This window comes from Urocitellus parryii, chromosome 1, assembly GCF_045843805.1.
Source record: "Urocitellus parryii isolate mUroPar1 chromosome 1, mUroPar1.hap1, whole genome shotgun sequence".
NCBI lineage: Eukaryota > Metazoa > Chordata > Mammalia > Rodentia > Sciuridae > Urocitellus > Urocitellus parryii.
The window spans coordinates 277,332,723-278,448,640 of NC_135531.1; the positions used below are offsets into that span (position 1 = coordinate 277,332,723).

The 1,115,918-nt window shown below is 45.9% G+C and overlaps 18 protein-coding genes, 2 non-coding genes and 7 pseudogenes across 34 annotated transcripts; 21 read left to right on the forward strand and 6 right to left on the reverse strand.

The window, feature by feature from the left end:
• Positions 1-3,387: 3,387 nt before the first annotated feature.
• Gigyf2 (GRB10 interacting GYF protein 2) lies at positions 3,388-132,978 on the forward strand. Of its 5 annotated transcripts, none has more exons than XM_077791134.1 (30): positions 3,388-3,464; positions 7,153-7,215; positions 8,739-8,802; positions 31,089-31,190; positions 40,167-40,296; positions 41,279-41,374; positions 48,916-49,027; positions 55,455-55,566; positions 56,333-56,373; positions 80,976-81,155; positions 85,493-85,710; positions 85,794-85,956; positions 86,042-86,233; positions 89,149-89,345; positions 90,306-90,465; positions 97,189-97,355; positions 98,378-98,469; positions 99,536-99,643; positions 100,611-100,711; positions 102,349-102,449; positions 104,475-104,636; positions 107,179-107,337; positions 115,240-115,476; positions 119,702-119,824; positions 122,774-122,992; positions 123,113-123,318; positions 124,431-124,585; positions 126,027-126,274; positions 128,084-128,231; positions 132,109-132,978. In XM_077791134.1, exons 4-30 carry the CDS (start codon positions 31,150-31,152, stop codon positions 132,174-132,176), a joined length of 3,936 nt encoding a protein of 1,311 aa, XP_077647260.1. In that variant the 5' UTR covers positions 3,388-3,464; positions 7,153-7,215; positions 8,739-8,802; positions 31,089-31,149; the 3' UTR covers positions 132,177-132,978. The 5 variants fall into 5 exon arrangements, with proteins under 5 accessions (XP_077647260.1, XP_077647257.1, XP_077647267.1 ...); XM_077791131.1 differs by having other exon boundaries at positions 31,108-31,190; XM_077791141.1 differs by having other exon boundaries at positions 31,108-31,190; positions 85,511-85,710.
• Positions 62,134-65,366, reverse strand: Kcnj13 (potassium inwardly rectifying channel subfamily J member 13). Of its 2 annotated transcripts, none has more exons than XM_026412748.2 (2): positions 64,907-65,366; positions 62,134-62,756 (listed from the first exon to the last, which is right to left on the reverse strand). In XM_026412748.2, exons 1-2 carry the CDS (start codon positions 65,364-65,366, stop codon positions 62,134-62,136), a joined length of 1,083 nt encoding a protein of 360 aa, XP_026268533.1. The 2 variants fall into 2 exon arrangements, with proteins under 2 accessions (XP_026268533.1, XP_026268534.1); XM_026412749.2 differs by having other exon boundaries at positions 62,659-62,756; positions 65,143-65,366.
• Positions 132,979-143,468: 10,490 nt separating the features above from the next.
• On the forward strand, positions 143,469-144,972 carry LOC113199700 (large ribosomal subunit protein uL3 pseudogene; annotated as a pseudogene).
• A 1,305-nt stretch (positions 144,973-146,277) lies between these two features.
• Positions 146,278-152,537, forward strand: Snorc (secondary ossification center associated regulator of chondrocyte maturation). Its single transcript, XM_026412732.1, has 3 exons — positions 146,278-146,350; positions 152,147-152,329; positions 152,428-152,537. Exons 1-3 carry the CDS (start codon positions 146,278-146,280, stop codon positions 152,535-152,537), a joined length of 366 nt encoding a protein of 121 aa, XP_026268517.1.
• Positions 152,538-154,871: 2,334 nt separating this feature from the next.
• On the reverse strand, positions 154,872-188,197 carry Ngef (neuronal guanine nucleotide exchange factor). Its single transcript, XM_026412761.2, has 13 exons — positions 188,094-188,197; positions 187,245-187,387; positions 181,010-181,302; positions 167,437-167,597; positions 166,052-166,204; positions 164,367-164,496; positions 162,219-162,293; positions 160,204-160,293; positions 158,979-159,142; positions 158,500-158,655; positions 157,714-157,793; positions 157,002-157,106; positions 154,872-155,752 (listed from the first exon to the last, which is right to left on the reverse strand). Exons 1-13 carry the CDS (start codon positions 188,195-188,197, stop codon positions 155,562-155,564), a joined length of 1,845 nt encoding a protein of 614 aa, XP_026268546.1. The 3' UTR covers positions 154,872-155,561.
• Positions 188,198-258,286: 70,089 nt separating this feature from the next.
• Positions 258,287-260,917, forward strand: Neu2 (neuraminidase 2). Its single transcript, XM_026412735.2, has 3 exons — positions 258,287-258,321; positions 258,488-258,692; positions 259,991-260,917. Exons 1-3 carry the CDS (start codon positions 258,287-258,289, stop codon positions 260,915-260,917), a joined length of 1,167 nt encoding a protein of 388 aa, XP_026268520.2.
• Positions 260,918-283,069: 22,152 nt separating this feature from the next.
• Positions 283,070-392,512, forward strand: Inpp5d (inositol polyphosphate-5-phosphatase D). The gene is made up of 27 exons (XM_026412750.2): positions 283,070-283,328; positions 299,551-299,614; positions 332,157-332,307; positions 334,742-334,910; positions 339,434-339,574; positions 345,720-345,807; positions 351,138-351,218; positions 351,352-351,423; positions 352,334-352,457; positions 359,855-359,961; positions 361,671-361,773; positions 363,801-363,997; positions 364,422-364,539; positions 367,308-367,404; positions 367,921-368,059; positions 369,553-369,661; positions 369,811-369,899; positions 372,711-372,792; positions 374,797-374,886; positions 376,682-376,795; positions 378,237-378,319; positions 380,778-380,865; positions 381,935-382,084; positions 384,367-384,463; positions 386,225-386,497; positions 389,903-390,521; positions 391,376-392,512. The coding sequence occupies exons 1-27, from the start codon at positions 283,195-283,197 to the stop codon at positions 391,376-391,378; spliced, it is 3,582 nt and encodes a 1,193-aa protein (XP_026268535.2). The 5' UTR covers positions 283,070-283,194; the 3' UTR covers positions 391,379-392,512.
• Positions 392,513-429,196: 36,684 nt separating this feature from the next.
• Positions 429,197-466,080, forward strand: Atg16l1 (autophagy related 16 like 1). 2 transcript variants are annotated; one of them, XM_026412756.2, is made up of 19 exons: positions 429,197-429,464; positions 432,875-432,968; positions 437,989-438,094; positions 438,808-438,881; positions 439,565-439,816; positions 443,968-444,033; positions 445,887-445,973; positions 446,593-446,649; positions 446,866-446,916; positions 447,539-447,641; positions 450,296-450,401; positions 452,980-453,050; positions 455,005-455,076; positions 459,150-459,270; positions 459,530-459,635; positions 461,567-461,716; positions 461,813-461,860; positions 462,601-462,702; positions 463,660-466,080. In XM_026412756.2, exons 1-19 carry the CDS (start codon positions 429,350-429,352, stop codon positions 463,751-463,753), a joined length of 1,875 nt encoding a protein of 624 aa, XP_026268541.1. In that variant the 5' UTR covers positions 429,197-429,349; the 3' UTR covers positions 463,754-466,080. The 2 variants fall into 2 exon arrangements, with proteins under 2 accessions (XP_026268541.1, XP_026268542.1); XM_026412757.2 differs by lacking the exon at positions 446,866-446,916.
• On the forward strand, positions 448,538-448,809 carry LOC113199723 (small Cajal body-specific RNA 6). Its single transcript, XR_003302982.2, has one exon.
• Positions 457,646-457,915, forward strand: LOC113199722 (small Cajal body-specific RNA 6). The gene has a single exon (XR_003302981.1).
• Positions 466,081-473,827: 7,747 nt separating the features above from the next.
• Sag (S-antigen visual arrestin) lies at positions 473,828-506,765 on the forward strand. Its single transcript, XM_026412758.2, has 15 exons — positions 473,828-473,893; positions 478,147-478,207; positions 481,890-481,934; positions 483,384-483,577; positions 485,619-485,678; positions 488,851-488,927; positions 490,527-490,662; positions 491,447-491,531; positions 492,518-492,590; positions 495,266-495,403; positions 498,410-498,487; positions 500,737-500,760; positions 502,830-502,885; positions 506,085-506,094; positions 506,663-506,765. Exons 1-15 carry the CDS (start codon positions 473,828-473,830, stop codon positions 506,763-506,765), a joined length of 1,206 nt encoding a protein of 401 aa, XP_026268543.1.
• Positions 506,766-513,965: 7,200 nt separating this feature from the next.
• Dgkd (diacylglycerol kinase delta) lies at positions 513,966-613,905 on the forward strand. 2 transcript variants are annotated; one of them, XM_026412754.2, is made up of 30 exons: positions 513,966-514,123; positions 542,874-542,984; positions 544,756-544,836; positions 580,028-580,132; positions 580,423-580,555; positions 581,407-581,513; positions 581,876-582,001; positions 582,861-582,963; positions 583,607-583,769; positions 586,745-586,853; positions 591,588-591,727; positions 592,620-592,704; positions 594,021-594,115; positions 594,208-594,307; positions 594,385-594,658; positions 595,225-595,386; positions 596,131-596,259; positions 596,793-596,889; positions 599,395-599,505; positions 600,418-600,514; positions 600,703-600,810; positions 601,685-601,798; positions 602,970-603,104; positions 603,405-603,556; positions 605,100-605,211; positions 605,294-605,386; positions 606,129-606,248; positions 609,620-609,737; positions 610,749-610,879; positions 611,697-613,905. In XM_026412754.2, the coding sequence occupies exons 1-30, from the start codon at positions 513,968-513,970 to the stop codon at positions 611,784-611,786; spliced, it is 3,657 nt and encodes a 1,218-aa protein (XP_026268539.1). In that variant the 5' UTR covers positions 513,966-513,967; the 3' UTR covers positions 611,787-613,905. The 2 variants fall into 2 exon arrangements, with proteins under 2 accessions (XP_026268539.1, XP_026268540.1); XM_026412755.2 differs by lacking the exons at positions 513,966-514,123; positions 542,874-542,984; positions 544,756-544,836 and adding an exon at positions 558,693-558,762.
• Positions 613,906-616,153: 2,248 nt separating this feature from the next.
• Usp40 (ubiquitin specific peptidase 40) lies at positions 616,154-679,544 on the reverse strand. The gene is made up of 32 exons (XM_077791153.1): positions 679,100-679,544; positions 678,132-678,349; positions 675,527-675,594; positions 674,244-674,357; positions 672,094-672,258; positions 670,201-670,347; positions 666,720-666,863; positions 664,443-664,571; positions 659,106-659,201; positions 658,089-658,196; positions 656,080-656,374; positions 653,241-653,322; positions 651,568-651,739; positions 648,539-648,623; positions 647,331-647,401; positions 646,342-646,664; positions 643,943-644,066; positions 642,527-642,584; positions 639,785-639,838; positions 638,721-638,809; positions 637,723-637,809; positions 632,669-632,705; positions 630,810-630,874; positions 629,046-629,120; positions 626,468-626,588; positions 624,310-624,404; positions 622,816-622,934; positions 622,068-622,133; positions 620,855-621,065; positions 620,615-620,710; positions 619,246-619,340; positions 616,154-616,349 (listed from the first exon to the last, which is right to left on the reverse strand). Exons 2-32 carry the CDS (start codon positions 678,328-678,330, stop codon positions 616,241-616,243), a joined length of 3,699 nt encoding a protein of 1,232 aa, XP_077647279.1. The 5' UTR covers positions 678,331-678,349; positions 679,100-679,544; the 3' UTR covers positions 616,154-616,240.
• A 5,400-nt stretch (positions 679,545-684,944) lies between these two features.
• LOC113199703 (beta-1,4-galactosyltransferase 1-like) lies at positions 684,945-686,657 on the reverse strand. The gene is given in 3 exon segments (XM_077791163.1): positions 684,945-685,427; positions 685,916-686,438; positions 686,441-686,657. Coding segments are annotated over 3 exon segments (1,191 nt in total). The 3' UTR covers positions 684,945-684,976.
• A 7,095-nt stretch (positions 686,658-693,752) lies between these two features.
• LOC113199704 (UDP-glucuronosyltransferase 1A8 pseudogene) lies at positions 693,753-694,675 on the forward strand (annotated as a pseudogene).
• Positions 694,676-708,000: 13,325 nt separating this feature from the next.
• On the forward strand, positions 708,001-708,924 carry LOC113199705 (UDP-glucuronosyltransferase 1A7 pseudogene; annotated as a pseudogene).
• A 6,973-nt stretch (positions 708,925-715,897) lies between these two features.
• LOC113199706 (UDP-glucuronosyltransferase 1A8 pseudogene) lies at positions 715,898-717,895 on the forward strand (annotated as a pseudogene).
• Positions 717,896-723,886: 5,991 nt separating this feature from the next.
• On the forward strand, positions 723,887-836,509 carry LOC113187913 (UDP-glucuronosyltransferase 1A6). Of its 6 annotated transcripts, none has more exons than XM_077791171.1 (5): positions 723,887-724,741; positions 831,567-831,698; positions 832,285-832,372; positions 832,548-832,767; positions 835,557-836,509. In XM_077791171.1, the coding sequence occupies exons 1-5, from the start codon at positions 723,887-723,889 to the stop codon at positions 835,852-835,854; spliced, it is 1,593 nt and encodes a 530-aa protein (XP_077647297.1). In that variant the 3' UTR covers positions 835,855-836,509. The 6 variants fall into 6 exon arrangements, with proteins under 6 accessions (XP_077647297.1, XP_077647296.1, XP_077647293.1 ...); XM_077791170.1 differs by lacking the exon at positions 723,887-724,741 and adding an exon at positions 741,137-742,075; XM_077791167.1 differs by lacking the exon at positions 723,887-724,741 and adding an exon at positions 764,642-765,589.
• Positions 733,152-734,057, forward strand: LOC144255321 (UDP-glucuronosyltransferase 1A8 pseudogene; annotated as a pseudogene).
• Positions 749,032-758,687, forward strand: LOC144256845 (UDP-glucuronosyltransferase 1A8 pseudogene; annotated as a pseudogene).
• LOC144256863 (UDP-glucuronosyltransferase 1A8 pseudogene) lies at positions 772,608-781,711 on the forward strand (annotated as a pseudogene).
• Positions 811,127-815,713, forward strand: LOC144256875 (UDP-glucuronosyltransferase 1-2-like). The gene is made up of 2 exons (XM_077802622.1): positions 811,127-811,997; positions 815,684-815,713. Exons 1-2 carry the CDS (start codon positions 811,137-811,139, stop codon positions 815,711-815,713), a joined length of 891 nt encoding a protein of 296 aa, XP_077658748.1. The 5' UTR covers positions 811,127-811,136.
• On the reverse strand, positions 820,706-821,430 carry LOC113187914 (dnaJ homolog subfamily B member 3). The gene has a single exon (XM_026396023.1). The coding sequence runs from the start codon at positions 821,428-821,430 to the stop codon at positions 820,714-820,716; it is 717 nt and encodes a 238-aa protein (XP_026251808.1). The 3' UTR covers positions 820,706-820,713.
• A 10,087-nt stretch (positions 836,510-846,596) lies between the features above and the next one.
• Mroh2a (maestro heat like repeat family member 2A) lies at positions 846,597-906,225 on the forward strand. The gene is given in 42 exon segments (XM_026396006.2): positions 846,597-846,816; positions 846,876-847,057; positions 857,707-857,838; positions 858,050-858,212; positions 860,377-860,475; positions 861,145-861,296; positions 861,831-861,974; positions 862,752-862,844; positions 863,030-863,108; positions 863,218-863,331; positions 865,375-865,451; positions 866,278-866,397; positions 866,685-866,795; positions 867,571-867,718; positions 868,780-868,820; positions 869,335-869,476; positions 869,714-869,766; positions 870,626-870,733; positions 882,003-882,122; positions 882,279-882,401; positions 883,626-883,778; positions 884,754-884,876; positions 885,747-885,826; positions 887,273-887,381; positions 887,915-888,010; positions 891,263-891,367; positions 892,342-892,465; positions 892,951-893,069; positions 893,785-893,851; positions 893,854-893,936; positions 896,342-896,496; positions 898,960-899,119; positions 899,202-899,395; positions 899,738-899,875; positions 900,263-900,377; positions 902,020-902,169; positions 902,277-902,459; positions 903,236-903,391; positions 904,356-904,487; positions 905,213-905,315; positions 905,586-905,651; positions 906,110-906,225. Coding segments are annotated over 42 exon segments (5,148 nt in total).
• Positions 906,226-911,559: 5,334 nt separating this feature from the next.
• On the reverse strand, positions 911,560-924,334 carry Hjurp (Holliday junction recognition protein). Its single transcript, XM_026396032.2, has 8 exons — positions 924,239-924,334; positions 924,056-924,122; positions 921,574-921,629; positions 919,113-919,212; positions 916,966-917,030; positions 915,924-916,016; positions 914,787-914,865; positions 911,560-913,127 (listed from the first exon to the last, which is right to left on the reverse strand). Exons 1-8 carry the CDS (start codon positions 924,332-924,334, stop codon positions 911,560-911,562), a joined length of 2,124 nt encoding a protein of 707 aa, XP_026251817.2.
• A 44,490-nt stretch (positions 924,335-968,824) lies between these two features.
• Positions 968,825-1,042,465, forward strand: Trpm8 (transient receptor potential cation channel subfamily M member 8). The gene is made up of 25 exons (XM_077799707.1): positions 968,825-968,941; positions 971,806-971,879; positions 977,039-977,195; positions 977,975-978,152; positions 980,478-980,650; positions 985,122-985,296; positions 986,237-986,304; positions 988,290-988,487; positions 992,879-992,981; positions 994,361-994,479; positions 998,232-998,522; positions 1,000,066-1,000,161; positions 1,001,802-1,001,931; positions 1,003,266-1,003,411; positions 1,005,913-1,006,025; positions 1,006,325-1,006,541; positions 1,011,042-1,011,133; positions 1,012,263-1,012,404; positions 1,013,364-1,013,535; positions 1,015,215-1,015,392; positions 1,024,033-1,024,223; positions 1,031,564-1,031,663; positions 1,032,630-1,032,663; positions 1,040,103-1,040,195; positions 1,042,431-1,042,465. The coding sequence occupies exons 1-24, from the start codon at positions 968,825-968,827 to the stop codon at positions 1,040,151-1,040,153; spliced, it is 3,315 nt and encodes a 1,104-aa protein (XP_077655833.1). The 3' UTR covers positions 1,040,154-1,040,195; positions 1,042,431-1,042,465.
• A 21,772-nt stretch (positions 1,042,466-1,064,237) lies between these two features.
• On the forward strand, positions 1,064,238-1,083,446 carry Spp2 (secreted phosphoprotein 2). 3 transcript variants are annotated; one of them, XM_026396052.2, is made up of 8 exons: positions 1,064,238-1,064,388; positions 1,064,469-1,064,593; positions 1,070,565-1,070,687; positions 1,072,472-1,072,579; positions 1,077,906-1,077,960; positions 1,078,688-1,078,738; positions 1,080,582-1,080,674; positions 1,083,286-1,083,446. In XM_026396052.2, the coding sequence occupies exons 1-7, from the start codon at positions 1,064,325-1,064,327 to the stop codon at positions 1,080,662-1,080,664; spliced, it is 609 nt and encodes a 202-aa protein (XP_026251837.2). In that variant the 5' UTR covers positions 1,064,238-1,064,324; the 3' UTR covers positions 1,080,665-1,080,674; positions 1,083,286-1,083,446. The 3 variants fall into 3 exon arrangements, with proteins under 3 accessions (XP_026251837.2, XP_026251838.2, XP_026251839.2); XM_026396053.2 differs by having other exon boundaries at positions 1,083,289-1,083,446; XM_026396054.2 differs by lacking the exon at positions 1,083,286-1,083,446 and adding an exon at positions 1,081,495-1,081,563.
• Positions 1,083,447-1,115,918: the final 32,472 nt, after the last annotated feature.

Genomic DNA, 1,115,918 nt, shown 5'->3' on the forward strand with positions numbered 1-1,115,918 from the left:
TTTCTGAGAAAGTTAAAGAAGCATCACCACCAATCCCATTCCTAGATGTTTCCAGGTGAAGCAGAAACCTATGTCCACACAAATGCCTGCTTGTAAGTATTTATTAAAGTTTTATTAATAATCTTCCTGGGGCTGGGGATGTGGCTCAAGCGGTAGCGGGCTCGCCTGACATGCATGCGGCCCAGGTTCGATCCTCAGCACCACATACAAACAAAGATGTTGTGTCTGCCAAAAACTAAATAATAAATATTAAAAATTCTCTCTCTCTCTCTCTCTCTCTCTCTCTCTCTCTCTCTTTAAAAAAAAAAATCTTCCTGAACTGGAAACAACCCTAATGTCCCACAGATAAGGAATGGATAAACAAATAGTGGTGCATACACCCAGGGAAATACTATTCAGCAGCAAGAAGGAGGAAGTACTGACATATGCAACACTGGTTGATCATGCATGTGCTAAGTGAAAGAAGTCAGTCTCAACATATATGACATTATAAGATGAAACCCTAAGGTCATAAAACTGATCAGTGGTTGCAGGGGCTGGGTGTGGAGTAAGAGCTCATTTCCAATGGTCATTGGGGGAAATTTTGTGGATGACAAGACCATTCTGTATCTTGATTTGTATGGCTGCACACACCTGTGGACATTTGTCAAAAGTTGCAGAAATATACAATAAAAATGATAAATTTTACTATGTGTTTTACCTTGATTAAAAAAAAAAAACAAAACAGGGCTGGGGATGTGGCTAAAGCGGTAGCGCGCTCGCCTGGCATGCGTGCGGCCTGGGTTCGATCCTCAGCACCACATACAAACAAAGATGTTGTGTCCACCAAAAACTAAAAAATAAATATTAAAAAAAAAAAAACACCCCACAGGCAACGCATAGGTGGCAAAGCATCAGAAAGGTGTTATGCCAAAATAGTTAAGGACATGGGTTCTGCAATTAACCAGGTTGAGCTTGGAAGTGCTGGCCGATATTTGGGGATGGTTAGAACTTCTCCTAATGCCTGTTTGGCCTTCTCAGAGTTCCATAGCACTGTCACCAGGATTTACAAGAGAAAATGCAAGTAAAGCACTTAGTGAGGTGGTCAGCACAAAACAAATGTTATTTATTATTTTTATTAAAAATGATAGTTCAAGCTGGGCATGGTGGCACAGGCCTGTAATCCCAGCAATTCAGAAGGCTGAGGTAAGAGGATTGCAAGTTCAAGGCCAGCCTCAAAAATTTAGTGAGGCCTTAACTAATATAGTAAGAACATGTCTCTAAATAAAAAATAAAAAGGGGTGGGAATGTGGCTCAGTAGTTAAGTACTCCTGGATTCAATTCCTACCGCCCCATCTTCCAAAAACAAATAAACAAACAAACAAACAAAAAACCCCCCAAAAGAAACAAACAAAAAACCCCACAAAGGATTAAAGAAATCTTAAAAACCAAAAACCAAAACCAAAACCAAAACCATGTATTAGTAAGCCAAGGCTAGGTGTGACACAACTGTAATCTCAGCTACTAAGGAGACTGAGGCAGGAGGATCAAACTTAGCAGAATGGGACTGTAAGGGGTCCATTTGAAATTCTGCATTTCTAACAGCTTCAGCAACTTTGCAAGACTCTGTCTCAAAATAAAATAAAAAGGAGTGGGGCTGTCTCTTAGAGTTTGCCTCGCATGTTCGAAGTCCTTGATTTAATCCCTAGTATCAGAAAGAAAATCTTCAGAGATAATAACATATGGTTTAGGCTTTTATTTATTTATTTGGTACCCAAAGGCACATAATCACTGAGCCATATCCAGCACGCCCCCCATTTTTTCTTTTTTAAATTTTGAGACAGGGTCTTGTTAAATTGCTTAGGGCCTTAAGTTGCTGAGGCTGACCTCAAACTTGTGATCCTCCTGCCTCAGCCTACTGAGTTGCTGGGATTACAGGTGTGTGCCATTTTGCCTGGACGGTTTAGGCTTTTAAAGATGAGCAGGAATTATGTAGGTTGGAGAAAAGCAGGACACGTGTTGGGAATGGCATTGTTACCAAGAGGGAACAGCTTGTGCAAAGGCTCAAATAGAATGGCATGTTGGTGGATCCTCAAACAACAGCACATCTGGAGCCTTATGTTCTTGGGGGAAGAACAGGAAAGGGTGGCAGCATGGATGTTAGAGGGTAGAATTTAGCAGAATGGGACTGTAAGGAGTCTGCATTTCTAACATTTTTCCAGGTGATGATGATGATCCTGTTGGGCCATTCTGAACAGCAAGGATATAAGAGTCAAGGGAAGAAAGTATTTCAGAAAGAAGGAAGTAGTCAATCACTTTGAAGACAGGAGCACTAAGTCGAGAACCGAAAATCTCCAGTAATCTATCTGTAAATTGTGGTGTTCTTATGGAAAGCTATAGGTGTATAATAGATAAGGACAGAAATTGCACTGGAAGTGCATATAAACAACTCTTTCATGCTTGTTTGTCTATGAAAGGGATCAGAGGCCCAAAGAGGTAGCTGGAAGGGAAATTTTAAGATGGGAGATAAATTTGAGGATTTTTTTTTTTTTAAGTTGTTGGGAAAGATCTTGTAGAAGGGGAGAGACAGATGGCACAGGAAAGAATTATGACATGGGAAGGGTAAAGTTACCAGATTTAACGAATCAAAACATGGGATGCCCAGGCTTGGGGATATAGCTCAGTGGTAACATATATAAGGCCCTGGGCGCAGTCCTCAGCTCTGCCAACAACAACAACAACAACAACAACACACACACACAACCAGGGATGCTAGTTAAACTTGAATTTTTGGGAAAAAAAACCTCTTAGTTTATGTTCCAAATACTGCTGGGGGTCCCGTGTTTTACCCCAAAACGGAGCACTGAAGCAAAGGGCTGTAGGCCCAGTGATACTGGGCGGGAGTCTGAGCTCTAAAATCCTTCCCAGCTGTCGTTTTCCAACACTTCAGAATGAACTCCCAGTTCCCTCAAAGATAAAATTGCTTTGAATCTCAGCTTTTGTCACTGCCCCATCGCCTATGATAAACTGGCAGGAAAGTGCTGGATGAAGCTGCGGAAAAGTTCTAGCTTGAAAGATCAGTCCCTCAGTTATTCGGAGACTTTTGAATTGCAAACTGGCCATGGATTGGGTGTATAGGATAGTGAGTCACAGGGTCCCTGGCCAGGATCCAACTCTGGACTCAACTCAAGGACAGGAAGTGGCCCAGCAAGCGCCTGCGCACTGTGCTGCCCCGCCCTCTGTCAGCGTTTCATCCGGGTCTCGCGCAGGGGCGTGTTCGGGCAGAGGGGCGGGCCGCTTCGGAAAGGAAGGCTGTCGTGGGAGGCTGGAAAGAGGGGCGGGAGTGAGGCGGGCCGGGGGCGGGTCAGGGGGCGTGACCGAGAGCGCGCTGTCACGTGACGTGCGTGGCGACGTGTCGGCCATCTTGTGTTGTTGAGGCTGAGGACTGACTTGGGTTCTGAGAGACTCCCTGTCCGGGACCGCAGGTAACCAGCGACTCCGTCTACCTCCACAGCCCGGCTGCCCTCCGCTCCCTGGCCCCGCCGCCGCGGCCCGGGCCGCCTAGGCCTTCCGCTCGCGCTCGCGTCCCCGCCGCTTTTGCCCGACCCGGCCGGGCCGCATGGACACCCACAGGCCGCCCCGGCTGCGGCCGCGGTCGGCTCTGGGCGTCAGGCGATGGGACAGGTCTGGTGCGGGGCAGGAGGGAGCCTCCTTCCGGGCGAGGGGCCCCGCGGCCCCGGGCGCGTCTCAGCAGCGGGCAGCCCCTCCGCCGGGGCCCCCGTGGCATGGCGGGGGGAGCCGAGGAAGGGAGGAGGCGAGGGGTGGGCAGCGCCAGGCCGGCTCGCCCAGGCCAGCGGGCTCGCCCTCGCTCGCCGCTCCCCGGGGCCGGACGCCCGCCCAGCTTCGGCGTGCCCGGGTAACAGCTGCTGCGGCCGGACAGCTGCTCCCGCCGGCCCTGCAGCCCGCACCTGCCCCCGGGAGGTGCGCCCTGGCCTTCCCCGCGGAGCATCTGGACGGGGAGACTGCTTCCCTGGCGAGAGGACTGGGTCCGGACCAGGCCCGAGGCAAGGTGGAGCCATGATCGGAACCCGGCACCGAGGCTGGGCGTGTAGAGCCGGTGGCAGCTTTGGGGACCCGAACGTTCACCTCAGGTTGAAATGGGCATTAGTCTTAACTGTAAGCAGTTTCCCACGAACCACTCTGGACACTTAAGTTTTGAGACTGGAAAAATCAAATGGGCAGGGAAGGAGGGTATGAAGAAGCAGGTTTGTATGACCGTGTTTGGCGATAAATAACGTGGCTTTGCATTTCCCCGGTCCTCTCCCCAGCTTTCCTAAACACACCTAGTTTCTCTGAGAGAAGGGTAAGTATGCTAATTTAACTGGAGGATTAGGTAAGGGACTAGAACCTGTGAAAAGCTTCCTGTCCCGTGCTGTGAACCTTGGATTATGGGAGTTTTGGTCCTCAGTGTCGTACTGAGGGGAGATTCTCTCTTTATGTAGTATTTCCCTCTTAGATTCACTCCAGTGACTCCCTAGATTAGGGGGAAAAAAAACAACCCCAATTTTGTTTTTGGATATCTTTTCTGTACATTAGCTTTCATCCTATAATTTTTGCAGCTCTGGTCTTGAAGAGTTTGACCGATTTGGTTAGAATGTAAATGTTTTCTCTCATTGATGTTTTTACGTGATTTTCCAGTTAATGTAGCAGCTTTTGGATTGCTTTAAGCTGGATATGTACATTTCTTTTACATCAGATATTAACATCAGAAGAGCACATTAGAAAAAAAATTTAGAAGTGACATGTATCGGGAAAATGTCATATGATCCTTTGACATTTAACACCGATGATGGCAGTGATTCACTAGAAAGGAAAAGCCTTCACACCCTTTTGTTACTTGACAAAGCACTTTTAGAGTTTTGAGGTTGGTGAGGGAGAAGGCACTATGTGTTTCATATTCATTCATTCATTTGACAAATATTGAGTACTTAATACACTCTTGGGTGCTGGGAGCAAAAAACTGACCCAACATTCGTGGAGCTCATTTCTAGACAGATAATTGTGAACTTAGGTAAAATATACATATGCTCCTTGACTTAAGGATGAAGTTACATACCCATAAACCTGCCAAGTTGAAGATACTTGGAGTCAAAAATGCATTTAACAGACTTATCAGTGCACATCACAACTTAGCAACATAGACTACTGTAGAGTCTCAGTTGTTGACACTGGTTGATCACTCTCATAATTGCATGCTGCTAGTTGTGGCTCACTGTCAAGGTTCAGCATTGCCAGAGATTATACCACATACCATTAGCTCTTGAAAAGATCAAAATTCAAAGAATGGTTTCTATTGAATGGGTATTGCCTTTTGTACCATAGTGAAGTTGAAAAGACATAAGATGACCCTATTCTAAGTTGGGGACCATCTGTATAGTGGTAAGTGATGTGGGAGAAAAATGAGAAAGGGAAATAGGATAATAGGGAGTTGGGAGGGGTTAATTTTAAGTTGAGTCCCCTGGGGCTTTATGGATAAGCTAACTTTTGTGGAAAGACCTGAATAAGTAAAGGGGCAAGGGCAAGGGTTGGGGATGTGGCTTAAGTGGTAGCTTGCTCTTCTGGCATGCGTGTGTCCCGGGTTCGATCCTCAGCACCACATACAAACAAAGATGTTGTGTCCGCTGAAAACTAAAAAATAAAATATTAAAAAAAAAAAAAAAAGGGATAAGGGCAAGAATGCTTCAGGCTTAGAGACAGCAAAGACAAAGACCCTGAGATAAAAACCAAGTTGGGCAAAGAACTGAGGCTCACCTAGAGGTGGGAGGGAGACTGGAAGGCTGGAGGCAGTGTGTGTACCCATCTCTTGTATAAAGATGAGATGTGGCATTCGCTGTCCTGGAATTTTTCCTTTTTTCTATGACTCTTAGGAAAATCAGATTTGGAGATTTAGACCAGCATTTCCAAATGTGATTGGGAAATCACATTTGAAAAAATTCAGGATGTTCACATATTTTAGAAAATTGTTAATGAATTTATTTTCTCAAAAATAAGACTTAAGGGCTGGGGTTGTGGCTCAATGGTACGGCACTTGCCTAGCATGCGTGAGGTACTGGGTTCGGTCCCTGGAACCATGTAAAAATAAAAAATAAAGATATTATGTCCATCTACAACTAAAAAATAAAAAAAATTAAAAAAGAAGACTTAAAATGAGATTGATGCTAGACTGCCTTGAAACAGTTTTGAAAGGAATGATTTGTAGGAATGGATCTTTGGAAATTGAAGAATATTTGAAAATATAGGGTAATGAGGATTTCCTTTGAAGTTTAGACATAGGTGATTAAGGAATATAATGAGGTAGAATCAGTGTATTAATGCAGGTTATTTTTAACTGATCGTAAAGAATTTCTTTTAATTCTGTACTGTTTTGTCTAGTTGTAAATACCACAGGGACTCTCCCACTAATGTGTATTTATTTACTTTATAGTGTTTCACGTGTGTAAAACTTGTTTTTGCTGATTTTTTTATTCCTTTTACCTTTAAGACTAGTTCTCAAATTAATATTTAATAGACTGGGGAAAATTTTTTTACTGATTTTCTTCCAGTTTATCTCCATATTCTTATTCCTGAGTGTTGATAAATGTCCTTTCATTTTAGTTTACTGGAAGAATTAAATACTTCAGGGTTGAAGTGTTTTTGCTGATTTTTTTTGCCTATATGAAAAATAATTTGTAATGGGTTTGCCTCAAAATCATGTGAAGACAGAATTAACAAGGTCAGTGTGTGAATGGAGCTCCTTGATAAAAGGGGACACAGTCAATGATGGTAGTGATGAGGTAGTTTTAGCTAATTGCCTTTCTCCCTCTTGTTCCTTTTTTGAATTTTCAAAATGACATTTCCAAATTTTAATTACTTTGATGTCATAATCAGTTCATTTGTTCTCATGACTCTGCATTTTAATACTCCAAATGTCTATTCTCTTTTTATTGACCTTCACACTGGAAGATGATACTATTGATAGTGATTGCTGTCTAAGAGGACCTTTTTGGGTGAAAAGATTCCTATTGTCCCTTCTAAAAAAGATATTTGATGTCATTTTCAAAAATTGAGTTTGTTTGCAGATCTCTATTTGTCCCTGCTGATTAAATTTTACGTACTTTCTGTTTTATTCTATAGTGGGACCAGTCTCATTAGGTTGAATCTACAGCCTATGTTGGTGTTAATCCAGGTGTCATAGAGGCAAGTTAAATGTCCATTTTCCTTTTAACACTTTGAATTGCCTTAACATTCTTTGATCATTGCTGTAAAAGACTGAACCCAAGGTTTTCTTCCTCCCCTCCTCTTGACTCTTACTAGTATTTTATGCTGATAAAGTTTTGGAGTTTCCATTCATTTTTAATGCCCTGAAGAATTACTCTCTTTAAAAATAAAAGGAATTTTTTTATTTCAAGAATAAGCTTATTTATTTAATTTATGGTTCTGGGGATTGAACCCAGATCCTCATGCATGCTAGGGAAGTGTTCAGTATTCTTGATCAGATTATTGTTTTTTCTATTTTGTCATACTCTCAGATGAATGAGAAATATACTAGATTAATTATGTAGGAATGGAAAATTATATTTTTTATGAATTGCCCATAATTTAGTGTGAGGTTGGGAAAAGGAGTAGCAATAGAAAAATGAAGAGACTAATCCTTTGAGTGATGAAACTTTATTTTATGAACATATTTATAAAATATAAGGTATTACATATTTCCTTAAAGTAATTAAATAAAGAACACAGTTTTGTATTTTCTTGTTAGTTACAGGGTTTATTAACTTGAACTTAATTTGTACTTACAATAGGAGATAACCTGGAACAACTTGTTCTCTTGAGCTAGGCCTGTAGAAGTTTTTTTTTTTTTTTTTTTTTTTTTTTATTTAGTTCTCCCCCCTTTTCCTTTTGATCTTAAAGAAAGGTAGGATGCAAGGGCTATAGTTGAACATTATAATATGGCTACTTTGCAAAATTCAATCAAAAGTGGAAATGGCTTTCTCAAGTTGCTTTCTTGCTGCTAATAAAATTAACAACTTTTAAAATTATTCTTTGATAGTATTCAAAGAATCTTGATTTTAGCTAAGATACCACTTGAGGCTGTTGTGGTTCAGTCTATTCCTTGTCACTTGAAATATCACCATCTTGTGGATTTTTAAGATTCTGCCTCAAAACAGTATTAAAAGCATGTTGTAATTTTGGAGCTGGAAGTGCACCTGGAGCGTTCCTTGGACATTTTGTTGGCGCTAGTCAGATTTCTGGGGGCTCAGTAATTATATTATAATGTGGTTTTGAATGAAACTCCCAATAATAATAATAATTTTCTTGAAGCCCTGTAGTGGTAGTCATTTGTCTGCTTCATTAGAATCATTTAGGAATTTTGTTTAAAATATTTACTTCTCATTTCTACTTAAGTGTTACCCAGGTCTCCAGATATGAGGGAATCTAGTTTTTTGTTTTGTTTTGTCTTTTTCTTGGGGATGAGACTCTCACTGTATTGATCAGATTGATTTCTTGAGCTTAAGTAATCCTCCTGCCTCAACCTTCTAGTAGCTGGGACTATAGGCTTTCCAGACCCAGCAGGAAATCAAGTTTATAATAAACATACCAGTTGATTGTAATATTTTAACCAAGTTTGAAAACCATTTCCTGTGATATATATTCATGACAAAAAGCTATACTTTTAAACTTTGCTAGATGATTTACATTAATACTTTTATTGTTTACAGTGTTTAAAGGGCCGGAAAAATCTGCTCAAACCTCCTGCTGTGAACCAGCAGAACTTTTGAACAGGTAAGCTGGAAGGGGAGCTGAAAGTTGAGGGCTTAATAGGTGATATATGTGTGTGTGTGTGTGTGTGTGTGTGTGTGTGTGTGTGGTGCTGGAGATAGAACCCAGGGCATTGTGCATACTAGGCAAGTACTCTGACAGGTGCTCTACCACAGAGTTAAATCCTTGTGCTCAAAAGTTGATTTTTGCTATATTAGGTTTCCTTATTTTTCCTGAGGTTATGATTAGTGATTAGAAATTTCTTTTGTGGTACCTCTTAGATCCTTTATGAACTGTAAGAATAACATACTGTTTCTACATTGATCCTGGTGTGAATTTGCATTTTAAACTGTTAATGATTTTTTTGATAGCTGGAAACGGGAAGAGGCATGCTTTTGGGTCAGGAGTGCTGAGGGGCCGAGTTATCATGAAAGAACCCAAGAATAGTTGGCTTCATGAGGGATGTGAACCAGAAATTGGGATGTATTCAGGAACCAAGGTAGTTTAGATAGCATTTTACTCCCAGTTGTTCAGAAGTATCCTCTGTCTCTTTGTCTTGCCTTAGTTGTCTTTCTGTAGTCTGGCCTTTTATGCTTTAACAAATAAGTGGAAGAAAATAGCTGCTTCATTCCTGGAGCCACAGATGAACCCAAGGTCTAGTGCCACTAGCCAGTTGATTGTTAGCTCAGTGTCTAAATTTTAAATTCCTGGGAAGGAAGATTTGATTGGTTGTACTTGGTTCAGTTTTCTGCTGGTTCTTAGAGAAGGTAGAGCAATGGCTATTCTAGGCAGATTCACCTAGAAGCTTCTAGACTTTTTTTTTTTTTTCTCACAGGATTGAACCCAGGGGTGCCTTACCACTGAGCCACATCCCCATCTCTTTTTATATTTTATTTAGAGACAGCGTCTTGCTAAGTTGCTTAGAGCCTCACTAAGTTGTTGAGGCTGGCTTTGAACTCACCATCCTCCTGCCTCAGCCTCCTGAGCTACTGTGATTACAGGCATGCGCCACCATGTCCGGCTCCTGGATTCATTTTTTTTTTTTTAAACAGATGTTATGGTTTTTTGCAGTACTGGGGATTGAACCCAAGGGCACTCTACCACTTGTTAAATCTCCAGCCCTTTTTATTTTTTGAAGTAGGGTCCTGCTAAATTGCCAGGCTGGCCTAAAACTTGTGGTCCTCTTGTGTCATCCTCTGAGTCACTGGGATAACAGGTGTGTGCCATTGTGCCCAGCTGTAAATTTTTTTTATTGGAATTATTTGAAGTCTTTTTTGTGTTTGTAGCTTTTATATACTGGTAATATCTTTCTTAAGAAATAAGTAAAATAATAAGTAAGATTATTTAACTTTAGTTAATATTCAGATATCTAGATTTTTCGATGCAAAGCCTAGCTAGGACTATGCAAAGCCCGTATCACTGTAAAAGTGATTTTGAGTGATATGTCTAATGTCAGGCCATGTGTGTGACTTCCTCTGATACCTTTTTTTTATAAGTGTATAGTTCTTAGTTGTAGGTGGACACAGTGCCTTGATTTTTATTTATATGTTGCTGAGGATTAAACCTAGTAAGTACCTCACTCACACTAGGTGAGCCCTCTACCTTGAGCCAGCCCTGATACTTTTTTTTTCCTCATTAAGGATGCTTTTTTTTAAAATAAATTGCAGCTAGCTATTTTTTTTTTTAAAGATTCTTTTCTCAAATTGTGCATTTTTCTTAAATCTAGACATTGAGTTACTTTATTTCAACATACTCTGTGTAAAACTTTTATAAACTGAGTATTCCTCTCTGGAAAACATTGGCTTGTGGTGAGATTCTCAGATTTCATTGCATTGTAATTTTTCCTAGAATAGTTCACTTTTGCTAATTTTACTCTTTATCTTTTCACTAAGGGGGGGGGAAGAGAAATGCTTACATATTGTTCGGAAACCATAGGGACAGTGATAGTAATGGTAACAGGGTGATCTTTAGTAGCCAGGACGTTCTTTGGAGACAAAGCTCTGTTTATTCAAGTTCTCCTGGACCTGGAGGAAGTCTTGGGAGCTCTGTTTTCTTTAGCATAGGTCCTTTGGTTGTAGAGACTGACAAGGAATTGACAGCCATACATATCATCTTAGTACTTTCTTTTTTTCTTTTTTTTAAAAAATTTTATTTATTTATTTGTATGAGGTGCTGAGAATCGAACCTAGTGCTTCACACATGCTAGGCAAACACTCTTCCCCTGAGCCACAATCCCAGCCCCAGTTCTTCCTCCCTCCTTCCCTCCCTCCCTCTTTGGGATTAAACCCAGGGGTTCTTAACCACTGAGCCACATCCCCAGCCTGTTTTTTAAGAATTTGAGACAGGGTCTCGCTAAGTTGTTGAAGGTTTAGTGCTTTCTAATTAGAGAATCATGGCTCAGATCTTGATGAGATGGAGATTTCCAGGGACTCTCATGATCAGTTCCTTGGGAAAGGATTCCCAAACCATGGCCATGTGTACTCTGTGTAACTGGATGTGAAGCCATCTTGCAAGACCAGTGGGTCAGAGAGCTTTAATTTGTGTTCTGGAAACTGATACTTTTCCTTAGACTTTTACAGAGTTTTCACCTTTTTTTTTTTTTGGTGCTGGGGATTGAGCTTAGAGCCTTGTGCATGCTAGGCAAGCACTCTACCAACTGAGCTACATCCTCAGCTCTCACCATTCTTAATGAGGTTTCTGATAGTATTTTATAAGAACATACATTTATCTCCAGTTGTAGGCTTAATATATTGCTTAATTAAATGATGTAAAGGGGTGGGAATTTGGGGACAGGGAACAGAGTAGAAGACTGGGAAAAGGAGGAAAAAGTGACTTTTCACAAAACAGGTTCTAGTAAAAATTGCCAAGAAGTAGAAAGAAAGGTAACCAAGCAGTATTAAGCCCCATATCAATAGGTGGTAAAAGGCGTGAATGTTTTTGAGCAAAGATATAGTTTTAATTTTCTGTTACTTATTTCACATAATTTTAGATAAGTTAACCTCTTACAGCCTTACCTTTCTACCTGTAAAGTATACCCCATGGTTGTCATGGGAATTAAAAAATCTAAAGTGCCCAGTACAATGCCTGGCATGTAATAAATAGGCTCTCAGAGCATGGTAGTTTCTATGATTGTTATTACTATGTGGATAGGTAAATTTTTATTGTAAAATTTTATATTTAGAAGTTATGAATAGTTAAGTCAGTGGATTCTGTTTGTAGATTTTTTTTTTTTTTTAGTTGAAGATGGACATGATAACTTTATTTCTATTAGGTGCTGAGGATTGAACCCAGTGCCTCACATGTGCTAGGCAAATGCTCTACCACTGAACTACACCCCTGGCCCTTTTTGCAGATCTTTTTAAACATTTTTTTAATACAACAAATATTTGAGTGTTTGCTTTGTGCTGGGTGCTGGGCTAGCCCTAATGGTGGGGAAAACATTCTATCAGGCTTTATGAGGCTTACAGTTTAGTGGGAGAGTCACATAATCAAATTCAAAGTGTGAAGTCCTTCTGTTCTTGGAAAAAATGCAATTTAAAACCCTTCATATTTCTTAAGGAAGTGTCATGTTTGGGTCTTGGTGTCCTTGTGTGATATTTTATGCTCCTTGATATGCTGTGTTTGTTTTAATTTATTAATTTATTTTTCTTGCTGTTTTTTCCCTCTTCCTCTGAGGCAGATGTAACTTTTTTCTTTTCTTTTTTTCTTTTTTTTTGTGTGTGTGGTGCTGGAGATTGAACTTGGAGTCATGCATGGTAGGCAGGTACTCTACCACTGAGCTTCATCTCCAACTCTTTAACTTTTTGATCTTAGGACCTGCTTTACTCCATTCTCTGTTGCTATGATAGAATATCTGAAACTGTATAATTTATAATGAACAGTGAATTTATTTAGCTCGTGGTTCTAGAGTCTGGGAAGTCTGATGCTAGCATCTGGTGTAGGCTTGCAGTCTGCATCATCCATGATGCAATGAAAGAGGGAAAGAGTGAGCAAGTAATAAGGGGCTAAACTAACAACAATAACTGACCAACTTCCAGCCTAACAACATTAATCCAATCATGACAGCAGCACCCTTGTAACCTAATCACCTGTAATAGGTCCCACCTCTCAATACTTTTGGACTGGGATTATTTCAAAACTTTGGGAGACACATTCAAATCACAGGAGGATCCCTTAATGCTCTAAAAAGTTATCAAAGAACCCCAAAGAATTTTTGTTTTTTTAGTTACATCTGTCTGTATTTATCTTGATAAATTTAAAACAACTGATTCATTTAAAAATAATAAACTCGTAGGTTAACAAAGGCATTTTTAAATGAACAATATCTATTTTCTGAAACCTTTCTAAAAAATCAGGTGAGAAGAATGTCATTGTTTTGCCTTTGTAAATTGTTTTTATGTCTGGTTTTATACAAGGCAGCTTGTTCACATATCTGCCTGTTATTTAGTCTGTTCATTTAATTGAGCTCTATGAAGACAGATCATCCTTATAAGTTTGGTATGTAGTTGAAAAAGGATTATCTTAGCAGCTTTTTCAGATAATTGTGTATCCTTTGATATTAGGATAAAATTGGATAAGCAGTAGGTTTTTTTTTTGGGGGGGGATATCAGGAAGTGAAACCAGGGGCACTTAAACACTGAGCCACATCCCCAGCCCTTTTTAGGTTTTATTTAAAGACAGAGTCTTGCTGAGATGCTGGGATTACAGGCATGTGCCATCGTGCTCACCTGTAGCAGTTTTTTAAAGGTTTGTTGGACTGTGAAATCTGAAGTATATCAGTGAATTTTTTTTTTGTGCTCTAATCTTAAAATTCATTAGTCTTGTATATTGAGTGCCTATTTTATATATTGTCAAAATACTTTAATATCAATACTCATCAAAAAAGCTTTTAAATTATTAAGAATCTAAGTACTGGAAAACTGTGAATCTCCTGGTGGTAAATAAAAGTTTTCCAGAATTCCAATTTTTTAATGTATTTTTTGCAATACTGGGAATGGAACCCAGGACCTCAAATCCAGGACCTGGAGCATGCTAGCCAAGTGCACAGAGCTATATCCTCAGTCTTTTTAAAATTTTTAGACAGCGTCTCACTAAATTGCCTAGGCTGGTCTCCAACTTAACATCCTTCTCCTTCAGCCTCCTGAGTTGTTGGGATTATTGGTGTGTGTCACTGCTCTTGATGTGAATATGATTTTTGACATTGAAAATGATCTGAAACAGAGTCTGTAGGTCCACTGGCTATACTTTGTGAACGGGTGCTTTGAGTCGTTCTCAGTGTTATATTTACACGTTACATTGCGTTCTTAAGAATGATTTAAAAATTGTTTCAAATAGGAGTAAACATCTCATTGAGTGTTTAAAATATTTTTAAATCAGTTTTTTTTTTTTTTTTGGGGTGCTGGGAGTTGATCAGGGCCTAGCATATACTTAGCATGCACTCTACCACTGCTGCATCTGTAGCCGTCATGGAGGGTTTTTTAGTGCTGGCAGATTGTGATTTGTGGAAGTGGTGATCAGTTATAATGCTTTTAAAAATAACTTAATACCAGCAGTGTTTACCAGAATTACAGTTATGATGGAACTGTCCTATTAATCTCCACTGTTGAGTACTGTAGCTATGCCATGTGTGTCTGTTGGCACTGGAGATAGGACAAATATTACCAAGGAATTGTATTTTTTTTAAATGTAAAAGAACTTTTTATTACAGCTTAGGTTTCTTTGTATTTTTTTTTTAAAGAATTTATTTATTTATTTTAGTTCTCGGCGGACACAACATCTTTGTTGGTATGTGGTGCTGAGGATCGAACCCGGGCCGCACGCATGCCAAGCGAGCGCTCTACCGCTTGAGCCACATCCCCAGCCCCGGTTTCTTTGTTTTTATAATAGGCTTTATTTTTTAAAACTATTTTATATATATAGAAAATTGAGGAGATAGTACAAAGAATTTTCTGAAATTAATATGTTACTGTGGTACATTGTTATAGTTACTAAACCAGTACTGATACATTGTTATTAACCAGGGTTCATCATTTATTCACATTTCCTTGGTTATACCTAGTGTACTTTTCTGTTTCAGGACCCTGTTCAGGAATACCATATTATGTCTAGTCCTGTCTCTTCAGGCACTATTTAGCTCTGATGATTTCTCTTATTTTTGATTATCTTGACAAGTTAAAGAATTACCAGTCAAGTATTTTTGTAGAATGCTTCTCGAAGAGTGATTTTTTTTTTTTTCAGGGTTAGACTGGAATTGTGGGTTTTAGAAGATAAATCACAGAGGAAGTAAAGAGCCATTTATATCACCTCATATCAAGAGCACATACTGTCAACATGACTGTCACCATCCATGTTGACTTTGATGCATCATTAACATTGATACTCTATCATATTTTGTCCACTGTATTCCACCTGTGCTCTTGCAGAACTGAATTTTAAACTTTGTTTTATTTTGAGGGGGAGTCTATTCATTTTCAATAAGCTTAGCCTTTTTCCACCTATTTATTTATTTATTTGGGTGGTACTGGGGGATCAACCCACAGCCTTGCATATGCTAGGCCATCACTCTACCTTTGAGCAGTATTCCCAACCCAGCATAGTCTTTATAAAAATTAACTTTTTTGAGGTATAATTTATATATGATGAAAGGCCTTCATTTTAAGTATATATGCTAAGTGTACATTTTGATAAGTTTTGACAAATATACATAGTTGTGTAACCGTCACTTCAATTAAAATAACCTCTCATCCCCCCAGGAATTTTCTCCGATTTTTTGTGGTCCTTTCCCCTGCTAATAATCTATTTTCTGGAACTATATTAGTTTTGTCTCTTCTAGAATTTTATGTAAACAGAATCATTCCGAGTCATCCAGTATGTATCTTTTCTGTGTCTGGGTTCTTTTGCCTAGTGTAATGTCTGTGAGTCATCCATGTTGCTTATATTGATAGTTTGCTTTTTTTTTAAATGCCAAGAGTACTCCAAGTTAAGACTATTACAGTATTTGTTTATCCATATATTTGTGGGTGAATGTTTACATTGATCTTGATTTTTGGAATATTAGGCATAAAGTTGACTTTGGTTTTATAGTATGGGTAATGGTTCTGAGTTGTACTAGGTTGCAGTATTTGCCACAATCTTACAAATTAGGAATTTCCATTCCTTTTAGGATAAGGAGAAGTTATCCGTACATCTGTAATTTTTAAAAGATAATCCTATAAGAATAATTTCAGATACAATGTGTGGGCCTGATATGTAGATTCTTCCTTGGATTTTTGGGGACTTTCTGGGAAAAAAATTCTTTGTTTTTAGTTCCTTGGATTAAGTGTTTAATAATAAAGTGAATAATTCAAGCCTAATTTTACTTCATAGAATTTTTTAATTAGTAAAATGTGTTAACATATTTGTTATTAAAATGTTTACATATTAATGATATGTTAATAATATTTGCTATAATAGAAGAACTCATTTATTTATTTACTTAATAGTTCTGGGGATTGAACCCAGTTGTGTTCTACCACTGGGTATCTTGCCAACCTTTTTTATATTATTATTTTGAGTGTCTCCTTAAATTGCTGAGGCTGACCTTACTTGTGATTGATGCTCTCACCTCCTGCCTTAGCATCCCAAGTTGCTTGGACACCTCTCCTGAGTCTTATTTTTTCATTAAAAATTTGTTTTATTTAATTAATTTTTTTTTTTTTAAGCTGGATACAGTAGCACATGCCTTGTAATCCCAGCAACTTGGGAGGTTGAGGCAGTAGGATGGCAAGTTTAAGGTCAGCCTCAGCAACTTAGGAAAGTCCTTAGGAGCGTAGCAAGACCCTGTCTCAAAATAAAAAAAGTCCTGGGGATGTGGCTTAGTGGTAAAGCATTTTGGGTTCTATTCCCAGTACCACCCATTTTTTTTTTAACTGAATTAATATTGAAAAGAATATTTAATTTTCTCTAACTTTCTATGATGCTTATTTTGGGGCTGTATAAGTATTTCATAATAGACCAGGCATATGCTTTTTATGGTAATTAAAAACATTTTGTTATAAAGTAATTCAAGAATATTATTGTGGGTTATGAAAGTGGACAAAAAATATCATTACTCTCACTAATATTTCTCTCTCTTTTTTTCTTTTTTCTTTTTCTGATACCAGGAATTGAACCCGGGGAACGTAACCACTGAACCACATCCCCAGCCCCAGCCCTTTTTATTTTTTATTTTGAAACAGGGTCTCCCTAAGTTGGTTAGGACCTTGATAAGTTTCTGAGGCTGGCTTTGACCTTTATGATCCTCCTGCCTCAGCCTCCTGAGCTACTGGGATTATAGGCATGTGCCATTACACCTGGCTCACTAATATATCTTGATCTTGTGTTCTCTTTGTCTTTTTTTGGCATACAAATTACACTCTGTGTATAAACATTATTGTATCTGTATTCTGTTGAGTGAATGTTCTACTTTTTCTAGTGATGTGGTGTATGTGATTCTTCTTCATGTTTGGACCTTTTCTTTTCATCTTTTTACTTAGTTCTTTTCTGAAGTTTGAGAAAATGTGTTCTGAGTCCTTGTTAATGGTCTTAAAGAACTGGCAAATTGGGCTGGGGTTGTGGCTCAGTGGTATAACACTTGCCTAGGACTTGTGAGGCACTGGATTTGATCCACAGCACCACATAAAATTAAGTAAATATATAAACAGAATAAAGGTATTAAAAAATGACACCATGTTTAAAAATAAAAACAGATTTGAAGGTTATTTTCTCAAAGTGGTGGTATTAATTTTATGGGAAAATTTAAGTAGGGAATGAAATTATTTTGTTATCAGAAAATTTGCATTTAAAATAGTGTAGTTTCATGATCACTGAATATATTTAATTGTACTATTCTAGATAATTTAACCTTTTTAAAAAATAATTGAGCTGAGTGCAGTGGCACATGTCTTCAGTCTTAGTGACTCAGAAGGCTGATAGGAGGATTGCAAATTAGAGACCAGCCTCAGCAATTTAGAAGACCCTGTCTCAAAATCAAAAGCCTGGAGATATGTCTCAGTGGGTAAGCACCCTTGGGTTCAATCTCTGACACCAAAAAAAGAAAATTGAGGATTAAAATATAGTAAATGTGCATAAATCTGAAGTATATAGTTTGATAAATTTTGGCTTTTGTGTATACCTCTGTTATCACCATTTTTAGATAGTGAAAATTTCTAGCACCCCAAAAGGTTTCCTATTCTTTGTCAGTAGTCCCTACTTCCATGGAGAGCACTTTTCAGACATCTGTTACCAATTCTTGAACATCACATATGGAATCATACCTGAAGTATTCCTTTATGCCTAGTTTCCTTTGCTGAACAAAAGATGCTAGGGAGTACCTGGAAGATTCATACAATATTTTAACACTAGTTTTTTTTTTTTTTAAATTGCCTAGTAATATTTTACTGTATGAATATACTTCAGTTTATTTATTAACTCATTCACTTGCTTATGCCATTGAAAATCTTCTGTCTTTTGGGTAAAACTTTGAGTTCATTTCACTTGGGTATATGCCTAGCAGTGGATTATGGGGATATGGGGTGGGCATATATTTAGATTTAATAGATAATGCGTGAACTCTTTTGAAGTAGGTTAAACTAAGTTGCACTGGTGAAGTTAATAATGGAGTGTTATCTTTGTCTAGATCTGGTCAAGGTAAAAATAGTACACTGCTGAAGTGGGGACAGAACTATTCATTTATTTGGCATGTGAAAGGTGCTAGGGGAATAGAAAAGGTAGAGAATAGGGGCAGATTCAGGTTTTTTGGTGTTCATTCTGTTATTCTTGTTGGCAGACTGCATAATATTGGCTGGTCTCCAACTGAGGTTTTTTCTTTTTTTTTTTCTGGGTTTTATGTGCCTAGAAAATAGAGATTTGCAATAGCGGATTATTTTTGTAAGATTTGGGAGATATTCAAAGGAGTGTATGTTCTGAATTGTTAGTGAAACACTGGTGGTAGCTAATCAGTCTATCAAGACTTCCGGGAGTCAGTATTAGGGAATACTTTCGAAGTTGAACCATTAGACACTGCCATATTTTGATTCTGCATCTGTTTTGTCTTCTCCTTGCTGTGTGTTCGTTAAGCTGAAACTTAACACATAGATCTGCAGCTCCTTCATGTTGATAGTGATTACCTGAACCCACACGTCATCTAGCTCCTCTGTTCTCTTCTTAAGGTAGATGAGAGACCAGAATCTGTCTTCTCTTTGTTGTAAACCCAGCAATAAGATTGATTTCTTCTCTTTCTCCTTCTTTGAAAATGTACTTATAAGTACAGAGTGATAGTTGAAGTTCCAAAGAAGAGCTTAACAAAGATGAGGAAGCTAGGAAAACAATAGAAAAACAGAGAAAAGTAAAAATAATTATGCTAATAATCAGAGATAAAGTAACCAATAGTAAGGGGTAAATTTAGCTCACAGTCTTTTCAAAGTTGACAAAAGGATCAGACTACATAACATTATCAAGTACAAGGATGCAGTTTATTGAAGAAGACAGATTTCCTGATAATTGTATAAGGATTAGATTACTTGAATTCACTTACAAGGAATTTTGAGTAATGGCCAAGGTCAGAAATAGTTGTCACATAGAAATATTCTCTCAGGTCTTTTTTTCCTTCAGTACTGGGTATTGAACTCAGGTGTACTTTACCACTGGGTCACATTCCTAGCCCTTTTAGTTTTTGAGACAGGGTGTCACTAAGTTCCTTAGGTCCTTGCTAAATTGCTGGGGCTGGCCTTGAACTTGTCATACTCCTGCCTCAGCCTTGCAGGGATTAAAGGTGTATGCCTTTGCCCCCAGCTGTTTCTGGTCTCTTTAAGCCAATTCTTTGAAATTTGTTGAGAGGCCTCTGTTTGAAGCCCTTATCTTTAAAACTAGGATATCTACAGGTGAGAGAAGACCACAGGAGGGAGATGAGAGCCTTGTCTTCTACTCTGTCATAGTTGGTTTCAGCATGAGAAAGATATGCTAAGATATCTTAAGGATAAGCTATCTAAGATAGTCTCAGAACTATGAGAATATTTTGCCTAGTTTCTCTCAGGAGCATTTTCCGTCCTTTTCTGACTCTCTCTTCCTCAAAGGTGTGAGTGATTTTTGTCTTTCAAAGGTACTAGGACAAGTTCTCCCAGAATCCTTGGGGCCTGCTAATTCCTATATGCCTTGTGTTCCTGTCTCTGCCTGTCATTGTCTGGAATGATAGTCTTTCTGGTTATTCATCTTTTGTTGTTGTCTTACCCTCATACCACAGTTTCTTCTCTTCATCTAGCCTTTTTTAAGACTTTACATTGACTTCTCTGAAATGTCATTTTTTGTTGAACGGCTACATTGTAGTAAGCTATTCATAAGACATTTTCAGGCCTTCTTAAGCTCATCTTCCCCTGGCAATTTTGCCTTTTGCCCTCTGAGATTTTCTGTGGATTTTCCTATGGACAGGTGCTTCATTTTTATTCCTAGTATACCTTTTTGACATTATCAGAATCTCACATACGTCAACTTCTGTTTTTACTTTCTTCCCCTTGATTCCTAAGTCACAATTTTGCTATCCTCTTTGCTTTGCTTTTTTTTTTCCTTTTTGGTTCCAGGAATTGAACTCAGGAGCACTCAGCCACTGAGCCATATCTCCAGCCCTATTTTTTATTCTATTTAGGGACAGGGTCTCACTGAGTTGCTTAGCTCCTCGCTGTTGCTGAGCCTGGCTTTGAACTCATGATCCTCCTGCCTCAGCCTCTCAAGCTTCTGCTTTGCTCTTTTATTCTTCTTACTGTGCTGACAAAACCTTAACCCATGTTTAGTTTTGTTAGCCCTCTCTGTCCTATACCTAGGCTGCTAAGTTGGAGAGAGAAGCCTACCACCTTGCAAGTAGGTGCTCTATCTTGACTGGGATCTCCTTGAGGATCCTAGATTGGATTCTGATACAGAGCAAGAACATGGTTGGGAAAACTGGTGAAATCTTAATAAACAAAACAAAACAAAACAAACCTCTGGAGTTTATAGTGATGTACCAATGTTGGTCTCTTTAGTTTTGATGAACGGGTGGTGTCCCCCCATCTGTCTGTGTCCCCCTGCCCCCCTTTGGGATAATGGGATTGACCCAGGGTGCTTTACCACTGAACTACATCCTCTGTTCTTTTTGTTTTTTGAGACAGGGCCTAATTGCTTAGGGCTTCACTAGGTTGCTGAAACTTATTTCGAACTTACAGTTCTCCTGCCTCAGCCTCTTGAGTTGCTGGGATTACAGACAAGGGTCTGGCTTGTACTATGGTTCTTTAAGTATGAACATTAGGGGAAATTGAGGGAACTCTGTGTTGTTTTTGTTATTTTTATTTTTTAAAATAAACTAAGCATTCTTAAATTCAACAACAACAACAACAACAACAACAACAACAAAAAACCCCACACTCTTGTAGGGAAACAGTTATCTTCTTCATTCACACCCTATTATGCTGTCATCTTCTCTGTCATTCACTTCTCTAGAAAAATTCAGGCCATCAAATGTGATTCCCTTCCCACCAAAAACCACCCATGAAAATAACTCTGGAGGCAATCGTGTCATTTAGATCTACTTTCTTTTATCACAATTGGATAGGAGTAAAGGTTTTTTGTTTTTGTTGTTGTTTTTCCCTATTTATTCTCTGAAATCTTCATCTTTTGTGCCTTCTCAAAGATATATATAATTTGTTTTGCTAAGTTATTTCTTTATGTTTTGATTCTACTAGTTCTTTTTTGAAGTATGGAAAATTTTCTTTCTACTCTTTCTCTTCACTCTTTTACAGCTAAGATTCCTCCTCCCACTGCCTCTCTGTACTGGAGATTGAACCTAGGGGTGCTGTATCACTGAGCCACATCCTTTTGCCCTTTTTATTTTTTATTCTGAGTTGCCAAGGCCTGCTTTGAATTTCTTGCCTCATTTTCCCAAATTGCTGGAATTGTGTATGGCACTGTGTCCAGCTTACAGCTAAAATGTTTGAAAGAGTTGACTACATTTGTGATCTTCCTTTCTCATCCAGCCTACTCACCCCACTACAGTCTGACTTTACCCCCTTACCCCCCACTCTTACAACTATTTTTAAAAGTCACAAGTGTCCCCTTTTGAAGAATGAAGACTTTTCAGTCTTTTTTGATTTAGAAATTTTAAAATTTGAATGTTTCTGTGTTCACTGCTAGGCAAGTGCTCTGCCACTCATCCCAACAGTTCCTCTCACAGAGGTACTTATGTTTTTTTTAATGCATTCTTCCACAAAAATTTTTGTTGTGTATTTAGGAACATGAACATACATGCTTTTCAGAAAAAAATCTCTATTTTAATATGTTTTCAGGTTAAAAATGATCTGTTAGATTAGTCTTCTATTTAGGAAGTTCCTAGTTGTAAAATGATAAATTGGTCCTTATTTAACTGTCTTAAAATGCCAAACATATAAGAGTTAAAGCTCATTGTTCATATGGTGACACAATACATACAGTTAAGTAAACATCAATATAAATTGTCAGCCTAGACGTGCTCAAGAAAAGTTCCAGGCCTGGCTCCCCATTGTTGCAGACCTCTGCAGTCCTAGATCCTGTAATTTGTTGTTTTAGGTAAGCTGTTATAGAAGTGAATTACTTGTATTGCTTGGACTCAGTCTCTGCTCTTCTGGTTCTTAAACTTCATTTCCTGTTCCTTCTGTCACTTTCACTAAAGCCTTTCCTGGCCCTTTTCCCTTGGCCTTGAGTTGGTTTTCCTCTGGAGAGCTCTTGTTCCTTGAGTGCAATGCCCCTGTGTCCTCAGGCCTCAGCAGATACTGGCACTTGGTAGGTATTTAATGAATTTTGTATACCAGTGTCATTTTGCAATATAAATTTCTTTCTTGTTTTAGCTTTTTGAAGTTTTATTCTTTAAGATGTATTAGTCCATTCAAAGGAACAGTGACCAGTTGGGCATATTTTCATACTCAAGGAAGGAAGTTAAGAAGCACCAGACTTCTTATTTTTGAAAACTGACTTGTTTGCATGTAGTTTGTTCACATGTGTTTTTTCAGCAAACTTTTGAACACTAAAGTTGTCTTAATAGTCCATCTACCTTGCCTTTTTTTTTTGGGTGGCATTGAGAATTAAGCTTGGATCTCACACAGATGGGGCACTAAGCTTTACATCTCCATCCCCAATTCCCTTTAAACCTTTAGTATAGAGTATATTCATGTAATCTGGGTCTGAACTTTAACTTTTTTTTTTTTTTTTTTTTTTAAGTGACACCGGGTTAAATGCAGAGGCATTCTACCACTGAGCTACATCTCCAACGCTTTTGATCTTCAGACAGGGTCTTGCTAAGTTGAGGGTGGCGTCAAATTTGGGATCTTCCTTCCTCAGTCTCTGGAGTAGCTGGGTTTACAGCTTGCTCCGCTATGTTCTATTTAGCATATATTTTAATGGTTACTGTATGTAACTACTGTTATCATTCTGAATGAATCAAAACACTAGTATAGTATGGAGTTCCTATCTTTAAAAAAAATCTTAAAACCTAGCAGTTTGTTAAATGAAAAGTTAAATAAAAATAGCATTATGAGGCTGAGAAGTATAGCTCAGGATTGCCTTATATGTGTGAAGCCCTGGGTTTCATCTCCAGTACTGCCCATCCCCCAAAAAAATTCCACCATGAGAATAACAATATGAAACTTAAAGTAATGTGTTAAATGAACAGTGTACATTATGTTGAATTCACTGTTGTGACCTTTGAATGAGTTTCTCCAAAGAAATCATAACTTGTGTATTATTTTGAGTAAACCATGAGTTTTGGAAATCTTTCCAATAGTGAAAGCATAAGTATAAAAGATTGTTTATTATAGCATTGTTAGTAAAGGCAAGAAATTGGAAATTATCAATTTCTGTGGAACTTCATATAGCTTTCAAAATACATGGCTTAATTCTGTATCTGTTTACTGAGAGAAATGCATGCTTCTGAAAAAAGTAGGTGGTATGATTCTAGTTTTGTATAAGCAGATAGCTAATTGCCCTACCACATATATGTGAATGCATGTTTGAATGTGAATAGAAACATGGAGGGACACTTTCTAGGCTGTTAACATAGTGATCATTAGCTTTTTGGAGGTTAATATGTGTTGTGTTGTAGGTATAGTGTTAAAGGTACAGTCAGAGCAGTATATCTGGGGTACCTTCAGTAGAAATCTGGAGTCAGTGAAGTTGAGTTTAAGTTAGAAGTTTAAGTCAAAAGTTTGAACTGGTGGCACATGCCTGTAATCCCAGTGCCTTGGGAGGCTGAGACAGGAGAATCGTGAGTTCAAAGCCAGCCTCAGCAATGGTGAGGTGCTAAGCAACTCAGACCCTATCTCTAAATAAAATACAAAATAGGGCTGGGGATATGGCTCAGTGGTTGAGTGCCCCTGAGTTCAATTCCTGGTATCAAAAAAAAAAAAAAAAAAAAAAAAAGAAAGAAAAAAAGAAAAGAAAAAAAATTGAACTGGGTATCTAACCATATGCCTTTCTCTTTCTTGTATTCTTTTGTGCATTTTGTACGTGATGTTTGGATCTTGTCCCTTGTGTTAGTCCCATCTTGATTCTGCTTTGGGGTAACCTCATTGAATTTTTTATTGTAACTTTCTGGATTCATTTCCAAATATGTGTGTCTCCTTATCCTAACTCCAGAGTTCAAGGTCTTTTGGACGTCTTGTCAGGCACTTCACATTTATTTTTTCCAAAACCATACTCAAAGTCCTTCCCCTCCAAATTAGTTTCTATTTTCTGCTGCTGCTTAGGCTTTTTAATATAGATATGAAAAGTTCCTCACCCCAAGTATTAAATCTTACATATTCTGTTCTGTTTCTGAATCCTGTTTTAGGCTTTTCTTTTCCAGAGGGAGCAGTACTTTTTTTACTTTGGGAAATATTTTATGGAGTAGGTAGTTTGAATGGATTCTTGATTTTGCAACTATTCTGAGGGAGGGTGGGTCGATTTCTGTGGGAAGGGAATGGCATGAGTACAACTAAACAACAAGTTAAATGCAGCGGATAATAGGAAGTTCTTTTCTGACTTTTAGATGAGTGGTTAAGTAGTAATGGATTGAGTTGGGTGGGCTAGAGTCAGATAATAGGAACCTGAAATACTAGGAGTTTTGATCATATGTTGTATGTATGTGTATATTTTTTGGTATTGGGTATTGAACCCAGGAGGCTTTACAACTGGCCACATCCCCAGCCCTTTTAATTTTTAATTTTTTATTTTGAGACAGAATCTCACCACATCCAGCCCTACCTTAGGTCTTTAAAAACACACTGTGAAGCCAGGTGTGGTAGCACACACCTGTAATCTCAGCAGCTGAGAGGCTGAGGTGGGAAGATTCCAAGTTCAAAGCCAGCCTCAGTAACTTAGAGAGACCCTGTCTCAAAACATAAAAAGGGCTGACGATGTGACTTGGTGGTTAAGCACCCTTGGGTTCAGTCCCTGGTTTTCCCCCACCCCACCTCAATAAATAAATAAAAAATAAAGGGAAGTTGGGCTGGGGTTGTGGCCCAGTGGTAGAGCTCTCATCTAGCACATTGCGAGCTGCTGGGTTCTGTCCTCAGCACAACATAAAAATAAATAAATAAAATAAAGGTATTGTCCAACTACAACTAGGAAAAAAGAAGTATTAAAAAAATAAATAAAGGGAAATGTATGTTGTGACCATGGTGGTGTTTTAGGGAAATTGACCTTGAGGCTTAGTCTAAGAAGCAAATTGGAAATTTTATTGTAATAATTCAGACATGAGTTAAAAGGGTTTGGACTATAACAAAATAAGAATGCAAGAAAAATCAATGAGGGGCTGGGGATGTGGCTCAAGCGGTAGCGTGCTCACCTGGCATGCGTGCGGCCCGGGTTCGATTCTCAGCACCACATACAAAGATGTTGTGTCCACCAATAACTAAAAAATAAATATTAAAAAATAAAAATAAAATCTTAAAAAAAAAAGAAAAATCTATGAGTTAGCCAAATTTGTGGCAGAATGACTGGATATGAGGGCTAGAAGAAAGGAGGGATTTTCATTTGAAGCCTGACTGACAAATAAACTGAAAACAGTGGTGTCACTGGAGGAATTTTCAGAAAAGGGGATCCTACCTCAGGACCAGGGGATATGATGGAAAAGAATTTCAGCATGTGCTAGTCAGACACAGATTTATTTAGCTAGACACATATTCATGAGAGAATGGGTGCTATCTCAAGGGAGAGGTGTCTTTTGGAGTAAAGTAAGAAATATCATTCAAGGGAGAATGCTGGCCATCTTGAGAATGAGAAGCTTTGGGATAAAGCAAAGACTATACATTCAAAGAATATTGTGGGCCATCTTCAGAGGCAGAGACAGCAGTGCCTTGGTGTAGAGTATTAATATTTATAGAGGAGCAGTTGCTAGGGGTGGGACTAGAGGTGAAGTTAGGGCAGAGTTATACAATTTTGCATAAGTTTCCCTGGTTTTGCTCTCATGTTACTTTTTACAGGCAATGGCATGAGTCAAGCAACCTCTCAAGCTAAGGACATGGGCCGGGTTGCTCACATGCATGTTTTTCTTCTTTATTTTTTGCGGGAGTTGGTATTGAACTTAGGAATGCCACTGAGATATATACCTTAGTCTTTTTTATTTTGAAATCTAATTTTATTCAGAGCATTTTTAAATTTTTATTTTTATTTTTTAGTTGTTGATGGACCTTTATTTTATTCATTTATTTATATGTGGTACTGAGAATCCTAGGCAAATGGTCTACCTCTGAGCCACAACACCAGCCTTCCTTTTTATTTTGAAAGAAGGTCTTGCTAAATTGCCCAAGCTGGGCTCCAACTTGAGATCTTCCTGGCTCAGCCTCCTGAGTAGCTGGGATTACATGCTTGTTTTGCATTCAAAAGTTTATGGGCGTTTCCTGCATTCCAAGGGTTTTGGGGTACTTCTTTTGAGATTCCATATGACTTTTTTTGTACCCCCAAATACCCATCACCACCTTTATCAGTTGGTGATGTCATAGAACAAAATAAAAATTTGAAATTTAGGACAGGGGTGGGGATCCTCCACCTTTATCAGTTGGTGATGTCATAGAACAAAATAAAAATTTGAAATTTAGGACAGGGGTGGGGATCCTCCCCTGTCAATGGGCCATTTTGAAATTCATGGGAGAATTTTCATTGCTTTTGTTATAATGACCTTTCCACTCCCTATGCCCTCTTTACCACTCCACAATTTTGTGGGCAGAGTTCTATCCACAAGGTTAATAGGGAGCACCGCTATAGATCAGAAAAGTTCAAGGTAGAATCTGAACAGAGTTTATAGTTAAAATAACCATGAGTACTCCGAGGAACATGAAGAAAAGAGGAAAAGAGGAAATTTGGGAATGATGATGTAATAGAAAGGAAATTAAGGCTAATGCTAGTCATGAAAGAAAAAGGAGGAAGTAATTTCTTGAGATTGCAGTTTGAAGAAGTAGAATAATGTGGTGGAGCACCAGAATTCTGGCTCACAATCCTAAATAGTTTCGTAAATCCAGAGCTGAAAACCACAAGGCTTTTAGGAGTTTGAACTGAAAACATTCGGAGAGGTGGTGAAGTCTTTTCTAACATCCCTAAAAAGACTATTTATGTTTCCTTTTTTTTTTTTTTTTTTTTTTTACTTTAGAAGAGTATTTAGAAATAAGGTGCAGTTTCCATTCCAACCTAATTAATAATTGAGAGGCATTGTGTGAGATTTAAATCCATTAAATCTGGGTTTATTTAAATTATTTGGGAAGGAACAATTCTGGATGGGGAGCTCAGAGTATGGTACTAAGTGCTTAAGTTAAATGTCTTCAATAGTCATACCTCTTAGGTTTTCTGCTTTAATTTATAAAGGAAAATGAACAGAGCACTATTCAGGGCAGTGTTGGTCTTTGATAATTAAATCACTTGGCTTATTATTAAGTTTTTAAGAGTTTTCTTAGGAAAATGTTGTAAATGGTAGTTGGCTTCCTAGCTTAAGGCATTTAAAAAAACTTCTGAGCTTTTTAATGTGTATTGTGGTAGTTTTACAGTACCTAAAGATTTGATTTATAGGCTGGATAGTAAAGTGAACTGGAACAGGATTTCCTTGCTCATTGTTTCTTACCTGCTGCCTGAATTCAGGGCTTTTTTTGTAGTCCAAGACTGTTACCTGCAGTTGGGCAGGTGTGCACTACACAATTCTAGGGGCTCATTTGTATTGTTTGTGTTAATGGCACACCCAGAGTTTTATACTTATGCAAAATGTGACCATATGTGGTGGCCTTGTAGTGAGTTAAAAAGGAAAAAAATCATAAAGCATTATTGTAATATTTTCACAAATAACATTGACTTTTTAAAAAATATTTGTTGTTGTAGATGGACATGATATCTTAATTTTTTTTATGTAGTGCTGAGAATTGATCCCAGTGCCTCACATGTGCTAGGCAAGCACTCTACTATTGAGCCACAACCCCACAACCCCAACCCCCCATATTGACTTTTTATCAGAATCTAATCACTTCACAAATTTCAGTCTGGTACATACCTTGACTTGGTTTTTAAATTCAGAACCATTTTCCAGTGATCAGAAGTCTCTTAGGTATTTGAGTTTAAAACCTTTGGCTAGGTTTAAAATGGTGGGGAAAAAATGGTTTTTCAAGGTATTTTGCATTATAAAAAAATTTTAAAGTTGATACAATCTCTACAGCACTATTTAGTGGCTAAGGAGGTTTATATAAAAATCATACTGAGCTGATTTATGGTTAAGTAGGTCGTTAGTTTGGTAAGCAGGATACTTTAATTTTTTTTTTTAAGATATTGATGTATCTTCATTTTATTCATTTATTTGTATGTGGTGCTGAGGATTGAAAACAGTGCCTTACATATGCTAGGCAAGCACTCTGCTACTGAGCCACAACATCAGCCCCAGGATACTTGTTTGAACAGTGGATATTTTACTGCATTATTTCAGTTGAGGTGTACCATAATTTCAGTTGAAACAGTTTTGAAGCTGTTGGTTTTATGCATTACTTAGAAATTATACTGTCAAGTAAACTCTTAACAGACCTTTCTTAATTGCTAAATTTTTTCATTTTTTGATTTGTTTTGCATTTTTGAAGAGTTGTTAGATTTATTTAGAAAATGAATGTAGGTTTTTATTATATATCACTTGTACCTTTTTATTATATATCACTAATAATAGCAAAGTGAAATAAATTGGTTAAATGGTCCTAAGGTTTTCATAAAGTCTGACTCTTACAAATCACTTTTCAGCTAGTCATTATGGAAGTCTCCCTCCTTTCTTTTCCTTTCCCCACCAGTGTAGTAACATGTAGTAACGTATCTTTCAAAGTATTGACAACGCAGCAGTTCTTAAGGGAGTGCTCAGTATTTTCTTATCAATTTTAAATTTAGTGGTTTGATGTTTGTGATCTCTTAAAAGCATTTTAAGTGCTTTAGGTGTTTTTTTTTTTTTTTTGTGTGTGTGTGTGTGTGTGTGTGTGTTTGTGTTTGATGGGGATTGAACCCATGGCCTTGTACATGTGAGGCAAACGCTCAGCAAACTGAGCTATATCTCCAGCCCAGTGATTTCAATCTTATTTGTTTGTTTTGTTTTGTTTTTAAGAGATTGATATCTCATTATATTGCCCAGGCTGGCCCCTAATTCCTAGGGTCAGGCTATCCTCCTGGTTCATCCTCCTAAGAGGTGGGACAACAGGTGCTTATCACTGTGCATGGTAAATTTTTAACCCTTTAAAATACTTCAGGGCTTTTGCACGTGACCATGTGGTTTGCACAGTGTTGTCTATGAGCAGCTGTGTTTTCTTTTTAATGTCCTATAGAGCACTTTGAATTATTCATCTAATTATGAATAGTTACTTCACTGTATCCCATTGCTGTTTTATTGCCTTTGTAATAGACAACAAGTTTTATTTCATTTCAGAATCATCTTGTAAACATTTTGAAGACTTTAAGCAGCAGTTGAAACTAAAAATAAGCCTGTGTGCAGACAACTGGCACAACTGCCATACAACTAATGGCAGTTATAACATAACTTCTCGTTAAAATGCATTCTAACTTCAGTGAAGTTAAAATGTAAAAGAAAATGTGTAATTTTTTTTACTGCATTTTCTATTTTTGATGTTATTTTAAGACTATTTTATGGTCTATTTACTTTTTTTTTGTACCCAGGGATTGAATCCAGGGGTGCTTAACCATTGAGCCACATCCCCAGCCCTGTTTATATATTTATTTTTATTTGAGACAGAGTCTTGCTAAGTTTCTTAGGGCTTCACTAAATTGCTGAGGCTGGCTTTGAACTTGTTATCCTCCTGCTTCAGCCTCCTGAGTTACTAAGATTATAGGAATGTGCCACTGTGCATAATATATTTACAGTTTTTTATACCATTTTCCATTTTCTAAGATCTAATCTCTTAAAATTGTGGGATCCCCTCTTGCCTGGACAGGGTCTTGCTAAATTGCTAACTTCAAGGCCTTGAAATCCTGATCTCCTTGCCTCAGTCTCCTGAGAAGCTGGAAATACAAATGCATGCTACCATGCCTGGTTTACAGTTGCTTTTGAATTGTTACTCATGAAATTCATTAGCATATTTTAACTTGATGAACCAAGGTGATTTAAAAAAAAAATTTTTTTTTGTAGTTGTAGATGGACAACATGCTTTTATTTTATGTGCTTATTTTTGTATACGCTAAAGATCAAACCCAGTGCCTCACATGTGCTAGGCAAATGCTCTGCCACTGAATCACAGCCCCTGCCCCCCAACATGATTTTAAAAAAATTTTTTTTAGTTGTAGATGGAAACAGCATTTTATTTTATTTATTTTTATGTGGTGCCAAGGATCGAACTCAGTGACTCATTCATGTGAGGCAAGCACTCAACCACTGAGCTACAATCCCAGCCCCCACAAGGTGATTTTTTTAAAGCATCACTGGGGCATAAAGTGCTGAGTAGATAGTGGGGAAAAGGTATGGCAGATGGCTGTGGGATAGGTGAGGAGGCTTCTTAGTTAGTTTAGTAATCTCTAGTGTCCCTTATGGCGATGGGGGGCCCTTCTCAAGGAACTAATAGAAACTAAAGGAGAGTATCCTTTAATTTGTCCCAAGTTCCCTGCATAGTCTGCTTCTACCTGTCTTGGAAGTTTAGTCTTATGCTGTGGGTGGATTTATTCATTTCATTTTGCCTGCTTTACTGTTATAAATAGGAATTAAAAAATGTAATTCTTATTATTCTGTTTTGAGAGGAACATAAGCAAAGCACTCGTAGCTGTGCTTTCTGACCTGGAATTCTGCATTTAATCTTGACTAATTTGTGCAGCTATTCTTCTCTTTAACAGGTTTCTCCCCATATAAAACTCTTTGTAAAAATACGGAGAAGAATGGCAGCGGAGACGCAGACACTGAACTTTGGGCCTGAATGGTGAGTTTTCAAAGTCTCATCCTGTTTGATATTGGATGACTAGAAAGGTATTTGATCAGGTACTGGGTGGTGTGTACATGTACACGTTTTTGAGACTTTGCTTCATGTGCCTAGTTGAAAACTAGTAATAAATTATATTTGGTAAATGACTCCTTTTTATACTTCATTGGAATGTTTTTCTTGGTCTGGCTATGTAATGGGAATGAAATTCAAACTGTACAGCTCCATCACCTTAGAAAATTGTTTATTTTGTTCGAGCCCTTGACTAGGTACATTTTTTTTTGGTACATATTAAATTTTATATAATTGTAATATTTTAATGTGTATGTTTTCTGCTATAGTATTGTGATTGCTATTCATAGATGCATTTGAAAAATTGTTTTTTATGGAAATATTGTTTGAATTTTATTTTATCGATGGGCTAGGCAGGTGGTCCAGAATTATACTGGTTGTTAGCAGTAGCCCATCTAGGATTGAGTTAGCATTTTCCACAATAACAATTAATTGACCTTTGAGTCTCTTACAGATGTGTTTGGACTCCGAATATGGAATTCTCATGGAATTTTGAGATCCATCACATTGTAGTGTGACTTTTCCCCCCCTCTTCCTTTTCCCCAAAAGTTGGTGCTTGAAGATCCTCTCTTCAGTGGCGTGAATAATGATAGTTACTTTTTTCATTTATACCTCGAACAACCCTTTTGGTAATGTCAGAGGCAGTGTCTAAAGTATGGATAAATTGGAGTAGTGTCTTAAACATCCTTTATTGTTCAGGTGCTGGTGGTTTGATAAGTAACGCAGACATCTTGTAGTAGCTCTTTATTGGAGGACTTGCCCTATTATATGCATTTCTTTTTATATGTGATTCCTAGATTTTCTTAACCTTTATAGCTAGCATTTGGAGACTGAGGAGAAATCACTATTTGAAGTCCTAAGAACTGATGAAACTCCTATACTTTGAGAGTTTATTTTGAATATGTTGACTTAATACTGTACCTGTTTTCAGTTATCATTTTATATTTTAAAACTAATTTTCTTATTACTAGGTCATGTTTCTAGAAAAATTAGAAATTATAAGTAATTCAGAAGAAGGTGTAATCACCATAATTTCACCATACATGGTAACCACTGTAAAATATCTTGGTGTATTTTTCCAGGTGGTTTTATGTATCTTATTTGTATATGTGTACATTTATTTTTACAAAAATGGGATCATGCTGTGCATTAAATTTTGTAACCTTTTAAAAAATCAGTAATTCCAAAGCATCTTTTTTATCAATAAATATTTTCTATTCTATTAAATAGTTGCATTGTATGGATGTACTATTATTTATTTAACTAGTCCTCCATATGTAGCATATAAAAGCTATTCTCAGTTTTTCAATATTCTAAAAGTATTTTTAATGAACATTCTTATAGCTAAATCTTTATTGATAATTCATTAACTTCTTTTACCAACTGAATTTAAATTTATATAGTTCAGTTTGTAAACCATTTTGTGTGTAGCTCTTCTGTCATTATTTAGAATTTGTTATTGCTTCTTTTGTATTTATATACCCTCATATCTTTTTCTTTGTAAAAACATGATTAAAATCATTAGGTAGTTTAAGAAAGTTTAAAAAAATCACTGTTAATAGGTAACAAGAGAGTAACACTAGAAATTTAACTGAAATAAAGGAGGAACAAAACTGGTGATGATGTAGAATTACTTCATATTTAGCTTAGTGTCTTAAAATGAGGGTTGGCAAATTGTGACCTGTGGGACTGTAAATAAAGTTTTGTAAATAAAAGTTTATTGGAGGACAGCTGTACCCATTTGTTTCCATATTATCTGACTACTGTTATGCTACTTGGGCAGGGTTGAATAGTTATATCAGAAGTCAACTGATTTGTAGAGCTTAATTTTCTTTCTGGCCTGTTATAGAAAAAAATTCGGGGTTGGGGGGCAAAAAAAAAAAAAAAGAAAAAAAATTTGCTCGCTTACACCCTTCGCCATATGTTCCCAAATAGTCATTTTAGTGTGTCATTGACCAAGTCTGTCAGTAGCATCTTACACATCTTCCTTTTCATTAGTATTTTGAATTTTGTTTGTATTTTAAACAAAATTTTGAATTGAGTGAGCTTTAGCAGAGGGCATTTGCCAGTTCCTTAAATCCTTAAGCAGTAGCTTTATCTAATTGTTACCTCTGTTACCTGATAAGCATTAGAATTTAGGACCCTTCACTGAGTCACCTAAATGCCCAGGAACTGAGGAATGGAGGTCTGAGTAGGTATTCTTTATTTGTACCATCTATCAAGATTACTTTTGGCAAGGGAAATAAATGAATCCCTTAAATAACTCAAGTAACCGTGAGCTAGAAAGCTGCAGTGTAACTAGTGACTGCTGCCATATTTTTCTGCAAGTAACATGTTCATTATGAAACATGAGGTAAGAAACTGTTTTCAAAGTACTCAAGAATAAAGGGTTAGTTATTACATTGATTCAGTGTAACTGAACCATACAGAACCATTTAGTGATGATCTCATTACTAAAGTCATCATCTTTATTGAATAATGTAAAATATAATGTTTAATAATACATGCACAAAATGAAGAGATTTATTCATACTTGGGGGGCAGTTGTGAAGATGAGAGAACATCTGTGGACATCTGTGGTGGGGATGGATCACACTCTGAAGACTTAGAGAGACTTGGACCAAGACAGTATTCGTTAGGTCTTAGATTATATTTGAAGTAAAGAGATGTATCAGAATCAATCAGTTTAAAAGGGTGTGATAAATTTAATGGAGAAGTTGCTCATTTCTAGGTATAAAACAGGAGTCACTTTTTCAAAGCCTTTCAACAAATGCTGCTGCCTTAGACCTTTCCTGACCCATCTCTACAACTCACCACCCCACTCCCTTCCTCCCTGGCTTCTTCATGGTCTGTATCAAAGTGTAACATGCCAAATGTTTTATGCACTTATTTTCAACCCTCACTAGACTGTGAGCTCCATTGAGGGCAAGTACTTGGTCTGGATTTTTGTATAGCTTGTTCTTTGCTGTATCTCCAGTGCCTGGCACATAGTTGGGCACTAAATAAACTTTTGTTAAATGAATGCGTAAATTATTGGAAAGTAAAGTTGTTTTAAATGTTTTCCTATTGTAAATGATATATATGTGCATACATTTTTTCTTGAATGGTTTTGTTTGTATTGCTAATCATTTTTTGGATTAATTCCTTGAAAGTGGCATTATTAAATCAACAAGTTTCATTTTTAAGGTTTTTGAATGATATATGGGCAGGTTGATTAATTTAATTCCCATTTTCTGTGTTTACTTCACCCTTGACAAAACACTTTGTACTATCTTGATAACTTTTTGATGCTAAATCCCTTTGATTTAGGTCTTTGGGAATTTTTTGTTGGTCCCTCTAACAAAACAAAAAGACCCATTTCAGAAAACCTGGAGGAAACAATACTACAGAAAGAAAAGGAAAAGATTTAAGTTGCTCTTCATCCTACCACCCAAAGAGCCTTTGCTAACATATTGATTTGAATCCTATTAATTTTTTCTTTGCAAAAGTATACTTTTGAGATATTTATAAAACAAATTCAACTTTACTTGATTTATTTGGGTTTTACAGAATTTTGTGAAGAACAAAAAATCTACCTAGATAAATTTAGATAATAATTTTATTGTAGGGAATGAAACTATAGACCTGGTTTAATGGGGGAGGAGCCAAGGGAATTTCTTTTTTTGTCTCATCTCTCCATTGGTCTTAAGGATGTCTTCCCAGGTCTTGACCTTGCAAAAGAGGGAGGTACTTTTCTGCTCCAGAATACTTTGTTTAGATTAAAAAAAAAAAAATAGTTAACCATTTTGTGGCTGATCTCTTTCTATACGTTTTTGCTTCAGAAAGAAGTAATTTTATTAGGAGAGACCTGTGTTTCTGAATTTTGCTAAGCCCATTATTTAGCTTAGTGTACCAGATGTAGGCAGAGTTTGTTGAATGAAAGTATTTAGGTTTTATTTATTTTTATTTTTTGGGGGGAGAATGCAAACCTGAGATGGCTAGCTAGCTTACTATTCAGAATCTTTGTGTAATTGTGAAAAATTGGGAGAAGTTCTAGAGGATGGAATGTGTTAATATTCCCAGGTTTCAGAAGGGTATAAGAAGTAGTAAACTAGGGTAGTAAATTAGATATTATCTAAAGGTATACTTTAGAAGAGAATACTAGAATTTATATAGAAAACACTTTATCAAGTACCTGCTGTATTCTGTGTCTGTGTCTAGATCTCAGCTTCTTGCCTTTTTCTCCTACTACTCTCAACTCCCTCTCTTTATTCTGCCTCTCTTTATCCTGCCTTTCTTTACTTCCCTGTTCTTCCCACGTAGCTTGTCTTCTCCCTAGAATCCTTCTCTCCTCTATTGGTGAAAAAGTTCAGGAAAAATATTCTTGACAGCAGAAAGGGCATGTTTAAAGACAACGTGGCAAGAAAGTGTAGATTTAAAAGGAACTCCATGATATTTGCTTTTACTGTAACATGAAATGTGAGTGAAATGAGCTTGGAGGTGACCCTTCTAAGAATCTCAGTGTTTTGTTTGATTATTGTGTGCCAATAAAGAATTGGAGAGTTTTATTTAGATTTGCCTTTTTAAAAAAAATAGTTTTAGTTGTAGATGGACACAATACCTTTATTTTGCTTATCTAGCTTTTTTTTTTTTTTTTTTAAATGTGGTGCTGGGGATCAAACCCAGTGCTTCATACGTGCTATGCAGGCACTCTTACCACTGAGCTAAGATCCCAGCCCCATATTTGCTTTTGAAATAAAATTCCCTTGTAATGTGGAGGATGGAATAAGACTAATTATATAATTTAGGATGGTGTTACAAAAATAAAAATATGAATTAGAATGAAGTTTATTGGATCAAGAAGCCAGATGCTGTGGTGCGCACCTGTTATACAGGAGACTGAAGCAGGGGCATTGCAAGTTCGAGGCCAGCTTCAGCAACTTAGTGTAGATTAACTTAGCTAGACCTTGTCTCCAAATAAAATAACAAAATGGGCTGGGGATATGGTTCAGTGTTTTAGCATCCCTGGATTCAATTCTCAATTTAGAAAACAACAAAAAATTATGACTTAAGAGATTTAGGATTTGTTAAGACGTATAAGGAGGTATAAGAGATGGTAGATTGTGAGGGGAGAGTAAAGGGTGAATTCTAGACTCTTATTTAGTGCTGATTGGGTGGTGGAATTCTTAACTGCCTCTGGGAATGGAGGTTGGGATGAATGAACTGATGAGTAAGGTTTGGGCATTGTTGACCCTGATGGCCTCTCTATGGTTCAACATGAAACCTGCCTCTGCAGGGGAGGTCAGAGCTGGACTTAAAAGAATCATGAACTTATGCAGGAGAGCCTTTTGACTCCAAACCTTCACACATCTATATTGACATTCCACATTGCTTTTTAAAACTGAAGTTTGGAGTTTGAATAGCACTAGCAAGTGTAGATGGGGGCAAATATGGGGGTATTGGGGGTATTAGGAGTCCTGCCACTGCTACCTATCAGTTACTGCCTATGGTAGGGCAGGGCTTCCTGTGTTAAAACCTCTCAGACAAGGAGGTGAAGTTCTTGAGGGCAGGCGGTTTTCTTCACTTTTGGCAATGTTCATGTATTTTGCAGACCAGTGGAGTGGGGAGAGAAGCCAGCTGTCAGTGGGTTTTGAAGGAAGTAAGGAAGTAGGGATACTTCTGGAATTAAGAGGCGAGATGAAGAGTGTATGGCTAGAAGTGGGATGCTGCATTAAATACCACTATTAGCTGAGTTTAGAAATGGGAAACATGTAGGGAGGTCTTGGATTTCTAGATGAGGGGGTTGTTTGGAGGAGACGAAGACTGCTGATGGGTTTTTAGGGAAGGATGTAACCCAGATATATTTCGGCTTTTCTATGAATTTGTATATGAATGAGGACTTGGAATAGAACTTGATGATGACTGAGTCAGAACACAGTCATTATTCTAACACAGGGGACCCTCTTAATTTGACTCATTGTCACCTTTCTCAATATTTCTACAGCAGCTGGAGGATTTATCAATCACGTTACTCTCAGTAGATCTGGTACTTACAAGAATTGTTCAGTCCTGGACATTGGAAGGGCATCCAGGATCCATTGACAGGACAGGGTGGTAAATGGAATTGAAACCTTTCTGTGAAGAGCATTTGAAGAAATTAGAGATGATAAGCCACTAGGGGGAGTCTCTAGTGAGACATGGCGACTTTGCCAGGACTGGAATGATTTTCACTTGAAAGAGGGCTTAGATGTGCCCTCAGTGGTAGAAGTTGTGGGGAAGCATGTTAGCCTGGTATAAGGAAAATAGTTTAAAATAATTTCTAGTAAAAAATATATGTATATTTTAAAATTTGTAAATAAACTGTGGCTATTTTAAACACTTTTAGAGACCTCATGATTAGAAAGATCATGCCCTGTTTGCCATAAAAACCTAGGCTTGATCTTTGTTCTGCTGACTGTGACTATGTGTTAGAAGTTTAACCCCTCAGGTTCATTTTCCTTATCTGTTATTTTGAGGTTATGAAACTTAAAAATAAGATCAAATGAGCTAATTATGTATAAAATTCCCAGCTTCAGTTTTCAGGGGATGTTACTTTTACTTTTTTAGGGTATAGCCCAACTTTATGGAGCTGTGTTAAGAGGTGTTTCCTGGAAGGTTCTTCAGCAGTAGTTGGATGGCTCTTTTGGGTCATGTTGTTTTCTTACTGGTTGTTTAACCTGTCTTATGGGGGTTGTACTAAATAATCTCTAAGCCCAAAAATAATTTCAGAGGAAACAAAGACCAATCAGGTAGTAATGAGCATTCCTAGTAGCCAGATAGTGGCCTTTTTATTAATTTGAGATAGTCCTGGCTCCTTGAAGAAATGGATGATCCCAGTTCTAAGGCAAGATAATACAAGATAAGTTAGAAGATTTTTGACATATCAGAGCAAACACTGTTACAGATTAATAAAATTATGTCAGAAGGACCCAGGAATAAGATTAGAGTTGCCTACTGGTCAAAGATGAGACAATTTGGACATTTTTAAGAGTAATTGCAGCTTAATAAAAAGTATTTTGTTAGTGTTGAAGGATACTAGTAAACCAAGCCATTATTTTGAAAACTAAAAGTTTAAAGGAAACAGTCAAGGTGGATTTTCCTTCCTTCCCTGTATTAACTGCCATTGGGTAACTAGGCCAAATAGTATAAGAGGGAAGTTTCTCTTTGCAAAAATAGTCCAGCAAATAAAGAAGGAATTATAGAATAGAATCACTTTGCAACAACCTTGGTGAAGTTAGGAATCCATGCATTGATTCTGAATGACAGCATTCACAAAAACAACCAGGCACTGGATGTCTCCTAATGTAATCATAAACCCCACTACATATGAAATATTGCCAAAAAAAAGTAGAACCCACATTTTAAGTCTTTATACCCAGCTGCCAATTTACATGAAATGCAGAGGACATCATGGGTCAAATCAGGAAAACCAGACTTCTAAAAGAAGTCCCTATTTTTAAGAGATTCTAAAATATGCGAAGAAGAAGTGATAATCCAAAGGTTTACTTCAAAGTGGTATCAAGGTTTTTAAAAAAGGTAGAATGAGAAAATAGAAACATTGGAAAAAACTCCTATAGTCTCACTCTTTTTTTGTACTACTTTCTATGTGGAAATACATTTTTATGTTTAGTACGCATATGTTTTTTCTTGCCACTTTTAAATACTATGCAAATATTTACTGTGTTTTTACCTGGCCTTCATACGGGCTTCTAATATGTTATAATTTAGTAGATCGCTCCCTTCTTTAGCTTTTGTGAAAAGAGCTTAACAATTTGGGGTATGACTTTTATTGCTTTTATTGGATTTCTTCTTTAACAAACCCACTTAAAGTACTTTGGTTCTTTTTCCCCTTGGCATCTACCAGGTTTATAGAACTTTGCTTCTAATATTAGTTTTCCCACATGCTCTTTGACACAGTGCTGCAGTAGGATCTGACTTCTGCCATTTTTTTTGCTGAGGTTTTTCTTTCATAAAAATATTATTAAAAATCAAAATGGTTCTTTCTTCCCCATTTCTGTTCCTTAGAGGCAGTGTCAGCTTGGAGCACATTTTTATTTTTTATTTTTAGCAATAAATACACTAATTGCCTTTATTAAAATATATTATGAAATATCACAGGTATATACAATTATAACAAGCTTCCATGTACTTGTCACCAAGCTGATAAAATAGGCTATTAAAGGTACAGTTAGAGCTTCTTTTATACTTTCCATCCCTTTGCAGATATAACCTTATCCTGAATGTTGTTTTTGTCAATTTCATGTTTGTTTCTGTGCTTTTACCATATTTTGTATGTCTATAAATAGTATAATCCTATATGTGATATATACATTTTATACAAGTTATCTTTATTGTAAGTCTTTCTATTTTGCTGTTATGTCATATTCTTTATTAAACATTTTAACTATTAACAATTAGCTGTTATTAACAGCTTTTAAATAATTAGTGATTATGAATGATTGCTTGTTTCAGTGATCTCCTTCAGCACTGCTTGAGACTTTTCATTGTTTTACATCCCTACCAATACCTGGTATTGCTAGACTTATTTTATGAATCTAGTGGGAAAGTGGCACCTCACTTTTTTATAATTTGGTAAAATATCCCCTTCTTAACTCCCAGGCTTTTAGGAACATATTGTGACACCTTTTAAGTTAGGGAATTGCCATAGGTTTGCCTAGTTAGTTACCTCTTATTGAATTGCTCTCTCTCTGCTGTGATAGCAAGTTGTAGTCAAGGTCAAATCTTTGGTACCTCGCGAGATAATAAGGTTTATTTTTATTCTCAGGAACTAAAATGAATTTCCTTGCAGTGTATTATATAGAATACAAACTCCACAGTGCCAGAATATTTGCCACTTCATTTTGTATTTTGTTTTTCCTATTCTAGGCTCCGAGCTCTATCCAGTGGTGGGAGTATTACATCCCCTCCTCTTTCTCCAGCATTGCCGAAGTATAAATTAGCAGATTATCGCTATGGCAGAGAAGAAATGTTAGCACTTTTTCTTAAAGACAACAAGGTAAGAAAGTAGGAAGAATTTAAAATTGTGAATGAGACTTGTGTAGTGATATGTTGATATATGAAAAATATTTATTCTGTCCATGTATTGACCTGTATTTTTTTCCTCCACCTTATCTTTTCCTGCATTGAAACGGACAGTGTTAACAGACGCTATTCTCTTCTTTTTAGAGAAGATCATGTTTCAGTGTCCTTATAGGAGCATACAGCAAGAGATAGCAGTAGCACCATGCCTTCTCTAGCTAATTTCTTCTTAACTTTTTTCTCTATTTTTGTCCCAGTTTGATGGCTGAGAAATGAAGAATTTCTCCCTTATCTGTATTACACCTCTTATCCTTTCCAGTTAGAAGCCAGGAACAAGAGGAGGGGTAGCTTTTCTATCCTTTCCCTGTCTGAGTTAAATATAGTTTTTAGTGGAGAAAAATCTTAAGATGTAATACTATATTTCTGTCACTTGTAAATGATTAAACTGAAACAGTGTAACAATACTGAGAGAAATACTATTCTGTTTTTCCAGTATGCTTTATTTTTCCTGCATTAATGGATGGAGATTCTTTAATTTTAATGTTGCTAAGGACAGATAAAGTTGCTTATGAAACTGTCCTTACCATCTGCTTTGAGTTAAATGTGGAGATTTTTACTCCTCCACTGTGTGCTCTGGAATATGAGAGTTAATGCCAAATCTAAAAGTTGTCCTCTCATGAGAGGAGAGGGATTGTGACTGGATTTTTAATTTATATAGATAAGGATTGGGGGGATTGAACCCCAAAGTCCTGTGCATTCTAGGCGAGCACTCTACTCCTCAGCTAAACCTGTGTATTAATATTTGACTCTTTCAAGTACCACATACTTGACAGAAGTTTATTGTGGCTGAATAAATTTTAAGTTTATTAAATAATAGATGAAGAGTGTTTTTTTCTTGATTTATCTTCTTTCAGTTGGAGGAATAGCATTAATCTCATGGTCATGTGTTTGTCATATAGATACCTTCAGACCTTCTGGATAAAGAATTTCTGCCTATCCTACAGGAAGACCCCCTGCCACCATTGGCTCTGGTACCCTTTACAGAAGAAGAACAGGTTTGTGCCTAACTCTGAGTCACATGTCAAATGCTTGTTCCTTTCTGTTAAGTCATGAAACTGGGAAGCTAGTACTTTGGCCCCAAGGATTATCCCGAGTCTTCTCGGGTCTGTTTCCTTCTTACTAGTTCTTGGTATGTGGATGCCTTTGAATTGCCTGAGTTTTGCATTTGAAGCTGTGGACTATCATATAGAGATGAGAAATGTTTCTTGTGCCTTAAGAATAATGAGAACTATCTCTTATAATGTATTATAAGTAGAGAAGAATTGATGCTTTTTGAAGGGTAAGGAGAAGTTCAGCTTTGTAGAAAAGCGTAGTTTTCCATAAGTCATTGCCAATCTGTATTCTCACTATTGCATTCTTTTTACCACTGAAGAAAAATGATCTTCATCTCAGAGTGCAGCTAAAACTCTTCTGTCATATTTTTTTCGTAATATTGTGAAAGAGAAAAACTTCTGGGCTGGAAAGAAACAAATTTTGTATTTTCCCTATTCATAGTGCACTGTATCCTATGCAAAGATAAATGAGTGATTTCAAGAAGCTTATGATGATTGTATTACAATGGAGAAACGAATTTTTTGGAATGCTGGAGTGCTAATTTAAATAAAGAATCATTATGATTTTAAAAAAATAGCTTTAATGGGATATAATTCATACTCCATACAATTTATGCTTTTAAAAGTATATAAACCAGTTACTTTTATGTATCTCTGAGTTATACAGCTGTCACTGTCACTGCTATCTTAATTGCAGAACATTCTCATCATTATGTTTTGTGATAATCCTGGGTATATTTTCTGTAACTCATGTTTTTCATGGATGAAGCCATTGTATCAAGAGGGAGCAGCTTATTAAAACAGCTCTCTATTAGAATTGTGTTAAGATCTAAGAAAGATATAGTAGTCATCTTTGGTGATTCTTTTTTTCTTAGCACCTAAATACTACAACTTCTTTTATATCCTTATATAAATTGAGAAAGAATATAGAGGAAAGAAATTTTAATGTACCTCATTTTTATAAAATGAGTTTTATAAAAGACATATTTGTCTCACAAAACAAAGGGCATTTTTTAAGTGTAAATAGCTATAAATGCTTCCTGCAGTAAGGTAGAATAAATACCCAGATCAACCTTCCAAAAAAACCAAAAAAACTTATTTATTTATTTATTTATTTAGTTAGTTAGTTGTAGTTGGACACACTACCTTTATTTATTTATATGCAGTGCTTAGGATGAACCCAGGGCCCCACACATGCTAGGCGAGCACTCTACCATTGAGCCATAACCCCAGCCCTTAGCACCTAAATTTCATAAACATGTTTTGTTCTCTTTATAGCTTCTAAGTCAGGCTAGTTCCATCTTCATTCATAAAACCCATTATCTTCTAGGATCATAATGGATATTTTCATTGACAAAACAGTAGTTTATGCTGTAAAGAACACTGGAAAGAAAGAACCCTGTCTCTTGTGATTGCTGAAATTTCTTGCCACTGCACCCAATCTCTTTTTATTGATTTTTTTATTTTGAGATAGGGTCTTGCTAAGTTTCTGAGGCTGGCGTTGAACTCATCATCCTCCTGCCTTAACCTCTTGAGTTGCTGGAATTACTGGAGTGAGCCACCATGTCCAGCTCTATCCTTTTTTTTTGGTTTTAAAAAATAAGATTTTCCATATAGTTGAAACTTCTTAGGGTTATATGTCTCTGTTTCTTCCCAGAGATTACCATGAATTGGTTTTTCTTATTCATGTTTTCCTATTTTTGTTACATATTTATCCAAGTGCCATAAAAATATTTTCATTTTATAGGATTATACATTTTACATTGAAGTTAGCATACTTTATGTTTATTCTGTAGCTTTTTTTCTCTCAACATTTTGATCTTTAGATTTAACAATGTGGATACATGTAGCTGTCAATTGGTCATCTATGCTTTATAGTACATTCTGTGGTATGAGAAATGTCCACAGTTTTTCCCATCCCCTATCTTTGGATATTTAGGTTATTTTAAGTTGCTGTTGCTACTATAGCTTATGATACAGTGAATATTCTTCTCCACCTGCACCCCCCCACCTTTTTTTTTTGTACTGGGGATTGAACCCTGTTGTGCTTTACCACTGAAATACATTTTTAGCCCTTTTTCTTTCTTATTTTGAGACAAGGTCTTGCTAAGTTGCTGAGGCTGGCCTTGTATGTAGGATCCTCCTGCTTCAGCCTCCCAGTTTGCTAGGATTACAGGTGTGTACCACCATATCTGGTGCTCCGTATCTTCCCACCAGGTTCTGGGAATCAAACCCAGGGCCATCTGCTTTCTAAGCAAGTTCTCTGTCAGATATAGGCCCAGCCTCTGCAGTGATCATTCTTATAGTGTGTTGTAATCACTGGGTTTTGGTTCTTTGCACCCAGTTCTTCTAGACTTTTGCAAGCAAATATATATATGTATTTTCCTCCTTTAATTTCAAGTGGCAGTACAGACTGAACATTGTTCTGTTGTTACAAGAATTGAGTTTAAAAAAATTTTTTTTTCTTTTAGTTGTCAATGAACCTTTCCTTTATTTATGTATATGTGGTGCCGAGAATCGAACCCAGTGCCTCACACATGCAAGGCAAGCACTCTACCATTGAGCCACAACCCCAGCCCAAGATTGAATATTTTTATTAAATGTATTTCCTGCAAATTTGGAAAAAATTTCTTCCATTTTTGTATCTTTCATTTCTTTGTTCATAACAGTGAAGAATTTTATCAAATATTTATTTATTGATGATATTTTTGTTAATCTTTTTCTTTTTGTCTGCCAGTTTTTCTTTTTGGATCTTATTTTGTTGTTGTTGTTGATTTATAGTATATATGTGAGCTCCTTATATTTCTATTGGCATAGCTGTGCCCCATAGGTTTTCTGAATTTTTAAATTATATTTATTATTAAAAGACAGAAGCTAAGTTTTTTTTGCACTGCTGTATACCAAACACAGGGCCTTGTGCGTTCTATGCAGATGCTTTCCCAGTAAAATCTACATCCCTAATTTTTAAGTAGTTCAGTATACTAGTTCTATTCTATTTTTTAGTTGTTTTTTTTTTGTGTGTGTGTGTAATTTTTAAAAATTTTTTTCATTTTTTTCTTAAATGATTCTCTAGATTTCTTAGAGACTATCTGGGCCAGAAAAGCTACATAATAAATAGGGAAGATGACTTGCTACTAGTTACCAAAACCTGGTGGACTTTTAGGCAACAGAATAAGTAATTGAATCATCCAGAAATATCCCTTAACGTTCCTAAGAAATTAGAATGTAGTAAGTGTCTATATAAGTCATTTGGGAAAATCAAAGATTAATAAACTAATGTTGTTTGGGAGTTGTTGGTTAACAAAAGTTAACCAATAACAGTTTTGTTAGAAATTTATTAGAAACGAATAAATTAGATATGAATTCCACCTACACACCAAAATTAGTTCTAGAATAACTTAAGGAACAGGTCTTAATTTTTTTTTTTTATTATAGAATTGTTTGTGTTAAGGGCTACATTTTACGATCATCTAGCTTTAATATGAGGATTGGGAGATTTTCACTGCAGCCACAGAAGATCATTAGGGTCTGTCTTTGGAGGCATTTAAATGGCATTATTTAGGATTTCCTGGTATTTACTTGGTAGCCTTTGTTATTTATAAAATAGTTTGGAATCATTGCTTATGCCTGACTAAAGATTTACCAAAAATTTGATATTTGTTCTTTGGATGATCAGGTTACCCCTCCAGGGATTGTGTAGATCTTCATTGTTCAGAGTTTTATATACTTTTTATTTCAGTACTCCTATAGGGAGATAAATATTTATAATCTAAAGTGAGCTTTTGGCTGTGTGCTTACTGACAGAGGTAATTTTGTCTTTAAAGTGTTCTTTCCCCAGACATGGTGGCACATGCCCAAGGATCTTAAGGTCCTAAGCAACTTAATGGGACTCTGTTTCAAAGAAAAAAATTCAGAGAGAATTGGAAATTGTAGCTCAGTGGTAGGGCATCCCTAGGTTCAATCCCCAGTACAAAAAAAAAAAAAAGTGGTTTATTTCTCTCCCCACTCCTCCCTTTTCTCTGTCTCTCTCTCTGTATGTATGTGTATGTATATTTATATATATGTATCAAATATAACCAGGGAGAAAAATGTTTTCTTAGATCCAAATTATTGTTCAAAGATCTTCTAGTTCTTTTGGTTTGGTATTTCTTTTGACTAGCACACTTTGAGAAGGATGGTTCTCTTTACTACACTTGTAAGTAACTAATATGAGATTGGTAAATTCTCTGGGCACAGTGGTGCGTATCTGTAATTCCAGCTACCTGGGAGGCTGTGGCAGAGGATTGCAAATTTGAGGCCAGTCTCAGCAACTTGGTGAGACCCTGTCTCAAAATAAAAGGACTGGGATGTAGCTCAATAGGAGGGCAATCCTGGGTTCAATTTCTAGTACTGCCAAAAACGGGGGCAAGAAACCTTAGAGGAGATTGATGAATTTTATTTATTTGACATCAAAGAAAATTTGCATTTTTTAATATTTATTTTTTAGGTGAAGATGGACAAAACACAATATGTTTATTTTTATGTGGTGCTGAGGATCGAACCCAGGCCCTCCCTAGGAGTGATCTACCGCTGAGCCACAATCCCAGCCCCGAAAATTTGCATTCTTAAATAGATAACACACACACACACACACACGAAAATTAAAGAAGCAAAAATAATGGAGAAGTAAACTTTGTTTACTGTTACTTTCCTCAGGGATAACCATTTTTTTTTCTTTCTTTTTCCCCTGCTTGTGTTTCTTTTCAGGGGTGTTTAAGACATTTACAACCATCTGTATATTCCTTTAAACCCCTCCACACTATGAATGGCAGCATGCTGTGCATGAAGTTTTACACTTTATGGTTTTAACCTGAGCATCTGTCTAAAAGATAATGGCAGATACTTACATTGAGTTGTAATATGTTTCAGACGCTGTTCTGAATACTTGGCATTTAATGTGTAGAGTACTTGCAACAACCCCTAAGGTAGATAAAAATACTCTGTATCCCTGTATGTTAGGCTCTCCATAGGAAATTGTAGTGTTGGTAGATGAGAAATGGATGAATATTAAGTTTCATATGGTTCAACTTAAGAAATAGAATTTCCTCGTTTTTGTAAACAAGTGTGGAATTCTAAGCCTACAGTTTTTCATTTAGCCCCTATTGATTAATATATAGATGGTCTCCATTTTTTTTTTTGCTTTGCTTTGTAATGTAGTTAAAATCTTCCTGCTTATGTTATTTTTTGCATATGTAACAGGTGGAATTTTTGTGTCACAGGGTATGAGCATTTAAATATACTTTGAGAAGTTACCTTTCAAAACGATCTTATCAGTTTGCATTTTTAGCAGTAATGTTAAAGTGTATATGAAAAAACATGAGTTTCCCCCATTTCTAGATGACACCATCTAGATTTGGATTTAATGCATGTGATAATTTGGTAGTAAGGTGATCATTAGCATGGGATACTGGCATATAAATTGCAGTTACCTCTGACCTATTTATTTTAGTATTACAGTATGTTAATCAGCTTTTGGAGACGTCATAGTCTTGCTTACTATAGTAATAGCTAGAGGTATTGTTCAGTACTCTGGCAATAGGTAAGTTATATATGTTTCAACCAATTTAGTTTTATTTAAGTATAATTTGAAATGAGATATTTTTGGTTAGGTGCTTTCTCGTTCTTCAATTACATCTTAAGTCTGTTGTATGATCATATATGTATAAAACTGGAAAAAAAACTTGATAAGGTTTCTAAAATTTACTTGAACACATTATTTTGAATAAAATTTTGAAAAAGACAAACAGTGAGAAAATGGCCTAGAACTAGAAGAAAGTTCAATAAAGAAAGTAGTTTTTTAAAATCCATATATAGTCTTCCAAAGAGAGAGGTATGGATATCATTTTAATTGGTTTGAAGTCATAATTTAAAAAAATCACTGGATGGAAACCACTTAGAATTAAAGCATGAATTGAGTTGAAGGTTTCTTATTCACTCCAACTCTGAAACTCACTCCTTTCCCATGAGGGCTCTTGGCTTCAGCCACACAAGGTTCATTTTTTCCCCAGTATACCACTTTGTACTTTTGTGCAAATGTCTGTTAGGTTCCAAGGGTACAGAAAGAGTGAAGGACCTATTACAACATTTTCTTTTTTCCCCACCTTTTTTTAAAAAAAGAAATATTTGTTTTTTAATTGTAGTTGGTAGGACACATACATTTATTTTATTTATTTTTATGTGGTGCTGAGGATCAAACCCAGGGCCTGGCAAGTGCTAGGCGAGTGCTCTACTGTTGAGCCACAATCCCAGCCCCTTTCCCCACATTTTTTGTTAGGGCATTATAGTTGTACATATTGTGGAATTTATTGTTAAATATTTGTACAAGCACACAATATAACAATATAATTTGGCCAATATCACTCTCCAGCATTCCCCTCTTCTTCCCTGCCTCCCACCGATTCAGCATGTTCTTAGTTTAAAACCCTCTTACAAAATTCTCCATCAAATGCCAAGTATTTTTTTAATTTATAGATTATTTTTCAATATTTTTATGATTATTTATTGTTTACCTTTTCATAAGCCCCCATTTATTCCACTTATCCCAAAGGGTTATTTCTTGGCCTCTCCTCTTGTGGTGTGGATACCTACCTCCCCACCATTATCACATTGTACTTGACCCTATTCCAGATTTACTGTGGGTGTAAGTGCATGTTAATGACTGATTGGATTTTTTTAAAAAAAGCATTTCCTTTCCTTCCCATTCATGTATTTTTCATGTAGTAGATCTTATATATAGATTCTTAGTTGGCCTTTGCCCATTCACTTCTGATTCCTGTCACTCTGTCAAATACACCTTTGAGTTGTTAATTCACAGTGCTGGAAAGAATGAGGCAGAAAGATAATTTTCCTCTCTATCATTCTCTCTTTCATCAGATTCTTAGGCCCTCCTCCCTCATACTGGGGATTGAATCCAGCAGTGCTCTACCAGTTACATCTCTAGTTATTTTTTATTTTGACACAAAGTCTTGCTAAGTTGCTGAGGGTCTCACTGAAGTGCTGAGGTTGACATCAAACTTGTGATCCTCCTGCCTCAGCCTCACGTGTTGGTGGGTTTACAGGTGCATTGGACTTTATGACTCTTTTATTTTTTCATTAGTTGAAAGGACCCTTCAAAATGAGATCTCTCTTACCAAGTTTCCTCTGTTGCCTGTTTACCTTGTTTGCTTCTAGTTATATACACCATTTAGTTTGTTTACTTGTGTATTTCCTCAATGTACCTAGCATCGTGTAAGGTATTAGTTTTCATTGTATTGATCTGAAATGTTAATTTGAAATTGTCAGGTAAAACCAGGTTTTGGATTATCTGTGCATCTTGTGTAGTTATGATTTCACATTGCTAGTAGTATTTAGATGCCATTTTATACTTGCAGTGGGAGGTGGGGAGAAGCAACATGTAGTTTTATCTGTTTTATCCATTTTTCTTTCTTTTTTTATTTTTTTGGCAGAGAAACTTTTCCATGTCTGTAAATAGTGCCGCTGTCCTGCGATTGACAGGACGAGGAGGAGGAGGAACAGTGGTGGGGGCTCCTAGAGGTCGAAGTTCTTCAAGAGGGAGAGGTGAGCGAGTTTTCACATGAAAAATAATGATGAAGGAAGAGGAGGATAGGGAAATCACTTACTAAATATTTTAATGCTTATTTTAAAAACAACAATTGGGGGCTGGGGATGTGGCTCAAGTGGTAGCGCGCTTGCCTGGCATGCGTGCGACCCGGGTTCAATCCTCAGCACCACATACAAACAAAGATGTTGTGTCCGCCAAAATCTAAAGAATAAATACTAAAAAAATTCTTAAAAAAAAAACAAAATTAAAAAAAAAAAAAACAACAATTGCTCTTTGACATTAACTGCATACTCAATGCCCTGCACATATCTTCCCTAAATAAAATTTCAAGGCATCTTCTCTGCAGTTCCTGGTTTTGAGCAGAGGAAAGTAATTCCAGTGGTAGAGATTTGAACATGAGGGAGCCTGGACTGTCCCAGTTAATATGTGAAAATTTTAGTCATCCATGTTTCTCTTCCATGGAGGGCTCTGTATTTTGGGAATCAGAGTGTCCTAAAGGATCTTGGCTGCTGAAGCAGTACTGAGGCCCCTGTGGTCTCCATGCATAGACTTTCTATATGAGAGCTGTGTGCTAGGAATGACCTCTTCATCAAAAATTGTCTCATCGATGCTAGGAACTTTTTAGGGAATAGAACAAAAAACAATTAGGCGGTATTTACTTATATAACATACTTTTATAGATTTATGTCTTAGAAAAGTAATTTGTGTTTTACTATTACTTGCTTTTTTGATATCTGCTTCTTATTTTGGGCCCAGTGATTTTCTGCTAAATAAAGACATTCATGATATTATAATATAAAAATTTATTTGAGTATTAACCCTGTGTTGGTTAAATTATGTAGTAGCCTGAATGTATCTCATTTTCTCTAAGAGAAGCTTTAGAAGTAGAAGAATGTAGTGTCTGCTTTGACAGACCATTGTCCCCATTTCTTATACCTCCACATTGGCTTGATCATGATATGGGGTACCTGAATTCCTTTTGCAACTTTAAGATTGTGCCTTTCCTGGGGATATAGCTCAATTGGTAGAGTGCTCGCCTCACATGCATTAGGGCCCTGGATTCAATCCCCAGCACCACCCAAAAAAAAAAAAAAAAAAAAAAAGTGTGCTTTCTGAATAGGGTAATTTATATACAATTAGTTTTTTTTTTTTTTTAAAGAGAGAGTGAGAGAGGAGGGAGAGAGAGAGAGAGAGAGAATTTTTAATATTTATTTCTTAGTTCTCGGCGGACACAACATCTTTGTTGGTATGTGGTGCTGAGGATCGAACCCGGGCCGCACGCATGCCAGGCGAGCGCGCTACCGCTTGAGCCACATCCCCAGCCCTACAATTAGTTTTTTTAAAAATATTTTTTCTTTGTAGATGGACATAATACTCTTATTTTATTTATTTATTTCTATGTGAACCCAATGCCTCACACGTTGAGGCAAGTGTTCTACCACTGCACTACAACCTCACCTCGGCCCCAGGTTTCTTTTAATTTGTATCCGGGGCGCTCTACCACTGATCTGCATCCCCAGTGCTTTTTATTTTTTATTTTCAGATAGGGTCTTGCTAAGTTGCTGAGGGTCTTGGTAAATTGTCAGGGGCCATCCTCAAAGTTATGATCCTCCTCCCTCAGCCTCCTGAGTCATAAGGATTATAGATGTGCACCATCACGCTTAGCTAATTATGTTTCTTTTAGTAGTTTATGTACAAAGTAGGAATGCAGGTGTTATAAGTAGTGAAGAGGTTAACTAAAACTCTTCACTTGTTTTTGTAGGTACTGTTACCTACTCATGTTTTTTTCTTCTGAATTTACTTATTTATCTTTAGAACAGTGGTTGTTAACATGAGGAGTTGTTAGACTCATCTATAGGACTTTCAGGAAATGCCTCTGCCACAGTATCTGTGCTGCAGTACCTCCATAGGCAGCTCAAGTTTGCACACCTGGCTAGGTTCCTGTTGTTCAGAATTTGCCTGAGATCTCTGCGTCTTGGTGATGTGTTGGTGTTTGGGGATGTGACTGACCCCTCATGGCTCTGCCTCTAGTTGTGCATTTTCTGTGTGTTCCTATTTAATGTGACAGGAGAGGTTTCACCCAGGCAACTTTGCCTCCAGTGCCTTTCAGGTTGTCAAAGAGAGATCTTCTTAATCAAGAAGTATGAATCACACTGATTCTCTGTGCTGCAAATATGAACTAGTCTCTGTGTTGCAAATATGAACTAGTCCCTTATAAAAAACCCTACGTATTGACAAATAATTGGATTCTCTTGCTTTCTGGTTTTATTTAAATGAGGATTATAACAGAACTCTTTTTAAGAATTTAAATAGAGTATGTATAAAATACGTGCTGTGACATAGAAGAACTAGTGATTAAATCAGTGTATAATGTGAAAAATCATAAAACTAGTCAAATGAATGCACTTAACTTTGTGAAAAATACTTTTAACTCCATTGTCACAACCACCTGTAGTTCTGTTTAGTAATCTCTGCAGCTCATTTTACAAAAGAAGGTTGTAATTATTAAATCTGTGGTTTCGTATTTTTCAATTACTTAGTTTTAATTTGGTGGTTAAATAATGATTATTGCAGCTTTTCTTTGCATGGGCAGAGCTAACATTAGATGATTATTTTGTCTCTTTCCAACTCTAGGAAATGTTGATGTGAAAATTGAGTTGTAGATTTCTAAATAATCATTAAACAATTGGTTGGAGGAAACAATATAATGTTGTCTTTCTTTTTTATCTGATCTGGATGTTTAAAAAGAAGACAGATCTGTACAATTGTCAATCACTGTTCTCAGCATTATTAAAAGGAAGAATATTTAAATTCCCCAAAGAATGATATGAAATTTCAGACAACAGGACAGTCCTTTTGTTTTTGGTGGTGCTGGGATTGAACCTAGGGCCTCAGGCATGCCATTTAAGCTTTTTACTACTGAGCTGTGTCTGCAGCCCTGTTTACTTTATTTGGCCTCAAACTTGTGATCCTCCTACTCAGAGTAGCTATGATTATAGGAGTGCACCATTGCGCTTGGTTAAATTTAGCTTTTTGAAAGGTTCATCACATATTTTCTTATTCTATCATGGGAACCATATTTGTAAATGATTTAAATTTGATAAACTGGAAAGCTATAAAAATCTGACTCTTTTTTATGTGTACATTAATCAAGCTTCAATCTCATAAGCAGGACCAGGACCAGGACCAGTGCTAGTACTGGCAGAAAATATTTTATATGTGTTTTCCTGGTAACCTGAAAGCTATTTTTTATATTAATGTGTTTGTAGAAAAAAAATCTTCTGGGCTGGGGATGTGGCTCAAGCGGTAGCGCGCTCGCCTGGCATGCGTGCGGCCCGGATTTGATCCTCAGCACCACATACCAACAAAGATGTTGTGTCTGCCGAGAACTAAAAAATAAATATTAAAAATTCTCTCTCCTCTCTCACTCTCTCTTCAAAAAAAAAAAAAAAAGAAAGAAAGAAAATCTTCTTTAAGATGATACATTTGTAATGGCTTCCCTGAAAAAATTGTTCTCTAAAAGGAGAGGGAACTTTTTTTTTTTTTTAATCCCCAGATCATTGTGGAATACCCTGCTCTTACATTATAGTTTGTATTGCACTGTTATAAAATGTATACATTTCATGAAGGGGAAAGGTTCTTAAATTGTGAGTTGATTTTAAGTTGACTTAAAGTGAATTTTATAGAACTGAAAGGTGACTTTAATATTGTTACAGTTCAACTGTGGTTCTTACTTCCATTTTACAGATGAAGAGGTGGAGACTTAAGACTAGTCACCAAAGTTCCTAAGATTACCCACATACAATTCTGTGCATTATTTTAATATATCATAATGTGGTCATACAAAAGTACAGATATATTCTGTTAGTTCTTGGTAGATAGTAAGGAAGAAGTGAATAACTGAAATAATTTTAACTCAGTTTTATTTGGCTTTGGAATACATTCATGTTTTATTTAGTATCCATCATTTTGGAGATAGAGTCCTGTAATAGAGTGCTTGCCTAACATATGGGGTCTTTGATTCCATCCCTAGCACCACAAAATAAATAAATAAAAAGATTAGTTATTTTTCTATTGAGTCATTTTGTACTGTGGGAGTAATTGAGTTCGGGATGATGGCTAAGATTTCTTCTAGTTGTAAGTACACATTCCCCAACCCCCATCCCTCCTCCATTTTTTTCACCAGTGTATCAGATACAAATGTGTACATTAGTTAGGAATATAGTACATGAAGTATAAAGCTGAGAGTGTATACTTTACTTTCTGCCTCCAGATCCAGCAACTGGATAGTCATTCTTCCTGAGCCTAACTGTGCAGCAATATTGGAATAATTTTTATATGCATTTCTCTATGGTATGCTTTTGTTATTCAGTAGCATAATATAGATTTCAGTTAGTATCAGTGCTTTGTCTTCTGTGGCTTAATAATGTTATACCATATTGATTTATCAGAATTTTTATAGCCAATCCTTTATTGATTTGGTTGTTTACTATTTTTAAAAATTGCAATGAGCACTTTCATATACATGTCTAATTATGTATCACTTAAGGGGTACATTCTGAGAAATGCATCATTAGATGATTTTGATTTCATTGTTGTGTGCACATTATAGTATACTTACACAAACCTAGATAGTATTTCTCAATTACTTGACTTGGCCCCTTGTTGCACTTGAGAGAGACAAAGTGTATGAGGCTGCTGCCAGTGTAACATGGCATACTGTTTTACAGTAAACCTTTTTTTTTTTTTTTGGTACCAGGAATTTAATGCAGGAGTGCTTAACCACTAAGCAGCATCCGCAGCCCTTTTTATGTTATGTTTTGTTTTCTTCTTGAGATAGGGTTTCATTAATTGCTTAGGGTCTCCCTAAGTTGCTAGGGCTTGTTTTGAACTACCTATCCTTCTGCCTCAGCCTCCCAAGCTGCTGGGATTACAGACATGTGCCACCACCTCCAGTCCAGTAAACTTTTTTTTTAAAATAAGTTGAAGGAGTATGTTTTATAATAGTGATAAAAGTATAATATAATAAACACATACACCACTGACATAGTCATTTATTATTGTTACCAAGTGCTATGGGTTGTACATTGTTGTATGTGCCACATTTTTATGACTGGCAGTGTAGCAGCAACATTATCCAAACATGTGAGTAATGGATTTCTCTCTTAAAACATTATGTTGGTAGGATGTCTCCACAGGTAGATAGATAGTTTTCAGCTCCATTGTAATCTGATTAATTACTGTTGGAAAAGCAGTCCAAAATTGACCAAATTTGTGCAAGTATTTCTGTTGGGATAGATTTTGAGAAGAATTGTTTAGTCAAATGTTGGTAGAATTAGCCAAATTACCTTTAGTAACGGCCAGTTTATATTTGAACCACTAGATCATCTAAATCCCTGTATCTATACAGTAATCAGCTCTGTGGCTGGAATTTAGTCCTGATACTTTTCCTTATCTCAAGATTTGAGTAGAAGGTAGAGGGTGCTTTTTTTGTCCTCTAAGGAGTTCTTTTATGAAATTGACAATTTTAGAATTGACCCTATTAAGTTATCCTTTTTCTGAGATTAGATAAATTTAACATTTTGCTTGACTCTTTTACTGTAGTTTCTCTTTTCACACTCTTCAGATTTCTCTCATTTTGATTGAAAACAATCCAATAAAAGGCTTAATTTGCAGTAACTGTTTATGGATCTACTTAGAATTTCACTATTGAAGTTTTATTAAAGAGCTTATGTTGCCAGGTGCAGTGGCAAATTTAAAACAATGATAACAAGGGCTCTCAGCTTGAATTTCTTCTTACTGCATTATTTTGTATTCTCCTTTCCTTTATTCACTTTCTATATTTAAGTTTCCTTATGTATCATGGGGGATTGCTTCTCTAAATTGATGTCTCTCAGATGACTTTTCTTGATGATAATGGTTTATATACCCAAGTAAGGCATAGCTATATCTTGGTTTGTAATCCCAGCAGCTTGGGAGGCTGAGGCAAGAGGATTGAGACATCAGAGCCACCCTCAGCAAAAGCAAGGTGCTAAGCAACTCAGTGAGACCCTGTCTCTAAATAAAATACAAAAATAGGGGTGGGGATGTAGCTCAGTGGTCAAGTGCCTCTGAGTTCAATCCCTGGTAACCCCCACTGCTACCAACAACAACAACAACAATAACAAGAGTTTATGTTAATTTTCATTATTGCTCAGGACTGGGTGGGACTCTTCATTTAGTTTTTTATTTTTTTAGCCTTGGGTGGGTAGTTACTTTGGTGCTATCATTGGTCCCACAGGTTAAGATCCATCAGGCCTTGTAAAATATTTAAATGTATATATCTTATTTGTAGAGACAGAACTTTAGAGGATAATCTGTCTTGTCAAACATGCTGGATGCTGACTTCTTACTTTCCATTTTTTCCTGTTTTCTTATTTTCAGGCAGAGGTAGAGGTGAATGTGGTTTCTACCAAAGAAGTTTTGATGAAGTAGAGGGTGTGTTCGGTCGAGGAGGTGGCAGGGAAATGCATAGATCACAGAGCTGGGAGGAAAGGTAATGAAGGATTTAGATCTTGGTGTAAAGATTTCTTGGTATATAAAACGTACTTATTTTTTGCTTTCTGCAGAGAAGCCTCTGTGTAGTTACAAGGTTTTATTTATTTTTTAAATGCTGTTAATTATTGAATATTAATTTGTGAAAAAACATTTAAATGATCTTTATTTAAAAGAAGATGCATATTGGCACTAAGTAATGTTAGTGCCAGTATGGATGACAGTTTGCTTTTTGATTAGTGTTCAGTGGGAAGCGTTGCCGTTTTGAAAGAGTAATTAAGAATTAACCTGCATTGTAAAAGCATCTTCCTTTTATTGTTTAACTTTATATGAAGTCTGTGCAGATGAGTGAGAACAGTTGCACAAAGGTGAATGTACAAAGATGTTCACTCTGATAACATTTATACTATAAAATATTTGAAAACAAGTGAAACAGACTGACGTTGCCCTGATAATAATAATGGTATAAAATAAAATGCTATAAATGAAATACTATATAACAAAGATAAGGATGATTTTGAACATGTTTAATGATTATGGGGAAGCACATTCAGGTTCCATGTGTTTAATTAAAAGAAATAATATTCTAGGTTAATAGAAGCTGTATCTTGGTTTGAGGTGTAGTACTTTCCTTCCTGTATTTTCTAAAATTTAGGCAATACCACACATTTGAAGAAAGAAAAATCTACTAGGAAAGTAGATGCCATGGATGGAAAGTCTATATATTATTTGCAAACCTTGTTTGAAACTTGTTTTATCTTTTCTAGGGGTGACAGACGTTTTGAAAAACCAGGGCGAAAAGATGTAGGTAAGTAAGGTTCTTGAAGTATTTTGTGGCCCTCCAAGGCTCACAGGAAAGGATAAATTTATTAAAAATTGATTCATTACCTACACCTCTCCAGTAGATGGGGTTGTAGCATTGTTTGCACTTAGAATTTTATGATTATTTCAGGTCTCCATTGGATGAAACCAGAGGTGATGAGTGAACCATTTAGGATCTACTTGTTAGGTTTGTGTGTTCTCTACAAGGCCTTTATTGTTCCTAAGCCTCCTGTCCCCATTTTTTTCTGCAGTGCTGGGTATTAAACCTGGGGACACCCCTAACCCTTTTTAGTTTGAGACAAGGACTTGCTAACTTTCCAAGTCTGACCTTGGGCTTGTGATCCTTCTGTCTCAGCTTCCCAAGTAGATGGGATTTCAGGTGTGTGCTACTGTTCCCTGGCATTAGGACCCTGTTTTGAACTGAAATTTCAGGATAGGAATCCTAATTCCTAGGATATATAGCATCTCATATGTGAGAAGAAATAGGGAAAATGCTAGTATCTTTGCTTTAGTAGTAAAAGCTGAATCTACAATTTTTTTTTTTGTATGTGGTATATACTTTCTGTTTTCTCGTTTTAAGAGCAATTAAATTATATAGTTAAGATACTCACTGTAGAGGAAGAGGATAAGGGGAATAGGAATTCAGTGTTGCTGAATTAATCATGGTTTATATAAAATAATTTATAATGTTAAGATGGTTTTCAGACTAATTAAAAGCACTGCATTATATACTGCCTGTAGATATTAGTATCTGAGAGAAAAAAAGCCTATTCATACTACTGTTGGGGTTATGAAAATTACCACACAATTTCTAAATTCCTCCAAGTGCCAAAAAAATTCTTCAGTGTTATTGTATGACAGTGACAAGCATTTCTCATCAAATGTGTTAAATATGTAAATACCTTTCATAGACTGATTTGCAGACTGTTTTGAGAACAAAGTAGTTATTAAACAATTTTTGCTTTATTGTTTTCATATAAAATTTATTTAAACGCATCAGTGATTTCAATTTATTATTCATTTACATGGCTTTGGAAATACTTGCTTTATATTAATGAAAAAACAGTGCATGAGTGAGGCATGAAGAAATTTGAATCAGTCTGTGTGGATAATTTGTTGTCAGCTTTACCCATATTGTAGACTATTGGATGAATGTTATCTTGGAGGACTTGTTAGGACCTCTGCTCTCAACCTTGTCTAATTCAGTACTTTTACCAGTTAGTAGGGAGAGGCATCGAGATTTAAATAATACATGATTTAGAAACAAAAGATTGGGTATTCTTGTTTATTAATCTGATAATGAAAAAGGTGGTAATGACTGAAGAAATTTTTAGGATTAAATGAGACTGCATGAAATTTCTTCATTCAACAAATATTGGAATTCCTAATTGTGTGCCTGCCCTTGTTCTAGGTGCTAAATACATATTCCTTTTCTTTGGAAGATGTTGGTGTGATGATTAGATTTGCAAATCATTCAATGTTAAGAGGGCTAGCTATAGAGTGGTACAGTTTGGACTTGGGATCAGAATTAAGGTGGAACAAAAACCCCGAGTCTAATTAAATGGAAATTGAACAGCAGAAAAAGCTCTCTTATAAGTTACTGAATTTAAAATGTAGAGTAACTGTGTATAACAGCCTACTTGGGAAAGGCTCAGCTCTGTCAGCTGATAGTATGCTTCATGTTAATCAGCAGCTTGATGGTGTCCTCAAACCTGAGTGCAGTATTTGTTAGACCTAAAGTCTCCTCAGGTGCAGAGGCCCATTGTCATTTATGTTGTCACAGGACAACCTAAACATTCTGTTTATTTCTGGGGCCACACCTTGAAAGGTCCATATATTGGAGTAGGTGGTCCAGGCATTTAAAGCCTTGTGATGAGGACTGCATAAAGAAAATGGGGCTGTTTATATAGAAGGCAAGGCTGTGGATTGGGCAGAGTGGGCAGCAGGGTTTACAGGGTCACGGTCTGCAAATATTTGCTAAATGATCATGTGAAAGAGGAATTAAGAATTAACCTGCATGAGTCTCAAGGACAGAAAGAGGCTGAACGATGGAAGGTTCAAGGAGGAAGGTATTTGATACATTCTCTGATAATTAGAGTTGTCTGAAAATGACTAAATATCTGAAGTTTATTTTGTTGATTCATATTTACACTTTGTGATAGGAATAGATGAGTGAAAGTTCTTTTTCATCATTATTTTTAGTTCTTTTGTTAATCCAACGAATTTTCCTAGCCTCCCTCTATTAAAAATAAAGGTGGTTTTCTTTGTACTCCATAGGAATAACTTTGAAGAGGTGAATTTCACAAAACCAAATTGACATGAAGTTTTCAAGAACATTAAGGAGGTTGATATGCTAGCTACTAATACAACAAAACATGGCAATTTCCACACACATAGTATATAGGTGCATGTTCTTTTTTGGGTATGGAGGGCTGGAAATTGAATTCAGGTGCACTCTACTTCTGAACCACATCTCCAGCCCAATTTTGTATTTTATTTAGAGATAGGGTCTCAGTGAGTTGCTTAGCACCTCGCATTTGCAGAGGCTGGCTTTGAATTTATGATCTTCCTGCCTCAGTTTTGTAAGTTGATGGGATTACAGGCGTGTGCCACCATGCCTAACTGCACATGTTCTTTTTTTTTCATAGTGGCTTTTATTGAATGCTTTTTGATAAGATGCTCCTTCAGGTTAACTGTGCTAAGGATCCTGATCTTGTTTCATCACATAATCTTTTTGTTGAAAGTAATATGTATGGATTAATCTAGTTGGTGCAACACTTTGATATGTGAGTCACTTGTGAGATGATCTGTGACATTGAACTAAGATAATTCAAGCTTTGAAGATTCCAGAATGATTTGTTCCTTATAAAATTTTGAGATTTTCATATCATGTATTTGCCTTTTTTTTTTTTGCTGCTCAGGGCCTCATACCTCTGGGCAAACACTATCATTGAAATGTATCCCGCCCTCAATCCCAACCCCCTGTATTTGCTTTATATAAGAAGGGAAATGGTGGAATTACTGATAATTTGGGGTAAGAGTCATGTATAACCTTGTGAATACCCATGGACAATGTGGAGGTAGAAAAAGTCCTGTGTTGTTGGGATTGTAATTAGTAGTAATTGATTACTGCACAGGGGGAGATCAGTTCTTGTAATAATCTTGTAGTATGATTCTGTGGGGATAATATTGTAAAATGAATAATCCACACAATACCAGTAAATGAGCTTAGCCAAGTGTCATACTGACTAGTGCATTTTGGTTTGAAATACTTGGGAACAGATAGAAAATTTTGGTTGTAGACTATTTATGGCAGTAAATAATATGGGTTTTTACATACATAAATCTAGAACCTTACAATTTTTAGAAACCACATGTCTGACCACTTGTTAAGAGTTTTCAGACCCCACCTGTGTTGGTTTCTAAGACTTACTTTATATTAGTTCCAGAGTTGTCTATCTAATCATGTATGAGCTCCCTGGTGACCCAGGTTAGTGAACTGCACAGCCCTGGAAGGTAGAGCTGCCTTTCGTACTTCCAAGTGGTTTTCTCCTCCTCTCTATTTTTCTGGGAGACCAGTGGTCTCTGCAGAAAATCAGCTGGAGACTGTGATTTTTGTTTTGAAAAATGATGAATAGTGCTCCCAAAAGCTTTCTATTCCCTGCATTGAAGTTTATGATCACATTTTTTAGTTGTAAAATATTTTTTAAATAGCATTAGTTTAACCAACAGCATTAATTTTTTGGGGGGGGGTGGGGGTAATGTGTGGGGGAAGTCACATTTAGTTTTTCAGATGTCAAGTTTATGTAAAGTTTATGCATGAATTGTGTGATATGAGACTGACTTAAATGGGAACATCAAGCACCTAGAGGGAGACTCAGAGCTCAGGCCTCACACTTTGGCATGTTGTGTCACCTTGAACAGCTTCACTCAACTGTTTAAATAGTTGTCTGTGTAGGTGACTTAGTGCTCTTAGGAAAAAAAACATACCACGTGAGTCTTTGATACTGCGTTTATTTTCATAGGTTAGGCAAATCTTGTTAATTTATTATAAATGAAATAAGAATTCCTGCTGTTGTGTTACAATAGTTTTGGGTTGGGGAAAAAAAATCTGTTGGTCTGACTCCTACTTAATGAATGCCTAAGATTCTTAACTAGCAAAGTCCGTGATAATTAGGTTTCTGTGTCCTTGATATTCTTCTGCTATTATCAGTCTTAGACCACTCCAAAGTTCTTCATTATTTTCTTTTCCTTTTGGTCAAAGAGTAGAAAAATGTGACTTGCTGCTGTGCCCTGCTCTTTACAACTGCTTGCCTTTTCTCAGCTAGTATTTATTTCAAGAGATGATTCCCGCCTGGGTCATCACCAGTGGGGAAGGTTAATCTTTCGCTTTTCCACATGAGCCTGAATAAGGGAAATTTCAGAAAAGAAGAGCAGCTACAAATCTGTTTGAAATCTGATAGGGCATTGCTTTTGGTTCTTGTTTTGCTTGAGGACAGCTTCATTTTTTAACTGAAATGAAAATAATTCAAAGAAATGTCTTAAGCTGGATATAGAGAAAGTATTCATCTTAGTATATATAAATGAAAACCAAGGCAGAGAAAGCATAATTTTCATGGCGCATTAGACTTGGAAAGAAATAATAGAGATCATCTAGTCCAACCTCCTACTGGTGAATAAACACTCATTTTGTGTTTATAGAAAAAACTATTTGATGTTGGAAACAGGAATTTGGGTTTGAAAATACTTTGTTGCCCAATTATTTTTTGCTTTATCTATTGGAGATTTTTTCCTAGTTGACTTATATCTAACTAAACCTTTATATATCTATAAAAACTTAAACATATGCATATTTATGAACTATTTAGAGCCATCATGGTTTTTCATGTCATTGAATGAGTCATAGGGAGGAAGATAATTTTTTGCTTAGGTTAGAAGCCATTCAGATGAATAGGTGATTATAGGTTCTAAACCATTATTTGATTATTATGCAAGTGAGTGTTAAAGCACAAATAATTTGTATCTCCTTTCCACAAATATCACCTTGAAGGTTTGGGTTAGAGCTTCTCTTACTTGCTCTGATCACTTTCTGCCACAAATACATGTATATATACATGTGTTTGGGAGTCATGTTCAAATGCTTTTATGGGTTATGTATGAATCTGTGCTGTTGTTATTTTGAATTTCCATTCTAAGCCATTAAAAATTTAGGATGTGATGTGAATAAGAACCAAAGGAATAATCTTTGCTGTCTTGAAAAAATAACAGTTATAAAAGGATGTTCACTAACTATTGTGAAATCATTTTTCCACCCAGGGAGCTAGGTTTGAAATCATACTGCTCCAATTTACAGATGAAAATAAGAGATTTATGGTTGATTTTCTTACAGTTCAGTTGTGTTAAACTTCGGCCCATTTTCCATTCATTACTGGTAGCATACCACATCCTTATAAATTCATCAGCAACATTTCTGTATAAGTATCCTGTCAAGTTGAATCACATTGATTTCAGCAGATAACCACAGATACAAACTTTGAAAGGTAGAATGTTGTTTTCAGGATCTGTATTGTTAGCTCAGCCTTTGTGTGTGTGTGTGTATGGGGGGGTATTGGCATGATTATCATGATATAATCGAGATGTAATCAGCATTGAAAAAAAGAAAACATGAGATACAGTGAAGGAGAAATAGCTGCATACTGGCTGGGTATATTTAATACATTAGACAATAGGATGACATGGATAAATGTTACTCTGTCAGTCCTGTTTCAGAGATCTGAAAATTGTCAATGCTTTGTCCATTGATATGGATATCCATGTCAGTCCTATGTGGGCTCTTGGAGACTAGAGTAGTTGGTAGTTCAGGAACAGTCTTGTCAAAATTCTCCATCTTGACTTGATATTCACCTTTGGAACCTCTGGTCAACAGAGATGCAAAACAGTGACGTAACATGATCTCAGAGGGTAGATAGGACGTCCTCCTTTGGCAGATTTCTCCAGTGCCTTCCTGCATTGCTGAAAGGAACACAACTAGTTCAAAGTGGGGAGGATTTTCGTGCTGGAGCAGAGTAGCCAGAGGACTCGATGGGGTAATGGAGTGGTAGTAGGTTAATGGAAAGATGAAGAATGGACATTCCTCAGAACTGATGCCATCAAGGTGGAAATCTACACTGGTCTGGTAGAGTTCTCCATTTTCTCTTTCCTGGTAGAGTACAGCTGACACCCGGACACTGGTTAAAGGGCTGGGTCGTGTGTTGGCCACTTGGAAAATAAGATTAGGCTTGCCATCTATGTGAGCTACCACTGCTAAGTCAGTAAAGCGAATTGAGAAAGCTCGATTTTTTGGCCGGGCAATCTTCGCCACAAAGGCACCTAAATTAGAAATCATTGAATATTTTTTTAGAATGAAGATGTTAAATATCAATGACTATTTCTTTCTTTTTTTTTTAATCTTTTTTTTTTTTTTAAAGAGAGAGTGAGAGAGGGGAGAGAGAGAATTTTTAATATTTATTTTTTAGTTCTCGGTGGACACAACATCTTTGTTGGTATGTGGTGCTGAGGATCGAACCCGGGCCGCACGCATGCCAGGCGAGCGTGCTACTGCTTGAGCCACATCCCCAGCCCTCAATGACTATTTCTGAATGAGAGGAGTATAACAAATAATTATACATTTCTTGGTGTTATGCTTCCCAGTGAGTCAGGAATTTAACTATTATTATTATTATTATTATTTTGGATGGTCCCAATTGCCTGAAGAATTTTTCAGAGTATACATACATTTCTTTTAAAAAGCCATGATTTCAAAATGGGTAGACAGAATTGATTTTGTAACATAAAATGTAAAACTTTACACTTAGTTTCTTAGAGTCAAAGAATTGATCCTTACCTATATTCATACCCTTACTTTAAAAAAAAATTATAGAAAATAAATGCAATTTGGTTGCAACCAGATGGTTTCAAGTTGGAATGGAGCTAGAATGATTCAAAGTAGAATGATTTGAGGTAGGAGGGGATCAGTACAAAGAGTGATATACACTAAAGAATTTTTAAACCTTGAAACTTATAACTCTCTTTGTTTGCTGAAGACTCTGGCTATAAGGGGATTTTAGCACACCACTCAGGTACATCTTCCTGTGACCCTAGCTATAGATGAGGGTTTCTTAACCACTTTTGTGCCAATAGATCTCATTGGCAGGCTGGTAAGACCCGTGCAACCCTTCCAGCCTCAGTAATATAGAGAGACCCTAAGCAATGTAGTGAGACCCTGTCTCAAAATAAAAAAGGACTGAGGATGTAGCTCAGTGGTCAAGTGCCCCTAGGTTCAATTCCCAGCAACTCCCCCACCCCCGCCAAAAAAAAAAAAATGTAAAGTGAATACAGAAGAAACAAAGTATACTGAATTCAGTTAAATGTTTTAAAAAACAATGTAATACTAAATGTTCTTTAATAATGCATTAAATAACAAAATCTAGCAGTGGATTTAACACTGTGAGTTTGAAGTATTATTGGTTGATATTTTCAATAATCTGTAATTTCTGTTTGTATCACAGTTACTGGTAGCAGTGGACACTATTGTTTTTTATTGCCTACATTCACAATTGAAGGAAATGCCAAGTTTAGTTAAGGGTTAGTGCAAAAATTTATAAGTTTTTCCCATCTAAATTCACAGATTCCTTATTTTATCCAAGAACTGACCTGGTGTAAGAACTTTTTTGGAAATTAAGTGATTTGTTTCAGGTGTAGAGCCTATTGCTAACACACTGGGACTTCATTCTAGATCACCCCGTGGAAGGCCAGTGCTTACCTTCTCAGATTATTTTTGGATAGAATGTTAAAGCCAGTTTTTCTGTTCTTTCTTTTTTAATTGTATATGTCACATAAAAAGGACACAAGCTCTACTTTATTAAAGAGTCTTGCATGTTAAGCGGTTTATAAGCAAGATTTCATGATCTTTATGGCCATATTTTCAGTGAATTTTGTTTAAGATGTACATATATAACTTGTTTTCTAACATATAATGCTACCTGTGGTGCTGTGCGCTCACTAATGTTGAGTAAATGTTGAATAGATGATCTCAGAGGAAAAAATTCTAGCACAGTGAAAAAGAAAAAAAAATCAAATTCCTGTTAGGTAACATGACTGTCAAAATATTCATTGAATGTATATATTCACTTATTTAACAAAATGATTAGCTTATGAAAAAAAATACTACTTGTGGACCTTTCTGTTAATACTTTTTGCTCATAGGATATTCCTATAAATTAGTGTCAGAATGATCCCCATTCCCTCCCCACATTTTTCCCTTAAGTAGTTTCAGTAGGTAAAATATAAGCATTGCATCAAACTCCTTTTACAGTCTATTGTTTGATCCTAGACTACTTTTTTTTTTTCTTTCTTAGGCATTACCTGCTAATTATATGAATAAAATACTCTATATCAGAATCACTTATAACTGACTATGCCCTTTCCAAAATGCTTGCGCTTTTTTTTTTTTTTTTTTTTTTAAGAATAAAGACAATTACCTGTGATAAAAGCCTCTAGCATGAGGCCTAGGAGCATTTGTATGGCAAGTAAGGCGATTGCACTTGGACAGTCACCACTGGGGAACATGGTACCATAACCAATTGTGAGTTGTGTCTCCAGAGAGAAGGAGAATGCAGCTGTGAAACTGGTGATGTACTTGACACAGATAGTGTGGTTTTCAGGTGGGGCATCATGATCTAGTTCCAGATCACCATTCATCTCAGCTAGAACATACCAGAGCACTGCAAAGACAAGCCAGTGGACAACAAAAGAAGCAGAAAAGACCAGCATCACCCAGCGCCAGCGCATGTCCATTAGGATTCCCCATGCATCTCGGAGATACGCAAGACCTCTTTGAGCACCATCCATCTGAAGTGTGCTGTGGCCATCTTTGGTGACCATCCTTCGGTATCTCTGACTTAAGAGGGGAGCAATGACTTTGCAATTACTGCTTTCCATTTCAGGCTGTAATTCTCTGAAATCAAGAGTAAATTAGTCAGCCCTTAACTCTTTCATAGTTAATATTCATAAGTTTGAAACCTTCTTCATTTTCTGCTTTCTTGAGAATGCCTCTCTTGATTATAACTTGGGCAGACTTTCCCATTCCATAAGGGAGCATTTACTGACTGAGTCATTAATTTAGTAGTTAATCATATTTTACCCAAGGGTATTCTTACCATTTCCCTGAATGGCTGTTAAAATATTGTTCGATATTTTAACATTTTCTAAGTATATTGTGGAATTCCTGAAGTGACTAAGGATTGTTTGTGCCTATTTAACACTCTTATACCTTCTTTGCACAAGTCCAAGCATCAAGTATTTAATGCTTTGAGCAAATAGTATGTGTAAATTAACATCTTTTCTTAAGTGTGAATAATTCATAATTAAAAGGAATATGTTTAAGCATATAAATATTCTTCTTTGTGAATAAATAGAAATCATTTGGAAATACTATTAAACTGTGTGCAAAACTTCTGAAGCCAATCTAGTACTAGGATAAGACATGTTTGTGATAAGCTTTTAGAGGTCCACAGTTCTAATGTCCTTATTGCCTGCTGTAATTAGCCTGTTTCATAATGGGTTTGTTTTGTCACTCTGTAGAGATATTCATGGATTCTGTCTGCCCTGGCTGACAGATTGTTGTCTTTTTGAATATTCTAGGTTCTGACTAGATTGTTGGGTGGAGAGAGAATTGTTTTCTTTGCAAAATAAAAAAGTTCAAGGTAGGACATTTCTAGGTAGCATTTATTTTGCTTTTTTTTTTTTTTTTTTTGTAATTCTGGGAATTGAACCCAGGACCTTGCACATGCTAGGGAGATGTTCTACTATTGAATTGTAAGCCCAGACTCAGTAACATTACCTTCGAAATAAGTAATCCAGAGGAAAAGGTTTCTAGAGTTAATGAATCAGAGTAATCATTAAGGGGTCAAGTGGCATTCTTAAATAGGTAATAAGATAATGAGTTTTCTGCTGAACAGTTTTCATCAGTGGTTATGCTTTTGTCTGTGTTGTGAATAGAAATATAATATGTGCCTTCCTTGTGACTATCCTTGCATCTATGACAAGCGTCATACATGCAAGGATAGTCACAAGGGGACTCCCTGGAACACACCAGAAAATGTATAGCCTGTTGCTTGAGTCCTCCTTTTGTTTCCTGCAGGCAGGTAGCATTAGGAGTTTCTGTTTGACTCTTCTTTCAGAAGTAGATACTTTTGGGAATATTGCATACCCTTTCTTGCCTATTGAATGATGCTTAGGAAGGGCCTTTGAACACTTGTGGAGCAAGGCTATCATATGGGTTTACTAGATCTTTTTGGGTCTTGGGACTTTGGGGCTGTGGAGGTGGCCTCTCTCTGTTGTTGGAATTAGACAGCTTTCTCTTTTGTGCAGCTTTCTCTTTTGTCCAGAGGTTAATTTAATATTTTTTCAGGGACACTAGAGACAGTCTTTTGTATTTTCCTTAGGTTTGAACTACTGGTTGAACACTAGGATGATTGTTCATTTTATTTAGATTTGTCATTTTAGTTTTATATTACAGATTTTTAAAAAGTCTTTTTTTATTTGTTGGTTGGTTTGTGAGTGTTGCACATTGAACCCGCATGTGCTAGACAAGTGCTTTATCACTGAACTAGGTTCCCCAGTCCTAGTGTTAATGTTTTGTAACTTATTACCCTGGCAAGTTATCATAATTATTTTATCTAGTATATTTTTTACTTGGCTTTTTTTTTTTTTTTTTTTTTTTTGGCACTGGGTATTGAACAATGGCTAGGTCCACACTACCACCAAGTCACACTCCTAAGCTATATCCTTATTTTGTTAGGCTCTTTTTTGTTGTAGTTTTGTGGTGCTGTGAATCTAACTCGGAGCCTCACACATGCTAAGCAGATTAGCTCTATCATTGTACTACATCCCCAGCCCCGTTGGGGTTGCAACTGCCTTGAGTTCGCTTGATGATGGAATGATGCAGAGGATGCAGGGATGCCAGAGAAGTATAGTACCCAGAGGTCTGGTGTGGGTAGCAGATGAGCGGGGACCTAAGGATGCTCTCAGTGGCAGCTCTTGAATTAGGAAAGAGAGTGTTGGGAGAGTGGGGGCACATGGAACAGAATGGGTAGGCTGTTGGCCAGAACTGCGGGCCAGCCACACGCAGATCTTTGAGGGCTTAGATAGATATATTTTCCTTTGTGCAAAAGTCTAGGAGGTCCTGGATGACCAGGCCCAGGCCAAGACCTTTGCCCAGAAGCTGACAGCTTGAGCAGTGGGCAACTGCAGGTGATCTCAAGCTGGCCTGGTCCCAGCCTCCAGCCAGCCTGGTGGCCCTAGGCACAAAAGGAAACTTCCATTTTTTGAGTATGGCATCTTGTGAGTTGTGTGAGGCTGCCTTATTTGTCATCCCAGGTGGCTTCTCCTTGTTCCCTCCTGTAGTTCCCATTTAGGGATAGGCAGGAGAGGTACCTGATCCCAGGGCCGGGGACATCCAGCCTGATGCTCACCACACCCAGCCCGACCCTGCTGGATTTGGAGGACAAGAGTCCTTGAGTATCAGGTTTCCAGCTCCCCAGTCCAGCCACACCCTGAAGGACTCAGGGTCAGGTGTTTTGTCTGAACCTGGTGGGAGGGGGCAACAGTGCCTCTGGTATTACCTGCAGGTCTCCTCCAGAAGGGCGGACTACCCCAGGATTTAGCTGGGTTGTCTGTCCTCCCTGAGATCCCTTCCCTCAGACTGCCACAGAGGTAGAAATAAGGCTGAGGGGTCAAAGGCTGGAGAGGAAAGCAAAAGGAAAGGGCAGAACTAGGAACCACAGCCCTCCCTAACCCTCACCAGGCCCAGAGCTTGGAATCTGGTCTCAACCTCCTGACCTCAAGAGCCCCTACACTTGGTGGCCAAGGCCAAGGTCGTAGCTTTCCATTCTGTTTGTGTGTGCTGAAGCTTTGGCCATTTTGGGGGGATTTTCCCTGGAGGGCTTGGGGTAGGGAGCATGACTCAGCAAGCACTTTTGTGGTTCCTTCCACAGCAGCCCAGAGACCCCAGCCACATACCCAACTTGGGCCCAGGCTGATGGTGGTGGTGGGGCGGTTGTTAACTGAGAGATAGCTGGAAAGGTGTGGGGGCTGGTTGAGGGACTTTTAGGTGCAGATATTGGGGGTTGGTCCCACTTATGTCCTGATAGTACTCATGTACTTCTATTCCAGGAGTTCCAGCTTAAGGGCAACACCCAGAGAGAGGGTCACAGAAGGGAATGCCTGGAGCCCTTAGGAGAACAGGGTGGGTAGCCTGCCCCACAATTCCAAGTGTGGTAGCTGGCTAGGGGAAGCCCAGGCTGCCAACTCAGGGGAAGGGGCCGACCCCTCACCCCTCAACAGGCAATGGCTCAGCTCCTTGTCAGGAAGGACCTGCTACTGGAATGGTAAACTCAGGCACCCTAGCATCTAATCACAGAGTCCTATAAGAAGTACCTGAGAGAGGTCTTAGGGCTGGGGCCAGGCAGGTAGCCCAAACCAGCCCTGGCTTCTGCAGCCCACATCTAGCCCAGACCCATCTCCACATAGCACAGAGCACTCTGGGGTCTGAGCCTGGTGTTCCTAGCCCAGCTCACCCTTGATAAGGGTGTTGTTGCCCATGACAATGGTGATAGCAGTTGTGGCCCAGCCTGCTCATCTCAGGCAAGAGCACTCTGGATCTAAATGTTTTAAAAGACCTGGTCTCTGTCCTTTTAGCAATAAGAACAGCAATAATAACAACAAAATCTTCATAGGCACTATGCTAGGTGTTTTTAACCTTGCATTATCTCTGAATCTTTATTTCAGGAAGATAGACATTAACCATCCCTATTTTTCAGATAAGGCCACCTGGACTTAGAAATTTATGCAAGATAAATGAGTGCTTTGTATTATTTGAATTATTATCTCAAGTCTGCCCAAGTGCAAAGCCAGTTTAAAAAAATTTTTTTTTAAACTATAAGAAGCTGTCTATTCATAGTTTGGTCAAATAAAAATTCTTCCTAAGATGATTGGTATGATATTGTAAAGCTAGTCTTCAGTAGCCAGAATTTTAGCACTTTTAGTTGATGCTCCTTTTGACCCTCAAACTCAAATAACTAACCTAACCATTGTTACCTTTATACATGATTCTTATGACAGTAATGGTTAATAATAGAAGTTAGTATTTGTTATTTGACAGAAATCATAGCAAGTACTTCACAGGTATTTTGCTTATGTGAAGGCAATAGGCATAGAAGAAGCTCTCAGTAATTGTAAATTGCCTTATTGTTATTAATGTTTCCTTACTCTCATAGTAAAAAATTCCATTATTATTCCCATTTACAGGTAATGAAACTGAAGCACAGTGAATTTCCCTAAGATCACAAAGGTAGTAAGTGGTGGGTGTTAATCTAGAGCCGCTGCTACATTGCCTCAGAAACAGACGTTTGACCCTGGTTAGCCTTTGTGAAAAACAGTGTTCTATTTGATTAGTTTTGTTCAAGAGCCTCTACAGAATTATTTATTCTTCAGGAATGCTTATTAGGTTCAGACCTTTGATTTGAAGGTAAGAACTGAGTTTTCACTTAAGGAAGACTTCTTTGAAGACTTAGAGGTTAATCAGAATTATTAGTTTAGTTGTATTTTGCAGACCAGTAAAATTAAACAATGAGATGAGGAGAATTATTATGTAGCATTGCTAGGTTTATATTTTCCCAGGTGAGTAGATAATTTTAAAAACAATGCTATTAGCATACTTTTATCAAAGAAACTATTTTGACACTCTAAGAGGAAGGACATAACAATGAAAGACTAGTTCGCTGTTTTTACAGAGAGTACCATCACTCTGTTGTCCTTCATGCCTTGCTTCCTCCCATGTGGAAGCCCTGCTGGTGCTTGGTCTGCTTTTGGAACAAACGACTCTCCTGTGAATACTACTAAATGCTCAGTGTTTGAAAAAATCTTAAGAAGATCTCCACAATTATTCTTGATTTCAGCCTATTTTGTTCTTGAACGTTCTAAGATTTAGAGAGCCTTTCTGTATACTCTGTACTTTACAAAGTTAATTATTCTCATTCAAGTTTCTTCAGGACCATTACTTATTATCTACAGTTTTTATAGCAGTCTTAATCTAGATTCTTTAAAATTTCATTTTTTTCTGTAGCAACTAAATAACATGGAAAAAGACATGACCAGGAAAATCCGAAGGCCATTATCAAAATAGTGAAGCAGTATCTTTTTTTTTCCCCCCACATAAAACTTTGCTGTATCTTGTTTGGATTGTGTTGAGAGAAGTAAGATTTCTATTCTCACCTAACAGTTTACCCTGGATAACTATTCATTGGACTCATGTGGTGTCCTATAAAGAACACAAAACAAGGGTTATGGCTATCAGGTTCTGTTTCTGTTGATTACGAAGGTGTGTCATCTTGGGCAAGCCACCTGGTCCTCTTGGCCAGGTGTCTATAGGTTTAAACAAAGAAAGGGGGCGGGAGGGGGAATTAAACACTATTCTTTAAAGCCTCGTAAGTTTGTAAACTTATTCCTAATTCCTTCAGCTGATTCAGAGATTTCATTCATTTTTTTTCTATGATTTTTCCATCTACTTACAGTTTTAAAAATTATATTATTGTTGCCTGATATATATATAGGATTTCCCATCAATTTTAAAAGTGTCTAATGAATATACAATATGTGTATACTATTATAATTCTAAGTTAAATTTACCCCCCCCCCCACACCCAAGTGCTTTTTAATGTATTTATTTTGGTTTGTATTTATATGATACTGATCAACTAATCTCAATAGAAAATAGAATGGAATATTGGGAAAGTTTGCTTGCAGTTCTATGTGTGGGCTGTAAAATATTTGCCCATTTTTAAATTGTTTGGTAGAAAAAAAAAGTACTTATTTTAAAAGTGATAGTTGAAAAAGCTTCATTAGTCATCAAAATAATGTTTTCATTCTACTCATTTGATTGTAGCCCTTAAAATTATGTATTTTCTATTGCCGTAACTTAAAGTAGTTCTGCAGTTCTTATGAAGCAATTAAGATCCAGGACATACTTAACAAATGTTAAATGAATATGATATTTGTTCACATCTGATGTTAACACTTTAAGACTATATTGAGAGTCTTATAATCATCTCTCCTGCCGTAATTAGGGCAAACAATGTGAATTCTAACCCTATTATATAAGCTCATTCTTCCTTTCATATTTTTATTTTTCAAAAGCATCCACAAATTTTAGTGAAAATCCCTTTCTTTAAAAGAACTTTAAAATTAGAATATTCATCACTTTTTCATGGATTGAAAAAGCTAAAACAAAGTGATTTATTCTTTAGGCATTTTGGTGTGTTCCTATAATCCCTTCCAAAAGACATTTATTATTATTTTTTAAGCCACTGAATTTAATCTAGGGTCTTTCTCTTTGAATTTATATATTTTAAAAGAGAACTAGTGTACATACAATAAGATAAATAAGAGAACTGTCAGTAGTGCTTTCAGTAGGGCTGTTATTCCAAATTTAAAATTTAAGGAAAAAGAAAATAAAGAACCTTAATGTATGAACCTACAGGTAATTATTTTAAAAATCTATTGGAATTAGTCTAGCTCTGTCTCTGTTTGATGGTAATTGTTTTTAAAAATCTATTGGAATTAGTCTAGCTCTGTCTCTGTTTGGTGGTCAATTTCTTTCCCTGTTCCACTTAAGGAAAGAAATAATATTATTTCATGTACTCACCAGTTCTTTTGTGGGTCAGTCTGTATACCAAGGTAGGTCCTAAGGAGGCTTGCACAATCTTTCTTTTGGTTAGGTAGTTTAAATCTACAAGTCTAGTTTGTAGGTTCTCTTCTTGGACTGGCTTTACAGCTTACATTCCTGTGTTTATAATGTTGTGGGGGCTGGTTTCAGCTGAAGCTGATGTGATTGGTCACTTAGTCTGCAGGGGGGCCAATTAGCTCTGATCATGTGGAAAAGAATGCTGGTTTGTTAGGAGGTCTTTCTTTACCCAACACAAACCTTAACAACTCTGGAGAAAGCCTCCAGAACTGACTTGGAGAAGGGGTGCATTTTTTCCCTCTAATCAGGACCGGTTTTTAGTAAGTTTGCATAATCTTACTTAAGAGTTTATTTGAAAGTTCAAAGGGATAAAATTCCCTGCAAGATTTCCTTTCAGCCGTCTTTCCTTATATAGCATGTTAAAGTGTGAGATATCTCCTTCACTAATCTTTTTGTTTCCATCATTTCTTTGGGGTAGATATGTTTATATAAGGCAGGGTATTTAGTCATAAATTAATAATAATTTTTCTTTTTCTGTCCCATCTCATCAGAATTGCTTCTATTAATTCCAGAACTAGCAATATAGGTGGTTGAGTTAACTGAAACCTTTTTCCCCTTCCTTTTTTAATTCAAGGAAACAGACTTTTTAAGAAGACTGCATAAAAAGACCTTGACTTGGGAATAAAAACAATTGTTTATTGCTTTGTACTTATCTTTAAACAGCACACCATGGAGTATTACGCAGCACTAAAAAAATGACAAAATCATGGCATTTGCAGGGAAATGGATGGCATTAGAGCAGATTATGCTAAGTGAATCTAGCCAATCGATAAAAAACAAATGCCAAATGTCTTCTTTGATATAAGGAGAGCAACTAAGAACAGAGCAGGGAGGAAGAGCATGAGGAAAAGATTAACATTAAACAGAGAGGAGAGGTGGGAGGGAAAGGGAGAGAGAAGGGAAATTGCATGGTAATGGAAGGAGACCCTCATTGTTATACAAAAGTACATATAAGAGGATGTGAGGGGAAAGGGAAAAAAAACAAGGGACAGAATTGAATTACAGCAGATGGGGTAGGGAGAGAAGATGGGAGGGGAGGGGAGGGGGGATAGTAGAGGATAGGAAAGGTAGCAGAATACAACAGTCACTAGTATGGCATTATGTAAAAACGTGGACGTTGTGATTCTGCAATCTGTATACGGGGTAAAAATGGGAGTTCATAACCCACTTGAATCAAATGTATGAAATATGATATGTCAAGAGCTTTGTAATGTTTTGAACAACCAATTAAAAAAAAGAAAAGCACACCTGTTTCAAGGAACTGAAGAACTTTCTTAAAGCTTGTTTTAGTAATATTTAGAGGATGTTTCCATGAAGTGAGATGAAGTAGAGTAAAATATAGTGTTCAAGGTATATAAAATTTTACTCAACACTTAGATAATGTTTAGCTGGAAATGTCTGTGATCCAGCTTGTAGCAGCCTCAAAGTGAACTGAGTATGGCTTTGTGTAATGCCTTAGTGAGCAGTACTTTTCTCCTCCTCTGTTAGCTGCTGATTTTAAAACTTTGATCAAATGTCACATGTAAGAGGATCTGAGAAACAAAGACTGTGATTGTTCAAAGTAAAATCAAGGAAGGCCTGCTGGGAAAATTATTAATGTAGACTAATATAATGCTACTTAAGGAAATCCGCCTTTGTAGATTCCTCTCCTTTCCCCCACAATTTAAAAAATATATTAATTCTTTCTTTGTTTTATTAATGCCAAACATTTCAGTACAAGTTCAGACACAGCATTGGAAACTTTGACCTTCAGAACTAGGGAAGGCAAATGCTTCAGGGAGGGACTTGTAGTGTGAGGTGCATTCCCTGCATGTGTTAGTAGGAATTATATTTTATGTCACTTCCCAGCTGTCTGATTGGGAAAAAAACATACTGAAGCAACTATAGTGTAACACTACCTTCCAGAAAGTAGAAACACTTGCATTTATATGTGTCTTACACAGACATTAGAGTAGACAAGATAGTAAAAGATTTTACTCAACTTTAGGGGCTTGATTTTATTTTATTTTTGATGGTAGGGATTGAACTCGGGGGCACTTTACCACTGAGCCACATCTCTAGTCCTTTTTATTTTTTATTTTGAGATAGGATCCTGCTAACTTGCCAGGGTGGTCCTTGAACTTGTGATCCTCCTGCCTCCACTCCTGAGTTGCTGGGATTACAGGTGCACCTAGTTAGGGGCCTCCATTTTAGAATATATTGAGACAAAAATGATACGATAAAAATGATCCTCTATTAAGAAAGAAATGTCTTAGGTGAAGATGGTTTCTGATTCCAGTATTTTTCCAATTTGATCTTCTATAAACAATGACTTAATATTGCTAACTGTGTGGATATTATACACTAATGCTAGAGTGCTCACAGAGGAGCAGAGCACTCCCATGACAGTACCCAGGATGTTTAAATTCATTTCTGCTTGAGGTTGTTAGGTTAGCTGGGATGAACTTGATATTGACACAGTGATAATGCCAACTTTACTCTAAAACACACAGACCGTCTCATCTGAACAAACTTGGTGATTTCTCTTTGGGGTATTTGGCAGTAAGGTGATTGGAGATGGCTCTGAAACATCTTTTCTATGAATGAAGATCAATGTTGTATATCTTTTCATTCACCAATTTTTAAATTCAGAACTATAATGATTAAGCCTGGTGCCAAGATCAGATAAATTGTTCTTTATTAAATCCAACTCTATGTCCCTAAAGGTATTTGATTTTCTGACTGAAGTAGTCTAGTATGTAATCTACATATATGCCACATTGTTCTTGAAAACAGCAAAGCATTTGTTGTAGAGCAATATCCTGCTTCTGTTTATAGGTATCTGGTCCTGGCTTGCTTTCTTAGGCAGTATATTTTATCTTGCTTTTGATACGCCTCATCTCTTCCCATTTTCTGCATGTTCAAGCCCCTCTTCTTCCCAGTGGTAGGTAGCTTCTGGGTGTGAACTAGTAGATGGTGAGCGTGAGAGCTGTAGGGGCATGGGAAGACTCCGCCTGCACAGGTGCCTTTTCAAAGAGATTCTTATGTGCTACAACCTCTCTAGTCCCTCTCTAGCTAGAATCTGCTGTGTTTTCAGGACCGAATTAACTAGCAGAACTTTTGTTATCCCCTCAGGGGTTTGGCTCAGAGAAAAGTTGTAGATCTCTGGAATTAGAATTTAAATTTTGCTATCTTTGAGTTATATTTACAAGTGTGTTATGGGAGATGAGGAGTAAATATCAACATTTGAGTGGGATTCCCTTTCACTGTTTTTTTTTTTTTTAAGTGTTAGCTATTTTAGTGTTGATCAGAGAATATATATCAGAATAGAGGAATACAAAATCACTTGTTAAAAAATTTGCACATAAACAAGCTTCAAAGTCTGTCCCATAATTCCCCTTTTGCTTTTGGAGATTGGGCACTTGTAAGCTCCAAGTCTCACAGCTGTAGATTTTGTTGGCTGAGTGCCTCCCTGCTCCATCTGAAGTTTTCCATAAACACCATTTTTGGCTATGAGTCAAACATGCACGCAGGTGCCCTTTTACTGCTCTTTCTCCTCAGGAGGTCCACTCAGTCAGACCTGGCAAAAACTAACACTGCATTTTCATTTAACTTAATTTTATTTTTAGAAGAATCTTATTGAGATTTAATTCATTAAGGCAGAAACAAGTATTTACTATCACTGAAGACATTATTTATGTGTTGTACTACATAAATATATTAGTACCTTTTATACATATTAAATTACTGTGATGTGAGAACATAAAATATATTATATAGGTAGTGTAATTTCCTTATGAAATGGTCATATTTGCTGTATCAAATGATAATAATGTGAGTTATTCAATTAGATAGATTCACTTTTTTTTTTTTTTTGGTGGTGCTCGAGATTGAACCCAGGGCCTTGTGTATGTGAGGCAAACACTCTACCAACTGAGCTATATCCCCAACCCTAGATTTACTTTTTAAGAATTTTTTTTTTAATATTTATTTTTTTTTTAAGTTCTCGGCGGACACAACATCTTTGTTGGTATGTGGTGCTGAGGATCGAACCTGGGCTGCACGCATGCCAGGCGAGCGCGCTATTGCTTGAGCCACATCCCCAGCCCCTAGATTTACTTTTAAATTGGCTTGTTTTTATTATAAATTAACCTGTTAAGATTTTTTAAAGAAGTGAGGTAAAATATTTTGTTATTCCATGTTATCATGGGGCTGATATATTATAGAAAGAAAGGTTTGATTTTTTTTGAATGCTGAAAAGGGCCATGTGGGTGTCCCTCACTCATTTTACCCCTGATTACTATAGAATGCTGGCATTTTTAGATACGAAAGGAGCTTGAGATACTTTTAAATTGCCTGTGAATTATTTGAATATTTATCATTTATTTTATATTATATCAGGAATATACCAATAGGTGTATTTAAAAACAAATTATAGCAAATTATATGAAATTTTCCTTGACTCCCCAAATTAACACAAACATAAATCTGCTGTAATCAATGAGGTTAGAAAGAATTTATTTTCATATTATAGAGCAATGCGTCATACTATGATGATTTTTAGTCAGTACCAATAGTAATTGGAAATATGTATTTTATGGTGGTGTATGAAGCCACCATAAAATTTCTATGTTGAAAATTTGTTGGTCTTACCTTTTTTTTCCTGAGATAGACATTTTGAAATCATTTCTGCATGAAGATGAAGATTGAAACAAACAGTCCAATGTTCTCCCTTTTAAAGATGTCAACAAGTTACAGAACACATAGCATGTCTACTACCCTTTCAGAGCTTAAGACTTAGATCTTCTTCCTCTTATTTCAGATTTTTTAAGAGCTTCTGGCTATTGCCAGTGGGCCTAATTTGTGATTAAGAATAATGTAGTAGAAATGAACCCTAAATTATGAGGTTAAACACCTAGATTCTGTTTCTGATTGCATTTTGGCTCAGCTGTATGATCTTGGGAATCACCGTTCAGCAGGTATTCCTTTCCTCACAGCAACAATAGAGGTGGTGGTGGTTGACTTAATGTCTTGGGTTTATTATGAAGATCAACAAGATCTGGCAGTGTATTCTGTCAACTGTAATGTATCAGGTCATTTGTTTACTTATATGTCTCTAGACAATGGGTCTTGAGGGCAGGTGTTGTGTCTTAAGTCTTTCTTTGTTTTTAATCCTATGTGTCTAATTGTATTTGTTCACAGAGGAGGCAGTCTTGTTCATGTTTGCTAGAGGTTTGAGTAAAACCATCAATCAAATGGCAAAGTAGTACCATTTCCTTGGGAAAATATTCTGTAGTATTTACAGAAGTTGAACATTCTATGATCCAGTAGTTTCATATCTAGATGTATTATATATCCAACAGAAATGCAAGCATATTTTACCAAAACTGGAAGCTAAGAAAGTTCATAGAAGCACAATTCGTAATAACAAAAAGCTAAAAACAACTTAAATGAGCAAGAGAATAAACTCTTTTGTAATGATCTGAATGACTTGCATGATGTTCAGCTAAAGAAGCCAGATATAAACAAATAGTCCATTTACATGAAAAGTACAAAAGGGGCAAAAAGAAGGGGATAGAAGTCAGAACAGTGCCTGTTTTGGGAAGGGCTGATTGGAAAGTTACGAGCTCCTGAGGATGGTCACACACACACACACACACACACACACACACACACACACACGTATTTATTTTTAAATCTCAGGTGGTGTTTATATGCATATATTTGCTTTCAGAAAACTCATTTGAATTGTATATTAGTTATTTGTGTGCTTTTTTGTAAGAATGTTGTGTTCAAATTAAAAGGGTTCTTAAAGGGGAGCAGGAGGAGATGAGTGAAGTCCATTTCCAAGCTCTTGAATCCTTTCCAGCCTTTTCTTATGAAAATGACTGTGACCCCTAAAGGCAGAACTCTGCTTATCTGCTCTTACATGTGGAACATAAGAACTGTATTATTTTGGTTTTCCTTGGTTTACCAGATTTCATCACTTAAATGTATCAATTTTACTATATTATGAATATTTGATATATGAAGAAGTATGTTGTATTTTTTTTAGAAATTATTTTGTGGAAACAATATGTAGTAACAAAATTTGAACTTCTTTGATACAGATTTTTGAACATGTTCATGTTAATTCAGGTTGCTTTTACCTCAAATTATCCCATCTTCCCCAGTGAAACTGGGTCTTCAGTAGTCAAAGGATATTGATCATAATTGGAGCTAGAATTTAAAACAGGTTCTAATGATTCCAAGATCATCATCATTTTTTTTGGTGCTATGCTCCTCTTTATAAAGTGCAAAATTTTTGTATCAAATCCTTTTTGGAATAAGAAATGGCATAAATGGTCATTCATACTTTATGAGGTATAAGTTTTCAACAATTTGAGTATCACAAGCTAGTTTTTGGCAAATAGAAAAGCCAGATTATTTTTCTTCCTAGAGTTTCTCTAACTTACCCTATCCTTTCCTTTATACTTTTCTTTTTTCTTGGTATTAATATCAAAAGTACTTGTAGAACTTGACAGTTACAAAGATAAACTCTTAGGTTAGGAAAAAATATTCAAATAACATTTAAGATAAAGGGAAATTAAGATAGAAAACAACATGAAAAATCTTATTGACAATTCAGATTTGAGCCATATTAGTGTACCATTATTTTACAATTATTATGGTAACGGAATTTTTGAAAGGATAGCAGCACTTAGAGTTGATAATGCAAATAGTCTGGTGGTTTGAGTTGATAATGCAAATAGTCTGGTGGTTTGACTTTTATTTTTCCCCCTTCATGGAGTGTGGTGTGTTGATACATTGTCTGTCATTGGAGCTAGTAGTTTCACTTTTTAAAGCTTTTTTTTTTTTTTAAATAATAGTTTAAGAAAGCAAAATGTGCCTATTTGCATTATTAGGAAGAATTATAATCATAGGGAATTAGTTGCTATTACAGGTGAAAATAGATTACATAATAGTAGGTGTACAGACTGCAACTTCATAAAATAAAAAAGTTATATTGGGTGCAATGTCATGCGTATATAGTTGCCGCTAAAGGATCACTTGAGCCCAGGAATTTGAGGTCTGCCTGGACAACATGGTGAAACTGTCTTTCAGTCAAAAAAGTTATATAAAAACTAATTACAGATAGATTTCTATTTTTTAAGATTATGGGATTACTAGTATTTGAATAACTTGATTTTTATTTAATAAAACAATCTATGACTATAACAGATACCCCACACTTAATGGCTGAAGAACAAATGTTTATTATCAAGGAATAGTATGGCTTATTAGCTAGGTGGTTCTGGCTCAGATCTCTAAGAAGGTTGTAGTCATCTCAGTGCCCTTCTGGAATTAGATCCCCTTACAAACTCACATACATTTCTGGTGGAAATCCTCAGTTCTGCCCTTTGAAATTCCCCACAGGGCTGCCACACCATATAACATCTGGCATCCTTCAGAGAAGGGCCTCCAAGATAGAAGCCACGGTCTTTAAAAACTTAGTATAAACGGTGGGCATTTCATCCCTTTAGCAGTATTCTGTTAAGAGGGAAACAGTAAGTCAGCCCATACTTAAGGGAAGACCAGCAGACAGGAATTGTTGGAATACCTTTAGAGGCTGCTGATCACAATAAGAAAGCAGGTAGTATTTTTCCTAGGAGATAATGCCTCCTCTAATCCTTATGGTATTTTTATTCTTTCATAAAACAATACCTGGTAACAGCCTAACAACCGTATGGGTAATTACAGGATGCTGAATCTTATTATTTGTAAAATGGAATATAAGATGATGACCAGAAGTTAGAATTTCCTTATTATCACAAGCCATTGTTCAACTTTTTTTTCCCTGCTTTTAGTGTGGTTTAATAAAGAGAATTTGTCACTGAGAGAATGTTATAGGCAGAGAATGTATAAGTGAGTATCATTCTGGATTTTTCAGCTGCTTAAATGTGAGATTTTATGATGCTATGAAATATAGATGTTGGTGCATGGTGGGGAGTGATTGAAGATTTTGTTTGCATTATTTAGAATTATCTTGTCCTAAAAAGTACCAATTCAGTTGATTTGGTATATCAGGCACTCTCCTACTATTAATGTAACTCCAGGGCAGTTAAGTTAAACATGGCTCAAGTTTGAATTCCACCCAAAAGCAATTTGTTGTATGCCTGTGTTGCACTAGATGCTCAAATAAATGGGAAATTAGAACCCACACAGTCTCTGCTTTTGAATTTGCAGTCTGTTTTGGGTTAAAAGAGGTTGAAATACACAAATTTCGTGTTTAGGCCACAATCATCAGTACAGGTTGGTTTTATATAAATTAAAGTAACTCATGTAATAAAAAACATTGTGTTAAAAATATATGCTGGTAAGGAAGATGGGCAAGGTACACTTAAGTGAAAATAGCAAGGATACCAATGACATGTACAACATCCCCCATTCATTTCTGTGTGTGGATGAGGGAGTTGAGCATACCCATGGACTGTTTCTGAAAGGCTTTATAAGAAACTATTGATGGCAGTTGCTTCTGGGGAGTAAGACTGAGGGAACATTGGTTCTCATTTCATTGCATGCTTTTTAAAAAATAATTGCCCAGTATTTGATTATTTGGCTTTAAGAAAAGTGACTAAAATATATGCATATATTCACAGTTATTTTATTGATACTTCCAAACATTGAAATGGACACATCTTGGGGAAACTTTGACTCAAGGCGTTTTTCAAAATCTATACTGATAGGGGCTCATGTTTAGTCACTGTGTTTTTTTATTTTGCTTATAGGGAGACCAAATTTTGAGGAAAGTGGACCAGCATCAGTAGGGAGAAAGCATGAATTTATACGATCAGAAAGTGAAAATTGGCGTATCTTTAGAGAGGAACAAAATGGAGAAGATGAAGATGGAGGTTGGCGACTAGCTGGACCCAGAAGGGATGGAGAGAGGTGGCGTCCTCACAGTCCTGGTAAGAATTTTATTATGTAAAACCACAAAGAAACTGAAATGTAAGAGCTTGATGAAAATGTTAGCGATTAAGTGGAAAAAATAAACTGGTTTTTAAAAATGGAAAAAAAAAGAGGGGTCATTTATGCTATCATACTCTGTCTTACTACTACTAAAAAATTTCAGCATAAAAGTTCCCTCATCTATTCTGTTGACTGAAATCACTTTATTTTCCTGGGACAAAAGGTATAGTTTAATGGGAAACACCTGCCTGCAACTACAAAAGTGAGAGAATTTCATTCAATTTTCTTTAACTCTTATTAATCTATCTTTAGCATTCTTTAAAACTTAAAATGGGGGGGGGGTGTATGGAAAATAAAAACTTTTTATTCCAAATGCATAATTATACACTTGGAATGTGTGTCCTCCCCATAAGTGGGTATTTTTGCTGAATAAGAAAGGATTTATTCTTTCAATTTTTATTTCCTTTGGAAATGTGATTTGTACTTATTTGAAGAACAAATCTAAAACCCAGGTCAGAGACATAGTCACAAGTTAATTCTTTTGTCCTTCTAGCTTTAGAAAAAGGAGAGAGAATAGTAGTGATAAGTAGTTTTTTAAGTTCTTCTTGTGGACTCTTTAAGAATGCTTCAAACTGTTCTTCTTGGACATTAGATATGCTGGTAATTGAAGACACTGGTGCTTTGTGTTAAAGTTCATTCCCTACCAAAGTGCTGATTCCATGCCTCATGATAATCAAATGCAACTGTTGCTTGAATTATGGGGTCATCCAGAAATCAAACATACAAAGAATGTGTACATGCTCTATGAATTTCATGTTTATAATAATGATTTATCAACCATATGCCAAAGATGCTTACCTACAATAGAGGAAATTTAAAAATGTAAATTTTTTTTATTTTAAAAAATCAGTTCATTAGTAAAACCACTAGCCTAGGTCTGAGTAAACATAACAGGCACTTGGAATATTTTATGGGGTTGTAGGTAGGTAGAAACATAGGAAGGTTAGTCTTTGGATAGAGTCATGATGCGTTTATGCCAACTCCTTATGGCTGCCTCTTGGGCAAGCTTTCTGTCATTAGTGGGCATTGTTTACATCACAGGATCTAGGCAGTTCTCATCAGCCTATTCTTGGACAATATAGTTCTTTTTCAAGACATTGTGGCATTTTATGCTGAGCTTGCTGGTAAACAGGTTTGTAGACTATGTTCCCAATAAGCATTCAGTGAAGAATGGATAGGATCTGGGCTGAGCGAGAAGAGAAATTCCAGCTGGTCAAAAACAAATAAGGTGAATGTTTTGGAAGATGAACAGTGTTTCTGAGCCCAAATGTCAGATGTTGATTCTATTTAAGGTAATTGAACAAGTAAAATTTTAGTGTTATTTTCTACTGTTGACCCCTTCCCCAACTTAGAACTTGAGTATATGTTTTTTCTTACCTTTTCTAAATGTTTTTTTGTTTTTCATAATTTAACTTTCATAACATTTTACTCATTGGCATCACAATCTTCCCAAAATCTTTATACACCTTCCCTCTTATATATTACATCATATATATATATATATATATATATATATATATATATATATGCGCACGCATGCTGGGGATTGAACCTAGAGGAGCTCTACCACTGAGGTACATCCCATCTCTTTTATATTTTGAGATGGGGTTTTGCTAAGTTGCTGAGGCTAGCCTCAAACTTGTAATATTCGTGCCTCAGTCTCCTAAGTCACTGGGATTATAGGCTTATACCATCATGCCTGGCTCCCCATATAAATATATATTTTTTCCTCCAAGATATTTGTGTGTGGAGAGTATAAAGATAGAGGTCTGGGGGCTGGGGTTGTGGCTCAGTGATAGAGAGCTCTCCTGCCACGTGTGAGGCACTGGGTTTGATCCTCAGCACTGCATATAAAAAAAATAAAGGTCCACTGTCAGCTTAAAAAAAAAAAGCTGAAAAAAATAATATTAATCATCTTTTTTTTTTTTTTGCTTAGGATATAGAATACTCTGTCTGATTAAAGCTTAACTCTTAACACTTCTTAGATTTTAGTAAATCTTTTAAAATTTGAGTAAAACTTAAAATATCATTTTGAATGGTTTTGTGAAAATAGTGTTTAAGGTTAGCTCACATGCCTATAAAGCAGTGGTCAACCTTATTAAGTCTTAGCTGTTGTATTTAGTTTCATTAGTAAATTTTTATAAATTATTGATAACAAAATTATGAGCTGTAGGTTTTTAAAAAACTATTATTATTTTACTTTTTAAATTTTGAGACAGGGTCTCACTAAGTTGCTGAAGCTAGCGTTGAACTTGTAGTCTTCCTGCCTCAGCCTTCTTCATCACTGAGATTATAGGCTTGCACCACTGTGCCTCTCTGGGGTTTAGTTTTATGACAGTAGAACTCGCAGCTGGATGTGGGTAGAGTTGGGAGTGTGGGAGTCAGTGAAGCATCTATTCAGCCAGCAGAACTTAGGAAACTTAGTAAGAGGGAAACATGAGCCAGGTGCCTGGAAGGATAGATTCCTATCTTGGTGCATACTTAGACTGTTTAGAAACCATAGTAGTAGACAAAGGACTCTGGAATTCAACATTTGATCATGAAGACTCCTTTTGAGTAATGGCTCCGTGTTTACATTTTAAGCAATCTAGGCATAAGATTCCTTTGCTGTCATGGAAGGAGTATTTTGTTTTTATAATTAGGGTATATGGAAATACCTTTTGGAGAGTGTTTTATAAGATGCTACCTGTATTAGGAATCTTAACATTTTACCTTTTTTTTTTTTTCTATGTGATTTTTATATTGTTAGCTCTAGCAATTTGGGCTTCAATAGTAAGAACATTTCACTTTGGCCTCTTTTCTTTAGTGTATCTTCCACAGAGTAAACAATCAATAATAGAAAATTCTTATGAGTTAAAGCCTGCCTTTTTAAAAAATACTCTTTCAGATTTAGGTTTGACAGATTTTGAACAAGAATTTGCTTTTCTTTTTTAGGGGGAAAAAAAAACACAAAACCTTAAGTTGGATCTTTTATTCTTAGGCATTATTTTTCTGTTGGAAAGTAGATGCAATAAATAGTGTGCTAGGGTGGATTTAGGAATGCGCCTGGGGGTGTTACACAGAAATTAAAAACTCTCTAGGGAGAATTAAGAGATGAGAAAAGGGGAAACGAGTTAATGTGCTATTGTGAAAACAGCAGCAGAGGATACAGAGTTGGTTTCTACTTCTGTTTGCTATTTAGCTGATTACTTTTGTCAGAATTTTAATTTCTTTTTAACCTGTGTAGTTAGGATAGTGGACCACATAAGATCTCTAACATTATTGGTCAGTACTGTAATTCCATGACTTTTTGTTGGGAATCAAAATTAGAAGTGGCATTAATAAGTAGGCATGGTGAATTTGATGTGAATTAATACAGAGAACTCTTATGCAATAAAGAGTGACATTTTCAAGGAAGAAAAAATGCTTTAAAATTCCTGCATGGAAAAATATCCAATGCTGTAAAAAAAACATCCAATGCTATTTGTGGTCTCACAAATAGACCACATAAATAGCTAATCAGATACCTAAAGCTTATTAAAAGTCCTTCCTTTTTTTTTTTTTTTTAAAGGGGCAGGTATCAGGGATTGAACTCGGGGGTGGGGGGGGGGCACTCCACCACTGAGCCATATCCCCAGCCTTTTTTTGTATTTTATTTAAAGACAGGGTCTCGCCAAGTTGCTTAGTGCCTTGCTATTGCTGAGGCCAGCTTTGAACTTGAGATCCTCTTGTCTCAGCCTCCCAAGCCACTGGGATTATGGGCATGTGCCACCACACCTGGAAAAAGTGCTTACTTTTGAATATAGTGTCTTTTAAATGTGCTCATTAAAATGTATATTCTAAGCTTTTAGTGTATGTTACATGGTTCAGTATTTTTTTTTTTGGCACCAAGGGTTGAACTCAGGGGTACTCAATCACTGAGCTATATCCCCAGCCCTATTTTGTAGTTTAATTGAGACAGGGTCCCAGTGAATTGCTTAGTGCCTTGCAGTTGCTGAGGCTGGCTTTGAACTCACAGTTCTTCTGTCTTAGCCCCCCAAGCTGCTGGGATTACAGGTGTGTGCTACTGCACCCAGCTGTGGCTCAGTATTTAATGAAGGTCAGTGCTGTTGTCACTTAGTGATGACATATATCTACTTGGAGCTCTGAACATCAGTTTGCTAAATTTTCTCTTTAGACTGATCCCTTTGGATTTGCTGTCAATTGTAGTTTTCTCCTTTATTCCCTGGCCATGATTTTCTTTTTCAAATACTGTCATAAAACTTTTCTAAGGTTTGTGTCCTCCTCCTCATCTCAGATGGCCCTCGTTCTGCAGGCTGGCGGGAACACATGGAACGCCGTCGGAGGTTTGAGTTTGATTTTCGAGATCGGGATGATGAACGAGGTTATCGAAGAGTGCGCTCTGGCAGTGGGAGCATAGATGATGACAGGGATAGTTTGCCTGAATGGTGCTTAGAAGATGCTGAAGAAGAAATGGGCACGTTTGACTCATCTGGAGCATTCCTCTCTTTAAAAGTAAGAAATTTGTTTTAAATGATGGCAGACCTTGACCAAAGCCAAATATGCTGTTGACCTTTGGTTTTATTTTCTTACTATAGAAAGTACAGAAAGAGCCTATTCCTGAAGAGCAGGAGATGGACTTCCGACCTGTGGAGGAAGGGGAGGAGTGTTCTGACTCTGAGGGTAGCCATAATGAAGAGGCCAAAGAACCTGATAAGACCAATAAGAAAGAGGGAGAGAAAGTAGATAGAGTAGGAGTTGGTAAGGCTTATTTTTGTGTTTCACCTTTTTTTATCCATCAAACCAAAAATTTCCTAAATTCATTTAAAATTCCTTTATGTTCCAGAAACTAGTGAGGAAATACCCCAAACTTCGCCATCATCTGCTCGACCAGGTACTCCTTCAGAACATCAACCTCAGGAAGCAGCATCACAGTTTGAGAGGAAAGATGAGTCTAAAACTGAGCAAATGGAAAAAGCTGAAGAGGAGATTCGGACAGAAAACAGTCTGCCAGCCAAGGTGCCCAGCAGAGGGGATGGTATGTATTTGTGAGAGTAGACAAACTAGGATTCTGTTGAGGCCAGTGATCACTGATATGACAGGCTTTGACTTATGTCTCCTAGAATTCCTTGTGGTGGGTGAATTATTAGAATAGTTTTTTTTTTTCTAATCAGTAAATGCAATTAAACAAAGTTCCCCACATAAGTATTCGTATCAGAATTCACCAAAATAAAATCTGTAAAGTTGGAGCTCAGAGATTTCACGTTGTGGATGTTATCACATAGCTGTCCTTGCATCATTTGCAAGTTGGGTTTGGAATTCTCTGCATTAGTTCAATTCCCATATCATACAATTAACCTTTCCTTCTTGTAATGGTATTTGTGCACAACTTTACACCAAAACACCATTGTTCCAAAGAAGCCAAAAAGAGTGCATGGGTGATTCTGGAGGTCCCATCATCTTTGCTAGAATATATGCTTTTTCCTTATCTTCTCCAGTGTTGCTGTATTGGTTTGAACTGCTCATTGCCATTTTTAGGCAATTATTATTGTTTATTTCCATGATTATTCTTAACACACATTTTTAAAACAACATTGTGATGCTTGATGTTAAAGGGTTGTTTGATTCATTCTTCAGCAAAACTCACAGCCTTTCATATAGCCTGGGAAAGTTCACCTGATACAGCATCTGCCTCAAAGCATGCTGCTGTTGTGCTGTTCTCCATCTCCTTCACACGACTCACCACCCTGAAAGGTCCTGATTTATACCCTGTTTTCGTGTTCATACTATGTCTGAAACGTTCTTCCTGCCAAGCCCCCAGGCTAAAGTGTCATCATTTCTCTTGTTTCTTAAAAACAACTGGGACTGTTTCTAACATGTGTGCGCGTACACACACACACACACACACACACACACGCACGCGCGTGTGCACACACAATTCTAACGATCTGTTTTTTTTTCTCAGTAGACTTAATACTTTGAGAATTTATTTGAACCAATAATTTCTTTTCAGTTTTTTAATGTAGAGCATAAAGATGAATGAATGAATGAATGAATGAACGAACCGATTCAACAAATATTTGATGTCTATGTGTCAGAAACTGGAACTTAATGCTGCTTGAGACCTGTTTGAATCAAAGTATTTGTTTTTCAGTTATGATATACCCCAGAATTATTTGCAGTGTGCTTTCTTAAAAGGACATACCCTGAAGGTCTTACTCTAGATGTTAGCATCGAGAGCATACATGCATATTCTGAGAGATCTTCATAGATGTGCACTAAAAGTTAATATTCCAGATTTGTAGTCTATAGGGAATTCAATCATGCAATAACCAACAACCCAGAGCAAAAAATAACAGTAGAAGTTCACTATTGTTAGACTCCTGGAATGCATCAGGAGGCCTTTAGTTTTGAACTCATCTTGGAATGATAAGTAGCATTTGGAGGTGTAGGTGTGACTGGGTAAGTTGGGAGAGACCATTCTAGTACAAGGAAGCAGTGAGATAAAGTGAGGAAGTAGGACTGACTGAGGCAGTGGTAAGAATCTGCCTCTTTTTTTTTTTTCTGGATATGGTAGGAGGTGTGAGAGAAAAGGAGATTGGTAAAGAACATCATTGGAACTTAGATTTGGCAACTATGTATGGGGTATCTTATGAAAAGACAGATGGGTTGTACTCTGACAGTTGAGGTTAGGCAATCACAATGAGGTAGATAGTGCACCTGTAAAAGAGTGGTTGCAGGTGAGATTTAAGAACCAAAATTGACAGGACTTAGTCACTGACTGACTGTCAGGGCAGAGAAGAGAGCAAAGATGACTGAGGTGCTTGAGAAGATTATGGTGCATTTCACAGGAAAAGAGTGAAAGTTGGGCATATTTGAGAAAGGAAAAAATAGATTCAGTTTGGGACATTAGTTCTGAAGTGTTAATAAAATAAAAGTTAGAGATGCCAGAAAGTGTCCTTGGGTTCAGTCTCCCATCTTCTCCCCCAAGAGTGGATGATGAAGATGAGGAAGAGTCATTAAATTAGCAGCAAGTGCTTGGCTTTCAGAGAAGAGCTTTTCTGAGGTGAGAGAGCATAGAAGTCTAAGGGTGGGTGGTGGTAAAGAGGAGACAGCATATATGGACTATCCTTTAAAAAGCTTCAGTAGAGTAAGGAGATCAGGAATTTGGTTGGAGAAGCCCTCTGTAATTGAAGAAACAGGTTTCAAAGGAGAAACTAAAATTGTATTTGATTATTTCCATGCACCCCCACCCCTTTAACCTACCTTTGTGCGTGTGTGTGTGTTTGTGTTTGTTTTCTGGGGATCGAACTCTAGGCCTAACACTTGCTAGGTAAGCGCTCAACCACTGAGCTACATTCCCCAACTTTCCTCTTCCTTCTTAAGAGCCTGCATGCTGAGAGATAGAACTAGTAGCCAAGACAGAATTGCTTTTATATTTTCTACTCTTTATTGAAAAGAATATCCTGCACTATTCACATACCACTCCTAAATAAAACATGTAATGTATTGAATTATGACTTGATAATAAGCACTTAAAAATGATTGCTGATATTTTCAGTGGAGGATTAGATGAGGTTTGACACATTTTTGAGAAAATTCTGGTGGTTTGATAATTGTCTTTACTACTTGGGTACATAAAGAAGGGATTAGACAGTTGCCATGAGGTCCAGCTGTAGCTGTTGGATATATGTGCAAGTGACACAAGTAGACACTGTAGAAAGATCTTTTAGGGACCTCTTAACACATATCTTCTGTCATCCTGTAGAAATAATACTGTCATTCTAGGAACAGTACTACATTTTTCCACAGGAAGTAGCTTAAGTGTTCATGACAGGGGTCACATTTCTGTTGGACCCATTCAGCAGGCTGCCCAAGTTAATGATGTTGAGTTAACCTAACAAGAGTCTCTGTATTTCTACAGATTTTTACTAGTCTAAATTCTTCCTCCAGAAATGGTTCCTGACATCCAGCAGCCCCTGACACAGCTCCCTCCAGACCCAGCCTCTCCTCTTCTCATACTTCCACCTCCTGTTACTGCTCCCAGTCCTGCCTCGAGGCCAGTGGAGATGCCAGTTGTTGGTGCTCCTGGTATGGGCGGTGTTTCCACAGAGCCAGATGATGAAGAGGGTCTCAAACACTTGGAGCAGGTAAAAATCATGTTATTCTTTCTCATCTCCTTTCAAGCTGCCATAAAAATTAGAAACCCTTAAATGAATATTCAAATATAGAACTTTTGTGCACTAAATTTTAAGTGGAATGGAAAAGTTGTTGGTTACTTTGTATTTATTTGTATGAGTAATTGTCTTTCAAATCATTTCATGGTTTTAAGTTTCTGCTATGTAGTAGTCATTATGTCAGATTATTTTTTGCTCTTCTGAGTTTGCCCTTAGCTGTTTACTTTTCTTTTGTCTTTTTTGGACATTAATCAAATGCCAGAAATGGCGAATATAAGCAGCTGTGGATGGGCACCATGTTGTCTGTGTTTTTTGCCTCAAGTATAACAGGGATGTTAGTTAAGTCTCAGGATGTTAGCATCATATTCCTGTCTCTTGATTTCCCAAAGATTGCATATACCATTAATATATTGCTTTTGTACAAAATAATTTGTCTTTCCTTCAGACTGGGATTGTTAGAGACAGGAAATGCTAAAAGAAGGGAGTGTGGGCCTTAGCAAACCTGTTAAAATTTTATTTGTAATTGTAGAAATTGAGCCTTTTGTTCTAATAAATTCTGTTTTTAGTTTATGCAATTTAGAATTAACCAGCAGCTACTAAATCCTTGAAAGATTTGTATGGTGTATAAGATAGATTGTGAGAGAAAAAGAAAAACTTTATTAGTGTATTGATTAGGAACCTGGATTTTGTTCTTTACCAGTTTGAAACCTTGAGCAAGACTTGACATCTTTGAGTCTTAGTTTCTCCCTCTGTAAAATGGGGACAGTACCTATTTTATGGCATTTTTGGAAAAATTGCTGCCTGCTTTGTTCCTTTCAGTGTCTTTCACAGATCAAGTAGACCAATAAAAGATGGGCATTATAGCATGTGTAAGTATTGATTTAGGATCATTTGTTTCCTTGGTCTCTTTTTGTTTTTCTTATTTTTTATTAGCAAGCTGAGAAGATGGTGGCTTATCTCCAGGACAGTGCACTAGATGATGAGAGACTAGCATCAAAACTGCAGGAGCACAGAGCTAAAGGAGTGTCAATTCCATTGATGCATGAAGCAATGCAGAAGTGGTATTACAAAGATCCTCAGGGAGAAATTCAAGGTTAGTTGTTCCCCCCTACTTGAAATACCGAAGTGCCTGCTATTACCTCCAAAATCTTTTAAGAAGAGGATTTATTTAATGTTAACTTGCATAATAGTCTGGAAAGTCATCAGCAGGCTTTGTTTATATATGTGAAAATATATGTGTGTGTGAAAATAATTTGAACACAAGGCAGAATGTGATGATTAATATGGTAGTGGCATAAGTAAAGTGACATAAGTAAAGCTGGTGAAGTAGTCAGGTAAGTTATGCATTTCTCTTGTGCTTCAGTCTCCTTGACCATCAAAAGGTGATGGCAGTGGTGTTGGGAGACCTTGAATGTTTTGCTGAAATAAAGGGTAGAGAACTACTAAAAATGTCTGAGAAAAGATAGAGCTATACTATAAATGAATTTCTTAAAAGATTTGTGTGGTGCAAAATTTAGATTGGGAGAGAAAGCTATACAGAATATTTGTGGATTCTTTATTTCTGCTTTTGAAATCTTTTCTTCTAACATGAAATTGATTGTTGACTATATTAATGTCACTTTCAGGATAGTGTTTTACTGAATTCACCCTGTAAGTTCTTTCCAATGTATTAACTCCCATTCTACTCTCTGTCTTTATTGACTGTTTTATTCTCCTTAATATTATTTATTGCTACCTGGCATTATGTATACTTATTTATTGTTTACATCCTACTACACTATGAGATAACCTGAGAAGCAGGGCTTTGTGTATATGTGTGTTTTATCAGTTTTCATCATTTATTGTAATGTTTGTTACGAGTTTTTCACATATGGCATTAATTGTGTTAAAGTAGTTTCCTTTTATTTCCACTACTTTATTGACTTTTTTTATTATGAAAGGTTTTTGAATTCTGTCAAACACTTCTGCATTAATTGAAATATTTGATCCCCACTTTTATTCTGTAATGTACTATATCACATTGATGAGTTTTTATATATTGAGCCATCTTTGCATTTGAGGAGTAACTTGCACATGACTAGGTGTATAATCCTTTTAAAGTGCTGCTGAATATGCTTTGCTGTAGTGTTTTTTTCATGATTTTTGTATCAGTATTCACAAAGGATTTTGGTATGTAGTTTTCTTACGGTGTTTTTTTTTTTTTCTTTCAAATATTTATTTATTTATTTATTTTTTAGTTTTCGGTGGACACAACATCTTTGTTTGTATGTGGTGCTGAGGATTGAACCCGGGCCGCACGCATGCCAGGCGAGCGCGCTACCGCTTGAGCCAAATCCCCAGCCCTCTTACGGTGTTTTTGTTAGGCTTTGAACTACAGAATGAGTTAGGAAGCATTCCCTCCTTTTTATTTTTAGTATTTATTTATTATTTATTTTTGTTTTCGGCGGACACAACATCTTTGTTTGTATGTGGTGCTGAGGATCGAACCCTGGCCGCGTGCATGCCAGGCGAGCGCGCTACCGCCTGAGCCACATCCCCAGCCCACATTCCCTCCTCTTTGATTTTTTTTTTTTTTTTTTGGATTGATGTTAAAGCCAGCAGGTCTAGAACTTTTCTTTGTCAAGAGATTTTTGATTACTGAGTCAAGGTAACTGTCCTTCGACAGATATGTAGTTTTCATATATTTTCTCCCAATCATCCTTTCCTCTCTTTGTCCTCTTAACAGTTTTTCACAGAGCAAAACTTTTTAATTTTGAATGAAGCCAGTAGATCTTTTATGGATTATTCTTTTTAGTATTAAGGCTAAGAATTTTTTGCTTAGTTTTAGATCCCAAATATTTTATATTTATTTTTTAAAGTCTTAAATTTTACATTTGAATTTATGATCCATTTGAGTTGATTTTTATGTAAGGTATGAAACATATTATCAAGTTATGTTTCATTTGGTTCTATTTGGTTTGATTTGCTTTTGCTGATGGATGTCTATTTGCTTTAGGACCAAGACACACTGTGCTCCCTTAAATTATTTTCTTTCAACTTTTGTCAAAATTCAGTTGAACAGGGCCTAGGGTTGTGTCTCAGTGGTAGAGTGCTTGCCTAACATGTGGGGCACTGGGTTTGATTCTCAGCACCACATATAAATAAAATAAAGGTCTATTGAAAACTAAAAAAAAAATTTTTTTTTAAATTTAAAAGTTGAACACCCGTGTGGGTCTGTTTCTGGTTCTCTACTGTCTTCTATTGATCATTGTGTCTATTTCTTCAGAATGCCACACAGTCTTGATTATTTGTACCTATATAATAATCTTGAAATCAGGTAGAGTGGTTGTTCTCAGTTTATTACCCTTTTTCAAAATTGCTTTTATTGCTTCAGTTCCTTTGCCTTTCCATATAGATTTTAGAATAATATTGCCCTTCCAAATATCTTGCTGAGATTTTGGTAGGAATTATTGTAAATCTCCACATATAGTTGAGAATTGACTTCTTTACCACACTGAGCCATCCAATCCACAAGCAATAGTCTATCGTCAATTTAGATATCTTTGATTTCTTTTATCAATATTGTGTAGTTTTCATTATAGACTCTTTACATGTTTTGTTAGATTTACACTTGAGTGTTTGATTTCTTTGAGTGATTGTAAATGTTATAGTTTTAATTGCAGTGTATTTGTATTCATGACTAGTGTATAGAAATTCAATTGTAGCCGTGTGTGTGCCTATAATTCCAGTGACTCTGGAAGATTACACATTCAAGACCTGTCTCAGCATATTGCAAGACACTGTCTCACAAAAAAGAAAAAGAAAAAAAAAAAAAAGAAATGCAGTTGAACTTTGGGTATTTATCTTATACCCTTTGATTGTGCTTGATTTGTTTCCAGGTAGACAGTCATGTCATCTGCAGATGGTGGCAGTTTTTATTTCTTTGTTCTCAGCCTGTATGCTTTTTATTTCCTTTATTGCCTCATTTTGTGTTTCATCACTACAATGATCAAGAGTGGCAAACTCCCTCCACCCTTTTTATTCTGTAACGTGGTGTGGTCCTGTGTTCTTCTCTTAGAGGGAACACATTCAGTCTTTAATCATTAAGCATAATATTAATCATAGAGATTTTGTAGATGCTCTTTATTAAGTTGAGAAAGTACTCTTTCATTCTGTTTTCTAAGTTTTTATCGTATGTAAGATATTATCAAGTATTTTTTTCTCATCTGTTTCTAAGATCATGTGGTTTTTCTTCTTTACCCATTTCATATAGTAGATTACATTGCTTGGTGTTGGAATATCAAACAGGCTTGCATTCTTGGAATAAAACTCCAGTTGTTCATGGTGTACAATACAATCCTTTGTGTATATTATTGAATCTTACTTGCTAATATTTTGTTAAAATTTTGTATCTATATTTATGAAGGATCTTATTTTGTATTTTTTGTACTTTCTGTTATCTGGTTTTAGCATCAGGATACTATGAATTGGGAATATCCCCTCTGCTTTTATTTTCTGGAAGAGATTATTTAGAATTGGTATTAATTCTTCTTTAAATGTTCGGTGGAATTCTTTAGTGAAATCATCTAGAGATTTCTTTTTTGGGAATTGTAAAATTACAAATAAGTCTGAGTGCAGTGGCATACACCTGTAGTTCCAGGAACTCAGTAGGCTGAAGCAGGAGAATCACAAGTTCCAGGCTAGCCTGGGCAATTTAGCAAGACCCTGTCTCTGAATAAAAAGGGTTGGGAATATAGAGTGCCTCTGGGTTCAATCTCCAGTACTACAAACATAAAACAAAACACAAATTCAATTTCCTTAATTATGAAAGAGCTATTTAATGTGGTAGTGTTAGTTTGCACTTCTTGACAAATTGGTCTGATTTATCTAAGATGCGAAATTTACGTGTGTAGAGCTATTGTTGGCAGTATTCTCTTATTGTGTGTTTTGGTTTTGATTTTGCCATGCAAGAAATCTTTACTATTGGAAAAAAATTGTAAGGCTTAAGCAAAGAGCATTCTCAAGAGAGAGAAAGTGCTTTCTTCAAGCAGAGAAAAACCTCTTACTATATATTTAGATCTTCAATTTTATAGTATCTATCCTGCTTCATTCCCAATATTGGTAATTTATGTATTTTTCTTTTTTGCCATTTGTACCAAATGTTTTTTTTTTTTTTTTTTTGTACTGGGGATTGAACCCAGGGTTGCTTAACCACTGAGCCTACATCCTCAGCCCTTTTTACTTTTTTATTTTGAGACAGGACCTCAATAAATTGCTGAGGTTGGCGTTGAATTGAGAGGCTGCCTCAGCCTCTCAAGTTGCTGGCATTATACGCATGCATCATCATGCCCAGCTTTGTACCGGAGTTTTTTGTGAGTTTTACAGATGTTTTCAAAGAATCAGCTTCTTGTTTTATTGATTGTTTTCTGTATTATTTTTGTTTTTAATTTTGTTAATTTCTGCTTTTTATTTTTTTCCCTTCAGGTTGCTTGGGGTTTCCTTTTTCTTTATCTAGGTTCTTGAAGTAGAAGCTAAGATATTGATTTGGGATTTTTCCTCTTTGATAATGTGAACCTTTGACTATATTTTTTTTCTCTCAGCACTTCTTTAGCTCTCTCACACAAAATTTGATATGTATATTTTCATTTCCATTCTATTCTGTGTATTTGTTTTTTAATTTCCCTTGAGACTTCCTCTTCTATCCATGGATTATTTTCAGCTGTGTTTTTGGTTTCCAAGTGTTTAGAGATTTCCCTTTTTTCTTTCTTTTGTTGGTATCTAGCTTGATTCTGTTTTAATCAAAGAGAATACTGCGAATGATTTCAATTTTTAAAAGTTTTTGAGATTTGTTTTATGGTCTAGAAGATGGTCTATCAGTGTTATATGTAATGTGGGTACTTGAGAAGAATGTATATTTTGCTATCTTTGGGGTGTTCTAAAAAAATTCAACTCACTTCTAATGTTTGATTTATGTTTTTCTGTAATTTTGCTGATTTTTCTGCCTAGTTTTTCCATCAAAAGTTGAGTGAAGGGCAGGGGTTGTGGCTCATTGGGCTTCATTCAAATTTAAAAAGCATGTGTGAGGCTCTGGGTTTGATTCCCAGCACCGCATAATAAATAAATTAATAAACAAAATAAAGATTTATCGACAATTAAAAAAAAGTTGAGTGAAAGATTGTTGTCTTCAGCTTGTTGATTTGTCTCTTTCTTTTTCAGTTCTCTCACATCTTGCTAAATATATTTTGCAGCTATGTTGTTTGAGCCCTACACATTTATAATTGCTGGGTGAATTAACCCTTTATTGTTATATGTCTGTCTCTGATAATTTTCTTTGTTTACCTTATCAAATACTAATACAACTACTAACATAACTTTTTGTTAATCTTTGCATGATGAATTTTTTCCTATTGTTTTACTTTTAGCCTACCTTAATGGTAGTATATACAAGTGCTCTTCAGTTTATCGTGGGATCATGTCCTAATAAACTGATTATAAGTTGAAAATATTGTAAGTGGAACAATATTTAATATACCTAACCTACTGAACATTGTAACTTAGCAACAAAGTATGCTGTAGAGTCTTCATTTTTTTACTCTCATGATCTGATGGCTGACTGGGAGCTGTGAGTTAGTTAGTGTAGTTAGGATAGTATTGTTGAAGTATGATTTCTACTGAATGTATAGCACATTCACATCACTACAAAGGGGAAATATTGGAAGTCAAACCATTAAGTTGGAGACTCTTCTGTGGTTGGGTCATATTTCTGGTTGCCTTCTTCTTCGATTCTAGAAGAATTCCAGAGTTTTCAGTTGAAGTAAGGAAAAATATATCTTAGCATATCTTAGTATATCTTAGTATATCTTAGCAGGAGAAGTAAGGAAAAGTATATCTACTCTATCTGAAGTGGAAGTCCCAAAGGCATTGTTTTATTGTTACATATCAATTGCCTAGTTTATATAGCCTGAGTTTAGTAAATATTTGTTGAATGAATTCATTATATTTTACTGATCACATGCTTTGTTAGTTTTTAATGTATAAAATACTCGATGATTTCTTATTGTAAAATCTAGAGAACATTAGTTTATCTTTTCCCAGGGCCAGATTTAATCTTACCTAGGTAAATTGTAATTTGTCTCAGTTTAGTTGATTTTTGTTTATATTTTGCCCTACCTCCTAGAAGAATATAAAAACTAGAGAATGTGTTTAGCCCTGAAAGTTTATTTTTTTCTATGTTCAAATGATAAAAAGTCCACCAAGTACTTATTAACTCTTTTCAATTGTTTCTTATTTTTTTTGACGAATGAATTGTTATAGAGATTAACTGAGATAAAGGTAATAACTAAAGCACTACTGTGACTGTGGGATATATAAAAACAGAGTTTGGGCTGCAGATGTAGTTCAGTGGTAGAGCACTTGCCTAGCATATGCAAGGCCCCTGGGGTTTGATCTATAGCACCATTAAAAAAGGAGGGGGTTTATTTAAAAATTGTTTCTGTTATATTTTATTAGTTAGAAGCCTATATGGCACCTTTAGAGGTAAATTATAATACTATAAAAAAAATATTTTGCCAGTGGTTTGGGAGGATAAGGCAGGAGGCTCTGAAGTTCAAAGCCAGCCCTAGCAACTTAGTGAGTCCCTAAGCAACTTAGCAAGGGCCTGTCTCAGAAAAAAGGGGTGGGGTGCTGGGGTGTGGCCCAGGGGTTAAACAGCCCTTGGCTCAATCCCCAGTACAAAAAAAAAAAAAAACTTTTGAGGATCAGATTTAGGGAATATTTCTTTTGTTTGATTCAGAAAGGAATTCTTACTGCTTTTTTTGTTTAATTGGTACTCTTACAGGTCCCTTTAATAATCAAGAGATGGCGGAATGGTTTCAGGCTGGATACTTTACTATGTCTTTGTTGGTGAAGAGAGCATGTGATGAAAGCTTCCAACCTCTCGGTGATATCATGAAGATGTGGGGAAGAGTTCCCTTCTCCCCAGGCCCAGCTCCCCCTCCTCATATGGTGAGTACTTTCCAGCTCAGTTGGAGTACATGTTAGAAACAGGAGTACTTGATTCTCTTTGAAACACAACCCCATGTTTCTTTTAATTAGAAAGAAATGGTAGTTCTGGGGCTGGGGATGTTGCTCAAGCGGTAGCGCGCTCGCCTAGCATGCGTGCGGCCCGGGTTCGATCCTCAGCACCACATACAAACAAAGATGTTGTGTCCGCCAAAAACTGAAAAATAAATATTAAAAAATTCTCTCTTTCTGTCTCTCTCACCTCTCTCTTAAAAAAAAAATGGTAGTTCTTTGAAAGTGATTGAAATGATAATGGGAGACTGAATACTGAGCTATAATGGCCTTTTCAAATCTCTCCATCCCTCTTTGTCCCCTGTGTACTTGTGAAACAGGATTCTTCAGTACCTTTCCAGCAGATGTAGCATGAAGGAAAACCACCAATTTACCCTGACCTACCTGTGGTCTGCCTCCTTACCACTCTAAGCTCATGTTAGAACTTTTACCTTCATTCATCTGCTGTGCTTCAACATAAATATCCTCTTTGAGTTCCTTAGATGGAATGCACATTCTCCTCCTCGTATCTCCATTTGCCTCTTGTTTTCTGGCTCACAGAATTCTTAAATTTGAGTCTTTCCCTGAAACAAATATCATCAGTGCTTCAGGATATTTCGGGGACTTAAATCTTTGGCTGGGGAATCCTTCTTGAAGTTTCTCCAGGCCTCTCCCCAAAAAGTTCCTTTTGAAAGTTTCTTAATAGTATCTCCCTCTCCATCTCTTTGTTGTACCTCCTGACTCTTCCTCACCTTAAGGAATCTCTTATAATTAAGATACCATCTTATTCCACTAGATGGCATTGTTTAGTTTTTAAAAGATACTAGAGTTTTTAGTTAAGGGTTTGGGTAAAAGAATAGTGTTTGAGGGGAAGGTCTTGGATTCATTTTGCTTTCAAATATATATACAAAGTGGCTTTTAGGTTCTTTGCAATTTATTTAATAGTGTTTCTTCCTCCATCCCTTTACTCCCAGGGGGAGTTGGACCAGGAACGATTGACCAGGCAGCAGGAACTCACAGCCTTGTACCAGATGCAGCACCTCCAGTACCAGCAGTTCTTGATACAGTAAGCAAAAATGCAGCATGATATACTGCAGCACCAAAGGGGCTTTAGACAGGATCTGCTCCCCAGTCTCTCATCTTTACAACAGAGAGCTGCAGGCTCACGTGATACTTTAGTAGCCTACTAGTGGCATGTTGACCACTGTACATTCTAATTGTAGTCTTATCTTACCTCTTAAATGCCAGACTTTTGCAGAAGATGACACATAGTTATAATTTTCAAGGTCTGTATTTATTAAAGGAAGAGGCAAAAATGTTTGAAGAACTTAATGCCTTCTGAGGCTGTCAGTGAGACAACATATAGGTGACTGGCAGGAAGAAGTTAAAGTTTATACTGTTTAAGAGTAGGCCGAAATGATGACAAAGTCACTCAGGTTGCATAATCCTTATAGAAGAAGTAGGTTTGCTCTGGTGTGCAGGTTGGCAAAATCTGTCCTTGGTGGCCTATTACTTTTTTTTTTTAAATAAGCAAAGTATTACTGGATCACAGGTCCATCCATTTGTTTACAGATTGTCTGTGGCTGCTTTTGCTTCACAAAGGCAGAGTTGAGACTGTGTCGCTTGCAAAGCTGAAAATATTTACTCTTTGCCCCTTCTCAGATCTAGGGGGAAAATTACCTATAAATTTCCAAGTGGAATTATTCAAATTTAAAAAAATTTTATAGACATGATTTTATTTTTTGCAGAGGGTATTTCATTTGGAAATAGCTGTTAAATCTGTTTTATTTTTCACTTTTAATCTGGTAAGGGACTGTTTTCATATTGAAGGCATTTGGTACTTTTCTACATTTTGTGGGATTTTTGTTGTTGCTTGCTTTTTGCTAGAAATACATCATCTATATATTCACCAGAAACATGTTGTCTATGAGTTTAGTTATCTGTGAAACAAGTTACAAATTTTCTGTGTGACTGTTATTATTATGAAGGATCATAAAATATATTTGGTTGATATTTCTAATGATTTTGGGGGTGATGATGAACTCAACTTTGTCTTTCGATGTCTTATTCAAGTGAACTATAAATGTAGGGTCACTCTTTTTTTTTTTTTTTTTTCCTTTACCTTTTTGAAGACAACAATACGCACAGGTTTTGAATCAGCAACAGAAAACAACCTTGCCAACCCAGCAACAGCAACAGTTGGCTCTTCTCCTCCAACAGTTCCAGGCTCTAAAGATGAGGTTGGTGGTCATTTCTATTATGTATCACATTTGTGTGTGTGTATGTGCATGCCTGTGTGTACATTCACACATGTGAAAGAATTAAAGGAAATTTGGTATAATGAATGAATTTGTCAGAATATTGACAGATAACCCATATCTACATGTTGTATATAAAAACAATATAGTTTTAAAAAGTAATTTAGATGGTCATAGCATTAAAAAAAACCTTTTTTTTAAAAATAATAACCAAAGAATAATGAGAACATTATTTCTTGAAAAGCAGCATGATCTTATGGAATTGTAAGAACAACAAAAAATCATAGTCTAGGATTTTAATTTTACTTTCATCCATAATATCTGTAAAAATATATTAACAATGCTATATAGAGTTAAGATTTTCTGGAACCCAAAAACCATTAAAGTAGGTGCAAGGACAGGGAAATTATGCAGAAAGCATTTAGGTTTCTGCTCTTTCAGATTATGATTCAGGATATTTGTCTTCGCTCCTGAAGATGTGCCAGTTACTGCTATCAAAACCTTACTGTCTGATTTAATCAAAAGGATTCATATTTCTCCTTTGAACCTTATTCTATCCTATGAAGCAGGCAGGTTGGTAGTAGGACCTCTGTTTTAATGATAGGCAAACTGGGGCTCTGTGAGGCTATAGGACTTGGCTAAGCTAACATGGAAAACTTCAGAGACAAAAGTGCAGACTTTTTGGGTTTTTTATCATAACCTGCCACCACTGTGACTTTTGTTGACACGATCAGGGTTTTTAAAAGATAGTAGGTACAGCAGTCATTTAGAAACCAGTATTTGCTAATACTGTAGAAGATTCCTGTGATCACTGTGCCTCTATTTTTGTTCCTTGTCTAACTGCTTTGGTAGTTTGGTGATCAATAACCCGGAAAACCCATAATAATCTAGAAGTTCCTCGTATTTTTGCAAGTGACAAGAATATGTTAATTTTTCCCCCCTCTTGCAGAGTATCTGATCAGAACATCATTCCCTCAGTAACTAGGTCTGTGTCAGTGCCAGATACTGGCTCTATCTGGGAACTTCAGCCAACAGCCTCACAGCCTACAGGTAAACACTTAAGAGTGTAATAGTAATTTATAATTCAGTTTTTAAAAAATGTGTCAAATTTTTATCCATTCTGTATTGAATATTAACAAAAAGTTCCATTATTAATAGATCATAGAAGAAGACTGAAGGTATTAAAAATACACTTTAAAGGATTTTCTAATGGAAAAGTCTTAATTGCTTTTGGTTTCTTAAGTGAAAACATGCATAAGTAAAAATAGATCTCTCTTTGAGTTAAGGATTGATAACATGCATTAATATTGTAGATGCCCAGAAATATAGGGAAGGGAAAAGCATGCTTTGAAATGAGTACCTTCCTTCATCCTCTGATCTTTTTGCATCAAATTAGAAAATTTGTGGTTAGGATTCTTTTTTTTAAAAAAGTCGGGATGCTGGTGAAGTAAGTACTTCTTTTTCTTAAGGTCTGATGTCTGCAGAGGTGTGGCAAGTTTGAATAATGAGTAGTTCTTATAAGAGATATGAGTTTGGGGGCTGGGGTTGTGGCTCAGCGGTAGAATGCTAACCTTGCACGTGCGAAGCCCTGGGTTTGACCCTCAGCACCACGTAAACATAAATAAATAAAGTAAAGATATTATGTTTAAAAAAAAGAGAGCTGTATGTTGTTTGAAAATTCTTAGGAACTGTAAACATTGGTGAAGAGCTGTTGAGCCATAAAGCAGTGTTCTAACACTGATCCTGCAGATTATGACAGTGAAAGGATGTATTGTCTTCCTTCAGAAACTTTCTATGCTATGTGTATCTTATTATTTTTTTTTTAGAAGTCATTTATAGTTAAGATATTAAAATATTCTCCAGTGTTTTGGAAACTCTTAAGTACATTATTAAACAATTTCTTTCTTTGGATTTGTGTGGGGTCATAGTCCTTTTAAAGTCCATTGGCTTTATATAGTAGTTAGTAGTTCATAAATTGAGTGTCATAGGAAATAGATTTGCGATGTTGGCAAACCTTGTTGGCAGTAACAAAACAGACTCAGAAGCATTTATCTGTCATTTCCATGTATGATCCTGTACTGCCTTTTAGATCACCCTGTCCAAATATTACTTGTAACACCTCTCCAACCTTGCCAGACTCCTCCCCAGCTCCAGCTGTAACACACAGGCTCTCTTTCCAGATGAAATTCATTCTGTAACCATTTTTAAATGAATAGTTCAGTGGCATTTAATATCTCCACAGTGTGTACCCACCTAGCTCTCTCTAGTTGAGTATAGCAAGAGGCTGTATGGCTACTGGAAGTCTGTGGAGTTGGATCCAGCACACTGGGATTGAAGTCTTGGCATGGCCACATACTTGCCATATGCCCTTGGGAGTTTTAAAAACTAGTTTATTACCTGTAAAGTTGGGGAGATTTGAACAGATGCCTTTATAGAGCTTTTGCATTTTGACATCAGTTCCCCAATAAATGCCCTATACTTCTTTCTTTCTAGATGTATTGAAGGACAGTGATAGAAACGAGAATCTGCTGGTAGTTCAGTCTACTTAAAAGCAAAACAGATGTGTATAATAGGGCTCATTCAGGCCTAGGAAAAAAGCAGCTTTTTTTTTTTTTTAAATTATGTCTATGATTATATGATCGTGAGTGCAAGCTCTGACTTCCCTCATTTTTTCCTTTTTCTTACAGTTTGGGAAGGTGGAAGTGTATGGGATCTTCCCCTAGAAACCACAGCACCAGGCCCTGCCCTGGAACAGCTTCAGCAGCTGGAGAAAGCCAAAGCTGCAAAGGTCTGGAACTCATGCCACCATGGCTGTGCATGCCTCCCATCTTCAGGACATAAGCCTTTCTCTTTATTCACTTCTTTCTCTCTTGCTAGCCAGACCTTTTCTTTTTAGTTTACTTCTGCTTACCTGGTATAAGTACATTCATATTCTATCCTTTTTGTGTCTCTTCTCCCCAAAACAGCCTCACAATATAATTAAAATTAAAGAGGGAGCAGTAGTTGACATGAATGATCATGGTCATGTGTGTATTTTAGTTACATTATTCTTATTATGAGCGTTTGTTAGAAATACTAAGGCTGTGACAAATATCCACTACATTATTTGTTGAACTCCTGATCTATGGCTTGAGTTCTCACATTGAATCTTTATAGTCATTTCCTCATATCCCCAGACATGACTGAAAAGCTGGAAATTATCGCTTGTCCTGTGTTCCATCCACATTTCCTAGAGGAGCTAGAATCTTGGAATTTTGGAGTTAAAGAGGATGGATATCTGTGCCAACTCCTGTTGTCATTATATAATGTTTTCTGGGATCTCATGCCTCCAAGCAAGTCTCATTACTATTTTACCCTTAATGCATTCCTGTTGCTTGAGGTAGTAACAGTCTATATTTAGAGTGCCCAAGATTCATGGTTCAGGTCTTTTCCCGTAAATGAGTGAGACACCATAGTTCATAGAATTCTTGAGCATCTTTTGGTTCCTTGATGCTTTGTGTTGGGAACATATAGCTGATGAAAGTAGAGTCCCTTGGGGAGTTTGCAATCTTGTGGGGGTCGGGAAGGGAGGCACAGGTTATTAGCACTCAAAATAGCACAGTGTGGTCAAGAGTATAGGAGTCATCTACCTACAATTAGACAGGTGGGGATCAGGAATTGGGTTACACTTCGGATAGTAATACCAGAGTAAATTTTCACTTTAAGGGTAGTAGGACTTAGCCCAGGTGAAGGGTTTAGGGATGACAAAGTGGAAGGAGGTGAATATTAGATTGCATTGGAAGGACTGCAACACCAGTAAAGTGAGGGAGAACATGATGGACTCTGAAGACAGTTGAGTAATTTGCTGTGGCCCAGAGACAAGGTGTATCTGAGCAGTAAAAGATGAGAGACTAAGGAGATGAGGATGGTCATCATGAGGGTACTTTTTCATGTCACATTAAGGAGTTAGATTTATTTTTAGAGTGGAGTGTGCTATTACATCTAGTTTATGAGTGTTTCTTTGTTTTATTTTGGTGGGAATTGGTATTGAGCTAGGGAACATGGGCAGAGCTAGATGAGGGAAAACTTGATAAGAGACTCTTAGGAACATGGATGAGGAAAGTGAAGGCCTGAACTATAGCTGTGGCAATGGGACTGGAGATAAGGTGCTGGATTTGAGTAGTATTGGGGAAATATATGTGATATAATTTGGTAAGGTCTTCAAACTTTAAAGAATTGTATCATTTTCCACACTAGCAGCTTTACACAGTAGCAGTTGAACCTTGTAGCTACACTGTTAGATCTTAAGTCAGAAAATTCTTTGTAGGGAGATTAAATAACAGACATGCCATCCCAGGAGAGTTCTGATGATACTCTCATACTGGCCACTTTCTGTCTGCAGTGCAGTGCAGTATGGAGAGGAGAGAGATGGCCAGAATGGAGGAGAATGCATTCAGTTTAATTTTTTGGTACTGGGGATTGAACCCAGGGATGCTTTACCACCACGCTACATCTCCAGTTCTTTTTATTTTTTTTATTTTGAGACAGGGTTTCATTGAGTTGCCCAGGCTGGCCTCAAACTTTCGATCCTCCTGCCTCAGCCTCCTGAGTCGCTGGGATTACAAGCGTGCGCCACCACACCCCTGCTTCTTGTGGTTATTGTGGCTCGTCAGAGCTTAGAGTCCATGCAGGGTTTCATCACCCAGTTGCAGCACCAGCAACTGAGTGAATGGCAGTGTCTGCACCCCCCAGCTTCTGCCAGTACTGCTCAGTGCTTTTGGGGTGCTCCTGTGCTTGATTTCAAGTTTCTGAGAATACTCTCATGTAATCCCAGCTAGAGCAGGAGAGAAGAGAGGCAGAAATGAGGGCAAAACGGGAAGAGGAGGAGCGAAAGAGGCAAGAAGAGCTCCGGAGACAACAGGAGGAAATTCTTCGGAGGCAGCAGGAGGAAGAGAGGAAAAGGCGGGAGGAAGAAGAGCTTGCCCGAAGGAAACAGGTACATCTCTGGGAACTGTCTTTGTCAGAGTAGGGCTTCTGTGATATGTTCACCAAAGCGGGGTGGGGGGGGGAGTGTTAGCATAATTAAGATCAGAACTTTAGAAGTCTCACTCACCTTTATAGAGAACCTTTGTTTTCCACCAGTGCCCATAGTCTTAGTAAATAATTCTTCGAATTGATTTCTTTTTCATAATTTTCTGCATTTTATAAACCAGTTAGATTTCAGAAGTTCTAGCCTTTCTGCTAAAAACATGAAGGAGTAATTTTGGTGAGCAGCAAAAATATATATTTTTTTTTAAAGTCAAGTGTGTTTTCAGAAAATAAAATCTGCAGTAACATAAAGTGGTTAGTCTTTAAACGTTGGTTCAGTGGCATTATATACACTCATGGTGTTGTGTGACTTCACTACTATCTGTCTACTGAGCTACTTCGTCTTCACACACTGAAACACCTTACCCATTAAACAGAGAGTTCCATTTCCTGTTTCCCTCTGTCCCCTGTAACCACAGTTCTTTCTCTGTGAATTTGTTCCTGATACCTATAATTGGAAGTATGCAATGTTTGTCTTTTTTGTGACTGGCTTATTTCATTTAAGGTTCATCCATGTTGCAGCATATGTCAGAATTTCCTTCCTTTTTAAGGTGGTGTATATTCCAGTATACATTTTATTTTTCCATCTCTTGATGGACATTTGGATGACTTCTGTTATTGGCTATTGTGAATATTGTTGCTGTGAACATTGATGTATAGATGTATTGAGTTTTACTTACAACTTTTGAGTATATACCCAGGAGTGGAGTTGCTGGGTCATATGCTAATTCTATTTTGAATTTTTTGAGGGACCACCATGCTGTTTTTCACAGCTGTTTTACCATTTTTTGTTCTACAACACATAAGGGTTCCAGTATCTCTACATCCTTGTCACACTTTCTGGTTTTGTTTTCTTTCTGAGGGCCTTCCCTGTTGGGTAGGAAGCCATATCTCGTGGTTTTGATTGATATTGAGCATCTTTTCATATGTTCACTCATGCAAGTATCTTTATGATATTGTAGTTCTCATTGACTTAGACCTTTGCCCTCTATTCTTTCCCTTAATGAATCTTTTCTGAGGGATTAGGGAGGAGGAAATAAAAATCAAAACTCCGTACATGTAACTATATATAGCTCTCCCTTGATATCTGCAGAGGATTGGTTCCAGGACCTCTACAGGTCCTAAAATTCCAAAATCTCAAGATGCTCAGGTCCCTAATCGTATCTTCCTATATAGTTTAAATCATCTCTAGATAACTGACAATACCTAACATAATGTAAATATTATGTAAGTAGTTGTTATACTATATTTTTAAGGTAATAATGACCAGGTAAAAAGTTTGTATAGCTTAATATAGATACAGTTTTTGTTTTCCGAATATTTTTATTTTGTGGTTTGGTCAAATCCATAGATAAAAAGGGCCAGCTGTATTTTTTATAACTTACATTTTTATAACTACATTAATGAGTATGTCAAATATACCTCAACAGAACTACATTGTCATATTTGCTAGCTATATGAAAATTTTTTACGTTCTAAATTATAATGATTTAGCCAGTTCCCTATTGTGAGAGATGAGGCTTGTTCCTATGTTTTAACTATTTTATATATAAGAGTGTTTAAAAATCCTTATAGCTAAGTCTTTTCTAAGTATTGATAAATAGTGAGGCTTAACATTTTTCATGTATTTTTCACTGTATGTCTGTTCATGTGCTTGGTCCATTTTTCTTTGGGGCTTTTATATATAGACTCCCATAGAAAGAATCTGCTCTTCACTGACCCAGAAGTCTAGCCTCGCTGCACGTATATATCCCACTTATAGGCCCTAAGAAGTGCTCTGTGAACAGAAGGATTCATGCTGAGATGAGAACTATTTACATTTCTGAGTTGTACTATGCAGCAGTATTAAAAGGCTCTGAGAAGTACCACAGTGACAAAATCCATTTAATTCTGTAGTGCTCGGTGTTTGCTAAATGACTTTGACAGCAGGATCCCTTTTTGTGTTGTATTTGATGATATTGGTGGGATTTTTGTTTTTTAGAACATGTTCTGGGACACATGGCTTTCTCAGTACTTCTGACTAGAAGAACTTAAATTCTTACCTCTTCAGGAATTTTTGGTGGCTATAATGATTAACTATGCCTTAAGTTTCCAGCTGATTAAAGAATAGGGGTTAAAGGTACCAATGGAGAAAGCGAAGCCTAAATTCTAATGTAGTTCCTCTAGGGTTAATCAGTAAATGATGTAGCTAATAGAAAAGCCAGAATAGACGTCACAGTGTACTGCAATTTTAACTACTATTATTTTAAATACAACTTTATTTATTCTTAGGTGCCACTTCTCCAATTTATATAATACTTTTTACTCTAGATCCTCATTATATACTTTTTTATATTTACTGTTCACAGAGACTCAGCACATCATCTATTCCTTTCTAAATTATAACTAATTGATATGATACCAATAGATAATCGAGTTTAACCTTGCTCCCCTACCCTTTATTTCTTCAGGAAGAGGCTCTGCGACGCCAGAGGGAGCAAGAAATTGCATTAAGACGACAGCGAGAAGAGGAAGAAAGACAACAGCAAGAAGAAGCTCTCAGACGACTGGAGGAAAGGAGAAGAGAAGAGGAAGAAAGGCGGAAGCAGGAAGAATTGTTACGCAAGCAGGTGGCCAAGTGTTTCCTTCTAATTGCTTCTCTGAAACTAAGAATTAGGACATTAACATAGCCTATCTAAACCCTTTTCAGTTTGTTGAAAATTAACCAAATAAGCCTAATTGGCTCTTTTTTGTTATTGTTTGCCGAAGTCCCGCTGCAGCAAACTGCGGGGTGGGGGTGGGGTGACGGTGATGAGCAACTTATGTACATTGATACAGCAGGAGTGGAAGCCGTTTATTGTAGGACAGGGAGTGGTGTATATACATTCCACACAGCTTATCTTAATTAACACTAGGTACAGCAGTCAACCAATAAGGAATCTCCACACTTAATGGCTCCCTGGCGTTACTTCACAAACCACTCCCTCTGGCATTTTGCCAGGCGCCATCCAGACTTGTTTACAGACTCTAACAATTGTTGTTTTGTTTTCAATACTGGGAATCCAGGGCTGCTCTTTCTTTGAACTACACTTTGCACTTTTTATTTTATTTTTGAAATACAGTCTCATTAAGTTACTGCACTAGTAATTCTCCTGCCTCCATCTTCCTGGTTGCTGGGATTATAGGTGTGCAACATCATGTCCAGCACCCTAAATGGCTATTGTTACTTCTGTCTAAATTCTTTTTATCATCAAATGAAACCCTGTTTCCTGGGATAAAAATAAAACCAGTCTCTCTATAATGATGAAAAATGTAAATTATTTTTTAGCAAGTTTCAACTTTATACAAAATAAACAGAATAGTACATCAAATTCCCATAAACCACCCAGCTTCTGTAGTTACTAATGGAATGATTTTTGTATATGGTGTGAGATAAGGATCTGATTTCATTTGGCATGTGAATATCTAGTGTTTTTTTAGAACCATTTATTGAAGAGACAGTCCTATTCTTAAGTCTTAACATCTTTATCAAAACCAATCAACTCTGAATTTATGGATTTATATCTATGTTATTCTCTCTCTTTCTTGGTTGCATGCTTTGAAACACTTAAGTTTTAAATTTTGATAATGTCCAATTTATCTGTTTTTTTTCCTAAATTTTATAGTTTTAGTTGGTATTTTAGATGTAGATTTTTATATTCTGAAGGCATTTTTTTAAAGATAAGTTTTTGTAACATAATTTCTCACAAGCTATGTCTTCTCTATTCTTTGATAAACAGAGAGATCATATTTTCTTAACCACCCCTTCCCCTTCTTGGGGAGTAGTGCTGAGGATTGAGCCCAGGGCCTTGCATATACTCCACCACCGAACTACTTCCCTAGCGTAGTTGGATTTTGTTTGTTTGGTTGGAGTTTTTTATTTTTTCTCATTGTCTTTCTCTAAAAAAATATTCACCTACATGAAAATATCCCCTGCTTTTCACCCCCACCAAACCAAAAAAAAAACCCTTTATATTTAATTTTATAAGTAAGTAATTGCTTTTTGTGTATGATATGAAGAATGGGTATTTCCTTTCTCCATTGAAATTCTTTGGTACTTTTGTCAAAATCAAGCATATAAATGATTCTTTTTCTGGACTCCTGTTCCACAGATCAACCTCTGTGTGTGTGTGTGTGTGTGTGTGTGTGTGTGTATCTATTTTTATTTAATGTTTATTTTTTTATTTGTAGTTGGACACAATATCTTTATTTATTTTTATGTGGTGCTGAGGATTGCACTCAGGGCCTCAAACTTGCTAGGTGAACTCTCTACTACTGAGGCACAGCCCTAGCCATTCACCTTTATTTTTAAATAAGTAATGCACTGATTTATTTTTTATTTTTTTATTTTTTTTGGTACTGGGCATTGAACCCAGGGACGCTTAACCACTGAGCCACCTTCCTAACCTCCCCCTCCCCACCCCTTTTTTAAAATTTTGAGATAGGGTTTCCCTAAGTTGCTTAGATCCTTGATAAGTTATTGAGGCTAGCCTCAAACTTGTGATCCTCCTGCCTTAGCCTCCAAAGCTGCTGGGATAAGGGCTGTGCACCAGCTTGCAGTGATTTGATTACTGTAGCTTTCTCTTGAGTCTTGAAGTAATCCAGTGTGACTTCTAGATTTGTTCTTTTATGCAAAACTGTTTAACTTAGATCTTTTGCCTTTTATTAAAATTTAAAACCATCTTTTTTTTTTTCTGAACAAATAAAAGCCTGCTGTGATTGTAAATAGGATTGCATTGAGTCATTGAAAATTGGGGAGAATTGGCGTTTTAATATGTATTGAGTCTTCTAGTCAGTGAATGTGGTATATCTTTTTATTTATGTTTTCCTTTCTCAGTAATATTCTAGAGGTTATGAACAGCTTTTGTTAAATTAATTGAGTATTTTAATTTTTATGCTGCTATTGATGGAATTTAAAAAGTTGTTTACCAGTTAGTTGTTGCTCCTGTATAGAATTGCAGTTGTTTTGCTTGTATTGATCTTGTATCCTGAGACTTTTAAAACTCATTTATTGCTTACAATATTTTAAGTGATGCCTTAGAATTTTCAATGTGAACCTTTATCTCTGATCCAATAGAAGCAGTTTTAATTCTTCCCTATTCAGTCTTGGATAGAAGTAAAGTTGACAATGGATGGCCTTGTTTCTAATTTTAGTGAAAAGATATTCAGTGTTTCATCATTAAATATATTGAAAGTTTTGGGTTTTAGTGATTATAGCTCAGTGATAGAACATACAAAAGGCCCTGGATCCCATCCCCAGCAACCCCCTTATCCAAAATGTTGAAAGTGTTTTGTAGATGCAAATTATATGACTGGAATTTTCTGTCTATCCCTAGTTTGCTGGAAATTTTTTTCATAAATAGTGGAATTTGTAAATTACTTTATCTGTATTTATTGATAATAGTTGTTACCTCATTTCTGCTCATATTCTATTGTCTTGGCTGAGTGGTAAACCAACTTGGTATTCCCTGTTTATTATGTTAACCTAATTTGTTACTGTTTTGTTAAGGATATTTGCAACTATGTTCAAATGAAGGTCTATAATTTTCTTAAAATGTATTTGTCACATTTTGGTGTTAGATTATGTTACTCTCTTAAGTCAGAAAATAATACTTTTCACTAGCTTTTGAAGTCTTATTAAGATTGGCATTAGTTCTTCATTGAATATTTGATAGAATTCACCATTGAAACCATCAGGTCTTAGAATTTTCTTTGTGGAAAGGATTTTGATAAGTGATTTTTTTTTTTAAAGCTATAAGATGAATCAGGGTTTTGACCGTATTTTTTTCTCAGTCTTGCCCATTTATCAGGTTATATCCCCGTCTTTTGAAAGAACTGATTTTGGCTGTGTTTTTTGCTCTTCTGTCTTTGTATTGATATGTACTATCATCACTATTATTTTCTTCCTTCTACTGTTAGTTTAATTTGCTTTTCCTTATTCTAGTTTCTTAAAATGAAGATTTAGATAATTTTATATTTTATGTATTTTTTTTTCTGATAAGCACAAAAAAAGCAGTAATTTCCCTCTAAGCACTGCTTTGGCTACATCTCATAATTTTTGATGTGTTATATTTTTGTTATAATTTAGTTTAAAATATTTTCTAGTGATTTCTGCTTTAGCCTGTGGATTATTTGGAAATGGGCTACTTATCTTCCAAGTATATGAGAGTCTTTCCAGATAATCTTATTAATTTCTAATTTACATTGTATTCAGAAAACAATCTGTAAGATCTCTGTGTTTTTAAACTTATTGACTCTTTTTGTATTGACTGTGCCTTGTGCCTTTCCAAAGGCATTCCTTGGTGGTTCAGTATAATGTTCTATGGATGACAGGTCAAGGTGGTTGATAGAATTCAACTATTTTATATCCTTAATTTTTATCTACTTGTTATATCAATTGCCAAGAGAGGGATGCTGAGATTTTTTTTTTTATTTGCCCATTTGTCCCTATCATTGTTAGTGTTTGCTCTGATGAGCTCTCTTTTTAGTTGCATACAAACCTATTGGTGTTGTCTTCTTAATGAACTTTCCAAGGTTGTGAGATGTTCCTATTTACCTCCTCATATTCCTTATTAAATTCTATTAAGGTGATATTATATAGTTGGTATATATTTTTCTCATTATTTCACTTTCTTTGTGTATCTAATGATTTTTAAAATTGTAGGGGCTGGGGTGGTGGCTCAGTGGTAGAGTGCTTGCCTAGCACATATGAGGCACTGGGTTCGATTCTCAACACCACATATAAACAAATAAATGAATCAAGGTCCATCAATAACTAATAAAAATGTTTTTAAAAAGGTGTTAAAAATTGTATAGTGGGGGCTGGGGATGTGGCTAAAGCGGTAGCGCGCTTGCCTGGCATGCGTGGGGCTCTGGATTCGGTCCTCAGCAACACATAAAAATTAAATAAAGATGTTGTGCCCGCGAAAACTAAACAAATAAATATTTTAAAATTCTCTCTCTTAAAAAAAATTTGTATAGTGAGCATTGGGAATTATATGGATTCTTTTTCATTCCTTATTTTAAAGGGTTTGTTCTGGCTTTCATTGAACTCAGTCTTGATCCTCTTCCTGACCACTCCTCTGGTGGGAGGCAGTTGGAATCTTCTCTCATTTCTTGTAGTTTCCAGCTGCTCCCTTTAGACTCCATCCCTGAGGTCTGCCCCGAGCCTGTAGCTAGAGTTGTCCGCAGGTCTGAGGCCTCATCTCTTGTATAGCTCCCTTCCTTCTTCCAGCCCCATTTGCAGATGTTCCCCCTGAATATGGCCACTCTTCTATCCCAGAACCTTCCCTTTAGCATCTCAAGCTAATTGAGCCCTTTGTGAATTGGGGAGGGCCCTCAGGCAAACTGTCACAAACTTGGAAACCTTACACATTTGGTTATGTATAGTATGTATGTGTTATTTATTTTGAGGTGCTGGGGATCAACCCAGGGCCTCACACAAGTGCTCTACCACTGAGCTACATCCCCAGCCCACTTTTTTTTTTTTTAAGAATAGAGTCTTCCTTTATTTCCCTCTGGTGGTGTTTTATGTTTTGTTTTGTTTTGTTTTTTACCTTTTGGTTTTGATTCTTTGAAATCTGTTCAGCTTTTATAATTACATGTGAGATAGTTGGTCCAATTATGGTGTTTTGCCACTACAGAAAACCAGAACCCCAGAGCATGTCATTCTGTTTAAGAATATAAGTAGATTTATTTATTGTTAAATAAATAACTTTATTTTCAAAATAGTTTTAGATTTTCAGATGATTTTAGAAAATAGTATAAAAAGCTCTCATATATCCCCTATAGTTTCGCCTGTTATTAATAGATTAGTATGGCACATTTGTTACAGCTGATAAGCCAGTTAATTATTGTTAACTCAAGTCCTTTATTATTTCCTAAGACTTTTCCCTAACATCTTTCTTCTGTTCTAGGATTCCATTTCAAATACCACATTATATTTAGTTGGGTCCCCTTAGGTCTTTCTTGACGGTGACAGTTTTGCAGACTTGACTTAACCTTCCATCGCTTTGGGGTGCCAGGGTTTAAACTAAGGGTTTAAACTGCATCACTGAGCTACATGTTTCCCCAGCCATTTCTTTGTTTTCGATGAGCTTAGGAGTTTTGAGAATTACTGGTCATTTTATTGGTAGGGTATCTTACATTGGAATTTGAAGTTTTCTCATGAATAGCTGGGGTTACAGGTGTTTGGGAGGAAGATTACAGAAGCAAAGTGAATTTTCATTACGTCATATTAAGGGTACATATTGTTCATGATTTATGACTGCTGATGTACACTTTGATTACGTAATTGGCTTCAGTTAGGTTTGTCAGGTTTATCACTCTGAAATTATCCCTTCTTGCTGTGTTCTTTGGAAGTCACTATGTAAGTCCACACTTCAGGATGTGGGTTTTTTTTTTTTTAATGTAAATTGTCACAAAGCTGGAGATGACTGACTTGTGCCTGGGTTGTAGATTAAAACTCTCTCAGAAACTGAAACTCACTTTTTCATGGGTAGATAGCTTCCCAGTTAGCTTGTGTAGTGATCATTTTTTAACAGTTAAGTTGCTTAGTCAATGTGGTCTATACCAGTTATCATGCTTGTTTTATGGTGGTCTATGAGACCACTAGGAAATAGTTTCTGTCTTCAAGAAGCTTGCAGCCTATAGGTGATGAAGTTGCAATCAATCAATCAATCAATCAATCAATAAATAAATAAATAAATAAATAAATGCCACAGTTAGGATACTTTCAGCTGTGAAATGGAACAGCACACCTGAAGGTGACTCAAACAACAGGTGACATTGTTTGTTGCCTTGCTTACCAAGGAGGTCTAACCATAAGTGTTACCCACTTGCTTCAGGTGACCAGGATGCCATTAGGATTTAGTTCCATCACATACTTCTGCCCTTTTCTTTTTTTGGGGGGGTACTGGTGGTCAAATACTGGGAGTGGGGTACTGGGGGTGATCTACCACTGAGCTATATCCCCAGCTGTTTTTATTTTGAGATGGGGTCTCTCTTATACTTGCTCATGCTGGCCATGAACTTGTAATCTTCCTGCCTTGGCCTCCTAAGTTCCTGGGATTACAAGTGTGGCAGTCTTAACTTCTGAATTTATATTTTTTATCTCATGTTTAGGAATTTGGGGTATCTTGCCCTTGTATAACCTGTGTCCAAAAGGGAGTGATTCTTGTCTCGTCCTTTGTTCCTTTTGTCTGGAAAGAATGTCTTTCTTAGAAATTTCCTAGTAGATGACACTTTGGTCTAAATTAGATCTGCATCACTGATTCCAGGAGACTTTGTAAGGAAGAAGACTAAAAGAAATGGTCACTGGCAATGTAGAAACAAGCTGCCCCAATTGTACTAGAAGCAAATAGTAGAGTCAGATGAGGGGTAGTTTTGCATAATGAAAAGATAGAGGTGAAATTCATCTCCAGAATCCCCTTAGAGTGGCTGACATCTGACCTAAATTTTGTAGAACATGTTACCATGAGTGAGACAGAACATTGTAGGCACAGCAAACAGACTGCAAAAAAGGCAAGGAGTCTTTTTTTTTAAACAGTTCTGGAGGGAATAGTGGTTTTTGAGGAAAGGAACCAGAAGGAAAATGAGCCTAGGTAAGAGAAAAGTTAGTAAAAGGTGAAGAATGGGTCAAGGACAGATGTTTTTAAAGAACTTTGTGGCTGTGGGTGAGATGAGATCTAGTGGTGGAATTAAGTGGTCTTAAGAAGTTCCTGTAGGGCTGGGGCTGTAGCTCAGTGGCAAAGAACTTGCATAGTACAGGTAAGACAGTGAGTTCGATCCTTAGCACTGCATTATAAATAAATAAATAAATAAATAAATAAATAAATAAATAAATAAATGCAGGCTGTCTCCAAGTATAAAAAGAAAAGAGATAAAAAAGAAGTTGTTCTTGTTCCAGAATTGGCTGAAGTTTTTACGGTAATCAAGATTCTTGCTGGATCTTGGTACTTCTTGCACTGAACACCCTGGAACCTCAAACGGAGCACTCTTTTTAGGAGACTTTTCTGCAGCTAGTGACAGCCACTTTGAGATCAGGGCTTTCATCAATATACTTTCAAAGTGACAGTTGTATAATTCATTAAAGTTGCCTCCTTTTGAGTGTGCCAGGCCTTTGTGGGTACTGTAAATTGTTTCAAAAGAAAACTCATTTCTGAGCCAAGGATTGTGGCATGTGCCTATAATTTCAGAGGCCGAGGCGTGAATATTATAGGTTCAAGGCCAGCCTGGGCAACTTAGTGAGACCCTGTCTCAAAAAATAAGAAGGGCTAGGTGTGTAGCTTAGTGGTAGAGCACGCCTGGTTCAGTCCCTAGTACTGCAAAGCAAAACAAAAAAAACATTTCTGCCTTGGGTCATGTTAAACAGGGTTTCTGCTGTCATTTTTATAAGCTATTCGATAGAAGCTTTCAAAAGTGATTCAGACCTTTTCCCCTACAATTAATACTTTTTTTTCCCCCCCTTTTCTTTAATTTTTCCTTCTGGAAAGGAAGAGGAGGCTGCCAAATGGGCCCGGGAAGAAGAAGAAGCCCAGCGTCGATTAGAGGAGAACCGGCTGCGAATGGAAGAGGAGGCAGCCAGACTCCGGCATGAAGAGGAAGAGCGGAAGAGAAAAGAGCTTGAGCTGCAGCGGCAAAAGGAGCTTATGCGCCAGAGGCAACAGCAGCAAGAGGCCCTTCGCAGGCTACAGCAGCAGCAGCAGCAGCAGCAGCTGGCACAGATGAAGGTAAAGGCCAAGACAGTAATGAGAGGGGCCACTTGCTAACTGGTTTTAGTTACATAGGTACTGGTTTTCTTTACCATTGATTGTTACTATCGAATGTTTTCATCCTCGATAAAATAGAATACAGTGTGTTTACTTTGAGTGGTAAGAATATAAATGAGAGGAATGAACAGAAGGGGCTAGGATGTAAGCAGCTATACAAGTGTGGACAATTTGTTTGATCCATAAATTTAATGGGGGCTCTATGGTTGTTGAAATGCCCATTCCATTACCATTTAGCAAAACTGAGACAAAGATAAAAGGGGGAAGGCTGTCACTCTCAGAATTCTCATGGACTTAAGGAGTAGTCAGCATCTCAGCATCTGGATATGTATATGGGAACCAGAGCACAGGGCTTGAATACAGTTGGCTATGGGGATTTATTGAAAGTCTGATTAAGAGCTCATGTGTACAAAGGATTATTTTAGGAGAACTCAGAGCATCATTTGAATTAAGAAGAAAGTGAAGCCTGGGAGCCCAGTAAAGAGGGGTGATGGTGGTGGCGAGGCTGTGAATAGTAGGGGCCAGTGATAGAGGACTGGCCTGAGGCATGCAAACAGCAGGTCTGTCCCTCTGATTCTGAAGGACAAAGGCAAAAGCTGAGTGGCTACTGGAGAGCAAGCCTTCAGCTACTGGGAAAGTAGTGGAACTATTAATGAAACTGGAAAAACTGGGAAAGGAGGAACAGATTTTTGGAGGTTCTAAATAACTTCATGCTGGGTCTGCAGTTAGCAATAAAGTTAGTCTCCCTGTCTTAAAAGAGCTCACAGGATAAAAGCTTTTATAAAGAGGAATTTAGAATATTGTGTGATGAGTATAGTGGGAGAGGTGGCATTATGATGGTAGTTCTCATTGTGTGGTCACCTGCTAACTCATTGGACATGCAGTCTCTGATCATTATACCTCAGACCTACTGAGTGCACTCCTCTAGGGTAGGGGTGGAGTCCAATGAGCTTGTGTTTGTACAAACTCTCAGAATGATTCTGATGCTTGCTAAAATGTGAGAAGCACTGCCCTGTCGCAGTCTGGCTGGGCACAAAATCACGAGCCACTAAAGCAGGAACAAACTTTATTTCAAAAACTCCCGAGAACTCCACGCACTCGGCCTTCTCCCGGGACACACCACACCAACCGGAAATCCCTCCTACCGCATTTCCCCAACCAATGGGAACTCTCCGGGAATCCCCGCTAGAGCTCCAAAGTAGCAGGCCCAGGCAGACAGCAGGGGTCTAATATCCAATTGAATGCACATCTTAACATAATCATTATCATCTCAATGGCTTGCTGACGTCACCTTTCAACCAAAAATGCCCTGTGTCATTCCTACTGGGCTATGGCTCTCAGCACTACCCATCTGGGATATTTGGAAAGGCTTCCTGCAAATGATTGCTTCCCAACAGTTTTCAGGGATGGAAAATTTTTCTAAGTTAAACAGGCAGTATGTGGCGGGTAGCTTATGAGAGAGGTCAGAGGGTGAGCAGAGGCATGGAGTTTAGAAACACTATGGAACATTTGGGGAAATTTAAAAAGCAGATTACTATCACTAGAGTATGTACGAAGTGTGAGTTAAATATGGGCAAGGTCCCTCATGCTCTTCCAACCCTGTTAAAGATTTAGTATTTAAAGGTGTGGAGAACACTGGAAACACCACCATTTGTAGGAAAGCTTAATGGGAGTTAGACATAAGGGAGGAAAGGTAGATCAAGGCCCAGTGGTGGGTGTGAGTTTGGAAAGGAGGGACCTCGTCACTGATTATTAAGTGCTTGTTTTGCGTCAGGCACAGTAGTGGCAACTTTCCATATGTTATATAATTTAATATTCACAAAGTTTTCTTAACAAAGTTTAGATACTGATCCCTGTATTTACCAAATAGGACAAATGCTTAGAGGCTGAGTCCCTTGCTGTGGGTTCCCATGAGAGATGGTAGCAGATGTCTTTGGCTCCAGGAGCCATGAACAGGATGACGGAGTCACATGCATCACATGACATGGTGACTGATCAGAATTTGGGGTGTCAGGGACAAAATCATGGGTAATTTCCAGATCTTGTGTGTCTGGGTTTTGCCTCTCCACTGAAAGAAGATAAAGAACTTAAGAATCGGCTTTATTGAGATTATTCACATATCATCAATTTAAGTTAGGGTGTATGATTCGGTGGTTTTTAATCTATTCACAGATATGTGCAACTGTTAAACAATTGAGTTCAAAATGTTTTCATCACTTCCCTTCCTCCCAACAGAAACCCTGTGTCTTTTGATGTCCTGACTGCCTCAACACCAAATTACCTCTAATTTACTTTCTGCCACTAGAGATTTGCCTATTCTGGATATTTTTGTGTCTGGCTTCTTCCATTCCACATAGTATTTTAAAGGTTCACCCATATTGTGGCATGTAGAAACCTTCATTCCTTTTTATGGCTGACACATATTTTCTCATATGGGTAATGCCACATTCTGTGCATCTGTCTATTCATTTATTTGGACATTTGAGCTCTTTCTATCTTTTGGTTATCATGGATAATGCTGCTATAAATATTCATGTACAAGCTTTTGTGTGGCTGTTTTCATTTCTCTTGGGTATAAAACCTAGGAATGCAATTGTTGATTCAGTACTCTGTGTTTAACACTTGAGGGAACTGCTGGCTATTTTCCAGAGAGGTTTCACCTTTTTACATTTCCACCAGCGGTGCACAAAGTTTTTGTTCTTCTTTACCCTGGAGAGCAGATCTGTGAAATAGAGAGTATATGTAGTGTATGCATATGTATGTGTGCATATAGATGGGAGTTGGGAGAGAGAGAATGAATATACACTGGGATCTTAAGACTATATCTGTGGTTACTGGGAGATTGGCTGCATCAGATCTTAAAGATATACAGATTTTCAGGTTGCATTTGCATATTCTTGCTTGATATCTGGGCATGGTAGAGCTAGTACATCTCTGTTTTTATAGGTTCCCTCAGGTGGCAGTGCCAGGTTTCAGATCTGTCACCTTACATGTTTTTTGAGTAGTGCTTTCCAAGTATGTCATTTCCTATGGAGAAAACATTTCTGCTCAATTTTGCCTACATTGTTCCCACCTGTCTTTTCTCTGATAGCTTCTCTCTGGTAGCTTCCCCTCTCTTGCCCCACACAGGTACATATTGAGAGAAATGCCCTACTGCCTGTCCTGTTGGGTAAAAAATATTAAGGGTTGATTATGTTCAGTAATGTTGAAGGCATTCATTTGTTCTTTGGCAATATGGAAGATGATTTAAACTATTATACCTAAGTCTAATTAGAATTATTTGTTGTTATGTTTAAGACCCATAAGATGCCCCAAATTAAGGTGTATCATTTTCTGGCCAAGAGGAACAAGGGATTCTCTTAGAATAACCAGGATTTGAGAACTCAGGATTTCAGGACTCATGTGCTTAAATTACATTCTAGTCAGTAACTTTAAAGAATAGAGGAAAGTAGAATTATTGATCAAAAACAGTTCAGTATTCATGACCAAATTTACAGCCTGGGTAGCAGTGACTTTTTCATTCATAAAAGAGTGAGAACTAGCTGGGTGCAGTGGTGCATGCCTATAATCCTAGCAGCTCAGGAGGCTGAGGCAGAAGGATCGAGAATTCAAAGCCAGCCTCAGCAAAAGTAAAGCACTAAGCAATTCAGACCCTGACTCTAAATAAAATTCAGAATAGGGTTGGAGATGGGGCTCGAAAAAAAGGGAGACCTATACCTGCATCTTTCATTAGCTGTCTCCTCAGATCCCCTTCAGAAATCTTGTTCCTAACCTGTTCACTGGATGGTAGCACACCATGTTCTTCATTACCTTCTTGGATTAAAAATTCTTAAGCCAATTTAGTTATTCTTTGATAACTCCTTTCTCTTTGTGACTACATATTGCTGTATATGTCAGTGCCAGATGTAAAAAAAAAAATTGCCACCCAAAATGACAGAACAACTATAAGTGTATATGTGTGTTTTAGTTAAAATAAACTTAGTTTGGGGAAATGACAAAACTGAAGCAAAAAGAAGCGAACTGAAAGAATAGTATGAGAAAGAAATGAATAAGGAATTTTGAAATTAATGTTGTGAGTGGAATTGAGGGAATCCTGGATATTCCAGCTGTACGTAATGCATTGCTGCTTCTTATTTTTCCTGTCCACATTTCTTCACAAACTCTCCTGCCTTCCTTTATTTGTTAGCTTCCCTCTTCTTCAACGTGGGGCCAACAGTCTAATACAACAGCTTGTCAGTCCCAGGCCACACTGTCATTGGCTGAAATCCAAAAACTTGAAGAAGAACGAGAACGGCAGCTTCGAGAAGAGGTAAAATTTTTTTTAAGATTTTTTTTTTTTAGTTGTAGTTGGACACAATGCTTTATTTTATTAATGTTTTGTGGTGCTGAGGATCGTCGAACCCAGCGACTCACACATGCTAGGCGAACCCTCTACCGCTGAGCCACAACCCAGCCCGAGAAGAGGTAAATTTTTTTTAATGTAAGAGTAGTCTGGCTAAGTGATATTCCAGAGGATCTAGAGTGTATTATGGGTTAGTAGTTTCTGAAGACAATGGTTACTGTCAGAATTGCTATATGTCTAAATTGTATATTCATTATTAAAACTTCAGCCTATAATGTCACCTTGGCAGATATTAAGGATCTAAAAACACTATGATCAGGTAGTATAGTTTTTGTAAGTATTTTTCTATAGCTCAAATAAAAGTATGGGTTGTTCAGAATCATGGGTGAGTTTTTGTAAATATCCTTTTGTAAATTTGATGTTTAGAATGCAAAAAATTTTCTCTAAAGGTTGAACTCTCCAACTAGCATAGAAAAACTTAAGTTGAAAATAATGTATTTCTACTTTTAATTCGGTATCCTGAAGTTCATTAGGATATGAAGGATACCAAAGAGTAGAAAATAGGGAGAGTAACAGTTCTTGACAGAGAGGGCAACATGAGCAATTCAGGAGGCCTCGCTGTCAGGTGCCTCATTCAGTGATTCACTCAACATGTACTTCTTGGGTATTCACTCTCTCGTAGTCTAGCATGTCACTGAGTTCAAAAGAGACAAAATTGTCTGCTTTCATGAATATACCCTCTGGTTGAGGAGAGGTAGATGATAGAAATTATCTAAAGGAAACATAAAACCTGCTGGAGGGTCAAAGGTGCCAGAGACAAAAATAACTCTGGAAAGAGAATGGGTGAGTGAGGGAGTCATGGGTAGCATTGGGGGTGGTGTGATAGATCATCTGCTTTTAGGTAGTGTGGTCTGGGAAGGTGACATGAAGTAGCAGAGTACTGAAGAACATGCTCTATGTGGGTGTGATTTAAGGCAGAACAGTCAGCTTGTTGGAGAGTACAAGTTATCATTTTTTTAATTTGGGTTGTGTGATTCACTGAAATACAGGGTCATGGAGAGAGAGAGAGAAGTTGTTTATGTGTGTTAACCATGTAGTATGCTTGATATTATCCAGTGAGTTAAAATATTTCTTTACCTTGAAAATTATCTTCCACCTTCATTTAAAAAGAAAAGAGGATTGAACTCTTTTTTCTGGAATCATCTTTCTCTAAAAGGCTAAAACTTGTGCAGGTAACTTTGGTTTCTGCTAAATGAAAAATAAATAATAAATAATAGTTGGAATGAGTAAGAATCATAGAACAAACACTTTCTTCCCCTACCTCTGTCCCTCAGCCCATCTCCCCCTACTCTTTCCTTTTTTCCTCCTCTCTGTTCATTTTTTTGCCTCCCTGAAATTAATAACTACTTCATCTGTATTTTCATTTCATTAATTTTCTTTGAACTTTAATTCTTCCTACACCCTACAAAATTCGTAAAATGCCACTCTGTTCATATATATCACATGGAGAAACATTAGGATGAGGCTTTTTCATTATTTTCCCATGGAGGTATCCTCTTTGGGACCCCAGTTGCATAACTCTCAGTGCTATGCAACTGTCCATCTGCCCCCCTCATCCTCACCCCCAGACTGATTTTGAATTTCTCCTATGTTCAGTCTCTTTCTTTGTATTTTCTCAATTTTGTCTTTCCTTCTATTGAACTTTTGATGTATGATATCTATTTTAAATTTCTCTTTAGTACCATTTTTTTTCTGTAAGTATTTGTTTTTATAGGTTCTTTTTGTTTTATGGAATATACCACCTTATCTTTCTAGGATGTTATTGATATCTTTTTAAAAGCCAGTTTCTATTTTGCTTGTCTTATTTGCTTCCATCGAATTTTGTATATTTTGTTTGGTCTTTGGCATTTGCCTTACAAGCATATGACTGGTAGTTTTTTAAAAGCCAGCTCCTCTTTTCCCTTGTTTGTTTCCATTAAATTTTGTATGTTTGTTTTGGTCTTTTTTTTTTTTTTTTTTTGCCTTAGATGCTTATGTAAATGTTTAGTAATCCTGGGCTTATTATTCATATTTACAAATTAAATACTAAAAAATTGATTGGAATTTCTGGTGTATACAACACTGTGGTAGGCTTCCCTATAATGGTTTGTATCTGGGCTGTTCTGCTGGGGGAGTTGGGGAGTGCCTCTACTATTGGTATCTGTAGATATATTCTCTTGTATGGGTCCGCTTCTATATAGAATTATCTGCCAATCTGGTTTGGCTTTTTCAAACAGAAAATTGAAAATTTTTAGTTTTATGCTGGGGTGTGAGAGAGACAGTTGCCCAATTGTATAAGGCTGGGGAGGCAGTTTGGGGTCCTTCTGCTTGTGTTTACAGACTTCAGCCAGACTTCTGGTTAAAATGCTGAGCACCTCCTGTTCCTGAGCTTGATACATGAATCTGCCCATTTCTGAGCTTCTTTTTACTTAGGTTTCAGTTTATTGGGTCTGTTGCACTGATTATTGCTGTCTACTTTCTAGCATTTAAAATTTGTTCTGTTCTGTCTCTATCCTTAGTAGCTTATGCAAAAGCAAATACATGTATGTATAAATATATATAAAGATTTATATATATACATAAGGGCACAAATACATGCTGTCATTTTGGTGTGGCTTTGGGAAGTAAACACATGTATTTCATTTCTATGCTTAATCAAAATGCCTACCTAATTTTTAAGAAGTAATTTGCTCTTGATCCTTTTCTTCTCCTCTTAGTACCTCTAGCAGTTTATGCCTTTATTTGCAGCAAAAGAATTAACCCCTTCAAGTTGGTGTTCTTTAGCCACTGTATATTACCATTTTGTTTCATGTGCTGGGTGTTTGTAACTTAGCTGAGAGCAGGAATCCTGAGCCATCTTCTGTTCTTATGCAATAGCAAAGGCGCCAGCAGAGGGAATTGATGAAAGCTCTCCAGCAGCAGCAACAGCAGCAGCAGCAGAAACTCTCGGGTTGGGGGAATGTCAGCAAACCCGCAGGCACCACGAAGTCTCTTCTGGAGATCCAGCAGGAAGAGGCCAGGCAGATGCAGAAGCAGCAGCAGCAGCAACAACAGCAACAACAGCACCAGCAACCAAACAGAGCCCGGAATAACACAGTGGGTTCATTTTCCTAAGCTCTTCTTACAGGGACTGGTGATAGTTTATCTTTTCTGACTCTCATGGACTACCTTTTAAATATTATTAATCATAATCCTTTTTCTTTCTTTCTTTAATAGCATTCCAACCTGCACACCAGCATTGGGAATTCTGTTTGGGGCTCTATAAATACTGGTCCTCCTAACCAGTGGGCATCTGACCTAGTCAGTAGTATCTGGAGTAATGCTGACACTAAAAACTCCAACATGGGATTCTGGGATGATGCAGTGAAAGAGGTGGGACCTAGGAATTCAACAAATAAAAATAAAAACAACGCCAGTCTCAGGTAGGGCTCAAAATGATGACATCTATGCACCTTGGGAGGTGAAGGCAGTGGAAATATGGGGTATTTGGGAGACAGGGAAAAGTAGTTAGTTTGAAAGTTTTTATTTCTAAGCACATGAATTATAATTCATATACTATATCATATATATTCATAATATGAGTTATAATTATAATGAGCCATAATTATGGTGATTGCTTTCTTCTTCATAAAAGCACATTTATTTTTTGAAGCTCGTTCTACTGCTAAGCACTTAATCCATTGTCTGTCAGTGGTAACCACTTAATAAATAATAGGAATAGTATAATATTTTTTTCATTTTTGAACATTTATCCAAGGTATTCTTAGCACTTTTGACATCTTAGCATTTTTTCTAAATTTATATATTTAAGTTATTGAGACTGTAAATGAGTATTACAGATACCTCTGCAGTGACCTTAAACCTGTTTATTTTTAAGGGAAATGAGTTACATTTCCTTTTCATCTTTCTTTCCTCGGTAGACAGTGTTATTTAGTGTTTACATGAACTCAAATCCCAGCACTACCACTTATTAGCTGTGTGACCTTGGGCAAGAGGGAACCTCTTTGGGCCTCAGTTCCCTCATCGGTAAAATGAAGATAATAAAAACAACTTCATGTGTATAGTTGTAAAGATCTAATGAATACATGCAAAGTAGTTAGTAAAGTGCCTGGCACATAGTAACTACTTAATAATGGTAGTGTTGTCAGATTGTTTTTGACTGAGGGCCTACTGTGTTATTGAAAGGACAATAAGTATATGTTAGTTTACTGAGCATCTTTGCCAGGCACTGTGCTATAGCACCATTTTACAGATGAGGAAACTGAGGCTTAGTAAAATTAAATAACTTACTTAAGGACACAAAGGAAGAATTTTATCATTTTCTCTAAATAGAAGCCTTATATTTAAAAACTAGGATACATTAGCTGAGGCTAGATTTTAAGAGGGTATCCAATCCAAATAGTTTTTGAAGCCAAGAATTGGATTACTGGACAGCCATCCCATATTGCCAAGACAATATATTTATGATAATTGTAGTATAATTATATAGTAACAGTTTCTGGGAATATAATATCGCCCTATTGTTTTGCTTTAGTAAATCTGTAGGTGTGTCTAACCGGCAGAATAAGAAAGTAGAAGAAGAAGAAAAGTTGCTGAAGCTCTTTCAGGGAGTAAATAAAGCCCAAGATGGATTTACCCAGTGGTGTGAACAGATGCTTCATGCCCTTAATACGGCAAATAACTTGGATGGTAAGAATTGGGGAGGGAATCCCAGCATGTGGAATGACAGAGCAGGACCCACAAACAGGTTGGCAGATTGGAACAGAGGGCCAGAATTTAGGAGATGAAATCTGAGGAAGTCAGTTTTTACCTGCCATAAAATATTAACTCTTTGATAGTTATCATTTATTGCTTATTCAAAGAGTCCTGAAATACTAAGCTCAGATAGGTTATGGGTGATTATCAAAAAATAGCTGCCATCCGAGGCTCTCTTATTGATGTACAAGACAGAGGTCATAATCATTTCAAGAGGAAATTTGCCAGCTGTATCAATCCAAGAGAAGGTAACTCACGTGGTGACCAAGGTCAGCCTGGGCAACAGGAGTGAGGTGATGTGACATCATTCCCTTCCAACCTTTGGGGAGGGGGTGGGGATGGTGATAGAGCAAGGAGACTTATTTTGTGTGGTATACAACTATGTATGGAAGTGAAAAGTTTTCAGCACCATTGAAGAAAAATTTGTTGATAGTCAGCTGTTTCGAGAACTCTGTCTTAGATAGGTTTAAGTCCCTCCTCTAAGTGTTGAAAGTAGATGGATGAGTGTGTGGAAGGAGGGATTCCCATAATGATAGAACAGGTTAAACTAACTAGTCCACTCTGATAGCTGATCTGAAGCCAAGATAGCAGTGAAGAAATTGAAGGATTCCTCTGCAACATTATAGCAATATCTGATTGTCTGGAAGTCCACAGAGAAAACAGTCTTAAATAATAATGGCTACCATCCATTAAGCACCTACCATGTGCTAGGCACTATCTACATATAAAATGTTTTCTCAGTCTTTCAATTTTTGTTGTAATTTTTAAAGATACCTCTACAAGGTAGGTGGTATTTTCCCCATTTTATAAATTAGGAAACAGAGGCTCAGAATGGTTAAGTAACTCATCAAGGTCACACAGCCAGCAGATTTCAGAGTCAGGTTTTAAACTCATATCTGTTTAACACTGGTACTTGTGCTTTTTCTCCAGTACCATACTATTTGCAGTTTCCATTTGATTTCTCTCTAAACATATCTAATTTCCAGGAGAATATAGGTTATCTTTAGTATTTGTTGTAGTGCCTGGCACACATCTTAGCTTTTAATAATATTGATTGAAAAAATCCCCAAATACTTGAGTACTGGACAAGTAACTATCGCAACCATAGCACTTAGTGAAAATGAGTACATACAACATGTCTTCGAGGCTGTGCTATTTCATATAATTTTTTTAATAGTGATGATAGTGTGTTTTTCATTTCAAAAAACAAATTTAAAGGTTAAAGAATATTTAACCCAATAGCTGCATACCTTTAAAGTTTCTATCTTTAACATCTGTTTTAGATGTGGCGATATATTAAAATCTGAAACTGTTTTTTTCCTATGTGATATATAATTATTTCATTGTTACTCTCTTCTCCCTTCCCATATTGCAGTTCCCACATTTGTTTCTTTCCTGAAAGAAGTAGAATCTCCCTATGAGGTCCATGATTATATCAGGGCCTACTTAGGAGATACTTCTGAGGCCAAGGAGTTTGCCAAGCAGTTCCTTGAGCGCCGTGCCAAACAAAAAGTCAACCAGCAGCGTCAGCAACAACAGCAGCAGCAGCAGCAACAACAACAACAGCAGCAGCAGCAGCAGCAACAGCAACAGCAGCAGCAGCCACCGCCGCCGCCACCACAGGTATAACATCTAGTGTATCAAGTATTGAAGCCTTTGAATGTTGAGTAAACAGAGAAATGAAAATAAAGACAAAGATTCCGTTTTTGTACATCTAGTAATTTTAAAGTATGTAGATTTCGTGTTTTCAAATTACATGTCTAGAAACTTTTGCAAATTTCCCTGCTTGCAAATACAGCCATTATTCTATACTAGGCATCCCAGCCCCATTTTTTTTCTTGATTCTTATACGTGTCTTAACCTGCAAATTTCAACATGTCACAGACCCATAAATTTGTGTTTTTGTCTTGTTTTACTTTATGTGAGCCCTGTGGCCCAGAATTGGCAACACTGTGACATGCCAGGTATGACCTATATTGTTGATGGGGTTGTAAATGGCACGAAGAATCCTTCCTCACAGTAGTTTTGTTGCATAAAGTTCCCATGAATGCTGAATCATTGCTCCTGAAGAATATACAGGGTTAAGTTCCTATGAGCCTCTGGTCACATTATTTTCATCAGCTAATCAATATATACTCTGGTTTAATATGTGTTTCTCTTTAAAGATGCCTTATTTAATATATGTTGACTTGTTAACATTGAACTCTGCCAGTAACACTGTAAGTCATTCCTGTAGCAAAGGTTATCTAGCACATGTTTTTCCAAGAAGGTGTAGCATAGCCAGGAACACTAAATACCACTTAAGCATTATACTTGGGACATTTTAAACAATGAAATTGCTAACAAAAGGTGCAAAAAATGTGAATAACATAGTATTAAATAAAGATACCTACTTATAGGAAATGAGGAAAGCAGATGTTTCCCTGTCTCACTTCAACTGGGAATGCTTGCATTGAGGGTCCCAAATGTGCTCTGCACATGTGCTTGTCCTGAGTAACCATAATACTTCAAGTATTGATTTTAAAATTACAAACAAATTTTAGCAAGCGAGTGGATTCATAAATAGGAAATCTTTGAGGATCAATTGTACATTTTCTGAAAGACAAATTTGTAAGGCTCACAGAGAGGCTTAAAAATATTAATATTCTTAAATCCCATAGTTGTTTTACTAAAGATGATAGATACTTGTTATAGGTCACATCTGGAAGTGTAGAAGATACAGTGATAGGCAAGGCATTTAGAGTTCAAGCTGCATAGGTAGATAGTGGGTGAATGAAGAAGTGTAAGTTGTCAGTCCTGGACCAACCCTAGAAAAGGTATTTTATAGCTTCTGGAGAGAAGGCATCAGGATGCAGTGCAGAAGATACCTGGGTCTGTAAAGTGACTACCAGGGTTTAGACCAGAATGTGGAAGCCCAGCAAGTGCAAAGGGCTAATAGATTATCAGTCTAACCAGTTGATATGGAGCCGGATCCCTCCAGGGATTGCTGATAGGATTGATGTACAAGACTTTTAACCTTTTTTGGTAATGTGCTGCCATTTGGTTTTTGGCCTGTCCTCTGACCTGGGAAAATCTGCTTTGGGTAGGTGAAGGGTATAGTTGCCACAGTGCATTCCTGTTAATGATTATTTGTTGTGTATTTGATTTCCTATGGATGGTACAGACCATGTATGCTGGAGAACTTGTGACAGCCATGCTAGCACAGCAGGGGGAAGACCTGGTGTTTGCAGGAAATGCTTTGTGGAGTATCAGAATGCAAATGAGGGAACTGTTGGCTCAGTGGCCTGCTCTTAGTCTCAGTAGTGCCAGAACCTTGATATGCCTTTTGTTTTGAAACTCACACTTGATAAGGTAAAGGCATACCAGTTTTCTGTTAGGGCAGCCACTTCTACATCTACTGTGTAATCTCAGTTATGCTGTCTCATTTCACAGGACTCTGTATGGGGAATGAACCACAGTACACTCCATTCAGTATTTCAGACCAATCAAAGCAACAATCAACAATCCAATTTTGAGGCTGTGCAAAGTGGCAAGAAGAAGAAAAAACAGAAGATGGTCCGAGCAGATCCCAGTTTATTAGGTGAGCACAGGCCCAGAGTCCTAGCTGAGCTGTGAGGAGTCTAGACGATAACAGTGATCAAGTGGGAGTCTTTGTGTTGTTTTTTGGTAAAGATTTTTATTTATATATATATATATTATATTATACACACACACACACATTTGGTGGGGGTACTGGGGATTAAACTCAGGAGTGCTGAACCACTGAGCTATAACCCCAGCTCTTATTTTATATTATTTAGAGATAGTCTAGGTTGCTGAGGCTGACCTTGAACTTGTGATCTCCTGCTGGAGCCTCCAAAGTCACTGGGATTATAGGCGTGTGCCACTGTGCCCAGCAAGATTAATTTTTTAACTAATTCAAAATAGGTAGCCAGTATTTAGTATAAGGAGCTGTGATACATGTGCTGTTGGAGTAAGAAAATTAAATGGTACTTTTAACTTCAAAGCCTTGTTTCATGTTTGGTATAAGGATTTCACTGGAGGGCCTTTCAGGTTAGTTGGAAAATAATAATGGAAAACAGCAAAAATAATTAGAAACTTTAATTCTGATTTATGTTTATTTTGTTGGAAGCAGACCATAAGTCTGATCAGGTGTTCAAAGAACAAATATTTCTTACCTGTATCTTAAAACTCTCAGAATGATTCTTCATTGTAAGATGATATCTCAGTTCTACTGGGCAGACCAAGACCCAGAAAATTTAGGACGTTTCCCAGTGTCACAGCTCTCAGTGGTGGTGCTGTGGTTGCAGTGCAGGCCTGTTTGCTTTCTACTTTTCTTTGTTACATGCAGCTATTCTTGTCCAACATTAAGGACTAGTGTGGCTGTCCTCATTTGAGGCAACTTCCTGAAAAAGATGACTTCTGAATTGGGACTTTGGAAGACCAGCAGGAAAGATGAGAATGATGTTTCAGGAAAAGCAGGCATTCTAAGCTGCCTATGTTTTGTAAATTAGCCAAACAACTATGAAACTAAAATTATTTTCTTTTCATTATTTATTTGTCAGTGTAAATAGGCTGTTAGAAAACCATGTTGTCTGTGATGGAGCGAGTCTGTTGGCAGAGATGGCAGTCTGCAATGTTGGCCCTGTCCGAAGACCAACTAGTTAACAGGCTGCAGCATAGATTGTTAAAGATAATGATGACCTGGAGTAGGGTCTTGGTAGTGGAGTTGGGAAGAGTTAGTTGGATTTCAGAAATTAAGAGCATTGAATCAGTTGGACAGAGAGAGTGGGCAAGTACTCTGGCTTTTGGGAGCAAGATGGGTGGTGTTGCCAGTTGTTGAAATGTGTTGAGCACTGGGAACGGAGCAGGCACATGAGAAGGGTGAAGTATTAGGGGCTTAGTGGGAAATGCCTGTATCTGGCAAAGAGGCAGGTGTGATCTTCCTCTGCCCTGGGGAAGATCCTCACTTGCCTCTAGAGGATGCCTGCCTTGAGGGAAACAACATGCCAGTGAGAGACTCCTGACTTATGGATTGCCTTTTGGGATTAGTGACTCAAAGCTGGGTTTGAGAACTTTGAGATCTGGTGAAACTCTGTTTTCTTCTGCCTGTCATACCTTTCTTGAAAGTTAATGGTAGGGCTGGGGATGTGGCTCAAGCGGTAGCGCGCTCGCCTGGCATGCGTGCGACCCGGGTTCGATCCTCAGCACCACATACCAACAAAGATGTTGTGTCCGCCGAGAACTAAAAAATAAATATTAAAAATTCTCTCTCTTAAAAAAAAAAAAAAAGAAGAAAGAAAGAAAGTTAATGGTAAAGATGTTGCAATATTTGATTTAGTTTGGACAGGTTTCTAACTGTGGGTTCTAAGGACCTTGCAATTTAGTTTTGGGACTTGAGAGAAGCTGTCAGAGATCAAAAGGTTCCTCTGCAAGTGAGGTCTGGCTCTTTGGATTAAGTATTCCATTGTATTCCATCCTCTGCTGCAGACTTGGGAAAGGAAGAGTTAAAGATTCACCTACAAGTGAGTGGGAGATGGATAGGTCCCCTAGAGTGAAGTTTAAGAACTTTGTAAATCTCAAAGGGAAAGAAAAGCAGACAAATGATAAATAAGATTTGAACAGTCTTTTGTTTAATTCTTTTTTAGTTGCAGATGGACACAATACCTTTATTTTATTTATGTGGTTCTGAGGATCAAACCCAGTGTCCCACACATGCAAGGCAAGCCCAAGTTGAACAGTTTTGAGAAAACTCACTTGGATGACCTTTCACGTAGACAATTCCATAAAATTCACTGTTCAGCTAAGCTCCTTTTGGAAATTTCTCTGATAATTGCTAATCTCTGCCCCATGCCTCTCATTTCCATTTGTTACTTCTTAATTTATATATTCCTTATAGATTTACTTTTTGAGAAAACATAGTAACTACTCTTCACAACTTTCTCACACACAAAATGGGGAAAAGTGTTCTAATTTGATCTGTAAGTACCCATTGAAGGAGCAGCCAGCAGAGGGAGCCCTACCTTGTTTTAATCCTCTGTGTCCTCTGTTGTACTCCAGCCACACACTAGTTCTTAGAGTTCTCAGCAGCTTGCACTTGGATTTTAATACACACATCGGGCTTTCCTATGAGAATAGCCTCACAAGCCTTAAAGAAATCATGTGAGTGAGTCTGAGCTGAACCTAACAAGGTAGAGCCAGGTCTGTTGAGGTAAGCCTCATTTGTGTTGCCTTGCCTCTGGTGTTCCCCGAGCTTTTCCTTCTGTCATGTGGAGGGTGAGTACACCTTACCCGTTGTATTTTTTATTGTTTTGGTTTTTGACAATTAAACAAGATCATGTCTGCTAATCCTAGCTTAGTAATCAACACATAGCATCAGATAATCAGCTTTTTATATTTTGCAATAGACTTTTCCCTTCCTGTCTGTGTAATTAAAATAAATTTGGTTTATTTTTTATAATTACATTTCTCCTGTATTGATGTAACGTATTATTGTCTTCTATCACATTTCATGTATTCTTGAGATAAATTTGAAATTGAAGAAGAGCCTGCCTCAAAATCATAGAATAACAGCTCATGTTGAACATTGTTTGGTCTTTACGTTCTTGTAAAAATGTGAACACTGACCTTTGACTACTTTCAAGGGAAAGAAGATCTTGCAGGTCACACACAGGTCCACAGTAGATGGGGACTCTCAGGGTAGGTTTGGAGTTCTAGCCTCTCCCTGTGTCAAGCCTTGTCAGCAGCTTGGGACCATAGCTTCCTTGGTTAGTAGACAGGCAAGCTTATATTTTCAAATGATAATTTAGTCAGTTAACTAAGCTGTTTTATTATGTAAGGTATTTTTGTTTGTTATTGGAACATTTCAAATGTGTGAACATTGAAGAACAAAAAAGAGGACGTGAAAAACCTACCTAATACCAGCACACACCTGCCAAACAGAACATAGACCAAACAGTTTATGAAATGAGCTGTTACTTTGATTCTGGGGCAGATTTTTCTTTTGGAATGGAGGGCATCGCCTGTTTGCTTTTGGTTTTCAAACAGCAACTGAGACATTTATGGGATTTATGCAGGGCAGAGGACTGGAAAGCTTGCTAGGACTTGCTAACTCCAAAGAAGCCCTGTTCATGATCATCTTTATCAACCTTTGGCTGTAGATTTTGTAAAAATTACATGCAACTTCTGGCGTTAGATTTTCAAGTCAGTGGTGTTGATGAGCACTGCTTATAGCCTGCGTGCATATGAGTGCTGCTTTTTTCCTAAGTCAGATTTCGTTTAGGTTTATCAGATGTGGTTAACTGAAATCCTTTCCTTTGTAAGTCTACTTATGTTTCCCTTTTCTACCCATGTAGGTAGTATGTTCAGAAACAAACTTATATTCCAGCCCATTGCGTAGAGTTTGAGCCACTTGGTTGTCTAGGTGTGGTCACTCATAGCCAATATTTTTTCCTCAGGATTTTCAGTCAATGCATCATCAGAACGACTCAACATGGGTGAAATTGAGACTCTGGATGACTACTGAGCACCTGCCAGGCACTCACTTCCCTCTCCTCTCTGCCGACCATGGATTCTCCACTTTTGGACACAACACGTACTCATCATTTACTCTATATCACTCTGCAACAAATCACAGAACCGATCATCTCAGGCTTTTTCTTCTAGCCCCTTGTGTCCAAGATTCCTTAAACCGTTTTTGTTGGTGAGCATCTCAGACTGTACACAAGTGGACCAGACCCTGTGTCGGGGTTGACAGGTGGGATTGCTCCCCAGCAAGGCTGATCTTGGCAGCACATTTTCACTGTGCCGTGATTTCATCTACTGCCTCCCAGAGAGTATAGTATGTTGGGATCTGCCAAGGGCAGCTTACTTCTCTTGTCACTTTTTCCCTTCTGTTTTGTTTTTTCTTCTTTCCCCCCATAAGGGCAAAAGGTCTAACTGGTGCAATCATGAAGAGAGTTAATGGTTAACAGACATTGGCCAGCAACAAAACACCCCATGAACTGTGACTCAAGTGTCTGCAGAGACAGCCAGAGCTCTCCCAGTCTGGAGGTTGCATTGCCACTGCTAACTTCGGATTGCATCACAGAGGCCCAGAGTGGGTGGAGTTTGGGTTGATTGGTTTGATGTTGCACACCCCTTGCCCGTTCTTTCTGAACATCCTTTCGGAGAAAGGATTCATGTTTTTCTTCATTAGATAGTGACTTCTGAGCAAGCTGACTTCTCCCCTGGCATACTCCACCCAGATTGGACAAAGGAAATCCTGTGGCCTGGGAGAGGGACTTATTCTTAATTTTTCTTTCTTAAAAAAAAAAAAAAAAAAACAACTGATTTTTTCCCCCCATAAATATTTTTACTTCAGAGGACTAGGACCAGTTTGTTTTGGGCCCTTCTGCTGAAAATTTGTCTCGTTTAAGAGGCAGCTAGGATCTATACCATATGTATGAATTTGTATAATTTCATTTTGGGTAGGGATAAACTTTTGCTTCCGATAAAAGCCCGGAATTTCATCTGGTTCCTCAGAGCATTGCGTGTGTGTCTTGCTGTGGCCCTGAACAGGTTTTGTTTAAAGATTCTGGGATGGCAAGTTGCTTGCCTTTTCTGCAAAGAGAACATACAAAACCTGACCATCTGTAAGACCTTCATCCATGGAAACCACTACACAGGAGGAAGCAGTGGGATGGAGGGGTGGGCGAGAATGGGGTGGAGAAGCCTGCTCTGGCTTCTGGTGCTGGCCTCCTCGCACCCTGTCACTTCAAGTAGAACTGTACTCAGCGCTGTTTATAAACAAGCCCTCTTCCTGCTGCCACCACACCCCACAGAACATCACCCAGAATGGCCAGTCACACCTTGGAGGGAGCCATGTGCCGGCTGTGCCTGTGTGAGAGGTGCTGTGGTGGGTCGGCTGCCAGGTGGAGGACCTTTCCTTTCTGTCATCTGCGCCTGGAGAAAGCTGGAGTTGCTCTGAGAGCAGTTTGGTTTTGGAGGATTATATTTGGTTTCTATTTTTATTATTTTGGATTACCATTCTCCCTATCCTCTCTTGCCTCCCTCCCTCCTAAACATGTATAATAACTATACAGAGACTGCTACAAACTTGTATATAGTTTTTGGATCAAATAGCATGAGGAGATGGGGATCCGTTAAAATTGGAACTCCTACTCTCCTTTGCTTTGTAAATTCAAAAGTGGGGGGTGGGGAAGAGGGATAGTTAAAATGTTTACAAAACTTTAAGCTCCCTCGGAACTTTTGCCAGTGTGGAGGAAAATAAAAAAGAACTTAAATAAAACGTGGTTGGTTCTCTCTGAGTGCACCTCTCGTGCCCCTCCTTGTGGAGGCTGAGTTTTGCACTGGATCATTCCCCTTGGCAGCATGGAACAGCTCCAGGCCACGGTGACCTCCTAAGACTTGGAGGTGGTTCTCCCTGCCAGGCTATGGGGCACTGGCCGGGTCTGTATTGGAGAAGGTAGAGGTCAAGGTAAACATGGGAGAGTTTGATCAGTGGCTTTCCTCCTCTGACTCTCCCTTTCTGCCTCCCTGCGGATCTGCTCCGCCCTGAAACCACAGACACACACCCTCTGAATGTGCCTCAGAGTCAGCCACATTTTCTAAAGCAGACTCTGCTGCTTATTTGGGGAAAATAAAAATAAGCTTTTAAAAAATTGGAAGTGGAGTGGGCAGATGAGCAGAACAAAAGTCAATTTTAGTCATGGAACATTCCATTTGCCTAATCAGGAGATTTGCTTCTGTCTGAGGACTTTCCTACTCAGTGGAAAGAAACCAGTCTTCTCAAGCATGTTTCTGTCTCAGCTCTACCCTTCATATTCTCCTTTGCTTGCAGCCACCACTCTTCAGGGGTTTTCCCTTCACTCTTCAGCTTTTGTTGTTGTTGTTTGTTGTTGTTTTTGCTAGGAGAGGGAGGTATTCTGGGGATGGAACCCAGGACCTAGTGTGAGTTACGCATGCACTCTGCCACTGCACTACACCCCTAGTCCCTTCCCAAGTTTTAAAGTAAAATTGTCCCTTGGTATCCTCAGGGAATTGATGGGTTCCAGGACTCTACAGACAGAACCTTGCCTTCCTAAAGTATGCACATCCTTATGGTTACTTTGTATTCTCTCTAGATTGCTGGTAAGGCCTAACACAGAGTAAATGCACTGTAAGTTGTTACACCATATGCAGTTTAGAGACTAATGATCTGAGAAAGGTGTGCACGTACTCAGTACAGAGACAGTCCCTACATTTCCAGTCAATGGTGGCTGGCTCCAAGAGTACAGAACCTGCAGATACTGAGGACCAGCTGCGTTTGTTTGTACACTATCGTTTTTTAAACTCTTGAGATTTAAAAAATGTCCCGTTTGATTACAGAGACTTACCTCAAAGATAGTTGGTGTTCTAGTCACCATTGCTGCATAGCAAATGGCCTCCAAATTGGCTGACAACAACCTCATTTTGTTGGTGATTTTGTGGTGAGGAATTAGGGAAGGACTCGTCTGGGTGGTTCCTTGCAGGGTCTCCTGTGATTGTGGTCAGATGTCAGCTGGGACTGTTTTTATAAAAAAGGCTTGATTAATGAGGTGGGCTCTCCAAGGCAGCCCACCTGTGGGTCTGGAAGTCTATCCGTCTTCTTTAGGTGGCACCAACTTGTGGACATCCCCCAAAGAACCAGGTGGAAGCAGTAGTACAATACCTTTTTCTAACTTATGCTCTAGAGCAACGTAATTGCTGCTGTGATGCTGTATTCAGATTCTCAGGGTGGGAGGGTGGAGCACAGCACTCTTATATCATCCTTGGTGGAAGTGGTGGGGGTGGGAGAGATTATTGCAGCCCTTCAGGGAAGGTGATTGAGTAAAATGAGCTCAGCCATCTGCATCAAGCACTTTATTTCATTGATTTAAAGTGGTTTGGTTTTGTTTATTTCAGGATGGATCTGATAATTCTGGTCTCAATTTAAATAATCTTTAGGGCATCCATTTTATTTACATATATATATATATATATATATATATATATATATATATATATATATATATATATACACACATACATGCTCTATTTTATATATAGGATGTATATTACACCCTGTTTTAAAATTGGCCTGGTGACAGAATTGGCCACTTTATAGAAAATGCCTCTGTCTGCATTTTAATAAAGATAATAATGTGATCAATGAAACAGAAGTGATCTTTGGGGAAAAAAAAAAAAACATTTCTACATGATACTTCCAGGGTGTGAGATAGAGCTTTGGCAGAAGAGCGGCTGACCTGCAAGTTAAACCAGGTACAACAGAGCACATCCCACCTGGGTAATTAGACTGACAACAAGGCCCATCTCTGAAGATGCCTTTGGTCCTGCTTGAGTTTAGGCTGTTCCTGGAGAGGAAGCTGTGGTGCTTGCTGGGACCTTAGGGTATCTGGGAACCCTGGAGTAGCCAGATATGCAATGCTCATTTTACAGATGTTAGATTCCCTGAGAATGATGGCCGTGTACGGCTTCTGCTTTTGCTAGTTCTGGACTGGGAGCCCAAAGCCTCCAAGAGGAAAATTTCAGCCAGAAGTGGGAGTGTTTTACAACTGAAGTATCAACCATAACTATGCTTCACCCAGTGGAAAAAACAGTGCATGGGTGCTGGGAAGGAAGAGAGGGGAGCTCCTCAGTACTGCTCTGGCCAGTAAGCTGTCGTAGTCTCCTCCCTCACCATTGCTATAAAGTGGTGACGGCATGGGAACAGAATTAATAATGGCTTTGACACTTGACTCAATGCACCTGAACTTAGGAAGCAGAGACATGATTTTTTTTTCTTTTTTAAAAAATATTAACTTTTTAGTTGTAGTTGGAACCCAGTACCTTTATTTTCTTTATTTTTACGTGGTGCTGAGGATCGAACCCAGGGCCTCACGTGTGCTAGACGAGCGTTTCTATCGCTGATCCACAACCCCAGCCCGAGACAGGTTTCTTAAGGAAGATTTTTTTCCTTTGTTTTTCCTCCCAATGCAGGAGTGGTCAGTGGTCAACAGATGCTTTATGCTCTATATGAGCACCATAAGTGGTCCTGAAAATGTTCAGTGGGCCAATATTGGCTTGGTTGTGTATAACAGAAGACATCAGGTTGCAGTGACTTGAGTTGGTTTATTTCTCAAGTGGAATCAGAGGTTATTGGTCCAAGGCTCATATGATGGTTCAGGGACCTGAGTTCTTTCTGTTTCACCATCCTATAAAGTCACTCGTGGTGTAAGGTGACTGCTAGAGTACCAACATTCATGACTATATTCCAGGCAGGAAAAGGAGATTGCTTTTTGATGCTTAGCATTGCTTTTGTCTGCTTAGCATCTTTAAAGGAGCTTGTTTGGGAGCTCTTCTCAATGTTGGAAGTCTTAAACCAGTCAGAATGTAAATACATAACTATAATTAGTTGCAAAAAAGACTGGAAATTGGGGAGTTTGAGTGCTTAGCTGTCCGAAACACCATAGGATTCTGTCACTAAGAATTGGAGAATAGATGTGTTGGTAGTTGGCAGTCTCTACCACAGTCATCTCTTCCATTCTCTATTTTAAAACGGGAAACATGGAGTAGTGAGTTTATGTATGTTGATCAAGGAAAAGAATCCAGGTGCTACCCCAAGTCAGCCTGTGGACCGAGGACTTTAGCCTTTCTGGCAGAAGGATTCAGAATCAGCTCTGGTTTCTGTTTTGTGCAGAGCCAGGGAGTCAGAACATATTCCAAGTAATAGCTGGGCTGTGTAGTTTCCAATTCTACATAGAATCTGGAATTTGGTGGGTAAGTACTCTGTAGCGTTAACCTGGGAGTGGTTTGGGAATGGGGGCCTTGCAATCCAAGGTCAGATTTGAATGTTGGTCCCATCACCTACTTTTGAGCAGCTTTCTTTCAGTATTTGTTTCCTTGTCTGTGAAATGAGAACTATCAGGGAATTGTGATCAGTAACTTATATGAGTATAATATAGTACAGTTCCCAGCACCTAAATGCTTGATAAACACCACTTGTAGGCCATTTTGCCCATACATGGGTGTAGTTGAGCATGTTAAACAGGAGTTACTACCTCCTTGGATGGCTTCAACTTAGCATGAAGAAGTGTCACTCTTATGGAGGCACTGTGGCATGAATCCCACAAGACTGCACAGCAGTCCTCCATCTGTACTGTTCTGGCTGCTGGTTTCCTTGCCTGTGGAATGAAGGGCATTTGAGGAAATTAAAACAGAAGTCAATCCCTGAACTCTGTGTCCCAGAGTTGAGCACCACACTGGAAATTACCTATCAACACCCAAGTGATTCTATAGCCTGAGGTGGATCACACACCCTGACCTGTCTGGTCTGGGAGGTTCCCGTCAGCTCCAACTTGCTAGTAAGTGAGTCTGGGGGCTGCCAACACATGTTTTCTTGATAGTTTGTGGCTAGTAGTCAACCCTTTGCAGTTTCACTGCAGGAGACGTGTTGAAATGCAAGCATTGTGGGCTTGTGCGGGGTTAGAGACCCCCACCTGGATTTTCTGACAATAGTCACATCAAATGGGGCCTGAAGCAGGTCAAGGTCCCAACATGGAACGCACCATCCTAGGTAATCAAAAGAAATGTTTAAAAAGAAAAACTGGTGTTGAATGGGTTGGGAGCAAAGTGGGAGAAGGCAGTTACTACAAGATGAATTACTGGGGAACTAAAGCTGTGCCTGCTGGTCATGCACACCAATCACTACACCCCTGTCTAGGCGATGCCCACTTCTAGTTCACTTTCAGCCCCGCTTGGGCATTTGGTATCCCAGAGACTGGATTGTGTAATATATAAAAGAGGAAAGGAGAAGAGAAAATTGGTTGGTTCATATATATAGCTGGACATGTGTACATGTAAGAAGGAATAAAACTCAAGATGACTGCTGAAGTTCCATTTCTAGCTGGTCCTGAGGCTGGGGGAGGGGACTTGAGCACTCATTGCTCATCCCAGGCTCCATGAGCACTCGACTGCTGGGTTTACAGGTGTGCAGCACCATAGCAACCTCCGATGTTTTAAATGAACTAGTTCTAAAGTAAGTTTTATACCTTCTGTTTCTTATCCCTACACTCAGGGGTATATTTCCTCAAAACAAGGCCATTCTGTTATATAACCACAATACAGTTATCAAAACGAGGAAATTAGTGACGCAATGCTGTTAATGCCAGGCTGCATTCAGATTTCACCAGTTGTTCCACTAGTGTCGGATAAGGAAAAGTTTACAATCGCTTTTCATACTGAACTGTCATTTTTCTTGAGAGTCTTTACTTTTAATCTGGAGCAGTATCTCAGTCTCTTTATCTTTCATACCTTGACGTTTGTGAAGAGTACAGGACAATTATTTGTTAGAACACCCTCAAAACAGATTTGTTTGGTACTTCCTCTCAAGTTGATTCTGGAGGAATACCACAAGTGAATGCATCATAGGAGGTACATGAGGTTGGTGATAGTACTTTTGTAAAGTAACAATCTTTCTCTTTGTGGTAAACACTGAGACTATGTGAATGTCCATCTCTTCATCAAAATGTGTCTACTAGGGCTGGGGTTATGGCTGAGTGGTAGATCACTTACCTACCCTGTGTGAGGCGCTGGGTTTGATCCTCAGCACCACATTAAAAATAAAAAGTATGGTGTCCATCTACAACTAAAAATACACACATATATAATGTATCCACGAGTTTCCCATCTATTGATACTTCTTGCTTGACCAGTTATTACTCAGATGCTGCCAACACTTTTTTTTTCTTTTTGGTACCAGGGATTGAACCCCGTGGAGTTCAACCACTGAGCCACATCCCCAGACGTTTTTTGTTGTTGTTATTATTGTTTTTAAGAGAGTCTCGATAAATTGCTGAGGCTAGTGTTGAACTTAAATTCTCTTGCCTCAGCCTCCTGATCCACTGGAATTATAGGCATGTGCCCCTTTACCCAGCTTGCCAACATTTCTTTTGCACTTATTAGTTAACATTGTGCTGTAAGGAAGAGTTTTTCATACAAACATGTATACACTCTTATAATCTGATACCGTTTTTCATGCACAAATGGAACTGCTTCTGTGTCTTCTTACCACATCTTCATCATTCTGTTTTGTTTTGTTCTGTATTTTGACATAAGATATTTAGGCCCATCATCTACTTTTCCCAGATATGGACTTAGCTATTTCTCCAGGGAGCTCTGGTTCTTTTCAGTAAGAAGAGTATCCAAAAACTAAAATCTGGGCACTGGGCATGCTCACGGCTACTGGGGTATCACTGATTCAGGAATATCCCTGCAAACAGGGAGTTTATTATGAGTAAGTTCAGATTTGTCCATATATGTGCATATATCTCTATAACATCTATACCTACCATGAGTTGTTGATACCTCCAATTTCAATTTCAGTGCAACACCACCGGATACGTTCTGACCTTCTCTCATATTTCCTTTCCCAACAGTGAGAAACCTGGCTCTTATTATCTTCAGGGATCAGTTGACTCTGGGATGACATAGTTTTGAACTTTGTGGGCCATGGATTCATCTTTGGGAGATTTGTGACAATTTGAAAAAATTTGCAAGCTGTAGCATAGAAAAATTAAAAGGCATATCACGAATGCATAAAATATATGTAGATAATACTTTACTTTAAAATTATTTACTACCATAAACATACATCTTTTGTAAAAAGTTGAAAATTTATCAAAACTTCAGCACTTAACATACAGGGTGTCAAGGAAAATGTAAACAAATTGAATACACTGTTAAACCATTACAGTATAAAATTAACTAGTACGTATTATACTACTGTAATACTTCCGTAGCCACTGTGTATAGCTATTGGGGTGAATTTTGTTGCAAGTATCTGCTTAAAATGCTGTGCAGCAAGTTCAAAGCCATCCTTAGCAACTTAGTGAGGCCCTAAGCAACTCAGTGGGACCCTGTCTCAAAAAATAAAAAGGGCTGGGGATGTGACTCAGTGGTTAAGCAATTCTTGGTACCAAAATAAAAACAACTGTGCAGCTCTGGTCACCTCCATGTGAGAAATTGGTCTCTCCAGTAAAGTCCATATCCAGTAAAAACACCTCACAGTTCTTGCATGTTTTTTTACTGTGTGTAATACATGTAACGTAAAATGTGTTAACCCTTTCTCTAAATAAAATGTAAAAAAGGGCTGGGGCTGGGATTCTGTGGTTAAGAACCCCTGGATTCAATCCCCTGTACCAAAAAACAAAAAAGTAAAATATGTTAACCAACTTTATATTATCAGTTAGGCTCCCAGTCAACTCTAGTGTTAAGTTTTAGGAGTGTCAAAAGGGTTGGTACCCCTGATCTCCCGTGTTGTGCAGGAGTCAGCTCTGTTTCCATATTTGCTCAGGCCTAGAATATCCCCCAAGTAGTTTTATGGTTGCTAACCCACTGTGAGAGACAAGCTTTCTAGTGTGATATAGTCACAAGATGCTCTGTCAAACCTCATACTTAAGTGGTCCCATAGGTTATTACTGCCTAGGGATGTCACTGCTGTCCTAGTTTGTGTAAGGATGCTCTATGATGTCTTCACAATGACAGTATTGCCTAACAATGTGTTTCTCAGAGGGTGTCCCTGTTGTGCCTCATGACTGTATTTGTTTAAAGAAAAACATTACAAAAATACTTATGTACAAGGTTATTTGTTGTAACAATCTGTAATTTAGATTTTTGTCTTAGGCTGAGAGTTACTTCCATTTAGTATGGCTATGATAATCACTTGAAATACTGAATACTGAACTCACTGTCTGGAAATTTTTTTTAATACTGAGGGTTGAACCCAGGTTCTTGGCACATGCTATGTACCATGAGTTATGCTTTAACTTCTTGAAATTCTAAATTTATGTTTGTAGTTTGTGCTTAATAGGTGAAGTCTGATGCACTAATGGAGCATGAACCAGGAGCTTGGAGACTGGCTCATGCCTGGTCCTGCCACCAGGACCAGGATGGGTTCTCTGCTGCCCACTCTTGCCCCTGGACAACCTCCTCTCCTTACCTCTTATGCAATGGGATGGGTTCAAGGGGGGGAAACTACCTATGAGCTTGCACTTTGGTGAACACAGTGGCATTCAGACTATCCAGGGCAGAGTGTCTGCACAGAGCCTGTGTCTAATGACCCCTGAAAGGTGAGTATATTCTCTTCCTGCAGGGCATAGCTGTCTTAGCCTCTGGCTGCCAACACTTTCAGGGGATGTTTGGAGGAGACTTGCTGTTTACACTGTGGCCATCTAAACGATATGCTGCTTCCCTTTCTGTCAAGAGAGTCCTGGCCTATGAATTGGAGGAGAGGCTCTGTACTTGTGTCCATTTTTGTTTATCAAGTAGTAGTGCATTAGTAGGCTCTCATTTTATTCCTGAGGGTCAAACATCCTCATCCAACTGTGCAGTGTTGCATCCATCTCGCTTCTGGAAGGTCAGTGTTGCTGCTTGGCCTCTGCTGCGATAGGATCACTGATCCAATCATCTCCTGGCCTTGGAGGATTTTGATCTCCTTCTCAATGCATCTCCCAGTGCCTCTGTGAAGAGTGTACTTTGGTGAATGTGGGCATCACCTCCTAAGAGAAATACACCCCAGCATTCCTTTCTTCCTACGCTTTTGGCTTCTCACCTCTTAACTTAGGCTTCTCTGTCTCATGGCACCTAGGCTACTAATGAGTCAGCCAAACTGTCAGAGCTCCTGAGGACACTGGATTCAGGATCTCCAGAAAGCAAACTGTCAACATGCGTAGCCCAACTAGGGTCATATTCACACCCTGCGCGTTTAGTCTAACACCTCAGAACTCATTCTCACACATTTTCCAGGTTTCTAATAATACAAACTAGAAAAATCTTACTAATTTGGTACTCCATGATTAATTTATTGCTAGCCACCTGACATTTGTCACCAAAGGTCAGAAACCTGAGTAGAAAGAGTCTTCCTTCCATCTCCTGCCAGTGTCTCCCGCTGGCAGATCCTAACAGGAAGTCAGAAAGGCAGCAGAGTACTGGGGTCATGGGGTCATGAGGTCCTGCTGTGGTGTGGATAGATGAGAATGGGGCCAGATGGACAGGTGTTATGTCCACCCCAGAAGCCCAGGCTGATTGGATTCAAGTACTAAGTTCCTGCTGCAGGCAGTGCTAGGTCCTGGGAGGCACTGGGGAACAAAACAGCCTCCACTGTCCCGAAGCACAGTCACATGGCAGAGGCGGACAAAAAACATGCTATTAAACACTTCACCTTAAAGTATCATTAGGTGTGTCAGACCAAGTGTTTTTATTTGGAATATACAAAAATCCCCCAGAAATAAAATGTAAAGGATCACTCTAATAAATACTCCCCCCACACACACACAGCAGACCCCTCACAAAAGAGGCTATTCCTATAAATGGGGAGCTGTCCTTGAGTACTACAAAGGCAAATTAAAAGCACAGTGAGGCACCAGCATGTAACTACCTACTAACAAAGACTGGTGGTGCTGAGCTTGGAGCAACCAGCCCGCTCCTGCTGGGAGAATATAAGCCAGGATACTTGGGGAAGCTACTCAGCACTGTCCACAGAAGCAAGGATGTCCCTGCCCTGGGACCCAGGGGTTCTCACTCCAGATATGTAACCAAGAGATCTAATGGCCCAGGACCACAAAAGACACTACAAGAAAAAAATTCCCAATGAATTTCTGGAGAACATAAAAACAAAACAGAGAATTGGCAAATTAATAGCTGATAAGTGGTAGAACATTTTTACTTGGATAAAATGTTCATGGAAGCCATATTCATAAAACCTTCAATCTGGAGACAACCCAACAAAATGTGGATGAAGGGGTAAGAGGATGGGTAAACCATGGCACAATCGTACAACTGGATAGTGTTCAACGATAATGAGTCTTGCAGGTAATGTTGAGCCAAAGAAGTCACACAGCAGTTCACACCATGTGACCGGTCCACACACAGGACTTGTCCAGTTCATCCAGAGGATAGCAGGCGGACCAGAGCTACGGGAGTTAATGACTGGGGAGGACCCCGTCTGGTGTACGAGGAGTGCACTCTCTGGCATGGAGCTTGCTCAGGTGTGTACATAGGACAGTTCATCTATAAACAGGATCTGTAGACTTCCCAGTACGTATGTTGCACCTTCAAAAATTAATCAAGAGCTCTACTGGCGGGACTTGGTAGTGTGCTGTCTCACAAGTAGTTCTCCACTCCCAGACCTGGATCCCTGGGCTTCTAGCTAGGAAGCACAGCAGCAGGCATCATGGGAAGATGAAGAGCTTCCCTGAAGATGACCCATCTCACAGCCTTTCTGGGATACAAGGCTGGCATGACCTATATCAAGTGGGAAGTTGATAAGCCAGGATCCAAGGTGAACAAGAAGGAGGTTGTGGAGGTTGTAATCATAGTGGAGACACCACCCAGGGTGGTTATAGGCATCGTGAGCTACGTGGAAACCCTACCAGGCCTCCAGTCCTTCAAGACCATCTTTGCTGAGCATATCAGTGATGAGTGCAAAGGTGCTTCTATAAGAACTGGCATAAATCTAAGAAGAAGGCCTTTGCCAAATACTGCAAGAAGCGGCAGGATGTAATGGGCCAGAAGCAATTGGAGAAGGACTTCAGCATGAAGAAATACTGCCAGGACATCCAGACTATCGTCTACACCCAGATGAGGCTGCTTCCCTTGCACCAGAAGAAAGCCCGCCTGATGGAGCTCCAGGTGAATGGAGGCACCGAGGCTGACAAACTGAACTGGGCCAGGAGAGGCTGGAGCAGCAGGTCCCGGTGAACCAGGTGTTTGGGCAGGATGACATGATGGATATCATCAGTGTGACCAAGGGCAAAGGCTACAAAGGAGTCACCAGTCACTGGCATACCAAGAAGCTGCCCGGCAAGACCCACCAAGGGCTGTGCAAGGTTGCCTGTATTGGAGCTTGGCATCCTGCCTATGTGGTCTTCTCTGTGACCCGGGCTACCATCACCACACTGAGATCAACAAGAAGATCTACAAGATTGGTCATGGCTACCTCATGAAGGATGACAAACTAATCAAAAATAATGCTTCAACTGATTAACCTGTCTGACAGGAGCATCAGCCCTTTGGGTGGCTTTGTCCACTATGGTGAAGTGACCAGTGACTTCGTCATGCTGAAAGGTTGGTGGGTCCAAGAAGCCAGTGCTCACCTTCCACATGTTCTTGCTGGTACAGACTGAACAGCGCTCTGGAGAAGGTTGGCCAGGGTTCACGACACCACAACCAAGTTTGGCAATGGCTGCCTCCAGACTATGGAGGAGAAGAAAGCACTCATTGGATCACTTCAGAAAGACTGGATCACCAAGGAAGAAGGTGCTTGAGTCTGGAGCATGGGCAGATGGCTGCACCCAATAAAAACTTTTCAGTGAAAAAAAAATTAAAGAAGAAACAGGATAATTTTATAAAAATATGAGAGCCAAGAAGAAATTAAGGCATGGGGAGGCTGCTGGGACTGAGACTCAGATGGAAAGGAGGTAGCCCTTAATGAGAGGGACAGCAGAGCAAAAGTCCTGGGCCGGATCAAGTTGGGTATGTCGGAGGAACCCGCACAAGAAGGAACAGAGAGAGCTGAGGCGGAGGAGGATGGCAGGGCCAGGGAAGCTCTTTGTGGGAAGCCATGAAAAGTGCAGAGAGGGGTGTGGGCAAGTCTCTCGAGGGCTTGGGCGGAGGGCGTGAGGGGAAGAGAGAGCTTTGGCGACTTAGTTGTGTGCTGAGGCCCTCTGGGAGGTGGGGAGCGGGGAGCCCATTGATGGGCAGGGGAGGAGGACATGGAGGCCCACACACTGGAGGCCAGGAACTGAGCAGTTTGTTAGGTGCCCCACTGTGGGTGAGTGTGGGTGAGGCAGTGGGCAGCGGGGCTGCAGCGAGGGTTACGGCATGAATGCCCAGGTGGGAGTTCAGGTCTCCGGACCAGAGAGGAGTGCCTGTGAAAACCCCAAAGCAGGAGCAAGGCCACACACTTTTCTGTAAGAGACTAGGGCAGCTGGGGCCTTGGATAGACAGTGCTTTAAATGAACGCACCTCTTCGCCAGTTCTGCGACCTGAGCAGAGTGCCTGCCCCGACCTCCCAGGCCTGCCACAACATGAACAAGCACGTTCACCCGAGCCCCTGGCATGGAGGCTGGGGCATATGTGCTTCTAAGGTCCTTGGGTGATTCTTCTGCACCAGGAAGTATGGAAACCTCTCACTTCCAGTGGCTGAGAAATATGTGTGGGAGGTGTGTATCCTTGTTTCCTCACTTGGGTGAGAGAGAGAGAGAGAGAGAGTGTGTGTGTGTGTGTGTGTGTGTGTGTGTGTGAGAGAGAGAGAGAGAGAGAGAGAGAGAGAGAGAGAGAGAGAGAGAGAGATGGGGGGGGGGAGAGGGAGAGAGCAATTTCCTCCTTCCCTCTCCAAGGGTGGGGCTGCTCCTGGGTTTGGGAGACCAGGTCTGTTCTGTGAGCTTTCGCTGTGTGTGTGTGTGTGTGTGTGTGAGAGAGTGTGTGTGGGGGGCGGGCACGGTGTCCCAGGAGGACAGAGTTTGCATTGATGAAAACCCTTCCCAGCCCTTTGATGCCTCTTTCCCGTTGCTAAAGTGCAGCGGCTCAGTCCTCTCGCCCGGCACGCACTACGCTCACTCTCCACCAGGATGGCATCCTTCCTGGCCCTGCGCGTGGCTCTTCTGCTCATCTCTGGGGTCCTGGCCCCTGCGGTGCTCACAGGTAAGGGGTGTAGGCCTTTGGTTCAGCTGCCATCAGCCTCCAGGGGTCAAGAACCCCCTTGGGGCCAGATTCTTCAGTGTCCCCTGGGTTGAGGGCATTTGGGTGACTGTTGGAAGCTGTCCAGAGTCCAGCTAGGAGCATCTGCACAGGATAGGTGTCTCAACCACAAGAACAATGACTGAGGTAAGAGGGTAACCTGCGGAGCAGGATCAGGACATGTATCTGTACGGGGACATGAGGGTTACTCCAGCACTCAAACATCTGAAGGTTTTCAGGTATGGGAGGCAGGAGAGGGCACCGGGCACAGAGCAAGTGGCTGAGGGGTCACAGACCCAGTCACCAAGCCGAAGTCCACAAAGTCCTGTTAGTTACCTTTCAAGACCCACAAACCCTTCCCTGCTGGTCTTCTGCAGTGCTCAGAGAGTGAAGGTCCAGGTCATGTCTCCATCTTGGGAAAATTTTCAGAGAGGGCAAAAGACCTGAGATCTCACTGAGGATGCTGGACTTAGGCTCTGAACTGAGGCCAAAATGACCCCATCTGGGGCAAGCAAGAAAAAAGCCCCAGCCGACTCTCTGGGGCCTGCACTGGGAGGGGCTGGTCCAGGCTGGCTTCAGAGTTTGAGGAAAAAGGTGCAGATGGGCAGAGGCTGGCTTTGCTCTGGGAAGAAATATTCTCCCTCCACTGCTAAAGGGCACCTGCCTCTATACCCAGAGTGTCTCAAGGCCCTGAAGCCTGGGCTTTGGAGATGTCGTGGATCTTTGAGGGAGGAAAGTGACCTCCCTTGTGAAAGCGTGGCCTGGGGAGAGCTGATGTGACCCCCACCCCACCCTGGGAAGCCTGCACGATGGTGGCCTGCTGGCATCACCTCTGGCTCTGTCCCTACCCTCTCCACACATGCCCTCTCCTTGTCCACAGGGGGCGAGACAACCACCACTCGCCTCCCTCAGGGACCAGGGAGCTTCACAGTCAGACACAGGAGCTCTCAGGATGGACCTAGCGTCCTGTCGACACTCAGCAGATGCTGAGGGAATGTACCTCCAACCTCTAGGCCCTCCTTGGAACCCTGGGTCTCGGCCAGAGCGACTTTCTTCACAGGCTGGGCAGTGCCCTGCCAACTGGTGGTAGGAGAGATGCCTACTGAGCGAGCCCATGTGATGGTCTTGGAATTGGGGGAAGTAACCTTAAGTGTAGGAGTGTCTCCTACTGCTTGGACCTTAGCGTTGAGATCCCTGCAGCCCCCACCCTAGGGAAACTACTGAGCCCACCTCCCTGTGGCCTGGGGCTGCTGGCTCTCCCAGTCCAGGCCTCCTCCAGTCTAGGTCAGACTGTGCACACACAGGGGTTGGTGGGCTTTGGGCACAGCCAGGACCTGACCTGGCCTCACTTCCCTCTTCCTTTTATATGTGCTACCAACAGGCAGGCCCCACGGGCAAGGGGCCAGAGCATACCAAACTGCCCAGGGTTTGGGGTTCTGGCTATTCTTCTGACCCTTCTGGGAAGGAGGGTGTTTGGAGGCTCTGGGATCTGGCTCTGGGCTAGATAGAAACTGAGCAGATGTGTTCAAGGCCCAGCAGGCCCCCTGACTTTCCTGGGCTGGGGTCCCGTGGCAAGAAGGAGGGGAAAGAGCGCTAGTCTGCTGTCCTCTCTGCCAGGAGCCAGTGGCTGCAGCCACTGGGGTGGGGGAGTGAGCCAGGTTGAGCCGGCAGGAGGCCAGGCCAGGGATGAAAAGGCCCTTCATGGCCCCGCACAAAGGACGCCTGTGAACATAGTGCCTGGCCTCGGGGCCCTGTGGTCAGACAGAGTGTTAAACAAACTTATTTACTGAAAGGCAGGGTAACTGGGGGAGCCTGAGGTGCCCAGGCCTGTGGCAGCACCATCAGGCCCCCACCGTCCCTGTTGGCTTCGGCCCAGCATGGAGGCCCAGGCCATCACTCACTCCGTCCTTGAAGTTCTGGGTCCCACCACTGCTAAGGCGACAGTCCTTCGCATATCCCCTTCCCCACCCTCACACGCTGTCACTTAGCCTGCTGGGCAGTCCTCTGAACTGGGGGACTGCAGGCTGTGCTCTGTGCTCCTGTTGGTCCCTGTGGCTCTTCTTTGCCCATCTTCACCCTCTCTGACAGGGCATCCTAGGGGCAAACTGGCTGACAGCTTCCCAGCACCAAGTTGGGGGAGGACAGGCAATTGCCTGTAACAGAGCAATGCAGGTGGAGATGGGCACACGGGGCTCCCACAGCCGCACTTCCTTTGCTGGTGGGTTGGGGTGAGTTTAGCCTCTGGCCCAGGCCAGCAGGCACCACCCAGGTCGGCTGGGCCTGGTACCCAGAAGCCTTTGGGCGGCCTCTCTGGTCAGATGCCCAGCATCAGAGGTGAGCCTTGGCCGCAGTGGTGGGACAGGGAGGTGCCTGCCTGCCAGTCTGTCTTGGGCATGTGGTGAACAAGCAGGGGGCCAGCGGTTTGTCCATTTCTCAGGACAGACAGGCAGTCTGTGAACCCCAGACCTCAGGGCTTGCCAAGCAATGGGCACACTCTGGCCTTTTCTTGCCTAGCCCCTGGAGCCTGGGGCCCTCATGCCTAGGGTCTGAGACCTTTCATGGGAGCTTTGAGGCTACAGACCCTGCCCTTCCTGGCTGCAACATGGGAAGCCTAGCTGGGTCACCTCCCCCTCCTCAAAGGATGATCTTCAAGGTTGGGCCAGAGTGGCAGCCAGACACCAGTGTGGCAGTTCAGCCCTGGGTCTTCTGGGAGGTAGACCACCAAGTGGGTGCTGCCAGGCTCCAGGGGCCTCCTTGTCAGGGAATTTTTTTGTTTGTTTGTTTTATACTGGGGAATGAACCCACGGTTGCTTAACCACTGAGCCACATTCACAGCCCTATTTATTTATTTACTGGGTACTGGAAATTGAACTCAGGGGCACTTGACCACTGAGCCACATCCCCAGCCCTATTTTGTATTTTATTTAGAGACAGGGTCTCACTGAGTTGCTCAAGGCCTTGCTTTTTGCTGAGGTTGACTTTGAACTTGCGATCTTCCTATCTCAGCCTCCCAAGTCGCTGAGATTACAGGCATATGCCACCACGCCCAGCACAGCCATTTTTATTTTTAATTTTTTTTTTTAGAGAGAGAGAATTTTAATATTTATTTTTTAGTTTTTGGCGGACACAACATCTTTGTTTGTATGTGGTGCTGAGGATCGAACCCGGGCCGCACGCATGCCAGTGGAGCGTGCTACCGCTTGAGCCACATCCCCAACCCCAGCCATTTTTATATTTATTTTTTTTTAATTTTTTTTTATATTTATTTTTTAGTTATAGGTGGACACAATGTCTTTATTTTACTTTATGTGGTGCTGAGGATGGAACTCAGGGCCTCACACATGCTAGGCGAGCACTCTACCTCTGAGCCACAACCCTAGCCCCCATTTTTATTTTTAAAAAAATATTTTTAGTTGTAGAGGAACACGATATCTTTTATTTATTTATTTATTTATTTATTTATTTATTATGTGGTGCTGAGAATTGAACCCATTGCTTCACACATGCTAGGGAAGCACTCTACCACTGAGCCACAACCCCAGGCCTTTATTTATTTATTTATTTTTTTGAGAAAAAGTCTCACTAAATTGCTTAGGACCTTGCTAAATTTCTGAGTCTGGCCTTGAATTCGTGATCCTCCTGCCTCAGCCTCCTGAGCCACTGAGATTGCCAACATGAGCCACCACACCTGACTGCCATTGATCTTTTCTGAAAAGGGTTCTGATTTGATGAAGCCCTAAGGAAGGTGACAGTGGTCCCTGCCAGCAAGCTGAGCCTCACAACTGACCCAGACCTGGCTTTTTGAGGAGGTGGCAAGGACAGAGTCTGGGGAGCCAGGTTACATTTTATGGTGAAAAGATTTTAAGTTCACAGAAAAGTTGCAAAAAAAAATAATCCAGTGAACTCCAGTAGATGCTTCACCTAAATCTACCAAATACCAACATTCTGCTGCCTCGCCCCTGCTTCCTGGATGTCGAATGGTTTGAAAGGAAGTTGCTGAAGATGATGCCTCTTTGCTCCCAAATGTTTCCTAAGAACGTGCACCTTGTCTTACACCAGCAGAGTCCGCAATTAAAACCAGAGGGACACTGACAGAGCCTGAGCTACAGCCCGATTCAGATTCCACACACAGATTCCAAATATCTTCTACCTCAGGCCTGCCCCCCCTGCCCCCCCCCCCCAATCAGGAACACACCTTTGTTTACCTGTCTCCTCTCTAATCTGTGACAAGTCCTCCACCTTCCTTTGCCTTTCCTGACCCTGACATTTTTGAAGGGCCCAGTTATTTTAAGACTGACCCTAAGTGTGGGTTTGGCTGACATTTCCTCTTGGTTTGTCCCAGATGGGCAGGAAGCTCCAGAGGTCCCTGTGTCTTCTCTGAGCACCCTCTCCTGGAGTTGGTGCGCTCACCCCAGTGAGGCCTTCAGGGGCTGGGGAGTGCCCAGGGATAGAGCTCCTGGGCATGAAAGGGCCCAGGAACCTACAGGCTGCTGTCAGGGCTGTTAAAAGAACTGCAGCTTCCGGCAGCCTCACAGGAAGTGTGGCCTTCAGCACACTGTCCAGGGCTGCAGACCATTTACCACGTGACCCCACAGCTCAACCTGAGCCTTGGCTTTCTTGCTCCTGAAAAGGAATAAGAATGGTCCCCATGCCACAAACAGTTGCAGTCAATGCGATGGCGTGTAGTGACACAACATCCAATAAGCTCACTCTAGGGATCTGCTTGGGGGTTGTCTCTGGGTCACAGTTCCGTCCCAGTTATCAGGAGGGCATGGCAGCCCTGACTCTGCTGAAGCCTTGCTGTGGGATGAAGGCTGGGAGGAGAGGCCTGGAGCCCGCCTGCCATCCTGGCCTTAAACTGAACTGGGTTCCGGAGGCCTCCCTCCTGGGCAAGGTGGGTGGGCCCTTGGTGTGTGTTGCTCTGGAGCTCCACCGGGGTCCTGAGGGTTGGGTGGTGAGGCTGGTTGGGGCCCAAGGAGAAGATCATTACCAGGCCTCTCATCCTGTGTCCCTATGGGATTAAGGCTGTCTCCCTCCTGCTCTCTGGGGTCCCTGCATTCCCCCAACCCTGCTGACTCCAACCTCATAAGCAGAGAAGGGCTCTTGCAGAAAGCTGCCCAGGGACTGATGTGCAGGAGCCTGGCTTGATGGTGGGCCTCCCTTGCTGGCCGCCCCTCCCCTCTTCCACCTCCGTGTTCAGGAGACAGCAGTCTTGGTTGTGGAGGGTAGCCCTCTGCCTTGTGGTGGCGGGACTGCCCCAGTCAGGCTCAGGAGGAGCAGGGTCACCTGTATCAGGCAGGGTCTGGATGGGCCTCTCCTTGTGGCAGTGGAACCCTTGAGGGTCTCGGGGTATGTAGGGACCCTGGTTCCCAGTCTTTTCCTCAGGTGAAGGAGGTCTTGGGGTTTGGGTCCATGAACCCCACCTCCACTGCCCCGAAGTTACCCTGCTTCCTGCCAGCCCCAGGCTCAGTCTCTTTCTGAGGGCCCATAGGTCTCCCCACCCCACCCCCATCAACCTGTCCTCACATTCTGGAGGCAGCCTGGTTCCCGGCCCCTGGCAGGCATCTGGACCAATGTACCCTGGCCTCCCAGTCTTGGGGGTGAGTTTTGCAGTTTGCTTGCCTGTGAAATGGGAAGGCCAGTGTAGTGTTGAACTCAGGGCTTTACACACGGCACCTTGAGTTGACCGACCAGGGAGGGGAACTCCAAAGCGCAGTGGGCCCAGCCACCTGGCTCCACCGCCTGTCTTTGACCTTGCAGCCGAGGGTCCGCAGGAGCCTGATCCCACACTGTGGAACGAACCCGCCGAGCTGCCGTCGGGAGAAGGCCCCATTGAGAGTACCAGCCCCGGCCAGGAGCCTGCAGCCACCGCTGCACCGCCTCCCACCTCTGTGCCCGGCCCAGAGGACAGCACGGCGCGGGAGCGGCTGGACCACGGCGGCGGTACAAGCTTGGGGAAGAGGGCGGGGAGGGGAAGGGGAGCGGAGGGAAGGGCGGCCGCGGCTGGGGCCAGGGACTGATGCCGTCTCCGTCCTCCGCAGGCTCGCTGGGGCCCGGTGCCATCGCAGCCATCGTGATCGCCGCCTTGCTGGCCACCTGCGTGGTGCTGGCGCTAGTGGTCGTCGCGCTGAGAAAGTTTTCCACCTCCTGAAGCAAATAAATGAGCCGCGACCGCTTGCGGGGCGACTCGGCTGCACTCCCCATGCGCCCTGTGTCTGCGCGTGCGCCCGCGCGTGAGTGTGAGCGCGTGGAGGTGTGCCAGAGTGCGCGCGAGAGCCGGGGAGAGCACGCAGGTCCGCGCCGCGTGTGCTGCGCCGTGGGTGGAGGGCTGGAGGTGTGCAACACGTGCGCGGGTGGCCACGTGCGCCAGTGCATGCGCGCGCGTGCGCGGCGATTCCGAGCCCGCGTGCATGTGACGTGCGGGAGAGCGCGTGCAGAACAGGGAGCTGTGTGCGGGTGGTGGGTGCTGGAATGCAAGCGCGCTTAGCAAGCTAAGGAGCCGGGGAGCTCTCCTGCTCTTGGGCCCTGGACCCAGCTCCGGTCTCCGTAGCACCTGGGGCAGATCCCCACATCCGCCCCCTTGCTGGGCCCGGAGAGACCTAGGCGAAGGGAAGCTGGAGGCCGACAGGTAGAACTGGCTACAGAGCTTGTCCAGCCCAGCCCTGCTTCTAGAGATCCTGGGGATGGTGGAGGGCTTTCAGGCTCCCAAAGGCCAGGTTGTTTGGGGTGATGATGCCATCATTTGACTTAGGTACAGACATGAGGGATCTCATCTCTACTCACAGCCCCAGGCCCTCAGGGTGCTGGGAATCCCCCTCCTCCAGGTAGCCCCAGGAGTAGGATGGGTCCAGGAGTGAAGCTGGGTGCTATCACCCCTGTTGCCACTCCCTAGCCTCATCCCCAGGCCTGGGTGAGGTTTTACTGCATTTAACAGGGACTTGAAGAGTCCCTTGGGCTGGCCTTTCCAAGCTCAGCTGTCCTTGTGGGAACCTCAGAGTGTGGATAAGGCTGTCTGTCCAACCAATCGCCTTTCCCCCCAACTCCTGGAACTTTGTCCTTTGTCTTGCCTTCTGTCTTCCACTCTTAACAGGAAACAGCTTTGATCATTTGGAGAGGTTTCACAGTGGCCTGCTCTGGGCACACAGGTCTGAAGCACAGCTCTAGCCCACCCTGGGGCTGTGGGAGCTGGGCATGGAAGTGGCAGGTAGAAGCCATCCCTTGGTGGTGGTTTATGCAGCTGGAGGAGGCTGTCTCCCCTACCCCCCTGACCCCCCTTTTGAAAACCATTTTCTCTCAAAACTGTTTGGCCTCTTTGGCTTCCCTGAGCCCCCAAGGGCACCTTTTCCTGCCAAGACCCGTTTCTCCTGGGTACTCTGGAGCCAGAGCTGCACCATCACCACACTCACACACTTGGGGCAGACCCCATAGAAGCCTGTGGAACAACTTCCACTCCTGGCAGTCTCCCCAGAGCACATCATGTGCTAATAGAGTCTACTTATAAATTTTCATGAAACTGTTGAAATTATTTCATTCCACATGACCTTGAACAGCCAAAATCCTCAATGGAGAAGATAATCCAACTCAATATGCTGTTCCTAGATTCAGAAAGCCTGGGTGATCACCCACTCCAGGCCCTAGCTTGTCCCCTCCCCCACCCCGGGGCTCAGAAAGAGGCCCCCTCCCTTGCCCACTCCTGGGGGACCCTGGTGCAGGTGCTCCCAGTGGGGGTGCATCAAGAGGCCCCAAGAGCTAGATCTCTTTACTGTGCCCAAGGCCCTCTGCCCCGCAGCTGGCCCACATTGCTGCAGGTGACACATGCTCCCAGGGATGCTCAAAGGGTCTGAGGTCTCAGAAAGGCCAAAGACCCCCACTGTGGCCTGTGGGAAGATGCTAGGAAGTCCCACTGGCTCTAACTCCAAGGCCTGTTCTAGTGTTCTTCGTCCTGGCAGAGTGTTCCTGGTCCCAGCATACACCCTGGACACTCAGGGGACAGAATCAGGGGTGGGGATGACGTAGCTCTGCTGGCCAGCCAGGCCAGGGGCGAGGTTGCAGCCCCTGGTAACTGGCTGCGACTGAAGGCTTGAAGAAGTGTCTAAAACCAGTGTTTGGGTCAGGTGGGGAGTTCCCCCCAACTGGGGACCACCTCACTCCCCTTGTGATCTTGCAAAGCTCTTCTCAATTCCATGCAGTAAAGATGTCCCCCACAGCTGCTTCCCTCCTTCCACAAGTGGAGGCTCAAATCCCCATCCATTTGGAGACCTGACCCTGGCTGCTCTCCCCTGCCCTGGAAGCCTCCTCAGGGACTTGAAGACTTGATCCTTTGGAACATGCCTCCCCCTGCTGGCCTTGAAAGGTGCTCCCATCAACCGGGCCAGAACCAAACGCCTCCTTCCTGTGTGCACCCGGATAATAAAGGATAGACCTTCGCCTCTTATATTTTATACATGATGCTTCTTTTAATGCAGCCAAAAAAATGATATTTGCTTTTCTCAGAACCATAACCATACACGATGCAGTGACCAATTCATTCCATAAAACACCTAGGCTCCTTAAGAGGCCAGAAGACACAAGTTACATCCAGCCCATCAAGGAGCCAGAGGCGACATGGGCCCCCAGCCAAGCTTGGGCAGGCCTGCCACGGAGCAGGGCCTGGCCATGCAGCCGGGAGCGGCAGAGGCAGGGGAAGGAGGACAGAGGCGGCTGGTCTCAGTCCCGTGAGTCAGAGACTAAGGGCCGCTCATCAAGCTCCATCAGGCAAAGGCAGCCCCTGGGTGTGCCTGGTAGATTCTAACAGCTTTCAAGGTAGGGAAGGGCACGTGCAGTGCAGGGGACCCTGACAGTTGTCACCCTCTGCCTGGCCTGCCAGGGACACTAGTGATCCCTGGGCATGCCTGTCCCCAACCCCGCTAAGAGGTAAGAGAGGGAGGTGGTGTATGTACTGCTCACAACGTGACTCCTTCACCAAGACCCAGGGGAGGCAGCTGCTGCTAGTCTGTGAGTGAACGAGGACAGGGACACTGGCGCACTCACCGCATGGGCAGGGACCAGCGTGCGCACCTCCTGTCGCACCCCTGGGGAGGTGCCAGTCTGTCCTTTCCCAGGCCTCCTTGTCTGCAGGGTCCCAGCCAGGCCTGCTCCCCCGCCCTCCTTGTGCAGGTTAGCGCCTGGGCAGGGGTCATTGCCGATTCCGGCTGCCCAGCTTCCTGCGGTCCTTGTTCTGGCTGCGCTGGGGGTCATCCATCTTGTGGACACGGATACATTCCTTGAGGTTCTGGGAGCGGATCTTGGGGTTCAGAATCTCCTCAGTCATGGAGCTGGGGAACCAGCCTCTCTCCTGGTCATGCAGGCGCTCCCCAAAGATCCACCCTGAGGAGGAGGGGCAGCAGGGTCAGGCACTCCACAGGGGCAGGGGCAGGAGCCGGGGCCTGGGTGGAGCTCCCCCAGCTAAGGCTCCTGTCTGTGTGGGGAGCAAAGCTGAGGGACTGAGTCCAGCTGGCCTTTCCCAGAGGGCAGCAGCTTGGCACACCCTGCTCAGGCCAGGTTCATCCCCATGAGCTGGGAAGGCAGGTGGCAAATGCAGAGGACCAGGCTGCAGGCTCTGACACCAGCTCCACACTGACGCGGGAGCCCATTCTGGACCCCTCCGTGCGCCCACATTAGGCCAGGAGCCCCCAGAGTGAGAGGCATCCAAGGGGCCCACTGGAGTCCATGCCCCAAGCCTGGACCCGGAGGTCACCTTCTTATTGGTCAGTTTCTCTCAGAGCCTCAGCCTCCCAAAGGCCACTATAGCCAGCTGAGAGTGGCCTCTGAGCTGGTAACACTCGAGTCACAGTGCTCTGGCCCTCTCCCCCACTGCTGGCTAGGCCCCCTTCTCCCCACCCCCAACCTGGGCCTGGGGGCATATTCCCACCAGCTCTGGGGGGCCTGGGGCATGCTCTCTGCAGGTCACCTTTGGGCAGGTGTGTATTCAGTTGAAGAAGGAATCTGGAATGGGGCCCAGAGGGGGCCTGAGTGGAGGAGGCCTCCCGGGATGGGCTGGTCGCCTGGCCTGGGCAGAGAAACAGGGAAAGGGGAGCCAGGCACAGTGGCGACGCCTGTGATCCCAGCGACTGAGAGCCTGAGCCAGGAGGAATGCAAGTTCAAAGCCAGCCTCTGCAACTTAGGGAGATTCTCAGCGCCTTAGAGAGACCCTGTCTCAAAATAAAAGTTTTAAAAGGGCTGGGGATGTGGCTCAGTACTGTAAATAATTAAATTAATTCAATAAAATTAAATTCTGCAGGGTCTGGGAAGGAACTTCATTTGGTGTTGATGTCACCTGTGTGTGTGTGTGTGTGTGTGTGTGTGTGTGTGTGTGGGTCCTGGTCCCCAGGGAGCCCCGAGGCTAGTGGTCACAGGCTTCCCTGGAGGCCTGGCTTGGGGCATGGCGTTCTGCTCACCTCCCTTCCACTGTGATGGGAGGATTGAAGCCAGACTCCGAGGGCAGGGGGCCGCAGAATGCCTGCGGGCTGGGCTTGCTGGGAGGGGCGAAGTGGGACCTCACTTTGGGGAGGAAAGTAGACACTGAAAAAACCCCTTGGGCTGGGAGAGGAGCAGGGCTGGGGTCCCCGGGCCTCACCATCTTCCGTCTTCTCCAGGATGTTCAGGATGTCAGCCAGTTCCAGTGTCAGCTCATCAGGCTGCTGGGCCACATACGGGTGCACGCACTGGACCTGTGGGCAGTCTGATGGGAGGAGAGGGGGGATGGTGTGTCCCCATCTCGGCCCCACACCTGCACCCCGGCAAGCAGTGGCTGGCAGGGACAGCCCTGCAGCCGGTGGGTGGCTGAGCCCCACCTGATACAGGACTTGAACTCCCCAGCCACGGACAGGGCTCACCTGAGGGGGAGGGGGGCTTGCTTCCAAGGGCAACACCCCCGACTAGCCAGGAGTTCTGTGCGAGAACACCGGAGGAAGGGACCCTCCGAATGTGAGGCGGTGCTCAGCTGAAGCTTCAGAAGGCACCCCAGGGTGTGGCTCAGGACAAGAGGTCACAGCCAGGAGCCGTGGCTAGTCTGTGAGGCGCTGGGCTCGTGCACCTTTGGGTCTTAGATGCTTTCCAAATAACCGGCAACCCCCAAAGAGCCTTGGAGTTGGGGCCCAGGTGTCCCCGTGGTTCCTGTCACCTATGACCCCGTGACTGCTATCTTTATGTTGACCGTCCAGCACTGGCGAAGCTGGGGTCGGCATCCTGGGTGGTGCTAAGCTCCTGCCCTGTGCGAGGCCTGAAGCTGCGGCCCAGGGAGCAAGTACAAAGCCCCCGCAGTGGCCCCTTGCCAGGCCGGCACTCACCCAGAAGCCGGGAAGTGAAGGAAACAAACTTGGTCCTCCTGTTGGGGGCCAGCGAGGTCATCCACCGCTTCATCTCACTCCTGGCACAGGGAAGAGGATGGTGCCCCAACCGCAGAGCAGAGCAGAGCAGACCCACCCAGCGTGCGGCCCCGGCCTTCCCAGCAGGCCAATGCCCTGCGACAGGAGGAGCTCCCAGGAGACCCTCCTCACGGGGTGCATTTAAAAAGCCAGGCAGAACGGGGGAGTCACTCCTAGAGTGCATCTGAGGTGCTCAGGGAAGCCGTGGTTTGTTAGCGGCAGCAGGGTGGGGAGGGTTAATGTGACCCCCAGCCCTGGGGACCCTGGTGGGAGTGGCTGCAGAGGGAGCAGGCTGGCCGGGTGGCCAGGAAGGAGCGCTGGGCCCACGGCTCAGGGAGCGTCCCTCCCACGTTGGTCTCGCGGGTCCTGTGAGAGCTCTGGGCTGCAAGGCAGCTGTGCAGGCACTCAGAGGGGAGAGGTGAGGGGCGAGGGAGGAGGAGGGTGGGCCCCTGGTCAGCCACCCAGTTCTCAGGCTGGCCTGAGAGTGAAGCCCCGAGGGAGCGCACCTGCACACTGAGCTGCCCCGCACTGGCCCACACCCGAAGCTGTGGCCCTGGGGCAGAACCCCCAGAGGGCTGGCCTCCCACAGGTGTGGAGTCTGCTTCCACCTGGGAGCAGGCCTGTGGCAGAGGAGGCCAGGCCTCCTAGCAGGGTGGCTGGGAGGGGCCGCAGGGGTGTCACAGGGTGGGGCCTGCGCAGGGCACTCACTGAGAAGATGCCTTCAGCATGTAGGTGGCCTCGCGGTCATCTGCGTTCTCCAGCAGTCGCAGGATGAACACATTGGCCAGCGTCTGGCCCTGGTCCTCCAGCTCCTCCACGCGCAGCAGGCCGCGGGAGGCCGAGTCGAATACCTGGTACTTGTCTCTGGAGACCAAGGCAGCAGGTGGGCGTGTCAGTCCGGCAGGACAGGCAGCACAGCCCAGCCCAGCCTCCTCAGCCCCCTGCCAGCCCTTGCACGCCTGTCCCCCAGGAGCCTCCTGGCCAGGGTGTGGGGCGGGCAGTGGCTGAGCGCTCCCGGGTGCCAGACACTCACGGAAGCAGAACCCACCTCACGGCAGGGGAAACCGAGGCTCCTGGACAACAGCAGGGGACCTCCAAACCTGATCCCAAGCCCAAGCTCTGTCCTCCACCTGCCCAGCTCCTGCGGCCATGGTCAGACCTGGGCTCATGCCATCCCATCGGCTCACCCAGGAATCTGGCGGCAGATCACCAGCAGGTCATTGAAGAGGAAGAGGTAAATCTCTCGGAAGAGCTTCTTGGTCCGCAGGGTGCGGGAGGTCTTGGGGCCTGACATCTGCTGCAGCTCGCCCTGCTTCAGCAGCCAGCGGGAGTGCGAGATGATGGGCACCGACTAGGAGGGGCAGCAGGGTCAGGGCCTGGACCCTCCTGCCCACCCCAGCCCCCAGCAAACTGACCGAGTGACACTGGTGTGATGGTGGAGGGCGGCTGGGCCTGGCCAGGCACAGGGAAACAGCAGCGGTGTGAGTGTGTGTGAATGCGCGCCCCTTGTGCAAGTGTGCTTCACCTGTGTGTGTGTGTGCTTCAACCCGTGTGTGGCTTCTGTGTGTGCACGTGTGTTCTGTGCCGTGTACGTACCCACACATGGGCTTTAGGGCATGTGTTTGTGCCTGTGTTGATGTGTGTGCGTGTGTTTCTTAAATGTGTGTGTACTACTGTGTGTGTATCACACATGCATTTGCACTGCCATCTGTATACTGCATGTGTGAGCATGTGTGTGTTGCCATGTGTATACTGTGTGTGAGCATGTGTATGCTGCCATGTGTATACTGTGTGTGAACAAGTGTGTGCACCCTGTGTGTGATCAGCATCTCACTAGGCTCAGCCTGTTTGGTGCAGAGTCGGGGTGGCCATGTTCACAGGAAGAGCAAAGAGAGCTACCAAAGAGCAGGAGCCCGGCCTGCAGGGGCTGGTGCTGGCCCTGGCTGTGCGGAAAGGGTGGGAGTGGGGCACCGGCCGTCAGCCCAGAAAACACCTGGCCTCCCCCAGCAGGCCCATCTCTGGGGCCCTTGGTGGGCGCTGTGTGCTGGGTGCCTGTCACCAGAAACGCAGGCCCCAGGGGCCCTCAGGGCTTTAGTAACAGCCAAAGTTTTATGTAAAGTTTGGGGAGAAGGTTGATAACCTGAAAGTTCTCAGACATGAGAATCCTAGAGTAGTCCCTGTCACCATGAACTGACCGCTCAAAGTCTCATGGTGAGTAGTTAAGAGTGGGCCTCGGGCCGGCAGGCAGCGCTGGGGCCAGGCACTCGCTCTCAGAAGGCAAGTTTGGAGGACGGGCTTGGGCATGAGCACTGGATTCAGCAGGGCCGGGGAGGTGGCCCAGGCTGGGGCAAGTCTGGGCACACAGATGGGGTGCACAGGTGCGGTGCAGGCTGACTCCCACCCCAGGCTCACCTTGATCTTGAACTCCATCTTCTTCTGGATGCTGATCATCTGCTCTGTGCGGCTCATTTTCCTGACGCCCTCGTTGCACGCCTTCACCACCTGGGACAGGAGACGCTGCCTCAGGCCAGCCCACCCAACGTACCAGCCATACTCCTTTCTCTAGGTGAAAACCTGAGAGTCTGGTGGCCTTCAGTGCCTTGTCCCCAGAGGGTACTTCCCGACGAGGCACAGTGTCAGCCAGGCTGGAAGATGTACTGCGAGGTACCGGGTTGGCCTCTTGCCCACGGAGGGTGCGCATGTGACTCCTTGGCTCCCCGGTAAGAGGCCACCTGGACCTCAGGGCCTCGTTCTGAAGGAACTAAGCTCTGTGCTGGCTCCCAGGCCAGGGCAGCGGCAGGCGATGTCTGTGCCTGTGGGGGGTCCCTGAGCATGAGACCCGTCCATCACGTGGGACTGACTGGGATGATGCCAGAACACCCACGTGACAGTCCCATGGAACCGCAAACAAGGCCGTGAACTCTGCACGTACCACATTGGATGGGAGTTTAGGAACTAACCCCCTTTGGCAAAGAAAGCGTGTGTGCGCCTGCGTGCGCAGGGCTGTTTGGAGGCCTGGCAGCCTGCTGGAAGTTGGGTACAAGATGGCCAGGCACCTTTGCTCTCTGCTTTTTGCTTATGAGCATCTTCGAATTTTCTTGTGTCGAGCATCGATTACTTTTATAAATTAGAAAAAAACACTTTATTTTAAAAAAGTGAGCGGTGAGAAACAGTATACCCTTCATTAAAAGCAAAAGGGAAATGAAAGTAGAAAGGAATCTATTTGAAAGCATCCCCTGGCCCCCGGATGACCACAGGGAGACCCTCTGGGGCATGTGGCCTTTGGCAGGACTTGTCTCCTGCAGCCCAGCGTGGCTGCTCCGGTGGGGCTGGCACGGGGGCCCAGGAGGCTCTGCCTTGGGCGGGCAGGGGCTCTGACAGGTGCTGCCCAGCTGGCAGGTTGCTGAGCCCCCTGGCCGGCCCCGTGGTGGCTACAGCTTTGCCCTGTGAGGATCAGGAGGAGAACCGTCCTTGCCAATGATAAAGGGGACAGCTGCCAGCGAATTTCTGTGACCCCTGCCTGGGTGAAGGACATGGCAGCAGCCCAACAGGGAAACCACTGCCTTGAGCTAAGAAGCGCTGGCCTCCCGACTCGCACAGAACAGGCCACTCGTCCATGGAAGGTGGACTCCTTTCACGAGGTTCTGCCCCTCGGTAACAGAGTGGAAAGGACTTCCTGTCCCCCACTGTCCACCATCATGGCAGTCAAGAGCCCAGCAGGGACATCCCACACAGCAGCCCCAACTGGCTCTCAGCTGCAGTGATACCAGCCGCTCGGCGCACAGGGCAGAGCCCCGAGCACTCGCGGATGCAGACGGAGCTGCTGGCCCTCCCGAGTTCTGCCTGCCGGACACTTCTAGGAGTCCTCTGCCTGTCTGAGGATCGGGAGAGGACCCTCCACTCCGCCACAGGGAAAGCCCAGCGCTCTCGGGCAGGGCCAGTGCGTCCTCCCAGGAGACACGTGCGGGGGTGAGTCTTGAGGGATGGGGAAGTGGGGTGGAGGGACAGGGTTGGGACAAAGAGCTTGCCAGTGGACAGGAAGAACAGGAACAGCCTCCACACAGCCAGAGGAGGGAGGGAGATCATTTGTGACTTGAGGAGAGAGGCCAAGACAAGCTGAGGGCCTGTATGGGCCCCAGACACTTGCCAGGAGCAACGCCAGGCAGCTGATGGAGGCCTGGGCCTGTGACGGTGGCAGAGTTCCAGGATGGGGAAGAGTGTCCCCGAGTGCCCTGTGGCTGCCCCACATCCACCATGAACAAATTAGTGGAGGAGGGTGCGGAGGGGGTCTCCAAGCACCGTGGGGCACGTTTTTAGCTCCGGTGACTTTTCTTGATGGTAAAAGTAAAAATTAAATGAAGGGCCTGGTCTAAAGAGGCGAGGGGGCAAGTGGCCGGCTGGCCCACGTGCAAGCAGGAGGGACTCACCATTTCCAGCTCCCTGTGGGCCTCCAGGGCAGTCCCTTCACGCTCCGAGCTCTCTTCCACCCTCTTCAGAATGTTCTGCCAGTGGGGACAGGCTGCGTTACCCTTCCTGCCAAGCCAGCCCAGGAGCTGTGACCGTGACACACACACACAGCCCTCCATCTGACGCACCAAGGGCGGAGGCTCCCCGTCCTAAGGCTTGCCAGGGTGGGATGAGCACAGCCCAGTCCAGCCCCTGTCCTGGACGGGCGCCAAGGGCCTTGGGGGGCCTGCGGTTCCCCTCCCTCCTTCCCTCAGCTGCTGCTGGGAGCCTGGTCCTGAGGCTTCCTGAACTTTGGCCCCATCAATGAACAACTGTCTTTTCTCCAATTGTTCCGTTTTCTTCAGTTAACAAAACTTCCCTTCCCAGGGTGCTTTCCCCGAGGTTGGGGCCGGGCGTGGTTTCTCCTGGCCATCCTCCCGTTCCCGTGGTGTGGGTGCCTGGTGAGGTCTGCTTTTGCCCCCTGAGGTCTGGGTGTCTGGGCTCCATCTCCCGGTCCTCCTGGCTGTCATGCACCATGGCTGTACCCATGTCTCCAGCTGCCCCGGCGTTGGCCCCAGCTCTCTCCTCCACCCCTGCCTGCCCTCCTCTCCCAGCAGCCAAGCCGGAGACCTGCGAGCTTCCCCAGGTACCTTCCGCTCCTTCCTCACCATGCGAGGCCACTCACAGACCCTGTCATTAACTGTCCCTCCTGGCCAGTGCTGCTCCGCTGTCTCATTAGAGCAAAAGTCCCTTCCAACCAGGTCACATTGGTGGCCTCAAATGGAGGACAGTGTCAGCCCCGTGGCCTGCTGCGTGCTCATCTGAGCATGTCCCAGGTGGACCTCATCCCCAAACACACTTCCTCCGAGTCCTTGCCTAGGGCCCCCCAGGTACCCCTGCTCCCCCCAGCAGCACGCAGGTGGGTCTCCATCTCACACTGGTTTCCATCCCACCTGAATCAAGGCCTTTACAGACCCGTGCGTGTTCGTCTCTACGACATGTCAGAGCCGTTTACTCTGCTCCCTGGAGACGGTTTCAGTTTTTCTCCTTTATTCCACAGCCTCGTGGGTTCCCTCAGCCGCTGCCTCTTTGATGCTGCTTCCTGTGCTTCTGAGACCTCCTCCTGGCCTCCTCCCGGCCTCCTCCCCTCTCTTCTGAGCCAGCTGCCCCTTGGTGTCCGCCTGCCTGGCCCTGCCTTCCACAGCTGTGGCTCCAGGACATCATCTGGGGCCCCAGTGGGACTCACACGGCCCTTCACTGCCCACGGCCAGTGGCTTCCTGAGGCTCAGGACCTGACTGGACACACCGGCCAGCTGCTGTCCTGTCCCCGCAGGGTCTGTGGCTGCGCCTCTCTTGGTTCCTCCCTCTCTCCTGGTTGCTCCCTCTCAGGCGGGTGGGGCTCTGTCCCAGGGCCTGCCTGCCCCTTCTCCCCCTCCTGGGTGGCCTCTTCTCCCTCTAACTGGAAGTGGCTCCTCAGCTGCTCAAGGTCACCACCAACCCCAGGGCTCCAGCCCAGCCCTGGCTGCCCCCTCCTGACGTCCCTGAGGGCACCAGGCTGCTCAGGCTAAAAGCCGCGGAGTCTCTGCTGTCTGTCCTCCTTCCTTTGACACTGATTTCAGCGCACTGAGTCACTGTCCCTCCGGCCCTTCCTCTGCAGCTGCCACAGTGAGCCGGAAAAGCACCCTCAGATCAGGTGAAGACCACACAGGATGGAGCCCCAGGCCCCAAGTCTGCCTCTGACCAAGTCACTCCCACCTTGTTCCTGTGAACCCTGCTGCCCCAGGGCCTTTGTGCATCCAGTCCCTTCTACATAGAATGCCCCTTCCTCCAGATGGCCACCTGGCTGGCTCCTCCCGAGCCAGGACTCAGTGTGAATGTCGCTTATCTTTCTTTGCCCCCTGCCCCACTGGCAGTGGCGAGGGAGTCACCTTAATTCGGTGACCTCGTTAATTGTCCTCATGGTCAAAACCATTTCCTGGTTGTTTTCTCTGGCTGGGCCCTCACAGCTCAGGGAGATGCTTGGCACACAGTAGGAGCTTAATTAGTACTTGTGGAACAAATGGACTCCCTAGGAAGCCAACAGAGCTCTGGGGAGACAGAAGGGAGCCCTGGGAGCGCGGCGGCAGCACCTGCACCAGCAGCTTGAGGCGCGTGATCCTCTGGAAGGGCAGGATGAGGAAGGAGGAGAAGGGCAGGCCTCTGCACTTGGGGTCGAGCTCCAGCTGCGCGATCAGCTCCCGGAACGCTGCCTTCTCCTGGCTGGGGACACAGACACAGCAGTGGGTCTCTCCTGCAGGTGCGCACGGAGACGCTTCCTCCCCACTGACCGCTCCTAGGGACCCGGAGACCCACGGTCAGGGGAAATGTCCTTTCTTTCTCTCTCTCTGTCTCTTTTCTAATGGGAAATCAACTGTTCATGCACAAGTCAAATAACAATAGTGACTTCGCAGGCCCAGCCCGTGAAGTCTGCAAAATAGGTGGCGTGTGGGAGGGCGAGGATTCTTTGTGTGGCCAAGTCTGTGAATCAGACACACAATTAGATGATTTCACTCAGGAGGACGCCATGGCGAGGTAACCCACGTAGTGACGGGAACAGGCAGCAGGCGCCAGTCACCTGCCAGGAGGGCCTGAGCTATTTCTGACAGGTGGGCTGGGCACAGCGCTGACAAGGACCTGGGAGGCTGTGGGAGATGAGAGTCAGCCCTGGCTGCACGTGCCGAGTGGTGGCGCCCTGCCTGCTGCTGCTCACGTGGCACAGGGAGGGGCCCCAGGGCCTCCTGGGCACAGCGGTGCGTGGGCACCTATCTGCTGGATGCGCGTCTTCTCAATGCCTGACCTCAAGTTCCAATTCCCAAACCCTGGAGCACCTGGATGCGCAAATTCATCCATGAGTAACCCTGGGGTCCCACAGAAAGGCCAGCCAAGGGTAGGCTTCAGACCCATAGGGACAGCAGGCCTACGGACGAAGCATCCTTGTCAGACCATCTACATGGAGCCGACAGGCCACGAGGGCAACTCTCCGGTCACCAGCTCTTGTCTCGGGAGCTGCCCTGTGAGGCCAGTGAGCCACTCTATCTCAAGGCTGCGTTCTCAGCAACTGTCCTGGGAACTATGACCACAAGACCAGGGTGGCACGGCAGCTGCTGCCAATCAAGCTTGCCAGCTCCCCCAACGGGAGAGGACCTCTCTGTCCTCATAAAACCCCTGGCCTTGCCTTCGTTCCCAGGACAAACGAGAGGCCACCTCAGCCTGTCGTGTATCCTGGCCTGCCATCCTGTTCCTCCTTCCCAAATGCAGATGGCTCAGAAGTTCTGCTTTTCTCTGATGTGGAAGGTCACCTTCGGAAAGGCCTTCGAAATTTCTGAGTGGAACTGAGTGCCCTCCTGGATGTCCCCAGCACCTTAAGAGTGACCAGTGCAAAAACTCAACAGAGGCAAGGTGACCGGAAAATTATCTTGTCAACTGAAACCTCCGAGGGAGTTGCTGACATGGTGGATTGGTAATCGAGCCAAGGGCATGGCTGGGTAGCCACAGAGTCAGCTCCTGCTTGCCCCTCCCTTCTGCTAGTTCATCCCCCTTTCAGTCTCTCGGCCTCCTCCTCTTCCCCAAGTGCACAGGGCCTGCTCAGCGGTCAGGGACGGGTCTGGGGGACGATAACTCACTCACTTTGGGTCCAGTGGGGTAAGGCTCTGGGAACATGCTGGGTCTGGGCACTGTCACTGGCCCGGAAGGTGGCAGGTCTGGATGCGGTCACCAGTCTGGCCAACCTCGGGGCCCCTGGGACCAGGGAGGGCAGGGACGGGGGGACACTCACAGCAGCTGCTTGTAGGTCCTCTCCTGGTAGGTCTGGTTGCTCACATAGGTGATGTAGACAGAGAAGTGGCTGGCGGCGTAGTGGTACACGATGTCACACACGTCGGAGATGACGATGTTCTCCTCCATCCTGTGCTCCAGCTCCAGGAGAAACCTGCAAGGGGCAGCGGCTGGGCTGAGGACGTGGGGCAGGCAGGCTCAGGACACACCCTGGCTGGGACAAAGCAGCGCGCAGGTCCAGGAGACTGGCCAGGAGTCTGCACGCTGGCGGGACACGTGGGCACATCTGGTTTGGATGGACGACAGCATTGGGGTAGACAGACGCCTCATCTCGGTCTCGGGACAGACTGTGTGTTTGCGGAGGGAGTAAAATGACCATGAGGCCTTGCTTCAGGATGGTCCCATGGGGGTGGCCGGGGTGGGGGAACCTGGACTGCCCCTGTGCTGCCCGTCACTGCTGAAGCAGGGCCTCGGCCCAGGGCTCACTGTGTGGTGTCTTTACTTCTGCACCTCGGGATTTCCCACAGTGAAACAGGAATCAGCACATAGATAAGAGGTGCGGAGGCCAAGGCCGAGGGTCTCTCCGGCTGCTCAGGCCTCGGTGACCATTGTGTCCAGAGCCATCCAGACGGGCCTGCCACAGGGAGGTGGAGGGACTAACGCACAGGTGGGTGTCAGTGCAGGGGGCCACATGTGATGTGGCATGCCCGGGCTCACAGCTGAGTGCAGACATTGGTCAGCTTCTCCCCAGGTGGCCTTTAGCAGCCCAGCTGCCCAGGCCACAGTGAGGTGGTGGTGGGCCTCTGACCCCGATAATATGCCCGAGTTCATTCCTTCTTTGAGAGAACCAATGGATATCTCTTCTTCCCCCTTTGACTCACCCTTGACTTCAACCAGGCCCAGCCATAAGCTCAAAACCACTTCCCCCAACTACGGCTCACACCATCCAAGAGGATCGGGAGCCTGAGGCCAGGCTACGCTCAGAGGTCTTAGCCCAGGGGCCCGAGCCAGGGCTCTGTAACCGCAGGAGGGTGAACTGCTCAGGGGGACACACCTACAGGTCATGGACTGGCCGAGGACCCGCCTGAGAGACGGACTGCAGTGGACAACTGCGGGTTCCGTGCGTAAGAGAGACCACTCAACATGGCTCCAGTTCAGGGTGGGGGTCCTCCCGGCCACGGCTCCCTGGAGACCCACAGGGTATGGTTGATGGGGACGAACCTGGGACTTGCCACTGGCCACCCCGCTGCGTGGGGAGGTGGATCTTGGATTTATGTCATTATTGGTCATATTAATTATGGAAAATTCCCAACAATCAAGAGCAGAGCAGCCCTGAGACAAGCACCACGGCCAGCTTCGGCCGCCTGGACAGGAAGCGGCTCTCACCGCTCGCTCACAGCCAGGACGTCCTGGACGTTGGAGAAGAGGATGTGTGCCTCGGACGGGTGCAGGATCTTCTTCATCCGCTCGTTCTCCATGAAGTGGGACACCAGCAGGTTCAGGCTCTTGTAGTAGGAGGCCTCGGAGGTGACCAGCTCGAACATGGCCTGTGTCAGGGGGGGCGGGGACACAACACAGGACACCCGTGGTCACTGCCTTGATTCCGGGGAAGCCCAACTGCGTCCTCCCGCTCAGAGGCCCCGGGAAGCCCAGCCGGCTGTGAGGGAGGCACCGAGGTGTGTGGACGGCTGCTCCCCGACGCTGCCACCCATCCCCAGGGGACAAGCAGCCCCGTGAAAGAGGGCACAGTGTCCTGCCCTTTGAGAGCACGCTCTCAACACCCTTCCTGTGCCATGGACATCGGGGACAAGCTGAGGTCCAGGACATGGGGAAGGGAGGAGCACGTGAGGTGGCCACACGGTGGGGGTCCTCCAGGCCACGGGTCCTGCCCGGGTTACCAGCAGAGTCAGGAGGGAAAGGCGGCGAGCAGAGGCCCCCGACTCCACACGCCCAGAGAAACATGTCGAAGGAAACGGGTCACCTCCGGCTCCAGCAGGGAGGAATCTGGGGAGGGCTGTTTCCTTTTTACTTTTTGAATTGTCTGAAAATTAGAAAATGAGCCTGTGTCATCGCTCCTAAGGTTGGCTTTTATAATGTAATAAACAATCTTCATTTTGAAAAAGAAATCCTTAACCTAATAAGCTCTTCTGAGGCACCTCTTTTCCATCTGTGTGTGTGTGCGAGCACATGTGTGTTCATGTGTGGAGTGTGTACGTGTGCATCTGTATGCACGTGTGCACGTGTGTGCGTGTGTGCAGGCGTGTGTTTTTTTGTTCTTTATCCACTGAAGCTGTGAACACCACAAAACTAACCGAAGCTCTGCCCTCGCAAGTGTGGCTCCGTGAAGCTCACGCAGCAGCCTGGCCTGCCTGACCTCCATCTGTAAGGTCAGCTGGCACCTTCCACCTTCCTCTCCCCATCCTCCTCCACTTTTTATTGGCCTAGGATGGCTCAGGTCCCCAGAGGGACAATATAATGGGTTGAATTGTGCCCACACCCAGAGGCTACGCCCACGTTCTAGTCCCCAGAGCCTGTGAGTGTGACCTTGTGTGGAAAAGGGTCTTTGCAGATGTAAGTGAGTTAAGGATGTCAAGGTGAGGTCGTCCTGGATTTCGGGTGGGCGTGCCCATGGTGGAGAGACAGGATGGAGAAAAGGCGGGGAGGTGTGGCCACAGCAAGGGACACTTGGAGCTGCCAGAACTGGAAGAGGCAAGGACTCTCCCCGAGAAGGAGGGAGCGCAGCTCTGCAGAGACCCCACTTCAGGCCTCTGGCGTCCACACCTGTGGGTGAGTGCGCTCAGGTTTCTGTGCCCCCAGGCTGTGGGCAGTCCTGGGAACCAACACGGCCGGGCAGAGGAGGATGGACGGACACAGCCCTGGTGAAGGCAGGGCTCTGGCCTCCCCAGGTCCAGCAGGCTCCAGCTCCAGGGGTCAGGAAGGAGGGAGGGAGATCACACAGGCTCTGGGGACAGGGTCTTTGTACAGCTGTCCCTTCAATCCCCAAAGTCCCCCAGGAAGGAGGCATAGAAGCTCCCGTGTCACCAGAAGGAAGCGGGAGCAGAGCTGAGGCCACGTGCCTGAGGTCGCCCACCTCTGTGGTGGGAGGGCTGAGACGACTGTGGGTTCCCCGTTCTGGCTCTGCACAGCCCCTGCCATGAAGCCTGATGTCCCATGCTCTGGCCAGGCTGGCACTGGCCAGCTGCGTCCCAGTAGGGTGGCCGCTTTGAGCCCTCAACCAGCCTAGGATTCCCATCCTCCGGGAATACTCATTAGACTGACCCCAAATTTATGAATCACAGCGTGGTCCCCGAATGGCGCTCTTAGTTCTGGCTATTGCACTTGGTATCTGCAACAGCCGCGTTCCACTCTGAGGGCCTGTCCACCCGCCACTGCGAAGCCAGCTCTGCCCTGGATTCCCTGTGACCCGTAAGATCCCGTCAAGGCGGGGCGTTTCTCCAGGGTTTTGAGGACTGCAGCAGGCAGGGGTGGGCTGGGCGTCTGCTGTCACTGGCAGCCCTGCCCACAGCCCACCCAGCCAGGCACTTTAAGATGAGGAACAGATTTGTAAGTCGGGGATGTCCTGCAGGGCAGACCTGCCTAGCAACCAAGTTGACAGTGACATCCTCCAGGGCTGAGCCGCCAATCACAGGCCCTGGGCCACCAGGTTGCCCCTGATTGAGACAATGACAGCGAGAACCAAGACGCTGACCCAAGCAGTGGCCTCTCCATAACGTCCTTGCACCACAACTGCCTTGTCCACCTGAAAATAAGCACCCACACGAAACGCACGGCCCTGGACTCCTGGTGGTCGACCTACAGCCCCAGCACTGACGCCCCAGCTAGCCATGGGCTGCTCCATCTACCTACACCCAGCCTGGCACAGGGAGGCCCCTCAGGAGAAGGTTCCTGGAAGCTTTCTTGGCTACAGATGCTGTCAGGAACTCACTTTCCTGCTGCTAAATTTAATTTTCTCGAGACAATGTCAAGCCTTCAAGGCTCCCAAGCTAACTAACAAAGGTGATCCAGATGGGCGTCACAGGTACAGGGTGCCACAGGTATGGGGCAGCGGGCACTGAGCCCAAATCACAGCAGCACATGGAGAGGGGGTCTGTCGACTACATCACCAGGAAGGATGCCTACCAGAGCACCCCGATTATGCATGCAAGGGCCTCCCTAGCCCGGGTCCACCCGGGTTCCCTGGCTGGTGGCATTGTCATCCTGACGCCAGGAGGACGAGGTGGTCGGGAACAACCAGGCCTGGCCTTTCAGAGGCTGACTTTGGCTTGAACCACCGCTCACTGAGGCTGGCGGAGTCCATTCACCCAGCACTCACCCCCTCTTTATCCATTTACAGGCAACTAGTCATCTGCGAATTCTCCTTTGGCAGGGTGTCTGTCTTGTGGCATATGTCCTGGTATTTGTGACATCAATATGGTCGCCTTTTCCTTATCTGTGTAACTTTACTATCAGAGGCTGAAGCCTTTGTAGGTGGAACAGGGCTAACGAGGGACCTGGCCAGCCTGCTCACTCCTTCACTCCTGCATCTGTTGGTGCCACAGAGTTCACGGGACATCTGCTGTGTCCAGGGTCTAGGCCTGAGCTCCCAGGTGACCAGGCACAGTCCCTGCTGTCACCACGGGCTCACAGCCCAGGGGATCAGAGACAGCAGGTGTGAGAGAAGCCTGCAGTGGAGCCAGCTGAGGCACATCGAGGAGCAGGCAGGGCCAGGTGTGTGTGAGAGGGAGTGTGAATGAGTGTGAGTGTGCGTCCCAACTTCTGCTGAAGCCTGATGTCCCATGCTCTGGCCAGGCTGGCATCGGCCGGCTGCGTCCCCACCAGGGCAGCTGCTTTGAGCCCTCAGCCAGCCTAGGATTCCCATCCTCAGGGAATACTCATTAGATTGACCAAATTTGTGAATCACAGCGCGGTCCCCGAATGGCGCTCTTAGCCCTGGCTATTGCACTTGGTATCTGCAACAGTCATGTCCACTCCGAGGGCTTGTCCACCCGCCACTGCGAAGCCAGCTCTGCCCTGGATTCCCTGTGACCCGTAAGATCCTGTCAAGGCAGAGCATTTCTCCAGGGTTTCGAGGACTGTGACGTAACTGGTGGGCATGTCCCTCTGTGGGCAGCTGAGCTGCAGACTGGCTTAAGGCCCTGGAGTGGGGACTTGGCCAGAACCTCTGCCACAGTGACAGTTGCTCAGCCTCCCACTGAGCCTCAGTTTCCTCATGTACAAATGGCCGCCTGACTCGTCGTGTGGCTATCAGGAAACGACTGCGAAATGCTCGGCCTGGAGCCTGGCCCGCCATAGAGCCCGACTTGGGCATTTCCTGTCCAACCGCTGTCGTGGCCTCCACAAGTGGTGGGAAGGCGCTCTGGCCAGACGGGCAGAGGGCTGTCCTAGGAGGACACTGGGATTGTTCCCCAGAGGATGGCAAGGCAGCCCATTCCCAGGAGTGCCAAAGATGGGTTCTCGGGGGCAGGAGATAGGATGGTGGTGAGGGAGGGGGCAGGACATGGGGGGCCCTCTGTGCAGGTACCAGGGCCAACAGCACCCCCTGACACCAGCAGTCCCCGCCCAGCCCCAGCAAGTCCCCATCACAATGCTGATTATCAAATTTCCTCAAGACAACCCGGTAACAAAGCAATTTGAAAAAATTGATATATTAAAACAGGTATAAAAGTACACCACGTTCAGGCTTCCTCACAGAGGGATACGGACAAACCAGACTCCATTTTTCATCCAGCATAAGAGTCAAGGTAAAATCGCTAGATAATGTGCTACATCCGTGGTGGGGAGTGAGCACACCCACCCACAGACAGAGCATGGGGACAACTGGGCGGTGTCTTCCCAGTTTAAACACATGTGTCCTGTAGACCAGCAGTTCCACTCCGCGGTCCCCACCGGACCCACGGAGGGCATTCTGTCTTTGCATGATTTTAAATAATGCTGCAGGGAACATCCCTGAGACACGACCTTTTCAACTGCAAACTTGCATTAACAGGGGCTGGTTAAATATGGACCGGGTAATCAACAGAGCCCTCAAAAGCTGCAAAAACATGGATTGCTACCAGGCGCAGGGGCACATGCCTGTAATTCCAGCAGCCCAGGAGGCTCCCACGTTCAAAGCCAGCCTCTCACACACAGAGGCCCCCCTGCAACTTAGGCAACTTGTGAGACCCTGTGTCAAAAGAAAAACATTAAAAGGGCTAGAGATGTGGCTCAAGGGTAAGTGTCCCTGGGTTCAATTCCTGGTACAAAAAAAGACTGCTCTAGAGAGACATAATAAGTATTTTGCTGAGTGTCAGGGAAGCCAGGCTCACAGCGATGCCCAGAGCAGCTTGTTACTGATACAACAGCGCAAGCATACACCTTCTACCGCAAACAGGCGGCTGAGGAGGGACCCGGGCAGCTCAGGATAGGTATGGGGTCGGGGAGACTCTTCCTCTGCAAATACTTCTGCTCTTTTTAAATTTTATATCAGATGCATAAACTATTTATCCAAATGATTCATTTCAAAAATGATATGTGCTAATTTTACTATCTGGTTAAAACAGTTATCGGTGTTTATTTTCTACATCAAGTAGAACATCAGATCAAAGAAATACCTGATGTTTTGGGTGATGGCTATTGCCACCTTAAGAGCTGGCCCCCTCCCAATTTAGGACTCTCTTGCCGAATTGTTAGGGTTAACCCTATAGATGGAGATTTGGTGAAGGCTGGTTAATAACGTAACAATCACAATTTAAGTTTTTGATAGGCCCATCATATAAAAAACCCTAAGCCTGGGCTGGGGTTGTGGCTTAGTGGCAGAGCGTTGCCTAGCCTATATGAGGCACAGGGTTCGATCCTTAGCACCACATAAAAATAAACAGATAAAATAAAGGCACGCTGCCCATACATAACTACAGAAGAAGAAAAAACAAAAAGCAAAAACCCAAGCAATTTCCTTTTTCCTTCTGCAGGCGCAAAGCAGGCAACACATGTCAGTCCTGAGCAGTGAAAGCAGCTGCCAAACAAGACCCAAGAGAGGCCGAGCGGACTCAGACTGTGTTGGGGACCACTGGGCCCCTCCCTTCCGCTCTCTGGGCATGCTGGGGACTTGCCTACGCCCCTGAGTGTACCTGTGTGTGTCCCTGTCCCCTGGAGATTCTCAGAACATGACTCCCTGCTCACGTCTCCAGCCCTGCACACCCAGCCATGGAGACCAAGTGGCAGAGACAGGTCCTGCATGTGCTGGGGACACCGCCCACCAGGCTGTGTCGGTCCCACAGTGCCAGGTGTCAGGTGGGAGAATCAAGTGCCATCTGCGTGGCCCTGCCCTCCCCTCCACAGTCACATTCCCTTTCTTTCTCTTTATTCTTTCAGGACAATCCTGTGTCCCACCCCTTCCTGCAGGTCCTGGAAGAGCCCCTGCTGCCCACCGGGAAGCCCTGCCCTTCCTAACTTGCCTCCTTCCTGTTCTTTTAATCTGAATATATTCCAATTACTTTCTCCAAGTGTCGTGTTCTCAGTGACTCAAAAACCATCGCTCAGAGGCCGGTGGGAACCCAGATCTGTGAAGGTGGAGAGGGATCCGGCAGCAGACGGAGCTGGGCAGCAGGGGTCGCCCCCGGGTTTTGGCACGGGACCCCAAAGATTGGGAGCATAGAGTCTGACGAGCTCAGCTTTGTGTTCATTACAAGACAGAAAGCTTACTTTGACCCCTTTAAATATGAAAAGCCAATCCCCAAAACTCGGAGCAAGTCACACCAAAGCCTGCGTGTCCCTGTTCCCACCACTGAACGCAACTACATTGCTTCTCCATCCGCCTTGGTATCTTCAAATGTCTTCATCTGATCCACAGGAAACAGCCAAAAATGTATAAAGTTTTAATTTTCTTTGCACACTCTATTATAGATGAGTGTTCTATTCTGCTTTTTAAAAATGTTATTTATCATGAATATTTGCTATTTTATTCTTTGAAAACATGTTTTTTAATGCTGTGTCTTTGGATAGCTATATACTGTCTTACTAAATAATTCCTCTACTGTTGGGTATTTAGACTTCTTCTCATTCTTTGAAATTTTTGCTGGGATGCACATCCTAATAAATAAATACTTGTGCACACATCTTATTATTTTGCAAGACAAATTTCTAGACAGAAATATTAGAAATGGTACAAATATATTCTTATTGGGATTTTGGTACAATGATTGCTATGCTTTGCTTATCACTGATATAACAGAATGCTCATTTATATAACAAATTAGAATAAAAAAATTAAAAAAATAAAATCCCCCCAGCACTAGGCTTTTAACGTAGATTTGAGTTAAAAGTCTCTGTCTTTTTGAAATGCAGAAGACAATACCTCAATGCTGGGATTTCTTTGATTATTAGTGAGTTTGATTTCTTTTTCATTTACTCACTACCCACTTGTTCTCCTTCTATGTGAATTGTTTTATCCATTTTTCCTTGGGGTGCTTTCGTATTCTTATTGAAAAGAGTTTTCTAGTTGATTGAAATCTGGGTTTTTCCAACATATGTTAAAACAGAAAATTTTACTTAACACCAAAAAAACAAATAACCCAATCAATAAATGGGCTAAGGAGCTGAACAGACACTTCTCAGAAGAAGATATACATTTGATCAACAAATATATGAAAAAATATTCAACATCTCTAGTAATTAGAAAAATGCAAATCAAAACTACTCTAAGATTTCATTTCGTGCCAGTCAGAATGGCAGCTATCAAGAATACAGACAACAATAAATGTTGGTGAGGATGTGGGGAAAAAGTTCACTCATACATTGTTGGTGGGACTGCAAATTGGTGCAACCACTCTGGAGATTCCTTAGAAAACTTGGAATGGAACCACCTTTTGACCCAGCTATCCCTCTCCTCTGTCTATACCCAAAGGACTTAAAATCAGCATATTATAGTAACGCAGCCACATCAATGTTTACAGGAGCTCATTTCACAATAGCTAAACTGTGAAACCAACCTCGGCTCCCTTCAATAGATGAATGGATAAAGAAACTGTGGTACATATACACAATGGAATATTACAGAGTATTAAAAGAGAATAAAATTATGGCATTTCCAGGTAAATGGATGGAGTTGGAGAATATCATGCTAAGAAGTGAAGTAAGCCAATCCCCCAAAACCAAAGGCTGAATGTTCTCTCTGGTAAGTGGATGCTGAAAATGGGAAAAATGAAGGAACTTCAATGGGACAAAGGGGTGAGGGGTGGGGAGGGGGCATGGGGGCAGGAAAGATGGTGGAATGAGTTGGACATCATCACCCTAGGTACATGGATGACTGCACATATGGTGCGATGCTACATCGTATATAACCAGGGAAGTGAAAAGTTGTGCTGCAATTTTGTACAATGAATTAAAATGCATTCTGCTCTCATATACACCTAATTAAAATTAATTAATTAATTAATTAATAAAAAAGCAAATAAAAAAGACAAAGCAGACTGGTACAAATCATTTGAGTCCCCCAAAAAACAAAACAAAACAAAAAAAACAAATAGCAATTTTTTGTGTGTTTATCTTCCTTTTGGGCCCAGGGATTATTTATAAGTGTGTTGTCTATTTTCCAAGTGTTTGGATATTTTCCTGTTATCTTTTTCCCCCTGTAGTGCTGGGGATGGGTCTCAGGGCCTGGTGCATGCAGGGTAAGTATGTGCCACAGAGCTACACCCCCAGCCATTTTCTAGTTATTTCACATTACTGATTTCTATTTTAATTCTCTAGGGTCAGATAACACTGTTTGTATGATTTCACTTCTTATGCACTTGTCAGGTGTGCTGTGGTCTGTCTTGGTAACTATTCTATGTGTATTTGAAAAAATTTTGTATTCTGCTGTGGTTGGGTGGAGTCGTCTGTAAAAGTTAACCAGCTCCAGCTGGCTGATGGTGGTCAGTTCTTCCACATCCCTGCTGACTTAAAAAAAAATGTATATATATATATATATATGGTTGTTGATGGACCTTTATTTTTATTTTATTTATATGTGGTGCTGAGGATCGAAGCCAGGGCCTCACACATGCTAGGCAAGCGCTCCACCATGAGGCCCAGCCCCAGCCCCATCCCTGCTGATTTGACGTGTCTCTCGGTTCCACTGGTTCCTGAGAGAGGAGCCTCTCGGCATGTCTTCACCTACAATTGTGGGTTTAGGTGTTTTTGCACGTGCATGTCAATAAGGGCAGCTTTGATTGTCAATGTCACCCTACTTTCGAATAATTTGGGCATTTTCTTCTTTTGAATGCCATAGCCCAGGTCGGGCAGACGGCAGCCTGTGGGTGGTCAATCTGGTTTTCCTGAGCCTCCTCCTGCCTGTGTGCGTAGCTCTGTCACGCCAGGGCAGCAGGCCGAGCGGGCTGGACCGAGACTGCAGCAGCCATTATCTAGCCCTTGAAGAAGCCCGCTGACCTCTGCCCAGCGCCACGCGGCTGCAGTGACGTCGGAGAGGGCGGCAGGTCCAGCCCTCAGCTCCTCAGTCGCGGGAGCCAGGATCCACTCCTCCCACCGTGGAGTGTCCTGCCGGGCAGCCCTGCTGTGACGGTGGCCCCCCTGCACTGGCCACGGCATCTCTTCTGCCAGTGAGGTTTTGGTCACTGGTGTATTTTTGTGTTTTTAGCATTTTTATTTTAAAACTTTGATTGATTCTTAAGAGATGGGGTCTCGATCTGTTGACCTTGAACTCTTGGGCTCGAGAGATCCTCCTGCCTCAGCCTCCGGAGCAGCTGGGACTACAGATGGCTGTCACTGTGCCTGGCTGATATTTTTGGATTTGAGTCAGTTTTTGGTGGCTCGTATTTTCCTAGAAAATTGCTCTCTCAGACTCACAGAGCCTCCCCCCCGCTCGGCCAGCTGCTCTCCTCAGAGGCGAGTCTGGAGGGCGTCTTCGGCTGGGCTGGCCGGGGAGAAGTTCATCTGATCCGGATTTCTCCCTTATTTAGTAATGGAAGCCCAGCAGGGTGAGCATTTTTATCCAGATGCAGCCTCGCCGACCCCCTCCATCCCACAGCATCTTGAACTCAGCGCTCCCCTCCTCTCTGACACAGTCTGACATGTGAAGCAGCATCCTCCGTGTCCTCGGTTAGAAGCGGTGGCCACGTCGCTGATGGGAAGTTGTGACGGCGTTCATCTCTCGTTCCACAGCGTCGTAGTGAGACCCGTGGCCTGGACCACTCCAGTCATCATTTAAGGAGCTGTCCATCTCGGTTAATTAATCCATGACCAACTTTTGGTGACGTGTCCAGTGGTCAGCCTCCACGAGGGCGGGTGGCACAGCTTGAAGAGACAGAGCCCAGGGACAACGTTGTCAGTCAGCCGCTGTCTCAGGCCCCCGGGGCCTGGCGGGCCCCACCGCTACAGCATGTGGATGTGGGGCCACTCGGGCTCGGTCGCGGGTTACAAGAGCAGGGCGGTCCCTGGGCTCCATGTGCTGGACCCCACACTCCAGTTCACACGGCCCCCGATCCCGCGTGACCTCCACTGTGCAGTGTGCTCTGGGGACCAGCCTCCCCGATCCTGGGAACCTCAGGTGAAAACAGTGATAGATTTTCACGAAGAAAGACACCCTCAGCAAAGCGAGCAGGTCAGCTCCCCCAGTGCACAGGCCCCGGGGGCAGCACCAGGAACCCCGACGACGGTGGGAATGCCGTCAGTCCCCACAAAAACGCACCTGGAGACCCCGTCCCCGCTGCAGTAGTTCAGGGGGCCTGTGGGTCGCCCTCCTTAGTGGATGCATGCTCTCCTCTCAAGGGGATTGGCTCTTGGGGGAGCTCAGTGCCCCCTGCTCTCCCCTATGCCTGCTGGTCCTTCAACTTCCAGCCGTGAGTTGAAGAGCGCAGGACCCTCCCCAGCACAGCCACCTTGAACTTCCCAGCCTCCAGAACCATGAACTCTCTTTACCTATCACCCGGACTCAGGTTAGCCACAGAAAATGAACCACAACATCTTCATTTTACAGATAAGGCAACTGAGGAACAGAGAAGTTACCTGTATTTCCCAGGTCACACAGCTAAGAAGTAGAGTGGGACTGAGAATGAAAATCACTACCTTCTGTTGCTCCCCACACTCCACCGTGAAAAAGCATCCGAGAACATTAAAAAAGAATCAACATCCAGAATGTACAAAAAGCTGCTAAAAAACCAATCAGAACACCAATATAAACAAACCAATTTTTAAAAAGGACGAAAAATAAAACAGCCAGCTGACAAAGGAAGGAAAAAGATAATTTCGTGAAAGGCTGTTCAAGCAAGTCCTGGGGACAGGCAGGGGAACAAGATGGGAGTTTTATCTGACAGATCACAGAAAACCAGGATGTTCGACAGAGCCAGGAGGGCGGTGGGAATGGCCCGCACACGGAGGGTGGCAGGGTGGATCTGAGTCGTCCTTATCCAAAATGCTGGGACCAGAGGTACGCCAGACCTGGGGGTGGTTGGAATGTTTGCAGATACATAATGAGATATTTTGGGGAGGGGACCCAGGTCTAAACACGGAGTTCATTTATGTTTCAAAAAGGCTTAGACACATAGCCCGGAGGTAATTTCACTTAAAATATCTTAAATATTAAAGCTTCATGGTATCAATTTTTCACTTGTGGTATGTCAGGGCCTCAAAAGTCTGATTTTGGAGCATTTCACATGTCAAACGTTCATCTTAGGGACACTCAGCCTGTTCTGCCTTTTGAACGACGGTGTGGTGGGGTCCACTACCAGTCAAAATGCACTTCACTTTTGACCAGCAGCTTCGGGTGAGGTCCCTCCCTGCAGCCACCTCTCACGTTCTCCCCAGCCACCTGTGCTCCCGCCTCGCTGAGGTCCCCTGGTGCCCTGTGGGACCCACGGAGCGCTCTGGGCAGACTCCACACACCTCGCTCCTTGCACTCCAAGCCACCTGTGTCCCTCCCTCAACTTCTTCAAGCCAGTTGTACCTGTGATGCCCTCTATCACTTAATGCTGAGAATCAGCGGTGGCCAGTGCCAGGGGAGCGTTTTATAAAAACGAAGCTGAAAGCTCTGAGTTCATGGAAGGCAAGTTGCTAACACCCCCAACCAAACCCAACCGCCGCTAGGGTGAAGCCAAAACTTCGAGCGCAGCCCTGGGGACAGCGTCACAACAACCCAGAAGGCTTCTGACGGAGTGGTCCTACGTGTCTGAACTCCAAAAGCAGACGGTGCCTTAAGGCTGTGCTTTATCAGAAGAGGTGAATTAGATGAAGCTCGTCCTCCAACGGGAACCTAGGGTCAAAGAAAAGGCCTAGGTGGACACTTTAGTGTTGTTTGCCTTTTTTTTTTTTTTAAAAAAAAAAGTAATGCAAGTGTAGCAATGAGTTATATATGCAACGTTAAAATACTTAAAAATAAAGTGGTACCTTTATCCACGTAAAGGACACCTTTAACAGCATGAGGCGACTCCTGCTCACTTTGCTAATTTGCTGGCCCTGTGATTCTACCATCCCATAATAATGAAGTCATTTACTTTGGTGGTACAAGGGAGACTTCCGTCTTTAATGGAGGAGCTTCAGCAATTTGCATTTATTGTTGTAACTGACAGGTTTGTTACTAACTCTGCCACCTTTTTCAACGCTGTTTGTTTCCTGTGCTTCTTTGCAGTTTGCTGTGCTTTTCTATGTGATACAAAAGGCCCCTCCTCGGCTTCTAGCTACGTTTATGTTGTGAAAGGCTCATGCTTTCTTTTAAGTTCTACATATTATGATTGATCTCTAAGTTTCATATCAGAAGTCTCCTAAAACAGACAAACTCTTGATGTAGCCACTTACAAATCCCTGTTCAAGAGCCAGGAGGGATGCCAGCATTTAAACTCTTTTTTTTCCTGATTCTACAGGGCAGGAGGTTAGCAGGTGAATCCCTGGTGGTCCTTCAAAATCCAATTTTATCAAACCTTCTCTACTGCAAACCTGCTTGGAAGCCCAAGTCTGAGTTGGAGGATGCAGGTCGGGAGCTGTTCTCAGTCTTGATCATTCACAATGGATGCTACAGTCTACCTGTTTGCTTTTAATTTGTATTTAATTTTTTTTTAAGAGAGGGGTCTCACTCTGCTGGGTGAGCCGGCCTGGAACTCCTGGGCTGAAGAGATCCTCCTGCCTCAGCCTCCCAAGTAGCTGGGCTGTTTTGCTTTTTAAATAACAACAAGAGGGCTGGGATGTAGCTCAGTGGAAAGCACATTCCCAGCACGCCCAGGCCCGGCTTCCCTCGCCAGCACCACACAAACACACACACACGATACAATCAGCACACACACGTCCACAGGTCCTCTCTCCTCACTGTTGACCAGACGCTTGTCTCTCTAAATCACACAACTTTCCTTGATACCCGAATAATCTTTGTTCCATTAAAGCAAGCCCCGAGGTTCCCAGATACTTGTTTCTGTCTCTGATCCACTGTTTCTCCCTGCAGCTGCAGACCAGGCAACCTCACGACTGCCCAAGGTCAGCCGAAGGGTCCTGCCCACAGATCCGGGCAAGAGACTCACGGCCCTGATTTCTGCCCAGTTGGGGGTGGGGGTGGCCACGCCGGGAGATTTCTTTCAGCACCCCGCTCCTCCAAAGTTAAAATGGCCCCCAAATAAAGTTGGGGGATAAGATGACAAGGGAAAGGAAGTACAGCAGATTTCTGTCACCCAGCTTAGGTGGCTGGGGTGATCTCACAGTCACCACAGGCTTAGCATCACCTGGTGCTTTACCAGGGCAGTCACGAAGGGTGCGCAAATGCCATCTTCCCACCCGAGGGCACGCGCCTGTCGGGGCCTCAGCCCTGGGGAGGGGCTGACCGAGAGGCTGCAGGTGCCTTCAGGTGCCCACGAGATCATGTCTGCTTTCCCGCGTGGTCTCATGGGCGCGCCCTGCCAGTCATCCTCCTGATGAACCACAACAGAACCTCAGCCCCCAGAGGAAGGCCCCCATCAGCTGGGACCAAGTGAAGCCCTGCGCTTACCTCCTGCAGTTTGACCTCCTCGGGCTGCAGGATCTCCAGCACCCCGCTGCTCTGGATCTCTGGAAGGTCCTGCCAGAGGTTGAACCTCGAGTGGGGGTTACTGAGCAGGCAGATCTGGGGCACAGCCCTCCTCTGGGGTGGGCTCGCCGGCTCTTCCTCTTCCTCCTCTTCCTCTGGAGTGTCCTCGCCGGTGGGGGACCCATCCTCATCGCCCTGGATCTCTGCGTCCTGTTGCCTCCTGGTCTCGATTTCTTGGAGGGTTGATTTATCTCGGTATTCCTGATATAGGAGCCCTGGAATAAAAGAGCGTTGTATTTTTAAAAAGCACAAGATTTTTGATGGCAGTCATTTCAAATCACTATAACGTCACACTCTTACGGCGAGGGGACGCTCTACTGAGGAGCACACGGAGAAAGAGGGACTCTCTCGATTCCCAGTAATAGGCTCCTGACCACAGAGCAAACTGCCTCCTCTCCCTGGTGGGAAAGACCAGAACGTGCAAGTTTCCTCCACCACTAAGAAAAGTCTCTGATTCAAAATCCAGTCCCACAAATGCGAGCTTTCTTCAGCAAAACGAGAAGGCAGACCTTGATGTGTCAGTAACCGGGAGGGCACTGTTGAACGGAAACGTCCCGGTTAGGTCTCAACATCCAGCAGGGACCTTCCCACAGCCCTAATGCCCCAATAGTAGCCCTCAAGCACTCTCATCCATGGCGTGGGAGTAGCTGTCAATTTGCATATGGAGGAAAAATCCCTGTCTCAGCAACCTGAGGAGTCCAAGGGACCCATCTCTTGTGCACAGTCTCCGATGGCTTCCCCAGCCGGTTCTGAAACAAATGCACCTGTCTCAAGGGAGACTCGGGTACGAGAAGCTGGAACGGACGTAGCAGCTCCATGAGAAAAACCCCCTTCAGGGCAACTGGCTGTGGGCAGAGGGACTGTCCCTCCACACCACCCTGCCTTCCACAAGGATGCGGGGACAGGTCAGCCCCAAGGGTCTTGTCAGCCACGCACAGAAACAGGACTCTGCCCATTGGCCAGGGAGGCCCCAGGAGCTCTCAGGCCAGCATGCCTGGGTTGCATTCAGCAGAACCAGGCTGGTGGGAGAGGGCCGCAGCTCCAAGGACAGCAGATGAAGTGGTGGTAGTAACAGAGCCCAGGGCCCGACTCAGGGGACAGTCCAACGTAGAGCAATGTCTGGTGCTGGGTAAAACCCAGGTCACCAGCTTGGCAAGAGGGTCTCGTGGCACCATTCAAGAGGACAAGGAACACGAGTGGAGGCTCTGACTGGGGGTGGGGTAGTGCAGAGATGAAAATGTCCTGGGGTCCCTAGTGGAGAAACTCAGCTGGGTAGCTGGACTTACTGGTCTAGAGCTCGGGACAGTGGCTGGGACCCCTAGGTTTGTCCACTTGGAAAGCACCCTCTCCTTCAGTGCAGCCCAGACATGTTAAGCGTGTCTAAACAGTGGGAAGGGGTGAGAGAGGAAAGACCACCTCGGAGACCCTGGATACGTGAGCTGGGTCAGTCACATCCACGGGCGGGAACCTCATCAGTCTATCCGTGGGTCACACCGTTGGCTTCCAATGCTCCATGACTCTAAATCATAAAGCCTTTAACTGAGCCCCTGTGCTTTGCAATGTCACCATCCAGCAGAAGTCAATGTGGAGTTCATGTGACAAAGGAACGAAAGTCCATCTATGCTAAATACAACTCAGGTTGGGGACCTATAAGGACAATTGAGTGTCACCACATAAATGGGCTCAATTGTGACACGTGACTGTTGCCATCTAGCTCGTTATTTTCCTGGGCTTCTGACAGACAGGATGCTTACGGAGGCTTCCACTTGGGTTCACCTTCCAGTGTTTAACCCGCACCCACGAGGCCCTCAAGCACGTGCTGAACACCTTTTTAAGTGCAGTTTCCAAGCTTCCTCGGAGTGTCTGACCTAGCGTACTTCTGACATTTCAGAAAGCACATCTTACGCGTGCTGCAGGTAGCTAATCCGGGGCAGAACTACCTCCAACTTTTCACAGGTGCATGAGACTTCAGCACTGGGGGGGTCACATGGTGGCAGACGCTCTCAGGGGCTCCCCTCCGTCCCTCACACCCTGGCTTCCCAGGTAGCAGGGCAGGGGTTTGGTTTGGGTGCTGCCCATCTGTGCTCCAGGACGTGGGGGATGTTGACTGAGGGACACCTTCCCTGACCGCTCCCTTCCCCTTGCCAGCGGTGGGTTGGGGCGTGGGCATGTGACACCTGCAAGTTCATATGCTGGAACCTAATGCCCAGGGTGACCGTCTAAGAGGCGGGGCATCTGGGGAAGTGATTTCCATGAACGGAGCACTGTCCTTATGAAAGAGGTTGAGGGGAGCCACATTGTCTCTCCTGCCACATGAGGACTCCAGGCAAGCGCCATCCGAGCCCTCACCATCGGGAATCAGCTCTGGTGCTGGGCCTCAGCCTCCAGAACCATAATAAGTCACCCAGTGTTTGAGTGTGGATGTGGCTTGTCCCCGAGGTGAGGCTTGGTCCCAGTGTGATGTTATCTAGGCCATGGGCCACTTCCTTTTAAGGACTCCACAAGAACCTCAGTTTAAGAATGGGTTGCTGGGCTGGGGCTACAGCTCAGTTGGTAGAGAGCTTGCCTCGCATGCACAGGGCCCTGGTTTCAATCCCCAGCACCACACACATAAAAAATAGGTTGTTCTTGGGGCTGGGTTGTGGCAGAGTGGTAGAGCGCTTGCCTAGCACACGTGAGGCACTGGGTTCAATCCTCAGCACCACATAAAAATTAATAAATAAGATAAAGGTACTGTGTCCATCTACAACGAAAGAAAGAAAGAAAGAAAGAAAGAAAAGAAAGAAAGAAAGGGTTCTAAAAACAGTGAGCCTGGCCCCGGAATCTTTTGCATGTAATTTCTCCTGCTCATTCCCATTATGCTGCCACCCACCATGTTGTAATAGTACCAGGGAACCTTTACCAGAGCCCATCAGAGACTGGTGCCATGTTCTCAGACCTCTGAACTGTGAGTTTAATAAATCTCTTTTCTGTATGAATTCCCTGTCTCAGTTATTTTGTTATAGTCTCAAAAAGGTATTTTGTTATAGCAGCAGGTACAGATTAAGACACTGGCCAAGGAGAGAAAGAGAAAGGCGACATATTCTAAGGGCTTCTCAAAAAGATGTCTCTCCCCAAGAAACACTAAAAGACAGCACCCTTCCTGCTGCTACAGACCACTGCTGGAGGGTGTGATGCCTGGAGCCATTACAGCCGATTGAGGAGGAGAAGCACTGTGGTGCCTGTCTGGGTGATGAACCTATTCGGGACCTTCTCGCCCCTGGACTCATTGACTGACATGGGCTGCCTTCATCATTTAAGATCAGTTTTTGCTAGATATTCTGTTCATTGCAGCCAAAATAATTTTAGAATTAAAAAAAATGCAGACTTTTTTTTCTGAGGTATATATTTAGAACATAAATTGGAACTCCAATTTTTTTTCTGGAGTTACTATGATTACAGAATTATTTGACATGCTATTATAACTACTTTTCATGATCTTTTGTTTTTTGTTTGCATTAAATTCAGATTACTGTATAATCTAATTCAGACCACCAAATACAGTAGATTTATATGAGGAACTACATGTTATCTGAGAACTCGATGTACTCAGAGTATTGCATTTAATTTTTTTTTTTTTTGCAGTGTGGGGATCAAACCAGGGCCTCACATGTGCTAGACAAATGCTCTACCACTCAGCTGTGCCTCAGCTCAACGTGTTGTGAATATAGCATGTATTCCTATTTTATATTTGTATGTTCAGTAAGCACAACTTTATATGGAAGTTAGTTTTCCCTTTTGTAAATCTTTTTTAATTTACAAAAGCTTGCACTTGGTATCACATGCATGTGGAATAGGAAGGCTCAGTCCAACTCTTACTAAAAGATGTAAACCAGGTTGGCTGGAGAAGGAGGGTGAGTCCCCAGCTCCTTTGGCCAAAGCCTCCTGAGTCATTTCAAATCCCTCCTCCTGAAGAGGATTCCTTTTTATTTCATTCTTCAAATACAATTTGAAGGGTAGGGAATCAATTATGATTTAGTGAGCCATTCTATGTGCCGAGCATAGACAATCTCTCTCTCTCTCTTGCACACACACACACACACACACCACTCCAGGGGCTCGGGCTGTGTGATCTGTGGGGCCACAGCCACTGTGACGACAGCTGTGTACTCTAGTGTGCAGTCACTGAACATTCTGTGTAACCTGAGTGGTGGCCACTGCAAAATCCAAAACACAGTCTACAAAATGCAAACAAACTCATTCCACTTTCTGTCCCCTGGATTTTACTCTGCCCTTAGGACCCTGCGATCTTTCCTGACACCTGGTGAAGAATCCTCTCACTCACATGGCCCAGGGCAGCTGGGCTGGGGAGAGGACCTGCGAGCCATAGCCACTGAGTCTCCAATGAAGACTGAGATGACATGGGACAGCTCTGTGCTGTCCCTCGCCCCATCCATGGAGACCTACGGGAAACAGGGAAAGATGCTCCCCTGACACCAGCAGATATGGAGAAGGGGCTGTGGGGGAAAGGCTCAGAACTTCAGCGTCTCTGCTGTCTGTCAGGTGAGGAAACTTGGGCCCATGATGGGCAGACAGAAGACTCAGGGGCCCGGACTCCAGCTTGGAGCTTCTGCAGCTCCGGGGGAAGTGCTCGGCCTCCTGGGAGCAGATGGGGGCTTTGGCCCCTCCCCACCCTAATTCCTTCCTGGTCATGGCCCTGATCCTAGCCACAGAAGAGCCCCTCCAAGAGGGTAGAAGCCAAAGGTTCCATCATATGCGGAGGCAGAGGTGGCTCTCCTCATACAAAGGACAATGTGGCAGAGCATTGGGAAAATCTTTGTTGCAAAATCAGGATTTCTGCCAGACGCAGTGGTGCACACCTATAATCCCAGTGGCTCAGGAAGCCGAGTCAGGAGGATCACAAGTTTGAGGCCAGCCTCACAATTTAGTGAGGCCCTAGGCAACCCAGTGAGACCCTGTCTCTAAATAAAATACAAAAAAAAAAAAAAAAAAGAGCTGGGGATGTGGCTCAGTGGTTAAGAGCCCCTGTGTTTGAAATCAGGCATCAGTTTCAGATTAGCCCCTCTCCACTTCCTCAGCCAACAAAATGAAAAGCCCCCATCGTGCCCCCACCCCAACCTGACGTACAGGGTACCACAGGAGACAAACTTCTGGGAGTCGGAGCAGCCTAACAGCACGCAGTGCACACTCCACCCCCTCAGCTTCACAGGGGCTCGCTCCTCTCAGGGTTGGGTGAGACAGCTCCCCACCAGCCAGGAGGGCAGCTGCCTGAAAAGCCTCCCAAATGCCAGGTCTCCTATAGGGACAGAAGCTCCATTTCCACTCTGAGGGCACATTGTGTCTGTTCAGTGATTGGGACTAAAGGACAATAATGATATATTATTTAGACAAGAAAATTTCCAAATTCAGAATTTTTATTTTAACAAGTAGTCTGCTCTAATAACATCGAAGAATATTTTCTAAGCAGCCAGTACCACTTTCAGATGAACGGAAACTACAGATCCATTCACTGGTGCCCCTGGTGATGATATGAGAAGTAGCCTGATGTCACCAGCAATTTCTTAGTGCAAGGCATGGAGTTCTTTGGACACTGTCTCAGCCCCCTTTGTGAATTCTTGGTGGCCTATGGGAGCTGGACATACATGCTGCTCCTTGGGTGTCTCCCCAGAGCCATATTCCAGGAGAGGTTTCCCTTCCTTATTCAAGGGCTTCTGGGGCTCCCTCTTTCTCTACTTTCCCTTTCCTGGCTTGCAAAGTCCCTGGCCATCAGCCTGGCTCTGCCCAGGCGGGCCCTTCACACACCTCCCTCTCTGTTCCCACTCTGGGCCCACGCCCTGTTCTTCCCAGGCCCCTCCCTGCCTGGAGCGCAAGGAAGGCTCACTCTGCAGGGTCCAGCAGTACTGGTTCACCTCTTCTCTTTCTGGCAGAAATGACTGAAGAGAGCCCTTGCTCAGGAGAGTTGGGCCAAGCAGAGTCAGCAGGATAGAAATCCATTTGCTAAATTAGCTCAATGGTACAGCACTAATAAGATGAGGCAGTTGTGCCTCTGGACCATTCAGAACCACAGATTTCAAAAACCTCATCCCACGGGCCAAGAATCTCAGAGTCCACCTGGCACCCACTTTCTTAAAACTCTGTCTCAACCAAGGACACCCACCTATTTGTTCGATGAGGTTTCTCCAGGAGTCGGCAGGAATGGGATGGATCATCTGCAGGGCCTCGGTGAGGGTGGTGGGGCTGTCCGCCAGGGCTGGGCACTCCTCGGGTGTGGTCCCATTTCCCGGGGTGGAGGATGACTCGCTGCCAGAGAGGGAGGACCACAAGGCTGGTTATTTTTAAGCAACGACACACCTTGGCCGGCTTGCCAGAGGCGTCTTCACAATCGGCTGCAGGCCAGTGGCACCCTGCCTCAGGCCGTCCAGGCCGAGGGACCACAGCAGCCACTGCCCGTCCCAGCAGGGCGGACCCAAAGGCCCTTTTTGTCCTGCACCAGGGCGCGACGGGGTGATTCATTCCCACACTAGACCGCCCAAACCTTCATGTTTTTCGAGCTCGCGGGCAGGCGTCGGAAACTTGGCGCGCCCTGCTCGCGCGCTCGGTGGCGCCGATGGTGGCCCCGACGGGTCCCGCGGCCAGGAGGCCACCTTGCGCCCCTCGCGGTCAGGCAGCCCCCAGTCCCTTTCGTCCCCGATCCTTCAGTCCCAGGGCCACTCAGGGCGGAGAGGGAATCCATGCGGCACGCGCACGCCCAGGGCGTCCGGGGCGAAGGCACTGGAGGCGATCTTGGGGAGCAACTGGGGTGCCAGCGGCAGGGAGACGGAAGCTGCCCTACTGCGGCCAGATGCCCGCCCGACGAGGGCCCGGGTAGGAGTGGGGGGCGGCGGGAGCCCGTGGGCCGGGGTTTGGGGATAGGCCTTGCCAGTCGGTGTCCGTCGCTGGGGGAGCAAGCAGGGAAGGAAGCAGACGGGGCCAGCGCGCGGGAACCGGGATGGCCACCGGTCCTCACCTGCCGGGCAGGTGTCCCGCCGAATCGCGCGCGTCGCTCTCCGAGGTGGAGCTGTCGTGGTCCACAGCGCAGGCGGCGCTGAAGGCTGCAGCCAGCAGCTCCATGGGGGCCGGCGGCGGGGAGGGAGCCGGGGCCGGTGGGGGGCCGCGCTGGGGGCCCGGGCTGGGCCGGGGGCGACGCGCGGGCTCTGGAGTGAGGTCGCAGCGCGCGCGGCTGGAGCCGGAGCTGCCGCCGCCGCCACCGCCGCTGTCGAGCGCTCCCGCGGGCGCGCGCGCGCCTGGAGGCTCCGGGGGTTGCCACGGCAACGGGGGGAGGCGGGAGGGGCGCGCGCGGCGGGGGCGAGGCCCGGTGGCTGAGGGGCGGGGGCGCTCAGGCCGGGAGCGACTCGGGCCCAGCGGCACCAACTGCGGCGGGGACCTCGCACCCCTCCGCGCCTACCTCCAGCCGGCGACCGCTTCCAGCCCGGAGAGAGCGAGGGTAGACTGGGGGTCCGCGAGCGTGCCTCCGCCGGCCCGCCCCTCGCTTGCGGTGGTCGCAGCTCGGCCCGGCGTTCCTGGAAGGTGCGGGCGAGGTGACCCTCTGCCCCGAGTACTCTCGAACCGCCGCCTTGGCCACGCCGGGCACCCTGGGCAGGCTAGCGGCTGGTCGACCTGCCTCTGCCGCCCGGAGCCCGGCCTCGGGGAATGTGTCCTCGCTGGAAGTGCCTCCCTCTGTTCCCTGTTGGAGGCACACACTCGGGGCTCACAGGACCCCGGCTCGATGGCTCCTGACACTTAGAGTGGGAAGGGAGCTAGCGCGGAGACCTCTCCCATGCGGGTCTCGCTGCAGGACCATCTGCTCTTAGTGACCCGGAGACCCTGGCGGGACAGGGTTGGGTTTGGGAGAAAAGAAGTGCACCAAGACTCTGCCCAGTTTCCCTGTCTAGTCACTTTGACTCTTGGAACCCGCTCCTCCCTTAGCTAGTTCAGTCCGCTCATGGATTCAGAAAGCGAGCAAAACTAGGTGACTGAAAGGAGGAGGAAGCTGATGTTCCCCTCGGCGAGGTCCTGAAGGTCGGCATGAGACCAGGCAAGCCGCCCCTGCTGCCTGCTCAGAGGTGACTTGGGAATCTAGAGGGATTCCGTCCTGCACTGACACTGGCACATGGCCAGTATCTTTTCCTGGGACCAGCCTGTTCCCCTTGTTGTACATCCAGGTAAAGTGGCCTTGATTTGCAGCCAGGACAATTCCAATGCTAATTGTCTGGAGAGGGTAGGGATGGGGTACAGAGAAAAGTAAGGAGAGTCGTCCTTCGCACCTTCCTCTCCACATTGGTTAAAATTAACACAATCCTTTTTTTTTTTTTTTTTTTGGCAGACAGTGCTGGTGGGAGGGGTTCAGATCCTGTCAGTTGGTTGGCTTTCACATATTCCAGCCTGGAATAAGGCAGGTGTTCTGCAGGGAGGGTTGGGCAGGCGCAGGAAAGCAGGAAGCTTAGGCTGAAAGGCCTTTTGCCAGGAAGGGAACTGCCCTTTCCACCCATCGGCTGATCACCCATCGTCCTTGCCTCTTTCATCTTGCCCTGATCCTCCTGTGGGAAGGTATGCTGCAGCTGGCTGAAACCCAGCTCCCAAAGCTGCCACTCAGCTCTCTGTTTTGGGAGGAGCCAGAACCGACAGTTTCCATGCCTTTTGCTCTCAAGGGCTCAGGATATTTGAGAGACACCCATCGGGTCTCTTTCCAAGTCAAGCACCTGCCTTCTGCAATGGTTTTCAGGGAGGCAGGTACCCCCAGCTGATCTCCCTCTCCCTCACAATTTGTCTACTCACTAGCGGGTCCACCTGGATACCCTCTGTTCAGACTCCCATAACAAAATACCATCGATTAGGTGCCTTGTAAACAACAGGGATTGGTTTCTACAGCTCTGGAGGCTGGAGGTCTGAGATTAGCATGATAACCTGGGCAGGTGCTGGTGAGGACCTCTAGATTTGGAGATGGCTGGCTTCCATGTATTCCATGCAGAGGAATACAGCAGCATTCTTAGGGGTCTCTGTGAAACTGCACCTGTCCTGTTTATGAGAGCAAACCTTCATGACCTAAAACTTCTCAAAGGTCCCACCTCCTAATACCATCATATTGGAAGTAAGAATTTCAACATATGAATTTTTGGGGACATAAACATTCGGTCCACATTATTCTGTCTGTGCCCTACCATTCATGTCCTTGCATTTATTATACATTCATTCCATTCAAATAAGCCAATAATCTTTTTTTTTACTTTAAAAAACATATATATATATATATATATATATATATTAAATACATATAATATATAATATAAAGTTTGAGACTAAAAATATAGTACATAATATTTAAAAAAAAAGGCAGGATAAGAAAAGGTGTGAGGGACACACAGACACACATTGCTAAAAATCTATGGTGGTTTGTCCTAACAAAAATAATATTTCTTTTTCTCTTCTCTTAATTATCATCATAGATCCATTGATTGGGATTTGGGTGGAGAAAATTCAACTGGAGCCAGAAATAGAAGTTACAATCCCAAGAAAGGCTGGGGTAGAAAATGTGACCACAGGGAGGCTTGGCAAATAAGCCGAAAATCTTGACTTGTTCCGACATCAACTCTGAAGTTCAGAGTCTCATCTAAATATCGTCTACATCAAATATGGGTGAAACTCAAGTCTGATTTGTCCTGCGCAATGGTCCTCGCGAGCTATGAAGCTCTGAAACCAAACAAGTTATGAAAGCACAGAATGGAGGCAAAGGAGAAACCGAGCGTGAGTCCCAGGCAAGCAAAAGAACTTGGTAAGGCGAACTCCACATCTTGAAACTAGGCACCTGCTCTCTGCTCGACAGCCTGCATTCCAGATCCAATGGAGAGATGGTCCCACCTTCAGGGGCCACTTGGGTGGCAGTGTTGCCCCCACTGCTTGAGGAGGTGCTGCCCATGCTGTGGTTGTCCCACCCTTGCCACGCCAAGGTGCTGTGTGTGGTCCACACTGAAGTTCTTTGTTGGGGTGGGGCAAGCCCTTCAAAAGAGAGGTGGAGGCTGCTCTTCCCAGCAGCCAGGAGGCCAGGGAGAACCTGAGAGGTGGTCTCAGCTCTGGTATCTCCTGTCACTCCATGTGCCAATGGCTAACCATGCTCCCTTTGTCCCTAGAGTTCCTCGGAGCAGCCCACCTCTCTTTTGAGTCTGGACCGTTGGAGTCTCTTCTCTCCTGGGTCCTTCTTTCTCTCCTTCCTTTTTCTAAACTGTGGGTCCAATTTTGTTCTCTGCCTTTACTTTAGCACTTCTGTTGGAGCCCTATCACCTGAGGGCAAAGCCGGTCAGCCACTGCACACACCTGTCAGCTTGCAGATGGGCCCTGCCCTGCCTGCTTTTCTGAGGTTTTGGCTTCTCCCTACTTTCCCAGGCTCTGTGGGTTTTCTAAGTGCTGTGCCCTCCCCTAGGACTCTGCACCCCCCCCCACCCTGCCAGTGACGACTTCCACCTGAAAAGCTGTCCCCACAGGGCCCTCCCTCTCCTTCATCACAGCCCTCACTGCCTGGCACTGTGAGGAGCACTTTATGGGCCCTGAGTAGGGTCTGCTGGTTTGCAAAGCTGTGTCAGCCCTGAAGTTCCTGGTGACACTAAATGGAAGCTGTCCCTTCCCCCTTTGCTGCACAAAATATAAAGGATTCAACTTAAAAAAAATCTGAAAATATCAAACTGAAATTATATATATTAAGGTGAGCATGATAAAATCTTCCAATTGAAAAATAAGCTAAAAATATCCCTTAATTATAAAATTGGTTTAGAAAGTCACTGAGTTCTCAGGCATGTAACCTTAAGCTTAATTCCCATGTTCTATTTTCTATCATATTTAGTGCTTATTAGGCAGCCTATTATTAAAATCTCCACTTAACTGACATTTTGCTCTGAATCATTCACAAAGTAAAGTACTGAGAAATATTCAAATATTTGTACCTGGCTAGCACATAGTAGGTGCTCTCTAAGTATTTGTGAATGGATTAATGGTCTGCCTTTAAAAAGACATATCTAGCTATCTTAGGTATTCGATCTGAGGGTTATCTACTTCTTGTTTTGGGTTATAAATATTGGCAGCAAAGTGGATTTTTTTATTTATGTAGCAACCTCAGCTTTCAGGAATCTTTGTTTATAAACTTTTTCTTGATGCTGAGGGAGAATTTCTAGAAGAGGAAGGAAGCTTAGGGATGATCTAGTCCAACACTTTGATTTTATAGAAGCAGGATTGAGGGTTAAATGACAAGTCCAAGATCTGACAGTTGGATAGTAGCTGATTTGGGAACATATGATAGTGAATGAAGACTGCATTGTGTGGAATAGGAACTGCACATATGTGTGTGTGTGTATATATATACATAAATATATACATATACATATATATACACACACACACACATATGGGCACATATATAAATATCTATGTGTATATATTTATATATACATATACACATTTATGAATTATATATAGAAAATCATACATAAAAGAATGCTGGGAAGAAAACCCAGGGTGTTGCCTATGCTAGAAAAATGCTTTCCACTGAGCTGTGCCCCCAGCCCAAGGAACTGCAGATTTCTATCACCCTGTTTTCAGGGTCACATGGTTTGCTAGCAGACTACCAAACGTTAAGATCATTTGTATTCTTAATCTCATAGGATAATATCTTGGATTTTTTTTTTGGAATTAGAATACATTCCTCAAATATATATTGTAAACTTATAGAAACAGTCATTTGATAGCTTTTAATTAACTGTGTCTTTTAAATATGCAAGCAATAGTTTCTGTCACTCTCAAAAGACTTCTAATTGGTTTGGAAATGAACAAAACTAATCCCTGTGGATATAGTAATCTATGGAGGGCCACAGCCTCCAGAGTTGCTTGGACCCCAAAAGCTAGAGGGACAGTGAAGAAAATGACAAGCTGTATCTGGAGGGGAGGACCCTCTCACTGCAGCTCCAAGAAATCGGGAACTCACACTTGACGGGTGAAAAGATTTCACCCCAAGATTGCAACCAAGGTTGACAGTGCTCTGTGCATACTGTCACCCACTGCTGCTGGGAAGGCAGCATGGCCCCCGACTTCCGAAGACCTCCAGATGCTGTATGTGTTGCACTCTCTGGACTGTCCCCTGCCTCTTCTCTCAGCTGAATCTAATTTGGACGCTTCCCTGTAGCCTGCCGTATCTGGAGGATAGTAGCCGTCAGGGGGTTCTGTAAGTCCCAGCAAAAGATGACAACTGAGGGTGACATGCAGGCCCCCAAACTCTGCAGCTGTGTCAGTAGTGAGGTGTCTTGGGGCGGTGCCTCCCTTCACAAGCCTCTAGCCTGACCTAGAGTGCAGCGTCACTTTCCTCCCCCGGCCTTCTTTCCCATCTCCCCTCCACCCTCTGTCTGTCCTAAACATGGCTGCCAGGTAGATTTTCCTCCAGCATCACTGATCCCAGCATCTGCTACCTTCAGTGACTCCCTAGTGCCTTGTTGGTAACTTATGCTCAATGGAGTTAATGTCCAGTCCACGCTGGCCCTGCCCAGATGAGAGCGGGTCCCTCCTGTGAGCTCCCATGGCTCTGCTGTCCCCACTCTGAGATCTTTGGGAGCAGCTATGAAAATGTCATTCATCTCCCATCCCCAGCAGGTCTGGGAAAGAGATGGTGCCTCTGCTGACACGGGAGGCCATGGTGGGCCTTGCTGTGCACTAGCCCTCCCTGCTCTTGGCCTCTTTGATTGATGATGGTGTCTCTTCAGCCGACCTCTTTGGGAACTGGCAGGGAGTGGCTCGGGCCTGGTGCTGCAGGCTGGAGGGAGGCAGCTGTTCTTGTGGTGGTGAGTCTCCAAACCCTTTAGACCTGGATGTAGGAGTGCAAGGAGTGGTTTGTTCTGTTTTTGTCCTTCTTTGACATGGTTGCCATGTGGACAGTTGCACTCTTGGTTAAATGGGGAAAAGGCCAGAGGGTGACGAGATGCAGACGAAGCCCTGTGTGGTCTGAGGAGCAATGCGGGCACTGGATGGGTTCAGTGACTCCGAGAAGCAGGCCCGTAATCTTAGGGCTTAACTGCCAAAAATCTGACATTGCTAGGGTGAGTACATTTTCTGAATAAAAAATAGGTGACCAGGGATTTTTACTCCACTTCCAACATGAGAGGCAGCTTGGAAGATAGGGCTTGGATAATGGAAATTAGAATTTCCGAAAGCATTTTCATGGTTCATGTGTCTTAGTAGTGTCCTTAAAAGGCTGGGACAAATGGTGGACATGATCTTAAACTATGAGATGCACACGATTCGCACACTTATGGAACAAATAGAAATGTGTTTCCCAAAACAGCCTCCCCCAAACCCTCACAGATAAGAGGCTGTGATTCCTGTGCCGATCTGAGTCTGGAAAGGGAGGGAGGGAGGGCTTAAATACGGATTCTGGAGTATTCCAACCAAGGAGGCTGGAGCACGCGGGGCCTGGGGTTGGGGCAGTGGCCAGTGTCATGGGTTTTGACCTACAGGAGCATCTGAGGCAGGGCGTACTTAAGGGCTGACAGTTCCCAAAGATGTGGGGGGTGGGATTTAGAGTAAGTAAGATCAAGAGTTGCCTGGGTGCACAGAGTTTATGCTTTAGGCTGTGGCCACGGGGGTTAGAGATTGTTCATCAGAACTCAAAATGTAAACAAAAGACTAGGCGCCCCCTCCATCTAATTTATAAACCATCGTTAGATCTAATTTAGTCCCGTTTTAGAAGAGCATTTTGCAAACTATCATGTGCTACACATAGAAAAGATATTATTATTATTATTATTATTATTATTATTATTATTATTTCTCTAGGTAGCCTACATTTAGTACTGCAATACATTCATTGTGGTAAGGAGAATGCATTTCCTTGGCCATTTGCCAAATGTAGCAAAGCTGCTTAGAGTGTAAAACCAGAAAGAAAAGGCTGTCTGTTCACAAGAAGTTTTGAAGGAGCAGCAGGTAGTCAAGAATATTTGTAATTAGAAATTGTTCAGACTTTATTCCTGGAAATTTCCAAATAACTGGATTTTAGAGAAATCTTTTCCATCACAAGAAGTCCTGTGATAACTTTCCATTTCCTATTGAAACAACCACCTTGCCCTAACATGCTGAAGAAGGAGAGCTCTTTGATGAGTTACCCGTTCTATCTGTTGAAGGATTTGGGGTCTCCTAGAAAAAACAGTATGCATTTGATGGCAATGGTCGCATTCTGAGATGTTGGAGCTCAGTGCCAGCCCTTGCCTGCCCCTGGAATGTCGAAAAAAATGCATTTCTCCCTTGAACTTCACAGCTTTGGGCCACTACTGATATTTGCATTTCCAAGAGTCCGTGAAGGAACCATGACAGCAGTGTTCAAATGGGCATGAAATATACGGATGTTACAGAGAGAAAGCACGGCATTCCAAAACATACCAGCAACACAGCAGTCAAAGAGGTTTGAAAATGAACAGCTGGTGGTCACCAATGCACAGAAATTGTCACTGGCTTCTGAGAGTGGAAGTGTGACTTGATGCCATCTTTCTCAGGGGTGACCGGGCAACACATACATTAAATCTGTGAACGTTCACACTCTTTGGCAAAGAGAGTCTACCTCTAGGACTATATCCTAACAAACTATTAAGTCTGTGAAAAAAATTAAAAAACCTCTGTAAGGACGTCTATTACCATGGTGTTGTGAATATTAGCACTGTTACTTGTAACTGTGCAACATTTAAAGCCATCCTATGTCCAATGACAGAAGATTGATGATTTAAATCATGGGATACTGTACCATTAAGAAGATTTTAAAAGAGCTGGGTGCAGTGGCACATGCCTGTAATTCCAGTCACTTAGGAGGCTGAGGCAGAAGGGTCACAAGTTCAAGGCCAGTCTCAGCAACTTGGCGAAACTCTCTCTCAAAAAAAAGGACTGGGATGTAGCTCAGTGGTGAAGTGCATCTGGGTTCAATCGCTAGTACTAAAACAATTAAAAAATCGACATTTTAGAAGAATATTTAATAATATGGAATAATATGAAAAAATGTTCAGATTTAAATAAAGCGGATTTCTAAACTGGAGGGTAGTATGGTCTTATTTGGTTTATAAGTAGACTTTTAGGTATGGAATTTTAAGCATGTACACAGTCTTTTAAAAGGACTGGTAGAACAATCACCAAAAATATTTTGCATGACTTGTAGCTGGTTGGCTGGATTCTGAGGGAATTTTCCTCTTTTTACTCATATGTGTTTGAAATTTTTCTACAATAAATGTGTCACTTATGTAACAAGGGAGGAAAGTTACTTTAAAAACAACATCAATCGCTTAATGTGCATAAATTTAGAGCATGAGTTCAAAGTGTCTGCGTCACCGTGGGGCATTCTGATGAACTTGGAAAGGGGCGGGGTGTTTACATTCTCTCCAGGTACCTGGGGATGAGTTGGGGGGAGGCATCTCAATTTTTGTTACGTAAATCTGTCTCTGAGAAAGCTCTTCAGTTTCCAAAGAATCACGAATTCAAATTTTACAGTAAATTGCTTCCTGGCATCATTAACATGAAGGCCCTTATCAGATATTCCAATCTGCCTGGTTATGAAAATAGTCCCTTTTCCAGAAATTCCTTCTCCTTCCATAAATCCATGTGTACAGTCCTAACCAGAATGTGGCTCACATTTCTACTGAAGCCATGGTCTTACCAGAGCACTCCTAGGAAGTCACCTTTCCAGCCAGAGGCACCACCAGGGCTCTCTCCCTGCAGAGTGCAGAGGCCTCCTCCACATCCCACCACGCAGCTGGCTGCGCCCCCTCAAGTCTCTGATCACTGTATTAGAAAGTGAGTTCTCGGGCCTGCTGGGCTGTGCGTGGAGACTGGGCGTGGCCCCTGGCTTCTGTCCCTCCCTCTGCTGGACAGGGCCCCAGGCTCACCCTGTAGGTTCTGAATGTATCTGCTCAGTGAGGCCCATCTGGGACCCTCCCAGAGCCTCTCAGTAAATCACAGCCACAGAAACGTCTCACAAACCCTTTTCCTTTCACTCATTAATATAATCTTCTCTCCTTTCTGCTCCCTTAAAAGGTGATTGTGTCTATAGTTAAAGGACCATTATTTTCCGGGGACAAAGTCAGTTTACCAGCCAAACAGTGAATTTCATTTTTGTTTTTCACCTACCCCCTGTTTGTCCCTCCCCTGGACTGACCAGTGGCTGCTGGCTTTCCTAATTTTAAGGCCATGTCTCACTTTTTCCATGCAGTGAAGATTGCATGTTAAGTTATGGCTATTTCTAAAATGCTGCTCAGCTCTTAGAGTGGCTTTTACTTATCACAGCCCGTGGGATCTCTAGGCCAGTCTCTCTGCTTAGCTTGGGCTACAAAGACAGTCTTTAATAGGTCTTTCCTTCCTTCCTCCCTTGTGGGGTCTTCAAGGAAAGTCTTTGGCTTGCCAAAAATACAGGCTTCTACTGTGAAATTGGCATTTATGCCTTAAAAAAGAAGGCGAGTCCAACCTGTCAGGAGCTGAGTGTTTTCTGTTAAGAAGTGAAGGATTCTTAGCAAGAGAGGGGAGAACTTCCTCCACAGCATGAATCAGAGACATGACAGCTGAACAGAAGAACTCCTCTCCCTGGAGAACACCTGAGCAGCACCCTGCCCCTTCCTGACACCACGCCCGAGTCCCAGCACGGCACGCTCAGTAGCTCCATCCACCCTGCCATCCTTATAAAGACAGGGAGCTCTGAGCTTCCTGGACTGAAATCCATCATGATCACTGAGCTAAGAGTCAGGAAACAGGCACTGGCGTGCACTGACGTGGAGAGGACAACCATCCAGCCCCTTGTGGGACAGAACTGGACAATAACTCCTGGAATCACGCCTCGGCTGCCCCTGCCCAGCAACTCCACGTCTAGGAGTTTGCCCTGCAGAGGCAGGCCCTGGGCGCTAAACAAGACATGCACAAGGTCAGGTGCTGCAGCATCGTTTTTGAGAGCTGTGTTTTGGAAACAGCCTTGGTCTCCATGGGAAGAATATTGGTGGGATAACTATCATAGAGTCACCAGGCTGAAGTGTGCAATGTGTGCATGGCGTGCAGGAGGCCTGGTCCATCCCCAGCACCCAAATAAACAAATGCAATCAATTTGAGTGATTGTTTTTAAACAATACCTTTATTTTATTTATTTATTTTTATGTGGTACTGAGGATCAAACCCAGGGCCTCGAATGTGCTAGACGCGCGCTCTACCACTGAGCCACAATCCCAGCACCAAGTTGAGTAATTTTTAAACACAGTACTCTATAACCTTTTTGAAATCTATTCTAGGACTGAAAAAGGAGGAGAGGAGGAGGAGGAGGAGGAGGAGGAAGAGGAGGGGAAATCTTCAACTTCTCTTGGTAGATATGGTGAGTTGAATTTGTCCCCTGAAAAGATATGTTCCAGTCCTCACCCTGGTACCTCTGAGTGTGATTGATTTGGAAGTAGGGTCTTTGCCAATGTGATCAAGTTAAGATGAGGTCATACTGATTCCAGCGGGCCCTTGTCCACTGATGGTATTCTCATAAGAAGAGGGGAATTGGGACAGAGTTCCAAGAAGACCTTGTCAGGGATTAGAATGATGCATCTGGCAAAGCCAAGGAGTGCGTCACAGGGGCCATTGGAAGCCAGGAGAGAGGTAGGGAGCAGATCTCCCCATGGCCTTCCCAGAGAGCATGGCCTGCCAATGCCTTTCTTGAACTCCTGGTCTCCAGAACCATGAGATCTTTGTTACAGAAGCCCTAAGAGACTAATACAATAGATTTGCTATTGCTTATGGAACAGGTAATTTTGAAATTCTTCTGTAGTTGTAAAATAGAGCAATATTCTATGATAATTGATGTTGAGAATCAGAGTCCTTACTATTAGAAAGGCAAGATGTAAATATGAAACAGGTAGAATTAAGAAGGAAGGAATACTGTGCACTGTACATGGACACACACACACACACACACATCAGTTCCTAGGTCTGTGCACTACAGTGTCCCAGAAGAATTGACCTACCAGTGGTAATGAGCACACCCAGAACTCAGATCTTGGTTTCTAAATACCATTCTCTACCAAAAAGAATGAGAGGTCCTTGGGATAATGTCTGATTCTACATTTGGGATTCAGAAAGTGGAAGAAAGTATATGATGTACCTTGCTCCATCAGAAAGGAAGTGCTCAATCAAAGTCAGGAGGAGTTACATCAAAGAGATGTCATAGTCAGCTTGTAGGGACTCCCCTGGCCACATTTGTGGCCATGCGTTAGAAGGAATATAACAGTGATGAATTAAAATGCATTGAATTCTAAAAACCCAGCAACCACGAGTCCATACTGATGGACTCAAATAACAACAACAACAACAACAACAAAAACAGGTAACAGAGGAGTTTTTTTCCCCCTCAAAAGAAAATTAACTAAAGTAATTAGAAAGAATGCACAACATCACCGTGTACAGTTCCCAATATAATTGTTGATGCAGGAAGGATCACTATCTGATGTTAAAAGTCATTGCATAAAAGTTCAACAGGGAAGAGGATATTTATATAGTATAGATAACTCATTTGCTGCAAGAGGAAAAACTGTACCTTTACTGCAGAGCAATCTAGCCACTTCCAAATTAACCAAATTATCAAATTTAAAAAAAGGGAATTGTGGGCCAAGCTGACATCAGTGTCCTGTCCGGAATGCAGTTTGGAGTGTATGACACTGGGATGTATTTTTGTTAAAAATGTTCGACTTGAATCTAATCAAGCAATAAGAACTCTCAGTTTAAAGGCTGCACAGTGAGTAAAGGAACAAGTTGAACAGTCCACGAGAAAGTACCGAGACCAATCCATCACGGGGCCATTGCACAAGGCCATAAACCTAGATTTCCCAAAAATCAGGCCTGGAAAAAAATGGGGGGCCCCCTTTCAATGTCAGGAATCTAAAGACATCAAACTATCAAATGCAGTGACTGAGGCCTGATTGGACCTTGATTACAAAGCCCAGCTCTAAAGACGTTTTGAGGAACATTGGGAGCTTTTGAATGTAGGTATCAGATCTTTTGTGGATCTATCATGGATGACTGTTGATTTTCTTAGGTGTGAGGTGGCACTGTGATTGTGTTGAGGGACATTCTTCTTTTTTTAAAAATGGTCCTGTCACCACTGTCTGTCCCTTTTTTTTTTTTTTTTTTTGGTACCAGCTATTGAACCCAGGGGCACTTAGCCACTAAGCCACATCCCCAGTCCTTTATTATATTTAGAGACAGGGTCTCAATAAATTGCTTAAGGCCTCTCTCAGTTACAGGTGGCTTTGAACTCACAATCCCCTTGCCTCAGCCTCCCAAGCTGCTGGATTATAGGTGTGCACCACCATGCCCGGCCAGGGACATTCTTATTCTCAGCCGCGTGCTAAGTATTTGGGAGTGAATTATCTGGTCTGTGATTTACTTTCATACAATTTAGGTAAAATGGAGGAAGGAGAAAGAGAAAAGGGAATCCAAATATGCAAAGGATTAATAAATCTTTCGAATCTAGATTGAGGGTATATGGGAGTTCATTGCACTAGTCTTTCAATTACTCTCTATGCTTGATTTTTTTCCTAAAACATTGGTGAAAAGCTGGGTACATAGCTCAGTGGCAGGGCACTTGCCCGTCATGTGCGGGGCCATGGGTTCCATCCCCCCCCCAGCAAAACATAAACACACGCATATACACACTTGCACACACGAGTTACAGAGGAGGCGAATAAAATAGAGAAGTAGCACATTTGACTTAAAAGAAGTATTAAAAATCAAGTTGAAGTGCAGTGGGCTGTAAAATACTGAGGATGGATGGCACAGAGGCCGAGGGAAGGAAGAAGCTTGCCAGTCCCGTTGCCAAGCTGGGGCTTTGGGTGCTGGGACCTGCTGGTGTGGAGCCCCACAGAGGCATGGCTTTCCTCCCTTTTCTTCACTACTCAATCCCCAGGACCAGAACAAAAGAACCAGGATCACAGTAGGTGCTCAGTAAGCATTTCTCAGCCTTGGGAAAACGGAGAAGAGCTCGGTGACAAACCTCATTGTCTGGTTTCTATTTCTCAGAGTAGATTTTTGATGAAGAACAGCAACTCTCTGATTGCTCTTCACCCACATCATGAGGTTACAGAAGGTCAAGCCTCTGTACCCATCGGGGTCTTCCCCTGCAGCCTTTCCGGGACTCGGTATTAAAATTTCTTTTTAAAGTGCCAATTTGATAGCTGAAAAATGATGTCTTCTTTTACTTTGCATTTTTCTTTACAAGTGAAGTTGATTTTTTCTATACACTTGTGAATAATCTATTCACGTTTCTTACTGGTTTCAGTTGTAGGATGTTTGTTTTCCCAACTGACTTGTAAATTCGGTGAGCTGTGCTGTTTGTGAGAATGTTTTCTACGTGTGCAGATACACATTGAACATGGCCCACTTCCTAGGGAAGGAAATGATTTCTGAGGGATGTATGAGTCTAAGAATCTATGAAGGCTGATGGTCAGCTCTTCAGTAGCCACCGGCTCTCCAGAATCCCAGCCCAGTCTCCCCTGAGTCTGGAGCAAGGTGCCGGTAACTCTCCAATTTGATCTAAGACTGTCACCGTCAAAACCAGACTCACCTGGTCTGTCAGTTCAGACTGCTTCTGGCTAACATGAGAGGCCAGGCCCCAGCCGTGTGGCTGGCCCTGTGCACCCCGGGACTGCCATACAGAAAGGCAGAGCCGCAGACAGCAGGTGCCGGTCATCTGACACTGGCACGTTCTCAGAAGACTGTTCTCTTGGGGGGCACATCATCTTACCTTCATATTCTCTTAAAAAATTGTCTTATAGTCTTTCACATCATAGAGGCCTAGTAAATAATTTTTGAAAAATGAATGGAAAGATGACATATGTAAAGTTGTAAATTTCTATTTTCTTTGTTTAAAAACGATCATCACTAATTTGGGGAATAGAAGTCTTTCTTTAAGAATCTGGAAATCTTCAAGGGAAATTTTGGTAAGACACACCTTTTCTTGTTTCTGGGAGCCCGGATTTTAACCCTGGGTCAGGTGCCCTTGAGAGGCAGCGCAGTGATTCTTGAAGGAAGAGCTGGAAGGAGAACTAGGGAGGGATCTGGGAAGCAGGGCACGGGGAGGAGAAAGCCCAGCCGCACCCCACTGTTTCAGCCAGGAAGCTGGGATTTGCTACTGTGGCAATAGCCCATCGCTGCCTCAGACCATGAAGAGTGCAGGGAGCGGAGGGCAGGTCACCTCCCTGCCATGGGGACAGGGGAAATGTAGAAGTCAGGGGGACTTGGCGCCAGCATGCTGCCTAGCATGGGATGTGTGAAGGTGGAATTACCTTCTATTCCTAGTTTCTAGACTCTTCCCAATGAATTGGTTATCTATGGCTGTTGGCTGTGTAATAAGCATCCCCAAGACTGAGGCTTACAGTGACATTGATTCTGCCCCCTAGCTCCTAGGGGTCAGGGAGCCTGTGGTTCTCACTCCTCCATGAGACTGTGGTCAAGCTGCCGGCCCCTCTTCCAAGCTTATGCATCTGCTCGGAACCTTGGCTCTTCCCCATGTGGGCCTTTCCCTGGGCTCCCGAGGGTCCCCATGACATGGAAAGATACAGAAGCTGCCAGAGCTGGTGATCGGACACAAGTTGATGCTACATCTGAAGGAAGGTGTGAATCCTGGGCTGAGGGGCCGTCAGGGGCCAACTTGGAGGTGAGCCAGGGAAGTGACAAAGACAACCATTGCCACTGTCCCATTTTATGTTGGCACTCACCAAGTGGATCCCAAAGTGGACAGATATTGAGACTTTTCTGACAAAGCCACTGTCCCTTTAGACCTCTCCAGGAGGCCTTGCGCTGCTTGCAGAATACAGGCTTCAACCTAGGTGCGTCCTGTGGTCCTTTTTAGACATAATAGACTCATCTGCTGTCTGACAGCCAGCCTGGAGCCCCATCTCATTTATTCTGCTCACACACAATTCGTAGCTGCCTGCAGTTCAAGGCGGCACCGCCTTCTTGGCACACACGTGACTTTGCAACCAGGGAAGACCTGGATCCTGGCATCGTAATTAAACTTGGTCAAATAGAGCTGCTATTCTTCTACTCCGCAAGTCAGGATCTTAATTCAGAGGTTTTAGAGCTGCATGACTGGCATGTCAGGTTCAGGGCAAACAGCGCCAATTAAGCATGTCAGAGAGAGGAGGAAGTGGGGAGGCTCACGCGCCCTTTCAGGGTAGCACGTGCTGGCTGCTCTTGGAGCCACCAGGGTGCTGAGGGCCACATCTTCCCTCCAGCACACACCCCCTCTCCATTCCCCAGTTCCTTGTTTAGGGGTGAAACAAGTCATTTCCCACGGGTTGTTCTGCATGCAGAATGACCTGCTCAGCAGTGCTGCTGTGGTCACTGTGGCAGGGCATCTGGAGTGGCCGTGTTTTGTGGCATGGCTTCACCCAGGCCAGGGTGTGATATTAAGGTGCAGCTCAGTGGAGACGTTCTTCCAGGGCTCAAGAGTAGAGAGAAGACACGGATGCGAAGTCCCAGCACCCAGCCCTCGGACAGCGTGGCGCAGTGCAGGGGGAAGCCAGATTCTCCAAAGGACAGATGGGCTGCGGGGCCTTCAAGTGGCCTTAGCAGGGCTCTGTTGGAGGCAGAGTGCTGGGGTTGGAGCCTCAGGCAGAGCCAGCACTCTGCCTGGTGGTTAAGGCGGATCTTCAGAAATAAAGCCAGACTGTGGCCACTGAGATTGGGACATGTATGCATGAACTCCCAGGACAGGACCTCAGAACCATGTTCTGGTGAGGGAGTGAAGGAGAGCAGGCTGTCCAGCTCCAGTGGACACTACTTACTGAGCCCCTGTCTGTGTTAGGACTCCTCAGCCTGCTGTCCATACACTCTTCCCTGGCTCCTTGTGGCAATCTGGTAGAATGTAATTTCCATTTTTTTTTTAATTGAACCCAGGGGTGTTCCCCCACCAAGTCACATCCCCAGCCTTTTTAATATTTTATTTAGAGACAGGATCTCACTGAGTTGCTTAGGGCCTCACTGAGGCTTTGAACTAAAAATCCTCCTGTCTCAGCCTCCCAAACTGCTGGGATTACAGATGTGCGCCACCGCGCTCAGCCTAAGAACACCTTGGACCAACCACATTCGCTTTATTTTCTTGAACTCTGCTCTTCCCAACCCCTGAGGACATAAGCCCCAGGATTCCCATAGCTGATCTCCAGGAGCAGCGCATCCCCTTGGATAGAGATACTGATTCCTCTCTTGGTGACAGCTACACTTTCTAATCTTCCTTTGATTTGTCTCACGTCACTCTCTACTTGGAAATGCTGTTATTCACCACACAAAATTTGGGGGTCCCTATTCCTGACTCTGCCATCTTATTGTTGCCGGAAAGTCTTGGGAATGTGATCAATTGTTTCGGTCAATATACACTTAAAAAGTGATTGGTGTGCTGCCTCTTTCTTCCTTCCTTCCTTTCTTTTTTTTCTTTCTTTCTTTTTGGCACTAGGGATTGAACTCAGGGGCACTTGACCACTGAGCCACATCCCAGCCCTATTTTGTATTTTATTTAGAGATGGGGTCTCACTGAGGTGCTCAGTGCCTTGCTTTTGCTGAGGCTGGCTTTGAACTCTCGATCCTCCTGCCTCAGCCTCCAGAGCCTCTGGGATTATAGGCATGCGCCACTGCACCCGGCAGTGTACTGCCTCTTGATGTTGTCCAGATAGCTTTGAAACAGCTATTCCTACACAACCAACTTGCTAGATCAACCCAGAGGATAATTGACATGCATTCTTTTAAAAAAAGGTGTGAAATACATTATTGCTGACATTGACACCTGCACCTTCATAGAGCTTAGGAAGTGGGACTACAGTCCTCAGTGTCCCCATTGCCTGCCCAGGGCATCTGTCCTGGGCCAGGATCTCCTCCTGAAATCATCCCAGGCTCCAGGACACATGCAGATCCCTCCGTGGGGCATGATGAATGTGGTTGGGGCCTGAAATTCTCCAAGCAGGTGTGCATCAGAGCTGCACCACTAAGCCCAACTGTGGCTCCTGGAACTTGGCTTTGTGGCCTGGGGGCTTCCTGGGAGGTTACCTGGGAAATGGCGGCCGTCACCCTCAGTCACCAAATAAGGACTCTTCCAATAGGAGCCAGCAGTCAGAACAGTGGAGGTGCTCAGTAAATATTTGTCATTTGAGTGAACACACCAACAGATAGATGCCTCAAGTCAGAGGAGTGAAGCATCTGCCCCCCAAAATGCTCTTCATTCCAGCAGCCGACTGCAAGGCTACCCTCCTTCCTTTGTGGGATGCATAAAGCACAGACCGTCCCAGAAGCACGTTCACCTGTGGTCAGGGCTGTGCCAGGCAGCTCAGGCTGTGCACTGGCCACTGTGGGAACACCTGCTGCACCGAGTAGTGTCGATGGAACCCTCAGGAGCTGGGCCCTGGCATCCCAACCTCAACCTCAAGGTGAGGGCTTTCTTCTGTAACCTGGACTGGGAGGTGGCAGCAGCTCATTCATTTGTTCATTCATTCATCAGCGGCTGTGGGCTAGGACCTCTGGGGGAGGTTCATGAGGATTAGAGGAGGTCATGAGATCATGAAGGTGGGGTCTAGTGACTTCACAAGAAGAGGAAGAGAGGCCTGAGCTGGCAGCCTTGGTCTACGTCACCACGTCTCACGTCTCATGTCCTGCTCTATGTCACGAAGCAGCAAAAAGGCCTTCACCAGATGTGGTGCCACAACTCCAGGCTTCCAAGCCTCTAGAACTTTGAGAGATAAATTCCTTTTCTTTTTAAATTACCCACTCTAGGCATTTTGTTATAGCAACAGCAAGTAGACCAAGACACCGTATGAATAGGACCTCAGCCCAGTCCACTGAACCACACTGTTCTCTTGCCTATACCAGGACCTGCCACCAAGACCTGGCTGAGGCTCCTAAGGGCAGGGCAGGGCAGGTGGGGTTTCGAAGCTGAGAGAAGCAGGCCCACAGTGCACAACCTCCACTCTCCATGCCCTCCCCAGAGCCAGCCCGTTAAGGAAAAATTTCAGATTAAGACTTCAAAAAAATTAGAAAAAGATAAGACCAATATGATACAGGCTGTGACTAATAGAAGGCACTTAGTATAATTAACATTATGCATAAAGTATTAGTTTAAGAAAAATAGTTAAATTGGTTTAAGTGAACCAAAATTAGGTTACTGAAAAGTTAGTTATCATCAGTCAAGTAAGCAAAATAAAAGAGCATATAAGGCTTGTAGTTAAAAAGAAATAAGAAATCAAATAAGTAACCCCCTCCAAAAAAACCCCAAAACCTTAGGAATTTAAATAATAAGGTAACAGCAAAGTAAGAGGGGAGGATTTGGCATTGAAGGAAAGGGTCTGAACTTTGATAAGGTAACTCTAAGCTAAAACCCAAAGGGGACATAGAAAGGCGATTAGATGGGGGAAAATGAAGGAGGACTTCAGGGTGAAGTGAGGAGGCTGAAGATCAAAGAGTGACAGGTAAAGTGGGCGCGAGGACAGGAGAGGCAAAGTGATCCTGGACGGGCGACGTGGCGAGAGGGGAGAGGCCCGTGGCCCAGAGCACTAAAGATGTCACGGCCAGTGGACAAATCTGCCGGCCTAGTCTGGCACCGCCCCCTGTGCCGTCATCGTCACTACTGTTGTCACTATTATTATTGTAAATGACAAGGGATGAGCACGTCCACGAGGCTGTCCCCTGGACCCCTTCCGTCCCATGCCTCGCAAGCTTCCTGAGCCTCTCTCTGGTCCCCTGTGGGCTTGGGCCTGTCGCCAGCAGGGCAGTGCCTGGGTGAGGGCAGGTGTCACTCAAGGGCCACTCCTGAGAGGGCCCCTCCCCTGCATCCCACATCCGTGAGGCCTTGTGGGGAGGTGGGGAAGGCACCCCTTCAGTTTCCAGAAGGGAAAAAAGCTCAGAACTGCTGAAAATAAGATACAGCTGTCAAAAGTATATGAAATTAGCTGCATAAACTGTGAAACATAAGTCACAGTTATATTTGTTCTGAGTCAGGGTAAAAATAGGAACAAATTCAGAGATGGAAGATCCCAGCCTCCTTCAGTCACTGTGTGCTAGGGGCCTGAGATTCCTCCAACCGGCCAGTGCCTTTGCTTACGGTCCACAAGCTTGGTGGTGGGGGGACCGTGTGGGGACCTCAGGTAGCACCTGGGTGGAGGCAGGCCAGGAGAAAGTCACTTCCTGAGGCTCCCTTAGTGCCTTCTCTGGGAGGCACTTGGTCTCCTAACTGCACAGAGGAGGTAAAAGGAAAGTTTTTCTCTAACAGGCAGCAAGGCAGGTGAGCCCTGAGTCAGGGGAGCTACATTCCTGCAGGAGCAGTCACCTGTCTTGGTGACACTGTGACCTGGCTTTGTAAGAGCCTTGTTCCCCACAGTCCTGGGTCATTTCTGGACCAGTCTGCATAGCTGTGTCTTCAGAGATCAAAGGTCACAATCTGCTCAGGAGTCTGCATGGGTGCATGTGTCAATCATTTGTAAGGGCGGAGCTCCTCTAGTGTGTCTCAGACGTGTGCCAGGTGCCCAGGAGGGAGCAAAACCTGGTGTGGGCCTGCCCTTGAGGAGCCTGGAATCAATGCCCCTGGGGCTGCCATGGTCAACAGTAAGAGCTGATGATTTTGCCACTTAAGCCCCTGATATATATATATATATATATATCATATATATATAAGCTTTAGTGGGTAGGAGTGGAGCTCAGTGGTAGAGCACTTGTGCAAGGCTCAGCCTCAATTCCCAGCACCTCAAAAAAAAAAAGTAAAATAATTAATCTTTTAAAAATAAACTCGATAAAAATTAAACTTTTTATTGTGGAAAATTTTAAAAACATATACCCAAGTAGACAGAAAAGTATAATGATTTCCCCCAAAGACTCACCACCCAGCTCCAACACTTCTCAACTCCTGGCCTTCACTTCCACTTCCACCCACTCCTTCCCTGGCTTGGATTATTTTGGAGCAAATGCCAGACATCATATCATTTCATCCAAAACATTCAAGATGTATCTCTAAGAGACAGGAAGAGTTACACGTAGCTAAAACCCCACTATGACACCACCAGGATGCCCAAGGAAATGAAGAATTTCCTAACATCACCAAATGTCTAGTCTGAGTTCAAACTTCCCCGATTGTCTTTTAACTTCCCCCCGCAGGTCGCAGGTCGTTTATTTGTAAAAGGGTTCAAGTAAGATTTCCACCCTGTAATGACTCCATCTTTCTTTAGTGTCTTCTAACGGCTTCCTCCCACTCTTGGGTTTTTTTTTTTTTTGCAGTTTGATGAGAAATTGGGGCGCACCCCGCCCTATTTGGATTGCATTGTGTGGAGTCTTGATCCATTGCTCTCTCTCCTGTAAACTGGCAGCTAGAGCTACAGACTGGCCAGTGTCAGGCTGCGGTTCCTCAGCTCCTCTCTTGCCCTGAAGGCTTGTAAATGAACTAACCCCCGAAACAGCAGCCCCCCAACTACTTCAGTCTTGGTCTGCGATATTTACAGATTCTCACAGCAGGACTCTCAGAATGAACAACCCAAACAAACGCTGACGAATCTATGGCCAGCTGCCCCAGGGTAACTGCATGTGCCACCTACATGTTTTCATGAAACACATGCCATGGCCAGCATGGTCGCTGGTCCGTTCCCAACACCAGCAAAGACTCACAGTACCATGCATGAGTCTTTGGTGACATTAAAGGAGCTTATGGCATTTTTTGAGATGGATTCAGGGAGAGTAGTCACAGTTTTTGATAACCAGGGAGTATGGCTCAACCATTTAGAGCAGAGCTGTGGCAACCGAGGGCTGCCCCGGCTGCCCCACAGAGTGCAGCCCTGGTGCGACACTGATGTTCAGTGCTGAGGATCCTCGGAGCGATGGACAGCTCCTGCAGCTCCCCCGGGTGCTGCCGGGGAAAGGAAGGCTGATGCTCACTCAGCTGATGGAGGAAAATTGCCCAATGAAGTTTTCTGATGCAACTTAGTTGTATATACTAAATATCAGGTTATGAAAGCACATGCTATTTTACTGTGTATGTGATATATATAAATACATATATAGTGAGCATTATATATATTCAAATAAATTTGGTGTCTTCACGGCATGCATGATTTTGGGGGTTAGACCCTGATTCATGACATTGCACTTACGTAAATAAAGATCCAACTTATGACGTCTTGACTTGGCTGAGGGTCTCTGAGGAACCAGGCCAGCGCTGGGCTGGGGGTGAGGGAACCCTATGCCTCTGGCCTTTGCCCTCTGCAGCCAGGTTAACAGGGACAGCCTCCTTCTCACAGCCAAGATCACCTGGCCATGTCCCCATGGGCAGCCTGGGCATGGGAGACCCCAGGGAGTGGAGTCAGGAGCCTCTGTTCATGGTCTAGCTGTCTCATTAGCCATACAACCTCTGGCCAGGCGCTGAAGTTTCTTTTCTGTGAACTGGAAATAATGAGAGTGCGTATAACAGGGCTCAACAAATGTCAGTCCCCATCTCCCCAGCACTTCTCTTCCCCTATCATCCTCTGTATTCAGCATCTTTCTACCGCCACTGTGCCTCTCTCCTGCCACCCTGTCCTGTGGCACCATGACTCTCACTGCTTGATGGTGTGTGGAAGAGGACTTGCAGAATGCCCCTGGGTGAGCTGTGGACAATTGCAGAACCTCTGAAAAGAGGCACTGACTACCCGCCTTATATCAGCACCACCCAAGCTCCTAACCCTCTAGGGGACAGGTTTCTATATCCACCTTGGTCTCGAAGACCCCAATCCTTCTCTACAGCCCCACTCCCCACTCATTATCTCTGCTGCTGCTTCTCCCCTTGCCCAGGTACCCTTGGCATTGTCACGTGTGAGACCAGACTCTACATAATGCCCTGTCTCCTTGATTCTCCCACAGCTCCCTCTGAGGAAGGGGGACTGGCCCTTAAATCCTGCCCTTATTGTTCTAGAGATATACATCTGACTCAAGGATGGCCAATCAACTCTGTTGCTTAGAAATTCTTTTTCTCTAAGACAAATGAAAAGAAACTCCCAGACTCTGGGGAGAGGACTTGAAGGGTCCTACTGGCAAAGGCTGCCATTTAGGTCATGCGCAGGCTGACAGGCAGGAGAAAATGGTCTGAGAAAGAAGTAGGAGAACAGAATAGGACACGGAGAAGCAAGGAGCCGTGGGCCTGAGACCCTGGAGAACAGGATAACGTGGCCCTGGCTTCAACGCCTTTTCCACTCCTGTGAAGAGGGGCTTTCTCTTGTACTTGGACTCTCTGAGAGTTCAGCACTCTTACAATTACCTCTTTCACTTGAAAAAGTATGAGTAGGCTTCAGATGTTCCCAATCAAAGTGACCTTGACCAGGGAGTAAGACCAGGATGTCTGCTGTCACACTTCTATTCAGCACTGTAATGGAAGTCCTTATTTGTGCAATATGGCAGGAAAAACAAATAGAAGGTATAAAGACTGGAAAGAAAGAGTGAAATTGTATTCCCAGATGGCATGACTGTGTGCACAGAAAATCCAAAGGGATGTACCAGGAGAAGTAATAACCAAGTTCATCATGACCACAGGTTACCAGGTGAATGTGGAAAAATTGATGGTATTTTTACATACTACCAATGTATTTTGCTCAAAAACAATTTACAAATGAAATCACAAACACTGGCTTTTCAAATAAGATCAAAAAGCATAAACTACCTGGGAACAAATTTAATTAGAATATACATAAAGCTTTTAAGCTATGAATCATTGCTGGATTAATTTTTAAAATAAGCAAATAAATGGAAAGCTAAGATGTGTTTGTAGATTAAATGATTTTAAATGCCAGTATTTAAGTGTAAAGGATCCTCAAATTTATCTATGAGAACAATGCAATTTCAACTGAAAATTTAGCAGATATTTTTTTGGGGGGGGTAGAATTGACACACCAATTCTAAAATGTATATGGAAATATGAAAGACTTAAAATAGTCAAAACTATCTTTAAAAAGAACAAAGTAGGAGGACTTACACTACCAGACTTCAAGACTTTGCAAAAAGCTTCAGAATTTAAGACACTCTGGTATTTGCATAAGGATAGATAATTAGATCAATGAAACAGAATTCAAGTCCAGAAATAGACCCACATATATACAGGGAACTTTTTAAAAAGGCATCAGTGTGATTCGTTGAGGGGGACAGAGATCCTTTTACTAGGTGGTTCTGGAGCCACAGGATCTCCCCATGGACCACAGGGACATAAAATCCTGTGCGGAAACACAGAATAGCTTCGTGTCTTTGATGTGGTCAATATTCTCTAGGTAACATAGAAAATGATAAACAATAAAAAGGGTTGCAAAGTTAGTCTTTCTCAAAATCAAAGTTTTCTGCTCATTACAAAAGAAGCTATAGACTGGTAGGAAATATATTTGGACTATCTGACCAAGGACTTTTATTTGATAAATAAAAAACTGTAAATTAAAGGTAAGGAATGAATAATCAGCAAATAAATAGGCACTACACAAAAGAAGACCCATGGAAGGCCAATGAAGAGGTGCTCAACATGGTGGTCACCAGGGAAACGCACATCGGAACAACAGGGAGAAACCACAATGTACTAGAAAGGTACAATTACAAAGACTGGCAGTTCCAAGTGTGGCAGAGGATACAAAGTAACCGGATCTTAGATGATTCCTTGCTGGTGAATGGGTAACAGAGTACAAGCACGTAGCACATTTGGAAATTATTTGGCTATTTCTCATAAAGTTAAGTATACACCTACCCTAAGACCCAGCCATTGGTCTCCTGGATATGTATTCCAGAAAAATAAAGGTGTATGTCCACAAAAAGACTCTTCTAGGGATGTTACAGCAATTTGGGAGGCTGAAGCGGGAGGCTCACGAGTTCAAAGCCAGCCTTAGCAACTTAGTGAGGCCCTAGGTAACTTAGTGAGACCCTGTCTCAAAACATAAAAAGGGTTGGGGATGTGGCTCAGTGGTCAAGCACCCCTGAGTTCAGTCCCCAGCATCAAAAACAAAACAAAAACAAAAAAAGGATAGGTGGATAAATAAATCGTGGTCTTACTTCTTAGCAATAAATGAGAAAATCTCATCCACATGGATCTAAAAAATATTATGTTGAGCAAAATAAATTGGGCACCACGGGTATACACTGTGTGATCTCATTTGCGTGAAGTTTAAGAACCAATGAAACTAACGTCATGGTGTTGGGAGGCAGAAGATGGTCACATCTGAGAGCCTGCAGGGCCTCCCTGGGCAATGGGCATGTGCTGTACTTGGTCTGGTTGATGGTCCAGGGGTGTATATGTGTGTTTTATTTTCAACAAGGAGTATCCATGCAAGCTGTAGACTCAAGATCTCCACATTTAGAGTAACATAAAACGACTTTGATGAGTAGTTAAAATGGGCTTTATGAAGACACTGACTATAGTGACGACCACAACAAGACAGAGAGGTAACACGTTGGGGCTCTGCTGGAGATGGGGGCTCTGGCGCCCTTCACGCTCACTGGTGTTGCGCCAGGTGGGGTTTTGCTGGTGGTGCTGATGGTATTTTTTGGTCTGTTAAATTTAGATCATGAGACCTCCGTTTAGAAGCACAAATCAAGCAGAGAGACTGCCATGGTTTGGGGAGGTGTCCCCCGAAAGCCCATGAATTCAAGGCTTGGTCCCCAGCCAGTGGCACCTTTGGGAGACGATGGAACATTCAAGGAAAGGGGCTAGTGGAAGTCTCCTGATCATATGGGGGTGTGCCCTGGAAGGAGGTACAGGGCCCTGGCCTCTCCCCTTCCTTTATCTTTCTGGCCATTTTTTTCTTCCATTTCTCAATCTGCATAATATCTAAAATTTCTCAATTTTGTGATGGAAGAGAAAAAGTCGTGTGTGTGTGTGTGTGTGTGTGTGTGTGTGTGTATTTTCTCATACTGGGGATTGAACCAAGGTCCTCAGACATGCAAAGCAAAAATTTTCTTTTTCCTAGTACTCAGGGTTGGACCCAGGGGTGCTCTACCAGTGAGCTACACTCCCAACCCTTTTTATTTTGTATTTTGGGAGAGGGTCTTGCTAAGTTGCACAGGCTGGCCTTGAACTTTTGAACCTCCTTCGTCAGCTTCCCGAGGAGCTGGGATTATAGGTGGGCAGCATTGCTCCTGGTCCTTTTTATTTTTAAATAAGGAAATAGTGGAGGTGTGTGTGTGTGTGTGTGTGTGTGTGTGTGTGTGTGTGTGTGTTTAACATAAGCAATTGTGCTGTGAAAACACGACCCCTCCCACGCCCGCCAGGCTCCGCACACTGATGCCTGACACATCTTTGCATGAGCAGGTCCTGCCAGCTCTTACCTTGTTTTCTGGGCTCCTGGCCCCATCTGCGTTGGTATTCTCCAGAGAGGCTTTCTGCTCTGAGGAAGATTCAAGGTCAGAGGCTCATTTATAGATTTCCCATTTTCCTGTGAATCTGTGGTATTTAAGAAATAGAGCAAGTTAGAAAATATCCATCTCCCCCTTTTCAGGCAATTCTAAGACTAGGGCAGCAGTGACCGTCGCCCTGGAAGGGGAGGGAAGGGCAGCGAGGAGGGTGGTTTCTCCTCTCACCCCCTGAAGGAAACCTGGAAATGTCTCAGAGGACAAAAAAATCCAGAACCCCTGGGACTTTCATTTCCCCTGGACAAAGATCCTCTACAATTGTCATCTTTTCTCAACTGATTTTATGATGTCTGGTTCCTTTCAACATTAAATAGTAAGTCCATCTGGGCCCATTAGGCAATGCTGGAGCATGTTCCTGAAGGGCACCCGTTTAGCAGGGGGGTGTCCTGCATCTCCCAGACCCGAGTCCCACACGGTGGACCCAGAGCACGAGCCTTCTGGTTACAAAGTGGACCAGAGCAGCCTCGGCTCATTTTGTCTGCTCCTAACAGTTCCTCGTCCTGTGTCCTTTCTCATCAGAGAGATGTAAAAGGATGTTTTCTCCTTGGATTTGGGGTCAGGCGATGCTGGGCCATCTTGTGGAGTTAACTCTAGGGAGGAGAAATGAGGGATTCATTTTGACCATAAAGCCGTGTGTCTTGTACCTCTGGGCTGGGCATCAGTGGCACCTGTGGAGGTGACAGGAGGTGAGGTATCCCCTGTCATGGTCAGCATTCCTGGATGGTCTTGAAGAGGCTGCAGATCTAAGGCTCTTCCCCAGGGACCCTGTCTCCACCATCGTCTCAGACACAGCCCCACACCCACCTTTTCTCCCACTGCAGAAATCACCCGGCCCCCCGACTCGCCAGATGCACAGGCATTTCTGTCTGCTCGCTGGGCTGCATGCCCACTCTGCCCCAGAGGATAGCCCCTAGCCATCAGTGGTCATCGCATGCCTGAAACACAGCTGGTGTGGCTGAAGCAGCGCACGCTCCATTTTCTTCAACTTAGTTCAAATAAAAATGTAAAAACTGATACTTGATTCAGCGATTAGGAAACTTCTAAGGATATTTGGAACCATTTATAGATCTACTCTTCCAACTGTACATTTTATGAAATCTAAATCCAGATCAAGTATTTCCAATGAAAAGTTGGCATATAAATTGAGAGGACTGGGATATAAAATACCCAACAGATTTCAAAGATAATGTAAAAAAAAATGGGTGTAAAGTATCTCATTAGTTAACTCTACAATATGATGATAATATTTGGAATATATTAGGTTAAATTAAATGCATTGGTAAAATTAATTTTGCCTGCTTCTTCATAATTTTTTAATGTGGCCACTGGAAAAATTCAAGCAAGCCATGTGGCTTGCATTGGATTTCTGCTGGACAGTGTCCTTCTAGCCTGCTCCTCTGTCTGCACAGGTCTGGGGATTCGAAGCATCTGGACGGCATTGTGAGCTGAACCACTCACTAGCTGTGACTTGGGGCTGTTGCTGTTTTAATCTGTAAAGTGGGCCTGGTGAGCTTGCCCTTGGAATGTCTGTCTACACAGCCCTGGGAACCTACAAGTGCTTGACCCAGTTAGCTTCCACTGCCGTCTGGCCAGGTCCTTACTCATCCCTCAAGACTCTCCAAAACACCCTCCTCTTGGGGAAACCTTTCCAGACCCCACCAGAAAAGTCTCATTGTTCACCTTTTCCACCTTGGCATGTGGCTCGCAGGAAAGTGACATCATTATATCATGGGGTCCTGAAGGCAGAGACTCCAACTTTCTCTGTGAGTGAAGTATGTTTTAAACTTTTCATTTATATAAATTTTCAAGCACACAAAGTTGAGAGGGTGTGGAGAGGGTGTGTTCAGTCCCTGTCACCAGCCTCCGTGACTAGAGTTCTTCCGTAGTTGTGTAGCTCTCACTTCACTTAGTCCTGGACACAGGATTTTGTGAATGTTTCTGGGAGGTTCCAGCAAACACAAGTTCTACCGTCATTGAGTGTTAGGGCCGTCTACCCCATCTGTCTTTACCTGGGCTGGCCCTGGGAGCTGCTTTAGCGAACAGAACATACTGTAAGTGACCACGATGCTCTGACGAAAGCGCGAGGAGCCCTGCAGCTTCCTTGGCCTCTGAGGCTCCTCTGCCGTGGGAAGAAGCCCGAGCCCCCGAGCTGGAGGAAGGGCTGGAGGAAGAGACGCCAGGGTGGAGCTGAGGCCCTCCTTGGGCCACTTGCTAACCAGAGAGCTGAGGCTCCTTCCAGCCTTCCAGCCCCCAAAGAGCCACTGGCTGACAACAGAGGTCAGAAAAACAGGCCAGACAGGGCCTGACCAACCCCAGAATCGAGAGAAATCACAGACATTTTTTGTTTATGTCTCTGTCTGTGAGTAGTTTAACTCAAGGCAAAAGCTACCTGATGTTCACTGAAGAATAGCTTTTATGGATGAGGTTAGGAGTCCCTGGACCTGAGCAGGGTTACTACTCCAAAGCACCATCTGGCAGCATCCGCCATGCCCCAGGGGCCAGGAGACCATCCGCACGTGCAATCCTGCCCTGCCCACTCAGCCCTGGTGGCAGGTCACAAGGGAAGGGGTCTGCAGCTCTCACACACCCATGGGCAAAGGCTTCTGGGCTTTATTCTGCTCAACAAATAGGTTTTGGGCAGACAAAATGAGCCAGGAACTGGTTTAAGAGACTAAGGGGTCCTGGTGCTAAGATAGCCCAAAGGTTGAATCTCATTCGTTTTCAGGACAGCAGAAACTCTGATCCTCAGGGAAGGGAGAAGACAGGATAGAATGTGACCACTGAGGAAATTCCCCAGTGGGCTCAGAGTCCCCTCCTGGAAGGTACGTGCAGCTAGGAGAATTTGTTGAGTCTTTTAAGTAAAAGTCAGCCTCACTGTATCATTGGGGTCAAGACTCTCATGACCAGCACACACCTTTATATGGGGGAATTCACATTGTGTAGATAATGGCTTCAAAATGGTCCACCTTATTAGACCTGCCCCTGGTGCCTTTTATTCTCTTTTCATTTCGTGAGAATCTTCCACACTAATCACTCTCCCGGGATGTGAAGGCGCAGCTGGGACCTCTGACCCTGGCACTGACCTGCCAGGTGGCTGGAGTTCTGTTCAGAGGTGCCTCTGGCCTTGGCTTGGCTTCTGCGTCTCATGGTGCGGTTGAAGATAGAGTTTCTCTGCAGGGGAATGTGGCGGCGGGGTTCTGTATCCTGGCTCTCCTGCTCGGTACAGGGCATTTCCTCTTTTTCTGGAAGCAGCTCAGGTCTCACCTTGGCTGATTCCTTGTCAGTCTTCCATGAATCACTCACTGATTTCCTCCAGGGTTTTTCCAAATCTTCTATTTCCTCAGTCTCCATGGTAATAGAGCTAATGGCTTCTCAGCAGAACGACTGGAGGTCACCAACCTCCCTAGACTTTGCAGGTTTTGAGGGCTTTAAAATAGAAAGAAAACAATTTTCAGTTAGTCATTGGGCTAAATATTCCATTCAGAGGATGGAATTACACTCCCATCTGATTTGATGAAATTTGGAATAATCTGCACATCCTGCCAACCACGTCTTTGTCAATGAAAATTACAGCTTAACCACTGTAATTTGGATACATTCATGTATCATTTTATAATTGAGGTTTGTTTATACTATTTGTAGGATGCACTTTGGAGAAAATGCTTTAAGTGGTTTGTATAACTAACTTTCAAGTAAACATTTCCTGAATAATTCTAGAGAAAAAGAGCAGCAAAAAAATGGGAGAGAACTTCAGGATAGCATCACAAAGAGACTTGCACACAGAGAGCCACGGCCAGATGGGAGAGAGACGTTGGCCAGGGTCAGGGGTCACGACAGAGCCTTTAGAGATGAGCCCATGAGGACAAACCTCTTGTGATCAGCTGGTAGCCAAGTCCACGATAGAACCATGTATGACAGCTGGGGGGCACTGAGGATCCCCACCCCGTGGCTGCCCCATGGGCTGAGTTACACAATGTCTACCTCCCTCTGGGGTGACCATCTCCTTCCCACCCAACCCCTTTTCCCATCCCAGCCCAGTGTCGTCTTGCACCCTGATCAGGGCAGAGGATCAATTAGAAGCTTCAGAGTCCCACCCAAGGCTCAGGATGTCTTTGTTTATTTGGGGTGGGGATCAGGGCTCTCTGGGTAGGGAGATTTGAGGACTCAGTGGGATTCAAGCCCGCTCTGGTTTCCAGAACCAACTACCTGTGATGCAGGTGCAGAAGGCTCACCTGGGGATAGCACGTGCTTCCCACATTCCTGTAGCCCTGGCCGTACTCCGTGGCCCACACATAATCAGCCAAGCAGAGGTGAGCGTTGAGGCACTGGGAGGTACAGTGTGCCGGGAAGGGAGCCACTTCAGAGCAGCATGGCCTGGCACAGGGGCACTGCCTGGGCTCATGGGCCTGGGGAGTGCCACTCTGCCCCCAGCTTCTCTTTCCATGAAAGCCGAGACATGCACTCTGGGATCAGTAGGTCCTGTCCAGCCAGAGAGTCATGCTGCTATCTCAGGTGACAGAGAGGGTTGTGTAGTTAGTGGCTGAGAGGTCTCAGTTGGTTGGACAATGGCTCCCAGAAGTGCCCAGAGGATGATGCTTATTACAAACATGACAAGGAACCCCCAAACCACGGGGAAGTTTCATTCACAACAAGTTCAACTTGAGTCAACAGAGGATGTAAAAAACTGAATTGTTTTTGAGCCACATGAAAGAGACAGAGTAAAGAGGCTTCTACCCTGGCCAGATGAGTGGGAGACACTTGGCCCGGCTCTGATGGGCCCTGGCTGAGAGGTCCTGAGGAAAGAGATCCCCATTGTCACCTCCAGGTCCTCCAGGGTCCTGCGGGAGGGAGAGCTGGAGTGAATACCACAAGCAAAGACAATATAAGGCGAGCTGTAGGGGCTGCTGCGGGGCTGAGTTCCCTGTCACTGGAGGTATTCAGATGGAGGCTCTGAGGCTTCAGGTTTCAGGGACACACACCTACCCCTGACGTCTCCTTCTCTCCTTTCCCTTTCACCTCCTGCCTCTTGTCTTGGTCCAGCTCTTAGCTACCGTCGGCTTGGAGCTGGGTCTGGGGCAGTAAGATGGCAGGGGTCCTTGGGTAATGTAGGAACTCTTGTGTGTTGGGCCAGTCTGTGGAGGTCTCTGAATCCTGTTGGTGGCAGGAGGCCCTTGAAGACTCTGACTGAGCATGCAGTGTGGTCCCAGGAAGCCCTGGACAGGCTGATCTGGGGTGCAGTGACCCTTCCAAGGGCAGATGTCACATAGGTGTGGCAGATAAGCACCTGGACCAAGATGGGATAGGGGTGAGGAATCTGAGGAGTCAGCATCATGATTCATGTGGTTTTGGGTAGAGTGGGCAAGGAATCTGGCTGGCAGTGACCAGGTGACCAGGCAGTGATGGCAGTGGTAGGTGGGGAGGTGCAATGAGCCTGTCTGGGTTGGAGCAGGCTGGTCCAGGATGCTGGGCCAAGGAACCACTGGGAAGGGGCATCCATAGTCAGAGACCTCGCACTGGAGCAGATGGACAGCCTCCCCATGCTTCAGGGTCCTGAAGGCCTGGGTGTTGTGGCCCTAATGTGGACTGTGTGGGCACCCAAGGTTATTGTTATTGTTAGGATTGTCACCATTATCATTTTAGGCTGCATTTGTAAAAGTTGAGGTATGGTTTATGCAGAGTAGAACAAGCCCTGTGTAGAGTGTGTGTGGCTCCATGAGTTTTAACAAGAGTGGAGCTCATGGGCCCCCAGCCCATCAGGGTACAGAGTAGTCCCCACCCCGAGGATCTCTTCTGGGGTGGGCTGCAGTAGTTGACTGCCCTGCAGCCCAGCTCCCGGGGACCACTGACCTGTGTAGGCTCCCCACTGATTGTCCTCTCCCGACCGTCACGGATGGAGGTGGAACAAGGCAGCACGGGCCTTTTCAGCAGGGTGGGCTGCATTTTCCCCTCAGCCCATTATTGGCGTCCTCTGCAGGACCCTGGATGTGTGGATTGCTGCAGGGCCCTGAGCTGGAGGTCAGGAGACCAGGGCTCCAATCTCTGTCTCCAGCTGCCTGGAATCACCTGTAGCATTGGGCAAGTCAGGCCTCGGTTTCCTGTCCAGGCCGGCAGGTGGGGTCTTGGCAGCTCCTCTGACTCTCAAGTGCAATGATCTAGGGAGGCTCAGAGTGCCCTAGAGGAGGCTAGTGGCATGTCAAGAGCCAGGGGATTGATCTTTTTTTTTTTTTTTAGATTCAAACAGCAACTCTTTATTCCCGAACTCACACCGGCCCTCTACAAACACGTTCTGGGAAATTCACCCAGGGGATTGATCTTAAGCTGTCCAACCACTTTCTTTAAATAAGAAGGCTCTGACTCTGAGAAAATGTACCCCCAAAGCTTACCATCCTTAAGACCTTTACACACACACACACACACACACACACACACACACACACACGAAGAACTTGTAAAACTACCTGAAGAACGACTCTAATCCTGCCTCAATTATTGGTTATTTCAGGCCAATGTGCTCCAAGTCTGGATTTTTTTTTTTTAACCAGGGATTGAACCCAGGGACACTCAACCACTGAGCCACATCCCCAGCTTTTCTTAATATTTTATCTTAGAGACAGGGTCTTACTGCTTAAGGCCTCGCTAAGTTGCTAAGACTGGCTTTGAACTCGTGATCCTTCTGCCTCAGCCTCCGGAGCCGCTGGGATCACAGGTGTGCGCCACTGCACTGGGCCCTGGAATCTTTTTACACTCTCTCTGGTTCTTCTGTGTCCATTAAACCCAGTGGCCCCTCACACTGAAACAGTCTTCTAATGTTTCCCTTGACCTCCTGAGTGGCTGTGTCTTTTTGACCCAGAACTGACTTCAGGGTGGAGGTGCATGGGGGCAGCCTTCTGTCTGGAAGCGACCAAGGGGCATGGGGCCGGGTCACACTTGCAGAGCACCCATCCATCCATCCATCCACTCAGCAGACCCTCAGTGGCCACAGGCCCACATGTGAGCACACGTGGGTTTTAGTCCCTCCCTGCTCCCTGGTCCATTTGGTTCACTGGTGCTGGGCACTCTGTAAACCTTTGCTCTTTCCAACAAAGACTGGATGGATGGATGACCTTAGGTGAGCCCCATGACCTCCGGGTGAGGTCAACACCATGCTTAGCTTCGCTTGACAGACAGGGAGCTGCAGCCCAAGAGCTTTAGCTGCATGCCCAGGGCCACTCCGCTGGTACTGGTGCGGCAGGGGTCACACCCCTTCTGCCTGACTCATTCGCTGCAGAATGTGATCCAAAGAATCTCTTCTATATCCTGGCTGCAGATGGGCCTGGGTGAATCAGAGGCAGCAGCAGCCATCTCTTCCGTCCCTTAGAGCTCAGGCCCATGAGCCAACGCTGCTGAGCGCTGGGCTGAGGGCCAGTGCCTTCTGTGTGAGTCAGTGGCCTGGAGGTCAGGGCCCTTGGGGGAAGCTGGTGGAGGGGAACAGGCCCTTCTGTGGCAACTGAAGCCAGCCCCTGGGGTGGGGGTGGGGGCTCCTGGGCCCGGAAGTGAGGCTCCAGAACTGTGCTCCTCAGACATTCACTGCAGAAATCACCTGCCATCTGGCTGAAACTGAGATTCTGACTCAGGAAGGCTGGGTGGGGCTGAGGCTGCATTTGTGATGAGCTCTTGGGGAACGCCCACATTGCCAGCCCCTGGATCACCCTCATGCAAGGTGGAGAGGGGCAGAACCCCAGTCTCCAGCCCCCTGGGCTAGCTCCTCTCACTGCTGCCCCTTGCTCTGGCTGGGTCTGGGGAGCATCTTCTCCAAGCCAGAGGCAAAAAGAAATCCCAGGTTTGAGGCAGGAGGAAGGAGGTCCAGGAGAAGAGACAGGGAGCTGGAGCAGTGCTGCCCCTGCTGGCCCCTTCTGCTGCTTCTCACAGGAATGAAGAAAGAGGTGGGAGAGACTCCCACCCAGGGCCTTCAGCAAGTCTGCAGGAGAGGTCTGCACCCCTGCTGTGAAGCAGGCCCTCGGGACTGGACAGCCCAGTAAGAGGAGGCTCAGCCTTCTGGAAGCTCTCAGGGGTCAGGGAGGGACAGTGGCTACAAGGCAGAGGGCAGGGGGAAGAAGGGTCCTTTGCAGAGAAGGTTCCAGTGAGGAGCAGCTCCAGGGGGAACTGAGGTGGAAGGCTCCACCTGGGCTCAATAGCAGGAAGGAATTATCCAAGAGGAGGCCAGATGGCTCCAGCCAGGAGTCCCTAGGGCAACTGTTCAGCAAGTGACATGGAGGCCTCTCCCACCCTCAGGGAGGGGACCCAGGACTCTGTGGTGATGGGGAGGCACGTAGCCAGCCAGGTGGGGCCTGTGGCAAGGAAGGGTGGCCTGAGAGATGCAGGACAGGGAGAGGGCCTCAGGGTAACAGGAAGGGCTAGCAGAACCCTCACTGTCCTTGAGGATGGGACTCCTGGAGGCCACCCTCACCTCCCAGCTGCCCTACGAGAGAGGCAGGCTGCAGATCCCAAGCCACCTGCGTCGTTTCACAGCATCCTGGACCTGAGTGGAACGTGGCCTCTCCAGGTTAGACAGGGCCCGCCTGGCTGTCAACGAGGCTCTCTTTCCCTCCCAGGACAAAGGATTCCAGGCAGCAGAGGGAGAGCAGGCAAGAAGGCACTGGGGAGCGGATGTCTGCAGATCCACCCGGCCCCGTGGTGGAAAGGCCGAAGCTGCAGCCAGCTCACAGGGAGTGTGAGGGTTCTGAGTTTGCACAAAGGACAGGACGGGAATGAAATGCCCGAAGAGAGGAAGAGAAGGACTTTGGGAAATTGAAAGTGGGAATTCAGAAACTGGGAGCAAGGGTTGGGAGGGGAGAAACAGAAAGGGGGCAAAAGAAAGGTGGGTGGGGTGTTGGAGCAAGGGCCTGACGCCCAGCTGGCTCTGCCTGCCCTAGGGGGACAGCAGCGGAGGCTTCAGGAGGTAGCAGGGAGGGTCCTCCAGCCGTGAGTGAGTAGGTGGGGACCTTTTAGAACCAAGGTCAGTGGTGGTTTAGTGACTAGGGATGGACGGAGGCAGGAGCCTCCCATCTAGAGCAACACCTGAGGTGGTGGCGGCAGGGGTGTGGGTGGGGTGTGGGGTGGGGTGCGGGTGCTGGGCCAGTGGTGGCCGGGAAGCCTCTGTGCTACTGTTGAGCAAGGCCTGAAGAAGGAAGCCAGGGGGCCAGGCAGGGCACGAGGGAAGGCAAGGCTTTCTGAACGGGATTTGTTGGCTTGCTCTTGGCTAATGAGGGAGGAAAGTAACCATGAACCCGGTTTTCCTGTAAGGCTGTTGAACTACTGCTCTGGGAAACTGAACTGGAATTGGAGGGAGACCGCCAAGATGGGAGAAAGGTGGCCCGTGGGCTGGGAACCTGGAATCGAAAATTGTCCACTGGGGCAGGATCCAGCCTAGGGCTGCAGCTAACCAGAAAGTGGCCTGACGTTAAATGTGAACTGCAGTAACAACCCACTGAGCACCAACTTAGCCTGTTTGTCTGTTTTTGCGGTGCTGGAGTGGGACCCGGGCTGCGCACATGCTAGGCAAGGGCTCCACCACTGAGCTCAGCCCAGCCCAGTCATTGTCTCTAATCCAAACAACATCTGCTAGCCAGGCCACCAGAACAGTGGGACTCGAACATCCTCAGGTCCACACGGCTGCTGAGTCCCACACCCTACTGCTGTCACCACTCACCTAGCAACCTGTGACATCCACACGCAAAACAGGAAGTGGATTAGAAATGGGCAGAATCCACGTGCAGAGAAATGATGGCCAAGTGCACACAGCATCCCCTCCTGATGGTGCCACAGGAATCCCGAGCCTGAGAATTGGACCGTGGCTCAGAGAAGCTGAGAGAACTTCTCTTTTACAGGACGGAAGAGAGATGCCAGAGAGGAACAGGACACATGTCTATATATAACCCTCATCACAAAGAGAGCCTTTGACAGAGTGGCAAAGCCAGAGGCGAAGGGACCAGCTCGATGCCCCTGTTGGCAGAAGTGGCCAGGGAGGAGTGTAAAGGGGAAGGGGGCTGTGAGCAGAGATGGAGGAGGGATGGGGGAGGGAGCCTGCAGGCCTGGCCGGCCTAGGGCAGGGTGGGGAGAGTTCACATAATGGAACTTTTCAAAGAATAAAGTTCTATGTTTATTTTTCCAGAAAAGGCGTGGATGAGAGAACTTTAAAATAAGCTCATGGAGCAGGAGATTCGGAAAGTAATGCTTTGTAAGGCTGCATGTTTGCACACAGTGGGTGCTCAGTGTAAGAGGCAGACTGAATGAAGAAACAGGCAACGAGGAATTGGGAAATGAATTGGAAAAGAGAGTGGGTGGGAGAATTGGGAAAGCCCCCAGCCACCCCAGGCATCTCTCTGTTTCATGGAGGGTGACAGAGATAAAATGGCCAGGACCAGAGCTCTGATAGCTTTCTGTTGCTATAACAAACACCTGAGATACAAACTACAAAAATAAAACATTTCTTTCAGCTCAGAGTTTTTGAGGTCTCAGTCTGTGACTGAATGAACTGGTTGCTTTTAGGCTTCAGGTGGTGGTGTGGGCGGCCCATCATGGCGGAAGTGCCTGGCTCAGCAAAACCTCTCACCTCATTGCTGGGAAGCAAGAAAGAGAAAGAAGAGGTCCAGGTCCCCTGAGGACAGGCCCTAGGGGCTCTGAAACCTCCCACCAGGTCCTACATCCTGGAGGTTCCACTGAGTCTCAACAACACCCAGTTGGGGAACCAGCCTTCAGCACATGCCTATGGGGGACATTCAAGATAGCGAGAACCTTCCGGTGCCTGATGTCTGGCCCACCGGCTCTCTCTCCTCTCTCTGCCATGTGTGAGGGAATTTCAGAATTTGCCTCTCATTGTCAGAAGACCAGAGTGAACCTTGGGAGAGACTGTAGCTTGAGCTCCCAGCTTCGCACTAACATCCCATCTCGATCAGACAGCAGGAAGGCAGCTACCTCGCCGTGGAGGCCCAAATCAAGACTCCAGGTTACAGCGGGACAGCAGGCTCTTCCAGTGAGATTAAGCAGCATTGCTGGCAGCCGACTTGTGCTTTAAAGTTCTTAAGAAATGTAGACGGGCAAATGGGCCAAGGGGTGTGAAAGCGTGCTCTCCAATCACCAGGGGAGTGCACGTCAGAACCACAGGGAGGTATCCTTCCCACCCCAGGACAGCTGCAGTCAGGACCAGAGGTGAGCATTGGCGAGGGTGCAGAGAAAAGCCAAAACCCCTGTGTCTGGCTGGTGGGAGTGCAGGCTGGTGCAGCCATTGTGGAAAGCAGGATGGAGGCTCCTCAGAAAAGTAAATAGAACCCTCCAGTCACCCCAGGATCCAGTGACCCCTCACGTGGAAAGGTATCCAAAGGAAATCAATATATATATTTTTACTTTGTAAGTTCGTTTATTTCCAAGTCTTTCTGATGCTAAAACTGGGGTTGGTAATACTATTAGCATAATTTCTATAATTAATTTGTAACACTCTAACTCATGTGAGCTCAAATAACTTGACAGACTTAGTAAAATACTTCCTTTCCCATCCACTTATTAATGTAAAAAAGATTCCTAGCAGCTTCAGCTATACCGTTAGAAAGCAGAAATAGAACTGATGCTGAACCCATATCTTTCTAGCAACAGAAATATCTTTCTATAGATATACAAGCTAATTGAGAAAAAAAGCCCTCAAATATATTTCTTCAAAATATATTTCTAATAAACATTTTTGGATGATTTTTTTTTGGTCCTTTTTAGTTATAATGAAAGTGGACCCCATTTTTATATAATTATACAAGTATGGGATATATATTATTCTAATAGGACCCCATTCTTGTTGACATTTATTCTCAAGAGCATGATGGTACATTCCTGTAATCCTTACAATCTGGGAAGCGGAGGCAGGAGGATCTCAAGTTTGAGGCCAGCCTCAGCAACTTAGCAAAATCCTCAGAATAAAATAAATAAATAAAAGAGCCAGCGTTTTAGTCAGTTTCTTGGCCATTTGAAATCAAGATCTAGAAGAAATATCTGCAACACCACGATCATTACAGGATTATTCACAATAGACAAGATATGGAATCAACCTAAGTGTTCATTGGTGGATGAATAGATACGCAAGATGTAGTACAGATGTGCAATGGAATATTATTCACCCATAAAAAGAAGTAAAACTTACCATTTGCACCAACATGGATGAGGACAGAGGACACTATGCTAAGTGAAATTAACTATACAGAGAAAGACAAATGCTCTCACTTTCATGTGGAAGCTAAAACAGTAGCACTCATAGAAGAAGGGAGAAGAACAGTGGTTGTCCGGGGCTGAGGATGGGAGAATGGGTGGCCAAAAGATAAAAATTTTGTTACAAGATCAGTGAGTTCTAGGACCCAACGTCTAGCATGGGGGTGAGGGCTGTGTTAATTACCTTGATTATGGTGTTCAGCTTTATGGGGATGTTACCTCCTATGCAGGAGCCCCTGCAAGAAGGGGAGGCTCTCGCTGGGAGCTCACAGGGCTCTGGGAGTCTAGGGAGGCTGTGTCTTGTCCTATTGGTCACCTCCGCTGTCTTCTCCAAGGTTGGGGATATGCTGACATACCCCCTATGACACCAGAGCAGGTGTGGGCCAGAGGATTTCTGAAGGCAGGGTCTGCTGAAGGCATGTACCATGTGGCCAAAGGGACCGGGGCCTGGGGTGTCCTAGTAGGAAATGAGGTGCCCCACTTATCTTTGTTCCCATGGTCTTTGGTGCAGTTCTTGCCAAACAGAACTTACCGAGGTTCCTTGGATCCCAGAAGGTAGCAAGTGCTAGGGGCTAGGGGCTGCCCAGGGGGTCTCTAGGCTGAGCGATGGGGTCCCCCAGCCTAGAAGGTGTAGAAGCATGAACTGCGGGGCCAGAGGGGACAAGGCAGGCTCCCGGGAGAGTCGGCTCCAGGGAGTTTGGAGGTTCAGATAAACACTGGCCCAGGACACCTGGGCCATCAGTGGAGGTGCCAGAGCGTCTGGGCAGAGGGGTGACTGCTGTCACAGGGGCACTGCCAGTCACAGGGGCAGACCTCAGCCTGCTGATGCTCACTCCCCATACCCGAGAGCAGAGGGGTGGAGGTCCCTGGGTCGGCCATCTCGGATCCCTAAACAGCTTGGCTGTCTAGAGGGAGGGAAAAATTAAGTTGAGCAGCACAAGATCAAACTAAGGAAAATCTGAATGTGACTGAGATGGTGGAGGATACAAAACGACAGCTCACCGCTAAGAACCACAAACACCCTTAAAGACTGGTGAGGAGACTGTCAGCCTCCGGTCTCATAAGAGAAAGATCATCCCAACCAGAAGGAAAAAAAATTTTTTCCACTTACTAATTGGCCAGAATTCAAAAGTTTGAAAAGCTACCTGTGAAGCTGAGGGACAACGGCACCCGACCCTTGCTGAGGGGTTTTCCGTTGACTTCACTCCAATGGGCCAGTTTGGCAGAGTTATGAATGTGAAAAGCACATGGCTTTGACCCTGCAATCCCATCTGTAGGAATCTGGCCTGTGGATCTGCTGGCTCATACAGGGAGTGGCCTGCGGCAGGTGACGCATGGCAGCCTCGTCCAGGAACAGGCAATTGGAAGCAACCTGAATGTCTCCCAATCAGGAACTGGTCACACCAATCAGAAAATTCTAAACATCCAATATAATGGAACATAATGTAGTTGCAAAAGAAGAAGAGACTCTATACGCTGCTCAAGAAAGGACTCCAGAATCTCTCATAACACAAAAACAAGAACAGGCTGGGCACGGTGGCCATGACTGTGATCCCAGCAGTTTGAGAAGCTGAGGCAGGAGGATCATGAGTTCAAAGCCAGCCTCAGCAAAAGTGAGGTACTAAGCAACTCAGAGTTACCCAATCTCTAAATAAAATACAAAATCAGGCTGGGGTGTGGCTCAGTGGTTGAGTGCCCCTGAGTTCAATCCCCAGCTATCCTCCCTCCAAAAAATAAATTAAAAAAAAAAAAAAAACAACAAGGACAAAAGTATAGGTATTATATTTTTTCATCAGTGTAAAAGAGGAAAATACATTCAGATTTACTTGAATGTACCTAAAAGCTTCAGGAAGAAGTTATGAGAAGTTAGTATCAATAGTTGCATATATTTGTATTTTGTATAAAACATTTTATATAAAATTATATTTTATATTAACAATACTTTTAACAGAGGAGGGATGGGCAAGATTCCCAGGGCATATGGGGAATAAGGTTGGGAGGAAAGAGATTTTAAAGCACAAACTTTTTAATATTTTTTAAAATGTTAAAGCTATGTCAATGTATTAATTTATTAAAAATAAATTTTTTGAAAAAAAGAAGTGAAAAGCATATCATCTTAAATACAGAAGACAAGCAGGTCTCAACGCTGAGGAAGGTGAGGAAACCTGGTATATGGCCAAGAACTGAAAAGGAGCCCAGCCGTCTGACAGAACCATGCAAGAGGAAAAACAAGTAACAATGAAGGGACACAATAAAACTTTTATATGTATACCTTTAAAATTGAGTTTTCCAGGGACTGTGGCTGTGGCTCAGTGGTAGAGTGCTCACCTAACTCACCTGAGGCACTGGGTTCAAGCCTCAGCACCACATAAAAATGAAATAAAGATATTGTGTCCACCTACAACTAAAAAATAAATATTTTTTTAAAAATTGAGTTTTCAAAGTAAATCAGATTCAGAATAAGGATGAGCTTTTAAATGAAACGCTTTAATTCCTTTGTTGAAATGTTCTCAGAGTAATTTAAATAAAGTTGAGGCAATTTTGCAATCATCTGAAAGTCTTAGTACCACATAGCATATCAGTAGGTCAATGGGCAAAACTAAATACCAATCCCCAGTAAAAATCCTTTGAAAATGGGACAAGAAAGAGAACTCATGATAGTTTATCACAGGAGCTGGGGCCTAGCAGGTGTGAGGCATGGGGTTCTATCCTCAGCACCGCATAAAAATAAATAAATAAAATAAAGGTATTGTGTCCATCTATAACTAAAAAAAAAAAAAAAAATTAAAAAGAGTTCATCACAAACCCTGGGGTGCGTTCTCACCATGAGCAGGGCTCCTGTGAGCACCACAGTTAACATGTATCTTGAGGTTTGGGCCAACACAGTGAGACATAAAGCAAATAAGGTATCAGAAAGAAGGTGCAATAATCATAATTTATAAGTGATGATTTACATGTCTAAAAACCCCAAAGAACCAAACAAAACTATTGGAATTACAAAGAATTCAGCCCAGGCCCAGAGTTACCCAAGATGATATTTTTCTTTCTTTTATTTTCCTTTCCTTTCTTTCTTCCTTCCTTCCTCCCTCCTTCCCTGCCCCTCCCCCTTCCTTCCTTCCTCCCTTTCTCTTTCTAGTCCATCCTTCCTTCCTTCCTTCCTTCCTTCCTTCCTTCCTTCCTTCCTTCCTTCCTTCCTTCCTTCCTTCCTTCCTTTGTCTCTCTCTCTCTCTCTTCCATCCCTCCTCCCTCACTTTCTCCCTCCCTCCCTCCCTCTCTCTTTCTCTCTCTCTTCCTTCCTTCCTTCCCATCCTGGACATCAAACCAGGACCTTGTGCATGCCAGGCAAGTATCTACCACTGAGCTACATTCCAAGTCTCATCTTCTGTTTTTTAATCAACAGACAGCACTGTATGGTTTCACCATATGCAACATGATATTTCAGGTATAGACACATGGTGGAATGGTTAAATCCAGCTGATTAACAAATGTGTTACCTCCCGTAGTATCATTTTTTGTGATGAGAGCACATAATGTCCACTCTTCACATTTTCAAGGATACAATATATTACCATTAAATTGTCCTTGTTTGCAGATGTCATAATCTCAAAACCCTAAAGACTCCACCCAAAACCTGCTAGAAGTAATATAAATTTATTTCAATAAAATTTCAGAAATCAAAATCAACATACAAAAGTCAGTTGCAGGGCTGGAGACATAGCTCAGTTGGTAGAGTGCTTGCCTTGCATGCATAAGGCCCTAGGTTCAATCCCCAACACCACCACCACCACCAAAAAAAAGTTAACTATGTGAAAAAGAAATCATGAAAACAATCCCATTTATAACAGCTACAAATGAAAAAAAAAAAAACTAGGAATAAGTGAAACCACTGAGCAGAAGGATCTCCACAATGAAATCTATAAAACATTGATTAAAGAAACAGAAGACATAAATAAATGGAAAGATAACCCATGTTCATGGATTGAAATAATTAATATTTTTTAAATGACAATATTATCCAAAGAGATCAGAGGAGTCAATAATCCCTATCAAAATACCAATGACATCCTTCATAGAATTAGAAAGAATAATCTTAAAATTTACATGGAACCACAAAAGATCCCACATATTCAAAGCAAGCTTGAGCAAAAAGAACAAAACTGGAGGGGTTGGGGGTACAGTTCAGCAGTAAAGCATTTGCCTACCGTGCACGAGATCCTGGGTTCTATCCCTAGCAAATAAAATAAAATAAAATAAAAATGGAGACATCACACTATTTGACTTCAGACTTTACTACCAAACTACAGTAACCTAAACAGCATAGCAATGGCATAAAAACAGTCACATAAACCAATAATGGAACAGAATAAAGGTCCCAGAATTAATACAGCATTCACACCAACTGATTTGTGACAAAGGTGACAAGGACATAAAGGAAAAGACTGTCTCTTTAATAAACAATGTTGGGGAAACTGAGAGCCACAAGTGAGATCAGGCCATGTCTCTGAACACATGCTGCAAAAATATGGACTGAAAATGGACTAGAGACTGAAGTGTAAGACCCGAAACAATGAAAATACTAGGAGAGAGCATAGGAGAGGTGTTTCATGATATTGATCCAGGCAATAAGACCTCAGAATCACAGGCAACAAAAGCAAAACCAGACAGACTGTACACAACTAAAACCCTTCTGCACAACAAAAGGAGCCATCAACAGAGGGAGAGAGACATCCTACAGAAGGAGAGAAAGTGTTTGTAAAGCATGCATCTGACAAGCGGCCCATACCCAAAACGTACAAGTAATTCAGATGGCTGTATAGCAAAAACCAAATAACCCAGTGAAAAAATGGGAAAAAGACCTGAATAGGCATTTCTCAAAAGAAGATATATAAGTGACTAACAGATTAGTCTACCTATGGTCAGCATTATAATCATCGGGGAAACGAAACTTACGATCACAATGAGACATCACCTCACCCCAATTAGAATGGCTATTACCAAGAGACAAAGACAACCAGTGTCAGTGGGAATGTAGAGAAAGGGAAACTTCACACGCCCTTGTGTAGATACACTGTCAAATGCAAACTGTACAGCCATGTGGAAAACAGCATGGGATTCTCAAAAAAATTAAAAATAGAACTTCCATATGATAACCATCTTGATAAATGTAAGCATCATATATAAAAGGAAAAATCTGATAGATGAATGAAGGCTTTCATGTTTTCTTGAAGAGAAAAAAGGAATATTTAAGCCAGGGTAGTGGTGCACTCCTGTAATTCCAGTGGCTCTGGAGGTGGAGACAGAAGGATCACAAGTTCAAAGCCAGCCTCAGCAATGCTGAGGTGCTAAGCAACTCAGTGAGACCCTTTCTCTAATTAAAATACAAAATAGGGCTGCGGGTGTGGCTCAGTGGCAGAGTGCCCCTGAGTTCAAAAAAATGGTACCAAAAAAAAAAAGGAATATTTAAGATGTCAATTTTTCACCAAGGAAATATATGAAATTTTAACTTAATAAACTTTATTTTTCACAGCAAATTTTATGTTCATGATAATAAATAGTTTCCCCAAAACATAAAACTCATCAGAATGTTTTGATAAAAATTTTTATTAAGCTCATCTACAGGATAGACAAGAAAGATTAGTTTAAACATTTTGAAAATATAGGTAATAAAGACAGCCTACTTCTTAAATGCCATAAAGCATTATAATAATAAAAGGAATGCGATGTTGGTAGAGAATGGCCATCTCAGAAATGAATTCTTATTAGAAGAAGCATCGCAAATACAAAAAAAAGTTTATAAACCAGACAAAAATGTCACAAGACCAATATTTCTTTTTAGTATAGAAGAAAAAATCCTCGAGAAAATACTAGTAACCTGAACCCAGAGATAAAGGATTGTACAACATGACCAAATAGAATTTATCCCAAGAATGCAGGAATGGTCTAACCTGCAAGATCAGTTAATGTAAAATCATTTGAATGGAATAAATGTCAAAAAAAACACCCGATGGACTCGATGACACATGGACTCCTGTAGAGTTGGACAAAATTCAACACCCTTTCATGGTAAAACACGCAACAAACCAGGTACGAAAGAAAACTTTCTCAACTTGATAAGGGGCATGTATCAACTTCACAGAAACATCCAACTTAGTTGTTCAGGAGTGGGAGATGAGGACGTCCACTCTCAACAGCACCACTCCACACAGTGGGGGAGCTTCTAGCCAGGGCTAGCCAAGGGGAAAGGAAGAATTGAACTCTCTCTCTTCACAGAAAAACTGAAATCATGGATTTTTTAAAAAAAGAATACCCAAAGGAGATCTGACCTATGAACACTTAAAAACTCGCTCAACATGGTTAGCCGTCAGGGAAAAGCAAAGCCAAACCACAGTGAGATACCACTTTATACCCACCAAGGTGAGCATACTGAAGACAGACCATAACAGGCTTCGGTGAGAATGTGAACCTGGAACCCTGAGATGTTACACTCTGGAGAACAGTCTAGAAGTTCCTCAAAAGATTAAACAAAGTTACCAGACGACCCGGGGATTTTATTCCTAAGCATATTCCCAAGAGAAATAAAACATACGTTCAGACAAAAAGTTGTACACAAATATTTACAGGAGCATGAGTTCGTAACTGGAAAAAAAATAGTGGAAATACCCCTAATGTCTGTCCAATGATGAATGGCAAGTGGGATGGATGCCCATTGTATGGGCATAAAAGTAAGCCATAAAAAGTGAGTATTGCTATGCTCCAAACCCACGAATGAACCTTGACAACATTTTGCTTAGTGAAAGAAGCCATTCACTAAGGACCACACATGGCAATTGCATTTTGAGACACAGGAAGCTCCATAAAGCCAAAGAGTAGATTCTTATGTGCGGGACCCTTAGAGGTTGTGAAAAAATGGGAAGTTAGTGGCTACTAATGGGAACAGGATTCCTTTCGGGAAGATAAGAGAATGTTCCCAAATTGATGTGGTGACGGAGTCATGTCTTTGTGAATGTACTAAAAACCCTTGAATTGTACATTCAAAATGGATGGGACTGTATGAGATACAAATTACACCTCAATGAAGTAGTTATTGCCTTTGGAAGGATGCCAAAAAAGTTTGGAACGTTGATTAACAGTAGGGGAATCTACTTGTTTAGATTCTCAAAATAAATTCCTCATGTAAACTCCAAAGGAATCAAAGCACTACATATTTTCTTCAAGCAACAGGACATTTTGAGAAAGAATTCATGGTTCCCATGCCTTGTGGTGGGGCGCTAGGGAATGTGGTGTGTGTGGGCAGCAGGGCTGGTCCTCTGGGCTTGGCCCCCATGGTTCATGAGTCATGCATGCTGCTTTCTCTTGGGCCTCCTGTTCTTTGGCTAAGTGGCCAGATCCCAAATTCTAGGGTCAATTAAGAGCATGCAGAAGGGCTTCTGCCTGACCCAGGGGAGACTTTAGATCCTTCTAGAAGAAGTGGACCATCCCTCTCCCCTGTGGTGGAGCACTTGATCAACACTTGGGGCAATTATCCTGGGGTTGAGCCTCTAGTTAGGCATAGAGGGGGCTCATGTGTCTACACACCCTGAGTAGACAGCCGGTCAATGTGGGGACAATGGTCTTCAGCAGGGCCAGCTGGGAAGACCTGAATCTCTGCTAATCTCAGGCAGAGGGCCACGGAGCCACAGAGCCACATCCCACATGGTCAAGGCCTGGAAAGTTCCCTGGTAGAAAGCACCGGGCTCTTCTCTTGGCCCCCAATACAACCCTCAACAGAGTCAAACGGGCACCCATGTCTCCCCTCCTGCAACCTGGCTTTCTGGGTCAGCCCAAAGATGAACCCCTGGTGAAATGCCCAGCCAGGTGATTGAATGAGACCACTTGCTTCCTGGAAACCCTGTCTACAGACCAGGAAACATGGGGGAGCAGCATCCTTTACCAAAAATGGCAGCTCTCGTTTCAGCTGTGTTGGTCCACGGCTGCTTCTCTCTGGTTCTGATTAGCTAGCTTGGCCTGGTCTCTGTTGAGGCTGCTTTTAGGTGGGATTCGAGAAATCTTTTCCATGGAGGGTAAAAGTCTTTTCCAGACTTGTAGCTCTCTGGAGTGGGGGCCGAGGTCCCCCCATGTGATGCTACCCACTTACCAGGTTCACACCCATGTACAATGAAGGGGGTGGTGGCTTTTCTAGTTTAGCCCTTCGCATGGTTAAATAATTTTTAAAAATTCAGTAGGACACAGAAAGCGCCCCTATTAAGTGGACAGATTGCTGAATGTTCACAAACTGAACACGCTTTGTAACCAGAACCAGAATCCGAAGGAGAGCCTGGCTGTTGCTCCAGAGCTTCCTGGATCCCCCTCGCTGTCCTCCCTGCCCGCGGGGAACTGGCAGCTGACAGCCTCTCCTCCTTTTGCCCGGTGGGTGGTTTGTGTGATGGGGTCGTTCAGAATGCTCTCCTTGGTGTCTGGCTCCTTTCTGTGACATTAAACTTGTGAGATTCGTCCACGTTGTCTCAAGTCGTTCTAACTGATCCTTGTCCTCCACAGCAGGGGCTCTCACCTGGGCCAGATGCAGAGTCCCCTGGAGAACTGACGGAGCGGTGGATTCAGGGAAGAATGTGAACTTTAAAAAGTCTGTAGTAGCGGGGCTGCACCTGGAGAATCCCCTTTCTCTGGAGAAGGAGCCTGACCCTGCACTGTTGCTGCTTCTGGACTTCTTCAAGGGGCAGTAGGTACTGGAGGGATGGTGTGGAGACCCTGGTGTCCCCAGGGCCAAGTGCAGGACCAGCTCAGAGTCCTGAGGGGACATGGCTTTTGGAGTTAGCCAGAAGAGAGGGTTTAATTCTCTCTGGTCCTGAGCCTGCAGGACCCTGTGCCTTGGGTCCTCCTGGCTCAAGCCCTGGACACCCAGCAGGGTCTTCTGGCCCCTTGGGCATAGGCACTGTCCTTGGGCCTATGGTGGAGATTTCTGGAACATAATGGGTCAGACCCTGGGAAAAAGGGCCCCAGTGTCACACTGCCCACAGCATCGGTGACTCCCTCCCTCCCCACCAACATGTCACCAACATGGAGAAGGTGGACACACAGCTGCAGAGTGTGCTTCCTGCTCTCCCAGAGGACTCGGGCTGTTTGGTTTCTGGTGCTTTCCTGACCTCCTTTGTTCCTTACAACACCCCTGGGACAGGGAGACCAGCTGGCTATTGTTTGTCCCCCGTTAAGAAGTCTGAAGTTCGGGGACACTCAGGAACTTGCCTGAGACCACACAGCTCCTCAGTGGCTGAGGTGGGATTCCAACCTGGGGCCGTCAGGTCCCTGAGGAAAGATGGCCACACAGCTGTCCTCAGCAAAGAGCAAAGATCAAGGGCAGGGAGCCCAGTAGGGGCTGCCAGGGGCCCGGACAAGACTAGCCGGAGCCGCTCAAGGAAGGAGTGCCAGCTGCCAACTGCCACCTGCTCAGCCAGTCCCTCCCTCAACCCGCATGCGACCTGCCAGTGAGGTGCCTGGGCTGGTGAGGGGCTCAAGCAGCCCCAAAGTGGCTGTGCATGGCCTGTCCCTCGCTTCTTGGTGCAGGAGGGCAGGCGGGGCGGTGGACTCCTCCAGCTCACCCTGGGGCAGCGCTGTAGCTGTGGGGTGGGTCTGCCCCCTTCCGCTGAGGTGTTGCCAGGCCACAGCTGAATGGACCCCTGAGAGGAGATGTCAGGGAGAAGGTGTGCCCCCCGCATGTCTGGGACGGGACTGGCCTCCTTGGGTGTTCCACGTGCCCCCGGAGCCTTGGAGTCTGTCTATGGGGTAGTTCACCCATGGAGTTCAGCCTGGGTCCTCAGTGGGTGTTCCCTGTCCCCCACGTTGAGCACAGCTGGGTCCCACAGTGAGACCCATGTGGCCCTTCCCCAGCAGAGCAGGCAGAAGAGAATGTCCTAACATCCCCATCAGCCCAAACAAGAGTGTGCACCTCTGTCCCCTCTGCCACCTGCCTGTGCAGGACGTGCCCGAGAGCCTGGTGCCGGGCCTCGCACAGACGAGCACAGACAGTCCTCCCAGGCTGCTCCTCTCCCTTTGAGGACTGAACGAAATGTTCTAGTTGTTTCAATTGCTTGTTTTGTTTTGTTTTTGTGAATAAAGCCTGAAAGGTGGTAAAATATATTAGTTCAGTGTAAAAAGCAGGTGTGGAGTTTGAGAATCTAAACTGAAGTTCCATCAGATCCCCCCACCCCACGCCCAGCTCTATCCCAAGAGCAAAATCTAGGCCTTGTCTCAGGGGCCTGGCTGGTGGAGCTGCTGAGAGCCTTCCCCTTGGGGCATGAGGCATGGGGCACGTTGGTGACAGCAGCCACTCAGAGGGGAGGACAGGGGGAGGGGACACAGCAACCTACTTTCTTAAAGCAGTCGCCTGCCAGCCACAGTGACTGCTGTCCTCTTGCCTGCCTCAGACTGGGTGTGAGCCACAGGAGGGAGTGGGTCTGGGACCAGGACCACTCCTAGGCTGAGCGGCCTCAGGCCACCGCCCTTGGCAAGCTCCCTGCTGCCTGTGGGCAAGGTCAGCTTGTTCCAGAGGAAGGAGGGCCAGGCCCGCCAGGTGCCGAGTCTCAGGGAAAACAGACTCCGTGAAAGTGGGCAAGGTCATTTCCACAGCCAAATAGGGATGTTTCTGTGCCGGGGCTGCCTGCCCTACACTGGGTCTTTGTTGGTTCTGGTACAGGGGCTGTTTGCAGATTGCAGTGGTTGTGAACTCCCCAGCCCACATTCAAGGGGGTTTATAAAAAGCCTGATAAAAATGACAGGGCTAATATTGGTGTCTCAGCCTCACCTAACCCTGGAGAGGGGGCAGCCTGGATGCCACTGCCCAGACCCCAGGTGCTGACTGACCAAGTGGAGTGGACCTTTGGCCTCAGAGGTGGGGCTGAGCCCATCAGATTCCCTCTTTCAGAAGTGAAGATCGGGATGATCTTGAGGCCCCGGTGTGGGGCAGACCCCTTCCTGGGGCTCTGCAGAGCAGCCAGGAGGCAATATCTACCAGTTCTCCTCATCCCTTCCTCTGCAGAGCCTTCTCCCCTGCGCAGTGCTGGACGCATTCAAAGTGCCTTCACGTCGGGTCCCAGAGTCTCCCCAGAGGCCTGAGGGAGGAGGGGACTGCTCAGCCCCAGTCAGGTCAGGAAAGCTGAGGTTATGCCCCGTGTTGTGGCCAGCGGAATCAAGACCATGGAGGGGCCTGGGCCTCGATGGTGGGCAGAGGAGGGGAGAGACAGACGCCACGGAGGGAAACCGGGGCAGAAAGGCCAGAATTTCTGCTTTGATTTCATTTTTAAAGAAGCAGACTATCATGACAGGGTGTTGAAGGGCTGTGGTTTCTCTCAACTATCTCTCATCTAAAGAAGTGACAAGATTTGAGCAAACTCTAGGTGGTCCCCGTCCTCCTTTCAGCAGCACAGAGTTGAACCTGTGGCTGTGAGGTGACTTTAAGAGGTACATCAGTCAGATGTTCAAAAATATAACAGTTACATATTTTCTAAAAAAAAAAAAGAATCCAATTTGCACTTCACACCTGTGCCTTCACAGACACCCGTCCTCAGGATGAAAATAAAGTAAGGAATTTCATTTAAAGCCAATCTGTGCAAAGTCTTAACGGTACAAGTGGTAGATGGGTGTGTCGAAAATTGTAAACATGGAAAGTAAATGATTGACATTGGGAATGTGAAAATAAAAGGAAAACTACAACGAAAGCAACTCGGAAAGCGTTTTTCAAAGTGGAGGCAGGAGTCTGCAGGGAGCAACTCCGCACGGTCCCAGCCGTTGCTGCCTGAATGTGAACCTTGGTCACCTTCACCCTTTTATCCAGGCCTCTGAAACCACCTAAACCAGACAAACGCACCATGCCCAGAGGCTCAAGGTGCATACCCAGAGGTTACAGGACTCTTGCTTTATGGACAACTTCTGAGTTTGAGTGACAGGAATCAGTGGATTGAGCCAAACTAGATGAGCCAACACTGCCACCAGCTCCCCCTGTCCTGAGCCAGGCCCTCTTCCCCCTGCCTGCCTACATGGTTAGCTCTGAGCAGCAGCAGCAGCAGCAGCAGCAGCAGCAGCAGTGGCCAGGAACTTGACAGAAGTGCAGATCCTTGGGCCCTCCCTGGGAGCCCTGCAGTGGGGCTCAGACCAGCTGTAACAAGGAGGAGGTGCCTTCTCATGACCCTCTGTGGCCTCCACCTTCTTAGACTGCCTCGGTGAGGCAGACCCTCTCTGGAGAATGTGTGCAGAGAGTGGGTCTGCACATTTTCAGGGCAGGGGCACAGCCTTCCTCAAGCCCCAGTTCTCCTCGGATGCGCCATTCTGCGTATCTGACACAAGTTGCCTGCATCCCTGAGCCTATGTGCTTTAGTCACCAATGGCCCACACCCTCCTGGGAGGTTGGCAGGACATGCCTGCTGCGTACCAGTGGCTCTGGCAGGTGTTGGGGCCTCCCTGCACTAAGGAGATTCCTGGGAATCTCCCCGGGATGCTCCACCTCAAGGTCACTGCTCCTGAAACAGCAGAGCACTGGGTGCTTCCTCCCTGTGAGATCCGGGATCCGTCCTGGCCTGCATCTGAGCCACCCGCATCCTCTCCCCCTCTCTCCACCCGTCTCCTGAAGGTTCTGGTGATGGCTTCCAGCCTTGGTTGAGCTGGGCTTCATGCTGCAGAGCCACCTGTAGCCAGCCTGCCCCTCCTCTCCCCCACTCCCCCTCAGTAGCCTCCTCTAGGGCTCCCTGAAGCCTCCCTGCCCACCCCCACTGAAGCCTACCCACACGCTGCTCCTCCACTGGCTCCACCCCTTTCCCAGGCCAGGCCCTGGGCAGACGAAGATAAAGGCTCAGCCTAGTGGGGGAACTGGAAGGCAGGCCAGATGGTCATAACACGACCAGCAAGTGCCAAGCAGAGGTGGCAGCAGGCCACCCAGAAGCCCCCAGCCTGAGCCCTGGCTGTGGGGATCTCTGGTGACCTTGAAGGTCACACACCATAGGTGCTCAAGTCACATTGACCAAATGCCAGAGGTTGTGCCCTAGGCCCGGGTCAGTTGCTCCCACTTGGCCACCACCGTGACCCCTAATAGATCAAGACCTAACGTATCCTGGCATTTCTGGCCTCCTGGCCTGGGCGAGCGCAGACGGATGTCTCAGTTGATTTACAGTCACTGTGCGAGGCAGGCCAGCAGGTCAACTTGATTTCAACGGCATGTGCCTTTTGCTCTCTGTAGCGGTCATGTCGTGCCTGCTCTGGGATCTCCAGCCCTGCTGACCTTGTCTCAAATGTCCCTGAGAAGGCTGGAGACATCGGGGAGGAAACCAGCCCAGCTGCACCTGCAGTCCTCTTGCTCCTTCCCCTCCTCCCAGCCACCCCCTGCCTGTCTTCCTTCCCACCTGCCCCTTCTCCCTGACACTTGCACACCTGCACGTCCCCTCTGGTCATCCTGCACCCTCTGGGGAGCCTGCAGCCTCCAGCTGGGCCACCACCCACCTCACAGCAGAGCTTCTCCATCTTGACTCAGGGCCACTCTGGGCAGGAACGTGCCCTCCAGGACCCAGGGCGGTGCAGCCTTTCAGAGACCAGGACCCCTTTCCCCTTCTAGTGTGTGGGAGGTGCTCATCAGGACCACGAGGCAGAAAGAGGGGGTAATTGCTGGAAATACCCAAATCTAGTTTTTTAAAATAAAGCACCACTGTGTCATATGGTGCTCCTGCTTATGACTTTAAATGCTCAGAATGGAACCCAAATTCCTCCCCAGGCCTCTCCTCCCTGACCAGCTATGCCATCTCCTGGACTGGGTTTTGCCTTGGTTTCCCTGGCCCAGTTCTGCCTCTTTCTTGAGGGCTGCATGGACATTTGGGTGGGCAGAGACCTTCTCAGGAGCCTGGAGTTGTTTGTTAAGGAAGTCTTACTGAGCACCTACTGCGTGCTGGGTGCTGAGATGTCAGATCCCACCTGACTGTGCTCAGAGTACTGCTAACGGCAGCCTCCTGCCCCAGAGCCTGGACCCCATCTGTGCCCCTGGCTCTGCCTCACCCACCCCTACCACCTGTCCCAGCATGGGGCCCCTACTGCTGTGCCCTTAGCATGGCGTCCTTCCACCTGTCACTTTCTTCAAGCCTTTGCCCTCCCCCTGCTCATACAAGCTGATGTGGCTCCAGGCAGATGGAGGCCTGTGGGGTCTTCGCAGACTCAGACCTGCACCAGGCCAGAGAATTCCCAAGACGCTCCCCACAACAGGGCCACTGACCCAGGGGTCAGGGTACTCAGACACTGCGCCATGGATGCAGGCTTGGGCAGTTTGCGACAGGTGACACCCTTTTCTATCCATGACCCCCTGGCCTCTCAGGGATCCAGAAAAGGCTTCGCCATTCTCTGCCAGCCCACCTGCTCAAGGTCGCACAGATACAGCGTGGTGGCTTTTTTCCTGGGTTACCAAGCATCTATCTGCATGTAGACCTCCAAGCCCCTTCCGCCTGTTGGCAGAGGAGGTGCACGCATCTCCTGCTCCTTGCCATGACAGACATTGCTAATCAATGGAGGCATTCCTTCCCGTAAGCCTTGAGTGGGCCTTGTTGCCCTCAAAAACCCTCTGGGCAGCCTTTAGTGTGGACCAGAGCCAGCTCAAGGCTGGATCCTATTCTCCATTCTGGGAAACTAACCAGTAAGCTAGTTGGTTTGGGGGCTGCCAGGGTCGCACACTCAACTTCCTCACCCTTCCCCCAAACTGACTCCCACTCCCCCGTGCACAAGGCTGGTGGGACGCTGACCATCCCATGGGAACAGGAAGGGCTGGAGCTGGCAGAGAACTCCTCATGTGTCCCCACATGAGGAGTGAGGGAGCAGTGCCCCCAAGGCACTCGGCCTCTGTCCAGGTTCTCAGCTGGGAGATAAGTGTTCCCTGACCCTCAGGATCACTCCCTCCCTGTTACAACACTCACATGCTCACATCACACTCCTGCAGAAGACTAAACCCTGGAGGAGCCACGGAGCAAGCCTCAGGACCTGGAGAGCCTGGAACTGGGTGAGAAAGCAGAGACAGGTCAAGGGAACAAGATGCATGCATTAGTGCCAGGGACACCCAGCAAGGGAGAAGGACATTCACAAAGACCTGACCCTAAACTGTGCTCCCATTAACAGATTCTGGTTAACCTCCCATGCCACTTCTTTTTGGCAATTTCTGAGCTATTCCTCCAATGAACACAGAGCAGCTACAATGATGTTTTCCCAAAAGCAGCCTGGGTGGGTCTGTTTCTCTGTGAGCCTCAACATGGTTTCATTTTGACCCTGAGCTAGAAACTCCGTTCCTTACCTTCAACTTGGAACCCAAGATAGCCAATTGTAAGGGACATGGCTTTTGACTTGGAACCAGCTCCAAAGAGATTAAAAACCCACAGAAAACTACAGGCACTGCTGATGAAGACTCGTTTCTGTGCCAGATGTCCTTTTAAATCCAACAAGGAACCTGAGAGTCATTTTAAGGTTCAAAGCTAACTTCCTAAAAAGGAACTCGGCAGAAAGAAGGCTTCCCTCCAGCCCCCAAGAATCTACCCGGAATGTTTTTATCACTCAGACGAGAGCAAAACATGTCTTTATAGCTGTTCGCACTTTCCCAGTGGGCTTGAAACCAGAGAGCGCCATGAAAAAATAGAGCCCACGTTCCAAAAGCTGGAAATTTTTTGCCCATGGTGGGATTGCACGGGAACCTATTTGGGTGCAAGAATGCTGATTGGATTAGCTCTGAGTAGAAACGTGGGCTTTTCTACTTTGGGATGACAGTAACCAGGAGGAAGCAGCTGGGGATTGAAAGGAAGGTGGGAACTTGGGAGAGAGGAAGGGCATTTATGCCCTTTGAGCCCTTCTGGACCTCCCCTCCCTGGGCCCAGAGCCCCGCAGCATGTACCTACTTGCCGATTAGATGAAGGGAGTGCTTTCCAGCACTCCTGGTCGTGGTGGACTGAACTATGCACATGGCAGGCTGGATTAACATGTGCACAGAATTGAGCAATGCTCCCCGAGACACACACTGGGAATGGCTCTGCCACTTCAGGATGGGACCTGGGGTCAAGGCCCTTGGGCCATGTTCATCTTCCTTTCTTAGCCCCCGGGCCCCTGACCCTTTTAATAAGGGCACTGTCCAAATTGCTCATCCTTCCAGCATACCTGGGTATTAAAGTTTGTCTTTAATAGAAAACTCATCAGTAATAAATTAGTGGCCCTGTTTCGAAGTTCATCCCAAATCTGGGTAATTGATGATCAGAGCTTCTAGCCTTGGAAGACCCCAAGGCTGGTGCACAAAACTCCAGCCTAAACTGAAGGTCGCTGAGGCAGAGCCATGGAGCTGGATAGGCAAGTGGGGGCAAGATTCCCACGAGACACCTTGGCCACACATCCCCCACGCTGACCCCACACATCCCCCACACTGACCCCACACATCCCCATGGGGGTGGGGATGGGGGGCTTGGAAAAGCGACACTCAGGATCAGCTCAACCCAAACCCCTCTCAGCCCCATGATCCAATAACTGTCCTTGGTGTCAGGGCGCGACCTGTGCTCCCCGCTAGGCACAGCCCTACCTTATCCCCTCTCCTGTCAGGACCACCATCACCTCACCAATCCTTAGAGACAGGCACTCAGCCATCAGTGGATGAAGCAATAAAGTGAGGCAGTGCTGGGGGTGACTTTGGAGTGTCAGGGCCAGTCCTTACCCAGGGAGGGAGGCTAGAGGAGGCCACCAGGGGTGGCGTGTTTGACTTAGGGCTAGCAACCTCGCTGGCTTCTTGGAATAGGCCCTGGCCTCTGTGACTCTTGGAGCCAGTAGGGATGGGTGGCTAGATCTGGCCCCCTTGGGGTCTCTGGGTGGCCACGCAAAGTCTGGGCTGGCTTGCTCTGTGGCATGGGCTTTCTGGACGGAGGCGAAATGGAACTGGCAAGCGCCTGTCCTCCTCGGGCTGCGCTGCCACTTCTGCTTCAGTGGTGTGGCCTGTGGCCTTCTGCAGAGACCCCCGGGCGGATTCCAAGACAATCTGGGGTCAGGAAGGGGTGGAGTGGGGAGTGGGGTTGAGAGAGATGGTCACTGTCCACCTTCAAGGACCAGAAAGCTCAAGACTCCCCAGAGACACTGCCAAGTGGCCCCTGAGGCAGCCCAAGGTGTGGGCAGGGGGAAGGAGGGAAAATTAAGTGGGAAAACCGGCAGACAGAGGGGCGGGGAGGACAAAGAAACAGGACAAAGGACACAGCGGGAGCACGCCCACCAGCAGTCCCACTGCTTCAAGACCCTCATTTCTCCAAAGGCAAAACCACGTGGGTGACCAGCAGAAGCCGCAGAACAGTCCAAAGTGTGTGAGTCGCCAGTCCCTGCTCTACGCAGCCAGTGGCCCTGGGAACAGCCCCAATATCGACCAAGATGGAAATAAGAACCTTTCACCTCCCATCCAAGGAAACCGCGTCCCCAGCTGCGTCACGCCATACTCCGGCTTTGATTCTGAGGGGTGGGGTCTTTGGTCCTACTGAAATGGCCCTGGAGCAGTGGGCTGTCACTTCAGATGACTTCTGCTCCCAAATACACGTCTTACCCTGAGATTGGAGCACACAGGAATCGCAGCACTTCACAGTTGACATACACATTTATTACCAGGGCAGGAAGCAGGGCATGCAACCTGTGTGGCGCTGGGCCCCGTCCTCAGCCCCCTGGTTGGCTTGGCACTGCGCTGCTGTCATCGTGGAAGCCTTGTCTTTTTAGCCAGGGGCCCTGCAGGCTCACCAGGCTCGGGGCCCTGCAAGTTAGCAGCCACTCCTGTTTATTGTCCCATGTTCCCCGCAACCAGATGGGAGAGGAGCTGGAAGGAATTGCTGCTCCAAGTCACAGATGGTGAGACTGAGACCCTGGAGGGGTGAGGCACCGGCAAGATGGGCTTTCTCAAGCCCAGCTTGAGAGCCAGGGCTTCCTCAGTGAATGGGTATGTGGCGCTCCACGCTCCTGCCCATCCCGGCAGGGACTTCTATTTAATTTCTACTTTCATCTCATTTCGTTAAAAAAAGTCAAAGCCATTTGCTCACCTGCCAGTGAGGAGCCCCTGGAGGCTGGGCCGCCAACAGCTCTTCCTCTCCTGTGCACTGTCCTGCCGGGAGCCGCAGAGCAGACCTGTGTGCCCAGGGAAATCCACAGGCTCTCAGTCAGTCCCAGAGGGCCACAGGCAAAGGCTCCGTCCTCTCTGGGAAAAGCCTCCCGGGAAGCCCTCCTGACCTTCAGACCCGCCTCGGCCCACGGCTGGCCCCGTGCCCGTGACAGTCACTTCCTGTATTTACCTTGCAGGGCGCCAGGGGCCCAGCCAGGGTGGTGGCCGCACACCTGACCCAGAAGCCATGCAGGAGGGAAGGTGCCACCGGAGGTGAAGGCTGGGAATAGCTGGAAGGGCCCCTTGGTGCAAGGTAATACTGATCGTCCCACCAAAAAGGGCCGCGGGCACGCCGGCTCCCTGCCCTGGCGTGGACCAGGAACTTGAATCTGAGATACAGGAAGACTTTGGATCCTCTCTGACATTCTGTTCTCTTTCTTGACTGGCCTCAGCCTGACTACTTCCAGGCAGGAGAACTGCTGCTTTTCAAGGAATTCTGCCCAGTCATAGTCATTATTAATGATCCCTGCTGACAGTTTCCTTCTGTTCAATGCTCACTGCATGACAGGCTCTGGGTCAAGTGTGTAGTGTCATCTCTGCGTAATCCTTGTGTTGTCACAGTGAGCAGAGAATTATGCCCATTTTATTTTTATTTTTATTTTTTAATTTTTTTAAAGGGGGGGGGAATTTTAATGTTTATTTTTTAGTTTTCGGCAGACACAACATCTTTGTTTGTATGTGGTGCTGAGGATCGAACCCGGGCCGCACGCATGCCAGGTGAGCGCGCCACCGCTTGAGCCACATCCCCAGCCCAAATGATGCCCATTTTAAAGAAGCACAGGCTCAGAGAAGTTAATCATTTTGCCCAAAATCACACAGCTAGTATGTTGGGTGTCCAGGATTCAAACTGAGGACCTTTGGTACCAAAACCTGGGCTCTTTAACCAATACCAACATTTGCCAAGTTTAATTGCTACAATGCCCATCTTTATACAAACCTCAAATGAGCCATTGTTTTAGCTATCTATTGCTGGTAATAAATTAACCCAAAGGGTAACGGCATGAAATCACACATACTTGTAATCTGGTTTCTGTGGGTCAGGAATCTGGGCACAGATTCTCTGCTCAGGATTTCTCACAGTCTGCAATCAAAGGGGATGGTGGGGCTGAGGTCTCATCTCCAGGCCCCACTGGGAAGGATTCACTTCGAAGCCCCTGGGGTTATGAGCAGGACTGAGTTCCCCGAGGGCTTCCGCTTCCCCTGGCTGTTGGCTGGAGGCCTTGGCTGGAGGCCTTGCCTGGTGTTTGGCCACGTGGGCCTCTCCACAATGGCAGCTGGCTTCTTGAGTGTGCAGAGTCCAGAAAGATGACAGTCACAGTCTCTTGTGATCCGCTCACAGAAGTGATGATCCATCACCATGGCTGCATTCTGCTTGTTAGGAGGAATTCATCAGGCACAGCCCACGTTCACAGGTAGAGATCACGCAATGGCATGGAGACCAGGAGGCGGATCCCTGAGGCCATCTTAGAAAGCTGTCTACCACAGTCACCTGATCGTCACAAAATGTTGGTTTCAGTTTTGTCTCTGCAAGCCAGATCTAGGTAGTATCTCATCCATCCATCCAACTGTCCATCAGTCCATCCCTTCATTTCATCCATCTCAGGGTCTGTCCATCTGTCAGTCCATCCATCCATCCATCCCTTCATTTCATCCATCCATGGGTCCATCTGTCCATCCATCTATCCATCCATCCATCCATCCATCCATCCCTTCATTTCATCCATCCTTGGGTCCATCCATCCATCCATCCATCCATCCCTTCATTTCATCCATCCATGGGTCCATCCATCTATGCCTTCATTTCATCCATCCATGGGTCCATGGGTCCATCGGTCCATCCATCCATCCCTCCATCTATCCATCCATCCATCCATCCATCCATCCATCCATCCATCCATCCCTTCCTTCATTCAACAAACTTTTCAGAACATACATTAGGCTCATAAGATATCAGAATAACTGAATTATTCCCTCTTCCACTTGACTGTATTCCGCCACCAAAGGCTCCCAGTAGCGGTCTCACCTATGTGGGGCTTGGGGAAGCGTCGCTGTCTTGCAGGAGCCTCCTTCTCCTTCCTCCAGCTGCCCTCAGATTCCACCTTTCTGAGACCCTAGTCCTGCTCACTCCCTTTGCTGGGCACAGCTCGGAGCTCCGTCTGCCATCGTGCACTATTTGGCTTTCCTGATGGAGTCAGGGGCAACAGGGTGGAGTAGGAACTGATTTCACACTCCTGGGTGGGCAGGGCAGAGAGAGGCGCAGGAGTGGCTTGAGGCCTGGTCTCACCTGCCTGTGAACCCATCTTCCCACCCAGCTCCCCCACACCTAGAGCCGAGGAAGTGAGCTCTGAGTAGAGGGTGGCATGTCAGTGGGTTGGTGAGGGGTTGGTGAGGGTCAGTTGGTTGGCTGGGGTCTTGAGGTGCCCAGCAGGATGTCTGCAGAAACTAAAATTGCATACTGGACACCATCTGTTTCAAACATTTACTGGGCACCTAGTACATGTGGGTACTGTGCCAGGCCCTGGGGCTGCAACAGGGAGCACTGCAGACTGCACCTGGCTTCCCTTCTCCTCCTCCACTCCCTCACCACCCCACTGCTCCTGCAGGATGATGGCGACCTCATTTAAACGGGTGTCCTGCTTCGGTCTCCCTGGTTCACTTCTGCCCTCCCCACCCACCCACGCAGTGCTCAAGTGGACCGGCCGACACAGACCTGCTCATGTCACTTTCTTGCTCAGAAACATTTTACATGAGCTCTGTTAACGGTTTCCCAAGCGCCCCGCGAAATGTCTGTGTGCGCACATCTCCCCTCCCTCCCGCCCGTCCCTCATGCACACACATGTGGGGTCGCAACCAGCACGTGCTCTCCTGCAGTACTGTCTTGGTAGTTTTCCAGTTCAGCACTCTTTGAAGTTTTTCCCTGTGCTTAATGGCTGGCTGCTGTAGGAATATTCTGGGACGCTACTGAGAAATCCTTTTAAGGCCAGGGTGCACTTGACTGAACGCTTTTAGGATGCTTTTCTGGGTGATCATTTCTCACAGACCATTAATGGACTTAATAATCACAACCCCCCCAAAAAATTAAAGGGATTATGAAAATTATGCTACAGCTGGAGCCGAATATTCAAGTGTAATGAATTCAATTCATTATAAGAGAATTTTTTTTTTTAAGATTGATAACTTCTCAGGTTGAGTTTGCTTTTAGGAGTGGGAAGAAGAGAAGAATCTAAGTGTTTGAAGTTTTCATTGTTGTGGTTATTTAAAAAAAATAAAACATCTATATAAAAGTAATGGGCCAGACCTGCTCAAGAAAAACAACTGATTAGAAGCAGAAATACATGTCAAAACATCGACTCACTCCCTGTGAGCTTTGTTCTAAGCACTTTCCTGGATTAACTTGTTTAATCATATCTATAGAATTATGACAAGAAGGCCAGACACACAGAGGTTAAATAGCTTGTCCAAGGTCACACAAACTTTCCGGAGCAGACAGAAATGCTGGACATAATTTTGTGATATAAATGCATATTTCAGTTCAAAAGCAAGAAAGAGTAAATCTCCAAGTGTCACAAATAAATAGGTAATTCTGTATTGGTCCTGGTGAGCTGAGGACTTTGTCCCTATCTTGCTTATTTGTTTTAAATGAATCTTTATGGGGACAATAATCAAAGTCTCTGGATCTGGACACAGCAGGAAGCCTGAGGAGGAGTTATAGCTCAGCAGTAAAAAAAAAAAAAAAAAAAAAAAAAAGCTCCCAGCCCAGGAGAAATGGCATCACCAAGAAAGTGAAGGACAAGCAGGGTCCACACATGAGGTCTGACTCTTAGCCCCTCGTGACGTCCCGAAATCACGAGATGGAAACTGAGATAGAAATATGAGATCCTGTGAACCCTGAAGACAGGTAGAGGCAACCATGGGGAGGTCTTCACAATCCAGGGCACCAGTGGGGACGACTCCCTCACCACACAGGAAAGATAACTCCTATTGAGGATAAGCTCACACACGAAAATTGTAAAACAATTATAAAACCCTCGAGGAGCCCAACCTGAAGAAGGAATCCCACAGAAATGGAAGGTTGAAAAGCGAAGAAATAGAAATACTAGAAAAATGAAAAACATACGTGTCATATTATTACTTTCATGAGATTCCAAAGGATGGCAATTCAATTTCTTTTGTTCACAGTTAGGCAATAATGAGACTGAGCAAGCCAGGCATCCACAAATAGCTGAGTTGTCTGCAGGAAAAGGTTGGAAACATTTGTGTGTGGAGAAGGCAGGTGATTGCTGGGCTGTAACACAACGCCACAGGCTGGAAGGGCTTAAGCAACAGAAACACTTTTGTCTCACCGTCCTGGAGGTTAGAAGTCCAAGATCAAGGTGCCAGCAGATTTGGTTCTTCTGAGGTGGCTCTCCTTGGCACACAGGTGGCTGCCTTCTCTCTGTCTTCACGTGGTTTTTCTTCTCTGTGTGTATGTTTGTGTCTAATCTTGTCCTTTCATAAGGACACTGGTCGTATTGATTGGGGCCCCTCCCTGTAACCTCCTTTGATCTTAAAGACCCATCTCCAAGTACACTCACATTCTGAAGTACAAGGAATTAGGCCTTCAACATGGGAATTGGGGGATTACACAATTCAGCACATAACAGAACGCACACCTTTGTCTTCACTTTCCATTCCAACTCTACCAATTACTAACTGTGTGACTTTGGACTAGTTACATAACCAGTCTTTGCCTCATTTTCTCTTGATAACCAGTTCCTTTTGCACAGGGTTGCTGTTGGAATTAAATAAATTCATGTATGTAAAGCTCCTAAAAACGAGGACAAAGTGCTTAAAGAGAAAAAGAAGTAAAATGGAAAAATTTAAAAATATATGGCATTAGAAATTCTTACCGGGGAATAACTTTAAATTCCATGATTTGCAAGATAAATCTCAGAAAATCACCCAGAATGGAACACCAGGGGGTAAAGAGATGGAAAATATGAAAGAAGTCTAAAAATGCCCACAGAATAAATCAAGAAAACCCCGTAGGTGTTTAACAGGTTGTTGAGGAGGAGAGGTGAGAGTCAGAGAAATATCTGGGGACTTTTCAGTCTTGAAGGACCTGAGCTCCACATTTTCAAAAGCATGCCGAGTCCTAGGCAAGGAAAGAAGACAGTTCACCCCTGGGCAGTCCAGAACCGAGCTGCAGAGTCTCCAAGATCAAGACACAAACACACCCTAGAAACCTTCAAAGAGAAAACAGATGACCTTAAAGTCACAGTGATCCCCGCAAGCCCGGCCCCTTCCCCAGGCTCCAGGCCCACTGTGAGCTGGGCCCGAGCTCTCGGCTGAATGCCCGGTCTCTGCTCCTAGACATTAGATTTTTCTTCCTAGCTTTGTCCAGGTCTTGTGCCCCCTCCAGAAAGTCTTCCTACCCCTGACCCACCTCCCCTTAATCTGCACCATTACCCTCTGCCCCACAGTGCTTGGTCCCTGGCTTCGCTTCTTCCTTGTGGGTTAGTTTCTTCCCCACCTAAATCATAATCACCTGGAGCTCTGGGACTCTGCTGCTCCCTAGTTCGCAAGGTGCCGGTTCACAGAATGTGTTTGATGGTTGTTTTTTGGTAGATGTTGCGCAGGGGGATACAAGCTGGGGCCTCAGACATCAACATTTTTGTACATTTAACCAACTTTTCCCTAGGGGTCAAACATAACTTAAATTTGCAAGAGGACCCAGGCCCATGGGTACCAGCTCTCCGGGCCCCTTTCCCCACTTGGTGATCTGGCTAAGATGGAGCCTTGGGCACCCCTGAGCTGGATTTCAAAGTCTGTCGTTATATTACTTACAATTGTTTTTTAAAATAATGCCTTTTTAAACTGTAATAAAATCTGTGTGTGCTTGGAAGAGTACAAGGACAATAGACATCATTTGTAATCCTACTAATTAAAATTAATTATGATGATTATTCATTCTATATTCAACAGATATTTACTAACTGCTTTGTTTGAGACACTGTGCTAAGTTTGGGGGATGTAACAATACTTATTTCGTTTGTTTTTATTTTTAACATAGACTTTTGAGTATATAATAAATTGACAAAACCCATATTTTTAGCTAATATAGCATCTTGTGTCCTACTTTTTATAATTCGCATCATCTCAGCATTTTTTTTCTAGCATTATCTAGCATTTAAAACATGATTTCAATTACTCACCTGTCTAATGACCCATTTTGTATGTACATCACAATTTCTTTAGTCCTCTACACTAAAAACACTTTTAAACAACTCATCCTTGCCCTGTCCATTAGCTGGCAGAAAAATAAGGATAAGGATGTAAAGAGCACAGCTTCAGAGGATCCCCTGGCCCCCTGTGGGGGAGGGTCTGAGGGGGTGGTTCACTGGGGCCTTCATGGGAACTGACCTCTGAATGGGGCTTTCAAAGATAAATTCCAGACTGACTTGACCCTCCTCTCAGAACTGGCGAGAGGGCAGGGCCTGCAGCAGGAACAAGATGACCCCACAGCAGTCCTAGCCTGGGGGCAGTCAGGGGACCTCCCAGGAAAAAAGGGGTGAGGCCAGGGTGCACTTGGCCATGAGCCAGGGAACCCTCCAGAGCTGAACGGCCAACTGACGATACTGTGGAAGGACTTTGTCCAGCTGTAGGAAGGAAAGGCCTCCCGTATCTTCTGGTTTAAGACTAAGACAGAAAGTGTGCTTTGAACTGAACTTGACCACCTTTTGATGTTTCCAGCTTCTGTAGCCTCACATGCATTGAGTACAATGGTCTGGGGGAGGTGTCCCCAGAGCCTTGGACATGGCTCCGGTGGATACAGAAGACAGGAGTTTGTCAGTGGGGGTTAACCTCTAATGGGTCTCTACCCTGTGTGGCTGACAGACGCAGATGGTCATCTCGTGTGATCCTCACGTTGGCCCCACCTGGGAGGGTGACATTCATCTACTCACTAATGAGCATTTATCAGCCACCCATGATGAATCAGAAACTTCTAGATACAGCTTGCAGAGCAAACAAGGCCACCAAGTTCTCTGATCTCTACAGCTGTCAAACTTTAAATAACAGAGAAAGACTCTCTGAAGAATAATGAGGTGTATCTGGGATTGGCATTGCAAATGGGAATCTGTGTGGGCATATTCAGAGGGGCAGGGGTAAAGGGAGACTTCAAAGGCAAAATGAGGAGAATTATGTAAATCACACTGAAACATGATCCTCGGCCACAGGATCAATGACAAGGGTGGCATCTGTCCAGTCTGGACAGGAGGTTTTTTCCGTGTAAGGTACAGTAGCCTCTGTGCAAGGCTGGCTTCTGGTGGTCTGGGGCAGATGCCCTATGCACTTCTTTAATCCTGCACTTTTGCAGCCTGAGGAAGCCCACTCCCACGGTGCCCATGTGTTGCTCAATGCATCCATTTTTAGGAGGTGAACTTGACTCAGACTGCCCGGCTCACCCTCTGATTCAGGCATGACAGAATTGTGATTCAGGCAGACTTCTTCCCAGCTCAGGAGAGGCAGCATCCTGATTGGGCCAGGGCTGGGCCTGCAGGGCTGACCTGGTCCCTGGCGCGTGCTTGGTCAAATGAGTGGGAGGCCGACGTGAGGACTCCCTAGGTGTATATAAGCATGGACCCACAGAGGGGCCTGAGACTGAGGCCGGGGGAATGCAGGAGCCGTGAGCGCCTTCTAGCCCCTGCCTCTGCTCACACATCCTGACTTGACGACCAGCCCCGGATCTGCTGGGACACCCTCCCTGAGGTAGGCTTATCTCTAAATCGACCCACATGTTCCTTTGTTGACATAAACTAAGCTTTTCCTATGAGGTAATTTCGACCTGGGGGTGTGACATTTGGGAAACACTGATGATGGCAGTGTCAAAGAGCATGCCAGCGTGGGGCACCTCAACAGGCCACCGGTGGAGTTCCCCACTGTTCTGGCATGTTCCGAGGATACGAAGAGTGGGGAACGTCTGGGGAGGACTCAGTCAGAACCTCAGGAAAACCTCCAGTTCTGCTCTCGAGCGAGTGCTGGTCCCGTCTTCCAAAGGCTGCCTGTGGGAACCCGCTGAGGTGTGAACTCCCTGGGAAGCGGGTTTTTCTTGGGGACCGAAGCTCACTGTTGGGGGCTGGTGGCCCAGCAGGGCAGGTCTGCTGGTGCTGTTAGGGGCCTGACATAGCAGCTGTTCCCCTGAGGGACAGCACTGTTCCAGGCCGGGAGCCAGCAGGCATGTCCCACCTGGAACTAGAACCAAGGCTGTCCCTCTGGGAAAGGCAGCAAAGTGCACCTTCGCGGTTCCCCATAATTAGTGGCTTTTCTCTGCTCCTGCGGGAGCCCTGAGGGCAGGGACAGGGCTTGGCTGTTGTCTGTTTCCCTGCACACAGAAGGTGCTCATTACTGATTTGTGAGTTGTCCAGCATTCCCTGAAGTTGGCAAGTGCATGCTGGCAACGAGGCCTCTGGTTTCCAAGGTGCCTGCCAAGCTGGGCTCCCACCAGGGGAAGAAGAGGAGTCACGCAGGGACCCTCCACTGTGGGTCTTCTGGGAGGAACTTCACAGAACATTCAGGCCTTAAAGTCCCAGCAGCTGCGGGTCTTGAGGCAGGAGGGCCCAGCGGTTGGGAGCGTGGGTTGTGGAATCTGGCAGATCCAGGCTCAGATCCACGTCTCCACCACCCCAGGGTGTGAGCTTCCGGAGAAGCCATCTCCCGCCTCCCTGACCCAGTTCTGGGTTTCCCCACATCTGTGTCGGGAGGGCTGATGCCTGCCTTTCGGACATGTGGGAGAAGTGAACTTTCTGGGGTAGGATGTGGGGCTCTGGGGGTGGCACCTACAGGAGCAGCTTCTGGTGGCCTTAGTGAGACCTTATGAAATTGCTGTTATGCCACAATTTTTGACCCACGAAATGGCAATTTATCGGAACTCCACCTGATAGTGTCATCTCCCTAATTGCCTGGCTATGACAGTGAGCCTGGCTTGGACTCCAAGAGGCATCTGGTTCGGGCTCCTCCCCAGCCCCATCCAGGCTCAGCCTGTGCAGGTGTAAGATGGCTCTGCAGCCGCCCTGCCCAATTCCCGGGAGCCAGTGTCAGTGTTCCAAGCTTTGATACTGACTCAGTTCTGTTCCTACTGCATCAACCTCAGTGTCTGCCACGGTTGGGAGGCACGGCAGGCTCGAAGCACTGCAGCTATCTGCAAGGGGTGCTGGAGCCTCCTGGAAACTCCCCCATGGCAGGAAACGGCAGTTCTCTGGGAGGAAATGCCACACAAGGTCAGCAGTGTCTTTGGGCTTCACTTGGCCACTCAAGGGCTGATAAAGCTTGGGTTCCTCATCCATAAAATGGGCTTATAAAGACATCTACTTCACAGGGGTGTCACGAGGATTAAATGAATAAATATTTGTCAATCATGAGTAACAAAAATTCGTAAATACTGTTTGCAAGCATTTTGAGAAAATATTGGGAGTACCAAAGGAGCACCCAACACTTTGGAAGACCATCTGAGTGTTTGGCATTAGTACTTGATTTGAGGTGGGTATTGTCAGGGAGGTGGGAGTTTGGGCCAGCCACAGAGTGGCTGCAGGGATAGGAATGATGAGCCCTCCTACTGACTCTGAGGTCCCTCTCCCCTGCCTTCCTTGGGCTTTCCCTTTTCTCTAATACATAAGGGACAAACGCTTAGAGAAAGTGGTGGCCTGTGTAGGGGCTGGAGCCTGCAGGTGTCCACAGCCCTCCATGCGAAGCCTTGCTCAGAGCCTCACGGGCTGCACAGGTCAAGTGAAGCAATCCCTGTTGAGTGCTCAGGTGGGTCCCGCTCTCCAGGCACCATCTAGGTATTTGGCAACAATAGGAAACTTCCCAGCCCCACAGAATGCAAATTCCACCAGGCTGAGTTATTCACGCCCAGATTCCCAGAAGAGATGCTGTGCACAGGTGGGAACACAATGAATACTTGCCACAAGAATGAGTCAAACTGTAGCCTCTGAGGAGGTTGGAGACAAAAGGAGGAATCTGGAAAAATCACACTGTGAAAACCAATTCTCAGCTCCTAAATGACCCTCCAGATCCTATTGATTCTGCTGTCCCCATCTCTAGGAGAGGGACTCCCCTGAATCACCACTGTTTCTGCTTCCCCCAGGAGTTTATTGCTCTCACCTGGAAAATTGCAGCAGGTGCTCACTTCCCACATCCTTCCCCTTGAAAACAAGAGAGACTTCCTACAAACTAACCACATTGGATCCCTCCCTTGCCAAAAAAGCTTCCCATTTCCTCCAGGCTAAAAGCAAATCCTATGGCCCGTGAGCCCAAGCAAAAATGCCCAGAATCCTTACTCACCAGGGAAGCAAATCAAAATCACAGCAAGATACGTGGGCACATCCACTAGGACAGCTGGAATCAGAATGACAGAGTGACCGAGTGCTGTTGGGAATGTGGAGAAATCCAAGCCCCTTGTCTGCCAGGGATTTTAAATGGGACAGCTGCTGTGGAAGATTCTGGTGGTTCTCAAAAAGTCAAACACAGAACTACCATGTGACCACACAATTCCACTCCTAGGCACACACTCAAGAGAATGGAGAACATGTGTCCACATCAGACCTTGGGCACAAAAAATGTCCTTTGGGCATGAATGTCCGTAGCAGCATTGGTCACAATAGCCCCAAACTGGAAACAACCCAAATGTCCATCAAATGATGAATATAAATTTCGGTTGTTTTAGTCCATTTGTGCTACTATATCAAATATCACGGACTTAGTAATTTATGAACAATAGGTTTTTTTTTTTCCTCATAGTTCTGGAGGCTGGGAAGTCCAAGAACAAGGTGCTGGCAGGTTCAGTGTCTGGTGAGGGCTGCTTGCTGCCTCCAAGATGGTGCCCTGTTGCTGCCTACTCCAGGGGAGACAAATACTGGCAGAGGGAAGGCAAGAGCCATAATCATCAGAGCCATAATCCCATCAATGGGTGCTAGCCCATCTCCTGAAGCCCCACCTCCTAATATAGTTGCCTGGGGGTTCAGTTCCAACATGAATTTTTGGAAAGACACAAACATTTAAAGCAGAGCAGTGGTCTATTCACATAATGGGATAGTGTCCAGCCATAAAAAGAAATAAAGTATATGCTTTGTGCTACAACATGAATGAACCTCGGAAACATCACCATAAGAAGCCACACTCAAAGACCACATATGATTGCATTTATATAAATTGTCCTGGATAGGCAAATAGAGAGAGAGAGAGAGAGAGAGAGAGAGAGAGAGAGAGAGAGAGAGAAATTAGATTACTGGGTAATAGAGAGTGCTCATGGGGTGATGAAAATATTCTGGAATTAGACAGTGTTTCCTTGGGTTCTTGTGTCCAGAGTTGTAGAAAGGGAGAGTGGGCCTGGAAAGAATAGGGGTGCAGGCAAAGCTTTATGAAGGACTTCTGCTTGGCCATAGGGAGCCAGCACTTGGGGACAAAGACCCCAGGTTGGCTTGTTGTAAGGACAGACAAGGCAAGGCACCGAAGATAGCAGGAAAAGTTTTATTTGGCTGCAGCCAGGTTCAGAGGACACAGCTTTTGCTGTAATCCAGGGAGTTTCAGAGTTTTATACCCAGCATGTAAGGGGAGGGGCTCAGAAGTCCACAGTCTGCAGAAGTTCACATAAAAGCAGCTTTTTCTTTCACTGTTCTGGGCAAGTTAACTCTTCAAGGACAGCGCCTGAGAAGGGGAGAGCTTCTTCTCCTCTTTCTTTCCTCCCCCTCCAGCTGTTACCATGGAGCCCAGTTGGTAACTTCTCTTAGCTTAGAAATGTAGACATCTCTGTGAAGCCCAGCTCAAGGCCAGAGCCTTGTTTGCACATTTCTACAAACTACTATACTGGATACGTGTTTGTGAAAAACTAGGGGGTGTCCAGCACCTGGAGTGCTGGTATCTTCCCGGTCAGTGGCCAAGTAAAACAGGGCAACACGAAAATAGGAAGTTTATCTACACTGGACTCTTTTGTAGAGTCTCTTTTGCTGACAGTCTTAAAAATCAGCCATGGTGGAGATTTCTGGAGAAGCCCAGTTAAGACTTTTCTGTGGAGAAAGAGGGTGCCATTATGGGCTCAGGTGAAGGATAAGGGGAACAGCTTTTCTGGCTCCTGCAGGGTAGGCAGCAGCTTGGTCTCTTGACATGGTCAGATGTGGAGTGGACTCCAGTCATGCCACGTGCTTCAGCCTGTGACATGTGTCCATCACTGTCTTAGGTGGGGGCTGAGGGTTTTACTATGTTAACAAGGTGAACGTAACTGTGGGTCACTTTGGTGACCACTCTAGGCCGGAACTTGCCCCTCGCTGCCTGGAGTTGCCCTTATCATCTGGAAAGTCTCTGATATTATTTTCACAATTGCAGATCCCATGGCCTGGCTGGAGCTGGCATTTCTGCTGACCACAGTCTCCGGAGGCTGAGCTGACCTCCAGCCTCCATCCTGGCGTGTTGCCTCACTCTCACAGCCTTGAAGACGGGGCACTTTTGCTCCTGATCTCCTTGCACTGCTGTTCTCTCCACAAGACCCAGAGGTGGCCTGGCAGCCCTTTGTCCTAGGGGCCTGTTTCTCAAGGGGGCCCCTAACTGCCAGTGGCACAGTGTTATGAAAATTCTGACACACCACTGAACCATGCTCTTAAAAGCTGAATTATATGTGATACGAAATTATGCATCAACTGTAAAAATTGGGAACGGTCCACGCGGCTAGTGGAGCAGCCAGAGGCCCCCTGCCTCTCCCCGCCCTCTCTTTTCTCTAAGCCCTGGCCCACCCGCTCTTGTCACACTCACCTTGCAGAGCGCCCCCTCCCCTCGCCTTAGTGCAGCCCTGCTCCTGCCCGGCAGTCACCTCTGCCCTCTCGGATCTGCTCCCGGCTCCTCCGCCTTGCTCGCCCCTGAGCAGCTCCTTGGTGAATGTCCTCAGCTAACCTCCCAGGTTGCCGCTCACGTAGAGAAAGTCTGGGCCCTGGGGATATTTCTAATATAAACATTTTCATCAGATTATACCAACACTGTTGAATTTTCATCAGGGACGTGCTTGCCAGAGCGAACGGCTTGTTGCTGAAATAAGCCCTTGATCAATTTTCTAAGAGAGCACAGCGGAGCTGCTTCTGCCTCCTGCATGTTTTTTAAACTTTTAATCATATTCGATCCTTTCCTGTCTATAGTTTATAATGGTTATAACCGGTCCTGTCTTCTTGGATCAGAGTCTGCAGGTCTGGTCTTGTCACGAAGGCGCAGTCCCTGCAGCCCTGTCGGGCAGCAGGCCTTTCTTTTCTGGTGTAGCTTGGGTGCCTTTGAGTTTCAGATCATCACATTGTCTAAATAATAACGTTCACTGTGACTTGGATAATAGACTGATAGACACTTATTTATCAAAAAAATTAAATTTTAAGTAAATAATACATGTACAGGATGGAAAAAAGGAATAAAGAGGAAAGCCTGTTGCCCCTCCTGCTGACCCCACTCTCTCATGTCTGCCCCCAGCGGCCATGTCGTGGACAGGGCTCCCCAGGAGGCCGATGGCTCTGCGTGGGCTTCTGTCAGGAGGTCTCTCAGGAAGGGCCCTGGGCGGAGGGAGAAGCTGGGCTGAGACACAGTCTCCAGGAAAGCTCAGCTGACCCCAAGGGGCTCAGTTGGGACAGGGTCCACCTGGTCCTTCTGTTTTGGGTCTGTTGGTGACCGCACACAGCCCTTCCTGGAGATGACTTTTGGAGTAGCCCAGCTGGGAATTAGTGTCCCTGAAGGAGAGACCAATGTCACCAAGTTATCTCCTAGCCCCCGCTAGCCTTTTAAGCTGAATACTTATTATTATAGTGGTTGTCGTACCTCTGGGGGCTCCTCCAAGCCAGTTAGCGTCAGGACCCCTTTTCTCTGTCATGGCCCCCATGGCTCTGCCTGCCTGGGGGCGGGGCCCACACCGGGGGTGGGATGGTGGGTGTGCGGGGCCTTAGCCCCAGGCAGCTGAGGAGCAGAGCCTGAGAATTCAGGCTTTTTCTTCTTTCTTTTTTCTAAAGCAACTTTCTAGGGCTCTGGAGTTATAAAAAGCTCCCATGTGTCATTTCCTGGCAGTTGGACAGCTGTAGAATGCCACTCTGCGAGTGCCAACTGCCCCTACCCCATCCAAGGTTTTACATCTGATTAATGTGTTGGTTCTGACAAAAGCTGCTGAAGGTTATCATAAATAATAAATAATTTTGTAAGGCAATTGCTTCATTTAAAATTTTTTTTAAAAAAACCTTTATTTTATTTATTTTTATGTGGTGCTGAGGATGGAACCCAGTGCCTCACACATGTGAGAAGAGCACTCTACCGCTGAGCCACAACCCCAGCCCCATTTTAGAGCAAACACCTAGTACAAAGTACATTTCCAAATGTTGCCCACGATGTCTCTGGAGGGCGCGCGACCAGCTCCAGGGAGGTAAGTGCAGAAGTGCAGAAGGAACCCCCTGGGGAGAGGATGGGCCACCTGGACAGGGGCCTGCTCACCTGTAGGTGGAGTGCCCCCTGTTTTGGTGGATGGCTTTGGCCCCTGACACAGATGTGACTGCAGGAGACACATCTTCCCTTTCTGCCTGTCCTCCTAGCCCCAAGGAGACCTGTCCTGTCCTGCAGAGGGAGAGATTGTTCCAGTCGGGAGATCATGCCTACAGGATCCCCGCCCTGCTCTACCTGCCCCGGCAGAAGACACTGCTGGCCTTTGCAGAAAAGCGAATGAGCAAGAAGGATGAGCACGCGGAGCTGATCGCTTTGCGCAGAGGAGACTATGACGCATCCGCCCACCAGGTCCAGGTAAGGCAGCCATGGCTACAGACACTCCCCTGGGATGGTTCCCCACACACCCCTTTGATGGTGAGTCCAGAGGGACCCAGGCCTGGATCTCATACAACGAGGGTCATTCCATCCTTCCATGGCTAAGGGAAGGGCACAGGGAGAGCAGACACCTTGAAGCCCAGGAGGGAGCAAGGAAACCATTCAGTGGTGGGGCGCCCCAAGCAATCCCAGTGGTCACATTGGCCTGGGTTCACCAGGACAGCAGGTCCTGCTGGCCTGGCCGTCCGCTTTAGTGCATGAGTTTCCCAACACCCTTGAGACCCCAGGGAGGAGCAGTTCATTACCATGTAACTGGCATCTTTGAGTGCAATTAACTTGAGGAGCTAGGGGTGAGGTGATTGCTGCGTCCTAAAGTTCCAAATTGTAATCTTGATAAAGATACCCAAGGCTGGCTTCCTTTATTTGAAGGATTTAATATTATTATCATTACTTTGTGGTCATTACTACCTAGTAGCTATTCAAAGCATGATTTTTTTAAAATTTTGATTTTGATTGACACATAATGATGGTACATGTTCATGGGACTCAAAGCAGATAGACCTGGGTTCAAGTCCTGGTTCCATTTCTTACCAGAGGGATGGCCTTGGGCAACTCGACCTTATATGAGCCTCTCATTCTCCAGGTGTGAGATGGAACTACTAATACTTGTCCCCTAGGATTAGGAGATAGATGAGGCAGTGCATATTAGACCTTTGGCACAGCATCTGGGATTAGAATCCCTTATTGGGGGTTACTGCTAATGAGTGGGGATGAACGGCAGGGCTGGGGGGTGTATGGCGGACGTGGGCATCCAGGAAGGTCAGTGTTTAGTCCTCAATATCTTGAGGCAATGCCCTCTTAGGATGAATTAATAGAGTATCATGCATAGAAGATAGGAGGAGGGCAACAGATTCTATCTGGCACTGGTCCGATTATTGAGGCCCCCATTAAGTCTGACGTTCAAGCTAGACTGGGCTGGTAAACAGGAGCAACCAGGGAGAAGGCGTCACGGCTCCTCCGGAGTCATCTTTGTATCTTGGCGTCTGGCACATCCTGGGTGCTCTGTATGCTGATGGGAATGGAAGTGACAGAGCTGCTCAGTGAAAAGTGGGCACCAGAAGGGATCGGAGAGCCCCAGCCCACCGTGCTCTGAGGAGGGTCTCAACAGTGGTCCTGTCCCCATGAGACACACCGCCCCACCCACCCCTGAGAGTGTGGCTCCTGATGCGGTCACCTGCTTCAGTACTGTGCTTCCCTTCCCCCCCCCCCACGTCCAGTGGCACGCTCAGGAGGTGGTGACCCAGGCCCAGCTGGAGGGCCACCGGTCCATGAACCCGTGCCCGCTCTACGACGAGCAGACCGGGACGCTCTTCCTCTTCTTCATCGCCGTCCCAGGGCAGGTCTCCGAGCACCACCAGCTGCAGTCCGGGGTCAACGTGGTGCGGCTGTGCCATGTCACCAGTGCTGACCATGGCCGGACCTGGAGCCCCGCCAGTGACATCACCAGCTCGGCCATCGGCCCCGCCCACAAGGAATGGGCCACCTTTGCAGTGGGCCCGGGGCACTGTCTGCAGCTGCACAACCACGTGCAGAGCCTGGTGGTGCCCGCCTATGCCTACCGGAAGCTTCCCCACCGCCCCTCGCCCTCCCCAGCCTCCTTCTGCTTCCTCAGCCACGACCACGGCCGCACGTGGCAGAGAGGGAACTTCGTGGCCCAGGACTCCGTGGAGTGCCAGGTGGCGGAGGTGAGGTCCCGGGGGCAGAGCGTGGTCTACCTCAACGCCAGGAGCTCGCTCGGGGCCCGGGTGCAGGCCCAGAGCACCAACGCGGGGCTGGACTTCCAGGGGGCCCTGGTGACCCGAAAGCTGCCCGAGCCGCCCCATGGCTGCCACGGGAGCACCGTGGCCTTCCCCAGCCCCAGCTCCCCAGACCAGTGGCTGCTCTACGTTCACCCCACTGACCCCCGGAAGAGGCGCAACCTGGGCGCGTACCTCAACACCAGGCCCCCCGAGCCTGCCGCCTGGTCGCAGCCCACCCTGCTGGCCACAGGCAGCTGCGCCTACTCCGACCTGCAGAGCATGGGGCGCGGCCCCGACGGCTCGGCCCAGTTTGGGTGTCTGTATGAGGCAGGTGACTACGAGGAAGTTGTTTTCCTCCTGTTCACCCTGAAACAGGCCTTCCCAGCCCAGGTCCCAGCCCCATGAGCCAGCCACCTGCTGGCACGCTCCCCGGCCCACACTAGGCACCCACAGCAGCGCTGATTATTTCCCATTCCTTTCAGTGTCCCCGGAGGTCACCTCTGGGTCCCTTCATTAAGTGGCAGAGAGGTCTGCTTCTTGGCGTCTTTGCCTCCTTCGCTTTCCAGTCTTCCCAGAAGGTTCTGTTTACATCCAGAAATCAAAGGGGCCTGGCTTTCCCCAGCCCCTTGGCAGCAAGGCCAGACAGGCTGCACGGTGCTGTCACTCTGCACGGTGGCTGCCAAGCTGCAGAGCTCAGCCTGCCTGCCCCCCCCCCCATTATTGTGATGTGCTTGATCAATGACCTACTCCAGCCCCCTTCTTCTTGGGGATGCTCATGGTGTTCCTGGGGAAAGGCTAACCCGAGGATGTGGATTAGCAGAGGTGTGTGTGTGTGCGCGTGCGTGCGCGCGTGTGCGCGTGTGTGTTTTCTTGTTGATGCTTCAGAGCAGACAGACTGGGAAACAGCTTTGCAGAAAGGTTAGGCAGGGTCGAGAATAATTAAGCTCACTTAAGTCACCGTGTTCCCTTCTAAGGCTGCCACAACAAATTATCTCCAACTTGGTGGCATTAAACAACAGAAACGTGTCCTCGCCGCACCTCGGGCGAGAAGCCTGAAATCGAGCTGTTTTCAGGGCCACAGTCTCTCCAGAGACTGTCCCTTCCAGCTTCTGGTAGATCCTGGTAACTCTCGGTATCCCTCCGCTCGGGGCTGTATGGCTCCCATCTTGGCCCGGGTCTTCACATGACCTTCTCTTGCATGTCCTCCCTAGTCACTCATGAAGACGTTTGTCACTGGATAAACCAGGATCAGCTCACCTCCAAGATCCTTAATGACATCTGCAGAGACGCTTTTCCCCAGTCAGGTCATGGTCACAGATGCTGGGGGTAGGAGGTGGATGTAAGTTTTGGGGGCCACCACTCAACCCACTATGGTCATAAGCACCTGGTTTTGCACAGAGGACGTGGCTGAAGGCAGGACTGAGGTTCAGATGGATCAGATAGTTTGGAAGAATCGGGGTGGGGCGGGGGCTGTTAGCTGTGATCCCTGGGGCAGGGCTGCTATAGGGCCCTCACTTTTCAAGGTGACCGGAGGGCCATGTGACACTGAAGAGACAGCAAGGGTGCTGGGCTTGTGGTTCTTGCCCTAAAGCAAGAGTAGGGAGAAGGCTGCCCCTGCTTGTCTCAGGAGCGGCCACCTGAGAGGGAGCCAGCCTGGGTACAGGAGCGACACTTTTCTGACTCCCTGGAATTTTTAAGGACTTAGTCCTATGTCTTGGGAAAACTTGTCCCCTGCTCCTCCAGAGCCCCTCTAGTGGGCGCAGTGACAACAGTCATAGGTTCTTGCAGCTGAGTGGCATCTTTGCCTGGCCCATTGTGGGGGTTGGTCCTAGGCACTGGCCACATTCAGGATGCTGCTTCTCCTGGTGGGGTTCTGAGAAAGCCGGCGGGAAGGATGAGGAATTGGGGCCTGGAATGGGAGGTTAGGCCCCTCCGTTCTGGAGATGGCCACCCAGTGTCTTCCAAACCACTCAGAAGAGGCGGGGGTGGAGGCTGAGGCTGAGCCTGGGGGAGAGGCTAAGGTGGGCAACCCTATGGTGTATTACCCAGCAGGGACGCTCGTGAGAGTCCGGTTACACTTGTTAACAGGCACTAACCAGGACTGTCCCTGGTAAGTGGGGGGTTCAAGTTGAAGACCCCCCCTCCCCGAGGACTGTGCCAGAGGCGGCACCACTTACTTCCCTGGCAAAGCTCCTCATCTGTTTAGGCAGATGAGGCAGGAACAGGAGGGGTGCCTGGCCACTGTCAGGCCCACTGTCCCTCTCCTGAACTCCAGGCTCTCCCTGGGTCAGCGGCTCCCTGCTCCAGGCTGGTTAGAATCCCCTGAGAGCTCTTCAGCAGTGCTGCTGCCCGTGCCCCACCCTGAGCCACCAGTTCAGAATCTCTGTAGTGTCCCAGGCAGGCGAAGGTACCTAAGTTATTCTAAAGAACAGAAGGATCAAAACCTATGTGGGCTGGGGATGTGGCTCAAGCGGTAGCGCGCTCGCCTGGCATGCGTGCGGCCCGGGTTCGATCCTCAGCACCACATACCAACAAAGATGTTGTGTCCGCCGAGAACTAGAAAATAAATATTTTAAAAAAATTCTCTCTCTCTCCTCTCTCACTCTCTTTAAAAAAAAAAAAAAAAAAAACAACAACAACAAACCTACGGGCACTGGAGATCTCTAGAACTCCTTCTGGTTCTGAGTATATACGAATGGCAAATTCTTCTTAGCCAAATTAAAAAGAGAGAGGAAAAAAAAAAGCAATGGCTGATTTGATTAAAGCTGAATTAATCAGCCTCCCAAAAAACTCCATTAAGAGTGTGCAAAGAGTGCAGCAAACCTGGAAAGCAGTGTAGAGATTCCTCAGAAAACTGGGAACGGAACCACCATTTGACCCAGCTCTCCCACTCCTCTGTCTATACCCAAAGGACTTAAAATCAGCATATTACAGGGACACAGCCACATCAATGTTTACAGCAACACAGTTCACAATAGCTAAACTTGGAAGCAACCTAGATACCAGTCAATAGATGAATGGATAAAGAAACTGTGGTACATATACACACAATGGAATATCACTCAGCAATAAAACAGAATAAAATTATGGCATTTTCAGGTAAATGGATGGAGATGGAGAATATCATGCTAAGCAAAGTAAGCCAATCCCCAAAACACAAAGGTTGAATGTTTTCTCTGATAAGTGGATGCTGATCCATATGGGGGTGGGCATGGGATGAGTGGAGGAGCTTTGGATTGGGCAAAGGGGAGGGAGGGAAGGGGAGGGGGCATGGGGGTATGCCATGAGATGGACATCATCACCCTAGGTATATGTATGATTGCGCGAATGGTGTGACTCTATTTCATGTACAACCAGAGAAGTGAAGAATTGTGCTCCATTTGTATTCGATGAATTGGTGAGCATTCTACTATTATGTATAACTGACTAGAACAAATAAAAAAATTTAAACTAAAAAAAATTTAAAAACATTACAAAGAGCTGGGCGTGGTAGGACACCACTGTAATCCCAGTGACTCAGGAGACTGAGGCAGGAGACCACAAGTTGGAGGCCAGCCTCAGCAATTTAGCAAGGCCCTCAGCAATTTAGTGAGACCCTGTCTCAAAATAAAAAATAAAAAGGGCTGGAGTAGGGTTGGGGATACAGCTTAGTTGGTAGAGAGTTTGTCTTGCATGCACAAGGCCCTGGGTTCAATCCCCAGCACTACAAAAAAGAAACAGGTCTGGAGTAAAGCTACTATTTTATTAGGTATTATTATTAGAAAGCCATTATATGTATCACACATATCTGACAAAAGGCTTGTATCCAGAGTATATAAAGAGACCCCACAAATCAATAAGAAAACCAATCCAATAGCAATGGGCAAAAGATGTGAATAGGCACCACAAAAAAGAGGATATTCTAAAGGCTGCTAACACGCGGGAATGTGCTCAACACTCTTAGTCATCAGGGAGATGCAGACCCAAACCGTGAGACTCGTATCCCCTGGGATGATAGAATTTAAAGGAGTGGCAATAGTGAGTATGGGCAAGGATATGGTGCCATTGGAACCCCACACATTTCCAGAGTAAGATTTGCTGGTACAATCACTCTGGACAGCTATATTTGGTAGGATTCCCCTATGACATGGCAATTCCACTCTGAAGCACGTATCTAGGAGAAATGAGTGCATACAGCTGCCAAAGACATGGAGATGTGGCTCTGTAGCCACCTCGTTTACAAGGAAACATTCACCCTGGAAACAACCTAAATGTCAGTGAAAAATAGGATGGGAACGTAGCTTAAGAGGTGTTTGTACAATTGGAATATTATACAATCAAGAACGAACTACTGCTACACTCAATTGCATGAATGATTATAAGTCATCATGTTGAGAGAAAGAAGCTGGCATAGCACACATTTCACAACAGAGTATGTACTTAGCCAAGTGTGGTGCGCATGCCTGTAATCCCAGCATCTTGGGAAGCTGAGGAAGGAAGATTGCAAGTTCAAAGCCAGCCTCAGCAACTTAGCAAGGCCCTAAGCAACTTGGCGAGACCCTGTCTCTAAATAAAATATAAAAAAGGGCTGGGGATGTGGCTCAGTGGCTAAGTGCCCCTGGGTTCAATTTCCAGTACCAAAAAAAAAAAAAGAGTATATACTTTATGAAAGAGTACATACTAGACTTTCTATTTATATGAAGTTCAAAAACAGGTAAAACTATGGTATGTAAATCAGAATAGTGTCCACTTCTGGTGGGAGGAGCCATTGACTGGGAGAGTGCGAGGGGGAGACTTTCAGGTTCTGGAAAAGTCCTTTTGTTGGATCTGGGGCTGGTTATGGGGGCAACTCCAAACACAAAATCCCATGAGCTGTACACTTGAGATCCACGTACCTTACTATATGCATGTTATGCCTCATTAGAAAATAAAAGTAGGACTGAATCTTTCACTTACTAGTTTAAGTTCGACAGCAATGTATCAGGTTTTAAAACTTTGGAGTGAAATTTTTGAATAAACTTTTTATTTTGGAAGACTTTTAGATTTTATAGAAAAGTTGCAAATCCAGAACAGAGTGTTCTCAAGATACCCAGTTTCCCCTGTGTTAGCATCTTACATAACTGTGGTACATTTGTCAAAACTGAGAGATTAATGTTGATATGTGACTAGTGACTAAATTCTAGTCTATTCAGACTTCACCAGGTTTTCCACGAACATTCTTTATCTGTTCTAGGATCTAGTTTTGTGATACCCTTAGTGCATTTAAGGTATGACTTTTACTGTAAGAACTTAGTGTTCTTAGAGACACATTCACCCAGGTTGATGCACAGGTCCAACAGGCCTTCCCTCCCCTACCTTTCCCACTTTCTAAGCTAATAAATGAATAAGCAAATGCAAAAACTGTGTGCTTCAAGCATGCATTGCTGGTGTGCAAATGTCAGAAGTAATTCTGGAGCTCAAGACGGTGCCCCCCAAATCAATTACCCCAGAGCTCCAGGCTTTTAACATGTTGTGGGGTGGGATGCAGGACTGGCCAATTTTGAGTCCAGCCACTTCTTGGGACATGCATGAGCCAGCATGGGTCAGACCCCACTGGAGACTGGGGAACCAGCCCTGGTCAACATCCCAGCTGCTGGATGGTCAAGCAGAACAGAACACAGCAGGTTCAGGGAAGCCAACCCACTCCCTCTGCTCAGGCCAGTGAGAGCTGAGCTCCAGGTGTGGAGCCCTGTGGTCCCGATTCTCGCAGACATTTGGCTGAGGGCTCCTGCAGCCGGCCTCCCCTCTACGCAGCTACCCCTGTGCAGGCTGGGGTGCAGCCACTGAGGAAGGGATCCAGAAGCTGGGGAGGGACCTGGCAGCTAGCACATCTGCCCCTGGAGAGGAGGGCCAAAGCCCTGAGGAGGCCCACGTGGTCAGCTGAATAATAGCCTTCCTAAGGATGTCCCCTCCTGATCCCTGGAAGCTGTGAAGGTTGCCTCACATGGCAAACATTGTAGAGGAGGCGACATTCACCTTGGGATGGACGATTATCCTGGATGTGATCATGAGGATCAAGTGTCCTTATGAGAAGGAGAAGAGACTAGAGGAAGAGGTCATGTGACCCCAAAGCCACATGCTGAGTTGTGCAGCTGAGCTGGGGGAGAGGCCAAGGGTTCTGCTCCAGCCTGGGCGGGAAGTCGGCGGCTCACACCACTGCAGCCCAGGAACCGACTGTGGATTCTGCCCTTCAGAACTCTAAGAGAAGAGCTGTGTATTGTGTTAAGCTGCCCAGGTCATCAGGCACGTGAAGACGGTGGTACACAAGCCAACGAGAAGTCCGCCTGACAGGGGAAACAGCCTGACATTTGTCAAGGCAGAAAATGAAAAGTCTATCAGAGTCATCTTTTGGCGGGGCCCACCGCAGCCGCGACAGAGTCTGCGTCCTCCCCTGAGAATTCTGACCAGGCCAAAGCCAGGCATACGTGAGTGCACGTGTGCAGACACACATGCACACACATGCATGCCAACACACATACCCATACCCCTTAATGCACATGGATGTGTAGAGTCTCTGCTCCGGGCCTCTCCTCTCGGGGACCAGCTCTTCATGTTGATTCTTCTTAAAGGAACCTCCTGGCTGGGGACACGCCTACCAGCCCCCTCCCCCAGATGGCCTGTAGTTCCATCTAGTGCCAACTCCCCAGGGTCCTGGAAGCCCAGTGGTGCTGATAAGGAGGCTCTGACCCTCTCACAGCAGCTGAGACTAACCCATCAGCATGCTGCCACGAAGACTAATCTAAGCCTGTGGGTCCTTAGATTAAGGTAAGAAATCTTAGCCCTTTAGAGATGAACGTGAGCTTAAAGTGAAGAAAGTCTGACCTATTTGATTGGCAGGTGGGTGAAAGGGGGTCCCATTGGGTCCAGTGACTCCCTTCAGCTCACAAAGGTAGCGAGTCTGGGCCAGGAGACCAACTGCGTTTTCTGATCCCAGATCCACGCTCCCACATCTGTTCCGGAAGACTCCATCATCCCTGTCTGAACATCCATGAAGTCCAAGGGGTCTCGGGTCTGGCATGTGGAGTCCTGCTTGGCCTGTCTCGATAGCTGTGCCCAGAGTCACTGGACACCATATCACTGTCCCCATCCTACCCTCATGTCCTCACCAGAGGAGTGGAGAGACAGGCTGACAGCCCTGGTTTGCAGAATTGCCAGAGTATGCAGAGCTGAGAAGCAGATTCACCCTCCCTGTCGTCAGCCTGAGAAGGCAGCGACTCCCAGGAGCCAAGCAGAGCTGGCGGGCGAGCTCAGAGGCCCATGCTGCATCGTGAGGACTCAGCGCCGGGACCATACCGCCATCCACGTCTCATCCCTAGCAAGAGGAGAGGAAAGGAAGGCGTCCAGGATTTAAATGTGCAGCTCAAGGAGAGGTGAGAAAGCTGACTGTACTTTTGGCAAGGTACTACTTCTTCAAATTCCGTTTTTGTTCTGCTTTTAGAAAATGTTTCAAAGTAATAGATGCCAAACATTTAGAGATGCAAAGAACCAGGGAAAAAAAATCACCCAGAATCCCACTAACCACATTTTCTTCTGGTGTAGGGAATTTTCCTTTTTCTCCTGAACTAAGACCATGCTCCAAACTTGAGGCCCCCCACATCTGACCTTTCATGGTGAGCACTTCCTCCCAGTTACTTGCCACCGAAAGGTAATATGTCAGAGACACGCCCTGAGTTACTTCCTGCTCCTTTGGTATTGGGGGCCGAAGTCACCACCACTTGTTTTCTGTTATAAATAACACTGAGATGAACATCTTTGTGAGTAATTCTTGGTCCGTATTTGGGATTATTTCTGTAAATCAAAATCTTTTAAGAGGTACTATGGAGTCAAAGACAAGACATTTGAAATCTCTCAAAAGGTGTTGTTTGCAAATACAGAGCACAGCCTCACTTCTGAGTTAAAGTACCTGGAAGTGGCTTTCCTCTTTTATACTTTTAAACACCTGAGTTCCTGGAGATACGAAGTCATGCATTTGCTCTTTAATTCATAAATCATGGCTCCTGATGTCTCCCAGATGTAGTTTTATAATCTAGAGAAAAGACCAGAAGTGAACAAGTACAGAGAGTTCTAGAATCATGGTCAGAAGGGCCCTGGGTGTCACCTCGCCTAACTTTGTTCATCAGAACACAAAGGCCTGAGGAGGCGGGGTCACCCTTGCTCAAAGTCACTTTTGTCCTGGCCTGGGCTGTGTTAGGCCCTTCAGACCCCTCCCCAAATCCACCCTGGACCTCACCTGACGGACAGGCCATCAGGCCCTCCCCAGTGCCCAAGAAGCCTGGGGTCAGGAGGGGCCAGGAAGATGTTGTCATCTGAGCCATGTTACACCCATGTGGAGCATTTCCCTTCTTTCTTGAACTTTTAGGGACATTTCAAGTGTGGTTATAAGACCAGGGCCCCTGGGTTTTCTGTGAGGACCTAAACTCCAATGTGTTAAGGACCTGGGATTTTTTTCTCCTTCAGTCCAGCTGAGGATGTCCTGCACCGTGCTGAGGGGAAGAAGCCAAGCGGCTGCCCAGGCACCAGGCCTGATTCTAGGGCCTCTACCATGCTCCCACTTGATCCTCTTGACAGCTGAATGAGACCGATTACTATGGTCACCCCCATTTCACGGAGCAGGGCACTGAGGCAGAGAAAGATCAAGCCTGTTGCCCACCATGGCACAAGGAAGAGAGCTCTGGGAGGTCAGGCTTGGGAGTCCACTCTTTCCTTACTTGGCCAGGGAGGAGAGTGACAAGTGGTGACTGGGGGAGGAATTAGACCCTGGGCAGCTGTCAGGATGCAGGGTGGAAAGTCCACCAAGGAGTCCCAGGAGGGCAGGGTTACCTGCCCAATGCACCTCTGGAGAAGGCTCTTGGTCCATGTCTGTGGCCCATATGGATGGGAAGACACACACAGGGTGCTGGTGAGAGGTACTGAGCACAAATCGAGGGGGGGGTAGGCCAGGAAGGTCCCCGAGGTGCATGCTGAAGGAGCCTGGTGTGACCTGTCTGGGGCTGGCATCTCATCCTTGGACTGAGCAAAGCTGTCAGGATTGAGCCCTGCCACCAGACACTCAGGTTTGCATTTTAGAAAGAACCTCCGGTGGGTGTGTAGGACTGTCCCCTGCAGGTGGGGTTAGAGTCTGGGGAGGACAAGCTAGGGAAGGCTTCTCAAAATAGCCCAGGGACAAGTGATGCAAGGGCTGTAGCCAAGGAAGAGGATTCCAAGGCCTTCTAGAACTGCATGATCCATCCGGTGTGGGTGGTGAGAGAGGGGGTGGGGATGAGGATGTCACCTCTTTCTGGCTAGGAGAAGCCAGTTTGGTGGCAGTAATCTGGATACATGTGGAGGAACAGGTTTTTGATATAAAGATGGGAAAATCAGATGAGAAGGGTGTAAGTTCCCAGAGGATTATCTACACAGGCAGCAGGAAGTGTGGACGGGAGCCCAGGAACGAGGTTAGGGCTGGAAACACAGATTTGGAAGCCCCTGGAGGGCAAGGTGCCCTGGGAGGGTTTGGAATAGACACAGGAGAAGGTTAAGGACCAGAGCCAGGAGGTTCCATGTATGAGAGGGTGGGGGAGAGATGGCCAGGGAGCAGGCGGGGGACAGGGGAGGGAGGGGGAAGCCTGCAGGGTGACCTGGTGTGCTGAGGTCCGGTGGGTGGAGAAGGTCTCAGGAGGGCCACCCAAGGGAGTCTGTCACAGGAGATGATGACACTGTGACACTGGGTGAGGACATTTTGTTTCAAAGGTCATTAGTTAAGGGGAGAGCCAGGGCCACACCCAGGCCAGAAGGGAGCAGGCAAAGCCATGGCTCTCCATCTTGGTCCCTTGGACCCCCTGGGGGGCCGGCTCCACCTGGGGCGAGGCCTCTCATTACAGCCGACTGTGGATCTCTGGCAGGAAGAGTTTTTAATTTTGTTTTTTGTAAGATGGAAAAATCTCAGGCTCACTTCTAGGGTGAGGACAAGGAGTGGGTGGGGAGGAGAGGAAGAAAATCCAGGATGAGGGGCAGCTCAGGAAGCTGGCGCCAGCAGGTGACAGCAGAGCCCTGGAGGACAGAGAACTCTGGGGAGGAGGCAGTCATGGTGCAGGGGAAGGTGGCCTGGGGCCCATCCACCGTGGGCAGGAAAGGCAGAGCTTCCTTCTTTCTTTCTTTCTTTCTTTCTTTCTTTCTTTCTTTCTTTCTTTCTTTCTTTCTTTCTTTCTTTCCTTCTTTCCTTCCTTCTTTCCTTCTTTCTTCTTTTTGGTACTGAGGATCGAACCCATGGACACTCCACCACTGAGCAACATCCCCAGTCCTTTTTATTTTTTAACTTTGAGACGGGATCCCACTGAGTTGCCCAGGTTGGCCTTGAACTTGCAATCCTCCTGCCTCAGCCTGGAATTACAGGTGTGCACCACTTACCTGGCTTAGAGGTTCGAAGGTTTTATGGCTTCTGGAGGTGAGCTGAACTTAGGAGCGTGGCGAGATGAGGCAAGGAAGCAAGCGGAGAAACGCAGGCTTTCACGTGGCAGCCTTTGGAGACTCAGAGGAAGACTGTGTCCGGTGACTGGAAGCTGGCATTGTCCTGGGGCTGAACTTGGGAGGGGTGTTTCTCAGGAACAGTGCACAGTCCCTTCAGGAAGAGTCTGGCTGGAGTTTCTCAGGGCAGGTGTGATGGGAGAGAAGGGCTGTGGGGCCTGGGGGCATGGTGGCAGTGTGGCCACTGAGCCTGTAGAATTAGACCAGGGAGAAGGAGACGGAGGGGCAGATGCTGGGCTGGCAGAGGTGGAGGACTGTGGTCACAGAGGTTGGTAAGACTCAGAGGCTGAGATTTGGGTTGCAAACCAAGGGGACAGCTACCATGGGCAGAGTTGACAGAAGCTGCCAGAACCAGGCATGGAGTAGGAAGGGCTCCCACCTGTGCCCAGGAGGGGGATGGAACAAGGACAGAGGCAGGTAGGGGTTGGTGGACCTCTGAGGTGCGCGCCTGCCACCCTTGCCCCACAGACAGAAGGGAGCTGGGGAAGGCACTTTGGTCAGCTTTTCATCACTGTGACCAAAATACCTGACAAGAGCAGCTTGTTTGTGACTTGTTTGGGACTCAGTTTGTTTGGGACTCATGATCGCAGAGGTCTCAGTCGATAGGTGGCCAACTCCATTGCTCTGAGCCCAAGGGGAAGAGAACATCATGGCAGAAGGGTCCAGTGGAGTAAAAGCTGCTCAGTTATGGTCAGGGAGCAGAGAGAGAGAAAGCAGATGCACTCTCCAGGGCACGCCCCCAGTGACCATCTCCTCCAGCCACATTCCTGTCCATTCGGATGGATGGACTATGTTACACTCTCACAATCCAGTCATTTGATCTCCTGCATTAATACAGGAGCTCTGGGGGGACATCTCATATCTAAACCCTAACAGATGGTGCTCATCAGGGAGTGACGTGACCAAGACACGGTTTGGGGGAGGCGAAGCTGGAAGTTCTTTGCAGTCTAGATTTTGTAAAATCTGACCCTGGCAAAAGCCAGGAGAGGGTTGGATGCTGTGGTGACCAGGTCACCACACCGGATAGGTAACAGGGCATATCATTGGGGGGGTTCTTCCTCTTGCCAAGGAAGGTATCAGGCACCCGAACACTTGAAGTCTCAAACAACGAGTGAAGAACAAAACACAAATAGTCAGAAATACATTTACAAAAGGCAGAGCCCCTGACAGACCTAGCCCTCGTGGGAGCTGGAACTAGACACAGGAAAGATGGCTCTGGTGGGTTGTTTGAGGGGGTACATCAAAGGCAGAGATAAGGTTTCAAGGGCCGAGTCCTGCTTCCTGGTGTCTTGCAGTCAGCAGGTTGATTGGCATCTTGGCAGGTCACACCCATCTCAGGTGCTGTGTGGGACATGGCAGAGCAGGATAGAAATTCACAATGTCACTGGGCAATTGACCAGAGAAAATGTCCACTGTTTCTATCCACTAGGCTTCAATGCATGGTGACCTGCACATGACCCATGGATGGCTCGTGACAGGTAGTAGAACATGACAGGCCTGTCTGACTTCACATGCCATGTGTAAATTTGGCACAATGAAGATACAGACCACAGAGAGGCCAGCAGTTTAGCCCCTTCACACTCAGAGCAAGAAGCAGACCCAGGCAGCATCTAGAAAATGAATATATACATTTTCTTTAAAATTCAAATCATATCATAAATCTGAGGGGAGAGCTCATTCTTGAAAGAATACTGTGATGAAAGGCAATCCTATTGAAACACGAGTCACCATTTTTTTTAAAAAAACAACAGTTTCATCAGTAGTCAGCTTTCCCTTACTGTGACAAAATGCCAGAGATAACCAACTTACAAGAAGGCAAGGTTTATTTGGGCTCATGGTCATTTGGCCCTGTAACTCTAGGGCTGTGGTGGCACAGTGCATCATGGTGGGAGGGTATGGCAGTGGAGCTGCTCACCTCATGGTGGAAGGAGGAAGCCAGGGTCTCAGTATCTCCTTCAAGGGCACACCTAATGACTACTTCCATTAGGCCCCACTTGGCCCCACCTCGTCAATGTTCCACCACCTCCCAACAGCACCAGGGCTGAAGACCCAGCCCCCAGCACACGGGCCTCTAGGGACATTCAACACCCCAGCTGTAACAGGAGGGGTTTCCAGCCATGTCACTTTCCAAAAGTGGGACATTCCACAAATGACCCTCTGGGTCTAAGGAAATGGGAAGCCCCAACTCTCTCCCACAGTGGGCTTGTCAACTGGCACAACTACCTTCGGAGACAGTAGAGCAGCATCAAGCAGAACCAAAACACCTTTGCTCCCTGTGGGGTTTATCCGGTGAGTACCCTGGATGAAAACTGCAAGCGTTGAGCATCATGGATAGAACATTGTGTGTTATGCCATGGATAGTGTGTGTCTTTAAAAGAATGTGTCAGACAGTAAAAGAGATTAGAAATCCTATGAAGAGAAAAAAAAAAAGGTACACAAGATGCTGAGAGAGAGAGAGAGAGAGAGAGAGAGGTCTCAGTCGATAGGTGGCCAACTCCATTGCTCTGAGCCCAAGGGAAGCAGAACATCATGGCAGGAGGGTCCAGTGGAGAAAAGCTGAGAGAAGAGAAAGAAAGAGAGACCTTGCAAAAATAGGGTGGTGTGTATGTCGAGAGTTTTGAGAGACCACAAGGCACTGGCCCTAGAGAAAGAGGAGTGAGTTCTAGGCCTGCAGAAAGCCCTTCGGTGTTGGTTGGATTACTACATTGAGCCTGTATTGTTTTTCAGCTAGAAAAACAAAGGATAAAAGAAAAAAGTGCTGGTCTCTTTCTTAGGGATGTTGAGAGACGTCTGATGGGGTGGGAAGGGCACAGTCCTGGGGACAGTTAGGCACCCTAGAACCAAGCTCTTCCCACAGGATCTTACATAGGCCATTCTCAACCCAACTGCCTTTTCTCTATTTAATTGTTATAAAAGCAGTTTGTGGTCAGTAAAGGAGATCTTGGAAAGCAGAGGAAGAAACCTTGGCTCACAGGTGTGCCGCCCAGTTCTGCGTCCGCATGGCACTTTTCTGGGATAGTTGTTACATAGTTGGAATCGTAATGTATCCCTATCGGTTTCCTGATCCTTTTTCACTTTACATTATATTACAAATATTTTCCTGTGTCTTTTACAATCTTAACAAAAGACAATTGCTCTCTCTTATCTGAAGGGGACCCTAATTCTTGTCAGCGCTCACGCTTGTTGGATTTTCCATCATCATCAGGCAAAGGGCGGAGCCCCTCATGGCCAGGCTTTAGGAATTCACAGATGCCGTTGAGCGCAATTTTGGACTCCATGGGCCCTTGGCGCCCTTGGGAAATCGCCTGGGTTTCTGTTGGAACTTTCTTTGGAAAGTGACCCACTGGTCTGGAATGACGGGAGAATTCATTCATGAATGGAGGCCAGAGTTCAAGGCGCCCCCTAGTGGCCTGGAGCCTCGGGCTCAGAGCCTGGCCTAGGGCACCTTTAGAGAAGGCAGTCCTCCTTCACACCAGGGCTGGGACGTCTGATGCTGGCTGCCTGCTGGAGCCCGCCAAGGCTCTGCCCTCCAGCTGCTGGTCAAGTGGACCGCCTCCCTCATCCTAAGCACCCACCCCCCAGAGCAAGGCATGACCTCACGTCCTTCAACAGAGCCGTCATCAGCCATTCTCAGACATACAAACTGAAATCGAGAGATGTCAAATCTTATTAGTGGCAAAGCTGGGATTCAGATCCTGGTCTTGCTCCTGTGAGGGTGATTCAGGGTCTGATTTGTAGCTCTGGAATACAGTTCTCAGAGCTTACAGAGGCAGAAAAGGTCGATGGTACTGTGAATGGAGACCTCACCTCCCCGTCCTCCCCAAGCCCCAGGAAGCCAGGGAGCCAAGGACCTGTGGGAAAACTAGCCCAATGTTCCAAGGACTATTAGAACCAGCTCTGCAAGTCTGGCTGGAATCTGAGCATGCAGGAGCCTCGGTGGATCCAGAAAGGCCCACTCTGGAGGTGTCAGTAGCAGAAATGGAAGTGGAATGGGAAGGCAGGCAGGGCCAGGAGCCCTGACGGAACTCAGGGAGCAACTGGGAGGGAACACTGGGGAGAGGGATGCTGGATGGGGGACAGAAACAGGGCTGGGTAGAGGAGAGACAGATGGGGAAAGCTGGGTCGGGGAGGCCAGGGAGCGAGAGGGAGCTGGAGAGGGGATCCTTCCTTCCTGACCAACAATCAGGAGCGCGATCGCCCTTGGTTTGGAGGTGCCCCGGCTCTGCAGGACTCCTCCAGGAGGGCAGTCAGCTTCACCCAGGCAGGGGCTGGGACACTCCCACTCCTCGTAAGTGTCCCTGGCCTTTGACTTGGGAGAGGCTGACAGGGCAGGGGAGAGCTGGGCATCTGCTCCTGTCTCTGGCTGGTTTTCCCTGACAGTCTTCTGGATGGAAGGAAGTGGGGGCCTGGGTGCTGCCCTCCTGCCCCAGCTGGGCTCCCAGCATTGGGAACAGGATACCTGATTAGAGCAGGCTCCCTGCGAGTGTCCACCTTCCTCTTCTCCAATGCAACAGAACTTTTTATCAGGTCCAGGGCGAGGGAAGTTCACTCCTGTTTCCCCAGCCAGTGAGCAGCTGCTCAACATCACAGTCTAGTACTGGCTCCTCTGTTCTCCAGAACAAAAAGCCACATGTGGCTTGCAGAAGGGGTGTGTTCTGAGCACTGTGGCGTCAGGCAGCCTTGTCATTGTGCAAATGTGGCAGGATGAACTTACGCAGACGTGGACAGGTTAGCCTCTTGTACACCTAGGCTGTGTGGTCTAGCTTGTGGTTCTTACGGCCATGAGGGACCTAACCACAGGAGACTGAATCAAGCATAAGAGAAAACAATGCTGTGAAAATAACATACTGCATATGAGGCTGCAGCTGGCGCAACACAAAAAATCGCCCGACAGTAAATAATGATAAAATGCACAACATAGATACCTAAGCCATTTACAGTTGTTTTTAATCATCGTCCAGTATTCTTTCCTGTACATAATTGTATCGCTACACTTTTATATGATGGGCAGTGCAGGAGATTTGGTGGCCCCAGCATTCCCATAAACATATTTGTAGTGCATGCACTGTGACCAAAGGAGAGCTACAATGTCATCAGGCAGTAGGAACTGGCAGCTCCAATATACTCTGAGAGTCTGCTATTGTACGTGTGGCCCATTCTCATTGAAGCCCAGAGACTTCAAATACTTCAAGCACACACTGCTGGTGTCCTACAGGAGCAGAAAGAAGTCCTGGCCTCCCAGCTCCTCTCCCAAGATGCCCTCTGAATTGCCGTGCCAGGGTAATGGAGAAGCACTGCTGGGAGATTCAGATGCCTTTCAAGAGTTTGCTCCTTGTCAATAATGCTCCTCACAGCCTCCTCTTGGTGATGATCCTCATCCCCAAATCAAAATTCCCCTCCAGACACCATCCCTTTGATCCAACCAATGGATCGAGGAGTCATAGCAGCTTTTAAGGCCTGCTACCTGGGGAGGTAGCAAGGGTCCAGGTCGTTGCTGCAACTGAGGAGAACTTAGACTCTGAGGCAGTTCTTGAAGGATTACATCCATGGCTTCACCAAGAGCCTTGCTGGGCTTCCTGTGATGTCACCAGGGAGGGGACAGATGGCACCTGGAAGAAGACACTCAAGAGGTTCTTCTATGACTCCAAAGGATTTGCCAAGCTGAAAGGTGCAGAACTCAGCCATAGGGCTGGGGCCGAGACGAAGCACCGTCACCCTGGGTGTGACAAGGACGGCATTAGGAGCTCCGAGAGATGGCTTCTAAGGAATGGACCAATGAGAAGTTGGAACTGGAGCAGGAACACACAGCTGGAGAAGAGCGAGGGGTCAGAAAACCGTAGGCGCCACAGAAGCCTCCAAGAGGATTCGCGGTGAAGGGTTAGCAGAAGCTTTGGCAGTCCCCAGCAAGCTCCTTAAAAGGCTTTAAGTCGTGAGGAGCGTTCACAGTCCATTATCCGCCTACAAGCAAATCCACCACGAAAAAATAAAAACTACTAAGGACTTATTTCTGAAAAGAGTCGCCTTCTCAGGAAGAACCTCAAATGAGTCCCTCAGGAGGGATTGCAGGAGAGACCTTGTTATCACAGGAGAAGATGGCTCTGTGTGTGTCACTGCCTGGAAGACCTCCCAGTGGGACAGGACACAGGGGTGGAGGGCGGTAATGTTGAGGATCCTAGTCTGTGTGGGCCTAGGCCAATGGGTGTGTTGGTGTCTTCATTTTTAACAGCAGCAAAAATAAAGCTTAAAAAGAAAAAAAATAATAATTTAAAAACTTAGCCGGGCATGATGGCTCATACCTGTAATCCCAGTGGCTCAGAAGGCTGAGGCAGAAGGATTGCAAGTTCAAAGCCAACAACTTAGTGAGGCCCTAAGCCACTTAGCAAGACCCTATCTCAAAATAAAACATAAAACAGGCTGCGGATGTGGCTCAGTGGTTAAGCACCCCTCGATTCATTCCCCAGTGCCCCCCCCTAAAAATTAAAAACAAAAAATATTATTGAATAAGAATATAGGGCTGGGGATATGGCTCAAGCAGCAGCATGCTCGCCTGGCATGTGTGGGGCGCTGGGTTCGATCCTCAGCACCACATAAAAGTAAAATAAAGATTTTGTGTCCACTGAAAACTAAAAAATAAATATTAAAAAAATTCTCTCTCTCTTTAAAAAAAGAATATAAAGAAAGAAGATGTTTTGTATAGTGTGTTTTAAGTGTTATTACAGAAAAGTGAAAAGTTTATGAAAATTAAAAAGTTTATAAAGTAAAAGTTATATAAACCAAAGCTCATCTATTTTCTTTTATTATTAAAGAAAGAAAAATTGTTGAATGGATATAGTGTTGCTTATGCCACAGGGTCTTAGAGTCTGCCACGGTGCCAGTCACGCCTGGGCCTCACGTTCACGCTCTGACCAGCTGCCAGGGCTGCAGCTCCATCATGCTAAGTGCTCGGCAGAGGTGTGTGCCAATTTTCTTTTCTTTTCTTTTCTTTTTTTTTTTTTTATCAAACATAAGCTACACCTGTCCTGTGTTTAGGAATGTTTGGATATACAAATATCATTGGGTCGCATTTGCCTACTGTATTCAGTATAGAGCATGCTGCTCAGGCTTGCTGCCGCGGAGCTGAAGGCTCTTCCATACAGCACAGGTGTGTGGCAGGCTGCACCCTCTGGTCAGCATAAGTCCACCCTATGGTGTTCACACAATGGCAAAATAGCCTAACCCACTTCTTAGAGCAGTTCCCTATACTAAGCAATGCATGCCTGAATCTACATATAGCAATAGATGTGGCTCTAGATCTCTATCTCTATTATATCTATTAGACAGATAGTGTGTTAGTCAGATCTGAGCTGCTGAGAACAAAATACCGGATGAGAACAAATTAGAAAGCCAGCCCCAGCAAAAGCGAGGTGCTAAGCAACTCAGTAAGACCCCAGCTCTAAATAAAATACAAAATAGGACTGGGGATGTGGCTCAGTGGTTGAGTGCCCCTGAGTTCAATCCCGGGTACCTCTACTCAAAAGAAAAGAACAAATTAGAGGAGGAAAGTTCATTTGGGCTCCAATGTTTCAGAGGTTCAGTCCGTGGTAGACTGTCTCCATGGCCCTGGGCCCAAGGTGAGGCAGAACATCATGGCAGAAGGGTCTGGTGGAGGTCACTGCTCAGCTCATGGAAGGCACGAAGCAGAGAGAGAGTGGGACGTGTCAAGGACAAAGTATATAATTCCCAAGGCACACCCACAGTGACCCACTTCCTCCAGCCACACTCCGCTGCCTATAGGTACTATCTCGTAATCCACTCAAATTATTAATCCACCAAATGGATTAGTCCCTGGATTAGGTTACAGCTCTCACAATCTCATCATTTCACCTCCTGTGTAGACACAGGAGCTTTGAGGTGACACCTCATGTCTAAACCATAACAGATAGTCAGCTAGAGAGTGTAAGTTTATTTTAAGGAATTAGTTCATGTGATTGTGGAGACTGGCAAGTCCCAAATCAGCAGGGCAGGCAGGCTGGACACCCAGGCAAGGAGGGACACTATGGGTGAGTCTGGGGGCAAACCAGCAAGTTCCCTCTTCGGAAGTCAGTCTTTTTCTGTTACGTCCTTCAACTGATTGGATAAGGCCAACCTGCAATATGGAGGAAGGCATTCACTTTATTCAAAGTCTGCTGATTTGAATGTTAATCTTACCTTTGAAGAAAATGCCTTCATAGACATCTAGAAGAACATCTGACGGAACAATATCTGGGTACCATGGCCAGGCAAGTCGACACAGTCACCTGCATAGCCCTTTGCTGCTGGTGGCGGAGTGAGCAGTGGGAGACACCTGTCAATGTGGCTCAGGCTGGAGGGGAGTGGGAAGCCCTGGGCACCCCAGGGGCCTCTATGAACACAAGAGGAGAAGGGAAGCTTGAAGTTTACCACCTAGATATGTTGTCCACTCACAGGTGGAGCGACCTCTGCCTCCTTGCTCTCCCCTCAGTCCTGTCCCTACAGATGGGACTTTATGGTCCCTCTCCTGGCTTGAGCCCTTCTCATACCCTGAATCCTATTCTGTTTCTTGTCCATGGTAGAAGGACCCCGGGGCAAGTAGCTTGACGGTGTCCCCATAGTACCCCTCTCCTAGCTGGTGTTGGCCTGTGCTGGGCTCAAGGGCAGTCTAGAGCCTGTTCCAGGACCTGCCCACGGGAGGCTTCACATGCAGAATCTGGGAAAGCTTGGTGCCTTCCGGGAGGCTCCCCTTCAACTCAGCCCTGACAGTTCTTCCCAGAGCTTCCAGAGCTGGCCGAGTGCCCCTGACCAGGGGCCTGCCAGACCACCCTGGTGCCAGGCACTGACCTGACTTTCCAGAAAATGTCCAAGCCTTCCTCCTGTGCCAGGGACCGACCAGGGCTAGTGGTGCCATTGGGTGGGCTGCCCTAGCCTGGCGATGGGCCCACATGTGTCCTGACCTCACTTATCTCCCTCCGCGGCTGTCCTCTGTCCCACATGTGGGGTTGACTAGATGCCCAAGGAGCACAGAGTCTCACACCCATGAAGTCATTCTGGGGCCTACAGCTGGATGTAGCTCCCAGGAACTGCTGAGCAACCCCAAGCATGGAGGGCAGCAGAAAAGGTAGCAAGGGTTCTTTACCCTCTACACCCTGCCATCAGCATGCAGGCTGCCACTCTACTGCTCTGGAGGCCCCTGTCCAGGTGTTAGTCATCTCCTCCAGCAGTTTTTGGAAACACTGCTGCACAACCCCTGCAGGCTCTCCCAATCAGCATCACCTCCCACCTCCCATCCACACCAGGTGCAGGTAAACATTTCTGGAGAATGGGGCTGCTGTCATCATAGAAATACAGGAATGTGGCAACTGTGACATTCATGCTCCCCTGACTTTTAAGGCCCAGTCTGTCTGTGCTCCTCCATGTTGATGCTATAAAATTCAGAACTGATAAATTCAACACCATAAGAAAATGAGCTACAACTTACATTTCCTCACCCACTCTGGGTAAGACATGAACTGGGGTCATTGACGAAGGAAAGGAATGACCTGAGAGGGGACTACCGGAAGTGGTATTCGTGGGTGGCCCAACACAAGGAGTGGTGATATGAGTAATGACGTGACCAGCAGTGAGTCCGTGGTGCTGGGGAAGCACAGAGGCCAGAAGAGCTCTGTGGGCTCGGTGTGAACAGGCTCTGCAGAGCCACACAGAGCTGCAGATTGCAGAGCTGCTGCCCTGAGCCCCGGCCAGGCGCGAAACCAGAGGAGGGTGCTCTGGACAATAAAACCCAGAGGAGCTGACTTCTGGATCCAAATGGGAACAGAAAGCAGGGCCCTCCTTGTGCACCAGCTGGATATCAAGTACAGGCCTGTATGCTCCTCTCTGGCCATTCATCTAAATCTTGATTGACAAATATTTATGGTTCCAGAAATTTTAGAACACTTTCTCATCAAATTCTTTATATAGACACGAACGCTGCAAAAACTATTTCCCCAGGCTCCGCCCACCTTAAGGGCCACTCTGGTCTAGATGCTGGGGTTGTCTGAACTGGGGGCTGAAGGCAGGGGGGTGAGGAAGTTGACCGTGTTAGATGGCTCAGGCAATTGGGTGGGAGAGGAAGTGAAGAGGGATGGACCTTAAAAAGTAGGAAAGTGTGAATGTCACCTGTGTGTCGTGTGTGTCATGCTTGCATCTGGTGAGCTTGCTGAGTTGAAAGGCAAAGATATGGGATGAAAGTGTGAGGGGCAGGGCAGGAAGCTGGGCGTGGAGGGGAGGCATCTACGTGTGGCACTGCCTTGCGGGTGGGGGATCTCTAGAGGTGAGCCGGGCAAGCCACAAAGGGGCCAAGGCTGCAGGTGGAGCCTCCCACTGGACCCCGGAGGTTGTGGGAGTCATTGGGGAAGTGAGGGGACGTGTGCAAGGACACATGAGGGGCACTTGGAATAAGCAGAAATTTCCTAGGAGAGAGCGATGAGGTGTTGGGTAGAAATGCCGTGGGGGGGCTGGGATTGTGGCTCAGCGGTAGAGCGCTCGCCTAGCACGGGCGGGACCCGGGTTCGATTCTCAGCACCACATAAAAATAAAGGCATTGTGCTGTGTCCATCTACAGCTAAAAAATAAATATTAAAAAAAAAAAAAGAAAGAAATGCCGTAGGGGAACAGAGGGCCTCCCCAGGGCCGCTGCAGAGCCAGAGGCCGCAGGGCCAAGTTGGTGAGGGAAGGCCAGAGTCGAGGCCAGCTCTGACCTCTCCCATGTCCCTGTGCCTGGCCCAGGGCCTGGCTCTCCGACTCTGTTGTGAGTGGGCTGTAGGTGGGAGACTCGGGGCTCCTAGTCGTGAACAACCACAACACAGCCGGCTGCAGGCCCTGGCTCAGGAGCTCCTTTCAGAGCTGAGCCCTCAAGTCAGAGGAGAGGAAAACGAGGCCGAGAGTGACAAGAAGCTCCATCAGCCTCTTCCAGCTTGAATATTGGGGGCTGCCAGGCTCAGGTCCCAGGAGGGGGTCTGGGGTGGGAGTGAGGCCACCATTTGTGTAATAGGTCAGCATGTGCCCCTGCACCCTTGGTTAGCCTGACCCAAGGACTGAAGGCACTCAGCTCTGGGCCCTAGGGAAAGTGTCCACCTCAGAGCCCTCAGAAACCTACTGGTACTGAATGGTGACCCACAGAGGCAGCTCCCCTGTGGCTATGCCCACTGCGGAGTATGCGCCATCTGATGGACCACCCTGGACTCGACAGTGATGCCAGAGTCAGAAGGAGTATTGTCCCTGCCCAGTGGCCAGCTAGCCCCATGAGAAGCCCAGAGGGGAAACCCTGCCTGCACTGGACCTGTGGACAGTCCATGCCCTGAGCCCTCCAGGCTCCCTGTGGGTCTTCACGCCAGGTGCAGTCACCAGGGCAGCACAGCCCATGGAGAATGGGTCACCTCCAGGGACCGAGGGCAACAGAGTCACAGGACTATCCCTGGGCCCTCAGAGTCCTCGGCACTGGGAGCCAACATTCTCCCAACACCCAGGTGTAGGTGTCCCGATGCTTGTGAGTCTCCAGTGGGCAGGGACCAAGTTTGACTCTATGTCTCCATTTTGCTCGTTTTAGGGACAGGCCTCAGTCCAAGTCCAGAAACTCTGCCCTTTGTGTATGTTGGAGGGTGGGCAGGGAGGTGAAAAGCCCAAGGGTAACCGGGAGGTTCAGGGGTCTGACCAGGGCACGACCATCCCACGTGGGCAGCAGCACAGGCCTCGGTATGGCTGCCGCGTTGGCCCGTCCACAACCACTAGGCCACACTCCTTTAGAAGCAGCCAGGGATGCGCTGAGCTGAAGGAACTGCTACTTCCCCCGCGCAGGACTGTCGCTAATTCTGGGTGTGTCTCGAAGCTGAGTCCCATGACAGGGAAAGACCAGGGCCAGAGAGGGAGAAGGAGGGGCTGCAGACGGTGGCTGGACGGGTGTGAAGGTGGACGCCGGGGGCCTCTCTCTCTCTGTGTCGGTTTCTGTAATGAGGAAGTTCTCTGCAGCTCAGTTTCCTTTCCCTCGCTGAGTGCTTGAAACAGGAAGTTAGTCAGTTAAGCTGGTGGCAGCAGCAGAGGCGACTGAGAGGGGACAGTGGCAGGTCTGAGCACAGGGCCCTCGGTCGCCCTCGGTGGTGTGCTGGTCCTGGGGGTGGAGGCCCACACCCGCCATGGTCCCCGCCTGGAACCACGGCAACATCACCCGCTCCAAGGCGGAGGAGCTGCTCTCCAGGGCGGGCAAGGACGGGAGCTTCCTCGTGCGTGCCAGCGAGTCCATCCCCCGGGCCTTCGCACTCTGCGTGCTGTGAGTATGCCACCCTCTTCCCGGGTCCTCGGCGGGCACGGAGACCCGAGGGGTGGCTTTGGAAGCCGAAGCTAGCCGGGGGCTGGCCCTGGATGGATTGTTCTCCCATCGCAGGACGGAGTGGCCTGCCTGGCACGCTGCCGTCCAGTTTGTGGGGTGGTCCGGCTGAGGCCCACCTGGGCTTGGCCTTGGAGTTCAGGGAGCCCGTCTTGCGGCAAGGTTGGCAGGGCTGGAACTCTCGGAGCCACTCTGCGCCGGGTCCCACGACTCAGCTGCCCATGAACTGTGGTGCTGGGGACGTCCTCGGGCTCCAGAGGCAGGAGAAGGGGGTCTGGGTTCTTGGAGCCAAGAGCTCGGGGCTCCGTGGTGGTGGGTGTTAGGCAGCGGCTCACCAGCTAGGTGTGGGTCCAAGATGCCCAGCTCAGAAGCCCTCCTGCTCCCAAGCAGTGGGTCTGAAGGGAGCTGCCATCTGGGGAGCCGAGAGCCTGGGGGTGGGTTTCAGTTCACCCAGCAGTGACGTTTTGTCCCCAAGAGAAGAGGAGGTCACCCTCATCCCAGCGAATCGCTCCACTCACGTGAACCCTCTCTTCTCCCCTGGCACTCAGCTGTGTCCCCACCCATTTGGTCAGCACCCCCATCAGCTCACCGCCCCCCACCCTTCCCCCCGTCTGGCTTGTGCTGTGGCCGAAAGTGCCAGTTGTCCTGACAAGAGAGCAACCACTTGCTGAAAGTTCCTTTTTAACCATCCCTTCTTGCCCGATGGCCAAGGGAGGCCCTCGCCCCTGCAGCCCTGTGGTCTAACCACGTCCCCCTCTTGGGCCTCCGGCAGTGCCAGGGTGCAGTCAGGAAGGGTGTGTCCACCCAGACACTTCAGGTAGCATCCGTGGGCCAGCAGGAAGGCCCCCTCAAGCAGCTAGAGCCTGCCTGCCTCCAGGCAGGGGGAAGTGGGTGACTGACCACAGCCCTGTTCTGAGCCCTGCTCACGCGGGGACCTGCTGTGCTCAGCGTTTACTGGCTGGTGTCATCCTCAAGGCGACTCAAGTGCAGGCCCTCCGCCCTGCAGATGGGGAAACTGAGGCCCCGGCAGGTTAAGTGAGAGGTGACAGTCATCCAAGATCATCTATGCCCAGAGACTGCAGCTAGACCACCAGACTGTGCTGCCACCCTTCCCGCCTCCAGCTGGACATGAGACCAGCCCAGGCTCACAGCCACCCTGCCCTGTGGAGTCGGCCGTCAGCAGCTGCCCCTCTGAAGGCTGACTGCCCGCCCCCCACCCCCACACTTCAGAAGGTCGCAGCAGCCAGGACCTCCAGATGGCACTGCCCTAGAGGGACTCACCCATGAAGGGGCCTTAGAAATGACTGAGCTTGGCCTGACTCCGTGGGCCCATGTGACACCAGTGGGCCCTTGGCCAAAAGTGACTGTTGGGTGTTGGCTATGTCCCCAGCCTCCAGGCCATCTCATTATGCTTCACATTAGTCCTGTGACCCCCCCCAGGAGTATGCTCAGGTTGCAGGGGGGGACCTCAGTCTCTCTGACTCTAAGCCATGGCATCTTCAAGTCTAGGTGGCGGCAAGTGGACCCAGAGCCCGAGAGGCCTCCAAGAACCCCTAGGCCGGGGGTCCCTGACTCGAAGGGGACAGACTGCTCAGAGAGGTTGAGCCAGAGGTTGGCCGTGCTGGCAGCGAGGAGCCAGGCCTAGGTCCTGGGGTGCTACCCCCGCTCTCCTCCCTCAGAGTCAAGGCCCTGAGCAGAGGCACCTTAAGGAGGTGCCCCTGGTGCCACCTAACGATGCCACCACCTATTAACCCCAGCCTGGACAGCTCCTCAGTCTCCCGGGCCCTCATCCCAAGCTCAGGGCTCCCCTCTGCTCTGCTCGGTCAGGGAAGCCACTGTGGGCTGTGGGTAGACATAGGCCAGCAAGCCTTCCAACCCTGAGAAACCCTGTAGACGCTCACCCTTGATTTTGCCAATGAAGGCAACTTGAAAGTCGGGCACAGTGGCACATGCCTGTAATCCCAGTGGTTTGGGAGGCTGAGACAGGAGGATCACCTCCGCCACTCATCAAGGCACTAAGGACTTAACAAGACTCTGTCTCAAAATAAAACATAAAGGAGGAGGGGGGCTGGGAGTGATATTGTCAAATTATATGGTTATATTGGTGCATGTATGAATCTGTAACAACCAATTCCATCAAATATGCACAACTATAAAGCCACCAGTTAAAAATTGTGGAGGGAAAAGGAGGAGGTGCTGGGGATGTGGCTCAGTGGTTAAGCAACCCTGAGTTCAATCCCTAGTGCCAAAAATAAAAAATAAACAAACAGACTTGAAAACCAAAACTAAATGAATAAGTAAATGACAACTGTCATCTTCCACCACCTCAGTCTATGACATGAAGCAACTTGAAACATCAAAAAGGCAGGAAGGACATACTCTTTTAATTTTTTTTTTCTTTTTTAATTTTAAGCCAGTCCTTTTAAAGCAGAGACTTAACTTCCTGAAAAACAAACTACATCCTTACTTTTCCCTGTTCCCTGGGGACTGGTGGAAGCCTGGCCCCTCACTATCCTGGTCCCTAACCAATGACAGGGACCTCCACTGAGGCCCAGGCAGGAGCCACAGGGCAGAGATGGAGGACAGGGCAGCTGGGCTTTCCTTGGTTCCAGAAGTAATGGTCTGTGCACCCAGCTGTCGTCCTGGCTTCCAGCCAGGCTGTGGGGACCAGGTCATGGTCAGGGCCCTCTAACAACCCTACTTTCAAAGTGAACCACAGCCAAGCACAGTGGCACACGCCTGTAATCCCAGTGACTCAGGAGATGGAGGCAGGAGGATCCCATGTTCGAGGCCAGCCTCACAACTTATTGGGACACTGTATTGAGATTTAAATTTTTTTTAAAAAAGTGAGCCAGAACTGCAGAAGAGAGCCACAGATACTCACTTTTTTGCTCTGAAAATGTCTATGTCGAGAAGGACCACATGTCCCACCACCAGGGCACCCAGGCCTCTTCCTGCCTGGGCCCCAGCAAGCTTCTCCCTGGTCCCCTCTGGTGGGTGAGAGGACAGCTGTAGGACCTCCACCTGCTGGGTTCGGTGTATTCGGGCTCCAGGCCCGAGGGCAGCCTTGCCGGAAGAGAGGGTGGGATGCTCAGGAGAGGGTGGGATTTGACCAAGATGGAACTCAGGGATGCGGGGAGACACCGAAAGACAAGATGGCAGTTCAGGGCCACGCCTGTGGCTTAGGAGCCCACATTCACCTGGTGCCCTTTATTTCCTTAAAGGGTCAGCCCTGTCACCTACCCAGGAGGAAAAACTTTGGCCTCCCCTCTGCTGCTCTAGTGGGAGCCTGCGTGGCTCCGTGGGTCACAGAGGACTGGCACGGGGTCACCTGGCAGAGGTCCAACCCTGCAGGCTTGTGAAAGGGGCTTGGAGCGTGAGGGGTGGCAGGCTCTTCTGGTGGGGCCGGTGTCACCCTCACTGGTCCCACCCACGGTCAGCCCTACTCCAGGGAGCCTGGGAGCCCTGGAGAGGAGGGGCCATAGTCCCTCGTGGACGGAGGACTTTCAGAGGCCATCCCTTTTGTGAGCTTCTTTACGATGTCGGGGCCAGCACCCCTGTCAAGCACCTTCAGGGATGGGGCTCCACCCATGCAGGGCCCATGGGCAGCAGGGTGACCTCCTCTTGCCCAGGCTGCTCAGGTGGAGCTGGAACAGTGGCCCAGTATTGTCACAGTGCCATCTGCCCTCCCTGAAAAAGCAACCAGGGCCCAGAGTGAGCCCACGTTCAACCAGGTCAGTTGGCTACTGTCCATTTGGAGCTGCCCATTTGGGCGGTACGAAGAACCACTCAGGAAAGAGTCGTCCTCCCTCTCGGGGAAGGAAAGCCACGTGGCTGGCTTTGGCTCTGAATCCAGCGCCTGCTCCAGCCAGCTGAGGCGGGGAAGCCCTGGGGTTTCCCTCAGCACATGGCCTTCCACAGGCCACTCAGGCAGGACAACAGGGTGAGCTTCCTCCTGGGGACAAACTACCAGAGAGCCTTGGACTTGGTGGCTTTGTCAGCACAGCAGGAAAGACAGAAAAGCACAGAAGGACCTTCATCGCCAGAATGCTATTTGGGGAAGCGTTCTCCTTGTTTGGAATAGTGTGGAAAGGCCCCGGAGCCAGCAGACCCCAAACCTGCCCTGCTAACGCATGGCGAGGCCCGCTCTGTGTGCCACAGAAGACTGATGGGGCTTACCTTGTGCCAGGGACCGTGGCAGGCTCTTCACGTGCACTAGCTCATTTAACACCCTCAGGACTTCAGAGGAAGCAGTGCAATGCCCACCCGAGAGATGGGAAAGCGCTGCACCGAGAGGTCCTGGGACGAGGTGGGTGACAGGACTCATAAATGGCAGGACCAGGACTTGCATCCCGCTGTTCTGGGGAGAAAGACAGAGGAGCCTGGCAGGTGGAGAGACGGCCTGGAGAACCATAGAGTGGGGACTTGAGGGGACAGAAGTGTCCAGCAGAGGTCTGAGCCATGACCCGTGGTGTGAGTGGGTGTGCGGCTATCTCCCTTCCTCCAGCCTCCTCCAAGCCTTTCATAAAATTGACATGGCTCATTAATTACTTTTGTGCAGATGCAACAAGGTGCTGCTCCACCTGGGGTATGTGCAGCAAGTGAGAAGAAAGGCTGGCACAGAAGGAATGGGGCTGGAGACCCCGGGGCTCCTGAAATCTGATTACATAAGAAAACAGGCCAAAAGGCTTTGTCTGCAAATGGCTCTTCTGAGTTTTATTTCTGCGTGCCTGACCAGGAGGGAGCTATATGCCAATGAAGGCTTGTGTACTCCACTCAATTGTATCATCCCTGTGAAGTGACTCAGAACAACCCTGTTACGATCGAGTGGCTCCAGGTGCTCTGTGCCCATGCCCAGCAGCACCCCAGAGCGATTCTTCTAGGTGGGAGTAGGCGCTGGCGTGTTTTACACATTTGCCTGCCTGGTGGGTCAAATCACCTGTGCACAGACACCAGTAGTTCATTTTGCTTGAATGATTCCATTTCCCTGGGACTTGAAGCCCTGCATCATAATGAAACGTGGTCCTCCTAGCCAGACCTCCCTGTCCCCGAGACAGAGTGACAGAGGCTCTGTATTCCTTCTAGTTCATGCCAAGCCATGCAGTCCTGAGGAGCAAAGGCTCTGGAGCTGCCTAAATCTGATGAGACAGTATTTCCATAATTCTTCCCCGCTTTGTTTTGTACCGGGAATTGAACCCAGGGGTCTCTCAACCACTGAGCCACATCCCCAGCTTTTTTTTTATAATTTATTTGGGGACAGGTCTCATTAAGTTGCTTAGGGCCTCACTAAATTGCGGAGACTGGCTTTGAACTTGCGATCCTCATGCCTCAGGCTCACTTGTTGCTGGGATTACAGGCATGAGCCACCGCACCCAGCAGTATTTGCACAACTCTGAGCTTCCTGACAAGCTAGTATCCTCACAGTGAACTCATTGGGTTAGATTCTTAAATGAAGATATAATTCACATACCGGAAAACGACCCTTCCCACACTAGCATGCAATGCAGTGCTTTTTAGTACAATCACAATGTTGTGCCACCAACACAATCATCCAACTTCAGAACATTCTTAATACTCAAAAAGAATCCCCGCGCCCATTAGCAGTCATTCCCCGCCCCCTCCCCCAACCCCTGGAAACAGCTAATCTACTTTCTGCCTGTACAGATTTGCCTATTCTGGGCACTTTATACATATTGAATTATATAATGTGTGGCTTTTGGTCTCTGGACCTGCTCACTTGGCGTAATGCTTTGAAGTTCCTCTTGTAGCACAAATCAGTCCTGTGGCTAACAATCCATGGTGCAGATGTACCATGTTTTATCTCTCCATTCATCAGTCTAAAGATGTCTGGTTTGTTCGCACTTTTGGGCTACGGTGAATCATGCTGCTATGAACATTCATGGGGACAGGTTTCTGTGTGGATGTGCATTTGCGTCAGCCTTGGGCCAGTGCCCAGGAGTGGAGTTGCTGGGTCGGGTGGTGGTTTGGGGTTTGACGTTTTGAGGAGCTGCTGGACTGTTTTCCACAACTGCTCCACTTGACATTCTCACCAGCCACAGGTGAGGCTGTTTCTCCACATCCTCCCCAGCACTTGTTTTTATCTCTCCTTTTGGTTATTGCCATCGTAGTGGGCATGAGGTGGCAAGTTATTGTGGTTTTAATTTGCATTTCCGTAATTAATGATGTTGAGCATCTTTTTATGTGTATTGGCCACGTGTATCTTATTTGGAGAACTGTCGATTCATATTCTTTGCACCTTGAGAAATGGAGGTGTTTGTCTTTCTGCTGTCATTTTGTTAGGCTCTCGAGAGGACAGGATGGGATGATGTGGGCAACACCATGGCTGGGTACATGGCAGGCACCCACTGAATACTTTGCATCTATAAAAATACTGTTGGGCATTATTTTTTATGAACTAAAAATTGAGGAATGTCATCTCGGAATCAGAGAAGTAGAGGATCCACTTGTGAAGAACGTGCCACAGCAGGAGAGAGGAGAAGTGGCCAAGCGTCACTTCTGGGACTTCCTGGAGGCCTCCGGGAGACTCTGAGCTGTCATGTGGGGCCTCCTCAGAGGAAGCGCTCAAAGAGATGGAGGCAGGAAGAGGACTTGAATGACGCACGCGCTAGCTGCTGGGCCAGGGTGGAGGGCCTGGGAGCCTGAGGGAGGGAGGACTCTGGGCAGGGGCCTGAGAAAGAGCACCCAGTGGACCAGGAGAACCAAGGCAAAATCAAGGAGAAGGTCGAGTCCTCTTGACACCGTGGGGTTCCCAGTTGAGGAGGAAGTGCGGGGTGCTGAACGCCTCCGGCCCTGAGGAAGCCAGACAGAGCACAGAGTGTTCTGTGGGAGTTCCACTCTCACAGAACAGCAGCAGCAGAGCTGTGCCCCTTGGGAAAAGAGGGTTTAGCAGGTGGGGAGGTGGCGGAGCTTGTGACAGGCGTGGGCCAGATTCTCTGTGCTCTGAGACCTGCCTGCCATCTTGAGTGTCTCCTGTGCTTGATACGTGCTGGGTCTCCACTAATTAAAAAAAAACATCATATTACCCAGGACCAGGGACTCCATCCATTTGGGTGCAAAGACCAACTGTATACACCCAAAAGACCAGTTGGGCCAGCCAGCTAGGAGTGTGCTCTGCAGAGAAGAGCCCCTTCTGCCTGGGCCCTGCCGCCGTCAGTGGCCACGTAGGAGTAGATGGATCTCTGATCAACAGTGCAGCCTTCTTTTGGGCAAATTTAAAACAGAAAAATCATCACCCCATCACCAAGCAACTAACATGAACCTTGTTAATTTGTTAGCGTGTCTTCTCATTCTCTCCCTCTCTCCATACATGTGTATTAGCTCCATTTTACATACACATGTTATGCACATGCAGTATTTAGACATGTCATTGGATCTGAGGTTTTGGGCAGCATCAGCATTTTCCTGCTGAGTTGGGATTTCTTTCTAACTATCACATTTGATGGCTGTATAGAGTTCCGCTACACAATGCGGCATACTTCATGAAATGATTCGTCTGTTGTCAGACATTGAAGTTATCCTCAATGTCTCACTGTTATAAATATGACAACGATGAAGGTCTTTGTGCAAAAATGCTATATACATTTCTGGTTATAGATTCCCAGGGTTGGAATTACTGCGTCAAAGGACAGAAGCATTTTAAGACATGTGTGTGTGCAAATACACCCGCGTGAGTCTTGTACTAGGGTTCAAACCCAGGGGTGTTCCACCACTGAGCTACACCCCCGGCCTTTTAAATTTTTATTTTAAGACAGGGACTTACAAAGTTGCCCTGGCTGAACTCAAACTTGCAATCCTCCTGCCTCAGCCTGGGTCTACAAGGGTGTGTCGCTGCCTCTTAAATGGCTTTCTAGAGATGTGTCCCAATTTATGCTCCAGCAAACAATACAAGAGTGCCCACCTCATTCCAACGTCTGTGTTCTGCATATTTTCACTTTGAAAAACATTGCTAAGCTGTAGGGTGACAGGTAGTTGATGTTCATGTTGACTCGCACTTGACTACAGTCGTGTTGAGCCTATTTGATAGGTTACTGAACTTCCTAATTCCTCTTTGGTGCCTGATCTGTTCAATTCTCTTTGCCATTTTTGTTTCTAGTCAAGTTGTGCACTTTCCATTAGCTGCTTACATGAGTTGTTTGTATCACCTTTGTTGCAAATATTTTCACTATGGTTTGCTTTTCTATTTCAGATTTTTTGACATTCAGAGATGGTAAAATTTTGTAAAGTCTGTAGATATTTTCTTTCATGATTTCTCTCTTTGCCTTTTCAATGCAGAGAATTCCTCTGCACACAGAAATTCACTTGTTTTTTCCTGGGGGAGACAGGAGGGTAAAGACAGGCCCCTTGGGTTAACAGACTCGGCTAAAAGATGGTTCTCCAGCAGTTTGCTGAACCCCTGTTTCCTCATCTGAAAAGCAGGGCTAAGAATACCTATGTCCTAGGTCTGGGTGGACTGAATGAAATGAATATTGTGTGCTTGCTTAGCACAGGGCTTGCAAACACACATGGAGTGACTAGGAGCTGTTGTCTCTCTCTCTCTCTCTCTCTCTCTCTCTCTCTCTCTCTCTCTGTTTACATTGAACCTCTTAATCTCTCTGGAATTAGTTAAATGAATGGTATAAGATAAAGACCCACGTGTGTTTTTTCTCAAGTAACTACTTTCCCCCAAACCTCTGACTGAATAATTTATTCCTTTCCCTTGGAGACTCCTTTAAAAAAAAAAAAAAAAAAAAAAAAAAAATATATATATATATATATATATATATATATATAGCCTTTTGTGTCTCTTTCTTTCCTGTTTATCCTATTGCATGTAACATATCTAATGTATTACTACAATTTTACAAAATAGTTTAAGATTTTCAAATGTACACTTTTCAGGTATTCTTCTGGGTGAACCAGGTAATAATTGTGTCAAGCTGGGGGTGGGGGGAAGGAATTAGCATAACTACTTTAGACTAGTTTTAGACTGGCATGAAATCCAAATGCAATTTGTAAAAAGTGACATTTTAGTAATATTCTCTCTTCTTAATGATAAATATGATTATCTCTAGGATTTATATTTTGTGATTTTTTTCCTCTAGGTCCTGCATATTTCTTGTTATGGTTACTTCTGGTTACTTTGTATTTTTGTCACTATGGTGAATGACACTTTTTCCCCTGTAGATATTGGTTAATGGTAACTTACAACCTATAGAAAAGATTTTATAAATTTGTCTTTTATAATATCAATTCACCCATGCATTGTTATTTCAAACTGCTTTTCAGTTCCTTCTTTCTTTTCTTTTTTTTCTTCAAATATTTTTAGTTGTAGATGGACACAATACCTTCACTTTATTTATTTGTTTTTAACGTGGTGCTGAGGATCAAACCCAGTGCCTTGCAAACACTTGACCACTTAGCTAAAACCACAGCCCCTCTTCTATCCTTTCTTGATAAACTCTTATATCATCTATAAACTATGATCATTTTTTAGTCTCATCAAATATTTACAACTGTAATTCAGATTTCATAATTTATTACATTGGTGTGTATTTATAAGATAATACCATGGATAATGTTGAAAAGTTCTGTGACAATCACACGTGGCATTGCCTAGGAGGGACTGATACAGTGCCTGGACCATAGAGGGGACTGCATTAAAGTCAGTTGGTATTTGTTGTGTTAAAGAGGGAGCTGTCTTTTCTAAGTTTCACAGAGTTCTGAAAAACTGAGCATTGAATTTCACCAAATGTCTATTGTGATGACATTAAATAGACAAATGCCCTTTTTCATTTATAGGCATAATAACTTCATTTGTGAACTTTCTGATATTAAACTATTTTTGCATTTTTAAAATAAATTCTTCATGATGATAATATTTTTTTTTTTTGCATTCTGAATTTTATTTAGGGTTTGTACATATGTATTCATCCGTGAGATTGGTTTATATGCTTTGGGGCATGTCATGGTGGGATAGTCATGTAAAGTTTATAAAATATCCTGGAGCCATTTGTAGAATATCATCATTATCTGACTTTTGAAAATTAAAAAAAAAATGCTGACAAAACCACTTCTTCTAACAATCATTTAGAGAGATAATTCTTCAGTATTTTCTTCCATTTCTTTTTGGGTGTTGATAAGCCTTGCCTATTCCTTTGCATGTCACCTTTGATCAGTTACATTGTAATGTGCAGAGGACAATCCATTGGTTAAGGTTTCCAGGTTTTCTTATGCACAGTTTTCTATTATGGTGATTTCTCTTTTATTGCTACTGTCATCTTCCTTTCTGCATTTCTAATTGTGGGTGCGGTGGCCAGGATCCTAGCAGGAAGTGGTGGCATATTCAAAAGAGATGGAATGGTGAGCAGCCGGCTGTCGACCTGGGAAGGCTTTCTGCCCCCTTGACCTGAGGTCTCAGGGGAGGGAGGTGTGTCACCAAGTCCAGCATGACTGCAGCTGTGACACAGGCCACCTGGCTTAGCTGTGGTCTCCCGAGAAGGAATTTGGCTGCTGCTGATCTGCAGCAGGCAGGATGGGCTCAGGGGAACAAATACCCCACCTGTCCCTCCCATTGGCTGAACCAGGGTGAAGCAGCCCCTGGGATGGAGATGGTGTGCGCAGGGCAGGTGGAAACGACTTAGAGTGGGCGTTTCTTTCCTTTGTTCTGTTTGTCAGAAGTTTACCCACTTAGTTTTCAAGTCACATGCTCTTCAGTTCATTTACCTATTCATTTTTGTTTTTTGCTTACATCTGTGTTGTTGTTTGGGGGCTGGGGATTGGATAAGGGTGAGGGCACCCCCACCCAGCTACATTCCCAGCCTGGTTTTGCATTTAAAAAATGGCCTCTGTCCTCTCAGGAAGCCCTCTTGCATGCTGGAGGAACGTGGTCTGGCTTGTATTTCTCACCTCCCTCTTATTGTAAAGCTGCTCTGTCTTTTCCGAGGGCTTTCTCAAACTCTTTCCTCCTCCTTCACTTTCTCTGGACCTGTGCTGCCGCGTCCTGCCTCCCTGGTATTTGTTCTGCGCTCCATCTCAGTTCTCACCTGGAGTCTTCTGCCTTTGGACATGGAGTCCTCTCTTAAATCTGACATTTTGCAAATTGAACCTTTTTTTAAAGGTTGATTTAAAGGATGATTTTTTTAAGAACAATGGTTCCGGTGAAGATGGAGACAGCTCCTTGGAACTCTTAGAACGATGGGGCCCTTTCTTTTGAGCGACGATATGTTTTCATAGTCTGATGATTTTTCTTTTCTGAAAAGAACTGTCAAGAAAAAAATAGGTTCTTTTAGAGATGGAAGTAGATTTCTGCCCAAATTTTCTTACCAAACATAAAAAGAAGGACAGGAGACTCCAACCCAAGATGCAGCTTCTGGGGAGGCAACTGAGGGGGTGGTGGGACACACAGAAGGTGGGCTCCCTCTGGGAGTCTCATTCCTTGGTCTTTGCTTTGTGCAACTTTAGGACAAAGGGTCACCCAGGGAGAGGGTGCTCCAGCAGCACATGCCCACTCACCCCCCTCTCACCCTCGGTCCTCCTCTTGCTCTTTCTCCTGGGGGGGGGGCAGGGGGGCAAATCAGCAACTAATGGTCTTTCTTTTCTTTTTCTTTTGGTACCACCGATTGAACCCAGAGGTGCTTCACCACTGAGCCACAGCTCCAGCCCTTTTTAAATATTTTATTTAGAGACAGGGTCTCACTGAGTTGCTGAGGGCCTCGCTAAGTTGCTGCGGATGGGTTTGAACTCTCAATCCTCCTGCCTCAGCCTCCCAAGCTGCTGGGACTATAGGCATGCGCCACCATGCCCAGCTAATAATGGCCTGTTCTAACTCATCAATTTCAGCACCCTGGCTTCCCAGGACTAAAAGACATTTTCTCTTATGTCTCCATTGGTTAAATGGCTTTTTGAATGCAGACTTTCCAGCCCACCCCATCTTTCCCAGAAATGTGCACCACTCAGCCAAGAAAAAGAGAAAATACACGCAAAAAGCGCTAGAAATTAGAAATGATGCTAGTAAGAGTCACAGAGGGATTGAAAAGCAATTATAGGAGTACAGTGAGCAGACGGGCAGACGAGACCAAACACCACCAAAGCTCTTGAATCTTAGTTTGCTTTCTGTGTCTCTGTGGGGCTCGCCGTGTGAAGGGTGTTTCTGGACGTGGCTGGCAATGTTCACCTAGGGATAATCCTACAGAAACGGGTGCTCATCTGAAAGAATAAATCAAACCCTGGTTGTTTCTTCCCACTCCCCTGTGCCTGTCCACTTGTACTGCACTAAAACTCTCAGTGGCTCCTCGGGGTGGAAGGGGCACCTTCCCACCTCTTCAGATCGGCACCGGGCAAGCACCTGCTCCTCAGCACTCAGAGGGAGCCGCACAGGACACCTGCTCTGAGTCCTCCTTCAGTTAGGAAAGGGACAATGCCACTAGGAGCAGAAGGGAGAGCAGAAGGGAGATCCCAGTGGGATCCCCATATTCTTGAAAAGTGACCCAGTCACTCAGAGAAGTTGTGACCAAAAGCATTAGTTCAACCATCACCAAACCACCAGAGGAGCTGGGAGAGGGCTGGGCAGACCTGTGGCCTCTAAAGAGAATGATCGTGTTGTTCAGATGGCGGCCCAGGGCTGTGGTGGTCAAACACTATTTAGTTGTGGAATCTTTGCTTTAAATATTTTGCCTGTAAGATTGTGTGTGTGTGTGTGTGTGTGTGTGTGTGTGTGTTCCATGCAGGTGGGCACAGGTGTGTGTTACCACTTGAGTATGCATGCACTGTGCTGTACATATTTAGGCCTAGGATATGTGTGAGTAAGTGTCTGCATATGGGCACGTGTGTTGTGTGTGTGCCCATGTGTGGATATCTGAGTGCAGATAAGGATCCAGGGTGAAATGCAGCTGCTGGTGGGGGAGGGAGGCCAGGTTCCCTGGGGAGGCTCCAGCACCCCGTGGAATGCAGTTGGGACCTACTGCTCTCCTGAGGGGTGGTGGTTGTGTGGTGCTGCATGTTTTCCCTGAAGATCTAAACTGACTCCCCCAAGCACAGAGTGAAAGACCTGCATTAACCAGGCAGGTCATCGGCATCTGCTGAGATGACCCCTCCGAGGGGAGAGCATCTTCTCTTCCCTGTGGTACCAGCTTTTGGTTCTGACCTGCCTCAGGGATATGGGCTGTTTCCTTGTCTCGGTGTTTCAAGAACATCTTTGAAAAGGCCAGAAGGCCTGGTCTGCTGCTCTTGCGTGCACTGGAGGGGCTTTCCTGTTCTGAGTGGCTGCTTCTGGGTCCCCGTGACTCCCTGCTCTCTCTTCCTGTCTGCCAGCTGGTGCTTTGTGCTGGCCGGAGCTCTTCCCTAGTTAGCTGCCCTCTGCCCAGTGACAGTCCTCACCCTCCCTCATTTGTTTATCTGCAGGAGGAAGCTCAGAGCCCTGAAAGATAAGGCACTGGCTGGGTGGAGCTGGCCTCCGGCTTGGTCTGAGAGGCTCTGTGTGCAAGGGGGGATGAGTCCTGGTTCATGGGGATGGGGCGAGGCGCCAGAGTGGGGGAGTTCTCTGTGTCCAGGGATGTCTCTGGAGGTGAGGGACATCAGACCAGAGATTCTTCCTTGCTGTCTCTGATACAGTGTGGCTCTGAAGACAGGATGGGGCAGAAAGATGGGCACTAAAGGGGTGGGAGAGAGAGAGACAGACAGAAGAAATTTTCCTGGGCAGAATTTAAATAAGAGTGTGGAAGTGAAATTTTCCAAAACATTGCTCAGATTTTTCCTTAAGCATTCACTGGTTCAAAGTCATAAAATTAAATATTATAAAATTTGCCACATAACATTGTAAAACTTCCACACAGCTAAAAAGCAAACAAACAAACAAACAGTAAATACTGTCAAAATAACTCCATCCAGGCACTGTGGTGCACATGGTAATCCCAGCGGCTCAGAAGGCTGAGGCAGGAGGATCTCAAGTCAAAAGCCTGCCTCAGCCACTTAGCAAAGCCCTAAGCAACTCAGCCAGACCCTGTCTCAAAATAAAATAAAATAAAAGGGTTAGGGATGTGACTGAGTGGTTAAGCACACCTGGGTTCAATCATGGATAACAACAACAACAACAACAAACTTCAAAATATACTCTAGCATAGATCAAAAATCAAAGTCATATAAATGAAAGATGATACATAAAAGTGAGAAAAAACATGAAAAGGAATTCACAGAAAAAGAAATAGAAACAACCACGGAGAAGAACATGCTGAACCTTTCTCATAAAGACAAGCAAATTAAAGCAAGCTGTCATTTTCTTTCACCTCTTAGACTTGCAAAGATTTAGAAGTCTGATAACAGTCAGTTGGCAGGGTGTGGGGACACAGACACTTTCAAATCCGGTTAGTAAGATCAAAAAATAACACCAAGTGCATTGGAAGATAGTTGGTAGCCTCTGTCAAAACATAAAGTGCCCATGTTCTTTAGCCCAGGAGTCTCCTCCTAGTGATTTAGCAACAAGCACTAATAAGCATCCATCATGCTGTGCTCGGCCTGGCCAGGTACTATTCCGAGTGCTCTCCACACATGAGCTTGTCCAATCTACACAGCAACAGGTACATGTTGTGTTATTGTCATCTCCATCTAACTGAGGAAGAAACTAAAATGATGAGTTCGCCCAGGTACACAAAGATGGAGGGGTAGAGATGTTCACTGCAGTTTTATTTACAACAGCAAAAATCTAGAAATAACTACCTATCTATCACCAGGGTCTGGCCAAACACATAGCCACATATCCACATGGTGGAACATGATAAGAAGGATAAAAACCCATTTCTCTCTCTCTCTCTCAGCTCACATGAGAAGACCTCTAAGATATTTTTTTCTTTGGGTAAAAAAGCAAATTTCAGAAGAACATATATAGTATGATTTTACATGCATCTTTTAAAGATATGTACATATAAGCTTGTGTGCATGTTTCAGAGTTCTGGAACCTTTTGCAAACAGGAGTAGTAAATCCAAGAAATGGATCTCATGGGATTGGGGAGGAAACGTATTTTTCATTCCGTTTCTTTCTGTATGCTTTTTTTTTCAACTAAGGTACAATCAAGTTAAATAATAATATATGTAAATGATTGGTGGAGTGTGTGGCCCACAGGAGGGACTAAGTGAAACTTCTACAAGGAAGCATTGCCTTCATGGCAGAGACTGGCCCCTGCTTAAGGGATCTGCACGCATAGCAAATTTTCAAAGTTCCAAGAGCCCCAGTGGGAGAAATGGGGAGAGATTTTGTTGGGAGAGGGAATAGACCAGCGGCTTCAAGGAAGAGTCCAGACAGCCATGGCATTCCCCCAACCTCCAGTAGACTGCCGGGCTCGGCCAAGGGTCAATGGACTCCTGTGGCCATCATGGCTGCCAGGCTCCTTTAGGTTAGGGACCACCCACCATGTGCCCCTCTATCAGGGCACTTGAGCTAGAACTAACTCCCCTTCTACTCAAAGTTTCCAGGAAAGTAAAAAGTACCTTCTCTTCCCCCTCCCCCTGAGCCAAAGAAGGTGGACTTTCTAGAAAGAGAAGGGAATCTGGGGTGTTCAGTACTCAGAAACAACCTTAAGTTTCATCCCCCAGCTGCGGGGGCAAATCTGGGTCTCTTAAGGGACGGTGACCAACCTCTAGGAAAAGAAAACCACGGGGCAGAGTGTCCAGGGGAGGGGGAGAGGGTTAGTCGGGGAGAGGTTGACACTGAGAGAGCATGGCTTTGTCCCTCGTGGTCCCCTGCTGCCTGCCTGAGACCCATTCACTATGACCCCACCTGGCTCCGCCCCCTGGGAGTCTTGGTTCTTCTTCACACACCCCTCTCGCTCCATTCTCATGGTCAGCATGGCAGCTAAGAGGTGGGGGCGGCCCTTCCAGACAGTGGACACCTTCAGATGGACCCCCTAGCTGTCAGCATGGAAGTTAACCATGTGTCGGTGCCCAAACGACCCCCTGGCCTTTCCCAGATGCTCCTTGTATGCTGTGGGGGTGAGCAAGCCTCCATTCATGACTGCTCCGTGTCAGGGTCTGCCACCAGCTCAGAGGACTCTCGGCCCTAAAGTTTGGAGACTCTGTGGGCAGGCTCTTCAGCCGCCATCAGGGAGCCTGTCCTTTCAGTGACTAGGAAACTGGATTTTCCTGCTTGGGTTCTAACGTAGTCTTTGATCTATTTCAGGTATCGGAACTGTGTTTACACTTACAGAATTCTGCCCAATGAAGATGACAAATTCACCGTTCAGGTAAGTCCCTTGTGAATCTGGAAATCTAGACCTGACCTGAGCCTATACTGGCAGAGAAAGAGAGAAGGGGAAGAGGAAGAAGAAAGCCCATGTCCCTAGTAGGTAAGGGCCTGGCTGAGCCTGTCCTCCTCCAAAGCACCTGGGTGGCTTAGCCGTCGAGGTGACCCTGCTCTGAGATGCGACAGAGCAGGCATGCCAGGGGTTAGTGGTGTGCAAGAGGGTGAGAAGTACCTGAGGGGAAGGGGACGCCCAGAGACACAGGAGAAGTGTTCCTGGTTTTCTTTAGTTCTCTCAAAGGAATGTGTGTCGATGGTCTGGGAAGGGGGGACTGGGGTGCATGCAGGAAGCCCGCGAGAGTCACACGTCGCAGCCCTGGAGGAGTGCTGTTTCGAGTGCTCTGCTGCTCAACACCGACGCTCGTGGCACCTGCTCTGGCCACGGGAAGCCCGGTGCTCCAGACTTTCAGCTGAATTTCACAAAGAAAAATCAACTGCACCCACCCACCCGGGAAGTGTGGGGAGACCCCCCTAAGCACAGTTTGTGGGGTAACAGTGGAGGCTTTGCTCGACCGCAGTGTGTGATAACCGAGTGCTGTGGGAGTCGGGGAAGTCATGTTTATCTGGCTGCATCAGGAGAACATGGGGGTGAGAGAAAGGAGGAGGCAACAGTCTCAGGGACCTCCGTGGGGGTGGGGTGGGGGTGTGCAAGTCCTCAGGGACCATGGTAAGAGGCCCAGCAACCAGCGGCACACAGCCATGCCAGAGCGGAGCCGCAGGCCCAGACGAGGGTCTGGAGGAGGTTCCTTGAAAAGAAAGTGGAAGCAGAAGTGGGAGGGGGCGAGGGGGAGGGGGAGAGGTGGGGCACAACTGCTGGTTCTAGACTCCAGGGCATGATTCCCCTTCCAGGGCGCAGGGTAGACACAGAGCTGCACTCAGGGGCCAGAGAAGAGCAGGTCCCTGGGGCAAAGAGACCCAGAGATGTGTCAAGAGGGAGGGGGAGATTCGTGGAGCAGGCCTCTCAGGGTGACTGATCGTGGGGACCAAAGGAATCACTTCAACCAGCCGCTTAGTCCAGAGTGCGGGACCCTCAGGGGTTGGAACCAGCCCTGGGGGACACAGAGCGGCCTTCTGGGAGGCAGGGTCTGCTCGCTGCCGGGCCTCACAGACGGGCAGGGGTGGCTCAAGCAGAAGCGCTCTCCCCGTTGGAAGTCAGGCTGAGCACTGCGCCTCTTGGTCATTGCCGCATGTGTGTCCCCACCTGCCAGGGTGCCCGGGGTGTGGCTGGCCCGGGGGAGCCTGCTTGGGGCAGGCGGTGGGCCTCCTGGTCTACCACACTGCTTGAGTCGGGGACCCGTGAACTTGGCCAGCAGGTTGGCATCCTTCCTGGGTGGTTTCCTGAGAGGACTCAGCTCTCGCAAGTTAAAAGTCGGTCGGCGCCTTTGATCTTTTTCCCCTTGTGGTTTACTCTATTCCTTCAAAGTGAAGAAAACTTTAAGTATGACTGGGAAGGACGTGACTCTGTGGCTTCTCAAGCAGGGTCTGTATGGGGCCTCTGAACACAGACTCCGTCTGGAGGCTGTCCCCGAGTCCTCACGTTCCTGCCCTGGTGCTTCCTGTGACGCTGTGAATCCTCAGCTTTGAAACCCGGAGCCTCACCAGGCCTTGGGGTTGTAAGAAACAGACTCACTTTGGCTCAGGCGTGCGCCGGGCTGGGGCCTGGGTGGAGACGTGCACAGCAAGAAGGCCACTCAGAAGGCCCTCAGCCCCGGGCCAGGGGACACGGCCCGGTCCAGGTTCCACCTCTGACTCAGCTCATCTCTGTGGGTTTGCTCCTCCCCTCAGGCTGGCTCCCTTTCAGTTCCTGGTCCCCTGGGAGTCTGATTGGCTCAGCCCCCAGGATCCCCTTCCTGGGCCATGAGCCTAGGAAGGACTTGGCTGTCTGGGAGCAGGTGTCTGCCTACCGTTGGAAAATGGGGACAGAATCTTGGGGACAGGGCCTGGCTCCCTAAGGCCACCTCATCAGGGCAAGGGGCAGGCAGTTTTCACAGAAGGCCCGTGGGCCTGCTGGACAAATCCACTCCTTGCCTGTGACCTCTTAGGTAGCCAGCACCAAGTAACTAAGGGACCCGGGTCCTAGGTAGTCTGAAGAAGTTTCCACCTTAAAGACTGCACCTTCCTATAAAAACACACCTCCTGAAATAAATGACAGCTGTCCTCTGCGGAGTGACACTGCCCCCGTAAGCCAAGCCTGAGACGCCCTGGGCCGTCCTTGAGCACTGCAGGTTTTAACTCAAGTTCCTCTTTCCATATTGAGGTAAACCCTCGCACTCCTTCCTGAGCTTAGCCACAGTTTCTAAATAACTCATTCCTTACACCTCAGTCTGTTAGGTGCCACCAGAATGTGAGGCTGCCCAAAGAAGCAGCCACTGACCTGAAACCCTTCCTAGGGGGACCGAAGCCTGCGCTTCTTTGCAGAGCTACAGCTGAAGGCAGGCTACCCCTCATGGCCCACGGTGGCCCCACATCAGGGCAGGGTGTGACCCCAGCTCTCTGGGACCCTTCCTTCCCTCCAGCTCTCACAGACTCACAAAAGTCAGAGACGGGAAGGACACAAGCCAGAACCTCACCCAACCCTCTTGTGTCAATGTGAATGTCTCAGGATTGGGGCTCACACCAGGTCTGCATATCCCCCCTCCAAAAGAAAAGCATTCTCTATGCAGCTCAGGATGTGCTCCCAAGCCTGGCTGAGGGCTGGAATCCCCTGGGCAAGGGCAAGGGCAGGCCAGGACTCCACCCAGAGGGCGAGGAGGCAGGGCCTGTGGCCTGTCAACGCTGGGTCCTTTTCCTCCCCGGGTGGGAGTGATTCTAGGCAGTGCCACTGGGGGAAGGGGCGGGTTCCCTGAAGCCCTCCCTGGCTCTGCTCTCTGGGCTGTGGACCCCCAGGCTTCAGTGGCCGTGGAACTGTGAAGCAGCTCTTCTACCCCTGCGGGGGCCCTCAGACCTGGAGAACCTTCTGGACGGGGGCCTGTGCCACATCCCCAGGCCTGGGCAGCTCTCTGGCACGAGGCCAGGGCCAGGCAGGACGGCTCAGGCCCTCAGGCCCCCGTTTCCCACACCCGAGAGCCCCAACTCCTCTCGGGCTGGGAAGGGAAGTGACTCTCCCCTTGGGGAAGTGGCACGGGGTGGGTTCCTGACTCCAGAGCGGCTGCTAGGCTGCCACTGCCTTCAAAGGGACGCTGCTCCCCGTGAGTCTGCGGCAGGAGGGCCAGTCCCAAGCTGCAGCATGGCTGAGAGAGCCCACAGGCTCAGGGCGGCCTTCAAAAGTGTTACAGGCACAGCCGTCCAAGCTGCTCCGCAACGGAAGCCCTGCACCCTGCCAGCCCTGGCTCCCAGTCCAGCTCCTTCCTGCCAAGAAGAACACGGCAGAAGATAAAGCCTGCCCGTGACCCCCATCACGTGCAAGATCTCTGTGAACTTCTGCTTTTGAGGCTGAGATGGCATCCAGGGTCCTGAGGGGAGGTTGAACTCCAGGCAGGAGCACCTGCGGGTTTCATGCACCTGTAGAAGAAAATGGGCATTTGAGATGATCAAGCTCACAGACGATTGTCCGTCCACAGGACTCTTTCCCTATTTAGAAGAAAACCCAGGGGCTGCAGCAGTCCGAGCTGTAAAGAGGAGACTCTTGATTCCAGTTCCTGGTGGTGGTGGTGGTCAAGCCTGGCTTTGGGAGAGGGAAACAGAACAGCAAGCCGCTCCCCCGGGGTCCTGAGGTGCTCTTGAGCCATTGTTATTATGCTCAGGAAGCGGGTGGCAGCAGTTATTGTTCTGAGTGGTCACCCCATGAAGTAAAGATTCCGCCTGAGCCGCCAGGCAAAGGATGTGGCTCGTCCACACACTTCCTGAGGTTGCACAAGGAGGTGAGCTGAGAGGCTCAGAGAAGGCCCACAGGTCACAGGCAGAGGGTCCCTCTACGTCACGACTGCCACTTTCTAGGTGCCTACTTTATATATTTTTTCCTACAACAGAAAACAGACAGGTCTGTTTTGTACGCCTCTGAGTATCCTAAAGCCTCTTGCAGCTGCCTTCATGCTCCAAAGGGGACTTGATGGACGTGAGACTCTCTGGGCCAGCATCGCTCCACGTTCTATAGAGGCCTCCTGCTGCGGCCTTTGGGAGCTCAGTAGGACCGAGTCCCACGGCCAACCGAGGCCTTGAACTGGCTCCACTAGAGGGAAGCAGTTTTGTCTTTTTCTGCTTTGAAGCTGGTGGGAACTCTTTTCTTTTCCATCCCGTCATTTTCCTCCCATTGCTAAGGCCGGGACTGGGCTCCGTGACTCACTGGGCAAACTCAGAGCTTTCTGTGACTCAAAAGGCTTTTCTTCTGTTTGGTCTCTGAGTGAGCCTGTGTCCCACCTGGTCCCGTCTGCTCTCGTTTTCTGACCTTCTGAGCACACATGCCTTTATGACACGCAGACTCCGCCGTTCCCTCGTGTGGCGGCAGGATACGTGGTCCTTTCCTGAGTGTTTTAGAGAAGTCTGGAGAGTTTTGTCCCCTCTACCTCCCAGTGACCATCTCCTTTTTTCTCCCCATCCCTCTGCCAATCTTGTTCCTGCTTCTCCCTGTTCCAGAGCCTTCTGAGCCACCTTGCCCTAAAGGGGAGTGGTCGATGGGGCTTCTGATAAAGGTCTACTTGTCTGTCTGCTTGTCCATAAGGATGAAATGGTCTCTATCTACCTTTGGAAGTTGTCACAGGATATGACAGTTGGAGCTGCTGCTGCCGTCTTGCAACCACGAGGAGAGGCTACTGGAAAGTGAGGCCAGGGTGCAGATGGCAGAGCAGAAAGATGAAGTGAACCTGGGTCCTCAGTGATGCCACTGAATCAGTTGAACAGAATCAACCAGCCTGGGAGCTGCCTGCCTCTAGACCTCCTGTTTAGTGAGACTATTCATTCCTGTCTGTTCAGGTAGTTGAATTAGGGTTTTCTGTTACCTGCAGCTGAAGGCACCCTAACACAGCAAAGGTCTGGGCGACCCTGGGGGAATTTCAAAACAGAAGGTGTCAATTTTAAGTTGATGTCAGGTTTCTCTGACACAAGTAGCCCCTGCTCTTCTTCATCCTGGATGGTACCGTGTTGCCAGGATCTGCTCCTCCCGGCCCCAGACATTCTTAAACTCTATCTTTGTGTCAAATATCCTTGGGCTCAATATCCTTTTCTCCAACTCTAACCAGAAATGGAACAAAAACCCACCAAAATTTCAGCAATCTCTGTGCCCTGGGGAGGCATCTGGATTTCCTGCTGGTGGCAGAATGATTTGGCTTCTCGCCCCAGCTTTGCCCTTGAGATCAAGTTCTAGGTCTAACCTTCCCAAGCGCAAGCTTGCACCCCACCGAAGGGCCTTCCCTCTAAGGAAACACCCGCCCTCTGAGCAGCCTTGCTCCACCCCTGCATGGGAATCGCCTGCACCTGCTGCTCCGTAACCCTTTCCTCCTTCATCTTCCTTGGGGCACTGGCAACTCTCTGCCTTAGTATCTTCATCACTTGGTTTATTCACTGTCTGTCCTGCAGCTGTTTTGGCCCACGGCCAGTGCGCCATGGATCTCTACCCTGGGGACCCATCCCGCGGGCCCCTGGGGAAGACGGAGGAGCAGCAGGGCTCCCCACTTCACAGGCTTTGCCCTGCTCTCGTCAGCATTCTCACACGGGCTCCCGCAGTGTCCACTGCTCCCACCACGTTTTCCAGGCCTTGGTCAATTTCCTCTGGGAAAACAGCGGACCGGGCTGGCCCCCTGCTCAACTGGCCCCGTCCTCTCTCCCCGCTTCTCCCGCTCTTCTTGGGTTTCACTCCTGGGTCCTCACAGCCTGGGCTTGGGACACCCAGAGAGGTTGCCGGATGCTTCCTGAAGCTGCGTTTTGGGAGAAGGCCCTTGTTCTTTGGGAGAAGTCATTGTTCTAGTTCCCTTGGGGGCGCTGTTGACTCTCCTGGCCTCTGCTTTTGTCAGAAATAGAGGGACAGCTGCAGCTCTTCTCTCCCAGGGAGGTTTTGAGGACTGAAAGACAGTTCCCGTAAAGCACTGTCACTGCCTGACGGGGCACTCGGCGAGAACCCCCTCGGCCAGTCCAATCCACGCCGAGGTGGAGCTCCTCACACCCCCCCTCCCTGCCTTGGACCAGGTGAGGACACCAGGCTGGGACTCCTGGGATGGGCAGCAAAGCTGTCCACAGAGGCCAAGTGTCCAGGGTCCCGCCTGGCCCTGGCCCTGGCCCAGGAGCCAAGAGGGGTCCCTGACTCCGGCCTGTGCCACTCCCTGAGCCCGCGCCATCTCTGCTCTGAAGGCTGGGAAGACAGGCAGGGGCAGGCAGGCTGGGCCACTGACCACAGCGAGAGCCGTGGACACAGAGGACGGGCCACACCCTGCCTCCCATCCCCTTCTCCACAGCTACCACTTGTGGAACCCTTACCAGGAGCTGGCTCTTGGGCACACTCTGCCTCCAGGGAGGGGATCATTACTAGTCCCCTGGGCTGCCGCTGCTGCAGACCTGCTAGGCACCTTTCTTCCTTCACCCGGCCTTCAGCCAAGGAGGCACCTGGCAGTGCGCAGACCCAGGCTGGAAGGCAAGCGTCTCCCTGAGTCTCTCTGGCTACTGGCCTTTGTTTCAGAGCCACCACGGTGGCCCCAGTTAGAGACCCTGCTGAGACTTTCAGGAGTCTAAGCCATTGACCTTCTCAGGCCCAAGACGAGCCTACTGTTAAGCCAGTGAGTGTTAAGGCTCAGTGTGTAGAGGCCAGGCCCGGCTTAGAGACTCCTGCAGCCCATTCATTCAGTCATTCAGTCAGTCAGTAAGTAGTGTGAATGGGAACCAGGAACACAAGCTCCACCTCAGAGGCACAGTCCCCTCCTCGTGGAAACCTGTGTCAAGCAATTTTCAAGATGATCAGTGGCCCCGCCGCCTGGCAGGCGCGCTCCCCAAGCCCTTCTTCACCTCCTGATCCCATACCTTGGCTTGAGGGTGGTAGTCGGCCCTGTCTGTCTCTCTCTCTGAGAACGTGGTGAGGGTCCCCTCTGCCTCTGTGTCTGGCTGGGAGCCTGGCTCAGCCTCCGCGCTGCCGTGGTGGGCTACAGCGGGTGCTGCCCGCGCTGGGATGAAGCAGGGCAGCCGGGGCAGGGGGCTGAGCAGCAGCACTAACAGAGCTGCCCCAGGCCTGCAGCCTCTCCTCTCAGGGGTCCCCCAGGCTGATCCCTCCTGGGTCACCTCCAGCTGTCACTTCTGTGTCTTCCAGAAGGGTACCTCAGGTGTTGGACAAAAAGAAAAGAAGCAAGAAGAGCGTCCCAGGGATGTGTAATTAAGGATAAAAGTAGGCCCCCTCGGCGCCCAGCAGTGGGGAGGTGGAGGGTGCTGGCTTTCCCGGAGCACTGGAACCAGGCTTCCGAAACACAGCAGTTAGCGCAGCTGTTAGTACGCTGCCACGAAGATCCAAAGAGGGCAAAAGATTCGGCTAAATTCTTGAAGGGGGAGAGTTTAAACTGAGCAGGGTCCGGTTTTCTTTTTTTTTTTTTTCCATGGTAACAGTAGGACTGGAACCTGTGGCTGCCGCACGCAAGGCAAGTGCTGTGACCACAGAGTGACACCCGCAACCCCACCCCCTGCCCAGCTGTCTCAACACAGGACCTTGGCTTGGAGTGAGAGGGAAAGGGGAAATGGAAACAGTTAAAGGAGATGAACTTCCCTGATTGCGTGGGGCAGAGGGAAATGGCCGTTTTAAAGGCAAATGTTGAATTCTGAGGTGGAGGAGAGCCAAAGGCTGCGGCCTCCCTTTCTCCCCCACTGCCCACCCACTCTTCCATCTTGAGACGGACCGGCCTGACCTCGGAGCCCCGCCCCACCCTCTCTGCTCCAGGGGCCCAGAGGTACCTCCCAGCTGCGACCCCCAGCCGTCTCCCCCTGTCAGCTTCGGCCCTTGTCTGGAGCCTAACAGGTCCAGCATACTCCTGCTGGGTGACGGGGACATGGGTGAAATCATCTTGACCCCAGAAGGGACGTGGAGCAGTGGAGAAACAGGTGGACTTCCCCTCCAAGCCCTGCTTCCCACAGCCCTGCGACCGCTGACTTGCCCTCCCTCTCCTCCCCTCGGGGACCCAGCCTCACCACCTCTCTCCTGCTCCTGGCAGGGGCTTTGGGCCACCATCCCTGGGCAGAAGGTCATGTTCACTATGTGTCATCTCCCTTTCTCTCAGGAAAGGAGCAAGCAGAGATGAGGCAATTCAAATCGAAAACCCGACACAGAAGTAAAATCCCCAGACAGGGAGATGAGCTTCCCTTCTTGGGAAACCATCCATGTAAATACGTTTCTCTAAAATTTGACTTTAGAATCCGTTACCCATTTGGCCTCTTAAAAATAGGGCTAAAGACCTTGAGCACGCTGAGCGCTCACTGAGGCGTTCTTTAAAGGTTGATGGTTCTCTGACATTTGGGGGAGGAAAGAGTTGTGAAAATTGGGCACTAATAGCGGGAGGCCTGGTCAGCTAGGACGATCTGTCCAGTTTCAGCTTGCTATGAGTCTCTTTGATGGCCTTGGAAATGTTGCCTGGGAACAGATGAGTACAGGTTGAATATCCCTGATCCAAAATGCTTGGGACCAGAGTGGTGGGGACTCAGGATTCCCCCCCCCCTTTCTGGAATGCCTGCATGCACACAGAGGGATATCTTGGGGACAGGACCCAAGTCTAAACAGAATTCATTTGGGTTTCACATACACTTAAACACGTGGCCTGTAGGTAATTCTGTCTACTACTTTGTGAGCGTCTGTGTTTTGACTGGGACCCATCACATGAGGTCAGGGGTGGAATTTCCCACTTGTGGCATCTTGTTGGCACCGAAAACATTTTGGATTTTGAAGCGTTTGGGGTTTTTAGATTAATCTATAATTTGAATTATTATATCGTTATTATTATAACAATGTAATCATAGCAGCCACTGCGTGAGTCTTCAGAACACCCAGAATTGGGCTCAAGCTCTAACTTTCTCCTGCAGGACACTCACCCTTTGCAGAAGAAGGTGCTGTTGTTAGTGCCTCCTGAGCACCCCTCCCCTCCTATCCCAACAGCCCCGGGCTGCTCCCTTCAGTCTGAGGAAGGCAGGTTCCCAAATCCCCTCCCTGGTTAGACCACAGGCTTCTCCAGAGCTGGTCATCCATGTGGCTGCTGAGCACTGGTAATGTGGCTAGTATCAAATCCACACTGGACTTCAAAGAACTGCACCAACAGGGGGTGGGTAAGGAGAGAGAAGAGACGCAAACCATCTCATAATTTTTATGACATATTGAAATTCTAATATTTTGGATATGTGGCGTTTAACTTTTTTGGTTTTTTTTTCTTTTCCTACTGGGGATTGAACCCAGAAGAACTTTACCACTGAGTCACATCTCCAGCTATTTTTATTTTTCACTTTGAGACAGGGTCTTGCTAAGTTGCTTAGGGCCTCGCTAAGTTGTTGAGGCTGGCCTCGGACTTGTGATCCTCCTGCCAGAGCCTCCCAAGTCGCTAGGATTACAGGTGTGTGCCACTGCACCCTGCTGAGTTCAGGGTTTGAAACACTTTTACTGAATGTGGCTTCTAGAACTACATTTTAAATCAAATACAAGGCTCACATTATATTTCTGCTGGACGGCACTGCTCTAGAGCTTTGTTACTTGCAGTGTGGTCCAGAGCCTCAGTGTCACATAGAGGCTTGTGAGAAAGGCAGCCAACCAGGGCCCAGCCTGCGGATCAGCTGGCCTTTGAAGATGACCGGGGTCTTTGGGAACGCGGAAGCCTGAAGACGGTGTGGGGTGAGCACAGTGGCAGCCAGTCCCACAAGACAGGAGGTGTGCAGATCTGAGCAAAGTCTCTGGAGGGCAGGGTGCGCCGTCCCCCAACCTTCACAGGGCCTGACCTGGGCGAGGGAGGCGTCCCTCCAGGAATCTGTCCATCCCATCGCAGGGGCAAAGAAACGTCCAAGGACACCCAGTTGCAGCTTGACTTCGCATAGGCACAGAGAAGGACCCTAGCCAACCACCTCGCCTCGCGGAGGCTGGCAAGCAGCCTGACGCGTGAGACACCGGTGTGGTCTGCCAGGGGAAAACCAGGCCACTGCTTTAAAAGCGAAAGCAGAGCCGGGTGTGAGCGGGACAGATTAGACGCTGCAGGGCGGGGTCGTGGGAGAGCTTTGGTTCTGTTTAGGGACCCATTATCTGCCCAGAATTGCACACATGTAAGAGTAGGAAGCCCTACAACACCCAGGAACCATTGTCCCTGGGGCTAGGATAGGGTTTGCCGGCTGCTGGGGGTTACCAATAAGAAAAGGGCTTTTCCTTCCTAATGTCTACATATTGGTACTGTTTTATTTATTTTTTTAAGCTATGGCCAAGATATAACCTTCAAAATAATTTTTTTTTCATTTCACTTCATGTTATTATTAGAAAATTAATAGTACAGGAAATGGGATTATCTCCAACAACATAGGGTTAAGGTCACCAAACTCTCAAAGTTCCAAAAGGGAATCCCAGCAGAGCTCAGGGGAAAAGAGAAAGTCCGCTCAGCTGGAAGGGCTGGCCCTGGGCCGGGGAGTCTGGACCCTCCTCCGAAAGCGGCGGGCAGCCAAGGAGTTTTTCTCCATGGTTGTTTTGTTTCAATCCAGGTGAGATTCACATAATCAACCATTTGCTAAGTGCCACAAAATCCAGAAAGTAGCCAGGCATGTTGGCGTACACCTGTAATCTCTGTGGCTCCGGAGGCTGAGGCAGGAGGATCGCAAGTTCAAAACCAGCCTCAGCAATTTAGCGAGACCCTAAGCAACTTAGCAAAACCCTGTCTCAGAGTAAAAAATAAAATGGCTGGAGTGATCAAGCTCAGTGGTCCAGCGCCCCTGGGCTTAATTCCTGATACCAAAAAGCAAAAACAATCAGACAAAAAAAAAAAAAAAAAGCACACAGAATGTTAACAGTTCTAAGGCGGTTGGTACATTCACCACATCCGCACCCATACCTCATCTAGTTCCCAAACATTTCTATCACTCCAAAACAAAACCCCATACCCATATAATTTTAAAACTGTTTTTAAAAATTATCTTTTAACCGGGTGTGATGGTGCAGGCCTCTAATCCCAGTGGCTCAGAAGGCTGAGGCAGGAGGATCTCAAGTTCAAAGCCAGCCTCAGCAATGGCAAGGCACTTAGCAACTCAGTGAGACCCTGTCTCTAAATAAAATACAAAACAGGGCTGCGGGTATGGCTCAGTGATCGAGTTCCCCTGAGTTCAATCCCCAGTATCTATCTATCTATATCTGTTATTGACTACACCTTTTATTCCCCTTACCTTCTACCCCCGAAAAGTGTGTGTGTGTTGAATTCAGACCCTCCAAGGCAAAAATTGGGTGGTGGGGTGATTTTGTTTTTAAGGTTCAATGGGCCTTTATTCTATTTACGCAATGCAGTGCTGAGGATCCAACCCAGGGCCTCACATCTGCTAGGCAGTGCTTTACTACTAAGCCCCAGCTCCAGCCCCAACCTGTGATTTTTTTTTTTTTTTTTTATCTGCTGTTTACAGCCTCACAGGTACCTTTCCAGTCCAGGCTCAGGGCTGAGGGCCCCTGGGCATCAAGGGGCAGTGAGTCTTGCTTACAGTTGTTCTTATTTTTTTTTCCTTAGTGTTTTTCTGTATTTTTAACTTAATTCAATTTTTGCTTGTTTTTCCACCTAAGTGAAATATGAATATACTCTTAAAAAGCATTTCAACAAAACAGAAGCACAGAGACCACAGAACATAACCCTGTCCTCGGCCTCCCCACACCCTCTTTTCCTAAACTGCTGACCTTGGACATTTTCCATTTTCTATGCACTTACTGAAGACAGGAGCCTGTGCGAAGGTGCAGTCTGTTTCATTTTGGATTTAGAAATGGGATTGTACTGTACATTTTGCTTTGCAATTTGCTTTCTCCCCTTAGCAATCTGTCTTTGAGATCTACCGAAGTCACTTTGCACACCTTTGTGCTCTTTGATTGAGGTATAGCAATGATGGACAGACCTGTAGATCTTTCCTTTTTGTTGTTATTATTGCTACAAAAGACAAATGCTACCATAAGCAAGGTTTGCATGTGCTTCTGTGCACAAGTATATTTTCTCCAAGAGGAAATAAATCAAGGTTGAAGGAATGTATATTTTTATTGTGGATTCGGATCAATCACCTTGCCCAAGTGACCATCTCACCTGAAGTTTCTTGGCACACACCAAGCCCCCTGCCCAGTGTTATCAGTGTCTATGTTTCATCAAACAATGGGTGAAATATGCAATCTCAATATTTGGTTTGCATTTCCCTCATTAGAAATTACAATAAGCCAGGCATGGTATCGCACGCCTATGATCCTAGCAACTTAGGAGACTGAGACAGGAGGATCATGAGTTCAAAGCCAGCTTCAGCAACTTAGCGAGACTCTGTCTCAAAATAAAAAATAAAAAGGACCAGGGATGTGGCTCAGTGGTTAAGCACCTTGTGTTCAATCTCCAGAACAACAACAAAAAAAAAAATGACAATAAACCTATGTTCATTCTTGAATTCACCACTGATATTTCTTTTCTTGTGAATTACCCATTTATACTTTTGTCAATATTTTTCCTTCTTAAAAATCTTTCTGATAAAAAGAACTCTTTATGTGTTCAGTAAATTAGTTTTTCTTTGACTAACAATTTTGTAAATTGGCCATTCTAGTTTTTGTTTGTTTGTTTGTTTTTGGAGTGGTCCATTTTGACATGAACATTTAGAAACTTAGGGTAGGCAGATATTTTCATTTATGAATTCTGGGATCTGTGAGCCAACTCAAATTATTTATTCAGGGAAAATATTGTTTTTATTTTCTAGCACTCTTATAACATGTTTTTAGGTTTATTTCTACATTTGTTATACAGTAGGGAGTGTAACTCCATCCTCCAAACGAAGAGCAAACAACATATTAGAGTCTCTCCTTTCCCACTGATTGACAATGCCTTCATGTCATATGCTAATTGCCCACAGTGTCCCACACTGATTTTGAACACCTCCTTCTGTCCCATAGCTTGAAGTCTATCCTTGCGTCATGTTCAATTACGTGTCTTCATTTATTTTCCTACCTGGCACTAAGTTACCATTTATTGTTCTCTTTATTCCTTGTTTCCAAGTATTTTCTTTTCAAGGTGGATTTTACAATCAGCTTGTCAATTTTCCTGAAAATTCCAGCTGGAATTTTATGTAATTTTATGAATTTATAGATTTATTTGAAGATAACCTATATCCTAGGAACTCTGGGGGCTGAGGGTGGAGTTCAGTGGTACAGCACGTCCTTAGCATGTGCAAAGCCCTGGGTTCCATCCACAGCACCAAAACAAACATGAAAACACACGGAGTCCTTGTATGTGAGACCGTGGCCTCTCTTTCCATTTGTTCAGATTTTCTCATTTCTGATTTATGCTTTATCTTATGCTTTCTCCATTCAGTTCTCCTACTGGCTCTAATATTTGCTGTGATATAGTTTTAGTTACTTTTACAAATTATCTATCTTTTCCATAACCTTTTTTGATTAGGTTTTGCAGGGCTGTAGGAAAATTATGGTTTCCATGGGATCTTAACTATCTTTCTGAATTCTCTCACCAGTATTAAGAGTTTTTTAATTTGGCCAGGTGCAATGGTGCACACCTATTATCCCAGTAACTTGGGATGCTGAGGCAAGAAGATTGTAAATTCAAGGCCAGTCTCAGCAACTTAGCAAGACCTTGTCTTAAGATAAAAAATAGATAGGGCTGGAGATGCAGCTCAGTGGAAGAGCACCTTGGGTTCAATTTCCAGTTCAAAACAACAACAACAAAAAAGTTTTCTAATTCACTCTTTGGGTCCTCCGGGCCCCTGGTCTTTCGTGCACACTGCAGCGGGCTTATTTATTACTTTCCACATAACTTTTTTTGGGGAAGGAGTTGTTCTGATTTTCTTTGCACTGCCTGGGCCCACTTGAGAAGGTCTCTACTCCAGAGGAAGATGCACGTCAGAGGAATGGAGGAAGACAGCGGTGCCGAGGGATGGGCGTAGGCCAGATGGTGCCCAGCCAGGAAGAGCAGAGGGGAGGGGAAGCGGGCAGGTGCGAGCCACACTCCAGGCTTCCACGTGGGTGAGGCAAAACGCTGGGCGAGTGGTCAGGGCCAGAAACCCAGAACTCCTGCATGGTGACCTGGGCAAATCCAAACGTTTCCTCCAATAGGGCAGAAATCTCCCTCCTGGTAATGCCCGGTTCTCCCCCTGGGGGGACACATGGAATCCTGGGCTATTGGAAGAGCGGGCAGGTGGCCCCGAGGTTCCTTCTGGCCACAGCTCTCCTTTACTGCAGGAATTCCTCAAGCCCCTCCCACCCTACCCTCCTCACCTTGCCCTCTACCTGGCCCCTCTCCCTGCTGGAGGGCTTCCAGCTGCCCCTCTCTGCAGGCATCCTCACTGGGTGAGCAAGGAGGGGCCAGGCCCTGCTCTTGCCTCTCACTAGAGCTCTGCTGTCCTCGCAGCCTGTGCTCCTCTCTAGTCCATCCTGCTTCTGTCACCAGCATGTCCCAGAGCCTCCCAGCTGGGTGGTAGCCAGACGTGGCTAAACCCGCTTCCTGGGTCCTAGTCTGAATAGAAGGGGTAAGTGAGGGATAGATCTGCTGCATGAGGGCCACATGTAGCTGGCCATGGTGGCGCACGCCTGTAATCCCAGCAGCTTGGGAGGCTGAGACAGGAGGATCGCGAGTTCAAAGCCAGCCTCAGCAATTTAGGCGCTAAGCAGCTCAGTGAGTCCCTGTCTCTCAATGAAATACAAAATAGGTCTGGGGATGTGGCTCAGTGGTCGAGTGCCCCTGAGCTCAATCCCCTCCTACCCCACCCCGCAAAAAGCTGCATGTATTAGAATAATGATCACAAACTGGTAGCATCTATGTTGATTCAGTGATTCTTAAAAATTTTGAATCTGTTAAAAGGGTTTCTTCTTTTTTTCTTTGTTTCTTTCCTTTTTTTTTTTTTTTTTTGCGTCAGGGATCGAACCCAGGTGCTTACTCACTGAGCCACATCCCCAGCCTTTTTTAATAAGTTATTTAGAGACAGGGTCTCACTAAGTTACTTAGAGCCTTGCTAAGTTGCTGAGGCCGGCTTTGAACTCGTGATCCTCCTGCCTCAGCCTCCTGAGTTGCTGGGATTATAGGCATATGCTACAGTGCCCAGTAAAAGGTTTTCTTAAAATAGAGAAGTTTTACATGATAATCTAGATTTTTCAGCATCCCTTGAAAATATAAAGGTGTGCTCACCTTAGGCTGCTTTACCCCATGTGATGACTGGAGCTGAGTGGAACCTCTTCTCTGTTAACGGGGCTTTTCTCTGATGTGCCACAGTCCCCACCTTTCCCTACCGCCTCACTCCAGCTTGTTCCACATCACCCGAGTGCAACAGGCAACTAAGCCATGATCTCCATCAGATGGAAAAAATGATCTATCTGTGGGGTCAGCAAACGCACATTGGCCTCCTACTACGTACATAAACACGAAAACCCACTTACCCGCCTCGGTTTGTTCTAGAGAACTCTGCCGCGCCTGGAGCTCCACTTGCTCTCTCTGTCTCACGGCCTCCCTTCTAGTGATCGGATCTAGAGTCCTGGCCGGGAGGGACCTGAAGCTCCCTGCACTGTGCCCTGCAGGAAGACGCTTCCTTGCTCTGCCCTCAGTTTCTCAGTCCCTCCTCCTTGCTCTTCCCCAGGACCCTCAGCGCCACGGCTGAGCTCTGGTGCAGGACGCTCTTCCTCCCTGGATGAGGCGTGGACTGCGTCGAGGCAGGTGTGACTGCAGCCCCTTTCCTGTCCTGGCCTGGGTCCCCAGTGGCCGGGCGCCTTAGCAGTTCCCTGAGGGCGCCAGCCTCCCCGGGTTCTCCTGAGGGCCTGAGGTTCACCGGGAGCTCCTGTCTGGGCTGTTAGCTCACTGAGCGGCTCCCCTGCCTGCATCGTACCTAGTTGTTCTCCAGAATCACTGCGCTGTCCATACTCCTGGGCATCTTTTTTGTTTTAGGTACCAGGAATTGAACCCAGGGGTGCTTAACCACTGAGCCCCAACCCCAGCCCATTTTATGTTTTATTTAGAGACAGGGTCTCCCTGAGTTGCTTAGGGCCTTGCTAAGTTGCTGAGGCTGGCTTTGAACTTGTGATCCTCCTGCCCCAGCCTCCCAAACCACTGGGAGTGCAGGCGTGCACCACTGCGCCCAGCTCCTGGGATTATTTATACAGCACAGATGTTGAAGGAAGGAAGGCTTTTCAACATATCCATCAGGAAATAAGGTCCTATGGATGGGGTTCAAGATGGCCCTGCCTTGTACCTAAGGCGACGGAACCCACAGGAAGTGAATGGAGAACCACAGCCTTTTACAGTCCCGGAGCATGGAGTAGGGGACCAGCAACCTGGGCTCAAGTCCTGGCTCTGCCATTTGCCCTTCTGAGCCTCCGTTGCCCATCTGTAAAATGCGAGGACTAACAGAAGCATAAATAAGGCTTGGTACTCAAAATATCCATTCTCGACACTGAGGAAAGAAAACACGTGGTCATTTTGTCACCTGACTAACAAAATCTCCAGGTGTGCCCAGCTTCTCATAGGGCGCCCGGAATCCCGCTCACGGGGTAAGGTCAGCTAAGGAGTAGGATTTTGACCTGACCTGAGCAAACACACGGCAAAGATGGGGAGTGCTGAGGGTGCTGGGAGCCCAGGGGGTGGGTGCCCAGGGCAGGCCAGGGAGGGGGGGTGTGGTCCTCAGGGACAGTCGGCGTGGGGGAGGGAGAAGGAGGAGGAAGCGAAGGCTCATGTGTCATCAGCTCCCCCCAACGTGAGAGAGAGAGTGCAGAATCTTTTCTGGTGGATGGAGAACATGGGGGTGAATCCCTGGGAGAGCTGCCGAGGGAGAGCTCAAGGTAGACAGCTTCAAGGACTGATTCGGAGGGTCGACCACCATAGGTCAAGTTCCCTTAGAAGCAGACCCAGAGCTTGGCTACCAGCCGTTCACTGCAGGACTCTCAGTAGAAGCCAGTGAGGAGTGGGAGGCACATGATGGGGAAGGGGAGAAGCCGCTGAGGGCCCAGTGCAGCTGAGGCCCTACCCCAGCCGGATCCCATAGGAAGCTCTGGAGTGTCCTCTGCACTTGAGGTCTCGGCCGGTGGGCAGGCCTGGAGGGGGCTTCTGCACACACTTAGGCACCTGACTGTTTTGGTCAACTTTTTCGTCACTTGTTCTTGACAAAAAACCCAACAAGAACAATTTTAAAGGAGGAAGAGCTTACTAGGCACTTACAGTTTTGGAGGTCTCTGTCCATAGAGGGCCTACTCCATTGGTCTGGGCCTGAGGTAAATCAGAACATGATGGCAGAAGGGTGTGGAGGAGGAAAGCGGCTCAGGAAGCAGAGAGAACCCCTCTGCTCACCAGGGACAAAATATAGACTCCAAAGACACGCCCCCGTGACCTCCCTCCTCCAGACACACCACCTGCTTACCTACCCAGGTGCTTACCACCTGGTTGATCCATATCAGGGATTCGTCCACTGAGTAGGTCATGCCTCTCGTAACCTAATCATTTCACCTCTGAAACCTCACAGTGAGCTTCAGGGAACATCTCATATCTACACCATAACAGCTACCATGGTTGGGAACAAGGAACACAGAACTTCCCGGGCTTTCCTGGATCCCCAGAGGAGCGAGGTGGTTTCACTGACCAAGGACAGCCCCAGAAGTGGGGAAGGGGAGCACAGAGCTGGCAAAGGGATCCTAAAACCACTGCCTTCTCGGTAAGGATCCTCTTGTGATTAGAAACCACAGATCCAGTGGCTGGGGGCCCTGCTCAGTGGTGGAGCAGTTGCATATCACGCCCAAGGCCCCGGGGTGGATCCTCAGCATCACAAAGGAAGGAAGGAAAGAAAGAAGGAAGGAAGGAAAGAAGGAAAATGGAGGCAGAGAGGAAGGGAGGAAGCAGGAATCATATGAACATCAGTACTTTGCTGACGCTCCTCTGCCTCACTACACTCCTCTCTCTGCCCACTAACTCCTACCTGGGCTTCGCTTCTCAGCTGAAGTGTTGCTTCTTTGGTGAGTGCCTCCTGAGCCCAGGGTTCACCCCTGCCACACCCTCCCGAGGCAGGCAGGCTTCCCTCACGATCCTCTGCCTTGCCTGTATTGACTTAATTGTTCATGGTACTGTGTCTCCCTTCTTCACTAGACTGAGGGCAAAGCCCGGGTCTGCGCTGGCCCTGCTGATGCCCTGGGCCAAGCCCCGGCTGGGTGCCTGGAAGAGGCCAGTTAATGCCTGCGGGCTGCCTGCTGGCCCGCTGAGCAGCCAGCTCTGCTTTACTGTAGCACTCGCCAGGCACAGCGGGTGGGTTGTGGGGCTGACCCTGGAGAGTGGGCAGGGACTGCGGACGTGAGGACTGCTTGGGGTGGACAGCGTCATGGAGAGAGCAGTTCTGGAGCCGCAGTGGGGTTCAGGCTTATAGAAGCACGGGGGCGCCCAGAGGGCCCTGGAGGCCTGCATGGAGGACGAGTTGAAGGGTGATGGCCTCTGGAGACTGGAAAGGACCTGTGCAACTGCCTCGTGCCAGGTCCTGATGATAAAACAAGTTGAGTCACATCGGACCAGTTGCCCAGTTTCTCACGGCCTCAGCTTCCTCATGGTGAAGCAGGTCATTGTATCAAGAGGCTCACCAAGAGGAAGGACCTTGGGAAGAGCTCATACTTCCCGTTGCACTTACGCTGGTCAGTGCGTGCTGCACAGCAGACGGCCTCAAGAGTCTGTATTTACGACAATGAACATTGATGTTCTGCTCCCAAATCTGCCATCGGCCACAGCTGGCTGCTCTCCTGGACTCTGCTGGTCCAGGTTCCATCTCCAGAGGTAATGGAACTGATGACCTCACTGGAGTGCTGGGTAAGAGGCATGCGTCTGGCTGTCAGCCGTGACTCTAGTGACAAAAGACCCATCCTATCCCAGGGTGTTCGTTGTGGGTCCAAGGTCCCCACATGAGGCGTCCACTGTCCAAGCACCTAGGCCTCGTGCTGACAGAGAGCACTGCCCTCCCCGTGTCTCTGCTCCCACTACCAACACACCATGAGAGGCCTCCTGCGAAGCGTCTAGAGCTGGGATTTGAGGACCAGCCACGGTCCATTTCCCCGTTGTCCGGCCGGCAGCTCCTCTGGTGTAAGGAGCTCAAGGCACATAAGCTGCTCAGTCTTCAGGGAGCTCTTGGAACCTACTCCCAGGACACAGATGTGGCACAGTGAGTGGCAGAGGTGGGGGTCTGATGGTCAGCATCCCAGTGGGGGTCCCAGTCCCTGGGCAAAGAAGCTGAACAAGCCCTGGTGAATGCCTGCATCTGAGGCGACCCGGCGCCAGGCTTCTCTGCGGAGGCTGCGGCTGGCAGGGTTCTGAGCTCTGGAGGTGGGGGGAGGGCTCAGCCTGGGAGGTGGGGAGCTGCCGGGCACGTCTGAGAGATGGGGGCTTTCACTGCGAACCCAGGCTGGGGGTGGACTGAGAGGCAGTGCAGAAGCTTTCTGGGTGGGAGCAGCGCTCGTGCCAAGTTGTTCCAGAAAGTCTTTCCAAAAGTAGGCAGGAGAAAAGCTGAAGGACCTAGCTCCAGCAACAGGGCGGCTGGAGTCCAGTAGAGAAAGCCAGCTGCTGGCTGGGTGCAGGAGAGAGCCCACCGTGCCAGCTTTGGGGGCCACAGGCCTGGGCAGAAGTCACCTATGGGCATCCTGGTGCCTGCGAGGGGGCAGAGGGAGAGCAGGGTGTCTGAGGTAGGAGCAGTGACGTCCTGCTGGCTCGGCCAGTGGGTGCAACTGGGGTAGCGCTGGCATCAGACTCAGTCTCCTTCCGTCAGACTTTGTGCCTCCTCCCCAGAGCAGCTGTCCCTTCTGCACATATGCTACTCTGAATCATCCTGACATTGGTTTCCAAGCCCCAGACCTGTGGTTTGGGGACCCTGCCATGGATGAGGTGGGCCAGCAGAGACAGGACTATGCCCAGAGAAGCAAGTGCCAACCTCCCTGCCCCCTCCATCACCCACCATTGTGTTGGGTTTAGACCTGCCAGCCCCCCAAATATGGCATTCCCCCAGATTCCAGGGTCTACACCACCAACCCACCCACGAAGCGTGAGAAGCTTGAATCTGCCAGAGGTATATCTGGCCACCGTATCCCTTCCCAGCGGGCAGCTCCCCGTGCATCTGGTACCCTCCTCCTCTGAGAGCTCTCTCCATCCAGCCAGAAAGGCCGAGACCCACCCCATCCCACCCACCTTCCTCCTCATCTCAAAGCATCCCTCTGAGAGGGGTTCTTCTGACAATGTTGCTGGCCATGCAGGCGAGTTGCCGGGCCCTCTGAGACCTCTGTAAGGAGAAGCTGGCATGCCCAGGTGCAGCCTCAGAGTCACTGGGATAGTGTGGGTCCTCCTGCTGGTCCTGTCCACACTGTGGGTAATCGACGCCCACGTTCCTCCTCCTCCTTCCTCACTGGACGCTCCTTCTCTACTTGGGGAGTGAGATCCTCAGCTTGGAAGAGCAAAGGAGGTTCCAGGAGACCGCTCAGAGGAACTCCCCAGCCCACCACTGGCACAGGACACACAGCAGGGAACTGTTGTGGAGTCTTTGCCACCATGAATCTAACTTCTGTCCCAAGTGTCTGACAGGGGACCGTCACTGCTCCAAAGCAAAAACTGAGGAAAGGTGAGAAGAGCCCCTCCCAGATCCAGAGAACCCTCGGCCCCCACCTGCCTCCGTCCCCTCCCTCCACAAGCCAGTCACGGCCCACACCCTCCAGCCTCCACAGACCCACAAACCAGGCCACCTGAGTGACGTACGGAGGCTCAAATTCCCTGCAGCCTGACTGCCAGAAATTGGCCTTCTGCAATTCCCCTGGAATAGTTCTGAGATCCTGAAAGGCCCCCACACACCCCCTGGGCAGGGCACAGGACACAGCCCTCCCTGGTCAGCTCCCCCTGTGCAGGTGTCCCACAGGCAAGACCAGCTGAAGATGTTTACCTTTCCCCAGGGCACACCAAGGCCCCTGTCCCAGCCCAGGCTGCCGACACCACCTGTCCACCAGCCAGCCAGGTTCAGCATGGCACAGAGGGGATGGCCTCCCAACCAGCCCTGGGCTTCTGCTAGTGCCCAGAGGCCCACAGTCCTTCCCCAGAGGTCCCTCTCGTCAGTCCTCAGCGGTCACTCATTCATCCCAGAAGCTAAATCAAGTTCAAAGATTCTGGGAGAGAAGAGAAGCTCTCCTTCCTCTGCCCATCCTCCCGCAGCCAGACCTCCCTCAGACCTGCCTCAGGGACCCATGGAATGTGAGGGAGCCGCGCTCTGCCAGGCCCAGCGCACCTCCAGTCTCCGCAGCCCGACACCTGCGCTGGTGAGGAGGCCATCCATCCCCACCTCGCTCGGCCTAGAGGAGGGGCCACGTGTCCCACTCCAAGCTCTCTGGGATTATCTCTTACATTCTTGGAACATTAGCGTTATATGGTTATCTGAGCATTGTGTTTCCAAGATATCTGCAGATTGTGTCCAGGAACTTCTAAAGTATACAGACCTAGAATGGTTTTGTATGATTAAATATATATATATAAAAAAACACTTTTAGACAAGATCTCTTTTAAGCCCCTTCCCACCACCCCATGGTGTGCAGTGTGCGTAGGTGTGTGCGTAGGGGTATGTGTGTGTGTGTGTGTGTGTGCGTGCCCATGCACGTGCATGCTAATTAGCTAAGTTAGGTTACATAAACTGGTTCTAAGAAACCTTTCTATTATGGTATCTAGTTCAAAAAAAGTGCTTACATGAAGCCACCATTTGGATTAAGACACAGACCATATTCAGCCCGATCATCTTTTTTTTTTTTTTTGACTTCTTGAAAATAATTTGACTTAGACTTTTTCAGGAATGATACAAAGAATTACCAATTATCCTTCACTCACTTTCCTCAATGAATATATTTAACATACAATGAATTTATCTCTCATATTATCATTATTATTTTTCTGAATTATAGAGAATAAATTCCTGACAATACTCATTATTCCTAAATGATAAGGACTCTCTGCTACATAACCATTTTCAGCCATCAAAACTAGGAATTCAGCCGGGCATGGTGGTGCACGCCTTTTAATCCCAATGGCTCAGGAGGCTGAGGCAGGAGGATTGTGAGTTCAAAGCCAGCCCCAGCAAAAGCAAGGTGCTAAACAACTCAATGAGACCCTGTCCCTAAATAAAATACAAAATAGAGCTGAGGGTGTGGCTCAGTGACCAAGTGCCCCTGAGTTCAACCCCCAGTGCCCTCCACAAAAAATAGGAAATTAACATTGATAAAATACATCATTTAAAAAAATAAATATATCATCTAATCCTTAGGCTCTGCTCAAATTTCTCTAAGTAAGTCTTAACAGCACTATATAAATATATCATTTACCTATTTATGTAAATTATATATGGATCTCCCTTCTTCTGGACCAATGTCCAATCCAGAAGCATATGTTTCGTGAAGCTGTTACATCACTTGAGCTGGGCACAGTTCCTTGTCTTTCCTTCTTTCCTGACCTTGGCATTTTAGAGAGAACAGGCTATGATCATGTAACTTCCTCTGGATTTGGGCGTTTCAGGAGTTTCCACGGCTGGTCCAGGTCTTGTATTTCTGGCAGGACCCCAGGTGTGATGCTGTGACCCATGCGGCCAGCTCAGGAGGTGCATGATGTCACTCTGTCCTCTTATGATGAAATTAACATGGAGTGATTACAGTGGTGACTGCAGGTTTCCTCTCTGTAAAGTCACAACAGGCATTTTTCTCCTTAAAATTCATAACTGGACTGGGCAGTGTGGCTTAGCAGTAGAGCACTTGCCTGGCATGCACAGGGCCTGGTCCAATCCCCAGCACCACATACGAAAATTTTTTTAATGAAAACATAAAATTTCTAACTTTCATGGGAAGATACTCTGAGGCTCTCTGCGTATCTCTTTCCTCCTCAAATTCTCCCCCCGCTAGTGTTAGCATCTCCTGATGACTCTTGCTTGAATCAATGATTACTACGAGGGTTGCCAAATGGTGACTTTCTGTTTCTGTCATTCCCTTGACAGTCATTAATTGGCATTGCTCTGCCGGGAAGAGCTCTCCCTTCGCATTTAGTTCTGTCAAAATAGACTCAGGAAGCCTTATTTCATTCAATGGGTTGTAACCATTTTTGTTATTCATTTGGATGTTCAAGTTGTGCTAGCTGCTCCTTTCGCCTCTCCTTTCAGCTGGCTCCCGGCTCCTGTCTCCTTTTGACAAATCATCGTCGGTTTGGGGGCATTTCCTTATTTTCTGAACAACAGGTGTTCCAAGCTCCCGTTCTAGGATTCTCTATGGGTCCTGGATTCTAGGGCTGCTTGGATCATCCATTTCTCCAAGGAGCTCTGGTTCCTTTTTCATGGGGAATTGGTGTTTAGCAATCAAGACCTGGGCCCTGGGTGTGCTGCATGTTACCGGAGTGACATTGCTTCTAGGCCCTTTCAGCAAACAGAGCCAGGAAACGCGTGCGTGCCTGCACACACACTCACACCCACACCTGTTCACCTACATATTAAAGACTCCAGTTCATTCGGCCTTCCTCCTTCCCATATTTTTAGCTCCATGCTCTGCCAGAGAGAAAACTGCCTCTCATTCTTCTCCACGTAGTGGACTGTCGTCTCATTTCCTGGCAGGCATGTAACCAGTCTGTGCTGGCCCCCTGGCCCGACCACTCCAAGGGCCACTTCCTGATCCCGGCTACACCCTCAGTCCTGCTAGTTCTGCGTCTTTCTGTGGCCCGAGCGCCTCCTGGGCCCAGCCACTCCAAAGGAAAGAATCAGTTAAAATGTTCGAAAGAAAGAGGAGAAGGCGGTGGGGGCGGGGAGGAGAAGAGCTGTCTTTTGAGGGGGTTCCTTCAGGGGTCCCTTCTAGGCCACGTGACTGAAGAGGGATTTCTGGGTCTGAAGCGGCCTCCCTAACCTGGTGCCCCGTCTCCCACCTGCCCATCTTTCCCATCTCCTTGGCGTTGATACCAACCAAGTTACTGAAGCCAGAGATGTGGGCATGCCCCTTGCTGCCTCCCTCTGGTGACTGTCCCCTCCTGGGTGGGTTAGTAAGGGGTCCAGCGCCACCCCACCCTTCTTTCCTTCCCGCCCCCTGCAGCTCCCTCATTCAAGCACCAGAGTGAGGCCGCAGGATCACAGCCTCCACCCTGCCCCCCCCTGCCCCCCCCCAGCCAAAGCGCCACTTTTAAAATGTCAACCTGATGGTGTCACAACACACATCAGCTCTGAAACACCTCCAGTGGCCTGCCAAATCGCCCTCAGAACAGCATGCAAACTCTGCCAGGCCCCAAAGATCCATTCATATTCATTCTCTCTCTCTCTCTCTCTCTCTCTCTCTCTCTCTCTCTCTCTCCTTCCCCTTTCTTCAACCGCCTTGGCTTCTGCAAATCTTAGGAAAAGATTTGGACGAAGAGGCATCTGAGAAGGGTCCTGAGGGCAGAGGGAAATAAGGGATGACATTTTGGGCACTGGCAGAGACGGCGGAGGCCCAGGCAGGACCTGGGGAGGGGTGGTCCCCTCACAGTGAGATCCAGCACAAGGTGGCAACAGGACAGCTGGTGTCCGGCCCTGCCGGTGCTGCACGGGTTCAGAGTGAAGAAGGAAGGCTGGGCCTCAGCAGCCTCGGAGCCGCTGCAGACAGTTCTTTGGCCAGAACCCAGAGACTTGGCCGGGACGGGCAAATTCCCCCCTGCCCTCCCCTTCACCCAGTCCAGGTGCCCTCTCACCTGTGTGGGCTGCAGTGGTGGACCCCAGGGCCTGTCCTCAATCCAGGGCCTCTCCCGTCACCTTCAACTCCCAACCTCCACAGGAGGGGACTCTCCTCACCAGGAAATAGGAATAGCGACAGCAGCCACCTCACAACCCTCTTTACAGCAGCCAAATGGTGTTTTCATGACCCCGCTTAAGACCTGTGTACTGCCAGGCAGGTGGCACACGGCTGTGATTCCAGCGACTCTGGAGGCTGACACAGGAGGATCACAAGTTTGAGGCCAGCCTCAGCAACTTGGTGAGATCCTGTCTCAAAAAATAAAAAAGGGCTGAGGAGGTAGCTCAGTAGTAGAGTGCTTCTGGGTACAAAAACAAAACCTGTCTCCTGGCTTTCTTTCTCATTGAGCCTGAAACAAGTGCTTTTGCTTTGTGCAGCAGGTTAATAGCTGGGGTTTTGTTTTGATTTTCCGGTTCCTAATACTCTCCCATCATTTGTAAGATCTCCAGTGATTGGCCATGCTTTTTAATTTAAAATGAAGCCTGGCATAAGGCCTCCGGCAGGGGCTTCCCGGAGCCCCACAGTTCCTGCTCTGGGTGCAGGCTTCCTCCCTGGGCCTGTCCTATTTCAGTTCTGCATTTAGAGAGAGACAGCAGACAGTGCTGAAGTTAAAATTACCCCCGAGAACCTGGTCTGCCCAGCGCTTGGCCTTCCTGACCGTCCCCCTCCTGCTGGAGGGTGTTGGAGAGTCCGCTCCAGAATCCAACCTGGTAATGCTCTCGCCTGAGTGCACAGCCCTGGGTCTCCAGCCTGTATACAGCTGTCCTTTGTTTTAAAGACCCGATGCCCTTCTCTTCAGGTAGACAGCTCCTCTTTCCTGGCTTTGTACTTTCCCTGGGGGTGTTGCTCCCCAGGGGAGTTGAGGTGTCAAGTGGAGGGGGGAAGGGACCTCTCGGATAAGGCCCAGCTCACAATCCACCTCTTTTCAACTGTGGTCCATTTCATGAAATACGTGAGTGTCTCGAAATCGTGGCGGGCCTGTCATTTCCAACCAGCCTCTTCAAGGAGCCTTGGGTCTGCAAGGCTGAGCCAAACAGGGTCCCTTTCCTTTAAGGACTTGCAAGCTTGTGGGGGAGGCAGACATGGAAACCTCACCCCAGGCAGAAGGAGCTGTGGACGCTAAGCTGGGCTCCTTGGGTTGCAGACTGCAGAAGCCTTGTAGAAAAGATCTTTCTGGAAATTGCCAGGAACTTTCCCTAGTCTTGGAGATTTTAGTGGGAGGCAGAAGAGATCAGCATCTTATTTCACAGTCAGCGCTCACCCCTACCTCATTTGTGTCTGTGTAAGTTTTGACTCTGAATAGAAACTCATCCATTCTGTTGACTGAGTAAGGCCGGAAGGGAAGTCTGCTTGGCTGGGATGATCTAGTTAACGAGCTGATTTAAAATAGGAAATGCTGCTCTTTGTTTTTTCAAAATCAAACTGTCTGTTAAATGCTCTAGTTATCCGCTACACAGAGGCGAAATTTGTCCCTAATAAGTGGGAGAGTCACTGGAGAGCAGAAATTCTACTGTCTGTGGGCATCACCCTGGGGAGCAGCTGCACAAGTTTGGGAATCACGTTAGCAGCACACAGCTGCCACAGACTTCTGGGGTTCCTTCTCTGTTTCAAAATGACTTGATACGTCTTTTCGGGAAGGCTGTCACTGCAAAATGAGGAACAAAGTCTGGCAACCTGGACCGTTGAGAGTCCGGGGCCACCCTCCCTGTGGGGAAGTATGCCTCCTGGTCTGAGCCCCCTGTTCCTTGCCCACACACAGGTGTGGTTTTCCCCACTGTTCCTTGGGTGCCTTGTGACCTTGAACTTGGTGTACTGAGCATCTTGAATTTGCCTCCAGGCTCGTTGGCTCCTCTGCTCTCTGTTCCCTGGCTTCCCATTGAGTTTGGCCAGTGGAAGTCCCAACCAGGTGACTGGCTGGGAGGGGAGGAGGACCTACTGCCTGGCTCCCAACCTGTGAGGTCCTGTGGTTCCCTCCCGCAGAGGGCCCAGATTCTGCATCCTCCTCCTGTCCTTTCCCTGGGTCTCCCTAGGGGGAAAGGCCCCCTTCTGCCACCAGCTCTGGGTGGTACACGTCCTCTTACAGTGTTCCTCCACCCTTATTGGTATTCCTGACATTCCCAATTTAAGGAGACACTTGCTTCCTGCCAGGACTCTAATACACATGACAACCTTCTTGTTCACATTTTACATTTTAAAATAGTTGGAAAGTACCGCTTTGGGCTGATGTGGGGCGGCGGGGTGGAGGGTGCTCTCCGGCTCCTCTGTCCCTTCTGTTTTTCTGCATCCCCAGTCCCAGACCCACTGAAGATCCCCCTGACCTCTGTCCTCATCCTGCCCCTGCCCCTGGTGTGATAAATCAGTGAAACCGCCAGTCACCGAGCACCTCTGATGGCCAGGCCCGGTGGCAGGATCTGAGGATTGTAAGCAGACCTGGCCCTGCCGGGCGGGGTGGGGTGGGGGGTGCTCACAGGCAGGTGGACACGGATGTGACCTGCCATGGGTGGGAATCCCCAGGCCCATCTCTGCAAGATGCCACTGTTCCTGCTGACTCATGGCCAAGATACTGCCATCTGGAAGCCCCTCTCCCAATTCCTGGTTCTGGACTCATGAGGTTGTCAGGCTGCACCTGGGATGCCTGCCCTCCCCACAGACCCAGCTCCTCACTGGCCACACTGCCCTGTCCTGTTGGCTGCTCTGCCTTGGGCTGGGTATGTGGCTCAAGTGGTAGTGTGCTCGCCTGGCATGCGCGCGGCGCTGGGTTCGATCCTCAGCACCACATACAAATAAAGATGTTGTGTCCGCCGAAAACTAAAAAAAATAAATATTAAAAAATTCTCTCTCTCTCTCTCTCTTTTAAAAAAAAAAGAAAGAAAAAGAAAGAAAGGCATGCCTTGGGTGGACTGCTCCTTCCTTCCTGCCCTGGACGCATGCAGGCTCCCACCATCTAGATCACACTCCACCCTGCCCTGTCTCAGCCAGCTCAGCCTTCTGTGATTCCTACCTTGACTCTGGGCTGCTCTTTTCCTGTTCCTAAAATGTGCTTCAAACATAGATTTTGCAAGGAGTCTCTGCTAGCTCAAATCTTTGTGCCTGGCAAAGACTTGGTTCTGAATAGATCTCCAAGGAGCCCCTCCCTCTGGCCTGGATGGAGCCCCTGCCTTCATTATTTCTTTGGCACCCATCTGCTGCTGGAGGGGACAGGCTGCTTCCTGCTGGCCCACTTTTGCATGGAAAGCAAGTCTTCCCTCAGGTGGGATTTGCCACTTGAGAATCTGCTCCCTGTAGAAAGACCACATGTTCTTCCTAGCACTTTCCTCTTGCCTTAATCTGTTTTCTGTTGCTATAACTGAATACCACAGACTGGGTAACTTATAAAATACAGAGGTTGATTTGCTGAACGGTTCTGCAGACCCGGAACCCAAGCACAGATTCTGACATCAGGTGAGGGTTTTATTTACTGCATGATAATATGGCACAGGGTTAGAGCAAGCATCTCCCTCAGGTCTCTCTTCCTCTCCTTATAAAGCCATCAATGCCAGCATGGAAGCCTCATTTCGTGACTGCTTTGAATTCTAACTATCTCCCATCTTCAAATACCATTAACATATGAGTGTGATATTAGGTTCCAACACAGGAATGGGGTGACACACCCCTGGGGAGCAATGGGAGGTGGGGGAGGCCTCCCTCCCCAGCAGCCCCAGCAGCCCACCCAGAGGCTGCTCAGCCCAGCATTCTCTCCCTTCCGGCTGCTCCCTGGCCTCCAGGGCCCAGCCGTAAGCAGTCAACATCACTCAGCACTCTGTGCTGGCTGCCAGCTCCTCCCCAGCTCTCAGGGCCCCTCTGCTGTGTTAGTACACAACGCACTCATCGATTTTAAGTTGTTTATTTCTTTTCACATTTCCCGTCTCTGAAATCGAACGTGTCGACGATCAGTAGTGTAGCATAGTTTAAGTTATGGTTTTTAGTGGCGCGTATACTATCGCCTTAGTTGGTGCCTCTTAAATTCCTAAACCCCACATGCTCTCAGGCGCGTGCTCCTGGTGCCTCTCCAGCTCAGCATCTGTTCCCAGACTCACAGGGGCCTTCCTCTCGGGCTCTCTCTGGCATCATCACATCCCTTTTCCGTACACCTAATGGCGTGTCACCCTAGATCTGGCATCGCGTCCAATTACGGTTGTTTTTCGGCTCATGGTTTGGTTTTGAAGTTACTTTACAGAAAGGCAGCCGTGGCTCCAATGTCCCCAGTTTAACAGTGACTGAAAGTGATTACTCAGAGTAGTGCTCTGTGAAACCGAGCGGGTTTACTGAAAGAATAAATAGGCCCTTTTGTTAAACTCTATAAATCATGAATAGCCATGTAAAGCAAACACACACACCCACACACCCACACACACCCACACACACCCACACACACCCACACACACCCACACACACCCATACACATCCACATACACATTCACACACACCCACACACACCCACACACACCCACACACATCCACACACCCACACACACCCACACACACCCACACACACCCACACACATCCACGCACACCCACACACACCCACACACACCCACACACACCCATACACATTCACACACACCCACACACACCCACACACACCCACACACACCCACAAACACATCCACACACACCCACACACACCCACACACACCCACACACACCCACACACACCCACACACACCCATACACATCCACATACACATTCACACACACCCACACACCCACACACACCCACAAACACATCCACGCACATCCACACACACCCACACACACCCACAAACACATCCACGCACATCCACACACACCCACACACATCCACATACACATTCACACACACCCACACACACCCACACACATCCACACACACCCACACACACCAAACACATCCACGCACATCCACACACACCCACACACACCCACAAACACATCCACGCACATCCACACACACCCACACACATCCACATACACATTCACACACACCCACACACACCCACACACATCCACACACACCCACACACACCCACAAACACATCCACGCACATTTCCACACACCCACACACATCCACAAACACCCACACACACCCACAAACACATCCACACACACCCACACACACCCACACACACCCACAAACACATCCACACACATCCACACACACCCACACACACCCACACACATCCACACACATCCACAAACACATCCACACACACCCACACACACCCACAAACACATCCACGCACACCCACACACACCCACACACACCCACACACACCCACACACACACCCACACACACCCACACACTCCCACAAACACATCCACGCACATCCACACACACCCACACACACCCACACACCCACACACACCCACAAACACATCCACGCACATCCACACACACCCACAAACACAACCACACACATCCACACACACCCACAAACACCCACAAACACATCCACACACACCCACACACACCCACACACACCCACAAACACATCCACACACATCCACACACACACACACATCCACACACACCCACACACACCCACACACACCCACACACACCCACAAACACATCCACGCACATCCACACACACACACACACACACACACCCACAAACATATCCACACACACCCACAAACACATCCACGCACATCCACACACACCCACACACATCCACATACACCCACACACATCCACACACACCCACACACACATCCACACACCCACACACACCCACAAACATATCCACACACACCCACACACACCCACACACACCCACACACACCCACACACACACCCACAAACACCCACAAACACCCACACACACATCCACACACACCCACACACATCCACACACACATACTCATACACATCCACACACATACACACACACACACACATACACACACACACATACCCACACACACACACACACACATCCACACACATCCACACACTACACCGGGGTGCAGTGCATACGTGCATGCAGGCACACTTTGAGAGAGACAGACAGACAACCAGAGAGCAGAGACAAGCAGAGGTGGAGAGGCAAGACTGCTAGATGGATGACCAGGTCCCGGGCGAATGACAGCAGCATCCTCCCATGGAAGGAAAATGCATCCTCATACAACTAGGACTGGACCACGCGGGAGTCTCAGGGAGGTGTCTGAGTGCTTCCCAGACACCTGTTGTGGTGCTGGATGTCTGAGTCTATCCCGCTCACCTGTGATCCGAAGACCTTCAGGCCAGCCCACTGCCCCTGCCTCCAAGTCAGCCTCTCCACGCTGGCAGCAACAGGGATCTGACCTGGAGGTGGGTGGGTCGAGATCCAGCCTGCTCACCCACCAGGTGGACTTTCCCACCCAGATCTATTTTCCCAGTGGCTCGTTTTCTACAAGTGGTGGGTCTCATCCCCCTCAGCAAGAAGGTAGCCGACGGCCCCCACGGGAGCAGTGGGCCCCTGACCTCCAAATCCAAAATCCAAAGTGGACATGAAAGTCATTGTAAAAGCCAGGCACAGTGGTACAAGCCTGTAATCCCAGCAACTCAGGAGGCTGAGGCAGAAGGTGCAAGTTCAAGGCCAGCCTAGGAACTTTGTGAGATCCTATCTGAAAATAAAACAAAAAATCGAGGGGACGGAGCTGGAGCTCAGTGGTGAAGTGCCTCTGGGTTCAATCTCCAATATCAAAATAAATAAATATAAATAAAAAGAGCTGGAGATGTAACTCAGTGGTAGAGCACCGGCCCAGCACGCAGGAGACCCTGGCTTTGATCCTTGGTATGAAAAAATAAATAAACAAACACACACACACATACACAGCTGTGGCTGAGGATGTAACTCAGTGGTAGAGCACTAGTGTAGCATGTGCAAGGCCCTGGGTTTGATCCCCAGCACCACAAAAACATTAAAAACTAAATTTTAAAAAAATGACCTTTCGGGGGGCTGGGGTTGTGCTCCGTGGTACAGTGCTTGCCTGGCAGGTGTGAGGCACTGGGTTTAATTCTCAGCACCACATAAAAACAAGTAAATAAAATAAAGTCCATCAACAACTAATAAAATTTTTTTTTTAAATGACCTTTGGTGCTGGGGGTGTAGCTCAGTGGTAAAGCATGAATTTTGTACATACAACTCAACACCAAAAAGAAACGGAAATTTAAAAAAAAAATTAATTAAAAAAAATCTTTAAATGATCTCTGTGGGGGAATGAACACACACAAACACGCACACATACACACACATGCTCTAGAAAAATACATTCTGAACTATTGAAAGTAAATCTCTTAGGCTTGTGGGATTATAGGCACTTTCTTTTGTTTAAGAAAGCCTGTGTTTTCTAATTTTGCCAGAGTGAAAATGTACTACTTGGATAGCAAAATACTTTTAAAAATAAAAGCTTGAGACTGAAAGAAAAAAAGCCCTTTAAGAGGACCCTCGGTGGCCCTTGCAAGGGCCCTTGAGAGCGGCAGGTCACAGGATGTGAGGGTGTGGGCGTAGGAGTCTGAGGCTTTTTCTGGATCGCAGTCACTCCCTTGGCCTCACGGGTCTCCGCTGCAGGTGGCCTTTGTGGTTGGGTGACATTCTGGTCCCTGAGCATGTGCCTCTCTTTGGGGGTTCTGGCTCAGGCATCGGAAGGCGTCCCCATGAGACTCTTCACTAAGCTGGACCAGCTCATCGAGTTCTACAGGAAGGAGAACATGGGCCTGGTGACGCACCTGCAGTACCCAGTGCCCCTGGAGGAGGAGGACGCCGTCGACGACCCGGAGGAGGACACAGGTAGGAAGGGGTGGACAGGACGGCCAGAGGCTGGGAGGTGCCCTCGGGATGCTGCCCTCCAGGCCCCACAAGGGCTGTAGATGAAAGTGTCCCATATGAGAAGGAGAGAGTGTGGCCTGATGGTTAAGGTCAGGTAGGCACACAGGCTCTGGAGTCAGGCAGACGTGGAGTGGAATTCCTCCCCAGCTCATCAGCTCTATGGCCCTAGGTAAGTTACTTAACCTCTCTGAACCTCCAAAGACTGGGCATGGTACCACACACCCGTGACCACAGTGACTCAGGGGCTGAGGCAGGAGGATAATAACAACTTTAAGGCAGCCTCAGCAACTCAGAGAGACCTGCCTCAAATTTAAAAAACTAAGAAAAGGCTTGGAGTGTAGGTCAGGGATGGAGGGCCCTTAAGTTGAATCTCTAGCACCAGAAAAAAACAAAAGAACAACAACAACAAAAAGGAGAGTCAGTTAAAAACAGTGCTGTATATACCTCTCAGAGCGTCACAGGGACCAAATGAGTCGATGAATGTAGTGTTCAGAGCCCGGTACACAGCAAGCACTCAGTAAATGCAGCTACCACCATTTTCATCATCATAATTTCACCACGAGGAAGGGCGATCCTGGCACCAAACTGGAAGGAAAATAAAGATATTTATTTACATCATCAAAAGTGTGTGGAGGGCGGGAGGACAGCACTTAAAACCTGTAGGAAAACAAAAAAACAAAAGACAGGTCCCTAAAAGCAGGTGAGCCTCAGGACTGCCCCCTGCATGGTGTGGGGACAAAGCCAACAGGGCAAGTCCCATGGAGACCAAGTCTGTCAGGAAGTCCGCTCACTGTGGGGCAGGCTTTTCCTCTTCCCTAACGTGCATTTTCTAAAAAGAAACCAGGAGTCACCCACCTGAGCCCTTTAGCTAGTTAGCTTTTCCCTAAGGGAGGGTTTAGACCAGAATCGCTGACGTCCCTGGCCTGACCCCCGCCTGTCCCCACATGACCCCTGCCTGTCCCTGTGGGCTGCCGTCAGCTCAAGCTGGCCGCCCTTTCTGTCCCTCTCCTATGGGCTGGCTCGTGGGTCTCCATGCCTGCTTTTCTTCCCACCACCTGGAGACCCCCTCTTAGTGGGGGCACACTCATCGGCTGCAGAGCCACCTTGCTGGCCTTGGTAGGGACAGCAGGGGCCAGGCAAGGCCTTTCCTAAAGGACCACAACTCCACGGAGGCTGAAGGGGACCCAGGCAGGCCATGTCCCTCTCCCCCACCCTGGTCCAAGGAAGAGGTGCCTTTGGGGATAAGCAAGGTCCATCTTAGGCATAGTCAGAGTCCATGGCCACCAGGGTCCCAAGGCCAGAGCACGGCCTTGACCTCTGGGAAGCTGTCCTGCAGCAGTGCCCTCTATATGCACCATCTCACTTCCCACGGGCCACCCACCCCCACTGTGGCCCTCTAGGATGCTGTCTGGACAAAGACCTGATACGCTTCCTGTGAGGGCTGGAAAGAGAAGCCCAGTCCCATGACCCTGGCTTCACTTCCCCAGTCGAGGCCACCCACTGGCGGATGGGACGAGGCAGTGTGCACCCCAGCCCACGGGGTCCCACTTGGCTCAGGGCAGTCCCCAGTGCTCAAAACAGACTCACAGCCACCTTCAGAACTCCAGAGGGGGACAGGAAATGAAGTGCCACTCATTAAGGAGAGTGTCCCTCTGCAGTGCTGCGGCTGGAGGGTGGAGGTGGCCATTAGGAGTAGGACGGTGCTTGACCAGGCTCCTGGGCCCGGGGGGCTCAATGACCTTTGTGTGTTTGTGGTCCGTGAAGAAAGGGGATGCTACAGAAGGTGGGCAAGAGTCTCTGCTCTCCGGCCAACTCCAAGCGATTGCTTCAGCTTTTCAGGTCTTAGAGCGAGGGGACCCTGTCACTTTCTCAATGCATCTCCAAGGGTCCGGGAAAGAGAGGAGGGAGGGCAGAAAGGAAAGTGCAGAGAGAGGGGTCAGGGGAGAGAGAAGAGCGGTTGGTGGGGCCTGACTGCCTCCCCATCCTGGGTCCATCTTGTGCTCTGGCCTCATTCTGGGGACTGTCCTCTGCCTGGCCCAAGGCACTTGCCCCAGCCCCTGTAAGGAGGTTCTGTGCTGCTAACCTGCCTGGCTTAGTGTGTCCCAGCCAGCAGTCCTGCAGGCCACCTGCCCCCTGCACCTGGCAGGTGCTGGCTGAGTTCACAGTGGGACAGACAATTGCACGAGGCCTGGCCCAAAGATCATGAAAGCCAAGTCTGCTGCAGGAAGCTCTGTCTGGTGAGGGAGTCTGAGGAAGTGAGGAGGCGGAAGAGCCATGGGGCACAGGCGGGGACCTGGTACTTGATGGCCCAGACCTCACAGGGCTGTGGTGAGGTATGGGGGCGGGTCTGCGTGCACAGCGTCCTCACCAATGACACTGCTGTTCTCTTGGGTAGAAAGCGTCATGTCTCCACCCGAATTGCCACCAAGAAACATCCCTCTGTCTGGGCCCTGTGAGGCCAAGGAGCTTCCTCCAGCAGCTGAGAATCCCAGAGCAGCCGAGGTCAGCCGGCCCAGCCTCTCCGAGACGCTGTTCCAGCGGCTGCAGAGCATGGACACCAGCGGGTGAGTGTCCACCTGGCAGGGCCCTTCGGAGGCCAGTTGTGGTGCATCCAGCACTCAGCTGGGACTCTGGGGAGCATGCCAGTCCCAGAATGATGACCTCTCTCCGGCCATCCACGTCTGTGTGCATATGATTCATTAATAGCAAGGTCAAAAAACAATTTTTGGGGGGGAGGGTGGAGTACCAGGGATTGAACTCAGGGGCATTCAACCACTGAGCCACCTCCCCAACCCTATTTTGCATTTTATTTAGAGACAGGGTCTCACTGAGTTGCTTAGTGCCTTGCTTTTGCTGAGGCTGGCTTTGAACTCATGATCCTCCCACCTCAGCCTCCTGAGCCGCTGGGATTACAGACGTGCACGGCCATGCCTGGCCCAAAACCAATTTTTATGTTTTTAGACAAGATTATTTCTCCCTCAAGACTCTTGTTCTTTGCCTGCTTTTCTATCAAGATCTTACTGTTTTTGTCATCAAGTTTTAGGACCGCCTTATATAATAGCCCTTTCTCCATCATCCTGAGGGGGGTAAAATGTCTATCTTCTAGCTCGTTGCTTACTTTAAAAGTTTTGGAATGTTTTTATGTTGTTCAATGTTGGATCCTCTAAGGAGCCCGAGTCATTCCCTTGGTGAACGCAAAGTCACTTGTATCATTAGGAGGTCATTGCTATTCTCCGGGCAGACAGCAGCTCACCACCCACAACTGCCAGCGTTCTTAAAGCCATCCCAAGTGCCAGTCACCCCAGGAGGCACACCTGCTTATTCCACGGATTCTCACAAAAATCAGACGCAGAGGGACGGTTCCCTTCCACAGAGTACACCTGAGTCTCAGAAAGGTTTGCTCCAGGGCCCAGAGTGACTGTCCCTGCTCTCATGCCACATAGGGATAACCCTTCAGGCCCCAGGAGGGCACCACAGAATTATTGCCCCATTAGGGGGCACAGGACAAAGTGGTGACATTCATAAAAGAGCCTGGAGAGGGAATGGGCACCCAGAGCTAGAAACAGGGGATGCCATGATCCTGGGTGTGTGAGTCGGGGGTATGTGAGTCTGCCCCGGGGTTGGAAACACATGCAGACACAGAGACCGCAGCTCCCTGCCTTGGGCGCTTGCTGCTCTTGAGGCTGTCGACTTGAGCCTCGGGTCCGGCTGAGGTAGTTGGTCATCTCCAGGGGCTGAGTGGATGCTCGGGGCCACACCTGGGAGGAGCTGGCCACTCAGGGCTGAGGGAGCCCTGACCCCGCCCTGCATTCCCATGCAGTCTGCTGAGGATCCCTGCTCTCCCTGAGGCTCACATTCTACCTGTGACCACCCTGTCCCTGAGTTCCAGGATGGGGTCCTCTGCACCTAAAAGGACTCAGCAGGCTCCCGAGCTCATTTAAACTGGGAGCTCCCAGGAGGGCTTACACAGAGATCTGCAGGAATCAACAGGGAGAGCCGGGTGTTGTCCTGTGATCCCAAATGCCAGGGCCTCAGCAGCCAGACCTGGCACCTGCCTCATCCCTCTTGCCCTCTCTCCCTCCTACCGGTGCTTCCCAGGCCCACCCAGCATGGACCAGGGCCAAGAGAGCCCTGGACTGGTCCAGCCATCCCTGCTCCCCTGAGCACAGGAGGATGGAGGTCGGGGAGAGGAAGGGAAGGGAAACGGAAGGGGCTCCTCATTCGTCGCCGGCCAAACTCAACCCCACCGCAGGGGGTTCAGGGCGCTGTTCTCTCTGCCTGGAAAACCTCCCCTCAGCTCTCAGACCTCCAGCTCCTGGGCGTTGTCCCCTCGTCTGAGGCCTTGTTTGCTGGGCATGAAGGACTGTCCTGAGCTCACAGCATAAGATGACCTCGTAAGCAGGACTCTGGTGCAGCAGACGTGGACCTGCTGAGGGTCTGGGTTGCCTGCCTCCCTGAGGTCCCACTGCCATCTTAGAACAGGTCACTGTTGAGCTTACCCTCCCAACAGTGGACCTGAGGGTGCCAGCGGATGTGGGCAGCTCTGGCGGTGTGGTATCCATGGCCAGAGGCCTGACTCTGCAGGCTCTGGTGTGGAAGGAGTGGGTTCTCTACTGCAGACACACCCCAGAACTCTGGAGGCCTGTGCTCTGAGTCCCCCATGAGACTTCCAGAAACCACCATGGCATCTTCTCCTACCATAAACACCTCTACCACCCTGGGGTGTCTGGGTTCCCCAGCAGGGGAACTGCCCATACCCAGCCTGGACCTGCTAGACAGCTGTCTCCTGCTGTGGGGCGCATGGAGCGGCCGCCTTCCACGGCACCGTGAACAGTCAGAGCGCTAGACAGGTGTGGTGCGGGCAGTGCAGGCGGTCCCAGCACTCCTTCCTCTGTGGTGGAGAAATGAAGTGCTGTGTCTATGACATTGCTCCGTGGTATGGTCCAGAGTGGGAATGGCATCTGGTCCCAAGGGGCTGCCCCAGCTCCTGCTGGCTGGTTCCCTCAGCCTCTCGACGGTGAGGCCCGCACCTCCCCTCCCGGCTGGATAATGGTGGTTCTCCAGCCTCCTTACAGGCCTGGGGCGGGGAAGGAGATGAAGGTACCTCCTGAAAGGAGTCATGACTTACACATCAGGGGCTCTGCCTCTTCACGCAGGCCTGGGGAGGGCTGTAACAGGAAGGAAGCTACACAAAGGGCCCCTTATGACCCCAGGGCCTAGCCTGTGGTCTAGCCTGTGGCCGATATGTTGGATAAATTAATAAGTCAGTGTACCCTGTCTCCTGTGAATTAGTTACTCAAAAGCGTTTTGTTGTTGTTGTTGTTCTCCCAAACGAAGCTGCCAGGGCTGCACCCCTGCCCTCTGATTTGGCAAAACACAAAGGAAGCACCTGGGGGTACAATACCAGCCACTGGCCGCTAAGATGCCTGTTGTCCTTCCTCCCTCCTGGACACACCTGTGGGCTCTTGTCTAGGCCCACACGATGGCATCTGGTGCATGATCCTTGAGTTCCTGTGCTATTTACCAAAGAGATGAATAGTCAGAGTTTTAACGGTTGATAACTGGTCATGATTTTCCCAATACACACGTCTAAATGACTGTTCAAAGTTCCATGGAGACCCTCTTGTCTTGTTCCTGGGGTTTCTATTTTCCCGTGTCAAGATGCTAAATGCAGTGAACTCCTTGGAGTTCAGGGACGCCCCCCAGGTGCCCTCCACACTCCCCACTCCTGTTGACTCCTACTGATGGGAGCGGGTGCAGGTGCAGGGGTTCTGTCCAGCTGAGCAGGGCGTGAGGCCCAGCCGTCAGGAAGGCCTTGAGGGGGAGTGGGCTGAGTGCACCTGCTGGGCCATGGTCCTTCAGGACACTTACACACGTGTGCCCAGGTCGCCCCCTTGGTCTCCCTGCAGGAGCAGAGGAGCAGGGCAGGGCAGGGGAGGGGTCTCTGCCTGGGTTTGCTTCTCAGCCAACTCAGGTGTGGAGATGGGACAGAGCAAAGGAATCATGGGAGGGACTGAGGGACGGGGAGAGGCAGCAGGGTGCCCTCCGTCAGCCCTCACTTTAAGCCTTAGAACTCAGATGCTGCGTCTGCTTTAGAACTCATCTACTTTGGTGGCCAAGTTCCTTTTTACACGGAGGACCGCCTTTAGATGACTCTCAATTACAGGACTATCTGGGCTCTTTTGTGCAAATCAATCAGATCTCATCAGTTAGGTCATAGGTAACAGGTTAATTACTACAACATCTCCAAGCAAAATTAACCTTTTTGGATAAACATAATCTATATCTTTATGCCATGTCTTCTTTTTCTTACATCTCCAGTCCTTTATATTTTTTTATTTTGAGACAGGGTCTCACTAAATTGCTGAGGCTGGCCTCAAATTTGCAATTCTCCTGACTCAGCTTCCCTAGTCTCTGGGATTATTGGCATGTGCCACTGTGCCCAGCCCATTCACTTTTTTTGTGGGAGGCAGGTACTAAAGATTGAATCCACTGAACCCCATCCCCAGCCCTTTTTATTGTTAATTGCTGAGGCTGGCTTTGAATTTGTGATCCTCCTGCCTCAGCTTCCCAAATTGCTGGGATTACAGGAATACACCACTGTGCCCAGTCCCCGTGCACTTTTTAAACTGAAGAAACTGGGACCCTACAAGGGAGAGCAAAGCCAGGACACCTGGACAGCCTTTCTGCCACCTATATGCCCAGCCCTGTCTCACTCAGACTTCTCCAGGAGCCTGGGGTAACTCCAAGCTCTCCAGTGTGCATGCCAGACCCGGCCCCTCGCCATGTCCGACTTCCAGCCCTCTGATTCTTGCCCTGTGAGTAGAGAGGCGGGGAGATTGCAGGATATACCCCGCCTGTCTTCTTTTTAAAGGACAGCTACTTCCCAAGCCTCAAGACAGATACCTGCTCTTGCTGGACCCCTTTGCCTCCTCTTACCTGGGCCTCCCCTGCAGTGAGGCCAAGGGGCCTTTGCACAGGTTTGCACACATTCTCCGCCAGGGCCACGTCTCAGCCTGGGACCAAGGAACCTCAGCTCATCGTGGTCCTTGCTGTGACTGCTTCTATTTTGCTTTTTCCTCTCCAGGCTTCCCGAAGAGCATTTGAAAGCCATCCAAGATTATCTGAGCACTCAGCTCACCCTGGACTCTGACTTCGTGAAGACGGGCTCCAGCAGCCTCCCCCACCTGAAGAAACTGACCTCGCTACTCTGCAAGGAACTCTACGGGTAAGGGCAGCCCCTGAGGCGGGAGGGGTGGAGAGAGGATGCCCTGGGGGAAGCCTGCAGGGTGGGGCTGTCCCAGTGTGAGCAGCAGATAGAGCTTTGTGGTTGTTTTCATAGAATCTGAGCTGTAGTGTGTGTGTGTGTGTGTGTGTGTGTGTGTGTGTGTGTGTGTGTGTGTTTCCTGGTGCTGGGATGGAACCTGAGCAAATGCTCCACCACTGAGGAGCAGCCTCAGCCTGTCTTGTTTTTAAACTAGAGTTTATTTGAGACGGGTGTGGTGGGGCACACCTATGATCCCAGCAACTCAGGAGGCTGAGGCAGGAGGATCTCAAGTTTGAGGCCAGCCTCAGCAATTTAGCAAGCCACTAAGCAACTTAGTGGATCCCTGTCTCAAATGAAAAAATTAAAAGGGCTGGGGATGTGGCTCAGGGGTTAAGCACCCTTCAGTTCAATCCCCAGGGCCAAAAACAAAAACAAAAACAAAACCACGTTCATTTGAAGTCAGTAGCTCTGGAAGTGGGGAGATTCAGAGGTGACTTGGTCAGAATCCAGCCTTTAGCTTTTGGCTCCCATTCCTCCTACGGAAGCCAGCACATTGACAGGTACCTAAGGGTACCAGCTTATCTTCTGGGTTGGTGGTGACAGCCCAAAATTTCCAGTGATGGCTGTTTTTCAAAGTGAACTGATTGACTAAAAAGTTCAATTTTCCAATATTAAATTCATTAAACAACCAATGGTAAAAATTCTGATTTTGTAAAGATTCTCTTGATTTTACGCTTTTTATTTTATTAACCTTAAACTGAACCTCAAGTTCAATCACATTTTAATTGCTAGAAGTGCAAAAGTAAGGCCGCTATGTCATCAGATGAATTAGCAAAGAAGAGTTTAAAAGGCTAAAGCTTGGGGTGATCTGTAGGAAGTGTCCAGGAGGATGGGAGTGGTGGTGCAGGCCAGCCACCCTAACAACCCGGGGGCTGAGCAGGAGGATGAAAAGCTCAAGGCTAGCCTCAGCGATGTAGGCAAACCCTGACCCTAATATAAAAAGGGCAGGGGATGTGGCTGAGTGGTAAAGTGCCCCTGGATTCAATCCCTGGTACACACACCCAGTCACAAGGAGCCCAAACAAATCTGTCACAAACGAAAGGTCAGCATTTCGGTTGGGGAAAATTGTCATTTCTGTGGATGAGCGATCCTGGATCGTGCTCTTTTGTTTTATTACACCTACAGCAGTGTCAAGCTTCTCTCGTTCGTTCCTCGCCGCCGTGTCTATTTTAGCTTAGTTGATGTACAGAAAAGACTTCTTTCGTCATCCGTAACCAAGTTTGGCTCCTAAAAGCACAATCAGTATATTTGGTGCATGTGACAAATCATTTCTTTGACAAATCGAGCCGCCATCAAATGGGCCAGTCAAGCTTCATTGCAACAGACTGGCCTTCCACAAATGTCATTCCATAGCCAAACGGAAACATCATTTTTCCACGTTTCCATGGCAGATTGTGTTCCACGCGATGGTGTGTTTATAAATCATCCTCACTTGTGTAAATGCTTCTGAATGGCACTTTCTTTTTTAAAAAACAGGCTTCCTAATGGCTGATAACAAGCTTTTATTTCTGCTTTGGCAGAGCTCCCGACCTTGGCTGTGTCGGTGTGGAGGAGTAAATACAGTTCAAAATGTCTATCAGGCCTCCCCCAGATCCTTGGGGGCATGGGCACCTCTCCCCATCAGTGCATTGCTACGTGCTGCACTTCCCCAGGGAGCGCTGTGGGGACGGCAGCTTCCCCTCCCCGCCCATTCTCTGGTACCTTGTGGCAGGACGAAGAGCTTCCTTCAGCATGGCCAGCTTCTCATCTCCATGCTGGACACTTCGCCTCAAGTTAGGATTAGTGGCGCTGCGACCCCTTCTTCCCTTTGGTAGGTCAAGCAACAGCCTGGCCTGGAGACAAGGTTAGCCGAGGGGCAGAACGTCAGAAATCTTAGGTATTGCTGGGTGTATTGGTAGCCCGCCTGTAATGCCAGCAGCTCAGGAGGCTGAGGCAGGAGGGTCACAAGTTCAAAGCCAGCTGCAGCAATTTAGCAAGGCCCTAAGCAACTCAGCAAGACCCCACCGCTAAATTAAAATAAGAAAAAGGGCGGAGGGTGTGGCTCAGAGATAAAGTGCCCCGACCAGGGTTCAAACATTGGTCAAAAAAGAAAAGAAAAGAAAAAAAAAAAAAAACCTTAAGTGACAACAAAATTGTGCTTCCCCTCCCCACTGCCATCCCTGCAGATGTAATTCCATGACATTCTAAGCCCAGAAAGTCCAGACACAGGCACGTTCAGACCTTTGTTCAACACACAGGAGTCTGAGCCGCAAGACCGGGGGACACGCAGAAAACACTGGGACTTAGACTAAAACCTGAAGGAATCATGTGCATAGATGTCCCAATAACTAATATTTTAAATTCATTCCTCGTTTTAAAATTCAAAAAAGGGAGTAGAAGGATACTTTGCTTTAAGAAAGCAACATGTGTCAACGCAAAATCGATTACACTTGACAGGGAGCCATTAAGTGATTCCATTAAACACCTGAACAAAAGACAGGAGATGCTGTTTCCGCTGTTTCTCCCCTGATTATTTAATACTGCATGACAGATTTTTGCTAAAGCAAGATAAAAAAAAAAAAGGAACAAAAAAAATTCAAAGAAGGAAAAACAAAGGGGATATGAAGCATCCATACATCCTTTGGGGTCTGGAGTTCTGGGGTCATCATTGAAATTGAATGGGAATCTGGGGGAAATTAACCAACTCACAGAGACAAGGGGGCAGCCAGCCGTCCCTCTGCAGGGGGCTGAGGTCCTGCCCAGAGGCCCTGGCAAGCTTTCTGGGGACCAGCTAACAGTCACTTCCCTGGACAAATCCTTCACAGGATAAGGTCAGTTCTTAAGTCTTCCTGAGACACCCAGGGGCCACCACAGGGACCATAGAGTGGATAAGCTCTGGGGACAGAACCCACAGCTGTTCCTAGAAGCCTTTTCTGTCCTCCACCTGGTGGCACCCTCCTGTTCAGAATCAAATTGACCCTGGAGACCCAGATCCTGGAGTAGGATCACAGAAGTCCCCAGGGTCTTCCCCCACCTCCGCTATGAGGTGAAAAGCTGGCCTCGCCCTGTGCTGGGGGAAGGGGCAGACTGACCACCCCTCCCCGTTGCCCTCTCCCTTCTCCCCAAGGTCAGACTGCCCAGTTAAAGCCTTACTCTCCTGTGTTTGCTTTTCTTGGCCTGATTGCATTTCTATCACCATCGGGTCCAAAGTTCCATCTCTGTGCCATTCCTGTTAAAGTCCCTGAGTGTCATTGATCATTCTGACCCCAAATAATACTGCCAAATGGGTCTGGGAGCCATTCAGATTTCTCCAAACTTTAAAGCAGTTAGAAATACAAGGAAAACAGCACTATTCTTAGAACATTCCAAAGATTCAGTTTGTATTATTTGTGCTTTTTGGATAGTGTTTTGAAAAAGGAGAAAAAGATCTAGATAATGTTAAAACTTGTTCTGAAGTAGTGCTTTAAAAAAATGTTTTAGCCCAGAATTCTTTGATGAAATGGTCACTTAAAACAGTACCACTGCGCTGCGCTGGGTTGTGGCTCAACAGTAGAGTACATGCGAGGCCCTGGGTTTGGTCCTCAGCACCATATAAAAATAAATAAAATAAAGGTGTTGTGTCCAACTACAACTAAAAAATAAATATTAAAAAAAACAAAAAACAACAACAAACAGTACCACTGTGTCTGAGCAGGGATAGAGCCCCCGGGGAAGGGGAAGGGGTGATGGTAACCAGACCCCTGCTGCAGGGCTTCTCCCTGGCACACCTTCCCTCCATCCTGAGTCCCTAAAGGAATCCTGACCATCATTTTCTTCTTCCTCTTTTTCTTTTTTCTACTTTGTTGGTGCTGGGGATGGAACCCAGGGCCTGTGCAGGTAGGATGGTAGCAAAGTGCTGTATTACTGAGCTGCACCCAGCCCTTGGATGACCATTTCAAAGTCAGTAAAGTAGGCTGGGCTTGGTGTGCACACCAGTAATCCCAGCAACTCAGGAAGCTGAGATAGAAGGGTCTCAAGTTCAAGGCCAGCCTCTACAACTTAGTGAGACCCTGTTTCAAAAGAAAAAATTAAAAGGTCTCAGCGGTTAGGCACCCCTGGGTTCAATCCCGGGTGCCAAACAAACAAAGGCAAAACCCATCAAAGTCAGTAAAATAGAGCACCATCCTTGAAACTGTAAAATGTCAGGAACACTCAAATGCTACGTTCCCCAGCACACAGGGAGCTCTGGGTCTATTTGAAGGGATTATGGGGACTGCAAGCAAATCCTACCACATTTCAGAAGAGCTCATGCAATCGACTGACCCAAAAGAACTATGGGAATAAAATGGCACTTTGAGTCAAAATGAATAGTGACGTGGTGGGACTGCTTCCCTGCATACCAGATAATAAAATTCTAGATGAGGTAAGGAATTAAACCTACCACACACACGAAACTCATAGAACAATCTTTTTTTTTTTTTTTTTTTTGAGGGGGGAGGTACCAAGATTGAACTCAGGGGCACTTAACCACTTTGGGCAACAAAATTACCAAGGAAAAGATGCAAATTAGAATAAAAAATTACAAATAACTTTACAATGAAATCCATACCATCTAGGATGAAAATAACATAACAACAGGGATAAATACAACACAGATTAAATTAAGAAGCAAAGCAAAATGTAAATTTTATAGCAATATATAAAAATACTGACAAAATTCTCAACAGAAAATTGCCAAAGGGGATAAACAAGGTTTTTTGTTTGTTTTTGTTTTTTTAAAAAATTTTTGGTAGTTGTGTATGAAAAGCATGCCTTTAATATTTTATTTGTTTATTTTTATGCAATGCTAAAGACCCAGTTCCCACACATGCAGGCAAGTACTCTGCCACTGAGTTACAGCCCCATCCCTAAACAGTTGATGTAAAGAGAAATGTAGTAGAAGTCAACCCGAAAAATACAGCAGAAGCATTAGAAATAGAAGGCACGCAAGTCCATTGTTTTGGTAATGCTGGGGATCCACCCCAGGGCATCGGCATGCTATATTCATTAATATTAAAGTACAATGTCAGGCAGGTTAAAAAGGAGAAAGAGAAAAAAGTAGTAAAAAAGAATGCAGAGGCGATATTGGCCAAGCAGGCCTGTACAGAGCTGGAGACCCTCACTCAAGGACTTAGCAAAACTGACCAGGAGCCAGGATCCCTGTTCCTTCTAATTCTGTAACTGGAAATAAGAACAGAAAAGCTATATGAACAAAGCTGTTCAGAGCAGCCTTTATTTATCATAGCAAAGATCTCAGAGTAACCCAAATATCTAACAACTGATTTTGGCACATTTACTTGATAGACTATTTTGAAACCATTAGGATGTTAAACATGTACAAACATGAACAGTTTTTGATGAAATAAGTGAAAAATCAAACTCAAAATTGTCTGCTCACCATGCTTAAAATGTGAAAACAATAGGAAGAGATGGGAAGGGAACAAAGAAACGATAAAGTCCTAGTATTAGGTTTGTCTCTGGATCTGACAATGGGAAAATCCCTCTGGGCTCCCTCCAAGCTGCTAGAAAAGGGATTTGCATCAGAATCCACCAGTCCCCAGCGCCAGGAAGCCCTTGTGTTTAAAATGCAGATTCCGGACCAAATCAGCTTGGAGCCCAGAAATTTGCATTTTTAACCGGGGTTTTGTGTGTGTGTGTGTGTGTGTGTGTGTGTGTGTGTGTGTGTGTGTGTGTGACTCCTGTGAGTTAGACCGGGAACCCAGGATTCCTACGTGATTTTAAAGTAGTTGGGGTCTGGACTGGAGTTCCCTACAGGCTGCGTGCTCTCACGCGGCTGAGACGAAACCCAGGTAAACTCGGTTCTGCACACAGTGGGGCTCCAGTTTGACGCGGAGGGGGAAGGGAGGGGGTCGGGGCCGACGGGCCGGCCCTGGCTGGCGGATTGGTCTTTGCCTGGGCTTGTCCTGGGGAAGGATCACCGGCCTTTCCAGGCCGAGGGGGACCGTGTCTCCAGCGGAGCCTGAGCCGTCTGGGACGCACCTTCTCGGTGCCCACTCACCCTGTTCTCCACCCCTCCCCTGGCCTCCAGCGAAGTGGTCCGGACGCTCCCGTCCCTGGAGTCTCTGCAGAAGTTGTTCGACCAGCAGCTCTCCCCTGGCCTCCGTTCTCGTCCTCAGGTACAGGGTCTTGGGGTGGAAGAGGAAATTAATAAGCCGGAGGAGGGGGATGAGCTAGCCAAGGTCGCAAGGGCGCAGAAGGAGAGGAGAGCAGACTGGTACACTGAGGTGGAGGGGGAACCCACCCCCCCCATCCTGCCCCTCCCCAAAGGCGTTTCCCAGGCCGAATTTCGATTTGAAGAATAAAGATTTCAGATGATGTGCCCATCAGCTGAACTGCTGATTTAGCACTGAATCAGGAGGCCAGCAGGACCTGTTCCCACCATGGCTCATCCGAAACTGGAAAGAAAGATAAGAGGTGACCAATTCTTGATCCTTGCTCCCGAGAGGCAGAATGAAGACCCCTTTCCTCAGGCAGGGGTGGAGGCCACGGTCCAGTTGACCATTAGGCATGAATCTGTAAAAAGGAAAAAGAAAAAAAAAAAAAGAAGAAGAAGAAGAAAAGAAAAAGGTGCCCTCATCGAAGTTATAAAAACAAGCAGAAACAGTATCTTGAGGAAAATATTTGCTACAAGGATTAGCAGGATTGAGAGAGAGAGAGAGAGAGAGAGACTCCAAAAAATAAGTAGAAAAATCCAGTTATTTAGATGGGAAAAGCCATAAACAAGGCTTCATGGAAGATGGAGGGAGGCAGGCAGTGTATCCATAGAAAGATTTCCAACCTCCTGGGCAAGTAACCCTGAAACTCAAGTGTGATCCCCATTTATCAGGCAGAAAGTTGATGGCTAAAGGCGATTGCAGAGTCAGGGCCCCTAGTACTGGGGAGCCCGACGCTCTTGGATGCTCCCCGGGACTCATCCCTCTTCTGGCCGGATGGAAATGGGTTTTCTGAAAGCCATTCATGTGCAAATTTTCACTCCCCTCTTCAGCAGAGCCTTGTGTAGGCAGCCATCTTAAGGATTGCACGCCACGTGGTACTGACAGAGGTGTGCACTGGAGCTTGGTCTCTAAAAGCAAAACTATGGAAGCCCCATCAATGTAGAGAGAAGGTGAATGTAGAGAGATGGGCACCGCTGTGGGCAGATCTCCAGCCATACCTGTTGGGTGGGATATGCAAATGGCGGAAAAACTGTGCACTGTGGCTTCAGCCCAGGGAAAGCAAACCAGAAGGATTTAAACCTACCAGGCCACTCTGCTCACCAGGAGGTCCGGTGGGATGGGAGAGAAGGGGGTGGGCCCAGGGCGCCTTTGTCCACATTGCTTGCTTGAGTTGTAGGGCAGATGGAACTTTCCTCCTTTCTGCTTCCTGAAGTTTCCATTGTTGAGTCTCTGGGGCAAACTGAGAGTGGACAGATTGACTGGACCAATAGGACATTTATACATGTGGGAGCTTCACAAAGTGTGACACTCAGAGAAGACACAGATGATTGACGTTTTTATACCACTGTGAGGCTATGGAAAGCAGCAGGGGCTTGGAGTGGGGCAGGTGGTGGTGGGTCATATACTGGGGGGGGGGGGGGTCTCAAGGGGAAGCCTCTGGTCCTGAACAGGTGAACTGGGTGTGCTGGAGGCTGCGGTGGCAGGATCCCTTGAGCCCAGGAGTTGGGGGTTAGCCTGACCCACAAAGTGAGACCCCATCTCAAAAAGAAAAGAAAACAAAGAAAGAACAGGTGAGGTTCTTGGTGAGGTGTTCACGGGTCTTTCCTAGATCTAGACAGCAGATGGCGAGACCACGGAGAGCCTCCCTTTGACTACCGGTGGAGAGGGTTGCAGATTTCTTTTACAAAAAGACAGCTTTTCAGAGCTATTCCTGTGTCTGCAGTTTCTGTGAATAGCCATCTTGAAACATGCCAAAGAAGAATATTTTGAGGTGGCTTATTTTGGTCTTCCACAGAATTTTTTTTTACAGAGAAAATATATTTGTGTTCTATTTATACAACTGAAAAAATTCACCAGGAAAAAAAATGTATTTAAATGTATTTCTTTGAAGTGAATGATGGGTTAATTTCTAAGAAAGCAAAAACAAATCTAGATGAGACGGGACCAGCTAAACATCAGAAATTAGTTTGAGAGGAAGAATGTGCACCCAAGTCCTTGATCAGGAGACAGGCCTCCAGAGATGGGCCAGCCGCCATCAGGGTGGGGGTCTGCCCCCCAGAGGACAGCGTGTTTGCATTTGGAGGTAGGACAGAGCAGTGACAGGAGTGGGGTGGTCTCCTGGGAGACCCTGGATTTCAATCCATTTCCTTCATGGCCCCAGACGGGGAACACCTAGAGAAACTTAAATAGAGCAACAAATATACCACTTATGGTAACTTTGAAGCAGCATGTTTTTAGAGGTCTTTTCTGTTGAGAAAACAGGTGGCTGATTACAGCATTTGAAAAAACATATATGAAAAAATATACAAGGCTCTATGAGCTCTGGATTATGATGTCCAGCCTACTTTAATGCAACGTATCAATTTTGTAGAAGTGTTTGCAGAATCCATCACTCGGGACTTACTGGGTTAAAGGAAGGCGGAGAATGTCACCTTTGGTATACCTTCAGAAATCTCAGTCAGGAGGGTGTTCAGAGAGGCTGCCTGGCATAGAGAAGGATAAGACTAGCCCCTTGGGCCCTTTGAGCCCCGCCTGTGAACTGGGGGTGGTGGTGTCCTAGGTGCAGGGCTGGATAAGGGGGGAGGATGCCCGTGAGTCTGGCATCTGAGCAGTCGGATCCTTGCTACACAAGCCCTTAGCCTTAGGAAGGCAGACACTCCCCAGACCCTGGTGGGACCCTAACCCCTGCAGGGGATCTTTCAAGGGCTGTTGAAAGGCTCCTAAAACTATGCCGTCAAAATGGTGAGGAACCTCAGGGCAGCCAAGAGCCCTGGCTCTACCCTGCACAGAACCCAGAAGGGGGGTTTGTTAACGTGTAGGCATCCCCTTTGAAAAGTGCTGCTCAGGTGGGTGTGGCCTGCCTGGGACTCCGGGGCTGAGGCAGGAGGATTGCACGTTTGAGGCCAACCTCAGCAACTTAGCAAGGCCTTAAGCCACTTGGTGAGACCCTGTCTCAAAATAAAAAAATAAAATAAATAAAAAGGACTGGAGAGGTAATGCAGTGGCAAAGCACCCTGGGCGTCAGTCCCCAATGAGAGAGAAAAGAAAGAAAAGTGCCACCAAGGGGCAGAGTGGGATAACTGGGTGGACTGTGTGGCCCGCAGGCGACACCCGTGCCAACCCACCCGCGGGCAGGCTGCACTGCGAGTCGCACCCTCAGCCTGAACATTAGTGACATTTCGACCTGGGTAGCTCTTTGTGGTAGGGACTGTCCTGTGTGCTGGCCTCTACCCACGAGTGCCATTAACCTCCCCAGCTGTGCTGCCTGGAAATGTTTCCAGATGTTGCCAAATGTCCCTTGAGGGGTAAAATGCCCCTGAGAGCCACAGTACTCAACCCGAATTCAAATCCCGCTGTGTGCTAGCTCTAGCACACCCTGTCTCTGCTCCCCCAGGGCTTAAAATCGTGCTGGTTATAGGAATTCATCAAATGATCCTCGCTATTAGGCAGAAGTATTAGAAAAGCTACAGCTCTTATCCGAAACCTTTGTCCCAGGAACTAGCTCCCTGGGCTTAACATCCTTGTGCTCTGTAAGGTTCTGCCAGACCTCCCCCAAAGTCACAGATCCAAAGAGGGGAGACACCAGCCTAAAGCTGCACAGCAACTGTCCAGGATAGAAAGCAGGAAACAAGGAGGTTTGAATCCATGCCGTCTTAGTTAATTATGAGAAAAACAACCCCAAATGAGGGGTGGCAGAACTGCCCCACCTACTGACCAGCATTTCTTAGCCAACAGGTAGCCTTTCTGTTCTGCCCTTGCCTGCATCTAGATCCACTCTTCTCAGCCTTTCCCTCATTGATATCTAGACAGATTGTGAGCTTTCTTAAAAAGTCGTCAGAGAAAGCACTGACACGTTAATAGCCATGATAATGGTGGTGAGGTGATTGGGGGAGTTAATGATGCTGATGGGACTGGTGGAGGTGGTGGAGGTGTGTCTTGGTCCATTTTCTGTTGTTATAACAAACTACCTGAGGGCAAGTGATTTATAAAGAATTGAGGTCTGTTCTGGCTCATGGTTGTGGAGATTGGGAAGTCAAGAGCAGGTACCTGCATCTGCGCACTATCTGGTGACAGCCTTCTTGTTGCATTATCAACAGAGGGTAACACAGGGCAAGACCAAGAGCAGGCTTGCCAGAGAGAACACATTGTCATAACAAAACCACTTCCTTGGTGGGGTAGAGGCTGCAGTGACGATGGCGATGGCAGGAGTGGTGTAAGGAGATGGGTAGAAAACTGAGGTCAAAAGCAAACATAGCCAGGCTGATACGTTGAGCAAGGAGGGAGGTGAAGGGACAGCACTCTTTCCATTCTGCTTGGTGATCAAGTTAGGCATGTGTCCGATTTCCTCATCCTCCTGCAAGACTAACAATGCATCTCCAGCTCCTGGCAGCCTGTCTACCTTAGAACGGAGACTTTACAGTGCTTGTTCTCCGTGGCATGGACTTGGTGCCAAGCAGAGTACAGGTCCTGCTCTGTGTTTTATTAGCTGTGTGACTACAGATAGTAACTTGAGCTCTCTGGGCCCTTCTGTTCACAAACAACCCTATTGAGCCTCTCCCATGGTCAGAGGGTGTTCCTCGTACCCAGGCTGCAGCACTGGTCACAATTCTCGTGGCGCCTGTGTTCTAGCAGGGGAAGCACACAGGGAGGTCATACATGGAGGAGATAACTTGACTGATAGCAATGACCAGGCGGCTAGCCCAGCTGGAGGGGACAGGGACGATTTCCCAGTGCTATGAGACCTGAATGACAAGGAAGTGCCCTTCTCAAGTGAAATCCAAGTCCCTGGAGAGCCTTAGAAAGTGTCACTCTCGGCAGATCAGCAGTGGGGATCCGAGCGGCCCTGGGGGGCGGTGCTGGAGCCCAGCGCCTTCGAGGGCAGGGTAAGGAGTGGACAGTGCTGTCCCCGCAGGGGGAGCAGCTGGCCTCGGGTTTTCAGTGGTGGGGTGGGTGTGTTGGGGAGCAGAGCAGGCTCCGTAGTGCAGGAGATTGGGAGGGAGGAGGGTTAAGATCAAAGAGGCCTGGAGCTTGGGGCGACTGAGCTGGAGGGTGACGGCTCCCAAGAGGCAGATGAGAGCAGAGACGTGAAGATCTGGTTTGGGGCCGTGCGGATTCTGAGGATTCTGCCTGTCCCGGGTCCCCGTCTGCAGAGGGGATGAAGACAGTGGTCCGCGAGGTTGTCGGGAGCTGGAACCGGGTGGAGCGAGGGGGCGAGGGCGGTGCTCAGTGTGAGCCGCCTTCCCGATGATCACGCAGTCAGGGCCACCCTCGTTCTCGTCCTCCTGTCCCAGGTGCCTGGGGAGGCCAATCCCATCAACATGGTGGCCAAGCTCAGCCAACTGACAAGTCTGCTGTCCTCCATTGAAGACAAGGTACTGCAGGGGGTCCTGCAGGGGGTCCTGCAGCTCTTGTGGTTTCTTGGGGGGGGGTCTCCTGTTTAGACAGAGGATGGCCAGGTTGCATCCTGTGTCCCTTCTGACTCTGCCCCACTGCTGCTGCCCACAGGTCAAGGCCCTGCTGCACGAGGGTCCCGAGTACACCCACCGGCGTTCCCTCATCCCTCCAGTCACCTTTGAGGTAAGTGGCCATGACAGTGGAGGCTGGCCTTGAAATTCATGCTTTGGGGATCGTTCTGGTCCCTGGGGAAAGCGTGCCTTTGGCCTGGGCTATGGAAGGGCAAAGAACCCAATTGTGGAAAACGGCGGTACCTGGAACTGCCTGGCCGGGGAGATGGTTCACCGTGAGAACCGGGGCCTGCAAACGTCAGTGAAGTCCCCTCCGTCAGGAGGCTGCCAGGGACAAGCTCCTCATTGGCTGCAGTGCTAGAAACTTTGTCCTCAAAATGAGAGGGATGAGCTACATGCAAAATAGTGTCCCCAGCGGCTCGTGGGGAAAAACCAAACCAAAACAATTGCTGTGATCTCCCTGAGAGGGGCTGAATTCAAACCTCCAGCCTCGATCCAGAGGCGTGTTTTTCTTAAGTGATCCCCAGTGTTTCTGGCGTGTCCAGCCCGCCTGATCCCCGCATTCAGAAATACAGTGAGAGACACCCCTGCTACCCACCCCAAAGTCCTCTCTCATCCTGAAAATTCCTGTAAAAGACAGATTTCCATTTTCTGGGCTGTCCTAGGCCACAGTGCTCAGCTGTCCTTGTAACAAGGCCCTGGGGTGTCTCACGGATGTCCTTTCTGGAAGTCAGGGCAAAGCAGGTTGACATAATGAGCCGCTTTGCAATAGTTCATCCATTTTCCTCCACTGAGCCTGTTGGAGAAGAGCTGGGGTGCACAGTGGACGAGCTGGGCCGGCCCCCGAGTGTGGGCGACTCTCAGGGGAGGCAGTAGGGTGTGCACATGTGGACTGAGGCGAGGGAGATGGTGTCAGCAGCCCGATGGCCCCCCGGGGGACGCTGACCCATGGCCCAGCCATGGATTGGCATCACCAAAGCTCATTCAGAAAATCAACAAACCACATCTCTTCCTCCGCGAAGGTGAAGTCGGAGTCTCTGGGGATTTCTCAGAAAATGCAGCTCAAAGTGGACGTCGAGTCTGGGAAACTGATCATTAAGAAGTCCAAGGATGGCTCTGAGGACAAGTTCTACAGCCACAAGAAAAGTAAGACCCCCATGCCTCTTGCCCTAGGTCCGTGGAGGCTTTTACTAGGGACCTGCAGTAGGTGACCCATCAGTAGCAGCCCCAGAGAGTAAGCCCTTTGCAGAGTGGTCGCTGCCCAGCGTGCCACAGCGCCTCACCCTGCCCCTGGAATCCCTCCCCTGGCCTCATGTCCCCTCCCCTCATGCTCTGGCCTCTCCTTCTGAACTCTGGGGAAGGAGCTCACACCTCATGTGGTGTGCCCTGCCTAGCGACAGTCTTGTGGCTGCGGCTGTGGTGACCACGCATCTATGTGTGTGACTCTGTCTTCTCTTCCCTGCAAACAGGCCAGTCTGACCCACCCTGTCACCTCACTGTGCCGACTGCAGGCCCTGCATAGCCACTTAGCAGCTGTGTGACCATGGGCATGTCACCTCCAAGCTGTCTTAGCAGCTTTGGGACCTTGGCCCACCACTCTGGGTCTCAGTTTCCTCGTCTGTAAAATAGGCATGAGAAAGATGACCTAAGTAACACGGGACAGAGCCCAGCACCTAGGTGTCCCTCTGAGCCGGCTACTGTCTTGGCCCCGGAGCTGTTTGGGCGGGGAACTTCTGGTGCATTGAGTGGCCAATAAATAAACAAATCAACACACTGTCAGCTGCTGATGAGTGCTGCCAAGAAAACAAGAGCCTAACGGGTTAGGAATCAGCGAGGGAGATGGAATAGCCAGCAGAGGGGGACAGGGCGGGCGCCTCTCAGCGAGGAGCGCAGGAGCTGAGAGGTTAGACAGGGGCCCGAGGGGAGGGTCCCAGATGGGAACAGCCTGTGTGGACTCTGGCAGCACAAGCAGGCCTTGGGGAAGGGCAGAAAGGGCTGGGGAGCCTCACCCGTGATCTGCTGGGAGGCTGAGGCAGGAGGAACACGAGTTTGAGGCCAGCCTGGGGTGCTCAGAGGCAGAGAACTGGGGATGACAGCCTTGGGGCCAGGGAAACAAGTTTAGATGCTGTCGCAAATGTACAGGAAGTCTCTGGAAAACTTGGATCCAGAACAGGAGGACTAGACCTCAGTGCCATTGCCTTAGTGCCACGGCAGGGGAAGGACGCTCCGGGGACAACAGTGGATAGCCGGCCCTCCCTGGGGTCACCGTTTCCACCCAGCACTGGGACCTCGGTGTATTTAGGAGGTGGAGTGTGGAAGAATGGGATGGAACAAACCCGTGGGAGCCAAGGAGAGGCCTTGGGAGGAGCTGAGCCGGGCCTGTGCCTTCAGATTCCCCTGTGTGTCCTGGTATGAGAAGGGCACCTGTCACATGAGGGCCTTATGACCTGCTTCAGGGAAGGTCAGAGAGCACTTTCTGCCTCTGCTGTGTTTTGGGTTCCTTTCCTTGATACCCCTCATGTCAAGGTGTCTGTTGGAGGTAGTGGGTCCTGAGCCGCATCAACTGCACACGGGGTGTGCGAAGCCCAGGGCTAGAGTCCTCCCTGGGCCTCAGTTTACTCCTCTGTCAAATGCGATGGTGGTTTTATTCTGGAGGGCTGCCGCCAGGCATGAGGGGCCAACACTGAAGCACATGGGGCCTGGCGTCTGGGGCTGCTCAATGCAATTGGTCACTGTCACCACTGTCACCATTCCACTAATCCTTCCAACACAGCTGTGAGGCAGGCAGAACGGAGCAGTGTGTGTGCATACGTGTATGGGGTGGGGGTAAATCAGGAAGAAAGTCCCTGCGCACTGGGTGACAAGCTGTCATACCTGCAGAACTAAGCCCCTGGCATCAGGGCAGGCCCCTCCGTGCGGTGCCAAGTCGGACGTGAGAAGCCGCGAGTTACTGGCGTTTGAGCACGAGGGCTGTGTGGAAAGCCGTCAGCTTAGAACGGTGCTTCCCTCTTTCCTAGGAGGAGTAAGTTCAGGAGGTCGGTTGTACAGCAGGTGACTCCAGCTAATGACAGTAGGTTGAATTCTTGGAAACTGCTGAGGGACGAGATGTTAAGTGTTCTTGTAGCTGTGGGCAATTGCAATCCAGTGACTTGGAGGCTGAGGCAGGGGGATTGCAAGTTCAAGACCAGCCTCAGCAACTTACTGAGGCCGTTTCCAAAAGTGATAAAGCTGGGGATGTGGCTCAGTGGTAAAGTACCTCGGAGTTCAATTCGCAGTACCCCCCCCAAAAAAAAAGTGTCCTCACAATAATGGCAAGTATGAGTGGTGACGAATGTGTCGATGCACTACGTTTGCCCGTTCCACCCTGTGTATGCACTCAGAACACCATGTGGTACCTGATACTTTGCGTATCATTTTACTTAAGCAGAGCTGGGCATGTAGCTCAGTGGTAGAAGGCTTGCCTGGCATGCCTGAGGCCCTGGGGTTCAATTCCCCAGACTGGGGCAGGGGACTAAGTAACGGGGAGGGGGTGGGAAGGAGAAAACAGCACTGATACCCAGCGCCTGCCAGCCCTCACTCTGGGGCACACACCCAGCTCTTGTCGCCCCCCACCAGGTTGACGGAGCTGTAGTAGCTCTGTCATGACACCCGTCACATCAGAAGACACCCACCTGTTCACAGTCTGTCCGCCCACCCATCCCCCGCCAAGGACAGCGAGGTCTTTACCTTATGCCCCGGCCTGGCTGCATGCTCAGGGACATTCCCCATAAGTCCCAGCTCCCCTCACATGTGGGCTCCACCAAGCTGGGGTGTGGGTCTCTTGTTCACCTCTAAAACCCAGAACTGTGCAGAGCCCAGAGTAGTGGTCAGTGCAGGAATGAATTTCCCAGCAGATGCGTATTGGTGAATACACGACGAGCAGCTGAGGTCATGCAGCGCCCTCGGTCCTGCGTTTAGGCAGCCTCTTCATAGCTGAGAGGCAGTGTGCCTCACGGCCGAGGCCTTTGGTAAACTGGGTGCTCATCCCAGAGCCAGGACTTGGTCATACTGTGATCTTGGGAAAGCAGCTTGACTCTGGAATCTCCATGTCCCTCTCTGCAAAACAGGGCTTCCTGCCAGTGGCTGTGAGATGAGTGGGTGAGGCCTGTCTTTAGCCCAGAGCCTGGCTCACAGTTTCCAAGTTTGGCTGTTAGCATGAAGTGTCGCCTGCCTGCAGGAGCTCTGTGGCTGCAGGCTTTGGTCACCATGTACCATAATATCTTTGGCATTATGGTCTTTAAACATAGGAAAAGACTGTCGCTCTATGACAAAATTGTAATGCATTCACTTTCTGAGCACCTGCTCCATGCCAGGTGTGGGTATCAGGTGGGGTCCTAGCTGTCAGGGAGGTTGCATTCAGCAGGAGGAGTAAAGGAGAAATCAACAAACACAGACCTGCGCTCGTGAACCAGGAACCTGCCTCGGAGCAATAGCTCCAGGCTGGGGATTAAACAGGAAGACAGGACAGTCAGGAGCCAAAACCTCCCTCAGTGTGTCACGGAATGAGACCTGAGCATGGGCATGTTGACAGTCATGCCCAGAAGGAGGCCAGGCGGGGTGACTAGGTGAGAACAAGGCTGGCAGGGAAGGCTGGCTGCCCGAGCATGGAGGAGGCAGAGGCTGGGTGGGTTCAGCTGGTGCGGCTCGCTGAGCGCTGAGCTGCCACGAGGTTTTAAGCGGGGGACGCCATGATCCCACTGTAACAGGTCACTGGCTGCTGTGCTGAGCATCAGTTGTGAGGGGGAAGGAAGAGTGGGGACAGAAAGACCAATTTAAGAGGTCATGACAGTAGTCAGGCAGGAGATAATGGCTTGAAATGAGGAGAGGTAAACAGTCTGGTTTGAAGGAAGAAGGAAGAATGGCGGCCCGAGGAGCGCAGAAGAGCTGGCTTTACTAACCCCATGTGAGAAAAGAGAGCCACTTACTGGCCCTGGTCAAATAAGAATCCCATCAAGGAGGTTGTCACGCCCTGGCAGCAGCCGCAGAGTCCTGGAAACAGATGTTCAAGAAAACCAGCAGTTCAGAGGGAAGGAGATGCCTGAGAGTAGCTGAACTGCAAAACTGCAGGGCATCCGGGTCGCAGGGGAGGGAATCGTACCGTGGGACACTTCCTGCTGCCACTGGCAAGGCCCATGGGATTCCCGAGCACAGAGCACACACACGTCACCCACAGTTTCCGTCTGGTGACACTCCTAGCTTCTGGAGCATACGTCCACTATGATCATTTCCCTTCCAGAAGCCAATACTCAGAGGCACAAAGGGAAGGGGAAGAGGTGAGAACAAGGAAATCTTTGTAAGTGGGAAGTAGAGGTAACGGCAGCCAACTTAGAGAACCGAGCAGCTAAGCATGAAGCACGAGGGGAGGAGAATGGAGGCGCCATGGCTCATCCAGGGGCCACCATGGGTTGGGAACTGAGAGCACCGGGGGCCCTGGAAGTGGGGTGAAGGGCCCGATGGAAACCCGTCAGAGAGCCGCAGCCCCCAGCTGGCTCCACTGCACACAGCCAGAGGTGCCCTGGCTCGTTGGTCAGGAGATGGGTGTTTCCTCTCCAGGGGAGGTAGAGGCCTGGGGGCCGCTGGACCTGGTAAGGGTAGAGACCCTACTGAAAGCAAAGAACCAGTGATGATGGTGACAGTGGCTTTCCAAGTGCTGAGAGCTCGGCCTTCTTTCCTGAAGGATGCCAGCAGGCCCAGGCAGGAGGGCGGAAGCATCTTTTCTGGATGATGTGACCACCCCTGAGGCAAAGATGAAAGTGCTGCCATCAAGTGACCACCCAGCGGAGAAGCCCTGCTCAAAGGAGCCCACACCACTGATACCACCCAGCCTGTCAAGGGTCACCAGAGCAACCTTCATGCCCCATGGTGGGGCCTTCTTGAATAGTTGTATTTTGGATCATCTATAAGCCAAAATACCATAAAAGTTTTAAAACTGTGCTGCAGAAGTATTTTACTAGTAAGCAGAGATACACAACATGTAGTTCAAGTATGGAAAGCTCTTGAAATACTGGAAAGGTCTAGTCCAAGGTCAGCCAGTGGTATAGGGATGTTTTTGCTTTAAACTTCAGCTTGTTGGTGTTTGCTGCTTTTTCACCAATGAGAATAGATTGTTTATGTAATGAAAGAAAATAATTAAAAAGAAAAGAGCACAGGAGGGCTGTCAATTCTTCCCACTTATTTTTCCTGGGTCCACTGTGAGCACAAGGCAGACCCACCCTCCCTTAGGTTGCAATCAGTAGAGCGGCTGACTTTAAATGAGAGTATACACAATTTCCAGTTGTCCCACATGACATGACGGATGTTTACCTGCTTCAGTTCTACAAAGCCAGCAATTTTATGTGATTCAACTTCAAAATTGCAAATCTTGGTGAGTCCCCTCTGAAGGCAGCAGCTCACAAAGATGTAATGGTGGCTGTCTTTATTGAGACCTGCCTTTAGCTGGTTTAGATGGCTCAAGATTCTGTGTCTCCATTTATCACTGTCTTTTTGTGGGGGGAAGGGAGGGGGATACTGGGGATTGAACTCAGGGACACTCGACCACTGAGCCACATCCCCAGCCCTATTTTGTATTTTATTAGAGACAGGGTCTCACTGAGTTGCTTAGCGCCCTGCTTTTGCTGAGACTGGCTTTGAACTTGCGATTCTCCTGTCTCAGACTCCCAGGCCACTGGGATTACAGACATGCACCACCACGCCTGGCCATTTATCACTGTCTTAATCCTTCTGATCTTGCAATCTTTAAGGGAAACCTCAAATAAAAGACAGTGGGACACGAAGACAGAAATAAAGGGAAAAACAAAAACTGTTGGAGGGAATAGATTATACAGATTTAAAAGAATTTAGAGTGCTGTCTAAAAAAGGGAACAGGAGGAAAACAATATAAAAATGAAAGGAGGAGAAGAGAGAGTGGAAGAAGGACGACTCTGGGAAAGGAAAAACTACAAAAATGTAGAAAATAAATGGAAGGGTGGGAGGTAAAATGAAGGAAACTGCCTGAAAGCAGAACAGTGCGGCAGAGCACTGGAAGACAGCAGAGGTGAACTGCTTACGAGGCCCAAGGCCACACGAGGAAACCCTGGAGGAAGAGCTCTGGGAAAGATCAAGTGCAAACCAGACTGTGGGAGTCCTCAGATCACTCCCAGGTTCAGTGATGCATGAGGAGAAACCAGGAGGCCACTGGGCGTGGGAGCGCATTCATAGCTGGGCCTTAGTGCATGGAAAGGGCTCTGCAGAATCAGCAGAAGAGGCACCGGGCAAGAGCTGAAGGGAACCAGGACACGGTTCCTGCCCACCAGCCGAGAGAACACGCGTGAAATGTCCACCAGGATGGTCTTTAGATCCTCAGCACCAGGGTTTTTAACTGGGGCTGGTCGTGGAGGTACCCTCTCCTGGCGAGATCCCTCTTGACATCTAAGGTCCAGGACTCCAACAAAAGGCCACCCTCACTAGCAAGCTCCAGGACAGCATTCACAGGCCCACTGCGCCGATTCTTTTCTGCACAAAGGTGAATCAGAACAGCTTTTTCTCCTTGGTAATGCTGCAAACTGGAGGTGTCGGAGCAAGTCTGCAGAGTCAAGAACGGTTTCAAATTTGGAATCAGTTAAGTGGGAGGGTAGAGTTTTCAGATATAGGAGACTCCAAAAATGTATTAGTTGCCCATTCTTCCTATCTTGGAAAGGTACTAGGGACATTACTGTAACAAAATGAAGGAGTAAGCCAAGACTTGGGGTCCAAGAAACAAGATCCAGTGAGACAGAGCTGGGTATGTTGTTGGATGACACAGGTGTTGGCCCCGAGCTCCACCATCAGACCTAGAAGTGGCGTCCAGAGAGGCTCTGGGAAAGTTTCCCAAGGACAAAGGATGATGAAAAAGCTTGGTCACAGGAAGGAGTTACAGACTTGGGGGGAGTTAGGACCAGTGAGAACCCAAGGCAGGGGGCTGGGGAGTGGCTCAGTGATGAAGTGCCTGCCTAGGCCCTAGCTTGATCCTCAGCACCACATAAAAAAATAAATAAAACAGAGATATTGTGTCCATCTACAACTAAAGGGTTTAAAAAAAGAAGGAAAGAGCCGTGCACGGTGGCACACATCTGTAACCCTAGTGACTTGGGTTGCTGAGGCAGGAGGATGGAGATTTCAAGATCAACCTCAATAACTTAGGGAGGCCTTACGCAACTTAGCAAGGCCCTGTCTCAAAATAAAATATAAAAAGGCCTGGGAACAATGTTGAGTGGTAAAGCATCCCTGGGTTTGCTCCCCAGTCCAAAGAAAAAAAGTAAATTAAATTTATAGGTAAATTAAAAGCAAAAGAAGGAAGGGGAAGGGGAAGCAGAAAGGCAGAACATCTAGGAGCAGCAGGATCTGGAGACCAGACAGAGACTTAGGGCTCAGCCTGTGGACAGGAGGGTCAGAGGAGTTGATGGTCCGGAGTCTGGACCTGGTGGAGACTGGGACGTATTGGCTGGATGTGTGGATGAACAAGGAAGTTAACTTCCATTTTTCTTAAGTCCTGCAGCTCATCAAGTCACAGAAATTCCTGAACAAGTTGGTGATTTTGGTGGAAACAGAGAAGGAGAAGATCCTGCGGAAGGAATATGTTTTTGCTGACTCCAAAGTAAGTGACAGCAAACCTCCAAGAGGGACCGAGAGGAGGGTGAGGGGACCCCTGTCTATTGAAGATGGTAATGGGCCGGGGAGTGTGCACCGGTAGCTCACTTCTCAGCAACCCACTTCACGCCTGGGGAAGGCAAGGCCTGTTCTGCGTCAGCCAGAGTGTGTGCTGTCACGCTCTGGCTGCCCCAGGAGCTCCTGTGCCACCTTGCCTGGCTGCATCCCTTCAGGCACATCCTTCATCACCTGCTCCTTGCCCAGCCCTGGGCCTGGCTGGGAGGCTTTGAGCTTCTCTGGGCTGGACTTGAGAGCGCTTTGGGGACCTGGATTTAATTCTATCTAGTGCCCCCTCTAGGAAACTTGTTTCTGCACTTTGCCCCACTCAGAGGAAGTACGGTGCTCCTGCCAGGACTGGCTCCTAGAGGAAACAGTGCTGTGGGGCCAGTGGGAAGCCAAGGGCAGGCCCCTCTGCAGCCAGAGGTGGGCTTCTCTGCCACCTGAGCACTTACCTTAGAAGTCTCAATCAGGAACTGAGACCCATCAAGCCCCACTGTTCAGTCCCCTCTGTCCAGTTCAGAGGAGGCCATTGGGCCACAGAGCAGTAAGGACATCTATCACAGAGGTGCTGGCTGACCCACATGCCACAGAAGGTCATGTAAGGTCAGTCAGCACCTACATTAAAAAATAGGATGCATGAGCCAGTAGTGGGAGGTGGAAAGACTACTGGAAGGACAGTATTCTGGGCACAGGGATATAGGTCCAAAACCAGTTCATTCTGCCCCAGTTTTGCAAACTCAGAAGGATTGAGACATGGAATCTTGAGCCATCTAAACCAGCTACAGGCAGGTCTCAATAAAGACAGCCATCATTACATCTTTGTGAGCTGCTGTCTTCAGAGGGGACTCACCAAGATTTGCAATTTTGAAGTTGAATCACATAAAATTGCTGGCTTTGCAGAACTGAAGCAGGTAAACATCCGTCATGTCATGTGGGACAACTGGAAATTGTGTATACTCTCATTTAAAGTCAGCCGCTCTACTGATTGCAACCTAAGGGAGGGTGGGTCTGCCTTGTGCTCACAGTGGACCCAGGAAAAATAAGTGGGAAGAATTGACAGCCCTCCTGTGCTCTTTTCTTTCATTACATAAATAATCTATTCTCATTGGTGAAAAATTAGCAAACACCAACAAGCTGAAGTTTAAAGCAAAAATACCCCTATACCACTAGCTGACCTTGGATGTTTGATTCAACCCATACATTTATATTTTTTAAAAAAACAAAATACAGGAATGCAATCTATACTGGTTTGCATCAAGTAGCTTTCCTTACTAGCTACAGATTATGGCATCTCTCCTTGTTGGTTAAGTACTTCTGCACCATAATTACTTGACCAGATTCTAGTTTATGGATGAACAGATCCCCCATGATAGGACGTGAAGGTTGTTTCTGAGCTTGTCTGGTTTGCAACATGTGCTGCAGAGCCACGGAGGGCTGGATCTTTGGATGGTTCCAGGATTTCTCTAGAGTCAGGTCCTCCGGTGGAATGGCTGGGTCAGAGAACACTTGCTGACTCGGGATGCGATTCCCAGGTTGCGGTTCGGTCAGTGCAGAATGACTTACACTCCCCCCGGTTTTCTTGGCTGAGTCCTTTGCAAAGTGTGATGTGCAGGGAGGCAGAGGCCTTGCTCAGTCTGTCCGCCCTTTCATCCCCAGAAGAGAGAAGGCTTCTGCCAGCTCCTGCAGCAGATGAAGAACAAGCACTCGGAGCAACCGGAGCCCGACATGATCACCATCTTCATCGGCACCTGGAACATGGGTGGGTCCCTGTGCCCCTCCCTCCTGTCCCATCTCCTTTGGTTTTGCTTTTCCTGCGGTTGAGGGACACCCCCAACTCTCCTGCCTTCTTGCCCCTGCCCAGTCTCCTTTCTGAGGAATTCTACTCCTTCCCCGGGGCATGAGCAAGAAAAAGGAGCTCTGGGTAATTGTACCCCGGAGCAGCAGGGTGGGCTTTGGAAGAAAGAATCTGAGTATCTAGGTGGAGGGGCCCACTGGAGCACCCTGCCAGCATTGGTAGCTTGCCTAGGGGACCCAGGCCTGGGAGAAAGAAGTCCATTCCTGATTTATCCAGAGAGAGATCAATAGGTCTGGAGGTAGGTAAGTGGATAGACAGGTAGGTAGGTAGGTAGGTAGATAGGTGGATGAATAGAGTGACAGAGAGATGCCCAGTTAAATTTGAATTTCATAGGAACAACAAATAAATTTTTAGTATAAGTGTTTGGCCAGAAATAAATATATAAATACCAAATATATACTACATATATTTATATACTTATATAGAAGTTAAATAGATACTAAGGAATATAAATTTTCTAAAGAATGTTGACATAAGTACTCAGCTAGAAATCAATTAGTAAGTAGGAGATGTCCATTTAAATCTGAATCTCAGATCAATAGCTGTTGCTTATTCTAAAAACCTCCCAGGGCTGGGGATGTGGCTCAAGCGGTAGCGCGCTCGCCTGGCATGCGTGCGGCCTGGGTTCGATCCTCAGCACCACATACCAACAAAGATGTTGTGTCCGCCGAGAACTAAAAATAAAAACCTCCCATTTTTCTGCCTTTGTCCTGGGTGGAGTCAGGCCACCCCAGTACCTGGACCAGTATGTAGTCACCTGGCAGAATCCTGGAGGAAGGCTTGAGCACCCTTTAGAGAGGCGGGGGCTGCTTGGAACTGAGAGGGTAGTGGGGAGGGGCCAGGATTCCAGAAGATAGGTGGGAGATTCTGGGTCTCCGCGTCCACTATGGCTCCTGACCCCGGGTCTGCAGAGCATTAGCCTTCCCTGTGACTTTTGACCCCTGAGCTTGCCAGGTCAAGCCCACATGATTTGGGGGTCACAGCAGTGCTAAAGGAGAGACCTGGCCAGGGCCTTGGGGCCCCACATCTTCCGTTTCAGTATCTTATTGTCCGCCTGGCTCTCCCGCACTCGCCCAGGGCTTCATGCATGTGGCCTGGGGCACTTTCCATTTTTCCCTTCATCAGCAGAGGTTTCTTTGGGTTGGACACAGTCAGTGTCCCGTTGCACACTGGAAGGGTGGCAGGGTCCCCACAGGGTGACCCACCAGCCCAGCATTCATGCACCAGCTGGGAGCCCCCAGGAAGCAGAATTCAGCCAATACTGTCATTCCGCTTCTTGGGTTTCTCGGCCCTTGTGAGCCAAGAAGCCACCTCTGTGAAAAAGGAAAATGTTCTCTCATCCTCCTGGGGCATCCTTGTTCTTGCTGTTTCATCTCATTTTTCTTTTCTTTTGTTTTTAAATTTTTTTTTTTTTTATTGTGAGAACAGGTTCTAAGTTGCTTAGGGCTTTGCTAAATTGAGGCTGACTTTGAACTTGCAGTTGTCCTGCCTCAACCTCCCAAGTCACTGGGATGACAGGCATGTGGCACCATGTTGGACTTTCCTCTCCTTTTTGGAAATGGAAATGGAGGGGGCCTGCTAGCTCTCCCTGTTCTCCGGTGAACACCTGCTCATCTCAGCTCTTGACTGAGACCTCCTTTGGTGGAGGAGCCTCCAACCCAAACACGTCAGCTCCCTTGGCAGATTCACCAGTAGAATATAGATTCCTGAGGGACAGGACAAGTCCTAATGCATGAAGAGCTCTGACCCCTGACTGACTCTGGGGTGATGTTGGTGCTTGGTTTCTCATCAAAAGCATTTGCTGGAATGGTTTTGCCTGATGATGTGACCTGCCCTTATGTCCCCCATGATCCTTCTGCTGTTTTGATCCCCTTGCTGCTGTTGATCTGGTGTGCCTTCAACTCACTTGGTGTTGGGTTTTGCTGTTGAAGGTAACGCCCCCCCTCCCAAGAAGATCACGTCCTGGTTTCTCTCCAAGGGGCAGGGAAAGACGCGGGATGACTCAGCTGACTACATCCCTCATGACATCTACGTGATCGGCACCCAGGAGGACCCCCTGGGAGAGAAGGAGTGGCTGGAGATACTCAGACACTCCCTGCAAGAGGTCACCAGCATGACTTTTAAAACGGTGAGCAGCTGGCCACACCCCGTGGTGCCCGAGGACAGTGGGCTTTGCTTCCATGGAGCATCTCCAGCACTGTAGGCTTGAGCTACCACCTCTGCCCCTCCACTGAGCCCCCACTTCCTTAGCCACAGAGACGGACCTGGAGGCTGTACTCAGATTGATGGGGTCAGTGGGCTATTGCTGAAAATCATGAGCCCTCCTCCTTCCCAGCCCCTGCTTGTAGGAGATAATCTTGGAAATGTTGTCAGCCCCAGGTGTCACCTTAAGATGCTTTCTCTCCTGGTGGGGCATCGGGAGGAGTGCCCTGAAGGCTAGGGGGTACAGACAGGGCACGCCATTCCCTGTGCTCTGGGGCCAGGGCTGGGCCATTCCTTGTGCTCTGGGTTCAAATACTATACCAAGTGTTGCAACGCTGTCCTCCCACCAGGTCGCTATCCACACGCTCTGGAACATCCGCATTGTGGTGTTGGCCAAGCCAGAGCACGAGAACCGGATCAGCCACATCTGCACTGACAACGTGAAGACTGGCATCGCGAACACCCTAGGTAAGCAGGGCAGGCACCAGTCCTCCCAGCACACTCTGCTTTGTCCTTCTCACAAAACAGGAACGAGGTGGCTGATGGGTGGCGCCTTCTTCATAAATGAGGCTGGGGTTGACCACAGGCTGGTGCCTGACCTGGATCCCAGCTCTGAGCCTGTGAGCCCCAGTCACAGCACTGCAGAGAGCTGAGAGAGAGACCAAGCGTGGGAGCGTGTGTGTGCGTGCTCATGTGCATGTGCTTCTGTGTGTACGTGTGACTAGGGGTGTGTGAGCCTATGGGGGCGTGGCTCAGGATGTGTGCTTGTGCTGTAAGTCTGTGAGTGTGCCACCCTGTGTCTGTTAGTCTGTGCTTGTGAGTGTTGATCTATCGTGTGAGTGTGGGGGGGTGGGTAGGTGCATACAGGCCAGGGTGGAGTCGGAGGTTAGGCCATTGGGTTTTGGTGGCTGGAGTCGGGGACAGAACAGAGTCCCAGAGGAGACAGGAAATGGAAGGATTGTTGCAATCCCATGTGAAAAACTCGGCGTTTTGCTGGCAAACCTCAAACCGCCCTGCCACACCCACTCATCTGTCCTTCCTTCCTGCCTCAGTGGTGGTGGGGACAGCACCGGCTGTGCCCTGGTCGGAGCCCAGCCCTTCAGCTGCCCGGGAACTTCCCCTTGTCTGGAGTCCGTCCTGCCCTGGCTACGTGCCTTCCTTGCCACGCCCACCCACACAGCAAAGTTCACTGAAACCTCACATTGCAAAACATACCCTGCCTCAGCCAAGCCCAGCTCTGGTCACCCATCAGTCCTCAGGGCAGCGAAGGCCTCCTGAGAGTGGACCCCACACAAGGCCACGGGCCAGAAGCTTTACCCGCATGATCTGACTGAACAGCAGTGCCCTGTGGGGAGGCCCTGTTAGCGTCCCAGAGGAAGAGACGGGCCACATGGCTGTGTCCTAATTTGGCCAAGGCCCAGGGACAAAAAGTGGTGGGTGGGGTTCAAACCCAGATGTGGGTCTTTAGACCCAACTGCCAGAAGGGGAGGGAGCTGGAGAGGAGGCCTGGGAGAGGAGGGGAAGCGCAGGCCCAGCAGCATTCGGCACAGGGCAGAGCAGGATGCCAGAGCTGGCCCGGGCCTGGGCACACTGATGACACCCCCCCCCCCAGCTGCAGGTTCCTCCTCTGGAACCCGGGAAGCTGAGCCAGGTCTAGGTTCTAAATGTCCTAGTAGCCGCATTAAAAATAAAAAGGAGGTCTGGGCTTGTGCCTCGGTGGTAGAGCGCTTGCCTCGCACGTGCGAGACCCTGGGTTCCATCCACATAAAAATAAATAAGTGAAATAAAGGTATTGTGTCCAACTACAACTAAAAAGTAAATATTAAAAAAAAATAAAAAGGAAATAGGTGGAATTAGTTTTAAGAACAGATTTCAGTGAACCTCACACATCCAAAAAGTTATCATTTCAGTAGGTGTTCATTACATATCTAGCTGTTTTTCTTACCTTGGGCACAGGAGGGTTTTACACTTAGAGCCCCTGTCATTTGGGATCCAGTGTGTTCCAAGTGCTCAGGCATGTGTGGCTATGGCTCTCGGGTTGATCAGAGCAGGTTCCCCAGCTCCAGCCTGGCTCAGGCTGGAAGACGGGCTGTGAAGGCCAGCTGTGATATGAGGGGAGCCTCTGTCACAGCCACTCAGCACCGGGAACCCTGAAGGCAGCTGTACGCAGATGATACCTGGATGAAGGGGCAGAGCTGCGTGTTGATAGAACATTATTTGTAAATGCTAAAATCAGAATTTCATCTCTTAGCCGGGTGCAGTAGCTCAAACCTGTATTCCCAGTGGCTCAGGAAGCTGAGGCAGGAGGATCTCGAGTTCAAACCCAGCCTCAGAAACTTAGCGGGCCTTAAGTAACTCAGTGAGACCCTGTCTCTAAATAAAATATTTTTAAAAGGGCTGAGGATGTGTCTCAATGTTTAAGTGCCTCTGGGTTTAATCCTCCGTATCAATATATATCTTAATGTGTTATGAAAGATTATTTTTCTTTTGAAAATTTTTTCCCCTGAACCATTTAAAAAAGTAAACACTGACTTAGAGGGCTTGTCAGGCACACATCTCTGGACCCCAGAACTTCAGCGTTGGTAGCAATTTGGTGTTTCCCCTTCTAGCAAGTTTCCAGGTGCTGCTGCCACTGGTGCAGGGAGCATCCCTTGAGAACCGCTTGTCTAGAACAGATCTGCCAGGGAGGCCTGTGGTCTCCCTGCAGCCCTGAGTTAGCCAGGGTGGGGGTCAGTCCACCCAGCCGGGCCACTTCCTCCCAAATCCTCTTCCAAGTCCTCTGCCTGCCCTTTTTTTTTGGTATTCCGGGGCATCTACCACTGAGCCCCATCCCAGCCCTAGTTTTGTATTTTATTTAGACACAGGGCTCACTGAGTTGCTTAGGGCCTCACTTTTTGTTTTGCTGAGGCTGGCTTTGAACTCACAATCCTGCCTCAGCCTCCCGAGAAGCTGGGATTACAAGCGTGCCACCACCCTCAGCCTCTGCCTGCTTTTGATGGTCCCTGCCTGCCTGGCACAGTGGCCACTGACGTGCCTGCCAGCCTCCTTCCTCTGCCCTGCTGAGGAGCCCAGGGCTGTTGGTCCTCACTGTCACCATGACATGACGTCTCCCAGCCCGTGGGACCTGCTTGCTCTTTCTTCCCTGCTTCTCTAGCTCTTTCTCAGTGCCATCTCCTTACCCCTTGATGAGTTTCCTATTTGACTTCTCTGACTCTCCTGCTCTTCCCTCCCTTTAGGGAACAAGGGAGCTGTGGGGGTGTCATTCATGTTCAATGGAACTTCACTTGGCTTCGTTAATAGCCACTTGACTTCTGGAAGTGAAAAGAAACTCAGGTAATGGGGCGCGTCCCCCAGAAGCCTGTGTCTGGGTTACTTGTCCAGGCAGCCCTCACCCCTGAACCCCTGACGACCTCTTCAGTGCCTGCCCAGGACCATCTGGGCATCTACCAGCCTTTAAGGGCCTCCTATGGTCTCAGTAGAGGCAACTGCAGTCCAGTAGGGCCCTCGGGTGTGGGATGACTTGTCTGGAGGACAAAAGTGACATTAGTGTCATTAAGCTCGTAGATACCTAGCCAACACTCCCATGTCCACGGGGAGACCTTGTGGATCAAGGCCTGGTTTGCCTACTGGTGGCCAGTCACGGATGGCCGTCTAGAACACCCCTCTGCTGAGCACATTCCACTGCTGTGGCTCTGGTCCTCTGTTCCCAGCTTGGTCTCAAAAGCCCTGCTGCCCGCGTGGGAAGGTGGTCACTGCCCCAAGGCTGGACACATGCCTACGCTGACCTCGGCCATGGTGGAGTGGGGAGCTGTGACCTCATGCCAGGTGGCCTCTTTTTCCTTGCATTAGGCGCAACCAAAACTACATGAACATTCTCCGGTTCCTGGCCCTGGGGGACAAGAAACTGAGTCCCTTTAACATCACTCACCGCTTCACCCATCTCTTCTGGCTCGGGGACCTCAACTACCGCGTGGAGCTACCCACCTGGGTAAGGAGCACTGGTTGGGCTGGGGCTGCGGCCGCCAGGCACAGAGGCTCCTAGGGTTGGCTCAGGACAGAGTCCTGGAGCCAGGACACACAGAGCAGGTCAGGCAGCAGCAGCTGTCAGGGCCCCACGCTGTGCCATCGCAGAGTTTCCACCATTGTGTGGAGCTCTTCTCACGCCAGCTTCTCACCTGACTGTCCTGTCCACCCCTCCTCCCTGTCACTGCCTCTCAGTTATCCAGGAAGGGCAGGACCAGTGCATTCATCTCACCACATCGTGGTCCCAGCCAGTCTGAGGAAGACATTTTTTGAGTTCAGTGCCCACCCATGGTCGGGAGAAAGGTGGGCCGACTTGTGGTTGAACATGTCTCGGAAGCGGGGACAGGGAAGAGGCGAGAGGAAGAACATGAGTGCCCTTTGCTTGGAGACTGGGGTTCACCTGCAGGCTGTAGGTAGATGCTCTGACCCCGCAGTCCTGTGAGAGGAAGGGAACGGAACAGGGCCTGACGTGGTGTGCGGACAGGGACACTGAGGCCCGGGAGGACTAGAATGCAGCTGAGGGCCGCAGTGCAGGGGTGCACACCTGGAATCCCAGCGACTTGGAAGGCTGAGGCAGGAGGGTTGCAGCTGTTGGGCTAGCCACAGCAATTTAGGGAGGACTTAAATAACTTAGTGAGACCACGTCTGAAAATAAAGAATTAAAAGGAACTGGAGAGGTAGCTCAGTGATGCAGTGCCCCTGATTCAATCCCCAGAACCAAGAAGAAAGAAACCTGCTGAGGGTTGATTGTGTTCTCTGAGAGGGGTCTGTCCATTTCCCAAGCATCTTTCCACATGATCCCATGTCCCTCGGTCACCTCTGGGTCTCTGACCACCTGAGCAGCTCTGTAGAGACCAAACAGGGGCATCCATCTGTATGGTGCCCAGCCACGCACGTCCTTCCTCACAAGATGCCCTGGGCAGCTTTCCTCTTCTCCCTTGTCATCCAGCTGGCACATGGGAGGCTACTGGCAGGGCCCCCACTTCCTGCCCCTTCCCTGCAAAGGGGCTGTCACAGCTGCTCACCAAAGCAGAGACTCAGCACCTGGTTCAAGGTCACAGAAGGGGTGGGAGGGAGGACTCCTATCCAAGGCCAGCACATCCCACGAATGTCACACTGACTCGTGGGGTCAGACCAGCCAGGATCAGGGAGGCTGAGGCCCAGAGAATAAGCAAGAAGCATGCCTCCCCGTCTCCTCAGGGTTAGGAAAGACGACACTCAAGTCAGGATACATGCGAGTGTGGACTAGCCTGGAGCTAATGCTACTGGGATGATTCCGGGCTCTCTCTAGAGTTTTCCTTGTTAATTAGTCGAGTACCAGGAAGCAGCCGCCCAGCTGCCAGGCCTGGGCCTGGGGAGTGCAGGCACCCCAGGCCCTGGTGTGGCTGAAGGCAGCGGGAGGCGCCTTCTTGATGCACTGGTGAAGGAGGCTTCTCACCTGGGCGTGTCTGGCTCCAGGAGGCAGAAACCATCATCCAGAAAATCAAGCAGCAGCAGTACGCAGATCTGCTGTCCCACGACCAGCTGCTCACGGAGAGGAGGGAGCAGAAGGTCTTCCTGCACTTCGGTGAGGACACAGTCTGTCCTGCGCCCTTTCCAGCTGTCCTTCTGTCTCCCCAGACATCCTTACCAGGGGACGGATGGCCTCGGGGAGGAGGGAAACGGGGCGGGGTGGCGGCTGGGGAACTACAACTGAAACCCTCGTGTCTGTTTCAGAGGAGGAGGAGATCACGTTCGCGCCCACCTACCGCTTTGAAAGACTGACTCGGGACAAATACGCGTACACCAAGCAGAAAGCGACAGGGGTGAGTCCCCCCAGAGTCCTCTCCTGTCCTCTCGCCCATCTCGTTCCCCCCACACCTCTGTTCCCAGAAAGGCAAACAGGAAGTGGAAAGCAACAACAATGACAAAAGGAAATAAATAAATCAGAAGTCACGTGCCACTGGTGTCACCCTGCAGAAGCTGGTGATCTACCTGTGCACGGCGAAGACTCGAACTCACACTTAGATTTTACCTTCTGTTGGGATTTTTTTTTTCATGGTGTTGGGATTGAACCCAGGGGTGCTCCACCACGGAGCCACCTCCCCAGCCCTTTCATTTTTTATTTTGAGGCAGGGTCTCACTAAGTTGCTGAGGCTGGCTTCAAACCTCAGCCTTCCAAGTAGCTGGGATTATTGGCATGTGCCACCACACCCAGCTATCCAGATATTCTAAAGGGATATTCTGAAAGGATTTCAAATCATTATTTCTTTAACTGGGTTCTGAAGCTTATTTAAAAAAAAAAAAAAAAAAACAACCAACCAAACAAAACAACACCAAGACCTGTGATTGAGTATGTTTGCTAAACTGACAAGCGGATCCACATGCAACAGTTTCTCATTGCAGGACTTATCAGAGCCCTTTATGGGCTTCAGAGCATGCAGTCCTCCATGAAGAAATCTGTGCCAAGCTCAGTTAGTCACAGAACATCAATCCGTATCTCAGTGAAGCCACTTGGGTTCCAAAGAATTGTGTTTGGAGAAAGAGGCAATGGAAGATTTATTTGTTGAAAGATATTCTGATGGCCTGGGGGGTGGGGTGGGGCTAGGCGCTCTCCTAGGTGCTAAGAGGTCAAAGGTGAATGAGACGCCTGCCCCAGGGAGTCTATAGTAGGAAAGACCAGGCAAATGTGCAGTGACTGCAACTGGGACAGACATGGTTCTGCCAAGTCAAAAAGGAGCAGTCCAGGGAGGAGGTGGCCACTGGGGCAGGGAAGGAGCCAGAGGCTTCTTAGAGATGACCTTGGAGGTGCTTGAAGGGCAGCTTGAGTTTCGACAGATAGCCATGACCAGGGGGGCAGGGGAATAAGCACTTGGGGCTGGAGGAGAAGCGAGCACGAGGAGCTGGTGGAGGTTTGGCTGGACTTTGGAGAGACACTTTGAATAGAATCTGTGAGGTGAAATGAGACGGCGAGAGGCCAAGGGTGGTTCTTCTTCCCGCTGATGAGCAGATGAATCCCTGGTGAAGGTTTTCAGAAATGCCGATGCCTGAGCCTCATCCCCAGAGGTTCTGATGCAACAGGTCAGGGGCCTGACCTCTGTGTGATTATGGAGGTCCACAGGAGACGGCAATGTTAAGTGTTTGGTAGCATCCACAAAAGCCAAACGTTCCCTTTTTTATGATTCAGGAATCTACTTCGGTGTATACTTAAAATTTAAAAATACTAGTGCATTTGTTCATCAAAAGATAAATGCAAGAGGCGGGGCATGGTGGCATGTGCCTGTAATCCCACCAGCTCCTGAGGCTGAGGCAGGAGGATCGAAGGTTCAAAGGCAGCCTCAGCAACTTGGCAAGGCCCTAAGCAACTTAGTGAGAATACTATTTCAACATTTCTTAAAATGAAGGAACTTTTTACAAGCAACAATAGGGATGAAAGGGCCAGACCCCAAAACAGATGCTGAGCAAATCCATTTATGGGAGTTGAAGACCGGGCAGAATCAACTGAGGGAGACCTTAGTCCCCATGGTGTCCTCCCGAGGCGGGGGGTCTTCACAAGGAAGGCGCATAGGAACCTCCCGGGGTGACGTGAACCATTCCTGATGTGGACAGTGGCTTAGCAGGTATACCCAAGGCAAAAATTCATCCAGCTGTACACTTGCTGCATGTGAGCTGATCTCAAGTTAGGGGCAGACGATAATGTGCTAATCCAGAAAGTGAAGGCTGCGAACCAGAACATTCTTGAAAGAAATTTGGTTCGAAAAAAAAGAAAAAAGCAAGGGTAGGCTCTTTTAGGATAAGTACCTTGAGCTAGCTTCCTTCCTTCCTTCCTTCCTTCCTTCCTTCCTTCCTTCCAGCAGGGATTGAACTCAGGGGCAGTCAACCACTGAGCCACATCCCCAGCCCTCTTTTGTATTTTATTTAAAGACAGGGTCTCATTGAGTTGCTCATTGCCTTGCCGTTGCTGAGGCTGGCTTTGAACTTGTGATCCTTCTGTCTCAGCCTCCCGAGCCACTTGGATTACAGTTGTGCACCACCGTGCCTGGCATGCCTTGAGATATAGAGACAAAAAAAGAAAGAGCCAAACCTGGGGAATAAGAATATTGGTTAAGGAGGGTTCTTGGCATTGCCCCCTTGCCTGTCCTTCACACCTGATGGGTGTCTTGCTCGGCACCATAGCCTGAGACCCAGGAGGGGCTCCTCCTCTGTTAGATTCTGTTTGAATGATTCTGTGGGTGTTGGGGACCATGGCTGGGGTATATTTTTAAAGCAAGCAGCAGGAGAAGATGATGGGGACTGGATTAAATAGAAGTAGATGGTTTCTTTGAAACAGGAGGTGAGGATGCAGAAATGCCAAGGTGGTGAGGAGAGCAGGTGCAGAGAGCAGGGAGGTGAACGGGTCTTACTCAGAAACAGGGATCAGGACCTCCCGATATGTGGGACACAGCAGTGCCATTGGGAATTGAGGCAGGTGAAACATTTACCACCACCAGTGGGGAAAGTCTATGAAGAACCAACAGCAGCTGAATTTGAGGATTGCAGAAGCCACCAGTTGACCTTTTCTTTTTTCTTTTTTCTTTTTTAACTGATTTAAAATAAAAAAGTAGCAGGACTTTTCAACACGTGACTTTGATTTACAGATGAAGTACAACTTGCCCTCCTGGTGTGACCGAGTCCTCTGGAAGTCTTACCCACTGGTACACGTGGTGTGTCAGTCTTACGGTGAGTGGAAACGGGGTCGGAAGGTCTGGTCTGACAGTAGCCACACGCTGGGAAGGCCTTGGTCAGCTCATCTGCAAGACGGACGGACTCCTGTGCCCCTGAGGGGGTGGCCCGAAGGAGTTGACATACCCCATCCATGTTGGGGCTGTAGCACAGTAAATGGTCCCTGCTTTTTGTGACAGCTGAATTTTGAGCCCCCTCCCTGCTTTAAATTTTTTTTAGCTACAGATGGACACAGTACCTTTATTTTATTCAGAGAGAGAGAATTTTTAATATTTATTGTTTTCGGCAGATACAACATCTTTATTTTTAATGTGGAGCTGAGGATTGAACCCAGCACCACATGCATGCCAGGCAAGTGTGCTACCCCTTGAGCCACATCCCCAGCCCCTTATTCATTTATTTTCATGTGGTGGCAAAGATTGAAACTAGTGCCTCACACATGCTGGGCAAGTGCTCTACCACTGAGCCCTAGCCCCAGCCCCAAGATCTTTGGAACAAAAAAAGAAATTCAGTTTTACTTCTTTTGAAAGGGACTATATTAAATTTGAGTATATGAAATTGGTGTTTTGTAGTTCAGAAATGGTCAAATACTGGGCATTCATATGGTTCAACTTGATACATGTCATAAAGTACTCACACACATTTGTACAGATAAACCGAGTTAAATCAGTGAAAAAGACATAATACCCAGGGGTGGGGTGCACACCTGTAATCCCACCACCAGAAGGCTGAGGCAGGAGGACTGCAAGGTCAAGGCCAGCCTTGGCAACTTAGTAAGACCTTATCTTGAAATAAGGGACTATCTCAAAATAAGGGCTAGAGATGTAACTCAGTGGTTGACCATCCCTGGATTCAATCTCCAGGACAAGGGGAGGGGGGGTATAATAAACAATACTAAAATAAAGTAAATAATTTATAGAATACATTCCCCAAACGATTAAGAAATAATTGTTGAACCTTGAAGTTTAAGGGATGTCGGGTGATCTTAATCACCCAGCATGTTTATTCTTAAACCTACAGATTAGTTTCCATTACTTGCAGAGAGAGAGCTTAAAAATTTATAGAGCAGAGTCATTTTGAATACTGACTGAGAATCATGTGCTAATTAAGACATTGCAAATTCCCAGACAGTGGCGTCCCTGGCACTGCCCATGAGCAGTCCCAGGCCAGAGGCCCCTCCCTGATGGGCCTCGTGATCCCGGCCCCTCCAGTTGGGGGCCCCTCATGGTGAGGAGAGGAATAGTGGCTGCCCTTGTGATCGCCTCTCTGGAGGCCAGCAGACCCCGGCATTGAGCTCTGGGCCCATAGGCTGAGCTGATACCTATTCTTTTTGTCTGTGTGTGTCACCTGCTCCCCAGAAGGGCCCAGAGCAACTGCCCCAGGATAGTTTAACCCGTGGACCCTGCTTATTTGGCTCTGTCTCCCAGAAGTGGCCTCACTAGACGAACTTCACGCAAGGCCACCTCCCCTCCCTCATCCACAGCCAGGGCCCGCTCTAGCCTCCTCCCTCTATTCCCTCCGTGTCCCCCTCCACCCCTGAGCTCACCTGAGGGCCTGTGACTCCTTCCCAGCCCCACCCGGGGCCAATTGCATCAGCATTTCTCCTTCTCACCTCTGCAGATCCCAGGGCAGTTCTTACTTCTAGGAAGATCCGGCCCTCTGCCTCCATTAGCCACCTGTGCAGAGCCAGGCGACAGTGGAGGTCTTCGAGTTTCCACTTCCTAATTCAGTGTCTTAAAACAACAAAAATGTATCTTTGCTCCCTGTTCCCTGGGCTGGACTGGATTGGGCTGCTGGTGTCTGCTCTCTCTGGTGTTGGCTGCGCACGCTCAGGCAGGAGCCCTGGGGTTGGCCGGCATCGGCAGGGGTCTTGGTCTCAGCGCTGCTGTCCACCCTCCGGCTTCTCAGCTTCAGGTCTCAGCCTGTCCCTGCCGTGGGTTCGCCATCTGCAGCTTGACCAGATGGCGAACCTCGCTTAGAAATGCCCTCCCCTCCCTGCAGGCAGTACCAGCGACATCATGACCAGTGATCACAGCCCTGTCTTTGCCACCTTCGAGGCAGGGGTCACCTCCCAGTTTGTCTCCAAGAATGGTAAGCAGGGAGGAGTGTTGCTTTCTGTTTTCCTCAAAGATAAAGGGTCTTGGGGACTTGCCTTCTGGTTGCAGCCATCCGTTGTCCTTTGGAAGAAGGCTGGGCTTCAGGACAGATCCTGTCTGTCATGTCCAGGCCACATCACAATTTCAAATACTCTATTTGGCAAATGCCACAGCCTTTGAAACTTTGAAATGTAGTCTGAAAAACAGGAAATCAGTGTCTACTGAGGTGTAGCCTGTTTACCACCAACGATGATTCTGGGCGTGCAGGATAGGAATGAACGTTCATCAGTGACGTGTTCTAATACGTTTTAAAATTTGTCTCTTGTAAGTGAGTCCGTTGGTTTTCCATTCAGTATGGCGGTGTATCCTTCCTTACGCTCGCGTTTTTAAACTGAGTCTCTCTTAGGTAAATATGGATATGATTATAAAGTAGGTCTGATGGTAAAAATATTTGAAGGTGGACGTAGATGGCTGAGTCGTGGGAAATACTGGAGTAAGGGATACTTAGATTTGCAGGTAGTTTCTCAGATCTTCCCCGGCTGCCAGGCTACCCTCGTCCCGGTAGGTATGTGTCCATCCAGCCTGCTGCCTGGGTATCCAGGGGCTTGGGTTGCCATCTCTGCACCTCCCTATTCTGTGCAGCATACGATTCAGGCTCCTTTACAGAGGCTGAGTGTGGGAGACCTAGGTACAGGCAGGGGGAGGCTGTCTGGCTCTGTGCCCTTTGTCAGGAGGGATGGAGGCTGGGACACCCCCTGGAATGCTTTTCCCATGGTACGGGCCTGACACGTGGGGCCCCAGCAGTGTGACCTTCCCTCTCTACCAGTCTTGGCCTCCCTCTGGCCTCCTTCCCAGCTCTGCCTCTGTGCTCCACAGAACCTTCTAGCCTTTAAGTTCCCCTCCCCCTTGCTCCCACCCATCTGCACTTCCCCTGAGCTCCTGCAGCCCTCGTGGGCTGGCGGTGTCTCCTCCCCGTCTCTTGCTGGCTGGAGCGTCCTCACTGTTGGGACCAGTCAGTACGTGGAGATGCTCAAAAATACTGGTTACCTGGGTTGAGCTTTGATGGCTTATCTACCAGGGCAGCCTAGGTGCTGTGGGGCTTCGAAGGAGAAAGAAGAGAAGGAAGAATGTGAGGAAGAGAGAAAGGAGACATTTGTTCTTGTTCTCAGGTGGCTCAGAATTTACATGGATAGTCCGAACCCTTGTTTAAAACCCGCTTCAGGATCCTTACAAAAGCACCACCGAATTAATAATGCAGTCTTAATTAGCACCAGGGAGCTTGCGGAGCTCAGAAGGAGGACTGGGGATAAGCACACACCTGAGGAAGAAAGAGCAGCTGTCCCTCACTTACCTGAATCCAAAACCGAACAAATTTAGATTCTGAGCTTCCGGGCTTTTCTACAAACTCTTCGTTTGAACTAGTGGGGAGATTGGGGAGATTAAGGGGGTTCCCAGGGCTACACAGCTTCAGTAGCAAAACCAAGAGTAGATCTTGGCTCGTTGAACTCTTTTTTTTCTTTCCATTCTGCTCCCCACATGGCCAGCCCATGATTGATCAGAGAGGTTGTTACTGTCATCTGGAACACTCAGCAGGGGCGGTGGATTTTGTTGTAGCCTCACCTCAAGGAAAACTTTGCCTTCCTCCTCCTCTTCCCTTCCTGGAACTGTAAGCGGGAGCTCAGCCTGGGGAAAGAGCACCCAGAGGAAAGAAACCTTGGTGAACAGCCGACAGGACATGCTGCACCTCCAGGCACACTGCGCCCCTCAATCCCTGTCTTCACCTGTTCCAGGTCCTGGGACTGTTGACAGCCAGGGGCAGATCGAGTTCCTCGAGTGCTATGCCACGTTGAAGACCAAGTCCCAAACTAAATTCTACCTGGAATTCCACTCGAGCTGTTTAGAGAGTAAGTGGTCTTCTGGGTGGGACAGGCCACCACTCTTTTTTGGAGGGGTGGGAGGTGCTGGGGATTGAACTCAGGGGCACTCCACCACTGAGCCACATCCCCAGCCCTTTTATGTATTTTATTTAGAGAGGGTCTTGCTGAGTTGCTCAGTGCCTCACTTAGTTGCCAAGGCTGGCTTTGAACTCACCATCTTCCTGCCTCAGCCTCCTGAGCCCCTGAGATTACAGGCGTGCGCCACAGCGCCCAGCCAGGCCACCTCTCTCATAATCCTCTTCATAAGTGGTATCCCACTCCATTTCTCCTTTCGCTGGAGAGGACTCTCTGATGGACCTCGTGGGGTCAGAGAAATGGGGCTGCTGTGGGAGGGCCCAGGGGACAACCTGCAGCCATTGGTGTTCGGACCTCTCAGCCCCTAGGAACCTGGGGCTCCTCTCCTGGCCCCTCAGCGCACTATAACTCCGTTAGTTTGCCCCAGGCTGGGCTCTGACTCAGCCAGAGAGTTTGGGGCCAAGTTCTGGAGCTTATAAAGGCCAGCACAGGGCCTGAAGAGCTGCTGCCACCCACCTACCATCGCCCTGGCCCCTGTTGCTCTGTAGAGACCACCAGCATCCTTCCCCAGTGGCCCGTAGCATCCCAAAGCCAGCCAGAGCTGCACAGCCTCCTCAGCCAGCAGCATTTAACACCAACTGTGTTTAGGAAACACCCTTTCTGGGTGACATTTCTAGACAGATCGTCTCCAGCTCTTCCAAGGCAGGAGATGTGCATGATTCCTAGTTCTCACTGGGTTGGTCTGGATAGTGGCGCGGAAGAGGGAGGGAGTTAACTGCACAATGGAGGCGTAGCTGTGCTGCTTCCAGAAATCGGGAATGCTGCCAGGTATACTTCTGCCCCCTGTGTCCCTTCCTCCTTGGTCTCAGTAAGACCCAGTCCTGGTGATAGAACAGCCTTGGCCGCTAAGTCCCCAGGACCAAGTTCACCAAGCAGGGTCAGAGCAGTTCCAGAAAGGTTGAGGATTTTTGCATGGGTGTCTTTAATAAACTCTCGAGACATTTGCATACATTTCTATGGAAACAGCATGTTAGGAAGCTTAAATTAGAATTTCAAAAGGCTGCTATCCTGAGTGGCGTGGGACGAGCTGTCATGTTTCCTAATCTTCTTGCCTGTGATGTGATGATTTCTCTGTTGCCCAGTTTGTTGCAGAGAGCCGAAAAGGAGGGGGGATCTCCTTGATTTTCCTAAAAATACTTAGACCGTGTTGGCAAATGACCATTCCCTGCACAGAAACAGAATCCCCAACAAGCCTGATTTCTTAATGCAGCTGAGGCCCCCAAAGATTTAAGAGGAGGGGGACCATCTTCCTTGGCTGGGGGACACCCCAGGGTACCGTCTGGGTCTCGTCCTGGCCTTGTCTTCCCCACACAGTCCTCTTGTCCTCCAACAGGTTTTGTCAAGAGCCAGGAAGGAGAAAATGAAGAGGGGAGTGAAGGGGAGCTGCTGGTGAGGTTTGGCGACACCCTTCCCAAGGTAATCCAAGAAGAGGAAGTTCCGGGGGATTTCGTAGACCCAGGGCCAGCTATCCCGGCCCAGGGCAGAGCTGTGACCTGGCGGCCCATGGATCATAGAAGGGATCTTAAGGAAGATTTGTCTTACCACGTGGCTTTGCCGAGAAGGAAACTGAGGTGCAGGGTCAGAGGCACATTCGTGAGTGGCAGACCCAGGACTGGATGGCCCAGGTGCCTTTCTGTGCTCCTTCCCTTGTTCAGGGCTGGCTCACGGGTCAAGTAAAAGCTAGAGAGCAGCGGGTGGCTCCTAGCTGTACACTGTGCACGCAGTAAGTGCGTGGGGTGGCCGCGGCCCAGGTGAGCCAGGGGGCATTGCAAACCCGAAGGCCAGCCTCAATGGGAGCATGGGCCTTATGTATAAAGAGGTTTTCCACAAAACGGCTTTTGTGCTGCAAAATTGACAGTGGAGGTGTTGGCTGTCATTAAACACGAGCTCCTTGGGTGTTGCAGATGTTTGTGCTGGGAATACAGTGGAGTAGAACACCGTTTCCCTCTCACATCATGGGAAGGGTACGAGAAGTCGAGTCTGGGGCCGGGTGGATCTCACAGGAGGTGGGTTCTCCTGGACTCCCTGGAAGGTTCCCCCAGAGGGGTAACACCTGAAGTGGCTTCAAGTAGGTGGAGGGACCTGGTTTCTCCTGAGGCTGGGATGGGTCAAAGGCAGGTTTGGGGAGGCTGAGCTACCCATGCTGGCGTTGACCGTGGTTGGAACCAACTCTTGGCCAATAAGGAGGCTATATCCTCTCAGGAACAGAAGCAGTGCCTAAACTCCAGATTCTCCTGATTCAGGTACAATTCCAGTCATTTCAGGGCCTCCACTGTTTCATATCGCTGTGATTGGAGGTCTATACTGAGTCCCTGGACAGCTGTCAAGAGTCCCCATTTGGGGCCATCTCAGGGCTTCAAGTAAACATTTATGTCCCATCAGCTGGACCCCATCCTCCTGGCTGGACCTCTTTTCCCGATTGCTCCCACAAGGGACCTGAATTATTTTCTCCTTTGGTGATGCCAGCATCCCAGTTCCCATGGTGTGTCCACTCCCTGGTCCAGCTTGGGACCTCTGGATACCCTATCTCCTTCTAGATCCTATATCCTAACTCTGGCCAAGTCCTGCTGCTCTAGTCTATGTCCCCTCTCCTCTGTCCTGCTGCCACCTCCCAAGAGTCTCTACTTCTGTCTCCTGCTAATGGATCTTTCTGGAGTGCCTGTCCGCCCTTGGTATCCACCTGTTTATCAGGCTGACATCAAGGTGCCAGGTTGGGTGGCCTCCCAAGCCTCATCTGCTGCTCCCACAGCACCTCAGGGCCTTCACCCAACTCTGCTCCAGACCTTCCACCTTGACTTCTGCCTCTGCTTCTTCTCTCCCTCTAAATCCCCGCAGCCCAGAGAGGATGGGGTCCAGTGTCGGCAAACCTGGCCCTGGCCCTAGGTCTAACTTGGAGCCAGACATCACTACCTGTCAGTGAGCAGAGTGGTGGGTGCAGTGCTTGAACCCCAGGATGCCTCAGCCTACTGCGATTTCCAGTTATTTTTCTGGAACCTTCTGAATAGAAAAATAGCAAGTCCATCCTGATACGATGCCAGGAGCACTGCACCAGGGGACAGCCTGGAGCAGCATGTGACCTTGTTACTAGGCCCCTCTGTGTTGGAGTCATAAATTGCAGCTCGTATGAAGGAGCCATGGGCACACAGAGCTCCTCCCTGTACTGGCTGCACACCACCCTCCACCGGTGAGGTTTACAGTTCACCCAGCAGATCATAAAGCCTGGCACGGACCTGCCCCCAAGCTGGACCAGCAGGGTCCAGGAGCCCACAGTCCCTGGCCCTTCTTATAGCAGGAAGTTGGGGACAGCTAGAATGAGGAGTCTGTATCTGTCAATCACTAAGCCCCTCCTCCAGCAACCTGAAGGACACTCCTGGCCCAACAAGGTGGGAGTCTGCTTCAGGGAGACACAGGCCTCCTCCTCCCCAGGTTGGGTCAGGCCTCTGGTGTCAGCAATGATGTACCCACAGGCCTATGAGAGATTGAGGGGCAGGGAGTGGCCTGCCAGGGGGAGTGTGGGCTGAGTGGACTCAGGAGTCATTTCAGTCATTCCTGGCCCCTGGCCCATCTCCCAAGGCCCTGAAATATGCAAAGGAGGGGGATAGAGGAAGGGAGGCGATATGGACCTAGGAGGCCTGAGTGCAGGTGGCAGGGTACAGGGAAGAGGCCCTGACCAGGAAGGGTGGGCCTCCCAGTTCCCACCTGTGCTCTCCACACAGAGAGCTGAGGGTTGAATCTGCCTGATAAAGAACAGCTTGTGTCCTCTTTCCCCATGTGCCCCCCCCATTGATGGTGGAGACTCTAGTCCACCTGTCCACCCACGTGTTTCCTCACCTGCCCCCACCTGTTGACTGGAATCCTTGCCTCCCCTCTGCAGCTGAAGCCCATTATCTCTGACCCTGAGTACCTGCTGGACCAGCACATCCTCATCAGCATTAAGTCCTCTGATAGTGACGAGTCCTACGGTAAGCATCCGAGACAGGGACAGGCCACCTGGGAGCCTGCAGCCTCCAGCAAGGAGGCGGTGCCATCTCCTCCAAGGGAGGGTGCCCTGCCACTCCCGTCTGTCCTCCTACTGCACCTGTCCTGTCCTGGGGCTGCTCTGAAAGGGGCCTCTACTAGAGGTTCACCGCTCCTGTCCCGTGAAGCCTCTGCAACAGCAGCTGGAACTTCTCCCACCCACACCTTCCCCTGGGTCAAGCCTGTGGCAGGGGCTTTGCGGGTGTGACTTGATTTAATCCTGATGAGGGCTACAAAGTAGAAACTATTGATTCCCCAGTGAATAGGTACAAACTCAGGCTCACGTCAAGTCACTTGAGAAGTTGCACAGGTACTGACTGACTGGGTCCTGATTAGAAGCCAGATCTGCAAGCATTGCTGTGCTTCTCATGTGTCCCCAGCCAGTCCCTCCCTCCTGGACAAGCCAGTTTCCCACGTCATTTCTTTTTAAATTTATTTTAGAGGTTATTTATTTATTTTTTTTTACAGTACTGGGGATTGAACTCAGGGGTGCCCTACCACTGAGCTACACCCCCAGCCCTTTTTTTGTTAGGGTCTCAGTAGGTTGCTGAGGCTGGTCTCGAATTTGTGATCCTCCTGCCTCAGCCTCCAAAACCCCTGGGATTACAGGCTTGCCCCACTCTGCCTGACTATTTCAGGTTTTTTCTTTGTGCAGAAGTTTTAAACTTGTCTATCTGCCCGTCTTATCATTTCTTACATTGCTTGGAACCTTGGGAAGTTAGCTTCCCCTAGAGCAAACAGGTTAGCATTTAATTCTGGTTTATTGCTGGCTTTTCTAGGATTTAATTCTTCTTTTCACATTGACTAATCCATGGAGATTTCATTTTGCTGTGAGATTTGAGTCATTTGTCCCAAATTGCTGTGGTTGTTCTAAAGGTTTAGTAACAGGGTCTCTGCCTGTCCACGGGGTCCGAGGATTGACTACAGTGGTCAAGCCGTGTCCGGCTCATGCTCGGTGCTTCTCCTGTGAAATGGTCTGGTCTTGACAGGGCTGTTCTCTCCCTTTCCCCCCAGGGGAGGGCTGCATTGCTCTTCGGTTGGAGGCCACAGAAACCCAGCTGCCTGTCCATACCCCTCTCACCCACCATGGAGAGATGACAGGCCATTTCCAGGGGCAGATTAAGCTGCAGACCTCCCAGGGCAAGAAGAGGGAGAAGCTCTACGGTAAGTGAGCCCCAGCCCTGGTCACCTCCTGGGCTAGGGACAGCCTTGTGCCTTCTCTCAGCAAAGCTTTCCGCTGCAACCTTGAACAGAACTCACCTTGGAAAGCTTCTAAGTCCAGTGACCCACTTCTACCTTCTTCAAGAGTTTCTCTGGAACCCCAATGCCCGGCAGCCCAGGTCACACTGGCCAAACTTGGTCAGTTTCCATTTTCAAGGGCACAAAGCTTGTGAAGTTTACAGAGCTCCTGCTCTCACCTCTTCTTGGCCTTTAGGCCTTGCCACCTCCTGATAGGGCCTCCACCAAGACTGCAAAACAAACCTACCTGGTGTGAAACCTACCTCTCCAGGCCACCAGGCAAAGGAGACCAAAGCTCTGCCGCGGTTGAGATTTGGAATCTTCCTGCTCTTCCCGTGGCCATATAATGCCCACTCACATGAGCAACATACCCTCATACCTACCGACACCTCTCCTCGGGTTGCCCGCCCAGGGTGCTGGACCTCCCCATCTGCTTTCATCCACCACATGCACCTAGAAGACCCCGCCCCACCCCCTGTCCTCACCACATGTCCTTGGCTTTTCCCTGGCCCAGCTGCCTCCAGAATGGCATCCTCCAGTCTTCTGTGTGCTCACACCCTTTTTAACTTGAGCTCAAATCCTTCTGTCTTGTTAAATGCCACTTACTTTGACTGGCTGTTGGGAGGGTTCATTTATTGTGGCTCTCAAAAATGACACCACATGCCAGGCATTACACCTGAAATCCCAATGGCTCAAGTGGCTGGGACAGGAGGATCATAAATTCAGAGCCAGACTGAGGCCCCAAGCAACCAGTGAGATCCTGTCTCAGAATAAAAAATAAAGGGCTGGGGATGTGGCTCAGTGGTTAAGTAAGTGCCCTGGGTTCAATCCCTGGTACCAAAAAAGAAAAAGACTCCAGGATTGGGGGCATAGCTCAGTGAGCAGGTGTGCAGAAGGCCCTGGGTTGGATCCCCAGCACTGCAGATGATGGTGGTGATGAAGATGATAACTGGCACCAACACAGCCACATTCTGTGACCAATACTCATTGCAGGCATTAACACCAGCCTGAGAAGCCATTCCCTTTTAGAACCCAGTGAAGACCCTGTTGATCATCTCTTAACTAAAAATTGTCACCACCCTATTGTAAGGACACAGAACGAGGCCAAGAGGCTGGGTGCAGTGATTCAAACGTTTAATCACCAACTCAGGAGGCTGATATAGAAGGATCCCAAGTTCAAGATCAGCCTCAGCAACTTATTGAGGCCCTCTTTCGAAAAGGGCTGGGGATGTAATTCAGTGGTAAAGCACCCTGGGTTCAATCCCCCCAGTACCAAAGAAAAATAGTATAGTGAGAACACAGAGTGTATCTAGATTCGAATTTGTAATTTTTCTCTTATTCTGCCAAAAATTCATCAAGTATCTCTTCCTTTTTACACAGGGAACAAATGATCTCCCCCCGACCCCACATTTTCTCTTTAATTTTTGCTTTAGAGAATCCAAGTGACAATACCTAAATGAATTAGGCTTGCACTAAATTCTTGATAATAAGCAGAATGACCCTCTCATAAACATTATCTCATTTATCTCTCGCAATAGCCCTGGGAGCCCAGTGTGGTTATCCGTGATTGGCAGGTGGGGAAACAGGCAGGGGCTACCCGCCTGACTGAAGCTCAGAGCCCCGGTGAGTGGCTGAGCCAGGTTCCCTCCAGGGCCAGGCGTGGACTGCTCAGTATGATGGTTTTCCTGCCTCTCCTTCATTGTGTGTGGAAGGTGTGATGTCCCCACACCAGGAGGTGCCCTGGACCCATCTCGGGGTGCTGCCTCTGGGCCGTGGTTCCCCCTTTGCCCTGGGGAAGCTCTTTCTCTTGCAGGGTTGGGCTGCAAGCCAGAGTCAGCAATGAAGGTGGGATCCCGGCTCCCCATTAGCCCAGGGACAGGTTGGCTATAAGTACCAGATGCTCTTGTGAAGCCACCTGTTATGTTCACTTTGTCCTAATCTGACAAGAATTATTGGCCTGTTTTGTCCTTTGCGGAGGTCAAGTTGAAAATGTCACATGAAAGGACAACTCTGGGTCACGGGTGCCGGTTCTCCCTCTGGAGGCATGGCAGACATAATTAATCGATCGCTGAACTCTTGGGAGGCCTCAGAATCTTGCTGAGGGCACCTTCCCAGGGAGCCGCTCTTCATCTCCAGCTTCCACCGGTGAGTGGACGCCACTTTGCTCCCCTGGCCCTCATGTGCTCTTTCTGACCCTTGCCTTCCAGACTTCGTGAAGACAGAGCGAGATGAATCCAGTGGGCCCAAGGGCTCCAAGAGCCTCACCAGCCATGAGCTCGTGAAGCAGTGGGAGCCTGCCAGCAGGTAGGGAGGGCAGGGGTCCCAGGGCTCAGCGCACACCAGCTCAGCTGTGCGGACCAGGGCCGAGGAGAGAGTGAGCTGGCGCCCACAGACTCCAGGGTGGAGGGGGGAGGAGGCTCAGGACCAAGAAGACCACTCTCCCGCCCTTGACTCCTCTGTCTTCTGACCACAAGCCCCCCGCAGGGAGGTCAGCGTGTCAGCAGTGAAGCCTGGACCCTGCTGTCTGGAAGTTCAGTTCAGCTCAACCAGTGTTCGCTGAGCACCTACTGTGTGTCAGATTCTAGAGACATCAAGGCCAAGTGTGTGCAGTCCCCAGCTTGGGAACCCCCTGCCTATCTGGCTGACAGAAGGGTGTGTGGTCCCGGAAGAAGCATTGGCCACTGAGTGACTCCAAGGCAACATATGCCTGCCGTGTCTCCCCTGAGACCAGAGACATGGGCAGTTGTGGGGTCCTTGGCCAACAAACCCGTTCGGCTACTAACCGGAGCAGGCACTGGGGAACGTGCACACGGGTTGCTCTTGATGGGCTGAGCCGGGAACAATCTGCACGTTGAAGTCTATAGTACTGGAGGCAGCAGGGTCACCTCAATTTGCTGACGGGGTCTAGAGTCTCCCCGCCAGCCCACCTGTCCTCCTGCCTCTAGTCCCCACCCTGCCTGTCCTTCCTGCCCTTGCTCCCTTGTACACAGCAGCTCCCTCTCCAGCACATACCCTGTCCCCTTCCCTGGCTGATGTCATGCCGTGGGCACTGAAGTTCCCCTTTCACTCTTCCCTCATCACCCTTCAAAGAACACATCCTAGCTCTAAAGTGTCGGCCCGGTTCCAGAATCAGGAGGCCCACAGGGGAAAGAGTCCTTCCCATTTTGACCAGCACTGGACCAGCCTTGCCTCTCCTCGTGGGCAGGTGGGGGTAAGGAAAGACAGATGGGGCTGCAGGGGCTCCTCACAACCAGTCAGTTCTCTGGAGATGCTTCCGAGCACAGAGGCAGCGTGCAGCGTGTGTGGCTGTTGGGGTTACCTCACCCAAACCTGGGCCAGCCCCTCGACGGTTTTAATCCACCTGCCCATGAGCAGCTCCAACCTTGACCTCTGTGACCTTGCACTTGCTTCCCATTCTGATGCTGTGCGCCTTATCCCAGAGGACTCTGCCAGAGTCTGCTCTGAAATTACCCTCCTTCCCACCCCACCCACCCTGTCCACCTCCCACAGATCCCAGGCTTGGCCTGCCAGCTTCTCATTCCATTCTCCTATCTGCTCACTGGTCTTTAGAACATCTTGGGACAGGCCGAGCCCCTCTGGCCTCAAGGCCTTTGCACTGTTACCTCTACCCAGCACCTCCTCACCTACTTTCTCTTGTATCTGTGTCTTTTCTTAACTGAGCTAAAAGAGCAACTCCTCCATTAGGCCCTGTCTGGCTCCACTGCCCCTGGGTCCCAACCCTCTGATTCTTGTTACTTCAGCACAATATAAATATCCTGTCTGACTGCCACTGAGCTTGTTCAGTGTGGGTCTCTCCCAACAGATGGGAGTTTTGTGAGAACAGAATCAGGGCTGCCTTTTTCCCATCACAGCCCTGCTCCTGGTTCCAGGCCTGGTGCTCACTCAGCACCTGCCACGCGGCAAGAGTCAGTGAAAGATCTGGTGCCCCAGAAACAAAGCAGTTGAGGACCTGACGAGCCAGGGGACATCAGAGGGCACCGTCCTCAGACTGGTGCTGACCTTGAGAAGGGCAAAGCCCCCAGACACACCTCGTCTTTCCCACAGGACCCCTCCGTGCAGTTCCTCCGGTGCCACTGAGCTCATCAACCCCAACTACATGGTGGGGCCCTTCGGGCAGTCCCTGCACATGAAGCAGACCCTGTCCCCAGACCAGCAGCTGACTGCATGGAGCTATGACCAGCCACCCAAGGACTCCTCCCTGGGGTCTGGGAGGGGAGAAAGTCCCCCAACCCCTCCCTCCCAGCCACCTTTATCACCAAAGAAGTTTTCACCCTCCATAGCTACCCGGGGGCCCTGCCTTAGGGCTCAGGAGTCCAGGTGAGTGTCCTCTTCATCTTGTCTTTCCTGCTCTGGATTTCATGCTAGGGCAGCAGCCTGGGAGGGTGGGGCTTGGGTCTGCTCTGTTCACCGCTTACCCTCCAGCCTATTGGTGGAAGCTCCAAGTCCCAGCCCATTGGTGCAGCTTGATTTTAAAAGTTGGGGAATAGCTGGGTGCTGTGGCACACACCTGTAATCCCAGGGTTGGGATTACAGGCTGAGGCAGGACAACCACAAGTTCAAAGCCAGCCTCAGCAACTTAGCGAGACCCTGTCTCAAAATTAAAAGGAGAAGGGGGGTGTGGCTCAGTGGTTAAGCACCTGTGGGTTCAATCCTTGGTACCAAAAAGAAGAAAAAAATATTGGGGGATAGAGATTATTAAAGACACTATTAAGAAAAACAAGCTCCTGTCAGGTGCAGAGATGCATAAGAAATAAAAAGAATTGGGGTGTAGCTCAGTGGTAGTCTCCTGGGTTCAATCCCCAGTGCTAAGAAAAAAAAGAAAAGAAAAGTAAATTTTTCCACGGGCATCTTTGGCTCCCTGGAGGGAACCTAGAACAGGAGTGGGGATCTCTCTGTAGAAGCCCTTCTCAACCCCAAGATCCCCTCTCTTTTTCTCCACCTGGAGGGCCCCTGTTCCTGTGTGCAGTCTCTCCTGCTGCATGCTATTAGAAAACTGGGACAGAGGTACGTAAGGGAGGTAGAGCAGCCAGCCGTGGGCTTTGAGGAAGTCACTCAGACTAGAAGTGGGCCAAGCAGGGTGGAGCTGCAGAGGAGACTGGCAGGGCCGCCAAGGAACCTGAGTTTGCAATTTGAGGTCCAAAACAAAGCAGGGGCAGCCCCTGAGCTCTCGTAGGAATTCAGGACCGAGAGGCCTGTAAGTCTCCAGTCCTACAGGGTGACCTTTGGACATGAAAAGTGCAGACCCCGTTAACAATGATTGAAGCTGTGCAAAACATGGCGAGTCTCCTGTCCCTTCTGGGGCTGTTAGTACTGTCTTATCATGACCCCAAGCCTTGTTCTCGGCCTCATTCCCTGGCAGGGTTTGGCTTTTCCTTTTATCCATGAGGACGTCAGTTCCACAGTGGTCGGGAGCCGATGCAGGGAGTGTAGTTCACAATGCTGCTCTCCTGCAGCCCCCTCTGGCCTGGCAGGGTTTCCTCTGGATGGGGGGCCAGGGGCAGTTGAAGATTTTCCCCTAGTGTCCATTTGGCAAAGGCCATTTCCTTGGCCCCAGAAATGGAAATGGAAGCAACTACAAAGAATAAGGAGCTAATGTTTAAGTGGTTTATAAATTCCCAAAGAAGGGGCTGGGGATGTGGCTCAAGCGGTAGCGCGCTCGCCTGGCATGCGTGCGGCCCGGGTTCGATCCTCAGCACCACATACCAACGAAGATGTTGTGTCCGCCGAGAACTAAAAAATAAATATTAAAAATTCTCTCTCTCTCTCTCATTCTCTCTCCTCTCTCACTCTCTCTTTAAAAAAAAAAAAAAAAAAATTCCCAAAGAAAATGTATCTTTGGGATCCTCCCCACTTTGCAGTACTAGGAATTGAACCCAGGGGTGCTCTATTACTGAGCTACATCCCCAGCCCCATTCATTCATTCATTTTTGTACTGGGGATTAATCCCAGGGGCATTTAACCACTGAGCCATATCGCTACCTAGGCCTTTTTATTTTTTTATTTTGAGACAGGGTCTCACTAAGTCACTCAGAGCCTCGCCAAGTTGCTCAGGCTAGCTTGAACTTGACAATACTCCTGTATCACCATCTCCAGCTGCTGGGATTAGAGGCATGTTTGTGCCTCCAAGTCCAGCTCATTTTTATTTTTAATTTTTTTAGTACCAAAATTGAACCCAGGGATTCTTAACCACTGAACCACATCCCCGGCCCCTTTTTAGTTTTTATTTGGAGACCGGGTCTCACTAACTTGCTTAGAGTCTTGCAAAGTTGCTGAAGCTGGCTTTGAACTTGTGACTCTCTGCCTCAGCCTTCCAAGCTGCTGGGGTTACAGGCATAAGCCACAGCCCCCAACTCCTTTTATTTTTTGTGTGAGACAAGTTCTCAATGAGTTGCCCAGATTGTTCTTGAACTTGCAATCCTCAGTCTCCCCAAGTCATGGGCATTACAGGTGTGCCCCACCACACCTAATATAAACATATCTGTGTTTAAGGGTCTGAACACAGACCCTTAAGGTAGGCAGCAGTTTTCTTCCGGCCCCACAGGTGAGAGCAGAATAGGGCATCTATAGGCAAGAGTCCCCCAGGTGGGGTTCTAAGTTCACTTCTCACCAAGGAGGTGATTCAAGGCAAGAACCTGGAAGATCCTGCCCTGCCTGTAGGTCCTAAGCCTCCAGGTCCCAGGCTCAGCCTGAATAATTACTGTGCACTGTCACCAGCACCTCAAGGTCCCCACCATTTCCCCAGGCCTGGGGTGGGGTGCCCACCTATCTGGGTTGCCCAGGACTGTTCCAGCTGTAGCACTAGAAGCTCCACCTCTTAGGAAACCCTTTAGTCCATTCTTCAGTCCTGGCGAACGAGGACAATTGGTCACATCTGTCCAGGTTCCCTCCAGACCCCACCTGCCATTGGTTCCTTCCACTGTGAGTTATGAGAGGAAGGAAACCGAACTCCTAGGAGCCCTCCAGGGCAAGGACTTTGTCCCCTGGGAAGATCTGTGTTAATCTGGATGATGACCACCTGAGACATCGGATTTCTTTCTTTGCTTCACTGAAGCTCCGCTGTGCCTGGGGAAGCTTGTCACGCTTTCTACGTGTTTTGTAGATGGAGCTTCTTGAGACCCTCAAGTAGCACAAGTGGTTACCTAGGAGGGTCAGATGGTTCATCTGGTCCCCTGCAAGGCTTCCATTTCCCTGAGCATCCAAGGTCCCACAGGATTGCTGGAGATGGCAGAGAAGCTGTGACAGTTCTCAGGAAGAACTGAGACAGGGTCTGCCGGCAATGAGGGGCATGGCTGGCTTTCCTGCCGAGGCTGGGGGTGGTTATTGGAGGTGCCATTTCAGTTCACCCTTCCCTTTCTACAAAAACCCCACTGAAGTCCCCCTTGTTCGCAGATGCTCTGGGGTGATCAACTTTTGCTAGTGGATAATGTCCCAGGTCAGAACTGAAGTTGCTTGGGGGAACATAGAAAAATACAGTACCATCTATCTCCTCGTCTTTATTTCTTTAATTTTTTTATTGACGTGAAATTCACATAGCATAAAATTATCCATTTTAAAATGAACAGTTTGGTATTCAATACCAAAAATATGCAACCACCACCTCTAATTTCAAAACGTCTTTATCACCCCCAAACGAAAGCTTGCACCCACGAAGCAGCCCCTCCCCGCTGTCCTCTCTGTTGAAGAGCACGCTTCTCCCCGGCTCCCCTCCCCTCTCTCCCCCAGCTGCCGGCCCAGCGACCTGGGGAAGATCCCGCCTGAAGCTCCTCCACTCGACGACTCACAGCTGACCAAGCCCGAGATGTTCGAGAACCCTCTGTACGGGTCCGTGAGCTCCTTCCCCAAGCTGGTTCCCAGGAAGGAGCAGGAGTCCCCCAAGATGCTGCGCAAGGAGCCCGCAGCCTGCCTGGACCCTGGGGTCTCATCGCCCAGCATCTTGCTCACCAAAGCCCAGGAGGCCGAGGGCGGCAAAGGGACAGGCAAGCAGGGCCCCCAGTCCTTCCTCAGCCCCGCGCCCCGGCTCCGCTCCTTTACCTATTCATCCTCCGCCGAGGGCAGGGCGGAGGGCAGGGCGGCCGGCGGGGACAAGAGTCAAGGGAAGCCCAAGGCCCCTGCCAGCTCCCAAGCTCCGGTGCCAGCCAAGAGGCCCATCAAGCCTTCCAGGTCAGAAATGAGCCAGCAGACGGCGCCCACCCCGGCCCCACGGCCACCCCTGCCCGTCAAGAGCCCTGCAGTGCTACAGCTGCAGCAGTCCAGGGGCCGAGACTATCGTGACAACTCGGAGCTCCCCCACCACGGCAAGCACCGGCCCGAGGAGGGGCTCATCAGCAGGACCGCCATGCAGGTATGTTCATGGACATGCCTGTGTGTATGTGTGCACGCGTGTGCGTCCGCTTGTGTGCATGATCATTCTAGGAGCTGCTCCATGAGGAAGAGCTAGAGCTAGGATTTGAACTTGAACCTGACTGTCCCCATGCCCTGACCTTCCACTGCCTCTGAATGATTGCTAAAAGGGACAGAGGAGGGGCCGTGTGTGGATGAACTCCTAGCCCTGTGGAGCTTAGAGCATTTGTATTTCATTTGTGCATCCTTAGTGCATGCATTCATAATGTTCCCTGTTGTTCAGAGACTCCAAACATAATTTCCCCTTCCTATAAATAATCTCCCTTCCAATAAAATAGTGTGGTTTTTGTTAGTTTTTTATTTTTCTTAAGCAACACTAACAGTGGTTAGGAACACCCTGGGGACTGGAGTATAGCTCAGTGGTGAAAACAGTGTTGAATCTGAATTTCAGCTCTCCTACTTCCTGGCTCTGTGCCTTGAGCCTCAGTTTACTTATTTATAAAAGGGAGCTATTAGTGGCATGATTCCTATAGATTTCTGGGGAGAGCTGTTATATACTCTTATGTATTACTATATATTATTATCTTTTTGTGTTGTACATACATATGACTTCATGGTAATAATATACAAATAACAAAGTTAATGATCTATATGACTCTTATTACATATAACATTGCATAATCATACAGGTATATGTCATAGGTTATATGTAAAGTACTTAGAATAGTGTGGCTGGCTGTTTTCATGCCACAGGAAGGCTGACCTTGCCCACAGCACACAGTGTTGCTGGGCCACTTAGTCACACATGGCCTGGTGAGAGTGAGCCCCTGACAACCCTCTGTTCTTGCCCCGCAGTGAAGCCTGTGGATGCTGCTGGCAACGGGAACCCAAAGGAGCAGCATGATGCCGGAAGCCACTCACAGCTCTGGAAGCCTCTCCCAGGACTGTCTGCTGCTCCCACCTAGCTTCCTGGGCAGGGTTTTATTGGGGGCGGGGGAGGGGCCTCACTCCCGTGTGGTGGAGGAGCGAGCCGGCTGCCCCCTGGGAACTGTGCTGAGGTTTAAAGGAAAACTCATACCAGACTTGGTTCCCATCTTGGTCTTGGTACTTGGAACCCCTGGACCTTGTTCTCGTCGCCCTTTCAAAGAAGGAAACTGAAGTGCCGACTCAAGGGTGGAATTATAAATAATAATAATATTAATAATAATAATAATGGACACATGGGTGGAGTCCTCACCACGTGCTGTGCTAAGTGCTTTACGAACACAGTGTCAGGATGACTCCAGGGCGGAGGCTCCAGCCAACTGGAACAGCTGCCCAGACCCTCCAGTTCAGAATGGTGTGTCCTAAACGGTTTGGACAAAGCATTAAGAAGGCCAGTATCCCCCAGAGCAGAAAGGGGCTTGGCTGTGGGACCTGAATGGCTAGTTTGGGTACAAGGAGCCAGATCCTTTCCAGCTTCAGTGATGTGAGCTGCTTCTGCGAACCAGGGGTCCAGCACAGTCCCCTGGGAGAGCAGGGCCTGGACAGTCAGCTCCAACTCTCCCAGTTGGAGAGATCACGCCTCCTCCTTGGCTGGAGATGTCAAGGCGCCTGCCGAGTGCAGTGCCAGATCCCTGCGCACTGCCTGAGGTGGACAGCCACTGCCAGGCCTGGGTGAGGCTGAGCACCCCAACGCTTCTGTCTTGCTAAGGGACGAGTCTCCATTATTGCTCCAGAGGCCAAGCTCTCCAGCCCAGCTGCCGGAGAGGGTGGGCCTCTTGGTCCCAGGCTCTCAAACTAGTGCATCCTCTTCCCAAGCTCTGTGGCTTTTAGTCCTGTGTCCTTGGTTACTAGGAGAATAGATTGTTAATGCCTTCTCTTGTGGCTTTTTGACATAACAGAATTAATGTAGAAAACCAAATCCAGAGTGTGTGCAAGAATCCCTATGTGCCCCCAGGCGCCCACAGGTACCAGTCTGTGTGACCAATAAATTGTGCCTTTCTCTTCTTCCATCGGTGTGGCATTTTTCTCTGACACTCAGAGCCACACACACACATTTCTGGAATGTGGGGGCACCGGAGGAGGAGCAGTCAGGGAGGCTGGAATCTGTTGAGGATTCGTGTTGGTGACAAGAAAACATCACCCTCACCAGACGGACACTGGGGCAGTCTTCTGTGGAGCCAGTTTGAGGTTGGGCATGGACAGGGACAAGGGTAGGTGTCACTCCCTCCACACAGGTCTCTGGGGGACTCCAGGTTCCCTGCCACCACCCAACTTCCACAACCACCCTTGGGTGCCTGCTATCCTACAGCACACAGTGCCCCCCTCCCAGCTTTTGTGACCAGAGCTAAAGCTCCAGAGACATAAACGCATGCAAACAACCCCTAGGTCATGGGCTCCCACGTCAGAGGCCTTGCAAAGTGCCACGGCCTGCACTGCCACTCTGGCCACCATGGGCTTCTCAGCATCTGTCCACCTGCAGACTCCAGGTGTGGACTGCAGGGATTAGAATCCTTGGCATTCTCAGAGCAACCATCCATTCATTCACTGCCTGCCACTGTGGCACACGCTGTGACAGAGCTCAGACCCAGCTGGAACCTGTCCTCTCACCCCTACTCAGGTGGGAGCCCCTTACTCTGCAGGGAACCTGACCCACATCCCCCATCCGCTGCATGCTGACCCTGTAGACGAAGGGCCAGGGCATAGAGAAAGCTGGAGACACCCCGATGTTCTTCAGCCTGCCCCCAGCCACCTCCTCACTGCTGAGGACCAGGAAACTGATGCCTGTGGCCCTTGGGAACCCACCTGCTGCCAGGGCAGGCTGGCCTGCTGCATGAGGTCTAGGAGCAGCTCCACACAGGGACAGCAGAGAGCCCACAGGGTGGACATCAAGCCTCCCCACCATTTATTGGGTTCCCAGGAGAAGCGAGCGGAAGGGCACCAGCATGGAACACTCCTCATGCTCCCTGTCATCTTGACCGAGCCCTAGTCACCTAGTCATCCCTTTCCCTCCACAGTCCAATATGTGCTGTCATGAGGACCTGGCTTTGCGCATGGACAGCCAACCAGGCTCATGGATACCCAGAACTGGGATCAAGGCAATTAAAGAAGTGCCATCCTGTCCTTCCAGGCTCTCAGCCCTGCGTGCGCGCGCGAGACACACACACACACACACACACACACACACACACACACACACACACGAGATCCCTGACAGCCCTTCTCTGGGCTGCGTCTCCTTTCCTGACAGTTCTGCTCCAGGCCTCCCAAACACCCAGCTTCCTACCAGGGCAGGAGAAGCAGGGACCAGACCCAGCCACCTCTTGACCACCAATTGATCTGACCTCATATTCTTCACCAAGCTCTGTAACCAAAAAGGCAAATTCAATTAGGTTTTCCTTACAAAGCTGCCCCTTCTCTTGGATGACCCCATTGCCCCCATCAGAGAGTGCAACTTACAATCTTTTTTTTGTTTTTTTAAGAAACAAAAGTTTGGGGCTGGGGCTTTAGCTCAGTGATAGAGTGCTTGCCTCCCGTGTGTGAGGCACTGGGTTCGATTCTCAGCATCACATAAAAATAAATAAAAATATTGTGTCCATCTATAACTAAAAAAAAAAAAAAAAAGTTTTCTTTGCATGATTAGATGAAAACTGTTGGAAAGCTCCAGAACTCCTGCTGACAGGAAGGTGCTGCTGGTTTCCTGCAGCCTGCACCAGTTTCCAGGATGTGCCACATAGCCTGGAGGGCAGCCACTCTGCCCACGCCACCTGTGGGACTGGTAGCCTCTGCTCTCCAGGGCTTTGGTTGCTTTTCCGTGCCATTTTTTCCACCCACTGGGAGGGAAATTAGTGAGTCATTCAGAAAAGCTCTCTCCCACAGCTACCTTCCCTAACCCCAGCCTACCAGGTTCTGTCTTCCCAAGTTCTTAAAATAGCTCCTTTCTCTGCAAACTAATTTCCATGGAGACCCAGCTTCAGGAAGGCCCCGAAGCTTTCTGTAAGACAGCAAGCTCAGTTCCAGTCCTCACTCCAGCATAGGCCCTTTCTAATGCAAATGCATGGCCTCACCCCCACAACCACCCCCCAAGCTCCCATTTTGGGAACTCTGTACTGTGCAGGAACCACACTGGCATGTGGGGTCCAGGTATGGACAATCTATGTTCTGATCTGTTCTCTCGCAGCTCCCAGCTGACCCAACCACTGGGCCTAATGTGTACACACACACTCATGTCCTCCATCACCCATTCAAAATGCGTGCTGGGCCTATGGAGGCCATGGGGTGGGGACCTCCGTGGCCTTGGGTCAGACAGAAAGGTTTTTGGTTGGTTTGAGGCACCAGGGATTAACCCAGGAAAACTGTACCAGGGAGATACATCCCCAGCCTTTTTTTTTTTTTTTTTTAATTTTGAGACAGTGTCTCACTAAATTGCTCAGGTTGGCCATGAACCTGCAGTCTTCCTGCCTCAGCCTCCCAAGTAGCTGGAATTATAGGCTTGTACCACTTTGTCCAGAATGGAATTAAAATACCTTGTCTTTTATTTCCTGAAAGTACAGTCTTGTGCCAGTCACCCAGCCTTCCTGAGCCTCAATTTCCAGTCTTTGAAGGGCAGTAGGTGACCTGCCTGGGTGATCCTGAGGGTTGAAGAGCTCATCTGCCTGGCACTGGCCCAGGGCCTGGTGAGCAGTAGTATTCTTTGAAGGTTGCCCCTTCCCCTCCCAGGGGAATAAGGCAGCATGAGAGCGCACTGAAGACATCACCTGAGAGGAAGCAAGAAGGCTCTCTCCAGGGCCGTGGGGGAGGTACCTAGGCAGCCTGTGGGACTGAAGGAATGTCCTGGAAGGAGGAAATGCCTCTCAGATACTGGCAGGAGCCTGAAGCAATCAGTGAGGCAGGAAGTCCATGGGTCAAGTTGAAGCTGTGGAAAACCTTGAAGACCAGGGGACCAGATGAAGTCAGCAGGACTAGTGGAGGCAGAGGGGCAGTGGTAACCAAAGAGGGGCTAACTGAGGCTGGTGGGCTGGTTCAGGACAAAAGGACTAGGTGAGGCTAATTGAGGTCAAGTGCTAATTGAAGCCAAGTAGACTGTCAAGAGGGGAGGTCAAGGTGGGGGTCAAGAGAGCTGGAGCACTAGTGCAGGCCAGGAGGACTTCTTGAGGCAAGGGGAGTTAGTTGGGTCTCTCCAGCTGCAGAGGGCCCAGCACCTCAGATTCCCTGAGTCAGCCCGAGCAGACCTGAGGACTTGCAGAAGTCCCTGATCCTCGCCTGGTCATACATCATAGGGTGGTCACAGGCCACTCTCACATGGCGGCAGACCTGTCACCACATAGAAGCTTGGGTCCTCCATGGTCCAGAACACACCCATCCCACGTGAGACTTGGCTCCTGCTTCTCCCTCTTCCCCTCGATCAGTGACTTAGGCCTGATTCTTTCTGCAGTGAATGGGGAGCCACAGGGGCTCGGCAGCAGGCAGCCACTCCATCGTGCCTGTGTCTAGGAAGTCACGAATAGCAGGAGGCAAGCGAGGCGCTTGAACAGGCAACACCCATAGATGCCACACTACACTTGCACCACCTCACATTTGAAGGCGTCCCACCCCAGAATGCCCTGGCTTATCTGTAGTCTTGGTCCTGCTCAGAGGCAGAGAAGTGGGGCCAGAGGCCAGGAAGGGCCAACTGACGCTGAGGAAGTTGATACCCTGGCACCTGCAGCCCTGCCAGGAGAAGAAAGAGGAGGAGGTGCTGGCAGGAGAGGCTGTCCTCTGCAGCGAGCAGAAGCGTGTCTCATGCATGGGACGTAAACGGCATTCACCTGCCTTACTCAGAGTGCCTCTGCCTGCTTGGTGTGTCTTGCTTCTGTTATTTTTAGAAAACACTCAGCCCAGTGGGTGGTTTGGAGCACACACTCTGGAGCTGGACTTCCTAAATGTGCCAAGCACCTTGCCGTCTATGAGGACATGTGAGGAATAAATCAGTAACTCTGGCTTCCAGAGGAGGCATATACTGGGCCGACAGGTACACTGCCATACGGAGAGGACTATGGACAAAAGACGTGCCCTGAATTCCCATCAGGATTAGCTGCACAAACGTTTTATGCTCTAGCGTTCAGAGTTTGGGACATTCACCAGGACAGTGAGTCACTTGAGTTCAGCCCCCAGCAACACTACCTCCTGGCTGTATGACAGTGGCTAAGAGCTAGTTCACATTGCCTCAGTTTCCTTGTTCTAAAAGTAGACGATAATGACACCATGAAGTACAAATTATAGAAGGCCATTGCTTTGGACCGGAATCCTTCATTAAGCCTTCCAAAATTAAACTAAAAATCAAAATGGAGTCACTTAGGCCAGGGATCCATGTCATCAAACTGTAGCTAAGCATCTAAGCCCTAAAAAATCAGGAGAGAGACAGAAGTCACTAAAGAGGTCGGTTCCAGATGGCATGACGTGAAGTTCCCTCTGCCCCTGTGCTTACAAAAAAAGCAACGTGGGGCTGGAGATGTGGCTCAAGCGGTAATGCTCGCCTGGCATGCGCAGGACACTGGGTTCAATCCTTAGCACCACATAAAAATAAAATAAAGATGTTGTGTGCCGCAGTCTGACTGGGCACAATTCATGAGCCACTTATCAAGCAGAAAAGAAGCGGGGTTCCCACGAGCCTCTCAACCCCCCACTCCTCCTGCTCTTGAGGCTGATTGGCTGGGTTGCATGGGCGGAGCCAAAAGAGTCCCCCAATGAGCAGCTCCATGGTCTGAAAGAGCGGGGAAACAGCCCAATGAGCATCACCGCAGAGGAGCCAATCAGCTGGCAGCTGGAAGTTTGCTGGGGCTGCTGTGAGCCAATCAGCTGGAAGTTTGCTGGGGCCCCTTTGGCTGTGGCTCTCAACAGTTGTGTCCACCCAAAACTAAAAAATAAATATTAAAAAGAATTCTCTCTCCCCTCTTCTCTTTTTTTTTTTTTAAAGAGAGAGTGAGAGAGGAGAGAGAGAGAGAGAGAGAGAGAGAGAGAGAGAGAGAGAGAGAATTTTTAATATTTATTTTTAGTTCTCGGCGGACACAACATCTTTGTTGGTATGTGGTGCTGAGGATCGAACCCGGGCCGCACGCATGCCAGGCCAGCGCGCTACCGCTTGAGCCACATCCCCAGCCCTCTCCCTCTCTCTTTAAAAAAAAAAAAAAAAAAAAAAGCAACGTGATGCTAACTGTTGGGAAAACATATAACGGCGGCAGCACCCCAGAGAAAAACCCCAACATGGCGCCTAACGACCTTCTTTCTCCTTTTTTTTTCTTTCAATGGTGTGAAACGTTCCCGCCGGCGCCAATGTTCAAACCCTGATGATGGGAAGCCTTAGCCCCAATAAGAATTAACTTCTTGGGCTCCAGAACTGACATATGGAAGAGCTTGCCAATAAACGGCGCCCTGTTATCTACCTCAGCCCTGCGACCTCTCCTTAGACCTATATAAACACACAGCCTTTGGTAATAAAGCGGAACCTCTTCCTGATCTGTGTCATGTGGTGCGGCGTCTTCCAGTCTTACACTAACCAGTCAGTTATGTTTTCTATTGCTCTGCCTCCCTGTCCCCAGCTTACAAGTAACTTTGAAATGACTGATATTATGGCTTCTTGGCCTTTTAGCTAACATCAAGTAAAATGACCAATTCCCTTTTCTTTTTTTTTTTAGGGGGGTATCAGGGATTGAATTCAGCCACTGAGCCCCATCCCCAGCCCTATTTTGTTTTTTATTTGGAGACAGGGTCTCACTGAGTTGCTTAGTGTCCTGCGGTTGCTGAGGCTGGCTTTGAATTCGATCCTCCTGTGTCAGCCTCCCGAGCTGCTGGTATTACAGGCGAGCGCCACCGCACCTGACTTCCTTTTTCGTTCTTTGCTTCTGCTTTTTTTTTTTGACTCTTCTTGCCAACCTTCTCTGATCAGCCCTTTAAAACACGGTTCTTTCCAGGAGGTAGCATTGCAGGATTCTAGGCTCCCAAAACGAAGCCAGCTACTTCTTCCAACTAAACTATTGGAATTTTGCTTTGTGACAAACCTCAGCCTCCTGGGGTCCTTATGAGGATTGAAAGGCCTACTACTGACCCATGACCCTCAGCGCACGACCCCTCAGAAGCCCTCAGAAAGCATCCACCATTGTCAACGTGAAGCTCCCACAGAAATCTTCGCAACCTTAGCAGTTCAAAGGCCACAATGTTTGTGCTGCTTGTGAGCCCTCAGGGGACTCCTCCGCAGTGACACCTGTGGCACGAGAGCTTGGGCCTGGTGCCTTCCAGGAGTGGCACCACGCAGGTGCCCAGGACAGCTCCCACCCCAGCTCTGGGCCAGCCAGCCACCGGCAATGCCTCTCTCTCCCCCAGCGCCCGTGCTTGTTCCAGTCGGCCATGGCGGCACCAACTCACTAGGGACGAGGGACAGCAGGCTGCTCTCTGCAGCAGGCCTCCATCCTCTGCGCTGCTGCCATTGGAGCCGAGCCATTCTTTGCTGTGGGCTGCCCAGTGCCTCTGCCCACTGGGGGCCAGTAGCAACTCCTCAACACTTTGGGGTCAGGTGGGGAGTGTGGCAGAATCACCCCTGGAAGCCAACCACTACCAGAGGGAGGGGCCTCCAGACTGGACAGCATCACCAGGCCAGGCAGGCTCCTCGTGTTTCAAGGGGCAAAGGTGTGTGGGGGGGGTGCCTCAGGGGCTGGGTCGGTCATCAGGGGGCACAGATGAGGAAACCTCAGCAATCAGAGCACAGAAGCCCCTTCCCCCTGCCCACACTCCAGTGAGCCCAGCTTCTGCGATCCCCCCAAGCCACCCGACTGGCTCCACTGCATCAGCCCCTCTTCTGCTCTTGTCTCTGCTTTGGCCTCAGTCCAGGGCCTCTCCAGGGTAGGCCTGCTCTTGGCAGATCCCACAGTGAAAGCAGCCGGCGGGGAGGCCAGCTGGAGGTCAAGAAGTCTGTGTGGAGTTGGAGCCCCCCAGAAACAGAATGTGGAGCACAGTGTTCAGTGTGAGGAAAGCCCTGAGGGTGACCCAGGGAACACCTGGAAGAGAGCCTGAGAAAGGGAAGGAGGGAAAGTCAATAGAGATCACCCCTGTAGCCGAGAGCAGTGACACACATCTACAACCCCAACCACTCAGGAGGCCGAAACAGGAGGATTGCAAGTTTGAGACCAGCCTTGGCAACTTATTGGGATCCTGTCTCAGAATAAAATAAAAAGGACTAGGGGTGTAACTCAGTAGTAGAGCAGCCCTGGGTTCAATCCCCAGTGTTGCGAGGAGTTGTGGGGAGAGAGCTGGGTGTGATGGTGCACACCTGTAATCCCAGTGACTCAGGAGGCTGAGGTGGAGGAATTGAAGGTTCAAAGCCAGCCTCAGAAATTCATTGAACCCGTAAACAGCTTAGCAGGACCCTGTCTCAAAAAAAAAGGGCTGGGATGTGGCTCAGTGGTTCAATCCCCAGTTCAAAACAGAAAGAAAGAAACCCCCTCGGATGCCCTCCTGAGCATTGTGAGCAGGTCACCCTCAGGGTCACCCGGGCTTCCCCAGTGGGCACTGGTGAGGTGCACAAGCCTGCTCAATCCCCAGTTCAAAACAGAAAGAAAGAAACCCCCTCGGATGCCCTCCTGAGCATTGTGAGCAGGTCACCCTCAGGGTCACCCGGGCTTCCCCAGTGGGCACTGGTGAGGTGCACAAGCCTGCATTACCCCTGGCACAGGGGAGTGTGCTGGGAGCTTGTGAACCCCTGCCCAGAGCCACAGTAAAAGGCCCCCGGGGGAGGGTCTCCACCCCTCAGCTTTTCTGGCCCAAGCAGCAAGCCAAGCCTGAGGGCCAGAGACAGCCCTCAGGGCTGAGGGCAGAGGGTGGAGACCCCTGTGGTTCGGGCTTGTCCTGTTGCACCTGTCAATGGCACTGTGGGGAACAGCTCTGGTGCAGGACCAGCCCGCAGACCGCTGACCTGCTTGTGTCTGCTCCAGGCCTACGGGTTGACATAGGTGCTCAGAAACACATCTCTGAAAAGGGTCACTGCCTTAGGCTAAGTCCTGTCACTTGGGCAGGTCCAGCATCCAGGAAAGAACATTCTGGACAGAAGGAAGCACCAGGCCTGAGGAGAGAAATAGTCCTCAGCATGCATTAGAGCCTTCACTCCGTCCCTGGGCGCCTGACCCAGAACGAGAGGCTGGGAGCTCATGGGATGAGGGGCTTCATGGAGAATTCTGGGAGGAATTTTAAAAGAAAAGGGCTGGGGATGTAGTTCAGTGGTAGAGCACTCGCCTACCATGTGTGAAGCCTGTGTTCAAACCTCAGCACTACAAAAGGAAGTTTTTTTTCTTGAATTTCAGATAAACAACAAATAATATTTTTTTAGTGTAAGTGTGTCCCAAAAAATATGTTTCAAATATACTTAAAGAAAATGTGTTTTCCTTAATCTGAAGTTTGAATTTGACTGGCTGTCCTGTACTTTTTTCTGGCAAACATTGCCCTGTTCTGTGTATCTGAGGTTCCATCCCCTGGGGTGGGAGAACTCTTGTGCTTCCACAGCTGGGAATAGGCACTGGCACCTTGAAGAACAGTGGCGGTAAGAAGCACCCACTGCAGCCTGAGCGCCATGTTCTGGCTTCGCATCAAAGAGAGCCATTTGGTACCTGAGCATGAAGTTTAGGGTAGAATTTTTTTTTTTTTTTTTTTTTTTTTGGTACCAGGATTTAATCCAGGGGCAGTTTACTACTGAGCTACATCCCCAACCTTTTTATTTATTTTTTGGAGACAGGGTCTCGCTAAATTGCTCAGGGCCTCACTAAATTACTGAGGCTGGCCTTGAGTTTGTGATCCTCCTGCCTCAGCCCCCAGAATCTCTGGGATTACAGGTCTGTGCGACTGCACTAGCTAGGGTATAACTTTTCAACCTAGAAAAACATTTAGGGAAATAAATAATCCCTGTCAGAGTTTAGTTTAACTTGTAAGTCACGTCAAGTTAGTTGCCCATTAGCTGTATGACTTTGGACAAGTTTTTTAACATCTCGGGGGGGGGGGGGGGGGGACAGAATTTGTTTGTTTGAATTCAGCCAAACTAACTGCCCTTTTTAAAATGAAGTCAAAATTCTTCTGAGGAAGGTAATAGAACTCAGAAGGTCTGTAATCTTTCATAATGTCCAGGATATAATCCAAAATTGCTATATAAAAAAAAGAAGCCATAAAACCTGACCCTACTCAAGAGAAAAGATAAATGACAGTGATCAGCTCCATTCCAAACCCCAGAATGCGCAAAGATGTCAAGGCAGCTCTGATGACTACACTCCAAGGCGGCTTAGTCACTTCATGGGTTATAACAGATTTATAAAGAACAGGGGTTGGCTTGGCTCATGGTCCTGACGCTGGAAAGTCCAAGATTGAGGGACTACATCTGGTGAGGGCCATCTCCTTGTGTCATACGAGGGGAGGACATCACATGGTGAGAAAGTGCAGCATGAGAGGGAATGCAACCTCTTACCAAAAACCCACTCCCACGATAACTAACCCACCCCCTTGATAATGGCATTAACCTATTCGTGAGGGCTCTGCCTGTTAAAGGTTCCACCTCTCAACACTGCTGCACGGGAGAGGCGGTTTCCGGCACGTGAACTTTGGAGCGCACGTTGAAACCCCCACAGCAAGGGCATAAAAGAAAATACTCTTGAAATAAAACTTTTTCAAAGCAAATCTCATCAGAAAAATAGATATATGTAAAAGCCAATGCAGAATTCTAGTACCAGAAATGACATCCTTCAAAAATGAAGGTGAAGTAAAGACGTTTCCAGATAAAAAGAAAACAGAGACTTTGTTGCTAACAGATTTCCTATCAAAAATGCTCAGATCCAGGCAAAACAGCACACACCTGTAATCCCAAGCCACTTGGGAGGCTGAGGCAGGAGTATCTCAAATTCAAGGTCAGTCTGGGCAATTTAGCAAGATCTTGTCTCAAAAGATTTACAGAGGATGAAGCCAAGGGTGATGGCCCACTCCTATAATCCCAACGGCTGAGGAGACTGACACAGGAGGATTGAGAGTTCAAAGCCAGCTTCAGCAAAAGTGAGGTACTAAGCAACTCAGTGATCAAGTGCCCCTGAGTTTAGTCCCCGGTAGCCCCCCTGAAGGGAAAGTGAGAAATGAGAGGTGGGTAAGCAAAAAATGAAAGACGGAGACCAGGCAGAGATGCATAGAGAGTTTATTTGTCAGAGATGACAAATAAAGGCCATCTCTCTTTAAGAGAGAGAGGCAAAACAGGCTTGATTCAGTTCTGGGACTTTTATCGGGGAGGCTGAGGAATCGGAGCCGGGCAGGTCCTAATGCATGTGGTCAAGGGTGGGGTTGGTAGTAGGGAGTGGTGAGCCTTTCTCAGAAAGGCCCTTGGGCAGGAAAGCATTTTTCCCTAAAATGGCAGCTGTCACTTAAGATGGCCATCCAAATGCAATGCAAGGAACTTATACCCCCCAAAACTAAGATTTAGAAAGGATATATATCATTGGTAGAGCAGTTGCCTAGCATCCACAGGCTCTAGCTTCTGTCCCCAGTACAAAAAAAAAAAAAAAGACTCAAGGAATTTGGGGGATCTAATGAGATATGATAATAGAAAAAAATCTCAAATCTTTAGAAAGGAATGAAAAGTGAGTAAAGCAATAATTGTAACCTGTTATTGTGGAGTGTACAATGTACATAGATTTAGTGCTATGCCACTTGTAAAGGATGCAGGAGGGCGGTAACCGGAGCTATGTGGTTGCAAGGTTTATACATTTTACATGAAGTGGATAACTCTAAAGAGGCTGTACTGTGTACATGAATCTCTAGAGCAACCACCAAAAGGGGGATTCCAGAGAGTAAGCCTGCTTCCTGTGGTTACTGGCCCCACACCCACATTTCCTCCTTGTTCTGGTCTTCTGACCCTTTCCATTCTGTGCCAGATACTGCCCCATTTTCTTAACTTCCCAAACCACCACCAAAGAAGAGCCATGTGTAAGGCACACTTCACTGAGAATTGGGGGCCTATGGATGGGTGCTACATCACAGAACTCATAGCCAGCAACTTACAAATAACTGTTAGATGTGTTTGTTCCCAAAATTCTTCAGTCACCTGACCATCAGAAACTTCTCTTTGATCTGCCTTCTGTAAGTCCCCAGCCCACCAGCTGTACCTGCCCTCTGAGTGGTGAGGTTCTCTGTCCAAAGTCCACCCTGGCCATGCTTTGGGGGTCATTGCTATAAGGTCCTTGCTTAGCTTCTGGATGGCCATCTTAAGTGACAGCTGCCATTTTAGGGGAAAAGTTTCCTTTTCCTGCAAAAGGGCCTTTCTGAGAAAGGCTCACGACTCCCTCCTTCCAACCCCACCCTTAACCGCCTGCATTAGGACCCACCCAGCTCTGTTCCTGAGCCCCCCCCCCCATAAAAGTCCCAGAACTCAAGCCTGTTTTCCCTGGTCTCCTTCTTTCATTTCTCATTTACCCATCTCTCATTCCTCACTTTCCCTTCAGTTGCATCACAAGAGCCATGGCTCTTACGATGTTCTTCTACAAAAAAAAAAAAAAAAAAAAGGAAAGAAAAAACAGTTTTCTCTGTGAAAATTTCCACCAACAGCGTTTAAACCCATTTTCCTCCTTCCTACACATAGATGATCATTGAGCTATCTCCTGGCTCCTTTCTTCTCTATTAAACAGAGCAAATGAGCTCAGATCCAAACTTGCAATACCCCCTTCCCCATGCTCAGAGCTAAATCAGAGCCCTCAAGGCATCCAAACCCACCCCCAGTAACTTTTATTACTAAAGTATGTCCCTGGGTCCCATTGCCACCATAAGTGGCTGATTTATTCACTCAAAATAGATATTTATCACACACTTCTAGGTGCTAAATATGCAGTTTGGTCATAATATTATGTGCATAACTGTCCCTGAGGAGGACTTTTCTGAGGCTGCTAAGTGGATAAAAACATTGACTGTGTGCCACTTCCTTGTTAATATGCACTGGGCCACCTTCAGGCCTGATTGTACAAGCTTTGTGCTAGTCATCTAGTGCTGCATAACAAATTGCCCCAACATGTAGCAGTTTAAAACAACAACATGTATTTGTTCATGAATCTGCAACCTGGGCAGAGCCTGTGAGGAACAGCTTGCCTTGGCTCTACTCAGCTTTGCCAGGTGTGTGTGAAGGCTGGGGTGTCACTCAAGGGTCCTTTGTTCACAAGTTTGGCTGGTGAGGCTGGTGGTCATTTGGGACTTCAATGGGTGGGGCTATGGCTGGACCACCTGGGTATGATTTTCTCTTGTGATTTGCTGGCCTCCCCTCAACTTAGTGCCTGGGATCCTGGGGACAGGAGAGAGAAGGGGTGGAGACACTAAGTGTTAGATATTTGGCCTTTTCTGAACTAGCTCTTAAAGGAAATCAAGAAGCCAGGAGACCGGCAAGTAAGAAATGAAAGACAGAGACCAGGCGGAGATGCACAGGGAGTTTATTTGTCAGAGCTGACAAATAAAGGCCATCTCTCCATAGATGGAGAGAGGCAAAACAGGCTTGGGATTCAGGACTTTTATGGGGCAGGCTCAGGGATCAGAGCTGGGCGGGTCGTAATGCAGGGGTTAAGGGTGGGGTTGGGGTTGGTATGAGGGAGTGATGAGCCTTTCTCAGGAATGCCCTTGGTCAAGAGAGTGAAATTTTTCTTAAAATGGCAGCTGTCACTTACGATGGCTGTCCAGATGCTAAGCAAGGATTTTACAGCTCTAAAGTCACAAAATCATTTCTGCTGCTTTTATTGGAAGCAGGTCCACATTTAACGGGAAAGAAATCAGCCTCATCTTTTTTTTTTTTTTTTTTTAAGAGAGAGTGAGAGAGGAGAGAGAGAGAGAGAGAATATTTAATGTTTATTTTTTAGTTCTCGGCGGACACAACATCTTTGTTTGTATGTGGTGCTGAGGATCGAACCCGGGCCGCACACATGCCAGGCGAGCGTGCTACCGCTTGAGCCATATTCCCAGCCCATCAGCCTCATCTTTTGACAGGAAAAATGTCAAAGAACTTGTCATCATGTTTCAAAACTCCATAACTTTGAAAGAAATGTGGATCATAACTGAAAGCTTTCTTTTATTTCTTCCTCTTCTTCTTTTTTTTTGCATTGCTGAGGATTTAAGTCGGGGCCTTAGCACATGCTAGACAAGCAAGTTACCACTGAGCTACATGTCCAGCCCTTTTAATTTACATATTCATTTATTTGAGACAGGGTCTTGCTAAATTTCTCAGGTTGGCCTTGAATTTGAGATCCCCCTGCCTCAGCCTCCCAAGTAGCTGGGATCATGAGAGTACACCACTGAAGTTTTTCTTCAGGGACAGTAATGAAAGGAAGATCATACAAAAAAACCGACAGAAATTTTCTTTAAAATCCCTGTTGCCCAGTTTTTATGCCAAAGAACAGGTCCACACTTGATAGCAGCATGGTTGCTCCTGTCCTCCTCCCTCCTCTCCACCAGCCCTCCCTCACTTTCCTCTTTTTGCCAAAAGCTGGGTCCTTGTCCCTGATGCCGATCCAACAATGAGGACACAGTTTTGAGAAAAAGGGAAGAGAAGGTTTATTGCTCTGCCAGCAAAGGAGAAAAACAGGGGACTCCTGTCCCTAAGGCAGTGATTCTCACCATCCGCAGGAACAAGGGGCTTCTATAGAGGTGATTCAGAGAAAATGAGATCAGGGAGGAGAGATCAGGATGGGAAGGTCAGGGAAAAGAAGATCAGGGAAAAGAAAATTGGGAAAAAGAAAAAAAATGTAAGTTTCAAAGCCACAAGGGATATAGTCAAAGCATCAAGTGAACCCCTGTTATGTCTCTGCTCTAGTCTTGCAATCCCTGTTTTATAAAATTAAATCCAGACTCTCCCTTTTCCCCTTTTTTCAGCATCCATCTCTACCAATTCCCTCAATGGAATCTATAAAGTCTCTCCCCATTAGGAAGGTGGGAGGGGCCGGTTATCACTCTTTGACGTTTTCACGTATGTGTGTACATATACATGTATGAATTCGTGTATTTTAAAAACATTATATTTTTTAAGAATTAGATTTTTTTCTATTTTTTTAGTTGTAGATGGACACAATACCTTTATTTTATTTTTTTATTTTTATGTGGTGCTGAGGATGGAACCCAGTGCCTCATACATGCAAGGCAAGCACTCTGCCACTGAGCCACAATCCCAACTCGAAAAACACTATCATTTTTAACTTAGTAATTATATTTGTAAATTAATGCCATAATTTGGGTAGACTAGACATTCTTGTATATAACACATGAATATAAAGGGGATGTGACGGGCCTGGTGGTGCATGCCTGTGATCCCAGCCACTTGGGAGGCTAAGGCAAGAGGATCACAAGTTCGAGGGTAGGCTAAGCAACTTAGCAAGACTCTGTCTCAAAAATTAAAAAAAAATATATTAAAAGGCTCTGTGTTGTAGCTCGGTCATAAAATCCCTGGAGTTCAATCCCCAGTACAAAAAAAGAAAAAAAAAAAAAGATGCATCTGAACGTGTGGGAAACAAAGTAGGTAAGAAGAGACCTTAATGAAGAGATGAGTTCCAGAGCTCAGGGACCCAGCCAGGGGTGTTGAGGCATCTGGGGACTAGCAACAGTAAGAAGTCATGGCATCCCTTAGATCTGACATGTGTGCTGTTATCCAAGAGAGAGAGGGCTGAGAGCCCAGGAAGATCTGCAGCCATAACAGAAATCAAGAACCCCTGGAAGGCCAGGCTCTTGTGGGCTTCTCTCTTTTCCTGCCCTTCTCTCCTTTGCTGGTTCTTTCCACTGTTCAGACTCAATCAGAATCCAGAGGGCAGAAGGAGCCCAGGTGGTCAGCCTGCAACCCATAGCACATTGAGAAGGGCAGAGAATGGATGGAGAGGAAGGGGCGAAATGCAGAAAAACCAGCCCAACCTGTCCCAAAAATGAGTGAGATCATGGCAACGCTTTCAAACTATACATAGGCTGGGAGTATGCAGGGAGGATGTGGGGGGCAAGTGTCCAAACAATTAAGAAAAATAGATAGTGACAGCAATTGGAATGACAGTCACTCTTAATTACATCAGCTAACACAGTGGAATTCCTGGCGTGCTTTAACCCAAAAGCAATTTATATTTGGCTCAGAAAGCAGAATGGTTTTTATAACAGATTTTTCTAATTATGTTTTGCTTATGTTAATATGAAGATTTTATTCCCCAAGTAAATACCACCTGATCACAAGACAGGATGGCACCAAAGGACGCTGAGCACCAGGTGGAAGCCAGGCTGGGATTTCATAATTCGCTACCAAAGATGCAAAATAATTTTTTTTTTGCATTTGTTTTGTGGGGGCTGCTCTCTCCAACTCATTCGTAAAAGTATGAAGGGCAGCTACTCTATCTTCTGTGGATCTGTGTTCCTTCTGGATTCCTTTTAAATGGTGATACTTAAACTTGGGCGTGAGTAAAAATCACCTGGAGAACTTGTCAATTGCAGATTTCTGGTCCTGGCCAGGCTGATGGACTCTGTTGGTCTGGGTGTGCTGGAATCAGGAAGCATTCCAGATCCTTCTGATGCCTGTGATCGGGCATCACACTGGGAGAAAAGCCACCCTGGGGAGGTAAAGTGATGTAACAGAGAAAGTCAGAGAATGAGTAAGAGGCAGAGCTGGGTTCAAACCCAGATCTTGATTGTAAATAGCCAAGGCAAGTTGCATTTGATTCCCCAAGGCTAAAATCGAGGCACCCCAGAATTGTTGGGAAGATTGGAGGCAACAAATGGAAAGTCAGAAAGAGGGTTAACATATAATAAGTCTCTCTGCCTGTGCCCAGACGGTTCTTGATGGAGCCTTTCTCGGGGTGCTGGAACTCTAGATGTCCTGCCATGGGGCTAGCAGCTAGAAAGGGAGCGGGCCAGACAGCCAGCGTTAGTTTTGTCCCCTTTAATCACTGAGCCATCCAGAGACACTGTATTTCATAGATTTCATATCTTTTAGGCTTACTCTTTCCTTGTTTCCACTCATGAAATTATTATTCATCCTGTAGCATATGGACAACAGGTTTTTTCACCCATTCTGGCTTGCCGTTGGCATTATACCATTCAACAATATGGTGTTAACAAAAAATATTAAAACTAGCTGTCTTAAATTTTTGGTTCTTGTTCATAATGTTGCATAATGAAAAGGAAAATCTTTCCCACAGTCCCAGTGGTGCAGAAACATTTAGAAATGACTCTATATATAGACTCCCAGATGACAAAGAGGTTGTTTTATGTCATTCTGTGATTTCTTTTTCACAGCATGTTCTATGTGCTGGAATAAAAAATTTTAATGGAATCAGAATGCTAAATTTAAAGGAACCTTTGCTCTTTGTTCATTGCAAAATACATTTTGTGGCCATTTAATTTGCTCTGCATCTTGGCTTCAGATTTTGAGCAGCAAAACAAAAATCAGAATTTATGATGTGATAGTCTTAGCAGGGCGTGGTCAAGCACACCTGTAATCCCAATGACTCCGTAGGCTGGGGCAGGAGGATCCCAAGTTTGAGACCAGCCTCATCAACTTAGCGAGACCCTGTTTCAAAATGAAACTTAAAATGGGGTGGGGACGAGGCTCAGTGGTTAAGCACCCCTGAGTTCATTCTCCAGAACAACAACAATAGAAAGCAATAGTCTTAATTATGCCCAGATTCCAACTACCACTGTGTGTCTTTCCTAATCTTTTACTTACTTGACTTTCCATGAATGCATGTAAAATGAGTTTCCAATTGCTCCTCTTAAATCACCCTAATTGGATGTAAGAGTATGTGACTGGAGGAATACAGTATTTTACATAATGCAATTACTAATCCTAGATGACATGTAATAAGCTTCCAAATAGCATGAGATACTGATTATTGTGGAGGACACTTTTTAAATACAGCCTATTCCAAGCAGAATATTCAAAACATTTACAACTTAGGCACAAAATCTATAGTAACCTGAAGTGTCTATAAAATCTAATCCAGTTACTTTGCCTCTCAAATTTAGGTGTGTCCAAGAATCAACTGAGGAGTCCATTCTAAAAATGCAGGTCTGGCTTGGTGTGGTGGTGCACATCTGTACCCCAGAGGCTTGGGAGGTTGAAACAGGAAGATCATGAGTTCAAGACCAGCCTCAGCAATTTAGCAAGGCCCCAAGCAACTCAGTGAGACCCTATCCCCAAATGAAAAAAAAAAAAAAGACTGGAATGTGGCTCAGTGGTTAAGTACCTCTGGGTTCAATTAGTTAAGTACCTCTGGGTTCAATTAGTTAAGTACCTCTGGGTTCAATTAGTTAAGTACCTCTGGGTTCAATTACCAAAAAAAAAAAAAGAATTAAAATGCAGGTTCTGGGGCTGGGCTGTACACAGAAAATCAGTCATTTGCTGGGGGCAAGGCAGTGGCACATTTTAAATGACTTCCCAGGTAGAGTCAGCTGAGGACTGGCTTGGCCATTTATCCTGTGGATGCTCTCTTCCTCATTTGTCCCTGCTCACCTGTGAGCAGACACAGATGTGCCCAAGTTTAAGAAACATTCTTCCAGTTCCTGAACTTCTCTTGGGCTGGGTCACATGACAATATAATAAAAAATAAGATAACTTCACTCAAATTCACAGGTTCCATTCTCAGGGTTCACTCTCCACTCTCAGGGTTCACTCGGAGCGTCTAATGGTAGTTGATCTGGGAACTTTGGGCCAAATGAAAATGCACTCTCATGTGATCTATGCTTGATCCTCCCTGCTCTGTAGAGTGAGTCCTATGTGTATTTTATAGAGGAAGAAACTGAGGCTCAGGGAGGTCTGGGAACTTGGCAAAGGTCATACAAGAAAAGTAGAGAACCAAGTGGCTGTGTCTCCGATCTCCAAACGGATTCTTTTCCACTCCTTGTCAAGAGCTTGGCTGTATTGCCAGGATAGGCAGAGGTGGACTAAGCATTTTACATTAAAAAAAAATTAACTCTTGGAATCATTTTAGATACAAGAGGAGATTACCTCTGTATTCATGAGACAGCAGTGACAAGGGAAATGATTGAAATTGTAAGAAAAGCCTCCCTCAGTCTATCTTCAGCCTTTGATGGTCTTCCATTTCATGGCTAGGTTTGAAAGGAGAAGGAATGTGGGTCCAGGCTCACCCTTGGTTCTAACACCCAGACTTCCTAGTGGCCAGGTGGTAGCCCTACAGGAACTGGATCCTGACAGGATCAAAAAAATGATCTGAAAACCTAACTAGAATTTTCAGGAGGGGAGGGGGGATAGTAGAGGATAGGAAAGGCAGCAGAATACAACAGACATGAGTATATCAATATGTAAAGCAATGAAGTGTAACTGATGTGATTCTGCAAGCTGTATACGGGGTAAAATGGGAGTTCATAACCCGCTTGAATCAAAATGTGAAATATGATATATCAAGAACTATGTAATGTTTTGAACAACCAACATTAAAAAAAAAAAAAGAATTTTCAAAACCGACTTTTGTATTTTGGGTGGTGTCTTAATCTGCTCAGCCTGCCAAAGCAAAATACCAAAGGCTGGGTGGTTTACACAACAGAAACTTATTTTTCACAGTCCTGGAGGCTGAGAAGTCCAAGATCCAGGTGACAGTCAATTGGGGTGGTGGTGAAGGCTGTCTTCCCGGCTTGCAGATGGCTGCCTTCTGGCTGTGGCCTCACATGGCAGAAAGTGGAGGAAGAAAGGCCTTCCTACGTCTCTGCCTCCTCCTCTTCTTATGAGTCCACAATCCTTTTGTATTGGGGTCCTACCCCTTAGGATCCCACTTAAAACTGCCTCCTAAAAATTCTATCTCCCAACAGTTATAATAGGGGTTAGGACTTCAACATACAGATTTGGGAGGGACATAATTCAACCCATAGCACATGGATTCTCTAATTTCCCAGGAAAGCAGCTTTGAAAAGATGTAAATAGACAGCTCTTCTTAATTAAAGAAAGAAAATTCTGAGAAGGAAACCTCCCAATCCTCTTCTCTTTATGGAGAAATGGATTGTTCATTAGGAAGTCAGCATGTGGGTTACCAGCCCTTGGGTGGAGGCCCAGGAGATGTTGTGGCTGCTAAATCCAGTGACTTGGGCAGAATTGTATACAAATTGCATGTGCATGTTTCCTGGGAAGACTCATTGTAGCCACAAAGACTTGCCTGATGTATATTCATATAGTAGGCAAGCTCTGGTGGCCCTATTGATTGATATGGTTTGAATGTATCCTCCAAAAGCTCATGTACCAAAAAAAAAGCTCGATTCCCAGTGTGGCAGAGTGGAGATGGCACAACCTTTAAGAGGTGGTAGGTCAATGGGGATGGGCACCTGGAAGGAATGAAAAAGAGCAAGCCTGGTCCCTGCACATTCTCTGACACTCATCTCCACGGGCCCTCTCCCTTTCACACCACACCCACCACTGTGATGCCATCCACGTGAGGTCCTCACCAGAGGCCGGATTAATGGGGTTGCCCAATATCGGACCCTCAGCCTCCAAAACTAAACAAACCTCTCTTCTTTATCAAGAAAAGGTATTTTGTTATGTACAAACTAGAAGCAGAGCCTGAGACTGAGTTTTGTTCGAGAATTCTTTAGGAAAAGCTCTAGATTTAGCCTGATCCCACACAGCTCTCTGGAATGTGCACCACATCACAGAGATTGTCCCGCTCAGAGGCAAGTGGAGTGGGCACCTGTGCCCTGCACTCACTGGGGCAGGCATCAGCCCCTCCCAGGCACACCCAGGCAGGGAGCTAGTTTGGTCAGTCATAGGCTGTCTTCCTGGGAAGGGGACAGGTCACACCTACACCAGAAGGAATGAATAGAGCTCCATCAGCTCCTGATACGAAGCCAGGCCTCTAGCAGCTTTCTCTGCCCAGATGCTCTTCCCTCACATCACCTCACGACCAATTCCCTCACCTTCTTCCAACCTTGGCCAAAATCTCATTTCTTAGTGAGGCTCCACCAGGTCACCCTGTTACTGTGCAGATGGCACCCTGCCACTGCCCACCTCTCCCCCTGCTCCACTTTGGCTTTTCCATAGCACTCCTCATACGTGTGTGTGTCTCTCTCTATGTATGTATCCCAAAGATTAAACCCAGGGATCTAAACCACTGAGCCACATCCCCAGCCCTTTTTATTTTTTTATTTTGAGAGTGGGTCTCACCATGTTGCTGAGGCTGACTTTGAACTCGCAGGCTCTACCTCATCCTCCTGAGCCACCGGTATTACAGGTATGTACCACCGCACCTGGCTAATTTACTCATTTTTATTTATTTACTTATTTAACAGTACTGGGGATTGAAATCAGGGGCACTTTACTCTGAGCTACATCCCCAGCTCTTTATTTTTTTATTTTGAGACATGGTCTCTCTAAGTTGCTAGGGCTGGCCTTGAACTTGGGATTCTCCTACTTCCTCCTGAGCGGCTGGATTGATATGTCTTTTGTACCGTCTGTCTCAGTCACTGGAAGGGAAGCTCTTTAAGGACAGAAATACTGATGTAGTCCTAACACATAGACTAGTACCTGACGTGTAACAGGCACTTCATAAGACTCAGAAAAGGGAGGAGGTTCAAGAGCCAATAGGAACATACAGTATAAAAGGCCTCTAGCCAGTCCACTGGGCATGTGTGGGGCCTACAGGAGGGGTCCACTACCTCCAGGTTTCCCCACACTCAAGATCCTGGGAGAAAATTTGGGCCCAACTTAGGTCAGATATTCATTAGTATTCCAAAGATATTTGGCCAGAAAATTCTAGCCATGTGCTAGAGATACAGCCTATGATGTTATCGAAGGAAAAAGGAGTGGACTTGGGGAGGGCAGACCCCCAAAATGTCTACAGCAAAGTCGACAGCACCCCTTTTTTCCCCTTCCTCCTCCTGTTACTTGGATGTCATCATGGCCACTTCTGGTTCTCTGAGAGTCATGAGCCAAGCAGGATCACATGTGTGAGATTTGTTGAGAGTGATGGCCGTGAGGGAAGAGGTGCAGGCTGCAGCCCGAGGTGCAGGTAGCAAGGGAGAGAGGGACGCCAGGGAGGCTAGGCAGGAGGACTCAAGCCTGCAGCACATGCTAAGTTGGGATATCTGTCGTTTCAGTTCAGGCTGCTAAACAAAATACCCTGAAACAAGGACTTATAAACAACAGAAATGCATTTCTCACAGGTTGGAAGCTGAAAATCCAAGACCAAGTGCCTGCAGGTTCAGGGTCTGGTGGGGACTCTCTTCCTGGTTTGCAGACAGCTACATTCTCCCTGAATCCCTAATGTGGAAAGGACAAGGCAGGTCTCTGGGGCCAATCTCATGGGGGCACTAATACCATCCATGAGGGCCCCACCCACAAACATCATCACATTAGGAGTTAGGGCCCCAAGATATGAACTTGAGGGGCAGAGTCCATGGCAATGCCCTTGAGGCACAGTCCAGCAGAGCCCTGCCTGTCTCAGGAGCCATCCTGCCTTAGCACCCCTGCTGCAGATTTACTGTTTGGGACAAGCTTTGTGCAGTGTGGACTCAGCTCGACTGTGGGACTGGATTTAGAGTGTAGCATCTGGGGCTATCATTGATTGTGCTTTCCCTAGACAGAGATCTGAGAGGCATCAGTTCAAAGCCAACAAACATGACTTTTTTAATTCAGCAGATTCTCAGCCTTCTTCCACGAAGAACAAAAGCACGGCTTGTCAAGCCTGGAGGTTGTGGAGCCCGCAGGTTAGGGTGAAAGCTAGCCAGCTTCTTACTCTTTGTGTAAACGTGGACAGGTTATCTGCCTCCCTTTGCCTTGGTTTACTTCTCTGAAATAATACTAATGGTCAACACATATGTAGCTCTTACTTGTGCAAGATACTGTTCTCAGTATGGATTCACTTAATCCCAGGAGCTCAAGCAACTTACCTAGAGAAATGTGAGAATTTGAACCCAGAACCCTTGGGGCCACATGGCAGCTCTTCATCCTACAAAGCAGAGCCAGCAACAGCACCTACAAGGCTATGCTGTCATGAGGGCAAAAGAAGCTAATATATGCAGGGTCTGGCCTCCCACACCAGATGTATTCCATCTGTGTTAGATTCTCCCCCTCTTTCTTATCCTCCTCCTTTTCTTTCTTTTCTTCCTCCTCCTCTTCTAATCATCATCATGGTCATTATCATAATCATCATCATCACTGTTAGGTGCAGGACAGGCTGAGTAAGCTGTCTGCAGGGCATGCCAAACAAAGTTAGCTGCAGGATGACCTGGCCTCTCAAACCTTCTGTCTGGTTCTTTATCAACTATTTGCTTCAAGCCCAAACGCCCCAGCCCCTGCTCAAGGCTGAACACTCAACCCCCTGCTCAAGGCCGAGCACTTAACCCCCTTGTGTGCCAACAAGGCAGCTTGCAGACCCAGAGACCTCATTAGATTTGGGCTATAAAAACTCCCTCCTGCCGGGCTCCTCTCTCTCTTGCTATCTCTCTTGCTTTCTCTGTCTCTCTCTTGCTCTCCTTCTTGCTCTCTCTTCTCTCTTGCTCTCTCTATCTCCTTTGCACCATGCTCTCCCCACCCCCCTTCTCTCTCTCTTTTCTCCTCTGTTGCACTGCTGTAATAAAGATCTCTTGGTTGCTCGAGTGTTGTGGTCACTTCCCTTTCAATGACACAAGGTACAGACTGAGTTTTTCTTTAGTGATTTCAAAGATATACTGTCTTCACCCCAGAGATCTCTTCTTGGAATAAAAGTTTCATTCTTATGGTGAAATTATGGAGTGTGTGTATCACACTCAATAATAGCAAGTTTTGTACCTTAAGGCCCCTGCATTGCTCTAGCTGGCACTCAGATGGTCATCAGATAGCACCATGCTGTTCTGTGTACACTCCCAGCAGGGTTCAGGGGACATCTTTTGTAGTCTACCCACCTACCAGACACAGTCATTTTCTGCTCCCTCCTCCCTGGGAGAGCCCTAATTTTGTTCAGTTATTATTCGGGTAGTGTATTGTTTTATTGCAAACCAGCACCAAACATAAAACAACCATTTATTATACTCTCACAGTTCTGTGGCTGACTGAGCTCAGCTGGCTGTTTTGCCTGAGGTCTCATAGGTTGCAGTTAGATGGCAGCTGGGGCTGGGGTCATCTGAAACCTGCCTTGAGGCCTCTTTTTTTTCTTGGGGGGGGTACCAGGAATTGAACTTAGGGGCACTTGACCCCTGAGCCACATCCCCAGCCCTATTTTGTATTTTACTTAAAGACAGGGTCTCACTGAGTTGCTTAGCACCTCGATTTTGCTGAGGCTGTCTTTGAACTCATGATCCTCCTGTCTCAGCCTCCAAAGTTGCTATGATTACAGGTGTGTGCCACCACACCCGGCCCCCTGAGGCCTCTTGGTTCACAAACCTGGTGCCCGAGCAGGATGCTGCAAAAGCTGGCAGCTGGCCGGGTCTCTCTCCTATTCTGACTTCCCCTCTTCACACAGCCTTGTGTAAAGATGCATGGGCATCTTCACAGCATGGCGGTCTCCAGTAGTCAGGCTCTGTAGGTGGTGGCTAGCTTTCCAATAGAGCAAGCCCCCTAGGAGGCCAAGGCAGAGGCTGCAAGGCTTATCCCTGACCTTGAAAGAAAGCAGCCATTCTTCCACCATATTTCATTTTATTACATAGCAGTGGCCTAGACTCAAACTACACAGGAACAGCAGGGGTGAGGGGGAGCTTTGGAGACTAGCTACACTGGTACCGGCTCCTCCCACTCAGCCAGTCTCACACCTCCAGTCCAAGAGGAGCCAGGTGGCCTAAAGGTGATGCTTTTCCATTGCAGGGAACGAGCATGTGACTCCATTCTGGCCAGTGAGATGTAAGAAGATGTCCACTAGGGGGCTGGGATTGTGGCTCAGTGGCAGAGCACTTGCCTAGCATGTGTGAAGCACTGGGTTCAATACTCAACACCACATTAAAAAATAAATAAACAAAATAAAGGCATTGTGTCTATAAAAAAAAAAAAAAAGAAGAAGATGTCCACTAGGAACCTTTCTGGAATAAGTTTTCACATTCCTAAGAGATTCCTAGAAGAGAAACCACTTCCTCAGGTCATTTTCCTTTTTTTTTTTTTTTAAAGGTCGCCTAAACACTGAGCCACAATCCCATCCCTTTTTTGCATTTAATTTAGAGACAGGGTTTCACTGAGTTGCTTAGTGCCTCACTTTTGCTGAGGCTGGTTTTGAGTTTGCAATCCTGTTGCCTCAGCCTCCTGAGCTGCTGGGATTACAGGCTTGCACCACTGCTTCTGTCCCTCAGATCATTTTCTGACTTGCATGTATTGCAGTCATTTGCTCTCAGCCCAAACACAATGCCTTCATTAAGAAGCTCACTTGAATCAAATGTATGAAATATGATATGTCAAGAGCTTTGTAATGTTTTGAACAACCAATAAAAAAAAAAAAGAAGAAGAAGGGCATAGCAGCTGGGAAAGGTGACACACGACTGTAATCCCAGTGGCTTGGGAGGCTGAGGCAGGAGGATCATGAGTTCAAAGTCAGCCTCAGTAGGGGCTGGGGTTGTGGCTCAGTGGTAGAGTGCTTGCCTAGCATGTGTGAGGCCCTTGGTTCAATTCTCAGTACCACATATAAATAAATAAAATAAAGATCTATTGACAACTAAAAAATATATACTAAAAGAAAAAAATTTAAAAAAAAAAGTCAGCCTCAGCAACTTAGCAGGGTCCTAAGGAATTCAGTGAGACCCTCTCTCTAAATAAAATACAAAATAGGCAGGGATGTGGCTCAGTGGTTGAGTGCCCCTGAGTTCAGTCCCCAAAGGGCATAGTAGAAAGATGAGAAGAGCTGGGATCCACGGGGCAGTTTGCCCACCATACTCCACAACCACCTGAAGCCCACCCCCACATGGGCCTTTCTGTTTTCTGAAATAATAAACATCTATAAGGATTAGCCCAGAAAATATTTTAGAATTTGCAAGCTAAAAGGCAAAATGAGCAACACTACTCCCTTGAAGGCTAATATGATAGTCTTTTGTACATTTTACATTTTAAAATATAAACACTCTCAGGGATAGATGCAGGGGCCCGTGATCCCAGCGACTTGGGATGCTGAGGCAGGAGGATTGCAAAGTCAGTCTAAGCAATTAGTGAGACTCTGTCTCAAGATAAAAAATAAAAACAAGGGGGCTAGGGTTGTGGCTCAGTGGTAGAGCATGTAAAGCACAGGGTTCCATTCTCAGCACCACATTAAAAAAAAAACAGAAAAAAAAGGGGGTCGGGATGTTGCTCAGTGGTTAAACATCCCTGGGTTTAATCCCTGTTACCAAAATAATAGATAGATAGATAGATAGATAGATAGATAGATAATTCTCCTTAGCTTGAGGGTTGTATAAAAACAACCACTGTCTGGATTCAGCCTATAGACATGTTTTGCTGAATCCTGGTTTATTTATCTCATAAGATTTCTGCTGCTTGCAGCTCAGGTCACCCTAACTTCACAAGGAGGAAACCTGCTGACAGAATGCTGACCTGAGGCTGCTTGTCATTGATTTCCCCTATAAAGTCCACCAAAGCTCAGGTTCACAGATCTGTAGACTAATTCTTACTATAATTCTTGCTCATGGGAAAGAATGAGTATTTTCCTTCTCTTCCCCACCCCCATTATCTTCTCCTGAAGCCAGTAACTTTTAAGGTTAAAATAATGGGTGTGGGGTGGAGGCTGGGCTTCTGTAATAGAAGCTAAGACTTGCAAGAAGAAAGATATTCTTACAATTAACAAGGCACAGAGCAGTCAGTTGCAAGAATCAAAGAGCCCGTTGTCTTTCAGATATTTCCTTACTATCTACCTCTGCACCATAAAGGTCACTTCTTCTCACCCCCAATACACACACCCCTAACTGAGAAATTGGAGCAGGGAGTAGTAGATAACCTTAACCTTCATATAGTGAGATCATCTTGGACACCAAGAAGATAGGGCTTTGAGGGAAGAGAAGAAAAGATAACTGAAGAAAATGAGAGGGAGGAGAAAGAGATAGTGTAGGGAGAAGATGTGGGCCACTGTACCCGCTATGGTAATGATCAAGGGTTCATCCCCAAGGTCTAGGGCAGAGGCCCACAGCAGATCTCAGAGAAGGTTGAAAAGACCAGAGAAGCCCATCTGAATCTGCACCTCAATGTGGCCTTCCTAAGGACAGGACTAGATCATCTCAACCTGAAGGAAGATCAGTTGAACATTTCCTAAGATCCTTTGCAGTTCCTATGGTTTGAACATGTGCCCCCAAATTTAGATATTAGAAACTTAATCCTCAGGGCTGGGGATATAGCTCAGTTGGTAAAGTACTTGCCTAGCATGCACAAGACCCTGGGTTCAATCCCCAGCACCACAAGAAAAAAGGAAGAAAGTATAAAGAATCCTCAGTGTAATAGTGTTGAGAGGTGGGGTCTTTAAGAGATGATGGGTCAAGAAGGTTCTGCCTTCACAAAAGGACATTTATTGAAGGAGGGATTACTCATTATGGGAGAGGATTCCCAATGAAAGGATGAATCCGGTCCTCTTCCCCCTCTTGCACTATAGTGCTGAGAGCCACAGCCTAGTCGGAATGTCGCATGGCATTTTTGCCAGAAGGGAGTGGTCGAGAGGTGACGCCAGCTAGCCATTGAGATGATGATGGTTATGTTAAGCTGTGTATTCAATTGTATATTAGACCCCTGCTGTCCGCCTGCCCCCCCCCCCCACTTTGGAGTTCTTGCGTTGGTTGGGGAAGTTCTGGAGGAGGGATTTCCGGTTGGAGGGGTTCCTGGGAGGGCGGGTGGGTGGTGTTCCCGGGAGTTCGGGAAATAAAGGAGTTCCTGTTTTGAACCTTCAAGTGCCTCGTGGAGGCTCCGTTATTTTGTGCCCACCCAGACTGCGGCACTATAGTGTCACCATGTGATGTCTGCCATGGCATGACCTAGCAAGAAGGTCCTCACCAGATGCAGTCCTCAACCAGGGATTTCCCAGACTCAGTATGATGAGCCAAAAACACTACTGTTCATTATAAATTACCCCATCTCAGGCCATCTGTTCTAGCAACACAGAGTGGACTGAGAAAACACACTAGACTGTTCTGCCCTGCTATGTACTGCCCCACACTTCCCAGGCAACAAGGGCTGTACTAGGCTTACTTTGGTAAATGGAGTAGCCATTTCTCCGTGCATATTCCTTGACAAAACTAGGGAAGGTATGAAGGATTTCCAAGGAAACTTGAGCTGTGGGGAAGCTTAATAAAATACCAAAGTTGGGGCCTGGGGATGTGGCTCAAGTGGTAGCGTGCTCACCTGGCATGCGTGCGGCCCGGGTTCGATCCTCAGCACCACATACAAAACAAAGATGTTGTGTCCACCGATAACTAAAAAATAAATATTAAAATTCTCTCTCTCTCTCTCCCCCTCTCTCACTCTCTCTTTAAAAAAAAAATACCAAAGTTGGGGCCAGGGTTATGGCTCAGTGGTAGAGTGCTTGCCTAGCATGCATGAGGCACTGGGTTCAATCTCCAGCACCACATACAAAATAAATAAATAAAATAAAGGTATTGTGTCCATCTATAACTAAAAAATATATATATATTTTTAAAAAAGTCCAAAGTCTAGTGGGTACTTAAGAAAATTTTCCTTTTTGGAAAAAGAGTGTCAGGAAGAAAAGCTGGAATGCAGAAGTCATATCTTAGGCAAAGTGGCAGGTCCTGGAGCCCCATGTCTGTAGGACCTGTGTCCCTGACTGGCTCCTTCTTATTTGGGGACCAACCTCCCCAAGGAACAGTGCCCCAGCATTCAGATTTGCAGAGCAAGTTCAACAAACTGCTGTTTCAATTTTAAGTCATTTTAAGGACAAAATGTCTTTTATACCTAAGCGAAGAGCTTTATCTCATGACAACAATATTTAAACATTTGTTTGCTGAATCAAAATCCTATTCCAAGCTGGGCACAGTGGCACACACCTATAATCCCAGTGGCTCAGGAGGCTGAGACAGGAGGATCGTGGGTTCAAAGCCAGCCTCAGTAACAGGGAGGTGCTAAGCAACTCAGTGAGACCCTGTCTTTAAAAAAATACAAAGTAGGGATGGGGATGTGGCTCAGTAGTTGGCTGCCCCTAAACTCAATCCCTGGTATCAAAAAAAAAAAAAAAACTCCTCTTCTACTGCTGTACACTTTCTGGTTCTACCACGTGGGAGCGCGGGCTGGACAGGCACCCTGCAGAGTTATAAATATCTCATGAGTCATTCCAATGGTGCTTTTTGAAATGGTGTCCCTTCACTTTCTGTTTAGGGGGAGAAGAGAAAATAGTTTCAACATATGGCAACAACAGTATTTTCTAATGTTCTAGGTCTATTCTCATATTTCTGATTGTACCTTTTGGGTTACAGGTTTTTTTTTTTTTAATTCAAAATTTCTCTCACTATCAAATACTGCCATTAAGAACTGAATCCAGGTGTGTTGGTATAAGGGAGTATGAGGCAGGAAGATGGTAAGTTGCCCAAGGCAAGCCTGGACAACTTTGAGAGACCTAATCTCAAAATAAATTTTTGAAAGAGTGTGGGGTGTGGTTCAGTGGTAGAGACCCTCTAGGTTCAATTCCCAGTGATGCAAAAATAATGAATAAATAGGTAAGGACTGGGGATGTAGCTCAGTAGTAGAGTGCTTTGCTAGCATGTAGAAGGACCCCAGTTCTATCCCCAGTACTGAAAAACAAATACAAAAACTAAAAAAACAAAACTCCAGCTTAAGTGAAATGTGGGAATGCACTGGTTCAAGCCCTAGGCCAGGCTCAGGAGTAGCTGGAGCCAAGACTTGATCAGGACCCTGGGTTTCTCACCTCTGTTTCTCCCTGTGGGGTTGCTCCATTTTCTTCAGATGGGCTTTTGCATGAGACTCAGACCTGGCCTCTAGCAGAGCCAGACATGTATTCTCAAGTTACCAAGCACCAGCCATGCTGCTGAGCTGAGGCAGCCTCGCTCACCCTGACTCTTGCCAGCAGGCTAGAAAGATTTCAAGCAATGGGCTTGAGTTTACCAGAAGTGATAGGAAACAGGGAAAGGGAAACTCTCAAGGGAAAGAGTGGGTCCTCTCAGAGGAGAAGGATAGCACACCTCTTTTCCCTCCAGCTTTATTGGGGCATCCCAAAGAAGTTTCCAGAGTCTCACCCTGGTTTACCTCTTGACTTTTGACTGAAAGAAGGATGACACCAGACTTTCAAGGCCTCATTGCACAAGACAACTCTTGGTTATTTTGGCCCATAATGAACAGTTCTAATTGAAACCTGTTCTTACATATTTTATGGTTAGGGGGAATTACCCTTATCTCCCTGAGTTTTGGGATCCAGTCTGTATAAGGGTCACAAAAGTCCCCCCACTTCAGGATAACCTGTTCTTCTTATTGGTATTTCAGGCCTGCATTTGTCCTGAAGAAAATGGGTGGTTTGCTGAGGAACACAACATATCCAATCCATTTAATCCAAGCAGGGCCGCATGTAAATTGCTTTAAAAAAAAAAAAAAAGAAGAAGAAGAAAAAGAAAGCGTGTGGGGGTCAGCGTACTCAGTCAGTTTATAGAACCATTCCTTTAACTCCATGTTCCCACTGCGAACTTCTATCCGATCCCTATCACTCATATCTCATGACCAAGAAAAAAGAGGATTTCTCTCTCAGATTCAGTTTCAAATTTCTGCAGAGGATGAGGAAGGGTTCCTACTCCTGGGACCATTTTTTTTTTCCAAGAAAGAGCATGGAAATAGAATGAGTGTAGCCAGGAGGGCAGAATCTCTTACCAAAAGAATGGGGGAAGGGGTTCTGGGCTATCCAAGCTGAAGTCCAAACATGTGTGTTCTAAATATCCCTACTGGGGACTGCCCTTCCCACTCTATGCAAAGGAGCTCTTCTGGAAGAACGGTCTACCCCTTGCCACACTGGCTTTTAGGCATGGGCACCTGGTGGTCTGTCAGAGTCCTTTCCTGGGAACTAAGATTGGAGCTGAGAAGGGCCAACTCTGTTCAACTGCTTGCCTGCACTGAGGAGCTGTTGAGGAGCCGTTTTTTTCACCATGATTATGGAAGAACTGGGTAAGAAAAAAGCCAGGCCTCAAAGTGAGAGGAAATTGAAGCAGCCATATCCAGAGGGGAGCAGATGCCAAGGGCTGAACATTCTGACAGCTCTGAGTCGTGGCTGAAGGGATTCCTGGAGTCCAGCCATATACAAATCTATGCAGAATTTAGGCAATAGCCTCCCTTTCCCTTAAGGCAGTGTACCACTTGTCATCTGAAGCCGTCTAACATGCCACACCATCCCAGCCTTACAAAGGCAGCCTGACACCCAGTCATGGCATGGGTAAACGGGTGATTTCTGGCAGCAGGCACTTTAACTACATCCCAGCTGTGTCCTCACCAACTTTGTGGCGTCAAATGTCACTTGACCTCTGTACCTGTTTCCTCATCTGAAAAAAGAAAAGGTTAATAGCACCTAGATCACAGTGTTGTGAGAATTAAATAAATTGATCCATGAGAACAAAGTACCTGGCATGAAAAAAAATTACTCAATAAATGTTAACTATTCATAGTGGCAAAGGCACGTGCCTGTGAAAAATGTTATCATTTCCTCAAAGATTAAAGAAACAAACCAAAGGAGTCAGCTCCACACACAGAGTGTAGGATGTTCCCATGTGGACCCCTCAGGCCCAGTGTTCCAGATACTGGGCTGCCAATACACCGAGGAAATAATAGCCTAGTGCTTCAGCTCTCCCAAGGCAGCTGCATTTTTCTGCAATGCTTGGAATATAAAAATAATACCACCATGTCAGCCACTCATTTTCAAAATATGAAATCTGGAGGTCAAAATGTATACAGGGTGGATAAAATGAACTGCATTGGTTTAATCTATGTGCACAAAAGTGTTGTTGTTGTTGTTGTTGTGTGGTGATGGGGATCAAATCAAGGGCTATGTTAGGCAAGTGCCATACCATCGAGCTACACCCAAGCCAGCACAGAGATTTTTTATAATGAAAATTTCCTGGGGTATGCATGTATATGAAAAGCAGTAACACTAAACAAAGAAAAAACAAGGGGTAAAAAAGTAAAATGACATATGCCTATAAGGGAGCATCCTTACTGTCATATAAAACACCACAGTTGGAGGGCTGGGATAGCTGGGGATAGCTCAGGTAGAGTGCTCTCCTCACATGCACAAAGCCCAGGGTTCAATCCCTAGCACTACAAAAAAAAAAAAAATCCACAATTGGAGAGATCATCCATGTGTCTAAAAACCTGTGTAGGTTGCTTTCTTGACTATCCTTCAGTTTACTCTAGTAGCTACTGGGTTTACACAGAAGACAGCTAACAGTTAACAGGCTAATTTAGTTTATTTTCACTTTTAGTGATATGAGCTTGGGAAGACCTAAAGAGGAGTGGAAATAAAGATTACAGAGAATTACAAAAACAGGAAATGATATTTTAAAAACATAAGAGCAAGCAAAAAAAAAAAAAAAGAGGAACACAAAGAGAACTGAAGCGCCGTGGTACCTTTTGCCTTCTGGCCAGCCTTTGTGCTCTATGTTTTCACCTCCATAAATAACACCTTAAGATCTCCTTCCTCCAGAGGGAGTTCCTGAGGCCAGGGTCCAAGCCTGGGGTGTTTTTGCCTCAAGATGTCCAGGCCTATGAGGATCCGTACTGGGATTGGACTGGTTTTTACTTGCTAATGGAAAGACAAAAGAAAATAGGGAAGACCAAAGGGCAAGGAAAGAGTAAACAGGACAATCCTCTAAAGATTGGACCTGGGAGTCCTCCAAACTGGAGCATAGCTAGAAGGTCTCACAGATGAGATGTAGGGTATTGATGTGTAAAGCAAGAATCTACTGGAGGGTTTCAGCAGTGAAAATGCCATTATGATGCTGGGAGTGGTGGCACACACCTGTAATCCAGTGGCTCAGGAGGCTGAGGCAGGAGGATCATGAGTTCAAAGCCAGCCTCAGCAACTTAGCAAGGGCCCAGCAACTCAGCGAGGGCCCAGCAACTCAGCAAGAGCCTGTCTCTAAATATAAATAAAGGGCTGGGGATGTGGCTCAGTGGTTAAGCACCCCTAGGTTTAATCTTCAGTAGCAAAAAAAAAAAAAAAAAAAAAAGAAAGAAAGAAAAGAAAACGCCATTATGCTGATGCTGGGGGAGCTTTGTTTCAGTGAAACTAGACTTTTTTTGTAAAGAAAATTCTTCAATAAGTGATGCCTCTTCCGCTCTTCCTGTAAGCAAATTTGTGCTAAATAACATTTTGTGGGTTGGGGTTGTAGCTCAGTGGTAGAGCACTTGCCTAGCATGTGTGAGGCACCAGGTTTGATCCTCAGCACCACATAAAAATAAATAAAAATAAAGTCATTGTGTCCATCTACAACTAAGAAATTTTTTTTATATTTTTTTTTTAGTTTTTGACGGACACAACATCTTTGTTTGTATGTAGTGCTGAGGATCGAACCCAGGCCGCACGCATGCCAGGCGAGCGCGCTACCGCTTGAGCCACATCCCCAGCCCCTAAGAAAAATTTTTTAAAAATAACATTTTGTTGCAAGAATCTTGGGATATTTCACATTTATGTTATATACATTATAGGCAGTCATAATCTATTTCACAGAGGCTGCTTCCCAGTAAAGCATGCTAAATCCTGTAGACACTTACTAACCAGACCACATAAAAGCTCTTGAGATACATGATCTGTCACCAGAATATTCAGACAACCGTATTGCTTTGTCTTCCCATTACTCATTCCCAGTACAGCCATTCCCTTGGGGTCTGTGGACACACTGAGTCCTTCTCATCACCGCCTTCACTCTTCACCAGAATGCTCTCACTCCAGGCTCACTCAGGAATGACTTGGTATTATTTGAAATTATTCTGTTTGGGGCTGGTGGATGTAGTTCAGTGGTAGCACTTGCTTATCATGACTGAAACCCTGGGTTTTAGCCCCAGCAAAACACACACACACACACACACACACACAATTCTGTTTTATGGATTGTAGCTGAACCAAACCACAATGTTGACTGGAACAGAGACTGGATGATGGAGTACTTCAGGTCAGAGATGCTAGAATCAAAATGCCTGCATGTGAATCCAGGTCACACCACTTACTAGTCAAGAACCCTCAGGCAAATTACTTAAACACTCTGTGTCTCAGATTCTTCATCTGTATGTGAGGAGGAAGATGCCAACAGTGGCTTACAATAACTTTATTTAGTACTTACTGGGTTATTGTGAGGAGTAAATGAGTTATAAAACATGAAATAGAAGAATACATGGCTCATAGTACTGCAGAGCCCTTCCTGCTTATTAGTTATCTCACACAGAGTCCAGCACCTTGTCAAGTAAATGATTTTATCAATAAATATGTTCATTACTATAACTTTTTCTTAAATACCTAATAATAATATAATGTCCACCAATTAGAAAATGTATATAACATACACATACAAGCTGGGCACAGTGGCACATGCCTGTAATGCCAGCAGCTCTGGAGGCTGAGGCAGAGGATCAAGTTCAAAGCCAGCCTTAGTGAAGTATTTAGCAACTCAGGGGAACCCTGTCTTTATAAAATATTAAAAAGGGCTGGGGATGTGGCTCAGTGGTTAAGGACCCTTGGGTTCAATCCTCAGTACCAAAAAGAAAAAAAAAAAAGATACACATACAAACAAAAACCCAGCAATTCTACTGCCCAGAGATAATACTATTACCATTTTTACATATTCCATTAATTAGTGAAACAATATTTACTGAGCACATGATACTTTAAAAGTGTCATGCCTTTGCAGGAGAAATAATGGTGAGCAAAAATACAAACAGTTTTTGTCTCATGGAGTTTACAGTCTAGTGATATGAGACAAACCTTAATCAAGTATCACATGATACAATAAATGTGAAACTGCAAATATGATAAATGCTATAAAGAGGGGTAAGGAGGTGTGGTGGCATATGCTTATAATCCCAGCTATTTGGGAGGCTGAGGGAGGAGGATCTCAGATTCAAGGCCAATGTGGGCAACTTATTGAGATCCTATCTCAAAATAAAAAGGGCTGGGTATGTAGCTTGGGAGTCGAGTGCTTGCCTAGCATGCCCAACGCTCTGGGTTCAATCCCTGAAGTAACAAAAGAAGAAAGGAGAAGAAGAGGTGTAAATGTAAGCTAACCTGGTTGAGAAGGTCTGTTATCTGCAGGCTGTGAGAAAGTAACTACTGAGGTGGGAACTCAGTCATAGGAATTAATTTAGAGAACACAGAAAGGAAGTGTGTGCTCAACGCACACTGTAAATCCAAAGGCCAGGCAGGGAGAGGCAGCACGCAAGTAGAAGGAAGGAAGAGGGCTCAGCGTGCAGCAGCTGGGTGCTAGATAGAGCAGAAGAGAGCAGATCTAGCAGACTTAATATCCCACTTTAAAAATTATCCATTTAGTTAACAAATATTTATTGTTTATGAAGAGCTATGAACATTTTCACAAATCAAATTTATATTATATATTGCTGTATATATTGCTTTTACTATGAACAATTTCTGACAACACACAGCAATCTCTCAATATCCACTATTAATAAGAATGCTGTAATGACCTTTTTTTTTTTTTTTTTTTTTTTTTGGTGGTGTTGATGGAACTCAGGGCTAAGCAAGTGCTCTACCACTGAGTCCCATTCCCAGCCCCATAATGAACATTTTTGTATATGGACATGTATCCAAATATTTCTTGGCATAACTTCCAAGGAAATTGCTATTTGAGCAAATTTGTTAATTTTGTTGTTGTTGTTGTTGTTACTGAGGACTTAAGCTAGAGGCACTTTACCACTAAGCCACATCCTAGGCCCTTTTTAAAATTTTGAGACAGGTTCTAAGTTGCCTAGAGCCTCACTAAATGCTGAAGCTTGCCTTGAACTTGAGATCCTTCCAAGCTGCTTGGATTATAGTGCCTGGCAAATTTATAAATATTTTAAGCATAATCATGTCAGGAAAAGTGACATGCTTCACTGTCAATTTTTTTTTTTTTTTTTTGGTACCAGGGATTGAATCCAGAGGCTCTTAACCATTGATCCACATCCCCAGCCCTTATTTATTTGTTTATTTTTTGAAACAGGGTCTCACTAAGTTGAGTAGAGCTTCACTAAGTTGCTGAGTCTGGCTTTGAACTTGCAATCCTTCTGCCTCAGCCTCCCGAGCCACTGGGAGTACAGGTGAGTGCCACTGTGCCTGACTTCACTGTTAAAATCTTATGCTATGTGACACTATGCTCTTTTGAGACTGGTGCCACTGTTTCGTTTGGGGGCATTCGTAGTGACTTCCAAAACTTGCTTCTTCATTTTCTGCAGGGTAAGAGAAAGTCATTTCTTTTTCTGATTTCCAGGGGTCCTTCCAATGACTTCAGATCATGCCACAGTGACTGCTGATGAAATGTCTTTAATGATATAGCTCAAGACAGTCTTCCTCATCTGCTACATGGGAGAGGGGAGGTTTTCTTATCTGTAAAGGATCTTCCTAAAGATTGGAGCCACACTGGAAGACAGTTTCTGACATTCCTTTTCTCTCCTCTGGCCTCCTACTTTGTCCAATTCCAATTTCATGCACTAAATTTACTAACCTATTGAAAGGCAGATGGAAGTTCAGGCAATCACATCATAGACTCAATTTTCATTTACTGAGTTTGCTGACCAATGTCATCTTCTCAAAAGCCTGTGCATTTTCCATCTCCCTCTTTCAACAAATACATGCATTATTAGATTACCTTCAAAGGACTCATTTACTATGAGGTTCTCATTCTAGGATTTTAATGATTAACACAAACTCTGATACACTGTTCAAACCCTTTTTCGGTTCCTGTTTGCATTCCACTTCTCTACTGCAAAATAAAGCCTGTTTTTAAGATCAGTGGGATGCCCTGTAATGCAGCCAAAGCTTCTAAGGATAGTCCTCAGAATGAACCTGATGTCTAAGATTGATCTAGCCAGGTGCGGTGGGCCCGCCTGTAATCCCAGCGGCATGGGAGGCAGAGGCAGGAGAATCGTGAGTTCAAAGCCAGCCTCAGCAACTGCGAGGCGCTAAGCAACTCAGTGAGACCCTGTCTCTAAATAAAATACAAAATAGGGCTGGGGATGTGGCTCAGTGGTCGAACGCCCCTGAGTTCAATCCCCAGTACTCCCTCCCCACTCCACTCCCTCCCCCCCCCCCCCGCAAAAAAAAAAGTAAAGGTAGGCTTGCCTTGTACCAGGCACAGCGCTAATTGAATGAGATAGGTTTTCCCTTTTGTTTTTTTTTTAGATTTTCCCTTGTAATGTGCACTAAAACTCTATGAGATCGTATCATTACTGTCCCTGTTCAACAGATGGGAAAACGAGGTTTAGGGAGGTTGTTATTCATGTATAACTACTAAGATCCTTCATGGGGAACGGCCCCTACTTCTGTTTGTAAGCTGAGAAAATTAAAAAAAAGGGGGGCAGACCAAGTAGGAATATACTAAACACGTAAAAGTCATAAAGGAAACAACCAGCGGGCAGAAACGACCCCTTCGGCCTTCTTCCCGCCAGAGCTGAGTCTCCAGCGTGGCCAGGACGCCTCCCAGCGACCATCTCTAAGCCTCGACGCTTCCGGTTTCAGGCTGGCGTCACTAGCTAGCGCCCAGACGGCCCGGGCCGTTGGCCTGCGTGTAGCGTGCGACGCAGAGGAGGAGGCGGGTCTTCCGGCCCCACTAAACCATTTCCGGCGGGAACCGGAAGACCGTCCCAGATGGCCTCGGGGCGGCCTGTGCGTGGAGCTGATCTCTGGGGCTGCTAGCCTTCCGGCGCTCTCTGGTCGCCTTATGCTGCGGGCTGCGGCCGCCTGCCTCCGCTGGGATCGGCGGCGCTGAAGCGCCGGGGCAGCGTGCGACATGTCTTCGGGCCTCCGCGCTGCCGACTTCCCCCTCTGGAAGCGTCACATTGCGGAGGAGCTGAGGCGCCGGGACCGGCTGCAGAGGCAGTCGTTCGAGGAGATCATCCTGCAATGTGAGCAGTGCCGGCGCAGGCCGAGAGAGGGGCGGGCGGGCGAATCCGCCGGGGGCCCGCGAGAACCCAAGGCCGAGCCCCAAGCCACCCGCGCGCATGGCTGCCACCCCGGGAGCCTCGCGCCTCGGACGCTGCCAATCTCCCTGAAGCCTTTTTCTTCCTTCGTTTCACCCTTGGGGGTCGTTGTGGAGGGTCCCCTACCGAGTCTTGTGTGCACTGTAGGCAGGTGCCTTGAGTCTGCACGCCTTCCTGGCGCACTTCTGCAGGTGGGCTCCAGAAGCATCGCGTCGGGCCATCTCGCTGATGAGGCAGGCATTGGTTGACATCAGGCGCCAACGTGAGGGGTCAGCATCGTTGCCTAGTGTCCTAGAGCGTGTGGCCATTGGCTTCTGAGGGTCCTTTGCCCTTATTCCAACTCGGTGTTCTTTCCTTAGTAGGGAGGAAGGTACCCTCTGCTGTTGATGCAAAACCACCAGCGGGAAAGTGGATTTCTTCACCACCACCTCTTGCCTTTTAAGGGTACAGAAGTGTTTCTCGCTCTCAGATACGTCCTAACGAATAGATCCTTGCCCACCTCCCCAAGTTACAACTTACTTGCACATTTGGGGGAAGCAGCCGCTACTCCTCTTGCCTGAGGATTGATGAGAGGATTCAAAGTACAAATAGTTGCCTGTTATTGAATTCTGATTGTGTTAAGTCAATGGTGTTCAAATGCAGCTGCATTAGAATCACCTGGGGATTTTTAAAAAGCATCCCCATTTGATAGATACAGCAAATCAGAGGGGCTGGGGCTATAGCTCCATGGCAGAGCAAGTCCTGAGGCACTGGGTTCTATCCCTAGCACCTCATAAAAATAAACAAAGGCATGCTGCCCATCTACAACTACAAAAAAAAAAAAAATAGTGCAGAGCCCAAGCCACACCCCCAGATCAACTAAACCAGAGTAAATGGAAGTAGAAAGAACACAGTGTATCTGGAGGTTTTTTGGTGGTATTGAGGACTGAACTCAGTGCTTCACCTATGCTAGGCAAGTGCCCTATTGCTATGCTAGAATATGTATTTTGAGATTGGGTCTTCTTACTAAGTTGCCCAGGCTGTGTTCTTGAATTTGCAATTCTCCTACCTTAGCCTCACCAATTGCTGGGATTACAGGCCGCTACACCCAGCTGGTATTGGCATTTTAGGATGCTTCCCAAATTATTCTGGTATGCAGACAAGTTTGAGTACTGTGGTGAATAATTGGCATCTTTGAAATTTGGTGGAGCAAGTTTTACTGTTGCCATTTTTTATATCTGAGAAAATTAAGGCCAATAGTAAAACAATTATTTGGGGTTGCACAGCAGATTAATGGTGGGGATGGGTTCACATTTAGGCTCATAATCCTTATCTTTTGCATTTGTTTTTCTTGCTGGAACTCCCAAGAAATGACCCTTTATTGCCTTCACTGCTTCTGTCCTCTTTAAAAAGGGGAGCCCTTTAGGAAAAGGAAATGCTGTGCAACTGTCATGGTCAATTCTTTATACTCTTAGAGAACCTGGGAGACCAGAACTATTTCAGAAGCATAGGAAGAAGCTCCTCTTATTCAGTGTGATTCTCTCATAGGTTATGTAACTTCAGTTCTTAGGTCTTGGCTGAGTGCTCATTCTTTAAAAGGTAATACATTTAGTTGGGTCAGAGTCCCCACTTGTCCCTTTACTTTTTCAATTAACTTTTTTGAATCTGATTTGCTGTAGCTATAAAGTGGGGATGAAGCTTGCCTTACACTTCATAAAAGCAGTGCTGTGTTTAAGTGCTTTGAAAGCCATCTTTATAATAATTTATAAATGTAAGGTGCTCATAACCCCATAGACATCAATTGAATGTTTTTCTGCACTTCAAAAATGGATATGGTGGGCTGGAGTTTTGGCTCAGTTGTGGAGTGCTCGCCTAGCATGCATGAGGCACCGAGTTCAATTCTTAGCACCTCATATTAAATAAATAAAAGGTCCATCAACAGCTTAAAAAAGAAGAATTAAAAAATTTTTTAAATTCATGACAAGTCGGGGATGTAGAGCAGTCAGAACAAGAGATTGGAGATGGAAAGAGTGCTTTTTTTTTTTTTTTTTTTTGGCACTGGGGATTGAATTCAGGGGCACTCAACCCTGAGCCACATCCCAGCCCTATTTTGTATTTTGTTTTTTTAATATTTAGTTTTTAGTTTTAGGTGGACACGATATCTTTATGTTATGTTGAGGATCGAACCCAGAGCCCCGCACATTGCCAGGCGAGTGTGCTACTTCTTGAGCCACATCCCCAGCCCTATTTTGTATTTTCTTAAGAGACAGGGTCTCACTGAGTTGCTTAGCACCTCACTTTTGCTGAGGCTGGCTTTGAACTCGCTATCCTCCTGAGAGCATCCTGAGCAGCTGGGATTACAGGTGTGCGCCACTAAACTAATGGGTAGTGCCTGCTTGCAGGGCTTAGAGAAGAGATGGGGATGAGAAATTAGGAGGAGGCACGAGAGTGAGACACTTTGACTATTCAGACATTCTGTTTAAGCTGGAGGGTTGACATTTGGGGAGAACAGTTCCAGATGGATTGTACAAAACCAGTATTCCTCAAATCCCAGCCTTCCCAAGCCAGTTAAGTTTTCACCTTCCATCAGCCTGGAGTTCCCTGTTTAATCCTTGCCAGAACTTGAAGAGAAAGATGAAGAAGCTTTGTGGGGAGGCTTCCCTGATTTCTGGCCTTGTTTGTAGTAAAGGGAACCTTTGGAAAGAAGCCCTTTTGAATACCTTGTGTCTTGGTGATCTCCAAGGGTGGAATTGCTTTCCTTCCTGAATTTCCTTCCTGTTTGAATTTGCCAAATTCAAGTGCTTCTGTATTACTTAAAGGTGCATAGCGTTTTGTTTTGTTTTTGTACCTAGGATTGAACCCAGAGCACTTAAACCACTGAGCCACATCCTCAGTCCTTTTTTATTTTTTATTTTGTTTGAGTCAGTGCCTCGTTAAGTTGCTGACGCTGGCTTTGAACTCACAATCCTCTCAAGTTGCTGGAGTCACAGGTGTGCATCACTAAGCCCAACTGGTACATAGCATTTCACTTTGCCATTGGTGTTTTAATTCCCAAGGTAAAAACAGTTAATTTTGGAAGTAGAAGAACATTTTGACTCCCTCAGAGGGGTGACATTCCTTCAGGTATTACTGTAGCTGGGCTGCCCAAGTTAGGTCAAGAAGTATCTAGGAATGTATGTTCCTAGATTTTATACGATTGTTACAGTATGCAATAATGAGGACCTCACACTTTGATACCTAATAATGATGCCAAAGCAGGCCTGTCTTTTCTTTTTTTTTGGTCCCAAGTTTTGTAAGATGTAAAGTATAAATACAGTATAATAACTTAATTTCTGAACTATTTCTTGTGTATATAGATAACAAGTTGCTGGAAAAGTCGGATCTTCATTCAGTGTTGGCCCAGAAACTACAAGCTGAAAAGCATGATATACCAAACAGGCATGAAATAAGGTATTTTGAAACTAATCTTTATTATTTATGTCATTGTCTTTAGCATTTGTCTCAGTTCAGTTGTCACTTTTCTAAAAGCAAACCAAGTACTGTTTTCTTCTATGCTCCATTCCAGTTTTTGTCATCTCCTTTCAAATAAGAACTGCTAAAACCAAATAACTAAAAGCATTGTTTAAAAGATCTGTACATACCTAGAAGACTTACCAGAACAATGCTCTCAGCTTGAGAAATTTCTCAAGCAGTTCACGTGGTAACCCTAGGTCAGGTTATCTCCTAACCCAGGAATACTTAGAGACAAGTAAATATTCCTGAATAGATTTACAGAACTTTTGTTAAAACAGAATTGACTGGCAAATAAGCACAAATTGCCTTTTATACAGTAAGGTCTGTTTGATTCTTATTTAATGTTTTCAACCTTAGCTTGTGAAATCAAATTAGCAGGTTGCAACAAGCTTTTGTTTCTTCATTGTATTTTAAGAGAAAGTGTTTGCCCTGCTGTTACATACACGTTTATAGGGTGTTTGAAATATTTACTCATGTATGTATTACTGTATGAAAGTGTTTGCCCTGCTGTGTTACATACACATGTTTATAGGGTGTTTGAAATATTTACTCATGTATGTATTACTGTATGTATACATTACTTAGGGTCATGTTTATAAAATCAAAGTCATGCTTCATCAAAGCAGCTTAAATGGGCTTATTCAAGAGTCTTACTGGCCTCTTTCCATGATGTTTGCACATTTGTTGGTCTGGAAACAGTGCCCATTATATTTATCTATTGCTTTATTCTTTTTGCACATCGATTAACACTTGGCAATTGTGGGTATGGCCTCATTGGGAATCTTCTGAGTAGTTGCCTGCCATCTGTGTCTCCTAATCTGGCAAGATGGTCTCCTGGGAGGTGAGAGTGGGAAAGATCCCAAAGCATAGATAGTTTCCCCCGTCTGGGTTCCGTTTTTTGCTTAATAACAGTTCAGGAGATCCTGTTACTTTCGCTCCTGGGGTTTCTTTCATAGTACTTAAGATATTAGTTACGATGTAAATAAATATCTGACAATTCTTTTGGCTAAATTTCACTGGGATAGTCAATTTATTGAAAGTCTTTTCCCACAAACATTATCTGTAATTTGTCTTATTCTCCTGATTATCTTGTTTCTATTAATGTGTCCTTGTTTCCCATGAGTCATCTATGGTTCCTTTCTCCCTCAATATCTTTCCCCTCCATGTATCCACTTAGTGCCCCAGGTTCTTAGCCCCACAGTCTCTCAATCTGTCTCTTAGTTTACATTTATTTTGCCATTAGCCCCTTTCTCTCATACCTGGACTTTGAAGAGTCTGCTCACTTCAGGCTTTTGTGACTGCAGTATGAACCGGGCACAAAGGGGTGTTTGCTATGGGTGTGTTAAAGATATTCAGAGAAGATAAGTGCCTGGTTGATTTCCTTCCCTATGCCTCCTCTATCTCTCCTTGGGTCCTGCTCATTTCATTGTAATTAACCAGGAATTTCTATACCTGTACATCAGTTATTAAATTTTCCTTGTGTTTTCATCACTTTGCCTAGAGGCAAAATTCTGACTCTTCAGCCTGAGAGTAGTTTTCTAAGTATGGTCCCGAATGAGTATCATCATCTGGGAAGTTGTTAAGAAGGGGGGGGGGGGGTCCTTTGTTTTCTTGGGCACTGGGGATTGAACCCAGGGGTGCTTTACCTCTGAGCTACATCCCTAGCCCTTTTTAGTTTTTGAGACAGGATCTTGCTAACTTGCTGAGACTGTCCTCAAACTTGCGATCTTCCTCCTGCCTCAGCCTCCAGAGTTGCTGAGATTACAGGCGGATGCTGCGGTGCCTGGCTAGAAATAGATTCTTTGCCCCACCCCCAAGACATACAGAAATTTTAGTGATGGGTCCAGTAGTCTCTTTATGTCCCAAGTTTTTAACTCTGAATATTTCAAGAAAACTGTCACGGGAGCATTAAAATAGGTTGAAAATCATAATCTAGACTTCACACATAGTATTATATTCATGTCAATGGTGTTATAATTACTTTTGGGGGGGGGTGTGTGCTGAGGATTGAACCCAGGGCCTTGTGCATGTGAGGCAAGCACTCTACCAACTGAGCTATATCCCCAGCCCTTACATTGTTATTTTTAAATTATATGATTACATGTTGCATGTTGTATTTAAGTTTTACAGGTGTTCCACATCTGGGATGATGGGACCAAAATTGGTTAAAAAAAAAAAAAAACCTGTAGGTGATTCTGATAACCTTTAAAGTCTGAGTGCCACTGCTTTCCTAGCCACTCTGAGGCCCTGTGAATGAGCAGATTCCCAGCACCTTTGAGCTTTTTTTTTTTTTTTTGAGTAAAATAGGAAGTCTTTGACCAAAAACTTGTTTTTTTAATTTTTTTTTTTATTGGTTGTTCACAACATTACAAAGCTCTTGACATATCATATTTCATACATTAGATTGAAGTGGGTTATGAACTCCCAATTTTACCCCAATTGTTTTTTTAATTTTTTTATTTTTCATTTTGCAAATCTTTTTTTCTAGAATGCCAGTTCCTGGAGAGGAGGGGCCACATGTTTTGCTTCACATAGTCCATATTGCTTTGCATTTAAATGAAAGGATGTAGTACAGTACCTTCTAATTGGTCTTCCTAATTTTAGATGGTTTCATGTAAGGCACGTTCCAGTGTCTAATCTCATGGTACTTCATGGGCTAATGTAGTAAAGTGCCAGGTCACCTCAAAGGTGAGTCATCTTGCTTAGATATGCAGCAGGTATTCATGTGGAGTTGGAGGGTGAAGTTAGGAGGATTATTATTATACTGCCTCCATCCCTCTTTTTTTTATTATTTTTACTTTTATTTTTTATTGTTGATAGACCTTTATTTTATTTATTTATATGTGGTGCTGAGAGTTGAACCCACTGCCTCACACATGCCAGGCAAGTGCACTGCCTCTGAGCCCCAACCCCTCCTTTCCTCCTTTTTATTATGTTACAGGTCATATGTAATGGGCTGCTCTCCCCTCTCCCTTCAGAATGGGTATCTTGGCCGGCCTTCTATGAGCTTTCGTTGAGCATTAGATTTACCTGCTTACTCAGTATGGTCTGGTAATGCTCCTCTGTAGTTTCAGCCCAGACCCTCCTCCTGAGCTTAATTTCAAAATTCTAGTGTTTTGTTAAACCAAAACTCTTGAGGCTAGGGAATTCCTGAAATAAAAAGACTTCAGTTTTGAGGAGGGTAAAAGCCCTGCACCCTGCATGTATGCATCCCTTAGAGAGCTTTGGGATAGGAAGGTAGCCCATAAGGAGAACTCGTTGCTTTTGGACAGGTTGGGGTTCACAGTCCAGAAATTGTATTTGTAAACAGGGGATGGTGGCCCTGAGGGTTTGCTGTGATGAGATTTTAAGTCAGTTTTTCAAGGCCTCTCCCCAGGAGCTGGCATTCTAGAGAAAAGATTTATAAAATGAAAGCTGCTATAAGAAAGCCAAACTCTTGACCAAGGATTTTCTAGTTTACTTTAACAATAAAATAAGGCTTCTGGTGTTTTGTTTGCAGCTAACTGTAGTTAACTGATTAGTTCCCTTATCTCTTTACCCTTTGACCTTTGGAAGGTAGGACATCTTAGAATTTTTCTTTGATCAGAGTGTACTGCTATTTTTGATATAATACAAATGATTTGCAATTTGTGTATTGGGGGGGTTGCTGGGGATTGAACCCAGGGCCTTGTGCATGCAAGGCAAGCACTCTACCAACTGAGCTATACATCACCAGCCTGCAAAGTTTTCAAAACTGAATTCACTCTTTTTTCGGGGAGTGATACCAGGGATTGAACTCAGGGGCACTTGACCACTGAGCTACATCCCCACCCATATTTCGTATTTTATTTAGAGACAGGGTCTCACTGAGTTACTTAGTGCCTCACTTTTGCTGAGGCTTGGCTTTGATCCTCCAGCCTCTGCCTCCTGAGCCGTTGGGATTACAGGCGTGTACCATCACACCTGGTGAATTCACTTCTGATCTAAACTCATTTTCTGAGGCTTCAGGAACATGCACGTGTAAGCCTTTAGCTTGGAGCTCTCCAGAGGTTCAGCTTCTGGAACCCTTCCACTTGACATGCACATGGATGTCCACAGTTGATCTTTTTAGGCCTTCCCCAGACCTGCCGCACCCACCGTCTTGCCATTTCAGTAGACAGGCACCTGCCCTTTAACAATTGCTCAGATCAAAGGTCTTGATCATACTTGACCCCTGTCTTTCAGACCCTACTTCCAGTTCCAAGGCAGGTCTCTTCAAAATGAATTTGACACATCTCTCCACCTCCCTGCTGCCACCATAGTGTGAGCCTCAGAGCCTGCTAATGGGTCTCCCTGTTTCTGCCCCTGCCTTTTTGCAATCTGCTCAAATCCATCCAGTGGTCTTTGAACACCACCGTCCTCAGGGGGCTAAGGAAGTTTGGCATGATCTCTGCACCTCTCCCTTAGCTCCTCTGTCCCTCGGCATCTGAGCTATCACCCCCCCACACACACACACCCTGTGCTTCCTCTCAGGCTTGCTCCATCCTCAGAGGGTCCTTCTCTTGAGTCCACCTGGCTTGTTCCTCATGGCTTTACTATATTGTCCATCTGCTTGATTGGTTGTCGGCTGCATGAGCAGAGCTCCATAGTCCCTGTCTTCCTGGCACTAGCAGTACCTGATACATGGTTGCCACTCAGGCACTTAGCAGTGAGTGGGCTGGTTGGCTGCTTTGTATTTACCTGCGCTTTGTTCAGGAACCCAGCATTTATTCCTGCCCTGACTGGTTGTGGCATGGGGTGTTTGGTTTGCTATACCATGTGTCTCACAACTTCTACTTTTCCACGTATTACTGGGAACACTAAATGGTTTCTTAGCTAGGCTGATATGTACATGTTTGAAATTCTGGGGTTATTGTTCCATTGTCTAATTGGAGAGGTTTGAAGTTTGATTCCCCCCACCCTTTTTGCATTTTTTCTTGATTTGGCTGGTGGTGATTAGTCCTGGACATGATGGCACATGGAATGACAGTCAACTACAAGAAATGGCTCAGCTGAGGATTAAACACCAGGAAGAACTGACTGAATTGCACAAGAAACGTGGGGAGGTAAAGACAACTCCTTTCCCATTCTGTCTTCTCTTTCAAGGGTTCTGTAGGGGAGATGGGAGATCAGCCACTTCCCTGGGAATTAGCAGCAGTCTAACTAAATTAGGCATTAAAAGCTCTCTTTGTGGGATTGAAACAGTGGGGAAACACGAGGAAATGCAAGGTCCTTCGTGGAGAGATGAGCCATGGTCAAACCACCCAGTTACCATGCTTCAACAATGGTGTGAGAGACACAAGTGAGGAAGCTTTTGAGAACAAAAAGGGGCTTAGAGTTTGATTCACTAAAGATCTTTCTAATACTTATGAAACTTTTTGAGTGTGAACTCCAAAATTTCAGTTATTAGAAGGAGTCCTGGTTGTGTTTACCCTGGATGGTCATCAATGCAAAGCTCCAAATGAGAGAAGACAGTTAACTAGCAGTTCAGCCAAGTTGATGTGAGATCTGGAGGTAGACAGGTATTCTCAGCAAGAACCTGGTAGTCACCTAGAACACTTCCAGTTCATCCACATCTCCCTTTGCAAGGGAACAGCAGACAGTTCCTAGGCACATTACGCATGCCTCCTCTGCCATTCACTACCTTTCTTGATACCTTTGCCCAACCCTCAAACACACACCTTTCTTTATTAAAAATTAAGTGGACAGTCACCCACTATTGGTTTTCAAGTGAGGTTCTTTTTTCGAGTGACTTAGGAGAGTGTTCTCTGTCTCCCAGTTAGCTCAGTTGGTGATTGACCTGAACAACCAAATGCAGCAGAAGGACAGGGAGATGCAGATGAATGAAGCAAAGTGAGTAGAAACTTTTCCTCCTCAGGGTTTGGTGATTGGTTCACATGTTGTGTTTTGCTGTACCCTTTGAATGGGCCTGTAACCAGTGGTAGCCACGCTGCAGCCAGCAAGTGTCTTATTCCAGTCAATGCAATCTGGGCCCTTTTTCTGTGCCAAGGAAAGGCAAGCTCAATGCCCTTAGGCCCCTAGGGTCCCAACATTCTCTAGGGAAATAACTGGCCCTTGCAAGGGTTCCAGAGCATTTGTAGTTCTCTCATGGTGGCCTTGTGTGGATGTTGGTGTCTTCCTGTGGTGGAGCTGAGGCTATACCGAGAGCTTGGGACTCATGGGTGGTGTGTAAGTGAGCAGGATCATTTTTGATCAGGAACAAGAAAACGGGGATTTGGAGTCTTAGCACCATAGAGCTGCAGAACCTCACAAAAATACCATGCGGGCACCTAAAGTTTCCCTTCCTTCAAATCCTGTTTTTCTCAAAACTCTTGTTACTAGTCATTTGTGGGCAGGAGGAACCTTGCACTGGGTGTTTCCTAATAGGATTGTCCTGCACACCGTTGGTCCAGGTCTGGTGTGTGGCTCATGTTATGCTACTGGGCTAAGTTCACATAGTTGGCTTGCCCCCGTCCTCTGGCTGTAATGCAGGACTCTGGCCAAGGACACTTCCTCTTCTGATGGCATGCTTTCAGAATTGCAGAATGTTTGCAGACTATCTCTGACTTGGAGACAGAGTGCTTGGACCTACGCAGCAAGCTTCAAGACCTTGAGGTAGCCAACCAGACCCTGAAGGACGAATACGATGCCCTGCAGATCACTTTTACTGCGTTGGAGGAGAAACTGAGAAAAACTACTGAAGAAAACCAGGAGCTGGTCACCAGATGGATGGCCGAGAAAGCCCAGGAAGCCAACCGCCTCAATGCAGAGAACGAAAAGGACTCCAGGTGGGCATAGTCAGTGGTCTCCATTTTCAGCAAAGCAGAAGCTAGTTCTTTAAAAAGAAAACAACATACAGGTGGGGGGTGAGAGTGTACCTTGCCTGTGCAGAACAGAAAACACTAACAGAATCACCAATAGTGATAGTGAAAATAAAAGAAATTTGCGTTTATAAGGATACTTAATATTGAGCCATGGAATACCTCCCAGAAGGGCAGGGCAGAGGCCTTCTGACCAACAGCCAGGAAGCACTCCCATCCTGTACACTAGGAGTTTGCATCTGTGTGGTAGAAATGAAGCTATTTAGAAACCTGACCCCTATCCCCAATCTATGACATCCATGCTCAATGTCCACTGCCTTACATATGCTCCCATTCAAACGAGCAATATGGCTCTTAGAGCAATTTTATCCAGATGTGTTCTGACCAACCAATTGAAAAGCTTTTGGCACCAAACCCATGATACAACATGGGAAAGCTGGGAGAAGGGTATGATTCACCTAGAAAAGCAAAGAAAACTAGCTGATGCACTATTCACAGAAGCCCAGCAGAATTGAACCCTTTTCTAAAATCCCCATACCAGTAGTTCAGTATTTCATTTAGAAGACAGATTATAGGAAGAATCCTAAGGAGTAACTGAGCTTATGCCCTACCACATAATAAATCCACTTAGATGGGAAAGGCAGTGTAAAATCAAAGCCTTGGTCAAGTTAGAAAATTTGAGGGACTGTCTGTTTATTTTATGAAGAGTTCCTAAAAAGGAGTCTTGGAGGACTTTCCAAACATAAAAGTAATGAATGATATTAAAGGGTGGCAGTTCAAAATTTTTTAGGTTTCTCAACATCACTGACACTAAAACAGTGAACCAGGAAATGCTCTCTTAAATATCCATAATGGAGTCAATAAGGAAAGATGAGCACAAAGCATAGGTGGTTCATAAGAGCAGACTTGGTTGTGGTGAGTAAATACCACAGAAACGGGTGCTAGGGGGCAGGAGTACTGATAGTGTGGGGCTGCTGACTGCTTGAGGGCTGTTTGGAATAAGGAGGATCCTACCATTCTGGACTTGAGAGCCCCCTCTTGTTGGACTTTGTCCTAAGGAAGTAAGGGGACTTTTTGACAAACATTCATGATGGCCTTTTTTTTCGTCAGTAGTAAAAAAAGATAGTGCATACCTTGGTGAACAATTAAACTGTGATATGTTCATGCAATGGAATTTTATAAAGCCATTTAAGATTATGTATTTTTTAAAATATTTTATTTTTTAATTGTAGTGGGACACAATACCTTTATTTATTTATTTATTTATTTTTAATATGGTGCTGAGGATCAAACCCAGGGCCTCGCACAAGCTAGGTGGTGTTCTGCCGCTGAGCCACAACCCCAGCACTAAGATGATGTATTTTAAGAATACTTGATACTGGGGCTGGGGATGTGGCTCAAGCGGTGGCGCGCTTGCCTGGCATGCGTGCGGCCCAGGTTCGATCCTCAGCACGACATAAAAACAAAGATGTGTCCACCGAAAACTAAAAAATAAATATTAAAAAATTCTCTCTCTCTCTCTCTCTCTCTCTCTCTCTCTCTCTCTCTCTCAAAAAAAAAAAAAAAAAAGAATTCTTGATACTGAGGCTGGGGTTGTGGCTCAGTGGTAGAGCACTTACCTAGCATGTATGAGGCACTGGGTTCAATTCTCAACACTGCTTATAAATAAATGAATAAAATAAAGGTCCACCAACAAAGAATACTTGATACCTAAAATACAGTGATATAACTGGAAATATGAAATATGTTGAGTGAAACGAACTATATTCATAACACCCCAGTTTTGTATGAAAGACTGGAGGGAATTATACTATTAATGATGTTTGGTTTTGGGGGTAAGATGTTTTTTTTCTCATTTTATACTTCTATTTTTTCTAACTTGCTGAAGTTTCTACTGTGAAAAAATGAGTTTCTTCTATCATTTCTACCTCACATTAACTGTAAGATAGTTGGGCTTATGGCATGGTGTTCTCAGGCGGTGTGAGGGTTGTGAGGGTCGCAGGGTTGACAGGATGCTTCCAGGTGCCATGATCATCATCACTGAAGAGCCATTGGAAGGAGAAGCCTCTGAGCGTCACAGGGAAAATGATGCTAACCTAACAAGACCGTTATATATCTGCCCCTGTCCTTTCTTCCTCCCTTTGAAATGACTTCCAAGGATTGTGTCCTTAGACTATTGAAGGTGTGGGGCACCTGCAATAGTCAGAATCCCTGGAAGCCTACCCTCTGTGTTGCCTGCTTTCTGCTAAATCCCTCTGTCCTTGTCCCTACTTCTAGCAGCTTTTGTTGAGCTGGGCTGTGATGGAGCACACCGGAGAACTTTTCATGTTCTGCCTCCTGCAAAAGACCATGTCCCCACAATTGGGCTCAATAGCTGCTAATGCTTTAAGATGCACCCGAGGGCTATCTGAACTATCAGGGAAATACCTGTCCTATCAGCTCCACTGATGAAGGCCTGGCTCAGGTGCTATTCTCTTTTTTTCCTTATCAGTTTTTCACCCCTTGCCAGAATGGGGACATGAAGGTAGAGAAAGGAGTAGGTTTCAGATGGTCTATCAACAAGTGCCATAACTTGGAGCAGCATAACTCCCTCCACATTCAGGTTCTGGTTTTCTATCAAAGGTAGTTTGTGGCTCTCCCAACTAAGAAAGTTTTTGTAAATTGTATATTTTATAATTTTTCCTTTGAGACTTAATTTTCATCCTAATGGAAGAAGCTTTTTCAAGCTATACCTTCATCTTGTCCCAGGATTTTTTGGTAGGCCACTTAACAGGACTTTTCCCAGTTGGAGAAATTGGTACTGTGGGAGAGGCCGAATAGAAGTTCTAGTGAGTTATTGATTGGAGCTCAAAAGCAGGGCTGGAGTTCCAGGTTGGGGGTATTCACAGATGAGTAAAATTGCCAAGGAAGGGAGAACAAGGTTGCCAAGGTGAGCTCCTGAAGTTAGGACACTAACTGAAGTTAAGGAGGGGTGGATGAGGCTATTTTACATTCCCAGTTAGCTGTGGATCCCAGTTAGCCATGGTTAGCTTCTGTCAGTTAAAAGTTATATACACTTTGACAGTTGAATTTCATTAGACCTCACTTGCCTTATCTGTACAGGGGAAGTAACAGTGCAGTTAGCCCTCAGAATCAACAGGCTCAACATCTGTGGACTGCTTAGGGAAAAATTGTGGGTTTGTACTGAGGATGTAAAGACCCTCTATTCCTGTCTCTATCCTAACCCATAGAGTGTACCAATTATTTTCATAGCATTTATATTGTAGTAGGTATTATAAATCATCTAGAGATGATTTATAGTATATGGGACGATGTGCCTAAGTTCTCTGCACATACTGTACCATTTGGCATAAGAGACTTGAGCATCTCTGGATTGTTTTATCTGTGTGTGTGTGTGGGTGGGGGGTTGTCCTAAAACCAATCCCACACAGATACTAGGGGACAACTCTACTTACCTCAAAGGGTATTAGAAGAATTTAATTAATTGATCCATAAGATGATTAAACCATGCCAAGTACAAGTAAGTCCTAAGTCAATCTTTACTATTCTTGATCATGCTGTGGGTGCTTAATATAGTACTTTCTAAGACTGCTGCAAAAAGCTGTTGTGGCCCTGATCAGCCTTCAATAAACCTGAAGTGCCTTCTGTCCTAAGAGGCCCTGGCCCCAGCAGGTGACCTCCTTCCTTGCTAGTTCACCTACTTCCTCTTATAACGTGATCTCTCCTGTAGGCATTCCTTTGAAACCCTTTATAATGGGGAGTATGTTGAGTTTGAGACTTTGGGTGTCTTGGCCAGGGTAGCTGCTGTTTTGTATGATGCACTGAATGTTTAAATGTGCTATCAAAACTAGCAGTTTATTGCAAGTGAAGCCTCCATGTTTTCCTTACACAAACATAAATGATGGGGGCTGGAGATGTGGCTCAGCAGTAGCGCGCTTGCCTGGCATGCGTGCGGCCCGGGTTCGATCCTCAGCACCACATACCAACAAAGATGTTGTGTCCGCCGAGAACTAAAAAATAAATATTAAAAATTCTCTCTCTCTCTCTCCTCTCTCACTCTCTCTTTAAAAAAAAAAAAAAAACATAAATGATGAGCTTTTTTTTATTTTTATAAATAGGAGACGGCAAGCCCGGCTGCAGAAAGAGCTTGCTGAAGCAGCAAAGGAACCACTGCCAGTTGAACAGTAAGTAAAGACCAATCTAAACTGTGTTCTTAACCATTTGTCTCTTAAAATTGTTGTTTTATTCCTATATAGTCACTTTAAAGATATTAGAAAAGAAAACTGAAGCCTGGCATGGTGGCACACACCTGTAATCCCAGCAGCTAGAGAGGCTGAGGGAGAAGGATCACAAATCCTTTTTTGAAGCTGGCTTTGAATTCATGATCCCCCTGCCTCAGCCTCCCAAGCCATTGGTATTACAGGCGTGTGCTACCACCCCTTGCAAGGATTGTAATTCAAAGTCAGCCTCAGCAATTTAGCAAGACCCTGCCTCAAAATAAAATATAAAAGGCCCAGGGATGTGGCTCAATGGTTAAGCACTGCTGGGTTCAATCCCCAGTTGGGGGGTGGCGGGGGACAAAAGTCAAAAAGTCAAAACATAATTCTGCCACCCAGAAAGTAACACCCACTCGACCATTTTAATTTTATTTTGGTGGGTTTTGATTCCTCAATTAAAAATGAGGTAGAGTCAAAACTGTTTTAGAAAATATGACTTTTTTTCCAAAAAGTTGTTTCTGTTTACACTCCTCAGCTGAGTGTGGATCCAGCTTTCTGTGCCTGGGAGGCCTCATCATGTATCTGTCTGCTGTTTTCAAGTGTAGCCTAGTGACTAGGTGAGGCATGATTTAGAGGGCTACAGTATCCTACCCCAGGTCACTCAGGAAGGGCCTGCACAGGGTGCAAACCTGAGAACTTTGGCTAGAGGTTCTTTTCATCTTTGCTTCCTTAAGAGTCAAACCCTCTTTTTAAAGGCTACTTGGCAAGTCCTAGTATTTTCTCATGGTCCTGGGCCTGTGCAAAGATCCAGGAAATTTAGGAACCCAAGATTCTCTTTGAAACTGCATCATTGTAGGCTCAGTTCATGTTTGGCCCTCTTGCCCTCTGTATAATTCTGTTGTCCTCTTAGCCTAGGTGACTCTCACAAATCTACATCTGTGAAAGCCAGCCAAGAAGGAAATCAGGCACAGCCTTGTTCTCATTATTCGTCTCTACATCCTGGCCAAGAATGTGGAGCAATTATACATAATGCTAGAATAAATAAAAGAAGACAAATTTACTTTGACATGGTTTAACTTGCTTGGTAACAAGTTCTTAAGTATATATTCATATAATCCAGATAATTAATCAAAGAAAAGGAAAAATCTTGCTTTCAAGTTCTTGAGTCCCAATAGTAAGTGATGAAATCTTGGCCTGTTACACTTTATTATTTTACTTCTCCATGAAGATTGTGGCTCAGTAGGAGGTCATTAAAACCAAAATAATTATTGCCTTCCCCCAGTCAGGAAAGACATAGCCTGTAAAAATATGGAAGAAGGGGAATTCCAGAGGTGCTTTGCATCCAGTGGAATAAACAGCGTGTTCCTTTAACAGGTGCTCTCCCTTGGAATGTGATGGATTCCCCAAATGTCAGAAACACTGAGAACTTAAACAAAACCTGTGTTATCCAGAGTCAAATATGAATGGTGATTATAGAGTTTGCTCTTGAAAACTATTCTCAGTTGGCATTTTGGATCTGTTTTAACGGGTTTTTGTTTGTTTGGGTGCTGGGGATTGAACCCAGGGCCTCACATGTGCTAGGCAGGCACTCTACCAGTAAGCTACATTTCCAGCCCCAGTGTTCTGGATCTGAACAGGTCAAATGTTTCTTTTCACATTTATCTGTAGTGGGAGAGCTTCCCTTTTCTCTAGAGACCCTTTTACTATATCTCTTATAGCCAAGTGTCATAGGTTGTGATTAGAAATGTAATGGCCTTTGCAGAACTGATTCTCTACAAAGCCCCTGATTATCAGAATAAACCTCTTGCTCTTCGTTCCAGGGATGATGACATTGAAGTCATTGTGGATGAGACCTCAGAGCACACAGAGGAGACCTCGCCTGTGCGAGCTATCAGCAGAGCAGCCACGTGAGTAGATGGGTGAACAGGGGACAAGTGGAAGTTTGATAGCATATTTATGGGCATAGCGAGAACATAAATATGCCCACACCTCCAACCCTCTTGGTGGAATAGCTAGCATCTTATATACCACCATGGAGAACACCCAGTTTGTCTGGTTCACCTCCACCTAATGGGAATGGGAGGGAAGCAGAACACAGGTGGGTGTCTTCCTAAAAGATTGCCAGTTAAACCTTATTAAGCAGAATGACCAGATCTCGGGGCTCAAGGATTTTTATTTATTTATTTTTTTTCCTGTTTGCTAAAGCAAGACTAAAAGAGTGGGGATTGGTTATTAACACTCTGAAATTGTTAGGTCAGTTAGATTAAATTCCTTGTCTAAGGTTTTGTTTCCAGGCAAATTAGTTCAATATTAGGGAACCTTGTTTCTTTTAAAACTGCTAGGCTGGGTTTTCCCTTCTACTTTCCCATTATTTCCTGGTGGTTCAAATACTGTGAGTTTTTCTTGGCTGAATTTTGGGTACTAAGTGGGAAAAATACTCCTAGGTACTTGTTTTATGGGCTGTTTTAATTGATAATTTGGGCGAAATGTTTCTAAGGTTTAAACCTATCCTCCCCTCCTCTTTAGTAAGCGACTCTCGCAGCCTGCTGGAGGCCTTCTGGATTCTATCACTAATATCTTTGGGTAGGTTAGAAGACCTTCACCTTTCCTTTTTTAAATGTGTGTAAATATACCTAAGCATATGTACATGATTTATTATTTTTTAATTGTACACCAGAATTTCAGTGGTGCAGCAAATACAGATACCTTAATTTTGGCCATTCATGTAGCTTCTTCCTTTTTTCCCCAACTTCTTTCTCTTAATCTCGCTTTGTGCTGATCTCTGGCCTTTCCCTTTAGTCTGTCCGAGTCTCCCCTTTTGGGGCACCATTCTTCTTCTGATGCTGCCAGGTGAAAGTATTACCCTCTTAGCCAAGCATGTGAGTGTGGGTCATTGATAGTCACGCTGATCACGCTGCACTGCCCGCAGTCATCAGATGTCCACGTGCTAACCAGAGTGCTTTGCATGCTCCCAGGAATGAATGCTGGAAGCCCCCCAATCTGGGCAGTAAAGTGGAGCTCCTTGTATAGTCATCATGCTCTTGGCCTCTTTCTTTTGGCATGCATTCGACTCCACCTTGACCACAGTGTATGCTGGGGGTGATTGTAACTAGGCATAGAAATCATCTTAAAATAGTGTTATAGAAACACCAAAGAGATACCTCTGAGCTAGCTGTTAATTTAGTTGGAAAAAGTTCCTAGCAATTAGCAAGGTGAGTGATCTTACAGGGCAGCTTTTTAGTGCTGTTTGGGAGCCCATGAGTTAGAATGCAGCAGAGTGAGGAATGCGTTGACACATTCCTGTTGCCCTCTGCATGAGGGTGCTTCTTATGATTTGAAGGGTCTGGAAGGAAAAAGCTATTGACAAAGATAGCCTGCTTAAGCAAGATCATCTTTAAGGCCTTTCTGACGGCTTGAAGAGTAGTGATCCTGTGCAGTCTTGTCTAATATTTACCTTTGTGTTATTCTTTAGGAGACGCTCTGTCTCTTCCTTTCCAGTCCCCCAGGATAATGTGGATACTCATCCTGCTTCTGGTAAAGATGTGAGGGTACCAACTACTGCCTTATATGTCTTTGTAAGTATGCGCCCCACCGAGCTTGGTATGGTAACAGGGCCTGATCACTAAAGGGTTATTTTCATAGTTCAACTGAGCTTTCTGTCATTCACTTTTATCAAGTTCTTATACCTGCTTGCTCTGTCCTCTGTGAGGGATTAGTATATTTTGCTTAGCTTTAGAGCACAGAATTTACTACAGCCCTTCTGGGTAATGTTACACAGGCTGTAAGAGAGGATTTGGTAGCAGGAGGGATGGGGTAAGGGAAAACTAATTAGGGATGGTGAGAAATCAAAGTAATTCATGTAATTGTAGTCACCAGATAGCTGCAATTTAGAGTGAGATTCTAGCTAGTGGTCTGTTTTGGAAATCTAAAAGGGAAGCTCTTGGTTTCATAAATTAAACCCTTGTTTGTATGACTTCCTACCACTAAGAGCTTATGATTGGAAGCAGGATACAGCCCTGGGCAGAAGCCACTGTGACACCAGGACTGTCATCTGGAGTTCAGAGCTCGGTCCTGGTACTAATAGATAATCCTTATCCCAGCCAATGTAAATGAACCAACCTGGCAAATGTCAGGTATCTGCTGGGCCCGTGAGAGCACTGGAGAGGGAAAGAAGGGGCAGCATGAAAGCAGAGCCAGAGTTGGGTTGACACTGGTGTGGGCCAGGTATGGCCAAAAGAGGTTGCTTTCAGAAGAGGGAAGGATTTGCTAGAAATATAGAATGGCATTTAGGTTGTGGGAGCTTTTAGTTCAGGCACCCAGAGGAACTTCCTTAGGTAATTCCTCACAGTGGGCTGCCTAGTGACTTCATTGTCAACTAGCCTGTATTGGAGGAGGAGTTAGATTGGGGAAGGGCTTCTTCCCATTCCGATCTCGCTCCTATGATTCCCAACAGGCCTGAGCACTTCACAGTGGTCAATGATGATTGGTAAAAGGTCTGATTGCACTGAATGTCACAGTCCCTTCCTTGCCCTCAACTCCCAGCAGCCCATTTTTCCCCCCAGCACATTAAGTCATGTGTATGGGATGGTGGAGCAGCTGACAATCAGGGATTTTGTCAGTGTGTGTTTTAGAGAGTGAAATATTCACAGCTGACTAGTATCCAACAAAACACATTACTCAGGAGCTTGATGAGTGGCAGGCAGGGTGTGACAGTGCATGATCTCAAGTTTTCAATCTGAGACCTCAGGAAAAGAAAATTTATTTTGAAAAAGGAAATGTCAAGTTCCCTGTCATGAAGATTTTCAGCAGTGGGATATGAGGGAAAGTGGGAAACCAAATCATCAAAGTGCTGCTCAATTCCGAGTCAATTAATGGAGATGCCAGTAGCAGTAGCTCTCTGCCCACACTTTGCTGGGCTTGAAGCAAATCACAAATGACATACTTCACCCAGAAGAATTTCTGTATTCACTGTCCTATTAAGAGAGTAAATTATAGTGATGCCTATTATTCCCTCTGCCCCTTTTGGGGTGGGATGCTTTGTTGCCTGGATTGTGTTCTTATCCTGAACCATGTGTGCCATCTTTTGAGCTTATATTTCTCTGTTTATGCCAGTCTCACATTTCCCAAAGGAACTTTTTTGCAGATGAACAAAAGTAGGTTTCAAAAAGTTAAGAAAGCTTGGCAGAGATCATACTGGTGATAAGGCTAGATTTGTTTCAGAAGAAATTACATAGAAATCTGCCAGGCTTGGTAGTGCATGCCTATAATCCTAGCAGCTCAGGAAAATGAGGCAGGAGGATCACAAGTTCAAGACCAACCTCAGCAACCTAGGGAGGCCCTAAGCAACTTAGTGAGACTCTGTCTCTAAATAAAATACCAAAAAGGACTGGGGATATGGCTCAGTGATTGAGTGCCTCAAAGTTCAATCCTTAGTGTCTTGTCCCCACTCAAAATAATAATAATAATAACTATTAAATAGAATCCCCATTGTAACATTAATGCACATCTAGGAATAGGACCAGTGTCTGCTTAGAGTAGGACTTATCAGGAAAGCTTTCTTAGCCAAGTGCAGTAATGCAGATCTATAATCCAAGCTGCTGAGGAGGCTGAGGCAGAATGATCACAAGTTCAAGGCCAGCCTTGGTGACATAGTGAGACCCTGTCTCAAAATAAAATTTGGCTGAGGGTTTGGTGGTAGAGTCATAGCCCAGTTGTAGAACACTTGGCTAGCATGCATGGGGTCCTGGGTTCAAGCCTTACTACCAAAAAATAATAATAAAAAGAAAGCTTTATTTATTATGAGAGGCAGTATACTACACATTATTCAGATACATAGTGTTTAGCATTAGTAAATTAGTAATAGGAGTAGATGTAATATCTGGCCCAAAAGAACCATTTGGTTCTAGGCTTGCTTTTTAAGCTAGTAGGGTATATACAATTCAAAGTGCCATTATTCTTAGAAGAAATAAGATTAATGCAAAGACCAACTTAAGGCAAATTATCTACTAATTTTGCTTTTTAAGGTTGTAGTGCAACTAAATAAATGAAGCTGTAACTCTTAAGAATAAAATGCTACTAGAACCTTAGAAGACCTTGGGCCAGCAGTCCACTTTATAGTTGGCTCCCCCTCTGTTTAAGGATGTGTTTTGCCTCGAGTTAGGTGTTGAGTGTGTATGTGTGTTTTGGATTCGGGAATAATACTGATGGAACTTGAAATATGGTGTTGTAGGATGCACATGATGGAGAAGTTAATGCTGTACAATTCAGTCCAGGTTCCCGGTTACTGGCCACAGGAGGCATGGACCGCAGGGTTAAGTTATGGGAAGCATTTGGAGGTAAGAGCTATTGGTGGAATGTGGTTGCCCTTGCTCTCAGGCACTCTGAGTTGTTTATCATCTTAAAGCATACAACTTTTTTTATGTAAGAATCATCTGACCAAAGCATTTTTACCATTTCAATTTCTCTTTATATCTGAATGCATGTTTGTTCTTATTTCTCAAGCAATGACTAGAAAATACTGTTATTATGAATGTTTATCTCATACAGTAATCAGAACATCAGAACAAAATAGTACCAGTTTTAGAAGGAAAATAAATCTTTATAATTAAACTGTACATCAAGCTGTGGTTTATACGTTTGTTTCCTCCTCCCTCCTCCTCCCCCCTCCTCCTCCCCTCCTCCTCCTCTTCCTCTTTCTCCTTCTCTTTCTCCCCGTCCCCAATCATAATGCCAATGACCATGACCTAGATAAAAAGAAGCCATATCTAAGCTTGAGTAAAGGAAAAAGAGGATTATTACCTGGAAAAGACGTGTTGAGCCAAGTGGTATTCATGAAAACATCTTTTAGAATTCTGAAGGTGGATATAGTCCAGTTTTGACATTTTTGAGATTCAGTTTCATGTACATATATTGTCACTGAACTAAATGTAAGTAATAAGATTTTTATTGGAACTGGAACCACTTTGTCAGGTTTCTATAGTTGTAGCACATACATTTTCACTGTCCCCAGTAAATAGCTCCAAAGTGCCTTTGTCTGTATTAATTCCTGTGATCCTTAACAATAGCCTCATGTGGTTAGAAAGGTAGTTCTTACCCTTTTTTGATAGATGAAGACAGGAAAACTCAGAGATGCAACATAATTTGTGTATTTGATATACACAGTTAGCAAATTACATGGCAAGTGAGTAGTGGAGCCAGAACTAATCAGAATCATATAACTTGAAATCACTTCTCCCCACCCACTCCCCAACTGGAGATCGAAGCCAGGGGTGTTTTACTGCTGGCTCATACCCAACACTTTTTGAAGCAGGGTCTCACCAAGTTGCTAAAGTTGGCCTCAAACTTAACGCTAGTCTTTTCTGTGCTCTAGAGGATTACCACTTTTGATGTTTGTTTAAATAGATTTTAGTTTAAATAGATTTATTTAAATAGTTTAGTTAAAATAGATTTATTGGTGAGCACTGTACCTGTCTCGCCTTTGATTTGCCAGAAAGTGACTCAGTTTAAAAAACAAAAACAAAACAAAAAACCTTGGCTGTGACAGCCTGTTGAAGCCCATGGAAATTTTTGTTTTGTCCAGAATCCCCCTGGTAGAGTGGATGCTAATGGCCAAAATTGTTATAAATAATAATGAAGCCCTATTAAGAAAATAAATTTTAGGGGGTTTGATTTATAAAATTTTAAGCAGAGCTGGGGGTGTGGCTCAGTAGTAGAGTCTTGCCCATGGCCCACACAGGTGGTGGAAATGGGGTTCCCCTCCATGAAATGAGCTGGATGAGAAATAAAGCTAGAACAACAAAGAAACCCATCTTCGGAGCTACTATGAGGGATCTTCTTGGCAGAGCAGAGATAAAGGTCATATGCATTGGGCGGGCGATGTGTTGTCCCTGGAGAGCCACAGATAGTTTGCAGTGCTAAACCTAAATTTCCTGGCTTCCATACTGAGAGAAGATCCTCGTGTATGTAATTCATGGAGGGCTTCCTGCAGTAGAGCATTTGCCTAGTGTGCATCAAGTCCAGGTTTGATCCCCAGCACCACAAAAAGAAAGTTGAACAACTAGTCTATTTTGATTATGCTTTTGCAGTTAATTCAGAGTAGTACGAGACATTTTGTTTCACTGCCCAGTCAGTAAAAAACACCTCTGAGAAGATTAGAGGGGTGCGGGCAGGGCTGCAGGAAAAGTGCCATCAGCCCTGTTGGGCAAGGCAGGAATCATTGGCTCTTGGTTGTCTTGCCAGTATCCCAGTATATGCAAAGCAACTTTAAGGACAAATCCCTAAAGCTCCAAACTGAGCCTTTTTGGCTTTCTACCAAAATTTGAAAAATTTCTTTTCAGACCTTAATGAAAATTATCACACCATAGATTCAGAATTTTGATGATCAGGATTTCTACAAAATTAGTTGGCACGAGTACTGATCAAACCCAAAGATTAATGTATGTGAATTATAAAATTTTACTGAGAAGTAATGGACCTAGGGGCTGGGGATGTGACTCAAGCGGTAGCGTGCTCCCCTGGCATGGGTGCGGCCCGGGTTCGATCCTCAGCACCACATACCAACAAAGATGTTGTGTCTGCCCAAAACTAAAATGTAAATAAAATATTTTAAAAAAAGAAGTAATGGACCTATATAAATTCTGTCTTTAGTTTAATTTGACATTTTATAAAATACAGTTCTTTGTAAAGGGGATTAATAATTCAAAATGTCTTAGAATATTTAATAATATGCTAGAATCTGCACCCATTTATATGTGCTAACAATATATTTTGTTTCTTACATTCTATTTGTCCTGTTGTTTTATTCTGTAAGGGTGCAGGAAAGTTTCTATTTGACAATGTAAATTGACTATCATTGTGCCCCATCAAACTCATTATCAACTTCCCGTCTTTTCTAAATCTTATCTTTTTATACAGACAAATGTGAGTTCAAGGGCTCCCTGTCTGGTAGTAATGCTGGAATTACAAGCATTGAATTTGATAGTGCTGTAAGTATCTAGTTTCTGTGATTTTGGAGATTTCTGAAAAGTTAGACATCTAATTATTAAGAAGTAACTTGTTTCTCTGCCATTCTTCACATCTTAAGTCAAATCCATGTTAGAGAAAGGTAGAAGTAGATTATAGAGCTAACTGGTCTATCAACTCTGATATTATAATTCTGTTACTTAGTACCTCCTGCCTTTGGTACTGGGGATTGAGTCTGGAGTGCTGCTCCACCAAGTTACATATCCCCAGCCACTTTTTCATTTTTTTGTTTTGAGTCAGCGTCTTACTAAGTTGCCCAAGCTGGTCTTGAACTTAGGGATACAGGCATGTGCCATTGTACTTAGCCTACTCAGTATTTTTAATTCTATTTTATTGTTATATTTTGTATGTTTAGATCCTGTGCTATAGGGGCACCATATGGTCCTACCCTTCAGTAAATTGCCATTTAAATGAGAGTGGTTTAAAAGCATCAAACTGTGAGTCATTGTACTAAAGTAATGTGTAAAATAGGAATGAACTGCTCACTTATCAGCATTTCAGAGTGGGGATTAGGAAACAAAATAAGCCAACTGGGCACAACTCCAGGTAATCAAAGGTTAGATGCAAAAAGCCCAGTGCTGAAATTGCAGAGAGAGGAAGCAAAGAGAAGATTAGAGGTAGGACTAGTGTGCAGTAGCCAGGTGAGGTGACAGTAGTCTGCTCAAGAGTCCTTCTGTCTCTGTTATCTCAGGTGTCCTTTTCATATCCCTACTTGGGTAAGGGTCCTCTGGGACCTGGAATGTCTTGTGCAAAAACCCATTCTGGGGAGGGAGGGAGGGAGGGAGGGAGGGAGGGAGAGAGAGAGAGAGAGAGAGAGAGAGAGAGAGAGAGAGAGAGAGAGAGAAGAGAGAAGAGAGAAGAGAGAAGAGAGAGGAGAGAGGAGAGAGGAGAGAGAGAGGAGAGAGAGACAGATGTCTACATCTGCTGCTTTTATCAAGCTAAGAACTCACTCCCAGGGCATGGCACTGGTGGTTAGTTGTCTTTGTGCCCCTAACACAAACTGTTAGCTTCTTAACCCAGTAAGTCCCTAGTTATTATGAATATGTCAAGAGAATTGACATGGATGCATTTTTAGGTGAGCTCATATATATTATTAATGTATATTAGAGAACATTGTCATTATACTATTATTCCTCTTATGTAATTATCCCATTATGTAAGTTTTTATAGGTGCTTCACATCTTGGACAGTGGGACAAAAATGGGTTAATAACCACTCCTTGAGTTAATTGGGTAATGATAAGGAAGTTTGACTGGAAAGTTAGATGTAGGTCAGAGTATATCTTGACTCAGTGAAACCATGTGGAGGGTTTTGCATATGTCTGGCAAATGCTCTACCACTGAGATCTATCCCCAGCCTTGAGAGGTTTTCAGAAACAGATATAGCATTAAATTCTTCAATAATTGACATTGAAGACTGAATTGGGAGGGGCAGATCTGCAGTGGCCAGCATCCAGTGCTTCTGCAGACTTGATTCAGGTTGGGGCTGAGGTGCAGGCAAGAGAGGAAAGGGTCTAGCTGAATGCATGAAAAGTAGGTGGTCTTGGAGGATGGGTAGTTGGGAGTTGAGCCCAGGGAAGAGTAGGTGCTTCTGGGCTTTCTGCTTGGATTGTATGTGGAGAATTTGTATTTGCTGCGTAGGGTAGGTGATGAGGGAAAAGGTGAGCGTGGGAGACTGAGTTCCATTGAGCTTTAGAAATCTCAACATTCCAGTGAAATTGAGTGATTTCAGGAGGGAAGCTTAACTTGAAGGGGATCTGTAGGCTGATAACACACTGGTGGTGATGGTGTTCAGATCTGGTGTGTAGTTTTAGGCATCTAACCCTTCTTGGACTTGATTATTAGGAAACTTGTTTCTTGTGAACTGAATTCCTCTACTTTAGCTAAAAGTTGTTTTTTCTTTCATTTATTCCTCTAGGGGGCTTACCTCTTAGCAGCTTCAAATGATTTTGCAAGCCGAATCTGGACTGTGGATGATTATCGATTACGGGTAAGGCTGGGTTAAGACAAGTATAATGTACAAGCCATGTGGTTGTCAAGGCACACAATACAGGAAAATGGCAAATGAATAACTAGGGGACTTGTGTGTGCTTCCCTGAAAATCATACTTGATTGACACTTTTCTCCTTGGGAAAATTTGTTTCTACTTACTCCCATATTTTGTCTGATTCAATTTCAGCATGTTTGCAATAGACCCTCCCATGTCCATGGAAGACTTGGGGATACTCCTCCTGTCCCATAAGGACTAGGTACTTTTTATATAGATATCAATTTTAGCTTAGCTTTACAGATTTTAGCATCAGCATGTGAATTGTGATTCACCTCATAGAGTAAGCTGGAAAGTAGAAAAAGTACAAATGGGTATACTTATGATAGATGTGAATGACTCCTGATGCTGGAAAACAGGAAACAGGTGTAGAAGTAGGCTCAGATGTTGAGGCAGTTTGCATTTGAGCCTAACTTTGCATCCAAGACAAAGATCTGAACTTGATGGTTATAAGTTTGACACAGCTATTTTTGTGTCAACTACATAAAAAATGGCACAATGTTAAAAGGAACTTCTTGAATCCACTGGGAGGTGGGGAGCTCTATTAGAACGGTCTATTAGGTAGATTCCTGGTGTTCTGATTGGAGGGTGCCTGGCTGAAGCTAGGTGAATCTTTAGAAACAGAGTTAACACTTTAGGCTTTCTGTCTTCCTTAAAGCTGTGTGGAAGGTGAGCAGTATTAGGTGTAGCTAGTATCTGAAAAGTTGAAATTCTTGTTTTTCACCTGACAAGATTCTCAGAAATGCAGAGCAGAGCAGGCTGGGGTTGTGGCTCAGTGGTAGAGCACTTGCCTAGCACGTGTGAGGCACTGGGTTCAATTCTCAGCACTGCATATAAATAAATAAGTAAATAAATAAAAGTCCATTGACAACTAAGAAAATATTTTTTAAGAAAAGCAGAGCAGAGCCCTAAAGGTGATAAAGGATGAATGTGTTGTGTTCTTGTTCTGGATGGAGGTAGAGGAGGAATTTTAGTCTTAAATAACCTACAAAGGGGAAGGAGTCTAAAGTCATGCAAGTTAGTAAATAATAAGGTTGGCGTTTTAATTGAGGCCTGTGCTCTTTCCTACATTCAGCTGGTCTATATTATTCAACACTGAGAATAGAGCAAGGCCGACTAATCATTGAAGAGGTACCAATAACCTTCCTTGATCTTAGGCCCTGGAAGAGGAGGGAACCTTTTGAGAGTAAACCATTTGTGCAGGATGGTATTTTTCATTCCTAAGAGAAGTTGCATACAGATGGCCTTCAAGCTTTGGCCCTGAAATATCAAGAAGGAGGCCCAGGAAGGTAGACCTAAAAGACAAAGGCCAGAGTATTGGGCGACTTTGTCCAAGTGAGCAAGGTGGAAAGATGGACCCATTCCTCCTTGGAGAGAGTGCCCACAGGATGCTGGTGGGCAACCCCTACCTTCACAGGCTGCTGTTGATGGTGCCATGTCAGAACTGTACCCTCCTTTCATTACCAGTTGGTGCTGAGGGCCTTGACCTGTTTTCAATGGAGTCCCATCCCGAAGTAAGCATTTGAAGATCTGGAGGCCTTTTACAGTGGATTCTCTACCCAGAGAATACTCATGAAACTCTCAATGGGTTCAGGAAACAAAATAGGGTCCCTGTTTTCTAAAGTTACATGGGACTCGGTGGTGTAGGACTTCAATCCATCAACTTAGTGAGACCCTGTCTCAAAATTCAAAGTGCTTGGGCTGTGGCTTAGTGGTAAAGCACCCCTGTGTTCAATCCCTAGTACCAAAAAAAAATCTAAAAGTTACTGCACAACTACCTGGATGCTTATTTGTCTTGAGGAACTAACTGAGTTGAATACCCAGCTGCTCACTTCTGTAACCAATGTGGAAAAGTGCCCGTTGTAAGGATCGGCTCCTAGGTAAGATGTAGTTTTTACTTCAGAAACCTCAGCCAGTTTGTGCTGAGCAGAGTCCTTTTTGTGCTGGAGTTTTTTTGATCTTACCAGAAGTTTACAGATATTATCAAATAGTTTGAAAAAAAAATACAGTAGAATATAGAGAATAGAAGGTGCAGACAAGAGGTAGTGCATATTCATAGGTATTTTTCAATATTTATTCTTCCCATCCCCATTTTAAAAGTTGAAACCCTTAGCTTGGTGTGGCTGTGTCACTGAGACCTGGCAGTAGGAATTGTCAGTGCATTGATGAGCTGGATGGGTGGGGTGGGCTGCTCCGTCCTTTGTCCTTTCATTTCTGCTTGCGGGATGTGGGTGTAATGGCTTGAGTTCCTGGACTCGAGGAGTTTTTTTTTTTTTTTTTTTTTTTTTACTTTGAAAGAAAGCATCAGTGATCAGTGAATACCTTTTAAGTTTTTGTTATTTGCTGCCATTTTGGGGTTTGTTTTCCCCTTGGCAGTTCTGGGGATCAAACCCAGGGCCTTACACATGCCAGGCAAACCCTTTACCACTGAGGCACGTCCCCGGCCGGTTGAATACTTTTTGAACCTTTGGAATTTTTTATGTATAAAAATGCCAGTCCCATTGTGAAAAGAGGTCGATGATGAGTAGTAAAAGGTCTGACTGCCCAGGTCCCCTCCCAGCATCCTGAATGTCCCCAGCTGCCTCAATCCCATCAGGCTCCAGTGGTGCCACGATGGGCCAGAGAGCAGCTGACAGGCAGGGATGGCTTGAGTCTGTGTTCCCTGGTGAGCCAAGGGAAGACACGGTGGTTGCATCCAACAGCTTAGCCACAAAGGGCAAGGGACTTTTGGTTGGGAGAGCTGGTATCTGTGGCTGTGATCTGACGTTTTCAAGCTGAGACCTCTGACAGAAAACGCCCCAGAGCTTTTAAGTATGTAAAGTTCTGATGCTTCCTTTAATAAATAATGTCTGCAGATAACCTGTCTAACCTCACTGCAGTGGTACTGGACAAAATCCAGGCTTTTTAAATCTTTTATTTTGATATAATGGAGATTGATTTTTTTAAAAAAATCAAGAACAGAATAAGCAGGTGTCTGTAGTAGAGCTAGGGGTGTGGCTCAGTGGGAGAGCACTTACCTAGCAAGGGCAGGCCCCAGATATGGTCCCCCATGCCCACTCACCTGCCCCTTTCTTTTCTCACCACCCCCACCTCTTCCAAGGTCAGGGAAGGACAGGGGAGTTTGGTGCTGGTGATGCTAGGGTTTTATTTAATGCTATTGGGAGATTTATCCTCTTGGTCTTGAAACCTACGTTAGCTTTCTGTTGCTGCAGGAAAATACCTTGAAGTAAGCAGCTTAAAAGGAGGAAAGATTTACTTTGGCTTGTGGTTTCAGAGGTTTCAATCTCTGGTTGCTTGGCCCTGTCACCTTTGGCCTGTGGTGGCACAGCACATGATGATGATAGTGCATGGTAGAGCCCCACCCATTCACCTTTTGGCCAAGAAGCAAAAAGTGAGATGGGAAAAGACTAGGACCCCAGTATCCCCTTCAAGGGAACGACCTTGACTTTCCCCCTCTATGACCACCTCCTGAAGCATCTGCACTTGCAGTAGTGCCATAGGCTGCAGACCAAGCCTTTTAAACATGAGCTTTTGAGAGGCATTCAAGATCCAAGCTGGGGCTGGGGCTCAGTGGTAGAGTTCTTGCCTAGCATGGGCAAGGCCCTGGGTTCCATCCTCAGCACCACATAAAAATAAATTAATTAATTAAAGATATTGTGTCCAACTACAACTAAAAAAAAAGAAAAAAAGATTCAAGCCGTAGAAAGATCTCACCTCTTGACAACACCCAAAGACAGAGACTTCCTGGAATTTTCTGTAAGCTACTCAGACCAGAAATGTTGCTGCCTCACTGAAATTGCTTCATAGGAGATATGTAGCCTCCTTTGTTGAGACTAAGTGAATGAACATGCCTCCTGTCCTATGTTTCTTGCTCTTTACCTTCCCATTGTCTTGGAGTTCCTGGTCGGATCTCAGGGTGTTTTGAGATTGGCTCTGGAGGATTGAGTGCCTCCTGCTCCTCCAGCATGGCCAGCTGGTTGCACCCCAAGGCTCACTGTGGCTATTTTCTTTCCTAGCACACACTCACAGGACATAGTGGGAAAGTGCTCTCTGCTAAGTTCCTGCTGGACAATGCACGGATCGTCTCAGGAAGTCATGACCGGACGCTCAAACTCTGGGACCTTCGCAGCAAAGTCTGTGAGGAAATTCAGTCTCTCTGTGTATTCATGTAGACAGTAGTCTTGGAGGTGGTGTTTCTGAGCTTGCATTTCATGTGGTACACTGTGAACTTCGGGTTCGGTTTCATATTAAGAGGGGCACTGAGATAGTGGCAGTTGCTATTTGAGGTTTCATTTAAATTGGTAATTGTGATAGTTGAGTGGGTAGAGTGTAGCAGTGTTATATACATAGCCTTTTGGTGGCTGTGCTTGATGAATGGTGTTTGATTTTCTTTCAGGCATAAAGACAGTGTTTGCAGGATCCAGTTGCAATGATATTGTTTGCACAGAGCAGTGCGTAATGAGTGGACATTTTGACAAGAAAATTCGTTTCTGGGATATCCGGTATGTCACCCAAAAACTTGGTGGGGGAGCAGACAAAAGTCTGTATGTGGTAGAGTTGTGGGAATGTGTCGTAGGTGGGTTATATTTTTTAAATCTCAGGAAATGGCAGAAATGAGCTCTAGGACACCAATATCTTAACAGTATGCTCTCTCTCTCCCTCACCGCAGTGTCAGCTGCTGGGGTTAGCCTTCAGTTGTTGCACATACACCATGGGCAGGCCCCTTGTTGCAGAGATGACAAGATACCAGCCTGTCTTGGGCCAATTGAAATAAAATCCAAGGGACAGATACACAAGTCAGTGAGCAGTGTACCAAAGTAGACATGGCTGCCTCTGTCCAAGGATGTTATGATTAGTCTGGAGAATTGAGAGAATAGCTGAGGCAGGAGGATCACGAGTTCAAAGCCGGCCTCAACAACTTAGTGAGACCCTGTCTCTAAATAAAATGTAAAAAGTGGGTGGGGTAGGGATGTGGCTCAGTGGTAGAGTGCCCTGGTTTCAATCCCCTATACCAAAAAAAAAAAAAAAAGTAAGTGGGCAGGAAGTGGAGGGCGTGGGCCACTGGGATTGATAGGGATAAATTTCCATAGGCTGTATGAGTTGTTTCCAGACCTCTCAATCCTTTTTTTCTCCCCCTATCCTTTTTCATTTTATTTTGAGACAGGGTCTCTCTTTGTTGCCCAGGCTGGCATCTAACTTGCAATCCTCCTGCTTCAGCCTCCCCAGTAGTTAGGATTGTGGGTATGAGACACCACACATGGCTGTGTCTTTGTCCTGGAGTCATTAAGTGTTAAGAAAGGACATGATTACTTCACAAGACTTTAGTAGATTACTTTGGTGTCATTTGTAGAGGTCATGTTGGAATGCAGGGATATCAAAGAGTTGATGAGGACCTGAATCCAAGGCAGTAGAGGGCAAGATATAAAAGGGCATCTGAAGAGAAATTTGACATTGAAACATGGAATTTTTAGAGTTAAATTGGATAGATGTTGCGAGTCTCCTAGTTCACTCCCTAATTCAACTGTTAAATATTCCAAAGCAGTAGTGCGGTATGCCTCAAGTTACAGATTTAGCAACAATAAGAAAAACTTCCTAGTTACAGTAGAAAATAATTCATTAGAAGCTTACAAAAATATCACTGTGGAGCTGGGCTTTGTGTGGCACTTGCCTGTAATCCCAGTGACTTGGGAGGCTAAGGTAGAATTGCAAGTTCAAGGCCAGCCTCTTAGACCCTGTCTCAAAAAGTACTGGGATATGGCTCAGTGGTAAAGCACCCCTGGGTTCAGTCCCCACTACAAACAAATCAATCACTGTGGAGGGGTCAGGACTTCCCTTGGCTGTGGCCCTGTCTACCCAGGGGGCTGTTACTGACCTGTGTAGACTAGGGCATAAAGGGCAGGGGAAACAGCAACAGAGTGCCTAGGGCAGCTGCCCTGGAGTTGAAGGCCAAGCCAAACGGAATATGGTAAGATGCCAGTAGGAGACTTCCCAGCCCACTAAAGCAAGGTCTGTTCCACACTTATCTAAAAGCAGAAGTTGTCATTAAAATGGTACTGATTGGAGCCTGAGGTGCGCTTACTGGTAGAGCATGGATTCAGCATACACGTGAGGCCTTAGGTTTGATCCCAAACACCAAAAAGAAAAGAAAAAGTAATACAAATTGGATACTGGCTGATCAGAAATTCTGATTGCCATGAAAATTCTTCCCAGATTCAGAGTTTTAATACTCAAAACTACTAGATAAAATCAACAGAGGAGGCCCAATTGATGGGAAAATAACAAAGTTGTCACTCTGAGCCTGAGAACATGTTGATTGCTGTTGGAGCCTGTTGACTTGCAGCACCTTCTCTTCTGTGTGACACAGCATCCTAGTTAAAGTGGAGACGTTCTGACCTTTCTATGTTAGGTTTCTCAGATTTTTCATCTCCCTTAGGTCAGAGAGTGTGGTTCGAGAAATGGAGCTGTTGGGGAAGATCACTGCCTTGGATCTAAACCCAGAAAGGACTGAACTTCTGAGCTGTTCCCGTGATGACCTGCTGAAAGTCATTGATCTGCGGACAAATGCCATCAAGCAGACATTCAGGTAACAGAGTTGAGGGGTGTCTCAGGACCCTGGCCCTGTCTGCTTCTGTCCCACTAGCTGAGCTTTTGGGGTGACAGTGCCTATTGTTTGTTTCAGTGCACCTGGATTCAAGTGTGGCTCTGACTGGACTAGAGTTGTCTTCAGGTTAGTAGCACTGTCCCAACCCAGCTTGGTTAATCTCAGGTTAGCACATGGGGTTTTCCTGCTGGGGAAGTAAATAGAGCTGGATTTGTCTAGTGTGTGAACTACAGCATGCAGGAGTGAGCCTGAAGATCATTCTGGGGTCACCGTCAGTGTCTCTTCCCTTCCTAATGTTCCTTTTGCAGTTGCGCAAACTTAAGTGGATTGTGCCCCAAAATAATTGTTGCTTGGTTCTGGGTGGGCCATCAGATTCCCCTTCCATTACCCACCCATTTATTCCAGCCTGTTGGAGAGCTTTTGGGGAATGGCAGGAAAGCCCTGGGAACTTGGTGGAACTGAGCTGGCACTTGAGAGATGGCAACTCAAGGTGGTTTCTAGTTGCCCTTTCCTCCTATCTTCTCCCATATACCATGCTACTCCCAATTGTGTGTCCAGGATCATCACCTGTACTCTGGAGAAGCATCTCTACATTTGATGTTTCCTATTCCTTTTCTACTCAACTGAACCATTCAGCAAGCAAATTGGGAACTGTCAGCTGTTTGGAGGTTGGCTTTTCGCCTCCCTATGTGTTTCCTGCGTCTGATAGATGGCTAGGGACTTGAACCCCCAAGAAGTGGTGAGGGTGTCCAGAGAAGTAGTTGCATGCTTGCCTCCTGTGAGGAAGCGTTACCTCTTGGGAAGAGGGTCATGGGGATGCTGAGTTGGGATGGGGAGCTAATAACTTTTGTTCTCTGTCTCCTCAGCCCTGATGGCAGTTATGTGGCAGCAGGCTCAGCTGAGGGCTCTCTCTATGTCTGGAGTGTGCTTACAGGGAAAGTGGAGAAGGTTCTTTCAAAACAGCACAGGTATGGCAAACCTGGTCAGCACATACACGCACCTTCCCAAGGTTTGAAAGCAGGATCTGTGACTTCATTCTAAGGTTCATGTCCTCTTTGAGCTTCAGACTCAGTGGGCCCCTCAAAGGCTGTGGTTGTTGACCATAGCCGTCAGTACAGCAGACAGAGGAAGTTACTCGAGATGCTCCAAGTAGAGCCATTAAATGGTGGCCATTAGGAAAAGTCGGGGAAACACACCTTCCCTGTCCCCTTTCCACTTCTCTCTTCTCCTTACTCTGTTCGTCTCTCTCCCTTTCTTCCTTGAATCGCCCTGTTCCTAAACACTGATTCCCTTCTACCTTATAGGCAGTGCCCAGCTCCCTTTTTTCTTAGCTTTTTCCCATCCACCCAAGCCCACTTGCTAGTTACAACAGAGACCCCCTGCCAGGTATGATGGCCCCTTTTCCTCTTGCTTTTCCTCATTTTTCTATTAAACTTTCAAAAACAGGCTTATAATCCCAGCAATTCCAGAGGCTGAGGCAAGAGGTCACAAATTTGAAGCCAGTCTCAGCTGGCTTAGCTAGAAAATGTCTCAAAAAATAAAAAGGCCTGGGGATGTAGCTCAGCAGTGAGGTGTCTGAGTTCATGAGTTCAGTCCCTGATATAAAAAAAAAAAAAAAAAAAAAAAACCAGCTTTCTCCAGAATGCCTGTCCTCTGGCTGTCCAGGTCTGCTTGCCTCTCAGAGTCTTACTTTGTCTTCCTGGTTCACTCACAGCTGCTCCCTTAAGCTGAGGCCCAACTGCTAAGGGAGCCAGACTCCGTTTATTCCAGTGCTGCTGTGTACAGTGCAGGAAGACTGTCTCCAGCATTCTTTTGCTGTTAATGAGTCACTGCTTGGGTGGGCACACCTAGACTCTGAATGCACGGGGTCTGGTTTTTGGCTGACTGTGGCCCTAATCCCAGTGCTCTCTGGTCTCTCCATGAAGCTCCTCCATCAACGCGGTGGCATGGTCTCCCTCTGGTGTTCATGTTGTCAGTGTGGACAAAAGCAGTAAAGCTGTGCTGTGGGCACAACCTTGATGGCCTTTAGGAGAGGCGCAGAGACTCGCACAGCCCTGTCCTGTGGGCACAAGTCCTTCCCAAGAAGAGCTCAAGCCATGTGGCACGGTGGCCTTCCTTGGATGGGAATACTGAAAATATTGACTCTGCTCTCTAATGGCCTGGAAGAACCAACACTGAAACAGCCTGACCCTGCAAGTCACCTGGCCGAGGTTTGGGCTCTTGTCCTGTTGGGGTGGGAAACACTACTAGCTCTGATCTTCCATACCTCATTGGGGAGCACAGGGTCCCCACTGGGTCTCCTCACTGGATGACAGTGCCAATGACACCCCACATGTCTGGGTTGGTTCCCAGCTGTGCTTCTCCCATCCTTCCAGCATCGGTTCTACCTGATGCATACCCCTCGCCTGGAGGTCCTTTGCCCAGTGGACTTGCTCTAAGCATTGGCTTAGAGGAAACCCCAAACATGGGGTCTGGGGTTGTCACGGGGCTCTCGTGATCTCGTCTTATTACTGCTGAAACTTGAGGTCTCTTGACTGGTCTTCAGAACCTTGACTCCCTTCCCCTCAGTTCTTCTACGTATCTACTTTTTGGTCAAGGAATGAATATAAATTTGGTTAAAAATCTTTTTGAGATAGGCAAGGACATGTGCCAACCTTTTCCAGTGAGGCGGGTTTATGGCAGAGTTGAAGAATGTGCTCCCGTATCACTCTGCAGATGCCCAGAAGGTGGGTGCTTGCCACGTTCACACTGATAACAAAGAATTTAAGACCTCTGATGTATTTGCTCCGAAGCTGGTGGTGGTGACTCCAGCCACTGCCCTCTGCCAGACCTGCCTGCGCTGACTTCAGAGTTCAGTGCATGAAGCCCAGTCTGGGGAGCATGGCAGTGTTGTGTTCCCTGTTGGGCCATGATGAAGGCTGGGACATTCGTCCTTACCATTTTACCTGTGTAAGATTTTAGTTCTGGTCTGGGTGTCCAGAACACCATGTTTTTATCACATTTTAATTTGCACTTTATTTTATTATTATTTTTTTTTTCCTTCTACACTTGTTCTCTGTACAGTTAGGGACACGAGTGCCAGAGCAGGAGAAAGGAGTGAGGCATCTTTGCTCTGACAGGGACATCGTCTCCATTCTTCGTCCTTTCCCTGCTTGTGTCTTCCTTTTCGGTTTGCCATTCAGAGAACTTGCATTGAGGGGAGTGGAAATTCACAGCCGGGCACATCTTTTATTTATTTATGTATGTTGCCCAACAGAACTTGATTGTAAATTTAAAAAAAAAAAAACTGTTATCTTTTCAAATTGACTGGTTTTTCTGGTATTTATTCTTTGTAAATAATGGATAGTACTTTGCTGCTGTGTTTTCTTGTTCATCACATCACCTCATCCCACAGATCATCACTCCATATAAAGCATCCATATTCCTGTTTCACATCCTGTGCAAATCTTAACTGACCTGGGTGAGTTTCTTCAGAACTTCATCATTTCTGGTATAGGAGCCGAACATCCTGATCCTCCTACAGGACACCTTTGTCCACAGGGTGTGTGACCTGATGTGTCTCCTTTGGGCCTTGAGCTGAAGAGGCATGAATTGGGGCTCTAGAGTGACTTATCTGTGGCACCTCAGATACCTAACATGCAGGAAGAGCCAACATGTGATGTCACCACTCTGAAGGGACACTCAGACAACGTGCATAGGCTTAGCCCCAAAACCTAATCTGGTTCCCACAATCCGGGCTGAAACAGCCAGCCTTGCAAAGTTGAATGAGCCCTTGCATTTATTTTCAGAGAGAAAAGTGATTCTGAAAATAGGCCTCTAATAAGCATCGCAGTTTCCTCAGATGACCTTGTTTTTGAGAACTTTGAGGGAAGCAGGCAGGGCTGCATTCTGTTTTTCTGTTTGAGCTCCATCCCACTCTGAAAGTTCTTCAGTCCTTTAACTGCCACAGCTGACATAAAAGTGTGGGGTCACACAGCACTGGGGAAAGCAGCTTCTGTTCACCCCGCAGCCTCTGCCTCAGTGCCTGAGGTCTCCTGGTGCCCTCCCACTGCTGCTGCTTCCTCTAGTCCAGGGACCATGCAGACATTCCCAGATAATTCCCACGTGCCACCAGCATTCACAGCTGGTTGACTGCTTCCTGGATGTTTGAGCCAGAGTGCCCCTTGTTTGTAAGTGGCTCCTGCTACAAGACTTGTTTTGGTCCAGACATTAACATGTTTTAAAAGCTGAGGATTAAAGTTTTCTATGGGGCTGGGGATGTGGCTCAAGCGGTAGAGCACTCGCCTGGCATGCGTGCGGCCCGGGTTCGATCCTCAGCACCACATACAAACAACGATGTTGTGTCCGCCGAGAAATGGAAAATAAATATTAAAAAATTCTCTCTCTCTCTCTCTCTCTCTAAAATAAATAAATAAATAAATAAATAAATAGTTTTCTATGGCCTTGCACATACAAGGCTCTGCCACTGAGCTGCATCCCCATTCCCTGACAATCTTAAACACATACTGTGTTTGTGCTGCTCCTTGTCATGTATGCTGCAAAGCCCCTTTTGCATCTCCCCCATTGGGGCACATGGAATTTTGTATGGACACTGGAATAAATAAATGGTTGGAGACCCATCAGCTGGGAGAGGCAAGGGCAGGTCACCTGGAAACCTCAGATTGCAGTGCACCAGGACATGCAGAACTATTCTCCTGTCTTGTCATATGTCCTCTGTCACAAATGTAAAGTGCATGGCCAAGCAAGAGATCCTCATCCTAGATGGGTGTGTGTGTATATGTTGTGTTGTTTGGGGTGGGGTGGGAGGAGTGCTGGGTTTTTGTGTTGTTTTGGTACCAGGAATTTAACCCAGAGGTAGGTAGTCACTGAGCCACATCCCCAGTCCCCCCTCCCCGCCCCTTTTTTTTTTTTGTGACAGGACCTTACTCTTTTTCTGAGGCTGGCTTTGGATTTAGCAATCCTGCCTCAGCCTCCCACTGAGATTGCTGGGATTACAGGTGTGTACCACCATGCCCAGCATACTCTGACCAGACTTCTGACTCTCAGGTGGGCATGCTGGTGCTGGTCTGCCACCAAGGCCCCAGGGGATGCAGAAGTGAGTCTTTTGGAGGGATAGACTGAGCTGGCTGTGCCCTTCTACATTGACTTCAGTGTCCCACTTCAGTGTGCCCCATGTATACTAAGAAGTATTTTCATCTAATAAACCTCAGAAATCCCGGGTAAAGTGAAGCATACCTGTATTTACATTGTTACCTGGGGCTGGTGCTACGTGCCCGTAAGGTGGGCAGCTGCCTCACTGCAGCGAAGTGTGATTCTCTGGCCTCGGGGAGCCATGACTTGTTACCCTTCTGCTGATTTCTGTTCGTGTCTCTGAATCCTCCGTGGCCTATTCATTGTAGATACAGTCCTCTACTTGGCTGTAACTCTACCTGTGTCCCTCAAGCCCTCCCCCACTTCAGTGACTCTTCCCCTGGGCCATACTGCTCTCATTCTAATAACCCTAGATTGGCGAGTGTGTTCAGTGAGAATCAGGACAGATCCAGAACCTCGGGAGGCATGTGGTTTTGTGAGGAGCTGAGCCTCCTGTACCCATCAGTCGTCTTTTATTGGGTTGGTGGTACTGGGGATTGAACTCAAGGGCATTCAACCACCAAGCTATATCCCCACCATGGCATTTTACCCCCAAGTCTGCCCACATCCCACACTTAAGGACATGAGCTGACCTTGAACTTCTGATCCTTCTTAGTCTCCCAAGTCTTGATTACAGGTGTATGCCACCACACCTAGCTAAAACAACCATTGTTCTGGGAGTCAGCTGGCCTATTGGGGATAAATGGTTTGGAAGGCATCCACACCCACCAGGCTGTCGATGTGAAGGGTAGCTGTGGGACCGATATGACACAGCAAAAAAGCATCAGTGTGTCAGCATTTGTCTTGGGTGTCACTGGCACCAAACCCAGTGTGGGGTACCAAGAGGAATCATGGCACCATCTCAGCAGTCAGCCACAGTGATCTACATTCTGCTTTCCAATCACTTGTCTTTTTGTTGTTGTTAATGTCCCACCCCAGGTTTGGTTGATTTTCCTCCGTAAACATAATTTTCTATCTTGAGTGGGAAACATTAACCCTACACATTCCTATATGTTGAACTTTTGGCAGATTTGCTTTGACCCTGGGACACAAGGAGAGCTGTGCATTTGTCCTTAAGCTTCCTTTTATCACAAAACTGGATGAGGAGAAGACAGAGGGTATGCTGTGGAGTTTTAAACAACAGTGGGTCAGAAGTCCTGTGGCCCCCAGGGCTACACACTCCTAGGAGACAGGGACCACCATATTCTTAACACTTGAGAGAGTATGTGGCACATAGTTTCTTTAAAGTTTTTATTTAGTAATAGAATTGAATCAGTGAATAACAACAGACCCACCATAGCTGAAAGGAAAATAGGAGGTTAACCCCAAGAGTAGCGGCGGGCTGTATCTCAGTGGTAGAGCATTCCCCTAGTGTGTGCAAGCCCAGGGTTGGATTCCCAGCACCACAAAATCTAAGCAAGAAAAGGAAGAATGGTTTTGTAGAAATTTTGCTCTATTCATACATGTGTATGTACTGGGTCATAATGTTGAAAGTGTAATTTTTATTTTTATGTATATATTGAGTTGAGAGTCACATACCAAACCATATGAAAGTGAACAATGTATTCATGATGTTCTGTGACCACCATCTCTAATTCCAACCAATAATGGGTATCTGTATTTTTCAATCTTTGTTTTCATTTATAAGCAGTGATATAAAGAAAAGTGGGGATCTGCATCCAGAAAAGGCCTTTCTGCCTAATTTGGGACACCTTCTCAGGGAGTGTACAATCCTGAAGCCTGTCCGCAGATTCTGTTGAGATGGCCTTGTCATCTCAGAACCCATTCATGTTGGGGCCCCTTGGACAACACTGCAGCACCTGGCAGAGGTCAGCCTCCCGCTGGGGGGACAGGGGAAGTCCTGGTCAGGATCTCTGCTCCACACCACAGAGGGCTTCTCTGCCTTAAGGGACTCACCTATACCTTCCATGAATCTTCCCAAGACAGAGCAGGCCATGGGGTACTGGGTTACAGATGAAGGAAAGGAAGTAGCAGTGGACCCAGCTGCCCTGCAGGTCACAGGGGCTCATCGGTGGCCATGCAGCCCAGGATTCCAGGCTAAGGCTACCTATACAACCTGCCATTATTACATGGAAAGTGGAGAGTTAAATACCATTCCCAGCATGACGCCTAGAGAGTGATGGTCGTGATTTCCCAATACTGAGGAGCATTCACCTTGCTGGGGGGTTACAGAGGAGATCCAGGTAAGGGCTGGAAAACAAAGTGAAGGTCCCACTACCTTGACGGCCCCTGGGATTGCATTTATGATTTTAGATATTATTAGCCCAGCCCCAAACAGCCCCCTGTTCTTTAGATGGATGGATCAAAAGATACGTCTTGGAATCAACATGGTGGCCTTTACAAGCTCCAATTCCCTGGCACGCTTCACCAATACCAGGTGTTCTCTGCTCAGAAAAACTAAGGCATTGAGGACATGATTTTCATTTGGGGGTTGATGTTTAGCAGAGTGTGCCCATTTTCCTTGAGCATGTATCCTAATAAGCCCTTAAGATGACAAGCTAACTCCAAAGCCCATAAGCTGCTTAGCTGAGTGTCCCCACTACCTGCCTCCCCTGCCCTGTGAGCTGCAGCTGTGGGAGATGAAGCCCAAGCTTGAAGATTCATGTCACCATAGAACACTCCATAGAAATGAGTATTGCTGCGGGCAGTGCTTCTCCAGCTTTGGGAATTCATAGCCCAGTGAACTTCAAAAAGAAATCTAGGGGAAGGTTGCCAGCTTTGTATTTTTGCCAAGTAAGGACTTTTTTCTAAATGACTGTGTTCTCCCGCTATTTTCTAAAAAGAAAGGACTTTTTGTCCTTCCACTTAGGACCTGCATTTTGAAATATTATGGCTAAAGTATCATGATGTTGCATTTACTTTCAAGTAGTTAAAAAGGAAAAAGAGTAGAGCTGGACATAGACACATAGAAAGTTGTTAGTTGTCAAGTCTCAGTGTTGACGGTGCAAGTGTTTATTGTATCTTTTTCTTTGAGTTCTAAAATTTCATAATAAAATACTAGAATGCAGAATCAATAACAGGAGGCAGATCTGTTTGCCAGGGGCTGCAGGGTCAGTGGAAGGGTTGACGGAAGTGAGTATCAGGTCCCTTTGGGAGTGATGGGCTAATGACCTCATGATCTTAAGGGGCAGTCTTTTACATTGAATATGTTAGCTCTTCAAAAAAAAACTCACAAGAGCCAGAACAGTGGCTCATACCTGTAATCTCAGTCACTAGGGAGGCTGAGGCAGGAGGGTGGCAAATTCAAGACTAACCTCAGCAAACTAGCAAAGCCCTATCTCAAAAAATAAAAAAAAGAGGGCTGGGGATGTGGCTCGGTAGTAAAGTGCCCCTGAGTTCAATCTTCAGTACCAAAAACAGAAACAAAAAAAAATTCCATGAGTGCCCTCATTTTTCTCATTTCTCCCCCAAGAAAATAAAAATTCATCACAGACCAGGGGTTGGGAATAACATTTCCAAAAAAGAGTAAGAGTAGAGTGCTTACCAAGCCTGTGTGAGGCTTGGGGTTCCTTCCCCAGTAGCACACACACACGAGATTTCTTCACAAGGAACCCAACTACTATGTATAACTATGTAATAAAAGATTATTTATTTTTGTGTGTTCCTGGGGATTGAACTCAGGGCCTCATGCATGTTAGGCAGATACTCTACCACTGAGCCACATCCCCAACCCTTAATTAGTTAATTAAAAAGGCAGGACTAGTTGGGTTAGGTGGCACGTGCCTGAAATCCTAGTGGCTCAGGAGGCTGAGGCAGGAGGATCACGAGTTGAAAGCCAGCCTCAGCAAAAGCAAGGACTAAGACTCTGTCTGTAAATAAAATACAAAGTAGGGCTGGGGATGTGGGTCGGTGGTTGAGTTCAACCCCCGGCACTCCCCTACAGTATGCAGCACTAATACAATCAGTTTCTCAGATGGCACTTTTCTTGTATTATTCCTTTTTATGTGTGTGCTTTTTTTTTGTTTTCCTTAAAAAAATTTTTTACGTGTTCTTTTTAGTTATATATGACAGTAGAATGTATTTTGACATATTATACTACATGGAATATAAATTTCCATTCTTGTGGTTGTACATGATGTGGAGTTTCACTGGTTGTATATTCATATTCATATATGAATATAGGAAAGTTATGTCTGATTCATTCCACTGTCTTTCCTATTTTTAATATGTATTTATATGTGTATATATATACATATACACACATATATAAATATATATAAATAAATATATATATAAATATTTTTTTTATTTTTATTTTTTTACTGGGGATTGAACTCAGGGGTACTTGACCATTGAACCACATACCCAGCCCTGTTTATTATATTTTATTTAGAGACAATGTCTCACTGAGTTGCTTAGCACCTCACTTTTGCTGAAGCTGGCTTTGAACTCACCATCCTCCTGCCTTAGCCTCCTTGAGCTTCTGGGATTACAGCTGTGCACCACTGCGCCCAGCTGTTCAAAGTATATTGAAGTCCCTATTCTACATGCAGGAGACAGAATGGGTACAAAATAGTCAGAAATCTCTCTGCATTCCTGGAACTTACATTCCAGTAAGGAGGGGCAATGAACAATAAGCCAGGTAAACCAGAAAACCACCTTGTATATTGGATGACAATAAATGCTATCCAGTAGCATAATAAAGTGTAGTAAAAGAGAAATTTGGGGTGAATTGAGTTAGTTTGCAATGGGATATATAATAAACAGGGCAAAGTGCAAGTAAAGACAAAGGAATGAAGGGAGTAAGTCATTTGCCTGTCTGTGGAAAGAGGAAACTGCAAGTGCAAAGGCCCTGCAGGTTTAAACTTCAGGTTTAAAGAAAAGCAGAGAGGCCAGCGTACTAGAACAAGGAGGATGGGGAGAGTGGTGAGGAATGAGATCAGAGGTACTGGAGTGGGGTGGGGAATTCATGTAGGATTTAGATGGCATTTAGATTTAAATGGGAAGCCACCAGAGTGTTTGGGTGGATGCTAATACTCCAAAGTCACAATAGGCCTCTGATTATACTTGCTTCATTCCTGGACACCAGGTCAAGTCTACTACGTAAGTATGTGTTTTGGTTTGGATGTGAGGTGTCCCCCAGACCTTCTGTATTAATGCAGGAATGTTTAGAGGTGAATGATTGGACTTTGAGAACTGGAACCTAATCACTCCATCCTAGTTTGGATGATCTGGGCAGTAACTATTGGGGGGGGGGTGTCATGCCCCAGAAGAGGACATCTTCCCTGTGGCCTCTAGCCAAGTCCTGGAGGTCGGGAGGGCTTCCCTGAGTAAGTGATTCCTGGTCAAAATCTGAAGGGTAAGAAAAGAATAAAGTGCAGAGAAGAGAGAATTGTCTTGGGAAAAAAGGGCAGTTGCCTGGAGCAGTGGGGGACAACTCTGTTGGACCAGGCGGAGGCTGGAGCTGCTCTAAGAACTTTGCCTGAGAGCAGTGGGACATCCTCAGTGGCAGGTGACAGGTCAGGGCTGGGAAGGCCCCTTGCTCGGTGTGGAGAAGGCCTGAATGGTAGGAATGGATGTCATCAGATGGCACAGTTATTAAGGTCCCTGGAAGCCAAAGTGGCAGTGTGGACCCCCTGTAGGTGCTGGGCTGGGAAGATGTGGGCAGAGATGCGGGGGAAGACAAACAGGACCCCTGGTGTAATCAGCAGGACCCCCGCTGGAGGAGAGGGCCCTAGTCAGTGTGGCCAGCACAACACCAGGTTCACCTTGACCTTTCCCCTTGACCTTTCCGTTTACATAATGCCTGCTGAGTTAATCATATTTGTCATTGCGCTTGAAAATCTTGTCTTGATGATGCTGAGGAGCAAAGGGATAAGCAGTCTATTTTCAGAACCCAAAGAGGTTTAGGATAAAAAGTAGCTTTCAGTTTGCTGCTGTTCTTCCCCCTGTGAGCTGGACAGCGATACAGCCTTAGGACCCGTGTGAGGAGATGGGGCCTCAGCTAATGCTTAGAATTGCTGATGCTGCGGTTTGCCATCTCAACCTAATCCAATTTCCACTCTGCTCCTTAAATGGGATTTGGCTTTTAGACACTGAGACCTGGGTGCTGGGCATCCTCACCAGATCCCCTACAAATTCCCCACTCACATCAGCCAGGGGCTGGCCTGTGACTCGCAGGGTCATCTGGTAGGACAGCACCAGCTGGCTCAAGCAGGATCTGGCTGCCCATCGTGCCAGGACATAGGGACCCTCTCCTGACTCCTTCCGGCATCCCATCTTGTTGGTGATAAATCGCAAGGTATGTGACCACCACAACCCAAGCCTTCTCAGAACTCCTGGGCAGGCACAGGGAGAAGCAAGGAAGGGCATTTTTACCTAGATTGTCCCAGTGTGGTTTCCATAGGCTTTTGCTTGTGAAGGAGACTTGGAGAGCATTGAACTCCAGACCACTATGATGGCCTCTGGAACAGGTGGCAGACTGTGGGACAAGGCAACCACTGGGTGGGACTTTGGGGATTTTTTCATATGTCCTTGAAAACTGCTTTTATGAAGTGGTTCTGTGGTGGATTTCAAGAACCTTTTCTATTTATTTGCTATAAGACACAGTCATGATAGAATTTTAGATTCAACCTGGCTAAGTGTAACGACACCAAAGATCAATCGGAAAAGCAAAACTTTCTCACTGGAATCTAGCTGCACTTCCTAGTGAGCTACCAAGAAATGTTTAAGGCTTACCAAGAAAAGTAAAACCCACTTAAAACACACACACACACACACACACACACACACACACACACACACACACATGCACCCTACAATGAAATATAAACTAAGCAAAGACCTCGGTGAGGGAGCAGGTAGAGGAAATGTCCAGTGGATATGAGCATCTCATGAGTAGGTTGTCCAATCAGGATGTTCCTGAGTGTCTGGTCAGGAGTGTTTTACCTTTTCCCAGCCCTCTAGCACCTGACGTGGAAGGAGTTGCCAACAATACACAACATGGCAGCCAGTGCTAAGACCAGTAAGTCCCATGTCATCTTCAAGAAGGTCTCCCGGGACAAATCGGTAAGTGGCTCAAAAGTGAGTGACTTCATGGAAATTACTGTAAAGTAATAATAAATGGAGATTTTCTGAGTGTAGATACGATCAACAGCAAAACTCTGTGTGGTGCGGGAAAGCTCCATGGCTATTTTCCATCTCTGTCCAGGATGGTCAGTCGAGGGGACTCACAGGAGGGAGTGAAGTGCAGAAACACAGCTTCTCTCCAGCCTCACTGGGACTTCAGGCCTGCCACCTCCATGTTCTAATCTCACTCTCCACAGCATCACCCCAACTTCACTGCTTTTCCTGGCCATCCTTGAACCCATGACTTACCATCTCAAACACTGTTTAGTCGATACCTGTGACTCCCATGGCCCTTGATCAGTCATGTCACCTGCCTGGGAGAGTCCAGACTGTGGATGAATGTGAAGTGTTCCTTATTTGCATCTGTTCCACAACCACGAATCACATCCCAGCTGGATCTTAAGAGCCACTGGATGTGAAAAAGGCCCCTTTTGCTCCCATTCCACCATTCTCCATTGTGGCTGACAGCCACCAATAACCTGGCCTACTTAGCAGAGATGATGCCCTTCAGGGGCCCAGTGGATGGTCTAAGTGTTCCCATGAACTTCCTGTCATGGGGACCTGATGGAGGGCCCCAACCCAGCCTCTGAATGGGCTCCTTCTGGGTCAGCAACCTAACTCAGCAATGTTCAATGCAAGTAATATATGTAATTATAATACTCTAGTAGCCACATTAAAAAATTAAGAGGAACTGGGTGTGGTGGTGCATGCCTGTAATCCCAGCAGCTTGAAAGGCTGAGGCAGGAGGATTGTGACCCTGTGTCAAAATAAAAAATAAAATAAAAAGGACTGGGGATGTGGCTCAGTGGTTAAGCACCCATGGGTTCAATCTGTGGTACCAAAAAAAAAAAAAAAAAAAGGAAGGAAAAGAAAAAAGAAAACCCTAAGAGAAATTGAAAATTTATTACTTTTTTTGCAGGAGCAGGGGTGGTACCAGGGATTGAGCTCAGGAACATTCAATCACTGAACCACATCCGCAGCCCTATTTTGTATTTTATTTAGAAACAGGATTTCACTGAGTTGCTTAGTGCCTCATTTTGCTCAAGCTAGCTTTGAACTCGTGATTCTCCTGCCTCAGCCTCCTGGGCTGCTGGGATTACAGGCTTGTACCGCTACGCCCGGCTGAATTTTAAATACTTTTAATACTCTTCATTTCACCCAATAAATCCAAAGAACTATCATTTCAACACATAAACAATATAAAATTACCAACAATGTATTTTATATTCTTTGCTAAGATGTTGAAATGTGTCATGTGTCTTACATTTGCAGCAAAGGTCAATTGCAATGGCTGTATCACCGATGATAGGAAGCCACCTGGATCTACTGGCTGCTGAACTGGACACTGTGAATCTAGCTCCTTCTATCTGATTTCTGCCACCCACACTGGGCTTGACAGAAACTCCTCAGTGCTTATTGTGCCCACAGCCTTGTCCTGCCTTCTCCTCTCCCAGTTCATTGCCTTCATTAAGTACTCCAATTCTTAGGGGTGATCACTTGGGTGCCCTTCAAATTTTGATCCACCAAACTCTTTCCCTATTTGTGTCCGTCTCTGATCTCAGCTTCTGGCAGGACAGGAAAGAAACCACGTCTCTAGTTTTCCTTGTCATTTTCCCACTTTCCCCTCCTCATACTTACGTAAAATCCTTTGGATGGGGGAAATTTAGTTTTCTTTATTGGTAGCCACAGGGGGAAAAAAGAGAATTGTTAAATTAATATTGCACGTGTTAGGATCATTTCATTGAGACCCAGGGGGCAAGTTGCAGTGACCTCAAAAGGAAGCACTGAAGGGAAGGGGAGGGATGAGAGCAGGTAGAGGAGTGGGGTGACATGATGTGAGACTGTAGCAATCTGCTGGGTGCCCACACCATGGCCATGCGCCCCTTCTTCCTGGGTAAAAATTGCCAATGGTCTTCAGGGCTAGAGGCAGTCCCAGGGGATGAATCTTTTTTTTTTTAATATTTATTTTTTATGGCGGACACAACATCTTTGTTTGTATGTGGTGCTGAGGATCGAACCCGGGCATGAGCGTGCGACCACTTGAGCCACATCCCCAGCCCCAGGGGATGAATCTTGATTGTTCTGATCTAATTCTAACCATCTCATTCCATTGGCTCCTTGTTGGTTTAGAGTAGTCAGGTGACTGAGTTTCAACCAATGAAGATGAGAGGGGAGTCTGCTGAAGAGACCCTGGGAAAGATTTCCTGGCTCTTTTTAAGAGACTCTAAGAAGGGCTGGGGACCCAGCTCCCTCCCCTGTGCTCTCCAATCCTCCCTCCTCCCAGCCATGAACAGGCTTCCTCCCTGGCTGCCCTTGATCAATCACTCACTGTCCTGCCAATATGATCTCGGTCTAGGACGCCCCCTGTAAGACAGGCTCATTCTCACAGAGCTGCGAGAATGAAACCAAAGAGCACCTTCAGGGTGGACACCTGATTTTTTTTGGGGGGTGGGTACTGGGAATTGAACCCATAGGGCTTCACCACCGAGTCACATCCCCAGCCCTTTTTATTTATTTGTTTGTTTGTTTCTTTTGAGAAAGGGTCTCACTAGGTTGTTTAGGGTGTGGCTGAGTTGCTGAGGCTGGCTTTGAACTTGTCCTCTTGCCTCAGCCTTCCCAGTTGTTGGGGTTACAGGCATGCACTACTGGGCTAGACTCTTTATAGAGTCTTTAGGCTCAGATCTTTTTTTTTTAGTTGTAGTTGGACACAATACCTTTATTCAGCTTATTTATTTATTTATTTTTTATGTGGTGCTGAGGATCAAACCCAGGGCCTCGCAGGTGCTGGGTGAGCTCTCTACCGCTGAGCCTCAGCCCCAGCCCAAGGCTCAGATCTCAAGAGCCTTTTCTGGCATTACCCCCATTTGGTGGCCATTTACCCCAGAGGAAGGCCTGGCAGTTCCAGAAGCAACCTCTCCTCTGGGCCTTGCAATGTTGGTCTATTTTGCCGAGATAGCCACACTCACCATCACTATCACTGGGCTGTGCTGTCTGTCCTTCAGCGTCCAGCAGGTAGAGCCTCCTCTGAAAGGAAGAGCATCACTCTCTTCTTCCCTCCTCTCCCCTCCCCCTACCTCTGCCCTGGCACTTGGCCCAAACAGAAGGACAGGGACCTGGAGGGTCTTTATTCCCAGTGCCAGCAGCGCAGGTAGGGCTTCCATAACCAAGCATGTGGGAGGAGTGAAAGAAGAGCTCACCTCATTCATGGAGCTTAAAGTGCTTCACACTGGAGCTGGGGGTTCCTACTGAATCTTCTCTGCAAACAATAGTGCTTTCAACATCAGTCATGCTAGTAACCTCAAAGGCATAGGGACCCACTTCTGATACACTGCAGAGGAAAAGTACAGCACAAGACTTAATGCCAAGGAAAATGATTTAGATGTTCTTGGAAGTGAAAATTTGCATTGGAGAGGCTCAGGGAGGGGGACGCGCACTCACTCCCTGATGCGCTGGCATCGCTCCCCAGCCCTCTGTGCATCAGAGGCTGAAGTAGGTCCTGAAGGATGAAGATACACACAAGAGTCTGGATTCTTACTGCCAAGGCCCTTGCAGTCTTGAGGTTGAGGGGACACAGCCCCTGCTCTCACACAGATCTGTCAAAGAGACCTTGGCTGTCAGGGGCATGCGACGGGCAGGACCAGGGAAGAGACCATGGCTGTCCTCTCCCACCCAGCTCCACCCCTTCCTTCCTCAGAGTGTGGGTTTAGGTTGCCCTGTCCAGAAGTTTTCCTAGTAGGATTTCAGGGACTCCTCTGGAGCTCCTACCTCTCTGCACAGTCCATACATTCTTTGAACACGGAAGTGAGACGTTTCAGTCCACGGCTAGAAATAGAAGCCTTCCCATGCACACAGGTGGCAGGAGACCCACTGACAAGGTATAACCTTCTACTAAAGTATGAATTGACAAGTTACCTGGTTGATATCAGACCTGGTTTTGATGGGGAAAAGGAGGTGAGGAAAGGAGTGGGAAGAATTCCCACCATCCCAAAGGGCAAGAAAAATGCTTGGAGCTGGTTCAGGAGACTGGATGGAGCACACCTTGCCTGAAACCCTGTTTTTGCCCACAGCCCAGCCAGTGGTGAAGAAGGCCATTGAGGAGCTGCAGAGCCAAGTGGCTCATCTTTTCAAAACTAATGAAAAGATTTGATGGTTGTCAATTTGCCATTTAGAATGTACACTTGTTCTTCTTGCAGGTGACCATCTACCTGGGAAAGAGAGACTATATAGACCATGTCAGTCAAGTAGAGCCCGTAGGTAAGTGGAAATATATTCTTGTGTGTGTGTGTGTGTGTGTGTGTTGCTGGGGATTGGAACCCAGGGCCTTGTGTATGCAAGATAAGCACTCTACCAACTGAGCTATAACCCCAGCAAGTTGGAATAAAATTTAATGTTTGTTTTCCTTTATGTCATCAGATAACTTCCTGTTTTGTATTTTTAATAATCTAAGTAAAGAATTGCTAATTAAAATATCGGGGAAGTGCCACTGGCTGACTGGAAACAATGTTTCCAGTGTGCAAGGAGATGAAGGGACTCATTTCTACGATATACAAGGAATGCTCAGAACTCAACAGTAAACAAAAAGCATCCAATTAAAAAATGAGCAGGAGGGGCTGGGGATGTGGCTCAAGCAGTAGCTCGCTCGTCTGGCATGCGTGTGGTCTGGGTTCGATCCTCAGCACCACATACCAACAAAGATGTTGTGTCCGCCGAAAACTAAAAAATAAATATTAAAAAATTCTCTCTCTCTCTCTCTCTCTCTCTCTCTTTCTCTCCCTCTCTCTCTCTCTCTCCCTCTCCCTCTCTCTCTCCCTCCCTCCCTCCCTCCCTCCCTCTCTCAATCTCTCTTTAAAAGAAATGAGCAGGAGACAGACATTTAAAAAACAAAGATATTGATAGTAAGCATTTGAAAACTCAGCATCATTAGTCATGGGGGAAATACAAATTAAAGCCACACTGAGGTGTCATTACATGCCTATCAAAATGGCTAAGATGGTAACCCATACCTGAAATACCAGCAACTCAGGAGACTGAGGCAGAAAGATCCAAGTTTGAGGCCAGCCTGGACAACTTAGTGAGATCCTGTCTCAAAAATAAAATAAAAAGGGCTGAGGATGTAGCTCAGAGGTAGAATGCAGAATGCTCTTCGGTTTTATCCCCAGTACCATAAAGGGGGGGGGGGGGTGGATACCAAATGCTAATGAGGGCACAGAGAAACCTGATCACTTCCAGAGGTTGGTGGTGGGAATGTAAAGTAGTCCAGCCTTGGGAACAAATTTTTACTCCTCACACTTCAGATAGAGCCCTAATATCCAGAGTATACAAAGAACTCAAAAAATTAGACAATAAGATAACAAATAACCCAATCAACAAATGGGCCAAGGACCTGAACAGACACTTCTCAGAGGAGGACATACAATCAATCAACAAGTACATGAAAAAATGCTCACCATCTCTAGCAGTCAGAGAAATGAAAATCAAAACCACCCTAAGATACCATCTCACTCCAGTAAGATTGGCAGCCATTCTGAAGTCAAACAACAATAAGTGCTGGCGAGGATGTGGGGAAAAGGGTACTCTTGTACATTGCTGGTGGGACTGCAAATTGGTGCAGCCAATTTGGAAAGCAGTATGGAGATTCCTGGGAAAGCTGGGAATGGAACCACCATTTGACCCAGCTATTGCCCTTCTCGGACTATTCTCTGAAGACCTTAAAAGAGCGTACTACAGGGATACTGCCACATCGATGTTCATAGCAGCACAATTCACAATAGCTAGACTGTGGAACCAACCCAGATTCCCTTCAATAGATGAATGGATAAAAAAAAAAAATGTGGCATTTATACACCATGGAGTATTATGCAGCACTAAAAAAATGACAAATTCATGGAATTTGCAGGGAAATGGATGGCACTAGAGCAGATTATGCTAAGTGAAGCTAGCCAATCCCTAAAAAACAAATGCCAAATGTCTTCTTTGATATAATGAGAGCAACTAAGAACAGAGCAAGGAGGAAGAGCAGGAGGAAATGATTAACATTAAACAGAGACATGAGGTGGGAAGGAAAGGAAGAGAAAAGGGAAATTGCATGGAAATGGAAGGAGACCCTCATTGTTATACAAAATTACATACAAGAGGTTGTGAGGGGAATGGGAAAATAAACAAGGAGAGAAATGAATTACAGTAGATGGGGTAGAGAGAGAAGATGGGAGGGGTGGGGAGGGGGGATAGTAGAGGATAGGAAAGGTAGCAGAATACAACAGTTACTAATAGGGCATTATGTTAAAATGTGGATGTGTAACCGATGTGATTCTGCAATCTGTATTTGGGGTAAAAATGGGAGTTCATAACCCACTTGAATCTAATGTATGAAATATGATATGTCAAGAGCTTTGTAATGTTGTGAACAACCAATAAAAAAAAAAGTAGTCCAGCCTCTCTGGCAGAAGTTGGATAGTTTCTTTAAAAACCAAACATAAAGCTGAGCACGGTGGTACACACCTATAATCCCAGTAGCTCAGGAGGCTGAGGCAAGAGGGTCTTGAGTTCAAAAGCCGGCCTCAGCAACTTAGCAAGGCCCTAAGCAACTTAGTGGGAACCTCTCTCTAAATGAAAAAAAATTAAAAGGGCTGGTGATGTGGCTCAGTGGTTAAGCACGTCTGGGTTCCATCTCCAGTACCAAAAATAAAACCAAAATATAAAAAACTAAACATATACTTCCCATCTGACCCAACGGTTGCATTCCTAGGCATTTATCCCACAGAAATGAAAACTTAGGGTCCTGGGGTTGTGGCTCAGTGGTAGAGCACTCACCTAGCACGTACGAGGCTCTGGGTTCGATCCTTAGCACCACATAACAATAAATAAAATAAAGACATTGTGTCCAACTATAACTAAAAAAAGTATTTAAAAAAAAAGAAATGAAAACTTTAGTTCACATAAAAATTTTTAGGGCATGATTGTTCCTAGCAGATTTTAAATCTCCAAACTGAAAGAACCAAAATCTCTCAGTAAATGAGGTTCAGTAAAGTGAGATCCATTTGTGCCACGGAGTACTCCACAGTAAAAAGAATGAGCTACTGAATAATGGTGGAATGAATTAGATATCATTACCCTAAGTACATGTATAAGGCACAAATGGTATGAAAATACTTTGTGTACAATCAGTGTTTTGAAAAATTGTGCTCTATATGTGTAATATGAAATGAATTGCATTCTGCCATCATGTATAAAAAATCAGAATTTTTTAAAAAATGAGCTATTGATACCCTTGAAACTCAGAAGCCTGAGGATGATTCGGTGAGTGGAAGAAGCCAGTCCCAAAGGACCACATACTGTAGATTCCATTTTTACAATGTTCTCAAGATGATAAAATTACAGTGAAGGTAGCTGCCAGGGGCTGAGGATGGTGGGGGTAGGGGATGGTGGGACCACAAGGGTAGCCAAGGGGGTCTTTACGGTGATGGGACAGTTCTCCATTTGGACTCTGTGGTGGTTAGACAAAGCTCTGAAAGTGTTAACATAACATAGATCTATGTACACACCTGGTATCCTGGTGGGCTTCCAGCTTTTGCTACTGTGCTGTAATCATGTAAGGTTTAACACCATTGGGGGATGTAGGATAAAGGATACTGGGCATCTCTCTGTGAATCTGTAATTATTTCAACATAAAAAGTTGGAAGAGAATCCAGGCACAGTAGTCATGCCTGTAATCCAGCAACTCGCAAGGCTGAGACAGGAGGATTATAAGTCCAGGCCAGCCCGGGCAATTTAATGAGACCCTACCTCAAAAAATAAAAAGGACTTGGGATGTAGCTCAGTGGTAGAGAACCCTGGGTTCAATCCCCAGTACCAAAAAAAAAAAAAAAAGAAAGAAAGAAAAAAGAAAGTATCTCCTGCTCTCTTGATCTAACCCTTGCTGTTCTCTCTCTTGGTCTAGATGGTGTGATATTGGTAGATCCCGAGCTTGTGAAGGGAAAGAAAGGTGAGCAGAGACCTTGTCCTCTGGGCTGTAAAGGTCAAGGCTCCCAGCTGGCTCTGGGAAAGAGGCATTTGTGTGGGGAAACACGCCTGCTAGAGGCAGGAATAAAACCCAAAATTTATTTTTATGCATTCTTGCAGTGATTCTGAACCACAGTGTCATGGTGCCCTTGAGATTTCTGTAGTTGAGATGTGTGTGGCAAGCCATTTATTACTAATGACTGTTGTATAAACTGAATCAGAACAGATTCAGCTTATGCTGTGAGAAAGTCGCTGACTCAGTTCCATTCTAAATATGTGGTTGCTACTGGCAAACACAAGGCCTTATTGTAAACCCGGGATGTGCCCACAAGCATCACAGGTATGGGCCATTAGCAGCGAGGGGGATATGGCAAGAATGGAGCAGAAAACTGTCCTGCTCTGCCATCTCTACCTTCCTGCCGGGTGGAGCCTTGCCAGCCCATGCCCTTGGCCACAGAAGGTTGCTTTATGTCAAGGAAAGCCACTGCCTGGCGACAGCAGGCATAAAACCAGGTCCTCTGGGCATTTTGCTTGATTACTAACTTTGAAGGTAGAGTGGGCAGGTGGTCAGTAGATTCTCTGAGCCAGCAACTAGGGCAATTGCCCTTATTGCTGACACAGACGAATCCTTAAGCAACAGCTTCTGAGGGCCTGGAGGGGCCACTTCTGTTATGCCTTATGCTCAACAACTGTGGGCTTTGTGTCTTTTTCAAAAAATGCCTCCTGAACTTCCACATGATTCTTTTGGTCCACTGGGATCACAACTTAAGTCTTTAATCAAATGGAATTTTCTAAAGGGGTGATTTAGAGAATGCTTTATAAGTTTCAGAGCGATGTGCAAAGAAGGCTCTAACTGGAGACTTTTGAGGTTGGTTTCATCTTCCTGCTTGGCCAAAGGCCCCTCCGGCCCCTCCGGTCCCTCCTTCAGCCCTGTCTGGTGGCAGCTCACATCCTTTCACTTTCCCTCTGCCTTTTACCTTCACCCTTAACTCTGCCCAGCATCCTGAACCTCCAGGCCCAAGCAAATAGCACTGTCTTAAAGCTCCCCAAGTAGCCTGAGCTGGCGGGCACAGTGGCGAGGGGAAGGATGGAGAGACAGTGGGCTCAGGTGGACAGCGCCAGGTCCTTGGTCCACAGATATCTATCATCCTGGCAAAATAATGGGGTTACCAGAGAGATGTTTCCCAATCCTCTGACATTCCCCTTAGGGTCATGAAATCTAACCCCCAGGAAGGTACTGATTCTCTCCAAATATGTGCACCAGCTGGGAAGTACATTTTTCTCAGATCCTTTCCTTTCCAGACATGAAAGTCTGGGGCCAATGGTGTGGTGTGGTCACCCTGCTGCCCACTTATCCCAGTGAGGGTGGCATCAGGCTGTTGGGGGCATGTCCAATGAACCAAGCTCATCCCTATCTGTCTCTTCTTCCCAGTGTTTGTCTCTCTGACCTGCGCCTTCCGCTATGGCCAGGATGACATCGATGTGATAGGCCTGACCTTCCGCAGGGACCTGTACTTCTCTCGGGTCCAGGTGTACCCTCCAGTGGGGGCTGCAAGTGCCCCTACGCAGCTGCAGGAGAGCCTGCTCAAGAAGCTGGGGGGCAACACTTACCCCTTCCTGCTCACGGTGAGTGCTCCTGACCCCTGGCTGGCCGCCTTTACCTACTGCTCCTCATAATGGGAATGGGCAACAGCAAGGGAACAAAAGAAGAGCTTTGTGTCTTCAGGCCTGTAAATTGCACCCTTGAAAGAAATTCTAGATTGCATGGTCTGTGATAGTCTTTTTTTTTTTTTTTTTTCCCAAATCCTTGAAAATAGCCTCCTGCCTTTGAAGGCACCATTTCAACCTGCCCTTTAGATATTTCCTTTGTCTGACTGCCCAATTAGATGAGTTCATGCTCTTGCTCTGCTTATTCGGCTATAACAACAAATCTGCAGAAGTTTCCCTGGGCTGGCCTGGGGTGTTCTTTGCAGGAAAGTTTCCCAAAGGACAGGTGAGCCTAGTGGAATAAGAAACCATCTTTAGCCTTGCCCATAGCTTGGTGGCTTATGTAACTTTAACCTGTCACCTCTCTTGAGGCCCATGTCTCACCAGTGACCCTGCCTCTCAGGGTGCCAGTGCCCAGCAATGCAGGCAGTGTGGATGGGAGCTCTGTGAGGGAAAGCTTCTGCCAACCTTCTTCCTTGATGCTTGTCTGTTGTGATCATAATCTCCTCCAGAGCGATATGGCTCAGCCTGATATGGCCCTGCCTCAAGCTCCAGTGTGGACAGCCTCGAGCCACTCTCAGAAAGAAGCCAGACACGGAAGCTTCTTTCATGTTATCATGTGGTTCCATTTACGTGAGGCAACAGGAATAGTCATTTAGACAGAAAATAGGAGAATGGCTCTGGAGGTGGAGGGGGGGAACAGGGGAGGGGAGAAATGGGCAATTATTGTCCAGTGAATAAGGAGCTTCTGGTTGAGATGATGAGAAAGTTCTAGAGAAGGATGGTGGTTGTTATGTGAATGTGTTTAATGCCAGTGAACTGTTATTTTTTTATTTATTTTTAGTTGTAGTTGGAAACAATACCTTTATTTATTTATCATGTGGTGCTGAGGATCGAACCCAGGGCCTTGCACATGCTAGGCGAGTGCTCTACTGCTGAGCCACAACCCCAGCCCAAACTGTTCATTTAAAATTGTTAAAATGGTAACTTTTATATTCTTCTATTTAACCACAATTGTTTTACAAAATCTCTATTAAGCCACTGTAATCCCAGTGGCTTCAGAGGCTGAAACAGGAGGATCCTGAGTTCAAAGCCAGCCTTAGCAAAGGCGAGGTGCTAAGCAACTCGGAGAGACCCTGTCTCTAAATAAAATACAAAATAGGGCTGAGGATGTGGCTCAGTGGTCAAGTGCTTCTGAGTTCAATCCTTAGTACCAAAAAAAAAAAAAAAAAGTGATTTCAGATTGATACTTCCCTTTCTTACAATGCAACATATGGAATTAATTGGCTCAAATGGTGTTGAAATGTACAAAGAAGAATATTTATCGCAGCATTGTTTATAATGGCAAAAAAGTAAACACCATTTTCCAGGCGCAGTGGTGCATGCCTATAACCCCAGCAGCTCAGGAGGCTGAGGCAGAAGGATCTGGAGTTCAAAGCCAGCCTCAGCAACAGGGAAGCACTAAGCAACTCAATGAGACCTAGTCTCTAAATAAAATACAAAATAGTGATCAGGATGTGGCTCAGTGGTCAGTGTCCCTGAGTTCAATCCCTGGTACCCCCAAACAAAACAGTAGAGACCATTTAGGTGTCCAGTGAAGTGGGTTGGCTGCATTAAGTGCACATTATAGAAACTCTAAAATGGTGGTGCCAGGCAGGGTTTCACCACACGGGAATGGTCTGAAAGCTTTCTGATTCCGGGGGTGGTAACGAAGCAAGGGAGCAGAAGCGTGTTCAACATTGTGCCATTTCCACGAACACTTACACCTGAGCACACACTCGTGCATGTGTCTGCCCCAGAGCTTCTGGATCGACACTAACCTGGATGCCAGGTGTGTGGTGGAACAGGCTCTCTTAGTTCTTGCTCATCTTCTTCCTTTTCCCACTTCATGTGATGATTCTGTGTCACACCTTAAATACCCCCTCGGAAAGAAGTGATTTTTTTGTTTGTTTCTTTCCAGTTTCCTGACTCCTTGCCCTGCTCAGTGATGTTGCAGCCAGCTCCACAAGATGCAGGGAAGGTGAGTTAACCAAAACACGCCGTGGGTCCTTCTTTCCCTCAATGCACTCTGTGTGTGTGTGTGTGTGTGTGTGTGCGCACGCGTGCATGCCCACCTGCGCTTGGATATTTAAACAGTGGAAGTTTGTGTGCTGGACATCCAGAATCAAGGGGTCCTCAGGGCCATGCTCCCTCTGAAGCCTGTTGAGGAACCCTTCCCTGTCTCCTCCCGGCTCTGTGGCTAGCTGGCCTTCCCTGGCTGCTGATCATCACTACAGTCCTTGCCTCCATGTGACATTCTCTCTTTGTGTCCTTTTCTCTCTGAGTCCCTTCAATAGGCTTTTAAATGTAGCTTTTTATCATGGAAAATTTCAAACATACTCGAAAGAATAGAGGCCAGGATAAGACCCCTGTGAACCTGTCACTCTCCTCAGCAACTGTTAGCCAGGGACATCCTGGTGAACAGGAGACCTGGCCCTCCTGGGAGCACTGTGGGAGCCCCATGCTGGTGAGAGGCGAGGGAGGATGCCATGGGAGGTTTGTTCAGCAGGCTTAGGGAGGTCCTCTGGTAAGGTAAGGAGCAAGCCACACTCCCAGGCAGAGGGGCACCAATGCTCAGTGAGAAGTGCTGGAAGAAAGCCAAGATCAGAATGGAAAAAAAAAAGTGTGGCCAGATCTCCTCAAAGGGCCTGGTGGATGATCTAGGGACTTGGGTGTGATTGGAATCACTGGCAGGCTCTGGACGGCAGGTCTGGCTTAGGTTTCCAAAGTGTCACTGTGGCTACTACGTTGAGAATGAGGCTGGGCTTGGCATGTATCATGAAGAGAAAGAGAAGCAAAGCCGGGGGGTGATCGGGGTGACCAGGGATTACAGGCACAGAGGAGGGGCAAGGACCCTGGGTGCTGAGTTCTCGGTGTCCTAAGATGTGACGGTGACTGCAGGTCTGTACCTGCACAGTGGAGGAGGACACGCTGGACAGTGTTTATCAGTATGGGATCCTTATGGTTGATGGTTCCAAAATGGAATCCAGTTTTAAAGAATGGATGGAACAGAACAGAGGAGAATGGAGGGAGGGGAAATCCCAGCATCACACAGCAAGACTGAATTATCACATACTAAGAGTTACAAGTCTTGCTTCTGAAACATCTGTATGCCATGGCCCAGGAAAATGAGGAGTGAGGATGGCTGAGATTGGGGATGACAAGCCCACTCAGGAAGAGGGGCCCAAGAACTGAAGTCCAGTCTAGTCAGATCTTACGGTGCTCTTTTGGGAGACCTAAAATTCAGATTATTAGGCAACCTTTCTGGATCTCTGTACAGGCTACATCAGGCCCTGCCTATTTTCTCTGTTCTATGAGATGAAAGAGTGTCAGTGGGTCGGGAGAGCTGCAGGCAAGATGCTGCATTGTACAGAGCCTGGAGATCTGCCTGCAGGCGCCAGGGAGGTCTGTGACACGTAGGAGATTGTCAAATGAAGAAATAAATAGATGTAATATATATATATATGCATTGCATGAACGATAAATTACATGTTATGACCTTAAAATATTATGCAATATAGAGCTGGGGATATCAGTTGGTAGAGTGCTTGCCTTGCATGCACAAGGCCCTGGGTTCAATCCCCAGCACCACCCACACACACAAAAAAATTATGCAATATATTATATAATATTCTATTATGCTATATAATATTAACATATAACATGTAACATTAATTATATTGATAATATAATATAATATTAATATATGGTACATTATTATATTAAATGATATATTAATAATCATTAATATAAAGACTGTAATATATAAATTATATAATTTTTATGTTATTATTCAAATATATATATATATATATATATATAGAGAGAGAGAGAGAGAGAGAGAGAGAGAGAGAGAGGGAGAGAGAGAAAGAGAGAGAGTGAGTTTTTGGTGGAAGAAGCATGCAGATGGGAGAGGCTGTAGAGGTGCATGGTCTGTTTGTGCAGTAGCAGAGTGGGGCTGTGGGGCAGGGACAGGGTGGCTTCACGATGCCTGGTGTGGCTTGCAGTGATATGTATGTATTTTCAACCTGGAGTTTACAGTGGCCCTGAATGCACCCTGACAGGACCTGTAAGTCTGAGGCTTGACACAGCAGGTGTCAAGTGCCTTTGCTGACACCCACCCTCTCCCCTGGCAGCTGGGGAAGCCTGCAGAGCCAGCTGTGGGTGGAAGCCCAGTGCAGAAGGAGGGTTGGAGCAGGGGCTGGAGGAATTATGCCTGGGGCTGAGCACTGAAGGTCACTGGCAGATGCATTTGTCTGACCCACAAATTCTTAAAAGTTTTTTGTATTTAAAAATGAGGTTTTACACCAAATTCCATTTCTAGTTTCTGTTTAAAATTTTGAGGTATAGGAAAAGGGTCCTGGGCACAGTGGCACACACCTGTAATCCCAGTGACTGGGAGGGCTGAGGCAGGAGGAATGCAAGTTCAAAGCCAGCCTCAGCAACTTCATGAGAACCTTTCTTAAAAAGTGGGGGGCAGGGCTGGGAATGTGGCTCGGTGGTTAAGTGCCCCTGGGTTCAATCCCTGGTGCCAAAGGAAAAAAAAACATTTTAGTTGTAGATGGATGCAAAACGTTTATTCTATTTATTTATTTTCATGTGGTGCTGAGGATCAAACCCAGTACCTCACACATGCTAGGCAAGTGCCCCACCACTGAGCCACAACCCAGCCCCAAGAAGAAAATTTTGATGAGCTGTTGACATCAAGGGCCATTGCTGGCTGGCCAACTGGGGTCAGGGTGTTCTCACCTCAGCAGGGCATTCACAGACCCCACCCCCAGCCCCTGTGATCACCTACATCTGTCCCCTGCTATAAGCATCAGGAAGTCATAACACAACACAGGGTCACATGGAAAAGGACAGCTACGAGTGCAGGGACCTGCCAGGCCTTGTGCGATAGTCTCCACACCACCAGAGGGCCTCATCGGGCGGCCCACTTCTCGTCCACTGGGGGCTCAGTCCTCATGCTAATGTCAGGGTTTTCTTATAAGTACACCTCTAAATTGAATCTTCATAGGGCAACGCTAAAAGGGATGTGGCCAAGACAAACAGTTATGGCCACAACCTGTACCTGTGGGAGGTGGGACCTGCATCCCAGCTCTTAGGAGGGAGGGTGCTGGCAGCTGCCCTGTCTGTCCTCTTGTCTCCAACAGAGCTGTGGGGTGGACTTTGAGGTCAAAGCATTTGCCACAGAGAGCCCAGATGGTGAAGAGGACAAAGTCTCAAAGAAGTAAGAGCCTATTTGGAATAGGTGAGGAGTGGGGGGGTGGCCACAGTACAGCACCCATTTTTATCTCTGTGTGACAGAACTGTTCCCCTGGGGCTGTGTGGCAGGGGTGATGGCGCCTCCCCAGCTCTGGGCAGCTGAGGATAGAACTATCTACCATCTACCTGTGGGCATTGGTGGGTGGTCATCTCGGGGACAAAGGGAAGAAAGTGACAGTAGCACACAACATCAAGTGCCACAGAAGCACCTACGAGCTCTCAGATCCTTCTTTTGTTTTCTTCTCCACCAGAGTCCCCCACCTGGATATTGAACCTGGGTCCCTGACTTATATCCCTAGTCCTTTCCATTTTTTTTACTTTGAGACATATCTCCTTAAGTTGCCCAAGATGGCCTCAAATTTGAGATCCTCCTGCCTTAGCCTCTCAAGTCTCTGGGATTACAGGCATGCACCACTGTACCCAGCTCTCCTTCTTTTAAATTTCTATTTATTTATTTATTTACTTATTTTGGTACTGGGAAATGAATCCAGGGGCACATTACCACTATGCTAGATCTCCATCCCTTTTATTTTTGAGACAGGGTTTTGTTAAGTTGCTTAGGGCCTCACTAAGTTGTCTTAAACTTGTAATCCTCCTCAGCCTCCCAGTTGCTGGGAATGCCCAACATTCTTCCTCCTTAAAAAAATTTTTTATGGTGTTAAAATACACATAATATGACATTTGTCATTTAACTGCTTCTCAGTATACAACTCAGTAGCATTAACTCCATTCCCAGTGTTGTGTAATCATCACCAACATCTATACCCAGAAGTAAAAATTTCATCCCTTCAACCCAAACAGAGCTCTATAACCAATAAGCAGTAACCTCTATTCCTCCCACCCTCCAAAACTCAAGATCATTTTTCTTTTCTTTTTTTTTTTTTGAAAGAATTTCTTTTTTAGTTGTAGATGGACTAATACCTTTATTTGTTTATTTTTTTATGTGATGCTAAGGATCAAACCCAGCACCTGACACACACTAGGCGAGCATTGAGCTACAACCCCAGCACCCCCATGCTCATTTTTCTAAGGAGTTGAACCCAAGGATGCTTAACCACTGAGCTATATCCCTATCCCTTTTTAGTTTTTGAGACAGGATTTCACTAAGTTGCTGGAGCTAGCCTCGAACTTGTGGTTCTCTTGCCTCAGCCTCCTGGGCTATTGGGATTATAAGCATGCACCATTTCACCCAGCTGGCTCATTTTTCTTATCATACCCAGCCAGACTTCTCACTGAGCCCTTCCCATTTCCCCACATATTCATGGTACACATCTCTTGGTGCTTACAACAGTTACTAGCTGCAATTCGTTACTGCTCTGGGGCCTGGCCACACGAGGCACCTGACACCATCACACAGCCTCACCTAACCAGAGCCTGACAGGATGAAAGAGACCTACAGAGACATTTCTGGCCCTGACACCCAGCCTGTGGAGTGGGAAAGTCCCCAGGGCTGTCCCAGGCACAGGCCTGTCCCATCCCACCTCTGTCAGGACTCTGGGGAGAGGAGAGGCCGAGCTGAAGTGGCTGATCTAATCCCAGGGATCCTCCGGCCTTTTCGCCACAGGAGCTCTGTGCGATTGCTCATCCGCAAAGTCCAGCACGCGCCATCTGAGATGGGGCCACAGCCCCAGGCCGAGGCCTCCTGGCAGTTCTTCATGTCTGACAAGCCATTGCACCTTGCAGTCTCCCTCAGCAAAGAGGTAACCCGCGTCCCTCTAGGGTAGTGTCCTGGGGCCCCAGCTGTGTGGGTGCCTTGCAAGCCGTTCTGCCTCGGGAGTTGTGGAAGGCCAGGGACTGTAAATGGCTCTTTCCATAACTGAGCCTCAGAACAGGGCTAACCAGCGGCACTGCCCTCGCTGGGCCCCACAGACGGGGGAGCCCTTTTTCTCACTGGCCTCTCTCTGCTCAACTCTAATGTCATGTCATAGGTGTGCCACCCTAAATTATTTACTCCCAGGAATGTTAGCCACACAGGGCGGCTGTGTGCGATGCCATCCATCAGGTGTGTCATGGTGGAAAAGGTGAAGCCCTGCTGGCTAGGGCTCGCTCTGATCCTTCTGGGAGACGAGGCAGTTTCACTCATGTGTTGGCAAGAGCCCATGCAGAGTGTGCACATGCGTGAGTGTACGTGTGCACATGTGCCCACTGGGGCTGGGTTCCACGTGATTGCTGGGGGAAGAGCTTCATCACCCAGTGTCCCCGTGGCTTCCTTTCACCTCACTCTTCCTGCTCCCAGAACCTCACAGTCCTACTCAGGACCTCCAGCTTCCTCTTATGTGACTCTCAGAGCCCCATTACCCTCCTCAGCCTCCTGTAGACAGGGCAGAACATGTTCCAGACCCTTCTCTGGAGGAAAGCATCATCTTCCTTAAAAGTAGGAAGTTCACCAAGCTTGTTCCAGTTAAAGGAATTGAACCTAGAAAGACCTAATAAAGATGTCCCCACACTCAGTTCTCCTTTCTGACTTCTCTCTAACTTTTTCAGATATATTTCCATGGGGAACCCATCCCTGTGACTGTGACAGTGACCAATAACACGGAGAAGACAGTGAAGAAGATTAAAGTCTTAGGTAGGACCTTCTTAAAATTAGAAGGCAAAACCTTTGAGAATTTCTCAGCCTTATCCTGTTTCACCAGGATCACTCTCTGGTCCAAGTAAAACCCTCTGGGTCTTGGGAACTACCTGCTTATCTTTGTTGGGCCATAGGCAGTGGGTCTTTGGAGGGACAGCAACCTTACAGGTCATCTCATTAGCCCGTATGCCCACTAGGGCTGTCTTTTGTCTTGGTGACATCCCTGACAGATGCTGTTTCCAACCTCCCATGCTGTCCCTTCCCACAGGGCCTCACTGTGCCTGAGCTCAGGGAAGCCAAGGGAGGAGTGTTCCTTTTTGGTCAGTGACAATTTTTTGTTGATCAGTATAGCAAGTATAGTGGGAAGGGCTCTGGATAGAAGACATAGGGTTAAATTGTGGGTTCATGCTAAGTCTCCTGAAGCCCTACCGGCATCCACAGCAGCAGCTCTTTGTTCATCTTCCCAGGCTGGGTTAGGTTGTCAGGAGAGGTCCCCTTGAGAGTGTTCTGTAAAGTGTGAGGTGTGGCTATCTCAGCTTGAGTGGCCACCTTGTGATGGCCAACTCTGGATGCGTACTGCAGGGAGGTGAGACCTTTGGGAGATGATCAGGGCTAGATGAGGTCATGGGGGCAGGACCCCATGATGACATCAGTGGCTTTATAAGAGGAAGAGGAACTTGAACCAGCAATTCATGCTCAGCCTCAGTGTGCAACACCCTCCACCATGTTGTGATGCAGAAGAAAGCCCTCACCAGATGCTAGTGTCATCTTAATGGGCGGGAGTTGACATAAAACAGGTTATCGGTGAAGAGAAATGACTCGAAGACAGAATTGGGAATCACAAGAGTTTTCTGAGAAAGCCAGAAATGGACTAACATGACCCTCAGAGAGAAAAGCCCTGCTGTGTCTCCAGGAAGGCCAGGAGTCATGCACATACATGAGGGGCCCAGCGTTGATCAGTGCCTCTTATCCTCCCTCTGCAGTGGAGCAAGTGGCCAATGTGGTTCTCTACTCGAGTGATTATTACGTCAAGCCTGTGGCCATGGAGGAAACACAGTAAGTAACAGCTGCATTTCCACTTCCGGGGTGGCCAACCTTCTCTGTCAAGTTCCTTTTTCTTTCATGCTGAGAACTAGAATGCCCAGCCAGCCCCCCAGCTTTTTGCTTCCTTCCTCTTTTCTCACTTCAGGGGATGCCAAGAAAGTTAGCATCTTAGTTCTGTTTACCTCGCCCCATGCGCCATCCATGTCCCAGGAGGTTGGAGAGAACAATGCAATGACTTCAAACAAACAAGGGGAGAAATCAAGGTGGATGTGTCACCCACCGGGGAACAGCTGGGCCTGCCTATTTATCCTTGACATGAGTCCTTGGTAATGTGGACTCTTTCTGCTAACCCCACCCTGCCCCAGCAGATGGCCAAATGAGCAGTCAGACCAGGCTAGGACTTTCTTTTGCTCCTTTATTTAGTTTGAAAATTCCACACCAATGATAACTTGATTAGGAAGATGCATTCATTTTTAGCCTGTCATTGTGAATGACTTTTCTCCCTTTGATAGAATCAAAAATAAATGAGAATCCTGCAGTGGCTCCTTCATTCATGAGAGATAAAGCAGGCTGCACTTTGTGCTAAGAAGTCAGATACATTTTTTTAATGTGTGTGTGTGTGTGTGTGTGTGTGTGTGGTGGGGGATTATACTCAAGAGCTCACATGTGCTAGGCAAGGGCTCTACCACTGAGTTACATCTCTAGACCTTTTTATTTTTCATTTTGAGACAGGGTCTCACTAAGTTACCCATGCTGACCTCAAATTTGCAATCCTCCTATTTCAGCCTCCCTAGTGGCTAGGATTATAGGTATGCACCATTGAGCCCAGAAACATTTAATACACCCCAGAAGGCCTTTTCCACTTTATCTAGTTGGCATGTTCTAAACATCACTGAATGTAGACAACATTACCAGGGTCAAAGGAAGGTTGGGGTGGAGAGGAGGGGTTGTTGGTGAGGAAAGATAAACTGATTCACTAAGATAATATTGCACAATATTTAAAAGGCAACTTTAGGATAAACTATTACTCAAAACAAATTCATCCTTAAGTTTAAATATAGGCCTTCAGTGGAGGGAAGCAGGAAAGAACCACAACTCCTTAGCTGACTTCTTAATGCCAGGCCTAGGGTCTGTCCCACATTTTGGGCACATCCTTGCCATCCTTAGGGTCTGGGGAGTCTTAGCCCCAGCTGGCCTTTTGGCAGATGCTCAGAAACAACCAGGCAAATAGTCCTGACTGAGTTTTTAACTATATACCCTGTTATCTAGCCTACTTTTAAGTCTTTGGGTCAAATGAGTCTCAGGAGACTGAAAACCATTCTAAGATCCTCCCAAGGGTAGGGGAGGGAGATTGGAAGCTGGGTCAGATGGTGTTAGTGGGTCTTAGGCTAGAGGCCACTCAGAAGGCTGTAGAGCATGAGCCACTGTGCCAGACCCTGGGACTCCAGTGGGAAGGCTTCCTCCAGCCAGGTCGTACCTGATTTTCAACCTGTTACCTGCCATTGAGTACCAGGTCCTGAAGGCCCTGGAAGTTGCCTTAAGGCCTTGCCACAGTCCTTTGGCAAGCTCTGATTCAGGAAAGGCCATCATGCAGCCCAGTCCCAGGGCCCCCTTTCTATTTCTGTCACTTTTACAATAATGCAAAGTCCATTTTTGTCAATGCCACTGCCCAAATCTAATTCATTTGATAGATTGCCCCAAGACCTAGGTGGGAGGACGTGGGCCATCCTGGGCTCATACAAAATTCTATGAAGAGCTTCCTATATCCACCAGAGGCAGGATCCACCATAGTTGCTTTAAACTCCCCAGTGAGCTCAAATAGGGGAACCCTTCTGCAGGAGGCATTTCGGGCTCCAGCTGTCTTGGAACACTCTCGGGAAGTAGTCCTGATGCCAGCTCCCGGGCAGTGTTTTCAGGCCACACCCTGCCTTCCTCTGGCTGGTACAAGGATGCAGGGCGTGTTGCTGGCACACAGGGCTCTGCAGCCTAAGGCTGCGACTGTGTGGCTGTTGAGTACAGGGTTGGCAGAACACAAGATGAGAGGTGTACAGACAGCCCTCACCAAGGCCTGGTGCCCGGCACGTGAACAGCAGAGTTGGTTCTGCAGCCTCAGATGCTGCTTTGTGATCTTGGTGATGCTGTGTCCCAAGCACAACTCCAGATCGGCCTCTTGGCACAGGGTTCCTGCCATCTGTCAGATGCTGGGGAACTCAGAGCTCAGTTGATGACCCAGAAGACCAAGTAGAGGAAAAAGTGTGTGCTGCTTTGGACCTGAATCAGCCTGGTCTGTGTGGCCACAGATGGAGGCCCCTTCCTAACCCTGCTCACCAGCCCACCATCAGTCTCCTGGTGACAGATTTTGGCAACAAGGACCTTTCCCACCTGGACTTATTGACACTGCCCTGATGGCTCTGCTGCATACTGTGGGGTTCATAGAGCCTTAGGAGACTGACTGGGGTCTCTGACCTGGGACCCGTTTGTCTTATTTAGAAATTCAGCAATTCAGAGCAGGTTAGGAGGTCTGAGGCAATGTCCGGATATTGCTGCCAACCCACTCTGCAATTTCACTAACAATATGCTCCTCTTCCCAGTAAGTGGATAGGGAATTTGGATCCTGGAAATGCTGGATGACAAATAGGGTCTGGTCGGGTTGATGGTGACTCTCCTCTCTGTTGTTCTTCTTCCAGAGAAAAGGTGTTACCTAATAACACTTTTACCAAGACCCTGACATTGGTGCCCTTGTTGGCTAACAATCGAGAAAGAAGAGGCATTGCTCTGGATGGGAAGATCAAGCATGAGGACACAAACCTCGCCTCCAGCACCATGTGAGTCCTTGCTACTGCATGAAAGTCCTGTTGGTGCCAGCTGGTGCAGGTCTGTCCCCTGAGCTCAAGGTGTGCATGACAGGCCAGCTGGCATTAATGGTAGAGAGTGCAGGTCCCATAGGCCCAAATGAGGCTCCTTCTTCTATCTGGAACAAGGTGGTGATCACACTGGTGGACCCTGGACACAGCCTTGGGTACCCCCAGCTCCACTGCATACTCTGGGTGGCTCTGGGCAAATGACTTGAGCTCTCTGAGAACCTGTTTTCTTGTCTCTCAGTGGAGGGGTGAGGGTGATAAGAGTCCCAGTCTCACAGAGTGGCGATAAGGACTGACACAAGCTGCATGCAGCATGGAGCCCAGCACTCGGAAGGCGCCTGAGCAATGTCAGCTGCTAGTTTCCTAAAGCGTCATTAGCTGGTGCACTGTCCTAAGCATACAACTGAGCCATGCAGCTGGCTGTGCTCATCCACTTATTTCCTCTGGGAAAGGTGAAAAGTGGGATCCCGAGGGCTGCAGAAGTCAATGAGCTTTATAGGAAAATAAGCACTGTTTACAGGCATGGTGGCGCCTGCCCGTAATCCCAGCTGCTCTGAGCCTGAGGCAGGAAGGTCTAAATTTGGGCCAGCCTGGGCAACTTAGCAAGACCTTGTCTCAAAATAAAAAATAAAAAAAAGGACTGGGATGTAACTCAATGGTAGGGTGCCCCTGAGTTCATTTCTAGCACTGAAAGAAAGCGGGGAGGGAAGGGAGGAAGGAAGATCCACTTGCTGGATTTAGGCAACAGATCTAGAAAAAACTGTACAGTGAAGGCTCAGAAGTCAACACTGCTGCTCTCCTAGCCACTCTTTTGGGCTTCTCTTTCTGCGAGTCTCTCTGTTGGAGGGCTCTGAGGGCTTGTGGTCAGAGCCATGCACCAGCTCAAGACCCACTTGCTGCCCTCTCCCTGGGTGATGTGCTGGAGGGTCCCTCCATGGCCCCAGTAGGCCACTGACTGGAGAGTTGGTAAGGAGTGGACTTTGCTCTCCAGTTAACTGAGCTGCTGACCCTGGACAGGTCTCTCATTCTGGCTCATCTTATGGATAATTTCCTTATCCATAAAATGAGAATAAATACACCTTGCTCACAAGGCGTGGAGAAATGTACATGTTTTAAATGACTCTGCAAACTATAAAACATGTTTGTGATATGGCGTGCCATTGTCCATAACATGACTGTCGTGCCCTTGAGGAAGCAGATCTGTGGTGTCAGTTTCTCTGTTATTCTTGCCTTGTGAACATGCTCCAGAATCTAATTCAGTAACTTGGCAACCCACTCACAGAAAATCCTTTGACAGTGAAAATACTCACTGACCCCACTGTTAGCCTTACAGAATGTGAGTCTACCAAGCTGTGGGCTCATGCGAGTCAGATAGGTCAACTTCTGGTCTGTTGGCATCACCTTGGAGGCGGCAGGGCGAGAGCTTGCAGGGTATTCTCTGGCCTGTGACAAAGTACGTTCTCTTCCTTGGGTGTTTGGCCTTATTTAACATGAGGTCAAGAGCCAATCCCAGCAGAAGTGTGGAGTTTCAAGCTTACACCCTCTTTTATTCCCTTTGGTGGCAACCCCTCTCTGCTGAGTAGGTGACCCTCTCCACAATTCCAGGTAAAAAGGCTTCTCTGGGGATCAGTGTGGTCCTGGGTGCACATGTTCCTGGGCCAGATTTTGGTTTCTGGGCTAGAACTTTCAGGGCCATATCCCAGATCCCAGGGCTGTCAACGCAATCTCCCCTGCCCTCAATCCCCTGCCTTCAGGTCCTCCATCATGATCTCTATCATTATTCACATTATTTTAGTTAGTATTTCGTGATACATTTTTTTATACTGGAAATTTAACCCAAGGGCACATAACCTCTTAGCCACATCCTCTCTCCTTTTAAAATATTTTATTTTGAGACAGGTTCTCACTAAATTGCTTAGGGACTTGCTAAATTGCTGAGGCTGGCTTTGAACTCGAGACTTCTGCTTCAGCCTCCTGAGCTGCTGGGATCACAGGTCTGCACCACTGCGTCCAGCTCATGATAATTTGCATGCCTTAATTCCTGTTATTGGACATCCTGAAATACTTAAGTCTTCTTCATTGGGTCATGTGAGATAAAAACCTGTGATAAAATGTCCACTTTGGTGTGTATCAGATAACAGGAATTCCACGCATGTTAGGATATTTGGAGTGAAGTTTCTGTCAAGGAAAGTCACACCTCACCCTCTTTGGGGCACATCTCATTCACCTCATTCTCTCACTTAACATTCACTGCCAGGCACGTACTGGGTGCCGGTGGGGCAGGGTCCAGAGCAGTCACAATTCCTGTGATCGGGGCTACAATAGAGTATCCACGTGTCTTTCCCATGAGCAGAGCACAGAGGAGCGAGTCTCAGTGCTCCCTGGCAGTGTCTGGGAAGGCTTCCCAAAGGAGGGGAACTATAACTTGGGGTCTTAGGGGACAAGAGAGGAGAAGGAGGGCATTCTGGGGCAGGCTTATAGTTGGCAAGGCTGGCGCAAGGCAGGATCAGACAGTGGGGCAGTGGGTAGGAGATGGCAGAGGCATCTCCCTGAAAAACTGAACCTGAAAGATTTCTCAGGCTACAGAGAGGCTGGAAAGCTCAGTTAAGGAGCCTGGCACGTGGGAGACCATTACAGAGACAGATACCCAGGAAGGGAAAGCCCTGGGAGGACTCTGCCTGCCCTGCTGGGATGGTGGAGCAGGCTCGGGAGAGGCTGGATGACCAGGGTACAGAGGAGGGGAGGAAGTATGCTCCTCCCTCTGTGGACTGCAGGAGTAGGAGACGCAGGCATCCCTGCACCCCTTCACGTGTATGTGCAGTCCTTGGCCTCAGGCTGGCCTGGTCCAGTTCACCAGTTCCTGAGAAGCAGCCTCCAGATGAGTGGCCCTGGTTGGAGCAGCAAGAATCCCCTCACAGGCTGTGCCTCCTGCTGCCTCCTCACCCTCCGCTCTTCCTTTCTATTGGGCAGCCTTAAAGAGGGCATGGACCGCACCATCATGGGCATCCTGGTGTCTTACCAGATCAAGGTGAAGCTCACCGTGTCAGGGTAAGTGTCCGGTGCCGGCACTTGGCCTGCTCCCTCTTGGCCTGGGACTGCTCTTTCCTGAAGGACTAACAGGCAAACAGCAGCGGAGGCAGAGCCTACTGGCTCCTGTGCTGGCCTAGGTTGGATTCTATTTGTCCCTGGAAAAGAAGGTTGTGAAATACTGCACTGTTCGTACCCTGGGCCAAAACAGCTTGCACCTGCACACCACTGAGGTAGAGCGCTGTAGAGCGATAGAGAGCAGAATGAGAATCAGTTTCATGTTACATTGTACCTCAGAAAGAACAATGGCTGCCCAGTGGACTCTCAGTGACCTTCATCTGTTTGCATCTTGGGAGGCATCTGGCCACCAAGGAGGGACTGCATCTTCCCTCCCCTAACATGGAATCACAGAATCGGGAGGCTCCTTTTCATACAAGAGTGCTGACATCTCTAAAGAAACAATTTTCTATTTTAATGAAACAGATTTTTCATTCTCTTTAATCTCACCAAAAGGGAAACAAAAACAAAAACACCTTGGCTTCTCATTTTCCTTTCAAATTCCACAGCCAAAGTCTCTATTCTGATCAAAGGCAGATCCTGCATATGTCCCAGGGTCCTGGGTAGGTAAAAAGTTCTCCAAATTTTGCTTGGGGCCACAAAGAACACACGTCTATTTTAGGTATTTTGTTAGCACAAAGTTTTCATTTGTTGTGGTTTTTTTTTAAGTTTTTTTAATATTTATTTTTTAGTTTTCAGGGGACACAACATCTTTGTTTATATGTGGTGCTGAGGGTCGAACCTGGGCTGCATGCCAGGCGAGCCGGCTACCACTTGAGCCACATCCCAGCCCTGTTGTGTTTTTTTGAAGTGGATAGTGCTTTCTTTTCTTTTTCTTTAATATTTTTTAAGTTATTGATAGACCTTTATTTATTTATATGTGGTGCTGAGAATTGAACCCAATGCCTCACACATGCCAGGCAAGTGCGCCACCGCTGAGCCCCAGCCCCTGCCCTGGATAGTGCTTTCTTTTCTTTCCTTTGTGAGGATCTAGAACCAGATGGAGTTTCCCTTAGCAGTTCAGAAAAGCAAATTCAGGTAGTCCTCCTATCCTCAAGTTTCACTGGTGACTTCAACCATCTGCAGATTTTTTTTTTTAAATGGCATACTTTTCTCCCTCCCAAAGTTTTTTTTTTAATATTTATTTTTTAGTTCTCTGCGGACACAACATCTTTGTTGGTATGTGGTGCTGAGGATCGAACCCGGGACGCACGCATGCCAGGCGAGCACGCTACCGCTTGAGCCACATCCCCAGCCCCAACCATCTGCAGATTGAAAATATTTTTTAAAAACTGCATATGTGGGGGCTAGAGCTTTGGCTCAGCAATGGAGTGCTTGCCTTGCACATGCAAGGCCCTGGGTTCGATCCTCAGCACCACGTAAAAATAAATAAACAAAATAAAGGTATTGTGTCCATCTACAACTAAAAAAGGTACCAAAAAAAAAAAAAAAGAACTGCACATGTGGGGCTGGGATTGTGGCTTAGAAGTAGAGTGCTTGAATTGTAATGCAAAATAAAAATATATATATGTAAATGAAAAAAAAAGAAGTAGAGTGCTTGCCTGGCACGTGCAAGGCCCTGGGTTCCATCCTCAGCACCACATAAAAATAAATAAATAAAATAAAGGTATTGTGTCCAACTACAACTAAAAAATAATTATTAAAAAAATAAAAGTTCTTAAAAAAAACTTGCATATGTGCTGACTGTACAGATGTTCCCCTTGTTATCCCCTAAATGATAAAGTCTAATAACATTTACATTGTATTGGTGGTTTAAGTCATCTCTAGCTGATTTTGAATGTATGGGCGAATGGGTGAAGGTGCTATGCAAACAGCACGTCATTTTAAATAAGAGACTTGAAAATTGAAGTTTCAGTATCCCCAGGGGGTCCTGAAACCAGTCATGCCCACTATCCCACCTTGCAGATATAAAAGGGTAGAGCAACTTTAAGGGGTTCTCACAGAGACCTCTATGATTCTGTGGCTTATTCTTGACCCTAAGTTATTCTTCTTGACCCTAAATGATCCTCTTGAGAAAAAAGAGTTACAGTAGGGAGGAGGATGCTGAATATTAAGGAATGAAAGACCCTGGAAGTGGGGAATGTGGGCAAGGAACCTGAGAACCGAGTCAGGTCTTGCCTCTGAATAATGGGATGTGATGTCATATTGCCACTGGGGACAGTCACCACAGCCATTTGTTTTGTGTTTCCTAGCTTTCTGGGAGAACTCACCTCCAGGTAAGTCTCTTCTCCTCCCTTTCCACTTGATTCGCAGGACGCCAAGGACAATAAGCCTTTTTTTTTTTTTTTTTTTTTTTTTTGGTACCAGAGATTGAACCCAGGGGTACTTAACCACTGAACTGCATCCTCAGCTCTTTTTCTATTTTGAGACAGGGTCTCACTGAGTTGCTTAGGGCATCACTAAGTTACTGAGGCTGGCTTTGAACTCGTGATCCTCTTGCCTCAGTCTCCCAAACTGCTGGGATTACAGGATACACCACTGTGTCCAGTAAGCCCTTCCTCTTAAGAGGAACTAAAGAAGCTGGTCTCTGGGCAGCTCTACTCATATGTTAGAAGTGATGCTGCTGCCTCTGGAGCATCATGCAGTGCTTAGCTCACTAGTGTGTGTCTGGGGTGACAAGTAGGTCTATGCCTCACAGAGAGACTCCTCCAGAAAGTCCACACACTCCCATAGCTGTCTAGCTGTCTTCTGCACCTGTATGCAGTGCAAGACATGAATTATACCATTTTAACCACTTTAAAGTGCACAATTTAGCAGCATTAAGTAGTTTTACAATGTTATAAAACCACCACCACTATCTAGGTCCAGAATATTTTTGCTATCTGAAAGGGAAACCTAGTACAAATTAAGTAATCACTCCGGTTTCCCCTCCCACAGCCTCTGGCAGCCACTAATCTGCTTGCCAGTGGTAACTATCCTGGATATTGCCTATAAATGGCATTGTATAATAAGGAGCCTTTTTGATTGACTGTTATCATTGGCTTAATGTTTTCAAGGATCATCTGTGTTGTAGCATGAACTAATACAGTACTTTATTCCTTTTTATGGCTGAGTAATATTCCACTGTATGGATATACCACATTATGCATATTTTGGGGGGGATTGTTTCTACCTTTTGATAATTGTGAATGGTGACAGCTTCCTTTTAAGTCATGCACAAAGAAGGAACAAATTTGAATCAGGTGTGGTGGTGCACTCCTGTAATCCCAGTGATTTCCTCCCCCTGAGTCAGGAGGTTTGCAGGTTCAAGATCAGCCTCAGCAACTTAGACCCTGTCTTTAAAAAGGCAGTGGGGGTGGGGGGATGGGGAGATGGGGATCTAGCTCATTGGTAAAGCATTCCTGAGTTCAATTCCCAGTACCAAAAAAGAAAAAAGAAAAAAAATTAGAAATATTTGAGTCAGCATTGACTTGACTTGGTCATCTCTTATCTAGAACCCAGGTCACACCCGTTTCTTTTAGATCCTATCTGTACCTGTGTTATTTAAACAAATGTGCTTGGCCCAGAGGTCAGCCCTGGGCAGGAAGCAGGGGGCCCTAGACTGCAAGGAGGAGCCTGTTTTCTCACCTCTCTCCTCATCTTTCTGTTCTCCCTTTCTGTGAATCTCTCTTTTGTCCTCCTTCCTGACTCCTTTCCTTCCTTCTTTTTTGTATAAATTCCAAGTCGCCCCAAAGTCCTCTAACTTTTGGAGTTCAGCAGACTGTTGTGCTCTCTGTGCCCACCCTTGACACATCAGCCTTACACAGGTTTTAACACATTCAGGATGTTGCACCTTGTTGCAAAGACTATTTAAAAATCCATCCTCCCTCAGAATTGCAAGTTCAAGGCCAGCCTCAACAATTTAGCAAGGCCTGAGCAACTTAGTGAGACCTTGTCTCAAAATAAAAATTATAAAGGATTGGGATGTGGCTCAGTGGTTAAGCACCCCTGGGTTCAGTCCCGACTACCAAAACCCCAAAACAACAACAACAAAATCTACTCTGTCCTTCCTGTCGGATTTTGCCTCTTCTCCTCCCATAACATATGTCACTACATCTAGTAAGCCACACAGGGAACTTCAAACACTGGTTGCCCAGCCATGCCTGAGTGAAGTTCCTGGACCACATTCCAGGGAATGCATTGCGAAATCTTACTTGACTATTTTCTGATTTCTGTTTTGCTTTGAGTTCAGCTAAATTATCTTTCAGCTTGGGCCTGGGGATATTTTATAAAGCCATTAACCTTGTGTGTGTGTGTGTGTGTGTGTGTGTGTATCTACTAACCAGCCTACATTCTTTTTTTCTAGTGAAGTAGCCACTGAGGTACCATTCCGTCTCATGCACCCCCAGCCTGAGGACCCAGGTTAGTTGCACCATTGTCCAGGCTGTCTCGAGCTCTTCTCCCCTGGCAGACTTATTGGTACTCATTCCTCATCTTGGGGTTACCAGGTGACATCCACAAGGTGACTGGGCTAGCCCAGAAGAGAGCACTCACCTGTTCACCCCCTAGAGCCTGTGTGGAGGATGTAATGGAAAACCCCAGAACCTCTGCTGTCAACAGACCTAGATTTAGATTTTAGGATGATTTAGTTTGAGAGCCCAAGGCTTTTGCATTTCATTTGGAAACAAAAGGCCTAATGTATCATTTGGAAGCATTCACAGGCATCATGATGAGAATACAGAAAAGACTAGAAAAGAGGGTCAGGCTGGGATCCTCACATCTTAGCTCATTTGACTTATAAATCCATTGGCTCTTTTTTTTTTTTTTTTTTAAATAAGTCTTTTTTTTTGAGAGAGAGAGAGAGAGAGAGAGAGAGAGAGAGAGAGAGAGAGAGAATGAGAATTTTTTAATATTTATTTTTTAGTTTTCAGCGGACACAACATCTTTGTATGTGGTGCTGAGGATTGAACCTGGGCCGCATGCATGCCAGGAGAGCGCGCTACCGCTTGAGCCACATCCCCAGCCCTCCATTGGCTCTTGATGGATGTCAAGTGAAGGATAGTGTACAACTCTGTGTTTAACATCAGCCTTGTTGAACTGTCACTGTAAAGAGAACTGGATGATATGGAGTTAGATCTCAAGGAAGTTCTTTTAAGAAAAGCTCAATGAGATGGGCGCAGTGGCACATTCCTGTAATCCCAGTGGCTTGGGAGGCTGAGGCAGGGAGATGGTGAGTTCAAAGCCAGCCTCAGCAACTTTGCAAGATCCTAAGCAAGTCAGCAAGACCCTGTCTCTAAAAAAATACAAAAAAGGGCAGGTGATGTGGTTCAGTGGTTAAGTACCCCTGGGTTCAATTCCTGGTACCAAAAAAAAAAAAAAGCTCAATGAGGGGTCAGTGATAGAGCATGTACTTAGCAAGCATGGGCCCAGGGTTTTGTTCCAAGTGTTGGAAACAAACAAACAAAAAAAAAAGTAAATGAGGCAGCAGAATTAATCCAGGTGCATCTTAGAAACTCCAAGGAAAAATTCTCCCCTATATAATTAGGCAGGTTGATAGAAAAATCAACCTGTTTGAGAATTCTCCATAGTTATAATAATAAAGACTTTTAAGTAAAAGTGGTATAAACCAGCAGGGTTTCTTTTCCTCGTATTTGACAAATAGTTTTTCTATGTTGAAAATGAGATGGTATTTACCCATTAAAATGAGTCCTCATATTCATTTTAGGTTTTGACTCAAAATATTTTGTCTCAATATATCTTTTCCAAATATTTTAGATTCAAACTCTCTATGCACATTGGCAAAAGCTTCTGGTTAAATAGTTAATCTTACATTTTTAATTCACTTATGCTTGTATCATAAAAATGGTCTTTATCTTTTACATTTATTTGGGAGTAATTAGGACTTTAAGCCGGGAAAACACAGATTCAGTCTTGAAAATGTGGTCCAATCTTCCATTGTTCTTTTAAGGACATTCAAATGATAACCACCCAAAGAGCTTTAGGCAGACTTTGTGAGTTAATTTTTTGTTAAAGAAATTTTAAGCAGGGGGCTGGGGATGTGGCTCAGGCGGTAGCGCGCTCACCTGGCATGCGCATGGCCCGGGTTCAATCCTCAGCACCACATACCAACAAAGATGTTGTGTCCGCCAAAAACTAAAAAATAAATATTAAAAATCTCTCTCTCTCTCTCTCTCTCTCTTTCTCTCTCTCTTAAAAAAAAAAAAGAACTTTTAAGCAAAGAAAAACAGGAGCAAACGGCATGGGCCCCTGTTCCATCTTGGGGAAAGCCTTGATCGGGTCCTTTGCTGCCGAAGAGTTACTCTTCCTTCCCATGTATCATTTTGATGTTTCTGTTGCTATGGCCCTTACATTGGACATCTCACGGTGTCAGGACAAAACAATAAAATCTTTTGTCCTCTGAGATTTTGGAGGCAAGAATTAGGACAAATCATCCTGTGGTTACAAAAGTCTGATTTCTTGAGACCTAAGAGTGACCAAATTTCATGGCTCTCATTTTCTGCCTAGTTCCTGACTCCCTGAGTAGAGGTGGTAGATTCTAAGCAAAGAAAGCATGATTTATAGTTAGGCCTTGCCAGAGCCAGGGGCCAAACAATTTGTACCTAGTGAGTGCTGAGGAAGTAAAAGTGTTTTTATTGTCTGCTGCCAAGAGCATCCACCAAACCCCAGAGTGTTGATTGGATCCGTCCTGTTGACTGCCTTTTCAGGGATGAGGGTCCCAGTGAGTGGGTTTTACTGCTCAGCACTGTAGGGCTCCAGGGTATTCTTGTCAGGGAAAAGTTTGATGAGTTAGGCTCTCTTTGGGTCTCTGTGCTCAGTGGTCCTCACAGATAGTCCCTCCTGTACTGGCTTCTAGGTAGGCCTGAGACACAAAAGCAGAAGCTCCCCAGTTTCTGAAGCTCTTTAACTGCATCAGAACTTTATTAGGTGACCAGAAAACTAAAAAAGAACAAAGCATACTCAAATGGTTAGCAACTCATCTGGGGATATGAACCACATGAAAACCTAACCTGACCCCAGAAGATCAAACTGAGGCGTGAGGGGGTGGTCCTCAGGTGTTAGTGCACACCCTTACCCAAGGTGCAGGTATACATCAGGCCCTACGAATCATCCCCGAGAGCCCGATGGGCTGGTGCTGGAGCTGCATGGTCAGTCTCCATGTGACTCTGACCTCAATGGGATCCAAAGGACACTTAAGGAGAAATACTTTGAAAAGAGGAGTGACATACAAAGGGTGGGGACAATCAGGGAAGAGGTCCTAGAGGTGAGATTATGGCAGTTTCAGGCACCCTGTAAAAAAAGTGATGGTGGGCTAGGGTGTGGCTTAGAGGAAGAGCTCTTGTCTAGCTTGTATGAGGCCCTGGGTTCCATCAGTGCCCTCAAAAATCAAAGGCAAAACCAAAAGAGAGTGATGGCTAAAGATGCAGAGAGAAAGGCTAAGAACAGAAGTCACACCCAGCCACCAAGAAAGACGCCTTCAGAACTTACTCCCCCTCAAACTGCTCAGCTGAAGGGAGAGGCAGGCCAGGCGCTTGGTGTGGAATTGATTTCAACCTCTCCTTCTCTCTGCTCTCTCCCTCTCTCCTTCCTTCTGGGCTCACAGCAAAGGAAAGGTAAGCCACCAATCTCTGCTCTGTTTCTCTGACCTGTGACTCCTCCTCCTGTACAGACCCCTCTTGGGGGCTCTGTGCCTTTCCCTTGTGTCCCCTAGCTCCCAAGGGCTATGCTGGGTGTATCTCTCACTTGTGGGCTCTCTTCTTTTCTCCTTTTTGTTAAAGAACTTTTAAACAGGCTGGGTGCGCTGGCACACGCCTGTAATCCCAGCAGCTCAGGAGGTGGAAGCAGGAAGGTCCAGAGTTCAAAGCCAGCCTCAGCAATTTAGCAAGGCGCTAAGTAACTCAGTGAGACCCTGTTACTAATAAAATACAAAATAGGGCTGGGGATGGGACTCAGTGGTCAAGTGCCCCTGAGTTCAATCCCTGGTACCCCCCACCAAAAAAAAAACCCTTTTAAACAAAAGAAAAAAACATGAGGAAAATGGCATGGGCCCCTGTTCCATCCTGGGGAAAGCCTTGATTCATTCCTTTGCTGCCAAAAGAAGATCAAGGGTCTGGGTTCTCTTGAGATTTCATCCTCAGCTCTGAGAGGGCACTGAAAAAGGTGTCTTTGTTTTCTTTTTAGTTTTCAGGATGCAAATTTGGTTTTTGAAGAGTTTGCTCGCCAAAATCTGAAAGATGGGGGAGACACTGCTGAAGGGAAGAAGGAGGCTGTCAATGATGAGTGAAAATATCGGCTCAGACTCCCGCAAGCGGCCGTAGCTCCTGGTGCCACGAGCAAAGCCCCACAGTCAGCCCTTCAGTTGTGCTAGATATGAAAGTCCGAGTTTCCTCCTGGAAATAAAGTGTGTCATGTGATCCCTGGTTGCAAGTGGGGTTGATTGACTGGGACTTTGGGCTTCTGACGCTGATGCAGAAGTTGCCGCCTTAGCGCCCTGGCTCCTGGGGGGAAAGGGGCATCATCTAGAAGAAAGGCCAGCCACCACAGAATGGCTCAGCAGTGGCCACTGAGGGGAGAAGGTGTCTGGAAGTCAATGTGCCACCCAGTGGGACCTGGGGTGTCCAAGAGGTTTTGGGTCCTGGTCTCTCTAACTTGTTTCTCTGGAAGCATATGGTGAGAGATTTCTAATTGACCAATCCTAGCCCCAGGCTTCTTCTTAAAGAGGTTCCTGATATTAATGGGGCAGAGAACAAGTTGGGCAAAAATACCCTTTGTTGCTGATTCCACTTTGGGGGTCAAGTCCCTGATCGAGCCCTGGATAGTTGGTTAAGTTTCTATTGAGTGTGAGCAACAAAATTAGATTTGTTTAGCTTTAGGGGCAAATGGAATGTAGTAGAAGGACCCTGGAGTGGCCAGGGAACTCAACTGAAGGAAAATCCTGAGCTCCCATTGCTAGGGTGGGCAAAGACCTGCCAAGCTCTGGGGATTCATCCCAGGAGCTTGGGGACTTGCCATTTGCACAACAATTTATGTGACTCAGCACCACGAATTGAGCTCTGTGGTCCAGGTCCTGCTTTGTAGTTCCTGGGAAGGAGAATCTGATTGGCTCAAGGAGGCTGATCAAATCCCAATGCCAGTGACAGCAGAGCTTGGCCATGAGGATAGCTTTCTCCAGACAAATGGGTCCACTGTGAGCCACGTGGGCTTCCTGGGTGGAGTGTGCTTCATTGAGGTGGGGCATACAGAAGGAGGGGATGCTCTGATTCAGGGAGGCAGATGGCCCTAAGGAGAGGAACATAATGGGGGTGCTTCTAGGGCACTTTCTTTGAAGGTCTGGCCCTTGGCACCTACCAGCCTAGAGCCTAATGTGATGCCAGGGGGGATGAGCACCTCTCCTGGCAGCCATGGGAAGACTTGGGGATGTGTAGCTCTGGGCCATGCTTCTAGGGAGCAGGTAAAAGGGTTCTGGAGACTTCTCCACTGCTCAGCCTACTTGCTGACGGCAAGGGTTGAGGGGAGAGTGTTATGTGTGAGGTGTACCGTTAGATTGGGTTTGGGGACCTAGTGCCACAGCAGAGGGTTGGATAGGGCCTGGGCTCCTGAGTGTGAAGACTTCCAATGCCTGAGGCTGTCCAATGGATTCCTGGCTGCTCTGTGTCTTGGGGCTTGGGATGGAGACATGGAGGGCCTCTGGGGAACCTTTCATGGGTTCAAAGACAAAGCAAGGTTTGGACCTGCGTGTGACTTTGAGGCACCCTGGTATTGGCAGAGATGAGGATTCTTTTCTGGAACTATGCTACTATTGCTGTAGAAGACGAATCCTGTGGGTCAAGGGATCAGACAGTTTTCTCGTTTTTTTCTCCCCAAACGAGGGAACAGTGCATCATCAGTCCAGCCCGTCCTGCTCTCTCAGGTACCCAAGCAAAGGAGCAATTAGGATGGCATGCTCCTGTTCACACCCCCCCCCCCCCACCAAGTCCTCCCTTGCCTTTTGCCACAAGCACACAGGTCTGTGTGGTTAGCTCCTGCTGGAGTTCTGGGCCAGCCAAGGGCTTTGGACTCCGCCCTGCACTGCCTGGTGAGGACCAGCCTGTTGGTTCCTGCATTGCTTGACCCCAGGACATCCTAAGTCAGGGTGGACGTTAATAGTCCTGACCTTTGGAACTATGTGGGTGGGAAAGCCAGAGGGAGGGTTGGATGGCCAATCCCTGGATACCAGAGGTCAGAACAGCCCTTGCCCTCTGAGTTGTTTTGGTGCCAAGATGTCCTGATATAGCCCTCCAGGTGCTGGTTTGCTATGACTCGCAGCTGGCCACCCTGGGGGAGTGGGGCAGGAAGTGAGCAGCTGGCTGACCTAGTAAGCCAGCACTCGGGATGTGGAACATTGGCTCGGCTCAGCCTCCACATTTGTTTGTGGAGTTGTCTCCACTGGCATGTAGGTTCCCCTGACCCCACCCCCAGGAGACAGGAAGTCTGTAGGCAGGTTGAGTATGTGGCCCAGGGACTGCAGGGAGGTGCAGTGCCAGAAACATATTCTGAAGGAGTTGAGGGTACTGCACAGAGAAAAGTGGGGGCTGAGAAATTGAGACAAAAGACTGGAGAGCAGGCATTCCTGAATTTATTGAGTGCCTGGCTCGTGCCAGGCACTTTATGTAGGACATCTGATTGTAAAGCAGAAAAGGGTCACGAGGCCAGGAACCACAGAACAAGAATAAGGCACCAAAAGGAGTTTTATTGAGAAGGGTGGGGGGCAGTGGCGCTCCAGGCGGGCAAAGTTCACTGATCCAGAAAGGGTAAGCAAGGCGAAACAATACCTATACAGGTCACTAGAGGTAGGAGGACCCTATATAGGTCACTAGAGGTAGGAGGCTCTGCGGAGTTTAGGGGCCGGTTTAAGGGCAAGTCTCTTTAGCGAGGTGATGAAAAGTCCTGGCCCTTGGCGGCCATGGGATGGGGAGGAGAAAGGGGAAGGGAGGGGAAAGGGAAGGGAAAGCTGCCTGCCAGACACTGATCATTCCAACATGCAGTTGGTCCTGCCACTGCCCCTTGTCAGATGAGGGGAAACTGAATTCAGGAGGTAAGTACTTTACTCAAGGTTCCACAGTTAGAGAATCCGAGCTAGGACTTGAATTCTATTTCCCTGAGTCTATACCAGACCTTTGCCCACTGGGTGGTGCTGAATAGGAGTAGGAGAGTTCAGAGGGTCAGAGAGAGAGAATCAGCATTTATGATTAAGCAATGACTGCCCTTGAATTCTTTGTTATCAACTGAAATTTTTATGTGTGATAACAATTGTACTTTAGCCAGGTAGTGGTGGGGTGTGCCTATAATCCCAGCTACTTGGGAGGCCGAGGCAGGAACATCTCAAGTTGAGGTCAGGCTTGGCAAGTTCAAAGCCAACCTGGGCAACTTAGCAAAAACCATCTCAAAAAAAAAAAAAAAAAAAAGGCTGGGGAAGTAGCTCAATGGTAAAGCACCCCTGGGTTCAACCTCTAGTACTGAAAAAAAATTGTACATTCATGTAGTTAGGAATAATACAGAGAACTCTCACGAACCCCTATCCAATAGTGACATTTTGTAAAACTGTAGTAGTACAATATCACAACCACGGTCCTGACATTGGTACAACCCCCCTATCTGTTCAGATTGCCCCACATTTTTTTTTTTAATGTGTACTGGGGATTGAACCCAGGGCACTTATGCCCCTTAAGCCACGTCCATAGCCCTTTTATTTTTTGAGATAGGGATTCAGAGTTGCTTAGGCCCTTGTTCAGTTGCTAAGGGTGGCTTTGAACCTGCAATCCTTTTGCCTCAGCCTCCAAGCCACTGGGATTATAGGCACGTGCCACCCATTTGGTTCAGATCTCCCTAATCTTATACTCCCGAGTGTTTCAAGTTTTCTATGGTTTTATCACGTGTAGTTAACTTCTTTTTAGTATGTTTGTTTTCCTATTCCTTTAACATTTTTGGTTGTTTTCATCTCAGTTTAATTTCATAGTTTACTGATCTTAGGAGGCAGAATAGGTGGGAGATAGGTTTGGGCATGTTTGGAAATGGGTGGTGTGGTTTTAGGTTGTCACAATGTCTGGGGGCCCAGAGAAGTTATATGTCACATGCAGTGAAAAAATATCCCGCTGCAAGCGTCAACCAGAACACTAACTAGTTCAGGGCAACAAGTTAACTCTTGCCAGGGAAGCATCGGACCTGAGCAGGGTTTGGGACGTTATCCCCATGTTTGCAGGTAGATGTGGGAACATTTTAACGTGAAGTGGTTCTTTCTGACAGGGTTGTACCTCTCTGCCAACATGTCACAAAGAAGGATTAGGCTGGATGTGAAGTGTGTTATTATTGCCACCTTGACATGCCCTCAAGGAGGGGTGAACCCAGGGCGCAGCATAACATTAGACATGATTCACAGCCTGACTCATTCAGTAAAGAGGCACCCAGGGGGGATGTGCTCTTCGCCACTGGGGGAGGCAATGCAAAGCCCTTCCTGAGATCCCCAAGGGAACTGAACTGTGCATCCACCAGGGGAACAAAAGGATTCTTCATGTGTCAAAGAAAATTCTCACCTTAGTTGGGTTTCTCAGCTTTTAGAACACAACATACTTCTTACCAAGACCAATACTCTAAAATACACTTTTTATTTCAAATAGTTTTGGATACAGAGAAAAGACAGTACAGAGATGCCACGTCCAGCTTTCCATATCATAACATCTTATCTACTTTTGCCATACTGAATGATTCAACATTGATACACTATTAAACTAAAGCCCATACTTTGTTTAGATTTCTTAAGTTTTTACCTAATTTCCTTTTCCTGTTTCAGGATCCTGTCTAGGACCCTGCTTGACATTTAGTTGTTACATATTCTTGATCTCCTCTCGGCTGTGCCAATCTCCAACACTTCTTAGTTGCAGATAACCTCCTCCCTCCCTGGTAACTCACACTCACGCCCATGGCTTTTGCCTCTAAAAACGGTGAATTATGGAACCCAGATGTCCCGAGCTTATTCTTCCTCATCCTAGGCTACTCTCTTCTAGTGACATTATATCCCCCAGAAAGCCCCACAGGGGAGGCACCCCAACTCCTCCCGCTCCCCCTTTTGACTGGATCAGTTGGTCCCTCCTCTTCTTCTGCTGTGTTTCTCCTGTCAGTTCAATCTCCATGACCACCACCTTGGTCCTGGCCACTCATCACTGACCTTTTAAATGCCCTTCCTGTTTCTAGACTTTTCTCCTTTGCATCATTTTCTGCCCAGACATCTGTTTTCCAAAGTCCTTTGGTGGCTCCTGGCTCTGGTGCCCATGGGATGACATCCTAGTTACGGAGCCTGGCAGAAGATGCAGGGGACCTTGCTGCCTTCGCCTGTCCCTCACCCTGTATCCAAGGTGCAACCCTGCTCAGGTCCGATGCTCCCCTGGCAAGAGTTAACTCTTTTTGTGTACATGTTGCACTTAATCTATATATACTTTATGGTGCTGGGGATGGAAACCAGGGCTGGGAGAAAGCTCCATCCTTGAGACCCAGCCCTCTCACGATATTGTAGTCAGCTAACACAAAAGACCCAATCTGTGGGGAGGCCGAATTAGATCCAAGGCTACCTTAATATCACAGCCAATGTGGCTTCAGCAGCAGGAATCTGGAAGCTGTGAGGCTGCGCAGTCTAGGGCCTCGGGCCTCTTCCTTGGAGGCCTCTCCCCATGTTTTTGCATGGTTGTCCTGGTCTGTGTCAAAATTTCCTTTCCTTTTTTTTAATTTTTGGAATTGGAAGTCACATTCTGAAGGCCTGGGAGTTAGGACTTTCCCACATAAATTATAGAAGTATAAGACTCAGCCCATACTGTACCCCCTCTCCACTTTCTATCTATGAGATCCTGTAGGCTTCAGCTTCCTGAGGGAGCTACCATGCAGCTCTGTGGGTCTGGGAATCACTTGTTCTGGGTTCAAATCCTGCCTCTCTAGTACACCCTGGGAGGGAGATCTGAGCCTTCCACATCTGGGTCGTCATCCCCAGAATGAGGTTGTCCCACTGGCTCTGTGGGGAACAGGGGAGGACAAGCAGCACTAGTCATGTCCTGTGTGTACCCAGGACTCAGGACTTGAGTGGTCACTATCTTTGTGAGCGCAGAACTTTCTGGTGATAGAAGTGTTTTATATTTGTGCTGTCCTTTGTGATAGATGTCACGTCACACATGGCTACTGAGCACTTAAAATGTGGCTAACGAGACTGAAGAACCAAAAATTTAATTTTAATGAATTCTGACTACACACATGAGGCTGTAGTACAGGGTAGTGCAGCCTGGTACAGCCTGGAACACCCAGGGTTCCTAGGCCTGTTCAGAGAATTTCTGTATCAAGCCCTGTCATCGTTTTCTGGCTATGAGATCAACCTTGGCCTCCTCCCTGTGCCAGATGCTACCCTATGGCCTCTGGGATGCTAGGCTTGCTTGCCTCTGGAAGGCACTATCCAGTGACCCTTTGAAATGGTTAAGGGAACTCTTGGCAGACCCCTCTCCAAGTGTCCTCTAGCAAGACACATAAATAGAGAGCATTTCCTCCCGGGTGGTACCAAATCCTTTCCACCTGGAAGTCCCAATAGGCACCCAACTGCACTTCCTCCTCTTCCTCCCCACTGAAGGGCAGTCCCAGAGGGCTCTTTCAGGGCTCCTCTGTTCCCTCCAGAGTCTGAGTCCACTTCTCTATTACACAGTCCCTCCCAATAGTCCAGGAGGCCACTTTACCCCCCATCACTACAAAGCCTGGATCTGAGGCCCCAGCTTTGTGATCCAGCCCCGCCCAGGTTTAAATCCCTCAGCGGCTTTCGGCTGCCCTCAGGCCTCAGCAAAAAGGCCAACCCCATTATTTGGTTCATAAAGACTTGTTTGACCTGCCCGCCCAGGGGCTCTTAATGCCATTTTGTACCTCTAAGCTCAATTCTTTTTCTTTTTCAGGAAGATTGTTCTTTCTGGCCTCTGGGCTTTTGCATAGATATGTTCTCTCTTTCTAGAATACGGTTACCTGTTTGGGATTCCTGCTCATTTTCTGTCTCTATCTCCTTAAACTTCTTTTTAACCAGAAAGCCTTCCAGATGGTAGTGAGCGTCCAGGAAGCGCCCTGTGGCGGCATCGCGGAGCCCGTCCGCACCTCTCCTCGGTGCAGGCAGGCGAGCATCCTCTCTCGGAACGTCTAGCCGACACGGTGCGGGAGATCACTTAGAATTAAGGTGAAAGACGGGAAAGATTAAAAAGGAAGCGAACACAGAAGCAAAGACACACAAATTGTGTCCCTAGAAGAAAACCGACAGCAGCCGGGATGACAGGGGGTCCCGGCAGGGCCACCCAGCCAGGGCTGGCAGGGGCCCGGGCAGGCCGCCGTCTGCGGCTGCGCGCGACAGGGCGGGGCGGGGCTGACGGCCGCCGGCCCCGCCCCTGCAGACCCCGCCCCGCCCCGCCCCGCCCCCCGCGGCGCGCGCGCTGGCCCGGCAGCATGGCGGCGGCGGCGGGTGCCCCTCCGCCGGGTCCGCCGCAGCCGCCTCCGCCGCCGGCGCCCGAGGAATCGTCGGACAGTGAGCCCGAGGCAGAGCCCGGCTCCCCACAGAAGCTCATCCGCAAGGTGTCCACGTCGGGTCAGATCCGTCAGAAGGTGAGCCCGCGGTGCGGTGACCGGGCGCGCGCCCCTCACGCCGCGGCTCCCCGCCGAGGCCCGGGGCCCTGCGGAGCGGCCGCCCAGGCCCCGCCGGCCCGGGGTCCCGCGGGCGCCGCTGCTGGACCGAGCGGGGTCCGCTGCGGTAACGGGTCGGCGTCGCGGCCGAGCGCCCCGTCTCTGGCGGGCTGGGGGTCGGGGGACGCAGTGGGCGCCGCGCTGGGGGGCGCGTGCCGCGGAGGGCCGGGAGCGAGCCCGGTGCGGCGCTGCGAGACCCGAGGAAACTGAGGCCCAGAGGCGGGGGTTGCGCTGGTCTAGCCGCGCGGGCCGGGAGTGGGGGCGCCTGGCTGCGCCCCGCAGGCACGCACGCTCCGCGAGGCCCGGGGCCGCAAGACTCTGGGCGCTGGGCAGGCTCTCTCCCTCTGGGCGTTGTGCACAGTATCTTATGGTACCCCCAGAAGTCCCCTGGGACCCGGTCCTGGGGTCTAACCTTCACCCCTTCCTCTCAAAAAGGGAGGGATGCGCGTCCAGCGACCTGCTCTCCCCACTCGGGAAAGCCGGGACTGCGCACCCGCTGGGCACCGAACTCTCCGTGGAGAAGTCCACACGCTGCGTATGAGGTGTGTAGAAGACGCATGTCCCTTTGCAAGAGCAAAGTTGCACCCTTTGTTTACCCGTTGTGGTTCCTGTTGGAAACAGGGAGGGCTACGATGAGCCCTCCCTGTTGGAGCAGGGTTTTCTCTGGCAGGTGGCTGGACAGGTGGCTGAGAGAGGTTGAATCCGTGAGGCAGCCCTGGCAGTTCCGGCTGGCACAGGCTTTCTCATCCTGCTGCAGTGCGCTTTCCCTCCAGGGCCAGTTAGTCCCTTTACCGTGGGAGCCATTTCTTGCCTTATCTTTGTCAGCCTCCAATGCCTGGAATTGGGGAACCTTGGGTTCCAACATGTTGAAAACAGGTTTGTTGTGAAGTGCTCCAGTTATTTAACAAGTGGGTTTCAAAGACCTATGCTTCCAGGTATAGCTATAATAGTTGTAATGATAACAGCGGGAACAATAGCAGATAACAATTTTCCGATCCCAGGCACTCTTCTTGGGTTAGCTTTAGGCACTTTACATGGATTAATTCATTTAGTGATAACCCACTGAGTTGGGTGGTATCCATATCATTCTGGTCTTATGCAGTTGGAAATTGCAAAGATTAAATGACTTTTCCAGGATATCACCGGTAATAAAGGTGGATCTGCATTTGAACCATGGTCAGGATCCCCAAGATGAAAGGCATTTTCTCCATTTGAGGGCACCCAGTGTAACAGGAGGATGGACACCTCCACACACAACCTAGTAAGTGCTATGGAATCTCAGAGGACAGACTCCAACTTCCCTGAGAGGTAGGGATAAAGGTGTCCTTCTCAAAGTGGGGTGTTTGAGGAATAGAGTTTGCCAGACTGGGCAGGGAGGGATGAGGTTCCTCACATTAGAATATTGTGTGTAAAAGTTTAAGCACACCTGGGAACAGTCAGAAGTTGAATCAGCAGCTGGAACAGGTCAAGTGGAATTTGGAAGATCAGGGCCTAATTTGAAGGGTTGAATTTTTGGCCTTGGGCAAGAGGGAATCACAGAGTTATTCCAGGCATGGGAGTGGTTATCAGATGTGCTTTCAGGAAGATCTCCAAGAAGTTCTGGTTGGTACTGATAGGAGTTGCTGTCTCTTGTTGCCTGCTTCTTGAAGCGAGGTGCTGTCCAGTACATGGTAGATCCTGTGACTTTGAAGTATGATTCAGATCAAGATCATGGAGAGGTTTGATTCCTCTGAGATTCCAGTGTGAGTCCCCAATTTTTGTTCATCAGGAAGTGTTTTTTTCCTTCTTTCTTTTTTTCCCCCTTAAAACAATAGTTGCTATACCAGCTGTTCTGGTTGAGGGGGAGTGATGGGTACAGTGTTAAAAATACACCCGAGGACTTGCCTTTTGGAATTCAGTCACATCTGCTGTACAGACAGATAGCTTAGGGCTGATTTTTCTTCTGGGTTGTTAGAGATTGTCAGAATGTGGGAAATGTGAAGTTTACTGGATGTGCAGTAGCTCTCTTCTGTAGTAGAGAAACCATTCACAAAATTCCTCTGCTATGTGTGATACATTATAGAATTCTCCAGATGATATGGAGTGTCATTCATTCTGGGTCCAAAAAAGGAACAAAACCACTTTAAGTATTTAAACCAGAGGGAATTTAATGCAGGGAATGGTTGCAAAGATGCTAAAGAAATGAGAATGCAATCTGTAGGTAGTGAAGCAACCCAAAGATGAAGCAACCAACAGGAAACCATTGCCACCCATAAGATGAAAGAAGATGAGGGACAAAGAGAGGGGCGCCAGTCAGACTGCAGGGGCAACTGGCTCTGCCAGACGGGGACCACAGAGGTCCTCTGGCAGAGCCTTGGGAAGGCACAGTGGCTGCAGCAAACTTCCCTACCCTTCCTGCTTGGGAACCCTGACCTGCAGAGACCATCCCCCTCTGCAGTGGGATAGAGAGGAGAGCAAGGAATGGCTCTGAGGCCAAGCTGGGCCAGCACCAGAACTGTATGTATGTCAGGTTTTCAGAGTATTAGTCAAATGAAAACTCAAGTTGTCTTACTTTGGTGGGGGGAAATCTTCTGATAGCGTTCCTCCAATTTTAATGTGGATCCTGAGGATTTTTTTTTTTTTTTGAAAGACTCTTTTTTTAATATTTATTTTTTAGTTCTCGGCGGACACAACATCTTTGTTGGTATGTGGTGCTGAGGATCGAACCCGGGCCGCACGCATGCCAGGCGAGCGCGCTACCGCTTGAGCCACATCCCCAGCCCGATCCTGAGGATCTTGTTAAAATGCTAATGCTGGGTGGGGTTGAGGAAGTCTGGAATGTACATTTCTAACAATTTTGGAAGAGCTGCCCATGGTCCATGGAACATACTTTGAGAAACACACTTGAGGCATTTTTGTAAAGAGAAGCTTTACCAACCTTCAAATAAATCTTTGCATTATAAAGGCATCTAAAAAAACTTTCCTCCAGGTCTTGAGTGAAAATTCATGTGTATTGGTTTGGGGTGGCCATTCACTGGTTTAGTATTTCATGCATGTCTGATGTTTTCGTGTTTGAATCTTTAGAGTTGAAGTTGTCCCTGCAAGCACATGGCATTATTTGTATTTTTTTTTTAAATTTTTTTTAGTTGTAAATGGACACAATACCTTTATTTTATTTATTTATTTTTATTTGGTGCTGAGGGATCAAACCCAGTGCCTCATAGGTATGAGGCAAACGCTCCGCCAACTGAGCCACAACCTCAGCCCCTTTATTTGTATTTCTTGACCATAATACACAGTAATGATTCTAGGACCACATAGCTGGAATGGAAAAAAGAAAATGGAGCTAATACACTGACTGGTAAATACATCAGCACATTATATAGTATTTTAAAATTTGAGTAAAGAACAGTGTAATTCTGTGAAGCTATCAGTTGAGTTTTTTAAAAAAGTTTCTAAAACTTTGTTTTTGAATATATGTGGAAGTGCTTGTATTCCTGATTTCAAATTTAAACAAGCATTTTTTTCCTGTTAAATGAATACTAGTAGCAAATAGGTAAAAGTTTAAGTTTTAAAAGACTTGAAAACCCCAGCTTTATGAGATACAATTCGCATACCATATAATTCACTTATTTAAACCATACAGTTCAGTGGTTTTTAGTATACTCACAGTTGTGCAACTGTCACCACAAACAATTTTAGAACACTTTTATTTCCATTTCCTCCCGGCTCCCTTAACCCTAATCTATTTTCTGTTTCTATGTATTTGCCTATTCTGGTCATTATACAAATACAGTCATATAGTGTCAGTTCTTTTGTTTGATTTCTTTCAGCATATTTTCAAGGTTCCTTCATGTTTAGCAAGTATTGGTACTTTCTTCTGTTTTTGGTACTGAGGATTGAACTCAGGTGCACTTAATCACTGAAGCAAATCCCCAGCCTTTTTTCGTTTTGTTTGTTTGTATTGGTGGTGCCGGAGATTGAACTCAGAGCCTTATGCATGCTAGATAAACACTCTGCCAACTGATCTATATCCCCAGTCCCGTCTTTTTCTATTTTATTTAGAGACAGAGTCTCACTGAGTTTCTTAGGGCCTCAATAAGTTGCTGAGGTTGGCTTTGAACTCTGGATCCTCCTGCCTCAGCCTCCCAAGCTGCTGGGATTACAGGTGTGTGCAACCGCACCTGGCACTTTATTCCTTTTTATTACATTATTCTATTGTAAGATATACTGCATTTTATTCATTCATCAGTTGATGGATTTTTTTTTTTGCATATGGCTATTTAGATAATGCTTCTATGAGTGTTCATGTACAAGTTTTCATGTGGACATGTTTTTATTTCTCTTGAGTACACCTAGGAGTAGAAAAACTTTTGAAGAACTGTTGGTCTATTTTATGAACTTGCAGTACCATTTTACTTTCCCACCAGCAGTATATAGAAGGGCTGCAGTTTCTCCATATCCTTGATACTTTTTGATTATAGCCATACTAGTAGGGATAAAGTGATGTTTAAAAAAAAATTTTTTTTTTTCCCCCTGTGCTGGGGATTGAACCCAGGGCCTTGTGCATGCTAGGCAAGCATTTTACCACTGAGCTATACCCCAGTCCTATAAAATGTCTTAAATGCTTGTTTATTTTAGGATTTCAAAGCCTAAACTTTGTATCAGATGAAGCTTATTTAGACTTGCTCTCCAATTTATGAAGCTTGTGATTGATCATGGACAAATTTCTGAACCTCACTTGAAACTAGGTTTCTTCATCTGTAAATAGAGAAAATATTAGTTCTTTGGTCAGTTATAATGACAGTGTTAGATGTATGTTCTTGAGCATCAGTTTCTATACTGTAGAAAAGAAATAATAATCCCAATTCTTACATCCACAGAATAGAAATGGTAATGGAAACTCATAGGCTCAAGTGGGACAATCTGTTAAAAATAAACACTTAGGGGCTGGAGATGTGGCTCAGCGGTAGCGCGCTCACCTGGCGTGCGTGCGGCCCGGGTTCGATCCTCAGCACCACATACCAACAAAGATGTTGTGTCCGCCAAGAACTAAAAAATAAATATTAAAGATTCTCTCTCTCTCTCTCCTCTCTCACTCTCTCTTAAAAAAAAAAAAATAAATAAACACTTAGCACCTTACTGTTATATAGTAAGTAATCATCTGGTGGTTGTTTTGATTATTGCTGTTTTTCTGATTGTTCACTTTTTAAAAAAATATTTATTTTTTAGTTATAGGTGGACACAATGTCTTTATTTTACTTTATGTGGTGCAGAGTATCTAACCCAGTGCCTCAAGTATGCTAGGCGTGCACCCTACCTCTGAGCCACAACTCCAGCCCTGATTATTCACTTTTTAATTTACTTTTTAATTTCTGCATAAGTAGTTGTCTTGCCTGACCACCTCCTCCTTCTGCTCAAGTGGGTTCTGGTGAGTCTCCATCTCTGGTAGTCAGAACAGTTAATAGGAGCAAATCTGAAAACTAGCATTGAACATCATCTTCTTTTTTTTTTTGTACCAGGGATTGAACCCCTGGGCACTTAACCTTTGAGCCACATCCCCAGTCCTTTTTATTTTTTATTTTGAGATAGGGTCTCACTAAGAGGGCCTTGCTAAGTAGCTGAGGCTAATCTCAGATTTGCAATCCTCCTGCCTCAGACTTCCAAGTTGCTGGGATTACTGGCATGTACCATCATGCTTGGTCATTGAACATCTTTAAACTGAGTACCAGTGGAAATACCAAGGATGAGGTGTTACTTTCCTTATTTCACGGATTCAGTTGGTTTCAGCAAGCACTTGAGATCTTGACATGATTCAGTGCTATGTCGGCACTGTGATATCAAATTGAACAGTAGTGACTCCTAGGGCTACAAGCAGGCAGACTTTAATAAGCCAGCTACACAGGGAATGTGAGTGTTGGTGGTGCAGAGTGTTTAGAGAGGATATGGGGTGAATGAGACCTGATCCTTGGGCAGCGGGCGGGGGGGGGGGGTGCTTCCAAGGATTTCTTGAGGAATTGACTGTTAGGCCCAGAGCTTATTATTTTTTTAATTTTATTTTGAGACAGGCTTGCTTGGAAAGAACAGTGGTGGGGCTGTGCTATGGCGCATGCATGCCTGTAATCCCAGAGACTTTGGAGGCTGAGGCAGGAGGATTGCAAGTTTGAGGCCAGCCTCAGCCCCTTAGTGAGATTCTGTCTCAGTAAAAACTAAAAAGGACTAAGGATGATGGTGGAGTGATGGACAGGGCTATGGGGGGTGGGCAAGGTGTGGGGGGGCAGTGGTCTGTGACAGAAGTGAGCCTGGCATGTGGGGCTGCATTTGACCTTGGAATCAAGAGTGGGGTCTTTACTGGTATCGTGTCTCCCTACTATCCAGTCTACCCAGGTCCTCAAATGTGACCATATACTCTTCTCAGATATAACCAGTGAAGCTTCTTGAGATGAAATCATTCTGAATTCAGGGGAAACTCTGAATGTCTTGGTGTCCTTATAAGAGAGAAAGGGAGGAGATGTGGACACAGAGAAACAGATCATATGGGCTGGGGATGTGGCTCAAGCGGTAGCATGCTCGCCTGGCATGCGTGCGGCCTAGGTTCGATCCTCAGCACCACATACAAACAACGATGTTGTGTCTGCTGAAAACTAAAAAATAAATATTAAAATTCTCTCTCTCCTCTCTCTAAAAAAAAAAAAAAAAAGTGTTCCTTCCTTTCTCTCCTCTACTTTCTTCCTTTCTCATTAAAAAAAAAAAAAAAAGAAAGAAAGAGATCATATGAAAGGAGTGCAAGGAAATTCAGCTGTGCTGCCAGAAACCAAGAAATCCGGAGGACACCAGTGCTGCAGAGGCCGTGGGCTTAGTCTCCCCTTGAGCCCTTAGAGGGAGTATGGTCCTCTTGATCATGTTTTTTCCTTTTATACAATATTGGGGATTGACCCTAGGGCTTCCCATACACTGGGCAAGTGCCCTATCAATGAGCTCCACTCCAGCTCATTTTTTTTTTTTTTTTTAATTTTGAGACAGGCTTGCTTTGAGTTTGCAATCCTTGCTCAGTCTCCCGTGTAGCTGGGATTTCAGGTGTGTTCCACTGTGTCTGGCCCTGCTGTCTGCTTGATTTCAGACTTCAAGCCTCCAGAACTGTGAAACAATCAGTTTCCCTTGTTTTATTTTTAAATATTTTTTAGCTGTAGATGGACACAATATCTTTATTTATATTTGTGTGGTGCTGAGGATCGAACCCAGTGTCTCACACGTGTGAGGCAGGCATTCTACCACTGAGCTGCAGCTCCAGCCCCAGTTTCCCTTATTTTAAACCCCCCAATTTGTGGTACCTGTTCTAGGCAGCCCAAGGAAACTAACAGTGCTCACCTGGCCCTGTGCTGATGCTGGAGGAGGAAGCTGCAAGGATGAGCTCGGTGGGACTGTGGGATACCTCTGAGGGCCGAGGGCTCAGGTTCTGAAAAAGAAAAGCAGTTCTGCGTGTGGGGACCCCCCATTTGGGGTGAAATCCTTAAAAACCGCAACCAAGGATGGTGATGAACCAGAGGTAGAACTTCGGGAACACTACTGTCCTGTTTCAGATCATTTAAGCTCCCTGAAATAAAAGTCATCCCAGAGTGCTAATAAAGCAAACTTCAGTTCTCCTTAGAGGGAGAGGAGTTATCTTCATTTACAATTCACTGTTTTGCACACAATGAAAAATAGTCTCCTGAGTTAAGATGAGGAGAAACAATCTCCTATAAAACCCAGATGGACAAGGGTTGCCAACTTCAGACACAGGCTTTAAAACAGCTGTACTCAACTTGTTCAAGGAGATGATAGACCAGATTGAGAATTTTGGTAGAGAACTAGAAACTATCAAAAAGAACTAACTGAAGATTCTAAAACAGAAAATGTAATAATCAAAATTAAATAATCAACGAAGGTCAGATTAGACACAGCTGAAAACACTTAGTGATCCAGGGGGGGTAGCTCAAAAGAAAATACCACAAGGAAGCCCAGAGATAAAAAATGGAAAAAATTGAAGAGTGGGTGTTTGTCACAAGAGGAGAGGTGAGAGAAAATTGAGCAGAAGCAGTACTTGAAAAGAAAATGCCTGAGGATTTCCCACAGATGATAAAAGGCTCCGTCCACAGATGCACTCACACTGTAAACACAAGAAAACCACACGTTGGTCATGTTGTAATGAACTGGGAAAACCAGCAATGAACAGAAGGAGATGCAGGGCAGCCAGAGGCCGGTTCCCCTCCCAGGAACAAGAGTTGGGTTGACAGTTGTGTTCTTAACAGAAACCATGAAAACCAGAAGTCAGTTGAAGTTGTAAGTGCTCAAAGAAACTGACAGAACCCAGGGTTCTTTCTGCAGTAAAAAGACCTTTGGAGTTGAAGTTAAAGACATTTTCAAATACACAAACACAATGTTTCTGCCAGTAGACCGTACTAGGGGAGACATTAAAGTTTTTTTTTTTGTTTGTTTTGGCTTAAGAGAATGACCTTAGGTGAAAGGTTAAGTTGTTGAAAGGAAGAAGAGCAACTGAAAGGTGATCTACAAGGAGAAGACCAAGTGATTTTTAAAGAATATTTATTTTTTAGTTGTAGATAGACACAGTATCTTTATGTCATTTTTATGTGGTGCTGAGGATCGAACCCAGTGCCTCACATATGCTAGGCAAGCGCTCTACCACTGAGCCCCAGCCCCAGCCCCCAAACCAAGTGATTTCTGTGTTTGGATTTAATCTATGTGTAGAGTTAAAATATATCTGTAACAGCAACATTATATGAGTCAGAAAGGAGGAGATGGGGTAAACAGTTCTAGGGTCCTTGCATTTCCGGGAGGAAGAAAATAGAACCAGTTACTGTGAGACAAATGGGGGATGTGTGCTATGATCTCTGTGGTGGCCACTAAAGTGATAGACTATTCGATAACTAAGCCAAACTGGGAAAATCAGACTAGCAGTACTGAATCTGAAAGAAGGCAGGAGAGGAACACTGAACAAGAGGGCCAAATAGAGAGGAAACAGTAAGTCAGTAGACTCGAATCCCAGCGTGTTAGAAATCATGTTTCGTGTAAGTGGACTTTTTTTATTAATTTATTTTGGTTCTGGGGATTGAACCCAGGGGTGCCTTACCACTGAGTTTATCCCCAGTCCTTTTTTTTGTTTTTGAGACAGGATCTTGCTAAGTTGCCTAGGCTGACCCTGATTTTATAATCCTCCTGTCTCATTCTCCCAGCATATCTGGGATTACAGGTATGCTGCAGTTAAAAAACAGATTATGAGAAGCAACATGAAAATGAAACCTGATTGGACTATTTATTTATTTATTTATTGCTCTTTTCAATGCTTTATTCACTCAAATCACTCAATACAATTTTACTCTATAGGTTCTTTTTTTTTTTTTTAAGAGAGAGTGAGAGAGGAGAGAGAGAGAATTTTTAATATTTATTTTTTAGTTCTCGGCGGACACAACATCTTTGTTGGTATGTGGTGCTGAGGATCGAACCCGGGCCGCACGCATGCCAGGCGAGCGCGCTACCGCTTGAGCCACATCTCCATCCCCTCTATAGGTTCTTAATCAAGAAAATGACAATCCTTAATGCTAGGCACTGCAATAGACAAAATCAATTCACAGCAAACAATTCTAGTTTAATTCTGAGCACTGCAAACACACTTAATCGTGACAGGCTCATGACAGACATTCCCTCTGCAGGCTAAGTTCAGGTGTCAGATCAAAAGTTTCAAGCCCTAGGCTCTGAGTCCAGCAGATGCCCACTCACTCAGACATGGTGATCAGATCAGGAACCAAGGCAGGCTTCTCCTGGGGTGGAGCTGATGGCTGGCTGAGGAGAGTGTTGTAGGGACACACCAGGGTCAAGATGTGGCTGTAGAGTTTGAGAGAGGTGAGGAGGATGCAGAGGATCAGGCAAATGATAAGAAGAGTTGGGATGTCAGTCCAGGTCCTCATCAGGCTTTCCAGCGTGAGGACTCAGTGTCGGCTGGCTCTGATGGGACTATTTAAAAGAGACACATTGCTGAGTGAGGTGGCACATGCCTGTAACCCCAGTGATAGGGGTGGGGTAAGGGTGGGACTAAGTCAGGAGAGTTGCAAGTTTGAGGCCAGCCTGGGAAATTTAGTGAGACCTTGCCTCAAAATAAAAAATAAAAAAGAGTTGGGGTATAATTCGGTGCTAGAGGGCTCCTGGATTCAATTCCAGAACTGGGGAAAAAAAAATGTAGAAGAATATAACAACATTAGGTACTGAATTTTACCTGATGGACATACTTAGAACACTGTCCCTGATGAGTGTAGAATTTAATTCTTTTCTGATGCAGAAGTATATTTATTGAAATTCATTATGTGCTAGCCACAAGGCAAGTCTCAGCAACTTTCACAGGATTGAAATAGCATATGTTCTCTGATAACAGTTGAATAAGCCAGGAATTAAAAAAAAAATCCCAATGCATTTGCAAATTTAGACAACTATTTCTAAATAACTTATGAGTCAGAGAAAAAAGATAAGGTTAGAAAATATTTTGAGTTGAATAATAGCAAAAAGATATGACTGATGGGATATAGATGAAGTCATGTCTAGAGAGAAATTTAAATGCATATAGTAGAAAAGATGTGCAGAAAATGAAGTGGTTAGAAGAAAAGCAACACATTAAAAAAGATAGAATGGGGGAAATATTTAAATTGTTTTTTAGATGAACACATACCTTTTATTTTATTTATTTTATGCAGTGCTAAGGATAGAACCCAGTGTCTCACATGTGCTAGGCAAGTGCTCTACCACTGAGCTACAACCCCAGCTCTCCCCTTTTAAAAAATTTTTGTTTTTATGGTACTGGGGATTGAACCCAGGGCCTTTACCCAGAGCTGCATCCCCATCCCTTTTTGTCTTTTATTTTGAGACAGGGTCTTGCTAAGTTGCCCAGATTGTCTTCCAACTTGTGATCCTCCTGCTTCAGCTTCCCAAGTTGTTGGCATTAGAGGCATGTGCCACTGTACCCAGTGGGAAATATCTTTTTTTAAATGTTAGTAAAAGAACTGAGGAGGAGCAGCAGGAGGAGTGGGTAGCTGATCAAAGGGGTTATGCAGAGGCCCTGTGGCAGGAGAAAGCCTGGGGGAATGAAGGGGCTGAAAGGAAGCCGGTGTGATTAGAGCTGGGAGGGTCAAGGAGCCCCCTCATGGTGACACATGTCTGGAGAGCTGGATTGGAGGCTATGCTAATGGAATACTGTTGCTTTAAGATTTCAGGAAAGAGCCTGATGATAGGATATGGGTTGAAAAGATGACTCTGGCTGTGTCTGGGTTGCCTGAGTGGATGCTGCTGACCCTGGCTGGCTAGGAGAGATGGTGGCAAGGTTGTGACAGGAATTCTGGCAGAATTAGTTGGACTTGAGGGAGAACTAGAGGGGACATTGTGTGAACTCTGTCATGGTTTGGTGTGGGCACTGGGGAAGAGAAGCTTTGTGGTCAGGGCTGGTCAGATGGGCTGTGGGCTTTGGGAAGATGGGCTGTGGGCTTTGGGAAGTGGATACAGGAGGAAGGACTGGGAGGTGAGGAAAGGGTGGAGGGGAAGAAGGCCAGTTCCCAGAGAGAGCGATCAGCAGCATATTTACCCCTGATTACCTCAGCATGTAACTCATAATTTTCCTATATAGCAGTACCATTATTATACCTAAAAAATAATTGTAATTTCCAAGCCCCTAATATCTAAAAACATTTTCAAATTTCCCCAGTTGAACCAAAGTGTCTTTTATGGGCTTCCTTTTGGGAACCAGGTACTTGTCAAATTTGTGCATTGAATTTGGTTGTCCTAGCTCTTTACTTTCTTTCTTCACTGAGCCACATCCCCAGCCCTTTTTATGTTTTATTTTGAGACTGGGTCTTGCTGAGTTGCTTAGGGCCCTGCTAAGTTGCTGAGGCTGGCTTTGAACTTGTGATCCTCCTGCCTCAGCCTCCTGAGCCTCCGGGATTACAGATGAGCACCACTGTGCCCTAGTACTCTTTACTTTCTTAACTGAGAATGGCTTCCTCAGCAGTCTTCTCCCCCATGACATCAACTTTGTAAAGAGAGGAGGGCAATTGTCTTGTAAAATCTCTAGATTTGCCTGATGGTTTCCTCTGGTTCCTTTTACATTGTTCTTTTATCTTTCATATTTCCTATAAACTGGATGTGAGAGGTCTCAGAGACTCTTAGTCACGCCAACCTTCTGGGCAGTCTGAATATGGGGTACTCTGTGCTCTGTCCTGCATCCTGCAGGAAGTGTGTCCTGTCGGCTTGTCCCTCTGCACATCTGCACATCATCTCCTGACTTATGTGAGATGATTGATCTTTTCATGCAGATGAGGATTCTTCCTTTGCAGTTAGGAAGTAATATGTGAGGTGATTCTTTAAAACAAACAAACAAACAACAACAACAACTATATATATATATACACACACACACGTTGTAGATGGACACATACCTTTATTTTATTATTTTTATGTGGTGCTGAGGATTGAACCTAGTTCCTCACACATGCTAGACAAGTGCCGTACCACTGAGCCACAGCCCCAGCCCCATGAGGTGATTCTTTGACACTGTGCAAATACCATACATATATATATATATATATATATAAAGTTGTTGATATTTATTTATTTATTTATTTATTTATTTATTTATTGTGCTAAGGATCGAACCCAGGGCCTCACACGTGTGAGGCGAGTGTTCTACCACAACCCAGTTCCACAAATACCATTTTTGTATGTATTTTTAAAATTTTTTTTTTTTTGAGAGAGAGAGAGAATTTTAATATTTATTTTTAGTTTTCGGTGGACACATCTTTGTTGGTATGTGGTGCTGAGGATCGAACCCGGGCCGCACCCATGCCAGGCGAGCGCGCTACCGCTTGAGCCACATCCCCAGCCCACACAAATACCATTTTTTACCTTTTTTTTTTTTTAGCTTTTCTACATAATATTTGCCTGAATCAATTTTTTTTCCTCTCTCTCTCTCTTTTTTTTTTTTCAGTACTTGGGATTGAACCCAAGGTCTTGTGCATGCCAGGTAAGCATTGTACCACTGAGCTACATTTCCAGGCCTTTTTTACTTTTATTTCTTTGAGATACAGTCTCTCTCAGTTGCTGAGGTTGGCCTCAATCTTGTTCTTCTCCTGCCTTAGCCTCTTTATAGCTAAGATTACAGGTATGCTCCATTGCACCTGGACTGAATCAGTTTTATTATAAGTGTTTGCAAAATAGAGATCCCTCCCCTTTTCTATAATTTATTCCATATTTATTTGTTGGTTTTTTTTCTTTCTTTTTTTTTTTTTTAATAGTGCTGTGATCAAATCCCAGGCCTTTTGCTTGCTAGTTGATGATCTGCTGCAGAGCTGTACCTCCAGCCCTCTGTTAGTATTTTTTTTTTTTTTAAAGAGAGAGTGAGAGAGAGGGGGGAGAGAGAGAGAGAGAGAGAGAGAGAGAGAGAGAGAGAGAGAGAGAATTTTTAATATTTATTTTTTAGTTCTTGGCGGACACAACATCTTTGTTGGTATGTGGTGCTGAGGATCGAACCCGCGCCGCGCGCATGCCAGGCCAGCGCGCTACCGCTTGAGCCACATCCCCCAGCCCCAGAATTTTTTTTTTTTAAGAAGAAAGTGGTTGATACATTTTTTTTAAGAGAGAGAGAGAGAATTTTTTAATATTTATTTTTTAGTTTTCGGCAGACATAGCATCTTTGTTGGTATGTGATGCTGAGGATCGAACCCTGGCCGCACGCGTGCCAGGTGAGTGCGTTACCGCATCCCTAGCCTGGTTAGTATTTTTCTGTAAAGATGTTTTCCCACTTGGTCTGGGGAAGGGCTACAGTTCCTCCTAAAAAAGGCAGGATGATTGTGGGATTCTCTCTTTAATTGTCTTTCATCAGAGTAAGGATTTGGCTCAGGGATGTTACCTCCAAAGGAGGTGAATGTTTCCTCCTTTTCTTTATTTTGAGTATTATTGTGGACTCGTGACTTCTTTCCTTCAGTGTTTTACAGTCAGGGGCAGTCATTCTTTCTGATGCTCACATTATCCCTATTTTCCCAGAAGAGCCCCTTTGTCCTGGCTTTCTGGTATTTGAGGACTTGTTTGCTGTGTTGCCATCTGTCTTCGCCTTTGAGCTGGGGCTGTGGGGCAGATGGGCAGGTGCATCCTGTGGCTGAAGTGGCCACTCCCTCCTACGTCTCCTGTGTTGCTCTCCCTCCTGTGCCTGGCACAGGAGTGCCCAGTGGTTTCAGTGCATCAGGCTGGCAGGTCTTTGCTTTCACTCTTTAGACTGGATTAGGTTTAGGGTGGTACCAGCCCCTTAAATGAGTTGGTAGCATTCTGTGTATTGGGAAAGCTTGGGTCTCCTCTGCCTCTCATTTTCATCTGATAATTTTGTTTTGGGAAGTTCTTGCTGTTTGCAGGTTGGAAGGTCTGTCCTCTCACCACTTTGCCCATGAGCTTTCTCTTGGTCATTTCTCTTCTTCCATTTCATCCTATGGTATTCTGGAACCTTTCTGTTTTTTTCTTTTTCTTTTTTGCTTCCAATGATGTTTTCTGTATTCTAGATTTCCCCCATTAGTTCTTTGTAGTTGGCTTTTAATTTGGCTGTTGGATGATGACTTTTGTTTCTTTTTCTAATCTTGGTCTGAATTTTAGTTGTCATCTTCTAATTTCATCCTGTTCTCATTTGGTGCTCCATGTCCTTTAAAAAATGTTTAAATTTTTAAATTTAAAAGAAAGTGTCTTCCTGGATTTTATTAATGACAGGAAGTATACATTTTCTAAAATGGTCTTCCATTTTCTGTAGTCCATTTTGAATGTATGCACATGTTTTATGGATAGTTTGTCTTTAGTCTCCCACCATCTCTTTTATGTTTTGATTTATTGGTCCTTGAGTGGTTTTTGCAAGTCAGTGAGTCTGAACGGCTGTCACTCTGTTAATGGCTGCTGGAAAAAGCACCCAGTTCCCTTGGGATGGGCCACTGTGTTTGGCTACAGGCCTGTGGCCTCTCACCTGTTCCCCTCCTGTGCATTGGGGATGGGGGGTGGTGCAATGGTCTTATTTTCTTGTGTCCTTCCATGTAGGCTGTGTCCTTGAGTAGTGGGCATTTCGAGGTCATGTGCTACACACTTTTGTCTGGCTCTGCTCCTCTGCTCCTGAGAGTTAAGGGTATCTGGGATGTCATGATGGTGAGTTGTCTTCTTCCCCTAGTTTTGGCTTGACTCTTGTTCCCTGATAAACAGTGCTTTGTACTTATGGAGAGAAGGAAGAAAGCTACTCTTTCTTTTTTTGGTACTAGGGGTTTGAACCCAGGGGTGCTCTACCACTAAGCTATATTCCTAGCCCTTTTTAAAGTTTTTTATTTTGAGACAGGGTCTGCTAAGTTGCTTACAGCCTTGCTAAATTGCTGAGACTGGCTTTGAATTTGTAATCCTTCTGCCTCAGCCTCCTGAGCTGCTGGGATTACAGGTGTGGGTCACCTCGTCCAGCTGGTGACTGACTGACTTCTTAGTATTATAAATGTTTGCAAGGTTCATCCATGTTGTACTTTTTTTAGGATTTTGTTCTTTTTTTAATGGCTGAATAATATCCACCACACACACACACACACACACACACACACACACCACATTTTGTTTATTAGTTCAACTGTGGATGGACATTTGATTCGCTTCTACCTTTTGATTATCATGAGTAGAGCTGCTTTAAGTGTGCATGTACAAATAATTGAATACCTCTTTTCAGTTCTTTGGGGTATAGACCATGAGTGGAATTGCTGAGTACTTCTGTGTTTGCCAGAGTGAGGAACTGCCAGATTATTTCCCACGATGGGTGCCTTATTTTATATTCCCACTGGCAGTTAGGCGGGTTACAGTTATTCCACATTTGCCAATACTTGTTACTTTCCATTTGTTTTGATTATGGCCATCTTGTGGAAATGTGCATTTCCTTAATGACTAGTGATGTTGAGCATCTTTTCATGGACTCGACCATTTGTATATTTTATGTAGACAAATGTCTATTCAGTTCTATCACCCATTGTAAGATGGATTGTCTTTTTGTTGTTGAATTGTAAGAATTCTTCATATATTCCAGATATTAGACCTTTATCAGATACATGATTTGCAAACATTTTCCCTGGGTTGTCTTTTCACTCTCTTGATAATGTTCCTTGAGGTACAAAAGTTTTTAATTTTAACGAAGTTCAGCTTACCTGTTTTTTTTTTTTTTTTTTTTTGATTGCTTGTGATTTGGGTGCCATATTTAAGAAATCATTGCCAAGGGCTGGGGATGTGGCTCAAGCGGTAGCGCGCTCGCCTGGCATGCGTGCGGCCCGGGTTCGATCCTCAGCACCACATACCAACAAAGATGTTGTGTCCGCCGAGAACTAAAAAATAAATATTAAAAAATTCTCTCTCTCTCTCTCTCTCCTCTCTCACTCTCTCTTTAAAAAAAAAAAAAAGAAAAGAAATCATTGCCAAATCTAACCCAAGGTTGGAAAGATTACTCTTATGTTCTTGTAAGAATTTTGTATTTTTAGCTCTGTTATGTAGTCTCATCTGTTTTGGGTCATTTTTGTATGTGGTGCAAGGTAAAGGGCCAACTTAATTCTCCCATATGTGTTAGTGGTGTCGCAGCAGTGTGTGGAGGGCCATCTTTTCAGGTGGAGTTGCCTCTCCAGGATAAGATGGCACTGCAGTATGTAGAGCCAGAAATGTCTCTCAGGAGTAGCTGCTCATTTGACCATTTTGGATGGGTTTCAGAGGAGAGTTTTGGTTTTTTTTTTTTTTGTACTAGGGATTGAACGCAGGGGCACTCAACCCCTAAGCCACTTCCCCAGCCCTATTTTGTGTTCTATTTAGAGACAGGGTCTCTCTACATCTTGCCATTGCTGAGACTGGCTTTGAACTCTCAATCCTCCTGTCAGCCTCCAAAGCCACTAGGATTATAGGTGTGCACCATTGTGCCCTGCTCAGTGGAGTTTTCTCAGTAGAAGACATTTATGCATTTAAATCATTTAGAAGGAAATCTACACTTCAGAGCCCCCCCCCCCCCCCGCACTGAGCTGCATCCCCAACCCTTTTATTTTATTTTTTAAAATATTGAGGCAGGGTCTTGCTAAGTTGTTCTGTCTGGCCTTAAACTTGGAATCTTCCCTCCTGAGTCATTGGGATTACAGGTGTGTACCACCACTCACCACTGCATTTTAGAATTTTTGTCATAAAACTGTTCTACATTTCATGTTTAAGCACGGAAACTTGCTTCAGTTCTTTTTACAGTTTGGTAAAATTTGAAATAACACAGATCTCATTAGGTACAGTCCTATTTGCTTGGGTCTCTGAGCATTTTGATAAAGGTGGACTCCAGTGCTGAGAGTCTGGTTGATGGAAGTCTGGGAAGTGTCTTCTGTCTCCTTTTTCTCTGTATGGCTGAAAGTTGGTTTTTTGTTTTTTTGGTACCAGGGATTGAACTCAGAGTATCTCGACCACTGAGCCATATCCCCAGCCCCATTTTGTAGTTTATTTATATAGAGACGGGGTCTCACTGAGTTGCTTACTGCCTTGCGGTTGCTGAGGCTGGCTTTGACCTCTGTCCATTCTCCTGTCTCAGCTTCCTAAACTGCTGGGATTACAGGCATGCGCCATGTCGCCCAGCTAGATTTAAAAAAAAACAACAAAACCTAAAACCATGCGCGTGCGCTCGTGTGTGTGTGTGTGTGTGTGTGTGTGTGTATTTAGTTGTAGTTGGACACAATACCTTTATTGTATTTATTTATTTGTATGTGGTGCTGAGGATTAAACCCAGGGCCTTGCACGTGCTAGGCAGGTGCTGTACTGCTGAGCCACAATCCCAGCCTGGCTGAAAGTGTTTGTGTGCTTCCTTAGGGCAAGTAAAACGCAGGGTTGTCAGGACTGTGAGGTGTGTGTGTGTCTGATTGAGTGTATATTTTTATGTTTAATAGCCAAAATTGCCTAAGTGTATTTTTTTTCCTAACTAGTATTTTGTATGAACTAGATTTATTTATTTATTTTTTGGTACTGGGGATTGAACCCAGTGGTGCTTTACCAGTGAGCTACATTTCCACCCCTTTTTATTTTTGAGGCAAAGTCTTGCTAAGTTATTAAAGCTGGCTTTTTATTTTATTTTATTTTATTTTTTAAAGAGAGAGAGGTAGAGAGAGAGAGAGAATTTTAATATTTATTATTTAGTTATCGGCGGGTACAGCATCTTTGTTTGTATGTGGTGCTGAGGATCGAACCCGGGCTGCACGCATGCCAGGCGAGCATGCTACCGCTTGAGCCACATCCCCAACCCATTAAAGCTGGCTTTGAACATGTGATCATACTGCCTCAGCCTCCTGAGTCTCTGCACCCGGCTGTTCAGCCACTGCATCTGACTGTTGTGTATAGAAACTCCATAGTGTGTGAATAACTACAAGAATAACTCCCTCTGGTAGGACCCTGTCCTCAGAAATAGTCCTAAAGACATCATGCACAACATGTATATTGTACTATTACATATGAAATGTTGCAAATGGGGGTTGGGGTGTAGTTCAGTGATAGAGCTTAGTGTGGTTCTAGCCCCAGGACCAGAAAACAAAACAAGATAAAAGTTACCAACAACTTCCTTGTCCAAGCCCAGGTGAAGAAACTGCACCAGACCTCTCCATGAACTGAGTCGGGGGTCTTATGGTAACAACAGTTGGTTGGTGCCAGGTGCTGGCCTGTGCTGTACACTTGCATGGGTTATCACATTTCACCTTCACAACTGTCTGAAGGTTGCTGTGAGGAGTCCACAGTCCCTGGGCCTCAGGTCACACAGCTGGAAAGTGGTAGGGTGTGCTGACAGGGAGCACAAGTCACCTGGTGCAGCCGCTCACCCTGATGGTTGAGGAAGGCAGCCTGTGGACAGTGCCGACAGTGCTTCATGCTGTTGGGGAAACAAAGAGGCAAAACTGTTTACAGGAGTCATTCAGCTGTGGGCAAATACCACATGGAGGAAAGATGAAGTTTCCAAAATGATACTAGGAATCATGTTGGGTGGTAGGTTTGGATTATTATTTTGCATTTACTTTCCTACATTTTCTAAATAAGCTTGTATTGTTTTATATTAAAGATGACAGAAGCACAAGCATAACACTGTCCCCATCAGTGACGATTCCATAGAGAGAGTGCTGTGTCTGTACATGGATGCCTAGGATGCTGTGCTCCAGTGTGAAAGGTGAAGTCTGTGCTTAGCCTCTTCTCTGGAACATTGTGAAGCACAGCTGGAGCTGTCAGGACTGTTGGATCAAACAGATTGAATTTAAGTAGGCAAATATATACAAGAACATGATTTATTAAAACATAGGGTTTAAATTTCCCAGTAAATATGTACATTGTATGGGGCAACTTATTTATGTTGCCCTTTGTTTAAACTTTTAACTTCTGTGTTGAAAATAAATTTAAACTTATCTAAGCAGAGAGTTGAAAGTCTTGATATAAATAGGACATATTTTAACCAGCTATTCAAACCATTTGATGTGTGAGCACTTCAGTTTTCTCTTGGGTAAGTTCATAGTTTATGTGACACCTTTGGCATCTGAGTGAGTGCTGTAGCATCTGTGATAGAAGAGTGAAGCACAAGGAAAAGTAGGTTATTAAATAATTTGTATATTATATATGCTCACTTTCCTGTCTTATGTACACACTTGAAGACAGACTGGAAGGATGTTACTTTTGAATGAGATTAGTAGGTGTCAGCAGTGGTTGGACCTGGGTGTTGGTGAGGAAATGAGAAGCAATGTCCCTGACAGGCCCGTGGTAAGAATTGAGCACAGGACTTCTTTCCAGATACAGCCTACACGGGCTGGGAAGCTGGCAACTTGTGAAGACCTCTCTCTCTCTCTCTTTTTTTTTTTTTTTTAGGTGTAGATGGACACAACACAATGCCTTTATTTTTATGTAGTGCTGAGGATCGAACCCGGGTCCTGCCCATGTTAGGCGAGCGCTCTACTCCTGAGCCACAATCCCAGCCCAAGACCTCTTTCTTGATGCTTTTGTAGTTGTGCACTACCTCATCTTAGGAATGCACCATGGTTTTTTCAACCCCTACCTGTTGGTGGACCTATGGGTTATTTTCAGTGTTTTGCTGTAGTAATTTGCAGCAGATAGTCTTGTGCAAATCTTGTTTTGTATTTTGCCAGGACATCTTTGAGGGTAGCTTGCTGGATGGAAGGGTAGGCATGTTTGTGGCATTTCCAGGTGCTCTGCTCAGGGCAAGTTGTGTTGTAGTCCTGGCAGCATGTGGAGAACCACTTTGCTCACATCTTATCAACACCTAATCAACAGAGTGCTGCCTTCTCAAAGGACTGGGTGAGTAGCTCAGTGGTAGACCTTCACTGGGTTCACCTCCCAGTATTCAAACAAAACAAAACAACAAAAACAAAGAAAGCCAGGGCAGGTCTGTGAGTGGGTGGTGTGGGTTCTTGGGCCTGATGTTCATTTGGAACTACAGGGGAGGGTTAAACATTATATTATGACTCCTTGTCTGCTTCTCCCCCATCAGTGCCCACTTCACTGGTGGTGTGGGGCCTGGAGTCAGTGTTTCCCAGAGACGGCCAGGTGATTTAGTTGGAGGCAGTTGGAGTTTAGAGCCACCAATTGGAAGGAAGAGAACTGTTGTAGAAGGATGGTAGGAGGATGGGTAGGGCACATAAGAACAGGATCCTTAAATGTCAAGTGCAAAGGAACCACCTGGGTACTTGTCAGAATTGCGTATTCCCAGGATTTTGGCTGTTGGGAAGTGGAGTAGTGATGTGCATTTTTAACATGTGCTCTTGGGTTCTGATACAGGTGGTCTGGGTCACACCCGGGCACAGAGACAAGACAGTGGTTTAAGCCTAAAGTGGGAATTTGAAGTCAGGAAGAGAATCTTGAATATTTTAACAAGGAATATCTATAATCCTGGGTAGCCAGTTAAAATGGGGAATGAAGGAGAAAAGAGAGTGCCTGATGGTTCTTTTAAATTTGATGATGCTGTTAGTATTAACTAAAGAGGAAATGCTAGGTGACGAAAGCTGGATTGTGGGATCAGTAAGAGAGGTTTGAGATGAGGAACATTATGGGTCTGGAAACTTGGACTCTGGAGACACAAGCTTTCAGTACTAGATGACAGTGACCTATCAGACAGGAATGCGCTGTGCTGCTCCTCGATGTCATCAGGATCCAGGTTTCTTTCTCCTGGCCCCAGCATGGCTGTTGCAGAACGAGGTGTAACTTGTTCTAGGTAGAAAGGAAAAAAGGGGAGTTGAAGCTGTCAGTATTACCTTACATTAGTAAAGCAACTTGCCCACCTCCCCACCCCCAGCAGGACTTCTGCTTTGGTCTTTTTGACTAGGACTGAGAAAGTGGTGGTCAGGACTGCCATGAAGGGTCTCTGTAGACTCCACTGCCTTGTTCAGAGCAGAGGTCCTGTTAGTGTGGGGAAGGAGTTCTTTTTGTGTGGCAGCTGTGGCTGTTGCAATGTCTGGCCCTACCACTGGAGAAGTGCCCCTGAATTTAGGGAATGTGGCTGTGATCTCCAGATGAAGGCAGATCTAGGATCTCTTCTTGGGGATTTGGACATTATGTTTTGGAGCCACTCTTTGCCTTTTCTAGTTCAGACTTTCCTGAAGCACTTCCCCTCCTCTTAGTGGAATCTTGAATGGTATAGAGGCTTTTAATTTTGGTGGCATTGGAGGAGAAAAATGCATAGTGGTAAAGGGGAAATTGGGTTCTACTGGCTGGTAAGAATGGCTGTCCTGCCAGCTGTGGTGGAACACTCCTGTAGCTGGGAGTAAGGCAGGAAGATGACTTGAGCTCCGGAATTCGAGACCAGCCTGAGCAACAAAGTGAGATCCCATCTCAAAGTGGAGAGAGCGGGGAGAATGGCCATCTTTCCTTGGACTTTTGGGGGTCTTTAGAAAAAAGCACATATAGAGTTCCTCTCTGATTGGCAGTGCCAAATGTGGGGCCTGGCTCTGCAGAGTTGAGAAGAGTTCTCCAGCATAGCAGTTGCCTGGGTGTGCCCTCCACAGAGATGCTCATGTGTAGAATGTTTCATGTGGCTTACTTGTATACGCTTGCTCAGCTTGTATAAATGGAGGAATGCTTGTATCCACTACACATGGGAGTCTTTCATTCTGCAGGTCTCACACCAGCTTTGGAAGCAGGTACATGTTCAAAATCACTAACCTAAAAACCCAAGATCTGAGATGCTCCCAAGTCCCCAATTTTTTGCACATTGACATGATGCCCCAAAAGTTTTGAATTTTGGAGCATGTTGGATTTCATATTTTCAGATTAAGTATGCTCAACTAGGGAAGTCTAGGCAAATGTTCCAAAATCTGAAAAACTTGAAAACCTGAAACATTTCTGGTCCCATTTATTTTGGAAAAGGGATACACAACCTTTAGCAATACTCCATTTTACAGATTAGGAAACTGAAGGGCAGAAAGATTAAGTAACTCACTCAAAGCCATGTGGCTACTAGTAAATGGCAGAACTAAGATGCCAACCTGGCCCTAAATTCAGGCCAAAAATATTCGTAGGCAAAAATTAAACTTCAGCACACATCTATTGACAACTCTCGATTTAGATCAAACAGACAAAGATAAATTCCTTCATTTATACAAGCTGAGCATCTTAGAATAATGCCTTTTTAAATGAACATGTTATTTTGTTTCCTGTTCATGAATTAGTGTATCCATGAATTATGAACCCTAGAAGTTTTGAGGTAGGAATAAGAAGGTTTCCTTTGTGAACTGTTAATAGCTGTTTAACCTTGACCCGTTGTTCAGTCTCTCTATTGACCAGTTTTGCTAATTAATTAATTAAGTTAATTAATTAAGTTAATTGGATATAGTGTTAGTGTCAGACTCACAGACCATATGTATTTGTCATAAAAAATGCTCATGAAATTTTAAGGTGATGTGCTTGTTTATAGCACTAGGTTTTACTGCCTTGTTTTCACTGAAGCATTGCTGTAGTACTTTTATGTATTAATTTCTTATGCTAATATTCTTACTCTTTCTGGACTTTGTGAATTCGGATGCTGTTGCCTAACACAGTTAGGTTTATGTAATTTTTTTGTTGAAGGGCAACAAAAGTTTTGGGACAAATTGATAGTTAAAATGAATATTTGCGGGGCTTTGGTGTTATCTCAGTGCTAGAAGACTTGCCTGGCACGTGTGAAGCACAGGGTTTGATTCTCAACACCACATAAAAGTAAATAAATAAAGGTATTGTGCCCATATACAACTAAAAAAAAAAAAAAAGAATATTTGTCTTTTTTTTTTCATTCCTTTCTCCCCTCATCCCCATTTCCTGGCTTTTAAGGGTAAACCTTGGAAGAATAACTTGATTCTCTTACTAGTTGACTACTTTGCAGCTGTTTTTTCTCTTTCCTTTACCAGGTAAAATGGAATTTTAAACATACCCATGAGACAGGGTTAGCCTGAGATTATACTTCTAGCCCTTTTTTGATTAGTGCTGTTTCTCCCTTTCCATTTTCACACAGAACACTGCCTGCACACCTGTGAGTGGCCCCACCCCACCAGAGCCCCAGTGCGAAGGCTGCTTGCTTCTTGTGTGGTTGAGTTCCAGCCTGGGCTTGGCCCCCATCACATGCAGTCAGCAGTGCACTTACTCTTGTGGGGAATGCCTGTTTGTGCTGTCTACCGATTTTCTTTTTGTTTTTTTGTTGTTTTGTGGGAGTTCCTTGTGTATTCTGATTTTTGGCAGGTTTTCTTTCTTTTTGAGGTGTCTTTGGTGAACAGAAGTTTTCAGTTGCAATTTAATTGAGTTGAGCAACCTATCTTTGGTTTAGGATGTTCGTATTTGAGAATCTTTTCCTAGTTTCACACTTGTACAGAAATGCTCCTATATTGTCTGTTGAAAGTTTAAAAATTTTGCCTTTTATATCACATCTAGAATCTGCCTGTGACTCACTGTGACTGCGGGGGCAAGGGGAGGAGCCTGTTGTCTTATCCCCCGTTTCTGACTAGTGTGTCTTCCCTGTCTGTAGTGCCACCTCTGTTCCAAAGCTGGCTTTAGTCTTCAAAGGCCTGTTTCTGGGGGATCTTTGATCCCCAAACCCCACCTCTAGCAATTTGCTATAAGGAGTAGTTGAGGACATATGTAGCTATTTAGCAATGGAAATCTGCACTGAAACCTTTTGTTGTTGTCTTGTGGTGCTGGGGTGGAACTCAGGGCTTTGGTCTTGACAAACAAGAGCTCTACCATAGCCAGGTGCTTTGATGCATGCCTATAATTCCAGTGATTTGGGAGGCTGAGGCAGAAGGATTGTGAGTTTGAGGCCAGCTGTGGCAATTTAGCAAGAATCGGTAGATTAGATTAGATAGATAGATAGATAGATAGATAGATAGATAGATAGATAGATAGATAGATAGGGCTGGGGATATAGCTCAGTGGTAGAACACCCCTGGGTTCAATCCCCAGTATTGGGGAGAGGTGGGGAAAGAGCTCTACCACTGACTCTGCTCCATTGAAGCTTTGTTGATAGTACTGAGTGAGCGGGAACATTCTGAGTGTTGTAGCTATGGGAATTAGTTATGGCTTAGAGCATGTTGGCACAGGGAAACCCTCTGTGACCAATAGAAATGTATCCTAACACAAGAATAGTGAGTCAGAGTAAAAAGTCAAGAAACAAGCAAGTTTAAAAAAACCCGTCCTCCTGGCTTCTTTTGCTTTCAGGTACCTTTTGGAGTAGCTTTGCCCTCTGGCTGGCCACCAGTCTGCTTTGCCTGGTGACTTTCCCCCAGGCCTTTACCACTGTGCTGTTGGGCTCGCATCACTGATGCTGACTTCTCAATGAACTCACCTCCTGATTTCTGACCACTTTATCACTGTCCTTTTGACCTCCCCTCCTCCTTTCTGCCCCTGAACCAGAATCATTGGGCCCCCTGATCCTGTTTCCCTGGGCCTCCTGAAATCTCATACCCTCTCCCTGGGGAACCTCATAGACTGTGAGAGCTGGCTGCCAGCTTCATACCAAACTCCCTGGCTGTTTTGGGGCCATATATTCCACATGACCAAAATGAAACCTGCACCCTTCCCTACAGCTGGATGCTTTGGAGTCATCTGAGATTTCTGTCTTGTCTCCTCATCTTTTTTAAAGTGGGCTTCTGAGCCACCACTCTGTCATTCAGGGCTTGGTGACCTATAAAAAAGTCAGGCAGTGATCTGGGGGCTGTCTAGCCTTCCTGCCCTTTTGGTCTTTGTCTCTAACCTGAGGAGCAGCATGGTGGCCTCAGAGGCCCCAGGCCCTGCTCTCCCACCTATTCAGGTACATGCTAAGGTGTGTGGTGTGTAGCCTTTCCTTGGAGGGCATTATATATGTCCCCTGTCCCTGAGCACCCACCTTATGCAGCTGTCTGTCCTCCTCTGGTCTGAACTTCTGTTCACAACACTGCTCTGTGTTTGAGAAAGGGAGGCAGGAAAGGAGATATCCTCACCCTGTGATGGAACCCTCATGGTGCCTTTCAGAGGATACCTGGCAGTGTGTATTTGACCAGGGCTTGTGGAGCCTACTGTGGACCTTCTCTGCTCACTGTTTTGACTCTCTTTTCAGAGTTATTTCCAGAGCTGTCTTTGGGAGGAGAAACCACTAGAGACTTCTGCTCCCCTGTCCCCCACAGAAGGGCCTTGTGGTCTTGGACCTGGGGATGGATGTGTCTGTGTGGTCTGTGGGTGGCTGTGGCTCTCAGGGCCACACTTAGGCTCAGGCTTCCTACTCTGTTGGCTTTATCACTCTGGTTCTGCCTTGAGGTCCCACCAGCTTACTCTTGGTTGGAGGTGGATGAAGTACTGGCTTGTCCACTTGCCATTCTTTATCTGACTGGTGACTGAACATTTTCTTGGTATGTGTTGGATATTTGTCTCTGATTGTGATAAGGCTACCCTGGGATGACAGAGCTGTCCCTTCTGTTTGTGCACTGATTGAGAACTGAGCGAGCATGTAGGTCTGACGCTGACTTCTGCTTCTCTCTGGGGTAGGGAGGGTTGCCAGCACAGCAGTGTTTCCTGTGGGAGCCTCTCATAGGCTGCCCACTGCAAAGCACATTTCTGGGGTGTGATTTTCTCGACTGCTTTTAGTTCATTGCTTTTGACTGAGTGTTTAAAAATATTCTGCAGCATATCTATAGTATTCAGGAGCAGCGAATCAGGAGAAGAAATGCAGTTTCTGAGAAAGCTTCAAAGAAATACTGGTCTTTATCTTTTCCCCAGCCTTTTCCGCTGAAACCCACCAGAGTCTTTTTCTGAGCATGCTTGTTCTATAAATAGAATGGCAGGTCTCCTTGGGCTGCCCGAGATCGCAGGCTCTCATCCGCTTTCTGAAAGACGTGTGTGTGTGTGTGTGTGTATACGTGTTGGATTTTAATTTTGCTTTTCTTTTCTGTATGAGATGGGTGGTGAAAGATGTAAGAAAAATGACTTGAGCATCTGTCTTTTAAAGATAATTTATTCATTTTTTGGGTTTTGGCTTGTTGGTTTTGTTAACTTTTTCTTTTTTAAAAAACTGCATTTATGAAAGAGATGGAAGTGATTTCTTCTTCCCCTGCAGAGGTAAGGAAGATGAATGAGGGGTGAGAAGGCATCTTCAGAGTGAGTCCTTTGAAGTCCACAAAGAGAGGATCTCACGGAGTATGCCCCATGGTCTGAGGACTGGTGTTGTGTACAGTTGTATTTAACATGAACTTTACGATCTGTAAAGGATGCTGGGAAGGAAACTCCAGCTACCAGTCCTTCCATACTGTAGAATGGTTTATGTCCTGGCTTCTGGGTGGTTCTGTTTTGGCACATGATCTTCATGATAGTGACTGTAACTGATGTGTCTTTTCTGGCTCATGGGGTAATGTTGGGCTCCTCTTTTCTTTCTTCTTGGCAATCGATAGTTAACTGAAAGGAGGTGAAGGTAGAAACCGCTGTATAAGTAAATTTGTCAGCACTTCTCCCCCTGGGCACTGGAGCACAGACTCCATCTATGGGGTTCATGGGGGTGAATGGGGAGCGTGGTGGAAGTGGTGGTGAATGCTGATATGTGTGGCCCACCCTGCCCAAAAGTGGCCCAGGGAGGATGTCCTGCAGTCAATGAGGAGAGGAGACCCCAGGTGCTGTGCACTGGTTCTTGAGTGCTCAGCCAAGGGCCTGGGGCCTGGCCCTATGTGTTTGGTTGGTGGGGTTGGGCTCCATGTCCTGCTCCCTCTCCTGTGATGAGCAGGCTGATAGACTCTTGCCATTCTTTTGCCTTTGTGTAACTCAGACTTCTTTGGAAGTTTGTTGTTGTTGTTGTTGTTACTAGGGGTTCAGGGTTTGAACACTTAACCAGTGAGCCATATCTCCAGCACCCCCACTTTTTTTCTTTGGATTTTAGTGAGAGACAGGGTCTCATTGAGTTGCTTAGGGCCTCACTGAATTGCTGAGGCTGGCTTTGAACTTGAGAGCTTCCTGACCTCAGCCTCCCGAGCCGAGCCGCTGGGATTACAAGCATGCGTCACCATGCCCAGCTTGTTATAGGAAGTTTTAAGTGGGCTTAGATGCCTAGATATTTCCTACATACATTGCTTTTAAAAGTTACTTTAAGTATTCATGTCCTTAACAGAATTTTTGTAGATTCTGTCACTGTTTGCAGGTTAGACTCATTGTGGAATGGAGATTTCTGTTAAGTGTGGTATAAGAAAGTATCAAATGCTGAGAGCCTGGTTCTTATTTTCCTGTGTGGTATGTTTATTAGTTTTTTCCCCCCTGTGGTGCTGGGGATTGAACTCAGAGTTCTGCATATGTGAGGCTAGCACCCTGCCACTGAGTTTCACCTCTAGCTCTTGTTCATTGGTGTTGACTGTGTTGAGCTGAGTGGCTTGAGACATCTTTCAACTGGGTAGGTCCTTGAACATTTAATTCTCAAGTGGGGTGCAGGGTCAGTCCATTAGGAGTCTAACACATGGAATGCATAGGGGAAGACAACTCCAGAGAAGCTGTATCCCTCTATTCTTGCTTTTCCTGAGCCAGGGTATATTACAGATTCTCTGAGACATGAACTCTGTTTGTGTGGTAGGCTCCTCAGGGCCCTGGGATGGGATGGGTGCAGGGCCTGTAGTTGTGGCACTTATCTCTTATTGTGCACGAATGCCTGTGCTGAGGGGTGAGTAGAGCACAGGCCTGGAGCTATGCTGAACCCCAGAGAAATGGACATAAGCAGAATTGGCAGCAGGATCCTGAGAAATGGCAGGAGGCCAGAGAACACAGAGATAGGGCCAAGAATAGCTGAAATGTACCAAATGCTAAAGCTAGAGAATGTGCTGGCCTTGTGTTCCATTTGCCTCCCAGCTGTTGCTTAATGCAGTCTGCAAGCCTCAGTTTCCCCTCTGCTAGTCTGCTGGGCATATCTAGGGCACACCTGGGCCTCTGACACTCTGCCTGACACAGGCATGCCATTGCCCCTTAGAGAATGGACGTGCCAGGGCCTCCCCAGCAGCACACTGCTGTGTTCAGGGCATGTTCTGAGAGTGTGAGGAGCACTTCTTTGGTAGGCTGCTTGGCCCCACAGAGACACAAATGCACATCAGCCACCATGGGGTGTGTGTCAGCTGGATGCGCCTTAGAAATGCAAGTTCATGAATATGTTTTTGTCTTTCAGACTGTCATCAAGGAGGGGATGCTGACGAAGCAGAACAATTCATTCCAGCGATCAAAAAGGAGATACTTTAAGCTTCGTGGGCGAACACTGTACTATGCCAAAACTGCAAAGGTGAGGCGCAGTGACAGAAACACTCAGGGAGCTCAGCTTGGGGGGGACTGAGTTCTTGTGGGATGACGGGGAGCTCCAATTCGCAGACCTGTTCTTTTCCAGCTAGTTTCTTACTCCCTAGAGGCATACACAGAGGTTTACTTAGGAAAGTAGATATGTATTCAAGGGAGAATGAGAGCCATCTCAAGAAACCCCTGTGGGGTAAAACAAGGAGCATGCACTCAGGGCAGAGTGCAGGCCCTTTTTAGAGGGAGAGACGGGCTGGGGATGTGGCTCAAGCGGTAGCGCGCTCGCCTGGCATGCGTGTGGCCCGGGTTCGATCCTCAGCACCACATACCAATAAAGATGTTGAGTCCGCCGAGATCTAAAAAAAAATAAATATTGGGCTGGGGATGTGGCTCAGCGGCAGCGCGCTCGCCTGGCCTGCATGCGGCCGGGGTTCGATCCTCAGCACCACATACCAACAAAAATATTGTGTCCACCGAGAACTAAAAAATAAATATTAAAAGAAAAAAATAAATAAATAAATAGAGGGAGAGACACACTCCAGCTGGCTTTGCAGCAATCTGGTGTGTCAGGTTTTGTTTGTCTCAAGGCATATTTTATTTCTTACAAAATTTATTCATTTTTCTTCTTCTTTGATGTCACTCATCACTAATGGGAAAAGCAGAAGAGGGTCACAGGGTTACCACAGTGGAACATTGTCTCTTCAGGAAGATGGGGACCACAGGCTTACCCATTTCTTATTATGAGCTAAGAGTGGTTTTGAAGCATACTGGGCTTCTTGGGGTGTGACCAGAAATGTGAAATTCTTTATTTGTATGCTTTCCAGCAATTAGCTTTATTTGTTTGTGCTCCTTAGAGTTGAGGGAACAGTAAACAGGAGGTAGAGTCTATGGTGGATGGCTTAGGAGAGAGAAGAAAAAAGGGAATCTTCAGGCCTCATCCCTAGCCCTTGCTTAGAGACTGACTGTTGCTCTCCAGGACTCAATTCCTTTTTGCTTGGCTCCCTGGTTTTCTTTATAGTCAGATCCCTGCTATTAGGGTCTGTTTCTTTCCCTGGATTAGTTTATTGCAACTAGGACCTTTCTCCTAAATGTGCTGGATGGAAAAACAAACCAGAAGGATGGAGGATGTTCAGTACAACACAGGCTTTCTGACAGGTGGACCATTGCGTGAGGGCATACTTCACATTTCAAAGTGAAACCCTGGCTGGGCGTGGTGGTGCATACATGTAATCCCAGCGACTTAGAAGGCTGAGGCAGGAGGATTGCGAGTTCAAAGCCAGCCTCAGCAATTTAGCAAGACCCTTCTCTAAATAAAATATAAAAAAAAAGGCTGGGGATGTGGCTCAATGGTAAAGCACCCCTGGGTTCAGTTCCTGGTTCCCTCCCTCCCCTAAAAATGTGAAACCTTCCTATTAATAGTAGTGTTTGATTTAAAAAATAAATATAGAAGTATTGGTATTATTTTTGTAATTAAAAAAATATTTATTTATTTATTTATTTATTTGTAAATTTTTGTTTCCACTAATGCAATCACTGACGAGCTGTCTGGATTAAAAACAAAAATTACAGCACTATCCCTGTGAGTTCCATGTATGCTCTTTGTTAGAAGCGGTCAGGGTGGCTGCATTAACTTGTCAGCTTATTGATCATGTGCCATTTTCAAAGAACCTGGTTTGTGGGGGTCGGGAAAATGGTGGGTATGCTAGTGCTTTCGGACATACTTGTCTTGGCATGTCTGAATCCTGGTGTTTGTTTCTTTCCAGTCAATCATATTTGACGAGGTGGACCTGACGGATGCCAGCGTAGCTGAATCCAGCACCAAAAATGTCAACAATAGTTTTACGGTAAGACTTAGTCATACCTTTCTGATTCTTTACTACATTTGGCTTTCCTTTTTAATTTAAACAAACTCATGCAGGCTCTTCAGCCTCTTGCATGCTTTTCTTCCTGATTGGAATGATTCATGGTAAATTTTGAATCTAATGCTGGAAATAATACTACAGTTTGAGAGTAATTGAGAATTTGGCACATATAAGCATAAAAGAAATTTTTAAAGAAAGTGTTGTAGTTTACATTTAACAATTTGGTTGAAAGGTTTTTTTAAAAAAATGTTTTTGTGAATTTGTGGGAAATTTGGAAAATGGAAAAAAAATGTGTTAAAGCAATTGAAAAGCAGCCATAATTCAGCCACATAAGAATGTTAATGTTTTGGTGTATTTCTCTTCTTTATTACATTTAAACTGCTTCCCTTCCAAATTTATGAAAGTTATGTGGTGCTTTCTGCAGAAGTTCTGAATGCACAAGCTCAAGTGCTCCTCTCACTCTTCAGAGATAAACAGCTTCTTACTGTGAAGCATTTGCCACTATTTCTTTCTTTCTTTCTTTTTTTTTTTTTTTTGAGAGAGCGAGAATTTTTTAATATTTATTTTTTAGCTTTCGGTGGACACAACATCTTTGTTTGTATGTGGTGCTGAGGATTGAACCCGGGCCGCACGCATGCCAGGCGAGCGCGCTACCGCTTGAGCCACATCCCCAGCCCTTGCCACTATTTCTGTACATCTGTATTTTTACTTACATGTGCTCTGAGATAGACTGATTTTTTTTTTTTTTTGGTGCCCTTTTTTTCCCCTCTTGACTTTTTGATGGATATTTTCCCATGTTAGTTGATCAAAATGTGTAACATTATTGTTTTTTTAAAATAAAAATTTTAAAATACCTGTATTTTATTTATTTTTATGTGGTGCTGAGGATCGAACCCAGTGCCTTGCATGTGCTAGGTAAGCAGTCTACCTCTGAGCCACAACCCCAGCCCCAAAATGTGTATCATATTAATGGCTATATAGTTTCCCCTCCCCTGCCCTCTTTTCTTTCACTGGGGATTGAACCCAGGGCCTTGTATTTGCCAGCCAAGCACTTTACCACTAAGCCACATCCCCAGCCCAAAGCATTCTTTCCTCTCTTTTCCTTTGCATTCACCTTCAAAGTGAACCCCAAGGTGCTTTACTACTGAGCTACACCCTGAGACCTTTTCATTTTTTTTTTTTTTTAAAAGAGTGAGAGAGGAGAGAGAAAGATAGAGAGAGAGAGAATTTTTAATATTTATTTTTTAGTTCTCGGCGGACACAACATCTTTGTTGGTATGTGGTGCTGAGGATCGAACCCGGGCCGCACGCATGCCAGGCGAGCGCGCTACCGCTTGAGCCACATCCCCAGCCCAACCTTTTCATTTTTTATCTTGAGACAAGGTCTTGCTGAGTTGCTTGAGGTCTTGTTAAGTTGCCCAGACTGGCTTTGAACTTGTGATCTTCCTGCCTCAGTTGCTGGAATTATAGGCATGCATATGTTGACCAGCCATAGCATTTTCTTGTATGGCTTGATAATCTTGGCTTCATAAGATGACTTTTGTCATCCTGTGTAAGGGATGACTCTGATTGCAGCATTAGAATCTCTAAAATATTCTTATTAAGCTCTCTCATCTAGATATAAAGTGTCCCCTAATTTCCTAATTTGAAAGTTTTTTTTTTTTAATAACAATCAAGGTGGTAATTTTGCTCCTGTTTAGGGTCTGACATTTTGGATTAATGTATTTTCAGGTAATTTTAGGTTATGCTTTATCTATTCATTTGTAAATTGATTACTGACATTGCTGACAGGAATAGAGTTCTCCCTCCTCCACTTAAACTTCTTCTCATTTCATGTTGATGTAGCTGCTCTCTGGGTTTTACTTTGTGGCTTATCGAGTTGGTCAAACTTTCTCTTTATTCCTTATTTTACTTGGAGTATTTGTACTTTTTCTCTGTTAATTTTATCATTTACTTACTGGTTGGGGAGAGGCAATTTAAGCCATGTAAAATGGATTATTCTTTGATTTGTGTTTTTCAGAGTTTTTAATAGGAACAGGTGTTGCATTTCATTGTAGTCTGCAGGGCGTTAATTTAGATGTTAATTTAGTTTTAGCTATTTTAACATTTTCTAATAATAAATTATTCATGGTAATGTTAAATGTTACTTCCTAATTTTGTGTTTAGAATATTCCCATCAGTACATATGCTATCCTTTGAGGTAGGAGATGGGTTTTGTTGAGTTTTGATTTGAACTTGCCCCACAAAATTGATTCAGTAAATTTACATGCATTTATGTGTTGTTCTGGAACATTTTAATAGCTTTGGGATTGGTTGTTTCTTGAAAGTGAGAGGGAAGTCAGGAAGACTTGTCAAGGAGGTAAGGCTGTGACTTGATTACTTTCCTGAAAGGATTAGTTCCTGAAAGGATTATTTTTTCCTTTTGAATCATTTGAACTTTTTTGACTTTTGGAGTTCACTTCTGAAATTTACATTTTTATTAATTCTACACCTTCAAAATTCAATGGCAATACTTTTATGTACTTGAAATATCTATGTCTTTGGTTAGATCCTTTTTTCATTATGAATTTTATTTGGTTAGCTTGCTTTTCTTGTCAGATTTCTTAAAATCTAGCATTTTTGTTTTATTTTTAAACAATTCAGTTCTTGGATTATTGATCAATTTCATTTTTCTCATTTGGTTTCTGCATTTACAAGTTGGTTTTTCAGCTTAATTTTCTTTTTTGCAATTTATTGATTGGCTTATTTTCATATTTTTATCACATGAATACATACGTAAATGAAAACCTTAAGGGCTCTTAATTTAACTGAGTACCTTTCTATTCACATTCCAGAAATTGTATTTTTCTCTCATTTATTAAGGGCAAATAATTTTTCTGATAATTTTAAAATATATAAATATAAAATGTAAAATCACCTCTTATTATCCAAAGATAATCAGCAATATATTTGGGTTTATAGCATTTCCACAAAAGACATTTTATGAAATATAGTTTTTAGTTTTCTTTCTTCACTTCGATTAATTTATTATTATATTCTTCAAAATTCTATTCATATTGAATATTATTTTATCAGAAATATATGCTTATTTTTAAAAATATATCTTTTTAATTGTAGTTGGACACAATATCTTTATTTTATTTTTATGTGGTGCTGAGGATTGAACCCAGGGCCTGGCACATGCTAGGTGAGCGCTCTACTTATGAGCCACAACCTCAGCCCCTATATGCTTATTTTATACCTCTTTATTATTGGAATATTCCTGTTTTTTCCATCATACACTGTATGTGTTCCACACTTGGACACAATTTCTTTTATGCCTCTCCAATAATTTCTGTAGTAAGCTTTCTTAGAATAGAATTCCATTTAAGGTAAGCATGAACTAAGGGAATTCATGATAACTAGACCAGCATTTCAGAAGACACTTAAAGGGAATCCCAGACTCAGAAGAGAAACAACTATAAGAGCATATGAGGGCTGGGGATGTGGCTCAAGCGGTAGCGAGCTCGCCTGGCATGCGTGCGGCCCGGGTTCGATCCTCAGCACCACATACCAACAAAGATGTTGTGTCTGCCGAAAACTAAAAAAAAATAAATATTAAAATTCTCTCTTTCTCTCTCTCTCTCTCTCTCTCTCTCTCTCTCTCTCGCGCGCGCGCTCTCGCTCTCGCTCTCTCTCTCTCTCCCTCTTTAAAAAAAAAAAAGCGCATATGAAAGAAGAAATTCCACTAGAAGAGTAGTAATGCAAATGACAAATAATAAACAATCTATATTATTAATAGAGTAAACCATCAAACTTCTAAGATTAATGACAGGAAGAAATGAATATATAATATTGAGAACAATCAGTAGAAAAACAACAAAATGACAGGAACGAGTACATACCTTTCAATAATAACATACCTTTTATTTCACCCACCTCCTTTTCTTTTTGTGGTACTGGGGATTGAACCCAGTGTAGGCAAGTGTTCTACCGCTGAGCATATCCCAGCCCTAAAAACATAACTTTTAATAATAATTAAATGATATTGGGCTGGAGATATAGCTCAGTTGGTAGAGTGCTTGCCTCGAATGCCCAAGACTCTGGGTTTAATCCTCAGCATCCTAAAAATAAATAAGTAAATAAATAAATGAAGGAATTTTTCTATACTCTGCTGGAGTGACACATAAATAGTCCCTTTTTTTTTTTAAAGAGAGAGAGAGAGAGAAATAGAATTTTTTAATGTTTATTTTGAGTTTTTTGGTGGACACACATCTTTTATTTTTATGTGGTGCTGAGGATCGAACCCAGAGCCCTGCGTATGCCAGGTGAGCGCCTTACCGCTTGAGCCACATCCCCATCCCAGTGGTCTTAATTCTCCAATGAAAAGATGTGGACTGGTTGAATGGATTAAAAAACAAGACCCAACAACACTCTGCTTGTACGAAGCTCACTTCACCTACAAAAGTGAAGGATGGAAAATGATATTGTAAGCAGTTAGAATTCAGAAGCAAGCAGAAGTAGCTATACATAAACAAAATAGACTTTAAAACAAAATCAGAAGAGACAAAGAAGGTAACTGTGTGGATCAAAGGAATAGTCATAAACATGTATGCACCAAACATCAGAGCATGTAATTTTATGGAAGAAACACTACTAGACATAAAGGGACAGGTAGGCTCCAAACAATATTAGTGATTTCATTTCCCCATTCTCTAGTAGATAGTTGTTTTTGTTAGCTTTTCATTGCTGGGACAAAACACCTGGGAAAAACACCTTAAAGTAGGAAGGATTTATTTTGGCTTAACTGTTTCAGAGGTTTCAGTCCATTGTTGTCTGGACAATGGACTGTTGTCCATTTCTTTGGACCTGAGGTGAGGCAGAGAATCATGACAGAGGAAAGCTGCTTAGTTAATGATAGCTGGGAAGCAGAGAGGCAAGAAGGGGCTGGGGATAAGATATAGTTCCCACGGGCATATCTTTAGTGATTTACTTCCTCCAACCTGGTCCTACTTCCCATAGCTTTTACAGTCTTCAAGTAGTTCATTCTGTTATCAATGGATTAATCCACTGATAAGGTTAGAGCCCTGGTAATCCAATTCCTTCCCCCAAAGCCCCACTTCTGCATCGGAGACCAAACCCTCAACACATGAGACTTTGAGGGACATTTCAGATTCAAACCACAACAGTAGGTCATTCAGAGCGCCCCCCACCAAAAAAAAAAAAAAAAAAAAAATTAACCAAGATACATCAGAGTTAAGTTACACTATTGATCAAGTGGACATAACAGTTATCTACAGAATATTCCATCTAACAGGTGGAGAATACACATTCTTTTCATCAGTGTGTGGATTTTTTTTTTCAGAATAGATCATATATTAATTTAAAAGCATGACATAAAAAATTTAAAACAATTGAAATAATTTCTTGCATCTTACTTAATCACAGAGAAATTGCAGAGTAAAAACATGGAGATTGAATGACGCTATTGAATGAATAGAAGGTCACTGAAGAAATAAGAAGAGAAGTTAAAAAATTCCTGAGTCAAATCAAAATAGAAACACAACAGCAGATTCTGTGAAATACAGAGAAAGTAGTGCCAAGAGAGCATTTTATAGTTATGGGTATGCACATCAAAAAAATAGATCTTAAGTAAGTAACTTAATGATGCCTCTCATGGTCTTGGAAAGATAAAAGCAAACCAGTCTCAAAATCAGTAAAAGAAAAAAATAAATCAACATCAGGGGCTGGGGATGTGGCTCAAGCGGTAGCGTGCTCGCCTGGCATGCGTGCGGCCCGGGTTCGATCCTCAGCACCACATACAAACAAAGATGTTGTGTCCGCTGAAAACTAAAATAAATAAATAAATAAATATTAAAAAAACTGATAAAAAGATGAGTATATTAAAAAGAAATTGAACCAACAAAATATAAAAACCCTTCAGTAAAAAACTAATGAGTAAAATCTAATGAGGTTGAAGTAGTAATAAGAAGTCTCCAGTCAAAGAAGAACTCGGGAATGGATGGATTCACCGCTGAATTTTGACAGAATTATAAAGATCTAATTCCAGTGATTCTCACTCAAACTATCCCATAAAATAGAAGGGGAAGGAACTCTTTAGAATTCTACCAAGCCAATATTACCCTGCTATCAAAACCTGAATGACACTTACACAAAAAGAATTATGAAGCTATACCCTGATGAACAGAGATGCAAAATTTCCTAATAAAATAACTTGCAAATCAAATTTAGCAGCATATTAGAAAGATCATAGAGGGCTGGATTGTGACTCAGTTGTAGATTGCTTGCCTGGCATCCACAAGACCATGGGTTCAGTTCCTAGCACTGTGACAGGGATCTCATTTTTTGCTGAGTGTGATGGCATATGCCTGTAATCCCAGTAACTCATGAGGCTGAGGCAGGAGGACTGCAAATTATAGGTTAACCTTAGCAACTTTAGCAATACCTGTCTCAAAATATAAAAATCAAACAAAATAAACAAAATACTCCAAAGGTCTGGGGGTATGACTCAGTGGTAGAGTGTCCCTGGTACAAAAAAAAAGTACACCACAATCAAGTTGGTTTCATTCCAGAGTTGCAAGAATTGTTTGCATAAGCAAATCAATAAACTTTTAATACAACACATACATAAATCAAGGATAAACATCACTTGATCATCTCGATAGATATAGACAAAATGCCTTTGATAAAATTCAGCATGCCCTCATGACAAAAGGTGTGAAAAAAACTGGTGCTCACCTGCAACCCCAGCTACTTGAGAGACTGGTGGACTTGCTTGTCTTCCTGTTTGTCAAGAATGAAGTGCAGCTGTGATGAAGCTGGATGCCGATGTCACCTTCAAGCTCTAAGCTGGGTGGCGGGGGTGAGGGTGGGAGGGAGTGTGGTGTGGGAGCTTGTCTGCATTCTCTTCTTCAAGTGCAGCTATGTCTCACAAGGCCAAGAACACAGTAGATGAGGGCGTTTGTGAGCTTTGTGCCCCAGACTCTGTAATAACATGACACTGCCCATTGCCCTGATCGATGAAAAGAAGGCTGGTATGTAATTGCTGGATTGGACTTAGAATGTACACTAGTTCATATTCCTAAAGGAAAGCACATTGTCCTCTAAACCTTAGAAACACTGTGCATTACAGTTTTAGAATGTATCTGTCACTTTGATAGTATCAAAGTGGTAATTTGTTTTAGTTCAGAACATAAGAGTAGCTGGGGTTACAGGTTTGTGCCACTGCACCTGGCTAAACCTAAGTATTGAGTTTTATTTATTTATTAAAAATATTTTTTCCTGAGTATTGAGTTTCAAATTTAAGTTATTTTATCTTTTCATTTTAGGATTTTCTTTTCTATCTTTTTTAAGGTTTCAAGTTCCTTTCCAAAGTCCTCAGGCTTGTTATTTCCTTGAATTTATTTAGTGTATTTATTTTAAAATCTGTCTGAAAATTCAAATATATTATACAGCTCTTTGTGTTTTTTTTTTTTTTTGTGGCTTTTTTTCCTTTGGTCTTTATTCCTGATATGCCTGGTATTGTTGGTGGACAGAAAAAAAAATATATATATATATATTTTTTTTTTTCTTTTTTTGTAGTACAGGGGATTGAACCCAGGGCCTTGTGCATGCAAGGCAAGCACTCTGCCAAACTGAGCTATGTCCCCAGCCCCAGAATTTTTTTATGAAAAATCGTTTGGATGATTTTAGGCTCAGGTTGATGGTATCTTCCCTCAGAGATTTCCTCTTGTATTTGGGAAGACAGGGTAACATAGCAGCAGGTTACCTTAAGTCCACTCTGAAGTAGAGGTAATTTGAAGTCACTTTTTTCAGCTGACTTCAAGTTCCTCTGCTTCTGTGGTACACTCCCTCTGGGCTTGCTTTCTGTTGGGCTTCAAGTTCCCGTGCTGTGATATTACACAAGCTCTGCCTAGCTTCTCAGCCTCTTTGGTTTCTACTTAAGAATCGTGATTGTCCTAGTTTTTCCTGTGTCTTGTCACTCCATGGTATTTAAGCACCTGACATTTAAGGTTTGTCATGAAATGTGAGAAATGTTAGCTCCCATTTACTTGAATGGTGATGTTTTTACAATAGAGAATGGCACTTGGCTTTCATCTGTCATAACTCCTAAGATTTACTGCTTAGTCCTCTGAAGGTCTTATTTTTTTGTTGACTTAGTCACGGGCTTTGTCTTGTTGTTTGGGAACTCTCCTTGATTTTCTTTTTTTTTTTTTTTTTTTTTTTTTTTTTTAGAATTTTTTTTTAATATTTATTTTTTAGTTCTCGGCAGACACAACATCTTTGTTGGTATGTGGTGCTAAGGATCGAACCCGGGCCGCACGAACGCCAGGCGAGCGCGCTACCGCTTGAGCCACATCCCCAGCCCCTCTCCTTGATTTTCATTCATTGATTCAGCAAGTAAATTTTGAGGGCCTTTCTGGGCTAACACATTGTGACCCATGCTCAAGGTCCAGAGGTGAGCAGATGTGGAGTGGAGTTCTTTTCCTCAAACTTGTGTCCTTGTAGGGGATCAGAGAGGCAAAAGTAGGTAGTAGAGGGACCAAAGACTCTTTCTTTGAATATCCAGAGTCTGTATTTCCTTTTCTAGATACAAGATCCTAGAGAGCAGGACTAGTGTATGTGTGTGTGTGTGTGTGTGTGTGTGTGTGTGTGTGTGTGTATTTTAAATATATAATTATATGTATATACACACCATTGATATAAAAAATATATATAACACCCTGGAAGTACAGAACCTTGCAAGGTAACAGGGCTTAATGGCAAAGACTCTGAAAGACAGGGTGACTCCCAACACCTCTTACTAGCTGATAATGTTGGGCAAGTTGCCCAGGGAGTCTGAACCTCAGTTTCCTCATCTGAGAAATGGGGTAAATAACAGCACCTGCCTTTAGGATTGTTTTAAGGATTCATTTGAATCACTGTCTTGAAGGCATGATAGTGTTTGCTATTACCATGTGATGATAGGCACTCTGATGTTCAATACCAAAATAATAAACCAAATTAATTTTATGACATTTGTTATTAGTTGGAAAAATTATTTTTAGTTTGGTATTCTTACATTGTACAACTTTGTGTTTGCTGCATAATACTTTCTCACTGGACAAAATCACTACAATTGCTTCAGATTTCTCTGGACCTAAAGCAGTTGGCTGTATTATTACCCCATGGAGCTCAGAAGCAACTGCAGTTTAGTTAAACCTTTTTTTTTTTTTTTTAAAAGAGGGAGAGGGAGGGAGGGAGGGAGAGAGAGAGAGAGAGAGAGAGAGAGAGAGAGAGAGAGAGAATTTTTAATATTTATTTTTTAGTTCTCGGCGGACACAACATCTTTGTTGGTATGTGGTGCTGAGGATCGAACCCGGGCCGCACGCATGCCAGGCGAGCGCGCTACCGCTTGAGCCACATCCCCAGCCCAGTTTAGTTAAACCTTAAAGATAAGTTTTATTGGAATCTGCTTGAAGCGTAAAATCATTTCAAAGAGTCCCATTCTGCCCACTTTAAATAGGGCCATAGAGATTGAGTGGCTCCTCCTTTCTTCCTTGATCAAGGGTTTCTGGTTTTCATGTGCCCCCAGCATTGCCCACCCTGACCCAGGCCTGCTGGAGCCCAGCCTCTTTCTTTCTGGAGAATGCCTTGTGTGCATAGGCCTCGTTCTTTGGAGGGCTCTCTCCCCAGTATCTCCCTGAGGACCCTGCCCATTCCTCAGCAGTAGTGAGACCACCCACATAGACCTCTGTCCCGTGTCATCAGGAAGTGGTTGCTTGCCCCTGCATGGCAGGGCTTCTCAGATCTGGCTGTGCCTGAGCATGCTCTGGAACCCAGGGAGGTTTCTGAATTTCCCCCACTGACTCTGAAGATTTGTAAATTATAAGTCTTTCAAAGCTTTTTGGGATTTGGGGTGCTTCCAGATTGGGGCCCCTCTGAGGGTACTTGAAACCAGTGATGGGATGTTCAGTTAGCACAAGCTCTTGGTGATTTGTGCTCTTGGCCACATCTTCTCCTGATGTCTTGAACTGGAGGCCAGGGATTCTCTTTGCAGCTTGGAGTCCCCAGTGCTCTGCCATTTGGAATGACTATATGCCTCAGTAAGGCTAGCTGTAGGTCCTGATGCCCCTTTCTGTTCAGTGTTGTAGAGAGAATGTGGGATTGCCCTTTCTTTCTGTGGGGAGCCCCACTGAAGAGATGCTTGTTTATCCCTTAGGAATTTAGGAACCATTTACTGACTGGGCTACCTCATTTCTGAAATGAAAACAAATCAATTGGAAAAGGTGAAAGTTCTAGAAACATTTGTTTTCTGTTTTTCCACAATCATGTGATATGGCAGATTCTGTACTGGGTACCTGAAGGGTATACAGAGTGGAGAAATGTGCCCTCTGCTCTGGGAGACTTCTTAGATGGGAAAGAAATAGTTGTAGTGGCTGTGAGGAGCAGGACAGCAGGAGGTGCAAACAAGCAGGAGAGGTGAGAAGGAAGCTTCTGGAGGCCGAGGCTTCCTACAGTAGGGGCCCAGAGCACTCCTTCACTTGGGAACCCACAATGCTGGCTTTCCCAACCTGTGTGTGTCAAATTATGACTTTAAAGGAAATTTAAAATAGGAGGAGATGTGCCCCATAGTAGCTCAGTGGAGGTTTTATGTTCTCTTCTTCAGACTTTTTCATTGGGAAACATTACATTACATTTTGTGTTGTATTCACATTGGTGTATGTATGCTTTTGCATTCTTTATTTACTGTTTATTATAAGCTTTACTGTTATGAGTCTCTGTGAATCATTATAGCAGGAGATGCTTCACTGGGTGAAGTGTCGTAGTTTACCAGTTCAATTGTATTGACTCTGTTTAGTTGAAGATATGCCTGAAAAGCATCTTGGATCAAGGGAGGGATACTTGGGCTGCAAGTGTGGCATCCCTACAAAGGAGGGGCTTGGCCCTCTGCCCAAGTAGGGGCAGCTGGCCTTGTGAGCAGCCTCCACTTACACTGTGCTCTTCATTCCGTCACCTGTCCTGCAGGCTGGGGAGATGAACTTCTTACTGCTTCAGGTAGTACTGGTGTGTACCTCCATTTCCAGGAAGGAATACTTTTGTATTCAGCATCTGCTTACTTTACATTATTTTAGATCATCATAAATAGAACTTTCTTGTGTCCTAACTCTGGGAATCTCTGGTTAGTATGTTACAGGCCTTTAAAAAAGGAGTTGAAGGACCAGACTGGGTTTAGTGATGGGCATGGACAGACCAGGGGGTGGTGGAGATAAACACGAGAGTGGAAAATTGGGTGGAACTTCTGTCCTTAGGTGACTTGGCCTGGAGAAGGTAGAGGGCAGTCCTCAGGTGAAAGGGCAAAGGAGACCTGAGTGCATGCTCATGTGAGTTGAGCGGCTGGCTTGACGGAACAAGAGGCTGTCGAAAGAGGACAGAAAATGAAGTTTCAAGCTGGGTGCAATGGTGCATGCCTGTAATCCCAGCGGCTCAGGAGTTTGACAGGAGGATTGCAAGTTCAAAGCCAGCCTCAGCAAAAGCGAGGCTCTAAGCAACTTAATGAGAACCTGTCTCTAAATAAAATACAAAATAGGGCTAGGGATGTGGCTCAGTGTCCAAGTACCCCTGAGTTTAATCCTTGGGACACCCTACCCCACCCCCCAAAAAAAAGAAAAAAGAAAGAAAATGATGTTTCAGTTTTTGTTGGTGTTGTATAATAACAAAAAGAATGAAAGGACCTGTCCTTGGTTTGCTTTTAATTCTAGGAAAATGAATTAGACAAAAGATGTTGTGTCTGAAAATGAGGGTGTTTACACTCTGAGTTTAATGAAAATTAAGTTTAGGGTGTACATGTCTAGAGGGTGTGTTGCAAGTGGGTTCTCGTGTCTGGGTTAGGACTCCTTCTCCCCAGGTAACACCGTTGACATTGTGCATGGCACTCCGACGCTTTCATGTGGTCTGTTGTGAAGAATGTGTTCCTTTTCAGTGCTGTGACTTCATCTAAGTTCTGGTTTCCTCATCTGTGCAGTGGGGTAAAGACAGGGTCTGACTCAGGCTTTGGGCTTGCACAGCAGTGCCTGCTGTGTATGTTCCTAGTTTTCATCTCCACTGCTCCTTGTCTCTGCTGGCAGGAAAGCAACAGGGTTTAACTTGTTGACACTTAGTACTTACTCTGATTTATAGGGATTTCAAAGAATTTCAAATGAGACCAACTAGTAGGTAGTACTAAAATGTAGCATCTGTGGCTGAAGAGTGGTTATCATTAGTTATTCTTCTTAAGAGTTGTATTAGCAGGATCCTCCAGAGGGACAGCACCAATAGAGTGCATGTAATCATGAGAGGGAATTTATTAGATTGGCTCTCACGATTGGAGGCTGTCCACAATGGCTGTCTGCAGACTGGAGAGCTGGAAACTGGTAGCTGCTCAGTTCAAGAACCTGGAAGCCTCGAACAAGAGGGGCTAATGATGCAGCCCCAGTCCCAGACTAAAGGCCTGGAAGCCCCTGGAGTGACACCAGAGCAAGTTTGCATTCAAAGACTGAAGAATCTGGTGCCTGATGTCCTGGGCAATGGGAGCAGCAAAAACACAATCACTCAAGAAGAATCAAGCTTGTGCATGTGTGGGCTTCCCTCTTTTTCTGCTTTTCATTCCACCTGGGCCCCCAGCCTGCTGAATGATCTTCTCCACATTCAGACCAGGCCTTCCCCCTTAGCTCACTGATCCACATGCCAGATCCTCTCTGCAAGCACCCTTGTAGACACACCCAGAATTGTGCTTTACTAATTTTCTAGGCATCTCTCAATTCAGTCAAGTTGACAGCCAAGATTAGCCATCACAAGTTACTAGGCTTTAACCAATAAAAATAGTAAAATAAAATTTAAAGGAAACCAAATGTAATTGAGCCTAGAAGATGCCTTTATTTAATTGCTAGCTGAATAGCAAGCTCTCTAATGGATTGTTTTTAGTTGTTTAAATCATATCAATTTGGCTTCCATACTTGTGGAATGAATGAGAGTTCTCTGGTTGGGCAAGTCTGTGGCCCTGAGTTTCTCAGCTGTTTTCCGCAGACGTCAGCCTGTTGTATGATCAGGGGTGCTCTGTTGGTGAGGAACTGTGACCTTTATCCAGATTTTATTGTTGGTTTTCCTTCTCAGCTTGTTTGGCTCTCACGTATTTCCTTAGCAAAACCCCTAAGCAGTCATTTTGGCTTGAAGAGAGGAAAAACTATAATTGGCAGATTTCCCTGCACAAAAGACTCCCTAGTTCCTGTGACTCCAGCCTTGGTCTGGGATGGAGAGAGCTGCATTTGTGGGTGCCCAGAGTCCTCTTGAGTGCAGAGCATTTTGGCTCTGCTGGTCTGCAAGGCCCCCTACCCACTAGGATAGCAGCTCTGTCTCCTGGCTCTTTGTTACAAGTGAGCCCTCCCTGTTCTACTTAGTACAGGATTCCAGGGGACCTGACATCATGTCCAGTGTGTCAGCTCTCAGCTGTGGGATCATGGGCACCTTCTTTTTATGACTTTATCTTCTTGCCTATGCACTGGAACAACATCACCCAGCACAGTGGTGAGGCAAGTAGAAGGTGCCAGCAAGTACCTGGCACAAGGTAGATACAGAGAGAATGAAATGCTGTGATTGTACTGACCTGCCATGGACAGTGGCAGGAGCCTGGTAGAGCCCCGCAGTAGGACTTTACTCAGCGCATTCCATGCTTTATAATCGGCTCTGTGCTTGCCCTTTCAAGAAGCAAGAAGAAACGGGAACTGGGCCAGATTGGTGGCGTGTGTTTATTAAGTGTGGGGTTTAGCGGAAGGCAGCACTACTATCTGTGGAGTAGCTAGTTGGAAAGCCAGGTCCTCCAGGTGGGGTGAGGGTCTTTCTTAAAGTCATTTCAGACAAAGAAGATGCTGGCCTGTCCAGGCTTCGGGACTGGTAAGTGGTAGAGCCCACTGTGGTGATCCTGAGTCTGGGGTGAGACTACCTGTTTGGACTGTGTGTTTAAATTAATTTTTGGTGGGGGTTGGCATTGGTGAAAGCTAAGCTGTTTCACCAAACTGCTGTGTGTGCATGTGTGTGCAAATTGTGTGTTTAACACTTGTTATACTTATTTATTTATCAATGGCAAAGAAAACAAGAAGTGGACAGTTGAAATCATCATTTGATTCTAGTACTTCTATAAATAAAAGAGTTTTTTTGAGAGAAGACATGGAGGAGAAGGTTCATGGATCTGATTGGAGTTTTTCTTGGAGTGCCTAGGGAATTAATAATCATAGTCACTTTTTACCAGTGTTCTTTGATAAGTGTGTCAGTGGTGACTGAGCCAACTCCTGTCTTTTTTACCTTGGAAGTTAGAAATATGGCATCATTCTTCAGAAAATGATGTGAAAAAATTCTCTACATTTCCTGTCCCAGAATAAACTGATATTTCAGAGTAGATACAGTGTTAGATCTTTTTATTTTCTTGAAACAACTTGTTAACAAATTCTGATACTTCATTGCTCTGTGGTAGGGGGTGGTGCTGTTTATTGACTCAGCATTTTTCCCCTCCACAACTGAAGGACTGGTTTGAAATACAAACTAAAAAGTGAAACATGTGACCATCCTTGTCCCCCCCCCCCTTTTTTTTTGTAGATAGGCTAGGACTGTGGTCACTAGATCTCTGTGTGATGTGGGGGTTTGCCCTTCAGATAGCATGGTGTAAAATGTGCTTGGTGCAGGGCCACTCCCTTCGCTGGGCTGGTCTACCTCCAACCCTGCTGAACTTTGTCTTAGAAAAGTTGGCACCACTTTCTCTGAGGGTAATTGTTCATTGTCCACAAAGATCTGAAGAGGGTGGATCACAATAACCAGATGTTTGGAAAATAGGAATGGGGATGTCCCACACTCTGTCCTTCGATTTCTTTTGTCAAAAAGAGGGCTGAAGGGACACTGACCTTGGGGGTAGGACTTTGGTGTTTGTGCTGTACCCGGAACTCACTGGGTGCTGGACTGCTTCCTCTGTGTAAAGCAAGGGCCCAGGTGCAGCTGATCACTCAGGCTGCTGCCAGCTGTACTCTGACTGTTCAAGGAGTGAACTTTATGGCTTGCTTTATTTGTGAAGTGACTAATCTCATAAGAATAGACTGTGTATTTGTTGTACCCAAGGCCTACATGCTGATTTGTCCAGGGCAGTGCCAGCTCATACAACCTGTTGTAGATGCTTTAGCACTTAACTGATTTTTAGTTCCCACTTTCACTTGCATACATTTCCTGGCTTGGATGGTAAACTATATGGTCATGTTGGTCATTAAGAGAAAAGGTTTATACTGTTCCTTAACAAATGTTCCTGTGCACTACAACATACTGACACTAATAATATCTTTGCAGCTTAATTGAGGTTTAAATGCTATACAATAAACTGCAATATTTGAGGTATCTGATTTGATAGGTTTTCTCACATACACATACTGTGAGCACAATCAGGATAACAAACATTTACTTCATTCTGAAACTTTCCTTGTAATCTGTCCTCTCTGCATTCTTCCTGTGCAGATATGGATTGGTTTTCTGTCATTGTAGGTAATTTGACTTTTTAAAGAATACTAAATAAGTTGAATAATACAGTATGTGTTCTTCTTCTTCATTGTTTTTATTTTTTTGGTCCCTGGGGATTGAACCCAGGAACACTTAACTACTGAACCACAGTCCCAGTCCTTTTTTTTTTTTTTTTAAATATTTTTATTTAGAGACAGGGTTTTCCAGAGTTGCTTAGGGCCTCACTAAGTTGCTGAGGCTGACTTTTGAACTCACGATCCTCCTGCCTCAGCCTTTCGAGCTGTTGGGATTAGAGGCATGTGTCGCTGTGCCTGGCTCTGTCTGATTTCTTTGGCTCAATATAATGGTTTTAAAGGTTTTCACATTGGGTATATCAACACTTTGTCCCTTTTTATTACTGAGTGGCTGTCCTTTGTATGACTACTCTAGTTCATTTACCCTGTCATGGGCCTTTGGGTAGTTTCCAGTTTTAAGCCATTATAAATAAATCTTCCTTTTATATATTTGTATACAGCTCTTTTTTTTTATTTTTTTTTAATATTTATTTTTCAGTTTTTGGTGGACACAACATCTTTATTTTATTTTATTTTTTATGTGGTGCTGAGGATTGAACCCAGCGCCCCGTGCATGCCAGGCGAGCGCGTTACCGCTTGAGCCACATCCTAGCCCCTGTATACAGCTCTTTATGTGCACATAGGTTTTAATTTTTCTTGGGTAAAATACCTAGTAGCAGAATTCCTGTGATATATAGTAGGTGTATGGCTAGCTATTTAAGAGACTACCAAACTGTGGTTGTTCCATTTCCTCCAGCAGTGTGTGAGAATTCCAGTTGTTCTATGTCCTTGTCAACACTTGGCATAATTAGTATTTTTAATTTTAGATATCCTAATAAATATGTGGTGGTATCTCACTGTGGTTTTAATTTCCCTTTCCTTGACTAATAACATCATATGCTTTTTGGCCATTTGTTTATCTTCTCTTGTGAAATGTATGCTTGAATTATTTGTCAGTTTTTATATTGGATTTGCTTTCTTTACATATTCTGAATGTAATTTTTTGTTTGCTATCTGTGTCATGAATGTTCTTCCTAGTCTGTGGCTCGACCTCTCTTGTTTTCTTTTTTTTTGCAGTACTGGAGATTGAACGCAGGGCCTTGTGTCTGCTAAGCGAGCTTTCTCCCAGTGAGCTACATGCCCAGCCTTTGACTTTTCTTAATGACATTTTTAGGTGAATAGGTGTCTTTTGATGAAATTGAATGTGTCAGTTTTTCTTTATGGTTAGTTCTTTTTGTGTTCTAGGAAACTTTGTTTAACTTGGCATTGCAAAAATTTTCTTTTAGAAGTCTTGTAGTTTTAGGTTTTACAGTTAGGATTATGATTGATGCACAGTTAATTTTTGTGTGTGATGTGAGTAAGGCATTGGTGTTCATGTTTCCACATGGATGTTCAGTTTTTCTAGCAGCACTTATTGAAGAGACATTTCATTCTCCATTGACTTACCTTGTCTCCTTGGTCAAAAGTCATTGGATCTTATATTTGCAAGTCTATAGACTTGCTATCCTGCTCCACTGATTCTTACTTTAACTGTACTTTCTTTCTTTAATATTTTTTTTAATTGTCAGTGGACCTTTATTTTATTTACTTATTTAACTACACACACACACACACACACACACACACACACACACATTAGTTGTAGGTGGACACAGTACCTTTAATTTTTATTTTTATGTGGTGCTGATGCATGCTAGTGCCTCATGCATGGTAGGTGAGCTCTCTATCACTGAGCCAGAACCCCAGCCCCTATTTTATTTATTTATATATGGTGCTGATAATGGAATCCAGTACCTCAAAAGTGCTACGCAACTCTACCACTGAGCCACAACCCCAGCCCCACACTTTCTTGATTATTATAGTTTATAGATGAAATTATTGTTTAAATCAGATAGGATAAGCCTTAGTTTTGTTGTTCTTCTTAAATTGCTTTGGTTATTCTAAATCCTTGGCATTTTCATATGAAATTTAAAATTAGCTTGTCAGTTTCTATAAATCAGAACTGGTGCAGTTTTTTTAATATTATTTTTTTTAGTTGTATTTGGACATAATACTTTTATTTATTCATTTTTATGTGGTGCTGAGGATCGAACCCAGGGCCCTGCACTTTCTAGGCAAGAGCTCTACCACTGAGCCACAACCTCAGCCCAAGCCACAACCCCAGCCCCTGGTGCAGTTTTGATTGAGATTACATTGAATCTATAGACCAATATGGGGAAAATTGATATTAATAATTGAGTTCTCCAGTCTGTGAATATATTTTTCTATTTAGATCTTCTTTAATTTCTCTCAGCAGTGTTTTATAGTTTTTCATTGTAGATGTCTGTCCTTTGTTATATTTGTTCCTATGTAGTGTATGTTTTGTGCTCCTGTGAGCTAAATGGAATTTATAATAATTTTATTTCTAATTGCTGCTAATATGTAAGAATAAAATGGATTTTATGACCTTGTAAAATAATATTTATTAGTTGTAGTGGTTGTGTAGATTCCTCAGAAATTTCTATATGAATAGTTATATCATCTGCAATTAGGGACAATTTTACTTCTTTCTTTTTAAATATCTTTTATTTCTTTTTCTTGCCAAATTGCAAAGGAGAGGACTGCCAGTGCAATGTAGAACAGAAATGATGAAAGCAGGAATCCTTTCATTTTTTTTTTTTAAACATGGTGTTTTTTTTAAAATTTATTTTTTAGTTTTTTAGGTGGACACAATATCTTTACTTTTTATTTTTATGTGTTGTTGAGGATTGAACACAGGGCCCTGTGCATGCCAGGCGAGCCTGCTACCTCTTGAGCCACATCCCCAGCCCTTTTTAAAAAATCTTAACAGAAAACCATTTAATCTCTCAATTTCAAATATGTTAATTGTAGATTTTTTTTGTATATGTCTTTTATCAACTGTGAATGTTCTTTTTGTTAAGAATTTTTATTATGAATGGGTGTTGAATTTTGTCAAATGCTTTTTTGTCAAAATTCAAATTTTGAAGCGATTGGTCTTCTTTATTTTATTAAAATTGCAAATTAAATGGGTTGATTTTCAAATTTAAGCTAACCTTGTGTTCCTTGGGTAAACCCTTTTTATTTATTGTCTTTTTATTTATTGTTTGATTCAGTTTGCTATTATTTTGTTAAAATTTTTGCATGTAGGGCTGAGGTTGTGGCTCAGTGGTAGAGGACTTGCCTAGTATATGTGAGGCACTGGGTTCGATCCTCAGCACCACATACAATGAATAAATGGATGGATGGATGGATGGGTGGATGAATGGATGGATGAATGAATGGAATTGTAGTGGGGCGCGGTGGTGCACGCCCATAATCCCAGCAGCTCAGGAGGCTGAGGCAGGGGGATCGCAAGTTCACAGTCAGCCTCAGCAATGGCACGACACTAAGCAACTCAGTGTGGTGATGTGGTTCAGTGGTTAAGTGCCCTGAGTTCAATCCCTGGTACCAAAAAATTTTTTTTTTGCCTTTTTTTTTGCATCTATAGCCATGAGGGATAATGATTTGTAATTCCTCTCCCCCGCCTTTTTTTTTTTTTCTTTCTGTCTCCTCTCTTTTTGTCTTTTCACCTTTTCAGGTTTTGGTACTTATTTTAAGCTGGCTTCACAAAATACATAAAAATTGAGGGAAAACGTTCACCCTGCTCTTTTCTGACAAAGTTTGTATAAATTTGGTGTTATTTCCTTCTTAAATGTTTGCTAGAACTTACTAGTGAAACTATACTTATGGAGTTCTCTTTTGGGGAAAGTTTTTGATAATACCTTTGGATGTTTTTGATAATTAATATTTTAAGCCGGTCTAGTCTGTTGATGTTTCCTGTCTACACTGACACTTTCTGCACCCTCTTCCTCTTCCCATTGTCTTGTGTGAACTTTATGAGAGCAAGGATGTCCTGGGACTTGGTCTGTTTTTATCCTAGCACCCCAGGGCGATACCTAGTGCAGAGAAGCCATTCTGTAATTGTTTGTTGAGTTAATTGGTTTGTTGTTGCTGTGTATCTGTCACTTGGCATCTCTGGGAAGCTGTTCTCTCTTCTCCACCCACAGGGAACTGTGCCGTAGCTGTATTATGTCAAAGGGAGATAGTTCCAGAGTCAGGCTGGACACTCTCAGCTGCCTGCAGGCTAGGCCCTCCCATCATGGCTCTTTAGACTCTTGTTTATGTGTCCATAGCCCTGGTAGGCAGGCCTTTGCCAATGGGAAAAAATATTTTAAAATATTTTTTTCTTCCTTTTAAAATGTTAAGTTTTATAGTTGACGAGGCTGGGGTTTTGGCTTAGCGGTATAGTGCTTGCCTAGCAAGTGCAAGGCCCTGGGTTCAATCCTCAGCACCACATAAAAATAAATAAATAAAATAAAGGTATTGTATCCAACTACAACTAAAAAAAATATTAAAAAAGTTTATAGTTGGAATGACTCTTTATCTTTTTACAAAGTTGTTGAAATACCAGGGAAGCTGGGAATCCAGGATCCATGGCGCATGCTGGGATCCTTGGCGCATACCTATAATCCTAGAGGTTCTGGAGGCTGAAGCAGGACGATTTTAAGTTCAAAGCCAAACTCAGCAAGTTAGTGAGGCCCTAAGCAACTTAGTGAGAACCTGCCTTACCATGAAAAATAAAAATAAAAAGGGCAGGGCAGCCAAGTGTAGTGGCTCAGGAGGCTGAGATAGGTGGATTGCGAGTTCAAAGCCAGACTCGGCAGTGGTGAGGCACTAAGCAACTCAGTGAGACCCTGTCTCTAAATAAAATATAAAATAGGCTGGGGATGTGGCTCAGTTGTTTAGCACCCCTGGGTTCAATCCCAGGAAGCTCCCCCAACTCCCCCCAAAAAAAGAAGAATAAAGAAAGAAAGACCAGAGGAATAAGGAAGCCACTGTAAGCTTGGTTAGAAGAGAAGGATAAACTGTCTCTGATCATCTAACTAGCAGGAGAAAGGTGGGTGGTTATAGATGAGGGAGGATTTTTCTGTAGGCACTTGACCTTGTGTATGGTTACCTGCCTTCCTAGGAATGTGGTCTGAAATGCCCCTTTCTGGATAGTTTAAAAATGATAGTGGCTGGGGCTGGGGCAAGTGGTAGAGCACTTGCCTGGCATGTGGGAGGCACTGGGTTTGGTCCTCAGCACCACATAAAACTAAACAAAATAAAGGCATTGTGTCCATCTATAACAAACAAACAAATAAATAAATGGAAAATGACAGTCCCTGAACTGAGTGCATGAATTAATTAGGGAGTTAAAGAGGACAGGGTGGTTTGGGTTCCATCTCTCTCTCCAAGTATACTGTTGTAGATATGTATTCTACCTAGGTCCCTAGATCTAGAAGGGGTCTCTTTACCTACTTACCTTTCTACCTCTTAACTGGGGGCTGGATCTGTGTGCACCTATAGCAGCTGCAGAGAGGCCCAGGAATTGGGATCTTCCTCATCAGAGGCTAGGAGGGACAACTCTGCTTCTCACATACTTGTTCCCTTCCTGGTCGAGTCAAAAGGACAGTCTCTGTGTTAGTTTGAGTGCTGAGTTTATGTGCCAGGACACATAGTTCCTGGACCACATGGTCATCAGGCACTTGGCACAGCCAGCCATAGTATGCTCTGGACAAGACCACTTGACCAACTGTATTCTGGTTTAGTTTTGCCTCCTACAGACAGTAACCTTGACAAGTCACCTGTTGTTTCAATCAGGTTTTTGTGGCTATGACCAAAAGACCTGAGAAGAACAATGTAAAAGAGGAAAAGTTCATTTTGGCTTATGGTTTCAGAGGCTTGGTCCATGGTCATCCAAGTCCATAGCTTTGGGCCCAGCTCAGGATGTGGTAGCCAGAAAGGAGAGAAAGAGAGGGAAGGAGGGAGGGAGGAATTGAGGGATCTCTACTTATCAGGGATAAAATGTAAGCCCCAAAGGCATGCCCACCACTGACCTATGTCCTCTAGCCACCCTGTCTGCCTAGAGTTACCACCCAGTTAATACACATTAGTGGATTAATTCACTGCTTAGGCTGAAGCTCTCATAATCATTTCACCATTGTCTTACACATGAACTTTTGGGCGACACCTTATACCTAAACTATAACACTTGTTCTTTCTGGGGCATCCATATTCCTCATGTGAAAGGAGGTTAGAACAGATGGACTTCAGTGACTGACACTTGCCATGATTCTCTCTTAGACGGATCTTGAGCAGGACCATCAGATGACTATGAAATTTTGAAGATCAGTGCCTTGCTTAGATGGTCCCTGCCTTTTATTTTCAGTCCTTTAGCTTGGCCTTGAAACTTTTATGTTTTAATATGTTTTTCAAAGAAGACATTAGCAGTATGTTTGAAGATTCTTTCTTTAGAAGTGGTTGAGGGTTGGGATGAGGCCACCTTACTGTAGCATATCTCTGTGCTGACCTGGGGCTGCCCAGCACCCTGGCTTTCCTGCCTAGGGAGGTGATGAGGGGCTGGAAGGACTTCCACTTTGGATTCTGCCCCTGCTGTTCTACTAGTTTTTCAGGAGCACCGAGAGCACCTCACCTGGGTAGTAGCATGATCTCAGAGACATGGTTGGTTTCCTAGGTAGTTGGACTTCCAGAATGGAACACAGTGATGTTGGAGAACATGGCAAGTCCTCAGTTGGCAGTATAGATTGTTGTAGCTTTGCATGTGGAAAAGGGTTAGGGTGTGTTAGGGAAGTTGTGTTGAAGTATATATTATTGTATTTTTAATATTTGTAAGGTTTTTCATCTTAAATTACTTATTAAACATGCATACATACTCAGTTTTGAGGTGTGACCCTTTGAGGTAATAGGAAGGTTACATTTTGTGTTTATGGAGAATGTGCTAACTCTGTACAAGGCATTCAAGGGTTCATCTGGAAGTAGAACAGAGACTCACCTTTACAGAGCCAGAAGGAGAGAAGGGACAAGGTGGACATTCCTTCTTTATTTAACTTCTCCAGATCAAATTCTCTGTATACCCTTCCCAAGATGTGTACTAACAATAATCTAAATAAGAGGTTAGCAGCAGATTTTTTTTTTTTCTAAAAGGGTCAGATGTTTTAGGCTTGTGGATTGTGGGGTCTCTGTGGAGAGCTCTTTTGCTCTGCATTTGTAGTACAGCTGTATGTATTGGCATGGACAGGATTTAAATGTGACTGTGTTCCAGTGAAACCTTGTTTGTAAAGCAGGTGGCAGCCTGTGGTTTGCCATTGCTGACTGCTGTCCTCAGCTAGCTGTTCTCAGTGTTGTAATCTTGGTTGTCCTGCTACTCTGTTAAATCAGAGTCTCTGGTGTTGCTGCCTGTGTGAGTTTAGAGATTTCCATGCTGGCCTAAGGAATTAAATTTAGTCATTTTACCCTGGACACTTGAGGGATTAAGACTCCATTTCTGTGCCTTGGTTTTCTGTATGAGGAGGAGAATGGTGCCTCAACTCAAGATTATGTTTGGGGTGTTTAGCAGAAAACCCAAGTAGCAGTGGCTTAAATAAGGTAGAGGTTTATTTTATTTTTTTCCACAGAAGAGATCATAGGCCAGCTGGCTGGGGTGGGGCTGGTGTGGCAGTCATGGTGGGCCAAGACCCAGGCTCCTGCCTTCTTTCTGCTAAGCTGTTCTTAGGAGTGAAGGTCCCCTCTCAAGGTCACCAGGTGGCTACTGTAGGAGCCAGGCAAAGATCAGTCAGGGCTGTGCCGAGTTACCCTTTGGAGAACTCTCTTGGAAGCCCCTAGCCTGGCCACATCAGCTTCTGACCGCCTCTGTGGTGGCCATGCCTGTCGAAGGGCAATTGAGAGCAAGATCAGCTGGTGAAGAGGGCGGGTCGGCACAGGGAGTAATTGTCCCAGATGTTGATATTTTCTGGGGAAAAGAAAAAGGCATAGATACATTTGAAAATACCTTTTACTCTAGACAATTTGGAAAATTCAGAAAATCAGAAGAAAATCTTGCAGTCCCATCACATGGGATGTGAACTAGCAGTCGTCTAGATTATGTGTGTTCTGCCTTAAAAAAGTGTTTTTAGACACAATTATGTGATATAAATATGCCCCCTCCATTCCCCCCATTTTTTTTTTGTTGTGGTAAAATATGTATAACATAAATGTTACCATCTTGGCCATTTTTAAGAGTATAGTATAAATATGCCCTTTCATAAATTCTTAATAAACCTTGTTTGGTAGCTATTCCATGGTTTACTGAATCACTGAAAGTATTGAGTCTAAAAACAGCCTATTTTCCCAAGGGTGGACAATCAGCAGATGCAGTTGTTCTTCCTGCTGTGCTCTGGGAAATGCCATTGCTTATAGATTGACCTCTAGTGGCCAGAAAAGTGGATGGTGGGCCTTGGGCTGCAGAAGTTGCCTAGGGGACCCCCCCATTTGTTAATTATAAGTAACTGTTGATGCACTCAAAGTATGCAAATTCACCATCAGATAATCCAAGGAAGAGTGGATGAAATGTGAAAGTATGGTGGCGTCAGACTTAAGGCCAGAGCACCCCTCTCCGTCCGGGCCCTTCAAGCCCCACTGTAGGGAACTTTGCTTATAGTTCATTATCACTGGCTGTTAATGATTTAGATATGAGGTGTCTCTCCAAAGCTCATGTGTGAGACAATTCAAGAAAGCTTAAAGGCTTTAACTAAGGCCAAGAAAGTTATGAAAGCCTAACAGAAGCAATACATCAGTCTTCTGATAGGGATTAACTGGGTGGTTATTTGTAGGCAGGTAGGTTGTGACTGGAGGAGATGGGTCATTGAGGGCATGCTTTTGAGACATATATTTTGTCCTTGGTGAGAGAGCTCACTCTCTCTCTCTCTGCATCCTGATGCCATGTCCTAAACTGCCTTCTTCTTTCACACATCTCCACCATGATGCCTCCTCATTTTGGGGCCAGAACAATGCATTGGCCATCTGTGGATTGAGAGCTCTGAAACCACGAGTCCCTAATAAACTTTTCCTCCTTTAAAATTGTTCTTGTCAAGTCTGGTTACAGCAGCAAAAAAGCTGACTGAAACAGTGGCACGCTAGATGTTTCAGCTTCTTGGTCCTCTGTGTAGTGAATACATGACTTTCTGCTACTGTTTTTCTTTTCTCTTTTGAGTGCTGGAGATTGAACCCAGGGGTGCTTTACCCATGAGCTGTATCTCCAGCTGTTTTTATTTTTTATTTTAAGACAGGGTCTCACTAAGTTGTCTAGGGCCTCACTAAGTTACTGAGGCTGGCCTTGAACTTGCTGTCCTCCTGTCTCAGCCTCCCCAGTCACTGGGATTACAGGTGCGTGCCATTGCACCTGGCTGCTGTGTGTTTTTCTACTGGGGAGGACACTGCCCAGCTGCTGAAAACTGAGCCCACTAGCCACAGGATGGGGCCAGTCAGGTTCAGAAACTCACCCTTGGATTTGAGACCTTCCATCTCACTTTTTCCTCCTCCCAGCTCAGTGTTTCTGCAAGCTCTGCCTTGGAATTGCTTATTCTGGCTTTACTATTCATGCACTTTGCCCCTTATCTTTACAACTCAGTGGCAGGGATTTCCATCCATCAAACTCCTTTACTGTGTGTGTGGGGGCGGGGCGGGGTGTATGGGGATGAACCCAGGGTACTCTATTGCTGAGCTATATCCCTGGTCCTTTTCATTTTTTATTTTGAGGTAGGGTCTCAGTAGGTTCACAGGTTGCCCTTAAACTTGATCCTTTTGCCTCAGCTTCTGGAATAGCTGGGATTCTAGGTGTGCACCATGGCACCTGACTGCTTCTACATTTTTTTAAGCAGCAAAGTTCTAAATTACTGTAGTATTTCCTTATATAGTCTTAAGAATTTTACTTTTTAAGCCAGGTGCAGTGGTGCATGCCTGCAATCCCAGCAACTTGGGAGACTGAGGCAGGAGGATCACAAATTAAAAGCCAGCCTCAGCAATTTAGGGAGGCTCTAAGCAACTTAGCTAGACCCTGTCTCAAAACATTAAAAGGGCTAGGGATGTGGCTCAGTGGTTAAGCACCCCTGGGTTCAATCTCTGCTCCCACCCATCTCCACAAAAAAGAATTTTACTTTTTTTTGTTTTTTAAAATTAGGATCGCCATTGTTTTCTTAGTGCTTGATTATAGTATAGGGGTTTGACTGGCTGCTCCAGTTCATCTTTTCCCAAGAGACTTCTTGTTATTTTTATTGAATTCTTTTGTAAAATGTGAGGGTTTTCAGCATTTAGATATTGTTATAGAAAAAAACACTTGTAATATTTTACTGATGTTAAGCTTCTTTTAAATTCCCTTTTTTGTACAAATAACATGCTTACTACAAATAGTTAAGTGCATATAACCCAAACAAACAAAAATTATTAGCAAGTCTTATCACTGATATTTTGGAAATAAGCCCTGATGTATAGACCTGTAGGGCTGAGAGGTGGGGAAGGTGAGACAGGGCTGAGGAGGACATTTGGAGGCACATTGGTTTGCCAGGGGTGGGGGTGGGGCACATGCTGCTGGTTGTGTGTGGTGGAGTTCAGGATGCGGCCTCCCCTCTTAGTCCCCCGGTGTCCTGGGGTACCCCACGATGTAACAGTGCCAAGCTTGAGCAACCCTGATATAAACGAATTGTTTCCTAGGTCTTATCCTGTGCTTATCAATAAATACGCTGTAGTTTTATAAAACATATCAATTATACACATTCATTTGTGACCTGATTTTTACATTTACTATGTCATCAATTTCTTTCTGTACCCATAAATATGCCTCCTGCTCGCCCTTCTTAAGCCCAGCTTGCTTTGTTCTATGGCGTGGACCTGTCCTCAGCTCTTTGACTGGTTTTCGTTTTTGGAGATCTCTGCCATTCCTCCTGTCTCGCTCGTGAGGCTGTGTCTTGGCTTTTGTAGGCTGGTCTGCTGCCACCAGCACCCTGGCAGGGATGTCACCTTCCACGGGGGTGACTGTCCTCACAGAGGCTCTCCCCATGCCCTTGCACAGCAAAGCCGTCTGCTGTTTTCCCTCAGGAACATTTCAGAACTGGGCCATGAAGTCCGGAGTTTTCACTTCGTGTACGGATTTCATTGAGTTGACGCAGGTGCATCAAAATAGGTTGAGGGCTGGGGCTGGGGCTCTGTGGTAGAGCGTTCGCCTAGCACATAGGAGGCCCTGGGTTCCATCCTCAGCACCACATAACAAACAAACAAACAAATAAATAAAGGTATTGTGTCCAACTACAGCTAAAGAATAAATATTTTAAAAAGGATGAAATCATAATTGCGCGTATATTATTTTGAACTTATATGATTATAATTATCACAGTTATATTCTTATTGTATAATTATATATTATATGGTTGTTATATACAATATTTTTAGTTTTATACATGTTCGACATCTGGGATGATAAGACAAAATGGGTTAAGGAAGCAGAGTTGAAATATGGCATAGAGGCCAGGCGCGGTGTCGCATGCCTATAATCCCAGTAGCTCGGGAGGCTGAGGCAGGGGGATCATGAGGTCAAAGCCAGTCTCAGCAAAAGAAAGACACTAAGTAACTCAGTGAGACCCTGTCTCTAAAAAGATACGAAAAATAGAGCTGTGGATGTGGCTTAGTGGTTAAATGCCCCTGAGTTCAATCCCTGGTTATCCATCCCCCAAAATGGAATAGATAAGTAACACTGAATATTTTTGTCATGTTTCATTTTTAGGTAAAACTTTCACTATTTGCTTCATGTTACTTTTTGTTCCTTTTTTTAAAAAAAAAATTTCTGGTAGGGTACATACAGCTTTACATTCTGGCCAGGCAGGCGTTGCTCCATGTCTGACCTTGCTGAGCTCTGGGGAGGCGGAGTGGTGGCCCAGCCAGGTGTGCTACTCTAGCTGTGCAGTGGGAGACACCTGTTGGCTGCAAGGGTGGCCCGCTTTGCCCAGGCTATCCTGAGTATGGAGGAAGCGTGTGATAGCCATGGGGTCTGGGTTCCCTTTTGGGGACATGGGCATAGAGTCTGGGACTTCCACTCAGCCACTTCCAGGAATGTGTTGGCATAGTGGTATCTGTGTCTGCATTTTGTGGTATTCTGTGAAGAAGTTGCTGTCTGCACCTGTCCCAGCTGATGTGAATAGCCAGTCTCAGTGTCTTCCAGGTAGGGAGCAATGTACTGGGGACCCAGGGGCTGGAGCTACACTGGAACAGCAGGATGTGAGTAACAGGAAGTGACAGGAATCACCAAGGGCGCCAGACCTTTTCTCGGCCACCTTCCTGAGCCAGGAGCTATATTTAGCAGAGCACTTCCCAGCCCTGTCTTGTCTGGATGCTGCCCTCTGCCTCTCCGTGTCAGTTGCGTGGTGCTTGTTTGTTATTCTGTCTCTGGTCTACTGGGTGACCACTGGTTGCTGTCTGGTGATGTAAAAACTTGCTTTTTTGTTTTTGCTGAGTCACTTCGATTCTGATACACTTGGAGCAGCTGGAAAGTGGGGAGAGCAGCTGTGGACTGCGGGAGGCTTGGGGTCCAAGTTGAAGGGTAAGGCTCTGAAGTGAAGTAAGCTAGAGGGAGGTACAGCCAGTTCTTGGCTGGTTTTCTTAGAGTGGAAGACTAAGTATAAAGCCGTGAGCTTGGTGGTGTGACTGCATCCAGTGCTGGAAATACTGTCTGGCTTCACCTGGTCAGTCTCCTTGGGAGAAGTCCTTCAGCTCCCATCAGGCACAGAAGAGCCTGGACCTCACCTGCCCTGCTGCCTCCTGTTCCAGTTCTGTCCACAGTGTCAGTACATGTGTACCATGATCCCTGGAGAGGATCTGTCCAGGGTGGCATGCTAGTTTGTGGTGGTGGATCCTCATGATCTGGACTGGGGTGTTGGGAGAACGTCTTTTGTAAGTCTCTGAAAGCTTCCTCCAGAGAAATCTCCACTGCCCCCCTGCCCACAGTAAAGCGTTAGCCTTGTTTCCCTGCATTCAGTCCCTACTTAGAGTTCAGGAACCCATGAAGGGAAATGCAAATTAAAACCCAATAACTTGCCACCTCATGCCCACTAAGATGGCAATAACCAAAAGGAGAGAAAAAAACAAATGCTGGTGTCTGAGGATGCAAGCATGCTTGAGGAGCGCCAGGTAGAGGGACAGAGGCAGTGTGTGAGTGAGCTCTGAGGCCAGGCCTCAGAACACCCCTGTCCATTTGGTCATTGGAATCTGCCCACTGGTATGGCTGCAGGCTGACCTGGTAGCTTCTCTGTGCCTGAGCTTACAAGTCAGGCACAATTATATCTTGTGTCTGGACTTCTGGCGAGGATGTTGTATACTGAAAATTCATTCCCACAGTGAACCACTAGGTACTTCCCAGCTTGAGAAATAAACACCATGGGCGTGGTCAGAGCCTTGGTATCCTTTTTCCCTCCTGCCCTCCCTCCCTGTGCTACCACCATTCTGAGTTTGGTGCTTAGCCTTTGTCTGTGTGCTGCCACGCTTTCTACTCTTGTGTGCCAGTTTTAACATTTCAGTACATGGTCTCATACTGGACGTGTCCTATAGCCTTATGTGTCTGAGATTTATCCTTCTACTTTGGTTAAGTGGTTCTGGGGAGTAGGGTGTGAACTTGAGGAGGATCAGTGTTAACATAACATTTCTCTGGTGTCTACTTTTTTTAGGGTACCAAACTGATGACAAGAGGAGGGCCTTGTGGGTGAAATAAGATGTTGAATATGAATATGACTGAGATTTTAATAGAAACCTCCACTTGAGCATGTCCAGAATGGAACTACTGATTCCCATCCCCCAGCTTCAAGCCTGCTTCATCCACAATGGCTGGGTCTTAGCGTGACAACTGCCCCTCACCACTGTTTGAGGTGCCCTGTTGATTGTATACCCTGTTATGGTTTAGATCTAGAATGTCTCCCAAGACCTGTGTGTTAAAGGCTTGTTCCTCAGTGCAGTTTGGAGGTGGGGATTTGGGGCAGTGACTGGATCATGAGGCTTCCGACCTCATCAGTGGATAGATCCATTGAGGGACTCACAGCTGACTAGAGTTTTGGGAAGTGGGAACTGTTGCAGGTAGAACCTAGCAGGAGGAAGTGAGTCCTTGGGGGCTTGCTCTTAGGGACTATATCTTGTCCCTATCCCCTTTTTCTCTGACTGCCACCAGGTGAGCAGCTTTCCTCCCCCATGCCTTTCTGCTGTGATTGTCCACCTTGCCTCAGGCCCAAGGCAGTGGAGCTGGCCAACCATGAAGTGAAACCCCTAAAACCATGAACCAAAATAAATCTTTCTTCTCTTAAGTAATTTTCTTAGGTATTTGGTCCCAGCAACAACAAACTGACAGATACACATCCTATCTCAGCTGTTGGCAGCTCCTGTGAACCTCAGAACACACTGGAGTCCAGCCCTCTCCTTGCCTGAATTTTATGATGGTTCAGTGAGGCTCCCTCCAAAAGGCTTCCTGACTTCTACCCTGTCCCCACTGTCAGTTTTCAGTGCAGCCACTAGAGTGGTGCTTTTTAGACCTGAGTCAGATGTCATCCTTTTGTGCAGAAACTGACAAGATCCCTTATTCTACCTAGAGTAGAAGCCAAAGCTCTCACAGTTTGGTGGCCCTTGGTGGCCCAGCCTCTGCCCGCTTCCCTCGACCCACCCACCAGCTTCCCTCATTGCCCTGTCTTTGGCTGCAGGCAGACTACCTGGATGCTCCGACCCACTGCTTCGCTGGTCTCCTTTCCCATCACCCCGAAGCAACAGCTGCAGCAGCAGCAGCAGCTCCCCTCCATGCTGTAAGGTACTTCTGTACTGCAGTGTTCGTTTGCAGCCCCATCGCATGTAACCTCTGTGGGAGCAGACATCATTATTAACCTATTTGTTCAAATGAGTGCCTGAATTTATTTTGAAGAAGAAAGGATGGATGAATTTGGACCTCAGATTAAGGAAGGGCATGGGAGAGGAGGTGTTCCTCGCTTGGGAAATTGGGAGGTTACTGGCAGTCACTGGCCTGCGAGACAGAAGGACCTTAAGGCTCCCTGGGTATATAAGTAGGTTTGGGGCTGGGGAGGCAGCCCCTCTAAGAGCCCTTGTCCTGTTTGTGTGTGGCCACTCCCAGTGTGCACTGGTATTGAAGTAGGTGGGTCTGGGCTGGCATCAGTGTGAGGCTCAGAGCATACACTCTGACATCCGCCTCTCGTTCTTGGCTGACCCCCTGAGTAATATAGCTCCACTGATTCTTCAGCTCTGTGTATTTGGAAAGGAGCCTACCATTTCCCAGTCTCTGCTTGTGCAGCCTGAATTTCCTGGCCGCATGTCACAACCTGATAGCAAAGGTGGCACCCCAGCCGGAGGGCACAGGTCGTGGTAGTCCTGCTGTGTTCTCCTCCCATGCTTACCACAGAGCTGCCTGGCCTGGTCCACAGAGGACCCACCTGTGCGTGAGCTTGTGTACTAAAGGCGTGTCCACTCACTGCTTTCTTGGCAAGTCAGAAGTCCCCTGGATTGGCATTGTTTACAAATATAGGACTTCATTCCTCTAACCTGAGCTCAGTGAGGCCACACATGTCTTTAAGAAGCATGGCTTGTTCTGCAGTTGCTCTCTGGTGTTCCCAGTTCAAACTTAAATATTGTTGATGGTGGTGATGTACTTTTTTTTTTTTAATACCTTTATTTTATTTATTTTTATGCGGTGCTGAGGATCGAACCCAGTGCCTCACACATCTAGGCAAGTGCTCTACCTCTGAGCCACAACCCCAGCCCCGGTGACGAACTTTAAATGAACCTTTTTATTTTGAGTTCCTGAGTACTCTTCGCCATTTTCCCGGTGGTGAGCTTGGGCACAGCTTCAGCATGATATCTTACCCAGGATGTTGGCACTGTTCCTAATCAGTGTCACAGCATTCCTGGCTCTGGTGTCTTTGTGGATCACGCCGATTTCCTCTGTGACCCTTGTAGTCACCACCATTCTGTTCTCCATGTCTACATCGGCCTCATTTCAAGAATGTTAATAAATGGAATCAATGGAAGCCCTTTCCTTTGGGAAGGGCTTTTTCCACACAGCATAGTTTCCTGGAGGTTGAAACTATGGTTTAGATCTAGAATGTCTCCTAAGACCTGTGTGTTAAAGGCTTGTTGTTGTGTGTGTCAGGAGTTGTTTCTGGTTATTGCACCCTGGTGTGGGTGTGCCATAGCATTAGTCCTTTACCCATGGATGGCATCTGAGTTGTTTCCTCTGTAAACGTCACGGACAGGTGTTTGTGTGAACATAACTCTTAATTCCTCTGGAATAAAAGCTGGAGAGTGACTGTTAGGTCATATGGTTATTGTCTATTTTCTTAAGAGACTGACAAACTCTTCTTCAGCGTGATTGTCATTTTAAATGTGACAGCCAACAACATGGTCCAACTTCTCCCTACCTCTTTTTTTTTTTTTAAAGAGAGAGAGAGAGAGAGAGAGAGAGAGAGAGAGAGAGAATTTTTAATATTTACTTTTTTTTAGTTCTCAGCAGACACAACATCTTTGTTGGTATGTGGTGCTGAGGATCAAACCTGGGCTGCAGGCACGCCAGGCGAGCGCACTACCGCTTGAGCCACATCCCCAGCCCTCTCCCTACCTCTTAATGATCTCCCATGGATAGTACCTAGCCTCAGAGGACCCCAGGCCTACGCAGTACTGACAGAGGCCTGGGGAGGCTTGTGTGTGAGGTGCTCTTCCAGGACCTGCGAGTCCCTGACCTGCGCCTCATAGTGATGCCACTGTGTGACCATGCTGTTCGTAGGCTCAGTTTTCAGCTGAGACAATGGAGGCGCAAGGCAGAGAAGCACCTGCTGCAAGTTTAGCAGCCAGTGAGGGCTTCAGACCAGGGACCTGAATGTGGTGCTGCCATTCCCTTGCTAGGTGGCTTTTTTCATCTCCTTTTTAGAAGAGGAACGAACAGTCTACCCATGTGTCAGCCAGCGACCAGGTGGGATTCAGATCATGGTCTGGCTCAGGCTTCTTCGGTACAGGACAGGCACAACCGAGAGTGAGGGAATGGCAGCAGCTGCCATCTGTTGCATTAAGCCATGGCCTTTAAACATAACGGTGTCTGTGGTCTGTTGCCCAGGCCTGCCCAGGAAGCTACTCTAGTAATGCTTTCCTTCAGCTCATGGAGAACAGTGGGCCAAAGATCCATTTCTCCTTCCAGGTGCTGAGCTTGGAGTGATGCAAGAGGGATGAAAGCTGTCACTGGGGAGTGGTAGATGTAGATCTGACATAAAGGGGATACAGATCTCATTCTTCTCCTGTTGCATAACTCCTAATATAATCTGAGTTATGCAAAATGAAGTCTTTTTTTTCCTTTCTTTTACTGTATTAATTTTGCTGATACAAATGTCCAAATGTTCAGCTTTCCTGGGAGTGAATCAGTAAAGAGGTGTTTGCTCACCTTTATGGTCAGTTAGGATGCAGGACTTCAGTACTGGCTCAGAGCCTTTGATTCTCAGTTCTCCTTGGCTTTCCCCAGCAAGGTCTGAAGCACCAACACCACTTTGGTGCTCAGCCTTGCTGTCCCCATGACCCAATAGGTGTCTGAGACAGTTGTCTGTCTTTTTCTCCCAGCATAAATTCTGTCTGGGTAGAAACTTGTCTGTCCTGTACTTTGAACCCCAAGCTTAGAGTAGATACTCACCAAGTAGTTGCAGAGCCCATAGTGTTAGTAGTGGTGGGATTGAGGCTGCCACTTCTCCCCACCCCTGACAGCCTCAGGAAAGCAGTGCCCCTCAGCTTGCTTCCTGTCTTCCCTTCCCACACTCCTGACTCTTCCACTGTCTGCTCAGTCTGGCCTCCAGGTTTCCTTTCCTGGGGAACCCTGCATATGCAAGAGTAAGCTAACTGCATTGGAGACCCAGTTATGTTTATCCCCCTGCAATGAAGTTTAATTGGTGGAGCAAGAATCAGCTACAAAGCATTGCTTCCACATGATCTGAGCCTGAAACTTATCTAATAATTTAAATTGGGTCTTCTTAGTATAAGTTTAAGTTATAAGATGGCAGAAATCCAAAAATTTGATAATGTTTTATTGGTGAATCCTTAGGGAAGGAGGTGTTTTTCCTGACACTGCTGGTGAGAATGCACAATGGTAAACCCCTGTGGAGGGGGTTTTGGTGATGGCTAGCTTTGTCAGAGAAGTTCTAGAAATATATCCCAAAGATGCAATGGTAAAAATAGGAAAAGATCCATTCACTGGGACACTATTTGAAATAGCAAAGGATTCAAAACAATGCAGATAAGTAGGGCACTGGTTGCATGGCTGGTACAGTGCTACTGCAGGAAGGGTCAAGGGGACTTCTGCAAGAAGTGATGGCCAGGATGTATAATTAAGTGAAGGGTGAAGATGGGGAGCAGTGTCTGTGGTGTGCTGCTGTTTAAAAAGGGGGAGTGTGGATATACACTGAAGGGTAAACTGCTTTTTTTCCCCAAAGCTACCCATGGGAACTGAGGGGGTGGGTGGGGAAGAGCCAGAATTCTGACCAGACCAGACCTTATTTTGTTGGATTGACTTGGAACCCTTTAGATATTTTATATCATCATAAGACAGAATTAAGTAAGAGATTATTTATAACCTCTGAAATTTTTCATAAACTGTCAAAAGTTTTTTTCTAAAGTGGTTTGTACCTTATTTACCTCTGTAACTTTTTCCTTCTGTACCTTTGCCAACCAGCATTAAGATCTGAGAACTGTGCCAGCCTGAAAGGTGAAAAGTAGGCTGCTGTTTCTACTCCATTTTGTGTTTTCTGTGAAATCCAAGTTCATCACATTTTTTTTTCTGTCAGGGTTTTTTTGTTGGTTTATAAAAACTTTATATTTTGTGGGTTTCATTTTTATTATTTTTTTGGTGGTACTGGGGATTGAACCCAGGGGTGCTCCACCACTGAGCTGTGTCCCCATCCCCTTTTATTTTATTTATTTATTTTTTTTAAGAGAGAGTGAGAGAGGAGAGAGAGAGAGAGAATTTTTAATATTTATTTTTTAATTCTCGGCGGACACAACATCTTTGTTGGTATGTGGTGCTGAGGATCGAACCCGGGCCGCACGTATGCCAGGCGAGTGCGCTACCGCTTGAGCCACATCCCCAGCCCCCCCTTTTATTTTTTGAGACAGCATCTCACTAAATTGCCCAAGCTGGCCTTGAACTTTTGTCCTCTTGCCTCAACCTCCCAATCACTGAGATTACAACATTTTTATTACCATGTTTTTGACCTCATTTCCAGTTAAGTTGTTTAGGACCTGATTGTACTAGTGGCAGTTAGTTTATCAAGGTATATGTGCTGCCTGCTTATGTTATCCTAGAGTCAGAGGATCAGACTTCCCTACACCACTCAAGTGCTAGGCATCAATTTGTTTGCTTCCCCAACCCCCTGCTTTTTTTTTTTTTTTAATTTAAGGAAAAAAAAAGAGTTTCCTAGGGTTTATTATGTATGTCTAAATAGTTGATTTCTGGTGAATATATAACCTAGATTTGATTGTCTTTTTGGTTTGAAATTGTTCTTCATTTTTAGTGACCTGTGATAATTATGATTCTGCTCAATGTGGATACCTGAATGAAATAGTTATTTTTTATTTTATATGTTATCTATCTATACACACACACATATATGTACATACATGTTTGTGTATTTGCAGGTAGGTTTCTGCAGCCCTTGTGCTTGTTCGTGGGATTATTGAACATGTTCTCTCTCTAGGTCATCACTCCCTGTAGGAAGCTCATCTTGTGTGCTGATAACAGAAAAGAAATGGAAGACTGGATTGCGGCACTCAAGACTGTCCAGAACAGGGAGCATTTCGAGGTTAAAAGAGAAAAACATCCTTCCCTTGGGCTTCTTGATGACTCTGCCCTACCTTAATTTCCTGCCCTCCACCTATCTCCTACACATGACTGGCAGTTCTGGAACTTCCAGACTCAGCTCGGGCCTTGAAATTAAGACCTTTGCTTGTCTTTGGGGAGACCTGTTAGATTATGACCCTTTACAGACCTCCCTTCTCCTCTCTTAGATATTTGACTTAATTACACTTAAGTTACTGAACTAAAGAGTTTCAGAGGGCTGTCTTACCTGCCATCTTTATTTTGCTCTTGCAGCCTACCCAGTATAGCATGGACCATTTCTCAGGGATGCACAACTGGTATGCATGTTCCCACGCGCGGCCAACCTACTGCAACGTGTGTCGTGAGGCGCTGTCTGGGGTCACGTCCCATGGGCTGTCTTGTGAAGGTACAGAACTGCATTTGCCAGTCAGTTGCAGAAGGTGACTGATGTTTTGCTAGATAAAGTTTTGGAAATCCAAACACAGTCACCATTCAGTAAGCCATCACTTCCCACTGCAGCCAGTTGAGAGTAAAATGATTTCTGCCACTCCATTTCTCTTTATTTTACCTATGAGGAGTCCTTGGTAAGTCTTTTTTTTTTTTTTTTTTTTTTTTTTTAATAGTACTCAAACAAAGCGAAAGGAAGGGACGTGGTAGTGAGGAGAAGCAAGGAAGGAGCATTGGGTCTGCAGGGCCCTGTTGCCCAGGGTCGCTGCTCTTCTCGTGGGTCGCTGTGTTGTGGATGTAGGGGTTGGAAACATCTCAGAGCCGGAGCCTGGGGCTGAATGTTGAGCCAGGGCATCAGGCCAGCTGTCCGTCAGGCAGTGGCTGAGCAGGGAGCAGGTGTTGCTGCTCATGGCCAGGTCTTGCCTGCTGCCTGTTTTTTGCAGCTCACAAGCTTGTCTAGTTTTTGCATTTCAAAAAAGTTGAAAATTAAAAAGATTAATATTTTGTGATACATGAAAGTTATGTGAAATTTGATTTTGGTGTCTTTAGATGCCTATGCTGGCTGCTTGCCATCGTACTCTGATGGCAGAGCCGAGCAGTTGTGATGTCGGTACACAGCTGAAACCTCAGCTGCTTGCTCTGGCTCTCCCTGCTGTCTGTTTCTTCCCCCTTCTGGGCTCTGAGGTATCTCAGTGGTGCTGTGGCAACATGGGAAAGTTTCTTGTTTTCTTTTCCATGTTTCCTAATTAGTCCACCCCATGTAGAAGGCACCTGTCATGGATGAAGCCTGTGGGTTCTTTTCTCTCATAGTGTGCAAATTTAAAGCCCACAAACGGTGTGCTGTGCGTGCAACCAATAATTGCAAGTGGACCACACTGGCCTCGATTGGGAAGGACATCATTGAGGACGAGGATGGGGTATGCCTGAGGGGATCTTGCCCTGGTTGCCAACTTTGCACAGTCCCCTCACTCCCTCCCCTCCCCTTCATCTGAGATGGTCACTCTGGGGTCAAGTGTCCCAGCTGACAGTATCCAGGGCTCTGTGTGGTTGCTGCACATCCAGTTTTGTCCTGAACCCTCTGAGTCTTAGTGCTCCCTCACTGGTAGTACGGTGGTGTGGATGGCACTGTATGCCCTTGACCCCTCACTGGCTGCCAGGAAAAGTCGTATGTGGGGAGCAGTGTCTTGGCTGAGCTCACCAAAAGCATTCCTGCCCCAAGGCTCCTGGCATTGGGGTAGAGCTCTGGGATGTCCCTATCCTGTCTTTGCTTGGTCCACAGATTGCCATGCCTCACCAGTGGCTGGAAGGTAACTTACCCGTGAGCGCCAAGTGCACAGTATGCGACAAGACCTGCGGCAGTGTGCTGCGCCTACAGGACTGGCGCTGCCTCTGGTGCAAGGCCATGGTGAGTGGGGCTGATGATGTGGCCCGCCCTTCTACCATGCTTGCAGGTTGTGGAGACAGGTCTGGGGCAGTGGCTTCCTCTTTCTCTTCTGAATCTGAGAATCCATCCTGGAGGCCCCCAACTCTGAGAGCCTGTGTTTTGGCCTGTTGAGTGACTTGATTTTTCCCTTTTGGGTCTCTCCATTATTATTCTTGATATTTTTAAGTGTTTTTCTCCCTTGACTTTAGTCCTGTCTTTTAGACACAAAATGTGATACCCACCTCAAGTAGCACCTCAGGCAGGTTGTAGAGAGGTCATTCGGGACAGGCTTGCTGCTGTTTTCCTGGGATGAGCCTAGGGAAGCTATCAAGGGCCTTCTGAGAGAGGTTTGCTCTGGGATGATAGTTGCAGGAAGAGGGAGGAGGAGCCATGATGTGGCCATGTGGCTTCTTGTGGGTCCTAGAAACAGTTGTTGCCTTGTGGGGTGATGCCTTTCAGGGAGAGGTGAGGGGAGCCTTGTGTTCACTGTGGGCTGGTTGCTCATTAAAGGTCTTTATGTGGTTACTTGATCAGAGCCCTGGCTGATCAAGGTTTAGGTTGGCACATAAAGGCTTTTGCCCAGGAGCCTGGCATCTGATTCCTGGAGTTAAAATGAGCTGTGGGAAAGCAGCCAGGACGTTAGTCTACATGTTGTGAACATGACAGGCTCCCACTGCGAGCTCTGCATCACAGCTCCTTGGGGCAGAGCAGGCACATGGAGTGCCCTCCCTGAAGTGCCTGTCTGCCCATAGCTGGTTCATCAGATGTGGGGCCAGGCAGTATTCCTGTGTGTGTGTGAAGGATGCTGGGGACCCTGATGATATGTGTGTTCTTGTTTCAGGTTCATACTTCGTGTAAAGAATCCTTGCTGACCAAGTGCCCGCTCGGTCTATGTAAGGTGTCAGTCATCCCTCCCACGGCACTCAACAGCATTGACTCTGACGGTGGGTGCCCATGTGTGATCCTTACCTGTTGGCACATGTCCTTTCTCCATGCCCACCAAGATGGGCATCTTGGCAATTGTGATGTGGTCAGTAGCAGGCAAGACACAGCCCCAGGGTTGGGAGCAGGTGTGTGGAGTTGACAAATAGCATCCTGGTTGTCGCTGTTAGACTCACTAAAGACTTGTTACCAGCACTTTCCTTGAAGGTGATGGATCCAGGGAGCTTTTGAGTGGATCTGGGTCTCCAGGCCTCCTCCATCTGCCACAAGCTGCAGGGACTGTCTGTCCCTGTCCCTGAATGTGACAGATGCTGGCATGCTGGCTCAGAGCCTCTCCCGTAGGTCCAGCTGGTACATAGTGACACTTGTTGACAAGTCCCACTGAGGGAGGTCATTGAGGTACATGGCTCGGAGGAAATAGCCCAGATGGGGGCAGGAGGTAAAGACAGTGCAGCAAGGTGAACTTTGGAAGTCTCAAATGTGAAGTCAGGACTGGGTGGGCTTACCTCATGCCAGGCAGCAAGGTCTCTCGAAGGCTTGCTGGTGCTGCATGTGAGTTCTGTCCCCTGCACTGTCTGCTTGGTCAATGGTGCCTCAGTGCCTTCGAGACTTATAAAGTTCTTCCTGTTCCACTCTTTCATTCAGGGTTCTGGAAGGCCACCTGTCCTCCGTCTTGCACAAGTCCCCTGCTGGTCTTCGTCAATTCCAAGAGTGGGGACAACCAGGGTGTGAAATTCCTCAGAAGGTTTAAGCAGCTGCTGAACCCTGCCCAGGTTTTTGACCTCATGAATGGAGGACCACACCTCGGGTAGGAAGCTTGAGAAATCTTTCTTTCCTGGACCTTGTAATATTTTTAGATAAGGACTTTTTAATATTTTTATCTAAAATAGATATGTAGATCAAAGATACAGTAAATTTTAAATGGGAAAGAAATTGTCATTTTTGAACCACTCGTCCCCAAACTCCACTTGCAGAGGTTTCTGCTCTTAATAGTTGATGGAGGCTTGGCCCTTCCAGATTCCAGTGCACACATATGCATGCACACATGCACCCTCTAAACCAAACGGAACCCTGTGCCAGCTGTCAGTGCACAGCATGCTATCTATGCGCATCAGCTGTGGATTGGGGGCCTGTTTCTGTGTCAGTGCTTACAGACCTGCTGGCTCAATCCCCAGGAAGAAGCTTTACTCCAGCGAGGCCAAGGGGTTCCTTCATCTTGGGAGCACAGGAAGTATCTTTACACAGGTGCAATGAGGCATGAACTGTGCAGGGGCCCAGGATGTTGGGCAGAATAATTATGCATTTCATCTTTTAGCTAGAGTCAAGTCATGTTCCTTTTGGTTTTGTGCTTTGCATTTGCTTCTGTCAGTTTTGCCATATGAACTAATTCCTTCTTCATTTGGAAGCACTAGTTCAAGGTAAGGCTCTAAGAGGACGTGCTAGCATTTCAGGAAGATAGTGCAGGATAAGTGGAGTGTGAGGTGCCTGCTCACCCTGCTGTCTGGTGTATATTCTCCTGGGAAGGCAGTGTTTTTGGAACCAGGTGTTGCTGTAACGTGAGCCTGGGCTGACTCACTGTGTGTCCCTGGCTGACCAGTGTGGGGTGGGGGCACATGCTGCTTGCCGTTCCTCGAACACAGTCCTTTGGGTGTCCTCAGTGTTGTTCTTCCCCATGCTCAGCAGTGCCACAGATGGTGACACTGCAGCCTGTTTTCTCCAAGGCACAACTTCTTTTGAATGATGCAGGATCCCATTCACCTGGCGTTGATAAAGACATGATTTCAGTTAAGCAGGGAAAGTGGAGGTATCATATATCCCTTGTCACTTAACACTGAGCAGATTCAATGGTTGTTAAATATGCTGCCAGGGATATTGAATGAATGCTTGGTAGTATCTCTGGGCACGATTGCACGTTGAATTTGAGGATGAAATGTTAATTTTGGCATACATGTAGAACTCTGATTTATAGTTAATTAAGTATGAGATGACTAGGGGACTCCCTCCACCCTCCACCAGTGGCATGAGTTCACTCTTTTCTTGTTTCTGGGAATTGGAAAACATCTTACTTCACCCAGCTTCTTGTAGGACCAAGTCCTGGCCTTGGTTTATCCCCCCTTCTCTAGAAAGCAGGGCCTCATAGGAGTGAATGCTCTCCAGGGATACACATGGTTACTTCTCTGGTTCCCACCGTCAGGTGCAGCTTAGTGGCTTAGAGTTTGGCTTGGTTCAGGCCTGAGTCTAGTTGCTGTTCCCACATCCCTGTTTGTTTTTTGAGCACTTCCTCTGAGACTGGCTCTGCTAGAGGCAGGGTCCACAAGGTCCCCCAGTGGGGAGGGAGCACATGTGGACAGTCAGGGTCACTTCAGTGGGGCAGTGCAACCCAGGAAGGGAGCACAGAAGTCAAGCCAGTGTCTCTGCTGTGCTAGTGTTTGAGGAGGGCTGGTGTGCCCACAGTGTGCTCTTGACTTTGACTCCTCCCGCAGACACAGTGTGGGGACTGGGACAGTTCCTGGGGAGCAGTGGGCACCAAGGCTGAAAAGCAGGAAGCTGCTGGTCATTAAGGGCTATAGGTGCTGGCTGAGAAGTTTGACCCTTTCCTGAAAATGAGGGGCATCCTCTTAAAATGAGACTTCACTGCTGTGTTTTAGAAAGATCTTGCTGTGAACACCTGGGAGGCCCCTGGAGAGCTCAGAGCAGAATGGTGGCTGAGCCATCTGGGCTTCGTGGGAGTGGAGGGAGGTATAAGGCAGGCTGACCTGGTGGTGGTGCTGGTCCTTGTTGAGGGACGTGTCCTGCCAGATGTGCTGTAGAACACCAGGTTGGTGCCTCCTGGTGGACAGGTAAAAACACATGGCCGGGGGTGTCATTCAGGGTCATCGTCACCTGTGTGTCTTTTGAAGCCAAACGTGGATGAGATCACTCAGGAAGAGGATTGGGAGTGAGGAGAACATGTCCATGAAGCCCCAAGTGGGAACCCTGCATGGGGTTGGGGGCATGGTGACCAGCAGGAGCCCAGGAAGGATACTGAGAAGAAGTTAAAAGGGAAGGAAGTGGGCTGGGGTTGTGGCTCAGTGGTAGAGCACTTGCCTGGCATGTGTGAGGCACTGGGTTTGATTCTCAGCACCACATATAAATAAATGAATAAAAATAAAGGTCCATCAACGACTAAAAATATATATTTAAAAAAAAAAAAAAAAGGAAGCCTGGGCCACTTCTCCCAAGGACCAAGGGCCTGAGGCATAAGTGCTCTGGGGAGATAGGCAAGGTGCTGGCGGATCTGCAGCCTGGGGCTCTGGCATGACCAGGCCAGAGCTGGGCAGAGATCTGACTGCATGGCCTGGGGACAAGTGGTGTCGAGGCTTGGCAGCCAAGAGGGCATGATGGAGAGGGTTGACAGTGACAGCATCTGGATGGGGCAGGTGAGAGACAGTGCTGAAGGGTGGGGACTGTTGGCCCCAGCGTTTGTTTGGGGCTGAGGCAGTCTGTGCTCATGAATCCTGCAAGAAACCAGTGCCTGAGCAAGATGAGGTGGCCGTGCATCCACCAGCCATCCATGGTCTCATGCCTGGCTGGTCCCAGTCCCTGGCTGGAAGGTCTGTCAAGGCCCCAGTGCCACTATCATTCATTCTGAAACAGCAGAGCCTGAGTGAGGGGCCATGCAGATAGTCTTGTCACCACAGAGTCAGCTGGGAGGAATGGGCAGCTCCCCTCAGCTGGGACAGACAAGCCCATTGTTTGTCCTTTGGAACGCATGGCATTTCATTGCCTTTCTTTTCTCCACAGCTTACGGTTATTCCAGAAGTTTGACACCTTCCGGATTCTGGTTTGTGGTGGGGATGGCAGTGTTGGCTGGGTCCTCTCTGAAATTGACAGCCTCAACCTTCACAAACAGGTACCTGGACTCTAGGGAGCTCAACTCCAGCAGAGGGCTGCTAAGGTCAGGGTGGCCTGCTGTTTCAGCTCTGTGCATTAGAGGCACCTGCTCTCTGGCAGGGAATAGCAGAGGTTTGGAAGGTCATGCAGATTGTGGCCAGAGAGAAGAGAAGGGAGAGCAAGTCATAGCCTGGGGCATGAAGAACTGTCCCAGTTGGGGGAGGGTCTGGAGGCTGTTGTCCCCTGTCCCCCCAGGCTCTTCACTGGGTGCTGGTCTGATTTGATGCCTCTGGCTCTGGAAGTGGGGAGGAAGTATACATTCAACCTCTCAAATGAACTTAGGTTTTTGTACAGAGATGAAAATACACTTTTCTGATTGTACATTAAGAAAATGTTGACTGTGTTGTTGGATTTTCACTCCCAGCCATGCCTCTCCCCTGGTAGTTAGTCACTGCTAACATTGCTGTCACTGCCTTTTTGACTTGTATCAATACATAGAGCGAGATGTGAACACAGTTGCAGTTGTAAATGGACGCTGCTATTTTCTCACTAGCTTCTCACTGCACGCCTAGAGTCAGTGTAGCAGGCATTTCAGGCTCAGCTCTAGCCAGCAGCTCTGTGTAACTTCCCCTTGATGAAGCTGGAGCCCGAGCTTAGCTCATGGCTTGCATCAGTGGAGCTGAGATTTCTTAGCAACAAGGCTGGCGAAGCCGTGTGTGCTTCCTCTGAGTTTAAAAATTGGTATGTACTAACTGACTCCACTCCACTAGGACTGTGCCTGCTCACCTTCCTGGTATGGCATGAGTCTGTACTTTCTCATGTGTGCCCAAATGGCTTCTTTTCAAGTTTTGCCCAACAGAGTAAAATAAGAATCTTATTTTTATTTCTTCGAGTCAAGCCTTGTCTCATTTGACTATGAAGTTTTAAATGAATCACCTGTTTGTGATTCAAATTATGCTTTTCCTCATTTTCTCTAGAGGTGTTCATTTTATTTTTTTAAATTGATGTCTAAGGGTAAGTGTTTTATTAACTCTTATGTCTCTCTTTGTAGATTTTTTCCCCCTTATTGGTCATTTGTAATTTTATTAAAATATTGTTTTGGTCTTCATGATTTTTGTCATTTGTCATATTGAGCCTTGTCCATACTCCAAGGTTATGCAAACAGTCATTGATATTGTCTTATACCATGTTTATATTGCCCTTTAAAATGGGCATGGTGGTGCGTAAATCCCAAGAGACTTGTGAGGCTGAGGCAGTAGGATTGCAGTTCAAGGCCAGCCTCAGAAACTTAGCAAGACCCTGTCTCAAAATTATAAATAAAAATAAACTAAAAAATTTTAAATCTTCCATGTGACTTTATTACATTTTCTAGTGATTTTTGCATTCTTCACCCAGCTCCACTGGCTCAGTGGTAGTTATGGGTGGGTGTTGTTAGTACTTAACTCCACAATGGAGTGAGTAGGGTCTTTTTTTGTCTTTAATTTTTATTGGTGCATTATAGATGTACATAATTGTGATATTTGTTACTACATATTCATATATGCGTACAATGTAGTAATATGATTTGGCTAATACTATCCCTCGGCACTTCCCTCCTTCTTCCCCTCCTCCTACCCACGGTCCCTTTCCTCTTCTGTACTGATCTCCCTTGCCCCCACCTTTCTTTCTTTTCTTTTTTTTTTTTTTTAGAGAGAGAGAGAGAAGAGAGAGAATTTTAATATTTATTTTTTAGTTTTTTGGCGGACACAACATCTTTGTTTGTATGTGGTGCTGAGGTTCGAACCCGGGCCGCACGCATGCCAGGCGAGCGTGCTACCTCTTGAGCCACATCCCCAGCCCGCCCCCACCTTTCTTTCCTCCTTCCTTTCTAGCTTTTACATGTGAGAGAAAAACATATGACTCTTGTCCTTCTGACTTTGACTTATTTTGCTTAACACAATGTTCTCAAATCCATTTTCCTGCAAACGACATAATTTCATTTTTCTTTATGGCTGAATAAAACTCCATTGTGTATGTATATTTACCACATTTTCTTTATCCATTTATCTGTTGGTGGTTACCTACACTGGTTCCACCATTGTAGGTGAACCTAGACTAGTTCCATAGTTTGGCCATTGTGAGCTGTGCTGCTGTAAACATGGGTATGCATGTGTCACTCTTGTAAGATGACTTTAATTCTTTAGGATAAATACTGCGGAGTGGCATGGCTGGATCATATGGTGGTTCCCTGATTTGTCTTTTGAGGAACCTCCATACTGATTTCCATAGCAGTTGTACTGATTTATTGTCTCAGTGTAAAGTGTTTCTTTTTCTCCATGTCCTCTCCAGCATTTATTATTATTTGAATTCTTGATGACTGCCATTGTGACTGGTATGACATGAAATCTTAGCATAATTTTGATTTGCACTTTCCTAATTGCTGATGATGTTGAACATTTTTTTCATACATTTGTTGGTCATTTTATTTTTTCTTTTGAAAAGTGTTGGAGTTCATTTGTCTATTTTTTTTTTAAAGTTCTTTATATATTCTGGAAATTAATACTCTGTCAGAAGAGTAGCTAGCAGTAGATTTTCTCCTGTGGGCTCTCTCTTCCTAATTGTTTCCTTTGCTGTGCAGAGGCTTTTTAACTTGATACCATGTCACTTATTAACTCTGGGCATAATTTGTTGAGCTTTAGGGGTCCTGTTGAGAAAGTCATTGCCTGTGTCCATATGCTGGAGTGTTGACCCTACGTTTTCTTCTAGGAGTTGTGCAGTTTCTGTTCTAATTCTGAGGACTTGAAACCATTTTGAGTTGTTTTTGTGCAGGGTGAGAAATAAGGGTCTAGTGTCATTCTTTTATACAAGGATGACAAGTTTTCCCAGCACCACTTATTAAGAGAGGCTGTCTTTGCCAGTGTATGTTTTTGGCAGTGATGAGGGTCTTAACCATGCAGTACACCACCAAGCAGGACTGTTGCTCAGGAAAGAGACACAGCTCCTCCTAGTGGCAAGACTGGAGTAGTCCACTTAGTTTTGTGGATTTGTGGATTATGGATGAATTTTCTGTTGCTAGTTAGGAAGAATGAAACCTTGAGGGTTATTTTCATCTGTTCAGCCCAGTTCGGTGAACACTTACCTCCTCTGATTTCTCTGTGGCCTTTGATGTTCTCTTGCTGTGGTTTCTTTGGACCCCACACCCTGGCTTTCTTCACACCCTTTCTTCTCCTCCTGGCACCCTTTACATGCTGTGTCTCCAGAGCCCTGTGGGACTTCTCCTTATTCTCCACACTCTTCTTCAGAGGAAGACTCAGTCGCTTGAAGGAGTTTTGTCTACCCTTGAGATGCTTTGGGCCCCTCTGGATGTCTTGGTGCTGTAGGTTTCCAGTCCCAAGTTATTGCTTGGCCCCCACCCTACCCATGTACCTTTCCTTGGAGTCTGTAAACACTGTCCATCCAGGTGTTCAAGCAGAAGTTTGAGAGTCTTTCCTTATTCTTTGGTCCCTTTCCCTCCCTGTTTTCTAGACACCCGATGGGTGTAGTCCTGCCACCTCACCATTCCCAGCCCTGCTGTCTTCTCCCTGGTCTAGGCCACTTGTATATGCAGCTGGGTCCCTGTTGAGCCCTTGCCTCCATCTGGGGATAGCTCATCTGGGCCACCCTTCCTGGGTGGTTGTATGCATGTGTCCCTCATCAGCTTCGGTGATGGGCAGGGTCCAGCACAATAGCAGAGTTCACCCAGGCCCTTGATTGGATCTGTCTAGCTTTTCTACCCCTCTTCCCTCACTATCTTCTCTGTGTTGTGCTCTGACTTGCACTTCTCAGGCGTGTCATCTCATCTCCTGGAACACTGCCTGTGTTCGTGCTGCCTGTCTTTTCCTGTGGGGCTTCAAGAGGCCTCACTGAGGCACCAGCCCCTCTTAGACTCCTTCAGCACCCAGTTCTTTCCACCTGTGTGTCCTCACGTGTTCTTTCCCACCTCCTGCATGTCCACATTGTGCTCTTGGTGCTCTTTTCTGCTGCTGTCCCTGCATGCCAGCAGGGCCCCATGCACAGACACTGGGTGTCAGGAGAACAGGGACTGTGCAGTGCTTTGGGGAGCAGGCTGTGGTCCTGGCTTTAGGACTTGTACCCCAGGCTCTGATGACTCTGGTCACTGTGTTGACAGAGAAGTGTGGGGCAGCCAGCATTTTGGGCACCTTTTAAGTACTGACTTGGCACAGAGGGGCTTTGGTGAGGCTCTGAGAGGGGAATGCCAGGTGTGGGCCAGAGCTTTGGGGAATGGCAGGTACAGACTTAGGCTGGGTCCGGAGTGTCCACTTTGGGTGGTTCTGGACTTAAAAGCCACTGGAGATGGTTTTAGGGCTGAGGGAATGATATTATCGATGTTTTAGAAAGTAAGTTTGGTGAGTAAAGTGCTGTAGTGGTTGGAGTGACTGGTGGGGAGTTACCGACCAGCCCCTGGGATGCAGTCCCAGCAGTGCAACTGGGAACGAAGGGGCTGTGCAAACTGAGGCCCTGGAGGGTTTATTGTCAAGATATGGCAATGGCCAGAGTCGACCCTGGCACCTGCTCTTGGATCCTAATGACCATCTGTCTTCTCCAAGTGGCCTCTCCTGAGAAGGTGCAGGCCTCACGCTTCAGTCAGATCTTTCCCATACTTCATGTGGCCATCACTGTAGGGCTCAGGGAGGGCAGTGGATTTTGTTGAGAGGAGATGCATGGGAGGAAGATGGATTTTGTTAATAAGTTTCTCTCTTCTGTTTCTGGTCAGTGTCAGCTGGGAGTGTTACCCCTGGGGACAGGAAATGATCTGGCCCGAGTGCTTGGTTGGGGCTCAGCCTGTGACGATGATACCCAGCTTCCGCAGATCTTGGCGAAGCTGGAGAGGGCCAGCACTAAGATGTTGGACAGGTGAGTGGAGTGCGCCAGTGCTGTGTGGGCTGAAGCTATTCTGAGAAGCAGGCACTTGAGCATGATTCCTGTCCTGGGGTCTGTGCACCTCTGATGTTATTTGTATGTTTGACTTGAGCATATATTCTTTTCCTGATAGTTTTGGTTAGACTATTCAAAGGATAGAAACAAACAACACAGGTTAAGAAGCACGTCCCAAATGGTGAGTTCTCCTTAAGAGACCATACTTAGGTCTGTCATGGTGTCCGAGAAGCTGCCTCTAGTCTTCAGCTGTCTTGGCTGAGGGTCTGTGACCACTGGCAAAGTACTGCTAGGCGTGTATTTGAGCAGTTCCATTTTCCTATGTTCGTTTCCCAGAAGAGCACATTTTGGGCAAGTGTCCTGTAGGGTTTAAAAGATATTCTGGCTTCTTTGGGTGGTTTGCTTCTAGTTAGATGGATGGTACCCCACCGCCCACATGCCTGTGGTCTTTGGTGTCAATGAAAATGTTCCAGGACCCTGAAGATCTGGACGGCCTTCCTGGTAGGAGGTGCTCATCCTCACTGGGCAGGCTGGCTGCTAGCTGAGCAGTTTGTAGCTATCTGAAGGAGGGAAAGTCCATTTCTCCCAGCAGCAGCACCTTATCTCAAGGGTGGCTTTTATGGAAGACCTTTCCCTTCTTTCTGTGGAGCTGTAATGCCCTGTTGGTTGGGGAGAGGAGATGTTTGTTCTCAGCAGATGAAGTTACAGATGTGGAGTCAAGATAGAGGGCTTAAAAGTGAGGTTAGAAATAGGACTGAGAACAAGGGACAGGCTGTGGAATTGGGGGGGGGTGCACAGGGTCTGTCATGGGCAGTTGCGTGTCCCTGGGTTCTGGCAGGTGCCTGGTTGAGCTGAACTTGTGCCTGTACAGGTGGAGCGTCATGGCGCACGAGACCAAACTCCCTCGGCAGGCCTCTTCCTCCACTGTCACCGAAGACTTCAGTGAGGATTCTGAGGTATTGCCACCAGCTCTTTTTTGGGGGGCAGGGTGCTAGGGATAGAACCTAGGTCCCCATACATGCTAGGTAAGTGCTTTACCGTTGAGCTCACCCAGCCTGCCGTCACTCTTTAAACCCCACCTCACGGTCTTAACATACGGTCAGCATTTGAAATGTCTCCTTTGCCCCTCTCATGCTGGGTCTGTCACAGCTGAACAGCAGGCTGGCTGGGTTCTAACTCTTGGGCTTCATGACTGTGAAAAGGTTTCCTGGGTTATCCCAGTGACCTTGTCCTGTGCCTTCCTGCTCTCTGGTGCATTCTGTCAGCTCCTTAGCACCCCATGCACCATCTATACTGGTTCCCTCTCTTGTCACAACTGTCCCCCAGCCTGGACTGCCCAGTTCCCTTTGCTGCCTTGTTCCTAGCAGCCACGGTGCCCCTGCCCCTGCCCCACCCCTCCTCTTTCTGGGTGTCTGTAGCCGCCCTTAGTTTCTACCCTGGTTTAGCACCGAGTTCTTTTTGCTTGGTGGATGTTATAGTTGTGATTGGCTTTAAGTTCCCTGAGGACATAGACTTTGACTTCTTTGGTTTATGTCCTGCACTGATGCAGTGCTGGGCACACAGCTGTGCTTATCCCACAGGGCAAGCTCTGCCAGCTGAGTGTGAGAAGGACTCTGCCTGGTAGTGTGCCAGCCGAGAGTGTCAAGGGCTGTAGAAAGAGGTGATCTTCTCCAGGCGGTCAGGGCACAGTTGACGAACAGTGCTGCCGGCCAGAGTATCCGGGCCTGCTTGGCATGTCTTCACACTCACAGAGTGATTTGCCTGGCTAGCAGTGAAGCTTGCTGGCTTGGGGGCAGGGCCAGGGGAGCAGCCACAATACAGGGTGGCATTCCTGTGTCACTGGCAAACGCTAGTGGTGAAGAGGATGGAATTCACACCACATAGAAAACATGGCATCTGCTCTGAATGGAACCCAAACCAGGGGCCACTATCAGTGGGGTCACCGCAGACAGAGCCAGTGACAGACTAAGGATCCTGCACAGGCCAGGTTTAGATTTCAGACTAAAGTAGCAGATTTGTTTTTGTTTGGAACTGGCTTTCAGTCTGTCTACTGCTTGATGAATCTTCTGAAGTCTCTTACAGAATACTGGTCAGCTCAGACTAGCATTTGAAGTGAGCTGAGGCTGTAGCAGGGTGAGGCAGGTAAAGGGCGTCTTCTTTCCAGACTTTGCTACCCGGGAAGTAGAAGATCCCTGTGACCCAGAGTCATGGACAGAGCGCCCAGTCAGTCGATCATGGAGACTGACAGATCCCTGTTTTGGGGTGATTGCAGGTACAGCAGATTCTCTTCTATGAAGACTCAGTTGCAGCCCATCTTTCTAAAATCCTGACCTCAGATCAGCACTCGGTGGTCATCTCATCAGCCAAGTGAGTACTTGGCCTTGGGGAGGCAGAGCCTCAACCAAGGTGGCACCCAGAGTTTCAACCCAGCCACTTTTCTACCTCCCCTTGTCCCCCAGAGTGCTTTGTGAGACAGTGAAGGACTTTGTGGCCCGGGTGGGCAGGGCCTACGAGAAGACAACTGAGAGCTCAGAGGAGTCAGAGGTCATGGCCAAGAAGGTCTGTTCCTGGGTACAGGGTGGGAAGGGCATCCAGACATGAGGAGCATGCATTCCATGCCAGTCCATCCTGTCTAGTGCTCTGTCCTGAAGGAGAAGTTGGACTCTCTCCTGAAGACCTTGGATGATGAGTCCCAGGCCTCGTCCTCTTTGCCCAACCCACCCCCTACCATTGCTGAGGAGGCTGAAGATGGGGATGGAACGGGCAGCGTCTGTGGCTCCACTGGGGACCGCCTGGTGGGCTCGGCATGTCCTGCCCGGCCACAGATCTTCCGGCCTCGAGAGCAGCTCATGCTGAGAGCCAACAGCCTGAAGAAAGCGATTCGCCAGATCATAGAACACACAGAGAAAGGTATTGGGCCTCTTGGTGGCCGGATGGCTGTCTTCAGACACACACTGGGTTCCTTGTGCGGGTGATGACCAGGATGGACACATTGGGATAAACACTGGCTCACACACTCGTCTACCCTCATCTACACCCATGCCCCTTCAGCAGGCTAGCTTGCCCTTGCCTGCCTCAGCACTCTCAGGAGCCAGTCCACACTGTCTCCCCTCGCTTCACCCCCCTTCCTGGCCCTCCCCGTGTCCACTCTGAGCAGACCATAGCCATGGATTGGTGTGCCTATGCCTGCCTGCCCTTCTGGATGACATCCAGGGGGTTCCTCTGCTAGGTCACTACCCCCTCTGTGGTCTCCAGCCTCAGGGTCCTTCTCCCCAGCCAGTCAGCACAATGTCCAGGTGCCGCTGAACTGACTGTGCTTGGGACCAGGCAAAAGGTGGGGTGTTGTGGGGCGCCAGGGTCTGACTGTCAGGCAGAGGACATCTGAGAGGGGAAGCTTGGACCCTGCACCCTGTAGCTACCTTGGCACGGCCGCTGCTGTCATATGTGCTCAGTGGCAGTGCTGTCTCCCTGCCTAGCTGTTGATGAACAGAATGCCCAGACCCAGGAGCAGGAGGGCTTCATACTGGGCCTCCCCGAGGCAGAAGAGAAGAAGGACTCAAGGACAGATGGCAGAGTATGCCCACCGCTATCCCACAGTGAGAGCTGCGGAGTCCTCAAAGGGAGAAGCCACCGCAAAGGTATGTCTCTGCTGCAGGCAGGCTTTGGTTTTGGTTGCATTCACAAGCTTGCTGAAGGGAGCTTTAGGGGCCTTTCTCCTAATTGCTTTAGCCATTTGACTCTCATGACCATGGCCCATGTGTGCACCGTCTGTGTGTGTGTGATCCTGACATGTGGCTTTTTTGGAGGATACTGGTAGAACCTGCAGGGCCTGGGGAGGTTCCCTGCACAAGGAAAGGCCCTGCTCTCCTTGAGAGTGGCTGGTATGTGCCCAGCCTTCCTGACACTTCCTGACAGTGTCCCACAGCGATACTCAGACAGGACTGTGTCTGGCAGGGATGGGATCCTTGCCCCTCGTGGAACAGACCCTGGCACAGGCTCCTCCTGTTGGGGAGCCCCTCTTCCCCTCAGTTGGCCAGGCATTGAGGGGCCTGCCCAGAGCCAGTGCCGAGAGCATTGGTTGTTAATACTCCACTCTGCCTGGGTGCGGACTGCGCCTTCAGACCATGGCCAGGCCAGCCCATCCCTGTGCTGCCATCCACCACCTCTGTTGCCTTCAAGACCACCTAGGCCCTTGGCCTGCTGTGCGAGTCCTCACTCAGGGACTTCTTTCTTTGTCTTGTACTTTTCCTGCTGGCCCGACTGGTGGTTTGTAGCTGTCTTTGCTCCCACAGCCCTCACACCTGTCCTTCCACCCATGCCCCCTGGGATTTCAGCTGCATTCCATTTCGGACAGTCTGAGGGTGTTCTGTATTGTTTTACAGCATCCAGATCCCCGTGTGAGAAGCTAATGAGCAAAGGAGGTCTGTCCTTGGGCAACTCTGCCTCTCTTCCTCTCCAGGCAGGAAGCCGAGATGGCCTGCCTGCACTGAACACCAAGATCCTGTTCCCAAGTGAGTGCTGTCACCTCCACTTACCTGGGCTGGTGTGCTGGGGGCAACTAGCTAGGAGGTGTTTGCTACCAATGGCTTGGACTTGTCACTTTGCTGGGTACTGGGTCTGTCAGAAGGAATAAGATGGCATCACTGGCCACAGAGAGCTTATAAGGTCCATGAAAAGATAGGCACAGAACTTTAAAATTTATGTGACTATGAAAAATGCCCTTTTTAATAAAGGGCAGGCAGAACCCAAATAACTGCCCAAGTAGCTCCTACTACTGAGGTGCCTCCAACCTCCAGGAAGACATTCTTTAGGGGTCTCATAGATGTTGGTGTCTGTGGCCCTACAGGTCCATTTTTGCATGATAAACATTGGATGATGATGGTGATTTTTGACCTGTGAATTGTCAAGGTTTGGATGTCCTTTCATTGTTTCGACTTGTTTAATTATATTAATGTTCTGCAGAACTTGTATCTGCGATGCAGCAAAGACCCACGTTTCTCTTGTCTGCAGCTTCTGGCCAGCACTCTTTCTCTCTCCCTTGCAGGTGTTCGGGCTGGGATGTCTGGTTCCTTGCCTGGGGGCTCTGTCATCAGTCGCTTATTAATTAACGCTGACCCCTTTAATGCTGAACCCGAAAACCTGTGAGTATGAGGTGCACCACAGCATCTTGTTAACGCGTTGGAACATGATTTCAGAATTAACTGGAGAAATTAATAAGCCGTTGACTGGCTGGGCCTTCGGTTGCTGTAGCCAATGAGGATAACCTAGAAACTGACAGCTGGGGGTGGCAGAGGGCAGGGCCTCCCCTGGTTCTTTCTCAGCCCTTTGACAGAGGGGACCAGGCACTCCACTACTCACGGGTGGCCTTCCAGGGCTTTTGCTGGCCCACCCAGTCCTGCTGGAGGCTGACTCAGTGCTCGTCCCCCTGGTTGCCTCAGTTGTCACGCTTGGGTATCTACTGCCCCACTGTCACGTCTTTTCTCCCACATGCTTCTCCCTCCTGTCCTGCTGCCCCACCCGCCTGCTTTCCTGCTCAGTGACACAGACTGAGGAGATGAATATTGAAGAATATTGGGCTGCTGCCCTGTGGGGACGTGGCCTTCTTGCTGTGCCCAGGTTCTGAGGCAGAGAGCACATCTGCAGAGCAGCAGAATGGAGCCTTTTTTTCAGTAAAGACCAGTGAAGAGATGGATGGCATTTTACAAACTGATGGAGACTTCCAGCTTATCTTTCTTGTTGCTGACGGCAGGCTCTGGGTGGCTGGGTGCTGGTGATGTCTGGTCACAGGTTGTCAACTGATAGTGTCTGGCATGCTTTAGAAGCTCCGTGAGTTTGGGAGGGCATTCTGTAGACTCCAGGCATTAGTGGTGGCCTTGTGCGCCATTCCTGCTCCTGCTCTGTGTCTTCAGACTGCCACTGAAGGCTCAGACTACATTCCCTCTGGGAGCCGTGCCCTCAGGGCCTTGAACCTCGTCTGGTATCATGGAATCCTGGCTCTGTGTCTAAGGGTGCTTTCTTCTTTACTTGGGGACACACAGCTGTGCTGTCTGCCCCCCGCCCCCCCCCCAAAACTGTGTAGGCCACCAGCTTGGCCACCATAGTTCTGCCTACAACAGGAGCCCATCATCTCCCTTTATCGGCAGCTGCCAAGTGGGACCAGCTACCCCCCTTCTCTTGTCCACATGCCTTTTTTCTGGATTAGTTCTCTTTTTTTCCCAGGACCTATGGATACTGTTAGCCACGTGGTCTTTAACTTAGAAGATGGTTTTGTTCCCGAGCTTTGCTCTGAGCCAGCTGTTAGGCACTTGAATTAGATGTGTCCTCAAAATACTTATACATCATGATTAGTTTTCAGATCAGGCTACAAAAAGTGTTAAGCTAAACTATCAGAATTTTGATCCACGCAGTGTTCCCAAGTGTCCTCTCCACAGTGAGTTATGTGGGGTCTCCTGCCATGCTCCCCGCACTGCATCCTCCATGCTGTCTTTTCATTGTGGAGGGACAGGTGTTCCTCTTTTCACCTCCTGTCCTGGAGGGGAACCCTAGGTGACCCACGGCTGTAGAGGAGCTCGGCCATGCCAGCAGTCCGGTGAGCACAGACCAGGGCCTCCGGCTGGTTGGCTGAGAGGCTAAAGGAGATGAGTCTCACAGCAGGACTCTGGGAGGAGGCTTTGTGGCTCTGGGCTGGCACAGACATTTTGAAGCGAGCTCCTTTTTGATTTGGAACCTGCTTTAACAGTCTAAGGGTGTTGGGAAAGCATTTTGAGCTTGGGATTCAGAGGTGTGAGTTTAGGTGCCATGGAAGATCTCCGTGATGCTGGTGCAGCTGCTGTTGAAATGGTGGGCAGCTCCTCAGAAGGGTGAACTGAGTCACCAGGTGACTAGCAGCTCTGCCGTTGAGCATATACCCAGGGAACTGACAAATGCCCATGCCTAGCTCGTATACAAATATCCACAGATAATAACCAGAAAGTGGAATGACTCAGATGTGCGTCAGCTAATGAAGAAGTAAACTAGAATATCCACACAGTGGAATATCATTTTTCAGTAGATGTTTTGTTGGGTGCTGGGGATTGAACTCAGGGGCACTGAACCACTGAGCCACACCCCCGGCCCTATTTTGTATTTAGACAGGGCCTCACTGAGTTGCTTAGTGCCTCACTGTTGCTGAGGCTGGCTTTGAACTCACGATCCTCCTGCCTCAGCCTCATGTGCCACCGCACCTGGTGGGCCACATGTTTTAGGATTTCATTTGTATGGAGTTGTTCAGGATAGGCACAGCCATCTAGACAGCAGATGAGTGGCTTTGAGGGGCTGAGGAGGATGGGGAGTTGGGAGCTGTTAGTTTAGGATGTGACCTTTCTATTGAGGTGATGACATGTTCTAAAATTGTAGAAATGGTTTTAAAATTCTGTAGTTTTAAAATTTAAAATATATTAAAAATTCCTGAACTATATACTTTTAAATAGGTAAGTACATGGCAGGTGAATTATATCTCAGTAAAGCTCTTACAGTGGTGGTTGTGGGGGAGCAAACCTGGTTTGGGTTCATTTTGCTCTAAGGAAGAAATGTGTGGAGCTCGGTAGTCTGTCTGACAAGCCAGCCACACCAGGCCGTTGTAGCTGACTCAGCGCTCACCTCTGCAGGGAGTGCTACACAGAGAAGTGTGTCATGAACAACTATTTTGGCATTGGCCTGGATGCGAAGATCTCCCTGGACTTTAACAATAAGCGCGACGAGCACCCGGAGAAGTGCAGGTGGGTTCAGCCTCATGAGCCGCCTTCCTCTACACCCTTCTGGCCTCTCCTTTCAGATAGCAGGTGATCTCTTTCTGGAGTCAGCGGGGTCTAAATGGTTCAGCATGCTAAGGAGAAGATGGGAGACTGGATGCCTCATTGTCAGAAGCAAAGGTGTAGGACGCAGTCAGCAGTCCAGGGCTGGCCAGGTCAGGCAGGCTGGACGTGAGAACACTAGTGGCCGTGGGGGTGTGTGGCGGGGATTGAATAAGCCTGTGACACTGCAGTAGAGGCAGGTAGCACAAGTTTGCCGGGAGCAGTGTTCCCCAGCAGGCCTCCTGCCACCCACTTCATGCATTCACAGGGAGGGCACAGGGGTGTGGGATGTGAAGATTACTTTCTCCTTTGTGCTTTTCCTCATTTTCCACATTTTCTACGGCAAGCATAATTTCAAAGACAGAAGAAAGTCATGGTCTATAAAATTTGGGGGAGTTTTGTTCATTTACTTTCTCCACAAATTGTCATTGTTTAGCACAATTCCCTGTTGGTAATTATATTTCTTTTTTTTTTTAATACTGGGGATTGAACTCGGGTGCTTAAACACACTGAGCCACGTCCCCCTTTTTATATTTCATTTAGAGACAGGGTCTTGTTGAGTTTCTTAGGGCCTCACTAAGTTGCTGAGGTTGGCTTTGAACTCATGAGCCTTCTGCCTCATTCACCTGAGCCACTGGGATCACAGATGTGTGCCACGTGCCTGACTGGTAACTATATTTCTTCAGGCACATTTGTCTTGTCTTCAGGTGTTTTTGCTGCAGACAGTTTTTGAGACTGACTGGTATGTGACCAGATGCATTCCCCAGGCTTTATAGCAGAGGCTGTTACCTGTGAAGGAAGCCCTGACCCACCTCAAGGCTTGGCTTCCATTCCTAGGAGTCGGACCAAGAACATGATGTGGTATGGAGTCCTGGGCACCAAGGAGCTGCTGCACAGAACCTACAGGAACCTGGAGCAGAAGGTCTTGCTGGAGGTGAGTGGGAAGGGTCCATGCCTCTGAACCCCCACCCCAGCTCTTGGCCTTGTCTACACTGTGCTGAGCTCCCTCAGGGGAGCCCATCCAGGCCGCGCCGCCTCGGCACCTGGTGCAAGTGCTGCTGAAGGAAGACCGGCTCATGCCAAGTGTTTCTCTTTCTCCCTGCCTATGTTTCTGCTGCTCAGTGTGATGGTCGACCAATCCCCCTCCCTAGTCTTCAGGGAATCGCTGTCCTCAACATTCCCAGCTATGCTGGAGGGACCAACTTCTGGGGGGGCACCAAGGAAGATGATGTACGTACAGGGTATAGGGTGGGGGGGCCAGCCTCAGGGAGGAGTGGGACAGCCAGAGGGCAGTAAGGTGCTCTCGTGACCTGGTGGTGCTGGGGGTGGGTGTGGTGGAGGACCAGACAGGGCCCCTTGCCCACAGGCTCACTGTCTAGAGGGCAGACTGAGTACGTAGGATTGGTGAGCAGGGGCCGAGACCTGGGGGACGAGGAGATGGCCAACTTGGGTGGGCCACAGGGAAGAGGAGGGCTGTGCCAGGCAGAGGGAGTATTGTATGTGGAGGATCAGAGGCAAGAGGAGACAGGTACACGGAGGGTGTGGAGAAAGGTCCCATGGCTGCAGTGCGCAGCAAGTATGTGGAAGGAGACTGGGATCTGCAAGGGCCTGGTCTGCACAGGGCTGTGAGCCCGGAAGAAATCTGAATGAGGGAAGGTATTGATCAGTTTTAGCCAGAGGAAATGTCTTCTTTGTACATAATAAGAAAGCAGCCAGCACTTACTGCAAACCTAACACATGTGGACCTGTGTTCTCATGTTACCTTGTTCAGTCTTGTAACAGCCCCTTGAGGAGTATGCCAGTATGACCTCACCTGACAGATGAGGAAACTGAGGAAGAGAGGAGTTATATAACTTGCCCAAGGTCTCATGCTAGTAAGCGGCAGCTAGTAAGGGGACCCAGGCGGCTGGCTTCCAGCTGGGTAGCAGAAACCCCGTGCATGTCCAGGCTTGCCTGCCTCTCACTGGCACAGCAGCTGATGAGAGGGGCTTCCCCAGAGTTGGGTGTGTGTATGTGTGTGTGTGTGTGTCTATGTGTGTGTGTGTGTGTGTGTTTGTGTATGTGTGTGGTGGGGGCCGAGGTCAGCTCTCACACGGCCTTTCAGACTTTTGCAGCTCCGTCGTTTGATGATAAGATTCTGGAGGTGGTCGCTGTGTTTGGCAGCATGCAGATGGCTGTGTCTCGTGTAATTAAGCTGCAGCATCACCGAATCGCACAGGTACTGGCCAGGGTCCTCAAGGCTGGACATATCTCCCTCCTGCGGTGCACATCTGTTTGCAGAGGCAGGGCTTGGCATAGAACTCACTGGGTTTGCTTCCAGTGGGTGGAGCCCACAAGAAGAGGGTGCTTTCCCAGGACCTTGTGGCAGCCTTTTCGCTGGGCTCTGGACAGTACTGCTTCCTGGGCCAAAATCCTTCCCACCAGCTATATTTGACAGTTAAATTCTCAAAACGAAAATCCCCAAAGCACGTATCCTACCTGAGCACTCTGCCTGTTCAGGTAGACACTGAGGTAGAACAGACTCAGGCTGAGGTAGAACAGACTCAGGCTGAGCTCTGCCCCACCCCTGCAGCTGTAATGCGGAGCATGGGAACAGCCCAAGTCTCTGTGGTGCCCTGGGGAATATTTCCGTCTGAGGCCTGGTCTGGGACAGGAGACAGCCTGGGGCTCCCACGACTCCATCCTGACAGTGGTGATGGGCTGGGAAGGCCTGTCTCCCTGTGGTATTGGGGGCCGCTCTTGTTCTGCAGAGGTGTTGCAGGAGCTGCTTATAAAACCCACTGGCCCACCCGGTGTGTGTCTCAGTGGTGGAGAGCTTGCCTAGCATGCATAAGGCCCTGCGCTCAATCCCCAGCACTACAAAATAGAAAAACAAAACAAATCTCACTGGCCTGAACCCCATGCTGGGGTCGGCCAGTATCTTTTGTGCTACATCTGCCCCCAATCCTAGTCTGCTTAAAAGTTCATATTTTAAAGTTTTTGCAGCATTTTTCGTGAAAGAGAAAAAGGGCATCATCATATACTCAGTGACTTTTCCCTAGGGGTTTTGGCATCTGGCAGGGGCCCATGACTTCCCTGCTCCCCACCTACCTGCTCCTGACGCCCATGTCAGCAGACCAGGGTCTCCTACACTGACTGATCCCCAAAGCTCATCAGTCTCTGGGAGAGGACTTTAGGGGTGGGTAGGGCAGCAGAGCTGAGGAGAAAAGCCTCTTGGGTCCTGACAGCAAAGCAATTGGCTGTTGGATCTATGTCCCCGGTGGTGGTGGTGGGTGGGAGTCCTGAGGGGAAGGGGTACAGGCATATAGATCAGGAAGGCCCCAGTGGTGCCTTGAGGCCTCTGGAGGTCATGGCTTAGCACACAACTGACGCCTGTGGTATTGGCCCAGTGTCGCACCGTGAAGATTTCCATCCTGGGGGATGAGGGTGTACCTGTGCAGGTGGATGGAGAGGCCTGGATCCAGCCCCCTGGATACATTCGGATTATCCACAAGAACCGGGCACAGACGCTGACCAGAGATAGGGTAAGAATGACTGCCTGCAGGGCTCTCTGGCAGGGGTACCAGGCTCACCTGTAGGCTTACCTGTGCACTCTTGAGGAGCCAGAGAGCTTCATGTTTTGTGCTAGGATTTTTGTTTAAGGCACAAAAATGAACCTAACAAAGAGTAATTTCTAGGACATTGCCTCCCTTGCAATGTAAAAAAAAAATTGCCTCTTTCTTTCCTAGTTACCGTTGACATCCTAGTAGTATTCATCTTGGTTAGATGTATGCTCCCCACTTGAGAGCGTGGTGGAGAGCGAAAGTCTGCCTCTCGTGTCCTAGGCCTTTGAGAACACCCTGAAGTCCTGGGAAGACAAACAGAAGTGTGAGCTGCCCCGCCCACCATCTTTTTCACTGCACCCAGAGATCCTATCTGAGGAGGAGGCCATCCACATGGACCAGTTTGGGCAGGCGGCCGGGGTCCTCATCCACAGGTGGGCTCTGCCCGGCGCTGCAGGGAGCCCCCTCACTGGTGTGCAGGCTGTGGAGTTTCTGCTGGCTTTGCGTTGGGTCTGCATCGCCCGCGAGAGCCCAGCCTGTTTCTCTTGCCTTGGCTTTGGTTATTTCTCCTAGCCCCCTTTCAGACACTGCCTGGTTTGCATAGATGGAAACCTGAAACCCATAGGGATTTTCAGAGCCATTAAAATGGCTCAGACATTAAATCTGACCTGGATTTCTAAGAACATTCCTTTACTGCCTCCTTTATTTCGGAGAGCAGATTTGCACTCTGCTCTTAAATTTGTTTTTTTTTTTTTAAAGATACCTGTACAAGGCACTTTCTCTTCTTTGACAAGTGGCTTCTGGAGCAGCTGCGGCCCTTGTGACACAGTGCTCAGCACCGTCCACGGGGTCCATTGCTGTGGTGTGGGCTCCAGCAGGTCGCACTCGGCCTGCTCACCTGGGGCCCTCTCCGCCATCCCCAATTTTTTCCGTTGCTCAGTGGCACTCTCCCTCCCGGAGCTGCACGCTGCTTGATGCTCCTTGGTGTCCCTGTTGTGCTTCTCACGGGCTTTCCCTTCCTCTGCTCTACCTTGTGTACTGGGTCCCTTGGGTCTGCCCTTCCCAGGTAGCCCTGATGTGAGGAGGTGGCCGTGGGCCAGGCTCCCCACTCCAGGCTCGTGTCCTATAGGTTAGTTGCTATCTGGTCCCTCCCCCAGAGACGTTTCTAGTCCATACTTGTCCTGTACCGCCTTCTCTCCTTGGTGGGTAGCAACTGCTGCTGCTCCCACCTCCCACTGGGGGGCCACCCTTCTTTCCCCCTTCTCTGCCTCTGGTCGGCCATGGGGCTGGGGGCGTACTTGGCCTTACATATTCGTTCAGCTGCTTGCTGGGCAACAGGCTCCCTTACAGGCTGTGGTGGCCCAGGGGGCCTGCTGGGAGTTGTGCTTTCTACAGTGCTGCATTTTTCCCTGGTCAGGGTGGGGTGCTCCCCTGGCCTCTCCCTGCACTGCCATGTCCCTCTTTGTCCCACCTCAGCTTCCCAGAGGTGCCCCTGGCTGTGCCTTCACTGTCTCCCCTTGGAGGGCTCCACTCTGGGCTACGTGCTCAGCCAGTCATTAGGCCAGGATTGGGCCTTCGAGGAGCTCTGGTTCCTGCAGGGTCTGCACCTCTGGCCCATTTATGGCCCTGCCGGGGTCTTCCTATGTGGCTTTGCATGCTGGCCTGCTGTCTGCTTGCTGTTTTCAAGGTCTGAGCCTCATTTTGTGCATTTTCCTCACTGGAAAAGCTGGGATCTGGATGTCAGGTGTCCTGTTTAAACTGTCCGCTGTCGGCTGTTGATCAGGAGGCAGCTGGCAAGGTCTTCCTGGGCCAGTGGCTGTACCTGTGTGTGGTGGCACAGCTGAGCCGCAGTCCCCACTGGCCTGCTGCACTGGGCCTGTATTCTGCTGTCTTGGTGTCCTGGGCTGTGTTCATACCAGTGTGCAAAGGGCCGTCCTGCCCTTGGCCTGAAGCAAGCTGTGTTTCTCTTCTCTCTAGCATCCGGGAAGTAGCCCAGTGCCACCGGGATGTGGAGCAGGAGCTCGCTCATGCTGTCAACGCCAGCTCCAAGGCCATGGACCGAGTGTATGGCAAGCCTAGGGCTGCGGAGGTACTGGTCTCCCCAGATCTGGCCTTCGTGACTTCCATAGCCCATGGCCTTCTACATGGATGTGCATTCTGGTTCCTCTCAGGGGCTGAACTGCAGCTTTGTCCTGGAGATGGTGAATAACATCAGGGCTCTGCGCAGTGAGACGGAGCTGCTGCTGTCTGGGAAGATGGCCCTGGTGAGCTGACACGGGGGGTGGAGTCTCTGGCTCTATGGGAGGTGACTGTTGTCTCCAGGGCACTGGGCACTGAGGGCTGTGCTTTTTAGATCAGGGCTCTCGGCCTTAAGGGAGGGGCCTCTGAGGTCAGCACCTGGACCCTGGCAGCACCTCAACCGGGTCATCTTCAGCATGGCAGAGGGCCTGTGGCAGCGCCTGGTGGTGGGCAATGTGCTTCTCCCTTAGGCCCTGTGGGCACTGAACCCTCCCTTCTCATGGAGCAGATCTGCCCCAACCAGCCCCCGGGGAGCCCCATGCAGAAGCTAGAATGGGGGCTGGCCAGCCTCCTTGGAGTAAAAGGAGGATGTGGGAAGGACTTGCTGGGGCTCCCAGGCTAGTGTCACAGTCCACTCTGCACCTGGACCTTGTGCTGCCCCTGTGTGTCATGCTGCTGTCTAGTTGCTCCCAGCATTTCTGCAGTTGGCATAGATGTGTAGTCCTGTCTCCTTTATGAGAGAGGGAGCCTGAACAGGAGCCCTGTGGTCAGTTGCCAGCCCACGTAGGGCATGTGGCTTCCTATCACCAGAGCAGAGTCCGCCTCTCATCTCCACAGACACTGCTTAGGAAGGGGGTCCTGGGGTTGTCCCAGGCGCTTCATTTCTGGAAACCGTAAGCACTCTGAGGGCCTCGCTGCCTGGGCTTTGCTGGCCCTGGTGTCTCGCTGTGGCCAGCAGCTGTGTTTCTCTTTCTCCTACTGGAGCAGCAATTGGACCCTCCTCAGAAGGAGCGGCTGGGTGCTGCTCTCGCCGAGATGGACCGGCAGCTCAGGAAGCTGGCAGATACGCCCTGGCTCTGCCAGCCCACAGAGCCTGGTGATGACGAGGTATGTGGTCTGAGGCTTCGGTGTGGTGCCCCTTGGACACGTAGCACTTGCCTGCATTCAATGGCCCCTTCAGCTTTGGGATTGGGATTGCCTGGGTCTCCAGCCACTGGTAGCATCCTTGAGACTTCTTTTTAAAATGTCTTTCCTGGCAGGGAGAGATTGTGTGCTTAGGAATGGGCTGGGGCTGGGGTTGAGAGACCCCTTGACCACTGGGCACACACTGTTCTCTAAAAGAGCTGCAGGTCTGGTTGGGCGGTAAATAGGAGGAAGGCAGAGCCCAGCCCCAGTTTGCTCGTGTGGAGACACATCCATTGGATAAATGGCAGCTTTGCTGGTGATGTGGCCCAGTGTTGAGCACTTGTCTGGCATGTGCAAGGTCCTGGGTTCTATCCCCAGCACTGGGGGTGGGGGGTGGGGGGTGGGGAGGAAGAAAGAAAAACTATGGCAGCTTCACAGAATTTCATTGTTGATAGGGACACGTTGATATTTTCACTCCCCACTCACACTTTTCTTCTGTGCGCACTCAGCGACCCCAGCTGGCTGCAGGTTTCATAGCTGGGGTAGATGGGACCCCAGGGCGCACAGTGCCTGGAATGCAGTCACCTTGTCTAGCAGGGAGAGCCCTCAGAGACAGACTAGAGGGGCAGAGGAAAGGCCCTCAGGATGTACCTAACTAGTAGGCTCACACTCAGACCCTGTGCCAGATGCTTCTGTTGGGGCCTGTTGGCAGCAGTGGCAGGGTCGGGCAGCAGCGGTCAGCACTCCTCTCAGACCCTCAGGCGTTGGTCAGCACGTACAGACCTTTTGTGAGACACGGAGGCAGTCTAGGCAGTTTGCAAAACCCAGCAACTTAAGACTGGAGATATTTTGGTATAAAAGGAAAAAAACAAGCTCATCAAAATTGATTAAATAGTTCATTGTAAATGTGACACAGATTTTCACTTAAAATTACTAAGATGATTATGTAGAATATTCAACAATGGTCCTATAAATGATCAAAGCCAACAAAGTGGATGGCGAGGAGGGGCCGGGAAAGGATATGGATAGGGTCTGGAAGCACATTAAATTCCTCTTCTTAAGGTGGAAAAAAGTCAAAAACAATATTCATGCCTTTGGTAATAGAGAAATGTAGTCAGTCATGTTTTAAAAAACTTAAAGGTAGTTTTAATAGAACAATAATAGATTAAATTAATAGATTTATGTCTTATCAGATAAACACAAGGCACAGTGGTGTATGCCTGTAATCCCAGTGGCTCAGGAGGCTGAGGCAGGAGGATCATAAGTTCAAAGCCAGTCTCAGCAACTAAGTGAGGTTCTGAACAATTTAGCAAGGCCCTGTCTCAAAATAAAGTATAAGAAGGGCTGAGGATGTGGCTTAGTGGTTAAGCACCCCTGGGTTCAATCCCTGGTTCCAACAAAACACAAGACAGAAATAAAATACACTCTTAAGTTGTACAAGAAAATAAGGGACTAGCAAGGATGTAGCTAATAGCACAGAAATAAGAAGAGAAAAATGATAGGTCTTTCTCCTCAAAGCAGATTATCCTCAGATTGTGTTCAAAAGAAACCTGGCCATATATTGTTGTTCATGGCCCTGTTTTCTTTCCTGTACCCCCAATCTAAAAAAACAAAAAACAAACAACTTATGACAGATGAAAATGAAACAATTTCAAGAAGGCACAGTAAAAACATCCAGAATAACAGTACACATTTTCCTGATCTACAGGGGGTTATGTTCTCAATAAACTCATCGTTGAAAAGATGGTAGGTTGAAAATGCATTGGATACACCTGCCCTGTCAAACATTGGAGCTCAGCTTCACCTGCCTTAAATGTGCTCAGAAAATTGCAGTTGGTGAAATTGCTTCCCATGAAGTCTGTTTTATGGTTCAGTATGCTATCCCATGAAATCATTCCCGAATGTGAGAATGGAATGGTGGTGGGGTACCTCTGTGCACCATTGTAAGTCTCATGATTTTAAGTTGGGGACTGTGTGTATTAATGCTAAAATAGAATTATGTATCTAAGACAACAGACGACGGCCACTTTATACTGGAAAATTACTATGTAGTTATGGACTTAATGCTTCTTACGATTATAGTAGTCATAAAATGTGCTAAATAAGCATCTAAATGAGTTCTTTAGAAGTATGTTTTCTATTTTCCAGTGTATGGGATTTTTCTAATTGTGTTTTCTTTGTCAATTCCTAGTGTAATTTCACTGTGCTTGGAGACATATTCTGTTGAAATTTACTGTGACTTGCTCAGTGGTCCAGAAGGTGGTTGGTTTTGTAAATGAGCCTTGTGTGCCGTTGTGTTGTTTACATTGTCAAGTCCCTTCTGACAGTTTTTCTACACACACACACACACACACACACACACATTTTGGTACTGGAGGTTGAACCCAGGGGTGCTCTACTTTGAGCTTACATCCCAGCCCTTTTTATATTTAATTTTTGAGACAAGGTCTTGCTAAGTTGCTGAGGCTAGCCTTGAATATGCGATCCTCTTGCCTTGGTCTCCTGAGTTACTGGGATTACAGTTGTGTGCCACTGCGCCTGGCTGTAATTTTTTTCTTGATTTATCAATTACTATATAACTGTTACCAGAATTACAGATGTCTGTCATATTTTCTGATTCTGTACATGTTTACAGTATATATTTTGAGCCTATGGTATTAGGTACACATAGGTTTTGTCATTATGTAAGGACCCTTTTAATCTTCAAGTCTACTTGCTTGGTATATTCTCTCCCATGCTTAGTACTTTCAGGCTTTATTTATGGCGTCTCTCTTATAAACAGCATGCCACAGAATGAGTACCTTTGCCTCCTTGTGTCCCTGGGGACATCTTGTGGAGGAGTGGCTGTTGCTGGCTGCAAGACAAGGGCCCCATTTCTCTGTGGCTCTGCCCCCCGTCCCCAACTGTTCCAGCATAGGTAGTGCATCCCCAGGAAAGGAGGCAGGACGCAGGAAAAGCCTCATCTAGAAAGGCAGCATACAACACTGGTCATCAAACCTCGTGATCCAACACGAGAAGGCTGGCTGAGCGGTCTGTTTTAATCATCTTCATATAGTGGCATGTAGGGGTAGTTAATATTTACAAAAATGCTTTCAGTCACGAGAAGAATGCCAATGTTATAAAAGTTAAAAAAGTAGAATGTAAAAATAGATGATATGACAATGACCACTTAAAACGTTTAAAAGACACGACGATCAGTAGTACATACAAGGACAAGTTAGGGAATAAAACCAAAAGAAAAGAGGAGGTGTCTCTTCCTACCCCTCCCTCCCTCCACCCCACCTCTGTAGGGCATGACCGAGGCCTTGATAAGGTAGGGTCTGACGCCCAGTGTTTCTCCTTCTCCCCAACAGAATGTGATGTTGGATCTTTCCAAACGCAGCCGCAGTGGTAAATTCCGCCTGGTGACCAAATTTAAAAAGGAGAAAAACAACAAGAACAAAGAAGCTTACAGTAGCCTGGGAGCCCCGGGTACCTGCCCTTCTCCTGCGTGTTTCTGTCTGTCCATGCCAGCAGTCCTGGCCTCTGCTTTCTCCCCCGGCTGCGAGGCCGTTCCCTGTGGTCCCTTTGCTGTGACTTCCAGTCACGTGGCTGCACAGGTCTGTCTGCAGCTACAGCACCTCCCCCTGCTTGCTTTCCCTGTCTAGGCTGGGTACTTTTGTCATGCCCTGTTCCCCCATGGAGACCCAGGGTGATGGGACACTGACCTGTCTGCCTTGAGTTGGGGCTTTGAGGTAGGGAGGACAGCAGAGGTGACAAGACAGACTTGGAGACATAAAACTCTGGACTCAGACTGTGCTGGGGTTCTCTGCCTGCTCCTTGTGAAAGGCTGCTGATTCCTGTTTGATTGATTCGTTGATCAAGGTCTTTAAGCCAGGAACCCCAGGCCACCAGTGATTGTGGGTGATGAAATCAATAGAAAACAATCCAAAAGGACATTTTTCCTCAGGGTCAGTAAATTGGGGTTTACAATCTCTGTCCAAAGAGCTGGCTGAGCACCGAGCTGTGTGTAGCCCTCTGGGTGCTGTGCAGGCCCCGACCTGGACTCTGTTGGGTGCGTTTGCCACCGTTCAGGGCAGCTCTTTTGATTGTTGTTCTTTGCATGTTTGACCAGAAATTGGGTTTCTGTTCATGATGGTGGCTGAGCCTGGAAAGTCTAACTGCCTCTCTCCCTTCCTGCTATGGTCCAGCCGTGAGAGCCAACACTGGCTTTTGGCCACACAAAGGTGTTGCCCCCAGTACTGGGTGGTGTCTGATCTCTCCTGGGACATGGGAGTGGCCACCTGGCAGGAACAGACACCAGCACTCCTGCCGCTCACACCCGAGCGGGTGGCTCCTGTCTCTTCTGCCCTGCACTGCACTACGGGAGGGTGCTTGCCTGTGGCTGGGTGGTGGGCGCCACTGCCGGGGCATCTCGGGCGCTGGCTGTCCTTGCGCTGGGCTCTGGGCACTCACTGCACTCGTGCTTTTCCGTCTCGACAGTTCACCTCTGGGGGACAGAGGAGGTGGCTGCCTGGCTGGAGCACCTCAGTCTCTGTGAGTATAAGGACATCTTCACGCGGCACGACATCCGGGGCTCTGAGCTCCTGCACCTGGAGCGGAGGGACCTCAAGGTACTTTCACAGGCTTCTTCTTGGAACCTGCATGGGGCTTCCTGGTAGCCCCTCTCAGCTCCGTCTTCTACCCGCTCCTGGCCAGGTCCCAGCATCCTGAAGTTTTGCACGGTTCTTGGCAGTGATGGCTGCACCTGCCACAGCCAGGAGAAGCTAGGAGCAGACACTGGGGTAGTCTTGATTTGCTTGGCCATATCGACAAGGGGCTGTGTGACCTCAGAAGCCCCAGGGGGTCCAGCCCCAGGCTCCCACACTTAGCAGAAGAGCTCCAGTGCCTAGTGGTGTGTGGGGTCCTCTGTGGTTAAGTTGTGAGTGGGAAGGATTTCTGGAGCCCTGTCACATAATGCGACTTCTCTGTGCTGCTCCTGGGCAGGTGCTGAGGTAGCTCGCCTCGTGCATGTGCCCCTGGGTCTGCACCCACTGCCCTTGACTTGTAGAGTCAGCCTGTGGAGCCTGTCTTCTGGGCATTGTTACTGGCCAAGTCCTGAGAAGGCAAAAGGCCACCGCCCCTCTTAGCAGTGCCTCTCCTGAGGCCACCTGCCATCCACTTGCTCCTAGGCCTGTGTTTTGATTTTTATCTTGTTGGATCTTTCTTGACGGCGGCGTCAGTGACTTGGAGGACACAGGAACGGTGTGCTAGGTGTCCATGCGATCGTGATTTGTGCCATTTCTGTCTGTTCCACTGTCGTCGTCTCTCTCACCCTCATCTGTGCTCAGGAAGCAGAGTGGGAAGGGTCCGCTGTACAGACCCATCTGTAGAGCCCTTTGGTCTGGGCCCCCTTCCTGGCATCCATGGTGGCTGTCCTCTCTGTTGCAGGACCTTGGCGTAACCAAAGTGGGACACATGAAGAGGATCCTGTGTGGAATCAAGGAACTGAGCCGGGGCTCCCCTGCCACCGAGGCCTAGCCTCTGCCTTCTCGGCCTGCATCCTCCGCTCCTCCCGCGACTGAGGCCCAGGGAGGACTGCCCCTGGCCTCTCATGGTGCTACTCCCTTTGTTAGTGACAGGAAGCCGCTCTCGACTCCCGTCCATAACAGCTCCAGGAGTCCTGAACATACCAACACAGCTACCTTTGAAACACCACCTTTCCCAGCTCAGAGTCCTGTTCTCACTGACCTGTCGTGGGCCACAGGGACTCTGGGTACCAGATGCTTCTGCAGAAACTTGCCTAGGCCCTGAGCCTGGGTTACCCTGTGGGCCCCTCTGCGTGTGCTTTGTTGGCCACATTGGTGGCACCGTCTCTGCCCCTGCTGGCTCTCAGAAGCATGGTTTGGGCTCAGTGCGTGGTGGGCCCCTGCCAGAACATTCTCTGTGCCTGACAGCCACCCTGTGGCTCTTCCCAGCAGCCCCGCGAGGCAGCCCACTGCTACTGCCCTGTTCATTCAGAAGGTTTTTGTTTCTAACAAAGGCTGTGCACTCTGCTGGTCTTGAAAGTGAACGGACTTGTTTTGAGTTCTGTTTGCTTTAACCTGCTCTAAAGAGGAGGAGAGCAACGTTCTCGTCCAGCCAAGGCAGCACGTGGTTCTGTTCCTCAGCTCTCAGGCCTTCCTCATTCGCTGCAGGCCTGCAGTCCTCCTCTGCATCCTCTCTTGGGCTGTGGGCATGGACATCCCTCCTGTCTACAGGATACCATGGACCTCAGGAGTCCCGCTTGGAGCGACAAGGGTGTGTGGGTTGGGGTTAGCTCAGTACTTCTGGGGAGGAGAAGCTTCCCGGGTCTGAGGAAGCTGTCTCTCTGTGGGAGAGTGTATGGGCTTCCAGGAGCACGTCCCTGGGTGGGCTGGGTCCTTCTTCCTATCAGGAGGCCCAGATTCTCAGGCCATGGGCTAGCATCTAGTCTCCTGCTGCCAGGCCTGGTGTCCCTGAAGGTTGTCTGCAGACTCTGGGCCAAATCAAGTGGTTCCCTGGGCTGGATGACTCTGGCCCACGACTCCTGCCCTGCCTCTGTTCGGGGATCTAGCTCCAGCGCCAGGGCAGGGCCGAGTCCTTCGCCCTTGGTCCTCACTGCCACTGACTCAGCCCTCTCTTTTTGAAGTTGGTTGTTAGGAAGCTGCCCTAGGGACTGGAAAGGTCTTGTAACATTGTAACAGCCCCCTCCTGAGGAAGGTGCCAGGCTGCAGCTGTACACCCGAGAGAAGGCAGTGTGAGTGTCTCCATGCACCGCCCAGCCCTTTAGTGGGGTGACCCCATCTAATGTGGGGAGGCTGGGTGGGGAGCTGCTCGGGGCACTCCAGAGGTACCTGCTGAGCGGTGTGTGGACTGTCCAGGGTCTGCAGGGTCTTGTGTGCTCTGCCTTGCGAACACTCCCCACAGTGGTCCTGCTGGGGGCCGGGCTCCAGTCGAGTGTGGAGTCAGCGTGTCTACCACAGGCCCAATTCCAGTGGTGCGGGTGCCTGGGTGGAGACCAAGCATGGACTTTGCCGCCTCCCTGAGGTAGTGTTGGTGGAGACAGTAGTCATCCAGCCCTGGGAGACATTTGATTTCCAAGTGGGAAAGGATAACCGTGGAGGTGACAATCCTGTGCCTGTGGTACTACAAGCCCTGGGTCAGACTGGACCTTAGGCTAGAAGGGGACACAAGAAGCAGCCGACAGTTGCACTGGGGCCACCTCAAGTCCTCAGTCTTCCTCTGGGGGAAGCACTGGGTTTGGGCTGGGGGTGTTACAGTTGGTGTTGTCAGTGACTCCAACACTGGTCACACAGAAATGCACCACAGTTCTCAGAGTCGGAAGCGAAGGGCCTAGGAGGAGCACTGATGGCCTGTGCCACACGCCTGGGGCCGAGGCCATGGTCCTCCTGTTCTGCCTTTCTTGGGTCAGCTGCTCAGAGTGTAGGGAAGGGAAGGGAGGGGCCGCTTAGGTCTTGGGGAAGAGGCCTTGTGCCCGGGTTGGGGCTCACCCCTCTATTTATAATCTTAATTTATATAGTGGCCACCAGAAAGCAGCCGCCTCTTGTATTGTTATGTACATAGCCCAGCAGAGCTGTAAATACCTTGTTCTGTGTATAAATAAACCAGCCTGTTTTGATCGTCATGCCCTGAGTCCTTATCAACTTTCCGGCGCATTGACTAAAATACTGGTTGCCAAACTGAATTCAGATTTTTTTTCAGCTGCTCTAAATATGGGCTGAATTTTGGGTGCTGAAAAGCAAAACAGAAAGTCACCGTGGGGTCTGGTCTCCTGGTTAAAAAACTGAGCCTGGGGGGTGGGAAGTTGAGTTGGGCCAAGGCGCTCAGCCCTGCGGTGCCTCCCTGAAGAGGACAGGGGCAGTGCCACATGCTGTTTTAAACTCCATCAGGGCCAGGCTTCAGATGTGGGCGGAGCTAGATGAGGGGCTGCTAGTGCCCTGTCCTGATAGGTGAAGGTGCTGCCATCACGGGTCCCTTGCTGTCGAGTCTGTTCCCAAGGGAAACCAGTGTCAGTGAAGCCACAGTTTTGGATTATTAGTAACTTTTGCCCCTGCCCTGCCCATTCCTGTTGCCAGAAGAACAGTCGCAGTTGAAGAAACACGTTTCCTGCGGCTCCACTCCTCCGCCAGCCCTACCCTGACAAGGAGGAGGACCAGAAGACATCCAGTTTCTTCCACTACAGTTTTCCCATGAATCTGGATTCATTTAAAACCCCAACATACTTGTTCGATTTCCAAAGCCGCACTGGCACGCTACTTCTAAATGCAAGCCATGTTTATTTAGCATTTGACGTGGGCCTGGGAAAGAAGGCCTCTACAGCGTATCTCAAGCAAGTAGAACACGAAGCAGATGCGTATAAAGGAAATGGAAGACTACAACTTTAAAAATGGTTTATTATTTTTTTCCTTAAAATAGCTTTCTCCCCATGCCCAGTTGGAAAACAAAAACAAAAAACCCAGCAAGCACCCAGGTGGGCGCCCCCTGCTGGCCAGCACTGAGAATATTTCAGAGGTTTGGGAAGGCCTCTGGCTCCTCAAAGCAGAATGTTTCAGCTATTACATTAATATTAAGATGGGATGAAGGCACGCTGGGAAAATAGCCTCAGTAACCAACACAGCAGCTGACAGCAGGCCTGGGCAGGAGCCACAGGACTGAGGCCTAGTTCACACATCATCGCACCCCTCGGGGCGTGTCTAGAGGACTGGGCCTTGACTTCCATGTTGCACAACCCCCTGGCTTGTAGGTCTGAACCCAAGTGCTTCTACAAAGACTGAAGACACCTGGTGTTGGGGGGATTGGGAAGGGGGAAGCAGGGCTACCTGCTGAGTATCCAGGGCTGAGAAGGTAGCAGCCACAGCAGGACAGCCTTCAGCCAGGGCTGCAGCCGAAGTGCTAAGCTGCATTGTCAGTGCCTCCCCATCTCGGCCCTCAGCTGTGTTAGTGTTAGGCAGTGAGGGCTGATGGGGAACTGAAATACAGGTGACCACCAGGGGGAGCATGTACATGACAACTCAGGATTGTGCTGGAGATGTTGCCAGTCCAGCACCCTAGATTGGTCAACTCTAATGCAGTGCTAGCTCTCAAATGCTATTTAAATCCCTTAAATTTAATTTAAATTGAATAGTTACCTGTGTTGAATTAAGGGGAAAAATTTTACTTTATACATTTTTTCCCCATCTGTTTTAATCAACTGAGGCTACTCAATGTCAACTGAGCCTGCCTAAGACATCTGGGAACCCACAACTGTGAGGCCTTGTCCCCTGGTCCTGCCTCCTACCAGCCTTCCAGCGGGAGAGGCCAAGGAACTGTGGGCAGCAGAGTATTCTGACCTCAGACCCCGAGGTGGGCCTCACCTGAGGCTTCCTTCTCTGTGGCGGTGTGCTTTGTGTGTCAGAGCCACAGCTCAAACAAGAAAGGTGTCACCTAAGAGAACCGTGTGGGGGACGGAGACTGGGAGGCACAGGTTACCCTTTCCTTCTGATATAAATAAGCACAGCGCCCTCTGCAGCATGGGACAGGCCATCAGAACCCACTTCAATGCAGGTTAAAGTGGAAGCAACTATACACATGTGGATCTTACACAAGTTTATCTTGAGTTAGCAATAAGCCACCTGTCCATACCTGTGGTTAATGCACAAGTGGTAAGCTTCCTGGAAAAAAGGCCACTGGGGTCAGGTGTGGCGTGAGGTCAACACTTGCATGGCTCCTGCACAGTACCTGGGTCTGTGCTGACTCCCATGGGCCAAGGTATGTTGTGGAGCTGAGCTATGGAGTACGTTTGCCCAGCCTGAGAAAAGCTGTCCCTGTGTTGGCAGGTGAAGACGAGGATCTGAGATCCGAGGATGCAGCCAACTTGTCACCCACAAACCACTCTCCTGCTTCTAAGGCATTGATGGTTAGCTGGCTTTGTGCAGAGCCTGGGCATTGTGCTGGGACACATCCTGTTGCAAGCGCTATCTGAAGCTCCCAACGTGAATAGACAGAGAAGCTTCTGGTCCTCGGGGCCGGGCAGGTGTCCCTGCACTGGAGACATCACTGCTCTGTGCACAAAGGACTTCTTGGCTGTGGGAGACAGAAGCCATCATGACTCGGTTGTGGTCCTCGTGCTGAAGGGTCTAGGGTGACGCCAACATACATCCCAATATCAAGGGTCAGGTTAGATCAGGCCGACATGGACATGTCTGCAGCATGGACTGGTATTTCCAGATTGCCCCCCAGAGGACTCCAGTTTACCTTCCCGCCAACCCCATGAAGGGGACAGTGGTTGCTGTACCCTGGCCACCCAGACTGCCAGACTCTGGGTCTCTTCCCGCCTACTAGTAGCACCTACTTTTTTTTCACATTAAACTCAACTCTAACATGCATGGTGCACACACTTCACACACAGCCCCACCTGTCCTCACAAACGCTCACACCTGTGGGACATGAGGCAGCTTCTGCCAGCCCTGAGAGTGCTGCCACTCTGACTCCCAGCAGATTAGTTCTTGCTGTGACCTCCCACCCCCAGGAGTAACCTGGGTGCTCTGTCTGGCTTCTTTTGCTCAATCTGATGTCTGTGTGGTTTGTGTGCGCGCGCATGTGTTTGTGGACACTCATGACTCAGATCTGTCCCCTGCTGTGCATCTGGACCATGCCTGGGACCTGGCCATAGTGAATCAAGCTGCCGTGTATCCTGGGTCCATGTCTGGTGGGCCTGTGCTTCAACAGTGTAGGAGCTGCCTTGTTTCCCAGGGTCCTTCTGAGCCCACACCTGCAAGCAGGGGACACTGTCCCAGGCACTGTGTGCCTGCTAGGCCACCAGCCTTGTGCTTCCCTCTGCAGCAGTGCTGGGGCGTGTGGCAACCTGAGTGGTCTCTTATCAGTGAGTGAGCGGTCCGCGCTGGCAGGCGGCTGCGCTTCCTTTCTGCGAACTGTCTGCTCAGACCTCCCGGGGGTTGGCCTGTCAGCTCTTCATGTATTTGCAAGTATGTTTCCAAGATTGTCAACAGCCTTACCCTTTGACCCAGTCCCTCTACTCACAGAACGAGCCCCAGATGGGTCCACATCTGCAGTCTGTGAGATGGGTGTCATTTCCTAAATGAGGGTCCACTCGCACACTGCAGCAACGTGCCACACTCCCAGCGTGTGCCAGGGGCAGCAAGTGCACCAGGAAATTCCCATGTCAAGGAAGAAGGAAGAGCATGTGCTCAAAGGCTGTGCATGTGACTGTCATGCTGGTCCCTGGGGGGGGGACTGTCTGGGGAAACAGGTGCAGGCACTTCATTGTGTTTGCATTTGGCAGCATGTGACTATTAACTCTCCGAAAAATAAAATGAAAATAATAATCAGCGTGGTCACCACATACCCAACAATGCTGGGATGGAGGAAGGCATGAGTGGTGGCTCTGAGGACACAACTGTTCTGATACCATGTGACTAGGACAGGTTAGGCTCAGCAGGTTAGACTCTTGGTGACAGCTACACAAACTTTTGTTTGCAAAAAGTGCTGCAGGAACCATCCGCAAGAGGAAGAACAGAAAGGATGGTGCCCGCAGTTCAAGGAGACATGGATGACTTCCCTGGAGGCAGCTGACGCTGGAAGGACTGGGGAAGGGAAGCAGAGCACCGTGTCCTGACACACTGCAACACAGACAGCTCTCTGGGCCTGGAAGTTCACGCCCACCTGCAGAACAAACTTCTTGCAACGCTCTGACCACTGTTCTAGGTACTGGGGATACAGCGGAGAATGAGAAGAAAACCTCCTGTTTAGAGAGCTCGAATTCTAGATCCTTCCATCCTCAATGCCCAACACGTGACCTTCATATTTCGAGTGTGACAGTTGCCTCAAGAGTTCTCCTGCTTCTTTCCCCCATGACTCATCCAACACAGAGCAGCCCAGCAGCTGCTCAGAACTACGGACTCCCTGCTTCAGTCCCTCCAGCCACACCGATATCTAGACTCTGAGCCACATGGACCTACCTACCTGCCTGGCCTGGGCCTCTGCCCCCTCCAGCCTGATGTCCCACAGCAGAGGGCAAAGCACGCTCACTGCAGCCATGTGCCTGGTATGCTGCTGCCCAAGGTGTGGAGGGTGGGAAGAGGTGAAAATTAGGAGGTGAGCAGGGGCCAGACTGGGCAGGTAGATCTGAGGCAGAAGCAGTGGAGAGTGTGGACAGAGTGAGCCTCACTGAGACAGGGAGCAGGAAGCTGGGAACGCAGGATCGTGCAGAGTGAACCTAGCTTCAGGAATTCAGTTGCAGGCCTGTGGAGTGCTCCAGTAGATTCTGGTGGGTATGCGTGGCCTGGAGCACAGAAGGGGGCTGGACTCTGGGAAGACTTAGGGCACACCTGAGTGTGGCAGAGCAAGCACCCAAGGTGGAAGTGAGTCCAGCAGGCCATGTGGGGAAAGGACATGTAGGAAGCCAGTGTGCATGGGACAGGTGGAGGGAAGGAGGCCCTGGCGGTGGGAAGGGGCACTGCACACTGGGGGAGGGTACAGGCACTGAGCAGTGCAGAGAAGTAGGATGAGGATGCAGAGTAGCCACTGCAGAGCAGCCAGGCTTTTGGGAACCTTTAAGAGAGTTGGAGAAGATGGTGAGGCTGAGGTAGCCAGGAGCAGCAGGGTGGAGGCGGCAGGGTGGGACTGGCACACCAGCTCAGGAGTCTTAGAATTTTAGGTGGTGGGGACCTGAGGGTATATCTGAGCAAAAAGACCCAGGAAACGGGGCAAAGTGGCAGGAGAGGAGAGGAGGGAAGAGAGTGCAAACTGGGGTCAGGTGGGAGGCCTCCCCATGACTCCTGCTATCCAGGGACTTCACACGCTCCATAAGAAGCGCCATAAGGAAGCCATCTGCAGGAGGCATGAAAAGGTGGGTGGCAGAGTGGTTGGTGTCACAGCACAAGTCCTCACCAGACTTTCCAAACAGGAGTAAGAAGCCAGGGGCCTGGGGAGGCCGTGGGGAGTGCGAGGCCCCAGTTACCTGTCCCTCTTCCCCCGAGGTAGCAGCTCCTGCTTCTCTTTCTCAGCATCGTCTCTGGCTGTGCTGAAGTCGTCACTGTCATCGACCAGAAGGTTCTACATTTCAAGAGTAAAACAGCTAGTGAGCAACGTCTCCATGTCCGTTTAGCCTATATTTTAAAGAGAGATGTTTAAAAAATCACCTAAAGTGACAAAAGGAAATATTCAGATTAATATAAACCAGATTATTAGGGATGTAAAATGTTCTAGTGTTTTATGAGAACAACTTGTGGGGGCTTCACAAGGGAAATTAATTCTAGCCATCGACCTTTGCCTTCCATTTTGTTTGGCTCCCACTGGGACTGAGCCAAACAAAAGGGGCTTTATGGGGACCCAGGTGGAAAACCATGCATGTTGACCAGCAGGTCTCTAATCTGCTGTGCTGGGAACAGCTGTTTGTTTTATAAATTCTGTTACTTTGTTTAATCAATGTGTTTCTATAGCTGAAGTGTGAGCTTCGACCTTGGCATTTCCCTCAGGGCTCCTTCACTGCAGGATGAGTGACAGAGCTTCCTTCTCCTGTTCCCTACACTCAGCCTCAGTTTAACCTGGGAATCCTTTTTGTGGTAAACCCTGACCTCCCGCTACCTGCCTCGGAGTTCAACCACAATGCAGGCCTCCAGGCCACATGGCAGGAAAGGGCAGTTCCTTGGCCTGGCCCTAGTCTGGTGTTAAGGGCTTCCCCACCCGAGTGGTCACATTTCAAAGCATGACTCTTGGGGTGTTAGCCTCAGTGACTTTGGGAAGGGATAGCTGCTGCTTGGTGCATCTCCTTGGGAGACAAAAACATCATAACCAGGATCGTCTCTTTCAATAAACTGGCATGATTACAATTCCTATTCCAAAGTTGTATATATTTTAAAAAATGGTGAATCCCTATAAAACAAACAAACAAACAAAAAAACCACCTCAGTCAATGGGATATATAGCCCTGCTCTCAGGTAGAGGAGAGAAGGCTACTATATATATGTATATCCCATGGTATATTCTTGACACTGCCATGCTTGCATTCTTTGGATAAATATATTTTGTTATCACATAGCAATATCTTTAAAACACGCTTGCCAGGCTTGTTTGCTAGTGTTTTATTATTAGAATTTTTACATCTATGGTCACAGGTGGAATTGGTCTAAATTTCCTTCCACTGTCCCTTACAGTTCTCAGGTCAAGGTTCCACTATTCTTACCAGACGTCTGCCTCTCTTTCTTACCCATTATCTGAAATGATCTCAATGGGGATCATTGTGTCTCAACGATCTGATAAACTTCTCTATGGTGTTATTTGATTCTTGTGTCTTGTCAGAGTGGTCAAATTGCTTTTAACCAACCCACCTTAACACCAATAGTGTCTCCATCTTTCAAGTAATAGGGTGCCCCTTGCAAAGTATCTTGCTTTTTCTTCTTTTTCCTCTTGGTAATTTGCTGGTTCTATAGGAAAATCAAACATCTTAAATAAAAATAAAATTCAACCTCAGATTCCTACTAAATAGCCCATCACTGTGAGAAACTGCAGTTGCCCTAATTGCTAGGCCAGGAAGCCCCAAGTCCTCTGGGAAAGCCCCATAGCATTACCCAGCTAGATATAGGAAGCCAGTCAAATTTTTCAGGGAAGTATTTGGCAATTTCAATTTTCTCCACAGGAAGAGAATAGAAATCGGCCACTCTCTGCCTCAGGGAGCCAGTGGTCCAGCCTCGGGAGGTGTCCCACACCAAGTCCACAGCAGGGGCGTAGGCCCTCTCCTCAGGGATGCGCATCTGCGTCCTCAGCAGTACGTCCTGGGGGCTGCACAGAGAACAGGATGCCAGGCTCAGAACCAACCAGGCACACAATGCCTGCTAGGGCGTGGGGTGGGTACGGGGCCAAAGCATCCCAGAACTCTTCTGGGTTTTATTTCAGACTCCCCTACACCCTCAATGCTGGCAGGAAACTTCTGTTCTCCCCAGGATTTCCTTCAATCCTGACGAAGAACAGAAGCAAAGACCCCGCCCTGCATCCAACACAGATCCTGGAGAGGCGGCAGCAGCAACAGCAGCAGCAGCGGGGAAAGGGGCAGCTGCGGCAGAGCTGAGGCCTGGGCAGGACCTGAACTCCTACGGGGAAGGGAACAGGAACCAGCCTGACAGGTTCAAGCCATGGAGCCCCCCAGGAAATGCTGGTTCAGAGACAGAAGTGGGAAGCTACAAAAAAAAAAGACAGTTTGAGGCAGACAATTATGTACCTGACATTAGGAACTATAAATGTGGATGCTGAGGGGCAGCCAGGGAGCACAAATGCAGGGCTCAGAGTTGGGGAAAGGGAGCCAGATAGAGAAAGCTCAGCAGGAAAAGGTCCCTGGGCAGGGGGAGGAGAAAGAGTATATTTAAAGGGAGGGATAAAAATCTAGAGACACAGACACTGTTACAGGATACAAGGTAACAGCCACAGGTGAGAAGTGGATGGGAAAAAGGGGAGAGAGATGAGGCGTGATCTCAACACTGCAGTCCCGTTACATGGTGTTTTAACCCAGAGCAGGGCAGCGCGCTGAGTGGTGTGGGTGACAGGAGCAGAAGTGGGCCTGGCTGGTCAGGAGCTGGGAGCAAGAGGGGCTCTGTTTTTATGGTGGCCGAGTTTCAATTCCAGACGCCAGAACTCCTAACACATTTCCAGAATACACTCTGTTTTAAGTTGCCAGACTACTTAGAGGTAGTGGGGAGACACCACTCGGACGTCAAGGTTGAGGGGTTGTGAGAGGCCAGCAGTGGTGAGAAGACGGGCACAGGGCTCCACCTGGGCAGGAGGACTCACCCCAGCTGCTCCTCCTCCTGAAGGGGCTCCAGGCAGATCTCGGGTCTCCGTCCTAGTTTATATTCCCTGGTAATAAGCGGAACAAAACAACACTGGGGGGAATAGCATTTGATTTTTCAAGACAATGATTCTTTTTTTTTTTTTTGCTAGTTTTAAATTTCTTCCTTAAGCAAAAGGCTGTTTTCTTATGTAAGAATGCTCAGACTTCTGGAAAAGGGGAAAACTCAGAATCCTTGCTGTGGGGTTTATTTAGAGACCCGAGTCATTCCCGACTAAACAGGGAGGTCGTGCTCTGTGAAGATGCCAGAGAAATGGTCCACTGTTTGGCCAAGATTGAGATTCTCACACCCTTGCTATTTGGCTCACAATCAGAACTGATGTAAAAGAATCCCACAGGAATGCTTTTTCTAAGGCAAATGACAGTTACTATCCATGCCCCCAACCTGCTCATTCAAAGTTCCAGAAGGCTGAGCAAACACTTCCTGAGTGAGAGACAGCTTGCTCTTAACTTCCACTTCAAATTTTTTTATGTTACAGTCTCTGGAGCACAGGAGAAACACACAAAGCTACATTTATACTTAATGAGCAAAGATGACGTTATCCCAGAGTTAAATAATCCCAGAAGTGTCATCTGCCTCCCAGATGCCGTCACCTGACTCAAAGGAAGAGTCTCCTCATGGGGGCTCCTTGGCCACCCAGTCCTGAGGGGCAGCAGGGAGATACAGCAAACTTCCTGCAAGACACCTACTTGAGCCGCTGCCGGTCAGTGCGTAAGAGCCTGCCAGGGCGCCTGCTCTCCACCGTCCAGGCTCTGAGGAGGGCTGGGGCAGGGACGGCAAGCTCTGAGGAAGAGGTTAAGGCTCTGGCCTAGACAAAGAAAAAAGACATTTCTTCACTGGTTTTAAAAACACTCATTTAAACGAACGGAATGAAGCAGTACACAATGACATCGGAGGGAAAGCACACCTTAAGTAATGAGAAAGTCTATTTAAGAACTCACAGGAGCCAGGTGCAGTGGTGCACACCTGTAATCCCAGTGACTCAGGAGGCTGAGGCAGGAGGACAGCAAGTTTGAGGTCAGCCTCAGCAATACAGTGAGAACCTTGCCTCAAAATGAAATTAAAAACAAAACGAAAACAAGATCCCCCGAAGGACTGGGGATGTCACTGTAGTGCCAGTGATAGAGTGAGGCCTTGGGTTCAATCCCCAGTACCAGGAAAAATAACAGGAATAGCTAACTCTTAAGTTAATCCTAAGAAATTTTCATATTCCTCACTGCTGAATTGGCTGGAGAAATAGGTAAGTTGCCTGTTTCTACATATGAGCCAAAAGCTGCATTTTAATCATGTTTTCAAACTCCACAGGGAGTTCTATGTGTGATTTACAAGAGCAGAGCCGCTCTGCGTGCTGCACAGTTCCCGGCTGTGTGCACTCCCAGCCAGGTTACTTCTCATCCTGAAATACTTCAAAATCCTTGCCTCTAGTAAGTAGGCCCAAACACTCATTAACCTAATGCAAGAAAACAAATATCTTCCCAATTGTCCTCACCGGCGTAGTGACTGGCTTTCTGAAAGAATGTTATCTCATACACTGAGGACACACATGAGCCACACACCAACCACTGCTAGGCATACAGAGGCCCTGCATGCTTTCCTTTAAGTAAAAAGCAAGTTCATATCTGTCCATGAGAGCAAGACACTTCTTCAGCTCTCTGGGTTATGCTCCACTTGGCCTTTCCACTTGGACACAACTCGCCTTCTCTGTGCTCATTAACGCACAAGAAAACATCATGACATCCAGTTTAGCATCCTAACACAGAAGCTGGTACCTGCCCCATGGGAGACTGATAACACAACTTGTATCTAACGACATTTAACATATGGCTCACAACGGTACAAAACAATGTCAAGTGAATGCTTTATGGATGTTTCAATAAACCACGTTTCCCTAAAAAAATAAAAATGAACATAAGCCACGAGTTGCTAAGAGTAGATTCAAACACAAGCACAGCATGCCTGTCAGCATCAATAAGTGAAAGCCACGAGGGCAAAGGCGGAAACAGAGTCGGGGCTGTCTGGCCGCGGTGTCCGCTGCCTGCTGGTACTTACCCCTGAACATGGCACAGAGCAAGTGCCATATCAGAACAGACTGTAATTGAGGGAAAGGAAATAGAAGAACATATTAATATCTCACTGGAAGAAGCCATATCACCACTAACGCCCACTACAGGAAGAAGTCTGACCTGAGACTTCAGGTCCACCAAAGCAGCATCTTCTGAGATATCCATGTCTCCCAAGTAGACGAGAGAAACTTCCGCAGCCACATGGCCAGGGGCACCTTAAAGGACAGAGGTGGATGTTTGGCAGGAATTTAAAACTTATTTCATATTTCTGAAAGACACTGCCATATTTTGACATTGTAATGGCTTTATTTGACATTGTAAAGGATTTTGATATTGTAAATAGGTTTACTAAAAAGTCACTCAAGAACCTCTAAATCTGAATCCCTTTAATCAGCTCCCTAAGGATTCACTGCCTGGTGAATTAGCAATCAGGGAGCACGCTGATGGCAGAATGTTCTGGGGAGCTTACCCTGGTAATATCTATCTATAATGTTCTTTTCCAAATTCTTCCTTTCCTCAAAGAAGAAACTGCTGGTAGGCCACCCTGCCTGTGTTCTTGACATGGCTTCCTTCTTTCTTATGACTCTGATCTCAGCTGGAGCCTCTTTTGTGTGCATATATAGTTTCCTCTGCATTGTCAAAACAGAACAGGAATTTCAAGGGGTGCAGCCCACCTGTCTTGTGTGTCTCCCCAATGCCTGATATGGTGGGTGTCATATACTAAAGGCCCAATAACTGTTTGTGAAATGAAGAAAATCTAAATAATAAGACCTTTCTGAGTATTTTCCAAAAATGGGAAAACTAAAATGCTCTCTGGATATAAAAGCTGCTAATTTTTTTTAAATATTTTTTTCAGTTGTAGATGGACACAATATCTTTATTTTTATTTGTTTATTTTTATGTGGTGCTGAGGATTGAGCCCAGGGTCTCATGCGTGCAAGGCAAGCACTTTACTACTGAGTTACAACCCCAGCCCAAAAGCTGCTAAATTTTAAATTCAGAATATTGTCTGTCATTTTTGCCTTAATGAAATGTTTTGCTTACTGTTGGCTATACTGCTAATACATAATAAGAAATTACAAATGAATTATAAGTAAATAAAGCGAAAAAGCCCTGTTTGTGAGTGGTCTTGTGTCTCAAGGAAACTTCAGGCTGGTGCTACCTGAAAGGATGAAACATTTCCCTCTAGTTATAACAAAGAGGCATTATCAAAAATGAATCTTCTTAATTTCATGGAGAAACATACTGATTATGCATGCTTTAAAATAATCTATAATTCAACTCTGCATGTAATTACTATTTTATTACCCAAGCATTTTTAGGATTTGTTTACAAAAATGAATGCAACCCAAATAAAAATAACTTTGTCGATTTCACATCTATTTTAACATATTTTATTACTCTACATACACAGACCTAACTTCAAACAATAAGTAGAGAATCTGACTCATTTATATTAAGTTCATTCTGAAGAGGTTCAAAAAAATAGAATTATAATACATAATACCTTAAGGCACAAAAAAAGCTAAATAATTAAGCAAAGCACAATAAAAAGAAAAATATACCTGAAAACTCGGCCCTATTAAAAGAATATTTTCTTGGGCTTCAGGGTGTGGCTCAGTGTCTACAGCATTTGCCTTGTGTGTGTGAGGCTCTGTGCTCCATCCCCAGCCCAGCACCAGCAAAGTCTCTTTACCTTCAGAAGAGATTTAAAGGTGTGGACAGAGGAAGTGGAAGCCCACACTAAGGCAGTATGGTCACTGCCAGGGACTCTGCCCACTGCAGCGTGTTCACTGCACCCGAGAATGAGACAACACTGTACTCCTGCATTTCTTCTCCAAGGAGTGAAATGCCAGGTGTTCTAGAAGCAGTTCTTGGGGACGGTTGGGGGGGGGGGTGGTGGTGCGAGGAAAACGACGAAACACACAGGATGTGAATCCCAGCTCTGGCTTCTGTCCAGTGGACAACGGAACAGGCCGAAGCCCCAACATTCTGATACATGGCGATAAGGGGGCTTCTGTTGCTCTGAGGATCTTGAGAGCTGATATCTAAAAGATCTTTGAAAAAGTATCATATATTGATATAATAATAAGATATAGTGCTTTACAGAGTTGCAAAGCACTGCATGAGATCAGGTGGTACTGTTATTAAAAAGGAATAAACAGGCTTTGGTTTTCAACCTTGTGTTTTTCAAATAAATGTCTGTTGACTCCAGAGCAGAAGCGGCATTTCACTTCTCCATGACAGGCTGGATGTGGAAATTTAATTCTGTCCTCACCTTGGGTACTAGCAGCTCTCCAGCCATTGCCTTGAGAAGAGGTACAAGGCTGGTCTTGACTCTCCCAGTGTCCTGAGTGACCACGAGGCTGGTACCACCAGATGGGCACCTTCAGGAAACCCTGAAAAACAGAGAGTGTGTGTGTATGTATCTATATATCTATATGAATGTGTGTATAATTTTTTTTTCAATACTGTGAACTGAACCTAGTGGTGCTCTACCACTGAGCTACTTCCCAGATCTTTTTTAAAATTTGAGACAGGTTCTCACTAAGTTGTTCAGACTGGCTTTAAATTCATAATCATCCTGCCTCAGCCTCCATGTCACTAGGGTTACAACATGCACCACCATTTCCAGCTAGAACTAAACATTTTAAATTGCTGTGATGTACAAAAATTAAGGAGAATCTTCACTTAACACTTCCACACAGAGAAAAAAAATTATGGATGGCATAAAATGTACTTAAAGTTGTTATTTTTCCTTCTCAATTTGCCAACTGCCATGATTATACTTACTGTTTTTGCCTAGAGATGCCACACCACTGCTTCCAGCACTGAGAGCACCCCTGGCACAATGCATTTGTTAAATGAAGCAAACCACATGAAACAAACCCATTGTCTTCATATATGCCCCATAAAGTCAGTTTTACTAATTTAGTTCTTCCCACTTTTTTTGGTACTGGGAATTGAACCTAGGGATGCTTAACCACTGAGCCACACCCCAGCCCTTTTTTTGTATTTTATTTAGAAACAGGGTCCCGCTGAGTTGCTTAGGGCCTTGCTAAGTTGCAGAGGCTGTATTTGAATTCACGATCCTCCAGCCTCAGCCTCATGAACCACTAGGATTACGGGTGCGCGTCACTACACCTGGCCCCACCTCTTTTTTTTTTTTTTTTAAAGTACAGAAGAAATTAGATTCATTAAGAGAGAGAATAGGTTGTAGTTACAGAGCTCATTCCTGTAAAATATTTAAAATATATATATTAAAAAATGCATAGTACAATCTCTTAATTAAATTGATGAAGATTAACAAATATTCAACCTAAATTAAATTAAATACATGTTAAGTCAAAACACCCAATTTCCATTTTTTTTTTCACCTAGCAGACTGTCAAAACCCAGAAAATCGAATAATATGCTATGTTGGTGAAAATATGAATAAACTTAAAGCTCATGACCTGTGGTTTTTGGACAGGAATTTAGTCATATCTGTTAAAATTTAAAATCCAAGTCCTTTGAGTAAGCCATTCCACACTTAGCAATTTACTTTCTGATACATGTGCATATAATAAGAAGCCATGTATACAGGGGTATCCAGTGCAAATTTTTTATGGGAGCAAAAACTATGACCCACGGTCCATCTTTAGAAGATGTTCACATTATTGTAGGCCATAATTTTGGTGGGACAATTTCTGTTCTAGGAATTTATCATACATATGCAAAATAGCACCTATATATTTTTTAATAGTGTTTTTCAAAAAAAAGAGACTTGTTAAATAAATTATGGGATTAGGGGCATAGTTCAGTGGCAAGAGTGCTTGCCTACTATGCAGAGTGCCCTGAGAATATCTCCACCTTTGAAAAATAATCCCAGTGACTCAGGAGGCTGAGGCATGAGGATCAGAAGTTCAAGGCCAGCCTCAGTAACTTAGTGAGACCCTGTCTCAAAATAAAAAATAAAATGACTGGGCATTTAGCTCAGTGATAGAGCCCCTGGGTTCAATCCCCAGTGCCCCCCCCCCGCCCCCACCCCCCGCCAAAAAAAAGTAGTGACATGCAATGTTTATAAAAGAGCAATAAAATAAGTCCTCACATACTTTGCCAACAAGGTTATTAATTTAGTAGGACTAGTTAGGAAAACAATTTGGCAATATGTAGCATCAAATCTTTAAAGAGTTCATGCCTTTTGAGTTAGTAATTCCACCTTTATTTTGTGTGTATATATGGTATTGCGAATTAAACCCAGGGTTGCTCTACCACTGAGCTTCATTCCCAAGTTCCTGAAGTATGAGACTAACCTGAAGGAGGAAAAGGTAGGTATGGTAATCGATATTTTAGTCTAAAAAGGTTAGGATGGAGACGTTAGGTTTATTTGGAGATGATCTTGCTAAATTACAGGTTGGCCTCAAACTTGAGATCCTCCTGCTTCAGCTTCCTGAGTTGCTGGGAATACAGTGTATGTCACCACTCCCAGATAGAAGGTTTTATATTTAAGTACTAATTGTAAGAACAAAAATATTTTAAATAAGCTAAATTTCCAACACTGGGAATATAGGTGAATTAAACAGCAGTTAATCATTACCTTGGATATAACTATTTCTGGGTTTTATAATCAGGTTAAAATGTTAACTATAAAAAGGATGAAATAAAATTTTTACATAATTGATTTTAATTTTATTTAGAAATATTTATAGGAAGGAAATATCTACCTATAAAATATTTATAGGTAGGATTCTGGGAAAGTTCTCTATTCTTTTTATGACTATATTTCCCTAATTTCCCACAATGAGAATATAACACCTTTGTATTCAGAATGATAACTGTTATTATAAAATGTCTATTTAGAGGCAAAATCTTACCGGAAGAGGAAGTTTTCCTTCAATTAAAAGCAATGTGTCTCCAGAACATATCCTAAGCTCTTGCAATGTTGCATCCTGGGAACACAGAAATTCTTTTTTGTCACTTAAGACTTCTGAGAGGAATAAACACACCATAGGCTCTTTTTTTTTTTTTAACCTCTAATACATTTTCAAGAAATAAATAAGTGAATAACAAAGTAGATACTGAAGACAAATGAAGTAAGCTAGGACTACAAAAGCAGAATGGCATTACATGTTAAATTGTGGTGTGTAAACCCTTAAGTATCTTCAAAGGGTTGAGGATAGGGAGACAACCAAGATGGGTGAGGACAGACTTGACTTGTGCCCCATGAGATTTTAATCATACCTAAAATTGTGTGGGGGATTTGGAAAGCTAGAGGGCTCCAGAGAAGAGGATTTCTTATGAAGAAAAGAACAAGGGCAGAGTCAAAACTGACAATAACCATGGTTTATTTCAGCAAAGAAACTGAGAAACTGACATCTGAGTGGGAAGTACCAGTTGAAGAAAAATGGGAAAGAAATTAGTCTGGAAAAGTGGGCACCAACCGAAGGGATGTGGAACAAAAATAAAGGCGGCACTCAAGACCAAGGTGGTTGAAATGCCTGGGCCCAGGGAAGCCATATAGAGAAGAGGCAAAGGGTGGCTTGAAATGGGAGCCAGCAGGAAAATGGCCAAGGAAGGGCTGGAAAGGCTGGCAGGTTCCTGAAGTACGAGACCAACCTGAAGGAGGGAAAGGTAGGTATGGTAAGCGATATTTTAGTCTGAAAAGGTTAGGATGGGAAATAAAGGGCAAATCTAGGAGAAGACAGTTTTGAGGGAAATGACTTTAATATTAGATGAATTGTTTGATACCGACTGGGGAAATAATTTTTCAGATAGTGAATAATTCACTATCTGAATCAATATTCTCATATCCAAACCAGGACTCAAAGACTTGATCTTGTCTTATCAACTGTTTGGGCAGAGTATTCCAGAGGAAGCCCCAGCACCCCTGCCCTCGACTGTTCAACGCAGCTATTAGTGAACAGCAGGCAGGTGAAGGCTGGAAAAGGGCAGCTGACCACAGTGTTTCTGGAAGAAGCTTCACTTGGCCTCCTTCCAAGGCCCTGGGTTTGGACTGGGAGGTTTGGTGCTATTTGGGCGAACAATAAGAAGCTTAACAAGATTCAAATTATCCTGTGATAAAACTATTCCTAAACTTACCCTAAGAGTTTGGCTGCACCCAGAGTTTGGACCACTACCAAGTGATTATCTGGTAAGATGAATTCTACCATCATTTACTTACAGAGAAACTCTGAAATTAAAATATGAAGGGGTCAAAAATTCAGTGTGGGCTGGGAATGTGGCTCAGTGATAAGAGTGCATACTTTGCATGTGTGAGGCCTTGGGTTCAAACCCCAGTACTGCCCTCGCACCCAGAGTGTGCTTTAGATGCTTTCATGAGCTCCAGTGTCCTCTGCTCTCTGAAGTGCTCTGTTTCCTGGTGGAGCACTGGTCTAGGACATGCTCTCTCACCAGCAGGGCCAATCACGGATGTCAGAAACACCTCCACCTAGCCCAGACTTGCTCTGTATCAGAAAAACCAGTCAAAGAAAGGGAAAATAAATCTTGCTTAGCTTTTTGTTTCCTAAAAAAGAGTGAAAGTTTTCTCTAGAAATTTTTTTATATGAGTCGGGCAGGAAGGGGAAATCCTATATGAAACGCAATCATCTTCAGAGCAGAAGGTATGGAAATCCTCTTACTTCTCCACATAATGGCTCCCCAGCTTCATAGCACCAGTCCATTTTTCTTAAATGCCACGCATCTCCTATGAAGAAATCAATATTAGGATGAAAAACCCCAGAGAGTATAAGAATTCAGTAGGAATAACCATTCTGGATAAATGAATGTCAAATGGGGCTTAATCTGCTAATAATCATTAGTTTTTAAAATGATCTCTTCCAGAGCATGAAAAGTTGTGTTTTCCTGCTCAATTTGGTTAATTTGCTTTCTTTTTCACCAAGAACCTGTGAATAAAAACAACATATTCATATATGTATTTGTGACTAAAAACACTTGCTTCTATCATACAATATTTACTTTGTACCCTTACTCTTTTCATGTGTACATATATACAGATCATATATCACTATACATATAGACATACATATATATAAGTATCAAATCTCTTGTAAAAACAATTTTTTAAATTGTCAATGGACTTTTATTTTTATTTATTTATATGTGGTGCTGAGAATTGAACCCAGTACCTCACACATGCTAGGCAAATGCTCCACCACTGAGCCACAACCCCAGCACTAAAGATGATTTTTGTCATAGCTGAAGTATATGCTAAAATTGCTCAGCAACTGCAATTGTACAAGAAAATTCCTCCTCTTAGCAGTTAATCAAACAACAAAGCACTAGAACTTTCTGAAGAGTATCTGAATGAAACTGATGTGAAAGAAAATTTATAAATGTTAAATAGACTTAAATCAGATCTCTCTTTTTCAGTACACTTGTTTGCTGCTCATTCCCCAAACGAGAACTTTTTTTGAATGGGGAAAAAGTTGAATGGGGAAAAAATTAGAAACCCTGATTATTACAAACAAACAAAAACCCCAGCTATTATTTGATGAGCAAGATGCTGTAGCACCAAAACCATCTAATGGGCAAAGGAATAAACACAAAGTTCTTACTCATCTCCACCAGCCAGTCTCTGAACCCCTGCAGCACACTTTTTTGTAGATCCTTTTTAACCATTAGTTTTAAATTCAGAAAGATTTGTATCAATTTCAAATTAATTTAAGTACCTTACAAAATTACTAGTCAGTTAAAAGTGAGCACCATTAGTCCACAACATAGCAGGTGGGAAGAACCTGGACCTCGAGAGCAGAGGCCTAGCTACTGGCTGGGGAACTCTGGAAAGCCATTTAAGCCTTCACAGCCCGTTTCCTTGTCTGTGAAATGGGAACGGGTGACCATCCCCCCCTGGGAGGGCTACTGCTGAGATTCAATGAGATTCAATGAGACACTGCCTGTGTACTTCTACAGGACAGCCCTATATCCAGAGCACGTGAGCATCCCTTCCAGATAACACACTGGTGCCAACTTCAATGGTGTCTGAGGGACAAACTGTTTTAATAAAAGCAGCATGATTCCTCATCAAGCTCAGTGACATGACTGCACCCAGGAAGCTGCTGTAAGTTACTCTGGATTAATTTTTTCCATTCACATTCCATTCCCTAGTCTATTATACACATATATTGACATGAAATAGATGCACTGAAATTCTGACTCAATAAGACTAAAAATGTTTCAGTGGAACTAGATGTGGATAACTCCAGGTGGTAAAAATCTTAGCTTTCTTTCTTTTACATCCTTGCTGGATTCTATCTAGGCTAACCCTAAAACTACTTTTCTTTTAGTTTGTAAATAGAACCAGGAGAATTCATTATGAACACATAGAAATTTAAACTACTTTTTTTTTTTCCTGCAGTCTATAAAACTTTTTTTCCACAATCCTTGTGAAAAAGAAAGTTTGAAAAGTTTTTATTAGGCTTATATAGATAATTGTTTGAAGAATGTGGATAAGATTATGTCATCATGATAAATAACTTACCTGGCAGACTAGATTTCTCAAGCATTATCTTTAAACACTAAAAAAAAAAAAAAAAAGTTAGTTTTTGTTTCTGAATTATAGTATAAGAAGAAACACCCTTTTTGAACCCAGGGCCTTAAGTCTGATTATATTCATCATTCTTAGACAGACAAAGGCACATAGAATTAAGATGATCGACAAGCCAGCTCTCTTTCCTAGGAGCTGGGAGGGGGTCAGTTCAGGGAGGAGAAACATTTCCTGGTGTTTCCAACCAGGACTCAGCTCCAAGTTTCATTTACTGCCTTCTGTGTCTCTGCCACGACTTCCTTCCCATGAGGATTAACAGTGTGATTTGATCAAATTATTGATAAGGCTGGTTTCACAGATACATAATAACCTCTGAATCCTATAAAAGGAGATTGACCTTTATTTAGAAGCCATTAAACACAAATGATCACACATAAACTCACAAGGAAAGAATTGTGTAAGTTGTGCCCTCATGGTACAATGCAAAAATGTGAAAATATGAACAAAAGTTTTAATAAAACAACTTTCTAACTTTTTGAGGGAAAAACATGCCAAAGTAAATCTTGGGTCAAAAGTAAATAAAATTTTGTTTATACTACCCTAGAGCAAAAGGAAATAAAAATAAGGATGGTCACTCTTGTACTGCTCAGAATAAGAAAACAGTGGCCATTAATCAAAATATCTATTAATGGGTGAACATTTAAAAAATGAAGATATATCTTAGCAGTTCAAAGAATAAAACAGATTTATATGTCGTATTAGATGTTTAAAATATTTTAAGTGAACTTAAAAAGGTCTAGTATGTGCATGAGGCATGATACAGACAAAGTGAGTTCTTCATTCCTTTATGTACCCTGGCAAGTGCTCTGGGAGGACACCTCTATTGATAAGCACATGTCAGATCATCTCAGTGCCTTCTATATAAGGGAGGTGGTGATCAGCAGAGACTTTTAACCCCCTGAATAAATTTATGGTTAGTTGTATAAGTATGTGTTTACAGGTTATTTAGAAAATAACGCCAATGATAACACAATAGTTAAAGCATGGGTGACGGGGACAAAGCTATATTCAAAGAAAACTGCAGCCTTAAAGGCTTTCCTTAAGGGACGAAAACAAAAGAACATTCATCTTAACTGTGTTCCAGGCAGGGGACCCGAACTTAAGGGCTTTGGAGGAAAGCAAGGAGGCCAGCAGTGGGGCAGGGGCTAGAGTTTTGAAAACAAAACAGTAAATCACTCAATTTCCTTATAAAAATGGACCCTGGGAGGTTCAAGGCTAGAAGCAAGGAGATCAGTTAAGAACCTGTGGAACAGTGCAGATGAGTAACAGTGGTGTGCTCGACAGGGACACAGCGGTAGAGGGAGCGAGATGTGGCCAGATCCTAGCAGCATTCTGATGGCAGAACCAACAGAAGGTCCTGAAAAACTGGATGTGAAGTAAGACAAGGAGAATCAAGGGGGCATAAAGGTTTTGGCCAGAGCAAATAGGAAATTGGAGCTGCCATTAGCTGAAGAAGACAAAAACATGTGTGGAGGACATTTCAGGAGGCCAGGAGTCCTGCTGGGGATGTGCTCTAGTTTGGATTTCAGACAGCCTCGGTGGCAGTTGGATGCTCTGGGGCTAGGCCCGGTCCAAGTATATCTGTAGCAGAATGCTCAAAAGGCAAGGGGGAGAGGGGGAAAGAACAAGCTGCTGAGAAAGGTGGGCTGGTGGACTGGAAGGAAAACCTGAAGAGCTTTAACTTCTCAGTTCGTTAACTTCCCAGAAGACAGACAAAAACTCCTAGTACAGCCAGCAACAGCGTGGAGTGCTGGGAGCAGACAGGATGCACACAGCAGGGTGAGAACAGACTGGATGCTCGTGGATGGGCGCAGCAGTGAGGGGGCCCCCTGAGGCCTGAGGAAGAGCTACATGGAACCCCAGTGGGGCTCAGAGAGCACAGGAAGAAAAGGATGTGTGTCACTCTTCAGAATAGTTTTGTGGTTTCTTTGAAATGAAAAAATACATGTTAATAAAGGCCAATAAAAGCTGAATGTGGTGGCACATGCTTGTAATCCCAGTCACTCCGGAGGCTGAGGCAGGAGGATCCCAAGTTCAAAACAGCCTCAGCAACAGAGCGAGACTTTGTCTCAAAATAAAAAATAAAAAGGGCTGGGAATGTGGCTCAGTGATTAAGCACCCTGGGTTCAATCCCCAGTACGTACGTACAGACACACAGACACACAAAAGGCCAATGAAAAATTTGGAACATATTTATAGTCTAGAATAAGGGTAAAAAATGTTTTACCATGGAAAATTTCAACTGCATGCAGAGACTAGTAAAATGACCCTCCTCAAGTACCCATGATTCCAATTATTGCCATGTCTAGTCTTGTTTACATCCACCTCCTGTCCTTCCCCCAGTTCTTCTTCTTTTATTTCATTTTTATATGGTGCTAAGGATCAAACTTAGTGCCTCACGCATGCTAGACGAGTGCTCTACCAATGTGCCACAACCGCAGCCCTCCGTTCCTTTTTATTTTTTGAGATAGGGTCTCACTAAGTTGCCCAGGCTGGCCTTGAACTTGTGATCCTCCTGTCTCAGCCTTTTGAATTGCTGGGATTACAGGTGTGTGCAACTGTGTTCAGCTTCCCTAGATTCTTTAAAAGTAAATGCCACTGTCATTATGTACAATTATAATGCACCAATAAAAAAATGGGGAAAAAATAAAAGCAAATGCCTGATAACATATTATTTCATCTATAGTTAGCATGCATTTCTGAAAGATAAGGATTCTTTTAAAAATATAAACCTTAAGTGATCAACGTCTTCAGAACTTAAAAGTTTTTCAAATTAAGGATTTGTAAATAACAACAAATACCCAGTTCAAATTTCCCTACTTTCTCTTTAGTCAGGCTGGGCATGGTGGTGCACGCATATTGAGACTAGAGGACTACAAGTTCAAGTACAACTTAGAAAGGCCCTAAGCGACTTAGTGAGACCCTGTCTCAAAAACAAAAATAAAAAGGGCTGGGAATGTGACTCAGTGGTTAAAGCCCCTGGGTTCAATCCCCAGTACAATAAATAAATATGTGGGGGCTGGGGTTGTGGCTCAGTGGTAAAGCACTTGCCTAGTACATGCAAGGCCCTGGGTTCGATCCTCAGCACCACATAAAAATAAATAAAATAAAGGTATTGTGTCCAATTACAACTAAAATATATATATTAAAAACAATATAAAAATAAAAAAAATTGGTGGTCAGATCCAGTAGCTCGATAAGACGCATAGGTTGTTGTTTTTTTTTAATATATTTTTTTTTGTAGTTGCAGATGGACAAAATGCCTTTAATTTACTTGTTTATTTGTAATGTGGTGCTGAGGATTAAACCCAGTGCCTCACACATGCTAGGTAAGCACTCTGCCACTGAGCTACAGCCCCAGCCCTTTTTTTGTTTTTGTAAGGGTATCCTAGAGCTTCTAGAGTGTCTAAGAGCTGCACTTCTTTGGGTTATTCTCAGTGTTTAAAGATCATTGTCTTGACCTATTAATTAGAAATTGAAAAACTGATGCTCTAAAATTCCTTCTTCTTTATTAGCTGGAATATGTTCTATATAGAAAAATATTATCTAGTGAGCCACCTTGAGGTATAATTTACAGAGGAAAAATGAGATAAATGCTTATTTCTCTTCTCTTTTATCCATGGTAGGTACCAATGAATATTTCCTGTTATGGTCATTATGAGCCTGCCCATAGATTTTATGTGTGTGGTATCAAGATTTTACATATGTAGATAGGGAATATATATGAATTTTACATTCATACACAGATAAGGGATGAGGGGTTTTAATTTTTTTAAAAAAATCCATTTCTACATATTCTAAATTTCTATAATAATTTTACCTAGTATATACTTTAATTATTATTCTCCCTAATGTTCAGACTGTCTCATCTTTAATGACTAGACTCCTAAGTCTCTCTGATAATTCCAATAAATCTTTATTAGTAGCTTCATTACTTTCTGTGATGACAACATGTTCCAGGTTTAGCTTACACATTTTGTGACTAGGGCTACAGAACCAGCCCTTAATTCAAGGTGCCTGGTTCCTTTTAGTATGAAATGGTACTTTGCAATCATAATCTGGGTGCTAGGGCTGTTTTGTTTCTAAGCTATGTCAGGGAACAGAGCCAGAAAGAAAACAAAACAAACAAACAATTTTTAAAAAGTAAAAATAGGTGAAGTTTATTCAGACTCTTTTAATTCAAATTTAGGAGTATAGGGCTGGGGATGTGGCTCAAGTGGTAGCACGCTCGCCTGGCATGCGTGCGGCCCGGGTTCGATCCTCAGCACCACATATAAACAAAGATGTTGTGTTCGCCAAAAAACTAAAAAATAAAATATTTAAAAAAAAAATTTAGGAGTAGAGGTTTTTATTTAACCACACTTATTTTTATCTGTGTCTTTGTTTTACAATACCAAAAGTCCCAGTTCTCGATGATACCAATACAATTATTCATGTTCTATCATACTCATTCATATATATAATTCGTATCTGTGTATGTGTCATTATGTGTGTATATAAAGTAAAAACACCAGGGGCTGGGGCTGTAGCTCAGTGGTAGAGTGCTTGCCTTGCATGTGTGAGACACTGGGTCTGATCCTCAGCACCACATAAAAATAAATAAATAAAGCTACTGTGTCTGTCTACAACTAAAAAAGAAAGGAAAAAAAAAAAAAGTGAAAACACCAGAAGAAAATATACTGAAATGTTACTATTAGTGGGATAAGAAATATGAGGAATTTTGTTTTAATCAATTTCTGCATTCCCCAAATTTCTATAATAAGTATTACTGATATTTAGATAAGGAAAAAAAAAACACAGTAGAAACAATCTTCCTTAAACATCCCAGCTGGCTTGCCAATTAATTTTCAAGCTCTCTGAACCACACCTCTAGTGAACACACATAATTCTTACAAGTACATATGTAAACCTCATCTTAGGACCTAGCACAGGATACCACTCCCCATATCAAATACTGAGTGTCCCAAACCAAAAAGTAAATTACTTACATCTTTCACAGACAATGTTTCTTCTACTATGACCTCCATCTCTGTCCCAGGTTGAATATTAGTCCCCCAAGCAAAAAACAGGAACAGCTAAGAGCAAGCCAGAAGTATAGATGCAATTTAACCTGAACTTAAAAATCATATGATTGCATTATTCACTTCCCCCAAAAGCCCAGGGCCCAAGAAACATTAATAAAAACTCAGTTCTGTGGATGTAGCTCAGTGGTAACTCACTGCCTAGCATGCATGAGTTCATCCCCAGTAGTACTGCAAAGACAAACAAATCAAAATGAAAACCCTCAAGTTATGTAAAACGAGACTGTGCTGAGACATTTAATGTCATAGGCTGCCTTGATACAGGATATTAACAATAAGGATATCATTATGACTTCTGGGCTATAATAAAAGTTTATTAACTAGGTAGGGCTTCTGGCAATGTTACCTGATAGCATTTTACACAGAAAATGAACACTGATAAAGATGAGGGGGAAGGGAGGCTACTATAACTATTACATTATTGCAGAGAGTAATTTTAAATCCAAAATCAATATATTGTATTCCATTAAATAAAAGATGCTGACTGCTAAGACTCATCATTTTCTGTACCGCTAAAAACAAAAACAAAAAACCACACCACAACAATGCCAGCAGAACTGCAGAATGCCACTGACACAGGAGCCTCCTAATTTTATAGGTGTTAACATGCGGGGGAAAGTGCATCTCAGAATTTATGTAACAAAGTGGCTGGAACTGGTGGTCATTCAACCTTAAACATCCCCTTTAAAAATAAAATTTTTACAGAGAAAGAACCTTATAAATATACTTTCACATAACATTTTTTATTTAAACACAGGAAACTATATGGATATACTCCTAAAGCAGTAAGAACAATAACAACAAAAATCTTTTAGGTAACACCAGTATTACTGGAGTAGGTTACTAGTTACAAATTCAAACATTCTGATGAGGGAAGGGGGATACCTAAAGGTATCTTACTGTACCTGAGAGGAAGTTGGTGCTTTTCCAAGACACAGTCCCAAAGAACTCCCCATCTTCACTTCTGCTTCCTTCAAAGTGGAACCGTCTGGCACTATAAAGAATTTTGAGAAAATGATGATGTTCTGAATTCCCATGTCTCAGCAAAATATTACATCAAAGTAGATAGTCTTTGAAAATTAAGAAGGTCAAGAAAGAGGCTAGGGTGTAGCCCAATGGTAGAGTACATGCTTAGCATTAGTGAGGCCCTGGGTTCAATCCTCAGCATCACCACACTAGTAATGAATTTTCACATTACCCCCACCACCCAAGAATATTAAAAAAGAAATAAAAAGTTGCACTTCATGCAAAAAAATTACACAGATAGTGGCTATGTTTAATTTTCAATTTTCATACTTTATTATTATCTGTATAATATTAAGAAGTTGACAGGCAGCTATGAGTATTTAAAACTTATACTTAATAAAAAAATGACTTGGTCAAATAGCTGTTGTGTATCTGGGTTAAAAGATGTTCAGACTCAATCCATCACAATGGACTAACTTCTTCCATGTTTCAAGTGGCAGTGAGAACTAAATAATGATAGGCTCATCCATGACTAAATCACCAATCTAATGAAAGGTGTTAGGTGAGAACCAAAGACTCTGTTCCATACAGTATAACAATAAAAGCAGGAATGACTCACCGAAAACTGAAGAAATAAGACTAGAAAGAGATAATGAGATCCAAACCATGACTAAAACAAGAACTAGAGCATCAGAAAGTATTTCATTTCAGAGAACAAAAATGTTAAGGTTTTCTTAACACATGGATAAGATGCCTCGATGAAAGTAATTTAAGAGTAGCAGGGGGTTAGGTGTGAGGCTCAGTGGTAGACTGCTTGCCTAGCATGTACAAGGCTCTGGGTTGAATGCCCAAACCACCCTCCACCAGAACAAAAGAAAAAAGAAATAAGCAAAAAAGAGAGCATTAGGTATTGGAAGCCATTGCTTAGGGGAAGACAGAAACAAAGATGGAATGAGTTGATGTCAGCTACCAACAGTGGATGAAAGCTACCAACAAGACTAACCTGGACAAAGGAGCTTCCCGTTTCTATCAATAGGTCTCAAACAGCTGTTCTCAGCTATAAATAAAAATAAGCATGTTATTCACCAAAGAGAGATGCTCTTTGCTAGTGTTAATTAGCAGAAATAGAATAAAAAACCCAAATTAAAAAAAAAGAACAAAAGACCCCCACATTTGGGCAGCCTTCACTCTGCACAGCAGTTTGGACTAAAGAAACACACAATACAATTGTGCATCCATTTTAATAATCAGTGGAAATGTTCCAATGGGTCTATGACTTAAAAATCTGCCAAAACTTTTAAAACTCTTTGTTGGTTATACATGTAGAGAAAAGAAAAAAAATAGCAAAGCTAACACTTATACATTTATTTACAACATCAGAAACTTTTGAGGACTGAAATGCTTTGTCTCTGCAGCAGTGCCAGCAGGGCTGGCTCCTCACTGGAGAGCACAGAGAAACTCCAAGAAGGCAGCCTGCTGGGTGTGTGATGAGAAAGCAGAAGAGTGGACTGCAGTGAGGTCCAGGGTGAGCAGCGGTCAGGTTATGCAGGTTCCCGTGGGCTGCATTAAGGAATTGACCTATGTGCAAGGGAAGCACGACAGGGCCCTGAGCACAGGAGTGACAAGGTCTAGCTCACAGGTTTAAGAGAATCACTTGCTACATGAGCAAGAATAGAAGGGGGAGACCAGCTACAGGACAAGGTAACGAAGCATTTATTTTAATAAAATGGATACTTTTTATGAACTTTACCAAGGTATTATAATTTACCTACAATAAAACATCCATTTTAAGTGTAGAGTTCATAGAGTTTGATAAATAAACATTCAGCAAAACCAGCAAACCGAGATAAAATCTGTATCACCCCCCAAATTCCCTTGTGTCACACTTCAGTTAATCCCTTGTCTGCCTTCTGTGGCTATGACTTAAATTTTCTTTTTCTAAAATTTCACATTCCTGGAATCATACAGAATATACTTTTCTACATTTACTTTCTTTCATATAATGACTGGAGATTCACACATATTTTGCATGTGGCAGAACTTGGAGTTTGCTGCTTTTCAGACATGAATAGCACCCCACCGACTGGCTATACCACAATTTGTCTATCTAGTCACCTGCTCATGCACATCTGGATTGTGGCCAGTTTTTGGTTATGGACATTTGTCTTTGTAAAAATGTTTAATTTTTCTTCCCATTCACTAGAATGGCTATAATAAAAAGATAACTACAAATATTGGCAAGGGTATGAAGAAACTGCAATACCGACACGCTGCTATTGGGAACGCACAGGTTCAGGTACTTGGGAAAATCATTTGGCAGTTTTCGTAAAAAGTTAAACATAAATTTCCCAGGAGTTCTAATCCTGTGCATCTACCTGAAAGAACTGAAAATAAATAGCCAAAGACTTACATGCAAATGTTTACAGCAGTATTCCAAATGTCCATCAACTGGTGAATAAACAAATAAAATGTGGTATGTCCATACAGTTGACCACTAGTCAGCAATAAAAAGAAATAAACTATTTATAAATGCTAAATAATGGGCAAACTTCAAAAATAGTATGGTAAGTAAAAGAAGTCACACACAAAGATTGTATGGTTCTATTTGTATGAAATGTCAAGAAAATCAAGTCTGAAGAGATGGAAAGTGGATTAGTCACTGGATACGGGCTCAGAATACAAATGGGTATAAGAGATCTTTTTGGGGTGACAGAAATGTTTTACAATGGAATTGGTAGGGCTGGAGTTGTGACTCAGTGGTAGAGTGCTTGCTTAGCACGTGCGAGGTTCTGGGTTCGATCTTTAGCACCACATAAAAATAAAAAATAAAATGAAGGTATTGTGCCCAACAACTAAAAATAAATATTAAAAAAAACTGAATTGGTGTACAACTCTATACATTTACTGATAATTACTGAATTACACATGAGTGAATTTTAGCCAGGCACAATGGCGTATACCTCTAATCCCAGCAACTTTGTAGGCTAAGGCAGAAGAATCTGAGTTTAAGGCTAGCCTCAGCAACTTAGTAATACCCTATCTCAAAATAAAAAATAAAAAGGCTGGGGTAAGGGGCTGGGGATGTGGCTCAAGTGGTAGCGCGCTCGCCTGGCATGCGTGCGGCCCGGGTTCGATCCTCAGTACCACATACCAACAAAGATGTTGTGTCTGCCGAGAACTAAAAAATAAATATTAAAAATTCTCTCTCTCTCTCTCTCTCACTCTCTCTCCTCTCTCACTCTCTCTTTAAAAAAAAAAAAAAAAAGGCTGGGGTAAATAGAGTGCTTCTGGATTCAATTCCTAGCACCAAAAAAAAAAAGAAAAAGAGAAAAGTGAATATTTTGTATATAAATTATATCTCAATAAAGCTGTTAAATATGATGCAGAGTGAATAGTAAGGTTGCAGAATGTTATATTCAGTATGACAAATCTGTCTATATATATGTATACACACAATGTAATTATAATATATGGTACAATATGTATAAATGTCTATATACACATCCAATCAAAAATACTGGTTGTATCTGGGGAGGGAAGGAGAATAGGTCTCAGAAGGAGAACACGAAGGACTTTATAATGTGTCAAACAAAAACAAACATATGACAAAATGTTAACATTTGTCCATTTTGGGTGGTACGTGCATGAGATTTTCCTAAATTATTTTTGTACTTTCCCATATATTTTTCAACAAAAAATCCAAAATAAATTAAACCAAAAACCAAAAGCAAATGTAAATGATTACCTAGTTCCTTCATTAATTTTAATTCCTTTATGGCTTTAATTCGAATATCAAACACCACCTAAAATAGAGAAATAAACTAATGACTGTGTATAAGTTGAACAGGAAGAGATGACAATGAAGACCAGCAGCGTGTGCACACCTACATCAGCTGAGACATGAACCACCTGGCACGTATTTTTCCAACTTGAAAAAAGCTTTTTCCCATCTCTGAAATTCTACAAGATCAATAGCAAAAGGTCAGAATAAATCTTTTTTTTTTAAATTTTAAATGTTTAAAATTAGTTCCTTTTAGTCAGAATAGATCTTAGTAATTTTTACTAAAATGGTGCTAACTGGGACAAAAAGGACTAAAGAAACAGTTATAGCTGAAAAGCAGGAAGCCACTCACCTTTCTGATCAAAGCCAAAACAAAAACAAAAACAAAAACAACAAACAACAACAACAAAAAAAAACTGGAGGCAATCATCACATTCCAGGGCCCAAAAGCATAAATGACGTAAAAATGCACAATACCTAGTTTAGGCTAATTTCCTGTAGGCCATAAAATGATGGACATTTAGTGGTAAAACTGATGTTATACACCATCTCCTCTAACCTTCCACCAGTATCTAATATGGGGTCAAGAAGAAACAGACTGAAGTAATAAAGGACTTCACCAAAGTCTCCAACTTAGGGTCAGGAACTAGTCTGCTGAGTGTTAGTACCCTGGTCTTGTACTCTCCCTTCTATTGTATCAGCACTGAACCTTAAGAAATTATAAAACTGATGTAAAAGGAAACACCATTCTAACAAGTTTCTTTTAACTTGTTACAGGAAAAAACCCAAAAAATCAAAAAACAAAAAACAAAACTATACTGGGACTACATAAGTATAAAAAGATAATGTTTAAAGAAATCAGTATCATCTTCTTCAAATGGAAAACTGGAGGGAATTCCTTTTAAGAGTAGTTGGCTTTACATAAAGCAGAGTATAAGGTAGAGCAATTTGAGATAAAAACAAAACTCACAACACAAAAACAAAACACATATACACATTTACACACATATCTACCTGATTTTAAAAAATACAGAAAAGACCCTTGAAAACGCATTTTGTACTCATCAAAACTAGAGGATTCCATGAACTAACTAAATAGGCAAGTCCCACATTCTAATTTTAGGCTCTGGAGTTGGGAAGAAAAAAAGGGGGGTGGGGGCGGGGGCATGGATGGGGGATGGAGAATGGGACATATTTCCTTGGAATAGACCCATGGCTAGTACAGGGAGGCAATAATTAAGTGTTAAATATGAAAAAATTGATTTCTTAAGATTTAGAAGTCTACTGAGAGAACTGTTCTGAAATTTAAACAGTGCTGTCTAAATAAAAATTTTGTTAACTGAAAAACTATCAGTCAAATTTTAATGATGATCTACTCACTGTGTGAACAGTTGCTGATATTTTAACTTGCTTTTCTTCAGATTCTAGCTGGCATAAATTTTTAACCTGGATCCAGTCGATCTCATTCATACCATTCATCCACTTCCCTTCTTTGGGCAACACACTGTAGGTAAAGGTAAAAAGACATTAAAAATGTGTCTTTTTGTGGCGCTTTTATGAATCAGAAAATTAATGCCTTTTTAAGGCACACTTCCAAAACTCTGCATGTATGCCTTAAAGAGACTAGTGAAAGATGATTATATTTTACTGAGTTGTCTCTATAAAAGTTAGCTCTTTTTAGGGTAATGTTAGGCAACGGTCCATTCATTCCATAATCTTACAGCTTTCAAATACTCTTTGACTTAAAATTGTGCAAATATTCTGTGCCACAGTTTTCAAGGGGAAATGTTGGAAAGTGAGCATTCAGTTGTTCACTCTTGCCTATGCACTGAAAACCCTAGGGGACCTTTGAAATACTGCCAAGGCCCATACCCTGGGATTCAGATATAACAGGGCAGCCAATACAAGTGAGCAAACTGTCACTGCACAACAGTGTCACATCAGCCACATCACAGGAGTGCTACACGCATTGCATATACTATATATTTGTATTTTCATTTTTTAAGAGTTTTTTTTATTATGTTAGCAGTTGGCAGCAGAATATTATGTTCTAACAAATCTTCCTTCAGCCATAAGAAAAAATGAGCCATCAGAAGTCCTTTTTGGGCATTTTATCAGCACCCTAAAACACAATTCTATCCTTTATTTCAATTATTCCACCCTGGGACTTCATCTCAAGTTAGCAATCCTAAATACAACAAAGTTTGAAGTGCAAGATGTTCCCTAGAAGATTACCTTGAAACTAGAAAATTGGATGCAGTTGTTGCTCCTGCTGCTGCTGAAGATGTTAACTAAAAACATTTAGCCCTGTGTGCAAATGCTCTGAGGACTTAGTTCTTTATGACTAAAAAGCTCTAATTATCACCTCTGTTTTACATTAGAAACGGAACAGAGAGAGAGAGATGAAACTACTTGTCCAAGGTCACTGTGGCAATAAGTAGAAAAACTGGGAAGAAACCCAGGCAGCTGGCTCCCAAGTGTTCACCCCCTGCCCCCCGCATCTTGCTGTCCTATCAGGCTCGGAGAGGCAAAGTGTGCTGTTTGCCAGGCACACAAAGATTATTATTAGGTAACCATCAAATGAGATTTACAAAACATCTACAAACATTGGAAAGAGGAGAAAGCAGGAAAAAACTACAAAACAACCATTATTCTGAAAAAGATAAAAAACCCTTCAAAACAGTGGGTTGAGTTCAGAAGAAAAGGAAAGCTACTGGAGGCCATAGTGACTGATGCTGCATGGGGGCTGCTACCTCAGGTCTCCTCTGTGTTCCCTTCCTTACGCTCTAAGTCCTAGTAAATGCAGATCACCTTTATAAATGATTATATAATAAACTTTTTTGTAAACAAGACGGGGAAACACATGTCTGAGACACCTGTTCAAAAGAGTATCAGTGATAAATGTCATATAAAACAAACTCAGTCCACAGGGCTATGCTTGTAGGACAAACTGGCCATAGAAATGTATTGGCCCACATGTGGGTAACAAAAGTGGCACAGTGCAAACATGACCACAGGGCTTCAGGGGTGATTCTGCAGCTAACTTCTCTAACTGGGCAGCCAGGAGGTTCTTCAGTATCATAAAGAGATGATAAGAAAAAACTGAACTGCCTTACAGGTCTCTGTGAAAAAAATATCCAGGGCTAGGAGTGCAGCTTAGTGGTTGATTGAATGCTTGCCTAGCGTATGGGTGCGGCCCTGGCTTCTAGATGCAGCACCAAAAACCAAAATAACAAAAACAATATAAGACAAAAACCAAAATATGCAAACATAGGGCTGGGGCTCAGTGATAAAGTGCCTGCTCAGCATTTGTGAGGCACTGGGTTCGATTCTCAGCACCACATATAAATGAATAAATTAAATACAGATTGTCAATTAATATATTAAAAAAAAATATCTGAACATAATTTAGCCATACTCTTAATACCTTTTTCATGTAGAATTTCAGGAATTTTCTGTGAGAATATGCCTTTATTTTTTATAACTTATGCTAATCAGAATTCATTTAATAAGATTTTGCTTTATAGCCAACAAATTTAGATCACATATAGGCTATAAACCCAGGAATATCTATATTTTTTTTGTTACCATATTTATCAGAAAATCACTTTTCAACATTTTTACCCCTTTAAGTTGCATAAGACATCCCTATATACAATATTTAGAATATGTCTAGAAATAAACATTTAACTCTTATTATTAAAAAAAAGCTTTAGAGTTCTATTGGATGATACTATCATTAAAATAACTTAGAAAAATTCTCCCTTTTCATCTTTTACCTCCTATCCTCACTATTAGGAGGCTGAACTAGAATGGAGCTTCCGTTTCTGAGCCCCTGCTCTCTGAACGTCTTCTTCATGTCTTCCTCGGGCACAGTGGTCCAGCTCTCTTCATCTGCAGACCCGGCGCTGTTCACAAGGATGATGCCTGCTGGGATGGCCGCAGCTGTGAACACAGTACCCACTTCCGCATTAGCAGGAAAGACATGTGGCGATTCTATCAGTCGCCCACGCTTCTTGCCTTCACCACTTGACTCCAGATGAAGAATGTTTAACAGCAGAGGCTCACAGTCAATCCCAGTCTCAATCTGGACTCCTCCAACCTGCAACAGTATGGAAAAACCTGGCATAGTTCGTATTTGTCAAATTAACATCATCACTAGTAATGATATACTATTCTTGTAATAAACAAAACCCCAAACCTCATCTCTTCCCAAGTGAAATAAAATTTTCAATTTTCAAAATTTTTTTTTTAAGTATCAGAGGAACAACTTAAAAATTTTGTTTAAGAGCTTCTCATATCCTTATTTTCTTTCTTAGGAGAGAAATCTGGACAGGAGATGGAGGTTAATGAGTTATCAGTGGGTGTGAGGAGAAGGCCCAAGGTTGCGTCTTCTGAGACAGGAAGCTCACTCTCCTCCTCCAAGGCGCCACCTTCCCTAACTCAACACAGCTGGCCAAGCCCTCTGATACCAGCAGGTGCTATGCCCGCCCTACTACAGCACTTATGTTGCTGTTCACGCTGTGAGTGCCTGAAAGAAGCTGACTGAACTCCGCATCCAGCATGTGACACACAGCCTGGCACAAGGAAAGTCTCAATAAGTCTCTCTTTGATATGCAATTACCACTGACTGGACTAAAATGTAGGGATATTTCAGGAGTTTTCTAATGTCTAATTGCCTTCACATGTAGTGGATAAAATTTCATTACAATGACTTTTAAAAATCCAAAATTATCATTTTTTTTCAGTGATTTTTTTTTTTTTTTACCTCCATTCCATTCCATACAAAGATGTCTTCCCCATCAGCAATGTCAACTTCACACAGCGACAGTTCATCTCCTAGAAAGGGTAGTGATACCATTAATCATGATCATCAGAAACAATCTAGCTGAGGAAAGAGCTGGGACATGTAAATATTTTATCATAATATCATTTTTATTTTTACTTTAAAATGCTGTTACATCACTTTGCAAGCATGGTGGCAGGACTAGCCAGGACAAAGCCCGACTGTGCGGCAGTGCACAGCGCTGCAATAGGAACTGAACAGGAGTTAGGTGCAGGCAGCAGCAGCCCTGGCTCTACCACCAACCAGCTATAAATGTGTGCCTCAAGCCTCTCAGCTTCAGTGTTTTCATTTATGAAATGGGGGTAAAAGAAGTTCGTGAAAATCAAAGAAAAATGAACATGAAACTATTATCACAAGATTTGGTATAGTGAGAAGTCCAAAATGAATAAATGTTACTATTACTACTGTTGTTATCATTGTTTATGTTATTTAAAGGAAATAAATACTTTTAAACTCTCGGAACACTTTTGTTTTGCTATAAAATCTTAGGCTGAGAGTTGTGTAGAGGAAAATCAAGCCACATAAATAAGATTCAAATTATTTTAAACCATTTTGTGCAAAAGTTCATGGTAATATTGTAAAAATAGTAAGGCATTTAAAAAACATTTTTAAGAAATTTGCCTTACTTGCTGTGGTTGTAGCTCAGTGGTGGAGCACTTGCCTAGCACATGTGAGGCACTGGGTTCCAATCTCACAATATAAATGAATAAAATAAAGGTCCATCAGCAATACAAAAAAAAAAAAAAAAAGAAAGAAAGGAAGCAGGAAGGAAGGAAGGAAGGTGCCTTACTTCTGTTAGGAAGATTTCACATACATAAATTTGGTACATTATAAATTAGATTATTTATTTTTGAAAGTTTACAGTGTGATGGTAGCTATGTAGTTACAAAAGTAGTAGGTGGGGGAAATACTAGCAAAGAGGAAATCACAGGTGAATCCCACAAAAATAAATACATAAAATTAGTTGTTGTGGGGCTGGGGTTGAAGCTCAATGATAGCATGCTTGCCTGGCATGTGAGAGACACTGGGTTCAATGCTCAGCACCACATTAAAAAAAAAATACATAAAAAAAGGTATTGTGTCCATCTACAACTTAAACAAAATTAGTTGTGTTTTCATAATTATCTTACCATCGAGTGTCTGATAAATGTGAAGTCCTGCTGGTACATGCTTTGCTACACTAAGAACCATGTCTCCTTCCCAAAATTCTAGTAGCTGAGGAAGAGAAAAATGAAAAGTAACATATGAATACCTTTTCAGATTTAATAAGAACAACACTGTGCAAGAAGAGGAACATCCCATCCCTACCCAACACCAAAAATTTGGAAATAAGACAATATTCTCATTATATTAGTCAAATCTAAAGATGGCTAACCTCTTCCATTCTTGATCTCTTCCACATCTGAATGACTGTATTTACATGAAAATGATTTTTATCAGAAAGCAAACCGCTCAGCAGGCCAGCTTACAAATTTCTGCCCTGAGAGCCACACTTTTTTATATCATTGGCACTGATTCCAGCCCACACTATTTTTTTTTTTTTTTTAGAGAGGGAGAGAGAGGGAGGGAGGGAGAGAGAGAGGAGAGAGAGAGAGAGAGAGAGAGAGAGAGAGAGAGAGAGAGAGAGAGAGAGAGAGAGAGAGAGAGAATTTTTTAGTTTTTGGGGGACAAAACATCTTTGTTTGTATGTGGTGTTGAGGATCGAACCCAGGCCGCACGCATGCCAGGTGATCGCGCTACCGCTTGAGCCACATCCCCAGCCCGCTAATTCTTATTCTCTAGATGCACAAAAAGGAAGGCCCAGCTTGGTGGTATACAACTGGGATCTCAGATATTGGGAGGCTGAGACAGGAAATCCTAAGTTCAGGGCCAGCCTCAGCAACTTAGTAAGACCCTGTCTCAAAATAAAAATAAAACTATGCTGGCTTGGGATCTGGCTTCCTTAAAAAGACTCCTAAAGTGCAAGAAGTAAAATCGAATTGATAAATGGGATGGATTCAAACTAAAAAGCTGCTTCTCGGCAAAGGAAACAATTAGTAATGTGAAGAGAGAGCCTACAGAGTGGGAGAAAATCTTTACCAATGAACCTCAGACATAGCATTAATCTCCAGGATATATAAAAAACTCAAAAAACTTCATACACACACACACACACACACACACACACACACACACACACACAAACCAAATAATCAATCAATAAATGGGCTAAGGAACAGAACAGATACTTCAGAGAAGAAAAAATATTTCAATCAACAAATATATTAAAAAATGTTCAAAACTCTAGCAATTAGAAAAATGCAAATCAAAACTACTCTAAGATTTCATCTCACTCCAGACAGAATTGCAATTATCAAGAATATAAACAACAATAAAAGTTGGCAAGATATGGGGAAAAAGGCACACTCATACAACTGCTGGTGGAACTGTAAATTGGTGCAACCACTATGGAAAGTGGTATGAAGATTCCTCAGCTACCCAACTCCTCAGTTTATACCCAAAGGAAAAAAATCAGCATATTGTAGTGATGCAGCCACATCAATGTTTATAACAGCTCAACTCACAATAGCTAAACTATGGAACCAACTTAGGTGCCCTTCAACAGATAAATAAATAAAGAAAAGGTGATATATATACACAATGGAATATTACTCAGCCTTAAAGAAGAATGAAATTATGGCATTTGCCAGTAAATGAATGGAGTTGGAGAATATCATGCCAAGCGAAATAAGCCAATCCCCCAAAACCAAAGGCCAAATGTTTTCTCTGATATACAGATCTAATTCACAATAAGGTGGGGGCTAGGGAAGAACAGGGTTACTTTGGATTAGGCAGAGGGGAATGAAGGGGAGGAAGGATAGTAGAATGAATCGGACATTATTATCTTATTGTATGTATCACTACACGACTGGTTTGATTCTACAGCATGTAGAATGAGAAGTCATACTCCATTTATGTATGAAGTATTAAAGTGTATTCCACTGTTATACATAACTAATTAGAACAAAAAAGGACTGGGCACATGCCTACAATCCCAGCAGCTCAGGAGGCCGAGGCAGGATTGAAAGTTCAAATCCATAGTCAGGCCCCGCAACTTAAGTGAGCTCTATCTCAAAAAAAAAAAAAAAAAAAAAAAATGCTGAGGTAAAGTACCCCTGGATCCAATCCTCAGCACCACACACATACATACACAAAAATCAACTATTTAAAAAAGAAAATTGGTTTGCTTTTCTTAGTAGAAAAAAAAATCAAAAGAAAGCTGATAATTTGTGAGGGATACCATTGTTTTGCAAATTCATTTATTTTGGGGACAAAACCCAAAAAGCTTGCATTTTCTATTTCCTTTTTTCTTGGTCAAGAAATAGTGTGGGGTGAAGAATCATGACCATGGAAAAGAACGAGATGAAGAGGGGAAGACCAGAACCGCACCACCGTCCTGCAAGGCTGAGCAATGGCAATATAGGTTTCTGTAAATTACAACTTCTTTCATCCTCAAAATGAAATTAGCTTGCCCTCAGAAGGTTAAAGAACCAAATTGTAAAATTCATGTGAAAGCATTGTAAGTAAAATATTGAGCACTACTGTTGCTGTTATCATTATCACCATCATTAAAACATAGATGGATAAACAATTAAGACAATGATTATGATGATATTTTTAACTAGAGACTAATAGATATTTTTCTTCATTAGTAGATACTAGTCTTAGGGCTAGAGGGTGCAGTTTACTGTTAAGAGTGTCTGCCTAGCATGCACAAAGCTCTGGATTCCATTCCCAGAACCACACAAAAGAAAAAAAATCTTATTAATAAATGCTATTATATACCCAAAGGAACAAAATTAGTTGCTCTTATTTGTTTAGTGGTTCTTGGTCTTAATCAATATGCTCACCATCTCATTCCCTCTTTCATTTATTTCTCCCAAAAAGAAACTATATACTTTTTGGGCCCCCAAATAAAAGGTGCCAGTCCAATGCTCTATTTGAAAAGCTGCTGATGGGAAGTGCACAGGAATAGGGGAGAACTGCTGGTTCACCTTTCTATGAACTGAAGATGTAGGATTTTCCTAAGCAGCTTTGAAAAACAGCTGTTAACCTAAATAAGATGAAATGTAGAAGCCAGCTCAAGATGGATTTAAAAACCTCCATTAAGCTAATTTACCTGAAATATTGACTGTCGGAGATCTCCTAAAGTTTTTCTTTTGTCAAAGGTCAAATCCCACACACTTTCTGCCTGAGAGGTTACTGGGTGCAGAGCCCCATTGAAGAACCGATAATGAGGGCCCAGGTGAAGATGCAATTCAAAATCATTGTTTGCAGAATCACATTCTGCCCTTCAAAGAAGCACACAAAATACATCAACACTATGCTTTTATAATGACACTGTGTTTTATCTCAAACCAAAATATTTGCTTTACAATACAAGTAAATTCTCCATTCTACTTAAGTACCATCCTTTTCTTCTACCTGCCAAAATGATACATCTTAGATTTTCTTTCTTTTTTTTAATGACACATTGGATTTTCAATCATCAGCAACATTCCCAGGAATTCCAAGGGAAAATTATTTCCCTGCACTGTTAATCACATTTCTTTGAACAAATGCTGACACCTGAAACCTTCCAATCCTGAGATTATGTTATAGTTGTAGACAAATGCTAGACACTTGCTCATGTAACTGACTTCTGCTTCATCCCAACTTTACTAGACTCCTTGGGCTCTTGCATAAGATACGTGCAGTTGCTGGCACAAACATCTTGAGCTATGTAGGAGGCTGAGGCAGGAGGATTACAAATTTAAGGCTAGCCTGGGTAACTAATTAAAGCTGGGGACATAGCTCAGTGGTTAAGTACCCCTGGGCTCAATCCTCAGCACCACAAAAACAACCAACCAAACCAAACCAAACCAAACAAAAATCCCCAACTCGCACTCCATTTATATTATTTAGTGTCTTCATTTTTTTTTTAAGGTTTGGATAGATTTTATTTATTTATTTTTAATATTTTTAAAGTTGTAGATGGATACAATACCTTTGTTTTGTTTATTTTTTTATATGGTTCCGGGGAGTGAACCCGGTGCCTCACACATGCCAGGTAAGTGCTGAGCCCAACCCCAGCCCTCTTCATTTCTTTTGAGAGTTTCTTTGGTTTTGGTGTATCATTCAATGTTCCTGCTATTTTTTTTCTCCCAGATCCAAGTCCATGATTAAAATGATGAACACCTTCCCACTACATAATTGGCCCCATGAATTCACAAGGAAATGTGTAAACTTCCATTTCCTTACCTGATACCTACGGCCCTGTCAGTGAGCAAATAAGACCCAGTTCTTCAGGATTCAAGCCCTAAGAGAATGCTGACATGTCAAATTCTTATAAGCCATAGCTTCAAGAATCCATTATGGGTTTTTGTCCAAGACTGATACTAAACCTAACATTTCCTTCCTTTGGAAAATATTCCCATCTCTGATCTCCTGTCACTTTATGTTCAGTTCTCCACAGCTACTTAAAAATGTTTTAAGGACAAGCTTTCTTTATACCCAAGGGATAACCTGGCCAGGACAAGGTGTAATTCACTTTGCCCAACTGTGTGCTGGCCTATTTCCCAAGTCTTCTTAGGCTTTGGTCCCTACTTGGCAATAGCCATTTTATGTTCAGTTTTACAGATAAGGGTCAGTCCAAAACAAATGATACCTCCACTATAAAAATTCAACAGCCAAACAGGTGTTTTTTAACTAGTTAAGTACTCTTTTAAATTTTCATTACTGAATGAATAAGGCCTAAATTAGATCTGCATTCTCCAGAAAAATTACTCAAACTCTAAAAGCAACTTAAATTACCTTTTCACTTTCAGTTCAATGTTGGCTGCATCCATTTCTTTCAGCAGGTGACAGGGGACCCTGTATCTTGGGTTAGCTAGAGCTGTGAACAAAACCTATCATTAATTGTGCTGAATAAGTAAAATCTGGGTGTTGGAAAGGCAATGTGAGAACTTAGGGAGCTGCGGGGGCAGAGAAAGTGCTGCCCTCAGCTGTGTAGATGCTGACTTTCCCAGACCTTGGCTTTCCAACCTAAGAAGGGAAGGAGAACAAATGAAAGGCAGCTGGCTTTTGAGCCAAACTAGAAGGATTCTACTCCTTCACCCCTCTTTAACTTAAAAAAAAAAAAAAAAACCCACTATTTTCATCCCAATTACACATGTAATAATTGGTTATTGTAAAAATTCTGGAAATTATTTTTTAAAGTATTATATGTAATCTCATTCCTAAAACACACATGTATGCACACCACACAAACATGCACAACACATGTATTTTTAAAAAAATAACTGGGATTATAGCTGATGTATTTGTAACTTGCTTTCTGATTTCATAAATTGTATTTTTCCACAGCCTTAAATAAATAATTGCATAGTAGCCTATTCTATGTAAGTAGCATAATTAATCTATTAGACATTTCGGTAGTTTTTCAACTAGTCCCTGCTGTAAAACAATAAGGCAGCAAACATCTTTGAACATAATATTCATACACAGCTCTGATGACTTCATGTCAAACTTGTGAGAGTTACTGGTTTAAAGGATGAGGTAGTTTTAAGGCTCTTAATTTTTTTTTTAATACAGTTGTAGATGGACAGCATGCCTTTATTTTTTTTTTTTATGTGGTGCTGAGGATAGAACTCAGTGCCGCACACAATCAAGGCAAGCGCTCTGTCACTGAGCTATACCCCAGCCCTAAGGCTTTTAAAAATATACACATTTGATTGTTTGTATCCGTTTACATACATAGCAGCTGCAGAGGAAGTGTCGGCTGCTGGGAACCAGATTCACAAAAATGTGTGACATGGTAGGAAACTAGAAGCATCTCCTTCCTATTTTAAGTTTTTCTGATTATGGGCTGGGTTGGAAATATTTTTGAAGAATAAGAATTTTCTGGGCTGGGGATGTGGCTCAAGCGGTAGCGCGCTCCCCTAGCGTGCATGCGACCCGGGTTCGATCCTCAGCACCACATACAAAACGAAGATGTTGTGTCCGCCGAGAACTAAGAAAAAATAAATAAATGTTAAAATTCTCTCTCTCTCTCTCTGTCCCCCTCTCTCTCTCTCTCAAAAAAAAAAAAAAAGAATAAGAATTTCTTCTTTTGTACATTGATTTTTAATAAACTTTTCTCAATTTACTATGGAGCATCATAGAATACACGGAAGAGCACTTTACAGATAGGGAAAATAAATCTGTCATGTATTTTCCTGTTTTCTATTATCTTGTCATTTGAAGTTTCTGTCACTTTTTCTTAGTCTTTTAGTTTAGAAAGGTCCTTTCTATCTTAAAATCAAATAAATTTACATATTTTTTTAAAGAGAGAGAGAGAGAGTTTTTTTAATATTTATTTTTTAGTTTTCGGTGGACACAACATCTTTATTTTATTTTATTTTTTTTGTGGTGCTGAGGATCAAACCCAGCGCCCTGCGAATGCCCCACAATCGCGCTACCCTTGAGCCATATCCTCAGCCCAAGTTTTCATATTTTAAGATTCCATTTTATATAAAGGAGCTATCATCTCATTTGAGTGATTGGTAGAATAGAGGAAAATGTCTTAGTTAATTCCCTAGCAAAAAAACAACTTCCCAGTAGTATTTATTAAGTAATTCACTTTCCCATTTATCCAAGGAGTTTCTTCCCTTGGATTAAAGCCTCTGACATGCCGAGATTGATTCCTGGGCTCACTGAGGTTTCAGTGATTTTAGCATTAGCATTGCTCTGTCTTCATTGCTAAACAGTTTTATAGACATGTTTTTACTTATACTACAAACAGCCCCAGTAGTCCCTTCTTCAATTTTTATTTCTCTAAGTAAATTTTAGAATTGTTTTGTGAAGTTCTGTCTCTTTATTCCCCAAAGTCCATCAAGACTTTGATCGGACCTTTATTCAATTTCTCAGCTACCCAGAAGCTGTTGTTTGGTACAAAGTCCAAGTATGCTCACACTCACTGTCAATCTGGTAAGAGACTAATAATGTCCATCCAAAGACATTCCCTTTCTGTTTCTATAATCATGAATTCTGATCCACAGTATTTCTATCAGAACCATTACCATGCCTTTTTTCTCTCAGAAAAATACAAAGCAGTTTTGGTTAACAGCAGTCATATAATTGTTTCAGATCTAGAAAGATAATTTCCTTTGATTCTAATGCAAATTTGTAACTGCTTTACTCTTATTTTTTATAAAAAATGATCACTATTCTCATTGAGAACATTCTCTTCATCTCTAATCATAGCTATGTTTCAATCTAAAAAAGATTTCCTACTTTGAGGCAAAAGCAAAAATAAATGGGAAAATTAAGGGGAGATGAGAAAATAAGACCAAGGCTAACACAAAGGCTGCCGAGTGGCAGTTGCGTCTGAACCTAGTGTGATCACACTCAGACTGCCAACATGGGAAAAGATCATGTGACCCAAGGAAATCCAATTTCAAACATCTTATAACTGTGACCTCATATTATTATGAGGATAAATTTAAATAGAAATATATAATCTTTATAAAAAAGATACATTTTTAGATTTTATTTTGCATAATATATTACTTTTTGTTTCCAGAGTAAGCCTTCTATTAAAAGAGCAAAAACTCAACAGTATTCCATGTTTACCTTCTAAAATTATTAAACAGGAAAACTTTTCTTTCCATACCTTCAGGGGGTCTCTGCAACTGGGATTTCCGATAAAACAACATGTAGGCGCTTTCTTTGCCCTGAAATTGCTGTTCGATATCTTTCTCCTGGATTGGTTGAACTTTAGAGTCATTTATATCAAACCAGTGGGAACAGGCAGTGCTATCACTTAATCCTGGGGCTTCTAAAGCCAGCGAGTGGAAACTCTGTTGATCAGTACTTTGGAAGTCAGACTGGACAGGATCTTTCTTCAGTAGACTAACTGTGCTTCCATCTGAACTTAGAAGGAACATCTGAGAATGCAGCTGTAAGAACTATGCAGAATCAGACAAAAAAAAAAAAAAAAGCTGGATTAATTAAAAAAATTTTATATTAGACCTTAAAAAATGTTTTCTTCCTTTCTGTGGTTTAAATTTTTTTTTTTAACTTCATCTTTATTTTTGGCCCAGTCCACGAAGGGGAAAACATCCATTTTGGTATAAGAAGCCATTTAGCAAAAATGAAGAGAATTCTGTGAAACTGTTTAATAGTTATATCAAGGGAGAAAGCTGCCATGCTACAATCTAAAAAGCATTCTAATTAATGCTGTTTTTAAAAAAGTACTTAAATGAAATGGATTAGGTAGAACAAAAACTTTTGAAATATTTAAAAGCTACCTAAACAAAGCACAAAACAATGGCAATTGCACAGTGCACCACTATCTGAAACTACTGATCCAGACAGATCTGTTGAGATAAAGAAGTAGGATCACAAGTTTGAGACTAGCCTTAGCAATTTAGTGAGACTCTAATTAACTCAGTGAGACCCTGTCTCAAAATAAAGAAAATTTTAAAAAGGGCTGGGGATGTGGCTCAGTGGTTAAGTACCCCTGGGTTTGATCTCCTGTACTACAAAGAAATGAAATGAAACGGAAGTTAAAAAAAAAAAAAAAAAAACTTCATTAAGGACTAAAATCAATGAAATAGAAACAGATAAGCAGTAGAGAAAATCAATACAATTATATCCTATTGTATCAAAGGCTGCTGATTTTTTAAAAAATATTCTTCTTAGTTGTAGACAGACATTATATCTTTATTTTATTTATTTATTTTTATGTGGTGCTGAGGATTGAAGCCAGTGCCCCCCCACACACTAGGCAAGTGTTTCACCACTGAGCTACAACCCCAGCCCTGGTTGTTGATTTTTTAAAAATAAACTTGACAGGGGCTGGGGATGTGGCTCAAGCGGTAGCATGCTCGCCTGGCACGCGTGCGGCCCGGGTTCGATCCTCAGCACCACATACCAACAAAGATGTTGTGTCCGCCAATAACTTAAAAAAAAATAAATAAATATTTAAAAAAAAATAAATAAACTTGACAAACCCTAGCAAGAAAAGAAAACACTAATTAATATGAGAAATGAAAAAGGGTTTTGAAATAACTTCAGGTTCTACAGATGGCAAAAGCATAATCCTGGGATGCCAATTTTGAATAACTTTATGTCAATGAATTTGACACCATACATAAAAAGGCAAATTCTCTAAACAACACAATTTTCCAAAATAATACAGGTAACAGAAAATCGATTTTTGGTGGTCTAATTAAAAGATGCTCTTAAACAATTATTGCAGTCAGTTAAGTGCTTTGCTTTTACACAAAACAGTTTCTAAATGTTCATTAAATGTTCTGTTGCTTTGTTTGGTTATTTTCAGTCAAGTTTTTATCTTTTGTTTCTGGTAATATCAGTTTCTGCAATGAGTCTTTAGCCTAGGAAATGAGATAAGCAAGTTTCTAGAAGTTAGAGCTTTGGGATAATTTTTTTTTGCTACTGTGATAAGGGCGACTTCCTTGTTGTTTTTTTTTTTTTTTTGCTTGTTGATAAATAACTTAATAACTGATACTTTATAAATAATAGCTGAATTATAGCTATTTTTGAACAAAAATGCTGATTTTATTTTTATCTACTTAAAATATCTTAGAAATTAAAATTGTTAGGAACATAACAAAATATCCTGGGACTAGGATTTCCTATGTTGACGCCATGTATTACCTTTCTCAGTGGCCCATGATGTTTTCTGTACTTCTTGTTCCAAGATATTCCCATTTTTTTCAACAGTTTCTGGCCCAGTTGATCAACAGATATTAGATTATTCTCCTCCTTATGAAATAAACACAAAGTCATTTAAACAAGTCTGATGAGAAATAATTGTAACACAAATTCTGAGAGATCAACAGGATTTTATGTAATTACACGTGCCTAGAACAAAAACACGTAAGTGGATTAATCATTATTATTGCCATAATATGATAGCATATACCTATAATACTGGCTACTGAGGAGGCTGAGGCATGAGAATATTAAGTTGGAGGCCAGCCTGGGCAACTTAGTGACACTGTCTCAACAACAAAAAATAAAAGGCCTGGAGATATAGCTCAGTGGTAAAATATCCCTGGATTTGAGCTCCTGTACTGCAAAGAAAAGAAATGAAATGAAATAAAATAAATCGTAATTATTCATTATAATTTTTTTTTGGAAAAGTAGCTTAAACCTAGGTTCAGAAAATCTTATTTTTTAAAAGTCTATCTGTATTTGAAGGTTCCAGCAAATTTTGTATCTGCAGGACTCACCACTATTATAGATGGTATTCCTACTATATGCTGCATTTTAACTATATCCAAAGGGTATCCTGATGTTTGATAAATTCCTGATATTATATATGATTTTTAGAAGAAATATTTAAGTAAAAAATATTATTAACATCTTATCTGAATATTTCAAAGTATACAAGTTCTGGAAGGGGACAAGATGTGACCATTATAGGTTGAACTGTGTCTCCCCCAAATTCATAGGTTAAATCCTTAGCCTGCAATACTTAATGATGTGATTGTATTTGAAGTTAGGGCATTTAAAGGGGTGATTAAAGGCATTTAATGGGGTGGTTAAGTTAAATTGAGTCCATTTTCCTTTTTAGAGTTGTCCCTAAATAATGTGACTGATGTCATATAAATAAGCCCACCCACTTATGATAGCTATATAAGCACAAATACACAAACAGACACAACCTACCTGTAATATTACTGCTTGTAGTATCACCAATGGATCATCAACCTCCTCTTCATTTTGAAGAGTTTTCAAATTCATATCTGGCTTACTTTCTTCCTGCTAGGAAGGAAAGCAATAAGATTTTCTATCACAAATCTCTTAGAGGAATTAATAAAATAGGAGTGTCTATGCCACTGGAGAAATGATGGTAGAAAACAATAATCTGCAATATGCATTGGGTCAGGCCAACCTGGTTTCGAAATACAGGTTTTGTTGAACAATTCTGAGCAAATTACTTGATAGCTCTGGCTTTATCTTACAAACTGGGTAAAGATTAGAATCTGGTATACACTGGCACCAATGTCTTCTAGCCAAACACTGCTTTGGCTGAGTCATGTGGTAATTTGGTATGTTGAACTATCATCATCATCATCACTCAGTTCCAAATATTTTCTGGTTTCATCTGCCATGTTCTCACTCACTCATATTGACCTAAAAACTCCAATCCATTTTTGTGGGCTCAATTTAAACACTTCTTTTCATTTCCTGATTGATATTCAAAAAGTTTATATCCCATTTGATAATGGCATTGGGGAATGTGTCAAAATTCCCCTGGTGAGCAATTTTTATTGACTCTTTTCTCATATGTAAGAGCTTGCAAAAGTATTTTAAATTGGCTTAAAACTATAAATACAAGGAGACTTTAAAAATTAACACAAGGAAAAAAAATCAAGAAATAACAGAAGAATGTGGTACCAGATCTAACCATCTAGCTGCAAAATTACTAAAAATGCTAAAGTAAAAGCAAAACATAACAAAACATATTTTTAAACTTACACATTAGGAATACCCTCTGAGGTTGAGAAGTGAAATGGAAATCCAGGTAGGAAATACAGAATGAAGGCTTCTAGCATCCCAACTGCTGCACTCTGAATGTTTTTGTTTCCTAAACGTATATGTTGAAACCTAACCCTAATGCAATAGTATCAAGAGATGGCATCTTCAGGAAACAATTAAGTCATAAGGGTGGGCCCTCATGATGGGATTAGCGCTTTTATAAAAGAGATTCAAGGGAGCCTGTATGCCACTTCTGCTGTTTGAGGACATAGCAAGAAGGCACCATCTATAGCTGGGCACAGTTGTGGTGGCTCATTCCTGGAATCCCAGCAACTTAGAGGCTGAGCTAGGAGGACTTTAAATTCAAAGCCAGCCTCAGCAACTTAGAGAGGCTCTAAGCAATTTAGTGAGACCCTGTCTCAAAATTAAATTAAAAAAATAAAAAGGGTAGGGGATATGATTGAGTGGTTAAGCACTCCTGGGTTTAATCCTCAATACCAACAAAACAAAACAAAAAAGGAAGGTACCATCTATAAAGTGGTAGGTAAATCCTGCAGATATAAAATATTTGCTGGCACCTTTATGTTGGACTTTCTAAGGAAGGTTCCAGAGCAGTGAGTAATACATTTTTATTGTTTATAAAAAGTACTGTTGTAGCAGCCTGAATGGACTAAGACACCAACCTTGTTGATACTGAGCTTCCACTCTGATGCTCAAATAGTGCAGGGTTTGGGAGAGGAAACCTAAGGCTTACCCAAAGCACAGAGTTTTTTTTCAAAAAAGTACCAATTTTCTAAATCCTGACACCAAATGTCCCACAATTCTGTTCAATTCTGGCATTAACTATCTGTACCCAAACAGATTATACAGGTTGAGCCTTAATCCTATAAGACTGACTCCCACTTGGTACCCTAACCATAAATGGGGTTTTCAGGTTATTCACACTTCCACCTGATCAGTTGCAAATTCTAGGGTAAACACAACCCTTATTCCAGGTTCATAATTTAGTGGAGCAATTCACAGATATCAGGAACCTATGTTACAGTTTATTATAAAGGATTCCAATGAGCATCTAGATGAAGCAGTTGTAGGGTGAGGTCCAGAAAGGTGGCGAGTAGAGAAGCCTGTCCCCACAGAGTCCAGGGGGCCACATTCCCGGTACACAGATGTGTCACCACCATGGAAACTCCCCAAACCTCATTACTCAAGGGTTATTTATTTATTTTTTAGTTGTAGTTGGACACAATATCTTTACTTATTCTTATGTGGTACTAAGGATTAAACCCCGGGCCTCACATGTACTAGGCGAGCACTTTATCACTGAGCCAAAACCCCAGCCCTACTCAAGCACTGAAGCTCACTGTGGAGGCAGTGCTGATTAAATCACTGGCCATTGGTGAACTCAATCCTCTTGTCTCTTTCCACTCCCCAAGGTCAGGAGATGGGATGTAAATTCCACCCCTCTCATCAGTGGGCAATCTGGCCCCATCTTAAGGCATAGATCAAAACCAAGAACTTTGAACACTGGCATCCTACTATTGTCTAATGTATGATTATATTCAAATTCTACCATTGTCCTATCTATGTCTTTTATGAAAATGTTTTCCCCACTCTAGTGTCAAATCCAAGATCATGTGTTAGGTCTCTTTTAGCCTAAAACCATCTCTTAGTTTTATAATTCCTCTGTTATGATAAACTATGGAATTTTTCCAGCAAGTAAAATGAGCATTGATTCAGATAAAACACAGTATGGATTCTGCATCTCATATGGCAACCAGGCCCCATCTTAAGGCATCTAAGAGTGGACTTTTTAGCATGAACACCGTAAGGTGGAAAGGGGCTTATCATGAATAAAATAACTTCCATCAAGAAATTCTAAAGACCTATATACCAGGAACTGGAATTGGAGACAACAAATACAGCAGATGCTCAGTATCTATGGGATCTATACCTGTGAACTCAACCAACTGTACATTAAAATATTAGAAAAAAAGAATGTTTGTACTGAACATGTAGAGACTTTTTTCTTTTTATTAGTCCCAAAACAATACAGGGTAGTGACTATTTGCTAGGTATTTTACATTATATATTATAAATAGCCTGGAGATTAAGTATACATATATATAGGCATGTGTGTATAGGTAATATGCAAATATTATTGCCATTTTTTCCAGGAGAAAGAATAGAATGGAATAGAAAACTGAAAAACAAGGGACTTAAGCACCCATGGATTTTTGGTATGGGGAGTTCTGGAACCAATTCCCCAAAGACACTGAGGGATGACTGTATATAGATTTCACATACCACAATGATAGACTGCAGCAAAAAGTTGGAAATCTAAAGGGCTACATACACCTTCACTAGAAGCATGATATGGAAAAAAAATTATTCCACAATAAAGGGCAATAAACTGGACTGCCTTGACCTTAGTACTGAATGAAGGGAAAAATTTCCTCTAATAATCACCAAGGATAAGAGGTGCTTCATTTTATCTGATCAGGAAGGTGCCCAAAATGGTGGTGTCTTGGCAAAAGTGGCATAGCATTTGACAGCAATGTCTGCACAGCTTTCTGAATCCAGAACTGGATACTGCAGTAAGGTCAAAGAAATGGAAGAATGTGATTGACTTAGCTTCATTTTAGAAACTGGTGAAGAGCATAGGGTTGATGTGAAATGTATTCTAATGTCATAGTAGACTCTAGTGAGCACTTTCCCAGACCCTCTATAATTCACTGAGAAAATTATGAAACTTTTAAAAAGACACCAAAGGAGCTTTAAAGAGATATATCTTGTTCATATATGAAGACTCAAAACCCCTGTGTATGCACGCATGTAGGGGCATGTGCATATGTGAAAATATGGGAAGGTGATTCTAGGAAGACACACAGAAGCATAAACAATATAGGTAAGACAATCCTGAAGAGCAGCATGTAGGGAGACCTGTCCCACCAGATGGCATGATTTAAAATTAACCTATGGCAATTAAGTGTGTATTTGCCCAGGAGGAGGATGAATAGAACAGAATAGAGATCTAAAAAATAAGACTCCTGCATTAATGAACAATAGATCTAATGGAACTGACACAGTAAGTTGGTGGAGAAAAGCGATTATTCAATAGGTGGTAATGGGTAATGTTTTGGGGAAAAATTCTTATACCGTTCACAGAGAGCCATCTAGAAGGACTTACATTTTTTGTTTTGTTTTATGGTCCTGAGGAAGGACCAGTGTTTCAAATGTCATTAAGTGATGGTCAATGAGTGCTGTTTTAAAGAGCAACCACAGAAGACATGACATTGCAGCCATATTACATTAAATAGGATAAAATTTGCCCTGGCTTTAAATCCTACTGTGAAAGCCTTGTACATTTTCACTTACAATCTGCGGGATGCAAAATCCATACTGTGTGTTATCTAAATCAATGCTCATTTTATTTGCTGGAAAAATTCCACAGTTTGTCATAACAGAGGAACTGTAAAGCTGAGAGATGGTTTTAGAGTAAAAGAGACCTTAAAAAAAAAAAAAAGATAACTAAATCTAACACATGATCTTGGATTTGACAGTAGAGTGGGAAAAACATTTTCATAAGATATGGATTAGACAACTGGTAGAACCTGAATATAATTATACACTAGACAATAGCAATAGTAATATACCAGTATTAAAAGTTCTTGGTTTTTAACTATGCCTATGTAAGAGAATATCTTTGTTTTTGGTGGATAAACAGCTAGTATTTAGAGGTAAAGGAGTCTAATGTCTTCCATTTACTTGGTTCAACACTGATGATGATGTTAATAATGTATACATGTCTGTGTGTGCACATGCACAAATGTGGGGTTATTGGTTTAGATATGAGGTATTTCCCATTGTGAGACAATGAAAGAAAGGTTAGAGACAAATGACTGGGTTATGAGAGCCTTGACTTAATCATTGTGCATTAATACACTGATATGGATCAACTGGATGGTAACTGTGGGCAGATAGGGTAGAGCTGGAGAAATTGGGTCACCAGAGGTGTGCTTTGGGGCTTATGTTCTGTGCCTGTTGAGAAGAGTCTCTCTCTCTCTCTGCTTCCTGGTACCATATTCTAAGCTGCTTTCTCCCTCCATGCCATTCTGCCATGATGTTCTACCTTGCCTCAGGCCCAGAACAATGGAGTTGGCCATCTATGGACTGAGACCTCTGAAACTGTGAGCCCCCAAATAAACTTTTCCTCCTCTAACTGTTCTTGTCAGGTCTTTCAGTCACAGTGATGAAATAGCTAACTAAAACATGTGGCAATATGTTAACAACTAGAGAATCTAGGTAAAGAGTGCACAGGAAGTATTTGTACTACTGTGGTATTTTCTGTACATGTAAAATTATTTAGAAATAAAAATTTAAAACATATCTGAATTAACTTAATGCCTATCAAAGTTTTCTACAGGGTGAGTATACAATAAATGGCAAAAGATCAACAAAATATTGTAAAAGGAACTGAAAAACCAAGACATCGAAAGATATTTCTAAATGATTTTGTACACTTACTTTAAATTGCCAGTTTCCCAGATGATCAACATCTTTAATATATACATGATAATGTCCTCCGTAGCAGCCACCTTTGTGTATAATGACTGAGAAGAGGTCATATATATATTCTAAATCATCTAATTCACTCTAAAGGAAAAAAGGAAAATAAACATGGATAGTTTAACATAAGATGCTAAAATATATGTAAGTAGAATGGAAAAAGAATTCCAAGTATTGAAATTAATTAGAAATTACAGTGAATACCACTGTCATTTAAAGGTAAGATAAATTTAAAAGACTGGCTTTAAATTAAAAATTAAAACATTTTAAATTCATTGCTCAACTGCTAAACACACTACATTCATCTATTTTTGCCTCTCACTTAAACGTGAACACATGTATCTGAAAAAGCTGTTAGTGTGGGCTGAGATCATGTAAGCTAGAGGTTTTTAGCAAGAGAAAACCATCTTTGTACATATCTATCATGATGTGAAACACACATGTTCTATACTTGATGAAACTGTCCCATGTTCCAACCAGGCTGGCCCACAGAGTCAGAGTCAGATCAACTATTAACCCTCCAGACATTTCAGTCATCTGAACAGAATAGGAATTTAGCAATTGTGAACAATACTTGTTCTTGTTTAGAGGCAATATGTAGAATGAAGAAGTTCTTTCCTGCTTTATTAATTCTATGATCAAACTTTTCTATAATTAATTAATTAATGCACTTTATATTTACATGTAACCCAAGAGATAAACTTCTACACTGGCAATTAAAAACAAAACAAATGGAAACAACTACAGTAGATTAAGAGACACTTTAAATTTCTGATGCAGAAGAACAAGAAAGCCTTAGTTTTCACTTTCCAGGGGTCTGAAGCACTTGACATAAGCTCCCTTCTGATTGTGCCATCTAAACTAGACCAGTGTAACTTGTGATGTAAATGCATACATGGGTGTCTGCTGAGGGATGCTAGTTACCAGAGGAATGTATTTGATTAAAATATTATAGTTTTTGAGTGGACAGTAATTGAAAATGTCTGATTTAGGCAAAAGACAGGAGAGAGATACACAAAGATGCAAGGTGTTTCTACACTAATAGAAATTCAAAAGCAAAATTGATGTGGATGTCCTAGATAAGTGGTCAGTTACTTATTTCAGATCTGTTATATTGAAGTACGTTAAATCACATGATGAAATACTTTTTATAAAAAGAGTAGTGAATATATTAACTAACCCTGGGAAAATCAATGATTTTGAGTATGCCAGTAATAGGCTAAGCGTCCACAGAATACTAGAATCTCTGAAAATTCAAACATTAAAAAAAACAAAAAAAAAACAAAAAGCTGAGCAATTAGGTCCACCTATGAAGAGTTTGAATTAAAGAATGTTACCAAAAGGATTACTTTTTTTTTCACAGATATTGAATACCTAGCTAATAAATATTCTGTTCCTAATAAAATAAGAATGATTTATAATAAGAAATATACCAGTCTCATCATTCTGATTTTAGCATGTATAATAATGATATAAAAACTATAAGTGGCTCATAAAGTAGTTTGTTTTTATAATTAGCTTGCTTTCAACACGTTTTCTTTCCTGTGTCTTAAGGATTACAAATTCTAGACTAGAAAAATTCCATTTGTCTGTTCACTTTATAGACATGTAATTCATTATCACATCTAAAATAAACTAAATCCAAATAGCAAAGTACCAATTAATGGTAATTTTTCTAAAAGCAGGATCATTTTAAATTTTGTTTTAAAAATTTCATCTCAAAGATTTTTCAAGAAGAGTTTAATAGAGAACAGAGAACTTGTACACTTTAGATTCAAAAGGACTGTAAACAAATCAGAAGTTCTCAGCCCAGGGCAATTTTGCAACCCCATCTCCAGGACATATCGACTTTTGACCACATTTGAAGACATTCTCATTGCCAAAGTGGGAGAGGAGTGGGGATGCTACTGTCATCTATTTAGTAGGCCAGGTGATTTTTTTTTTTTTTTTTTTTTTTTTTTTTTTTTTTTTTTGTGGTGCTGGGGATCAAAGCTAGGACCTTGGGCCTGCTAAGCAACTGCTCTACCACTGAGCCACATCCCAGTCCAAAGAGGCCAGGAATGCTGGTGGACATCCCACAATGTACAGCACAGTCCTCCACATCTAAGAATGACTAAATTCAAAATGTTAACAGGGCTAAGGTTCAGGAATTCTGCAATAAACTTCCATCAGGTCAATAAAAGATTCAAGTATAGAAGGGGAAAAGAAAGAATTTTAAAATAAAATAATTCAAACCTGCTCACAAAAAGGCTTGAGATTGATCCGGAGAGGAAACGTGTAACTGCTAGTTTCCTTGTAGCGTTCACACTTCACAAAATCAAAATTAAATCTTAGTAATGAGACAGTAAGAAAAGGAGGCAACTTGCGCAATTTGGCCGACTGTTAAAAGAAAAATTCACAAAGTTTTTAAAAAGCAGTTATGTGAAAGGATAATGTTACTTAAAGTATGAAAAATACACCTGTAAGCTTTAGGAGAAACAGGTCCTTAACTCACATACAGTCATTAACAATGGGTTCAATAATATATCTTGAGGAATCTCATTTATTTTATGGGACTAAGGGTGATTGATATCACTCATTTATGCTCACAAAAGTTTCACAAGCTACTTTTGTTTTCAGAGCTGCCATTCTAAAATCCTACTTGATGAACGTGTTGTAACTGTTTATTATCTCTCTCCATCTGCTCCTATTTTCTGCCCAATTCCTGGCCTTTTCCCTTGCTCCTTCATAATCATATTTTACCTGAGCTCTGAACACATGAATTAGAAAAAGTTTAAGTGTATACGTTTTCTCTAGGGAGAAGATCCACAGTTTAATTAGATTTTTAAAAGGACTATAATCCCAATGGTTAAGATCTATTGATCAGGGTTTTATAGTTGCTACTTTAAAATTCAAAAGCAGATTAAGGTATTTTTGTTGTTTTAATTCCTTAGTTTAAAACTAAATAGTACACTAAGATGATTTTTATTTAAGAGTCATCACTTAGCTGGGTGCAGTGGTGGATGCCTGTAATTCCAGTGACTCAGGAAGCTGAGGAAAGAGGATTTCAAGTTTGAGGCCGGCCTCAGCTACTTTAGGAGGTCCTAAGCAACTTAATGAGAACAGGTCTTGAAATAAAAATTTAAAAGGGCTGGGGATGTGGCTCAGAGCCCTTGAGTTCAACCCCTAGTACCAAAAAAAAAAAAAAAAAAAAAAAAGTCATCACTTGTCCCCAGACCTCTTAATAATGGCCATAATCATATGAACCCAACACTGTTAAGCATATATTTAAAATAATAATTTCACAAATCTAGTGGGTAAAAAAAGTTAAATAAAAAAGTCCCAGCCATACAATAACTTGGCAGATTTTCAGACAAGCTCTATGGATGCATCCAAAATAACACAGAAACTCTGCTATTATATGATTAGAAAAGATTGCTAAGGACAGGAAAATCTATATTTACTCAAAGAGCACACAAAACCTAAATTCAGAATGCAACAAATACATGGCAACTAGAAAAATACACCACAATAGAGAAATTCCGCCGAAAAAGAATTAAACCAACAATATTAGGTATATAAAAAAACTGTATTTGTTTAGCAGAAGGTTAGGGTTAGCAAAGGGTTCCTGTTTTATTAAAATGCAAATTAAGTTCAACAAAAAAATGTGTAAGTAAGTATCTAAGACTTTTCCAAACGCTGAGATTTATACTTATCAGATAGTAGTTCTAACACCACAGGTGAAGTACAAAATGAGTAAACAAATGGTAATTCTCTCTCTAGGTTTACTAATGAGTAGAATATATGAAAACATATATTAAACAGTGTAAACTTCTTCCTGGTTTCAAAGACTGTTGTGAAAGCTATAGCCACAGGGTTTACTTTTTTATTACATTTACTTCTATCATCTCCAGGATACAAAATCAGTATTGTATATTATCATTTTAAATTAATGTTCATTTTATTTGTTGGAAAAGTTCAGTTAACTGTCAGCCATAGGAATAGTGCTATGTGTCTTTGGCATCATGGATCCACTATACAGGTATGTTTTTTGTGGTAGCTGTTTACGATAATGCTCAATATCTATTGACCGCACTGAGCTATAAGTTTACAATGTTTATGAAGAGTCTATCACATCATCTAGTAACAGTGGGACAGTTAACTACCTAGGTAAAAATTACAGCAGCAGGGTTGATGCTTCATTGCTCATAGGAACAAGGAGCTGAGAAGAGAGCCAGAGAAGTGCAGAGATGGCACATTCAAGCCAGAGGAATGGGAAATAGCATTAAGAATTTATACTCACACAGACATATCAGACATTTAGAAATAATCTGTAATAAGCACCTTTTATATTAATATTAGTGAATTACTAATACCTAGCAATTTATTAGCATTGATAATGTTTTTGGTGGAAATTGTATAAAAATATGTTTTAAAAAAAAAATTCTACTGGGCATGGTGGTGCACACCTGTAATCCCAGTTATTTGGGAGACTGAGACTGGAGGATCAGAAGTTCAAGGTCAGCCTGGGCAACTTAGTAAGGCCCTATCTCAAAATAAGAAGGGGTTGGGGGTATAGCTCAGGTATGTCCCTCAGTTCAATCCTCACTACTGAAAAAAACAAAACAAAAGTTCCATATTGAGAAATCACATACAATTGTGAAAGAATGGTGAAAAGGAAATACATATGGTTGCTAGAAGATAAAATGGAGAAATAAAAAAACAACTCAAATGTTAAAAAAAACAAAAAATGTTTTTCTAAAATCTGTCCTGTGAAAGACACCCTGGACTCGAAGGACTCAGCTAGTGAAGCACAGAGAACTTACATCAAAACTGGGACAAAATGTCAACATGTGGTCGATTTTCAGCAATGCCAAAGTGCTGATATAATAAATCACAGCCACAACATAAAGGAGCTGAAATGGGCAAAATTTATGATGTATGAAAATAACACTGGGGAGGTGTTCCATTAAGCTAAATGGGAGTTGACTCTCATTTCACTTGTCAAAGCAGCTCTTCCTTCCTGGAAGCTAGGATAAATATGAATTATATCTACAAATGACTCTAAGTAGGAACATGACAAATTTGAGAAATATCAGAAGTCTATGCTAACTGACTTATTTTACTTTTCTCTCTTAGCTCACACTATAAATCAGTTGCTTTCATCTTGTCTCTCCATCTTCTATTTTGCTTTGCTATCCTGAAAGAAATCCAGAAGTACTGTGCTGAAGACCATGACTAACAAGGTCAAGACCCACAAGTGGGAAAGTGCATGTGGAATGTGCTCAAGTGAAGGAGGACGTATGTCAGGGTTAGAAAATAATTGCATATTGAGAAATTAAAGAGAGCCACCTATTTTAGTAGCAGGAAACAGAAAGGAATGCTCGGCAAGCTTCTTGATGGTGGGAATAAAAACAGAAATACTACTATCTCCTTCATAATAGTGATTTGCTAAAAGCAAGGAATTTATCCAAAAAAAGCAGCTTAAGAAAAATTGAGGCATAAAAACATTTTTCTTGGGAGAAAAAGAAGTTCAGACAGCTGTTAGGATGAAAGATTTAAAAAATTCTTCACTGTAAAAAAATGAAAAGACAAGATAGTAAATAAAATGTCTTTTCTATTCTTGAGCCAAGAGCTTCAAGTGTATCCTTCAGTCTTTATCACACAGGTGGCTTCCGGTGACTTGGCTGCCACCAAGTTCTCTGTGGGCACCCTGGAAAAAGGAAGGCATTATTACCTTTGCTGCTTTAACCAGCCGGTCACAAGTTCCACAATGGTACAAGTTGTCATAGTCAAAAACTTCCTCTTCTACATACATGTTCCAGAGTGCATCTTCCAAACCAGATACGTTTTTGACTGCTACTGTTAGATCTAAGAAGTCTTCCTGAAGTATACAAGAATGCAATATTGAAAAAACAATTTCACAGATATTTACAAACATATTGCCAACTCAAACATACACTGGGAATAATCAGATGTATTTTTCCTAAAACAGTGTACATAGGAAGTTGTCTTCATTACTATGACATTCATAACACAAAATTTTCCTTTCTAAATCAAGCTATCATTTAGTATAAAATGTATCAAGAAAACATTGATAAAGGAAGATATTTGTAAGTTTAGATGCAATAAAACATATAGTTGACTTAAATACAAAACACCCGCGCAAAGTTCATTAGCACTGTTTCAGTCTTTAGACTAGAATTAATAACAGCAAAGGCAGGGTTGAATTTTATCTCACATAAATTCTATTTCTTCAATTTCTTTTGCTAAGCTTGGTTTAAGATACACTGAAGAAGTTATAAGAAAATAATTATGTACAGCCATGATAAACAAGTGTTTCTATGAAAATAAGGAGGGTGGAATTTTGCAAATAGGAAGTCTATCTATTCTAATATAAGAATATTTGAATTATAATATGTTTTTAGTAATAAGTGCTATTATAATTTGGCAAGTATAAATCATTTATGGTTCTCTGTGTGTATGCAACAGCATTATTTAAGGGACTATGAGGTCTGATAAAGGAGAAAGCACTATTTAGTTCATGGTAAAACTCTCGAGTATTAAAACTAACACTTTAGGTTTACAATATATGTGTGAAAAATTAAAGTCCACAATTTATAATGTGTTTTCTATACATTGTATTTCACAAGTACTTTGTGTGAATTATTACATTAGCACTAAGTCAATCATATAGTAATTCAAAGAAATATGATCTATTAATTATTTTCAAACCAGGCTGACCAAAAGAGCTTCTATTAGCACAGGCAATAAGGGCCAAGTAGCACTGTTTTTATTGTTCCCCAACTACTTCTTACAAAAAAAAAAAAAGAAATATATATATATATATAATGTGCAGGTATATGTGTACAATATACCTACACATACAAAAACACAAGTAACATATTTATATTTCCAAAAGTGCAACAAACACATTTAGAAAATAGCATTTCTCTCTCATACAAATACAGAAACTTTCTTTACTCTTGCCATAACAAAAGAAGATTTTTATTAGAGTTCAGTGATGAAATAATTAGCTGTATAAGACTTGTAAAGCACAGAGATTATTATATTTACATGAGCAAACTTCTAATATCTAGTTTCCAATCATATTAAATGAACAATCAGTATTATTAAAAGAACTGAAGGTTACATTAGTAAAGAGAATTATAAAAGCTTTATATGTAATGAAATTTACATTTAATACATAAACATAAGCACATATATGAGATAAACTTTCTGAAGGATATTAATAAACTAACTCTAATATTTAATTACAGATACTTGTCAATTTAAATATTCTCAGTATTTTTTTTTACCTAATTAATTTTATTTACAATAGTCCAACCATGATGATACTGGATTCTCCGAAGAGACCAATTTTTGTATTTTCAAACTTCCCCCCAAAACTCTTTTTTAAACAGTAGAGTACTGAGTAAAATATTGTTTTAAGATATTTGCTTCTTTCAGTTCACATGGGGAACTGTATTATTAACTGATGATTCAGGGGTAGTCAGAGTAAACAGAAAAAACTGATAAATTATTTCTAATAATAAACATTTTTATCAGACTTAATTACATGAACTGTAATTTAGAATATAATTTATTACTAACACTCTTGTGAATTCACCTGCTTCTCACTGATGTTCTTACATTCGTTGCAAACAACCTGGTTAACAATGGTTCCATGATACAGACGATTGATGAGGTCATGGCCAGAGGTCCCAACCAAAGAAGTTTCCAAAGCACTGAAGAGAATTCGATTCAGTTCCTGCACATCATGTTGTCTCATTTCCTACAAAACAGGTAATTTTTTTTTTAAGAGAGAGAGAGAGAGAGAGAGAGAATTTTTTTTTAATATTTATTTATTTTTTTAGTTTTCGGCGGACACAACATCTTTGTTTGTATGTGGTGCTGAGGATCGAACCCGGGCCACACGCATGCCAGGCGAGCGCGCTACCACTTGAGCCACATCCCCAGCCCCCAAACAGGTAATTTTTAAAAAGTAATTTTGTTCTTCAAGTTTTTAAAAACAGATTTTAAGAATACAGTACTAGTTTACAAAAACCTAAGATCTATAAAGCAATTCAAAGATAAGCATTGATCAGATATAAGGATGACTAAGCAAAACAAGCCAAGAGCAGGTTAAGAGATCACTACCTGCTTTTACTTCTACTACAGAAATAAATGTGTAGGTCATGTAGGTTGTGAACTTATAACTCCACTAAAAAGGAAAGTGCCCACATCACATGGGGAACTGCACACATGGCTGTGCCACAGGGAGAGAAGACAAGAGCACAACAAGTTTTGACCACTGTTTCAGAGCTGGCAGCGTGTGCATAGGTGGAGCTCACTTAAGTCACAGTGGCTGGTGAATATGAGTAACTGTCAACATTAGAGAAGGTATAGAATTTATTGCTTTGAAGTATAAAACAACAAAAAATAAAACTAACATAATACTCAGAAAAATTCCACATGGAATGTGCTTAAATCTGAGCTAAGTGTTAGCATTCCTTAAGAACAATTTATGAACCAAGCCAAGGGTGTGTACTGCCATTTAAAGAGGCAGAGATGAGGAGAAAGATCTGCCAAGGAAGAAACAGGAGGGTGGGTCCTGGGAACTGAGAGGAGCTGGGGACAGAGAAGTGACTTCTGATCTTGGTATGTGGATATTATTGTTGACTTTGATAGGGAACAGAAAACTTGTAGCAGTTAAACTTCATTCTTTAAAATTTTACTTAGAAAAAATAAAATAGAAAAGGTCCTCATAGTTTTAAGAATTATAAAACCAGTAACTTAGTAGATGCTCACTATCAAAAACAAAGGGAAGCCGGGCTGGTGGCGCACGGCTGTAATCCCAGGGGATTGGGAGGCTGAAGCAGGAGAATCACAAGTTCAAAGCCAGCCTCACAAAAGCGAGGTGCTAAGCAACTCATTGAGAACCTGTCTCTAAATAAAATATAAAATAGGGCTGGGGATGTGGCTCAGTGGTTGAGTACCTCTGAGTTCAATCCCCAGTACCAAAAACCAAACAAATAAATAGGAAAAGCCATCAACAAAGGACTACATCATGAAACACCATGTGTAGTATCCACAGACATAATATCATTTGACAGTAAGAAGGAATGAACACAAACTCTAGATGAATACATTGGAGAACATTATCTTCAGTGAAACAAGCCAGTTACAAAAGGTCCCATATTGCACAATTCCATTCCCATGAAATGTCCTGAACAGGCAAATACCACAAGACCAAAAAACAGACTAGTGGCTGCCAGGGGCTAGGGGAAGAGGATGATGGGGGAGTGACTGCAAATGGATATGGGGTCTCTTTTTTGGCTGGTGAAAAGGTTTTTAAAAACTGATGGTAGTGATGGTTGCACAACTCTATAAAAATACTAAAAAACAATGAATTGTACCCTTTGAAAGAGTGAATTTTATGGCATGTATAACTCAATTAAATGGTTAATTTTTTTAAAGGGAAGGAAAAGGAAATTAATTTGAGGTGGCAGCCCCATACCTCAAATTTAACACACTTATTTAGGGACTATCATGCCACTTCCCTTCAAAGTCCATGTCCTACCTCTCTGATGACAATGTGGTGTCACCTACACTGTGAGTATCCAAAAATACACTTGTGATTATAATTACTTACTGTGAGAAGGAAACATTCAAACATGTTGAGACTCTAAGACAAAATTAAAGGAAGTCAGATAACATGACATATCAGCATTCACTTTTTTTCTCTACTGCTGGCAACTTACTCAGTGCCCTTCATACCTCATCGCTAGTCCACCCGAAGCTGTTGGTGAGCTCCACTGTGGATGCAGCTTCCTGGTCTAACAGCAAAAGCTGAGCAAACAAGCGCTGCAACTGCAAAGGTATGATTCGAACCTGGGGTGAGAAATGAATGCATTTCAAAATGAACTCTTTCAAGGGCCAAGTGAGGGTTCTTCAAAGAAATACATACTAGTTTTCTCTTATTTCCTAGTTCATTTAAGACAAAGTTCATAAATTATTCATCTTAAAGAGAGAACTAATTAGAATTCAGTTATTTGAAAATTCTAATTCAGACCTAAAAGTTATGTTATCTGGAATTCTCTACCTTGGCACAGTTCAGGTAAATATTTATATTTACATAGGCCCTAATAACCACCCAAATGATCATAGATTGACAGCACTTAGAATTTCTAATAGTTCATTTTTTCTGTAAGATATTTTTGGAACAGATATATTCCAAAAGATGAATGTAGGAACTTTCTAGGCACACATCTCTCACTCATGGGACAAATCACACCCTGCCTCCTTCTCTGCTGGCTCCATGTCTATTCCTGTCTTATTCAAGATAAGGAGGGCCCAGCAGACTGAGCAAGGAATGATTCTCAGGGACCAGTGTGCAGGTCAGACTTTAAGGGCTAAAAGGGAGAATATGCATTTAGAAAGTTGTACAGCAATTTTACATTTCCATGACATTTAAAAAATATACTAGGAAAATATTGATTTGCAACAAACTGGGGGAAAAAAACACAAAAAATGGTCCTTTGCCACATGGTTGGAGAAGTACTGGGCTGCATCATGAAATACTACTGTTAAGAAGTATAAATCTGAGCCTGAAAGTGATGAGAGACTTCTGTTTGAATGAAGTTTAAGCAGGAAGAACATCATTAGATCTGCACTAAATATGATTTTACTACAGAATATATAAAACAATAAGCAAATTCCTTATTTAATGTATTTTCAGAGTACCAAATTGAAATAATACTGGTCTTATGTTGTTTTCGCTGTTGCAAGTAAATATTTTAAATAGATGTTTGGATGAGCTAGTGTGAGTAATTTGTAAATATCAGAAGTAAGAATAAACAGCATAAATATAGCACTGTGAAGTATGTTTATAAAGCAATAGCAGCATTATATTTGGAAAAGTAGTTCTTTTTTGGAAGGAAAATGTCATTGCTAATTAAGTACAGGCTACCTTATAAAAATAAAGACATACTTGGCAATAAATATAATTAAGAAACATTTCCTCAATACTCCAAAATGCCCCAGTAAATCAAATTTATTACCTTTGCATCTGGTTTATCCTTATCCTCTAAAAAACCAAGTTCTTCTGGGCCAAGAGAAAATAAAGCTTCTAAAAAAAAAAGTTGAATCAAATTTCATTTTAGAAAAATGTTTAGAAAGCCAAGACTACCATAAAATAAAGATTCAGAAATGATTGTTATGATATTTACACCCTTAATCTATACATTTTGTTTTCTTGTAATGTTTTAAAATCACTGACTTTAAGAAAATAAAGTGGTACACTAAGGCTTCAGTATGGAAGATCCATTAAAAAAAATCACTCATTTCTGCACATAGAACCATTACCAATCACACTGACTCTTTGTTTCCCATTGCCTATGGCAGTAGGACTGAGAGCAGCCAGGAGGAACCTTGAGAAAGTACAAATGTTGCAAGTCTGTATTTTCACAACACAGGAGTCTCCCAATGGGCCTTTCACTGGCAGGACCATCTTTTACCTGGAGATTGCTCCCTTCCTTTTATTGGTATAAAAACATCTTTTCCATGTTGAGGGTAATAACAGATGGTAGTAGTGATCCTATCTGGAAAACGAAGCTGGCAGCCCCAGGCCAGGCTCCAGAATTTTTTATAATCCAACATGTAAGTTTATGAACCAATGGGGAGATATCTGAATTTTTTAAAAGTCTGTATACAAACTGGCAGAAATTCCTTCAGAGAAACTTGGCAACATTCCAGGGAGATTAGAGAGGGGAGAGTATGTCTCTACTAAAAATCCCTGCTGCTCTAGCAATTACTGTGATGAAAGTTAAATTCCTTACTAGTGATGGGACAAGGAAAAAATTAACAACAAATCTACAGGCTAAAGCACGAAACTATACAAGGACTTTTATAATCATCTTTCACTACTCTATCTATTGTGGGAGAGTGTACCAGGAGGACAAAGGAACCTAACCTAGCCTTACTCCTTAAATTACTCTTCCAAAAGTTTTGTTTTCTCCTCAGTGCTCTGTAGTTCTTACTGTTTCTAAATCGCATTCCCCTTCATCTGTATCAGAACCATACTAAGCCATATAAGAGTACACTTTACACTATGATATCAAAGCATGTGCTTGGCCAGCCAAGTAGAAGCTGACCTGGGGCTTTCTGCCCTACTCCTACCTCCTGGTACTCTCCATGACCTGTTCCATCCCTTCACTTTCCTCCTCAGTCTCTCCTTCATGTTACTTTTCTACTTCAAGTTAACCTTTAAGTTCAACCACATAAAAACATGAAAAAGTTTTATCCCTTTTAGGAATCTGTTGTTTTTGTTTTTTGCTACTGGGAATTGAACTCAGGGGCACTTGACCACTGAGCCACATCCCAGGCCTGTTTTGTATTTTATTTAGAGACAGGATCTCACTGAGTTGCTTAACACCTCACTTTTGCTGAGGCTGGCTTTGAACTCCCTATCCTCTTGCCTCAGCCTAAGCTGCTGAGATTATAGGTGTGTGCCAACGCGTCCGGTAGGAATCTGGTTATTAATACTGATAATTTCTAAGAGGATTCACTGACTTCAGCAAGGAGATATTTTTACAGAAATGGGGTCAAGGACAAGAGGTACCACTTTTAAATCCTATAATGCCGTTCAATCCATTAAAACAGTCCTGGGAAGGGGTCAAAGGTAAATATATACTAAATTTCTGGAGGAGAAAGTCTTTCTAAGTTTAGAAGCAGAAGACATCATGAAGATTTGATAAATTTTGTAGTGGTAGGAAGAGGATCATATACTCAGATATAGGATGATTCCGATTCTCTATCCTCAGAATCTGGAGACCCTGTGGAGATCTGAGCTACAAAGTCGTGTGACAGTTGGGAGTGTCCCAATTAGGGCCTTGTGAAGGCAAAATAATGCTCATACTGGAATCAAAGAAACACAGATGTAAGAGTCTTGTGGAGAAAGCTGCAAACATGTAGAGACACAGGCAAGAAACCGAGGGTCCAGTGAATTCAGAGTTGATTTCTGGGAGAGTTTGTTTATCTTCACAATAAATTACCTTTTAACATGGCTAATCCCATACAGTAAGACTTTGGATTTTCGGAATTCAGAATTTCTAAACTTTAAGAATATGAAGGAAGTGTTATATTCACCCAAATGAGATAACTAAAGACTCTGAATAGCTTCACACTGGTTATGGTTCTGAGATTAAACAAATTCAAGTCAGATCAGATCAGGGTCAGAGCTTTCCAGAATTCAGAAAAGAAGACAAACAACTGTGAATGTGTATAAATAACGTGACAATCCTACCACTCTAAAGTTAGAATATAATTGTTTAGGTAAAATTGGATTAAGTGTTTGTTACTTTGGAGAAAGTTTTCAACTCAAAAATAGAAATAACAATGATAAATTCTACTATTAGTGACAGAATTGTCTTTATTTTGCATTTTAAACTGTGGGAACACTATAATCACACAGAATACATTTAACAATAATTTAAGCCTCACATTTCTCTGTAGAGAGAACCACCGATTTGCCTTATATTTGCAATAACAAACACATAGCATGGAACACATCTTTAAGATCCTTTGTCTATTTGTGATTTTGTATAATTAATTACATGTAAAGAGGATGATACATATTACTATTCAAATGTATGTAATACAGCATACCTCTGAATTCAGGTGTGAAATGAAGAGTCTGAAGAAGGGAATTGAGGTAACAGGTTCCACCCTGATTTCTGATTCCACTTAAATTGGTGAATTCTCTGGGAGCAGGTGGCTCCAAAGCTTTATTCTTTAATTTCTTCCCTTTTCCATACTGATTATTTGACACACTGGAATAATCCTCTTCAAATAGGTCCCCAAACATTGTGAAACTAAATACTATCCTTTAGAAAGAAATGATATGTTATATAAATGCTTAAAAAAAAAAAAAAAAAAAAAGCTTTCCCCAAATCTCCCTACCTTACACTTACAGTTGTCCATTTTGTTAAGGTTCTTTTGAAAATATGTAATTTGTGTTTTGGAAACAGCAAAATCTGAATTTTTTTTTCATCCCTGTCAGTATCCTAACTAACTTGTGTGACCCTTGGCAAGTTATTTAGCCTGTTTTCTCATAGTTAAAATGGGATACCATATGTCCTGTAGGGGTCATTTAAACAAATGACATAATAAAAACAGAGCACTTAACATGCAGAGTTTGGCCCACAAAAAATGAAGGCTGTTTTTAAAAAGGCATATTTGCATCATCATTGAAAGAAAGAAAACCCATCACCAAACCTAATCCACCTTCAGCGGTGGCAACGCCTAGGTTCTGAGAACTGGCAGAGGCCTTGGGACCATCATTCATTTACTAAAATCTCTGCTTCTCGCTCGCCTCAGGACTTTGTACCCGAGTATATCTTAATGATAAAATGCATCAAATTAATCGTCTTTATAGCAGTTTAGTATACTGTCCTCAAACTAGAGAGCAGGGAGGAGGTCTCGGGGTAAGGAAGACTGCCATTGAAACGATGCAGTCTGAAGGTCTCCCGTGCACATCGGCGACAGCACTGTCAGCCCCGGGGACCCAAGTGACTTGCGCCTAACTCTACATCGAGTGTGGCGGAGGGTCCTTGGAGAAGAGAAATACAAAGCACCTAGCCGTTTCCAAGAGACGGGAAACCCGGAGGACAATTATCCTTTTCAACTCATTCCTCAGAAGAAAAATACAAGAAGTGGAACTCGAGGGTCTGGCCTCGGAGGTCAAAGTCTGGATTCCCGACTCCCTCAATCCACGACCGAGGTTCGGGCGTTCCTGCCCTCCAGCCCTGCACGGGACGCAGGCCCACAACCGGGCGCAAGTCCCCGCGGCCCGCAATCACCGACCCGATTCAGGAGCGCGCCTCGACCCCGGACAGGCCCGGGCCGCTCTTCGCTCGCCTTAGTCAGGCAGCGCCACACCACCGTCCCTAGTTTCCCACGTCCCTCTCGGACCCGAGCGCTGGTCCCACTTGCTGCCTAAAGCCCAGACCCCAACCCCAGCCAAAACTTAAAGCAATCTGACGTGCCCCAACTGGGCGCCGCCATGTTGGCGAGGGCGGGTCTCCGGACACACCGCGCCTCCCAGGGTGCCCCGCGCGCCGAGACTCACAGGTTGCCCCGTGTGCCGCACCTCCCAGTGTGCCTCGCGCGCCGCCCCTCCCAGGGTGCCCCTGAAACTTTGTACCTTCCTCAGCGTCTGTTTCATCTTCACGAATTGTAAGTAATGTACGTAAGAAGGCAGTAAAAGCAAAAACAAACAAACAAAACCCCTCAAAATGATCTCCTTTCCCGGCCCCCTGAGGACTTTTTGTGGGCTCTTTCAAAGTTCGAGTAGGCTCCACTTCCGGGACCTTCCCTATCTAATACAGCTTCCGTTCAGAGGTGAACGTGGGAGACAGGAAGAGGATAATTTTGGCCTCAGCTAAAGCTCTGAGAGACTGAGAACAGGAAGTTGCAGCGGAAGCTGGAAGGGGAGAATCCAAGCGAGATTACCCACGGAATTTCTTTTTGCAACATTGGTGGGAGATTGGTGTGACTGGGAAGTTCAGGGAGCTTTGGCTGGAAGGAAGTGGGGGCACAGGGCTGGCAGGAAGAGCCTGCCCTCAACTTTCACAAAGCCTGGCTACCTGCCCCCCCCAGGACCCCCTCCTCGTGACTCCACGCCTGGCTCCTTGCTGTTCTATCCTCACTTCTCTTTTGCTTGCTCTGCTTCGTCTCCCTCTTCCCAATTGATATTCTGCAGACTTCCATGCCCTGATCAGTAATGACCGCGGTAATTAAAGCTCCATGAGGACACAGGCTTTGCCTTGTAAACAGCCGAACCTCCTCGGTGCCAGGCACATTACCAGATATTAACAAGTTTTTATTGAATGAATGAGTGGCCTCCTAATACCACATCCTTCCCCTCATCCAGGATACAAGTCTTGGGTATGTGAAACTTTGACTTGTCCATGAATCCCATACTCAAAAAAGAGAGTATTGCCTGGATAATGTTTGCTCCATTTCCATGGCTCCTCTTCCCCCACGGAAGCCATACATTAAGATCAGATTGCTCAGCTCCATATATAACTTCACCCAAACCTGTCTTTCACAATAATGGGGTCAAGTATGTTTTCTTTCATTACTGTTAGTGTGGTGATAGAACAACAGAGTCTCTGGGCAGTTACCCCTCTAGCCTATCCATTGTATATAACACCAGGAAGTGCATATAGACAAACTAATCAATAATAAGAAAAGCTGAGGACAAAAATAAACTTTTTTTCCTTGAGATTTGAAGAACTGAAAAACATCTTGTGACTAGGTAATTAAGACCAGATGTGTAGCCAGGCATGGTGGTGCATGTCTGTAATCCCAGAAGCTGGGGACGTTTGGGCAGGAGGATCATGAGTTCAAAGCCAGCCTCAGCAATTTAGCAAGGCCCTAAGCAACTGAGACTCTGTCTCTAAACAAAATATAAAAAAAAAGACTGGGGCGGGGCTGGGGTTGTGGCTCAGTGGTAAAGTGCTCGCCTAGCATGCATGAGGCACTGGGTTCGATCCTCAGCACTGTAAAGGTACGGCGAAAGGTCGGAGGGAGAGACCACCCAAGAGACTGACTCCATGCAATTGGCAAAAGGGGATTTATTGGGGATCCATTCCAGCGCGCTGGGACTCTGTGCTCACTCAAGAAGGGAGAGGGAGAGCAGCCCAGAGCCCAGAGCAAAGGTCAAGCAGAGCTTAAGTACACTTTTTGGAGAGGGCGGTGGGCTTTGCATACATCAGAACAAATCATCATGAGGCGCGGGGAAATTGAACAACAACTCTGAGACGTGATTGGCACATTCATTGGTGGGAACAGGTCGGGCGGGGGTGATTGGTCATTCGTAAGCGGGTTACACATTCAAACTGATTGGTTCGGGCCCTGTGACAAACTGCACAGGGCCCTAGGCTAAATGGCCAGTAGGGTGTTGTCTTAACTATCTCAGGAATCTGGATGTAACAGAGGAACTTAATAATACCTAATCTTTTACATTCAAGCTTTCCAGCTTAGAAACTTTACCCTTTCATTCCCCACTCCTTTTTCTGACTACTTTTAATCTTAAAAGTAATGAATCATAATTATTGGGGAGTCTCGTTTTTCATCTCTGTCAGTGGAGCATATTGCCTTCTGATTACCACGAGTTGTCCTGTGTTTCCTGGAATCATTTTTAGCATGGCCTCCATTTTAGATTTCACTCGGTATTAGACCCCAATTTATCTAACTACACTGACTACCTAACTTTAAATCTGGCTTCATTCCCCCCTCTAATTTGGGAACTCCTTACTGCTGTGAGGAAGGGGGACGGAGATGATCTCTCTGGCTTCTTCAGGCTGAAAAGGGACGGTGTGGGGCAAGCAGTTTGGAGTCCCCCTTAAAAATATCGGGTCTATCGAGTGGTCCATGCTAAAAGTCCAATTGAGAAGTAATAGGCTGGAAGGCCATTTGAGTGATAGGTGGTCTATAAGAGAAACAAGAATTCATTAGTACTGGAACCAGATTGATGCAGCAAGAAATGCCACAGCACAGAAATATGCCAATGAGTATAATGGCCAAGACAAAGATCAACAATGTTTTCTATCAGGCAGTACCAGGAACTAGGAGTTGAGATACTGTTTCCACGACAATGTTGCTGAGGACATGGCTTCTATCTGAGCATGTAAATCTTTAAGGATATTTGTCACATTGTCAGAAATGTCAGGGATGTCAACACAACAACTAACATTTAGGGTTACAGATGTCTTTTCCCTTAAGATATAGTCTAATAATTTAATGCCATCTGATCCTGCAAAATCCTTTTACTAGTATGACCTCTGTGTCTAATAGAGAAATCTTTAATTCTGTTACTATCGGGCTGGATAACCATACTAGCAAACATTAAGCCTACCTGCGTTGGTTAGAAATAAAGGCCTTAGACTAAAACTACTCTAACAGTCCCTTTGACAGTTATCAGGCATTTCTGTCTAAGAATCTCTGTAGTCTCCAGTCTACTTATTTATGGAAGTTACATTTAACTATTATTATCATTTAAGATGTCCAGGAACAGCTGTGCTTTGGCTTTGACTGTCTTTGCTAAGTGTTTAAGATGAAGCAAGTCAAACTGATTTCTGTTACTACCTATTAACAGTCAGCTGAGTCTCCTGGGAGTCCTCGGGAACTTCACAGCAGCTTCTCAGTTCTGCTAGTGCCATTTGCACTGGGATGGGTCCAGGCCTTGCTTGACCATACGGCTTCCCTCAGAAGCATCAGGGATGTCTCCCTTCTCTGATGACCCTCCTCTTTACAGCAAATGCACTGATTGGCTTTCTGTCCTCCACTGGTCTCATTAATCTCCCTGATCAGGAGGTTATGTGGCCTAGAGTTGCAGAGCCCTTTGAAAAAGTTCCCTATTCCCTGATTCAGACTGACTCAGAGGGCAAGAGCCAAATTTTTAATTTTAAAACTTAATCTTAAACATCTAGCAAATAAGTCAACAGCCTTATATTAAGGGTGCTGAACTTTAATGTCTATCTCTCTATCCTGTAGGTGGTAACTCCTTATCTTAAGTTAACCCAGGTTGTGAGTTCTTAAAGCAGTATCTCCTTAAAACATTAACAGGCAATCCTTAGACCATCTAAAAGCAAACTACAAAACAAAACTAACCAGGATAAAAACATATTTAGTTTATGTAATAGCTACCTTGAATTCGGGCAGAGTTATACATTATAATCCCCTGTTTGAGGTCCTGGCAATCATGACAAAAACCAACTTTTGGACACAACCTTAAATACACTGAAATCTGGTCTATTTTTTTTCATAGTTGCCTTCATATGCAGTGAGATGGGACATAGAGCCTTATCTCAAGTATGGCGGGGTTCTTCATAAATCTTAAGTACTATTGATCTTTGCTTTTTAGACATCATTTTACAAAGCTTACATAAACTGTTGCTCAAGTTTACATGAACATTAGCTAACACAACATAATATCACATCTATAACATGAATTAAAGAAAGGCTGAAAGCTTTTAACCTCTTGTAGGAAAGTAGCAAAGTACTTTTGTGTTTTACAATAAAACCTTTACCCAGATTAGGCTCTCATTAACTTAAAAATACATTTAAATTGTGTCTCAGTGTAGAAAGCCACATAGAACTTTATATATCTTACTGATAACAAGTCCAGTTATAGAACACAAATGATATAATTAAATCTCCAACATGTTTTTTTTCTTTGAGCCTAAAATTACCATACAACTTTAGGACACCAGCTTGATATAATGCTCTTTTGAAGCTTGTACCTTACAGACTTGTATACCTGGAAGACATGAACACATTAGCAACATCACAGTTACATTGATGATTTTATGCTAACCAAGTTTGGCTTTTAAAGAAATAACAGCACAATTCTCTAAAACAACAGCACTTGTTTAACCAGCTGTTTAATTTCTTTAAGATTACCTGTTCAAAAACTTACACTCATAACCAACTTACACAGACTTTCTTTATCACTTACTTAAACCCTCTTATTTACTTAAACTTTTATCCAGAAACACATTTTCCCTCTATTAAATCCATACCTAAAACCTTCTAGTTTCTCTCTTTTTTTTTTATCTGTTAACCTCCTTCTGTTCACATTTTGAAACAATACTTGTAAACTTTTGAATTTAAGCAGAGTTAACATTTTATTAGGGCGTCTTTGAACACCTAGAGAAACTTATAAGCCTAATTTTAAAGACATCTTTACTTTTATCTGTTTACCCAATCTAAATTGAACCATTTGAATCACTTGAATTAAAGATATTTGGATCCATTTTTAATTTTTCATGAGCGCTCCTCATCTGTCATTTGTCATATCACTGCAGGATATATGGACATACACACATACAGACATACCGACATACAACACATAACAAGAGTGTGCACACATAATAGTGAAGGCCTTGTAGCTTTTCACAGATGAAATCTCCATTGCAATGTTTCAAAAAACTCCAGTTGATCAAAAATAGAACTTATCAGAAAAACATTAACTTGTCTGTAGGAACAAAATCATGAGCTCAAAAAAAAAAAAAAATACAGAATCTAAGAAAAAAGCAAAAGTCCTAAAAAATTAACCTGCCAGTAATTAGTAAATGCCATTCAATTTACTTTTTGGTTTAATCTAGTTTGAGTTCAGGTAAGACATCTTTACAAGCCCCACAGTCTACAAATTCTGAACTGTGTACAGTTCTGACTCTTTGGGGTGTCACTGTGAAAATGTCAAGAAGCACCCAAATGCTGACAGTCTACACTGACAAACACCTTGTACAGCTAAGAAGTCATATGCCGAGCCAAGTTGGGGGCAAAATATTCCACTTGTCCTGGTCATCTGGAAAGGCATCTGAATGATGAGTGAGGGGACCTATCACTCAGATTGTACAAATGAGAGGGACCAGCCCAGCAGACTGGCGGAGAAACAGCAGAGGTCTCTGGCCATTTTCACGTCCTTAATTTGTACCAAGATGCTAGCTTGGTGTACCGATGTCCACTGTGATTTTGGTATACAATGGGTATCTCTGTACATCCAACACATGGTAGGTAAGTGAGTTCAAACCATCAAAGCGCATTGTATCCCTTTTGTGTGCAATTCGGTCAAACCTCTGAGGGTTGGGTTCATTTTTTTTGTCTCTCCAGTGGCGGATCATGCGACACCTCCCGTTCACAGCATTTGGGCGAGATATAGACATGCCTCTAAAAACTAATCTGTTAAAGATGTCATCATCTTCTCCTCCCCAGCCCCAGTAATTATTAGGAAATCCATTGATGGTCAAAAACTGTTGTTTACTTAGAGCAGAGACACCTCCAAAATACTGAACATAAGGTAGGCTAAATCCAAACTTGTCCATTGCAACTGAAATGTGCCGTGGCTGTGGGAAACACCTGTAGGCATTGTGGTCATCCATCGGAATGAGGTCTGTTAGACCAGGACACAAGAAAAGACCACTGACTCCAATTAAAATCAAATTAAAGCAAGCTTATTATTTCGACCGGCTGGGCTGCCTTTCCCTCCCAAAACGGTGGGAACAAAACAGCAGGTTTATAGCCCAGAAAGTTACACAAAAGGGGGGTTACAGATATCAGAACTCTGACAAGCATCACTCTAATGGTAGTTTACATTTTTTTTTGCTGGCCCCAACATCAGAATTTATGAAGACCATTAGAGCCTCAGAGAGGGTCGTTGTCTGGCCAGGGAAGGCCAATATTTATGAGGTGTCACTAAAGTTTCAGAGAGGGCTGCTATCTGGTCAGAGAGCCAGGCATGGGTGAGTTCAAGGCACGGGCAGGCATTCCAAGCAGGTTCAGAATTTGCAGTAATTTATAGTAAAGCCGAAATTAGCTTTTCATGGCTTTGTGGCAAGATGGCTCCCAATTTTAATAAAAGATCAAGTTAGGTCTATCAGTCTACATCACTAAACACAAAGCAGTTGTAGTCATAGTCCTTCTGGGCTTCTTGAAAACCAATATTGAGGAGCTTCGCGGGATTGAACATGGTATCTCCAGCCTGGTTGATAACATAAATGCCATAATCCAGCTGCTGGCGCTGCAGGATTGGGTGCAAGTAATACAGCCAATACTTGAGGTGTTCCTGCCGGTTGCGGAATGGAATAATGATGGCCACCTTGTGAGGAGAGATGCAGTCCTTGGGGGTGTAACGGCCGCCCACCTTTACCTCTGGGTTCTTCTTTGCCGAAAGTTCCAGATCCACAGGAATGTTAAATTCAATCGGCATGGGGACAACGAGCATCGGGGACTCCTCAGGGCAAGCAAGCAGCGACAGTGCTGAGGTGGAAGACACTGGGGCCGAAGTCAAGTTACTCACGAGACCAGGGCCAGAATTTGCACCAGAGTCCAGCCCCGGGAGAGGCTCAGAGGAGATGCCTGAAGGAGGCGGCGGTCGGTCGGCCCCTGCGGGCCGGAGCTCCCCGAGGTCTGCCCGTTGGAGGTGGCGCCGTTGGAGCCACCCTGCAGAGATGTGGAGACTCTGACCAGCTGGGATAAGCGGCTCAGGTTGCCACCGGCCAGGTAGTAGACGAGGGTGACGCCGAGGTGCAGCGCGCAGACGGCCACGAGCAAGCGGCAGCCCCGCTGCAGGGACGCCCGGAGCATCGGGGCGCTGCCGCCTAGAAGTGGCTCCCGAAACCTCATCTTCCCGCCGCTGCTTTAAGAGTGGGGTAGGCTATGGGCAGAGAGGGCAGCCCGCCTGCAGGCCGCTGGTCAGGCACTGCCAGTGACCTTGACTGTTTTGAGGAGTACTGGCCAGGTACTGTGTAGAATGTCCCATGGTTTGAGTTTGTCTGTTTTTTTAAAATCATGGACATACTAGGCTTATAGTGAAAGGGTAAAGTTTCTAAGCTGCAAAGCCTGAGTTATAATGTAAAGGACCAGGCATTGTAAACCTGCTTCTAAACTGCAAAGCCTGGGTTAAATTCCTGAGGCAGTTAAGATAATGCCCTAATGGCCATTTGGTTGTTTAATAAATTAGGACCCTGTGTAACCCAGCACATAGGCATTCAAGGCCCAAACCAATCAGTTTGAATGTGTACCCCGCTTAGGAGTGACCAATCACCCCCGCCCACCCTGTTCCCGCCAATGAATGTACTAATCAAGTCTAAGAATTATTGTTTGATTTTCCCGAGGTGTATGGTGATTTGTTGAAGGAAACTATGATGTGTGTAAAGTCCCCGCCCTCCCCAAAATGTGTACTTAAGCACTGCTCAACCCCTGCCCGGGGCTCTGGGCCTCTCTCTCTTCCCGAGTGTGCAGGGAGCCCCAGCATGCTGGATCAATAAATCCCCTTCTGCCAATTGCATGAGTGGTCTCTTGGTGGTCTCTTCCTCCGACGCTTTGCCGGTCCCTTACAATAGATTTTTGAAAGGAAGATCACAGAGATAATGTCTTTTCTTATTTTCTTGCTCATAGATATGGGCTGAAAGGACTCTCCTTTTCTTCACTGAATTACCTTTGCATTTTTGTTAAAAAATATATATATACATATAATATCTATGTGTTTGTTTCTGAACTTTCTATTCTGTTCCATCAATATATTAGTAAAATATTTGATTACTGTAGCTTTTAATAAGTCTTTAAGTGAAATAGTGTTATATCTCTAACTTTATTTTTTCCAAGTTGCTTTGGTTATTCTAGATACTTTTACATTTCCATATGAATTTTAGAATTGGTTTGCCAATTTCTTTTTTAAAATATTTATTCTTTAGTTGTAGGTGGACACAATACTTTTATTTAATTTTTATGTGGTGCTGAGGACCGAACTCAGTGCCTCATACATGGTAGGCGAGCGCTTTTCCTCTGAGCCACAACCCCAGCCCCTGGTTTGCCAATTTCTATTAAAAAAATGCTTGCTGGAATTTTGACTGGGGCTATATGGGATCTATATAGATCAGTTTGGGAAAATTGACATTTTAACAGCTTTAGGTTTTCCAGTTCATGAACACATTATTATGTCCCTTTTCTTATTTATCATTAAGTTGCCCAAGTGGCCTTAAATTTGCTATCCCTCTTTCAGCCTCTCAAGTAACTGGGATTACAGATATGCACCACCATGCCCTGAAATGATACACACAATCATATACAACTAGAAATAAATAACAGAAGGAATTTCAGATCATTTACAACATCATGAAGATTAAACAATATGATCCTGAACAAACAATGTTCAGTGAAGAAAATTTTTAAATATTGGGGCAAAAATGGAAGTACAACATAACAAACTTAAAGTTCTAAGAGGAAAGCAAATAGCCATAAATAAATACCTACATCAAAATAGAATACAGATCTGAAATAACAGATTTAACATTTTGTTAAATAGTAAATTTAACATATTGCCTGAAAATATTAGAAGAAAAACAAAAAGGCCCAGAATTAACAGGAAAAAACAATGATAACAATTAGAACAGAAAGAAAAGAAATGGAAACCAGAAAATCAATACAAAACCATTTGTTTTTATGAAACAAGCAAAATTGAAAAACTTAGCTAGAAAAACTAAGAAAAAGAGAATTCAAAATAATAAAATCAGAAAGAGGAAATATTGCAACTGATACCATAGAAATGCAGGCATCATAATAGACTATTATGAACAACTATTCAGCACATTAGATAATCTACAAGAAATGGATCAATTCCTATACATATACAATCTACCAAGACTGAGCCACGAAAAGATAGAAAATCTGAATAGATCAATAACAAGGGAGGATATTGAATCAGTAATTTAAAAACAAAACACAAAACAAAACAAAACAAAAAACTTCCCAGCAAAGAAAATCCCAGGATCTCATGGCTTTGTAGCTGAATTCTAGCTAACATTAAAGAATGACTTACTAATCCTTAAATTCTTAAAAAATATCAAAGAGAGTGAATGCTTCCAAACTCTTTTTAATGAGACCAGTACTTCCCAGCCCAGAAAAGGCCATTAAAAGAAAAGAAATTATAGAGCAATATCCTTGATGAACATAGATACTAACTTCCACAGTGACATACTGCCAAAACAAATTCAATGACACTTGAAAAGAATCATCCACCATGATTGATTCCTGAGATTTAAGCATGGTTCAACACATGCAACTCAATAAACAGCATGTATAACATTAGGTAAAGAACAAAATTCATATGGTCATCTCAGTAGATGCAGAAAAGGCACTTGACTGAATTTGACATCTTTTCATCATAAAAAATTCTTACCAAGTTAGCTAGAGAAGGAGTGTACCTCAACACAGTAAAGGCCACTTTGGAGAAGCCCACAGCTGACATTATGCTCAATGGGGAAAAAATGAAATCCTCATCTCAAATGAGACAAGGAAAGGGAAGAATATGATCAAAGAGTACAAAAATCTTTGATACCAGGGATATATATGGTTTTTAAAATATCTATAGCACAGTTTAGTGAATATAGATGATAACAGTGGAGTGTACATTTTTAAAATATTGAGAGTAAATTGCAAATGTCTTCACCTCAATAAATATTAGTTATTTGATGTGACAAATATGTTAATTAGGTTGATTTCACCACATTGTATTCATCATAACATCATTTTGAACCCTATAAATTCATACCATTATGAATTGTCAACTTGCAACTAAATGCCAAATGCCAAAGTCTTGGCTTGGCACAGAATCACGAGCCACCACACAGCTTTGTAGGTTCAAACAGCAATTCTTTATCCCGGATCTCACACCAGCCTCCATACACGTTCAGGGGAAATTCTCAATACGCGTCCTAAATACTTTTTCTCCACGAGGACTCAGCGGGAACTCAGGCAGCAGGCACGCCCTACTCCCAGCAGCCATAATCTTCAACCTCTAACTTCCCTAAAACTTCTATTGTCACGCCCTAAACCCAAGGACGGGGATACTTCCTGCAGGAATACACCCTAATCCTGGATCCACCCTGGTGATTGAGCAGGGTCACCTTTCTCAAACACACAAGCAAGGTCGCAGCAAATTTCCAAGGCAAGTCCATTTAACATGGGGTACACTGGCAAGGATTACGATGCGTCATACCTACTTGGTAATGGCTCTCAGCAACTAAAAAGTAAATAAAAAAGGAAAAATAAAAGGAAATGTGGTTGTAAGTGATACATTTTCACATGAGACTTACTTCAGAGTAGAAATCATGAAGTACAAAATACAAAAACAATAAAGGAAAGCCAATGAAACCAAAAACTGATTCTTGGAGTAAGATCAATTAACTAGCCAGCCATATGAGGAAAAAATGAAAGAAAGGAAATAAACTACTATTATAAAGAATGAAAGAGGTAATATCACCACAGATTCTGCCCATATTAAAATTATAAAGATGCTCTCATAAATTTATGCCAATAATTCTATAACTGGGATGAAACAGCAAACTTTTCAAGTGACACTAGCTACCAGAGTTACAAGAACTGAGAAATAACTGGTATGGAAATAAGCTTTGTATCTTATAAATTGAAAATAAATTTGGAATTCAAACTTTCCCATAAATAAAACTTTAAGCCCACATGATTTCATTATTTATTCTATCAAACATGAAGGCAGAAAATAATATTGATTCCTTATAATCTATTAAAGAATATAGAAGCATAAGGAACTTCATGATTCATTCTTTTTAAAAAATATTTATTTTTTTAGTTGTAGCTGGACAAAATACCTTTATTCCATTCATTTATTTTTATGTGGTGCTGAGGATCAAACCTAGGGCGTCCCACACATGCTAGGCGAGCGCTCCACCACTGAGCCACAATCCCAGCTCCATGATTCATTCTTTAAGACCAAAACCAGGTAAAGACATTACAAGAAAGGAAAATTAAAGACCCTTAGGATCACAGATGTATGCACTCTAAGCAAAAGCATATCAAATTCAATAAACATAAAGATATATAACATTAAAAAGATAATACATAAAACAAAGTGGGGTTTGTCCTAGGGATGCAAGGCTGGTTTAACATTAAAAAATTAATCGAGGTTGTATAGCCATGTTCATAGCAGCACTAGAAGCAAACCAAGAGTCCATTCATAGATGATTGTAAAAGAAAAATGCAGGATATAAATATAATAGGATACTGTTCAGCCTTAAAAAGAAAGGAAATTCTGTCTAGCCAGAGAGATTAGGCAAGAAATGGAAATAAAAGGGATAACAATTAAAAAGGAAGAAGTCAAATTATCACTATATGCAGATGATATGACCCGGTATCTAGAAGATCCAAAAATTTCATCAAAAGACTGTTAGAGCTAATAAACAAATATGGTAAAGCAACAGGTTACAAAATCAACATTCAAAAATCAATAGCTTTCCTATATACCAATAACGAATCTGCTGAAAAAGAAATCAGGAAGATAATTCCATTCACAATAATCTCAAAGAAAAAAAATCTAGGAGTAAGTCTAACCAAGGAGGTGAAAGACCTCTATATTAAAATCTATAGAATAATGAAGAAAAAAATTGAAGAAGATCTCAAAAGATGGAAAGAACTCTTATGTTCATGGATAAGCAAAATCAATATTGTTAAAATGGTCATATTATAAAAACAAATGTACAAATTCAATGCAATCACCATCAAAATACCAATGAAATACTTCACATTCATAGATAAATAGTCCTAAAATCCAGAATAAAAGACCCAGAATAGCCAAAGCAATTTTAAGCCAAAAGAGCAAAGCTGGAGACAGCATAGTACCTGATTTCAAATTGTTCTACAGAGCTATAGTAACAAAAACTGCATGTATGGGCATAAAAACTGACACATAGACCAATGATACAGAATAGAAGACACAGAGACAAATCCACACAGATAGAGTTAGTTATCCAGTCCTTGACAAAGATGCCAAAAACATACATTAGAGAAAAGATAGCCTTTTATACAAATGGTGCCAGACAACTGGTTTTCCATATGTGGAAGAATGAAACTAGATTTTCATCTCTCACCTTGCACAAAAAATCAACTCAAAATGAATCAGGGACCTCAGAATTAGACCAGAAACTATACAACTCCTAGAAGAAAATATAGGGTCAACACTCCAGCATATAGGCACAGGCAATGACTTTCTCAATAAGAATGCCTAAAACTCAGCAAGTAATGCCAGGAGTTAATGAGACAGCATCAAATTTAAAAGCTTCTGCACAGCAAAGGAAACAATTAGGAATGTGAAGACAGAACCCACAGAATAAGATAAAATCTTTACTGGCTACTCTTCTGACAGAGGATTAACACCTAGAATATATAAAGAGCTCAAAAAAACTTTACACCAAAAAAATCAAATAACCCAATAGATAAATGGGCAAATGAGCTAAACAGACACTTCTCAAAGGAAGGAATACAAAGGACCAACAAATACATGGAAAAATGTTCAACATTGCAATTATGGAAATGCAAATAAAAATAACACTGAGATTTCATCGCACACAATTTAGAATGGCAGTCATAAGAATACAAATAATAATAAATGCTGAAGAGGATGTGGAGAAAAAGGAACACTTTTACACTGTTGGTGGGACTGTAAATTAGTACAACTGCTATGGAAATCTGTATGGAGGCTCCTCAGAAGACTAGGCATGGAACCACCATAGGATCCAGCTATACCACTTCTCTCTTCAATTCCTGAAGAATTAAAGTCATCATACTACAGTGATATACGTGCATACCCATGTTTATTACAGCACAATTCATGACAGCCAAACTCTTGAACCAGCCTTGGTGTCCATCAACAGATGAATGGATAAAGAAAATGTACTATATAGATGCACAATGGAGTTTTATTCAACCCTAAAGAAAAATGGAATTCTGGCATTTGCAGGAAAATGGATGGAAATAGAGACCATCATGTTAAGTGAAATAAGTCAAATTCAGAAGGTTAAGGGCTGTAATATTTTCTGTCATGTGGAAGCTAGAGAGGAAAAAGGAAAAGAAAGGTGGGTAGAATTTCATGAAAACCAAAGGGAGGTAAGTAGAATAGAGAAAAGGAACGAGAGGGAGATAGGAGGGAAGGGAATGGGAAATACTTGTTACCGCTGTTTACTGGTTAACAAATTGCAATAATTTATAGTAAAATAGAAATTAACTTTTCATAACTTTGTGATGAGATGGCTCCCAAACTTAAGATGGAATTAGACTGGGTTCATCAGTTATATAGGACCAAATCCCTGGAATCATTCATTTTGTGGGTTATCAATATTTTTCAGCATTTCAGAGGCTCAGAGCATATGGAAATGGACATGAATCCTGCTACCAAGAGAGCAAGACAAGCAAGAATACCTAGGTATGGCAGAGTTAGTTGTGAACAACAATTCCACTATTTGCTTGGAAACTGGGTGGCCAATTTCTAAGCAAAGAGCCTTTTGTAGTCTAAAGATGATGTCCAAATTTTGCTTCTGGAAAAAAAACCAAAAAAGCATTCTTTATTCAAATTTACTTTCCTTTATAGTTTTGCTGAGTTACAAAGTTCAAAATCACAGCTTTAAATTCTGTTCTACACTTATATTGCTTTAGAGTACATGATTTTTCTCCTGTGCAAATATGATAAGCTGTTCTTATTTGGAAAGAAAACAAAAGGGTAATTCAGTAAATGTGACTAATAAATCATTGTTCTTCAGCTTAAATTGTTGGCACTAGGTATAATATTTTTAAAGTGAGTGTATGAATACATGCCTGTTCTTGTTGTATGTTTTGTGCCTGTACTTCTTCTGCCTACTGTATCACTTGAGCTTTGTGTCCAAGCAGCTGGATTGTTGGGAGCTCAGCTATCCCATGGCTCCTGCTCTTTTGCCTGCCACCCTTCCTCTGTGTGTGAGTTTGCTGCTGGCATCTGGCTCTGCCCAGGCAGGCAAGCTGCTGGTGGTGCCCATGGATGGCAGCCACTGGTTTACCATGAGGTCAGTGGTGGAGAAACTCGTCCACAGAGGGAATGAGGTGGTTGTTGTCATGCCAGAGGTGAGTTGGCAACTGGGACAGTCACTGAATTTTACAGTGAAGACTTATTCACTTCTTACACTCTGGAGGACTTGGACCAAGGATTCAACTTTTTTGTTGACACTCAATGGAAAACTCCAGAACAAAGTATGTATAGTGCAGCAATGGGTTCATCCAAAGCATTTTTTGACATCACTTTTTCACGGTGTAGGAGTTTGTTTAATGACAAGAAGCTAGTGGAATACTTACAGGAGAGCTCTTTTGATGCAGTGTTTTTGGATCCTTTTGATGTGTGTGGCCTAGTTGTTGCCAAGTACTTTTCACTTCCATCCGTGGTCTTCACCAGGGTAGTGTTTTGCCATCACCTTGAAGATGGTGCACAGTGTCCCAGTCCTCTGTCTTATGTTCCCAGATTTTTAATGATGTCCTCAGATGCTTTGAGTTTCATGGAGAGAGTAAGGAACCATCTATTCTACTTGGAAGAGCATTTATTTTGCCCTTATTTTTTCCAAACTGCCTTGGAAGTCGCCTCTGAAATTCTCCCAACACCTGTCACAATAGGTGATCTCTTCAGCCAAATATCCATTTGGTTGTTAAGAACTGACTTTGTTTTGGACTATCCCAGACCTGTGATGCCCAACATGATCTTCATTGGTGGAATCAACTGCCACCAGAGGAAGCCACTACCCAAGGTATGTTGTGTCTCCTTTAGCACACTGCGGAGAACCTGGCTTTGGGCATTAAGAAAGAACCCTTACTGAGCTGTGATTCCTTTAATATCCATTGTATCTGGCATTTCTTCCTGGGCTAACAATTGTTTGGTGCCTATTCATTAAGTGTGGGATAGCAAATTCTATAAAGCTGGCCTCATTGATATTTATGTGCATATCAATGATGGAATTCATGCTATTTCTAAGTTTCATTTCTATTACTGCTTCAGAAAACCTCTGAGAATAACATTAGTATGTTAATTTTTTTGCCAATACTATAGGAAAGTGTTCTGAGCAGTTTTGTATGCATGTTTTTCTTTTATTGAAGTTATGGTATATGTATTCATATATGTAATACAAACTTTACATCTACTTTATTAAATATTATCTAATAATAAAGTGTGCTTGCAGGTTTTACTTGGTAATGTATTGTAGACATGTTTGCTGCCCAATACTTACAAAGATAACATGTTCATTTAGTTAATTGCATTGAAAGCTTTAAATGCCTTTTTCTTTTGAATAAACCAATAGTGATAGATATTTAAATTTTTTTCTGCCTTTTGCCTCTTTGAACAAGACTATAGTAACCATTCTAGAATGTTTTATGCCCACTCATATGTTCCATATTCTTGCTGTTTTCTTTGTATCCCAGGAGCATCCTAGGAGTAGAGCTGCTGGTTAGGTGCTGTGCTCATGTTATGTTTAAATAGCCTTCAGAGTCTTAAGCAACCCCCCTCTTTGATCAGTTGTATATGAGAACTCTCTTACATACCCACTTCAGCTCCAGCTGTTGTGACTTTTGTCAATTTTTGGACAGACTGTTGAGTGTAAATGCTTCAGTTTTTGCTTTCTGTTTCCATAGATATGTTAGGCATTTGAATTTCTTTTCTTGTGAATTTCATACTCACAGTCTTTTTTTGCGGTGGGGGGGGGGATGCACACTGGGGATTAAACTCAGGGGCACTCTACCACTGAGACACGTCCCCATCCCTATTTTGTCTTTTATTTAGAGACTGGGTCTCACTGAGTTGCTTAGTGCCTTGCTTTTGTAGAGACTGGCTTTGAACTCAAAATCTCCCTGCCTCAGCAGCCTGGGATTACAGGCGTGCGCCACTGCGCCAGACTCATATTCACATGTGTTAAGTCATTTTCAATATGGTTATCTGTCTTTTTATAACTAGTTTCTTTAATCCTCTATTTGGGTATTATTAACACAGCTTTTAAATATGTGCTGTAAATAAATTTTCTGGAGCTGTTCTTCATCTTTTGACATATAGGATTTTCGATTTTGAGGAGTTAAATTGTAATGGTTTTCTTAAAGCGTTCTGGATCCCAACTTGTTTGTGTCTTTCCTGACCTGAGATGCAGAAATTTTTTTCACATCATTTTCTTTTTTTCAACTCCTCCAGTGTTGCTAACTTTTTTCTTTTTGCAAATAGACCTTTAACTTCATAGTGCAAACATCTAATTTTATTTGTTTCTCAAAGGTTAGTCTGATGCCTCAACTTCTTGTGATCCTAATTCCATTCTTCATCCATTGCACTGAGCTGTATATATATTTATTTTTAACTTTCTATGGTCTTTGCATCTGTGTTGGCACTCTCAGTTTTTTCCCCACTGAATTATCTACTTATGTGTCACTACTGTGTTCTAAGTTGCTCTGTGGTAAACTTAAATATGTGTGTCTCACTATCTGTATTTCTAAATTTTCCTGGGGATTGTCATTATGAATGCTGCTTCATAAAATTTTAAATTGTTTTTGTCAAGGTCCAAAAAATAAAAACAAACCATTTGTGTTAATAGTAAATCTTTTCATAAATTTGAGAAAGATTGGCACTTTTTTTTCCTTTTTCTTGCTTTTCAGGAAGATGTATTCCTTTTTACGCATTCAGAGTGTTTTTTGATACACAATTCGGCGTTTACATTATTTTTAATAATATCATGGTTCAAACATCTGGAAGAATATATATCTGTTTATACATATATTTCATTGATTTGGCCTACATTGAATTTATTTTTGAGGTGAAGTTTTACTGGTGTATTAAAACTGTATGTATATAATTGTGGCTTTATTGTTACATAATCACTCTTGCTCATAACATAATTGGGTCAGTTTCACTCCCCAGTTCATTTCCTTTCCCTCTCTACCTTCCTACCCTGGTTCCTTTGCATTACTCTATTGATATCTTAAATGTCCATGAGCAAAAAGTTTCATTTTATTTGTATAATCATTTTATCTCTCTCTTAAAATATATTTCTAGGCATTTTATTATTTCTGCACAGAGCATTTCTTTTGAACTGGTGGTTATTGGTAATGGACAGCTTTTGTGCATTCATTTAATATCTAGTTACATTCCTATGTTTTTCTTAGTTTGTGAGTTTGATTTGGTATGTAATAGCATCTGCAAGTCATTCCCTCTGCTGGTATTTTCACCAACTATTTTGCTTTATTGAAACTCATGAGTGTATTTCTCCAGGCACATTGAATTGGTATTCAGTCATCTGCAATTGAAAAAATCTTGACAAATACAAAACTATTTTTCTTGGAAAATGTATTGTGATAATTTCTGGTGGAACACTTCATATATTATCTCAGCATATTATTAAGGATGAACTATGTACTTTTATCCATGGTTCTGGCTTCTGGCCTGTTCAAAGTCCTGAACTTTGTAACATAGTCCTGTTTTCTCTACAGGTATCTGCAAGGAGATACAAGTTACAGGATCTTAACAAGCTGAGTCATTCAACAGGCTTTTATCTCTTTTACCCTCTATCATCACTGTGCCAGTCACCAGAAGGCACTGCCTGTGCTCCTGCCCTCTACCCTGGGGTGGGGCCCTGCACCTTCCTGAACCCACAGTGAAGTCAGGATGGCTCATAGTATCACCTATAGGGTTTTAGGAAGACAGAATTTGTATATGATTTTATATCACCATTGTTTAGAAATGCTTATAAAACACTGAACCATATAGAGTTTCAAATATGTTTGGTTTTATATATAGCACTCATTAAAAAATAAAACATTTGGTTTTCTAATGTATTAAAGGATATGTGTGGATGCAAACTTTTATACATTGGGAGACTGTATACATTTATAAATATAAAGTAAGTATGATTCTCAAAGAGAAATTAAGATCTCATAGGGCCTTATGACTCAGAGCCTGGATGTAGCACAACTATAGATATTAATTTTCATCTAAAGAACAATGAACCATCTGTATTTCTTCATCTTTGATCCAGGCAGGTAGGCTTTCTCTTGAAAATCAGTGTTTGGGTTGCTGGAGAACAGGAGTCATAGTCTGAGTTGCATCTATTTGTTGAGAAGAACACTCGATGTCAGTGTATGTTATTGTTTATGTATGTGTGCATGTGCTTCAAAGACACGTGTTTGTGTGTCTAAGGTCCTACATAGGGGATTTTAATAATGGTGTCCTGTGACAAAATTCCACGAGTCTATCCAGAGGAATTATAATCAAGGATTTCATTGACTTCTTTAACAAGGTACAGATCATCATTTGGAAGAATGTTAAAATTGTTTTAATGGGGAAAAAGCAATTATTCCCAGTCTTTTGGAATTATTGGTGAGTTCCAGTGCAATGCAGTCCCATTGGGAGGAAATCAGTTTCAGTCTATGTAATTCAGGGTAGTTCTAACTCTGGAAAATTGGGGCTTGGATGCAGTTACACAGTAGTAAGAGTGTGCTCATCCCATTTCTTCCATATTTTAGTTCCATGCCAAAATCCAATTTCAAATCTAGCTATTTGTGTGTTAGCCCAGGGCCTCTTACCAAGATCATTTTTTTAAACATTTGGTAAACTTTTTAAACATACACAAAGGAGCTATAAGTTTCATGAACATCTACATATCCAACTTTAGATAAAATAATTTTTAATACTGTGCTATACCAACCAGTTCATCTGTTTACTTTCCTCTCTAAAAATTTTTTTTTGCTGTCTTTCTTGTTAAGGAAATTTATAAAATACTAAGTTATTTCTTAAATGGAAAAAAACATAACCTATATAACCACAATATCCATATTACATTTAGCAAAATCAAGAATTCTCAAATATTATCTATATTCCATTGTATAACCAAACTGCCTCAAGGACCCCAAAATTGTCTGCTTGACATTGATGAATGGATACTACTGAGAATCCAGAAGTAAATCCACACATATTTGACTAATTTTTTTTTTAACAAGAGTGTCAAGACCTCTGAACTGGGAAACAGTAGTCTCTTCAACAGATGTTGTCAGAATCACTGAGTATGAACATGAAAAGGAATGAAGTTGGGTCCTTACTTCACTCCATATAAAAAATTAGCTTAAAATGAATCTAAGCCTTCAACAGGAAAGGTAAAACTTTACTCTTAGAAGAGAACATAGTGTTAAATCCTCATGACCTTGATGATGTTTTCTCAGGTAAGTCACAAAAAGTGCAAGGAAAAACATCAAAACATAATTTCCACTTCAGTCAAAATAAAAACTATAGTGCATTAAGTGCCACACACAGGACAGTGAAAAGGTAGCTCACGGAAGGAAAGAAAGTACTTACAAATCAAGTATCTGATAAGTTTTAGTATCTAAACCAGAGAGCTGAAAAAGGGCCACCATTTGTCCAAATATGTTATAGAACTAAATAATAAGAAAAGTTGCTCAAGAACATTAGTAATTAGTGAAATGTAAGTAGAAGCCATAAGATATCATTTACCCACAAGGGTGAGAACACTAAAAAAAAAAAAAAAAAAAAAAAAAGAGTAAAATAAGTGTTGAGGATGTGGAGAAATGAGAACCCTCGTGCATTGCTGGCAGGCATGTAATACAGCCACTGTGGAGGTGAAGTGGCAACTCCTGTTTCATTTCTGTTGATAGCTGGGACCTGCTCCTTTCTGCTTTGTAATCATGCTTGCTAGGCAGCTGGGAGAGGAACCAGAGCTTCCTGGAGAAAGAGGGCGGGATCAAGGCTACTTGCATGAAAAAGTATTGAAACGCAGAAGTCTGTACTATATAAAAGGTACAGAGAACAAAAGGCTGCACTCAGCTTTTGGAGAAGACTCCACTGAGCCCATACCAGTGCTGAATAAACCTGACTCTTCTGTATCTCCAAGTGCGCTTGTCTCTTTCCATTGCCATAATTTTCTGTAACAGAAGTAGTTTGTGGTTCCCTAGAAGGTGAAACATAGAAATACCTTAAGACCCAGGAAGTCCACTCCCAAGTATATGCCCCCAAATTAAAAGCAAGTACTGAAATACATACTTGTACATGAATGTTCATGGAAGCGCTATTCTTGGCGGTGAAAAGGCAAAACAACCCACAAACATCTCAGAGGATGAACAGATAAAAACATGATACATTCAAACAAGAGAACAGCATTCACCTGCAAACAGAAATGAAGTACGGATACATGCTACAAAGTATGAGTCTTACAAACACCAAAGGCCACACATGTATTATTCTATTTATGAAATACCCAGAATAGGCAAGTCCAGAGAGACAGCAGAGACTGAGGGGGCAGGGAATGGGGAGTTACCACTTCATGGGCAAGGATTTCCTTTGGGTGACGAAAATTCCAGAACTAGAGAGTGGTGGTTGCACAGATTATGACTGTTCTGAATGCCACAGAATTCTTCACTTTGAAATTGTGAAGACAGTGAATGTTTTGCCAAGTGTATTTTACCCCAGTTTAAGAAAAAATAGGAAATAGTGCCTTGTAACAGTTCATTTGTTTGAATCAGGATGCAAACATTTTTTTTCACATTACCTCATTTCTTCTAACTCTTTTAATATATCACAGCATTACAATTATACATATATAATTGGAATTCATTGTGGCATGTTTATACATTATAAATATATATATATATATATAATTGAAATTCATTGTGGTATGCTTATACATGGACAAAGCATAATTTGGAAGATTTTATTCTTTAGTACTTCTCTGTGCCCCCTCTCCTTCCCTCTTGATCCCCTTTTACTACTCTATGGGGGACCTTCTATTTTCTTGACATCCACTTTTTAAGAGAATTCCTTTTAAGTTTTTCTTTCTAGCTTCCACATATGAGAGAATAATAATAATAATGGAAGGAAGATCAGTAGAGTAGAGCAAGTGGACCAAGGAGATGGAGGAGGGGGAGGGAAAAGGAAGGTACTGGAGAATGAGATTGATAAATTCTGTTATGTGCTTGCTAGAAAGTGGCAAAGTAATCCTAGTATTATGTATAATTATAATGCCCCAATAAAAAATTTTAAAAAATGTCTCATGGCATCTATCCTTTTAAAAAGTGGGAGTTGAGATCTCCCCCCACTCCCCTCTGTAGGACCCTATTGCAGTGGTCCCTGACCTATCACCATGCTCTCTTTGAATAATGTGTGCCTGATCACCTTAAAAAATGAATTAAATTTTAAAAATGCTGTGACTTTTCACTTTCTCCTGGGTTGGTGTCTCTACGTGATCCTCACTCTAGTGCCTGCTTCTCTAGCTCATCAGTGCCCCTCCTTATGCTCCAGCTACACTGCCTCCTTCTGGTCTCTCAGATCACCATATTCCACTCTGCTTTGCAGCTGTCATACCTGCTGCTCACTCTCTGAGTCCCCTTTCCCCATTCACAGCTGACCTAAATTCACTTATTATTTTGACTCTGGTTCCAACACTATGTCTTTTGGAAACTTTCCACAATCCCCAGAGAGGGCTATACATTCTAGTGGAAGATTCTCATGGTGCCTTGTGCACATTTTCATACTACTTATCACAATGAAAACCAATAAATTCTTTCACACCTCTTTGCAGAATGTCTTTACCGGTTCTAGTGCTCTAACTCCATGAGGGCCAGACCCACAGTTGGCTTTATATGGCAATAAATACCTGCGTGGTGCTGGATGATTGTAAACATGGTTTGAGAAAAGGGGTGTGCCAAATGACTTGGTTGCAAAAAGTTGTTTGGAGAGGAAGAAAGGCACTTGCTTCATGTCAAAATCTTGGACCAGCAGATTGGAGCACTTCCATGAAGAATCCAAAGAGACCTGCAGACAGTGTTGGTAGAAATCGTTGCCAATGGCCTCTCTTTTAACCAGTTGATTTTCCAAAGCTCAAATCTACCCTCTGAGACCCTCAGTGTCAGGAAAGGGAGCAGTGGGTTTCCCATGATTTGTGTGGGATTAGATTTTACGGGGTGAGAGGGTTGACCTGTTTCTAGTCTCTGGAGGTAATAGAACACTTCATTGAGCATCAGGATCAAATTCTATCTCCTGAGTGGGGCTGAGCAGAATCTGTGATGCTTTACTTAACAACAACAAGAACAGAAAATGCCTGTGGGCATAATTCTAGGTTCTCCCTTTCTTCATGATGAAAGGATTAATTGAAAATTTAAAAAAAAGTATGAGCCTGGGGTTGGGGTTGTGGCTCACTGGTACCTATCATGTGTGAGGCACTGCGTTTGATTCTCAGCACCACATATAAATAAATTTTAAAAAGGTCCATCAACAACTAAAAAATTTTAAAATATGAGCATAATCTTGGCCAGGAAGATAAAGCCCAGTTACTAGTAGAGAGAGGAACTTATATGTTTATCAATGCTTGAAGGAGTAGGAAAGGAAAGAGATCTGACAAATGAATTTTGAGGTTTTTCTCCCAGGAAGGAGGTAGTAAAGGGAATCTTGTACATCTTTTCCAAAGCTATACTGGTCTGCCTGATAAACTGCAAAGTGGAACCTCAGGGATTACCCTGAAGGAATAACTGTTCATATTTCAGTTCCCAGGGTTGGGATGGAAGGATAGAAACTACTGGGATTGTGCTGGAGCCCAGGTGTAGGATGACAGGTTAGGATCTGCAGTGGTGGGATAGGCAGGCACCTTCCCCCACTAGATTGACTGGCTTTGTTGGTGGTGGGGAATGGTGGTGAGACAGGAGCAGCTAGGAGGAGGTAGTTTCCATTGGGCAACATAGAAGAGGATTTGGGATATATGACCCTAGCATCTTGTCTGATAATATGTTCTGTACAAAGGTAAGAAGATACATACATTCCTCGTGGAATCACACACTTCACAGCAGTTTGTCTCAATATATCTATTGTGAAGAAACAACAGGAAAAATTCCAATTCATTATGGATACATAATTTTATTAAAGGAAATATAAATCCTAGAAGTTGGAATAGTTTATTTCCAGTGCTCTCCCACAGCCATTTAACTCTACAATTATATACCTGTTGCCTTGTTTCTATCCTTATAGGAGCAAATTAATGCTGGTGTCTCTATTCTGCCATCTTCAGCCTCTGCAATTATCCACTTAAATTCAGTTTTGTGGGATAGACATAAAGCTACCCCTGGTTTTGCTTAGTTTTCATTGTGTAGAATTCTTTTTGCATCCTCTTACTTCCAGTCACTGTGTGTTCTTAAAAGTGAGGTGATTCTCCTATATAAAGCATATTGTTAGGTCTTCCCTGTACCTGTGTAGATAATCTGTCCTCAAACTGGAGCAGATTCCAGCCAATGTTCCTTTTTTAAAATACTTTTTCTTAGTTGTAGTTAGACACAATATCTTTATTTATATGTTTGTTTATTTATTTATTTATTTATTCATTTATTTTTATGTGGTGCTAGGCAAGCGCTCTACAGCTGAGCCACAAACCCAGCCCCCAGCCAAAGAAAACCATTCAGTCACTCAGTGTTTTAATTGGAGAATTTAATTCATTTACATTCAAGGTATTTATTGATAAGTAAAGATGTACAAACGCCATTTTGTAAGGTTTTTTTTAAGATGTTGATGGACCTTTATTTTATTCATTTATTTATATGTGGTTCTGAAAATCAAACCTAGTGCCTCACACATGTCAGGCATGCACTCTACCACTCAGCCACAACCCCAGCCCCTTTTGTAAGATTTTTTTTTCTGGTTATTTTATAGATTATTTGTTTCTTCCTCTGTCATTTGTCTGACTTTGCGGTTTGATGGTTGGAATGGAGTGGTATGCTTTGAATCCTCTCTGTTTCTGTTTTGGGCTTCTACTAAAGATTTTTGCCTTGTTCTTACCATGAACTTTGCTTGGAATATCTTATAAAATCCATACCAAACAGATATCAAATTAACTTTCCTTTGATGCCACAACTCTGCCTTTTTGTGTTTTAGGTGCTATAATCTGCATCATTTTGTTATATGCATGCCTTGACAATTTATTTTTGCTATCTTGCCTTTATTAACTGTATGTCAGGATAATATGGCTCTATTTTACTGGCACTGTGTTGTGTTTTGTGCTTTTGTATTTGCCACACTATTAATTATCAGCTCTTGGTTATAGTCTGAGAACTCCCATTAGCAGTTCCTGGAAGGCAAGTCTAGTGGTGATAAACACCCTAAAAACTTTTGTTTGTTTGGTCAATTTGTTACTTGTTCCTCATTTCTGAGGGGCAGCTTTGTTGAATAAAGTATTCTTGATTGGCATTGTTTTATTTCAATTTTTTTGAATACATGATCCTATTCTCTCCTAGTATGCAACATTTCTGCTGGGAAATCTGCTGAATGGCCTAGTGGTTGTCCTTTGTATGTGATGTGTTTTCTAGTTATTTTCTATTTATTTTGCTATCAGAATATGTTCTTTGCTGGGATTTGAGTGTGTGTGTGTGTGGTGGGGGGTACTGCAGATTAAGTACAGGACCTCATGCTTGGTAGGCATGCCCTGTACCACAGAACTCCATCCCCAGCCCTTGCCTTGATTTCAGATACTTTTATCATTCAGTGTGTTGATATTCTCCCCTTGGATTTCAATTTTATTAGATAATTCAGTGCTTCCTGTACCTGTGTGGATAATCTGTCCTCAAACTGGAGCAGATTCCAGCCAATGTTCCTTTTTTAAAATATTTTTTTCTTAGTTGTAGTTAGACACAATACCTTTATTTATTTTTATGTGGTGCTAGGCAAGTGCTCTACCTCTGAGCCACAAACCTAGCCCCCAGCCAATGTTTCTTTATCAATGCTTTGTGACCAGTAATCTTTTTTGCTCCTTCACCAAGTACTATAACAAAAAGATTTTTATGATGTCCTAAGATCTATAGGCTTTCCATGGTGTCCCAAGACAACAAGACCAGTAAGATTTCTTCATTCTTCTTTTCTTTTTGTCCCCTCATTAGATCATTTCAATGTTCGGTTTTCCAGATCACTTATTCTTCTTCTGGAACAATTTTGCTACTGAAGCTCCCTTTTGCATTTTTACTTTAGTCTTGGTGTCATTCCTATTGAGGAATTCTAGCTGGTTCTCTTTCATTTACTTTCTTTCTTTTGCAACTTTTTGCTATTTTAATGTGTTTCCAAATTGTATGAAAATTTCAGCTGTATAACTTGTAGTTCACTGACATCTCTAAAAATCATTTTGATTTTTTCAGATATTTTGTAGATCTTCATTTCTATATATCAATAATTTGAACTCTATTAGTTTTCTTGGGAGTGTTCATGATTCACTTATTCAAAAAAAGTTTTTTTTTTTGTTTAACTTTGCTATGTGTGCATTTCAGGGTACAGCTAACTTCCTGTTCTGAACTTCAATAGGGTTCTCATACAGGCATAGTTCTTCATTTACCTATTAGTCTATCCTGGGTATTCGAGGATTATCCAACATAAAGAAATATCAGCCATAAGCAGAAAACGTCAAGAGACCAACAAGTTTCATAGAAAATCAGAATTGAAGATTTGGGGAATAATGGGAATTGTGGACAAATTCTTGGTCAAGGGAAGCAATGACCAGTAGATCCCTGCAACTTCATTCCCAGGGAGTGGACTTATATAGTAGTGGTCACAAACAAGGTGGCCTTCACTCAAGCAAGAATGCATTAGGTTTTATTGAGCTAGAATGAAAGATGCCAGGCACGTTCTTGGCACTGGCAATGTTATGGTCTTGCATGACCCACTCCAGTGACACCATAGTGGTTTTGTTTTTCTGTGGTATGCAGTGTAACTGTCCAGGGACTGGCTAGGTTTATTCATCAGGCCAGGTTATGAATGAAGTTGGCTGTGGTCATGTTATTCTGGCTCTCTATGTTGTGACTCTAGAGGATGAGGTAGTTACCACAATAGGTGGGCAGGCCTGTTGATCACTCTTCAGTCATGTGAGCCACATGCCTTTGTTATGACAGCAGGGGTGGTCCTTGCTGAGCTCCACTCTTTCTCAAAGCAATTATCTGGACTGTGCTACCAAGTGGGGCTCCTGGCTGAGATTGCAGTGGCTTCTGGAGAGGAGGATTATATGATATATAACCCGGGTGGCCATTCTAGTCTTTGGGGTCTGCTGTTGGGCAGAGGGTGCAGGCTGGGTTCTGAGGTTATTCAGAGTCCTTTCATAGGAAAGGTATGGCCTGAGGCTATGCTCATGCACAATTCAGGAATGCTTCTGTTTGAGAGTGGAGCCTTGGGTACCTTGTGGCTGGATGAATATTGGAGGTGTAGCAGGCCTAAATCCACACTTGTCTTAAATGCACAGAGATGGGAATCTCTCTATGAGAGGTCTGTCATTGGCCCTGATTTTTTGCTGATTAGGGATACTGTTTGACTTTCTAATTGAAGGCACTGTAATCCCTTTGACAATTTGGAATCCAGAAAGTGGGACCATCCCTGTGTTGGTGAGGTGAATGTGGTGGGCATTGAGCTGGGCAGGAAAGAAACCATCTAGGACCGAAGCTAGGTTGAACTTCCCCTTGGGCTTTTTATGGCAACCAGCTCTGCTGGTCTGAGGTTCGCCTGTATCTGTGTTCAAGCATCTTAGCTGACAGCAACACTGAAGGTCCAGCAAGGTGCACACGCTGGTCACCATGATCACCGCCTCCTCACTGCCATTTCCACCAGGGTTGCCTTTGAGGTATAGTGGAGTGGGGTCCTGGAGGGATCATGGAATGCTAGGGTGCTGGGTGATGGCTGAATGTCTCCTTTCCTTCTGTGGAGCCATGTTCCAGGGAAAGCATCCTGTGTGGTGGTGTGGATGTCTGGGGAAGGAGGAGGGTTGGCGTTGTCAGAGTGAGACCTTCTTCCTCCCCTTCCAAGCCAAGTGTGACTCAGTTCTGCAGACTGGTTGGGTGGCCTCAGGCTTATGCCCAAGTGTTGGAGTGTCAAAAGATGTCCTGGTCTGAGGATGATTGTTCACTGAGCTTTCTGTGTGGAGGTGGGTTCTGAGACTCCAGATTCGTCACATTGCTGTTGTCACTCTCCTCCTTCCGATTCTCTAAAGACAATGATGTAACATGACAGTTGCCAAAGCAGTGATTCAGCCAGTATCTGGTGACATCTAGGGTCTTGAAGGAACCACTGTGTGTTCCTAACAAGGGTGATGCCCCTCGTTTGGCAGTGGAATCGCTCTCTCGACTCTCCCTGTGGTCTTATTGGAGAAATGCACTGTGCTCACCTGTGAAGGTATGTAAAACGGCCTAATGTAGTTGAGTCCAGTGGAACAAACTGTTGCTGTGTACTTTTCTGTGGCTGGACACAGTGTGGGTCCTGTGGAAGGAGGGTGGGAACATGGAGACTGTGTGTCCTGTGTCCACAAAGCATGCTCACTAGAGTGTGGGAGAGAGGCACTTACATCCCTCAGGGAGGGCTCATGGGTCATGGATGCACAGCAGATCTCTAAATCCCTGGTTGGGACATGAAATCATAGGGGAAGTCAGAGGCCTTCTCCATAATGCTGAGGCAAGCGTTGACTAGGTGATGACCTGCTGCTCTGGAGGAGTCAAGAGAAAGCGAGGTACCATAGATGGTGGCCACAAAGGGTCAAATGTAGCGGGCTCTCAATCCTGTTGTGGCATTTCAGAGGCCTCAGAGGTTTGGGAATGGAGCATGCCTCCTGTGGAAAGTTGGAGAGACAGCAGCAGTGTGTGTCCATGGCACATTCAGTGGTGAACCACATTCACTGGCAGGGAGCAGGTCAGGCCTGAGGCCCTTCCAGGAGTTCCTTTGAAGCTGGATCTCCCATTTCATTCTGAGCAAAGAGTCTCTGGTGCTAGGAAGATAAGGTCCGGGTTTTACTTTGAACAAATTCTAAAATGTAATGTTTATTGAGGCTTGCCTTTTAATCCTTCCAGATGACAAAGTCCCACTCCATTGCCTAGTAATTCTGTTATTAAAGTCCCATTGTGATACAGGGCATATGTTTCTAGGAGGCAAAGATTATAAGCTATTCTAAACCTGGAGAACACATAAGTCACATAGGTCAGCAGATATTATTCATTAATCAAGGCTCCTCTGAGTAAATGATTGACCGCCGGCATAATACATTTTCACAAATTGATGAGCACACCCACATGAATTGTTCTGGTATCTAAGTACCTGAACTTCTTCTGCCTACTGTATCCCTTGAGCTCTGTGTCCAAGCAGCTGGATTCTTGGGGGCTCAGCTATCCCATGGCTCCTGCTCTTTTGCCTGCCGCCCTTCCTCTGTGTGTGTGTCTGCTGCTGGCATCTGGCTCTGCCCAGGCAGGCAAGCTGCTGGTGGTGCCCATGGATGGCAGCCACTGGTTTACCATGCGGTCAGTTGTGGAGGAAATAGTTCACAGAGGACATGACGTGGTTGCTGTCATGCCAGAGGTGAGTTGGCAACTGGGACAGTCACTGAATTTTACAGTGAAGACGTATTCAACTTCTTACACTCTGGAGGACTTGGACAGAGAATTCAAGATTTTTGTTGACACTCAATGGAAAACTCCAGAACAAAGTATGTATAGTACAGTAACGGGTTCATCCAAAGCATTTTTTGACATCACTTTTTCACGGTGTAGGAGTTTGTTTAATGACAAGAAGCTAGTGGAATACTTACAGGAGAGCTCTTTTGATGCAGTGTTTTTGGATCCTTTTGATGTGTGTGGCCTAGTTGTTGCCAAGTACTTTTCACTTCCATCCGTGGTCTTCACCAGGGTAGTGTTTTGCCATCACCTTGAAGATGGTGCACAGTGTCCCAGTCCTCTGTCTTATGTTCCCAGAGTTTTCTTGATGTCCTCAGATGCTTTGAGTTTCATGGAGAGAGTAAGGAACCACCTGAACTACTTGGAAGAGTATTTATTTTGCCCTTATATTTTCCAAACTGCTCTGGAAATTGCTTCTGAAATTCTCTCAACACCTGTCACAATAGGTGATCTCTTCAGCCAAATATCTATTTGGTTGTTAAGAACTGACTTTGTTTTCGAATATCCCAGACCTGTGATGCCCAACATGATCTTCATTGGTGGAATCAACTGCCACCAGAGGAAGCCACTACCCAAGGTATGTTGTGTCTCCTTTAGCACACTGCGGAAAACCTGGCTTTGGGTGTTAAGAAAGAACCCTTACTGAGCTGTGATTCCTTTAATATCCATTGTATCTGGCATTTCTTCCTGGGCTAACAATTGTTTGGTGCCTATTCATTAAGTGTGGGTTAGCAAATTCTATAAAGCTGGCCTCATTGATATTTATGTGCATATCAGTGATGGAATTCATGTCATTTCTTTTTTATCTGTTTGCTTGTTTGTTTTTGGTGTTGCTGGGGATTGAACTCAGTGCCTTGTGCATGTTCAGTAAGCACTCTACCAACTGAGCTGTATTCCCAGGCCCCAATTTGCTGCAGTCCGGCTGCAGCAAAATAGTCGGGGGGGGTGATGAGCAACTTGTGTACATTGATACAGCAGGAGTAGGAGCCGTTTATTGTAGGACAGGAAGGGTATTTATACATTCCACACAGGTTATCCTAATTAACATAAACTAGAACAGCAGTCAACCAATAAGGAATCTCCACACTTAATGGCTCACTGGCACCACCTCACAAACCACTTCCCCTGGCAAAATGCCAGGCGCCATCCCAGCTTGTTTATAGACTCTAACTTTTGCCAGGCGCCATCCTGACTTGTTTAGAGACTCTAACACCAATTCATGTCATTTTTATGCTCTCTTTCTATTACTGCTTCAGAAAAACCCTGAGAAACATATTAGGATGTGAAACATTTTATTATTATATTTTTTGCCAATCCTACAGGCAAGTATTCTTAGCAGTTTTGTATGCATGTTTTCTTTTTATTGAAGTTATTGAATATGTATGCATATATCTATGCAAACTTTATACCTATTTTATTCAATAATATCTAATAGTGAAGTGTACATGAGTTCTTTTTTAATTTATTTTTTTGTACATGAGTTCTTTACTTTGCATTTTCACTTGGCAAGGTATTGTAGTCATGTTCACCATTCAGTACCTATAAAGTTGACTTGTTCATTTAGTAATTGCATTGAAAGCTTTAAGGACCATTTTCTTTTGAACCCACCAATGGTGATAGATATTTAAAGTTTTTTTCTGCTTTTTGCCTCTTTGAACAAGACTGCAGTAACCATTCTGAAGTATTCTCTTCCACTATTGTGTTTCCCTACTTTTGTCCTTTTCTTTGTATCCTAGGAGCGTGTTAGGAGTAGAGCTGTTGGTTAGTTGCTATGCTCATGTTATGCTTAAATCTTCAAAGTCTTGAGCAACCCTTCCTCTTTGATCAGCAGTGTATGGGAGCTGTAGCTTTTACATACCTTCTCCAGCTCCAGATGTTATAAATTTTAAGTTTTGTTAATTTTATGAACAGAATATCAAGCTTTGGTTTTTGCTTTCTGTTTCCACAGTATGTTGGGCATTTGCATTTCATGGGATTTTACTATTCACATTTGTTAGCCATTTTTAATATGGCTATCTGTCTTTTTTTAAAATTTTTTAAATTTTTATTGTTGGTTGTTCAAAACATTACATAGTTCTTGATATATCATATTTCACACTTTGATTCAAGTGGGTTATGAACTCCCATTTTTACCCCGTATAAGATTGCAGAATCACATCAGTTACACTTCCATTGATTTACATATTGCCATACTAGTGTCTGTTGTATTCCACTGCCTTTCCTATCCTCTACTATCCCCCCTCCCCTCCCCTCCTTTCCCCTCTTCTCTCTCTATCCCCTCTACTGTAATGCATTTCTCCCCCTTGTATTATTTTTCCCTTTCCCCTCACTTCCTCTTGTATGTAATTTTGTATAACCCTGAGGGTCTCCTTCCATTTCCATGCAATTTCCCTTCTCTCTCCCTTTCCTTCCCACCTCTCATCCCTGTTTAATGTAAATCTTCTTCTCATGCTCTTCGTCCCTACTCTGTTCTTCTTTGCTCTCCTTATATCAAAGAAGACATTTGGCACTTGTTTTTTAGGGATTGGCTAGCTTCACTTAGCATAATCTGCTCTAATGCCATCCATTTCCCTCCAAATTCTATGATTTTGTCATTTTTTAATGCAGAGTAATACTCCATTGTGTATAAATGCCACATTTTTTTTTTATCCATTCGTCTATTGAAGTGCATCTAGGTTGGTTCCACAGTCTTGCTATTGTGAATTGTGCTGCTATGAACATCAATGTAGCAGTATCCCTGTAGCATTCTCTTTTTAGGTCTTTAGGGAATAGACCGAGAAGGGGAATAGCTGGGTCAAATGGTGGTTCCATTCCCAGCTTTCCAAGAAATCTCCATACTGCTTTCTACATTGGCTGCACCAATTTGCAGTCCCACCAACAATGAACAAGTGTACCCTTTTCCCCACATCCTTGCCAGAACTTGTTGTTTGACTTCATAATGGCTGCCAATTTTACTGGAGTGAGATGGTATCTTAGGGTGGTTTTGATTTGCATTTCTCTGACTGCTAGAGATGGTGAGCATTTTTTCATGTACTTGTTGATTGATTGTATGTCCTCCTCTGAGAAGTGTCTGTTCAGGTCCTTGGCCCATTTGTTGATTGGGTTATTTGTTATCTTATTATCTAATTTTTTTGAGTTCTTTGTATACTCTGGATATTAGGGCTCTATCTGAAGTGTGTGGAGTAAAGATTTGTTCCCAGGATGTAGGCTCCCTATTTACCTCTCTTATTGTTTCTCTTGCTGAGAAAAAACTTTTCAGTTTAAGTAAGTCCCATTTGTTGATTCTAGTTATTAACTCTTGTGCTATGGGTGTCCTATTGAGGAATTTGGAGCCCGACCCCACAGTATGTAGATCGTAGCCAACTTTTTCTTCTATCAGACGCCGTGTCTCTGATTTGATATCAAGCTCCTTGATCCATTTTGAGTTAACTTTTGCCACTGGGTAATTTAGATGATGATTTGGACATTTGACCCTTGAAGGGACTGTAGCTATGCACAGCATCTTGTCTGTTAGCACGTCCTATACAAAGAGCATCATGAAATTAAATTGTTAGCATCAGTGCTTCTCAAGATTTGAAATGAAGGAACAGTAGGAAAAATGCAAGAAATATGGATGCTTAATTTTATGAAAGGTAAGAGGACTTCTAGAAATTGGAATATAGCAAAGACATAAAAAATAAAAAGCAAGACCCCTTAGGAGGGGCTGGGTCCCAAGGCAGCAGCAATTTTTGTGAGAGTGTCTAGAGTTGCAGCGTTTGCCCCGGTACCTGTGGGTGGGCAGAGCACTGAGCCAGCACTGTGAGATGGACAGCTGGCCTGGAGTGGCACCATTTTAGACCCAAGCAGAGGGTTTGTGTGACCGAGGTCTAGTGAGGAATAAACATGACGAGAGTCCCTGGTTAAATCGTGGCTACCCTGGCACATGTCCTGAGTGACTAGCAGACACCAGGACTAAGCCCAGCATCAGGGTGTGTTTTCCTTGTTACTCTGTTTGGGAACATGGTGTCGAGTCTCCCCTGCACATATGTGACAACTCACAGTGGTTGTCCTGAAATGTTCCCAGATTTCCACAGACATTAGAAGTCCTGAGTCACAGGGCACCCTTTAGTTCTCAGCAGGGGGACACCTGGTCATTGTCACAGGAGCCACTAAAGCTGGCCATCATCATCAGGAAGCTCAGTGACAACCAGCCTTCAGGGAGTCATCACTCTTCCACCTTTTGCTCTAAGTGGTGACGAGTTCCTCCCACGTAGACAGCACCCCAGGAAACAGAGTCATCTTGTCCTGGAGATGTTGCCAGAAGGGAGAGAAACGGACCCCGGGTGGCCCAACAGTCAGGTTTCACCACTTCTTCCCTCATCAGGAGGGGGCGGGTCATCACACTAACGGTGTCCCTGAGGCACAGTGCTTCTGTCACCTCAGTGGCCTGCAGCCAAGTCTCCTGTACTCCCAGCTCTGTGGAGGCCTCCAGCCTGCAAAAGCAGGGCAGAGGGGAGTTGTCTCCCAGGGCCAGACTTTCCTTGCTAGGCTTCCTTCAAGGTAGCAGGACCCTGAGACGATCAGTGTAGGAAAGGTTAGATGTGGGCGCCGAGTCTCGATGGGGTGGCTCCGTTGCTTCTGGGCCTGTGGTGAGGAAGGCCATTCTGTGGGGAGCATGTGGTGGTACAGAGCTGTCCACCTGGTGGCCACTGGGCCATGAAGGAAAGGCAGGGAAGGCTGGGGCCCAACTGTCCTGTCAAGGGCATATCCTCCAGGACACAAAGACCTCCCAGTAGGCCCCACTCTTGAAGTTTCCCCCACCTGAAGTGGTGCCACACTAGGGACCAGTCCTCAAACACATGGGCCTGGGGGGCATTCCAGCTCTAGCCCAGAGCACCTTCTGTATGCAGTCTGTTTAGGGGGAGACCAGCTCTTCCACATCCCCCTGTGGAGCCTGCTTTACCTCTTACTCATAGTAAACATCGTCACTTTGGCCGTCTCTAGTCCTCGACCCACGCAACCTGGTTTAAGTGGGTGGCTGCAACGTTAAGCTGAAAAAGCAACAGCAAAAACCACACAACACAGAGATGATTTTCAAATCAGGGGTGGGGAGGGTTTTTGACCTTTAGGGTCAGCTTCATGCTGGAAAAAGTGCTGGGAAGAGAGCCTGAGCTCACTCCCTTTATTTCATAGTGGGGACATCAGAGGCAGGAATAAGGTTTCCAGGATGGAGTCTTTCTTTGTGATGTCTTGTGGTCAGCAGACTGATTGACATCTGGGAAGTCACACCCATCTCAGGTGCTGTTCAGGGTCTTAGGCGGAGCTAGAGGAGGAGGCTCACCTGCATCACGTGATCAGTCCCTGACAGGGAGTTCCCAGACCTATCCCCTCATTTGTCTACTTTGCACAATATTCCACACACACATCCCATGGGTGGCTCGTGACAGCCGTCCAGTCTCTAAGATGGGTGAAGAAACATGTGGTAGACCTTGAGGATCCTTCCAGGGAGCACCTCAATTGTTTTCTTTCCTGTGATACTTTGGTAACAGGTAGCCCAGGTGGAGTCTCCCCTTGCCTTAGTGCTTACCTGTCTGCAGCTCTCTGAACCCTGGCATCAGAGGCTTATGTGCAGATTGCTGGTGTTTCTGCTCATTAGCTTCTCTCATCTTCAGTGTATGCTGAGAGCATGACACAGACTTCCAAGTAGCACATTACATTAAAGAAAAGCATGCATAAACTTGAACTATGGAGTGCAATATCAAATAGTGAGGGGAGTGCTATCAAATCAAAACAGATGATAATACTAGTGAAATGAGAAAAAAACTAGCATTAAGGAATCTGAAGTTATTCTTTTTTAAGGTATTTGAGATGGAGGGATTTCTTGCTGGGCCTTCTAGCTCTGGATTACAGCAGGTATTGGGAGGCATAGTGGATACTCAAACCTCAGCTGTGTTACCTGTGTGTCTCTGGGCACAGAGACAGCAACAGCATCAAACCTTTCAGCTGTATATTTAGTTCTTCCCTGCCCACGTGGTGCGCCGGTGGTGGTAATGGGGTTACCTTCGGTGGAATGGGCTGGCTGAGTACTATATGCTAAGGAAAATAGAGTGATGAAAAAACCCAACAGAATACAGGAAATATTTTTAAAAATTGGGGCAGGATGGGCTAGCCGATCACATGGATGGAGCTTCCACACTAAAAAGAAGAAAATGGAGCCTGCGCTTGCTTTCTTTATATGGGAGGACATCAAAGGCCTTCCATAGAATGTTCTTTACCCAGTGCAGTTGAGTCCAGTACAACTAACTGTGCTTGTGTTCTTTCTCTGTGCAGGGCATGGTGTGGGTCCTGTGGGAGGAGGGTGAGAACATGAAGAATGTCTGTCCTGTGCGACAGGAGTGCTCAGTGGAGTGTGGGACACGAGCACACTGATCCCTGAGGGAGGGCCATGGGTCGTGGGCCCATGGCAGAGGTCTGAATCTCTGGCCATACATGAAATCATTCAGAAAGCCAGAGGCATCAGCATAATGGTGAGGCCAGCACTGAGTAGGTGATGACCTACTGCTCTGGAGGTGTCAAGGGAAAGTGAGCTACCATAGATGGTAGCCACAGAGGATCAAATCTCTGGAATGGGGATGAGAATGGGAATCGAAAAGACAGTAGAATGAATCAGAAGTAACTTTCCTATGTTCATATATGAATACATGACCAGTGTGCTCCACATCATGTACAACCACAGGAATGAAGTTATACTCCATGCATGTATGATTGTCTAAATATGTTCCTCTGCCACATATAATTTAAAAAAAAAAATAAGAAAAACGCTATTATAATTCTAACCCATACCCTAAATCTAACACTACATATTGGCAAATATATAAGTGTGTGTGCGTGTGTGTGTGTGTGTGTGTGTGTGTGTGTGTTTATGTGTGTATACTCATTTACACAAATATATGTATGCAAACTCAAAGGGTAAACCTAATGTTAATTGTATACTCACACCTGAGCATAACCATAAAAAAAATCCCTGGCATGGTCCATGGTGCTCTGAATTCTACTGTACCATTTTAGAGGCCTCAGAAGTTTTGGAAATGGATCAGGAAACCTGGGTTAAACAGAGCAGGAAGTGTAGAAAGGTTGATCCAGGGCAGTGTTGTTTGTGAATAAAGCTCCTGCCACTGAGGAGGACTGAGGACCTTCAGTGTTTCCTTTGAAGCTGGGTAGCCAATATCTTTCTGAGAAAAGAGCCTTTGGCAATCTGAAGATAAAACCAAATTTTGCTTCTGGAAAAAATACCCCAATTTGGCCTCTATTCATATTTACTTTCCTTTCATCTTTTTGAGTTGTAAAGTCCAAAGTCATTGCTCTATATCGTGTTTCTATTCTCACATTGCTGTATAAGGTGTGATTCTCTCCTGACATTATGATAAGCTATTCTTCCCTGGAAATGATACCCATCAGGTATGTCGACATTGGTCACTCATCAATCATTGCTTATCTGAGTAAATCATTGGCAGTGTATAAATATCTTTACGAATTGATGAATGCAGGATTACTGCTGTACATAAAATGCTTGTACTTCTGCCTGTTGTGGTTTTGAGATTTGTGTCCAAGCTGCTGAATTGCGGGAGCTCAGCTATTCCATGGCTCCTGGACTTTTGCCTGCCACCCTTCCTCTGTGTTTGTGTCTGCTGCTGGCATCTGGCTCTGCCCAGGCAGGCAAGCTGCTAGTGGTGCCCATGGATGGCATCCACTGGTTTACCATGTGGTCAGTTGTGGAGACACTACTCCACAGAAGACATGAGGTGGTTGCTGTCATGCCAAGGGTGAGTTGGCAACTGGGACAGTCATTGAATTTTACCATGAAGACTTATTTAACTTCTTACACTATGGAGGAGTTGCAACATGTGTTCAAAGTTTTCGCTGAGACTCAAATGAAAAATCCGGACAAATGTTTATTGTCTACATTATTTGGTTCATCCAATGGTTTTTTTGAACTACATTTTACCCATTGTAGGAGTTTGTTTAATGACAAGAAGTTAGTAGAATACTTACAGGAGAGCTCTTTTGATGCAGTGTTTATGGATGCTTTTGATATGCGAGTGTGGTCTAATTATTGCCAAGTATTTTCACTCCCATCTGTGGTCTTCACCAGGGGAGTGTTCTGCCATTACCATGAAGGAGGTGCTCAGTGCCCCAGTCCTCTGTCCTACATTCCCAGACTTTATTTTGTGTACTCAGATGCCATGACTTTCAAGGAGAGAGTAGAGAGCCTTATAAACCACTTGGGGGAGCGTTTATTTTGCTCATATTTTTTGAAAACCACCTTGGAAATCGCCTCTGATTTTCTCCAAGCCCCTGTCACACCATTATGATCTCTTCAGCCAAGTAACCATTTGGTTGCTGCGTACTGACTTTGTTTTAGACTATCCCAGACCTGTGATGCCCAACATGATCTTCATTGGTGGAATCAACTGTCACCAGGGGAAGCCACTGGCCAAGGTACGTGTGTCTCCCTTAGCACACGGAGGGAACCTGGCCTTGGGTGTTAAGAAAGATTCCTTCCTGAGCTGTGATTCTTTATTAATATCCATTGTATTTGGAATTTTTTCCTGGGTTAACAAATGTTTTGTTTCTATTCATTAACTGTGGGTTAGCAAGTTTTATAAAGCTGGCCTCATTGATATTTATGTGCATATCAGTAATGGGATTTGTGTCATTTCTCAGCTTAATCTCTAAATCTTCCACAGAAAAACCCCAAGAAACACCTGCAAGATATTCCTTTTTGCCAATTGTATAGGAAAGTGTTCTGAGCAGTTTTTTATGCATGCTTTTCTTTTTTTTGAAATTATTTTATATGTATTCATGTATGTAAAGCATACCTTACACATATTTTACTAAGTAATATCTAATAATGGAGCTTCGGTTGTGGCTCAGCAGTCGAGTGCTCTCCTAGCATGTGCAAGATGCTGTGTTAGATCCTAAGTAGAGTACTCGCCTAGCACGTGCGAGGTGCTGTGTTCAATCCTAAGCATAACATAAAAATGGATAAATAAAAATAAAGGTTTTAAAATATAAATAAGTATATCTAATAATAAAGTGTACATGAGTTCTTTACTTTGTATTTCACTTGGGAATGTATTGTAGTCATGCTCACAATCTAATACTTATAATGTGTTCATTTAGTAATTGCATTGAAAGCTTTAAACAGTTTTTCTTTTGAATCAACCAATAGTGATAGATATTTAAACTTTTTCCACATTTTTGAACAAGACTGTAAACCACATTGTAAATGTGTAAAACACATTCCTTTATTTTTTCTTCCATATCATGTTTTATTTTTTCAACTCTTCTAGAATATTTTCTGCCAGCTCCTGTGTTTCCCTATTCTTGCTGTTTTCCTTATATCCGAGGAACATCCTAGGAGTAGAGCTGCTGGTTAGATGCTATCTCATGTTATGTTTAAATAACTTTCGAGTCCTAAGGAACTCCCCTCTTTGATCAGCAGTGTATGAGAGCTGTTGCTTTACATGCCTTCTCCAGCTTTAGATATTGCAACTTTTAAGTTTTATCAAATTTCTGGGCAAAACATTGAGTGTAACTGCTTTGGTTTTTGCTTCCTCTTTCCACAGATATGTTGAGCATTTGCATTTCTTCATAATTACATGCTCACATTTGTTGGTCATTTTTAATGTGTCTGTCTTCTTACAACTAGTTTTTTAAATCTTCTATGTGAACATTAATCCCACTTTAAAATATGTGCTATGAGTAAATTTTCAGGAGCTGTTCTTCATCTTTGCCATGGAGGATTTTCAATTTTGGGGAGTTAAATTGTAAAGGTTTTCTTTAAGAGATCTGGATCCCAACTCGTTTATGTCTTTCCTGACCTGAAATGTAGAACCATTTTTCCACATCATGTTTTAATTTTTCAATTCTTCCAGTATTGCTATTTTTTTCTTTTTGCCTTTAAATCCACAGTGCAAACATCTAATTTTATTAGTTTTGTCAACTGATAGCCTGATGTCCCAACTCCTTTTGATCCTTATTCCATTCTTCATCCATTGCACTGAACTGCATATATGTATGTGTGTGTGTATCTATATCTATATCTATATCTCTATATATCTATCTATGTATATATTTTCCATGCTCTTTGCATTTTTATTGGCACTGTCAGTTTTTTTCCACTGACCTATCTGCTTATTCGGCACTACTGTGTTCTCAGTAAGTTGCTCTGTGGTAAACTCAAATAAGTGTGGCTCACTCTCTGTGTTTCTAAATTTCCTAGGTGATTGTCCTTATGTATGCTGCTTCATAAAAGGTTAAGTTGTTTTGTCAAGGTCCAAAAAATAAAAACAAACTATTTGTGTTAAGGCTAAATTAAATGTTTTCATTAATTTGAGAACATTGGCACTTTTTTTTCTTGCTTTTCAGGAAGATGTATCCTTTTTACTCATTTCAGAGGTTTTTTTGTTTTGAGATACAATTAGGTGTTAGTATTTAATTACTTTCACTAATCAGCATTGTCCAATCATCTGGAAGAATATGTATCTGGTAACACAAAATTGTTTCATTGGATTGGCTTATATTAGAATCTGCCTACTTTGAATTTATTTTCGAGGTGACTTTAAAATGTTATATTATAACTATATAGAACAGTGGGCTTTATTGTTACATAGTCATACATGCTCAAAACATAATTTGTTCATTTAATTCCCCAGTTCGTTTCCTCTCCCTCCCTCCCTTCCTCCTCCTGGTATCCTTGCATTACTGTATAGATATTTTAAATGTCCATCAGTAAAAAAATTTCATTTTATTTGCATAACCATTTTATCTTGTTTTTAACGTATATTTCTAGGCATTTTATTATTTGTGCACAGTGCTATTTTTATTTATTTTGAACTGCTTATTGGTAATTAAAGGGCAGTTTTGTGCATTTACTTAATATTTAGTTATATTCGTATATTTTTTCTTAGTTTGTAAGATTGATTTGGTATGGAACAGCATCTGCAAATCATTCCCCCTGCTGGTATTTTCACCATTTGCTTTACTGAAACACATGAGTACATTATTGGTCCAGGCAAGTTAAAATTGTATGTAGTCACTTGCAACTGATATAATCTTGACAAATACAAAACTAATGTTCTTGGAAAATGCATGGTGGCTAAATTCGTGAGGAACAATTCATACATTATCTCAGCATCTTAGGGATGGACTATACATTTTTACCTGTAGCTCTGTCTTCTGGCCTGATCAGTATACTCTGAGGCATAATCCTATTCTCTCCCAGGCTGCCAGGTGTTGGAGAGGTTCTTCTCTTCACCTGTGGAAACATGACCTCATGCTCATTCTAAAAGCCTGGGGGACTGTGCCTTCAGGCATGTTAAAGCTAGGTATATCTTTCTGCTCTCGGGGAGACCAAGCAAGGAGATACATGTTGCAGGATCTTAAAAAGCTGAGTCATTCAACAGGCTTTTCTGCCTTTTACTCTCTATCATCACTGTGCCAATCACCAGGAGGCCCTGCCTGTGCTTTTGCCCTCTGCCCTGGGGTGAGGCCCTGCACTTTCCTGAACCCACATTGAGGTCAGGGCGGCTCACCTAGTGGGTTTTAGGAGTCAGAATCTAAATATGATTTTCTGTCACCTTCGTTTCGGAATGCCTATATAACATTGATCCATATACAATTTCAAATAGGTTTGGTTTTTTATATAACATTCATATTTTTAAAAAAAATTATTTGATTTTTTATATATATATGCATATATATATTAAAGGATATATATGGATTCAAACTTTAATAGATTGGACGACTATATACATTTATAAATATAAACATACAGTAAGCACAATTCTCAAAGAAGAATTAAGATCACAGAGGGCCCTTTGGTTAAGAGCCTGGGTAGAGCACAGGTATAAGTGTAAAAATTTTCATCCATAGAGCTATGGAGTGTGTGTTTAAAATTGGCAGATGTCCCTTGGGAAAAGATTCAATATTTGTATTGCTGAAGAATAGGTGTCATAATCTTAACAGCATTGATTTTGTGAGAAGGAAACATTGATGATAGTGGGATTTTGTATGTATGTTCCTGTATCCTTGTTAGCTGTGTTTGGGAACATGGTGTCAAGTCTCTCTGGCAATAATGGTGATATCAAGAGTCTGGCATCATAGAAGACCTCTAATTCCTCCATGCAGAGGGGTGTCTGTTAATTGCACTTCTGTAGAGGAGCAAACTAGTGCTGGTCTCACTGTTCGGCCATCTTGAGTCTGCTGTACAATTATTCGCTTAAAGTCAATTTTGCTTGATAAACTTATAGCTATCTCTACTTTCTCTTAGTTTTCATTGTGTAGGACATCTTGTTGGAATTCTGTTTTTTTTTAAACGTTAAATTTTTTCTACTTCTTATTTTATTTATGTGTTTCCCAAATTTTCTGAAAAGTTCTACCCATGTGTCTTTGTAGTTCGCTGACTTTTCTGAACATTATTCTGAATTCTTTTTCAGCCATGATCTAGTGTTTTATTTCCTTAGTATCAATGATTGCAACCTTATTAGTTTTTTGGGAGTGATCATGATTCATTTACTTAAATATTTTTTATTTCCCATTGGTGTGTGTGCATTTCAGGGTACAACTGCCTGCTCTGACCTTCACTGGTTCTCTTGAGGCATAGCTCTTCATTTACTTATTAGTCTATCCTGGGTGTTCTAGGGGTATCCTACATAAAGAACTATTAGCCATGGGTTTGGGGCTGTGGCTCAACAGTAGAGCACTCGCCTAGCATGTGCAAGGCACTTAGTTTGATCCTCAGCACCACATAAAAATAAAAAATGTATTGTGTCCAACTACAACTAAATTTTTTAAAAATTCTTAAAAAAGAAAAGAAATCTCAGCCATAAATGGAAGATATCAAGAGTCCAACAAGTTTCATAGAAAATTAGAATTGAAGATTTGAGGAAAAATGGTGAATTTTGGACAAATTCTTGGTCAAGGGAAGCAATGACCAGTAGATCCCTGCAACTTCATTCCCAGGGAGTGGACTTATACAGTGGTCACAACCAAGGTGGCTTTCACCCAAGCAAGAATGCATTAGGTTTTATTGAGCTAGAATGAAAGATGCCAGGCACGTTCCTGGCTCTGGCAATGTTATGGTCTTCCATGACCCACTCCAGTGACACCATAGTGGTTTTGTTTTTCTGTGGTATGCAGTGTAACTGTCCAGGGACTGGCTAGGTTTATTCATCAGGCCAGGTTATGAATGAAGATGGCTGTGGTCATGTTATTCTGGCTCTCTATGCTGTGACTCTAGAGGATGAGCTAGTTACCACAATAGGCGGGCAGGCCTGTTGATCACTCTTCAGTCATGTGAGCCACATGCCTTTGTTCTGACAGCAGGGGTGGTCTTTGCTGATCTCCACTCTTTTGAAGCAATTATCTGGACTGTGCTACCAAGTGGGGTTTCTGGCTGAGATTGCAGTGGCTTCTGGAGAGGAGGATTATATGATATATAACCCGGGTGGCCATTCTAGTCTTTGGGGTCTGCTGTTGGGCAGAGGGTGCAGGCTGGGTTCTGAGGTTATTCAGAGTCCTTTCATAGGAAAGGTATGACCTGAGGCTATGCTCATACACAATTCAGGAATGCTTCTGTTTGAGAGTGGAGCCTTGGGTACCTTGTGGCTGGATGAATATTGGAGGTGTAGCAGGCCTAAATCCACACTTGTCTTAAATGCACAGAGATGGGAATCTCTCCAGGAAAGGACTGTCATTGGTCCTGATTTTTTGCTGATTAGAGATACTGTTTGACTTTCTAATTGAAGGCTTTGTAATCCCTTTGACAATTTGGAATCCAGAAAGTGGGACCATCCCTGTGTTGGTGAGGTGAATGTGGTGGGCATTGAGCTGGGCAGGAAAGAAACCATCTAGGACCGAAGCTAGGTTGAACTTCCCCTTGGGCTTTTTATGGCAACCAGCTCTGCTGGTCTGAGGTTCGCCTGTATCTGTGTTCAAGCATCTTAGCTGACAGCAACACTGAAGGTCCAGCAAGGTGCACACGCTGGTCACCATGATCACCGCCTCCTCACTGCCATTTCCACCAGGGTTGCCTTTGAGGTATAGTGGAGTGGGGTCCTGGAGGGATCATGGAATGCTAGGGTGCTGGGTGATGGCTGAATGTCTCCTTTCCTTCTGTGGAGCCATGTTCCAGGGAAAGCATCCTGTGTGGTGGTGTGGATGTCTGGGGAAGGAGGAGGGTTGGCGTTGTCAGAGTGAGACCTTCTTCCTCCCCTTCCAAGCCAAGTGTGACTCAGTTCTGCAGACTGGTTGGGTGGCCTCAGGCTTATGCCCAAGTGTTGGAGTGTCAAAAGATGTCCTGGTCTGAGGATGATTGTTCACTGAGCTTTCTGTGTGGAGGTGGGTTCTGAGACTCCAGATTCGTCACATTGCTGTTGTCACTCTCCTCCTTCCGATTCTCTAAAGACAATGATGTAACATGACAGTTGCCAAAGCAGTGATTCAGCCAGTATCTGGTGACATCTAGGGTCTTGAAGGAACCACTGTGTGTTCCTAACAAGGGTGATGCCCCTCGTTTGGCAGTGGAATCGCTCTCTCGACTCTCCCTGTGGTCTTATTGGAGAAATGCACTGTGCTCACCTGTGAAGGTATGTAAAACGGCCTAATGTAGTTGAGTCCAGTGGAACAAACTGTTGCTGTGTACTTTTCTGTGGCTGGACACAGTGTGGGTCCTGTGGAAGGAGGGTGGGAACATGGAGACTGTGTGTCCTGTGTCCACAAAGCATGCTCACTAGAGTGTGGGAGAGAGGCACTTACATCCCTCAGGGAGGGCTCATGGGTCATGGATGCACAGCAGATCTCTAAATCCCTGGTTGGGACATGAAATCATAGGGGAAGTCAGAGGCCTTCTCCATAATGCTGAGGCAAGCGTTGACTAGGTGATGACCTGCTGCTCTGGAGGAGTCAAGAGAAAGCGAGGTACCATAGATGGTGGCCACAAAGGGTCAAATGTAGCGGGCTCTCAATCCTGTTGTGGCATTTCAGAGGCCTCAGAGGTTTGGGAATGGAGCATGCCTCCTGTGGAAAGTTGGAGAGACAGCAGCAGTGTGTGTCCATGGCACATTCAGTGGTGAACCACATTCACTGGCAGGGAGCAGGTCAGGCCTGAGGCCCTTCCAGGAGTTCCTTTGAAGCTGGATCTCCCATTTCATTCTGAGCAAAGAGTCTCTGGTGCTAGGAAGATAAGGTCCGGGTTTTACTTTGAACAAATTCTAAAATGTAATGTTTATTGAGGCTTGCCTTTTAATCCTTCCAGATGACAAAGTCCCAATCCATTGCCTAGTAATTCTGTCATTAAAGTCACATTGTGGTACAGGGCATGATGCTCCTAGGAGGCAAAGATAATAAACCTTGAGAACATATAAGTCGTATAGTTCAACAGATGTTATTCATTAATCAAGTCTACTCTGAGTAAATGATTGACAGCGGGCATAATACCTTTTCACAAATTGATGAGCACACCCACATGAATTGTTCTGGTATCTAAGTACCTGAACTTCTTCTGCCTACTGTATCACTTGAGCTTTGTGTCCAAGCAGCTGGATTGTTGGGGGCTCAGCTATCCCATGGCTCCTGCTCTTTTGCCTGCCGCCCTTCCTCTGTGTGTGTGTCTGCTGCTGGCATCTGGCTCTGCCCAGGCAGGCAAGCTGCTGGTGGTGCCCATGGATGGCAGCCACTGGTTTACCATGAGGTCAGTTGTGGAGAAACTCGTCCACAGAGGGAATGAGGTGGTTGCTGTCATGCCAGAGGTGAGTTGGCAACTGGGACAGTCACTGAATTTTACAGTGAAGACGTATTCAACTTCTTACACTCTGGAGGACTTGGACAGAGAATTCAAGATTTTTGCTGACACTCAATTGAAAACTCCAGAAAAAAGTATGTATGGTCTGGCAATGGGTCCATCCAAAGCACATTTTGACATCAATTTTTCACGGTGTAGGAATTTGTTTAATGACAAGAAGCTAGTGGAATACTTACAGGAGAGCTCTTTTGATGCAGTGTTTTTGGATCCTTTTGATGTGTGTGGCCTAGTTGTTGCCAAATACTTTTCACTTCCATCCGTGGTCTTAACCAGGGGAGTGTTTTGCTATTACCTTGAAGATGGTGCACAGTGCCCCAGTCCTCTGTCTTATGTTCCCAGATTTTTCTCGATGTCCTCAGATGTTTTGAGTTTCATGGAGAGAATAAGGAATCATCTAATATACTTGGAAGAGCATTTATTTTGCCCTTATTTTTTCCAAACTGCCTTGGAAGTTGCCTCTGAAATTCTCCCAACACCTGTCACAATAGGTGATCTCTTCAGCCAAATATCCATTTGGTTGTTAAGAACTGACTTTGTTTTGGACTATCCCAGACCTGTGATGCCCAACATGATCTTCATTGGTGGAATCAACTGCCACCAGAGGAAGCCACTACCCAAGGTATGTTGTGTCTCCTTTAGCACACTGCGGAGAACCTTGCTTTGGGCGTTAAGAAAAAACCCTTACTGAGCTGTGATTCCTTTAATATCCATTGTATCTGGCATTTCTTCCTGGGTTAACAATTGTTTGGTGCCTATTCATTAAGTGTGGGATAGCAAATTCTATAAAGCTGGCTTCTTTGACATTTATGTGCATATCAGTGATGGAATTCATATCATTTTTTTTATCTGTTTGTTTGTTTGTGTTTGGTGTTGCTGAGTATTGAACTCAGTGCCTTGTGCATGTTCAGCAAGCACTCTACCAACTGAGCTGTATCCCCAGGCCCCAATTCATGTCATTTTTATGCTCTCTTTCTATTTCTGCTTCAGAAAAACCCTGAGAAACCTATTAGGATGTGAACCATTTTGTTATTATATTTTTTTGCCAATTCTACAGGCAAGTATTCTTAGCAGTTTTGTATGTATATTTTCTTTTTATTGAAGTTATTGAATATGTATGCATTTATGTAATGCAAACTTTATACGTATTTTATTCAATAATATCTAATAGTGAAGTGTATATGAGTTCTTTTTTTAATTTATTTTTTTTGTAAATGAGTTATTTACCTTGCATTTTCACTTGGCTATGTATTGTAGACGTGTTCTCCAGTACTTACAAAGTTAACTTGTTCATTATTAATTGCATTGAAAGCTTTAAGGACCTTTTTCTTTTGAACCCACCAATGGTGATAGATATTTAAAGGTTTTCTCTGCTTTTTGCCTCTTTGAACAAGACTTCAGTAACCATTCTGAAGTATTCTCTTCCACTCTTGTGTTTCCCTACTTTTGCTGTTTTCTTTGTATCCTAGGAGCGTCTTAGTGGTAGAGCTGTTGGTTAGTTGCTGTGCTCATGTTATGCTTAACTAATCTTCAGAGTCTTAAGCAACCCTTCCTCTTTGATCAGCAGTGTATGGGGGCTGTAGCTTTTACATACCTTCTCCAGCTCCAGATGTTATAAATTTTAAGTTTTGTTAATTTTATGAATGAAAAATCAAGCTTTGGTTTTTGCTTTCTGTTCCATAGTATGTGTTCTTCATTTGTTGCACTGAACTCTGTGTGTGTGTGTGTGCGTGTGTGTGTGTGTGAGTGTGTGTGTGACTATTCATGTGCCACGAATGTGGCCCTTTGTTAGTAGGAACATAGCACAACTCTTTTATATGTGCTATGAATATTTTTCCAATTGATTAACTCTTCCTAATAATTTTCTCTACTTCAACCTTTTAGGTTTTTCCAAATCTGACTCATGGACACATTATTTGCAGATTATGTTTTGTTGCTTTTTGTTCCTCCAGTGTTAAGAGCATTTTTTATTCTCTCAAATAATAGTCTACTATCAGAACTCACTTTAATACTAATTCCATTATCTGTCACTTTAATTACACTATATACATATGATTGTAATTTTCTATGTGCTGGTGTATGCTTCAGAACTGTTTTATTCCACTGCCTTATTTTTCCTTTTATGCTGCAGTACTGTGTTTTGATTAAGAAGCTTTGAATACTTGGGAGGACAAGGCCTATAGTCCCTATTCATATTTCTAATTTATCTTGTGATTCTCATAACGTGTTCTTTTTTCAAAAAATTTAAAGTCATTTTGTTGAGGTCTGAAAAATAAAAGTAATTATGACGTTTCAGTGAATATTACATTACATATTTTCACTCATGTGAGAAAGATTGAAAAGTTTATTCTTTCTTTTTTCACCCAAGAATATGTATTTCTTTTTACTTGTGCATATGTCTTTTAAAATATCTATCAGATACTTCATTTACATAACATCTTTTTTCTTAAAAATTGTTTAGACATTTTTTGAGCAAAGGCAATTTTCATTTTCTGAACTTTAAAGAACCATTTTTGCAACTTTATGTCCAGCTTATTCCTATTTTTTCTCTTTCAGTTCCAATATTTATTATCTGTGTAATACCATGTATATTTATTGGACCCAATACCTGAAAAACACTGTGATTTAGGCAGTTTAAAGTGGGATTCAATTATTTGCAACTGAAAAGGTCTTGATGAATACAAAAGCAATAGTGTTGGCAAGTGTACTGTAACTAGATTATAGTGGAGCAGGCTGTGTTATCTCAGTATATGATTTTATTAGGGATGGACTATGGATGTTTCATCTGTTGCATGTTCAGTAGAGTTTGTAACAGTTCCATTCTCTTATATATTCACAGGTATCTAGTAAGAGTATCCTTTCAGCCACCTGGTGGGATAATGAAAGATTTCTCCTTCTAAAGGCTGGGAGACTACAGTGTTAGGGGTGTGAAAACCATACACAGCTTTCTGCATTTGGCAGGGTTTTTTTTTAAAAGAGTCTGTTTGACCAGCTGGTAGAAATACAATATAATGCTCCTTGTGAAAGGCTGGGAGGCGACAGTTATAGGTGAGTCAAAGCCAGGCATGGTTTCCTGCTCTTGGTAAGACCGAGCAAGGAGATGCATGTAGCAGGACCATAAAAAGCTGATCCATTTAAAAGCTTCTCTCCCCTTTGTCCTAGATCAGTACAGTGCCAAGCAGCACCCAGGCCCTATGCATGCCCTGCCCTCCACCCTAGATTGGGCCTCAATTTCCTGAATGAACACGGAGATTAACATGGCTCATGGTGTCACCAGAGTGGCTTATTGATACAGAGCTGCATAGGATTTCATATCACCATCAAATAGAAATGTCTATAAAATATGGAACATATGGAACTTCACAGAGTTTTTAATATGCTTGGTTTATATAATACACTTATAGTTTTAAAGAGTAAATAAAATATTTGGTTTTATATGTGCATAGAAGATGTGTGTGTGCACGAGTTTTCACATATTGGAAGATTATGTATTTATGTATAATTTATGAATATAAACGTAAAGCAAAATTTTCAGAGGGCCGTTTGATTAAGATCCTGGGTACAGCACATGTACAAGTGTAAATTTTCATCCAAAGAGCTATGAAATGTGTGTGTTTCTGCATCCTTGTTTCAGAGGAGTAGGTGTCTCTCAGGAAAGCATTCAGTGTTTGTATTGCTGGAGGAGAGAGGTCATAGTCTGAACTGCATCTGTCTAGTGAAAAGGAAGACTTGGTGATTGAATGTGTGATTGTATACATATGTTTGTGTGTGTGTCAAGGGCATGGGTTTGTGTGCCTTGTTCAAGTGCCACGTAGGGAATTTTAACGATGGCATCTTATAACCCAAAATCCAAGAGTCTCTTCAGAGGAATTGCAGTGGTGTGATTGAACACTTGAGAGCTCATAGATCATCATTCAGGAGAACTAAAAGTAGTTTCAATGGGAAAAAGTAATCACTTCTAGTCTTTTGCATTCATTGGTGAGTTTCATTAGAATTGATGACTGGGGTCCTTCTCTTTACTTTCAGGGCATTTTTAGCTCTGGTGAACTGGGGCTGGGATACAGTTACACCATAATAATAGGTTTGGGCTTCCCTGATTTCTCTCATATTCTGGCTCTATTCCCAAAATCCAATTTTAAATATAGCTATTTATGTGTAAGTCCCTAGCTTCTTGCTGAGATGATATTTTTCCACTTTTTACTGAAGTTTTCAAGCATACACAACGAAGAGACTGTATTGTGATGAACTCTCTTATATCCATTCTTAAGTAAAATAATTTTCAGTATTTTTGCAATATATTATTTGCTCTGATAATTCATTTGTATGCTTTTCTTCTTTCTTTAAAAACCACTTAGTCTGTCATTTTTTAAAGGAAATTTATGACAACCTAAAACTCCATGTAGTAGAAAAAACTGAAATATATTATTAAAATATTATTATTGCATATTTTCTAGTTTCCAGAGCATAAATAAATTTCCTCAGGAATCTCAAAAATTGTCTCTTGAACACAAACAGGATACTATTGAGAATCTTGATATAAATCCACACATATTCAGCTGTTTTTTAAATTGATTTTTTAAAAATAAATGACAGTGAAATGCCATTGGATTTTTGATCAGAATTGCATGAAATCTGTATAGTGCTTTTGGTAGTATGGTCATTTTTATAATATTAATTTTGCCTACCCAAGAGCAAGGTAGATCTTTCCCTCTTCTAAGGTCTTCTTTGATTTCTCTCTTTAGGGTTCTGTAGTTTTTGTTGTATTGATCTTTTACCTCTTTCATTAATTTGATTCCCAGTTATCTTAATTTTTTTGAAGTTATTGTAAATGGAGTCTTTTTCTTCATTTTCCTTTCTGAGGATTTGTCACTGATATACAGAAATGCTTTTGATTGATGGGTGTTGATTTTATATCCTGCTACTTTGCTGAATTCATTTACTAGTACAGAATAGAGGACACAGAGACTACCCCACAAAACTATAATTATCTTATATTAGACAAAGTTGCCAAGAACATGCATTGGAGAAAAGGTAGCCTCTTCAACAAATGGTACTGGGAAAACTGGAAATCCATATGCAACAAAATGAAATTAAACCCCTATCTCTCCCACTGCACAAAACTCAACTCAAAGTGCATCACGGACCTAGGAATTAAACCAGAGACTCTGTGTCTAATAGAAGAAAAAGTAGGCCATTATCTTCATTATGTGTGATTAGGCCACAACTGTTTTTTTTTTTTTGAGAGAGAGAGAGAGAGAGAAAGAGAGAGAGAATTTTTTTCAATATTTATTTTTTTTAGGACACAACACCTTTGTTTGTATGTGGTGCTGAGGATCGAACCCGGGCCTCATGCATGCCAGGCGAGCGTCCTACTGCATGAACCATATCCCCAGCCCCCCAACTTTCTTAATGAGACTCCTATAGCACAAGAATTAAAACCAAGAATCAATAAATGGGATGGAATCAAGCTAAAAGGTTTCTTCCCAGCAAAAGAAACAATCTGTGAGGTGAACAGAGAGCCTACACCCTGGGAGCAAATTTTTACCCCTCACACATGAGATAGATCACTAATCTCTAGGGTATATAAAGAACTCAAAAAGCTAAGCACCAAAAAACCCAAATAATCCAATCAACAAATGGGCCAAGGACCTGAACAGACACTTCTTAGAAGAGGATAGACAATCAACAAATACATGAAAAATTTTCATCATCTCTAGCAATTAGAGAAATGTAAATCAAAACAGAGTGAGATATCGTCTCACTCCAGTCAGAATGGCAGCTATTATGAAGACAAACAACAATAAGTGTTGGCAAGTATGTGGTGAAAAAGGCACATTCCTACATTTCTGGTGGGACTGAAAATTACTGCAGCCAATATGGAAAGCACTATGGGGATTCCTTGGAAAACTGGGAATGGAACCACTATTTGACCCGGCTATCCCTCTCCTCGGTTTATTCCCCAAAGACTTAAAAACAACATACTACAGGGACACAGCCACATCCATGTCTATAGCAGCACAATTCACAATAGCTAAACTGTGGAGCCAAAGTAGATGCCCTTCAGTGGATGAATGGATTAAAATATATGGCATGTATACATAAACGAATATTACTCAGTAATAAGAGAATGAAATCATGGCATTTGCGGGTAAATGGATGACTTTGCAGAAGATAATGCTAAATGAAGTTAGCCAATCCCAAAAAAACAAATTCTGGATGTTTTCTCAGATATAAGGAGGCTGACTCAGTGGGGTAGGGAGGGGGAGGATGGGAAGAATTGAAGAACTCTAGATAGGGCAGAGGAGTGGGAGGGAAAGGGAGGGGCAGGGCATTAGTAAAGATGGTGGAATGTGATGGACATCATCATCCAAAATACATGAATGAAGACACGAATTGGTGTCAACATACTTTATATACAACCAGAGGTATGAAAAACTGTGCTTTATACATGTAATAAGAATTGAAATGCATTCTGCTGTCATTTATTTAAAAAAACAAAAAATCAATAATTAAAGAAAGAATGACAATAGAATGCATTACAATTCTTATCACACATATACAGCATGATTCTTCATATCTCTGGTTGTATATAAAGTATCTGACACATCAGAGGCAGGAATAAGGTTTCCAGGATGGAGTCTTTCTTTGTGATGTCTTGTGGTCAGCAGACTGATTGACATCTGGGAAGTCACACCCATCTCAGGTGCTGTTCAGGGTCTTAGGCGGAGCTAGAGGAGGAGGCTCACCTGCATCACGTGATCAGTCCCTGACAGGGAGTTCCCAGACCTATCCCCTCATTTGTCTACTTTGCACAATATTCCACACACACATCCCATGGGTGGCTCGTGACAGCCGTCCAGTCTCTAAGATGGGTGAAGAAACATGTGGTAGACCTTGAGGATCCTTCCAGGGAGCACCTCAATTGTTTTCTTTCCTGTGATACTTTGGTAACAGGTAGCCCAGGTGGAGTCTCCCCTTGCCTTAGTGCTTACCTGTCTGCAGCTCTCTGAACCCTGGCATCAGAGGCTTATGTGCAGATTGCTGGTGTTTCTGCTCATTAGCTTCTCTCATCTTCAGTGTATGCTGAGAGCATGACACAGACTTCCAAGTAGCACATTACATTAAAGAAAAGCATGCATAAACTTGAACTATGGAGTGCAATATCAAATAGTGAGGGGAGTGCTATCAAATCAAAACAGATGATAATACTAGTGAAATGAGAAAAAAACTAGCATTAAGGAATCTGAAGTTATTCTTTTTTAAGGTATTTGAGATGGAGGGATTTCTTGCTGGGCCTTCTAGCTCTGGATTACAGCAGGTATTGGGAGGCATAGTGGATACTCAAACCTCAGCTGTGTTACCTGTGTGTCTCTGGGCACAGAGACAGCAACAGCATCAAACCTTTCAGCTGTATATTTAGTTCTTCCCTGCCCACGTGGTGCGCCGGTGGTGGTAATGGGGTTACCTTCGGTGGAATGGGCTGGCTGAGTACTATATGCTAAGGAAAATAGAGTGATGAAAAAACCCAACAGAATACAGGAAATATTTTTAAAAATTGGGGCAGGATGGGCTAGCCGATCACATGGATGGAGCTTCCACACTAAAAAGAAGAAAATGGAGCCTGCGCTTGCTTTCTTTATATGGGAGGACATCAAAGGCCTTCCATAGAATGTTCTTTACCCAGTGCAGTTGAGTCCAGTACAACTAACTGTGCTTGTGTTCTTTCTCTGTGCAGGGCATGGTGTGGGTCCTGTGGGAGGAGGGTGAGAACATGAAGAATGTCTGTCCTGTGCGACAGGAGTGCTCAGTGGAGTGTGGGACACGAGCACACTGATCCCTGAGGGAGGGCCATGGGTCGTGGGCCCATGGCAGAGGTCTGAATCTCTGGCCATACATGAAATCATTCAGAAAGCCAGAGGCATCAGCATAATGGTGAGGCCAGCACTGAGTAGGTGATGACCTACTGCTCTGGAGGTGTCAAGGGAAAGTGAGCTACCATAGATGGTAGCCACAGAGGATCAAATCTCTGGAATGGGGATGAGAATGGGAATCGAAAAGACAGTAGAATGAATCAGAAGTAACTTTCCTATGTTCATATATGAATACATGACCAGTGTGCTCCACATCATGTACAACCACAGGAATGACGTTATACTCCATGTATGTATGCTTGTCAAACTATGTTCTACTGTCACCTATAATTAAAAAACAAATAATAAAAACGCTATTCTAATTCTAACCCAAACCCTAAACCTAACCCTACATATTGGCAAATATATATGTGTGTGTGTTTTGTGTGTGTGTGTGTGTTTATGTGTATATAGTCATTTACACAAATATATGTATCCAAACTCATGGGGTAAACCTAATGTTAATTCTACACTGACACCTGAACATAAGCATAAAAGTAATCCCTGGCATGGTCCATGGTGCTCTGAATTCTACTGTACCATTTTAGAGGCCTCAGAAGGTTTGGAAATGGATCAGGAAACCTGGGTTAAACAGAGCAGAAAGTGTAGAAAGGTTGATCCAGGGCAGTGTTGTTTGTGAATAAAGCTCCTGCCACTGAGGAGGACTGAGGACCTTCAGTGTTTCCTATGAAGCTGGGTAGCCAATATCTTTCTGAGAAAAGAGCCTTTGGCAATCTGAAGATAAAACCAAATTTTGCTTCTGGAAAAATACCCCAATTCAGCCTCTATTCATATTTTACTTTCCTTTCATCTTTTTGAGTTGTAAAGTCCAAAGTCATGGCTCTATATTGTGTTTCTATTCTCACATTGCTGTATGAGGTGTGATTCTCCCCTGACATTATGATAGGCTATTCTTCCTTGGAAAGGATACCCATCAGGTATGTCGACATTGGTCACTCATTAGTCATTGCTAATCTGAGTGAATCATTGACAGTGTATAATTATTTTTATGAATTGATAAATGCAGGATTACTGCTGTACATAAAATGCTTGTACTTCCGCCTACTGTATCCCTTAAGCTTTGTGTCCAAGCACCTGCATTATTCTGGGCTCAGCTATCCCATGGCTCCTGCTCTTTTGCCTGCCACCCTTCCTCTGTGTGTGTGTCTGCTGCTGGCATCTGGCTCTGCCCAGGCAGGCAAGCTGCTGGTGGTGCCCATGGATGGCAGCCACTGGTTTACCATGCGGTCAGTGGTGGAGAAACTCGTCCACAGAGGACATGAGGTGGTTGCTGTCATGCCAGAGGTGAGTTGGCAACTGGGAGAGTCACTGAATTTTACAGTGAAGACATATTCAACTTCTTACACTTTGGAGGACTTGGAACATGAGTTTAAAGTTTTTGCTGAGACTCAAATGCAAAAATCAGATGAAAGTTTAGTGTCTGCATTATTGGATTCAAACAATGGTTTTTTTGAACTACATTTTACCCATTGTAGGAGTTTGTTTAATGACAAGAAGTTAGTAGAATACTTACAGGAGAGCTCTTTTGATGCAGTGTTTATGGATCCTTTTGACGTGTGTGGTCTCATTATTGCCAAGTACTTTTCACTCCCATCTGTGGTCTTCACCAGGGGAGTGTTCTGCCATTACCTTGAAGAAGGTGCTCAGTGCCCCGGTCCTCTGTCCTACATTCCCAGATTTTTAATGAGGCTCTCAGATGTCATGACTTTTAAGCAGAGAGTAGAGAACCTTATAAACCACTTGGGGGAGCGTTTGTTTTGCCCATATTTCTTGAAAACCACCTTGGAAAGCGCCTCTGAAATTCTCCAAGCCCCTGTCACACCATATGATCTCTTCAGCCAAGTATCCATTTGGTTGCTGCGAACTGACTTTGTTTTGGACTATCCCAGACCTGTGATGCCCAACATGATCTTCGTTGGTGGAATCAACTGCCACCAGGGGAAGCCACTGGCCAAGGTACGTGTGTCTCCCTTAGCGCATGGAGGGAACTCTGGCTTTGGGTGTTAAGAAAGATTCCTTCCTGAGCTGTGATTCTTTATTAATATCCATTGTATTTGGAATTTTTTCCTGGGTTAACAAATGTTTTGTTTCTATTCATTAACTGTGGGTTAGCAAGTTTTATAAAGCTGGCCTCATTGATATTTATGTGCATATCAGTAATGGGATTTGTGTCATTTCTAAGCTCAATCTCTAAGTCTGCCACAGGAAAACCCCAAGAAACACCTGCAAGATATTCCTTTTTGCCAATTGTATAGGAAAATGTTCTGAGCATTTTTTATGCATACTTTTCTTTTTTTGAAATTATTTTATATGTATTCATGTATGTAAAGCATACCTTACACATATTTTACTAAGTAATATCTAATAATAGAGCTGCAGTTGTGGCTCAGCAGTCGAGTGCTCTCCTAGCATGTGCAAGATGCTGTGTTAGATCCTAAGTAGAGTGCTCGCCTAGCACGTGCGAGGTGCTGTGTTCAATCCTAAGCATAAAATGGATAAATAAAAATAAAGGTTTTAAAATATAAATAAGTAATATCTAATAATAAAGTGTACATGTGTTCTTTTCTTTGTATTTCACTTGGCAATGTATTGTAGTCATGCTCACAATCTAATACTTATAATGTGTTCATTTAGTAATTGCATTGAAACTTTAAACAGTTTTTCTTTTGAATCAACCAATAGTGATAGATATTTAAACTTTTTCCACATCTTTGAACAAGACTGTAAACCACACTATAAATGTGTAAAACACATTCCTTTATTTTTTCTTCCACATCATGTTTTATTTTTTGAACTCTTCTAGAATATTTTCTGCCAGCTCTTGTGTTTCCCTATTCTTGCTGTTTTCCTTATATCCGAGGAACATCCTAGGAGTAGAGCTGCTGGTTAGATGCTATCTCATGTTATGTTTAAATAACTTTCGAGTCCTAAGGAACTCCCCTCTTTGATCAGCAGTGTATGAGAGCTGTTGCTTTACATGCCCTCTCCAGCTCCAGATATTGCAACTTTTAAGTTTTATCAAATTTCTGGGCAAAACATTGAGTGTAACTGCTTTGGTTTTTGCTTCCTCTTTCCACAGATATGTTGAGCATTTGCATTTCTTCATAGTTTCATGCTCACATTTGTTGGTCATTTTTAATGTGTCTGTCTTTTTACAACTAGTTTTTAAAATCTTCTATGTGAATATTAATCCCACTTTAAAATATGTGCTATGAATAAATTTTCAGGAGCTGTTCTTCATCTTTTGCCATGGAGGATTTTCAATTTTGGGGAGTTAAATTGTAAAGGTTTTCTTTAAGAGATCTGGATCCCAACTCGTTTATGTCTTTCCTGACCTGAAATGTAGAACCATTTTTCCACATCATGTTTTATTTTTTCAACTCTTCCAGTATTGCTATTTTTTTCTTTTTGCCTTTAAATTCACAGTGCAAACATCTAATTTTATTAGTTTTGTCAACTGATAGCCTGATGTCCCAACTCCTTTTGATCCTTATTCCATTCTTCATCCATTGCACTGAACTGCATATATATATATATGTTTTTATTTTCTATGCTCTTTGCATTTGTATGGGCACTCTGAGTTTTTTCCCCACTGACTTATCTGTTTATTCGGCACTACTGTGTTCTCAGTAAGTTGCTGTGTGGTAAGCTCAAATAAGTGTGGCTCACTCTCTGTGTTTCTAAATTTCCTAGGTGATTGTCCTTATGTATGCTGCTTCATAAAAGGTTAAATTGTTTTGTCAAGGTACAAAAAATAAAAACAAACTATTTGTGTTAAGGTTAAATTAAATGTTTTCATTAATTTGAGAACATTGGCACCTTTTTTTCCTTGCTTTTCAGGAAGATGTATCCTTTTTACTCATTCAGAGGTTTTTTGTTTTGAGATACAATTAGGTGTTAATATTTAATTACTTTCATTAATCATCATTGTCCAGTCATCTGGAAGAATATGTATCTGGTAACACAAAATTGTTTCATTGGATTGGCTTATATTAGAATCTGCCTACTTTGAATTTATTTTTGAGGTGACTTTTCAAAATGTTATATTATAACTATATAGAACAGTCGGCTTTATTGTTACATAGTCACACATGCTCAAAACATAATTTGTTCATTTAATTCCCCAGTTCGTTTCCTCTCCCTCCCTCCCTTCCTCCTCTTGGTATCCTTGTATTACTCTATAGATATTTTAAATGTCCATCAGTAAAAAAATTTCATTTTAGTTGCATAAGCATTTTTGTCTCTTTCTTAACGTATATTTCTAGGCATTTTATTATTTGTGCACAGTGCTATTTTTATTTATTTTGAACTGCTTATTGGTAATTAAAGGGCAGTTTTGTGCATTTACTTAATATCTAATTATATTCCTATATTTTTTCTTAGTTTGTAAGATTGATTTGGTATGGAACAGGATCTGCAAATCATTCCCCTGCTGGTATTTTCACCACTTATTTTGCTTTACTGAAACACATGAGTATATTATTGGTCCAGGCAAGTTAAAATTGTATGCAGTCACTTGCAACTGATATAATCTTGACAAATACAAAACTAATGTTCTTGGAAAATGCATGGTGGCTAAATTCGTGAGGAACAATTCATACACTATCTCAGCATCTTAAGGATGGACTATGCCTTTTTACCTGTAGCTCTGTCTTCTGGCCTGATCAGTATACTCTGAGGCATAATCCTATTCTCTCCCAGGCTGCTAGGTGTTGGAGAGGTTCTTCTCTTCACCTGTGGATACATGACCTCATGCTCATTCTAAAAGCCTGGGGGACTGTGCCTTCAGGCATGTTAAAGCTAGGTATATGTTTCAGCTCTCGGGGAGACCAAGCAAGGAGATACATGTTGCAGGATCTTAAAAAGCTGAGTCATTCAACAGGCTTTTCTCCCTTTTACCCTCTATGAGCACTGTGCCAATCACCAGGAGGCACTGCCTGTGCTCTTGCCCTCTGCCCTGGGGTGGGGCCCTGCACTTTCCTGAACCCACAGTGAGGTCAGGGTGGCTCACCTAGAGGGTTTTAGGAGTCAGAATCTGTATATGATTTTCTGTCACCATCATTTAGGAATGCCTATAATACATGGAACCATATACAGTTTCAAATATGTTTGGTTTTTTATATAACATTCATATTTTAAAAATAAAATATTTTATTATATATGTATATATATTAAAGGATACATATGGATTCAAACTTTAATAGATTGGGTGACTATATACATTTATAAATATAAATGTACAGTAAGCACAATTCTCAAAGAAGAATTAAGATCTCAGAGGGCCCTTTGGTTAAGAGCCTGGGTAGGGCACAGGTATAACTAAAAATTTCCATCCATAGAGCTATAGAGTATGTGTTTAAAATTGGCAGATGTCCCTTGGGAAAGCATTCAGTATTTGTATTGCTGAAGAATAGGTGTCATAGTCTTAGCAGCATAGATTTTGTGAGAAGGAAACATTGATGATAGTGGGAATTTGTATGTATGTTCCTGAATCCTTGTTAGCTGTGTTTGGGAACATGGTGTCAAGTCTCTCTGGCAATAATGGTGATATCAAGAGTCTGGCATCATAGAAGACCTCTAATTCCTCCATGCAGAGGGATGTCTGTTAATTGCACTTCTGTAGAGGAGCAAACTAGTGCTGGCCTCACCGTTCTGCCATCTTGAGTCTCCTGTACAGTTACTCGCTTAAAGTCAATTTTGCTTGATAAACTTATAGCTATCTCTACTTTCTCTTAGTTTTCATTGTGTAGGACATCTTGTTGGAATTCTGTTTGCTTTTAAACGTTAAATTTTTGCTGCTTCTTATTTTATTTATGTGTTTCCCGAATTTTCCAAAAAGTTCTACCCATGTGACTTTGTAGTTTGCTGACTTTTCTGAACATTATTCTGAATTCTTTTTCAGCCATGATCTAGTATTTCATTTCTTTAGAATCAATGATTGCAACTTTATTAGTTTTTTGGGAGTTATCATGATTCATTTACTTAAATATTTTTTATTTCCCATTGGTGTGTGTGCATTTCAGGGTACAACTGCCTGCTCTGACATCCACTGGTTCTCTTGAGGCATAACTCTTTATTTACTGATTAGTCTATCCTGGGTGTTCTAAGGGTATCCTACATAAAGAACTATTAGCCATGGGGTTAGGGCTGTGACTCAGCAGTAGAGCGCTCGCCTAGCATGTGGAAGGCACTTAGTTTGATCCTCAGCACCACATAAAAATAAAAAATAAAAAATGTATTGTGTCCAACTACAACTAAAATTTTTTTAATTCTTAAAAAAGAAAAGAAATCTCAGCCATAAGCAGAAGATGTCAAGAGACCAACAAGTTTCATAGAAAATCAGAATTGAAGATTTGGGGAATAATGGGAATTGTGGACAAATTCTTGGTCAAGGGAAGCGATAGACCAGTAGATCCCTGCAACTTCATTCCCAGGGAGTGGATTTATATAGTGGTGGTTACAACCAAGGTGGCCTTCACCCAAGCAAGAATGCATTAGGTTTTATTGAGCTAGAATGAAAGATGCCAGGCACGTTCCTGGCTCTGGCAATGTTATGGTCTTGCATGACCCACTCCAGTGACAGCATAGTGGTTTTGTTTTTCTGTGGTATGCAGTGTAACTGTGCAGGAATGGCTAGGTTTATTCATCAGGCCAGGGTATGAATGAAGATGGCTGTGGTCATGTTATTCTGGCTCTCTATGCTGTGACTCTAGAGGATGAGCTAGTTACCACAATAGGCGGGCAGGCCTGTTGATCAATCTTCAGTCATGTGAGCCACAAGCCTTTGTTCTGACAGCAGGGGTGGTCCTTGCTGAGCTCCACTCTTTCGAAGCAATTATCTGGACTGTGCTACAAAGTGGGGCTTCTGGCTGAGAATTGCAGTGGCTTCTGGAGAGGAGGATTATATGATATATAACCCGGGTGGCCATTCTAGTCTTTGGGGTCTGCTGTTGGGCAGAGGGTACAGGCTGGGTTCTGAGGTTATTCAGAGTCCTTTCATAGGAAAGGTATGGCCTGAGGCTATGCTCATGCACAATTCAGGAATGCTTCTGTTTGAGAGTGGAGCCTTGGGTACCTTGTGGCTGGATGAATATTGGAGGTGTAGCAGGCCTAAATCCACACTTGTCTTAAATGCACAGAGATGGGAATCTCTCCAGGAGAGGTCTGTCATTGGCCCTGATTTTTTGCTGATTAGAGATACTGTTTGACTTTCTAATTGAAGGCATTGTAATCCCTTTGACAATTTGGAATCCAGAAAGTGGGACCATCCCTGTGTTGGTGAGGTGAATGTGGTGGGCATTGAGCTGGGCAGGAAAGAAACCATCTAGGACCGAAGCTAGGTTGAACTTCCCCTTGGGCTTTTTATGGCAACCAGCTCTGCTGGTCTGAGGTTCGCCTGTATCTGTGTTCAAGCATCTTAGCTGACAGCAACACTGAAGGTCCAGCAAGGTGCACACGCTGGTCACCATGATCACCGCCTCCTCACTGCCATTTCCACCAGGGTTGCCTTTGAGGTGATAGTGAAGTGGGGTCCTGGAGGGATCATGGAATGCTAGGGTGCTGGGTGATGGCTGAATGTCTCCTTTCCTTCTGTGGAGCCATGTTCCAGGGAAAGCATCCTGTGTGGTGGTGTGGATGTCTGGGGAAGGAGGAGGGTTGGCGTTGTCAGAGTGAGACCTTCTTCCTCCCCTTCCAAGCCAAGTGTGACTCAGTTCTGCAGACTGGTTGGGTGGCCTCAGGCTTATGCCCAAGTGTTGGAGTGCCAAAAGATGTCCTGGTCTGAGGATGATTGTTCACTGAGCTTTCTGTGTGGAGGTGGGTTCTGAGACTCCAGATCACACGTTTTGCTGTTGTCACTCTCCTCCTTCTGATTTCTAAAAGATAATGATGTGTGAATGCCCCAGTTGCCCAGGGAAACGGTGATGCAGCCAGTGTCTAGTGAAATTTAGGGTCTTGACGGAACCACTGTGTGTTCCTTAGAAGGGTGATGCCCCTAGGTTGGTGGTGGAATCCCTCTCTTGACTCTCTTTGTGGTATTACTGGAGAAATGCCACTGTGCTCACCTGTGAATGTATGTAAACCTGCCTAATGTAGTTGAGTCCAGTGGAACAAACTGACCCTATGTATTCTCTCTGTGGAGGACATGGTGTGGATCCTGTGGAAGGAGGTTGAGAACATGAAGAATATATGTGCTGTGAGCACAAATAATGCTCACTAGAGTTTGGGAGAGAAGCACTTAATCTAATGATCCCTGAAGGAGATTCCACAGGTCATGGCCCACAACAGAACTCTAAATCTCTGGCTAGGTCATGAAATCATATGGAAAATCAAAGGCATTCAGCATGATACTGAGGCAAGCATTGACTAGGTGATGACCTACTGCTCTGGAGGTCAAGAGAAAGTGAGATATAATCAGTGATGAACCACAATTTCACTGTTAGGGAGCAGGTCGGGACTAAGACCCTTCCAGAAGTTCCTGTGAAGCTGGATCTCCCCACTTCATTCTTGCCGCAGTCCGGCTGCAGCAAAACAATCGGGGGGTGACGAACAACTTGTGTACATTGATACAGCAGGAGTGGGAGCCATTTATTGTAGGACCGGAGGGGTATATATACATTCCACACAGCTTATCTTAATTAACATAAACTAGATACAGCAGTCAACCAATAAGGAATCTCCACACTTAATGGCTCGCTGGAGTTACTTCACAAACCACTCCCTCTGGCAAAATGCCAGGCGCCATCCTGACTTGTTTACCGACCCTAACACATTCTCAACAAAGAGTCTCCAAATTTTACTTTTAGACAAATTCCAAAATGCAATGTTTGTTAAGATTTGCCTTTTAATCCTTACAGATGACCAAGTCCCTACCCATTGCTTAGTCATTCTGTGACTAAAGTCATATTGTGTTACAGGGCACATGTTCCTATGAGACAAAGATCAGAAGCTATTCTAAACCTGGAAAACATACAAGCCTGGTATTTCAACAGTTGTTATTCATTAATCAAGGCTCTTCTGAGTAAATCATTGGCAGTGGGCATAATACATTTTTACTAATTCATGAATACACACTAAGTGCTGTGGTATTTAAGTGTCTGCACTTTTTCTGCCTGCTATATTCTGTGAGCTTTGTGTCCAAGCAGCTGGATTGTTGGGGGCTCAGCTATCCCATGGCTCCTGCTCTTTTGCCTGCCACCCTTCCTCTGTGTGTGTGTCTGCTGCTGGCATCTGGCTCTGCCCAGGCAGGCAAGCTGCTGGTGGTGCCCATGGATGGCAGCCACTGGTTTACCCTGCGGTCAGTGGTGGAGAAACTCGTCCACAGAGGACATGAGGTGGTTGTTGTCATGCCAGAGGTGAGTTGGCAACTGGGACAGTCACTGAATTTTACGGTGAAGACTTATTCAACTTCTTACACTCTGGAGGACTTGGACCAAGGATTCAACTTTTTTGTTGACACTCAATGGAAAACTCCAGAACAAAGTATGTATAGTGCAGCAATGGGTTCATCCAAAGCATTTTTTGACATCACTTTTTCACGGTGTAGGAGTTTGTTTAATGACAAGAAGCTAGTGGAATACTTACAGGAGAGCTCTTTTGATGCAGTGTTTTTGGATCCTTTTGATGTGTGTGGCCTAGTTGTTGCCAAGTACTTTTCACTTCCATCCGTGGTCTTCGCCAGGGTAATGTTTTGCCATTTTCTTGAAGATGGTGCACAGTGCCCCAGTCCTCTGTCTTTTGTTCCTAGATTTTTCTTGATGTCCTCAGATGCTTTGAGTTTCATGGAGAGAGTAAGGAACCATCTAATCTACTTGGAAGAGCATTTATTTTGTCCTTATTTTTTCCAAACTGCCTTGGAAGTTGCCTCTGAAATTCTCCAAACCCCTGTCACAATAGGTGAGCTCTTCAGCCAAATATCCATTTGGTTGTTAAGAACTGACTTTGTTTTGGACTATCCCAGACCTGTGATGCCCAACATGGTCTTCATTGGCGGAATCAACTGCCACCAGAGGAAGCCACTATCCAAGGTATGTTGTCTCTTCTTTAGCACACTGAGAACCATTTGGCCTTGAATGTTAAAAAGAGAAACTTTTCTCAACAGTGACTTGTTATTTACATGTGTCATACTTGGTGTCTCTTTCTGGTTTCATGAATTATTTTTTTTAATTTATTTAACTATAGGTTTGCAAACATTAGAATTCTAACCTCATTGATCCATGCATATATGCAATTGATATAATTGTATATAATATTATGGTCGTATTTTTTTCTATTTTTTTCAGGTCACATTTTAATATATACCTACACTGGCAAAACATTCCTTTATTTAATACTATATTTCCTCCTATAGAAAAGTGCTCTTGGGCTGGGGCTGGGGCTCAGCGGTAGAGCGCTCACCTAGCATGTGCAAGGCCCTGGGTTCGATCCTCAGCACAACATAAAAATAAATAAATAAAATAAAGGTTTTGTGTCCAACTACAACTAAAAAAAAATATTTTAGAAATAAAATAAAGAAAAGTCCTCCAGTACTTTTCTGCATCTTCTCAATTTCTTGATAATTTTCATGTACATGAAGATCTCTAATACAAAATTTATATCTACTTTTAAAAAATAGTGTGCAATAATAGACTTGACATCGTGTACTTGAGCTTGCATTTTTCATTTGCCAACAGTTATTTGACATGTTCAGCAGCCAGTGTGTATGGATGTAACGTTTTCATTTGTTGATAGCATTAAAATCTTTACTTTGTATCTTTCTTACTTTACCCAACCAATGGTGATAGATAATGAAGCCTTTTCTCCTTTTGACTTTATGAACAGAAGTTTTGTAAGCATTTAAAATATTTTCTTTGCCTTCAAATATTTCCTTGTTTTTGCTTTTATCTCAGGAGGCCAGCATCGTAGGCATAGAGTTGCTGAGTTTGATGGTATGCATATGTCACATGTGTATACCCACATTGTGGTTATAGTTTTGCCATACTTTTCTAGCATCAGATGTCAAACTTTAAAAATTTGTTAACTTTAACAAATTTATAATTTTAAAATGTGGTAATTTTCTGGGAAAAATACTATGTGTATCTCCTGCACTTTTTACATTCTATTTTCATAGATATATTGGCCATTTGCATATCCTCATTTGTAAATTACATATTCACATTTGTTAATACTTTTAAACAGGGCCTTTTGCTTTTTTATAATGAATTCCTATAAAGTTCTTTTCTATTAGGAATATCAACACTTAACCTTTTTAAATATGTAGAGTGCAAATAACTTTTCATTGGCTGTTTTTTCATCTTTGTCACACAGTATTTTTACTTAAAAACTTTTTTTTTAAGTTGTAAATGGACAACATGCCTTTATTTTATTTGATTATTATCATGTGGTGCTAAGGATCAAACCCAGTGCCTCACAAGTGTTAGGCAAGTGCTCTGCCACTGAGCTACAGCCCCAGACCCCAGTGTTTTCCCATTAAGTAGTTAAATTATTTAACTTCCATTTACTGGTTTCTGAATTTCAAATTGCTTACATCTTTCAGGTCTAGCATATATAAACAATAAAGTCCTCCAATACCGATGACATTATTTTTAGTGAGATCTTTAATTTATACACAATAAGGTTCTAATTTTAATTATTTTCTCAAAGTATAGTCCATTGTCCCGCAACTTTTAGAATAATTCCATTCTTTATCTATGGAATTGAAATTTATCTTTATCAAGTTTCAATTTTCTATGTTCTTTGTATCTGCTTCTGAACTCTGTTTTGTCCTACCAACTTATTTACCCATCCATGCTGTGATACCATGTTTTGATTAAGTAACTTTTTAGTAAGTTTTAATATCTGTAAGTCAATCCTTATAGTTATTATTTTTATTTCTGAATTTCTCATAATGTATTCTCCTTCATATAATTGAAAATTATTTTGTTTCATTCTAAGAAATAAAAACAAACCATTAGGGACTCTCTTAATATTACATTAAATATTCTTCTGGTTAAAAAGTGATTGACATGCTTTGCTTTTTGCTTTTGTCCTCTTGTTTAGGATAATGTAATACATTTAATTTATTCACATATATTCTTTAATGCCCCCTTGGTAAAAAGTCATATTATTTATGTAAGCATTTTTCTTAAAATATATTCCCAGGCATTTTGCTATCTTTGAAACATTTTTCCCCAGGCAATTTCTATTTCCATTTTTGTAGTGTTTGTTGGTAAAGTGCATCTTTGGATTTTCTTCATTTATGTTGTATGTACTCATATTTCTAATTTCTCTTATGATTTCTTGAGATTCTGCCTCTGCAAGTAATTTGTTCCATGATTTTTGTACTACTTGTGTTAGTCAGCTTCATGTTACTGTTATGAAATACCCAAGGCAATTAACCTATTTAGAGAAAAGATTTGTTTTTGGCTACTGGGTCTAAAGTTTTCAGTCTCACATTGAGTGGTCCCATCACTTTGTATCTCTGGTTTGAGTGGTACATTGTGGAAGTCTTTGTGGGGTAAACTATGCACCTCAGGAGCCTGGATGCAAAGAGCAAGATATGAAGGGGCTGGCATTCCACAATGCCCTTCAAGTACACACCCCAATGACCTAAGGACCTCCCTTGAGCTCCCCCACTGCTCTAAGGTTCTATCACCTCCCAAGAGCATCACCATGGGGGCCAAGCCATTAACACTAGATCTTTAGGATTCAAACCAAAGAATGACTTATTTTGTTTATTGGAGCATATATTTCCAAACACTGTGTAATGAAACAGCATGTCTAGGCAGTTTAAATTGGGATTCAATCATTGAGACTTGTAAAATCCTGACCAATACAAGAATTAATAATATTGGTATGTACATAGTAATAAATGTTCCATACCTGATGTCTCACTTCAGTTTTTTATGGATGGATTATTCATTTCTATTGGCTATTGTACCATCTTCCATGTTCAAAAGACCTTATAGCAGAATCAGATTCTCTTGACATATTTTTAGGGGTTTAGTGAGAATCTTTTCAGCCTACTGATGGGTTATTTGGAATGGGTTGAGGAGGATAACTTCCTTCCCTGGAGGTTCATTGGACAACTCTGTGGTTGGGCTGGGACACCCAGGTTAGGGACTCAAGGTAGGATGATTTTCCTTCATGCTTCAGAAGGTAAGGAGCTCAACTTTGTGAGTATTCTGTGGGATTGTCAGATACCTCTGATCAAGTGCTGCAACAGGCAGCAACTGTGGTACCACCAAGATCTTTTCTGAGCCCTATGACCTCTGCCTCCTTTTTTGTTTCTACCTGACCACAAGTAGATTAGACATTGCCGCAGTCTGGCTGGACAAAATAACCGGGAGGTGACAAGCAACTTGAAGGTTGAAGGGGGAACTGCTTTATTGGAGACAGCAGAGGTATATATACCTAACTTATTACACACAGCTTGACTCAATTAGCATCATCCAGATACAGCAGTCAGCCAATAAGGAATCCCCACCATCTTAATGGCTCAGTGGCATTGCCTCACAAACCACTCCTCCTGGCAAACTGCCAGGCACCATCTTGACTTGATTGCGGCTCCCAACATCTCCCCACTTTTGTTTTATTAAACAACAAGTATGTGGTTTAGGGACTGTGCCTGTTTTAGGTTGTCCAATACTACATATGGTCCTTACCTGTCATTGGATGGTCTGACCTCAAATCGTCAGCCTCCTGGCTTAGGTTGGTACCATTGTAATTGGATCTTACTCGTCTTTGACTACCGGCCCAATATATTTAGCCATACTTGTGGATCTGTGTAATCTATACAAACACCATAAACAACCTGCCACAAGCAGAAGGAGGAGAATACAAAATGCCACAATACCAAGCCATTGATGGCTCCAAGTGAAAAGCCCTTGGAAAAATTGTACCACCAATGACACTGTCAGCAAAGATACCCTGGTACTATTACAATTTGTTGTATCAATAGATTAGCTCATGATGCATATAAGTGATACACAGTCCAGGCAAGTTCTGTAAGCAGCTTAAAGCAGAGGAATCTATTAATATGTCTATTTCTTCTTAAAGTAAATCCACTCTTTGGTTGAGCATCAGAATTCCATTTTTAAGATGATCATTAATAATGTTTTGTATTTGTAAAGCTTGTGCTACTTGTTGAGTTACATTATTCATTGATGCAGCAGTTTATACAGTTTGTGTGATAGCTATTGCAGAAGCTGCTGCAGCAGCAGCAGAAACAGCAACAGCTGTGATGATGGTAGCTGTAATTCCGAAGTCTCATTTGGTTTTCAGTAATACTGGAAATTCTTCTATTTTTGTATGGGTTTGAAGGTATTCCCACAAGTAAGCCTCAAGGTTTTTACATTTGAAATAGGCCTCAGTGGTGCTCATTATTCATTAGCCTCCAGGTGTGGGAGAACCATTGTTGCAGATGTAAGGATAGCTAAACTGGAGTTCTGGATATTAGCTGTTATGGATTTGAGCGAAATCATCTTCTTTTTGGTCTGTAGAAATCGCTTTAGTTAGTCTCTCTGGAATCTGACTTGATTGCAGCCCCAACAAGACATACCTTTCCATGTTCTCTGTGAGAAGAGACAAAAATGGGCTTCTTGGGAAGCTTCTTGCAGTGTTAGGATAGCTGGATGACTGTCTTTCTCTTTTCCCCAAGAAAATCCTTCACAACTGGTGATGTGCCAATTTGGGGTAGGCAGTGGGGTAGCACAATTGGAGTGAAAACATTCTTTTTTTACCCTTCTAATTTGGACTTTATTAAGTTCTGTGGACCATAAACATGTTTCAGGCTTCTTTCTAAGTTCTGGGGTTTACAAAAGGCTGTTCTAGACAGTGGGTAGATACAGGGTGAACATTCTTCAAGGGGGAGGGGCGCCTGAGTTGTCCTAAATTTCCTTCTTGCAGACATCACTCTAATCATTTTTATTTCTCAAGGACAATCATCTGAAAGTGCCCAAGTGACAAAGGTAATGGCTGATGAAACAAATGTCGAAGAACAGTTACGGTCCTGGAAGAAGCCATCATATGTTCTAACTAGGACGATAGACCTAGGTTGGCTGTAGAATTCCTCTCTAAATGCTTTTCAGGGTGTTCTCTGAAAAGGACCACCAGGTTCACTCATGAAGGTATCTGGAAACTTCCACAAAGTGATTGGGTCTGATGCAACAAATATTCCCTGTGTACTGTGTGTATTATACTATGTATAAGCCATAGTGTGGATCCTTTAGAAGAGTGTGAAAACATTAAGTCATATCCCATGACTCAAGGGGCACCCAGTAGAGTGTGGATGACAATACATAGATTCTTGAATGACAGTCCTTTGATGATTGTGGTGAGCTTTTAGCAGAGGCTTAAATCCCTGGCTAGGACTTAAAAGCATGTGAGAAAGAACAAGGCATTTCATCAGAATGCTCTGGCAAGCTTGGGCAGTGGACTATCCATAGCATTGGACATATCAAGGGGAAATTATTTAAAATAGATGATCATATGATCAAGAATATGAATAACAATAAATGCTGGTGAGGATGTAGGGTAAAAGGTACACTTGCACATTGTTGGTGGCACTACAGACTAGTTTAACCACTCTGGAAAGCAGTATGGAGATTCCTCAAAAAATTAGGGATGGAGCCACCATATGATGCAGCTTGCCATGCTCCTTGGTATTTTCCCCAGAGATCTAAAATCAGTATACTACATCAATATAGCCACCTCAATATTTATAGCAGCACAATTTACAGTAGCTAAATTATGGAATCAAGAAATTGTGGTACATATATATGTATATGTATATATATATCCTATTCAGCCATTAAAATAAATGAAATTATGGCATTTGCTGTTAAATGGATGGAAATGGAGAATATCATCCTGAGTGAAATAAGCCAAACTCAGAAACTCAAAGGTCAAAAGTTTCCTCTCATATGTGGAAGTTAGAGTAAAATAAAGGAAAGGGAGAGGGAAGGATAGGATAATAAAAAGAACCCATCAAATATAAATAAATAAATATGTGAGTGAAAGGAAGTCTAGTAGAGTAGAGGAAGGAGAACCAGAGAGGGGGAGGACTGGAGGGAAAAGGGGGAGAGAAAAGAGGGGATCATGGTCTGGAATGGATTTATATGCTGTCTGAGTTTGCCGAGATGATCCAAATACTATGTATATCTATAAAGCTCTAATAAAAAACAAACAAATCTCCAGCCTTCAGCAGAGTAATGAATGATAGGTAGTTACATATATTTTGCTAAGCAAAGTCATACATTTAATAATTACTATTAATATTGAGTAGCCATGGATTAATTCTGATTTTCACAAAGTCCAGCAAGGTGTATCATGTTCTCCCCATTTTATGGATGACAAAAATAAACCTCCAGAATTCATTGACCTGATATAATAAAGAGTTAGTAAATACGAAAATAAATAAGACACATGATAATCACCTTCCACCAAATCCCCTGACTGATCCATGTAGCCTCATGTTGTTGGCCTCATGTTAGCATTTCAGAGGCCTCAGAAGGGTGAGAGAGAAAACAGGACAAGCAGCAATGCCTAACCACGGCAGAGTGGTTTGTGAACAGCACTCAATGCCTGTGAGGAGCTCAGGCCACCATGTTTCCTTGAAACCTGGATCAGTTCTCAGCAAGGGCCCTTGCTGATCTGAAGATAAAATCCACATTTTGCTTTAGGATAAATGTGATAAGTGCAAGCTTGAGTCAAATTACCTTTCATTTTTATCTCTCTGAGTCCTCAAGGTCCCAACACCTTGCCTAGTGACTCTGTTTCTAAAGTCATGTTGCAACAGGGCATGATTCTCCTCAAGGTAGAGATCAATGCTGCTCATTTATTATTGCTCTTCTGAGTAAACAGTTGGCAGTGGGTGTAAATTATTTTAATGAACTTATGAATACACACCCTCTCCTGACACAGATTTTGTGCCTGTACTTCTTCTGCCTACTGTAGTCCCTGAGCATAGAATCCAAGCAGCTGGATTGTGGGGTTTAGCTATCCCATGGCTCCTGCTCTTTTGCCTGCCGCCCTTCCTCTGTGTGTGAGTTTGCTGCTGGCATCTGGCTCTGCCCAGGCAGGCAAGCTGCTGGTGGTGCCCATGGATGGCAGCCACTGGTTTACCCTGCGGTCAGTGGTGGAGAAACTCGTCCACAGAGGGAATGAGGTGGTTGCTGTCATGCCAGAGGATAGTTGGCAACTGGGACAGTCACTTAATTTTACGGTGAAGACTTATTCAACTTCTTACACTCTGGAGGACTTGGAACATGCGTTCAAAGTTTTTGTTGAGACTCAAATTAAAAATTCGGACCAACGTTTATTGTCTACGTTATTTGGTTCATCCAATGGTTTTTTTTGAACTACATTTTACCCATTGTAGGGGTTTGTTTAATGACAAGAAGTTAGTAGAATACTTACAGTAGAGCTCTTTTGATGCAGTGTTTATGGATCCTTTTGACGTGTGTGGTCTAATCATTGCCAAGTACTTTTCACTCCCATCTGTGGTCTTCACCAGGGGAGTGTTCTGCCATTACCTTGAAGAAGGTGCTCAGTGCCCCAGTCCTCTGTCCTACATTCCCAGACTTTTTTTTGGGTACTCAGATGCCATGACTTTCAAGGAGTGTGTGTGTGTGTGTGTGTGTGTGTCTATTTATGTGGCAAGAATGATGCCCTGTGTTATTAGGAACATAGCACAGCTCTTTTATATGTGCTATGAATATTTTTCCAATTGGTTAACTCTTCCGTATAATTTTCTCTACTTCAACCTTTTAGGTTTTTTCAAATCTGACTCATGGACACATTATTTCCAGTTTATGTTTTGTTGCTTTTTGTTCTCCAGTGTTAAGAGCATTTTTTATTTTCTTAAATAATAGTCTACTATCAGAACTCAGTTTAATACTAATTCCATTATCTGTCCCTTTAATTACACTATATACATATTATTGTAATTTTCTATGCGCTGGTGTGTGCTTCAGAACTGTTTTATTCCACTGCCTTATTTTTCCTTTTATGCTGCAGAATGTGTTTTGATTAAGAAGATTTGAATACTTGGGAGGACAAGGCTTATAGTCCTATCCATATTTCTAATTTATCATGTGATTCTCATAACATGTTCTCTTTTTATAAAATCTAAAGTTATTTTGTTGAGCTCTGAAAAATAAAAGTAATTATGACATTTCAGTGAATATTACATTACATATTTTCACTCATGTGAGAAAGATTGAAAAGTTTATTTTTTTCTTTTTTCACCCAACAATATGTATTTCTTTTTACTTGTGCATATGTATGTTAAAATATCTATCAGGTACTTCATTTACATAACATCTTTTTTCTTAAAATTGTTTAGACATTTTCTGAGCAAAGGCAATTTTCATTTTCTGAAGTTTAAAGAACAATTTTTTGCAACTTTATGTCCAGCTTATTCCTATTTTTTCTTTTTCAATTCCAATATTTATTATCTGTGTAATACCATGTATATTTATTGGACCCAATACCTGAAAAACACTGTGATTTAGGCAGTTTAAAGTGGGATTCAATTCTTTGCAACTGAAAAGGTCTTGATGAGTATAAAAGTACCGTAACTAGCTTATAGTGGAGCAGGCTGTGTTATCTCAGTGTATGATTTTATTAGGGATGGACTGTGGGTGTTTCATCTGTTGCATGTTCAGTAGAGTTTGTAACAGTTGCATTCCTTTATATATTCACAGGTATTTAGTGAAAGTATCCTTTTAGCCAACTGGTGGGATAGTGAAAGAATTCTCATTCTAAAAGGATGGGAGACTACAGTGTTAGGGGTGTGAAAACCATACACAGCTTTCTGCATTTGGCAGGGTTTGTTTTAAGGGTCTGTTTGACCAGCTGGTAGAAACACAATATAATGCTCCTTGAAAAGACTGCGAAGCGACATTTGTATGTGAGTCAAAGCCAGGTGTGGTTTCCTGTTCTTGCTAAGACCAAGCAAGGAGATGCATGTGGCAGGACCATAAAAAGCTGATCCATTTAAAAGCTCTCTCCCCTTTGTCCTAGATCAGTACAGTGCCAAGCAGCACCCAGGCCCTATGCATGCCCTGCCCTCCACCCTAGATTTCCTGAATGAACACTGAGATTGACATGGCTCATGGTTTCACCAGAGTAGCTTAGAGATACAGAGCTGCATAGGATTTTATGTCACCATCAAATAGAAATGTCTATAAAATATGGAACATATGGAACTTCACAGAGTTTTTAATATGCTTGGTTTATGTAATACACTTATAGTTTTAAAGAGTTAATAAAATATTTTGTTTTATATGTGCATAGAAGATGTGTGTGTGTGTGTGTGTGCACGAGTTTTCACATATTGGAAGATTATGTATTTATGTATAATTTATGAATATAAACGTAAAGCAAAATTTTCAGAGGGCCCTTTGATTAAGATCCTGGGTACAGCACATGTACAAGTGTAAATTTTCATCCAAAGAGCTATGAAATGTGTATGTTTCTGCATCCTTGTTTCAGAGGAGTAGGTGTCTCTCAGGAAAGCATTCAGTGTTTGTATTGCTGGAGGAGAGAGGTCATAGTCTGAACTGCATCTGTCTAGTGAAAAGGAAGCATTGGTGAAACTGTTGTGTTAATGTTTTTCCCCTTATATATTTGTATTTTTCTTGTATAGCTCCAAAATCCCTCTTTTGCGGAGAAAGACAATGTTAACAGTTCCCAATATCAACAGTACTTTATCTAAGCACAAGTTTTCATTATTAATACATTTATAGTTAGATTCTAAGTCTATAGATAATGATTTTAATTATTACTTAGTTCATAAAAGTCATACCATATCTGGTGGCATATAGAAAACTTAATTTCAGACGAAGGATGTTATACTTAGAGGGAAAGGAGTGAGGGTATGAGATTAAACTAACTTAGCACCTTTGGGGAACTCTAACCAATAGACTGGTAATTTATGGAAGAATGTATAGACTCAACCTCCTATCTGTATTTAGATAGTTACCCTATGTTTAGATAGCAAAAGTTAGGAGATTGAAAGTTGGATAGAGAGAATATGAATGAAAAAAAGAAAAAAACAAGGAAGAAAAGAGAAATAAGAGAGAAGGAAAGGAAAAGTAAGATAGAAATAAGGAAAAAAATGGGGGGAGGGTGGGGTATATGCAATTCCTCTATATTATATGACTTTGGTAATTTGGTTGTTCATGCACAGTTCTTGGTTTCACATATGCTGAAGTTGTGGAAGAGAGAGAAGAAAAGAGAGAAAGAGAGAGAAAAAAAAGTCTCTCAGAACACTGTTTTCCTTGCTTCCAGTAGGTGGCGTTGTCTATTCCTAGCCTGAGCCTCTGTATTCAGGGTGGTGGGTATAGCCAGTGTGAAAGGAAATGAGCTTCCACCTGTATCTTCCCTTCTCTAGTCTCTGAGGTAGAAACCAGGTGCCTGTACAGTTGTTATTTTGCGTTGATAGCTACAACCCCCAAAGGCTTGTGGGAAATATTTTGAGTTATTGCAGCTAAGGGTCGGGGAGTTGGAAACCGGGTACCTGGATCAGCTGCAGAACCGTGTTGGTAGCCACACCCCCTTTGATGTGTTTTAAGGGTTGATGGGCTTCCTCTGGACTAGCACAGGGGGCCGGGCTGGGCTTCCTCCTCCAGTCTGGCTTGGCACAGGGCGGCTTCCTCCTCCGGTCCGGCTTGGCTGGCGCCCAAGCATTGGTGATTGAATGTGTGATTGTATACATATGTTTGTGTGTGTGTCAAGGGCATGGGTTTGTGTGCCTCGTTCAGGTGCCATGTAGGAAATTTTAACGATGGCATCTTATAACCCAAAATCCAAGAGTCTCTTCAGAGGAATTGCAGTGGTGTGATAGAACACTTGAGAGCTCATAGATCATCATTCAGGAGAACTAAAAGTAGTTTCAATGGGAAAAAGTAATCACTTCTAGTCTTTTGCATTCATTGGTGAGTTTCATTAGAATTGATGACTGGGATCCTTCTCTTTACTTTCAGAGCATTTTTAGCTCTGGTGAACTGGGGCTGGGATAGAGTTACACCATAAAATAGGTTTGTGCTTCCCTGATTTCTCTCATATTCTGGCTCTATTCCCAAAATCCAGTTTTAAATATAGCTATTCATGTGTAAGTCCCTAGCTTCTTGCTGAGATGATATTTTTCCACTTTTTACTGAAGTTTTCAAGCATACACAACGAAGAGACTGTATTGTGATGAACTCTCTTATATCCATCCTTAAGTAAAATAATTTTTGATATTTTTGCAATATATTATTTGCTCTGATAATTCATTTGTATGCTTTTCTTCTTTCTTTAAAACCCACTTAGTCTGTCATTTTTGTAAAAGAAATTCATGACAACCTAAAACTCATGTAGTAGAAAAAACTGAAATTTATTGTTAAAATATCATTATTGCACAGCAACATCAATAGTTCTTGCATATTTTCTAATATCCAGAGCACAAATAAATTTCCTCAGGAATCTCAAAAATTGTATCTTGCACACAAACAGGATACTATTGAGAATCCTGATATAAATCCACACATATTCAGCTGTTTTTTAATTGATTTTTAAAACAATAGATGACAGTGAAATTCCATTGGGATTTTGATCAGAACTGCATTAAATCTGTATATTGCTTTTGGTAGTATGGTCATTTTGATAATATTAATTCTGCCTACCCAAGAGCAAGGTAGATCTTTCCATCTTCTAAGGTCTTCTTTGATTTCTCTCTTTAGGGTTCTGTAGTTTTCGTTGTATAGATCTTTTACCTCTTTTGTTAAGTTGATTCCCAGGTATCTTAATTTTTTTGAAGTTATTGTAAATGGGGTCATTGTCTTCATTTTCCTTTCTGAGGATTTGCCACTGATATACAGAAATGCCTTTGATTGATGGGTGTTGATTTTATGTCCTGATACTTTGTTGAATTCATTTACTAGTTCTAGAAGTTTTCTGGTGGAACTTTTTGGGTCTTCTAGGTATAGAATCATATCATCAGCAAATAGTGCTAATTTAAGTTCTTCTTTTTCTATACATATCTTTTTAATTTCTTTCATCTGTCTAATTGCTCTAGCCAGCATTTGAAGAACTATGTTGAATAGAAGTGGTGAAAGAGGGCAACCCTGTCTTGTTCCAGTCTTTAAAGGGAATGCCTTTAATTTTTCTTCATTTAGGATGATGCTGGCCCGAGGCTTAGGTAGATAGCCTTTATGATGTTGAGATATGTTCCTGTTATCCCTAGTTTTTCTAGTGTTTTGAACATGAAAGGGTGGTGTATTTTGTCAAATGCTTTTTCTGCATCTATTGAGATGATCATATGATTCTTATCTTTGAGTCTATTGAAGTGATGAATTACATTTAATGATTTTTGTATGTAGAACCAACCTTGCATCCCTGGGATGAATCCCACTTGATCATGGTGCACAATCTTTTTGATATGTTATTGTTTTCAATTTGCCAGAATTTTACTGAGAATTTTTGCATCTATTTTTATAAGAGATATTAGTCTGAAGTTTTCTTTCTTTGATGTATCTTTGCCTGGTTTTGGAATCAGGGTAATATTGGCCTCACAGAATAAATTTGGAAGTACTGCCTCTTTCTGTGTTTCCTGAAATAAATTGTGGAGAAAGCAATCATGAAAGTTATCTGGAAAAATAAGAGACCCAGAATAGCTAAAGCAATCCTTAGCAGGAAGAGTGAAGCAGGTGTCATCACTCTACCAGACTTTAAACTATATCACAGAACCATAGAAACAAAAACAGCATGGTTTTCACACCAAACCAGACTGGTAGACCAATGGTACAGAATAGAGGACACAGAGACTACCCCACAAAACTATAATTATATTATATTAGACAAAGTTGCCAAGAACATGCATTGGAGAAAAGGTAGCCTCTTCAACAAATGGTGCTGGGAAAACTGGAAATCCATATGCAACAAAATGAAATTAAACCCCTATCTCTCCCGCTGCACAAAACTCAACTCAAAGTGGATCAAGGACCTAGGAATTAAACCAGAGACTCTGTATCAAATAGAAGAAAAAGTAGGCCCTAATCTTCATCATGTGGAATTAGGCTCCAACTTTTTTAATAAGATACCTATAGTGCAAGAATTAAAACCAAGAATCAATAAATGGGATGAAATCAAGGTAGAAAGTTTCTTCCCAGCAAAAGAAACAATCTGTGAGGTGAACAGAGAGCCTACACCCTGTGAACAAATTTTTACCCATCACACATGAGATAGATCACTAATCTCTAGGGTATATAAAGAACTCAAAAAGCTAAGCACCAAAAAACAAAACAAAACAAAACAAAAAACCCAAAAATTAAATAACCCAATCAACAAATGGGCCATGGACCCGAATAGACACTTCTCAGAAGAGGATAGACAATCAACAAATACATGAAAAATTTTCATCATCTCTAGCAATTAGAGAAATGTAAATCAAAACAGAGTGAGATATCATCTCACTCCAGTCAGAATGGCAGCTATTATGAAGACAAACAACAATAAGTGTTGGCAAGGATGTGGGGAAAAAGGCACATTTTTATATTGCTGGTGGGACTGAAAGTTAGTGCAACCAATATGGAAAGCAGTATGGAGATTCTTTGGAAAACTGGGAATGGAACAACTATTTGACCCAGCTATCCCTCTCCTTGGTTTATACTCCAAAGACATAAAAACAGCACACTACAGGGACACAACCACATCCATGTCTATAGCAGCACAATTCACAATAGCTAAACTGTGGAGCCAACCTAAATGCCCTTCAGTTAATGAATGGATTTTAAAAATGTGATATATATATATATATATATATATATACACACACACACAAAGGAATATTACTCAGTAATAAAAGAAAATAAAGTCATGTCATTTGCAGGTAAATGGATGGCGTTGGAGAAGATAATGCTAAGTGAAGTTAGTCAATCCCCAAAAAACAAATGCTGAATGTTTTCTCTGATAAAAGGAAACTGACTCAGTGGGGTAGGGAGGGGGAGCATGGGAGGAATTGAAGAACTCTAGATAGGGCAGAGGAGTGGGAGGGAAAAGGAGGGGCAGGGGATTAGTAAAGATGGTGGAATGTGATGGACATCATCATCCAAAATACATGTATTAAGACACAAATTGGTGTCAACATACTTTATATACAACCAGAGGTATGAAAAACCGAGCTTTATACATGTAATAAGAATTGTAATGCATTCTGCTGTCATTTATTTGAAAAAATCAATAATTAAAGAAAAATGACAGCAGAATGCATTACAATTCTTATCACACATATACAGCATGATTCTTCATATCTCTGGTTGTATATAAAGTATGTTGACTCCAATTCAGTGCTAGACCCCTGAAGAGGAAGAAACGGTTTCTTCAACAGATTCTACTGAGAGAGGAATGATCTTGGACCTTTAGGCAACACCATGTATACAAATTAACTTAAAGTGTATCATAGTACATTAACAGGAAAACGACAACCATATATGTCATAGAAGAAGGCACTGGATTTGGCGATGGTTTCCCAGACATGACACCAAAAGCAAAAGTAAGAGCAACAGTAAATATGGACACTTTGCAGTTTGCAAAAATGAAAAACTTTTGAGAATCAAACATCATACCCTAGAGAGTAGAATGGAGACCCACAGAAGAGCAGAAAATACAAATCGTGTATATTGATAATGTTCTAGTCTCTAAAATAAAGAATCAAATAGTTAATTAAGACCAAAGACCTTGAGTAGACATTTCTCCAAATAGATGATAGAACTGTATAACAAATATAAGGAAAGTTGCTCAGGAACAGAGAAATGCAAGAAGAAACTATGTTGCCATTTAAGAATCCTATTATGATGACAACAGTACAAAAACCAAAATATCAAATTAGAATCGAAACCAAGTTAAAGTAAATGCTGAGGATTTGGAGAAATTAGAACCCTCCTGCATTGCTGGAAGGCACGAATATGGTAGAGCCACTGTGGAAGCAGTTGGTGGTTCCCTAGTTGGTGAGACACAGAAATACCATATGACCCAGAAAGTTCACTCCCAAGATTATGCCCCCAGATTCAAATCAGGTACCAAAATACATACTGGCATGAATGTTCATGGAAGCATCATTCACAGCAGTGAAAAGAAAAACAAACCACAAATATCTCGGTGGATGAACAGATTAAAAAACATGATGCATTCAAACAAGAGAACAACATTCACCTGCATTCACCTGCAAACAGAAAAGAAATGTGGATTCAAGCTACAAAATATATAAACCTTGCAAACACATGAAGTGAGGAGTCAAACACCAAAGGCGAGAACCTTATAAACCACTTGGGGGAGCGTTTATTTTGCCCATATTTCTTGAAAACCACCTTGGAAATTGCCTCTGAAATTCTCCAAGCCCCTGTCACACCATATGATCTCTTCAGCCAAGTATCCATTTGGTTGCTGCGAACTGACTTTGTTTTGGACTATCCCAGACCTGTGATGCCCAACATGATCTTCGTTGGTGGAATCAACTGCCACCAGGGGAAGCCACTGGCCAAGGTACGTGTGTCTCCCTTAGCGCATGGAGGGAACCTGGCTTTGGGTGTTAAGAAAGATTCCTTCCTGAGTTGTGATTCTTTATTGATATCCATTGTATTTGGAATTTATTTCTGCGTTAACAATTGTTTTGTTTCTATGCATTAACTTTGGATTAGCAAGTTTTATAAAGCTGTCCTCATTGATATTTATGTGCATATCAGTGATGGGATTTGTGTCATTTCTCAGCTTAATCTCTAAATCTTCCACAGAAAAACCCCAAGAAACACCTGCAAGATATTCCTTTTTGCCAATTGTATAGGAAAGTGTTCTGAGCAGTTTTTTATGCATGCTTTTCTTTTTTTGAAATTATTTTATATGTATTCATGTATGTAAAGCAAACCTTACACATGTTTTATTAATAATATCTAATAATAGAGCTGCAGTTGTGACTCAGCAGTAGAGTGCTCTCCTAGCATATGCAAGATGCTGTGCTAAATCCTAAGTAGAGTGCTCGCCTAGCTCGTGTGAGGTGCTGTGTTCAATCCTAAGCATAAAATGGATAAATAAAAATAAAAGTTTTAAAATATAAATAAGTAATAACTAATAATAAAGTGTACATGAGTTCTTTATCTTGTATTTCACTTGGCAATGTATTGTAGTCATGCTCACAATCTAATACTTATAATGTGTTCATTTAGTAATTGCATTGAAAGCTTTAAACAGTTTTTCTTTTGAATCAACCAATAGTGATAGATATTTAAACTTTTTCCACATCTTTGAACAAGACTGTAAACCACATTGTAAATGTGTAAAACACCTTCCTTTATTTTTTCTTCCACATCATGTTTTATTTTTTTCAACTCTTCTAGAATATTTTCTGCCAGCTCTTGTGTTTCCCTATTCTTGCTGTTTTCCTTATATCCTAAGAACATCCTAGGAGTACAGCTGCTGGTTAGATGCTATCTCATGTTATGTTTAAATAACTTTCGAGTCCTAAGGAACTCCCCTCTTTGATCAGCAGTGTATGAGAGCTGTTGCTTTTACATGCCCTCTCCAGCTTTAGATATTGCAACTTTTAAGTTTTATCAAATTTCTGGGCAAAACATTGAGTGTAACTGCTTTGGTTTTTGCTTCCTCTTTCCACAGATATGTTGAGCATTTGCATTTCTTCATAATTTCATGCTCACATTTGTTGGTCATTTTTAATATGTCTGTCTTTTTAGAACTAGTTTTTTAAATCTTCTATTTGAATATGAATCCCACTTTAAAATATGTGCTATGAATAAATTTTCAAGAGCTGTTCTTCATCTTTTGCCACGGAGGATTTTCAATTTTTGGGAGTTAAATTGAAAAGGTTTTCTTTAAGAGATCTGGATCCCAACTCATTTATGTCTTTCCTGACCTGAAATGTAGAACCATTTTTCCACATCATGTTTTATTTTTTCAACTCTTCCAGTATTGCAATTTTTTCTTTTTGCCTCTAAATACACAGTGCAAATATCAAATTTTATTAGTTTTGTCAACTGATAGCCTGATGTCCCAACTCCTTTTGATCCTTATTCCATTCTTCATCCATTGCACTGAACTGCATATATATATATATGTTTTTATTTTCTATGCTCTTTGCATTTGTATGGGCACTCTCAGTTTTTTCCCACTGACTTATCTGCTTATTCGGCACTACTGTGTTCTCAGTAAGTTGCTGTGTGGTAAGCTCAAATATGTGTGGCTCACTCTCTGTGTTTCTAAATTTCCTAGGTGATTGTCCTTATGTATGCTGCTTCATAAAAGGTTAAATTGTTTTGTCAAGGTACAAAAAATAAAAACAAACTATTTGTGTTAAGGTTAAATTAAATGTTTTCATTAATTTGAGAAGATTGGCACCTTTTTTCTTGCTTTTCAGGAAGATGTATCCTTTTTACTCATTCAGAGGTTTTTTGTTTTGAGATACAATTAGGTGTTAATATTTAATTACTTTCACTAATCAGCATTGTCCAATCATCTGGAAGAATATGTATCTGGTAACACAAAATTGTTTCATTGGATTGGCTTATATTAGAATCTGCCTACTTTGAATTTATTTTTGAGGTGACTTTTCAAAATGTTATATTATAACTATATAGAACAGTCGGCTTTATTGTTACATAGTCACACATGCTCAAAACATAATTTGTTCATTTAATTCCCCAGTTCGTTTCCTCTCCCTTCCTCCTCTTGGTATCCTTGTATTACTCTATAGATATTTTAAATGTCCATCAGTAAAAAAATTTCATTTTAGTTGCATAAGCATTTTTGTCTCTTTCTTAACGTATATTTCTAGGCATTTTATTATTTGTGCACAGTGCTATTTTTATTTATTTTGAACTGCTTATTGGTAATTAAAGGGCAGTTTTGTGCATTTACTTAATATCTAATTATATTCCTATATTTTTTCTTAGTTTGTAAGATTGATTCGGTATGGAACAGGATCTGCAAATCATTCCCCTGCTGGTATTTTCACCACTTATTTTGCTTTACTGAAACACATGAGTATATTATTGGTCCAGGCAAGTTAAAATTGTATGCAGTCACTTGCAACTGATATAATCTTGACAAATACAAAACTAATGTTCTTGGAAAATGCATGGTGGCTAAATTCGTGAGGAACAATTCATACACTATCTCAGCATCTTAAGGATGGACTATGCCTTTTTACCTGTAGCTCTGTCTTCTGGCCTGATCAGTATACTCTGAGGCATAATCCTATTCTCTCCCAGGCTGCCAGGTGTTGGAGAGGTTCTTCTCTTCACCTGTGGAAACATGACCTCATGCTCATTCTAAAAGCCTGGGGGACTGTGCCTTCAGGCATGTTAAAGCTAGGTATATGTTTCAGCTCTCGGGGAGACCAAGTAAGGAGATACATGTTGCAGGATCTTAAAAAGCTGAGTCATTCAACAGGCTTTTCTCCCTTTTACCCTCTATGAGCACTGTGCCAATCACCAGGAGGCACTGCCTGTGCTCTTGCCCTCTGCCCTGGGGTGGGGGCCTGCACTTTCCTGAACCCACAGTGAGGTCAGGGTGGCTCACCTAGAGGGTTTTAGGAGTCAGAATCTGTATATGATTTTCTGTCACCATCATTTAGGAATGCCTATAAAACATGGAACCATATAGAATTTCAAATATGTTTGGTTTTTTATATAACATTCATATTTTTAAAATAAAATATTTGATTTTATATATATTAAAGGTTATATATGGATTCAAACTTTAATAGATTGGGTGACTATATACATTTATAAATATAAACACACAGTAAGCACAATTCTCAAAGAAGAATTAAGATCACAGAGGACCCTTTGGTTAAGAGTCTGGGTAGAGCACAGGTATAACTGTAAAAATTTTCATCCATAGAGCTATGGAGTGTGTGTTTAAAATTGGCAGATGTCCCTTGAGAAAGCATTCAGTATTTGTATTGCTGAAGGATATGTGTCATAGTCTTAACAGCATCGATTTTGTGAGAAGGAAACATTGATGATAGTGGGATTTTGTATGAATGACCTGAATCATTGTTAGCTATGTTTGGGAACATGGTGTCCAGTCTCTCTGGCAATAATGGTGATATCAAGAGTCTGGCATCATAGAAGACCTCTAATTCCTCCATGCAGAGGGGTGTCTGTTAATTGCACTTCTGTAGAGGAGCAAACTAATGCTGGCCTCACTGTTCTGCCATCTTGAGTCTCTTGTACAATTATTCGCTTAAAGTCAATTTTGCTTGATAAACTTATAGCTACCTCTACTTTCTCTTAGTTTTCATTGTGTAGGACATCTTGTTGGAATTCTGTTTTTTTAAATGTTAAATTTTTGCTACTTCTTATTTTATTTTTGTGTTTCCTAAATTTTCCAAAAAGTTCTACCCATGTGACTTTGTAGTTCACTGACTTTTCTGAACATTATTCTGAATTCTTTTTCAGCCATGATCTAGTGTTTCATTTCCTTAGAATCAATGATTGCAACTTTATTAGTTTTTTGGGAGTTATCATGATTCATTTACTTAAATGTTTTTTATTTCCCATTGGTGTGTGTGCATTTCAGGGTACAACTGCCTGCTCTGACCTTCACTGGTTCTCTTGAGGCATAGATCTTCATTTACTGATTAGTCTATCCTGGGTGTTCTAGGGGTATCCTACATAAAGAACTATCAGCCATGGGGTTGGGGCTGTGGCTCAGCAGTAGAGCTCTCGCCTAGCATGTGGAAGGCACCACATAAAAATAAAAAATAAAAAATGTATTGTGTCCAACTACAACTAAAAATTTTTTTTAAATTCTTAAAAAAGAAAAGAAATCTCAGCCATAAGCAGAAGTTGTCAAGAGACCAACAAGTTTCATAGAAAATCAGAATTGAAGATTTGGGGAATAATGGGAATTGTGGACAAATTCTTGGTCAAGGGAAGCAGTAGACCAGTAGATCCCTGCAACCTCATTCCCAGGGAGTGGACTTAGATAATATTGGTCACAACCAAGGTGGCTTTCACTCAAGCAAGAATGCATTAGGTTTTATTGAGCTAGAATGAAAGATGCCAGGCACGTTCTTGGCACTGGCAATGTTATGGTCTTGCATGACCCACTCCAGTGACAGCATAGTGGTTTTGTTTTTCTGTGGTGTTCAGTGTAACTATGCAGGGACTGGATAGGTTTATTCATCAGGCCAGGTTATGAATGAAGATGGCTGTGGTCATGTTAATCTGGCTCTCTATTCTGTGACTCTAGAGGATGAGCTAGTTACCACAATAGGTGGGCAGGCCTGTTGATCACTCTTCAGTCATGTGAGCCACATGCCTTTGTTCTGAAACCAGGGGTGGTAGCTGCTGATCTCCACTCTTTCTCAAAGCAATTATCTGGACTGTGCTACCAAGTGGGGCTCCTGGCTGAGTACTGCAGTGGCTTCTGGTGAGGATGATTGTATGATATATAACCCGGGTGGCCATTCTAGTCTTTGGGGTCTGCTGTTGGGCAGAGGGTACAGGCTGGGTTCTGAGGTTATTCAGAGTCCTTTCATAGGAAAGGTATGGCCTGAGGCTATGCTCATGCACAATTCAGGAATGCTTCTGTTTGAGAGTGGAGCCTTGGGTACCTTGTGGCTGGATGTATTGGAGGTGTAGCAGGCCTAACTCCACACTTGTCTTAAATGCACAGAGATGGGAATCTCTCTAGGAGAGGTCTGTCATTGGCTCTGATTTTTTGCTGATTAGGGATACTGTTTGACTTTCTAATTGAAGGCATTGTAATCCCTTTGACAATTTGGAATCCAGAAAGTGGGACCATCCCTGTGTTGGTGAGGTGAATGTGGTGGGCATTGAGCTGGGCAGGAAAGAAACCATCTAGGACCGAAGCTAGGTAGAACTTCCCATTGCGCTTTTTATGGCAACCAGCTCTGCTGGTCTGAGGTTCGCCTGTATCTGTGTTCAAGCATCTTAGCTGACAGCAACACTGAAGGTCCAGCAAGGTGCACACGCTGGTCACCATGATCACCGCCTCCTCACTGCCATTTCCACCAGGGTTGCCTTTGAGTTATAGTGGAGTGGGGTCCTGGAGGGATCATGGAATGCTAGGGTGGCTGGGTGATGGCTGAATGTCTCCTTTCCTTCTGTGGAGCCATGTTCCAGGGAAAGCATCCTGTGTGGTGGTGTGGATGTCTGGGGAAGGAGGAGGGTTGGCGTTGTCAGAGTGAGACCTTCTTCCTCCCCTTCCAAGCCAAGTGTGACTCAGTTCTGCAGACTGGTTGGGTGGCCTCAGGCTTATGCCCAAGTGTTGGAGTGTCAAAAGGTGTCCTGGTCTGAGGATGATTGTTCACTGAGCTTTCAGTGTGGAGGTGGGTTCTGAGACTCCAGATCACAGGTATTGTTGTTGTCACTCTCCTCCTTCCGATTTCTAAAAGATAATGATGTGTAAATGCCCCAGTTGCCCAGGGTAACGGTGATGCAGCCAGTGTCTAGTGAAATTTAGGGTCTTGACGGAACCACTGTGTGTTCCTAACAAGGGTGATGCCCCTAGGTTGGTGGTGGGATCCCTCTCTTGACTCTCTTTGTGGTATTACTGGAGAAATGCCACTGTGCTCACCTGTGAATGTATGTAAACCTGCCTAATGTAGTTGAGTCCAGTGGAACAAACTGACCCTATGTATTCTCTCTGTGGAGGACATGGTGTGGATCCTGTGGAAGGAGGTTGAGAACATGAAAAATATATGTGCTGTGAGCACAAATAAAGCTCACTAGAGTTTGGGAGAGAAGCACTTAATCTAAGGATCCCTGAAGGAGATTCCACAGGTCATGGCCCACAACGGAGCTCTGAATCTCTGGCTAGGACATGAAATCATATGGAAAGTCAAAGGCATTCAGCATGATACTGAGGCAAGCATTGACTAGGTGATGACCTACTGCTCTGGAGGTCAAGAGAAAGTGAGATATAATCAGTGATGAACCACAATTTCACTGTTAGGGAGCAGGTCGGGACTAAGACCCTTCCAGAAGTTCCTGTGAAGCTGGATCTCCCCACTTCATTCTTGCCGCAGTCCGGCTGCAGCAAAACAATCGGGGGGTGACGAACAACTTGTGTACATAGATACAGCAGGAGTGGGAGCCATTTATTGTAGGACCGGAGGGGTATATATACATTCCACACAGCTTATCTTAATTAACATAAACTAGATACAGCAGTCAACCAATAAGGAATCTCCACACTTAATGGCTCGCTGGAGTTACTTCACAAACCACTCCCTCTGGCAAAATGCCAGGCGCCATCCTGACTTGTTTACCGACCCTAACACATTCTCAACAAAGAGTCTCCAAATTTTACTTTTAGACAAATTCCAAAATGCAATGTTTGTTAAGATTTGCCTTTTAATCCTTACAGATGACCAAGTCCCTACCCATTGCTTAGTCATTCTGTGACTAAAGTCATATTGTGTTACAGGGCACATGTTCCTATGAGACAAAGATCAGAAGCTATTCTAAACCTGGAAAACATACAAGCCTGGTATTTCAACAGTTGTTATTCATTAAACAAGGCTCTTCTGAGTAAATCATTGGCAGTGGCATAATACATTTTTACTAATTCATGAATACACACTAAGTGCTGTGGTATTTAAGTGTCTGCACTTTTTCTGCCTGCTATATTCTGTGAGCTTTGTGTCCAAGCAGCTGGATTGTTGGGGGCTCAGCTATCCCATGGCTCCTGCTCTTTTGCCTGCCACCCTTCCTCTGTGTGTGTGTCTGCTGCTGGCATCTGGCTCTGCCCAGGCAGGCAAGCTGCTGGTGGTGCCCATGGATGGCAGCCACTGGTTTACCCTGCGGTCAGTGGTGGAGAAACTCGTCCACAGAGGACATGAGGTGGTTGCTGTCATGCCAGAGGTGAGTTGGCAACTGGGACAGTCACTGAATTTTACGGTGAAGACGTATTCAACTTCTTACACTCTGGAGGACTTGGACCAAGGATTCAACTTTTTTGTTGACACTCAATGGAAAACTCCAGAACAAAGTATGTATAGTCTGGCAATGGGTTCATCCAAAGCATTTTTTGACATCACTTTTTCACGGTGTAAGAGTTTGTTTAATGACAAGAAGCTAGTGGAATACTTAAAGGAGAGCTCTTTTGATGCAGTGTTTATGGATCCTTTTGATGTGTGTGGCCTAGTTGTTGCCAAGTACTTTTCACTTCCATCCGTGGTGTTTACCAGGGTAATGTTTTGCCATTTTCTTGAAGATGGTGCACAGTGCCCCAGTCCTCTGTCTTATGTTCCCAGACTTTTCTCGATGTCCTCAGATGCTTTGAGTTTCATGGAGAGAGTAAGGAACCATCTAATCTACTTGGAAGAGCATTTATTTTGTCCTTATTTTTTCCAAACTGCCTTGGAAGTTGCCTCTGAAATTCTCCAAACCCCTGTCACAATAGGTGATCTCTTCAGCCAAATATCCATTTGGTTGTTAAGAACTGACTTTGTTTTGGACTATCCCAGACCTGTGATGCCCAACATGGTCTTCATTGGTGGAATCAACTGCCACCAGAGGAAGCCACTACCCAAGGTATGTTGTCTCTTCTTTAGCACACTGAGAACAATTTGGCCTTGAATGTTAAAAAGAGAAACTTTACTCAACAGTGACTTGTTATTTACATGTGTCATACTTGGTGTCTCTTTCTGGTTTCATGAATTATTTTTTCAATTTATTTAACTATAGGTTTGCAAACATTAGAATTCTAACTTCATTGATCCATGCATATATGCAATTGATATAATTGTATATAATATTATGGTCGTATTTTTTTCTATTTTTTTCAGGTCACATTTTAATAGTGTCTCATACCTACACTGGCAAAACATTCTTTTATTTAATACTATGTTTCCTCCTATAGAAAAGTGCTCTTGGGCTGGGGCTGGGGCTGGGGCTCAGCGTTAGAGCTCTCACCTAGCATGTGCAAGGCTCTAGGTTCCAAACTCAGCACAACATAAAAATAAATAAATAAAGGTATTGTGTCCAACTACAACTAAAAAAAAAATTTTAGAAATAAAATAAAGAAAAGTGCTCTAGTATTTTTCTGCATCTTCTCAATTTCTTGATAATTTTCATGTACATGAAGATCTCTAATACAAAATTTATATCTACTTTTAAAAAATAGTGTGCAATAATAGACTGGACATTGTGTACATGAGCTTGCATTTTTCATTTGCCAACAGATATTTGACATGTTCAGCAGCCAGTGTGTATGGATGTAACGTTTTCATTTGTTGATAGCATTAAAATCTTGAGTTAGTATCTTTCTAAGTTTACCCAACCAATGGTGATAGATAATGAAGCCTTTTCTCCTTTTGACTTTATGACCAGAAGTTTTGTAAGCATTTAAAATATTTTCTTTGCCTTCAAATATTTCCTTGTTTTTGCTTTTATCTCAGAAGGAGGCCAGCATCGTAAGCATAGAGTTGCTGAGTTTGATGGTATCCATATGTTACATGTGTATACCCACGTTGTGGTTATAGTTTTGCCATATTTTTCTAGCATCAGATGTCAAACTTTAAAAGTTTGTTAACTTTAACAAATTTATAATTTTAAAATGTGGTAATTTTCTGGGAAAAATACTATGTGTATCTCCTGCACTTTTTACATTCTATTTTCATAGATATATTGGCCATTTGCATATCCTCATTTGTAAATTACATATTCACATTTGTTAATACTTTTAAACAGGGCCTTTTGCTTTTTTATAATGAATTCCTATAAAGTTCTTTTCTATTAGGAATATCAACACTTAACCTTTTTAAATATGTAGAGTGCAAATAACTTTTCATTGGCTGTTTTTTCATCTTTGTCACACAGTATTTTCACTTAAAAAGTTTTTTTTTGAAGTTGTAAATGGAAAACATGCCTTTATTTTATTTGATTATTTTCGTGTGGTGCTAAAGATCAAACCCAGTGCCTCACAAGTGTTAGGCAAGTGCTCTGCCACTGAGCTACAGCCCCAGACCCCAGTGTTTTCCCATTAAGTAGTTAAATTGTTTAACTTCCATTTACTGGTTTCTGGATTTCAAATTGCTTACATCTTTCAGGTCTAGCATATATAAACAATAAAGTCCTCCAATACTGATGACATTATTTTTAGTGAGATCTTTAATTTATACACAATACGGATCTAATTTTAATTATTTTCTCAAAGTATAGTCCATTGTCCCGCAACTGTTAGAATAATTCCATTCTTTATCTATGGAATTGAAATGTATCTTTATCAAGTTTTAATTTTCTATGTTCTTTGTATCTGCTTCTGAACTCTGTTTTGTCCTACCAACTTATTTACCCATTCATGCTGTGATGCCATGTTTTGATTAAGTAACTTTTTAGTAAGTTTTAATATCTGTAAGTCAATCCTTATAGTTATTATTTTTATTTCTGAATTTCTCATAATGTATTCTCCTTCATATAATTGAAAATTATTTTGTTTCATTCTAAGAAATAAAAACAAACCATTAGGGACTCTCTTAATATTACATTAAATATTCTTCTGGTTAAAAAGTGATTGACATGCTTTGCTTTTTGCTTTTGTCCTCTTGTTTAGGATAATGTAATACATTTAATTTATTCACATATATTCTTTAATGCCCCCTTGGTAAAAAGTCATATTATTTATGTAAGCATTTTTCTTAAAATATATTCCCAGGCATTTTGCTATCTTTGAAACATTTTTCCCCAGGCAATTTCTATTTCCATTTTTGTAGTGTTTGTTGGTAAAGTGCATCTTTGGATTTTCTTCATTTATGTTGTATGTACTCATATTTCTAATTTCTCTTATGATTTCTTGAGATTCTGCCTCTGCAAGTAATTTGTTCCATGATTTTTGTACTACTTGAATTAGTCAGCTTCATGTTACTGTTATGAAATACCCAAGGCAATTAACCTATTTAGAGAAAAGATTTGTTTTTGGCTACTGGGTCTAAAGTTTTCAGTCTCACATTGAGTGGTCCCATCACTTTGTATCTCTGGTTTGAGTGGCACATTGTGGAAGTCTTGGTGGGGTAAACTATGCACCTCAGGAGCCTGGATGCAAAGAGCAAGATATGAAGGGGCTGGCATTCCACAATGCCCTTCAAGTACACACCCCAATGACCTAAGGACCTCCCTTGAGCTCCCCCACTGCTCTAAGGTTCTATCACCTCCCAAGAGCATCACCATGGGGGCCAAGCCATTAACACTAGATCTTTAGGATTCAAACCAAAGAATGACTTATTTTGTTTATTGGAGCATATATTTCCAAACACTGTGTAATGAAACAGCATGTCTAGGCAGTTTAAATTGGGATTCAATCATTGAGACTTGTAAAATCCTGACCAATACAAGAATTAATAATATTGGTATGTACATAGTAATAAATGTTCCATACCTGATGTCTCACTTCAGTTTTTTATGGATGGATTATTCATTTCTATTGGCTATTGTACCGTCTTCCATGTTCAAAAGACCTTATAGCAGAATCAGATTCTCTTGACATATTTTTAGGGGTTTAGTGAGAATCTTTTCAGCCTACTGATGGGTTATTTGGAATGGGTTGAGGAGGATAACTTCCTGCCCTGGAGGTTCATTGGACAACTCTGTGGTTGGGCTGGGACACCCAGGTTAGGGACTCAAGGTAGGATGATTTTCCTTCATGCTTCAGAAGGTAAGGAGCTCAACTTTGTGAGTATTCTGTGGGATTGTCAGATACCTCTGTTCAAGTGCCGCAACAGGCAGCAAACTGTGGTACCACCAAGATCTTTTCTGAGCCCTATGACCTCTGCCTCCTTTTTTGTTTCTACCTGACCACAAGTAGATTAGACATTGCTGCAGTCTGGCTGGACAAAATAACCGGGAGGTGACAAGCAACTTGAAGGTTGAAGGGGGAACTGCTTTATTGCGAGACAGCAGAGGTATATATACCTAACTGATTACACACAGCTTGACTCAATTAGCATCATCCAGATACAGCAGTCAGCCAATAAGGAATCCCCACCATCTTAATGGCTCAGTGGCATTGCCTCACAAACCACTCCTCCTGGCATACTGCCAGGCACCATCTTGACTTGATTGCGGCTCCCAACATCTCCCCACTTTTGTTTTATTAAACAACAAGTATGTGGTTTAGGGACTGTGCCTGTTTTAGGTTGTCCAATACTACATATGGTCCTTACCTGTCATTGGATGGTCTGACCTCAAATCGTCAGCCTCCTGGCTTAGGTTGGTACCATTGTAATTGGATCTTACTCGTCTTTGACTACCGGCCCAATATATTTAGCCATACTTGTGGATCTGTGTAATCTATACAAACACCATAAACAACCTGCCACAAGCAGAAGGAGGAGAATACAAAATGCCACAATACCAAGCCATTGATGGCTCCAAGTGGAAAGCCCTTGGAAAAATTGTACCACCAATGACACTGTCAGCAAAGATACCCTGGTACTATTACAATTTGTTGTATCAATAGATTAGCTCATGATGCATATAAGTGATACACAGTCCAGGCAAGTTCTGTAAGCAGCTTAAAGCAGAGGAATCTATTAATATGTCTATTTCTTCTTAAAGTAAATCCACTCTTTGGTTGAGCATCAGAATTCCATTTTTAAGATGATCATTAATAATGTTTTGTATTTGTAAAGCTTGTGCTACTTGTTGAGTTACATTATTCATTGATGCAGCAGTTTATACAGTTTGTGTGATAGCTATTGCAGAAGCTGCTGCAGCAGCAGCAGAAACAGCAACAGCTGTGATGATGGTAGCTGTAATTCCGAAGTCTCATTTGGTTTTCAGTAATACTGGAAATTCTTCTATTTTTGTATGGGTTTGAAGGTATTCCCACAAGTAAGCCTCAAGGTTTTTACATTTGAAATAGGCCTCAGTGGTGCTCATTATTCATTAGCCTCCAGGTGTGGGAGAACCATTGTTGCAGATGTAAGGATAGCTAAACTGGAGTTCTGGATATTAGCTGTTATGGATTTGAGCGAAATCATCTTCTTTTTGGTCTGTAGAAATCGCTTTAGTTAGTCTCTCTGGAATCTGACTTGATTGCAGCCCCAACAAGACATACCTTTCCATGTTCTCTGTGAGAAGAGACAAAAATGGGCTTCTTGGGAAGCTTCTTGCAGTGTTAGGATAGCTGGATGACTGTCTTTCTCTTTTCCCCAAGAAAATCCTTCACAACTGGTGATGTGCCAATTTGGGGTAGGCAGTGGGGTAGCACAATTGGAGTGAAAACATTCTTTTTTTACCCTTCTAATTTGGACTTTATTAAGTTCTGTGGACCATAAACATGTTTCAGGCTTCTTTCTAAGTTCTGGGGTTTACAAAAGGCTGTTCTAGACAGTGGGTAGATACAGGGTGAACATTCTTCAAGGGGGAGGGGCGCCTGAGTTGTCCTAAATTTCCTTCTTGCAGACATCACTCTAATCATTTTTATTTCTCAAGGACAATCATCTGAAAGTGCCCAAGTGACAAAGGTAATAGCTGATGAAACAAATGTCGAAGAACAGTTAGGGTCCTGGAAGAAGCCATCATATGTTCTAACTAGGACGATAGACCTAGGTTGGCTGTAGAATTCCTCTCTAAATGCTTTTCAGGGTGTTCTCTGAAAAGGACCACCAGGTTCACTCATGAAGGTATCTGGAAACTTCCACAAAGTGATTGGGTCTGATGCAACAAATATTCCCTGTGTACTGTGTGTATTATACTATGTATAAGCCATAGTGTGGATCCTTTAGAAGAGTGTGAAAACATTAAGTCATATCCCATGACTCAAGGGGCACCCAGTAGAGTGTGGATGACAATACATAGATTCTTGAATGACAGTCCTTTGATGATTGTGGTGAGCTTTTAGCAGAGGCTTAAATCCCTGGCTAGGACTTAAAAGCATGTGAGAAAGAACAAGGCATTTCATCAGAATGCTCTGGCAAGCTTGGGCAGTGGACTATCCATAGCATTGGACATATCAAGGGGAAATTATTTAAAATAGATGATCATATGATCAAGAATATGAATAACAATAAATGCTGGTGAGGATGTAGGGTAAAAGGTACACTTGCACATTGTTGGTGGCACTACAGACTAGTTTAACCACTCTGGAAAGCAGTATGGAGATTCCTCAAAAAATTAGGGATGGAGCCACCATATGATGCAGCTTGCCATGCTCCTTGGTATTTTCCCCAGAGATCTAAAATCAGTATACTACATCAATATAGCCACCTCAATATTTATAGCAGCACAATTCACAGTAGCTAAATTATGGAATCAAGAAATTGTGGTACATATATATGTATATGTATATATATATATCCTATTCAGCCATTAAAATAAATGAAATTATGGCATTTGCTGTTAAATGGATGGAAATGGAGAATATCATCCTGAGTGAAATAAGCCAAACTCAGAAACTCAAAGGTCAAAAGTTTCCTCTCATATGTGGAAGTTAGAGTAAAATAAAGGAAAGGGAGAGGGAAGGATAGGATAATAAAAAGAACCCATCAAATATAAATAAATAAATATGTGAGTGAAAGGAAGTCTAGTAGAGCAGAGGAAGGAGAACCAGAGAGGGGGAGGACTGGAGGGAAAAGGGGGAGAGAAAAGAGGGGATCATGGTCTGGAATGGATTTATATGCTGTCTGAGTTTGCCGGGATGACCCAAATACTATGTATATCTATAAAGCTCTAATAAAAAACAAACAAATCTCCAGCCTTCAGCAGAGTAATGAATGATAGGCAGTTACATATATTTTGTTAAGCAAAGTCATACATTTAATAATTACTATTAATATTGAGTAGCCATGCATTAATTCTGATTTTCACAAAGTCCAACAAGGTGTATCATGTTCTCCCCATTTTATGGATGACAAAAATAAACCTCCAGAATTCATTGACCTGATATAATAAAGAGCTAGTAAATACAAAAATAAATAAAACAGATGATTGTCACCTTCCACCAAATCCCCTGACTGATCCATGTAGCCTCATGTTGTTGGCCTCATGTTAGCATTTCAGAGGCCTCAGAATGGTGAGAGAGAAAACAGGACAAGCAGCAATGCCTATCCATGGCAGAGTGGTTTGTGAACAGCACTCAATGCCTGTGAGGAGCTCAGGCCACCAGTGTTTCCTTGAAACCTGGATCAGTTCTCAGCAAGGGCCCTTGCTGATCTAAAGATAAAATCCACATTTTGCTTTAGGATAAATGTGATAAGTGCAAGCTTGAGTCAAATTAACTTTCATTTTTATCTCTCTGAGTCCTCAAGGTCCAAACACCTTGCCTAGTGACTCCTGTTTCTAAAGTCATGTTGCAACAGGGCATGATTCTCCTCAAGGCAGAGATCACGAAGCTACTCCTCTCTGGAAAACCGACTGGTAGACACCTCAGCAAATGCTGCTCATTTATTATTGCTCTTCTGAGTAAACAGTTGGCCGTGGGTGTAAATTATTTTAATGAACTTATGAATACACACCCTCTCCTGACACAGATTTTGTGCCTGTACTTCTTCTGCCTACTGTAGTCCCTGAGCATAGAATCCAAGCAGCTGGATTGTGGGGGCTCAGCTATCCCATGGCTCCTGCTCTTTTGCCTGCCGCCCTTCCTCTGTGTGTGTGTCTGCTGCTGGCATCTGGCTCTGCCCAGGCAGGCAAGTTGCTGGTGGTGCCCATGGATGGCAGCCACTGGTTTACCATGCTGTCAGTGGTGGAGAAACTCGTCCACAGAGGGAATGAGGTGGTTGTTGTCATGCCAGAGGTGAGTTGGCAACTGGGACAGTCATTGAATTTTACGGTGAAGACTTATTCAACTTCTTACACTCTGGAGGACTTGGAACACGCGTTCAAAGTTTTCGTTGAGACTCAAATTAAAAATCCGGACCAACGTTTATTGTCTACGTTATTTGGTTCGTCCAATGGTTTTTTTGAACTACATTTTACCCATTGTAGGAGTTTGTTTAATGACAAGAAGTTAGTAGAGTACTTAAAGGAGAGCTCTTTTGATGCAGTGTTTATGGATCCTTTTGACGTGTGTGGTCTAATCATTGCCAAGTACTTTTCACTCCCATCTGTGGTCTTCACCAGGGGAGTGTTCTGCCATTACCTTGAAGAAGGTGCTCAGTGCCCCAGTCCTCTGTCCTACATTCCCAGACTTTATTTTGGTTACTCAGATGCCATGACTTTCAGGGAGAGAGTACAGAACCTTATAAACCACTTGGGGGAGCATTTATTTTGCCCATATTTTTTAAAAACCACCTTGGAAAGCGCCTCTGAAATTCTCCAAGCCCCTGTCACACCATATGATCTCTTCAGCCAAGTATCTATTTGGTTGCTGCGAACTGACTTTGTTTTAGACTATCCCAGACCTGTGATGCCCAACATGATCTTCATTGGTGGAATCAACTGCCACCAGGGGAAGCCACTGGCCAAGGTAGGTGTGTCTCCCTTAGCACACGGAGGGAACCCAGGCTTTGGGCGTTAAGAAAGATTCCGTCCTGAGCTGCGATTAGTTATTTATAGTTGGTCTGTTTGGAATTTCTTCCTGGTTCAACAGGTTATTTTGTGCCATCTGCTCTTAAAGGCCTCTCAGTGTCAGGGAAGGGAGAAGTAGGGTCCCCATAGTTTGCTGGGCCATTAGGTTTTACAAGATGAGAGGAGTGACATGGAGTATTTTAAAAGATGGTTCAATATAGTTTTGAGAATCTGGATGCTGGAGTCATCCAATCTTGAGTTCATAGATTTCCCAGCCCTAAGAGTTACATACCCTTGGGTAAAAACCTCAGTTTCTAATTTGAATGAATGGAGGTAAAACAGTACACCACACAGAGCTGCTATCCAGGTGAACTATGATAATGCATGCAGACTGTCTGGTATATGGCAATGAATTGACAGTAGCCATTATTAAGTGGATGATGTGTACTTTCAAGCATGATTATTTCTATCCTCCACAGTGGTGGTAAATTAACCATGCCTTCAGACTCTCTTCAAAACACCTTCATCAGATGTCAACAATTCTCCTTTTGTTGTGAGCCTCCCATGAATTATTGAAACTTTTGGTGAGTGACCTGTTCCTCCCAGGGAGAGTTTACAAAGGACATATAACAAATGTTATATTTGTATAATGCTGCACTTTGGTCAGAATTATTTGTAGCACCTATGTTGCAGATGATGCAACTGAGGCACCAGAGGTTGATTGAATCACCGATGGTTATACTTCTGGTAAACGAGAGAGCCTGATTCAAAATCTGGACATTCTTTTAAAAAATAGTGCATAATCCACATACTATAAAGTCCACATTTTGAAAATATACAATTCAGTGGTTTTCAGTGTGTTTGCAGATATCTCAACCCCTACCTCTACCTAATTCCAGATCATTTTCTTCCCACTGAATAGAATGTTCTGTTATATGCCTTTGGTCTTAAGTGTCATTCAAGTCCAGTGTCTCCCTATTACTTCTGTGTTTGGATTCACGTCTGGTTCTTATTTTGTGTCTCAGATTTACATTTGGCTCTTTTTTTATGTCTCTGCTGTCCAACTTGCTTTTTTTCATGTACTGTTTCCCAGATGTCATTAAATTTTCTGTTCACATATTCGTATAGTTTGTTGAACTTTGTATTATTCTGAAGTCTTTGTCAGTTGTTTCCTAATCTTGGTTTCTTTGGTGTCTATTATTGAAACTTTATTAGTTTCTTTTGGCAGTATCATGATTTGATGATTCCTTGTAATACTCGCGTTTTTTGTATTGTTGTCTACTCATTGGAAGAGTCAGCCCCCTCTTGTGGAATGCAGGGGTGTTCTTTGGCAGGGATAGTTCTGTACTTCTAGTGTATAATTCTGGAAGGTCCAGCTAATACCACCCTGGGCATGAAGGGATTATTCTTTCTTTAAACTCAATTATTTCCACATTCCTATACTTATCTCAGTAGACTAGTGCCCTAGGAGAAAGGTGCCTGGGTCAAATGGTACAGGCATATTGCATATTCCTGGATGACTGGGCCTCTGCCTTTGCATTTATCTTGGGTGGGTCTGCTGACCAGGTTCTACTAACAGGTGGAGCTGCTGGCTGGATATAATGATGGCTTCTGTTCAGGCCATTCTGAAGATCTATTCCCTGTTTGGACAATTACAGTGTTTGAGATGTCTACTTGGACAGGATTGAAGCCTCTCACACTTATTCATTAAAATAGAATAAGTGTCAGGCTAGACACAATGTTCTTTACTTTGTATTTTTCACTTGCAAATAAATCATAGATATCATTAAAAGCCAATAATCACAGATTTCACATGTTCTTTTAATAATCATATAATTTCTTTATTTTGAATGTACCTTAGTTTTTTTAACCAATCTGTATTGATAGATATTTAGGGTTTTCTTTGCTCTCATGAACAACACTGTGGCAAACATTTGTAAATACTTTGTTTGAACTCAACTATTTCTACATTCATGTCCTTATCTTAGTAGACTAGTGCCCTAGGAGAAAGGTGCCTGGGTCAAAAGGTATAGGCATATTATATTTTGATAAACTTGAGAAACCAATTTCAAATCTTGAGCCACCTCACACTAAGATCAATGATATATGAGAGTCGTACTTTTCCCATACCCTCCAGCTCAAGATGTGGTCCAACTTTTAAAATTTGGTTAATTTGGGGGGCAATAGTATTGAGTGTAGCTGCTTCAATTTTCACTTCCTATTTTTATAGGTGTATTGATCATTTGCATTTTCTTTTATGAATTATAGAATCACATTTTAAAATCATTTTTATATGGCTATATATCTTTTTGTAACTAATTGCTATAAACCTTTTGAGTACTAGGTTAAGACAGCTTTTTCCTATATGTGCTGAAAATATTTTTATATTGATTGTTCTTCACCTTTTGTCACTTTCACTTTTGGAGATTCAACCTGTTAAATTTATTTATTTTTATTTTTTTATTTTTATTTTTTTTGGGGGGGTTCAAAAAATCAGTGGGCTGATTTTCTTTTTTTTTTTTTATTGATTGTTCCATACATTACAGAGCTCTTGATAAATCATCTTTCATACATTTGACTCCATTGGGTTTTGAACTCCCATTTCTACCCCAAATACAGATAGCAGAATCACATCTGTTACATACTCACATTTTTACCTAATGGCATATTAGTGACTGTTTTAATCTGCTACCTTTCCTAACCCCTACTATCCCCCCACCCCTCCCCTCCCACCTTACCTCTCTGCCTCCTCAGCTGTTGTTCAATTCTCTCCCTTTTTTTCCCCATCCCCCTTGCCCATCCTAACCTCTTATACTTTTGTGTATCATTGAAGGTCTCCTACCATTTGCATATCCTTTCCCTTCTCTCTCCCTTTCTCTCCCCCCATTCGTCTTTGTTTACTGTTAGTCTTTTCCTCATGCTCTTCCTTCCTGTTCTGTTCTTAGTTGCTCTCTTTATATCAAAGAAGACATTTGGCATTTGTTTTTTAGGGCTTGGCTAGCTTCACTTAGCATAATCTGCTCTAATGCCATCCATTTCCCTCCAAATTCTATGATTTTGTCATTTCATAGTGCTGCATAATACTCCATTGTATATAGATGCCACATTTTTTTTATCCATTCATTTATTGAAGGGTATCTAGGTTGGTTCCACAGTCCAGCTATTGTGAATTGTGCCGCTATAATCATTGATGTGGCCGTATCCCTATAGTGCGCTCTTTTAAGGTCCTCAGGGAATAGTCCGAGAAGGGCGATAGCTGGGTCAAATGGTGGATCCATTCCCAGCTTTCCCAGGAATCTCCATACTGCTTTCCAAATTGGCCTCACCATTTTGCAGTCCCACCAGCAGTGTACAAGTGTACCCTTTTCCCCACATCCTCGCCAACACTTATCGTTGTTTGACTTCATAATGGCTGCCAATCTTACTGGAGTGAGATGGTATCTTAGGGTGGTTTTGATTTGCATTTCTCCGATTGCTATGATGGTGAGCATTTTTTCATGTACTTGTTGATTGATTGTATGTCCTCCTCTGAGAAATGTCTGTTCAGGTCCTTGGCCCATTGGTTGATTGGATTATTTGTTATCTTATTATTTAATTTTTTGAGTTCTTTGTACATTCTGGATATTAGGGCTCTATCTGATGTGTGGGGGGTAAAAATTTGTTCCCAGGATGTAGGCTCTCTATTTACCTCTTTTATTGTTTCTCTTGCTGAGAAAAAACTTTTTAGTTTAAGTAAGTCCCATTTGTATATTCTTGTTGTTAACTCTTGGGCTATGGGAGTCCTATTAAGGAATTTGGAGCCCGACCCCACAATATGTAGATCGTAGCCAACTTTTTCTTCTATCAGACGCAGTGTCTCTGGTTTGATATCTAGCTCCTTGATCCATTTTGAGTTAACTTTTGTGGCTGGTGAGAGAAAGGGATTCAATTTCATTTTGTTGCATATGGATTTCCAATTTTCCCAGCACCATTTGTTGAAGATGCTATCCTTCCTCCATTGCATGTTTTTAGCCCCTTTATCAAATATAAGATAGTTGTAACATTGTGGATTAGTCTCTGTGTCCTCTATTCTGTACCATTGGTCCCCCCGCCTGTTTTGGTACCAGTACCATGCTGTTTTTGTTACTATTGCTTTGTAGTACAGTTTGAATTCTGGTATCGCTATACCTCCAGATTCACACTTCCTGCTTAGAATTGCTTTTGCTATTCTGGGTCTTTTGTTTTTCCATATGAATTTCATGATTGGTTTATCTATTTCTACAAGAAATACCGTTGGGATTTTGATTGGCATCGCATTAAACCTGTAGAGCACTTTGGGTAATATCGCCATTTTGATGATGTTAGTTCTGCCTATCCATGAACAGGGTACATTTTTCCATCTCTGAGATCTTCTTCTATCTCTCTCTTTAGGGTTCTGTAGTTTTCATTGTATAAATCTTTCACCTCTTTTGTTAGGTTGATTCCCAAGTATCTTATTTTCTTTGAGGATATTGTGAATGGAGTGGTTTTCCTTATTTCCATTTCAGAGGTTTTGTTGCTGATATACAGAAATGCCTTTGATTTATGCGTGTTGATTTTATAACCTGCCACTTTGCTGAATTCATTTATTAACTCTAGCAGCTTCTTTGTAGACCCTTTAGGGTCTGTTAAGTATATTATCATGTCATCCGCAAATAGCGATAATTTAACTTCTTCTTTTCCTATTTTTATGCCTTTAATTTCTTTCGTATGTCTAATTGCTCTGGCCAGTGTTTCGAGAACTAAATTGAATAGAAGTGGTGATAGAGGGCACCCCTGTCTTGTTCCAGATTTTAGAGGGAATGCCTTCAGTTTTTCTCCATTTAGGATGATGCTAGCCTGAGGTTTAGCATATATAGCTTTTACAATGTTGAGGTAAGTTCCTGTTATCCCTAGTTTTTCTAGTGTTTTGAACATAAAGGGATGCTGTACTTTGTCAAATGCTTTTTCTGCATCTATCGAGATGATCATATGGTTCTTGTCTTTAAGTCTATTGATGTGGTGAATAGCATTTATTGATTTCCGTATATTGAACCAGCCTTGCATCCCAGGGATGAATCCTACTTGGTCATGGTGCACAAGTTTTCTGATATGTTTTTGTATTCGATTCACCAGAATTTTATTGAGAATTTTTGCATCCAAGTTCATTAGAGATATTGGTCTGTAGTTTTCTTTCTTTGAAGTATCTTTGTCTGGTTTTGGGATCAGAGTGATGTTGGCCTCATAGAATGAATTTGGAAGAGCTCCTTCTTTTTTTATTTCTTGAAATAGCTTGAAAAGTATTGGTATTAATTCTTCTTTGAAGGTTTTGTAGAACTCCGCTGTATACCCATCTGGTCCAGGGCTTTTCTTGGTTGGTAGTCTTTTGATGGCTTCTTCAATTTCTTCCTTTGTTATTGGTCTGTTTAAATTTTGTGTGTCTTCCTGTCTCAGTCTGGGCAAATCATATGCCTTAAGAAATTTATCGATATCTTCACTATCTTCTATTTTATTGGAATATAGGGTTTCAAAATACTTTCTAATTATCTTCTGTATTTCTGTAGTGTCTGTTGTGATCTTGCCTTTTTCATCCCATATGTTAGTAATTTGAGTTCTCTCTCTTCTTCTTTTCGTTAGTATGGCTAAGGGCTTGTCTATCTTATTTATTTTTTCAAAGAACCAACTTTTAGTTTTATCTATTTTTTCAATGGTTGTTTTTGTTTCAATTTCATTGATTTCTGCTCTAATTTTAATTATTTCTTGTCTTCTACTACATTTGCTGTTGTTTTGCTCTTCCTTTTCTAGATTTTTGAGGCGTAGTGTGAGTTCATTTATTTGTTGGTTTTTTCTTTTTTTGAGGAAAGAACTCCAAGAAATGAATTTCCCTCTTAAAACTGCTTTCATTGTGTCCCATAGATTCTGGTATGTTGTGTCTGTATTATCATTTGACTCTAAGAATTTTTTCATCTCCTTTATGTCTTCTGTAACCCATTGATCATTCAATAACATATTGTTCATTTTCCATGTGGTGTAGGGTTTTTCCTTCCTTCTTTTATCATTGATTTCCAATTTCATTCCATTATGGTCAGATATGGTGCATGGTATTATCTCCACACCTTTATATTTACTAAGAGTTGCCTTATGGCACAATATATGGTCTATCTTTGAGTAGGATCCATGTGCTGCTGAGAAGAACGTGTATCCACTTGATGATGGTTGATATATTCTATATATGTCGATTAAGTCTAGGTTGTTGATTGTGCTGTTGAGTTCTATAGTTTCTTTATTCAGTTTTTGTCTAGAGGATCTGTCTAATGGCGAGAGCGGTGTGTTGAAGTCACCCATAATTATTGTGTTGTAGTCTATTTGACTCTTGAACTTGAGGAGGGTTTGTTTTATGAACGTTGCAGCTCCATTGTTTGGTGCATACACATTGATAATTGTTATGTCTTGTTGGTGGATGGTTCCTTTTATATATAGTGCCCTTCTTTATCCTTCTTGATTAACTTAGGTTTGAAGTTGATTTTATTCGATATTAGTATGGCCACTCCTGCTTGCTTCTGAGGGCCATGTGAGTGGTATGATTTTTCCCAACCTTTTACCTTCAGCCTGTGTATGTCTTTTCCTATCATATGAGTCTCCTGAAGGCAGCATATTGTTGGATTTATTTTTTTGATCCAGGTTACTAGCCTATGTCTCTTGATTGGTGAGTTTAGGCCATTAACATTTAGGGTTACAATTGAGATATGATTTGTACTTCCAGTCATGCTTCTTTATTTATTTATTTTAGTTTGGCTAATTTTACTTTTTGGTTATTTTCCTCCCCCTTTACTGAGCTACTTCCTGCTATTGGTTTTGTGCACTATTTTTCAATTCCTCTTCTTGTAGTATTTTGCTCAAAATACTTTGCAGTGCTGGTTTTCTTGCTGCAAATTCTTTTAGCTTTTGTTTATTATGAAAGATTTTAATATCGTTGTCAAATCTGAAGCTCAATTTTGCTGGATACAGTATTCTTTGTTGGAATCCATTATTTTTCAGTGTTTGAAATTCATTGTTCCAGGATCTTCTCGCTTTCAAAGTCTGTGATGAGAAATCAGTTGTTAACCTAATTGGTTTACCCCTGAATGTAATCTGCCTCTTTTCTCTCGTAGCTTTTAATATTCTCTCCTTGTTCTGTATGCTGGCTATCTTCATTATTATGTGTCTTGGAGTTGGTCTATTATGGTTTTGAATGTTTGGGGTCCTGTAGGCTTCCAGGATTTGGCAATCCATTCTATCTTTCATCTCTGGGAAGTTTTCTACAATTATTTCATTTAATATGTTGTCCATTCCTTTGGTTTGAATCTCTGTGCCTTCTTCTATCCCGATGACTCTCAAATTTGGTTTTTTTATGACGTCCCATATCTCTTGAATAGATTGCTCGTGGGTTTTAAGCATCTTTTCTGTGTTGACTATACTCTTTTCAAGTTGATAAACCTTGTCTTCATTATCTGATGTTCTGACTTCTACTTGATCAAGTCTATTTGTAATATTCTCGTTTGAATTTTTAATTTGGTTTATAGTTTCCTGCAATTCTAAGATTATTGTTTTTTTTTTTTAAGATTTCTATCTCCTGGTAGAGCTCGTTCTTTGCCATTTGAATTTGTTTGTTTAATTCATTTTCAAAATATACTTTTATTTCTTGGACTTGCTGTCTCACGTCCTCTCTAATATTCCTTTCCATTTGAGTTAGGTATTTCTTGAGTTCTTTCCCTATCCCTGCTTCTGATGTTTCTATGTCCTCCTGTAGCATTAAGTTGTCTTGCATTGTTTGTACGCCTTTTTTCCCTTGTTTTCTCATGTTGTCCACGTTACTTTCCAGCTCTTTTTGATTGTCATGTTTCTGCTCTCTTCTATAGCTTTGTTTTGGTTCTGTATTACTCTGATGTCTCTCCTTTGTGTTGTTAAACTATGCCTGCTAACTTGGATTCCGCTGGGAGGGAATTCCGATGTCCGAGCTCCAGTGACGACACTACTCTGCTATGGCGGGCCCCAGGCTCCTTGCCAGGGTGCCCTAATGGCGGGTGTGACTGGACTATCTCTGTTTGGTTTCAGTTCCCAGTCGTGGTAGGCGGGCGGTCTCCAGCTGCCCAGTATCCCAGGCCGCTGGTAGGTGATCGGTCGCCTGTGGGCGGCGTTCTCCTACCGCCCAGTTACGCAGGCAGTGGGTGAACTGTCGCCGGCGGGCCTGCGGTTACCAGCCGCCCACTCGCCAGGGTCTTGCCTCTAGTCTCCTGGTTTCTCCTGCTAGTCTTGGTTTCTCCTGTTTTGTTATTGCAATCTGTCGGAGAGTGGTGGTGGATACTTCAGCTTTCCAAGATGGTGGCCGCTGATTGCCTCGGTGGAGTGTCTGCTGTTTTGATGTTGTAGTCTGTTTTGATGTTGCAATCTGTCGGAGATTGGTGGTATATCCTTCAGCTTTCCCGGATGGTGGCTGCTGACTGCCTCGGTGGAGTGTCTGCTGTGGGGGATGGGACTGTACCGCTTCCTTCCCCTTCTGAAATCCCGTACTTGGCCCAAGGGTCAGTGTGGGCTTGGCTGGCGGGATTCCACCTAATGTCAGTCACTAATCTCCCTGCTTGCTAATTAATCGCTTCTCTGCGGCGCCACGCCTTCTGTAGCTGCAGGGCAGGCCGCGCGAGTCAGTCGGCCTGGATCTCCGGGGTCCTGCTGTTGGCTGTTGGGATCCCCAGCACTCTATCACTTTGACTTTTTCTGCTTGCCCCTCCCCCAGCGCTGGCTAGCCAGGTTTCGTTTTGGCTGCTGCTGGGAGGAGGGGTTGGAGGTCAGTGTCTCTAGTTTCCCCCTAGTCTTTATGCAGGCTCACTTGGATACTCCCTCCCCCGGAAAGCCTAGGAGAGATGTTATGCGAATTCCCCCATGTCTGAGGGGTGAGCTGAGTGACACACACCTGTTTTGATGTTGTAATCTGTCGGAGAGTGGCGGTGTATCCTTCAGCTTTCCCGGATGGTGGCCGATGACTGCCTCGGTGGAGTGTCCGCTGTGGAGGATGGGACTGTACCGCTTCCTTCCCCTTCTGAAATCCCGTACTTGGCCCAAGGGTCAGTGTGGACTTGGCTGGCGGGATTCCACCTAATGGCCCTTTTTAAATTTATTTTGAATGGTTTCTATATTTTAACTTGTTTAGGTCTTTCTAAGCCTAATGCATATAAACATTCTCTCCATATGATGTTTTAATATTTTTAATCCCTTCAAATGTTTTTCTTAGTTCTTTTTAAGTTTGTTCTTTATTGAGGTACATGATAGTAGAGTGTATTTTGACGTATTATACATACATTGAGTAGAACTTACTTTAACCCCTCAGTAGACATGAGTTGGTTTTTGGTGGTTGTACAGAATAACATCAATTGACTCTTTTTTCATTATTTAATGTGAAGGATCCTTAATTCAAAAAAATCTATTGAAAGCTGCAGTACCTACAGAGTGCTAGGATGTGGCCATCATCAAATGAGCATGGCTTTTCCTGGAAGAGTGTGTTGTCTAACAGAAAGGTAGACTTTAGTCAGTTACGAATTGTGAAACATAGTCTGAGACCACAGTAAAGGGTGTAAAGAGAACTAATCAATGTGTTGAGCTGAGAAGATGTCAGGGGCAGCAAGAAGTCCAATGGCATGAGTTTTTAAATATTTAGAACCCTGTCATGCCTCCTTCTCATCCCTAGTATCCCAAGGTGCCTATAATAAACACAAGGGAGAGAAAGTTCTGCATCCTCTTAGCAGTCCTTCTGTTATGGCTTTGTTACTGGCCTAGGTCCCTCCACACTGCTTATGGGCTCTGGGACCACCTGTGACATTGCTGCAAGTCTCAGGGAAAGTCATAGACACAGCCCCTAGTAGGAAGGTGCCCATTGCAAATGACTCTATACAGCCTGGTAGCATCATGTGTGATTCAGACTTGACCATTTTGGACCTGCACCAAGAGAAATCTGATGGCACAGTTACACAACCCCAATCAAGTGAAAGAGATTGCAGCCCATATCAGGTACACTATGTAACCCAATGAGCAGGACGGTCATGGATTTATTGTCATAAAGTTTTATTTTTAAAACTGTTTACTAAGATGCAAATTAATTTGATTTTGCCATTTTGGTATCCTGGATTCAGCCTCTTTCTTTATTCAAGCATCAATGTTCTGCAGGTCCTATGAGCTCTTGTAGCTCCTGGCCCCTTGTCATGGGTTGGGGGCAATTCAAGCATCTAGAAGAGTAGCACCCAGGAAGTGGACATCTCCCCAGGATCCACTGTTCCAGCCCCCTCTCTGCTCTTACTGGAAATAGCCCCAGCACACGTTGACATCTCCTCTCTCCCTGAAGTGCCAGGAGACCTCCTTTCACTCTGGGGAATATGCTCCTCAGACAGAGGTGGGTTCCATCCCAGGACCTGCGTCCTCACTGCAGTGATTTATGCCCAAGGCCTGCACCACTGGTCTGCAGTAGATCTGAGGAAAGGTCGGCCTTTGTCTGCACACCAAGGGCATTGAGACCCCACCACTCATGGCTGAACCAGCCTCCAGGACAGGCCTTCTCTTGTGACTACCAGACATGTCAGATTATTCTCTCTAATGCCCAGTGTGGAACACACACACACACACACACACACATCTCATTCTAGAAAGGCGATAGTCACATCTCATGGGGCAACAGAGAAGAATTTCCAAACACCATCGAAGCTTGCAGGGCACCATTCTGGTGATGCTGTGTCAAGTGATGTTACTTCCTGTCCTTCATCTCCTTCCTAACAAGTCCCTTAGGGCCTTCAGTCTTGCTTGGAGTTAGAACATAAGCCACTTGGTTTCCAGAGCAAAACTCTGCTTGGAAGGGTTCAGACCATGAATCTCAGCAGAGTGGGAGGCTCCACGCAGTGCACCTGGGACTGGAGCCCTCCTGCTCCTCCTTCGTCAGCCAGAGCCATTCTCTCTCCAGAGGTACTTGTTCTGATGACAAGGGACCCTGCCTAGCTCCTGTGTGCCCCAGAAGGTGAACCTGCACTGTGCTTCCTTTGCAGTCCTCACTGGGGTTTCACTGCTTTGTGGGGGAGCCAATTCAGGATGCTGGCACCCTGCTGCCACTGGTCACTGTAAATAGGCACCCTGCTGGCACCTCTCCCCTAGGAGAGGCCCTAGAGGCTGCCCCTCCCAGACAGAGCTGTCTCTGCATGCTTGAACATGAATATGCATCTTGGCTGGATGTGTGGGCCAGCCCTGCTCATGGGATGGCCCTTCAATCTGTTTCTCAGGACTCTTCTCCTCCACAGGGCCCCAGCTTGCATCTAGTGCCAAAGTCACAGGTTAGGACAGGCCCTGGTGTGCCAGTTCGAATGTGCGTGACTAGCTCTGGGTGAGTCTGTTCCAGTAATTCCAGGAACAACCTCTCACTATTTCCACACCTATTGTTCTGTGGGCACCCTCTCAGCAGTGCCATAAACAGGCAGAACAAATGTGAACCCCTGACCCTTGGTCTGCATTGAGAAATTGCAAGTCATATGAATTGTCCACTGGTTGATGGGTGGCCAGAGCAGAAGCAGACACCAGGCTTTTTGACTCTTACTCCAGGGCTGCCACCACGTGCTGAGTAGACTCAGACTTCTCCAGTCTTAATTTCCTGAAGGCAAGCCACAGATTACCTGTTGTGACACTGTGGTATATAATGAGAAATGAATCTTTGGTATTTCTTCCCATTTCCTATGCAGAGCACTGAAAACCCTTATAATTTCCTAAGTGGTGGGAGGATAAAGGTAGTTGGAGTTGTTGTCCATCATAAGCCCCTTTAACCACAGCTGGGTCTAGCTGATGCGGGAATTTGGAAAGCCCAGAAGGGGGGGTCAGTTGCCAGGGGAACCAAGCAGGTGATTAGAGGGAAGAGAGGAGAAAGGGGCTGAAGGGTGAGCTGGTCACCAATGGCCAGAGATTCAATCACTCATGCCTATTGCAGAAGGAAGCCTGCAGGAAACACAACAAGGTCGGATGCAGAGAGATTCAGGTGGCCGAAGGCAGGGAGGCTGCGGTGCTGCGGGAGGAGCATGGGAATCCTGTCCCCCTTCATCCACCCCAGAAGCTGCTGCTTCATCTGGCTGTTCATCTGCATCCTGTGGCATACCCTTGCTGGTAATCCAGTCCCCGGCCATTTCCTTGGTCTGTGTGACTTTCTAGTAAAGGACTGAGGACAGGAAGTGAGTATGGGTACCTCTGGTGTGTAGGCAGGTCATACAGACAGAGTTGTGGATATGTGAAGTGGGGACAGTCCCATGGGATGCAGCCCTGGAGTCCTGAGCTCAGCATGACTCTTTTGGGGTCAGAATGACCCGACCTGTGGACGTCCTGCTGGTGTAGCAGGATTGGTTCCAGTGAGGGTAGGTCGCTGCACCTCTCGCCCCAGGAGTGCTCTGTGCGGACCTAGAGCGTGTAAGGAGGTTGGCTTTTCCTTGGGCATGTGCTCCAGAGGAGGGACCGACTCCTTGGAAAGGAGCATGTGGTCCTGGCCCATTCCTGGTTCATGAGGGAATCCTCTTGACTTCAATGAAGGATGAACACGGGGTGTGAGATTGAGGCAGGCCCACCCAATGCTCATGTATTCATTCAGCAAAGATTTATGGAGAGCCTACTGTATGCCAGCCATTGCTGTGGATGCTGGGGATGAGCAGAGAACAAAGCAAACATTGTCCCTGCCCTTACGGCTCTCCCACGAATGGAGAGACGAGCAGTAAATAAGCAATAGGGCAGTGGGTGAAGGAGGAGAAGGGCAGTAAATAAGCAATAGGGCAGTGGGTGAAGGAGGGAAGGGGCTTGGAAGTGTCCCTGGGCTGTTTCATAATGAGGGAAGGTGAGGTTAAAGGCCCCGAGCAGCCCTGAAAAGAAGGGAGTGATCACGCTGTGTGGACGTGGAGTTGCCATCTCGGTCATCATCATCATCTCGAGCAGGGATTGGCAAACGATAGCCACAGGCCGACGCTGGCCCATGGCTTGATGTTACTGGAACCCGTCCAGCCCATCTGTTACTATCATCTGCGGTGGCACTCCTGCCACAATGGCAGGGCTGAGTCATTACCAAAGAGACAGGATGGCCTGCAAACCTAAAAGGTGTTCTATTCGAGCCTTTATAGTAGACGTCTTCCAACCCTAATCTGCACCAGAGGTTCTCAAAGTGTAGGAACCCTGTCATTCTCTGCGTCCCGGGTAGTGGGAGTGTAGAGTGGAATGCTAGTCAGAATAGCACTGAGACATTGCTGCTTCTGTGCTCACCTTCTCCTGAGGGTGCCATAGAGCCTGTGTGGGACACTGCAGCAGAGTGACTGAAGGGGGAGACAGGGCAGTACAGCTGGCATTCTGAGGCCGGGCTTTAAAGGGCCTGTGAGGACGTAACCGAATGTCCTCCTCTTCTACTTCTGTAGGTTAGGGGAGATGTAGTTATTTTTCAAAAAAGTAATTATGTTGACATATAATGGGCTTATCCTGTTAAATACGCTGAGGAAGTATTTAAAACTGGGTCAGTTTAATCTCTGCCGTCGTTCCCATGCACAGACATGACCCACAAGCACCAAGGCTTTGGGGGCCCTCAGTTATTGTGGAGGGTGCACCAAGTGAAAGGCACAGAAGGCCATTCGTTTGGCAAGCTCTAAGTTGCCGACGCACGGTGGTGAGACTTGTGCTGGAGTTCCACTTCTCCTCCCCAGAAATCAGGAGGGCAAGGGAGAGCAGAGAAAGGAGCCTGTGTTCGAGTGTGAGAAGGGAGTTTCTTCACCCTGAGCCTTTTTGAGGAGGCCGGACTGAGAACACCACTCTGGCTCTGTTCTGTTTGTGTTCTCCTTGTTTTTTATTCTGTCTATAAAACCTCCTGGGCTCAGTTTGTCAGGACATTCCTCTTTTATACATTCTAGAACTGCCCAGTTCTAGAATTGTAAATAAAAAGCAAATTAAGTTCCTTACACAGGTTGGTTTTAATTGGCATTGTCATTTATCAAGAGTAAAGAAGTCCAGGAGCAATAAGCAGATCTAGAAGTAGCCAATTTTGTGTCTTCTTGGGAAGCGCAGGAGTGAGAGGTGCCCTTTGTATGGGTAGCAAGCTGCAGGTTCTCACCTGTAGAAGGATGGCACACCTGCCTTCTGTGTTTGGACTGCAGCAGATGGCGGGTGGGTGTTGTGGGTTGAATTGCCTCCCGCTACAAGATATGTTGAAGTCTGACACACAGCCCCTCAGAATGTGACCTTATTTGGACATAGAGTCATTGCAGATGGAATTAGTCAAAATTAGGCTGTTGCTGTGGTTCCTGACCCGACAGACTGGTGTCCTTATAAAAATGGGAAAATTTGGGCACAGAGACACACACGTGGAAGCGCAGGTGAAGATACAGGCAGAGGTCAGGTGATGCTTCCAGAAAGCCAAGGACACCAAAGACTGCCAGCAGTCCCCATAGGCTCAGGGAGATGTCCACATAGATTCTCCATTCCAGACTGAGAAGGGGCAAACCCTGTTGTAATGTTGGTCTCAGATGTCCAGCCTCCAGAGCTGGGGGACAATACGTTGCTATTGTGCAGGCCACACTATCTCTGGTGTGCTGTAAGCCACCAGCTTTTGGTTCCTTTGTTTCAACTTGTTGGGTGACAAGCCTTCAAGTGCTATCCTGCCACCACTTATATTTCCACATTTTCTCCCTTGTCTATTTTTCTACCTGCTCTTCTGTCTCTTCTCCTCTTCCTGTACTTCTCTCCTCTTCCCTAAGGCAAAGCCAAGGTCTTCAATTGATTGAGAATTTTGCAGAGCTACTTGGGCCATCGGAATGGCCCTCAGTTCATGTCATATTGAGACTAGATGCCTGATCACAGCCCTAGGAGGGCCTCTATGGGACCTGTCCTCTGGCACACAGAAGAATTAACTCAGATAACTCTTGCATCAGGCCTGGGAGAGATCCTGATGCAATCTCCCCTAAGTAGATGTGGCTGCTGAGAGGGGAAGCACCCAGGCCAGCTGGCCTGGGCCGGCTGCCCCTGGACCTGTGCTCAGCTGCACTTTAGTGGAGATGTTCTTAGAGCATCCATCCCTCAGGGCTATTTTTGCTGCATATAAAAGGAAACCCCCAGCAGCACAGGCTCACCTGAGGCACTTGGGGAGGGTGGCCTCAGGTTCTTGTAGTGCAGCTTGGCTTCCTGCAGTGCACCTTTCTCCAGCAATCCCTCTGAGAAGCTGAATGTCAAGGGGAGGGGACGGTGCTACTGTGTTGTTTGCAACCTTGAATTTGTCGTCTGTTCAACTAATGTTTCCTTTCTGATCTGAGAAAAGTTGTCAAGAGAGGGGGAGAGCATGGACAGGTCTTCCTCCCTGGGGACGACTGGGGACGCAGCTGAGGTCAGAGGGCCACAGCCCACAGAGCTCTCCCCAGGTGGCCCTCTTAGAGAGGGGAAAAGATTCAAGGAAGGCTAGACTCTGAGGTGATGGCTGGCAGGCTTGTGAGTGCTGTGAGTTAGCTGTTTGATTAAGTATGGTTAAATATTAATTGGACTGCTTTTGTTTCAAAGGCAGGATTCAGAGCAAGGGAGAAGCAGGCAGTCTGTGAAAGCCACCGGTTGGCTGAGGGAGAATGGCTGGGAGCCCCGGGGGTCCCTTTGCTTCTCCTGGGAGGTCTGTCCTCCTTCCCGTGGTTCAGAGAGTTTCTGCAGGGCTTTTCTTCATAGCACTTTGGGGCACAGTTGTAGGTGACAGGCTGCTGGTGGTCCCTCAGGATGGAAGCCACTGGCTTAGTATGAAGGACATAGTTGAGCGTCTCAGTGACCGTGGCCATGACATCGTGGTGGTGGTGCCAGAGACCAATTTGCTTCTGAAGGAATCGACACACTACAGAAGGAGAGTGTACCCGGTGCCCTATGGCCAGGAGGAGATGGAGGGCCGCTACCGCTCTTTTGGGAATCAGCACTTTGCTGAGAGATCCTTCCTGACGGCCGCGCAGACAGAGTACAGGAATAACATGGTTGTCATCGACATGTACTTCCTCAACTGCCAGAGCCTCCTGCAGGACTCTGACACCCTGAGTTTCCTCCAGGGGAGCAGGTTCGATGCTCTTTTCACAGACCCGGCCTTGCCCTGTGGTGTGATCCTGGCCGAGTACCTGGGTCTGCCCTCTGTGTACCTCTTCAGGGGCTTCCCGTGTTCCTTGGAGCACGCTTTGGGCGGAAGCCCGAACCCCGTGTCTTACATCCCCAGGTGCTACACTCAGTTCTCAGCCCACATGACGTTTCCCCAACGCGTGGCCAACTTCCTGGTGAACTTCTTGGAGAGCTATCTGTTTCACTGTCTGTATTCAAAGTACGAGGAGCTGGCCTCAGGCCTGCTCGGGAGAGAAGTGCACCTGTCTGCCTTGTATCAAAAGGACCCCGTGTGGCTGCTGAGGTACGACTTTGTGCTGGAGTTCCCCAGGCCAGCCATGCCCAACATGGTCTTCATTGGAGGGACCAACTGCAAGAAGCGCCGTGTCCTGTCCCAGGTTGGTGGTTTGGCTCCTCGTGGATTGCCCTGTGTCTTGTGGGCAGGTTCTGTCCCTGTCCCTCAGTCTCGCTGGGCAGGGTTGTCAGAGGAATGGTGGTGGGAAGGGGAAGCCAGGTGTAGAGTAGCAGGACAGGAAGGCCTGGGGCCCAGGTGAGGGGAGGCAATTGAGTGAAGCCTTGCCTGGCCACAGGAAGAGGCACGCTCAGTTAGGTTATCTGGGGACAGTCTCACAACTATTGCAGGAGGCTTAGGAATGTTCCCATCCAAACAGGGGAAGGCTTGACCCAGGGGCAGGTCAAAACCATCCTCCCAATTCTGTCCTCTGGTTTGCCCCTGGGCCCTGAGCTAGAGGTGACCTGTGGGCCACATCTGCCCCAGGCCTCTTTACAATGGCCCACAGCTAAGCAGGGTTTTGTAGTGTTAAAGGGATATTCATAACCATGGAGGATGCGTGGCAGAGCTGTGTGGCCCTGCATCCTTACTGGCCTTTGTGGGAGAGGGGTCATGGTCTCAGGCCAGTGTTTGTAGATGCCCTCCTGAGGTAGTGCCCAGTGTAACCTGGGAAAATAATCATCTGGGAGACTTTCTCACAAATGTAATCAATCCTGGCTGTGATGGCACACACCTGTAATCACAGTGACTTGGAGTTTGAGGCAGGAGGATGGCAAGTTCAAAGCCAGCCTTAGCAACTTTGTGAGGCCGTCAACAAACTAGGGAGTCCCTGTCTCAAAATGAAAACACAAAAATGGGTGGGGATGTAGCTCAGTGCTTGAGAGCCCCAGGTTCGAACCAAGTACAGAAATAAAAATAAAAAAGTACACATAGTGACCCTCTGTAAGGAATCAGCCCCCTCTGTCTTCCACCCCAGAATGTTCCTTTTCAATGCATTGTTCATCCAAGAGCAAGTCTCCAAGAGGTCGCAAGGACCCCTCCACACTTCTATAACACCTGCTGCGTTGTGTGTTAACAGCAAGAGGCACGCTCAGTTAGGTTATCTGGGGACAGTCACACAACCATTGCAGGAGGCTTAGGAATGTTCCCATCCAAACAGAGGGGAAAGCTTGACCCAGGGGCAGGTCAAAACCATCCTCCCAATTCTGTCCTCTGGTTTGCCCCTGGGCCCTGAGCTAGAGGTGACCTGTGGCCATGGCTACTGGGAAGCCCTCTGAAAATGGCGCTGACTGTGTGAACCTCAGCCCTTCACAGGGCTGCTGAGGATCCATGTGCCCCACACAGCATGTGACCGTGCTTTGCAGAGGGACAGGGGTCTGGTGGCTCTGGCCCTCTCTTCCTTGGAGCCTGGTTCCATACCAACAGGAAGTTCTTCCTCTTGTGTTCCACAGTCTTTTCAATTGTGGTTCTCCATTGGGGTCTCTTTTGACCTGAGGGGGAAATGGTGGACACAAAGATTTGTCTGTCCCCAAATGTCAATCTTTGGGAATGTCCACTGTAAATACATGCCAAGTGTGTTTCACTGACTCTCTGCAGCAAGGCAAATGTGAGGACCAGATTCTCTCCAAGACTTTACAAGAGACGCTCTTGCAGACTGACATCTCGGCATGTCCTGGTTGAGCCCAAGGTGGATTCCTGGCAAGCCAGGGGCACAGAATCCCAAAATGCAAGTCATCGTTAACAGGCATTTTTTAAGGTCCATGATTTAAGCCAGTGTCTGTAAAGTTTGGCTTTTCTTTCAACATCCCCAGTTTATCTTTATGAATAGTTCTTTTGGAGGTTATCAGATGTGGAGGTTTTGGCAGCAGTGTTTCTGTTAATAAGTTATCATGTAAGAGTGACTAAGAGCTGGAACGCATTCAGGTTTTTACAAAGTGCTGGACACGAACATGAAAAACCCAGAAAGTTGGCTAACAATTTACATAATGCCACAAAGAATTGGCTTTAAAAGCTGCATTCCTTATGCCTGGTGTGTTGTCTCAGCACATTTTATTTCAAATATGTTTTCAGAAAGAACTTTTTAGAATAATTCACATGCCCTGCAACTCACTCATTTAATGTTTATAGTTTGTTGGTTTTACATTCTCAGATTAGGGCACTCCACCATGCGGCCTGCACAATGGTTTCATTAATGAGGTTCTTGGCATAAAAGTTGGCTAATGAGATCGAAATAAAACACACAGACTCAGTTACCTTATTTCTATTGCCAGGTCCGAGACGGCTCCCCTCTCTGGTTCTCACCTCTAACCGCCCGGCAGGGCAGCAAGGATTACTCAGGGCCAGCAGGAGAGAGAGAGGGTGGGCACGCCAGGGAGTAGCCTTTTATTGGGGAACAAGAGATTCAGGGGAGAATTCCATCCAATGAAGGTTGAGGGGGGCTGCACTCCAAGGTCAGGGTCAGTGATTGGGCCCCCGGGGTCAGTGGTCAGTCACACCCCCACACGGATGGGTTCTCTCATCAGGAGAGGGCCGGGAAAGCTCCGACACAGCCAGAGCGCCTCACACCCAGACCGGGAGTCACCCAGTCACGTGTCAGGGTGGCTCCCCACATATTCCCCTTTCCTTTTCTTAACAATGAGGCGGCGGTTCACTCTCTGGAGTTTCTGTATTCTTGTTCCGAAGACTCGCCATCCTATGGTTACAACACAAAAGAGAATTAACAGCAAAGAGAATAATCCAATAATGTACCAAGCGGAGTGTTTAAGAATATTACCAGGGTTGAATCCATTCAACTCCTTCAATATTTGGTTAGCCAAAGAAGAAGGATCTGAAAAATCAGCTCTATTATTTTGAATGTCTTGGATATGGTGATGAAGTTCCAGAATATCCAAGGTATTATTACTGTTTTGCAAAATACCTAACAAATGTTTTTTAACCTTCTCCCAATCCCAGAGAGAAGCATTGTACTTGGCAGCTGTAAAACACACATACTTGTAATTAGCATGGCATTTAAGCCTTTCTTTAAATGTTAAGGCTGAAAGTTCATTACCTATGTCTATAACAGTCGCCTCTAAGGCGTTTAATTTAGTTTCAATCCTTTCATCAATATTTACTTGATTACACAGAGCCTTGGAAGTATTTTGAGCTAAATTATTAAGAAATTTTGCATGCTGAATATTCTGAGACAATGTCAGAGATGCAGAGACAGTTGAGGCAATAAAAGAGACCAGCGCTAAAACACCAACAATTATAATTCCAATAGCACGTTTAGGTCTTGCTAACTGGGCATGAATTTGCTGCAAGACTTGTAAACCAGCATCAGCATACCATGGCTCTGAAATATTAGCAGGTAACAAAATGAAAGAGGGCTGATGAAGCACCAGCACTCCTTTTCCTCCATTATACCTAGTAATACAATTGGTTAGGTTGCATTTATTACAAGTAACAATATATCTGTCATCTGTCTATTTAACTTTTACATTTCCAATAATTAAAACATAAGGAGATTGGACACAGGCTCGTAAGCCATAGCAAGATCCCTCTTTACAGTTCTTGCCGACAAATTTTGGTAAAGGTTTATCTGTAAAATGTAAAAATTCTGAGGCAGCAATTAAACGCCAAATATCTTTTTGAACACCTCCTTCACTATAAGTCAAAATATTACTAACAAATCCTGTAGGTGTCATAGCAGAATTTCTTTGTAATTGTCTCTTATCAATTTTTGGAGACCAGTCTAAAATATACCCACTATCTTTAGACACCTTATGTTGTAAGGAAAGGTATTTACGCAATCCATCCATCTAGGAAAGGTGCCAATCTCAATTGTAGAACTATTTGGACAGTAGGGTATCGGTGGAGGTTTTGCAGAAATGACTGGCTTGTTATGGGAAAGTCCCATCTTAATTACTGATCTAGTATTAGGTTTTAAGTCCCCATAAATAGAATTATTTGTCAGTCTAGGTCTACCAATCGCTGTCTTTTCTTTGAATGGTACTTTCAGACAGCCAGCATGTTTATCGTGTGACCAACACAAAGGTAATTGGGCACTGTAGCCAGAGTAATTAAATCTAGTCACATGATTGGGAGTAATATGAGTATCTATAAATCCTCCCATCATGAATGAGTCATTAGTAAATACTGGAATAGATTTTCCAGTCCACACAGCTGGATGTACCAGGGGTGGATCTGGGAAATATGTCCAGTAAGTGTCTACTTGATTCCCCTTTACCTGACAGCCCAGCAGGGCAATTACTGTTGCTACCATCATCACTGGGGTCCTGTTCTTTCCTAGGCGTCGAAGTATTTGGGAAGCCTGGGTTGTTAGCTTCTTCACGTCTTCCCATGTAATCAGCTTTTCGGCTGGTTCAATCTGGTCTTTCTTCATCCTTTTCCGATATCTCCTCCTTCTGGGTAGGGGCTCCTCCGGGTCGATCCTCAGTCGCTTGAATCTGGGTTCTATCTCTTCCATGTCTGATAGCACGTTCAGGCACCCAAATAGGACGGAAAGCACCTTCTGGGAAGATACAAGCATGACCTCTGCCCTACATCATCACCGGGTCTGGGCCTTTCCACTGACCAGTCTGTAAATCTTTCCACAAAACTCTGCCTAAAGGGCCTGTTACTGAAGGAGACATTTGTCTCTCAGCAGCAGTGTGACCTTCTGTGTCACAGTTTAAATAATTTAAAACAAACAAGGCATGATTAAGGCTATTTTGGGGAGTCACAACCCTATTCCCCCCTTTTAATTTTTGTAATTGAAGCTTAATAGATAAATGAGCTCGTTCCACAATGGCTTGACCTTGGGGGTTATAAGGAATTCCTGTTTTATGATTAATTTTAAACTCTTGGCAAAATTGTTGAAAAGAAGAGCTTATGTAAGCTGAAGCATTATCTGTTTTAATCTGCATAGGGCACCCTAAAACGGAAAAAACTGCTAAGCAATGAGAAATTACATGTTGAGTATTTTCCTTAGTACGTGCTGTGGCAAAAATAAATCTAGAATAAGTGTCCACTATGACATGCACATAGCATTGCTTACCAAATTGAGGAATATGAATTACATCCATTTGCCATATTTGATTTGGTTTTAATCCATGGGGATTTACCCCTGATGGCAGAGATGGAGTGTGACTAACACACTTAGGGCATTGGCTTACAATCTGACGAGCTTTGTTCTCTGGTAATATTAAATTTTTTATGTAAGCTAGAAGCATTTTGATGATGTAAGGAATGGGAAGCTAGTGCACAGTCATATGAAGACATCTGTTGACAAAAAGCTACTAACTTATCAATTTTGTCATTACCTGAAACTAGAGGTCCAGGAAGATTAGTATGGGCACGTATGTGTCCTATAAAACATGGGTACTTTCTCATTAGCACTGTCTTTTGTAAATTATGAAATAATTGAAATAACTCCTGTGATGAAGTATACCCAATAACTGAAGTTTCAATATTTTTGGTAACTCCGACTGCATATAAGCTGTCAGAATAAATATTAATAGGCTCATTTGAAAAGTAATCTAAGGCACAAATCAGAGCTTGAAGCTCTGCTCTTTGGGCAGAAGTATAAGGAGTTTGTATTACCTCTGTGTGAACACGACTATAAAAACCTGCTTTACCTGAGTTAGAACCATCCGTGAACACCGATAAAGTTTCATCTATAGGATGTGCACGTACAATCTTTGGAAAAATAAGTGACGTTAATGATGCAAATTGTACAATCTTATCATGAGGATAATGGCTATCTATCTGGCCAGGAAAATCAGCAAAAGCTATCTGCCATGAGCTAGAAGTTTGAAAAAGCCAATTAGTCTGTTGAACAGAAAATGGAATAATTATGATATCAGGCTCAGATCCAATTAATTGTAAAATCCTAGTTCTACCTTTAATTACTAATTGAGCTATAGAATCATGAAAAGGAATTAATGTTTTTTGAGGGGAGTGGGATAAATAAATCCACTCAATAACTCAATAACTCCTAATCTTTGCCATATGGCTCCTGTTGGGGTATGCTCAGTTGGAAATATTAATATTAACACTATTTCTTTAGGATCAATTCTAGTAAGCTGTGCATTTTTAATTGCATTTTCAACTTTTTCTAAATCCGTTTTAGCCTCTAAGGTTAGCTGACGTGGAGAGGTTGGAAAAGGATTTCTTGTAATATCTGAAATAAAGGACTTAACTCAGAAGTGGTTGGTTTTAAGGATAGCCTCAGCCAATTAATATCTCCTAATAGTTTTTGAAAATCATTAAGGGTATGTAATTCCTTAACTCTTATCTGAAGATTTTGAGGACAGATTGTACGTCCTTGAATTATCTGACCTAGATATTGAAAAGGAGACACCTTTTGAATTTTTTGAGGAGCTATACATAAACCCATTGCTGTAAGCGAAGTCTCTAACTGAGTAAAAATTTCTGAAAGTACCTCTGGATTAGCATGAGCCAATAATATATCATCCATAAAATGAATAATATATGCATCAGGAAAGCTATTTCTTATGGGATCTATCGCCTGGTCAACGTATTTTTGGCACAGTGTAGGACCATTATGCATTCCCTGGGGGAGTACCTTCCAACAATATCTTTTAACAGGTTCCTTAAAATTAATTGCTGGGACAGTGAAAGCAAATCTTTCACAATCTCCAGGATGTAACCTTATAGAGAAAAAGCAGTCTTTTAAATCTATTACCATCAAGCTATAATCTAAAGGGATGGCTGTAGGGGAGGGAAGTCCTGGCTGTAATGATCCCATAGGCCGAATTGCATGATTTAGCGCCCTTAAATCCTGTAGCAATCTCCAATTTCCTGACTTTTTCTTAATAACAAAAATAGGTGTGTTCCAAGGACTAAGCGTTGGTTCAATATGACCAGCCTGAAGTTGTTCCTCAACTAATCTATGAATTATTTTAAGCTTTTCCCCTGAGAAGGGCCACTGAGAAATCCATATAGGCTCCTCTGTGAGCCAGGTGATTTTTTCAGCTATCTTAGGGATCGGGGAAATACTCAGGGCCCCTAGTAAAAATTTTGGCTTGGAGCATTTACTAATCTTTGTCGTGGAGACTGGCTTGTAAACAGATACTCTTCCTGAAGGGTCTCCTTATCATCTCCAGGAAAATACCTCTGATTAACTTCCTCAACTGACCTTATAGAGTTTGGAGTAACTAATAACAATCCCATTTTGGCTAAAATATCTCTTCCCCATAGGTTAGCTGGTAAAGACTCTAACACATAAGGCTTAAATACTCCACTGTTCCCATAGGAATCTTCCCAACGGAGATAGTTGGCACTTTGAGCAGGCTGTGAAACCTGTCCTATTCCCTCTAGGTTAGCTGGGGCTACATGTAAAGGCCATTTTCTAGGCCAGAATCTACTGGATAATACAGAGATATCAGCCCCTGTGTCTATTATTCCTAGGAAATTTTTATTATTAATTTTAAGTTTTAATAAAGGGCGTTCTTGTCGTACTAACTGTGACCAGTATACTCTGTCTGGCGGTTTAGAAACTGAATCTACCGGCAGGTGCCTTCCTGAGTCACAAGGCAATAATATTAATTGGGCAAATGTATCCTTTGGAGTGAGCCTTAGGGCATAATTGGACCTTACAGTAACATTTAATTGTCCTTTAAAATTTGAATCTATCCCACCAATGGCTCAATCACCTCAATGGCTCCCTTTAAATTATTACGTCCCAAAATTAAACCTATAGTATTATCAGGAAGCGGCCCGAAAATCCCAGTAGGGATTTGTTCTGGCCCCGTTTCAGGATTTAATTCAACTGTCTTTGAAGGTCCTAAGAAAACTGTCTGCGATCTCTGTTCCGGTAAAAATCGCGGGCTGTCCTGGTCGGCACCAGTGACGTCACACTGTGCGACCTCTCCTCGAAATCCCCAATATTGTTGCTTGTCCCAGGGAGGGGCCGAACGGAAGTTTTTTGTCCTCCCGCTAGGAGGAAATGACGGCGAGAAGGCGGGCTGATCCCCGCCATCTGAATCCATCGTGTGGGGCTGAGTCCTGCAATATCTATTATTGCCAGTAGATGGAGCCCTGAACTTAAAATTGCACATGTGACACTCACTCGCAAAATAATTATTTTTCCCACAAACGTAGCATCTCCCTCGGGACTTTTGTCTTAAATCCTGTGGCCTCAAAGTTTCTTTTAGTGCCGCGGCTAGGGCTACTGTCTGTAAATGGGCAGAATCTATGTCAGAACATAGGCTAATAAACTCAGAGATTGTTGCTTTTTTACGGTGCGGCCTGAGAATATCCTGACAGTATTTATTTGCGTTTTCAAATGCCAATTGCCTAACAATGAACTCGCTCGCCCCTGGGTCCCCGATCTACCTGTTTGCAGCCTGATACAATTGGGCTACGAAATCTGAATAAGTTTCACTGGCACCCTGTCTAATTTTGGTAAGAACTAAATTGGATTGGTCCTTGGAGACGATCTGTCTCTAAGCATGTTTTGCACAATCAGTTATTTGATTGTATACTACAAACTCATAATTTAACTGTCTTTCCAAATCAGCAAAATCACCGGTCCCTAGAAACATCTCTAGTGGTGTATCTATATCCTGTCTTTTGTTCTTTTCTGCCTGTTCAGTACAAAAATCAGTCCAATAAGTTCTCCAAAGTAAGAAATCTCCCCCCCGCTCAGACAAGATCTGGCTAAAGAAATCCAATCCATCGGAGGAAGGGGTTGTGAGCAAATATTTTCTATCAGGCTCTGTACAAAAGGGGAGTTTGGACCATATGTCTCACATGCACTTTTTAGTTCCTTAATGGTTTCAAATGGGATTACAGCATGAACTCTAACTCTCTGATCTTGCTCATTAACTTGCTCAAAAACTGGAAAAAGGTGAAAACCGCTAGTATCCTCCCCCGATTCTTGAGCCTTCTTAATACCTCGCTGGATTGGGGTAAGAAAAGTCATTGTTAATCCAGCATATCTGTTAAATTTTGTCCTTTTAGCAGGTACTGGCCGAATTCGAATAGCCTGGGCAGGCGGTGTTAAACGCAGCCTGTTAAAATTTCTCTGTAAGTCCTGAATTTCAACGTCTGATTCTTCTCCCTCAGATTGCGAGCCATGGTTAGACTCTGCGCTATCGCCATTTTGAATTTGGGTTTCTAAACCATGTGGCGGAGAAGAACTCTGAGCCCCTCTAGGAATCTCCTCCGGATTTTCCTCTCCAGGAAGATCGTCTACCTCTTCTGGAGGGCTTTCTAGGATTTCGGATGTTTCTCCTCTCTGATGTTGCTCTCTATAATCTCCCTGCGGGCTAGCCTGATCTTGCAAGTTTAAGTTCACATTTTTAACCTTTGGCTTGGCCCCTGTGCCTTTGTTTTTAAACGGCTTAAGGGAAAGGGAATTAACTTAGCCTCAGGCTGATTTTCCATTTGAATAGACCTAACAGCTCCTTGAATGCCTTTTCAGAGGTCCTCAGGGGGCCACGAACTCTGGCCCATATATTCAAAAAGACAAACTTCTAGAGCCTTCCAAGTTTTCTGAATATTTTCTATGCCTCCAGGTAGTTCATTAGAAAGACAGACCTTTTGTAACTTCCTTCCTAATTTCTCCCAAGTAAGTAAATCTGGAGACTCTTGTTCACAAAACCAAGGACAATATTCACCTACAATCTTTAAGAATTGTAATAACTGAGTTTTCTTTATTTGTTTTCCCTTCTGATTAATTATACTGTCTAAAATAGTCAGATACATTTCCTTATCCGTAGAAGTTGAATTTCCCATTTTAATTAATTTAACGTCTCTTTCCTTCAGTATCTCCAGGTACTTTTGTGACCCAAATTGTCACCACTTCCTTTATCTTTATTTGTATCCTTATCTTTATAGCGCGCTCCCACTCAATCTAACTAATCTAGAATGCCCCCCTCGTGGGCGCCAATTCCACTATGCGGCCTGTGCAATGGTTTCATTAATGAGGTTCTTGGCATAAAAGTTAGCTAGAAGACATCGAAATAAAACACACAGACTCAGTTACCTTATTTCTATTGCCAGGTCCGAGACGGCTCCCCTCTCTGGTTCCTACCTCTAACCGCCCAGCAGGGCAGCAAGGATTACTCAGGACTAGAAGGAGAGAGAGAGGGCACGCCAGGGAGTAGCCTTTTATTGGGGAACAAGAGATTCAGGGGAGAATTCCATCCAATGAAGGTTGAGGGGGGACCGCACTCCAAGGTCCGGGTCAGTGATTGGGCCCCTGGGGTCAGTGGTCAGTCACACCCCCACAAGGACGGGTTCTCTCATCAGGAGAGGGCCCAGAAAGCTCCGACACAGCCAGAGCGCCTCAGACCCTAACCGGGAGTCACCCTGTCACGTGTCAGGATGGCTCCCCACAGGGCACACTCTGTCAACCTAAGCACTTTCAGGCATGCCCCCAAGACGCACCTTGACTGTCACCAGTCACTCCTCCTTGGCTCCCGACCCCTGCCACCCGTGGATTTGCTGCTTCTGCTCTTCACAGGAATGGAAACGCAACTTGTGTTTGGCTTTCCCTAGTGTAAGGTGTCGGGCTCGGCTGTGGGGAGCACAGGTTTTTATTGCCCATAACCTTCAGGGCCGTGGGTGTGCCACCCTTCTATATCTGCTTGTGTGCTGAAGGAGTTTGGGTTGCCTCCACCTTCTGGCTACTAGGAGCCAACTGCCGTGAACACTTGTGTGCAGGTTTTGTGTGGGCATGTGTTTTCCATTCTGTTGGGTGTGTGGTAAGTGTGGAATTTCTGGGTTGTGCGCTCGCTGCATGTTTCTACTTTTGGGGTGTGACCAGATTGTTCTTCCAGGTGTTGGTGCCATTTTTTTTATTGTGATAAAATACACATAACCAAGATTTACCATTCTCAAGTGTAGAGTTTGGTGGCATTCCACCAGGCGACCAGCACGCTGGCTTCATTAACGAGGTTCATAGCATAGAAATTAACTAGTGAGATCAAAATAAAACACACAGACTCAATTACCTTTTTCTATGACCAGGTCTGAGACAGCTCTCACCTCTCTGGCTCTCACCTCGAACCACCCGGTGGGGCAGCAAGGCTTACTCAGGGCTAGCAGGAGAGAGAGAGAGAGCATGCCAGGGAGTGGCCTTTTATTGGGGAACAAGAAATTCAGGGGAAAATTCCATCCAATGAAGGTCGAGAGGGGCAGCACTGCAAGGTCAGGGTCAGTGATTGGCCTCAGGGTCAGTGGTCAGTCACACCCCCACACGGACAGGCTCTCGCACCTGGAGAGGGTGGGGATAGCTCAGACACAGTTTGGCCAGAACGCCTCACACCCAATCTGGGAGGTGCCCAATCACGTGAGAATGGCTTCCCACAGGCATCAGTACACACACCGTTGTGTACCACCATCTGGTACAGAACTTTCATCCGCCCCTGAAAGGAAGACCACACCCTTAAAATTCTCTAGCTTTATAGTAAGGTCGTAATTGGGAAGTGTGAATCTCCCACACTTGCCATTCATGTTCAAGATTGTTTGGGCTGTGCTGGGTCCTTTAAAGTTTGGGACTCTTAGGATTTGTTTGCCAATTAAAAAGAACCTCATGAATATTGATAAGAATCCTGTTAAATTTGTAGGTCTCCTTGAGAAATATGGCCATCTTAATACAACAAGATAAGTAAATAGCCTGATTCATGTACTGGGGTGTCTTTCTGTGTAATTAGGTCTTCTTTAATATCTTTTAATACCATTCTGTCCTTTTAGTATAAATATAAATCATTCCTAAGGAATTTATTCCTTCTGATGGTGCTTTACATCAACTTGTGTTCTTTCTTTTAATTTTGGATTGCTTATTGCTGGTGTAGGGAGAAGTAGTCGACTTTTGTGTATTGCTCTGGACTCTTGCTGAATGTGTTCATTTGTTCAAAGTTTTTAGCTGAATTCTCAGCAAGATTGAGGGTGTAAGTGGAAGGTCAAGCTGTGTCCCTACTGAAGGGGCTCTGCTAGTGCCTTTGAAGTCTGGAGGCTTTTTTCTCTTTTGCTGCCTAATTGCTTGGTGGAGTCTCCAGTGCGAGCCTGAAAGGAGCCTGCAGTCCTCCTGTTCTTGTTCCTGATCCGATGAGGACAGCGTGCAGTCTGCTCTGGCAGTGGGCCTGGAGGTCTGCTGAGACCCCAGCTAGGTTGGTGACATGGCCATGTACTCCTAGTTTGTCGAGTATTGCTGTCAGACGTGTGATGTTGCATTTTGTCAAATGTGTTTTCTGTGTCTACTGAGATGAACACGTGGCATGTTCTTTCCTTCTGTGATGTGGTAAGTGACAGGAAGTGAATTGATTTCAAGGTGTCAAGTCCACCTTGTATTCCTGGGACAATCCCACTTACCATGCTTTTTACATGTTACTGGATTTAGTCCAATAGTATTTCTTTCAGGACTTCTGCATTTGCATGCAGAAAAGCTACTGCAAGTTTTATCTTTTTGTGAAGGTTTTGTCTGGTTGGTGTCAGTGTTTCCCTGGACTTGGGGGACAAGCTGGAGGTGCTCCCTACTTTCCCATCATGCAGAACAGGCTGTGAAGAATTGGGGTTCATTCTTTGCAAATGTGATAGAATTTCCTTGTGAAGGTGTCAGGTCCTGGGCTTTTCTTGGTGGGAAGTTCTAGAATTATGTATTCAATCATTACAGTGGCTGTAGACCTATTCAGATTTGTCTTTTTTTCTTGGAGCAGTCTCAGTAGTTTGATTCTTCCCAGAACTTTCCCATAGGATCTGCTGTCTAATTTATGGGCAATGATAGGTCAGATTGAGCACTTGTAGAACGTTTTATGTGGGGCGCCATTCTCACACGTGATCGGGTGCCTCCCGTTGAGGGTCTGAGGCACTTTGGCATAAGTCGAAGTTTTTCCCGGCCCTCTCCTGATGAGAGAGCCCATCCGTGTGGGGGTGTGCCTGACCACTGACCCCGGGGACCCAATCGCTGACCCTGACCTTGGAGTGCAGCCCCCCCTCAACCTTCATTGGATGGAATTCTCCCCTGAATCTCTGGTTCCCTAATAAAAGGCTACTCCCCGGCGTGCTCGCTCTCTCTCTCCTGCTAGCCCTGAGTAATCCTTGCTGCCCTGCTGGGCGGCTAGAGGAGCGAACCAGAGAGGGGAGCCGTCTCGGACCTAGCAATAGAATTAAGGTAATTGAGTCTTGTGTTTTTATTTCGATCTCGTCTAACTAACTTTATGCCTAGAACCTCATTAATGAAACCACTGCGCAGGCCGCGTGGTAGAGTTTTTGTTTTGGTATGCTTGGTATAACATTCCCTCTTTCAGGCCTGATTTGAGTTATTGAAGGCTTCTGTCTTCTCTTTCCTGCCCTAGCAGAAGGTTTGGTCAAGTTTGTACTTTTTCCACTAGCTTTGGTTTTGTGGATGTTCTAAATTGTGCTGTGGAACAATTCCTCTGTGCTCTGTTATCCTTCTGCTTGCTTTGTGCTTAGATTATTGTGCTTGGATGGAGACTTTTATTATTACCCAGGGGCCCTCTTACATGTAGTAGTGTTTTTTGTTTAGAAGTCTATTTTTAAAAAATATTAGCCACTCCACTATTTTATGGTTGATTTTTAATGATCTTTTCCCTTACCATGCATATAGTATTTTTTTTAAATCTATGTTTTCTTGGTTTTGAATCTCAAACATATCTTCTCTAGACAGAATATCATTGGATCTCATTTTCTACCAAATGGCCAGCTTTGTCTTTTGGTTGTGTTGTTTAACACATTTATGTTTAATGCTATTATTCATATAAATGGTTGATGTCTGCCAGTTTCCTTTTCTTCATGTATACCCACCCGCCCTCTTTTACTCGCTGTTATGTTTCTCCCTACTGCTTTCTTTGCACTAAGTGAATATTGTTCTAGTATAGCTTTTTAATACCATTAATGACATTTTCCCATTATTTTTTGCAGTTATTTTCTGAGTGGTTCTTGCACTTATCTGTACATTTTAACACCAGTACCCATTTCTGATTTAAGATGACCTATCTTGCATTGTCTTACTATTTACATTAATGTGTGTGTTGTAAAGAATCTGGAGAAGTAGAACAAGAACATGTTGACAGAGTTTGTTACATCAGCTGTCTTATCTATCAATCCTGGTTCTCTTCACTAGTTCTTGTGGATCATGATTAGTCCTGCTGCCATTTCTTAACCCAAATCATCTTTGCTTTCACCTGCCTTCTTGGTAGCATTATTGCTAAAGTTATGACACTCATGCATGCTAAAGGGCCCCTATTGCAATCACAAATAGACTGTGTTCTGGAATTGTTTGGAAGATCAATTAGGAGAACAGAGGGGAAGGAATGTGCATTCATATTGTCTTTTATAGTAAAGTGATTACAATTATTGCTGCTTTTATGTTCCTGTGGATGGGTTGAAACTACTGAATGACGTTGCTTGTTTCCCACCTGAAGGATTTCCTTAGTATTACTTGTCAGTCTGTTATGCTGGCAAGGAATACTCTCATGTTTTGACTCTTTATGTTGGACTCTCAAGCAGGGTTTTGCTTTTGGTTTGCTTGTGCTTTGACTGATACTCCTCAGAGACTTGGTACTGAGGTGGCTCACACCTTATCCTTCAGCACTGCATGTATTTTAGATGCTGCACATTAGGCAAAAGTAATGGAAAATAAGTGGTTTTCCAGAAATGAGGAGTGGAGAAGCTGGCCTGTAGAGCAGTTTCCCAACATGTGCAAGGCCCTTGGTTCCATTCCCATCTCTGCAAAAAAACAAAGAAAGGAAGGGAATCGGGAGGGGGGGTTACCTTGAGTTATGGAGAGAAGCTGGTAATATTGCTTGTGGTAAGACAGAGAAATGGCTGGTAGGTCTGTGAGAAGCTGTGAAAGGAGAGGAATGTGAATTGACAGCTCTGGGAAGCCCAAAGTCTTTGCTGCAATTAGAGCTTTGAGATAATAGTCACAAGTATCATGACACACAACTAAACCAGTCAGAGTCCCTGCAGGTGAACTGGGCTGGCATGAAATAATCACACAAAGACAGAGAAAATACCCTTTTCTTTGGGTTCTGTGATGGCTCCTCTGACCCAGCTCACACAAGGGAGCAAGGCCGGCAAGAAAGAGAGAGGGGCACACCTCGAACCCTGGTTTTGTTGGGGGAGGCTGTTTGAAAGAACACTTCATTCATTTAAGGCAGAGGGGTAATGTTACAAGGGGCAGCCCACTCCCATTGGGTAACGCCCACTCCCAAAGTTGTGCTCCCTGTTGAGCAGAGATGGGGATCCACCTACTTGTGGGTCAGGGAAGCCAGTCTCAACATTTCCATCTCTCAAAGCTAGGGGGCGCTCAGTTCCTATGTGGCAGCTTCCAACACAGAACTATCTTGAACAAGTTCACCATTACATTGGTACCTATCAATGCCTTGAGCAGGTAGGTCTGCAATCGATCAGTGCCATATTTTTTGTGTCCCAGTGTCAAATGTGAAAAAATAGTTTAGTTTCAAAAATAAAGAATTTCAGCTCAGAGGTGGTGAGTATTAAGCAAAATACAAAGCCCTCCCAAATGTGGAATGCAATGTGCCTGCACAGGTGGTGTGTCTGTGAAGCTGTCCATGACAGGGGCATAAGTAGAGTGGGGACAGTAAGAGAACCGGGGCTGCTGCCTTATATAACCTGAAGTGTGTTGCATGTGCCATGGGACTTTGGACTGATCGAGCCAGTGACCCTGAAGGAAGCATCCTTGTTACATAATCTATTTCATAAGAGCCGTGGCCAAGTGTACTGATCATTTGAAACTCTGTATGGGTCTTTGGCTGTAGTACACTTGGTCAAAGCAAATGACCATTGAAGTCTTATCAGAGGCTGGGCAGTTGAGTGTGTCCATGGTGCTGATGGTTTTCCAGCTGCGAAGCAAGATTTCTCAAAGCTTTGCCTAGGAGTGGAGATGAGAAGTGGACCCAAGGTGGTGCTAAGTGAATGTGGGGAATCAGTTTTGCTGCTCTGTCCTGCTCCAACACCTGTGGCTTCATCCTCCACCCATGCCTTCTTCCTCTCCCTGACCAGTAGAGGATCCTGGAGCATAAGGGTGGTAGGATGGTGAGCCTGAATACCAGGCACCAATAGCAATGACTTGGATTGGACAGCCAGTAGTCTCAAGGCAAGACTCCTAGCACCTGTCTAACTGGGGCTGTGACTCCTTGATGAAGCAGGAGGCTTTGCTGAATACCAGCTGATGCAGAGAGAGAACAAGTAGGCAAAGCAGCTTTAGTACCCATAAAGGGGCTAAGGAATCCACAGAAGCCTAGGATTTGTGAGGAGATGCTCTCCCAGTCCCAGGATGGCTGTCCATGTTGGACAGAGTCTCATCATCAGGGGCACAACTTTGTAACACAGCAGAGGGACCCTGAAGGCACTCTTCTCTGGGTTTCATAGTCTTCAGCCTCTCCAGTCTATCAGTGAGCGGACGTGTGCCCTGGGTACCATTTCTCCCTCATGCACACTTTCCATCTATTCTCTGCCTTCTGTGATCATTACTTCTTGCTTTCTCTTGTAGGTTATCCCCTAAGTATGTGCTCTCAAGAATACAGATGCACTTGACCTGTTCTGGCACTTTGTGCAAATACTAGCATACATATTGTTTGTCTTGTTTCCTTTGTTCAACCTTATTTTTGAGAGGTTTGTGTTGATGAGTGTTCTTGCAGCTTGTGGTCTGTGTATTTTCAGTACTGAATGGTGCAAATACACCACAATTGTATTTATCCATTCTATGTTGTGGACACTGTGTTGTGCTCTGCTTTTGATTGCTGAGGACAATAGTAGAGTGAACATTCTCTTACACTCTGATGCAGGCGTGCTGGGTTTCTCTAGTGTATGTACCTATGTGTAGAGCTGCTCTGTTGTGGGGCATACGTATCTTTAATGTAATAACAGCAAAATCGTGAGTGCACCAAACCCCACAGTACTCTTGACACAATGAAGTTTTGGCAAGACTTTCTGCCTCAAGTGGTTTTATTGGTTCCCGTAGTGGAACAATGTTGGTGTGTCTGTTAGGAGTGACTTGCTGCTTCAGGAATCTAATCACATCACCAGCACCCATTTTTCTCCATTGCTCATCTCTGCTTCGTGGAGATGACAGCTCTCCAGGATCAAGATAGCTGAATGGCAGGGACTCTGGCCTGAATTCTGTTGCCTGGATCCTAGTACAAGTCCTGCATCTCATTGGTTCTGATTAAGTCACATGTCCACCTCTGAACCAATCACTGTGGCCCAGAGAGTGGGGAGTGCTGAGTGGTTGAGGCCCAGGTCCCATGCTCTGTCCTGGCTGGGGGTGTGCGCGCACCTGCTGCACACTTGAGAGTCCAGATGAGGGGCAGTCCCTGGGGAGAGACAGGAAATGATTGATCCATGGGAATTAGCCCAATTAAAGATGTTTCCTTCTTAAATATCCAATTTCTTATCAGTAGCCCTTACTATAATCCTGTTAGAGTATGGTTATCTCTGTGTGCTAACCCGGGTTTCTTTTAAGAAAATGAGGTGGAAACTCCATGAGAGTGTCCAGAAGAAAGGGTGATTTGTCAGCCTTTACAGGAATCATTTGGGGCTTATAAGCATTAGGAGGTGAAAATCTCTTTGCTGTTCACTCTGAGATGATTATTTTGTGTTGTGACACATGTAAATGAAACTTGAAAGTCCAAACCCAGAGCACAGCGTGAGGGAATATTATACATGCAGGTCTTTTGCTACTCATGTGCCTTGGCTCAGGTAGGTGGTTGTACAGTAGGTCTGGTCTTTATCAGCTGAGGAAATTTGTTCTCTTGGAATGGCATGGAGTGGGCTCAGTTTATGTTGTGGCACATTAGGAGGTGATGCTTACAAATGTGCCGCTTCATTGCGCCCTTGTGATTTGTAACAACCGTCTGGACCTGCGCACACACCACCACATTCAACAAATGGACCGCGCCATTACTTCTTAGCTTCCCGGATCCTTTCTCAGCCACCCAACAGGTCCTCTCAGCCTAGGCATCCCCGATGCGGCTTTGGCAACCAGAGAGTAGAGACTGTCTTCGTGGAGTTTCATCTGCATGCAGTCATAGCGATGGTCAGGAGGCCCACACATGGTGTTGTGTGTGGCAGCCCTGCCTTCTCAGCCCAGGCTCCTCTGTGGCCCTGCGCTCTGCACGCCCCCTGGTGGACACCTCCATCTGCTGCCTCTCACATGGGTTGTGTCCCTGACCATCTGCACCCCGACACCTGCCCTATCCTCTGCACAGTGGCCTCAAAGAGGACTCACTGGGTTCGTGCCGACTCCCCTAGATCGTTGTCCACCCGTTTGGGGGACGGATACTTAAGAGAGCACAAATGTGGCTGGGCCACACCTCCTTCTGTGCCTGTCTTGACCTTCAGGATGAAGGTCAGGCTCCAGCTGAGCAGGCAAAGCTCAGCTTGCTCCATGAGGATGTTGTAGTCCTTACCCCCAGAGCCTCTGGGTGTGGCCTTATCTGGGGGTGGGGTCTGTACAGAGTAGTCAGGTTGAAGGAGGTGAGCAGGGCAGGTCCTAATGCAGTGTGACCAATGTCCTTGACAGAAGGACATTTGGCCACAGGGACAGGGAGGCACCAAAGGAAAGCCACATAAAGACATGGGGCTGGAGGAAGGTGGCAAGAGCAGGCAAGGAGGTGGAAGGGTACAGTCTGAGCTAAGGAGAGCCTTGGGCAGACTCCACCTGCTCAAGCAGCAGGCAGGATCCCCCCAGAGCCTTGTGGGAGAAGGAGCGACCCCAGCTGACACCCTGGGTTGTAATTCTAGCTTCCGGGATACCCAGAGAATAGGGGTGCTGTTTGAAGCCCCAGGTTCTGGGTCCAGTGTTTGCAGTCCCAGGGGCCAGCCTCGTGCTGCCTCCTCTCAGTGGCCTGCCTGCTGGGGTGGCACGCTCCCCAAACTCTGCCATCTCCATGCCTCTGGTGGGGTGGGGTTAGTTGGGCTCTCAGAGAGAGAGATGTAGGGGCTCCGTGTGGCCCCTGCAGTGCCTCAGTGGAAGCAGGCTTCTGTCCCTGTGCGCCCTCTGCCCCTTCAGTTCCCACCCGTGCTGCTCTCCGGGGCCTACCGAGGCTTCTCACTGTGTTTCTCTCCATCTCACCATTTCACATTTGCCACAGTGTGTGGTCCTCACTGTGGGACCTTGGTCTGAAGGAGCCATGCCTTTGTCACCTGAAGCCAGGGATTCTTCTAGCTGTATTTGAAGATGTCTTTTGTTTTGTTCGAAACCGCAGTGAAGTGTTGCTTGGCTTGTGTTACATGTATTGCTCAGTTTTGCACCAAAACGAGAATGTTACAGATGCAGCCCTCCTTGGGCCTCGTGGAGACTCTAGTGTGGATTCGTGGCAGGAGTGGAGTAGAGCAGACACCCCGTGGGCCACTGGGCAGACTGTGTGTTAGGACCTGCCCCAGGGGCTGTGTGAGGCCCTCCTGGCAGGACAGCTGCACCCTGGCCCTGGGGTCTCTCCCACAGCACCACTGCAGTGGAGGAGGGCAAGGAAGAGACAATACTGAGTGCAGGGTGGGAGAAGGGTCCAGAGCCAGGGACCTGCTGCCCCTGCCAGGGCATGTGGCGTTGGCTGGAAACGTGCACGGAAGCTGCCCTTGCTGAGAATAGAGCAGCAGCTGGCTCCACTAGACACCCTTCACGTCTGACTCCTCAGCCACCAGCTGCTCCCTCTCGTGATTTTATGCAGGGAACATGGCAGATGAGCACCTCACCCTGCACACCAGGTCACTGTGCGAGGGTCTCCAGAGAAGGGAAGTGAGGGATTCCTTCCCAGGCTAGTAAGACAGACAGTAAGAGCTATTTCTCTAGGAAAGAAGAAAGATCCAGAACAAGAGAGCAGAGAAGTTGCTCTGGAGAGGAAACAGGAGAACCAGGCCTCTGCATTCCTAGCCTGCAGGGAAGTTAACCCACTGGCTCCCTGCATGGTGGCAGGTGGCAGTGCCCAGGAAGCTTTGACATGCACACTTGTGCCCGTGTTGCCACCCATCCTGAGTGTGGCTCTGTAAGGGGGCCATTCCTCCCAAAGGGCAGCCTCAGCCTGGCCCTCCATGGTGAAGCAGGCTCAGGAGGAAGACTGAGGTGGAGGGGGAGAGAGGGTGCCTGACAGCCTGCCACACTATTCCCAGGAAGATTGGACCAGCAGGTGGCAGCCATGAGCTGGGCCACAGGGCGCACATGGTGGGGCAGGGCCAGCCTCGTGGCTGTGCAAACTGTGCCAGCCCACAGTTTCCAGCCTGCCCTGGCCTCACACTGGCTCTGTCCATGTGGAAACCTGAGCTAGTTTCCACAAGTTATGTCACCCATCCTGTTCCTGTCAACCCCAGGAGTGGGGTTGACAGTGATCCTGGAGGAAAGCCTCATCACAAGTGCAGGATGTGACAGGTCACTAGTGTCCATGATCATCCCTAAACAGAGTGCAAGACTATGACCTTCCTTCATGGGAGGAGAAATTGAGATTGGGTCAGATCCAGGCAGGCTCCAGCTCCCTCTGTCCTTGAGAGGAGCAGCCCACGGGGGCAAGATGCTCTCGGAATGCACTTTATTCCATTGCTAAGGCTGGCCTGGCTTATGGAGTTATTTTGTGTGGTCCCTCCACTGTTCTTCCAGAAACTTCCACACAATACAATCTTCTCATCTTGACTTAAGATCCCTCATTTTTGCCCTGGTGACAACCACTTCAGATGGTGTCCTTTGAAGTTACAGTGATGTGCTGGGAAGGAAATGCACCAAAGCAGAAAGCCAGGTACCCCTCTGTGTTTTGGCACACTGGCCTGGCAATGACCCATTCCTAAGTGTCCTGCTAGTCAGGAATGCCACGTGAGAACTCAAAGGCTCCCCAGTGGGACCACTGCCGGGAGAGAGGTTGCACATGGGCCAACCACAGTCACTGGAGCTCACTGGCAGCCAGACAGAGTGTGGCCAAGAGAGGAACTGATGAACTGTAAGGGGCGTGCAGAGCCTCCCGCTGGGAACTGGCTGAAAATCAAGAGGTGAACTAGGATGTCCCTAAGAGAGAGCAGCAGGGTCAGAGAAGTTCTTCCAGGAAGTGGGCAAGGGGTAGGTCAGTCATGGAAGGCCGGGAATGGAGTTACCATGCTATGATTGCTTAATGATTAACTCTGTTCTCCAATGACAGTCGTTCTGCTAGGCGGTCCTGTGATAATAAAGTCGAATAAATCCTGAAGGTGGCACAGCCCTGTGTGGAGAGTTGCCTGCAGTGGGCATCTGTGCAGATGGCTGTGGGGCTCCAGGGGCCCCTGCGAGGGCTTGCAGTGTTGTTCTTGCTGTGCGTGTGGCCCAGGGCTGAGGGCAAGAAGATGCTGGTGGTGCCCATGGAGGGCAGCCACTGGCTGAGCATGCGGGATGTTGTGCGGGAGCTCCATGCCCGAGGCCACCACACCGTGGTCCTGGCTCCAGAGGTGAATATTCACTTCAAGAAAGAAGACTTTTTTTCCTTGGAAACTTACGCTATTTCATACACACAAGAAGAATACCATAACCTCTTAGTGCAGAGCCTTTTAGGTGCATTTGAACATCAGCATTATGGGAAGCTATTTGTAAAATCAGTGGAAGTTTTGAAAAACATATCTGGGCTCTACCTCAGTTCCTGTGCAGCGATTCTGCATAACGAGACCCTTATCCGTCATTTGAATTCCAGTTCCTTCGATGTGGTCTTGACGGATCCGGTTTTCCCCTGTGGGGCTGTGTTGGCTAAGTACCTGGATATTCCTGCTGTGTTTTTTCTGAGATTCATCCCTTGCGAGTTTGACTTTGAGGGCACACAGTGCCCCAATCCTTCCTCATATATTCCTAGGTTACTGACAATGAATTCAGACCATATGACCTTCCTGCAAAGGGTCAAGAACATGCTGTACCCTCTGCCATTGAACTATTTTTGCCATATTGCTTTTATTCCTTATGTGAACCTGGCCTCTGAGCTTTTGCAGAGGGAGGTGTCCTTGGTGGATATTCTCAGCCATGCATCGGTGTGGCTGTTCAGAGGGGACTTTGTATTGGACTACCCCAGGCCTGTCATGCCCAACATGGTCTTCATTGGAGGAATAAACTGTGTCCACAGGAAGCCACTGTCTCAGGTCTGTATTGGTACCTTTACCAGTCCGTGTTCCAGGCAGAGTTCCTTAAAAAAGAAACTTGCTTTCAAGTGCTTACTTATCCAGTGTTGTCTCCCAAGATTCCTGCCTCTCCTTCTCCTAATCCTCTTCAGTGAGTTTAATTGTTAAGGTGTCATTGCTCATGTGCCTAAGGCTTGCACTGACCACTGGTGGGGCTGATGTGTGGCATGGGCTTACTGACATGATGACTGACAGGCAATGATGTGACTCCCAGCCATCCATCTGTCAGGGCAGTACCTTCCTGGTGGTGCCATGTCCTTCCTGTACAGCAGCAGAGAAATTGAGGTATGGTATGACCCCTATGGGAAGATTTGCTTGCAGGTCTTCAGTAGAAGTGCACAGCAACCAGCAGGTTGGGATTGTTGACATGATGGTTTGAAATGGTCTTGTCTGGGAGGGATGGAGAGGGCTCACAGCACAGTGAGCAGTGAGTGGAGTGGAAGCAACCTAATGTGTTGTACTATGTAGCCTGGCTCCGTTAGGGAGAGTTTGAAATGCTCTATGGTCTCATGTCTGCAGTGGCAGCTAAATGACGAAAAGAGTTTAAATGTTTCTAGAACATGCTTCAATTGCAGATTTTCTGTTTTTGTGTAATAAACTCATGAATCTCAAAACCATATCTTGTATAACTGAGTTTTCTTCCTGAAATAACAGTTTTGCTCAAATTATATGTAGTTGCAGCTTTATACATATAGCAGCCAGACTGATGCATGTAGGTCTTGTAGTTTGTTTATATGGTTGTATCTTATCTTTAAGTAATATCCCTCATAATCCTCCTGGTCCTAAGTATGTATTGCTATTTCTATGTTATTTAGGTATTGCCCATCTGTTTTCTTTTGCCAAAAATATTGTGACTTTTTAAAAACATTTCAAAGAATTGTTCAAAAAACCTCCAATTTTTTACTTCCTTTAGATGTGAGAGCTCTGCCCATTCATGCAATGTATGTGCTTGATTTTATTCCTCCCACATAGGGTAAGCTTATTCTATTTACATCACTGTTTCCTCTTGTTAAAAACATTCCTCCTTCTTCTGAATTCTGGAATGCAGTGGCCCTTTCTCATTTCCATCTGGATGTGGTGTGCCGTGTGCTGGTGGTCACGTCGCCCTCTTTCAGTTATTTGAGCCCACATGACCACAGTGGGCCTGCCCAGATACTCCAGGACAGTCCTTTCACATCCACACCCTTGATCTTCCCTGCAAAGTCCTTTTGCCATGCAATGCAGCATACTCACAGGTGTCAGGGATTAGGACGTGACCAGCCGTTTGGGGCCACTCTTCTGCCTACCACAGGCGGGAAGCTGGACATTCCACTCAGGTACTTCTCCAAGCTCGAAGGCTGTCCTCCGCCAAGCCACTGAAGTTTTGTTCTGGTTTCTCCCTTGAGCACACCTGTCATCCACTCATTTCTTTAGTGTAGGCTCTGTGCTATGTTCTTCTATACCTCCTCTCTTTGCCCCTGAAATCCAGGAAGAGCATCTCTGGAAGTCTGTGTTTATGTCATTGGTCTCTTTTCTGCAGTATCATTTTCTTTTGCTTTAAATAAGCATTTGAAAACTTTTTGCTTTCCTGAATCAGTACTATCTTGCGAACAACTACTGCCCACAAATAAGTTGGTTTTCCTTAAGGCCGAGAATTCCTGTGAGTTTTGCACCATAGAGTTACTCACAAGTGACAGATTCTCCCTGGATTTAAGTGAGTATTCTCAGCCCCCAGATGGAGAAAGACAACAAAAGAAAAGCAAAGCTATGGAGCAGTGTTTAGAGAAGTCTAGCTTCACACAGCTTGCTTGGGAGTCAGGTAAAGGTGGAAAGCAGAGAGAGTGGTCCCATGAGGCCCTGACTCCTTCTCCAGCGCAGTCCCACCAGGGTGGTGGTGCCTGAAGTGGGACTGGAGCGTGTTCAGCAGGCTGGGGAAGAGGGAATGAAAGGGATCTGCATTTGTCGAGAAAGCCTGATGAGAGAGTGCAATGAGGTGTCCCCAGAAAGGTAATCAGGACCAGGTGAGTGATTTCCTTTGATGGGAAAGGTGTGTTTTCTCCATCTGGGGACAGAAGAGTGGAATCAGAGGGGAAAATATAATTTTGGTTATTTGAAAACAGCATGGGCCCCTTCCAAATGCTTTCCACTGTCTGAGGTAGGCAGAACCCAAATAGTGTGTAGTGCCCCAGGCAGGAGAAGTATTGGGCTTTTTGAAATTTTGGGGCCTTCTCAGAGGGCTGCTGGTTTCTGGTGTGACTCTCCTTGCCTGGTGAGGAAGGAGGAATTCCCCCAAGTGGACTGGGGAGGTTCATCTTAGCACTAGAGGAAATGCCCCATTTTTCCCACTCTGAGTATCTACTTGAAGCCCTCCTGCCTAGTGTGTCTACTTAGAACAGAGACATTTTGAAAATAGAATTTCAGTTTTGAATATTTTTTTTAAGTAAAATCCTTTATTATCTCTGTAAAAAGAGAACTTTCCATTCAAAGTATCCCTAATGCAGGGTACATCAAAACTGATTTTGGAGTTTGCTCCCAACAGTTAAACCTAGCCAGAGCTCTTAAAGACCTCTGAGTGACCTTGATAAGATAGGACCTTTGCCTACCACTGATCTCTTTCTGGGCTATCTCTTGATTTACTGTGTAGCTACATACAATCTGTCTTGCGCTGAGCCATGATTTCACATGCACCTCCACTGGCACACTGCCTGCTCCTTCCTGTCGCTTCACAACTCCCAAGGTCTCCCAACTGCTTCAGGAGCAAAGCCACCCAGCAACTCCCTAGCGAGCAAGTTCACAGGCAAGAGCACTCTGCCTGTGAATGAATGAACTCTTTCCAAAAACCCCAGTCATCTGTCTTTCTGACACTCTTGAAATGTTACTACATAGGGAGCAACTGCACAGATTATCTCAGGACTGTTCCCTGAAAGTAGCTTCAACACTTCAACAGTGTGTTCAGGCCACATGACCGCTCTGCAAAGAACTAAGAGCTTGCTGTGTTGCTAACCTATTTCAGGTGTCTATTTGCTTTTCTGTCATGTAATCCATATATGACAACAGGGTTAGGACCCTTGGTGATGGACTGTCCCAAGGCAGCCATGCCTTGACGAGGTGTTGGCTGGAATGTGCATGGTGGCTGCCCTTGCTGGGAATACAGCAGCTGGCTTCACCTAGACACCCTTCACATCTGACTTCTCAGCCACCAGCAGCTCCCTCTCATGATTTTATGCAGGGAACATGGCAGATGAGCACCTCACCCTGCACACCAGGTCACTGTGCGAGGGTCTCCAGAGAAGGGAAGTGAGGGATTCCTTCCCAGGCTAGTAAGACAGACAGTAAGAGCTATTTCTCTAGGAAAGAAGAAAGATCCAGAACAAGAGAGCAGAGAAGTTGCTCTGGAGAGGAAACAGGAGAACCAGGCCTCTGCATTCCTAGCCTGCAGGGAAGTTAACCCACTGGCTCCCTGCATGGTGGCAGGTGGCAGTGCCCAGGAAGTTTTGGCATCCACACTTGTGCCTGTGTTGCCACCCATCCTGAGTGTGGCTCTGTAAGAGGGCCACTCCCTCCAAAAGGGCAGCCTCAGCCTGGCTCTCCATAATGGAGCAGGCTTGGAGGAAGACTGAGGTACAGAGGGAGAGAGGGTGCCTGACAGCCTGCCACACTGTTCCCAGGAAGATGGGACCAGCAGGTGGCAGCCATGAGCTGAGCCACAGGGCGTACAAGGTGGGGTAGGGCCAGCCTTGTAGCTGTGCAAACTGTGCCAGCCCACAGTTTCCAGCCTGCCCTGGCCTCACACCGGCTCTGTCCATGTGGAAACCTGAGCTAGTTTCCACGAGTTATGTCACCCATCCTGATCCTGGGCCTCTGTCCATCAGGAGTGGGGTTGACAGTGATCCTGGAGGAAAGCCTCATCACAAGTGCAGGACGTGACAGGTCACTTAGTGTTCATGCACATCTCTAAACAGAGTGCAGAAGACTGTTGCCTTCCTTCATGGGAGGAGAAATTGAGATAGTGTCAGATCCGGGCAGGCTCCGGCTCCCTCTGTCCTTGTGTAGAGCAAGCAGCCCATGGGGACAAGATGCCGTCAGGATGCACTGTACATCACTGCTTAGGCTGGTGTTTACACCTGTTCTTTACATAGTGGCAGACATGGCCCTGTAGGGCAGATACAGAATCCTCAGCAATCTTTTCAGTGAGGATTGCAAAATCATCTTCAGTTCAAGTTATCCCTCACCACTGTCCCATTTGACAGCTGCTTAGATAGCATTCCTGATCATTACAGTGACGTCCTGGTAAAACAAATGTCCCAAAGCAGAAAGCCAGAAAACCAATCTTTGGTTTGGTCAAGCTAGCTTAGGAAAGAACTATTCTTAAGTACTTCCTACTACTCGTGAATGTATGATAGAATTTCAAGACTCACAGTAGGGCCACTTCCAGTAGACAGGCTGCACATGGGCAAACATCAGTCACTCCTCAGAGCTCACGGGCAGCCAGAGTGTGGCCAAGAGAGGAACTGATGAGATACAACAGGCGTGCAGAGCCCCCTGCTGGGAACTGTTTGAAAATCAAGAGGTGAAACAGGATTACCTCAAAGGAGCTCCAGGGTCAGAGGAGTTTTTACAGAGGAGAAGAGATAAGATCTGTTTCTCCATAGATATAGCTAGAAGGGTAGGTCAGTCGTGGAAGGCCGGGAATGGAGTTACCATGCTATGATTGCTTAATGATTAACTCTGTTCTCCAATGACAGTCGTTCTGCTAGGCGGTCCTGTGATAATAAAGTCGAATAAATCCTGAAGGTGGCACAGCCCTGTGTGGAGAGTTGCCTGCAGTGGGCATCTGTGCAGATGGCTGTGGGGCTCCAGGGGCCCCTGCGAGGGCTTGCAGTGTTGTTCTTGCTGTGCGTGTGGCCCAGGGCTGAGGGCAAGAAGGTGCTGGTGGTGCCCATGGAGGGCAGCCACTGGCTGAGCATGCGGGATGTTGTGCGGGAGCTCCATGCCCGAGGCCACCACACCGTGGTCCTGGCTCCAGAGGTGAATATTCACTTCAAGAAAGAAGACTTTTTCTCCCTGGAATCTTTTCCTGTTTCATACACCCAGGAAGAGTATAACCATTACATGGTGGATAATGCTGAATTCATTTTTGATTCAGAACATTTTGTGAAGAAGCTTCTAAAACATTTGGCACTTTCAAAGAATGTATCTGCACTCTTTGAAAGTTCCTGTGCTGGGCTTCTTGGTAACAAGATCCTTATCAATCATTTGAATTCAAGTTCCTTCGATGTGGTCTTGACAGATCCTGTCTTCCCCTGTGGTGCCCTGTTGGCTAAGTACCTGGATATTCCTGCTGTGTTTTTTCTGCGAGCCCTTCCCTGTGACTTTGACTTTGAGGCCACACAGTGCCCCAATCCTTCCTCATATATTCCTAGGTTACTGACAATGAATTCAGATCACATGACCTTCCTGCAAAGGGTCAAAAATATGCTGTACCCTCTGTTCTTGAACTATTTTTGCCAAATTGGTTTTATTCCTTACGTGAACCTGGCCTCTGAGCTTTTGCAGAGGGAGGTGTCCTTGGTGGATATTCTCAGCCATGCATCGGTGTGGCTGTTCAGAGGGGACTTTGTGTTGGACTACCCCAGGCCTGTCATGCCCAACATGGTCTTCATTGGAGGAATAAACTGTGTCCACAGGAAGCCACTGTCTCAGGTCTGTATTGGTACCTTTACCAGTCCGTGTTCCAGGCAGAGTTCCTTAAAAAAGAAACTTGCTTTCAAGTGCTTACTTATCCAGTGTTGTCTCCCAAGATTCCTGCCTCTCCTTCTCCTAATCCTCTTCAGTGAGTTTAATTGTTAAGGTGTCATTGCTCATGTGCCTAAGGCTTGCACTGACCACTGGTGGGGCTGATGTGTGGCATGGGCTTTGCATGATGACTGACAGGCAATGATGTGACTCCCAGCCATCCATCTGTCAGGGCAGTACCTTCCTGGTGGTGCCATGTCCTTCCTGTACAGTAGCAGAGAAATTGAGGTATGGTATGACCCCTATGGGAAGATTTGCTTGCAGGTCTTCAGTAGAAGTGCATAGCAACCAGCAGGTTGGGATTGTTGACATGATGGTTTGAAATGGTCTTGTCCAGGAGGGATGGAGAGGTGCTCACAGCACACTGAGCAGTCAGTGGAGTGGAAGCAACCTAATGTGTGTTGTACTTATGCAGCCTGGCTCAATTAGGATGAGTCAGGGTGTCATGTCATACTACATGACCAAATTTCATAAATATTCTGAGCATATACCCATATTGCCTAATTTCAATTCTTTTGTAATAAATTCATTGAATCTGCCTAATGCTCATAAATGTGTTATATAACTAATATTTTTTCATGATGTAACTGGTATTTGCTAAAATATAGTTGATTTTTTTAAAAAAAGTCTTTGCAGTAGCAGGGTTGGTGCATGTAGGTTTAGTGCTTGCACCTTGTTTATAGAGTTGGCTGTTATGTTTAAGTACTGTCCATATTTCACCTGATGCCAGTGTGGCTACTCTGTTTTTTGTTGCTGTTGTTGTTTTTGCCAGGCTCTTTACTTTCACTTAGAATATTGTAAGCATTTTAAATAATTCAGATAATTTTTAAAAAACCCTCAACTTAGTTTTTGATGGAAGAAGTATGCTCATTCACATCATATGCTTGATTTTATTCCTAACCATTAGTTCATAGGAGCTTTTATCCAGCTTACACATTTTCAAAATGGATTTTCAGTTCTAAATATTCTTTAAGGAAAATGCTTTTATTAGTTGATATTTTGGTAGAAGAATTGGGCAGTGTGGGAAGAGGGCTAGAAGAGATACTGTTCATTGTAAAGTGTAGTACTTCTAAAGTTTTGTTCCATGGAAATATACTTCTTATTCAATAAATTGATAACAATGAAAAAATGCTTTATTACCTGTGTAGATAGAAAAATTTCTATTCACTGCAGCACTGATATAGAATATGCCCTAATTAATTTTTGGGTTTGCTCCCAACAATTAAGACTAGCCAGAGATCTTAAAGACCGTGACCTCTGAGTGAACTTGGTATGCCAGGCCTTTTGCCTACCACTGAATTCTTTCTGGACCATTTTGTGACCTACTGTGTTGCTACACACACTCAGTCTGCCTTGTGCAGAGTAGTGATTTCACATGCATCACCATTTGGACACTGCCTGCTCCTCCGAGTTCAAACTCCTGCTCCCGCAGCTTCTTTGGAAACAAAGCCACCCCAGCGACTCCTTAATGAGTATGCTCACTGGTATGAATCCCCTTTCTCTGCCAAATGAACATGTTTTCTTAAATCCCTGGAAGTTTGTTTTTAAAAATATTTCACTTGTGTTTGTGTGTGATACTGGGTATTGAACCCAGGATGTTCTACTACCGAGCTCCATTCACAGATCTATTTTTCATTTTGAGACAGAATCTTGTTAAATTGCCCTGTGTTCCTCCTGCTTCAGCCCACCAAGTAGCTGAAATTGCAGGTGTGAGCCTCCACATGTGGTATTTTCTGACACTCTTTAAAGGTTACTACATAGGGAGCAACTGCACAGTATCTCAGACTGTTCCCTGAAAGTGGCTTCAACAGTCTGGGTGCCCATGAGAGTGCTGAGTCCCATCCCATGTTCCTGCCATTGAGTCATCTGCATGTCATTCCATGCACACTGGAATTCTAGGACACAATAAGGGTCAGGCCTGTTCTCACACAGTTCTAGTTGACAGTGTGTTCAGGCCACACAACTGCTCTGCAAAGGACTAGGAGCTTGCTGTGTTGCTAGCCATGCCTTGGTGTGTGGTACATGGTGCCTCACCTAACCAATCTTTCTGGAAAAAACTAGTTTGTCAAGCTAATAGGATATCTGTTCTCAGCATGGCTCTCAGGGAGTCATGTAGCCTTAGGGAAAGGCTCTGTTTCTTTGCTTCTTTCCAGCCTCTACTTAGTTGTAGAGCCAAGTCAGGCCCGAGTATAATCCTGACATTAAATACCTTTACTTGAACATTTCCCACTAAGAGGGAGCATGCTCCTGGTCCACTCTTTTCAGTGAAATGGATTTCAGACTTCTGTTTTCCAGAACTTTCAGAGAAGAAATACAAATTTATTAAGACAGCATGTTTGTGGTAGTTTGTTACAGCAACCACAGGAAACTAGGTAAACCCATTTTGCTACATTTAACTCTTTAAAGAAAAGCCAGGTTTTAACATTTCATTTAAACAATGGTCAACTCTTGCTATACCACCAGTTTATGTACAACCAAAATCCATCTTTATTTTAAACCAGAACTATTATTAATATCTTTCACTGCTATGTGCCAACAAATTGATTCATATTTCAATGGCTCATATTTCAAACAATGAAATAATGAACGATTAAAGTGCTGTAGTGACCACTTTTTCCTAGCACTACGAAATAATCATCGTCTGCCTCGGGATTAAGTTTAATAAATAGCACAGTGCATACAGATATTTACAACAGTTTTTAAAGACAGAGATTCTATTCGTGTAGTCCCAACAATAACAACAAATTGGTGTTGGCATGAACTGTTTATACATTCTTGGGTACAGCTGTTTTGAAAGTAGACTTCACTTGCAGTCTTAAAAAAAATGTCCTGCTATTCCCCCAAATGTCTTAAAAAAAATGTCCTGCTATTCCCCCTTAAATGTGTTTTAAGTCCAGGGGAATTACTTGGTGTCAATGTGTAGCAACTGCTCTCTGCCATTTATTATCAGGGACTTTAACTCTCCGTCTTCTTCCACTTCCACTCTTTCCTGGCCATTCTCAATGATTCTTTTGGTGGTGACTTTTTTGCCATTAACTATTTCGGTGGAAGTTGACATGGACTTGAAGCTTCCTGTCCCACCACTGCCACAAGACATGGAGAAGGAAGAAAGGCCTCCATTTTCAAGGGAACCAAAGGAAGTAAATCCTGTATCAAAAGAAGAAAAACCACCCCCAAAAGCTGGGAAGCCACTGAAGGTAGAGAAAAGGGGTGCGGACCCTCTGCTTCCCCGGGAGCTCCTCCGACCCCCAAAAATGTTCTCAAGCGGGTCTCCGAAGAAGTCAAACGAAAAAGGGTCCCGGCCGCCGAAGAACTCCTTGAAGACCTCAGCCGGGTCGCGGAAAGTGAAGACGAACTGGAAGGGGTCCTCGAAGGTGCCTGCGCCCGCGCTGCCGCCGTCCACTCCGGCCTCACCGTAGCGGTCGTAGACGTCGCGTTTCTTGGCGTCCGACAACACCTCGTAGGCCTGGGCCACCTGCTTGAATCTCTTCTCGGCCTCCTCCTTGTTCTCCGGGTTCTTGTCGGGGTGCCACTTGAGCGCCAGCTTGCGGTACGCCTTCTTGATGGCCTCCGAGGAGGCCTGCCGGGGCACACCCAGCACCTCGTAGTAGTCCACCATGTTGGGCGGCGGGCGCGGCCCGAGGCCAGGGCACGGCGAGCGGCGCGGAGGCAGCCGGGGCACGCGGCCGAGTGCGGGCTGCAGCGAGGGCGGCCGACAGGGGCGCCCCTTGTGACGTGGCCGCCTCTCATTGGCCGAGGCCTCCGTCGGTGCCGCATCCCAGAATGCTGTGCTTGGGGCCTGTGCCCACCGCTGAAGGAGGGCTCTGTGACGCCCCCCCCCCCCGGCGCGGAGGCCCCGCCCACCGCCCCGCCCACTCGGACCTGCCCTTGGGGTGAGAATAGACCAGGAGCGTGACCCTCCCTGGAGAGAGAGGGGCGAGCCCTGGGCGCTCCGGAGCTGCCGTTTAACACTCCTCTGTGCGTCGAGCCCTCCGCCTCAGCAGGGTGAGGGCCGTGAGGGAAAGGGTAGGTTGGTGGACCCTGGGTGGGGCGGTCATGTGACCGCGTCGGACTGCCGTCCTCAGGACCCGTTGCTGTACTGTGACCGTGTTGTATCTAACATGTATAAGAAATTAAAACTGAGAACTAAAAGATGTCTTCATTAGGCAATAATAACGACCCTTGGCACGCTGGCGTAAATCCCATTCATATGAGAAAATAGCTGTTTTTCCAAACAAAATAATCCCGTGAGAAGAGTGGCATCGTTTTACATTTTTCACATCTCGTTTTATTATCTGACTTAATAGAGAGTTGTATTTTCATGTCTTCTTCTGCATTCAGTCTGTTTTGATGTCAGGCAATGGGAAACCTTTAATTATCTCCCCTGTATGCTTGTAAAAGAGTGAAAAAAAATCAGCATTGTTGTCAGAGCAACTTTTTTTTTTTTTTGGTGGAGAATGGAGGGTGTCTTGCCAAGTTGCTCAGACTGGTCTGGACCTCCTGCCTCAGCCTCTGGAGTAGTTGGGATTACAGGTGTATGCTACAGGCCCCTCTAGGAAATAGTTTTGACTTTGTAAAATTCCCTTTAAAAGTTCTTGGGGGATCCCCAAGGATCCCCAGCCCATACTTTGAGAATCACTGGTCTAGTAAATCAAGATCTGTATAATCTGTGTGCCATCTTTATAGTACTGGGGTAAACTTGGGATGCAGAGATTAGTTCCACTGAAACTACTGGATCATGATGGTTTTCTTTTTGACATTTCTTGATATCTGAGTTCTCTCCATTTTTCTCCCTGTTCTCTTTTTGGGCACAATATTCCTGCTTTGATTAGTTGTGAAGCAATACATCAATAAAGGCTATTTAGTTCTAAGGGAAAAATGATTAACCAATGAACTTTCTAAGATTTCAACATGAAGGATAATGAGTGGAACTGGGTGCATTATCTCTCCAGAACAAATCGCCAACTTTATATCACATTGAGTAACACAACTTGAATTCTTGGACTTGGCACTTAGTAAGCACACAATAAACATTAGTAGGCAACTGTTCAGGAGTGAAGTCCAGTATGAACAAAGCAACTTGGGAAAGTACAAAACAGGTTTTGGGAAGGGCAAATGATCCAGGATGGCTGGAGAGCACACAGCAGAGGGAAGAATCGAGCAGAAGAGCTAGAGAGGAGGAATGTGCTTAGGCAGATGGTCTGGGTTCATTCTAGGATGTCCTGAGGGAAAGACTGTAGAGTATGAATGTTCTTGTGGGTCTTAGGAAGCTGTTGAGCAAGGTGCCAGCAGTGGTGGGTGGTGGGGCAGGGCAGGGAGTGGCTGATGCTGAGTCACACTCAACAGCTAATGGTTGAAGGGCCTGGAGCCTGAGGCTGCTCCCAGGGGAGCTAGCAGAGAGGGCTGAGAGGTGGTGAGAGAATCATCCATATTCAGCACCTGCCAGCTGGATGTGGGGCCTAGAGCAAAGGGAGAGGGAAGTTGAGCTACACAGAACTTTTACTGAGTGCAGACTGTCTAAAAGACTGTGGATGGGTGCCTGGGTGAGACAGTGATTCCTAAATTGAAATCTTGCCTGTAAGGAATGTAGATACTTATGTACAGTCTAATAGCAAGGACAGATCTACAAACTGGTGAATAAGAAAGGCAGAATAGAACAGAATGCTGCAGAGGTTTGAAGAAGACAGATTTGTTTCCCATGGAGGGTCCTATAGATGATCTGCAGGACAATGGATATGTTTATGTTGTTCCTTTAGTAATAAATCCCTCCATTCTGGTCATATTAAAGGAATTCAGAGTGCCCCAAATGGTGGGATTATTAACTTCTAGCTTCAGTTTAAAAAGAAAACACTTCCTTGTAGGTTCCAGGAAAACTTTACATGAACACCTCACTCTTCAATAGCCCCCAGGGAAAGAAAATGTTACTGTCCTGTTTTTCTTCCGTGGCCACCAGAGTACATCTCACTCTGCCCTCCAGCTCTCTGGTTGTAAATTTGTCTCTGCCTGCTGATCCCCTCCTCACAGGCAGAGTTATTTCTACATTGGTTTTCTGGCTGTCCTATGGGCAGAATGCCTGGCACACAGTAGTGCTCATATGTTCCATAAATATTCAGTGAATTGGCAATGGGATTTAAGTGTCAGGTTTGCTCAGGTGCCAGGCAGAAGTTTTTTTGGTCACTCAGCCATGGTTCTTAGAGTGGTCATGATGAATGAGGATTGCTTGCCATAAAGATTAGGACACATATTTGCTGATCAGGGAGAGTTGTAGTCTCAAACCTTCTCAAACCTAAAAACACTCCACGATCTAGAGGTGTAGCTCAGTGGTAGAGCACTTGTAAAGCCTGCATGAGGCCTGGGGTGTCCCAGTACTGCATTAAAAAAAAGAGGCCAAGGCTCTGCATGATTCAGAAAAGTCATAAAATCATTACAGTGGCAACTGTATACCCCTTTGCTCCCTGTTATCTGTAGATGAACTCATAACATTGGAACTTTGGAAGAATTATCGCTCTTAAAGTTGAGCTTGGACTGCAGGGTTCATGATTACAGATAAGGACACAACAAATAATGAAAACACTGCTGCGTCTTTTCTGCTCACCCAGAATTAAAAGTGTGGGGGGCAGAGACAAGCTGCTGGGGCCCGAGTGTGCAGTTGTGTGCATCCCCATGGGAGATGGGGGATCTGTTAAGGAAGGATGGTGGCTTATAGAAAAGGGACCCTAAGTACCAGGAGGAGGGGTCCCTGTTACTGTGTCCCATGGGACACCAATTTAAAGTTGGCAGTTTCTCTATGACATTCTTAGCACATCCCCAAGTATGGTTGGCAGTGATGTCCATGGTAGAAATGTTGGTATCTGTTTTCATCCAGGTCTTGTAGAGAAGAGCCATTGATCCCCACCCCCCAAAAGATTGCAGGGCCCAGTGATGCCTTAAAGAATGGTTGGCCCATTCTTTGGGAGGGGCATTTTTGTTCAGCAACTATTATAAGCTCACTCCCAACGTTTGCCTGGTCTCTTAGGACACCAGCTGGTGCTGTATAAACACTGTTCTTGGCCTTAAAGTTCTTCCACCTGCCTTTACTTCTCTCAGTTTGATTGGGCAATGACCTAAGATCACAGCTTTTCTTCCAGCTTCTAATTGCTTGTAAATTTCAATCCAGGGCTTGGCCATCATTATCTGGGAGCTGTGAGAGGCCAAAAGATCAGTGACTTGGAGCACAGACCCCCAGGGCCTGGGTCTTAGCCCTACCACTTATATATACAGGACTCTCTGGCAAATCGCTTTGCTTCTTTTAGCCCCAGTATCTTTGTAAAGTAAGAAAAATGATGTCTGCCTCTACAGGACAGTTCTAAGGGATTGCATAAAGTGTGTTATGGGGGCACTTAACAGTGCTTGGCACATAGGGCACACTCAATAAGTACAGAGTTTTATTATTTTTTTGTTCACCTGTCCCCTTTGCCTTTAATGCAGTTGTTGGAGTTTACCCTGGACCTTGGGCCAGTGCCATGAATACAATTGAACTTGCTTATCTATTTTGATTTCCTATTTGTTAAATATCCCCTGACTGTCTCTCTGAGTGAGTACAAGTCTGTCTTTGGAGAAGCCTTCTGTGCATACCCTCTCTAGTGGATTTCCCTTCCCAGTTGCTCTCTACCCTAGCATGACCCCGTCCCTTGATCCACATCATTAATTTCTTTCTAGTACATTTCACAGCCTCCAAGGTCCCTGTTTATCAGTTTAGATCATGAGTCTGTTCATCTTGATGGAGCTTAAAAATGAAAGGCTAATAAAAGTGGTCAGGCAGAGCCCCAAGGGAGCAGTGGAGAAGGGCATTCTTAAAGTCTCCATGGGCCAAAGGTGGTTTGGGTGTTGCATTCCAAGAAACTTTCTCTTTCTGGAATGGAAGTCTACTTTGTTATGTAGTGGGCCTTTTTCTTCTGGTTACATGTTCTTGATCCATGAAAATAATAATTTAATGGATGCAGAGGTGCTGGAGATATTTTTCTTTCTGTGCACACTCAAGAATGTAATTAGAGGAAGGATTCCGGCCAGCTCAACTGTTGCTGCCTGTTAAGAAACCTTGTTAAGTAAAGCTCCACCCTCATCTCTGACAGCAAGCTTCCTGCTGACTTTGGAGAAGGAGGGCTTTAGTCATGTGACACTATCAAACATTAACTTGGTGTATGGATTGGCTACATGTGAGGTGTACTGCAGGCAGCAGAAGAGGTGGAGGCACCATGGCAGTAGTGTCCCAGGGCCCATGCGCACTTCTCTTGGGCTTGCTACTGTGTGTGCTCAACCCTTCTATATCCCATGCGGAGAAACTGTTGATAATCCCAGTAGATGGCAGTCACTGGCTGAGCATGGTCGGGGTCATCCAGCAGCTGCAGAAGAGAGGACATGAAATGGTGGTCATAATACCTGAAGCATCAATTCATATAAAAGAAGCATCATTTTATTCCTTGAAGAAGTATCCTGTACCATTCCAAAGGGAGGACGTAGAAACCTCTTTTACTGAACTTGGGTTTTATGCTTTTGAGAATGTGCCTTTCCTGCAGCGCGTGGCCAAAATATATGAGAAAGCCCAAAAGGACTCTGCCCTGCTTCTGTCTGGCTGCTCCCACCTACTACACAACAAGGAGTTCATGGCCTCCCTGATGGAGAGCAACTTCGATGCTGTGCTGACAGACCCTTTCCTGCCTTGTGGTTCCATCGTGGCCCAGTACCTAGATCTGCCAGCTGTGAACTTCTTGAATGCACTGCCTTGTGGCCTGGACTTAACAGCTACCCAGTGCCCCAGCCCACTGTCCTATGTGCCCAGGGCTCTGTCTTCAAACTCAGATCACATGACCTTTTTGCAGCGAGTGAAGAACGTGCTCATTGCCTTGTTGGAGAACTTTCTGTGCAGTATGGTTTATTCCCCTTACGCAGCACTCGCTTCACAAGTCCTTCAGAGAGACCTGACTCTGCAGGACCTTCTGAGCTCAGCCTCAGTCTGGCTGATGAGAAAGGACTTTGTGAAGGATTACCCCATGCCCATCATGCCCAATATGGTTTTTGTTGGTGGGATCAACTGCCTTCACACAAAGCCAATCTCCCAGGTGTGTATTTGAGGGGAACTTTACCTGCCCATATTATCACAAGTACTTTGGATGAAGGAACTTTTCTTAGATATATGCAGGGAAAACATGATGAGGTAGTTTTAAATGTCCTCTTTTGTCGAATTCTGTCCTGCGTGTCTTCTAGACATCAGTGTTTCTGTCTTTGGTATAATCTTCTGAGTTATTCTTTATATCTAATAAGAGTTTAAGAAAGCATGCTTTAGGCATTTTATTCTGGGCATTTCAGTGGGTAGTTGTCAATTTAATGCAGTAAGTATTAAATGCCATAAACACAGAGTGCTGGGTTTGGGGCACCTTGCACTTTGCCCTTGATCAGGTAACAGACTTGAAGTTTAATCTGATCAATAGTTCTTTGGCATTTATATATCCTGGCAAGGGGACTTCCAGATTCTGGGTGTGCTAACAGGAATCCAGATCCTGTGACCTCTCTTTTAATAAGTTAGTTGCCATTGGGCAGAAAGGTCATGAATCTCATTCTGCATTGTGGAAGATCTTGCTCTAAATGTCTGACATCCTATGGCCTGTGTGGATGAGGACAAATGTGTGTGGATGAGGTGGCCTACTTGAGAAAGAATGAGTATTACTGATTTCCTAAAAGTGAAATGATAAAATCTAACAGGATAGAAAACCATTAATGATTCTCTGTCAGATAGAGGAAAATGAATAGGTGAAATATCACCAAACCAATTGGTACATCTCAGATAGGAAAGAAATCTAGTCAGCCTGCCCAAATTATAGAGTCATGAAAGAGAAATGTTTTTGCTATCACTGAAAGATCCAAGAGAAAGCAATGGCATTTCACATTCACTTTGAAATTTAAAACTTTGGTGACAGCATGCATACTGGAAATTCCAATCAGAATGAGAAGACTTGTTTATAAATCTTAGGATCTTCCCCCACCACACCAGCCTTGTCTATTCCTGGGACAGTCCGTCTTTCCGGCTCAGGATCTTTGGTACACTGCCCCTCTCAGTGGGGCACTGCCCTCTGAATTTGTCACATCTGTCTGCTCGTCTTTGAGATCAGCTTCAGTGTCACCTCCTTGGAGTTGGCCCTCTCCAGCAGCATTCTGTGCAGTTTCCTTCAGAGTCCATCAGACACACTGTCGTTTCATTTAGGGGGTTTCCCACCGTCTCCTCCATGTCCTGAGCCATGTGAAGGCACGTGAGACTTTGTGTCCATCACCTGCTGCCACGTGCATCCCTAACATCTGGCAGATGGTCTATATGTGCTTGCTATGCCTGGAACATCAGTTCCTAAGACTAATGTACAGTGGGTGCTCGCGGAATATTTGGCAAATGAATGAATGAAAAAACAGGTACAAACTAGAACTAGTTTCTGGATAGGTAGCAATCCCCAATATTTCTTCATATTCCTATGATTGCATAAAGATATCTATAATTGTATACGTGCATATACATAATATTTTATATATATATATATATATAGCTTTTTATGTTTGTTTCACAAAATAGGGTGGTAATATGTGCCTGTTGATCACTTATGAATATGCTGGGATTATTGCTCCAGTTCTAAATGCTATATCTATTTTTTAACTGCTCATCAGTATTTCGTGATACTTGGGTCCCATGGTTTATACTGCTAGCCATCTAATCTAGTTCACTATGGAGAAACATTGAAATTTGTATTCTAGGAAATTTTGTTGTGACTTCCAACATTATCTTAACAAGGATCAAATATTTTATAGCTTTCCTCATATTTATTCTGTTTTTCTCATTTTTAAGTGTATTAGTTTTTTGTCACTACTGTGAATATGTTATTTTTCCATTTCTAGCTCTAATTACCTACTCATTATCAGCTACCTCACCAAAATATTGATTTTCATGACTTTTTAAAAATGAAAATTCAGTCAGTTTTTGATAAGGAAATTTTGGGTTCTTCCATTCCAAATTTCATGCAAAATACTAGGGCTGTTGAATTCACTAGAAGCTCTAAGAGCAGGTGAATGATTCTGGTGATTGCCAGGATTCCTGGCTGGTTGCTGATTTTAGGGGAAACTGAGTTTTACTTTATCATTTTGCATTATGTCTGCCACTGTTTGTGGGAAAACAGTCTTTATTCAAATGATTTTAATCTTTAGGAGGTTTATAAGGACAGGTTGTTAAATTTTATCATCTGTTTTTCCAGCATTTATTGATATAATCATATTCCCCTCTATCCCATAAATTTGGTGAATTGCACAAACTACCTATTGGTGGATGCTTTGTTTGGTGCACACATGCTCAGGTGTGAAAATATCCATGTAACTGTAGCTGACAGTAGCCTTCTTTGTCTTGTTTTAATCGGAAATCCAACTATTTATATAAGTTAATTTTGCCACTCCTGTATTACTTTTTAAAATTTCCCTCATACCTCTTCAGTGCCCACTGTCTTCAGACTTTCTTTTTATATAGCATGAAGGTGGTATTTGTAATCTGGCCAGACATATTGCTTTAATAGGTGAATTTTGCCTGTTTGACTCTATGACTAAGTTTGATTGCACCTTGTCTGATTTATTTTACATTTCATTGATTTTGCTGTTTTTCCCCTTTGCCTGATTTTTGCTGGTTTGTCAAATTCCGTGCTGTTTTCTCTCTGCCCCTTTGTTAGTTAAAATGATACTACTCTGCATTCCCTTCCCTCTGGTGGCAGTTGTCCTAGTTCCAGCCCTCTTGGTGGAAGTCCTTAACTTCAAGAATAAAGATAAAGTCTTTATTCCATTAAGAGCGTCCCTAGAGAAAACACGACCTGGCTTTAACACATCTTCAGTGGGTCTGGAAGGAAAAGAATTGGAGAACAACATTTGGTGAGAAAGGAGTGAGCCTCAAGAGATCCCAGGAGTCATTCCTCTGGCAGGGAGAGAGGCTCTTTGTGGACTGTAGCCTTTCAGAGACTGTGGCCAGATGCAAGATTAGGGAGGCAGAGACTTCAAGATGGCCTGGAGGAATGTGCACAGGAAGGGGAAGCCCTGAGTAGGTGTGGTTGATCTGAGGGTAAAGTGGTAAAGCATGAGGTTTCTAGCATGTGGTTGAATTGGACTCCTGAAAAACAAAAAGATATTTGCCAAGGGAAAATATGATAAAATCCTGAAACTAAAAGTACCCAGTAAAATTTAGGAGCTCTTCTAAAGTTTTTGTCTTGAGTGGAGGAGGGCTCATCAGAGTGGGGAATCCTTTCACTCCGAGGTGAGAGGGTCTCCTCCCTTTTGGAAGGAGTCAAGGGGTGGGGGAATCAAAGGTTATTTTCAGTTAACATGTTGCTTCACTCTTTGGCCATTCCAGTGGCTGTGAAGTTAGGGCAAGGTTTAGAGGAAGTATTAGCAGGAGAGGGATCAACCCCAGCTTTATCCAACCCCATAAAAGCTGGCACAGGGCTGGGTGCTGGCTGTGATAACACAATTTCTGTGGTTGCTCTGTTGTCACCTGTAGGTGAACTTTCATGCCATTTGAGCTTAAGTCCTGCTATTCAACTGGATGTTTGTGGAGCTGTGGGCTTGACATTGTGTTAATCACATTCTCCTGGTTGCAGAATGGGTGTGGGAGAGTGTAAAAGATAGGAAATTAGACTCTGGCCTTTTCCCTACAAGATTAAATGTAGCCTATAGGAGTGAAGGTCCTTGGAAAGTGTAGGTCAGCCATTCACATCACTGAGTAGGAAAGGGCACTTATATGTGATCTGCCTCTCTCCAGGAAAGAGGGAAGGAGGCATGTGGTCTTGATCCCTGGAAGAGGGATTTTAGAAGAGCCATGGTCAGGATGTTCTTGCCATTGACCAAAAATGTGGTGTGGTGGGCAGAATGAGTTGGCCTCTCTGACCTATTTGATGAGACCATTGGATAAGGTCAGCTGCTATGATGAGCCAGACAACTTCTGAGGGTCTGAGGCTGGTGAGGGTGGTTGGGAGTGTACTCCTCCCTGGGAAGGCTGCTCAGTGTTTGCACTTTTCTGTCCATGTCTGTGGTTGAGCTTGGCAAATGTTGCCATTCAAGTGACACATGCTGAGCCCCATGAGAAGTCTTCTGTACCTCACATGTAGGTTGGCCAGGGTCCTGGCTTCCCCAGTACCATATCCCAGGGAACCCCCAGTTGTATGCAAACTCAGCATTTCACAATTGCATCAGTGCCCTTGATATGCTTCGTGAACATATAAAACTATCTGGGAGACTCTCAGGGTAATCGGATCATTAATTACCTAGGGCTGGGGAGGATTGCCATGATGGTCAGAGCTCCATTTTCCCAAAGTGGGACGGCTACCCTGTGTGCATGAATGTACATGGCTGTGTGTGTACATGGCTGTGTGTATATGGCTGTATATGGCCGTGTGTGCATGTACATGGCTGTGAATGAGTCTACATGGATGTGCGTGCGTGTGTGTGCATAGATGTGTGTGTGCGTGTGTGTGCACCTCCGCTTTTCTTTTGGGAAATGAGCACATTGCCTGGATTCCGAATCTCAAGGCAGTCCCACTGGTAACCCTGTAAAGCTCCTGTGTGGGGAGCAAGGGAGGGGAAATGATATAAAATTCCCAATTTTTGCCTTTAACATTGTTAGAAAGACATCCAGTTCATAGCTTAATGTATATAGTCACTAAAGAATATGAGCAAACAATTAACTGGGAATCTCTCCTATGGCTCTAGGAATTTGAAGCCTATGTCAACGCCTCTGGAGAACACGGAATTGTGGTTTTCTCTTTGGGTTCAATGGTCTCAGAGATTCCCGAGAAGAAGGCTATGGAAATTGCTGATGCCTTGGGCAGAATACCCCAGACGGTAAGAAGGCTCTGTATATCACTCCTCTATGCCTACCTTCATAGAGACTTCTAGTAGCTAAATTAATTCCACTAGTTGCGACTGAAGATTTGGCCATTCACTTTCCCTAATCCAAAGTGGTTTTTGTTTGTTATTTATTTCACTTGTTTTGGTGAAATTTAACCCTTAACTACCTTTAAACCATGGTCCCCTTCACTCAGAAGTCTCATTTTTCTCTAAGAGACACTTGTAGAGACCTTTAGTTAAAAATGGAGAATTCAGATAAAAATAAATAACATGTTGTTTCTTCATATTAATTGGAGCATTTCTCCAGAAAGCTGTTAGAACACTCGCTTTCTTTCACGTGCTGTTCTGTCTTCAGTAAGCTTTCCCTGGAGGCGCAGACAAGGGGGCAGCAGCCCGTGGCCGGGGAGGAGCCTCGCCAGTCGCCCAGGCCTGCGGCGTTGCCAGGTCTCGGCCCTGCAGAGGTCACGCGCATTCTCTTCCTCCAGAGGACTTGCTGCCCGGCTGCTGTCGCAGGGCTTTTTTATTTTGTTGTAAATCCTGCCACATTCTTTTATGAAGATGTCCCTTTCGCCCCTGCAAGGTCCTGTGGCGCTACACCGGAACTCCTCCATCCAATCTCGCCAAGAACACGAAACTCGTCAAGTGGTTGCCGCAGAATGACCTGCTGGGTATGTTGGGAGGGTCGGAGCCGGGCACCGGCGCGGGCTCTCGGGTGGCTGCGCTGGGTGCTGGCCTGCGGGTCCGGGCGGCCACGCCCTCCCCGTGTGCTTCTGTGGGGCCCAGCGCAGCCCCCCGAGGCCTCAGCGGCAGGACAGCCCCATCCCTCACGGTTCTGCCTCCCAGGTCACCCGAAGACGCGCGCGTTCATCACGCATGCTGGCTCCCACGGCGTTTACGAAGGCATATGCAACGGGGTACCGATGGTGATGATGCCCTTGTTCGGTGACCAGATGGACAATGCCAAGCGCATGGAGACGCGGGGAGCTGGCGTGACCCTGAATGTCCTTGAGATGACTTCTGATGATTTGGCAAATGCCCTAAAAGCAGTCATCAATGACAAAAGGTAAGAGAGAGGGTAAAGAATACCACCTGTGTTTTCCCCTTTGGGTTCACCGTCAACATTCTGGTGTGAAAATACTCCCAAAACCAGACTCATAAATAAGATAATTTGGGGATTCACTTTATGAAAGGACACTTTAGTTCTTATGACATTTTATTTCCCCTACTAGATTTAAAATTTTATTTTACAAAAGAGTCACCATAATAGGTGCCTCATCTATGAGTTTCTGCAGAGAGAAATGTTCTGTTACAAGAAGCAGAATGTCCCTAAGACAAAACAAGCCCAGGTTCACAAGTACAATGTTTCCTCTGAGGCCTGGTATCCAGAGGCATCGCACAGGTGGACGTTCTGTGATATCACAGACAAAAGCTGAGAAGAAAAGCAAATGCACGTTTATTCAGAAATGACTCTGAAAACTGTTCTATGGGCAAGAGCCATCAGATCACATGCTATCTGCATGAAGTGTAGGGTAATGCTGTCAAGCCGACTCCCAGCCAGGGGAAGAAATGATGGCCAGTAGTGCGTCTCTTCCAGCAATAGATAGTGTGTGTGTTTGCATGCCTGTGTGTGTATGTGTGTGTCTGTGAGACTGTCAGGAGTGTTGTCGTTGTCTGTTTTCGTTGCAAAAACAGAATACCTGCGGCTGGGTGACTCATAAAGACAGACGTTTACTGGCTCACAGTTCTGGAAGTTGGCGAGTCCAGGGTCTGGCAGTTGCACTTGGTGAGGGCTTCACACTGTGTCATAAGGTGGCAGGAAAATGGAAGGGCAGGGCATTTGTCAAAGAGATGGAACACGGGGAACCCTTGTTTGCAGCAATCTATTCTCCCAGTAACCACGCCTGTCCCACAGAAAGGCATTCATGGCTCTCAGTGACCTAATCTCTTATAGGCCCCACCACTCCTCTAACTCCTGCATTTGGAATTAAAGTCCCCACATCTGAACTTCTGGGTCACATTAAAACCACAGCTTACCCAGGTTGCTTTCTTAGGAAGATGCACCAATTGGGAGGACAGATGAGAATAGCTGGGTTGCATTCACCTGGAAGGACACAGTACACTGGGGACACAGCAAGCCTGGCCAGGGGAGGCAGGAGAGGACTGAAGACTGGCTCCCAGATTTGAGGTGCTAAGTGTATGCTGTGCCAGTGGACAGGAGGGAGAAGGCCACCTGACCCTGGGCTGGAGTGCTCGGTGAGCAGGTGATGTGGGTCGCAGCCCTTCCTCTCCTGGGCGTGGTCTTCTGACCTGGCACTTCAGGCCCACTATTCTGCCCACCCACCAGCACGCTGGCCGCCTGGCTTCAGCCCATGTGTTGATGAAACTCACATTAGTCACGTGACTTTGCTCCTTGGCTCAGTGGTGTGGATGACTACGTGTGACATAAAAATGACTACAAGTTCTCTAGTGTGTTATTATTTCATTTTTCATTTTTTTTTTGTGGTGCTGGGGATGGAATCCAGGGTTTCATGAATGCTAGGAAGACACTCTCTCACTGAGCCACATCCCCTGATCACATTGTTATTTTTAAAGAACACTAACCCATTAGCTTAAGTTATTATCTAACCTCAACTATTTGTTTCTGAGCAAAACATCTCTGTCTCCATGTTTCTAACAGTTAAGCTAGGACTGTACCTATGCAACACAAAGAAAAATGGATAAGTCTCAAGTATCAGTTTATGCAGACAACCATGCCATCATAGGTGCTCAATAAATATTGAATGAATGGCTGGCTGGGTATGGTGATGCACATCTATAATTCCAGTTATTTGGGAGGCTGAGGAAGGAGGATTACAAATTCAAGGCCAGTCTGGATAACATAGCAAGACCCCATCTCGAAATTTAAAAAAAGTAAATTGAACAAATGACTGAAATTTCTAAGAAAATTTAATATAAGAGCTATATAAAAGGAAGCTATTTAGCCAGATTTATGGCCAAATATGAATATTATGTTATGGTAATATATTTAAATAAAATACAGATATATTTAAGAACAGCAATGATCATAAGTCCTGAAGAGGAGGAGTATCTTACTTTTCTCTCTTTCTCCTTCTTCTCCTCCTTCTAATGTATCAGCACACCAAAGCGTCTGCCCATTTTGGATTTGTTTGTTCTGATTCAACTATCAGCACTGTCTAATAATCAGAATCCATCTTGCACTAGCAGTTTGCATAGGCAACTTCAGGCTAAATTGAGCACACAGGTGGTTTGATGTGTCAGTGAGTCAGTTGAAAGTGTACCCACCACCTTGGAGTTAACACTTCAAAATGTTTTTTCTTTGGCCATGTGTGATTGTTTGTAACTTCAGATGGGAGGCCACCTATAATTTATGACATGACTTTTTCCTTGATTTTACTATAAAGTAAAATTTTTAAATTTTTCTATAAGTATAATCTAATATTACACAAAAATTCCTGTTTCATTGTTTTACTATGAAGAAAGTAAATCTAATTCCCACAAAAATATAACTAAAAAGAAAAGAAGTAAAGTAGGAAGCAAGGTTTTAAAAATGTGTAAAAGTACAATTTGGGGTTCCAGTCTCCCTCTCTCTCTCCCTTCCTCTTTTCTCCTCTCTTCTTTTTCTTCCTCACCTTCTTTTTATCTACACAGAACATTAATTGAGAGAGAGAGAGAGAGTGTGTGTGTGTGTGTGTGTGTGTGTGTGCGTGCTTTCTGGTTAGAACAGAAATACAGTTCTCTACCAAGTTCAGAAAGTCTGGCCGCCAGCATAAAGGGTGGCTTGTTCATTGTCGAGGACGTCCTGGGCACCCACACATTTGTCTTTGTGTCTAGCTACAAGGAGAACATCATGCGCCTCTCCAGGCTCCACAAGGACCGCCCCATTGAGCCGCTGGACCTGGCTGTGTTCTGGGTGGAGTTCGTGATGAGGCACAAGGGGGCCCCCCACCTGCGCCCGGCAGCGCACGACCTCACCTGGTACCAGTACCACTCCCTGGATGTCATTGGCTTCCTCCTGGCCATCGTGCTGGGAGTGGCATTTATTGCCTTTAAATGTTGTGCCTACGGCTACCGGAAGTGCTTTGGGAAAAAGGGGAGTGTGAAGAGGGGCCACAAATCCAAGGCACATTGAGAGGTCGGTGGGAAGTAGGGTGAAATTTTGATCTATCCGCCAATCAATGGTAAACTTGAAAATAGGGTCAGTGTTAAATTCTTTTTATTCTTATTAATATTTTGCCATAGTTAGACATTCCCAGAGCATTTTATAAAAAGGAAAGTAATTTAATAGCTAGTTAAAGGTAGATAAAGGTATTAGATACAAATTCTGCGTCAGTGTTTTCAATCTGGCTGTGCCTGTCCCCTCTCCTGTGGCTTACAGACAGCCTGGGCACTCTGGGTTATTTTCCTCATGCAGCCGTGTGGCCTGTTTGGGAACACAGGATTCAAAGTTGGTCCCACAGTTTCCCCTACTTCACATAGCGGTTTTCATGCCACCATCTTGGTCTGTGGACTGCTGTGGACTAGCCCGTGAGTCACCAGTGACAGTCAGTCTTCACTTAAGTTCAGGTTCCTAGGAGGCACTTTTTATATCTGAAGAAGGAAGCCTGTATACGAGTGGGTGGGTGGAAGCCTTGAGAACAGTGTATGATTACTGACTTTGGGGAAAAATAATGATGCTATGAAATCGATGGACGATCCATTTGCAAGGGTGATCATTATTTGTGTCAATGACAGAAACCAAGTACATTTTATCTGATGTTTTTCACAACTAAAAATTTGTTAATAAATTGGCATAAATTATTTTTTCTGTGTTTTTCTTTATATTGGTGTTGCATTTTTTTATTATTAAAATTAGATTTTCTAATTATGGATGCAAGATAAGACAGAAAATTGAAAAAATATAGAAGTTGACATATCACACATTAGAAAAGAGGATTCGCCAATAATCACATTGCCCCGAAACAACCATTGTTCCCCCTATAGTTTGGAGCCTGAGTGTCCCCCAAAAGCCACATGTTGGAGGCTTTGTCCCCAGCCTGTGGCATCATTGGGGGGTGGTGAAACTTTTAAGAGGTGGGGCCTCCTGGGAGGAAGTTAGGTTGCTGGGTGAGCCCTTGAAGGGGACATAGACACCTCCCCTTCCTCTCTTTCTTTGCTTCCTGGCCACCGTAAGGTAAGCAGCTTCTTTCCCAATGTGCTTCCACCATGATGTGCTGCCTCACACAGACCAAAAGCAGCAGGTCCAAGTGACCATGAACTGAAACCTCTGAAACCGTGAGCCAAAATTAACCTTTCCTCTTTATAAGTTGATTTATCTCAGTTTTTTACAGTAATGCTGATTAACAGCATTAACCTGTATTTTAGCACATACAAATATTGTAGATACACCAAATATAGCTAGTATTTTCCAACATTCTGTACTCACTTTGCATTACTACAACAAAATAACCTGAGGCAACTAACTTATAAAGGAAAAAGGTTTATTTAGCTCACAGTTTAGAGGTTCAAAGACCTGGTGCCTTTGAACTGTTCCAGTGGTGCATCCACCTCTGTTCTGATGAGGATGGCAGGAGGTGGCACATCATAGCAGGAACCTGTTTAAGAGCAAACAAGTGATTACATCTTGAGCCAGGAGGGGAGAGAGTGAGAGCAAGAACGAGAGTGAGAGAAAGAGACTGAGGTCTCACAGTGCCCTGTGAGGGCACATCCCCAGTGACCTAAGGACCTCCCACTAACCCCCACCTCCTAAAGACCCCACCACTTTCCAATGAACCCTCCTGCAGACCCCCATGAGACCCACAGGTCTTTGGAGGACAGATCTAAGCTCTTGCATTCTTTTCCTCACCCCCAAAGTTTCGTATCCATCTCACAGTGCAGAACCCCAAGAGTTAATTCCATCCCCAAGTCAGTGTTCCAGCAATGCTCAGAAACAAGTCCAAAGTCTCATCTGAGACTCAAGGCAAATTCAGTGGTGAGCCCTTTTTAAAACAAAAAAGCAGGTTACATATGCATGTAGAAGATACAATGGCAGGACAGTCGCAGGGTGTGCATTTCTGTTCCTAAAGGGAGGCATGCAGAAAGGAAAAGGGGGAATCAGCCCAAAGCAAGGATGAAGCCAGCGGGGAAAACAGCAAACCCCAAGGCTCCATATCTGGCATCTGGGCACACTGTGGTGGGACGCGGGCTCCCGAGGGCTTGGTCATCCCTGCCTCTGTGGCTCTACCGGTGGCAGCCCACATGGCTGCGCCTCCAGCGGATTCTGCATGCTTCCTGCGGCTTTCCCTGCAGGGGCTGCATGTAATGACATCTCTGTTTTCCTTGGGCCTCACTTTAGCTTTGGCTTCACTCCCTCAACTGTGCCATGCATCATCCGTGAGAGACTCCCTGCAGGAACTGCAGCCCTGTAGCACAACTCTGCCTGGCCTCCCAGACTCTAAATTACCATAGAGGCCACCGAGAGCCCATAACCCTTGCAATTCTGCCTGCCTGCAGACCCAGCATCAGTGGGTGGCCCCAAGCACTCCATCAGAGTGAGCAACACTGGGAGCACAACTGTGGCGTGGAGGGCTTTGCTGACTGAGTGTAGAGAAGTGAATTCTGAGCAGTCCTGGGCTCTCATAGTTCCCTGGGACTCTTTCCTGAAACAGTTCTTCCCTGGAAAGTATTTGAAACAAACTTACACTAATATTCCTCTGTGCCTGTGAGGACAGTGGTGGCCTTGCTGATTGCTGAGATGACTGGGAAGTGTGGTTCCTATTTTCCCGGATTCAGCTTCTTTGTACTGGTGCCAACCTCTTTAGAAACCACCCATCCATGGCCACACCCTTACATTCTTTTGTGCTCCTTTCCTGGCCAGGCTACACATTTTTCAAGTCTTCTTTGCTCCTTTTTGCTCTTGATTCTCAATGTAAATTTGGCTAAAAGCAGCCAATAACATCCACGGTATAAATGCTTTGCTATTTTGAAATCTTTCTGTACCAAATAAATTAGCCTACCACATTTAAAGTCATCACAAAGTAATAGATTCAAATTATTTGCCATGGTGTGACAAAAGGGTGGCCTTTTCTCCAATTCCCAATAGGATCCTCATTTCCATAAGAGACCTCATCAACAAGGCTTTTACTGTCCACATTCCTATCAGCATTTTGGTCTTCTGAGCCCTCACTAGAATCGCTCACAGTGCTTACAGCATTCTAGGCTTTCTATAATTTACTCCTCCAAATTTTCCATCCTTTTTCTGTTAAACAATTAAAAGCCCCACACACACATCTTCAGGTATAGCTATCGTGATGATCAATCTCACTTCTGACACCAGTTTTCTATATTGGTCAATTCATGTTACTACAACAAAATATTAGAGGCAACGAACTTAGAAAAGGTTTATTTATCTCATGTGCATTCTACAAATAGTGTTTTCCTGTTTCCTAGTTTGTTCCCATAGAAACAGAGGTGGGAAGCTCAATAGAATGGCAGCACCTAAGAGTGTTTTATTTTGTGAAAGGATTATGTGTGAGTTCAACAGTAATGTCATGATCAGAAAAAAAAAGTATTTTAATCTGTGGGGACAAGTGTGGAGCACTGCATACATGGTATGCGTTAAAGGCATCTGAGTGGCAAACCACTCCCCTCATGCTAGGCGCGTGCCTGTGTGGCAAATTGCTTACCCCGTAGACACAGTCCTGGGCGTGAGGTCATGTGTTGGAGTCCCTGTGCTGGCTCCACGGCCCGCTCCTTGACTGGTCGCTGCAAGGACAGTTGGCAAGGAACTGTACTGGTGGCTGCCTGAAATCTCTTAGCTCCTGCCTGGGGATGCGTACGTGGTAACTGTGCAATAAAGTCAGACCTGCTTCCTGCTTGGTCTCCGGAGGTCTTCAATAGTGACTCCCGGCCACACTCTCCTCTACCCCGTTCCATGGACCTCCTCTCTGGATGACACAGAGCCCATCACCTGGCGCCCGAACAGGGATCTGAGGTAAGTCTATACGAAAGGGTGTGGCCCCTCACAGAGCAGTGAGGAAGGGGAAGTGGGAACCTACCGAGTTCCACCACAGACTCACAGCTGCAAGTGCTGCACACTCTCTTGGATACTAGAGGTTTAACCCTGAATAAGAGAAGCCCAGAAGTTTTGGGACGTAGTGACAGATACCAGCCCATGGATCAGTGCCGCTGATGTTCCTGATCCTAGGATATGGGACAAGATACTGGCAAATGCACAGCAAGCTCAAGTGAGACAGGGGTATACTTTACCATGACATTTTTTTCCTATTATGACAGCCATTCAGCAAAGTTTAGGGGGCCCCGCAACAGGTCCTTTTCATGTAATGATGGCCCTGAGGGAAGATGAGGCTGAGAGAGACAGACAAGGGGAGAGCAGTGGGGGTGAAAATCTACCTCAAAGCCAGCAACCACAGCAGGTGCCGGAGGGAGAGAGACAGGAAACGGTGCCACTGGCCTTCATGGTACAAGAAGAGGTGACCCCCAATGGTGCAGGTGCACCTTCTACTGACAGGCAACGACTATATCCTTTCCTAAGTCATTGGCAACTGCCTCCTTATGAGGCAATGCCACAGCCGGCAAGGGACTGAGAAATGACCAGGCCACAGACAGGCCCAAGCCATGGTCTCCCAGAAACCCATTCCAGGAGGCCAGAGATCCTTCTGAAGGTCTATGTAGGACAAGAGATGAAAAGTGGGGTAAGAGGATACCAGCCTTCCCAGTCAACACGGACCCCACACACAGCGCCCTGCCACTTGGTACCCGCACATGTTGGGCACCCTGAAAGAGTTGAAGAAGGCAGTAAAAGAGGATGCACCCTGGGGGCCATTTGCAGAGCAAAGGCTCAAATCGCTCAGTCGCTCAGTCTTGAACTTAATTGCACTCAGGACTGGAAGGACCTAGCCAGAGCAGCTCTTGAGCCGGCAACATCTTTGAAGTAGAAGGCATTCTTCTATGATGCAAGTGAACAGCAGGGAGATCATAACCACACCACAAATGTCAGCCTCCCAGCTGAATGCCTGCAGGGACAGGGAATCTACCAAATTATTTCAATCAGGTACGGCTCTGTGCTCTGAGAGCCTGGAGGAAGCTACCAGCTGGGGGAGGCACAGTTTCTCTACAGGGCTTAAGGCAGAGAGCCACCAAGGACTTGCCACAGTTTATTGACAGAGTAAACGAGGCAATAGAAGGGAAGGTGTCTCAGGAAGGAGCTAGGGCAGCACTAGCCAAGGGTTTGATCTGGGATGGACTAAATAAGGAACATAGAGCAGCAGTGGCACCAGTACACAATGGCACACTGGATGAATGGACTTTGGCCACCCAGGATAGAGGGACACAAGCAGCTCGAGCCTCTCTGCTGGCCTCAGCCATGGTAGTTGCATAAAAGCAGGACTAAGGGGGCTTGCAGACAGCTAGTCAGAGAACGCAAAAAATATGCATCTTTTCTCCCCAATGGCTCTTTACGACCTGATGGAGTGAATCCCCAAGAGTTAAAATCTAATGCTTTTTGGCAAATGGATGTCACTCACTATGCACCTTTTGGGAATTTAAAATACATTCATGTAATCATTGATGTCTATTCAGGCTGTGTAATGGCCACAGCCTCCACAGGAGAAACCACAAAAAGTCATCTCCCATCTACTTCAATGTTTTGGAATTATGGGTGTTCCCATGTCTATTAAGACTGACAAAGGGCCAGCCTACCCGAGCAAGATATTTCAAGCAGGTTGCAATGAATGGCATATATAGCACTTAACTGGAATCCCCTATAACCCCCAGACTCAAGGCATCATAGAAAGAACACACAAGGAATTAAAGACCATGCTATAAAACATGGGGGAAACTATACCAAGTCTCCTCACAATGCCTTGAACAAAACTTTATTTGCTTTAAATTTTCTTTCAATGTCAAAATTTTCTATGGAAACAGCAGCTCATAAACATTGGGTCCCCCTCATGGGGCCCTCCCATCTACCTATGGTCTCAAGGAAGGATCCCATAACAAATGCATGGGGTGGTCTGGGGCCCCTCCTAACCATGGGTCGAGGGTTTGCATATGTTAACAGGAGCCTCACCCCATCTGGGTGCCTGCCAGAAAGTCAAGCCCTGGACCCCCAGAACCACCAACCAAGAAGATGAAGGAACTAACTCTGGAGGAAAAACCTCACAGGCAAAGAACTCAACAACACTAATGGACCTCACATAAAGTCACCTGGGGTGATCTTAAAGGTTTTGCTGACCAAGCCACCAGATTGGCCCCTTTGCCTGGTGGCAACCCCATCCCTGGGCCTATGATGGTGGTCCTACTGTGTGCAATGCTCACTGCTAACAGTGAAGCCTCCTGTCAGGTAAATTGAGCTTTGGTTTCTAGGCCACCACCTTTAGCAGTTGCTAATTAGGAAGGGCCTTTACCTGAGCTCTTCTCTAATAATTCCAACCTTATTGATCCTGAGTTATTCATCCAGGAGGTGACGGTACCCTGGAACCAGCATTTCCATAGCTACTCTTCCCATTTGTTTCTCTGTAATAGATAATGAAAACTATAATCCAGACAGTCACCTCTCTTTTGCTCTTGTCAATGAAACTTATGTTGGGCTGTCTCTCACTGACCTTAGAGTTACAGTTAATACTACCTATGGCCACAGACTCCCCCATGGCAAATGCAAGAAACCCTTGCTGCCAACATGCCCAACAACACTTTTTGGAAAGCCCCCCCCCCCTGATAATGATAGCATCCCATGGAATCAATGTGTCACTGCCATACCTTATCTCCTCGATGAGAGGAATTTCTCTGGGGAAGGACAACGTCTATGCTCCTGGATGGGCACAGCTCCCTGGAATGTAACTGATGTGCCCCAAAACCATATTGGCCACTGCAGTACCTGCTGCACAGGACGAGCCATTACCAACGGTTATGCAGGAAACAGTATGGCATGATAGATATTATGCTGGAATATTGTTGGCTGTTAGAGCCATCAAAGGGCATCAACCTGCTGGATGAATAGGTTGATATTGAGTCCAGACCCTTACCATTTGCCTTTATGCCAAATTATACCCATACCCTCTATGCACAGGTGTGTGTTATGCCACCCTTTGCCATGCTAATAATCAGTGATACTGAGGGCATAAATATCACTCAAACAGAGATCCCTTGTGCTGACAATATATCCTGCTGGCTCACAAATTGCCTAACCCCTGCTATGACAGCTAAACGTGTATTTATCCTCAGAGTGCCCCCAGCAGTCTGGCTTCCAGTGACCCTGTCCAGAGAGGGGAGGAGTCCATGGGACATGGAGATGAAGAATCTTCTGAGTGAGATTCTACACCAGACAAGGCATGCAATTAGCCTCATCATCACTGGGATTATTGCCCTGGTGGCTGCCATCGCTGCCACAGCCACTGCCGCTGCTTCGCTCACCCAGAATATCCAGATGGCTCAGACTGTGGGCAATGTGTCTACTGCCACGGCAGAAGCCTTTGCCATTCAAAATGACTTAAATAACCTGTCCTGAGCCACTATTTTAGTCATTCGGCAAGCACTAGACCTCCACAGGAATAACTAGATATTCTGTTTATGTTGTAAAGGCTCACTATGATCCTGAATTTCATAGTATTCGTGTCATCCAATATGCTGTATCTGAAAATGTAACCTTACACTTCTCCAATTTTTCTCAGTATATTAAAGGTGCTTGGGATATTGACTATATTATGACCTTACTAAGGTAATTGTCAAAATCAATGAGACGAAGGTGTCTATCTTAACAATCTCTTCTTTCTTCCAGGGATTGAATAAACACTGGAAAAATCTGATAGCCAAATTAACTTCTCCTTATAATGCTATTATCCTGGCCCTACTTTTTATAATACTGATAATTTTTTTTCTTGTGTTGTGAGACGCTTATGTAACCATGTAAAGGCCACCAAAAGAATAATAGCAATGCTGGCTAAAGTCCTTGCCACACAGTCAGAGGGGAGAGATGTGGGGACACGTGCATGGAGTGCTGCATACATGGCATGTGTTAAGGGCATCTGAGTGGCAAACCTCTCCCCTCATGCTAGGTGTGTAAGTGGCAAACGCTTACCCTGTAGGCATAGTCCTACAGTCCCTGTGCCTGCTCCAGAGCCCGATCCTCAATTGGTCGCTGCAAAGACAGTTGGCCACACATTGTACTGCTGGCTGCCTGTAATTGCCTGAGTATATGTTCATGGTAAATGTGCAATAAAATCAAACCTGCTTCCTGCTTGGCCTCCAGACATCTTGAATAGCGACTCCACAGCCACACTCTCCTCTACCCTGTTCCGTGGACCTCCTCGCTGGATGAGAGAGCCCGAACATTAATCTCTTTGATAATAGGTTCAAGGGCATTACACTTTTTGCCATGAAGATTACACATTATTCTGCATATAATTTTAATAAACAGGCCTTTCTCCATCCTCCTGATAGCTACATCCTTCACAGTAGGATTTTGCCACTCTTCCCATCAAGAGCGGGTATCTCTATCTCCACCCTTTGAGTCTGGGTTGGTCGGTGGCTTTCCTTGGCTGAGAGGAAGTGGTAAGCTATAGGTGCTGGTCCCAGGAGGCCTTCATGTTTCCACTCACTCTCTTGGAGTCCTGCCAAACTGCTAGGAAACTGCGTGGGCTAGACTGGTATCTTAGTTACCCTCCTCACTTCTGCCAGTACCCAGCCAGCAACCAGTCCATAGCCACCCACTTGCCGACTGCGGGTGCGTGAGTGACTCCAACTGCACTTGGATGGACATGGTCCAGATCAACAGCACCAGACAACTGACCCACGAACTTGTGGAAATAATTATTGTTTTCAGTCATTAAGCTTTGAGGTAGTTCATTACACACCAATTGCTAACTGACACCTTCACTTTTGGCTCTAAATCCATGATCCTTCATGTGTTGGGTTGAAGACCCTCAGAGGACAAAGAAGTACCCTACCCACCCTGTATCCCGCCATGCTTAGCTGCACACAGAGGTATGCAATCAAAGCACGTGGAAGTATTTTTGGAATTGCAGCCCTCTGATTTGCATGATCCTTGAAAGAGATAACAAGGCCTGGTGGGGAGAGGGAGGAGATACTGCAGAGGAGCTGCGAAAGAAGACGAATCTAGTCTATAATGATTGATGGGTCTCCAAAGGCAGGATTAGGAAAAATGAAGGACTTTTATGGGGAAGATGTGTTTGAGTGATATGATGGAAATTCATTCTCTAATCATCCCAATTCTGTGATGTAGAAATGGGCAGCATCTGAGAGAAGTGAGCTCTGTGGTGTTAGAGGCGACCGGGCAGAGGCTGAAGAACTCCCACTTGGCAGGATGGGCAACTTTAAGTACAAGTTTTAACTAAGGAGCCTTGGACCTGGGTGTGGCTCTGATTCTCGCTCGGTAGCCGCAGAAGGCATAGAAAGCTTCCCTGAGGCCAATACTTCTTTGTGCAAATATGGGTCTGGACCATTTGTTTTAGTCTCAAGTGACACCTTGAAATTAAAAGCCAAAAGCACCAACTTTTGACTCAGGGAAGCGGAGTTCCTGCTCCTCTACCTGCCTTTGAGGTCATTTATATTCCAAGAGGGCTGCTGATGGGAACCCATCTCTCCTCCTGCACACTGTCTGATCCTTGGCAAGATGAAGTCCGATCCCCGGACTCTGTCACTCCTCCTCTTCTCTCTGGCTGCCCCATCCTGGGCTCCCTCCCCTGGGAAGTGGCTGTGAATCGCCCCTACCCTCACCATGTCCCTTTTCCAAACAGGCCGCAGGACATCAGCACCCACGAGTGGGCAAGAGGGACGTTTAAGGACAACAGCACGTGGAGCTTTTATCCCAGGGCCCTGTGCACCCCCCAAAAGCCCTGGGTTGGGACAGAGAGTTGGGCAGTTGGATCTCAAAGTTCCGAGGGTCTGGGGTCTAACGGGTGCCTGTTCTAATGCCCCCTCCCACACTGCCGGGCGGCACATTCCTCATGAGAACCGTCATGGAGGAGTCCAACGGCCTCACCTGGGCACCTGAGGCTGCCGGTGCTCGTATTCCTGTTGATGTGCAGTAGGCAAGGAACAGAGCTGCTCTTAGAGGCATATTTTTGTTCCATCTATAAGAAGACTCTGAGAAAAGGTCAGTATTTAGGTCCCAGAGCTAAAGGAAACCCAGGAAGAAAAGACCACCATGATGAAGGGCCCTAGGAGGGCCTCAAGGACAGAGGAACTTGGGACCAAAGGAGACAGGAGCTGGGAGCTTCTTATCCCTGCCTTAACATCTGTGTTGGCGTTTGTCAGCCCTTAAGAAGCTGGGAGAGCCCTTGAAGGGAGTTAGGAGAGTAATTGAGTTCAGGAGTCATGAACTTTCAGGGTCTAGAAGAGTAAGGGGGACATTTTAACCAAGTGTAATAGTTAGTTATTGCTGTGTAACAAATGATCACTAACCCAGTGGCTCAAAGGAACACCCACTGATTATCCCCCAGTGTTCGTGGTTCAGGAGCCTGGGCTCAGCTGGGTTGTTTTTGCCCAGGGCCTCAGAGGCCCCATCAAGGTCTTGGCTCTCTTGCCTTCCCTTCTGGAGCTCAGCGACCTCTTCCAAACTCTTGTGACTGTTGGCAGGATTCAGTTCCTCAGGATGGAGGAGTGAGGCCCCATCCCTTACCACATGCCCCTCCATAGGCAGCTCGAATGCTGCCTGCTGGCTCCTCAAGGCCAGCAGAACGCGCATCTCCAGTCCAGCTTCTGTTAACAACAGCATCATGGGAGTGGCAACCCTTTGCTTTTGTCATATCCTGTTAGAATCAAGCCACTGGTTGTGCCCACACTCCGGGGGAAGGGTGTGTTGCCATATGGAGTCCTTTACAAATCTCATTTATCTCACAAGCGTTTGAGGAAGAGATGGCAGAAGCAGCCGCAGACGTGAATGGAGACGTGTCAGAGGAAGCAGAGGACGCGGAGGGTCTTGCATTAGATGACAGTGGTAAGGAGGTCACTGCCAACCTCGCCTTCCTGTCCCTCTCGGCCACTCATGCTCGCAGGCCAGCCCACCTGGTTCTCAGCTTCTCCATCTTCCCGGTGGGCGTGGGCGTGATGTCCTGGGGAAGCTGGAGCTGGGCAGGTGCAGGGGCTTCCTGTGACGGCCATCTCCGCACGGCACCGGTGCCCTCTTTGTTTCAGGTATCTACCAACAAGTCACAAACCTCCTGGACATCATGGACAGTGAGTCAGCAAAGACAGACATGGCTGGGGCAGGCCTCGACATGCGGAAGACCCTGGCCTCGGTGATCATCACAGAGAAGGCCACCGCTGAGCCCTCTATGGTGATCCGCGCTCTTACCCGCTGCCTGCAGGTGCCAGAGGTAGGGCCGCCTCGCCCTGCACACCTCTTCTGAGCCCAGCCTCCTTCTGCTACTCAGCTAACAGTCATGACCGACACAGGTGCAAAGCTGTGCTGGGGTGCAGAGACGAGGAGCAGCAGGGGCTGGACCGCTCACATTTTCCAGGCTCCCTGTGTCCTGGTACCTGGGTTTGGGAGCCGCCTGGCTGGGCCGTGGGCTCTGGATTGGCCGTTACCTTTGACTGCATGGGCTGCGAGAACAAGAGTACCAGAGACTTTGTGGCTTAACATTTATTTTCTAGATTCCAGGAATCTATAATGGAGGTGCCGGCAGATTTGGTTTGTGCTGTGGGCTCTTTTCCTGGTGTGTAGACAACTGCCTTCTACTGTCCTCATGTGACTTCCTCTGCATGCATTGAGAAAGAGAGCTCCCCTCTGCCTTCTCCTCCTTTTACCAATCCCACTGAATCAGGGCCCCACACTTCTGACCTCATGTAACCCTAATTACCTATCAAAGGCCCATCTCCAAATGCCATCCAACTCGGGGTTTAGGGCTTCAGTGTAAGATATTGAAGGGACACAATTCAGTGTGTGTGTGTGTGTGTGTGTGTGTGTGTGTGTGTGTGTTTGAAAAGCATGCACATGCATGGGCAACTTGTGTACTATTGTAGGGGTTGGCTAACTCAGGGAGGAGCAGTCCCCAAAAGTCAAAGATCAGGAAATACAGATAAAAAATGATGAATACATAGGCCTTAAACAGAGATCAGTGTCAATAAGCAGACAATGAACAAGTACACATATTTAAAAAATTAATGTGCAACAAATATTTTATTTATTCATTAATTAGCGGAGGAACCAGTAAAATGGTAGAAGCTGTTCAAATGAGAATTTTACCTATGGAGACTTTTCTTCTTGACCAGATAAAAATCCACTGGCATTGCCCTGGCTGAAAATGGTTTTCACAGCTGGGGGTGGGTAGAACGTTTGCACTGTTATCAGTTTAATTCAATGTAATTTCTATGCCTATAGAGCTGTAAAATAGCCCAGACAATCCAGGGCAAGCTAAGATGCACACCCCTATAGACCCTGATAACCCCAGAGCATCTGCCAGACAGCAGCACCAAGCCGACCTCTGGAAGACAGCCAATAGTCACCTGTCAGTCAGCTCCTAAGTCTTTGATAGCTCTTCTCTTGTCCAAACACCCACCCTCACTTCCTCCCTTCCTCCTCCCCTCTCCCTCCCTCCCTTCCTCCCTTTTTTTCTGATTGACACATAATAATGGTACATATTTATGAGGTACAAGTGAAATTTTGATTCATGTGTACCTTGTGAAATGTTCAAATTGGGTAATTAGCATATTCATCCCCTTAAAATTTTATCATGTCTTTATGGTGAGTACATCCAATCTCTCATCCAGCCCTTTTGAGACAAACCTGCATTATTGCTGATTGTACTCACCCTGTTGGGCAGAGGAACACCAGAACCTCTTCCTCTTGTTGACCTGGAAAGTTGTACCCCTGACCAACCTCTCTGCCTCCTCCTTCCTCTCTCCTCCCTGTTCCTCTCAGGCTCTGGTGGTTACCCTTCTACTCTCATCTCCTCTGAGATCAACCGTGTATGAGGCTCTGCACAAATGAGGTCATGCAGTATTTGTCTTTCTGTGACTGGCTTATTTCACTTAGCATGATGTCTTCCAGGTCCATCCTCTTTGTCACAAATGGCAGGACCTCGTCTTTGTATGGCTGAATAATCTTCCATTGTGTATATGTAGAGATCACATACTCTTTTTCAGCTGATGGATATTTAGGTCGATTCAAATCTTGGCTGCTGTGAATCTGTACTCCTATGTGTACTGATTATTATTTTGTAAAATTAGAGCATTATAATTATACATAGTATTTGGGTTCGTTTTGGCAAAATCATACATGTCTGGAATTTGATTTCAATACCCATTCCCCCATGTTTCCTCCCCTCCTCCCTCCCCCTATTCTTCCTTCTCTCCTCTACTGATCTTTCTTTCACTCCATTATTAACTTATTTATGTTGGTACTTTCTACATGCACATAAGGATAGAATTCCCTTTGGTACCTTTATATTGTAGGTAACATGATTTTGTTAGATTAATTTTATATTTTTCCCCTTTCCCTCCTTACCTCCCTCCCTCCCTCCCTTTTGTTCTCCTCCTACTCCACTGACGTTCCCTATGACGTTCTTTATGATAACAGACTCCCTTTTCATCTGCCTTCTTTCACTTATTTTCTTTAGTTTTCACGTATCAGAGAAAACATTGGACCTTTGATTTTCTCAGCCTGGCTTATTTCACTTAGCATGATTGTCTCCATTTCCATCAACTTACCAGCAAATACCATCATTTCATTCTTCTTTGTGGCTCAGTAGTACTCAATTATGTATATACACCACATTTTCTTGATCCTTTCATCTATGATGGGCACCTCGGTTGGTTCTATAATTTGGTTATTGTGAATTATGCTGCTACAAACATTGATGTGGCTGTATTTCTAGAGTATGATGATTTTAGATATTTTGGATAAACACCAAGGACTAGGGTAGCTGGGTCACATGATGGTTCTATTCCTAGTTTTTTGAGGAATCTCCACACTGCATTCCCGAGTGGTTGTACTAATTTGCAATCCCATCAACAATGTATGAATGTACCTTTTTCCTCACATCCTCCCCAGTATTTATTATTATTTATGCTCTTGATCATTGCCATTCTGATGGGAGTGAGATGAAATCTTATTAGTTTTGATTTGTATTCCCCTGATTGCTGGAGATGTTGAACATTGTTTTATATATTTGTTGGCAATTTGGCTTCTTATTTTTTGGTTCTTTGGCTCATTTATTGAGGGTTTTTTTTTTGGCATTGAGTTGTTTTGAGTTCTTTATATGTGCAGAATATTAATCCCCTTCAGAGGAGTGACTGGCAAAGATTTTCTCCCATTCCAAAGGCTATCTCTTTACTCTATTATTCCTTTGTGGTGCAGAAACTTTTTAAATTTGATGGCATCCCAATTATTGATTTTTGGTTTTATTTCTTAAGCTTTAGGGGTCTTGTTAAGGAAGTCAGTTCCTGTTCCTATATGATGGAGTGTTGACCTTTAGGTTTTCTTCTAAGAGTTGCAATTCCTAATACCTAGGTCTTTGATCCACTTTGATTTAACTTTTGTGCACAGTGAAAGATAAGAATCTAACTTCATTCTCTACATATGGATAGATATCCAGTTTTCCCAGCACCATGTATTAAAAAATCTTCAACAATTCTTTTTGGCACCTTTGTCAAGTATCAAGTGGCCGTAAATACATGAGTTTGTCTTGGTGTCTTCTATTCTTTCCCATTCATCTTCATGTCTATTTTTATGCCAATACCATGCTGTTTTTCTACTATAGCTCTGTAGTTAATTTGAAATCAGGTATTGTGATGCCATCTACATCACCTTTTTCTTTTTAAAAATATTTTTAGTTGTAGATGGATACAATACCTTTATTTTATTTATTTATTTTGATGTGGTGCTGAGGATCGAACCCAGTGCCTCATACATCCCAGGCAAGTGCTCTACCTCTGAGCCACAACCCCAACCCCTCTGCATTACTTTTCTTGTTCAGAATGGCTTTGGCTATTCTGAGTTTCTTATTCTTCCAAATGAATTTTAGGACTGATTTTTTTTTTAGTTCTGTAAAGAATGTAATTGGTATTTTGATGGGGATTGCATTGAATCTGTATATTGCTTTTGGTAGTATGGCCATTTTGACAAAATTAATTCTGCCTAGCCAGGAATATGGAAGGGCTTTCCATCTCCTATCATCCTCTTCAATTTCTTTTTTCAGAGTTGTATAATTTTCATTGTAGAGGTCTCTCACCTCCTTGGTTAGAGTCATTACCAGGTTTTTTTTTTTTTGAGATTATTGCAAAAGAGATGGGTTTCCTGATTTATTTCTCAGCTGAATTGCTGGTGGAGTATAGAAAAGTCATTGATTTATGAGTGTTGATCTTGTATCCTGGTACTTTATCATCTCTAAAAGTCTTCTGGTGAAATTTTTTAGTCTCTAAATAAAGGATCATGTCATCAGGAAGCAGTGATAGTTTGACTTTTTCTTTTTAAATTTATATCCCTTTAATTTCCTTCTCTTGACTGATTGATCTGGCTAGAGTTCCAGGAACTACATTGAATAGAAGTGGTGAGAATGCACGTTCTTCTCTTCTTCCTGATTTTAGAGGAAAAACTTTTAGTTTAGTAAGGCATTGGCTTTGGGCTTGTTATACGTAGCTTTATAATGCTGAGGTAAATTGCTTCTATCCCTAGTTTCTCCAGTGTTTTTAATATGATTGTTGCTGTATTTTATCAAAGGCCTTTTCTGCATTTATTGAGATGATTATATGGTTTTTGTTCCTAATTCTATTTAAGTGGTGAATTATATTTGCTGATTTGCATATGTTTAAACAACCTTGATCTCTGTGAGGAAGCCCACTTGATCATGGTATATTATCTTCTTCATGTCTCTTCAAATGCAGTTAACTAATGTTAAGGATTTTTGCATCTATGTTCATCACAGATATTTGTCTGAAGTTTTCTTTCCTAGACGGCTCTCTGTCTGGTTTTGGTATCAGAGTTATACTTGCTTCCCTGAATGTGTTTGGGAGTGTTCCCTCTCTTTCAATTTCATGGAATAACTTGGGAAAAACTAGTATTAGCTCTTCTTTAAAGGTCTGGTAGAACTCAGCTGAGGATCCATCTGATTCTGGGCCTTTCTTTGTTAGTAGGCTTTTATTTTTTGGTGCTGAAGATTGAATCCAGGGGTGCTTACCCACTGAGATGCACCCCCAACCCTTTTTATTTTGAAACACTTTATTTATTTATTTATTTTTTATTAAAATAAAACTTTTTATTTTAAACATTTTAAAAATCACCAATTTGCTTAGGGCTTTGCTAAGTTGCTGTTATCATCCTTGAATTTGTGGTCCTTCTGCCTCAGCCTCCCAAGTTTCCGGGATCACAGTTGTGTACCACCACACCCAGATGCTGGAAGGCTTTTAATTGCTGTTTCCATTTCATTACTTGATATTGGTCTGTTTAAACGTTCTGTATCTTCCTGGTTCCATTTAGTCAGATCATATGTATATAGAAATTTGTCAGTGTCTTCTAGATTTCACAGATTATTGGAGTATAAATTTTCAAAGTAGTTTCTAATGATCATCTGGATTTCAGAAGTATCTGTGGTGATATCTCCTTTATCATCTGTAATTATGTTCATTTTGGTCTTCTCTCTTTTAGTTAGTTTGGTTAAAGGTTCATCATTATCATTTATCTTTTCAAAGAACCAGCCCCTTGTGTTGATCTTATGTATTTTTTTTCTCAATTTCTTTAACTTTGGCTCTGATCTTTATTATTTCTTGTCTTCTATTAATTTGGAAGTTAGTTTGTTTTTCTTTGTAAGCCTTTGGTTGGAGAATAAACTTACTTATTTGGGATCTCTCTACTTTTTAAAAATGTAGGCACTCAGTGCAATGAATTTTCCTTTTAATATAGCTTTCATACCTTTCTCCAAATTTTGGTGTGTCATATTGTTGTTTTCATTTTTTCCTAATATTTCCTTGATTTCTTCTTTGCTCCATTCTTCATTTAAACAGTATTGTTTAATCTTCATGTGTTTATGTGATTTCTATTATTTTTCTTGCTGTGTTTCATTCCATTAAGGTCTAATGGAATACACAAGATTACGTCATTTTTTTTGTATTTGCTAAAACTTATATTGTAACCTAGAATATGTTCTATTTTGAAAAAGGTTCCATGAAGTGCTGAGAAGGTAAATTCAACTGTTTTGAGATGAAACATTCTGCAGATGTCTATTAGATCCATTCAATTTATACTATTATTTAGGTTATACATACCTTTATTGGTTTTATTATTTGATGACTTGGTCTATTGGTGAGAAGGGTGTGTTAAAATTTCACATTGTTATTATATTAGGGTCTATCTAGGATTTAATATCAAGGAGTAATGTAACTGGTGTGTTGACATTTGGGGCATACATATTTGCCATTGTTCTTGTTGAATTATTCCCTTTGTTAGGGTGTAACAGCCTTCTTTGTCTCTCTGATTAACTTTTGCTTGAAATCAGCTTTGTCAGATATGTGAATAGCTACTCCAGCTTGTTTTCAGAATTCATTTGCATGGATTTTTATCCATCCTTTCATTTCTAGGCTTTCAGTGTCTTTGCCTGGAGATGATTCTCTTGCAAACAGGATCTAGCTGGATCTTGTTTTTTGATCCATTCTACTAATCTATGTCTTTTAATTGTGGAGTTTAGACCATTTATATTCAGTGTTGTTATGGATATGTGTTTATAGTTTGCTGCTATTTGATTTTTTATTATATCTAATTTGTCTTGATTCTTGTTAGATGACTAGTCTTTTATTAATCTTCATTTATTTGGGAATTTGGGGATTTTTTTGGTGGGGGGATTCCATTGTGTGCAATTTATCTTTAGAATTCTTTGTAGTGTTGGCTTGGTTGTCATGTATTCTTTCATGTATTCTTTTATCTTTGTCATGGAAAGTTTTTATTTCCCCATCAAATATGAAAGAGAGCTTTATTGGGTACAGTAATCTTGGTTGACAGTTGTTTTCTTTTAGAGATTGAAATATCTCAATCCAGGCCCTCCTTAATTTTAGTGTCTAAGTTAGTAAGTCAGAAGTGAGCCTTATTGATTGGTTTCCTCTAAATGTGACCTGATGTTTCTCTCCTGCAGCTTTAATATTCTTTCCTTATTTTCTATGTTAGGCATTTTGATTATGATGTGTCTTGGAGAACTTCTCTTCTGATCAAGTCTATTTGGGATCTTTTTTGTGGATGTCTATCTCACTTATGATATGTATGGGAAAAGTTTTCTGTGACTATCTTGTTGAAAATGTTCTTAATGCCTTTAGTTCTTCATGCCTTTATCTCCATGTTTTCTTCTATCCTGATGATTCTCAGGTTTGATGTTTTTACAGAGTTCATATACATTCTAATCATGTTCTATTATTTTTCCTTTTTATATTATTCTGTGTATTTAAATTCATGTATCCCATATTCAAGGCCTGAGGATCTGTTTTAAAGGGTTGAGGTAGTAGTATTTTCTATACAATCTAATTTGTTGATGATGTTTTCAAGTGAATTTTAAGATTTGATTCATGTGTCTTTCATTTCTAGGAGTTCTGATTGCTTTATTTTTAATATTTCTATTTTTTATGGAAATGGTCTTTAATATCTTGAATTTTCTCTCTTAATTAATTCCTTAGATCTTACTTTAGTTCATTGAACATTTCAAGAATCAGTTTTTAATAATAAGAATTTCATCCACTTCAATATGTGTGGGATCTTTTGTTGGGGGATTATGAATTTTTGTGTGTGGGGGGGACAATTTGTTTGCCTGTTTCCTCAAGTTTTCAGAGGTCCTATACTTGTGCATCAATTGAGTTTGTTTCCCCTTACTCTTTTATATGTGTGTCCTTATGTGTAGTTCTTTTCAATTCTAGTATTTCTTTCTGTTTTTGATATATGAGTAAATGTTGATGGATGGTCCTGAAGTTCCCCTTTGGTTGTTCTTTCTTGGGGCCTGGTTTTTGGTTTTGGGGTTTTCATCTCCAATTTTATGAGTTGAAGTAATGTTTAGGTTCAGGTGGGGCTAGATCATATGTGGGGTGAGATTCACTGTTGTTTGGGTTGTGAGTATTTCTCAGCAGCAGAGTCTCTACTCTGTAATTTTGAAGTGGCCCAATCATTTTCCATCCCCTCTTAGAGGGAGAAGGGAGCCAGGAATAACATTGATGTCAGTAACAGATTGTATAGTTTTAAGATTAATGTCCAACGTCTACTATGACATATGTAGTATTACCACCTATATAGGAATGGTGGGGGTTAGCATTTAACATCAGCTTGAACAATACAAAACTGTCCACTATTTCAGGCATTCGACATCAGGTGTTTACTATGCTGTCCACCATATTAATAATCATGTCAACATGAAGGGGTGAATTACATAAACTATATAATTTTACTATTTGGTAGGATTATGGTTTCTTATGTAAAGAGAAAATAGGGTGAGAGGGTGGGAGTAAGTAGAAAATATTTTTAAAAAGGGATCAGAGGAGATACAGGAGATTGGTAGTAGATGCTGGCTGTAAGGAAGAAAGAATAAAAGATTTCCTAAAGTAATAAAGAGAGGAAGTGGAAACAGAAATTTGGTTGTTAATGGGGGAAGAGGGTGAAGAAGTAGAGATAAGAGGGGAAAGAACCATGGTTCAAAACAAGTAGCAACCGTAAGATCAAATCAACTCACACCTGCATATAATTGAATCCTACCTAAGACAAATCAAGGCTAAATAATAAGTGTAGAAGGAAGCAATTAATGTGAAAGTAAAATTATACAAATACTCATATATTTTTCGAACCTATCCATGGTGACTACACACCTCCCCCCATCCACAAAATCATGCATAATGGAAAAAAGTAAAAAGTAATATAATATGGTGAAGTGAAATTTGAAAAAAATTAAATAGTTAAAATTTACAAAGAAGGATAAAAAGTATGAATATGGCAGAAAGAAGAAAAGAGAAGTGAAAAAAAAGAAAAATTTAAAAATTCTTGCTGAGAAATAAAGGGCTTATTTCTGCTGAGGTGGTCAAAACTGTTGGCCAGGATGGATTTCCATTCTTTGTATTTGCTTTTGGCTCTGTAACCCTTGGCTTGGAGGTTGGGGGTCGTTAGGCCCAATGCATTTGTGTTCCTCACTTAGCTTCCAGGCTTCGTGACTGGGAAACACAACTGGTCGTAGTACATTTCAGCTTTGAGTTGTCTGGTTCACAATGGGCTCAATACAATTTGGGTATTGACAAAATGTGCATTTCTGTGGTGGAGGTGCTAGAGTTCTAAACTAGAGATTTCTGTAATTGGAGTTAAGTCTTTTTAAAAAAAAATTTTATTTGTTCTTTTTAGTTATACATGACAGTAGAACATATTTGGACATATCCCGCACACATGGAGTATAACTTCCCCTTCTTGAGGTTGTACATGAGGTGGAGTCACACTGGTCGTGTATGTTTATATGAACATTGGAAAGTTATATTCCTGTTCATTCAACTGTCTTTCCCATTTCCTTCCCCTGTCTCTTGGGGTTTAGTCTTGACTGAACTTTGGAACTCTTGGTAGGAGTTGAGAGTTGATCCACAAGCTGGATTGTGGGGGAGATGTCCCACTCTGCAGGATGTCTGGATCTCTAGGGTCTCTGATAAAATCCACTTTCAGGGAAGAGGGACGGCACCTCCACAGGTTTCAGCTTCACTATTATGAATACTAATTACTGGGTATCTGCCGCGGGGTGCAGAGGCTCCTGTGTGGTCACTATAGCATCAACAGCAAAAGTAGCTTTGTCCCGTGGGATCCAGAGCCTGAATGGTTCAGACACAATTTTCTTTATGCCTAATTTAATCTCTTTGGTTCAGGTGCCTTCTGGAAATTGATTTAAGTTGGCTCAGGCGTTCCCAATCTCCTGTCTCTGCTCGCGGTTGCACTGCCTGGTGGCGGCCAGAACTACTCTTACTGATTATCCTTGATCACAAATGAAGGCTGGTCTTGCTGTCTCTTAGCTGGCTATTTATAGAGTGTCTAGACCTCCTTGAACTTGCCTTGGAAACCTAGAGCATGCTTCTCAATGGTGTGATGTTGCCCCCGGTGTTCTCACTGGGATGAAGGAAGTTCTACAATTATATATGAAGCATGGACATGTGGACAAGCACTGTGCTATTCAAGTTTTGTTGGAGGAACACTTAGGGAAAAATGTCTAAAAGGTCTCCTTAAGCGGGTACTACGACTGCTGCTAGTACTACCAACTATTATTAATAGTTGAGAAACACTGGTCTGGAGATATACAGTATTGAGCAATGACTAAAGCCACACCACTAATATCCACCCAGGTACTTTCCCAAAGCTATTGCTGATTGGAATTTTAGGAAACTCTATTAGTTGCTACCCCAAGACTAGGAAACCAAGGCCAAGACTTTCGTGCTGCATGTCAGCAGAAGAGCTAAGAAATTTGAGTGAATTCCTCTTCTTGAGGCCCCAGATTTTCTGAGGTTTCTGGACTTTCTACCACATGAGGCATTTCTCCAGAACTCTCATTCCTTACGAGTGCCTTTTCATATCTGACCCTTGCATGACTGTCCAGGTATGGTCTGGGTGCACAGTCCATCTATCCAATCTCATCCTAAGGCAGGTTATTTTAAATGGTGCCAAATTTTGCCCACATAAGAATCAAAAGAGAGGAAGAGACAAGTTTCCGGGTCTCAAAGTTCCCCCATCAGGGTGAAGGGCTATTTGAGGTCTTTTAAAAGGGCAGTACTAGTTGTGGGGAGGACTGTGTGTGTTGACCATCTGACACCTGCCTTGCTGACTATTGGCCAAAACTGGGAAGAGAAGCCATTTCTAAGTCGCATGGACAGGGACGGTTGGATGGGTGGGAGGGAAGAGGGAGACGTGGAGGCGGAGACCTGGTGGTTGGAGGGTGGTGGTTGCCGTCTCTGGATGGGATTCTGGTGGAGAAGAGAGGGAGGGAGAGGAAGTGAACACAGGGTGCTGGGACAGGGCCTTCCCACCTGCCTGCTTCTCTCCCAGATCTCCACCCAGCGCAAGATCAACATTTACAACATCCTCCAGGAGATCATCCAGCAGGAGGGGGAGCTGGAGGAGCCGTGTGTGCAGAGGCTGGTCACCGTGGCCTCCAAGGAGATGAGGGAGATCTCCGAGGTAGCTGGCTGGGCTCCATCATGCTTCCCCCCACAGCCCAGGAGCCGGGGCCTCTGGGGGGCTGGGGATGCCCAAGGCCCTGGGGCAGTCACTTCTGGGTCCGGGCTGGGTGGGGGAAGGCTGAGCCCGAGCCAGGAGGATGGAGTGGGCGTGGGATCGTAGGGGTTTGTGAAGTCCTCGCCACAGGTGGCCCCCCTCCCATCCCCTGCAGGTGGAGGGCTACACAAAGGCAGAGGTGGCCAGTGACACGCTGGTGGCTCTGTCGCGGAACCACTTCAGCCTGGTCATGTATGAGCTGCAGCACCACCTCAAGCCCCTCCACCTCACGGACGAGTTTGTGGTCGTCACCTTGGCCAAGCTGGCCAATGGCAATGGTGGGTTGGGCCCCGTTTCTGCCCTATGGGCCCCCGGGCTCTGGCCTCGCCCCAGGTCTTGTCTCTCCGTGGCTCTTTCTTTCCTGTCTCTTCCTCTCCGTGGTTTCTGTGTCTCTCAGGTTTTAGGACTCTCGCTCTCAGCCTCTCCTTTCTGTCTTACCCTGCCCCCCCTTTCCTCTCCCTGCATCAGTTTTTGTCTTCCCACCTCCATTTCCCTCTTTCCTTCTCTCCCTCCCTCTCCTTTCACCCCTGCGGTGGGCTTTGAGCCTCAGTGATGAGTAGGGCTCCCACGGCCCTCGTCCTCAGCAGTGGCCGTAAACAGGCAAACGCCTGACACCAGGAGCTGAAGGGCGTGACAGGAAGATCCTAGTGGCTGTTGGAGACCAGGGTGAGGGCAGGGGCTCTCAGCCTGCAGGGCCTCGGCGAGGAAGCCATATTTAGGCAGAGACCTGAAAGACGAGAGGATGTCTGAGTAAGGAAGAGGGTAGAGGAGAAGATTCCAGGTGCAGAGGAACACGATGCGCCAAGTCCCCGTGGCAGGAAAGAGCTTGGATGATCTGAAGATCCGAGACGTGGCTGGGGCTGGAGTTGGGAAGCGGGGGGGATGGGCACAAGTGAGGGGAGAGGTAGGTGGGGCTGGGTGGCCGTGGGCTTGAAGGGTTCCAAGCAGGTGGCTCGGGCTGCCATGCCCGCGGTGAGCGGTGGATAGCCATGAGATGGCCCTGGCAGGTGGGACGTGGAGGTGCATTGTGTGGGGGGAGAAGGCCCAGAGGGGCCAAGCGCTGTGTGTGGGCTAGGTTTGCCTCCTGAGATGGGAAGCACTAGGAGAGCAGGAGGGCTCCAATTAGGAAATGTGGTTCTGTGAGGTGTCTCGACAGAGAGGCCACGTGGGCAGCTGACTTCGGGATGTACAGGTCAGAGGGCAGGTCTGGCCTCTGTTCCCAGCAGCCTGCGATGGCAGGTGGCATTCAAAGCCATTGGGACCCGAGAGTAAAGGTAGAGCGGGAAGAACTGGGGGCCAGGACCCAGCCTGGAGGAGCCCAACGTGGAGAAGCCCTAGGAGGAAAGGGAGGAAGGTGCAGTCCTGAGGCCTGCTGGGGAGAGCACCTGCTCCTCAGTTCCGACAGCCCCATCCAGGTGGACAACGTCCTAAGTGAAAAAATTCACCTAACCTCCCAAATACCGTGGCTTAGTGACACAGGGCACCGTAGAGCTTGGTCGTTTCCCCTGGTGCCAGTCAAACCGACTGGGAGCTGCTGGTGGCCTGTGGCTGCCCAGCATCACAGGAGAGTAGTGCCCCATGTCGCTAGCCTAGGAGAAGGTCCACTTTCAAAACTGGAAGTACGATTCTCCTGAATGCCTGTCACTCTGTACCACTGTCAAGTCCAAAGCCGCAAGTCCTTGCAACTCAGGAAGGGCCAAAGCACCCCATGTGTCCACTTCTGCTGAGAGGGCCAGTGGGCGAGGCTGGAGGAGGTGCAGGAGTTGCCTGGGTGCTGGGCACGGGGGCCTGTGGGAGGCCAAGAGAGGAGGGGCTGCAGCCGGGCGGCCGGCAGGGCCAAGGAGGGGCCTAGGTCTGTGGATGCTGCTGCCAAAGATCCCGGAGAATGGGAGCCCACGGGGGACGTAGGCTTTTTTACATCATTATTATCAATATACATGGTTTTTATTGTTCCAAGTCTGAAGAAGTTGGCGGGAGGTGCTGTCAGTGTGGGAGGCGGGCGGGGCTTGTAGGGAGGGACAAGGTCCTGCTGGAGGATGACCCTGTCACGGGTCCCCTTTCTTCCGTCTCTCTAACTTCCTCTCTACACACCCGGGGACCCTCCGTGGGGCCCATGTGCTCCAGGAGCCTGGACTGCGCCTCTGCTTTTCCCCTGCTTCTCTGTGGTGCTTTGGGCCCCTGTCCCCCCCCAGCCCCTCGTGGCCTGCTCTGCCCTCCTTCCCTCCCTCCCCTTCTCCTGCCTGCCTCCCCTCCTTCCCCACGTCCAGCCCCTCCTTTCACACAGGGTGGAATCCCACACTACTTCCTGAGGCCCCAGGAGGTATGGGTTCCCTGGATCTGGACTGTCAGGGACTGGAGGTGGTAGGCACTGGGACTTTCCTCTGGGCCTTGCCCTGGCTCTGCCCTGCAGTGACTGCTGTGACCTCTGTCCCCATCCCGCAGTGTTTGAGTTCATGCCGTACATGGGCATCACTCTGGCTACCTTATTCACGATGCTGAGGCTGGCCAACGAAGCCAAGATGCGCCAGGTGATATGTAGCGGTGCGTGTCCACGTGTGTCTGTGGGTCTGTCCCGGTCAGAGTCAGGGAGGGGGATGCAGGGTGAGGAGAAGGTAGAGGAATCTTGAGCAAGAGGTATGTTCTTCATTTCCCCCGACATTTGCTCAGTCTCCTGTTTGTTTGGCCTCTGATCGGCTCTCCCGGGGTCAGGTGGCTGAGACACGTGGAGGCCTTTTACAAGACCATGGCGTGGGGTAGAGGCTGTCGTGTGCCTCTGCAGCTTGCTCTGTAGTTCAGCGTTTGAGACCAGAGAGGGGTGGACGTTCAAAGAAGGGGACATCAGGGAAAACCTCTCCCTTGAGGTTAGACTCGGTCATGTCTTTAATGCAGTTTAAATCTGATCAGCTTGCCCAGGGCACGGATGACTTGACATTTATTTTCTTGATGATCAAGAAAAGGAGGGTCGAGCGTGTTTGCTGGGCTCTGCGTGGGAATCCCCAGGACGTGGGTAGAGAGTCGTATTCCAGGCCCCACCTCAGACCCTGCCTCAAGGGCAAGGGGCTTGGACACCCCTGTGTGCTCGACTGTCACCCAGGTGGCACAACTGGGGAGCCAAGGGGGTGAGAAGGGGGTGAGAAGGGGGGAGGGTCTCCGCAACCCAGAGATGGGCTAGGGAGATCTGGCCCCATCCGCCGCCTCTGCTGCCGGCAGCCATGGAGACCTTCTGTGAGACGGTGCAGTTTTACCTGAGGCACCTGGAGGACAGCGTGTACCCCGTGGTGACCGAGGAGCAGTTTGCTCTGAAGCTGTTCCCCATGTACCGCTACTTCGTGGCGGTGTGGCTGAGGCACCACAACCCCGAGGTGGGCCGCGCCCTTCCAGGGCACCTGTTCCCCTCTGCCACACTCGGCAGACTGGGCTGGGAAGGGCTGAGGGACCCCGGGTCCAGCCTCTCTGGGGTTCTCTAGGGGCTAGAGAAGCTGGGACCTGCCGGAGGGCAGAGCTAGCCACGTGGAGGGTGCTTGGCGGCGTGGACCCCCCTAGCTTGCCTTGTGAGCTGGACCCTGTAAAGGCCCCTGAGAGAAGTTAGGTGTGGGCTCCTTGCTTCAGGGCGACGTGCGGGTGTCCTCTGTCTTGTCCACAGGAGCTAGTTCTACTCTGACTCAGGGACTAGGACTATTTTAACAAGGAAACTGAGGCCCCCAGAGGTTCTGTACCCACCCGAGGTTACCTGATTGTAGGTGGGACCCCAGGGTAGTGTGGCCATGCTGTACTGTCCCTGCAGCCTTGGGTCCCACTCTGCCTCAGGTCTGTCCTCCTCTGTGTCCTTGGAGTCAGTGGGTGGGGCCGAGGTCATGGGACCAGCTGGGATTTGGGGGACCCCATTTCCTGGGCAGGTGAAGATGGGGGTTGTCAAGTCCTTGAAGCCCATGCTGAGCCTCCTCCTGCCCAACGACGAGCTGCGGGAGCAGGTCTACGACTACATCCCCCTGCTGCTGGCCGAGTACCAGGGCAGCCTGGAGGCCATCTTCATCACACAGGTTTGGGTCCCCAAGTGTCCAGGGGAGTCATCTGGGTGGAAGGTGAGGACACACATATTTAATGTCCTATCAACAGACCCCACATCTGTACCTACAAGGGGCTGAGGAGCTTGGTGCTTGTCGGGTTTGTGGAAAATGAACTCTGTCATTCCAGGTGGAAGGGACCAGCCCTGAAGGGTCTTGGAAGGCCCTAGGGGACCATGGCCTTTGTGTCAGTTTCTTGGACTGCTGTGATTAGGAATCGCAAAGGTCTTGGGATCCTTAACTAATTATGTCTGCAAAGACCCTATTTCCAAATAAGGTCACCTTCTGAAGTTCCAGGTGGATGTGCATTTGGGGAGGACACCATTCAACCCACAGCAGCCTTTGGCCCATCTGAGATGGAGATGCTGCCAGGTTCCAAGTGGAGGCATGGTCTGGGCTGACGGCCACTGTAAAGGGGCCATTCTTCCACAAACAAGGCTGGCACTTAGCTGCAAAAGCAAGAAGCAGAAATGAAAGTGATGGAAATGGGGAACCATCCATAGATCTTGCCAGCAAAAGGAAAATGAACAGGCTTGGGTGATGTGTTCAGAATGTGCTCAGCACGGGCACTTCCCAAGCTTCACTGAGCCTGGGAATCACCTGGGCCTGCTGGGGATTACCAGCAGGTCTATGTTTCTAATTAGCCCCTGGGGAGGCTGGAGCCACCAGTCAATGGCCCACAGAGTAGCAAGCACCTAGTCTGACCCTGAGTTGGTAGAAGGCCACCTGCAACCATTTATCCATCCATTGCAGGTTTTGAGACAGATTCTGGAAGTGTCAGTTGTCACCAACACCCCCATCCCCCAAATGCAGCTGAACCCCATTTTCACGGAGCTGCATGTGCAGGTGAGTCCGGCAAGCTCAGCTGCGACCTCAGGGTGGGTCTGCAGGAAGCAGCTGCAGGAGGTGGCCTCGCCTTGGCTCACTCTTGAGCCTCCTGCATCCTGTGGGGTGCAGGCACGGTCAGGCTGGGCTGCCTGTGTCTCCTGCCCCTGAGATCTCCCCTGTCCTCCCTGCACCCCCGTCCCCAGGTGTGCACCAAGGCCCCAGCCCAGCATCAGTACAGCAGCCAGAACCTGATGGAGATTGTGCACTGCTTCATAGCCCTCGGTGAGCCTCGGCCACAGGGCCCTCGCCCCTGCCCGCAGGTCTGCCAGGAGCCTCACGGAGTCCCAGCAAGGCCAGGGGGAGTGACGAGGGGTCTTATTCCACTCCACAGCTCGCTCCTACCCCAAGGAGCTGATGAAGTTCTTCCTCAGCCAGATGGAGGTGGGTAAGGAGGCCATCCTCGTGGGGACACTGTCCCTGATTCGGGCTGTGGTGAGCGCAGAAGGTGAGCATCAGTGGGCAGGTGGGGTAGCAGGGGGGGGGGGTGTGCGTCTGGGCCATTGGCTCTTCCCCTTAGAGACACTTCTGGGGCCCCAGGGAGCCATGTCTCTTGGTGGCTCCTTATTTTTCTAACTGTGACTCTAACCAGCACTCTGGCCCACCCCAGCCTCTGAGTCTGGATCTCCCTATGGACCTTGAAAGGGGATCCAAAGGCCAGATCTACAGTTTAACCAACCTGTGGGCCTGACCACAGTGGCCCATGGACTCCGTGCCTACCCTTAACCTCTGTCTAATCCCTGAGCCCCAATGCCAAACCTGGCCTTGGTATCAAAGGTAACAGATGTCCCCACCAATTCCCTACTGACATGGCACCTATGAGTTTGAACAAAGTGCCCTCTTGGACAGCTGTGCCTTGAGGGTACTTAATGGTTGGAAGAACGTGGGCAGCTCCCGCTTGGCCTTGAAGCTGCATGCCTCTGAGCAGTGCAGACTGTGGGCTGGGAAGTGCTGAGGGACTCCGGATCCAGCCTCTCTAGGGTTCTAAAGTAGGTAACTAGATGTGGGGCACCTTCACCCACATTAAACCTTCTCTCTTAAATAAATGCAGATTTAAGTAACAATGAGATCCTGTTTACCTAGTCCGTGGAGACAGATGCTAAGGATGACGGCTAGGGTTGGCCTAGGCATTTCTGTAAAAGGCCACATAGCAAAGGTATTTTTAGTTTTGTAGGCCGTATGGACAAGCATCTCTCACCTCGGCCACTGTAGAGTTAAAGCAGTTGTAGACTGCCGAGCTGGCCACGTTCCAACAAAACTTCACTTACAAAGAGATTAGACTGCAGGCTCTGCTTTTCCCATTCCTGGTCTAGGCCAACCAGAAACCAGCTCTCCATACTCTCCATACTTCCTTGGTAGAGATTTTAACTGGTAAAGGACTGTGGATGGTCAATCAAATCAGGGCCAAACCTTGGGCTCAATAATCTAACATTTTGTCAATTATGTGAAAGAAATAATTGCCAAAGGTGATTTGACATGAATGTCCATTAAAACACTGTGCTTAAACCAAAACTTCAGAAACAGCTGCAGTGTTTTTCTGCGGGGAATTTGTGGAATAAATTACAGTGTATCTTCATAATGGGATGCTATCCACCACTAAGAGGTGGAGTGGGTCCCTAGTTCTCCATGGCAAAGCTGCTCTGTCCGTATTCATGAAGGAGATCTGCTCTGGGCACGCTGTGAAGAGTGGTTGTCTTTTATTTTAATTTCGCAATGATCATGAACAAATTTCACGTTCAGAAGAAATAGAGTTTCCAATCTTAGAGGCGAAAACCTGAGACTGTGCCCTTCTCTTACCTGCCACCTTCTACCTGCCCTGGTTTCCCCTTTTCCTACCCAGTGGTGACTAGGTGACTCCAAGCCCTGAACGCCTTGTTGTACTTCCTTTCCAGACGGCTCCAGGGCCTTCTCTTCCTCGCCTCACTTAATCTTCCTTCTTTATCTGGTGTCAGTTGTCTGACTCGCACACACGCACACAGCCCCATGGTACGCTGGGCACGGTGTTAACACGTGCCTGCTCACAGTGGCTCTGTGCGGGTCGCACTGTTCTCGTTCACACACAGGCACAGAAGGGCTCAGCAGTGCACCTGAGGCCACACAGCTGGATTGTGGTGGAGGCAGGGTTGAAGCCAGGCAGCCTGGACCTCTGCTGAATTTGCCGCCCTGTGTGCCCAGAGTGGTGTCCCCTCAGGCTGCAGGGATCCAGGGCAGGTTCACGCTCTTGCGTGGAGACCTTGCCTTAAGGAGAGGGTACGGGGTCAAAGGAGGCCTGTAGCCAAGGGGACAAGGTGTGAACCTACGCCATCTGGGCCTGAAGGGAGGGTGCTGCTGGGGACGGAATGAGGAGACGCTGTGCCCAGGGCGAGCCTGGCTAGAGACATTCTAAGAAAGTGTCTTGGGGATGTTGGAGGGGATTTAAAGGGGAGGTGACAGGGGAGGCCACCTGTCGTCTCCCTGAGCCACAGACCTCAGACCGGTCTTCCTTTTTCAGACCCCAAAATGAGTCTTAGGACCATCTACTTGGCCATTCGGGTGGTCAAGAACAGCCTGTCTGATGCACGGTCCAAGGTAACAGGCCGGAGCCTGGGAGAGATGGCACGAGGGGACTCTGTCAGGGGACCAGCTCTCTGGGTGGAGACTGTGATGGGAGCCCCGGCTTCCCACCCAGTCCTGCGTAGGCCCAGAGGAGAGAGTGGCAGAGGGAGCCGGCTCTGCTCAGGAGGCCCTGGTGGTCACTGAGGAGCCTTCAGGGCCTTGTCCTGGCGCGGCCACCAGGTTGGAGAAGAGCCCAGCTGAGCGGCACTGGCTCCTGCCACATGGTGGTGTGGCTTTGGGAAGAGAGCTACAGAGGACCCCTGCCCCCAGGAACAAGAGCTGGGACCACAGCCCCAGCTCCAGGGCAGCCTCAGCCGCTGGGTGGGGGGGCAGCTCCGGTCCAGCTGTGGGCTGGGAAGGGGTAACTGGGACGGGGGGCAGCACAGAGGTTGTGAGGGAGACGGGCCAGGAACACGGGTGTCAGGAGAGGAGATCTTCAATGCCTGGAGGCCTCCAGGGGGAAAGTGCTGGCTTTCCTTCTCCTCTGCGTAGCGAGTCTCACTGGAGTAAGCCAGAGAGCCCAGGATGAAAGACGGGCCTTCCCCCACCCCCCAAGACCCCTAAGATGGGCCACCACATGTCAGAGGGTGGGAGTAGGTGTGTCTCAACATGGGCACACGGCAGGGTGGGTCCCCCAGATGGGATGAGGCGTGTTGCCAGAGTGGGCAGGAGCCAGGTGGCTCCTGAAGCCCCTTCCAGCCCTTAGCAGTGCCAGTTCTCAGATGTCTCACCCGACAGGACTGGGTACTGGGTGCTGAGTTCCTGCCCTGGGGAGCAAACCGTGGCCCTGTCCCCTCAGGTGAGGATGGCTATTCTCCGCATTATTGGCCAGTTGGCTCTGTCAGGCTACCAGGACCGGATCAAAGGTTGGGGCCTGAAGTACGTGTCTGTGCAGCTGACCCTGTCCACCTACAAGCTGGTGAGTGACCCTGACATGCACACCATGGAGCAGATGGACTTTGGAAATGCCTCCAAAGCATTGAGCATGAATGCTACTTTATGGACCTGTGTTTACGACACAAGGGCCTAGGGGCACAGCAAGCCCAGAGGTCCAGGTGTGGGCAGGAGACACACAGGCAGGAGACCTGTGCATAGCAGTGAGCATCCGGGAGACCAGTGTCTGGGCATGGATTCCCCAGGGAAGTAAGAAGACCACAGCAAATCTCTGCTAGCCCTCCAGCAGGGGCCCTTCGTTCTGTCTTCCAGACAAACCACCGGGATAACTTTTATCAGAGGGACTTGGAGGAGAAGATGGTCCACAAAGTCACCATGGACACCGTGAAGATCATAACCTCTTCTGTCAGTGGCATGACCAATGTGAGTCCACTCCTTGCCCAGCCAGCCGCCATGGAAGAGCCAATGGCTCCTGTCCGCACCTGGAAGACTGGAGAGGAATGGGCACGCGGTGGCTCTGCACTCTCACCTCTTCCATGCTCACTGTCTGCAGCAGCTGGGGGGTGGGGGGTCTTTGTCTTCCACTTGCCTGAGCTCTTTCCCTTCAAAATCCAATTCCAGAGCCATGTATTTTGTGGGTGTGTTTGTGTGTGTGTGTAAGGAAACAGTCCATGAGCATTTAGCAAGTTCCTGCTGCGTGAAAGACGTGAAGGTACAGGCTAGGGGGACTCCACATGATCACAGGGAACCCAGAGTTATAGGAGAAACAACTTTCAATTGCAGTGAAATATGACAGAGCAATAAGATAGGAAAATTTTACTATAAAAGCATCAAGAAGAGGATGTAAATCTGACTGTCACAACTGGCAAGCACAGCTGGGTCATCTGCCCAGCATGCAACTCCAGAGGATTTGGGGTCAGGAAAGGGGCCTAGACAAAGACAGTGTATTGGGTGTAGGTCTGGTTTTAGGCTGGCAGGCAGGGTGTGAGACAGCTCTAGCTGGGTGAATGCCACCGAGACCCTCCTGACAAAGGCCGGCCTGGCAGGAGTCAGTGTAGGCTGAGTCTGTCAGTGGTGTCTGGGGCCAGCTCTGGGGAAGTTGGCTGGGGCCTATGCTGTGCATGTAGCCTGCCAGTCTTGGATGGCCACGGGATGCCTCCAGCTGGTGCTGGGTTCCTTTTCCCCTGCCCCACCCCAGGAGTTCTGGGTACGGCTCCTGTGCTACATCATGGAGACAGACTACACGGAGGCCTTGACACCCATCTGCATCAGCCTCACGAACCTGGCCGAGCGCCAGCTCCACAGCAAGGATGCAGAAGCAAGCATGAGTGGCAAGTGCAAACACGGTGAGCAGGAGCCCTGAGCCCGCTGTGGGACCTGGCTGCTGGGTCTGTTCCTTGTCACCCTTCCCCAAGTCCCCTCAACAAAATTCTCTAGGAAGCGCCCAGAATGCACCTTGCCACATCTGAGGAGGTGCTGGAGTCCTGGGGAACTTCCTCCTGGTAGCACACTCTTCATGTCCCCATGTCCCCAGTCCACACCCCTGGCCCAGACCCCACCTTGGGGGCCTCCTGCCCAGGCTCTCTCCAGGTGTGGTCTTTCTGGGTCTCTGTTCTGTCTGACCTCTCTGAGTCAGATAGAGGGACTATAGTTGTTCATCCAGGTCTTCTGTAAACTGACCCCATGATGGTCCACCCCAGGGTGGACACTGTTAACACCAGACTCTCAGAAAAGCAGCTAGGCCCATCTACTATGGATTGCTCTGTCCCCCTCCCTCCCACTTCTAGTGCTGAGGGGGCTGCTCTCACGGGCTTGGGCTTCCCAGGGATGGCTGTGGCTAGTGATGCTGGTAATTTAGTTAGGCCTTCAGGATCCATGGTCTGCCTAGCTGGCCCCCTGAGGTCTTCCTCATGGCCCTTTTCACTTTGGGACTGGGTCCTCTCCTGGGCTCCAACACCTGCAACTTCTTAGCAGGCCTGGCCCCTCCCTTGTTTATCCATCCAAGTCCCGGGAGTTTGCTTTGCATGGGCTCATTGACTCCCAAAGCCTGCAGGGGACAGGACGGGTAGGTGCAGGCTTTCTAATTACTGCTGGCTCAAGGGAAGCCAAGGTTCACCATAGGGGACAAAACACTATTATGGCAAGTCTGGTAACCATTGCAACGACCACCCAGGGGTAAGGTCTGATACAGTACCTCCTGCACTCAGCACGTCAGCATGAGTTTCCCTTGTGCTGAGTCAACTCTAGTGATGTTCTTTATTGGAAAGTCCCCTGTGCTGACCCAGTTTCTGGATGGAGTCATGCTGGGAAGGCACCTCCCAGGGTCAAGTCCCCCTCGCTCGGGGTATGTGGGCATGTCCTGGTATGGGATGGGCAGCCTCAGTTCAAGTTGCATCTCCTTCCTCAGTGGACCTGCCTGCACCTCAGAAGCTGCTGGCCCGTCTCTTGGTGAGTGGCTGACCTGCACATGCCCGGGCCTGGCAAGGCTATGCCCTGTGGTGCCTCTCTCTTGAACCATTCATTCCCTGAGCCCCAGGAGCAGACAGCCAGGGTGCAGTGAGGGAGCTGGGTGCTTAGCAGGACAGAGTGTCCCAGACCCCTATTGTCCCTGTTGGGGAGAAGTGGCAGGGGCAGTGTGCTCAGATGGCCGACCGAGCTTCCTCTGCCCAGAGCATCTCCAGGACACTATCAATGGGCTACCTGCCCCTGGGGGTGGGGGTGAGGGCTCTGTCCTGTGGATATGATCCATGCTCCACTGAGGCTTGGGGTGGATGAGGAGGCCAGGCCTGGCCACTCCTGCCCCACCCCCATCAGCATTCTCTGTAAGGGCCTCTCTGTCCTGGAGATCCTTGGACTCTGTTTGAAAACCGCCCACCTTCACCTCCACTTACAGTGAGGGCATGGACCCCAAGACGGAGGGAGGTGTCAGGCCCTGCTGCGCTCATGACCTGGTATTTTGCAGGTGCTGATGTCGTCACCCTACAAGGGGGAGGGCCGTGGGGTCGCTATGCTGCAACTCCTGAGGACCCTGAGCCACAGCATTGCACCCACCATGGCCAATGTGTGGGAGCAGGAGATCCCCCTGCTGATCCGGTACCTGGAAGGTGAGGTGCCCACCTCGTGTGTTCACTGGGCACAGATTGCACGGCTTGGGCACCAGGAACCTAGGCTCCAGGTGGACCCACGTGGCCTTCTTTGGTCCTGAGAGCTGGCCAAGGAGCGGGAGGTGGGAAGGGAAGTGCTGCTGGCCAAGGGCTCTTGTGGAGGCCTGGGGTGGCACCAGGGTGCTAACCAGGGACGACAGAGGGGCAGCCCGTGCCACCAGCTGTGTGCCCCCACAGAACACACAGAGTTCACCTGGAATCAGAAGGCCTGGGAAGACAAGCTCATTCAGGTAAGGGCGACCAGGCTGCTGAGAACTGGATGGGTGGGAGAGCCAGTGGATGGGAGGGCATTGGTGGGGTTGGATGGGGAGGAGAGCCAGTGGATGGGAGGGCATTGGTGTGGGGTTGGACAGGGAGGAGAGCCAGTGGATGGGAGGGCATTGGTGTGGGGTTGGACAGGGAGGAGAGCCAGTGGATGGGAGGGCATTGGTGTGGGGTTGGACAGGGAGGAGAGCCAGTGGATGGGAGGGCATTGGTGTGGGGTTGGACAGGGAGGAGAGCCAGTGGATGGGAGGGCATTGGTGTGGGGTTGGACAGGGAGGAGAGCCAGTGGATGGGAGGGCATTGGTGTGGGGTTGGACAGGGAGGAGAGACAGTGGATGGGAGGGCATTGGTGGGGTTGGACAGGGAGGAGAGCCAGTGGATGGGAGGGCATTGGTGTGGGGTTGGACAGGGAGGAGAGCCAGTGGATGGGAGGGCATTGGTGTGGGGTTGGACAGGGAGGAGAGCCAGTGGATGGGAGGGCATTGGTGGGGTTGGCTTGCGAGGTTTAGGGTCCCCTAAAGGACACGTTCTCCTTCTGTTGGAGAAGACTTGAAAAGCATAAAGTCCCTAGCTATAATCTCTCATCAGGGAGACCCCAGAGAACCCAGCGCCTGGGGATGCATCAGGGTGGCATCTGTCCTGCCAGCCCCCAAAGGCACAGCCATCCCCTACCCACAGACACCAAGCATTAGTGCTGGATGGACTGTGAGCTAGAGATTTGAGGAAGGATACCCAGAGAGGGCACGCCATTACTCAAGATCATACAGCATTCCCAGGGCCCAGCAGGGAGCAGGGCTGGTGTCCATGAATCTTCTTTCTCCCCAGTTTCTGAGACTTTCCCTCAAGACAACTCGGGGGACCAGCTGGAGCCTGCGCCTGAGCAAGGAGCTGAACAACCAGATCGGGAGCTTTGATAGCCCCTCTTTGGAAAAGGTTTGTCCCCACAGCACAGAGCTTTTGGATAGGGAATGGGGAGTGCAGAGGGTCCCCACGTGCGGGAGACCAGCAGGACCCTGGCTGTTTGCAGTTCCTGGGAGAAGGGGCGGTTGGAATAGTCCAGAGAGTCTTAGTTTTTTGTTCTGTTCCATCTGGGTCTTTGATTTTTTTATGTTCCAGATTCTGGTTGGTAATCACATGAAAAATGATTTGAAAATCCTTTTTTTTTGTACAAAACTAAACAATTGTTGAAAGAAATCAGGGAAGGTCTCAATAAGTGGCAAGCACCTGTGTTCACAGACATAGGATTATAAAGATGGTGATTCTCCCCAAATTTATGTACAGATTCAACTCCTCCATAATCCCAGTTAGCTTCCCGCCGCCTCGTACACTGACGATCTAATCCTCAGATTCATATGAAAATGCAAGGGGCCCAGAGTAGCCAACAAAACTTACTTCCTGATTCCAATCTTCCGACCCAGCTGCAGTAAGTAAGACAGGGTGGTCCTCACATAAGGATAGACAGGAAATAGCACTGAGAGTCTAGAAATAAACTCTCACATTTATGGTGAATAGATTTTTCAATAAGGGTGCCAAGACAATTCAACAGGCAAAGAATAATCTTTTCAACAAATGGTGCTAGGACAATTGGATGTCCACTGGTAAAAGAATGGAATCGGGACCCCTTCCTCACACCATACACACACATTAGAATGGGTAGTTGGCAAAAATAAGAGCTGAAAGTGTAAAATTCTTAGAAGAAAACTTAGGCATAAGACTTCATGACTTTGGGTTAGGAAAGACCTTCTGAGATAGGACATCAGAAAAGAATAGGTGATAAGAGAAAGAAAAAAATAGAATGAGCATCATAAAAATTAAAATCTCTTGCACTGAAAATAATACCATTGAAAGGATGACCCACAGAATGGAAGAACATATTTGCAAATCAAACATTTGTACAACGGTTGTAACACACACACACACAAACACGTGTGCACACAGACACAGCAACTTATTAATACAAAGACAGGTTAACTTAAAAAAGGCATGTAAATAGACTTTTCTTCAAAGATGATGTATATATGGTCAGTAATCACACGAAAAAATGTTCAAAGTCACTACTACCATTAGGAAATAGAAATCCTAACCACAAAGAAATGTCACTTAATACCCACTGGGACAAAAGAGAGATGATAATGCGTGTTGTCAAGGGTGGAGAGATGGAACCTTCATATGTTGCTTTGTTTGTTGCTGGGGGGGATATAAAGTGGTGCAACAGCTTTGGAGCATAATTTGGCATTTTGTTAAAATGCTGAATACATAGTTACTATATGATGTAGCAATTCTACTCCTAATTATTCACAGCTAGAAGAAATGAAAACCTATGTCCACATAAAACTTGTACATTAATTGTTCATTGTATCATTATTCACAATATCCCCAAGGTGACAACAACCTAAATGTCCCTTAGTGGATGAAAAGATAAACGAAAATGGTACATCTATGCAATGGAATAGTATTCAGCCATGAAAAGATAGGAAGTACTAATACATGCCACCTCTAAAGTGAACCATTAAAACAAAGAAGCCAGATGCAAGGGAACACAAAGGACCATGTGTTAAATGATTCTATTTATATAAAATGTTCAGAATAGACACATTTCGAGGTTAAAAAATAGATTCGTGGTTTTCAGGGGCAGGAGGACTTTGGAATGACTGCAAATGGGTATGGAGTTCCTTCTGGGGTGACAAAATGTTCTAAATTTAAGTAAATATGTGAATGTGGTTGCACAACTCTGAATATACCCTTGAATTTGTATGCCTTGGATGGATGAGTTTTATGGCATGTGAACTGTATCTCAATTTAGATGTTTTAGAAAATGTTTTTAAGTTACCAACACAAATTCTATTTGTTAAATATGTTTTCTTCCTAATTGAGTGTGCAAAATAACAGCAAAGTGTGCCTTACAGAGTTCTTCCACTAGCTGAACACTGCAGCTTTGTAGGCATATGGTTAAGTAGGATGATTTAAAGCCCATTTGAAAAAAGTTGTAGGCGGCATTGAATAAGCAAGTGCATGAAGTTCAACGTGCCACAGTAACTCAGCTAGCCCAAGCAAGTACATATGTGAATAAACAGATTTTTAAGAAGAATTTCAGTGGCTCAGGTAACTAGATACAACATAATAAGGAACCCCATGGAGATCCTCCCTGTCCTCCCTCTCCTGCTGACATACCCAGGAAGCAGGGGGTAGATGGTGACAGATGCGTACAGCCAGTCCTTTCCCAAAACTAGTGTGCAAAAACCAAAAAAATCATCTTTCCAATATGCAAATAGAACAGCAAAATAAAGTGAAAAAAGATTCCATTCAAAGACCCAACATGATGGGACACATAAGCAAATAAAATCAGGGCCATATGAGCCAGGCATGGTGGCCCACGCCTGTAATCCCAGTGGCTTGGGAGGCTGAGGCAGGAGGATCATGAGTTCAAAGCCAGCCTCAGCAACTTAGTGAGGCCCTAAGCAACTTAGCAAGGCCCTATCTAAATAAAATATGAAAAGGGCTGGGGTGTGGCTCAGTGGTTAAGCGCCTCTGGATTCAATCCTGTGTACAAAAAAAAAAAAAAAATAGGGAACTTGTGACATAGGTGGAACCAGTGTGAGGAACAGTGGTGAGACAGGAAGTGAGGAAGACTGAGCCAGCGACATGGCTCCGGCAGCTCCTGTGCTCGGGCAGCAGCCTCAGGGTGCAGAGGGGTCCACCTGGGTTCCCACTGAGCAAGGGTGTCACTTACTCCCAGTTAGAGTCCTTCAGGGGGCGTTGGTGGCAATGTGACGACTTTATGGGATGTGACAAGAATATTTCCAAGGTCACCTGAGTGAAGAAATGAAAGAAAGTCCTGAGAAGGTGTGGAAAGCGAGTTGAGGAGGGGTTTCTTCTCCCGAACACAGCAAAGACGTCAGTGCACAAGAGAGCCAGGGGCAGCACGGCTTTCTCAGAAGAGCATGTAGAGTGCAGATGACACCCCGACTTTATTGACTGACTTGCTTTTATGTGGTGCTGAGGAGTGAACCCAGCGCCTCTCCCGGGCCAGGCGAGCACTATCCACTGAGCCCAGCCCAGCCCCAACCTCAGCTTTAACGTGGAACCCACCTGCACATGCGTGAAAAGGAAAGCAGGGGAGGCCAGGGAAGGGGTGGACGTCCCCGTCATCAAACTGCCGTGTGAGGAACCAAAATCCCACGGAGGAGGTCGTGGGGAGATGGGGCGTTAGGGACGAGACCACTGAAAGGGGTCTAGCTGAGGCTTTCTTCTTTAAAAAAAAGAGGTCGGTTCCTTTTAGATGTACGTGGCAGTAGAACGTGTTTGGACATATCACACATACGTGGAGTATAACCTCCCATTCCATGGTTGTACCTGACGTGGAGTTACACCTGTCATGGATTCACATAGACATAGGAGAGTTATGTCCGGCTCATTCTACTGTCTTTCCCTTCCCAGTCCCCATTCCTTCCCCCCATTCTTCCCTGTGCAATCAAGTGAACCTCCGCTCCCCCCTCCACCTAGTGCAAATCAGCATCTGCATATCAGAAGGAACATTTGGCCTTTGGATCTTTGTGCATTGGCTTCTTTGACTTAGCATGGTAGTCTCCAGTTCCATTCTTTTACTGGCCAATGACATAATTATGTTTTTCTTTATGGCTGAGTAATATTTCATTGTGTGTATGGGCCACATTTTCTTTATCCATTCATCTGTTGAAGGGCACCTGGGTTGGTTCCATAGTTTAGCTATTGCAAATTGACCTGCTATAAACATTGTTGTGGCTGCATCACTGTAGTATGCTGACTTTAAGTCCTTTGGGTATAGACCAAGGAGTGGGATAACTGGGTTAAATAGTGGTTCTATTCCATGTTTTCTGAGGAATCTCCATACTGCTTTCCAGAGTGGTTGCACCAAATTGCAGTCCCACCAGCAATGGATGAGTGTGCCTTTTTCCCCACATCTTCACCAACATTTATTGTTATTTGTATTCTTGTTAATTGCCATTCTGATTAGAATGAGATGAAATCAAAGAGGAGTTTTAATTTGCAGTTATCTAATTGCTATTCATGTTGAACATTTTTTTTCATGTATTTGTAGGTCGATTGTATTTCTTCTTCTGTGAAGTGTCTGTTCAGTTCCTTTGGCCATTTATTAATCGGGTTATTTGGTTTTCTGGGGTTAAATTTTTTGAGTTCTTTATATATCCTGGAGATTAGTGCTCTGAGATGCAGGTGCCAAATATTTTCTCCCATTATGTAGAGTCTCTCTTCACATTATTGATTGTTTCCTTTGCTGTGAAGAAGCTTTTTAGTTTGATACCATCCCATTTTTGATTCTTGATCTTACTTTTGTGCTTTAGGAGTCTTGTTGAGGAATTTGGTCCTAAGCTGACATGGTGGAGGTTTGGGACTACTTTTCTTCCAGTAGGCACAGGTCTCTGGTCTAGCCTAGGTCCTTGATTCACTTTGAGTTGATTTTTGTGCAGGATAAGAGATAAGGGTCTAATTTCATTTTGTTACATATGGATTTCCAGTTTTTCTAGCAGCATTTGTTGAAGAGGCTGTCTTTTCTCCAATGTATGTTTATGGTGCCTTTGTCTGCAATTATGCATTTATGTGGGTTTGTCTCTGTGCCTTCTATTCTGTACCATTGGTCTTCATGTCTGTTTTGGTGCCAGTAACATTCTCTTTCTGTAACTATTGCTCTGTAGTATAGTGTAAGATCTGGTGTTGTGATGCCTCCTGCTTTACTTTTCTTGCTGAGGACCGCTTTGGCTGTTCTGGGCCTCTTGTTTTTCCAAATGAGTTTCATGACTGCTTTTTCTATTTCTATGAAGAATATCCCAGATCATTAATGGGAATTGCATTAAATCTGTATTAAGCTTTAATTTAATTTAATTGCATTAAATCTGTACTGTCATTTTGACAATATTAATTCTGCCTATCCAAGAACACTGGCAATCTTTCCATCTTTTAAGGTCTTCTTTACTTTCTTTCTTTAGTGTTCTGTAGTTTTCATCGTAGAAGACTTTCACTTCTTTTGTTAGATTGATTCTCAAGTATGCTTTTTTTTTGAGGCTACTGTGAATGGAATTATTTTCCTAATTTCTCTTTAAGTTGATTCACCACTGATGTTTAGGAATGCATTTGATTCATGAGTGTTAATTTTATATCCTCCTACTTTGCTTAATTCATTTTTATAAGTTTTCTAGTGCAGTTTTTGGGTCTTCTAAATATAAATCATGTCAGCAAAAAGGAAGAGTTCTTCTTTTCCAATTCATATCTCTTTAATAGAGTTTCTAAGACTATGTTGAATAGAAGTGGTGAAAGAGGGCAGCCCTGTCTTGTTCCAGTTTTTGGAGGGAATGCTTTCAGTTTTTCTCCATTTAGAAAGATGTTGGCCTTGGGTTTAGCATAGATAGCCTTTACATGTTGAAGTATGTTCCTATCATCTCTAGTTTTTCTAGTGTTTTGAACATGAATGGATGCTACATTTCGTCAAATGCTTTTTCTGCATCTATTGAGATAACCATGTGATTCTTGTCCTTAAGTCTATTGACGTGATGAATTACCTTTATTAATTTCCATATATTGAACCAATCTTGCATCCCTGGGATGAATCCCACTTGATCATGGTGCACCAACTTTTAAGTATGTTTTTTTTTTTGTATGTGATTTGCCAGTATTAAGAATTTTTGCATCTATGTTCATCAAGGATACTGGTCTGAATTTTTCTTTCTTTGATTTATCTTTGTCTGGTTTTGGTATCAGGGTGATGCTAGTCTCATAGAATGAGTTCGAAAGGGTTCCCTCCTTTTCTGTTTCATGGAATAATTTGAGGAGGATTGGTGTTAGTTTTCCCTTGAAGGTCTGGTAGAACTCAGCTGAGATTCACCTGATCCTGGGCTTTTCTTTCCTTGTAGGCTTTTGATGGCATCATTGCTTGAAATTTCATTGCTTGAAATTGATCTATTTAAATTTTCTATGTCCTCCTGATTCAATTTGGGTAGGACATATGTTTCTAGAAATTTGTCAATGTCTTCAAGATTTTTGGTTTTATTAGAATATAAATTTTCAAAATAGTTTCAGATTATTGTCTGTAATTTAGTTATGTCTGTTGTGATATTTCCTTTTTTATTGTGAATTTTAGTGATTTGAATTTTTCTCTTTCTCTTCATTAGCTTGGCTAAGGGTTTATCAACTATATTTTATTTTTTCAAAGAACCAATTTTTGCTTTGTCAGTTTTTTGATTGTTTCTTTTGTTTCGATTTCATGGATTTCAGCTCTGGTTTTAATTATTTCCTGTCTTCTACTGCTCTTATTAATTTGTTCTTATTTTTCTAGGGCTTTAAGATATAATGTTAGGTTATTTATTTGTTGACTTTCTAGTCTTTTAATGAATGAGCTCAATACAATGAACTTTCCTCTTAGCACTGCCTTCATAGTATCCCAGAGATTTTAATATGTTTTATTGCTGTTCTCATTTATCTCTATATTTTTAAATTTCATGCTTGATTTCTCCTGCTATCCATTCAATAACATGCAATTTAGTTTCCAGGTGTTGGAATAGTTTCTATTTTTTATTAGTGATTTCTAATTTCATTCCATTATGATCTGATAGGATGCAAGCTGTTACCTCTGTTTCTTTCTTTTTGCTGATAGTCGCATTGTGGCCTAAGATATGGTCTATTTTGTCATGTTCCTCATGACAAAAACACTCAGGGTCACTCCAGGTGAACTGGGTTGCACGAAATAATCACACAAGAGACAAAGATACTTTTTTCTTTGGGGTCCTGTGACAGCGTCTCTGACCTTCAGGGTCCACAGAAAGAGAAAGAGAGTGAGCATGTGCTGAACCCTTTAATTGAGGAGAAACCATTCAAATGAGGCCAGGGGTCAGGTTTCAAGGGGTTGAATCTAGCTTCGTGTAGTCTGCTGTCAGCAGGTTGACTGACATCTAGGAAGGCCACATCCAAAGGCAGAGCAAGAGAAGGGGACACACAAAGGGCGTTTCCATGGAACATTCTATCCCAAACAGGGCAAAGGGGTAAAATTACAAAGGAACAGGTGAGTGTGGCTCAATCCATGGGTAACCCGCCTACATCTGAAGACACGCCCTCAAACCAGGGCAATGTCCAGGTCACTGTGAGATGTAGTGACAGTCAGAGCCTCTCCACTCCAGGATGGAAAGAGCAAATCGTTCCGGGTGGCTCCCCATGCTATTTTAGAGAAGAATCGTGTGCTGCTATGAAGGAAGTGTTTTCAATCATTGATGGATGAAATATTTTATATATGTCTATTTAGTCTAAATTATTAATTGAATGATTTAGTTCTATAGCTTCTTTATTTAGTTTTTGTTTGGAGGATATATCCAGTGGTGAGAGAGATGTTAAAGTTACTATTTTTGAGTTGTGGTCTATCTAATTCTTAAAATTGAGAAGGGTTTGTTTTATATATACATATACACACACACACACACACACTCCATTGTTTGGGGCATAAATATTTATGCTTGTTATGTCTTATTTATGTATAATCCCCTTAAGCAGTATAATGTCCTCCTTTGTCTCTTCTGATTAACTTTGGCTTGAAGTCCACCTTATCTGATATGAGGACTGACACCCCTGCTTGTTTATGAGCTCCATGTGAATGGAATGTTGTCCCCATCCTTTTACCTTTAGTCTGTGGATGTCTTTGCCTATGAGGTGAGTCTCTTGGAAACAGCATATGGTTGGGTCTAGTTTTTTAACCCAATCTGCCAGTCTGTCTTTTCATTGAAAAGTTTAGTCTATTTACATTCAATGTTATTATTGAGATATGGTTTTTATTCCCTATCATTTTGATTGATCTCTGGTTTTTAATTTGAATTAGTTTTTCTTTGATTGACTATTCTTATATTCTTCTAGTATAGTTCCTCCCTTTGCTGTTTTTCACTTTCATTTTTCATTTCTTCTTCATGAAATATTTTATTGAGTATATTTTGTAGTACAGGCTTTCTAGTTGTGAATTCTTTTAACTTTTATTTATCATGGAAGGTTTTTTATTTCATCATCAATTCTGAAGGTTAATTTTGCTGGATACAGCATTCTTGGCTAGCATCCATTTTCTTATCATTCCATGACCACCTAGCTTTGAGGGTCTCTGTGGAGAGATCACCTGACATCCAGATTGGTTCCCCTCTAAATGTGACCCATCATTTTTCTCTGGAAGCCTTTAAAATTCTAACCTTGTAATGTATATTAGAAATTTTCATAATAATATGCCTTGCTGTGGGTCTGTTGTAATTTGATGTGGTGTCCTGTAAGCCTCCTATATCTGATTTTCTACTTCTTTCTTTAGGTTTGGGAAATTTTCTGACATTATTTCATTGAAAAGTTTGTGCATTTTTTGGTTTGTGTCTTTGAGCCTTCATCTGTCCCAATAAACCTTAAATTTGGTCTTTTCAGGTTATCCCTATTTCTTGGAAGTTCTGATCACGGTCTCTTAATATCTTTTCTCCATGGTCAATTTTGATTATATATTTTGTCCTCCTTCATTGCCTAGAACTCTTATCTTCCAAATGATGTAATCTGTTGTTGATTCTTTGCAATGATTTTTTAAATTTGGTTTATTGATTCATTCATTTCAAGGATTTCTGCTTGATATTTTAACAGAATCTCTATCTCCTTATTGAAGTGATCTTTCACTCTTTTATTTTCTCTCTGATTTCATTCCTTACAGCATTCTTTACCTTGCAGATCAGTTTACCTATGTACATTCTAAACTTCTTCTCTGATATTTCTTCTACTATTCTGTTACTGGAGTACCTTGGTTTATTTGTTCTCTTGCTTTTTCATATTGTTTATGAGTCTGGGTCTGAGGTAATAGAGTTTCTATCCTGGGGACTTATAGCATCCCTGAAGGTTTCTAGTACCTCACCATGTAGGGGGAGACAAATAATAACAACAACCAGTGCAAACAATATACAGCATGAAACAAAGTAGTTCCTTCTATCACATCTACAATATTAATTGTCCCAATAAACAGAAATGATATGATTAGTTATTGCCTACTATAAAAAAGTAAGTTTGCCAAAGGGTTTACAATGGTGAACAGGGAGAATGGTGAATAGTGAACAGGGAGAGAATAGAAGTGATATAGGATATGATAATTATAAGGGAGGAGGAGAGAAGAGAGAAATAAAAAATTAAAGGAAGAGTGAAAAAGAGAACAATAGAGATAGGCTGTTAGCAGAAGAAAAGAGAGAGTTGGGGAAACAGTTGAGAGAGAAAATATATGTAAAGTAAAACTTTTAAAAGTTAAAAATAAAAATAAAATAATACAAAACAAAAATGAAATATAGTAATCAAACATGCTAGGCCTCAAAAACTGATCCATGAAAGCAAACTGGCTTCAAAAATGTTGAAATGAGAAAAAAAAAAAAAACCAAATATGAGTGTTGTATAAATGACCATGAACCATTAAGGTCACAATTAAATACAGAAAAGAAAAAAATCTTGATGGAGAGTTAAAGAATTCTTCCTGTTGGAGTTCACAAGACTCCCAGCTTCTCAGCAGTGTTGGGGAGGTCTTCTGGAGGGTGCTGCTCCGCCCTCTGGGGGCTGGAGTGGGAGAGGTGATCCCGTAGGCAGAATTCCTGGAGGCAGGGTTTAGGCTCAGGCTGGCTCTAGGTGCTTTGCTGAATACCAGTTGGTCCGGAGATTTCAAATCAGCTCCCCTCCAGGGCCCAGCCATTGCCAGTCCCCATTGGAAGTCTGCACCCCAGGATCTCCCCTGCGTTCCATTTCTGTGGTGGAGGAGCCCATCCTTAGTCCACTAGGTCACCTCTGGACCCCATGTTTTCTGGGCGTGATTCAGTCTCCAAACTCAATCTCTCCTGCCCTTCCCTTTCGAGTTCTCGGCCAAGTGCATCTCCCCCAGCCGATCCTGCAAGGTTGGAGGTGGAGGGATAGAGCCGAGTGGGTTTTCACGTCCAGTACCCCCTGTGTAAACCTTTTTCCATGTGTGATTTCCTCCTGGTCACTTAGGCACACTGTGTCGTGCAGTGTGGGTTTTCCAGGTCTGCATTTCAGGCCAGACTCGGGTTTGCCAGAAAACAGCTTCCCAGGTGCCGGCCCTGATGCTGCAGCTGCAACACGGTTTCTTCCTCAGTCTCTGCACACTGCTGGGAGAGATGGGGGCTTCTTTCCTGCACAAGGATGTTGTGCACCGTGCCTGTTGGTTTAGTCGGGTGGTGTCTTTGAGCTCTAAATTCACCATACCCAGGCATGCTTTGGGCCGCCTAAAAATTCCCTCATCCCTCCGCTTGGCTCGAAGAGGGACTGCTCAGGCTGGTGCCTCCGACTGTGCAGTGGCTGTGGCCTGGGGTTTCTTCCTCATTTTATTATAGCCAACCTCCTGAGTCCCCGATCTGCTTTGAATGTCCAGCTTAAATCCAGACAGGTCTCCCGTGTATCCAGTTGTTGCTTTGCTCACCCACCCAGAAGCTGCCCAACTGCTTTCTTGGATTCACTCCGCTGAGCAGCCAGGAAAGCGACCTCCTGTATTCCACCGTCTTGAAAACCCTGACCCGAATTGAGGCTTTCGATAAGCCAGTGTTGGAACATGAGCCTCAGAATGGGACCGCTGGGTTTTAAACCCCGGTTCCACTTCCTGTGTGTTTTTCTCACCTCTGAATTCAACAGCATTTACCTTATCAAGTTACTGTGAGGATTATGTGATTCTTCTTATGTTTCCAAGTATAAAAGTAAAATTCTTACAAATAATAATAATAATAAAGTAACCCACTAGAAAAATTGGGGAAAGAATATAGCCAGAAATTAAAAGGGGTAATATGTCTCAGGAGGAGAATATGGAAAGGTGGCCAACGTGACTAGTAATCAGAGAAACAGGTCCACCTGAGGATGCTCCAGGCTCCCTGAGCATCCCTGGGTCAGGGAGTGGGTGGAGAGACCCGTGGGCCCCACTTACTAGGGAGAGGGTTTGGCTTAGGCTGCTGAGATGTACACCACGCCTGCCTGTATACAACCAGACCTCCAGAAAAAACTGAATATTTATTTTAAAGAATATAGGACTCACATAGCTATATGTACAGTAAGACGATAATAATAATAATGATAAAAATCTGGAGGGATGTGTAGGAAGCCCTCCGCAACAGCACCACCTGGAGGGGGAACGGGCGGTCTGAGCTCCCTCCCTCCCTCCCTCCCTCCCACTCTCCAGGGCTTTCTGTACCGGGCCTTGGGCTTCACCTTGGCCATGGGGCTGGAGGCTGACAAGGTGGAGCTGCTGCTGCTGGAGCTGCTGTACAAGACCGACTACAGCAACGACTTTGACCGGGAGGTGAGGGTGTCCACAGCCCCTCAAACCCCCAGGCCCCTTTGGATCCCGGGGGACGTGTGTTCATTCCTGTGGACATGCATGTGTGTGCACGTGTGCTCGCACCCTGCTCTCCCCCTGCCCCAGGCCCTCACCCTGCCTGGCGGGGTCTCCCCACAGGGCGTGGTTCTATGCTTTGGCCTGTGTGCCCGGGGCCAGGCGAGGACCGTGCTCAACGTGCTCCAAGACTTCGAGGACAGGATCCAGGAGTCGGAGCAGTCCTGGCAGATCAGTGCCTGGCGGGTGAGGCCCCCCGCTCCACTCTGGCCTCCGGGCCTCTGAGCACAGCACAGCTGGTGTGCCGCGTTCCCCTGTGTCTCCCATTGCTTCGACGACTGAGAACATGTGAGGAGCACAGGGAGGGCCTTTGCAGGAGCCTGATATCGTCAAACGGTCGTCCCTGAACACTGGGTCCCTCAGTCCAGGTGGAAGCCTCCTGCGTGCAGGACCACCCATCAGCTGTGAGGGAGGGAGGTTGATGGGGACACCACCAGCCAGAGGCCACTTGTGCACTCCTTCACACCTTCATCAAGGTCAAGGCTCCTACCAAAGATGCTGGGTTGGCGCTACCCACGTGCTAAGTGGACCACGTATACTGGAGGGGCCGTGTGTTGGAACAGGAGCCTCAGAATGTGACCGCTTGGTTTTAAACCCCGGTTCCACTTCTTGTGTGTTTTTCTCACCTCTGAATACAATAGCATTTACCTGATCAAGTCCCACTGTTTAGAGAAGAGGACATGGAAGTTTGTCCACATGCACAAACTTGGACAGGGGCAGCCAGGTCCCTTCTCTGGAGCCTCAGAAGACGATGCTGCAGGCTGGCTGAGCCACCATAGGAAACCATCTGCTGCCAGTGCCCTGGGCTTTGGCATTGACCTCAAACCCCTGCCTGGAGTCTGGTTGTGTGGATGGAGAGAATTGAGCCTGTCCCTGGCTTCTGCCCCAGCTCCTCCCTCAGCAGGACTGAGAGCCAGCCCTACCCAAGGCTAGCAGTGCGTGGGGCCCCGGCGTCCTGTGCAAGGGAAGTCTGGCCTCCCACGGCTCCTCCCTCTCAGAGGGTGTGAGCACCAGGAAGGCAGGGCCACGGGTCCTCAGCTCAGGAGCATTGGCCTTGAGCAGGTGCCTACAGGGAAGGCATGAAGCAGTACAAAGGCAGCCTCTGGGTAGGGGTGTCCCCCCAACCTCCCTTAGCCGATGGGTGGTCCTGGTGTCTGTCACTGGACTGAAGCCTCCTGGGGGAGGCAGGGCCCTGAGTCTGTGTTGCTCAACGCTTCTTGTCATTCCTGGTGTATATGGTAGGTGCTCAGCCCAGATGGAAATGAGTATGTTGGTGCGTGTGTGAACCAGGGCCAGGCACCCCGACACAGTCGTGGGGGCACTTTGTGACTCTGCAGCTGCTCCCCCAGAGGGGCGAGCTGGGAAAGCCTGCGTCCCCAGTGGTCCTTGCCCTTCCTCACTGCCCCACAGAAAGACCACCCCTGGAGGCGGGAGACGGTGAAGAGTGCCCTCATGGTGATGTATGGCTGTGTGTCCTCTTACTGCCACCCCCAGATGCTCTTCTCCCACGTGGACACCCCCATCACCGCTAAGATCATTCACCACTACTCCAGCAGCTGCCAGGTAACCCACACGGGGCCGGGTGCCTCCCTTGAGCCTCGCTGCTGCGTGCCCGGCATCACCTCCTGAGCAGTCCCTGGTGCTCAGCCTTTGGGGAGCTCCTTCCCCAGACTGGTACTCTTCCCAGTTCTTCAATGTCACATAGGAAAGGAAGGGGACATCCCTCAAGAGCTGTGTGGGGTGAACTCCACCTCTTCCCAGATTCTCCTGCTCCCTCTGCCCTCATCTCTGGTCCACCTGACACTTGGCCCAGGCCTTGCCTAAAAGACAGGAAGTGGGCTTGTCTTCAAGATGCAAAGGAACTGGGTGCTTTCCTGAAATAGGGAGGAGAAAACAGGGTAAAGCAAAAGTTACTTCATTTTTATTTTTTGAAAACCGGTAAAATGTACCCAACATTCAAATGACCATTGTAATCATGTTTAGGGAACGGCTCAATGACAGTAAGTACATCACATCATGGTGTCGCGTCACCCTTCTCTAGAATTCTTCATTTTGCAAAATGGAAACCCCGTCGCCATCAAACCCTGGCTCCCCACTTTTCCTCCCCCAACCCTGGCAATCACTGTCCTACCTTCCAGCTCTATAGTTCTACTACTCCAGGTTCCTCACGTAAGTGGAATCGTACAGTAATTATCCAGTTATTGTATGTCAATAATTTGTTCTACCTGCTTGGTGACACAGAGGGTCTCTGAAGCAGGCCACTGAGCTGCGTGGCTGCCCTCAGGCACAGATGTGGAGGCTTGGGGAGTGGCATCCTCTCTGGGGCCTGGGTGCTGTGTCCAGTGCAGCATCCCCCACCATGGGGCAGATGCCAAGTCCATGTGCTTCAAGGACAGACTGAGCCGACCCCTGCTCAGAGCATCCCTGACACTGAACCTTCTTCAGAGCAGAGGGGTCCAGGAGTGAGTCCTGAGGCTCGGGTTCTTTAGGAGCTCCCTCACAGACAGGATCCCCTTCCCCTCCTTCCTCTGGACATAGGACATCAGCCTCAAAATGGCCTTCATGAAGAGTGTTGTGCAGGTGACCAGGGCCATCAGAAGCATCAAGGACCAAGAGGACTTTCACTTTGCTCAGAAGCCCACGCTGACTCGCCTGGTGATGGTGAGCAGGGTGGGGCTGCCCAGTCCTGGGAGGTGGGGGCTGTGACTCTCCGTGACTGGTTTCTCCTGGGGGAGGCCCTCAGGGCCTGTGTGTGGGGGTAAAGGGGGCTTCAGAGCCCTCCCTGCCTCCCTCCGTCTTGAGCTGTCCAGCTGAGGAGTTCAGAGAACCAGCTTTGGACAGATGAAGGGTTTCATAGCCAGGAGAGTCTGAGAACCCGGGAGGGACCTCAGTTGACTGGGGCCCTGTGGTGTCCAGGGATGGTCATCAGAGGTCCGCTGTAGCCTTGGCGTTTCTCCTTGGGAGGGACTTAGGGGATGGTAATCTTCTAGAGGCAGGGCTTGGCTTAGGGTGACATTTGCACAGGAAGTGTCAACTGTCCAAAGGCTGATGGGGCCCGTGGGACACCCCATGCCCTTTGTCTCCAGACCTCCCCACCCCCGCCATCCTGCCAAGGCCTTGGGCCCCTGGAAAGCGCCCAAGCTGTGCTGGATGTCCTGGGGGAGTGAGGTACGGGTGGAACAGGAGACCTGGGAGATGAGCACACGGGGGTCGTTTCACACCAGCCTGGCCCAGCCTGTGGAACAGTGTGGAGTCCTGGATGAATAAAGGGATGTGGGCTCAGGCAGGGAAGTATGTGGCCAGGACACACGGCCTATCGGCCTAGGCCTTGCTCCTGGTACTCTTTCCTGCCTCCCGAGATGCCAAAGGCCAAGTGAACAAAGGAAAACCAGGACAGAGGTCTGGGGTGACAGGGAACTTTACAAAGGGCCAGGTCTTCCCTGAGCCGATGCTGTGGAGTGCAGCCTCTGTCCCATCAGCCACGGACCTCCTGGGGGGCAGGAAGGTCACCCCCTTCCTTGTGCTGCGCAGGCGATCCTCAAGATGGAGCCCACTGACCACCTGGCCTCTCCCGTGCGGACAATGGCAATGGACGCCCTCTCGCACCTGAGGTGAGCTGGGCCTTTGTCTGAGCCCTGAGTGGCACCTGGGCTTGGGGACAAACCCCAAGACACCCCTTGGTGACCCCTCAGCGTTTGCACCTCCTCCTCCCTGCCTGCCTCTGTGTTGGGGTCTGGGGCAGCTGCTCCCTGGGGCAAAGGGCATCTAGAAGACGGGGTCGGCTCCTTCCCTGATTCCCAGCAACATTTCAGGCTGGATGTGTCTCCTGGAATGGCAGGAGGGAGGACGGTTTGGGGGTGGATGAGGGGTTTTGAGCAATGCCAAGGAGCATCGAGGGATATGGGGGTGGACTCAGCTGACAAACCCAGCCCTGTTTTTGGCTCTGTTTCTACAGGTGATACCATAGCAAAGGTGTGCCCTCCCCAGAGGCCCACCTGTGGGAGGGGAGGGGAGGCGAGGGGGGCATTGTGGATTTGTGGTGGGGACACTTTCAGGGTACTTGACTTGCAGAGGACTGGTTGTTACTGGGCTCTCCGAGAAGCCACGTGTTGCTCTAGGAGGCAGCCACAGGCGGATTGTAAGACACTCCACTGACCCCAGCAGAGCACATGTTCAGTTACACGCTGGGTACTGGGCAGGACCGGGTCTTGGCCTCTCAGGGACTTCAGGCACGTAGGTCAGAGCTGACCGAGAGGGATATGTCTGTAGGGGAACCAAAAGACACAAGCAAGAGACTGAAGAGGAGGGCTGGGCAGAAAATGCAGTCAGCCTCTGTGCAGTAGGGGCCACCAGAGGGTGTGGAGCCGGAGTCAGCCCTTGACTTCTGCTCTGGGCTGGGGCAGAGGGGCTGAAGGAAGCCAGACGCCTTCAGGCAAGAGGAGCTGGAAGTTAAGGTGGGCTAGGGTCTGTCAGCCCCGGGGCACAACAGAACCAATGGGGAACTTTCCGTAGTGCCACGCCCTGGTCCCACCCCAGGCCCTTATGAAAGAATCCCTGAGCATGGAAGTGGCCTGTGGGGGTCCTTGGGAGCTCTCCAGGTAATGCTAATGGCAACCGTCTTGAGAAGCATTGGTGAGGGGATAGATGGTGTCTGAGCCCTGGTCCCCGGTCAGCTGGCTCTCCCCCTGCAGTGTTAGTGAAGACACAGGAAGCCGGTGCATCCCAGAGGCTTTGGTTCACTAGGCCTGCAGCCGCCGGCCAGAGTTTCTGTGGCTAACAAACACCAAGCTGCATTACACCTTGAAAATCTGGGGTTTGGACCTGATTTTCTCTGAGATTTGGGAGGAAGGAGATTCACAATTCAAAGCAGGCACTGAAAGTGGGAGAAGTGACTTGGGACCCCTGAATCTCTGCTTCGTTCAGAGATACAGCACTGGAGGCTGCTGGGCAGCAGACAGGGCCCCTGGGCAGGGATGGGATGTGCCTCTGGCTGGGCTGAGGGCAGCACAGGTTCCACTCCTCAGTGACTCTCCTCTTGTCAATGCCTCTTTCCACAGCAAACTGCGGCCTTTCTACTCTATAGAAGAAAGTAACGAGCTGATGGATATCAGTTTACATTCTGTCATTTCTCTCCAACCCCCTGGAGAGGACAACGAGTCTATTAGGGTAGGTACCCTCTTGGCCACCTCATTTTCTGGGTCAGAACCTGGGTGTTTACTTTGACATGGGCAGAGTCCACCTTCCTGGGCCACCTATAAGTGGTTAGAGGCAGCAAGGTGTAGAGGTATTATCTACTAGTAAATACCAGGTAATACTAGCTGCTGTAACAGATAAACCCCCAAACCTCAGTGGTGCAACCAGATAAAAGTTTCTCATCCAAGCAAAGCCCAGTTGTCAGTGAGGTAGAATGCGGCTCTGCTTCATGCAGTTGTCACGAATCCAGGCTGACAGGGGCCCCCACCATCTCCAAAGCATAGCTCCTAGGGTCCTAGGCTCTAGTTTTTTGTGAGATGGGTTCCTCTTACAAGATGGTCTTGCCCTTCACATGGGAAGATGAGAGTAAATAGCTCACTGTGGGCAGCTGTTCAGGGCTGGCCATCAGGCCCTCTCCCCTCTGCACTCTGGCATGGATTCCTGCAGAGCCCAGTGGCTGACTGTGTGTAGCCCTCACGGCTGCCCCTTCTGTCTCTTGGCCTTAGACTCTGTATGCCAACACGCTGAGGTCTCTGGAGCAGCTGATGGAGAGCCTCATGCAGAGGCAGCTGGACCCCCGGGGGCTGCAGGAGATGGTGCACGTGAGTGGCCTGGCCAAGGGTGGGGAGCAAGAGGTGGTCACTCTTCCAGGGAGTAGGCTCGAGGGCCAGACTGTGGGAAGCAGGGTGGTGCGTCAATACATTGTAGTGGTGACACCTCTGGTTATCGGTGAGTTATTGGTGACAAGTCCTGCTTCCCCACATGTTGAAGTCTGAACGTTAGAGACGCACCCGAGGCAAGCAGATAAAGCCTGTGTCACAGGGTTCTCCTGGGAGGGAGGAGGGGGCCATAGCTGGTATCCTGGGGTCCCCAGGGTGACGTGTTCGGCCCTTTTTATGTGTCCTAGGCTTCCTTTGCTCTCCTGATTTCCCCCCTTACCTTTCTCCTTCCTGCACGTGTGACTAGGCCCAGGAATGCTCTTAGGCCAGAAGGTGGGAAAGAGGTGGGCTGAAGGGGGAAGGGCAGGGTGGAGTAGACAAGGACACAGTAACAACCTTATTGCTCCCTGTAGGGGAGGGGCAGTTCCTGGGACAGGTCACCTTGGCAACAGGTTGGAGCAGGGGCAGGTTCTTGATAAGATCTCTCAGGGGACAGTCTCCAACTTCCCAGACTCACTCAAAATTCGCCTCTTAGATCCGACCTGACTCGATTTACTATCTACACTGACTGCCTTTCTAATTCTGGCTTCTGTGGTTTTGTTTTGATTACATTTCACGTCTGCTGAAAAACTGCAACAGTATAAAGTCACGTTTCCCCCAATCCATAATTCTTAACATTTCTCCACATTCTCCCCTCTGGCTCTTCCTCATCACACACACACACACACACACACACACACACACACACACACACACACGTTTTGAAGCACTGGAAGATAACTACTCATAACTACTCACCTCAAGATCAAGAATGATCTATCACCACAGGACCATGATCAGAATCAGGACACTGATTGTTGCTACATTGCTCTATTAAAATCAATGATCCATATTGAAATTTCACTAATTGCCCCCAATAGGGTCCTTGATAGCCACTCCCAAGACCAGTCCCTTGCATGCTTTTAGTCTGCTTTTAGTCACGTGTCTCTTTCTTCTCCTTTCATCTGGAACAGTTCCTCCCTTTGTCCTTGTCTTTTTAAGCTTGGCGTTTTTGAAAGGCACTGGATGGTTCTTTTTTTTTTAAATTGGGCTTTCTTGTTACTGATCCTTTAGAGGTCTAATATGTTCTGGGTATAGTATGCCAGTTACAGGATTTAAAAATATTTTCTTCTACTAATCTGTGGCTTTTCTTTTCCTAAATTCCCCAGTGTCTTGTGATGAAGAGACGTTTTAAATTTAGATGAAGTCTGTTTTTTGTTCTTTTATGGATCATGTTTTGGGTGTCAAGTCTAAGAAATCTTTTCCTAACCTCAGATCACAGTGATTCTCTCCTGTGTTTTCTTCTAGAAGTCTTATATTTTCAGGTTTTATAATTACATTCCTGATATATTTTACATTGATCTCTGATAGATTTTGAGTTAATGGGATACACTTTGAGGCACAGGTCAAAGTGTATTGAATTTTAGTGTCTTGGCATGTGGGTAGCCAGTTGTTACAGCATCATTTGTTGGAAGGACTGTCCTTTCCTCATGAATTAAGGTTATGCTTGAATTCGGGACCCCCAAAAGACCACCAGAGACCAAGATGGATGTAAGCAGCAAAGAGGCGTTTATTGCGAGCTAGGTGGGTCCTCAGCGCATAGACAGCAACTGGTGATGCTGAGAGGCCCCAGCCCAGGGCTTGCAGCAGTTTTATACATTCTTTGGGGAAGGCAGGGACCCCCCATACATCATAGCATCTCCTAGCAAATCATCACACACTGTGGGAAAATCAAATAACAGCTCTAAAACATGATTAGCACATTCACTGGCGGGAACAAGTTGGGTAGGGGTGATTGGTTAGTACAAGAGGGGGATTTGTTTAAGCCACGAGGGGAGTAATGCTGAACTACATGGTCTCCCAACATGTTATCAACCACCATAAACTACTGGGAGGGTCATCTGGCATCCCAGGTATTTCCCTGTCTCATGCTGATTAGTGGTTGCTAGGGGGTTGCTATGGGTCCCCACCTAGCCTGACTGAGTCAGGGACACCTGGCGCAGCAGATCTCTCCTGTTATTTGTAGATAAACAACTCAGCAGGGTGGGTGTGTGCCTAGGAGTGCTCTGTGGGTCTTTCCAAGGACAAGGGTCATGCCCCCTTCCTTGGACAGGCTTTGCTCTGGGGTAGAGGCTGGTTTTTCAACATCAGTTTCTCAGTTAAAGCCAATCAGGCCAAGCTGACTGGTAGCATTGTTTCCTATGTCTTTTATGACATTCTGCCTTCTGGTTCTCTCGGTCATTGAGAGAGAGGTGCTGACCTCTGACTGTCACTGTGGACTTGTTGGTCTCTCTCTCCAGTGCTGTGCATTTCTGCTCCGTGTACCCTTTAGCAGTGCTATTGGGTGTGGAAACACCGAGGACTGCTGTGACTTCTAGATGAACTGACCCTCTGTGGTGATTCGTGGCCCTCGTGTTCCATAGTGATTGTCAGTCAGCTTTCCATGGCGGTGACAAACCGCCTGGGAAAATCAGCGTAGGAGGAGGAAGTGTGCTTTTGGCTCCTGGTTTCTCAGCATTCAGCCCATGGTGGGCCGGCTCCCTTTCCCTGAGCCTGCGGCAGGGCAGAGCGTGATGCTCCCTGAGTGATGGCAGGAGTGCCTGGCTGAGGGGGTCTGCTCACCTCGTGGCCACGGGAAAGCAAAGAGGAAGGGAGGAAGGATCCAGGGAACCAACCAAGGACACCCCCAAGGACACCCCCCGTGACCTAGCTTCTTTCCACTAGGCCTCACCTCCGAAGGTTCTGCCATTTCCCAGGGGTGTTCCAGGCTGGAGGCTGCGTCCTTGGCACAGGGCCTTTGGGAAGCACGCGAGATGCAAGCCACAATAGCAATGTCCCCTGCTCTGACAGGAACTGTGGTGTTTGGATGGCCCCAGGCCCCTCTGGAGTGGGGTGGGCTGTGCTCCCGGCCCCTCGTGGCAGGCAGATGTTTGGAGCCGGGCTCAACACAGCAGCCCAACACCATCCCTGTGAATGAAAACCAGCACCTGGTTTTCCTCCGTAGTAAGCCTGTAAAGAATCCAGACGTGCCTGGAGCCCTGCAGAAGCACTGAAAGTCACACTCAGAGTGGGAGGTTTCAGGAGGGCCAAAGCTGGCCAGGACAGGGCTGCCCAGGATTTTAAAGCCCACTTCTGTGTTCTGGGCTCTACACATAGCTCCTGGAGAAGTGGATCTTGTCAGAGAAAGAATGGGAACGGGAGAAGGCCACCAACCTCCACCTCCATCTCATGCAGATCTACGTGCAAAGTGTCGGCGTCTGCGTGAGTCCAGGGTCCCCAGCCAGCGCAGCGCAGCCAGCCTGCCACTCTGACCTCATAGACCTCCTCTCTCTCTGGGAGCTTCTAAAGTCAAGTTCTGCCCTTGAAGAGCCCCTGGGAAGAGGCTGCCATGAGCAAGCCCCGGGCTCTGGGCGGGGAGTGGGGGGAGGACAGGCCAGCAGCTTGGCCTGGACCAGGTTAGTGAGCCTGAGGCTCAGCCATGGCGAGGCCCTCTTTAAAAACCAGAGAGGACACTCACGTTTGGAACATGAGTGGAAAACGAAGTCCACTTAGAATGAGGGAGTGGACTGCGACAGTCACAAGTGGCTTGACCAGCACCACACCCTGGGGATGGCTGAGGGTGGGAGGAGGGTGTCCCAGGGCTGAGGTGCAGGCACAACCTCAGGCCTGGGGGTCCTGTGGGTGAGACCCCGGGGCACCTGGATGGAGGTGGGAGCAGCTTGGCCAAGTGCGGCAGGAGCTACGGCCAATATTAAGGCCATGTGAGGCCAGGTACTGTCAGGACACGTGACCTGGGTTCCGTGATCTGTTCTCATAACGTCCCCCAAAGAGGAGGCGCCCTTGTTTGCTCCACTTTACAGACAGGGAACGTGAGGAGCTGAGAGGCCACGTCCCCTGCCCAGGCCACTCGGCTAGTGAGCGGGGAGGCCCATTTTACAGGAATGAGACGGGGGCCTTGATATGGAAACGGCCCAGTTCAGAGCAGTGAGCAGGGCAGAGCCGACTCAGCGCGAGTCCCGAGGCCGGACCCCGATCCTGGCTGACCTCCTGCAGCACCACACCGTGGCGCCGGGAGGCTGATGCCTGGGAGGAGGGGGATGGGGTAGCCTTCCTGTGCCCAGAGCAGGGTGCCCAGCACAGGGTTCACCCTCTCTAGCCGTCATCGTGCTGCCTCTGGGCAGCCCCAGGTGTGTGTGAGGACAGAGGTGTGAGCCCTGCTGTCCCCTGTCCCTCAGATTCCCCTGAAGCTGGGGCAGTTTGGCACACTGGTTGGACTCATTGCCCCAGGCACCTGTGATACCCACCAAAGAACACGTGTGGCCTCAACTAATATCCTGTCCAGCCTGCTAGATCTTCATGGTATGGGGAGAGCAGGCCATGGGGGCCGGCCTCTGCGGGCAAGGAGGCAGGCTGCAGGGGGAGGGTCGGCTGCAGGCCTGCCCTGGGGCAGTGTGACTGTCTATGGGGTGGGTGGGAGACAAACAGGGCTGCCAGAGGAGAGTTGGGGGGGAGAGCACCAAGAGGCCACAGAAGGTTCCAGAAGGAGAGACCCATGGGTTGATGCACTAAAGGCAGTGCTGGGCAAGGTCAGCTACGGATACCCAGGATGCAGTGGGACTGGCTGGAGCTGAGCACAGGGGGACGCAGGGGGGCTGAGCTGTGCTGGAGGAGGTGTGGGCAGAGGCCACACCCGGAAGAACAGCGAGAGCAGGTGCAAGAGGGATGGGATGTGCCCATGCTGGAGGGTGGCTCAGGCCTCTGCAGCCAGGGCAGGACGTTGCCGCTGAGTGGCCTCGGCCAGACCCCATCCTTGCCCACCAGGTCTGAAATTGTATTCCCAACAGCAAGCCAGACCTGCTCCTTATGGGATGCTGCCAAGGAGAAGGAGCTGGAGAAGTGCAAGGAGGACATCCAGGACACAGACGCCGACAAGGTCTTCGGTGCCTCCTCCAGGATTGCCAAGGTGATCACCGGCTGGTCCCCACCCCTGGCCACTTCTTGGGCTGGGCTTTCCTGGGCTGGCTGTGTCTCCCATGTTCTCTAGGGGTTGCTGTCTCCCCAGCCTTTTGTCCAAGGGATATATCTGCCCTGAAATGACCTGCGTAGGGCTCCTCACTGGGGCGCTGAGCAGAGATGGTGCCTAGCATTTCCTGGCCAAGTCCTCCCGGCACTTACAATGTGCTGCGCTGAGCATGGAGAGGGCCCCAGGAATGGTCCAGAGCAGTCCTGCGGGCTAATGTCACACTAATGAAAGGCAGTGCCCAGACAAGGCTACTGTCACCTGGATAGGCACCTTCCTTGCAAATAGGCCTTTCGTCGTGAGCTCCCCTTTGCCTGAGGGTGAAGCTGCTTCCTGGTGCAAAGGGGGCTTTGGGGGAGGCAGGATGAGCACAGGGCTCAGGACGCAGGCCAGGCAGGCTGCAGGGCAGCCTCCTCCTCCTGGAGTGGAGTGGGGGACAGGAGATTTGTGCAGGAGCATCCTGTGTGGGGTTCAGGGAGGGCGGGAGGCAGGCAGCGAGGACGGGGGAGAGGTTGGTTGTGGGAGCGCTTTGATGTGGGAGGTGCTGAGTTGCTGTCTGAGTACCTCCTCAGGACAGTGAGGGCCATGGCCATGCCCCCTGGGTGGAGTAGGAGGAGCCAGGGGAGCGGGCTGGAACTGGGTTGTGCTCTGATCCTAGGTGGTCTGCATGGAGTTTAACAGTGACGAGGTGGTCTCACTCATCCAGAAACTCTGTGAGAACATCGGGCCATGGACCTGCCGCATGACAAGGCTGCTGTCACCTGGATAGGCACCTTCCTCCAGATTCGGGCCAGGGAGCTGGAGGATAAGGTGGCACAGCTGCCCAGGGCCCTGGGTGGCGCTGGGGCTGACTCCCGAGACTGCCTCTCCCACAGCCCTGGGGGCCGAGGAGGAAGAGGAGGAGAAGGAGGAGAAGGAGGAAGAGGAGAGGAGGAGGAGAGGAGAAGAAGGAGAGGAAGAGAAGGAGGAGGAGAGGAAGAGAAGGAGGAGGAGAGGAGGAGAAGGAGGAGGAGAGGAGGAGAAGGAGGAGGAGGAAGAGGAGAGGAGGAGGAAGAGGAGAGGAGGAGGAGAGGAGAAGAAGGAGAGGAGGAGAAGGAGGAGGAGAGGAGGAGAAGGAGGAGGAGGAAGAGGAGAGGAGGAGGAAGAGGAGGAGAAGGAGGAGGAGAGGAGGAGAAGGAGGAGGAGGAAGAGGAGAGGAGGAGGAAGAGGAGAGGAGGAGGAAGAGGAGAGGAGGAGGAAGAGGAGGAGAAGGAGGAGGAGAGGAGGAGGAGAGGAGGAGGAGGAGAGGAGGAGGAGGAAGAGGAGAGGAGGAGGAGAGGAGAAGGAGGAGGAGAGGAGAGAAGGAGGAGGAGGAAGAGGAGAGGAGGAGGAAGAGGAGAAGAAGGAGAGGAGGAGAAGGAGGAGGAGAGGAGGAGAAGGAGGAGGAGAGGAGTAGGAGGAAGAGGAGAGGAGGAGAAGAGGAGAGGAGGAGGAAGAGGAGAGGAGGAAGAAGAGGAGAGGAGGAGGAAGAGGAGGAGAGGAGGAGGAGGAGGAGGAGGAGGAGGAGGAGGGGAGGAGGAGAGGAGGAGAAGGGGAGGAGGAGGAGGAGGGGAGGGGAGGAGGAGGGAGAGGAGGAGGAGGAGGGGAGGAGGAGGAGGAGGAGAGGAGGAGGGGAGGATGAGTAGGAGAGGAGGAGGAAGAGGAGAGGAGGAGGAGAGGAGGAGGAGGAGGGGAGGAGGAGGAGGGAGAAGGGAGGAGGAGGAGGGGAGGAGGAGGGGAGAGGAGGAGGAGGAGGAGGAGGAGGAGGGGAGGAGAAGGGGAGGGAGGAGGAGGAGGAGGGGAGGAGGAGGAGGAGGGGAGGAGGAGGAGGGGGAGGAGGAGGAGGAGGAGGAGAGGAGGAGGGGAGGATGAGTAGGAGAGGAGGAGGAGAGGAGAGGAGGAGGAGAGGAGGAGGAGGAGGAGGGGGGGAGGAGGAGGAGGAGAAGGGAGGAGGAGGAGGGGAGGAGGAGGGGAGGAGGAGGAGGAGGAGGAGGAGAGGAGGAGGGAGGATGAGGAGGAGAGGAGGAGGAGAGGAGGAGAGGAGAGGAGGAGGAAGGAGGAGGAGGAGGGAGGAGGAGGAGGAGGAGGGGAGGAGGAGAGGAGGAGGAGGAGAGAGGAGGAGGAGGAGGAGGAGGAGGAGGAGGGGGGGAGGAGGAGGAGGAGAAGGGGAGGAGGAGGAGGGGAGGAGGAGGGAGGAGGAGGAGGAGGAGGAGGGGGATGGAGGAGGAGAGGAGGAGGAGAGGGAGGAGAGGAGAGAGGAGAGGAGGAGGAAGAGGAGGAGGAGGGGAGGAGGGAGGAGGAGAGGAGGAGGAGGAGAGGAGGAGGAGGAGGAGGAGAGGAGGAGGGGAGGAGGAGGAGGGGAGGGAGGAGGGAGGAGGAGGAGGAGAGAGGAGGAGAGAAGGAAGAGGAGAGAGGAGAGGAGGAGGAAGAGGAGGAGGAGGGAGGAGGAGGAGGGGAGGATGAGGAGGAGAGGAGGGAGAGGAGGAGGAGGAGAGGAGGAGGGAGGAGGAGGGAGGGGAGGAAGAAGAGGAGGAGGAGGAGGAGAGGAGGAAGAGGAGGAGGAGGAGGAAGAGGAGGAGGAGGAGGGGGAGGGAGGAGGAGGAGGGGAGGAGGAAGAGGAGGGGAGGAGGAAGAGGAGAGGAGGAGGAGGAGGGGAGGAGGAGGAGGAGGAGAGGAGGAAGAGGAGGAGAGGAGGAGGAGGAAGGAGGAGGAGGAGGAGGAGGAGGAGGAGGAGGAGGAGGAGGAGGAGGAGGAGGAGGAGGGAGGAGGAGGAGGAGGAGGAGGAGGGAGGAGGAGAGGAGGAGGAGGAGGAGAGGAGGAGGAGGAGAGGAGGAGGAAGAGGAGGAGGAGGAGGGGAGGAGGAGAGGAGGAGGAGGAGAGGAGGAGGAGGAGGAAGAGGAGGAGGAGGAGGGGAGGAGGAGGAGGAGGGAGAGGAGGAGGAGGAGGAGGAGGGAGAGGAGGGGAGGAGGTGGAGGAGGAAAGGCAACATGTTGACAGCACCCAGAGGCCATGGGACATGCCCTCTCCTGGGGCTCACCCTCACCCTGAGTCCAAGGAAGAGATGAAAGCCTCTCTTTGGAGAGGTTCTGGTGTTGATGCTGGGGAGGGTCCTGCAGTCTTGCCCTGCCCACTGTTCTCCCTCAGGGAGAGGTGTCCCACAGGGCCTGATGCCCCAGTGATGCCTGCCCGCTCCCCAGGTGGCTGAGATCCTGGGCGCCATCCTGGTCCACCTGCCAGTGGTGGACCACCCGGAGGTGCGGCGCCTTCTCATTGAAGGCATCCTCTTGCTGGCTCACTACCACCAGGAGACTGTCCTCACGTCACTCTTGAGGCAGCCCCTGCCCATGGAGAGGTGGGTGCCCAAAGGAGGAGGACATGTCCCAGAAGCCTGGGCCCAGGGCGGGTCAAAGCCAATTACCTGCATCTCATTAAGGGGTCCCCAGCCTCCAGGGAACCACTGACCCAGAGGCCAGACTTCCAAAGCCTCATCACATCCGCTGGACTCTGGTACCTGTAGGTCCTCGTGTGTCCTGGCTGTCCTGTCTGGGTCAGGCCAGGAAGTCCAGTACTGTCCCCTGATGGCAGCCCGTTCCTTTCCTGTGGGGACAGAGCCTCAGGCAGATGAGCCACAGCCTGAGAAAGCCTCTGAAATGCTCCAGTCCCTGTTCCTTTTAAAATGTGGCCTCAGAGGGGAAGGGGTTTACCAGGAGCCACAGGGCAGCCCCCTCCTCCTGGGAGCCAGCTCCTCCACAATGTCCTGTGTGGGGCGGGGTCTCGCTGAAGGTGGGGAGTGTGTTTGGGACAGCACTGGAACTCACCAGGGGAGGCCAGAAAGAGGCCCAGAAAGAACTCATCTGGGGAGTCCCCCCGGAGCAGCTAGGCTGTGCTGCCCCAGTAAGATGAGGGGGATGGCACACTAAGAGACTGTAACCCAAACCCAGGCCTCAGGCCCACAGCCAGGGCTGACCTTCCACTCCTAAAGGAGCCCTGCAGGGTCAGGTGGGAGTGCAGCGTAGGTTTTGTGATTTAATTTAATGAGGGTTGGTGGCACTTGGAGCAGTGCTGGAAAGTAGGAGCCGCGGGCAGTGCACTCCTAGTAGTGTGTCCCTAGGTCCTACTGGCATTCCTGGTGGCTACTGGTGGTTGACCAACATCTGTATTGGTCAGCTATCACTGCATAATAAATGCCCCCAACTTAGTAGCTTTGAACACCCTGTCGTGAGCAGTGCTATCAATCAACTTAGTAGCTTTGAACACCCTGTCGTGAGCAGTGCTATCAATAGTTACTCAGAGACGGATTGTCTTTAAATGCAAGTGTATATCGACCACACCAATCATCAAATATAAACAATTAACGCAAAAAGTGCTGGCTGTGCAGGAGCACCCCGACCAGCCTTCAGTGCACACTGATTAAACACTATAAGCAGAGCACACAATCCCAGGGCAACCACGAGCCCCAAAACACCGCTGATGCCTTGCGACTTCTCTTAGCCAAGAGCAGACATTGTCCTGATCTGGTGGTGGGCTGGTCGTCAGGGAATGGTGAAGTCAGTCCAGGGACAGACAGCAAGGCGGCCAGTCTCGCCAATGTCCTTGGAGATAAAACTCTTCAATGTGGCAGGACCAGCAATTTAAATAGAGTTCCAAGTTGGTGGCATACGCTGGTGATTGGTTACACCCAGTGAAAGTCAATGTCCATTGGTTATGTCCAGTGAGGTGATGTAATTGCAGCTGGCATGTTCTTTGTGCATGTCCAGGGAGCTGGGTTCCCTGTCAGTTGTAGCCAGTCATTGCTAAGCATGCCTGTGGCTAGTGGCCCTCACAGCTCCTTATCAATTACAAGCAGATGTGACTAAGCAGCTCAATGGCTGCTGTTCCTTGTGGCCAGCAACTTAGTGAGTCCCAGCACGTTCCAGCATGTCTACTGCAGATGCTCCTTACAACCTCACAGTTTGTGAAGGTCGGGAGTGAGCACTTAGGTGGCAATTCACTCAGGGCCTCTGGAGACTGCAGTCAGGTGGAGCTCCTCCAGTTTCAGGTGACTGTGGTAGAACCCAGCTTCTTGCCATTATGGGACTGAGGGCCCTGTTTCCTGACCCCCAGGATCTCTTTATCCTCGGCCCTAGCGAGTGTCTTTTGGGCCCCTCCCCTCTACTCTTTCCACAACCCTAAACTCACCTCCCTGTGCTTGTGCGTGTGGTGTGGAGGGCTGGAATAGGCAGTTTACGCGTCTCTTTGTTCTGTTCAGCCTTGTTAGACTTTTGCTTTAGCCCTTTATGACCTACTGATTCCCACCTCTGTTCCTCTGTCCCTGGCGCATTCAGACACCATCCTGGGCAGTAGAGCCAGAGACTTGAACTTGAGGACAAGGAAGACATTTCCTCTTGTAGTTTGGCTGGTCACCTGACTTCTGAAAGCCTTAATCTCCTTTTCTGTAGCATAGGGAGAGAAAAATACCTTCCTCTAAGACTCATTGGGAGAATTAGCTGATAAAATAACATCAGCAAACTGCCTGACATGCTTTGGGTCCTTGGAAGTATTTCTGTCCTTACAGTCTTCAAACAGAACCAGTGGGACCCCAGGGGTTCCCAGGGGCCCATGGCTTCCCAGCAGGACTATGAGCCTGGGCAGAAAAAGGGGCCTGAGCATGCAGTCAGGGACCTGGGTTCTAATTACACAGACTAACACCTCCTCCCTGAGGTTCAGCTCCCAGAGTTCAGACAGTAGCTGGGGCCCTGCCAAGGGGTTGAAAGGGATTCTCCCTACCAGGGCACATGGCAGAAAACCCACTGACCTTGTGCCTGTCTTTGGCTAGCCACCTGACGGAGGTGTGGCTGACTGTGGCACAGAATGTGCCTTTTGCACGGACTATGCTCCACGGCTTGATGGGCCGCCTGCAGTCGCGGTTCACCCCCAGGGTAAACGCCACCTCCAAGGCTGACATCTGGCGCCTGGCCGCAGTGGACCCCCTGATGGTGAGTGGCAGGGGCAGGCCCTGGGTCTTCTCAGGGGTCTCAGGGGTCTCGTTCCCAACACCTCTGGCCCTTCTCTCCTCAGACCCTGTGCACCATCCATCTGCTCCTGGAGACGTTGGACAGGGAGGACAAGCTCCGGGACCTGCTCCCTGACCTCCTCTTCACCCTCCTGCTGCAGCTCAGCAGCAGCCACAGGCCCGAGGCCGCCTCACCTGTCCTGAAGACCTGGAGGCTGGTCCACACGGGGACCCTGCCCGAGGAGATAAACCTAGAGAGGTGCTTGAGGGCAGCTGGGCAGGTGGGTGGTCCATGGGGTCCAGGCAGCAGGCTTGGGCTGGACCTGGCCTCCAAGGCTGGACCTCCCTGAGAAGCTGTCTGGGTCCCTGAGTCACCTGCACCAGGGGGCGTAGGTCCCTCCTCCTGGTGGGGAAGTTTCTGGAGGCTGATTCTACCATCCCTTTTATGTATGTCCAGCTGGTGTGGGTTTCAGTTTGCAGACCCACTCGGCCCCCTCAGCTCTTTGCATGGGGCCCAGCAGGGGTTGGGATCCCCACCTCCCAGACAGGAGAGCAGGGGCCCGGGGCCCAGCAGTACATCAGACCTGCCGCCTCCTTCCAGGATCACCATCAAGTCCATGCAGCTTTTGCTCAAGAGAATCGACAACAAGCGCTTGCTGCACGCCCTGGAAGAGCAGTCTGTGTGGGCATTGCTGGAGGACAGCCTGACCTTCCTGGAGGGAGTGGGCCTGCTGGCCAGGTGGGGCCCAGGCTCTCACGGGGTGGAGGGCACTGTGGGACGGAGGCCTTTGTGACTGGGACAGCTGGGTGCCTCAGACTCTGGGGTGGCAGTGCACTGTAGGACAGTGGGAACCTTTTGTTCAAAACTTCCTGCTCCAGAGCAGATGTGAGGTCAGGGAGAGGAGGGGCTAGCAGCAGGACCAGCATGGGCAGCGCCTCCTGGGTCCTGATCACCACCAACAGCCCTCATCCTGCCCCACTTTTAGAAAAGCGGTTGGAAAGAGAGCATTTCTCTGACAGCCCCTACTAAGCCCCTCAGACCCCCAAGCCAGCACCAAGCTGCAGAGCAGTGGGCAGGCGCTGGGCTGGCTTCCCTGGCCAGGTAGCACCCTGGTGTCCTTCACAGGCTGTGCCTGCAGAACATGGAGAGCTACAGGCTGAGGCTGTCGGAGCTGGTGCTCAGGGGCATGGCCTCCGAGGTCCTGAGCTGCCGCGTCAGCAGCACGGCCATCTGCGTGGAGGTGAGGCCCGTGGCCCTGTGGGGTGGGCGGTGGGGTGGTGTCCTGGGCTCTCCTGCGATGGCTGGCCTCTGAGGCAGGCACCCAGTGGCTGAGGGTCCTCTGAGCTTCCTCCTTTGCATGCTCCTTGACTCCTTCACTCCTTGGTCCCAGGAGTAGTGCAGGGTGGGCACTGTGGGGAGAGGCTGAGATGGCCCGTGCCCGAGACGCAGCCGAGGCAGGGCAAGGAGAGGGGAATGACCTGGGCCAGCGGAGGCACCATGGGATCCACCGAAGGCTTTGCACAGGAGGCTCTGAGAGGCCGCCAGCCTCTCCAGCCAGGAAGGTGGGAGGGCCACAGCCATGTGGCCCAGCTGCTCTGCCAGGGGAGGGTTTGTGAGTCCTGAGGGAACTGACCAGAGACTGTGAGGGAGACTTTACTGGGCGCACGAAGTCCGAGGTGCCCCAGGAAGCCCAGAGCCCAGGACGGCAGCAAGCTTTGTGTGGAGCACCTCCTAGTAGGACCGCACCTCGCTGCTGAGCAGGAAAGCAGCCCCGGGGGCTATGGAGACCGTGGGTGGGCAGGGTTCCAGTAAAGCCTTCCTGATGGACACTGACACTGGAGCTTCACGCGACTTCCGCGGTCATGAAATCCCTCCACCACTGGAAACTATGAAGACGACGTTTGGCTTTGGACCACACAAAAACTCCTAGCCCAGTGCAAGACCAGCCTCAGATTTTCTAAGCTTTTACAAGTTCTCAGGCTCGTCTGGTGTTCATGCCTCCACTGTGAACCCCAAAAATGACGGTGGGAAGAGATTTACACAGGTGTGGCAGCAGGCCCTGGGGGCTAGTCACAGGGCCCCGGTAGGATCCAGCTTCCCCCACCCCACTCTGCAGCTGGACAGCCTTGGGCAGGTTCCTTAAGGTCTCTGGGCTTCAACTTCTGCCTCTGCTGGAGTGAGAACAGCAGAACCTACTGTAGGGGTCTCTGAGGGGAACTAAATGAGATCACGTGTGTGTTGTTTGCGTGGTGAATGTTAAATCCCAGCTGATGATTACTAAAAAAGTTAGGTTCAGCTAGTAAGAGGCAAGTTGCTTAAATTCTTTCAATATTGAGGGGGCTGAATTATGCATGATTTTTTTCTTTCTTTTTTTCGGGGGGACTACTGGGGGTTGAATCCAGGGGCACTCAGCCACTGAGCTTATCCCCAGCCCTCTAAGTTGCTGAGGCTGGCCTTGAACTTGCCATCCTCCTGCCTCCGCTGTGGGAGTCGCTGGGATTACAGGCACGTGCCACCGTGCCTGGCTCTCCAGCTTTCTTTAAAACCACATTGAGGCTTTTGTGAGGTGCTCCCAAGGGAGTAGAATTCAGGGTCCCGGGCATTTCAGTTCAGACCGGAGGCACGGGTCCCGGGCAGCGGCTCTGGGGTGTGACCATGCACAGCGTCTCTGTGCAGGTGACCGTGTTCCTCACTGAACCCTCACAGCAGCCCAGGGCGGGCGGTGGCATCATCCCCCTCCACAGATGAGGACGCCGAAACACCTGGTCCCCCCTCTCCTGCTCCCAGAGGGACCATTCCGGGTGGCACCTGACTCCCTGCTGCGCCCCCTGCTGTGAAGTGGGCCTCCTCCTCGGGGCTGACGGGAACCTGGTCCTTTGCAGTTCATGAGCCACCCGATCCTGTACCAGCAGAAGCTGCTGAGGCCCGCGGTGATGCTGCTGGAGAAGGGTGCGGAGCAGGAGGAGGACCAGGCCCTGCGGGTGCTCTCCCTGCGCGCCCTGGGCAACATGGCCCTTGGTGCCCCCAAGAAGGTACTTTCACGCCCTGGGTCCAGGTCCCAGACTCCGAGGGCCGCCTGGGCCTCTCCCCAGGTCTGCCGGGCTGCAGGGTGGAGGCTGAGCTCTCTGCTTCCCTCCAGGTGAAGCAGTATCGGAAGCTCTTGCTGGAACAGTGCCTGGGCTCCCTGAGGGGTCCCGCCAGCAGCAGCGTGACTGTCGAGGGCATGGAGACCCTGACCAAAATCCTGGCTGAGCTCCGAGAAGGGGACATGGGCTCCTCTTTCGAAGCCGTCTCTGAGCTGTGCAGAGTCTTCTTTGACAATGTGAGTCCAGCCGAGAGCCTCCCTCAGTATCTTAGAGTTTTTCTGTGGCTAAAACAAAATACTTGAGCCCGGGTGACTCACAGGCATAGATGATTTATTTAGTTCAGGGTTCTGGAGGCCAGGAAGCCCCCGAGCAGGATACGTGAGGGCCTTCTCGCTGCATCATATGCAGACAGATCAAGTGTGCCAGCTCAGCTCCCCTCCTCTTCTGTGAAGCCACTAATGCCACCATGGGAACCCCAGCCTCATGACCTCATCTCACCCTAACTACTTCCCATAGGCCGACCTCCTAATTCCATCAGCACATGGCTTTAGGGATGGTTTCCAATACCTGAACTTTTGGGGCACAGCCCAGCGCTCAGCTTGCTCAGCAGGTGGGGGGGACTCCTCTCCCTCACGAGGGGAAGACGTGCTCTGGAGCAGTGCGCTGAGGGGCCTGCTTGCCGCTGCCGTGTGCAGAGCTGGTTGTAGGATCCGTAGAACCGACGCCTGTGCTAAGCTGCAGGCTCGAGCTGTGGCCCCTTGAGCTCAAGAGCTTCCTCCCCATCCTCCCCCTCCCGAACACTCCTGCCCTGCACAGGGAAGAGCTGTCCCACAGACCAGGTCATGCCCAGTCCCTGGAGCACCACATGGGCCCTGCCCAGGGAGGGACTCCTCCCTGCAGGGTGCTCCAGAAGGCCTGCAGGGCTGAAGCACCTGGAATGGCCTGGGGAGGCCTGTGGGCGGGCGGGCTTCCTGCTCCAGGAGCCAGCCCCTGCTTGTGCCCCTCGGCCCAGGAGAGCCAGCTGCTGCGGCTGAAGGCCTTCGTCCTCTTTGGGAAGCTGGCGAAGATGGTGGGGATCTCCAAGAAGCATTTCTTCAAAGGGGAAGTGAAGAGGGCCTGGGTCCCCCTCCTGCTGCACTGCCAGGACCCCTGCTCCAGCACAGCCCACGTAAGACTCGCCCTCATCCCTGTCTGAAAGGTGGCGCCGTCCCCAAAGGGAAACGGTCCTTTGGGAGGAGGCATGTCCAGCCTCTCCAGAGCCCAGCAGCTGCTGTCCATGTCCTCCCCCGTGCAGGCTGGGAGAGGGCCCCCTGGGGCGACTCGGGAAGCGCCTTTGTGGGAAACATGGCCTGGCTTCCTTCTGCTGGACTCTGCCTGCGGCCACCCTCCGCCCCATCCCCCCTTCTTCCTAGCAGGTCACTTTAGGCTGTTAGCACGGACCTGTGTGACAGCCACTCACCCTGCTCATGTGCCCTATGACCTCTCACCCAGGCTCACCACGGTCCCTCTGGCCATGACCCCACCGCCTTCTCTCCTCCACAAACTAGGGTGGGCAGTGGGAGGTGGCTGAGCGTGGGTGTTCTGCCCCTCTCAAAGCCTGGGGTTGCACCTGACCCAAGCAAGGGCACTCAAACCCCAGTTCTGGGGTTGCAGGTCCCCTGCACACTGTTGGTGAGTGTTGGGTTTCTGATGGCAATGGGGTGGACGTGGTGCAGTTGGCACTCACAGGGTGAGGGACATCCCAGAGTGCTCTCCCCAGACCCGGGTTTGGTTCTCGTCACCCCTCCCTGCCCAGACTCTGCTGCAGGGTCCCTGGTGACACGGGGCAGGCAGCATCAGCGCTGGGTGACTGTTGTCCCTCCTGCGCAGCCTCCACTCTGCCCACACTGCGCTCTCAGAGACAGTGGCATGGGAGATGCCCCAGGGACGAGGGTGACGGCACACCCAGAAAGGGTGGCAGGGACGCCAGCGCTGTACCCTCCCCTGCTGGGAGACCCCCTCTCTCCCTGCCAGAGGCCAGGGGCGGGGCCTCAGCAGGGCCTGCAGCGGGCAGGGGCTGGGCGGGGTGGGCAGGATGGGACCCGAGCTCAGGGGCCGATGCCATGCTGCCCGGCTGTCCTGTGTCCCTCCAGGCCTGCAGGGCCACCATGTTTCAGTGCGTGCACTTCTGGGGCTGGAGGTCCCTGGAGAGCTCCTTGGGGCAAGGCCACACCAGAACCGACGAGGAGATGACTGTGTTCCAGACAAGCATGTGCTCCATCCTGGTGAGGAAGCCGCGGGCACACCCCACTGTGGCCTCTCCTCTCGAGGCCCTGGGTTCTCTTCTAGACACAAAACGTCCCCTGGAGACAGCTCGCAAGCCACACGCCTGGTTTAGGTTTCCCAGTGGCCATATTCAGAAAGTGGGAAGGGGCCAATTCGATTTTAATGTGTTTAACGTAGCCTAATATAGCCCCAACATGATCATTTCAACATGTATGTTATATATTTATAATATTATATATAAAATTATTATTAATATGGTATACATAAAGTATATAAATATATCACACAATATTTATTAGACATTTATAAATACATACAATATATTTAGTATATAAATATATAAACTTGAATGTGTTGTTATTGTAATTATATATTATTATGATAGCTTACATTTTTTTGGTACAGTCTTCAAAACCCAGAAGGCATATCATACTTAATTCAGACCAGCTACATTCTAAGTGTTCAAGGACCACATGGCCAGTGGCTACATTTTGAATAGCACAGGTTCCTGATAAAGGATAAGAACAAACCCAGGGCCTAAATGTCCTTAACTTTCCCTGCTATGAATCTGCTGTGTGATGCTGGGATGGGCCCTTGCAGTCTCTGGGCAGAGGCTTCCAGTTGTAGGAGCACTGGTGCATCAGACAGAAGGGGATGCTCCTGGTGATCAGTCCGGCTCCAGGTCTCATCCTGAAAGCTGTTGTATGTCACTTACTTTCTGCAGACTCAGAAAAAGCCTGCTGTTCTCTATGGCTTCTTTCTGGAAACAATGTCCTATGTCAAAAATGACTTGTTAAGGATCAGAATCGCTGCCTGCAACTTGGCAGGTAAGCAGAAGATGTCTTGATTCAGGATGGACCTTGAAGGGCACCTGGGCAGCCAGTTAGCTGCAGGGGCAGTGGCAGGGTGGGGACGAGGGCTCAGGTCGAGCCTGCCCACTGTGCCTACCTTCTGGGCTCCAGTTAGACTTCCTCCTAGTCTGGTCTTGGCCAGCAAAATCCTTCACTGACGTCTTGGTAAGGCAGAACCACGCCTCTTGCATAGGCTCTCCTGCTGACCTGGCCTGGGCAGTGGCATTTCTTTGGCTGTCCTTTTAGGGATCATAGTGAAGCAGTTGTCAGTTCATTATCTGAAAAAGCTGGACTGGCCGGCCCTGCGGAATTGTGAGTAGTGGACAATCGGTTATGCACAGTCGGCCTCCCCACACTCCCCAAGGAGCCCGCTGGCTCCGCAAACCCCTGGGGAGCCTGGGAGGGCAGCTGGGCCTTTCTGTGGACTTGTCTGGGGGAGAGGAATGGGATGAGAAGGGTGGCCTGTGGAGGGCCCTCCTGGAAGGGAGCTGCTGGCCGCGTGAGTCCCCCCACTCATGGATTCTCAAGGGCTGCTTCTGCCTTGACGCTGCGCTCAGGTTCTGTGAGTGACCTTTTGGTCCCTGTTAGTGGCTGCTGATGTCCTGAGAGGACTTCAGTGGGCATGGAAACTGCAGCTCCACCTGCCATCTTCTGGCTGCATGCCCCGGGGGTCCAGTCCTGCCAGGCCACGTGGCCACCATCCGCTACACCAGGCACAGGGGTGTGGTCTTCCCAGAGGCTCGACCCTTTCCTCTTTGTGCTCCACCCAGCTCTCCAAGAACTACAGCTGGATTCGGATCCCGGGGTCAGGAAGGCAGCGCTGGGGACGCTCAAGGTCTTGGACAGCTGTAGCCAGCACTGGCAACTGGCACTGGGCCTCCCCTGAGGGAACGTGCTAAGGTTCCCACAGAGCCGTAAGCTGCCTCCTTGGAGCATGGAATCCTCGCACAGCAAAGCAAACAGTTTAAAATTTAGTTTTCAAGATAAACCTTGTGGTCAGTGTATTTTCTTCTATTGAAATAAGCCCCCATTGCCATTTGTGGGGTGGACTCCAGACGGTGAGTTGTGGGGGTGCAACGGAAACTCCAACCCTAACGAGCCCCGTCTTTCTCACTTTCCCTGGCACGGGTCAGACAGCCCCTCCACCCAAAAGGACCACACCGGGTGCTGCCCAGCGGCCAGGGAGGCTGGCTTGTCCAGCCTCTGCTGCCGGGGACCCCGGCCTTTGGTGGGGTGTCCAGCTCATGGTAGCACAGCACTGAGAGGAGGGCTGGGCCAGGGCCAAGTGCTGCAGCAGCCCTGGAGAGGACGTGATCTGTATCCCGGGCCCCTCACTTGTCATGTGGCCTGGGCCCGTCGAACGGGAGCCCAGTGAGGCCTGGAACAGAATTTGGCCCAGGGCTGAAAAGGAGAAATCAGCCCTGAATCTGAGAAACACGGAGCAGGGAGAAGGGAGGAGAGTAAGGAGAGGCCCTCCTGCGCTTGGGTGGTCAACAGACTTGTCCCCAGAGCAGGCAAACAGGACTTCCACACCCCGCGTTGAGCACTGCGGGGTGCACCACAGGTCAGCCGAGAGCCCAGAGGGCCAGCCTTCCCTATGGGCCTCTCTAGGACAGTGGTCTCCAGCTGTTCTGTGAGCAGAGCTGCTTTCCTTCCACCAACTGAGGAAGCTGCTCACGAATGGCAGACGAGAAAAAGTCAAGGGCTGAGCTCTCGGACCAGGGTCAAGGGTAACTTCTGAACAATACAGGAAAAGGGGTGGGAGAAATGACTTCCATGTCACATCAAACTGGGCTGGTTCGTGTAGTTGGATCTAGAATATTCCTGAATCAAACCGAGGCAACACAGCAGTGTCCTGAGAGGGGTGGTGGAAAGGCCGGGACCCCAGGCCATCAAGACAAAGCCAAGCCAACCGCGTGGGGCCATAACTCACTGTCACCACTAACCTCAGAGGCTGTCAGTGTCTGTGGGCAGCAGTGACATGGGGAATGGGCCTCTCCTATCGCTGGACAGATCACAAACTGGAAAGCCCCTTGGGAAGGCCATCTGAGGAGACCAAGGCATAGCCATTCCTGAGTGTGCCTCTAGGTGTGTGCAGACGGGTTTGCAGTTGTGCACAAGGACCACAGGCCGAGTCCTCCTGCAGGAGGCCGATGCTCAGTCAGTTTTGTGTTCCTATCACGAAATAACTGAGGCAGGCTAAAAAAAAAGTTTGACTCTGTTTTGGAGGTTCAGGGGCCGGGCACCAGCATTAGCTGGGCTCTGGTGAGGATCTCATGGTGGTCAGAGTGTGTGGGAGGCATGACATCTTGAAAAGGGGAGGTCGGATGGGGTCAGTCTCAGGGAAACCAGGGTCCCATAAGAAATTCCTTGATCCTTGGAGGGCAGAACCCCAACTACCCAAGTACCTCCTGCTTGACCCCATATCACTTCCATTACCACCACCCTGGGGACAATTCCAACCCCTGGTCCTTTGGGGGACACATTTTAAGCCATAGCACCCACATCAGCTCTTGTCTCTTGGTGAAAAACGTCAATTATGTGAGTGAAGGTTGAAAGCAGAGGCCACATGTGCTTGTGGGTCCTGTGTTGGCTGATGCCAACCCCTTCTACTCCACCCTCCTCCCTGGGACAGAACACTGTCACCTGGCGGCCAGCCTGGCCCGGCCTGCAGAGCTCAGCATGGCTGCTGTGCCTGAGGGGCCAAGGGCAAGTGAGGCCTGGGCAGTCCGGGCAAGTCTTCCTGATGGAGGGGAGTGAGCTGTGTCCTCAGGAGCAGCAGACGTGAGGGAAAGGTCTGGGACTGTGGAGGCCAGCCTGCCCTGGCCGGGCCTGCCCCAGCACTGCTGCCAGCCTGCTCTGAGGGAAAGGGGAGCCTCCCGTGAGGGGCCAGGTGTCGGCCACCTGCACTGGTTCAGTGCTGTGGACCAACCTGTCCCTCCAACCCAGATGGTGAGGGTGTGTGGACATGGGACTTGGGGAGGTGATGGGGCTTGGGTAAGTCCTCATAAGAGACAGCAGAGACCTCTCTTCCTGCCCCCAACAATGGGCCAGGGCGTCCTCACCAGAACCTGGACGTGCTGGCACCCTGCCCTGGACTTCATCTCCAGATGGCAAAATACACCTGTGCTAAGCTGCCCAGCCCAAGTTGACAAGCGCAGTGTGCATGTGGTCCCCGCTGAAGACAGGCGTGGAAAAGGGACAATGTGAGGATTGATCAGTGGGCGGGGACAGGAAGGAAAGGTGACTTAACCTCGTCTTTCATCTTTTATTGAGAACACTTCCTTAACACACACCAACAGTCGTAACTCCAGGTGGCTGCACATGGGTTTCACCACTGGAATTTGAATATTTGAAATACTTCAATAAAATGTCCCTGTGATACCCTATTATAAATCATCTCAAAGAAACAAGGCACTGGGTGCTGTGGGGTGCAGGGGTGGGGTTAACACGGGACAGTTCAAAGACAACACACCTCCACCTAAAGCCAGCAGGATGCCAAGAACTGCTTTTTATGGGCCAATTATGTTTTAGTTGGTACTCGAAAGATCAAGGATCGCTGTATCCAGGGTTTAAATAAACAAATGATGCTCTAACAAAACAGATTTGTGTCTACATTAAAAAAAGAAAACAGAATAGGCTCACCAGGGCTAACTGGCTGAGTGACTGAGACCGGTGTTTAAGGTTGAGCACTTGCCTGGCACGTGTGTGGCCCTGGGTTCCACCCCAGCCCTACAAAACAGAGCACGAGGGAGAGGAACTATGCTCCATGCGAGCCTCAGCTCTAAATATCTCTGACAACACCACTATTCTCCTCTATCCTGAAAGATGTTCCCTCCCCTAGGAAAAAACCAAGGTGAACCTTACCATGACCCCTGTTTCAAGCCCCACTGCACGTGAGGAAACGCATCCACTACAGAAAGCGCCCCGTACGCAACCCCAGGTCTACTCAGACAACAACCCAGCAGGCAGCCTACCTCACCAGCAAGGCCCGCGGGGAGTCTTCAGGCCACACTCCCCACAAGGAGACAGCCTGCCTGCCCAAAGGGTCCTGTGGGCACTGAGGCAGGGCCTGAGGCAGCTACAGGCCGATAGGCAGGCCCTCGCTGCAGCCGCAGTTGTGGAGATCTGGGCACCTCGAGCAGGGACGGGGGAGACGTGCACACTGTGTGGCCAGTGGTGTCGCCACACTCACCTGCCATCGCCTGCGGGGAGCTGTGAGGGCCGCACTGGGCACCGATGGCACGAGTCCCCTGCCAACGTGGGGCACCTGCTCCTGCTGGGGACTTCGCACCATTCTGTGGGGCTGAGGTTCCCTCTACTTGGCCAGGCAACACTTCCCAGGGAGAGGGAGGAGCTGAGCCAAGGTGGGGCAGGAGAGTCAGACTGGATTCTGGGGCCACAGGGCAGCTGGGGAGGCCAGCCAAAGGCTCAGGAGAGTCCTGGGGCCAGGGTCAAAGGCATGGGTGGGGGAGGGGACTACTTGAAAAGCAGTCATTCAGGTTTAGACCAGAGGGATAGCCGATCAGGGACCTGTGATGTGCAGGCGGCCAGGAGACACCTCAGGGACAGCTCTGGGCCAAGGATCTCTTTGGTGAAATGCTCCCTTTCTGCCACGAACTCAGGTTTTCCTAAGTGACCCAAAATAGGAGCATCTCTTCAGGGCCACCCCTGGAATGTCCAGTGAGCTCTAAGGCCTCACTGAACTGTAGCTGAAGGTCCCCCGGTGTGGCCTGGCCTGCGAAAGCCACATGGGCCCTGGATGGGGGAGGTGAGCAAACAGACCAAGACCCAGGAACAACTGTGCTGGTGGCCAGGCACTGCTGGGACAGGCAGATGGAGGACACTGTCCACAGGGCACTGGGCGGCTGCTCTCCGGTTCTGGCCTCCCAGGGGCCTGGCTCCTGCACCTCCCCCAGCCCTCCTGGTCCCACCAGAGGCTCCCCCTGGGGACGGGTGCTTTCACCTGGTAGGTCTTCCCTGGAAAGAGGCCAGGCAGGCGTGTGCTTGGCCCTGGCTGCTCACACCTAGGGCTTCACATCAGCAAGACAAAACACCACTGGCCAGAAGGATCCCGCGCTGTGCCGGGCCCGTGGGGTGCCTGTACAGACGGCTTCCTCCTCAGCCGGGCGCGCCTGCCCGGGGAGGCAGTGGGGCGGCCCAGACGGAGAGGTACAAGAAACAAGTGGGGAGTGGGAGGGGGTGGCAGTGAGGAGAGCCCTGGGAAGGAGAGGGAGGACCCTGTCACGGCAGAGCCTGGCTGGGTGACCCTGGGAGGACGGGAATGGGCAGAGAGCACACGGGGGCTGTGGTGGTTTCTAGAACCAGCCAGATGCAGGAGGCAGGAGTGAGCTGCTGGGAAGGGTCCTCGGCGGACAGGCAGCGGTGGGTGGGAAAAACAGAAAAGGAGGTAACTGTGATAGGCAGGGCCCGTCAACTGACCCCCAAGGGGGTCTGGCCTCAGCAGGGGGGACAAACAAGAACAGGAGGCTGCAGACACGGCCTCACCTTGCCTGCCCAAGCTACCATCAAACCCAGAGCCCAACTCAGCCCACATCTCTCGGCCGGTGGGGACAAGTGACCGCAGTCACTCAGGTGAGCCATGCCAACTGGAGCCCAACTGAGGACACATGGATCCCACTGAAGACCTGGCACTTCGTCCCGCTGGCCGGTCCACCCCGCCTGCTCCCTGACCCATGACGGGGAAAGAAAAGGGTACAGCAGGGGCAAGCTGTGGCTGAGGGGCCCAGAGCGCGAGCAGAGCCCAGAGCTGGGAGCCAGGAGGGCAGGCGGGGAACCTGCATGCTGCTGGCCCTCCGAGGAGTTGGGAAGGGGACAGAGGTCACCGTTCCCAGATCAGTTTCACCTTCCAACAATTGTTTTCTGAGTGTCGACACGGACAGATGGACAGACTGGACAGACAGCAGCAGTGAGGGCATTCCAGTGAAGACAAGGACCCCCTTCCTTCCAAACACTTGCAGCTCCATCTTGAAGCCTCTCCCCCACACACATCCTTGCTATCAATGCTGACTTCAGAGGAAGCAGACGGTCTGGGAGACAGCTCCTGGAAACCCACTCAGTCCTGCAGGGACCGGTCAGGAGGAGCGGCCAGGTCGGGATGCTCCGTGGCACCTGGTGTGCTGTGGCTTCGCTCCTCTGCACCTTAGAGGAAAAGTACCTGCTGGCAGGAACGGCACCCCACAGGCGGAAATGCTCCTCCTTACCAGCTGGCCTGTGGGGGGCCACCCTGCTCCCCTGGTCTGGGGTCGGCTTCTTCCACCTCTGAGGAAGCCGGGAAACTGGCCCAGTGTCCACGCGCCTGGGGCTCTGACAGCCTGTGTCTTTTTGCAGGGGACTGAGGGTCCCTCCTGGAACCATGAGCAGAGTGAGCAGATGGATGAGCCTCAGCTGCAGGTGAGCCCTGTGGACTTCGCATGTGCCACTGCGGTGACAGTGACAGCTTCTGGAAGAGAGAGTCTCGATTTGACTTTCCGAAGAGCTCTGGGGTTTGGCTCTGAACCCCTACATCAGCTTTATCTGGAGACACTCCAAGCGGGGCAGGTGCCTTTGCCTGCAGCACCTGCTGCCGAGGCTGAGGCGACCTCTGGCAATACTCCTGATGAAGCTGGTCAAAGTTCTCTTTGATTTCATTGTAGCGATTTCTCTCACAGGCCAGAGGTTCTACCCTAGGTACTGAAATAGCTTGGCGGGGTGACCATGCCTTTCTGAATGTTCCAGAACTCTGTCCCTGAAGGAGGCCAGATGTCTGCCAAGAGTGGCCGCGGCTCTTGGGAAGAGATGGGGAGGCGTCGCTCTCTGGTGGGCCTCTACCTGCCTCCACACATCTTTTGCTCAGGTTTTCAAAGGCCTCACTTAGTCCCTTCGGTTTTGCTTTGCTGAAAGGCAAACTCTGCCTGAGGGTTTTTAAGCCCCCGAGGCCGCGTGGGCTCACAGAACCACCTCTGTACACACCCATGGCCCAGGAGCCCGAAAAGCCATCTGGGGAAGCTCGTTTCCCAACACTTGGGCAACATTCTTGATGCAGCTTGTTAAATTTGATTTCAATCTCCCTGTATCGATTCTCTGCTGGGCTGGGCAACATTTTTGGTCTAGAAACTATTTTTACAGGAGAAATCAACCACTTTAGCATCCTCAGTCTATTTTCCTGGTCAGGATGATGCACTGTGTTGAGGTCCCAAGTCAAGGAAGAATGCTTCCAGGGTGTCACCTGAAGTTCCTTCCAACGTGGATCTAATTTAAGGCTCTGGGCTTTGTTTCCTGCAAGAAAAGCTCTGTCCAGTTTTGAAGATGGCTCATGCTGGGCGACATGCAGTAAGTTCTTACAGTCTCTTAGGGGTCCTGTCTCTTGCCTGGGCTCTGAGCAGGGTGCAGGCCTCTCCCGGGAGCCCCTCCGGGAGCACCGAGCCCTGGCACAGTGCCGCTCGCTCACCAGCGCCCTGCCCCTGCGCACGCGCCTCCTCCTGGAGCTCCAGCTCTGGACGATGAAGGTCTTGGTGGAGATGATGCTCGAGGGCTTTGTGCTCAGCAGCCGGCTCATGGAGTGCAGCATACCCGCGTACAAGTCGCTGATCGTCACATCACAGATGTCATCCGCCTCAAAGGACTGGCTGCTCACGCAGCTGCTGGTCCCTAGCAGTGACAGACTGTCATTTCTAGATGCTGTGGCCAGGTCGGCTGGGCAAGGACACAAGGGATCCAACTCTCTGGGGGAGGGAGTCAGCTCCATAGGGTCACCAGGGCTCTCTGCAGAGACACTGCCACAGGGTCCTGGGGAAGAAGAAAAGTCAAGGGTGTCAGGGTTCAAAGCCACCCCACACTCAGGGCATGGAGCTCAAGGGCGGACCATGACCACGTTTTCAAAATGATACAAAAAACTACAAATGATTAGAAATAGCTTCTCAGATTTCTTTTTAGTCCCTAAATCCATTTCTGCTCTCCACCCCACCCTCAGGAGTTCTCTCCCCTCAGGCTGTTTCGAAGACGGTTGCCTTTTTGAAAGTGTATTAGAAACCAGAAACCAGAAAATACAAGTCTACCCACGGGGACATGCGGGACCCGAGTAAGGCCCTGTGCTCGCTGCTTTACACAGCTTTGCTTTTGTGTTGTGTGAAAGGTTTATTTGAAAAATAAAATTAAACCTATGAAAATGAGGAAAACCCTACAAATAGAAACAGAAAAAAATAGAAGCTGTGCACCAAGCTGGTGGTGGGATGGAAACAAAGATCCAAGTGGGCACAGCACCCTGCGCGCTTCCCTTGGGGGACACTGTCCAAGGGCCAAGAGAGCTGGCTGCGGCTGCCACCATCCTGAGGCTAGTTGGTACTGGATGAGTGAACACGTTATGGGGCTGGAGGTGACCAGGAGAGAGGGGAAGCAGCCTCGGGGTGAAGGCGACAGAGGGCTGGTGAGCCAGGAAGGGTGCGGGCGGGGCTGCGTGAGCGTCAGGGGAAGTAAGGGCTCCAGCGGGGACTTAAGAGGTGGCTGTGCCTCTGATTCTAGGAGCAATAATGCCAGAGGCCGTCACTGAATGGCAGGGCTGGAAGAGGCCCACCGTTCCTGGCACCTCAGGCGGTGCCCCTGGACGCCCAAACCACCAGTGAACGATCTTAGGGAAAAGGCTCCTGGGCCGTCCCAAAGGCTCATCTGCTGGGGACCCAGGAGAAGTGCAGTGACAAGTCCTTGACTAAGGACCAGATCAGAAGTCACCAGCAACGGAGAGGCGGACGGAATGTCCCAGAGGACACAGCGTCACGCGCTTGTCCTTATGCCAGGAGGCTTACCGTGAGGACAACCACGAGGCGGCGACAGACAGGTCTAGAGGGAGGGACGTCGGGACTGTTTAAGACAGGGCCACCCACACATGAGAGATGAGGGGGGCAACACGAAGGCCAGGAGCCGCTCTGGCCTGCACGCGACAGCCAGACCGGTGGGCGAGGCCAGTGGGCTCTCCACTGCGGGCCACGGAAGGCTGTGGAGGACGTCACGGGCTCGTCGCTGAACCGCCCTTGTCACGCCATGTTTCTGTCATGTGCTACTCACTGTGGTCATGGAGAACCCTCTGTGCTCCGGAGACAGGGAGCCCTGAGGGACGACACACAGGGACCTGCACGTGTGCAGTGTGTGCGCAGGCGTGTGTGGAGGGCAGAGGCAGGCCGCGCAGTGCGGAAGGATGCTCACCGTGCCCCTCCCGTGCTTCTGCAGATCCCAGACTGCTCAACCCAGTCAAGAGGGTGCAGAGCTCGGAGCAGCCACCAGGCCACACATGCTCAGGGAATGAGGTCATCTGAAAGGATCTAATTCCCATGAGGTGCAGGTACCTGAGCTCCTGGCAATGAGCAATGCGTCCCCCCTGAGTGGTGCTGAGCTGAGCTGCCCTAGGGCTCCAATAAAACACGTGGCTCAGGGGTGTTTATATGTCACACTTACCGGGGCCAGGCATGGCAGGAGAGGCCAGGGAAGGCATGGGAGTCATGGGTGTGGTTGATGTGCCTCTCTTATCTGTGCCCTGAAATCAAAGTTGATGATTACAAGAGAGCCACCGGATACTGAGACCCCAGGTGCTGTCCCCGACAAGAGAGCAAAGGCACGTCAGGAGTAACCCTGCATCCAGCAGGCAGCACAAGCAAGTGAGCCTGTGGGCTCTGGGCAGGAGGGAAGCCAGCCACCCTCGCCTGCCAGGAATTCCTGCCTGGGGATCTGCCGGCTTCTCTTCCCTCGCCATTCCTGTGGACAGTCAGAATGCCTGGGGACCAGAGGGACGGTGGGCAGAGCTCAATCACCCTGAGCCCAATTCCAGTCCCTGCCTCTAATCAGCACAGCACCAAGAGGATGACACCCACTGGGCCATGTGGGGGACAGGGTGTTACGCATGTATCACTAGGCCAGGGCCCCTGTCACCAGCACAGTGACACGTGAAGCTGAGGCCTCTGCAGGCGCGCTGTTCTCCACTGTGCACTGCGCACTCCGGTGGTACGAGAGCACCCTCCGCTTTCTGAAGGATCCGATGCAACAGGGGGAGCTAAAGAGGTGGCGCCACCTGAGCTTGGGCTCTTCTTCCAAGTGAAACTGGGAAGCGGCCACCCTGAAGCACTGCACCATCCTGGTTTGGGGCTGGAAGGCTGCCCGCCTCTTATCCCGCCAAAGAGCTCCTGCCTCACTCCAACATGACCTCGGACCAGGCAGGATAGGTTGAGGACGAGGGGATGCCGCTCACCTTGCTGCTGATCCCAACCCCAGTCACACCAGGGAGTGAGGTGGAGGCCCTTGGAGAGTCCCACCCCTGGCTTCACTAGGTTGGTGGGTTGCCCCAGGACGTGGGGCGGGGGGGATGGAGTCCACCCTCTAACCCTGCAAGTTCCCCCGATGGTGCTGCCGAGGGGCTCCCTAGTGTTAATTCAGAGCACAGACACAGTATCATGGGAACAGAAGGGTCTGGAAATCATCATGCACAGCACTCTTCACAAGCTCTGTGTAAAGTACAGAAAAACTCCTCAATGTACCTACTTCACACACGCGCGCGCACACACACACACACACACACACACACACACACGGAGACAGTACCTCAAAACACCCTGCGTCTTGAAGCAGTGCATCCACCTGGGTCAGATATTTCCTTCTTAACTCATTTTTCAGAGGGCTCCAAGGCACTGAAGGCTGATTACGAAGAGAAGTCAGTATCCTAAGAGCTGCTGGGCACTGCTGTCATGAATTCTGGAGCAAACTAACGCGCTCGTTAATGCAGACCTCTAAATGAAGCTACTCAGTCAGAGTCAGCCTGTGCCTCCTGCTGTTAGCAGTGCAAAGTGGCCAGGCCCCTCTGAAAAACTGCTGGGCCCTGGGCTTAACTACCAAAAATAAAGTAAAAAGATGCAGAACATAAAAGCTGGGAGGTGTTTACGGCAGCTTTCCTAGAGGAGAAAACACCTGAAGGCAACCTTGTCAGCTGCGGGCTGACAAGAGAGGCCCAGGATCCAGCTCAGGACCTCTCCACACCTGGTGCAGCCAAACTGGGGTCTCAGACAGATGGGAAGGACCACAGGGAAGGCTGCACCCAGGGTCTGTCCAGGGGCCGTGCCTGCTACAGTCCTGGGAAGTTCCCGGGGTCACGGCCACCCCTGCCCCAAAGGAGGTTTAGAGGGAAGCAGGTGCAGTGGCTCTCACATCTGGCAGCATATGACACAGGGGACCCAGGGGCCAGGAACACACAGGAGCCTTATCTTCAGGCTAGCTTCAGCCACCTGACTGTGTGACCTTGTGACTAAACGGGCTCAAGGGCTGACCCGGAACCCGACTCACAATGTCTCTTAGTCAAGGCACTCAGCATGCCATGAACCACACTGGTGACAGTTCTGGCTGCAGAGAGAAAGTCCCCAAATTCTTTACCACTGTCTAAGTTCAGAGGTCAGTCCAGAGCGGAGCCACACTGGCTGTCAAGTGCCAGGCTGAGGAGACCAAAGACAGAACCAAGACCTAAGAGGTGGCAGTGCTAAGAACGCGCCCAGAGGACTTGGGGAACACTGCCCAGGGCCACCTGGGTCTGCCTGCACGAGATGGGAGTGCACCCGAAGCCCCTCACCGCCACCCATCCCGAGGCAGCCCTTACCACCAATGCCTGGGCCAGAGGACTGCCAGGCTCCACCGCTGCTCTGGCATGGCTGCTTCCTGGATCTAAAAGTGAAAAAGGAATCGCAATCAGGATTCTTGGGAAAGCTTGTCCATCCCTCTCAGGATGGTTTTGTAACACTCTGAGTGTGTTCTATCACCAGAGGCTCCAGTGGCCTCTGACTGACAGCTGTGACCCTTGCCCAGCACTGTCCCATGGAGCTCCTGTGATGATGGAGGGTCTCCACCTGCTGTTCAGTCAGCTGCAAGCCACACCAGGCTACTGAACAGTGGGATGTGGGTAGCAGGACTGAGAACGGACTTTAAGATTTTTTTTTTTTTGGGGGGGGGGGAGGTACCAGGGATTGAACTCAAGGGCATTAGACCATTCGACCACTGAGCCACATCCCCAGCCCTATTTTGTATTTATTTAGAGACAGGGTCTCACTGAGCTGCTTAGTGCCTCCATTATTGCTGAGGCTGGCTCTGAACTCACAACCCTCCTGCCTCAGCCTCCCAAGCTGCTGGGATTATAGGTGTGAACCACCACGCCCGGCCTGACTTTAAACTCAATTAGAATTTGATCTAACACTAGTTAACGACACTCAAGACCAAAATCTCCATTAGTTTTGTAATTTGACTTTGAAAAACCAGTTTCCCCTTTAGTGGCTCAGCACAGATCACTGACTGTCCAATGGGGGCAAGGTGCCAGGGAAGGGCTGGGTGAGGGGATGGAGCTCTGGAAGGACCAGTGTTGGAGGGAGAGACAAGAGTTGGAAACATTCTGGGGCTGTAAGGAGGAGACCAAGCATAAAGCTGAGATGCAATGGGGGTCAGCAGGGAGGATGTGGTATGGGCAGGGGGTCTGTTCTGACCTGGGGGTCAGCAGGGAGGATGTGGTGCAGGCAGGTCAGGCAGGACTTCAGGTCTCACTCTGGATCCTGGCCTCTTCCCACAGCACAGTGGGAAGCCACCATAGTGCTTCAGACAGAAGTGGCTTGACCAGAATTCCTTGCATATCCAGGGTGGGGGAGCCCAGAAGGGGACAGGAGCTGGTGCTAAGGGCCAGGGGGGTGAGGCAGTGGGCCTGAGAGAGGACAGGAGGTGACAGACCCAGGACAGCCTTGGACTTGAGGAAAGAGGGGGAGGCTGAGAAGAGGACCCTGGATCCTGGCTCATGCTGGAGGGGGAGGAAGGTGGACCTTGGAGGGCAGGTCTGCTGTGCCGTGGAGGTGCCAGTGTGGACAGGACGTGTTTATGGAGAGAGGCCCCAGCAGTAAGATGCACCGGAAGGGGTCTGGGCTGGGGGCAAAGCCAGGCCTGATAAGTGCACAGGGGCTTCAGACCAACCCTGAGAAAGGGCACCCTGAAGGGCCAGCAGGTAAGCCAGCAGCAGGCCAGAGGACACGCAGGAGGGAACTGAAGAGCAGTGTGCAGAGGCCAAGGCCAGAACTTGCCGAATCTTCACATGCTGCAGGGGGAACAGGCACAAGATGGGCCCAGCAACAGGGTGGCCTAGAAGCCCTCCCAGAGGGAGGCTGCAGAGATGGAGCCCAAGCCAGAGGGCACCAGGTGAGGCATGCTCAGGTGGGGGACCAGGGAGGGTAAGGTGGGTTGTAAAGGGACTGAGGGAGGGAGGTGGCCAGGCAGGGACAGGGCAGTGGAGAGTCACAGGCAAGTTCCACAAGTGGAAGGCGAAATCTGACCTCCCTTAAATGTGGATGGGACATGTAGCCCAGAGGGCAGGCTGAAGGTAGGAGAAAAGAGGGGGGCAGGGCTGGGTCCAGGCAGTGAGATGGCCTGGGGAAGACTGACGGTGACAGAAGCAAATGTTCACGACCATCTTGATTTTAGGTCTTGTCAAATCCTGATGTAATATATCTTAGACTGGGGTGGGGCGGGGGAGGTGTTCATTTATATAAGAAATATCTGAGTGTTTTCTGTGCCGGGCACCATGGATATATCAGGACAGGGCCTACCCTCCAGGGACTTCAGAAGGACATGACAGGGCACTTCAAGATGACCTTAGTTTTTAAAATACCCCTTAGGAAACCGCACCCCCCCCCCCGCCACAAAAGAACTTCATCCTTGAACTGCTGTGACAGAGACACAGGTTGGCCAGCTCCTCTCCTAAGGGGAGGCACTCACCGGCTCTCAGGACTAGGGGGCACAAAGGCACAGGCTCGTCACCTCGGGCTGCGGCATACCCAGGGTCTTCCATCCTGTCCTCTGGCTTCCCAGGGGAGTACTAGCGGTACAAAAGTCAGCAGAGACAAGCTTACTTGAGCAATGGCACATCTGAAAGTCACCGTGAAGGGACAAACCTACATCTGTCCTTGAACACAGGGAGCAGGAGCTCCTCAGGCTTCTTACACCTTTGCTTCATCAAGGGCCCAGAGACTCCCAAAGGCAGGGGAGGACGCCTGCTGGAAAGCAGCCGGCCTTCTCCCTCAGCTAGCCCCAGGGCTGCTGTAAGTCCCCTCGAGGGGGAGGTCAGCTCTGTCCTGGAACCACCTGGTCCCGGCCCACATAGGGTTCCACAGGGACTGCAGCAAACAAAAAGCCGAAGTGAAACAGAACAAAATGGTCACCTGGTCAATGGGGAGAATCCAGAAACGGTGGGGGCCCACGTTCTCAGTAAATGCCCAGAAGTGGTCTTAGGACCTTTACAACGTGGTGTAGCGTTGAGGTCCTGTGTGCATCCTACAAATCCCCTGTGTCTGGAGCTGGTCCAAACTTAAGCTCCTGACCAGGGGTTCAGGCCACAGGTGATCAGCTGGTCACGCACCTGGGGAGGCGTTTCTGCCCTCTGGAGCCTGTTCTATACCAATGACATCAGCCAGTTCTCACCAGTGAAACGTGAGCATTCGACATTAATTAATCATTAATATGGCTAAAATATTTCAGGAATTCCCATGGGGAGCACTGTCCCTGTAGGAATGGTCCTCAGGCACCTCTGTGGGTCCAGGGGACATGAGGATCTTGTGAGCACTGCACAGCAACTGAACGCACTTCCTGGAGACCACTGCCTTTGCCTCCCAATGACATCATCACACAGGTGGGACTTGGTGTGGTTTTCAGAGCTAGGTTTTGTGGCTGCCTGGGTCTAAAGGGTAGTAAAACTAGTTTGGGAAGCACCCAGCCCTTACCAATCCCTGCTTGGCAGCGCTGGCATCTACAGAGAGAACCCAAGCCTTAGGTTATGCTCAAACTGGCTCAGGGAGATGCACAGTCTCCAGGGACCGTGGGAGCAGCATGAGCATTTGGTTTTGGGGGAGAAGTTTAAGGTGGATGTGGGCACAGTCACCAACATCTAGTGAGCTGTGGGGTCCACGCTATAATCACAGCTATGCCCACTTCTCTAAGCTCAGCAATTCTTTGGGTCCCAGGCAGGGGTCCTCCTGCATTTTAAGCAAAAGCCTAAATATTCAGATAAGCAATTTGCTACCAGGACCATCCAGCACTGGTCTGATTAAGTAGTTGCCTCTGTATATATAATTTAAAGAGAATAGATCCTTTGACCTCCTATATGTGGGCATTGACTAAAAAAGGGGTGAGTGGACATCATACTGGGGAAATTAGGACCAGGATATTCCTCTGGGAACTACACAGCAGGGGTTTTATTAATAGATCTCATTTTATTAATGGGGGCTCATTCATATCATCCAAGCTGTCTCCCCTATAAAAGGGCTGAGAAGTTTATGCAGACATAGAGCCAGCAAGGCCTCACATATTCACATCGGTCTTTCAGAGAAAGCATACCAACCCTGACTGATAGAGAGTCAAGGGCCAAGAGGGGGCTAGGGCCCGTCAACAGGAGACAGTTACAAATGCTAGCTGAACTGCAGGACGGACAATGAAGACAGGGGTCCTCATGTCTATTAACCAGGAGAGTGAGAGTAAAGACAATGTGTATTTATAAACATGTGTGCTGCAGACAATGCCCACTGAACTGAAATGGCATCAGCGACCACTGCAGCACAGAGCTCAGACTAATTTTCAGCAGTTCTGTGTATTTTCATCATTTCCATGACTAAAATTAACCAAAAAGGTGGTTTGATTTAAGAACTGCTATCAACGCCGTGTATCCTCTGAGCAGGAGGATGTGTTCCTTCTTGGGTACATGGGTTCCCTGACCTGTGACCTCGAGGAGGAACGTGAGGTGTCTAAGAAGCACAATTAATGGAACACCAGACAACCTGGCAAAAGGCTCCCAGGGTCTCACAGGACGAAAGCAAACTCTCCGGGCACAGGAGAGAGCACAGAGCCCCAGGGCTGCGGGGAAGGTGGCGGGCATGGAGCCTGCCCGTTCCCCTTCCTCTCATCTCTCCCTCCCCTAGAAGGGACTGGATTGGGTCTCTTCCACGAGGACCCAGCAAGTGAGCTCCGGGCTAGGATGGCACGGCCTGTGAGAGGGCACTGAGCTGGCCCAGCCTCTGCACCGGAGCCTGCAACTTCTGACGGGAAATGCAAGGCATAAAAAAGAGCTAGACATCACGTGGCTGCTCCTTGCCCGACAGGCAACGAAGAAATGCTTCTCAGTAAATCCTCAAAAGCAGAACGGAGCAGTGAGGCAAGGAAATGCGGGGCCACCACTGACATTACCTACCTGGATTAGTCCTTCGCTTCCTTCCGCTATTAGTTTTCCTCCCCAAATTTTCAATCCTTTAGAGAAGAAACAAAAATAACTGTTTAATCCTCAACACTGAATTTCTGCTCAACATGTTTTCATAGAAAGCCAGTGTCAGATACAAAAAGGATATGATATTAAAAGTGAGCCAGGATCCCAATAGTCCGTTGCTAGCCTTTAACTTGAACAGACAGCTCTGTCGTAATGGAAACCTCCCCTACCTAATGGGCAGCAGTTCACTAAATTACACTAAACTGTAAAGTTGAATGAAAGCAGGAACATACATATGCCAGGTAGTGTCCTTATCCTTAAAATATACATGTACTAAGGGCAACACATATACTGTATTTAGAGTAAGCACTTTTCTTTTCCTTTTTTTTTTTGGTACTAGGGGTTGAACCCAGGGACACTTAACCACAGAGCCATATTCCCAGCCCTTTCTATTTTTATTTTGAGACAGAGTCTTGCCAAGTTGCTGAAGCTGGTCTCAAACTTGCCATCATTGTGCTTCAGCCTCCTGAGTTGCTGGGATTATAGGTATGTGCCACCATGCCTGGTAGCGTAAGCATTTTTTGAGAGCATTTCTACATAACTCAGAGTAAGTGCTTGTACCTACAAAGCAAGCCCATGCAAAGGGCCAACAATGAGTTCTGTCCTGCCACCTACCAACTTGGAGAACCTGGGCCATATACTCAAGGTCTCCCTAAACTTGCTGGGGGAAATTCAAATTAATAAGGAATGGTAGAAACTTGAGATAGTTGTTAATAACAGCAGCAAAAACTTACATAATGCTCACAATGCTTCAGGTTTATTCTAAATCCTTTTCAAGAATGCCATATTTACAATTCACAACTACCCACCCACACATAACTTGTACAGTTCTCCTGACATCTGTGGAACAGGGACTTACCACAGTCATCGTGCAGATAGATGTGGGCAAAGCAAAGTTCAAATACTAGTCCAGGCCACCTGCCCATGGAGCCAGAATGTGAACTCTGGGCAGCACTGATCCTGCACTCTTGACCACTAGGCCACAGGGCCTTTCTAGAGCAAAGTAATGCTTGCACACATGGGCTCAGAGTTATCAAGTTTCACACTTTGGTTAAGTGACACGGTACAAGTTACTTAACCTTTCTGTACTGTATCCACATTTAATTGTGATGATTCCAACAGTGGTGCCTACCTTGCAGGGTTGAGAATCAGTATGAGAGGCTTAGGAGAGCAGGGTATGGGGGTAAGTGATCAATACACTACCCCCTGCTGTCTTCGTCACAATAGGTGCCAGAGTTAGTTTTACTCTCCCCTTTGTGGTGCTGCCTTAAGCTGGCAATTCACATTACCATGCATTTAAGAAAAGGCCATGCTACTAATTATCTTATGAGAAGCACCAAGACAGGGGCCCCGGGCCAGGAGCACGAGCCATGAGCTTGTAACACACAGATCTACTGAACTGGCACCCAGTACCTTGGCTGGTAGTGCCAGGAGCCTGTGCATTAGCCAGCTCTGCATCTACATGGTCAAGTGTGCCTGTTCCCAAGGTGTTGGGGTGCTTTATCCACTGTTCTCCCCAAACTGACACCCAAAGTTCTCACTGGCAAAATCAGTGGTACTTAAGATAGTACATTGTTCAAAACACTGCAGATGCTCCCTGTCCTTGCCATATGAAGACAGTGATGCCAACGAACAGACCCTTAGGTCATGTCCTGTCAGACCAGAAAGTAAAAGAAATTTGCTGCTGGAATATTTTAGTTTTTGCCTGGGTAAATTTTTCACTGGTTCAGCTAAAAAGGCAGAGAACGAGGATTTCTCTTGATTTAAGCAGCAGTTTTAAGAACCTTTTGTGCCTGTCTGTCTAGTGCTGGGCAGAATGTGATCTGAGATTTGCTTTCTTTAGTAGGTAAAAATGACTTGGTAATAAGGTCACATGGGAGCAACAGCCTCCATCTACTGCAGAAGCTCTCCAGTCACTTGTCAAAGAGAATCCACTTAAGGCATTTTACAACATCTGCATGTTCCAGCACAGTGGTCAGAACCTTGAGGAGGATGTGACTACTCAAGTTAAACACTGACAACAGTTAATGAGTGTCACTAGTGCCCAGCGGTGCTCCAAGAGTCTCATAAGGGTTCTGCATAACTGCTACCACATCCATGAAGGGTAGGTGACTGTCATTATCCTTCCTCTCTTACAGATGAAGAGCCTGAGTCACTGAATGGCTAAGCTGAAATGCCAACCCAGGAAGGCAGGGGCACAGGAGGAATCTTTGTGCCTTCAGGAATTCTGCTTAGTTAGATAAGCAATCCTGTTGGCAGTACATAACATACACGTTCAAAGGAACGAGTAATGTTCCGGGCCCAATGGTGAACCGGGTCACTTTCCTACGAGGGCGGGGACAGCATTTCAAATCGCAGTCTGCACCGTTCATTCATACACTCCACCGCAAACACTCAGGACGTTCCCTACCCTGGGGCGTCTGGTAGGTCAGCGTGGCCATCTGCACCAGTGGGTCGTCCTCGAAGGGCTGGTCATACTGCGGGGAGGAAGGGGCTTCGAGTCAGGTCCCCCGGCCGCACGGTCCGGACCCGGGAGAGGGGGTGCCAGCCCGCCCGCCCGCGCGCCCCTCCACCACCCAGCGGCGGGGACCACCTTCTCTATCAGCTCCCGCATGCGCCTCTGGAAGCGGCGGCGGCTGTCCCTGAGCTTCTGCAGCAGCGCGTCTTCCTCCAGGCCCCGGCCCTCCATGACGCACGCCGCTCGCCGCCACCAGCCGCGCGATGCCAGACCGCCCAGCGCGCGGATCCCACCGGCCGCCGGGTCCCCGCCGCCTCTCGGGCTCCTATTGGCTGGGGCGGATGGACTGCGTTGATTGGTTCATTCGAAAGTGTTGGCACCACTTTCTCTCCGCCAATCCGCGTCCGAGCTTCAGGCCCCGCCCCGGGCGTTGTGTGGAGCGGAAAGAGAGAGGGTGGGGTGAGCTGCGGCCAGGCAGGGTAGTGGCGGCCTCAGGCCTTGGGTGCTGCTGTCGCCTGTGCGCTCCGAGGTAGCCCGACCTGCTCTGTTCCTTTCCCTCACTCCCTCGGGAGCGCGTCTGCAGGACACTCCTTTATAAGCTTCCTGTGCACTAACTCAGCTTGGTTGCGCCCTGGGGAACCCGACCTATCTCAAGTGGCCACCAAACCTGTATAATGTGCAGCTTTACCAGTTTCCTGGAGCGGATGAGGCACCTCCTCCTCCTTAGGGGATGCTCTTTGTCTCCACACATAAATTAGTTTTTAGACATCTAATGCCACACATTTAGAGACTGGAGGCCTTGGACAAGGTTTCCTTTATGTTTTGGAGAACTTTCTCTTCTGTGCCTGACTGGTGTGATAGTGCCACTTTTCAGAACTGGCCTTTCCCTAGGCTTGTTCCTCATCCCTGGGAAACCACCTTCAGACTCCAAGGCTTTTCTGACTGGTTTCACTGACAATCCAAGGATCTGCCTCTGTCCAGGGGATCCTGGGCAGCTTCAGGAGAAAGACTTCTCAAGTCTCAAGCTCAAGTCTAATTGAAGTTCTTGCCAGCCCTTCGTGAGCACCCAAAGCCCTTGTCCAATTCTCGCCTGCTAGTCTTTCCGGTCCCTCTGACTGGCTTTCCCCATCCCTTGAGTGGTGGTCCAGCAAAGGAAAGAGGAAACCTAGTGATGCTTCTCATTTGATACCATCCCTACAACTCCCTACCCACGCTTGGCAGCCTAAACATGTGCCTTCAGAACCCAGGCCTGCTAAGCAAACTCCTTCCCCATCACCTCCCACTCCCACGTAGAGGGGAAGTATCACAAGTCAGCTTCTTCCCCAGGAGCAGGAGTTCCTGGGTGTGGCACTGTAGGGTCTCAGGGTTCCTATGGGCTGCCGAGTTCAGGGCAAGAGGGTGCGGCCCTGGCTTCAGGGTCTTTTCTGTCTGCACTTGCACCCTGCTATCTGCTAGCCAAACTAGGCTTTCCAAACCTCGAAAAGCCATTTGCAATAACTATGCCTAGAAAATCGTTCTCATTGGAGTTATTTTATGGCTGCTCTCATAAAACGTTCCTGAATTTTGCTTCAAATAAAATGGAAGGAGATTTATTCTGCATAGAGTTGCCACATAAATAATTTTATGTTGGTAAGGTGTAGAAATATCACCCCTTTGTCTTTTTTTGGGGAAAAGCACAGCTTTTGGCTGGTCCCAGGGTTGACACTGAAATTGCTATGTAACAGTGAGAACCGCAGCCTGAGATGAGTTATCAACCACAGAAACGAGGCCCCAGCTGATGCTAACAGAGACTGGGAAATAGCTGGTAACACTTGGATTGCCACAAGATGTCAGTCAAAGCTCACACAAATGTGTTTATTCTTTGATTTAATGAGTCTACTTTTTAAAATCTGTCAAAGTAGTTCATGATTTTGCAAGGATTTAGCCAGAGGACTGTTAGCAAAACAATTGGTAATGTCCAGTAGAAGATCACTTGAGTAAGTGATGGTGGGTAATATCTGCAGTCCACTCATGACAATGTGAAGTACTATAATTATTGACATCTAAAATGTATATGATATTTTTATAAAGAAGGTTATGAATATATGCTTTACATGCCTGGATTTTAGAAATATACATTATGTTTTAAATGTTTATATACATATGTATATATATATATATATGTATATATTTATACACATACCATACCCACGTGTATATATTTATACATGTGTACACATGTGCATACATATGTACATATGCTTGTGGTGTATATATAAATATATGCACATGTACATATGTGTATGCATGTGTATATTATACGTATGTGCACATATATGTATATATAGATGGATAGATGTGTATATGTATATTTATTTTAGAATTATCTCTAGATGATGTCTGATGGGTCATTTTTAATATTAGTTTTCATTAGTTGCATTTTCTAGAATAGGCATGTACTGTGCAAGTATAAGTGCATCACTCATATAATGAAACAATCAATTGTTTTAGTACATTTTGTGCTGCTGTAACATGACCAAGACTGAGTAATTTGCAGTGAACAGAGATTTATTTATAGCAGTTATGGAGACTGAGATGTCCAGGACCAAGGGTCTGGCACTGATAAGGGCCTTCTTGCTACATCATCCTATGTGGAGGACAGATGGGCAAGAGAGGACAAGAGAGAGCAAGGGGGCAGATCTGTCCTTTGAGAAGGAGCTCACTTGCTCGATAATGGCCTGGTCACCTCCCAGCTCTGTTTCATTGTGAAGTTTCTAAGACATTCTTCTGGGGGACACATTCAAACCATGGCACCAATCGTGTGCTTTTACCTTGGTGCTACAAATTCAGAAGCCACTTATCCAGGTGTGGCTCCAAACACTCTAGGTCAGCAGGGAGCAGCGCATTGCAGGTAGAGCCCCCTCCAGCTTTGCCTTTTGAGCCAGATAGTGAGAGGGCTTCTTCTAGGGCAACCCAGAGTGTCTGCAGAGGCTGTTGCCGAAGGTGTGCATCAATGGGGTACTTACTCTCTAACTTCCTCTCTGTGACCAGGTCATCATTTCAACAATGATCCAAGTTCTCTGAGCTCTCATTGGTGAATTCATTTTGTTACCTTATGATTTGTGACTGCAGAATGCCGCAGTCTGGCTGGGCACAATTCACCAGCCACTTGTCAAGCACAAACAAACTTTATTTTTAGAACACACACAAGGAACCACATGAGCTCTTCAGGAATTCCTTCAGAGCCCAATTGCCACCACCGGCTTTTGGCAAGCCTCTCAACACCCCCCCCCCCCACTCCTCCTGCTCTTGAGGCCGATTGGCTGGGTCGTGTGGGCGGAGCCAAAAGAGTCCCCCAATGAGCAGCTCCGTGATCTGAAAGGGCGGGGAAACAGCCCAATGAGCATCACTGCAGAGGAGCCAATCAGCTGGCAGCTGGAAGTTTGCTGGGGCCACAGTGAGCCAATCAGCTGGAAGTTTGCTGGGGCCCCTTGGCTATGGCTCTCAACAGCAGAAGTCTTTGTTTAAAATAATTAGATCATTAGACCTTTTGGTTTGGAGATAAAACATTTGGAAAATACCTTTGTTTATTTGGCTGCATAAACAAAGTGCATGCTGGGGCTCAACTCTCTTCTTTGTGTGGATTTGTCTATGTGGAAATCTCAGATTCCTGCAAGAGAGTCTTCTTCCTATGGGAAGACTCACTGTGATCCCAAGTCTTGCACTTTTTTCTTGGATGCTCTAATTGGGAAGTTTTTGAAGTGCTAGGTTTTGAAGATATAGTACATTAAAATGAAGGTAAAGCATCTTATTAATAATTTTCAACATTGTTTATGTGAAATTGATCATATTTCAGATAAATTGGCTTGAATAGAATGTAATTCTAATATGTTTACATATTTCTTTTTACCTTTTGAAACCATCCCTGCATTCCACACTTCCTCAAAACTCTACATACAGTCAGAGGGTACCCTCCCTGGGCAGCCCTCTGACCAGCGCTGCTCTCTGTCACCACAGTCAATCAACTTCCAGCTCTGTCCTTTTATTCAATACTGAGCTGTGGCTCATCCTTGCACAGAGTGGATAGCTCCTCCTCCACACTGCCGAAGCCATAGCTGGCAGATGTGCCTCTTGGGACCTATTAGGAGAGCAGAACGTGTCTACATCCCTAACATGGCAATCTGTGGGCTACACCTGAGAGAGAGGCTCTGACCCCCTAATAAATTAATAATAGTAATAATAATAATAATAATAATAATAATAATATTTTATTTTATTACTTTTGGTACTAGGGATTAAACTCAGGGGCAAGGAACACCGAGCCACATCCCCAGCCCTTTTCATATTTAACTTTTGGACAGGATCTCACTAAGTTGCTTAGGGCTTCGCTAAATTGTTGAGGCTGGCTTTGAACTTGCAATCCTCCTGCCTCAGCCACCTAAACCACTGGGATTAGAGGCATGTGCCACCATGCCTGGCCTAAAATTTAATATATATCTGCCACAGGGTGCATAATCCCAGATACTCAGGAGGCTGAAGCAAGTGGATTGAAAGTTCAAACCTAGCCTGAGCAATTTATTCAAAAAATAAAAGGGTTGGGGATGTAGCTCAGTGCTAGAGCATTCCTGGGCTTAATCCCTAGTACTTAAAAAAAGGGGGGGCAGCATATGTGGGTTAGTTATAATTTCTGCTCTTGGCGCTGTCAGTTACCACAGCCAGGAATGAGGAGCCAGCTTATATATACATACATATATATTCTAAGTAATCATTCATTTTGTCAAGTTTTCAAATGTATTGGTTTAAATAAATGCACAGAATTCTCTAACGTTCCGATCTTCACTGTATGTGTGATGATGGCTCCCACTTACATTCTGACATTATTTACTTATACATTTTCTATCTCTCTTTTTTTCCCAATAAACATAATTTATTTTTAATGTTTTTCCAAATGTTTATTGGTACATTACAGTTGTACTTAATGGTTGTATTTGTTATTACATATTCATACACGCACACAATAGAACAATATAATTTGGCCAATATCATTCTCTAGTATTTCCCTTTTCTGGCCCCTCCTCCCACCCCCCAGTCCCTTTCCTCTAGAGATCTCCCTTCGATTTTCATGAAATTCCCTCCACCTTTCTTTTCCTCCAATAAAGATATTTTTTCTTGGGCTGGGGTTGTGGCTTAGTGGTAGAGTGCTTGCCTAGCACACGTGAGGCCCTGGGTTTGATCCTCAGCACCATATAAAAATGAAGTAAAGATATTGTGTTCACCTACAACTAAAAAAAAAAATTCCTAATTCTAATAACTGTAGTGTAATACCAGCAGACATTGAATAGTAAATAATTAAAGCTTATAATCCTGGCATTTGGCTTAATAACAAATATCAGAAGCATTTGTCAAGAATTAAATTATTTTATGTCTAATTTTTAAATGAAATATGCAATACATATATAAAAACTTTTGGCCAGCATAATGTATGAAGATTAGCAAACAGGTGTGTATGTGAATTTTTATCAGCCCACACTCCTGCCAACACTTAGCATTGGATTTTTGCTTATAAGTGCAAAATAGTATCTCCTTGTGGTTTTAATTTGCATTTCCTTAATTGCTAACAAGACTGAAACACAATTCCACATTATATTTAAAGTTTCATTTTTCTACTTCAGTGTTTAGAACCGCATTTAACTGTTTTTAATTGAATTTTTATTGAAATAATTATTGATTTATATGTAATGTGAGAAATAATGCAGAGCTATTTCCTTAACATTTTGAATAGTTTCCCCAAAGGTAACATTTTACTTGTATTGACTTTAATTTACTCTTATTTTTCTAAGTTCTTAAGCTAGGAATTTATATTACTGATTTTTAGCATTTTAATGCTGTGAATTTCCCTTAAATTACTATTCCAGGAGCATCCCAAATATTTTGGATATGTTATTTCTTTCCACTCGATTATGTGTATTTTAAAAAATTTACTTTGAGGCTTCCTCTTTGATCATGGATTACTTGAAAGTGTATTCTTTAATTTCTATCTGTTTAAAGATGTTCTGTTGTCTTTCTGTTATTGATTTCTAGTTTGCCAGAGAACTATTGATTTTTAGTACTGCCAGCGAACAGAATTGATATGATTTCAATGCTATTATATTTGTTGATTTTTTTTATGGTAGAAACGGTTGTAAAGTAGTAGTTCAGTTATTAGAAAATTAGTTCAACCAGGTTCATACACATAACAACAGATTTGAGACTTGGGCTCAAATATTATTATATGGTGGAGCACATGAAATGCAGGGATCTCACAAAGTTTTCTTTATAAAAGCTGCCTTAAAATCTTTTATTCTCTTTCCAATATATATGTCACCAGTTATTAAAATAGTTTTATAATAATGCGATGAGAAAGTTTATCATGAAAGTTAAAAACTGAAGTAACATGCTTTTGGATTAGTGGTTCAGATCCACCACACAATTCCCATGTGGTTGCCCAGTGGCCAGCGAAGGAGCTCTTCTTGTGCGCTTGGACCCTGGTTCTTCCTCAGACCATTCAGTTCTCCACCACCTGTTAAAGGATACGGAGCTCCAGGATCTTTCTCGGGCCTCACCACTTGGTAAGATTGTGAGTTTGTGACATGTCATTTTTACTCCACACTATGACCTAACTCAAGTAAATTCTTTGATGTGATTCCAAAAATAAGGTCCAAATCATTTGTATAAATATCAAACTTCCCAATATTCTGCACTTTGTCCATTTGTAATTTTCCTCATCATTTTTTCTTCCTTCAAAGTATTTCTTTTCTCTCTTATCACATTCACATTAGCACAGCCTACTACCAAAGAACATCAGCTTTCCGTCCAGTGTTCATCAGTACCTCAAGTTTTTAATATTAGTGTCCACTGGTATCTCAGATACTTAATTTTCTGTATTTGTTCATACAGAATGGATTTTAATTTTCTTTTTCTTTTTTTCCCTTTGGTGGTGCTGGGGATCCAACCCAGGTCTTGTGTATGCTAGGCAAGTGCTCTACCTCTGCCCTATGCTCCAAACCCCTCTTTTCATGACAATCTTAACTGCAGCTGAGCTCAGGTATTTATATTCATAAATACATACCATTGCATCATGAATCACTTTATTCCTCTTTTATATTGTCATTCATTGGTGTAATTTTCTGACTTAAAAAGAGTTTGTATCTTTATTTTATTTAGAGTCCTTACAATATAGAGGAACTTTTTTTTTTTTTAACGATCATTTTGGTATCACAATGAGGTCAGGGAAGTCTTTTCAAGGATGACAGCTAAGGCAGAATATGTCTTAAAAAATTTATTTTTAAAATGTAAAAACATAGAAATGAAACATTTTTTGTGACAAAAAAACCTAAGAAAAATTCAACAGGCAAAAACAAAATGAGAAGAGTAGCAGAATTCAATATTACGAAGGATTAATAATAAAAACATGTAAAAGAATATCATGAAAGCCCCTAGTGGGAAGTGGGCAAAGTTCTTAAAGTGTTGCCAACAAGGGATGGAATTCAAACGCATGCAGGCATAGAGAGTGTTCTGACTCGAAACTAAACAAAACGCCACAAGCTGGTCAAATGAGTAAATAGAACAATAACAAGTACCAGCAAGGGTATTTGTTTTATTCTAAGACTTCAGGAAACCATCAATCATGTTTCCAAGTTCCTTTTGGTGGCATGTCTGAAAGGGACTCAAAATCTGTCTGTTTGGGCATGGTGGTGCACACCTGTAATCCCAGTGGCTTGGGAGGCTGAGGCAGGAGGATCTCCAGTTCGAGCCCAGCCCACGTCTCTTCTTCCCTTTAATGAGTCTGCTTTCTGAAATCCATTCTAAGTCAGTAGCCTGGTGGCGAGGATATGGCTGGAGGCCTTCTAGTGAAGCTCCATTCACTGCGTCCAGCACAGGAAGGGTAATTAAGCAAATGGTGACAGACACCTGTCCGTGCTCCACTCATCATTTTGAAGAACTGTATTGACTGGCATCTAAAATGTGTGTATAAATATACATCATACATTTAAAAATTTTGAGTGTGTATATCTCAAAATGTTTCCAGGGTTCTCTCTGCTGGGGGTATGAGGGTCGTTTCTGACACTGCTTTTCTTGAACTGATTTTCCAGAGGGAGCACCTCGTGCAGGTGCACAGTGTGTGCCTCATGAGTACACACACATGATCAGTTGTGTGTTTTTACCTCAGCTCTGCAAAATCAGAGACCTTTTATCCAAACAAGACACGGGAGGCTCCAGCGTTCCCAGCTGCTGCCCCACAGCTGGACACGGCCTTGCCATCTGGATGCCCAGAAATGGGTTTTCCTGGGAAAAGTGGGGTTACAGCTGTCTTTGTGATGTTTCTGCTCCAGTTTCATGTGGTGGGAAATTGCTTTTTATTCTTCATCTTAGGCTTTTTGCAATATAAATACACTTTAGGGTCATGATTAATGTGTTTTAATGGGCTACCCATTTTGAAAATCAATGAAAAGAATTTATGTTAAAAATAGAAGGCAATTAGATTGATTTGAATGACCTATTTTTAATCAATCCCAGTATTTATGGATCTGAAAACTCTCAGGACCTCTTTCTCCAGAGCATTCAGGGATCAGCCCTTCTGCCCTTATGTGTGAATGATTTTAAAACAGGAGGCACCAGGATGATGGATAATTTGCTAAATAAGCCTCTCTCTCTCTCAACCTTTACAATGTTCTGGACTTGCCCTTTGTTCATCTTTCCTCCCTCGGTGCAGTGCCTCCTCACCTCCCATGATTTGCTGGAATGAGCATGCAAAGTTTGGATGCCTCTAGTTCTTATTTAAGACTAACTTTTAAGTTAAATAATGCTAAATCTTCTCTCAACTATCTCAGTTACTTTCATCATTGCTTCTAAAGTTCTTATTTCTGGCAAGAAATATCTATTTGCATCTCTTTTAATTATCAAAATTAACTTTGTTATAAATCACAGGATTAGGCTCTCTAGGGATTCACTTGCTTTTTCATTTTTGGTATTTTAAATATTTTGTTATGTCCAAGAATTTTTTAAATTGTTGAGAAGGATGTATATTTAGAATTCTTAAATATATATATATATATATATATATATATATATATATATATATATATGATGTTGGTGGACCTTTATTTTATTCATTTATTTATATGCAGTGCTGAGAATCAAACCCAGGGCCTCACACATGCTAGGCAGGTGCTCTACCACTGAGCCACAGTCCTCTATTTAGAATTCTTTATGAATTTTCTTAATTCTATAGATTCAGAAAAAAGTAGTAACTCCATTTCCTTACCTTCTCTTTTCTCTGGTCTCTGCATGGTATTCTTACTATGTTCTTGCATTTGTATGTAAAAATGCTGGGCTTGATACTTGCAGTCATTTCTCTGAAATCAACAGTATAATTTGCTAGAGTGTGAGGAGAAGAAATTATAGAAACCAATGAAACTGTCTCCTCTACCTGGAATAATCAATAGCCATCGGCTGTGAAGCCTGATGGGGGGCCTCAGAGGAGCAGTGAACTGAAGGCTCCTGGAGGTCAAGTTAGTGTGGCCAAGGACTGACTCATGTGCAGACTAAAGCCAAGCCAACCTTGATCCCCCAGGAGGTGGCAGCAATGGTTCTGCCCTCCTGGGAGGATCCAGCTAGTATTTCCTGAAGGTTCACAGTTCACCTGGCTGCAAGGTCAGGTACACCCTGTCACTTGGTCCCCAGCACAGTTCCGAGGGTTGACACTAGTATCATCCACGATTTACGGAGTGGAAGCTGAGGCTGGGGACGGGGTGGCAGAGGTGATGTGACTAGTCCAGGGTTCCTGAACAACTGTTGGTGGAGATGGAGTTTGAAACTAAATAATAGGTTTTGCGACCCACACACCTGTAACCCATGAGTACCCCTGGCATATGTCTTATTTCAAGTTTTCCAGGGCTCATATGACAAGGAGACTGGGATTCTCAAAGCCAGAGACGCATAGCCCATCTGTTCTCTCCTTACATCTAACTCAGGGCTAGCAGAACCCGGGCTGTGGTTGCCTGTCTCTTGAAACAAGAACAAAAACACCAACATTTGCCTTTCTATTATTCCAAAGTCCATGGAGGGAGATTCCAAATACTATATATATATATATATATATATATATATATATATATATATATATGTATATATATAATGGTCTGAGGAGAAATCAGTTGGTTTTGTCATTATAGGAAAGTTGGCCAAAGATCAGGAAGGAGTCTTCTTCTTGGGCTCTAAATTGACTATTTTTTTTTTTTTTGCTGGGGGTGGGGGGTACTGGGGATTGAACTCAGGGGCATTCATCTATTTAAGCCCCATCCCCAGCCCTATTTTTTTGTATTTTATTTAGAGACAGGGTCTCACTGAGTTGCTTAGTGCCTTGCTTTTGCTGAGGCTAGCTTTGACCTCAAGATTCTCCTGCCTCAGCCTCTGGAGCCACTGGGATTGCAGGCTTGTGCCACTGTTCCTGACTCTAAATTGATTTTAAGATCAGTATTAGGTTCATAACAAAATTTAGCAGAAGGCACAGAGTTCCCATGTGCCTGTCACATTCTCACTGGAATACACTTTTCATAGCTGATGAACCTGCTGTGACACATCATCATCGTGTGGTGTGTCATAGGTTCACTTTGGTGTTCACTCTTGGTGCATGCCTTCTGTAGGTTTGGACAAGTTTGTAATGGCATGTTGCTACCCTTTCAGTATCATATGGAGGAGTTTCATTGCCCTGAAAGTCCTCTGTGCTTCTCCCATGCATGTCTTCCTTTCCCGTAACCTCTGGGCATCTCCAAACTGGAAAAGGCAAAGGCCAAAGAACTTGCCACCAACCTGGGCTAACTGTACCTTATTGAGTATGTTTTCCCGGCTTGGCAATGTGGGCCACAGATTTTGGGCGTAGGAGGTTACCTCCCTGGTGATGTTGGAGTGCATCCTATCTGAGGTTGTGGTTGGTCCTGGTAGTTTCCACCAGCTTGGCCAGAGCTCCTATGTCTTCCTAGTTGCCTTGTGAAAGCAACAGTGCCACACATCTTCCTTGGACCAGATGTCCCAGCCTGGCCTTCCTCTTGGTGATGCATGACGACCTCCCATCTTGACAAAACTCCAGCCTGACGGTTTTGCCTTTTTGGTGAGTTTAGCCATTTATATTTAGTGTAATGATTGTTAGGGTTAGAATACCATCTACCTTCCTCCTAGTTGTCCCATATTGTTCCATCTACTATTTACTATCTTCTATTTCAGACTACTTCTAGATTATTTTCTATAAAAACATCTTATCTCCACTCTTGGCTTAAATTTTTTAAGTGGTTTCTTGGGGGTTTATAATGTGCATTTTTGATTTATCAAAGTCTATTATCAAATGATATTACACAACTTCAACACAGCATTAGAGCCTCCCAACAGTGTGATTCCAGTCTCTTCCTTTTGTTCTTTCATTCTTTGGCTGTTGTCAGAAATTTCACTCCATAATACATTGTTCCTATTTTTGCATCAGTCAGTTATCTTTTAGAGTAATTAAAACATGCACTTTTTTATGTATCTTCATTTTTGTTATTTCTGTAGACATTCTCTGTGCCTAAAGGATTTCCTTTAATATTTCCTATAATATGCCTAATGGAAAGAAATTTTCTCAACCTTTTTGCTGAAAAAGTATTCAGACTCTAAGCACCCTTTTTGGTAATTATGAAATTCTTACATCTCCCGCTTTCGACAGGACCTCATTGTCTTCTGTGTTTTTAGTTTCTGATGAGCTCTCTCATAATTTGTATCTTTGTTCCTTTGTATCCTGTGTATCTTTTCCTGTCTGCTGCCAAGATTTTTTTCATTGATTTTTAGTAGCTCAACTATGTGTCAAGTTTTGCCTTTTGCTCAGGGTGTAGCTGTAGCTGTGTTGCTACAGAGTTGTTATATGTAAATATATATACACACATATTTACATATATAGGTGAATATATATGTGTGTGTGTATGTGTAAGCTTGCTTGCTTATTTATGTATTTATTTATTTATTTCTCTATCTATTTGGGGGTGCTGGGGATGGAACCCAGGGCCTTGCTTATGCTAGGCAAGTACTCTGCTCTGAGCTAAAGCCCTGGTCCAGATTTTGTTGTTACTCTGTTCTGGCCTTTTATTGTGGGTTCTCTGTTGTTGTGGTCAAGCTTCCCTCTTAGGGAGAAAATAAAACCTTTACCTTAGAGAAGATATTGTAAATAAAATAAATGTTAAGCCTCAGACTTGGAGAAGATACTTTCAATGCAACAATAACAAAATGAACTCCCCCAAACCAGAACAGAAACCCCAACTCATCAACAAATAGTTAATCTTTAGAAAAAGGCTTTTCTTCAAACAAATAAGAAAGTAAATCAATAGAAAAACAAAGGGCAAAAGAGCTGAGCAGGAACTTCATAGAAATAAGTCTTTCTTATTGTATGTCTCATCACTGTTGGATTGGGGTTTTTTTCACAATTAAGAATGGTGTCTGCTATGAAAATATTGTACACAAATTTTGTCTGAATTTGAGATGATTTCCTAGGAGACATTCCTAGAAGGAAAACCATCAAGATACTGAACAATTAAAAGCTCTTGCTTGATGCATGATGCCCTATTACTTTCCAGAACTTGTGGTCCAATTTGCATTTTCATTACCGATGTTACTGATGTTCAAGTTTTCCTTCTGTTATCAGCGCTGAACATAATAATTTAAAAATATTTACTAAATGCAAAAAAGGCATCTCTTTGTGCATTACACTGAGAATGAATTTTACTTCATGAAATCTGGCTGGGCTGAACACTTATCAGACATTTATTAGGACTTGGTGCCTATTGTAAAGCCTGTTGCTTTTATTTTTTGAATATACTTTTTTAAAAATTTATTTATTCTAATAGTTATACATGACAGCAGAATGTATTTCAACTCATAGAACATGTAGAAAAGACAATTTTTTTTGTTTCTGGTTGTGCACAAAGTTGAGTCACACCATTTGTATTTTTATACATGTACTTAGGGTGATGATGTCCATCTCATTCCACCATCTTTCCTACCCACTGCCCCTCCTTTCCTTCACTCCCCTTTGTCCTATCTAAAGTTCCTCCATTCCTCCCATGTTCTGCCCCTCTCCCCCTGCCCCCAATTATGGATCAGCATCCATGTATCAGAGAAAACATTCAGACTTTGATTTTTTGGGGGATTGGCTTACTTCACTTAGCAAGATATTCTCCAACTTCATCCATTTACCTGCAAATGCCATAATTTTATTCTCGTAATGCTCAATAATATTCCACTGTGTTTATATACCACAGTTTCTTTATCCATTCAACCTGAAGGACATCTAGGTTGGTTCCACAATTTAGCTATTGTGAATTGTGCTGCTATAAACATTGATGTGGCTGTGTCCCTGTAGTATGCTGTTTTTAAGTCTTTTGGGTATAGACTGAGGAGAGGGATAGCTGGGTCAAATGGTGGTTCCATGCCAAATTTTCCAAGGAATCTCCATACTGCTTTCCATATTGGTTGTGTCAGTTTGCAGTGCTAGCAGCAATGTATGAGTGTGCCTTTTTCCCCACATCCTTGCCAACACTTATTGTTGTTTGTATTCTTTTTAAAAAAATATATATTTATTTTTTAGTTTTAAGTGAACACAATATTTTTTTTAATGTGGTGCTGAGGATCAAACCCAGTGCCTCATGAGTGCTAGGTGAGCACTCTACCACTGAGCCACAACCTTAGCCCTGTTGTCTCAATAGCTGCCATTCTGACTGGAGTCAGATAAAATCTGAGTAGTTTTGATTTGCATTTCTCTAATTGCTAGAGATGTTGAACATTTTTTTCATATACTTGTTAACTGAAATTGTATATCATATTTTAAGAAGTGTCTGTTTATTTCCTTGGCTCATTTATTGACTGGGTTATTATTATTTTTTTGGTGGTAAGCTGTTTTAGTTCTTTTATATCCTAGAGACTAGTGCTATATCTGATGTGTGTGGTAAAAATTTTACTCTCATTCTGTAGACTGACTCTTCACCTCACTGATTGTTTCTTTTGCTGAGAAGAAGCTTTTCAGTTTGAATCCATCCCATTCATTGATTCTTCATTTCATTTCCTACGCTATAGGAGTCTCGTTAAGGAAGTCAGGGCCTAATCCAACATGCTAAAGACTTTGGCCTACTTTTTCTTCTATTAGGTGCAGGGTCTGTGGTCTAATTCCTAGGTCCTTGATCCGCTTTCAGTTTGATTTTTGTGCGTGGTGAGAGATAGGGGCATAATTTAATTTTGCTGCGTATGGATTTCCAATTCTCCAGTGCTGTTTGTTGAAGAGGTATCTTTTCTCTAATATATGTTTTTGGTGTCTTTATCTAGTATGAGTTAAACTGCATTTATGTGGGTTTGTTTCTGTGTCCTCTATTCTGTATCATTGGTCTACAAGTCTATTTTGGTGCCAGTACTATGCTGTTTTTGTTACTATTGCTCTGTAGTATAGTTTAAAATCTGATATAGTGATGCCTCCTGCTTCACTCTTCTTCCTAAGGATTGCTTTGTCTATTCTGGGTCTCTTATTTTTCCAGATGAATTTCATGATTTGCTTTTTCTATTTCCATGAAGAATGTCATTGGGAGTTTGATTGGAATTGCATTAAATCTGTGTAGTGCTTTTGGTATTATGGTCATTTTGACAATATTAATTCTGCCTATCTAAGAAAAGGGAGATCTTTTCATCTTCTAAGGTCTTCTTTATTTTCTTTCTTTAGTGTTATGTAGTTTTCACTGTAGAGGTTTATACTAAAATGCATATCTTTGTCATATTGTTGCAGTTATTTTTCTATATCATATTGCTTCTTTTAAATTGCTTGCAATTTTTAAAAATAGGCAAAAGGTTGAAATTATACTGAAAATCTGCCCATCTTTTCATTTACAATATCAATATTGTTTTTAAGCCTTAAAAATCTTTATCCATTTCTTGACCAAGATGAATTTACTGATATGTTCCATAAAAGTGCTTTGATTTCCCCCTGACTCTTTATTCATCTGGAATATATTTATGTATGTGTTGATAGGCAAGATTTGACTGAGGTTCTTTTCCTCCTTCAAACCTATTCAATTATGCTGGAACTTTTAGAAAATGAAACTAGCAACCAGAGATTAATTTACTGTGAGACCAATAAGGCTCGAACTTGAGACCTCCTTTGTACAGGCTTCTCTGTAGTATATTCACTTGGCTATAATTTTTATAAAAATTTCAATAATAAGATATCTTAATTACAATCATTTATGAATCCAACTCTTCACCTCAGTTTCCCCTCTGTCACAACTCTGCTGTGTTGGGTGGCTTTCCATTGGCCATCCCATTTTGGGGTGAGAGAAACAGAACTGGGATGAGGGGCTAGTGGGGTACACCTTGGTGCAGTTGCCTCTGCATATATCTAACTTATTGTTGGTTGTCCTGGAACAGGAATGTCTTCGGAGAAAATTCTTACTGCTGAGATTCGCTCAGGATCTTGCAGCAAAGAATTGCAGATGATATTACATCCAGTACCTGCGTATATGAGAGGAGGTGAGAAATCTGGTGGGAAATCCATCCACAGAAACTTCTTCTAATTATGAGGTATGTTAATTGACATTGAGGATTTTGATCTCATCCATGCCTCATTGAAAAGGGCATGTCTGTCTTGTGGGATATATGAGATGAGGCAGCATATCCTACTACAGGCATGTCCTCGTTTTTATTTATTTCCTTTTTGATGAAAACTGTGCAAAGTGGAATTTATCTGGATTTATTTTTCTAGCTAACACTAGGTCTAGAGATACTGGGTGGTGGTGGTGATTTTGTGGCTGGTGATGGCTGGGGCAGTGATTCCTTAAGTTCTGCTTCTCTTAGGTTGTAAAATGGTTTCCTCTGTTTCATGGGTCACAGCTGTGCTCATGCCAGGAGGCGTGGGGGGACAGTGCCAGCTCTAAACCAGGGGTCAAATTTGTGCTTTCTCCATTTATCTGACCTGGCTAGATCATCTAGTGGTTTATAGTTCCCGCACTAGCTCGGAGATTTATTTATTATAAGTATTTTTTTACATCTGCAATTATGGGTTCAATTATCACGTTGAACTCATTCCCTTTGCTTTGGTAACTTAACATGCTTGCCTACTTCAATGTATAATCCAGATCTTTGATCTTTGTTAATGTGATAAGTTAAGTCTTACCTTGTTTCAGTTTTTCCTGTTATGTGGATCATATTTTTATGACCATTGTTTCATGGTCATTGTTTTTCCTTTCTTCTGTCAACTCTAATTTTTTGTCCTTTCCCCATTGTGTTAGTCAACTTTCCATTACTGTATCAAATACTAGAGATAAAGCAACTTAAAAAGGGGAAAGGTTTATTTTGGATCACAATTTTGGAGGTGCCAGTTCAGGATTGAGTGGTCCTTCTGCTTTGGGTCCTGTGGCAAGGCAGCACATCGTGGTGGAGAGCATGTTCTACCTGTACCCTTCAAGGACATACCCCCAGTGACTGGAGACCTACCACTAGGCTCCACATTTTAGGTTCCATGATTTCCTAATAGTACCACTGGCTGGACACCAACCCTTTAGACGTGGACCTTTGAGGGCATTCCAGGTCTGAACCCTAGCACCCATTACATGCACTTCTTAGGGAGTCAGTGAATGTCCTTGCTTGAATGACGTTGTCTTGAATAATGTGATGTGATTGGGAGACAGATCCTGAAGCAATCCATTCCTCAGCTAAATTACTAATAGCAATGGTATGTTCATGGAGCAGATGCTGTGCTCAGCTGTTGACATACATGACATTCTTCCAGCATCCCAGCAAAGGAGGAAGTTGACCTGTGTTGAGATCTTAATTCTGCAACTTGTTACCAAGCCCACCCTGGGCAGTGTCTGAAGTAATTGAGGCTCAGTTACTTCACCTACAAAATGGGAATAGCATCTCTTTTGCAGAGTTCTGGGGACTAAATAAAATTACTTTCCTCTTCTCCCTCTTGAAGGGCAGTACTCCGGCATTTCCAGGTGCTGCTGTGTGCTCTCCTGGCTGTCACAGACACCTACTGTGTTGCAGATGGAGACTGATGGACCATTTTGCCCTCACACTTCTTTGCCGCAACTCTGAAATGGCCGGGACGGGGAATGTTACCTTGAAGGCTGTGGCTTTCTTCTTTATGGGAATGAGAGGCTTTTATTAACCTTTCTGATAGCTCTGAGGATTAGGGTGAAGACATTTCTAAACCACTGTGTTTCCTTGGGCTGAGCTCTCTGCAGCAGCTCATCTCGGGGAGAGTAGAGGGTCAGCTCTGAGTCCCATTCATATTGAGGGTTATACATCCATTTTGATGTCCACTTGTTCTTTAATTGAATACAAATCCTGGGAGGAGAGAATGTCTATTGCTGTCACATAGAAGGCTATTTGTTGTGAAATTAACATCCTGAAAGTTGGCTCATATATCCCATTGCTGGGAAGAGCAGGTAATGAGGGAACTCATTTCATCACTCCTGGAAACACTTAGACCTGGTGCAGGTCAGAGGGGAGCCAGGGACTTCGTAAGACCACCAAAAGGGCCCTCCTGACTACTTATCGACCTTGTTCTTCTCTACAATTCCACCATGTTGGAAAATGTGGATGAAAAAGTTTGGGGACATAGTTGTCCCACAGCTGAAGAGCACATGGCAGAGTTTATGATTCCAAGAAAACTAGATAAATGATGCTTCCTTTTCTATGCTTCTGTGGTGATGCTGGTGTCTCAGGTTGATTTCCCTGGAAAGTGTCTCTGAGAAGGTGTTGAACACAGGATGGGGTGCACCTTGAGGAAGGGAAAGGACGGGAATGGAAGTGACAGGGGGGAACTTGGGGGGTTGGAGACCCCACAAAGCCTGACCCAACAAGGGGCTCTGGAGCTCAGTGGTTCTTCAGAGTTGTCCTGTTGGACTAAGATGGCCAGGTCTTTGGATGCCTACATAGATCAGTCATTGGGTTTGGACCACCCCAGAAAGGGGTACCACTTGGGCCAGGGCATCTCTTCAGCTGAAATCATGCCCAGAGTTGTTGCTGTGGAGGGTGTCTGTGCTCTCAGCAGCTGGGAGATACTTCACATCTGGTGGGCTTCTCTATCAACATGAGAGGCAGTGTTAGTGCCGACAATATTTTGGGGTCCCAGAAATATTTTGCTTCCAAAATTGGAAAAACAGATGTAGCCCATCCCTGGATTACTTTAGTCTTTATGAAAGCATATGATTATATATTTTTTATATCTATATATTTTATGGAGGAAGAGGCCCATGAAGACAACAATAACTGGCCATCATGAAAGTCCTAATGTAGCTCCAATCATGAAAGCTCCTAATGTAGTCTTTCATAAAGGACAGTATTCTTCACAATCATTGAAGGCAGCATTTGCTTTTGGCCATTCTTGTTATCCTTTTAAGATAATTTCTTCTTCTTCATTTTACTAAATCTTTTGATATGTGATATGGTCAACTTCTATTTTGACATATATCAATATGCTCACACTGTTTTTTTGCTTCTGTCTATCTAGTATTATAAATTATAGTTCCAAGTTTCCTAATGTTAAACAACCCTTGAATAACCCAGTTGGTCAAAGGATTTTGCTTTTTTCTTCTGTATTTTATTTTCATTAATCACTGTGAAATTGATTCATAGCACAGATGTAGACTGCTAAAAAAACCAGCCAAATGTATGTTTCTGTGTCTTTGTGAAAATAGTTTATATCTTTAATATAAAAATTCCTTATGAATCAACAGTGATAGCCAAGCAGGAAAGTACAAAAACGAGTGAAGGATGAGAACGGGCAACCCAGAAAGAATCAATAAACCTAAGGACTAACCATCAAATATTGTATATTAAAATAGTCCTATCAATTAAGCTATGAATTGTTAAAAGCAAATCCTAGATTCCCAAGCTAGTTATAGATCATAAGAGGGATGTGTGAACAAAGGAATTTACTGTCTCCTGTTTCCACAATCTGGAAGTCAGAGATCAAGATGGTTCCTCCTGAGACCTCTGAGGGAGACTCTGTTCATGCCTCTCTTCCAACATCTGGAGGTTCACAGAGTATCACCCAAGCATCTGTGGCTCATAGAAGTATCACCCAAGTTCTGCCTTCATCTGCATGCCAAGGTTTCCCTGTGTATGTCTGTCTCCAAATCTCTGCTTTTTGTTAAGAACACCAGTCATTTTGGATTAGGGTCCCCTTTAGTCCAGCACAATTCTCTCTTAACTAATTATCTGCGACCACCCTGTTTCACATTCTGGGGTCACATTCTGAGGTAATAGAAGGTGGGAGACTTAGAAAGATTGATGTCTAGACAGCTGGACTGCACCTGGATATTCTGCTGTCATTGGTCTTGGGTGGTGTATTAGTTGGGCTTCTCCAGAGACAGAGAACCAATAAGTCTGTCTGTCTGTCTGTCTGTCTGTCTACCTAGAATACTGTCCCAAGGGGATTGAGTTGTATGATTATGCAGGCCATCTGCAGTCTGGAGACTCTAGGATGCTGATAGTATGGCCCAATCCAAGTCCCCAAACCTCAGAAACAGGGAAGCCAATGGTGTAATTCTGAGTCCAAAGTCAGAGGCCTGGAGTCCAAAGACTGGAGGATGTGGAGTTCTGATGTTTAGGATCAGGAGGAGGGTCCCAGCTCCAAAAGAGAGGGGGGGAACTCTGCACCTCTCCTTTTATCTGCTCTTTTGTTCTACCTAGGCCCCCAGTAGACTGGGTGATGCCTGTCCACCCCAAGGCTGGACCTCCTCTGCTCAGGCAACCAGCTGGAATGCTGACCTCTCTGGAAACACCCCACAGACACAGCCAGAATTCATGCTTTACCAGTTCTCAAGGTTTTCCTTAATCTAATCACGTTGACACCTAAAAACCATCACAGGTGGCCTGATACTAGTGTTTGTTACTTTTTAAAGCTCTCCAATGACTGCAATATGTAGCCTTGCTTTAGAATCATACATTAACTCATTTTATACTTCACAATAGAAAAGTCAAGTACCATTTTAATTTTATTGGTGAGGGTACTGAGGCAGAGATGCAGCTTGCCTGGGGTTCACAGCAAGACCGTGAGGGACTTAAAGCCAGACTAGGAAGTCTGGTTCCCATCACACAGCGTACCTCATGGTCTGGGAACCAGACTTCCTAGTCTGGCTTTAAGGCTGACCTTTTGGGCAAGATCTGCCCGGAAGTGTGTACCTGTACAATGCCAGCTCCCTGGGTTTAGTTTTATCTACTGTAGCATTTAACTGAAACATGGGTGAATAAAGGGCATCCATATTCAAAAGTACTTTGTTACTGACAAGGAACTATGTAAATATGAGAAATTATTATTTTTAGTCTTACTAAGTCCCATTTGCAATCTTGTTCTCTTGCTAAAGGAATGAGTCTATGACCAACATCATTTGCTTCATCCCTTTTTAAAAAAAACAAATTAGGTTTTCAGTCCTATTTTTTTTTTCAGGCTATTATTATTATTGCTACCAACTAGCTAAGTTTGAAATGAAACTACATTTGTTAGAAAATTTGGGGAAGGAGTCTAGTGTGAATCATTTGGAGAAAAAGAGTTCACACCCCAGGATTTGAGGCCTGCAAGGCATGTCTGAGCTTGTCCTCAGGTAGGGCCTTCTCCCAGGGCCCTCCAGGAGTTGTTTTCTAGCTCTCAGGGATGTACATTAATGACACTACACATACCAAGCACTTTCTCTGTGACTCTCTGCAAATACCAGGATGCACAAGACACTGTTTAAACCCTACCAGCCGTGACACAGTGGGAGAGCCTGAGGGTGACATGGCAGTTACTGTCACCAGGATGCATGGCCCAGGGAAATAAAAGATGGGAAGAGACAGGGGCCATCTGAGAAAAATTCTCAAAACAGGAAGTGCTCACGATGGAGATAGACCCACCAGGACTGAGTGAGAGACGGCCAGGCCGTCTCGAATGTTTTTCTTAATTCTTCTTCCCTGGAATTCAGGAAGTTTCTATTCAACAGAGAGCTGTCACTTTTTTTTTTTAATCATTAGACTCAAGAACAGAAAACAGCACAAAAGTAGCAAGAGTAAGACAGCAGGAAGTTAACTATCGCCAACCAGATCTGAGTTTTGAGTTTTCGTGTTGTTGGTGCTGAGGACCCACTACCACCCCGTTTGGGTGGCTAGATGTCATGAAGAAGCCTGGGAAAGATCATCTTATGTTGATGGGTGTGGCCAGGGCACCCAGTGGGTCATCTGATCAGCCATAGGTCTGAGTCAGGACTGTTCCTACCTTGTCCATCATTTGTGTCCATCAATGTTCTCAAGAATGTTCTCAAGAACAGCATCATCTGTGCAGTCAGAGAAGCTAATGGCAAAAACATTGTAAAAACTCACGCCATAACTTTAGGGGGCGAAAGCTGGGGAAAATAACTTTGTTTTAAGAATCTGATTGTTTTTTTTTTATCTTAAATGCTGATTCTTTCTTTGCATGTCAGTCATAGGAAGAAAAAAAAATCTTGAAGTGGAATCTATAATCTGTCCCTTTAAAGAACACGTTTCAGCGCCCAGTCCTAAGTGGTTCTAAGCACACAGCAGCACAGGGCTTGATTAATAATTGATATAAATTAATGGCCAATGAAAGAGACACAGCCAGCCACACTGATCTGTAATTACTGGAAGCAGCCTCATATATTTTTCATTAAAGTGTCGTTTCATGGGTTTCTTTTTCTCTAAAATCCAGTGTATTTAGACTTTAAATTGCTTTCAATAATTGCTTTCAACTGCTTTCAGAGGCAGAGCTCTTCTCCATGTGGGCATCTGAGGAGTCTGGGATTCGGTGGTCCGTCCTTACCTTCTCTTCCTGCCTTTCTAAATGGGTTGGTGACACCAGAGAAGAAGCAGGGGATGGCCAGGAGGCCCTGGGGCACCCCCCAGTGGCTTGTCACTCCCAGGAGGCTCCCACTGAGCCTTACAGAAGGCCGTTGCCTCAGATACCTGCAGAGCACAAGCCAGCACCGACTGGCTCGAGGCCAGTGGACAGCCTAGACAGTGTGGTCTGCCGGGGAGGCCTGGACCAGGGTTCCATAGGGAGTGAGGCTTCGGCATGTTCTGGATTCAACGAGATAGTCATCGGAAGAACAATACGACGTGCAGGCGAGTGGTAGCAGCAGCAGCAGCAGCAATGACCACCTGGTCCTGATCAAAAAATGGATTTTTTTCATCAGAAGCTCAGTGTCTAGAGCATCAGGCAAACTGTGGTTCCATTGTTTTGGCCCTGACACTTGCCAGCAAGCTGAGACTTGGGAAAGTTATGTTATATGTTTGAGTCCTGATTTCCTCATCTGTGAACTAGAGTCATGATACCTGCTTCACAGGGCGATCCAGAGAATTCCATGAACTGAAGTCTAGGGCCTTGGTACATTCCTATGAGCATTTGAAAATTAATCAGGACAACCTACACTGGAAGTAAGAGAAAAGATCTGAACCCAGGGTGTGCCACCTGGCCCTTTGGTCCATATGTATCATATAGCGACAGTAATAATGAGCAGAGGCTCTCTGGACAGTTAATGAGTCATCCAAAACCTACAAAGCTTTAGAAATCAAACTTACTCATGAAGACTAGTTTGGAAAACACAAATTACAGATTTCCTTTCAAGCATTATGTGTTAGTTTTCCATTTCTGGGACAAAATGCCCAGTGAACAACTGACCAGGAGGAAAGGTTTATTTTGGCTCATGGTTTCAGAACTCAGACCTGTTACTTTGGCCTGTGGTGGCACAGTACCCCATGGTGGGGGCACGTGGCTGAGGAGGCCCGTCACCTCATGGCAGCCAGGAGGCAAAGAGAGGAACAGGAAGGGCTGGGCCCCCAAGAACACACTCCCAGTGACCTAGCCCCACGTTCAGAGGGCTCACCACACCCAAGAGGCTGGCAAGCACGCCTTTGCCACACAGGCGTGGGAGGACACGCAAACCCAACATATAGCAGATCATGCTAGACAATTCCATTTCCTGCTACCCAAAATAATTCCTTATCCTCTCCTAGGCAACTTCCAACATTATAACCTTAGCCCGAGGATTTGACTATTCCTAATGTGAACAGGAATTCCAGGAGACAAGTGTTTGAGCAATAAATTGTGTTTTTTATTCTTATTTTATTTCTTTTTCTTCCTTCATGATTGGCCTGGGAAAGTGAATCCTTGGTATCTAAAGAGGAATTTGTCCTAATGCTGATTTTTCCATGAATGGCGGCTGTCATATTGAGGCCACCGAGGCACAGGTGTGGAGCCTGGGACCACTTGCTTTCTGGCTCTGGGTGGAGACCAGCTAGTGGATGGTGAATCCCGTGTCCCTTTCTTCCTGTTGACTCAGCAGAACTACGTCTCCCAGCCTCTCTTCCAGGTAGGTGTGGACATGGGCTGAGTTGCGGCCAGTGTGGTAGAGTTAGGAGGATGGCTGCCCCTTCTAGGCCCACCTCCTCAATTTCCAGCTCCTCCTCCTTGTCTGCTGGGTGTATATGACCTTACAGGGGCCTCTAAGGTCCTGGGGGTGCCAGAGCCTCAGAATGGAGGATTCTGCATCCTTGAGCATCCTGTGCACAGATGCCTGCCAGACACTCACATTCACCTGGGACGTGAGTGAGAAACAAACTTTTTTTTTGTGTCACTCTTCAGAAATAAGGATTGCTGTCACAGCAATGAGCCCTCACTGACAATTACAGAAGGGCCTCCAGGTTCTTGTGGGCCCACAAGCCTGTATCCTCCTGAGGTTCAGAGCCTTGCCCAAGCCCTGTGATTGATGTTTTGCTAAACTAAAGCCAATCCCCACGTCCCGTGGACCCTCTGAGAAGGTTCCTTCCATTTGTTGACTGGTAGATTGATAAGGATAGTTCAATACGCATTTTTGTATGTTCCCTTTATGTGAAATACTCTGCTAGGAATGGGGACATAGCAGAATATGTCCCCAGAGATATTTAGTTCAGCTACACTGAATTCTTGACGTCTAACTCTAATAGTGTCCAAAATCAAATATCTGCCAGGACCAGAGTGGTATCAGTTTGTAAATCAAACTAAGCAAAAGAAAGAGGTCTTGCTGAGACTGGGGAGTGGAGGAACCAGCCGAAGGTGTTAGATGTTACAAGTAGACATCTCACACACCACACTGACCTAAGAGGACACATCTCTGGGCTGGATTCAGTCCTTTGGCTCCCAGTTGGTGACCCCTGTTCAACAACATCCCACGGGGAGGGCTTGGGGTATTTGAGTTGCAATAGACACGTGACTCCGGCTGGGCTGACAGAACCCTAAAGAAATCAAGTCCAAACCTTCTGTTTGTGTGGTCATAGATGGACACTCTTCTCTGTGAGATGATGTTAGACCTTAGCTGCTTTGGCCATCTTGCAGCTATGAGTGGAAAGCTTATCTGAAAATGAACCAGAGAGAGAAGACTGGAGCCAGGAGAGAGAAACCAGGCCCAGGGGTTGGCAGCTGCTCCTTCAGACACCAAGCCTGTGGACTCAAGCTAACTTGGATGGGCGGGTTGTTTGTTTACTTGGACACCGATGTGCTGCTTTCTTTAGAAGATGTAGTGAATAGAAGGTCTTCACTCCTTAAATACAATAGATACGCCACAGAGGGGCCAACGAGACCCAGCAACTTCCGAGTCTGAGATGAATGTTGGCTCAGTGGTCATACTGAGGTTGACAAGAATTCCGACACATTGATGCAAGTGAGAGGAGAACAGGAACAGTAGGAAATGCTGGGAGGGAGAGGGGACAGGGATCATGCTGGTTGCAGAACTTATTGGAGCCTAGGTTATTTACTCCATTGCAGATGAGCCCAGGTTACTTGCCCCTTTATAGATTAGGAAAAGTTAATCAGGGGTTCCAAAGTAAAACACACATGAATGCAGCTACTGTCCCCAAGACTCCATGTTGATGTGATTTCTGTTTTGGTTGTCAGCAGAGCTGTGACCTGTCTGGTGTAAAGGCTAAAGGTGGGTAAACTGGAGCCGATTCTTAATCCACAACCTGCGATTGGCCAAAGACGATGTATTCAATAGAAAATCTCAAGCTTTCTTCTCCTGTGTTCTGTGGTCTTGTGGTCTCTGTTCTGAAGGACTTTGGAGTGGCTTCAGGTCATGCTGGCCCTCTTCCTGTGTCCTCCCATGAATGCTGGGAGAGTCCTGCTGGCGCTTCAGCTGAGCTTGACCGAGCGTCCCCCCACCCCCCATGACAGGTGCTGTGCTGGGTCTTTGCAGGTACATGATCTTGGGAGCATAGAGACATCCAGGGAACAAAGAGAGACCGAGTGAAACAGCATTTCCCTACATGCAAAACTGACCCAGTATAGTCACATCTGTGAAGGAGGCAGGTGTCACTGCTTCTGCTCTGCAGGGAACAGCATGGGTTCCTGGAGCGCTCCTGGGCCACCCACAGCCAGCATCGGGGCAGGGGTGCTCAGGCTGCAGTCCTGTGACCCTGCTTTGTTGACTTCCTTCAACCCAGCACACAGCTGGCAACAAATGTACTGCCTGCAGTTTGTACATTTTCCATCTTTTCTCGGTTATCACAATTAATGCAGTGATGGCAATCAAGGGGAACTGGCAGAGTTAATGAATTCATTTCACAGAAGCAGTGTTGTTAATTGGCCTCCACTTAGCGAGTCACCAGATGTGATACCGTCTGCAGAGTTTGGCCCATAAAACCCTACACCTTGGTTGCTACTAGTCGCTCTCCAGAAAGCCTTTGAGCTCTAACCACTTAAAGGGCCTGAGGAAGCAAGAGGCAGATATGTTGCTTTCGAATGTCTGTTTCTGCCAGCTTTATTTGATGTTATAGTCATGTAAATTAATTAAATACTCCAGAAATAGATGAAAAATGAATGTGGGAATGAAAGCCTGCTGCTTCTATGAAACTATATTAATTTCATGTTGCTTCTCTAACAAATGACCACGAATTTGGTGGCTTAGAATATCACACATTTCTTTTTCTTCTTTAAATTCAGTTGGTAAGTATGTACTGAGCATCAACTGTGTGCCAGGTTCTGTTTCGGGCACTGCAAATTCAGCGGTGAACACAAGGGACAGGCTCCTGCTCCAGAGAGCTTGCTCTTGGTGGCGACAGGACGTGGACGGCAGCAGAGTAGTGTGGGTGGTGGTCAGTGTCGTGAGGAGCTCCTGGGCTCTGGGGCCTGCACAGGCCTAATGGTCACAAGTATCGCCCTTCACACTTCAGAGGGGAGAACCTGAAGCCTGTGGCTCTTCGTAGCCTCCACCTTGCCCCATGTCATCACCTCTGTGTGTGCTTAAGGAAGGAAGGAGGAAGGGGAAGGCGAGAGTTTGGAACACACTCCGTTCTCTCACCAGCAGTGGCTCTGCCTCGCTCTTTGCTTGTTAAATGCAGAACTAAATTAAGAGGACATCCTCACATTGCATTTGTCAGCTTTGTGATCCCTGGAAGTGGCCTTGAGTGTGAGAAGGTCCCTCGAAATAGGTGAGGTGACGGGGAGCAGGAAGGGCTCTGCGCAGACCAGGATTCGGTCCTGCTCCAGCACATCTCGTGGGGAGGTTTGTCACTTCCTCATTTGTGAAACGTGAGACGAGAAGTGCTCCCGGAGTGAGGAGACCAAAGAAGGTTGTGCTGTGGTTGGATGTATGTAGTGTCCCTGGTCCTCAGGGCGGTGCTGTTGGGTGGTACCATGGATTGCCGGGGAGGTCCTCGGGTCACTGGGGGTCCCCTCAAAAGAGGTTATAGGTGGGATCCCCGTCTTTCCTCTATGTTCCCTGCTTGAGATATGACGCTCCTCTGACATGTGCTCCTGCCATCAGCTCACGAGGGGTCCAGGGGCTTGAAGCCTCCAATGCTGTGAGCTATTTCTCCATAAGAAGCCTGACTCCGATATTCTGTTTAGTAATGTGAAGACGACTAATTAGGTAACGTGAGAAACCTTCATTAACTGAAACTGACTCAGTGTGAATTTCCCATCCTACAGTTCTACCTGCTGTTAGAAGTCCAACATGGGTCTGGTCGGGATAAAACCAAGGCTCTGGCAGGCTGTGCCATTCTAGAGGCCCTGGGGTGAGTCCATGTCCTCGCCTTCCCAGCTTCTCAAGGCCACCTGGGTTCCTGGGCTCTCGTCCCCTCCCCCTCCTCAGAGCAGCCCTGTAGCACGTAGCTAGTAGTGAACAATAGTCTGAACCTTCAGAGTCATAATCAATCAAAATGATGATGATGATGATGATGATGATGATTCTAATAGCAATAGCAAACATTTCTTCAGAAAAGCATTGCTATAAGTGTGTAATGGAGTTGAGAGGAGCTGAGAAAAGCATCTGAGACAGCTTTGACTTTTATTTGAGTTTCAGCAGGACCAGCCTGCCCCGGTGTCTTACTTTGAGTAACTCTGCATGCAAGTGTGTATGTGTGTGTGCCTGCATGTGCCTCTGATGGTTCAGCAAAGGGATTAAGCAAAAGCTCCCTGGAAACAGACGGCCTGCCTTCCAGACCTGGATCCACCCCTGCTGCTCATGTGACCTTGGGTAAGTCACTCAATGTCTCTGTGCCTCAGTTGCATCTCTGTGCACAGGGCTGGCGATGCCGGGGGCACCCACCTGGGGGGTTGTTGGAGTTTCTGTGACTCAGCTCATGTGCAACACTGAGAGCTGCCTGGCACTTACTAGACACTCAGCAAGTGTCAGTGACTGTCACAGAGAGTGTGCCCAGTGTCAAGAGACCAGAGAGCCTGTGGCTGAAGACTTGTTTGAACAGGAACTCCTGCTTGAGAGTGCGCTGGTGAAGTACGAGTGTATGTGCGTATACCCTTAACCGAAGCCTGCCCTTGGTCGTTGGATGGGATGTCCCCACATAAGAGACCAGGATCTTTTAACGCAGGCACCTGTTTCTTCCTCCCTATTGGTTTGGCCTGAGTTCCCTGTGTGTGGGCTTCCTGCAGGTCTGTCTGAATCTGCAGCCCCCAGCCCAGAGCCTGTACCAGTCCATATTGAGCTGATGAATGGGGACAGGGCTGCGAGGGCCAGTGGACCCGATGCCCCTTCTCCTCTTGGAAAGTGTCTTTCCCATCAGGTTACTTTGGGGGCATGTGTTCAATCACCGTCTGGGGTCACTTGGCTATTTTTGTCTCTGGCATTTGAACCTTCTGTGCCCAGAGACCACTCTGTGGGCTGGTAATACTTCTAATAATCCTAATTGTCCATAGCTCTCCTGTGCCCTTCCCATTATTCTCGCCACCAGCCGGCAGGCTTTTAAGCAGCCATCGGCCTCTGCTGAGTGGGAATGGGTTTCTCGTGGCCCGGCTCGGAAGACAGACGCAGCAGTGCCGCTGTCGGAGCTGGCCTGGCCGCGCCATGACCACACAGGAGTGGTCAGAAGTCGCTCAGAACTTACTTCACCTTCCACAGCCAAGTTTCGGTCATTTGGATAAAAGGGAAGATTGTGCTCTTATTGTCTGGGGCTCTAAAGTGGGACCTGCAGGTCAGATAGGCCGAATTGACCACGAGTGAATTTTTAATACACAAAGTAGTTTCGTTTTCTGTCCCACTAAGAGCACTTGGGTTGGAAGCAGGGCAAAATTAGTTCCTCAAAAGCCAGCTCCCCACACCCCCTTGGCTTTGCCTATTTGAAGCAGGTATCTGGACGCCATTTCCTCTGAAGTCCCTGTTGTTGGGCATCTCTATTTTTTCTCTCTGTGTCTCTGTCCCTCTCTCTTCCTTTCTCTCCTGGGTTTCTGTCCACATCCCCTCCTGTTCCTTCTCATGTCAGTTTCCAACCCGGGCTCACAGGAAAACCACTGAGAACTGTGTGGGCCCCGGGTCTGGCGGACCTGGGGAAGAGTCCCCAGGAACATGGCAGCTGGAAGCTCCTGCTTCTCACCGTGGACTCCTGCACCCGACTCTGCTTTCACGTTGCTCCTCTTCTGGGCTTTCCCAGCTGCACCTCCACCCACAAGCCCCCAGTGTCCCTCTCCAGCCTATGAGCACACTGTGCCGGCTCTCTGCCTTCACCATAGTCCTGATCTGAGGACATCACATGCCACACGACCCCACCCTCAGAGGTCCAAGACCCTTTCCTCTGGAGCTGGGACCACTGCAGTAGCACAGAGCCCTGTGAGCACCCTCCCGAGTCACCTGTGCATCCTGCAGGCAGAGGGCTCTTTTAAAAACTAACCAGATCACTCTTTCTCTAATTAGAAGCCCCCCAGGGGCTACTGATGTTTATCAGAATAAAAGAAAAATCTTTCTAAGGATCTATCATGTCCACACAATCTGACCGTATTTATTCTATCATGATATGTGTGTATTTGTGTATTTTTTTTCTCTCAGAGAAACAAGTGAGTGGGTGAGAGATCAGCTTTCCTTTGTGTTTGTTGAAGGAAGGAAACAAACTCCAAGTTTGTTTTAAAAAAGGGTTTAGAAATAGAACAGCATTGAGTTAGAATGAGAGGACAGGGGCGAGGGGACACTTCTGTGGGTGCAGTCATAGAATTCAGGTACGTTCTGAAGAGTAAATCAAATTTGTCAAGCTTGGATAGAGAGTAGGAGCTGGAAGACGTTGCCACACTCCCACTTGAAAGAAGAAATTGTGAAAAGCTCATTAAAATGACAGCCATTCTACAAGAATAAAAGGACCCGTCTCCTTCATGTGCAAGTTAGAATGCCATACTTTATCCTTCAGACTCACGGAGAGGGCTTTTAAAAAAAAAAAAAAATCTATATTTATTTATTTTGGTTGGACACAATACCTTTTTTTTTAAATTTTTTTTTTATGTGGTGCTGAGATCAAAGCCAGGGCCTCGCACGTGCTCGGCGAGCGCCCTGCTCTACTGCTGAGCCACCCCCAACCCCGAGTGCTTTGGTTTTGTGGCCCAGGTAGAAGTATATTTCCCGTCAAGGTTCCCAAATCACACAGTGCAATCTATAAAGAGACGCTGCCCCTAGGACCCCTGGTCTCACCCGTGGCGGACTTGGCAAGGGCAAAGTTTACATAAGGGGTGGGGGAAACCCAGGGCGAGGTTGGTGATGGTCATCTCCCCTGAACCTGAGTCAGCCCTGGAACAGGACCATCCTGCTGGAGCCCAGCAGGGACTAGAGAAGGGGCCTGAGCCTAAACTTGAGTGTCTCAGGGAAAGCTCAGTTCCTGGGGTTGGGGAGGCCTCTGAAGGGCCCCAGAACCCAAGGAGCCTCTTTTCCCCAGGGCACAGAGGGTTCTGCTTCAGCAGCCGCTTTCTCTGACCACTGTCCTGGCTCCTGCCTTTCTCCTTGCTGCCGGCCTGGGAGCTGGCCATGGTGCTGGCAGGAATAGGGCGCTTTCCCATCCTTACTGTTGAGCGTGTTCTGTGACCAGCAGCTCCAACCGGCCTGCGAAGAGCCTGTGGAACCTGCAGCCTCCTCTGTCCCCCTCCACACCTGCTGGGCCCACATCTGCATCCACCAGATTCTCAAGGGATTGCAAGAGAGGTTGAGAAGCACTGCTCTGTTACTCCTCTCAGAAGCCCTGGGCTTCCAGGGAGGGCTGAGGGCACGGGGTGTGGAGTTGATTTTGCTCGGATTGATCCCGAGGGGCCTGGTGTGGAGGGTCCTACGGATCTGCGTTGGCTAGAAATTTGTCCAGGTTCAAAATCAACGCATTTCAGAGGAGGAGTTGGGATGGAAGCTACCATTTCTATGGGATGGTGATTTTGGTGGTGAATTTGCCTAAATCATAAACGATTCTGAGCTGGTGAGATCTGCCATATTGATCTCGGGAGCAGGGCTGAGAATCCGGCTTCTTTTCTCTTAGCCATCACTGGAGGGATCTTGGGTGGAAAAGGGAGGAGCGCTTTCTGGGACCCGGATGGTGAGGACTGTGTCAGCATGTCTCTCAGGGTTTACTGCACCTTTTACTGGGGACCATGAAAGGGATTGAGGAGCTGTGACTTGGGGACTGAAACAAGCCAAGAATATGAGAAGCTTGGCCACCAGGGGACATAGAGGGTGTTGTTGCCGTGGGAGGGAGGAGCTCCGAGATGGGACACAAGAGCACCCTCAGGCTGTGCGCAGAGAACCTCAGGGTGCTGGGGTGGGTGATGCCCCCAGCCTCCTGCACTGTGGTCAAGCTTGGGGACCTGTCTAGTCCCCGCCAGTGCAGTAGTCTAGTACTTGTGTTCGGCTCTCTCAGCCAGCCCCCTTGGGGGAGCAGATGCCTATGCTTCCTGCCCTCAGGGTCACGCTGAGATGTCAAGGTCAGCCACAGGTTGTGAGTGAATACACTCACCGGGAGGGACTGCTGGCCGCATGTCAGTTGGATGTTTTGTGCTTCTGGTGCCATGGTCACCTTTCTCCTTCCTCAGGAGTCACACCTCCTTCAGAGGTCGCAGAGGGTCAGTGGCTGGAGGACACAGGTGGGCCAAGCCTGGCAGCTTGCAAAGTGACAGCCACGCTGCTAAATCCTGGAGCAGGCAGGATCTTGTGTCTCCTGCCTGCAGATGGCTGAGGACAGCACCACTCACCCTTGTCCAGGGGAGGGGTGGATCTGTGGGTCAGTGGGCTCCACAGTTGGTGTGCTCGTCGGCTGTGCATGTTCTCCCTGGAAGTCAGTTTGCAGCAGGTGAGAATCCATGCCTCTTGAGCAAGGTGACCTCTTATCACCAGTGTGAAAAATCCTCTCCTGTGTTGGGCCAGAACTAAGATTCAGTGGGAGAAGCAGAATGGGCAGGTCCTCCCTCTGCCGCCAGACTGTGGTCTTCCACCAGTGGGAAGTAGCCTCTGGGCCCCAGGCCTGCTCAACTAGACCTGAGGCTTCGTTCCTTGACAAAACCTCCGGGGGCAGGAAGCCTGGGCCCCTGGGAAGGGCTGGGCCAGGGCCCATAGGGACCTGGATGGAGAGAGTGACATAGCTCATGGGAAGTCACAAGTGTGACCTCTACATGAAGGACAGACTTTTCAGGTGACCACCAAGGGGAGCTTCCCTGCCCAGGACCAGAGGGCCACGTCCTTTCAACCAGCTCCCACGGAGCGAGCTCAGCCAGAGGGTAGGAAGGCAGTGCTGCCCGTGGGCCATCTCCACAGTGGGGAGGAGTCCGGCCTGGGTGCCTGGGGCAGCGGGGAGCCAGCAGACCCAGAATCCAGGGCTGCAGTGGGAGGTAAAATCCAGAGGAGCAGTCTGGGGAGCGGGAGGCGACCCCAGTGAGCATCTTGATCCCTGCTGTGTCTGGCTCCTTTAGGGCCTGTGTCCCCTACAGGGCTAGTGGCGTGGGAGGCCCCTGGCTCTGAACTGCCCACTCAGCAGAACCGGAGAGGCCATCTGCTGCTATCTAGAGGGGTTCTGGGGGTGTACAAGTGGCCTAAGAACATTTCCTGTGACCCAGGGGTTTCAATGCTAAGGCGTATCGTGCAGAAGAACTCCAAGCTCGGGTGAATCACCCTGTTGACCTTTTGGTTCTCTTCTCTCCTCTTTATCTCGGCCTCCCCAGACCTCGAGTCTTGGGGTGGAATTGTGGTCACTTCTCTGTCACTGCCCAGTTCCTTCCAGCTCTGCCCTGATCCCAGGAAGTGGGCCCAGCTTTGCCTTCTTCCCTCGAGTGACAGCATTTCTCCTGATGACACCTGTCTCAGAGCTGTGGGTCTTGGACCCTGCTGAACCTGAGCTTCATCGGGTCCCTCAGGCCACCCCCTCCCCAGAGGTCCTGCTCGGCACGTCCAGGGTGAGCCCCGGGGCTTCGTTTTCAGCCCACGATCCCTGAGGTACTGGTGGAGGTTGGCGGTGGGCTGCCTGATGACACGCACCACTTGGGGCTCACAGCTGATGGCAGGCGGATTCCTCACTGTCTCAGAGTGGCGCTGGGCAGCCGGAAGGAAGGCCGCTCTCCCTGCTACCCTCTGCAAAACAAAACCCCAGCACACAGACACGGAATTGCAGGGGACAACAGAAATCAGGGGGAGGAGGGATTCTAATTCAGTTTCACACAAAATCTTACCTGGCCTGAGACACAGGTGACAGGGTCCCCTCTTATTGAGCTCTAAGTTACTGACTATGAGTAAGTCCTGGAGGTACGCAAGTGTCAGAGCCCAATTCAAATCGAGAGCTGATTTCGTTCAACCTTGGAAAATGTTATTTTTAGCTGGGTGTGGTGGCACATGCCTGTCATCCCAGCGACCCAGGAGGCTGAGGTAGGAGGACCACAAATTTGAGGCCAGCCTCAGCAACTTAGCAAGGCCCTAATCAACTTAGCAAGACCCTGTGTTAAAATAAAAAAATAATAATAATAAAAAGGGCTGGAGATGTGGCTCAGTGCTTAAGTACCCCTAGGTTTAATCCCCAGTATAAGCAAACAAACAAACAGATTTATTTTCATTGTAGTAAAACATGCATAGCTTTGGCCACGTCAGCTAAGTGTGTAGCTCGGCAGGATCCCGTGTGCTCTCAATTGTTCTGCCATCTCCAGTTCATGCAGTGTTGACAGGTGTCCTCATGGCACAAACACAGGGGAAGCGAAAGCAGAGTCTGGCTCTAGAAAGTTGGCAGGGAGCAAGCTGAAGGCTCTGCTGGTCTCAGAGGGGGAACTGGCTCCAGAGAGCCAGGCCAGTACCTTGCCGCCTCTGAGAGCTGCTTTGAGGATGTCAGGGGTGAAAATGGCTCTCTCCACTGACTTCCCTGGGGGCAGCCGCCTCCTGGCATTGGAAGGTAGCACATTGAAAACCTCTCCTGTCGCCCTGCTGGGTGGAGCTGGGCTTTCTGTTCAGTGCTGGGTGAAATGGCAAATCTGTAGGTGACCTGCCTGCACCTCCCCTCTCTGCCTCTCTCCTCCGTCTCCCACTCTCCTACTCTGCAGATGCTTGCCGGCTGCTGGGATCCCCTCACACACCACTCTCGGACCTTGTTCAGGCCAGAGCATCTTGTATTTGTTGTAGAAAAAACAAGTTTGGAATTAGACTGAAATCTGAGATAGAACAAAGAGCTTGACTGTTCAGCAACCCAAAAATGAACGAGAAAAGCCCGCTCTAGCTTAGCTAATTCCACTTTGAGAACAACAGGGTGTCGCTTGGCTCCTAATATTTCTGTGGCTACGGTGAAAGGCCACGTCTCTGTTCTTAGACGGAGCTGCCCCCTGGGAAGAGGTGGCAGGGGATGGTGCCAAAGCTCCCATTGTGATTCTTTGCCTTTCTTGGACACCTCTGGGGGTCCTGGCTGTCCCACGGATAGGCTTGGTCAAGTAACCTACACTTGACCTTGGAGCCATATTAGTTTGCTGGGGCTGCCATAACAAAACGCCACAGACGGGTGCTTCAAGACAGAAAGTTTCTTCCTCACCCTTCTGGAAGTTGGAAGTCTGAGGTCAGGTTGTGGTCAGGGTAGGCTCTGCTGAGACTCTCGCCGTGGCTTGCAGATGTCTGCCCAGAGGGTCTCTTCTATAAAGATACAAGCCGTCTTCCATCAGGACCCAAGCTCATGGCCTTAGGGGTCCTCAGTCACCTCTTTGAAAATCTTGTCTATAAATACAGTCACAGCCCAAGGTTCTGTGTCGGGCTGGGTCCTCACCGTGTGACTCTCAGAGGACACAGTTCAGATCATTCGGGGGCCACTCCAGCATTCTGGGGAGCAATGAAGCTGAGCTCCATTTGCAGGAAGCGTGAGGCAGGTGTGTCACCCAGGCCTCGGGTTGATTTGACACACCTGCCTGACTTGCAGTGTAGACCCTCCAGCTCATCTCCAGGTGACCGTCGGTGTACACCCCCCAAATCAAATCCAAGTCCGCCATCTAGTCTCTAAGTTTCCGTCAGCCTTTGATTCCTCAGAGCCACGACAGCCTCCAGACCCGCTCCAGAGTCCCTAGCAGAGCCCCCATGTTGCGGACCCCAGGGACAATCTCCTTTTCTTTCTCTCTGCATTATTTTAAACCCAAGGGGAAATTGTGCACCCTGTGTCATGACCTGCACCTCCCACTGGGCACCTTCCTTTGAATCTGTCCTGGAAATGCAGCTGCAGATCAGTGTGCTCGGCCTTGCCTCGAGCAGGGGTCGTTCTTTGGCCATTTCTCTCAAGCACACCTCCCCGTTCACTCCCTTCCCACCACCTTGGGACCGTTGCTCACTGGGAGTGTTCCTTGGTCATTTTAACCTGATTTCGTTTTCATGGTACCTGAGCCTGCAGTGTAGACGCAGGGCCTATTTGTCTTTCTTTCTCATCCTTTCTGGCTCATTGGTTTGTTTTTCAGACTGGGATTTGGGTTCTGCCTTCTGAATCCTAGGCAGGATCCCCGAGGATACCTGGTGGGCACCAGCACACTGCAGGTCAGGGAAGAGAGGCCCGGTCCACTGCCTGGTCAGAGCATGCATGCGCAAGAGGGTGTGGAGGTGTGGGAAATCAGGGGGCCATGGGAGCTTGGGGGCTGAGGGTCTACTTTGAGGCTGATGTAGAGATTTGCTGATTCTCTCTCCCCGTCTCTGGCAGGACCTTTTCTTACACGGGTCTTCATTAGAGTGTGGCACCACTGGTTCCTGATCAGCACTGTCCCCACCCTGACCTGCTGGCCTTGCACGTGGCCACGGCCGTCACCTCCATGACCTGGAGGACGTGATTGCAGACCTCTGTCCTAAGTCCTTCCTCTGTCTTCAGTGAGGGGTGAGTTGGAGAACTTCCTGGAGGGGTTAACACCAACATCCTACCCTTCCTTTCGGCCCCTGCTCGAACCTCTCTTCACTAGAATATCCCCTGACACTCATCCTGCTTAACCTGTCATGTTTTTGCAGCTGGATTCCCTGTGTCATTGACTTTTAAATTACACTGTCCTTTGTGAACCTGGTATAGTGTCTGCTTCACAGCGTGAGAGAAGTAACAGCCGACACTCTAGAAATGGTAGCCAACACTCTAGAGATAAGAGCCAACACTAGGGCCATTAATTAGAGCCAAACTATTATGTTCATACTGCATCATTTAATCTGAAAGTCACCAGTGGCAATTATTTCTTCTCTTCTGAAAGAGTTTTTACAAAGAAAATAGTTTAAAGGGGACCTAGAAATAACTGAGAATTAATAAAGCCAGTCATGGCCTCCTCTCAAGCCCTGCCCAGCTAGCCCCATGCTGAATATATGTTGGTGTAGAGAAAGTTAACAAAATCTGGAAAAAAAAAAAAGAAGTCAATGTTGTTATATTTCCTCTACTTAAGGATTTTTTTCCTAACCTGTTAAGATTTTTTTAATGTATTAATTAATCTTGTCATTGCTTTCCAAAATGAGCATTTTCCATTTCATTTGCGGTTTTTAAAATATGCCATAACTGTAGAAACTAAAACGTGGTATGATTTAATACTATGGTGCCACCGGCAAGCCAGGGTGGGGGGTGTCACTGCCTTATTAAGCATTTAAACTGCCACCTTCTGTGACTGTGCAGCGTGCTGTGGCTGTAAGAATCCTCTCTTAGAGTGTTCAGATTTTTTTTCTTCTCTTTAGAGAAGCTCAGAGGAGAAGGCGGGGCAGAGAAGGCTCCAGTTATAAAAGCCTCCCTCCTCCAGAGAGGGAGCAGACAGCAGGCTCCTTGGGGTGAGAGGAAATCCTGCCTGAAGCCACCACTTACGGTAGGTTCTCAACTTCTGCTTTTCTTCTTTCCATAAGCATTACCCTCCCCGTTACTTGCAGCACTGATTCATGTTTAATGTCTCTGGGAAGGATGTCACTTAGTTTTCCTGTGAAGATTTGAAACGATTTAAAATTCCTCAGAGATGAGGGCATAAGCAAACTGCCCCTGGCAGACACCTCTCCTCATTTGGACTTCTTTAGAAGTACCTAAGTCTCTGCTAGATTTCTGAATGATTTAAAATACGGCTACAGAGTCCTTCTTCTGATTGACAGAGTTTGACATCTCCTCAAGTGAGCTCTAGTACAAAATTCACCGTCAGCTTGGCGACTGACCACCTCTCAGTCTATGTTCTCACATCAACTGGGGACAGAGTTTAACTTGTTCTTAAATCAAGACCACGGTGAAACACAGTGACCTTTTTGATGACCCTGGAGAGGGGCATGTGCAGCCGGCTCTCACGTGCTGTGGTTCCTGGAGTCAGCACTTGCTTGGGTGAATAATCACAGGTTTCGTCTCCGTGTGTCTCAAGTGCACTGTGGCCGTGCTCGCTTCTTTGGTGTTAGGCTTCTAAAGCCGAGGGTAGAACTTGTTCCTGAAGTCTCTTCTCTCTGCTAATAGAAACAGACCTGCGTGATGGGCGGTTCAGCTGATCAGGTCTTGAGTGGGAAGAGCCTCCTTTCAAGGTTGTGGCTTTGGGTTGATGATTCCTTAAAGTCTGGAACCAAGTTGTTACCGTTGGTGATTAATTTTCCGTCTTGCCTAAGGATTGATGTCATTCTCAGCTCCCGTGGAGGCTGGAGGGTCCAGGCTCCTTGGGGACCCTGCCTTTCCCCTTGTTCCAGGAGGCTGAGGCCTCCTGAGCTTCATCTGCCGTCTGTCCCCCTCCCGTCCCCTGCCTCTCTCTTTGGAGCAGGGCCTCTTGGGGTCAATGACCTTAGGAGCCTCCACGGGCTCTGGCCTTTCTCCAGGTTCCACCTGTTTATTCAAACCTAAGAATTCTGGCTGCCAGAGGTAAGCGGAAAGCCAGGTTCTCCTCCTGCCGGGAGACAGAGGAGGAGGCCAGGTGCACGTCCACCCTGCGGGTCCCTGTGTCACACTACCACCTTGTGTTGGGATGGGGAGGAGGACAGCTCCAGAGGGTGTCATTGTATTTGAAATTCTGCAAGTGTCCCATTCCCCGTCACCATGAATATCAGAAGGGAGTGGAGGAGGAGAAGGCGGGGTTTGGTGCTGGGCCTTCTGGAACACCCTCCCCTGAGCTCTGTTCAGCACTATGTAAGGACGCCTTTCTTACAAAGGGACTGTGTGCTTCTTGCTTGAAAGTGGCATCTTGGGACTGGTTTGGTCCCTGTGAGGGATGAGATAAAAGGCAGTTTTAAAAACATGCCAAATCCTATTTCATGCTGGGACAGTAACAAACCAGACTAATGTTTCCCTGGGCTTAAAGAATGCAAGAGTCTGCTGTTAATGCTGACTTCTAGATTATTGAACATTATTTGTGAGCACCAATAAAAAAAGCAGCAGTGGCCAACCTTTGCTCCAGCAAACAAATGAGGTTCCTAATTATTTAGAGTTTGGTAATATATTAATACAAACGAAATCACAATATATTCCTTCCAAAAGAATCATGGAAGTGGAACAAAGTGACTTAAAGTTTAAAGGTTGGGCCCTCAGGTCAGCCTGCATGGATATGAATCCTTTACTGGATTTGAATCCTATAACTTTGAGAAAGTCACTAGCCTCTCTGTTTTGTTTATGAGATGATAATTCATTTGACTCACAGGGAGATTGGAAGAACTGGTGCATGAAGAGAGAGCACAGGGCTTGGCACACGGAGGGCGTTACAGGGCACAGCTGCTGTTGGTGCCTGAGGTCTGGACGTGCTCCTGTCCCGGTGGAGGTGTGGTTTTCTGTGCTAGCAGAACCAATTGCATTGTTCATAGATCCAGGCTGTGATTGCAGAAGGCCCCTGAGCTGAAGTTTGCCCGAGGCTGCCTCTTCTGCAACCCTTTAGTTTCTGAAATATTTGATCATGAGTCACGAGAGCTTTCTGTGGCAGTCCTACAATGAGGGGGTGGCTGGCGTTACTTGTAGCACCCTGCTGTGGACCATGGCTCTCGACGTGTGGCCCTGAGACCAGTGTCCTCGTCAGCGCCTGCAAACATAGTGTAGATGCTGACCTGGGCCCAGCCCAGAGCTCCCGAGCACAGAGGGGGCCCAGCCATGGGGTCAGTGAGCCTGGGGAGTGAGCCTGATGCACTTACCTGCGTCCTGGGTGGAGGCTGGGCACATCTTCAGCATCTGTGATGAAGCTGTGAAGACCGTGGATGGTGTTTCAAGAGCCCATTTGATGGCATTTTGACTGAGGGCATCCACCTTGGTGGTGGGTGATCAGATTCCGCTAAATGCATCAGACACATCGGCGGTCCTTGAGACCAAAGGTGATAGCAGAACTAACAGAGGTGTGGGTGAAAACAGGAAAGCAGAGGTTTCACATGGTTTGATAAGTCCCAGGACTGGCGGGACTCTCAGGTCTCTCCCTGGGAGCCCCCTGCTTGGGCCTGATATTGGGAGGCACCCACTGAGTGTGTGTCAGTGAAGCCGCTTCAGCCTGCGCCCAGGGTGTTAGAAAAGACAGCCTCGCTCTAGGTGACCCACGGTGGGGCCTAGGACGTTTCTCACCAGGAGACCCAGTGTGTTGGACAAGCATAATTTCCTTCCAATTTCTTATTTTGAAATCATAATAGCTTCACAGGAAGTTGAAAAGAGAGTGCACTGGCGTTCCCTGGACCCTTCACCCAGCAGTAACATCCCGCAAAACCACAGTATTGTGCCAGGACCCAGGGTTGTGCGACTGGCACCACACAGTCCCAGACAGTTCCTCACGTGCTTGTGGTGTGAGCAGCGTTTTACCCACAGGAGGAGGAGGTCTGGGTCATCACCTCTGCAGGCCTGAGTGGCGTTTGCCCATCACTCAGAGCCCCTGTGTCACCCCTGTGTGCTCCCCAAGCACCTGGCCCCAGCTGCAGGTCTTCCCAGCTGGCCTCTCCAGTGGCCAATGTGGGTTTCGTGTTCCTTTACAGGGGCCCTGAAACTTGGCAGTTGACCATGTCGGTCCCTTTGTTTTGGCCACCAGCCAGGTTAACATACAATTTCTAGCACCTTCTCCTCCCCAGGTCCTTAAAACAGGCTTCCCATGTGGCTGGGTGAGCCCTCACTTTCCTGGTCTCTTATTTTACCCTCTGCTCATTTCTTTCCCTCTGGTTCACTACAGGCCAATGAAAATTAATGTGAAGATAGCTTTACTCTCAAAGGCAAAGATATGTTTTTTAATCATACGTTAATAAAATACAATTTTAATAATATATATAAAATATAATTTTAATCATGTGTTTAATAAGAATAGCTTAATAGTACCAACATGGGTCTAGTCCCAGATGAACTGACCACTGTAGGGACGTCGGGTGACAGGAATCAGAGACCCTGACAAGCAAGCACTGACCCAGCCTCGGGGGCATGCAGTGGGATGAGCTTGGGGCCTTTGGAACGCAATGTACTGTGTGAAAAAGGTACTCAGGTCAGACAAGACAAGAGCCCTGGAGATCCACTGAAGATAAAGGGCGAGGTGGCTTCCAAGATGGCCCCAGGGACGCCAGGGGGGTCCTCTCCTGAGTGCAGGCTCGATCTAGTGACTTCCCTCTAATCAGGAGGCTCAGGCATGGCAATGGCTTGGTGGCTGTGTCTTGCTGGCACACTCTCTGGGCCCTCTCAGTTCTGGGCTTTGACAACCTCCTGTAGCCAGAACCTCCGGGAAGCCTCAGGCCCCCAGCCATCCGGGAGCCGCTTCCTGGGAAGCACCGCGGTCTTCATCAATCTGTGCTCCAGCCTCTCCCTCCCACTCACAGAGCTCTTGTGCTCACGGGCCCCTTCCTCTCTCACCACCTCCTTCCCCCTCCACCCTTCTCCTATGACTGCTTTTGCCCCTCGGGGAGCAGATCTACTTGGCTTCTCTACATAACCGACACCTCTTCACTCTGAGGTCTGACAAGACAAAAGCCCTGGAAATCCACGGAAGGTAAAAGGCCAGGTGGCTTCCAAATGGCCCTGGGCGTGGAGAGGGTAAAGAGCAGTCTTTGAGGTCTGCTGCTATGAATTTCCCCGCCACCTTCCTTACTGTCTCAAGTCCTAATACTAGTAGAGCAGGAATGCCAGAGCTCTGACTCTCCTGCCGTTCAACCCCTGGGCCAGCTCTGTGCAAGCTGCTCCCTCGGCTCATGGGAGGCTGCCGGGTTACATGGGGAGACTCTAAGAGATCAGGAAACCGAGACCCCAAGAGATTCAGCTGGGGGCTGGTTGGCCGTGGAGCGCAGCCTCCCCAGCTGACGGAGTAAGTCCATCAGCTTGAACCTCTGGAGCCCCCTTCTAAGGAAGCCACTGACCAGCTGTTTTTCCTGGTGGTTCTCTTATTTATTCCAAGAGACTGGAGCTGCAGGAGTCCCTCTGACTGCCTGGTCAATTAGGCTCCAGAGCAGAGGTCCTTCTCCAGGAAGAACCTTCTAGAACCACAGATGCACAGCCTGATAGACACAGCACTGCTCCTGTGGTGGGGTAGGGGTCTGTGAGTCCCCAGCAGTGGGGTGGGGGCTGAGAAGCTCCTTTTAAACTGCTGCTCTAGTCCTGGCTGATGACCGAGGCCCCCAGACCTTGTAGTGCTCCATCACGCCTCTGCTGTGGGCAGACTTGCTGTTCTCTGGAGTAAGAGTTGGATGGTCCAGAGGAAGGTGTGGAAGGAAAGTAGATTCCACGTCCAGGTGAGATTTCAAAGAATATGATGGGAAAAATTCAGAGTTTCCCCTCAGTAATGACTGTGCTAGTGTTGACCGTCTTTCCCTTCATCTTCGCTTTCTTTTAGCCCCCTGCTCCCGTCCACCCTCACGGACTCCTCCTCTATGCTCTGCCCTTTGCCCAGTTATTATATGATGTCTCCCCTCCTGGGTCTCTCCCTCTGCTAACATTCAGACACCTCTTCACAGCAGACAGAGCCGCCTCGACCCTCAGCACCCCAGCTCCACCCCGCCGTTGCCCTGGGGAACCAGCCACCTAGGACATCTGGGCGTCCATGCGTTATCCCCATCCTCTCACCTGCTGAGAGGGACACTGTGAGGTCACTGGTTGACTCCACCTTGCCCAGCCTCTAGATACACTTCCTACTTATCCATTGTATTTTCCAGATAGATTGGGGGAAAAAAAAGACATAAAAAGTAAAAGGATAAAGTTAAAACCACTTGTAGTCTCACTCGCCCCGTGTAGCGGTGGGTGACCTTTCAATGCGCTGGCTCCCGGTCTCTGGAGCTTCCTGTCTACATTTGCTTTGGCGGAGTAACGATGGCTGCCTTCACTGCAGGGGTGCCTCCTGGGTAAGGAGCTTCTTGCTCAAGGTCGAACCCAAGCTCCAAAGTCAGAGCCTTCACGTACCAAGATTTCCTGCTTCCATGTCCTCCTATGGCCACGGCGATACTTGCTGTGACTTACTCATCACAGTCATCTTTCCACATCATCTTACCTCTTGGGTAGAATCCTCTCCTACTGATAGAAATTTAGATCATTTCCGATTTTCCCTTGTACAAATGTCTCAGCAGCAATCATCTTCTAGGTGACCTGTTTACGTGTTTCTTCTGCTGGATTCTCCGCAGCCATTTACTGGGGCGACGTCATCACGTCGCAGTGTCTCACTGCATCACTGGCAAGAGGCCCTGCACGGAGTGAAGCAGCTCTCCTGGCCTCCCATCCGATCACATGACGCTTACCACCTGCCCCGACAGCAAATGCTGGCATCCGTACCCTCCTTGGTGTTCACTGCTCACTGGGAGGGTCTTCATGTGGACTGGAGATCTGTGTTCCCTCGTCTGGTGGACCTGGACTCTGGCCCTCTGCCTGTCTTTCCCGAGGGGTTAGGGTCCTGACCTGCGGGGGCTTCTGTTCCTTGGCACAGACAGGTTGCTGGGCTCCTTCCCAGAGCGGCTTCCTCTGCTCTCCTGCCTCCTGGCTCCAGCCTTTCCGGCTCTCTCCTTCAGGGAGTTTCGTCCTCTGCTCACCCTCTCCGGCGCCCTGGGGCCCTCTCTTCTCACTCCCCCCCATCTTTTCCCTTGGGCCTTGGGCCTTCTGGCTCTTCTTCCAAAGGCCTGGCTTCCCTCACTCCAGGGTCTAAATCCTGGCAGAATGTGTTGGGAAGAGAAATAGCCTGTGCACCTAGAAGCCTGCTGTGGAGGGCGTGGTGCAGGGTGCCCAGACCCCAGGGCAGCAGGCACCAGCTGGCCTCTGAGAGCCGGTGAGAGGCTCGTGCCCGGGAGACGTCCGGCCAGGGCTGCGGCTGCAAGTCTTATGTGTCTTATGCGGGCTTTCCCATTTCTCGTTGGCAGAAATGTGATTCAAAAGCCAGAACATGCTTTTGCCTTTGTAACAAAATAAGCAGTTTTTCATTGTGAGGCAGATGAAATCACTTTCTAAACCTTGGCATTCCGCTTAGGAGCAATTTGCTGTATGGGAGTCACTGTGAATAGATACCTTGCAGGATTGATTTGTGGTTTTACCATAATGTATGTAAAGTACCAATTAATACTCAAGTCTCTTGGAAATGCCTGGGGAGAGAAGTAAAAGAATCACTCAGGGATTTAAACAGTCGGGACCGCCCATCATGAGTGGGTTTTAAAGAAGTGTCCAATCTCTGTGGCTCAGGAGAGTTTGCATCTAGTCTGGAACCTGCGATCTGCATGAGGAGTCAGGCTTACGGGCCCAGAGGTGAGGAACAGAGTGTGGATGAAGATGCTTCCTGACGGTCCTCACTGTTCCCACACCAGGACACTCTTGTGGGCGGGTGTGCTCTGCACCTGGAGGTTACGGGAGGCAACGTGAGGATAGTTCACAGACCAAAGGAGGATTTTCAAGGGGGTGTTGACTTGTTCAAATGATTCATGCAATAAATGGTGTGCGGATTTACCTCCTAAGCTGTGCTGGGCTCTCGGAGTCTATGCTGAGCCAGGTGGACATGGTTTTGGCCTCTGCAAGATAATAGGGTCAGACAGATCACTGAACAAGTCTTGATGCTAAGGGCATGCTGTCCGCCCAGCATGCACAACCTGGGGCATCTCCCTGGAGGGAGGACGGGTGAGCCTAGATATGGAGGATGGGCGGGAGATGGAGCCATGGAGGAGTGTGGGCCACAGATGGGGATGAGGGGCTCTGGGGAGAGGCGGAGTGTGGTTTCAGGCTGGGGAAGCCGCCAGGCCCCTAGCTGCATCTGTGGGCAATCAGAGAGGCCTAGGGAGGGCTGAGTGTGGTGGGGACAGACAGGGAGGAATGTGGTCCTTGGAGGAGGGGATGCAGGGCGGGTGTATAGGAAGGATGATGATTTTGTTCTAGAAACGTTCTGTTGACCGCATCTGGTGGACAATTTGGGGAAGTCTGGTCAGAAGGTTTTTTCTGGAGCTTTGGTTGCAGGTCCAAGTTGGAGCTCAGGAGACAAGAGGGTCTCCGGAGCTTGGACAAGAGCATCCTGGTGTGGGAAGAGTGAGGACAGTCAGGAAGCATGTTTAGGACACATGAGGTTCCCTGGCCTGTCCCTGAGCCCAGGAGAAAGTGCCGGCCTCCTGGGCCCATCCAGCTACTTCAGAGTCTCAGGTCGTCTTGGGGCACATATCCTCAGGCCCTCTCTGGGCCCTCTCTCAAGGTCCCTTTCCCTCTTTGCTTGACTGGATCAGATCCAGGATTCTCCTGGCCCAGTGGCCATGTCCTCTGTCCATGCAATCTGCTAGGTACATCACATCCATCAACCTAGCAGGTAGCTGGTGTGAGTCCTGTGAGGTGCTCCAGGAACGAACCAGACAGTCTGTTCCTCAGAGCGCCCAGGCTGGAGGGAGTTGCAATGTGGCACCATGTGCTCTGCCACTCTGGGGGCTCACCCAGGGGAAGACGTGCTGAAGGGCAGAAAGGCCAGCTGGGTCTCAGAGCCTGAATAGGAATTGGGCCAGGGGTACAATTTCCCTGGTGGGTTGGACAGAGTGTGGGATGCATGGCAAGGGGTGGATGAATGGAAGGGGTGTCGGGGCTAAGCTCTGAGGGAGACCCTTTTGCTGGGTAACTCACACTAATCCCCAAATCTTCCCAGGCAAGATGTCCTTCGAGGGCGCCAGGTTCAGCATGAGGAGCAGGAGGAACGGCACTCTGGGCAGCACGCGGACCCTCTACTCCAGCGTGTCTCGGAGCACGGACGTGTCTTACAGTGAAAGCGTAAGTCGGGCGCCCGGCCCCTTGCCCAGAGCTTGGGCAGTTAGGATTATTTGGTGACTTGTCTGCCTTCTTTACAAAGAGCCTCTCCCTGTCCTCAGGGCGGCATGCCAGCAGGACAACATCTCCCAACATAGCTCCCTCCCGCAGCCCCTTACACTCTCTGGCCATCTCAGATGCTCTCACTCGCCAGGAAGTAAAGATAACCCTCCAGGCTGATGTCCAGTTCCCTCTGACTAGAGTTAAAGTCAGGATGTTGGCTGGCTTCGCAGACAGGGAGGAGCAGGAATGGGGAGGGCGGGTGCTGGTCAGGTCAGTTTGCTCTGCCTGGTGGTTACTCAGGCCTGGCTCTGTGTACAGCTAAAACCTCTGCCCTCCTCCTCCGGCTGGGGCCCGCCCCCAAGGGCCAGGACAGGGCGAGTGCGATGCTCAGGTGTGAAACGAGGGAGGCGCTGCCCTGGGTTGCCGCCCTGCACTTGCAGCCCCCAGTACTGAGCACCTCTTTAGCGCCTGCCCACATCTCGACTTGGTCCTGCTCTGTGAGAAGCCCAATTTGCAGAGGCTGCGGTGGCTTCCCCGCTGCTCCTACCCTTTGCTCTTCTTCTCTGACCCCAAACAAAGAAGTACCCCTGAGGAAGGGCCCTGGCTGGGTCCACTCAGCCTCAGGCATTGGTGCCCTGAGAGCTGGACCAGGGCTGTCTCCTCACTGTGCTCCTGTTGCCCCTGAGGGTGGCCCTTCCCGGGTGCAGGCAGCCCTGGCAGGTGGGATTGCTGAGGCCGCCCGGGAGATTCTCAGTTCTGGGAGCTCCTGTTTGCCCCTCAGCAGACACCCATACCTCTGCACAGTGCATTTACAGAGGAAATGATCAGAACCAGGCCATTTTTATCATCCGCCCTCCGCCCTGAGCCTGATTCCACAGCTCGCAGGGCTGTTGACTGTTCACATCGTGGGAGGTAGACTCAATTATTTAAGTAAATAAAAAATATTACGAGGAAAAATGGACATCACAGATTTTCAAAATTCTTCCATATAGATGAGCATTGGAACTATTTTTCTGTGAAATCCACATGAAATTTCCAGCCTAGAGGTCACTGATAATGCCCGGTACCCACTACCAGCTTGAGATATGGGATGTGGCCAGTGTGTCGGATGCTCCCCTGTGCCCTTCCTGTGGGAGGTCAGGCCTTGGCCTCAGAGGTCATAACCAATGTCCTGAATGTTGGGTCACGGTTGCTGGTTCCTGGCCTTTTTAGGGACATTTAGCTTTGTTCACTTTTTGTATTCATGGTATTGTATTGTAAGGACTTTTTTGGTGAGTTCTTTACACTGGTTTTGAGATTAGTGCACACTGATTCCAGCAGCTGCTGCTGATTCATTTCCCCGCTGTGCAGAGTTCTGCCACGTGCATGTGTCTGTCCAGCTGGAGGGCTGGACTTCCGGGTTTCTAGCCTTTGCTATGAGGATTGACACCACTCTTAACACCCTTGGGTGTGTTCCCAGGTCTCCTGAGGCGTGTCCTTTGGTTTGAGAACAGTGAGTGGAAGGTGTCTATTTCTCCTTCATGGCGTTTGGTTTAAGAAACAGAATTTGTGGGGGAACTTAGGTTCAAAGGATGGGAAGAGGAAGATGTGGTGTCCATTCTCTATTCCTCAGGACTTGCCTGGGCAGGGGATGGGGTGTGAGGAGGGACCTCCAGGAGAGGGCCCCCATCCTTGTGTACTGCTGGTGAAGGCCTTGCCGTGGGGAGGAGCCAGGCCTGGCTTCGCTGCCAGCCCCTCTGTGAGGTGACTGTGCAGGAAGCAGTCAGAGCTCTCCGACCGTCAGCACGGGTGCTCTGCAGGGTGTGGATTTGGAAGAGAAACCTCAGCAGCTCTAGCTCCCAAGGTCAAGATGCTCTGAAGCCACAACCTCATCACCAGGCATCCAGAGTGTATGGGTCACTGGGGGAACCCCTGCCTCTCTCCACAAGGGCCTGCTCCCCAGGGAAATGACTTGACAGGCAACAGTGGACCATTTTCTGCCAAGTTTGTACCAGTTTCTCCACCCTGAGACCCACAGCTCTCCCCTTCACCCTGCTGGGGATTAATGTCTTTCACTGGGTGCATGAAATGAGATCCCACTGTGGTTTACTTCACATTTGTTTCATTAGTAATAAGATCCAGCTCTGTGTGTTCATGGGTTATTTGTGTTCTCTTTTATTCAGCGTCTGCTCTTGTCTCTTGCCATTTTCCCCACAGGATTATCTGACGTTTTCTTACTGAATTATTATCCTTATATATTCTGCTCACCAATCATATGATGACCAACATATGTTGCAGATATCTTCATTCATTTTTTCATCTGTTTTCAAATAGCTTGCTTCTGCCAACTTAAAGGCAATTTTTTGTTTATAAAGGCTTTGGTGTTTGTCAGAATTAGCCTCAGATACGCCTAACCACCTTGCCCACAGGGGAATAAATACAACCATGGAAGGAGGTTTTGAAACATCTTTTAAAAAGCAAGCAGAAGATTAATGGAAACCTGTGCTGATTTTAATTTTTTTTTTTAAATGCTAGACTATTATGCAGTGCTTACTCTTCCTGGTAGCCTTAGAGACAGAAAAACATGATTCCTAGGTACAAGATAACTCTAAGTAACATTTGGAAACATTTGCATTTAGTTATAAAAATTTAAATGTATGCTCCCTTTAAAACACCACCACCAACAACAACAAAACCCTGGTGTAGTCCAAAGCATGAGCAAACGTCGGCTGCCTGGGGGGAGTAGTTATAACCTTTGAAGTAGCTTGGATATATTTAGTATTCATTCATCTCATCAGGAGGCATGAATAAAGCAGTAATGTGTTATCCAATGTTTTTCTCCAAAGGACCTGGTGAATTTTATTCAAGCGAATTTTAAGAAGCGGGAATGTGTCTTCTTTACCAAAGATTCCAAGGCCACGTAAGCTACTGTTTCCCTCCATTTTTGCTTCCGTGTTTAAAAATTAATTATTAGCCACCATTACAACAAACAAATAAAAGCCCATTAGTGCATTATAAAGGTTGTTTTCATCTTGTAATTCCCAGAAAGGGTGTGTGATCAAGAGGATCTGGCAAGTACCTTATAGTTCTTCCCTAATTATATCATTTCCTGTGTATTTTTAGCTTTGATGATACAGCAGCTGCTGAGGTTGCTGAGAGGGTCTTCACCCCCTGCAGTACTCCCGGGAGCCTGGGAGCCCACCCTGGGGGCCTTGGCAACAGACATGGCTCAACCGCAGTTGCCAGGCAACGACGCATTTGTGCACATGTGTCAATCCGAGTGGCTCTTGTTCCCAGCTGTGGTCTTTGCGCCTTCCCTTTTTACTGGGCTTTCATCTACTCTTGAGTTTGGGCACATCAAGGCTGGGTTACAAAAGGCACCCTGGAGCCCAACTCCCATGAGCGAGGGAGTGAATGCATGGGTGCACAGCTGCTGGAAGACGTACCTGGATCTCATTAAACCATTCCAAGCCTAGACCTGCTCTTCTTGTTCCTCTCTGCTCCTCCTCTTTTGCTAGAGTGTAGCTGGTAATGGACTGGAAGCCATGGCTGCAGTTAACTGGAGGATTGGTCCTCTGTGAATGGAGGCAATGAGCAGAGCAGCGATGTAGGAATGGTAGAAGCTTTAGAATCAGCTTTGGTTCCAAACTTGACTTGGCTGCCCCTCACTGTGTGACCTTGAGCCCATTATATTTTTCCTGAATTGAATTCTCTCATCCTAAAAACCTAGTAAAAGCAAACCTCAGGGGTTCTGGTAAGGATTCAATGAGGTAGCACATAAAATACCTACCATGAGCCTAATAGGTTTCAATAGGATGTGTTTTCTGACTAGGTTTGAGTTAGAAAATGAACATCAAAGAAACTAGGAGATCTCTGCTTTGTCGTTGGTATAAATTTGCTCCTAATGAATCATTCTGATGAGTATAAATTCCGCCAGCCAGCTATCTGTTCTTCAAATGCTTCCCTGAAGGACTCTGCTGTCAATGTATTCATTTGACTGGTAGAGAACATAGTTTTATTCATTCAACACGTATTTTCTGAGCATAGGCTATGTCATAGGACTATACCTACTTGATTTATAACACTTCGATGTTCCTGCAAGGTAGCCGTGATTATCATTTGACAGATGAGTCAAGTGGGTTCAGTATTCTTCCATGATCACATGGAATATGGATAGTGATTTGAACTTAGGCTCTCTGATTCTTTCTCCCCAGCTGCCTCTGTTTTTAATAATGGCAGTGCTTCAGGCAGGTCAAATTCATCAACACAGTCTCAGTTCCAGATGTCCAGTCTCATGAGCTTCCATGGAAGTAGAGAGTCTGTGGGGTATGATACTGGTGTCTTATGGCTGAAAAGCCCAGCTAGATCCAGGGCTCCCATGATGTCACCCTGTCCCTAGTATCCCCACCTGTAGATTTTGTCCTTCTATGGTGAGTAGGTTCTTCACATATGGTGGATCAATGGTTTACATTATTTGACTTATATGTTTATATGTTTATAGCTTTCCAATGTATTAGCTGGGGGAAAGGGCCTTGTCCCTAGAGGTTCTACCAATGTCCTGGACATATGTTCATGGCTCTCATTGTCCTAACTTGGGCCTTATGTCCATTTCTCAGATAACACCTGGGGCTGGAATATGAAATATACTGATTCCAAGTTGAGCTTGGGTGATGTGACCTCAATGACTCAGTGTAGAAAGGGAGGTTTCCTCAGATGAAAATCAGGGTGCACTTGCTAGCGGAAGAGGAAGTCGATGTAAGTGAAGGAAACATATCACTGTCCACCTTACAGGGCTGGATTACATCTCAAGGCTGGGTCAGAATGATGGCAGGTGTGCTAAGCTGTCGCAGATCTCAGCAACACAAGCAGAGAGCAGGGATACCCAGGGCCTACAGTTCCCATTGTACAAGGAATGCAGAGAGTATCCAGGGGAAAGACTCTATAAGCTTTGAAGTTCCCCCTATTTATTATTTCTAACTCTCCCTAGGTAATGTGAATATGCCATCAGACAAGTGAATCAAGGGAAGTGATTGTAAATATTGACACCCCTATTTAGCTGCAATTTTCCATACTAGCTGACCAGCTGCCTAAAGTCTCCCCAAAGAGACCCTGGGGTTGTCACATATGTGCCAAGTCAGTCAACTCTAACCCCTTGAGAGGTCACTAGAGGGTGATGCTGGACTGTTGCCCCTGCTGGAAATGCTCTGAGACATGCCACCTAGTTAAGGGTCACCTCTTGGCATTCTTGAAGTGGTGTCTCCTGGATCTGGTTGCTCTCCTCAGTTCTCACTACCTCATCCATGCTGGGTTCCAGGTGGAAACAGGAAGTATGCCACTTTCCTGGCACTGTGCAGCAGAACTTTCCAAGGCAATGGAAGTGTTCTTTATCTGTGCTGTCCAGTGTGGAAGCCAGTCATGTGTGGCTACTGATCATTTTAAATGTGGACATTACAACCTAATAACTGGATTCTCTAATTTTATTAAATTCCAATGCAAAATTAACCACATGTGGTTACTGGCTGCCATATTGCCATATTGGATAGCAGAGCTCTGTAGGACTCAGCCTTCTTCATCTGAGAGCTAGACCTAGGGTCCTGATGCCCGCTGTCCTCTTCAACTCTTCTCTCCCATCCCTATTCCTCCTTCAGATAATGTGCAAACCATCTTCTTCATCTGTATCCAATTCATACGAATTGGTGCTGAAGGCCAATAAACCAGACAACTCTCTTGGTTAAAGTCACCTGAGACTCACTCCGACCTTTAGCAGAGAAAAGGAGTCAAGAGTCTGTCTTCAGTTGCGGCAAAGACAGGAGGGAAGGAATCTCTTCCCATTCTGCAATGAAGTTGGGTGGGTGAGGACACATCCCAAAGGATGGAGACAGGAAAGGAGAGTTGGGTGTCAGCCACAGCTTGGGAAGTCCCCAGGGACTTTGTAAGAGAAAGGGCTGAGCAAACCGTGCTCAATTCTGTGTGACGTTTTTCTTGGCCAAATGGAGTGGTGCCCTTGGGAGCTGTTCTGGTTGGAGGACAGGGTGCTGCTGGAGAGGCAATTTGGGGATCTGGTCTCTAGCCCAATCTTTATAGCTCTAGCAAATATTGAATATTTTGACAAATATTTTGAACAAAGGTAATTTCCATACTCTATAGTGATTAAGGTTTTCGGTTACAAAAAAACCGACTAGTTTAGCTGTAAAGAAGGGATCTGCTAAAGAGACAGGAATGCCATGTAAGAGAAGAGTGACTGTGAAACTGGACCTCTAGGATGGCTGGGGACCATGACTGTACATGTGGGGATTCCATAAGTTCTGTCTGTCCACCTCTCATCTCCACCTCCTGGGCACCTACAGATTGATGCTGTGTTGCCTGGATCTTCCATGTGCCAGGCCTAATCCTGAAGGGAGGTGGGAGCAATTCTTTTTGTCCCATATTTTCAAGAAAAGTACACTAATGTAAATCCTGGTGGAATGTTCTGTTCCTGGGCCTATCCATTGTGGACAGTTCACAGGATTCAGAAGCTGATGGCATAGATGAGGCTGTGAGTTATTTCAATGCCCCCAGGACCCACGTCAAATGGCTAATCTCCACTGACCTATCAGTGACAGCCTTCCCTAGCCATTTCCCTTAGGGGAGCCTGTGACTTGTGGGACCCCTGCTGAGATGATTTTTCCCCCCATTGCTGTATCTCTTCAAGGATGGCTTTGGTAGTGACCCAGGGCAAGTTTTATGATCACACTCTTGTTGTCCTCCTCCACTGGCCCTGGTCCCTCAAATTCCTACTACTCTTCTGAATCCTGTCCAAAGATTGATGAGAGAAAGACCAGGAGAGACAGAACCAAGGGGTGGGACAGGCAGAAAAAAACCAGGAGGAGGGGGAACAGCTGTTTCTTTTTTGCCAAATTACAACTTCTTTTGTTACTGTCCAACTCTTTGAGAATCCAACTCTTAAAATGTAACTAGCTCTGGACAGAGATGTCAAGTAATCATAAATGTGTTTTGGATGTTTTGACTGCATTTTTTGCTTCTTTTGGGTTGCTGCTTCCATTGTTACTTCTTGGCTTGCATGCTTGGCACCCCCATCAGCTGAGGGTCACCTGTACAGAGCACACACTGTGGACCAGGCCAGCTACACACCTGGCCTTGTTTCCAGCCCTCAAGTCAGCCTCGCAGGGTTGGATTATGCCAGGATCAAAGGAAGTATTTTTCATGTTCCTCGATACACTTGGCCAGGTCTGTGCTTGGCTTCTCCCAAGGGATCATGAGAACCTTGAAGACAGGAATTGCATCTGGTTCATCCTGGAATGTCACAAAGTGCAGTCCGGGTCTGACTCAGAGTGCAGTTTCAGTTGATATTTGTTGAGTGATTACAGTCCATTGTGGAAGGAGAAGAGGAAGAGGAGTTATCACTATCTTTCTGTACTCTTCCAATTTCCTGTGATGCATGTGTCATTTAATGGACAATTATACTTAGTTTTGTGGTACTAATGGGGAGAGTTAGTGTTTAATGCAATAGTCTTTGTCTAGCCCAAATTACTGAAAGTCTCCCAAGTAGCTAACATCTGTTATAGAAGGTGGGTCTCTCTGAACTCTGGAACACTTGGGCCCCTTCTAGGGGACTGTGTAAGCCCACTGAGTACAGCCCTTGGGAAGGACTGCTCCCCTCACTTTGGCAGAACAGTAATAGCCAGAAAAGTGGTGGGGTTGGGACTGAGGCCTGCCCCAGGGCTCCTGGGTGTTATGACCCAGAGGAGAAGCTGAATAAATTGACCCCTGGTTTCAAAGACCAATCCCACGTTAGCCCCACGCCTGCTTGCATGGTCAGTGGGCTCCCTGAGGGCAGGGCTCTGCTCTCCTATCCCAGCTCCTGGCACAGGGCCAGTGTGTTGGCAAATGGAAAATCAACAGGAATTAGACATCAAAAATAGTTTCTGTACAAACAACATAGATAAGGAAAATGGTCTGAAAATAAAACATGATGGTAGAATTTCTGTGTTTAAGTTAATAATGCATGGTTATTCCATGAGGTGATACTTAAGTAGACTGAATGAAATCTGCTCCTTCCTATCAATATCGTTGGTTCAGGGAAAACGTGTGCAGATGTGGCTACACACAGAGCCACCACATGGAAGGCACCCAGATCAACCAGAGCGAGAAATGGAATTACAAGAAACACACCAAGGAGTTTCCCACAGATGCCTTTGGGGATATCCAGTTCGAGACGCTGGGGAAGAAAGGCAAGGTAAGCGTGGTCTTCTATGTAGCTAGCTAATTAGAATCTAACAATTTGAGCTACCTTGAAGTACTGCTAATTGTCTAATGGTAGGGAGGAGGAGTGTCCAGAAATGACAGCAGAAAAAGATACTTTTTGCAAAAGTCACAAAGTAGTGACCAGATTATGCTCAGCTGGACTAGGTGGTCACCCAGCTGTCCCTGCACACACACTGTGGGTTTCTTTATAACACCCATGTTGGACCTCATGCCACAAAAGGTCAGGGAATACTTTTGTGAACTGTCCACTTAGCTTGGGTGTGAGAATACATGTGTCCTGACAAGGTGACATGCCCCTCTACCTGCTCCCGTTGTAAGCTCTCACACAGAGTTTTGCACAGGTGTCCAATGGTTAGATGAGGGTGCTCCCTGTCTCCATGACAGCGCTGTCCTCAGACTGCTCTGGCTGGAAGCCTGGGCCTTGGAACCCTCTGGGTCCCAAGCCCTGTCCTGGTGGCCCTGAAGGCCACAGGCTGCCTCCACTGCTCTCTTCCATGGCCTGCGCCCAGGATGGCCCAGCATGGTCTCCTGTCTGTGCACAGCTCTGCCCACCCCAGCCTGGGCCCCTTGATGTGTACCCCACACTGCAGCGGGACTGCGAGCATCCGCCGCGGCTACCCTGCTGTGGACACCTCCCGGCGGGGGTGGAGGCCCCGGGGTGCACCGGGTTGGGCCTCAGGGCCCACCTCGTGCCCTCCACCACGCAGCCCCCGGTCCCCACACCATCCTGACGCTTTCCCTCCCGCACAGTACATCCGTTTGTCCTGCGACACGGACCCGGAAACCCTCTACGAGCTGCTGACCCAGCACTGGCACCTGAAAACGCCCAACCTGGTCATTTCCGTGACGGGAGGCGCCAAAAACTTCGCCCTGAAGCCGCGCATGCGCAAGATCTTCAGCCGGCTCATCTACATCGCGCAGTCCAAAGGTGCCACCCGCTGGGGACGGGTGTGGGTGTGGGTGTCGCGCTGTGTGGTGGGCTCCCAGGGTGAATCCTCCGTGCAGCCTCGCGATTAGCCACGCTTTAGTACTAGCAGCATTCTCAAATGGACAGACAGGGGCTTCACCAGGTCACCCTTTCTATCCCCCTTAAGGGGCTTCCTCAGGATGATTTTATTTTATTTAAATCTGAAGGTTTCATTTTATTATTTACACATATAATTTTTTACCCAGAATATTCTGGTGCTTTAATTTTTGAGATCAATGATACACTTTTGGAAGGAGAGAGAGTGCAAATTCTAAGTACCATGTAAGCATTTGAGATAAAACCATGGTGACTTTGTTACTTGAAATATTCAACTTAATATTATCGTCCTTCTTTTTAGCCTTATTTTGAAAATTTTCAAATCTGCAGAGAATCTGCAAAAATGATCCGATGAACACCCTCACAAGCTTCTCCTAGACCCCCCAGTTGTTAACATTTCCTCACGTGTCTGTTCTTATTTCTACATGTTATGTTTGGGGGGGGGGCAGGATCTGAAGTAAGTTGCAGGCTGGTGGCCTTAGCCCCCTCAGTTCTTCAGCATGCCTCTCTCAAGAGCAGGCACCTCCCTCACCCCGGTGTGGCCTTCAAGCCCTGGACAGTCAACACTGATTGGTACTCTTATCGGATAACAGCCATCCCTCACACTCCTACAGTGTCCTTTAGAGCAAAAGTTGCCTTTCGTCCATCTGCACTCCAGATCCATGGAGCTTTCAACCAATGTCTTTTCAGTTTTCCTCTCTAGCACAGGTCCTCAGCCCTTCTCTGACCTCCATTGCATTTTGCAGAGTAAGTGCCAACAGCTCAGGGGATTGACCTTCAGTTCAGGCTTGGACAGTGTTTTCTTATAAGCAGGCTCAGTTTCTCTGAGTTCAACATTTTGCATTTTCTTTTATGAAGATAATTTGACCGACAGAACTAAGGAATCTTATTTAGATGTGAATTTTTCTGTAATGTAGAAAAGAAATTGTGATCCCCCCATTTATTCTTCTCAATTTCTTCACCAATTTGATGGTCACTGTGTCAGACACTTTGTTAAGGAATTAAGCAGTTTAGCTTCCTTCCTACTAAATCCTGAAAATACACATGCATGCACACAACATTCATTCATTCAACAAACATTTATTAAGTGCCAACTCTGTGCCAGAATCATTTTAGGTGCTGAGAATGTAGCAGAAGAAAACAGAAAAAATCCCTGTCAAGGATGAAGGCCCATTTCTCTTTAGGTTAGTGAGGTGGCCAATAGTCTCCTGGTCCTCCATGTTGGTCATTTAGGGGGAACGTCAGCCCTATGAGAATTAGCTGAAGGAAGTGGGTAGAAGACTTGTAAGGGCCACAGCAAAGTTATCTTAAAATACCAAAAGGACTCCGAAGGGGAAGGGACTGAGCTTGTCCCTCTTTGCTGATTAGATCCTGGAGGCAAATGGTAAACAAAATACCTTCTAACAGCCAGAGGAGAGGCTGCCTTGGAGAGCCCCTTCTGGGGCTTCCATTGCTAGGGCTAACCCCCAGAGGCCGGTCACTACTCTCGGTGGATTCCTGTTCGAGCCGCAGATTAGACCAGTGTCATTTCCATTATGCTAAATAATATTTTGTAGGTATTTTAGGTACTTCAGTTTTGAACACACACACATGCATCCTTTTGCAAATCCCTTGCCATTGTGATTATCAAATACGGACCTGACCCATGTGCAAATTTTTTTAAAAAATTTTTTAATATTTATTTTTTAGTTATCGGCAGACACAACATCTTTGATTGTATGTGGTGCTGAGGATCGAACCCGGGCCACACGCATGCCAGGCGAGCGCGCTACCGCTTGAGCCACATCCCCAGCCCCCATGTGCAAAATTATAACTATTACATAATTATAAAGCAAAGCAAAATTGCAGACACCAGGGCCATTCTTGGAAGATCCCACTCCAATCTGACCTGCAGGTTCTGCGAGCAGAGTAAAACTGCTGTCCTTGGCAGAACCACCTAGCTCACTGGAAGGCGCAGGCCAGGCTTTTACTGCTGGTAAAGATTCCCCTGGACACTGATTGCAGATGCAGACTTGCTGACCCTACGCCCCAGAGAGGCTGATGACACAGATTTAGAGTGGGACCCGATTCTGTTTCCTGAGGAATGCTTCTCAGGAGCCTGGGGGACGTCCCTCACCCACCCATGGCCTGGCTGCCAGGGATGCATCCTGGTGCTCGCCAGGGTCTGGGAGCACAGCCTGGAAACCTCCCCTGGTACCAGCAGAACAGTTGCTTTCCCCTCATTGACAGGTGCTTGGATTCTCACGGGCGGCACCCATTACGGCCTGATGAAGTATATCGGTGAGGTGGTGAGAGACAACACCATCAGCAGGAATTCGGAAGAGAACATTGTGGCCATTGGCATAGCAGCGTGGGGCATGGTCTCCAACCGGGACACCCTCATCCGCAACTGCGATACGGAGGTATGGGTGGGATGGGGAGGTGATGTGGGAGAGAGCTGAGGACATGGGGCTGTGGCCTGGATACCAGGGCTCTGGAGTGCCTAGGGCAGCCTTCGGAGGCCTGCCTTACAGGGATGGCCTGTGGGTCTCTGGATTGCGCACAAGCATGGCATGCTTCAGGAACTCCCCAGAACCGCCTGACGGTGGATGAGCTTTATTGGTTACAGTTCATTCCCAGCAACCTCATGTGAGGGTTGGCGCCTTCATTCTTCATAACCAGGACCTGAATCCACCCCAAAATACTGCAAATGCCGGTGTCATACCTTCATCGCTCGGCTACACCCACAGGCATGCAGGCCAATTACTGTGCTCCCTACTTAGTTTGGCAATGAGAAGGCTGTGAGACCCACCTGGCTAATGTTTCCTGTGAACGTATCCGGGAGGAATCAAGGCACCTTTCAGGTTCAAAATACAAGGAGGCAGCATGGGGTCTTTATCAAGTGTGGAATTTTGCAGACAGTATTTCTGGTGAGTTGAGGACCTTAAGCAATGGGTGGTCCCTGCCAGAAGCTGTTTAGAATGTTTAGAAACCTTCATTTATTCTCCACCTTCTTCCACCTAGGGCTCTGTAGAAGTTCACTCAGTAAATATGAGGGAGTTTCAGGATCACTGTGGTGCGCCAAGGAGAGTGGTGCGCCAACTGTCCCCACGAGGCAGTGTGGTAGAGTGAAGGAGGGTGGAGAGGAGTCTGGGTGTCACTCCTTTCCCAGGACACAGTCTTGAGCCAGGTCCCTCTGTGACTTGTTCAAATCACAGCCTGCATAGTCACGGGGTGACTTTATCTAAATGTCTCAGTGAATGGTGGTTTCTATTATTACTAGATGCTCAATAAGCAATGTCAAAATGGCCTCACAGTAAATGGCACCCTCAGGGGTGAGGGGCCCTGGATCAGGGTTTGAAGGTGGCAGCAGGCTGGGTGGGACTGAGTGCCGTCTTCTATCAGCATCGCTTGCCATGCGCAAGGAGCCACCTTAGAGTGGGTAATTATCCCCATGGTGGATACAGTACAGATGTTAATTTGCAACATCTCAAAACATCCTTGAAGTTTGTGGTTTTACCCTTGCACTAGAATGAAAAGACTTCAAGGTTTCCCTGGAGGCCGTGTCGGGGGCCCTTCTCCCTGGAGGCCGGGTCGGGGGTTCTTCTCAGTCTACAAGTAAAACATGAGATGACATGTAAGGATTTAATGGGAAATGTCCATCACTCAGAAATGAATAGACAAACAACCAGCCATCTGGAAAAATAAATACTGCGTCAATAATTTACTTTCCAGAATATAATTTAAGGAATAAATGGAGCTGAGAAATTAGACATAATATTTAATATTGAGAAAAATTCTGAGAATGCCACATCTAGTTGTATATCAATAAATCTGAAAAATCTTATGAAAATTGATATTTTTTATATAAAACTATAGTTTTCCAAAGTTGATTTAAGAAGAATGAGAAAATACAAGTACAGGAATTATCCCTGAGTGATAGGTAAAGGGCAAGGAAAATTTACCTCCCATATCACGCTGAGTCGGGTGGTTTAAGCCAATGAATGGTGATGATAGTCTAGCCATTGCTAATTTAGAAAATGTTTAGAGCCTTCCATTACATAGAAGCATGGGATCTTCATAAAATTTTGGATAAAGAGCAAACCTGTGCTATCTGTATCTAGAGCATAAACTCTTCATATAATAGGTCCAGCAATCAGACTTGTGAATGTATCACTAGAGAATATAATACTTGGGCAAAGATGTTCACTGAAACATTTCTTATAAGGCAAGGGTTGGCATAAACCTAAATATCAAGCAATTCTTATTTCTCAATTTCTATTATTATATTTTTATTATCTGATAACATTTATTATTAGATGGGGAAATCTTTAGGTGGGTACTTTGCAAATATGAGGGAAAAATCATGGAACTATTAAAATATATTATTTCCAAAGGTATTCTGATAGTATAGGAAGTATAATTTTTAGTATGAAATTATGAAATATATTTATACATATAAAACATAAATATACATTAGTTACCTAGAATAATACCTGTTATAAATATGTGTTATATCTAGAAAGAACTGAACATACTAAGCTATTGATGTGTCTATCACTGGGTCATGGAATTAAGCATAATTATAATTTCCCTCTTTCTTCCTTTATTTCATTTCTATGATAAATGTGTTGCTCTTAGAGCCATGAGGTGCTAGCTCTGTTAATGATGCTCTTTGGTGATGTCATGTGGATTCACAGCACGTCGACGATCCTGGGGCTGGTTTCCTGGTTTCTTTCCTCTTCCCCTGGGTTGCAGTGATTGGTCTTTGGTGTCCTTGACCACCTGTTTGTAATAGCTTGGTGGCCACTCATCCTCTGACTCCATGGCAGAACCCACCACCCGATGTCTAGCTGATCTAAACAATGCCACGCCTCACAAACAGGATCTCTTTCAGTACTCGCCCCCTCATCCCCAGCATCTGCTTTTCCTGAGGCAGTGCTGCACTTTAAAAATCATTGTGGCACTGTGTGTGTGTGCATTAAAAAAAGATGCACAGGCATCTCCTGATTATTCTTGTTCTGCAAATTTTTCTTTCCTATTCATTACCATGCTTTTTTCCACATAAGTTTGGGAAGAACTTTGTCAGATACAGTCATAGGACAAAACAAGAATAGTAGTGCACTAGCTGAGTGTGATCATGTTAAACCTTAAATTGATACTGGAAAAGTTGAAATTATTATAATACCCCTTCTTATTATAGTAATATATGTCTTTAAGCTTTTGCAAGTCTGAGTCTTAGAAAACACTTCTGCAGATTTCTTTGTTAGGTTCTATGTTATTTCTAGGGATTTTATATTTTTATGGTTATTTACTGTAATTTTTGAAGTAATTTTTGCAGGTACATATGAAAGTATTGATTTGCTTATTGTTGTTTTGAATCAGAGACTTACTGGACTCTTCCTACTTCTAATAATTTTTCAGCAGATTCTCTGACTGTTCTATGTTTACCACCACATTATTGTAAGTAACTTAAAAATTAAAACAACTCTTTCATTTAATCTTACCCTATGTCTTTTGCTTATCATCTTGCATTGGCTAGAATTTTCAGAGTAGTGGTAGTTATGAAATCAGGGACCACAAGAGGCATCCAGCACGCTGGTCTCATAACGAGGGGCAAGGGTTCTAGTATTTTACTGATCTACATGATTTGGCTAAGGTTCAATATGCACCTACTTAACACAGTCATAAGAATCATCTTTTATTTCTAGTTTATAATATCTTAAATCAAGAATGAGAGCTGAGTTTGGAAGATCTTTTGTGTTTATGTGTTATTAACTCATAATTGAAGAGGCTGACTGCCTTTAATTAGCCAGTGATTTTTTTTTGCGGGGGGGGGGGTGTTTGTATCCTTATACATCAGAGAGATGTATGTATAAGGTCTTTGGCTTTTTCTTCTGATTCTTTTCCAGTCATGGTTTTGGAATCAGGTTGTATTCTGGAAGAGCGTAAAGGAAATGGGAATTATTTGTTCCATGAAAGTTTGTGGGGCTCCTGTCCAAACTCATGGATGTGCCCGTTTTGAAAATATCATCTCACCTGTCACGGTCAGGAATTTCCTGCTTGGAATTTCTAACTGGACAAGGGCCACTTAGAGAAGAGATTATGCCATTGGAATTTTACTTTCTTTCTGTTTTAGCTAGGATAGAAATGATAAAAAACTGACCCACTAATTTTGTTCTGATTTCATACACATCATTAGTGGAAACAATAGCTTTGCTTTCCACATTGGGTTTCCAACTCACAGTCCATTCTTGGAGTCAAGGTCGTAACACCTTTTACTACAGCCCTGACAACTTGGGTGGACTAGAGAGTCAGGAATGTTCTTGGCAAGGATTCTTCTCCTGTTTTTTCCTCTGGTACTATTGGGACAAAGTATCTATTTAGTTACTTTTTAAGGGTCTTGTTACTGAGCGCTTCTCAAGTGCAAAGACTTTAATCCATTTCCTAATCCCTTGACCCTGGCACAGGGTAGATTCCAGACAAACAGGTATGTGCGCTTAACAGTGTCTGCCTCTGCTCGTGTATCCAGACACATACTTACACAGTCACACACACACATGGATATGTGATTTTTGAATGCTATGCACTCTAGTGAATTTATACAAGGGAGCCCAGGGCAACGGACCAAGAACTGGATTGGGAATCTGATCTTTATAGTGCCACTGGTCATATATGTGGGTAAGTTGGCCCAGCCATTTCGAGCCTTTATTTTCCTCTATTTATAAGGAAGCCTGCACCACCAGATACTCACGACTCTTCTGAACCTAGGGATCTGGGAGGAGGCATCAGTGTAGTTGAGCCAAAAGATTAGCTTTACTGTGACCATAAGATGTCATCATGCGTCTCAGTCAATGAATAAAATCTCAGAGACAAGTCCCCTGCACTTTTCAGGGGTGTTTTTCAGCTCAGTACATCATGGATGACTTCACGAGGGACCCTCTGTATATCCTGGACAACAATCACACCCACCTGCTGCTTGTGGACAATGGATGTCACGGACACCCCACAGTCGAAGCCAAGCTCCGGAATCAGCTGGAGAAGTACATCTCTGAGCGCACAAGTCCAGGTCAGTGCTCAGGAAGTGTGAGTCTCGCTGTCCATGGTAATAGTCTGCCAGCTGTGGAGTGAACCTGAAGAGCCCTCCTGGGTGCCTAGGAGGAGCCACGAGGTCTCACAGGGGTGACTCTGCCCGGGTCCCTGTGAATTATGCCCTTTGACATGCTGAAGGCATGACTAGTGCTGTCTCCTCCACTCTCCTTTGTCAATATAGAATGTCTGCCATCTTTTTTTCCACTGGACAGCACTTAAGAACAAATAAAACCCATGATGGCAAATACAGTTTTAAAAGCAATGCCTTTAGTTAGGATAGAAATGATAAAAAACTGACCCACTTATTGAACAGTTGGATGGTTTGAATCTTGGCTCTTTCTGTGAATGCAACCACTTAAACATCAGTCTTGAGGGGACAATGCAGGGAAAGCCTTTATCTGATGTCGTAAGTGACATCCACCTTCTCTTCTTGAGGACAAGGTGTTGAGATGTGTCCTGCCATGGAACCAGATTACTGGTGACTTAGTGACAGACCCTACCACAGGGACATCTTGGAGATGTTCCCACTTATTTTCCTTTCACAATGGGATATATTTACATGTACATTAAACTCTATTGAGAGAACACCCCACTGGGCAAATGAGAATCATTATTGTAAGATAAACTTGAACCTACTCTAATCATATCAGCCAAAGTAAACAAGCACAGATTTTAGCATTTTAAATATCAGTAACAGATTGCAAAATGGCTCCAAGTCATACTATTCCTAGTTTTGTACACCTAAATTCACCCATTGTGGTCAACAAGTAGTGCCAAGGTCAAGTACACGGGCTGAGCATCGATTGCCCACATCCTTCCCTGGGCTCACAGGGAAGAAGCTCTGGGTGCACCTGCTCCTCAGGTAAGGGAGCATTTCTACTGAGTCCAAAGTAAAGTTTACTTTTTATGTTTTGCAGATTCCAACTATGGTGGCAAGATCCCCATTGTGTGTTTTGCCCAAGGAGGTGGAAGAGAGACTTTGAAAGTGAGTCCTCGTTTAGTTTTCTAGAAGATTGGTTACCAAGCTTACTAAAAGTTTGTATTTTGAGGGCTTTGGGGTTTATCCAGTCTCTCCTGAGTAGTTTCTTCTGTGACGACAAGAGGGAAGTGTCTTGTACCATATGCTGTCTCCTTAACAGACACAGGTTGTTCCTCAGCAGAGGAGACTTGGGAGGAAGATTTGAAGTGACATGAGTAGGCTGTGTGTTTAGCATCAGCCTTGACAGTCAGCCTGCCCAAGAGGACAGGCGCCACTCACTCAGAAAACTGAAGGATGGCAACTAGTGTGTGTTTTGAAAAACTGACTTGCGTGGAGAGGAGCTATCACACCCCCACGGCCACCAAGTCAGATATCCCCAGACCACCTGTGGCCCTTCCCATGAAGGGACAGGGCACCTATAACACTGAGCTCCTGAGCAAATCTCAGCTTCTCTGCCCCCCGTAGACTCTGCACATGGCTGAGCTCCTCTTGCCTGCAGCTGGGCTTCAGCTGGACTTTATAAGAGAGCATCAGGCTGACTGTATTTGAGTCAGTGTATGAAGAGATCATTTTTCTAGAAAGAGGACATTGTGTGAAAGTCCTGTTTAACTCCTCTTATTAAGTAATTTCCATGTTGATTTGCATATGGTCCTTCTCCATCCAATTTGTACCCTGATCTTGGGTTAGATTGAAGATAACTCTAGTCGTTCACCTGCTCCCCTCCTTTGGCCAGAGAACATCCCTACGGTTGCAGGAACTTGCTGGCAGAGTTACAGGAATCCTAGTCCAGCTCCTCTCTCTATGCTTTTCTAGAACAGTGGTCTTTTCACTCCTTCGTTCAACAGGTATTTAACAAGTACCCACTGTGAGATCTGCTCTTGAGACCATTATTGAACAAAGGTCCTTCAGGGAAAGATTTCTCAGGAAATAATTAAAACGGACTTTTTTTCTAATGTGAACTGGTCACCAGTGAATACTAAAAAGCAGGAATACTAGAAGGAGGAAGAGGTAGAGAGAGAGTTACTGAAAGGTGGCGGCATGTATTATGCTTCGCTCACATTTTAGATTTGGAATGAAGACTTCTTGGCTTTGGATGGAGGGGAAGATCGGAGAGCCCCTGCAGGTCTAGGGTGGCATTTCCATAGCATCAGGCACAGAGGTCTGCTTAGCTGGCTCACAACCCACAGAAGGGGCACAGGAGACCCGGGGAGGGGAGAGAGCAACCGCCGGCTGTCTCCAGCTCTGCAGCGAGCACAGCCCTGCACCCTCCTCCAGTGCAGGCAGAGGGCTCCCAGCCTGCTTGCTCAGCCGATAGCTGGGCTCCACACCCGCCTCTAGGGGACACATCTTCCCTATGAGAAGCATTTAGTCTTGGAGGAAAGGGTCTCACAGTATCTCTGTGCCCAGGTGCAGATAGATCACTTTATTCAGCTGTCGTCACATGATTAGAATTCTCATTCCCCTATGCTGCCCTCTGCAATTACTGTAAAGAAAATAAAAGTAGGGTATGTGGTTATTTTTTTTAATAATAAGGGCAAACTAAATTATTCAAGAAGGGAAATATATAATGAACAGAACACAAAATCTGGGCTACTGCTTTTAAGGTATTTTCAGACCTTCAAAATATGAGTTTTAGTAACTTCTATCAGATAAGATACCACAGTAATGATAAACAGAATCTTAGTCGTTGTCACTTAAAGCTATGTCAACGTTTGGAATGCCTGGTTTGTATGTAAGGATATTTTGAAGCACCTGTGGTGTCACAGGAGTCTGTTTGGAAGTTGATGTTGACACAGGATGCCATAGGGCTCCTTACCGTTCTTAAAGCAGGTGCAGGTATTTCATTGGCTTCTGATTTGAAATAGAAGTCCCCAAGGAATAAGTGCAAGGACGATGGGTTTTGTTCACTGACCTGCCTTAGAACCTCAGTTCCGAGCTGGGCTCTGGATGACCCAGGTCTCTGACGTCTGCTCAACTCTCTGCTCTCCCAGGCCATCAACACCTCCATCAAGAGTAAGATCCCTTGTGTGGTGGTGGAGGGCTCGGGGCAGATCGCCGACGTGATTGCCAGCCTGGTGGAGGAGGAGGACGCCCTGACGTCTTCCATGGTGAAGGAGAAGCTGGTGCGCTTTTTACCCCGCACTGTGTCCCGGCTGCCCGAGGAGGAGACCGAGAGCTGGATCAAATGGGTGAGCTCAGGGGGAGAGGTGGAGAGCTGAGGGAGAAGAGGCTGAGCTCGTGGGAAGGGGGACCTCACATGTCCCACTCCACTGGTTGCTGCAGGTGCTTGGTCTGTCCTCTGAGACTTTGAGGCTCTGCTTTGGCCCACACCAAGAGTCCTGCTGGAAACTGAAATGCGGATGAGCTAAGCGACTCTCCAAGCGTCCACTCCTTCTAAAGAGTTTAAATGCAGGGCAGTTTGCAAAGCTTGTAATCTGTCTCTTAGGCCATGATGCCACAAATGTGCTTCTGTGTTTTGTATGTAGTGGTGATGGCGAGGGAGGAAATCCCTGGTAATGACATTTTCGAAGTGCAGACTCTAATTGAGCCTACATCTACTGAAGAAACTCCCTATGACTAGTTGCCATTCTGCACTAACTGCCTGAGTTTCAGCTCAGAATCTCTCACCTTTCTTTCTGGATTATATGAGAAAGCTGAACTTATTGGAAAACTTACCAGGCTATTAATGGCTGGGCTTATAAAACTATTTGAACTTGTTAGGCTATACTTTCTCATTTTTCTTTGATTCATGATTGTTGTTGATTTGGAACGACTTGATTTCCTACTGCTCAACTCTTTAGAAGGTCCACATAAATGTCAACAGGTGCATTCACATCAACCCATTAAAAAATGGCCTTAGGTATTTGGATATTTTTAGGACCATGAGCTGCCACTTGGGAATTTTCCCATAAAGAAAATAACAGACTCAGACACAGAATTATTTTCATCACAGAGCCAATTTCATCATGAGACTTGAAGGTTAGATTTAGTATGCATCATAATAATGATGATTCTTTCACTAGATTAGTATTTTAACAGTATTTAATTCCAAATATCAAATGCAGCAAATCAGCGTCCGGGAATAGAGGAGACCCTTTCCTCTTGCTCATGGTGGCCTTTGTCATTCTTATGACAATTCAGGGCAAACAAAATCCTAGTAAACAATGAGAAGAGTCAACCCAGCCTTCTTGGGACCAGGAAATGTTCTTCTTTACTTTCACACAACAGGGATCCTAGCTGGTCACCCTGGTGCAGGGGATATTGAAATGAGCAGGATACGAGTCCTGTCTGGATCAGACCTCACTGTCTAAAACTCAGAATGTAGAAAACACAGATGGACCTTCCTCCCGTGGCTGGAAAGTGACATAGATGCTGAGTTGGGCCTCTCTAATGTTTGTTTATATGATATTTCTACTTGAGATATCATATTTTCTAGACTTTACTAAAGAAGCTAAAATGGGTAGTTTTATATGGAAGTTTTCACTTAGATTTTCTTGTGTCTGATCCAAGTCTAGATGAGAGATATACACAAGAATCAGATTGAGATGAAAACTGCAGCTTTATGGGTGGTGAAGGCAAAGTTGAAAGATGAGGTGTACAGTTGCCTCCACCACAGGCCTCCTTATGCCTAGGCCCAGGTAGGAGAGGTGGGCCCACCCCGCACGGCAGCACCAGGGACCTGCTGGCCTCCCCACCAGGCAAGGCAGATGGTAGATGCAGACCAGAGCCCTAGCACTCTGCAAGGAGCAGATCCCAACAAGATAAGCAGCCAAGGGCTGGTTGGGCAAGGCCAGTGTCACTCCCCACCCTGAGTAGGTGAAGGATAAGAGTGCCAGGGGACTGGTTCCGATGGTGCTCCCTGTGTGGCAGTCTGCAGAGAGGAAGGGAAGGGTCACCCTCCTCTTGTTGACTGATTCCCTACATTCTCATAACTGAATAGGTTGAGTCAGTTATAAACATATAAATAGACCGATCCCAACGGTCTTGTATCAAAGCAAGATGTTGCATATTGATCTCCAGTTTCAATGTTCTCTGTTGAGTGGGAGAAATTCAGTGGTCAGTCCAAGGGTATTCATGGGGAAGGAATAGGCAACTCTTAGTTTATCAATCAAAGGTGGCTCAGCTCCATTCCAGTGACTTTCCTCTTATTCCTTGTACAAGTTGACATGTGGGGTCTGCACCATGTCATGTTGAAGAACAGAGGCCAACTAATGGGTTCTCCAGCACTTTTGAGGGATTCTTATTTCTACTTCAAGAAAACACAGACAATTCATCTTAAACTAAACGTTAGGCACATTTTACCCCTGTGTTTTTATTATCCTTTCTGGGATTTATATCTAATTCACATTCATATCTAATGAAATTCATTTATAATCATGTCAATCAGAAGACATACACCAAAAATGAAAATCATTGCATTTTAATTATACACTCCTAAAGGGTTTCATGGAAACAGATTTTCTAAAAGACCAGGCTCAAAAGTGGTATTATTAGTGAATGAATGTCTACATTTCGTGAAGCATAGAAGCAATCTTCCTGGGTAAGATCAATCTTCCTCACTGATCGTGTGGATGACCAACCTCAAAGCCTGAACTCATGGTTTCTTGACCTTTCCAAAAAAATCCCTTATATTTCTTCTACTGGGACCACACTTTCTTCTCCTAATACCTCTCCTACTAATTCTCCCATATCTGCACCTGAAGTTCTCAAGAAATTAATCTTCTGTAGTATCCTAATCCATCAGCCAATCTAGATATTGTTCATTCATTCATTCATTCATTTTAAACTATCTAATTGGTATTTATTGAGCATATACTGTGTGCTATATTTTGGCATAGACACTACAGAAAAAACTGTGTATACAACAGAACAGTCTGTATTCATAGAGGAAGAAGAAATTGAAAAAAAAATTATGTTGAGTAATTACAATAAATGCAGCATATAATTTCAAATTGAAATAAGTGTTCTTAAGAAAAATAACATGATAAAAAGACATGTGCCAAGGGAGGTGGTCCTGATGTGGGGCTTTATGAAAGGCTTGCAGAAGAAGTGATATGGGAGCCAGTTTGTGAAGGATGAGAGTAGGTGAGAAGATGGTTGAAATTGTGTTGGTGGGAATGGCAAGGCAAAGGTCCTGGGGTGAGAGGCTGGTCTGACATACCCAAGGAGCTGAAAGATGGAAGTGTGAATGGAAGCCGAAGAGTTCAGAGGACCCGAGTAGCCAGCTCTCTGTATATTGTTTTGAGGTTTTAGTCTTTATTCAGGTATAAAAAGATGCCATTGAAAGCCTGAAATCAGGGAGACAATATGATCAGAACTGTGTTCATGAAAGTTCAAATTGTCTGCAGTGGGGGCACAGGATTGGAGGAGGCAAAAGTGTATGGGGAGGGAGATACCAGTTAGGAGGTTCCTGCAGTTCTCTCTGGCTCTCACCAATTTGCTCTGTATCCATATTCATTTTCATTTCTTCCTTTTAATTTCAAAGGAAAAGATATCTCGCCCCTTGCTTATTCCAACTCTGAATTGTTCTCTATAATCTTGGAACCTGGATCCCTCTTTTTGCCTGTCATATCTAGCTGGGGCCCTTTCTTTCAGCCTGAACAAAGGCTGCAAAAATGGTGAAGATGGCTTTCTTCTCCATGCTCTCATCTTCCCCCCTCTCAAACTCTTTATGTTTTGTGTCTTCCTGCCATGTTCATTTATTTTTCTCATCACATCTGGATATTGTATCTTCTGAACCAAGACCTCCATCATCACCTTTCCCAGGAAATAGAGGCCTTAAAAGCTCACCTCCTATTTTCTAAATTCAAGAATCCTTATTTCACATCATGCCATCTTCCAACTTTTCTCTCCCACCCAGCTGAAAATCTGCATTTCCAGGTTCTCATTTCTAAATTCTGCCAGAAGAATCCACCATCTCTTTAAACTCAGTCCAACTGAAGTCAGATTTTCTTTCTCTTCGAGCAGGAAGCACGAAGTCCTTTTTCACTGAGCTCCTACAAAGCTCACCAGTGCTCCCAAACTTTGAAATAGGAGGCTCTTTCATTATAAAACATGACTAAAATTTTAAAATTATAGGAAGATCACAAAGGAGAATAAAGAAACCTATTCATTTCTTTACTTAATCACCAAGTCCCTTTGGTTCTTTTTTGCATTTAAACCTTTTCTGATGCTTACATCTTTATGACCACATTCAGATGGTTTTTATGGTTTTCTTTTGCTCTTTCCTCATTTAGTTACTTATTCAACAATTGAGATCTTTAATGTGCTAGGGTTGGTCACACATACATTCATTCTCTCTCTTTCTTTCTCTTCCCTAGTAAGCTTTTTTATAGAAGTTTCTATGTGTATTCTTATATAACCAGTACTTTATTGTCTTTGAGGTCAAGGACTCATTATTGCAATTTAGAAATCAGAAGCTATGGGTTCAGATGTTGGATATAAGAGAAAGAGATACAGAACCCCCTTTAAGTAGACATTTAAAAAATATGGAATAAAAAGATCTCTCACCAAAAGAGAGCTTATGTTTTTCATGTCTGAAATCAGCTGATTGACAACTTTGTTCTTTAAATGTTGCCAGCTCAAAGAAATTCTTGAAAGTTCTCACCTGTTAACAGTTATTAAAATGGAAGAAGCTGGGGATGAGATTGTGAGCAATGCTATTTCCTATGCCCTGTATAAAGGTAAGTGAAAACAGCTCTGTGGGCAGTTTTAGCTTTGTGTTGTTTTCTGTGACTTTTGGTGGCATGTACTTCTTTTTAAAAGAAACTTTATTATTATTATAAACTTATTATACACTTTATTATTTAAAAGAAATTTTATTGAGAATCTCTACTCCAAAATTCCAAATGAAAAAATCTAAAAAAGCTAAAAAATCTGAAACTTTTTAGTGTTGATATGATACCACAAGTGGAAAATTCCATAATACCATGAAGCTATTTCACATACATATACAAAGCTATTATGAATGCTTCAAATTAAGGCTATGTGTATAACATGCATATAAAACTTAAGTAAATTTTATCTTTACTCTTGGACCCTGGAAAATCTCTTTAAATATATGCAAATATTCCAAAATCTGAAAAAAATGAAATATAAATCATTTTTGGTTCTGAGGAGTTCAGATAAGGAATACTCAACCTGTATTATCTTGCACTTGATTTTTATTATCATAGTTTGAAAAATAGAATACTATTGCTATGGGGAGGGGAATTTCCTTGAATGTATGTATTTGATGGAATAAGAATTTTTGCATCATGAAAATTCTGACAAAATATGATCACAATACTCTTCAAAAAGTTATTTCTAGCAGTGGTTTGAAATATTGTTTTTGAGTTTCAGACTCCTCTGAGAATGTGATGAAAACTGTGGACATTTGTTCTAGAGTTACACATAGGTGTGCACAGACTTGAAACACATAAAGAACTTTTCATTCAATTCCTGTGTGGCCTTTGCTGTCTTAGAATTCCATCAGAGTGGATGCTACCTCAAGTAAATAGGCCCTAGGCCATCTGGAATGGAGCTGCATGGTGATTAAGAGGAATGCATACACAGTAGGGTCAGGCACGTGGGACGTGCAAATCAGACCTTCACTACATTTAGAATCATTCTAGTACTTTCCAGAAATTTGGTTATCATAGTATTTACTAAATTGAAATTATGTCTGTATAGATGCCTAGATGTAGAAAACATTAGATGTGGCAAAGGCATGAAGAGCACTGTTGTGATATGGTTCATTACTTGGTAGAGTCAGATTTAATAATATCAGACTTGACCCTTGAGGCAGAGCTCAGGTGGCATCTGAGTCTATGTGGAAATGTCCGTATGCTATGGCAACATGAGAGAATATGTGGGGAGAGGCTGTGGTCTGAGTTGGTCTTTGATGCATACTTCAGGGCAGAGGCTGTGGGTGAGAGTGAGTGACAATGGAGGGAGGCTCTGATTCCAAGAGCAGACTGAGAATCGCCTTTGACAAATGGCTCTGGTAGTCTGCCATGTGGAGTCTCTGACCCTCTTATCTGTGGGCCTTTGTTCTGCCTGTTCTTTTCCTGCCTTCTTACAGCCTTCAGCACCAATGAGCAAGAAAAGGACAACTGGAATGGGCAGCTGAAACTTCTGCTGGAGTGGAACCAGCTGGAGCTGGCCAGCGATGAGATCTTTACCAATGACCGCCGGTGGGAGGTAAATGAGGGGCCACCTGGGGTCTCCAGGGTCGGGGGGGACAGTGGTCTCAGCAGTGAGTTCTTGTAAGGGTTGTTATTTTTCTCTTCTGTGGTGTGGGATGATAACATGACTTATGGGTTTGTTGTGAAGAGACAGTAAAGCTGAAGGCTGTGGCATCAGAATATCCACCCACCTATGCCACCTGAGGTTTCTAGCCCTTTAGCCTCCGTGGGAGAGATGGCCTTCTGTCTGGTGTGGGACTGCAGATCTGCTCTTGGAAGTGGATGGGCAATACAGGTGCAGGATTTTGTACTGTCCAGAAATACTATGATAACCATGGGCAATGCTATGATGGACGGGCAGTGCAGGTGCAGGAAGTATGGGAAATACAGGTGCAGGATTTTGGAAAGTAGCTTGACTCAAAATCAAGACAGAAGCACTGTGTTTGCTCACCCCCCCACTTAGTCAAATTATGATAAGAGATTTATCAGCAGTGAGATGCAGAAGAGTTGATTGAGAACACCCCATGAATGCCTTACAGCTTCTCAGAATCCCCAGAGCCAAGTGAGCATCTTGGATATAGAATTTGCACATGCAATAAAAACCATCTTGTCCAGACGACTGCCTTTCTTGCTTTTAAATCTGACCAGATTTTTAGGCCCCTATTTTCTAGTGGGGACCTGTTATACAGAGCGAAAGTTCAATCAGCCTTAGGAGTTCAGCTTGACGGGAATAATTACCAACTGTAGGCTTGCAAGACTGCTTCTTTGAAGTTTAAGTTCTTCTGAATTAATTGAAGTCATTAGTGATTTATTTAATTTTCTACAAGTAGGCACTGGTTTGAAGGTATATATACCTCATATCTTTCCTCTTTAGCAGCCAGGTTCAGAAAACACTCTCGGACCTTTGTTTAATCAAAGACTAGGACTGGATTTGTATTCCATGTGATCAGTTTTAATGATGGCAGTACAAACAGAGTAATGGCTCATGAATTTTTAAAGTTATTCACTCCTTTGGCAAACATCATCTTGTATTTGTACAGTGTAGCAAGCCCTGTTCCACATTGCAGGCTTTAGTTAGGAACTAGAAATAGATTTATTAATGGAGTCCTAAATGAATTCCTGTGTGTGAAATGTTGTATTTTGGTAAGTTTAGATGGTACAAATAAACATAAACTCAGTCACATACTGAATTGTACACTTAATTTGATCAGCTCAGATAAAGACTGTTAAACATGAAGGGCACAGTGGTTGAGAATGTTCTCTGGAGCCAGCTCATCTGCATGACATGGGCAAGGACTGTGTCTCAGTTTCTTCGTACAATGGTGTGTTGAGCCACTTTGCACTGACTTGCAAGAGCTGGCTGCTAAATATTTAGGGATTTTGTGAATTAGTTGTAATATATAGTTATTATTAAAAATCAAGTTATATGAACTTAGATTTTAATAAATTTAGTGAAAAGCAAAGGTAAGAATCAATCAAAACTCAACACTAATTCTTTTGCTGCATTTACCACTATTGTGCTCTGGCGGTTATTTCTGTGTGTTGCTTCTGCCTCCTGGAAATACTACATGTGGTCTACTTACTGATTCTGCAGTCAGTGACTTGACACTGGTAGCTGAAACTTTGCCACCGTGGGAGTATTTACACCATGGGAATTGGCAAACACTACAAAATAGGGCCTACAGTTCTTTCCAAAAGCTGGTGTTAAACCTTTACCGGCACACCTTTGCTTGTCTGGAGATGGAGATAACAGCACTACCTAGCTCACTGTGCTGTCATTACAATCAAACCAGACGATGCTTCTAAAGGACTTAGAACACTGGCACTTATTAAGCACTGTATAAATATTTGTTTAAACATAAAATCTTTGGAGTAATTCTGGTATTTGTCTAAGCTTCCACGGTGCACACAGCAGTCTCCTTGTGTTAGTTGATTTGCTGCTCACATTGATCCACGGCAAGATGATCTCCTTTTGTTGGGTGACAAACCAGAGCTCTGTGGGCATTGCAGGAGGGGAAGTTCTGATGACTTATTCAAGGCCTGTTCTGAACTTGAACCTCTGAAAGGAGCTTGACCCGTACAGGGAAAGGTAACCAAAAACCTGGCCTAACTGCCAGTGTTCTAGTGACTTAGGGTATGGAACATGAGCAGGTACTTGTTCGGTGGCATGGGGTTCGATGGACCCCATTTTGCCAACTGTCTCACTTCACCTTCACAGCCACCCATTTCAAAGAAGGGCAAACTGAGGTTCAGAGATGAAATCAGCCTTGGTCACACAGCTGGAAAATGGTAAAATTGGGTTGGAACAAAGACATGTCTGACTGCAAAGCCTTTCCCTTTCCCATGTGCCAGCTGTGGTGGCAGCATAACTGGCATGACCCGGGAACTTGTTAGCAGGACTCCACTTCAGACTTGCTGAGTCATCCCCAGGTGACTCCCCATGGTCTGAATTTCAGCAAGGCCCCTGGGTTTGAGAGCCACTGCTCACATCTCCAGTCTGTGACTCGTGGAAAGGGAAATGTGTTTAGAGTGAAATGTGAGACGCTGGGCACAGGGGACACTTGCCTTGAGGCAGAGGAAGCACAGCTGTCTCGTCCCTGGGGGAGCTGCTTCCGGGCTCAGCCCAGTCGGATGCACAGGGCAGGGACTCTAAGGACCCTGGACGGTTCCCTCTCTAGGCAACATGTGATCCTCTGAGACCAGCACTGGACAGAAACAAAAGCCATTAACGCTGCCATCGGCATGAGATATTCACCCGGATCAGGGCTCAGGCGAGAAACATAAGCAGATGAAGTGGGTGCATGGGCAGCAGTGGGGAGCTGTGGGGACCGAGGGGACAGAGAGCACTGTCCCCAGACTGTGGCACAGCAGAAGCACTCAGTTAGGGTGGGGGTGCCTGGGAGCAGCAGCTGCCACCGGACTCTAGCTGATGGGTCCCATGTTGTCAGGGCGTCTGGTTTCCACTCCTAAATCTTGATGCTGGAAGTATAGATTTTGATGAATCTTTGAATTTTTAAATGTTGACAATGGAACCAAACTGCCATGAATCCTCTGGAGGACACGGAATGTGTCTGGGAGCTGGCTTAGTCTGCAGCCTACTGGCTTGTGGCTGAAGTCGACACTGATGACTTTTCTTAAGATTCTCAGTAAGTCTCTATGGTATTAGTTTTATCAGGAGCTCAGAAAGTGGAGATAAAGGTAACTAAAAATCAGGTCTAACCGCTATGTGTTCCAGTGACTTGGGGTATGGAACACGAGCAGATGCGGGCTTGGTGGCGTGTGGTTCTATGGACCCCATTTTTCCAAGTGTGTTTGAGAATCGGGTTGCCAGATGAAGGTTCGTGGGCACGTGTGAAGCACAGTAGGTCCCAGGGGACTGGTTGGTCCCAGGCTGCACTGGTTGGCTGATAATCTGTGTCTGCTGTAGACTCCAGAGAGAGGGTTCCGGCTGCACTGCTGCCACCCACCCCTAACTGGGTGCTCCTGCTGTGCCAGACGGTGGGGTCAATTCCCACACGTGTGAACCTCTCTCTGCTCCACACAAGCTCAAGCCCAGGTGGCATCCAATGCCCGCAGAGGGCCAGTGTCACAGACTCCACCCACCATGCTGCGTCCCCCAGGAGTCTAAACTATAATTCAGTGATGTGTTGAAAGAGAGTTGAGTTCTTCTAACTTTGCAGCTGGAAATACGATGTGGTTGAGGGAGGTCGTTGCCTCGTGTCCTCTTTGGGACGGAAGCTGTGAGTGCGCTTTCTGCTTCCTCCTTAGTCGGCGGACCTTCAGGAGGTCATGTTCACGGCTCTCATAAAGGACCGGCCCAAATTTGTCCGCCTCTTTCTGGAGAACGGCTTGAACCTGCAGAAGTTCCTCACCAATGACGTCCTCACCGAGCTCTTCTCCAGCCACTTCAGCACCCTTGTGTATCGGAACCTGCAGATTGCCAAGAACTCCTACAACGACGCCCTCCTCACATTCGTCTGGAAGCTGGTTGCAAACTTCCGAAGAGGCTTCTGGAAGGAAGATAGAAATAGCCGGGACGATTTGGATGTGGAACTCCATGTATGTACTGTCTGCTTAAATTCCCCCATCTTTTGAGTTTTCTTTGAAAAACAAACAAACAAACAAACAAAAAACACCTCTATCTCTGTCTTTCCTACTCCCTCCTCATTGCCATAAGGTGGCCAACAGATTGACATAAGATTATTTCTACTGCCTTTATTTTAGATGCTATGTGGTGAGTTTTCTGATGTTTTGCTCCACGCTCTGCTTTAAACTGGTCGCAGCTTTTCTTAATCATAAAGCTTGGTGCAGCATTCAAGGCAGTGAGTGGGGAGCAGGGGCAAATGAATGGCTGCTGGCTCCCTTCTTGGTCTACCGGGCATGAGCTGGTTAAAGTACTTCCCTGCTGCCCACGTAAAGGACTGAAGAACTGCTGGGCATAGAAGGGACAGTGACTATTTCCCAAAGGATAATCCAGGTGTCCACTTGAAAGGGTGTGTGGATGTGCTCCTGGGCTGGCTTGGGTCCTCCATGTGAAGTGCAGACAGGCCAGGTTCCACTGCCCAGCACCAGCGACTGTGGCTAAATGCTTGCGCTGATCGGAGCCCAGTGACGGGCCGGTCATGCCTGGGGCAGTGATCTGCCTGAACTTCTAGAGCTGCCCAGTGGAGCGGATCTCCAGTGCCCACCATGGCAGCATGCTTGATTCCACACTTTTTATAGATGTCTCTCTTTTCATGTCTCATTTCCTCACTTTCCTACTAGTTTCTTTGGGATCATTTCCCAAACAACCTACTTACCTCAAATTCTTATCTCGGGATTGCTTCTGGGGAAACCCAAACAAGGTCATTACCTTTTGGAATTCTGGGACTTTTAAGTGTGTGTGTGAGTTAAAAATCTGAAGAAGCTAGGTGTTCTCAGGAAGTGGAAGTGTCCAGAGAGGAGCTTTTGGACACTGTTTATGTGAATTTTTTTTTTTTTTTGCAACGCAACCCCTAACTACACATTATGCATTTAAGACTTTGGTGAAACATGAAAAGAAGTCGAAAGGGAATATATACATGTTTTCTATCAGGACAGGTCTTGAATATATCCTGTTTTCTATCAGGACAGGTCTTGAATCTTGAAGACCAGCTGGGATTTTAATTGATGTATTAGGAGTCGAATCTTTGAATAAGAATCCAAAGAAAGAAGCACATTTTATGTTCTGATAGTTGAACTTTAACCACAGGAAAGATAGAATTTAATCTGAACAATTTTTTCCCCCTAGATGAGAAACAGAGTTATATGATGAGAAGGAATTGCTTTCTCTCTGGCTTGTCAGAGGTCTTTTAGTTTTTAAATTGCTCTTAGCACTTTTTTTCACTCTTGATACCTTTTCTTCCAGTTGTACTTTATATTTTATGATAGATGAAAGATTTCACATCAAATTACACCCCCTGGAGGGTGGCAGAGATGGAAATCGCGTCACCCTGCTGTTCCAATGGCCCAGCCACAGAGCCTCCAGCACAGGGCGCTCCCCTGGGCTTCCTGACCCCCTTTTCCTGGGCACCTGATGTGATTTGCCTCTGCACAGCTGACCCTGTGCTCTGCCCCCTCCCAGGATGTGTCTTTCATTACCCGGCACCCCCTGCAAGCTCTCTTCATCTGGGCCATTCTGCAGAACAAGAAGGAGCTCTCCAAAGTCATTTGGGAACAGGTAAATGTCCAGCTTGAGTTCACACCAAAGTTCAACAGGTAAATGTCCAGCTTGATTGTAACAATTCTGACCTCAAATCTCACGTGTACTCTAAAACATCACCAAAAAAAAAAAAAAAAAAATGGCCACAGTTCTGTGACTAGTGAGGCCAAATTAGCAGATTCTGGTGAGAGACGATGGGGATTAGGAAAATAAAAACTCACTTTATGGACTCAGATTTTGAAGATAATGGCTGGGATCAGGTGGAGCTCTACTCTCTGATGGAGAAGCAGGTCTAAGAATTACACCAGCCATCTTTATTTATATGTGCCTCATTATCAGATTAAAGACTGTACAAGCATTATTCTTTGTATTCATGAAAGGTACAGAGTTAGCAACATTATGAAGCTTATTCTGCTGTTATATTCTACAGTTACGATGTGCAATGTTAGGAGCTTTGTGCAGCTCTCAAGAAAGTCCATTGTTCAGGGGCTGGGGTTGTGGCTCAGCGGTAGAGGGCTCGCCTAGCACGTGTGAGGCCCTGGGTTCGATCCTCAGCACCACTTAAAATAAAATAAAGATATTGTGTCCATTTACAACTAAAAAATAAATATTTTTTAAAAAGAAAGTCCATTTTTAAAGTTACCGTTAGGCAGGCAGGTTCAGGAACTTGGTGACACATTGTGGCTGTCTAGCAAGAGAGTTCCTCTATTCCCAGGAGCTGTGTGCCTGAGAGCAAGGTTGAGGCTGATAAGACTCTGGCACAGAGCCTTCTTATGGAGGGTGTCACCATAGCAACTAGACATGCTGCCCCTTTGCACAGAAACTTTCCCAGGCACCAAGCATGCGACAGTCATTAAGTTGTCAGAGACCCCAGTCTCAGACACTGCTCTCCCATTCTCTGTCACTGCTCCCACACTGCAGATGCCAGGTGGTCATGGCTGTGTGTCGTGGCTGTGCTGCATGTTGATGGAGGTGTGTTCAGGAGGGTGGTCCCTGGAGAGTGGGCTTGCCTTGGGGGGCACCTAGTGGGCACCTGATTCTCAGTGTGTGTGGGTTTGTGAATATTTCCTCAGTTGGTAAGGAATTGAAATTTAGTTTAAAAAGTTAATTTTTGGCTTTATTGCCTTATGAACAGGAAATAGGGCTTGTAAAAAGTCTGCTTTGGAAAAATTATTGAAAACTTTATGTGTGATTTAGCACGTAACACTAGCTTCTCCACTTTGAGAGCATCAGGTTGGGTGTGGACTGCTGAATTCACACATATGGCCTCTGGTTACATAGTTCAGGTCCTTTATGTCCTTACCCACTTGTCCCCATCTTGGAGCTCTTTGTGCAGCCCGACAAAGCTGTAATAGAGGACTGGCTGCCATCCCCTCTTACTGGCAATTTCTCGGGGCATTTATCTTGATGGTTTTCTTTTCCTGTGCTGCTTCTTCATCTGAGTAGCTTCAGGCTCGAGGTTGCCCTGTTTAGGACTGAACATATTCAGGTCCAAGACTCTTTTGTGCTCATTACAAATTCTACTTTGAAATGTTCACATAGTTGGGACTTTGCCCCTTCCTGCTCATGCTCTGAGTTCATCCTTGTTCACCATTAGTGTCCACTCAACCGCTTCAAGGGATTCTGAGTTAACCTAAGTTTCTCCACCCCTTGAAAAGACCAGGGGCTGTACTCTGGCAGCCTTGGGAGCCAGCAAGCTTCTGAAGACTCTGGCCAAAGTGAAGAATGACATCAATGCCGCTGGAGAATCAGAGGAGTTGGCAAATGAGTACGAGACCCGCGCAGTGGGTAAGTCACAGCAGAGGGACTCCAGGGGAGATGCAGGTGGACCAAGGCTCAGAACTGGAGTGTCTGGGCTCCCCCTGCTGGCCTCACGGAAGGCTGCAGACCCATGCAGACCCCCACCTGTGTACAGGCTTCCTGCTCCAGGCACTTGGGACTTTTCCCAGAGTGAATGTGAAAATCTTGAGTACTGTCATTGCAGAGCTACCTGGCTCAGGCCTAAGTAGCTCAACACCTCAGGAGGTTTCAGGGTGTTTTTTGGACATAGTTAAGACACTGTGAACAAGTGAGTCTGCATTTCGTGTATGCATAAATGCTCTCAGAAGACTTCAGGTCCCTGGGTCTGATGCAGAGTTGGTTTTAATGGCAAAGGCAGCAGTTGGGTTTCTAGGCCTCAGTGTCCCACAGGGGGACTCCAGTGATGGCTGGCGAGTAGGTCCCTGAAGGTAGGAGCCTTGGAGCTCCAGGAGGGCTGGGGGAGATCAGCCACGGCCTGGGATAGCAGGCATTCCTGAGCCTTCCTCTCTGGATGCCTCGGGACCGGTCATCTGGCTGCTCTTTGCTATCCAATCCTTAATTAAAGCTGGTCAGTGCCCTTTTTGCAGAGGACAGGACCACGTGCGAATGGGAGAGTTGGGAGCAACTGTCATCCAACAGCAGAGAGCTCTGGGTCTGCTCAGTGTCTCCCTTGTTCCTCTGCAGCTTTAAGTTTGCAGGGTGACATCTGCATGACACCTTTGTCTACTGTCTAATCTAACGTAACAATGTGTTCAGCTTCTTGGTGTTGGAAAAGAGGTGTGCAGCCATTTCTTTCAATATATTAATTTCCAGGTGACCTCAGGTGGCCATGGTTTCTAGTACTTTTACTCTAAAACATTTCCTCTGAGCCTCTGCACAGCGGTCTCTGTCACTGAGCACACCTGAATGCTCCAAGTCAGTGTTTCTTCCACCTTCTATGGTTTATATGCTGTGACTTATCTGTGAAGAAATCTTACCAAGAAAGCACAGAAGCCCAGGGGATGGAGAGTCTGTGCTAGCTAAGGGGAGGCAGAGGGTCTCCTGTCCTTCTGCCTGGACCGAGACCAAAGCCCACCAACGAGGGAGGCTCCTGTGTCTGATCCCCTGAGCTCTGACTGACACCCACTATCACACTGGCCCTGCAGGGTGTGGTGCGTCTTAAAAAGCTCTGTGCTGGGTAGTGACTGTGTTGTGATGGCTTCTCTGTGCCTTTTATGAGATTCTCGTGCCCACGCTGTCCTTGGATTGGGGGTTGGCTGGGGGCCAGCTGCTCCCCGAGGTGCCAGCCCTGATTCTGGCTTCCGTCTCTGGTGATGGTGCAGAGCTCTTCACTGAGTGCTATAGCAGTGACGAGGACTTGGCAGAGCAGCTGCTGGTCTACTCCTGCGAAGCTTGGGGCGGAAGCAACTGTTTGGAGCTGGCGGTGGAGGCCACAGACCAGCATTTCATCGCCCAACCTGGGGTGCAGGTAAACACCAGCCACACAACTAGGTGCCCAGAAATGGGCCTTGACTTCAGATGCTATTAACAGCTTTAAAAATATTGAAAATTGACCTTCTGCAACATAAAAGCCATAGCAGAGATGTTGGGGGATGATGTGGGAGGTGGCTGTCTTGGGTGGGGGCTGCCTTGGGTGGGGGCCGAGATCCTCGCTTCAAGAGGGGTACAGGAGTGTATGAATCAGCTTTCTGTTGCTGTCACAAAATATCTGAGATAATCATCTTATAAAGAGAGAATGCTTCCTTGCTCACGGATTTGGAGGTTCCTGTCTGGGGTCGGCTGTCCCTGCGGGTTTTAGGCCCGTGTTGAGGCAGCACACCTTGGCAGGAGACATGTGGCAGAGGAAGCTGCTCAGCTCATGGCAGCCAGGAAGCAAAGTTAGAAGAGGGGCTGGGGTCCCACTGCCCCCTTCACAGGGACACCCCTGGAGACCCACGTCCTCTCACTAGGCCTGGCCTCCTGGACATTCCGCCACCTCCACTAGCACCAAGCTGGGACCAAGTCGTTAACATGCGGGGTGTGTGGGGGACATTCAGTGGGTGGGGCCCTAGGTTTTGATGGGCAAGTGGGAGACCGTGGTGGCTGTGGGGAGGACTGTGTGCGGATTCAGCCAGAGACGTGAAAGGGCCGGTCTCCACACTGGCTGTTACTCTCACAGTGATGGGCAGAAGGGATCGAGTAGAGAGACTATGAATGGGCAAAGTCAATCCTGCCGGCTTCTGCTCTGAACTGAGCAGCCGCCCACACCTGGTTCCCAGGCTTCCCGGGAGGGGAGGGGTGTGAGCGTGAGACGGGGCGGGAGGGGCGGAGGAGCGAGTGACTGCCAGGCACACCGTTACACGCTGGGTATCACAGCCCACGTGGAGGTGGTGTCCGCCTTGCTGATGGGCTCAGGGCTCAGGGTTCTGAAATCCCCTGCTTGCACGGCTAGGGAGCAGCAGGCTGGGTTTGATCCTACGTGGGCCGCCTGCCACGACGCACACGTTTCGCGTGCAGCCTGCGGTCTCGCCACGTGTTTATGAGCGAGTCCACCTGCTCCTATGAGGGAGCTAGATCCGACACTACCTCTGGGCTGGGTTGAGGACTCAGGGTCCCGTTGGTCTGTTTTGGCCTCTGCTGCAGTGGGCGGGGTTGGAGTGAGGCTGGCCTGGGCTTGGGGTGCACCTGGCAGGCTGGGCTGGCCGCCCGGGCAGAGTCTCTGCTCACGACCTCTCAGGCCCCAGCCCGTCTCCTGTCCCAGGGTTTGGTCAGATCCAGGTCACTAATGTTCACTGGAGGTCCACCACAGGGTCCCTGGTGGCTCCACCGGGGAAGGGACCTGGCTTCCTGCAGTCAGGTTGCTGTGTGGGGTCAGACCGTTGCTGGTGACCGTGACAGCCAACCAGCGCTGCCACTGGGGCCTAATGGGGCCACAGGGTGCTGGCTGGGTATGCTCGGCACCAGCAGGAGCTGGGGGGTGAGGAGGTCTGGCCTCTCCTTGCCTTGTTGCCCAATCCCCAAGCAAGGATTGGCAGGCAGTGCGTTCCCGGGGAGTCCCTGGAGGCAGACAGCTGGGGGTGCTGAGGAGGAAACTCACTCAGGCCACTGGGCTCCACCCGCTGGGACCCCTGGAGACCCTGTAGAGTGGGCCTCCGTGTGGCTCCTCCGGGGGTCCTCACCCACTGCCTGCACTTGCTGCTCACTGGGGGCTGCTCCTGGGGTCCAGCCTGCCCCTCCTGAACAGAGGGTCACAGAAGCCCTCTTCCTCCTCTGAGTGTAGTGGTCCTTATGCTCCTCCTTCTCCTTGAGGAGCTGTGGGCACTTCTGGCCAGTCCCTGCCCTCCTGGTGGGCAACGAGGAGGCCCCAGCTCTCCCTTTGCTCCGCACCCCCCACAAGCTCCTCCCACTGTCGGGCTCTTTTCTGAGAGCTGTGGGTCCCTTGGCTGTGGTCAGGTTCACCCTCTCTCCTACCCCAGCTCTTTCTAATTTCCACCTTGGAGAAACAGCCCTGCCCACCTCCAGGGGCCGGTACAGTCTGGGCAAAGTTTTGGGAGCATTTTAGCTTGAATTGTCATTGACCTTGGTCTCTTCCTTCCTGATTTCCTTTTAGTTTCCCAGCAATCTGACACCTGCCTGTGTCTGGAAAGGGATCCCTGGGGGCCTACAGACAGGGTTGGCCATGCCCGTGAATTTGTGATCATTAGAGAAGAGAGTCAGAAGGATACTGGTGTGGACTTACAGAGTGAGAATCAGCAGGTTAAAGATCCATCCGTGTATTGAACTCGCACTCACATGGCTGTTTGAAAGCTCATGTACCCAACTTAGAAGAAAACCTAAAATCAAACAGGATTTTAAGTTGTTCTCTCATAGCCCTCACGAGTCCAGGCAGATTATAAGAATACTAACTTAGATCTGTTTTGGGGAGGCGTGGGGGGCTGGGAGAGGGGTCACCTGCGTGAATCAAATCTGTGTTGTCTTGTGTCCTTGTAGAATTTTCTTTCCAAGCAATGGTATGGAGAGATCTCCCGGGACACCAAGAATTGGAAGATCATTCTGTGTCTGTTTCTCATTCCGTTGGTGGGCTGTGGCTTCGTGTCGTTCAGGTAGGAGCTGGGGCACCCCCGTGTGTGTGTGTGTGTGTGTGTGCACGTGTGCAAGTGTGAAGTGTGTATGCGAGTCCACACCTGCACGCTCTTGGATAAGGGATGGTTCACTGCAGGGAGGCTTTTCCTGGGTCTGGTTTCAGACGGCGGGTGGTGGGGTCAGTTATCTATGCAGAGTTGTCTGGAGGGCTCAGTCCTGGAGCCCTGTGTGGTCCCTTCCTGGATGTGTGTGTGTCGTGAGGGCTGGACCTGACCGCTCCACCGCGTGCCTGGACCATGACGTCTGGCCTCTCCTTCAGGAAGAAGCCCGTGGACAAGCACAAGCGGCTCCTGTGGCACTACGTGGCCTTCTTCACCTCCCCGTTCGTGGTCTTCTCCTGGAACGTGGTCTTCTACATCGCCTTCCTCCTGCTCTTTGCCTACGTGCTGCTCATGGACTTCCACTCGGTGCCGCACACCCCCGAGCTGGTCCTGTACGCGCTGGTCTTCGTCCTGTTCTGTGATGAAGTGAGGCAGGTAGGAGGGCTCAAGGGCGCGGGCCACGTCCTCCTAGTGCCCAGCAGAGGGGGAGCCGCCGGGGAGCTGGGGCTCGAAGTCAGGACGTCAGTGTCCCTGCTGGCTGGTTGCCCGTGAACCTGGGATGCATTTGCAAGCTGCTGGCGACCTGGGGAGATCTGCCAGCCCCGTGTTCTGCCCTCTGCCTTCGGCTAATGGATGACGATGGGTCAGTTGGGTGGGTGGTGTTCAAGGGACAGAGACCTTGGTCTGCAGCCGTTATCAGGAGTCATCCGTGTTTCTACCGTGACTGTCGCCCTGAGAGGGTCAGTGGAGCAGGTGGCAGGGCATCTGGGGGGACTTTCCAGCAGCTAAGGGCATCGTGATGCCCTGCGTCAGAGCAAAAGCGGGGTTCCCTGTGGGATTTAGGAGTCGGTGTGAAATGATGATTGGGTTTTTCTTGGTTTCTGGGCATCTGCGGTTTTGGGCTTCCCCTCTCCACTGTTGAATCCAAAACTTGAGCCCTGGCCTCACTTGTCGCAGGTGCTTAGTTAGTAACTCTCAAAGAAATCATTTGATGGTGAAGAGTGGGGCTGTCCCTGAACCTGTAGGAAAAGCCGTCTGAGAAACCCTTCAGATCAGGGCTCACGGCTTGTTAGGAACTGCTGTTGCTGCCACTGCTGTGGTCCCTTCTGAGCCCAAGCCTCAACATGTGTGGGCTCCGCAGTGTGTGCCGGGCCCTGAGAACGTACGGGGTGCATGCAGTTTGGGGAGTAGTAGGCCCAGTGATAGAAGATGCTGTCCTGTCCATCACAGGACCCCGAGGACCCTGAGAACCCCTCGTTGGTCTGACAGCCTTTCCCTGCGTGGGTGTGTGGTTCCGGGACCCCTAGGGTGGGAAGAGTCTGAGGTCCTCTGTTCTCAGCAGGGAGCATCTTGATCCATGATGTCTGCCCGGTGGGAGGAGTGGGAGGTCCTGGGCCAGTGCCCTGCTCCTGTCTTCCTGTGCCCTGAGGTGGGAGGTTTGGGTGGAGGTGAAGAGGAAGGGCTGAGTGACCATCAGTGCTGGACGTGGCCGATTGCCAGGCTGTCTGTCTCCTGCAGCTCTCCCAGGTCCTGCAGGGGTGCAGAGCGTTTTCCCGATTTCACGACAGCCCCATGGGAGCCCCATGCTCTGCCTCCTGAGGCCACGGCCCTGTCCAGGTCATGCTCTGTGATGGTTTGTAAGGCTGTGGTGACAAAACACCATGGCTTGGTGGCTTCAGTGGCACCGGCTCATTGCTCACAGTTCTGGAGCCTGGAGTCTGAGGTCAGGTGTGGGCGGGGCTGGCCCCTTTCCCCGGCTTCTGTAGTTTGGGGCCATCATTGCTGTCCCTGGGCCTGTTGAAGCAACACTGTGACTCTGTGTCACATCCATGTGGTGTCTTCCCTGGGAGCCTGTCTGTGTCCTGATTTCCCCGTTTCCTGAGGACAGCGGTCACTTTGGGTGGGGGCCGTTCTGCTTCACTCGACTCCCTCCTGACTCAGTCACATGGCCGTGACCCGTCCAGACGAGGTCCTGCTCCGAGGTGCTGAGGGTGGGACTTCCATTTGGGGCACATGATTCAGCCCATCACACGGTGCATGCGGTCTGCAGCGGCCAGCCTTGTACCTAGTTCTACTCTGACTTACTGTGTGGCAGCAGCGAAGGGAAGCGGGAAGTGAGTCACAAGGACGGGGCGGGAGCAAGGCACCTGGAGGTGCTCCCTGGCATCAAGGTGCTCAGGGCAGCCTTCCAAGCGGAGGGGACCTTGGTGCCTCATCTTGGAATGTTGGTAAACAGTAAGAAATGCTTTCCTGCTTCCGCCACCCTCATCTTCTCACACATTCCCCCGCCAGTCTCATCCCTGACCCTGCTCCTGTCCCATTAGGACACAGAAGCTGCCAGACGGGTCCTTAGGCATCTACAGGAACTGTTTGCCATGGAAGGAAGAGCCCGGCCTGGCTGGGACCGCAGGGAGACGTGCCTAACTCTGGAAGCCCAGTCCCTTTCCATGTGTCCTGTCTTTCACCAAGTATTCAGTGAGCACCTACTGTGTGCCGGGCCCTGCCCGAGATCCTGAAGATACAGCAACGAACCAGACAAATACCTTTGGCCCGTGGAGCTTTCCCCTTAGGGTGACTGGAGGGTCACTTCCAGGAGCTCTTGAGGAGAGCTGAGTGGGGGCCAGCACCGTAGGACAGGTTGGCCCAGAGGAACTGCTGCGATCACAGACATCTCCATACAAGCATCATGTGCGCATTTAGCCACTAAGTCACCTGTTTGGCCTGTGTGGAGACCCAGGCAGCTATCCTGCTTGGAGAAGGCCTGGGGCAGGTTAGGCTGAGAGCAAGGAGGGCTCAGGGCAGGGACATGGAGTGTGAGTGGACAGAGGGCAGGGGGGTAGGAACATCAGAAGGGAAAGTGGGCTAGAGTCTTCCCTGGGGCTGCTGGAGGAAGGGAGGCCTGGAAGGCCGGAGAGCCCCTACCCTCTGCGTCCAGAATGGGGGTGCTTGGTAGGTGGTACTGAGGGTGTCCAGCCAGTGTTCCTGATCCAACACTGACCTGTGTTAACTCAGTGGTCCTGCCCGCGGCGGCTGCATGGCCTTGGATCCAAGGAGTCCACAGACTGTAGCTGTGAGGGGCTTGTTGTTAAAGAACCTGCCACTTGGGGTCGCTGTTTCTCTTCTTGTCTGCAGCCGGTGCCTTTGGACTCCTAAGGGATTAGTTTCCCCCAGGAAGTGGCTCTGCTGGCCGGGTGTGGTCTTCATTAAACTGATTCACATTTGTGAGAGGAAAACAACCCCGAAATAGAGGCCACCTGATTTAAATTGTGTCTGGGAGTCAAAGAGCCTTGCTCTGTAGCGTCTCCAGGTGACCTCGGCCTGGAGGCAGATACTGATGTGCTGACTTGGGGTTTTTAACCAGGACAGTCAATAGCACGGCACAGTTGCTAAATCACCTGGGCTCTGCCAAGCAGGCACCATGAGTGTTTGCTTAAGATGGGGCAAGTCGCCTGCACCTTCAGAGAGCACCATTCAATCTCGAGGCCCACCGTGTCCCCAGATCCTGAGAGAGAACCTGAAACACGGTGCTGGTAGTTTACAAATTCAGTCTGCCTCTGCTCTTATGCTCAGAGAAGAGGCCTCCTCTCATTGATGATGATGATGATGAAGAAGAAGAAGAAGAAGAAGAAATAAAAAGAGCTTTCTCCCTGCACTGGTTCCTGGAGCTCTGGAACTGGCCTAAGGTGTCTGCATGAAGGCCAGGGTGACTTCTGAAGGTGACCTGGGCAAGGTCGTGTAGGCTGTGTAGGCTGCTGGTATCTGCCTGGGTCCCGGAGGGCAGGGGCAGACCAGTGCCAGGGCAGACCCTCGTCTCACCAGGCACAGGAAAAGCAAATGGCAGTTGGAATCATGCTGCCCAGCCAGGTGGACACCCCTGCCACCTCCCCAGTGGTCAGTTCCCAGCATGCGGTCCATCCAGGGCTGCTCCAGCGGTGGCCTCCCACGGGTCCTGGTTCCCAGCAGCCTCTTCTGTTGCCCACACAGCTGCTCTTTCCACTCACTCGTGGGGAAGGAGGTGCCTGGGAAGTGGGCTATGTGTCTTGACTCCTCCCGGTGGGACCTTGAGGGGCCTGGAGATTCAGAACAGGGAGGCCTTGCTCAGGGCGGCGCCTTGGCCTCCAGGCCTCGGTGTCTGGGTCAGGGTAGGAAGCAGGACCCGAGTACCAGCCATCTCAGGTGGAGAGATGAGCAGGCCTCGCCCTTCCGGGCCCTCTTTGCCATGGCTTTCTTGGTGTGCACAGTGAATACGGTGGCCCTTATCTGAGCTTACTCCCCGGTGAACTTCTGCCTTCTCTCCCATCCTCTTCACATTTGGTTTTAACATGGTTTACACCTGTCTTTCCATGGAACAGTGGACTCCTTGAGGATCGGTATTGTACCCACTGATCACTCTGTGTCCCAGGAGGCTGGCCCAGGGCTTGCAATCCTGTGGGCCCTCAGGAAACATACTTGGAGTAGGAGGACAGATGACAGGTTAGAGGACCCCCCCGGGACTCCCCAAATCCAGTCTACGGTGGCTAGAGAGGCATCTCCTCCTGGATATCCTTTGGTTAAGGCCTTTTACTGTCATGTGCCAGACAAATCTTAGGTGGATACAGAAGCCGACAACGAGCCCAGCAGGGATGGCCCCTCTGTAACTATGAGGTGTGTGACTGTGCTACTCACCGTGCAAGGTGGCCCGTGCTTCCCAGGTGCCCGGGCAGGTGGTGCTCGCCCTCTGTGGCTTCATCTTGAAGGAGCAGAAGGACCAGGAGACCTTCCTCCTGACCGACCAGCAGCACATGAATAGCAGAGCCGCTGGCGCCCAGCCCAGCCTCGGGTTCCCCGGGTGGCGGGGCGTGTTAGGGCTCTCTTGGCACAGAGCGGACCTGGGGAGGACGGGAAGCACGCAGTGGTCCCAGGCTGCTGACACCTCTCTCTTCCCCTGGGCTGCAGTGGTACATGAACGGGGTGAATTATTTCACCGACCTGTGGAACGTCATGGACACGCTGGGGCTGTTCTACTTCATAGCGGGGATTGTATTTCGGTGAGTTATCCTCATTGCTTTCCCTAATTTTCGACGTTGTGGGCACCAAAGTGGAGAAAAACTCTTGGACCCTCTGAGCCCATGGGGGCTGCTGCTTGGAGTCGACTGGGAAAGGCCCCCGTCAGCCTGGTCAGCCTGGTCATCCTGGGCAGCTTGGTCAGCCTGGGCAGCCTGGTCATCCTGGGCAGCCTGGTCAGCCTGGTCAGCCTGGTCAGCCTGGTCAGCTTGGTCAGCCTGGTCAGCCTGGTCAGCCTGGTCAGCATTTCCTCTCTTCCCTCTCGGGGGTCTGTGATCTTTCCTTTTGGCCTTCTAGGCTTTGGGAGAGGGAACTCCACACCGAGGAGAGTAAAGGGTGAGGAGGATGCCTATACCTTAGGCTACTGGTTCATTTGGGGTGTGTAACCTAAGACACGTGTGACCTTAACCTGAAAACCGGCCACGGAGCTGTCCTTCAGCTACCAGCACAATCCTCAATCCCGGAGCCAGAGTGCGCCAGCAGACAAATCCAACGCTGCCCCTGAGGGCAAAACACCAGCCGCCCTCCCTGAGGAAGGGTTGGGAAGCCCCAGGCGTGGTCCGTTGCCCACGTCCCTCCAGGCCAAAGGGGAGGCTGCGTCATCGACAGGCACACAGGGCGCCGCTTTGAAGAGGAGCCGGCCTGCTCCCCTTTGCCCCTGTGAAGACAGCGTGCTGGCCCTCCATGGCTAAGGGGCGAGCACGCCATTTCTTCCTCATCCTTCCTGCTGGGGTTGAGGATCTCAGCATTGACAGGGGTGTCCTCTGGTAGCAGGGCTTAGCTAATCAGTGTCAGGGAGACCCCGGGGAGATTTTGAGGGAAGTTGGCAGAGCCAAGTCCAGGGGTTGGGGTGGGGTTGGCATCATCTTGGACACCTCCCTGTGAGCCAGCAAAGATGGCAGGAGGACGTGAGGATGAGGGACAGGGAGGCAGGAGCCTCCAGAGCTCTTGGGGCCTTCTTTGGTGCCCGAGTGGCACGGGGCAGTGGTGGTGCTCCTGTCCTGTTCCACACCTCAGCTCCTGGCTCTCAGCCGCTCCCTGACTCTACTTTAAAAACCCGACGTTGCGATGCTTTGTCCACGTCTCACACATCTGTTCTCCTCCTCTCCACAGGCTCCACCCCTCTAATAAAAGTTCGCTGTACTCCGGCCGGGTCATTTTCTGCCTGGATTACATTATATTCACCCTGAGGTTGATCCACATTTTCACTGTCAGCAGAAATTTAGGACCCAAGATCATAATGTTGCAGAGGATGGTAAGAGCCAAGAGTCTCTCTGGCCAAGGTTCTCTTGCTCCGTTCAGTTCCACTAATGATTGACAGGAGGCTTTCTCCCCTAGCATGATGGTCGCATTTCTCAATCAGTGGCGGTTGCTTTCTTCCACGTGTCCTCATGAAGGGCGTCCCCCAGGTTGAACTTTCAGGAGAGACTGCTGGGAGTAGGAGATAAACACCCGTGTTCAGATGCACACTTTACAGTGTGCTTCCCGTGGGGTCTGAACACTTTGCTAAGAGCGTGGGCAGGGAGGGGAGGATTGGAACCTGACCTCAGACCCTGGGACACATGCAGGGAGGACCCCCCAGGCTCACATGGCACCAGAGGGGGAATCACACATGGCGGTGGCTCCCTAGGCCGATTCCCCACGTGGCCCAGACCTCCACTTCTGTCTTGCAGCGAGATGGGCCTGGATGAGCTCATCTGGACGTTCCTTTCCAACACCGAGGCTGAGCTTGTGGTTTTCGCTCAAAGCATATCTGAGGCAGGGAGTCACTATGAAGTCATGCTGTGTGTGCAAAAACTGTAAAAAAATCAAATTGTCCATTCTTGTCTAATGAGAACTGCTTTTGTTTCCCAAGGAAAGGAAACCTACAGACATAATTTAGGGGTTTAAAGAATGCAAGTACGTGAGGTCTAGACACAGAGAGGTCCTCCCCATAGGTCTTTGTATGTTCTTGAGCTGGGCTGTCACTCAGCGGCGGGTGCGAGCTGGTTTGGAGACTGGTGGACACACATGCATCCTTCAGGTTTAATTCTGGAAAAGCGTTGTCCCCAGACCCAAAGGTGATGCTGGCCATTTTTTAAAAATCAGCAAGTGAGCACAGGTCACCTAGAGTGTCAGGGCCCTGGGGCCAGGGCTAACTGAGAACAGCCAGGCTGCGGGCCCCACTGCCCGCGGGCACGCTCCCGACTCTGTTCTGATGTCCTTCCTTGGCAGTTGGTCGATGTCTTCTTCTTCCTGTTCCTCTTTGCCGTGTGGATGGTGGCCTTCGGGGTGGCCAGGCAAGGGATCCTGAGGCAAAACGAGCAGCGCTGGAGGTGGATCTTCCGCTCCGTCATCTACGAGCCCTACCTGGCCATGTTCGGCCAGGTGCCCAGCGACGTGGATGGTAAGCCGACGTGGCTCAGGTGGAGATGGGGCTGGGAGGGGGCCAGCAGAAGGCAGCCTCCGGGGCTGACCCTGACCGCAGCTCCATGTGTTCACTGAGCGGGGGCCAGAGCCACGGACTGAAGAAACAATCCTCAAACCTTGTCTTTACTCCTAAGCAGGATTCTCCCTTGTCCCCAGCATTTCACTTTTCAAACCTTTTGAAGAATGATTTCAGAGTAACGTGGCGGCTAGAGGAACCCGGCTCACGAGCTGTGCTTTCCTACAACAGGGTAACGGGGCACCTATTTGTTTCAAAAAGAGCACCGTGGAGAAATTTGCACTGAACCTGGAATCTAAACTTTTACATCAGCCCAGTGCCAGCTGGTTTGGGGAGGCAGCCGTGGTGGCCCCGTGGCTTAATTCGCCCATACCCAGCGCAGGCGAGCAGAGCAGGGCGTGTGCTGGTGCTGGCAGGGAACTGTGCAAAGCATCTTTACGGTGTTGACATGAACCCGGCCGTCGTTTCCTGTCTGCCCGCCATAGACGATGCCGATGGCCTCCTGGAGCCAGTGCCTGCCCTGATTGGTGGCACCTCTCAGTGTCCTGTGGCTCTCTCTTCTTCAGTCTCTCCGGCGCCCTGTGCTGGAGCCTCTTCCAGGACGTTAGAAACATGGTCCTTCCTCCTCTTTGTCATTTTTATCCCGTCTGCTTGCCGTTCTTGCTGTTTCCCATAAGCCATTGCGTTTGTCTTCGGGACGGTCCTCCGTGTTGGTGATTTGGTCCCACTTGGGAGCATACACGGTGGCCAGTGGGGCAGCAATGCTGTGTGCTGTGTGCCCTTTTGGGGGTGACTCCATCTTTCTGTCTCAGTCTCCCCACCATGAGCTCAGCTGTGCACCCCAGAGCCTCGATGTCATTCTTGACCCTCTTCTGAGTCCACCCCAACATCCACGTCCTCAGTTGTGTCCTCAGCTGGCTGTGTGGACTTTGTCTCTAAGATGCTTTGACATCCTGCTGCGTCCCCGCCCCCAGCCCACCCTAAGCATCCCATTCTGTCTGCCTGCACCCTCCTCCCAACCTCCCAGCTCCCTCTCTGGCTCCCCCCATCCACGCTGCAGCCAGATGAGGAGAGTCTGATGTGTTGTCCCCTGCTTAAAACAGTCTGATGGCTTCCTGCTGTTTTAATGTAAAAATTTTAAAAAGAAAAAAAAAAGTGTGTCCGGTTGCTGGGCATCTAGATCTCTCGTTTGGGGAGGGATGATGTCTTCAGGGATGCCCATGCTGCAGGCCTTGGCTCTGTCGGGACGCCCTGGGCACCTGCTCCTCACGTTCACCCCCCTGGCCGGCTCCTGCCCAGCCTTCTGATCTCAGCTCAGAGACCCTTCCCTCTGGGTGGACTGCCCCCGTCTGTGGCCTCAGAGCCCCTGTGCGTGTTTCACAGGCTGGACCTCTAAGCTCTGTGCCTGGGTACCCGCTGACCCGTGGAGGCCATGGGGCATGTGCCCTTGCTTGATCTTGACCCTCAGTGAAGTCCCTAAGGAGCAGGGAGGTAGCTCAGGAAGCATGGAGTGGAGGGACAGGTGACTCTGAGGTGTGTCCCTTGCTTGGATATCCATGACCGCGTCCTGGTTCCCCGGTGTGCCAGGGCCCTGGGCCCTCTGGAGGGGCCTCACTGGGCCTTTGGTTCCACCCGCTCAGGTACCACGTACGACTTCGCCCACTGCACCTTCACCGGCAACGAGTCCAAGCCGCTGTGCGTGGAGCTGGACGAGCACAGCCTGCCCCGCTTCCCCGAGTGGGTCACCATCCCCCTGGTGTGCATCTACATGCTGTCCACCAACATCCTGCTCGTCAACCTGCTGGTCGCCATGTTCGGGTAGGTGGCCCGTTCTGTGTTCACGGGGGTCCACCCCACGCCGGGCAGCCAGGAGGGCCGTGAGCACAGCAGCCAAGGGCCTCCCCGGAGGGGCTGAGAGCAGGGTCTTCAGGGCTGGGGCCTTAAAGGGACTTAGATCACCGTTAGGAGCTGAGCCTTAAGTTGACACCAGTGGTGAGCACCTCCAGCCACCTGTGGCAAATGGAGGCCGGGGGTTCAGCACCCATGAGCAGTGTCCCCAGGCGCCCGGATGCCGGCACAACGGTGACCCCCGGGGCAGCTCTGCTCCGCTCCAAGGTTGCTTGTGCTCTCTGGGACTCGCTGGTGTAGATTCCAGCGTTTACAGGAGCTCAGTTGCTGCTTTAAAGGGTTCCGTTTAAATGGGAGTTCAGGGAGTGGAGCCCGGAGAGCGTCTTCTCTGGGACGCACGACTGAGGAGGCTGAGCGGGACCTGCCAGGACCTGACCGTATCTGTTTTGGCTTAGGCAGTTCTCCTTCATACACCTAGAAAACGCAGTTGTGCGTTCACACTTCATCCTCCCAGAGGGTGTCAGAGTCCCCTGTGGTGGTGCCAGTGGGGACTTGTCCTTTAGGGTAGACGGTATTTCAGCCACACCAGTTCAGACATTTACAGACAAATACACAGATTTAACAAATCATTTATTACAGCTCGATGTGGATCAGAACCCTTCAGTCAAAACCAGAAACCCAGAAGCTATGAATGACAAACTAAGTAAACACAGTTTCATAAAACAAATTTTTTAAGATAAAAGAGAGCTGAAACGAAGTGGTAAAGACTGGGGAAAATGTTTTTGATGCATATGGTGAACAAAGGCTTTTAATTCCTAATAAAGGAAGAATTTATAAAAAGATGATCCCAGAGAAAAACTGCTAGAGACAATGACCGTGCAGTTCAGAGGAGGAGATTCAGGTAGCTAAACGCCTGTGAGAAGGAGCTCGACCCGCTGGGAGGGAAAGTTCAGATTAAGACAGATGCTGGTCTTGCACCATCGGATGGGCGGAAGCTGAAGGGAGCCTGTGGTGTCACAGACGAGGCTGGGAAGTGACATTGCTGCTGGGGCACAAACAGCCACCAAGTCTTTGGGAAGTAATCTGATCATAGCTACTAAAGGGAAAAACACACAGGCTTTAATCAAACCTTCTCACACCTGGGAATCTGACAGATGCACATACAAAGGTGTTTCCTGGGTCATTTTTAATACCTGTCGGTAGGGGAATGATTGAATAAAGCGTCTTTTATCTGTACTATAGAATATTATACAATCCTTAAAAAGATAAAGTAAGATCTGTGTTTATTGAAGGATGGCATTTTTAATATAAAAAAACAAATTGCAGACTAGTTTTAGGGTGTACTCTTATTTTCCAATCACTAACACTAATATCTTAAAACTTCAGTTATACATTTCACTTGTTACAACCACATATTGCTTTTTAATTTAGGAAGAGAACGAGGACAGTCAGTTGCTACACAGAGGCCTGAGGCTGTGAGAAGTACTCAGACTACACAGGAGGGTCACTGCTTTGTTTGTCAGAGGCAGGCACATCTACGTGGGACATGTGCCTCTGGGGACATCACATGGAGTGGCCTTCTGGTCTCCCATGGTCCGGTGCATCCCTTGCTCTGCTTAGAACCCTGGAAGGATTTTATTTTAATTCCAGCCTCCTCATCTTCCCCAGGGCTGTGTGACTTGACCCTGGAACCCACCGTCAGGTCCCCCTGCTGTCCGGTCTGCCCCCCAGGAAGTCCCCCTGTTCCCCCCTAAGCAGGGCCACCTGCTCGGCGCGATGCTGTTGTGCAGGCAGGTCCTGCTTCCGGACTCCCGGCTCTGTCCTCTCCTTTCTCTCCCTTCATGAGCTCAGCCTCCCTGATGACCTCTTTCCTTTGTGGAGAGGGTCCTTAGACCACGAAGCACGTTTCTTCTGCACAGGAGGCTCCGAGGGTGGAGATGGCGCCTTGATCTCAGCCCTGGGACCTCGTGGGTTTGGTGAAGGAGGAGGACAGTGTCCTTTGCACGTCCTGTTCACGAATCAGCCAGTGGTCACGAGGCTGCTTCCTGGTGTGTCACTGCTGAGGAGCCTCGTGGAGAGCAGCAGAGCAGGAGATCTGCTCTGTGCACGTGCCTGGGCCACGGAGGCCATGTGGCCACTGGTGTCCCAAGTTCTCCCAGAGGGAACGTGCCACCCTTTCCCTCCCACCGTGACTAGGGAGGGACTCAGGAACCCAGAAGCTTCTCCCTCAGCCAGCCAGACAGTGTCACGGTGTCCAAATGATGTCTACATGTCCAAGGGGCCCACCGTCCCAGCCGGCAGAGACTCCCGGCTCTGTCCTCTCCTGTCACCTGGCAGGTGACAGGTAGCGATGTATCACAAGCAAGGGAAGAAGAGGGGGTCCCAAACCTGAGGAAGAGGGTGGTGGAGGGGGGCAACAGATTCCACTGAGCTTACCCTGGAGAGGTGCAGCAAAAACCGCAAGTGAATATATCTGCAGAAATTAAACACCAGGCTATGACCCGTGACTTGCACCAGCTCAGTTGGCCTCAGAATCTGTGTTGCAGATTGTTCACAAAAGCCGCTTCCGAGGGCCTTGCCGTGTTTGTAATCCGTTATCTACATCATGATCATGGATGGTAGGATTTGGAGTTCAATGGGACGAGAGCCCAAACTGACACGGGTGGGTAAGGAGGCCAATCCGCAGCTCACATCTGGGCCAACCCCAGGGGTCTGGCTGGACTCCTCTTCTTCTGTGAGCCCCCAGCCGTGCCCTAGGGGTTCTCGCCCCTCTGGTGCTTCAGAGTGAGAGCCGGGGACCCCTTCCTGGGAGCCCGGATGAGCCTGGCTTACCCCAGGGCCTTTTCCTGTGTTACTCCCTGGCTTGAGAGCAGCTGGAGGGGCCATGGTGGTCCCTGGGCTAGGTCCTCAGAGCACTGTTTCTGGTCACTTTTTTTTTTTTTAAAGAGGGGGGGGGAGAGAGAGAGAGAGAGAGAGAGAGAGAGAGAGAGAGAGAGAGAGAGAGAGAATTTTAACATTTTGTTTTATTTTTTCTTAGTTCTTGGCAGACACAACATCTTTATTGGTATGTGGTGCTGCTGAGGATCGAACCCGGGCCGCACGCGTGCCAGGCGAGCGCGCTACTGCTTGAGCCACATCCCCAGCCCCCTGGTCACTTTTAATGTTGCTCAGGGCTTACTGTATGAGCTGTCCCTGACCGTGACCCCCGACTGGTGCCACATCAAAACTCTCCTTTAAAAACTCCACCGTGCCCAAAGGCCACCTTATAAAGGCACTGTACACATACCTTTGAGTCACACAGGCAGGCTGCAGGGCTCTCGGGATGGTATTCAGTGGCAAAGGAAAAGTTGCAAACATCTGTGATTATTTTACGTTAAAATGCTCTGTCCCAGGCCCTGCGTGGCTTCTCAGAGGCGCGAAGTGAACTTGGAGTGGCCCTTGAAGCACTGTCCTGATGGGGAACTCACCCACTGCGGCTCTGGCCAGGACCCATCAACCACGGGGTCTAGACTTATTTCCGAGAATGATTACTTACAAATCTTAGGAACAATATATGCTTATTATCAACATGCAGAAAAGTAGGAGGAAGAAAATAATCCCCCGTGTAGACTAAAGGCTTGCTGCTACTTCAACAACATGTGACCTTATGACATGGTATTGTATAATATGGTATCATAGATATCGTTACGATACGTTATGACGTAATCTGATCATCATGGAAAAGCTGTTTACGGGGGAGGGAGTCGTGACGTGAGAGGGGACATTGGCAGTGAGCTGGTGTCAGCAGTGACCAAGTGGAGGAGCCGTGCTCAGAGGTCCTGGTACCCGGAGCCCAGAGAGCCGTGGGGGCGGAGAAGCAGAGGCGATGAGTGAGGCTGGGAGGAGGCGGAGGGTGGGCAGTGGATGCAGAAGGTTCTTTTAAAGACCCAGGCATTTCCTGCAGGTGAAGGAGATTTCCTGGGCCTCCACACAGGTGCGTGGCGCCATCTTGGTTGTGATAGCAGCACTATGGACTAAGTTGAATTATCACTTACAAGCCAGTGAGTTGACATTATTGGTGCCACTCTCTGCTGGGGCTGCTGGCTTCCTGCCGGCCCCTCCCCTCTCACCTGGGGATAATCACACTTATTTCCTCTAATCAGCCACATCCTCTCAGATCTTACCTAACCCACTTCAGATCCACCCACACCCTTGCCCATCCCTCGTATTAAGTCACTTCATTTCAAAAATAGTGAAACTAGGACATCTTCACCATTTTCCCTGACTGCTGCTCAGTTGCCTTTAAGTTTCAGAAAAGATGGCGTCTTCTTTTTTGCCAATCCCCACGTGATAATTGTGCATGTTTGTGGGCACAGTGTGACGTTTCACTACGTGTACATGGTGGGTAGTGATCGATCAGGATAATTAGCATATCCAGTTCTCAGGCATTTACCATTTCTTGATGTTGGTAAAACAGATTCCTCTCTTCTGGTTATTTTGAAACACACTGTTATTGGGAACGAGAGGGAACCGGATGTGTCAACTGCCCCCCACACAGCTGGAGGGCACATAGGTGGCCCCCAGGTGTGGGGCAGTACTGGATAGACATGGCGGCTGGGCTGCCCAGGAAGGCTGGGATCAGCCGGGAGCTGGGAGGGGTGTCCACTAAGCCACGTCCAGCTGACCCGCTTCTTGTGCTTGGGGTTATCCTGAGGTCCTGCCATGGGATCAGCATCTACTCTTTCTTTGTGAAATTTGCACAGACTTTGCATTCTGGTGTAATCAGTCTTTCTATTTTGGTTTTACTACCAAATGGCTTTCATTACTGAAATGTTAATTTTTTTAATCATTTTAACATCTGTTGTACAAGTTCTCATTATTCCTATTCCAAGCTTTCCCGGCTGTTCTTGTGTATTTAATTGTGTGGAGAAGCTCAAAGCCCATCTTGCAAATCTTTTCTTTTTCCTTCCAAAAGGAAAAAAAAAAATCTTGTGAATTTTACTGTGAGGATGCTGACTTTTTATAATTATTTAGGAGAAGTCGGCCTTACTATCTAGAGAAAATAGTTGATCTATTTGTATTCAACTATATACAGTTCTCAGTAAAGTCACCTGGGTTTCTTGTGGGTCTGGCAGAGTTTTGTTAATTTATTTCCAGCCCTTTATGGTTGTGAACAGAATTGCTATTATGTTTTTTCCAATGGCTACTTTCTGATGCGTAGGAAGGCTATTAACGTTTTGCTTATTTCTTTTAGAACAAGTCTTCTTCCTGAACTGTCTCTTTTTTCTTTTCTTTTTATCACATTCTGGAAGTTTCTTCTTATTCCCTATTTATTAAGCTCCTTTCTTCTTCTCTTTTTCCTAATCAGAAAAGGATGTTGGGCATGGCCAGAAGACTTTCTAGCAGCATTGGGATCATATTTTCCTTTTGGTCTAGTATTATGATGTATTACACAAATGATAAATCATAGAACTGTTCTGAATAGTTAGTCATCTTTCCACCCTGTGGTCACGGCATATTATTCTTTTAACATACTTCTGGGTTTCGTTGTGCACAAGGCTCTCTGAATTCTAAATGTCTCTTATCTGTTAGGGACACTTCCAGGCTCAGTGGATTTCTAAAAATTTGGCCTTCTGTGGGGTTTCGCTTCCTCTTCCTGCCCTGCTCAGCTGGGGCTGCTCAGCTGGTCTCAGCAGTTGACTTTGGTCATCTCTGCTCACCTCCAGCCAACAGAAGGGTTACCAGGGGCAGGATGCTCAAGGTCACAGGCACCATGGACATGTGGCATTGAAGGGAAAATGGCAGGCTGGGGTCAGCGGTTGGCGGGGAGAGGGGAACCTTCGGTAGGGTGGTGAGACCCTGGGCATGGCTGGTCCCTAGGCCACTCTTACACGTGTGTGTGGCCCTGGGGTGCGGTGTGCTGGCACCAGAAAGCCCTTCTCTGTGAGTACCCTTTGTCCTCTACAGGTATGACATAATGGCTAAACAATATATGAAGTACTTTAGCAAAGCAGTGCCCAACTATCAGCCACCCCAGGGGGACCCTGTTCTATGTGGCTCCAGCTGGAACTGACTGGGGGCTGTGGAAGCTGCCTTCGTACAGGGAAGGTGGACCTCAGTGTCTAGGCCAGCTTCTGCATGGCCAACTAGGGCCCGTGGGGTTTAGCAGAGACGCCCTTGGGATTGACATCCAGGCCTCTGCTAGCTCACCCTTGCCCAGTGGGAAGCCGAAGCAGGTTGTTACCATTTATGTGGGGAAAGGGTGCTGGTCCTGGAATCTACACGTTCCCCTGAGGTGCCGAGGAAGCTGCTGTGACAACAAGATGTCCTTGGAGGTTTCTCCCAAGGAAGAAATGACCCAATGACACGTGAGGCAGAGCTCTTTCAAATGGAGAATGAAACAAACGCAAAGCCATGTTTTTCAGGCCCTGGGTCAGGGGTGCAGACCTGCTCTGTCTGGGCAGCTGGGGTCTCTGCTTTGTTCCAAGCACCCAAAGAAGCAGTGCCCCGTGAACTTGCACCCATTTGGTCTCTCTACTCCTCTTGGCCATTCTTAACTCAAGGATGGTAAAAAAAAAAACAGGTGAGGGGCTGGACTGGACCCTGGTTAGTTTGCCAACCCCTCCTCCTGCAGATCTAGAGGGTGCCCGATGTTTTAACCGACCCCCAGTGACCAGGTAAGCCACAGCGCGTCTCTTCCTGTATGGCCCTTCCTGGTAGCAGCTCTATTCTGAGCCCTAAGAAAGGGAGGGAGGCCCACCTGCCAGAGAGGCCAGGGCCCTACCGGAAGCTGCAGAAAACGTGCCTCCCTTCAGCTGGACTCGTGAATTTCTTTCAGATAAAACCTCTGCAGACAGCATCTGACCCATCGAAGCAGATGCAGACCTTTTTCATGTGCGTTGGTGTTGGGCAGTCAGTGTGATCCATTCTGGGCAAGATAGGTCAAATTTCAAGATGTTTTTAGGGACAATAACTTGGGCCAGTTGTTTGGCACAAAGTCTGAAACTGTGATTTCTAGAAAGTTCTTAGGCTGGATGTCATTAACTTGGGAGGTGCCATGGATCTGTCTTACTGCAGCAGCAGCAGCAGCAGCAGTACACGGTGTCCTTTGTGGGCATCAGAACCAGAGAAGGTGGGTAGCGCAGCTCGGTATTAGCTTCCAAGCAGCCTGACCTACATTTGGAAGAAGTGCAAGGCTGACTGTTGGATTCAGTGTGCTGTGCTATGACAGAGCACGGAACTGTCTGTCTTCCACCTAAAAAAATCTACCACATAAGGTTGGTGGGAAGATCAGTCAAGTGACCATTTTATAGGCCAGGTATAGGAGCTTTCACATAGTAGGTGTTCAATAAACACAAACTCCTTACCCTTAAAGATCTCACCATGGTTAAGAGGCACTTGCCACAGATAGTAAAATGCTTTGTAGTTGTGAAAAAAGCTAAGTGATCCAATCTGATTAGTTTGAAATAGAGTATAGCTCAAACCCTTTTTTAAAAAAAATATAGCAAAGCTATTAAAACATTTCATGTTTCACTCTGCTGAGGCAGAAAAGACACTGGGCTGGATAGCTGGTCTCAACCCCTTGCTGGGGGCTCAGACAGTTTTCGTGCCCAGCTGAGCCTCAGTTCCCTGACCTGTCAGTTGTAGATGACGCTATAGAGTTATTTGTAGATTAAATCAATTAATTTAATTGATTGCTGAGGATGAGTCCTAGTGTATCCTGTTACCTATTTTATAGTTTTGATTCAATTCAATTGGTGTTGTCAGTTTGGGGTTAGAACATACACTAGGCGGTTTTATAGTGATTCACACTGATTGTGAGACACTTGGAAAGCAGAAAAGAGGAGAAGGGACACCAGAGGTAGTGCTGGAGATGATCCTGACTGGGGACGGGCCCCTTTCTCCCTGTGTGTGATTTTCATAGATCAGGTGGTAAGAACTAGTTCAGGGCTAGTCATTGTCCCTTACATGAATTGTGCAAGCAGCTCTATAAACACCATCTTCAAAGCTGCTTGAAGAATCTTGTTGAGAAGCTTATCTCACAAGATACTTTCTTACATCAGGTGGTTCATTTCTGCTGGTCAGGGACGAGGACAGCGGTCACCTGCAGTGCCGTGGCCAATACCCCTGTGTGTGTCCAGCCATGGTCATGTTTCTTCCTCAGTATCTCCTTCTTAGGTTAAATTCCCAGAAGCGAAGTCCCTGGGTCAAAGGGAAGGCCATTTTTAACAGTCTTGACAAATACTGGCGAACCCTTTCTCCAGACTGCTTGTATTAGGCACGTTTAAGGGGGTCAAATTCCTCCTAAGGGGTCGACATTCTGGGCCTCTTTAGCTAACACAATAGCAAACAAGTGGAAAAAGAGAATCCTTGAAGTATCTTGAAGTTAAAATGATTTCAAAGTTCATTGGACATGTTTTTGTGATTAGCAAAGAACAAAGCAACAGCTAGACACTCGGGGCCAGCGTGGACTGAAGGTGGCCTGGAGGCAGGTCACCTGGTCCTCGTGTCAGCGTGGACTGGGTCCCGTCTGGGCTTCGGCAGTGGTGGGAGTTGCTTAATGTCACTGTTACGGGGTTTGGGGTGGTGGACACGTGCCGACGCTAAGACTTGCCTTCCCCCTCCGGCCAGCTACACGGTGGGCACCGTCCAGGAGAACAATGACCAGGTCTGGAAGTTCCAGAGGTACTTCCTGGTGCAGGAGTACTGCAGCCGCCTCAACATCCCCTTCCCCTTCGTGGTCTTCGCCTACTTCTACATGGTGGTGAAGAAGTGCTTCAAGTGCTGCTGCAAGGAGAGGAGCGTGGAATCCTCCGCCTGCTGTGAGTGGCTCGGCCTCGGGGCTTGGGTTCAGCGAGGGACTCAGGGGGGATGTGGGGTCCACATCACAACAGGAGGGATTCTCAGTTCCCCACTCACATCAGCACATCTCTAAAGATGAGGCATGGGAAGACGGGGAAGGCATTAGAGATCTGCAGGGTAGCCTTATTTTGGGGGAATAGCTTTTGGACAGACATAATCATAACATAAATAGTATGTTAATTAAATAGGTAAAACAATTGAACTGACTAAATAGGATATTGAACTGGCAGAATTCATGGGACAGTATCAAAGTGTGACTTTGGTTTTGCATTTCATTGGTACACGAAATTCATAGCCCTGACTTCAGCAGGGTGCATGACTTTTTGGGTTGCTTATCTTTGTCAGCTTTCCATCACTGTAATGAACTACCTGAGGCAATTAACTTATGAAGAAGAAAGGTTTATGTAGCTCACAGTTTTGGAGGTTCCATTCCAAGATTGGGTGGCTCCATTACTTTGGGCCTGGGGGGCACTGGGTGGCAATGGCAAGGAGCACATGGTGGAACAAATGCCTTACATCACGAGCCAGGAAGCAGGAGTGATTCAGAGACGGGTCCCATGGTCATCCCCTTGAAGGGGGAGTTCCCAGTGACCTAGGCCCCCCCTATCAGAGGTATCCCCACCTCCCAACAGTGCTGCCTAGCTCTGAGGGTCTTGCTGGCTGGACCTTGGGCACCGGGCGCTGGCTTCTTTGGCACTGGTCTCTTCAGCAGCCGAGCCCTCATTGGCTGTACCTGGAGAGCCTTTTGCTATTCTTTCCTGGCCGCCTTGCAAAATTCCCAAGTCTTTCTGCTCTGTTCCTTTTTGTTCCTGATTCTGACTGTAAGTCTGGCTGAAAGCAGCCGGAATGTCCATGCTACAGCCTGAGTGCGTCCTCCCCGGCTGAGCCAGTCCATCCCTTCCAGGCGTGGCCCCCTCGAAGTCCCAGGGGAAGACAAACACGCAGAGTCTTTGCCGTGGTGTCACAAGGGTGGCCTCTAGCCCGTCCCAGGACAGCCCCCTCCCATGTGGAGCTCTGTCTTCGCTGCCCACTGTCTGTCCACACCACTCTGGTTTTCTGAACACCCATCAGAATTGCCCGCTCCCCCGGACCCCTCCAGACTCCCCTGTAGGCCACATCCGAGGGCTGTCCCTCACCTTCAGGTGTGACCAGGCAGTGGCCGCCCCTCCTCACTGGCTTCCTGTCACTCTGAATGCCTGAGGCTGAACCTAAAAAGCTTTAATCATCTTGTGGTGGTGGGTCCAGTCAAGATGGGGCAGCCCCATGGCTTTGGGCCTCTGTCCAGGGCCCTGGGTGGCTCTGCAGGGACCGTGTGGTGGAGAGGACCACTTACCGGGTGAACCAGGAAACAGCGCCTGAGACTGGGGTGCACACCCCCTCAAGAGTGTCCCCAGGACCCGAGGACCTTCCTCCATCTCTCTGCTCAGCTGTCCCTCCACCTCCCGACGGTGCCACCTGGGAGCCAGCCTGCAGGAAGGCGCAGTGCCACAGGCCCCTGGGCTTGAGCACCCAGCAGGGGGCCCGCTGTCCCTCCGGGTCCTCACACGCCCAGCCTGGGAAAGGAATAGCTCTTTCCTCTTGCTCCCTTCTCGGCTCACTGCCCTTTGCCCACCTCTGAAGTCCACTGTTCCCATGATTAGACTGAAGATCCGATTTTATTTCCATCATTGGAAAGGCCTCCCTGGGCAGGACCTGCGGGCGCCGCGGATGCCGTGGAAATGCACCGGCTCGGATCCAGAATGGGGCCTTTGGCAACTGGGATAGAAGGGAGCTCCTTGACCCGCGTGAAGTTATGACTGATCCGGGCAGTCTAGTGGCCGTGCAGGAGGAAGGGCACCTTTCCCTCTCCCGGTCTCAGGTAGGGGCTGAGGCTCCTGTGAGGAAACACCGTCCAGCCACAGGAAAGCCCGGGCCTTTATTCCATGTGGATTTCATGTGGCCCAGGAGCCTCCTGAGGAAGTGAAGGTCGGGAGAGAGAGACTGGAGATGTATGTTTACAGCAGGGTTGGTGAAGAGTGGAGGGTGGTAGGGAGACAGGCTCGGGCCAGGGTCTCATCTAAAGGTGAGGAACTGAGGGACACGGCAGGGCCCACGGCTCAGCCTCCTCTCTGTGCCCTCACCCTCGGAGGCTGGGATGCCTCTCTCCCCCCCATGAGGAGGGCCCATCTCACCTGGGCCCTTAGGCCTGCTTCAGAAGTGAGTCAGAGGGTCCTGTCCTGGTTGATGACCTGCTTCAGGGGGGAAGGGCAGGGAAGAGTCAGAGAGAAGGTCCCACAGCTGCTGCTCCCTGAATCCCTCCAGTTTGAAATGCCTGACATGCCCGGTGCTGTCCTGGGGCAGCCCATCCCGACTCCCACCATCACTTATCCAAGAGCCGGTGGACGTGTTCTCATAAAATGTCAAAGAGGGGGAATTCAAGCTAGAAATGGAAATCGCTGGGTTCACGTACTTTCCAAAAGCAAGAGCCTACCGACTTCTCTTCCCACCATTTCTTTGGGAGAGTTTTTATGAAACCCAACCAACGTTTACTGAGGATCCGAATTTAAAGATAGACCAAGAACGAGGATGGATGGGAATTGTGGGTAGCAAGAAAAGCTCAGCATGAGGGGGCACACCCCTTCAGCAAACAGGAATTGGGTACCCTGAGAGCAGAGCTGCAGCAGGAGGCACCTGGTCCTGCACACGTACCGACTTTGGTTCTGGGGGCACAGCCCTGAAAGTGGCCCGTGGGGCTGGGCTCCTGGCCGAGGTCTCATGGGAGCCAAACCAGAGATGGGGCAGAGTACTGTGGGGGGCCTGTGGCCCAGTGGGGGAGGGGGCCCAGGGGCATCAGTTCATCCAGTCGCTGGCGCTGTGGACACAGTGACAGTGAGAGAGAGACTTTCTGTGCCCTCACCCAGGGCCCATAGACTAGGGGTTGGGAACGAAAACTAAAAAGCCTTGTTGAAAAGCGGTGGGAATTGCCCCTTTTGAAGAGTGAATGTGGGGGTGGGTCGCCCGTAAGGACCCTTAAGCCCTGGACTGCAGTGGACCAGGGAAGACCTTCTAGAGGAAGGAATTGACAGGCTGAGACTCAGAGGAGGGATTGGAGTGGACAGGAAGAGGCAGGGCTGGGATGGGGCTGCAGTGAGGAGTGGTCAGAGGCAGGTCAGAGGTCAGAGGAAGTGGAGGGCTGTGGAGGCTAACATCAGGCCTCTGCGTGTCCCCCAGCCAAGTTCTGGATCCCGCTGCCCCTCCCTGTGCCCCAGGCCCTGGTGCCCCAGTGCATCTTCCTGAATCCCAGAGGAAAAAATGTAGACAAGGGACACAGCTAGAGACGGTGACAGGGTCACGGACCGTGGCTTCCAAAACCTGGTGGTCACTGGGCCTGCTCTCTTCATGTGACATGAGCAGAGGACCTGCAGGCCTGCTCCGGGGCTGTCACCATCACCAGGGGACATTCTGCCTATGAGTTCCCGATGCTCGTTCTTGTGTCCTGGGAAGAGTAGCCCCTGAGGAGTGGAGGGGGCAGATCTTAAGATCTTTCCTCCCCCGGAGAACTGGTCTTCATTATAATGGAAAAAAGCAGGAGTTGAGGACAGTTTTTTTCCCATGTTTTTATTGGTGATAATGGTTATACATAACGGTGGGATTTGTTGCCACATGTTTGCACCTGCATGTGACCTGACGGCATTTCCCACCTCAGCTGAGGGCAGTCTGGACGGTGGAAATCTAAGGGAGAATCCAGTCTAAGCCCCTGGAGGGACATGGTCAGCGTGTTCTTTCCTCCTCTTGGCTTTTTGCCGGGTGAGCTAGAGTTCCTCCCACTGCTGACTGTTCCTGCTGCTAGGTGTGCGTGTCCAGTGGCTGCTGGACATGTCGGGTCCTGTCCCCTCCTCGGTGTTAGGCAAAATGGTCGCTAGCTGCCCTCCCTGGGGTTCATGTTCCATATTGAGCAGAAAGTAAAAATATGAATTTTACTAACCTAAACATGATGATTGATGACAATTAAGAAAAATCGAACTTGCCAAGAACCATAATTTTTTTGTAGTTTTTTTTTTTAACGTAGAAATAGAGGCCAGATAGACATAAATATGGCCTTAAACATTGGTTTAACATATTTCAGGCTATCCCCCGAGCTCTGAGCCCCTACAGACAGGCTTCCGGAATGTCAGCGTACCCATCACGCTCTCTAGTGTCATGGTCACCTTTCATAGCAGCATTATCAAGGCACCAACTGTATCTCAGGGGATGTCCTTTACTGTGACCCACAGGAAGTTGCCTTTCTGTAGGAAGGTGTGTTGACAGTTTGGAGAAATTGCTCTCTCTTCCCATAATTTTGCCTCAGAAAGCAAAGTGAGTCACTTCCCAATAAAAGAAGGAAGAGTCTTAGCTGAGACGTGGGCATTGGAAGTCCTGGTCTGGAATCCCAGGGCACTAAGACCAGATCCAAGTCGCTGGGGCACGTAGTGACATTCCCTGGGCTGATGTGGCTCTGTCTCGAAACCACTTCCTAAAGGAGCAGCCGCAGGACCTGGGAGAAGACTGAGGGAACCGACCTATGCCGTCGGAAGGCTTATTGAGTTTCTTTCATTTGTTTTCCTCAGTGAATTCAAATAAAAAACAAACCGTGGATACAGGTGGCAGTGAGGGGATCTTGACTCAGTGTGAAGGGAAAGCAGGGACTGCGTCCCGTGCTGTCTGGAAACGAGACGAACGGCCCCGTGAGCCAGTGAAGGGCCCCCCAGCACCGGGATTCAGGGGGCAGAGGTGGGCAGAAGGGCTCTAGGGGACTAAGTCCATTCTCCACAGGTCCACGGCACTCAGCCCAGGATCCGGGGAACCAGGGAAATCAGTGTGGAAGGAGATCCCAGATTCGGGCCAGGTTGAGAGAGCAGGATAAAAGCGTGGCCTTCCCCCATGCATGTCCAGGGCTGAAGCGCCATGTGAGCGCAGCGTGGAATCACGTCCCCCAACTGGCCCCAAGTGGGACAGGGCTTCAGCTCAAGGAAGCAAACAGATGGGCCAGAAATGGCCGATGTTGACGTGGCCCGTCCTGTGATGAGCCCCAGGGGAGTGTGACTGCACAGTAAGTGGTGCACCTTTGTGAGCTGCGGGCATTCTGCTTCCTCCAACGGTTCTTATTCTCAGGAGGGAGCAAAGAGATAGAGGGAAGGGGAGTCCAGAGCAGGCCAGGGTCCTCTCCACCACAATGGCCAGCGAGGATGGAGAACCAGTGTGCTGCTAGAGACGCCCAGGCTGCCTGGTGCTGCCTGCTCATTTGCTTCTCGAGATTCCAGAAACCACAGCATTCTGCCATCGCCAGAGCCGCCTGTTGGCGGTCCTCTTCCTAAACGCACTTTGCATTTGCCTCCAGATGATGGGGCAGTCTTGGTTTAATTTGAAATGGCCCTTCTTTGGAGGAAAGTGCAAGATTTGTCCAATAACTTTCAGGAAGGCTGAATCCAAACTTTCAGGTTTGGAACACTTTCAAGTAATAAAAAGTATGCTACTCAGTAATTGCATTTCTATAAAATATATATTTTTTGTGATTAAGATAGCAATCCATATTCTTTAGAGAACATTTGGAAAATACAGAAAATCACAAGTACAGATCAAGGGCACATGTAATCCCCCATTCAGAGATCAATATTTTCAGCATCTGGCATTTATTCTATTACTCTCATGTGGATATGTAATTATTGAGTTATTCTCTGCATATGCACTCTAATTGAATTTGTTTATTTACTAACATTACATTGTAAGCGTTTTCAATATCCATAAATTTAAAATATATAATACTTGTGAACTGTGGAACATTCCAGTGTATGGCTATATAATTAATTTAACCAATCCCTGGTTGTTAAACATGTAGGTTGTTTTGACTCTTATTAGCATATGATATTATGATAAAGAATTTTATGCAATAATTTCCCAGCACATCATTAATTTTCTTTGCACATCATTAATTTTTTTTCTAGAGTAACTCTAGAAATAATGATTTATAGAACCAGTTTTAGAAATCATTTCTAGAAAAGAAATTTCCAGATAAAGAATATGCATACTTTCAAGCTTGTGCCTTGCCTGTCCCACCTCCAGCTTCTCATCCCATCACCCCAAAGGCTGTAGTAGTGACAGACTTTTCCATCCTGTGGGTGGCCTGCTTCTCCACATCCTTGCCAACACAGCACGTAGTCAATATTTTAGACCCTGCTAATTTTGCAGTGGGATCAGAGAAAATGCTATGTCCTCAGGCCAGCTAGCGTTTCTCTGTTAAAGAGGTTGGTCATTTGTCATTCCTGTTCTCTGCCCACCCGTGGTCAGGAGCCTTGAACCTTTCTGTGTTGATTTTTAAGTATTTCTGTTGGGCTCCTGCATCGACTCTAGTTTGAAGAAATGACATTGCCAACTACTTTGCTAGGAAAAATGCAATTGAAGAAAAATTGGGTAAGAATGACTTTGTAAAGTGAGTAATCAGCATCTAGAAATGAATTTGCTGTGGAGGATTTGCTGTGATCCTTTCTTTGGCCCTAATTAATTCTATTTCAATCCAGAAAGATATTATAATCCCTGAGCTCTAACATGAGAATTAATACCTTTAAGTGGTAAGTTAAAAGTAAAACCCACACAAATCCAAGTGGCCACCTGCACAAACCTGTGTTTCCTGAACCCATGAGTTTACGAGGAGCTTTGATGTCCATTGTGGCATGGTACCTAAAACCTGGGTGGCATGATGACGTTTGCCTGACATCTGAAAGGCTCAGGCACCTCAACAAATTGAACTAAGACTTGTCCCAGGCCAGTTTGGCAGCATGCCCTGGCTTACAGGGAAAGGCCAGAGGTAAGGGGTTTCTTTGAGGTCCACTCCCGGACTGCATGCTTTGGAGGACAGGAACAGTACCATGCGCTTATGTTCCTCTCCCTCAAAGCTCCTACCCTGTTTTTAGGTTGAGAATTAGTGAACACTATTAATTATTCAACTGAGTGGTTGAGTGTTGTAATGTCATCAAAATGGAAGAGGAGAACCAAATTCATCAGTGGGATGATTTTGCTGAGTCACAAACCACAGAGACAGTGTCTGAGCAGATTCCTACTTAGACTATAGGTGGCATTCTCACTTCATGCAGGCAGCGCCAATTCCTCGGTGTTACCAACACGTCATCCCTATTGCTCTGCTGTAAGTAGCAGTCACCAGCCAGCTGGTGCAGGACGCATCTAATCCTCCTGGTTCCAGAGCCTCCCAAAATGCTTAGCAGGTGTTGATTAGGAAGCAGGAGGAAAATGGAACAATTCAAACATTTTTCTCTTCTTATTATTCAAGGCTTCAGAAATGAGGACAATGAGACTTTGGCCTGGGAGGGTGTCATGAAGGAGAATTATCTGGTCAAGATCAACACGAAGGCCAACGACACCTCGGAGGAGTATGTCCGTCACTCATTTCCGCTCTGCAAGGCCCCTTTTGTATATGTAAGCTGGAGGGATGCAGGCAGCTTATGTGAGCATGCTCTGTAAGGCTCAGAAAAGCTTGACTGAGAAGCAATAGCACCCATAAAATATTATCCACCCCCTGCCTGGCTATCCTGACTGTCCTTCAGGGCCCTGGGGGAGAAAGAGGTATTTGGAGCATGGAACCAGGTACCAAGAGCCAGGCCTGCAGAAATTGCTTCCAGGAAGAACTCGGGCAATTGGCATTATCTTGCAGGGACAACTCACCTGTTTATCTCTGAGATGCAGAAGTACAGAGATTACAAAATGGAAACGTTTGGTTGATCTGATACAAGCTGTCCCTGAAAAGTCCTGAACATTATTTTTGAATTGTATGCAGTTGTTATGGACGTCCGTGAGATCCACACACACAGTCACTGCACATCTCCTAGATAAGCCCCAGCTCAGACTGTAGGTGTGCACAGAGTGTGTGTGTCCACAGAAGCATGCTCTGCTTATGAAGGTCAGCTGTCTTCCCTGACAGCTGCCACTCTTCCCAAGAGTTGAGAACATGCCTCAAATTTGCTCTAACAAAGTGTGAATAAATACAAGCACAACTAGTCCCTTGATCAGGTTGAACACAGCTCAGGAGGCAAGGGCAGCTCGCTCTTCTGAACAGCAAGGTGGGCGCCCGGAGGTGCTGGACTCTGAGATCTTGGGTGTGGGAACTGGGGACAGACAACAGCAGGAGCAGCATTTATTTGCTGTCCTTTTGATTGGGGTGAGAAAGGAATTCTGATTCGTTTGGGTATTAGGAAGGAATTTAAAAAGGTAAATGCAGTGGACCCTTAATGGAGCTGAAAATGAACAAGCTCCAGTCCCTGTCCTTGGAAAGACTCCCACGGGGCCGAGGAGCCTTTCTCTCTCTCACTCCTCTCCTTTTCTCATCCCCTCACTTCTAGGATGAGGCATCGGTTTAAACAGCTGGATACAAAGGTACGGCTCTATTTGTAGTTTGGCTTTTTTTTTTTTTTAATCTTTAATATCTTGGGATTTTCAACTAGAGGCAGTGGTCAGAAAACAAAAGAAGTTAATTATTTTTTTAAAAAATCAGATGCAACTATTTCATGCTCAGCTGTCTCCACTCACTGGATAGAGCTGGGGGCTGCGGCTGGGGAATGGCCGCTCCTGCTCCCGGACCCCACGGAGAGAAGTTCTGAGTGTTGCTCTCAGGAACTCCAAGATGGTATGCGTCTTTCTCTTTCTCTCTCTGATGTGGAGGAGACGTAGGCCACTCCAGGGAAGCCCCAGGAGCATCTGGAAGGAGTTTTGCCCCCAGTCTGCCTCCTTACCTACCTGACTGGGAGGGACCTGCCAGCCCGCGGGCACACGCAGGGACACACTGGCGGCAGCCGGCCGGGCTCAGCCTTAGCAGGAGCTGGAGGAGTCCTAAGTGCAGGATCCCTGCCAGGCTCTGAGGGGGAAATTTAGGGTATTTTACCCTGGTGCTTTGAAAATGGCATCTTGGATGGTGACATCTATGTACCCGCATGGTGTCGTGCCGTTTGAGAGCTGACGATACCCCATCTGGTTTGGCAGGACCCCCAACACCCGGTAACCTGTTCACATAAGGGCTCAGTAGTGTTTGTGGAATGGATGATGAAGAAGCGCCGTGGCCCAGCTCATCTGGAGAGCTCTCTGTTCGTGATCCTTGTTGACTGATCTGTGTAGCTTCCCACCCTTTAAACACTCAGGGCTGTTCGTGGGCCTCTCCTGTCGGCCCCCTTGGGGCACCTCGAAGACTCGCGTGGTGGTCTGAGCCTGGTGCTGGGTCTTCCTGCCTCTCGAGTTCCTCTTGCTCCCTCCCCTGGAACGGCCTCTGTGTTGGAGTAACTTCTCAGGCCACTGTGAGGTGTGGTGCTGACAGCTGAACGCATCGGTCACCATCTGGTTGTCCACTGCCGCACAACACCTGATTAGCCTATCAGGGGGGGCTTCAGACAAGCATTTTCCTCATGGTGCTGTGGGTCAGGAACTCGAGAAGGGCTCAGCTGGGCAGTTCTTCTTCCTGTGGTCCCAGCTGGGTTTACTGGGCTGGGTCAGCCGATGGCCAGGCCAGAAGCTGGTACCCACCACATGGTGTCCCATTTGCTAAGGTCTCCATGTGGTTGGGTATGCCCCAGCATGGGGTCCTGGAGCAGCCCCCTGCTTACTGGGAGGGACCTGCCAGCCTGGCTTCTAAGAGTCAGAAAACAAGCCTCCTGTGCTTCAGAGGCCAGGCCTGCACCGGCAGGGTGTCCCTTCCAGTACAGTGTCCCAGCAGCCATGGGTCACCAGAGTCAGGTGAGGGAGGAACAGATGTGTCCCCTTGGTGTGGGAGAGGCCTGTACATACAGGAGAGTGGGCTGGTGGTGGCCGTCTCTGGAGACTTGCTGTCACACAGTTGCATGTCTTGTTGTAGCCTCGTGGGTTTTCCTGAGGGTCTGGGAAGGCCCCAGGTCATTAGAGCTGAACACCTGTACACTGGTGGTCCTGCCAGGATGTGCCCCATGATTACAGACAGAGGAGAGAGGAGAGCAAAGCTCTGCATGTTTTGAAGGAGTAGAGAAGACTATCAAGAGAACACATGAAAGACAGAATAGGAGATTGGATTCTAAGGTTGGGTATTTACATTAGACATTTATAGAACCTTCTATAATACCTGAATTTTTCCACATCACACATTTATATTTAAGTGTGTCATTTGCTGTATCTGCATGTGCACCACACGGCACAGAATGTTTTGCTGAGTACTTGCTATCTACCAGGCATTGGGCTGAGTCTCAAACCTGGCCCCTGAATTTTATGAATTAATCCTTTATTAAACGGTTTGGGTATAGGGGGATCATTTTCAAGTTGACTCATATAGGAATAATTGGTAATATCAATGCTTGCAGATTCAGGCAGGCATGCAACAGCTTGCCTGGGAAGGCAGCAGTGTTGGGCAACTCTGAAGATCTAGGACAGAAGTAAGGATTGTTCTAAGAGCTAAGGAAGGACAGCAGTGGCCAGGGGAGTGGGGTGGAAGGATGTGGAGAGACTGGGATGATTGCATAGGGAAACCCACTTGCCTCTGTGGAAAGCTGAATTTTACTTCCATGCAAAAGAAGGCTCTGGGGAGATTGAACACCACGAGGAACGTGCCTGTGGTGCTCCTTCCCCTGCACTGAGTTACAGCGAGGCTGCATGGGAAGGGCTTGGGCCATCTGGTGGGGCTGTCAAGGTGCTAGGCACTTGTCCTGGTGTTTGCAGAGACACTGTCTGTGTTAGTTAGTCGTTTTGTCTTTACTTATAGATTTATTTGGGTGGAAAGCCAATTTAGGGATTGTGATGAAGCTACCCCACGCCACACCTCATCCAGACCCTCCTCTGGGACATGCACAGAATAGACAGAGGGTGCCAGAAAGGAACATGGCCCGGGTCTTCTGAGAAACCCAGTGCCCTGGGGTCAGGAGAGTTGAGAGTGTTGGGGACACTGGACAAGCTGTCCAGACTCTCAGGTTGTTTGTGGAACTTGACCCCTAACCTGTGAGGTCACAGGGGGTGGTGGGTCTGAGCAGTGGGGTCATGGTGGTGGTGACCTGGGGAGTCACGGAGAAGTGAAAGCTGTCCCCATAAACACCTGAGCCAGGGATCTCTGTAGACCTTGAAGACGTGGTGCAGGCTGTGCCCCCCTGCATCCACCTGGATGGAGCTCAGCCCTTCTCTGGTTCCCCCCTTCAGCTAAAGTAGATGGGTTTGTTCCTAGGTTCTCTATACCAGGCATCTCTTAGGTCTGGGCAGAATGGAGGCTGATCCCAGGAAGCCTCAGCTGTACAGTGCAGAGCCCGAGCTGCCTCGCTGCCTCTCCCCCTCCTTCCATGTTGCCCTGACCCCCTTTCTTACTTCCTCCTCGGTCCCCCCACCCTGAACAGCAAAAGTCCCCTCCATTCCACTTGCATAGTTCAGGATCATCTTTTGATGTTTTATTTCTTGAGCAAGGTTTTGGAGTCTTTTTTTCTTTTAAATTAGCTTTCTTTTGATGGAGATGTCACTGACCTAGAAATTGTGTCTATTTAAGGCAGATGGCTGGCTGTTTGATGCGTGTGTGCCTTGTGAAATGATCACCGCCATCCAGCTCTTTCATGATTACTATTTGTGTGTGTGTGAGCAGAGACTTAACGTAAGGCCTGCCTCTCCGCAAATTTCACATACACAATGGAGTGTTGGTGACTAGTGTCCACGTGCTGTCCAGCAGATCTGTAGCACTTCTGCGTCTTGCATAACTAAACTTCATGCTGTTGGACCCACATCGCCCCATTTCCCTGACCCCAGGCCCTGGCAACCTCCCTTCAACTCTCTGCTTCTATGAGTTTGATTATTTTAGGTTCCTCATGAGAGTGGGATCTTGTAGGTTTTATCTTTCTGTGTCTTGCTCATTTCACCAGGTACAGTGCTCCCTGGCTCCATCTCTGCTGTGGCAGACGGTGGCATTTCCTTCCTTCCCTAAAGGCTGAAGAGCTCTGCACTGTGCACATCCGGCACACTTTCTCTATGCTTTGATCTGCTAGTTGACAGGTGGTTTCACGACTTTGGCTATTGCTGAGATAATGCTGTGATGGACCTGGTAATGCAGCCATCTCTTCATAACCCTGATTTCAGACTTACCCAGAACTGGGATTGCTGGATCCTCCGTAGTTCTGTCTTCAATGTTTTGAAGAACTTCCGTGCTGTTCTCCATATAGTGGTACTATTTCTGTTCCCATCAACAGTGCACAAGAGGTTCCTCTTCTCCACATTCCAGTGTCTGTCTCTGTGACGATAGCCACCCTGCAGGTGTGAGGAGGCATCTCGAGTGGTTTTGATTGCCTTTCCTCTGGGGATTTGGGATGCTTGAGCACCTTTTCACATACCTGTCAGCCATTCAAATTGCTTGTTTGAAGACGCGTCTCGTTGCACGGGGTTATTTGCATTTGTGCATGGATTTCCTTACAGATTTCGGGTGCTACCACTCATGGACACATGGTTTGCAGATGTCCTTTTCCTGGATGCTGCCCTTCCTCTTGCTGACTTTCTTGTGCTGTGAAGAAGCTCTTGTCTGTAATGCACGTGTCTGTTTTTCCTTTTGTTCTGTGCTTTTGGGTCTGTATCCCAAAAACTCATTGCCCAGAAAAAAGATGTGGAGATCTCCCCACACTTTCCCCCTGGAGCTTTACAATTTCAAGTCTTATGCTTCATTTAACTCTTTGATCTATTTTTAGTTGTTTTTTTAAAACCCAATTTCATTCTTTTGCTTGTAGATACCCAGTTTCCCCAACATCATTTGGTGAAGAGACTCCTCTTTGCCTTCTTAGTCTTCTTGTCAAAGATCCTTCGGCTACAAGTACATGGGTGTTTTTCAAGGTTTATGTGTCTGTTTTTATGTCAGTCCCATACTGTGTTGATTACTTTAGTTTTGTAATGTATGCTGGAATTAGAAAGAATGTTGCCTCTGGCTTTGTTCTTGGGCAGAATTGCCTTGGCTACCTAGGGTCTTTTGTGGTTCCATACAAGTTTCAGGCTTTTCCTCCATTTCTGTTAAAAAATGCTTTTGGGCTTTTGATATGGATTGCTTTGCAAGTATACTTTGAACAGTAGGGACATTTTAACACTATTTATTTTTCCAATCCATAAGCATGGGTTGCTTTTCCATTTGTTTGTATCTTTTAAATTTTCTTCATCAGTTATTTTAATATTTGGTGCATTAACTTAACTTTGATTAAGTCAACTCCTAGTTGTTTTATCCTTTTGGTTACCATGTAAATGATATTATCTTCCTAATATCCCTTTTGGACAGTTAATTCTTGGTGTATAGAAATGCTACTGGTTTTTGTATGGTGATTTTGTATCCTGAAATTTTATTGAATTTGTTAAATATTTCCAGCCTTTTTTTGGTAGAGTCTTAGGGTTGTCTACATATAATATCACCTGTAAATGGATTTGGATGCCTTTTATGTCTTTTTCTTGCCTGATTGCTCTGGCTACTACTTCTAATATTATTTTGAATAGCAGTGGTGAGAGTGGACATCTTTGTCTTCCTTCAGATTTTAGAGGAAAAGCTTTTGTTTTCCCCCACTTAACATGGCATGATACGTCTCTCCATCTGTCTTTGGAGAAATGTATGTTTCTATGTAGATACATAGATAATAGATATAGATATGCATCTCTTTTATTGTGTCACAGTAAATTCCTTCTATGCCTATTTTGTTGAGTTTTTATCATGAAAGAATGTCAAAATTTGTCATCTACTGTTTCTTCATCTATTGAGCTTGATTATGTGTTTTTGTCCTTCCTTCTGTTAATGTGGTTCATCACATTGATTAATTTTCATATGTTGAATCATCCTTATATCCCAGACATAAATATCACTGGGTGTATAATCCTTTCAGTGTGCTCTTGAATTTAGTTTGCTAGTATTTTATTGAGGATTGCTGTGTCTTTATTACCAGGGATATGAATCTGTAGTTTTTTTTTTTTCCGTTGTCTTTGTCTGGCTTTGGTGCCAGGGTGATGCCAGCTTCAAACTCATCTCTCCTATTTTTTTGGAAGAGTTTAAGAAGGGCTGGTATGAATATCTAGTAGGATTCACTCATGAATCCATTTGTTCCTGGGCTTTTCTTCCTTAGAATTTTTTTTTTTTAATTTTTAAATTTTTTTCTAGTTGTTGATAGCTCTTTATTTTATTTATTTATATGTGGTGCTGAGAATCGAACCCTGTGCCTCACCCATGCCAGGCAAGTGCACTACCGCTGAGCCCCAGCCCCATCCTTAGAAGGTTTTTGATACCAATTCAGCCTCCTTGTCTGCCATTGGTTTGCTCAGGCCTTATGTTGCTTCTTAATTCAGTCTTGGTAGATTGTATGTGTCTTGAGAGCCCCAAGCTAAACTGAGGCTCTAGACCAGAACGGTTGGGAACCTGCACTAAAGGAAATGGTGAGATGCTGGAGGAGTGTTCACAGAGGGCCCCTTGCAGGGACAGCCTATTGCATAGCTGTCTGACCTGTCACCAGGGAGTTCCTGCCATGGGAGACTTGTGTGTGCCGGCAGAGGCTCTGTGGTTCTTGTCCACCTCACGTCCCATGTGCCTGTTGACCATTGCTCTGGGGCTGGGAGTTGACTGTTCTTTCCAGCATGGGGTCTGGGTTGAGGAAGCCCCTGGTTCTTCAAATGGAAGGTGTGAATTCAAGATGCCACCACAATAGGAAATGAGTTTTTTCTTAGTCTGAAAGCTTATCAATTAAAAAAAAAAAACACACCAAAATCTCTTTGTTTTGCTGATTCTTTTAAAACTGTTTTTCTGTTCCTCATTTCATTTATTTTGCTCTTGGAGTCTTCTGCTCTACTTTAAACAGCTTATTAAAGTCAATTCACTATTAACAAAATCTCCCATAGGATTAAAAAATTTCTCCATCTCATTATTTCAGAAACAAAGTTACTTACAACTGACCTTAAGTATGTAAATAGAGATCTTACTGTGCCCCACTTTATTTTTATTTTTTGTCAGGTATCCATTAGTTCTTATGGTTTCTTTTTCTTCATCTTCTTTTTCTAAGGTAAAAGAAGAGGTTATTACTGAAAATAAGTCCAACTTAAAGAGAGATTCTTTAAGTGAATGGTATACCAAGTTACTAAGCCAGGTGTATAGAAATAACATTATGAGGGGCTGGGGATGTGGCTCAAGTGGCTGGCATGCGCGGGGTGCTGGGTTTGATCCTCAGTACCACATAAAAATAAAGATGTTGTGTCCACCTAAAACTAAAAAAGAAATAACATTTTGACTATGAACTTTAATCAAAATACCAATGTGACATGTAATTTAAAATGACTTCATACATTTTGTGTAATAGAGTTGTGAAACATATGCGCATAAGTAATAATTTTATTACTTATTACTTTTTATTGAAATCATGTTTTAATGTTTAAACTATTTGTGGGTGTGTCTGGGGAGGAGACTTCATTGACAAACATTTTGATTTATTAGTATCATCTCATATAATTTTATCAGGATCATACTTTCTCAAAGCAAAACTAATAGTATCTGATGATATTTTATATAACATTCTTATTTTTACATCTCACTCCTTTGTATCCTTGCAATCTGTTTTTTTCTGTGAAGGAACCACTAGTGATTGGCATTTGAGTAAAGATAATATCAGTTGGTTTACTAATTGGTTTATAAATTTCTAGTGCTATGATCTCAGAAAGTAAGCAGTAAACAGGGTTTGAAATTTCATGTGCTGCTCTCATTCTTCCCTAATCGAAATGTCTGGAATTTGCTTTCAATGTATCTCTGTTTTATGGAAAAGCCATAGAGCAATCATTTAAAATTGAATGTTGGAAAATTCATCTTAAGAACATATTTTTTTTCCCTTTTCAAGCTTAATGATCTCAAGGGTCTTCTGAAAGAGATTGCTAATAAAATCAAATAAAATGGCATGAACGTGTGTGGAGAAAAATCTAATTATGTCAAGGTGAGTTGTTCTAATGGGTTTTTTCTTTGGTCTGAAAATTTATACTTTAAGACGATTTTAAAATCTTGATAATAATCTCACTTGCTTTATGTTATGTTATCATATTTGAAAATAAAGCGTTGTGCAAAAACCAAAAACCAAATAACTTAGGGCTACAGAGATGAGCACGTGGGAGCCTGTCCCCACGTGTCCCTGCCTACTGCTAGCTGTGGGGCACTGGTAGCCTTCGGGAGCTTTGAAAGTGCTTGCTGCCTATTCCGCTATTTGACATGAATTGAAACGTGGTCACGCTGTTCTAAGACTTGCTACTTTTTTCTCCCTTAACATGATATCGGAGATATCTTTATACATCAGCACCTAAGATGTACATGTCTTGTAATTCATTATTGTCTTTCTTGATTTGGGATATATAAATGGAGGGTGATGGTGTTTTCTAGCTCAAAGTGCTTTAGTGTGGTAGTCAGGGGTTTTAGCTCCTCTGCACCGTGAGGATGTGATTAGGGTAACTGGGAAGACAGAGCTCACGGCTTTGCTCCAGGGTCTTACCATGTTCTCTAAGAATGTTTCCTGTTACCTGTCCAAACCCTGGGACCAAATGTTAAAGGATGTGGGACGTTAGGGCAAAACAGCTGTGGGCTTATGACATTTCAGAGAATGGAAACAAAGAATCCCCCCCAACCCCACCGCCATTATTACTCAGCGAGGGCTGCTGGGCGCCCGGAGCTGTGTGGTCACCCGCACTGACCCTCGCACTGAGGGCTGTGCATTAAGCACTCAGACCACAGCTTTTCCATCTGTGGAGTGGCTGTGCTCCAGGGGACATCGTGGGGCATTGTGTTCCTTGCCGTCCTTCTGGTCACTCAGCTCTTCCCCTTGAGTGCTGACACTTACACTCATGTTAAAAGCCCTTCATTGTGGAGAGCTTTGTTAGAAATGGAGGCGTATCTGACATAATCTGAAAGGCAAGGACATCTGGAGCACTCAGGAACCAAGCTGCGGGGGCTGGGGGGTAGCCCAGTGGGGGCACATCTGCCCACCATGGAAGAGGCTCTGGGTCCATGCCCTGCACTGAAAAATGAAATAAGACAATATAAATAAAGGAAATAAGCCTTGCATATTCAGGAATAACATTTCAACTGTTCACGCAGTGTTCCATGAAAATAATAGTCAACCTGATAATAAATCATAACTTGGATTTTGAAATACTTGCCATTTTGTTTTATGGTCTAAAAGATAGGGGATAAAACCCAACCATGAACAGATAAAACAATTCAGGATGGTTTTTAACAATCTAGTGGTGATTAAGGAGTTGTGATAACCAGGAAAGACTCAAGTTCAGACCTGCATCCACCTCTGGAAGCTCTGGCTGTGGTGAGTGGGCGATAGATGGGCTTCATCCCTGTCCACTGCCCTCTGCTCGGCCATAGACCTTCAGTAGTATGTGGAGAGTTAATTAAATGGTGAGCAGAGATGAACTGGGATGGCGTCACCTGGTTGCTGTGTGTGCCGGTGTGTGTGAGCACACATCTATGAAAGACAGACGAGGGTAAGACAGCCTGCGGGAGAACAGGTAGAGAGAGGTGTCCCACCCACCCTCAGCCACGGACATCTTTGGGAACAGTGACTTTGGTGCATCTGATTTTTGTGTACTTTTTACCTCTAGATATAAGATAATTTTTTTGGACATTTTCTGTCTGTTGTATCCTTAAGAATTTTGCTGAAAATTTGATTTCACAGGCATCCAGCTACAGGTGGTTAAAATGTTCCTCTTGAGGTGCCTCCTGATGCCTCTCTCTCTGAGGGGTCAGGTGGCCGCCTTTCCCTGGGCCTCAGTCAAGGGAACCGAAGCTCAGCTCAGGAGACCGTGAGCTGGCACAGGTCCAGGCAGGGCAGAGCTGACCTGGGACAGGCCTTTCCCAGTTCTCGCATCTCCATCCCCAAATCAGCCTTTCCCCATCTCTTGGGAGGGAGGAAACAGAGGGCTGTGTGTTTCACACTGTGGTTAGAAGGAAGGAAGTCCAGGGTGAGAGGTGGCCTTGCTCCACCGCTTTGTACCTGAGCAGCGGGCGTCTCCAGGAGCCGGGGAAGGGCTCCCTGAGATGGCCTCTCCCCCCACAGCGCTGGCCTTCCGACAGCCAGAGGATCTGAAGTTGTCCTGGGAGTCTTCCAGAGCTGCATTTGGGCGGGTTCTCCAGGGCTTCGCTTCACTCTCAACTCCCTATTTTTCTTGTGCAGAAACCGCGGAGTGAAGAAGGCGCTCAGAGACTTCGGGGGTCTTGACCTCGCTGCATGAGTGGAGCCTGGGCATCCTACCTAACTCTCGAGTTCACCCGGCCACTGGCCAGAGCACGCACCCTTCAGAAAGAAACCTTCTTGGAGCCACTTCAACACCAAAAGAAACCCCTCGCCTGTGGTGGCACGCGTGGCCCCTGTCCCAGCGCCGCAGGCCACGGAGCACACCCGGCTGCCTGGGCTCTGCCTTTGTTTTCACAGGTGACGCCACCCTCCGGCCAGGCAGGTGCAAGGGAAGCTGGTCACCATCCTGCTATTGGCTGCTCCATGAGAGTTCCCAGGTTCCTGGACACAGAGCGGGTGGTTCATCGTCACCCCCGGGTGCCGGGACCTGAGAAGCAACGTGAAGCCCATGAAAGGGGAGAGACTCCTCCAAGTGCGTCTGCCTCGGGTGCCCCTGCTCTGTGTCCCGAGCCTCCTGCAGAAGAGTCTGCGTGCTCTGGACCCGTCCTCTTTCCCTCGCCTTTCTTACTCTTGACCACAAGCCTCCTAGGAGAGCGTCCCCCGTGCACAGAACAGCCTGGCTGCCTGACTCCGTGTGGTTTTCTTGTTTATTTCCAGTTGAGTCCTTACCGTTTCCTTTTTTGTATTGTGGGACCGATTTCTCGACCTATTGTTAAAAGTCTCCCAAATCAGGTCAGATTCTAAAATGTGCTGGAGCCAGAGGACCCCGCTGTGCTGGGGGGGGGGGCTCTTTTCACTCTTCCTCCAGCTTCCCAGCCCTAGGACAGGGACCGGGGGTGACTCCCTCTCCACCTGGCGGGGGTGCTGCTGCTGAGGGCTGCTGCTCCTGACCATGTGAACAGTCACCGGCAGTGGACCCTCCAGAGGCGCTACGATCTCCCTGGGGGCTCCTCCTGCTCCTCTGATTTATTATTTTTTCATTAAAAATAATACCTGGATAGAAACTTTAGACCACACAGAGATGTAGAAAGAACACCACACCTAAAGGTCGTCACCGTTCATGTCTGTGGGAGTTTCTCCAAGTCTAGTTTCTTTCTAAGCACATTTTATTTCCCTTTCAAAATGTTAAAGAATGTCATTATCTTGCATATAGGGTTTTGTATAAGCTTTTCCACATAATATCTCATCAAAGATGTTTTCTTTGTATTCATGGTATTCTTCAATGTTGTATCAGTAATTCCATGATCTTCCACCTCTAGTGATGGCCTCTACCGTTCGTCATTGAAGGCTGTTTCCAGTTGGCCATTGGGATGAACATTTTTGTGCATGAATCTTTTTCTGCATTGGGCCAATGCCCCAGGGCTTAGATTTCAAGGAATATCTATAGTGATGATCAAACCACTTCCAAGGCTTTCTCATAAATGTATAGCAAATAGGAATTGTTAACTTGAGTATATGAGACACATGAAGCTACCGCTATTAAAATATTATATTTAATCCTTAGTTTAGGAAGAAGCTCCTATGCTTATTTAAACATTATGGGTGGTGGAGGCATTGGTATAGAGTTGAGAATTCCCTTCTGAGCACACTTAGTCCTCTCTTTTTCTGAAAGTAGTGGTATCTGAGCTCCAAAGAGAAGCACTGGAGGTGTATCAGGCAATTGAAGTGCCATAACTGGCTTTTCAGCTTTGAATAGACTATAAATGCCATGGGCTGAAGAAGGGAATCCTGGAAGGCAGCTATTCAATGGACAGCTAATGAGAGAAACCCCAAAGCATTGACCAAAAAAAGTTGAGTTTTATTTTGTACGGGCAATATTTAAAATGACTATTCACCACCTTTATAAGGTTTTCAGGGAATGAATTAAAATAGAAGGTGACTTTTTACTCAACCCCAGTAATGGCCTGAAAGGGAATCCTCTACAATAGGGTCTATCAGTTCATGGCTTCGGTGAGAGAAGTGGATGGGACAAAATTTACATGACAAAAATGGTCAATGAATAGAAAGTTCAAAATTTCTCCCTTAGAGAATGTCACTTGCATGTCACCATGGCAACTTGAATACCTGCTGTTTCTGACTCCCAGGAAGGTCATTCCTCTCCATGCTGGTTGGAAAAAAGAACGCATATGGCAAACACAGACTGTGCAGGCCAAAGAGCGGCTCAGGCAGCCGGTCCCTCAATTCAGGTGGGGAATTTGAGTGAGATCAGTAAATCAAGTCAGAACTCCCAGAGGTGAAGGTCAGTGCAACCTATTTGCTGGTCACCCCCTAGAGGACTTATTCATACGGTTTCCACTGCTGGACGTTTCTGCACAGCTGCTCGACGTGATTTTTGCTTATGCGAAATCGTTTCCAGTGTAGCTCATGAAAACAGCACACGTATGGAAATTCCTTCCTCATTCAAAGGTGCTACATCCTCGTGTATGATCAGTGTGTTCTGTGGTCTTTGGCACAACTGGAGAACTCTGTGGCTGGATCCAAATGACTGTTAATAAATAACAGAGGAATTGTCTGTCGTGTGTTCCTTTTGCTATTCTACTGAGAGTGGAAAAAATAAAATTCTTTCACTGAGTCTGAATCATTTTTGAAGGGGTTTGGTTCTCCGGAGTTACGTGAGGTGCCATTTCTGAGCGGGTGACTGGAACGTTCTGGTTGCACGCTCTGGATCTTTGGTGGGTTTATGTTTAGGGTCACATCTGTCACCTGAGTCTCCAGCTTCACTCACCTAGAGCCACCCTGATGTGACAGCAGTTATTTCTGAGGTGGCAGGGGTCTCACACACAGGTGCACAGGCTCTGTCTGGGGGCCAACATGGAAGTGCGTTGTCCACCATCCCACCCCACAGTGGAGCCTCCTCCAGGGTGGGGCATGCTTTCCTTGCTTAGGTGGTGTCCCCTTGAGTGCTTTTAGGTCCTTCTGGTCCAGATCCATGGATATCCCTGGAAAAATTGGGAAAGCCTGTCTTCCCCAACTGCTCCTCCTTGGTGCAGGGGGAACTGAGTGTGTGGTTGTCATGGAGACGATGGCCACCTACAGCCTCTGTCTCAGAAACAAAGGCTCACAAGTCAGGTCCCCCAACCCTGTACCCCAAGTGGGAGCTGGAGGTGCAGCCATTCGCTGTCCACTTTGACCCTTCAGCCCCTACATGAAGACACATATCGTCCTGAAGACGGAAATCTGCAGGGAAGCACCCTTTGGGACCCGCCCTCTGTGTTGTCACTGAATGTCTCCTGTGAACACTTCTTTGGTCATAGAATTGCAAAATAAATGAAAGGAATTGGCGGGCTCAGTCTTCCACCGTTTACAATCTAGATGAGGTGCATTTAAAAAAGAGGATTCATGCTGAGAGACACAGGACCAGATGCCAATGCAGAGGGACCCAGAATCAGGAGGTGCTGGTGGAGGGATTAGAGACGTCCCTGGAGACACTCATCCTGGCTTGTGCAGTGGGTGCAGAAAGTCAGCTCCCCTGAAGGGGGATTTCTCCCACTGGCAGCAACCAAATGTCCTCTCAAGGGGCAGAAGTGCCCCACCAACACCTCATGGTGGAGAGCAAGCCGCTAAACATGGTCCCCACCTGCTGTGACGGGGCGGGCGAGGCATCTGAGGCTGCTGGGGATGTTGGGGAGCACTGAGAAGGAAGAAAGAACACAAAGGTGGGGCAGGCTAGAGGGGTGAGTTGGGGAGCATGTGTCTGGGGGACCCCTCTCCGTGATGGTGCAGATTTTCAGAAAAGACGTCTACGAGTCTCGTATACTTCTCAGCAGCAGAGAGTTTGCCTAGCACCTGCCAGGCCTGGATTCCATCCCCAGCACAGCAGAAAAACAAGCCAAACGCTCGGAGTCTTCCAGAACACGGATCACGCCATGCCTGAGCCTCCTGTGGCTCGCATCAGACAGGATCACAAGGTGTCCTTCAGGCCCACGTTTCCATCAGAGTTCCCGCCGCTCCCGTTCATTCTCACTGTGGCCCAGAGCGCCATCTTCCTGGGACCCGGGGAGAACCTCCCCCTCCTTGCACGTGGGTCATCCTTGGCTCTCCACTGAGTTCTGCCTCACTCCCAGGCCAGGGAGTCTCGGCAGCCTGGCCCTGGCTCGTCTCAGCAGACGTCACGCCACCCTGCCTGCCTAGTTCTCAACCCTGGGGAAGCCGTGTGGGCAGGGACTTCTCGCCAGCCCCCATGGCGGGCCCATCCTGAGCCACGTGTCTTCTTCCTGGAAGGTTCTGACCCTGGCCATCCAGACTCTGTGCCTTGGGGGGACCGAGCTGCCCGTGTTGTCCCCCATCAGGGGTTTCTTTCTCTCTTTTGTTTCTGGTCTCAGTGGACTTCCTCCTAGGAGCAGTGGAGTGCCGTCACTCAGAACCCTGGGACAAGTTTCTTTGCTGCCTGCTGGCTCTGTGACTTTGAGAAGGTCACATGGACTCCGTTTGCTTTGGTTTGCTCATCTGTGAAATGACCGCAGTTCCTCGGAGGGTTGAGGGATTCCATGGGGCAGTGGAGAGTCCCGAGGCCCAGGCCTGACCCACTGGAGCTGCTCCGCGAATGTCAGCATTCCGAATCGTCACGTTCTCACATGTCCCCTCTGTCCGGAGTCTCCTCCTCCACTCTCTCTTACAAACTCCTGTGCTACTGTCAGAGCCCTGCTGTGACCAGCCTGTGCCTCCAGAGCAGCCTCTAGCACCTCTGTCTTCCACTCCTGGCCCAGGTGGGCACCTGGGGCTAGAGGAGGAGTCCTTGCCACAGGCCCGGCCAGGTGCCACCTGCCGGCTCAGTGCTTTGGTGTTTCCATCAGCTTTTCCTGGCCAGGCGTGCTGACCGGGAAGCTGCGTTACTAGTCACCATCGGTGCCCATGGCTGGGTCTCCCTCCCATACATAAATATCATGCATAAATGGAGTGCAGCTTCCCATTCTGGTTGTGCCTGATGTAGAATCCCACCAGTGGTGTAGTCATATATGCCCACAGGGTCATAATGTCTGATTCATTCTGTGTTCTTCCTACCCCCAGACCCCCTCCACTCCCTTCACTCCCCTCTGCCTAATCCAAAGTACCTCTGTGGGAGGCCGTCATGTCATGTGACCAGCGTTTTCCTCTCCTGATTGGTCGAGGTACTGTCGGTCACTCCCTGTGATCTGGCTGCTTAGAAATAGCTGAAGATGGTAGCCCTGATCTTGAGAGGAGTAAAAATGCAACCAAATGTGTCCTCCTGTGTGGGCGCGCCTTCCTGCAGCCCCCTGGGTGGAGCTACACTCACCTGTTCCTTTGTGATATTACCCCTTTGCCCTGTTTGGGATAGAATGTTCCATGGAAACGCCCTTTGTGTGTCCCCTCCTCTTACCGTGCCCTTGGGTGTGGCCTTCCTAGATGTCAGTCAACCTGCTGACAGCAGACATCACAAAGCTAGACTCAGCCCCCTGACACCTGACCCCTGGCCTCATTTGAATGGCTTCTCCTCAATAAAAGGGGTCAGCACTCTCTCTCTCTCTCTCTTTTTCTCTCTCTCTCCCTCTGGACCCTTAAGGTCAGAGGAGCCATCACAGCACCCCCAAAGAAAAAGGTATCTGTCTGTTGTGTGGTTACGTCATGCGCCTAGTTAGCCCAGTTCCCCTGGAGTGACCCTGAGTGTTAGTCTCGTGGATGCAACATACCTCTATTCCTCCTTAGCCCCCTTATTGTGAGTTAGCATCTGCATGTCAGAGAAAGCATTCGGCCTTATTTTCAGGTTTGAGGCAGGAGAATGATGTTTGCAATAGCCTTGCTGAGCTCAGTTGGCCGTTTTGCTTTTCAGTAAGCACCTAAGACCAAACCCCTGCCACCAAGTGCTGTTCCCTGTTAGGTCTATGGTGACTCAGGTCACTGCCCACCCAGAGCCAGGGAGGTGGTTCAGGGCCTGCCCCCCTGGGTGCTCTCTCCCGCCCTCTGCCCTCACTGCCTCCGGCTTCGTTTTAGTCCTAGGACACTCACGATGCTGCTCCCTTTTTCTTTTTTCTTTTCTTTTCTTTTTTTTTTCCTGAGATGAGTGAAGAACACAAGAAGCCACTCTTCCAGGTAGATGGAGATGGCTCTGCCTTCCTTTCACCTCTCCTGTCCTCTGGATGAATCTCCCCGTGGAGGCAAAACCACTGCAAGATGGAAACTCCCCCGGGCTCTCCCTGCTTTGCCTTGAGCCTGCTGAGCTGCAGCTCGCTCTGCCGCCCTGCCTGGACCTCCTGGCCAGCTCTGCTAGCTGTCAGTTTCTTTCAGGTGCCTAACATGATGCAGGATGCTTACCCTGAGTGGTGCACCTTCAGTGACCTGGAACTGCAGAGATGCAGGAGTTCCCGGCCTGGTGAGGGGGAGCGGCTGAGGGCCCCTGCGGGTCTCTGCACAGCCCACCCTCTGGGGAGCACCCAGGGCACCAGCACCCGGCCTGTTTACTGCAGAGATCCCCTCCTACCCAGCAGACCCTTCAGAGCCCAGCAGGGCTCTAGGGCATTGCCCCCTCTGTCCTTTGGAATCTTGGGAAGCTGCAAAAGTCTCTTCCAAGTGAGGGCATGTCCAGGTCAGAGGCAAGTTTCCTTCCACCCCAGGAGCTCTCTGCTCTCCAGCTCCAGAGCCCGGATTCAGGTCTCTTATCCGTGCGGTTTCCTCTTCTCTCCCTTCTGTAATTAGGTGGCACAGTTTCTCGCCCTATTAAAGACGGGCTTTCATTTTCAGGCCAGGGGTGCCGCCGACTTGAATGGCAGCGCTTCTCAGTGGGGGAGGGAGGATGAGCTCCTGCCCCTGGGGCGCACCCTGCTGGTCTCTGCAGCTGGTGTGCCCTGAGCTGTCCCCAAGAGAAGGCACCATCCCCACCCGAGACCCATCAGGAGCCCTCCCTGGGCGTTAGCCTCCTCATGGGGGAAAGGAGGAGGAGTTGGACTGTGAGCCTCTGAGGCTGTGCCCTCTTGGGTGCCCTCATTTGCTCACTCTCTGAAGGGGGAGTCAGGAGCCCCCACGACTGCTCTGCCTGGTTATTGGGGCTCCCTTCCGTCTATGTCTGCCAATGGGGCTGCGAGGAAAGGCCGGATGCAGATCAAGGAGCTCTGGAGACGGTCCTCCTGTGCCCTCGCGGGAGGCTGAGGTCCCTGCACAGTTCATCAGGCACCTTTGTCCGGAGACTGGACCTGGTGGAGGGAAGGTGAGGGGCGGGCAGGCGTGGAGGGGGAGGAGGCTGCAGTGGGCCTGGGAGCACCCTGAGGGAGTGTGGGGAGGAGTGGCGTGGGCCCACGTGTGTGCCATGTGTGAGTGCGCGTGTGGCCCAAAGCTCCTGCAACTCCTGTGCTTTTCTCTGACCTTTGCATCCCCGTTCTCCACCGTCCTGCGGACCTCCTCTGCCCGGTCCCGGGGTCTCCTCCCACACCCTGGCAGACGACAGCAGTCTCCCTGCCTCCATCCTCGTGGGAACCGCCCAGCCTCTTCCGGTCGCAGCTCAGCTCTCAGGTCTCGCCCCTGGACGGAGGCGCTGGCCCTGGTCTTGGCCGAGGTCAACCGGCTCCCGTGCTGCGGATGCCGTCCCGGGGATGGGCTCGGGACCTGCGCGCTCTTGACCCCTCCTCGCGCTTTCCTCTCTTTTCCTCATCTCCTCCGAGTCCTTCCCACTGGAACGATTTCACCTTGTCCAAACCTCTGGCATCTCCAAAATACAAACCCGTGCCCTGCATCCTCCCCTGGCCTCTCTGTGTCCTCTGTCCTAGTCTGGAGTTGTCCCGTACCCCGGTCTCCGTTTCCTTCTCTGACGTGATTCAGCCTTCCGTCCCCTCAGAGCTCTCTGCCCAGGGTGGCCAGTGATCTCAGGTCCTTACACCAACGACGTTCCCCAGTCCCAGGTCGATGACCACCTTCTCCCGAGCCCCTCTTCTGGCTTTCAGGAACCCAGCATCTACAGACTTTCTTCCTACCTTTGACGACAACTTCCCAGCGCCCTTTGCGATTTGCTCTGCTCTCCGTCACCCCCGTCATCACACTCCCTCCATGGCTTCACCTGCCATTCAGATGCTGGGCCTTCCCAGCTGTACAACTCCAGCTCGGGTTCTTGCCATACCCCACGCCGGCTGTGCATGCGCCCATCGAGTGGCCACGTAGGCCTGACCGTCTCCTCAGCCTCATCTTTGGTGTGCTCTCCTCTCTCTCCCTTCTCCTGCCGTTGGTATAATCCTCTGAATTCTTCTGAAACCCACACGGCTCCTCCCCCCTGTGGCTGTCACTCTGGTCTAGCATGGACTGCCGCCTTGGCCTTGACCGTGGTGGTAGACTCTGGCACTTCCCCCCTGACCTCTTCTCCATACCCAGGCCAGAAGCGACACCTTCAAAATGAAAATCTAGTCGCCTGCTACTCTTGTTCAAAACTCTTTCACCGCTCCCTGATGCTCTTGGACCAACGACCAAGGTTGTCATCGGAGCTCTACAGCAGCGTGGGCTGGGCTCTGCTTCCCTTCCTGGCCTCCTCTGAGATTACCCCCCCTCCCATTTCCTCACAGGACACCATTGGGGAGGGACAGGGATGCCATTAATGGTCAGCATTAACAGAGGCATGAAATAGAACTACTTTATGGACCTGTCACTCACAGGTGACACTTCCTCCTGCTGCAGGGCTTTGGCCATTCCATTCCAGCCACCAGGGACCCTCTGGCCTCTCTTTTTTGTGCCATTAATTCTGACTCGACATTTAGCTCTCATCTCAAGACTCTCTTCTCGGGGAGCACCTTTCCTGGCCCCAGACCTCAAGCTCTCCTGAGGCCCGGCAGCACCTTCCACACACCTTCTAGAAGGCCATGGGTGTGCTTCCTTTGAGGTTCTTCGTCCCTGTTGTCATTTTGCATGTTTGGGAGACTCTTTGAAGATCATTGATCTTCCCCTGGAAGCATGGAGGGGCTGCCCACCAGGCTGTCTCCAGCAGGTCAGAGCCTGGCAGAGGACTCCTGGAGAGTCTAACAGGTGGGTCAGGAAGAAATCAGGTCCCGGTGGGAGAGGAGTCTGCCCTGGCTCCTTACACTTCTGCACAGCTTGTGAGCAGACACTGATGGGCTTCATTTCTGATTCCCTCCAGCCGAGGATTTGGGTATAATTAACAGGCTTGGGAGAGAGAGAGGGGTCCCTGAAGAACAAAGGACAAACGTGCTCGCTTTGCCACATAATAAAGATGACATCTTCCTTGGACAAAAGGGAAGTCATGCTCATTAATGGTTTGGGTTCCTAATGTCAGTGATCTTCCGCTGCAATGTGATTGGCTCTTTCCGTGTTGCTCTGTGGGACCTGTGGCTTGGTGACCACTGCGTAAGGTGCTGGAGCTCTGGATCCTGCTGTGAGTGACAAACTCTCGCTCCTCTGTGACAGGGGGCTGTGTCCTCTAGCATCCATTCCAGCTGTGTGTTGGGACAAATCTCAAACCCTTCACAGTTCTTGATATTAATTAGAGTGATAATCTTTTATTCATTCTGTGTATTTCTTAGATTTTGGTATCCTGGTGCACAGAGATGAAATGCATATGTCTCAGGTACAAGGCCCTATTTAAGTCCTGTCTGCAGGATCGCCACTGTGTGGGAATCTATAGTAAGCAAAAGATTTTCATTTCCTCTCTTTTTCTGTGCTGTTTTCCTCCTGTCTGTAATCTCTGTTCTGTTGCCTTTCAAATGGTTACAGCTGTATTTTATATGGGGCCCTTGGAAATGGAAATACACCCACAGTTTAGAAAAATACAGTAGAAGCAGCCCTGGGTCAGAAGTTGGAAGACAGAGCTAAGTAGGTGAAATGGTGCAGCCAAGAAACTCCAGCGTCTTTACCTAGGCTCATTCACTCGCTCATTCCCTCAAGGTCACTTACTGAGTTATCTGCAATACCTGACGTCTCACCCTAGGACCACGGCAAGCACCTAGAGGAGGGCAGCACCCCAAGGAGCCCAGCCTCTACCCAGACCCAGCCTCCCCTCCAAAGGGGCTCTCCCCCCGGGGTAACCATGGGGCGTTAGGCACGGTCCTGGGCACGTGGAACCCAGCTGTGTGGTCACGTTGAGGTGGGGGGGCGTTCTCAATCATCCACGCACCCTCTGGCCTGGGGAGAGCATGAGCTGGCTTGCACGTTGGGAAATGGAACAGGCACAGGATTTGCCTCAGGCCTGAGCATCTGGAGTGGAGGCCAGAAGACCACAGGGCACCTCGCTGCAATCTTGCTTTTGCTTCAGAGGATGATGTGTGGCATCTCTGTGCGTGGAAAAAGGAGAGTCTCTATTCAATATCGGAGGTGTTTCCTCCCATATTGAATAATTCCTGTTCAGAATAACGTCTGTCATTGGAAAGTCTAAGGGCACCACCGTGAAAAACAGAGACCCTCACCCCCCATTCAGACCTAGCAAGAGTCTTTTGAAGAAAAGACTAAACCAAAAACTAAATGTGTTTAATTTCATATTTCTATGTAATAGGTGTATCCTACCATTTCTTGGTTCTTCTGTTCTTGTGAATGCCTGTTGTGGAAGAGGAAGACTGGCTCTTTGTGCCCTGTCCCCGTCCCCACCTCTGTGTCCCTGAGAGTCAGTATTTTTAGTTGCAGATGGACACAACTTTGCTTTATTTATTTAGTTTTTCTTTAATGTGGTCCTGGGGATGGACCCCCATGCCTCACACCAGGCAAGTGCTCTACCACTGAGCCCAGCCCCAGCACCCCGCCCCCCACTTTTCCTTTTGCAGGTGTCACTGGGCTGTGTGGCAAGTGTTTGATTCTCTGGGTTTAAGTCGGCAGGACTTCTTGCCCTGCTTCCTTTGAGGTCAGCTGGGGTCATGTGACTGGAGTAGCCAGGGACACTGCTGGCCAGTGCTTTCTCTTGCCAACGTGGACCCTCCCTTGTGCCTCCCTCCCACGTGCACACAGTGATTCCACAACCCTGGGTGGTTCCCTTGGCAAGAGCACCAGAAGCCAGGCCCAGGGTCCTGCACCCCAGCTGAGGGCAAGGCCAGCTGCCTAGAAGTCAGGGATGGCACCCTCTCCTTTCCGCAGGCGTGCCCAGGACGAGTGGGCAAACCGGCCCCCAGTTTCTCCCGGGGAGGAAAAGTCTGGACTGTGCAGCTAATGGTCTGGTGGGTTGGGGGTGGGGCTGCCCCGGGGCTGTTTCTGGGTCACTCGCTCAGGTGCCCATGGGAGCTGGCCTATTCCAGATGCCCGGAAGGGCTGAGAACACACAGAGCTGGATGCCCTGCTGTGGCTCCAGGGGACCTGCCTTTGTCCTCCTTGATCTGAAGACACTGTGGCTGCAGGGCACCTGCTCTGGCTCCAGGGGCCTGCTGTGGCTCCAGGGGACCTGCTGTGGCTCCAGGGGACCTGCTCTGGCTCCAGGGGACCTGATGTGGCTCCAGGGGACCTGCCTTTGTCCTCCTTGATCTGAAGACACTGTGGCTGCAGGGCACCTGCTCTGGCTCCAGGGGCCTGCTGTGGCTCCAGGGGACCTGCTGTGGCTGCAGGGCACCTGCTCTGGCTCCAGGGGACCTTCTGTGGCTCCAGGGGACCTGCTGTGGCTGCAGGGCACCTGCTGTGACTCCAGGGGACCTGCTGTGGCTCCAGGGGACCTGCTGTGGCTCCAGGGGACCTGCTGTGACTCCAGGGGACCTGCTGTGGCTGCAGGGGACCTGCTGTGGCTCCAGGGGACCTGATGTGGCTGCAGAGGATCTACTGTGACTCCAGGGGACCTGCTGTGACTCCAGGGGACCTGCTATAACTCCAGGGGACCTGCTGTGACTCCAGGGGACCTGCTCTGGCTCCAGAGGACCTGATGTGGCTCCAGGGGACCTGATGTGGCTCCAGGGGAACTGCTGTGACTCCAGGGGACCTGCTGTGGCTCCAGGGGACCTGATGTGGCTCCAGGGGACCTGCTGTGACTCCAGGGGACCTGCAGTACCTGGAAAGCGGCTGGAGCCAGCAGGAGATGAGCTCAGGAAGGTGGAAGCTCGCGAGAACACACATCCACGGGCGAGGGTTAAGAGGCCCCGGATTCTCAGGCTGCTTGTCAAGACAGTACCCCGTGTCCAGTGGCAGGCGGAAAGTCCAGGCAGGTGATTGATAAAGGGGCAGAGGACTGGACACTGCAGAAGGAATGAGCTGAGCAGGCACAGAACGTTCCACACAACAGAAGCGGACATACCTGGAGCATTCTCCAGGACAGAGGCCCTGTGAGGTCAGAGAGCCAGCCTGCACAGGAGGAGGACTGGGGTCCAGCCAGGCATCTTTTCAGACATAACGGAGTGAAACCAGAGTCAACAGCAGAAGGAGAAGTGGAGAATGCACAAAGGTCAGAACTTAGCACGCTCAGGCCAGCGTCCCTGATGAGGATGGCCAGGGGCCAGAGGTGAGGGGGGGAGAGCAGGAAATATTGATACTGATGAAGAGGAAAGTGTGACACGGCAGAGGGTGCACGCCGCAGTGATAGCCGGGCAGGGAGGACGTCATGGTGATGACGGGCCACAATGTGGAAGGAGAGCAGTCCCAAGTGACAAACCCAAGTTTACACTCCAGGGGACTAGGACAAAGGCAACCAAGTCCCAAGTTAGCAAAGGAATGAGATAATAAACTAGCTTCCATGAAGAAAACAATCAGCTAGACAGGAAGGAAATTGCCTCACCATAATGAAGGGGGCGTATGGAGATCCCACCACTAACATTATGCTGGATGCTTAAGGTTTTCCCTCTATGATCAGAAATTAGGCCAAGATGTCCACTTCTGCAATCTTTACCCAACATGGTACTCCATGTCTGAGCCAGAGTAACAGGAAAGAAAAAGAAATAAAGATTCCAAACCAGAGGGGAAGAAGCTAAACGGTCTCCATCCACAGAAAACAGAAGCAAGTCCTGAAGTTCCAGCAAGTTCTAGCAAGTCTTGAAGATTTCATGAGAGAAACATCAGAATTAATAGAGGAACTCTGCAAAGTTTCACAACACAAAAGTAACGTGCAAAAATCAGTTGTGTTTCCATGAACTAACAACGTGCACTCGGAAAGGAGATTAAGAAGTCAATCCCGTTCAGGATAGCGTCAGGAAACATAAAATTTGGGAATAAACTTAACTCAGGGGCCAAAGACTCACTTACTGAAAACTGCAGAACATGGTGGACATGAAAGAAGACACAGATAACTGGAAAGATGCGTGGGCTCATGGACTGAAGAATTCAAACTACATTGTGATCTGCAGAGTCAGTGCAATCTCTATAAAACTTCCAGTGACATTCCTGCAGAAATAGAAAAGACAATTCTACAATTTATGAGGAATTGCCAAAGACCATGAATGGCCAAAGTCATCTTGAGGAAGAAGGACAGACAAAGCTGGGGCCTTTGTCCTCCTTGATCTGAAGACACTGAAGGATCCGTGATCAAAACAGTGTGGCTCTGGCACAAAGAGAGACACGTGGCTCAGTGGATCAACAGGACAGAGGTGCACACAGACAGATCCTTGCCAGCTTGGTCAGCTGATCTTTGACGAGGGTGCTGGGGTGCTGCAGGGAAAGAGCTGTGTCTTTACCAGTGGTGTTAGGAAAAGTGGATATCCACGTGCCAAGAATCACACTGCACCCGAGTTCCAGAGCACACTCGGGAATCAACTCAAAATGTAGTGAAGACCTAGACACAAAACCCCACTATAAAACTCCTGGAAGAAAATTCAGGGAAAGACTTTGACACTGGTTTTTGCAACGCTCTCTTGAATACGAGGCCGAGAGAAAAGATGAGAAATGCAGAGTGAGGCTCCATGGAATTTCATTTTATTTATTTTTTTCCATGGAATTTTAAAAGATCCTGTGAACAGGGTAAAGGAGATGATTAACAGAAAGAATAGGAAACACACCAAATGAGGGGAAGTATCTACAAACCACAACGTCTGATTGGTCAATGTCTAAAATGTGTAAGGGACGCCTGCAAATCAAAGGCAGAAAATCCCAAACCACCCAATTTAAAATTGGTCAAAGGACTCCAGTAGATATTTCTCCAAAGAAGATGTGCAAATGGCCAACAGGTGTAGGAAAAGACACTCGGCATCACCAACCACCAGGGAAACGCAAATCAAAGCCACTCGAGATGTCACCAGGGAAATGGAAAACATTGGTTGCTGACATTGGGCCCTTTGAGTGCTGCTGATAAGGAGGAAGGATGGGAAGGGTCCCCAGAGCTTAACAGCAGAGCTACCTCATGGTCTGGGTATTAAAGATTTGAAACCAGGTCCTTGGAGAGATTTTTGCATGCTATGTTCACAGCAGCTGAGAATGAACAGTGAGCTTCCCCCACAAATGAATGGACCAAGAAAACGTGGTACATCCCTACAGTGGAATATTACTCAGATCTAAAAAAGAAGAAAATCCTGCCATGGGTTGTAAACCTTAGGGACGGAATGCTGAGTTAAAGAAACCAGTCACAGAAGGAGAGACTAGCCCCATTCCACTCATGGGAGGCAGCTCCACCCTAGAGGCAGAAAGCAGAATGGGGTGTGAAGGCCAGGGTGTGGGGAGAGGAAATGAGACTCAGAGCCCCTTCCTGCAGGAGGCAAGCTCCTAGCCCTGCTGTGCGCTCAGGTTGCCACGCTTCGCAGGCTGCGCTGCTTTCCTGAAGTGGTTGTGAGGGCAGCTCTCGCACTACCTGTTACTTACCACAGTCATAACTAACGGTGGCCCTGCACGGCCCTGGGGCCTCTTGTGATCATGACCAGCAGAGCCTCCTCTCCAGCTGTGGGGCGTGACGTGGGCGAAGGATCCTGGAGGTCAACTGCAGCTGCTGCGTTTGGAGGCTGCCTGCTGCTGCACTGTGACCAAGTCTTTCCTAACTGATCATCATTTACCAAACAGATGTCTGTTTTTCCTGGAAATAACCACGTTTCGTCTTTAAAATGTGCTTTATATTCTCTATCAGAGATTCAGACTCTCCACCAGGAATAGAAGCTTCTTCTTGCTATTCTTCTGGGGGGACGCCATTAACTCCAGCTGAACTTCGTAACCTTCCATCCCAGGCTGCCCCCAGCCCCCCGTGGCGCTGTCTTCCCAGAAACACCCTCTCACCACTCTGGGGTGCAGCCTAGAACTCCTGGTTCCCCCATCTCAAGCCGGCAAGAGTGATGGCTTACTATCCACCGTCTCTCCTCCCACGAAGCGGCTCCCTTTCCCAGCCTCCCCACAACACATTAGCTCTGAAACTTAATTTTGACCAATGAGATAAAAGACCTTTAGGAAATGTCCTTAAAGGGAGGAGGTTCACCCTTCTTTGTCCTTTGTTCATCAAGCTGTATGGAATGGAATGTGATGGCTGGAGCTCCAGTGGCCATTCTGGACTAGCACAACAAGAATCATACTAGGCTCCTGATCATGGTGGGGTGATTCAATAAGCAGAGGGATGCCTTCTGATTGGTGTGGCATCGTCATTGGTCACTCTGTGATCTGGTTGCCTAGGTAACCCAGACGATAGCCCCAATCTTTAGGGTGCGAGCCACTGTGTCTTTGTGCATGGGCGTGCCTTCCTACAGCCCCATGGGTGGAGCTACACTCACCTGTTCCTTTGTGATATTACCCCTTTGCCCTGTTTGGGATAGAATGTTCCATGGAAACGCCCTTTGTGTGTCCCCTTCTCTTACTGTGCCCTTGGGTGTGGCCTATTAGATGTCAGTCAACCTGCTGATGCAGACATCACAAAGCTAGACTCAGCCCCCTGAGCCCTGACCCCTGGCCTCATTTGAATGGCTTCTCCTCAATAAAAGGGGTCAGCACGTGCTCTTGCTCTCTGCAGACCCTTAAAGTCAGAGGAGTCGTCACAGCGACCCCAAATAACAAGGTTTTTCTGTCTCTTGTGTGGTTATTTTGCACGGCCCCGTTAGCCCAGTTCCCCTGGAGTGACCCTGAGTGTTTAGTCACGTGCAACCCGGCACTTATCTTCACACTTGCTTTTTGTAAGTGAGAGAAATAAATAAATTAAATGTTATTTAATTTTTGGTCACACTAGGGTGGAGCTGATTCAAACTGATTCTTGCTTTTACTTGGCCAGTTCCCTCGTCTTGGTGAAGCACGAGTTCTTACCGGTCATGGCTTCTTCAGGAAACAGAAGTGTGACTCTATATTCCACGTAGGAAGGTCAACATGGCACGTGGATTGCTAGACCATTATTTCACAACTTTTATCACCATGGTTTCCAACGGATTAAACATTGATTGTAGGGAGAGAAGGCACAACACGCAAGTTCACATTTGTATGATTCTAGCTGGAGGAGGACCTTCTGCTGATGTCACTGGCAGAACCCAAAACTGAGTTTATTTGGGTTTAAAACAAGATCAAATCTTTTATAGGACATAAAATACCTAAAGTAAATAAAATTAACAAAAGCCCAAATTTTAAAAATAAACAAAGTAAAAAATTGGGGGGGGGGTGGCAGTACTTAGCACACAATTGACAAAGAGGCAGGTATCATCCATATAGAAAGTACTCCTGCCACTAGCTTTTAAAAAAAATATATTTTTAATTGTAGATGCACACAATATCTTAGATGGAACCCAGAGCCTCACACGTGCTAGGCAAGCACTCCACCACTGAGCCCCGGCCCCAGCCCCCTGCAATTAGCTTTTAAAAGCAGAGTAGGACATGTGAAGCCACGGGCAATTCAGTGCTGAGGACCATAGTGGACAACACTCTGGAAAAAGCATTAATGATAAGTGATAAAAAGCCACGCACACAAAGCCAGCCCTGAAGGGCGTGCCCACTGGGCTGACTGGCCGTTTGGGCTGTTGGCAGTCGGTTGCAAAGACTGCTGGGCTGGCGTGGGTGGCTGGAAAAGCAGCATCTTGTCCACTCCCGGCTCTTCTAGAACTCGGCAGAGTGGGGACCTCAGGGCTGGCCAAGGGATTTCTGGTCCCTCCCTGCAGCTCCTCAGGAAGGAAAGCAAGCCTCCGGGGAACTCTGGGGGTGCCCACGGTTAGGATTCACTGCAGACCCTGCATGCGAGTCGCCCAGGGGTCCTGGAGGAGAAACTGCTCCCTTCCCCTCCCTCCGTTCCCCGGATTCCTGAGCTCTCTGGGCTGCCGGACCCAGGTTGTGTCTGTGTGCACCACGTCACCTTCCGCCTAACAGCTCCGAGGCCCTGGGCCAGCCTCTGGGATTTCATTCTCAGTGGCATTTGGACCAGAGACCCCTGCTGTGGGGGCCGTCTGTGCAGGGGAGGCCGTCCAGCAGCACCTCCAGCTCTCCTGCTGCATGCCACTTGCACCTGTCCTGCAGGAGTGACCACTGAAGGTGTCTCCAGACACAGCCGATGCCCCGGGGCTGGGCCTGGCTGGCAGCCACTGCTCCGTTCATGCTTCTCGAGCTTCAGCGGGAGCCGACTCCCAGCACCAGGCTCCTCTGGCACTTTGGTCTGGGGGTGCTGGGTGGGGGTCGAGGACGTGCCTTCTCAGTGAGTCCCAGGTGGCACTGGAGCAGCTGGTCAGGGTGGCATTTGGAGAACTCCTGCTCTGCCCTGAAGATGCACACCTCATCGCCTCTGGAATAAATGCAGCGGGCGGAGTTGACACTGGCAGGGCACGGAGAGGGTGGCTCCAGGTCGTCAGCGTGCGTCTTGATGGCGGCCCTTTGGGAATTTAGAGTCTGCCATTCCAGGAAATTGGAAGGCAGCTACGGAATTTGTGATGTATGCATTGGATCAAGATTTGGTTTTCATTTGCTCTGAATTTAGTGATTTTTCTCAAATAAAATCAACATGCAGATGTCCAAGATGAAAAGAGACAGCCTCTGGAGAAGTGATGGATGGAGATGATCACGAAGAACCTCAGTCTGTGCCCCAGCTGCTCACCATGCAGCCTCGTCTGCACGTCCCTGGTGGCTCTGGCTAGTGGCTTCCCGTGAAGAATTTATATAAATTTCCAGGGACGGCATAACCAAAGGCTAGACAACACTCCTCACCGAATCATGCGTAATTTCTAATCCCTTACTTAATAATTTGTGTCAGCACAGCAGAAAGTGGCTGGAATCAGCACTGCACACATCTGTGCAAATTGGAGAAAGAATAATAGAAGAAGTCATCGCGGCCTGAATGTCAGTGGAGGGCTGGCGCTTAGCCTTCTGGGTCTGCTGGCTGTGACAGAACCGTGCACAGGCCTTTGTCATCATAGGTGCCTGTCCTGGTGCCCAGGGAATCTGAGAAACACAACCCCCCGTGCTGGACCAGCAGACCCACAGCCCTGTGCTGCTGAGGGGTTCTGCTGTGTCTCCTTCACCGCCCCCTGCCCCACTCCTTTGCAATTAGTTTTATTACTTCTCTTCACTTGGTGAGACCGGGGAGTTCTGGGCCAGCCAGTGCCATGAGTTGAATCTGGAAGATGCTGATGGTTGAAAGTCACAGAGTCACACATTGGTGTCCACCCCTCATGGCATGCTGGCCCGCCCATGTACCCGTTCCACCCCAGAAAGGGGGCCAGCCTCAATGGACAGATTTGGGGACAGACTCAGGGAGACTAAGCAGATCATGACATTCCTATCTGTGCGCTTCAGGACAGTACAGGGAGACCGTCTGGTCCCGGGCCCCTGGACCTGGAGTCCATTAGTGCCGCAATCCGGCTGGGCACAGAAACACAAGCCGCTCAAGCAGGAAACAAAGGTTTATTTTTAAAAAGGCCACCAGTCCCCGTGTGCGCCCTGCTAACAAGCTGGTCCACACACGTGTGTCTCCACCGGAACTGAGGGCCCGGACCTCCCCCGGAAATTCCCTCCAACCAATGGGAACTCTCCCATTACATGAGTAACATGAGTAACATGAGTAACATGAGTCCCTGAACAGGCCGAGGTGAACAGCAGGAGTCCAATTTCCATATGAATGTAAAGCTTAACATAATCATATCATCTCAATGGCTAGCTGGCAGTAACCTAAACCAAAGGTGCCATGTATCATAATACTTTTGCTGTGGCTCCTAGCACATTAGGGGAGAAAGATGGGGGCAAACAAGCAGGCAAGGGAGGGAGGAGGGGCCGGCGTGGGTCGAGGGCAGCGGGGTGTAGGCAGGCGGCAGACCAAGGACCCTCTCTGAGGAGGTGCTGTTTAAGGTGCCACCTGACTGATGGGGGGAGCTGACCTTGGGAGTTGCTGTGAGTCAAAAGGGATGGCACATGCAGAGGCCTTGGGTGAAGTCCTCGGTGTCTGTGTTAGCCAGCTCTCCTGTCCTGTCACAAGACACCCGAGGAAACCAAATTATAAAGACGAAAAGTTAATTTGGGTTCATGGTCATGGAGGTTTCAGGCTTGTTGCTTGGTCCAGTGGCAGCACAGCATCCCACAGTGGGTGCCCGTTCACTGGGAGAGAAATGAGAGAGGGAGGGCAAGAGGCTGGGATCCTCCCGTCCGCCTCAAGGACACACCCAGTGAACTAGTACCTCCCACCTCGGCAAGGCTGCCACCCCTCCGATGATGCTGCAGGCTGCGGACGCGGCCTTTACCACATGGGCCTTTGGGGACCCTCCAGATCCAAGGCATAGCCATGTCCTGGGCAGCCGGAACCTGGTGAGGGAGGAAGGGTGGCCCGAGATGAGGCTAGAGGGTGGTCAGAAACTGTGGGGCCGGAGTGGAGGTTGGGAGGGACGCATGGCACTGGACACCAAGTCCTCCAGGGATTTGGAATGCTCCTTTGAGCCAGTGCGAGGGGTACATAAGGAAAGATGCCCGGGCACCTAGCTCAACAGGAGAAGGGCAGCGGCCCGTGGCCCCTGCTCGGAGAGCTCGTTCCTGGCCCTCTGCTTGCCCGGGTTTGCACCTCTGTGGCTGGGCGGTGCCCCGAGTGCAGGTGAGCCAGCTCTGAAGTCGCCGGAGGTACTCCCTCCACCGGTGACCGCGACAGAACAGACGCCAAAAATATCTCCTGAACTCCCACCAGCTCCGTCCTGAGCAATGAACTTGCCAAGTAATACTCTCGGGGCTCTTTCCTGAACCCTTTGGTGATGGCTAACAGTGGGTGACCACTTGGCTGGACGTACACATCGTTCTCATCCAACACTTTTCCACCTGTTTTAAATTTTTTTTTCATAATTTGCTATTTTTTTATTTATTTTTATTCTCATTTGTTGTACGGGACTGCAGAATGCATTACAATTCATATTACACACACAGAGCACAATTTTTCACTTCTCTGGTTGTACACAAGGTAGAGTCACACCATTCGTGTCTTCATACATGTACCCAGGGTAATGATGACCATAGCATCTTTCCTACTCCCACGTTGTCTCCTCCCTTCCCCTCCCTCCCCTGTGCCCTGTCCAGCTTCAATGTTTACAGCAGCACAATTCACAGTAGCTAAACTGTGGAACCAACCTAGATGACCTTCAGTGGATGAGTGGGTAAAGAAAATGTGGCATCTAGACACAGAGGAATATTACTCAGTGTTAAAGAGAATAAAACCATGGCATTTGCAGGTGAGTGGATAGAGCTGGAGAATATCACGCTAAGTGAAGTTAGCTAATCCCCCCAAACCAAATGCTGAGTGTTTTCTCTAATTTAAGGGGGCTGGCTCATAATGTGGTTGGGGGCTGCATGGGGGGATTAGGTGAACTCTTTTCCACCTTTTTGTGAAGGTGTTTTTAAAATGAGATGAGATTTTGGGTAAAGCAAAGGAAGGACTGTCCACTCTGTGTGTGAACCTCATCCAACCAGCCCGAGGTCTGAACGGAAAGAGAATGACCCCCTGTTCTCCCCAAGCAGGAGGGGCTGTGACAGCAGATGGCCAGTGGCCCCAAACTGCTTCACTTCCTGGTTCTCCGGGAACAGATTGTGGACTGGCCAGCCTGCCCTACTGGTTCCTTAAACTGCATCCCCTCTCTCACTTCCTCCCTCCATCTTCGTGTTTCTCTTTCTCTGGAGAACCCTGACTAATACACACCTGACATCTACCCATTTATGCCCATCTGACAGAGGAGGAGACTGAGGTTCAGAGGTGTTCAATACCATGCCCAGGGGCATAGAGCAGTGAGCAGGGAGCCAGGATGCCGGGGCAGGTCTTTCTGGGCCACAACACAGCACAGCTTCTTGTGTGTTCATTTATGAATGAGAACGCAGCAGCCTACCTGTAACACACTGCATTTCTCATGAAGTACTTTCCCTTTTTAGTGATTCACAAACCACCGTGGCATCTCATGGCACATGAGAATCGTCAGTGTTAATACCTTATCAACCAGGCAACAGGCAAAAATGCCCGACAGTAGAGAAGGTCACCCGACAGTAAAGAAGGTCGCCCGACAGCATGGTGTGTAGAGGCTTCCCTTCACTTTGCTTAGCATATTTAGGACCCTATAAGATGCTCCTTATATTCATAATTAAAAAAATACTCAGAGTACCCATATCATTTCATACACATCTCAAGCACCATGAGAGGGAATGACACTTTAAAATTAGATGGTCACACCTTAAAATCAACCTGTTTTGCTGGGTGCGGTGGTACATGCCTATAATCCTGGTGGAGGATTACAAATGCAAATGGAGGCTGAGGCAGGAGGATTGCAGGTTCAAAGCCAGCTCAGCAACATAGTGCCCCTGGGTCCAATCCCTAATACACCCCCGCAAATTAACCCATTTGTTGAAGAGGCAGTGATATCTCCTTCCCCCAGGGAATGAAATTTTATTAATGATTTTAATTAATTAATTGATGGACTTTCAATGCACACGTCGAGTCCTGAGCTGCTCCACGCCTTTGGCTGTGGGCTAAAGTCCCCTGGTGAGGTCTCAGCTTCAAAAGTGACCCCAAACTGGATCCTTTCCATAGGAAAAGTCAGCAGTAAACATTGACCCCAGGATCAATTGTTTCTGTTTAAGTTCAGACGTCCCCGTGGGAGGGAGCAGTCGGGTCACCTTCGACAAAGACAACAGCTCTCAGGAAGGGCTGTCACCCTGGAGCTGCCGAGGGACAGTCTCCCGGCTCTGAATTAAAACCTTCTGCTCACGATGGCGCTGGCCATGAAGGTGCTGGTGGTGCTGGCTCTGGGGATGGACCTCTGGCCTTGCTCAGGTAGGGAGCTCGACAGCCACCTGCTCTTGGGGACACGCAGCCTTCCCCTCTCACGGTGGCCCGTGTGCTTGTGTGTCCAGGTTTCCCCGTGTACGACTATGATCCCTCCTCCCTGCGGGAAGCCCTCAGCGCCGCGGTGGCCAAAGTGAACGCCCAGTCCCTGAGCCCGTACCTGTTCCGCGCCTTCCGAAGCTCCGTGAAAAGAGTAAGTGCCCCTCGCCCGCCTCCGGGCTTTCCGTCCTGCCTTCGGTCAGTTTGCTGGTTGGACTCCGGTTTGTTTTCCTGGTTTAGGAAGGTCACTCCCTTCACACTGATTACTTGGGACAGAGAAAGGATCTCATGACAATGTGTCTCAAGGCCCTGGGGTGGCTCTGGGGACAGACCCTGCTGCGTCCTTCCCTCCGACCCTGCCCAGTTCTCTGCCTGCTACCTGGGAAGAGTGGTCCTGGGTCCCCAGCTGCTCCTGGGTCCCCAGTGCTGCTCACTTATTAGCAGTGAGCCTCCTTTCCACTTCAGCACATCTGCTCTGGATGCTTGCAGGAAAAAGAATCCAGCTTCGGAGCTGAGGAAATCCACCTTCCTTTGTTAATTGACAATATCCTGTTTCTAACAGCCGGAGAACTTTAGTGAGAGAGGAGTTTGTATGGGTTTGCAATGACGGAGTCTGGAAAGGCAAGGAAAACCCTAGATGCTCCTTCAGAGGAAGTGAGAAGCAAGGCCTCGGTGGCCTCCCTCCTTCCTGTCCCCAGGCAGCTTCCCTGCCTGGCTGTCATCTTAATGGGGCTCTGGGGAGGCAGGGACAGAAACGCCCTCAAGCTAATTTAGGGGTTCTTTAAGTGGGCTTTAGGTGGGTGCCTATCCCAGGCCTGGCTTTCATGGTCAGGCGGGGCTATTTAGACCTGGAGGCTGTGCTGAGGAGGCCCTGCAAGGTAGGCGTGGTCAGCCTCTGAGACCAAGGCCCAGCTACAGGAGGAGAGCTGGGTCAGACCCAGCCTCTTCCTAGTCCACTGCTGCTCCATTGGCCCCAAATGCCACATGGACTCCTCGTGTAGTGTTGTGGAATCCATGTCCCCCTCCAAGCTCGAAGATCAACAGTCTACATTGACTTGTAATTTAACTCTTGCTCTCTATGGGACAAAGTTAGTGGTTAATTAACTGAGTCAGAGCATGAGGACATATCCCAGGAGGACTGATGAGGAATATCATGGAGATCCGGCCTGCAGAGATGAGCTAGTGTAAGGTGTGTTCACCCAGGCACATTCCAGCACATGCGCCATCTTGATGTGGCTACACAGACCTGAGCCCAGATACGTGCACCTAGAGATGCATTGTTAGATGACATGTGTGGTCCCTGCAGGTACATAAGTAAGAGACCCCTGTCTGCCACGGTACGCTGCTCTTCCCCTGGGAAGTCTGCCTGTTCTTGCCTGTTCTCAGTCTTTAATGATCATTCATAGTCAAGGGTCAAGCTACATACACCACGTTCCATCTTTGAAAACTTATTTTTTCTCTCCATTTTAAGAAAGACCCTCTTCTTTGATCTCTCCTGGTGAGACTTGTCTCCTCTTGGAAGTGCCTCTCGTTTTGCTCTGTGCTGTGTGTGTCAACCATGTCTTTCACAAACACCCTACAGATGACCCCAAATAGACCAATTCTCTGTCCCCATTGGGTGAGGGGCGTGACTTTAGCAGTGACGTCTTCCTCGCTCCAACTCTGACATCAGATTCACCCAGACTGTTCCCTAAGTGGACACAAGTGGAGAAGGGAAAGGTGGACACAGGCCCTGTGTTGGGGACATGGAATGAAGAGGTAGGTCCAGGGCAGGGAAGGGCGGGTGCGGTCGAGAAGTCCAACAGGCAGCGCCCTCACGAATGCACGGGGCGTTTTGTTATAGCAACAGGCAATGGACTGAGCACAGACTGACCCACCGCCTACCCAGGCCCACACCAGCACCTCTCCAGTCTTGACTTCTTCCCTGCAGCCCGCTGTACACAGCAGCCGGGCTGATGGGTGTGGCCAGGCGGGGGCAGCAGTCCGCGGAGAGGGTCTCCATGGAGGCTGTCATGCCCGAGGCTCACCTGAGTGATGAGAAGTTGAGGCCACGGGAAGCCCTTTAGCAGGAGGTTTGGAGGGTGCTGGGCAGAGCCAGGGAGACAAAAGGCCCTGGAGAGTCTGGAGCCCTGTGAGCCAGGAGGGAAAGATGTGAAGGAAGCGAGGTCGGAGAGTGCACATGAGCTGGGAAATGAGGTCTGGATTCTGAGGCGTCAGGGCCACAGGTGGCCACAGGGAGCTTTTAAGTGGAGAAGACATTTGAATTTGTAGATCTCACTCTCAGGCAGCAGGGGCTACTATACCAAAGTACCACGGACCGGGGGAAATATGAACAAAAGAAATTGGCCTCTCATGGTCCTGGAGCCTGGAAGTCCTAGATGGGAGCAGTGCCGGTTCTGGGAAGTCCATCTTCCGGGTGGCAGAAGGCCGGCTTCTCCTGGTATTTTCACATGCAGAAAGAGAGCCAAGCTGCCTCTCTGGCCTCTTCTCCTAGACACTAGCCGTTCCTGAGGCTCCCCCCAAGACCTTCTTACCTCAAACGCTCCCCCTCCAAGGCTCACAAGGGGCCAGGGTCTCCACTTATAAATTGGGTGGGAGGGAAACATTGAGTCCACTGCCGTCTCGCTGGCTGCCATATGGAGTGGGCTTCAGGGGAAGAAGTGAAGAATTGGGGAGACGTTAGGGTGGAACCCAGGTAGACGGGTGCCTTAGTCTGTGTCTCAGTTCATTTTCTGTTATTATAGCAAAATGTTCGAGTCAGTAATTTGTAAAGAAAATGGGTGTTTTCAGCTCAAAATTCTGGAGACTGAGAAGTCCGAAAATCTTCCCAGCGTTTGGTAAGGGCCTTCCTGCTGCGTTGTCACATTGGAGGCATCACATGGCCAGAGAGCAAACACGGAGATGGCACACTTAAAACAAAGCCGCCCCCAAAACACTACGTTAGTTTGAAGGGACGAATCCACGCAGGAGGGTAGACTGCTGAGCACCCAGTTATCTCCCCAAAGGTCCCTGCTGCCAACACTGTTTCCAAACCATGAATTTTGGAGGACACATTCAGATTATAGTGGTCAGCTTCCTGTTAGACTGCAGCAGAATCCCCGAGACTGGGCAATCTACAAGAGAAGAAATGCATTTGGAGTCACATTTGGAGGTCACACTCAGGCAATAGCAGCGGTGATGGCAGCTCATCCGGGGACGGCATGGAGGAGGGGACAGGTGGGAGCCTCCAGGGTACACTTAGATGCAAAACCACAGGAAGCCTGTGACCCTTAAAGTGTCTAGGCTCATTTTGGTCCATTTTTGCCTTTTATTTGCATTTTTCGTTTTCTAAATTATTCTCAGCCAGTTATTTCTGTTCATTACTCTTTGTCCGTTAATAAGGGATTCACTTAATTCAGGATTCTCCAGAGAATCAGAACCAGGAAGGTTTAATGCTATTGCTAGGGTTTAAACGTGGTTCCCCCAAAATTCATGTGTTGCAAAAATGTCACCAGGGGGCTGAGGGTGTAGCTCAGTGGCAGAGTGTTTGCCTTGTGTGAGGCACTGGGTTTGATCCTCAGCACCACATTAAAAATAAAATAAAATAAAATAAAAGTATTGTGACTGTCTACAACTAAAATAAATAAATAATTTAAAGGGTGAATTAAAAAAAAAAGAGTCCTCAGTGCAGCTGTTGGGACAGGGACCTTCATAAGATGCCAGGGTGGAGGGCTCTGTCCTCATGGATGGATCGATGCTGTCATTATGGGACTGGCTAGCTGATGCAGGACTGGGCTCCTGATGAAGGGATGACTTTGTCCCTTCCGCCTCTCCTGTGGGTGCTCTTTTGCTGGCGATGCCTCTGGCCACGTTATGATGCAGCAAGAAGGTCCTCACCAAGGGACACCCTTGATCTCGGACTTGGAAGCCTCCAAAACTGTGAGAAAGAAACCTCTATTCTTTGTAAATGACCCAATTTTGGAGATTCTGTGATAATGGTATGAAATGGACTTAGGCAACTGGTGCAGAGATGGGAGCTGTTGCTGTATTAAATGCCTGACATTTTGGAAGCTGCTTTGGAGGTGGGGAACGGGCGGAGAATTTGGAGATGCAGTTAGAAAAGGCTGAGGTCTTCATGACTTGAGGATTCGGGGGAATTCGTGGGTGGCTGTCCTGAGTGGAGAGCCTGGATCTCAGGTCACCCCAGGGGTTGTAACCAGAATGTTGGTAGACAGATGGACAGAGAAGGCCATTCTCACGAAGCCTCAGACAAAGGACGATACTGAAGGTACTGGAAGCCAAGCTGGTGATTTAGCTGCAAAGTGCTGGGCTGAATCGTGACCCTTTCCTAGGACTGAGAGGGACGCAGAACTTAACAGTGATGAGTGGGAATCTAAGAAGAAAGGTCTCAGCAGCAAGGCATCCAAAAACCCGCACGGCTTCTTTTGTCCACTTGCGGTAGGAAGAAAAGACAGAGGTGACTTGGAGATGGAAATCTAGCTGGAAGCTGAACAGAAAGATGGGGAAATCCCCCAGCCTGGTCCTGGAAAGAATAAAGAGGCGGCTCAGGAGAGAATCCCGAGGGGTGGCCAAGTAACCGTTGGATGAAGAGACCAACGTGGACAGCAAGCAGCCTGCGTCGGCTCTTCTACCCGAGCACCTTCCCAGGGGCTGCAGGACCTAAGCCGAGGGATCCCTGGGTCTCTCCAGCTCATGTGAATGCTTCTCCCCACGTTCGAGTTGCTCCAGCCTCGGGGTTGGCCCTGCCCTGCCCCAGGGAACTGGCTTTTCCTCCCATGATGGGCTCCTTCCCATCCCTCAAGTCCCGGATTACCTTTTCCTTATTCTGGACTTTTCTTGCACTTTCTCTCTCACATCGCTCTTCCTCCCCCAGCTCCGTTGCTGCGCTGCACCTCTCTGGAATGACCCTGCTGGTTTCCTCCCAGGCATGAGTGGTGCTCACTCTGGAAGCTAAACCGCAGGGGGGCATCCTTGCTGGGCTGCCTCTGGTGCTGAGCACCCCACCTGGGCGCATTCCGTGCTTCTGTGTCATGAGAACTTCTCAGATTTACCAGGAAGCTTGGAAGATCGCCCCGGGATCCTGTCATTGGTAGAAAGAAGAAGAAGATCATGTGTGTTTGTTCATAGTCGGGACCTCTCATGCAGGAGCCAGGTTGGACCACACTGTATACAGCAGGGATGCACTTGTTGCTTAATTACTTATTTCAGTAATTATTAAGAAATGATGGAGTGTTCTCTTAGGAAAACGACACTTAAAAATCCGTACGGTTGATTCACATCATTTGTGGTATTTTTGATAGCTCCACAAATACTGAGTTTGCAGATCCTGAATCGTTGCCCCTGGGGGACCACAGGGCTGGGTTCCTGCAGGACTCAGGTAGCATTTTAATCCACCCATTAACAGGTTACCTTGATTTTGTGAGCTCCTGTTCAGAATGGCTAGTTTAACATCCACTGCAGATGCACTGACATTGAACCCACTGCCAAGAGAGCCAGGATGCCCACCGGTGCTCATCAAATGCATGTATCTACCCACTGGGCACATCCCTGTCTCTTACCCTTAGGAATCCTGAACAGCTCTTCAGAACTAGGTTTGAGGGGCCAACATGATCCACAAAAATCACAAACAATGCAACAACAAAATGAAAAACCCGTGACACTGAAGAGACCACACAAAGTGCGTTTGCTTGCGGTATTAGCACTGGGAGAAGAGAGCAGAGCTTCCTGGTCTGGGAACGTGCACACTGGGACCCTTGGCTTTTGCTGCTCTGCACAGCAAGAGTGAATTTTGGAGTTATAAATAAAGTGCAGCTGGGGGTGAATCCCAGAGTGGGGTCCATGAATATTGGGGATCATCTATAAGTGCAAATTTTCAGAAGCCACACTGCCTGAAGAGGACGCACCGTTTTTTGTTTTCTTAGTGGCAAAGTATCCTACGACTTTGGTGAATCACTTTTTCTCTCTGGTCTTCAGGATGTGGGCGGGGCCTAGCCGATGCTAAGATGGTTCATAACTTTCCTGGTGGGTGACTCTAAATGTTTTCTCTCTGGGCAGAGAACATGGTGTCTGGACCTGTGGTCTTTATAAACACATCTGTTGCAAACTGACTCCTTGTTTTCATGAAGGTCAATGTTCTGGATGAGGACAACGTGATCATGGATTTAGAGTTCAGCATTCGGGAAACTACGTGCTTGAGAGATTCTGGAGCAGATCCCTCTAGCTGTGCCTTCCGGAGGGGCCACTACATGGTAAGTGCCCCCCCCCCCAGGTCCAGAAACCAGTGTAAGGAAGAGCCTCCTCCTTCCGTGACCTGGGGCTGATTTGCAGTCACAGAATGAGCCTGGCCACCCCTGCCTGGCACCTGGCTGCCCTGCTGTGTGGTCACAGAGTTGCCTGGAACAAGCGGTGTGTTCAGTGTTTGAGGACATGAGCCCCTGAGCTGGGGAGTCAGTGGTCCTGAGTGATTTTGGAAAATTCTTTGGGCCTTGGTGCCTCTGTTTCCTTCTTTTTAAAATGAGGATGAATTTTTATCATGTAAAGTGAATACACAGAGGCCAGCACCAAAGTGTGTGGGTGTGTGAGGGTGGGTGTATGTGAGTGTGTGTGTGAATGTGTGGGGGGTGGGTATATGTGAGTGTGTGGATGTGTGTATGTGAGCGTGTGTGAATGTGTGTGGGTGTGTGAGGGTGGGTGTATGTGAGTGTGTGTGTGAATGTGTGTTTGTGAATGTGTGTGGGTGTGTGTGTGTGTGAATGTGTTTGGGAGTGTGAGGGTGGGTGTATGTGAGTGTGTGTGTGTGAATGTGTGGGGGGTGGGTGTATGTGAGTATGGTGTGAATGTGTGTTTGTGAATGTGTGTGTGGGTGGGTGTATGTGAGTGTGTGTGTGAATGTGTGTTTGTGAATGTGTGTGTGTGTGAGTGTGTATGAATGTGTGTGGGTGTGTGAGGGTGGGTGTATGTGAGTGTGTGTGTGAATGTGTGGGGGGTGGGTGTATGTGAGTGTGTGTGGATGTGTGTATGTGAGCATGTGCGAATGTGTGTGGGTGTGTGAGGGTGGGTGTATGTGAGTGTGTGTGTGAATGTGTGTTTGTGAATGTGTGTGTGGGTGGGTGTATGTGAGTGTGTGTGAATGTGTATGTGTGTGGGTGTATGTGAGTGTGTGTGTGAATGTGTATGTGTGTGGGTGTATGTGAGTGTGTGTGAATGTGTGTTTGTGAATGTGTGTGCGAGTGTGTGTGTGAATGGGTGTGTATGTGTATGTGTGTGTGTGTGGGTGTATGTGAGTGTGTGTGAATGTGTGTTTGTGAATGTGTGTGTGAGCGTGTGTGTGAATGGGTGTGTGTATGTGTGTGTGTGTGGGTGTATTGTGTGTGTGAATGTGTGTGAGTGTGTGTGTGAATGGGTGTGTATGTGTGTGTGGGTGTATGTGAGTGTGTGTGTGAATGTGTGTTTGTGAATGTGTGTGTGAGCGTGTGTGTGAATGGGTGTGTATGTGAATGTGTGTGTGTGTGTGGGTGTATGTGAGTGTGTGTGTGAATGTGTGTTTGTGAATGTGTGTGTGAGCGTGTGTGTGAATGGGTGTGTATGTGTATGTGTGTGTGTGTGGGTGTATGTGAGTGTGTGTGAATGTGTGTTTGTGAATGTGTGTGTGAGCGTGTGTGTGAATGGGTGTGTATGTATATGTGTGTGGGTGGGTGTATGTGAGTGTGTGTGAATGTGTGTGGGAGTGTCTGTGTGCTTGTGTGTGTGCAGGTGAATGTGTGTGTGATGGTTCAATGGGGACGATGCCAGGCAGCCGCTCGCGCTCAGCACAGAAGGCCTGGTCCCCTGAGATGGGCCCCATGTCAAACCCGAGACAGTGCAGGCTTCATGGTCTCTCTTGGGCCTTTAGGAATCTTCCTTCTGGAGAACTGAAAGCCTCTGAGCCTCTCCCTTCCTGCTGGCTTTGGGAAGGCCCCAGTGTGCTGGGCGGGCAGCACCCAGGCCAGCCCTGGCAGGAGGCGCTGGTGTGACTCCTGGTCCTCCCTTCCAGCCCGCGGCTGCCTGCAGGAGCACAGTGCGGATGTCGGGCCTGCAGGCGCAGGAGGCGTGGGCTCACTGCCGCTGGCCCTCCACATCCGAGTCTGACAGCAGCGAAGAGGTAGGCCCCTCCCTGGTCTCCTTCCAGACAGGCCTCCGAGGGCCTGTGAAGGGCAGAGTGGCTTGACAGGGTGGCTGCGGAGTCACCAGGCCTGGGAGGGAGGAGCTCACGGGAGCAGCTGGATTTCCGTGTCTCCTGTGTCTCCCAGACTCTGTCTTTATTGTCTCTCACCGTCCCTCCCTCTTGCTTTTCCCCTCCTCCGGGGACTCCTGCACCCTGAGATGTGGGGCCTGGTTTTAAAGTGACGATCGATCGGCAGCTCTTCAGTTCTAGACCTGGGTATGTAGTCGGGTGGGCTGAAGAGGGCCATTGACTGCCCAGTGTTCACAGCTGTTCACTGGCTCTGAGGTCCAGGCCCAGACTCCTGACCTTCACGTCACCCTGGCCACCTGCAGCTCCTTGACCTGGTGAATCCCAGTGAGCAAGTCCACCCTGTGGGCTGCTAAGAGGCACCAATGAGCTGATGCCACACAATCTCAGCTCAGGGTCTGGAGTAGGGTAGATAGTCAGGTAGTGGCATTGGAAGTGACTTAAAATAACCCTATAGAATTAATAACATAAAATTCTGTCTTGAAATTATATTACATGTTTATTTGTCTATTTATTGACTGCTCTTCTTACTAGACTGTACCTCTCTTGTGGGCAGGGAATGTTCACTTTTATCAGCCTAGGACACTGTCTGATACCCAGTAGGTGCTCAGTAAATATTTGTTGAGTTAATGCAACTGGGAAGGAAGTGGTCCAGAATCCAATATGAAGAGGAGGCCACTTGACTCCAGACCAGGGTAAAGACATCACGGTTACACTATGTGTTCATTCAAAATAGGGTAATATTCTTGATAGGTATTCAAAAATTCTTCCACTATTATACAACTGTATCCAGGTAACATATTTCTCAGCCCTTTCTATTTTTATTCAACTTTTGAAAATTTAATTCTGCAGTGCAAATTACATTAGAAGAGTGTAAAATCTCTCAAGCTCAGGAACTACACATAAAAACTTTATGTCCTCATGTTATTAACCTAGCCACACGGTGACTATTTTGCCTGGAAGTCCATTTTAGAATTAGGAAGCAATGAAACTCATATTGTGTGGGATGCTCTTCCTGGTGCAAAGGGGAAATAAAATTCAATTCATAAAATTGAGCATCACCCTATGGGCTGACTCCTGCATGCTGGCAGCTTCCCAGGGCCAATTCCCAGGTCATTTCTGAGCTTGCTTGTCCTGTCCATTAAGGATCTTTTCTTGGTGTGGGGACAAGTGCCAAGTGGCTCCTGGTGTACACTGTTAAACTCATGTCAGTCTTCACAGTGTCACATGGCTCTGCTCACCCAGAAGCAACTAGGACCAAAGCATGTCTCCCACAGTAGCTTACGTGGAGGAGGAGGCGGGGAGTGAAGCAGGCAGGTGCTGGTCCTGGTGGAGGTTTTATAGTGACCTGGGGAAGGTGTCCACCATGTGGGGATTACGCTGACTATAGGCAAGCATCTGGGACCACGTGGTGACAGGAAGGAAGACCATGCATGGTGGGCAGACAGGGCAACCGGAGGAACTATGTCCAGACCAAGAGCCAGTCTGTGGGTGGAAGCAGAACAAAGGGGCAGGGTGAGCGGGGGCTTCCCAGCACAAGAAATCATTTGGGGGTACCCCAAAGTGCCCGGGAAGCTGATGAGTTAAAATGGACAGAAATCCATGAGGAATGGAATTAGCAAAATGTAGGGGGGATGGGCACAGGTGGGGATGAAGAGGAACAGCAGCCAGTGGAGGGGACCTCAGGGTCCAGCCAGGTGGAGGAGGGGCTAGTGGTCATGTCCACCATTCCTGGCCTCCTCCTAATGAACATGGGGATGCCAAAGGATCATATCAAGAATGGACTGGCACCAGGTGAGAGTGATATGGAGTCCTGGGGGTGGGCACAGAGGGGAGAGGGTTGGGCTCAGCAGTCATTGCAGGGAGAATTGGATTCTCGTTCATTCCATGGCTTTAACACAAGTGAAGTTCCTTTAATAAGCGTCCACCTAGCTTAACCCCTCTTCCATCTTTGGTTGGGAAAGTCCATTCTGATTGTGCAATTCTCCACTCTATTCCAACTTTCTAGCCATGTGGTGAGATCATTCTCTTCTCTTCCAATTCCAGGTTTTAAATTCTGATGTGAAACTATGTCAGCCTCTGAAACAAGATGGTTTTGAAAATAAACTCTCAGGTTTCTTGCTCTTAATATTAGAGGATCATAAAGAATTATGAGCAAATTAAAAAGAAAAGAATTTCCACACATTCAAGGAAGTAGTATAAAGGGAAAAGAAGAAAATTGAGATTTAAAATAATACCTGAAAACTCTGAAATGGAGTTCTTTTAAAATTTTTATTCTAATTGACAAATAATAATTGCACATATTTATGGGGTGCAATGTGATGTTTTGACCTATGTATGTATTAAAGAAAGATTTCTTACACAAAACAGAGAAAAAAGTTAGGTAATAGCTGTCAGCCACTTTCAGTGAAAGTACCTGATGATATTACAAACTTGAAAGACCACCCACCAGGATGAATTCAGAACACGGAATAGAAAAATCACTGTTAAAGGTAAAAAATGGAAGAAATAAAACTAAATAAGAAAGCCCCAGAATATGGATAGTAAAGATCATTTGACAAACATACGTAGAATACAGAAGAATTTCCAGAGTGAGGACTATAACATCAAGAAAAAGGAGAGCCATGAAAAAGAGGCTCCAAGCCCCAAATGATGACTGATAAAGACTGAAACCAAGGGGAAAGGTCTGCTGAGATGTAATAAGAGAAACAGTCCTGAAGACGAAAAGTCTGGCCTTTCCCCTGGTTTTAAGAAGAATGGTAGCCGGAAAGGAATTGAGAAAAGAAGCTTCTAAATTTGTAGACACTCTCCTCCTTAACAAACAGGCTGTGAAATGAGGGTAGTTTCTGTCTTTTTTTTTTTTTTTTTTTTTTTTTAGTGGAGTCTGTAGCGCAGGTGGGAGAGGAGCACCCACTCAGCCACACCCTGGTGGCAGCCATCTGGCCTGCGCTGTGGGCCCCTCCAGGTGGGTGCTCCTTCTCCTCTCTAGCCTCTGACTTGGAAGGGGGGTGGGTGAGTTTGGCAGAGCTTCAGCCAAGAGACCCCCGACCATCCAGAAGAGAGGGGTGGAGGCAGAGTCACAGCAGTAGCCCGGCTCAGGGAAGGAGTGACTGATTTGCTGCTTCCCATTTCAAAAGATAGAAATTCAAACACGAGTGCAAATCCAAGAAGACAGAAATCGGCTAAGCCAGGAAGGGATGATTCCCTGGATCCCATTCCCAGAAAGGGAGGGAGGAGTTGGCCTCACAACGGACTCACCTAGGCACCGGCCCTCCTTCCCCTTTCCTTCCCCATCCCTCCTCCTCCTCCTCCCCCTCCCTCCACCCCCACCTCACTCCTCAGGCAGAAGGGCAAGCACAGGGTGCCTCCAGGTTCCCCACCTGAGCATCTGTTATCTCAGGTTGGAGGGCTCTCCTGGCCTCCCTCACCCTGGCCTGGCGTGGGTCGCGTGTCCCCTCCTCTGTGCACATACATTTACTGTTTATTTATCGATTGAATTTATTTCCGATGTGCAATGTGATGGTTCTTTTTTGGAAGGTGAGAATTGAACCCAGGGCCTTGCACAACCCGGGCAGGTGCTCCACGCCGGAGCCACATCTCCAGGCCCTAATGTAACCCTCAAATAACACCTTTCTCGGGAGGTGATTCCCGTACCACACTATTCATGTCTTTAACGTGCCTAGTTGGGTGGTTCTCAGGAGATTCACAGGCTGTCGCACGGTCTAAATCCAGAACACTTCCATTTCTCTGAAAAGAGACTCCTGGACTGAGTCATTCTCTATTCCTCACTATTCCCCAGCCCTATCATCAGTCACTGATCTGATTTTTGTGGGTGAATCTTTCCATTCTGGCTGTTTTCTGTAGGTGGAAACATACATGACCCTTTGTGACTGACTGGTTTAACTTAACATGTTTTGAGGGTTCATACATGTTGCAGAATGTATGAACATGTTCATATGTAACCTTTACAAAGGAATAAAAGGTACTTTATTTCTTTTTATTGTTGAATAATTTCCCATTGTAGGATATGCTACATTTATTTGTTCATCAATTGATCAATATGTGGGTTGTTTCTACTTTTTAATTATTGTGTATAATGTTCTGAATAGCCAAGTCACATCTTTATGAGGGTATGTGACTTTAGCTCTACTGAGAATTGAACTGCTGGATCACATAGTAGCTCTTTAATTAACTTTTGAGGAGCTGCCAAACTATTTCTGGTAGCAACTGCACCGTTTTACATCCCTAAAAGTGGTCCATGAGGGTTCTAATTTTTACATATTCTTGCCAACACTTGTTATGGACTGTCTCTTACTTTAGCCCTTCTGGTGGGTGTTAAGTAGAATCTCAATATGGTTTAATTTTCATTTTCCTGGTGACTAATGATCAGCCATTTGTATATCTTCTTTGGAGAAATGTCTATTCAGATCTTCTCCCCATGTTTTAATTGGGCTGTTTATCATTTTCTTGTTGAGTTATTCACAAATATTTTATCTTACTTTGTGTGTCTTTTTACCTTCTTGATGATACCGTCTGTTAAGTCCATTGTTTCTCTTTTGTTGTCTGTGTGAGTCTTACATTGAAGTCTGATCTATTTTGACCTGGTCTTTGTTTGTCATGTGGGGAGAGGGGTCCAATGATGTTGACTTTTTCTCGTTGTTTCCAGTTGTACCAGCATTAATGTTGAAAAGACCATTCTTCCTCCACCGAATTGTCCTGGCATGTGCCCCTGCCCAGGGCCACCCACCATGTGGGGCCAGGGCACTCCCATGGCTGTTCGGGAAGGAGCAGGCAGCAGGCGGGCAGGAAGGTGGCTTCTGGACACCTGTGTGGACGTTCAGTGGTTTCATGAAAGCTACTTGTAGATGTTAACACCTTGTTCTACTGAAGAAATTGTGGGACAGTCACAGAAAGAAAACTCCAGAATCTGACTCATATTTAGTCTGTTTGCAAGTTGAGAAAACGAAATTCCGTTTCTAGTCTGCAACGTTTGGAAGTATGTTCCAAGTCACTGACAGCCTTGGAGTCAGTGTAGACTTCACCCCGTGGCTCTTCCTTGCGTGCTTTCTTGAACAGGGGTTGGGCGTTGCATGGAATCACTTCATACGATATGCATTCTCATTGCATTAAAAAACATGATAGCTCAGAGTCCTCTGGATAATATTTAGGATTTTTTTAACCATATATTTTCTTTTTCATGTGCTGACACCTACTGATATTGTTTACATTGCTTCAGATGATTTTTGGGGACATGATGAGGTCCTATAGGTGGAGAAACAATTATCTACTTGGTAAGTTGAGAACTGTTCTTTTTTCCCCCTGAAACAATCGCATATCGCTTTTCTTTGTGAGTCATTTGAAAGTAGAAACGCCTAGGTACAGCCTTTGATCAATTGCACTAGCTGCAGAAAATAAGCATTTCTTTTCACTTTGCTCCTTTCTTGTCACTAAGTAGTAGTAGTAGTAATAATAATAATAATACAATTATTCCTGTAGGTATTTCTCTGTATTTTTTCATAGCTTTTCCATATCCAAGTCCATGTGGTGACCCCAGATCTCTGCAATCAGATGAGGCCAAAGCTGATGGTCCCTCATGAGGGTGCCGTCATTTGAACACCCTTGTCCCCCCTGGTGCACTCTCTGGGTTGCAGGGCCCGGGTGGGCACTGATGTGCAGCTGGGGGGATCAGGACTCACCCACATCTGACAGATGGGGGTTGACCTCTGTCGTCCCCACTGTGCGACTTGAGCTGACGTCTCTGAGTCTCCTGGTTGGGGGAAGAAGGTCTTCTCTTCTGGCCTCTAATTTGAAATGGGGTTGAAGAGTGTTCTGTGACTTAGGAGCCATCTTTGTGTCTCTCATGCTTTTTTCCTGTTGGTGCTAATGGTGCAAAATTCTTTGGTGGCCTCCTGAAGCTTCTTTGTTTAAGAGGCATTTTTGTGGTATCATTTACACAATACTAGAACATTCTGGAAGTGGGCAGAGGAGCCTCGTCTTATGGCTCTTACTGTGTTACAGGTCTCATTCCTGAGGAACCCAGAAATGAGCAATATTATGATCCGTCGCTTGGTAAGTGGTTTATTTCCTTCAGACTCTTTTCTGATCCACCCAGCCTGTGCTAAAGCCACTCCATAGGCGTCAGACACCAACATACAAAACATTTTAACTGAAAATGAAAAGAGTAGTGATGCAGGAGGCTGCTTGGCACATCGCTGGAAAGGTAACATCGAGGCACCAGCTCATTTGAAAGTTATCAAGAATTGAAATGCTCCTGCGCCACCCCAGCGCAGTCTCTGAGCAGTCCACACTGATGATCTGTTCGCCAGACACAACCCACCTCCTCAAAAGTGGTGAAGCTAACTTGGTCCCTTCCCACAGCACCTGCTTTCCCACTGAATCTTTGCAATGGCTCTGCAAACCAGCTATGCCCCCTGTTTGCATGGGTGAGGGCATGAGAGGTAACGCAGGGCAAGGACTGGCAAATGCAGAAGCTTACCCTGCAAATGGCTCACCCCGTTCCCCACCCCACGCGCGGCAGCTCTGTTAACACTTTTTGTAGGTGAACAGGCTAAGGCGGTGCATCCTAAGTTGCTCAAGGTCGACCGCCACATCCAGGCTGCTCATGGCAAACAAGGCTCTGGACAGGTCTGTCTAAACCTGTGTCCTATTTATTTTCCAGAAGCCTGATGAAGTTCAGAGTTTCCCACTAAAGTGCTTAACACATGCTAATATTCTGATGAGCTCAGTCTGAAGATTAGGCTTACGATGATTTATTTGAGTGCTAGGACTTAAACCTGAAGCTTATTTTTGAAAAATGCCTGTCACTTTGGGAAAATGTGCAGTTACTTTAACTGTGACCACTGCTGAAAATGTTCTTTTAACAGTCATTTGGGAATCATCTTCAGACTATCGATTGCTGTGTGTCAAAATCTCCCCAAATTTAGCAGCTTAAAATAACAAACTCCATCTCCCAGCTTCGGGGGATCAAGAGCCCAGGGGCAACCTGGCTGGGGGGTTATGGCTTGGGGGTTACAACAAGGTTGAGACACGCTGTCAACAGGGACTGTGATCTCAGCCGGAGCTTGACTGGGGATGGGAGATCCACCTGCCAGCTCATGCACGTGCTTGTAGGAAGGTCTCCGCGGGCTCTTGGCTTGGGAGCTACGGTCTCTCACCCTATGGGCATTTCAGTGAGGCTGTGTGAATGTCCTGCAAAGAGGGCGGCATTTCCCCAGGGACGATGGAGATAGATAGATACATATATGGTGGGGAGGAGAACACGAGTCTAAGCCAGGGAGGGAATGCCGAGAGGCGCCGTCTTCCATAACCTCACTTTGCCAGTGACCAGTGACAGATCTTCACTACTCACGCACACAACCCTGGCCGGGGGAGGGTGCTGACAGGAGGCGCTGGAGGAGGACCCTGTAGATGCCATTTGGAGATGACAAATATTTTATGGATTGATGTGACCAGTCCTGTTATATATCTCAGATGGGACCCCTAAGCCAAATTCTAACCCCTCCTGGGCCTTGGGAGCGTCACGGATGCAGACTTTGAGCCATCTCAGAGGCGGCTGTGATGGACAGTTCAATTCAGTTCGGTTCAACCCATGTGTGTGACAGGACAGGGCAGATCCCACAGAGGACTGAGAGAGAAAGGTGACAGTCCCTGCCCTGGGGTGCTCACAGGATGGCGGAGACCCATCCCAGGAGGCCATGCAGGTCGAGGAGAGTCACTCTGGGCTCCGCTCTAGCCCCAGGCCACAGGGAGCCGGGGAACTGGATGAGGAATACCAGGGATGGGGCCCCGGGTCCTCCTGGCAGTGAGGTGGGGGTGCTGGGCACGACCCTTCTCATGAATTCAGTCACCCACTCTCACGGGACTGACGGCCTGCGCTCCTTCCTATCTTTAGACCCGAGAAGGAGTTTCCCTCCTGGCAATGGAAGGAGCCCGCACTACCAGCCCAGACCGAGAGCCAACACTGGCTTCGAGTAACGGCCCTGAGGTGAGGGGGACAGCGAAGTCTGCCTGTAGAAGCAGAGGGGACTTGGAGGGAACGCCTGAAGCTGGCCCCCTCCTGGCCCCTGCGGTGTGCGGCCCTCGCCACCTGCCCTTCCTCCTCCTTTTACCTCCTCTGGTTACTGCAGAGCAGTGGTGTCCTGAGTCCCATGCACCCTCCCTCGCCTCCCAAGCTCCCCCACTCCAAGAGCAAACAGACCAGGAACAGGGAAGACAGCCCCCTCCTCTGACCTGTCTCACCCCCCACCCGCTGCCCTCCTCCCTGACCGCCCCACGCTCCTCAGCACCCTGTGGCCTGTGGCTGCCGCCCCAGTCTCCTCCCTTCTCTGCTTCTTTGCAACCCAGATTTTAATCCTTCAAATCTGAAATCTGATCGGGTTTCCCTTTCTCGATCTGTAATTAATACTGGCGACATTTGAACGAGCTCCTTACCCAGCGCTTCCCTGTTCTTTGGATTGTCATCTCTTCCTCTTGCTTGACTTTAACCGTCACTCATGTGTCTTCAGACGTGTGTCTCTTACCTCGCTCTATACAGAAATCCAGGCCCTACATCACCGAGGCCGTTAGGTGCAGGTGCAGGGAATCTCCGTGGCCTCCTGAGACTCAGCTTCCCGCCATGCTTCCTTTCTCGACTGATGGCATCACCAGCCCCCTAAATTGGCTGAGGGTCTCACTGAGCTTCTTCATCCTGCGTCTCCTCCCAGCATCCACAGGGTCCGGCCCTGTTCACTTCCCCCCGGGTTTTCTCTGCTGCTGGCCCTCATTTCTGCACACCACCCCTGAACCCCTGATTGCTTCTCGCCTAGGGTCCTGATCCCACGCCTTGCTTGCTGCCCTTGTCTTGAACACAGAGGAGACCCGGGCCCTTTTCCACCTACACTCTGATGCTAGCTTCTCTTGTGGAGGAAAGCAGAGGAGTGAGGAAGCCAGGCGGGAGCCCAGCAGAGGACGGCCTCCACCTTCCCCGGGGCTGTGGGGAGCTGCAGACAGGGCCCTGCTGTGTCACACCAGAGCCTCACCGGGACCTACGTGCCCAGTGTCTAGGGATCAGAGCCAACAGAGCTAGGTGCTTTTTGAAGATTTCCAAGTATTAAAGGGGCATCACAAAAGGCACATTTGAAAGGAATCTCAAGATGCAATTATAGATGTTGATTCAGTGTGTAGTTATGCTTCTCAGCACTCTCTCTCTCTCCTCTCTCTCTCTCTCTCTCTCTCTCTCTCTCTCTCTCTCTCTCTCTCAACACATACTGGACAGTTTATGTAACACTGCATGGTTTCAAGCATGAGGTCCAGATGCCCTGGCATGGCCCTCAGTGGCCCCTAAGCTCCAGCATTACTGAATTCCTGCACCTCCTGCTGCTGCAGCCCCCAGATCACCCTGGCCAGCTCTGCCCCTGTGTTCAGGCCTCGGCTCAGCTGTCACTTCATGATGCCACAGACCACCAAAGCCGAGAGGGTGATGTCCTTCCTGGGGTTTCCATAGCCCTCATTGCAGGACTTTGCAGTAGCTTGTCTCCTCTGCCCTTCGGGCTCTACCAGACTCCCCGAGAGCAGGGCTTGGGACCTTCCCCTGCCCTCATCCCCCAGGGCCCTGCACCCAGCCTGGGACACTCAGTACATCAACGTCAGCAAATATTTTATGAGTGGATGGTGGCAAGCTTCACTTCGGGTTCTTGAGAGTTTTTTGAAAAAAAAAAAAGTCTATGTCTATGAATCTGAGTCAAGCATAGCATAATTAATTTTTAACCACCAGAATTTAAAAGAAGTCAACTGACATTTTACAAAAATAGCAGGAAAACTCACCAGCAAGGCTGTCTTAGATAAGGATGCAAGTGGTAGATTTTCTTTTTCATCTATGGCACATGCTAAAAATAAAAACCAGCTTCATACTGAGATCAAGAAACTATTCACTATGAGGAAAAAGTTTCATCATATTTCTGTTTTATAGATGCAAATTGCTTTTTTTTTTCCTTGTGAAGCATCCAGGCAGCAGGGGGGTAGGATTCTCAATGGACTGGCTGCGTGGTATATTAGTAACATGATTATGAGTGAGTAATGAAGGATATAATTGTGCTGGTGGAGATACACATACATGTATAGCAACACAAATGCACCATCCGATTTGGGCAAAGAAAGTGGTCACCTGAAACATGTCTTTAGAGGTAACACAGACTGAAGACCAAATGTGGCAGCCCTGGCCTGGCCCTTGAGCTTGGCTGGAGTCCCAGTTATGTCCCTGCACAGGAGGTCACGACTTTCTGCAGGGCAGGTGTCTACACGGCTCTGGGTCCCCTAGAATCCTAAAATGGGGCTGGTAAGGCCAGCACAGGGGATCCAGTGATGAGGCCAATCCAGAGGCAGGTGGAACCCGGGCCTGGTTCTGAGTCTCTCCTCCCACAGCCGTCACCCAGCCGGTGACCCGTGACCTCTCAGGTTTCTCCAAAGGCTTGTTACCATGCTTTGTTCATTTTTGTTTCCACTAGACCTTGAAACCCTTGAGGATGCATTACCTTGTTACCTTCATTAGTTATTTTAGTTTAATAGCAAGCAGAAATACTATATGTCCACATAAAATTATTGACAGTATCTGTTCTTAGCAGAGTATCATAACTGGTCAAGTTGAGCGGAAGGAATGAAGGAGCACCTGACCGAAAACAAGATCGCCGTTTTCAAATTGCCAGTGAAGTTTTCCCTCTGGGGAACTCTCTGGGGCCTGAGACTTGGCTCATTTATCATGGAGTCCCCAGGCCTAACCCAGTCCCTGGATTAAAACAGGAGCTGAGTGTTTCTGTGATTTAATAAACACTCTTCTAGTATTCTTTCAGGTAGCTAAAAATGATTTAATACACAAATAGATGGTGAAATGCAATATTTAAAAAAACAGTTCAGAAATTTTAAAATTTGAACTCGACAGTAGGAAATATGGAAAACCAGGGCCCAGCTCTCCTGTTGAAGGGATCTATTTGAGAGTGCTGCACTTTCATGGGGTCTGTAGCTGGAACCGTTCTGACTCATCAGTAACGCTGTGGCCAGAGACCCTCAGCACCGGGCAAGGCACGTGGCTGGCACGCCTTCCCCAGGCTGTGCTGGGGACCAGCACAATGCCCAGGTGCTGCAAAGCAGCAGCTCTGTGAGGCCATGGTCAGCGAGTGCGTGGGGCACAGAATCAGCCCCGTTCATTCCATTTACACAGTGAGTGCTCATCACATGCCCGCCTGCGCCCAGTGAGGCACCCTCGGGTGTACCAGGTCTGTGTGGGGTCCTCACACGCTGCCTGCGGTACACGCCGGGCAGCACTGCAGAGGAGGCTTATTTTGCCACCCCACTTTATGGATGAGGAAGCAGAGCACTTAGGCACCCTGCTCAGGTGCTGGGATGGGTATCTGGCTTCCCAGGCTGGTCTCCAAATCCCGTCTTCCTTCCCGTAATTATCTGCCTCCATGTTTAGAATGGCATACAAGGGCAGAACGTCAAGGACTGCTTGTTTAAGGTACATCTGTTTTGTGTTGGGTGGAACCAGTTGTGTCTTTGCCAACTAGAAGGCAGAGCTGTGACGGGCAGAGTTGGTAACTTGCCTGCCCACCATCAGCCATGTAGGGGGGCTGGCCCCTAAAGGCTGGGCCCCCCGTGGCTTGATGGGTGATTTCAATATTTAGGGATCAGACTCATTAGTGAGCACGTCCTCCCATGGTCTCACCTGGGAGCCCACCCACCAAAGGGAGCCAGGTGCCTCAAGAAGATGGGGAAGATCCAGCCCAGGCTCCAGAGGCAGAAGCTGGCCACGGGCCACTCCTCCTATGCTCTGCTCTGACAGTCGTTGGCTGCACACTCCCGCCAACCCCTTCACCAGGTGCAGGTGATTCTCACCAACCGCTGGAGTTACTGTCTACAGCTGTTGCGAACACTGAATTAGCCAACGCTGAGTTACTGCTCCTACGGGCAATATGGGTTTAGGTGCTGTTGAGCCTCTGGTCACCTGTTCCTCAACAGATCAGTATGTGACCTTGTATGTGTGTTTCTGCCTAGATGCCTCAGGTGGCATATTTTCTTGACTCATTAACATTGAACTCACAGGCTGAAAGGAGGTTATCAACACGTGCGTTTCTCCATAAGGCAACCTCCCTGCCTGGCAGCACTAGGCACAACTACACTTGGGCCATTTTAAACAGTCACAGCATCCACAAGGCCACAGACATGCATAACCCAGCACTAAACAGACCAGGAAAAGGGCTCTTTTTATAGCATGAGGACTGGAACAAGAAAGCCCACTGCTGCCCTGGGTGACCTCAGCTGGGAACAGGTGGGTGGGACCACACTGTGTCCAAGAACGAAGGGAGAGCAGATGAGCAGCTTCGGGAGACACAGTGAAGGCCAGTGAGTAGGCGCACTCCAAGGACAGCCTGGGAACTGTGGGCACCGCCTGGACGATGTCCCCCCTGCATGAGCTTGTCCCTAGCGTTCCCTTAGTCTCTGTGTTCCCTTCTCATCCTGTCTTTAAGAAAAGCTGTCCCCATTTGTGTGCCAGGCCCTCGCCACTCCTCTGCTACACACCAACCCCTCCCCACGTGGTGACCCCCTCCTGGACGCCTCCCCAGCCTGCGTCCCCTTCCTCTGCTGAGCCTCCTGGCCTCGTGGGATGCTGGTGACCACTCCTTTCCCGACATCCTCTGGCCTCTGGGATTTTGTCCCCTCCACTAGCTCTCCTCTCTGGCCAAGCCTTCTCCCTGCTCTTCTCAGGTCCCTCACCTTCCTACTGTCCCCCAGTGGTGACAATCACCAAGGTTTGGACCTTGGCTCTCCCTCTGCTCACTGCCTTCATATCTGTCCCAGGCACCCCCAGGTGACGCCCCCTACCTGGTGGCCTGGTTGCTCCACTGGAATCTCAGGCTAGAGTGAACCACTGCTTGCTAGACACCCCCACCAGAATATTCCATATAAAGCTCAGAATGGGGTTTCCCCTTAGGGAACATACTCCTCCTCCTGCGTCCACTCATCCTCCAGGCACCCGGCCTGAAGCAGATCCATCTAGACCTCCTCCCCTTCCTCCCGTGACCCAGTTCTGCTGGTCCTTCCTTTGACATGTTCCTGGATCTGCCCTGTCTCTGTGTGGTCTGCTCAGCTCCAGCTCGACTTCTCCAGCCTGCTGGGCTTGGTGTCTCCCCACAGAGTCATCTTGTTCCCTCAAAGGCTCTGTCACGAGTTCTGACACAAGTCCTCGCCAGCTGGAGGGCCCTGCTCACCTGCAGGATGAAGTCCCAGCTCCTGGACGCTGTGGTGCCTGAGCACCTCCCTGAAGCAGTGTGGTCCCTGTCTGGGTCCCTGGCTCTGCCTCCGGTTTGCATGAAGGGTCTCGTCCAGCTGCTGGCCCCGCTGCTGGCACTCAGTACTCCCACCCCAGCTCGCCCTAAGGGCAGCTGTCTTGTCTTTCCCTGTCCTGGGGATGGCCTGCACGCGGGCCTCTCTGGAATCGCATCCACCACCCTGTGCTCTGACTGGGTCCTCTCCTCCACTAGCTCATGAGGGTTTTTCGGTGCAGCTGTGCCTTTTTGATCCTTGTCATGCCCAATAAACGCTTCGTGCTTGGGCGTTTCCTGAGTGGGTGAGAGGATGGACCAGCATTCCCTTCTCCAGCCCTGGGTCTGCAGATGCCCACCGCGACAGCCAGCTGCTCCTTTATGGTTGGACCAGGGCCTTCCTTCCCAGACTCAGGCCACAAGCACCTCCTTGAGACACGGGCCAGCACCTGGCTCCAGGTGTCTCTCTTTAGGAGAAGAGCTTCCTTTCTGGAGGGAAGTCCCTGTGCCCCAGACTCCATTACCTCTTCTTCCCACAGTGTCTCTTGCTCCTTGGTGGTGGTCGGTCAAGGAGCTGGCTGCTTTGCACAGTGGCTCCCATCTCTCGGATCTGCTCCTGGGCAGTCCTGGGAGTCCTGGGTCCTGGGCACCCCGCCCAGGAATGTGGCTGCTCACCATTTCTGTCTAACGCTCCCTTCCTCCTCTCTTCACAGCAAAACATGAGCAGAGGGAAGAGAGGTCGCAGACAGGAAAGACGCTACAAATTGCATGACTTTCCTCCCGATCAGTGTGGTCTGTAATAAACGCTTTCCTTTCCCCATGAGACTCTTTCTTTTATTGCTCGATATAAAAAATAATAATATAAACTATTAGATTTTTAGATGAAAAACTAAATACATGAGAATATTATTATTAGCTAAGGATTTGAGGAGAAGAAGACTCACGAGGAGACTGTGTAAGCAGTCCCAGGGGCTCTGTGTCAGGAGAGATGGTGGCCCCCTTCATGTCCAGCTTTAACATTGAAAAGATCATCCACATACCCCAAGAATTCAAGATGTCAATAATGGAGGGATTCAGGTGGGGCAGGGCACAGGGTGGGGAGAGAGGGGACATGCCAACTCTGCATCCTTTCTGCTCAATTTTTTTGTAAAACTAAAACTGTTCTAAGAATAAAGTTTAGTAATAAAAAATTCATTGAGAGGCTAAGGAGTAAGAAGTGTTACAGTCGATCACTGTCCCCATGAAATACTGCCATTACTCTTCCCTTCTATTTTCTTGGTCTAGGAAATCAGTAGGGAAGTGACTTTTTCATCAATGTAGGTATTGCTAGGAGGGTCCCAAGGGAATGAGGTCTGTGTGCTGCAAGTCACCTGTTTATAAATGCACCCCGAAGTAGGTACATTCGTGGGGGGCTGAAGGGTAATGCGAGAGTCTGAGAGTGTGAGAATCCCAGGCTCACTGGGGTCCCTACTGGGACTGACACTATATCTGTTCCCAAGGTGTGGACTGAAGATGGCACTTTCTGGACCATGACGAGCCATGTTGCCACCAGGACCCTGCGCCTGGACACAAAGAGCACTCTTCATTGCTGCCCAGTGGGAAGGGCTTCACACTTTGCAGTGGCTGACAAGGCTTGTCCCTCCAACTCTTCTATTTTTCACCCCAGGGTTTTCCTGAGTATTCTCATGCACTTATTTTATTTCAACTTGAAGATCAGATTGTCAACTTATGAAAAGTTATCTTGACATTTTAAATCTAGTTAATTACATCAAATTTATAGGTTGATTTTTATGACATTGATATCGTTAGACTTTTGAGTTTTGTTCTGCAAGACTAAGACATAACATTTCCAATTATTGGACTCTTACATCTCCTAATAAATTTTAAGAATTTTCTTAGATGTGTTCTGCAAATTTCTTTTTAAAATTGTTTCTTGGGATTATTGTTTTGGTTGTTATTATTGATGGAATCTTTCATTATTAGGCTTTATGATAGAGACTGACTAACCCATTTTAGGTTTTGGGCCTGGTTTCCTGCTGAAAGTTCATAATGTTGCCACTAGGTTTTCAGAAAATACTCTTGAATGATGCATTCATTTAATCATAACTTTTGAAATAATATTGGTTCAGACTTTCCATTTTTGAAATGTCACCTTTTTCTTTTTCCCATTATTTTTTGGTGAACACATTCCAACAGGCCCAACTAATACTGGGATGAAAAACATCCTTCTCTCATCCCTTGCTTCAACAGCATTCTAAGCAGCATTTGAGAGCTTCATTATTAAGTACAATGCTGCCTTCTGTTTTAGTGTGCAAGGAGCTATATTTCTAATCAGAAGACTGTATTCTTCTACTGTTAAGGGTTTATGATATAAACATGGATTAAACTTTGTCAGACATATTAAAACCATCTTATTATTTCTTCTTTGGTAATAAGATAGAATGAATCATACAGAGAATCATTGGGATTGAACCGTCTTTGGATTCTTGCAACAGCCCTACCTAGTTATGGTTCGCTATTCTTTAAAAGTTCCATCGTTTCATTCAGAATATTTGCATCAATTTTCATTAATGAGATTAATGGGTAATTAGTTTTTTTGTGCTACTTTGCCTGGCTTTGGTATCAGTGTTGTAGAATCTCTTCTGCCTGTCTGTGCAGTCTCTCTTCAACACCTTCTCCTGCCCCACTGGCCTCCAACACTCGTCTAATGAAAGACCTTATCCTTAGATGTCCTTGGAGGCAGGTGTGATTGCTTTTATTAACTGTATATAAAGTAATTCATATATATTAATTTACATATTTTTGTAATTTTCTAACCTTTTAATTTGCCGGTCTTTCCCAATTTTGCTAGCACATTTCCTGCATTTTCTTCTGAAGACAATAGTAGAAAATGCACCAGAGGCATGAGACAGTCACTTCGTGCTTAGCAGTGATTATTGACCTAGGAGAATGCTGGGCTGTGTCAGGAATGCCTGGTGACAGGATGGTTGGAAGTGTTCTGAAACGTGTGTGTAGGGATTGTGAGAGCCAACACCAGCACTGAGTACAGCTCAGGGCACAGCAGACACCCCCGGCCTCCTTATGGAACTGGGTGGGGACATGCCAGCAACAGAAGAGACCTCATGAAGATGCACTGAGGCCATGGGACCCAGGTGCTCTGCACCCTCCACTGACCCTGTCTCCAAGAACAAACATGACCTAATTCCTTCAAGTCAGAATTTAGGTGAGTAAATTTTTTGTAAAACAAAGTGGACTTGTGGAATTTCTTTTTCTTTTTCTTTTCTTTTCTTTTTCTTTTTTTTTTTTTTGGAGTAGTACACACCTGCCCTCAATTGTGGGCTTGAGGAATGCTAGGATTCCCTTTTGGCTCTCATCTTGATAGAAGTCAAAGTATAAGATAAACAGTGACAGACATCTCCATAAAAGTGTCATTGTGTGACTGCGAGGCTTACAGCAGAGAAATGTTGGCCTCTTTATGGCCCCTCTCCAGAGGCAGGTGTGACTGGAGCCACCTGTGGGAGAGGCTTCCGCTGCGAATCAGCAGCAACCAGAAGAACCGTGTGGCAATCTCGGGGCCCCCAGGAATGTGCACTTGGTTCTATAGACAGTGTTTGCTCTCCTGTCCCTTCACAGCTGGGGATTAAAAATTGCCCAGAATTCAAATATTTAATGTTCTTCTTTGGTTTCCATCCCTGGAGTGTCTCAGTGGGTCTGTTGCCAACGTGTCACATGTCACGTTGTTCCTCCCCCACCCAGGTCACCGTGTGTGGGAAGGGCTGGACGGTCAGTTCTCACAGGTGCTGACTCCACTCTGTTACTTTCCTCTCCAGATTGCAACAAGACGTTTAATTCTGATCACGAGAATGATTTCACAGAGTGTTTTCTCATATCTTCAGCAGCCACGGCGTGTTAGTGGTGTGCAGAACGTGTGTAAGGGAAGTGGACGAGGCAAGCTAGACTGACCCTACAGAATATTTCCTCTGCAGAGTCGCCGAGTTCTAGACTTTTAAAACCAAGCTAGATTCAAAATCTGTTCATTTGCCAATGAACAGATGGGTCAACTCTGAGTTTTCCAGACTTCTGCTTCCTTTCCTACTCTATTTCCTCAACACCCTGCCATATCCGACTGCTTGTAGAGAAGGAGTGAGGAAGCCGTGCTCCTGGGCATCTGGTGGAGGAGGCCGAGGTTGAGTCTAAACACAGTCTGTAGGTGGTGTTGCGTGGTCAGAGGCCCAGGCACAGTTGCTAGGGTAGCAGCTGCAGCCACTCGTCCAAGCAGCTCACAGAGTCAAAGACTCATATTGACATGAACTCCAGGGGGCTCCCAAAGACAGAACAAAACTGATGTTTAGTCCTCTTGTTACAGCTTCCGCTGCTGTAACAAAATACCATAGATGTGCAGCCTTGAACCACAGACAAGTGTTTCTCACAGTTCTGGAGTCTGGGAAGTCTAGGATCCCTGGTGAGAGCTCTCTTCCTGGCTGGCAGGTAGCTGCCTTTTTACTGTGGGAAGACATAGTGGAGAGAGGAAGCCCTGGTTCCTCTTCTTCTAAAGTCACTAATCCCATCATGGGGGCCCCACCCTCATAACTTTACTGGGTCCATTTACCTCCCCCAAAGTCCCACCTGCAAATTAGTATTTAGAGCTTCAACATGTGTATTTTGTGACACAAACATTCAGCTCAAAACAGGTGCTCATGAGACACTGGACACAGAGAAGTGGTACCCTCCACCCAGGAACCCCATGAGACAGGGTCACAGACATACTGTAAACCACCTCCACCCCACAGTCCCTGTCCTGTTCTGTCTCCTCTCCAGAAGGACAGGAGTGTCCTGTCCACTGTGGGTCCCCCAGGGGCTGCCGTCCTCACTTCTCTCCTCAGCTCACCCTGCAAGTGAACGGGTTCCCCAGGGTAAGGTCCAGTCTTTTGGGAGATGTCAACAGGCCAAAGGAGAGAAGTCACTGAAACCTGCTTGTTGTGGCTGATTTGCCAACCGTATTGATTTGTACGGAACAGTGATAGGTCATGGGGGAAGCCTCAGGTCCTTGACCCCCAAACTTCTCAAATGCTTGGGTTTGTATGTTTCCCCCCCGCCCACACCTTCCCCTCATTTGACTCCACCCTCAGGTCCACTTTGCAGGGCCTCCTGGCGCCTCACGATCTGGAATGTGGTTTCGGTGCTAATGTTTGTGTTTGGTTTCCTTCCTTGACATCCTGGTAGCACATTGCTTCAGTTATTATCCTTCGGTGAACCAAATTCACAGAACACCCAACACTCATTTTTTACTATCTCTGTTGCCAGTATTAAAATGAGCTGAATCTTCCCTCTGCTCTCCTTTGGTGCTGTTTGTTATGCAAGTCTGGTTTATTTCAAATGATCTCTACTCACTTCTGAAGTACTGTTTGGATGTGGCTATGCTAACAGAGTTAATGGTCAGGTTTTCAATCGATACTTTACTTGCCAATAGGCTCACCCTGGCTGACCCCTGGACTGCTGACCAGGAGGAATTCCTTTTTAAAATAAGAGCTCAGATTTTCCGGTCCAACATGTAAGCAGCTTAGAAATTGCCACTCTTCTTAGCAAAAAGTAAAAAAAGTGGAACGACAAAAAATCAACTCTTAAATCCATTAGAAAAATTAGGTCACAGGCAGACTTATGTTCCTCAAAGGAGAGAGAGACCAGTGGGTACAAAGAGTCCTGACTCAACAGAGCAGGAATCCACATGCTTAGGAAAAACCAAACTGTAATTGACAAATTGCTGGAGGCTTAGGATGGTGAAGTTTGAGGATCAAAAACTCCAGGGACCCCTCATAGGCACAGGTGTACCCCCACACTACTTGTGAGCTTTATGTCTGAACCTCTAACCTCTACCAGGCCTGCACAGTGAACACCCCTCCCTACAACATCATGTCTATCATTTAATGTCAAAGTACACCAAGCAGAAAAAAGGCACACACACACACTCACACACACACGTACACACACTTTGAATAGAGTGAAAAAAATTTCAGAATCAGAGTCAGATATTGCAGGGATATTAGAATTATCAGATTTATGTTTTAGTGGCTTAGTCTGTTTTCTTCTACTGTAACAGAATGCACAGACTGGACAAATTATAAGAAAAAAATTTTTTTTGGCTTATGGTTCTGAAGCCAGTAAGTCCAAGATTGAGAGATGGCATCTGGTGAGAACCTTCTTGATGTATCATAACATGATAGACTGCAACACATGGCAAGAGATCAGGCCAAAATTCTTTTATAACTAACTCAACTTCTGTGATAACAGCTTTGTCTCATTTATAAGGTTGATATTTTCATGACCTAACAACCATTTAGATGTCTCATCTCTTCATCACAATGACAATTACATTTCAGTATGAATTTTGGAGGGACTTTCAAGTGATAGCAAATCATATTTCAAAATTATTATTAATATGCTAAAGGCTTAAATGGAAAAAATAACATGCAAGAACAGATGGGTAATGTAATCAGAAAGATGGAAAAATCAAAAAGAAGTGTTAGAGATAAAAATGCTGTAAAAGAAAGAAAAATGCCCTTGATGGGGGCATTAATAGACTGAGAACTACTGAGGAAAATCTCTGAACTGAAGGTATATTAATGTAAATTTCCCAAATGGAGAACCAAAGAGAAGCATGCTGTAGGGTAACTATGAAGGTGTCACATGTGCAGTGAGAACTCTAGAGGGGAAAGAGAGTCAGGAGCAAAAGCAATATTTGAAGCAACAATGAATCCCAAAGTTAATGTCACCAAATCACAGTTCCAGGAAGCTCAGAGAACACCAGGCAGGAGAAATACCCCAAACAAATACACCGAGGCATGTCATATTCACACTTCAGAAAACCCAAGGTCCACCAAAGGCCAGGTGTCACAGACTCCGTGTCCAGCAGGTAGTGCTGTTGCAAGGTGGTGGGACCTTGAGGAGTGGACCTTCAGGGAGGTCTTGGGTCACTGGGAGTGTGTCCTTGAAGGGGAGAGTGGAACCTTAGGCCCTTCCCTTCCCTGTCTTTTGCTTTCTGGCCTTAAGAGAAGTAGCAAATAGAATTAGTATTACACAAAATGCCCAATCAAAACCCCCAAAGGGAAGAAAAAGTGTGAAGACAAAATAGGGACAAAGAACAAGGATAAGAAATAAAAACAATAGCAAATATGATAGGTATTAGTCCAGCTTTATCAGTGATCACTTTAAATATCGGCTGTCTGGATACACCAAATAAAGACCAAGATGACCAGAGTGATGGGAAAACAAGACCTAGTTCTATCTTATCTTAAAAACAACAACAACAACAACAACAAAAAAGTCTCTTTAAATGTAAAGGCATAGAGAGTAAAAGTAAAGATGTGGAGAAAGATGCACCATGCTAATACTATCAAAAGAAGACAAGAGAAATGTATTCATTTCAGTCGAAGCAGATTTTGAAGCAAGGGAAGTTGTCAGGGATGAAGAGGGAAGTTACAAAATGGAAAAGAGGATGCAATGACCTTTAGTGGGTATGCACTGAACAATAAGCAAAAGACGATGAGAGGAAGGATGGATAGAACCAAAATCATATGGATCCACTATTATAGTCTGAAACTTTAACCCATGGCAGGTAGAAGATCAGCCTAAGTGCATGTTAAACTCAACAGCACCTTCAGTCAACAGGATGTGATTGACGTCTGCAGCCAGCTCCATCCAACACAGCAGAGTCCACATTCTTCTCAGTCCACCTGGAGCTTTTGCCAAGATGGACCACATTCTGGGCTAAAACACACACCTTAGCAAATTCAAAAGAGTAGAAGTCATACAGTACCGCTCTCAGAACAGAGAGGAATTAAACTGTAAATTATAACAGAAGGAAGACGGCTGGAAAATCCCCCAAATACTTGGAGTTTAAACAACATACTTCTAAACAGCACCTGGGCTAAAGAAAAAAATCTCAAGAGTAATTTTTTAAAAAATATATTTTTAGTTAAATAAAGATGAAAATACAACTTATCACAGTTTGGGGATACAGTGAAAGAGGGCTTTTAGGGAACTATATGAATATGGCATTGAACATATTTACACAGGAAAAGAAGAAAGACCTAGAATCGATAATCTAAGCTTAGACCTTCCCAAACTAGAAAGAGTTTGGGCCTGGAGCTGTGGCTCAATTCTCCTCTGGAGAATTGACCACTTTATCATTTTGTAACTTCCCTCTTCATCCCTGACAACTTTCCTTGCTCCAAAATCTGCTTTGACTGAAATTAATACATTTCTCTTGTTTTCTTTTGAAACTAAATCCAAAGTAAGAGAAATAATAAAGGTTAGAGCTAAAATCAATAAAATTGAAGACAGGAAATTAACAGAGAAAAATCAATAAAACCAAAAGGTGATTCTTGGAAAAGATCAATAAAATTGATGATCTTATGGGCTAATGAAGAACAACAGTTAGATGACCCAAACTATTAATATCAGAAATGAAAGAAGGGACCATCACTGCAGAACCCTGGACATTAGAGCGATAATAAAGGAAGACTGTGAGCAAATCTGTGCTCACAGACTTGATAACGTAGATGAAATGGGTCAATTCCTTAAATCACACAATCCGCCCTAACTCTCCACACGAATACAGAGAGAACAGGCAGGGAAGCTCTTCTGAATAACACTACAATTGTGGTTACTTAGTGCCATGTATATTTTTTCCAAACCCATAGCATACAACATTAAGAGTGAGCCCCAATGTAAACTATCCTGCTTAAAAGAGGAGGAGGTTGGGCCTGGGGTTGTAGCTCAGTGGTAGAGCACTTGCCTAGCATGTGTGAGGCACTGGATTCAATTCTCAGCACCACATAAAAAAAATAAAATAAAGGTATTGTGTCTATCTATAGATAAAAAGTATTTAAAAAAAAAAAGACAAGGAGATCAGGACCCAGAAACACAGAGGAGAGCCCTCATGCAGATGCAGGGAGAAGACACCATCTATAAGCCGAGGAGATGGGTCCCAGAAGAATCCTCACCTGCTGATACCTTGATCTTGGACCCCAGCCTCCACAACTGTACGAGAATAGATTTCTGTTGTGAAGCCACTCAGTCTGTGGTATTTTGTTACAGCAGCTGTAGGAAACTAATACAGTAAATACTCACACGTCATAGGTGGGGAGGTGGACATCCTGGGGCCTGGGAGGGCATTATTCAGCCCACCCCAACCACCACAGTCAAGTCATCCAAATAGCTGCCAGTTACTAATGCCGTGGGCCACGCGGGCACTTTACCTGTATCATACCGTCTGACTTGTTGGGTGGTGGCTGACCAATGAGCATGGCTCCCAGATAACCTCGTCTTATCACTAGTGAGAGATAAATCAGGGCTCTCCAATCCCGTCCTCCCTAAAGAAGAAAAGAAATAATCCCTGGAGCCAAGAGAGGAAGCCAAGGGGGTGAAGCCGCACTGTGGGCCTGAGGGTCCCCAGGGTCTGCTTCTCACAGAGCAGCTGCCAGCCCACGCCACGCTCCTCCTGCCCCACAGAACATGTGCCTTAGGTGGCTCCCGAGGCCAGTCCAGCAACCTGGGTCTCTGAGTGCACACGGGACCCTGCAGGGGGATGACCCTGTCCAACACCCGGTCTTGCCCGTCTGCTTTGACTTCTCTAGATGGAGGGCCTGGGGTTTTCAGCTCTGGCGCAGACTGGCGCCGGGGTACTTTAAGTTCGCCTTTGCCCATGGCCCTAGCATTCTTTGTTTGATATCCAAATAGACACTCCCTTGGCTCCCACTCAACAGAAAATTGGCCTCCCTAAAAGCCAAATGAAACCTCCCTCAGAAGGAAAAACAAGCCTCATGAACAACAGGACATCTGAGCCTTGGGTGCTGCCGAGGGGAGGCTTTGTGGGTGCCCTGGGGGAGGAGGGAGGGAAAACAGAGCTGCTTTGTGAGAGTAGCTCCCCAGCGGCCAGTGCCCCCCCCCCACCCGCCAGGCCAGGGTCGCTAGGTGGCAGCGTTCGCTAAGCACAGCTCAGGGAGCTACCAGGGCCTGGGAGAGGAGAGCAGGCAGGGCATTTGTGCCAGATCCCGCTAACTAGGTCACGGTCAGCTGGAAAGTGGGTGCTGTTCTGTGGGCAGGAGCAGGGCTCTGCGTGGTGGCTGCGGTGCAGAGATCACCTGCCTGCCCTGCCGGCTCTGGCTGCCCTCCTTTCTTCCCTTGGCCACCCCATTCCTCCTCCCTCCTGCAGGGGGGGATCCTGCAGTTGGACACCATTGGGCTTCAGAGGACACTGGAGGTCATCCCTCACATTCTCGCCCATGCGTCTGTTAGAAGCCTTCCACTCTCCACCCTGTAGACGGTGGCTTCCAGGAGGGCGGGACTGAGTTTCGGGAAAACACACTGTTAGAGAAAGCGTTAGATTAAAACCAATAAGTAAACAAGATTAACCGAGAACTCACCACATGTATCTGTCTCTTGTGTCTCCTTTAAAATCTCATGTGGAAATCTTCCTCTGACCCAGAGTGACAATGTTGGCTGGCCAACGTCACTCTCAGATAATAACAAGCTCTCTGGCCAGTGTCACCCCATAGACTCAGGACTTTAATTAGGATGACCCTGTGCTTGGACACACGTGTAGTGCACACCTACATATGCATACTACCACAAATCCCCCACGTAGGTGGCACCCCAAGCCCTGGGTCGCCGCCCTCTTCTCTCCCGTCTCAGGCACATGGGGGTTGAGCCTGCCTGCAGGGGGCAAGGGTCTGAGCATCTGCTCTGCATGTGCACAGCGGGGAGGGGGCTGTGATGCTGGAGACAGAGGTCACAGTTACAGGTCCCCAAGTCAAGGAATGCCCAGGGCTGCTGGAGTCACCAGGGACCAGGAGGGACGCAACCCTGTCCACACCTGACTCCACACTTTTGGCCTCAAGAACTGTGAAAGAAGATCCACCTGTCCTGTCAGGGCCTGTATCACCACCCTCCCCAGGGTGGCCCTAGCAGGTGAATACACTGGCTTGCTCCCTGCCGACCTTGTGGAGTCCCAGAAAACACCATGTGTCCTTTGTCCCCAGAAGTTCTGAGCAGGCCCGTCCCTCAGAGCAGCCCCCTCCTGTCCCTGCCCCAAGGCCCTTGGACCGCTCTGCTCTGTCTTCTCCATGTCCTGGAGGCAGTTGGCCCCGGGCCCCTGTGCTTTTCCTCCTCAGACCAGACACCAGTCCTCAGTATCAGGTGTCCCCCAGACCTTTCTCCCGGGCACCAGCCCCTCCTGCCCTTTCCCAGGGTGGGCTCCTCCCTCCAGGGAGCTGTCTTCACCCCCTCCTCCCCGTAGCCTTCCTCCCTCTGACACTTGGCAAGTTCACTGCCATCCAAGAAGTCCGTGCCTCGGCCCCGGGCTCTGCTTCGTTTCCTCCGAGAATTCCGCAGAGACGGCAGCGGCAGGCTCTTCACGCTCTCTCTTGTTCTGCAGTCCCATTCTGTTGGACACCATTGAGATAGGACTGTCCCCCAGTCACTAGGAGACGAGTACCTCGATGGTATGAGGGCACTCTCCTCATGGCAGCACGCCCCGTGCCCTATGAGGAAGCCTCGCCCTCCTCTCTTGTAAACGTCTTCAAATGGAGCTATGATGAATAATAAGGAGTCGAGTGCACTTGAACATACATCTTGAGTGTCTGTCTAATAATTTGCTTAGGAAGATTTCCTAGAGGCAGAATGACTGGGACAAAGGACACACCCTTCATTTTGGCACAGGACATGACAAAGGTACGTGTGCAGGAAACGAATCGCTCAAAACCTGTAATTTCTGCAAATATTATTTTATACCAGTTGGTACAAGACACAATAACTCTGTGACTCACTTACACAACGGTGATTACAGGTATTATACCCAGTTCCAAGAACCAGGTGCAAACAGGTACTTAGGCCGTCTGGGTCACACTTGGATATATTTTAATGGTAACTAGGTCACATCCCTCAATTTGGGTGCCAGCCATGTATCCACAATGTGTTTCTCTGTGATTTTTCTTTTATTGGTCTCAACTCTGAAAGTAAATTCTGAGATAGAGCAAATCATCCTGAAGCACTTGGACCAGACGTGGTTTGGGTCACCTTGCTCCTTTTTCGATTCTTAGTAAGTCAAGGCTGTGGCTGCTGGCCATCCTGGGGCCCCGGGAAGTCTCAGCACCTGGGAGAAGGCAGCAGAGAGAGGTCAGTGAACTCTGTTCCTCAGAGTTAGAGCGTCTGGGCCTCAACTCGTGCTCCTGAACGTCTAATTATTTGCTCCTTGGGAATGTTTGAGTGTCACTTTAAATTGATGACATATTCTGGGCAACAAGGAGAGCGGGATAAAGCCCAACGTTTCTGAGATCTTATCCTCCTGTCGCTGTTCAAATGGCCCATTTGGAGGCCATCTGCCCTCCCATGTCTAAGTGCTGAAGCAAGTGCCTCTGAACCACATCATCTGGACAAGTCCTGCAAAGTACTTTGCTCCAAGATGGTATCTTAAGTGACGACCTTGCCAAAATAATCACCACGAAGGTCATAATTACATACAGCAGACACGAGTACGGCTGGGGCCTGCCCATCTTTTTCCATTTGCATAAAACACTTGATCATTATAAAAACTTCTATTTTGATACACAAGGTTATAATTAAAAACAATGAAAGAAATCATAGAATTATGACTTAACCAGCCATTGTGCTGAGGCACAAATGTGATCACGGCCTGTCATGAACTAATTAAGAATCTGTGCAATACTGACACAGTCTAGAAATGACTTACAGAGTTTCATCTAGAAAGAAGTTGATTAGCACCGTCGTTAAAGATTCGTTATTATTTGGCCAGGGACTATTGACTGGTACTCTTGGATTCTGAGTTAAATGCACACACACATGTATGTACACAAGCACCCGTGCAACACACTAAAGAACACACGACAGATGCAGAGCAGCTCTCCACTTGCCTGTCTTTGCACCTCTATCCTGGGGTCTCCCTGGACCACGTGGAGGGGAGGCCTGTCCTAGGGAGATTCCCTGGGAAAGGTGACAGTTCTCACAGAACATTCCTTTGAAGTTTGGGAAGAGGCAATAGACACTGGTCCTGGAGCTGTACCTGGGATCTAGAAGATCCAGAAACAATTAGCTTAATTATCTGAAATTATTTGTCTTTAAAAAGTGCTTCAATCTTGGTTTCCTTAACATGCCCAGGATTTAATTTCTTTTTCACTTCATAAAGCCTGTGGAGTCTCGCAGTTGGATGGTGTCTCTCCACACTCCTTTCTCGTGCTCTCGGGCATTGGTGGGAGACCATGACTGGTCCAGAAATGGCCCGACTCCTCCAGGCCAGGGCAAGCCAGGAAGAGCTGTCGGAGGTGGCTGCGCATGTCGTCCTGCTCTCAGGCCTCTCCCTCCTCTACAAGGCAGGAAATAAAGGTGACCATGGCAGAGGGCAGGGCTGGGAGGACCAGAGTCGTGGAACCAGAGGCACTGGACACCCTTAGCCCCAGGCCTCGCCTGCACTTCTGGGCCACTGAAGTCTTTATTGCTTAAGTCCCGTGGCTGCAGGGGTGTCAGTGTGGGACTGTCACCTTCAACACGTCTCGCCTTGCTCAAGAAACCAGAGTCCATCCCACAGGGCTGAAGGGCTGTCCCAGGTCATGGGCTGCTTCGTGCAAGGTCAGAAACAGGACCCAGTGTCTGATGGCCAAAGCGCTGTCCACCTCACAGCCTCAGGAGCCTGGCAGGTCTTCCCCAGGCCTCTCCAAATGTGCTGCCAGAGTCTCTGAGGGTCTTCGGCGCTCGGAAAAGTAGATGAAATCAGGAAGCAGTGTTTGTTTGGGGACCGCCTCGTCACAACCCAAGGGGCCGAGGTCCTTCTTGAGCTTCCTCAACCGCAGGTGCGCGTCTGCCAACAACACCTTCGGGTTTGGGTACGGAGGCTTGCTGCTCCTGACTTCCACCCGCCTGTTGCTGTTGTAGGCTCAGCAGGGGCTTCACGTTCCTGAGCCACTTGACACACTCACTCACTCCTGCCCTGGCCTGAGCCTCCCAGGAAAGGGCGGACCCCTCCTGTGCCCTGGCCTGTGTCAGATAGTGTGAATCTGCTGTCCTGTTCCCCACTTGGTGGCTTGTACTACCCTTCCTCTGACCCCTCCCTCACAAATGCACTTTTGTTCTCGTGATTTCTCTGGGCAGTAGGAGAAAGGGAAAGTGGGCTAGGCACCAACTGGACAGATGACCTGTCTTTGCAACTGGGAACGCCCTTGCTCATCTGCACGTGGGGGCAGTGATTCCACCAAGGGCCATTCCTGCCCCCGATGCTCAGCAGCCCCAGCCACCTCTCTGTGAGCTTTTCAGAGTGATTGGGGCTCTGTCCACACATAGATCTTGGGCTTTTGGCTTTCATGTCTGTGAGACAAGAAATTTCTAGGACAGCCAGTTGGGGTCCTTTGTTATGAAAGCCCTCGGAAGCAAACACAGTGAAAGTCTGGTTTTCCAAAGGTGAAGTTATCCCCTGGTGCACAACTTGGTTACCACAAACTTGGCAGCTTAAAACGACATCTTGATTATTTCACGATTCCTGTGGCTCAGAAACCTGAGCAAGGTTTCGCTGGAGCTTCTGCTTTGGTCTCCCACAGGCGCAGTCCAGTTGGCCAGGGCTGGTGTCTCCCCTGAAGGCTTGACTGGGAAGGACCCAGGGGAACGGATGCGGCTGTGCCCCAGCAGTGGGGCCTGCAGGTGACCGTGGAAGCCCGGCAGGCTCCGAGGCAGCAGTGCAGGCTCGTCCACTTGGGCAGCAAGGGGAGAGTTCATCTTGGGCTGAAGAGTTAACTCCTTTAGAGACAAACAACCGGCATGTAGTTAATAAAGGTCAATCGTCACCTACTACTGCTTGTCTGGCAGTTTTTATATTTAGGGAGATATGACATCTAAATGGGAAAGATAGGTGGGGTTAAGCTGTATTATCAGTCCCTTTTCCTGATATTTTAGGGAAATCTGAAATGAGACTTGGGTCCTCTCAGATGCTGGAACTGAAGAGGGATAAGCAGGACAAGAGCAGTGTGGCTGAGAGCTGGCCCCGGCATGTGACGGGCAGCACTGCGGTGCTCTGGTGTCCACAGTCCCGGCTGCCTCTGCAGGGAGGCCTATCAGGACGTTCAGGCACCGTTTAATTACACGGAGCGGTGCTGTACGCCAGATGGTGTGCTTGGCCTGGGGGCATGGTAGATAACGAGACAAGTTATTTGGTTGAGGTTTAAGGGGGTAAATAATCAAACCACTGTCCTCAGCCCTCAGAATAGCGTGACTTAGAAATCCGAGCATCAATTACCAATAAATCTCCTGCTTTGCAGCTGATAGATTAGAAGCCCTAGTCTGATCCTGAGTCCAGAATTGTTTTCCTACTTGTGCACCAAATTGCAGTGCAGTCCCTGGACCTGGAGAGTGTTTCTGCCTGGGCAGCAAGGGGTCAGCCCTGTGGTCTGGGGGTGGGGGGGGTAGTGAGGGATGACAAGACAGAGACACAGAGAGGTGTACAGAAGGAGAGACGGACAGACACAGTGACAGGCACAGGAAGGGGTGGGACTCTTCTTCCCTTTTGCTCTCCAAGGAGCAGGAGGACACAGCTCACAAGGTGGCTGTCCTAGATTCGGCTTCTGGTCAGCACCTCATCAGAAATGGGAGGCATTTTTGAGGCGCGGGTCTTTCCCTTGGTCACTGCGGGACGATTCTTAGCCTCTCAGAGGCAAACATATGGCCCAGGGAGACCCAGAGCTGAATGGAACTCAACCACTGAAGGCCCCTGACTGCAGGCAGGCTATTCTTCCTCACTGACCCCCGACTGCTGGCCTTTAGTGCTAGGAGCCACAGCAAAAGTATTGATACATGGTACCTTTGGTTTAGGTGACTGCCAGCTAGCCATTGAGATGATTATGTTAAGCTTTACATTCATATGGTAATTGGACTCCTGCTGTTCACCTCCGCCTGTTACGGGACTCAGGTTACTCATGTCACTCATGTAATGGGAGAGTTCCCATTGGTTGGGGAAGGATAGTAGGAGGGAACTTCCGGGGGAGGTCCGGGCGCCTAGTTCCGGTGATACACGTGGGTCGACCGGCTTGCTAGCAGGACGCACACGGGACGCTGGCGGCTTTTTTTTAATAAAGCTTTGTTCCCCGCCTGAACGGGTTTGTGTTTTTGTGCCCAGCCGGGTTGCGGTGGCTCGTGCTTCTGTGCGCAGCCGGGTTGCGGCACTTTAGGTTGAGCCGTTAGTCCTCCCTGCAGAGGGTTGGGAGGGCTGAGAATGAGCCCGCTGTGGCACGTGGTGTGCAGAGGGTATGTAGCCATGTGGCTCCCCGCCATGCACCCCCCCCCCCCCGTTTTCCATTCATTCTGAGCAGAGGTGAGCTCAAATCTTTTGAAGTTTTGCCAGGGTTGGCAGAGGAGGGGAGGGGAGGAGGGTCTCTGGGCTCTCGCTTCCTTGCACTGTGGAATCTTCCACTACTGTTCAGGGGTGGCGTGGGAAGGGAGGGGCCAGGGTGTCCCTGAGTCCACAGACAACCCGGGGCCGGGAGATCCCAGGCGGGAAGGCCCAGACACCCCCAGTGGTTCTTCATGACCCTCAGGTCCTCGAGGCAACCGGCCTTGGCCATGAGAGGAAGGCGGGGAGCCTTGTGCAGGCCGAGCTGCTGTGCGAGGGAGAGGACGTTTCAGGTGGTTTCTTTCTGACAGTGGCCGCTGACCAGGAATGGCTGGCTGAGTTACAAGCAGAGACCTGGAGTCAGATAGATGTTCACTTGAATTCCAATCTACTTTAGATATCGTTTCAGCTGGATTTTTCTGAGCAAATGATTTGACTTTTCTAAACCTTAGTTTCTTCACAGGGTCTCTGAGAGGGTCCCAGGGAAGAATTTCTGAAAAGGTGCTCAAAAAGGTGACCTTTTTTATTTTGGTAATCGGCGATACAGGCACCAGCTCTCTCCTCTCTCGCTGGCATCCAGTGACCACACCTGCAAAGCTCCTGTGCCACTTATGGGAATGTGTTCACAGCACAGGTGATCAGGACCTGGGCATCTCAGGGAGAGAGTGGAGGCACTTATGATCTTCCCATTCCTTTCTTGGGGCATGGACAGTGGTACATATTTCACAAGTGCCTCGCCAGTGGCTCTCACCTGGGGCTGGGACCGTGGCTCCCTTTATTGCTGGCTCCCTCCTGGGGCTCTGTACAGAGAAGGCCACTCTTCTCCTTCCTCCCTCTTCCCTGTAGGGTTTGGAGAAGCGTTCTGAATAGCTAGGAGGAATTACAGTGGAGAGAGAGGGAAGAAACATAAAGACAGGGAGAGATGGAGAGGGAGAAATGAAGTCGAGGGTAGCTGCTCTAATAGTCCAAGGGAAAAGAAGAATAACTGAACTGACCAACCCATCCGTGAGAAACCTGTGGCTCCTGCCTTTAGCCCTGGTTTTAAGGTCGGCCTCCCTTTCCCCACTCTGTCCCCATTACCGAAACCACGTAAGAGGTCAAATCCCAAACTTCTGCCCACCTCTGCTGACTGTGGAGATCGGAAACCTGAAGCTAAAACAGAACGCACACACCTAAGCCTGTGGCGTGAGTAACTGTCCCAGTCACCAAGACAAACTCCTCCAGCTTGGGACAACACCCCGTCCCCAGGCCTCACAAGCCTCTTGCATAAGTTTTCCTGGGGGCCTCATTCATTGACAGATAAGTATTAAAAAGAAGCAAACAAAACAGAATCTACACCAAGGCTATACATAAAACTGCAGAGAAGCAGACCTCACACTAGCATGCTGCTGGAGGCCACAGGAGGGTTATGAGCAAACTTACTCCAAGAATTAAAAACATCTTAATAAAGGATTGGAGATCTTTATTTAAAAATTGAGTCTTCATAAAGCCAGAGCTCCTGACGAGAGTCCAGGGAGGACATGGTCAGATGAAGGAAGGAGGCAGAACACCGACCGAGGGAGTTCTTGAGAGGAGAGGGCAAGAAATAAAGAATCACAGGAGAGACACCCCACCAGAAGCGGTGCGAGGTGGGGGGCTGATGTGGAAAGTCCCCCAGGTCAGGGGTGGCAGGACCGAGACAGCAGGGAAGAGGGCAGTCCACGGGAGCCTTGAGTGGGAAGGGAGACGAAGGAGACCCAACACGTGTGGAGTGGAAGCCTCCAAAGAAGGCAGCAAAACCGTAGAAGAAACAGTATTTGGAGATGGCTGGAGAGGTTGGGGGATGGTGGCCAAGGACGCAAAAATTTCATACCTGGAAGAATGAGTTCAAGAGATCTCTTGTGCCCCCGGGCAGCTGTAGCTGTCAACAGATTATATTCGTGGAAAATGCTAAGAGTGAATGCAAAACGCCCCTGGTACAAAAATAGTAGCTACGAGAGGTCCTGCAGCCTGAAGAGCTGGTGTGCGTCTTCCCACGATGCGTACACCTAAAATTATAGGTGGTGCACAGAAAATGCACACAGTCCTGCCTGCCAACTAGAAGGACAATTCCTACTAAAAATAAATAGAAAATAGATATGTAATTTAACTATAATTCCCAGAAATAGAAAGAAGACTTGACTGTTTATTGTGAAAAATCACAACATATGCCCTAGAGGAAAATATTTAACAGAACCATCAGTGTGGGGTCTCATCTGAGAGACTGAACCGAGGGAGCGAAAGCCTCCCTTGGGCAGCTAGGGCAAGAGACGGGATCACCTCTCCAGGGGACTTGCCGGTCTGACTCCAGAGTCATGGTAAACCTGAAGTCAGTAGCTGAGGTCTGCAGCGAGTCCAGATAGAGAAGGGTGTCGCAGCCTCTGGACCAGTGTGGCCAATACGGAAGCAGAAAAGCACCTTTGGACTCACGAGAGCTTCGGCAACAGGGTTCCATGAGCAGCTTTTGAAGAAACTTCCAGAGGATGAAAGTCAGCCGATTGAAAGGTTAATGGAAACACACGTGCCCGCGCGCGCACACACACACACACACACACACACACACAAAGACCACCAGCAAGCCCTGGATCCGTTACAGCATAGGGCTAGGACTGAGGCGCCTGGTTATAGGAGTGTGGAAAGTCTGCCACTAACGAAGACCAGAAGACTGACCAGGGAACCGTGTCCCTGGAGCAAGTAAAGCGGCAGGTGTGCTTTACGATACAGCACTTGCCATTCTCTGGATCTGGTCCTGCATACGTTTATTATCTATTCCCCCCAAAACTGCATTTTAAAATAGCACGAGAGACAGGGGCCGACATTTTAAGCATTACTATTGTATTAATGAGAGACCCGAAGATGAAGGACATTTCCGTATTCTCTCCACCACGCGCAGTGGAGGTAGAGAGAAGGATTCACTCATAGAATCAGCAAAGGAAAAAGAACAAAAGAGAAGCTTGAGAGAGGAGAGTGAAGGCAACGTGGCGCCCTGTGTTGGGCTGGCTGAGCGCCTGGGCGTTTCCTTGGGCAGGACCTCACCATCCTCGCACCAGCACGCCTTGTCCTTGCTGTGCCTGGGGGAGGGCGAGGTGCTGGAGGCGGGTCTGCACCTGGGGGGGGGGGCTGTCGTCAGCGGCTCTTGCCATCCCGTCAGCCACCCCAGAGCCCTGCCGACTCCCCTCCCTTCTCCTGGGTGGTTCCAGTGTGGTTCAGACAGCACCAGCCTCAGCAGCTGAGGAGTGACAGCCCAGGGCGTGACCTGTCCATCCTCAGAGCCGGCCGTCTCCCACGTAGCAGCACAGGGTCTCTGCGGGCCTCAGTTTCCTGGCCTGGGCTTCTGCCTTGCTTTGTTTTCCTGCCTGGCTCCTTCCAAGTCCTCCCTCCAAGGATGGTAGCCGTTCCTCGAGTCCCACCTGGCAGCCAAGACCCTATATACCCACGAAAGTCTGGCCTCTCCCTCCATGAGTCAAAGCCTCCCCAGTGGGACCCCTTCCGTCTTTGCGTTGTCAAACGCTATTTTGGCAGGAGGTTTGTTATCTCAGACTCTTGACGCTGAGGTCTCTGAAGTGAAGGGATCACTGGGCCTAGTACAGATGCTGACCAAAAGTGAAAGGCCAGTCCTGAGACAGTCCCTGAGCCAGCAGCATGGCCAGCCAGCAGCTGGGGCCATGTGAGGCGACCTCAGGAGCAAACGTGGGTGAAACACAAATTGCCCACGTGAAACCTGCGTAGGCCAGTGAACAGGACCTGAAGCAGGCAGAGTCTTGCCGTCCGAGGTTCATCCAGAAGAGAAGCTTCTGGTGCTTCTTGGTTGGTTGGTTCTAAAAGCAGGACGGGACGTGGCCTGGGTGGCTGATTTCAGCACTTGGGGAAGGAACGTGGAGCTGTTTTTTCTTTATCTTGCTGATTTTACTTCTAATTAAACTTCTCCCTTTTCTCCCTCCTTGCTCTGGCCTGTAGCTTAGTTCAGGACATCTCAGAGTTCTTCTCCTGTCAGGCGTGGGGTGATTCTCAGTGATGACCAAGGTCAAGTTGTGCAGACTGTTGCCGTAGCTCGGATCTGGAATGTCCCTCAAAGGAGGACGAGGCTGCTTGCCCACAGTAGCTGTGTTGGGAAGTGGGAGGACCTTTGAGAGGTGGGGTGTACTTAGGTTACTGGGGGCATGCCCTTGAAAGGGGATTACGGGCCCTCGATCTCCTCTCCTTCCTCCATTTTGCTCCCTGGGGAGCAGTCTTGTTCCACCATGAGCTCCCCCATGACAGGATGCTTCCCACAGCAACGGGCCCATCCATCATGGACAGAAACCTCCATGTGGCTCTCATATTTTTGAGCCAAAATGAATCTTTTTCTTTTTATAAGCTGATTATCTCCTGCATTTCATTACAGGGCTGGAAAGGGGACCGACACATCTACCAGAAGCTCCGCTGGGAACCAAGTTCACTTGGCAACCTGCGACTAGGATGGGCAGATTTCCTACAAAAGCTGTGAAACCTCTCCCCTCTTTCCTTGGCGTCCACTGGAACAAGGCATCACTGAGTCTTATGCCTGATCCTTTAAATAAGTGATTCATGGGAGTGCATCTTGAATTTTAATGTGCATACGAATTACCTAAGGTTCTTACTAAAACGTAAATTCTAGTTCATTGGATGTGGGGTTGAACCCAAGATGCTGACCGTCTGGCAAGCTCTGGAAAGATGACACTGGGTGCTCCTCCAACCTAATCCAGACTTTGAGTGGCAGGGAATCCATACCATGTCACTGTCATTGATGGGAGCAAGACGGAAGAGTTTAAATGGAACACACTATGGCCCCTGCCCCTCAGTATTTAAATGCAACAATTCTTCCTGCTCCAGAGAACCTGCCTCTCTTTGGGGTAAGCGATGAGTCAACAATTTAGATAGCGAGTGGCTTTGAGTCTGTGGACTGGAACCCAACGAGGAGAACTAGGAGTCAGGGCTCTGCCACAGCCGACTAGCACCGGCTTTCCTGAGCGTTTGGTCCCTACACCTTCAGTGAGGTCACACCCCAAGCTGGCTGTCCATTGCATGGGAGGCACAGGGCACAGGGCACTTTGAGAGGATCAGGACAATAATTTAAAAAAATAAGAATAAAAAAACTTTAATAGTTGAAAAATGCTTCACTTTTTAATTGGCCTGGGTTATCTTTGCCTTTGTTCCCATGTAAACTAGAATTTTTCCTATTTTTCTGTGGAGGTGGGTGCAACGAAGGCAAAGATACCTAGAGCCTGTGAAAGCCGCAATGCAGTCCTGCTCACCTCGTAATGGCCATGGATCGGTGGAGGGCGCCAGGGGACACAAAGCCACGACCCTTTTCTGGAATTTTTTCTCTTTGATAATTTAAGAGTTTATTTTGCACATGATAATCTGCACTGCATTGCCCCTGCTCAGCTTACGTGCTAGCAGGACAGACCTAGGGCCAGCCCGGCTCTGAGTCAGCTTCCCTGGACCAGAGGAACGCAAGGCCACTCCCGCCTCACCTCCCCAGGTGGCCCAGAGCCGCAGCCCCCAGCCTCAGAGTCCTGCTGCCCAGGACAGCCACACCCAGGAAACCAACCTGCGGGCCAGGAGCTGGGTGTTAAAGCATCTCAAACAATTCCAGTGTCCAGAGAGGTCTGAGAACCAACGATGTCATGCACTCCAGGCAGGGACCGTAATGGGGCAGCATTTCACACATTTCACACGGGGCACTCCACGGAACACCAGCCCTTTACAACCTGACCAAGGCCAGGAGTTAAATCAAAACAGATACTTAGATAAAAGTTCCCTAGTCAGACATCCTTGGGAAATCCTGGGTTGATTAAAAGAAAGTCCAGCAGCTGCCTTTGCTGTGGGACTTGAGGGGAGCTGACCAATGTCAACTGAACAATCCTAAGGCAGAGAATGTGTGCTGTGCATCCTGAGGTAATGGGATCAGAGACTCCCCAGACCTTTTTGAGACGCTCCCCGAGGGATGCTTTGGTGAAGGCTCACCCAGAGTGACACTTTGGTGGGTGAAATTAAATCCCACTGCAGTTACCTCTTCTGGCTCCGGGCTTCAGGGATGATGTGTACGGCAGACCCGTGGAGCTAGATGCCCCCGAAATAGTATCATTAGAGCCAAAATTTGACAAGTTTTTGAGGACAAGCCTGGAAATCAACCACCAGGATGAAGTTGCCCCTGAGGTAGGGTCCACTCGTGGTTGCTACCTGCATCCCCGCAGAACTCCACCCGGGCTTAAATGGAGGGGGCTGCCTGTCGGACCTGTGGAAGCCAAGGTCTTTCTCAAAGTCTGCTCCCACTTTTTGAATGACTGAATCTCACACGAGTGATTCTTACTTATTGTCAGTTTATGCGCCTTGAAACGCTGAGACATGTTCTTTCATGTTGATTTTCTGAGGGTTTTTTTTTTTAAATCCTGAGTAAATGTCGTACAATTATAATCAACTTTAATGACTTGTTGCCATGGAGCCTAGCTTGGCTACCAATTCCTCATCTGTTGTTCCTGATTCTGCTCAAGTTTCAGCAGCTACAGGGAGATTCTGACTCTAAGGAAAGATAATACATTAATTTTTAAATAGTCTCCGTCTTTCCTTCAGCGGTAGCTCTTCAGGGAGTGCCAGGGAAAGACAACAAGACGGAGGCACAGCACTTCACAGACGCTCTGCTGCAACCTCCGAGAAGAAAGATCTGGGATGTCTTTGTTTTTCCATGATGGAAATATTATCGTAACAGCTTGAGAATGAGAGAGGGAAAAATCGTCACAAGACCCTTGTAAAGCTCAAGCTGTTCACTGGGAAGCAGGCTCCCCACCACAGACCTGATGCTCACTGGTTTTTTTCCCCAAGAGAAGAAAGAGTTTAATATCTGCCAAAACGATTTTGATGACTGTACTCTTCAGTTGATGGAGGAAAATGAAAATCAAGCCAGACCAGGTCAGATGAGTTTAGCAAAACCCTTTAGAAGAAAAGGTATTATATTAAGTGAGAGAAAGACCAGAGTCCAGCAGTCCGTGTCTTTGCCCACGTATTCCCACCCTCGCTGCCCATGGGAGCCGAGCGTTGGCCACCCCAAGTTCCCCCTGACTGTTCTCTTCTGCCCTTGAAGAGGGGACCTTGGCAGTGAAGGTCAAGGTGTTTAGAGGGGCAGGGGCTGTTTCTGGAATTGACTTTGAAACCTCTTCCTGTGGTCCACGTGGTGGAGCTGTGCCTCCCAGCTCAGTTCCTGGTCAGGGAAGGCGCAGAGACACGTGTGGGCAATTCTGAGGGTGGAAGGTACAGCAGCCATCTGGTGGCTCTTGCCCATCATCCCGGAGCAGCCACCCTGCTTCCCGGGCAGGCTGCAACCACAGAGCCTTCCCCAGCCACCCCCTCAGGTCTCCCTGCTCCTGTCCAGGAGTGCGTCCATAGAAAATAGCCCTAAGGACCTGCACTTCATCACAGCTGGAGGTGACGAGAATGACAGCAGGCTGCCAATCATGAGCTTCCCCCGCCCTCTGAAGACCAGCCCTCAGTCTGACCTTGAGAGTTTCCTGTCCACACCAGTGGGCTCCAGCCTCCATTCACCTCCATTTTACATGGATATCTTCCTGATCTTGTCCTGTGGACTCCGAGTTCCAACACCAGACCCTGAGATACACAGATGTGCAGAAGTTCTGCTTCTATCACTGAGCCCGAAGGACACTCCTGCCTACCCAGGAGATAGATATGCACATATTTACATACACACCTTACAGCTACACATGTGATATATAGACGGATGTTTATGCACACATGTGAAGGTAAATATACCTAAGCATATATGGAATATCGAAAGAAATAGATACAGCAAAGTTTTGATAATTATTGAACCTAAATAATGAGTATGTGAATGTTTATTTTACTATGTTTTTCAACTTTTCTGTATGTTTTAACTTTTCCATTTAAGTAATTTGGGGAAAGGAAGAATGGGTCTTAGTAATGAGTAAAGCTTCCAGATTCCCAGTCCAAAGAACTAGGGAGTAATGTCTCAGCTAAAGGATTTTTAAGTGAAATTAAATAATATATTCACTCAGTGAAAACTTCATGACCCACTAAGTACCAGGTGCTGTCCTAGGTGCTGAGGAGTCAGTGGTGAGCAAGCCTGTAACAGCTTCTGCACTTGTGGAGTTTACATTCTAGTATATTCTTAAATATCTACAATTATTTTTTGGTTCTGGGGATTGAAGACAGAGGCACTTAACCACTGAGCCACATTTCAACCCTTTTTTATTTTCTTATTTTGAGACAGGATCTGGCTAAGTTGATGAAGGTCTTGCTAATTTGCTGAGGCTGACTTTGAACTCATGATCCTCCTGCCTCAGCCTTCTGAGTTGCTGGGATTACAGGCATGTGCCCAGTACCTGGAAAACACCTATGATTCTCTAGAAGTCTTGCAATCTGTCTCCTCATGGCCACTCCCAGACATCAATGAATAATGCAAATGGGAGTCACAATTGTGGGTATCCCTGCTCCCTGAAGGCTAGCTATTAATGGACCATCCTGTGTGTTTCCACTTGAATCTCATCACCTGCTTGTCCTGAGCCATGGATAAATTGCCAGGGACCACTTTGGATATGATCTTCCAGTTGTGCCTGGATGGTAAAACTGACCTATGCAAAGACACTGTGGCCATTCCCAGCATACCTTTCTCTGTGCTCTGTCCTGGGGGAACCCACCCTGAATTGCATATCTGGGCAAGTGCTTCAGAGGGGGCTGTGGTTGGGAATGGTGGAAGACATTGCTGGACCCCACATACCTCTCTATTCGTCATCTTCTCACCTCAGCGTCCAGGCAAGTGGGACCCACCTCTGCCAAGAGGGCCAGTGTTCTTGGTAACCTTTAATCATTTTGATCAAAGCTTTTAAAAGTCTTAGATGATAATGTTTGGAATTGTGCCTTTTGCTTTTTTGACAAAGCCAACCTAGGAAAAGTCTTTCTAGTTTTGGAAGGGAAAGAGTAAGTAAGGTTTGAAATTTTGATATGGTAAAAGCAATTCAATTTCTACAAGCTCAACACCAGGGCGGTAATCGCCAGTCGCATAATCAGGGTGTGCAGGTGAATTGCCTCCAGGTAGGCATTTCCTCTCTCTCTAGGGACAACATCAACAACGTCCAGTAGCTGCTAACCTCTGGGTTGCCTCCCTAGCTCCTGTTGGGCTTCTCAGCACAAAAACCTGAAATAATATGCATGGAAAGATAACTATAGTGATGAAACATACATAGTGATTTGCATATTCTCCACAAGTTCTCCAGCTCCCACCCAGGCTCGTGGCTCGCTTCCTGTCCATAGCACCACTTACAGGCAATGCTCCCATTTTGTCAAAGGCAATTTGTATTTGTTGTAGGAATATTTTTACAACCCATGCACATTGATTCTAGTTATTTATTTCTGAAGGAAAAAAAAATAAAGACAAGAAAAACATTGTTTAAGATGTCTATGGTAAATGTCAGCTAGTAGATTAGCACTTTTATTTTCATTGCACTAAAAAGTAGATAACCATGCAGTACTATATAAACAGAGAAAGTATGTCCCACCCACGACCTTGCAGCTTCTGTTATCCTGCGATATCCAGCCTCTGAGATGTCCTCCTGTGATTCTCATCTTCTGGTATTAACACCCTTGACTCGGACCCTTACCCTGAATCTGTGTGCCCTAGAATATGACAGTAGTGACATGCACGTCTCCTGAGGCTAGGTCTAAAAGGCCTCTCATGGTCCCTTGTTCAAGTTTTCTGTACCTTCACTATTTTGGCTTGTTTACTATTTGGGTCTATTTGCTCTATATTTTATTGAAAAAAAAAAAGAGAAGAATTGAAATCTCAGAGTGTAATTGTGGATTTGCCAATTTCTTTTAATTTCTGTATATTTTACTCTATGTATTTTGAAGTTCCACTATTGGATACATACACATGTGGACTGCTTTATCTTCTTGAAGAACTGTCTCATGTATCATTTAAAAATGCATCTGCTATATCCCTTTAATTTGCTTAATCTAAAATTACTTTCACATCAATATAACCACTGGCCTTTCAGCCCACTGAATAAGGCCCACCGGATCACCCAGGATATCTCACTTGCTTGAAGCTGCCCAGTTTAATCACAGCTACAAAATAACTTATCAATAACTTATCGATTCGTGTTTGGTTGAAATATGAAACTGTAGCCCAGACAAGTGGACACACCAGAAGCCCATCACAGGGAGGCTGATCATGAGGGACCCTTTACATTTAGAGTAATTATTGATAGAGTCGAGGTTAAAGTCATCTTCATGTTTGTTTCCTATTTTCTTGGTAATATTTTTCTCTGAATTCTTTTGAATTGATGTAGTTTTTATGATGGTTGCTCCTCTTCATTTTTCCCTTCTAGTGGTTCCTCAGGATTTCTAATTCAAATATCTTACTGAATGAGGATTTTCGGTTAGTAAGATCTTTTTTCTTCCAGCTCTTTAAATAATGTTGCTTCTTTATCTCCCAATAGTCATAACTCCTGAGGAGTCTCTGTTATTCTTATCTTTGTTTCCCTGCTTAACATGTGTCCTTTGGGGACAGATTTTAAAATTATTTTGTGACCAGTTTTCAATATTTTTGCTATGAGCTAGGGAAGTAGCTCCTTGATTAATCTCTTGACCAGCTTGCCTGAGACCCTGGGTTCAATTCACAGCATTGAAAAAAATATATAGGTGAGACTCCATGGCACTCCTCATCACCCTCTGGTCTCCCCCTATCATTTTTCTACTTTTTCTGAATAAGTCCTACCGCACTGTGCTCATGTCCACTGATCTTCTCTTCCGCAGTGTCTAATTTACCCAGTACATTTTTCATTTCAGATATTTTACTTTCCACCTCTAGAAGTTCTGTTTGGATCTTTGCATTTGTTACATTTCTCACATCGTGCTCATGTTTTCCTACACCTTCTTGAACATATGTGGGCTATTTATAGCAATCATTTATTCTCTTCAGCTATTTAATCACCTCTCCCATTTTTAGATATTTCTACTGTGTAGTTTTTGTCATGTTTCTTTGCAAGGTGACTTTTGTTGGATCCAGTACTGTGTAAGCTTTTCTTCTTGCTGAGTGCTAGGTTTTTTTCTATTCTTTACTAGTGTTGAATTTTCTTCATTCACTTAAATTTCTTGAAATCAGTTACATATTTTTGAGGCTTGCTTTTAAGCTTTGCTAGACTTTTAGTCTAGGGCAATGTTTGGACTGGTAGCTCCCATCAAAGCAAGTGTCTTCTGAGGATGGCCCCAGGTATCACAAAGTCTTTCTGCTCTGGATGCTGGGACCACACACTATTTCCAGTCCTGTGTGAGCTCAGGGAACTGCTCTGTGTTCTGCTTTCCGTTAGTTCTTTTCCTGGACTTAGAGTGTTGCCTCTCATATAGTCACAGATCAACTCTGAGCCAAAGAGCTCCTCTCTGGAAATCTCTAGACCCTCATTCTCTCTTTGTAGTTCTTTTCTCTCTAGTATTTTGCCTTGAAAGTTCTTGCCACCTTGACCTTCCCAGATTTCAACCTCTTTCTCCTCAGCTCAGGGAGACCACGGAGCTCTTTGGATTCTTCTTCCTATGCTGTCGCTTGCAAAAATGCTTTCAGCCATTAAGCTGAGGCGACACTTTATTTCTCTTATCTCAGGGATTTTGTCCTTTGAGTTGCCCACTTTCTAGAACATATTAACTCACACATTCAACACTGATTAATTGTTTAAGGCAGGAGGGCTGCTGCTACTCTATCGTGGCCAGAAGCAGGAACGTGCCATCATTTGATTTGGAAAGAATAGAACATTGTCATAAAATAATCTTTTAATATTGAAAACTTAATGTCACGGAAAGAAGGAAAGAGACACAATTATAACCCCAGGAACAACCTCAGGATTGTGTCTCACATTTCTAACTCTGACACGTAACTGAAGTGTAAAATCCTCGCAGGATAATTAAGTTAATAAGCCATTACCCGCTCACAGGGTTAGCAGCCAAGCTTTGTGTACTGGCAGTGAGTCCTGTGGGCTCTGTGAATCTGGTTACCATTTCTGCCTGACTGGAGCTGAGTCAGGCGCTGGGCCTTGGCAACTCTCTGCCCCCTGGACTTGCTGAAGTATGCTTTTAGGCAAATCAGAATTGAAAATGAGCCACCTGCCCTCAGTGCATTGCTAGGCGAGGTCAACCCCAACACCAGAGTTCTGGCAGCCCAGGGCCTTCCTTCTGAAGACCAATATCACCCAGCTGACAGCAAAAGCACAGTGATTTGGGAGCTTCAAGTACACTCAATTTCTGGGACTGAGTCTTGAAACAGATCTGTAAATTGTCACACATATTTGATGTTTTTAATTCTACATAGAATGACTCCTTTCACTTAAATGCAATTTTATTTCTTTTTTCGTTTTTTGGTGTTACCTAAAAATGTTGAAGTTTTGTTTTGTGGTGTCCAGATGTGATACGATTTCATCCTGTGCTCCTCCTGCGTTCACCATGTTGCCACGGCCACCTTCTGTCACCCGCCCTGGATATTTCATTTCTTCTGAAGGGAAGCCTCTTTTTCCTCTAAAACCTTCAGATGTGGATTCTGGCCTTCTTTACTAGCTCCTTCCAAGTTCCCTTGGAAATTCTCCATTTCTTTCAATCATACAGATAATGATTTTTTTTCTTTTGAAAAAAAAAATCTTCCATTTTATTTTGAAGTCTATTTTTAAAAGTCTTTAACCACCAACTTTTAGTAAAGACATGATAACTTTAATTTTCACCAGTATCCATAAACTACTGGATTCACAGGTCAATTTTATCACTGAAGAATTGTTTAATTAATTTATTTCATAAACTTCCAATAACTCAAATTTTTAAAAATTGACTCAGTTCCCACTGTGATGACAATCTACCCACATGTTTGGGAATGTTAGGTAGCTTTGTTTTGCTTAGTCAATGCTGTTCAATTATGCCAGGGTCCGGCTGCAGCAGAATAGCCGGGGGGTGACGAATAACTTTCGTACAGCAGGAATAGGAGCCGTTTATTGTAGGACAACAGAGGTATTTATACATTTTGCACAGCTTATCTTAATTAGCATAAACTAGATACATCAGTCAACCAATAAGGAATCTCCACACTTAATGGCTCGCTTTTGTTACTTCTCAAACCACTCCCTCTGGCATTTTGCCAGGCACCAATCAGACTTGTTTACCAACTCTAACATTCCCCTGGCAAAATATCAGGTGTTATTTTGACTTGTTTACAGACCTTAACACAATTATCCAACTTTGGACGGGGAGATAAATGCATAACTCATGTCTGGTCGAGATCAACATTTCCTTTACAATGTCGATTCTCTTGTCTTTCTTTAGAGAATCAGAGCAATAACGGTAACATTAGCCTCTCTGAGCACAGATGGCCTTTCCAGTCCCCTAGAAGGTGCAGGTGGATCAGGTCCAAAATGTTATGTGGGGGCCTTCGCGCTCCTTAGGTCACCTGGCTCCAGCAGAGGCACACCCTCTTCTGCTTCTCTCTCTTCTCCTCCTTTCTTTCCGTCTGCAG

What these genes read in the sequence shown, in the direction of transcription:
- Gigyf2 (XM_077791134.1), top strand. Translation starts at nt 31,150, where the DNA reads ATGGCAGCGGAGACGCAGACACTGAACTTTGGGCCTGAATG. An exon ending in TCACAGAGCTGGGAGGAAAG is followed by an intron (nt 55,567 to 56,332) that starts GTAATGAAGGAT and finishes TATCTTTTCTAG; the next exon opens with GGGTGACAGACGTTTTGAAA. An exon ending in TTCCAGGCTCTAAAGATGAG is followed by an intron (nt 99,644 to 100,610) that starts GTTGGTGGTCAT and finishes CCCCTCTTGCAG; the next exon opens with AGTATCTGATCAGAACATCA.
- Kcnj13 (XM_026412748.2), bottom strand. Translation starts at nt 65,366, where the DNA reads ATGGAAAGCAGTAATTGCAAAGTCATTGCTCCCCTCTTAAGTCAGAGA. An exon ending in GCTAGAGGCTTTTATCACAG is followed by an intron (nt 62,757 to 64,906) that starts GTAATTGTCTTT and finishes TTTCTAATTTAG; the next exon opens with GTGCCTTTGTGGCGAAGATT.
- Snorc (XM_026412732.1), top strand. Translation starts at nt 146,278, where the DNA reads ATGGCATCCTTCCTGGCCCTGCGCGTGGCTCTTCTGCTCATCTCTGGG. An exon ending in GGCCCCTGCGGTGCTCACAG is followed by an intron (nt 146,351 to 152,146) that starts GTAAGGGGTGTA and finishes TTGACCTTGCAG; the next exon opens with CCGAGGGTCCGCAGGAGCCT. An exon ending in GCGGCTGGACCACGGCGGCG is followed by an intron (nt 152,330 to 152,427) that starts GTACAAGCTTGG and finishes CGTCCTCCGCAG; the next exon opens with GCTCGCTGGGGCCCGGTGCC.
- Ngef (XM_026412761.2), bottom strand. Translation starts at nt 188,197, where the DNA reads ATGGAGCTGCTGGCTGCAGCCTTCAGCGCCGCCTGCGCTGTGGACCAC. An exon ending in GCGGGACACCTGCCCGGCAG is followed by an intron (nt 187,388 to 188,093) that starts GTGAGGACCGGT and finishes CCTCTCTGGCAG; the next exon opens with CGAGTCATCCTCCACCCCGG. An exon ending in ATGCTGAAGGCATCTTCTCA is followed by an intron (nt 157,794 to 158,499) that starts GTGAGTGCCCTG and finishes TCCCTGTGCCAG; the next exon opens with GAGTGAGATGAAGCGGTGGA.
- Neu2 (XM_026412735.2), top strand. Translation starts at nt 258,287, where the DNA reads ATGTCTCTGGAGGGCGCGCGACCAGCTCCAGGGAG. An exon ending in GCGCGACCAGCTCCAGGGAG is followed by an intron (nt 258,322 to 258,487) that starts GTAAGTGCAGAA and finishes CTGTCCTCCTAG; the next exon opens with CCCCAAGGAGACCTGTCCTG. An exon ending in CATCCGCCCACCAGGTCCAG is followed by an intron (nt 258,693 to 259,990) that starts GTAAGGCAGCCA and finishes CCCCACGTCCAG; the next exon opens with TGGCACGCTCAGGAGGTGGT.
- Inpp5d (XM_026412750.2), top strand. Translation starts at nt 283,195, where the DNA reads ATGGTCCCCGCCTGGAACCACGGCAACATCACCCGCTCCAAGGCGGAG. An exon ending in GCCTCCGTTCTCGTCCTCAG is followed by an intron (nt 345,808 to 351,137) that starts GTACAGGGTCTT and finishes CTCCTGTCCCAG; the next exon opens with GTGCCTGGGGAGGCCAATCC. An exon ending in CCACTCGAGCTGTTTAGAGA is followed by an intron (nt 376,796 to 378,236) that starts GTAAGTGGTCTT and finishes GTCCTCCAACAG; the next exon opens with GTTTTGTCAAGAGCCAGGAA.
- Atg16l1 (XM_026412756.2), top strand. Translation starts at nt 429,350, where the DNA reads ATGTCTTCGGGCCTCCGCGCTGCCGACTTCCCCCTCTGGAAGCGTCAC. An exon ending in TGCACAAGAAACGTGGGGAG is followed by an intron (nt 438,095 to 438,807) that starts GTAAAGACAACT and finishes TCTGTCTCCCAG; the next exon opens with TTAGCTCAGTTGGTGATTGA. An exon ending in TGGATGATTATCGATTACGG is followed by an intron (nt 455,077 to 459,149) that starts GTAAGGCTGGGT and finishes TTTCTTTCCTAG; the next exon opens with CACACACTCACAGGACATAG.
- Sag (XM_026412758.2), top strand. Translation starts at nt 473,828, where the DNA reads ATGGCAGCCAGTGCTAAGACCAGTAAGTCCCATGTCATCTTCAAGAAG. An exon ending in GAGGACAAAGTCTCAAAGAA is followed by an intron (nt 488,928 to 490,526) that starts GTAAGAGCCTAT and finishes TTTTCGCCACAG; the next exon opens with GAGCTCTGTGCGATTGCTCA. An exon ending in GTGGCCATGGAGGAAACACA is followed by an intron (nt 492,591 to 495,265) that starts GTAAGTAACAGC and finishes TTCTTCTTCCAG; the next exon opens with AGAAAAGGTGTTACCTAATA.
- Dgkd (XM_026412754.2), top strand. Translation starts at nt 513,968, where the DNA reads ATGGCGGCGGCGGCGGGTGCCCCTCCGCCGGGTCCGCCGCAGCCGCCT. An exon ending in GCCTCAACCTTCACAAACAG is followed by an intron (nt 586,854 to 591,587) that starts GTACCTGGACTC and finishes GTTTCTGGTCAG; the next exon opens with TGTCAGCTGGGAGTGTTACC. An exon ending in ACTTCAGTGAGGATTCTGAG is followed by an intron (nt 592,705 to 594,020) that starts GTATTGCCACCA and finishes GGGTGATTGCAG; the next exon opens with GTACAGCAGATTCTCTTCTA.
- Usp40 (XM_077791153.1), bottom strand. Translation starts at nt 678,330, where the DNA reads ATGTTTGGGGACCTATTTGAAGAGGATTATTCCAGTGTGTCAAATAAT. An exon ending in TCGGGTGGACTAGCGATGAG is followed by an intron (nt 672,259 to 674,243) that starts GTATGAAGGGCA and finishes CCTGTTTTGTAG; the next exon opens with GAAATGAGACAACATGATGT. An exon ending in ACTGACCGGCAGCGGCTCAA is followed by an intron (nt 622,134 to 622,815) that starts GTAGGTGTCTTG and finishes GCTTATTACCAG; the next exon opens with GGAATATAAACTAGGACGGA.
- LOC113187913 (XM_026396020.2), top strand. Translation starts at nt 789,130, where the DNA reads ATGGCTGGGAGCCCCGGGGGTCCCTTTGCTTCTCCTGGGAGGTCTGTC. An exon ending in AGCGCCGTGTCCTGTCCCAG is followed by an intron (nt 790,030 to 831,566) that starts GTTGGTGGTTTG and finishes CTATGGCTCTAG; the next exon opens with GAATTTGAAGCCTATGTCAA. An exon ending in TGGGCAGAATACCCCAGACG is followed by an intron (nt 831,699 to 832,284) that starts GTAAGAAGGCTC and finishes CGCCCCTGCAAG; the next exon opens with GTCCTGTGGCGCTACACCGG.
- LOC144256875 (XM_077802622.1), top strand. Translation starts at nt 811,137, where the DNA reads ATGGCTGTGGGGCTCCAGGGGCCCCTGCGAGGGCTTGCAGTGTTGTTC. An exon ending in ACAGGAAGCCACTGTCTCAG is followed by an intron (nt 811,998 to 815,683) that starts GTCTGTATTGGT and finishes CACTGTTCCCAG; the next exon opens with GAAGATGGGACCAGCAGGTG.
- LOC113187914 (XM_026396023.1), bottom strand. Translation starts at nt 821,430, where the DNA reads ATGGTGGACTACTACGAGGTGCTGGGTGTGCCCCGGCAGGCCTCCTCG.
- Hjurp (XM_026396032.2), bottom strand. Translation starts at nt 924,334, where the DNA reads ATGGAGGGCCGGGGCCTGGAGGAAGACGCGCTGCTGCAGAAGCTCAGG. An exon ending in GAAGCGAAGGACTAATCCAG is followed by an intron (nt 919,213 to 921,573) that starts GTAGGTAATGTC and finishes TTGTACCGCTAG; the next exon opens with TACTCCCCTGGGAAGCCAGA. An exon ending in CTCTGGCCCAGGCATTGGTG is followed by an intron (nt 916,017 to 916,965) that starts GTAAGGGCTGCC and finishes CTTCGTAATCAG; the next exon opens with CCTTCAGTGCCTTGGAGCCC.
- Trpm8 (XM_077799707.1), top strand. Translation starts at nt 968,825, where the DNA reads ATGTCCTTCGAGGGCGCCAGGTTCAGCATGAGGAGCAGGAGGAACGGC. An exon ending in TGTGGCTTCGTGTCGTTCAG is followed by an intron (nt 1,006,026 to 1,006,324) that starts GTAGGAGCTGGG and finishes CCTCTCCTTCAG; the next exon opens with GAAGAAGCCCGTGGACAAGC. An exon ending in TTAAACAGCTGGATACAAAG is followed by an intron (nt 1,032,664 to 1,040,102) that starts GTACGGCTCTAT and finishes TCCCTTTTCAAG; the next exon opens with CTTAATGATCTCAAGGGTCT.
- Spp2 (XM_026396052.2), top strand. Translation starts at nt 1,064,325, where the DNA reads ATGGCGCTGGCCATGAAGGTGCTGGTGGTGCTGGCTCTGGGGATGGAC. An exon ending in TCCGGAGGGGCCACTACATG is followed by an intron (nt 1,070,688 to 1,072,471) that starts GTAAGTGCCCCC and finishes CCTCCCTTCCAG; the next exon opens with CCCGCGGCTGCCTGCAGGAG. An exon ending in AGTCTGACAGCAGCGAAGAG is followed by an intron (nt 1,072,580 to 1,077,905) that starts GTAGGCCCCTCC and finishes ACATTGCTTCAG; the next exon opens with ATGATTTTTGGGGACATGAT.